General features: G+C 35.8%; 6 protein-coding genes across 8 annotated transcripts; 5 read left to right on the top strand and 1 right to left on the bottom strand.

Moving 5' to 3' along the window:
- The first annotated feature begins 16,194 nt into the window (after positions 1 to 16,194).
- Positions 16,195 to 18,504, top strand: LOC145678678 (uncharacterized). Its single transcript, XM_081749076.1, has one exon. It carries the CDS (start codon positions 16,350 to 16,352, stop codon positions 17,619 to 17,621), a length of 1,272 nt encoding a protein of 423 aa, XP_081605202.1. The 5' UTR covers positions 16,195 to 16,349; the 3' UTR covers positions 17,622 to 18,504.
- A 16,595-nt stretch (positions 18,505 to 35,099) lies between these two features.
- On the top strand, positions 35,100 to 58,750 carry LOC145678677 (m7GpppN-mRNA hydrolase NUDT17-like). The gene is made up of 4 exons (XM_081749075.1): positions 35,100 to 35,540; positions 45,752 to 45,947; positions 54,945 to 55,162; positions 58,284 to 58,750. Exons 1-4 carry the CDS (start codon positions 35,115 to 35,117, stop codon positions 58,545 to 58,547), a joined length of 1,104 nt encoding a protein of 367 aa, XP_081605201.1. The 5' UTR covers positions 35,100 to 35,114; the 3' UTR covers positions 58,548 to 58,750.
- A 26,160-nt stretch (positions 58,751 to 84,910) lies between these two features.
- Positions 84,911 to 121,652, top strand: Pfdn5 (prefoldin 5). 2 transcript variants are annotated; one of them, XM_081749073.1, is made up of 5 exons: positions 84,911 to 85,067; positions 86,855 to 86,989; positions 97,839 to 97,913; positions 105,352 to 105,457; positions 120,314 to 121,652. In XM_081749073.1, exons 1-5 carry the CDS (start codon positions 84,975 to 84,977, stop codon positions 120,391 to 120,393), a joined length of 489 nt encoding a protein of 162 aa, XP_081605199.1. In that variant the 5' UTR covers positions 84,911 to 84,974; the 3' UTR covers positions 120,394 to 121,652. The 2 variants fall into 2 exon arrangements, with proteins under 2 accessions (XP_081605199.1, XP_081605200.1); XM_081749074.1 differs by lacking the exon at positions 84,911 to 85,067 and adding an exon at positions 85,749 to 85,799.
- Positions 121,653 to 123,478: 1,826 nt separating this feature from the next.
- On the top strand, positions 123,479 to 172,288 carry LOC145679852 (uncharacterized). The gene is made up of 5 exons (XM_081750373.1): positions 123,479 to 124,249; positions 141,853 to 142,008; positions 147,507 to 147,724; positions 155,937 to 156,098; positions 171,605 to 172,288. The coding sequence occupies exons 1-5, from the start codon at positions 123,573 to 123,575 to the stop codon at positions 172,120 to 172,122; spliced, it is 1,731 nt and encodes a 576-aa protein (XP_081606499.1). The 5' UTR covers positions 123,479 to 123,572; the 3' UTR covers positions 172,123 to 172,288.
- A 40,992-nt stretch (positions 172,289 to 213,280) lies between these two features.
- LOC145678675 (uncharacterized) lies at positions 213,281 to 993,768 on the top strand. Of its 2 annotated transcripts, none has more exons than XM_081749071.1 (3): positions 213,281 to 214,077; positions 639,780 to 639,901; positions 993,684 to 993,768. In XM_081749071.1, exons 1-3 carry the CDS (start codon positions 213,845 to 213,847, stop codon positions 993,749 to 993,751), a joined length of 423 nt encoding a protein of 140 aa, XP_081605197.1. In that variant the 5' UTR covers positions 213,281 to 213,844; the 3' UTR covers positions 993,752 to 993,768. The 2 variants fall into 2 exon arrangements, with proteins under 2 accessions (XP_081605197.1, XP_081605198.1); XM_081749072.1 differs by lacking the exon at positions 993,684 to 993,768 and adding an exon at positions 657,110 to 657,271 and having other exon boundaries at positions 213,285 to 214,077.
- On the bottom strand, positions 810,852 to 816,746 carry LOC145678671 (uncharacterized). Its single transcript, XM_081749063.1, has 2 exons — positions 814,405 to 816,746; positions 810,852 to 811,512 (listed from the first exon to the last, which is right to left on the bottom strand). Exons 1-2 carry the CDS (start codon positions 816,479 to 816,481, stop codon positions 811,478 to 811,480), a joined length of 2,112 nt encoding a protein of 703 aa, XP_081605189.1. The 5' UTR covers positions 816,482 to 816,746; the 3' UTR covers positions 810,852 to 811,477.
- Positions 993,769 to 1,052,149: the final 58,381 nt, after the last annotated feature.

The following is a 1,052,149-nucleotide window of genomic DNA, read 5'->3' as shown; positions in this document are numbered from 1 at the left end:
AGTGTGTGGGTTTCCGCTCTGTGATCAAAATGCCGCTCAAACTAAGCCGTTTTTGGGAAGGCTATGTTGCGGCTCTTTATGACGCCCACTTTAGTATTTCTGTCATTAGAAAACAATGCAAGAAGAATGGTTGCAACATCAGTTTAAGTGGAATAAAAAACGTTATTAAAAAGTACAAGGGCAACGAAACTTACCATTTGGATCACCAACGAAGTTGCCTGGGAAGCGGGAATGCACCAAGGCCACCTCCACCATGCAGATGAAACTTCGCAAAATGGCAATGCAAGAAAATACGCCAGCACAAAGGTGTATGGCCAATCGTCTTGACGTGTCTTTGGGGACTGTGAGCCGGACGTTACACCATCAACTCAAGCTGGAAAAAGTTATGAAAGCTCGCTGCCATCTTCTCACGGATGTATACCAAAAGGAACGAAAGTGTAACGCCCGGAAGCTGTACGATCGGCATCTGTCAAAACAGGTGGATGTACGTCGTAACGCTCAATGAAGCATGGATTTACCTTTCCGATTGCGGCAAACCGAGAGCCATCATGTACCGAGAGAAAGGCGCCAAGAACTTCAGAAGGTGGGTCCGTGTCTGTAAAGAATCCTTCCCAAGAGGGTTCATGGTCGTTACTGGCTACTGTTACCGAGGTAAACTGAAGATTCGTAGTGTGGCGAAGAACTGCAAAATAAATTCGCAGTATTTTCAGGAGCAGATCATGCGTCCGATCTACGAGCATGAGATTCCAACAATGTACGGAAATGACGCCAATCTGGTGCGCATTCACATGGACAAGACCTCATCACATACCTCAGGATCGTCCCTCGCATTCTACAGGGAGATTGAGGAGGAAAGTGGTATACAGGTGATACCTTTCAATGAGGTACCTGTTAAATCTCCAGATGCAAGTCCTATGGACTATTGTGGATTTGGATTGCTAAATCAAACATCCCTAGTAAAATCACAGAATTCTCATCGATTAATCATACTATCTGGATACTTATAGCTTTATTACTAAGTGATATAACATGATCACTTTACTTCTTATTCTACGTTCTACTTTCAATAATAGCAGTTACCCTTTTCGCAGTAAATAAAATATTTCATATTAATCAAACCTTTTCCAACAAAATTACCATAACAACAAAATTAGCCATTTTTACTAGCTTTTTGTCCTTAGGTGGTCTGCCTCCATTCTTAAGACTTTTTGCCTAAATGAATCGTTATCATAAAAACTGCTGAACAAATATCATTTATTATTCTCACCTTAATAGTAATAACAGCACTAATTACTCGTTTTTTTACTACATACGAATTGCTTACGCTGCTTTTATTATTAACTATAAATACTACGACCAAACATGAACATCTGTACTGAAAAAAAAAAAAAAAAACAATCAAGAAACATCAATTAGATCATCATTCATTATTATTTTACTAAGAGGTATAATTAATCTGCCACTAACAGTCAACATCCTTTAAATAAAAGACTTTAAGTTAAAAAAAAAAAAAAAACTAATGGCCTTCAAAGCCGTAAATAAAAGGCAATCTTTTAGGTCTTAGTATATTAACTACTACTCCGGAATTGCAGTCCGACATCATAATATTGACTATAAGACCTAACAGGAGGTTTACTACACCATAAATAGATTTACCATCTACCACCTAATATTTCGGCCATCCTATTTAATTGCAACGATGATTATTTTCTACAAATCATAAAGACATTGGTACAATATATCTAACCTTTCGGGCCTGAGCAGGAATAGTAGGTACATCAGTAAGCCTTCTTATTCTGGCAGAACTCGGTCGCCCTGGCAGTTTAATTGGAGACGACCAAATTTACAACGTAATTGTAACTGCCCATGCTTTCATTATATTTTCTTCATAGTTATGCCGATCATAGTTGGTGGATTTGGCAATTGACTAGTTCCCCTAATATTAGGAGCATCTAATGTAGCATTTCCTCGCTTAAATAATATAAGATTTTGACTACTCCCCCCGCCCCCTCATTAACTCTACTCTTAATGGAAGAATTGTAGAAAGTGGTGCGGAAACTGAATGAACTGTATACCCTGTTTAGTGCCTCTTATTACCCCTAAGGGGTAATAAGAGACAGAGCTCTCACTGCTCATGCAAATAGAATAGAAAATGAGTAAGAGTTTTAAGAATTTTTTTTTTCTTTCAGATCTGAAATATGTAAATATGTTCCCGAAATATCAAGATTTAAAAAATGAAATTCAATAGTTTCTTCGGAAAATTTAGCTGCCTAAGTATTAAATATCAAAAACCATTAAAACAAAGTATAGATGAGTTTTACGTAATCGAGATACATCTTGGGCAAAACTCACACTACCAAATAAAAAAGAATGCTGACAAGAAATTTTCTGGTGATTGTCGAAAATGAACTTAGAAAGTGTCCAACTTCGCAATAAAGAAAACACACCGCATTTGAAAAATAGTTTTAGCTAACTTAAAATGGATTGAAAAAGCTATTAAATTGTCATCATACAAGAAGAGAACATTGAAAAATGTTGTAAACTTATTGTTGATCAAATTTCATAAAAAATGTGGCCCATGTAGAAAACTGCATTTTCAAAAAATATGTAAGATGAATATTAAACCTTTCACGATGTACACTCGAACGAACGTATGAAAAATGTGTTTGAAAATGTTATGCTATCCTATGTAAAGTCAAAATTAACATTTAAAAATCCTCATAAATGTAATTTAAACTTTAGTGTAACATAATTATAGGGAGTAGGCCTTATTAGTTATCTTAGGCTGGACCACTTAAATAAACATACGAAAAAGGTATAGGCCAAAAAGAGCTGTTGCATATAGGCATGAGTTTATCAAAATATTAAGAATAGCCCTACAAACACCTAGACCTACCAAAAGAAGAGGAGCCATATTTAATCTTTCTGTTTTGGTTCCAAAAGTCCTTTTTCACTTTGCTAGAAACACAACGAATTTTTGGAGCCATCCTCTGGAAATCTGGAATGGCCCATTTCCATTTCTATCCAGTTTAATAGGTCCATAAAACACAAATTTGGATGTCACTATTTGAATGTCATCATAGGCAGGCCAATTAAAACCTCTTAGTCCTTTTTTCAAAAATTTAACCTTGCACGGTCCTTCATCTGGGAAAGCAATAGCCCTCCCAATTTACCAGTCAAGATCATAGTACACGGCGTAATACATTTCTAAGCAAGGTTCTGCTTTGGTTGGATCGATTTCTCCTGGCAAACTTTCACCAGTTGATGATGAAATTAATTGATACAAAGTATATTCTCCACTGTCACTATCTATGCACAGACTCTTGACTGGATTGCCAGAGTAGAAGTTTTCCTATTTACTTTCTATATACAAAAAACTAGCAGATTATACTCGTCACATGCGCTAAATAAGCATAAAGTTGAACTGGGGTAATAAGAGACAGCTCTCTCTTATTACCCCTTCAAAATTTCTAAAAGGAGTAATAAAAGACATGCTCTCAGTTGATCTGAAATGCAATGTTTCAGCGATTTTCAAAATTTCTCATCAATCTTCATAGTCTTCGTCACAAAGTTACATAGCAGTCATTTCTACATTTCTAACTCACTTTTCAGAATAAAATTTTATTTTAAAAAAGTCACGAACTTTCGTGGTAAGTTCAAAGTGAAGGTATTTTTTCACAGTGTGACAATAATATAAAAACTCATTAATTCATAAGTGCCAGTGGGCTAGGAAAGTAAAGATATTGACGTTGCCATTACTTATTATTTATTTTTTATTTATTTCTTTTTTAATATTTTTGCTTTGATATTTAGGGTATTTTTTTGGCCATGTCTCTTATTACCCCGGCCTCCCCTAGTGGAAGTAATATCTCAACTTCTTACTTCCTCCATCACGCTAAGAGCGTGGAAAAGTATTCTTATTCTCCCCTCAAGTCACATATTAAAGGGAATGTCTTAGTTCTTTTAATTTCAATTACACTTAGCTCAAGAGAAAGGAATTACCCAAAACATTATTTATTATTATTATTATTATTATTATTATTATTATTATTATTATTATTATTATTATTATTATAACAAAATGTTGAATATATATTGTCGCTAATGAATTAGCATTTATCTTTAAAATACTCGCTCACACATTCAGAGTTAGATGGACACACACACTGAAAACTACCTATCTATTCATAAAGGTAGTTCTTTTTTTAATTGAATATATTTGTCATAATTGAACATATATGATGAATGTTAATGTAATATTAAAGAAAGATTTTTCTTCAACTTGTGGTAAGAATAACTTACAGATAATTAGTTTTAACAGTCACACTGCTGTCTTCTTCTGATCAGAAATAGTTACTGCATGTCTTGAGATAAATATTACAATGTTAGCGAATTTTCCTCGTCAAAATTTCACTTATACACACAAACATAATTATTTTTTAGGGTGCGGCTTTAAATGTACACTTTTATTGCATTTAAACGAAAGAAAATGTATTCAAAGTAAATAGGTGAGAAAATGCCGTAATGGGTGCAACCATTACCCATTACCGTAATGGGTAATACCCAATAGTTACGTTTTTTTAGTGCCAGGATGTACGTTATATCAAAGAAAATTGGTTAATAAGAACCATGTAAATTTATCTTCGAGTAGCTCAATTTCCTATCAGAATGTTGCGAGATAGCTGTTGAAATTGTAATTATCTGTAAGGAATTATCGGGACAATTGATAAGTTGAAAGATAGTGTTACTTACCCACAATATAATTGCGACGTGAATTTTTCTGAGTTCCTTAAAATAATTATTTCAGCTACAACATGTTCGAAGGACACAAGAGTCAGAGTAGTGACTCATTCCAAAATCCTCCTAGCTGTTTGCTGTTTGAAATATTCAGCTCCTATTTTCTACTTAATGCAATACTACTTTCATAACAAAATAGTACTTTGGCAGATTCCGGTAACTTTGTTGTAGTTAAAGAAAAAAAAAACACCCTTCTTGAAATAAAAAATGTGGGGGTTGTTAAGGAGTTCCTGAGCCATCAATACGAATCAAAGGTAACTCTGCCGTTGATTCGATAGCCATACATGTTAAATTGTTTCTTTTCGTTGGGATTCAATAGTTTTGAAACTGGTTCGTATCACACTGGATGATTTTCTTTTCTAACTAAATAAATAAATAAAAACTTTCTACTATTCTTAATGTACAGTTTCTGATTTTATGATTCATTTCATTTGTTTCCTCAGAAGTAGTCTCGTTTTTTAAAGTTTATAACTGATCACTGTTTGTATCCGATGATTTCCCAAACAGATAGCTATTGTCAGTTTTTAAGACGACATAGGTGCTACTAAAGTGTTATGAAATGTGTTAAATCGTTTATTCTTCCTCAGTACTAAAGTAGTCAGAAGTTATGCCAAACAGTTGAACTTCCAGTGAGTACTTCATCTTTCTCTTGTAGTACCTTTCAATTCCATAGTCATTGCTAGTATCGTAGTTCAGTTTAAATCAGTAGTTCGTGAACTTTGTCGCTTTTCCCTGGTTCTCCATGACAAATATGAATACACTGCCAGTTATTTAGTTATGTAATTGAAACTTATAACTAATATTTTTGACATTGAGTATTCGTGAATTCTAACTAGTGTTCACTTATTTTTAAAATTTAAATCAAACCAACCCATAGGATATATCAGCTAGGCCTATGTTCTGACTTTCACCCAGTAGCAAAGTCTTAGCACATTTGCCAAAGACGCCGATAGAATCTTGATTCACTAACTACAAACTCCGCAGAAAAAATGTATTATACAACAACGAATCTACTTGATTTCGAGGTAGCGATCAAATGAAACAGTTTGCGGTTCTTGATGCATCACCTGTTGGAAGAGGTGGTGCCAAATATTGAATTAGTTATATCTATAAATGTTTTACAGGTCGTGAAAAAGTGTAATCTGAATAGGCAGGGCCATCCCGTTGGTGGAGCAAGTGCGGTTTACCCCAGTGCCCGCGTTAGGGTTCCGCGGCATATGAAGGGATATGCTGTTCAAGGAAAGTAACAATTTACTATTTCTAATTCATTAATGGAAATAAACATACTTAGAGATGATAAACCATAATTATGGCCGTGTCCAAAAGTGCATAGTGCACACTTCGAGGATGCACACTCGAAGTCTACAAATGAAGTGCACACTAAATAGTGTACACTTCGTCAAATTAGCTTTTGATCCACACTTGTTTACAGCGCCTCATCGTGGTGGAATATGGAACATTGATAACAAAAGAAGGGAGTATTTCGCGTACTAGAAAAACTAACTTTTTTTTTTTTTTTTTTTTTTTTTTTTTTTTTTTTTTTTTTTTTTTTTTTTAGATGAATGACTTTCCAGTTATATTAAAGATAAATATATATACAGATTGACAATATGGGGTAACCATAAAATGACTTAATGGTTTCTTTCATGTATGCCAACAGCTTCAGCTTTGCAGTATCTGCAAATATTTATCAGCATAAAAACCACTAAACTATTGGCGGTTCTATTTTATTAGACATGCTTCCTAATATTTATTAATCCCCCGGAAGAAAAGCAGCACTGGTGGTTAGGGCGCTGATGACACTGTTGCGAAGTAGATTAAGAATTTTATTGCAGGTGAAAGTAGGCAATTTGCAAAAGCGTTAGGACACCGAGGGGAGATCGCAATTTACAATAATGTGGCTCAAATCCACTTTGGGAGAGAGTTCATATTGAGTATAATTCCTTTATGTACAGTAGATACACAAGAATGACACTATAATTGTCGTCGTTCTACTGTATTGCTTCAGTTACAGGCATACTGATTAGACTATTTCTACCATATTATGCTGATGTTGAAGTTCCTTATATGTTACTCTTTCTTTGTGAATCTATAGATTTTACCCGTAAATCTTAAAAATAGTGTCTCCATATTGTTAAGGTATACCAAAATTAACACTTACAAGGATGACAAGGAAAGAAGTGGTGGAGTTCAACAACATGAGGACCAGGATTTACAGGAAAAAGCTATTATGTCACTATGAAATACTAATTTATAAGGATCACGTGTACTCAAGATTACGATCTTATAAGCCCGCTTAAATTGAGTTCTGTACATTGTATACACTTCAACATTTGCGTGCACTTCACTATGCTTTCGGTGCCCTACATCTTTCTTGAAATATATCCGCAGTCTCTCCCACATTCTTCCCACTACGAAAATGTTTACTCATTAACGAAACAAATCCCCTCGTCCAAATATAACCATAAAAAGCTACTATTAACCTAATAAGAATTTTATGAAAAGTAAGAAACGTTTTTATGAAAAAAAAAACAGTATGCAACGTAGTGGCCCTCATTATTCAACTATACGGAAGGAATTACTTGTTCATAATCAATTCATAATGGGTACCGTAATGGGATTATATGAATTAAAAGGAAGGCAAGTCTTTACTTTGGCCATTTCATCCAATGAACCGATTCGTAACCAAGACTGAAAAGATATGCCTTGCGAGCCTCTAACCTGCATTCACTCGCTGACGCTCGCTCAACAATACTATGTGAATTAAATATTAAACTTTGGTAGAGAAAGGAACCAACCCAGTAACTAACTTATAAGTTAGTTACTAGGTTGGTTCCTGTTCTCAAAACCGGAACCGAAAGATCAAATCGCTGAATCGAAGAATAAAAAAAAATAAAAAATAAAAATAAATAAATAAAAATAAAAAATAAAGTGGCCAAAGTAAAGACTTACCCAGAGGAATTTATGAAATCTTTGATAAATGTGGAGAAAGAAATTTTTGATCTGTACTTCACTTTTGGGCAGCTGTCAAAAATACAAAATGTATGGTAATTGGTATATTACAGTCTCTCAAGCGCAAGGAAATATGCGCTTTGAAAGGAATTTGTTTAGAATCAAAACTAGAAAATTAGGCCTATCTACCTACGAATTAACATTGCACCTGCAGTTGTAGCTGTAGCTATAGAGAAATGAATAATCTAGGTATTCATTATTCTATGCTAGAACTTAACATTTTAATTCATACGCCATTAAAATTTGTCATTTACGTGCAAATAGCTCCATTACCGATAGTGTAATTATTTCAAATAAGCTACATAAACCATGTAATATTTAAAGAAAAATGCCTTTATAGCATTATTAAATAAACACTTGGTTGCTTTTCCTATACTCCATTGCATACTCAAAGAACACAACGTAGTACGTTTGTTATTTGCGTAACATTTTTATATTCCACTTGTAAAATCACTAATTTGTATATTTATCAAGTAAATTATTATTAGATTAGCCCACATATATATTCACCTCAAAAAAAGTATTAAAAATGTGTCTTTTAAAATTTTATTAAGTCACTTTGACATTATTGCTGTTCCTACTACGAAGAACTGCCATCTTAAGTACGCAAGTGTGCTAACGTAGTGTACATCCTCGCACACTACGTACTATGCACTCGCAGACTTGTGAACTTGAACCTTTTGACGCACACTAGGTGACGTCAGTTCCGGAAATAAGCGTACTTCGAATGCACACTTGTATCTTTTGGACACGGCCTATGTGAGGAATTTTACAACTGTATACTAATAATGTCGCGAAACGTACTCACTAAGCTAACAAAGGCTACGTTAAAAATAATTGATGCATATCCGATTTAACTTTTAACATTGCAAAAGTATGTTGTAAGAATTAGTAGATTGTTGAATTATACACCTGGTGGTTATATTCAATAAAATAGAACCTCATATCAAAGGGTTTCCGCAAGCGAATTCGCCGGTAATTTATTATATTAAGACTGGAGAGATCGGTTCAGTCATTATTGTACCGAATGCTACAGCGAAGGTTGCAACCAGCGTTGCCTTATATGGCTTTTACGCAACATAACAGTAGCCTACCACATTCTCTTCACCATTCCTGTTACAGCTGTATCTGAGAAACGCAGTTTTCAAAGATAATAAATACCTATGACATCCACCAAGTAAGAACGCTTAAATAAAATTGACTATGATAGTGTTCAAAGTGAAATAATAAAAAACAAATCATAAAGATTAATTGATATAGGATTTGCTTTAAACAAGAAAAGGACGACGGCGAGAAGTTACTTTTTTTTTATGGTTAAGCCCTTAAAAAAAAAAAAAAAGGACATTTGGGCGCAAAGCAGTACACGATGAGCTGCTTCGGCGTGGTTTTTCGTTCTTAACTGGTCATTGAGAACTCTGTCATACAGTCATACAGATTCCGTATCATTATTGGAAATAATGCTGTTCTTCTTTTGCCACCCACTTGTATCGTTCCTTTATGTTAGATATATTATAATGGACAAAAAATTGTTTTGGGGTGTCACAGACTTCCTGCAGTAAATTTTATTTGGCCTGTTCTTCCTATTTCAATAACTATTCTATCAGGCCTTGTTTCCATTTTGTACTAATCAGGGTTGGCAAAAACCATGGTTTTTATTAAAAAAACCAAAAAAAAGCGGTTTTTTTGGTTTAAACCAGGTTTTTTTGGTTTAAACCGGGTTTTTTGGGTTTAAACCAGTTTTTATGGTTTAAATGATTTGCTCTATATATTCGTATCATATATGGACAGAAATAAGTTTGTTTCGCCGTGATGTTATTATGCAACAACCGGGTTATGCTGGAAGGGGTCACATAAGCTTAAAGCGGAATAAAAACCGCTTCTCGAGTTACATCCGAGAGAAATTGTCCTCCATTTGAACTCAGAACCAGGACTAATTGGCCACAAATGCGATACGTCTGCCGACTCACTCACGAAGGAATCCTGATAAAAAAAAAATACGTTGTGCTGATTTCTACATGCTTCTTAATATAACTGTCAAGAGTCATTTCAGAAGGACAAAAAGATAAACAGTTGCACAAGTGAAACCATTACACAGAATTACATATGGACAATTTCAAAGTACTACGGAGTACAGAAGAACTAATTTAGTTCAAGTTAGTTAACAACGACTTTTATTGGTCCAAATTAAAGAAATACACCGACTTATTCTGCATATCAATAAGAAAAGTGAATAAAGATACGAATTATTTGAGTCCACTTTGGCTTAAACTCATTTATACATAAATAGATACCAAAGATACTTATTTCACTAAATTCCTCTCGTGGGGTCTGTATGACCCCCCACACACACACACACAAAGTACAGCATTTTCGATGTATTTTATCAATAGTAAACATTGAAACGAAACAATATTTAGATTTTTCTTCGATTGCAATTACATAACAATAATAACAACTACAAAAAAATAAACATTTATAAACTTGTAAAAAGTTCTTTTGTAGTATAATCTTTTTGAGTAATGAATGGGGAATTTAGGACTGAATATAATACGAATAATATACGGGAGTGAAACGTGATAACCCACAAATGTGTGTTCATCAAGATTTTACAAACACTTACACATTTTTTTCTTTTTTGGTTTAAACCAGTTAGTTTTTTTGAAAAAACCAGCTGGTTTAAACCTTGGTTTAAACCAGCCAACCCTGGTACTAATACACAATAACACACTGAGCAAGGCTATGTAATAATATGTACAGGTAAAAGACACTATCACGTAACAGTTTGAACACAATAACTGTGTCTTCATCAGACTTCCATTCCTTCTGGCTGCTTGGGAGTTGGTCATTACTCATATATTCTCCGGAGAGCAACTTTTAATTAGGCTCCGCCCCTTCATTAAAAAGTAACACTTGTGTGGCTCTCACTTTCACTTTTTGGCTGCACACGTGTCCAATTAAAAGTTTACTTTTTTCGCTGGATACATTCTGTCCTCTAATTATCCTTATTTTCATTATTATTTTTTTCTCTTTCTTCTTCCTTTTCATTTCTTCTTCTTTAAGCAGAATCTTCTCCCACTCCATTAATGGAATAGAAAGCCTAGGCAAAGAAACAGAGAAGATAAAGAGAATGCTTCAGAAAGCAGGAATTAGGACGTACAGGAAAGGTGGGAGCAGAATAATTGAACTAGTCAGAAGGACCAAGAGAATAGCAATAGCAGACAAAGATCAAAGGGGAGTAATATATAGAGTAGGATGCGCGGAGTGTAACAAAATTTACATAGGAGAAACAAAAAAGAAAATGCAAGAAAGGATTAAACAGCACCAGGATGATGTAATATTGAAAAGGGACAACAATGCGATATACAAGCATCAGAAAGAAACAAACCACAGGATAGGGTGGGAAGGAGCAGAGGTCGTAGAAGTAGAGGACAGAACTTTGGTGAGAAAATGGAAGGAAGCCAGGGAGATTATGAAGGCAGGAGACAAATTGGAATGCAGGATTCTCGATAAATAAAGAGTGGAAGAAGATTCTGCTTAAAGAAGAAATTAAAAGGAAGAAGAAAGAAAGAGAAAAAATAATAATAATGAAAATAAGGATAATTAGAGGACAGAATGTAAGCGCGAAAGAAGTAAACTTTTAATTGGACACGTGTGCAGCTAAAAAGTGAAAGTGAGAGCCACACAAGTGTTACTTTTTAATGAAGGGGCGGAGCCTAATTAAAAGTTGCTCTCCGGAGAATATATGAGTAATGACCAACTCCCAAGCAGCCAGAAGGAGTGGAAATATGATGAAGACACAGTTATTGTGTTCAAACTGTTACGTGATAGTGTCTTTTACCTGTACATATTATTACATAGCCTTGCTCAGTGTGTTCCTATTTCAATGTATAGCTAGTGTATATTTTTATGAAATCAAAAATAACTTTTTATTAATACAATAGAGTATCAACTATCCGGTTTAATGGGCAGATGAAATAACAAAAAATAATTCAATAAATACTTCCTGAATTACCTATATCATTAAAAATATCATTGTTATTCCAGAAACAGCTCTTATTCTTTTCTTCTGACCTCTTGTTATTATAGAAAATGAAAATATGTACAGTATTGTACACATTTTAAGATAAATTCAATACTCAAAAAATCAATTGCATAGTACAATATGAATACATAGTCACACCTTTAAAATTACTAAACATTAACGAAAAATTAACTTTTTCAAAAAAAAACAAATTACTTGTCTTTATTATATACGTCTTATTTTATTGAAAGAAAATATTCTTTTAAAACTAAAGCGCATAGTACGGAGACCGGACAGTCAGTAGTTTGATACGGTTTCTTCCTTCTTTTTTTTTCCAACTGGTAGAGACAAGTTGTGCATGATATGCAAAAACTTCGCTTTGTTCAGGATGTAATTTTTAGTTTTTGCAAAATTATTTGCGGAAGTTGTTCGAAATTTCCAGTGCTTAAACATTTGGGCTCTAGTTATGAAATACATTATAACATATGTAGGTAGGTAAACCTATTTGGATAAAAGGTTTTGCGCCCAAATGTCATGGACCAAAAGAAAAATTATGTAAACAGTAATACAGGTAATGGTAATAATTAATCGATTTCTAGTCCTATCAATTCTATTAACTGCCAAATAATTATTTAGTTGAACGTCTTTCTTTTTTCAATGAACAAGTGAACTGCGTTGAATATTGTGAAACGACGATAGATTTCGATGGGGTTTAATATTAAAGCTAAAAATGAAAGATCTATAACTTCGGTACCAATACAGAGGGATACCGCGGAAGATGGATCGTGTTCATCAGACGCTGATTCAATATAAAAACATTCTCTCTATATATTACAGTGTTTGATCCAAGGGGATCATAATTAAAATCGAAAGCTGTACAGATTTCTACAGGGTCTAGTTTTTCTGTAAAGATAAGGACGGAAATGGAACTTATTCCTACGATACTGAACTAATATGCTAGCTATCTATTAACGTGTTTCTTCATGGCGATCAACAGGGTTGGCTGGTTTAAACCAAAAAACGAAAAATGTTCGTAAAAGTGTGTGTTCGTAAAATCTTGATGAACACACATTTGTGGGTTATCACGTTTCACTCCCGTATATTATTCGTATTATATTCAGACCTAAATTCCCCATTCAATACTTAAAGAGATTATGCTACAAAAGCAACTTTTGTTCTTTTTATAAGTTTATGAATATTTCTATTGTGATTTTTTTATAGTTATTATTGTTATGCAGTTGCAATCAAAGAAAAATTCTAAATATTGTTTCGTTTTAATAATGTTTACTGTTGGTAAAATACATCGAAGGGCCGTCCTTTTTTTGGAGGGGGGAAGGACACCACGACAGGCATTTAGAATAATCAGAAATATCTTTGGTATCTATTTATGTATAAATGGGTCAGAACCAAAGTGGATTCAAATAATTCGTGTCTTTATTCACTTTTCTTAGTGATATGCAAATTAAGTCGCATTTCTTTAACTTGGACTAATAAAAGTCGTAGTAAACTAACTTGGACTAAATTAGTTCTTTATTCTGCAATATTTTGAAATTGTCCATATGTAGTTCTGTATAATAGTTTCACTTGTGTAACTGTTTATTTCATTTATTTATTCTTATTTTTTAATTTTTTGTTATTCTGAAATGGTTCTTGACAATTATATTAACAAGTGTGTAAAGATCAGTACAACATATTTTTATCAGGAGTCCTTCGTGAGTGAGTCGGCAGACGTATCGCCAGTTAATCCCGGTTTCGAGTTCATATAGAGGACCATTTCTCTCGGATGTAAGCCGAGAAGCGGTTTGGATTTCGCTTAGCTTATGTAACCCCTTCCAGCATAATCCGGTTGTTGTATAATAACACTAAAGCGAAACAAATTTATTTCTGTCCATATGTAATATAAATACATAGAGCAAATTATTTAAACAAAAAAAAAAAAAAAGCCGGGTTTAAACCAAAAAAACTGGTTTTTTGGTTTTTTCAATAAAAACCATGATTTTGCCAACCCTGGCGATCAGTGTAAAAACCAAAAATCCTGTTACTGTTCGGTTTGAACAGAGGGATAAAAATAAGGACAAGGTATGATCTTAGGACGCTGAATTAATTTCAAGAAGAGGAATTTTACTGTTTAGTACAGTTTTTGTTATGTATGGTGATAAACTTTCAAACTGGAAATTTTTGATTCCTACCATTTTGCTTTTGCATTTAAGCTTAAAAGAAGAGATTAATTTATTCTTGAGACACTGAGTCCATTAAAAAAAATCACAGTTTTTTTGCTATGACACTTGTCAACATAAGACGGATGGATGGATGTATACTCATGTCCAAAATTATTGTCGCATGTCTATAAATATGTTGTTGTAGGAATATAATTTGATAACGAATTCGCCCTGTATTTCTTATAATGTTAGTGTGTGTATAATCGGCAAAGACATGTATGTGGCAAATTTCATGTCAAAGGAGCAATAAATAAGAACAATAAGATGAAAATAAAACTTTCTTGTCCATTTAGCAACATTTTATTATACTCATTCTAATTTTCTTATTTATAATTCTCTTCCTATGAAATTTACCACAAATATTCATTTCACGATTACATACATAGTATCAGTATTAAAAGTACCCTGCAAAATCATTATCAAATTATATTCTTACAAGAGACAGTTATAGATATGCGACAATCATTTTGGGCATGTGTATCTGCTCTATAAGACTTCCCACACTTATAGTTTGGAAGTTAAAAAAATGCAGATAATGAGCTTTCAACTATCAAGAAGGCATTTTGTTTTAATTACAATAGATTTGACGCCACATAAAAGGTAGCGAATGATGTTCAATATATATCAAGCACTGTATTATATTGTTATGAAGTGAAGTGAATACTGTTATTATTTACTACCCCTTGTTTAAATATTTAGTGGATTATTACTGTAATTGATACGATAGCCAAGGTTGTTACAAAATAATTTATTCATGATTGATTTGAAAAACTTACCTAGAAATAGTGATGTGAGGTGGAAAATTTTCCGTTCGAAAAAAATATCAGCAGTCAAGTAACAATTCCTTAGTAATCATAAAATTGATTGAATTCATATATAGAAATGATAAAAAAGTGAAAGATCCTTTAAAGAATCTGAAAATTTTCATGGCTCAGACAATTTTCAGTACTATGTACGAACAAGTGAAACAATTTTTCATGAATCGAAATATTTTCTGTCTTCTATGCAAAAATTGAACTTTTTATAGTCGGGAAATTTTCATCATTTTGAAGCAAAAAGTAAAACAACTTTTTGTGAATCGGAAAGATTTATTGCTCTGTAGAAACAAGTGAAAGGAATTTTCATAGGTCGGAAAATTTTCATTACGATGTACCTAGGTAGAAACAAGTGAAAAAAACTTTTCATAAGCCGGACAATTTTGGATATTATATATAGTGATGTTAGGTGGAAAATTTTGCCAACGTACTATTTTATTATAAAAGTAGAGCTCTGTCGTGGCTAACCACTTAGTGTATGCGCCTTTGATGTGGGAGACCCGTGTTCGATTCCCGGCGGGAGCTCACGTTAACTGTAGGTCTACATCTCATATAATGTTGTTGCTGAAAGGGACACTAAAATCAAATGTTCTAAAAGCAATATTGCATTAACTAATAAAAGAGGAACTATTTCAAACAACTAACTGTGAGCTGTGTTCAGAAGTCTCGTTATTTTCCTGTTATTTTACCTTCGAATACATTGTTGCCAAACCAGCTATTTTAAGGAACTTAGAAAAATTCACACGCTTAGTTATATTTTGGAGAAGTATACAAGGTGGCCGAAAAGTAGGAATACACCCGTACGTTGATCTTGTATAACATTCTAGCTTACAGGTTTATTTGCTTTGGCTGTTCCGAGTTTAAGATATAAATAAATAATAATAAAAAAAAAACAATTAAGAACAAATAATAAAAAACCAAGTCTACCTGATGGGTAACAATAAGAAATCATATAAAAAGCAATGAGTTGATCAGTACAGGACCGTATACCTACTTTTGGGCCACCCTGTAGAATATATACTGATTATTTTACTCAACTATTATATTATCTGAAGTTTCTCTTTGTGTAATACATTTTCCATGAAGTTGTCCGAGTACTCTGATGTTTTTGTTATTCCACCTACTTTTTCTTTCTTCAAATTTTACATAACCTCAAAATAAGGCAACCTTTTAAATATTAAATATAAATGTGTAACACTGCGATATGTGGTACTCAGTGATAGAAATGTGAAGTTGAAAGATTAAAAGTTTCGCTGGAAAACAAAACTAATCAGAGTTAAATATAAAATGATGTAATAAAAGGAAACAAGCTCTTAATTATATTAATGTTTTTTTTGTTTTCTCTTTTAAGGTTTGGAGGTTGGTGTACCTTCTTGAATGTGAAACGAATCTTCCTTGGAATTCGTTGTTTCATTTTCGTGAAAAGTTCGAAGTATAGGCTGTAATACTTCGTGTTTGTGTTGCTGAAATCCGAGAGAAACAAAAATGAGCAATTTAGGCAATAGTGGCACTGATCTCTTCACACAAACTATGCAAAATCTTGCAGCCCAAAAGGCTACTCCGACACCGTATGGGTACAGAATAGCTTTATCCAGTGAATTATGTGCAAGTCTTCATTCAGCTTATCATTTTGATGCACGTCATAAATCATTTGAATCGTACTATACCCCTCATCATGAAGTGTGTTCCAGTGATTCGAACACAAGTACTGGCACGCAGTCCACCTCCACTAATGTAACCATGGGTGAGAAGTGCATACAAGTCGATAAGGATAAAGACAGGGACGATAGACCTAATATTCCTATTCCTTCCCAATATGCATTTCCAGGAGTAAAACCACCTACCTTCCCAATAAAAACAGATGTAGGTTTGGAAAATAGAGCTCTTATTTGTCAACATTGCGGAGTGTATTTCGCCCAGAAAGAAGATTTAGAAGAGCATTCTCGGTTGCACGTGGGAGACAGTGGTGCCAGAGCTTACACGTGCCGTGAATGTGGCGCAACTTTTACTCAGAGAGAGCATTTACAAACCCATTCCCGTGTTCATCTGATAGACAAAGGTTTTGAATGTGAGGAATGTGGGGTTGCGTTTACACAAAAAGGCCATCTACAAACACACTCACGAATCCATTTAGGCGAAAAGCCCTTCTCGTGTTCGGAATGCGGAAAAACTTTCTCCCAGAAGGGTCATTTAGTGACACATCGAAGAATTCATGCTGGCGATAAGCCATTCTCATGTTCAGAATGCGGTAAATGTTTCTCACAAAAGGGTCATTTGATGACTCACGAGCGTATTCACATTGGCGAGCGTCCTTATGCCTGTAAAGAATGCGGCAAATGTTTCCTTCAGAAGGGTCACTTGACCACACATGAGAGGATCCATTTAGGAGAGCGGCCATTTTTATGCCGTGAATGCGGGAAATCATTCACTCAAAAGGGTCACTTGGTTACACATACGCGTATCCATGTCGGTGATAAACCGTTCGTGTGCAAAGAATGTGGTAAAGCCTTCTCTCAGAAAGGGCACCTGGTAACTCATGCTCGAATTCACTTGGAAGAGAAAGCCTATGCAATGCAAGGCTTCACTAAACCTGGTCCGCATCATCATCATCATCAGCATCATAAAGACATGCTTAACCCCGAAGTTCGAATACCGGTTCCGCACAAAGACTTACTGGGCCAGGAAGTTCGAATGTCTACTCCTGGTGCACCTCATAAAGACTTGTTGAGTCCAGAAGTTCGAATTAATACGGGATGAAAGTATTATAAACATTATCAATACATTGTGTAGATATTGTTAAAATTCACTTTATGCAAATATAATTTTTTTTAAAGTTTTCATTCTACAATATTTTGTAATAATAATAATAAAAAATGAATTGATTTCTCACAAACTGTTAATGTTTGTGAAAATATAGCGTTTAAATGAATTTTATTTTTCTCTGTTAATAATAATAATGTTTGTACGTATGTATGTATTTAAAAGTACATACATTTGCAAATATGTAGTATAGATAAGTTTTTTGTTGTATTTTGCATCTATAGTTATAAGGATTTAAGATCACGTTGTAGTTGCTGGTAGTAGTTTTTAGCTCTTGGATGATCAGAGGTGTTGAATATTCAGTATCCAAATCTTTTGATACGATTTACGTACTATCTTGTAAAGTAAAAAAAAAAATAATAATAACGTGCTTAATTTGATGTGGAGAAGTGGTGCATAATTAGTGTGCATTAAATATAATTGCGTAAACAGTGGGATGTTTTTTCTCTGTAAATGAGATCGGAAATTTGTGGAGTGAACTCTTAAAAATGTTGAACTTTCTTCACATTATTTTTATATGTACTGTTCCTAGTACACGTAATAATGTTTTGTAAACTTAAAATAAATTTTAACTAGTATGATTTTGTAATTGACATGCTATACACATGCTTGTCTTGTAAGAAAAAAAAATGTGGATTTTTTTTTGTTTGAAAGGTTATTATTTTTATTTAGTTCGTAGGTAGACCTGATATGTATATATTCTGGATGGTTCTGTTGAAATGGATTTTTATTTTAAGTTGAAAGGCTTTATCCTATCCTGTGTGAAAAGGTATTATCCATCAAATTAATTGAACAAATAAAATTAGCCTTAAATCAAAAAGTTATTTTTGTAAATGTGTCAATTTTGGGCGATGTAGTTGTAATTACTTGTTCTAGCGTAGCCTTTCATCAAAGCAGTACTGTCTTGTTAAAATGGTCAAACAAATTACTTCTATACTTCATTTATTCCATAGAATAAATGTTTCTGTGGATATAACGTTAGAAATGGAGACTTTCGGGTTTTCGTTCATATTCTTCGCCCTTCACTTGAGATTTCCCTATTTAAAAAAAAAAAAAAAAAAAGTCAATGATAAGGACACTATATATCGTACAAGTTCAACAGGGCTAATACGATCTGGATTAAACTTATGTGGTGAAAGATCTTGATTCGCTACACAAGCTTCTGAAATATTGTGGTATGCAGACTTCTGGTTCCTAAGCTATACGTAAAATTAAAATCAAATGAAGAATGATTTTTAATGACTACGCGTAAGCTTGACTAGTTGTTTCAATGCTCACGTTGTAGATGTGACTTACGACAATCTTCAGCTAATATTTAAAATGTTACAGCTCATCCGTGGCTAAGCGGTTAGCGTACGCGCCTTTGGCGTGGGAGACCCGGGTTCGATTCCCGACGGGAGCTCATGTGGTTCGGATTCCACGTTAATCAGTAGGTCCACGTCTCATATAGCCTCGCTGCTGAACGGGACGTTAAACTCAAAATCAACTCAACTCATTTAAAATGTTAGTTTTGATTGTAAGCTCTCGTAATATAATAGAAGAATATAATAACAAGAAGTTCAGGAAAATTAGAAATGTATCAAAAGATTGCGATCTTGGCCAATAGCTTTTGGATCAGGGGCCACAAAATTTTTGAACGGACCCTAATTGAGTTTTCGCATTTCCTACGGAATAAGCACATCATACTGAGTTCACTGATAGTTTGGATTTGGCTACATTATATGTAGTTCTCCAGATATGAGACCTACAAGAAAATATTTTATAAAAATATATTGGATCACGGTCACAAAATTTTTAAACGGCTCCTAAATCGAGTTTTCTTATTTTTTACGGAATAAGCATATCATGCTGAGTTCACTGATAGTTTGGGTTTGGCTACATTATATGTAGTTCTCCAGATATGAGACCTACAAAAAAATATTTTATTAAAATATATTGGATCACGGTCACAAAATTTTTGAACGGCCCCTAAATCGAGTTTTCGTATTTTTTACAGAATAAACACATCATACTGAGTTAACTGATAGTTTGGGTTTGGCTACACTGTACGTAGTTCTCCAGACATAAGGCCTACAAAAAAAAAAAAAAAAATGAAGTATATTGGATCAGGGGCTACAAAATTTTTGTATGGTCCCTAAATCGAGTTTTCGTACTTTTTACGGAATAAGCACACCATACTGAGTTAACTGAAGTTTGGGTTTGGTTACACTGTACGTAGTTCTCCAGGTATAAGGCCTACAAGATTTTTTTTTTTTAATATATTGAGTCTTTTGATACAAAAAAGAAATATCTTTTAGTGCGTTTTATTATTGTTACCCAATACTTTAACTTCTTAATTGTCCTAAAGTTTCGTCTAGGGTGATTGTTTCTAAGGGGAAAAAAAATCAAATTGCTTCTTGTGATCATGTATCCTTAAATTCATCTTAAGCTGTAGAATTGCAAGATTTCTAGGTTTTGTCTTGAATCTGTAGAATTTAAGAGCGGATTTTATGCCTAAAGTATGAATATGTGAATTCAAAAACATTGTTTCGTGATGTCTGAAAATCGCGTTTCATAATGGTTTACTCATTGTATCAGTTAATTTCTACAGATTTAGGACAACACCTAGAAATCTTATATGACTCTTCAATTTAAGAATAACATTAATAATGTATGTAACCATAAGAAGCAGTTCTCGAAGTTTCGTACCATTAGCGGGTTCAGATATTGGATAATAAAATACTAAAACGCACTAAAAAAGTAAATAGAAAATTTTATTATATTCAGATAATATAGAATATTGTTAGACATTTTGCTCTTTGAAATTTAAATTATAAGAATTAGATAATGTATAATAAAAAAAGTTTCAAAGTGAGGACTTATTCAAAAAGTAAATGTGTTCAAACAGATTATTTCAAAATTGATGCTAAATTATTGTATCATAACATTAAGTTCCAAAACCTCTTTTTTCTATTTACATTGTCTTATACGCTCTTTCTGTTGCTTCTTCTAATATTTTTTTATTCACATGTCTATGTCTAGACGTGTTAATTGACGTATTTTCATCTATTTATCGTCACCGTTGTGCTAATCCAGTTTTAATAGCTAACTCAAGCTCATACAGGTCGTGTGTTCTCCGAATCATATCTAGTCTGAAGTCTGTCTCGTGTTTGCTAAATATATGAAGATCATAAAATCTGTATATTCTCTTGACTCACAAGGAGACTTATGGAAGTGTCACTCACCGATCTGAATGAAACTTTGCATACTTGTAGAGCATCGAAAAATAATCGACACGTATTTTTTTGTTTCGGCAAGATATAAGGGTGGAAACCACCCTTTGAACGTTAGGGGTGGTCTCTAAGCGTAGACCGTAAAGAATTATTTACTTTAGAAGAAAACACACTGCCAGCGGGGGTTAGGACAGCTGATTCAGAATCTGACGTCAAAATTACAAAATTCAAAATGGCGGATCCAATATAGCGATTACAATTACTAAAAGGTCTTCTAGTTTGAAATTCTCTGCAGTTAGCCAAGAACAATTACAGTTGACACAGAGATTAATGTGAGGAGGTTGCAGACCAATTTGAAACCCCTTCTGTATTTATTTTAATAAGATGCTTGATTAAAGCGAGTCTCTGCACCTCTCACTATAGATTTACAGGGATACAAACAGCAGAAAGTGTGGTAAGTCAATAAATGTATGCCTCATGGCTACACCATACAGCCTGTAGTTTTTGAAAATGTTATCACCCTTTTTGCAGGAAAAGAACGGAACATTTGGATTTTAGTCCAAAACAACCTCTTTAAATCTGAAAATGTCCTTGTGAAAGCATCAAATTCGGGAAACTTAACATCAGGTCTTGTGAGATCGTGGTTTCAAGAGTTTTTTTTTCCCAATGTCTAATGCTAAGTCCATTTTGTTATTAGATTCGCGGAGTGGTCACAATTCATCAACTTTTCAACCTATTTTTCGAACAAAAGAGTACCTCAAAATAGAAACTATTCCTGCAGGAACAACTGGTAAAATTCAAAATTCAACCTTTTGATGTGTTCGTCTTGAGGCCGTGGGAAAACTTCTTTGAGACATTTTACTGATATTGTCCTCTACAACTAAAACATAAATTTACATCTCCGTAATAATATAATTTAGATCCAAGTCACTGATTTCCTTCTGCTCCCAGATTTGGTAATCTTATTAGATATACGTGATACAAAAACAGTTATTTGGAAGAAGATAGTGGTGCTGTATTTTGCGATTTGTCTCAGTTATTACTGTAATAAGGTGAGCTTGGAGTTAAACCATGTTTATACATCAGACACATTTTTACGAAATATCAATACTCCGAAGCGTTTTCTCAATAAATTCATAATTTTAACAAATGAGGACATATATGAAGTTCTGACATAGTGAGAGGCGGGGAGGAACACTATACATAAGCACCACAAATAGGGAGAGGTGCAGAGACTCACTTTAATCAAGCATCCCGTTAAAGTAATGGGGTTTCAAATCGGTATAGAACCTTGTAGTAACCCCTACCAACTATAATTGTTCTTGGCTAACTGCAGCGAATTTTAAACTAGAAGACATTTTGTAATTGTAATTACAAAGGATGTTATAAAATAGAGGATCTGTCAATTTTACAAAATCGTGAAGCTATACGTCACAGCTTCGCCACACCTACTCTTGCCCACTCCGCGTCACTAAGATCGCAATGTTTCGAGCCAACAATCATGGCGGAAACGAGAGTAGCCAATCAGACGTGCAGGCTCAGATGATGCTCGGTTGTTTTTTTGGCTTTATTGAGTTCATATGAGGAAGATATGTATGGACAGATCCTCTGTTTTATAACATCTTGGTAATTGCCATATTGGATCCGCCATTTTGAATTTCGTAATTTTGACGTCAGATTCTGAATCAGCTATCCTGAAACCTTCCCTGGCAGTATGTTTTCTTCTATATTAAATTGTTGTTTTCTGTTTAGGCTTGGACCACCCCCTAAAGTTCAAAGGGTGGTTTCTACCCTTAAATCTTCACCATTGCCAAAAAAACGTGTCGATTATATTCCGATGCTCTACAAGTATGCAAAGTTTCATTCAGATCGGTGAGTGACACTTCCGTGAGTCTCCTTGTCAGAGAGAAAAATCTGCATATTCTCTTGAATCAATCAGAGTGTCTGCATTAATATAACATTAAGTGGGGAAAAATCGGAGAATTTTATCTAAACATATGGTAGTTATCGGTATGTCCACTCAGGTGGATAAAATATAGTGAGAAAACTAAGACATAGAATATAGTTGAAACAAGATGAACAGTCTTTGAAGTTAGACTCTAACGTTGAAAACGTGTTCTTGATCATATAGTACAACAATTGTCTAACAATATTTTATATTAGTTGAACCCTGAAGGTAAAGGCTATAAATCGCTTTTGAAACGTCAGCAAATCAAAAATCATACTTTTTTCATTACTTCCGTACCCTTTTCGTATTCTCATGTTTGTGTTCGGTTTAAAAGTTTTATGCCCTAACAGCGGATATAAGAACAAGACTTTTTTACGTCATTACAGCAGATATTAGTATCATGTATTAACTTCAAAAGTTGCCAACTTTTATTTCTTTATTTTTCTGTTAGAATCAGAAAAGGAAACGGTAAAAATTTTACTGCGTTTTCGAAAAAAAAATCCTTTGGTATTAACTCCAACAAAAATCGGGAAATACGAATGAGAGAAGGCAAATATATTAGATAGTTTGAATGCAAATAGCAAAAAATAAATCATAGCTTCATCGTAATTTCTGTTAACCTAAAAAGTGGATGCATAGCGCTTCTAATAATTTTTATTAAACATTTGTTGAGCCGAGACCTTCATAAATATTTGTTTTAAATCTGATTAATATTTATATAATTGTAAACGCTAAACATTAACCTCCACGAAATGACAAGCAAGTCGATAACTGTTCCTATTTGGAAGGGGAGACGCGGTGGCTCAATGGTAGAACGTTCTTCTTTGGCGCATGATGTCCTTGGTTCGATCCCAGCTCGCGCAAGTGAACTTTGTGGTGGACAAACACCGTGTGCGTGGGTTTTCTCGGGATTCTCCCGTTTCCCCCCACTTTCTTCATTAATCATTATCGCCATAACCATGGGACGTAAAACTGAAAGATTCCACTTTTTTGCTTCTATGTGGTAATAAAGTTAACTTCAGATGCGTGTCCAGGGAACAGATAGTTGAACATTTAAATTGCAGTGCAGGCTGCTCTATGAGGCAAGTGCGTTTATGCGGTGAGTTGTCATGTAACGAACCAACTCCTCAGCTCGAGGTAGCTCCAGCTTCGATACGGGAGACAGTCAAGCATGACAATCCATTTCGAACTGTAGTGAGTCGATGCTGTCATTCACATCACCGATGCCATGATGGGAAAAAGAAGTATCTATGTGAAACTTAATACTTCTTACCCTATGATATAATTGCATTTTGACAGTTTAAACTTACATTAAAAGTTAAATTACATGTTTTTCTAAGTGTGCAAATGTTAAAACTGAATTACGTTACAATGTGAAGTATGCGTCAATAGTTATAGGAGCGTACAAAAGGGTAGAAAAGAATGCATGTAAGACATGAAGAACAGCATATTCTTCTTTCCAGCTTAAATGACGTGATTGGTAAGTGTTCCATCCCATTTTATTTAGTTTCTGTACCGTCACTGTCATGTGACCATTCATTGCATGCTTATTTGTCACTTTGGTACGATGTTGTTAGCCGTACATGGATCTGGAGTCAATGGAGTTACTTTGAACGTGTTAGTTCATTACCGGTTCAAATAAATGTGCTGTTTAAAAAGTCAGTTCGTTCACGAATGACCCATCACTAGCGGTGAGACGAGCATTTCACTAGTAAAGAAACTGGTTGATTGGTTCTAAGAGTGGATAGACTAGACGGTACGGTTGACAATAGATGTCGTGAGGTTCTTGCCTGTGGTTAGTATAGCAATACATACAGTCTAGTCTATCCACTCCATTATTTAATGCACTCAGAACCCCGTTTGAATTCCAATACTTGCTCTTCCTTTAAAATAATGGAAACTAGATTAATCCTTTCCTGGATCCCACGAATTCAATTCTCAAAATGATTTTAACAGTAGTTATGTAGTAGTTTCATACTATCGATAAGAAATTAAACTTCAATACATTAGAAACTATGTGCTTTTAAAATATTGGAAGTGGGTAATAGCATTAATTTCCATTAATAAACTTTTGAAATAATATTCTGTATGTGACCACATAAATAGCATTTTAGTTTCGATTGTTTTACGGTAAAAATATTTTGTGAAATGTAACCGAAATTCAGAAGGAGCCTTCGCAAATTTCTCAATATTGATCAATAGAGGTGAAGAATATAGTTACTGTTTCTCTTTAAAATCCAAATGTAGTTTGGCTCCTACATATGTTTGGAATTATAGTAATTACTTAATTTCTTAATGAATGAAAGTTCTGAATTTAAGGCTACTTATTATTAGCATAATTGTGTGTGTGTGTGTGTGTGTGTATGATTATATGTATGTAGATAGATAAAAGTATCACATAACTTCATATTGATGGAGAAATGATCCCAATAATTCCTTCAAATTGGAAGCATTTCGTGTTCAATTGAATAAAGAAAATCAGTCTTTGAAAAAGACGAAATTCGTTAGGTTAATTTTTGACCCCTTAAGTCCCTATTCCGTAGCTGCTTCAAGTTCGAAAATGTCATTATTCCCTTTGTTTACCTTCATTTTTAATATTCCTGAGCAAATAGCGGCTTGCATGTGTGTCTTCACGCCTTTCATTTTCATACCGTCATTCTCGGCAAGATTTAACTAAGCAAACTCATCACCACGCAAACGCCGAATATGTATTTGGTCTAGGAATTAATTCGTGCGGGTGGACAAGAGATGGCGCAACGAACGGAGCGTCCCACAGTTCCGTGTATCCACACATGTGTTGCAAACCCCTGTCATCGCGTATCGTTCGTAGTATAGGGCAGTGGATTAAAGCGTCAACAACACCAGTTTGTAGTTAAGTGAACATGGCGCAATTTGTGCCTGATAAAGTGTTTTTGCGGGGTGTTCTGCTGCATTACTTTAACATGCAGAAAAGTGCGACTGAAAGTCATCGTATTTTGGTGGAAGTGTATGGTGACCATGCTCTAGCTGAGCGAACGTGTCAGAAGTGGTTTGCACGGTTTAGAAGTGGTGATTTCGGCTTGGCAGACCAAGAGCGAGCTGGACAGCCAAAAAAATTTCAAGACGAAGAATTGACAGCATTGCTCGAGCAGGATTCGTGTCAAACGCAGGAACAACTTGCAGCAGCATTAGGCGTTGATCAAACAACAGTCTCCAAACGCTTGAAAGCCATGGGAATGATTCAAAAGATGTCACATTGGGTTCCACATGAATTGAAAGACAGAGACGTTGAAAGACGAAAAACCATTTGCGAATTGCTGCTTCAACGACAGAGCAGAAAGGGGTTTCTGCATCGAATTATTACGGGTGATGAGAAGTGGATCCATTACGAGAACCCTAAACGAAAAAAGGCCTGGGTGAAACCAGGTGAACCAGGTCCATCACAACCAAAACGAGATATTCACTGTGCAAAGGTTATGCTGTGCATATGGTGGGATATGAAAGGTGTGGTGTACTATGAGCTGCTGCAACCGGGTGAAACTATGAATGGAGAACGTTATCGACGACAATTAATGCGTTTGAAGCAAGCTCTGGCCAGAACACGACCAGAATGGGAGAACAGACATGATAAACTTATTGTTCAACATGATAACGCTCGCCCACATGTCGCAAAACCGGTCAAAACCTATTTAGAAAATGTCGGATGGGAAGTTTTACCCCACCCGCCGTATTCACCAGACGTTGCTCCTTCGGACTACTACTTGTTCGATTGCATGAACAACGATTTGATTGGACAGCGGTTTACTTCTTCAGAAGATATCGAAACATGGGTCTCTGACTGGATCGCTTCCAAGGATGAGGACTTCTTTCGCCACGGAATCCGTACATTGCCTGACAGATGGGCGAAAGTGGTGGCTAGCGATGGACAATATTTTTCTTAAGGTATTTATGTATTTTGTGTTTGTACTACAGTTTCAATGTGTGCGTACCAACCGCACGAATTAATTCCTAGACCAAATATTACATATTTTGACTGTTTGATTTTGATAACGCTCCTGCGTACACTATGTCATTACTTGACCTTCTATATCACGTCGTCATTAACTAATCATAGTCACTTTCTGTAAGTAATAAGTAAAAGCTTGTTGTGACTCTTATTCAAACTTCTGTTTTGCAAAGGAAGCGAGAATTTTTTTTTTTTTTTTTTTCAACCAAATCTACCTAGATATCCCTTTGCAATCCGACGACAATATTGATTTAATAGGGCGCCAATACTTTTTGGAGGCGTCCCGTCGTTTATTCAATTCCAACACTTTTTCTTTCTTCTTGCTCGTTCTGCACCCTTTTGATATCAGCGCCCGGGGCCATGGCGTCGCTCGCCCCCTAGCTACGGCTCTGTTAATACAGGACAATGGAGATGTGTTGCATTTGTTTAAATTATAAATTACTTCTGATGCTTCATCTATTTAGTTGGATATGCATCAGGAGCGCCTATGAAGGTTCATGCCACAGGTGGGGCAGGAGGAAATGTGAAGTAATGGAGCTTGTGCAGATAATTGTACAGTTGCAAGAGAATTGGGGATTGAGCATTGCGTCAGATCAGTAAGTGTCAGGGAAGAAATTACTGCCTTAAAAAAAAAATGTTTTAAATCTGGTTTTTAAAAGTTTTCAGCATACTTGATCCAAGTGACACTCCTGGACTCCCTTTTGTTGCCGGGGGAGGGGCTAGTACGTACATGTGAGTGGGCACCCTAGAAAGTACATTCCCGGTGGGCCCCTGGGTTGCAGTACGGCCCTGCGTAAAAAGTCATGAAAGTAGCAGCAAAAATGACAGAAGTTGCTTTCACTACATCTTCGGACAACGAACTGAACGGCTAAGTTGCAGTACACGCCCCTTCTCCTGAGGAGACCCGGTCTCGATTTCCGGTTCTAGCTCATATGATTCGAATCTCACGTTGAGCTGTAAAAAGATTCATGTCTCACTCAGGGCCGGATCAATCCATCTGGAGGCCCAGGACTAGAAAAAAAATATGTCACCCCTGCTGACTTCGCCTAATACATTTCTGTCAAAGTACAGTAGGAACGTTAAGGGACTATATGTTTCATATTTTTGGTATATTTTATCTTATGATGATTGTATCTTGTATGATTCTTTTTAGACTGGCAGCTGAGATTTTGATCAGAGTGGAGGTCCGGGGCTACAGGTCCCTAAGCCCCTTCCTTAATCCGATCCTGGTCTCACTGCTAAAAGGGACGGCAAACTACACCGCGTTTCAAAAAAAAAAATTGATTTTGGACGGTAATAATTACGGAACCTGGGCCGTGCTGGCAAGGAAATGATTGTTGTTTGAATGGGCGTGGCCTAGGGTTTAGAAAACCGCCGTCAGTCACTTTCTTCTCAGTTTGCAGTCAGTTAGAAGTAAGATGGCGTCCGCTCAACAGAAGGCGTTTTGTGTGCTGTAGTTTGCAAGAAGTGATTTCTGTCCAGCGTGCTTTTCGTCGGCGTTTTGTCATTGATCTGCCTGCACTCAAAAGCATTCGTCGTTGGTATCGCCAATTTGAAGACACAAGGATGCTTGTGCAAAGGTAAGAGTCCAGGTCATAAACTTGTATAAAGTTGATGACAAATTTAGCTATCGCCTAGATGTTGTTCGTGCTGCTAATGGGCACACACAGCATTTGTAAGCATAGCTAAAACTGGAAGATTTTGTATTTTGCAACTTATCCCATTTTTGTAGTATGTTTTTATCAATACATATGGACTTTTAAAATCAGGTCATTCTTTTTGAAACACCCTGTATATAGGTGGCCCAAACGCAGGATGTTCAGATTCCAAAGCAGCGTTTGTGTTCCGGGCCAAAATTGCTTGAATTTTTCATTTGAATTCTGATTCCAAAGACAATATTTTGTGTAAGGGATTTTTTTTTAAGTTGTTAGCTGTAAATAAAATCACATTAGTTCTAACCTTAACATCCGGTTGCTGCCGTTAATTGCTTATCTATGGTTCCATGAGTATATTAACCGAAATCTGTATGCTAACAGGTGTCATGGCATAGCTAGGGGGGGGGGGATATGGCCCGACTCAAGCTTCTCATTCGTGTAGAAATATTGAACGTAGATTCTGTTTAGATGGAGTATGTTCGATTTGTAAGCCCGATGTTGCTTTTTTTTCCCACTCGGCTTAAGCATATGTGAGCTTATAGTTTAACTCCAGATGGTATGTGGTACTTAATTTCTCGGTAAGTATTGGCCGGATGGGCCCGGATCTAAACCAAATTTGGTGAGTCTGGGGTGTACCCAGAAACTTTTTCTTAGGGGGCGTGAACTTCTACATATACTAAAAGGTACTGAAAGTCTTGCTTCAGAATGTGAAAGCATTAATAATTCACCATGCATAGAGTACGGTACATATATATTACACATTACTATTATTTTATTAGATTAGATCAGCGTTTCCCAACCGGTGTGCCGTGAATGGGCCGCTGGTGTGCCGCGAGGAAATCGAAACAAATTATTAATTCTATAGCAATCAAATTGCAAGACAAAGGAAAAATGTATATTATTGTATTTCACATTATTATGAACCTCTACTATGAATCTACAACTTCAAGTTTCATAGCGTGTTACATTTCTGTTCATGTTTAATGTTAAAAAAGTATTTGTTATCATTGTTACGACTATTATTGCTTCTTTATTGCTGCAGACTATTTCGTAACTTGGAATTTTAAAATATCATTCAATCCTTTCGACAAAGCGAACATGCATACAAATTACCTACATTTGTGTTTTAAAACTAAAAGAGATTTGTTTGTTCGTTCGTTATTTAGTGATCTTTCTTCTTAGTGAAAGGTTGGATACAGTTTTCGAAAAAGAAAGCTTAGTTTTAAAAACCTGAGTCCAATATTTCATTGCAATTGTTTTCTATTTTTAAATTAGAATTAAAAATAAGCATAATGATTTACCACGGGAAAGAACCAGTGATTGAGCTTTCTTCTCTGTGAGAAGGAGATCAGTAATCACAAAAAAAAAAAAACGTTATTATATATATTTACAAATAATAATAACTATGGGTGTGCCGCGAGAATTCAAGTTACATCCATAGTGTGCCGCAAGTTGAAAAAGGTTGGGAAACGCTGGATTAGATTATTATTTACAGTTGAAACGGGTTTTGACAAGAAGCAACATTAGAATCACAGGTTGTAGAGAATGTGTCGATAAACTATTCATAGAAAAAGAAAAAAAAAATTTAGGAAGCCATATGTTTGACTCCGCCATTATGAGTGTTAGGCTAGTTTTAGACGGAAGCATTTCTCGTAGCAAAAATCGTATCATCGATATTCTACCGTGTAAAGTAGCAAATTCTATAGCATTTCCAATGCCATGGCATATCGTATGGCATTTCTTGTCGATAGAACCTGCTCTATTTCGTAACATTTTCCCCAGCATTTCTGGTCCGATTGCAGCGCCGCGGTGTGTTAAAAGGAAGCGAAAGATTTTGTGGCAAATATCCATACTCTTTGTTTTGTGTGGGAAATTGAATTGTAGTAAAGAAAAATGAGTTGGAGTAGGGATGCTCTTTAACCTGTATTTCTTTGTGGTATTCGTTTTTTAATATAACCGACGAGAACTGTTGTTACAACTACTATGTCTTTAGCTATCTCACGTTTAGTTTCGGAGCCATAATTGCGCTCTTTTCCAGTGATTTGTTTGCTGCGTTAAGACAAGACGCTTATCAAAATGCTACCATGTAAAGCACCACGTACTTTTGATGCCATAGAATATTATACGAGATTTTTGGCAGCACATCTGCTACGATAAATGCTTCAGTCTAAAACTAGCCTAAGTAAAAGGTACGGACAACTCAACTGAACTTTTCCGCTCTAATTTCTTAAACTAAATCATGTTATGTTGTTATTTTTATGATACTGAAACAATACGAACAACATTATGTTTTCGGATAGTTTTGTCCGAATACAATTCAGCCTCAGAAGTGAACTACCGGTTGTAGATTTTTATAAATGACAGGCTGAGCCGTAGCTAGAGATTTCGGCGCCCCCTACAATCACCTTACCAAGTTTTTTTTTTTTTTTCAAATAAGAGAATACGTTTTTTATGCTACGCTGATTTTTTTTATCAAGCTGCTTGGACAGACCATTATGTGTACGAGCTGTTTTCAAGAGGCTTATTTTGGATTTCTAGATCAATTTGAGCACTAATTCTATGGACTTCAGCACTAATTAAGCACTAAATCTTTACATAGAAATTTGTGTACTTCTGTAATGTGGATGTACCACCTTCACGTGACTGAAGTAGCAGCAATGAAAAGAACGAGTCAGAGAGCTTCTGATAGGTATAGCAGAGGTACATAACGAAACCTCCTTTTCTTCTTTAACCCGTAAGTACTACGCGGAGTCTCTCAGCTCCGCTTTCCGCCATAACTTCCCGTTCTACCGCCTCTCCCGATTGTCGCTTCCTCTAATTTCTTGGTTATATTTAACGTGTGTGCGAAAATTAACATCGTGTTTTTAGTTTGTACGCAATCTATTGTTGGGAGCCTGACAGACTCCGCGTAGTACTGTGGCAAAAAAAAAAAAATGCGTAGCACTTAAGGGTTAAGGTGGATTACCACCCGGAAGTCAGTACATATTTTAGCTCATTCCCTTAACTACTACGCAATAAAACGTTACATATTATAAATATTGTACTATAAGATAAAGTTATGTTTCAGCTACAACACAAGACACTGATTCGTTTGGTTGTGTCTTCTGATACCGAAATAAGTAACAAATAAAAGAAAATATTTGATTCGTTTTACAATAAGCAACAAGATGGTTTGCTGTTAGATCTTAACTGGAAGTGCTCAATTTTGTGAAGTGTTTATTTGAATGTGTAAAGTACTTTAAAGTAATGATCTTATTACGAAATATATATATATAATATATATTGTTTGACCGTTTTTCGTGTTATGTTTCACATTGTATTTAAATATTATTTTACATTTAAGGAAATATATTTTGAGAAGAAACTTCCGCAGAACGCCATAATGCGTTGTTGCCAAATTTGTACGTTTAAGTCCTGGGATCTAGCGTTGCAGTTCGAGAAGCGGAACTTAGCTGTGAATTGCTGTATGGGTTGAAAACTAATTTCTCTAGTATATATATAAGCAGAATTCCATGATTACTTCCTTTATTATCTGGCACCAGTAAACACTCGACATTACCTGGCAACACTGCACTATTCAAGCAGCGTTTAGCATAGCACCGAGAACACCTAGTGATCCAACTTAAAACTTTATCCTAAAGATTTAATTGTTCACAAACAAAAGAGATTGTGTTTTTAGTTTAGAATTAAATAGTGTAGTAGATTTCAATATTATCGTGAAAGTTTATTTAATTAAGCAGGGTTGAAAAAAATCTTTTTTTTAAAAAAAAAAAGAACGTTTTTTATGTTTAAAACGTTTTAAACGTTTAAAACAAAGTACTTTGCTTAAAACAACAAAAAAAAAAAACATGTTTAAAATGTTTATTTTGTTTAAAACAATAATCTAAATAGGCATATATATTACATTTTTACACTCTTAGGTATTGCTTGCCATCTATATTCAACCGCTAGATCAAATTTCGGGAACTTCCCTAATCTCGATCCGCCCAAATGTTCAATTCTGGAGAAAGAAATCGGTCTTTCCCGATCTTCGTTCACAGAATATGTAGTTTAGTTTCTTTGTGTTACGTTCTACTGGTCGTCTGCATTCTTAATCTTTAAACGTCCATTGACGCAACTGCTGTATCATCAGGGCTTTAAACCTCAATGGCTCAGTCTTAAACCTCAAATTAAGGCTGGAAGATGGTTTTGGTACCAATTTATTCCTGAAAGATGCAGCTTTGCTGGTGTGCATTTTATGTATGTGGGAAGAGGGTAAATATCGTGTTTTATTTGTTTTTTCTACAGTTTTTTGGGGGGCCATTCCCCCTCTTGAGGGATAGATTCATAAAAATTGTTACGTGAAGCAATGAAGTAGGCCACTACATGATAATATCATGTATTTGTACTTCTTGCTTATATGGGGGAGCAGGGAAGGGGCAAAGTTAGCCAATTTTTGGAGTTTCAGTTTTTTGACGTAAATTACATTTATTTTTACAACAAACATCAATAGCTCAGTCCTTAATTAAGCTAGAAAGATGATTTGGTACCAAAGTATTTTTTAGGGATAAAGCTTTCCGTCAGTTGCATTTTATGTATATAGGGAGTACGTATGTACGAGAGAGGGAGGATGAAGTTTTTTTTTTAATTTTTCATCATTTTTTTAAATCAGGTTTTGGCGGTATTTCTCCCCCCTTTGTGGTACATCCATAAAAATTGGTATGTGAAACAATGAAGTAGTCCCCTACATGATAGTAATCTGTATGTATACTTCTTGTTTATAGAAGAAGAGAGGGTCAAATTTGATTAATTTACATTTATTTTCGGGACGGTCCCATATAACACAAGATAAAAGTGGTCTAGAAGCATAATTCTTGTTCGTATACATGATGTGCGCAGCAAAAATGATTTGCATATGGACGTCGTACTATAGTGGGGGAGGGGAGAGAATGTCTAATTCAATGAATGTTTTTCTGCGCATATTTTTTTAATATTTCCTACATAAAACGGATTCATTACGCAATGGCAGTAATGGCTACCATTTCTTATATTATTGTCACAAGTATGTGGCCTACACATTAACATCATTTTGTCAGCGTATATATGTCATATATGTCAATGGAATATAGCGCATATATGTCAATGAAATATAAAAAAGAAAGAAATATTGGTAATATTCAGTCTTTCAAAAAGACGAAATTCATTCCGTTAAATTTTGACCCCTTAAACCCCTATTCTACAACAGCTTCAAATTCGAAGATGTTACTATTTCCCTTGTTTACATTCATTTTTAATGTTCCCGCTCAAACGACAGCTTGCGTGTCTCTTTACTCCTCTCATTTTCATACCTTCATTCTCCCCGTCATGATAAATCTGATTTTGTTGAAAAGCGTGATTAACTAAGCTAACTCATCACCATCAAAACGCTAAACATGTATTTCAGACTTGGGCCGTTTCTGATTTTTAAAACGCTCCTGCGTACACTATGAGTCATTACTTGGCACCTTGTATATCACTTCGTCATTAAGAAATCTTATTTAATATCTTTCTTTAACTAATAAGTAACAAATCTATTAAGGTGGATCGCCACCCGGAAGTCAGTACATATTTTAGATCGTTCCCGTAACTACTGCGCAATGAAACGTCACATATTATAAATATTGCACTATAAGATAGAGTAATTTCAGCTACAGCACAAGACAATGATTCATTTGGTTGTGTCCCCTGATATCGAAAAATGTAACAAATAAAAGAAAACATTTGATTCGTTTTATAATGAGCACACAAGATGGCACTTGCCGTTATATCTTACTAGAAGTGCTCCCTTTTATGAAATATTTATTTTTATGAGTAAAGTATTTTATAGTAACAATCTTATCACAAAATAGATATATTGTTAACCGTTTCTCGTGTTATGTTCCATACTTTATTTAAATATTAATTTACATTTAAGGAAATAGATTTTGAGACGAAACTTGCGCAAAACACCATAATGTGTTGTTGCCAAATTTGTACATTTACTGTAGTAATCACAATAAGAAAATTCCTGCATTCTAGCGTTGCAGTTCGAGAAGCGAGTTGCGGTAAGGGTCGAAAACTAATTTCTCCGGTAAGTATCCAAGCAGAATTCCAAGATTACTTCCTTTATTATCTTGGCATCAGTAAGTACCCGACACTATCTGGCAACGCCGCACTACTCAATCAGCGTTTAGCATAGCACCAAGAACACCTAGTGATCCACCTTAATGGGGCGCCAATACATTTTTAAGGCGACGCGTCGTTTACTTATTTTCAACACTTTCCATTCTTTTTGCTCATTCGGCGCCCTCTTGCTATCAGCGCCCGGAACGACCGCCGTACTCGCCCCCTAGCTATGGCTCCGTCGGAGAATAAAGTTCTTATAGTATCGTTACGTTCATTAGGTGATAGCTCAAAGGCATAATGCAAATACTAAATCCTGACAACAAAATGTACTTTTGATACATGTAGAAAGTCGGAATTTAGGATAATTCACTGATATAGTATTGAAGAAACTGAGTGTGTCATACAGTGATTTCATATCTATATGTTTCTCTCTCTCTCTCTCCCTCCCTCACACACACATACACGTAAATTTTGAAATAAGCATAACGTGGGAAATTCAAGAACAAAATGGGAATTTTAGCTTCTCGAGATGACATTAAGTTTCAGGTTGGCATCACTGCTGAAGTTGTATTAAAAATGTCTTCTGCTACCTCAGGTGCCATTAAACGTGTTGTTGTGTACATAAAAAACAATGACTGTATATTACCAGCAAGATTTACAGAGTGCATTGTTCGAAGTTTAGGTAGCAAGCATCTATGGGTAAAAATGAAACTCAAACTTCTGAATAATAAACTAATTTTGTATGACGGTAGTGATCATGAAGAAGATCAGGAAACGATCGGTTCAACGAAACCAAAAACGTTACAGCTTAATTCGGGGGTTTCTAGTGAAAATGTACAGGAAGCTAGGGGAAGTGATGAATTTAAAGATATTAATAGAAGTCATCATTTAGCGTTACAGCATCAAGTGGAAGATGATTTTGTGTACATGCAGGTAATGGAACTACAATAAAATATGCAAATTGCTTATTCATCCTTTGATCAAATGACTATCGAATAATAGAATTGTGTTAATTTTACAATGCCCGCTCCAGCTGATATCCTTACGCAGAGATAACAAATTATATTCTAACAAAATGGGTTCGAACTTCCCTAATCCTAAGCCAACCCGACCCTATCCTACCTTACTCTACCCTGCTTATCCCTACCTTACTCTACTGTACCCTTTCAAGCGGTACAACTTATTAACTCTTTGAAGCACGGTGGGAAATTGTGCGTACCACATTTGATATTAGTATACATGAGAACGTTGTGATCTGCGTTTCTTCTGTGTTCTATTACCACTTCTACATGAAATACCATAAATTTTCTACGTAGTGCAATAGTAAGAAGTATCCATGTGCACAAGACATGCGATATGCGTTAAAATCCCCCCCCCCCTTACACACACAGTCATAGATAAAGTACAAGGGCACTACACATGCAGATAAGAAGTGCAGGTACGTTCTGTTTTATTTTCGTATCAGTCGATAAGTAAATCAAAGTCGCTTTGTTATCCCCTTGGTAAGTTCGTAGATACTCAATGAATAATCCCTGAAAGTATGAGCGTCCAGCTCCTTCGGGAACTGACGCGGCTTTACGTATACTATATCCTTCATTTTGTTAGTCCAACTATTAACTGAAAAATAAAATAAAATTTATTTGGTGTGTTTTGAGATTGTCTACATGCATAATTTTAATGAAAATTTTAAAAAATCAAAAGAATTTTTTTTTTTTTTTTTTTTGGTGCAACAAGGAGTACAAAATAACGCTGGCTCCCGTGCCTCAAAGAGTTAACAGATGCGGAGCTGGAACGTATATTGAAAAGTTTACCTATAGAATTAAAAGAATGGAGAGGCAATAGATTGAAACAAACTGGAAACTGAAAGTACATTCGTCCAGATTAGGAATGGGTAATATATGTATATATGGTTGCTGGAAAACTTATCCTAATGCCTTTAAAGAAAGAAAGGAATCTTGTTGCATTGCTTATTGGATATTCCTGCTCGACTGAGTTTGTTTCGCATCTGACGGAAATGTAGGTCGTGAGAGAGCAAATGGGATAGTATTTCAGTGTGTTAGGGCATGCTGTGACGCTATTTTTTAGTCAATGAAAATGCCTTTGAAAAGTGCATATAAGTACATGTGTATATAGCGAGTGCTATTCTGCGGACGCGGGGTATTTATTTTTTAAGATTTTAAAAATATTCCTACACAGTTTAGCGTGAGGAATCGATTGGTGTAGCTAGCTTGCGCTTAGACTCTCTGCGCAAGTCTGCGTGTGTTCCGCTCAAGTTTCAAGCAACTTTTCAGTGATAGAGAACGGGGAGATATCACTCATACACAATTAATTTAATTAGGTTAGAGTTGAGTTAGTTTAACTTATTAGAAAATAAAATATAAAGAATAAATTGAACCTCTCCAAACAGAATTATTGATATGGACATGAAATTTTATATCAAAAAAAGAGAAAGATTAAATTTACAAAGCTCCAGGTGGTACTGTTACTCAGACAAGAATAACGGAACTACATTCAACTAGGAGAACAAACAACTTTATTTTCATATTTTGAAACAAAGAAATCTTCCTTTGCGCACGTACCCACATTCGATAATACGCCTGCATGTGCGTCATACTGCTTCGCCCTTCTCAGTTGCGAATTAGACGCAATACTAGTTTGTAGTGACCTCTCAGGACAGCTTTGTGGACTTTTTCGCACACTGTAAAGATACAACATAATCATAACACTAGTTAACAAATTTGAACTTTTTGTTTGTTACATGAGAAAAATCACCTGATCTTAAAGGAACTTTTTGCGCTGAATTCGAATATGCACTCGGTTTCTCTCCATCACGTACAGTTTTCCCGTAACAGAGGGATTTTCGGGAAATTCCTTCAAATATTTCCCTTTTTAAGATATTTTATTCCCCTAGCTCCTGTCCCCTTACATATAGTAACATAGAAATTATACCTAAGTATACCTTGATTTATATTTAATAAACCCTAAAAGTTTCGTAAAAATCGCTTTGTTCTTTCTAGAGAAATAAATATATTTGTATGTATACTGTGTGCACTGTTTATTGCACCTGATAGTAATGCTTTCAGATCTCCTGAGTTGGGGTAAAAACGATTTGCTTTATTATTACAAACACAGACATAAAAATGAATATTTACAATAGTCAACAACACACTTGTATTGCTCTCTGTAAATTAGAAACGTGTATAAAAATAGAATGTACTTCCAACGTATATTTTTTTTAAACGTACAGTATATGTATATCTTAATACATATATACACACAATTCTCCAAGTTTTTTCGTTTTGTTCATGAAATGGTTATCAATATTTGTTATTAAATGTAACAGAATGCAAAAGAAAGAAAGAATGGAATACAGACTCATTGTTGACAACAATGAACTAATGCAGTCTGAATTTTCCACTACGGTATCGTTTCCCCCCTCGCCCCGCGCATTTCTTTCTTGTGTTCTTGACACCTGGTGAGGGAGTTTTGTACATTTTTATATTGACGTGTGGTTTAACACTACTTCACTTTCAAAGTTGTCTTTGCTGCTAAGAGTGCTTTCATGTTTGATCTTAACGGCATTATACCCAACTAAGACCAGAAGTTTAGTTTGTGATCAGTACAATGGCGTCAAGAGGACGGCGTTCGTGTGTTAACTCACCAAATAGTTTTTGTTATGTGTGTGGCCAGTTTGTAGTTAAAGGACAGTGTAGCTCCATTACGCCATCGGTGAAACTAGCATATTATATATATTTCGGATGTCGTGTGGGAGATCAGGACAAAACTTGGGCACCCAACATAATTTGTGCGTCGTGCTACGTCACTTTACTTGCATGGGCCAAAGGGAAACGGAGGTTCATGAAATTTGCTGTACCAATGGTGTGGAGAGAACCCACCAACCATCTGGATGATTGTTATTTTTGTCTCACAGTAGTTAAGGAACATTCTAAAAAAAAACAAATACACAATAAGTTATCCCAACGTTAAATCCGCAATTAGACCTATTCCGCACGGGGATGAACTTCCACTTCCCGAGCCCCCTACCAACTGGGAAGAGATATGGCCAAAAGACTCTGATGATGATCATGACCTTGATGAACCATCGACATCAACATGTACATCCAAGGATCCAACGTTCATCCCTGACTGTGTTCGCGAGCCACATTTCATCCGGCAATGTGAACTTAATGACCTAGTCCGTGATTTGCACCTGACAAAACAAGAGGCGGAACATCTGGGATCAAGGCTCCAGCAGTGGAACTTATTGGATGCAGAAACGAACATATCAGTGTACAGGAAAAGGCATGTTCAATTTTCAAGCTATTTCTCAATGCAAGATAATGTGTGCGTATGTACGGATATAAATGGGTTGATGGCGGAGCTAGGAATTCCTTACGTTCCAGAAGAATGGAGGTTATTTATCGACGCGTCAAAGGTCAGCCTTAAAACTGTCCTTTTACGTAATGGAAATAAAAAACCTTCTATACCACTTGCGCACTCAGTGAAGATTAAGGAATCCTATGACACCATGTCAACTTTGCTAAATCTTATAAATTACAAGGACCATTGTTAGCAAATATGTTGTGATCTCAAGGTAGTTGGTATTTTATTAGGACTGCAGTGCGGTTACACGAAGTACCAATGTTTTTTATGTTTATGGGATAGCCGAGCTGATGACAAACATTATGAAGTGAAGGAATGGGAACCTAGAGTGAATTACGTACCTGGAGAATGCAACGTCAAATACGCTCCTTTGGTAGATCCTAATAAGATATTACTACCGCCACTTCATATCAAGTTAGGACTTATGAAAAACTTTGTCAAAGCCATGGACACATCTGGTGAAGGTTTCAAGCATTTGCGAGATAAGTTCCCTAACCTGAGTGATGCTAAGATTTCAGCGGGAGTGTTTATTGGTCCCCAAATTAGGAAATTAATGCTTGATGATAGCTTTGACAGCAAGTTAAACAGTGCTGAGCTAGCTGCCTGGACAGCATTTAAGTGTGTTGTGCGCAACTTTCTGGGCAATAACAAAGCTGAGAGTTACACAGAAATCGTACAGGACATGATACAGAAATACAAAGAGTTGGGTTGTAGGATGTCTTTAAAAATCCACTTTTTGCACTCCCACCTCAGCTTCTTTCCTGCTAACCTAGGTGCTCTCAGCGACGAACAGGGGGAAAGATTCCACCAAGATATAATGGCAATGGAGAAAAGGTACCAGGGACGATGGGATCCTTCAATGATGGGGCACTATTATTGGGGTCTTGTTAGAGAATGCAACATTTCTTACAAAAGAAGGAAGTAGTGTACGTTTTTGTAACCCAATGGAAGTTTCATATATTGTGATAGTTTTGATTGTCTTTTCATGACCTTTTGGTACATTTGTATTATTGTTTATTGTAAATTGTCACACTTGTAAATTATATTGTATTATATTTTATATATGTGTTTGTGGTAATAAAGCAAAACGTTTTACCTCAACTTAAGAGATCTGAAAGCATTACTATAAGGTGCAATAAACAGTACACACAGTATACATACAAACATATTTATTTCTCTAGAAAGAATAAAGCGATTATTACGAAACTTGGAGGGTTTGTTAAATATGAATCAAAGTATACTTAGGTGTAATTTCTATGTTAGTATATGCAAGGGGACAAGATCTTGGGGTGTAAAATAAACGAAAAGGGAAATATTTGAGGGATTTTCCCGAAAATCCCTCTGTTACGGGAAAATCGTACGTGATGGAGAAAAACCGAGTGCATATTCGAATTCAGCGCAAAAAGTTCCTTTAAGAACAGGTATTTCCTTTTATGTAACAAAACCTTTGTTAACTAGTGTAATCATAATTTATTGCATCCGTTCATCGTCATACAACGAAATTGGACATGTCATTTATATATATACCGGTACACATAAACATACATACTATTATTACATATAGATTCTTATGGTTTCACTAATTTATTTACTATACATTTAATTTTACGTATACAAAATATTTCTACATATTCTTCAACCGAGTAAAAGCAATGTTCTATCAAGTACCTTTTCAGTTTGGATCTAAAGCTATTGACAGAGACCTGATTTTTTATACATGATGGAAGTAGATTGTATAATAGAGTACCTTTGTGCGTAACTGATTTATTGTATATATTTGTCCTATGTGCATGCAAGTGAATGTCGTCTTTACTTCTTGTGTTATAACTATGAATGTCTTTGTTAACAATAAATTCACTACTATGTTTTCTCAAATACATTAATATTTCGAACAAATACATTGAGGGAAGAGTCATTATTCCAAGTTCCTTAAAAATATTTCTGCAAGAAGAGTTCTATTTTACTCCTGCAAGTATTCTTACTACTTTCTTCTGTAGCCTAAAGATAGCAATACTTTTAGGTGCATTTCCCCAGAACATCAAGCCATATTTTATTGTAGAATGAAAATTTGAGTAATATATACACTTAGCTGTTTTTACATTAATCTTATCTCTTACACATCTAATTGCATAGCATAGTTTGCTTAGCTTACTTCTTACATGTTCTATATGTGGTTCCCAGTTGAAATTATTAGATATTTTAACTCCGAGAAAGGTAACAGTTTCTACATATTTAACTGTTTTATTATGTATTTTTATTATTGCATTGGCTTGATTACTTTTACCATTGTTAAAATTTAAGGCACATGTTTTATTTACATTAATGATTAGGTCATTTTTATTCATCCAACTTAAAAGTTCGTTCATTGCCGTTTGGCAGTTTGAAGCTAATTCGCATTCATCTTTCCCACTAACTATTATGTTTGTATCATCTGCATATAAAATCACACATGAACTATTAATACTTTCAGAAAGATCATTTATATAAAGAAGAAAGAGAAGTGGTCCTAGAATTGATCCTTGTGGTACTCCACGATTAATAATTTCTTCATTTGACACACATTTTTGAATTTTATTTTTAACTATTCCTGTGATTTCAGTTACTTGTTTCCGATCTTTGAGGTATGATTCAAACCATGTATTTGCTAAGCCTCTAATACCATAGCAACTAAGTTTTTCTAGCAATATATGATGATTTACTAAATCGAAGGCTTTTGTTAGATCTAAAAATATTCCTATAGATATTTTTTTCTCATCCAGTAACTTCCTGCAGTTTTCTAGAAAATGAAAAATTGCTGTCTCAGTAGATTTACCTTTCAAGAAACCATGTTGTGCGTTGGATATAATAGAATATTTATTAATGAAATCCATAACCCGATTGAACATTATTTTTTCCAGAATTTTACCTATAATGGGTAGCAATGATATCGGTCTATAGTTTTCTATTTCATTGCGTTTACCTTTTTTATGCAAAGGTTTAACTTTAGCAATCTTTAGTTTATCAGGAAAGGTTCCTGTGGCGATTGAAATATTTGAGAGATAACATAATGGTTTAACTAAATATTTGTAACAACTTTTTACTAAATTGTTAGATAATTCGTCCGACCCAGCCGAATTCGAATTTTTTATTTGTTTTATTATGATGATTATTTCACTCTCTGTTACTGGTTTCAAGAATATAGATTTATCACATTTTTTAATTTTAAGTTCCGATAAGTTAGTTTTACTAGTTCCTTTGTTTTTAATAAGAGTTTGTCCTACATTTGTGAAATATTTATTAAAAGACGTTGCTGTGTCCTTTGGATTTGTCATGTTCACGCCCTCATAAATTATGCTATTTATATGGGTACTACGTATTTGCATGTTGAGCTGTTCTTTTATTATTTTCCACATTGCCTTTGTTTTATTGTGTGACTGAAGAATTTTCCTACTGTTATAATTTTGTTACGCTATCTTCAACTAGTTTTGTGTTGTCTGTAAATTAATTCATTCATCCCGGCAGGGTAACGCTTCCTAGTTTTATTTAGTTGTATGTTTACCATGTTTGCTTTTAAGATTTCGGTAATCCATTTTATTTTTTTCTTCTTTATTTTACTAAAAATTATTTTTTATTGGAAATGCTACTTCAAAACTATGTTTTACAGTATCATATATTTTCTCATATACGCCATTCACGTCGGTTAGTTCATAAACATCATCCCACTCTCTAAGCTAAACAAATAAACAAAATAACTAATATTATTTGAACTAAAACATCTCGTTATTATAGGTGTTTCATTGGGTTTCTCTATAGTTGCAGGTGTTTGTTTTAAAATGTTTACTTTTACAATTTGTGCTTCATGATCTGTAAAACCTGTATTTATAACTTCTGAATCATAATTCATGACTAATGGATTTACTAAAATCTGGTCAATGTTAGATACTGAGTTTTTTGTTATTCTTGTAGGTAATTTAATTGTGGGATTTAAGTTGTATGTTTGAAGTAAAGCACACAGTCATATATACGTAAACAACGCCATCTGTCATAAAACATTTCTAAAACAACCCTAATATTCGTGTCTGCGTGAGGGGACCAAATGGAGCGTGTAATAAAGTTAGACCAAAGAAATGATGAAGTTGACTGTTCAGCAGTTCTAGATGATCTTGCAATTTATAACTTCGAATCAAGATTTGGAAATGAAACAAGTTTGTCAAGTTCTTTTTTTTTTATTATTATTATTATTTTTTTCTTGCTTTGCATGGTGTAACGTAATTCCTAGAAGCGATAGATACAAAAGAAATAGTGTAAATCAAATTTTAGTTCATCAATGTTCAAAATATACTGCGTAAGACAAGGATGTGCGCGAAACAACGTACCGAGGTTCGAATCCCAAGCTGACATTTGGTTGTTTTCAGTGTATTCAAATGGGTTCTCAAGATGACCTGTGACCTCGATCTAACAGTGACCTCTGACAATGACACTTGATTGACGAATATTTGGTCGGCTTGCGACATAGAATCATACCATACAGCTTTTTCTTTGTTATCACTTCGATTTACGTTTTTTCAGGCTCTTTCAGAATTTATCATTGCAATCCCATAAGGAAAAAATCGAAATTTGACCTTTCACCCTATATCTCTTCAATCTTTAGAACAAGTGACATGCTTCTTCTTTTTACATATATATAAAATTCAGTTTAATGATTTGTCCAAATTGCATAAACCGAATGTAAAGATTAACGTCGTAGATTGTTTTCAGGTTGGTACTTCTAAGTTGAGAGTTGAGTTGATTTTGAGTTTAACGTCTCGTTCAGCAGCGAGGCTATATGAAACGTGGACCTACTGATTAACCACATGAGCTCCCGCCGGGAATCGAACCCGGGCCTCCCACGCCAAAGGCGCGTACGCCAACCGCTTAGCCACGAAGGAGATTCCTCTAAGTTGTGAGTTAGTGTGTGTAGTGATCACTAAAATTTTAATAACTTATTGCTAATTTAGTATTTTGCGATGGAAACAGGACTAAGTTGAATAAAATATTTGTGAAGGTGGGGTCTTTCATAACTGTCTAGTCGTAGATTCGTGGGGCACCGAGTGTTAATCTGTAACAAAGTGTGCCAAGGGTCAAGTAAAAGAATATATAAACAGTGGTTCACGTGGCGAAATCATCTTTATTCCTAAAGTTACTCTTGTTTGCATCTTATGTTTGGCCTGTGATTGAACCTCGTCAATTTACTGTTAGTCGCAGCTTGAACATGGCTTGCTGGATTTAATTAAAAGTCAGAATGCTTCGTCCTTTGAATTTGTAAATGTAAACTTATTTCTATCCATGTTTAAGTCAAATTTTCTTATTTCAATGTCACTTTAGTAAAAAATGCTCATGTCACACCTAATTGGGTTTTCTCTCGATGTTGATACAGTTGTAAATTCTAGTATATCTCAGCAACAATGCTTAAGGATTAGATTGTAAGTTAATCGTGATGGGCCTTATGCAGAGACGTTCTGAAGCGTGATTATAGCCATACTAAAAGGTTCGACTAACAAATGTTTCCTGCAGTAGTCAGGCTTTAGTATGACGCTAATATTACTTCGAAACGACTCTGCATAAGGCGGGATATGTCTATGAGTAAATAAAGGAATATATTTTGGTGTAGGTATGTTATTTATCACCTTCCATTGATTTAAGTTACTAACTACTACCAGTAATTTGACGAGTTAGAGGTTTTTTCAATATTTATATTTATTCACTAATGTCAAAAGAAGCCTTATTATGTCGTTCACAGTACACATTAATATCTATAAAATTATCAAATTTCATTAAAATCTGAGTTGATCGAGTTGTGAGGTGTGTTGGTTTGAACATGTGATACTTACATAATAGGAAATGTTCGTTTTCATCGATGTCAGAGACGAATTGTTGTTGTGTTGCACATTTCATTATAGAGTATTTCGTTTTGCATTTTAAAATAAAAATGAAGAGACAAATATATTTACACATGCAGTATTTTAAACCTACAGCTTAACATAGGATCCAAACCACATGAGTTTCCGCCAGGAATCGAACCCGGATCTTCCACACCGAAGACTCGGACGCTACCCATATTATTTATTTATTTTAGCATATTGAATTTTACTCGTGAGGTATCGGGCTGTAACCCTACTGCTAAATGCATCCAATACCTCAATCATGAGAAGCATAGTGATAGAATGCTCCTCTGTGTTGCAAATGATCCATGCTTGGAGCCGAGGGCATATAACTGTTGGATATCACCACCTATGACAAAATAAACGTCTATTCCAAGGAAAGTTCAATGTTCCTACATTGGAAAGAAATATTTTTAGTTCCCAAAAGAGTTGGTGATATTACATGAAATATATTAGTGTTTACCTCCTTTTTTGTAAGGAAATATTCCAGACAGAAGAGAATAATAATAACCAAACAAAAAGTCGTATAATATGTAATGCCCTCTTGACAATTCCATATGAGTAAAACAACTCTCAAAAAATGAATTGAACAACTCGAGCAGCTGTACAAGGGGAAAGAAAGTTGTATAAGTCATTGTCAAGTCAGTCAGTCAATGAAGTAAATTAAAGTCCTCTCTCTTATATTTCAGAAGTATAAAACTTTTTTCAGATGTATTGCTGAAATGTTGTAAGTTAGCAGATAATTCGTATAAAATGACCACTGTGCTTCAATTCCTGTGTGCTAGAAGTATAGTATTTTCGAAGACTCAATTTTGTACATCTTATCAGTGATAAATACTTCTGTATAATGTTTATTTTCAGCATTCTCCAGAATGTCCCGTTGCCAATATGTCACCAGAGGAAGAATCTTTTCTGCAACCAGAGATTGCTGAACGTGGTGTGGACGTTGCTGTAGCCGTGTTGCTGGAATCTTCAGACAATCACATACTGCTGACACAACGAGCGAGCCATATGCGAACATTTCCCAACGTATGGGTGCCGCCAGGAGGACACATAGGTCAATACAGGTCTATATCTGTTAAGTTTAGAATATTAAGCTGTATTGATTTAATAATACTACAGTGAAACGTGTTAAATTATCAAGCGCATATAGGCGAAGGGGTCCCATTCAAGTCGTATGTCTGGTCATCGTGACTACGGTTTCTTCAGTGTTTTTCCTTAGTTCCACCAGACGAACTCCAGAGTCATACTTTAAACGATAGGCCTTGACCTACTTCTTCCCCTTGCGTTTCCAATATTATTATTGTCGATTGTTAGTTATTTCTGGGTAATTTTGTCTCCATGTTGTGTCTGGATGGATGCTAAATGAAGAAATAATTAAATAAAGTTAGCAATCTGCCTTATGTAACAACTGATTAAGTTAACAACACATCTATAAAAAATGAAAGTTCGAACTTTTTTCCTTTCTTTCTTTATAAGATGAATAATGCAGACTTTAGCCTTGCATGACTTAGAGCGAGTTCAGTTTAATTTAAGTTCATCATTTGTGTAAATCGGAATTTTTTGGCGTGTTGAACCAAGACGGCCAATTTAAACAACTTTTACGACATTTCATAGCTCGCTGGGATTCTTATATATATGTATTTCTCGAAAATAGTTTATATATTGTATATAGATAGATAGATACCTATGTACCTTTTATTACCGCGGTGGCTCAGTGGTAGAACGTTCACTTCTGGTGCTTGGGGTCCCTGGTTCGATCCCAGCTCGCGCCAAGTGAACTTTGTGGTGGACAAACACCGTGTGCGTGGATTTTCTCGGGGTTCTCCAGTTTCTCCCCTACTTTCATCATCACCGTCTCCTTTAGCGTAGCCGACATAATCGTGGGACGTAAAACTCAAAGATTTCATTTCATTTCCACCTACCATTTTTTTCTTTTATGCTGTTATTAGAGTATAAAGCTAGATGGCGCATGATATCATCAATGAACTAAGATGTATTTGTCACATTTAACCTTTAACTTACCGCGTGACACGATTGTACAAAAAAAAAAAAAAAAAAAAAGTATATTCCTTGGATCTTGTGTTTCATGGTACATTGCGTTATAATTTTCCTATTTGAGCTTTTTCGTCCTTTTTGTTTTTTTTGTGTGTGTGTTTGTGTATTTGTTTGTTTGTTTGTTTCAAGTCCAGAGGCATTGTAGAGGACGTTACGTATGGTTTCACACCTTCCTGCGTCGAGACATAGGAGATGATGACGTCATAACTTTAAACAATATATTTTCTTTTATTAAGCCTATGTTCATTATTTTTGGCGGGCTTATTTTTGCACGTAGAAGATTGAAATTTTGCACAAACATTCAGTCCACCGAGTAGTATTTAGCAGATTTTTTCAGATTTCTACGTTAGCAGAAGGGGGGTCCAAGGGGGCAAAAAGGTAAAAAAAAAGTATATATATATATATATATATATATATATATATATATATATATATATATATATATATATATATTACCAAAAATCCCTTTTTCACCACTTCTAGGCCTCAGATACATAATGGAGACACGTAAATAGTACCGCCTGAAAGGCAGTTCTATTCTGAAATGAATGATGTGCAAACCATGATCTAGGGTAATTAGGGATGTCTCGGAATTTTTACAAAATATCCTTCCGTATACGGGAGTATAGGACATTATCGGTATATATATATATTTTGGCGCGCTTACTTTTGCACCTAGAAGATTGAAATTGTGCACAAACATTCAGTCCACATAGTAATATTTATCAGATATCTGCGTTAAAACAGGGGGGAAAGGTCCAGAAGGGCAAAAAGTTGGAAAAAAGGGATATTTTTATCCCCAAAATCCCTTTTTCGGGATTTTCCCGCCTAAGGTACATGATGGAGACACGTGAGTTGTACCGGCTGAAAGGCGGTTCTATTCTGAAGAGAATGATGTGCGAATCATGATCCTAGGGTAATTAGGGATGTCTCAGGGAATTTTTATCAAAATATCCTTCTGTATAGGGAAATATGTTTTTTTTTTTCTTACTTTTGCACCTAGAAGATTGAAATTGTTCACAAACATTCAGTCCACCGAGTAGTATTTAACAGATTTTTCTCAGATCTCTGCATTAAAACAGGAAGGGTCCAGAGGGTCAAAAAGTTGAAAAAGGGATATTTTTACCAAAAAAATGCCTTTCTTCGGGATTTTTCCGCCTTAGATATATAATGGAGACATGTGAATGGTACCGCCTGAAAGGCAGTTCTATTCTGAAAAGAACGATTGGCGGATTATAATCCTAGGGTAAATAGAGATGTCTCAGGAATTTTTTTACCTGAGATCAGGGTCTTTTGCGGTAATTTGGGTCATTGTGGGGATTCTTGATAAAATTTCTGCCGTCCTTACTATTCAAGATAGAAACTTGAAATTTTTCACACACATTCATTCTACCGAATAGTATTTATCAGATTTTTTGAGATCTCTACGTTCACACAGGGCCGTTCCAGAGGGGCCCAAGTGTGAAAAAAAAAATGTTTTTCCCCCGAAATTTTCCCTTTGACATCATTTTTTCCCTCTCCTAGTATATGGTATGGGCATGCAAGTGATACCATTTGAAAGCCTTCTCCCTGCTGAAGAGAATGAGGTATGAACCATGATCCTAGGATAAATAGTGACGATGCAGTAGCTGCTTGACTGAAAATCTAAAAAATACCCCAAAGACCCAAGATCCTAAAAGGGTATGACCTTTGGTATGGGGAAGATTACAACCTGCTGGCCGGCGGTAAGTTAAAGATTAAACAAATCAGATCGGCGTATTCCAGTTATTTTTTTCTTTCTTTTAAAGGAAGTAACGTACACTTATGTCCAAAATGATTGTCGCATATCTATAACTGTCTTGTAAGAATATAACTTGATAAAGGTTGGTACTTTTAATACTGATACTATGTGTATAATCGGGAAATGTATATTTGTGTTAAATTTCAAAGGAAAAGAATTATAAACACGAAAATTAGAATGAATAAAACAAAATGTTGCTAAATGGGAAAGAAAGTTTTATTTTCGTTTTATTGTTCTTATTTACTGCTCTTTTGACATGAAATTTGCCACATACATGTCTTTGCCGATTATACATATACTAACATTATAAAAAATACTGGGCGAATTCGTTATCAAATTATAATCCTAGAACAATATATTTATAGACATGCGACAATAATTTTGGACATGAGTGTACCTTATCAAATAATTTCGTTGTCAATATCTCAGAATTGGCATTAGTAACAGTAAGAGAGTGAAAAAGAATACAGAAATTTTTATATGGTATCCCTGTAAATGTAAAAGAGGATAGAACATTATCTGTTTACCGATGGTAATTATGAACACTACTCATTTTTATAATGTAATTGGCATTCAGAATATTTTTAAAATGTTAAGTATCTTTATATCCCTTCCTTCTCTCCCCTCGTCTGCCTGCTTCTAGTTTCAATTTGCCGAAACCTTTTGCATACACGAATGTTTTCAGTCGAAGTGAGTGGAAACAGTTCCTATTCAGGGAACTTTTTGGATAAGTAATACATCTTATAATCTGAACGGATTTTACATTCCTTTCGTCTTCTTGTTCTTAGTTTTTCACTAAGCGAGTCCTTATTGACAGGGTATGTTTTTCTTCGTATAGATTTACGCCACTCCATACCGCTTCACGTTATTACGCGATAGATTCAACTTACATTAATGTGTTTTGTTCGCTGGTCGAACGGACTGGATTTCAATTTTGACCATACTCAATGTGTACACTTCTGCTGCCAATGAACTTGCCTTGTCGATCCGTTCTCGTCTGTTCTTCGTTGACACAGTCTGATTTTCGGGTTTGACTTTTTGATCACCGCTTAAGATGGAAAATGGGAGCGCTTTCAAAATTCGAACTGGAAACCTAATCGGAATAAGACTATTAGAAAGACCTAGGCGCAAATGGGCGAAGAGTATTAAGGTGGATCTCACAGAAACAGGAATACAAAGTGGTAACAGAGTCATGCTTTTGTAAATACTGTTTGCACTTTGTGTTACATAGACAATAGAGTTAGTTAGTTGTCATATTGTCCATATATTCTATATTCATAAAATCTTTGTTAGTGATGTATAAAATCGAAAACAAAAAAGTTCTCTCTCTCCCTTATAAGATTCAACTTAATGGCTTAGCCTACCATATAAAAATTTCCACTTACAAATATGATATGTATATATCACTAGTTATCATACCGTATTATAACCTATAGATTATTACCAAATTGTAGATATTCAATTTTTACTTTACTGTAACTTATGATTTCCAACAAAAGATGATATAGATAAAAATGAAATAGATATATAAATGTAGACATCATAAACAGATATTTCTTACAAGGCAGCCATATATACAAAACTGCACAATTCAGTTACAGCTTCTTATTTTGACCAGTTTAGATAGATCAGTATTTGCGAAACACTGCCGAACACATTAAAAATATTCATTTTATCTTCCCAATACATTAATTTTTGTTATTCCTATGTAACATGTAGTTCCTTGACAAATTGCCTCTTACAACTCCAAACACAGATTCAAGACAAAAATTGATCACAGAAGGAAAAAAAATGGTGCTAACAACATCGGCATGGACGGGAAATGCAGGAATAAGAATATAAGATGAAGTTATTTTGCAGAAAGTATCCATCGAAATTATTAGGTGTATTTAAATACCTATCCTAAAGATTACTGTAGTAAAAGATAATTTTCCTTCATCTTTATGTCCAACTGAAGAAAACATACGTAAGTGTTAAAAGCTTTCTACGAATTGAAACTAACAGCGGAGATAATCAAGAAAGTTTGAAAGAAATTATTCAAGGTGTTTACGGACCTGTTTGCAGATAGAATTCAAACCGTCGAATCCATTCAGCACAAGCGGATGGAATCATTAGTTGGGTGAAAAGGTGAGGGGGGTATGGCTTCTTTTTTAGCAGAGTTTTTAGTATAAGTAAATTAAATACCTCACTCGACTAATTCAAAGAATAATTTCTCTGTTGGGGAACCAACTCTTTCTTTGGAAGCTTTTAATCTTATTGTATGCAGAGAGGGACTAAACATACTGAACTTAGAACTTTTGGGTATACGCACCTGTCATGTTAATTTATGGCCACCATCTTTTGTTTTTAGTCCTTGATTTACGTATTTGGTAAAGCTTTTTGAAGTGTATTTTAATATTCTGATTTTTTTTTAACTTTGTTTCTTTAATATCGCTTACTTTATGAAAAAAAGCGTAATGTGTATATAAATATAAAATTTATGAATCAGATTAGTTTACACAATACTCCATGTCCACCAAAACACTCCTTGATTGTAAATGACTATAAAATCAAATGTATTATTATTATTATTATTATTATTATTATTATTATTATTATTATTATTATTATTATTATTATTATTATTGAGAAGTTTATGGACACGGCAATGCCAGTGGGGTAGTGGCTTATCTTATTAAAAAAGGTAATAATCTACTTCATCACCCAGTTGGGGCATCAAGCAGTTACGTTAACATATCCAAGAAACTGGCCAATCAGTGTGTCATCATCGAAAACAAACAGACCATACATTTTCCATTTTGATATGGCTCAAAACATATTTTAGAGAATCCGTGTGATATGCGGATTCTCACTCTCCCATATCCGTACGTTGTGGCTGTTCCCTTACCCATTTATGTGGAATGTCACCTTCACTAAAAATGATCTTTGACAAGTTTACCTTCATTATCCATTGCTGGAGATCAGTGTAGAATTGATGTCTCTTTGCATTATCGATCGGTTGTTTTAACCACAACTTGTAAGAACCAGAGTGTAAGCGATTGCTTAAGATCTTGCTAGTCGTGTTTTTCGGGGTTCTTTACTCTCGGTTAGCCGGGGGCGTGGACATTTTCGATCTGGGATAACAATTTAAGACTGGTGGTTGGCCTAAATATCCCTTTCTCTGGCCACATATTCATTCCTTCTTAACAGATTTGTTGTTCCACTTCAAAATTAACTTGCTTGTAGGTGGGTTGACTTTAAATTTGTGCTTGGATGCACTGTACCAACACATTTTTTGTTGAGTGAAATTCTAACACAACTGCTCTTCTATCGGGTGAGCGCCATCTTGAAGTTGATTTCACTGCCCTTTATTGATACAAGGATTCTGTAAATAAACAAGAAATGAATGTTTTGAGTCGCACATTATATTCCAATATATTGCAATAAGCTCTGATTCTATAACAACTTCAAATTAAGGAATGTTTTTTTGGGCATGTCATATTTTATTAGCCTTCAACGATACAATTACAGAGGTATAAATGGTGTAGAGCTTTTTATAAGAACATAAGACACGAAATCCAAAACTAAAATAAAATAATTACTATTAAAAAATTTAGTCTCTTTCTGTCATACTTTTTTTAATATCCATATTAAAAAAAAATGTATGTAAGGAGTACCAAAAAATTCCTCTGTAGGTGTATATACAACAAAATACTTGTTTAAATTAGATTGTCGTCTCTCTTAAAGTAAATCCGTTGTGTAGTTCCTTTAACATCGGTGGAAAGCTTCTTAGAAGGGTTTTTTTTTTTTTCAGTTTAACGTCTCACGATTATGTACCGAGGCTAAGGATGATGCTGAGATGAACGATAATGAAAATCGTAGGAAATGGGAAAACTCCGAGAAAACCTACGTTTATCCACCACACTTAGTGCAGGTTGGAATCGAACTTGGACCTCATGCACCAGACAAACGCTGTACCAGTGATCTACCGCGGCCTCAGGAAATTCTGTTCTCGAAGTAATTTATGGTTGATCTTTAGCGGTTTCAAAACAATGGTCTTTAACTCGAGCTCGATCTTTGGAAAGAGGAGGAAGTTGCAGGATACGAAATGTAACGTGTAGGATGGGTTTTTACGCTGTTACGGGTGGAAAGCTGACGTGTTTGAAGACCGTCTAAACGAGTGCGTTGTTGTGATAAAACAACGCCCCATGGCTCAGGTCTTCTGTCTCAAATGTCCTCGTCAAGACGGTTCGTAACGTTCAAGTAAAGCTAATAACTTGACGTAATTCCTCTAAACAGTTTCAGTAGTTCAGGTTGCGTTCGGCAGCGGATCAAAATCGTTCACTGGAAAACATTTCACGTCTCAAGTGTTATATCCCGCTTTTGTGAGCACAGTAATGAAGAAGGTTGAAATAACTTATTCTAAATATATGTTTTGTCACAAATCATATTAAGATTTGTGACTTCAACCTTCTTCATCACTGTAGTTGCAAAAATGCAAAATGACATTTTGAGATGTGAGATAGTTTGATCCGTTGACTGAAACAGTTCGAAAAAATCACATTAGACGCAGTAAGTGGTAAGCTAAAATACATATCACTATTAAAGTTATCAACATGTATTAGTTCCTGTCGTAAAACAAGTATGACATCTTGGGCCTCTCAGACGAATTAATCGTGGATAACCGGGACAAATGTCGAGAAATACAGAAGGGAAGGAAAAAAGTGTAAGGGTTGCAATTTTTATAATAAAATGTCCATTTTTCGAAATCCTTTAAGAGTAGAGACATGTTGAAGACGTGTTTCAGCGGTTTTTTTTTTTTCCCTTAGGAGGGAAAAAGAAAGAGTGAAAGTTGCAGTTGTTATAAGATATTTCAAGGTTCTCAGTCTCGTCATCAGGGAGAAACGGGCGAACCATGTGAAATGATTTTTTGAACACTGTTAGCATTTCGGTCGAATTTTTTTTTTTTTTTTTTTTAAATAATTTCACTTTGATTGAAATGCATGCTCTAAGGGGAAAAGAAGAGGTTTAAATTTTGGCAAAGATTATTGCACTAACGTATTCTCGCCGTGCGAAGAACTGAAGCAAAGGCTGAAATAAGAGATACAAAGCCTTATCCGAGCAAACGCGGGGATCTGGGGGTGAAATCTCCAGCTTACTTTCCAGTGTGCCCTAGATCCCAGTACTTTACAAAGCCATCGTTGTCTTCGATACGTTTCCCTTAACTTTCAGAGAATATTCCTTTAAATGTGTCGATACACTTGGAATCTTTATTGAGGGCAATCCTATTTTGGTCAAACTGCAGTGCGTGACCTAAGAAATCGCATCTTTCATACCAATAACCATAGAGTTTAAACACAGTTACGTAGGTTTGAAGATTGTAAAACGTATTTTCAAGTTTCGTATAGGATAATAACTTTTTTGCAATGTTAGAAGGCGATGACCGCAAGTTTGAATTTTTAACAGAACCCCGTATTATCCTTGTGAAAAATGGGTTTAGATCACTAAAATTAATATATGTTTTTTTTTTTTTTTTTTTTTTGGAGCTCCTGATCAAATTCCCAAATAATAATGACAGGATCCCATCACACTGTTATTAAAATAGTAACATTAGTTTGCTGGTTTTGAGTTTAACGTCTTTTTCAACAAAGAAACAGTATGAAACGTGAACTTGCAATGAGGATGTGTACGATAACCATTTAGCCACGAGGGAGCTGTAAAATAATATATGTTGTTTAAACATAAGAAATGTTCACAATATACTAATCTTAGACACAGAGTACTCTTCAACTTGGACTCCATACTTTTTTTTTTAATTTATTTTTTCCAGCTGGAAGATCTGGCCGAAAGTTTAATCCTATGCTATAGAGCAAGTGCTTTTGTATTTTTAGTTTTTATTTGTTTTTTGTAATGCAATTTTTATATATTTAATCGTACTTGGGTCTTACTTTTGGTAACATAGGTACTGAACATTTTTGTGTTATGACTTCCTACTTATAATCACAATGCTGTGTTAGAACTTCTCATTGAGCAGCTACCAGGAATTGAACCTCAGAATGCACTTTGAAGACGAGTGTGCTAGACAATTAGCCTAAGCATCAGTTCTAAGGTAGTTATAAAGTTATGAAAAAAACTAAGACAATTACATAGTGCATAGTATTGTGTGCTTTCTGTAAGATAATATGCTATATATAAATTTTCATTGTTGTTTTTCCTTTGTTTTCAATGGCTTTACAGAACTAGATGAAACATTGTTACAAGCAGGATTGCGAGAACTGAAGGAGGAAACTGGGTTATTTTTTCATCCAGATGAAATGACTCTCAAAGTTATTTGCGTATGGGAATCAGTGTATCCAGTTTTGCTTGGTCTCGGCCTTCCCAAAAGACATCATGTAGTTGTGTATTTGCATTTACTTGCCAATAAAACGTGGAGAGATATACACAAGATGATAAAAGTAAGTTCAGAAATGTTGTCTGTTGTCTTCTTTTTATTTATCAGTTAAGGTATTGTATTGAATACGGCCATAATCCATTTTTACACTTTTTTTTTTTTTTTTTTTCGTTCAATGCAATATTAGATTCTCCACTATGTATATAACGATTTGCTCACATTTGCATTTCTTTCTAATATTGATATTTCGACTCGCGCGAGGTCATTTTCGAACCGTTTCTTATCCCTTGCAGACTGCAATTTCTAAATTCTCATCTTTAACTGTTTTTTACTGCCCTGCAAGGAGAATTGGCTCAAAGACGTCCAAGACCAAACTAGTTTACAGAACACTTGTTACACTTCTCATACTTTCAATTGAAGTATTAGAAGTGTAACCAGTGTTTCGTGAAACTAGTTTGGTCCGGGAAGACTTCGGGCGGCCCATTCTCGTACAGAGCAGTAAAAAGCAGTTAAAAATTAGAACATAGAAATTCCGGCCTGCACGAGATAAAAAAACGATTACGAACATGACCCTTGCGTGTATCGAAATATCAACATAAATTAAAAAGAAGAGAACCAAGATTGCAAAGGTAAGCACATTGTTGTATAATAAGATATGCGGTATAGAGACTATCAACAATTTCCATTACGTATTTTGTAATCTAAATTTCGTTGCAATATCTCTCTTCTGGCAGCCAGTGAAACTACAGACATTATATATTAGTTATCAGCCGCCCCTCGTAAGGTTCTGTTATCTCTATCAATGTCGTGGTAGAAAATGAATGTGGTTCCCACGTGCTCGATGACGTAAATGGATTCAGGTCTAAAACGTGTTGATTTCGAATTCGGAAAACAAATTTGAGCTTATGCTGTGGTATTTCTTGATATCGTAAAGAACAGACCAAATTTGGGGTTAAAATATGGAGACATTTTGGATTCGAACTGAACATCAGACCTTGAATTCAGGGCTGCACCTTGCAAAGCCGGCTTGTAGAGAAGAAATAACATAAAAGAAGAACCTCTAAGAGAAGAAATAACATAAATGTTTTCCCCCTTTTACCATCTACCATGACTATCATCGGTGCGTCAAATCATTTATCAGAATCGACTTTTGTGTAATCGTTTAACCCGACAGCGATATCTTTTCACCTTTACCGGTTTGTGAACGCCTCTGACGGTAAAACAGTGCTGCTTTTGAACTATGTTCATTAGACATTTTTTGCTTAATTTCTTGTCTATTATCACCTCTTTCGTTTGTCGGTGTATTGTCATACTACCCTGTATACATCAATTATATTACTTCATTTATTCTAATGATGTCCCAGTTCATTTTCTATACTTCTTTTTCCTACTCTGGAATCTTGTTTCTCATTAGTAATCTCGTATTGTGCGTAGCAATGTTGAGTAATGCCTTGCTGAGCCACAATTAACCCCCTCCCCCCCAAAAAAAAAATGAGAGATTTTTTTTTTCCTCGTACGATTAAAAAGAATTAAATTGAAGGTATATGACTAATAGGGTCACCGTGTTCACCAAGCATGCTAACTATTATTTCACCTCACCTTATACATCAGTTAATTGAACTATTAGGTAACTTTTAAAAATAAAAAGTTGAACTCTCCATGAATATGTTCCGAGTCTGAGGGAGATAGTGGTAATGATAACGAACGAAATGGTGAAATAATAATAATAATAAAAAAGAGAAACTGGAGAATACCTAGAAGACTAAGACATGGTGTTTGTCCGTCACAGATTACCACTTGGCGCGAGCTGGAATCGAACTAGGGACGCTACGCGGCAGATATCAGAGCTACCACTGAGTCTCCGCGGCCTCGTATTACCTAACTGTTCCAGAGGCTTTCTGCCATCGTCATCGTTGCGAAAGAAAATAACTTTTTAGAGCTGTAATTTACATTTGCATTCATTTGCCAGCTTTTCAACAGTAAATACTTAGAATATTAACTAAAGCTGTTTTGCTTCTTCTTCTTTTTTTTATAAAAAAAAGTAGCTGAATTTATGTTTAATATTGTCTGTCCGTAACATTTTAGATAACTTAATTATTTTTCGAAATAATTGTAAAAAGTCGGTCTTCTGACTTAATTGTGATGATTCTTGCAGTTTTTTGTTCGAAACATGTAGTAATCAATTCTTGTTATCTTTCCTTAGTTTTAATAAAATGATTATGATAATGATGATAAATAGAGAGCGGATTTTAAGGTGCAGCACCTTTTCTAAAAAGGTAGTTGTTATAATAACCAAAGTTCAAAATATGTATTTCCGGGCATAAAACGAACTGAAATGAACTATATGTTGCACCTTTTTAGTGAATGTTGGACCTGTTTTGCTAGATTCATAAAATTTCCCTTTTTCTTCTTTTAGCATTCAGCATTTTTATAGTCCCCTTTTCTCTCTTTTTTTAAAATTTGGACAGAACTATATGTTTTATTTTCAATCTAGTTTACACATAATATTCCATAAATTTAGACGCAATCTTGATGGATTTGCTAGGGTTAAATTTGAACTGAATTTGCGAAACAATCCAAACATAAAAACGTTTGCAACGTCAACTGAACTTCCTGTCCATGCGCTAACAAGATCTGTACCACTTGGTTTCCGTTGATATCGAGCATAAGGATCTCCTGAGCTCTAAGTAACAGAAACTAACATTTGAAAATATAGAAATGTTGTGCATAATCAAGTATAACCAGTTTCTGAAGATCCAGTAATATGTGACGGTTTCTCAAGCCACAATATTGCTAAATTTAAAAAAAAAAAAAAAAAAAAAAAAAAAAAAAACCGAGTTGGTTTTAATCACAAATTTATTACAAAAATGTTGAATGTTGTACAAGTTTGAGATTAAATAAAACAATTTTGCATTTTATATTCAAGTTTAAAGCCAAGATTTTAACAATATTTGCTGGTGTAATGGATCAAGAATGTTCATGTAACTGTATACTATAGCACTTAATAAAGATATCATATTAGCACTTTTTTTGCACCTTTTTGAATGATTTTTCAGCCTCTTTTATTCCCTTTTCCTACCACATTTTTGCACCTTAAAATCCGGTCCCTAATGATAAATACTGTTTATATACATGTATTTCTCGCTTGTGCTAATGGTGATAAATACTGTTCAATATATTTCTAGCTGGACCCTGAAGAAGTTCGTGGTTGTACGTGGATGACTGTGGAACCAGTAAAGAAGTTACTATATGGCCGTGGCGATCTCGGCAAACATATTGCGTTCACTTTGAATCAACAAAATGAGTTGGTGGAGGAAGAAATACGGCTGAATAATATGTACAGTCGAGCATTATGGGGTAGAGATTTGGTGTATTCTGGATCACAATATGTACTGAAAAAATGGGTTGAAATGGTAGATTCTAGGCAAGTGCTACCTAGCAAGATATAGTGAATGTTATTTAGTAGAAATAAAGAAGAAAAGATAATTAACGAAATCACTTTTATTTTGTATAGAAAAGGAGCAGTAGATACTTTCAGGGGAAATTAAAATTATACACTGTACCCTTCTGTGAAGAATATGTAACTTTCGTTATTGAAGTTGTAAAATATTGTTTCTTGTTTAAATATATATATATTTTTATATGAATAGCATTTTGAGAGTTTTCTTGAATTTTCCTTTATTAATCTTATGAATATTGTTAGTAAATTGTTAAAGAGGTTGAAAAGAACTTCGGCGTATTAAGAAATGATCCTACAGTCACAGAACTAGTACTTTATCCTGAAATGAAGTCCAGCGGGGGAAAAGGAGGTAAGTCAAGAAACGGTCTAAAATGTGTTAACAGCAGAATCATGTAGCCTGAAAGGTGTCATTTGCATGGAGTAAATCCCACAATAAGAAAAAGGTTAGGAACTGAGAAATTTAATGCAAAAGATTTCGCCTACAAGGGAAGAAGGAGGTAAATCAGTAGAAAACAGGGCAATTGTGTAAAGTTATAAAAAACTAACTTGCCTCCTTTTTCCCCTGTAGTCTTCAAATGGAAGTCTGTTTCGTTAGTCCTTTCGTAACATTTTCAATATCTGTAAGTAATCTTTCTGATGTTAGATGTAAGACTTGCCAGGCCATGTAAGGTATTAGTGGTGCTGCCATGTACGATATTTTAAATATTTGTTTCAGAGAATGATTTATGTACTTCTTTTCAATACGCGTACATTTTTCCCCGTGCTTATATTGACTCCTGTAATATACTTAATCTGTGTAATATTGAAATGCATGTGAACAATATTTTTACTGCCACAAACCACATATTTTCTCAATAAACATGCGAATCTAAAATTCATTATTATCATTGTTAAATTGGATACGATATTTTTCTACTTTTCTATCATTTGAAGTTTCACAAAGAGTATCGTATATTTTCCCAAATGCATCTAACAGTGAAAGCACAATGTATTTCTTTGATATTTCCATTGTAGAGGTTTCAATGAAAAGCTTTCGTACTTTAATAAAATTGACTAGAGATAACGGCCTAAAAGGGAAGAAAAGGGAAGTTATCCAGTTACCACAAAGTGTCGAGACAGCCATCATAAATATAGCGATATTTGGAAAGTGGACACTACAAAGGGGGGGGGGGGGGGGTCGCTCCAGGGTTGATAGCTGGTAAGGTTCTTCGTAATGACGTGTGTCTGATTAATTTCACTCATCATTATTTTCAATTGTAAACCCAAAAAAGTTTGGGATACTACCCATACAGCTAGATTCAATAGTTTCGACAGTGACATTACTCAGTAAAAATAGAGGTGCAGGAGAAAGCATAATGGTGTAGCGTGGTGTATCAAGACAGTATTTACCATCTAGACGCTAAGAAATTTGAGAGCAAAGTCCTAGTGAAACTTCAAAACAACCGGACCTACCATCTAAAAACAGCATCAAGGATTAGTATATGGGAGTGCAGAATTGGTACAATTGGAGACTAGTAAATAGTAAATAAAGTGTTTGTACCTCGTTTGTTTCGTATCGATTTCGTTTGTAAAATTAGCATTATCCCGTCTTTGAAAATAGACTTTACAGGGTGGTCCATAAGTCTTAGTACAGTGGATTATTTTGGGGAAACAAACATGATTAAAGCAAATCTGACTAGCGGAAGGCGGACTTGGGTAAAAGAGCTACCGATTGATGCATGCGTGGTGAGTGGCGGCCATCTTGGATCCAGGTTAATTGTTTCAAAGAGGGAGGTAGGCATGTGACTCATCAATTAACACTTTTCTCTCTCTCTCTCTCAGGGAAATGCAGTCCCGGAAGCAGAAATGTGTTGTTATGTCCTGTTCCAAAGTTATGACGCCCCAGATTTGACGATTTTCTGTTTCGCTGCAGGAAGACCGACATGGCACTAACGCTGCAAGAAAGACATGACGCCCCAAATTTGACAGGTTTTCTTTTCGTTGCAGGTAGAGCGAGATGGCACTGACGGAGCAGGAAAGAATTGAGATCATCCTAATGTCTGGGGAAAGAAGCAGTCGTGTGATTGCCCAGGACTTCAACGCGTGCCACAATAAAAGACCTGCAATAAGCCACAACACCGTTAGCTACCTCATTAGGGAATTTAGCGTAACTGGTAATGTTGCCTACTTAGGTCTCCCACGAACCGCGATAGATGAGGAGACATCCACAATGGTGCTTGTTGCGAGTGTGAAAAGTCCGAAGCGCAGCACAAGACAACTATCAGCGATAACAGGCGTATACCACGTACTTCCATGATGAGGATTCTCCATACGAACAAGTGGCATCCCTTCAAGCTGCAGCTTGTCCACAACCTTTCAAAGGATGATCCAGATCGGCGCATGGAATTCGCCAATTGGGCTTTGTCACAATATGACCAAGATCCGCATTTTCCAGCCAGCGTTCTCTTCACAGACGAGGCACACTTTTATTTGGATGGGGAAGTAAATGGCCAGAACATGCGATATTGGTCGAATGCAAACCCACATGCGATCAATCCCTGCAAGAGGTTACCCCTGCTCATATCATGGTGATGTGGGAAATGGATCACGTCCATCATAGGACCCCTATTCATTCCTGGTACCCTAAATGATGTCCGATATCTGGAAATGTTACATGAGTTGGTGTTTCCGTTGCTTCTCCGCCCTGATGCCACCTTGCCGCTATATTTTGAGCAAGATGGTGCCCCACCACACTATGCGCTGCGTGTGCGGAAATGCTTGGATCTGCATTTTCCTGGACATTGGATCGGTCGCCGAGGCCTTGTGGAGTGGCCAGCCCGGTTGCCGGACCTCACTCCCTTGTATTTTTTTTATGGGAACACTTAAAACACCTGGTCTATCAGGAGAAGATTCGGGATATTGCACACCTACAGGGACGTATTCAGGACGCCTGTGATAGCATCACCCCTGCTGTGTTGTTACGGATTCAGGAGGAGTGGATTAAAAGACTCCGGTTGTGTGTTGCAATGGACGGGCAACATGTGGAACACATCCTGTAGGTGGGACTTCGGGGCGTCATAACTTTGGAACGGGACATGATAACTCATTTCTGCTTGCGGGACTGTATTTCCTGAGGGAAAAAAGAACAGTGGTAATTGATGTGGCACATGCCTACCTTCCCATTTGAGAAAATTAACCTGGATCCAAGATGACCGCCATTCACCACGCATACATCAATTGGTAGCTCCTTTATCCAAGTCCGCTCTCCGCTAGTCAAATTTTCTTTAATCATGTTTGTTTCCAAAATAATCCACTTTACTAAGACTTATGGACCACCCTGTAGAACTCATTCTGCCAACGTTTCTCAAACTACTTCCAAGTGAGGACAGGGGCTGCCCGTGCAATGACATCATTTGTCGCCACCCATTTCTCTATAAGGAGCAAATCTTAAAAGCCACGATTTTAAGTATGCTACCCCTCATGAATATGAAAGAAAGGAAAAGTGAACTCGCAGTCAGAAAGACCTAAACAGTACAAATACAAACTCATTGTATGTGCTTTTCTTTCTTTAAATAATAATCTATTATGTTAGTAAAAGATAAAGCAAACACGCCTAGAGGAAAAATGGTAATCCTTTGTATAGAATTCAATATCGAGCTTCAATCTCAATACATCAGTTTACAGTTCCAGTGCAACTAGCTCTTTTATCTTTATTTCTTGGTTTTCCTTTTATATCTGTTAATTAAAAAAAAAATCATTTTCAACCTTCAATGATAGAGAACTTGTTTGTGACAAAGGCAAGACCAGTTTTCATATCGAAACTGTGATAACTAGCTAAATGGAACATGTGTTGGCTACTGTGAGTTCTTGTATTTCTCAAAAATCAAGCAATTCGTGGTAGGATTTGTTTGACCATTTGCTTTAGCACTGTTCATGTGATCTTAAACTAATGCGATCTAAACATGATCTATGAGTACAGTATTTAAGTAGAAGGTCAACTTAGTAAAGTTAACTACCATCATCATCAAGTCTGTTTCCAACAAGAAATATTTATTTTAAATAATATAGTTATGACAGATTCTGCCGGCTCTGAGTGAGGACCATTTTTATTAGGAGAATGTTTTACGAAGCACGACATTCTTGTCATCTTCGAAAACATAATAATCTATAAGCATGTAGTATTAATTAAAACATCCTTAATTTTATGTATATTCTTTTAATGATTGGATACTGTTAAGAATATTTAATAGAGCAAATAAGGTAATAGATTTTGTAAAATGTCAACCCTTGGAGAAAAACTGAAAGACACTTGCTTACTAATTTCCAAGATCGCGGTGTCTCCTTCCGTTTGAGACCATGGTGTCTCTGGCAGGAGGAGGAGCGTAGAAATGAAGTAAATCAAGGCTCTAAAGTACTTGCGTATGAAGTACTTTAGAATGTAATATCTGTTGTTATGTAACTACTCGAAAATCAATATACCGGATATAACAGAAGTCCGGGGCAGTAACAGAGAACGTTTCCTATGAAAAAGTAACGTTTCCGATATAGCAGGCTGTTTCTTTATTCTGTCACCATACGCACAATACAGAATTGTTGGGGAATGGATGCGATATATCTTAATAAGTTCCCTCACACAACAATGTGCACGTTTCCCATGCCATTTTTGTGTGAATTTACGTTCCGTTCGAGCAGTCTGCTGAACTGGCAACATTGACATTTTCATTTAACATTGGGGGCATTACTACTGTAGAGCCCAAACGACTGGTGCAATTGCAAAAAATCGACCATTTTAAATTGAAAACATATTTACAACAACTGTCCATCTTTTCGTATCTTCATTCATAACGAACTTAGCTTATGTCCAAAAGACCATATATTTTAATTAAAGTGAGAACTCGACTCGATTCCATTTTGTCCCCTTCTTTAAAATACAAATTTTTATGTAATAACTAACAATGCAACATTACTTAATGTTCTTCCCATCCATTAACGAGTCATTTATTAATGCATTTTGAAAATCTAGGAAATTACTGTGGGTCAAGGAAATGTTTCAAAATATGCCGAGATTCATAGAAATGTGCTATATTTCACAAAATAATTAGTGTTTTTAATTTACTTTGTTTCTTCAATTATTTATAATGAAAACTGAAAACGCAATGGTAATGACTACTATAATCTTGTAGAAAGAAATGCAGAGATCTTATTAAACGCTTGCAGGGACATGGGTTTAGAAGTAAATGCAGAGAAAACTAAATACATGGAAGTGAGTTGGGACCGTAATATAGCAAATTATGGATGTGTTAAAATATTAAATAATACTTTTGATAAAGTGGATAGTTTCAAATATTTAGGATCAATATTAGCAGAGGAAAATTATATTCACGAAGAAATTAAATGTCGACTAAAAGCAGGGAATTCGTGTTACTATTCGGTTCAAAATCTCTTGTCGCGAATTCTGTCGAGGAATTTAAAGCTTACAATATACAAAACGATAATCATGCCTGTTGTTCTGTATGGTTGCGAAACATGGTCGCTTAGTCTGAGGGAAGAACATAGACTGAAAGTATTTGAGAACAAGATCCTGAGACGAATATTCGGACCTAAGAGGAACGGGAATGGGGAATGGCGGAAACTTCATAACGAGGAACTACATAATTTATACGGTTTACCCAACATTGTTAGGGTCGTCATGTCTAGGAGACTTAGGTGGGCGGGTCATGTAGCCAGAATGGAAGAAAGTAGAAACGCTTTTAAAGTCTTGACTGGGAGAAGTCAGTGGAGAGCTTTTGTGAACGCGGCATTGAACCTCCGGGTTCCATAGGTCATAGAGTTAGTTAGTTAGTTTTAGTCATAACTTCATGTTTTGTTCAGTTTTAATACAAATAAGTGACTCAATTCACTTCCAGCGAATTATTGGAAAAGTTTTGGTAGATTTTCCAATTACTTATTGGCAAAAGAATAATAAATAAATATATAAAAGGCGACATTTTGATTTAGTTAAATTTTATTATTATTGACATCAATATTTTATCTTATATCTTATTGATTTAACTACCTTGTGTTTCTAATATTGTTTTATAATTTCTAGTTGAGTTTACGCTAAAAATAGCATTAACCAAAATCAAAGTCAGTGGGTTGGATTCCAAATTGAAACCTCACTTCGTTAACTGGTTAAGTAAAGTATTCAACTATTCACAGGGTTGTTGAAAACTATGTAAATAAATAAGATTTATAACAATTTATTGAACATATTGAGAACATTTCAAAATTTACACTGTAGTAACCTTTATGTGTTCTTGTAGTGATGTTCAATTTAGTCTTAACTCATCATCAATATTTCCGACAGAATGCACTAATGCCCATCATCAGGATGTTTTCTAAGCTATATTTTGAGGATGTTGAGTAATTCACATTCTACAGTATAGCACTTTCGTAGGAATAGTAAATTTATATGTCAATGTATTTCAGTATTTCACAAGTGACAAAATCACACTATAAAATATTTTATATCTACTTCCTATTTTATATATACCTAGGTATATTACCGAAAAATGCATCTTTTTTAAGTTTATATAAACTATTAATTTCTTTTTCAGCTTATTTTTATTTTTCTTCTGGCAAATATCTAAGAGTTCGTTGAATCAAAGCTTTTTTGTTTTCATCACAGTAAAAAAAATATATGATAGAGGTGAATCAAAAAATTATTTACGTGTAAAAAAATTGTCCTCGTTGGGTCTCCCACAATTTAACTCAAGAGTAAAAAGATGCCCATTTGATGTGTAAGATCATGCTTAAAGGTTCAAAGTAGGATCATCAAATCTTCTGTGCAACACCATAACAGGTGATGAAACGTGGATCATATGAACCGGAATCGGCTGTAGAAGTGTTCCAAGATTAGTTAAAACTAACAAAAGGTGTTGGTTCACGTAGTGATGCGAAGCAAATGGTTGCTTCATTATTCGAGAAGTGTGGCAACATCTCTACTATTGCCTTGGAGAATCATAGAATAGGCAATGCTGAGTGGTATACTACTAAGCTTCCATCCCATATCCCCAGATGTCGCATCATTTTACATTATGACAATGCAAGCCCTCATACAGCAGCTCAATCACTGAAGTTTCTGATCAGTGAAAATGCTTGTCATGTCTCATCCTGCTTATTCACCAGACCTAGCCCCGAATGATTTTTGTTTTCAACCATCAAAAATAAAATCCTTGGGCAGCGATTTCTAAAGAGGGAAATGGTACTGTAAATGTTTCTGAATTACCTATGGCTGAGTGGCTTAACTGCTTCAACGATTGGTTTATTCGAATGGACAAATACATTGCAGTTAAGGGCGAATGCTTTTAAAAACAATAAAAAAAAATAAAAATTGCATTCTAGCTATCGTCTTTCTGTCAGTTTTCCGAAACTTTCATTACAATCCTCGCATTTCCTCCAACGGGTGCGCTACCACGGGTAAGCGGATTGGAACCAAGCCAATGAAAATAAGCTTCATCCACTAAAACCTCTTTAAGCAATTTGTAGACGTGGTCGCGCACTAAAGTGATTTTGATATGCTTACGTATCGTACTCTGATGTCGCTCATTCCTATTTAATGCTGCGTGGCGCTGAACGTCCGTATTAGGAAGACTGTATCGCCCAACTGAATATTCGGCGCATTGCAGAATGACCAGAACATGAAGAATTCAGAAAACGTTTAGGGTTACATCAAGTTCTTAATCAGATGTTGAGAGATAATGTAGTCTCCACTGACTGCACTCTTACTTTTACTTATAAGATGGGAATAGTTAACGTGGTTTGAGCAGTACCAGATCTAGAAATTCCGGCCCCCTCCGCAAGAAAATTTGAAAGGCCCCCCTCTATATTCAATGCCCTTTTTTTTAATACTACATTTTAATGAAATATTCCTAGTGTTCTATTTGCTATGCAATAGAGATTCAGATACTTACGTTTTAGAAGAAATCCTTCCTCCTCGACTTCATCTCCACAAACTCCCGTATAAGGTCTCTCTTTTCAATGGTCGAAGCCCTCTCATGGTTGATTGCCAACATTCCCAAATCGCCATTCTCTCCTTGTTATGGAACACCTTAAATAGCCCTTGATTCTCTTTAAGATTTGAGGATGACCTTTCACAAGCCATAGTTACGAGTAAAGTCAGGAACAAAGCAAGAATAGTCAAAACTTCAGGATAACTTGGGGCAATAGTATTAAACTCGACATAGATGATACCGCCAATTCAAAACAGTGTTGATCTTTGAAATGTGGTTTTTAATTCGAATAGTAGTGACGGACCCATGTCTTGGTGGTACTTCTTTTGTATCTGAAAGTCTATTGTAAACATTAACCCTGAATCAAGCCTCGCTGTGTCCGAAAACCGACGATCTTCTACGAGTTCATCGAAGGTTTTTTTTTTTTTTTTTTTTTTTTTTTTTTTTTTTTTTTTTTACACACACACACACACACACACTTTGGGTTGCCTTTTTGCTACGAACACAGGGTTGACTTCCCACTTTGTAGCAACAACTGTGGCCTCTTGTTTTATTTGGTGATATTCTTCAATCCTTTTCTTCAATTTCTCCTTGCTGTCTTCAAGAGTGCGTAAAGGTTTTTCAGGTCAATTTATTTACTTCGGAGAAGTTGCGATGCGATGTTCAGTTGTGAAAATATTTTTGACAGCACCACAGTCAGAAACACAAAGTCGAAGGAATCCATGACTTTCGCCAATCGCTCTGTTTGTGATACCTCATTAGCCTTCTTACTTGTCAGCAAAAGTTTTTGGAGAGTTTTCATTACATCAGCATATCTCAACCTGATAGCTACAATGGATTGGTACTGTAAAGTTTATCTGATTGGATTGAGCTTTTTCAAAGTGACATCTGATTCTCCTGTCAATGATGAAAGAATATCCCACCTATTTATATTTTGGTCAAAAAATATATACAAATCCTGGAGCGTTGTGAAGTAACTGGCAACTTCTTTAAACCTTTGACGGTATCATTAATGACAAGGTTTAATTTACGTACCTCGCAGTGAATAGGTCTATATATTGCTCGTTCTTCGATTGCTCTCCCCCCATCCTCTTGCTTGCCTGGAGCACTAGGAGAAATCTAGCCTCAAAGTGTCTAGTCTGCTGCGGGACTCTTGGCTTCCTTTCTACCTGACTTAGCTTGCTCGGAGCTGTCGGGATCCCAACTTCAGTTGCTTAGCCTGCTTCGCGGCTCTGTAACTTTTTAACACTCTCACTGCTTGGCTGGAGCATTGGGGTTTCACACGCCACTCTACCTAGCTTGCCTGTAGCTCTGTAGATATCCTGTCCTTGGCCGCACGGTCTTGGGCTACCTAATTTCTACCTCGCATTAGAGAGAGTTGTATTGTAGTATTTCTGTAAATACTGTTGTTATGTTACAAGATATTTATAGTAAACCGGTAGTGAGAGTCGATTTTGGACTCTGATTTACTGAACCTAACTCTAGCTATTACCTGCACTATCAGAACTTTCACAATATTTTGTATTTTGTTCTTGTAGTCTTTTGTCGGTCTATGGTTTAATTTTTATAGCTTATCTTTGCTATAAACTATTTGAACTACACTTTAGAAAATTTATTTTGAATTTGTTAATGTACAGTATGCATTGGTCATTGCCTTATCATGACGGCGATAAATAGCTGACACTCGCATTCGACTGTAATCATTCATTCAAGTTGTAAAATAAAAAAGCTCCATATGGACACACCGAAAACCAGCTGCCAGCTTAGAGTATCTATGGAATGAGAAATACTTGTATATTATACGAGGATCATTCAATAAGTAAACGAGACAAAGTCTATATTTTTAACACTAAACATTTTTTTTTTTTTTTTGTTTCAAGTGTGTTAGCTGGCAACCTTGGGATATGCTCTGATCTGCTGTTTCGTAATTTTATGTCAACATAACTTCAAAAATATCAATTCATCATGGCAAGTCCTCTAGAAGATTGCACCTTAGAAGAACAGCGCTCAGTCATTAGGTTTTTAGTCGCAGAAGGTGTAAAACCAAGTGGAATTTTTTCTCGGATGTTGAGACAGTACGGTAACAGTTGTATGAACCGTGCGAATGTGTACAAGTGGGTTGATCGGTTTAAAAATGGCCGAACAAGTGTAGGTGATGAACCCCGATGTGGACGTCCAGTGGAAGTTTCGAGGATTGAACCGAGGATTGACGACTTATTCGTGATAACAGAAGAATTACTGTTGAAATGATAGATGAGGAAGTTCAAGTAAGTGTTGGAACTGTTCACAATGTCATTAGGAACATCTTAAAGTACAGAAAAACGTGTGCCAGATGGGTTCCCAGGCAGCTTACTGACGTTCATAAAGAATCAAGGCTTTCCATTTGTCAAGCCTTAACGCAACGAAGTTTGATTGAAGGAGACGCTTTTTATGAAAGAAAAGTGACTTGCGACGAGGCCTGGATTCATCACTACGACCCTGAGACCAAAAGGTAGAGTATGGAGTGGAAACACACTAGTTCTCCAGTTCGCAAAAAAATTAAGGTTCAACCTTCCGCTGGTAAAGTGCTGCTGACCATCTTTTGGGACTCACAGGGTCCAATCTATTGCGATTTCTTTGAAGATCGGCGAACTATCAATAGCCTATACTATTCTGAGATGCTAGAACACAAAGTTATACCAGCTATCAGGAGCAAACGCCGTGGACTCTTGTCAAAAGGATTCATTCTTCAGCACGATAACGCCCGCCCTCATACAGCCCAGCTGACCCGAGATAAGCTTCAAGAATTGGGTTGGGAGGTCTTACCTCATCCTGCCTACAGCCCAGACCTCACCCCATCTGATTTTTACCTGTTTTGACCACTCAAAGGCGCCCTACGTGGAAAAAGATTTGCTAACAATGAGAAAGTTAAGGCAGCGGTGCAAAGGTGGCTTCAGGGTAAATCGAAAGATTTCTTCGCCAAGGGAATTAGGAAGCTGCAAGAAAGATGGAACAAATGCATAACTGTAAAGGAGGATTATATTGAAAAATAGCCTTAGTTTTGAAAGATTGAAATAAGTCTTTATTGAGCTATTGTTGTCTCTTTACTTATTGAATGCCCCTCGTATAATAAAATTATTTGTATCTTACTTTCCATTTTATTACCATGGTTGTTTATAATATATAAAAGTGTTTATTATGATCTGTGGTTCGATTAAAACAGTAAAAAATCAATAATTTCCTTCACTGTCAAAAATTCTATTTTATTATAATCAATCTTGTAATTAATTCGTTAAAAAAAATCAATTAAGATTTTTGTTAATTTTTAATTTAATTAAGATTTCCATTAGTTAATTGTCTAGTGATAATCGTTGAAAGAAAGGTCCGTAACGAGTAAGAAATTAATCGTTACGTTTCTTTCTTTTAAAATAATAATAATAAAAAGACATGCGAATTGTATACTCTACAAATACTTTTCGAACATTTCATGAGCATTTCATGACAGTAATTTTCAGTTTCCCAAAGTGAACATTTTGACCTCAATTTGCCTAGAAGTCTGTGTTAATGTTCCCTTTCCTCAAAGAAGGGAAAGACAGTTGCTTTTAATAGTTCTTAGTTTGACGCGCCAAAGAGTCTTCAAGAACAACCAAAATTTATTCTTGTTTAACCGTGGGGTTGGTTGTTACTCCGTCCCCAACTTTTGTCTCTTTGCAGTGCAGCAGTTTACAATTTCATTGATTTAGCTATAGAACAGCGGGCAGTAGTGTAAAGTGTGTTTTGATTTAAGAACCATACAAATATCATTTCCATCTTTTAAATGAGCCGCAATACGAAAAGGACAAGACGTGTCGAATATACTGATGTTGAGGGTCTTCATGCTTAATATCCTAGGGAGTTGATGAACTATACCGATAAACTACTAAAAGAGATGATTGCCACAAAAGAAAAAAGATTCATATGGATCTGTGGGAAAACGTGCGTAGCTTTAGAACTAGGGATATCGAAAATCGTGGAAAAGCTCAATTTCAGCACCTGCTATTTCGAATTCGAGAAACCATAGAGTTGCAGTTCATACCAGCGTAAAGGAAGTCATTCATATGCAATCCAAAAATGCATATTTCGTCACTATGCAATGGGTGTGCAAGGGATTCTCTACTGGACCTAATTCTCAGGCCTGCTCTCAACAGAATGAGTCAAAAAGGACTTTACAACTTTGAAAGCATATAAAAATGTATTGAAATAACTTAGAGAATCGATATAGGTGTCAATTTGTATCAACATCAAAACACTTCAAGTTTGACTCGCATAATGCCGCAGTCTTGGAAAGTAACGTAACGCAAGTAACGCGTTACTTTTTAAGTAACGTTTCCTAGTAACGCGTTACATTTTTTCCAAAGTAACTGTAACGGTAACACGTTACAAATTTTTAAGTAACGTACCTAGTTTGCGTTACTTTTTTCGCGTTACATTTCGGATGAGTAACTACAATATATGTATATTTTTTTCGGAAACAAATGTTTCTTTCCCGTAAGTGAATTTCTCAGAATGAAACAATCGAGCATGAACTACGTGTGTCAGTGACCGATAGTCACCGACACACAGATAACAGATAAGTTCGTAGTGCCACTTGCTGTTTTTGGAAGATGAGGACAGCCTTAGGGAAATCACGTGTACTGATTGCAAGCACCTGGAAGATTTTGTCGTAGATATTGACAGCTCCAAATCAATACATTCAGTGAGTGAACTAGAAGTGCAATGATACCGGTAGTCTATTTTACTTTGATTAGTGTTGTTTTTATAAAGATGGAGAACGAAAATATTTGAATTAGTCCCAGAAGCGACAGGAACTGTTATCTGTTCTATGAGCGACCGATTCATTTACATTGAGATGATGGAAAATGATATGATTCCCTCTCATAAAATGTTTGTCTCTGGCGTTATTAGCTCCCGAACAACCTTGGTATGAAATATGTAAGTGCAAGTGATACTTTTCGTCAAATACTTTTTCCCTCTACTGTGAATGCAAATAAAACTTATTTTAATTTTGAGTTAGATTTGACATAAACTTAACTAGACAACAGGGATATTTCCATGAAAAGTATATTCTTATGTAATTATTGAAAATCCAGTTGTAATATCCCCTTTCTTCAAAAGCTCTGTTTTCTTACTTAATTTGATTCAAATCTAATTACTCACTAAGCACAGTAATGTATTTTATTTTGAAAAACTTAAACGTGCAATAATTTAACCAACTATCTGCTTTTCAGACTTCCTAAGGCACTGTGAATAAAATGAAAAAAAAAAATGCCAATGATAAAAGACAGCTTTTGAGATCCCTTACATCTGATTGGCTATTCTCAACCAATCCCACAAATTACAATGCAGTTCAATCTAAACAATCCAAAAGGTAAACAAACTCTTTAAACTACCTTCCTCCCTATTGTAAGCTACTAAAACGTAAACTAATTGCTTAATTTGCCTTCCTCCTTTGTTCTGACATACATAAAAGCTTGTCGTATAGCAATCTGAAATAATCCCTTATAACTAGACGAACTGTTAAGTCCTGCGAGAGATTTGTAACTTGTGTAATAATTTCTTCGAATACACCGTGTTTTCAGATTTCTTTGATATCCTCAAGTGGAGAATACCCTCTTTCCATGGTCACCAGATGGGAAGGCAGGGATCGCTCCCGTAGCTCACGAAAATGTATACAAAATATAGCAAATTACGTATATTAAATACCAGATATACCAGACGTGATACAGCAACCATGAAGATGCCACTCCCTAGAAAATTTTCTACGGGTGCCCCTGCTTCTTTCTGATTTCTTTCTTATGCCATAAACATATTCAATCTAAACTTATGCTTCCTATCATTTTAACATGAATTTTTTTAATTATATTAGAATCATAGACAAAGGCAGAGCTACTCTAAATATTTAGTTAGTTTTCCCCTTGATATAGTCAGTGTATTCATAGAAATTAATTCAAAAATATAATATTAGTAAAAACGTATAAAATATTGTTAATGTAATGACAGCATTCTCACGTATTAAATTCAGATAGAGCGAAATATTTCATAGTACATTTTATTAGGTTCTAAGTCACATTAGCATGAAACAAGTTAAAGAAGAGAGAACCGTATCTTCTTCCATTATCTTAGTGTGAACGAATCGGTGACTCATAGGGCAGTTAACACATCGAATCGGTCGCTTATAGGACAGTTAACAGTTCCTGTCGCTAATAGGACTGTCGCAAGTGGGACGACACCAAATATTTTACCGTTCGAACATTTGAAAGAATACTTTTTCTTAAGATCTGAGGATGATGGAGGACAGTGTTTAAAAGTAAAGTGTCTGAAGTGCCCCGGCGAAAAATATCAACAACTGGGGTGCCATAATTAACGATATACAGTAAGGGGTTAATATGAATAAACTGTTTTGATGAGCAGGCCTACGTTATTACTAGGAAATAGTTTGCTGATGGTATGTAATATTGGAGTTCTTTCAGATCAGTTTGCTTATCCTAGAGTCCCGTTGATTATAGAGTTTGAAACTAGATTTAAAAAGCATGTATCGATTTTAGAGTTACTGGCAAATTTTGATTCACCCCCAGTTCATGTGTTCTCATTTTATTAGTTGTAATGTAATGTTTCTCTATATTCTGTATTTTTAATTTTACATAACATTGTTATTATTAGTTTAGCAGAATAATAATAAGCAACCATTTTTTCTAACGCATAAGGATGAGCACGAGTCAAGATAAAACTCGACTCGACTCGAATTTAAGTCGAGTTCCGAGTCAAGTCAAAGGTAATATTCCCGAGTCGAGTTTCGAGCCGATTCAGTTTTTCGGGTTGAGTTTCGAGTCCAATCGAGTTTGATAAATGGCTCGTTCACTTTAACTCGTCTTGAAATCATAGCCTGATTACACTGGAAAGCGAAAGCCATAAGAAATGTAAGCTAAGCAGTAATATGGAATACTTTTAGTGTTGCTCACGAGAGGGGACACTGCTCGCATCTCGTCTCGTCTCGATAACGAGACCACATGAGATTTTTTAAATAACAAGCTCAGCTCCGCTCGACTCAACTGAGAAGATGGCTCGATCCGGCTCGCTTGGGGTGAACCATCGACTCGAACTGGCTTGGTTGGGATGAGCCATCTGCTCGGTTTGGCTCAACTGAGCCGAGGACTCTAGCCCAGTCGGTTGGGTGAGCTGTTGGCTCGGCTCACTTCTCGGTTCGGGTCGATAGTGAATGAGCTGTGAGCCGAGCTGCTCAAGTCGCTGACAATTCTAAACCCGGGCCAAGCAGTTTTGAAGATATTTGGCCAGTGACCTATAACTTTTAACAGTGTTTGGCTCGAGTTCGAATACTCAACCTAGACCCTCAACCCAAATTCAGAATCTCGTGAACAATGTCCTTGACTCCTAGATTTCACGACTACCGAGGTTTGCAATCAACTAGTTTTTTAGTATTCAAATACAAACCGCCTATCTTTCATGTTTATATACAGTGTTGTTATAATAATAATAATAATAATAGAAGTTGTAGTAGTAGTAGTGTCATTGATAATAATTATATTGTCTATGTAATATACTTGAAGAGAGTACTCGAAACTACAAACCGGATTTGGCTCGACTCGACTCGAAACTCGACCCCAATTTGAGTCGAGTTCGAGGAAATTTTTCGAGCTGAGTTCTCGGGTCAAGCTCAAAGTTGTATGTTTCTAGTCGAATCGAGTTTCAAAGAAAACTCGCTCGTGCCCATCGCTACGAGTAACGTAGTATGGTATTTTATCAATGTTACATTATATGAAAATGTTCAAATAACAAGTAAAAATTTGTCCTTGCATTTAAACATTTAAAAGCAATAACATAAAGCGATTCAGAACTGCAATAATAATAATAATAATAATAATAATAATAATAATAATAATAATAATAGCGGTAGTAAATAGTAGTACGGAAAATTGAAGTAATATTTTTTTTCACATATTTAAAGCTTCGGACCTAAAAGTAACGCGTTACTTTCGAAGTAAAGTAACAGTTACTTTTTGAGGGCAAGTAACGCGTTACTAACGCGTTACATTTTAAGAGAAAGTAAAGTAACTTGTAACGCGTTACATTTTTACAAGTAACTTACCCAACACTGTAATGCCGTAGTACCACATTCTGCCATTTCGAGCGTCACCGTAGTGCATTTTTAATACAGCGACTTTCACTGGTAGGGAGCGTGCTCGGTGTGTGTTGTTATTTCGTGAAACGAATTCTGCAACAGCTATTCAGCGTAGGTTTCGTACGGAACAAGGTAAGGAACCTCAAGCAGGGCTACAATTTACAGTACGGTCCTTTTCTCTTCATGCAGAGAATACTATCACTGGTATCGTGTATCTTGATATGTTGGAAAAAATAATTCCTCAGAGATATGAACAACAAGATGTAACATTACTACCAGCAAGATGGTGCACCACCTCATTTCCTTAAGGAAGTTCAACATTTCCTTGGTATTCGCTTCCCACTTCGGTGGATTGGCCGTGCAGCCCCAATTGCGCATGGCCACCTCGCTCCGCCGTCTTGACACCTATGGATTTCTTCGTGTGGGGTTTTGTTAGAGATCAAGAGTATGTTCCGCCCCTACCAGACAATCTTGCATATTTGAGAAATCGCATCTACGCTGCTGTTGCAGAAGTTACACCCGGTCAGCTGTAACGAGTGTGGGAAGAAATTGAGTCCTGGTGGGATTTTTCCGCATCACCAACGACAGTCACATCGAATCAAAATGAGACTTTGATGTTAAACTAGAAGCGTTTTGCTACAAATTGACACTTCTCTCGTTCCTGTAAGTAATCCCAATAAATTTTTGTATGCTTTCAAAGTTGTAAAATCCTTTTTGACTCACTCTGTATTATACATATGAAAATGTTTGTTTAAAAATAAAGTTACATATGTATTTCCAAGCAAGTTATTGTTATTGTTTAATATCCTGTGACAAGTTACGCCTACGATTTCTTATAAGAGGGAAATATTGAACAATATCTTGAATCAAAATCTACTAGCAGTTATGCGAGACAACGAATTCTAAAGATTTTCACAATTGTTTTCTATGGAAACATTTAAAACTCTGTATCATGACAATCAGTTCACATAGAAACATGCGTTTTGGCGTATTTGTTTACAATTCATTTTTTCTATTTCCTAAAGACAGCAATTAATATAGTAATGCAATATTTCTTTGAAGCACGCTTGGTATTGACAATATTCGCCGGGATGCGAAGTCAATATGTACTATCGCCTGCCACAAATTGACAATATTGCGTAACTGTGATTAGAGAAAACAGAGATCACACTCAAGGCCAAGCAACTTATCATTTGTGTATGTAAGTCTAGGCAAAACAACAGTGTTGCATTCAAAGAACAAGCTTTGAAACTGCATTCAAAGAATACACAAGACGAGACTTCTATCAATGTTGATATCGTAGATTCACCTAAGAGCAACACAAATACTAATTCACTACTCGAAGTTCAAACATGATCCAACTTTACAAATACGTATGCCATTATAATCAAGCATACCAGCACACACACACACAGAGACTAAGAACGGAGACTGTAAAACACAATCACCTAAACATGCATATGGTAGTTTTGCCTCTAAGCATATTCATTTTGTTGAGGAGTTACCGTCATCACCAATAACTCCTGTTATATCAGACTACAATATCAAAATCAAGAAGAAACTTCAAGTTCTACCGTCTCCGAATACTATGATTTATAAAGCTGACACGCTATTGTTAACTACATCGCCAAATATAGGAAATGCGAAGGAGCAACCATATACTTCGAAATAGTAAATCCAAGAATTTGCATCGCAGGTCTACCGCTCTTTAGGTTGGATAAGATTACTTACGTACCACGCCTACTTTGTGTGTTTCTTCTATGGTAACTAGTGTGATTTCTTAAAACTAAGCCCGAAGTATAAACGCTAAAAAGGAAAGTGACTTACATCGTGACTTCAAACTCCGAACATCCTCTTCAATGACTTAACTTCATCCGTAAACATCTTATAAAGTTCTGAAAAATGAAGATCAATGTCAAATAGCAGCTGTCTCTGTGTACTCCAATTAAGATATTATTTAAAGTGCTTGTGCAAAGATTGTATTCTAACTTACCAAGTTATAGTACATTCACAACAATTGAAAATCATCCTTATGTGTTTGAGCTATATCAATATTGCCGTGGGTGTCACATCACACAAATACTTCACAGACGCAGTACATAACAATTAATCAGAATCATTAAAGTAATCACACATTCAAACTTGTACCTTTTATCATGCCTAGAATTAATATTTTAATTTATATTATAAAAACTTTCCTATCAGGAGTATAGTAGAGAGTTTGGATATGTTTAGGTTACTAAAATAAGAATAAGAATAATAAGAATAAGAATAATTTGTTGTCGTTAAACAACATGATGTTGTAATAGACAACGTCAAAATTTAAGTTCGCGTACATGTAATATTTATAATTTTAATTAATCAATACAATCTTTCGCAACACACTCACAAATAGGTTTTCATAGGTACAAATAAAGCATAACCAGATTACAATAACAATACTAATCATTATTACAATTTATGCTTGTGTTAGGTATCTAGTATACCATATACAAATATATAAATCCTGTATATAATAATCTTAATCCACTGCCATAACTACTACAAATTTAATTAAAAATTATGTTGTACTCCTCATAATGGCGGACTTATATTTGGGAACACATTTTTGCTTTTACCACTATGGAATGCTAGGGAATTGACTAAATATATAAATTTATCCATCTCGATATTATATACAGGGATGACAGGTTAGACAAGAATCCCTCCAACGGTTGTCAAGCATCCATCATATTTGAAATCTATCCATATTGAGATGGCTCAGGAGATGGTTCTCTCGGGGTCATATCTACGATTGTGCTCTGTTTTGATTATCAATATTTTGATACACATTATATTTAAAGTATCCACGAATGTGGATGGTAATGTTTTCCTCCAATATACGAGAAAGAAAATAGACTTCAAGTCAGTGGCGTAACTCCGTTTATTCCCTCCCCCCGCAAGACAATACACAGGGTCCCCCGCCTTAACAATATTTTTTGTGGAACGATAGATAACATAATTAATAACCATACTTCCCTGTATCTGTGAATAATGAGTTAAATGCATACAACTACTAATTCCTAAATATTCATAAATGAAAATCACTTTATTATTATTATTATTATTATTATTATTATTATTATTATTATTATTATTATTATTATTATTATTATTATTATTATTATTATTATTGAGTATTCTGCCTTTTAGCAGGTCCTGGACTAATGAGGATTATTTTTTTCAATTTTAGATTTGAGCCTGGAAATGTTTCTTTCACGTTTCTTGATATTCAGCTTCCTCTTTTCTACTATTTTTCAAACCATCGATCAGCTGTGTTCTTCCTATTCCTCGCTCCCCTTCCATCTTTCCTTTTATGGCGGTGTGAAGAAGACAATTTCTTCGCAAGATATGTGCAATCCAATTGGCCTTCCTACGAAGGGTGCCACAAGTGTCCTCTCCTATCGGTTTTAATACACCTTCGTTTGTTACTCTCTCTGTCCATTTTATCTTCTTCATTTTCCTACAACACCACATTTCGAAGCTCTCCAAATATTTCTTCTCTAACTTCCGTAACGTTCAAATCTCTGAACCATACAGTCCAATGCTCCATATATAGTACTTGACCAACTTCTTCTAAATCCAATATTGAGCCTGTTAGTTAAGAGTGATCTTTTTTTGTTGAATGCTTTTTAAACTATAGCAATTCCTGACCTGATCTCTTTGGTGCAGTACGCGTCTCTCGTCAAAATACTCCCCAGATACTTGAAATTATCGACCTCTTCAAGTTCTCTTTGTTCTACTCTGACCCGTAAGGACGTATTTCCACGGGATATTCTCATGACTTTCGAGTTTTCGATGTTGATTTCCATTCCATATAGTTTTCCAGTGTCAACTATTTTGCGGATCATGTCCTGTAGTCCTTCTTTGGTTCTAGCTATAATAACCGTATAAAATGCATACCTGATCTTGTTAATGATCTGCTCTCCAATCTTGAAATCTCCAATTCCCATTAATGCTTCCTTCACTTTGTTATACATATAATTTATTCAATAAGCTTCAGCATTGAAGATGGACTTACCTCATTGCAGTCAGTGACGCCAGTCTTCGTGAAGGGTACCTGGAATTAATTGAATGTTTCTCTTCTCGATACCCTGTCAGCAAAATCCTTTACTAACTCCCGTACATCTATTTATTACTTCGTCCGCATTTATTGAGAGCAGTGCTAGATTACTTAATCTATTTTGGCCCATTGTGCTTCTCACATAGTTTTTTAATTTCAATTTTGAGAACAATCTCTCCGCAGAACTGACAGACAGGGAGCGTGAATCATCAGTGAGATGAATTATATTGGCAGGGAACAAAAAGGAAAATTTGGATACTGTATCACGCATAGATGTAAAACGACAATGTAACTGTGAATTTAGTATGTCAAATAGTTTCATATAGACTAAATGTTAATTCTAAAGTTTGATTCACAGTCACTGAGACGATTATCTTCACACAACTCATCAAAATAACGTTTGACCTTTTAAAATCGTTTGCATCCTAAAATGATGACTGAATATTCCACTATTCACACAGTTCAATTGCTTCTTCTTCCTTCGACCTATTAGGAGGCTAGGGTGAAGAGCCCTCTTGGAAGTGTCACCCCTCGCATTGCGGGGTTTCGCGTCATAGTAGTTACGCCCCTCTTCAGGTATCCTTCCAGGGGAGGAGAAAGAGACACAGATGGTGATTTCTATTTTCAAAGTGATTGATGGAATCTTGAAACTGCTCTTGAGTCTCTGTGTAAGAAATATAGTACGGTAATAATTTGTGGTGATACTAACATTGACTGGCTGGTTCAATCAAGAGAAAAAACAAAATGTCAAAATATATTGGATATGTTTGGGTTGCAGCCCCTTATCAGAGAACCAACTAGAGAGAAAACTGCGTTAGATCAAATAATAATAAGTAAACAATACACAGAGTCAGTTACCTCTTTGAATATCTTTAAGCCAGGCTTTTCTGACCATGATGCAATAATAGGGCAAATACACACATCTCAAATATTCGTACCTACTCAATCAGAAGTTATAACAAAAAGATGTTTCTCAAAAACAAATATTAATTACTTTCTACACTTGCTAGCACAAGAAACCTGGCACAAAATATATGAAATTGGTGATACGGATGGTAAATTTAAATTTTTTCTAGACACAGTTCTCTTTCACTTCAATATTGCGTTTCCCAGAAAGAACTACAGTAAGGTTAGGTTGGGGAAACCATGGGTCACTATAGGAATTAGGACTTCTAAACTCAAACTACTTGAGTTATCAAAAAAACTAAAAACGTGTAAAGATGTAACACCTCAATTTATTGAATATGTAAAATACTATAGAAAGACATACAAAAGAGTCATACGAACAGCAAAACTTTTACACAGTACAAATTACATCTTAGCAGCGAGAAACAAAAGTAAAGCTATGTGGAAGTTAATTAATGGTAAGATGAATAAGGTAAAAACAACAGGAATTGATGCAATAAAAATAAACTCTCAAGTAGTATGTAACCCAGATAAGATTGCAAATCATTTTAATAAATATTTCTCAACTTTAGAAACATTTAACCCAAACAAAATAGCTCATCAAGAAAATAACTCTAAGCTACAGAGCGGAATAACTAAGTCGGTTTTCCTGAAACCAGCTACACCAGAGGAAATCTTACAAATAATAAAAAGCTTAAAAAGCTTCAGCTCTCCAGGTTGGGATGAAGTGCCATCCATGATTGTAAAGGAAAGTTCTCTCCTTATTGCACATCAACTCTGTCATAAATAAATCATTCATTTTTGACAGGAATTTTTCCTACGCGGCTTAAGTTAGCTAGAGTTACACCTGTGTATAAAAAGGGAAGTAAATTGGAGTTAAATAATTGTCGTCCTATTTCAGTTTTGTCGTGCTTTTCTAAAATATTTGAGTTAGCAATGAAAGCGCGACTAAATAACTTTTTCCTTTTAAATAATATAATATCCACAAGTCAACACGGATTTCAAAGCCAAAAGTCAACCAACATTGCAATCTTTAATTTCATCTCTGATGTAGCAATGGATATAAATAAAAGAAAGCATGTAATTGGTATTTTTGTTGATTTATCTAAGGCGTTCGATTCTATAGACCATGGTATTTTGCTAGAAAAATTGTATTCTTATGGCATCAGAGGTGTGGCAAACAATTGGATAAAGTCGTATTTATATGAACGTAGTCAAACTGTTGGCATCTGTAAAGAGGTAAATGGCAGAAGAAAAATGTTTAAATCATCTCTAATGAAAGTAACAAAAGGAGTACCACAAGGATCAATATTGGGACCTCTTTTGTTTGTTGTATATATTAATGATTTGGTCAACAGTCTAGGCTGTGTGAAGTCAACATTCTATGCTGATGACATAAATGTTCTTGTCAGTGGAGACTCAGTAAATGAAGCAGAAAGGCTCACTACAAAGACGCTAACAAAAATTATTAGTTGGTTAAACATAAATAAATTAACTATGAATTTAGGAAAAACTAACATTGTCAAATTTCGATTCCCGGGCCAAAGAAATGAACTTGTACCAATAACTGTAGACACTGTCGAATTATGTCAAACACCATCTATTAAATTTCTAGGAGTATATATGTTAATGAAGATTTAACATGGAATACTCATGTTGAATACATTAATACTAAACTCAGTTCACTCTGCTTTGCATTCCGTAGGTTGCAAGGTAGTTTGTGCAAGGAAGCTGTCATGTCCTTATACTATAGCAAAGTTTTTTCAATAATAAACTATGGTGTTATATTTGGGGGGAATTCGAGAATAAGTGCTAGTACATTCCGAATACAGAAAAAAATTATTAGAATAATGTTTAGTATGCCTGAACGATCCTCATGTAAAAATATTTTTTTAAAAATATAAATTATTGACATTACCTAGTTTATATATATATATCGCACAATTATGTATGTAATCGAGCACAAGGATTTATTTACTTTAGTTAATACGATTCATTCATACAATACTAGGCAGAATTGTAATATGTATATTATCCAACAGAATTATGCAAATTTTAGCAAAACTGTGTATATGAATTGTATAAAATTATATAACAAATTACCAACAAAGTATAAGGACATTAACGAAAAACGGATATTCAGAAATACTCTGTTAGAATTATTGTTAGAGAAAAGCTATTACTCTGTGGAAACTTATCTTACTGATAATATATAGAGAATGTAAATCATATCTGACAACTGTAATGCTTAATTGAGGATTGTCCTCATTTGTAAGCTATGAACAGGCAAATAAATATGAATATGATGCTACGCCAATTCAACCACTTTGACTCTGAACCTCATTTCATATCAGTCATCTCAAAATTCTGCATATAGTAATGCAACGCAAATAATACAAAAAGTCATTGTAACTGCTCTGGCGATTAAGTAAACTAAAACGCAAACTTTGCATTGCATAAACACAAACCGATACGGAACGTGCCTGATACCTCTCACACTGTATTAGCACAATAATCTTTCAAATGTTATTATTAAAGACAAATCTTTGTAAGGAAGAGGATCAAAATAATCTAGTTGCCAATTTTGGCTAATATGCTTCCGACTAATAAGTGAAATTCGCCTAAAACATGACCAAAAATTTGCTTTCATTTTAATTCGGGCCAAATATGATCTAAATCTAAAGTAGAGTTTAAATATACGTTTATTTGACCAATAAAACAGTATTTTTACTAATGCTCACAAGAGTCAGAAATTTATATTTAATTAGACATGCAAAGAAATGTCACAATAACAGAATGACATGCCATTGAAATCTGAGCCTTAAGCGGTTTGTACACTCCCAAAGAAAGGTCAAGGCCATTCAAGATTATTTGATGAGATTGATGTCAGCACTGATGCTATTTTTGTCTTGGATTTAAAACTTTCGTTCAAGAGATTTTATTTCGCTAATTCAAGAGCGTTCAATGTCCATCAGAGCACTACATTATTGCAGGAAAAGACTAAAGAATATCCTTCTACAAATCTTTGCCTTGTGTATGTGGTATTGTATAAGTGCGCATGATCATAATAAACAAAAACCAATATCTGCGCTAGAAAATATTGCAAGTAATTTTGCTGATAAGTAGGTTTACAACAGATTATCAAATATATATATATCCCTTCACTTTTTGTGCTCTAAATGATTCCTTAACACATTCTGCATCTTTATTTTCTTGACGCAGATCGATAATTGCGTACAGATCGATAACATACGTCCAAATTGATGTGGTATAATTACGAGTGTGGACGTTTCCCATAAAACGACCACGCAAAAAGCATTCTTATGCCAGGTGACCACTAAAAGCAAGAATGCTATCTAACCGAGTCATGATAGGAGCGTGGCAGCAGGGAGGCCTTCGCAGGAGGTGCGTTCGTATTGAGCGGCACTTTAGCAATGGAAGGTATGAACATAAACAAGAATGGTGCATAAAACATATTATATCATATAAAAACTGCGCACTTTATAGGTTAGAAGAGCACTTGTCGTGATATCACATTACCAACTACATTTATAACATAAAATACGGTTTCCCTACATTCTGCAGAAACAATCCACTGGCGGAAATTAATATATTGCTCAATCGTCTTTCATCTGGGACTTATGAGGACGCGGTGGTTCAGTGGTAGAGCGTTCATCTCCGGTACTTGAGGTTCCTGGTTCGATCACAGCGCGCGCCGTGTGAACTTTGTGGTGGACAAGCACCGTGCTCGTGGGTTTTCTCGGGGTTCTCCCGTTTCCTTCCACTTTCTTCATTCCGCCATTTCATTCATTTCTCATAATCACTGTCTCCTTTAGCCTAACCGGTATAACGTGGGACGTAAAACTGAAAGCTTTCTTTCATCTGGGACTTATGCAGAGTTGTTCGGCGCGTGATTAGTGCCATACTAAAGAGTTAGACTAACATGTTTCCTGCAGTAGTCAGGCCTTTAATATGAGGCTAATCATATGTCAAAATGACTCTGCATAAGGCCTACTTATTTTAACCGTGGTATAGCCATTCAATGGTTTGAAACTTGTAAACACATGACACAGATTTCCTACATTGTGCAGAAATAGTCTGCCAATGGAATTTAATATGCTAGAAAGTCCTCTTCCATATACAGTCACTTATTTTAATCATAAATTCACCATTTTTAATAACCTGTTGTAAACCTACTATCTTGCTGATGTTAGTATACACGATTTATGTACTTGCGGTGCTTGTACACCCATAGTTATTGATAAAATTATGAAGGCAATGATAGGTGTAATTAACTTAAAAAAAATACTATGCAGGAATATTGGCTAGGATTGTGAAGAAAATCTGATGCAGATGTGGACCGTAAGTCAAGAGGAAGTAAAATAATATTACAATTCGTATCATGCTCTTCGTTTGGTTTGGTCTGTTTATTTCGATGACCCACGCAGGGTTACATTTTACAGAAGGGTGGCAGAGAAATAGTTTCTTATTGAAAACAAAGTCTACGATTCCATAGCAGAAGTAACATCAAAAGACTCTCATGATTTCGATTCACAGCTTTTTTAAAGATTTCAAGAAATTTTTCTTGGTGTCGTTCTATTGTTTGTACACCCTATTAAGAATAAAATTTAAAAATTGGAGTACAAGAGACGATTTTATACCTAAGCAGCGCTGTACTTTTCTTAGCATACGGTAATTTAAACTAGATTCGATGCGTAGGAGTGAAACTATTCAATTAAAATTTGCTGGTGTACTTATAAAATCAACTGATTCTGATATGTTTTCTAAAAGGTTTAATGTAATGTATTAAATTCAGAAAGCCTTCAGAAAATTAGGAAGAAAATCCTAATGTTGTTTACTATGCAAGTCTGAACTAAATCAATATGCAGATTCGGTTTCATCTCTTGGCATATTTTCGATCACTTGTTTTGGATTGCTGCGTTTCAACAAGTAAATTAAAAATGAATTGAATACTTCTATTATGGTGGAAAAGAGGTTTCAAATCCATTAGAGACTGTTTGTCAAGTATCTTGAACAATGTTCATCTGAACTTGTAAATTTGAAGTTTTGAATGATCTTGTCTAAGCTTTTTTTAATTTTTTTTTTGACCGTATAAGACTAGTTTTATAAGTTCAAACTGGCAAAGATTTTCATTCCCTCTCCACAGATTATGCTAAAATGATACGGAATGAAGTCCACGAACTTTATAAGTACAAAATGTCGTCTTTATTTTCAACTTTTTTCCCGTTGAAGAAAAAGAAGAAGTAACAACAGACGACGAAAATGGCGTCGAAGGAAGGTGTGCAATTGCAACAACTTGATTTAACAAAATTAACCCTGCCCCATTTACAACAATTACAGCGACAATTGGATCAGGTATTAACTTGATAAATGTGTTTTTGATCTGTATCATTTGTTAAATGTAACTTTACTGCTAGAAGAAGTAGTGTTGACTTGTTCAGTGTATCGTCATGGACAATGCACGACCGGAAGACTATATGCAAAACGTTACAAGTTTTTAAGAATCAAAATTGATTCACTGTTACGATATATAAGATTTCAAATTAACTCAAAAGTTAAGACAGAGCTTATTGGACATAATTGTAAACTACAACTCCATGGGATAGTATGTACCGTTGTCAGTGCCCTCTATCGAGTTACGTATTTCGGTGCAATCCTAGTTTAGGGGACCATATATAAATTCGTGAACGTTTTTTTTTTTTTTTTTTTTTTTTGTATACCATTTCTGTTGCCTTATCAGTTATTTCGTATGGAAGGAGTTATGTTCTTAGTTGCAGATACGCGTTAAGGTAGCTCTCCGTTATGGGTATAAAAACAGCGGGCGAACATGTGCATAAAAACGGCAGTGCACAAACCACCAAGCAACCTGTACATAGTGGTCACTAGAAAGCACCAATGCTATGTAACCCATGTAAGAATAGGGTAAAGCTGGTGGTTTCGTGGAGGAGTGTTTGTAGAGGCACGTCATTGATAACGAGTAAGCGAGAATGGTGGAGGCACAATATGTTTTTCATGTTATAGATGCTTTACGCTTGAGACAGCCTTGAGGTTATGGATCATGACGTAACACATTGCATTGGCATACCGGTACGAATTCAGTTCATCATGGCTTACTCACTAAGCGTATGAGACACATTCTAATAATTAATTAACTAGGCCTATTCATAAAAATAATGTTTCTTTCAGTATTTCAAATATGTTGCTTAGGCATCTCTAATCATAGAGTTACGTGGATTATTTTTATCCGAAATTTTTGCGAGATTCTTGTGTAATTTGGTGTGAGGAATCGATTGACGAGAGTCCCGATTTCTGGAGCTGATCGCATCAAGATTCATTTTAAGTTTAAAGTCAGAAACCCCAACTGTAGCGTTACGCTTCGGTGGGCTATTGCATGAACATCCCTGCCCTTCGCAGGGCATTTTAAGCAGAGATGAACTATAATATAATCTCAACACAAGATTTGCTTCGGATCATTTCTTTTGTATCTATCGCTCTAAGAATTATGCCACAGCAAGCGAGAAAAATCTCGGGCAAATTGTCTCATTATCAAATCTCGATTCGAAGTTATAAGTTATGAGACCATCCAAAATAGCTGAATATTCAACCTTATCTGTATTTGGATTAACTTATATTACACAATACAGTTGGTATTTTCACACAGACACTAAAAGTAGGGCTGTTGTAAAATTTTCTGGTGACAGATGTTGTTGTTTTGTCTTAAGTTACAATCGATTAAGCTGCTTGATGGATTCGTAGAGCAATGCTAATGGTTCCATGTTAATCTACGACGTTGCTACATAGTTATATTTTTGATTCCTCAGCCGCTGAAGAAGGCCCCGGAGGGTATACTGTTACATAGCATTTTCGCTTTATTGTGACCTGTAAAATAGCGCTCTGTTGTCCGTATGCGCCATTTTTAGAACAATCACAGCAAGGAGTCTATGGTACAGACCACGTGTCAGAAATGAGAGCACAACCTCGAGCGGACTGGATGTCGTAATAGTTAACGGCACGTATGCCGGAGGTTCCGGTTTCGAATCTCGGTCCAGTCAGTTACTTTTTTCACTCTTTGTGTGTTATATGTTTCATATTAAAAATAAACTTTTTATTTTATTTAATTAATTAATTTTTTCTCATTTTAGGAGTTAGCTGTATTCCAAGATTCTTTACAAACCCTGAAATTAGCACAGCAGAAATTCCAGGATTCTGGGGAGTGTTTGGAGAAAGTAACGCCGGAAAGCGAGGGAAAGGAAATGTTGGTTCCTCTTACAGGATCTGTATCCTTTATAAAAATAAAACAAAGTGTTATATATAAAGTAATAATTGTATAAGCCTACCAGTAATTAAGGAACTAGGAACGCGAGACGCGTTTCGTAAGCGTTGAAGTGGATACCTCCTCTCTACTCTCTCTTATGTTAGAAACTTAGTAAGGACCATGGTGGAAAGACTACAAGGTGGTTGCATGCGCATGTCGCCTGGAGCGTTGTCGTGGTTGTGACGTCATCTGGTTTGCAAGAGACAACGGGAAAAGGCGCGGCTTTAAGTGACAAGTGGAAATTCTTTGTTACTTTGTTCTTTTAAATGATATCTAGAATGCCTAACTGTGCAGTGTACAGCTGTAGTAATTATTACAGAAAAACTAAGGGAACTAATAAAAAATACTTTAATTTCCTCAAAAAGAGAGGAAATGTCTCCAGAAATGAATTTTAGCTTGCAGGCCACAGGACAAAATAAACCTAAAATATGGTAAGTTTTACATAAAAGTAATAAATAAATGCAATGTTATATGAAATTATAAAAAAGCGATTTCATTATGTAGTTTCCTTTTAGTATTAATAGTATGTAATAATAGTATATGCTACAGTAGCTTGTGTTGATTCTGCATACAAAAATCCAATAGTACGATTTAAAAAGACAAACTTTGAGGCAAGACCCGGATTCGAAATCATGAGGGAGGGGAACCGACAGAGGTGATCATTTCTATCATCATTTCCTTCTACATAAGATATTGAGACAAACTTTTCCCCACAGAGGCAGGCATGTAACTCGAGAAGGGAGGCACGATGATCTAGGAGGCTTACCTCCCTCGAGTTACGCAAATGGAGAGCATTGAACGCGTTAAAGTAGTTCAGGTCCCATTTCATTCTGGAGGTCTTTATTCCCTGGAGCCTCGGTGCTAAAACGGGACGTTGCACTTCAAATTGACTAACGAATGGAAGGTTCGTAATAACGATTAACAGTTACAAAGATATATAACAATGTATTAGATCAAGAGAATAAGGTATCCACCTACCATGTCAGGGCGACATTGTCGGGACATTTTTACACTCAGATTTTGAAATTTTTGTTCATTTTAATCATAACTTTGGATAATTACATATATATATTTAGGGGCCCCCTCCTGGATAATTACATATACATATTTAGGGGCCCCCTCCAGAATTACACAATTAAGAATGACTGCAGTAAATTTAAAAATATAGTAGATTCTCAACCAATCAAGGAAGCACGGTGGCTCAGTGGCAGAAGGTTCACCTCTGGTGCAAGGGATACTGGTCCGCTTCTTAGTCAAGTGAGTTTGTGGAGGAGAACATCGTGTCCGTGAGTTTCTCGAGGTACTCCCGCATTCTCATTACACCAAATTCCACATAATCATTCACTTGCATTTATATTTTGTCTTCTTTAGTCCACGGGACAGAAAAGAGAAAACTTATCAAGAAAATTAAGAAAATTATGTAATTTTATGGTTTATATATTTTCAAGTCTACTGTAACACCCCTACACCATCTTCACCTACGCCTAGTACTTTGTTTCTTGCTTGAAATAGTCAAGTTGCAGTTTCTTTGTTTGAAAGTTTGTGTATACATATTTATTTCTATATATTTTTAGAACACAATAGTATATGTAACGTTTTATTTCGTACAAATGTTTAATAATACAGTTTGTTATGGCGTAAATTTTGACACTAATATTCAGAGAACTCAGTTTCACCAAACCTTTTGTTTAAATACAAATTCTATAAATAAGCGATCAGCGACTTCAAATAAGATGATTCTTTTTATAAATCAAAAATAAAAACGATGTTTAAAATATTAAATGCATGCGTCCCTGCTCAATAAAGTTTCTAACCTCCCCTGAGATTCTGACGAAACTTACGTAGGAGCAACCTCTTAAAAAAACTGTCCAAGCATAACGAAAATATACGTAAGTGCATTTCTGTTTACGGAAACCATGAATTCTCCCTTGAGATATTCTCAAAATTTATATGGGATGATCAGTAAAGAATTCTCTTTCAAGCAAAATAATAATAATAGTAAATCAAAACCGATCAATTTGTTAAGAAAATATACTTGAGCATACATAAATATATAATAATGAAATGCATTGACGACACACTTTGTTATAGATTATTCAGGCCTATACATACTCGAGTGTATTACTTGAGATATTTAAAAAATAAAAGAAAGAAAGAAAAGAAAGAAAAAAACAGAAAATGTAGTGAGCAATATTGGCTTGTTCAAGCTTCAAAGGTGTTTAATATGAACTGATATTGCTGTTTCTTTTGCTATCGTAAATATCTTCCTTTGAATTCACTTAGCTTAAGCAATGATTACATTACGTTTATATAATTATTGTTTGTACTAAAATTTTTACTTCGTTGAAGATCACTATAAATAGAAGAGAAGTTTGCGTGTAAGATACCAGCGAGCAAGCGCTTGTTAAAAGTTCATCTGACTCTCGCTGGCCACGTCTGCGACCAAGATGACGTCATGCGCCAGAGCGACAAGAATGTAGCACTGCATTGCATCCACCTTGTAGTCTTTCCACCATGGTAAGGACTGTTCGAATTGACTTGAAAGGAGCGAAATTATGTCTTACCGGAAATCGTACTTAGATTGTATATGTAAACGTTCTCATTTCCAGGTTCATTATAAACTTATTGCTGACAATTTCGACAGCTAACATCCTACAGACGTGGAAAGATGGAGAGTGTTTTTTAGATTAAAGATAGTGTGAAGTAATTCTGCAAAAATGAAATGAAATGTTTTTTTGAGTTTTACGTCCAACGGTTATGCCGGCTAGGCTAAAAGAGACGGTGATAATGAGTAATGAATGAAATGGTGGAATGAAGAAAGTGGGAGGAAACGGGAGAACCCCGACGAAACCCACGCACACGGTGTTTGTCCACCACAAAGTTCACTTGGCGGGGGCTGGGATCGAATTCGGGACCCCAAGCACCAGAGGTGAACTCTACCACTGAGCCACCGCGGCTCCAGCAATTCTGTCTTGTGCCCTCTTATAAACCAAAAGTGAGGGTGCAAGAAAACATGTGTGTAAAGTCACGTCAACGGATATATTTTTACAATCATTCAAAGAAGCGATGGAATGCATGCTAAGAGTTTAGCTGTTCTCTGAAGAAAAATATACCCAATTAAAAGGACAAGTTTTTTCTTACGTGTAACATCTAATAAGATATGCCACTATAGCTTCGAAATGAAACTAACTTCTTCCTCGATGTGAAACTTGATGATTCCGCTCTGTATGAATAACTGGGTGACGATTTCTTTCATCAGCTGATCCAGAAGTTTATTTGTAAGAAAGAGAAATTAGTAAAACCTATAAACCACATTAACGATTGTTTCTTCCAAATAAACTTCTAGATTAATTAAATGACAAGAAGTCATCTCCGTGTAATTCATTTAGCACCGGAGTTGGCAAGATTGCTGTGAAAAAAGAGTTTGACTTTGAAACTGTTTGCGGAAGTACATTTTATTGAATGATTCAGGGAAGGGGAAAAAACCGATCCTTTTAATTAAATATATTTTTCTTCGACAGCAGGCAAACTTGTATTTTTTATCTATTTATTTATTTTAACGTATATTTCACCGAAAAGCCTACCCATCTGTTAGATTTTTCTGTTAAAGATAGCAAGACACTAGCTGTCGAAACTATTAGTAGCAACTTGAAATGAGCATTTTATTATATTTTTAGTTTAGGTGCTTATCGTGCGATATGAAAAAGTCATTCTCAAAATGGTTCATTAACGAGGCACATCGCAGTTATTGACAAGAGAACTTGTAGGGGAAAAGTATTCAGTTTGCTTGAAACTACACATTGTTTAATTTAAGCATTCCTAAAGTAATATTATTTATAAAGTACTATCGCAAGAAATTAGAAACTGAACGCAGTGAACACATTATTTTAGGTTTAAGTTTTTTACGTCTCGAGTGTTCAAAGAATGTTGAAAGCTTAGTAAGTGTTACTAATCTCAACACTACGTCGTCCTACCTTCAAATAGATGAGGGATGTAATTTAAAGTACGCTGATAAGTGAGAAACCTGATTATCTCTTCATGTTATTTTGATGAGATTTACCTCTTTCAAGTATATTCTAAGAAATGCTCGTTACTTATGAAACACGAGTGAAATTTAAAATTTGGAGAACAAGCGTTTTAAATTAAAAAAGAAAAAAAAATCTTTAAGATTAAGATTTGTTAGAATTGTTAACATAATATTTTGCAAGAAACGAATAATGATCGTGGTGACAAGCAATATTTTTCAGCTAAAAAAATGCATCACTGCATTTCATAGGTTTTAGGACGCTGTATTCCCCAAATTTTAATTTTGCTTTTTGTTTCACTGTTATTTTGAAGAATATTGCAAATTTTTCCTTCTTTATTTTTTATTTTTCAGATTTATACATTAGGTAACAAATTCTTTGACCATCCAAGTGCTTCTTTCATAAATAATCCAATGCTGTGAAAATTGACGATATTTCAAAGTAATTGATGCTACGCCAAGTCAACCACTTTGACTCCGGGCCCCCGCCCCATTCGTGTCAGTAATCGCTAAATTCTCCCATGTTTCACTATTGTAATGCACATGCTTTGTGTTGTTTCTGCTATGTATGCGCTGCAAAACAAATTGAATTTAATCCTTTATTCTGTCGTTTCGGTTCTGTGTAATAATCCTGACTCACGAAGGGGGCAGTGAACTACAATTTGGGAGTCTCGTCCTTTGTCGATATTTTTCGAACAGATTACAGCAAGCAATCTAAATATGAGTAATGTTGAAGTTTCTCGATAGATTCCGTTTTAAAATATGATTTCCGTGATCTTTCATGGGATAGGTAGAATGAGTCCATGACATTTTGGCGCAGACATTTGGACGTGGCCGTTTGGGAGCAAAACTTTTTATCCGAATAGGTTTACCTACCTGCATGTGTTATAATGTATTTCATTACTAAAGCCCGGACGTTTAGGCACTAAAAATTTCAAAAAACTTCCACAAATAATTTTGCAAAAAATTAAAATAACATCTTGAACACATCGGTTTTTGAACATCATGCACAACTTGTCTCTACCAGTTGAAAAGAAATGGGAAGGAACTGCAGCAGACTTGCGAGTATCCGATCTCCGTACTATGCGGCTTAGTTTTAAAACAATATTTATTTTTAATAAGACATATGTAATTTGTGTTTAAAAAAAAAAGTACGTTTTTCGTTAATGTTTAGTCATTTTTCATTAAGTTGTGACTATAAATTCATTTGCACTGTGTACTTGATTTTTTGAGTCAAACATTATTAAATTTATCTTAAAATGTGTACAGTATTGTACATATTTTCATTTTCTATACTCAATTATTAACATGTGCGGTACAAAACATAAGAAGTGTTTATTAAGTACTGGCCTGTACCAAGAGGTCAGAAGAAACGAGTAAGAGCTAGTTTTATAATAAAAAATGGTGTTTTTAATGCTACGGGTGGTTCAGGAAGTGCTATGTAAGTATTTATTGAATGCTTTTTGTTATTTGATCTGCCCATTAGGCCGGATAGTTGGTGCTCTATTGTATTAATAAAAAGTTATTTCAGATTTCATAAAAATAGGCACTTATATGCACTAGCTCTACATTGAAATAGGAAGAATAGGCCAAATAAAATTTACTGTACTCAGCGTTTGACAGCCCAAAACAAATTTCTGTCCTTTATAATATATCTAACGTAAAGGAACGATACGATTGGGCTGCATAAGATGAACAGCATTATTTCCAATAAGGATATGAAATCTGTATGACACTATGGCGGAGTTCTCAATGACCAGTCAAGAACGAACAACTACGCCAAAGCAGCTTGTCGTAGCCTGCCTTGCGCCTAAACGTCTGCGCCCAAATGACCGTGCCCAAACGTCCTGCTCCGGGTAGAATTGACAATGAAAATGTGGGAGTGTGAGGAAGCACAGTGTTAGTGGAAGCCTTTAATAGAAGAAGAAAAGAAAAAGATACAATAAGAGTACGAAAAGTGAATCTACCTTTGTACATCAGAAATTCATCTATTTGCTGAATAGTGGTCCTGCTTATTGTAGTATGTTCTCACCTTTGGTCCCTCTATCGATTCTTGGTGGGAACATTTGGTTGAAAAGTGGAACAGCTTGTCAGGCAAGCCATTCTAGTGAGGTTCTCGTGGGCTTTCATCCTTCACACCAAGCAGATGCCGGACCTAACATCAGGTTCCAGATTACTTCCATCATTTTTCCTTCTGATAGTGTGCTCACCGGGGATATTATCCTTTATACGTGACGGGCTTAAGGTTATCGAAGCTGGTAATGCCTTAAAATAGTGTAAATAAATAAATATTTACTGAATAATTTCGATTCTCTTGATGATCTTTATCGCCATCAGTTCTGACTGTGTTGCTGGAAACCCATCTATTATGGAACTTCCCCATCTGTTACGTAACTAAGGGTACTGTTCTGTAAAATAAAAGTGAGATCCCAGTGTTCAATAATAATAATAATAATAATAATAATTTGCTTATTTTATAGGGGGGTACACCTAATTACGTAACAGATTTAGGGAGTAAAACAGTTTCCAGTTACATAATGAAAACCAATTGCGATCAAGACCATCGAGAAGATCAAAATTATTCAGTAATAGATGAAATCCTGAATAGGAAAGTAGGTCCATTTTTCGTATGTAGGATGTACCCTAATACGGCTAATTTTACTATTAAAAATATTTCTCATTGTAATGATTCCGTAAATTAAGAAAAGGGGCTTAATTAATAAACATCTAGTTAATGCTTTAGTTGGGTGCGAACGTAGTTCCCAGAATGTTTGTATCTAAATTAGTGTAGTGAATATGTAAAAATGACGTATGTGTATTATTCAAATGAAGAGTGTACGCTGCTTATCACGTGGTAATTTCGCAATCCAGTGAAAGAAGTGTTCCCGAGTTTCGTGTGTGAACAAAGCATTACAATTCCATTGTTGTTTTGTGCTTGCTGCTTAAAAAAAATTATTTAATAGCCTTAAAAAGTCCAAAGGCATATTTTCGTTTCTCGTATGTTGGCATTAATGCGATAGAGAAACAGTGGCACATACTGTAAACAATTGCATATTGTACGTGTGGGTGAATATGTGTGCGGTTGAAAGTTCAGTTTTAGTCCTTTAGACTGTTAAAAATAGTAGTAGCATGAAAATTCTTAGTAAGAAATACTTACCCTGTGGCTTACCTAGTTTCAGTTTAATCTTATAAGATCGTGTTTACGAGCTTTCTATAAACTCTTCGCCATACCCGGACATCTTTTTCCCAAAACATTCTGGCATCTCCCGCGTGTACTTCTTATGCGAAGAACATGTCGTTTCAGTGTGTTCGAGCTATCTTCGCCCCATCCCGTTCTTTTTTCTCTTTTTGCACTTCTTTAATCCTAATGTTTCGTTGTTGTAACATATACCGGGTGCGTCATTTATAATGTCAAACCTTGATGATGGAGAAACCAAAAGAGAGAGAGAAGCGAAACTTTGCACGAAGCAACTATACAAAGGGGCACATTGATAGACGTATTATTTGACATCACTGGATGAACAGTGTTGCCAACCCAATATAAAGTTATGATTTTTTAAATGGAACGACCTAAATTGTATTTCATAATTTAATTCAACACTAAAAAGGAAGACGAAAGATATGCCACTCGCAGGTCAATGTTGCAAACTTCTCGAGAAATAACGTTAAATATGTGTCACATTTAAAGGCCTTTTGCACACACAGGGAGTGAGGTACACACTAGTTTTGCACAATAATTTAACTATTGGCCAGAACGGTTTAAATTGACACCAAGTTTAGATGGGTCCGTTAAACAGTGTTGACATAACTGAAAAGACAAAAGTCGAATTTGGATATGGTGCAATAACTCGAAAAAGGCCATAAGTACATTACGGTTTAAAATTTATAGGACAATTTGTGATGTCATAAGAAGCATTTTCACGTTTATTTGAAGTCGATAAGTCAAGTACTTACCGAGATATTCGGAATTTTGTAAAAGCTGAGAATTTTGCGCTGTAGAAGTTGGTAACGCTGTCTCAAATTCCCAATTTTTCCCTCAACGTTGAGGAATTCGTAAAGAAGTGGTTGAAACAAAATATAAACATTAATAAACACACATGCAATGAAAATCTTTTTTTCAGTACTTGAAATGACTAATTAAGCGTAATTTACTGGATATGAAAAAAAAACGTAAGGAAGTAATAGGAATTCATATGACAGGATAATACAAAAGACGTAGAAGACATGTAGGTACCTAGTAGCTACTTTCGCACGATGAAAATATTTATCCTCTTATAAGTTTGGGACACCAATATCAAAACAATCCAATACTCACTGTGTACATTACCAGCATGTTACCAATTCCTGTTAACAGATACATGGGAAAAGTATTCAGCATGTCAGGAGTCACACATTATTAAAAAAAAAAAAAAAAAAAAAAAAAAAAGTACAAAATAATATTCCACTTCAAAATGAGAGGGTAGAAAACGAATACCTTGAAAAACAGTACATGTACTCATAAAAGAACACGTCTGGTAACCCTACATATCAGTATGTGAAAATCTTTCAAACATATGATACATACCTTTGTAGCTTAATCCAGATTTGTCATAGTAAAGCAGCTTGACCTGTCGTATCGTTTAGTGGTGCGAGTATTGGATTGTTTTGATTTTGGTGTCCCAAACTTATAAGAGGATAAATATTTTCATCGTGCGAAAGTAGCTACTAGGTACCTACATGTCTTCTACGTCTTTGTATTATCTTGTCATATGAAGTACTATTACTTCCTTACGTTTTTTTTTTCATATCCAGTAAATTACGCTTAATTAGTCATTTCAAGTACTGAAAAAAAGGTTTTCATTGTATGTGTGTTTGTTAATGTTTATATTTTGTTTCAACCACTTCTTTACGAATTTCTCATCGTTGAGGGAAAAAGTGGGAATTTGAGACAGCGTTACCAACTTCTACAGCGCAAAATTCTCAGCTTTTACAAAATTCCGAATATCTCGGTAAGTACTTGACTTATCGACTTCAAATAAACGTGAGAATGCTTCTTATGACATCACAAATTGTCCTATAAATTTTAAACCGTAATGTACTTATGGCCTTTTTCGAGTTATTGCACCATATCCAAACTCGACTTTTGTCTTTTCAGTTATGTCAACACTGTTTAACGGACCCATCTAAACTTGGTGTCAATTTAAACCGTTCTGGCCAATAGTTAAATTATTGTGCAAAACTAGTGTGTACCTCACTCCCTGTGTGTGCAAAAGGCCTTTAAATGTGACACATATTTAACGTTATTTCTCGAGAAGTTTGCAACATTGACCTGCGGGTGGCATATCTTTCGTCTTCCTTTTTAGTGTTGAATTAAATTATGAAATACAATTTAGGTCGTTCCATTTAAAAAATCATAACTTTATATTGGGTTGGCAACACTGTTCATCCAGTGATGTCAAATAATACGTCTACCAATGTGCCCCTTTGTATAGTTGCTTCGTGCAAAGTTTCGCTTCTCTCTCTCTCTTGGTTTCTCCGTCATCAAGGTTTGACATTATAAATGACGCACCCGGTATATATATCAGGGCACGCTATCACAAATTTCGGGAGATCGGGTTCAATTCCCGGTTGGATCTTATGTTAAGCTGTAGGATTGCATCTCACATAATCCCGATGCTGAACGGGACATTAAAATCCAAATGAACCAACCAACCACCTATCACAATTATCTAAAATTGTCTGGACTATTGTGTTCATACTTCATAGGTTAATGTATTATTAACAATTCTATAATGAATTCTTTAACAGAAAATAGTAATCACACATATTTAAAAGAAAATACACTACATGGTCTTCTTCCGTTATAACGTTTGATCACATTAGGAGGAAAAGAAGTATGGTGGAAAAATTAAAGAATAGAGAAAAAGCTTTTAAGCTGGAATGCAGATGTTTTCTGTTAAATTTAAAAGTTACTTGTACTATTCGGATTATTTACTTAAAACAGATTTTTGCTAACAACTTCTTTTACTCTGACTTTTCCCACTTATGCAGGATCGATATTTTTGATGATTCGCTTCCATATCGCTCGGTCCCAAACATCATTCTTTGTTAAACCTTTTTCTTCTGAATCTGTAGTCACACAGTCTGTCCTCGTCTGCCTTCTACTTCTATCTTCTTCACTCTCTTGCCGACATAATCATCATTTCTTTTCAAAATATGACCATATCTCTGTAATCTCCTCATTTGTACTTTCTTCGAACACTGCAGTCACTTTAATGCTACGTCTTATTCTTTAGTTTCTGATTTTATCCAACCTTATAACTCCATTCTTCTGAGAATTTTGATTTCAGCCACGTCTACTTTCTTCTCGTACTTCTTGATTCCCCAAGTTTCTTGTTCCATACAGAATTGTTAGTGTCATTGTGGTTTTTCTTTTACATTGGCACTTAACCGTTTTATTACAGAGAATAGCTAAGAATTTCTTTCAGTTTATCCACCCCACCTTGACTCTGTGGTCTATTTTCGCGTCTAAACTCCCATTCTAGGTATTAAAATGTATATATTTCTTCAGATCCTGTCTTTCTATCTGTTTGGTTTCCTCTCCATTTCCTCCGAAGTTCCTATATTCTGTTTTCTTCCAACTGAGTTTTAATCATCTATATAGTCTTGAAGGTAACCAAGATTACAAGCTTAATACGTTTAAAAAAAAACAAAAAAACTGCGTTATGTTAATATTGATTTTGAGTGTTTAAATTGCATGTGTATTGTATTTTGAAATTTTCTTTGATCTCCTTAACTCAAATTCTAGATGTATGTTCCTGGGAAGATAGCAGATGCAAACTCAGTTATAATAGATATCGGTACTGGATATTTTGTTCAGAAGGTAATTGTACTGATTTCCTTTGTGTCTTTTAAACGTAAAATGCATGTTCCATCTGAAGCAAATAAATGCTCAAATAATATAGCTTAAAAAAGTCATTACTCTCAGTCAGATCCCTGCACGGGTCGGACGCGCCCGTTCGGCCCGGCCCGGCCCGTTTCAAGTAATATCAAACTGGACCGAGCCCGAACCGGACCGGACACATTCCGGGTCGGACACAAATGGTATAGGGCCAAATCGGGCACATGTATTTCCGGGCGGCCCGGACACTGAAAGACTGTTCGGAAACTAATGTTGTTAGCCTATGTTAATCGTAATGTGTTTGGGAAACTGATTCTTTATTCAAAACTGCAAAGTACTGTAATACCTCTACTATTACTACTACTACTTCTTCTACTATTACTACTACGACCACTGCTAATACTACTAGAACTACTATGACTTCGCGTCAGAGTTGACATGTCTGGTGATACAGAATTAGAAATGCTAGTTATTATGAAGAATGTGAACCGATGCTTGATCTACGAGGGACAACGGTGGCTCAGTAGGTAAAGCACTCACATCTGGTGCTAGAGGTCGTCGGATCAATCAATGTTCTTGCTATGTGAGCTTTGTGGTGGACAAACACCGTGTGCGTGAGAGTTTCTGGGGTGGTCCCGTTTTCTCCCACTGCTTTCATTCCACCAATTCATCCCATCATCATCTATACGCCCTGAGCCGTAGTTACCTAAAGAACGTATGATAAAGTCAAGTACTTGACCTACTAAGTAGAATTTGGTACGCTACCATTATACCACGGAGGCCGAAACCGTGAACTGGTGTGTTCATAAGATCAGTGCAATTTGTAGTAATGTTCAATTAGCAAGGCAAATACCAAATGGTGTTACGTGTTCTTGTATTCTTTATAGTATACTTTCGAAAAAAAAATACAGTATGATACTACAAATACATCAAAATATAGTGATCAAATAAATCACCAAGACGCCAGGCCCCATAGCAGAACATACCGCGATCTGCGATGTGATCGCAGAAAATCTCCGCGCCTGTGCAGAATAATTGCCATGTAATGCTGTAGTAAAAACATGATAGTATTATCTTGATTTTTTATTTCGAAATTCCTGCAGAAAATTTTTGACTTACAAAAGCTCATCGCAGAAAGACAAAGTTCTGCCATCGGGACGCCAGGTTCGATTAGGTGTTCCTGGAACGGTGGTTCAAGTGGTTGAGCGTTCACCTCTGGTGCATGGGATCTCTGGTTCTATCCCAGCTCGCGCCAAGTGAACTTTGTGGTGGACAAACATCATGTGTAGGGGTTTTCTCGACGTTCTCCCGTTTCCTCCCACTTTATTCATTCCACCATTTCATTTATTTCTCATCATCACCGTCTCCTTTAGCCTAGCCGGCATAAGAGTGGGACGTAAGAGTCAAAGATTTCATTTTCATTGTTTTGTTTTCGTATTACTAGTAATTGGAGCAGTGGTATTCGCTGTCGTATTAGTATAGTAATGAGTAGTACTAGTAGTAGTAGTAATAGTAGTAGCAGTGGCATAAATAGTGGAATTAGCAGTAATGGTAACAGTAGTATTAGCAGCAGTAGTTATAGTATTAATACTACATACAGTGTAGCAATTTTACTTATCTTCTCTGTTACTCGTAACACACTAATGAGCTGCATTATTGTATAATAAAACATGGCTGGACAGAGCAGCACAGATAACAAATAGACAGACAGAATAGGGATATAGAAAGCAAACCTTGGGTAACCTTTCACACGATTTTCTCATTCGAGAAAGACAAATAGACATTGCAATGTTATGACGACACATTTCTCATTTTCCATTGCATATTGAAGGATTGATTTGACTTATCAGACTTGGTTTTTTTTCAGGCCGGTTACGCCCGGCCCGTTTAGAGCCAGGCCAGTGTAGGGTCCGGCTCGGTTAGAGCGAGGCCGGTTTTTTGCCCGGCTCGAGATCCAGGCCGGGCACAGAATACAGATCCATCCGGGCCGTTTTCGGGCCTGGGTTTGCAGGGCTCTGCTCTCAGTACGGTATGAAATAACATATGCTGCTATGTGGATTACATTGTGAAATGTCTTCGTGTTTAAACAAAATATTCAGCAAATGCTTGTTCAACGTATCTTGTTTCTATTAATTCAATGAAAGAAAATAGTTACTAACACATTTTGTTTTTTCAAGTTTGCGAAGTCAGTGATCCATCCACTGGATTCGTTGCAGCTAAGTGTGCTTCCATTCATTCTTTGTTTAGTTTCTATGGTTTACGGTTGCAGCAAGAAATATACTTTACACAACACACAGTCAAAAAAAGTAGCGTCATTTGTGCATGAGCGGGGGTGACTCCGATACAAATAGAGTTTCATGTATTATATATAAGTGGACCCTCGGTTTACGAACCCTTTGATTCACGAATAAGGTTTGTGAACATTTTTTCCCCTTCGGCTTACAAACAATATTTTGGAATACGAATACACTCACATCAATATCTACAATCCCACGCTCCGAATAGTGCTTTTGTGCGTTTGTCGCAAACATTATCTGTCAGAGTTCTGTTCAAAAATTAGTTTTTGTTCTTTTTCTCACTTTCTGTGTTTTTAACCCTCAAATTTTGTGTAATTTAAGATTTATTTGTCTTTGAAAAGAATAATACTATTTTCAGTGTATTCTTTATCACAGAAAACTATTTTTTTTTTTTTTTTTTAATATAGTTCATGTTTCTGTGGTTTCAATGGGAAATATTATATCGGTTTACGAATATTTCAATTCACGATCAGTGTTACGAAAAAGATTAAGTTCGTAACCTGTGAGTCCCCGGGGTATATAAAATCGATCTAGGAGGGAGGGAGGTTGTAGCCCCAAATGATGCTTCTGTACCCTTGTACTCAGTCATTCTTGTCTTTACAAGCAAGAAGTTATTTAACATTGTTATTGACTTAGCAGCCTCTATTTCATACCGCGCTGAGGATAATGACAAAGCGAACTATTTTTAACAGTTGCGTAAGATGAGTCTTCTATTAATGAAATATGCATTCTTTTGTATAATTAAATAATTGTTCATGTGATATATTTATTAAGTAGATATGTTCAAAATCACCATTAAAAGGAGAGATTGTATTAGACATCCAAAATGTATTGTATTCCCCATCAGCGGTAGTTACCTTTCTTCAGTTCTCAGGCAGACAGTGGATTCAGCAGTGATAGAACTCAGAACGTGAACTGAACTAGTCATCCAGTAGGTGGGGCATTTTGAGAAGGTTCGGAATTGTCGTCCCCGCAGATAGTGGTTTAACGAATGGAACAACTGATAACCCTGCGGTGCAGCTAGAGTGGGAAAAATGAAGCGCAATGTGAGTGTAAAGATTCACATACTGGAATGATTGAAATAATTATCACTACTAGAGTCAAGGAACAAATAAGGAACGCTAAGGATGACAATTCCGCTATAGTAGAACTATCAAATTTTGTAAACATCTTCTAACTCATCATTCAAGAGGTTAATGTTTGACACAGATCATCAGTCGTTAACACCTTGTGTCCAGTAGGACGGCTGCATAGACCCCCTTCCTTTGCTTTACATATTTGTTGCGAATGAACTTCGGGCTGTATTTGCAGCATGTGTCCCCTCCGTATTTGGCACTATTTTGTTCAAATTTGAAAATGAAATGAAATTTTTGAGTTTTACGTCCCACGGTTATGCCGGTTTTGTTCAAATTTGAACTACTAGATAGCACGGATACAGTCTTGAAGCTTACTTGAACTATCCCATGTTTACGTTTATCCTGTTGAGAATGAAATCGAGCAATTTCGATGCTGATGAGATTTTGGAGCGTCTTGACGAGGATTTCGGTTCAGATCATTTTCTAATACGAGGAACATTCCAAAAATAAGTTTCGTCATTTTTTTTCTTTCTTCACAACGAAGCTGTATTACAAAATGAAAGCACACAATGCCATAACAAAAGACAGTCTTTCCTGAAGTCACGACAGGAGAAGCGAGAGCGGAAGAGCAGTGGCCCATGCACAGTGCCAAGAAATAGAGCTAAGCAACAAACCGGCATGCCTGAGCTCAATCGAGTGCAAACCAGTATGGCGGAAGAACGTGTGCTGGAAACGTGGTTACAAATGGAAGTGCGTGCTGTCATGCTCTGTGAATAGATTCGTGAGATTAGTGTTTTCGATATTCATCGACACCTACAGAGCGTATATGGAGATAACGTCTTGTCCCGTCAAATGTTTAGCGCTGAGCTGCAATGTTCAATGAAAAAAGGCAGAATGTGTGGAAGATGAAGATTTATCTGAGCACCCTTCTGCATCCATTATTGTAACAAACATCACAGAAAACAGGAAATTATATGCGGTACGAGCTCGAGGGCAGTGATTGCCTGTTTAGTAACACCAGAGCCAATGAAACCTGGGTGCACAACTTTACTCCAGAGACCAAGGCTCCGTCAGTGATATGGAAACATATCATCTCACCCCTCACGAAAAAATGCAAAGTATCTCAGTCTGCAAGGAAAATTATGTTGACATGGTTTTGGGACGCGAAAGGATGTCATATTGCTTGATTTCCTCGGTGCAGGAACCGTCAATGCGGCACTCTATTGCCACACTTTATAGTAATTGAAGTCCAACGTTTGACGCAAGAGACCAAGGTTCTTAAGTTGAGGGGTTTTGTTCTTGGTCGACAATGCAAGATGCCACACAGCAATGGACATTGCAGAACACATTTATCTATTGTGATTGGAAAAGTTGAGTCACCTTGCCGCTTCATACTTCCTCCTTTTTCGTGCGTTTAAGTCAGCACTATTGGGACATAGCTTCGGAAACAACGAAGAGGTGAAACAAGCTGTAAAGATCTTCTCCAAACTTTTTACCACGAGGATTTCTTGAAGTTGATTTCACGGTATGATAAATGTATCCAGTGTTGATGACTACACAGAAAATAATCAAAATATTTTCTGGGGTAAGATGACGAAACTTACTTTTGAAATATCCCTCTGGAAAAATTAATATCATCTCCATGTAATTTTATGCGTTTACAATGTTTAATAAAAAGTTTCCACATAAGTAAACATAAATATACAATAAAGGATACATCAATGTAAAGGAAATTTTATGCAGAATGCAAATTAAGTTACAGATGGTATCTGTAACAATGGGTGATACTTTACAAAATGTGTCTTAAATTAAACACCAATCAGCCTTTCGGAATGTTCATTTCATGGCCGACCCGGTCTAACTCACTGTGAGGTCCACACTCGACTATTTAATCAATCTTTCAATCGTGCAGTGCCATTCTTTTATCCATTTTCGTTCTACATGTGTTTAAGACTACGCAAATGGAGTGTTGAAATTGTCAAACGTGTAGTAAGTTCTGAAATTCAAATTTATACCCTAAACATTCTGTTTTTCTTTCATAAATGTTCGTACTGAGTGCAGTTTAGAAGAAAAGTTGTGCAATTCATTTACATCGAACATAGAATCGGAAAAAGGCGTAACATAACACCAACAAAAGCCAGTAAAATTCGAACATTGAGTGTGGCAAAACTGATGCTGAAATTGCACGGGTTTTCCGCCCTCAAATTAGTATCTATACGAAATTCCGTCCAATTTAGACTTGTGAGGTTGGGACCATTTCCTTGTTAGTCTTGCGTGTACTGTTAAAATCTCGAAGTATCCTACAGTTGTTATGATTTGGGGGAATATTTTTCTTCCAGTGGTATCGGTGGAATTCATATTTGTGGCGGTGTTGTTAATGCACAAACATACAAAGTGATTCTTCAGACTAAAATGATACCTTTTGTAAGAGATTATTTTGCAAGACGATTTTTCACTGTGCCGGAGTTATAAAATATTATATTCTGCTCTTACGACATGTTACATCACTTCCCTGGCTGGCAATTGGCCGGATTTAAACCCTGTTGAAAATTTATGGCGTGATTTGAAGATATTGGTTCGTGCAAGGATACACCCACTGTTGCAGATATAGGTAACCTCTGTAGCTTTATTAGCATAAAACTTTCTTTAAATTGCTGTATATTTCATTGTATGTTTATGCTTACTTATGTAGAAACTTCTTATTAAACCTTGTAAACGCATAAAGTTATATTGAGTTGGTATTAATTTTTCCATTACTATATATATATATTCAATTTTTAGGATTTTTGAGTCATTTTTTTCTGTATTATTTATTGTCAGTATCTGTACAATAAGTTCTAATACAATGTCGTATTTTTTTCTTTCCCCAAACGTGTTAACGAGAAAGATTTGCAAAAATGTTAGAACAGTTATTGTAATTATAATAAATTTGGCCTAGATATATTTTAAAAGAGCAGGCTTCCTAGTTTTCAGAAATGTTTTTAAAATAAAAACAAGTTAAACGATTGTTTTCTGAAAAGCACCGAAATTTCTCCGCCTATTGGGAAAGAATGATATTTTAAAATCTAGGGATTAATACGGAAAAAGGAAATTTGTGAAAGAATAGGGTATTACAACAGTTAAGTTCATTTTAAAAAGTTGTATTTCATTTTGGTTTTATTTATTCTTACTAACACATTCATTTAATAAAAATTTGTTTTAATAAATTATAAAAATAAATTATTTCACAATAAAATTTATATATTGGAGTTCGACAGCTTTGCACCAGGAAGTGGCTTGTGTAATAATACATGATTAAAAGTTTCTGTTGTGTATTTCTATCTGTATTAATTTAAGGTGCGTTTTCTAGTGGGTTCACACATAAGGAGTACATTTCATTTATTTGGTGTGAATATTGATATGAATTTGTACCGATACATTCGAGGAACTATGATTTAATATATGCCAGCGTATTGCACGAAAAATAAACTCTGTTAGTACTTCATTTTATAAGTCCACACTAATTTGATATTTTTTTCGTAGTACATTAATGGTGTACATTAAAGAGATGTAAGGGGAAAAAATGAAAATGTAATCTTGGGCATATGTCAAGGCGTGAGGATGAAAATCATTCATTTCCCAGATATATATAGCCGATAATTCAGTTATTTGACCATTGATGGAATACTAACTCATGTTAGAAATATAACTGTTAATGTACAGTTACAACTACCTATAATAGTAATAACAATCATTATGTTACTAAGATTGTAGACTAGAAACACAGCCTAAATCGTCGATTGATCAAAATAGTATTTTGTACTGTACTGTAGAGTAGCGATACAACTGGGTAGCCTTAACAGAAGTCGGACGTTAAGTCGATGACTAACTGTAATGTCCTTAAGATTGCATTGTAAACATCAGTCGAGCATAGTCAATCTTCTTTAAAGTACAAGTTAATTCATGTATGAGTTTAATTTACCATGGCCATTGCAGAAAAGTAAAACATACTTTTTCTTTTACTTTCTGTATTCTGCTGAGAATTACTAAATGTTTTATTAATTTCAGGATATTGAAGGCGCAAAAGATTATTTTAAGCGGAAAGTTCAATTTGTAACAAAGCAAATGGAGAAAATTCAAGCAATGGGAATAGAAAAAAGTAAACTTAGAGATGGTAAGTCGTAATTTCATTATGTGAAGTATTTCGGTCTCAGGTTTTACATTTAAAATATCACTTTTATTAGTACCACCGATGAATATTGTGCGTATGTTGTATATAACTTTGGCGGGGATATTCATAATGAAAAAAATTAAAATCAGGGACTCACGTAAAATGCGTATGAGATGTGACAAAATTCCCGAAATATACTGTAGAAAACAAATACATATAATTTATCGCTCCACAGCTATCCTCATTAGAATAAAAGAGACGAATGATTATTGAAACTGAATCGTTATGAAGGAATTGATAGAATGAGATTGTGAGAAGAAACTGAAGAACCCATAAACACGATGTTGTCCACCACAAATTCTCATGGTCTGGAATCGAACCAGGGACTCTAGCACCAAAGCTGAGCGTAGTATTACTGTGCCATCGTGCTCCCACGTAGAAATATGAATAGTACTGATCTTGGAAAAATAGAAAGAGGACTGTTTACAATATAAATTATTTTAGTGTTAGTTTTCTAGAACGTCTTAGAAGTTCAGAAGAGACATTGAGGCATTGAGAGTTAAGTATTCAGGAAGGCAATTCCAATTAATACCCAGCATGAAACATCGATGACAGAAACTGTATATATATATATATATATATATATATATATATATATATATATATATATATATATATATATATATATATATATATATTGTTTTGTTTGTTTCTTTAAACCAGGGATGCAAATAACCACTCGCCTGCTCGTCCGGGGCGAGTTGTTCGTCGGTGCGGGCGAGTATTTAATATCATACCGAACGTAAGTAAATGATTTCTATTGTGGGATGTGGGCTAGTAGTTTTTTTCTTGGGCGAGTAAAATTTTGTTGCTTATTTGCATCCCTGCTTTAAACCAAGTTTTGGTTTAAATTTACATGAAGTAGAAGACATATGGATGAAAATAAGTTTGTGTTTGGTCTTAACATCTTGATTTGATACAAGAGCAGAGTTATGAAGGACGGGATCTACAGCTGAAAGTACGATCCGAACCACAACTCGAGATTCACTCGAAAAAAAAAATTGTTTTTCACCTCCCTTTAACCCGGGATCCCTTGATTACAAAGGCGACGAGTATACCGACTCATTCAGATGACAACTAATAGAAATATGTTGTGTTGATCTTGTATATTTGTGGATACTATAAGAATCACTTCTGAAAGACAAAGGACACATAACTGTACTGTATAGAGTTATACCAATTATTAAAATAAATGAACAACTTCATAAATCTACAGAGTACAGAAGATCTAATTTTAGTCCAAGTTAGTTCACTGAGTATGAAATTACGCTGTGACTTAATTTAATTTGCATATCAATACAAAAAAAGAAAAAAAAAGCGAATAAGATACGAATTATTTAAGTGCACTCTGGATCTGAGCCATTCATTCATATACATACCCAGAAGATACTTTTGATTTCAATAATTCACTTACATTCATGTGTCCTGGGTTTGTAATATAAGGGAAAAAATCTTCTAGATGGTTTGAGGTATGTGCAAACGTCACATGCAGTTCACACGATTTGTGACTTTTTTACTTTTATTATTATTATTATTATTATTATTATTATTATTATTATTATTATTATTATTATTATTAATTTTATTTTGTTTGCTTAAACCAGCTTGCTTGCTTGTTTGATGATAAAACACCTGGTTTAAACCAACGAACCTTGGCATGAAGGAAGTGATGAAATAGTGTGTGATTATTCTATCCTATGTGATTTAGAGTAGGGTAAATGTGATATGTGAGGTGAAGACTAGTTCCCCTGTGGCCTAATGTGGTTATTTGTGTGGAAATATATTTTTTAACTACTGCCTGTATTGTTCGTAATCTATGCTATACTAGGTGAGTCATATTAAGACTAGTCAGTAAGATGAATTGCCGAATCTTAGATGTTTGCAGAGGAACTTCTAATTGCCAACGCACTCAGTTCGGCATAGAGAACGGGATATCGCGTTCTGATTTGTTGCTCCTGACTGTCGTTGAGGCGGAATGTGTGCGAGTTATATGGGAGAAGGAATACACTATTTAATAATGCTAAAGCAAAAAAAGAACGGAGTTTTTGAGGAAAAGAAAGAGGAGTTAGTAGACGAGGTATCGGTATAGTAGAAAAGTATTGACAAGAAGAAACAAATAATTTACATTAAAAAATACGAAAACAATTGGAAGATGATCTTGAATTTAAAAAGGAACTAGAGGGAGAAAGAAATAAAGAAAAATCTTTCGTGATAAAATCGTCTTGTCAGTGGCTGACAAAAACTTGTAAAAATAAGTTGCTGGAAATAATCAATTCCATTCATACAGTTAGTCGTTTAATGCAGTTGCCCTAAGAATGCTTTCTCGAGTGTGTGATCCTAGATTAGATTCTTAGTAGTGGTACTTTTCTCGGCAAACTCGAGTAGTATTTTGGATCCCACTTTAAGCATCAATTCCCATCTCATCAGTTGTAATCATTTCATTTATTGTAAACAAACAAATTACAGCTGTCTCATTAATTAAAAAACAAATTACAATCAAATAACGTTTCGAGGTCCTGAACATTAATTCATTTCGTTATATTCATTTATTAAATTGGGATGACCATTATCTGATTCGTACGTACGGTTTCCTTCTGTCAGCTGTCATCGGCAGAACTGCAGTGCTCAAATTCTTAGTGCATTAGGTCACCCACTTCACTGACTGATCTTAAGGTGACTTACCTGGTATATAGAGAAGTTTATTGTACACTTATTCGATTATTTTAGTTAAGGTTCTTTACTAAGTTCACCCTCACTGTTTTCAACTTTAGTGAAATTTTAAAGGCAATGAAGAATATTAAAAAGAAATGTAGAAAGTAAGCCAGATAGTATGTACAAAACGCTATTATATGAACTGATAATTGCTTTTTAGATCTCTCGTATAGTATAGCGTACAAATTTGGATGCCCAGCATTTATGACGTCGTAGACTGCTTACCCAAATTATTACTATATAAATTATTAGTTTATTTAAGAGCATACTACCTGGCTCACTTCCTATATTTTCAATATTCTTGCATATAACTTCTTGAGTTTGCTCGCAACATACGGAATGCCGTATATATAAAACTGTGAGATTTGAAATTTGTTCAGTATTGTCTTACATCTGGAGGTATTTATTTACTTACTAATATATATATATATACTATTTAATATGTTTATAGAGTTCTCTCATACTTATAAATGTTTGTACTCACTGTGTAGTATGTTGAAAGTGTCCTATTAACATTTACAGATGTTTATTATTTCATGTTCAAAACATCCTCGTCATCATTGCCACAGAGCTGTAAATGGACCGCCATTTATAAACAACCTCACACAGTATCTTGTTACAATTCATATCTTGGAACTCGTTTTTAATGTTGACGTATCAAAGTCACGGTAGCTTTTTTCTTTCTTTCGGATACTCTCTTTTGTCGTCTTTTGTCTTTTTTTTTTTTTTTTTTTTTTTTTTTTACACCATACCCCAAAAGAAAAATTCTATCGGGTGAAGTCGGGAGACTGAGGAAGCCACTCAATACTCCGTGCCTATTAACTGATTGTTGTGCACCACACTGATATATATATATATATATATATATATCAGGGGTGCCCACAAGGGGGGCTATGACGCAAACTGCGTCATTGAAATATTTGGGGGGTTAAAAATCTATATAAATATGTTTGAGGGGGTGTAAAAATTAATCGAAATTTTTTTTTCGTGGAAGAACACCTATGGATAGACAATTAGGGGGGGGGGTGCGTCATGGACATAAGGGGGGGGCACCACTGTATATATATATATATATGTTAATTCCTCTCGAATCTTTGGCGGCACTTTAACGGTTTGAGGCATCTCCAAATAGTTATAAATCAATAGCAATGCCATCGACGAAAGTTGGACCCGTGAAGCCTCAGGTGATTTGCCTCCCTAGGCGATGACACCAGACTGGTTCAATACAGTTTCCATCTTATGCGGATTACTGTCATTCCAAAACACACAGTTGTCTCTCTTATATCATGTCCCGATAGCTTGAAGCATGTTTCATCGGACCAAATGATCTTGCAGAGTAGGTCCGTATGTTGCAACTCAACAAGCATCACACTACAAAACTGAATGCCTGTCAGGGTCTTCCCCCAGCAGACCAGACTATGTAGAAGTCGTTTCCAATTTAGCGTCATATTCATTGAGATCAATAACCGACGGAAAGATCCATTTGAAATCTGTAACTCCACGGAGATTCTGTGAGCAGATTTTCTTGAGCTTGCTACGAGCACCTGTGAGAATAACATCTCATTTTTTGTTGTGCACACAGACTGAGGCCGACTAGTTTTCAGAACATTGTAAACAGATTTCGTGACTTCGAACTTCCGAAGTATTAAGTAATTTGCCTGACAACTTGGAGGAATATGTTGAATATTCATCAGTGTGATTATGTGGAACTTCTTAATAATACCTCCACAATTAAGACGCTGCTCTTCCAGTACTTCTCGAAAATCCATTTCCTGCCTGTATAGTGAAATCGCCCTTGATTATTAGAAAAAGAAAAGGAAAAGGCCAGTGTTAGCTTGCTTTTGCAATCGTACTGTAGTATCTCTTCTGTCAAATAACTGTATCCCAATGATTTGAAAGAACCTAGAGATTTATTAAAACAATAATTATAATAATTCAGAGATATTCGGTAACGACGACGGAAAGGTCTTTCATCGTGGAAAAACACGCTCAATTGCAGTTTGATTTTCAGTTTTGGGAAGAGACAAAGGCCAGGATACTGATGACAGGACAGCAGCAGTAGGATAGATGAGGTAGCATCTCATCTAGTTTTTCAACAGCTTTCTAACTGACCAAAAGAACTCAAGAGATTATGACATGTAATCAGAACATAATTTTGTAGCATGTCTAATCTATGGGGACACATTTTGTAGAGAAACTGACACACAAACAATTTCCATTTTGTATTGCTGTCGATTCCGTGTCAACTAACGTGCGAAAACACACAGTTCAACTCGAACGTTCTCAAGTCCAGCCAAAAGGACGAGAAAAATGTAGTATTTTTCATTAAACGTATTACCAGCTTTGGACATTACTCTGGTTTAGACAGTGTTCCCAGCTTAGACATTACTCTGGTTTAGACAGTGTTCCTATCCCTGTTATACGTTTGGCCTAACCTGGTACAGTGCCCACGTATGATTATGAAACAGACTATAGGCTGCGCTGGATTCTATTCACCGGCGTAGGCCGGAAAAGAAATCCATCTTACTCTAAAGACATGTATACAGCATAAGACAAATAGTGACTGTGAGTACGTTTTAGTTGAAGTGAACCACAAAACGAGGTAGGCTTGTAGCGTTTGCTGTACTCCAGATTCAGTGGAACTAAGCAGCTGACACGTTGACTTGGTAACTGTAACAGACCGTAAACTTTTTTTCTTGAAATACTTTCGAGTTCCTTTCATGCAACTTTGCATATGAAACGTCAGAAAATCTTTGTTCTTTTAGCGTGGGCTTTATGTATTTTTGGGACCAGCAAGAAATTACAAGGGCCCAAGTCAGATGAATAAGCAAGTTGATCTTACTCGGTCAACGATCGAAGCTCTCTCATGATGAGCGTCCTTGTACTTAGCGCCAAAGCATAAACTTTGCGGAATTCTTATGCATGCTGTATTTAGTTAAAATTAGCTTGATTGTTTCTTGATTTACTTGCAATAATCAATTACCAATCACCGATGTAATCATCAGTCAGACAGTTTATGCCAAATGTCTTGTTTACTTGGCATATGCATCTTTTATTTTCTGTTATTCGCATCTGAGTCGTCGTTTATTTCTAGTTCATCTTTGAATCTCTTGTGTCTCTTAAGTACTTTCTCACAACATTCACACCATGTACTATTTTCAAAAGCTCCACATTTTAGTAGCATATTTGTCGATTTTTACTACTACACGAAGTTTGTTGTTGGCCAGTTTCGTAATATTTATGTAACAATTTAATTTATCGATTGGATGCTTATACACACATTAATTAAATTATATTAAAACACGATTTCTTAACGCAGTTCCAAACAAATCATGACCAGTTAACGGTATCCAATCGTTCCGGGAATTAAATTGTCACATTTTTCATATTGCTACAACATTAGTTTGATATAAGATCTCATAAGAAATCTCATTCAAGCCAGCTAAAATTGCTGCTGATATTAATACTGTTAATTAAAGCTTATCATGATCTAATATGACTTGATTGGACCAAGTGGCACTTTGTATAGTCCGCAGCAAAAAACCTGCAACATGAGCATGTAAGTTTATTGTGGAACTACGCCTAACAGCCCAGGAAATCAACGTAACTTCTAAGTGGCACGAATCACGCCAGGAAAAAACATCGGCGTCCTCCCCTGCATACTTATTTTGGAGCAAAAGACTTCGTCGTTTCACAATAAATTTACATGCTCATGTCGCACGTTTTTTTGCTGCGGACTGTACACGTGAATTTTAAATTTTCTTTGGAATGATCATCTTTGATTAGATGCTAAAACTATTTAATTAAACTAAACGAATTTCACACAAAATTATATCAAGTTATCACTATTTGTATAGCAGCATATAGATAATCACTACAGCAACAACAAAGTTAAAATGAAAGTAGTAGATTGGTCTAGATTGTAGCCAGATTTTTTTTTTAAATAATATTAGAGCTCTTGTTGCATAGTACATGCGTTTTAAGATAGGACCTCGAACTTCAGATTGTGTAACTCAAGCAGGATTTGCAATTTGTACAATAGCAGATTAGGTTAAGGCAGATACGCCTTTTGTTAGATCCTCATATTAAGCTGAAGTTCGTACTTAAAAACTTATAAATTATGTTTTCACATTTCTTGTATAAAACATGTGATGATACTGGAAGATATGTGGGCAGTTTAGGCCAATTTTGGTACGTAAAAGGACGACGACAACGAGATTTGGAAAAAAAAAAAAAAAAAAAAAAAAGAAAATAAAGTTTCTTTCGAATAACACTAGTTAACAAATTTAAACTTTTTGTTTGTTACATGAGAAAAATCACCTGATCTTAAAGGAACTTTTTGCGCTGAATTCGAATATGCACTCGGTTTCTCTCCATCACGTACAGTTTTCCCGTAACAGAGGGATTTTCGGGAAATTCCTCAAAAATTTCCCTTTTTAAGATATTTTATTCCCCTAGCTCCTGTCCCCTTACATATAGTAACATAGAAATTATACCTAAGTATACCTTGATTTATATTTACTAAACTCTAAGAGTTTCGTAAAAATCGCTTTGTTCTTTCTAGAGAAATAAATATATTTGTATGTATACTGTGTGCACTGTTTATTGCACCTGATAGTAATGCTTTCAGATCTCCTGAGTTGGGGTAAAAAGGATTTGCTTTATTACTACAAACACAGACATAAAAATGAATATTTACAATAGTCAAAAACACACTTGTATTGCTCTCTGTAAATTAGAAACGTGTATAAAAATAGAATGTACTTCCAACGTATATTTTTTTAAACGTACAGTTTATGTATATCTTAATACATATATATACAATTCTCCAAGTTTTTTCGTTTTGTTCATGAAATGGTTATCAATATTTGTTATCAAATTTAACAGAATGCAAAAGAACTTCCATTTCCCGAGCCCCCTACCAACTGGGAAGAGATATGGCCAAAAGACTCTGATGATCATCATGACCTTGATAAACCATCGACATCAACATGTACATCCAAGGATACAACGTTCATCCCTGACTGTGTTCGTGAGCCACATTTTATCCGGCAATGTGAACTTAATGACCTAGTCCGTGATTTGCACCTGACAAAACAAAAGGCGGAACTTCTGGGATCAAGGCTCCAGCAGTGGAACTTATTGGATGCAGAAACGAACATATCAGTGTGCAGGAAAAGGCATGTTCAATTTTCAAGCTATTTCTCAATGCAAGATAATGTGTGCGTATGTACGGATATAAATGGGTTGATGGCGGAGCTAGGAATTCCTTACGTACCAGAAGAATGGAGGTTATTTATCGACGCGTCAAAGGTCAGCCTTGAAGCTGTCCTTTTACATAATGGAAATAAAAAACTTTCTATAGCGCACTCAGTGAAGATTAAGGAATCCTATGACACCATGTCAACTTTGCTAAATCTTATAAATTACAAGGACCATTGTTGGCAAATATGTTGTGATCTCAAGGTAGTTGGTATTTTATTAGGACTGCAGTGCGGTTACACGAAGTACCAATGTTTTTTATGTTTATAGGATAGCCGAGCTGATGACAAACATTATGAAGTGAAGGTATGGGAACCTAGAGTGAATTACGTACCTGGAGAATGCAACGTCAAATACGCTCCTTTGGTAGATCGTAATAAGATATTACTACCGCCACTTCATATCAAGTTAGGACTTAGGAAAAACTTTGTCAAAGCCATGGACACATCTGGTGAAGGTTTCAAGTATTTGCGAGATAAGTTCCCTAACCTGAGTGATGCTAAGATTTCAGCGGGAGTGTTTATTGGTCCCCAAATGAGGAAATTAATGCTTGATGATAGCTTTGACAGCAAGTTAAACAGTGCTGAGCTAGCTGCCTGGACAGCATTTAAGTGTGTTGTGCGCAACTTTCTGGGCAATAACAAAGCTGAAAGTTACACAGAAATCGTACAGGACATGATACAGAAATGCAAAGAGTTGGGTTGTAGGATATCTTTAAAAATCCACTTTTTGCACTCCCACCTCAGCTTCTTTCCTGCTAACCTAGGTGCTCTCAGCGACGAACAGGGGGAAAGATTCCACCAAGATATAATGGCAATGGAGAAAAGGTACCAGGGACGATGTGATCCTTCAATGATGGGGGACTATTGTTGGGGTCTTGTTAGAGAATGCAACATTTCTTACAAAAGAAGGAAGTAGTGTACGTTTTTGTAACCCAATGGAAGTTTCATATATTGTGATAGTTTTGATTGTCTTTTCATGACCTTTTGGTACATTTGTATTATTGTTTATTGTAAATTGTCACACTTGTAAATTATATTGTATTATATTTTATATATTTGTTTGTGGTAATAAAGCAAAACGTTTTACCTCAACTTAAGAGATCTGAAAGCATTACTATAAGGTGCAATAAACAGTACACACAGTATACATACAAACATATTTATTTCTCTAGAAAGAATAAAGCGATTATTACGAAACTTGGAGGGTTTGTTAAATATGAATCAAAGTATACTTAGGTATATTTTCTATGTTAGTATATGCAAGGGGACAAGATCCTGGGGTGTAAAATAAACGAAAAGGGAAATTTTTGAGGGATTTTCCCGAAAATCCCTCTGTTACGGGAGAATCGTACGTGATGGAGAAAAACCGAGTGCATATTCGAATTCAGCGCAAAAAGTTCCTTTAAGAACAGGTATTTCCTTTTATGTAACAAAACCTTTGTTAACTAGTGTAATCAGACCTGACAACATTGTCATTATAGCTAACTCACTCCTCTATGGCCTATGGAACCCGAAGGTTCAATGCTTCGTTCACAAAAAACTCGCCACCAACTTCTGTCCTTAGCCAACTGGATCCAGTTTCTACTTTGTATTCCTATTTCTGCGAGATCCATCTTAATATTGTCCTCCTATCTACGTTTAGCTCTTCCCAATGGTCGTTTTCCGATTGGTCTACTAGTTAAGGCTTTGAAAGCATTCCTACTTTCTTCCATCCTGGCTACATGACCTGCCCACCTGAGCCTCCTAGATTTGATGACCCTAATAATTAGTGTTGTAAAAAAACGGTTTTTTTTCTGTGAAGTTTTTTTTCAATAAAAAACACCGTTCTTTTTCATGTTTTTTTTCAAATCTCTGTTTTTTTTCTGGCAACTCTTATTTATTGATTTACGTTGCAGATTATTGAAATAATCAATAGAACTTGAGTCGAAGCCCTCGTAACTTAGAAATCTTTTGTTTCTTTGTACGTATATACTAGCAAAATTGTGTGATTATTCCTTTCGGCCCCAGGTCATTTTTGGCGTTTTCCTACATTTCCAGTTAGTGACTTATTGCTCAAAAACCATTCATTCTTTTGATATGGTTAAGTCCTTGTTTTTTAGAAAATGGATGTGGCTAGTTTTTGTTGTAAGTTGCATTGCAGTGTTGCCAATGGGTGGGAAATTATTGAGGGAAATGTAAGGGTGAAAATTTACAAAAAATTCCCTAACCGAATTTCAAATTTTTTTTGTATCTAGTACCACTACTGCTATATGGGTTCAAGTCATCTAAAAAAAATCTTTGGTGTGTTGACAAGGTACAGTGAAATCCTGAAGTCGCTTGCTTCCATCCAAAGAGGGAAAGAACAAATTCTGTCATACACATGAAATTTTGACACTTTTTACGCCTCATAAGCAAAAATCAATTATGCCGGGGCTACAGCTTCTCTAATTATCTTATTGAAACTTTTTATGGTGCGTTCTGTAGGGCAAAGAGGAAGCTTTCAGGTAGTGGTACGTTTGTTTCAATGTAGCCAGTAAGAGGGTAATAATAGAGGGGAAAAGGGAAATTTTCCAAATTTTTCACCTAAAAGCGGGAATTAATGGTTTTGGCTGGGAACACTGCCACCAGACAGACGAAAACTATCTGAAAATAAAACCTTAGTACTCCAAGAATATATCCTACAAGTATCATGGCGATATCTAACAAAGTAAGCAAGAAACTTTAAAAAAAATCTCATTCTACCTCAGAAATACACCATTTTCTTACCATTTCCAGAACATGGTTTATTATAAACCTAGACTGTACTTTCCCTAATTATTCTAGTGAAACTTTTTATGGTGCGCTGTGTAGGGTAAGGACGAGGCTTTTAGACACTGGTAGTTTGTTCGAGTGTAGCCAACAAGAGGGAAATAATAGAAGGAAAAAGGGATTTGTTAAAATTTGACCCTAAAATCTGGAATTAAAATTTTCTGTAGGTGGCAACACTAGTATCAGACACACACAAACTATCTTAAAATAAGCTTTGGCATCCCTCTAATATATCCTACAAGTATTGTGACGATAAGGGGGCGCGGTGGCTCAGTGGTAGAGCGTTCACCTCTGGTGCTTGGGGTCCCGGGTTCGATCCCAGCCCCCGCCAAGTGAACTTTGTCGTGGACAAACACCGTGCTCGTGGGTTTTCTCGGGGTTCTCCCGTTTCCTCCCACTTTCTTCATTCCACCATTTCACTCATCTCTCATCATCACCGTCTCTTTTAGCCTAACCGACATAACCGTGGGACGTAAAACTCAAAGATTTCATTTCATTTCATTTATTGTGACGATATCTAATAAAGTAAGCATGTCAATAAAAAATAGCTCATTCTACCTTTTTAAAAATCACAGTTATCTTCCCAATTAGAGAACAAGGTGTACTGTAAACCTCAACTGTACTTCCTCTAATTATCCTATTGAAACTTTCTATAGTGCGTTGTGTAGAGCAAAGATGAGACTTCCAGATACTGGTACGTTTGGTCCTATATAGCTAACAAGAGGGAAATAATAGAGACAAAACAGATAATTTTTTCCAAAATTTCCCCCTAAAATCTGGAATTAAAATTTTCTGTAGCTGGTAACACTGCTACCAGACATACGCAAACTATCTTAAATTAAACATTGGTACACCACTAATATATCCTACGAATATTATGACGATATTTAAGGAACAAAACTTCTAATTACCAAAAAATATTACGGTAAACAGAAAAGTAGGGAAAACTAGAAAAATCGTGTTAAAACCTAAATACGAATTTTTCGTGCGTTTCTTAATTACCCCATTGTAACGATCTGTACTTGCATTTGTTAAGTAAGGACAAATGTTCGATTGGCGTAAGTTGACTTGCACTCGGACGTATAGGTACGGATTTATAAACAAAAAATTTCTAATTTTTTGGCCCAAACTTAGGAAAATTTTAATTTCCCTAATTGGCAACACTGCGCGCAGCCCGTCCACTTGATGTCAACAATTAGGTATCCATCTGAGGTATCTACCTGGCAAGTCTTAAGGAGGTCTTTCTACAACGAAGGAAGCTACAGGGAAAAAAGAAGTAAAGGAAATTCGAAATTAGAAAATTCTCGAATTTTTGACTGGGGTGAAATTTGAGAAGGAGATTCGACACCAGAAGAAAAAATTACTATGATAAACTATAGTCCAACCATATTTTGCAAAAATAATATCCCGATATCTTAATTAGTGTCCACACAGGAGCGGATTAAACAAATGCACCCGTGTGTGCCACTTTGGCCACCTGGGCCACCGAGTATACATTTGATTACATTTTTTTGACTACTAACTCGTGTTGTTGTTGTAGTTATAGTCTCAACTAATAATAATATCGTTGTTAGTCTCGACTAATAATAATATCGTTGTAAACAATAACTTTATAAGGAAAATTTTCTCTCCTTTTTACATTTTAGTTCCAACACTGTTGGTGAAAAATGCAGGGTGCTTCAAAATGAATTTTGGGGTTTTAAGTCTTCGTAGTACTTATTACATTTTATGTACAATTATAAGCAATGCATCAAGTAAAAGACCTCAAACACCAACTCAAAGACCAAACCTCAAATGCACCTCAAACAGTCTTTGCTACAAGTGTCCAATGTGAGATTCATTCGTCACACGGCACACATCTAGTCGATAGGCGAGAAAGGCCCATAAACTTTCCGCCATATGACACTAGACACATTCAATTTAGGGGAGTCTAGTTTCAAGTGTGCCATCTCCTGAGGATTTGCTGACGGGCAGATACAAACATTATGAGTGTTCACATTAGCTCTTAGGTGAAATGTCGATTTATCACTGAAGATGACACGATCCAGAAAATCTTCGTTGTTATGCAGCAATATTTCACTTGCGAAATTGGCACGTAAACCGTATTCTGCAGGCTTTAGACCTGTAGCAACTGCAAACGATAAGGACGTAGTTGCAAGCGTCTCCTTAATATTCTTCACACAGACCGTTGCACTGTACAGATTCAGTTTTTATTAAAACACAAAAAAATTTCTGCTCTCTAGTCTACATCTTTGCTGCTTGCTCTTTCTAACGGCAGACAGAAGAAACAATGCATGCACATGCGTGCGTACAAAATTGTTTGAGTTGCTCTTTCATTTGATATAATATTTATAATTGTAAGTTAATTGTAATAGATACTACAAGGTTTTAAAACCCTAATATTAATTTTGAAACACCCTGCATTACTTCAAACTGTGTCATCCTATATTCATGTCTTTTATATACATATCGTCAGAGCCGGTCCTAGTCAAATTGTCGCCCCATGCAATGGTATAATTTGCCGCCTCCCACTTTCTCCAGAAAGAACAAATCTTAAAAGTCATGATTTTAGGTATGCTACTCCAGCATGAACAACAAAGGTGAGGGTAAGAGCAGTTGCACTCAGAAAGGCTTAAATACTTATAAAAATGCAATTCCGTTGTGTCTGTTTTTTTTTTTTTTTTTTTTTTTAATATTAATCTATTATGTTAGTGAAAGATAAAGCAAACACACCTGCAGAGGAAAGATGGTAATCCTTTTTATAGAATTCACTATCGAGCTTCAATTCAATGTATCAGTTTGCAATTCCAGTGCAAATAGCTCTTTTATCTTTATTTCTTGATTTCTCTTCTATATCTGTTAACATTTTTTAAGAAAAACTTGTTTCTATCTTCAATAATAAGGAACCTGTTTCTGACAAAAACAAGACTAGTTGTCATATCAAAATTGTGATAACTTACTAAATGGAACAAATATTTACTACTGTTCGAGAATTGAATTCTTGCATTTGGCAACAATCAAGCAATTTGTGCTCGGATTTATTTGACCATTTGCTTTAGCATTGTCCATGTGAATTTAATGCGACCTAAACATAATTTATGAATGTAGTACTCAAATAGAATGTCAGCTTAGTAAATGTAACTACCATCATCATGAAGTCTGTTTCCAACAAGAAATATTTAATTTAGATAATATACTTATGACAGATATTGCCGGACCATCCAAACTTGCCGCTCCACGCAAATGCACGTGTTGCATATATGGTAGAGCCGGCTCTGCATATCATATATATCTAGTCGACAAATTATTTATATATGACATTTAGAAAAATACTATTAGGCAAATTAGTATTAGTTTTTACCTTTAGACAAGTTATTTGAATTTTATACTGTTCGTGACATTATTTTCGTACTTATTTAAGGCCTGCTTTCACGAAAAAAACAAAATTTCATTTCTACTTTTATTTCTTAGTTGATATTGATGAAAACTGCTGAAACCCAAATTGTTAATAGGTATGGTATTCATGTAAATTGTAAAATATTTGTAGCGTATCAGTATCTAGCGTTTAATTTATGTTGCCTTTTACGGTGATTGCACGTACATAAAAATATTTCATAGTTAAATAGGCGTAAGATGCATTAAAAATGACTATTTGAAAAAAAACGAAATTTAGAAAAAAAACGAGAGGCAATGTTTTTTTTCTAAAAAAAAAAAACGTACATTTCTGAAAAAATACGAACGGTTTTTTTTCTATTTACAACACTACTAATAATGTTTGGTAAACCGTATAGATTATGTAGTTATCATTATAGCTACAAATTCGAAACAACTGAAGTGAAATGTCAGACATAAGACATGCCCAAAATTCTTATTCTCGACATTCTTACGTCAGTCTTAACATGCACAATATAACTGTTAGCTCTGTCTAAAGTAAATTTTTGCATTTTGTCAAGAGCTAAATTGAAGCTCCTAATATATTGTATGAAGAAATCATTGATGTTCCTCTTTCTAAATATATTTTTATTTGTTATTCCAGTTGTTGTAGACGTGATGGAATCGAAATTGCAAGCCCAGTTAGCAGCTCAACAACAGTTACAACAAGCTGCCAAGTCTTAACAGTAATATGAGCTTTTCAGGTGTTGGACATTTTATTTTCCCAAAGTACTGTGAAGAACTCAAGAAACACCAAACAGAACAAACAGATCGTGATGCGTTCGTGTTCCTGTTTTTATCTGGTGGAAACCAACAATATAGCTACGAAAAGGGTGTCAAAGAAGGTGGTTAAAAAATTGCTTCAGGCAGTTCTCCGTTAATTATAGAAAGTAACTATGTGGACATTTTCGCACGGAGAAGTCACATGTCAAGATTAACAGTGTGTTTTGTTTTATATTAAAATCTTAAACATTTTTTTTTTTTTTTTTTTTTTGTTATGTAGGTATAATGCGTATCTGGTTTCTTCATTGTGAAGCCACGGCTTAATTTTTTATAAGACTAACTTTCAAGTATATTGTACATTTGCGCACCTCATATTTATAAATGCAATATAAACTGACGATGAGAAATTGTCACAAAGTTTCGCAGTTGCTAAATTACTTTTACAGTTCATAATTTTGTTTCGAACGTACTTTGCATTTATTTTTTTCTTTTTCCTTTTTGTTCGTGAAACTTTATGTTCTATACATCTTAAAATCATAACATTGGTGCATAATACGCGTACATTGTGTTCAAAAAAGATGCCCTATCAGACATTCATTCAGAATAATAGGCAATTAATGCTTAAATATCACTATAATATTTTTTTTGTTATTTTTTTTTTAAATGAAATAGTAACGTTGTGGTCTTTCTTTTATTATAAGTAAACATTATGCGTCATTTATGTAAAGATTGTGAACAAGTAATGTTAGCTACCAGAAGCATTGTAAGATAAATCATTTGTTGTTTATTGTAAACAAATATACTGACTTAAGAGTATAATTGTATTAATTTCAATTCGATTTTCTTACAGTTCTTTGTTTTTGCGCAACATTTTTCTAAAGCTGTTTCTTATTAGAAGTGATAAGCTACTATTGTGTAAAATTTCATTTAAGACTTTAGATAGGGTTACACTTTATTGGACTATAGTGTATTGCAGGAAGTGTACTAATGTATGTATTTGTGTTAACGTATATCTTATCGAATTTTGTTTCGGAAACAAACACTGATAACGGTTGTGGAAATTTGTGCTTTGTCATTATTTTTAGACTTTGTTTTGCAATTAATTAAAATGCTTCAATAGAAGAGAATGATGCTTTGTAAGTTTTGTTACAATTACTGACATTGTAATTACTTAACAAATATAATTATGAAAAAAATAATAATTTAAGGAATTTCTCGTATTTGAATACGTATTTGTATTTAAACCCTAACAGTAACATGACATGATGGTCCATTCCATGTTGGACCACAAGTGCCTTTATTTTATATAGTTTATTAGCTGAAATTCTCGTTCTCCATACATACAGAATAGTATTGAAATATATTTGAATGCCCTTCCTCTTTAGGGTACGTATTATTGAAAGCGTAATGGTAAAAATACAGAAGACATTCTACTTTGAGCAAAGTTTAGAAATAACCTACCATCCTAGAGCACATACTTTAATCGAATTGATATGTGTATGATATAAAAATTGTGCTTTATCTGCGTACTAATTACGTCCCAAAGTCGTCATGAAACTTGTCAGCCGTTTTCCCAACTCTGAAAATTATGAATTCAACACTTAATCTCAGTCATGCTTGATTTTTTATCCCCCCCCCCCATCTTTCTCTTCCTCTGTCGATGGTGCTAAACTGGGACTGGGAGCATCACTATTTATTTCAGAGACTCCAAAACTGTGGATTGCACAAAATGCACATTAGTATGATCGGTTTTCGATTGTGTTTACGTCACCCCTCTTGAGGTATCTTCTACAATATTTTGTTCCAGATTTGTAAGTCGTATGTTTACTAAGTCTGGTTGAAATTACCCAGGTGTTCCAGAGCTACGCTGGAATATAATATTGATACATATACAGGGTGTCTCGCCTAACTCGGCGGCCTGAAGTATTTTCGAAATTACAAAAAATATAACAAAATCTAGGTGCTCAGGAATTTACCCATATCAAGGAGCGATAAAATTTTGTGAACAGCAAGTGCCTCTACGGCTCCCATCATAGTCGCACTGATGCCGAAATGCGACTTCTTTGTATGGTGTCATATCAAGAGTCAGGTGTGCAAGGTGAAGGGGACTTGGCGTATCTACGTGAACGCATTTCTGTATCGGTGTGTACAATTACCCCAGTAATGTTGCAGCGTGCGTTCAAGTGCACCACGGAGAGGTGACAGATCTGAAAATGAAATGAAATTTTTGAGTTTTACGTCCCACGGTTATGCCGGTTAGGCTAAAGGAGACGGTGATGATGATAGATGAATGAAATGGTGGAATGAAGAAAGTAGGAGGAAACGGGAGAACCCCGAGAAAACCCACGCACACGGTGTTTGTCCACCACAAAGTTCACTTGGTGCGAGCTGAGATCGAACTAAGGACGCCATGCATTAGTGGTGAACGCTCTACCACTGAGCCACCGCGTCCCCGGTGACAGATCTGGTTGGATGTGGAAGATAATCATGTCGAGCTGCTGTGATTTCGTTGACTTACGGTGTCTTTGACATTATAAACAACTTGAATTCTAGTGCTCCTTCCCAGAAATGATTAGGGCCTTCTCTCGGTCATCGTGTATGTATTTACTATATGTAAATTCTGATATGACTTTTTTTTTCTTTCTTTTCCCCATAAGAATTTTAACATCTTCCTTTTCTTTCTTTGAAAAATCTGACTTCCCAACTATCTAGAATTGCCCAAATTGTGTTTCCTTGCCCAGGGCATTGTGAAGAAGAGGAAGAAGAAAGCTGTCAGAAAATATTGGTTCAAGCACTGTCTGAGCGATCAACAGAGAAAGCTTTCCGCGACACTTTCTGTCCTTTTCGGTTAACATAAACTTATTAAAGTGTGAACTTTTCACCCTTGGGTTAAATCGTGCTATCTGGAAAGTCTTTCAAGTTCCCTTTTAGTAAAACTTGGCATTATATATATATATATATATATATATCGATATTGGATCACTGTTAATTGTATAGGATACACTCATTGTTATATAATTTCGTATCTTAGACAACTCGACGAGTAGCTGATAAGAAAATAAAATAACTGATGAAAGTTAAACATTATTCATATTACGTATATTTGAATTTTTAGTGAAAATTTATTTTTTTGTGTACTAATGTTAAATGAAGCAAATATTCTGAGAAGTGTTGAAATGCCTGTTCAATCTGGCTACGAAAATCGATGGGAAACTGCAAGGAATAACACAGAACCAAATATACGAGATAAGCACAGCTATGGTTCTCAGAGACAAAATGTACGAAGCAATTTTCGTGGTCATTATTCGGACAATCGGCCTGACGCATTCGGCTTGAACGCTTTTGGAAGGTTAGTAAAAGTACACAGTTTAAGGAGCAGTAGGGGGAAGAAATCAGAAAATCCAGAAGAAATACAGCATGCAGGCGATGACTTGAACCCACACATGCTCTCAAACAAAAGCCGATATAGTGAACCTGAATTTGAACGCTCGGATAAAGGCGATTTGTTATCTGAAAAGGTAATACCACTTAAACAATGCAACGATCAGCTGTCTGATAGATCAAAAACTGTAGAATCTACGAGTACCTGGAAGCCTTCAGCAACAGTTGGGGCTCAGTTGAGAAGAAGAATTCGACCCGAATCAATATGTCATCTGTTGTACATACTTACTATGACTGCAGCTTTTTATTTTAATTTTGTAGCAAGTATTAATCTGGCAGTCCATTACACGAAGAATCTGCAAACCATGAAAGCTGGTTTAACACTGATGTTTGTGTTCTTTTCATTGCTAGCATCGTCAGTCTTCACAGTTCTGATGTAAGTAGCAATAATTAGCTTACTCTAGCTGTTGAAGAACTTGAAAATTTATCGCTGTAGAAACAAAACCTATGATCCTATATCCTGTGGCGGTGTCAGTCTAATGAACTAAGATTTTCTTACCCAAAGACTACTCTTGCTTACCTCTCAAACGTCCATTTCCCACCAACCGTGCTTTATGTATCTGAGTATTTTTTTGTTCTGTAAACGATATGTTTAATCTATCCTATTGTTAACCATTTGCGTATCCCAACCATGTGCAACAGCCGGTTCCGGCCCATTGAACTCGCCTGACGTTATTGAAAATGCATTAATTATGTAATCTCTTAAACCTGGGGTTCTTAACCTTTTTCACAAGCCAGCCAGCGAAGGATGTTAAAATTGATACCACCATAAGCCGTATGTACGAATAAAAGCGGCTTGCGGACTACCAGTGGTACAAATACCACAGGTTGAGAAGTCCTGTCTCAAAACTGATTTGATTTTTTTTACTGTATAATTGATGCCCACCTTGAAAATATCCTCCGTTTAGAACATCCAGTGTGCCACCAAACCTTAAGAGACTAGTTCAAGATTTTCATTAAAATGGTATATATATAATGTTTTTTTTCTTCAGTAGTAAATATTTTCGTTACCGTTATAATAGTTTTTGTGTTTCTGAGATGTTAGTGTATTATGAACGTGTTCGTTTATTGAACATGGCAAATCAATTCTTGTGAAAATGTTACACATTGGCCCGTACGGTCCTCGACACTGGCGGCTCGTACTGTTATTAACAAAGCGTGCTGCAACACACACACACACACACACACACACATATATATATATATATATATATATATATATATATATATATATATATATATATATATATATATATATATATATATATATATATATATATATATATATATACGTGTGCTAACCCACTGAAGTCTGAAGTTGATATCTCTCCTTCGATTCTTAATGCTGGCAAACTTCTCTATCACCCTGGAGTTGAAATCTAGCATGTTGTTGATCAAACTTTTTTCTATCGAGAGCATGGCAAGGGCAGTTAACCTTCCTGACTTATGGAAATTCCTCATAAATGTCTTAATTCTCTTTAGAGACGAAAAAGTATATCTCAGGCTCTGCTGTGGACATTGGTATGGTCACTATTATTTACAAAAGGGTTGCTATTTCGCTAAAATTGTCCTGTAAGTTGTTCTTAAAGATAAGCTAACAGAGCCAAAAGCTCAGTGGGAAGTCGCTGCTACCTAACATTGGGTAGCTTTCAACCACAGTGTCCAGAATATGTTCCGGAAATTTCTTCGAAAAATTACTAAAATTTGCAGAATCCAGAAGTTTGGCGGCATCCAAATGGCTTGTTTTCTCAAATCGATTTCGCGCATCCGCAGAAATGCGATCACATACTTCTTTGGCATTGGGTACTCTGCAAGATATAATCCACCCACATTTGTTTTCACAAACTGTTGGAAGAAACATATCACTTGTCCTAATATTGTCTGTGTCATTCCGAATTTTCTCAATGGCTTCAATGAAATATTTAAGTGCTGTTTGTACTTTCATGGTAGGCTTTCACTGAATTTGATTATACAAAATATTCACATGCGGCATTATTTTGTGAAGAAATTCTAACCAAAACATGAATTCACTGTGTTGGATTTCTCTAATTCTGAAAAGCACTCTTTCAAAACATTTTAATTTTCAGAGACGGAATTAACACTTGAAATTCCATCGAGTAGCTGACCCACTAGGAATATGTCGTACAGCCACTTTTTCCAAAACAGATACACGCTGTGGGGAGCAGGAGGAAAAATGTGGAAAATCCTGAAAGACTACAGGAAAAAAAAAAAAAAACCTTGTCGATTGATTTTGAGATGTAGTTCTTTCTATTATCAAATTTAGTTGGTTAACAATGGACGTAGTGTGCCAAAGGAAAGTGTTCTTTAATTTTAGATTGTACGCAATTAATTGATCCCTTATTACCGATGCCCCATTAAATGTATGTGCTATAATTTTGGTACGATTTGAATCTGTGTCAAAAATGTTCAATTCATTTAATATACACTCCCGACAATTCTGGTCTCCCGGACCTTTAGGATTAAAGAAAGTAAATAAAAAAGAGGAGAAAACAGAGAACCGAGCGGCGAGCGCCGTCAGCAAGCAGAAGAAAGCGAGAAAGAGGAATACTTGGCGCTTGCGCAGAATGTCTTCGGGCTCAACCTAACTCAGCACGGTAGAAGCTATTCTGGGTGGGAAAAAAAAAAAAAAAAGGAAAGTGGACAAGCCATATTGAGATCTTTTCCCCATGCTAGAGATATATTTGTTGGGTAGGCTTGTATAGTTCAAACGGGCTTCATTCAGTACAGCCCGCTCGGTTCGTTAGTACAACTTTCACACTGCGGAAGGCGCTGATAATCGCGCTCCACGCTCGAAAAACAAGATCGTCATGGGAAAGTTCTGTATTTTGTTAATTAACGAACAGTTTAAACAAATGAATGGATGAAATTTTTTTGAACTAAAATTAGTCTAACACAAATACACAAATATAGGAAGCGTGCTGGGCTATCCCGGTAGCCCTACCTCAGAAACCGCTACTGTCCTAACACCCTCCATGTGTTTGCCGTAGCTTATATAGGATAACATGTTAATATCACGACGGCATTTCTCCTACACGTAATATTTTGACATTTTATAACATACATAAATAGTCTGTAATAGCTATACATTTGACCATAAATTAATAATTTGTTAGATAGAATAAGATAATTATTGACAGATTTGGCTAATAAGTTAGGTATGTTATCTTTCAAAGTATGAAAGCAAAACTCAGAAAAAAGTTTCAAAGGGAGTCTATTGTATTAAAAATAATAATAAGTAAATACAATAAAAACAAAATGTGACACTGGTATGGAGTGCCGTTTTATCCTGTGTAAATTAAAAAAAAAAAAAAAATGTGACGTCTTCCTCAGTAGTTCCCAGTCTTGGATGCTGTTAAAGATTTTTTCTTAATTTTCTAAATGGCGTATTAGAAGTAACGTTGCACTTGGAAGAGGAATGCTGCAGTGGAAACGCTTAAATTTGGAATTGTGACTAACACTTGCTAATAAATCAATGCTGTACTAATCATAATGAGCAATCGACATAAGTTTATCACAGATTTTACTTTGAAAACTGGTATGAAGAAATAACAATTAAATGTTAAGTATAATTACTTCCATGTTGAAGTAATTATATTCAAGTCCCAGAAGTAGCAGATTTTACATCGTCTGCTACCAATTTCAAATATTTTTCTTAGGCAAGCTTCTTATTGAAACTAGATAGCTAAAGTCATAAAACAAAAATAGTAACAATAACCACTATAGTGAGCAGGTTGATCCTAGTCAGGGTTGAGTAAATTACACGTAAGAAAATATTATCTACGTGACGCATAGAAACACATAAAATATGCAAAGTACGTTAAAAGCTAGAAATAAGTTTTCAGATTAAAATAAAATGCTTTTGGAGCTGTTCATTCTTTTGACAGAAAGAAAAATCCATTAAAAGGTTCCTTGGAAATTTGTATTTGCCTCCTGTTGCATTTGCAATTTCTCTTTGTCTGAGTTTTGATTCAGAGCTTGTACGGGGTGGGGGGACACCTATCACAGTTAAGCTACTCACTGTCGAGGGGACGCACTTCAAGATGAAACTTTATTATTCGATATGATATAATACCAGGATGAATGCGTAAATGAAACATGGAATAGGTTCACCACATCCCTTCCACCAAAGAAAACTCTAAATGAAATGAAGATGTGATCTGGTCCTCATTTCAGTAAAATTTTACTATTAGGGCCCCCGGAGATAATATATAATATTATTTCTAAAAGAACAGACAATATTTAAGGTGTTGCTGCTGCTCCATCTAAGCAAAATACATGAAGATAAAGCATAAATGTAATCTAGGTCTAACAGTATTTCAGTATTCAGCAAAACTCCTACTTGAGCTCAAATGTAATCTAGGTCTAACAGTAGACTATTTCAGTAAAACTCCTACTTGAACAAGAAGTACTAAAAAGGTTTATTAAATTTTGAATTCGAGAGAGGGGATTTTATATTTTATATATCTTTCTATGGGGATAACTTCATATTTTTCTGTGGGGTTCAAACATTAAATGCTTACCCTTCTTAGGAAAAGTTCCAAGTTACGATGCTGATTCAGAGAATATTAATCTGAGACTTACTTCCATGGATTACTAATATTAAGAGAGAGGTGACGTGGAAGACAGGCCGCAAAATATTGGTTGATGCGGTGACCCGCAGGTACCATACGTTTCATACTGACCGTGAGATAACTTATTAATTGAACATTACCAATTATTTCGCTTATTGTGCTCAAACCTACGGACTATAGGAACGAAGATGCAGAATCCATATATATGTGTCATTCCAGAAGAAATTTGTAGAATACATTTCAAATGACGTGTGGTTCAGTGAGAATTTTGTAGAAGTGTCGAAACATTGTAGCAGACGAAGATGATGGTAGAAGACTATCTAAACACTTTGTTTTTGTAAGTTTTACAGAATTGTAGTAATAAAAGTAATGCAGTGTAGTACTTATTACATTATATGTTTGTATTATAAATTTACATAGAAGATGACAAGCAACATGGGATTTGAAAACGTAATATTTTTTATGATCTTTTACATAATTTCAGCTAATTTCATTTTAAAGAATTTCTTGGAATAACGAGATTGGTGTTCGAACACGCTCTGTAAATATACGTAAGAAATGTATTACCAGGGGACGTCAAAAAGTAAAAGGACAAGCAATTTCTCGCACTAGGATTTGGTAACACTGCTATTGTCCAGCGCTGAATTAGTGCCTTCTACAACACTTCTATGCTACGTGTCACCTTTATTCCCGCGTTAGTCGTTGAAGTGTGGCAGACTGTTAAACATGGCAGCTCCGTTGTCGATCTGCACCAAGGAGGAAATGAGGACAGTGATTTTTTTTTGTTTTGTTTACGGAAGCTGTTAAACCTGCGGTAATTATTCGTCGAATGCAAACGTAGTATGGTGACAGATGTTTATCGCGAAGCAAGATCTACAAATGGATAAAACGTTTCAAACAGGGAAGAACTTCTTTATGTGACGAGGAAAAATCGGGCAGGCCATCGACGTCAACGACTGAGGACAATTTGGTAGTCGTTGAGGGAATGGTGATAGAAAACAGATAAATCACACTGGACGAAATCGAATACTTTACATATCAATCATGGTTCAGCGTATTCCATATTAGACGATAGGTTAAATTCGGGAAGTGTGTGCAAAGTGAGTCCCTAAAGAATTGTCAGTGCGGCGTAAGGCACAAAGGTTGGACATCTCTCGTAAGCAGTTAGCCCGTTATCGTCGCGAGGGACATGGATTTTTACAGTTCATACACATACAGTCCAGACGTGGCTCCAAGCGATTTGTATATGTTTGAACCATTGAAGGAAGAGCTCGCGGAAGAAGATTTGCAACCGATGCAAAAGTTATTGATGCGGTGCAGAATTGGCTACAGGTGCAACCGAAACACTTTTTTTGTTAAAGTGCGTCGAAGTGCAGGGAGATTATGCAGAAGTGTTTCAGTTTTCTATCATTAGAATAAATGTACCTTTTCTAAGAAGCCCCCTTTACATTTTGACTTATCCTCGTATTAATGCATTAAAACCCAGTAGTAATAAAAAAATAAATTTCAGTTTCAATTCGGTTGCATCAAAAATCTGGGGCCATAGGCCAACTCTGTTATGAATAAAGATACGAAAAGATGAAACTAGAGGTAAGTTGTTGGAAATACGTGGTTTTCAATTAAAATCATTTTAATTTTTCCAGTTGCACTGTCGTTTGGGTTCCACACTTGTAAGGCGTTCTATCTTAAATGAAAGAAAACAATGTTGCCAATTCACCAAGCGGTTCTCTTGGGTCCTCAATATTACAACAATACAGCATTGAACGGATCCGAATGTTCCATGTTCCCTCACATGACAATGTGCATATGCTATATGTCATTTTGATTTGAACAGTCTGCTGAACCGGAAACGTAACCTTTCCGTTTAACATAGGCCACCTTACCACTGTAAAGCCTAAACAGGTGGTCCATTTAGAAAATTTCCACCAGTATAAATTAAAAACCATCTATTTTCAACAACTTTCCTGTTTCCATTTTTTCACGAATATTCACACCATATCACGAATACTTCAGATATTTTACATAGGATTTTATACCTATTTTTTTTTCTTTTACAAATGCTTAAATTTTTGTCTTACGACTTCAGCTTTCGAAGCAGAAAGAACATTCAGCTTCATAAGAAAGTTACTTTATGTGTCCGAACTTTCGATACACCCGGTATTTGTTATTACCTGTCTTTTTCGGACCACTATCTCTTGAAAAAGTGCGTTTCTCGACTAGTTTTTATTGAAATTATTTTGTTCAATTTAGCGTTTAAAAACCGCCACTTCTCCTAAGTTTATTCCTGCATGTATATATATAATATTTAAGTCTCGGATTTTTATGTACTAAAACTATAAAATATATTTTTTGTGCGCTAAAAGTGAAAAACATATTTGCTAAAAATTAAAAAAAAAATATTTAACAAAAAAATAACAAGGAAAAGTATGAGAAAACACCCAACGTAAGAAAAATAAATGCTCGTGATCACCAATAACTCATATTCATCAGAGGTCGAAATTCCATGGGCATTAGAGTGAATAACTAACTTCTTTTACAAATTGTCCATCGTAAAATCATGCCTACTGTCGCGGAATAATATGGTACCTTATACTAAGAAAAGGAACGTTCTACATCACACGATATTAACCTCGCGTATTTGAAAAGAGGCATATCACGAATATTCACACCATATCACGAATACTTCAGATATTTTACATAGGATTTTATACCCATTTTTTTTCTTTTACAAATGCTTAAATTTTTGTCTTACGACTTCAGCTTTCGAAGCAGAAAGAACATTCAGCTTTCTTTCAATGCACTGTATTTCCTGTACTTCTTTAACCGAAGTACTCAATAAATCTCCTGTAGTTTCTAGTTTCTTTATAGACTGAGTCAAAAAACCGAAATTGGCAGATATGAAAGCCAAGTCACTGTCATTTACTAAATTTTGAACAATTTCAATGGAGAAAGTATCGTCTGGGTTTAGTTTAGTTATTACAGATACAAATGCTTCAAAATTCTCTACATAACATAGTACTGCATTATGCCAGGTAACCCACCGCGTGATTGCGGGTGTTGGAAGAAGTGAAAAATCGGGATTTGTTTTTTTGAAAAGTTCAATTCTAGTTGGCGATTTTACGAGAAAGGTTTTCTCATCTGACACTTGTAATGAGCCTCTCAACTCTCTATGTTATTATCAAACCTCTCATAACAGGAAGGATTCTGTTCCGGTCATGGGAAGCTTGTAATTGGGAGTAATTTATCAGACTTCGACTTGAAGAGCAAGTTCGGCACGAGTAGTGAGTTAATCGAACAGTTGAAGTACCTTTATTTAGAAATTAAAACCAAAGTATCTATAATTTCTAATAATGACAATAATTCTAATTTCCTTATAGCTAATTTTATGCATTTATTCGGCATCCAAATCAATATGTACGAAAATATTCATGCAATATAAATTATATGCTCATGTACATCTAACATATTCATTCACATAAATCATGCAGATTACTTCCTTATATTAGTTGATACATCTTATATTTTGCAGGCATCATCATGCTTTTCGTTAATGATAAGAGAGACATATAGAATACATGTTAGCCATCAGACTTAAAGAGATACGGAGAATTACATGCTTTTTAAATTGCTTTAAATTCATAGATAGAAAAAGAATATCCATAATCAGACCGTACGTTTCCCAGACGACTAATCACCGTAGATTCTATTCGTTTAATCTTATAAGAAATTCATTACGACGTAGCTTCACTTTTAATAACATATTATATCAAGACAAACCTTATTTCATTTCATTAAATTCATATCTTTTAATATTGGAAAACATCTCCGATCATATTCTAAATTCTCCCTTCTGATATGCACTGGTAGCATGGCGATTAACTTTTAGATTCTCCTTAAGATAAAACATAAAACTTGCTGACATTTTGTCTGATGCTAATAATTTATTTTAATGCCTACATAGATACAAATAAACACGCAGTCGTAGTAAAGTGCATGATGATTAATATATTGCATTATGTTCATAATCATGAATAATTTAGCTATGAAGTTCAGCAATCTAACATATCGAACATCGAGGGAAATTTAAGCTATTTAATGTATAATTACGTTTTCCAACATTTTACTCACAAAATTAATTAAACTTATAAACAATCTGTTATAACAATTTCAGTAGTCCGACGATATCACTTTTCTTTTGAATTATTAGAACAGCAAAGTATACTGTATTTAATCTTTCTTCTAAGAAACACACTTTGTTACAACTTATTCTCACACAAACTAGAAGAAAAGAAAATGCATCTACTCAGTATTTAAAGAAATGACATGATTACTAGTACATAAAGCTTATGAACATGAATGCAAAATTCTAATAAAATTTTATACATTAAAATAACATTCAGTAATCAAAATTAAACAAATAAATATGCCAATAATTAAACGTTGAATACAACTATTTAGACAAAATAAAACGAACAGGTTGAATATAACTATTTAGGCAAAATAAAACTGGAGAATAAACAGTCTGTTACACACTAACTTGTTCACTTTAGGACAAAGCGCTACTTCAGAAGCTCTTTATTTCGCACAAGTTACCACAGCGTAGATAAGCTGAATATATGACGACGCTGTTTCTGCAGGTGGGAAATTGCTTATAAATACGATGGATAGATTTATGTAGCCTATTCTTTTCCCGATGTTAATTTCTTTCGAGAGAAAGTTAAAAAAAAAAAACAAACGAAATTTAGGATATAATAACAGAAAATTGTTAAAAAATATGTATTTATTACCAAAATGTCCAAAATATTTATTTACATAACTTTTTTCAGAAAATGTGTATCTTTATGTGAAATAAAATTTGTAATTTACACTTGCAGACTCTTAATTGGGATAATAAACTTTGTTTTGTGCTTGTGCGTGTTTGAAAAAGAAATGTTTTTACGTATAAATCCGGGTCTCAATAATATTACTAACCTTTGACTAGCTGGGGATTTCGCTTTTGTTCAGCCTACGGCCTCGCACCTTTTCATTCAGCCTTTGAAAAGCCTAAGTATAAATTTTCATTTCTCTAAGAAGATATAGTGATTTTTCTGATTAACTGTATCGATTTATTACTCTCTATCACCTCCGACCTCTACACTGTTCCTATTATTTATTTTCAAGAATTATTTATACATTAGAACATATATACGCTACACAAACACACCACATTATATACTGTAACACATTGTTGACTAAACATTAGAGTTATGTGCAATATGAAATTGAATGCTGTTTGTTTCAAGTGTTGAATCAGTTATTTGTTTCATTATCTCCTTTACCTCCAATCTCAATAATTTACCTTTCGTTAAACAAACCATTTCAAACATAATTTCATATAATAAACCAATATTTAAAGACAAAATGATAAAATATATACATTGTGACCTACTTGCCAACACATAAGTTTATATTTACATTATTTCAAATCACTAAATTCATTAAATGTAAAATATACTGTATGTTTCTTACTCACAATTATACGTACGTAGTTTATTTTTTTTTTTTACTTTTGCATTTTATATTTCATTTTCTTTAAAATGTTGAAATATATATATATATATGGTGTGTATTTTTTATATTTAATTTTTTTTAACCGAAATGATATAATTACACTGCATTCATATAATTTACAATTTAAATAGAATATTTTTTATCTATAAATTGGAACATATTTGACATTTTTTTTACAGACTGATAAACAGCATATTCTGAACAGTTAGTTATAAAAGGAAAACTTCTTGTAATAATTTTCCAGGAGGCAATGTACCTAAAATGGAAGCCACATTTCCTCGCTGAACTGCTATGCTGATACGTTGTATCAGAAAAGTAGTAGCCCGCTTGTCACCAGTATAGTTTAAATTGTATGAAATAAATTTATTGTTATTTTCAGTATTATTATTCTCGCTTTTTAGAACTATATTTCAAACAATTGTATAATGTTTACGTTTATATATACAATACAAAAAATATGTCAAACTTCAATAACTTTAATTAAAAATCATATATATATATATATATATATATATATATATATATATATATATATATATATATATATATATATATATATATATATATATATATATATCGTAAATACGCGCGTAATTTTCGCCCTCGCATAATTTTCGCATCCCAGTTTTGAAGGGCATTATCTGTATATTTTATTTTCCTCGCGTAATTTGCGCACGCGGAAACTTATTGTGAAACAGCATTTTTCTAGGAATCAATTACGGTAGCTAATGAACAATTGGCAACGCAGCAAAGTCATTGTTATAAGATAAGAAACCACACGACTTCTTAATCAATTTTTAATGTTATTTTTCTACAATTAAGAATTAGTTGTTTGTTGTCAATTCTTGCTACAAAGAAAATGTGTACCGGTATTTTCGTGTTATTTTGACTGGGGGATGATGTTCACAGATGTGGCTAATTTTTCCCCCGCATAATTTACGCACCTTTGTTTCAAAACATCTTTTTTCGTCTAAAAAAGTGCGAAAATTATGGTATATACAATATATAATATCAATATTTCTCCAGAAATAAACAAAAGACAAATATTTCCAAGAGTAAAATGCATGTTAGGCATCAAAATACTGATATCAGCTAGTATAATGGAGATGACAGTTTATCTCAATTGTAATTTCAGAGCTAAGAAGCTTTCTTTTTTAAAAAAATTAATTTAGTACCCCAAGTTTCATGAAAAATATATCTAGCGATCTGTATCACAACCCCTCTTGATCCTATGATCAAGGGGAGAACCTCATACCGTTTCTTATCATTAAATGTGTTGAGCATTTCATAATCCACAATCTTCTTTTCCTTAAATTTATATCCATGTCATCTTCTTCAAATCTGATAGTAATTTCAATATGAAATTAAATATGGTTTTAATTTTACATTTTTGATTTTAACGCGAAACTCTTTACGAACTTGGTAAAGAGTAAACCGTAATGTCTTTTTACAATATTGGCAATATGATTGTGCCTGTAAATATCGTGCACCTATTGGCGTGATAAAAACATTTACCAACCACATGAGAAACTGACTCAACAGGCCCGTAGCATTTGTTGCAAGAAACATCTGTCCTACATTGTGAGCGGGCGAGGGCAACTCTAGCACCATAGATGTTAGTGCGGACTTTGTAGCATCTATGAACATATTATCCTATAATAAATTATTATGGAACAGGAAACAATTCCGCACCGGACCATTCCTAAAATACTTCGCAGCTCTACCTTGACTTTGTTTGTTAAACACTTTCTGAAGAATTTATCCTTACGCTGCTGTGTTTCCTTTTCCAAAATAGGCAAATCATAGGGTTTTTAGGATTAATCTGAGATGCTTCAGTTATACTTTGTATGAATGGCTCTTAACGAATAGATAAATTTTAGCTGAGCTAACAACATAATGTTATCGACGCATACAAAACCCATCCCCATCTCATTATTTAATATAAAACACACAATCCGTTATTGAACCATGGAGACGAAACCATTTTTAAAATTTTTCTTTCGAACAATATCGTTTATGGAGGCCAGAAACATATGTGAAGTAAATCGAACTATCCATACGTAAAAGAATTTAGGCAAAATATATGTCTGTACTAAAACTAGTTTTTGTCTAGGTTTCAAACTTAGTTTGTCCACCACGTCTAACATTCTGCCAGTTCTTCAATATGTTGTTTGGTTTCTATTCTCTTGAGGATATATTTGCATTCAACATATTCACAACTCTCGTCAATTCTACATCTTCAATTTTCTCTCCATTCCATAGTAACTTTTTTATCGTCCACGATCTACCATTAGGTACCACACCAAACGCCATACACTTACCTGTAGAAATGCTCATACTTAAGGCTTGTATCAGACTACCAAACGTATTAAAAATACATTTTAGCTCTTATTCAGAATTTGCTTAACAGAATATCGTCTGCATAGGCCAACATCGGTGTTTTTACTGTGCCGACACTATATCCTTCATTATTTTCAAATATTTTATTTTATTACATTGTGCATAGCCAAGTTAAACAAAAGGGAACTCAGTTGACCTCAAATCCAATGCCGATAAATTCAGTAGAATTGTTCTCTTACAAATTAACGTGCAAATTATTCTAACGAGTTATTCGGAATAGCTCTATTTTTAAGTGATTCAGTAATTACACCAGTATGTGGCGTTGTGTCAAACGTTTTGGATACGTCTACTGCACAACCAAATATTGCCTTTCCTTTTCACCCCTGCCTAATAACTATGTCTAGAATAAAACTATTCATAAGAGTAGATCAGCCAGGAATAAAATATTTTGAGTTATTTTTTGGATCAAAAGATGCAATATATTTCAGGCAAAAAAAAAAAAAAAAAAGAAAAGAAAAAAAAGAAAAAGAAAAAGAAAAATTGTAGGCCTTATATCTAGATAACTATATATAGTGTAGCCAAACCCAAACCCAAACTATCACTCAACTTAGTATGATGTGCTTATTTCGTTATAAAAAAAAAAAACCGAAAAGTCAATTTAGGGGCCGTTCAAACATTTTGTGGCCCCTGATCCAATAAATCTAATATATTTCATTCAATCAAAAATTTTCTTGTACCCTTATATCTGGAGAACTACATATAGTGTAGCCAAACCTAAACTATCACTTAACTCAGTGTGATGTGCTTATTCGATAAAAAAAAATAAATACGAAAACTCGATTTTGGGGCTGTTCAAACATTTTGTCGCCCCTAATCCCAAAACTAATTATTGGCCAAGATAGCAATCTTTTGATGCAGTTCGGGGCCGCGGTGGCTCAGTGGTAGAGCGTTCACCTCTGGTGGTAGGGGTCTTGGGTTCAAACCCTGCTCCCGCCAAGTGAACTTTGTGGTGGACAAACACCGTGTGCGTGGGTTTTCTCGGGGTTCTCCCGTTTCCTCTTACTTTCTTCATTCCACCATTTCATTCATTACTCATCATCACCGTCTCCTTTAGCCTAACCGGCATAAGCGTGGGACGTAAAACTCAAAAATTTCATTTCATTTATTTTTTTGATGCAGTTTTTGGATCATTCCTAAAATTCTGGTTTAACTTATAACGCTCCTCAAACTTACATCAAGTATCCCTGTAAATTCTCTATACAATAACAAAGAGGTCATTACAGGTCGCCAGTTCTTCACCTCTGCTATATACTTGCCCTGTTTTGGAATCAAAAAAGTTCGGTTCGTTCTCCAAGACACTGGGATGCAGTGATTTATCTACATCCCCTAACACCCCCAGCACCCCCTAAAATTTTCGGACACCTCCCGGAAATAAATTACTTACAATCCCGAACTAGGGGTTGCGATATTAAAAAGATTCATTCTCGTTCTTCCTAAAACCCTCCAGGACTTTGTTTAAAATACTTTAAATGATCTTATCTTTGGAGACAGGGAATTTCAATGCAAGGAGGAAATTTCTAGGGAAATGCAGCACCGAAAAGCTTGACTCCTAGCGATCTTGATGTAGATCGGAACTCATGTATAAAATGGCTGTAGTAACCAGGGCGGAAACTAAATCCAAGCAGTCAAAATGCAAGGAAAATTCTGACGAGGACAAAATCACAACCAGTGCACATCCTATATGATTATTTTTCCCTTCAATTATCATATATTTTAAAATGTTATGTGTATCTTTTCAACTGAAATAACTTTTTCTTTCTTTTAAAATGCTGAAAACTCAATAAAACGTAAAAATTTATATATATAAAACTACATGAATTGACGTAAAATATAGGGGTAGAGATCTACTTCCGGTTGACGTGAAAAGTTGAATTTGGCATGATTGTAGCTTAGCGGGAAATTGCCAAAAGGGAACACTTTTAATTTTTAGGGTTCTAAATTGGCAATGAAGGAATTCCCCATGATATTTAAATGGGCCTTTTTTGGATCTATAATATCATTTTTAGGTATTTGCTATTCGAATAAAAACTTGAAATTCGGTATGCTTGTACGTTTTCGTTAGCGTTACCTAAGTAAATAAACAAAAATAAAAATTTCCAACTTTAGTTAGAGTGCTTTTATGGGGAACTGAAAAATCTTTCCCATGTTATTTATATGGAACATCTTCTACATCCAAAATGTTTAATCACTTCCGACAAGATTAGAATGATGAAATTTCGCCTTCCAGGACAGGACTAACCCACATGGAAATTGCCAAAAATGAATATTTTTAGTTTTTAAGGGGTCTAAAAGGGGAAGGGGTGAAGAAATTCCCGTGTTATTTAAATGGACGTTTTCTTCGTATACAAAATCTTATGTTTTAGATAATAAAAATAGAAAAAGAAACTTGAAATTTGGTAGAATTGTGGATTTAAGAGGTGCGAGGCCGTAGGACAAGTAAACGCGGGGGTCTGGGGCGGAGCTACCAGCTAGCCAAATCTAGTGTTATAATAAAAGGGCAGATTAGCTTTAATTACTTTCACACATACCCATATGAAAAGTTCTGGGTATTCCTATTATACTTTTAATACATTTGAAATACGTTTAGCATATTACAGTAAGACCATTCATTTTAATTATGAAAAGTAACTGTGATGCTATTTGATTTTTAAAAAGTCGTTCTTGTGTGGCAACATATAGCAATCTTTTATTTTGAGTAATGTATAAATATTTATTTTAATTCTGAAATACTGATCAAGATTTCTTTTAGCAAAGATCAAAATGTAAAATATATACTTACTATAACAGTCTTACGTCTTTTATTGGGTTTTCAGCATTTTTTAAAAAAATGTTATTTCCGTAACGTGAAGAATTTCGGATAACATTTTAGATACATAACAGTCACTTGTTTTTAAGAGCCAATAAAATAAAACAACTTACTTTCGACAAGATAAATTTTCAAGCAAAGCACGCAACGCAAAATTGAATGGAAATCAACCTTTACACGGCTGTGATCGTTACAACAACGTTTGGTCAATCGATTGCCAACGATTCATCTCGACGTCACATCAAGCATGAGAAAGTCGATGCTAATTGGCTCTGGCTGAGGAAGGAAATCTAATGCAATCGTTCGTTGCATCAACGAATTTTAAAGTTTGAAAAAAAAAGCTAATTAAAAGGACGATAATAGTATATGACCTTAATGCAAGATTGCGCCCTCCAGATTCTTTGAACACCCCCCTAAGTTCAAACTTCTGGATAAATCACTGCTGGAATGTATTCACTACACTAAAGAACACTACAAAATGTTTAAATATGCACAATGATTTCCTTACTTATGTCATCCTTCATGACACTGTCCAATTTAGGGAAGATCCCACAGCTTGGCCTCTTATTCTGGTTTTAACTGCTAAAAATATAATTGGTGACAATAAAACTTCAAAATAATAATCTATTATCAGATATCTTTCAACCTATTTTAACCTATTTTCACCTGGCGTTCCACATAATTCATTGTAAAATTTCCTAACCACAGGGTGCGGCACGTAAAACCGGCCCGTAAAGTGAACACATAAAATGAAATGTAATGTATTGAATATGATTAACTACAACACATAAATGAAATGTAATGTATTGAATATGACAACTCACCTTCACAGCAGCCTTCACAGCAGGTGCTGAAAGTGTCCTTCGCCCACTTCAACACACATGTGAGCACGATTGAGGAGATTCATATATACCCTTGTCAGTTCTTGTGTTGTAATGCTATTGGTGACATCCTGGATCCTGGTCTTGAGTTCTTCAATTGTGTGTGGATTTGTTTCGTATACTGTTCCCTTTAACAGTCCCCATAAGTAAAAGTCACACGTGTACAAGTCTGGTGACCGAGGAGGCCACAAGCCTTTGCTGATTGTCCTCTCTGGTGTAAACATCTCATGCACAAAGGACAGTGATGCAGCTGATGTGTGGCATGTTGCACCGTCCTGCTGAAAGTAGCATAACTGACGCTCCTCTTCGGTCAAGTGTGTATAAAACTCCTCCAGGATTCCCATATGCACGTCACTGTTCATGTCGTCTCAAAGAATATGGGCCCAATAACGCGTGTGGCGGAAATGGCACACCAAACACCAATCTTCTCATCATGCAAGGGTACCTGGTGGATTGCGTGTGGATTTTCTGTCGACCAATACCGGTTGTTTTGGGAATTTACGTACCCAGACAGGTGGAACCACGCCTCGTCACTCATGATGAGCATTAGTGGATCCAAGAAACCACTGGCAACATTGCTCAACAGCCATGAACAGAAATGCACCCTCTTCTGCAGGTCAGGCTCCTTCAGTTCTTGCACAACACGTATCCGGTACGGTTTTAACTTCAGTCCCCTTAAAACACGTCTGCAACTTCTCTCACTCGCATGAACCTGTTGACTCAATCTCCTGGTTGACTTTCGAGGACTTCTTGTCATTATCTCCTCCACCTGCATCTTTAATTCAGGTGTGCAGACAGATGGTCGTCTGTTCCTGGGAGCATTTTGAACCGATCCTGTACGCCGCCATTTTTCAATCAATTCGTGAATGGTGCTTTTTGCTGGCACAGAACGTCCTGGAAATTTCTCCCGAAACAAATCCTTTGTTTTCACAAAAGATCCAGTGAGAATGAACCCTTCAACAATGGCAACACGCTCGGGTATCGAATACGGCATTATCGCACACTGACACTCACCTGGCTTAACACAACGAGGCCTTTTTCTCAACTGGTTTCGACAAGTTTCACTGGCTGCGGCTGCACGTGACTGCTGCAGGTCACGAAAGTCGACCCGACCTCCACACGCCATCTCTTGGTAGGAAGGTAGATTATTTAAGTGTTGCCAAAAACACAATATACCAGAATATTACGACGGGCCGGTTTTACGTGCCGCACCCTGTACTTTTGCCTTCTAATTTTACATCAAGCTTTCAACTTTCATCTTTCTATCAAGTACTACAAATTTTGCTAACTTACTGGGATCTTTGTGGAATAACTCATGGACATTGACATACTTATGTCGATTACTATAGTATAGGTTACTATAGAAATCCTTAAGGGATTTCAAGATATGTCAATCTTGTTTTAACAATAACAACATTCATCTTTTTTTTTATCTTCTCGATTTTTTAAATTTCCTTGTACGGAAAATGCCATAAAACGGTGAAATTGTATACAACATTTCGTTCTTCAACCCTTCAGAAATTCGAAGATATGGACATTTTACTATAATAATTGCCACTCCATTTTCCCACTTTTTCCCGTCAAATTAAAAAAAAATGTTTCTTGGGTACCTTACGTTTCTGGTTTAAGTGGTTTGGCCTGGCGTTGATCAGTGAAACGGTCAGGACTTCTCTTATGTATATAGCTATTTATTGCCTGCACATTTTTATAGTTGCTAAGACTTTTCAGATTTTTGCATTCTAATTTCCAGTGAACAAAAATTCTACCAGTGGGTTATGGAACAACATGAAACTGTGAAGAAAGAAGATGTTTCTACAGCCGACTCCGCATCCCATCTCTCCGTACAACGCAGCAAAATATGGTTGTTGTTCTTGTTCGGCTGTTTGGGTCTCACGCATGCACAGAGGTAAGAATATGTCTCACTCAAGATAATCAAAATTCTCTGCTCACAAGATCAGAGGAGGGTAAATCTAGTGATGGCCGCTCTACTGAACAGCAAGAAATCCAATGATGTCACAATATATTAATGAAGTGAATAATTTTAATTAAAGAATTATTATTTAGTATGTAAATGCTTCTGAATGAAAGACGTTTACAAATTTAAATTTTTAAGAAAATAGTTTGTAAAAAGCATAGTACTCTTTTTTGAGCCATAACCGCCAATATCTACTGAGTAGATACACAGAGAAAGAAATTTTATGTTCGTACGTATAAAGTACGTACGGCAGTACGTAAGTTAAATACGTAAATCGTATAGTTTTTGGACTTGCAGCAAACGTATAACTGGAAACATATGTTTTATAATACTTTCTGTATAAACGTTTCATCTATTTGTACTTTCCGTATAAAAGAAGGAATTGTATATAGGGAATCTGGATCTCACATATAGATGGACGTATATAACATATAGTTGACGTATGTAATATAGGTATACGTATGTAATATACGGAAAACTTTAGATGTCAGATATCCTGCAGCTTCATGATGTAACATCTAAGCCTGGAAACAGGCAGTACGCATGTAGCATATGAATAACATACTGTATGTTTCGTACATATTTCCGTAGTAAACATATGGATTCCGTATATTTGTCCGGATAACGTATTTTTCTCAGTGTACCCCAATTAATTTAAATCATTGCTTACTTTCCACCAAAAATTAAGAATAGTCGAACATAGCTGTAAGATAATTTAAACTTTATTTTACTTTACACTTATACCACATTATCAAGAGAAATGTTGACTTAACGTCTGCGTACACACACACACACATACACACAATGTTTTCTCAACATCAGAGAAGATACGGAACAGTGGCGTATGCAGAAACTCATCAGGGGGAGACTTATACTCATAAATACACATACACACAATGTTTACGCACAACATTTGAAAATAAAAACTGAGTAGAATAAAAATGAAGAGGAATGTGGCGTTGCCCTTATAAAAAAATAAGTAATGACTGTGAGTAGAATAATTAACGACAAGCAATACCTTCGTCTTTACCTTTTTAGAAAATAAAGAACAGAGTAGAATAAATAATAACAAAGGCATTGCCTCCTGTCTATTTCCCAATTAGTTGACATGTATGTTCTTGACTAGACTTGAGCTTAAATGTGTTTGGGACTGTCACTATTTAGTTTAACGACCTCGAAAACTATGAATTCTATAGCAATCTCGGTAATTTGGGACACTTAATTTTTACTCCTCGTCTCCATCAGCTCACTAGTGGCTGAGTTTAGACTTATATGGCATCAGAAATGTCACTATTTATCTCGGCGAACCTTAAATCTATGGATTTGACACTAATATCTGTCGTTTTTGATTATTTTTACATGTCATTTCCTTCCCAGCCCCTAGATGTCTTGCTCCTAAAGTACCTTTTTTAAAGATTATGAGTCATATCTGTATGTCAACTTGCTTTTAGAAGTAAGTATACATGTTGAGTTTCACCTTTCTAACATGAAAAAACCGTAAGATATTCAATTTCATGCGTAAATTTAAGACCATTTTTTCCCCTTTGAAGCCCCTCCTTCCTCTTAGGATACGATCCTTCAAGGTCCTATATATCCTACGACCTCTTCCAAGCTATGATACCTTTGATAAAATTCTTTGAAGTGCGCCAAGTGAGTGGTGTGGATTTGTATACCAGAAAGACAAACATACAAACATTCAGTTTCATGTAAGAGTAGCTTCAATACTCGTTCTTCGCATGGGGTGGATAAGGTTTATGCAATATATTATATTTGGAGGGGAGGAAATGAGTAATGGAAGGAGGAATGGAGGAAGTAAATAAAAATAAGGAAGAGTAACACTTGGGTATTGACCCTGTCAATTCTAAGATGAATCATAGAAGAATTAGTGGAATAAGATGTGGATGGAAACAGGAATACCGAGAGAAAACCAACGAACACGATGGGAATCGCATCAAGAATCCTATGCACTAGAAGCAAGTATCTACCACTGATGAGCAACAGTACCCCTTGTAGGTCATTCAGTTACGGTTGTACTTACAGAGATAGTTTATATAACAGAAATTCCAGTGCGAGGACAAATAGAAACATTGACATGGGACAACCTTGTCGTACCCTTTCCTGAAGGGAGACGGGCTTAGAAACCCATTTTAAGTGTAGACGAGCTGTGACCTTGCTATACATATTTGTGAGCAAGTGGAGAAACGCTTCTGTTAAGTTATCCGTGCGGAGTACAGCAAATAGGAGTTCATGAGATAGGTGATCAAATACATTTTGAAAATCAATGGATAAAAGACAGGCAGGTTCTTTTTAACACAGAACTTATATCTTAGAGAGAGCATAATAAACATTCTTTTTTTTATGAAGAACTTCCTGAAAGTGATTAATTAACTGTAAGGAAGAAGTTCCATCAAATGTATTTTCTGTATGTTCTATGAACTGAAACATGTAAAGGCAAAAACAATGCTTGAGATTGTTAAGAAGAGAATAACAAATGGATTAGGACATGATTTGACTTGAAAATATCCTAAATAAGGTGATGGAATGCATACACTATATATTGAAAAAGATAATTATTTTCGTCGAAACGAACAAATTAGCAAAGGTATGTATCGAATGGAAACTCCAAATCTGCGTTATATGATTTGCAATAAGTTATATCAAAGAAGACGCTTGTCTGTGTTGTTTTTAATTCTTGTCTTCTGGAAACCCAGTTGCTATCAAACTGAGATAGCAGGTAAATCTGACCAGCACATATATATTTTAATAACACGACTCCAGAAAAAGAAAACAATTGCGTCTAACGGTTACTATTTGTCCTACAAGGGTTTCCTCTATAAACTGTTGTTATCAAAATTGTGTTACGAGTATAATAGGGGAAGAATGAACTTAACAGGCATTATAAAATTATTTATTTACTCCAATTTGAAAATGAGACTAATCCAGGCATTGTACAGACGACAGACTTAGAAATAGATTTCAATAACGATAGTTACCATTCTGAACTCTGCCAAAATGGAAACTGGCAATAACAAGACGAATATAATCCGATGAATGGCTGTTGACTGAATGATCACAATCACGAGTCTCCTTCTTCTTAGTTTTTGGGAAAGGTTGATTGCTGACGTAGACACAAGAGAATACACTTACGTTAAAGAAATTCACAAATGCGAAAAACTCTCTCTAGATTTCGAAATTATTAAAGAATGAGGAAGATTGATTTGTGTAATCTCCAATTCAACACAAATGTTTTCTCACCACAGAAGAGAATATATTAGTATGGCGCAGTGGCGGTTTCTCTTAATGTTTGCATGTTTGTACTTTCAATTTTGCATTTTCAATTTTTATTTGTGCTAAATCACTTTTCGTTTTATTATCAACATAATCTTTTCTTAAACAAGTGCGTTTGAAACGGGGCTGGCTAATAGCTTTCGGCTTGGGAGTTTGACAAACTCCCCAGCTGGACCACTGCTGAGGTTGTGAGGTGGGGGGATTCGAGGATCCTTATAGTGCCTCATAAGGATCTATATGTTTGCAGATCTTTTGCAAGCAAGTCTACCAGCAGAAACAAATTTCCAAAACAAAACACTTTGGAACTGAAAATTCTCCACCGTCTTTCCTCCTGCAACATTGGTTGACACGGTTCTCGCCTGAAGGGGAATGGTCCGCTCCTCCAAGTCGCACACAGAGGAAAACAAGACCTTTCGCCTTGCCTAAATGCAAGATTGCCAAGTGGTCATAACTATTGGTTCTGTCAACCAAGTAAGGTCAAAGCAGCTACGGAGACAGTAAAGGCCACCTCGTGAAGAGTGAAGACAGATTGAAGGTGTCAATATTAAATACACTCGTGTTTGAATGAGTAAAAATTTGACAGCATCAGAGAATGTTTTCCTTTTCATGTGCGTATGGGTGAATGAGAGAGTTGGAGAACGGGTTTTAGAAGAAAAGCGTTAATGGGATAATGGGTGAGATTTTAAAGGGTACTGCAAGCCCTGTTCTCAACTCGACTGACCAATGTTCTCGCAAAGGGAATGTAGGAGAACATACGGGACGAAACCCTTGTATCTTCACTTTTCTCTTCCGACTACTATCACCAACCCATTTGGTTGCTTAAATAGGGGCTAGCATTCCTTTTACTAAAAGGTCTTTGAGGGGAAGTATTTCGATGGTTTCTTTTGGTGTAAAATAAATCACACCGAAAGAAATCATGTATTTGGAGTCGGGCGGGAGTATGTTCATGATCGAATTGTCGAATCTGTTCGTACTTTGTAGTATTGTGCGTTTGTATTTGTCTGCCGGTCTTTGTTGCTCATTGGAATATGGTATGCTGTAATTGCACAATTACGTGTCTGTCCCTGATATACGTGAAGTGACAATGATTTATGTAACGTCTCTGTTGAATGATCCGTTTTCAAAAAGAACTTTAGAAGCAAAGCTACTTGTGAAAAACATCGGAGGGCTGATTCCGACTCTCAATATAATGCAAGTAATTGTAAGTATAGAAACGAACATTTACAAGGAAGTTTAATGTCAACTTGTACGGACAACATAAATGGTTATGTGGATGTGAAACTAAAATGCTTTGGTTTGTTTTCCGTGTTTGTTGTTCGGAGAGGGGGAAGATGCATGGAGTAAAAAAGGAGTTGTAGATATCCAGCATCTGCACGACAAAATTAAAAAAAAAAACGAAAATTCATCAGCTCGTATAAAACACGTTATTAATCTCAATGTGTTCGGAAATGTGAATATTATTGCTCAACTAGATGCTGGTTATAGGCGAGGCGGTCCATTGAGAATTGCAATCAAAAAGTGACGCAAAACAGGTACGTGCTCAATATAATCATCCATTGGATTTGGCTTTGTGGCGCTTCGAACTGGCTTTAAGAGGACATGATGAAACCAACTCTTCTTCAAATCCATGCGTATTTAGTGGATTAATTAATTTCAGTGCTGAACTTGACAGCGCTCTCCAGAGTCATTTAGAAAACGCAACAATTTTTAGGGTACATCAAAAATCATACAAAATGAGCCTCCCCGTTGCACGCTAGAAGTATACCATGAAGAAATCACTATTATTGTCTATACTAACTATTATTATTTATATTATTAATAATATTTATTATTATTATTATTATTTATAATAATGTTAATAATAATGAAAAATGTGGTCATATTTTGTGCACCACCTAAAATTCAAAGCACACCGCCACTGGTATGGTGTAAACAATGGTGGCACATATTCCTCTTGTGACAAAGAGTTGAACGCACAAAATGTCAAAATACTTCCCTGAAATACCATCGTTTTTAGAATACGCGACAATACATTACTGCAATATTAGTGTAACCTTCTGGGACCTCTTGTATATATTGTACTGTTAACTGTTGTGTATTAATCAGTGCAAATTAAGATAGGAGTACAAATATTTTTGCAGGGCAGTTAACGTTATTATTAATACGAAGAAAATAAAGCAAGCAATAAGAGAAAGATGGAATGCAGTGGACATAAAATTTCTTCGGAAGATTAACGTCAAGATAAAATATCACATCATACTCTCCAATATGGTAGAGAGCGTAGCTCACTGCACGCCGCAGATTATTACTCAAATAATTTTCCTTGCTGAAGAGATGACCTGGACGTCAGAAGTATGGAGTAAGTGTTATGAAATATCATTGTTTTAATAGTTTATTTTGATTTATATTCATATTAGTGGAATATTTTAGTTTTTTTTTTAAATTCTGCCCGCACGTCTCAAGCGGATAGAAACACCATAGGAGCTTGCGTACCTTAGTAGCATTTGTATTGGTACTTGTGGAGCATTTCGAATTTAGCGAATAACTTGCCGTGGACAATAGCCACAAAAGCTGGGTTCAGTTTTTAAATGGAATCGTGTTAACATTAGCTATATTCGCAATGTTGCAGGATTTTAACTTTTTTATGTAACGTTACACTTACAAATGAAAACAAGGGCTATTGTTTGTAGCTTGGGATAATGTTTTCTACTATATTTTGTTGTAATATTATCTTCAAAATCTCGGAAAAGTTAGTTAACTTTTGTACATTTTTATTAATGTCACATATTTATCCGGTAAAATCTAGTAAAATGATGAAATGAATAAATGGAAATCTTTCATTTGACTTTTGTTCTTGTCCAATCAACTTGTATACTTGTGCGTTTCGGGTGACAATACAAAAATCAATTAATATAATGAAATTATTAGCTTAATTGTCGTATGGATTGTTGTTGTCTAAAACTACAGATACAGGGCGATTGACTTATTCAAGGATGTTATAAAATAGAGGATCTGCCCATACAACAAAATCGTGAAGCCATACATCACATCTTCGCCACACCTACTCTGCTCACTCCGCGTCACTAAGATCGCAATGTTCCGAGTCAACAATCATGACAGAAACGAGAGTAGCCAATCAGACGTACCGGCTCAGACGATGCTCGGTTGTTTTTTGGCTTCATTGAGTTCATATGGTGAAGATACGTTTGGCAGATTCTCTATTTTATTACATCCTTGGACCTATTTATTTCTTCAGTAGAAAAAAAATCGCTTGTGATGCTTCTGTCGCGCCCACCAGCTAGTCAGACGCCCGTAACTAGTACTGGCGGTAGCACACACATAGATCTTGCCGACTCGTCTTCTATCTTCTTATTCTTTGTTATTAGTTGATATTTAGAAACGGTACTTCTCCTTCCTCATTAGGACGGCTGAAGAGTTATACGACGATTCCGGTCAGACATCGGGTATCCAGTGTCCGTCACGGTATGTGGGAGTAATTTCTAACTAGGATAGCTATACATTACACTACGCATGGACTAAACAATCAGCGATTCGAGGTGATATCAAAATGATTCGAGTTGCTACCAGAAAGTTAGGTTAGACACAATAGTTGTAACAAGTTTCCAAGTTCTTGACAATGAGCTGATATTCCTACGTGACAAATATGAATTACAAGTATAACAAAGTGGCATTCCCGAAACATTGACAAAACAATATTTCGTTTATTGTAGTTGTAGTTATATTACATACTAAACATTTACTGCTATACAAAAGGTAGGTAATATTTAATATAATTTCCATCAATATAATACAATTATATCTTAAAAAGATACATAATAATAAATGGGACATGCACCAGTATTCCAATTTCAACCGGGTGTTTTAGGTGAGTTATCTCTACGACGTGATGTTCTCCTTCGATTCAGATAAGTATAATATGGGTATGGTAAGTATCCCCATATGTAATTCCCTATAGATTTTAGGTAGTTAGTGATTATGTAGAATAGAACAGATACGATAGAGTATCTGTACATATATACCTCTTTTTCATCTTTCTTATATTATCATCAACATCATCATTATTATATTTTATTTGTTTAAATAATTAATTCTTTAACTAATATTTAGAAACTTAATGTACGAGGGAGGACAAAAAGAGTACGTGCCGATTCATTCTAATTTTCAAGAACTAGGAAATACAGGGAACTAACCTATGTCTATTTCTCAACAAACTCGACCTCTTTATTGATACATAGTTGTTATCGCTCCGTTCATTTTGTGCTCATCTTCAAGGTATATTTCGTATACTTTCCCAGGGATGATTCATTGGCACTCTGGCGTCCCTGAAGATAATCCTTGATGTTTGAGAACGACCAGAAGTCGCTTGGGGCTAAATCGGGGCTGGTGAATAGGGTGAGTGTGACAAAAGTTCAATAGAATGGTCAGAAAAGAATGAGGTCACAACATTAACAAGATGTGACTGTACATTGTTCATGTGGATGATGGAAATGTCATTTGCTATTTGTGATCATTTTCCAGTCAATTTTCACAAAAAAAAAAAAAAATGTATCCAAAAGTGTACGAAAATACGTGCCCATGTAATTGTATGACCTTTCTGAACCGGGTGGGACAATATCACTCCTTTTGCATCCCAGAATATAGCGTACAACACTTTCTTACTGGATACTACCTGACGAAATTTTTAGTCGGCTGATAAATCTGTGTATTTTCACATATCGATTGTTTTTTGGTTCTAGGTTGAATAATGGAATCTATGATTGAAAGTCCGTTGAGCGAAAGCAAAAAATTTGAATTCTGTATTTTCCAATAGACAGATGGAGCGATTATCTCGACAGAGTTATTTTAAGGGACTCAATCTATTAACATCTTTACGAGTAACGGCGAGTTTAATGTATTACACTATTTAAAATGTACGGCATTCCCTAGTTTATATACAACCCACATAACAGCAAAACAATGTTGGCTGCCTATGATAAAAATCATACGTAGCTTTTCTTGCTGCAAAAGGTTAGTTTTCTTTTAGTTTCGCGTAATTCTTTACTGACTTTACCAGAGTTCATTATTTTGTATCCAAATCCGGGTAGTAAAGCATTTCTTTGGGAGATTGATTGATTTTGAGTTTAACGTCCCGTTCAGCAGCTAGACTATATGAGACGTGGACCTACTGATTAACGTTGAATCCGAACCACATGAACTCCCGCCGGGATTTCTTTGGGAGAGTAACAAATAAATTTATGGACAAGATTTTAGTTTTGACAATTCATTTGTTTTCAAAGGATAGGAAAACAGTGACCTAATTTTTACAGCACAATTACATACAATTAAAATATTCTCACTGAAATGACTTCTGATATTCGAATGTTTAGAATAAAAAAAAAAAAAAAGGAATACTGCAAGAATGTACTCAAATAGTGGTTACAGTATTGTTAACTCATTTAATTTAGTCGATGTTAAGAAGTAGCGACAATTAGTATCTTGAGCTATTTTTGAGGCCTTTTCTAGAAAATGGTAAAATGTATTCTCAGCATTTAATCTCTTGTTTTCATGGACTGATAGGATATTGAATATTGAAGTATCTTTTGCAACGTCCTTCGTAAAATCTTATTTCTTTAAGAGTCTTTCTTAAGTCATTAGTAGCAGGGAAAGAGTTTCATAAAGACAACAAATTCACTGTTTATGAATTAGGAACATTAGTTTTTTCTTTTTATATAAAAAAAATAACAACCAAAGTATTTTCCCATCAACCTATTGTCCTAGGTATCTCTAAGGAGCTTTTCAAATAATAATAATAATAATAATAATAATAATAATAATAATAATAATAATAATAATAATAATAATAATAATAATAATAATAATAATAATAATAATAATAATCTGTCGATACAATATGCCCCACATAAAGATATCAATTACTTTCCCAGAAGCTCTCGGAAAGCAACGTTTTTTCGACGGAATAATAGAAAACATGCTTCGAATATCAAGAACATTACTTACGTCCTGGATTGTTAAAAATAATTTATAGGAATTGATAAGTTCAACTATTGGTTATAAACATTAAACATCTGCAACTACTTACTATAACCTTGAAATGATTTTGTAATTAATTCTACTTGGAATGTTACTGAAGTCAAGCTTCATATGGCCTTTCAGTACTTCCATAGGTGGCCGGCTTAGGAACCCAGCACTATTGACATTCTTAAAATTGTCGGTTGCGTTGGTGACGTGACCTAGCCGTCACAAGTTCGAATCCCGCTCGGAGCATGAGCGGAATGTTTGTAATTTCACCATTTATTAGTTTCATCAACCATGTATTATTATCTCTTTTAACCTAAAAGGTAGAATCATGGATCGTAAAACTCAAAAATAAACGAAATTAAAAAAGAGTATATTCAATAGACCGATTTGTCCAATTTGGCTTTCATTTAACAGTCCTAGCACCTTGCATTGACAGTGCAGCTTGCCGTAGGGAATACCAGAGGCTATCCCCGAGTTTATAACGCTGCGTTATCATTGCGTTTATGATTGTGTTCGATACAGAGAGATGAAACATTCATTCTTGGTTGCAGTGGCAGAGGCAGGAACAATCTATAACAGTGAGAAAGGGGTGCTGAAGGAAATATTAATGCAATTCCTTGTAACATGGAGACCTGTTCATCTTTTCATGTTGTACTGCCATGCCATAAATATGATTTTGAGTTTTCTTCATTAAATTGAGGTGTTTGCTAGTTTGAATCTTCCGACAACGTGAAAACAGTCATTATTTTTGTAGATATTAAACTAAATTTAATTTAATTTAAAAGCTACGGATTTTTCGACTTTTTAAATACTTTTCGGTAAAAAGAAAAAAAAGTTTATTTCTCATTAAAGGAAGAACTAGTTCTTACTAACAAGAAAACTTAAAATATAAAATTTTTCACAACCAGATCAAGGACAGTAAAAATAGAAACAAGGCAATTTTTCAGGATTTCTTTGAGTTTGAGTTTTTGTATTTTACGTCCTTGTATAATACCACGGTTATGAACGGCAGATGACACTACTGACGTGGTCTCCGAACCAGGAGTGGAATTTGAACCTGGTTCACTTTAGCGGAAGATGTCATAGTCACCCAAACAAACTTCATGAACTCCATCGTTGTTAACTTTATTTTTTGAAAATAGCTAAGTAACAATGCAAGATTCGCTTAATTCCTGTATTATTAATGCACTAAACTTTATTCATATTACTGAAAAGCATTTAAAAGGTCAGAAAATACGTAACTTTTAAATTAAATTACAGGAAACTAAATCTCTAGAAAAGTAATGCCTAGTTTCTCGTTGTCGGAAATTTCAAACTTGAAACAATCACAATTGGATGAAGAAATCTAAAAAAAAAAAAAAAAAAAAAAAAAATTCTCTATCCTTCTCTACATTTGGCCAGGTTGCCCATCCTTATGTGTGGCCATATTGGCGGGTGTATAGAAAATGTAAGATAATCCCTTATAATAGGCCGTTACCCACATTATATTTCCTCCATGAGAGCTGACTTAACAGAACGTGTCCCGGGTAAATTGTTCCTTGTTGTTAATAATATCGAGATTAAATGGTAACAGATAGCAAGAAGTGGTTTCCTGTAATCCATTAAGCGTCATGCCAAGAATATATTTCATTTCACCTCTAATCTCTATGCTAAAACCGGAAGTGATATAAATCTCCTATAACTTCCGGATTCAAAATTGTTTTAGATAGAACTAAAACGATCAGAGATAGCAAGAAGCGCTTCTTTTTTTCTTTTTCTTTCTTTTTTCTTTTTTTGCAATCTATTTAAGGTACTAAGAATAAGCATGACGGAGCACCCATATACCGCCTTGTCTTTTAATTCTCTATTCAAACCGAAAGTTGATTTCACGTTCGAGTTTCTACAAAAACATCATTTTGCGATGTCAAGCATCAACTATGAATTTAAGATTTCAGGACAACAACAACATCAACTTCTAAAGGTGTACATCAACTATGAATATTTTAAGCATTTATATAAAGACTTTTTGTAAATACTAAGTATCACCAAAAAATATTTTTAATAATGTTGCTGAAAAAAACAATCTTTGTGAACAATAATAGCATACATCAACTATGGAGATTATATAAACAATTTATAAACAAAATTTTGAAAATATTGCGTATCACAAAAATTATTTTTTTTATAATATTGTTTTAAAAATTACTCGTTGTATTTCATTACTTTAAACGCCTTGTCATTTTGTTTTTAAAAAGTGAAGTAGCCAACTTCACGAAATGTTTCGTTTAAGAATTTTTCTTCGTAAAATTTTTTTTCGTTTAAAATTCTTCTTTGCACAATCTTTTTTGTCTCAAAATGTTTTCTTTGTGCAATCACTTTCGTTTGAAATCTTTTCTTTGTACATTTTTTTCATAAGAATTTTCCTTTCAACAATTTTTTTTTGTTTGAAAACTTTTATTTGCGCAACTTGTTTAATTTTTTCTCTGCATTATTTGCCGTTTGCAGACTTTCTTTGCATATATTTTTGAATTTTTTTACACAATTTTTACTTAACAATTTCCCAAATAGTTTCATGGTTAACTATCAAAGTTATCTAGTTTGGTAAACACATTAAACAGTTTTGCTTTCTTCCAAAAAATGTTAAAATTTTAACCGGAAAAAGTAAGTGGTTTGACTACGGTTTGAAACAAAAATAGACGATTTTAAAGCGGTACGTGACTGGCATTCAATAACAATAAAAGGGACCGAGATATCCTTTATGTGCCTACAAGCACCAATACGTAAGCATAGGACTCAAGCACTCATCTTAAAACATGATGAAGATACGAGGTTTGCCCACCTGACACTCATTTAAAGGAACAAAAGGGGTACGTAATTGATACTCAATAGACATGAAAGAGAGTAAGACAACCCCTAGAAGACAAGTAGCCATACATAAGCATAGGATCATAAGCCACATTCTAAAACATAATGAGTGCAAAGTTGACTCTTCCCACACCCAAGCAAAGGAACCACAGGGATACTTATCTAGTCTTCAATGACAATGAATGAGAGTAAGTACCCTTCTGTAGGACCAAAAACATTCATCATAGAGTCCAAATGCGTCGAAAGCCCCGAAAATTTAAATTTTTAGCAATATTTTACCCATCCAAGGGAACGAGGTAGAACCTCCAAAGTTTTATGGCGACATATTTAGGACGTATGACCCCTTTCAAATTAGAAAGTCACATGATCCTGTGACGTCATACCACGTGACTAAAGTCAATGATCCGGAATTCATGTGGCCTATGATGTCATATCATGTTGCCGGGGTCAATGATATTATGTCACATGGCCATTTCTATCCATTTTTAGCTAACCAGAGCAGAGCGGCCTGTACATCAGTTCATAGATACTATTGACTTACTGTTTAAGGCGTAATCTGAACCACTCTCATGTATTTAAATTTCAACGTTCTTCAACTTGGAATCGAATCATGAACACCATATCAAAAACCTGTAGTCATGGAACCTGTAGGCATGATAGGAATACAAAGTAGAAACTGGATGCAATTAGCTAAGGATAGAAGTCAGTTGAGAGCTTTTGTGAACGCGGCACTGAACCTCCGGGTTCCATAGGCCATAGAGTTAGTTAGTTAGTTAGTTAGTAGTCATGGAACCTTTACAATATGCAAAAGTAAACTTCCTAATGAAAACAGAATACCATACTTACAGTGATTCTTTATTATTAGTATCCGAATTTTAAAGTATTTATGGAAATCATTTAGCTCTTGGTCTTTTTCATACCGCCAAAGAGGGAAAGATGGAAGGAAAACTAGGAGTAGGAAGAAGAACATAATTGATTGATGATTTGAAAAATAGAAGAAAATACTTACAAGTGAGAGTTTAAAGAGTTAACTGAAGATCCAGAAACGTGAAAGAAACATTTCCAGGCTCGAACTTGAAAAACTAATTAGTCCCAGGAACTACCAACAGGAACATTGTACTTAATTAAATAATACTAATACTTGAAAAGAAGGATTGGTATCTTTCTACGCTCAAAGAAAATCAAGAATTAAGTTTACAACGTAAATTGTGAAAGACAGTTGTTAATAGGACTATCAGCTTGATTGAATCAAAGAACAAATCAATATTGTTTCAGTGGATCAAAAATATCCCACTGCTTCGCTTCTTAAAGAACCGAAACTTAACTTAGCACCCAAACAAGTTTATTTACTATATTGTTTCTTTTTAATTTATATTTTCTTGTAGGACCTATTTAGACTTTTTTGACACTTAAGAAGTTGATTTGAAAATGTATTATAGTTATAAAAAAATACGAACTTGAAAAAGTATTTAATTTTGAGAGAAATTGAGTAAATCTAGATAATAGACATATTTAACCTTTTTAGGCTCTCAGCAAAATTTAGTCGTTTTCAGAATCGTACATTTGAGCCAGAAATGACTAAATCAAAAATGTATGTTGAAATCTTGACGTTATCAAATAAAGAACAAAATATGTTAAAACCTGAGAATTCGGGCCCTATTTACTAATGTCGTTTCTGATTGTTTCAGAGACACCACAAATGCTTTGCATTATATCTTCATCATTGATAGTATTGGGTACCCTCGCTTCGTTACTGCCTCTTCAGGCAAACAGATTCTTCCTTGTGAAGCTGGATGTAGGCTTCGTGTGCCTCATGGTTACAAAGTTCAACTGGCTTTTATGCTCCATTGGTAAGTAGCAAAATAAACTCTATTTCACGCTCATTTATTTTGTAAGGTTAAACGTTGTATGTAGATTACTAAAGCGTTTTTCACAGTCCTTTGCACCTCTCAAAAACAATGCGCGGACGACTATTTGCTGATTGGTGGAGGAAATTGTTTCGTCTGTTTCCCGCAATATTTCTGCAGCAGCACGTGCATGTATTTCTGCTATACTGCGATGTGCATTACTCGTCTCACTCTCACACCATTGCCGTGATATAGGGCAAAATACCCAATACTATATAATCCCCCCTCCTTTAAGAGCAATCGAACATTGTTATTTTTCTCCAAACTGTAATTATAGATGAAATTACAATGAGTTATGTCAAATTATCAACTGAACGATAAAGAGATGGCGCTGGTATGTAACAGCAAGCATATTTATCATTATGGGAGATTATTTCCTTTACATCTAGTACCTTAATCATTACGCATATCCATGTAAAACAGATGGTACTTTTCCCCCTTAAGTTCAATTTATTGATGTGCTTTCTTACATTGTATAGCATGCGAATTTACAAATACTAACTTCAGTACTACAAAGTAAGTAAGTAAATATTCTATAAGAATATGACAATTAGCTATTATAGATCTTAATTTTCTTCAAGTGAATTGAACAACGTTGATATCTTTTGATAAAGTATTTGCTTTTCTTCTGCACTTACGGCTTTGCCTTGTTTATGTTTAGCGGAATAACAAGGAGCAGCAGGTAACCTGCTGGCTTCCTTGGGCGACATCTTTAAATTGTGGCGCGCACTTCGTGTGTTTTGTCATTTGTTGTAACAGTTTTCTCTTACATATTCGATTTTGGTTCAAGATTTCGATCGCATATAGATACATACTTTGAGTCGGATCCTAAATGTTCTAACTGTGCCTTAACAATACATTAATTACCATTAGTGGCGTATTTACGATTTTTTTTCGGGAGGGGCTTTGCTAACTTTCGGGGGGGCTTTACCTGGAAATGTGAAAATTCTGCAAGATATTTCATTTACTTTACTATACTAACTAAGATTTCGGGGGGGCTTAAGCCCGGAAGCCACCCCCCTAAATACGCCACTGATTACCATAATACGTTACATTTGTTGTGTACTATTTGCTCATGGAAGAATAAACTGTTATTAGTCTCATTTTCAATGTCGCTAACTCATGGTTATTTTTCAGTTTCTCACAAAGAATGGTTGTCAAACAGTTGTGTCATTTCATGAAAATGGGCTAAGAAAATGAAAAAGAGAAAACAAGTGAACTCGCTGTTCTTATTGAAGATAATAAGTTCCTTATAGTATTTCAGATCTTTGTTTGACCTTTCATTAGAGATGAGGAAATAGTCTTTAAAAAAAAAGAAAGAAAGAAAGAAAGAGAGTGAGGGGAATAGAGAGAAGTTAAAGAGGATAAAACCTGTTTTAGTGATTCATTACGAAGTAAAATGAGGCTAATTTTTTCAGTTATAATTTGTATATTGCCTTTTAAAAATGCGATCAGAATAAATGACCATTTTAAAGATGCAAAAACCGAATATTCGGTGCCAGAAATGAAATAATGTACAAAGGAATCTTCAACATTTAAGAATTTTTATAATATTGGATAGGAATGTTCATAGCTTTTTAGTCTTATTTTTTTCTGGCTGCAGTGAAATTAAGAGGAGGTACCGTACTATGTGCATGTTAAATAATGTGTCTTTATTCCTATGTATAATCTAAAAAGTTTCTTGGAATTTGTTGAATAAGATATCGATAAAGTCTTCATACTCTCATGACTGGTATTAGTTTATGGCAGCGTTTCCCAACCTTTTTCAACTTGCGGCACACTACGGGTGTAACTTGAATTCTCGCAGCACACTCATAGATATTATTATTAATTATTATTTGCAAATATAAAATACCATGGTAATTTTGTTTCTGTGATTACGGATCTCCTCACAGAGATGAAAGCTCGATCACTGGTTTTCCCCTATGCTAATTCATTATGATTATTTTTTATTCTAATTTTAAAATAGAAAACAATTGCAATGAAATATAAGACTCAGATTTTTAAAAATACGCTTTCTTTTTCGAACACTGTATTCAACCTTTCACTAAGAACGAAGATCACTAAATAACGAACGAACAAACAAATGTCTTGTACTTTTAACTTTGCTGTTTTAACCAAAACCGGTGCATATTATTGCAATCATACAGCCTGCGATGCGTCGAAGTTAAAACACACCTGTTGAACAAAGTGTTGTTCTGTATTCACGTGCGAATGAGTGTTCTACGAACGTTCACTTGACACGTACCGTACAAGTGCTTCCATTTCTCGGTGTTAATATCACTCTCAATTCAAGCGTAACATAGCAGCTAACCGTGGAAATGTGTACGAGCCGAAATACTGCCTGCTACACAGTAATAGATGTAGAATAATATATTACAATTACAGTATTTTTCCATGGTAGAAACTCATAGTAATGTGAAATACAAAAATATACATTTTTTCCTATGTCTTGCAATTTGGTTGCTATAGAACTAATAATTTTGTTTCGATTTCCTCCCGGCACACCAGCGGTCCATTCGCGGCACACCGGTTGGGAAACGCTGGTTTATGGTATAGCTTTTCTGTTAGATATCAAATGAAAGGATAAGTCACGAGGATTCAAAATATATTTTATAGGTATTTTATTATATAAAATATAACAAAGGAAATAAAATAATACATTCTCTATTCAATAAATAAGTAAACTCAGTAGTTTTCAAGTTCTTGCAGAATGAACAATTGCTTGTTCCAAACACTCGCTCGCCTGTAATGGAAACGTACAATCCGCGGCAAAAAACCTGCAACATGAGGATGTAAGTTTATTGTAAAACTACGCTTAACAGCACAGGGAATGAACATAACGTCTAAGTGGAACGAATCACGCCAGGATAAACCTCGGCCTCCTCCCGTGCACACTTATTTTGGAGCAAAAGACTTCGTCATTTCACAATAAACTTATATGCTCATGTTGCAGGATTTTTGCCGCGCATTGTACAAGGAGCTCAATCTTGAAATGAAATGAAATAAAATCTTTTGAGTTTTATGTCCCACGATTATGCAGGCTAGGCTAAAGGAAACGGTGATGATGAAAATATGAATGAAATGGTGGAATGAAGAAAGTGGGAAGAAACTGAAGGACCCAGAGGAAACCCACGCACACGGTGTTTGTCCATCACAAGGTTCACTGGCGCGAGCTGCGATCGAACCAGGAACCCCATGTGCCAGAGGCGAACGCTCTACCACTGAGCCACCGCGGCCCCACAACAGCTCAATTTTGAATAGACGTCGTGAGCACAACTGCACATGTTTCTAGATCTGATAATTAACTCCTTTGTGGCTATATGGTCCGCATACTCGTCGTCGGGCGGGAGACCCGCGTTCGATTTCCGGAAGAAATGCATGTAGTTCGGATCATTCGTTCGGCTAAGGGTCCAAATCTCATAGAACCTTGTTGTTGAAGGGGACGATAAACTTTAATCCATCCATCCAACCATAGATCTGCTAGTAGGAACACTAAGTCATCCTGTAATAGTGGCTCTGAATCCTAACATTTTAGGTAGATTCTCAGCTAGAGGAAACGTTAGGAATGGGGATACTAAATTTTAGTTGTAATTTACACTGGCAGAAGAAATTCAATGTTCTGCCCTTCTTCCTCCTGTGCGTGTCTGCGTTTACATAGTAGTTCAAAGATTCAGGAGAACAGTGCGTACGCCACTGCAAACGAGAGAAAATGGTTCCTGATTCTCCTATCACAAGCCCATGCCATTTTATTTTTAATCTAATTGTTTTTTCCCCTTCAGTTTGTTTATTCATTTCTTAGCACAAAATTGCATACAACATTTTTTGTTTAATTAGTTGGCAACATTTCTGTACTGCAGTCTGCATTGTTTACAAGGGGTGCAAAGCTTCGTGAAAATCAGATTACAACATTCTCCAATTGTGTTCGAATTCACAATTATTATCTTCCATATGGTTTCGAAAGAAGTAGTAAATGATCAGATATATTATATAGAAATAAAGAGAAAAAATGGAAGTGTTAAGTGTATTAGGCAGCCACTGAGCCATCTTGTCTCCATGTCATTTTAAACATAAACTTTTAAGACGCCAGTGAACAGATATTGAGAACGGTATTTTGCAACAGCCTGTATACATTGGAACGAACGTACGGGCAAACTGGCATAACAAAATCACTATTTCATATTATGATCCATGAAATATATAAATCCGTTGAAATCTCGACTTTTGTTTCACGATGACAATAGAAACTCTTCTATTTCAACTCAAAAGTAAGCAAGAAAAATAAAATGGTTTATCTTAAAACTTCAGTGCTTTGTTGTGGCCGGATGAAATCACTTCCAGTAAAAGCTAACAAGAGCTAAGTGATATCAGTATTACAGATATCAAGTCATTATGGACGGTCTATAAAAGCATATAACGAAAGTGAATGCTACTTTGACAAGGAATAAAGTATATTAAAGTACAGTAAATTGGTATAACCTGAAAATAATGTTAACGAGAAAGGAAAAGTTAAATTTTTCTGTGACAGGGAAGTTACTTCTACTGTGCGACCTTCTATTATACAGCCCTATCCGCTGACCTAGTGGCTAACGCCCGCTTTGACTCCCTTATCTATATCATAACTTGCTTACTACACATGTAAAAGGGGGCCGCGGTGGCTGAGTGGCTAGAGCGTTCACCTCTGGTGCATGGGGTTCCGGGTTCGATCCCAGCCCACGCCAAGTGAACTTTGTGGTGGACAAACACCGTGTGCGTGGGTTTTCTCGGGGTTACCCCGTTTCCTCCCACTTTCTTCATTCCACCATTTTATTCATTTCTCATAATCACCGTCTCCTTTAGCCTAACCAGCATAAGCGTGGGACGTAAAACTCAAAGATTTCATTTCATTTTTACGTCATGTCATTTAGTCGGAAAGTAATGGAAGAGGAAGGTGATGAATAATGGTGGAAAAATTACGCCTCTATTCATGACATTATTTACATAAAATCCCGTAACTGTTTTTTGCTGAAACAGCGACCATTCACAAAAGGGATAAACAGATGCACGTATGACAGATAAACTCCAACAATTGTAGTAGTATATTGTAGTAGTACATTTAAGGGAAAATAATTTATTTAAAATTCTGGACACTGTTAAGTAGCTAAGGATAGCAATGTTTAAAAATATGTGAGTACAGTTAGAAGTATAATTTTATAAAATGTTTACAAGATTCACTGCGTTTTGGAACCGGATGGTCAACTTGGCTGCGTCAAGTGGGGGCGGAGGGGCGTTACTTTTTAATTTTTCTTAAGGCAAATTTAAAAAAAAATGTCACGCATTTAGTTTACACGATATCAAATTGGAACTTTTCACACGAATTGTATATACTTTTGGGTATTTCTCAAATTTTTCTGAGATTCCTACGTGAAACCGGGTCCAGGTCCGAGGGGCTCAAGTGTTTCAGGGAGGCGATTTTTTTCACAAAAATTCCGTTTTTTTCCGATTTTACCGGTTCAGGTATATGATACGGACATGTAAGTGGTACTGTTAGAAAGAGCTTGTTATACTGAAGAAAATAACATCTGAACCATGACTCTAGAACAAATAGTAATGACGCAATAAATTTTTATAATTTGTATATATATATGTGTGTATGTATATATATAGAGAGAGAGAGAGCCTAAATTCAGACTTTCAACAATGTTTTCCGCCATTTGTTTTCAAGATACGATATTGAAATTTTGCACACGCATTATTTAGATAACAGTGTATTTTGAGAGTCAGATCCCTACGTAAACCCAGACCCGGGCCAGAGGGGCAAAGTGTTTTGGTAGAATTTTCAAAAAACTTCCTGGTTATTCCCTAATTTCCCAGTTTAGGTGTATGATACGTACATTTGAGTGATAATGTTGAAAAGGGCACTTTATACTGAAGAAAATGCCTTTTAACCATGACTCTGGGTCAAATAGGAATGACGTAGTATATTTTTTGAAAAATGGGTCACCTTCAGACTTTCAAAAATTATCCCGACTTCAGTTTTCAAGATACAAGAATGAAATTTCACACAAATATTATGTACATAACAACGTATTTTTTTAAAATTCAGATCCCTACGTGAACCCAGACCTGGGCCAGAGAGGCACAAAAAGTTTGAAAAAAAAAATAGAAAAATCTGGTCTTTTTTTATTTTTTCATTGTTGATGAATAATACGGAAAGCGAATGGTACCGTTAGAAAGTGTGGTCTATCCTGAAAAAAAAAAAAAAAAAAAAAAAAACGAGGTATGAACCATGATTCTACGATAAATAATAAGGAAGCAGTAGCTGTTTGAGTGAAAGTCTAAAATTTACCTCAAAAAGTGGAAATCCTAAAAGGCTTAAATACCTTTTATCAGCCTTATACTTTTATAATTGTCTTTAGATTTTCATTGGATCCTGTGTGTGCATATATTTATCGTTGAACAGCGCAATTTATCATTGCCAGTTTCTTGTTTGTCTTGGGTTGTGTAATCCTTTTATTGTATCCTGTGCGTTAATACTGGACTGGGAAAGTATTCGGAATGGTGTGGCGTCCATTCCGTCATTATCGCTTGAGAAGTGAATAAATGTTTCATAAAAATCTCGAGGAAATTGTATTAGTTATATTCACGTTCACTATCTGTTGCACAGGAGTTCCTTTGGTGGTTTCACTTTTTGTGCATTGAACTGGAAGAAAGTTGTGGTGATATTCTGAGAATCATAGTATATTTGTAGTGTTAGGATAGTTGAGATACCACATGAATATTGCAATTGGGATGGGATTTTCAAGTGGTGCTAACTGTGGGATTGTTAGAAATTCGAAGCTGGCGCCAGAAATCTGTTGTGAGAGGTTCATACTCTTAGGTAAAGGTGGTATATGGCTTCGTGACGTCATGGAGTTGAACGATTATGATGACACGTGGGTGACCTAACTCTTGCAGGGTAGTTTTGTATTATTTGCAACGGATACGGGGTATTGCGCCATGTTGAGTATGCATATAGAAAGAAGTGGTGCTATAGCAGTGTGAAGATCCATCTTGATTTCTGTGGTGAGTATTGGGTTGAGAAAAAACGGTAGTAAGGAGTAAAGGCATAAATTTTGCAACAGTCTCAAGAGTGATGTCTTCATCTTGAAAACAGAAGATGGCGTCTCTTTATATAGTTCACAATGATTGTTTTAGTTGTGTTAATTTTTATTCGCCATTTTGAAGCGCAATGGTCGAGACGTTGAAGCGAAGTGTGATCGTCCACTGCGTAGTTAATGTTGCGGTTGGTGATAAAGTACGTGTTGTCGTCCGAGTATGTAGCGACTAGGTAGCGGAGTAAGGCAGGTATATAGTGTGTATGAATATAGTATAAAAGGAGATATAGTGTGTATGAAAGGAGAAAAGGGCACGAACAAAACTGGGGTTTGTTGAGGAAAAGACTGGGACGAAGGAAACAGCAAAAGCTTGCTAAGAAAGAAGTCAGAAATGCGACGAAACTGATATCTTACAAAATTTTATCTATCTATTCCTCAAATTTTTAGATGATCAATTCTTCGCAGAATGCGCACTCAAGTCCAAAATTATTATCACATATCTATAAATATGTTATTATAGGAATATAATTTGATAACGAATTCGCCCGGTATTTCTTATAATGTTAGTATGTGTATAATCGGCAAAGACTTGTATGTGGCAAATTTTATGTCAAAAGAACAGTAAATAAGAACAATAAAACAAAAATAAAACTTTCTTGTCCTTTTATCAACATTTTGGTTTACTCATTCTAATTTTCGTATTTATAATTCTTTTCCTATAAAATTTACCTCAAATATACATTTCCCGATTATACACATAGTATCAGTATTAAAAGTACCCTACAAAATCATCATCAAGTTTTATTCGCACAAGAAGACAGTTATAGATATGCGACAATCATTTTGAACATGAGTGTACGTTGAACACTAAGAACATGTGTAAACTAGAAATATGCCACCTTCAAATAAGCCTAAAACACAGACATCTTCTTTATTTATCCGTATATCTTTTATACAATATTTCACAACTAAATACATATACTTCTCTATCTCTCTTCACAGATATGTTCAACGAGCCTATTCCCGCTTTACACAATCTATATAACATGACTTAATTATTGTCGCTAACATTTACAATTACTAATCACAGAATATACATACCAAGCAAATACCTCTCCAAGTATATGAAAACATTTAAAATATATACTACCTAACGCTCTCCCTTTTACTCTTTTGAATAAAGTTTACATTCATTATTATTAATATATTATTGTATTAATATATTAATGTATTATTATTATTACGTTCTTGCTTTCTTCTTGGGTTGCAATGGCTCAGTGGTAGAGGGTTCACCTCTGGTGTGTGGGGTCCCTGGTTCGATCCCTGCTCGCACAAAGTGACCTTTATTTTGGACAAACATCATGTGCGTGGGTTTTCTCGGAGTTCTCACCGTTTCCTCCACTTTCTTCATTCCATCATTTTATTCATTCTCATCATCATCGTCTCCTTTAACCTACATGGAATACTTGTGGGACATAAAACTGAAAGATTTCATTTTCTTTTTTCTTCTCTCCTAATTGATGTTTACACATTTTTAATTTCTTTTTGACTTCCTCTTAGATTTATTCAACATTACATGTATTGTTTCTAATTTTCTTCTAAGGAAATCTGATGAATGAACTGTTTGTTGAACTTTCTGTCAGGGCCATTCTCGTCACTGTTTCCATGAACTGACATCTAATGCTTCTGAATATTCATTTTTAACTTGGCTAGTTCTGCTTTTCCTCCCAGCAGGAAAATATTAAGTATTACTCATTTGTTCCTGAAAATTATTGCTTAACTTCATTTCATTGTGGTTCCCAACTAGGTCATAGACATTTTGCTTAAACCTATTAATATATTCTGCTACTCAGCACGACATCTTTCTCCCTATTGTTAATTTTGTCACCTTCATCAAAAGATATTTTGTTCTAGGGCTTCGAATTCTTTTTTTCTTTCTTGATAAGGCTATATTTGGTATATTTCAAGGATATTACAAATAGAGGATCTGCCCATATGTATCTTCATCCTATTAAATCGATGAAGCCAAAAAAAAAAAAAAAACAACCGAGCATTGACACGTCTGATTGGCTACTCTCATTTCTGTCATCGCCTGATTGTTTTCGTTTCCAATACTTCGTTTCCGCCATGATTGTTGGCTCAAAATATTGCGATCCTATTGGGCGGAGTGGGCAGAGTAGGGGTGGCGAAATTGTGACGTATGGCTTCAGGATTTAGTTGTAAGGGCAGATCCTCTATTTTATAAGATCCTTGATATATTCAGACTTTATCTTTTTCTTCTTCTTACGGCAGTCTTGTATAAAGTAATGATCCTGCTCCTTGTTACTCAATAAAATAGGAGTTGACGAACAATCATATTGTCTTTCGTTATATTGCAAAATCTTAAAAATAAGTTTACTTCCTTACATATTGATTTAATTACCAATTCTTCTCAGAATCTATGTAGAGCACCGAGAACAGCGGATATGAACTAGAAATAAGCTACCTTAGAATAAGTATAACATACATACATTCTATTCCGATCTCTTCTTTATTAGAATCACGCAGTGAGAGTTATTGTGTTGTTAGTATCCGTTACTCTGGACAATAACTATTAAACGGATGAATTTTTAAGTTATATTATTTGCAATAGGTAGCTAGAGCGATTATCTTCTTCTGTTAATTGCAATAAATACCACTCATCAATCAAGTCAATCCGTTAACGAATTAACGTATAACGGTGTCTATCTATTGCCCATATCCTGTACATGCCACGGATTTTTTAATTTTATGTTTGCAGTATATAGCTAGAGCAAGTATATCGACCGAGATAATTAAACGAGTCAATTCGTTAACAGATTAACGGATAACCTCGAATTTAACGGGGATATCTCTAACTCATATCATGTACATGTAAGAGAATTTAGCTAGAGTGATTATCTCGCTCTGGGTCTTTAATAGTGTGAATCTGTTCACGTATTAACACATAACGACGGCTATCTATAGCCTATATCCTGTACATGTAAGCGAATGCTTTAATTCTATTTTTTTGGGAATAGATAACTAGAGCAATTACTCCGGCAGAGTTCGCTAATGGAGTCATCTGTTAACATATTAACGCATGACGGAGATATTGACGGTGGCTATATATAGTCTATGTCCCTTACATGTAAGAGAATGTTTTAGTTCTGTTTTCTGCAACACATAGCTAGAACGATTACCTCGAACGAGTTAATTAATGGAGAAAATCCGTTAATGGATTAACGAATAACGGCGACTTTAACGGTTGCAATTTATATTCTATATCCCATACATGTAGGGAATTTTTGAATTGTTTCGTTGCAACATATAGCCAGAGCGATTATCCTAGTCAGATTCGTTAATAGAGCAAATTCGTTGGCGTATTAACGGATAACGGCGACTTTAAAGATCATTATCTGTAACCGATATTCCATACATATAATCGAATTTCTAATTATTTTTTCAACATATAGCTAGATCAATTATATCGATCGAGGTTAGTGTAGTCAACCGTTAACATGTTGATGGATAACGAATACTTTAACGGTGGTTCTTTATACCCCATATCTCATACATGTAAGCGAATTTCTTAATTCTGTTTCTGCAATGGATTGCTAGAGCAATTATCTCGGATGAGTCCGTTAATGGAGTCCAGCTTTTAATATATCAATAGATTTTTCTCCATAAAATAGTACAAAACAAATTTAACTGTACGGATCTCATATCAACATTAAATTTTCATGTCCCGACACTTAAGACTCGTGCTAATAACTCTGGTCTGTTTTATTGCAAAAAAGCAAGGACCAACGTATTATTGAAATCACCAATTTGGAGAATGTGTTCTACTTATAACAAAATATGTATCAAACATAAAGAAATTGACATCTGCAATATGGATTCTATGTTTAAGAAAACTATTGTAAATATATTATGTAATACACCAACATTATAATTGGGCTTATGCCTGTTGTGTTGATGGCAAATAAATAAATAAATAAATAAAAACGACGACGTTAAGGGTAACTATTTATAGCTCATATCCTATACATGTATGATAATTTTTTAATCAAGTTTTTGCAGTAGATAGTTATAGTGACTAGATTGGCTGACTTTTTTAGTGGAGTCAATTCGTCAGACTTTAGTGGTGGCTATCTACAGCCTATATCCGGCCATAAATATAGGCGAATTTCAGAATTTTGATTTTGCAATAGATAGCTAATGTGATCTTAGCCGAGTTCATTAACGGATTCAATCACTTAACGTATTAACGGATACTTTAACGGCAACTATTTGTAGCTCATATCCCACATATAATTAAGAAAATTGAATTGTTTTCTCCTACATATAGAAAATATAGCTAGAACAATTAGCTCGACCAAATTTGTTAATGGATTTAGGATTTAGATTTCTGGGCTTTCGGCATCTAGGGCCATTTATCCCGTCGCTTCGTCAACGGAGTAAATCCGTTAAAGTATTATCAGATAACAGTGACTTTAGCGCCGGCTATCTGTAGCCCAGATTCCACATATATGAGACATTTTAATTTTTTTTGCAACAGACAGCTACAGCAATTAATTTGACCAAGTTCGTTAATGGAGTCCATTATCGTATTAACGGATAACAGCGACTTTAATGGTCGCCATTTATAACCCATGTCCCATACATATAGGCAATTTCTTGAGTTGCTTTTCTTGCAGTATATAGATAGAGCAATTATTCCAACCGAGTTCGTTAATGGAGTAAATACGTATACGTATTAATGAATAAGGTTGACATGAACATAGCCCATATCCCATACATGTAATCGAATTTTTTAAATTCTGTTTTTAAAATAGTTTGTTAGTAGATTGGCCGAGTTTGTAAGTAAAATCAATCCGTAATCATATTAGACGATAGCAGAAACATTAACGGATTTTATTTATAGCTCATATCCCATATATGTAGGAAAACTTTTGAATTCTGTTTTCTGCAATAGATTGTTAGAACAATTACCTCGGTTGAGTTCGTTAATGGAGTAATCTGTTAACCGAAAACGACGACATTAACAGTGGCCATCTTCATATATGTAAGAGAATTTAAAAATCTCTTTCCAGTAGATAGCTATAGTAATTAGATCGGCTGAGTTTGTAAGTGGAGTCAATACATTAATATATTTACGGATTTCAGAGACTTATCTAAAGTCAATATCCCACACAGGTAAGCGAAATCTCGAATTCTGTTTGATGCAACAGAGAGCGAGGGAAATCACCTCGACCGACTTCCTTAATGGAGTCAGTCCGTTCAAGTATAAATGGATAAAGGTGACTGTAACGACGTCTGTCTATAGCCCATAACCCATAGATGTAAGCGAAGATATAAATTCAGTTTTTGTTTGCTAGTGTTACTAATTTTTGTTAGAGTCAGATAGCTCTAGAGTGATTATTTCGGCCTAGTTCTTTATGGAGTCAATCCATTAATATCTTAATGGATAACAGTTGCTAACGCTCTCTATCAACATATCATACATAGAAACAATTCGCGTGATCCTCTTTACTGTCCTCACCAGAGTTTATTTATCTGTACATCTCTTATAAAACCTTCCACAACTAAATATATATACTCCTTTATCTGTCTTCACAGATATCTTCATAGAGCCTATTTCCCCTCTACACAATCTATTATGATGACTTAATTATTGTCACCAACGTTTACAATTACTAATTGCCATTAGTTATCACAGAATATACGTATCAAACGAATACCTGTCCAAGTATATGACAATATCTAAAATATTTATTATCCAACAGAAACGTAGTGGGAATATGTATGTAGTTGTAATATGAATCCTGCCAACTCGGCCGAAAGCCTGCTTGAAATCCAAAATGAGACCAGGAGGTACCTGTGTGTAATCTAATATTGAATTCGGCTGTTACATATTTGGCGACCCGAAGAAGCTGTACGGAAGAGTCATGGGCTCGACAAAACCCGACTTGATGGGAAGAAAAGGAGACAAAAAATGTTAGTCTCAGCCCAGGGTTCTGGACGAGCAAGTAATATGCACTCATTGGAGCAATGATTTTGCGGTAGACATTTATTTGCCTGGTTTGGGATGATACAAATGCAAGGATGTTTCCATGTAACTGGAAAATTTGAGGAAGATGGCATTGAAAATTCGGGTAAAGGCTGTTATTAATTTCCAGGGGTTCATTTGGGAGCAAGAGATGTTATACGGTCAGTGTCAGGGGAAGGATTCCTTTTAGCCTAAGGATGATATTGCATACTTCTCTGAACGTAGTAGGGAAGTTGTCTTCAGAAATGTTCTATCTGCAATGTCGCTACACTAAATTGATCACATAGTTGTAGAAGTTATTGTGGACTTCAAATTGTACCTCCATTCGGTTTGCAAAATGTTCCACCCTCTTTTCTGGAATAATCAGAGATGACTTGGTTCATGTAGCGGTTAGGATGTCAATGACTCCGGTTGGACCTTGATAGTTTCCACTAGTTTCCAAAACCTGGGACTGCAAGCTTTGTGCTACTGTACTTTGTGCTCGTTTCTTGTATCAATTTGGTACGTACTCTTTTCACTATCCGGTCATGCAGTTATTATAGTGTTGGGTTGGGTAAGCTACGTGACAGATTCACTGCCATTTGTAGCGGGCCCATTTATTTTTAACGCGAGAAGTGCTGTTGTCAGTTGACCTCTTCATAAATGTATTACTTTTGCACTAGATGATATTATAGGGCACTTTATATGGCTACCGCGATCGAATCGATTGCGTTGTTTATTGCTTCTGATTTGCTTACTTTTATACAATGACCAGTCACGTTACTTTGTTCTTACAAGCAAGGTTTTCCAAGTGTCACACTCCGATTTGCTTGATACTCCTGGAGTGAATAAAGGAATCCAAAGTAGAACATACGTGTTTTTTTATAACAGCCAATGTTGGGGATGAAGGGGGTAAATGCCCCCTAAAGTGCAAACCTAGAGCAATGAGGCAAATTTTAGCAAGGCCGTAATTAGCAACGCACAGTGTGGATTTGCTTGAAACTCCTGGAGTGAATAAAGGCAATAAACGGAGGACATACGATCCTACATGTTTTTCATATCGGCCATGTGTGATGAAGGGGGTAAACACCCCCTAAAGTGCGAACATAGAGCAATATTACACCTTTTAGCAAGGTCATAACTAGCAACGCACAATGGGAATTTGCTTCAGACTCCTGCAGTCAATAAAGGAATCAAAAGTAGGACATACATGTTTTTTATATCGGCTAACGTGGAGGATGAAGGGGTAAACACTCCACGTAAACTGCGAACATTCGCAATACTACACTTGTTAAGAGGATCATAACTAGTTACCCCGTTAGGGATACACATTGGCTAATGTTGGAAAACAGCTATAAGTTTGGTCACTACGTGTAACAATATTATGCACCCGCTTAAATGCCCACAACCACGTTTTTGAGGCCGTAAATGAAGTGAGGTTATGCTCCTGACTTGCCTGCAGATCTACGTCATGCAGCGGTAAATGTACACCTACGGCGGTTTGAAAGTTTTAAAGCACGTCGAACAACTCCTCACGCAATTTGTCTTTGCATGTTCCACCTGAAGAGACTTGCTTTTCGCAACGGTACGACTGTTTTCGGGACGTTACTCTCTTGAAGTGTACATAACGAATTGTAACGACAATCTCTTTCGTTTTTCACTCTTCCATAATTCAACTGCTTTCCTCTTGTATTCCAAGTCCACAGACTCACCACTCATTTCATCGCAGGTCTCCGATGCTCTCTTTCGCACATATTCCTCGTAAGTTTCATCTACTTCTCCAGAGTCAGTGATCGCATTTGTTTCCGTGATATCCTTATCCAAGGACATTTTGTTCTCATTAGATTATGCAACTTTTGTTTCGATTGCTCTAACGGTTTTCAAGATATTTACTTTAAACGTACATAATTCCATGATATAATTTTTTGGCAATTCAAATTTTGAATCCCCCTAGCTCCTATCCTTCTGGTCCATAGCACCTTAAATTTTGCTTATTTTCATTTCTCATGATGCTCTATCAGATGTGCTATGTGGCAATCAGATTTTAGCGACAACTTGTGGGACCCACCCATGTGAGTAGTTTATGGTCTGATGGAGGTTATGATGAAGTTTGGACCATTAAGATGGTGACGTTTTGCAGAAATGTTATATCTGAGATATCAGGTTAACCACATTGAATGAGAAGTACGTGAATTTTTCCGGAGAATTATTAAAACTACTACAGTTAATTCCAGGCAAATGAAGTGCATATTATAAAGATTTGCTTAAATCAATGACGGATTCTATTTCTCTGCAATCAGAAAATTCAAAACTATTATTTATTGATTTTTTATTTATTTTTACAGGTGCAAGAACGATCGTTCTATTGACGTTTGCAGCATCTTATCAGCTAAATTTTCTTGCAGTGCTGTTTGTGCATTGGATTATTATGTGGCTATTTCTTATATGGAGTAAAGAAATAACATTTATTGAAACACCTAGTCTGGATGTTCTAGCAAAATGCTGCTTCTCGGTTCTGTACCTGTTCTCCTTCATCGAACCAAGAAGAGCTAAAAGGCGAGATATATTGTGTTATTGCCTGCTATTTATTGAAGACATATTCATGGCTCTGTTAGCCTACCAGGTTCTTAGTTCGCATGCTTTAGAACCAGGGACTGCAGTGCACTCGAGCAAGGATTTATGGATTGAAGCAGTTGTTATGTTATATGTCATGCATTGTGTTATTAATTTGATAATCATTTTGATTCACCAGTGGTGTCCGTACTTCGATAAACCAAGCTCTTTAACTGAAATACCTCAGGAGAACACTAGAACACAAAGGCCAAAGAAGTTCAGGTTGAAGACGCTTGAAACACGTATGTAGGTTATAGGTTATTTAAATCCAGAAAAAATCCTGCTTGTAATAATCTATTTTTTTTTGTCGAGTTATATTAAAATACATATGGCTGCTTGTTTCAAAATGATTTTTTAGTTAATTAAATTGAATATATTTGTCGCTCCTGTTCAAGTAGTAAATGCATATAGTTATAAGTTCCAAAACAGAAGCAAGATGGCGCATTTGTTCTTCTGTGTATCATTGAAAAATACTTTAACATTTAAATTTTCAACAAGAAGGTGGTAAAATATTGTTTATTTGTAAGATCTAGAGATTATTTTATGTAGGCTATAAGGATGAAAAGTTACAGAAGAACTAATGTTCATCAGTCTGTCAGCAGGTGTTGCACGAGAAATGTTTTTTTTTCTTTTATGTCCGACAGTCCCCGAGATAAATGTCGTACATACATTCATACTTACAGCTCACAGATGACGGGAAGAACCCTAAAACAGGGTTAGCGGGAAAATGTCAAAGGCACGGTCAAGTCCATTTTCGGTTTTTGAGGTGTGGTCTATACTTAGATGTCGTCTGCTACTCTGGGTAGTTATCTGTGTGCTATTACGTGGTGTCATTTGAAACCCCCGTGCGGAAAGTAGGCGAGCCCATACCTACGTCACACTACTTCTGCTAGGATTCTTCTCGTCATCTGTGAGCTGTACTTAACAAAATTCCGATATAAACAAAATTTACTTACATTCGAATGGTACTAACATCTAAAGTAATAAATAGTATTAAATTTCTAAATTTTGTTTTGAGAGTCATGTAGTGAATGAAGTATAAGTTAAACATTATGTAAATGACATCGAGAATGCCTGTCTCATTATGATGACAAGACAGTTGATAGGTTTGAAATGAATTCGTGTATATAGTCATTAGTCAGTACTGTTGGACTGGATTTTTTTCATGTCACTTTTAGGGAAATGCATATTCTAAGGGAAGTGGTGCTTCAAAATTAATGACCAAAATAAATATTACAGGAACTCTTGAAGTTAGAAAAATTAAACCCCGTTTAAACTCATAATTACAAATAAGTGAATATATGCCTCAACCTTTCTGAAAATTCTTCATTTAGGGGAAAGGAGTAACTTGTATGAGTTGTTTCTGCACATTCAAATTAACGTTCTATATATTATTGGGGAAACAGCTTAGCCATTTGAACTTAATTTTTAAACATAGCACTGTTGTAGAATCAGTCATTTATCATTCACTTTTGTTAAAATGAGTGTTCTGAGAGAAGAAGGAATTTAAAATGTACGATAGAAATAGACTATCTCAGTAACCCTTCAAGTTTGGTAGATTAAACTCAGCATATAAACTCGTTATTAAAAGTAAGTGGACACGTGTCCCATCATTTTCAAACATTCCATTTCTAAATGGGAAAGTGGACAATTTCTATGTTTTAATTTCCTCTTTCGTATTCATAAAATGGCCGTAGCGAGGAAACACTTAAACAGTTAAAAATTAATTAATTTTCGATCATAACACATGAGTCAACTTGAACTTTTTATCATTTCACTTAGATTAAAGTTCAAGTACTTTTCAAGTTCAAGTTCAAGTAAAGTTCAACTGTTCAAGGGCTAAACAGTTTAAACATATTTTCCAATTTTTTCATAAAAGGTTCCTTCTTTTAAGAAGAACGGGTATTTCAGCTGGTAAAATATATAGACAAAAAATATACAAAGTATTTATATTTAAAAATTAAGAAAATGCTTTAATTGGTCTTCTTGAAGAAGAGTTTTCAAATTACGCTATCCTAAGTAGGGTTCCTGAAACATTGGATTGAATCTCCGAGACATAATCTGGCCTTTTCAACTTGAGCTGACCCCTTTTCCGAAAGTTCAATATTGAAGATGCGAAATTGAGTAACTACTTTATGTAAAGTATGTTACATCAAAACGATAAAAAAAACTGCTTGTGTTTTCGTAAAATGATAAGTGTACTATTGAGGTACATATATATTCTGAGGAGAAATTGTTAGGAGACGATTCGCCAGGAATGACTCTTCACGTAGAATATAGGCCTCTTTCCGTCATTCACGAACCATGAAGCGTTGCGATCAAACGATTCGTGAGCAAATCACTGCTCTTGTTGGATATGATGATGTGAGTGTAGTGCGAGATGACCAACAATTCCATATTCATTGTGCACCATAACTTGGTGGAGAAAGTAAAGAGAAACTGACAATGTGATCGGAAATCCGGCACTAGTCTTCAAACGGTTTTTACCCAGCAACAAGATCAGGCCTTGATTAATCTCAACCGTCAAAACCCTTTCATAACTTCCTGACACTTAATAGTGCTCCTTTCTTACTGATCGCCTAAGCTTCAAAGATGATGGTCTTAGGGCCTACAGAGTCATTCGTAAAGAACAATTGACAGATATCCATAAAATCGACCGAGTATCATTTACTGACTGTGAGGCAAATATTCATCGTAACTGGGATCGTGTAATATTCACAGACGATATTTTCTTCGGCAAATCGTAGTCCACGATTCCTTTACAAAGCTGTAGAGAAACTATACTACCCGCAGTACATGCATCAAACACGCCGAATGGGGCATGCAACTATTCATGCTGGGCGTGATTATGTAAGACGGAGTGAGTGAGTTACGCCGTATAGAAGTTCGATTGAATAGCCAGAAATATCTGAGCATTTTACAATATGAATCTTTCCTAGTTGTAAGAAATGTGTTTCAAGACGACATAGTAGAAATTCAGCAAGATTATAGCTCAGTTCGTGATTCGCACTTAATCAAGCATGAATTCAACAAGAACTCAATGTTGAATTAATTGACTAAGTTTCTAGAGCATCCAATCCAATGGAAAATCTATGGGTAGAAGTTACTAAAACTCTACAAGAAAATTGGCCTGATAATCCACCAAGGAGAGCTGACGATATGTAGGAATTAGTCCTGAATACTTTGGAAGAAATTGCACACGGACACCGATCTTCTGAGTTTACAACAGGAATCGCGTTAATAAGCTGCATCACTCTGTACTCTTTCACAGTTGGAATAGACGCTTCGTCATACACACATTTAATTTTGTTTGCTACTGTTGTCGCTAAGTTTGAAAAGAATACACTGTTGTTTGTTTCAATAGCCAAGTTGAATCTCTCTTGAAAGCACCAATGGAGGACATCCTCAGGTGTTGGTAGCTTGTTACTTAACAAATTTCATGAGTGACAAAATATAGGACATTCAAAGTTCCTTCTACTTATTACGCCAGCGCCTACTTTCTTCAACGCATCCATCTTAACAGCAATGCACTTTCACTCGCAATCACAAAACCGTCTTAATGATAACATTACAAACAGCCAACTAAACTGACATAAGAACACACTCGTATTAACACGAATAACACCACGCTTCATTCAGTAGTCAGGTCTATGGCAGAGCGACTGTTGACGACAGAACACGAAATGGCGGTCGGCAAGTAAGTGCACGCATAATCACAGAAAAAGTTGGCACGCAGGCAAGTGCCTTGTCCTACCAAGACCAAGACGAAATCATGCTGGCATGCTAACTCGCAAAATATACATAAGGAAGCATTCTACGAATAAAACTGTAGTATCCCTATATTACTTGTTTTAAGAAAATAAAATTAAAATAAAAACATGTTAAACTCTCAAATGTTGTAAATTTTTGGAGAGCAAAGTGCGATCAGAAGATATCATATAAATATGTTTCGTTTATTTTAACGTTGTTTTTACATACTTGAAGAAACCTTTAGGCCATATAGAGTCGTCATCATATCTTCTTTAGTCGTTTTAAAAATATATTGAAAATTTATTGTTTTCACCGGATTTTTAAAATTTCAATGGCGATGCGCGACCAGAAGTTATGTAAATAAAAAAATGTTTGGATTTTCTTCTCTATATCAATGGCAACTTTTGCGTACTATAGCGTTCCGAAAAAAAAAAAAATGATTTTTTAACCATCCTATTCAACATGTTCCTTTGATACATCCGAGCAGGTAATATGTTCCTACCAATCAATGGGGTGTAATATGGCAATAAAAATGAACATGTTGTACCCTTACATAAATCTCTTCACAGAAAATTGCAGAGCAGTCAGCAATGAACATGGGGAACATTTCCACCAAGTTATATCTACGATCGAGAAACGATTTCAAGGCCACTGGAGCAAGTTTATGCTTGCTGATTATTGTTAGACAATCGGTATAGTCTATAGGTTAGTATAGGTAAGGTGAGTATAATTTGGGAGTACAAGTTTTCCTTCATACTACAAATGTATTGGTACCTGAGGACCGCGGAAAACTATGATGGCCGTCTCGGAAAGGTAGCTTTTCAACATGGCGTCGAATCAAAGATGGAGCCCGAGTTGATTTATAAAAGTGGCAATATCTCGGCTCCTAATTACTGAATTTTAACAGTTTTTAAAACAATAGCTCATTATATTTACAACAAGCAATGTTGTCATTATTTTGCCATATCTTGGACTATATATGAGGAAAATAACAAAAAATGAATTTCGAAGCGCTCTAAGTTTTATTTAATCTATATTAATCGTTACAACAAAAGATTTTATGAAAACATACTTTAGACGAGAAAAAAGATACATTGATTAGCTTTCATTTGATGTATTTGTGAAAATTCTAACAATAAGACAGCCGTAAATATCAAGATTTGGATGTTCAGAGGTGCGCGCGGTAGCACTGCAACTCAATGTAAACAATGAATAATGAGGCGAAATGTTTCATAAACTCATCGAGCTAATGGCATTATAATTCAGAAAGTATCAGAGTCGCATTTACCTCTGAGACCTGTATTTAATGATGATAACAAGATGGATGGTAGTTCACCATTCACCTTTACCAGAATATATTGCAGGTAAGAAGATTGAGCCTCATAACAATCCGGCAACATAACGTTACAACACGGCCAATTCCTGATTGCTGTAAGTTGGTTTCGGAATTTAAACAGAAAAAAAAATACTTTCGATTCTAAGTCGGCCATTGCAACTCTGGAAATTAGATAATTGGCTCTTGGATATGATTTAATATACTAGTCAGGAACAAGGAACAACGTTAACCAAATCCAATAGCTTACTTGCCATCCATATATCACCCAGAAACTGATAAATCAACAGTTTATGAAATATTGACTGAGTGCAATCAAATAAAGTCAAGGCTAAATTTGGAAAATATTGTCGTTGTAAATCAGGCCATTTTTCGAAAGTAACATAAATTAAATGGATACATCTCAATGAATTTGACAGTATTTTCATAATGATGGGATCTTTTCACATAGTTTGTAACCTACTTTCTAATATTGGGAAGTTATTTGTAATGCTGGACTTAGACTTAGCAGTAGAATCAGAAAGAACTGCAATTGGCTTCATTTGTCAAGTTTTAGACGGAAAGCAATACAACCGTGCTGTAAGACTCCACGAATGCGTCTACGAAGCCTTAATGAGAATAATTTGGAATGAGTTCTTGGATCATGTCGAAGTCTAAAATATTCAGTTTCCTTTTACAGTCACAGAATTAAATTAGTTATTTTGTTCATTTGATGAAAACCTACAGTATCTCAAAACAGTTTTGAAACGTTGTACGGAGACGACAAAATCAAAGAAAGTTTTATTCTTTTCGAAGGCTGTATGATTAATTTGAGACATGAGAATGGAGTACTTTCATCTTTCTGGATGTTTTATATAGATTTTTTGGAATCATAATTGGGCTTGATTCGAGCTCATAGGGAAGGTTATTGATTACTCTACTTTTCGTGTTTACAAGAAATGATCCCATGGTGGTTTCTTTAAATAAAATGAACTATTCCAGGTACTTATAAATTCAATTGGCTGAACTATCCCAATTGGAAATTACAAATCTTTCAATTTTTGAGTTCTAGATGTCTGTAGAATGTTCTGTCTAGCTTAAATCAAAGAATCCATTTGCACGAATTCCGGTAATCAGGCTCTAGAAGAGACAGTAAATAAAGATTCACAGACAGTAGGTGGGACAAAAGGATTTCGTTTAAAACTTGAAGCAGTCAGTAAATACTATTTAACCGCAGAATATGAGCTTCAGCACTTGGGAAGATATGAAAATTTGTGGAAATCAAGAAATACCGGCAAGAAATACCAGCATCCGAATCTTCAGAAGACCCGTATTTCTAAAGATGAAGAACAAGTCTTGGCCTTAGTCCAGTTTATGTATAATGAGTGAACCAACTCTTTCGACAAAAATCCTTCAACATTATGCACATTTCAAAGGCTTAGAAGCAAAGAAATAAATTCAAAATGATATACTATTGGCAAGACAGAAAAGGGAAAAGCTTACCAAGACTTCCAACATGATCGTTTAGAAAAGAACAAATGTTTCTTTGACTCTACTTAAAAAAAAAAAAAAAAAAAAATCAGTTGTAAACTTTCAAAAATAACCAGAAGTTAGGCGTAAAACAGTAGTAACAAAGAAATAATTTAAAGACAGTTAAAATATTTTCGGGAATATGATTTTGTTAATAGAAAACCATAACCTAAACATAGAGGAAGTTTTCAGTCATCCTTTGGGTCCTTTGGCATGGAGCCTAGCGAATCCTAATGGTACTATACTTGAAGAAAAATTAATAAAGCTACACTGGCGAACTTTCTTGAGGGTATGGTTTCACCTACTGACCGTCCACAAGGTAAATCTGTAACAGTTATTGAAGCAATGAAGGTAGTTCATAAGTTATATGGAAAAAAATGTGTGATGAAATATCTCATTTAATACTGCTAGAAGTTTTAAAAGTAGGTCATGTCAGTGACCGAATTAATGTAGTTTTTTGGCACTTATAAAGAGAAATCAAGTCCGCTTAAAGAACTTTGAGAGGTGCTGATGAATGATATCATTTCATGTTTTGAAGAGTGCACATAAAGTACAAACTGGAAGTGACTCTTAAGAAGTAAAGACAGCAAGAACAAGCTAACGAGAATCCTAGCAGAAAGTTGGCAGCAAAAGGAAAAAAGAATGGATTTGAAAGGAAAAATTTTGTTCGTAATGTATGGAAACATTTGTTTAAAAAGTACAGGAAAAGATATCAATGAAGTGCCAGAACTGTTTATCTTCTCAAGAAGCAGCATACGAGAATGATGTTACATATTAAACATGACTCACAAGTTTTTCAAATGTCATATGTAAATTAAATAAGACGGATGTGTTCGTTCTGTTTGCATATGCGTCTGTGCATATTGAAAATCAAAGTAATGTTTTCAATAAATGTGAAACAAAAAAACGAATTCGACTTTGATGTAAGGAAACTTGTCTCAGTTTTGTGAACTCCTATATTGTCTACTTTACCTTCCCTTCACACAATGACTGGTTATGACTCAGTTAGTGCTATGTGTAGTCAAAGAAAATTAAATGCAATTAAACTGTTGCGAAATGATGCTGAATTTATAAATTTATTTTCTTTCTTTGTAAAAGATTGGAATATAAACAGTGAACTTTTCAGCCAACTACAAAAGTTTGTTTGCTTCCTGTATTTGAGACACAAGTGTGTTGATCAAGTAAATGAGGCACACTACCAATTATTTCGAAGTAAACGAGGTGTAATCGATTCTGCTCAACTTAATACCTGCGAAGATTGCCTCTATCAACATGCCCTAAGAGCAAATTACCAATCTGCAATTGTGAAACGATGCCTGGAGAACTTTCCTGAAATTCCCGAGTCTGAAAACCATGGTTAGACAATTGACGAGAGCGGACATGTATCTGTTCAGTGGATGACCGATTACCAGCTGCAGAAGCTGTCTTGAGGTTTTTGAGATGCCCTTGTTTTCGTTCCTATAAGTTACCTAGCAGTTCTTGCTTGCTTAATAACATAAAATGTACATCCGCTTGTAAGTTCGCAGACTGTGACAACCTACCTCAAATAGATCCTGAGAAGTATACAGTTAACGAAGAGGTAGGGTTTTCTGACAGTGAAGAGAACTAAAATTTGCAAGATAAGTTCACATTTAAAAAGAGTAAAATAATATGAAATGTAGATCATGTTCGTGCTTTTTACAGAAGAGAAGTTTTATTTTAAAAATCAATTTTTTATTTGAGTTTTCTGAACGCCACGCACCTAAGTTCACAAATACAACAAACAAAAGCTAATTAATGTATATTTTCTCTTGTCCAAAGTATTAATTCATAAAATCATTTGTTGTCATAATTAATATAGATTAAATAAAACTTAAAGCGCTTCGAAATTCATTTTTTGTTGTTTTCCTCATATATCATCCAAGATACGGCAAAATGATGACAACGTTCCTTGTTGCAAATATAATGAGCTATCGTTTAAAAAAAGAGCGTTAAAATTTGATAATTAGGAGCCGAGATATTGTCAGTTTTATAGATCGACTCGGGCTCCATTTTTGATTCGACGCCATTTTGAAAAGCTACCATTCCGAGACGGCCATCATAGTTTTTCATGGTCCACAGGTACTAATACAACTGTGATTTGAAAGAAATCTGGTACTCCCAAATTTTACTCAAATCTTATCTGGCCCATACATTAATAGAGATGTTCCAGAATCACAACACAAGCAACAGGCAAAGAGGCGCCGTTTGTTTTACCCATGTTATGTTTTATCAATTCCATTTTATATAGTTTTAATTTCTTATTAGTGGCCATCCACATATTATGTAACTCTATTTTTGTCGAATTTTACCCCCTTCCTCCCCATTGTCACACTTCGTAACGCAAGGCCGAATCCTACGAATCCGTGTTTCTTTGCTACGTAACACTTTGATTTTGCTTTTTCGCCAATTTTGATTATTTTGGGGGTTATAATAAAAACATATTTTTAATGATAGAAATTTTTTATTTCAAAATGCTTGTATTCTGAATATATTTTTGTAATGTTTTTTCGCCAACAAATCAAAGTATTAGAAAATAGTAGGGCCGTAATAATATTTTAACCCCATAAGGTTGTTTAATTAACCAGTCCTAATTCTTCAAAACTACTATCGTTTTCCCAAAGAGATCGCACCCATCATTCTAGGTCACTGGTGATTAACAAGGAGGAAGTACTGCCGGAAAATGCAGGTGAAACAGGATCTAAAGGACTAACATCGACCTCTTCTTCCGGGATCCAGGATGTTTCGTGCATTTTAAGTTTGCCATTGACAACGATGCAAATTTCGCTTCCTAGTCGACCACAGATTCGAAAGGGGAAGGGCTTCTGCACACGTGAAGAAGCAGAAACAACTCGTTTATGAACAAGCTTTCGGGCATCTTCTTTGGACTTTGGACTTTCGTTTATCCCTTTCCAAATTATTCTTGTCCTCAATCAGTGCGAGAATTGCGAATAAACTGGATTCCTTCAGAAATATTCAAATCCTAATTTTTTTTAAAAAAAAGTACAAGAATAATACCTAACGAATTAGGATTTTAATATCTTATTTTGGTTTGCAATTTGTGGATCGCTCCTTCGCGGAAAATATTATTTCACGAAAAAGAGTTTCTTCTGTTTCACATATGCAACCTCTTAGAAGAAAAGAGTGGGTGATGATTCAGATCAAAAGTTTTAAATAATATTCTCAGAAATAGCGATAGGAGTGGGAACGCGAGAGCATTTTCAAGCGGTGGTTAGGATCACTAACAACTAACTCCAGAAAAGCCTGTGCCGTAAATGCAATGCTACGATAGATACAAAATGGAGTTTTATTGTATTGCAGGGTTCCTCACCAGTCATTACGGTGTCTAGTGCGTCTTCGAATCCCTTCTGTATGATTCAATATATATAGTTCTCAATTTTCCAAAACAGTAAAAATATTTATTTATCTATATATAAAAAATGAAAGCGTCTATATTTTTAACTTAACTCTTGAACCACTCGACTGATCTCGATCAAATTTTCAACATAAATGAGGTTCAGGTTTGGGATGGTTTTTATAATATCAGTTTGGAGGGGAGGGGAAGATATATAGAAGTGATCAAAAATGACCAATATTAATGTCGAATCCATAGTTTGCGGCTCCTAAGGGGGAATGGTGACATGTAAAAACAATTGAAAATTACAGATATTAGTATCGTCTTACCAGAGGGTGCTGCATTTGAAAAAAAATGCATTTTTTGAACTGAAAATTCCCAATTTTATAAAAAATTCCACTTTTTTTTAGTACATCACACACACATTCTCATTTCGCCATTTGAAAGTCTGTTTCATTCTAAAGATAATGACTTATAAGTTCCTTGAAACAAATATAGCCTTCGTAGAGGGTTGGGTAGAAAGATTTCGGCGCCCTTCCACTCACCGAACACAGATGATTAAATTCGGATTGAAGGGCCATCACCAAATAGCTAATTACGAAGGGGCATCATATATAGGTTAATATATCAAGAATATAAATAAACATCATGTACTATATATAAATGTAGATCAACACGAATAAAATAATCTATGCAACTAAAACTGAAACAATTGAAAATAATTTCCAAAATATTCAGAAATGTAAACAATGAAATGGCACATAAGTGCAAAATTAAAAATAAACTTAAATTCAAATTAAAATGGAACGAAAAAATTCATAAATGTAAGAAGGCTTTATAGAAGTATATTATAAAATTAATTTGCTAAAATAATAAACAAAATAGAGAAAATAAATATATAACAGTGGCGTCTCGTGACATAATTTTCCATAGTTCACAGTAGTTAGAAAATTCTATTCTAGAATCGTTTCAATATTCTAAATAAGAAAAACTATAAAAATCAACGAAAGTATCCATATATATATATATATATATATATAAGTACACATTCATAAACAAATGCTCCGTTACATTCGTATATAAAATCACTTCTAATGTTCTTCTGGACAATCATTTTGTCAATAACTCTCCTGAAGTTTAGTTTTTGTTTTTAATTTTTCTCTGTTGATACTATAGCTTATGCACTGAGACTATTTTGAGCTACGGGGTACTCCTTTAAATGTTTTTATATTCTATAACATGGTAAAAACAACTTTCAGTTTCTGAAGTCAACGTTGGATTATTTACTATGATTTTCACGAATTTTGTTGTATGCCATTCTCTTTCTACAGACTCACCATCAATTTCACAATATACTAAATGGAATCTTCATTAGACTGCAAACGTTTTCTATCTCGTATATTTGAATTGCCATGTATGCTGTTTTGTGAACTGTTAACAGTATAACGAAACATGAAATGTATCAAGTTAATATAATAGTTGCAGAGGAACCTTTAATTACGAACGCTATGTCCATGTACTTTGGCATTGTTGTCTCAAGACACTTCATGACTTTTTTATTTTGTATTTACGTTCTCTGTTAGAGGTTAGGCCATATAAGACGAGATTTACAGTTTAAAAAGGAGATTACTGTAATGTGTTTGATGTTTTCCCACCTGGAACTGAATTTGGGGCCAGTCCACCAAAGACATAGTCACTATACAACTGAAGATGACATTACATTTCATAAAGTCAACCAAACCACGGAAAACACCAGAGATACTAGAATCTTCGGACTCCTAATGGGGACATATAGCATATTCTAACACCTCAAAATCTGATGTTTATTAGTTATTTTCATATCTATTCGTACATTTATTTATTACTAGCTGAAATACCCATTCTTCCCATGGGCCACTTAAAATATCTATGTAAACAAAGTAAACAACGAAAGGAAAAAAAATATCGGTCATTTTCTACTATTTTTACATATCCTGGTAAACGTGGTAAACGATCCTTGATACCTCTTGGTTCGAATTTTAAAAAAATGCCTCTGGTCCCCAGCCATGGTAGCTGAATTTGAAAATCATTGCTAATCGAAGTGTGACCATTGATCTCAGCGACCGTGAAAACTATGGATTTGACACTTATATCGCCCATTTTGGATTATTTTTACATGTCTCGGTATACCCCCCCCTAGTGACCACCTAGCAGCTGAATGGGGTGAATTTGGAAGTTTATGCGATCGGAGTTTCACCGTGGATCTCAGCGGCAAAGAAAACTATGAATTTGACACTAATATCGGTCATTTTCTACTACTTTACATATCCCGGTAAACGTCCTCCTGAGACCCCCCTGATTCGAAAAAAAACGCTTTATCTTGGTCTGGAGCCTAGACCAAGGTACCCGTGACCAAAATTTGGTAACTCTCGGTGCACTCGTCTGGTACACTGGCCGCACACAGATACACAGACACACAAACTCTTTATTTTATTTATATTAGGTTCTAATCATTATTTGTTGATTTGTTCGTTATTCTTATTGTTGAGTTAACGTGCAACGATGAGGCTAAATGAATCGGTTGTGAATAATATGAATGGAAAATGAAATAGTAGAACAAAGAAAGTGGGAGGAAACGGGAGAACCCATGCACATGGCGTTTGTCCACCAACAAATATATTTGGTGCGGGCTGGTATCGAACCAGGGATTTCATGCACCGAAGGTGAACGCGCTACTACTGAGCCACCGCGCTCCCATACATCATTCTAATTAATCTTCGTGCCGTTTTTTCGTTATTTTAATAATTCGTTCATTAACGCTTTCGCCTTCAGTGTGAGCGGTCCCGGGTTTGATTCCCGGTAGGGGCACTCAGTCGAAAAAATGTAAAGATGCGTTTTAGACGGGTTACATTCATAAGTCCTAAACGACACAAGACCTAAACGGCATAAGTCCTCAAATATAGGCACTAGTCCTAAATTTTAGGTCTTGTGCCTTTTAGGACTAGTGCCGTTTAGTTCTTGTGCCTTTTAGGACTAGTGCCGTTTAGTTCTTGTGTCGCGAAATGATTTTTAGGTCTTGTGCCGTTTAGGTCTTATGCCAATTAAGACTTGTGCCGTTTAGGTCTTATGCTATTTAAGACTTCTGCCATTTAGGACTAGTGCCGCGAAATGATTTTTAGGTTTTGTGCCGTTTAGGTCCTGTGCCTTTTTCATTCACCTGCTTTAGTTCTGAAATTCGCCACCACCACACGAAATTGCGGCGATGCAGTAACTAGTTGGCAATAATGTTACGAACGTAGCTAACTCCAACGGTAACACCTATATTTGTACTACTAAAATTATTATCTGCTCTGCAGTTGTACATGAATTACATTATATAATCTATTTCATTCTAAGAATTAATTATATAATTGGTTAAGAAATTCGTTTTCTTTCAAATGGAGATACGGGAATTCAATAAAAAATTTCTAAAAAGGAGTTTAATAAAAATGTTTAAACAGCATATTTTACCAGAGTTTTCTGAAACCAAGCAAGCATTCAGAATTGCAATATATACTCTGTGGAGTGTGTTTTATTAAGAGTAGGACAAAAGCCCACTAACTTTCCAAAGGTAGGACAAAAGCCCACCAAAGTTTGCATAATTAGGGCAAAAGTCTACTAGATATTTCACAAGTGAACACTAAATACCGACTATATACATTAAGAACACCGCAGACAGTTACTATATTTCTCACTGTGTTTTGATAGAATATATATATACAAGCAAGAAAAATCAACAAATAACGCTAAACTACTAATGTAATACGCAACACAATACGTTTGAATAAATCAATACATAGTCATTTAGGAAACAATAGCCTGCAAACTTTTCCAGGGGAGCAGGCTTTTTCATATTAAAAGCAAACCAAAAGTATATTTCCAAATTACGAAAGCTTCAATAAGACAATAAATATATACATATAACACACGTACATAAATACATATTATTATTATTATTATTATTATTATTATTATTATTATTATTATTATTATTATTATTATTATTATTATTATTATTATTATTATTATTATTATTATTATTATATTTTCAGTTTGTTACCTTTTTGAAATCTGGGTCTTGACAGTGCATGAATTTAAAACTACAGCTTGTGGGAAATGTACAAATAAGTTGTCAAAAGAAATCGGAAACTGTTCATAAAAGTCCATTTGTTTGACTCTCTTCATCTTCTGTACTCTTATATAAAAGAGATAAGATAAGTGACTTTCTGGGCATACTACTCCAAGTAGAGTCGTTAAATTTTAATTAAAAATAAAACATTTTCTTACGAAAGCAGGATATAAGAAAGAATTTTTGGAAATACGTATCGTAAAGAGGGTGGGGGTAAGATTGTTTTTAAAAGAGTAGCGTATCTCGCAACTCTCGGAAGCTAGTAAAATGAAACTTGACATATTTATAAACTTTCCACTTTAAAACAAACAAACAAAAAAATCAACACATAATAGGGAAAGAACAAAGGGTGCACTTTCTTTAATGTTCGAATTTCTCCATTACTTATTCAGAAAATATTTTTAAAGTAAAAAAGAATTTGCTTAAGCTGGATGCGTGAAACTCGGTATTTCAACTTTTAACTAAAAGTAATAAAATATATGTTTAGCGTCTTGAAAATTACAAATTTTAAGGAGGAATGAGGTTCAATTTCTATACTATTAAAATTTCCCACTGTTTAAGATATTTGACCAGAAAACTCTTTTCCTTTAGGGCTGGGTTCGTCCAGTTACATAAAGGAGAGTACAAAGTGGATGATTAATTAGGTTCTTTTAATTATTTTAAAATGTTGACGTAGTTTAATTTTTTTAAAAAAACTGTTTCTTTCACATTATATTCTAAACATTATTAATTTGCTGTAATTATTAAACACAGACTAACTCTCACTTGGGAGACCAAGAGTTTGTTTTGGGTGTTAAGCCATCATTTGCCGTCAGTGACATAACCTTTGACTTTAACTTCACGTACAATCAAGGCTCAGGTCTCAAAAACGTAACATATTTGAAATTTATTATTATTATTATTATTATTATTATTATTATTATTATTATTATTATTATTATTATTATTATTATTATTGTGGTGGTGGATATATTAATAATTGGCCGGTTAGATAGTATTACTACTACTACTACTAGTACTACTACTACTACTACTACTACTACTACTACTACTACTACTACTACTACTACTACTACTACTAATAATAATAATAATAATAATAATAATAGTTAATTCCAACGCTTACTAGCTATGTTAGTAATACTAAAACTATTGTTAATAATGGTAACGAGTAAAGAGTAGTTAATTACGAGTATGACAACTATTTGCTACGGAAAGATTTGAATATGATAAATATATGTGTAAAAATAATTTACTTCAAATCAACACAAAGAAAGCAAAATTTATGGCGTATATAACTAAAACACAACATTATGTTATTAATATGAGACCAATGATGTTGAAATAGAAAAAAACAAAAACAGGCATTATGAAAGATCTGGGAATCACAATTGATAGGTAGTTAATATTTTGTCACCACACAAATGCTATCATGCAAACAGCAAGAAAGAACAATAGGCTTTATTTATTTATTTATTTTTATTTCAGAACGATAGAATATGTAGGTCTATTTATACAAATTACTTGTAAGAACTAAGCTAGAACCTGGTTCTGTAATATGAAACAGTATATCTAAAACTTAAAACTTTGACTAACAAATTGACAGTATTCTTGGTACGGACGCAATGGTAGCGCTACAAGAGATTTTTGTCCAGTGTCGTTTAGGACTAGTGCCCTTTAGCACTTGTGTAATTTAGGTCTTATGCCGTTTAGGACTTGTGCCGCGAAATGATTTTTAGGTCTTGTGTCGTTTAGGTCTTATGCCGTTTAGGACTTGTGCCGCGAAATGATTTTTGGGTCTTGTGCCGTTTAGGACTAGTGCCGTGTCCCCTTCCAGACCAGCCATTCTGAATGAGGTTCTTCTGGGGTTTCCTCATTCACACCAGAAAAATGCCGGGTTGGACCTAACTTATAGGCCCCAGGCCGCTTCCTTCCTTCCCCGATCCTTTCTTCCTTCCCTTTCCCCGGATAGTGTCCTCGCCGAGGGAAGTCATTCCTCACACGTGACGGGCTAAATGGCCATAGATGCCGGAAGCCCAGATCTAAATCCTAAATATTTCGTTCATTTATCCGTTATTGCAGTGATCATTAGTACATTTATTCATTATTGAAATAATTATTCATTTATCTAATAATTATTCATTATGCATTTATTCTGTATTCTATTGTACATTTATTCATTATTCGGATAAATTGTTTCAACAATTATTCCATAATAGTGTTATCCAAATAAGAAATATTAGCAGAAACAATAAGTATTTATTGTTAGAATTCAAATATAGATTATTTGAGTGTTAATAAAACTAATTGAAATTGAGCTCGTACCTTACGTACTATATGAGTCATAGTATTTAACAGGCACAAGACTATAAAAACAAAACACAGATCTGGGTAAAGTTGACCGACATGATGCATTCAACCGATAACTTTCAATTTATGGTGAATTGTAGTAAAAGAAAAAAAGAAAAGTATAGTTTTCTTTTATTTATATCTTTGAGGTATTATGTACCAAACACTTCAAAACAGAAACCACAAACAAAGAAATAGAGAAACGCGAAACTAGAGAGAGAACAAAGAGAAAAGAGGTATTTTTCAACTGCCATAGAATGATATGTTGCCTCTACAGAGTTGGGTTTACTGCCCACTTAGAGAAGTTTACGTAGTAAGTCTCCACAGTCGATAAAACGCGTCTCTTGATCGTCAGTTGTTTCCCAGTTTAAAGCTTCGCACTTTATGCTCCCGCGCTTAGGTGCCGCTTTGTCAGCATTACCAACTCTAGCCTACATTAAAGACATCTGCGTCCCAATTGTTGTTTAACTCAATGCCTTTGACAAATCTTTAGGGTATAGACAAAGGTTATAGACAAGAAATTTGGTATCTGGATTTCTCCTTTAATATAATTAGACAAGTCTTTCAGCGTTTTTTTTTTAATATTTCCCAAAAAAGAAAACAAAAGGCGGCTAGAGAGAACGAGTGGAGATTGCAATTTTTAAATAAGATGGCCATATTTCGTTAGGGACATGAATCCTTTGTTAGGGACATGAAATATGGTATTATGATTATTCATTTAAATAATTAAATATGTGTTTATGCTTTTTTTAAATGTTTCCCTTATAAGGAAAGATAATAGGTAGGGATTTTATTGTTAAAATAACATGGTTACCGGATATCTCGAAATCCCTTAAGAATAAAGGAATTAAAGAAGTGTTTCAGCGATTTTTGATGTTTCTCTTACAAGAAAAGAAAAAAGGATGGGGGTTGAATTGTTACAATACGATGGTCATATCACGAAACCCTTTAAGATTATAGATATATTAAACATATAAGAAGTGCGAAGCCGTAGGCCGAGCAAATGCAGGGTTCTGGGGGCTAAGTCCCGAGCTAGTCGAAGATTGGGGATACATGGTAAATGAGCGAATAGTCACCCATTTAAGAGTGAATTTTATTTTATATAATTCTTACGTATACAAATGCAATTAGAATATCTTCAAAGTTCATAATTAAAAAGAATGGAGATTTAAGGGCACATATGTAACATTTTAAATGAATTTTTCATCATTACCTATAAAAAAAACAAACAAACAAACTAACTAACTAACTAGTAGTCGGTTACCTGATTGCTAGAAGACAGCCTGTACTCATTGAAATACTCAGCTCTACTCTATTTGATACATTTTGTATTAAAGATCATATGGAAATAAAGTCAATTATTGAAATTTATGTGTACAAAACATTTATATAACTATAAACAATATTTAGAAACAACTCTTTTTTTTTTTGCTTCTGTTTTAGGGAAACAAATTAGCAAATAATGAAAGAGTCAACCTAAATATATCGCAGAATGACTATATATTCTGAGGTGAAAGTATCAGTTTACAAAAAAAGTAAATAAATAGTTAATTAGGACTACGCCCCTAGATTATACGTAATAGTTCTCAAATTTAGAAAAAAATAATTGTAATTGATAATAATATTTAGCCAGAACCCAGATTCTCTCCAGGTCTAGAGACTTTATCCATGTATTTTCTTTCTCCATATTAGTATTTTTGATATCTCACAAGAAATTTATATTCCTTCCTGTTATTTTTATAGTGCGAATAATGTTTATACAGGGTGTTTCAAAACAACACCAACAACGTTTGGAAGCTGATTCCTGACACCAAGATAAGACGAAAAGTATAGACCAATCTGGGTGCACAAATGCTTCCTTTCGGAGTTATAGGCTACCGGAAACTTAAAAAAGTGAACTTTAATGGTCCATAGCTTCAAAACTATGGGACCTACCGTAGTCGGGTCAAGACTTTACTTAGGAATTAATATGTGTGCTATCCAAAAATCCATGTTTCAGAATGCTAAGATACGCAACAATTTTTATAGAGGAAGTTTTGCTACGGGCATATAATTTGAAGTACTCACCAACTACGTCTATAAAAAATGTTGAAGAAGTACCGCAGGATTCTGAAACTTGGATATTTGGATAGGGCACATACTAGTTTTTAAATAAAGTCTTGACCCGACTACGGTAGGTTCCATAATATTGGAGATATGGACCTTTGAAGTTTGTTTTTTCATGTTTTCGGCGGCCTATAACTCCGAAAGGAAGCATTTGTGCACTCAGGTTGGTCTATGCTTTTCGTCTTATCTTGGTATCAGGAATCATCTCCCAAATGTTGTCGGTGTTGTTTCGAAACACCTTGTATACTTACTTCTAGATAGTGCTCCATGTATTTTGTAGGTGCTACCTTGGCTTTGCCCTTTTTTGCTTTTTTTTTTTTTTTAGTTCCTTGTTTCTGCTAATTACTGTATGCTTTGTTCGGAAATGTTAAGAGGATTTTCAGGTTTATGAGTTTTGGTATGTTAAGGTGAGGTGTATTCTCAATTGTTCTGGTGGCTAATTATTAGATTTGTTCTCTGGTGTTTCCAAAACTAGAATAGGAGACCAAATCATTTCTGTATTATCAAGGAAACCTATGTCTTCTTAAATATTATGTTGATGGAGTTCCAGTTTCTTATCTTAGTTTTTGCTAACAATAACAAAATACATTTAATCATTTCATTATTATCATGTTATTGGTTTACAGGATTTGTAAAGTACTGTATTCATTGTAGCTTCGGAAAATTCAACTGACCAAGGCAGTTTATATAAACCCTTAGAATTTATAATCTGCTTTGGTCAGTTGGAGTTTTATTAGCAATATTTACACGATTCTATTTGAGGTGTTCATTTTAAAGTATTGTATACTCTTTGTGTTTCAATGATTTTTAAATTTATAATTTAGATTCTTTTAAAAGATTTTTATTTAATATACTAAAGTTTTAATTAATATGTAATTAGTAAGTATTACAGGAAAGATAATGTTAATTATGACAGGAAATGTTTCGGGGAGCTATCTATATTTTTAATCTGTAGCTAGTTTCCCTCTACTCAGACCACTTTCGTCTAATTTCAGAGGAATTGTACACTTCTTTCCTGCGTTTCGATGTGAACAATTTTATCCTTTCTCTCTTTTCAGATTGCAATTTGGGTGCATTACGATACTATCTCTGTTCTCTTGTGTTATTGTTTTCTTTTCTTTTTGTACGAATTATTAAAGTTTATATTTAAGGTTGTTTTAGTGTTTATTAGTAGTAGTAGGTATCATGCCATTCCGTAGCCCTATTTTGAGTATTTATTAGAGATTTCTCTCTAAAGAAATCCTAAAAATATTTTAGTTTATTCTGAGAGTTTGAGTAGTATCTGAAGATATTACTATTATTATATATTTTAAAAAAGTTATTCCCATTTTTAGATTTTTCCTTTGTGCTTAATTTTTGTTTGTTTGGTATACATAGTGCAATTACTTATCAATTATTCTTTTAATAAGGTTGTGTCTATTCGTTCTGCTTAAATTCGTAGCTTAAAAAGTGTCAATCCTACATTTTTATAGTCACATCGAGAAAGGCTATCTTTTTGCTAGTTTCATCAGTTTGAAGTGTGAGTTGATTTGATTTTGAGTTTAACGTCCCGTTCAGCAGCGAGGCTATATGAGATGTGGACCTGCAGATTAACGTGGAATCCGAACCATATGAGCTCCCGCCTGGAATCAAACTCTTGTAGTTTGAAGTGTGAACTTTGATTTACCTTTGCCATATAGATTTTTTGCTATATGAAAATAAATTAGTTATGTTTTGTGATATTAGGGACTATTTATATTATCTTTAAATGTGAATTCAAATAATAGCTTAAATGGCTTTCCTAAACTAGTCCTTGGAAATATAATTTTGGTTGCCTTACCTTTCTAAACCCACCAATGAGAATGGATTGAGATTAATGTTAATAGCCAAAAGTACATTATAGCAAAAAGTTTCACGGCTTGAACTTCACCCTAACCTGTTATATGGACGTCCATGTTTTAGCGTACCTGTTCAAATGTTTAGATTACAAAATTATCAATTTTAACATAAAAAAACTGTTGAAATGATAGCGGATGGAATGCCTAAACTAATTCATGTAGTGCCATATAGGAAGTTAGTTTCAAACTAACAAGACTGCAAAAAAAAAAAAAAAAAAAAAAAAAGCCATGTAGTACAGACTGTGAAGCTTTCAATTAACAGAACTAGAAAATAATTCTGTATAGAATAGATTGGGAAATTGTAAAATAACAAAACTGCCTAAAATAATTCGATGTTAAATACGCTGTGAAGTTTTGTTTTGTTGTTATATTTATGTAGTATTTACCTTACTAATTTACTATTGCATTTCTAATTTTAGATGAATCAAAGAGTTAATTTGCAAAATGTGTTATTTTACAGAAAGTATTGTATTTACTTACAGGTACAAAAGAACATCCTCAGGATTCGAATTTTGAATAAAACCAGTATCGGTTTACAGTTAGCTATCTAAAGAGTTACGTAGCAAACAAAAACATATTTTACTCCAAAATAAGAAAGAAACGTAGAGATCTAATTATAGGTTGCCCTAATAATCATTACTGTGCAACTTATTATAGTAATAAATATTTTAATCATTCCTAATCAAAAACATACAAAATTGCCTAATACAAGAAAAAAATGTTTAAAACAATATTTGCACTATGTTATGTTCATGCGGTCCTTTTGCGTTACATCAGTAGCAGCGCGACTTCTCGAGAGTTAACGTCAAAAATGGTATTTGTGGTTGAATAATTTGCTAAAAGTAATATTATTATAGTTACCGTATGAAAATGAAATTGAATGTCGCAAACGTTTTGCATCAACAGTGAAGAATTTAAAAAAAAAAAACAAAAAAAAAACTTATCTACCGGAACTGCTTCTTCACAAAAAAAAATCGCAGGTATTATACGATTGTGAAACAGTTTCTAAAATAAATTCCTTGAACAGTCTTTGTTGATACAAGTTAAACCAACCACATTCACTTAAAATTTACAGTATTTTTCCCCGTCTACAGAATCATATAATTCTGAAATTGAGCTTTTTTTTTTTCGTGACAGAAACTAATAAGATTACTTTTTTGAAATTCACCACGGTTCTGTTATATTTGTTCAAGGGCCACCGAACGATGCATGTACTAAATAAGCAAATCATAGCTTTCCCGGAAATGAATCGAAAAAAACAAAAATCAAAAAGAAAGTTCCTCTAGTCAGCCTCAGAAGTTCTACTCTAATTTACCATCTGGTAGCGGAAGAATGGATTTTCGCAAATAAGGTCTCCCACGCATATGTGTAACATGAACAATTTGCTATTTTAAAAAAATAAGAGGCATACTTCACTTCAGAGGAGAGTTAAAATTCACGTCACTTTCAGATATTTTTAAAATACATAAATGTGTATATAGGATATTGAAAATGTTATTGTTGCATGTACAGGACATGATATTTTTAACAATAATGGGGGCTGACTATTGGTAACGTTTTGAAGTTGGTTTCCCAGTACACGGAGAGGGGTGGCTAAAAACTGGGAATAAGCATGGTGTTCAGCATTACATTATAATTTCACACTCTTGCATCTGACAGTATGTAAACTCATGTCCAAAATTATTGTCGCATATCTATAACTGTCTTCTTGTAAGAATATAATTTGACAATCATTTTGCAGGGCACTTTTAATACTAATACTATGTGTATAATCGGGAAATGTATATTTGTTGTAAATTTCATAGGAAAGGAATCATAAATACGAAAATTATAATGAGTAAAATAAAATGTTGCTAAATGGACAAGGCTAGGCCCTCTCCGAGAAAAGGTAAATATTACCGTAATAGCGCAGGAAGGAGTGGACCGAAGCAAATGAAAGTAAGTGTGGATATTGTATAAGTAAAATAAGGCCTTTCGTATTTCTCAAGTGTCCGTATCCGATTTGCTTCAAATTTGGCCCATCAACAGTAAACAGGAAAGAAAATCGACACGTTTTTTTGCTCGTGCGCAAAAACATTGTAAGAGTTAAAGGCGCCTCCTGAAATACTATAAAATACGCAATACTGTTTATGCGGTTGATCTGCCAAATTTGAAGAAGTCAAATGGAGACAGTTGTGAAACACGAAAGGTCTTATTTTAGATATCCAATATCTACATACAATTGCATTCGGTACGGTCCACCCCTTCCGCCATCCAACGCCTCGGTCCACCCAACATTTTTTTTTTCAGGAAAATACGAAACACGTATTCCCTCATCTTGCCTCTACAATATTTGTGCATAATTTCATTCACTTCGGTCCACTTCTTCTTGCCTTTCAGACGACAACTATCAAAGTTTTGGGTGGGGGCTTTCCCCCTAAAACCATTTCTCCGCAGAAAATAAAAAAATCCATATTAGTTTGTTTCTTGTGTACTGTCCCTAAACAAAGTTTCGTTGCAATGTTTCATGTCTTTTCCACACATCTGATATACTGTTATTAGCACTTTTGATATTTCGTGATCAAAGTTTTGGAGGGGTTTGTGTCCACCTAACCGTTTTTTTTTTTTCAGGAAAATACGAAACACGTATTCCCTCTTTATACGTCTACAATATCTGTGCACAATTTCGTTTACTTTGGCCCACTTGTTTTTGCCTTTCGGGCGTCAATTTTGAAAATTTTGGGCGGGGGCTTTTGCCCCCTAAAACCGCTTTTCCGCAGAAAATAAAAAAAACACGTATTTGTTTATTTTATGTGTAGTATCTAGCTGCCAAATTTTATTAAAATTGGAGTGTTACACTTGGGAAGTGTTACTTGTTCGTATTATCGTCTCCATTCTAGTCTATTTGAATATTTCCAGATGATTCCATTATGTCCTTTAAATAAAGTATTACAATTATCAAGAATTTTATAAAAAGAGGAATGTTCATTTCTAATCATTATCCTAACCTGAAGGGGAAACATAAATATTTGAAATAGTAATTAACATATGATTAAACTTTAATGAAACATTACTAAAATAAAAGATTTACTCCGAATAGTCTCTGCAGGTAATTTGTAGAAAATGGACAGAAATAATGAGCATAAACTATTAGTTGTCAATCAAATGTATAGTAGCGATAGTTCTAAACCCAAGGAGAATATTCATTCTTTGTTTCATGAAAATAATAAATATTTTTACAAAAATAATGAGCTTTTGGCTATATCGTAAGTATTTTAGTAAATAAATAAATAAAATACATATTATGTATAATTTAATCATCGTGACTCGATAGCTGATTGCGAGGTTGAAGATAATGAATATTAGGGTGGGTGTGCTATATATGGAATACGTTCCTAATTTGAAATACCAGACTATTTCGTCTACTATGTGCTCCCGCCGAGAAGACTTTATGTAAACTTGTACACAGTGACACCCTCAGTCTGCGCATGAGTGGTTTGCTGCCGAACGATAACAAAACATTTTCTTTTGTTGCAGAATATTTTTCTGAAGAACTTGAGTTTTTCGGACGTACCATTCCAAGCTGCTGAATGTACGCAAAAAGGCATGTATTATCTTTGCGTTTGTGATGTTTAGATTACATATATAGTGTACCATAAGGGCATAAAGATTCAGTACACTGAGAATCACGTAAGCGTGTGCAGGAAAAGAACTATCCAAAATAGCGATTTTCCTAATATGGAATACTAGCAAGATTCTAATATGGAATATTCCTAAATAGGTTCATACGTATGTCAACTAGAAGTGAAGAAGAATAACTGAAATGTAAGTTATACTATCCACGTCACTCGAATTGGCGTATGGCGTCAACCAATAAGCTTGCAGTGCGCCGTTGGCAAACCTTCAGTAAGGTTTCTAATCATTCGTAAATAACCATAAATATGAACAAAATAAACTACGAAAGATTAAATTTCTTACTGAAGGTTTGTAATCAGCTCACTGCGAGCTTATTGGTTGAGTCCATACGCCAATTCGAATGACGCGGACTGACAGGCCTGACATATTATTTTAGACCGAGCGTCAGTGAACGTCTCCTAGTCGAGACGTTTGACATTTGTGTTGTCTGTCTGTGTATCTCGCGATAACTCCTGAACGCGTGAACCCATTTGAATGAAATTTTCACAGATTATTTATTGGTTCAAATGTCCCAAATACCGTGTCGTCTACAGTGCAAAGTGAAGAGAACAGCACAACAGTACCGATTGAAGTAGTGAGTCCGCTACCACAGCATTGCAGCATTGTGATCCCACAACTACAGCCACAGCATTGCAACACACTTGGTCGAAAGCCAGGTGAGGCTAAAGTAGTTACGAGCACTCTACACGAAAACGATTTAGAAGCTGACTCTACCTCATCACAACGGGCCTTTACCTCATCACTGCAAGTAGTTAAAAAATGTTTAACTTTCCAAGCCCTCCAAAAAAAAAAAAAAAAAAAATCCAATCGAAACAGCCAAAGATAAGGACATCAAGTGGCTACAAGTTAATCTGAACAGTGAGTGACTGATTTGAACGAAGATCGTGAGAGTTTAAGTGATCTTACTGATGATGACTATGATGAGGAATGTGGACATTGTGGTAAATTGTGGTCACTTAGTGCAGGGGAGGGAGATTGGTTAAAGTGGCCACTTTGTAAAAGATGGTCCCACGAAACGTGTCCCATGAAAGGAGAAAAATATGTTTGCGGCCAGTCTTTTGCAAAGCAAAACTGGAATTAAAAATTTGGAAGCCTTAAAACACACTAATCCAGTATTTTCGAACTTTTTCTTTATATAGGGCATTTTTGTATACTTTATTTGTCGCACGTAGTTTGCTTCCCCGAATATTTCGTTTTACAAGCATTTTAAAAACATAGGCCTAATAATGAATAAGTCCAGTCAAGTTCGATAATTATCTTTGTACTACGTAGAATTATGGTATTTCTGCTGTTTTATGTTTTAATTATCTTAAGAATGTTATGTCATTTTTGTTTACTTGTCTTATAGACTTATGTATAGGCCGCAATGTCTGCAACGCGACATTTGGATAATTCGAGCATGTTTCCCTTGTTTTCCTCAGTCCCATCAGGTGTATGAAGGGATGGTACTTTTCTGGAGCCCAGGACTGAGTCCTTTTCAATTCGTAGACTTATATTAAGGGTCTATGTGATTTGGGAGTTCGAGGTTTGAACACTTCATATGCTTCTTTCATTGAACTAATAAGTAAATTTATTCCTTAAATAAACAAATAAATTGCTCCAATGCATCGCCCTTGCTCGAGTTGTCCAAATTTCGTATTGTAGGCAGACGCACACATTTGTTCTAGTATTCCACTTTAAGAATAGGTAGTGTTCCACATTAGGAGCGGGGTGTGCCTAATATGGGAAATTGAGTTTCTTTCAATTTTGTAATATTGTAAAAAATCAATAATGTGGAACACACTTTCATACTTGTATTTTGTTTTGCAAAGGTACCGCAAGTATTATGATGTATAATATTTCTATTCTGGAATACGCATTTCTGAGAAATGAAGAAGAAACAAAAAGTATTCCATATTCGGTGCCTTTACCCTACTACAAACTCTTACAAAGCTAGGGGCCCCAGTGACCCAGTGGAAGCAGGTGGGTGTAGCTGAGCGGCCTAAGGTGTTAGACTGCAGTGTTGTCAACGGCTCGAGCGGCTCGGCTCACGGCTCAGTCGATGAGCCGAACCGAGAAGTGAGCGAGCCGAGCCCACACCTCACCCTACCGAGCTGGCTCGAGACCTCGACTCAGTTCGACCAAACCGAACCGAGCCGATGGCTTATTCCAACCCAGCCGAACAGAGCCACTGCTCACCTCACCCTACCGAGTCGGCTCGAGCTGTTGGTTCAGTTGAACCGAGCCGAGCCAGACCTCGAGTCGGTTGACATCATTTTCAGACTGACGATCGTGAGGATTTCGAGTTCCTCTGTAGTAGGAAGGGAAGAATTTTAATTGTCCTCGACGTTTCTGAATTAATTCATTGATTGCTCTTAACCACCGCCTCCTTTACCTTAGTCGGCATAACTATGGGGCGTAAAACAGATTGCTTTGTGTTTTTTTTGTTAGAGATAAATGTAAGTAAAGTTCTGTAAATAATTGTGAATAGAATTTGGTATCCTCAAATAAAATATGAGCTTTCAACCCTTTCCGTTGGTCTAGGGCAGCGTTTCCCAACCGGTGTGCCGCAAGGAAATCGAAACAAAATTATTAATTCTATAGCAACCAAATTGGGAGACATACGAAAAATGTATATTTGTATTTACATTACTATGAACCTCTACAATGAAAAAAAAATACTGGAGTTGTAACATATTGTACATACATTACTGTGTAGCAGATAGCACTTCGGAAAAAGAATTTTATTTGAAAGAGCCTCATATACATTTTCACGGTTAGCTGCTATGCTATGCTTCAATTGAAGTTCATACTAACACCGAGAGATGGTACGCGTCAATCGAACGTACGTAGAACACACTTTCACATGTGAATGACAGAACAACACGTTGTTGAACAGCTGTGTCTTGACTTCGAGGCATTTCAAGCGGTGTGATTGCAATAAAATTGGCCGGTTTGTGGTTAAAAAAGCGAAGTTAAGTGATGAAAATCAAATGGATACTTCTGCTTCCACTAGCTAGTTACAGATTACTCCATCTCTAACAACATACATTCGTGAAGTGTCCCCTCGGGATTCATGTAAAACTGATTTAAATGCAAAGTTCTCCATGGCTCAAGGTGTATTGTACTAATTTTAGTTGCCCATATGAGTAATTTGCATATTTATGAGCCTTCATATACCCGGAATTCAATCATACACTACTATAACGCTCGGTCACAAAATTGCTTTTAGTTTCTTTAGATGTAACTGAACATGAATGTGGGCATATGCAAAACAAATTGGATCAAGTACTGCTTCTCTGACATCTGTTATCTACATCGGCCACCATCTTGGATCCGCCATATTGGATTCAACTTTCAGTTTTTCAAATGGGAATAGTGCATGTGATACATCAAATTCATATAAAATTTTCTCGTAAATTCATTGATGTAGTGAGTTTTACGGCAGCTTGTACCATTTGCGAGATAATACAATGTTAAATCCCTCTAGGCACTTCGCGAATAGACACTGCAGAATAATATCAGTTACGCTTAAGTTTTTGATGTTGACAAATCAAAACAATTTCTAACTGGAAAAGTACTGTAGGTACAAACAAACTCTCTACAACATTGGTATCATAATAGTACAACATTTCTGTGAGTGATTGTTACTTCCGTGTTATACTATAACAAGGAAATATTGTATTACGAACAAAATGCCTAATGTAAATCTAGATACGACCAGAGTTTGGTGAAAATCTATCATATCCTATTTACGTCTGTGTGTCTGTATTTATGTACGTTCAGAAAACATTTAGTCAACAATAAATCACGTAAAAGATCACATATACATACGGGGCACTGGACAACTTTTTAATGGTTGAATTTGTGAAGTGCCTCACATTTAACATGCAATATCTTGCAAATGGTACAAGCTACCGTAAAACTCACTACATCAATGAATTTACGAGAAAAGTTTGTATGAATTTGAGTATCACACGCACCTATTCCCATTTGAAAAAACGAAAGTTGAATCCAATATGGCGGATTCAAGATGGCGGTTGGTGTAGCACGTGTCAGAGAAGCAGTACTTGATCCAATTTGTTTTGCATATGCCCACATTCATGTTCAGTTACATCTAAAGAAACTAAAATCAATTTTGTGACCAAGCATTTTAGTAGTGTATGAATTCCGGATATATGAAGGCCCATAAATATGCAAATTACCCGCATGTGCCGCTAAAATTAGTACAATACACTTTGGGCTGCTGAGAACTTTGCATTTAAATCAATTTTAGATGAATCCCGAGGGGACACTTCGCGAATGTACCTTGTAAGTGAATGTAAAAGTGTTGTACGGCAGTATCAGGAAATGTACATGTGTATGGTTTTAAGTCGACGGCATTTGATTTTAAGTCGACTGCAGGAGATTGCCTACGCCTTGACTGTGTCGTTTGTTTAGGAGAAATCGTCCCATGAAGGAATGGTACGAAGCAAGATAAAATGTCATTTTCATACTAAGCATGCCAATTTAAAAGATAAACCGCTGGAGTATTTCAAAAGAATCTTGTCTCAATAAGCCTACCAAATCAAAATTTTCACAAAGCAAGTTATTATATTGGATAAAACACATGAAGCAAGCTGTTCTGTGGCTGAAATAGTTGCTATGAATGTGAAACACCATGTAACAGCTGAGTCTGTAATTTTATCTGCATGTTCCGAAATTTTAAAATATCATTCAATCCTTTCGATAAAGCAAACATGTATAAAAATTACCTGCACTTGTGTTTTAAAAGTACAAGAGATTTGTTTATTCGTTCGTTATTTAGTGATCTTTATTCTTAGTGAAAGGTTAGATGCAGTATTTTAAAAATAAAGTGTATTTTTAATAACCTGAATCCTATACTTCATTGAAATTGGTTTCTATTTTTAAATTAGAAGGAAAAATAAGCATAATGCTTTAAGACGGGGAAAAATCAGTGATCGAACTTTCTTCTCTGTGAGAAAGTGGTCAATAATCACAGAAACATTTACCACGGTATTTTATATTTACAAATAATAATAATATCGATGAGTGTTCCGCGAGAATTTAAGTTACACCCGTAGTGTCCCGCAATTTGAAAAAGGTTGGTAAACGCTGGTCTAGGAAGTTGCACGTGCGCCTTTGGTGTATGCGGTTCTGGGTTATATTCCCGTTAGAACACAAAAAATAATTACCTTTTCAATTACTCTTATTAATTTTCTATCATTTTTAACCTGAAGAGCATATACGTGAGACATTAAATTAAATTATTCCGTTTCAATATTGTCCAGTGATTCCATTTTCTCAATCATCAATTGTTGCGATACTGTTATATACTTCCATATGTATACAATTGGCTTCTCGCAGCTGATCCTAATTTGAATGTGGTCTTTTTGTGGTTGTTCGAAGATTCAATGCTTGTTTGTGTTAATTCTTCGGCTATCACTACTGCTGTGGCAAACTGTCTTTCCTTTAGGCAGTTACCTACGTGACACCATCTAATCACTAGCTTGCATGTCGTGCCTACGTGTTCTGTGTTGTGCTTAGCACAGTAGTCTTAATACAAATAAAACAATCTTTTTCTGTCTACATGAAGTCTATCATACAAATCAAATATAGGTGAAAGTATGTAGAAATGACGAAGTTTTCACAAGTCATTCACTACCGACGAATGTCTATTATCCATGTTTTATACTGAAAATTGGCATTCAATGCACAAATGAATCAGGTTCATTTTTGGCATGAGACTTCCAAACTGTGCTATGCGTAAGTATCTAAAGACTTATAGAACAACTATGTTCGTTCGTCTGTCCGTCTGTCGACAGGTGTCATAGGAAAAACGGTAAAAGATAAAGAGATTATGGATCTTCCAATCAATTCACCGTCCTAAGGATAAGTTTCATCTTCTCTGTTTACTCTCTGTTTAATGGCAATTTGTAATCAGGTTTCTAATAACCATTTTGTCCTATGAAGACAAACGTTAAAACCGGAAATGATTAACTTGAACAAATTCCGATTTGTAATCCGGTTTCTAATAACCATTTGGTTCTATGGAGATAAACGTTAAAACCGGAAATGATTAACTTGAACAAATTCCGATTTGTAATCAGGTTTCTAATAACCATTTGGTTCTATGGAGATAAACGTTGAAACCGGAAATGATTAACTTGAACAAATTCCGATTTGAACAGAGAGTAAACAGAGGAGATGAAACCTATCCTTGGGACGGTGAATCGATTGAAAGATCCGTTATCTCTTTATCTTTTACCGATTTTCCTATGACACCTGTCGACAGACGAACGGACAAACGGACATAGCTGTTCTATAATTCTTTAGATACTTACGCATAGCACAGTTTGGAAGTCTCATACCAAAAATGAACCTGATTCATTTGTGCATTCAATGCCAATTTTCAGTATGAAACACTAGCTTCTGCCAGCAATCAAAACTGGATAATAGAAGTTCGTCTGTAGTGAATGACTTGTGAAAACTTCGTCGTTTCTACATACATTCACTTATATGTGATTTGTGCGATAGACTTCAAGTACACAGGAAAAGATTCCTTTATTCGTTTCAAGACTACTGTGCTAAGTACAACACAGAACACGGAGGCACGACCTACAAGCTAGTGGTTAGATGGTGTCACGTAGGTAACTGTATAAAGGAAAGACAGTTTGCCACAGCAGTAGTGATAGCTGAAGAATTAACACAAACAAGCATTGTATCTTCGAACAACCACAAAAAGACCACATTCAAATTCGGATCAGCTGCGAGAAGGCAATTGTATACATATGGAAGTATATAGCACGATCGCAACAATTGATGATTGAGAAAATGGAATCACTGGACAATATTGAAACGGAATAATTTAATGTCTCACGTATATGCTCTTCAGGTTAAAAATGATAGACAATTAATAAGAGTAAATGAAAAGGTTCTAACGGTAATAGAACCCAGGACCGCATACACAAAGGCGCACGTGCAACTCGCTAAACCAAAGGGAAGGGTTTAAGCTAATATTTTACCTGAGGGTACAAAATTCTATCCAAAATTATTTACAGTACTTTACTTACAGTAATTTACCTCTAACAAAACAAGAAAAAGCAATCTGTTTTACGTCCCATAGTTATGCCAAATAGGGTAAAGGAGGCGGTGGTTAAGAGAAATGAATGAAATGGTGAAATAAAGAAAGTGGGAAGAAACCGAAGAACCACTAGGAAACCACCATACACACGCTGTGTTCACCACAAAGTTCACATGGTGCTAGCTGGGATCGAACCAAGGACTCCATGCACCAGAGTTCAATGCTCTACCACTTTTTTAACTTCCTGACTTATTCTCCATTTCAATCACATTTCAGGACTTCTAGAATCGACAAGGACATTAATTCAGAAACGTCGAGGACAATTAAAATTCTTCCCTTCCTACCACAGAGGGACTCAAAAAACCTCATGATCGTCAGTCTAATAATGATATCAACCGGCGCGGTTAAACTGAGCCAATAGCTCGAGCCGGTTCGGTTCGGCTCAGCTTAAGAGAGCCATCGGCTCGAGCCGGTTCGGTTGTGATGAGCAACCGGCTCTGTTTGGCTCGGCTCAGGTGAGCTATCGGCTCGAGCCGCTTCGAGTGCAATGAGCCATCGGCTCGACTCAGGTGAGCCATTTGCTCTGTTCGGCTCGGCTCAGGTAAGCCATTGGCTCGAGTCGGCTCGGTTAGAATAAGCAATCGGCTCGGTTCGGTTCGGCTCAGGTGAGCCGTCAGCTCGAAGCGGCTCCGTTGGGGTGAGCCATTGGCTGGGCTCGGTTTGGTCGGACTGAGTCGAGGACTCGAGCCGGCTCAGTAGGGTGAGGTGTGGGCTCGGCTCGCTCACTTCTCGGTTCGGCTCGGTGGTGACTGAGCCCTGAGCCGAGCCACTCGAGCCGTTGACAACACTACAGTCCAGTCTAACACCTCTGGCTGATCAGCTACACCCACCTGCTTCCACTGGGTCACTGCGACCCCTAGCTTTGTAACAGTTTGCAGTAATATTCATTATCTTCACTCTCGCAATCAACTATCGAGTCACGGCGATTACATTATATATAATATGTATTTTATTTATTTACTAAACTATTTACGATATAGCCAAAAGCTCATTATTTTTGTAAAATATTTATTATTTTCATGAAGCAAAGAGTGAATATTCTACTTGAGTTTAGAACTATCGCTACTATACATTTAATTGACAACTAATAGTTTATGTTCATTATTTCTGTCCATTTTCTACAAATTACTTAGGGAGACTATTCGGAGTAAATAATTTATTTTACTAAAGTTTCATTAAAATTTAGTCATATGTTAATTATCATTTCAAATATTTATGTTTCCCCTTCCGATTAGGATAATGATTAGAAATGAAGTTTCTTCTATTTATAAAATTGTTGATAATTGTAATACTTTATTTAAAGGACGTAATTCTGGATTATTTGGAAATATTCAAATAAACTAGAATGAAGACGAAAATACTAAACAACCTTATCGGAAAAAAACATTGCTGTTTAAGAAATTGACAGAATCAAGCTTTTCTAAGAAAAAGGGCAGCGTAGGGTATGAGATAGGACTGATGATCGTGGATAAAAACAAAATACTGGGATAAAAAACAAAAACAAAACAAAATAAAAACAAAACTGCCCTAACCTACTACTTATGAAGGTATGTTAGTGTTCCTTCTCTTAGTAAACGCATATTAGAAAATCACTACCAGAAACTGCCTGATCGCTTCGCACATTTTGTGGCTTATTTCCTTTTATCTGTTTGTTTACGTATAAAATGTTTAATATCTATTATTATTAGAGCTGTGCAATATGTATAGTAATTAACATTATAAAAGATTTACGTTGTATTTCTAATAAAATAAAATTCCCTCTCCGTCTGTAAATTTCGCCGCGAGTTTGCCACACTTAGGAAAATGGAACTTAGAATTTGGCGATGAGTTTCGGAGATTTCTTTTGTTAGTTATAACTTCTTTATTTCTTAATTTTTTACAGAAATATTTTTTAAATATGTGGTTTGTTTTTTCTATATATTTCTAAGAAGACATTTAACATTTTCTATCATAAGAAAGAGACATTTCTATTTATGTAATTTTGAAAGACATGCGACAGAAACTCTGGACAGAAGTGTAGTTTGTTCTTTTACTTATACTCCATTCCTAGACACAGACAAAACAACTTTCCTCCATTTTACTGTTTCTTTAAATAAATCACGTAATGACCCACATCTTTGGTTCGGTCTTACATGTTAGCTCTAAACTATAAGCATATTGATTCGGTTTCTTTTTACCTTTTCTACTTGTGCTCAAGAATTAAAAATGGTTCTTCATGCGCCGGAATCGATCCGTGGACTTCAAGATCTTCAGATCACCTTGCTATCGAATACTCTACGAGGGAGGATGGCCAGAGCGGAGAAACTGATTTTTTTGTTCAAGGGACATACGCACATTACTCTGGCTTCGTTACCTCGATCTGAGTGTGAATTTACACAACTAACTCGATCTTCAAATTTTACACGTGATTTCGCCAGGTTATTATTAGCTTTGACGCTACATGCAACGTTGATAAAATATAAAGGAATAACACAAATTACAAATAGTGATCGAACTTACAACTCTAGTCACAAGAACGATTCTATTCATGATGTCACCTCACCTTCCTATCAAGAAAAAGACCCGGGTTCGATTCCCGGCAGGAGGTCATTCCACGTTAATCAGTAGGTCCCGCCTCATATAGCCTTGCTACTGAAAGGGACGTTAAACTCAAAATCTACTCAACCTATCTAGAAGAAGAGCGAAGCAAAATTCCTTACTGCTACTAGCTAACAAATATTTATACTCCATTTCTTGTTCTCATGAAATAATAATTCTATCTGTCAATCCATAAATGGAATAATATTATTACGTTCATGTGTAAAACTAAAAAGAATCTGACATAAAGTATATCTCTTCTGTTCCTATCAATAGCTTCGACTGTGTGACTTTTTCTTTTTTTCTTTTCTCATTCTACTACTACTACTACTACTACTACTACTACTACTACTACTACTACTACTACTACTAATAATAATAATAATAATAATAATAATAAAAAATAGACACTGTTTTCCTCAGAAACTTGGAACTTTAAGGTCTACAGTGTAGAGTTCTGCCGACGACAACACACTGGATATTGTTTATAAAATGACCGAAATCATTATTCACTAACTTATTGTCTACGGTTTGAATTGCAACAAATGATCATATTTCTTCGGAATAATGTGAATACAAAAGTGAAATGTTGTGTTTCTACACAATTTTCTTTTCTCGGATGACTGGATATTTTTTAAAAAAACTTTTTTGTAAAGAAAGTAAAAGTATGTTTTCAGGGGGGAAATGATCTGAGGGCCCCGTGAACTTGAGCCCACGCTGTTACCGATTACACCATCAAGGCCTGCTTGCAAGGAAGGCGTTACATTGAGTGATTTGTTGAAAGAGTCTAAGCACTTTACGTAGCATTGTATTTTTTCTGGTTTCGTTTTTATTGCGTTCACTCTTTGTGTTTTTCGTACAATGCATGAAAAAGCAAATACATTTCTCGCCACGATGCCCAGGAATACTGTTTTAACTGATCAGCAAATAGGAAGCTACTGGCGAAACGATATGGGGTAATGTGTAGTATTTTATTTTCATACCAGATAGGGGCAAGATACTATCCTGCGGAAAACATGCATGAACTTATTTGACAGACAATACAGCATTTTAGTGGAGGTTCTTTGGACTCAAATTGAGTAGAACATATTGCCATGATTTTTAGTGACACACAATACATATACAGTATATGTGGAATATGAAGATATGAAGAAATAGTTATAAATGTGTTTCCCTGAACAATACATATGAGTATTCGCACTTTGAAATGTAAGTTTTTAACATTGTTTGTCATGAAACACTCAGCAAGGCCAGACTTAATCCAATAGGACCAATTACCCTTAATTGGGTCTCACGCTTAGGAGCTGTGCTTTAGGCTTTTCAAACATGAACACATTGCAAGTTCGCTGGGAGAACCTGGATTCGACTAAAATGTTTTCCTGTTGTGCCCCACAACTCCTCAGTCTGGCTCTGTCGTTCAGTAATTTATGTACGAAAAGTTGTATTTATTTTACTACCGAGGTCCTTGAGTTTGTAAGAGGGGAAAATCTGGAATAAAATCAGGAACAAAACGTAGCCGGAACTATCCTCAAGTTGTCCTCGGAAATGATTATGCTTACTTTGATAGTGTAATAGAGCGTTCTTTGCAGTGTGCGCAGATTCACATTCTTAACTGTTTCATTCACAGATTCGAGCTGCAGCGATGTTATAACCGTAGTTTCAGGATGGAATTATATACGAATGAAGTTTAAGATTACATCTGATAAACCCGTAAATACAGTAATTTTATGATATAGACTAGTGGTTCCCAACCGATGTGCCGTGACACATTCGTTTAATTTTTTTTTAAAAAAAAAAGATCGTACCAATCAATGCCTCTAGTATCAGCAACAATATTCAGTACTACATAGAGTCATTACTTTATAGAAACGTATACTATTACACTATTAAAGTTTATAATATTTTTAATAAAAATCAAACATGTCGTGAGGTATCAGTAAAGTGTGTCATCAACCAAAAAAGATTGGGAACCATTGAGTAAACTATAGCCGGCGAACTAGTCCTCTTAGAGCGATTCTCCGCTCCCAAGTTCATTGCTACCTTCTTATCAAAGATAGGCCAAGTTGAGTGGGAACAGCGAAGCTTGTTAAATTATGACGGAATTACCAGTATCTAAAATTGTATCACTGTCCAATATATTTTTTTTCATGTTCAATGGTTATCTTTTGTAGAGTAAAGCAGAAGTTAGGAAACAGATAAGTAATGATAAAGAAAGAAATATTGCAATGAAAAGAACTTGTGTGCAAGGCGAAGCAGGATTCGAGTCATAGCACAACGTCTTACGTAAAGTAATCCTAACTATGAATTCGTTCTACTTTTTCCGTTTTTCATTCTTAGCAATACCTCTCTTGTGAATATTTGTATGATATGTATGCGAAGCATACGTACCTCCTGTACGCGAAATACAGTTTGATTTCCGGTGAGAACTTACGTGGTTCGGATTCCACGTTAAGTTGTAAGATCATGTAGCCACTATCATGTAGCCTGACGCCGAGAAGCATGTTTTACTCCAAACCAACCATTTTCTTTTTTTCTGAAAGTGGTTAGACTATTCTTAGCATTGTCATGTAATAGGCCAGTCCAGTCAATGAAGAGTCGAATAAGGAAAAAAAATGGTGGAAAACTGGAACATATTTTATTTTCTTTATATAAGTGTTCGTAACAACATACTAATTTTACATCACTCTACCACCCCGGATTTGGCCGCCATCTTGGAAAAATGGCGCCAAAATGAGTTTTTTTTTTTGTAAATATCTCGCATGGAAAGCATTTTAGAGCAAAATATGTTATCACAAAAGTAATTTACATTAAATTCTCTACAAGAAATGTTCTCTTCATTTTTTCTCTAAGATGCACCGTTTAGATGTTATAGGCGTGGCAAATTACGCATTTTTCTTTCAGCATCGCTTTGTAGCAGAACCTTAACTTAAATTGTTTGATACTATTTCGTTTTAGTGATTTTCCTTATATAAAATATAAATTATTATAGTTTTCATTCATTGCAGGTGCGACTAAGGATAAGCAATCAGGTCTATTAGATCATCTATGTTCAAGATGTCGGCTGAAAAATGTTTTATCTGTGAGAAATTACCCCTTGATACATGTATAGTAAAAGAAAAGGGACTGAAAACATTAGTAGACTGCAGTATTAAAGTGAAAGATGGAAACGAATGTCAACTTAAGGGACTGAGAAATGTTACACTTCATGAAAAGAGTAGAAAAGTTTACCCAAAAGTAAGAAGTAGCAAAGCATTGCTATCACAACGTACTTCATCACCTACGCCAATAATTCTTAGGTCAGAAGTACTAAGATTTAATTTTCAAGAAGCCTATCTGTTTTGCAGACTATGTTAATCAGATGAATTTTTAAAGGGACAGGATAAAAAAACGTGAGTGAGCGCAAGAGTGTACATCGCGTCGAAACCATTCAAGTTAAAGATTCTATTATGGAAGCAGCCGACAGAAGAAATGACGACTGGGGCAAAGAAGTTAGTATTAGGATTGGCAATATTCGTGATTTAGTTGCTTCTGAAGCCAGATACCATTTCTCATACATGAAAAAGTTCTACAAGATTTCGAATGAAACGTGGTCATCCGAAAGATAATATTGTATCAGATGCCATGGCTTTTGTTTTCAACTACCTTCAAGCTAACAAGGAAGAGTGCCAATTTTCATTCAGTGAAAATTTTTCAAGATTACAATGATACACTGCCAACTGAAAAAGCAATAAGAACTAAACTGAAAGAAAATTACTCAGAAGATATTTTTATATCAACAAACAAAGAATGCAGGATGCAGAAGAGCCGAAACTTGAAAGAGAGCTTCCTCAAAATATGGTGCACACAGTCCTAACGAAGAGAGAACATTAAGAAGATGCTCACTACCATACTTTTGATTAAGATACACCGCAAGTCCTACTTGCGATGAGGCTGAAAGATATTTTGGTGTAGCTGACAATTGGTGGAATTATGACATGAGAAATTGTTATACTTTTTCTTCCCCATTTTGTGCTATTCTCTGCCTGGTTTTTCAAGCTAGTAGTACCGAGAAAGCATTTTAAGGTCCCAGGAATGAATTAATTAACGTCATTCAAAGATTATCTGCTGATGGCTATTCATCAATTTCGTAAACCTGAGATCTGATATCTTCAGCAATTATTTGCCCGGCTGTCATTATGATCCTTAACTTCTCTTCGTCCATATACTTACGCTTTTGACGATCATACCATGCATCCGTGAGAATTTTATGCCCTCTATCACGGAAGCAAACTATGGACTTCATGTTTTTGTTTGTTGGTATAATAATATCTTCTGAGTAATTTTCTTTCAGTTTAGTTCTTATTATTTTTCAGTTAATAGTGCATCATTATAATTTAAAAAAAAATCACTGAATGAAAATTGTCACTCTTCCTTGTTAGCTTCCATAATAGAATCTTTAACTTGAATGGTTTCGATACGATGTACACTCTTGCGCTCACTCACATTTTTTTTTATCCTGTCCCTTTAAAAATTCATCTGATTAACATAGTCTGCAAAACAGATAGGCTTCTTGAAAATTAAATCTTAGTACTTCTGACCTAAGGGTTATCGGCGTAGGTGATGAAGTACGTCGTTATAGCAACGCTTTGCTACTTCTTGTTTTTGTGTAAACTTTTCTACTCTTTTCATGAAGTGTAACACTTCTCAATCCCTTAAGTTGATATTCGTTTCCATCTTTCACTTTAATACTGCAGTCTAGTAATGTTTTCAGTCCCGTTTCTTTTACTATACATTTATCACTGGCTAGTTTCTCACAGATAAAACAATTTTCAGCCGACATCTTGAACATAGATGATCTAATAGACCTGATTGCTTATCCTTAGTCGCACCTGCAATGAATGAAAAATATATTAATTTATATTTTATATAAGAAAAATCACTAAAACGAAATAGTGTCAGAAAATTTTCGTTAAGGTTCTGCTACAAAGCGATGCTGAAAGAAAAATGCGTAATTTGCCACGCCTATAACATCTAAACGGTGCATCCTAAGAAAAAATGAAGAGAACATTTCTTGTAAAGAATTTAATGTAGATCATTTTTTGTAATAACATGCTTTGCTCTAGAATGCTTTCCATGCGAGATATTTTTTAAAAAACTCATTTTTGGCGCCATTTTTCCAAGATGGCGGCCAAATCCTGGATGATAGAGTGATGTAAAATTAGTATGTTGTTACGGACACTTATATAAAGAAAATAAAATTTGTTCCAGCTTTCCACCATTTTTTTCCTTATTCGACCCTAAATTATCCTTTATTGACTGGCCTATAATTGGAAATGAAAAACGAAATGAAATATTTAAGTTTTACGTCCCACGGTTATGCCGGCTAGGCTAAAGGAGACGGTGATGATGAGAAATGAATGAAATGGTGGAATGAAGAAAGTGGGAGGAAACTGGAGAACAACGAGAAAACCTACGAGCACGGCGTTTGGCCACCACAAAGTCCACACGGCGCGAGGTGGGATCGTACCAGGGACCCCAAGCACCGGAGGTGAACGCTCTACCACTGAGAATTGGAAATGTATTTATTTATTGTGGGTCCGAACCTTTCCATACTTTAACTTTTCTTAATTGCACTTTGCAAGACGTGCATTATTCCACAATTTGAAGTAAGGTATGGTTGTTGTTATTAAATGAAATATAAAGTCAAAAAATAAGTTTTTGCTTCTAAAAAAAAAACTTAACGGTTGGTCTGTTGGACTTTTTTTTTTTAACACCGAGCTTACATAAGACGGGCCTATAGCTTAACGTCAGTTTGGAGTCTGCCGAGCTCCCACCGGGAATCAAAACACGTGTCTGTTGTGGTTAAGGCTAGTACGGTAGCCATATATCCACGAGGGAGCTCTTTAATAATGTCTACGGAATCATTATAAAGCTATATGTGACCAAAAAAAAGTGTGTAAAATCTTAAAACTTTCATTTTAACGTCCCATGATTATGCACTTTAGGCTAAGGGAAACGTTCATTAAAGCAAGTGAATGATGATAGAAGAATTGATGGAATGAGAAAGTGGAAGGAAACGGGAGTACCCTGAGAAAGCCCAAAAGCACGATATTGTCCAGCACGAATTTACTTGGCCGGAATCGAAACGGAGACCCCACGCACCAGAAGTAAGTGTTCTACTACTGAGCCATCGTAATATATACGTATACAAGATCCAGGCCACTTCCTTCCTTCTCATTACTTTCTTCCTTCTCCCTCCTCTGGATAATGTGTCCCCGAAGAACATCATCCCTCATACGTAACAGATTTAAGGCCGTAGATTCTAGTTAAGTCCAGAAATATTTATACATAAATAAATAACTTATTGGTACATTTTCTACAACCTGTGATTCTAATTTCACACACTCTCATAATTCAGTAAGGTAAAAGAATAGTGCAAGTATAATAATAATAATAATAATAATAATAATAATAATAATAATAATAATAATAATAATAATAATAATAATAATAATAATAATAATGTGTATCTATTAACATATATTAAAATAAATAAAATTGTTTTTTAACGATGTAGTATGTAAAAGTGTATTAGTATACCACAATAATGGAACGGGTAGTATAGTGGAATTATAGTTACAGTGTATTGCTTATTACATGGAGATCATTACCCAAATGATTGACATTTTATTTAGATATGACAGATAGTAGAATAAAAGAGATTGAATAAAAATAACAAGAAGAATGCATACTGTGATTAATTAATATTTAGAATGAAAGAAGTGAATACATATAAATTAAATAAACTGAAAGATAAAAAATGTTAAATACTACAAAGTATTCCAATTGCCAATAGATGATTATACGGATAGTACTTTTATTTTCCGGAAATTTTTGATACTGTATTTAGGGATGCGCACGAGACAAGATTTGTGGCATTCTCGTCTCGAAAATGTGCTGTAAAATTGATGTCTCGACTCGAAAAATATATATATTTCTATTGGAAGAGCCGTGTTTCGACTCGAATTTTGTCAGGAAAATCCTGTCTCGGCTCGTCTCGTGCGCATCCCTAACTGTATTTTTAACTTTTATAAGTCCAAATAATAGTTTTTAAAAATATTATTAAACTAAAAAATAAAACATTGTTTGCTGCTGTTTTCTGTTTAATTAAAAAAAGAAAGCATGTCTTATTTTCACTTTACAATGCCACTAATTGTTTTTGTATTTTTATCTACGTACAAAAAATGTAAAAACACACATCAACGTCACCTAAATCTTATTTTCAAATGTTTTTTTTTTTGTTTTGTTTTACACAACCTTAAACATAGACTGCTTCCACTTTTGGCTATTTCGATGTAAATACTTGTATTAAAAATATTATTTTAAATATCCATTTTGTTCCCTTTTAATTATATCAAAATATCTTTATGCATTATTATAATTATATAATACTATGTATATGTTTAGGAGTCTAAATAGTGAGTTCTTAATCCTTTCATATGCTGAAATGTCTTTTCGTTTGCTTTTAGTATGTGAAGACCCTGTTCCCGTGTAAAAATCACGGCTCCCCCTAGAAACACCTACCGGCCACACCACTGGACACGTTATTTTATAGGAGCAATGGGACATTTTCGTGTACGTTGGTTGGTAACCCTTCTCGGTCTTATTGCTCCCGCGCTTGGGAACCTGTTTGCTTTGAAATGGGCGAAGCAGCAGACGAGAGCATAGTGTTCACCAACGGGCGAGGTGGACGAAATCCAGTTTCGGGTTATTAGTACACGTGATTGCGCAGTTATAAAACATTACAAGAATACCGCAAAATTACGGCGCTAATAATGCCTGTTCTAACATTTACAATAAATAAACTTGAATGCGTGCTTGTCGCGCTTCCGATACGTTAGAGTTTCATTTAAAAACCGGGAAACCGTGTCCATAGAGGAAAGAAACAGGTTGTTGCGTTATAAAACGTCGATAATTTTGATTGGTTAACACACCTGTTGTTGTGTGTCGTTGCTGTTTTGTTGTTTTCTATTTAATAAGTGTGAAATCTTATTTTAGTGTGTCTTGTTCGTTGTGTAATTTTTCATTTTAGGAAAAAAAGATATGTGCATGTGTTTTTATTGGTGTTTCTATTAAATATTCAGTTTGTATTTTGTTCTACGTTAAAGAGAGAAATGGAAATAAACACACAAAATTCATGCTCTGTTGTGAAACAAGATGAATTAGATAACATTGAGATAGTTGTTGTATCACCGGAAGTAAGTCGTGCATCTTCAAAATCAGCTCGTTCCTCAATTAATGGTGTGATTTATAAACAACATGGACAGCGGAAACATTCGACTGTGGATGGTAAAAAAAGGAAACGAAGGCGGAAAAGTCGAGTTGAGGCACACGAGGAGGACGACAGGTGAGTATCTTTATTAAAAAAAAAATGTTTTCTAATGGTACCAAAAATTTAATGCTTTCAAAATTATTTCTGCGATAAGTTTTCTATCATTGTTCGAGTATTTTTTATTCGTACAATTATTTATTGGAATAATTATACGTTATTTCAACAACATTTACGGCTATTCGTATAATAATTTAAACAAGTATCTTCTGTTTTTGGAGTAATCGATCAAATAATAATGATAACATGGTCCGTTATTCGAACATTCAAAGAATATTAGCTGTTATTCAAACATTAAATAAAATTGTCTGACATTCCAATAATTATTCAAAAAATATTGTCAGTTATTCGAACATCCAAATAATATTGCCCGTTATTCGAACATTCAAGTAATATTATATGCAGGGCTTATAATATTACTAACCAAAAAATTACTAGCCAGGCCATTTTGCAGTCAGTGTTTATACAAATAAACAAAAATCACTTTGCAATACAGTAGACATATCAATACATATTTTATTTTGTTTATTGTCATGTTATGTTTTGTTTATTGTTTGTTACAAATAAAAAAGACTGACGTGGAATGGAACACGTTTTTGATTGATCGGACTTCACTCGCAACTGGTAAAAGGTCCATTATTCCAATAATTATTTAAATATTATTTCCGTTTTTCGATTATTAGTTTATTTTTGAATAAATATTAAAGTATTTGTAATACTGTCTGTTGTTCGAATTATTATTTAAACAATGTTGTCCGTATTCGATTAATCATTCTATCAATATTGTTTTTTTTTTATTTGAACATCTTTCGAACTTTGACACTTCAGTACTAATTGCTGAAATGTTTACGGTATTGTTTAGTTTCCTTCTATATGACTGTATATCTCCTACAAAAGTTTGGGGGAACGTTCTAGAACGCAGGTCCCTCATATACTGTAGGCTAGTAGCTAGGTTGGTACCTTTCTGTGCCACAACTCGATACTTAACTCACACGTATTGCCTCACGACTCAGGCAACAACTTAGAAATATATTTTCATTTCACACTGAAAATATATATAAAAAAGTTGAAGATTTTCAAACAGAAATTAAGTTTTATAGCAAATCATGCGATTTCTGAATTATTCCGGAATTTTTCCTTTGTTACGGAGAAAAAACAGTCTTGCAATTCACATCAAATATATTATTTATAGTCTTTAACACTAGAAGGACCGGATGGGTCAAAATGACCCATCACGTACTTGAAATACTAAGTGAATAATATTTTATGATTTTGTTAATGCTATTGACCTTAACAAATTCATAAAATATTATTCACTTAATATTTCAAGTACGTTTACAGTGGAATATTAAAATATGGTGATGGGTCACTTTGACCCATCCGGTCCTTCTAGTGTTAAACCGGTATACCCATGTATAGAGTTTAAGCTAGAATGTGTGCAGTAGCTTAACCTTTGTAGCTTCAAACGTTCTTGTCAATTTGATAACTAGTGATAATAATAATTATTATTATAATTAACAACCGGTAATTCTATAGCCTATGGATCCCGAGGTTCAATACCACGTTTACAAAAACTCTCCATTGAATTTTAAAGGGCAGCGGTGGCTCAGTGGTAGAGCATTTACCTCTGGTACATGGAGTCCCGGATTCCAACCCTGCTCCCGCCAAGTGAACTTTGTGGTGGACAAACATCGTGTGCGTGGGTTTCCTCGGGGTTCTCCCGTTTTCTACAACTTTCTTCATTCCATCATTTCATTCATTGCTCATCATCATTGTCTCTTTTAGCCTAGCCATCATAATCGTGGGACGTAAAACTCAAAGATTTCATTTAATTTTCTCCATTGAATTTGTCCTTAGCAGGATTGTTTTATTTAAAACAAATGATTAAAACCTGTTTTAAACAATTGATTTTGTTTAAAACAATTTTATATACGTTTTAAACATTTTGTTTTAAACACGTGTATTTTTAAGACTTGTTTTAAACATATGTTTATTTTTATTTTATGTTATTTTTGTAAAAAAAAATCTGCCAGAGAAAGAAAATTGTTTAAATACTTATCAGTTAACTTGCGACAAAGTGACGTAGTCGGAGGTTGGACTACTCGTAAAATTGATATTAAAAAAATAAAAAGTAAAATAAAAATAATATAAAAGAATTATCATGGAAACAAGTTTTTGTGTTGTATTCAGAAAATAAACAAAGGATTCTTTCCTAAATTGTGGTTCTGAAATTAAATATCGCAGGCATTCGTTGATAAAGTACGTGCTGGTTCTCAGTCTGCATACATATACTTTAGAGAACGAAAAAATCCGAAATGAATGAAAGAAAAACTGCTTGACAAGGTGCAATCTAGAGTTGTATATGATTGCCGCTAGAGAGAAGTGTTCGTTTAGAGGTCATCCGCTCCTTGGCTTGAATTTCAGATTTTGGGAGCAGTAATGCAGATTTAGAAACTCTTTGCTGAGTAAAGTCCATATAAAAAAGTTGAAGTCGTTACACCGAATAAATACGGACTTCGATCAGTTATAATCCATTTCTATTGGCCGTAAGGAACTATAGGCCTATATTGCTTGCTCTCTTCGATATCTTTTAGCCCAATGATTCCAAAGGTGGCTCTACTTTCGAGTTTCGGGCCTGCTTAAAATTTTGAAAATTGGGCCTAAGCAATTTTCCAGTTTTGATTATCTATATTTCCTCCGTATTTATTCGATGTAAGAATCTCAAACTTGTTCTGTTGGACTTTGCTTATCAAAAGGTTTCTAAAACTGCCTTACTGCCCCCCAAACTCTGAAATTCAGGATGAGGGGTGGCTGCCCCAATGACGCCCCATGTCTTGCAGCTGTCATATGAAACTATCCTACGCCCTTTCACGTGGTTTTAGTTACCAGTACATTTATTTCGGACTCTTGACTGCGAAGATATTACGTCTTGGAATAGACTTAATTTGCTGAGCAAACCTGAACCTTATTAAAAATGGACTTGGATCCATTGTGCTCTGAATGCCCCAAATAACTTTTCTTCAATAATATTTCAAAATACTTTTCTTCTTTATTGACTTGAAAAAAAAAAAAAACAATTACATAACCTTGCAGAAAATATTCTAAAGTTAGCACAAAATGAAGTGTGCTTCAAAGATTACTTTTGAAAAATTTATAAGTTTGAAATAATATTATTAGTATCAGTGTTCTGAAATAATAGTTCAATTTTGCAACTAAAATCTCACCCGCCTCCATGTAACGCGACCTTAGCCCCTAAGGGCATAAGTAGAAAACTTGCAAAAGCAGTAACTCCAAAATGATTTGTTTTAGGGCTAAAGAACCACACAAGCGTATTTCTGGTAAACTTCTAGCCTTACAACATGTTACATGACTCCCTTCGCGTTTGAAATTTCGAATACCAATCAAAGATGGCTGCCATGTTGTTTGATAGCACCATGTGATGTGTCAGACCACTACCAAGTTTCATCATGCTCCCTCATTGTTTTCAACATACTAGGGTGGTGAGGACTTGTTTCACTAGGTATATTGATAGATCGAGTGAAATCTCCATAGTAGGTAGATTTTAAAATCTACCTAAAAATCTTATTACAACCAATAATGTACTTAAGAGTCTTCATCCCGGCGAAATTAAAATACCGCTAATTTTACAGTAATTATGTGATATTTTCCAATAGATAAAAGATAATTGAAATATGGAACAAGAGCGCCCTAGACAATATTATTTTACATGAGAAACCGTTATCACGACTCACTTATCTGCTTTCGATTTCGAGCCATTTTGAAAATCGGCATTTATTTTCGCGTTTCTAAACAGCTGAAAACGGATAGCTACTAGGTGACTTGTAATAACGATACCTCACGCAAAATAATATTGTCTAGGGCGCTCTTGTTCCATATTTCAATTATCTTTTATCTATTTGAAGATATCACATAATTACTGTAAAATTAGCGGTATTTTAATTTCGCCGGGATGAAGACTCTTAAGAGAGTTACTGGAAAGAGGGTGTAATAAAAGGGGGCCGTGATATGAAATAAGTTGAGAGTTACTAATCTGTACTAAACTATTCTGTACTCAATTACGGCGTAGTCTTAACCAGGATAAAATAAATGAAACGGTCGGTTGCAAGCAGTGCTGTTATTCAGCTGGTTCACACTGGTTCGCTAGAACCGGTTGTTAAAATATTTCGAGTTCGCAGAACCGTTTGTCATACCTAGACATACAGTAAATTTGTTAACAGTAAATGTTACCCAGTTTTACCTAAGAACAGTAAATTTTAGTTTAACTATCTTTTGTTTTTAGAAAATCTTACAGCTAAAGGGTTAAACATATGACTCCGCAGAACAAAGTATAAGCGGTTTATTTTATTTTAGTTATATTCCCTTTAACCTCGCAAGTAATCCCTACGTTCCTTTGAGGAATCCCTCGCAGACAACTTGTGGAGCTTTGAAACATACATTTTTCAATCAAGCAGGTATGATTTCGAGTTTCATGTTCTAAACCGCACTCTCTACGTTGCGTTGTTTTTGAATTAGGGCCTACAGCCCTCCGAAGTTCATTTTGCCACGCTTTTGGCACCTTATATAGCCGAAACTATCCCTCACTGACCAAAGTTCCAGAGGAATTTTTTTCCCGCTGGTTTCGGTGTCGGGAATCAGCTCCTGGAGTTCGTTCAACTAGTTTCTTACCACCCTGTATATATATCAGGTATACCTACACAAAAGTAGGTATACACCCCTGCGTTGATCTTGTATAACATTCTAAACATTGTTCGGAGTAAGCTCTAAACTGCGATAAACAAAGCCACGTGAAACTAAATCTCGCTGATTTGCTGTTGTCCTACCGACGCTTGTACTACTCCGCAAAATAGTTCATATGATTGGATTATTATTTTTACTATGAAGTTCCATATAAAACTGCTACATTATTATAAATGACAAAAATATAATAAATATTTATCTAATAATACTGCAATCGAGTGTGGCTAATCAAACAATAGAAATAAACAATAAGCATGCGCAGTAATTATGGCGCCAACTCAACTGTGGACGGGTGTTCTGCTTTTAAAGTCTGAAAGATGACTGGCATAAATCCCGGTTCCGCGAGTGTTGTGGTAAAACACCAACAAGGTAAACCTTTACTCACTAAGCAACAATTGTTTACCAGCAAAATTCAAATACTTTTTTTTTTTTAATCTTTTGAATTTTTCTTTCTTTTCCGCTGCTGCTGTAAGTATCTGAACAACACGAGACAGTATTGTCAAAATGCACGTGTATAATTTGCTCCTCCCCGTGGGGAGTGGGAGTGATACATCACTAGCCAGTCGTATTTGTGGCAAGCAGAAGGACACAAATATTTTGTTTATCGGAGTTTAGAGCTTACGCTGAACAATGTATAGCTTATAGGTTTATTTGCTTTGGCTGTTCCGAGCTTAAGACATAAGTAAAAAAACATTAAGAACAAATAATAAAGAAACTAAGTCTACCTGATGGGTAACAATAAAAATTATATAAAAATCGATTTGATCAGTACGAAACTCTATATCTACTTTAGGACCACTGTATATATATATATATAACGTGAGTTCCTGTCACCACGTCATGGCGCGTTCTCAGGTTGCGGACCGAGGAGAAGGCCTCTAGATATAGAGGTTAGCTGCAAATATACTGAATAAGCAGTCGCAGACAGCCGACTAGGAGTGGTCCTCCAGTTTGGGTAAGGCTAACAACCTCATCCTGTAAAAAAAAAAAAAAAAAAAAAAAAAAAAAAAAGAGAGAAAAAGAAAACTTGTTCAGAAATATTCACAAAAGCCTCGGACAAAAACTGATAACTTGGCACGACCTCAGCAAAAGAAAATGGACATGAGATTTAGAACTTGCAATATTAAAAGTCTTTATAGGGCAGGCGCTTTAAAATCCGTAACGAGTGAGTTAGAGATATACAGGATAGACCCAGTAGGAGTTCAGGAAGTTAGATGGGAAGGAAATGGATATGTGAATTCCGGAAATTTTACGTTCTTTAACGGGGAAGGAAATAAAAATCACCAGTTAGGAACAGGGTTTTTCGTTCATAAACGAATATTACCAGCAATTAAACGGGTTGAATCTGTTACTGACAGACTTTCTTTTATTACTCGTAAGGGACGGTGGTGTAATATTATTGTTTTAAATGTACATGCCCCAACTGAAGATAAGGATGACGATATAAAAGATATAAAAGAAGTGGAACGGATATATGACCAACTCCCGCGATACCATATGAAAATTCTATTAGGGGATTTCAATGCGAAGGTAGGACGAGAGGATATTTTCAAACCGATTATAGGGAACGAAAGTCTGCATAAGGAAAGTAATGACAACGGTGTTAGATTCATGAACTTTGCAACATCCAAAAACCTAATCGTGAAGAGTACAGAATTCCCACATCGCGACGTTCATAAATACACTTGAACATAACCAGACGGAAAAACACATAATCAAATTGATCACTTTTAGTAGGTAGAAGAAGACAATCTAGCATAATTGATGTCCGGTCGTTTAGAGGGGCTGATTATGACACTGATTACTACCTGGTAGCAGCGATAATACGAGAGAGATTATGGTTGAATAAAGGTAATACTCAATGTCCGAAAACGGAGAGATTTAATTTAAAGAAATTAGAAGAGAGCCAGGTAAGAGAGAAATACCAGATCGAAGTTTTGAATAGATTCTCGGTTTTAGAAGATTCGGAGTGTACTAGTTTTGAGGATACCTGGATTGAAATTAGAGATAGCATTAAAATTTCAGCAAAAGAAAAATTGGGACACGCGGAAATACGTAGGAACAAACCATGGTTCGACCAGGAATGCATTAGACTAACAGAGAAGAGAAAACAGGCAAAATTACGCTGGCTACAAAATCCGAATGAAATAATTACACAAAATTTCGCAGATATCAGGCGGGAAACTTCCAAAACTTTTAGAACAAAGAAACGCTATTTTTTGGAAGCTACATAAACTCATTCTCCTTATCTGAAACAAGGAAGAATTGAGAAGAACAACTGACAGAAGAAGAACAACTGACTGTAATAATTATCGAGGCATTTCTCTTTTGTCAATATCTTATAAAATCCTTTCAAATATTCTATTAGCAAGATTGACCCCATACGTAGATGAAATTACTGGAGATTATCAGTGCGGATTTAGACGAAATCGATCAACTATCGACCAAATATTTACCATTCGCCAAATACTCGAAAAGAAGTGGGAATACAATACCCCGGTACATAAACTATTTATTGATTTTAGAACGGCGTACGACTCGGTTAGGAGAGAAACATTATACAACGTTCTTACAGAACTTGGAATACCGAGAAAGCTAATTAGATTAATTAAGATATGTTTAAATGAATCCCAAAGTAAAGTCCGGGTAGGAAATTTTTTGTCCCCGACCTTTCACGTCGAGAATGGCCTGAAACAAGGAGATGCGTTGTCGCCATTATTATTTAAGTTTGTTCTGGAATACGCTATAAGGAAAATCAAAGATAGCAACCAGGGCGTAGAGTTAAACGGTATTCACCAGGTTATGGCATATGCTGATGATGTAAATTTAATAGTGGATGATAGGAGAACAATAGAAAGAAATGCAGAGATCTTATTAAACGTTTGCAGGGACATGGGTGTAGAAGTAAATGCAGAGAAAGCTAAATACATGGAAGTGTGTCGGGACCGTAATGCGGCAAATTATGGATGCGTTAAAATATTAAATAATACTTTTGATAAAATGGATAGTTTCAAATATTTAGGATCAGTATTAACAGAGGAAAATCATATTCACGAAGAAATTAAATGTTGACTAAAAGCAGCGAATTCGTGTTACTACTCGGTTCAAAATGTCTTGTTGTCGCGAATTCTATCGAGGAATCTGAAGCTTAAAATATACAAAACGATAATCATGCCTGTTGTTCTGTATGGTTGCGAAACATGGTCGCTTACTCTGAGGGAAGAACATAGACTGAAAGTATTTGAGAACAAGATCCTGAGACGTATATTCGGGCCCAAGTGGAACGGGAATGGGGAATGGCGGAAACTTCATAACGAGGAACTACATAATTTATACGGTTTACCCAACATTGTTAGGGTCGTCAAGTCTAGGAGGCTTAGGTGGGCAGGTCATGTAGCTACAATGGAAGAAAATAGAAACGCTTTCAAAGTCTTGACTGGAAGACCAATCGGAAAACGACCATTAGGAAGACCTAGGCGCAGATGGGAGGACAATATTAAGATGAATCTCACAGAGATTGGAATACCAAATAGAAACTGGATGCAGTTAGCTAAGAATAGAAGTCAGTGGAGAGCTTTTGTCAACGTGGCATTGAACCTCTGGGTTCCATAGGCCATAGAGTTAGTTAGTTAGCTATATATATACAAAACTGGTTGTTAAAAATGAGAATAACATCACTGGTTGCAAGTGAAAAGCCAAAAGTCTTAACAAATAAGTTATTACACGATTTTGAAATATATGTTTAAAATAATGTTTTAACTGTCCAAAACGTTTAAAACATGATTTTCTTTCGTGTATATTTTAAATCATGCTTAAAGCATTTTGAACATCCGTTTTATGTTTTAAACACAGATGTTCTTTTTCTGAGGTTGAGGTTTTTTCTTTTTTTTCCAAACTTTTTTTCATCCCTGGTCCTTGGCCTACTGGATCTAGTTTCGATTTTCTATTTCTATTTCTGTGAGATCCAACCTAATATTTTCCTCAAATCTAGGTGGTCTTCGTAACTATCTTTTTCCGAATGGAATTTCAGTTAAAATTTGAAAGTGTCCCTACTTTCTTCCATTCTGGCTACATCACCGTCTCGCGTGAATCTCCTAAACTTAGTGGGCCTTACGCAGAGTCGTTTCGACGTATTATTAGCATTATACTGAAGGCCTTGACTACTGCCAGAAACATACGTTAGTTGAACTCATTAGTATCGCAGTAATCACGCGTCGGATGACTCTGCATATGGCCCAATGGCTCTAAAAATGTTAGATAAACGGTACTATAAATTATGCAGTTTCTCGTTAGAAGTTTGTTATTCCCTATTCTTATTCTTATTATAGGCCTCAGTTCCTCCGTGGCTAAGCGGTTAGCGTACGCGCCTTTGGCGTGGGAGACCCGGGTTCGATTCCCGGCGGGATCTCATGTGGTTCGGATTCCACGTTAATCAGTAGGTCCACGTCTCATATAGCCTCGCTGCTGAACGGGACGTTAAACTCAAAATCAACTCAACTCTTATTCTAGGCCTATTTTTCTTATAAACCTTAAGCATTTTTTTCCAATTATTTACTTATTATTTTAGAGTTAAAGGATATCAGCAATAAACCTTAAATCTGTCTATTCTCGGCGTACGTTTGCAAAGTATACAAGAAATCAGAATAATGAAATGCTTCAATCAAATAATGAGAATATATAGTGTAGAAGGAAACACATAATTTAACATTCTGTGGTTATGGGTTTTTGGCTAAAGGAGAGGCATAGTTACTTATAGTAAATGGTAATGAAAGAATTCGTGGAATAAGAATATGATTTAAAACGGGCAGCCTGAGAAAACTCATGAAAACAATGTTGTTCACCACAAAACTGTCACATTCAGACCTGGTTACGGGTCGAATCAGTTGTTCTCTTTACCATTGAGTCACTATTAGCCTATTAATCTCTATTATTTATAATTATGCTTTTACAGTTACTTACAAGGGACATCACTCAATTGTCCGGCTTCGATTCCATGATTTTTTTTTTTTTTTTTTTTTTTTTTTGCTGATAGAGGACAGGAATTCATTACTTACGATGACAGAAATTTTTGCCATGGTGCATGTTTTCTATTTTACTACAATTTTTAAGAGTTGTGATGTGGTTAATAGAGATTACTGCAGAAGTCCCTTACTACCCTTTGTAAACGGAGTGTTAATAAAAAGAACAACCATGTAGATACATATAAGGCTTAAGGGAAGACGTATGACATTGACGGCAGCCATCTTGAAATCCGCCATTTTGAATTAAGGTCAAGTTTTTTTTTAAATAGGGTAATATGATACATAATGTTAGAGATATTCTATGTGTGATCTATCCGCTTAATATTGTAGTTACACGTAGTCAAGAATTATCATCCGGTTATTTAAAAAAATCGTAAGGAAAAGTTATTTTGATAACATTTAACTTTGAGTTTCGTAACCCTGCATGCAATTGACCATGTCTTAAAGCTCATGTTGATTCATTGCTTTCTGCAAAGATTTACAATAAAAATATACAACTTTAAAAACATTAATTGAAAGATATTTAAAATTAAATTTTAAGAGCTGATAAAGTTATAGGTTATTATATCTCATTAATCATAGTATATACTGTCACGATCAAAGGATTGCTGGAAGTATTAGGTTCGTGCGAATGAAATGTCCACTTTGACATCTAATGAAAAATTCACCTCAGTAACGTAATATAGAGATGGAGTAATCGCAAGCTCAGTATACTCCAGCAAACAAACGGAGTACCCAGATAGCCAGAACTCAGTACGTTGTTGATTAGTATTGTATGAAAGTGCATAATGGAAGACACAAAATTGTGTGAGATTTCTCTTTACGAATTCAAACTCAGACGTTCTGAACGACAAACCGCAAAAATAAAACATTAACAGTACATAGTATTGAACAGTACAATCTTCCCGAAATGATTTATTCTTAATTATATCAACCTGCAGCAGAAAAGGCAAATTTATTCATTTGTGTTCGACAGTAGCACCAAATAAATCTGAACCTCAGTAATTTTAACTTTCCTATCCTTTAGCAATTGAAAAATAAAAAAAATACAACAACGCTGTCTTGTACAAATCTGTCTTTCCTGTTGGTTTTCATTGAGTGTTCAATCTCATTTTCACTTCCTGACTCCTGAATGTGTCTACCCAAACACACAAAGAATGTGCCAACTTCAGTCGGGATTCGCAAATGAAACTACGCATCTCCTTGTTTCAGGCCATTTTCGACGTGAAAGCTCGTGGACAAAAATTTCCCTACCCGGACTTTACTTTGGGGTTCATTTAAACATATCTTAATTAATCTAATTAGCTTTCTCGGTATTCCAAGTTTGGTAAGAACGTTGTATAATGTTTCTTTCCTAACGGAGTCGTACGCCTTTCTAAAATCAATAAATAAATGATGTACCGGGGTATTGTATTCCCACTTTTTTCGAGTATTTGGCGAATGGTAAATATTTGGTCGGTAGTTGATCGATTTCGTCTAAATCCACACTGATAATCTCCAACAATTTCATCTGCGTATGGGGTCAATCTTGCTAATAAAATATTTGAAAGAATTTTATAGGATGTTGACAGAAGAGAAATGCCTCGATAATTATTAGTCAGTTTTGTCGCCTTTCTTGTGAATTGGAACAATGCTTGATTCTTTCCACTCTTGTTGATTCTTCCTTGTTCCAGATAAGGAGAATGAGTTTGTGTATCTTGTTCCACAATTTTCGCCTCCAGCTAAAATTAACTCATCCGGAATTTCATCTACACCCGGAGATTTGTGTTTCTTTAATTTCTTTATAGCGGTTTCTACTTTATTCGGTTGGGTTCTGGAATATACGGTTCTGCGGTTTGTATCTCCTTTTCTCCACGCACATTAGTTTTTGGCTGCGTGTTCAGCAAATCGTCAAAAAAATCTTTCCATATATTTAAGATGCTATCCGTATCAGTGAGAACTGTACCGTCAGCTTTCTTTAATATATAAGTACGAGGTTGATAACCTTTCTTAAATTCGCTGATCCCTTTATACATGTCCCGAATATTTTTATTTTTACTATTATCTTCGAGTTCCTTAATTTTAGCTTTCAAAAAAACGCGTTTCTTTGTTCTAAAAGTTTTGGAAGTTTCTAGCCTGATATCTGCTAAATTTTGTGTAGTTATTTCATTCGGATTTTGTAGCCAGCGTAATTTTGCCTGTTTTCTCTTCTCTGTTAGTCTAATGCATTCCTGGTCGAACCATGGTTTGTTCCTACATATTTCCGCGTGTCCCAATTTTTCTATTGCTGAACTTTTAATGCTATCTCTAATTTCAATCCAAGTATCCTCAACACTAGTGCACTCCGAATCTTCTAAAACCGAGAATCTATTCGAAACTTCAGTCTGGTATTCCCTTCTTACCTGTCTCTCTTCTAATTTCTTTAAACTAAATCTCTCCGTTTTCGGACATTGAGTATTATCTTTATTCAACTATAATCTCTCTCGTATTATCGCTACTAGCAGGTAGTGATCAGTGCCACAATCAGCCCCTCTAAACGACTGGACATCAATTATGCTAGATTGACTTCTTCTATCTACTAAAACGTGATCAATTTGAATATATGTTTTTACGTCTAGTGATGTCCAAGTGTATTTATGAACGTCACGATGTGGGAATTTTGTACTCTTCACGATTAGGATTTTGGATGTTGCAAAGTTCACGAGTCTAACACCGTTGTAATTACTTTTCTTATGCAGACTTTGTTACCTATAATCGGTTTGAAAATATCCTCTCGTCCTAGCTTCGCATTGAAATCCCCTAATAGAATTTTCGTATGGCATCGCGGGAGTTGGTCAAATATCCGTTCCACTTCTTCGTAAAAACTTTTATATCCTGTTCCTTATCTTCAGTTGGATCATGCACATTTAAAACAACAATATCACATCACCATCCCTTAAGAGTAATAAAAGAAAGTCTGTCAGTAACAAATTCAACCCGTTTAATTGCTGGTAATATTCGTTTGTGAACGGAAAACTCTGTTCCTAACTGGTGATTTTTATTTCCTTCCCCGTAAAAGAACGTAAAATTTCCGGAATCCACAAATCCATTTCCTTCCCACCTAACTTCCTGAACTCCTACTAGATCCATCCCGTATTTCTCTAACTCATTCGTTACGGATTTTAACGCGCCTGCCCTATAAAGACTTCTAATATTCCATGTTCCAAATCTCAGGTCCATTTTCTTTTGCTAGGTCGTGCCAAGTTATCAGTCCTTGTTCGAGGCTTTTGTGAATGTTTCTGAATAAGTGCTTTTTTTGTTTTTACAGGATGAGGTTTTTAGCCTTACCCAAACCCCCAAACCCCCAACCCCCAACCCCTAGTCGTCTGTCCGCGACTGCTTATTCAGTATATTCGCAGCTAACCTCTATATCTAGAGGCCTTCTCCTCGATCCGCAACCTGAGGACGCCCCATGCCGTGGTGACAGGAACCCACGTTACACAGTCTTTACCGCAATTCTCTACTAAAATCGGAAGTGGTAGAAATTTATAGTTTCGGATCTACTTCAATATTAAATTGGCATAGTTTGAAAGTCTACTGAAAACTGTAAAATCAAACTTTGTTGTTATTAGCGGTAATCCAAGTCTAAATATCAACTTTGATACCCCATAATGCGGCAACCAAAGATCTAGATAGGAAAATATTTCACGTGCATACTAAGCAGGCCAAGAGTTACCATTATTCTGTTTGATAAAGATGGGATTAGTTCTTCTATAGTACAGTAAGCGCTCTTTAATCCGGCACATTCGAGACTTCGTGGATAATTGATTGTGCCAAATTTATAGAACGTCAATATAGTTGGGCGCCTTCGTTGCTTAGCGGTTAGCGTACGTGCCTTTGGCGTGGGAGACCCGGGTTCGATTCCTGGCGGGAGCTCATATGGTTTGGATTCCACGTTAATCAGTAGGTGCCGTCTCATATAGCCTCGCTGTTGAAAGGGTCGTTAACCTCGAAATCAACTCAATATTGTTTTACGGGAAACTAATGATAAATCATTTCAGATAAAGAAAATGCAAAGATTAAAAATTGGATCTTATGTAGAGATGCAAAAAAGCCGGCTTTTTTGAATCGATGGTTTTTTGCACATAAAAAGCCGGCTTTTTTGAAAAAAAAAACGAGAATTTTGGAAATTTTGGCTTTTTTCATTTTCATGATTTTTCTATTTAAATAGCTTTCTTATAGTATACTCTAAAGTTAAGTAAGATTTCATGACCTAAATGCTATATTTCGCTCTGGAATTCACCATCATAATGGGTGGAACACATGTTTTATGAATTAAAGTAAACATAAAGTACGTAGTATTTGAGGGAACTGTAGAAGATATTTAACTTTATTTTAACTTCTGAGTTATCGACATTTTTTTCTTTTCTACATCGTTTCTTTTTAGTCATCCGTGTTTCATTTCCTAGAGATTAGTAGGCCTACTCTAGCTTTTAGCACATAAGTTAAACTTTTGTTTTTCAATATATCCATCAGAGCGTACGTTTGTCAGTATATCTGTCAAAGCGTACTTCCACATTCTTGTTATACTGTAGCTGTGCAATCATTTAGCAATAATCTTCCGGATACAAAGTTGAATACAGTTTTATACAAATAATCAGTTGCGTATTCAGAAAAATATTTTGGGAGGTGTTTCTGTGCTTAATGTTTGGCTCTTCTAAAATTTCCTAATTTTTATTTGGAAGTTTATGAGTACAAGTATAACTAATATTTCGTTTTGTTTGTATACTCAGCAATAACCTTCCGGATACAACCTTGAAGACCATTTTATACTGAAAATCAGTGGCGGGTTTAGAAAAGTATTTTGGGAGGGTTTTTCCATATTAATGTTTAGTTTTTCTAAAAATTTCTAATTTTTATTTGAGAAGAGCTTGATGTTTATGAGTAAAGGCATAACAAATATTTCGTTTGTTTTAGAAATTCTGTAATTTCGGGGTACAAGCTTCATCCGTAAAACGTCCCCACCCTTACCCCCTTCACAAATCCGTCACTGCTGGTAATTAGTAATAACAACGATTTAAAAAGGATAAGAAAGGAAGTCGGCCAGAACTCACAGTACACGCATATTTCTACATTCACAGATAGAATTAAGAAAAACTTTTGTCAAAATGATCCAATGCGGGGTTGAATTCCGGACTTCCCGATAGAAGCGCAAAAGCTAACCACTCACTCATGATTGTTTTACAGTTGTGCTTAACTTAAATATATTCTCTCTCTCTATGACCTATGGAATCCGAAGGTTCAATGCCGCGTTCACAAAAGCTCTCCACTGACTTCAATCCATAGCGAACTGGATCCAGTTTTTACTTTGAATTCCTATTTCTGCGAGATCCATTTTAATATTGTGCTCCCATCTGCGTCTAAGTCTTCCTAATGGACGTTTTCCGATTGAATTTCCAGTTAAAACTTTGAAAGCGTTCCTACCTTTTTCCATTTTGGTTGCATGACTTGCCCACCGGAGCCTCCTAGACTTGATGATCGTAACGATGTTTGGTAAACCGTATAAATTATGCAGTTCTTCGTTATGAAGTTTTCCTCATTCCCGTTCCTCTTGGGTCCGAATATTTGTCTCAGGATTTTATTTTCAAATACTTTCAGTCTATGTTCTTCCCTCAAGCGATCATGTTTCACAATCATAAAACACAACAGCCATGATTATCGTTTTGTATATTTTAAGCTTTAAATTCCTCGACAGAATTCGCGACGACAAAATACTTTGAACTGAATAATAACACGAATTTCCTTATTTCAGTCGACATTTAATTTCTTTGTGGATATGATTTTGGTCTGGTGATATTGGTCCCAGATATTTGAAAGTATCAACTTTGTCGAAAGTATTATTTGATTTTTTAAACGCATCCATAATTTGCTGTATTACAGTCCCGATGAACTTCCATGTATTTAGTTTTCTCTGCATTTACTTCTAAACCAATGTTGCTGCAAGCATTTCATGAGAACTCTGCACTTCTTTTTATTGTTCTCCTATCATGCCCTATTAAATTTACATCATCAGCATATGCCGTAACCTGGTGAACACAATTCAGCTCTAGGGCCTGATTGCTATCTTTAATTTTTCTTACAGCGTACTCCGGAACAAAGCTGAACAATAATGGCGAAAACGCATCTCCTTGTTTCAGGCTATTCTCGACGTGGAAGCTCATGGACAAGAATTTTTCTACTCGGACTTTACTTTGCGATTCATTTAAACACATTTTAATTAATCTAACTAGCTTTTTCGGTATTTCGAATTCTGTAAGAATACTGTATAATGTTTCCCTTCTATCCAAGTCGTAAGCCTTTTTAAAACCAATAAACAGCTAATGTACTGGGTAATATATTCCCATTTCTTTTCGAGTATTTATCGAATAGTAAATATCTGGTCGATAGTTGATCGATTTCCCTAAATCCGCACTGATAATCTCCAATAATTTCATCTGCGTATGGAATCAATCTTGTTAATAGAATGTTAAGAGAAATGCCTCGATAATTATTACATTCAGTTTTGTTGCCTTTCTTGTGAAATGGAACAGTGATTTATTTTTTCCACTCTTCTTAAATGTATTCCATAGATTTTTTTTTAAGTTTCGTAATGATATGTTGAATTCCTGTCGTTAAAAATTCAGAAACCTTCAGGACTGGGTAAACCGTGATGGTGGTTATAAGTCTAGGAAACCGCACGATCAGATGAACAGTCTATTACGCATATGATCCATTAACAGAAAATTTGGTACTTCCCGATTCTGAACAAGCTAAAGGAACAGTCAGTGCATTATAGAATTCGGAATTTTACCGATTTTGCAGATTCCAAGCACCTGATAGGTGGTAACATTATTACGTATGTGATCAATGAATGAAAAAGTTGTTCGAAATATTCATACAATGTATATGAAAGTTAAAACTTAAAAATTTCAAGAATGTACAGAACCACCCGAAACCAAGCTCTTGATGTGCAGCTTTTAAGATTATCATATAAATGTATTTCTCTTATGTTTTATTTTATTTTGTTTCAAAAAGAGGGTGTGTGATATTTTGAAGTAAAAATACTACATACAATTTTGCTAGTTATTTGTGTACCTTTTTTTAAAAAAAAGTACTTATTTTTGTGTATAAGAAGTTAAAAAAATAGTGTATATATATATATATATATATATATATATATATATATATATATATATATTGGTTAATCCTTTGGAATTCATAATGTAAATATGTTAAGAATTTTTTAAAAAATCTTTTCGAAATTCATGTTTTTTTAAAAAAAGGTTTTATATTATTATCTACATCAACCACTAATCAAATGAGTTTTTGTGCTGTAGAGAAGCGAAACAAAGTCTGCTTTATTAATTTAAAGCAAAATTTTGAAAAAAAGCCCTAAATTTCCCAAGCGAAAAAGCGAAGCAGAAAAAACCGAGTTTTTTTCCCAAAAAAGCCGTTTTTTTTTCGAGCCCTTGCATCTCTAATCTTTTGTGTTTACGTACATTCTAAACCTGTGTAGACTATATAAATATCTTAAGACTGTATAAAGTATTTCAGCATTCTACCACAGTGGGATTCAAAATATTCTTCTTTTTTATAGCTCAATAGCATACAAAATGAAATTCTAGCCTTGAATATTTATTTAATTGAAATTCTTGAGGTTTGATCAGTGCTGGATTATAGACTATGCCGAACCATACAATGCTGGATTAAAGAGCGCGTAGTCACAAACGTTTTCGTCTTTGATGCCAGCGGTCCCGGGTTCGATTACTGGTGCCTACGCTCGGTCGAAAAAGTAAAAGGATTTTCAAGTTAGCCATCCTGAGTGAGATTTTACTAGGTTTTCCTTATTCATACCAGGCAAATGCTGAGATAGTACCTAACATATAAGTTCCAGGTCGCTTCCTTTGTTCCCTAATCCATTCTTCGGATAATGTGATCGCCGAGGGACGTCATTCCTCATACCTGACGAGCTAACATGGCCATAGATGCCGAAAACCCGGAAATATAATTCTTAAGTCTAAAGAGGGCATACTGTACTTTACAGTTTCGACACCAGTTTTAATTGCTTGGGAGTTGCAAACAGATGGGCGGAGCAATTGTTGGGGATCAGCTCTTATTCTGAATTCTGAAACGGAAAGTTTTACGTTACTTTATCTGCATTACAATATATCTACATGCACAGGAATTGCGACCAGGAAATGCTCGCCCCCTTTCCACCTTCTGGCTCCATTACTAGTCGTATGATGTACAGGGGTAAAAGTGAGGGAGAACACGAGCCGACGGCATCCCTCAATTCTAGAAAATATCTGCGGCGTCACCCCTCTTTATGCGTCAGGGTTTTCATAAAGTATGGACGGATTTAATTCGCTTATAATTTACATAAAAATGCTCATATTGAAATCAAATAAAGTGCAAACGGTAGCGGAAGGATTAAATTTTTACCTGTAATCTGCACCAGCTCAGTTCATTCACCGCCACACCTCCAACTGGGCGCCATTTATGTCCACACATTCGCGTAGGACCGTCTAGGAATCGACTTCTGTGGGCTGTTAATGATGTTTTCCCTTACCCTGCTCACTGTTTCAGGCGATGTTGGCGGCCTCCCACTTCGAGGACGGTCCAGGATGCTTCCTGTCTCCAAGAACTTAGCATGCCACTTTCGGATTGCACTCTCAGTCGGTGCCGGTGGCTTTTTGAACTCTTTGGTGAACTTTCGACACACCAGAATTGGCTTGCCCTCCCTCTTCCTCTCTCAACGTGTTTAGAGTTGCCGCTTATCCAACAGTGTTGCCAACTAAAAATTTAATCCTTCCGCTACCGTTTGCACTTTATTTGATTTCATTATGAGCATTTTTATGAAAATTATAAGCAAATTAAATCCGTTTAGACTTTATGAAAACCCTGTATATATATATATATATATATATATATATATATATATATATATATATATATATATATATATATATATATAGATATAGATATAGATATAGATATATATAATGGGCAAAGAAAGACAGGGGGGATGATGTGACGGCATCTACCTTTTCAGATCCACTTTAACCCCTGTTGATGTACACTACTTTACTCGCAACATGCATCTTTTAAAAGGAAAAGTCAAGTGAAGAACGACAATAATGATTTAATTCTTAAAAGTGGGTATAACATTATTTACAATAAAAATGATAAAATTATAAATAAATATGGATAACATGTAAATCGAGGACTTTCCACCTTTTTCATATTCTGGAAATATATCAAAATGTCACCAAATATTAAAACCAAGTCATTATTTTATATACCAATATAATATTATGGGAATGTAAAGTATTTCTAAAAACAAATGTGGTAGTTATTTGCATTGTATTCTATGAATACATTGACAGAAAATATTAATATTCTGTGAAGGCGAAAAAACAAACTAGGAAACTGTTTTAATTACTCTGTAATACGTGTATTAATATGCATGAACTGAATTGTTTGTATTCAATATTCTAATTGGATTGCATGCTTCAAATAACAATAATAATGCTTAAATTCAGTTATTTCTTATTATTCTGGGAATAACACAATAAATTAATTAAATGATGTTTGGTCAAACCATGTTTCATTACTACTGAATTGAGTATTGCCTTTCCATTGTTTAACCATGTCTTTTCTATATACATCCTTGAGAGAGTTAGCTGAATCCTTGAGAGAGTTAGTTTCCAAGAAATCCAATTGAAACAGAACAAAAGTAGGTTTGTTTAGTTTGAAGGAGGATAAGAAGGTAAGAGAAATAAGATATCCAACAAAGCTCGATTGAATTCCCAGTTCTTATTTCTTTTCAATTGTTCACGTCTGTTTACACAAAACTACTCGTATCTCACAATATAGGCGTGGTTTAACCAATATAAGTACATTTGAAACAACAAACAAAGAAGCAGAATAAATATTAATTTGAAGTAGAGATAAAGATTGCAGAAGAGAAGAGGAAAAAGATTTGAGCCTCGATAAATTCAGGATGGTCGCAAGGGAAATCGCTCATGTAGTGGCGTATTTACGATTTTGTTTCGGGGGGCGGAGGGGATTTGGTAACTTTATTCCTGGAAATATGAAAATTCTGCAGGATATTTAATTTACTTTAATATAGTAAATACAATTTCGGGAGGGGGGCTTAAGTCTGGAAGCCCCCCTAAATACACCACTGCGTTCATGCAAACACGATGCTATAAATCTGATAACAATCATATTCTCACATATATAAGCATGCGTTACTTCTTACATAAAATTCCACTACCAACGGTATTTCGAATATTAGTGCACACGGAAGCGAAAATTTCGTTTGATCCTGAATGCTGCTCTTACGTCCAGTAATCAACTTGTAGTGACATTGGCAACGGTATGATGCCAGAGTCTAATTATTCTGCTTACATGGTTCTTTGTACAGTCAAAACGTCGTTCGCTGGACGCAATTTATCAGCGTAGGTTTGCCAATAGCGCGTAACGAGATCATTTGTATGTACGTTAATCGGATGCCACATAAAACAATTGATTCCATAATGTTCCGTTTATGTGTGATTCCAAGTGTATAGGGGAAAGTGGGGGAATACCACGCAACGAGGGAATACCACGCACCCTATTTTCTCAGTTCTAATGCTTCGAAACTGATTCAGATTAGTGCTAATATCTAGCTTAGACTATGAAAGACATATTGCATGAGCGAGGCGCCAGTTGCTGCTAGGTGTGGTTTGTGGCATGGCGAAATGTTGTTTTGTTGTAATTTCTTCTAATTTACTTCGTTTGCAGATTTAGAGATATGTATTGCAATACTTAGTTGATTTTTATAATGTGTATACAATATTTTAGCGTAGTGTGTTAGTATTAAGTTCATGCTAAATCTGTTTATATGAAACGACGTGAAACTTCTGAAGGTTCAATTTTTCTTTCTCGGCTTGGAATGGGGTAATTGCACGCATGTCGTCCATTGTGCGTGGTATTGCCCCTTCACGAAGCAGTTATCAAAAAAGTTTATGCTGCGTTTCTTTTCCTTTTTTTATGTATATTGCAGATGCCATGACACTATATTAGGCATACAGAGAAGTGCAAATGGACATTAAAACAACTACCAAACGCCATAGGAGCAATAAATGGCGGAAGAAAAATTAGAGAGGTAGTAAATGATTTTGGGATACATGAGGCTACATTAAGAACAAAAGTGAAAGCTGGGACTGTCTGTTCTAAGAAAATGGGAAGAAAAGCTGTATTGAGCTCTACACAAAAAGCGGAACTTTCTGGTCACGCTTTACATTTAGCCAAGTTGTTTTACGGAATGTCTTTAATTCAACTACGCAGAAAAGCTTATGAATACGCAGAAGCTAATAGTATCAAACACAATTTGAATAAAAATGGTCGACTTGCTGGGAATGATTGGTTGGAATTGCTTTTAAAGAAAAATTACACGATAAAGTTAAGGAAATCTGAAGCAATTAGTATTAACAGGGTCGACGAATTCAATGAAGAAGAGGTGAAAGAGTATTTTAAGAACCTGACAGAGTTACCGAAAATATCATTTCTGCGAAGATTAGATCTTTAACGTTGACGAAACAAGTATATTCATAGTATAGACAAACTAGCAGTTGACCTAAACGTACAGTCAACAAACGACCTAAGTTTATGGAAAGATATTCTGCTGCTTCACGTTAAGGAATTAGTGCGTGCCAATACCCGATGTAATGCGTGTCATTACCCGATGTGGTGGGGAATACCACGCGTTTCTCGTTTTCCACAAACTTTATTTTTACAGAATCTATGAAAATCAAGGAGCACTACCGACGACCGAATATGAAACTAGAATGATTAAGTTACAACATACCTTTTCCTCATGTTAATTTGTTTGATTTGTAGCGAGATATAGGAAAATGTACCTTAAGTGCGTGGTATTCCCCCACTTTCCCCTACTTTCGTTTTATACACTTTCTGAAAACAGGAATTTACAGATAATTCGAGCGACAAGGACCGACAACAAACGGTGACGATGGAAAATAAACTTTGAAGCAGCGTTCGTAGGTTTCCTTAAGAAAATTTCCCTCGACTGACACTAAATATCCCCTTTTCTTATCAAGTTTTCCCTAGTTTGCTGAGTGTCCAATTCCTATGACATAAATTGTGTGATAAGATTAATTTAGCTATATTAAATGAAGTGTTAACCACATTTGCTTTTTACTTCTATTGTTTCTTTTTCTTTTTTCTTTTTACAAAAAATACACACAAATCATCCAGCCAACAATGGGTGCAAATTATGCTGTTTTGAACACAGGCCCGTATCCTCGGGGGGTCTAGGGGGGCCGCCCCCTATAATTTTCGCGATAGGCTTGCAAATCAAGTATAATATGGTGATAAACTATAATATGGTTGTATCGCCCCCCCCCCCCCTACATTTTGGGACTGGCTACCGGCCTGTTTCAACAGACACTGAACAGACACACATACAATTGCTATTGTATTGCTTATTTCTCAAGAACAAAGAAAAATTTAAGCATTTTATATTGACCACTCAGTCAGCCCGAGAATTTCCCTGGATTTTCGTTTCATCGAGAAAATCCCTTTCTCCCTTTTTGCTAAATTTACCTACAAAATTACCCTAGATTAGGGAAATTTCCTAAAAACTACAAACACTGCTTCGAAGTCCAGAAGTTTCATATCCGTACGGTAGATCTCAACCGTTGGAGGGTGTTTCCTGCCATCTAACTGCGAGAGTTGTACCTTCTATGATTCTCAGGGATGTAATGGGCGTATACTCACATAGTATTTCAAATAGTCCATCGTATAACCAACTAACTCTATGGCGTATGGATAGGGCCGTCGCGTGGGTGTTAAGGACCCGGGACGAGAATTCATCGGCACCCCCCCCCCACGCCACGGTGTGTTATGAGAAACAACGAGAGTTTATTCTGTACTCCTAGATTTAAATATGGGATGTAAGATAAAAGAAGTTGGTATTATGTCAATTTTTTAAAAGTGATTGGCTTTTGTAGTTAAAACATAAAAGTTAATGAAAACATGGTTTTGAACTTGTAAATTATTCATTGTAGCCACTGGCGCATTTAGGGGGGCTTCCGGGCTTAAGCCCTCCCGAAATCTTACTTACTATAGTAAAGTATATGAAATATCTTGCAGAATTTTCACATTTTCAGGCAAAGTCCCCCCGGAAAGTTAGCAAAGTTCCCCCGAAACAAAATCGTAAATACGCCACTGATTGTAGCTTTGGAATATTCAAGATTACTGGTAAAACTCTAACTGACCAAAGCAGTATACAAATATATAATCTTAAAATATAAATACTGCTTTGGTCAGTTGGAGTTTTATTAGTAATGGTTTTGAATTATTGAAATCGAGTGCTATTCTTGTTTATTTTGAACTTGATACACATCAACATAGTAATAGCGTAGAATATAGAAACAATGATAGAAATATTAAATGCTAAGATTAAAAAAAAAATCTCTTCTCACTGAGGGTTAGAGTGAGTTTCAGTTGAATAATCCTAGGCGTAGACGATTTTTACATTACCGGTAATTTACATTACTCTATCGGGAGTCCCTCAAGTATTTAATCTAGGTCCTGTGTTGTTTCTTGTTATTAATGATATTTCTTTGTGCATTAAAACTTCTCAAGTTCTTAATTTTGTCGACAATCTCAAATTTTATTGCAAAGTAAGTTCAATTGATGACTGCGTGAAACTTCAATAGGATCTACAAAGAGTTCAAATATGGTGTGATAAGAATAAATTTGTCCTGAATGTGTCCACATGTAAATCTGTATCTTTCAGAAGAAAGAAAATCCAATTAACTTTTCCTATACAATAAGTGGCACTTCCTTGTCTACTCCAAGTACTCTCAAAGTTCTAGGAGTTATATTTGATAGCAAATTAATCTTTGCTCAACATGTTGACGCAATACCGAGAAACTTAGATTCAATTTATAGGATAGGGCAGGATTTCTACAAAGAATGAACATTTATAAGGTTATATTTCCGTATGTGAAGTCAAAATTAGTATACTATTGTACTATTTGGACACTAAATGTCATTAAATACTCTGATGCAATAGAAAATACGCATTTTAATTTTTTTTAAATGCTTGCATACAAGAAAACCGGTTTCTACCCAAAGTAGCGAAGACTTAGTAGCGAATTTTAGTTTTCAAACATTAGAGAAAAGGATATGGATGTTTTATGTGATGTTCTTACATAAATTATAAACGGTAAAATTGACTGTCCAGAATTAGATTCAGAAGTATTATTACGTGTCTCAATATGTAAAACTAAAACAGCAAATATTGGGACATTCTATTGTAGAAAAGCAAGAACTAACATACTACACACGTCTCCTCTGTAGAGAATGTGTACTCCATATAATGAAATGATTAGATTTCGTGTAGTAGATGTATTTAGTATGTCTGAAAACAAGTTCAAAACAATTGTCAGGTAATAACTTCTGCGTAATTAAACGACGTATATTTGTGTATGTATAATAATGTATGTTTAATGGTGTATATTAGATAATTATGTACACGACACTATAACTGGACATTAAGCCTGTTGTGTTGTCCTTATAAAATAAATAAATAAATTTTACTTAGCCGTGGTCTGATCATTATTAAAATATCTTAATTAATATTTTTTTTGAAAAATTTCATTTATCAACATAATCTGAATCCCTTGAATTTTGTTGATTTGTCGTCCCGGTCTCCACGCCCACGCGACGGCCCTGCCCGTGGAACTCGGAGGTTTGGTGCTTCGTTCATAAAAGCTTTACATTGGCTTCTATCCTTAGCCAACTGGATTCAGTTTCTACTCTGCACTCCTATTTCTGAAAGATTAATTTTAATCTTGTCCTCCCATCTACACCTAAGTCTTCCTAATGGTCCTTTCCCGATTGGACTTCCAGTTAAAACTTTGAAAGCGCTTCAATTTTCTTCCATTCTGGTTACATGGCGTGCACACCTGAGCATCTTAGATTTGATGACCTTAACAATGTTCGGTAAATGGTATAAATTATGTAGTTCCTCGTTATGAAGTTTCCGCCATTCCCCATTCCCGTACCTCTTGTAATATTCGTCTCAGGATCTTATTCTTAAATACTTTCCGCCCGTCTACGTTCCTTCCTCAGAGTAAGCTACCATGTTTCGTAACCACACAGAACAACAGGCATAATCGTTGTTTTATATATTTTAAGCATCAAATTCCTCGAGAATATTCGCGACAAGAGATTCTGAAATGAGTAATAACACGAATTCCATGCTTTTAGTCGACATTTAATTTCTTCGTGAATATGGTTTCCGTCTGTTAATATTGATCTTAGATGTTTGAAAGTAAGTCCATCGTATACTGACGGTAAAATTACGAATGAAAAGAGCGTATATGGGAGAGAGTGTAAGTTATATTTTTGAAAACGATTAAGTGTATAGCTATGAAAAGTTCTAGCATTACATCACTGACCATTCTACGATTATAGGGCTACACATTTGTTTCAATAGTAAAACATTGGATATGGATAGCCTCCGTTAAAGTCTCCTTTGTCCATGAATCTATTTAACGGGTTTACTCCATTAATGAATCTGACCAAGATAATCGCTCTAGCTATCTATTGCGAAAAAAAGTAGTTTGCATTCAAGATTTATCTTGTGAAGTAATGGACGGTCACCGTCACCTGTTATGTTAGTGAATTGATTCCATTAACGAACTAAGAAACAAGATTTAAAAAAATAGCTTGTTTTCAAGAGTTAGCGAGTGGACTAGTGACTGGAGTACTCTTGTAATTTGCAATCTTGTAAATTTCAATTGCGTGATCCTAATAATCGTGTAACTCAACTACGCTAATTATTAATCTGAAATTCTTCGCCACCAAATCATCTTCATTTTTTAAACACACACCAATATAGAGGCCCACATGTAGATGTATAAATAGACAGAAAAGCAACCAATCATGCCATTGAAAATTGCACAATAAATTGAGGAGGTGTTTCTCAATCTGAAATTCATTTGCTGATAGTTATTATCATTATCGTACTATAGGGCATTACATCCGTGGAGTAGAGTGGACACACAATAGGACATGGAATTGAAAACAGAACGAAAATTTGATTGTTCATTTTGGATCTGACGTCCATATACATAAACGAAGGACAAAATAAGTACAAAAATAGATAAGATTAAAGAAAAATCCTTTTAGAACATACGAAACCAAACCATACGAGTACATTCCCTTTTCGTTAAGCTTTTATTGAAATTCAGTAGAGATTATACAAGTACCCAAGACTTTGGAACGAAGTTTACACAAAACCTTACATTCAACTTGAACGTGATTGAGATTTGATGTAAAATGTGTTATATTGTATAATCCTTCACATTGAAACTAGACATAATCACAATAAATGAGGACCTTATTTTCGAAATGGATCATTTCATCTCCAGTTTCTTTTTGCTAAATTGACTTTTAACAATTTCTGAATCTATGGGATTACACCATAGGATTTATGCAAACGGGAATGTTTTCAGTAAAAATCAGAACGTAAAGTTAATCGTGTTTACATAAAAGAAACATACTCACCTCGTTCACACACTTCTACTGTAAAACTAGCAATTGTGGAACATTCCATCTCCAAGATTAAGATACTGTTAAAGTTATATAACGAAAAAAAAAAGAAAACAACAACTGAGGATTGGAAAGGTTTCCTTTTAGAAATAGGTACCTTAAATAGAATAAATTATAAGAGGAGCAGATTATGGTGGTAAGTTTTAATTATTTTGATATCCACTATAGTTTCTCTCGAAATGGAAACAAATAGGAAAATATTTGTCAAGGAAATTCTCAAAGAACAAAGTGTACAGTCTGCGGCATATTTAATATGTGATCTGTATATAAAATATTACTTTACGTTTAACGATGACTCACAATGACTATTGGTTTTATCAAAATATGTTAACAGATACTGGGAAGTGAATCTTTACTAACTTAATAGGAATTGATTGTTCAATATAATTTCAACAGGATGAATTCTAGATTTCTATTATATAAAATGCTTTATTAAACTGGATTCCAGAACAGTTCTCCTTGTTGGTCTAGTGGCTAACGCGCACCTTTGATTTGCGTTGTCCTGGGTTCGATTCCAGGTTGAAGAGTCGTGAAATTTGAATCTATTACGTGGTTTCTATTTCACCTTAAACTATAACTTCACGTCTCACATAGCCGTGATGCTGAAATGAGACTCTAAACTTCCAAAACCACGGATTCCAGTAGGCATAACCAGCCAGTACTATAATGCATACTTCAGCGTAGGTATTCTCAGCACATCAAGACAGACACACTATATATATATAATACCACATGAATTCGAGTCACTTTGTCCCTAGTCACATAAATATAATACATCTTATGTTCACATTGTTCATGTAAAGCTCATAAACTCACTGGAATCAACAACCGCAGTGGGCATTTCATTTTTGACCAAAGGTTGTAATTTAAAGACACCTCGTGCAGAACTAGTCTTCAATATACCACATACCAAAAATATCAGAAAAATATTTCTTCGTTGCGGAGATACAACGCTTCAAACAATAGGAAAATGAGCTGCTTACGTCACAGCAGCACAGACAAGGGTTTTGGCGTGACGTCACAGGTTCGTATCGCTTTGTGAGTTGCATTGAAAGCTTCAGGGGATCTTTTCATATTACAGTTTCTTACTGCAAACTACAAATAAATTTAATAGAATAATGAAACAAAAAATGGCAAAATAAGCAATACACTTACTGTATATAAACGTAACGTGTTAATAAGACCTATTTTCCTAGTTTGAAATAAATGGTCATTTGTTATTAATGATCATTTGTAATATTCTATCATTACAAATATTTTAGATACTCATACACTTAAGTAGGATTACTTTACTATTGTATTACTCCAAAAACATTAGAGTCTAATCACTATATCAGTTCATGCGCAGATTGAGAATATCTAGGCCATCATATTACAGCTTTTTTTTTTTTTTTTTTTTTTAAAGATTTGTCGTGAATCTCCATGCTATTATGCTACGGCTTTCTGCTTCAAAAAGCTCTTAATCCGTTTGAAACTGTTCATATCCTATTACATCCTTCCATTTTTTCTACTATTTACTCTGCTTAATAGCATTGGTCACCCCACAGCATTGCTACAACTATTCTTATCTTAATGCTAAAAGAATTGTACTATATAGCGCTTTACTTTCTTACTATATTTCTACAAGGGAAATACTTTTGTGGTCACCGCGGTGGTTTGAAGCTGAAGAAAGCTGTAGCGAATAGAGGCAGGCAGATGGTTAGGCTGCCGAAAGACCATCATAAACAAGATAAGTGCTCGAGAATTTTTCTTCTGACCTAGGCGCCGGTTCTCAAACTTAGGCATCATAATAATACAATTTCATACATGGGCCTTCATAATTTTATTTTTGATTTAACTTATTTATGAGCCAGTCTACTATTTCCAATCGCCTTGACTACCTGGCGTCCAGGATTTTTCGAGCCTGAACAAGAGGAATATTGACAGAAATTCATTATGTATTCACTTATGTTCTTACTTTGAAAATTCAGTCTTTTCTTTTCAATAACCTCACACGAAATAGTGTTCTAAGTACTCGTATATAATCATAAGTTTATTTATATTCTTTCTCCTCTTCAGATAGGCCCGTACCCACAGGAAGCAGCCCCCTAAATTTTTACTGCCCCTTAAAATTTTCAAGGTAGGCTTGCAAATAAACTATAATATGGTGATTAACTATAATATGACTGGATTAGCCCCCTAACTTCTACCGGCCCCCCCCCCTACATTTTTGGGGTGGCTACAAGCCTGTCTCCTCAGCTCTGAGATGATTAATGTTTGGTATATGGTAGTACATTTGCAAAAGATTATATCGTGAAAGTATTGTGTTTTGTGTTCTGAGGTCCACAAGTAAAACAGAAACAAACAAACAAAAGAAAAAAAGCCACAAAGCAAACGTTTGAAAAGTTCAGCTTTTAATAAATTTCGTCCAGTAGATTGACTTCTCTTATATTGTTTCACTCACTGGAACAGCATATTGTGTTAATTACTCGTCATGACAAATCATAAATATTCATTATCAAAGGACACAGTGGATCAATAGTTCAGAGCTCACGTCTAGTGTGAGGGGTACCTGGTTCGAATTCAAGCCATATGAATTTGTGGTGGACAACATCGTGTTCGTGAGCTTTCTCGCGATTCAGACGTTTCCTCCCACATGACCATTCCACCGATTCTTTTATAAACATTCACTCTCATTAATCATCCGTTTCCCTTTGCCTACAGGACATATTCGTGGAACATAAAAGTAGAAATTTTATTTTATTTTATTGAGTAATAAGCCACTGTAACTAGTTTATCATTACTATGAGACCACATCTGTTTGTTTGTTGGTTTAAATGTTCCCATGTGCTCAAAACACTTCAACCAATTTGTAAATGTTCACATGGACTAATATAAACAATTTACGAGTATGTTCCATTGGCTAAAGAAAACGACAGTAAGCGTGAAAATAATATTGTTAACGTGTAAAGTAGTTCGATAATAGATATATTATCAGAATGCTCGTGAACATAATTATCATTGTAAGTTTGTGCGTCCTTGTGTTGAACTCAATAAAGAATTTATATTATTTTACTAGGATAAATGTTTTTTCATGTATTAATTTTTTTGGGGTTCCCCTGAGTGCATAAGTATCGAATCCATGATGAACTTGCATATAAAAAATTAGATCTCTACTATTAAATAACTATCCTTTAATATTGTTGATTGTTTTCTTAAGAATGAATAAAATTCACTTTGTAAGGTCGGTCGGTGACCGAAACATTAGAATATTAAGTAGTTTCTTACCTCAAGCTGCAAGCAATGTCAATAATATAGCAAATTAGTACGCTTCAACTTTGTCCCAAGATATTCAAGAGTATTCAAATAATTTGGTAATAAATAAATAAATAAACAGCTTTCTTTTTAAATAAACCTTAAGTTCTGTTACTTTTCGTATTATTTTTGTTGTTAGCAACGTTGTACACATTTGAAAAACATGCATCGTATCTTTCGCTAAGCCGTTTCCCTAGTGAGCGGTGCAGACCTTTTCCCCCTGTACTGACCTGTGACGTACAAACATGGTGGTTGTTGTTTTAAGCGCACGAGTAGCAGACCAGAATTCAATCGCAAATTTCGACTGATTAGAATCGTCGCATGAGCGAAAGGAAGTGTTATCCGTAATCAGCTAGCTCTGAAGTTTTTTTTTAGAGTAATAAAAAAATCAGTGGAAATGTCCATTATTCACTAATCTTCTCCCTCTCTCTTTTATGATGTATGCCTACGTTTTAGAAATATTGCAGCAATAACATATTACAGCCCATTCCTATTCTGTGCAACGTAGATGTCATAATAATCAATATCTTTACAAACTGGATGTTAGAGAACTAGCTTCTAGAAATGATTTGTACTGTTATTCTTGTTCTCTCGGTCAGAATATTTTATGATTTGATTCGTAAGAAAGACTGAAAGTTTTCATAAGTTATGTGATATCATTTTTTTTTTTTTTTTGAAAATGCAACTTACGACATTGTAATAAAATGATATAAAATTATGTATAAAATGATATAAATAGGAGCTAAATACAAGGTTCTAGTGTTTGGAGTTATCCTTTTCTCGAAACGTAGTATACATATAGCAAAAATCAAACACCAGATGCTGTACGACCCGCTCGGGAGAGTAATACTCCCGGAAGTACGTTTTTTCGCGCGCTACTCTAGCCAGCTGTTTTACGCGCTATCCTAGTCAGTTGTTTTAAGTTGGTCACAAAATCTATATCATTTAGTACAAGGGGAACAAAACGAGCCTTATATCATGGAGTACAAGGGCAACAAAACGAACCCTGCGGGGCTTCTAACCCGTTCCTACTACTACTACTACTACTTATCTGCACAAAAGTAAGTAAATCACATTTTTGAGTATTATTTTCTTATTATTTTAATTTAAAACGTGCTATATAAAATGTAAAAAACAAATGTTAAAAAATCTTTCCTCGGGCCGGGTTTGAACTCACGCCAAAAGAGATTTCCGTCACTAGCATATAGCGCTACCCCACTTTTTTTTAAAAAAAACTTCCTGACTATTTTTTCTATTTTAACCACTTCTCAGGACTACTAGACACGACAGGGACACGAACACAGAAACATCGAGGACAGTTAAAATTCCACCCTTGCTACTACAGGGGGACTCGAACCCCCAATGGGCTTCACCTCACAATCATCAGCCTAACGCCTCAGACCGCTCGGCTACACCCACCGGCACTCGGCCACGACGACCGACAACAATAATTGTCTAAATTTTGCTATTTGAATGCAACGTGGCAAGACATAGATAACGCCAACCAATCAGAACTGTGTTTTCCGTTCCTACTTCCGGGAGCATTACTCTCCTGAGCTAGTTCTGATGCTGTTGCTCCTCGTAGCCGAGCGTGCTAATAATGGAAAAACAAAACCGTTTTTGGCGTGGTTTCAAACCCGGCTCCAGGAAAGTTTTTTTTTTTCATTTTTTTAAATGGTCTTAACACTTTTATCATTAAAATAAGATGGAAATAATGCTCATTTGTCCTTACATGTAATATATAATGCATAGATTGTAATTTTTCCACCATTTACCTAGAGATTTCTGACAGTCCTTATAAACAATGACGTTATAAACGAACAAGAGAGTAGTTAAATGTACATTGAAGTTGCATCATCCGGTCATGACGTAATGACACATGGTAATTAGTTCATTTTGCACATACAACTTTATTGATAAAAAAGTGATTTGTTTACGTTACGAAACATAGCTGAGCGAGCTTCAGAGAGCGAAGGGGGTTAGAAGCCCCATAAGGCTCTTTATATTCCACCTTTGCCCCCATGATAATTCTACGCGACATTAAGTCGCACTCGGATGGTGTAACTTCGATTAATATATGTACTACGGGAGCTGGCTAACAGATAACTCCAACCAATCAAAAACGTGTATTTAGTTCTTATGACTAGGATCGAGCGCGAAAATGTATCCGTCGTTGGCAAATTTATTATAATTTCATCATTGTTAAATCACATTGAAATATAACATGAGAAATACGAATGCGTTTTTAAGATAAAGTTATATTATTAAAACAACAAATAATAATAATTTCAATTGATGATTGTTTATATTAATATCAACAACAATTACTGTGTAAAATTTGACGTTACAGCAACAAAATTACCAGGAAATTGATGAAATTGTGCGATTTGTTTTTACGATGATAAAATGATGTGTTAATATAAAGTAGGCTCACGTTAAGTTCACTGTAACGCATACATCCTTCAGCATTATTATATTGCTGAAATTAAGTATTTACATTCGGTTTTCTAGCATCTTCGCGCGCATACCACAGATTCCCACACTTCGTATTAGGCCACCTTTTCCATAAATATCTTCGGCGCCAAATTTTCGCTGCAAAGAAAATAAAGACATTTAGCGAAATTGTCAACTTATTACAGTCAAATTTGATTTACGCTTGTTTTCTGCGTGCCAGGCTGTTGTAAACCAAGATCAAATGCAATAACTTTTGTGTTATGGTTATACTAAGCTGGTATTAAATAGGAGTTTATTTTGGTGCTTTTGTTAACCTTTAATGCCAATTTAATGTTACTTCGGCAACTAAGGCAACCTTCCAGAAGATTGCCATAAAACTTAAAGTGCTTGCAGGTATTTTTATCTTCTCTGCAACCTCAGTAAACACGTAATTCCTGTTGTTATTCTTTTTTCCTTGCAATAATAATAGCATGTAAAAGAATTTCTTCCATGTGGATCCATTATATTCACACCTTGTCTCACATACGGAAGTTCATTTTTTGTGTTTATACTTTGAGAATGAAGAAGCTGAGACTTTTTTTTTTTTTGTTTGTTGCACTTTTTTCTTTAGTAGCAAATTATATATTGTGGTAATGAGCACAAACTTTGCAGATGCATTTCATTACATAATTGGAACTATTTTTTTACACGAAAATATAACCTGTTTAAGTAGGTTAAATAGCCATACAGCTATATAAAAATTAACCAATCAAAATGAATGCGGGGATCCGGTGAGCTGCCTAATTTTTGTTATTTCTTTCGCTGATTATGTTTGACCTGCATCTCTCAGTGTTGCGTTCTGTTATTTTAAAATGAACAACATGAAAATGCGCTTAAATGACTGTCAGAAGGAACTCCAGTCCATTTTAGAATCATCGACAAAGGAGAGAGCATTACTATTCGAGTAAAATTAAACAAATTATCTTAGACTGGATGAAATCATAGGTGTAGCCAGAATACTTCCATTTCCCATTGGAATACTATTGCCCCGTTAGAATAGGTTTGACCAAGGGTGGGTTCTTTCAATTCTCATAAGGAAGGGTCACACAGTGGCTCCGCTGAGATCCGAACGAGACAATTGTGTTTGCGTTTGATATGTCATAACTAGATGAATCGCAAAGTTATACGTGCCACCGGGCGCAATATCGTGAGTTACAACATATTTTGTAATGTAAGAACTACAAAAGAATTACTTGGCAGAATAGTTTGAACCGAGTCATTTGTTCGGAAACGGTTGGGTAAGTGGAAAACTCAGCCAACACGTATCCCATCATTTTCAACGACAACTTTTTGGGGTAAAAATCTTTGTCCCAGGGTCCCCCGCAGGGTCCCACACGGGTCCAACTCAAATTTTTCAAATGGCAAGAGGGATTAAGTGGCACATCATTTGAAAGCTGTTGTAAAATGAAAGAAAACGCAGCAAGTTTTGACTCTCTACAACAACCCTGTGCAAAATGGTAGAGGGTCAAAGTGTAAACAAAAACTTAATTGAAAAGTTCATGGTCACTCCTATAAATCGGAAACGGTGAGACAAATATGAAAATAGGAAAGGACGTGTGGCATTATTTTCAAAGTACAACGATTTAAGTGAAAACGTCTTGTCCTAAGGTCCTCACATCGTGCCAGGTGGGGTCCAACTAAAAAGTTTCAAATGGTAAGAGAGGTACGACATCGTTTGAAAGCTCTTGTTAAGTGAAAGAAGATGGAGCACGTCTCGAATTTCTACGACAACCCTGTCCAAAATTGCGGTGGGTTAAAATGTCAACAAAAGCTTAATTGAAAATCTATGACCACCTTGAATCCAAGATGGCCGCTTAAAACCTTTATCAAAAAGGATAAGCATACCAAACTGCTGAAGCTAGGAAAACAAATTTGACATTAATGTTAATTAGTAAGTGACTAAAATATGCAAAATGTTCAATAACGCGACATCTTGAGTTCAAAATGCCGCACTATGTATCGAACGCATATCCAGCTCACACCACTGGTGTTGGAGAAGCGAACGTTTATGGTTAATAGTAGATATCCACAAAATATCAAAGAATATAATCTGTAATCCAATATGGCTGCCAGCATGAAAAATGAGTTTGTATATAAATATGTTATTTCTTAGAATACTGTGACCAAACCAACAAAGTTTGACGCAGCTCGATGTACTGAAATGACTTACACATGTTTGGTACTACTTGCCAATCTTGCAAATGTACGTTTTTATCTTTATCTATTTGGTATTGCTTGAAGTATTGCGATCAAACCAACGAATGACATACGAATGTAACCATTACGAATACTTTATAATAGAGTTCCCAACCTACTGGTGCAGCAAGTTCTTTCTGTATGAACTACGTATGATAAAATTAGAAAAATACCCGAAGGTATTCAACTTTTGTTTAGCAGTATGAGTAAGAAGTCAGAGTTGTGTGTTCATCGCATATTCGTTATATTCAAGTAAATAATGTCGAGAAAACCGTGACGAACGTGTATTATGAGCAAAACATATATGTGTTGTTACCGAATTAAATAATAGTTCAAGTAAATCGAAATTCAATTGTTCTTTAGTCTTCCTATTATTTCTAGATACATAGTACAGAAAAATAGAGATTTAGATTTGTACTGTTATGAATGACATGAATGACATAGGTTTTAAGCGGCCATCTTGGATTCAAGGTGGCCATAGTTTTTCAATTAAGCTTTTGTTAACATTTTGACCCGCCGCAATTTTGGACAGGGTTGTCGTAGAAAGTCAAGAGTTGCTCCATCTACTTTCAATAAACAAGATCTTGCAAACGACGAGCTTCTTAACCTCTTTTGCCATTTGAATTTTTTTAATTGGACCCCACCTAAGCCCCTGTGGGCACCCTGGGACAAGGCGCTTTAACATAATTGTTGTACTTTGACTATAATGTCACACTCCCTTTCCTATTTTCATATTTGTCTCACCGTTTGCGATTTATAGGGGTGACCATGGACTTTTCAATTAAATTTTTGTTTCCATTTTAGGGGGCGCGGTGGCTCAGTGGTAGAGCGTTCACCTCCGGTTCTTGGGGTCCCTGGTTCGATCCCAGCTCGCGCCGTGTGGACTTTGTGGTGGACAAACACCGTGCTCGTGGGTTTTCTCGGATTTCTTCTGTTTCCTCCCACTTTCTTCATTCTACCATTTTCATTCATTTCTCATAATCACCGTCTCCTTTAGCCTAACCGGCATACCCGTGGAACGTAAAACTAAAAGATTTCATTTCATTTCATTTTTGTTTCCATTTTGACCCTCCGTCATTTTGCACATTGTTGTCGTAGAGAGTCGAGACTTAGTGCATTTTCTTTCATTTTGCAACAGCTTTCCAACGATGTGCCACTTAACTCCCTTAAAAATTTTGAGTTGGACCCCGTCTGGGACACTGCGAGGACCCTGGGGCAAACTTTTTTATCCGAAAAAGTGCGTCTTTGAAAAGGATGGGATACGTATTGTCCGAGTTTTCCATTTACCCAACCGTTTCCGAACAAATGACTCGGTTCAAACTATTCTGCCAGCTTTGTAGCTTTTATATTACAAAATATGTTGTAACTCACGAAATTCCGTTCGGTGGTACGTATAACTTTGGGATTCGTCTAGTTATAACATATCAAATGCAAACACACTTGTCTCGTTCCGATCCGTATATATAGTATGGCGCTAAATTCGTTGTACAAAAGCTGGGGAGTGATTACTGGGAGTAAAACAAACAAAAAAGTTCCTATAAGCATAGGGCGAAAACTCCGTTATAGGCTGCAGAAAACATGAAAAAATGTATTCTAAAGGTCCATATCTCCAAAACTATGGGACCTACTGTAGTCGGGTCAGGGCTTCACTTAGGAACTAATATTGCTCTATCCAAAAATACATATTTGAGAATTCCAAGGTACTCACGCAACAATTTTTATGGAGGTAGTTGGAGAGTACTTTATATCATAGGCCCGTAGTCAAACTCCCTCTATAAAAATTGTTGTGGAAGCATCTCAGGATTGTGAAACACGCATTTTTGGATAGGGCACATACTAATTCCTAAGTGAAGTCTTGACCCGACCAAGGTATGTCCCACAGTTTTGGAGCTATGAACCTTTAAAATTCATTTTTTCATGATTTCGGCAGCCTATAACACGTAAACGATGGGGTTTTCGCTCTATGTTTATTGGAACTTTTTTTGTTTGTTTTACTCTCAGGAATCACTCCTCTGCTTTTGTACAACGAATTTAGCGCCATACTATATATATATATATATAAAATATGTAAGCATCTCGTCAAACTAACGTTAAAACAATCGATACTAAATGACAAACAAATGCATACAGAAAATATAAAGCAGGCCAGATAAAATCGAATAGATCATACGAAATTACACGAAATCATAGATAAAGAGCATGCAGGAAATGATCATTATTATAGCATAGGGCAAGGGTGCAGAACCTTCAACCAGAAGTCGAAGTACCCTTTATCTTCGCATATGGCCTTCTGGATCTCTTGTGAAAGATGCTAAATTACATAAGAAACATTATATATGAGAAACATAATTCTAAACTTACAGCTAAAATAATATTGTACTTTTATATAATATAGTTTTACACATTTTCATGTACATTATTAATATAATTAACTTTATGACCTGGAGCTTTAATGCCACGTTGACAAAAGCTCTCCACACATAAGCAAAAGTACAAAAGATATTAACAACTTGACTGTAAAATAAGTAGAAAAATTATATCAATTCACAACTATAGTATGTGGTTTTCTAGGGAGATAATTGTTTATGTGACCTTTAAAACTGAAAAGAATGTTCACCACCCATGGCATAGAGCAACCAACACATAAATTGCGTTGGCAGGATAATTTTAGTTATCTACGCAAACTATTTATAATATTATTTAATCATTACATTTGATCACATTAGCCATTTATTACATTTTCACTATACTTATTCATTAATTACTTAATTTATCTTCGGCGTCAATCATTACTTCCTTACCACTCATGTCTCTTTTATATATACAGATATGAACTGAGCCAGATTTTTCAATAAAGAAGGAGAACTTACAATAAGATGCGTCTAGCATAATTGATGCACATATCCAATTTATACTTATAAGATTCATGCAAATCTACGTGTGTCAGATCAGAATATTGGATTTCTTATCAGAGAATAGAACAGCTATAAAAGATATATCTGTACAGCAGCACTAATCACAATAAAATTAAACTTTCTTACTAAAATATTTATTTTATTTCCTAACAAAATGTTGATCTGTTGCAAATTTTAAGACATTGTAGGCGACGGAATAGAGGTTTCTTACTTAGCCAATCACGAATTTAGCTAGGATAAAGTTTGCAACACCCTACTCCCCACTCTCCACCCTACTCTTTGGGGGACGTAATGGCTTAGTGGTAAAGCGTTCACCTTCGGTGCTTGGGGTCCCTGGTTCGATCCCAGCTCGCGCCGTGCGGACTTTGTGATGGACAAACACCGTGTTCGTGGGTTTTCTCGGGGTTCTATCGTTTTCTCCCACTTTCTTCATTCCACCATTTTATTCATCTCTCATCATCACCGTCCCCTTTAGCCCAACCAGCATAACCGTGGAATGTAAAACATTAAGATTTCATTTCATTCATACCATACTCTACTGTACCCTAACATTAAACTTACCTACTCTAAGATTTTTTGTGAAGAAGATTTGAGTTTAAAGGCTTACTTATATGATATTTTTGTGTTGAAGTATTTATTTATAGTATTTATATAGGGTGTTTAATAAGTAATGGTCATAAATTAAACTGTAGATAGTACACGCCAAAACTAACAAAAAAGTCTTAGTAAACATGTGTCCGCAAACGCTTCGTAACGGAGATAGGGGCTGTCGAAAGTGTGGGAAAATGAAGTTTAGAGACGAATATCTCAGAAAGTATGAATCGGACAGAGGGCGGTCCAATGAATGACTATCGAAGTCAGACCTGCGCTATACAGAAATGCATTGTTGATAACTCTGCAATGCGCGCGCAAGGGATTCCCCAAAGAAACGGAGGGAATCCCGGAAAATTGTACAAGGAAAGAGGGATCGAGATTAACATCGAGGGCGAGTCTATCCACCAGTAATTCATAAGTCGTGGTACCAGGTAGAAAGCTTGAAAAGATACAAAATGGCGGACAATGTTTACGTGCCGTGTGTGGTTGCATAACCAACAGGAAATGAGAGAGGCAATCGAAGTGTGGTTGCTGATCTGGTTGCTGTCTCGTAGGGAAAGTCTCGCGATATAACCTAGCGGCCTCTACCGCATTCCCGTATGCTTTCCCGTACATAAAGTGCATGTCAGCATACTCAATATTACTGTACGTTGTATCAATGGCAAGGTAAGCAATAATTTAGCAACACACTAATAGCACTAATTAACACTGCACAATAGTATCCCCGTGGCTTTGCAACACTACTTAAACGATTGCACTGTTCCCCACAATACGGTGAAGTAAGTACATCCACAACACTGTAAAGGCACGCACATTTGACACCTCTTCAACACAAAGAACTACTACATTCACTGTAGGCGAGAAAGACAAGTGAAGGCAACGAACCTCTACACTCTGAGTCATTCTCCCAAGCTACTACTCCGGTACGACGAAAGCATGTAGACCTGTAGCAGAACGCTTCAGGCAACATAATAAACAAACGTGGAAAGGCAAGCGTGTTTCCAATTCACGTCTGTAGTCGAAACAATGTAGTGTTCTTCCATACCATATTTACTGGATTACCAGCTGATTGACAAGAATTGCGTGCACAGTTTTTTTTCTTTACGTATGCGTACAGGGGCTGAACCAAATAATGAGCAACCTACAGGCGCTCGATTGATTGAGTTATTATTTTTTTAAACGAGCTTAGGAGCTTCGAAGGACGGGACCTACGATTTGGAAAATCTGGGATCAGAACCACTGCATTCAGTGGGCACTTCAGCGGATTTGAACCCGCAACATCATGCAACCAAGGTGAGCTCAACGTCTGTTGCAACCCCGATTCAGTATTTCCAGCTGGCTTCCATGTTCTACCAGTGTTCCTTTTGACCATTCCATTCATTTTCGCGCATCGTTTGTTTTACCTTGGTATTGGTACAGTAAAGGACTACTCTGTACATGTGGATTCGTCTTAGGAATGTGCTCTGAAGTAGTTCACAACATGCACCACCTCCTTTCTTCGATTGCCTCTCCCATTTCCTGTTGGTTATGCAACCACACACGGCACGTAAACATTGTCCGCCATTTTGTATCTTTTCAAGCTTTCTACCTGGTACCACGACTTATGAATTACTGGTGGATAGACTCGCCCTCGATGTTAATCTCGATCCCCCTTTCCTTGTACAATTTTCCGGGAATCCCTCCGTTTCTTTGGGGAATCCATTGCGCGCGCATTGCAGAGTTATCAACCATGCATTTCTGTATAGCGCAGGTCTGACTTCGATAGTCATTCATTGGACCGCCCTCTGTCCGATTCATACTTTTTGAGATATTCGTCTCTAAACTTCATTTTCCCACACTTTCGACAGCCCCTATCTCCGTTACGAAGCGTTTGCGGACACATGTTTACTAAGACTTTTTTGTTAGTTTTGGCGTGTACTATCTACAGTTTAATTTATGACCATTACTTATTAAACACCCTGTATATGTTTATTTATTTATTATTCATTCCATTGGTATTAATTTGTTACATACGGAATTGCCACTAAAGGGTTAAGCCCTCTCTCTCGGAAAGTCATCTGCTGAAAACATAAACAACATTAGTTGTACAATGTGATATAAAGAAAATCACTCGTGCAAAATAGAATAACTACTTCCAAAAGTACTAAAATACAGCAATGTGCTTGAACATATACAATAAATAAACGCTGTGTGGTATTGAACTGTGGAAAGGATATATGCCGTGAGGAAATTATGAACAAGAAATAAGCAAAAGAAATGAAAGTGTATAGTGAAAAGGATATATAAGAGTACATGTTAAATATAATTATAATTGTGATAACAATTTACTATGATTGATGAGATGAAAGTACGTTATATGCCACTGAGATGAAATTGAAATGAATAATGGTAACGAATGAATGTTATTCTTCTGTCTTGGGGCGGCTCACGACTGATGCGGACATGCGGAGCCCAGATTATTGGTGAGGAAGAACAGTGCAGCTATGGAAAAGATGAGGGATGGCTATACGAATGATCTGACGTTGAAAAAATCTGCGATGAAAGTGATCCATTGGGAGGTTGTTTACGTGAAGTGTGATCAGTATACTTAATGGTATATGGCAAAGTGGAATCCTACTCAGAGTCTATGAAAATTGTGTCCAGAAAAGTATCTTTGAGATTCTAGGCTGTTGGCTATTCATTTATCGCTTACGTAAGAGGGAGACATGTTCCACAAGTGGTGGATAGTCTTTTAGATTGTATAATTCTCTGTTAGGATATGGCAATTTGATGCCGCATGCTAAGCATACTGCATGGCGCTCCATAATTTTGAGCTTATTGTAGAATCTAGAATGTGCTGGCGGCCAAGCAACACATTCAAATGTAAGAACGCTGTGCATGAATGCTTTATAAGTGTTACTAAGAAATCTTGAGTTTAACCCCCAATGCTGTCCTACGACCCTGCGAAGCAACTGTAGCCTGCCTTTTGCTTTAAGCACAGGTTTCTGGAAATGAGCAGTCCATTGTAATTTGTTATTGTACGTAATTCCTAGATATGTAACTGAGTTAGATGGATGTAATCAGTGTGTTCTAACAGTGGTATCAAGCAGAGTAGGGTGAACTTTATACCGACATTTAGGTAGTATGGTGACTAGAGTTTGAGTCTTCTCTTCGTTGACGGTAAGTTTCCATTTCGTACACCATCCAAGAAACTGATTAACTGTGAGTTGTAAGCTTCTATTAATTTGTTCCGAGAGTTAGGAAAGTGGTGTCATCGGCATATTGGAATAAATAAGTAGGAGGAGTAGGTACTGGTATGTCTGATGCGTATAAAATATATAGAAGTGACAAGCTGGGCACTTGAGGTACTCCTGTGTATGGAAAGAGAGGATGAAGATGGTATTGCTTATACAGACATGTGCAATTCGATTGAGTATGAATGAGAAAATTACTCTAACGTAAGTAAGGGGAAGTCCAAATTTAAGCAATTTATGAAATAAACTATAATGCCAAATTCGATCAAATGGTTTCCATTAAAATTAGACAAGACGAGATTGATCTATTATACTGGTTAACAAGGATGGTCGCCAAACGAAGCAACTGGTCATTATTACTGTATGATGGTCGAAATCCGGTCTGAAAATTTGGAAGGGGTTGACGACCATGTAAATATGGATGGACGATCATGTGAAAGGGTGGTCCAACTACAATGCACGATGTTAATTGTAAATAAAACGCAAAGTTTTCAGAGAATAATCTTAATATTTTTTATTATGATAGAAGAATCTATGACAATTATGTGTGAAACAAAATATTGGCCAAATGCTCGCCACGGCTTCAGTGGCAGACTTCTATCCGATGGTCCATGTTTTCAATGACTCTGAGACATAATTGAGGTTCAATATCATTAATGTGCCGAATTATCGCATCCTTTAGCTCTTGAATTGTTCTTGGCTTATTGACGTACACTTTTTCTTTTAAATATCCCCACAGAAAAAAGTCCAATGGTGTCAAATCACATGATCGTGGCGGCCAGTTAACATCGCCACCACGTGAGACTACACGGCCATTGAATTTTTCGCCAAAAGAGCCAATGTTTCGTTGGCTGTGTGGCACGTGGCACCATCCTGTTGGAACCACATATCGTCCAGGTCCATATCCTCAATTTCTGGCCACAAGAAGTCCGTTATCATCTTGCGATAGCGAGCACCAGTCACGGTAACTGCTTGGCCGACCTCATTTTCAAAAAAGTACGGGCCGATGATGCCGTCAGCCCATAACCCGCACCAAAGAGTCACTCTTTGTAGATACATCGGCTTTTCAACAATCACTCGTGGATTCTCATTTGCCCAAATGCGGCAATTCTGCTTGTTAACCAATCCACTGAGGTAAAAGTGTGCCTCGTCGCTGAAGATGATTTTCTTTGTGAAGTCACCATTCACTTGTGTCTGTTCAACCAACCATTCGGCGTATTTACGACGCTGAAAATGGTCAGTAGGCTTCAGCTCTTGAGCCTTGTAACCTTGTAAGCGTGTAAATTCAAATCTTTCTTCAAAATTCGCATCAGTGATGTTCGTGAGATGTTCAATTGTTGGGCACGACGACGAGTCGAGGTTGGCGGCTCTTCTGCCACACTATCGCGAACAGCAGCAATGTTTTCCGCAGAACGAACTTGCCGAGCATGCACAGCTGTCTTCGCATTTCCTACAGACCCTGTTTTCTGAAATTTGCGCACAAATCTCCCGATTGTTGACACATTTGGTCGATTATGCTGACCAAAAACATCACGAAGTGCACGAAATGCATTTTGATTTGAACGTCCATTTTCGTAAAAGGCTTCAATAATCTTCACGCGTTGCTCAATTGTGTACCTCTCCATGGTTGAATTTGCCAAACCCTGAAACAAAGAAATGTCAAATTAAGTTGGGCAAAAACCTTGATGTTACGGTATGACACATCATTAACATCGTGCATTGTAGTTGGACCACCCTTTATAATCATGTAAACTATTGATCCTTCACATTTTCACCACATTTGGTGTTGATTGGTTAAATAGTTCTTTATATTTTTGTCTCTCGGACGTACGGTATAAATATACACTGAAAGAAATCCGTTCTCCGGACAGCGGTATATTGTACAAATGTACGGAATCATCTTGCTCACTACAGAAATCAGTATGAAGCATACGTTATCCATATGCTATATACGCACTGCCCTTAGATGTTACATCATGCCATTGCAGGGTGTCTGACATCTAACAGTTTTCCGTATATCACATGCAAATACTTGTTACATTCCTCAGCTGTACGTTATATACGTCCATTTTCATATGAGATCCTGGCCGCCTATATTGTTTCAATACGGAAAGCATGTATAGGTGGAACACTTATACGGAAAGTATTATAAAACATGCGTTTTCAGTTATACGTCTGCTGTACGTTAAGTCCAAAACTACAATAATTACGCATGTAACATACCTTTTTTAAGTAATCCATCTACATTTTTATGAGTTTATAAAAAGAGTTTTGATAAACCTGGCTCCTTCAAAAACTAAAATATTTACAAAAATATCAAATAATATAAAATATTTACATCTAACACCATATAACTTTTTTAAATTCATAATTAAAACTTTAAGTTGTAAGGTCAGTACTACCAAAATTTACCACAGGTGCACTGCGTGACTATGATGATACTCCAAGGTCCTATCAGTCACCGTCATTGCTGGTACCTGTACGTATTATTCTTTCTCCTCCCTCTTCCAGCTTGCGATGTCATCAGCTGAATGATGACATTTGGATAGCCAAAAAATCACATAGCGATGTGGATTGAATTGTTTAAAAGGTGGACCAACGCAATCCATGAATATTAATGCTGTTAGTGTGTCCACGTTTAGAGATGTACGTAGTAGTGTCACTATTTCATTCATGGCGCTGGTCCAGCTCGCACCGAGTGAACTTTGTGGTGGACAAACACCGTGTGCGTGGGTTTCCTCGGGTTTCTCCCACTTTCTTTATTCCATCATTTCATTCATTTCTCATCGTCACCATCTCCTTTAGCCTAGCCGGCATAACCGTGGGAAGTAAAGCTCAAATATTTGATTTCAATTTCATTTTATGGCGCTGGTGAAAATGGAAATTGTGCCTATTGTCTTAAGAAGTTTCAGATCAGCAGGGTGTTGCCACCTTTACGAAATTTATATAAATGGAAACCACAAATGATGATCACTCCATCCAATAGGAACTTAGGAATAATTGTATGGTTGGTACCAAATTTCACATAAGTAAATCCCCACGCTAAGCGGGTTTGCATATCCAGGCTCCTAACTATGAAAATATTTACGATCACTCCAATCCCAATCATTTCACAGATTCAACCTGTTGTATATAAGTTATTAGGACATAAAATTGAATGTAATTTATACGAAAAACCCTTTTATGCATTGCAAGACCTGTAACGTCCAAATATTCACCACAAACTTATAGTTGTATCGACATAAACAAACAAACAAAATAAAAAAAAGTGTGGAGCAGGAAACCACTTTACACAAAAGTCAAAAGAGGTCATTGAAGGCATACGAACTGGTCGAGCGGTTTGGGTGACTAGTCTGTCAATCAGAAGTTTATGTGTTCAAACCCTGTAGAAAATATTCGTTTTTTTTCTTAAAAGTGTGTTCCTATTTTCATCAGAGGACTGAGAACATTTCTTTGAATAAATCTTTGGAAACTACTTTTCTCTCAAATTCGATTAGAAGCGAACATTATATGAATTGCAAATCTAACATCCACAGCTGAGAACAAAATATTAAGTATGTTCAATATGTCATTATTATCCTTTGATTTGTAGTGAAAAACTAATTATAAGCATTGACAATTTCAGAAGATTCTCCCCCGGTAATGGTCAAGATATGAATGAGAAAAAACTGATAAAACATTATTAGTCCATTTGAGCATGATCGAAGATAACTTATGGCCACGAAGGGGAAATTTATGTCGACAGGATCTCAAATTCTCCGACAGGTCATGCCCTGAAATCTTCACTGTTTGAAAGGTATCCTTAACAAATAGAATATTATATTTATTTCTCCTTCTACGTTTTGAAATGGAAAAATCATAATTTTAAATAGAATTATAATACGATAAGCATAAAGATTTATACAACTAATGAAGTAAATATCCTTGTGTAAGTTATCGATTTCTATTCGGATTAAAACTCGAATATTCGTTTGCATCACATTTTAAAGTAAATCCTCTCTATATATAGTTCCTACTGGAAAGCATGTTTAACTCCAATTACTTAATCAATATTTTTAATAATATATTTTTATTGTAATACTCTTACTATTCAATGTTGTATGCACTTAATTTCCCAAAGCAAAACCTCACAAATGTATAATTGACTAGTAAATATTATCAAATAAATTATCATTTAGTTTACGTAAACATTGCATCGCCTGATTTGAAACTTCGTATTTTAAATAATAATAATAATAATAATAATAATAATAATAATAATAATAATAATAATAATAATAATAATAATAATAGTAGTAGTAGTAGTAATAAAATCATAGCCATATCTTTATCAGAATTTCAGGCTTAGTCAATAAATGAATTCAACATAGTCTCTATTCGAAGCTCTATTTAATCGAATCAGCTAGAAATACGAAGAGGAACTTCGAGAACAGATAAAAGAAAAATGTTACTTTGGTGGGTTTGGATGTAACTTTTAAGAGTGAGTTTTTTTTTTTTTTTTTTTTTGTAAATTACAGACAAATGCCTTGGACACTTTTTTCTTTTCTTTAAGTTAACTGATTCACCGAACGTATCTGACATATGAGTAACTTGTCTCTATATTCTACTCGGTTATACACGTTTTACAATCTTTTCCATTAACCTTGAACGACAAGAACACGAACACAAAAACATCCACATAGGTATAACAGTTAAAATTCCTAACCTCCCCCACGGGGAATCGAACCCGGGACCACATACACCTGAGGCACACGTGCTAGCCACTAGACCAGCGGGAAGAGCAAATAAAATGTATTTTGTAGTGTGTGAAGTTTATAGCTATTTCACCCTGTTGTAGTATGTTTATTGATTTTTTAATGTTTACCGTATTCGTTACTTTGAGGAATGATATATATTATTGATATAGGTTTTATTACATATTCGGCCATAAATATTATATAAATTATCAGAATTATTCATGATCTTCCATGGAAATTCACTGGTGCATGCGCAGTAGACAGACAGTGTAATTGGAAGATGAGTTCAACAGAGATTATAGGGCTATATTCCGCCGATTATATTTTATTTAATAACTATTTAGAAGAGATAACGAAAACGAGTCTACATAATGAAGATGGAATTTCCGTAGAAGATAGAATGGTGAGGTGTATACGGTTTGGGGTTGATATGGTTGTTGTTGTAGAATCTAAAAAGAAAAAATTATAAGATGTAGAAAACTTGAGAAAGGCTTGTGAAGAATATGGGATGAAAATAAATGTTAGAAAGACAAAATCCATGGTGATTGAAACGAAGCGATCGGTGTGAAATATAGAAGTAGGAGCGGGAAAAAACAACAAGTGATTAGTTTTCGATATCTGAGTACTATTACTAGTGATGATTTGACATGCGAACGTGAAATAAAAGCAAGGATAGAAATGGCGAAAAGAGCCTTTAGGATGGAGGAAATAGTATTTTGAGGGGACCATGAATAGAGTTGTAAAGAAAAATACTCATAAAATGCTTCGTTTACTGTATTTTACTGTATTTATAGGACATAAACATGGACGAAACTGTAGAAACTCTTAAGAAGGAACTGTATCATGAGGGATGTGCTAGAGGGTATGGTGGCAGGGAAGAGAGGGAGAGGACGAATTAGACTATATAGAAACAGAATTAGGCTATTGGCGATATCAAAACAGAAAAATCGTATGTGAAGATGGAGAGGTTAACAGAAGATCGTGGAGCATGGCAGCTTCTCAGCTGCGGTAAGTGACCCGCTGGTAATGGCGGAATACTTCTGATATAATGATACTGATGATGCACAGTAGGAACAGAAATATCCATTTCACTGTCATTGCTAATACGAATCACAATGCAAATTTCTACAGGTTGTCAAAATACCTCGCTCTAAAAGCTGTAGAAAACTATCTGTTACTATGCGAGGGAAAATCATAGGTCGAGCAACAATTAGACAAATTGCCATTCAGATAGCTAGGGGTATGAGCTGTGACGAGAAAACAGTGAAGAAATTGATTTAGCGGTATGAAGAAGGTAGTGAATATTTCACATCTTGGCCAAGAAGTAGGAGACCAATAATAATAATAATAATAATAATAATAATAATAATAATAATAATAATAATAATAATAATAATAATAATAATAATAATAATAATAATAATCATCATCATCATCCCAGGAATTTATATTTATTTCCAGCAAAACTTTTGCATACCCTCCTAGTGCAATATGATGTTTTTGTAAAACGGCAATTATAAAATTGTCAAGCTGAATTTGAAAGTCATAATAAGTAGTGCTTTATTTACTTATTGCACAATTCTTTTATGCCAGTAGCTTTCGCCACCTTACTCGCTCTTCATGCTTACTCAGGAGGAAGCTGCAGGTCCCTAGGTTGGGAACTACTGCTTTCCACCAAGGAATTCAGACAGCCTGTTAGAAATTTGCGTTCTGACCAACATCAGAAAATTGTGTTCTTCTGTTTCTACTGCGCATGCACCAGTGAATTTCCATGGAAGATCATGAATAATTCTGATAATTTATATAATATTTATGGCCGAATATGTAATAAAACCTATATCAATAATATATATCATTCCTCAAAGTAACGAATACGGTAAACATTAAAAAATCAATAGACATACTACAACAGGGTGAAATAGCTATAAACTTCAGACACTACAAAATACATTTTATTTGTTCTTCCCGCTGGTCTAGTGGCTAGCACGTGTGCCTCAGGTGTATGTGGTTCCGGGTTCGATTCCCCGTGGGGGAAGTTAGGAATTTTAACTGTCATACCTACGTGGATGTTTTTGTGTTCGTGTTCTTGTCGTTCAAGGTTAATGGAAAAGATTGTAAAACGTGTATAACCGAGTAGAAAATAGAGACAAGTTACTCATATGTCAGATACGTTCGGTGAATCAGTTAACTTAAAGAAAAGAAAATAGTGTCCAAGGCATTTGTCTGTAATTGTAAAAAACTCTTAAAAGTTACTTTCAAACCCACCAAAGTAACATTTTTCTTTTACCTGTTCTCGAAGTTCCTCTTCGTATTTCTATCTGATTCGATTAAATAGAGCTTCGAATAGAGACTATGTTGAATTCATTTATTGACTAAGCCTGAAATTCTGATAAAGATATGGCTATGATTTTACTACTACTACTACTACTATTATTATTATTATTATTATTATTATTATTATTATTATTATTATTATTATTATTATTATTATTATTATTATTATTATTATTATTATTATTATTATTATTATTTAAAATACGAAGTTTCAAATCAGGCGATGCAATGTTTACGTAAACTAAATGATAATTTATTTGATAATATTTACTAGTCAATTATACATTTGTGAGGTTTTGCTTTGGGAAATTAAGTGCATACAACATTGAATAGTAAGAGTATTACAATAAAAATATATTATTAAAAATATTGATTAAGTAATTGGAGTTAAACATGCTTTCCAGTAGGAACTATATATAGAGAGGATTTACTTTAAAATGTGATGCAAACGAATATTCGAGTTTTAATCCGAATAGAAATCGATAACTTACACAAGGATATTTACTTCATTAGTTGTATAAATCTTTATGCTTATCGTATTATAATTCTATTTAAAATTATGATTTTTCCATTTCAAAACGTAGAAGGAGAAATAAATATAATATTCTATTTGTTAAGGATACCTTTCAAACAGTGAAGATTTCAGGGCATGACCTGTCGGAGAATTTGAGATCCTGTCGACATAAATTTCCCCTTCGTGGCCATAAGTTATCTTCGATCATGCTCAAATGGACTAATAATGTTTTATCAGTTTTTTCTCATTCATATCTTGACCATTACCGGGGGAGAATCTTCTGATATTGTCAATGCTTATAATTAGTTTTTCACTACAAATCAAAGGATAATAATGACATATTGAACATACTTAATATTTTGTTCTCAGCTGTGGATGTTAGATTTGCAATTCATATAATGTTCGCTTCTAATCGAATTTGAGAGAAAAGTAGTTTCCAAAGATTTATTCAAAGAAATGTTCTCAGTCCTCTGATGAAAATAGGAACACACTTTTAAGAAAAAAAACGAATATTTTCTACAGGGTTTGAACACATAAACTTCTGATTGACAGACTAGTCACCCAAACCGCTCGACCAGTTCGTATGCCTTCAATGACCTCTTTTGACTTTTGTGTAAAGTGGTTTCCTGCTCCACACTTTTTTTTTTATTTTGTTTGTTTATGTCGATACAACTATAAGTTTGTGGTGAATATTTGGACGTTACAGGTCTTGCAATGCATAAAAGGGTTTTTCGTATAAATTACATTCAATTTTATGTCCTAATAACTTATATACAACAGGTTGAATCTGTGAAATGATTGGGATTGGAGTGATCGTAAATATTTTCATAGTTAGGAGCCTGGATATGCAAACCCGCTTAGCGTGGGGATTTACTTATGTGAAATTTGGTACAAAAATTGAGACAACAGGGGGCACATTTGAAAAAACATAAAGATAGACAATCGGGCTCGTCACAGCTGTCGCCGGTATTGAAATTGAAGCAGTAGTCGACAAGTATCATGAATGCACCAGGTGCTATTTGCAAATATCCAGTTTTGTAGAAAGCATATCTAATTATAGCTGGGAAACTTGGTGCTGTAAACTGGAAGTTGGTGAATGGTTGCAAATTAATAAAGTTGTACCGTTGTCAAATTTTTAAGTCAGATGACAGAAAAACGGTGTCTGTTATATATTTTTCGAAATTCTTTTACGGACGAAAGAACAACACATCCAACGGTTGTATGAGTGACGTGCAACCATCAGGGATAAGGAGTCGGGTAAGTTCAACATTGTCCGGTTTCTGCACCAACTCTTTACCTTTATTGGTTCTTCATGAATGAACGAGGAGCATCAGTTTTACCGGCTCTATAGAAGGCAAGAAAACGCCAGACATGAACTCTTTCAGGTTGTCCTTGATCATATTTACACTTATAGCAACATATGAACTAATATTTGGTGGATCGGGATGTTTGTTGGCTGGAAAGTGTCCTCACACACGTTTATGGTTGTTCCTCACTCACGTCATCTTTACGACAGTATTGCTACATTGCCATAGCGTGGAACGCCTCCTGTTACAGAGGTATCAATCTCTATTGGCCACTATTGTTTTCAATAGACGGTGTGCGTCAAGATCCATATGCCACATGACCCCTTTCCCGTATATTCTTCTTGCGTTAATTCCAACGAAGCAGCTTTTCAGATGCACCCCATGATTTACATTATGCCTATTCAGTGGATCTCTACATGCATTCCTCATATCCAACATTAGACTTCAATCCTTCTACTCGTTTCAAAATTAAAATGGCACTTCTAGACATTTTCTATGTTCTATCTTCGCACTTTGCCCTCACTTATCTCCCATCCTGTATACGGTCTGCCACTAAACACCCTCTTTTTCTCTGTTTCTTTTGGTGCTGAATCCAGTGCTAGCAACCATTTGCAGCAATTGAATTCACCAAACCGTAATGTTCCCTTGTTAGATAACCTACGAATTTCATTGTCCCCATTTTGTATGTTTACATTACCATCTTCACCTTAGATCAGCTCTCAATGTAGAGAACTTTAGTATTTTCTGTTAGTTCGATGTACGTTTTTAAGTAGATTGTTTTACTTTCATCATCGTGCCCTAGACATGAAGAACAAGTGGTTATCATACAGTTTCCTAAGTTATTTGCTAAACTCCTAAAGAACTGTGAAATCGTAAATGGCTTGAACAGTAGACTGGCTCTTAGAAATTGTGCTCTTTGGTAATGTTTTCTGTCAATTGCGTCAAGTACGTTAACTTGGATCTTCGATCAGAAGCCATTGCATCAAGTACTTTTATTGTAATTTCTATGGCTTTGATGGCTTCGGTGAGCGTTATCTAGTTTTTGCAGTGTGATTGGCAATTGCCCAATTTCGTCCAAAGCATTTGGTATTGCATGCAGATCTGGAGTGAATTCTGCTTTTGTTGACATTTTTTCAGACCTGAGTATTTGCTCTTTTCTGTTTGTTCTGTCATTTGTTGCTCTATCTAAATCTTCATAGAATGTAGGATAATTATTTATCACACCGTTAATCGTATTCATACTTGATGCCAACCATCATAGTGAGAATACTCTTCCAGATTTAAGCAATGGTGTTTTCATTGAAGTTACTACTTCCTTCAATCCTTCACTTTTTTGAGAATTGGTGATACAAGGATAACAGTTTATCTAAAAACATATGAAAATGATTGATGAGTGAATTCTTTGGAAGAAGATTGTTAACTTCAATATCTAGTCTATGATTAACTCAGTGACAAAGAAGTAAATTGGGAAACGTGCTTTTGAGGCGTGTCGCAACGCCAGACTCCTTACCAACCGTTACAGATGTCCCAACGTCAAGTAAGTTTTCATTCAGAGAATTTTGTGTGAATTCAAGTTCATTCCAACACTTAAGTAATTCGTCTCTAATATGGAATGCTGAAGTGCTGCAAAGCTCTATAACATCTAAGCATATATGCGTTTTCAGGGTAATCTTTAAAAAATGATTGAATAAGCACGTCTGTGATTGTTGTTCTACTCTCGATCATCAATTAAAAGTGAAAACATTTTTGTTTGTGGAGATAATATTATTGCAAATAGGTTTCTTAATTTTAGATGCAATGCAAATAGCAAACTTGACATATCAGAATGTGAAATATGTCCGAAACACCGATTAACTTATGTAAATCTACTTCTATTGGGATATCAACAAATTGCTTTTGGAATCTAATAATTTTTAAACAGTTCTGAAGACACTCCCAGTTGTCACAAATTGAAGTTTGTGTATATTTTCAACATGGGAGTAAATTTATTTCTTTTATTTCTTTACATATTATCATATATATAATAATATGTAAAAACTATCGACTCTCTTTACTTGTCCTATTAGGAACTATGGTCTTTCCTGTCATTGTTTACTCTGAGGCTTTTATCAATGTATGTCCCCTAAATTTTTACATTTCCTACACACAGAACAGCCTAAAGATCTTTGCTGTACAGTGTGTCAAGCACACATTGTTCTTTGTAAAACTTATGCGCTGATTTTGCGTTCAGCAATCTGAAAAGTCGTTATTCTCTTCTTGGAGCTGTGATGGAATCCGGAACGACTGAGTTTCTTGTTTATCTGTTGATCTTCTGTGAAACTCTGCGAAATCACGGTTACCGGTACATATGAAACACACTGACCCCGAGACATCGTCACGGTTGGAAAAATTCTTGAACCAACTTAAAAAGATTCACATTATTTATAAATTATATTTTACACGCAAGCGACTGTATCCACAATCCGTCATTCACAACCACAAGAAAAGAACTGATGCAAACAAATGGCATGCTTTTGGTTCATAAAGCTTCTTACTGCGTATATTATTAGTGATGGAAGAGAATGATTTTTTCGTTGTAACCTCTCCTCACATTTCAGTGTAAAGAAAATATTGGGACGCAGGATTTTTTTTTACTTTAAACTTGAAACGAACAATCTAGCAATCTTTTCAAGCCGACAATCAAATGAAAATGAAATATTCCAGTTTAACGTCCTACAATAATGCCCTTGACGTAAGAGAGACTGATGATTATAAAGCAAATGAATGATGATGGAAGAAGTGGTGGAATGAGAAAGTATGAGGAAACGGGAGTACTCCGAGAAAACCCACGGGCACGATGTTGTCCACCACAAACTTACTTGACCGGGGATTGAACCAGGGACCCCACGGACAAGACGTAAACGCTCTATCACTGAGCCACCGTGGTCCCAAACCGACAATCAAACCGCATATTGCAAGCAGAAATTTGTAATATGGCACATGACACTTATTCGTCAACCTCAAATTAATTTAGTTGGAATAAAATAATGTTGATGCTGGTTCTTCTAAGATATAGCATACGCTGTTGTTTAGGATGAGTATTGAAAAATGAATGGCGTGCCGCACTAACGATTTGATTTGTTGATTGATACTCATTTTTTGTTTAAGGTCCCGTTCAGCAGCAAGGCTACATGAGACGTGGACCTACTTACTAACGTGGAATCCGAACCACATGAGCTCTCGCCGGGAATCGAACGCGGTCGGTTTGATTTGTGTTTGATTCACAATTCTCAGCATACTTTCTACAGTTTGGTTAATAAAGGAAAATACATCTAAAAGAAAAATTTAAAAAACTCAGATAAAAGAATGACAGCCAAAATAAAAAAAATGACTTTTTATTAAGAGGAAATAAACAAACAAACAAATAAGAAAGTGACGAGGAACGAAAAGGTTCCGGTTTGCTCCGGTCCATTTCGATTCCTGGATTTCTTTCTTGTACATTCTGCCTATCATAATTTGGTTATTGTATTCAAGTTGGGGTAGTTTATTTTGTTGAGTTCGCGTTCCATATGTGAAATTCATTACTTATGAGCGATAGATAAGGGAACGTTTACGAAATTAACCCGAGCGTCATACGTATATTTAGATAAGTATATATATCTAAATAAATTTGAAACTAAAACCTGCCTCCAGCGGCCATGACATACCATATCGATGAGTATCCATTACGGTGACGTGCATTTTCTCACGGTGCAATCTCGCATGGTGCTCATTATCGAGCAATTTCACACGGTCCTGGTTATCGCATTAATCAGTCAGCAGGTGTGGTGCATTTTCACACGGTCCATCTGCAATCACGTGATTCACCCTGAAACTTCTTTCACTACAAGGGGAGGGGGGACACGAACAATTGCAATTAATATTAGAGAAGGAGAGCTTAGAAAATGTTTCACTTTCACAAAAAGAATAATGAAGAAAGTAAGCAGAAATTAAAATAACAAAGAACAAGATAGAACAAAGAAATCAGCAAATAAAAACAATAGTAAAGAAGAAGAGAAAAATAGCATATACAATAAGAAATTGAAATAAATGAAAAAAAATAACAAACTATCGGAAATTGATATTAATACATAAAGAACAGCAAATGAAAATAAGAACAAATAAAGAATAATCAAAAATTAAAATAATTAGGGACAGAAGATAGAATAATCACATATTAAAATAAATAAAGAATAAAATAAGCAGCACATCAGAGAATTCAGACAGGTAGTTCAACAATCAAAGAAAAATGTGCCCGCCCTAGAGCATAGAAAAACGTTGTGATTTGTAAAACACACAATATTAGCTCCATACTCCAAGGCGGTTCTAAGAAGAACCTTGTCATCTTGTTATTTTCCGAGCGAACAGCACGTCGTTAAGATGGAACCTTCTACTTTTGTACGTCGTCAACCCATTTTTACAGTTCATAGCCCATTATCTTAGCTTTTGGAGATAGCTCAAGCTTCTCAAGCAATTTTTAAGGTCTGCGCCATTTTCTAGCTTCTCCAGGACTAATTGCAATCGTTCGTCAAGACGGATGTAAGTGATTTTTCTACGCTTCTCCGAATTGCAGTCTAAGCCCTGTCTCGCGAAAGCATGAAAACTAGCTGTCGCTTCTGCTTTTAATACACTCACAAGCTCAAAGATATGTGGTGTACTCTTAGATATGGTGCGATTTAACTTATTGTGCCAACCCTCCACTGGGTTGTTTGTTCTGTGCCTTTGACCGTTGCAGTTCCATATTTCTCTTGGAACATTTGGATTATCCATCCATTGTTCAATGAAATAATCGTTGAACATTTCGATTTTCTGGCCAGATGGACAGTCCTCCATGACGGTGAGCCAACCTTCATCGATCCTGCTTGTTGGTATTAATGCCAATGCACTACACATGCGAACATGATGGCGTACATCTTCATTGTGGAGGTATTCTTCGACGAGACCTATACTCTGAATCTTCCGCCAGATACCCTGGTTGAAATGGTAATGGCAGCCGGAAACCTGTGAATTGGGAAACACTGCACGCAACGCATTGATTGCAGCAAGTTCAAAATATATTTTTAACACTCGAGGTTCGTTCTGGCCAGACCACGTTTTAAGAAATGTAAACAGTTGTTCGTATGTTCGCTCTGTTTTATCTGGCAACAATGCATACAAGACCGGTACAACCAGTGTCTTATCAAGTGTGCTTCCTATGTCTGCATGTATGGTGTATAACTGGGAAAAATACTTACAGGAACTCTTGAACGTTCCGTCAAAAAACCATTGTTCGCTTTCCTTCAGTGCTGGTTTCAAACCCTCGTAACCAAAACACAGCATTCGTCCGTCTCCTTCCAGTGCGTCGTACTGTAAAAACGAGGTACCATCTTCAAACCGAATCATATAATCGGGAAAGCAGATATTTCTAGGAGTCGGTGCACCTTGATGTATGCCGAGTGATTTCCTTCTAACACCATTTAAACCCCCTTTATTCTGATCATACGATGGTATGGAGGTTACTAGGTCCAGACCTTGATTATTTGGAACAGCCATTTCTTCTTTGAAGATAACAGACACTGGTGTAAGGATCTCGTCTCTTGCTCTCTTCTTGCAATTTGAAAGTCGCTTTCGTATCTCGCAAACTACAACATCAGGTACACACTGATGATCTCTTTCCACAACTGCTATTTTATCTTCTGTCTTGGGCAGATTGAGCCTGCCATGGCAATTTACCTTCTGTCTGTTGATGCATAGCTAAAATAATAATAATAAAAAAAACATCAGCTTCTGAAATAAACAATTGAAATGTGTTTTCGCATATACGTACACACACACAAAAAAGCGTTTGCTCGGTTACAAATGTACAAAATAAATTATTATTCATAAGTATCTTTTGTTTAAAAAATGAAACATAAAAACATGCGAATTTGTGTTATTACTTCCTTTTACGCAATTATATATGTGTAGATATTTGTTTAGGCAAAATATCACATGAAAGAAAGTTAATTTTTAAACACAGTAAAGCTCCGATTATCCGCGAGTACTTTTTTTTAAGCCCTGCTGCAGCCGCCTACTATTATTTTTCATAAGTACTCGAGTCGCTGCGGGATGACAATCCGTACGCAGATATGTACTGTATGTTCTAATACATAAAAATAAATTGCATTGTAAAAATCAATATTTCCAATTTTCTGCTGTATTGTACATATTTTAAAAGTTTTATTATGTCTTGTTCGTACAATAAAACAGTGTTTATGCTGAAATATTTTTGGGTTATCGGAGATTTTCGCCATCTCTGGTGCCCTTGCTACCAAATTCCGCAGATAATTGGGGCTTTACTATATTAGAAGTACTAAAACAACGTGAAAAAATATTTATGCTTTAGAGAAGCAAGTATACTGTCCTCTCAGATAAAGATTAAAAGTAATACAGATACTGTTCTTGTAATTCAGATAAAGATTAAAAGTTACGAAATTTTCAAAATACCATCATACATGTAAGATATCATAAAGTAAGATATCATACATTATTGCATATTTTTGAGTGCCTTAGACGATCGGTGCCCAGTTTATGAAAACAACCACCAAGAAAACTAAGAATGTATTAAATCCACAATATAAGCCAACCTACTTCATTAAAAGAAACTAACATGTATTACGAGAACATGTCATGTCTAGACATCGGATTTTTATGCACTTAAAATTTATGAAATATGCATACAACTTCAGGGACTTCTTTTTAGAATTTACTTTTATAATAGTTATAGGTTACATACTCTTAACGTTTTAAAACACACACAAATAATGGAATTAAGTTATATGAGAACACGATCTCTGGTTTTCTTGACATTTGTATTTTACAGTGGATTCAATTAACACGAAATAATACGAGTTGAGTTGATTTTGAGTTTAACGTTCCGTTCAGCATCGAGTCTATATGAGACGTGGGCCTACTTATTAACGTGGAATCCGAACCACATGAGCTCCCGCCGGGACGAAATAATACGAGTCTACACGTTTCCATTGTACAAATAATAATAATAATAATAATAATAATAATAATAATAATAATAATAATAATAATAATAATAATAATAATAATCGTTTTCAAGGGTTTACTCTTCCCGCAATTAGCCTTACAGTGTATCACAAGATGCTTCTCTTCATTTTTTGGTATCCGTTTATGACATTTGTAGCCAGAAAATGAACTATTAACATCAATAGATGTTACTATACAATATTTATGCAGAGGAGCAAGTGTAGTATATATATATATATATATTCTGGCAAATTGAAATTTAACCCTTGGAGATATTTTCCCATGGCTTCAATTATTTTTAGTTGGAGTTTCTCCCAATAAGATCCGTCATTTTTTTTTCAAGGAGTGCCCGAATTTACCAGAAAATGACCGGAGCTCGTGTCGAACTTCACCAACTAGAGCTAAGCATTCACTGAGTAGCAATACTCGTATCTCTTGTTTCTGAATTGATGTCGACACGATAATACAATGTCATTATTATTATCAGATTTCTCTTAACGTTTTGGTAATTGTGGGCATTTCTGCTCTGGTGATCGGTTTTTAACATTATTGGTCGTCTATAAATTAGGAATTCTTCCATCTTCTCATGCAAAAAGCCCTTCCGTTGCATAGGCATGTAAATGTATTGAAAATATAAACTAAAACTGGATTTATTCCATGTTGTAAGCATACATCTGAAATAAAAACTTATAAAATGTGCTGAATATGCTCTTGAGTACTAATATATGCTCTAACCTTTGAAATATGCATTTATATGCACTACAAAGCTTCAAATTCGGACTATATTATTATTTCTAGAAACCCCTACCAAATTTAACAGAGATGCATACGAGCAAACAATGCATTTGCATAAAAATCCGATGTCTAGTCATATTATATGAAGCCTTCGCCCCCCCCCAAAAAAAGAAAAGAAATTAAGAACATAAAAAAGGAAACATGAATTTTTACAGAAAATCTTAATTCTATTAATACGATACTTACCCATACTGTATGATCCCTGTTTTCTCTCTGCATGTAGTACTGGAACCCTGCATGAACTAAGAGACGATTACCTCTGCTAGTTGTTATAAACTCCATTTCTACGTTGAATCACTATGTTCACCCAACAACGAAAACACTAAAATTAAGGAATTAGACATCAAGGGCGATTCTTTTATACCCTATTTATCCCCCACCCTCCAATGACATGATTCACAGGTGTACCATGGCCATACGCACCTGCAGAGATAACTAAGCAGTAACAGGAAAAGAATAATCACAAAATAAAAGTTTATTTAACTCATCTTTCTATTTTTAAACAATGGGTTCCGACTTCATTAACAAAGTGCTTATTTTATTCTTTCCTGTGGAGAATGACTTTATTGTCCATACATTATTTCCGAAAATAGAGATCTTCATCAACTTAGCCGCAGAATGCCTTGAAAGTCGACCTGCAGAGACGATATCAATTTGGAGTGGAAACCAGTAACACATTTTAGTCTGTTTTCGCAAGATTATTTGTTTTTCTGAATTTTTATTTTCATGTACTTTAATTTGCTATTTTATTATTTTCGTTATTAGTTTTATTTTATTTTTGTAATTATTTTCCTCTTCTTTATTATAACGTGTGTTTGTTAATTTTTTCTTTTTTCTAGCTTCTCTAGTATTAATTGCAATTGTTCATATTTAACTTGTATTTGCTCTTTCTCTGTTCTTACTTAGTTCATACTTGTTCTGTCCTCCCTCCCCTTGTAGTGAAAGGAGTTTCAGGGTGAATCACGTGATTGCAGATGGACCGTGTGAAAATGCACCACACCTGCTGACTGATTAATGCGATAACCAGGACCGTGTGAAATTGCTCGATAATGAGCACCGTGCGAGATTGCACCGTGTGCAAATGCACGGAATCTCCATTACTGTTTATTAGAAAATATTCTGTAGCTCGCGTACGTAACATAGGACCAATAATATATGTGAATAGTCCGAAATTACTGATAAGTTACTTGTTGAAAATGACCTGCACCACAATTCTGACTATCTCATTATCTTGACGAAGGAATTCGCTTGTTAACCGTGTCCTTCAAATGTCTTTCATCTTACACAGTCTTTAATTTTCCTTACTTCACTTTAATTTCTACTGTTTCTATAAATTTAAGCAAATTCACTCTAGACTCTGAATGAAGGCTTACATACCAAAGATGTAATAACTCTGTGCTGATATTTCTATTCGCATTCGCACAGTTCAAGATTTCAGTTCAAGATATATATATATATATATATATATATATATATATATATATATATATATATATATATATATATATATACGAAGGAGGAAGATAGATGAAACTAAAAGGTATATTTTTATCAGACTAACCTAACCTTACTTAATATATTGCAGTGTCGGTTCTTCAGGCAGTCACATCGATAAAACAATACAATTTTATCGCTACACACTAAGGGAAAATGTTTGATTATTTTTGTTTGTTTACCGATGTCACTTCTCTCAAGAGCCTTCATGAATTCTATTGTCTTCTAATTGTACAGCATACAGGCTTAAAGAGTTCAGAATTTGCATTGCTGGAAAATGTGTTAGATGATGGATCCTCGACGAAAATCTACACGCTTATTTAAATTATTCAATGCATTTCTAGTTAAATGTTCTTGGTTGCTGAATGAATTCATATTGCAGGAAAACAGAAAGAGGAGATATGCGAGACTTGTTCGATAAATGAAATGTCTAGTAGTAATTTCTGTAAGATATACCAGAAACGCGATAAGGAAAGTGTCGAAGAACAGAAAAGGAAGAAAATGATTCCAACAAGAGCAGCGTGAGAATTTACGAGATATGGATTGAATCATACTTTATAACCAGTGGAGCAAGAGAAAGTGTCATATAAAAATGATGACTAGTTCTGCGAAAATATGCAAATGTGAGTGTGTCTTTCTCAAGAACTACAGTAAGTTCATTGAACTGCGTATTATCTTTAGGACTATTGGCCAATATAATGTAGAAACGGATATTTTGAATACTCTGACACGAATATGATCATTAGCTTTATAAAATGTGTATGTTAATTTTCATTCTAAATATCTGTGTATGGAAATGTTACCCTGTAAGCGGTGGCAATATTGGTTGGTAACTAATTCTAGACTTAATGATAAAGTTTATTACCACAGAAACAAAACTAGCAATTGGATTAAGTCGTCTAATAAGTTAATTGAGTTTGGATGATTGTTATTCCCTTCTTTGTTAGTCCCCAAGTATCTTTCCCCTAGCTCTAGATAATCGTTTTTCAATCACTTTTAGTTTTCCGCACAATAACCGTGTAATTTAAGATACTAAGATCCACACATAAATTTAAAGCTTTTTTTTTTTTTTTTACAGCTAATGCTAAATTACTTTAATTTTTATCATAAAAAATAGGACTATTACATACACAACTGAACTACCTGACCATCATATAACGAAATAATTGTTACTGTTTTGAAAGTTATAACTAGAGCTAGGAATTTTAGGCGCTGCACTTAGTTCGTTTTCGCTATTTAAAATACACAAATTAGATTGTTTTGCAAATAAAACATTAAATAAACTCTCCTAACTATGTTTTAGTTACAACGTTTTGCAGTTTAACCCCTTGCGCTCCAGGTATTATTTTCCTATATACGAGCTCTAATACCAGGTTTTCATTTACTATTGAAAGACTGTTTAGACCGTTATATAGGGCATAGTTATTGTGTACGCGCGAGGTGAATATTCACACTACTGATTTTTTTTAAAAAAAATAATTGCACTGTGGAACATTTGGACTGAAAAGGGAACATTTTGATGTTCTGAAGAGATTTTATGCTGCTTCAAGTTGGCAACACTGATCGGAGGTCAAAGAGAAAGTTTTTTCTTTCCTGCGATCTCGAAGTTGCCAATTACTTATCGTCGTGTGTGTCGTAATTGAATGCTTCCTTAGGACTGGTATCTATTGACACAAAACAGTTCTTAATTTTCTGCCAGTAAGGTGCTGTCACCTAAGAAGAAATAGTAGAACTAGCTCGTGCCTTGTATCCACTAAAAATATTCATCATCTCCAGGATTAACACGACCCTTAATAGAGGATACGTTTTCATGACATCTCATGTCATTCTCTTTGTCTTAATTTTAATTCTATGGGGATTCAACATTGAAACCGGAAGTGGTTAAAATCTACTACTTCTGGTTCAAGATAGTGATATGAGATGAGGTGGAGCATACGATTTGCATGCTGAATCAATATCACAAAACATATCACGGTTATTTGCTCCGATACGGTTATTAGCCTTTCTATAATACTTTCCAGTAGCACAGTTCAGAATTTTAAGAAAATAAACTCATTAATTACAATTTACGAGGGTAAGTCAAAAATTATCTGCAATGGAGCTATAACTTTTCTTACATTGTTCATACTGCCCTCCAGGGGCGGATACGGAGGGGCGATTGCCCCGATCGCCCCCCAGAAGAGGAAACTTTCTTATTTTATATATATATATATATATATATATATATATATATATATATATATATATATATATATATATTTATAAAACCCATCCCAAAGTTTGGAGCCCTTAAAAGTAGCAGTATGACAACCCACCGCCAACCAGAAGTCGGTCCTAGATACACCCCTGCTGCCCTCTGCCCTCGTTTATTTTATTGCCATGCTGTTGTGGTCATGTTATAAAAATTTAGTCCCAATTCCTCCATTTGTCTTACTTTTGTTGCGGGTAGATCATCCCCACTCCATTAGAAATTTGCACCAAATGGGAACAACGAGCATGATCAAGTTTCTGTGGTCGGAAAGTATATCAGGGGCCGCATCCTTCAAAGACTTTCGGCACAATACCGGAACAGTGTGGAGCCGGACGACCATCCTTCCTCGTGCGCAAAACTTGTGCGCCCATTTTTGAATGTTTCCACCCATTCGTAGACACTGCGTTACGGCTCGTTATTCCTCTTTGGTACAAACTTCTAATGGAACGGCCATGATCTATCTGCAACGAAAGGAAAACAAATGGAAGAATTAGGATCAAACTTTCATAGCATGAGCACAACAGCATAACAATAAAATAAACGATAACACAGATCAATATGAGCAATTTAAGAAAGGTTATAGCTACATTGCGCATAATTTTTGACTTACCCTCGTCAATTGTAATTACTGTGTTTATTTTCTTAAAATTCCAGTTCAAAATTTGTAATTACTGACTTAACCTCGTATCTCAAAGGAGTTCCAGAACTTCTTTATTCAACAATTTATAGATTTTTTTTAAAGAGAACCAATTCCTCAGAGACAACGTGGTAGAGATCAATAAAGATCAGAATAGATCGTCTGTTTATTGGTAGCAGATTCGAATGGAAAGAGTTAAGATACCTTCACTCATATTGACGCAAAACGAATGACATATGGTCATGCAGCCTTCGTTTAAAAGTATTCCCATCAAGTGCATTTTTTTCCTACTTTCTACGTAGAACTTTTAAAGTTCATGTGACTAATTATTTTGGTGTTCATTAAACTTACATTCCAAGAAAATCAACACCATATACCAGCGTTTTCCAACCTTTTTCAACTTGTGGCACACTACAGGTATAACTTGAATTCTTGCGGCACACTCATATAGATATTATTATTATTATTATTATTATTATTATTATTATTATTAGTAGTAGTAGTAGTAGTAGTATTAATATTATTACTTGTAAATATAAAATAAGTGATTCCTATAGGTTTCGAATATATAAAATACAGTGGTATTTTTTTCTCTGTGATTACTGATCTCACAGAGTAGAAAGCTCGATCACTGGTTTTCCCCCGTGATAAATCATAATGCATATTTTTCATTCTAATTTAAAACTTGACAACAATTGCAATGAAATATAGGACTCAGGTTTCTAAAAAATACAATTCCTTTCTCGAAAACTGTATCCAACCTTTCACAAAGAAGGAAGATCACTAAATAATGAACGAACAAACAAATCTCTTACTTTTAAAACACAAATGTAGGTAATTTGTATGCATGTTTGCTTTGTCGAAAGGATTGAATGATATTTTAAAATTTCAAGTTACGGAATTGTCTGCAACAATAATGAAGCAATGATGGTCATAACAATGATAAATACTTTTTTCAATGTTAAAAATGTACAGAAAAGTAAGTCAGTATGAAACTTAAAATTGTAGATTCATAGTAGAGGTTCATAGTAATGTGAAATACAAATGTACACTTTTCCCTGTCTTGCAATTTGATTGCTATAGAATTAATAATTTGTTTCAATTTCCTCGCGGCACACCAACAGTCCACTCACGGCACACCGGTTGGGAAACGCTGCCATATACAGTGTTTATAACAGTTCAACGTGAAAAGGAAAATTTTTAAATGTATTACACTTCGTATAACACTGGTCGGCAAAATTAAACTTTTTTTTCGCTCCCACGAACGAAAATAAGTGATTCCTATAGGTTTCGAGGTCCTGATTTCAAATCCGTAACTCGTTTTCCTCCAGGACGTACCAGTTTTCAGGGAGGAGGGGGGTGTTTCAATATCCGCCCAAAGATGCTATTCTCCACCCATAATAATTTGCACGTTATAATTTAAATATCAATATAAATTATGCAGATAAAATTGCATAAAAAGTTAAAGTTTAACACTTATGTGTCACTTGGTTTTCCTACTCCTCTTGTAATTATTACAGGGTGTCTTGCGTGTTACATTCCAACAGAAGTCTGCCAACATATTCACACTCCATTTACCACTGTAGCGCCTCTCCATGGTAGCTATTTGCTGGTAAAACCTTTTCAGTGTTCGTCAGAGACCTCCCCTAAGCTGTACATTTCAGGGAAGAAGTCCAGAAGGCAATGCAGGAAGTGTAACTTTAGGGACATATTGCATTCCATGTTACGAAATGAAGTAATTAACTTGCCCACAATGTCTTTGTAATCAGGTGACTTATGATTCCCTGGAAAGTTACTGCACACTTCTCGAAATGCCTCCCAAGCCTCACTTTCCACTTCATTAAGCTTAGAAGAAAATGTAGTATCCTTAAAAACGACTCTGATTTGAGGTCCCGTGAAAACATCTTCTTTCACCTTGTCCTCGCTGAGTCTTGGGAATAGTTTTCAGAGATGATTAAATGTTTCCCCATCCCGGTTCAGGGCCTTGACGAAGACCTTTATGAGCCCTAATTTGATATGAAGGGGTGGTAAGAATATTTTCTCCGGATCTACAAGACGTTCATTAGCCACGTTCATTTCCCCTGTGACCAGTTGCTTCCTTGGCGGCCATTTTGTGATGGTGTACTGATCTTTGGCTCGACTATTCCAATGACACAAGAAGCAGCAGTGCTTTGTGTAATCTCCTTGGTGAGGATGGCAATAACCTTAAGGTCAGCGCATACAGACCATTGGAACTGTTCGTACTTTATTTTCTGCAATAGGTTTCGCATGTTCTCGTATGTTTCTTTCATATGTACAGCATGAGCAACCGGGATGGCTGGCTTTTCATTGTCATTGTATAGTAACACTGCCTTGAGACTTATCCTAGAGGAATCTATGAATAGCCTCCAATCTTCAGTGTTGTAGTTCAACTTCAGTTGTCCCATAAGCGATGGAATGTCACTGCAATACACCAAATCACCATCCTTTGTAAAATTAGGAACTAGGCTCACCTCTCTTTTCCTATACATCGATATATTCACATCTTGGTTTAGTAGATTCCATTGTTGAAGTCGTGATGCAAGCAACAGGGCATTAGACTTTGGAAGGTTTAAGTCTCTGATCAGATCATTCAGCTCTTCCTGACTTATCACATGTGGTTCATTAGTGTCAGGTACTGGAGCGTAATTGGGATCTGACTGTATACTCGAAGATTGTGCAACATCCTCACAAGCAGCAGGTCTTCATCGGATGAAACACTGCACAGCGTGTATGAGTCTGGTGGTACGGGTACAGGCAGACAAACATCATGTTTCACAGGTCTCCTCGCGGAATCCAAGTTAGGATACTGTATTTTATGCTTCATGTTTTTTGAGAAACCTTTTAGTCAGGCAGAAGTAACACTCTGAAACATGATCATGGGGCTCGCGCCAAACCATAGGTACGGCGAACGGCATCGATTTATGTGTACCTTTCAACCATCCTGTGAGAGTACGTGCACACGAGTTACAACTTTGTTTCGGAGCTCAAACGCAATCCTGGTCGCCGATTTTACACCCGAAGTACAGATCGTAGGCTGTTTTCAGGAACGGTGACAATGGCCTACTTTGTCCCTTGAAAATCACTTCTCCACATATGTAGCAGAATGAATCTGTCGAATTGTTGCAAGTTTTCGGCATATTCGTTTAACACAAACGTCAATATTTCACGTAGAAATATTTTTCACCTACGGTATACACAGACACAGCGTAACACCACCTTCTAACACGAAGATCAACTCGAAACTGAAATATTTGTTTCACGCGACAATGTGGTGTATGTCTTGGCGCCTTTTTTCAACAATATGTCTGTCGTCTAGGCAAAACGGAGCCGACGAACGATAGCAAGTTGATTACGAAACCTTTTTCCGTCAATAATGCCTAGGTTTTAGTGTATGCAGTGTGGAACGACAATAAATCTTTGCAACCTAAGGGGAGGGGGTACGTTTTCGGGAGCTCGTGAGCTAGAGAAAAGAATGTTCCTGGGATATAGCCTAGTAAAAGTTCTTGGATTAAGATAAAAATTCAGAATTATGCACTCCAAACACGGAAAACACATATTAAATACGAAAAATACGATTTTTCTGTCAATTATGGAAACAGCACCCCACCAAAAAAACCTTACGTGCTGGAACTTTCTCCATGAGATATTCGTAATCAGCGTCTCGAAATCTATCCGCTACACCCTTTCACCCTCGTGGGAGGATTTTCATGCCGACCAGTGTAATTTGGCCGTAAGATACTCCGATCCGTCCAGTGATTCATTGTTCTCTGTTTCAGTTTAGAAAAACATTATGCAATCATATTTATAAGAACAATTTTGAAATTTGATACACTGTATTTTAACGATGTTGAATGTCTATGTAGTTTATTTTTTAATTCAGTGATTTATATAAGCCTTTTGATGCACTGGGTCGTGGGTTCGAGTCCCGTTGGAAGAGACTTGAAATTTAAATCTATTACAGTAGTTGGACTCTCAATTAAACTGTGTCTATGTCTCATATAATCTTGGTGCTGAAAAAATGGACGCTGAATTCCAACAACTAAACTCTGTTTTTTTCTCTAAAATGAATTGCAATTTTAATGTCAATAATTACACTGATTTTTTTTTCTTCAAGTCTTGCCCAGTATCCTTCGCATTGTAAAACTCAAGTTACATTATAAATAAATTTAATTTTAGTTAAATTTATTGATTGATTCATTAATAATCATAATAATAAATCGTTCGATTATGTGTTTTATCGCTTGTTTGCCTGACACTAATTTATGTATTCACCTGGGTTATCGCTTGCCTGTGTAACGTAGTTATTGAATAACGATATAAATATAGAGTTTGGAGTGGTTGGAGGCAAACGCAAAAACAAAAACCTCTTAAATGTAAACAATCAATGCTTTTATTTAAGCACGATATTTACGTGTAGTATATAGCAGGCCGAAAGCAAGAGCTGAAAACGAGTTTAAAAAGAAATAGAGTAACAACTCTATATACAAATCAATGCGTTAAAAACAAAAATGGTGCGAGTATACAACACCTTTAACGCATAAATGGGGACTTTGTAGATATAAGAATATGACTTGTAATACTCCTTTAAACTTGTAAAAGAATCAACTTCGAGGTTGTTGATGCTCATCATGAAAGATATTCTGCCATTATTGGCAGGTTAGTTGCCGCAACCAGGGATTTATTTGTAACCAGGGAAGCCTGGGAATTCCCCCCCTTCTAAGTTTTGGTTTCCCTGTCTCTAAGTTTAATTTAGTCTTCCCAGCCTGGGAATATATTTTCCACCTTTCTTAGGCTATACAATCTGTTTTAAAGTACAATGATTCAACTTCATGTTTTAGTAACTTTTTTTCTTTCTTTTTGTTTTACTTTTTTAGTATGTTTATTGTCGCGAACTATGTTGGTATTGTTTATAAAATTGTTTCTAGAAGGAAAATCTTGCAGCTGATACCACTGCATATCATTCTTCATCTGAGTAGCAAGTAATAATAATAATAATAATTAGGCTTCGGATTTTTAGGTCCCAAAAAATTCAAATTAGGATTTTAAAAAGTGCATTTTAGGATTTTATAGTTTTTTTAAAACACCGTTTAGGATTTTTAGCGTTATATTACTGAAAACGGAATATTACTACATTTTAAACACTTTGTTAGCTATTTCATACTTAAATGGTAACCTTAATTTAGTAAGCTTTATGCTAACCAGTCATCAGCGTAATAAAAATAATAAAACTCTTCTTACCTTGGCCTTTTTTTGATAGCTGAAATATAGTTTAACATATGTATGCCCTGTCGTATTATACTAGTAGTAGTAGTAGTTTTTTTGTCAGTTTTCTTATATTTGAAATTTTATACAATACCACAAATATCACTTCACTTTTCTAACGATACACTGAGGAAATACGAATGTTCAAATATTGTTTTTCCGGCACTTTTCATGTTTTCTATAGCGCAAAAAGTGGTCACTTCACTCTCTGTAATGGCACTGAACAACAAAATATTTGGCAAGATTTTCTGTTGTGAACTTTTTCCTGTCGTCTGATAAAATTCTCTTGAATGCAGAAAACTATGTTCCACATCACACGATGTAAGGGGCGCATATTTCATACTGGCTAATTCCTCGGGATAAAAGTTGGCTTTAATGTAACTTAGTTGTTGTGCAGCAAACTGTGACTTTAGTGCTTTTTTTTTTTTTGCAGATGTGATTAAAGCGGCTTCAATCTCGTCGAGCGAATCGATGACCTGAACAATGCTTTCAAAATTATCTGCATAGTACAGTGCTGCTGAGAGCCACGTTCCCCAACAGGCTGTGGTGGCAGTGGTGTGTTTGGAAGCATATCCTTGAAGGTAGCCACCATGTTAGGAGCTTTCAAGAAAACCTTCTTTACAGATGAAATTGTGTCGTTGACGATTGGGTGTAATTCTCGAATGATTTCTGCTACACGATGGAGTCCGTGTGCTAAACAGGTGACGTGCAACATGCGAGGATGGCAAGCCTTCAAGCATTCACCCATTTTCAATATATACGCTGCACTGTCTGTAACCAACAATATCAGTCTATCTTTTTCTTCATTTGGGCAAAGCAATTGTAAAGCTTCCTTAACAGCGATCGCCAACGTCGAATGGTTTGTTTCGGGCAGTTCCTTACATAGAATAACATGAGGGAGTCCCGGCTCTTCACAGTCAAGTTTTCCCACGATTACACTTGCAATGTATCTGCCGCAGCTATCCGTTGTTTCATCCACACTTAGCCATATGAGGTTGTCACCAATGTCCTCTCGAATTTCTTCAATTGTCTTTTCATACAGCAAGGGCAAATAATTTTTCCGAAGAGTTGATTCATCGGGAACTTTCTGCATGCAAAAATCTTCCAGAATTTTTTAAAAATTGGATTTTGAAGCGATGAAAACGGAATGTTGACTGAAGTGAGGGCTTTACAAAGTTCTAATTTAAAATTAGGTTCGTCTTCTCCGGACTTGAAACCGAAGAACGGTTGCTTGTTTCTTTCTTCTCTCTCCTTTCAACATTTGCTTTATGAATAGCTGGTTTCTGATGTTGTTGCACGTGAAATCGCTTGTCCGCATGCACCTGAAAGACATTAAACAGGTACTTTGCTGTTGTATAAAAATAAAAAGTGAGGAAACATCTTAAATATTGCTATCAGAAAAACATTACAGGTGAAAAGATTAAGAAAAAGGGACAAATATGTTTCGATGGACATTTTACATATCTTGTATGGCTTCTCATTTCTTTTAAAGACTTTAGTTTCAAAGAATACTTCATTTTCATCTTCATTTTCATACAGACCTTATTTCTCTTTCTCTGACTGTTGAAACAATCCCATGAGAGGACAAGAATACGAGGAAAACTGTACAAAAACATAGATAATCTACAGTGATACGTAAAATTATGATGGAAAAAAAGATGAGTTTTTAAACTTTTTAGTGAGGGGTGGGGGAAGGATACAAATGATTCGTTGAACACGTTTTGAATGTCTCCTTTATTTTTTCTGAGCAACCAATGAAAATAAATTAAAACTATTTTACGCTATTTTCACTTCCTGCTCTTTTTTTTTTAGTAAAATATTTCCGTTAATTGCCGTTTTAAGTTTTAAACTAAGGGAATAAATTCCCTTTAAGTGGCTGCTTAACGCACAAAACCGTAGTTAAACGAATAAACAATAAAACTGCCAGCAACCCAGAATTTAATGTTAGAAGATTAAGAGGCTCTGTAGTCCATTGGTTAGAGCGTTGGACTCTTATTCACGTGGTTCCGGGTTCGATTTCCGTCCAGAGCATCCAGTTTCGGAGTCCACCCAGCGTCGTGGAGCAAAGAAATATAGACGATACGCTTGTTGGCTGGCAGTGCTTTGTAACAACTGCTCCGTTACAGAGGCGGATACGTAGTTCCACCATTTGCTAACCGATGATACAGAGGTAGCAAGGTCTGTGACTTCAACAATTTTAAAACAATTTTAAAAATGCTAGATTACTAAAGGGGTTGCATATATCGAGCTGAATCGTGATTGAATAAATTTCACTTAGAGCAAATATAAACACAAAGAAAAGTAAAAAGATAGATGGAGTTAAATTTTACATTTGGCAGTACCAATCCTACACATTTACGCAAGGAAAACTTTAAACCAGGACTTGAAGCACACAAACGACTATTTAGATTTTAAACAGAGGACAACATCTGCTATCCCTCAAAAGTCAATTACAACCTATTGTAAATTTTTATTGTAGTAAGGTGACACCAAAATAAGTTTACAACCAGCCCATGATTTGAGTTGAAGTGTGGTCAGCACATCGTTAGTCTATGGGTCGTTAGAGTTTGATATTTTAAATTCAAGTATCTGCACAATCGCAATCGCTTTATGATGATTGGCCCAAACCAAAAAATGAATGTCTAGACTGGGAATCGAATTAAATGCATTCTAAATTTAAACCGAAAAGTCAGTACACATTTCAATAATTACAAGGCTTTGAGACAACGCAGGCTAATGCTCTTTAATGTTCATGCTTTTAGTGGGCATGGTCCCGATTTAGACCCTCAATAAATGCACAATTTGAGGTAGCTATCGTGAAGCAACTAAAGATAATAAACTTGCTTGAAAATTGAAACAAGAAAAAAAAAAACAAACGAAATTGGACTAAAGAGCCAGCAACAATAACAATAATTAATGGCGATGTGCCGTTTACCCACCATTTCCACAAAATTCTGTACGCATAATTTTGTAGGAAGAAAGAATATGCTTAGATCAACTAAAATTAGATGGTTAGTCGAATAGCATCACATGAAGGGGGAGCCATAACTCACTTGGTAGAGTGCTGCATTCACATTCGGGATGTACTCCGTTTGATCTCCTCCACAGTCACCAGACAAATACTGGAATGGTACCTTTAAGTAGGCCTATTTAAACTCAAGAGAAGGCACCGTTCCTTCATTTGCCTGGTATGACTGGGGGGAAAAGAAAACATAGATAGGATGGTCGGTGACGGAAACGCACGACTTCCCGAATGCCAAACCAACACTCTATCAACAAAAATAACTCGCCAAGGTGCATTTTTCTTAAATCTCTTTCCTTTGTTGTTTAAAATTCTCATTGTAAAATGGGCTTCCTAGCTATATATGAATAATCCTAATTGTTTAAAAACATTAAAAAATAAAATTCTTAAAATAATAATTTATTAAACTCACCTGCTTGTCACATACTTGGCAAAAGATGACTTTGCAATCAGTTGTGAAGTTGTTGTCCGATATTATCCAATCTCGAATTACAGCACTTTTGGATGATTTTTGTTTCGGCATGATCTTTCCTTTTCAATTCCATTCTTCAATGTTAATAGAACTAGTACAAATTTGATATGATCCAAATGTTATCCCAATAAACACACTTCCTTCTCCTTTCTTACAAGGTTAGAACACTGACACAATGTCCATTGCTGACAGGGAGAAGAGGTCAACGCCATCAGCTTGAACTTTCTATCGAATGACCGCGCATCTGTTGTTGATAAAAATAAACTTGCTGCCCCGCTTATTCACAATCGCAGCCGCAAATTACAAAGAAACATGCTGTGTGAAGGAAACCTTGTTATTGCATTGTTGAAAACTGGTTGACTACGTATTTGAAAGTATTTTTCAAGTTAAAAATAACTATAAAGAATCATTTAGGACGTTATAGGTTCTAAAAGCTAATTTAGGATTTTTTAGGTCCTAACCCCCCAATTAGAACATTTTAGGTCCTATAAAACTAATCTATTTCTACTTATAGCAACTTGAAATGTAAAGAAAAAACGATTTTTTTGCATTCAGTGTACAGGAATAAAATAGGTTCGAACCTAAGAATCCGGAGTCTAATCATAACAATAAACAGTTTCAGTTATCAGTGAGCAGTCACTGCACTTGTGAATTGGTAGTTTCTTCGTTCACAAGTACGTTATAAGGAAATGGATATTAGACTATCTATTATATAAAAGAGAACGTACAAATCCTTTGTTCCCTCATCACGCTAATACGGCTGAACCAATTTCTTTTATTTTTGGGGGGTTATTAGGATTTGGACCCTAGATGGTTTTTATCATATCACTTTAATTTTTAATTACCAGTGTCTTGAGATAATTGACCATTCAAGTGTCCATAACGTACAAATCCTTTGTTAGTTCATCATAGGTAAAAATAAACGTATTTATATGCAACCCGCATGACCGTGTCACTCGGCGGGTTAACATAAATGACAGGCGATATAATGTTAACATTTACTGCAATCTACTATGGTTTTACTTGAAAGCGAAAACTTCCGGGATGACCGCAGCGAAGCGGGGCGGGTTAACATAAATGACAGGCGATATAATGTTAAGATTTACTGCAATCTTCTATGGTTTTACTTGAAAGCGAAAAAGTAAAAATTATCTAAGTAACAAAGTTTATTGCGTTCCGGGGTGACCGCAGCGAAGCGGGGTGAACGCTGCTAGTCTATTATATAAAAGAGAACGCACAAATCCTTTGTTCCCTCATCACGCTAATACGGCTGAACCAATTTCTTTTATTTTTGGGGGGTTATTAGGATTTGGACCCTAGATGGTTTTTATCATATCACTTTAATTTTTAATTACCAGTGTCTTGAGATAATTGACCATTCAAGTGTGCATAACGTACAAATCCTTTGTTAGTTCATCATAGGTAAAAATAAACGTATTTATATGCAACCCGCATGAACGTGTCACTCGGCGGGTTAACATAAATGACAGGCGATATAATGTTAACATTTACTGCAATCTACTATGGTTTTTATCATATCACTTGAAAGCGAAAACTTCCGGGATGACCGCAGCGAAGCGGGGCGGGTTAACATAAATGACAGGCGATATAATGTTAAGATTTACTGCAATCTTCTATGGTTTTTATCATATCACTTGAAAGCGAAAAAGTAAAAATTATCTAAGTAACAAAGTTTATTGCGTTCCGGGGTGACCGCAGCGAAGCGGGGTGAACGCTGCTAGTATTTCAATAAAAGAAAAGCTCCTGAGGATGAAAAGGAAAGTAATTCCGGTACACAAAGTAACAAGCTTTCGTCTGAAGGTAGTGCAACGTCGGAAACCGCATTATAGACCGCATTAAAAAAGTGAAAAAAAAAATGAATCGCCTATCAAACTAGTGCCATAATTTCAAAGTAGGTAGGTTTAAAAACAACGTTGTCCCAACCCCACTTTAAAGTTGTTCTGCTATACGGAACACAATCTTGCATAAATATTCCCCCCTTCTACAAAATCCACAAATAAATCACTGGCCGCAACTGAAAAACTTCCATGCTCCACGGTCTTCCGCTTACCTCTTCGTCTTCATGTTCGATTTTTCTGTTTTGATATCCGTTAATTGTAGTCTCCTTCGCTCCCTCTTCCTCCTTCCTGCCAGCATACCCTCTGGCACGTCAAGTACGATACAGTTCTTTCTTAGCCAATGTCCCAACCTATTTCTTTTCCTGTTCTTAATAATACTTAAAATTGTTCTTTTTGCCCACCATTTCTAACACCCTCCCGTTCATTTCCCGCTCGACCCAGCTAATTCTCTCCATTCTTTCCCACACTTACATTTCGAAAAGTTCTAGTCGTTTTTCATCATTGTTTGCGTAATGTCCATGTTTCTGACCCATACAGGACAACGCACCACACGAACCATTTTATGAGTCTTTTCTCAGCTCTTTATTCAGGGATCTACAAAATAGTATTTTCTTCCTCCCAAAGGTTTATTTCGCTATTCCTATCCTTGTTTTTATTTCATGTTCACATTTCATATCATTACTAATAATACTACCCAGGTATCGAAAACTAGTCACCTGTTCTTTTGTCCCCCTCCTACTTCTATATTTGACACCGATCCCTTCGTTCCAAGACCACTCTTTTGTCTTTCTAGCATTTATTTCCATTCCATATTAGCCCTCATGGTGATGTTCACAATCATTAATTTTGAAACATGACAAGATTACTCGATATTTTATTATGGGAATAATATAGGGCTCACGAGCCGCAGATTAAGAGTGCTTAAGTGAAAATGTAATCGTATCACAATCTCGTCGTAATTTTGGGAATTACCAGCATAAATTTAAATATGAAATTCGAAGCTCTTTTATCTTGTTTTTTTCTGTAAAATAATAATAATAATAATAAAAACAAATATTTCCATTGTAACCTTAATTTGAAAATTTCATCATTACAGCGAACTTTTAATTGGTTTAATTAACGTATTTATGTTAGAGTTTCCAATTACTTTGATATACGAATAGACCCTATGTAACGAGCTTAGTTCTGGTGCTGTAGTTAATTATATAATTTTATATAATAAAATTTCGATGTTTGTACAGTGCTTATCTCTGTCATAAGCAATTAGAGAGACAAGGCTCCAAGGATAGTTAGTTCCAATGCTGGTGTTGATGTAATAGAATCTATTTGTTGATTGATAGAAGAGCCGGTACCTGATTGTGTAGCAACTACTCATCTCTTCTTTAGTTTCAAACTGGATCAATACCATCAGAGCAGGTTAATTGTGATAATGTGATAGGAAATTCAATTTCCCATGTAAGTTGGTTTCAATAGTTTAGTTACACGTATTACCTTCATTTCAATAGCAAGATTCAATTAAGAGTAAAAAAGTCTTAGTTATATTTTTGTCGACATTGAAGATTATACTATGAATGGTGTGGTTAGAAAAAAAAATCTCCGTTGCAATTAAAAATACAGTGGTACCTCGACTAACCGGGTTAAATCGTTCCAAATACTAGTATGAGGTATGTCATTTGGGAGAGGACATAGGCAATAGCCCAAGATGTACCTATTTATCTGTAGTTTAACATCCCATAATTATGCACCGAGGCTAAAAAAGATGATGATAAGATGAGAAAAAGTGAGAATCCCGAAAAAAACTCGTGCACATATCCCACTTAGCGCAAACTGAAATCGAACTAGAGATCCCACGCACTAAAGGTGAACGCTCTATTACTGAGGCACCCTGGCCCCCTCTATCAGGGACGTACGCAGGGGGGGCTGGGGATCCGGACCCCCCCGAAATTTCGACTTTTTAGAAATTTAGCCTAATTTTAGGGGCAATTTTAGGAATTTTAATATAAAATACCTTCATATTTAGTTTGGACCCCCCCCCCGAAATAAATTCCTGGGTACGCTACTGCCCTCTATCTACCTATTATATTCCCATCTCCAAGAAAAATTTGAAATGCTGCTCACACATGCCTCATGAAACTCACGTATCTTGAACCGAAATACAGTATTTCATTAATAATAAGAATAAGGATAGAATATGGTTCATTTATTTACTAATAACAGTTACTGATAGCATTCGTAATCAGCAGAGCGGGAGCAGAGCAATTCTAATTTTGAAAATCTGAGCCTGAGAGAGAATAGGTGCACGGTGGCTTAGTGTTATAGCGCTTATCTGTGGTGTTTGGGGTCATTGGTTGGATTCCCGGCAAGTTTGAGGTGTACAACATCGTATCCGTGGGGTTTTCTCAGGGTACTCTCGCTTCTTGAAAAGTGGAATCTTTGAGTTTAACGTCCCACGATTATGCCCTTGAGGCTAAGGGGACAATGGTTAAAGCAAATTATTGATACTGGAAGAATTGGTGGAATGAGACAGTGGATGGAAACGGGGGTACCCCGAGGAAACCCAGGCACACGATTTTCTCCACTACAAACTTAGTTAGCCAAAGATCGAAAAAGGGAAACCACACACTAGAGGTAAGCGCTCTACCACTGAGTCACCGTGACCCTAGTTTCGTTTCTTCGCACATTCTCATTCCACCAAATCTTCTATAATCAATCTCTTGCTTTATTATCCGTCTCCCTTAGTCTAAAGGGCATAATCGTGGGACATTAAACTGAAAACTTTCACATCATTTGAGTCTGGCAGTAACGCTGATATGCAAACTGCATAACATTTAAAAGTGACGGGTTGCATAAATATTAGGCAAACATATTTAAGGTATTCCTCATTCTTATTATAAACGCAAGATGTCTCACTCTGACAATCACGCTAATTCATAATGATTCACAATGAGAATAATACTCGTCGTTAGCTGCGCTGCTTAGCGCCAAGAGATGTCGCTGATATGAATGAAAAATGCAGATGAGCTGAAGGCATAGGTGTAACATTATGGGCGAGATAACACCATCTATAAATGTAACGTATATTGAGAAGCACCATTTAAAATCTAACGATTAATTTATATTTTACGATACATTCCAGCCCACAGTTCATGTAATTCTTAAAATATATAAAAACGATCAAATCAAATTAAATTAGGCACGACAAATTATATTATTTTTTCTACTATTACCTTTATTCCCCTTATCAGCTCTATATCACCCCCTTCTTCATGCATATTTTCATTTACAGAAACATTCATTTTTATGTTTCTATAAAATATTTTCCCATTTCTGAGTTAAGTATACTCCGTGTTGATTACTATGCAGAGACTGCTTTACTATACTTCAAACTAATCTCAATGTCCCGGGCGGTAAACCACCATCTAAAATGTAACGTTATGGGCGTGATAACACCATCTATAAATGTAACGTATATTGGGAACCACCACTTAAAATGTAATGATTAATTTATATTTTACGTTACATTCCAGCCCACAGTTCGTGTAATTCTTAAAATATATAAAAAACAATCAAATCACATTAAATCAGGCACGACAAATTATATCACTATTACCTTTATTCCCCAAAACTTCATTAATTATATAGGAGAGTTACCAAAGAGTACGCACGCCCTAAGAGCGCGCAGAGCCAATTACGCTGAAATGGTAACACATAGAATTATTATTGCTACGCTGTTTGATGCGTCTTTGTGTGAGTGTTGATACGAAGAAAACAGAGGTTAACGTATAGCTCCAATCAAACAGAAAATGCAGATAAAAATAACTTTTTTGAATTCTTGATGTAATATTTTAGTACTCTTAGTTAAGAAATTTTTCTGATATAACAGCTAACTACAGTACCTTTGTTGCATGGTAGAAAACATGAATAGTAGATAGAATTGTTTCCCATGGCTTAGTTTCGGGGGTCTTGCATGTGCAGCCACCTGGATGAATTTCACTCGAATTGACTGCTGTTTCCCAAAGAGTGCGCGTTAGTGAGTTACCAAAGAGCGCGCGGGTACTTCTTGAGGTAATTTCATTAAGAGTGTGTGTAGGTAACGGCATTCATCATACAGACTATATGGTTATTCTCTGTAGTTAGTTAGTTTAAGAAAGCGGAGTGTAACAGAATATTTGAATGGATTGTAGAATTATTTGCAATTGTTTGTCTTCGATTCAAGCACCAACTGTAAATCTTCTATGAGAAGTATTTTCAATTTACAGAATTTCTAAAATTACAATGATAATGATCTTCTGTTCCGCCCGAAGATCCCCAGGCATGGTGAATCCATGGTAGTTTGCTATTGCCTTTCATGGTATGGCAATACCATTGAAAAAGGGAAACGTCATACACTTACAGAAGCCGTAACTTCAAACATGTCTGTTCATCCGAGATACATAATTCCAATTCCGAAATAAAAGAAATACGACAAACTGCACGTACCAAACTTCGATCTGAATTTTTTACTAGTGCTCCATTTCACAAGGTCCTTCAGAGCAAACGTATTAAAGGAAATGTTAAGTCAAAAAGAAAACTTTTTCATCATGTCAATGAACCATCTACTTCAACAGAGAAAACTGCAGCTGAGATCAACCAAATTTCAAGCCCAATGTGTCACGAATTGTATGAAGAACCAATTGACGAGGACTGTATTCAGTGCATTAATTATGAACGATGGTGACGTATTCAGTGTTCGCCTTACGAAGGAGATTTGGGTTTCAAGTATAATAGGTGTTGAGTGCGCCCTCTTAGGGACAACGAAACGCACTCTTTGGGACAGTGGTTCTAAAGAGTACGCATTTGGGTTTTTTTCACTTTTTAACGTATATCTCCATATCTACATTTAGTAGTAAAGTTTTCCATTTCTTACAATGTAGCTTAACCTTCAATTAAAATTATATTCAATTTATATAATTTTTACTTCATTATTTTTGGAGCTTTTTCAAGATGAATATTAAGTGCGTGCTCTTTGGTAACCTTCCTCTACTTTTCTTTTCGGTTGTCATAACAACGTTTTAAAACAAGTAACTACTTGCTGTTATGATAACTATAAATACAGATTACACCCATAAAACCAACATATACTTTAACTATCGAGATTATATCTTATTTATATCTTCCTATTTAGAATCAACAACGTATAGGGTCTATATTCTTTTTTCTTCTTCTACACGACAGATTGTGTACTTTCATGCACCATTGCCCAAAACCAAGATATAAAAATTGAAGAAATTACTAAATAGATATACAATATCGTTGTATGGGGGAGGGAGACAACTAATAGGAAAAATCCTTGACATGACAACATATGAACACCTCTTTCCGAGTGAAATGTAGTGAATGTATTGTCTCCAATACTGTTTAATCTGCTTTTCTAGAAAGCAGTTCGTTACATTTTACTTCAGGTAATTAATCAACTGCTTTACGATATATATCGAAAAAAATCTTCCACACAACGTCAATCTAAACTAAAATATTTCCCCTAGAGATTTATTTAGGTAAGTTCTGAAGATTTCTTTTAATGACAAATAATTATTAATAATTCTGTAGTTTTGTAAAGTATCATATTAATTCTGATGTTTTTTGGAAAATTAAACTATGAAAGAAAATAAAAAAATATTTTACATTCTTTTAAACACATACGAGTATATTTACAAATATGTATTATAAAATGTTGGGTTTCTTATTAATGATTTATGGCTTGGTTAATTTGGACTGCCAATATCTGATTGGGAACCAGGAAGTCCATATGAATGCAAGAACAGATTTAGGGAGACGATCTTGAGCTTATTATTATTATTATTATTATTATTATTATTATTATTATTATTATTATTATTATTATTATTATTATTATTATCAGCGTCCTATAATAATAATAATAATAATAATAACTACTTAATCTAATCTTTCCAGACGGTCCTTAGGTGCGGGGTTGTGAGCTGACACCTAGCAGTATTCTTTTCATTCTTATTTTATAATAGTAATCAGCAACTGCACCATATTAAGAAGCAGTTTCATTTAGCTTTTATTGTATTAGTTATAACTCTTCATAACATAATGAAATAAATATCGACAACTGGTTCAGTGATTTAATCTACCCAAATGAATCGTTCAAAGAACCAGTCACCGTTTGATCCCAAGCCTTTTCTTTGTGCCTCATTAGTCTTATTATGTCGATCCAAGTTAGACGCTACATAGATTAAAATGGATTTTATCGCAAACTAGACTGACCGCAAACAGCACAAAATCATTAAGAACATCTAAACATTCTCCGCTTAGGTGTCTGTGCAATCCATAACTCGTAAGTGCTTTGAGGTTTACCTATTAACGTAATTGAGTTGCCCAGCTATTATAATAAGGATGTGGCAGCGCAACACAAGGAAGTACTACCACAAACAAAGAACGAAAGAGGCGAGTTTGTGGAAGTAATGACAGAAGACTGAAAGTAGGAGGAAGTAAGTCAATATTATATGCTATGGACGAATATGGAAATGAAAATATTACATCAGCGTTCGTTTTGTACCAAATGATTAAAATCCATATAATTCCTCATCTTTGGTCAGGTCATTATAAATGATCTATGGTGGTTTTCCACTATTATTATTTTTATATGTTCTTAGTTGTATTGCTCTGATCAGCTGACACGCTCTCAATCCATACCATGTTATTATTGGGAAGAAAAATGGAAAATTCTAAGCCAGAAATCAAATCACGTAGGAAGAAAAGAAAACAATTGAAAACGATATACATCAACATTGTTTTCAATCAAATGAAAATCTAAGTGGGGGATCAAAATGGCGACCAACAAGATAAGACAGATTTGCTCTCATTTTTATTACTATTTTAATTTAAATCAAATTTACTTTCGATCAATTTATAGTTTGATACAACTACACAAGGGCGCCCATGTTGTAGTTTCTAGAGGGGACAAGTATAAGGGACATTTCAAATATAGTTTCAAATTTTGCAGTAACCGTTCTAAAAATTCTATTGGGTTTTCGATCTTCCAAACTATAATTTCATCTAGGGGGGGGGGCGAGTGCCCCCTTTTGCCCCCTCCTAATGCGCACCCTTGCAACTACAGTATAAAGATATTTAGCACACTTTAATTATGTTTGGCAGTGCTTATCCCCTCAAATACATATCAAACAGTGAAAAAAAGTCTATTTTTAACCAACTATTCGTCCATCTTAGACGAGTCATTTTGAACAATCATTTTTACATTATAACAATTTTTAACGATAAAGTCTCCTTGGCTTATATAGCTGCGACTTATTATTGTTCTTACCAAGAGGAGAGAAAACAAGAAATCTAAGTTTTAAATGAAACTTTTCCATGCAAAATCATCGTGTTTTGAATAATGTGTTCCTGTCAATAATAATTACAGGAACATTAAATATATTATATTATTCCTAATATAGGTCTATAAAAGGGACTTTTAATCAAGCAAATGTTAGAAATAAAGGAAGTTAAATCCACAATTCAGCTGATCTAGATCGTCATTAAGAGGTTTGTACACGGTCAAAGAAAGCACGAAGAAAAGGACTTTCGTTCATGAAAATTCAGTACTATTTGATTTTTAAAAAAGTCAGCACTGATGCTATTTTTGTCTTAAATTCAATAGTTTCGTTGAAGAGCTTTCGTTTCGGTCTTGTTACTATTGTGTTTATAAGCCTTAGTGTGTTTCCGGCAAGTTTCGGGAGTCTTCGTTTGCGACGCGACCCGAACTCGTTAGTGTTATCTCGTAGAGTTGAACAAAAGGCGCCACTTATATGAAGCACCAAAATTCTATTGTGGTTGTGCTCAAAAAAAAAAAAAAAAAAAAAAAAAAAAACATACTTATAACAGAAGAGGATGCATCAGGTAGAAAAGATGTATGTGGAAATACAAATAAAACCTGTGCATAGGTCTGTAACCGTTTAAATAAATCACGTGTAAGTGAACTTAAGAATATAGAAAATCGCTACAAACTACATTAGAGCATTTACGACTCTGCTAATTCAAGATAGAAAACACTGAACAGTCGTGAGTGAATACGTGCCTTAAGGGTCTTCACTACAGCGAAATTAAACCACCGCTAATTTTAGAGTTTTTCCGTAATATCTTCAAAACGAATAAAAAGATTCGAAAAATCATAAACATAGTGAACTAGGCAATATGATTTTGCATGTGATACCTTTACTATAATTCACTTATCTGCTTTTGGTATGCCGTTATTTACAGAACCCGCAAAAGATGCTAAATCTATCTACAGTTGCAAATCGGAAGCAGAAAGGTGAATTATCGTAAAGGTATCACATGCAAAATCGTATTGTCTAGTTCACTACGTTTCTGCTTTTCGAATATTTTTTACTTATTTTGAAGATATTGCAGAAAAACGCTAAAATTAGCGGTAGTTTAATTTCGCTGTAGTGAAGACCCTTAAGTCTTACGTAGTTACTGTTGACAGGTTAACTCGAAACAAAATGACACATTTCCAACAGTTCTAAACAACCCAATTCAAGAGTGTTGAATAGCTATTTATTTATTTGTCAACAGGCAGATGCCCAATCAAGGGGTTGAAATATTACAATATATTTTTACAACAGTTTCTTCCATCGACCCAACTTGTAGTGCTTTCGAAGTTGATGGAGGAGCTGCCGAATGGTTTTTCCACTCACACTGAATTGTATTTCCAGTTCCTCACATGTTTGGCCACTGTTCGCCTCAATTCCTGCCTGAAGATCTTCATTATGTACGTGTTGGTCTCCCGGCACGTGGTGCCTCTTCGAGGTTCCGTCACCGTTCTTAAACTTGTTAAACCACCGTTGCACTGTTCGCGTAGTCACGACACCTTCAACAAAGGCCTGGCATATTTTATGCCCGACTGCAGCGGCGTTTGACCCCAATTTGAACTCGTACAGCATACACGCCCTTATGAAACTGTGGAGGTTTCATGTTCACTCTGTCCTTACGCAAGTTCACGTGTAACTGAACTGCCACAACCAGGCAGTAGGTTGGATATATCTATACCAACAACTGACCTTCGCCTTATCTCCATTTGCACTTAACTCACGGTGTGACGGCCAATTGAATACAGACCAACGCAAAAGGCGACAGAACTTTCTTGGTTACCTTTATAGATGCATTATGAATATTGTTCGATTCCAGATGGTGGGATACGCTTATTTGATTTGGCAGGCAGTACATAAGTATATTACTATTCGTTATTGCACTAAATTGAAGGACAAGAAGCTGGCATACCTAGGTAATTGATGGTATGGCTTAATACAGTATACTGAAATAAGAGAAAAATAATTTTATTAGCATTGACAAAGAATTAAAGGAAAGATAAATAAAAAATATAAAACAAGCTTCAGATCACAGGTCTGTAAAATTAAACTTGTTTTCTGATGCTTTGGATATGTTTGCAGATTCTTATTGATTTTGACGTGCTGAAACCGAAAATGACCTCCATTGCCCTGAATCACGTCAGGTTTTCAGCCAAATGAATGATTCCCTTAAATATCCGTCAATTTTTTCGTGTTTTCAGTAAGTTTTTACGTAGGGACGCACTGCGTCGTTTACATGTTATATAGGCTATCGAAAGCGTGGGAAAACAAACTTTAGACTTGAATATTGTACAAACTACTGACCGTAGACGTAATGCGGCGTGGCATCATAAAAGAATCCTAATCTGCTCTATGCAAATTTTCAGTTTTTATATTTGTGCAATGTCCTCGTAAGGGATTCCCGGACATTTTATGATGGAAATTGAGTGGACAAGAGCATGTAAAGGACGTCTCATTGCCTGGAAATAATACTACGTAGCAGGTCAGAACTCATGCATGCACATTAATTCTTTGACTACCAACGGGAAACATGCGTCCCATATGAGTAATTCAAACGTCGTTGGGATTTTTTTTTAAAGAAAATTCTAAAAAAAATCTTGTTCTGCCATCGGGTCAGATGTGACCAGAGGACTGAGTTTAGTTTCCAAAACTGTGTACAGATGTCAGGAATATCCCACATTAAAAGAGTCGTACATATAAAAGAATGTTCACGTTTAAAATAAATTGATAGTCAAAGGGTTAAAAGATGGCGGATGTTGTAAAAATCACTGTGCGTGGTTGCATTCCTCCTCAAAAGTACGAGTAAAGACGTTGTACAAGAATTCACTGGAAACATCACGTTGCTATAATGTAAAAATATTTACAACAGAAGCCGACATGTAACAGAAAATAAATTCCGATTGCTGATCTGTTCATATTAATGATATCGCAACCATTTTGAGAACGCGTCTAATTCTACTACCACAGGAACTGAACAAGAACTATAATTAAAAGACAAATAAAGAACCCATAATAATAATAATAATGATAATAATAATAAATAAGAAAAAGAAGAAGAATACCATAACTGAGCACATTCATTTCGATCACTACATCACATAAATGCGACTACAGTACGTTATTTTTTCAATCGATGTTCTAAACTGACGGACGTGAAACAAAACATTCGGTCCACTTGCGATATGTGATGTAAAAAAGGCTGATATTTCTGGTTCCAAATTGTATAACGGGACTGCATTCCGAAGAGAGTTGAAAATGAAATGAAATCTTTGAGTTTTACGTCCCACGGTTATGCCGGTTAGGCTAAAGGAGACGGTGATGATGAATAATGAATGAAATGGTGGAATGAAGAAAGTGAGAGGAAACGGAAGAACCCCGAGGAAACCCACGCACACTGTGTTTGTCCACCACAAAGTTCACTTGGCGGGGCTGGGATCGAATCCGGGACCCCAAGCACCAGAGGTGAAAGTTCTACCACTGAGCCACCGCGGCCCGCCCGAAGAGAGTTGTAGTGAGCAAGGAACAGAGGAGAGTCTTTGTTGAAATGAAAAAAAGGATGGTTGTCAGAACTGTCACTACAAAAGGTATTCAAAGTTTCGACCTTCCACTTCAATGCAAAGGTTACAGTGGTAGCGAAGGGACCGGTGGACGCGTTGAAACACTGTGGACGTTTCCCTAATGCTCCAGGCAGCAGCAACAATTTGAGCAACCAAATCTTCCTCTGATTGTACAGGCGTCGCATAGACTAGTCGTTTCATATGGCCGCAGAAAAAGAAAGGAGTTCAGGGGTTAAGGTCTGGTGAGATACTGGTCCTTCTCTGCCGATCCATTTGTTCGGAAAGGATGCGTTGAAAAAATTTCGCACCTCCGCAGCGAAATGTGATGGAGCATCTTCGTTTAAAAACCATATGTTTCGACGAACAGCCAGTGGCACAATTTCTAATAGTTCAGGCAGAAATTATTCCAAAAATATGCGATACTTCCACCAGGTCAAGCGTTGTGATAGTAGGTACGGTCCAATGAGGTAATTATCAACGGTTCCTGCCTATACATTCACAGAATACCGTTCTTGATGGGAACGAGTTGACATTTCATGTGGGTTTTATTATTATTATTATTATTATTATTATTATTATTATTATTATTATTATTATTATTATTATTATTATTATTATTATGGGTTCTTTATTTGTCTTTTAATAGTAGTTCTTGTTCAATTCCTGTGGTAGTAGAATTAGACGCGTTCACAAAATGGTTCCGATATCATTAATATGAGCAGATCAGCAATCGGAATTTATTTTCTGTTACCTATCGGCTTCTGTTGTAAGTATTTTTACATTGTAGCGACGTGATGTTTCCAGTGAATTCTTGTACAACGTCTTTACTCGTACTTTTTGAGGAGGAATGCAACCACGCACAGTGATTATTACCTTATCCACCATCTTTTAATGTGCGTGCATGAGTTCTGCCTGCCACGTAGTATTATTTCCAGACAGTGAGACGTCCTTTACATGCTCTTGTCCATTGAATTTCCATCATAAAATGTCCGGGAATCACTTGCGACGCCATTGCACAAATATAAAAACTGCAAATTTGGATAGAGTAGGTTAGGATCCTTTGACGATACCATGCCGCATTATGTCTACGGTCAGTAGTTTGTACAATATTTAAGTCTAAAGTTTGTTTTCCCACGCTTTCGGCAGCCTATAACGCGCAAACGACGCGGTTTTCGCCATATGTTTACTGGAACTTTTTTTGTTTGTTTTAAACTCAGGAATCACTCCTCTGCTTTTGTACAACGAATTTAGCGCCACACTGTATATGTTCCAGTGCAAACTAAACACAATTACAATAGCGCTACAATAATAATAAATAAATGCTAGTAATTTCTGAAATTAAGGAACGTTGGGATAGTACATGCTTCATATATTACGTAGAAAATAACTCATCTGGTACAAGCTTATGTAAATTGTTACATACAGTACGTATCTACACCAACATATGACTTAACATAATGCATAATAGATACTACATTAAGACTTAAGAATTATATAACCATATATATATATATATATATATATATATATATATATATATATATATATATATATTTACTTACGTACTTCAAACAAAGCAAAAATACTTTTCGGTACAAAAGTAAAATATATAAATAGAAGAATTACAATATAGTTCTAAAACTAATATTACTCACCAGAAACCCTACAGCAAACGATTCTTTTTATAGTGATAAAAGGCTTTGATTTCGTAGTTGCGACTGCATTAAAAATAGTTTTGAATGTTTGATAAAACAAAATATTTATCAACCAGCACTACGTTCTGCACGACTGAGAAGATGGGTACTCTCTATATCTCTGCCACTGTTTCGTTATAACTTGCGAGATTTTCTGCATATATCTATCTTCTAAGTTCTTCGACACATTTTAAGAATCACTCTCAGCATGTACTTTTAATAACGACAGGACACACTGAGAAAAAAATCTGTTGTCCGGACAGCTATATTGTACAAATTTACAGAATCCATATGCTTACTACGGAAATTTGTACGAAACATGCATTACAAATATGCTACATACGTACTGCCTGTTTCTCGCTTAGACGTTATATAATGCTGCTGGAAGATATCTGATATCTAACAGTATATTGCATATGTATACGTATGTTACATACGTCAGCTATGTTACGTACGTTCATCAGTATGTGAAATCCTTACCTTCTATACACATTTCTTTCTCATATGGAAAGTGTGTATAGATGGAACACTTATACGGAAAGTATTATAAAACATACGTTTTTAGTTATAAATCTGATGCAGGATGTTACATATGGTCGTCCGTTAAGTTCAAAAACTACTGGATTTACGCATGTAACCTACGTTTTTAGGTAGGACATATGTTTTTTCTCTGGGCAGAAATCAAAAATAATATTTAGAAAGTCATAGAGGAGCATTGTTAAGAGCTTTAGAAATGTAACTTAGGTGAATTTACTTAGGTATATTGCAATTGGTTCACGAATTTGTCATTCTTTTTATGTTAACAATTTAACTTCTCGCATTTCTACTTTAAAGAAAAAAAAGAAATTTTTAACATTATAATAGAGTTGCTTCAAAATTCAAACATAAATTGCCATAAATTTCAAGCTTGTTCTTCGTTTGAGTCATTAATGAAAGAACAGATTACAATTACAATTACAATTAACCTGCGGCAAGTATATTGTCATTCTATCGTTGTTAAATTAGAGCAATGGAATATATAAGAATTATTAAGCTTTTTCCTGGCTAAGCAGTTAGCGTACTCACCTTTTGACATGGAAGACCCAGATTCGATTCCCAGCGGGAGCTCATGTGGTTCGAATTCCACGTTAAGTTGTAGGTCCACGTCTCATATTGTCTCGCTGCCGAAAGGGACACTAAACTGAAAATCAAATCTAATCAAGAAGTTGGTATTATACTAACATAATAAGGATCAATAATAAGGCCCAATTAATCTGTATTTTCATTTCAACCGTTTTTCCCTCGTATTATAGAATCCTGAAATTCAATGGCAGTGCATTTGTTTGTGGTTCTTTGTAATTTTAGTTAACATTTTACAGTTTAGATTTTCTCTCTTGTTTTTCTCTTATTTTGAAAAATTTAGAGAAAAGAAGCTGATGTAATGAGAGAGTAAGTATACAAGCTCCACTGCTATTAGCTTATTTCTCAAACGAGTAGCTTCGTTCCCTCTCAATTAAACCTGATCATTTATGTAAAATGGATGTCCAAAATTTAAGTGGAGAAGAGAATAAACCATGCAATTTGAAAAGTCCATGCATTGTTAATTAGGAGACCCTATTTCTTTTTAATGATAGTTTTCTATATAGCCCTACTGAGATGTACGTGTATCAGTTGTGTTGGAAGAGGGCACAGCGCAAAACTATGTATAATGAATCGACTCTCCTTGAACTTACGTGTTCAAATCCTCTGCATTATGAAGTATTCTTTTTCTTTTTTTTAAAGCATTATTTTGCTGAAGGTTTTTGTTTCATTAGCAAATGTATGTCTGAGACAATGAAGACGAATGAGAGGGGTGAACAAGAGCAGGAGCTATTTTTAAAATAAAGAAAACAAAAACGAGTGTTCAATCCGTGTATTGATCAGCCTAAAGGTTATGTAATGCTATAGAAACGGTGCACTCATTGATTACGTTGTGAATGTAATGTACTTTGTGGAATCCGTAAATTAGTGAAAGGCGAGAAGGAAATTGCAGCACAGATTCCGTTTCTCTGTCTCTCCCTCAATCTAATCTTCCTCTGTGATATTGGAGTTTCCCCTAATTTGCTAACCGTAGGCTGCTGCTGCTGTGAATGCGAGCTCAAATTGAAATCGTACGCCGAGTAGAATCAATGACGCAAGCACCAGGAGGAGGCAATAATGTAAAGTTAAAAAAAAAAAAAAAAAAATCTGTGGAATGCTATTCATATTTCAGGTGGTTCTGTCTCATTACTAGCAGCATACGTCTATAGAATTTAAACAGCAGCGCCTTAAAATATCGAACGTTCTGGATGAGCACAAAAATTTCAACAATTCTTTTTTGTGACACTACACATTATTCATCGGACATTTTCCATCGTAATGTAGTGACAATAATAACTATATAGCCGCAGTTCCGAAAAGGGACTCTAAACTTAAATAAACAAACGAATTAGCTACTTAATAACTGGGTACCTGTATACCTCCCTTTACGAGAGAATCCCGAGAAAACCCACGACCACGGCGTTTGTCCACCACAAAGTCAACACGGCGCGAGCTGGGATCGAACCAGGGACCCCAAGCACCAAAGGTGAACGCTCTACTACTGAGCCACCGTGACCCCCTAATAGCGATTAAAATAATATAAAAACAAAAATAAGTAATAGAATTATAACCCAAAAGAAATATGTTTATTTCAGTAATTCTTATGTTACTTGTATGTTGTGGTACTCTTTTTTTCAAGATGTACGAAGTGCACACAAAGTATGTGCCATTTCGCTCTAATTTTCAAGAACAAGGAAATACGGAGAACTAAAACTGTGTCTATTCCTCAACAAAGATTCTATTGATAGATAGTTGCCAGTGCTCTATCTATTTTGTGTAGTATGTGGCATAGTCATCTTTGGGGGTATGTTTCAAATACTGGAAAATAATTCTTCCCAGGAATAATCTACTGCCAAATGGGGTCCACGAAGAGAATCCTTCAGGTCTGGGAACAACCAGAAATCACTCGCTAAATCTGGTGAGTAGGATGGGAATGGAAGAAATTCAATACCGTGCTTAGTCAAGAATGAGGTTACAATATTATCACGGTGTGGCGGTGCATTGTCCATATGGAGGGTGAAGTGACAACTTTCGTCATTTGTAATCGTTTGTTAGTTAATTTTGGCAGAAATTCTGTATTCAAAAGTGTACGAAAATACTTACCCGTAATTGTATAAACTTTCGGAACAGAGTGAGACAATATCACTCACTGCAAAGTTCCAGAAGATAGCGTACAGCACCTTCTCTTTGGATGCCACCTGACGAATTTTTTAGGGAGGGGTTGAATCTGTGTACTTCCACTACATTGAATGCCTGTTTGTTTCTGGGTATAATAATAGAATCTGTGGTTTAGCAATTGTCACAACATTTTCCAAGAAATTGCTGCCCTCTATTCTGAAGTGTGTCAAATTTGGAACATTTGATCGAATCCTTGGTTCTCTCTGATCGTCATTATGCATTCGTGGAACGCATCGAGAAGAAACCTTTTCACAATTACCTGTTACTCATCATCTAAAAATTCCATGTACCCGGCCAGTATCAAATGCACGTCTTACTCGTTCAGGCACAATGGGTGATATCAATAAAAATAACTACTCTTGAGAAGTCTGCTCGAGAATCGGAGTAACTACACCTGGAGTAATCTCCTCCCTCAATTTCGTATCAATAAAACAAGCCACTACTCAGGTCTAGTCTGCTCCAGATTTACTTGCGCTTCCTCTGCACGTAGCACTGAGTCGTTATCAATAAAAGAAGTGGTTACTTATTTCTCCCATCTGTTGGGCGGTCATTTCGTTATGGGTAAAGTGCATTTGTGGATATTATAAAAGAGTTTCCAGTGATACTTTCAGTCACTGTTACCAGAAAGTACGCGAAGGAAAGCCGAAGCTTTGAAGGCAATTACAGTGAAACGCAACGAAATATCAAATACATTTACGACTGAGACACAAATCCAAAAGAGAATCTTTAATATTCGAGCGAGAATAATAATAATAATAATAATAATAATAATAATAATAATAATAATATAATAATAATAATAATAATAATAATAACGGGACAAGAAAGTAACACTGAAACCATGGAAACGAACCTATTGGAGCTGATGGATGTTGATTCGAATCCAGCAATATCAAGATTAACACGACAAGCGCATATCACGTGTTGGCCAAGGTCTTTGTAGATTGTTTGGCTTTAAGAGCGAAATCAGACACTTGGCCCCTTTGTTTCCTTTTAAAAAAAAGTCCAGTCAGTCACATCATACATTGCGTTTTCCACACCATACGTGTCCCCTTTTGCCTTGGCATAAAAAAATACATTCTCATGGATACACCCTTCCTATCAACGTTGAGTTGAATTGATTTTGAGTTTAACGTCCTTTTCAGTAGCGAGGCTATGAGACGGGACCCACTGATTAACATGGAATCCGAACCATATGAGCTCCCGCCGGGAATCGAACGTGGGTCTCTCATGCCAAAAGCATGTACGCTAACCGCTTAGCCACGAAGGAGCTCTTCCTATTAGCGTATTCGTTTCCAAAGTACTAGGTTTCTTTATTGCCACGTGTGTATAGTCAAGTGCTCCGAATGCACCCGGAAATGTATATTGTTCTTGCCACTCTGCCTTTGCTGTTTGCATATTACGCACACTTCCGGAAACAATTAATTTTCAGATATTGCAATAATCGCATCCATTACATTTGTAGTAGTCATAGATACATTACTTTGAGCAACACCAGAATCCCTTTACATTCCGACCTGGAATTCAGGATCACTCACATAACGCAAGAAAACCCACATCTTTTCCTCATTACGTAGTGCACCACTCCAAATTTAGGTTGATTCTCCTTAAAAAAAAAAGTGCTAACCACTCTACATTTTCTTTCATGAACCTATAATGTTTTTGCAACATTTCTATGCAGTTTATAAGTTTCTCTGTGTAGCAAAACAATAATATAATCTGCCATATTTAACACGGAGTCACCTATTTAGCTTGCTCCATAAATTTGGAGAAGTTACTAGCATCACAGAGGAGTCTTTGATATTTATTGATATCAAACGCGGAGTAGTTACTCGGCTCGAGAATAGAGATGTGGTTACTTCAAATGAGCGGGGCTTCTCCAAGGTCAGCCGAGACGAGTAGTGCTCAGTTCTCTTTTTATTGATACCAATGCGAGTAACTACTTCAAAATTGGGAATAATGAGTAACTTCTCCGTTTTATTGATATCACCCAATGACTCAATCGCTGCCACCTAGTGAACAAAACCTGCAGTGCTTAGAAACGAAAGATGGAGGCCTCCTGTGCCGCAGTTTCTCTCCTTAAAGAGGCGTTCCAAATCATCTTATTTATGTTCAACCTGGTCAATATCAATACTCTGAGCAGGCCAGTTCATTACCTGTATGTTCTCGTGAAACCACTTACCCATAGACAGTGCAGTTCCTTTATTTAGTCTGTCATGTTGAAACACACAAAGTTCATTCTGGAACTGTCTTCGATGTAGGCGTCAAGTAAACCATTACAAGTGCTTGTAAATCTCTATCTATTCACTTCATGTAATATATATATATATATATATATATATATATATATATATATATATATATATATATATATATATATATATATATATATATATATATATATATATATATATATAATATGCCCAAATTCTTTCTATAATAAGAGCACCACACCTAATGTTGTAATCTCTAAATTTCACTTGTGGCACTACACAGGCCGATAACTATGTTATTGTCAAATTTTCCACTGATGCTTTTTTTTTTACAGAAACCCTGTTGTTGGCATCCATTATATTCAAGGTTACCAGAACTTTTACTTTCAAAAACGGGACGCATACGAATCGGCGCCGGGGGGGGGGAGGGGAGTGACTTCCACATTGCATTTTGGAACTCAGGAGTGTTTTCAATTTACAAAATACATAAGTAAGAATGATAACACAGCGTTTCTAACTTAAGTAAAACCCAACAATACTTTTAACTACTTGAACACTCAGAATTCCAACTCATTTTACACTTGAACCACAGAACACTCAATTCCCATTTGAACATTCAGAAGTTCTAGGCACGGCTGAACCTTTCCAATGAATGTCGGTACGAAAGAGCGTAGAATTTGCGTTGACCATTTATATTTTGAATAATAATTACGGGACACCTGGGTCATTTTTGCTTAAAAACGGGACATTTAGGCATCCCGTTTGAGAATCAGAAAAAAAACGGGACAACGCTTGAAAATAAGGGACTGTCCCGGCTAAAACGGGGCGTCTGGTCACCTTGATTATATTGAACAAAGCTTAAATTCCCTTAGAAAATTTCTAAAGTATGATTGTAGTGTATTTTTTTTTCTGAACAGTTTCAATTTAGTTTTCGTCTGATTTGAAGTGTACCACTTTAACCTTTCTACAGCAAATTCTGGGTATACAAATTTGAAAGTTGCGTATACCCTTATTTTATACCTATAATATGAAATTCATCTTTAGTTTAGATCACAGTATGGGGAACTAGTTCAATCAATTGCCTGTTTATTGTGAAAACAAAGTAAATTAAAATGATTTTTTTAAAAATAATATTTACCTCTGATTCCATTAGGTATATTAGAAATTGTTCTGTGCAAGTGTAACGATCGAACTTTGAAAGGTAATAGTTGTGACATAGTAAATAATGTTTAAGCGATAAGTTGAGGTCGGTGATATGTCTGATGAATGGTCGAAAAAACCTTCCACACATTGGCACTGATTTCACGAAAACTCTTAGAGACAGAATAGCCAAAGATTGAACCTTGTTAATAATTGTAGTGATAGTTGGACTTCAAGCAAGATATCATGAGTCATTTTTATTTATTTATTTATTAATACCCAAAAAGCCGTAAAAGCCGTAAAATTGCTAAAATTTGTTAGCATGCATAGTCGTTTCATTTGATCGAACAAAACATTGTTCATATGCAAAACTTCGTACGTTGATGGCAGTCATAGTTGAGATAATTTTAAAGGAGATGGTTATGACCTATTGTACTTTTGAGTAACAATGACTAGTAACTAGTAATAATCGAATGAATTTTGATCTACATTTTGATTAATTCATTGATTTTCCCCAGGGTTAGTTGAGGTTTAATGACTAAGTTTTGCACGTAAATAGTAGTCATGATGCAATAGAGTTGAAGTTGGTTATAATAACATGTTTTTCTGAGACACCTCGTCTATTGCGTCAAAAATTCAGTGGGACCAACTAGTTTCCTCATACAATTAGCACGATATTCGCACAAAATTCGGTAACGCCATTGCTACAAGTAAATAGTGCTAACTTTTTATGGTAATTGCACGTCCTCTTCAGCGACTAGCAAACATAAAGTTAGTACAGGTTTGTATGAGGATAGATTAGGGTGCAAACCTGTCGTACTACATTCCTTCTCTATTGCTATTCTTAGCGTATGGCTATAAAAGCATGCGTTTCCGATGTGTTACTCCACGCAGCGAACACGACCTAGAGGGCTGTTCGGTAACTTTACTTTCGCCAGAGTTATAAATCATACGGTACTATGATCCAGTCAGGGTTTGCAGGCCTTACTGCCACACCTTTATTTTCATTCATTCGAATCATGAGAAATAACCCTATTGTCATACATAGGTCTTTCTGTGATTAGCTAATTTTTCGGAATTTCCTTGTATTTTGTGAATTTTCTTTTGTTATACACGCATATACTTTGTAATAGCAGAGTTCCAATACTCTGCACAAAGCATCTTCCAAGCAGCTGTTTCTTGCTAAAATTCCCTTGCCTGGCAACACGTCTTTTCTTTTTCCCTTCCTTTAGAAATCTTTCACTGATTCTGAAACAGCAGGTGGTCTATTGTTCCGAAACGCACCAAATACGCTCGAGCCGACGTATTCTGCACATTTTTATTGCTTTCGCGTTTGGAGCGCATTTCGATTAGCCATTCACATTTAAACACACGGTCAGCGTATTCCAAGCGTACGCATAAGCCATAAAAACGCGTTGCGAACGCATAAAGAAGCCGTGTACTTAAGTTTAAAAGATCAATTAGATATCTTACTGGTTGTTCTAGGAAAATCCTAATCTCCGTCCACCCTCTGATCGTCCCCATAATCGATACTGAACTCACAGTATGCTTGCTATATTTACAGTCTGTCATCACGCCTACAGTAATAATGAATGACGGATTGGAAAACTCGGCCATGTGACAATATGGTTCTGAGAGAGAAGTTTTTTTTAACATTCAACAGAAAGTTAGTGATTCGAGGAGATCGGAAGGGAAAAGAAACCTGATCTGTGTCGAAGATTTGATTTTTGGAATTCTACAATACAAACAATATAAAAATAACATGCAGTAAATTAAATGGCAGTATATAAGAATGAGCAATAGTTGAAATGTAAGCTAATAATTTTCCATCTTCAGTGCTTAATACTTTTATATTACATATCTCGGTTACAAAATTCATTTATAACATTATTTTTTTAAAGGTTCCTTTGGTAACGTTTATAAACGAGTTCAACTGTATTTCTATGACCAAGGGGCGTGGTGGCTCAGTGGTAGAGCGTTCACCTCCGGTGCTGGGGTCCCTGATTCGATCCCAGCTCACGCCGTGTGGACTTTGTGGTGGACAAACATCGTGCTCGTGGGTTTTCTCGGGATTCTCCCGTTTCCTCCCGCTTTCTTCATTCCACCATTTCACTCATCTCTCATCATCACCGTCTCCTTTAGCCTAACCGGCATAAACGCGGGACGTAAAACTTCAAGATTTCATTTTCATTTGTCTTTGAGAAATGATGATTAATTGTCGCATGAAGTTAGCATCAGTAGATGGTTTTTTACCTTCGAAGGATAGTCTGATTGATATACCAAAAAGTAATTAATTTTATTTACTTCGAAATACGAAACAACACGAGTAATTTAACTACAATGTGAATAGTTACTGGTAATCTCAATAATATTATATTGGAGGACATTTATATCAGCGTTTATCAAGTGGCTACCACTTTTACTAGTCATAATGTTCTACGAATCTTCTGTTTGTGAACTTTGATATGAAACTTATGTATTTCTTATATTTTGATTATAAGCTATTATCATATACTTTTTCAAGTATTATTGACTCCCGAGTTTTTTTTATTTCTTTCAACCCTGTGCCATCTATCAATTGATATGCGTTTCATCTTTGCTCTACATTATAGTTAAAAATTAAAATTTATTCTTAATTTTGGTCTATATCACAATCATACTGTGTATTCCCAGTGTATTTGTATCATAATGAAGAGCTTATTAGTGTATACTTCAGTATCAAATTCATCTTAGTAGATGACGTAGTAATCACGCAGCATCATTTTTTATGTTTTCCAAAAAAAAAAAAAAAGTTACCATCAATGTATGAAAAACTATCCATCAGATTTACACTTATCCACATAATTTTATACAACTCAATAAGACGTATGGACTGGTATATTTGTCATCTTCGGACATTTTTTCCCCGTTAGAACGCTAATAATATGTATATACGAGGGACGTTTTTAAAGTAAGTTCTCTCGCAATAACCAAGTAAAGCGCGAGAGTTCGTAATTTTGCGCATGCGCGCTGTGTTCCACCGTACTTTGAATATAAGTAGACGCCATTTGGAATAGCGCTGGCAGCGTATGAGTTTTATGGGTGTGAAAAGTTTAAGATGATGTAGTGGCCGCCCCCTGTAAAATAAGATCTGAAATTCGATTCCTGACTGCAAGAAGTGTGACAACAGCAGAAATTCATCGGCGAATCTGTGAGGTATGTGACGTAGGTGACGTGCATTTTCTCACGGTGCAATCTCGCACGGTGCTCATTATCGAGCAATTTCACACGGTCCTGGTTATCGCATTAATCAGTCAGCAGGTGTGGTGCATTTTCACACGGTCCATCTGCAATCACGTGATTCACCCTGAAACTTCTTTCACTACAAGGGGAGGGGGGACAGAACAACTATGAACTAAGTAAGAACAGAGAAAGAGCAAATACAAGTTAAATACGAACAATTGCAATTAATATTAGAGAAGGAGAGCTTAGAAAATGTTTCACTTTCACAAAAAGAATAATGAAGAAAGTAAGCAGAAATTAAAATAACAAAGAACAAGATAGAACAAAGAAATCAGCAAATAAAAACAATAGTAAAGAAGAAGAGAAAAATAGCATATACAATAAGAAATTGAAATAAATGAAAAAAAAATAACAGAAACTATCGGAAATTGATATTAATACATAAAGAACAGCAAATGAAAATAAGAACAAATAAAGAATAATCAAAAATTAAAATAATTAGGGACAGAAGATAGAATAATCACATATTAAAATAAATAAAGAATAAAATAAGCAGCACATCAGAGAATTCAGACAGGTAGTTCAACAATCGAAGAAAAATGTGCCCGCCCTAGAGCATAGAAAAACGTTGTGATTTGTAAAACACACAATATTAGCTCCATACTCCAAGGCGGTTCTAAGAAGAACCTTGTCATCTTGTTATTTTCCGAGCGAACAGCACGTCGTTAAGATGGAATCTTCTACTTTTGTATACGTCGTCAACCCATTTTTACAGTTCATAGCCCATTATCTTAGCTTTTGGAGATAGCTCAAGCTTCTCAAGCAATTTTTAAGGTCTGCGCCATTTTCTAGCTTCTCTAGGACTAATTGCAATCGTTCGTCAAGACGGATGTAAGTGAATTTTCTACGCTTCTCCGAATTGCAGTCTAAGCCCTGTCTCGTGAAAGCATGAAAACTAGCTGTCGCATCTGCTTTTAATACACTCACAAGCTCAAAGATATGTGGTGTACCCTTAGATATGGTGCGATTTAACTTATTGTGCCAACCCTCCACTGGGTTGTTTGTTCTGTGCCTTTGACCGTTGCAGTTCCATATTTCTCTTGGAACATTTGGATTATCCATCCATTGTTCAATGAAATAATCGTTGAATATTTCGATTTTCTGGCCAGATGGACAGTCCTCCATGACGGTGAGCCAACCTTCATCGATCCTGCTTGTTGGTATTAATGCCAATGCACTACACATGCGAACATGATGGCGTACATCTTCATTGTGGAGGTATTCTTCGACGAGACCTATACTCTGAATTTTCCGCCAGATACTCTGGTTGAAATGGTAATGGCAGCCGGAAACCTGTGAATTGGGAAACACTGCACGCAACGCATTGATTGCAGCAAGTTCAAAATCTATTTTTAACACTCGAGGTTCGTTCTGGCCAGACCACGTTTTAAGAAATGTAAACAGTTGTTCGTATGTTCGCTCTGTTTTATCTGGCAACAATACATACAAGACCGGTACAACCAGTGTCTTATCATGTGTGCTTCCTATGTCTGCATGTATGGTGTATAACTGGGAAAAATACTTACAGGAAATCTTGAACGTTCCGTCAAAAAACCATTGTTCGCTTTCCTTCAGTGCTGGTTTCAAACCCTCGTAACCAAAACACAGAATTCGTCCGTCTCCTTCCAGTGCGTCGTACTGTAAAAACGAGGTACCATCTTCAAACCGAATCATATAATCGGGAAAGCAGATATTTCTAGGAGTCGGTGCACCTTGATGTATGCCGAGTGATTTCCTTCTAACACAATTTAAACCCCCTTTCTTCTGATCATACGATGGTATGGAGGTTACTAGGTCCAGACCTTGATTAATTAGAACAGCCATTTCTTCTTTGAAGATAACAGACACTGGTGTAAGGATCTCGTCTCTTGCTCTCTTCTTGCAATTTGAAAGTCGCTTTCGTATCTCGCAAACTGCAACATCAGGTACATACTGATGATCTCTTTCCACAACTGTTATTTTATCTTCTGTTTTGGGCAGATTGAGCCTGCCATGGCAATTTACCTTCTGTCTGTTGATGCATAGCTAAAATAATAATAATAAAAAAAACATCAGCTTCTAAAATAAACAATTGAAATGTGTTTTCGCATATACGTACACACACATAAAAAAGCGTTTGCTCGGTTACAAATGTACAAAATAAATTATTATTCATAAGTATCTTTTGTTTAAAAAATGAAACATAAAAACATGCGAATTTGTGTTATTACTTCCTTTTACGCAATTATATATGTGTAGATATTTGTTTAGGCAAAATATCACATGAAAGAAAGTTAATTTTTAAACACAGTAAAGCTCCGATTATCCGCGAGTACTTTTTCTTTTTAAGCCCTGCTGCAGCCGCCTACTATTATTTTTCATAAGTATTCGAGTCGCTGCGGGATGACAATCCGTACGCAGATATGTACTGTATGTTCTAATACATAAAAATAAATTGCATTGTAAAAATCAATATTTCCAATTTTCTGCTGTATTGTACATATTTTAAAAGTTTTATTATGTCTTGTTCGTACAATAAAACAGTGTTTATGCTGAAATATTTTTGGGTTATCGGAGATTTTCGCCATCTCTGGTGCCCTTGATACCAAATTCCGCGGATAATTGGGGCTTTACTATATTAGAAGTACTAAAACAACGTGAAAAAATATTTATGCTTTAGAGAAGCAAGTATACTGTCCTCTCAGATAAAGATTAAAAGTAATACAGATACTGTTCTTGTAATTCAGATAAAGATTAAAAGTTACGAAATTTTCAAAATACCATCATACATGTAAGATATCATAAAGTAAGATATCATACATTATTGCATATTTTCGAGTGCTTTGGACGATCGGTGCCCAGTTTATGAAAACAATCACCAAGAAAACTAAGAATGTATTAAATCCACAATATAAGCCAACCTACTTCATTAAAAGAAACTAACATGTATTACGAGAACATGTCATGTCTAGACATCGGATTTTTATGCACTTAAAATTTATGTGTGGAGAATGACTTTATTGTCTATACATTATTTCCGAAAATAGAGATCTTGATCAACTTAGCCGCAGAATGCCTTGAAAGTCGACCTGCAGAGACGATATCAATTTGGAGTGGAAACCAGTAACACATTTTAGTCTGTTTTCGCAAGATTATTTGTTTTTCTGAATTTTTATTTTCATGTACTTTAATTTGCTATTATTTTCGTTATTAGTTTTATTTTATTTTTGTAATTATTTTCCTCTTCTTTATTATAACGTGTGTTTGTTAATTTTTTTCTTTTTTCTAGCTTCTCTAGTATTAATTGCAATTGTTCATATTTAACTTGTATTTGCTCTTTCTCTGTTCTTACTTAGTTCATACTTGTTCTGTCCTCCCTCCCCTTGTAGTGAAAGGAGTTTCAGGGTGAATCACGTGATTGCAGATGGACCGTGTGAAAATGCACCACACCTGCTGACTGATTAATGCGATAACCAGGACCGTGTGAAATTGCTCGATAATGAGCACCGTGCGAGATTGCACCGTGTGAAAATGCACGGAATCGTTTCACAAGTGAGTGAGACTGTTCAAGAAAGGGCGAGAGAATGTTCATGATGAACCAGGATCGGGCTGGCGCTCTGTAATCACTAACGATCTTATGTGTGCGGTAGACATGAGGATTTGTGAAAACAGACGATTCGCCATTTCCATGCTGTCAAAATTTTTCACAACCTTTATGTTCTCTTCATTAAAATTGTGTCGAATGAATTGTTCTCTCAGGAGGAAAAAGCCTTTTATGATGTGGAACTGCAAACACTTGTTCTTGATATCAGAAATGTTTCAACTTCAACGGATATTATGTTGAACAGTAGCTGAAAGTATGTAAAATGCTCTAAAAGTATAATATAATAAAAATGCTGTGTAGCTTTTTATTGTATTGTAAAACGGACCTTACTTTAAAAACGTTCCTATGTTGTGGGTGAATTTATTAGAACTGTGGCAACAAATTATCATTATAAATAGTAACTGACCTAACTTATGCAAAAACGTTGATTAATAAATCAATACATAGGCACAGAAATTGAGGTATACTGAAAGTATATGGCGTGGAAAACCCGGGTTCGATTCCCTGCTGTAGCTCATGTGGTTCGGATTCCACGTTAATCAGTAGGTCCACGTCTTATATAGCCTCGCTGCTGAACGGGACATTAAACTCAAAATCAACTCAACTCAAATTTACAATGATTTGCTGGAAAACTTAACGCTATTTCATTATTATTACACAGTGACGTGAAATTCGAGAAGCATCGTTAATAATAAAATAGTAATTTGTGTTGTTAAACTAATAACTTAATTAATAATAGTGACGCAAGCAGTGAGACCTAATAAATTATACATCGTTGTAATTTGAGAACGATGAGAAGGCAGAACGTCGTCAGGGGAAATTGTCTCCACGTTTTTAAGTCCATTAAAAAAAAGAAGAGAAAGTTGCAGTGTATCAATGTATTTTTCATTTAATCTATTCAACACATGTCAACAAAGGCACTTATTTATACTATTTCATAACTGTACATCGCACTCTGGCTTTCAAACTGACTTACCGGCGTTGAGGATCTGCGCCAATTTTGTTTTCTTATTCCATTTATATATATCATCATCTTTCAAAAGGCTAAGCCTTGTCTTTGCAGCCACAGCTTCCTATTTTCAGCAGTCCTTTTTCATCTTGTAGGTAGCACATCCCATCTCATTGGTCATATTTTTAAGGTACGATGTTCTCGGTCGTCTTCTTGTCTTCTTCCCTAATATCTTGCCTTCGAAAATGTTTTGGAAGAAAGCATCATGTCTAAGTAAGAGACCAATAAGTTTTGCTTATCGTTCTTCTACTTTGAGTAGTCGTCTTTTCTCATTCACTTGTTTCTGTATCATTTTATTGCTCTTCTTATCAGTCCAGCTATTTCTGGTGATCCTTTTCCAAAGCCATATTTCCGCTGTCTCAAGATGGGCTTTCTCCTGTTTTGCTAACGTCCAGGTTTCGCATCGATATTATAAAAACGCTCCACACAAACGTTTTTATAAATTTCTTCTTAGCGTGGGTGTTAATGTGCTTATTCAGGAGAAGGTTCTTGTTCTGAAAGGCGTTCTTCGCTAGTGCTATTCTTCTCTTTATTTCACGTCGGGAATTATTTATCCTTGGGCATGAACTGTAATTTTAATGGTTTAACACTAGAACGGCGGCTGGGTCACTTTGACCCATTTCGAACTTTACGTTTTAACAACTTTTCTATTTTCTTACGAATCGGATCGAATTTTTGTGACTTTTACTCATTCTCTTGAATAAATATTTGTACTAAGTATCACTCTTATCCACACTTTGCCTTTTGAAATACCAAACAATTATACTAGAGCGGCGGCGTGGGTCAATTTTGACCCAACTCTTTTGTTAGTGATATTTTGTTGCATTGTAGCAACACTGCTGGCTAACGTCTTTATCTTGCGACCGTTCTTTCTTATAATACTCTCCCATTCCACCTCGTGTTCGAGACCAGCTTCTCAGCAATATTGTCAGTTTAGTTGGAGTTAGTAATACTTTAGAGAGTCTGTTGATTAGGAGAATCTCACTATATTCGGACTGATGTGCAATTTCAAACACTCATTATGAGCAAGAAACTGATGACACTGGATGAAATATTTGCAAATTTCGATGACATAAGTGAAGCCGAGTCTATCGCTGAATGCGTTGATATTTCTTCAGATGAAGAGCACTTGCCGAATAACAACGAATATGATGAATTCGGATGAAATACCAGAAGAGGAAGAGATAAGCACCGAAAACCATACTTCTGCAAACAAGCGTCCTAAATTAGGTAATCTATTATTATTATTATTATTATTATTATTATTATTATTATTATTATTATTATTATTATTATTATTAAACACAAATTATATGTCTTACATCGTAACAAAATATTCATAATAATTTCAATCATTTTAACAAAAAAATTTGCAAACAATTTGCATGCTATTGTGAAAATATAAAGCTAGTGTTTTTTTTTTTGTTGTTGTTGTTGTTGGTATCACTATGTTGAAATGTTTCATGAGAAGACGTTCATAGCACAAATAAATAAACCACAGCCATATTCGATCCACTATTGGATGAGGTCTCTCGGTCTACTGCTCCCACGCTGACCAGACGGGTTGGGACAAGGATCCTATATACCAGACGATTGGAAAAAGAAAGCCGAAGCTCTCACTGTGATCGCCACTATATGACCGCCCGGCTGGTCTAGTGGTGAACGTGGCTGACAACGGACTGAGGGATCCCGAGTTTGATTTCCTGCGCTGCCAAGAATTCTTAGACTACTAGCCTGTGGCGTAACCAGAAATTTCAAAGCTACTGAAACCAAAAAGTTTAGAGGTCTAAATGCGAGACAACTTACTTTCTCGTATGTTTGGATAAATTATATTTCAACCAAAGAAGTAGAATCTGTAAAGGAGTTGTTCGAAAGAACAGGTAGTTTACCATTCTTTTTATGTCAGAGCTTTCATGATTAGAACCTAGCCTATCTTATTTAGAAAAGAATCACCCTATACTGACTTTTTCTGGTTTGAACTACTGCAAGTTTAGGACTGTGTATTCTATTTTAGGTTATGTCAGGTTATGTGTTTCCACAAATTCTAAATCGAGAGAGGAAAGTTATAGAAATGCATAGATGCATATTACAGCCATATTAGTAAAATATCTTTTGAGTAATACGTCACGTTTTTATTTGTGAACAATGTTTTTGTATGACCCTTCTCCTTGTAGAGGAGTGAATGAACTTTGTTCTGTGTAAGACTGGAAGTTTAGATGTGTGTAAATTAGGTTAGTTTAGTTCAGTTAGGTCATGCACTTGAACAAACTATCTAAGAATAATAACTATCTAGGAATTAGAATGATATATAATATTACTATATAATAAACTGACATTATATATAATACATTTAGTAATATCATTCTAACAATATTATATTCATAAAAAATAGCATGTTTCTTAAATCTGTATTATTGGCTAAAAACAATAAATATTAAATAAATATTAAATATCAATAAATATTAAGCAAGAGTTCAAAGAAGTTTTTTGTTTTATTGAATGAAAGATTATGCAATAAATATTAGTGGTTTAGAATACAAATATTTAATAAAGATGGAATGGGTCATTTTTGACCCACTCCCGCCATTCTAGAGAGTATCAAAAACACCGCCGTTCTAGTGTTAATGTCTCTTCCTCCATAAAAACTAAATTTTGTTAAAGTATAACTAATTGACTTTTCCAAACTTTCGTCTCGCTGTACGCTGTTGGTTGAAATCGTGCGTGAAATCGAATTAAAAGTTCTAATTGTTTACATTTAACTTCTCTTTAGTTTTCCCAACTAACTTGCAGCTACAGTTTAGGCACGCACCCAGAAATTTTTGTTTGTAACGGTCCAAGCTTTGGGTAAATGGAGTCCAATACCACACAACAAGCCATTACGTTTATGTAGAATTCAACTGGTTTTATTCTATACTCGAAAAGACAATAACTAATTGTAAAATATTTCCACCTATATTTTCAGCAATATATATATATATATATATATATATATATATATATATATATATATATATATATATATATATATATATATATATATATATATATATATATATATATATATATAAGGGAAAGAATGAAAATGAACGTCCCGCGTACTTGCTTTTTAGGCTAAGGAAGACGATGATTAAAGCAAGTGAATGATGTTGGAAGAGTTGGAAGAATGAGAAAGTGGGAGGAAACGGGAGTACCCCAAGAAAACCCACGAATTATAAGAGAGAGAACACAGATGAAGCGTAATATCAAATTTTCACGCTACTGTACTTCAATCATTTCCCTGAAAAACAAGATAGCTTTATTGAGAAACTGTACAAATATGTGTTGAATGAGGAAGTTTTGGGGTTATATATACAGGGTGGACAATTTATCTGGAACATCCATGATAACGGAGAAACCACAAGAGGGAGGACATCGTTTTACGTATTAAGCAATACCACCCAGTGAACAGTGTTGCCATCTCAGTATAAAGTTATACTTTTTTTCAAATTGCACTACGTCAGATTATTGCATATTTCAAATCAACATGTGAAACGAAAACTTAAAATACCACATCTATTATTCACTGTTGCAAACTAAGGATGTTATATCACAAACATGCAAAGTTTGGAAGCCTCTATCACACATAGAGCACAACGGAGATGGACAAGGCAATGAATATCGGAAGTACCTTAGTGTTGGATACTACGATCATGGTATGAGTTGTTTTGAATGAATAGTAACGAAGTTACAAGAGCTTGAAAATTTGAATTTTTTTTAAAAGGCTTTATTTCGAAAAAAATGCTTATATAAGTATTATATCTAGTTACTTGTGTGGTTTGTAATGGATGGTAAATTATTTTGCCGTTTACAGCACTTCAATATCTTAAACCGTTCCGGAGATATGATAAACATTGCTGGAGTTTGCAACACTGCTTAAATCATGTAATTGCGAGGACTTGTAGTTACACCTACTAAAAGTTATTCCTGCAATGCTGTAAAAGAGAAGGAAAACAACAATAAGTTTAAATATTGTCCATAAGTACTCCATTTTCAGCAGTGTTGCGAACTTTATCAATGTTTATCATATCTCCGGAATGGTTTAAGATATTGTAAGTGCTGTAAAAATCTTTTACTATAACGCTTTTGAGTTTTTAAAGATCTATCGAACAAAGTATCACTCGACACATGTTTCCATTTCAAATTTTAAAGTTTGCCCCCGAGCCCCGCATGAAGGGCGGCCCTGAGGTTACCGGAACATCACTATTCTATTTGACTCATGCTATTTCCTATTTGAGTTCTTGTTTGGTTCATTTATGTTAACCGTTATCGAGATATTTCCGTGGATAAACTGAAAGTAACTATGTTTGTGACTTCATAGTTCTAGAATCATCCGACCGATCTTAATCAAATTTTTAACATAGATTAGATTCGGGCCTAGGATATTTTTCTTATTATTTCACTTTGACGGTGCAACTTAATGTAGGGCGAAAGGGGGGAAGATATTTAAAAATGATCAAAAATAACCGGTATTAATGTTCCTGAGATAATTCTTGGTGTCGCTGAGATAAACAGTGAACACATCCGATGCCGTTTAAATCCAAATTAACTCCGCAACTTGGGGAAGGGGGAAAGGAAAGATATTTTAAAATGATCGAAAATGACCGATATTAGTGTCGAATCCATAATTTTTGGTGTCGCTGAGATGAAAAGTAACACTTAGGATGTAATTTAAAATCAAATTCAACCCCACAATTTAATATATATATATATATAAATGATCGAAAATGACTGATATTAGTGTCGAATCCATAGTTTGCGTAGTCGTTGAGACAAACAGTGACACTTCCGATGTCATTTAAATAGCATTTGAATGTCCAAAATAAAACTACTCTCCCCGTGCGAAAAACGGGTATTCTGCTAATTTAAAAAGTAGTGAGCCTTCGGGAGCTAAAATTGAAAAGAGATTTTTTTTCTTACTCGTAAATAATGTTATGTAACCACATATGCGCCATTTTGTTCGATGATCTTCCGCCATTTTCCCGGTAATACCATAATCCTTTTCCTATAGAACTTTTGAGGCTTTTGGCACGTGGTTTTTGAAACTAACTCACCATCATTCAGAGAGTTAGTTTAATGGGGCCATGACCGGGCTAAACAGTGGGTGGATTTAAACCTCCCAGCCAAGTATTTTCAATTTATGATGGGTCGTTAAAAATGTGCGAGTCTATCGCTCAACAAATAAATGCGAGTCTATCGCTCTGCACGACATAGCAGCTCGTAATGTACGATGTTCTTACTTCTGGGGGGGGGGGTTGTAATACTGCTCCTTGGAGCTACTTTTAAGAGCTCCAAACTCTGGGATGGGTTTTATTTATATACGAAATAAGGAAGTTTCTTCTTCTGGGAGAAGAACAATCGTCCCGATCGCCCCCTGGATTTGCCCCTGCACAGCATAACGCAATTGAAACCAAACTCCTTCACATGGTGTACACGTGACTGCTATTTGTTTATTGTAGCAGAAGTACATTGCTAATAAGAAGTGCATTGTTAAGTTTTGAAACTATCTTAGCAACAATAAAGTAAATAATTACCTTTCAATCTGTTTTCTCGGAAGTCCGCGTTTCAATTATATAAAAACATGATAAAGCATTGTATTTTCATTAATATTCTGTCAGCTGTTTACGATGGTAGCATATAGCTGTCATCTAATGTAAATCGAAGCCTTGTACTTTTCTGCGTTTCTTCTTCAGGGATAAAGACAAGTATGGTGTTTCGATACAACTTCCACATTGTAACAATTCGTTGGAATTCTAATCTACGATTTTTCCTACGGAAAAAGAGAGAGAAGAGAATATCAACCAATTGAGTAAAACAGCTGACCCCCACTGATTATGACGCCAAACAGGATTTCCTCCATGACTTTACCCTGAGGTGACTACACTGAACTTGACAAACACCGGATATTACAACCCGAGGGAGGAAGCATCCTGTTTCTACCCGGACTTGACCAAAAAAAGTCTTCGCCGTGGGAAAACTTACCTATACTTGTGTCTTCCCGAACTGAGACAACCCTGGATTTGACTAACCGTGCCCATGGCTTGAGGACTTCGTTTACCCGGACTTGACGCCCGACACACCATGCCTTAGCGTGATCTCTTCTGGTTGAAGTTATGTCCATACCTAGCAAGACAACCCGAAAGCGACTGCCCCGATTTCTCAACAACCGCGAGCTTCCTAGGATCGACGATTCGCGGGTATGGTGATGTCTAAGGAGGAAGTGGGTCAGAGGAGGGTACATATTTCGGCCTAAGCCGATGTTGTCATCATCGACGGCATTGAAATTCTTTTGTTGATATTACATACTGCGGAGTACAAGCTTTGGTGGATCATCAACCTCTTGATATCATGTCTTGGAGCCATCACTGTCTTGTCTCGTTACGTGAAGATCAGTGTCTCGTTATGTGAAGATACAAGTAGCAATCGTTTTTTGCTGAAATAGAGATCAACATGTTGTCTTCAAATTAGTCTAGATGCCAGTTTTTGGGAAGTTGTGGACCAGAAGATGGTGTATTGAGACACAGTTTATCTTGGTTTGTGCAGTAATATGGATCTGGTGCCTGCAGCAAGTTTATTAATGTTCAACTATTTTACAGGATCTACTGGTTCCTAACATTATTTGATCTGTGACTTCGAACTCCATCTACGTTTGTCGATCTGAAAGCTCTTGTCTTCATTTTCTTCTATGTATGAATTTGGAATATATTTCTGCAAGTCTGATTATGATGCACCGAATGGGTTTCAAGAAGGTAGTTGTGTTCATCCAGATCGTCAATATACAAGACGTTTGGATCAAGTACAATGTGCCCACCTCATGAACTATCGAAATCTAGATCTGGTTTCGCTCTTTATAATTGAATAACAACCTGGAAGCATGTGCTGCTATTAGATCATGCTCTAGAACACCAAGATGACGTAACTGGATCCTATGGACCGATAGATCTCTAAAGACATTCAGTTATGTTTGTGATTGATACTTGCTGCATATTGAAGCCTATCTACATTTGGACCGCATAAGATCATCCATGTTGTCACAAATTTGCATTGAACTCTATTATATAGCCAATCTATGCTTTGGTCTAATATCTGTGGACATGTGACCAATCTAGTTATACATTTGTGGATCTCAACCAACAACGAAGACTTCATACAATCTAACTTACGTACTGCTGAACTTTCCATGTTTGATTTGCTTGTGAATTGGGCGATGTTGTGAGATCTAGCTCATCGATATTTTGGATCTTCTGAATCTATATTTGTGTGCTGAACTTCTATCTTCCTACAGTGAATTATGAAGCGCGATATGGATTATTGCCCTGATAATTTTAGCAAATTTATGGATCGCCTAGATCTGTTGGAGCTGGACCATGGATTCTTGGCGTGGAATCTACTGATTTTATTCCTTCACTTCCATGTCACTTGTGGATAATTTTCTGACCATTTAGATGAACACAGGTCGACTTCTAAACAAGATGAATGAATACGCAAGATCACACACACATATATATATATATATATATATATATATATATATATATATATATATATATATATATATATATATATTGTACTTTGAAACAGAAAGTAGTGACAATAAAATTGCTCCATAAATTTCCTAATCAATTCGTGTTCTTTTTCTGCATATATGAGAATGTGTTAATATAATAGGATTTAGGTATCTGAAGTACAGTTGTAAACAAAAGTGCATACTCTTTATATATAGGTTCTTTTACCCATAACTTAGGAAATGTTAAGTTGGTGCGAATTAAATATCCTTTTTGACGTCTGCTGGGAAACTCACCTCAGCAACACATTACAGGGAGGGACTAAGGTCACATGTCTAACGTCACTAACTTTGTACATATCAAACAACAGGCTGGAGTACCCAGACATACAGGTGGTAGTGCTTTTTTGAACAGGGGTACATAATCGCGAATGATTTCTCTTTACGAATTCAAACTGTAATATTCTGCATAGCAAATCGTAAAAAGAGAAAGAAACATTAGCAGTGCACCTGGTCAAGGAATAGAAAATTGACACATCATTTCACTATTGGTTTGTCAGAGTTCGTTCCGATGACACAGCATTGCAAAATGAACCTGTAGACACTCACCAATAACAACATGCTGTTATACCGTGGGAGCGAGCTCACGGAAAAGTTTTCGTGTCATTGCAGGCGAGTAAAGCATACACCACATCGCTTTCATTCGGTACCTCCATGCAATTCGTAAGGTGAGAAAGTTTGTCTCACAGGTGCCACTTGAGCTCACATTGACCAATAAGAATTGTCATTGTGTAATTCTTTTTTTCTCATTATTATTATCTGTAAGAAATAAATGTGTCGCGATGATGTGGGGGTTTAGTAAAATGTGTCGTCAGTAAAAGAGGATTGGAATCACTCATCTAAAGATTGTTCAGCGTAAGCTCTAAACTCCGATAAACAAAGTATTTGTATCCCTCCGCTTGTCACAAATACGATTGGCTAGTTATGTATCACTCCCACTCCCCACGGGGAGGAGCAAATTATACACGTGCATTTTGACAATACTATCTCGTGTTGTCCAGGTACTTACAGCAGCAGCAGAAAAGAAAGAAAAGAAACTCGAAAGATTTTTAAAAAAAAGTATTTGAATTTCGCTCATAAACAGTTGTTGCTTAGTGAGTAAAGGTTTGCTTTGCCATGTTGGTGTTTCATCACAACAGTCGCGGAACCGGGATTCACGCCAGTCATCTTTCAGACTTTAAAAGCAGAACACCCGTCCACAGTTGAGTTGGCGCCATAATTACTGCGCATGCTTAGTGTTTATTTCTATTGTTTCATTAGCCACACTCGATTGCAGTATTATTAGATAATCCGTATTATATTTTTGTCATTTATAAGAACATAGCAATTTTATATGAAGCTTCATAGTAAAAGTAACAATGCAACCACATGAACTATTTTGCGGAGGAGTACAAGAGTCGGTAGGACAACAGCAAATAAGCGAGATTTAGTTTTACGTGGCTTTGTTTATCGCAGTTTAGAGCTTACGCCGAACAATGTATAGTATGTAGTTCATAGCATACAATATGTAATCATTAGAGACCGCATGTTAGGGAAAATGCCTATTCTTTAATATCAAAGATATGGTCAAAAATAAAACGTTTTAAAGTTTACTTGGGGAGTTATAGTTTCGATTTAAGCCAATTGTATTTTGCCTATTTCGTCTCTTACTGCCTGAGTAATTGCTTTAGTGCCTAATGTTGCCAATTCTATGCATTTTCTTTAAAATAAACCTTCATTGGGAAAATATATAATTTAGATAATATAAATAACACACACATTATATATACACACAGTGGAGTTTCGCTAATCCGAACTAATTGGGACGGAACCCTGTTCGGATAACGTAATTGTTCGGATTAGCCCGAATAACAGTAATATCGTGGTTTGAAGCGGGTGAACGGTTCTATTGTGTTGTAATACATAGCGTATAGTATCTGAAAACACGTTTTCTGACTACAGTATATGTACTGTACTGGAAAAATGTTTAAAATGTTGGGAAAACTTGATGTCTTTATTCTATTTGAAACTTTTTGTAATTGTCGTAATGTGGGTTAAGGCCTAAATACAGATATTAAAGAAAAGAGCTGTATTTAACGAAAATTCACTTCGCTTTCTGCGAAAACATGCACCCATTTTTATCCTTTTAGTTATTAATTTCCTAAAACTGCATATTTTCGCCAAAAATTCCTCTTTGACCTGTTTGGATTAACCGAATATTCGGATTAAAGGTGTTCGGATTACCGGGACTCCACTATATGTAGGCCTATATATATATAATGCATATCAAGCTTCGTTTTTGTATATACAGTAAAAGAAGATATTAACAAAGAAGTATGTTTTTATATTCTTTGAACATTATCTATGACTTGAATCTATTTTTTTAAAATTTTATTGAGTATTTATCTTCATTATTTCGAGTTATATTTTAGTGCCTTTTTTAAAAATTTTAAGTGCATATTTGCCTGCCTATTTTCCAGGTTTTTAATGCCTAAACGTCCAGTCTATAGTAATCATATACACTGCACAGAGCTTCACTTCTGTTGCTATACAAGTGAGTCAATTGGCATTATCATATGTAGATTATATCTTTTCCTGCAAATTGAGAAATACCAACGCACATTCTTCCGTCATCAATATCTTTGTTTTGAAGTAAAAAGTATTCTGTTGAATATCACACACCAATTTGTAATCGTATTTTTCTCTCTTACTCATGTTGTATCCAATGGCATCTCATGAGAGATATATGTTGGTAAAAAAAAAAGAAAAAGAAAAAAAGAAAAGAAAAAAGAAAAAGAAAAAAAGGATCGGTACAAGGTAGAAGAAAACTTTGCCAATGTTTCATTTATTGGATACAAAAGTACGACATTAGGTTAGTTTTCGTCTCTTAGCTTGCAGGAAATAAAACTAATTTTTAAAGGTGTGACTTCCCTCACGAGACGCCATTGGTTGTGTCACTTCCCTAATAAGACAATTGAATCGGTCATTCCAGAAAGACCACATATTCTATATTAATAATACAGAACATGTGCCCTTTCTGCAATGACCGATTCAGTTTCATTTCGAATAACTTCTTTTTCCATTTTGAACTATTTCTAATATTATACTGTATCTTATTATTTGTTCACATTACTAGTCCGTTGAGGGTTTGGGTACAAAACCTCGCGGCCAGAACCTCGCGGCGACAACCTCGCCTGGCCAAAACCTCGCCTCCCAAAATCTCGCCAGGCCGAAACCTCGCCTGGCCAAAACCTCGCCGCCCAAAACCTCGCGGGACAAAATCTCGCCAGGCCAAAACCCCGGATGGCCAAAACCTCGCCGCCCAAAACCTCGCGGGGCCAAAATCTCGCGGGCCAAAATCTCGCCGGGCCAAAACCTCGCGCCCCAAAATATCGCCATACCTAAAATCTCGCCTGACCAAAATGTAAATGTTCGAACAGATGATAAGGATGACGGTATAAAAGACGCTGTTTCAGAAGAAGTATCACGGGTATTTGACCAAGTCCCGCGATACCATATGAAAATTCTATTTCTGTATTAGAGGATTTCAATGTGAAGGTAGGGCGACAGGATGTTTTTAAACTGGTTATAGAGAAAGAAAGTCTGCATAAGGAAAGTAATGACAACTAACGAGGTTAGTTTCGTGAACTTTGGAACATCCAAAAACTTAAAATTTTAACAAAAATCTAATAATATTTATGAAAGTATGAAATAATGTATGAGTTTTTACGACGTCCCTTGATTATGTCCTATAGGTTAAAGGAGACGTAGATGACCAGGATGAAGGAAATGATCGAATAAAGAAAGTGGGAGGAAACGGGAATAACCCGAGAAAGCCCACGCACACGATGTTTTGTATCTTATTATTATTATTATTATTATTATTTATTATTATTATTATTATTATTATTATTATTATTATTATTATTATTATTATTTGTAATGTGGAATTGCATATTAGGAAACACATTGGGTAAATTTTAAAGAAAGTTTCATTCGCGGCGAGGTTTTGTCCCGGCGAGATTTTGTCCCGCGAGGTTTTGGGCGGCGAGGTTTTGGCCACGCGAGGTTTTGGCCCGGCGAGATTTTGTCCCGCGAGGTTTTGGCCGGCGAGATTTTGGGCGGCGATGTTTCGGCCGCGAGATTTTGTCCGTATACCATTTTGTCCTGTATATTTTGCGAGTTTCGCGTTATTTTAGCTTTCGTTGTGGCTCTAAGAAGATTAAATGTATTACTTTGAAATTATTAGGCAAGTGGAAATATATCCCCTAGGATGACGTCATTTGCAAAAACCAAAATATGAAAACTACTATACCTAGTTAATCCTAAATAATCGCAATCTGCAATCTCACACGTTTGGTATTACTCGTCCAACGATTGAATCCAGTGGTGAAAAAAGTTTAAGGCCTACGATGCGAAGAAATCCTCAACCGCACGTTGTATCGCCATGTTATCACGGAAGGTATCTCCTCCAAGAAATAATCGAGATGCCGGAAGAGATGGTAGTTGGTGGCAGGGATTTAAGCAGAATACGGTGAATGAAGAAGGCTTGTAACTTCTGCAGAGTCTGCACATCGTTTTGAGTGATGTGTGGGCATGAACTGTCATGTAACATGAGCACAACACAGTCTTTCCAGCCTTAGAACAAAGTAAAAGTAAAGAAAGGGAAATGTACTACTCCGCGATTTGCACGTGCTTCGGCAGCGAGAGACGTGAACAGCAAGATCTTTTGCTAGCTTACACTTGAGGCAGAATCACCTGTAAATTATTTTGTGAATCTGACAATGCCGTCGATTCCTGAAGTTTAATATTTTTCACAAAGTTTGTTAATAATGTTTTAACATGATGGTTTTCGCGACACGTTTAAGCGGTTGTCATCTTTTGTGTTCCATAACAGGAGACATTAATGGATTATTGTCATTCATCGTCGCCATGAAACTCTGCATTCTACAATTTCAGACGAGCGGGGTCGGCGCGCGAACGCACACGCATGCGCAGTAAATACTATATGTCCAAGTTCGGGTGAGGTTAAAATAAAGTTACATCTATTGTTAAATGTAGTATATATTGCATTTATTATCACAAAATTCAGGATAAATTCAGATATCTTTATTTTAAATTATATTATTATTTTAGTAGGGATTATATCGCGGTAGGATACTAGTGCAGTGAGACCAACAACCAATCACTAGTCATCTACTCACTGGTAGTAAGGTGGGTTTGGTTATACTGATTATATACTATATTGTATTATTATACTATATTATATTATAATAATATACTATATTATTACTCTATGTTTGGTTACATCTACTTTTTTCTAAGGCTGGAAAGACTATTTGAAGAAAGACGGTTGACCATTGCTTAATGCTTCCGGACGAGTTTGTGATGCATTTTATGCAGCTCTATAGTATAGCGATCTCCATTGATCCATTGTCGGTGTCTTCCCCACTTGCGACAGTCCTATTAGCGACAGGAACTGTTAACTGTCCTATGAGCGACCGATTCGATCTGTTAACTGCTCTATGAGTCACCGATTCGTTCATACCAAGGTAATAGAAGAAGATAAGGTTCTCTCTTCTTTAACTTGTTTCATGCTAATGTGATTTATAACCTAACAAAATGTACTATGAAAAGTTTCGCTCTACGTGAATTTAACACGTGAGAATGCTCTCATTACATTAAACAATCTTTTATACGTTTTTCCTAATATTATATTTTTGAATTAATTTCTATGAATACATTGACTCTATCAAGGGGAAAACTAACTAAATATTAAGAGTAGCTCCGCCTTTGTCTATGATTCTAATATAATTAAAAATTTCATGTTAAAATAGTATGGAACATAAGTCTAGATTGAATATGTTTATGGCATAAGAAAGAAATCAGAAGGAGGTAGGGGCGCCCGAAGAAAATATTCTAGGGAGGGGCATCTCCATGGTTGCTGTATCACGTCTGTTATATCGGGTAGTGATTTGCTATATTACGTATACATTTTTGTGAGTCAGGGGGGCGACCCCTGCCTTTCCATCGGGCGCCCATGGAAAAAAGGTGTTCATCATTTGAGGATATCAAAGAAATCTAAAAACACGGTGTATTCGAAGAAATCGTTACACAAGTTACAAATCTCTCGCAGGACTTAACAGTTCGTCTAGTTATAAGGGATTGTTTCAGATTGCTAAACGACAAGCTTTTATGTATACGTCAAAACAAGAGAGGGAGGCAAATTAAGCAATTAGTTTACGTTTTAGTAGCTTACAATAGGGGGGAAGGTAGTTTAAACAGTTTGTTTACCTTTTGGATTGTTTAGAGTGAAGTGCATTGTAATGGTGGAATTGGTTGAGAATAGCCAATCAGATGTAAGGGATCTCAAAAGGTGACTTTTATCATTGACATTTTTTTTTCATTTTATTCATAGTCTTAGGAAGTCTAAAAGGTAGATAGTTGGAGAAACTGTTACGTTTAAGGTTTTCAAAATAAAATATATTACTGTGCTTAGTGAGTAATTAGATTTGAATCAAATTAAGTACAGAAAAGAGCTTTTGAAGAAAGGAGATATTACAACTGGATTTTGATTAATTACATAGGAATATACCGGTACTTTTCATGCAAATATCCCTGTTGTTTCGTTAAATTATTTGATATGTTTTATGTCAAATCTAACTCAAAATTAAAATAAGTTTTATTTGCACTCACACAGGCACGTAGCCAAGGGGTGGGTCCGGGGGGTTCGGACCCCCCCTTCGAATCCAGAAATGAAAAATATTAAGGAAAGATGAAACAGAAAGAAACGAGAAAGAGATAAATCAGTCTCAAAAATATAAAGCTACAATAAGCGTTTGTTTACTCTATCTTATGAGGAGCTATGTGTGGAGGAAACGAGGGAGAAGGATCAAGTTGAAATTGGATATTATTGTAACGGAACACCCGAATTTCATCTAGCTCCATGTTAACCCTATGCACCTATGCAGCGGCGCAAATCTGTCTTGAACATTGGGAGGGACGGGTAAGACAGTTCTCATATATTTTTTTTAAAGGATGTTCAAAATATTTATGAAGTTGAAAAACAATGCTGTGGAGGATCAGGGGAGTAGTTGTCTTCAAAATTATGAGGCGGGAAGATTTGAGGCTTATTCTGGGGTGGGGACATCGATTTCATCTTACTTTCCTTTGTGGCAATCGGACACAAATCATCACATTTCTCCCCAAAAAGCGCATTTCAAATCGGATTATTGGGGGAAAAGACCTCCACAGTTCTAAGATTGGAGGGGACATGTCCCCTCATCCCGCCGGGATTTGCGCCAGTTACCCTATGGACTACAAATGACGATCGATAAACAGGCTCGGTCAGATAGCCTCTCAGGTAGAACTTAAGCAATACCCAGAATTACCAATAATTTGAACCATTTTGAATTTCGCGGCAACACTAATCCATTTTATAGGATATCTTTACTCCCGAAAGAGATCTTGTTGCTATCCTTGACGGCATTAAACTAAGCTAAGAGAAATAAGAAGAAGAGAAGAACCGAGTTTGAATGACCTCGGAAGACTATGTCTTTTTCAATACTTTTTTCTATTCTTTTACGGAAGATTTCTTCATAGTTTTTAAATTAAAATACATACTAACATATCCTCATTTTATTGTCCTAACAAACCAATATGGATATGTTGTCAGTAACATAGTTTAGGTTGATCGATCCCCTGGTGTTGTAACCACAGTATTTCATGTCACGCATCTCCCCTTCCATTACGAAATCCCGGCTAAACAAACGAATGTATGTTACCAGTAAAATAGTTTAGAATGATCGAACCCCTGGTGTGAAAACCACGGTATTTCGTCACGGACCCCCCCTATTGCGAAATCCTGGCTACGGGCCTGACTCACAGTAGAGGAAAAATATATTTGACGAACAGTATGACTGGCACGTACATATTTCATACCAAGGTTGTTCGGGCGATAATAACGCCAGAGGCAAACACATTTTACAAGATGGAATCATATCCTCTTCCATCATCTCAATGTAAATGAATCGGTCGCTCATAGGACAGATAACAGTTCCTGTCGCTAATAGGACTGTCGCTTCTGGGACTAATTCTCCATTGTCTGAGGAAGACATAATGAATCACTCCCATCATAAGTGACCGTCTGTGGGTGGAGAGGTGCTTTAGAAAACCACCCTGGACGTAGATCATGATCCGGACTGTTGATGATTGTCTTGCCAGATCGGTTTAGAGCTACAGTTTCATTCTGGTAGAGAAAATTTCCCCGGCACACGTGTAAGTGATCTTCCTTTTATGCGGCGTCTAAAACTTCCATTCAGCGAAAAAAAAAAAAATCTGCAGTAATACCTAAAACTGGGCTAATGTGAACTCGTCATGGTTTTTAGTTTGCGGACTACATTTTGTCACAGGATCGTGAATAGATGAAGGAGGCCCACTAGAGGAAAACTATTTATTGCTGCCGAGACATCATAGAATATTTTCCAATGATTACAACAGTTCTCATCATCACTCAGAATCCCTTTATTTGAACACATACGTATATGTAGATACTTCAGGAGTTAATAGCTATAGATAGCGGCTCCGAAATACAAAATTGTACAGAGAAATAAGCAGAACGAGACGAAATTTTAGGCATGAGAGTAACAAAAACGGTAATAAAGGTCATCAGTGTAGGCTGATTAATTAGGGAGAAAAACAGAGATAAGGACTATATGTGTTTTTGTATTGCAATATTAGGTAAACAGGCAATAGAGCATAATATGGCAATGTTTCAGACCCATTGCCTTGTTAACTAACCTAAGACACGTATTCTACAGTAATGGAGGAAAATACAGAAATGTACAGAGGAAACTTAGAAGAGTTGCATTTTAACCAAATGTCTTGAAGTGGGGCAAAATTTTGAGTGCTATTTAATTTTGTTTAGATACATAGAAACGGATAATTCACAAAAGAAATATCACCTGATTGCAAAATGTATCGGGATCTTAATTCTTACATGTATAATAGGATAGAAATTCGAAATGGAAAGTGTGTAGTTTAGCATTTAGTACTCCATAGGAAAGACATGATGAGATGAAGTGAAATGCTATGTGAAAGCAATACACGAAGTGTTCATAGGAATGTCAAAAAGCTGTGTCATACGCAGGGCATGTGTTTTATGTAATATAAAATGTTTTTCCACTATCCTCGTATTTTCCACTAAATCTACCGTCGCTGAAGCGCCTGCTCTCTACGGGCGCTACCCTCGCTAACACTTGGGTCCCCTGCTGCGCTCCTGCACTGACTTGGTTAGATAGAATTCCTGCGTTTTAGTGGCAACCTAGGACAAGTTGGTTTGTGTTTTAAAGTTAATTCGTGGTTTATGTACTGCAGTTTTTATGCCATACGGGCACATGCTGTAGGTTACTTAGTTAAGAATTATCATGGAAACAAGTTTTTGTGTTGTATCCAGAAAACAAATAAAGGGTTCTTTGCTAAATTGCGGTTCTGAAATTAGTATATCGCAGGCATTCCTTGATACAGTGCATGTTGGTTCTAAGTCTCCATACATACATACTTCAGAAAAAGAAAGAACCCGAAATGAAAGAAAGAAAGAAAATTCATGACAAAGTGCAATCTAGAGTTTTATGATTGCCGCTAGAGATTGGCGCCCGTTTAGAGGTCATTCGCCCCATAGCCTGAATTTCAGATTTTGAGAGTAGTAGGGCTAAAGCAGATTTAAAATTCCTTTCCTGAGCAAAGCCCACAGAAAAAAAAATAAATCTTTACACCGAGTAAATACCGACTTTGATCAGTTATAATACATTTCTATTGGCCGTAATGAGCTATAGGCCTCTTGTATATTTTCTGACCCAAATATGGCTCTACTTTCGAATTTCGAGCTTGCTTAAAATTCTGGAAATTGGGCCTAAGCAACTTTCCAGTTTTGATAATCTAGACCCTATATTTTATCCGTATTTATTCGGTGTAAGGATCTCAAACTCGTTCTATTGGACTGCTTATCAAAAGGTTTCTAAAAAAAATGCCTTACTGTCCCCAAAATCTTAAATTCGGGGGGGGGGGAGGGGGCGGTTGCCCTCCTGTCCTATTGATGCCCCTGTCTAGCGGCTGTCATATGAAACTATCCTACGCCCGTTCACGTGGTTTTAGTTACATTTATTTCGGACTTTTGACTGCAAAAATATTATGGTTTGAAATAGTTCATTTGCTGAGCAAAACTCAGCTTTACTGAAAATAGACTTGGATCCATTATGCTCTGAACGTCCCAAATATTACTTTTTTAAATAAATTATTGACTTGAAAAAAAAGAACCAATTGCATAGGTTTGCAGAAAATATTCTGAAGTTAGCACATGAAATGGGCTTCAGACATTACTTTTCGAAAATTTATTTGAAAATATTTTTATTAGCATCAGTGTTCTAAACTAGTAATCAAATTTTGCGACTAAAATCTCACCGTCTCCACGAAACGGGAGCTTAGCCCCTAGGGACATAATTAGAAAATTTCAGAAGCAGTAACTCCGAAATTATTTGTTTTAGGGCTAAAATATCCGCAAAAGTGTATTTCTGGTAAATGTCTAGTCTTAAAACATGTAACATGACTCTACCTTGTACAGTTTGTTTCCTAAGAGAGCCTATCTTTTTATCTGCCTATCCATCTACCACTCCCTTTCTCTCTCCATCCCTCTCTCTCTCTTTCTATATATATATATATATATATATATATATATATATATATATATATATATATATATATATATATATATATATATAACCAGTTGTTAAAAAAGTAAGAATAACATCACTGGTTTCTAGTAAAGAGCAAAAAGTCTTAACATGTAAGTTATTACACGACTTTGAAACATATGTTTAAACTCATGTTTTAAACCGTTCAAAATGTTTAAAACATTTTGAACATCTTTTACATCTTTTCATGTGTTAAACACATTTTTTTTAAAAAACTTTTTTCAATCCTGCTTTCTAGACAACCTGATATACATAAGCTGGAAGTATACAAAGATAAATATTTTTCCATCGTACTGTGAGTTTTGTTTAATTTCGATAAAATACGTTATTTTATGGTTTATTATTTATATTTTAAACTATCTATATATCGGAGCATCAAAATCTCTTTAAGTGCCTAAGACCTCTGATGGTCTTAATCCTGCCCTGATTCTAAGGAAAATTATAACAATTGTCTGCAGTTAATATATTGTGCTCATGGAATCAATACTGGTAGATTTTATATACAAGTAATTACAACCAGGGGTAAAAGTGGATCTGAAAAGGTAGTGGGATGCACAACGTTACGCCGTCCCCCGTGCCTATTTTTGCCCATTGTAATTTTTTTTTTCAAAAAGTGTGGGGACGCTACAGATATTTTCAGGAAGTGGGTGGACGACATCCCCGCGTTCTTCCCTCACTTTTACTCCCTGATTACAACCTTATTTACATTTAAAGCACGTTCATGATTAGCATTATCATTATCCCTTTGTATATAAAGACTGTCATTTAAGGAAGCAGGAAGCGAACGTAGATGAGTGAGGATTGCTAACTATTAGGAATTAGCATTACTTACAGACTAAGATGTTTTTTTTTATTATAAATACGTATATTTTAATACTTAATAAAATTAAATTTAATAGTACATTTTATAACTGACTCACTCTATGGCTGTAGAACATGGACGTTCAATACCGCGTTAGCAACTCTCCATTGACTTCTGTCCTTAACCAACTGAATCCAGCTTCTACTTTATAATTTTATTTCTGTGCGACCCATGAATTAGAAGGAATATTGTCCTCCTTTCTGCGCCTAGGACACGTGTAATGGTCGTTTTCCGATTACATTTCCAATTAAAATTTTTGTAAGTGTTCGTACTTTCTTTCACTCTGGCTACATGACCTACCTACCTGAATCTCCTAGACTAAAGTTATATAAAATGCAAGTTTATTTGGACGAAACGGGGTAGTACGCGCCTTAGGCGTTGGAGACTCGGATTCCTTCCTCATGGGAGCTCATGTTTCGGATTCCACGTTAATTTGTAATTCGGATTCCACGTCTCATATAGGCTCGCTGCTCAACGGGATGCTAAATAAAAAATCAAATCAAAGCGAGGGTCGCTTAACTAGCGTTGAAGAAGATATAAGTAAAATTTACATCATTAAAATTTTTGGTTTCTTTCAAAGGAAACGGAACTAACTTGATTGCCTGATCAATGCTTAGAAACTTGAAATGTTGGCAGTACATGGGATGAGTGGTGTAAGGTGCTAATAAGGAAGTACTTTTCGAAATTTGACATTGAAAGGGGGGCGGGGAATGTGGTTAGCAATATCATAATAAAGCATAACTCGTAATTCCTTGAGGTTACAGAAATGAAATTTGATATTTGAACCTTTCAGTTAAAATAATTTAACACGTGTTTCAGCGCTTTTTGACGTTTGACCTACAGTAGAAGGGAGGAGTAAAGAAAAGGGTTGCTAACTAAGAGGTACGTAAAAATAGTCCGAAATTTCATATGACCCTTCATGGAATTCAAATTCCAAATGACACAAAAGGAAGAAGGAAATGAAATCTTTGAGTTTTAACGTCCCACGATTATGGCCGTAAGGCTAAGAGGACAAAGATTAAGTGAATGATGATGGAATAATTGGTGGAATCAGAATGTGGGAGGAAACGGGAGTACCCTGAGAAAACCCACGAACACGATGTCTCCATCACAAATTTAATTTGCCGAAGATCGAACAGGAACCCCACGCACCAGAGGTAAACACTGTACCAAAAAATATTAATCCATATTTCTACTTTCCCATGGCTATTTGCTAGTTTCCAGTGGCGCCAATTTGTATATGATTTTAGGGGAGGCCATTCAGGTATGTATTTTGTTGACAGATATCGTCTACAAGAAATCAATTAGAATTTTAATACAAATTCAAGGACTCGACGAAAAGTTTGAAGGGCCGATGCTCTCAATCCTCAGGATCGGCGCACATCATAGTACTCCATAGTAATCAATGGTATTCAAAACAAAGATAGAGCGGACAGCATATAACATCATTAAGTAAAAAAAAAAAAATCAAAATCATACCTAAGAAAAAATTCACAATTAATAGTTTTGTGTTAAAATTTCGTCAATGTATCATATGACGGACAATGTCTGAAGGAGGGAATGGTACATAGACGAAATGTAATACAAGGTTATTACTGTAACCTTTATGCTTCGGTCAGATTTAGGTTTTTTCTTATCTTCATGAATAAATATGCAAGAAAAACTTGACACATTCTTAAAGTAGTTTGAAGAGCAGAAACTGCTACGTTTTTAGAAATTTACGTTTACATGAAACGTCTAACTCAGGAATATTTAATCAATGTGGTCTAACTCTCTCTTGATCAATGTATGTGTATGTGCATATGTGCGTTCGTGTGTTGAATGCCAACTTTGCATTCCACTACGGCAATTATGCCGTATCTTGGCAAAGGAGCAGAACTATTTCTACCTACAGCAAAGATGTCTAAATGGAATTCTAAGTGTACTGAATATATATTGATTCGTAATTTTTTTTAAAAAAATATTCCTTTTGGATTAGAAGCAACGCAGGCCCGTATCCACGGGGGGCAAGCCCCCCCCTAAACTCTGGCTGGCCCCCATAAAATTTCACAGTAGGCTTGCAAATGAACTACAATATGGTGATGAAGTATAATATGATTGGGTCGGGCCACCCCTAACTTCTACCGCCCCCCCTAAATTTTTGGGCTGGCTACGGGCCTGAAGCAATGTTATATATGTTATTAATTTGGCTTGAATATTGACTATGGTATTTTTTCGTAAACGTAATTACCATCTATTGACAAGCTTTTAGATCCATTGATTCATGTAGTCACTATTCATAATAGTTTTTGATTTATTCATAATTGTTGCGTAGCCGTACTTTTGTTTTTGAGAATTAGAATTGATATTTATTATTTCTTTTAGTGTGATTATATTGTCATAAACATCGTATTCTTTATTAAGCTTGAAACCAATAGGAACTTTAGAGATTTTGCTGGGGTCCTACGCAGCATTGCACTGTAAGCCCTAAATCACTGAAATTTTATTAAAATTATGATTTTTTAAAGAACATTGACTGAATCTTTTAAGCCAGTGCTTCTCGCACTTTCGCGGTTTACGGCACCCTTAATGTGCCAAGATTTTTCGTCAACAATCCCAATTCAGAACATATTCTTAGGGTACTCTTATTTAAGTATTTTACGTCCCCTGGACATAAAAGGGTGCCATAAGGTGTGTCTTCGCTTATTTGTTCGTAACCAGATCTAAAAAATACTCCCGCATCCGCTTCCAGTGAGCCATCAGAAACGGGACGGTGCGTGCAGAACCAAATGAACAAATTATGTTGGTAGCCAATAAGTAATAGTCTTAAGCATTAATAGCACAGCAACGAGAAAACTTAACGTGTGTGAAATTGGCACCACCCACTTTCAAATTTCGAGTCGAAACCAAAATCAATCGTTTGTTTTTAGTTTGTTCTGGATTGTTTTAAAAAAAAATCCTTTGTTTCGAAAAACGTACGAAGATACTCACAAAATGAAGTTCGGGGCGCAACTTCATACTGGGCCCTTACTTACAAATTTCGACTCAAACCGAAGCCAATCTTTTTTTTCGTTTGTCATTGATTATTTTGAAGAAAAAAATAGTTTGTTTTGGAAAACGTAAAGAGATATTCACAAAATAAATTTGGAGCAATTTCACACTGGTCCCCATTTCCAAATTTAGATTCGAATTCAAAGCACGTTTGTTAAGTCGAAATTGATACATACTAATATTAAAATTAATAATATCCAGTAGTTGTGCTACGTGAATGTTAGCGGTAGCTCAGTGGTAGAGCGTTCACCTCTGGTGCTTGGGGTCCCGGGTTCGATCCCAGCCCCTGCCAAGTAAACTTTGTGGTGGACAAACACCGTGTGCGTGGGTTTCCTCGGGGTTCTCCCGTTTCCTCCCGCTTTCTTCATTCCACCATTTCAATCATTATTCATCATCACCGTCTCCTTTAGTTTAACCGGCATAATCGTGGGACATAAAACTAAAAGATTTCATTTCATTTTTACGTTAGTGCTAATAAGTGCTACAAGCTTTACCTTAGTACTATCACCAACGTAAAGTTATTAACGAAGTAAAGATTTAGTTGACGTCAAGCCAGAATCACAACTTTTTCCAAAGTGTACAAAAGCGGTGTGAATTGTTAGTGCTTCGTTAGGACTGATTAGTGCTGCAAGCACTATGTTAGTACTCTCCCCCACATAATGTTACTAACGAATTAAAGTGGCGATATTCATTTGACGTCTACCCAGAATTGCCACGTTTTAATATTGTCCAAAGAATAGAAGACTGATGTCAATCGTTAGTGCTATTTAGTGCTAATAAGTGCTGAAAGCACTACTGTAGTACTCTCACCCACGTACACTCATGTCCAAGATTATTGTCTAATGTCTATAAATATGTTTCTGTAGGAATATAATTTGCTAACGAATTCGCTCGGTATTTCTTACAATGTTAGTATGTGTACAATCGACAAAGACGTGTATGTGGCAAATTTCATGTATAAGGAGCAGTAAATAAGAACAGTAAAACGAAAAGAAAGCTTTCTTGTCCATTTATGAACATTTTGTTTTACTCATTCTAATTTTCGTATTTATAATTATTTTCCTATGAAATTTACCACAGATATACATTTTCTGGTTATACATATAGTATCAGTATTAAAAGTACCCTGCAAAATCATCAAATTATATTCTTAAGAGGAGACAGTTTTAGATATGCGACAATCATTTTGGACATAAGTGTAGAGTTATTAGCGAATTAATCTGCCGATATTCACTTTGTCAAGCTTGAATCCCGTTTTTTAAACATTGTCCAATTTGTAAAAAAGAGATGTCAATCGTTAGTGCTTCCTTAGTGTTGCAAGCATTACATTACTTAATATACCCACGTGAAATTATTAACGAATTAAAGTGACGATATTACACCACTTTTGTATCCTTCGGACAGTATTAAAAAAGTGACTATTCTGGCTTGACATAAAGTGAATATCAACACTTTAATTCATTAATAACTTTAATTGGATGAAAGCACTAACTTTGTGTTTTCAGCAGTAACGAAACATTAATGATTGACATCACATTTATATACTTTGAACAATATTTAAAAGAGTGACGATTCTGGCTTGTCGTCAAGTGAATATATCGTCACTTTAATTCATTAATAGCTTTACGTGGACGGGAGCACTAACGTTGTGTTTGCAGCACTGACCAGCAATAACGAAGCACTAACGATTGACACCACTTTTATATTCTTTATTTTATATTTAAAAAAGTGCCGATTCTTTCTTGTCGTCAAGTGAGTATTATCACTTAACTTCATTAATAACTTTACGTTGGTGAGAGAACTAACGTAGCACTTGCACCACTAGACAACACTATTGAAGCAGTAACGATTGACTTCACATTTTTATACTTTGTTCAATATTTAAAAAGTGGAGGTTTTGGTTTGATGTCAAATGAATATCGCCTCTTTAACTCGTTAATAACTTTATGTGGGTGAGAGTACTAAAGTAGTGCTTGCAGCACTAACCAGTCCTAACGAAGCACTAATGATTGACACCACTTTTGTATAGTTTGGACAATGTTTATAAAAGTGACGATTCTGGCTTGACTTCAAATAAACATTGTCACTTTAATTTGTTAATAACTTTACGTGCATGAGAAGACTAACGTAGGCTTGTAGTAGCACTAACGTAGCACTAACGATCAGCATATTTTTAATTATTAGTAAGTGACGATTTTGACTTGACAAACGTAAACGAAGCCAATCGTTTAATGTTCGTTTGCTGTTGGTTGTTTTGAAGGGAAAATAGTTTTTGAAAAATAGAAAGAGATTTACAAAATAAATTTAGAGCATGGCGAAATTGACCCTGGTCTCTTTACTTACGAAATTTTATTTGAAAATCAAAATCAATCGTTTGATATGGGTTTATTGTTGATTATTTTGAAGAAAATAATTTAATTCGAGAAACAGGGATATATTTAATTAAGAAATAAAGTTGATGAAGGTGGTTTGTTTTCCATTTGTTGTTGATTGCTTTGAAAGAAAAAAATCACTTGGTTCGAAGTACAGACAGATATATTTGCAGGATATATTTGTTGGTCAATTTCACACTGATTTTTATACTTTGAAATTTCGATTCAATACTCAAGCCAATTGTTTATTTTCCCTTTCTTATTGATTGTTTGACGTGGGTTCTGGGGTTTCTTATTGTTAACGTGGGTTCCTGTCACCACGGCATGGCGCGTCCTCAGGTTGCGGATCGAGGAGAAGGCCTCTAGATATAGAGGTTAGCTGCGAATATACTGAATAAGCAGTCGCGGACAGACGACTAGGAGTGGTCCTCCAGCTTGGGGGTTTGGGTAAGGCTAACACCCTCATCCTGTAAAAAAAGGTACTTGTTCAGAAACATTCACAAAAGCCTCGGACAAGGACTGATAACTTGGCACGACATCAGCAAAAGAAAATGGACATGAGATTTGGAACATGGAATATTAGAAGTCTTTATAGGGCAGGCGCGTTAAAATCCGTAACGAGTGAGTTAGAGAAATACAGGATGGACTTAGTAGGAGTTCAGGAAGTTAGGTGGGAAGGAAATGGATCTGAGAATTCCGGAAATTTTACGTTCTTTTACGGGGAAGGAAATAAAAATCACCAGTTAGGAACAGGGTTTTTCGTTCACAAACGAATATTACCAGCAATTAAACGGGTTGAATTTGTTACTGACAGACTTTCTTTTATTACTCTTAAGGGACGGTGGTGTGATATTATTGTTTTAAATGTACATGCTCCAACTGAAGATAAGGGTGACGATATAAAAGATAGTTTTTACGAAGAAGTGGAACGGATATCTGACCAACTCCCGCGATACCATATGAAGATTCTATTAGGGGATTTCAATGCGAAGGTAGGACGAGAGGATATTTTCAAACCGATCATAGGAAACGAAAGTTTGCATAAGGAAAGTAATGACAACGGTGTTAGACTCGTGAACTTTGCAACATCCAAAAATCTAATCGTGAAGAGTACAAAATTCCCACATCGCGACGTTCATAAATACACTTGGACATCACCAGACGGAAAAACACATAATCAAATTGATCACGTTTTAGTAGATAGAAGAAGACAATCTAGCATAATTGACGTCCGGTCGTTTAGAGGGGCTGATTGTGACACTGATCACTACCTGGTAGCAGCGATAATACGGGAGAGATTATCGTTGAATAAAGGTAATACTCAATGTCCGAAAACGGAGAGATTTAATTTAAAGAAATTAGAAGAGAGCCAGGTAAGAGAGGAATACCAGATTGAAGTTTCGAATAGATTCTCGGTTTTAGAAGACTCGGAGTGCACTAGTGTTGAGGATACTTGGATTGAAATTAGAGATAGCATTAAAAGTTCAGCAATAGAAAAACTGGGACACGCGGAAATACGTAGGAACAAACCATGGTTCGACCAAGAATGCATTAAACTAGTAGAGAAGAGAAAACAGGCAAAATTACGGTGGCTACAAAATCCGAATGAAATAACTACACAAAATTTCGCAGATATCAGGCGGGAAACTTCCAAAACTTTTAGAACAAAGAAACGGGATTTTTTGAAAGCTAAAATTAAGGAACTTGAAGATAATAGTAAAAATAAAAATATTCGGGACATGTATAAGGGGATCAGCGAATTTAAGAAAGGCTATCAACCTCGTGCTTATATATTAAAGAAATCTGACGGAACAGTTCTCACTGATACGGATAGCCTCTTAAATAGATGGAAAGATTTCTTTGACGATTTGCTGAACACGCAGCCAAAAACTAATGTGCGTGGAGAAAAGGAGATACACACCGCAGAACCGTATATTCCAGAACCCAATCGAATAGAAGTGGAAGCCGCTATAAAGAAATTAAAGAAACACAAATCTCCGGGTGTAGATGAAATTCCGGCTGAGTTAATTTTAGCTGGAGGCGAAAAATTGTGGAACAAGATACACAAACTCATTCTCCTTATCTGGAACAAGGAAGAATTGCCACAAGAGTGGAAAGAGTCAATCATTGTTCCAATTCACAAGAAAGGCGACAAAACTGACTGTAATAATTATCGAGGCATTTCTCTTCTGTCAACATCCTATAAAATCCTTTCAAATATTCTGTTAGCAAGATTGACCCCATACGCAGATGAAATTATTGGAGATTATCAGTGCGGATTTAGACGAAATCGATCAACTATCGACCAAATATTTACCATTCGCCAAATACTCGAAAAGAAGTGGGAATACAATACCCCGGTACATCAACTATTTATTGATTTTAGAAAGGCTTACGACTCGGTTAGGAGAGAAACATTATACAACGTTCTTACAGAGCTTGGAATACCGAGAAAGCTAATTAGATTAATTAAGATATGTTTAAGTGAATCCCAAAGTAAAGTCCGGGTAGGAAAATTTTTGTCCACGAGCTTCCACGTCGAAAATGGCCTGAAACAAGGAGATGCGTTGTCGCCATTATTATTTAACTTTGTGCTGGAATACGCCATAAGGAAAATCAAAGATAGCAACCAGGGCCTAGAGTTGATCGGCATTCACCAGGTTATGGCATATGCGGATGATGTAAATTTAATAGGGGATGATAGGAGAACAGTAGAAATAAATGCAGAGATATTATTAAACGCTTGCAGGGACATGGGTTTAGAAGTAAATGCAGAGAAAACTAAATACATGGAAGTGCGTCGGGACCGTAATACGGCAAATTGTGGAGGCGTTAAAATATTAAATAATACTTTTGATAAAGTGGATACTTTCAAATATTTAGGATCAATATTAACAGACAAAAATCATATTCACGAAGAAATTAAATGTCGACTAAAAGCAGGGAATTCGTGTTACTATTCGGTTCAAAATCTCTTGTCGTCGCGAATTCTGTCGAGGAATTTGAAGCTTAAAATATATAAAACGATAATCATGCCTGTTGTTCTGTATGGTTGCGAAACATGGTCGCTTACTTTGAGGGAAGAACATAGACTGAAAGTATTTGAGAACAGGATTCTGAGAAGAATATTCGGACCCAAGAGGAACGAGAATGGGGAATGGCGGAAGCTTCATAACGAGGAACTACATAGTTTATACGGTTTACCCAACATTGTTAGGGTCGTCAAGTCTAGGAGGCTTAGGTGGGCAGGTCATGTAGCTAGAATGGAAGAAAGTAGAAACGCTTTCAAAGTCTTGACTGGTAGACCCATAGGAAAACGACCATTAGGAAGACCTAGGTGCAGATGGGAGGATAATATTAAGATGGATCTCGCAGAGATAGGAATACAAAGTAGAAACTGGATCCAATTAGCTAAGGATAGAAGTCAGTGGAGAGCTTTTGTGAACGCGGCACTGAACCTCCGGGTTCCATAGGCCATAGAGTTAGTTAGTTAGTTAGTATTGATTGTTTGAAGAGAAAGTAGTTTGTTTCGAAAAATATTAAGTAATTTAAAAATAAAGTTTGGCGGGCCAATTTCTCTCTTTCAAATTTCAAATTTCGATCCAGAATCTTGTATTGCTTGTTTTGAAGGAAAGCTTTAAAGAAATTTTAATAAAGTTAGTGGTCAGATTCACGCTAGCCCAGAATTCCAAATTTCATTCATAGGAGGAAACTCTTAAAAATAAGAAGAGAAACACAATGAATAGCGTACGCAGAAGTTCAAGCGAAGGTTCAGGGGTTCAGGGTGCGAGGAGCAATTATTTTATAATAGTGAAATACATTTTATTGCTTTAACAGTTGAAAAAGGAAAAGTCCAATAATAGTAATAGTAATGCCTGAGACGAATACACATTTAATAATAAACCATTTTTCATTATTTTATTTTAAACTTCGAAATTGATAATTGAAGCTCTACAAAAAATACAAATTGAATAATAGCGCAATGCTTTACATTTCTTTATACATTACAAATTGAGAAGAAAGGTTGCAATACTATTTGAAACGAACAAAGATTGAATAAAAATTAGTTCTTCATTCTCCCTTTATACTTAAGCAAGTAACAATGTCATATGTACACCACATGATGGAGTTTGGTTTCTATGCAATGATATTTTACGTATTATTATTGAAATCATAAGTTATATTAGATTTATATCACTTCCGGTTCTAGTTGAGATATTAGAGTGGAGATAGAATATATTCTTAGGATGTTTGATTGCAGAAAACCGTTTCATGTTATATAGTACCGTTTTCACTCTATGAAGTTAAACGCTGAAACCCTACTTTTATCATTTTTGCTGTATGTTGAGCAACCGAAACCACATTTGACGAACTTCTGCATACGCTAGTGTGTGTTATTCTATTTATTTTTAACCGTTTTCTGCTTTGAACAAAATCTGGAAGTGCAGGGCCAGGGTGAAGGTGACCACCAACTTTATTATCAAAATGTCTTTAACGCTTTTCAATTTTTCTTCAAAACTATCAATAACAAACCAAATATAAATGATTGATTTTGAATCGAAATTTGAAATACCAGTGTGAAGTTGGCCCACTGTCCTTTATTTTGAAATTACTCTTAATATTTTTCAAAACAAACTTTTTTTTTCTTTAAACCAATCAATAAGAAAGGACAAACAAACGATTTTCTTGAGTATTGAATTGAATTGAAATTGAAAAGTAGAAAAAGCAGTGTGAAGTTGACCACCAAACGTATCCTGCAAATATATCTTTTTGTATTTTCAAACAACTTTTTTCCCTTCAAAACAATTAACAACAAATGAGAAACAAACCACCTTCATCAAGTTTATTTCGTAAATATATTCTTATCTTTTTTGAGTTGAGTTTGAATTTGAGGTTAACGTCCCTTTCGGCAGCGAGGCTATATGAGACGTGGATCTATTGACTAACGTGGAATCTGAACCACATTAACTCCCGCCAGGAGTTTTGAATCTGAACCTGGGACTCCTACGCCGAAGGCTCGCACGCTGAGCGCTTAGCCATAAGAGAGCGCCTTATGTTTTTCGAATCAAATTACTTTTCTTCAAAATAATGAACAACAAACCCAAATCAAAACATTGGTCTTCGATCGAAATTTGTGAGTAAAAGAACCAGGGTAAATTTGAACACATTCATTATTTTCTAAATATGAATTCTAAATATGAAATTATTTTCTAAATATTAACTTTATTTTCTAAATATTTCTATTTTCAAAACAAAAGATTTTCTCTTCAAAACAACCAATAACAACGGATTAGCTTCAGTTTTGAATCGAAATTTGAAAGTGGAGTCGTAAAGTTGCATCACCATTTGTTTTGTAAACACACTTTTTTTCGAAACAAACTATTCTTTCTTCAAAAATAATCAAGAGCAAACGAATATCATAGATCGATTTTGGTTTTAAATCAAAATTTGTGAGTGAAGTGAGCAGGTAAATTTGGCTAACCCAACTTTATTTTGTAAATACGGTGTATTTCCTTACGATTTAAAATTAGTAGGCCCAATGTGAAGTTGGATCTCCTAAATTTCTTTTGTAAATATTTCCTTACATTTTTCGAAACAAACTATTTTTCTTCAAAATAATCAATAATGAACGGAAAAACAAAGGTTTGACTTTAGTTTCGAATCAAAGTTTGAAAATTGAGGGGAATAGTGTGATGTTGGCTCTCCCAACTTTATTTTGTAATTATTATCTTACGTTTTTAAAACAAACATTTTTTTCTTCAAAACCATCAATAACTAATGAAAACGAGTGGCTTCGGTTTCAAGTTGAAATTTGTAAGTAGAAGGCCAATGTCAAGATGCCCCAAACCTTTTGTAAATATCTCATTACATTTTTCGAAACAAACTATTTTTTCTTCAAAACAATCAATAACAAATGAAAAAGAAACGAGTGGCTTTGGTTTGGAGTCGAAATTTGAAAGTAGGGGGGCACCTTCTAAAATGTGAAAAGTCAGTGTGCGCTCTGGTATAAACATTTGTTTTCATTATAAATCTAAATTTCTTCAACGTGGACAGTTTGTTTTCTTTCTAGCATACCACATTTAAATCTCGATTTCTGTTTAATGTACCGCCGTGGGCCAGGGTTCCTGTAGTCCATTGATGAATACGGCTCTGAGAGTACCTAAGATTATATATATTGGGTGTTCTAAAACTGGTGCATACGGACAACAGAGGACTCTCCTTCAGTTCAAAACAAATCGAAAATGCTATATGATGATACACCCTCCGGGGTCTCCTTTAGCCGCTACAGGAAATCAAAAATTCCACTATATGGCGACGTCGTGTATTAAATTGGAACCATCAGCATTGCTCAATAAACCCATTAAGCAATTACATCTATTTTTACGCTAGTGTCAACGTCAATCGACTTTAGTTCCATTTGGAAGGAATCGATATAAGTATTCGATGGAATGGTGATATCTGGTCTATGGTTCTTTATCAGTGGCCTTGCCACATAGTGTAATGGGCGTCAAGATACACAAATATATATTATGTGTAGAATAATGCTCTGTAGTCCGTGGGTACCATTTTTAGAACACCCGATATATGTATAAGACCTACGAACATACTGTCATTTAAAAAATGTCATACTAAGAGAGTAAAAAAAATTTTGCTTTTCATGAAAATTGCTTTCTAAAACATTTCTATTTACGTATGACTAAACAGAAAGCATAGAAAGAGCTCTCATGTATAATAACTTGATTTACATGTAAATTGAAGTATTTATAAATTACATGTAAATGGAAGCACTTCTATCCTATGAGTTTCTTTTTATTCATGCACAGATAGAAATATTTTAAGAGTAATTTTCTTGAAAATAGAATTGCTTTTTTTTACGTTTTAGGATTATTTATTTTGTTCCTTTTTTTTAAAAAAAGAAAGCATGTTTGTTCCTTTTTTGAAAACAAAAAATAACGTTTTTAAAAATATTTTATTTTTTACTTTTTAGCACAATTTATTTTATTTTGTGTTTTAACTCTTTAGGATGAAAACATTTTAATTTTTTAAAATTTTATTTTATTTTTTCAATGTGTTATCAGAAATCGTGAAAAATCTGAAATTTTGTTCCAACTTATGAATGTTAATCCCTCTGTGCTAGAAACCCTCAATTTCCTATAGAGTAAAGCTGGTTGCCTACGATCGATCTTTAAATCACACAAGAAGTCTGACTTAAATAAAGAATACGGACCACCGCACTAAATGTTTTCATTATCACTTCTTAAATTGAATCATATCATGATATAGTAATTATAGAGCCGTTTATTTACAAAAGACAGACAAAATTATAATCGATGCTTTCGGAAAACTGTATCGAAGGAAATACCTCTAAGAGCAAACTACACCTTGTGGATATTTTCATGAGAGACTACTCATGTCATATTATACGGTTACCGAAAAATTCATTTGTGAAATATGAATAAAATTGTCCAAGTCGTTCTTGAAAAAAAAAAAATGTCTGTAAAGAACACTCCGTAAAGTAAACTACCACTCCTGGTGTTCTTTTTTCTTTCATTCGAAATAATTTACGCCTATCACAGAATCATAAATTAAACGTTTATTACTGAATCAAGACCAAATCAACTGAACAATTCATAAGCAAATTGAAAAAGAATTCGTTCCCAAGACTTTCTCGAGAATTTTTATTAATAAAAATGTGTTCTCTCATAATGTAGGCATAGGATTAATGGAACATTCATATATGATATATGGACAAAATTGTCCGAATCGTTTTCCAGAAAAGCGCCCGGCAAAACTCACCTCCATGAGTACACTACCTCTTGTTAATTTTTAATGAAAAAATTATACCATATTGTAGATTGCTTAATGGAACATGTATTTACAAAATATGGACAAAATTGAATGAGTCGTTTTCGAAAAAAACGATCATGAAAAAACTCACTCGCAATAGTGAACTTCTCTTGTGAGGTTTTTGATGAAAAAAATTATATCATATTGTAGGTTTCTGATTGGAATATTATTTACGAAATATAAATAAAATTGTCTATAGTTTCTGAGAGAATTGTCCGGTAAAACACCCCAAGAGTAAACTACTTCTCTGGATTTCTCAAAGTAACGACTTATACAATAATGTAGGGTCATTAATGAAATATTTATCTATGGAAAATGAATAAAAACGTTAGAGCCGTTTTCGAAAATATATTTTTATTTTCACCCTTCAGTAAACTACCCTAATTATTAGGGATAAGATCTGCAAATTATATAATTACTACATACACTACAAAAATGATGGCGTTAAAACACCTTAATTTGCTTACCAACGTTAGTATGTTATTTCAACACCGGGCCGTCACCTTCTTAGGTTATCATAAATATCTAGTACCCGGCAATCAGGATTTATCTTAGTTTCTTTTTTTTTTTTTTTTTTTTTTTTGCTATAAACATAGCTGTACGCAATACATTTATACCAAGTAGAAAACAAGGTGCATTACTTCCTGTAATTCTTGACGAAAATATTTTTGCCACAGTATGGATTTTATGACTGCACTAGTACAGTAGAAGTTCTGCCATCTATTGTTCCTATGTGGCGAGATTTCTACACGAGACCAGACGAGAAAGAATTCTTCGAGAATCGAGCTGAAACGAGACTTATAAAATTTACGAGACGAGACGAAACGAGAGAACTATTTCTAATTGCGTCTCGTCTCATGAGCAACACTATTTGTCATGTATTAGTTTTAGAAAATGAAACCTTTGAGTTTTACGTCCCACGGATATGCCGGTTAGACTAAGGGAGACGGTGATTATGAGAAATGAGTGAAATGATGGAATGAAGAAAGTGGGAGGAAACGGGAGAACCCCGAGAAAACCCACGCACACAGTGTTTGTCCACCACAAATTTCTCTTGGCGGGGGCTGGGATCGAACCCGGGACCCCAAGCACAAGAGGCGAACGTGTATTAGTTTTAGTCTTTATTTATGGGCGACGGGTTTGATTTTGGTTAGTAAACCAATAATCAGTTGATAAAGGACTCCTCGGATATATAGTTGAGTCAAACTGTGCATATTTTTGTATGTATATAATGTATGTATGTATGTATATGTGTGTATGTATGTGTGTGTGAGTGAGTGAGAGAGAGAGAGAGAGAGAGAGAGAGAGAGGTGTGGGAAAGGGATGAAGGAGATATTTTATAACTTTGTATTGTTCAGACATTCTTTCCCCCCTGGACACTGTGTGCGTGGGTTTTTTCGGGGTTCTCCCGTTTCCTCCCACTTTCTTCATTCCACCATTTCATTCATTACTCATCATCACCGTCTCCTTTAGCCTAACCGGCATAACCGTGGGACGTAAAACTTAAAAATTTCATTTCCTTTTTTTTCTTTCCCCCCTGGAGTCCATGGTATCTTCCAGATAAGGAGTTTAGTTACAAATGTTTCTTTTTCATCTATATTTCTTTTCTGCGTGTAAATTGCCAGTCTGTAGAGAAGTATTACCAACTTTTGGCTTTCACACTGAATAACATTTTTTTGGACACTGAAAATTGACATGAAAAATTCTATTAAACAGGTTCAAAGATGCATTTTATTATAAAACTACAAATAACAACAAGTGTGCAAAAATCGTTGGCTCGAACTTATACGGATGCAATCTTAAGTCAAAATACTTAAATATATAAGATAAAATAAAATGCTTTTTGTAGCGTGTATATCTGTCAAATAGGAGCTAATAAATTGTCAAACTCTCAAAAAGTTGTGTAATTCAACCCACGTATAAAGGTCTGGGACATTGTGAAGGCTTCGTATTATACAATTGTAAAGTGCGTATCTCAATCCTTGTCGTACAATGTTCGATTCATGGTGGGGGCACAAAATTTACCATGTTAACTCTTAATTGGTAACCTCCAAAAAATAAGCTATAACAGTAACATCCGCCTGAGAGACGGACACGCACAATTGAGACGCTTGAAGCCAAAGTGGTGTAAGTCAGTTTTCAATAAGGTTTAGTTACACCCAGAGAATTGATTCTACGTAACGAAATTAATAAATTGAATAAGAAGCACGTCGTAGTTCACTTGTAAATGTACCCATGAGTTCAATGCAACATGCTTCGCCGCTGAGAATTAATTTCTAAACATATACCTTATAGAGTTTTATCAACACATATATGACCCCAATAAAATACGCCGTTTGGCAATTAGAAATGAACTTACTGAAAACATTGGACATTGCTGCTGTGGGATTCTTTCTTTTCCTTCGTTGACGAATAGATGAATCATTAAACCTAACACCCGCCAGCAAAACTTCACACCTTTTGAGAGACATGGTTGCATGAAAAGCATGAAGCCCAGTGCAGTCAATTGATACAAGTGATACTAAGCTCTCACGGCCCGACTTGAAAATGGATCACAAAGTCATTAAACCAATAAGCCCTCCAATTTTAGTCTTAATCAGTATTCTTATAACTTGAGAAGGAGTTATGTAACTTTCTTCTCATCACTTCCATTGTAAACTTATGCAGTTCACAGTTTCATTCAGAGTGTCATCAGTACGGAATAAATTTCAGATGTCCTCTGGATTTGGAAAATTCTGTAACTAATTCGCGGGTCCTAACCATGATGACAATTTAATTTTTATCACGTCATTCGTAGGTGTTTTTAGTACTCAAATTTGGCTTCTTGCAACTTTATCTGATTGAACTACTGTATTTTTTGCAATAAACACTATCAGTTTCTGTTGTACTTTCGTATTATTCTGATCACTTTTCTGATGATTGTTGTATCCCTTGAATTTGAGAGCAACGAATTTGAGTGCACAAAATGTTATAAAGAACGACGAGGAGAGCGAATGTGCCAACCACATATCACTCAACAAAAAGCCACTTAAAATCATTCAACTGTGGTACTGGTGATGTGGTAGGATGAATTAAAAGAAGAAAGATTTTATGTAATACTACCACACGTTTCAGGATCAGAACTAATTTAGTTCTACTGAAATCGACATTATACAAAATCTGCATTTCCATTTGGATAAAAGCACCCAGCGGTTTCAGAGGGAAACCTAATAGAAGCGATAGTAAAAACGCATACATAACTATATTAAACGAGAAAGTAAATGCTCATATAATGGCTCTGTTACGCTGAACATCTATGATTATAAAACAGACATCTGTCTCGTGAATCAAACCACAAGCACTCCCTTTCGGCCGACATGTAATGAATTCAAAACAATGGGATAAGTTTTAATACGCGTGAACAGTTATCAGCATCAGGATTGAGTCACCATTTTATTCTGTTCCTATTGAGGAGCGTTGCATGCAGTAAATTGCTATCCAGCACTTTAATGTTATTGAGTATTGCATTATTCTAATTTTAAGTTTTACTGTAAATGTAAGCATAAATGCTTACACTATTAAAATACTTTCTTAAATTACAGAAAACGTACGTATCTTATGTGTGCACAAAGAAAATATTTTATTTTAAAAAATGGCAATTCTCATTCATTAGAAAAAAAGAGTATAGGTTTTAATTCCGCTCTAATCCCCTCTAGTTTCCTTTCATTTCTCATGAATGAGAACTTCAAACTCCTGTTTCTAAGAAAATATATGCTCGGTGCACAGATAAGAAACGATTTCTCAATTTTAAAATAAGTATTTTAAACAGTGTTCAGAGCTCCTTTGTAGCTAAGCGGTTAGCATACACACATTTGGCGTGAGAGATCTGGGTTCGACTCCCGGCGAGAGCTCGTGAGTTCGGTATCCATGTTAAAACTGTAAGTTCGCGTCTCATATTGGCTCACTGTTGAAAGGGACGCTAAACTGGAAATAAAATAAAATTAAATTAAACAGTGTATGTTTGAGGAAGGTTTGGGAATTAACATCCTTATCTTAAGCGCTGTGTCTTCGTAGCCGAGTTGCGAACTCGTGCGTTTTCTTTCCATGTGATTTCGAGTTTGATTACCGGTGGAGGCTGCCTGTCTCGTATACGAACCAGTTTATATTCCACTTTAAAACTTAGATTCCATATTACATAGCCTTAGTCCTGAAATGAAACGTTAAACTTGTTGGAATCCCATTTTTAATTTTTTCTATAGTATTAATTTTTAAATAATATATATACTGTATGTTGTTGCCAATTTCGTGTATTAATAGCAATTACTTATTTTTTCCAAGTTTTCGTTTACGCGAATTACTCAGGTCGTCATTTAACTAGCTCATAGCGATACTAATAATCAAAAAATGAAAAATGAAATGAAATCTTTGAGTTTTACGTCCCAAAGTTTGAATTTATATTATTTTTAGTATTATTGTATTCTAAATATTCGTGATATTTGATTGATATATATATGATGGTTCTCACATGCGATCAACATGACGAACAGTGACAATCAATTTAGCTTTACATTTGAGAAGTAAAGATCTTTCCAAGTCTATGAATTCAATTATTAGAATTACTGATCTTTTTGACAATTTATTCTTGTGATATAAATAAATAAATGAGAATATATTCCTGTTTCAAAAGATCAGGAACAAAATGATACTTTTCGTGGGTATTTTGGCCCATAAGAGTTTTGATACATTGTTGACGAAAGTTCTAACTTTGCCAGTAACAATCCAAAATTGTATTTTTAAAAAAATATTTCATGAATACAAGAATATTTATAAAGAATATTGCGTACGACTTTTACAATATTGTAAATTTGGATTATTGGGTTGCATCTTTTAAGAGAAATCAGATCTAGATATGTGGTGTTTTATTTAAAATCATCATAATACAAGACACTGAAGTAGTTCTCTGTATATAAAATTAAAGAGGTGAGTTTCGTTTTACAGCGTGAAACTACGTTAAGACTACCAAACTATGCGAATTCAATACTCAAGCTTGAAGTAATAGATTTTGGACTTCGAGTACAATAGAGTGATAATTAGGGCTCGGAAGTTGAAGACGTACTTGGCCTTTTGCAGGAAGTTGGAGACGTACGTAAATTTTACTTGGCCTTTTGCAGGAGTAACTCAAGGCAAAGTTTCTTTCCTAGTCCTAACCTATGGTTTACATTTCATTACAGTGATTTTAATAATTTAGAAGCCATTTTTCAGAATGAGGTAGGGTGGGTTCCACTGCGATTCTAATGGGAGTTAATGGCCAATAAATTTATTGTCGAAAGATGAAGTGCAAGAAAAAGACGTTAAGACCTATAAAAAGCTTTGAAAAAGACCAATAAAGAAAAAACTCCGAAAAAGGCAAAAAAAAAGTAAAAATAAAATCCACCATTTTCTGGCCTACAATGACCCAAAATAAACGATTTCGGACGCTCGTAAAAAAAAAAAAAAAAAAAAAAAAGACATTTCCTCAACTTCCAGGCCCTAGTTGAGAAATGAAACTCTTTCACCGGACGCTGAATTCCTATCAAAAACAATTCCTTTCAATTATTACTATGTAAGAATCAATTCAATATTTAAACTGGAAGTTGCTGAGATGAAATCTATCCTCAGGATTTGGAATCCATACCTTAAATCATTTATCACTTAGTATTACCGTTTTCACTTAATGAGAATCAACATTAGAATCTGAAGGATAGTTGATTTATACCGCTTTTAGGTGTAAATAAAGAACTATCGTCAGAAAAAGAACCTGTACTTCAGCAACAGTGATTTCATTTAATAAAATAAATACTTCTCTGATCTATTCTTTCACCACGGCGATCAGCGTTGAAATTGGTATCCATAGATTTTCACCACTTCCAGTTTGCATAGAAGAAAACCGATCGGGATTAAAGTTGTTCTTAAGACACTAAATCTATAATCTAATTGAAATCCAATCCCAGTTACGGAAGTTAATAAATATGTTTACAAGGTTGCGTTATATAGGAAAGATGGAAGTAATGCAACCTTATGAACACATTAACTTCCGTAACTGGGATTGGATTTCAATGATACTTTGTTGATACATTAAGTGCTTTAACACTGCGGTAAAGTTCGACGATGGGTGTGGTAGGTGTAAGGGGGAGCTAACCCCCTCACTATATAGACGTGGCAATGATCATGGAGCTAGAAAGATGGAACAAACGCCACTCGCAAGCTTTTGCACAACTGAACACAAACAAAAGCTGGTCTAATTGCTGCACTATGCTTACTTAGTTTTTGAGATTCAGCATGAAACATTTCCAAATATTTAATTTTTTCCGGGCTACGACCATCGTCACGCACGTGCTTTCTTCGCGTTTTTACATGTCCTTACTTTTGTCTCTATGTAATATCAGTCATACTTTTTTTGCAATATTTTATTCACATACAGAATTACTTTGCGGCCTAAGCAAAAATTTTTACCACTTTGCCCTCCTGAGATATTACGCCCCAAAAATGGCTTAAAAATCACCAACTTCAACTTTCGGACTCACATAGATCTACGGAGCCAGTAGTGTTATAGCTGTGGATATTTCTGCAGACTCTTTACATGCAATAGTATTTAACACAGAACTTATGAACCCTCCACTTTATGCTATTCCAAAATACAGCCCCTTTAAAAGTGTAATTTTCTGTACTTCTGGTGATTTCATGTATTGGTTTGCAGCTCTGCATATTTATTTAGAAGCAAGAGTATATATTCTCCGTATACCGGAGTATGTATTCTCCGTTTCTCCTGTAAACATTTATTTTTATTTTGTGTTCGTCTGATTCGTATGTCCTGAGCAACTGTAGTTTTCGTACACGCTTGCAAATGCAAAAATTGACACATTACCGACAACAAAGATGGCCGCCATTCAGGAACATTTGTCCATACAAAAAATGAAATGAAATCTTTGAGTTTTACGTCCCACGGTTATGCCGGTTAGGCTAAAGGAGACGGTGATAATGAGAAATGAATGAAATGGTGGAATGAAGAAAGTGGGAGGAAACGGGAGAACCCCGAGAAAACCCACGCACACGAGGTTTGTCCACCACAAAGTTCAGTTGGCGGGGGCTGGGATCGAACCCGGGACTCCAAGCACCAGAGGTGAACGCTCTACCACTGAGCCACCGCGGCCCTTTGTCCATACAATGACGTGAATGATGTTATTGACCTTCCCATACACAAGGTTCGTCACAATCAAATTTTTATAATTTACGGAGATGGTCGAGCAATCTGCTCTGGACTATTTCGTATGGACTGACCCAATCGTAAAATAAACGGATAAGATGCATTGCCAGTAATTTTTCTCATTCCTTTATGCAACCAACAATACACTGCACGGTTGTCTTTGCACAACAATAGAAGTTCAAATTTTATAGATAAATCTTGGAACTACTATTCGCATGAGATTAATCATCAGGTGCCTTATGGAGAGTCGTTTTGACGCATGATTAGTGCCATGCTAAAGAGATCGACTAACATAAGATTCCTGCAGTAGTCAAGCGTTTATTATGACTCTAATCACAAGTTAAAACGACTCTGTATTAGGCGGCAATGTCTTTATTTATGAATATTGACGTTAATGTCTATTATCACACTGTACAAAATTTAGACTTTCGATTCGTACTATACAAGCTTAAAGGGATAAATGTAACGCAAAGTGAACAAATCAGAATTAGAAATGAAATGAACTTTTAATTTAAAAGCCCCACGGTTATGCCCTGTACACTAAACGAGAGGATGATTAACGAAAGTAAATAAATAAAATTTTTGTACGCTCCCACAAGAATCTAACCCGAGACCACGTGCACCAAAAGGCACACGCGGTAGCCACTGAAACAGCAGGGAAGGCTCCCAAATAAGAATGAAAATTAATGTAAACTCTCTTGGTATTAAGACCATGAAAGTCTATGGCAGAGCAGATAACCAAAGTTTTTTTTTTTTTTTTTTTCTAAAAATTGTGTGGTGATCACTTCGACTCCAAATACAATTGAAGTACCTAGTATCATAACTCACCAAATTTGCTCACCTTAGTTTCAAGTAATTTGCAAAAAAGAAGTGTAATTCAGCACATACATTCATACAAAATACTATTTACATTGAATACCTTTTGATTAACTCTATGAAAAACGATATATATTTCTATTTCAGTTTAAAACTGAATTTTGTAGGTTTTGATACTGTTTCAATTATTTCTTGTCTTTCATTCAAGAATTGAATTTCTTCTCTCTCTCTCTCTCTCTCTCTCTCTTTTTTTTTTTTTTTTAAATATAAGAGACTTTTCAATTGCCTGGCTCAACACAAGAAATGAAGTGTCCCATCCAAAATTTGAGATCAGAGCCATGCATACCATTGAAATGAATATGCAAACTATTGAGCTTCGCTAGAGTACGATAATTGCTAAAACTTTCAACATAAATAAATAAAATTGATTGGATGATTGACTTTGCTAAATGTCCCGTTTCAGCGATATTCTTTTTTTGGATAGAACATACCACTCAGAATGACTACTCGGATTTATATAAGAGACTTGAGCACTCTTACTGAGGATTAAATCTCGGTATGACGCATATAATGCAGCTAGAAAGCAACAAAAATATTAATGGAACTAAAAAGATTTTTGTGATATCAAGCCCTACCTTGTAAAATTCTAGTATCATATTATTTAACATAAGATCCCAGTATGTTTATAACTTTTCACACAGATTTTTCTACGGTCCATAATTGTTAAGTTGTAAAGCATTACAGCGAGGAGCGGATTAAGGGCTGGAGCTCAGGCTCCTGCCCCCCCCCAAAAAAAATCCCACTCTTTAATACTAAAATATAGCAATCAACTTATATTGTAGGCTTCAGACCCATGCTAATTTTTCCGCCGGTGTCACTAGGGTTAAGTCTTCTTCCACCAGCGTCTTCATGATACTTATTTTGTGAGGTTGACCCTTAGCTTGTATTTAGCATTTGTGTTATATTGCAGTATATGAGCAATTAACTGTTAATAATGAATATAATTAAACTAATTATTGTAAACTTGAAGCATACTAAAATATTACAGCATAGTTCTTGCTATTTCGATAAGCCTATGAAGCTTTTAAAGGCAACAAAGAAAATTTATGCGCTGGAATCATTCGTAACATACGGCCCCCTTGAAATAGTCGGCTCCAGGGCCCCAAAAGTCTTAATCTGCCACTGATTACAACTAAGTATAGGTCTATCTATTTTTCTTCAACTTAAAGATAATAACTCTGAAACGACGCATTTTTAGTGGTTGACAAACACCGTGTGCGTGGGTTTTCTCGGGGGTCTCCTGTTTCCTCCCACTTTCTTCATTCCACCATTTCCTTCATTTTTCATCATCACCGTCTCCTTTCACCTAGCCGCATAACCATGGGACGTGAAACGTAAGGATTTCATTTAATTTTTATTTACGACGCATTTTTTTTTATATACGTTTATAAAAACATTTGTTTCATTTGATTTAATGAATCATTTTCCCATCAACATCAGAATTGGAACAAGGATGTATATCCAATATTTCATCCATGATTCATAGGATGTACTAATTCACTAAATTTAATATTTTCATAGTCAGTAAGTTGCTTACGCGAGGGTTTACTGTGAGCGTAGGTCCGGTTCAAGTTCGCAGTGGAGGAGTTTGTCTTGTGTATACCTACATATTAATTCGAATCCCACTTTAGCCAAGAGTGTTCGTCTCAAATAGCTTTGGTGCTGAAAAGCATGTTAACACCAAATAATCAACTTTATTCGTTCAGTTAGGAGATATCGGAAGGACGAAAAATATAGAATTTTTTTTATAAGAAATTACGGGTACTCGTTAGATATGCTCCATAAACAAGGTGTGTGTATGTGTGAATGCGAGAGAAAAGTGTAGTTACTTATTTTGCTTATTCTCTCAGTGGGCTAAAAAAGATGTAGAGTAAAAAAAAAAAGAGAGAGAGAGAGAGAGAGAGAGATGGATAAAATAATATTATGTACACGTGTATGTAGATTTACTTTTATATCTACAACTAAACATGTATTATTAATGATTTTATTCGACATTGAATAGATGAATTGTAATCCAACTGCATTTGAATTTGGCGCATGCATTTTATATCTGCTTTACGAAAGAGAATACTTTATTCAAAGTGGAGGTTTTTTTTATATATGCCCTCCAGGGATCAAGTAAATCGATAAAAAACTTTCATCAATGCAACGTCAGAACAGAACCAGGATTAACAAGTAATCAGAGCAAAACGTATATACATAACGTTTTTAATATCTTTTCTAATTGCTCCTTTCTGAGCTGCAGTTGAGAATTTTTAGTTTTCGAAAACTCACAGAAGTTAAGCATATTGATTTTTAAGAAGTGTGACTTATCAGAGACTCTTTTATAAATTTAAATAAAATGTCTGTGTGTCCGTCCGGGAGACAAAACTCTCAAGAACTACTTAATCACCACGAATTTTGGTCATCTGTCCGTGGAATAGAACGCTAAAATGAAATTAACGGCTTTCTATTCGAGAAATCTAAAAATTAGGATATCTTGTATTTTCAAATATTCATCTTACTAATATTTTTGTAATGAAATGAAAGGAAGGATGATGAAAAATGAATAAAACACTGAGACAAATCAAACTCCTTCATGTTCACCTCTGGTGCTTGGGGTCCCGGGTTCGATCCCAGCCCCCGCCAAGTGAACTTTGTGGTGGACAAACACCGTGTGCGTGGGTTTTATCGGGGTTCTCCCGTTTCCTCCCACTTTCTTCATTCCACCATTTCATTCATTACTCATCATCACCGTCTCCTTTAGCTTAACCGGCATAACCATGGGACGTAAAACCCGAAGATTTCATTTTCATTTTTCAAACTCCTTCATATAATGTTCACTGTGCTTCTTGTTTTAAAGTATGGTGTTGACATAGAGAAAACTCCATTGCTTGGTCTCATTTACAATACTTGATAATGCTAAATGGCTATAGGAAATTTCTCTTATTTGGAATATCTCTTCACCATATCAGCCTAGTTCTGTGCAGTTAGGATTATATCTGAAGTTTCACTAAACAAAAACACTTACGACATACTCGGCATGAGTTCTCCACCATATACACAAACATTCGAACTTACGTTTGCTCCAGCACCTTAAGATAAGTGCAACCTCATTTAATTTTTTCTTTCCTTTACGTAGATAGGTGCTTGAGCGTAGAACCCAGTTTTAAGAAAAAAGAATGGCCGCACGTAGCGTAAGCCCTAACGCTCTTGCCTGTGTATAATGGTTCAGGATGAGCAAAAACCTGGCCAAAACCTATAATTGGTTATAAAAATGTGCAAAATGCTTCTAAAGTCCCAAATATGAGAGAATTGTATATTTATAGTACTACGAATTAACGAATACGTTCATCGTTCGGTTGCACTAGCCTTATCTGCAAGAACAATTTGGTAGGAAATGTTTGTAAAAACAAATAAAGTACTGCGTATTCGTATGCAATACGTGAGTACACTCACACATACTAATCTGCACTACACTCATACATTGTGTGTATGCTAACCGCTTAGCTACAAAGGAGCTCTGAACACTGTTTAAAATACTTATTTTAAAATTGAGAAATCGTTTCTTATCTATGCACCGAGCATATATTTTCTTAGAAACAGGAGTTTGAAGTTCTCATTCATGAGAAATGAAAGGAAACTAGAGGGGATTAGAGCGGAATTAAAACCTATACTCTTTTTTTCTAATGAATGAGAATTGCCATTTTTTAAAATAAAATATTTTCTTTGTGCACACATAAGATACGTACGTTTTCTGTAATTTAAGAAAGTATTTTAATAGTGTAAGCATTTATGCTTACATTTACAGTAAAACTTAAAATTAGAATAATGCAATACTCAATAACATTAAAGTGCTGGATAGCAATTTACTGCATGCAACGCTCCTCAATAGGAACAGAATAAAATGGTGACTCAATCCTGATGCTGATAACTGTTCACGCGTATTAAAACTTATCCCATTGTTTTGAATTCATTACATGTCGGCCGAAAGGGAGTGCTTGTGGTTTGATTCACGAGACAGATGTCTCTTTTATAATCATAGATGTTCAGCGTAACAGAGCCATTATATGAGCATTTACTTTCTCGTTTAATATAGTTATGTATGCGTTTTTACTATCGCTTCTATTAGGTTTCCCTCTGAAACCGCTGGGTGCTTTTATCCAAATGGAAATGCAGGTTTTGTATAATGTCGATTTCAGTAGAAGAAAACGGAAGACTTCGCGCATCTGCAAGTAAATCGGAACTGGCCCTTACTGCCTAAATGAGTAGTCGGGCATCAGGACAAAAAATGCAGCAAAAGTATTTCGTGAAGTGACAGAAACGATTCCGTCTAGAGCTTGTAAGATGAGGCAAGCGTTTATGAGAGCAAAGGACCAAAGCATTTCATCCAAACCGTACACCAAAGAAGAGGTGTTTGCATTATTTCTCTATGCTAAGTTAACCAAAAGCCAATACAACTGTATATGTGTTGGTGCCAAAACATGCAACGCAGATATTTATCCAAGTTATCACCAATTACTCGCGGAAACATGAGATTGAGAAGCAGTTTAGAGAAAAAGGAGGCCTTACTGTCGATAGACACAAAGTAGGAGGCAGTGGAAGAAGCAATAATGGGAACATTACTAGGAGTTCTTTGCGGACCCATACCAATCTTCGCAAATAACGGGATTTCTGAACACCTCATTACACGGTTATCGGTGATACTATCTGTAATCAACTCTGGACTTGATATTGATCCCAAGACTTTTGACAGGTATGCACTTGAAACAGCCAAACTTTTGTTCACCTTTACAGTTGGTTCTATATGCCTGCTAGTGTTCAGAAAATACTTGTTCATGGATTGGCTGCGATAAAGAATGTCATTTTACTAATAGGTCAGCTTTCTGAAGAGGCACGGAATAAAGACATACGAACATTTCGTGAAGTTCACTCACGCAAATTCTCTCGCAATATTACGAATCAGGATATGTTGCATATGCTTCTGATTACTTCTGATCCCTTTCTTTCCAGTGTTAGGCACGTGGTTACCGGGAAGAAAAGACGTTGCTTGACACACAAAGGACGACTACTGTTGAAGATGTGGGAGCGTGGAGGAGAAAGAGCCAACTCCGCGTACAACAGCCAAAATAATGAAGGCATCCGATCTGCATTCAGTGATATTGACTTCAGTTATCACAAGTGATACTTTGTCACATTAACATATTTTGTTCGAGAAAACGTACATATCTGCATAGCCACTTTGGATAGTTGCAGTGCTTGAGAGGTATATTCGTGCCAGTTATAACAAATGTTTCTTGTAACCACATATTCATATTATCACGCCATGAACTTGAATTTCAAATACTCTATTTGGCAACTATTTCAGAGACATGTTTACAATGGTTAACTTCCATCCTTTGTAACTCACTCATTACATGTTACTCGTGTTCATTATTTGTATATAGTAAACTTTGAATATTTCTTAACCCATACAATGAACCAGTATCATTCTAACGCAGTTTTCAAAAATTGGGTTTTGGCCAGCTTTTTGCTCGTTCTGAACCACTGTGCTGTGGTGTACACGGTCCCGTGTTCGATTCTCAGTGGAGACACTTGATCGAAAAAGTGTAACAGCTTTTTCAGGTCAGCCATGCTGAGTGAGATTTTTTTCTTCTTTGGTGTTCCTCATTCACATCAAACAAATGCCTGGATGGCACACCTAACACAATAGTCCCAGGCCACTTCCTTTCTTTCCCATTCCTTTCTTCCGCTCCAATCTCATTGGCAGTGCGATTGCCGAGGGACGTCATCCCTCATAGTCGAAAGCTCAAAAATCTAATCCTAAAACACAGAGAATGAAAAACTTCTATTTAGTCTACTTTAAAAGAGACACATTTATGCCTTCACATTTATAATTTGCTATGCATTTTAAAGTTTCTTTCTAATCAACAGTTAAATATTACTAATCGAATCATACTATTGCCACTTTCCGGCGAAATGGTTAACGTATATGGATATTGCGTGCCAATCCAGGTACCTGTGCTTCTCTCTGACTGAAAGCTGAGTAGTGTTTGAATTAGGGATGGCCAGACGGATCCGGATCTCGGATATCCGGATCCTATAATATCCGGATCCGGATCCTATAAGATCCGGATCTCGGATCCGAATCCGAAATTTCGGATCTTGGATCCGGATCCGAAATTTCGAATCTTGGATCCGGATCCGAAATTTCGAATCTTGGATCCGGATCCGAAGTTTCGGATCTTGGATCCGGATCCGAAGTTTCGGATCTTGGATCCGGATCCGGAATTTCGGATCTTGGATCCGGATCCGAAGTTTCGAATATTGGATCCGGATATTCGGATCCTGGATCCACACCTGAAATTTCGAAGTTCAGATTCGGACTCCAGATTTGAATATTTTAGGCCTTAGATTGAGACCCAGAACTAAAATATCCATATGTATAAAATTTACTAAGTGAATTTTATCTAACTCAGTGGGAAGACAATTCAATTTAAATGACAAAAGATTACATGAAAATCTCATTTTCACATTTTTCGGGGTTAGACCACTGTTGCGCACACCCCATCATTTAGTCTTTAGTATATCTTTAAACGTACTACAAGTATGCCACTTTCATCTCAAGTCAGTAGTTGTATAGATCTGCCTTTTGTTATATATTAATCGAGTTAGGATTAAAACTCGATTGTTTGTGAGACCTATGATAATATTTTCAGAATGAGTTATAACGTTGAAAAACTGCATAGTAATGCTGCATATTTTCTTTGTGCCACATTGGAATTTAATGTAGTCTATCTTATACAGTCGGCTCTTATGATTAATTCAATGATCTGAACTCCTGCAGCATTACGCTAAAATCATGGATGTCTTTGAATTTTCGTCATTATTTCTATTTTTTATTACGAGCAAAATAAATATCACAAGCGGCATTTTACATAATACATATAGACGCAGTTCAGTCAGTTGATTGCTTAAAGTTTATAGCAAAGCTATTACATTTCTAAGACACTGGCGGCCTTAGGACAAAATCCATGGCTTTCCCATAAAATCTTAAATCTCTCTATATAAAAAGGCAAAGTCCTGAGTGAGTGAGTGACAGATCACCGTACAGGCCAAATCGCTTAAGCTACAAACTTGAAATTTGGACAGTTTATAGGCTTTGTGACGTAGGATACCACTAAGGAAGAACTTTGGGAAATTCGACGAGGAAGGGGGGAAATGGGGTGGAAAATAATGATGATTCTTGACGTTAGATACTTCAAATTTGGTATTTGGGTTTCTCATTGAAAATAATTTGATACTTGTTAAAGTGCTTTTTGATATTTAAATTAGAAGGGGCAGGGAAGATGTAGAAAGTAAAAGAACGGGTGGTAATTGCAATTATTGCAATTAGTATAATAATATGCCTATATCTCGGAAACTTAAAGGGTTAGAAACATGGAATTTGGTATTTGGACTTCTCACTTAAAATAATTAGATACGTATTTCAACGTTTTTTTTGATATGTGGCCCAGAAGGGAAGAAAAAGGGCGAGAAGAAAATTAAGTGGAGATAACAATTATTGTATTAATATGTTCAATCCTTTAAGGTTAGAGACTTGAAATTTGGTATTTGCATTTCTCATTGAAAATAATTTGACATGTGTTTCAGTGTTTTTTGACGTTTTAGTAAAAAGGAAAAGGAAAGAGGGTGGGGATTGTAATTATTATAATAACCTGTCGATATCTGGGAACCTATGAAAGTTGGGAGCATAGAATTTGGTATTTGGACCTTACATTTGAAATAATTAGGTATGTACTTAAGCGTTTTTTGATGTATGTCTTAGAGGGGAAGAAAAGGGGCGGGGAGAAAAGACTTTTATATCTCGGAATCCTGGAATGTTACAGAAATGAAACTTGTTATTTGAACAAAAATTCGTTATGAAATGAAATCCTTGAGTTTTACGTCCCACGCTTATGCCGGTTAGGCTAAAGGAGACGGTGATAATGAGTAATGAATGAAATGGTGGAATGAAGAAAGTGGGAGGAAACGGAAGAACTCCGAGAAAACCCACGCACACGGTGTTTGTCCACCACAAAGTTCACTTGGCGGGGGCTGGGATCGAACCCGGGACCCCAAGCACCAGAGGGGAACGCTCTATCACTGAGCCACCGCGGCCCTCGACCGAGCAAATGTGTGGGCTGGGGGGAGAGCCCCCATGTACTCGCACTGAAATGCGGTACGTCTCGGGATACCGGAATGTTATTACATACAATTTGATATTTGAACTGAGATTCGGTATGGTTGTAGGTTTACGAGGTACGAGGTCATAGGCCGATCAAATGAGATATCAGAGGGTCTAAGGGCAAATCCCCAGACATTTCTTTTTAAATTGATTATTATTAGAGGCTTTTGTGGTGCGAGGCCCTAGTAACGGGGGTCTAGTGGCGAAGCCCCCAACTAGCCGAGGTCTATTAAGTCTATAAATGTATTTGCGTAATGACTGGAAATTGCATGTATGCCTGTGGACAAAATTGCATAAGTAGCCACGAGAAATGACAATCCTTTAAGATAAAAATTTTAAAAGGCTACCAAAATGTACTCTTGAATGAGTTGTATATTATGTTTGCGCAGGGGCGAATCCAGAACGGACTCCTGGAGGGGGCGGATGGATTCTTAGGGGGCGGTTGGGGATGCTAGCAGTGAAAAATTACTTAGATGATCTGAAATTGCCACAAATTACTACTAAAGTACATTGTTAATGGTGGCGCTGGGTAGAGGCGAACGACTTTTCGCCCTCCCCCTGCATCTGCCTATGTGTTTACATGAATGATATAGCTCCTTATACAACCTATGCAGAGTTAATAGTAGTGGATTACTAATTACAAAGATACGTGTTACTGCTCGAGGCTCCATATGGTATTTTGTATACACATACAGTACATTAATACATTGATTTTGATACGTTAATTGCCATTTAGAACTTCATCTCTACTACAATTCTTAATTCTAATTGGAGTGGTACGGTCACAGAGAAACGTATTTTTAAAGAAAGAAAAAAATCTCATCAAGAGCAAGAAAGAAGTTGCTCCTTAATTTGATTTGATCTATATTTTATGGGCTGTTCTATTAGCAATGGCCTAGCCCATCACGACTAGGAAATGGCCTCATTCAGTGACCACAATAACTCAGAAAGAATTAGAAAAGTAAGCAGCCTGAGTCTAATGAAGAAGCTTGGGCTTGAGACTAAGGTTTCATCCCAGCATTTGACTAGTGTTACAGAAAACAAAGAACAAATTTCCATTAGGACGACCGCTTTAAAAAAGATTTACTACCTTTTCGGTCAAGTATTTTCACTAGAATCGAATCTGCAATGAGATTGCTCTCACCTAAGTCGACAGTTTTACTCAATCAAATTTGGAGTAATTGTGACATATTAAGGCACGAAAACCAAATATCAACAGAATGAAGAGAACGCAAGGCTGTCACATGATCAGATACCAAAAGTGTCTTAAAATCTTATTTTAAGCATAGGAATGAAAATCACTTTGTCAATAATTTCGAAAATTTTGCTGATTCGGAACACCCGAATTTACTGACATGGAGTTTCGAATCCGGATCCAAGATCCGGTTTTTCAGGTCTGGATCCAAGATCCGAAATTTCGGATCCGGTTTTTCGGATCCGGATCCAAGATTCGTTTTTTCGGATCCGGATCCAAGATTCGTTTTTTCGGATCCGGATCCAAGATCCGAAATTTTGAATCCGGATCCAGTGTCCGGATATCCGGATACCGGATATCCGGACCCAAGTGGATCCGGATATCCGGATCCAAAAATATCCGGATCTGGCCATCCCTAGTTTGAATCACTTCAAGGAACTAGATTCCGTCTCACAAGTTCAATCAGCTTTATTGAACTAGTTCACTAGCACCGGGAATCGGACTGACTTTCTCATAGCAGAGGTTAGATCTTAACCATCTAGAAACAAATAGTTTCTTTTACATGTATGAAGACAGCACATACGCTTTGCAGATAGGTATTTTATAGCCATAACAAATGTGAAAACCAAAACCAAAATTTTATTTTATATTTCTATATTAGATTTTTTAAAAAAAATATGACGACAGCTGTTTTTCAATCTATGAGAAATTCACTGATATTCTTTTTTTTTTTCTTTTTTTTTTTTAAGGCAAAGCACGACGTGCCCGTAGGGTGTAATTTATTTCTAATCAGAACTCATTGTGGAAAAGAATAAAATTGGATCCGCTTTTTGTCGAGGTAAAATGTTTGAAAATCTTGGCCATCTGTCTCTCTTTAAACGCAATATTCTCACATCCTAATGTAGGAAGATTTTGTACTTTGTTTTGAAATAAAGATCGAAAACATTCACGAAGGATCCATGGTAGTTCCACCCCTCTTATGAAAAGAATACAGAGTTTTTAAAGAAGAAATTGGTTCTGAGTTCGACTGCTTGTGGGGCACTTCGTCGTAAAGGTGTAAAAGCCTTTTATGGACAGCCATTCTGAGTGAGAGTTTTTCCTCATTCGCACCAGGCAAATTCCAAAATGGTACCTAGCAGAAGAGTCCCAGGCCGCTTCCTACCTTCCCCTTTATCCTCAGCACTATGGTCACCGGAAGGGTGTCATTCCTTATACGGGACAAGATAAAATAACTGTGTGTGCCGAAAGTCTAGAAATAAAATTCCTGATATCTAGAAGAAATAAGTGGTCAGGAATTTTTGAGCAAGACTTTTCTATGCTGTAAAATTACGAATAAACTCTGGAAAATATTCTACCATGTCTTTGTAAAAATACATCCATGCGTAACAATATATTTTTATGGTTTTATGTCTGTCGGATATTCCCTGTAGGCTAATGGAAATGAATGACTTTTGAAAGTGAATGATAATGGCAGAACTGGTAGAATGAGAATCTGGGAGAAATTAGGAAAAGCTCGAGAAAACTCACGGAGACGATGTTTTCTACCACCAACACCTTGGCTTGGGACCTCTCGCACTAGAAGTGATCGTTAAGAAGAATATGGTTGCAATTAAGATGATAATGGTTGATGATAAATCTGTATTTACAATGCATATGTAAATTTAATATAGGATTGAAAATTTCTGACACATTTGTATTTTTCTATTGTTTTAATGAATTTCGAACTTGAAAAAATCACGTCTACATATATATAAAGTTAGAGAACGTTAACTAGAACCATTTGCTTGTTGAATCGAATGGTTTTGAAGGTCACTCACGGCCTATATATAATATATACAAGTGGAAAACTTTGTGTTCTCGTAAACGTGTCAACTGAGATGTTGCAGCAGCTTTTGTTCTTCAGTTGACTTACGGTGTAAATCTATGAAAGCGCTGGGGTAGTCTGTTTTATGATCTTTCTTTCAGTTTAGCTCTCATCTTTCATCATCTTCTTTGAGCTTGGGAAAACTCCGCCGAGAATTTGGACAAATAGTAGACGAAACGAAACAAAGGGAAACCTAGATAACACAAACGCTTATACTATATATATATATATATATATATATATATATATATATATATATATATATATATATATATATATATATATATATATAATAGCGAGAGAGAGAGAGAGAGCTTTTGGGAGACATAAAGAAACAAGTCCCAAGAGTCTGGTGAACTAAGCTACTCTCTCTTTGGCGTGGAATAGCTTCAGATGAGTAAGAGTGCGAGGATGAGAGAGAGAGAGAGAGAGAGAGAGAGAGAACAGAAGATATGAGCGGCTTCAGAAATCATCTCCTGCCAAACCCTTTATTTTTAGAGCAAGATAATATTAAACTATTCTGCAACATTTGTGCCAACTGGACTGAAAATACTTTCTCTGACAACTGTTTCATTTTTGTTTCATTCAGTATTTTCTTTTTTTTTTAATTTTCGTTTTTTGCTTTCTATACTATTTTGTATAGTTACTCTATTTTTTTATGTCTTTGTCGTTCTTTTTTGTTCTTTCTTATGTATTCTGGTGTTAGAAGAGTCTATTTGTATCTTTATTTTGTATGGTTTGATCTGGATGCCCTTAACCAGTGGCGTATTTACGGGGGGGGGCTTTCGGGCTTAAGCCCCCCTCCGAAATCTTACTATAGAAAAGTATAAGAAATATCTTGCAGAATGTTCACATTTTCAGGCAAATCCCCCCCCCCCAAAAGTTAGCAAAGCCCCCCCGAAACAAAGTCGTAAATACACCACTGCCCTTAACACTACAAGGATTGGTTAAATGATAAGCAGTAATTGGAGTACCTGCTAACTCTATAATACACACACTCAGGCGTAGAACAGCCAGATACAACTTACAATAATTCAAGTAGGATAGTCATTGTATCTGATGTTACGAGAAAGTAGCAAGCTTATTACTAAGCAGTGTAAGTCGCATTCTGTTGGAAACGATGACTTGTAAATTAAGTTCGTGAAGATTGAAAATTTGCTTGGCAGGAAACAGCGAATTGTGATTTATAATAAAGTTTCTAACGGTGAAATGCACCAAGCTGATTTTCATTAACCAAAGAGTGTGTGTCGCGATTGGATTTGCTAAAAAAAGAGCAACCGCTTTCGCGTCTGTTTCGCTGACAGATGCTGATAATCAAAACCTACCATCTTGTGATCTCTATTACTTTGATCCCATGAGATGCACGTTAAGGGCCAACTTTATGTATTGAACAATGAGATTCAGATCTGTGATGGTTTGATGATTTCACTTTGACCCAACGCCTTCTTCCACTAGAGCATATACCACCGACTTCTGTAACAGTTCTATCGCTATCTTCGGCCTAATGGCAATTATTTCTTGCTGGTTAGCAAATGTGATCGGTAGTAACTCTTGTCATAATTTGATTCAACAAATCACTTACTCAGAATTTTATTATATATATATAAAATATATTACCTGATATTGGTTATACACGCATTTGAATATGAACGTATGTTGGGAGCTTAAGTACCTTTAACCCTTAACGGTTCACTATCTTTTCTGTCTGTTTCCGGCACTGCTTGCAAAACAATATATCCACAGACTACCTTCCGCGTAAAATTTACCAGAGTTGTCACCAGGAGGCAATAGCTTCTCTGGATCGCGGAAATGATGTACACAAATAACCACAAGGAATAATACCTAAAAATAATAGTCTTCAAACGCAATAGGCAAGATCAAAAAATGTGTAGCCGAATGGTAACGAAAACTCGTTAAGGGATAAGCTCTGACGCAAAATTATAAGTCTAAACCAGCATTTGACACACAACTGTTGTTAGAGTGCAATAATACAGTGTTATAAATACCGTAATAGTTCCATTCAGATTATACGCAAATCAATGCAAAGTATTTCCAATCCTAATTTTGCAAAACGCTACAACTGAAAGACGTTTCCAATCATTAAAAAAATGCGTGAATTACCTAAGAAACATTGACCTATTCTATTTTGGAAATTTACATGATATTATCCTGGAGAATTCGTTTAACTAAAACTTCTGTTGGTTTAGTTTCATTTAGATTACTGTTGTAGATACATGATGTAAAAATACCATGTATAATATATATTTAGTTAAGGAAAAAAATCATTTAGGTATTTTGGATCTAGCGCCTTATACTACCTGGTGATAAGGAGCACAGATTTAAAGGATCATGAATGACGGCATACAATACAACTATGCAGTATTTCTACGTGTACGATAGATTGGAACACGTTGAATCAAGTGAAAAGAAGTCGGAGCGCAGTTCCACCACGTGAACATGGTAAATAGATATACGAATAATGCCAACACATTCTCCAATCGATAATGAAATGGCCAATGAATAAGGCTAAAACAAGATGATTGGCCAATCAAGATGTCCGAAACAATTCCCAAATACTCTCAAAATGGCTACTATATCATTAGTAGTATAATTTCCATTTACTCTGTGTGAAAGGCTCTGGGCCGATCTTGGAGAAACACGAGGATACGAGGATGGAAGTAAGAAATGAAATCTTTCAGATTTACGAGACGGATGATTAAAGCAAGTGTATGGTGATGTGGAAAGAGATGGGAGTACGCCTAGAAACCCACGAACATGATGTTGTCCACCAAACTTGAACCAGGGACCCTACGCATCAGAGATAAACGCTCTACCAGTAAGCCACCGTCCCTTCCCAGGATGGAAGTATGTAACGGTAGGACAACGTAAATATGTGCTTGTTGCTATTTGAATTCCTTATAATAGACTATAACCCTCCCAAAATAAGTGTCATCGTACACCGCTAATTGTTTCTATATAGGTATTAAGGAAGAATAAACTTACTGATAGTCACAGTAATATAAAATCATAGTTTTTCTCACTTTCTTTGTATTTAGCAAATTAACAATGCTATTCAGTATTGATTAGTTGGTTTGGTTGAGTTCAGCGTCGTTTTCAGTAACGAGCCTACCTGGGACGTGAACCTACAGTTTTAACAAAGTACGGTAATTGAATCCAGGTCTTCCGCGCCAAAGTCGCGTAGGCTGATCTCATAAGCATGAGGGATCTCTCTATTCAGATTGTGCCTGACATACTAAAAATAATGCAAAATTTACCATTTTTCTTTTGCTTGTTTTTCATAACTGAAAGGAGGTAATGAAATGCAATTCACCACAGTCATAGATAATGTTATTCTACAGTAGAAAATATGAACCTGAAGAATTTTTTTTAGTGTTGCCATCCATAGAAATTACAGTGTTGCCACAATAACATCTCCTCTAAAATCTAAGCAGCGACTAGAGGAACGAACTCAACTTCATTTGATTACGTATCATGTTATCTTGTTATCTGTAAACTACTTTTTAAATACTAGTTGTATTTAGTTTGTAAAGTTATTAAAAGTAAATAATAATGTTATTGAAAAAGTAGTTCACAGGATACCAAAACAACTTGATACGTAATCAAATGCAGTTGATTTTGTTTCCCTAGTCGCTGCCTTAACTTGGATTTTAGGGGAAATGTTATTCTGGCAACACTATAATTTCTATGGATGGCAACACTGAAAATTCTTCAAGTTCGTATTTTCTGTCGTGGACAAGCGTTATCGGCGATTGCGGTACGTTGCATTTATTTCATTATCTCCTTTCAGTTACGGAAAACAAGCAAAAGAAAAGTGGTAAACTGTATTAGTTTTAGTACGTCAGGCTCTTAAGTACACTATGTCACAAAAGAGAAAAATAAAGATTTCTGATTGGTTGACATATAAGTTCAGTGTAGCGAAAAACGTGTAAGAAACATCAATTATAATTTCGAAGACAAATTGGAAAATTAAATTGAAACACAAGATTTAATCATCAATGCCAGTCAGATCCATTTATCTTTGTCAACATTCTTGTGTGTTGGAATTGTTTCCTTCATGAATAGCATGAATAGATGTAAAATAGTATGAATATTTATTAATCCTTCTTATACAATTCCAGAATTTAGAATTTTTAATTCAGAATGATGGATTATCTGCAAAAATAGAACAAGATTAATGTAAATGACCGAAGTTAGAAAAGTATATGACTAGTGTTTGTAGTGTCTAGTTGTTGTGGCTTGATAAGTCCTAAGAAGAGGAAGAAAGTAGTATTCGTTTTTATTGTGTGTGTCTGTTTGACAAATGATAAAATACATATTTCATGACTCGTGAAAGTACTTACCTTTGACGTTAACATCATTTAGAAAGTGTATACTTTGAGAATGTTATCTTACATATTCATGTGGAACATGATCATTAATTAGATTGGTATTCATTTGTTTGACGACGGCATTGCAAGTTCTCCACATAGTTGCAAGAATGAACAGAGGACAAAATATGGATATTAGCAGGGATGTAGCGATAAAAGTTTTGATTCATAATTTACAACGTTATTACTTTAAATTTACAGGAGAAATATGTTATATCCGAGTATAGCCTAAAAGTTTGTAATTTATGGGTACAACATACCTTTAAGCAGGAGCGGGCTGGCAAACTTTGTCCAATTCGTGTTAACTAGAATTGACCTACTATCAAAATTTATGGTAAAATTTTATGTTGCAGCAAGGGAGTGTTTTTCGAAAGTCAGTTAGGATTTCTTTTGTATCTGAACGTATATTACTAACCAGGTTCTGTAGTACCTTAAATTACTTTCTTTTAAATTTAGGACTGAGGTTATCGATTGTTTTCTTATCTTAATTGCCAAGTTAACTATTCTGGCTTATCTTTAATTTTTTTCTTTCTTTTTTTGAGCAAGACCTACCTTTTTCCAGTAGAACCGTAAGTTCATTTAGTTTATTTCTACTTTTCTGCTAAAATACATACATTAACTGTATTTTATTCATGTAACATAAATTTAGGATTGAAAGGGTACTTCAACCAAAATCCCGACTCAAAAATATCTTCAGATTTTTGTAAGATGAATGCATCGATATTCAGTCCTTATCGACATTGCTATACTCTTGCACTTTTACACATTCCTGTTACAATGTGATAAAGTAAATTCATTATTACCCCAAAAAGCTTATTTTCTATATAATCATAACCAGTTTGAAGATAAGTAAATTTGTTAACATTAACTAACTTTGATCAACGTAATGTATCTAATAAGTCGACTGTGATGACATTGACCAAACATTCCACGGAGTTTGCGAACAGTCCCTGCATAACATTCACCACCACCATTTGTAATAAGTTTTCAATATGACAACACGCTGTTGTGTCGTGAAGCGCTCCATTCCTAACCGTACAAAAAACAAGGGCGATTGTGCGTTATTCGACGTTCCGTGGCTACTAACTACAGAGACAACAGATGAAAATCGTGTAACGTTCCAATGTTGCCAACTTACTAGAACAGAAATGGCGGGCACTTCAAAAGTTGCATTCTTTATGAGATACCCTTTGGTTAAGTGTATCACTGTTAAGGAGAGATTGAACAACAATAGACAACAATCTGCTACTTAACGCTTCATAATACAATAAAAAATTATCTTAACAGAATAAAAGCTCTCCCTCTCTGTGATCGTTCCGATATGATTTGTCAATTTATATATAATAATGTCATACTTAAACAAAAATTAAAGTTTAACAGCTGGACATAATTTTGGATTTTGTCATTAACCATACTGTAGGGGAGAGAGGGGTAATCCCGGTCAGGATGTAGCCCCGGTCAGTTTGATATACCGTGAAAAACTTGTCCGGTGGGGACACTCGGTCGAAAAACTGTAAAACGCTTTTTCAGGCCTGCCACCCTGAATGAGGTTTTCCTGGGTTTTCCTCATTCGCACCAGGCAAATTCCGGGGTGGTACCTAACTTATAGCTCCCAGGCCGCTTCCTCCCTTTCCCCGGATAGTGTACTCGCCGAGGGACATCATCCCTCATACGTGACGGACTAAATGGCCGTAAATGCCGAAAGCCCAGAAAGCTAAAATCCTAAAAACTTGTCGTAAATAGAAGCAGATGATGGCGCCTTACTGGCAGCTGTCAGATAAAGTAATTTTGAGAGCGACGCCATTGTAGAAGTGATAGGTATTAAATGAAGGCTTTTTTGTTTTTTGCTGAATTTGATGTAATATTAGGCAAAATATTCGACACTGTACGTACTATTCCATTTGATATTTTTATTAAGTGACTCTTTAGGTAGACACTATGCTTCTATAGTTTTAAAGCAATCTATAAACTAACGCATTCATTTGTTTGTATGTTGGTGTTGATCGTGTTTTACTCAAAACATGCGTTTTGGGTAGCCCCGGTCAAACGGATGGGGTAATGGCAGTCGTGACCGGGGCTCTCCGACATTAAAATAAACGATAATAAATAAGTCTTGGCAGTCGACCCCCAAATAAAGTTTTTCAAGTGTAATGTAACTCAGAGGCTAGAGATATGAAGTTGAACATGGAACTTCCACTGGATCCAGACTATATATTCATTTGATGATTTTTTGCCAATACCAATAGATTTATATTTCAAATATATTAAGGTGTTGACGAAAAATGTATGTAACTTCGATGAATAAGTAGTTTTTTAAATCTTCTTTACACGAAACCGGTTTATTATCTGTCCCTGTAGATACCCAACTATTCTAAAGTTAATCAATAAATTTGAGATCTTAAGGATGTTGAAGTCTTTTTCCATATGTAAAGCATGGGGAAATCCCTGACTGCCATTACCCAACCATGTGGGAAATAACGGTCAATTGAGTATGCTCATATTTTCGTTTTTAGCTTGGTAATGAAATAAGAGATGTATTTTGAAATTGGTCAGAATAAACTAGACAGAATCACCTATAGGTTCGACTTATCGCGGAAACTTTTCGTGCTTTACGAGCTAGATTTAAACGATTTTTGCTTAGGTGACCTCCATTCCCCCATTCTCTCCTATACTGTCGTCTTGGTAGAGGCATAGTGAAAAGCCTGATTAGTGTATACTTCAGGATCTGTTTCATCTTAATGGGTAGCGTGATTATCGTACAACGTACATTTTTAGGATTTTACAAACACACACACACACACCCCACACACACATTCTCTCTCTCACTCATTTCCATCCATTTGCCACACCATACAAGTATCATTAATATAAATGTCTTTAATTATGGATTTGACAACATTATACACTTATAATACTAATGAGTCTTCTGATGAAGGAATGAAATAGGGAATTATGTTTGATTTTTGAAATTGCTTTCTTGTTTCTTTTCAATCGCCAGTTACTAGGATGCCCACAAAAAAAGGATGCCCACAAAAAAAGGTGCAGTCTAGTTTTAATTGAGTTGATTTTAATTTAGCGTCCCTTTCAGCAGCGACGCTATATGAGACGTGGACCTACTAATTAACGTGGAATCCGAACCACGTGAGCTCCCGCCGGGAATCGAACCCGAAAGCGCCAAAAGCGCGTATGCTAACCGCTTAGACACGATGGAGCTCCAGTCTAGTTTTAATTACAGGGAACGAAAACATTGAGATTTTAAGACAAGCAAGGGGGTCAATGGTAGAGCGGTCAACTCTGATGGAGAGTTCCAGCTTCGATTCCAGTCCATGTGAATTTGTGTTGGACAACATCGTAAACGTAAGTTTTCTCGAGGTTATCATGGCTTACCACATCACCTCCATTACTTATCATCATCCTAGCTATTCTGCCATTATTGGCAGCTCACTTGCCGCATCTTAGAAGCTTCGGTACCCCATAGTCTTTCGCTAACTTCTTCGTCTTTACATACGATTTTTCTATTTTGATATCTTCCATTTATTGCAGTCTCCTTTGCCCCCTTCCTCTCTTCCCTGCCACCATACCCTCTAGCACGTCCCTCATGATGCAGTTCCTTCTTAGTCAATATCTCAACCAGTTTCTCTTTCTCTTCTCAATAATATCTAAAACTGTTCTTTCCTCATTAGTTTTCCGCCCGACCCAAGTAATTCTTTCCATCCTTGTCTACACTCGTATTTCGAAATCTTCTAATCGTTTTTCATAATTTTTGCATAATTTCCATGTTTTTACCCCATAGTACAATACTTCACACCGCTGGCGCAAATTCCGGGAGGGATGAGGGGGACATGTCTCCTCCAATCTTGGAACTGGGGGGACTGTCCCCCCCAATAATCCGATGTGAAATGTGTTTTTTGGAGAGAAATGTGATGATTTGTTTCCGATTGCCTCAAAGGAAAGTGAGATGAAATTGGTCCCCCAGCATAAGTCTCATATACTGTATACGTCGGCCTCCCAATGTTGAAGATAACTCTGCTCTCCTGGGGCCGCGGTGGCTCAGTGGTAGAGCGTTCACCTCTGGTGCTAGGAGTCTCGGGTTCAGACCCTGCTCCCGTCAAGTGAACTTTGTACTGGACAAACACCGTGTTCGTTGGTTTTCTCGGGGTTCTCCCGTTTCCTCCCACTTTCTTCATTCCACCATTTCATTCATTACTCATCATCACCGCAGCCCGTATCCAGGGGGGGTCTAGGGGGGATGCCCCCCCTAAAATTTTCACGGTAGGCTTGCAAGTGAACTATAATATGGTTGGAACGGGCCCCCCTAACTTCGGCGGCCCCCCCCTACATTTTTGGGCTGGCTACCGGCCTGCATCACCGTCTCCTTTAGCCTAACCGGCATAACTGTGGGACGTAGAACTCCAAAATTTCATTTCATTTCAACTCTGCTCCCCTGATCCTCCACAGCATTGTTTTTTAACTTCATAAATATTTTGAACATCCCGTTTAAAAAAGACGGGAACGGTCCCAATGTTGATGACAGATTTGTGCCGCTGCTTCACACGAAGCATTTTGTGTGTCTTTTTCTCAACTTTCTATGAAAGGCCCCACAAAACAGAACTTTTTTTTCCTACTAAAGACTTCTTTCCCCATTCCTATCCTTGCTTCTATTTCACGTTCGCACTTCATATCATGAGTCACGACTTGTTTTCTGCATCATTCAAGTCTGGGTATTGAATCTCAGGCCCAGTGACTCAGATTCGGTGACCCAGAGAGAGACCCGCCTACCCAGATACGATATCAACTCTGGAGCATTGCTGCAAAATTTTGTAGTAGATCAATAATGTTCAGTACTCGATACCTTCATTAAGAAGTGTTACATCAAGAATCGAGGTCATTTCTTGAATATTTCAAATATAATTTCGTAATTATTGCCTTCATATAGTGAAAAGTAATACAGTAACTTCGCACATAGACTATTAAAATAATAATAATAATAATAATAATAATAATAATAATAATAATAATAATAATAATAATAATAATAATAATAATAAAGCACTGTTTGGACTTTTTATATTCTGGCATTCAATACTTCAACATTCACACATGCACACCACAAGAGGGGAAAGAAAATGATAGACTTACTGGAGGAAAGATAGAGAGGAGAGAATTATGCTTCTTAGAATTTTCCAAACAGACTCTTAACGTTTGACGATGTTTTATTGATGGCGCGGGTCATCAACGGATCTGGCACGTCACAGGCGAAACTACTTTTGGGTTGCAGGTCACGAAGTTTGTACTCGTTCCTCACTGTGGCGTTGCGAGTTTGTGTTAAACAATATCGTGTTAAGAGTTTCACGAGATTCTTCTGTTTCCTTTCACATTTTCATTCCGCTAATCCTTTAATAACCATTCACTATCATTAATCATCCCCTCCTTTAACTTGAAGCGCAAAATCATGGGGCGTTAGATTAAAAATTTAAAACAGATAGAAACTAAAAATTTTATAGTTAAAAATAGGTAGAAACGTATCATTTCTAAGGACGACACATTTTAATCAAGGATACATCTCGAAAGCGAGGTTGTTAGGGTTTAGAAATACTCAGAAAGTTCAAAAGTGGGTATTTACTATTCTGCTTTTGTTTGGGACAGGGAGTGGGGACATATTAACAGTGGCGCTAATTTCTGTATAACTTTGAAGCTGCTCATTCAGGTTTGTCAGATATCATTTAACTAGACATCAATGAGGTTTGTTTAATACGAATATGTCACCACAAGCAAACTGTAGGAGGACCGAGGCTCCTGTCGGCTTCCCCATGTGTCAACCAACTGAAATAAAGCATTCCATTGAATGTCTCGCAAATCCAGGGATGCTGGCTCTAGGGATGCTCCGGTCTTCGAGCACCTTCAGAATTTTTGTGTGGGGTGGTCAACACCCACAATAAAGAAAGAACAAAAATAAGAAAAAGGAAAGGAAAAGAAAGATATGCTAGTTGTTTGCTATGCTTTCTTAAATGATAAATTGATTTTTTTATGTATATAGCGGAGAAGGTGATGGATATAAGACTTCAATTTTTTAACTAAAGAGAAGCATTTAATTTCAATTAGCTTGATTTTAAACGTTATCATTATAGAAAAATATTTCTTCTTTTTAAATAACTTCATTTGCTTTCTTTCCTTTTAAAATCTGTAAATTCAAAGGTCACCATTCAGAATGGCCTGACGAATTCTAAAATAGAGGTTAAAACTCTATAAACCTCTTTAATTACGTCATCACATTCTCAGTCAACAATATTTACCTCTGTAAAACATACTTTTTTTTTGTTGAAATTACTCAAAATTGCATTTTCAGAAGAGGCATTTTTTTAAAAATTTTCCTATTGAGGATCCCTAAACCTATAAACATCACCAGAACCCCCGGTTGTGTACTGTAAATTACTGCACTGATTTTCAAAATCCGGCGCTTCTAAATCTCATCTCATTTAAGAGACAAACCAAGATGTAATATGCCATTACAGTCTAATGAGATTATGTTTTTAATAGGAGGGTGCCCGAAATTTTTTGCACCGACTGTACTTGACGTTTAACAAAAAATTTCTGGCTGTTCATATAATTCGTAATTTTGTTTGTTATCCTATTTCAAGTTAACATGGAAAACTGTAAAAAAAAAAATTATTAGGAATTATAGTTTTGGGAGTCAATACCTTTATTTATATTTTAAATTAGTTATAAGTCTTGTATATGGATATGTAAATGGATTATTACAATTCTTACGGTGTCAGTGCTATCTGAAAACATAGGTCCACTATTGGACGGAACTTTTCAGATTAAATAACCAATCTAAAATTCGACAGAATTTTCAGGACCACCCTTCACCTCTCTTTTAGATACCTAGGTCCTTCTAAAATCTAGTTTAATCCAGATTTTACCAAATTTTATTCGTTTCAAAGCCCCACCGCCAAAAATGCTTTGTTTTGATTGGATGATTCACCCACGCTATGATATTAGAGCGCGATTATTCCATTCCATGCCTGAAAATTTTACTGACAACAGCCAGACTCAGATCTTCCAGCGCAGAAAGGTAAAAAGGAGCTAGAAAAGCTGCAGTAAAAGGTAAAACTAATATAATAGTTGAATAACTACCAAGCAGGAAGCTAAGGAGCCATAAATTTGCTAGATTTTCATAGTAAAAACCGGACTGAAGAACTAAAATAGGAAGCATAACTCGGTAACGCCATGTTGTGCAGATATAGATAGTGATGGACAGGTTCTGCAAAGTGCATCAGTTTGCGAGTTGTTCTTAGAGATCCACAAACAGTTTCGGAAGAGTAGTGTTTCTCCCTTAAAATATTTTTATCCTTACATTTATTTCTTTTCGAGTTACGTAAGGCCTGCCTCACTGCCGTTTGTTTTCGTGTATGTAGTGGATGTGATTTCTTTTTGTATTTATTCATCAGTAACATGGCGGTATTTAATTTCGTTGTAGTTAAGATAGGTAGAATAATGCACGTGTAAATTTACAGTAAGGGCTCCTATCTGACTCCCAAATTGGGAGTACGGCTTCCAGCGGGATGAGTTGAACATGTAGTTTGTTCCGGGTTCCTGCCCCTTCAGGGCAGGGGTCCTATTGTTAGTCAACACTTCGATATGTCCCCTCGGGGCATTGATTAAACAGGTTGATTTTAAGAATGTGATTTAGTAAATACAAGGGCCAGTTGGCCCTGTTCCTTTCTTTCCCTTTCCTTTCGAGCCGATTTAAAATGGTAAAATCTGAATGTTGTCTGTGTATATTTATTAGTATAACATGTATTAATGATAGTGATGATTGGTGTGTATTGGCATGATGTGTCTTGTAGTTTAAGTAGTATGTGTATATTTGTAATGTAGTATCAGTGGTAGTGGTAGTTAAGTGATGAAAGAGTGTGTGAGATAATTAAATATGGACAGTGTAGTATTTGCTATGCGATAATTTTTTTTATTATTCCGTCATTAAGTGAACTCATACACAATATTTAAAAGTGAACGTAATATAGTACAATAATTCCGTGTACAAGGTCACATTCAGTTGTTCAAGGGTTGATTATATCGTCGCTAGCCCCTAGTGTCAAAAGTCAGTACTAACCGCCATTCGTATGTCGATGTTCTTAGTGATTTAGTTTCCATGAAATTGACCTTTCTTTTCGAAATAAAACCTAGAAGGTATAATTCACAGCCCATATGGATGTACAGTTAGGTCAAGTGACCCAAAATTAATATATCCTGAAAATTACAACATTCTGCTTAGTCTAGAAATCGAAATATTTAAGTAAATAAACAATACGTAATTTTTTAAGAGAAGTCGGCGATATGATGCTAGTTCTTCGCTTTGAAATTATATTAAATGTTCATTTCTTTCTTTGTGGCTGCAGAATAATTTCATTGTTGTCAGAATTTCGTAAACATTAAATATTATCGCAGATAATTCTATTTTCAGTGAACATACGTAGGATTTTTTTTCGTTCTTAATAAAGCTACCAGGTATTACATAGTATTGTGTGTGTGGTGAAAGAGTCTTGAGTTCGAGTGAGGTTGTCGTGCAGTGATCGGAATGGGAAATGTTTGTAGTGACTATAGATTTTAAAGTGTTATGATGAAATGTGTATATAGGCTGGGCGTAGATAGAGGAGACAGGGTGTTTGTAAAATATAGCGTCGTAGTAAATGAAAAGAATGATAATATGAATATTATATGAATATTAATATGAATATGAATATGAAAGTATATGAATATTGTAGTAAATGAATATAGAAGATAGGACACCCATATAGTTAAATATATATAGTAGCCCAGTGAATACTTCGCCACGTGTGGATATATATATATATATATATATATATATATATATATATATATATATATATATTGAATAGATACGTGTAGCTACAAACATCTCGGGTTCTGACCCCTGCACCATAATATCACGCGGACCGGAGGGCGATATATAGTCGGACTATGGTAATACTTTGTAGTTTAATGGGTTATAGTAATAATCAACCATAGTAATACCATCTGATAGAATGGGTAGCATCATATAATCGCTGACTATACATATTGAATAATAAATTATGAAAAGACAGTAGTAGTTATACAACAGGGCTGTAGTGAATTATATTTTCTGGTCGGTTTTAAAAATAGAATATCCTGCTCCGTGAGATTTTTTTTCTTCACGTTACCTACTCGGTCTAGCTTACAATGTTCATGGAGGCGACAGCTCTGATAGGGTTACAGAATCAAAACAGTTAATTATTGAAATTTATTATCCCGTACCCGGGCATCGACCTCTCCCCCCTTGAGTACTTTCGTTTTCTTTTCTTAGTTTCCAAATTAGATAGTGATGGAAATTAATCGATGCCTCAGAATTTAGCGCATTCTGCGAAGGGGAGCTATCGGTGAGGTTTGGCCATAGAAATCACCGATCCAAAATTCAGTTTATTTATTTTTTTTATTATTTCGGCAAATCATTAGTTAGGGATATCTTAGCTATTATTCTAATTTCATTACTATTCTGGAATCTTCTAGTTTCCAAGAGGTCGGATGATTTTTTTTCTTTTGAAATTCTAAATTAACGCCGTCTCTAACCTTCCGGAGGATTCCGGTATCTGCAAGGGTGTTGACCGGATACGGTGAGAGGTGGGATTTCCCTAAAGCCTTTGTCTTTCCGAAAATCCCATCGGGGACACAGACTTGTCTCATCTTTGCAGAGATCTTTTATCGGCTATTTATTTGGTAAGCCGAACCCTTTGGCATGTTAAGAATATTTTTGGCTATGAGTTGTTATATATTTAAATTCGATCACTCTTCTGTGTAGTGAGTAGTACTTTAATCTTTCTCCTTTCGTTGGCGCCGCTTTCTCTCTCTTGTCTCTTCCTTCTTACTTCGAGATTTTTTTTTAATTTCAACCTTCCCCCCCCCCGATTTCGAACTTGTCGCTTACGATTTATTTAACGTACAACTCTGATCTGAAATTACCGGCTGAGACGTTGCAAGACACGATTCATGGATAGAGTAGATAATGATTGGGTCCTCCATCACATTTTGACCTATCGCCGAAATGAACAAAGACTTCATATTTGACGACACTTCAATTACGTTCTTTCACCGTCGTCCCCTTAAGTTCTTTTTAATCCATTGGTCACTTTCCTTTTCTGTTTTGGTTTTCGATTATCTTGTAGTTGATCTGGGCCCAGAAATTGTATTTTAGGTTATCTAGTTATATCTTTAGGAATGTTCTATGTTACGTGCCTGCCTCACAAAGTTTTTTTTTAAATTATATAAGCACTAATTGAATATATGAAAGTTAAAATTTATAGACGCGCGGTACCAGGTAAAAGATCAATTCTTTTTTTTAATGTAACGTCGGAAGTCATTTGTTTTCTTGTACTTGCAACCTTTTCAAAAATTATTGTTGGGGTGATTAATTTAAATGTGTGCGCATTTATAATAAATATATATATAGAGAGAGAAATGAATACGTCGAAATGTATATGTACTTAGTATGCGAATATGATTTTAAAGTAAAAGTATGATATTAAATGTATTATATGAATATATGTAAGAGCGCTCGTGTCTGTCCCCCCCCAAACGTGTATTGGTTGCTATAGTTTACCAGTAAGTTTTCCGACAAATATAAGAATGTAGATTTTGTCAAGCATACCGCCGTGCACTCAAGTAATTTTCCTTTTCTTCTGAATAGATGTAAATGATAACCTATGTAATTATTTAATGGCATGTATTAAAAAGTAACGGCAGGTCTAAACGTAACCCACATCATGATGAATATTATCCCTGAACTACCAACCTAAAACCATTGTAAAAAGTGCACCTTGAATCCTTCTCACCTGCATATGTATCCTGTGACTTGACCAAAGATGAGAAAATTACGAGCGGATTTGAATCCAATGAAAACAGTAGAAAGCCACTTACTTTCACATCCAAAGAAACCCCTATCTGTATAAAACATTGGCGTACACAACTGTCGAAGATTAGTCGAGAAGGAGCGCATATGACCTGTTTCACAGGTTGAACTAAAGTCCTTCATGCGCCATTATAATTTCAACTGTATGTTTACACAATAAGAAAAGATTAGTCATTTTAATTTTTCTAATACACATGACCGATACAAAAGGTACATTCAGGTGTACGGATAACCGAGGTTGAAGATCTCTAATTTCCGGAAGTACTCCGACAATGAAATGACTTTTCCAAACTCTTTTCCTCTTCAAATACCATTGCTTGCCAATAGAATGTACACTGAGAAAAAAAATGTAGGTGGCATACTTAAAAACGTAGGTTACATTCGTAATTCCTGTAGTTTCTGGACTTAACGTACAAGCGTATATAGCATCCTGCAGCAAACGTATAGCTGAAAAAGTATGTATTATACGTACTGTCTACATAAGTGCAATGACGTCATTCATGTGACGTCATCTACAGTAACAAGTATATACGGAGGTAATATCTAGCTTTGTGACGTCAGGATCGTATGTAGCATGTGGGTTAATAATGACGACACTCACTGACTATCAGGACGGAGCGTAATTTCAAGAAGTATGCAATATACGTTCTGTACGTGTGTTTCTTGCGTTCAACCCCGAGACAGCATCTATATTGTACTTGTGCCCCGTACGTACGACTAGATACAGTGTACGTATTGTACCTATGTATTATACAGATTTTCCTTATGTCGCACACAGCTTGTCCCGATACAGCATACAGAATATCCGTATGCACCATACAGAGTGCACATATGCAGCTTACAGACTGTCTGCATGCGGCATATAGATTACACGTATGTCGCGTACAGGCTGGCCATATGTAATGTATGGACTGGATGTATGTAGCTTGTAGATTGTCCATATGAAATATACGGATTTTACCTGTATCGCATACGTATTGCCTTGTTGTAATATATGAATTGGACATATTCAGGATCTAGATTGTACGTATAGTGCACCATTATTGAAGTGCTGCAACATACTGAGAAATGCATGATACATTCTTACTGTAATGTTGCCACATATTGTTTTTCTCTGTATGGAAACAAAAATAGCTTAAAATATGGTTGATCTCCTTTGTGCCAATAATAATAAAATTAAAAATACTACACTTTTCAAATTTTAGTTTGGAGCAGTGAAACTGTCCAGAGAAATGTATTTATCTGCAGGGTGTAAGTTTGGACTTCCTGCTAATTCTTTGGAAAGCTACTGCAAAGCCAAGTGTTGAAAAGTGGCACAAGAGTTAATTTTAAAATTATTGGCACAAAGGAGGGTAACCATATGTTAAACTATTTTAGTTTTCATACAGAGTAAATCAATATGTGACAATATTACTGTAAGAATTTATCATACCTTTTGCAATAACTTAGTTGCAGCACTTCAATAATAATGCAAAATTCACAGCCATGTACAATCCTATGTTCAAACTCAAAAAAGACTTACGTACAGTCATTTATTAAGCCGTTATCATCCATTGCTTGTACAGTCACGAAAGAAAATATTCTTCAGTTGACAAAATTTGTTTTCCTAAAAACTCAACAATAAATTAACCTATCAGAGTACCGACTTTGGCAGGTTGTCAAGTTATAACTATTCGAAGAATAACAACAAAAAGATCCAAATTAATTAATTTGTTGCCGAGCTATTGGCAAAAGAAAATTTGTCAACTGTCAAATACTTTCTTTTCCGTGTGTACTATATACAGACGACTTTACCTCATTCTTTTCCTTAATAATATCCTCTTCCAAAATGCAGAAGTTGTTACCACAAGAGGCGTGAATAGGATTTTCCAGAAATAACTTCTCTGAACATTTTAATTAACAGATAAGTTATTTTTTAAATGAAGCTATAATTAAAAACATGGTGTCAGCTGAAAACGTTTTCCCTCACAAGATGATTCCTAAACAGTACTCCCCATTAAAAATGCAACTTCAAGGAGACAGGGTAGCTACGCCAAAGTTCCCAAGCCGATATCTAATAGTAAGTGTCGAATATGCTTAACCCTTAACATACCAAGCGGGGTACTCTAGGGACCCCAGAGAGTGATATTTGGTGATACTGCCGCAATTATAAGAATCAATTTATTCTCGATTTTTATATGTATCCTGCAACCCTTTGAGATATCAATTACATGATTAGATCAACGATGCGTTTCTTTAAAAAATACAAAAAATAAAAACACACTTCAAAATGTAAAAACTTCATTGTTAAACCTGTGTTTCAGATTTACGAACACACAAGTATGAAATTGTATGAAGAACTGAATAGTGTTCAAATATACATAATATTTGACGTCAACAATGTTCATTTAACTTAAGTATGCTTCTAGACATCCAAAAAATAATAGTTGGAGTAACCCTCTGCAATACTATGTTGAGAAATTAAAATAATACTTGGGGTCCCCAGAAGACTCCAGCTTGGTAAACAACTTTGACGACTTAGGCTTGCTACGTTAAGGGTTAAACTTACCGCTGTATTCGCTGTGTGACAACGTGGTGACAAAGGAGCAGAACTGACCCAACATTGACAACCAGAACGACTGTAACACAGCGAGACATCGAGAGGATGTTCTCTTCTGGTATGGTAAGCCATGCGTCTTACGATCCAATGCCACAGCTCATCAACTGTAGCTGGCGGAGTTCACAGGTATGAGAAGCTGTGCAGCCATCGACCAAACATATTTATCCTTCCCTGCTCTACACATTCTGCAAATTTGGACTTTCCTGGATGTATCCTTCTTAGTTCAACATTTTAAGTAACGAGCAGTGTAATAGTCTCATACATTATTTAAAGAAAGAGCGATGATTCTCAGAATTACTCGGAAGTTTCTAGTTTACAATTATATACATATATATATATATATATATATATATATATATATATATATATATATATATATATATATAGATAGATAGATAGATATAGATATAGCTATATAGATAGATAGATGTACAATAATTTAAAACGGTTATATCAAAGTTTGCATTCAGAGCACAAAAAGAAGTATAGCTCTCGGAACATTGATTTTAGCCAGATAATACCACTAGTAAACTCAACCACACTCAGTACCGTTAGTTGCTTGGTATTGTCTATGAGGCAGAGATCATCGTATCTCATTGCGTGTAGATTTTTGTATTTGTTTAACACTAAAAATTGTTTGTCGCTAACCGAACCCAGTAACATATATATACCGACAGGACGTACGTTAGTCACAAGGTTACATGAGTGAAACACTAAATTATTCGATTGACACTTGCGGCCTTGTCAACACTAGAGAAAGGTACAAAGTGATTAAATAAATACGAAACATAGTACATACAAAATATAGCGATGTATGAAGTCTCCTTTTCATACGATTTGGAGAAAGGATACATCTGTAGAGAGCAACATAAATGATTTCTCTGGATAATTTGGATTAGTCCAGAATTCGAACAAAAATAATTTTGAAATTTGTTAAGTCCAACATTTTTTCTTTCTTTCTTCGGATTCTCAATAAAGTTGACTACTGAAAAGCTGAGTTACAGATTTTATGTTAAAACATATTCACTATACCATTGCCTTATTCACAGAACAATACATTAGTTATTAATGTATGACTGAAATAATAGTGCTTCGTGCAGATTTACTTTATCCAATCGGAATTGCACAATGATAAAAAAAAATGTTGCAAGGTATAATGTTCTTATTTACAGAGAAAAAGAGTTGAAAAGACCTTTAACTAACAAACATTTTCTTTAAACAGACATACATTTATTCTAATTTATGGAAGAAAGAAATAATTTGCGGAGCAGTATATTTATTAAGGTTACATATTTGTACAAAAGAATGTAAATACAATCGGGTCTGTCTTCAGAAAGGACGTGCTTTTAGCCACAAATTACACTGCTTCTTTTCGCTGTCTTTCATGCAGAATCCTGGTTTTGTTTTGATACATGAAATACCTGAAACAAAAATCCAAAAATATTTAAAATGTTACATTTTAAAATATTTAACATTTTTTAGATTAAATGGACAAAATCTGTTCGGTCAGGTATGGACTTTTGGGTTTCTGGTAGAAAAATGATGAATTAAAAAAAAAGTGTTTGTTGATGCTGAACAACTCGAAATGTATTACTATGCAAAAGTAAGTGGGTACCCACTGGCGTTCGAGGTACCATGGGGTACCTAATATGTCTGCATTTTTAGATATGTGGAAATATATGTCTCTAAAATGTAAAGAACTGATATCTGTTTAGTACAGAAAACCGCAACTCGGTAAGCCTTATGGATACCGAGGTATGGGAAAATAAAGGACAACACCATAGAAGTGTGAGTTTTGCGTACTAGATTGTGCAGTTTCGAAAACGTAATTACTGAGGGCTATTAACAACCTCAAAAGTAGTTTCAATTCAATACACTACACACACGTCCTTATGGGGGTTTTCGGGTACTATGGCATTCGCAGACCTCCCATTTCTAAACATTCTAAAATATATCTTAATAAACAGAACGTTACAGGTGTGTGTTTACCGAAACCGCAAGTCGGTATGTTTAACAGTTACCGAAATATGGTGAAATAAATAGGAACACCATAGGTATGTGGGGCTTCCATACTTGACAGTAGTTTAGAAAATTAATGAAAATATGACTAATGGCTATCAAGATATTGTCAAATAAAGGGAGGACCCACACAGTTATGGGGTTTTCGTGTTAGGTGGTGAAATTTCCCAAATCGATCATGAAATCTGAATAAGCACCAGTAGCAATTTCATCCTAAAGTAACTGGGTATTTCCATGGGGTTTTAGAACATCATGGGTCTAAAAAGATTAAGTTTTAAAAGCTTTGGAAAATATAATTTGACATTTGTAAAGAGTATTAGAAAAGAGAATAGAGTTACCCAAAACTTCCAGCCAGTACATCTTATAGCTAGAGAGACACCGTGAAATAAAAGAGTATTAGATCTTGAAATTTCATAAAACAACTTTTGATCTTAATAAAAGTTAAATAAGATGGTACTTATATGGGTTAAGTGAGTACCTCACACTCGTCAGGGCAATTCCGATCGAAAGATTAATTCAGCTCGAAGTTTTCTTCGGGTAAATCCAAGCGTGATAATTCCTAGCGTACAAAAAGAATGAAAATTCTTTGTCAATATCTAATATAGCAACCGAGATATAAGTAATTATGTATTTTACGAGGTCGTAAAAATGGAGACCCACATGGATTTGTACTGTTGAGTCTTTGCTGTAAGAAGAAGAAATTTCAGAAAACTACCGTATACACCTTAATAGACAATTAAATGGGTGGAGGCACGGTGGCTTAGTGGTAGAGTGCGTACCTTTGGTGTATTGGGTCCCAGGTTTGATCCGTGTCCAAGTCAGTTTGTAGTCGACATTGTATTCGTGGGTATTCTCGGTGTACTCCTTTCCTCCCACCTTTACACTCCATCAATTCTATCATCAACATTCACTTGCCTTAATTTCATTTTAAAATTAAATGGGCAGTTAAGTGTGATCGTATCTCTGTGGATTAAGAGAATACTCCAGTGTAGTTTCTGCAAAACATACTAGGTACACACCCCACCACTAAGTTACTGTGTCCTCACTGATTTAATTGCATATTAAGGTATATACAGTAGGTTTTTGAATTTCTTTCTTATAGCAAAGACCCAGAAGTACAAATCCTTAAAGATCTCTATTTTTACGTCATAAAATAAATGACTCGTTATATTTTGGTTACTATATTAGATATTCACAGGGAATTTTCACTCTTTTACACAGCTCGATGAACCTTTGGAACTGCCTGAAGAAAACCTAGAACTAATCTTTCCATCGAAATTGTACTGAGGTACTTACTTAACCCATAGAAATACCATCTTATTTAATTTTGTTGGGACCAATAATTTTTCCGAAGTTTCAACATCTCATACTCTTTTATTTCACGGTGTTTCTCTATATGTTAGATGTACTAGCTGCAAGTTTTAGGTAAATACATATTTCTAATACTCTTTACAAATGTCAAGTTATATTTTCAAAAGCTTTTAAAATTTAATCTTGGTAGACTGTAAGATGTTCTAACACCCCATGGAAATATCTAATTACTTGAAGATGGAATTGCTACTGGTGTTTATTAACTTTCCATGACCGGTTTCGGAAATTTTATAATCTAATACGAAAATCCCATACCTGTATTGGTCCTCTCTTTATTTGACAATATCTTGATAGCCGTTAGTCATATTTGAATTCATTTTCCAAATTGTACCTTCAAGTATGCAAGCCCCACATACATATCGTGTCGCTCTTTATTTTCCCATGTCTCGGTATCCGTAAGGCTTACCGAGTTGCAGTTTTCGGTAAACAAATATCAGTTCTTTACATTTTAGACACATGCATTTCCATATATCTAAAATGCAGAAATTAGGTACCGCATAGTACCCCTCTACCCCATTGGGGTACCCACTTACTTTTGCATACCAGGGTAAAAACACCAGTGGTCGTTACTTTAAGGTTGAAAACATACTCTTTTGTCTCTTCTGTGAGCACCGTGAATCGGTCGGAGCTGTACCATAGTTGGAAAGAACACTGATCCTTCCTATATATGACCATGTAGTCAGAATTCAAAATCGAATAGCCGTTGAAGGAAAAACAATATTTTAAAATCCCTTGTATTGCACCGGTAGTAGTCATCTCAAAATCGAAATGTTCCAGTGGTAGTTAGGGTTTTGTACCAGTGTTCGTCACTCAAATAACTTGACATAATTTATTCAGAAACGCACTGTTTATCAGTTTAAAATTAAGAATAGAGTATAAAGTACTAATCTTAATAACTGTGCATCACTTTTGGCACTCAAGAAAGAAAATAAAAAAGTTTTTACATACTTTTTAAAGCAATTTCAGTAAGAAAAATGTTAACTGAATTCAAAAGTTAACTGTATATTATTTTAACGTTAAGAGTACAATATTAATTACTATGTTTAATAACTATAGTGACTTTAAGCACTCAAGAATGAAAATAAACATGTTTGTACATACATTTTTAATACAATTTGAGAAACAAAATAAGTTAACCGAATTCAAAACTTAATTATATATCCCCTTAAGATTAAGAATGGACAATAAAATACTGAGGTTAATAATAATGCATTAGTGAAGAATGAAAACAAAAATGTTTTTAACTACCTATATTGTATTTACATGTTGTTATTTCTCATTAACATGCTTTTTGATAACGCACGATATGGGCTAGGGGTACGCACGAGAAATGATTTGAGACTGTCACCTCTCGCAAAGGTGTCGCGAAAGTTGTCTCGTCTCGAAAACTGCATCTGTTTCTATTGGAAGAGCTATGTCTCGTCTCGAATTTCGTAACAAAAATTCGTTACACATGCAGTTTTGTGTAAAAAGTGAAATGTATAAATACAGGAGAGAAAACATTGCAGACAAACATTATGTTAGTATATTGAACATACTTTTTTGTATGTGGTGCAAAATATCTTCATCTATGGGGTTACTTTGCACCAAAGTTTATATGAAATGAAATCTTTGAGTTTTACGTTCCACGATTTTGCCGGGTATGCTAAAGGAGACTATAATCATGAGAATGAATGAAATAGTAGAATGAAAACTGAGAGAAAACGGGAAAACCCCGAGAAAACCACACACAGTGTTTGTCCAACACAAAGCCCATTTGGCACGTGCTGGGATCGATCCAGGAACTCCACGCAGGAGAGGTGAACGCTCCATCACTGAGCTACCACGTCCCCAAAAACACAACCTCAGAATATACTTCATATAGAGTAGAAATGAAATGAAATCTTTGAGTTTTACGTCCCACGATTATGCCGGTTAGGCTAAAGGAGACGGTGATGATGAGTAATGAATGAAATGGTGGAATGAAGAAAGTGGGAGGAAACGGGACAACCCCGAGAAAACCCACGCACACGGTTTTTGTCCACCACAAAGTTCACTTGGCGGGGATTGGGATCGAACCCAGGACCCCAAGCACCAGAGGTGAACGCTCCACCACTGAGCTACCGCGACCCCTCATATAGAGTAGAAGTAACAAGATGTAAAAAAAAAAAAAAAAAAAAAAATGGCCCGTCTGGAGGACATGTAAGCTAAACACCAATACAATTGTTACAGATTTATTTACTTGCACTGTTTAGGCTGAACATCGCAACACCAATATCATTATGTCACATCCTTTCAAAAGTATGCTAACTGCAACGTAGACCTGCTTTGCTTCGTAATGTCCAAATAGTTGATTACTGTGCTCGAAAGCAGGCAAGTAGCATACAAATTTATGATGTTGAAGGCGTTATTTTTCACAGCTATGGAGAAAAGACATGAAAACGAAAAATAAAAATAAATCTTTGTTTTACTTCCTACGGTTATGCTATGTATGCTGACAGTCACAAATGAGTATTGAAAATTGATGATCTTGGAATACGATTTGGTGGAATAATGAGGGGGGGGGGGGAAATAGACATTGATTAAATATAAAATTGAAAAGAAATAAGGGCCTGACGCTCAAATATTTATCTATCTGGCAGCCATCTTGATCCCTCTAAAATATCATGAAGTACTTGATTGATTCTAAACCCAATAATAGTAATAGTAATTATAACAATAAACACAGAATATACCTAGATATAATTTACGCACCTTGAAGTGTAGAAATTAATGATTGCAATCCTCAGCATTCCAATAGTTCTTTGGTTTCTCCAAATGAAGATTCGGACATCGGTTTTCTTCTCAAGCAATAATGGGGTACAATAATCAGTTGCAGTCCAAAGCCAAGTCACTAAGCATGAATATAAAAGATTTTGTGTTAAATATTTCAATGTAAATTTCATGAAATAGAATTCATTAGTTAGTTACATACAAACTCTTACGCATGTAAGTCAGAATCTACTTGTAATAACTTGTAAATTTAAACAAACTAAATTATACTACAGTTATAGGGACATCAAACATATATTCCATAAGATATATAGGGTGTCTCAAAAGTCCCCTGACATTAAGTAACTCGATTATTATCAGAGTTACAACAAAATGTAATTGGGAAACCGTCTCCAAATATGATGTTTCCAATGTAAGTTGAAGGAATTTTCAAAATCGGATGAGCCGTTTGGCTGTACACTCTTTATGCGTCCAATGTTAAATGAAAATGCAACGTTGCCATTTACCTGGACCCACAACATAAGTGAATGAAGTTACTGATTTTTACGCTAACATGTCGATGGCTAGCCCCCATTTCAAACAGTAACTTCATTCACATATGTTGTGGGTCCAGGTAAATGGTAACATTGCATTTTCATTCCACATTGGGCGCATAAAGAGTACAGCCCAAACGGCTCCTCCGATTTAAAAAGTATTCACTTTAGAATGAAAACAACATATTTAGAAATGGTTTTTCCTCTTACGTTTTGTTGTAACGTCAGAGGACTTTCGAAACACCCTGTATACATCATACGAAGTTCCTTTCTAAATTCTACACGGGTGTAGTTTAATTGAATGTGAGATGGGTGATACACATTAGGCCGTTTGGAAATACTCTCACAGACGGCCGCCATTTTGGATTAAATTTGTTTGTTATAAACTGGTGGGTAATGTGATATATATATGGCCACAGGCTAGAATTTTCTCAGTATGTCAAATATGCAATCAGATTCCATGGAGCTTAATTTGGTGAAAAGTTATTGCCAATTGAACGTTGTATTTACCTCTTTCTTCTAGATGTAGAACCATACCGTTAGCACGTGAGGAATGCATCGAAATATTCAAACTGTGGAGCGGGAGGAGTGCCTGTACAGTGGTTACCGATTGCAAACAGAATCATCCACAATGTGACTGTGTTACATGTTGCAGTGTCACAGTAATTAACTAAATTTGAGGAGACGGGCACATTCGTGAACATACGTCGTAGCGGACGATCGTAGAGAGCTACAGATGAAGCAACGCCTACGGCAGTGCTGACTTCTTTCTCGATGTGGCCCCAGAGGAACACACGTCATTTATTAATGCAATGTGGGTTGAGTCATAGGGTCTGCGCGTGTATAAGTGCATCCGTACAAGGTGCAAATGAAGCAACATCTCCACGAGAACGATGTTGATCGCCAAGTGCAGTGAGTAATTATGGTTAACATTTTTATGCAAATACTCTTTTCAGATGAAGCTGACCTCTACGTAAATGGGAAGGTTAATAGGCAGAACATGCACAATTGGTCACCTGACAACCCCGCGTGCAAGACCCCTCCAACATGACCAGCGCAAAGAAAATTAATTATGTTGTTGGCAGACAAATGAGGAATACGTCTAATCAGTCACTTTTTCATTCCATAAAATTAACTGCGGAATAATACCTCACGCTCGTACAGGGATAGATATTGCGAGCTGCGATGCCCGAGGATGGTACATTCTCACAGTTTTTTCAACACCATGGCGCTTTCTTCATTATGGATTCGTATTGCGTCACTACTTGAACAATTTTCTAGAACATGGGTTGATCGACGAGAGGCAGTTGAATGGCTGCTCGATCACCGGACCTAACGCTGTTCAATTTCTAGCTAAGTGGAAAAGTTAAGGCTATGGTTTGTGCAGTAAATATTCATAATTTTTATCATCTAGAACAGCGTTTCCCAACCGGTGTGCCGCGGCACAGTGGTGTGCCGCGAATGGGTCGCTGGTGTGCCGCGAGGAAATCGGAACAAAATTAGTAATTCTATAGCAATCAAATTGCAAGACATACAGAAAAAGGTATATTTGTATTTCAAATTACTACTATAAATCTAAAATTTAAAGTTTCATACTGTGTTACTTTTCTGTAGAACATTTTTCTGTACATTTCTAATTTTGAAAAAAAAAAGTATTTGTTATCATTTTTATGACCATTATTGCTTCTTTATTGTTGCAGACTATTTCGTAACTTGAAATTTTAAAATATTATTCAATCCTTCCAGCAAAGTAAACATGCATACGAATTACCTATATTTGTGTTTTAAAAGTAAAAGAGATTCGTTTGTTCGTTCGTTATTTAGTGATCCTTCTTCTTAATGAAAGGTTGGATACAGTTTTCGAAAAAAAAGTGTATTTTTAACAACTTGAGCCCTATATCTGATTGTAATTGTTTTCTATTTTTAAATTAAAATGAAAAATAAGCTTAATGATTTACCACGGGGAAAAAACAGTGGTCTAGCTTTCTTCTCTGTGAGAAGGATGTCAGTAATCAGAAAAAAAATACTACAGTATTTTATATTTTCAAATAATAATAATAATAATAATAATAATAATAATAATAATAATAATATGTGTGCCGCGAGAATTCAAGTTACCCTGAAGTGTGCCGCAAGTTGAAAAAGGTTGGGAAACGCTGATCTAGAACAAAGTATCGCCATCGTCTATGCACAAATTTGACCCTATATCCTACTTTGTGTCCACAGCAATTGGAAGAAGCTTCTGCAAATGTTTATTGCTCAGTAGGAACATGTAGAACATATACTATAACCAGGGGTAAAAGTGGACCTGAAAAGGTGGGGGGACGGTAGGTAGCGGCATCACTCCACGCCGTTCCTCCTGCCTATCTCTGCCCATTGTACCATTTTAGGATCTGGGGGACGTCCTACATATTTTTCTAGGTGGGGAACTGCGTCCCCCGCGTTCCCCCTCGCTTTTACCCCTGACTATAACAGGGAAATGTGTTCGAAGTGGGAAAAATCAGAGGCGGTGTGTTTTATTACGATTTTGACTCGACATATCGGCTATCTAAATGTTCAAATGCAGTGAGGTGTGAAGCCTACAAGATTGCATTTCTATTTACATAATGTCTGAAAACCACTGGAAAGCTTCTTTTAGTTACGGAGAAAAAACGGAGAGACTGATCCATCCATCGTGAACAACTTTCTGGAAAAAAATAAATAAAAATAGCCCTTACCTTGTATCAGAGAATTATACACGAAAGTGCTCAAAAACTGACTTTCAATATTAACAATTTCCAGCGGGAAAACTCCTGGACCACACACTCGAATGAGGGGTATTTCAAACTCCCGTAAGATCTGCCCCCACAGCAATCCCCTAAATCCGCCCATGCTCAAAATACGACGCTTATAAGAATTCAGACAAGACGACACATACATACATACGAAAGAAACAATTCAATACGGCACATCAAAATATAAACTAGATGAACTTCTTTGAAAACACCTCATTTTACAAACAAAAGGTAGAAAAAGGTAAAAATGTCAGTATTGTCAACTTAGAATCTACATAAGAAATAAAATCTTTTTATGTGCAAAGCTATTCGTCAATACGTATAAAAAAGGGATTTATTAATGGTATTTAGCATTTATTCTTCCGTGAAGGTTTATCTTGATCACTAAAAAACCAGAAACGGTATGTCTCTATCACTGGAAAAAAAAAAAGAAGGGTATGACATACCACTACATATAGTCTCACTTGGTTCACTGCCAATAACATTTCACCAGAATAAGTTACATGATATCTGATTGCATATTTGACATCCTCAGAACATTTTAGTGCATGGCCATGTATCACACTACCCACTTATCGTCCGTATTACAATTTCGAATCTAAGATGGCGACCGTCCGCGTGATGTAATCCGAAAGTATCCCTCTGGGCCTAATGTGTATCTCTTATCTCGCAATCAATGTAACTACATCCCTGTAGTTTTCAGAAAGGATGACAAGGGACTTCTGATGCATCCTGTATATAATAGTTGTATCAATAATGACGGGTATACCGGCTAGGCTAAAGGAGACGCTGATGATGATATAATGAATGAAATGGTGGAATGAAGAAAGTGGGAGGAAACGGGAGAACCCCGAGAAAACCCACTCACACGGTGTTTGTCCACCACAAAGTTTACTTGGCGCGAGCTGGGATCAAACCAAAGACCCCAAACACCAGAGGTGAACGCTCTACCACTGAGCCATCGAGGCCCGACAGGAATATTTGTTGAAGTCTACTGTCTTCTTCAGTACCAAGGTTACACAAAAATGAGCCTATGGTTTTGATGGAATTCGAACCAACATTATATGTATACTCTCTCAGCGAGAATCAAAGCTGGCACCAAGTTTACATATGCGCGCGCATTGTATTTTACTTATATAGCTCACAGAGCTATGGGCGAGCAAGCAAGGCACGTGCCCCGGGCGTGTGGTTGGAGGGGCTACTAAAAGAGAGGTTATATATTAGTACTTTTCCATTTTGGTGTTTAATACTTTTCATCAGAGTGCGAAATCATGAAATCAAAGTGGGGGAGACTGAAGGACTGAAGAGAGCGAGAGAGAGGGGAAAAAAAAGCTGCGCAGTCTTACACTTCAAAGAATTGTAGTGAAATGAGGTCAGAATTCAAGATGACATTCGGATGCTTGGCACGAAGAAAAACATTGCAAGCAATTTTGAAAAAAAAAAAAAAGAAAGAAAAAACTTAAATAATGTGATATATTTTGTAGGCTTTGGATATGTATGTTTTAGTTGGCATCAACAATTATTGGTGTGTTTTGTCACAATTGACAGTTTAGCGAGAGACTAGGCTAACTGACAATTTTAACTTTCTGAAAGAAAAGGAAACAAATGAAAACAGCACGTTTCAAAGGATACGACTGATATTCATAGTTTGGTTTAGTATACAACAGGGGTGGATCCAGGATGGACTACTGGGGGGCGGTGGGTTGTAATGCCACTACTTACAAGATAGAGCTACTTTTAAGAGATTCAACTCTGGGTGGGTTTTATTTTATATTAAAATACACAAAGTTTCCTCTTCTTGGGGGAGATAGACCCTCCCTGGATCCGCCCCTGTCTCAGGACAAGCCACACAGACAAGTGGTTGAGGCAAAGGTCAATTAATGACATTAGTATGCTGTTCCGTCAAAATCTCAATCTTGACCTGGATGTAAGTTAGCCTGGTCTCTCACTGAACCCCTCAATTGAATGTTTAATATGTAAATTAGGCACTTCTACATCACAAACAGTAAATATAACCTACCTTATTCTACGTTTTTAAATGCATTTCTACAACTGATTGTAACTTTAAAGGTTCTCGTGAAGATTAGCTGGCGGAGGTTACCTAACATAGCCATGAGTTATCAAATTAACAGTTCTGCTTCGTGGGTGATGATAATGATCCTGAGGTTAGATGTTAAATTGGACTCGAGAGCGGAACAAGGGCTGATCTTATTCGTGTCTCAGACGGGGGGCATGGAATGGAACGAATATGAAAATAAGGTTGCTGTAATAGTTTTTCATAGGGTTTGTAAGATTTTCGAAACACTTGGCATTTTTTTTTTTTATCAAGACTTGACATTTTTTTAAGATAAAAATCAAGACTTGGCAATTTCAAGTTTCATCCCCCTCCCAATCTTGTAATGCTCGCTACGCCGCTGTAAGCAATGCATATTTTCGACAATATTCGTTGTTCATCTGTTTCCGCTGGGTTCCAACGTGGTGAGCTGCATATGGGACTTTTAATAGTGTTATTATAATGAGAAAGAATTGTAAATTATGTTGATGTTCCTAAAAGAGGGAAATTGAAAGAGAAATTAAATTAAAAATAAATAAGGGAGAGAAAAGTAATTACTTGAAAATAAAAATAAAGTCTTTGAGTTTAATGTCCCACTATTATGCTGTTAGGCTAAGGGAGTCGGTGATTAAAGCAAGTTAATGATTATGGAATATTTGGTGAAATGAGAAAGTGGGAGGAAACCAAGTCCCCGAGAAAACCTACGAGCACGTATATGAAAATGAAGTAAAACATACACTGGACTATGCTTTCTTTGTCTAGCAGAGTCATAGTTTGGAATCGAAAATGTGTTTTGAATCCTTGTATTTAGAGATTAAGAGTGTAAGTAACGAAATCACTTAATACATCCATTAAGATTTCGGAAAGCGAAATCTAAATTTAGGTAAGCTAACTCCATGTACTAACTGCTTGCATCCGCTTCGTACATTGTTCGAAGGGTCACGAAGCAAATCACCTCATTTAGTCTACACATACCTAGTACTAGCGTTAATTACCTGCTTCGTTGGGTGAAAATAAGAAAACCAGTAATACATGTATTTTACGTTAGTCAGTCACTTTTTTTACTATTACGAAACGCTCTCTCATATCGGTTATTTTCGATCATTTGTAAGATCCGTCTCCCCTCTTTCCCTCCCCAAGTTGCTTGGCTGAATTTTGATTTAAATAGTATCGGAAGTGTCACTGTCCATTTCTGCGCCCCCGAAAACAATGGATTTAGATTAGGATCAGTTCACTTAACTTAGTAAGCCTACAGCTTTGGCGCGGCTTGACTTGTTGGAAAGCAATCCAAAATCTAAACAAATATATCGATGTCATTGGGGTTTACTAAAGTGTGTCGTAAGTCAAGAAGATTGAGAATCACTGCCTCGATTATTCACTTCAATTAATCATCAAACTCCTTTAACCTGAAGTATATAATCGTGGAATGTTCAATTAAAATTATAATTTTATGGCATCTAGAAAATGCACATATCGTACATTACGTTACATTACCATTCAATCGCAATAGGTTATTACAGACATGTGGTTGGCTTGAAGCTTAGCGTCCTATTCAGCGCCAAGACTGTGTACTACCTACACCTACAACATAATATGGAATCCTACTCGCATGATCTTCGATCAAGATTTGAATCAACGGGAGGATGAAGATTTTCCCTCTCGTCAAGTAATTTCCCCAACTCGCCAAAGAATTTCTCCCTTGCCGGGAAAATATGTTCCCTCATTTCATATTTTACATATTATATACTATATATTATATCTTGCATCACTGAGAAATAAAAGGCTTGGATTGTATATCTGAAAAGTCGCCCCCTCCCCGCAGGCACGTAGCCACGATTTCGCAATACGGGAGGTCTGTGACGAAATACTGTGGTTATCACACCAGGGGTTCGATCAATCTAAACTATTTTACTGACAACATATCCATATTGATTTGTTAGGACAATAAAATGAGGATATGTTAGTAAGTATTTTAATTAAAGAATTATGAAGAAATCTTGCGTAAAAGAATAGAAAAAAGTATTGACAAAGACATAGTCTTCCAAGGTCATTCGAACTCGGTTCTTCTCGTCTTCTTTCTATTTCTCTTATCTTAGTTCAATGCCGTCAAGGATAGCAACGAGATCTCTTTCTGGAGTAAAGACATCCTATAAAATGGATTAGTGTTGCCGCGAAATTCAAAATGGTTCATATTATTGGTAATTCTGGGCATTGCTTAAGTTCTGACAGGCTATCTGAAAGAACCGGTTTATCGATCGTCATTTGTAGTCCATAGGGTTACTGGCGCAAGTCCCGGGGGGATGAGGACATGTCCCCTCCAATCTTAGAACTGGGGGGGACTTTCCCCTCAATAATCCGATTTGAAATGCGTTTTTTGGAGAGAAATGTGATGATTTGTGTCCGATTGCCACAAAGGAAAGTAAGATGAAATTGATGTCCCCACCCCAGAATAAGCCTTAAATCTGCCCACCTCACAATTTTGAAGACAACTCTGCTCCCCTGATCCTCCGCAGCATTGTTTTTCAACTTCATAATTTGAACATCCTTAAAAAAATTATGAGAACTGTCTTACCCGTCCCTCCCAATGTTGAAGACAGATTTGCGCCGCTGCATACGGTTAACATGGAGCTAGATGGAATTCGGAATGTTCCGTTATAATAATATCCAATTTCAACTTGATCCGCCCCCCCTCGTTTCCTCCACACAAAGCTCCTCGTAAGAAAGAGTAACCAAAACGCTTATTGTAGCTTTATATTTTTGAGGCTGATTCATCTGTTTCTTTCTGTTTCATCTTTCCTTAATATTTTTCATTTCTGGATCCGAAGGGGGGGGGTCTGGACCCACCCCTTGGCTACGTGCCTGCTTCCCGTAAAAAGCTTCATTCGAACCCTGAATCAAACAACTCCATCTGTAAAGCAGTGCTGAGTTGATTTTAATATCCTTTTCTGCAACGAGGCTGTATGAGACGTGGACTTACTGATTAACATGGACTCCGAACCACTCCCGCCGGGAATCGAACGCGGGTTTCCCACACCAAAGGCGCGTACGCTAACCGCTTAGCCATGAAGGAGCTCATATCTATAGCAGTGTAAGCAACAACAACAACAACAAAAAGAAACACACATACATACTAGAACAACAACAACAACAAAAAGAAACACACATACATATTAGAAGTTTGCGCAATTGGGGATCAAAACATTCTCAATGAAGTATGAGAAATAGTAATCGTCAATCAAAGTGGGCTTCTGCTTATTCTTTACTTCGTTAATACTTAATTCCTTCTAGAAATAGTGAAACAATACTATGAAGACACAGTACTTAAACATAATCGAAAGAATAAGACAAGGAAACAGAGTAATTTCCGACTAATTAAACTAGTCATATATACTATACCTAACTGTTACATTGTATTTCTTACCATATTACGAAAGCGATATAACTTTTTTACCAGCCATAGAAGCTGGACGCAATCCAATACTGCAATTTAGACGCTGTAACGAAAGCTGCAAGTCAAACGCCTGACACTCAACTGTGTAATAGCTGTTTCAAGCGGCCTACAACTTATGACCTTGAAACTATGTGCTAGTAACCAAATTAATGCCAAGGTACGATACAAACACCCCAACTTGCCACAATGACGTCAACACAAGGAAAAAAAGAAAAACATCTAATTTTTGGTTCGAAAATTATGAAACAATAATAATAATAATGTAATTCTCAGGAACTCAAACATTAGTTAACTAGAGAACATAACAAGCAAAACAAAACAAAACAAAACAAAACAAAAAGAATCTTAAACGTGAGCTCTCCCTGACTGCTGTTTTTAAATTTCAGTGAGGCTGTAAAATATGTTTTGTTTTATTGTTAAAAAACAAAAAGAAAAAGAAAAATAAAGAAAGAAAGGAAATAAATTTTGTTGCAAATATCCTAGTAAAAATAGGTTTCCTAGACACAAGTGGCTCCGCGTAGCGTAGTTGCTAACGCTCTCGCCTTCGGTACGAGCGGACCCAGGTTCGATTCCGGTAGGGGCACTCGGTCGAAAAAGTATCAAAAGCTTTTAAGTCCAGACATCCTGAATGAGGCTTTCTTGGGTTTTCCTCATTTCATACCAGGCAAATGCCGGGTAGTACCCAACATATAGGTCCCAGGCCGTTTGCTTCCTTCCCTTTCCCCGGATAGTGTGCTCACCGAGGGACGTCATAACTCACATGTGACGGGCTAACAAGGTCATTGATGCCGAAAGCCCAGAAATCTAAATCCTAAATCTTCACTACACAAGAAAATGTTCGCGCTGAAAACGGTTTCTTAGCAATTATGTTAAGCAGTCCTGTAGTAAATCTCCATCAAGTAATAAACCGTCACATATAAAAAGGAAAGAATAAACACATAACATTCATTTTGCGTACCTTGAAATGTAAAAAGTTACAAAACATTAATATTCAAAGATTTCTCAAAATTCAGATTAACCCATTTCTTTCTCCTCAACCATTAACGAGTTACAATAGTAAGAATTGTGGTCATAAATCACATTACTTGTTTAGTACTATATTAAAGCAAGTTATACTAAAGGAATATATAATTAATGGAATATTTAACTAAAGTGATAATTTACTATTGCACTTACCCAGGCTTTTCTTTGCTTCCGCTCTTCTTTTCCGTTTGTAAACAACCTCGTTTATAAACCAGCTCGCAAGCATACGACAGTTGTTTCATGACGTCATCTATGGTGCAAGAAAGAGGTGTCTATAGGCGGTCAGGACCTCACACACAGATGGACGTATATAACATATAGCTGAAGTATTTAACATACGTATACGTATATAAAATACGGAAGATTGTTAGATATCAGACATCCTGCAGCGACATGATATAACATCCAAGCGCGTTAAAGGCAGTAGCTGTGTAGCATATGGATAAAGTACGCTCCGTACAGATTTCCTTAGTAAACATAACGAATCCTTGTATTTGTACAATATACCGCTGTCCGGATAATGGATTTTTCTCAGTGTAGGTCAATGAGCTTAGTTATATCTTTTATATTGTATTCGAGTATAGCGTTCCGTTCAGCAGCGAGGCTATATGAGAAATGGACCTACAACTTAACGTGGGACCCGAACCACATGAGCTTCTGCGGGAATCGAACCTGAATTTTCCACACCAAACGTGTATGCGCTATTCACGTTGCTATAAGGGAAAAATCTTTGAGTTTTACGTCCCACGGTTATGCCGGTTAGGCTAAAGGAGACGGTGATGATGATAGATGAATGAAAACGGTGGAATGAAGAAAGTGGGGGGAAACGGGAGAACCCCGAGAAAACCCACGAGCACGGTGTTTGTTCACTACAAAGTTCACTTGGCGGGGGCTGGGATCGAACCCGGGACCCCAAGCACCAGAGGTGAACGCTCTACCACTGAGCCACCGCGCCCCCTTGCTATGAGGGAGTGTATCTTAATACATTACATATGGTTGGGTCCTTCTGTTAACAAGCTAATAAACGTTGTCGGATTTGAATGAAAATTCCCAATGCACCCTATCTACATTCGTGTGCCGGGCAATATGCAAAAATAATATTTCCATAACTGTTATATACACGAGAAAATATTTAATTTTCTATAGGTTTGTAAATGTAAATTCTTTCATTTTATTTCAAATTATATATGTGTATTTATGTACGGTATATGAGTGTGTTTTCTGTGTAAAATGTTTTTGGTTTCCTACGTTGGTGCACTTTGCAAAGGTCAAAATATTATTATTTCACAATTAAATACCAGAGTTGAATTTCTATCATGCGTAGTAGCGATTTGAAAGCCTTGAAGTAGTAAGTCTGCATACATCTAAATTAATTATATTTCACGCTGGAATTGAATTGTTCGCCGCTTACTAAGGTCGCGCTTTTGCGTTTTCGAATAAAACATTCAAACAGGCAAAAAGAGACGATTTCATTCTAAAGCTTTGATGCAAATATCAAACTAGCTGTAATTTAACCAACTTCCCTTTTCCATATTTGTGTAAAAAAATAAAATGAGGGTTTACTTTTATTCAGTACACATGTGTAATTAATTGAGTATTTTTGTTTAGGGAATCGTTAAAGTTTGTGTGTCTTTGATGTTTGAAGTCCCACGTTCGATTTACAGTGGAGAAATACACTGACCGGCCAAAACATTATGTTTGCCCGTTAAGTTGTGAACAAAGTCGTTGGGATGGCGTGAGAGGCACGAAACACAGCAGAACAACTTGGTAGACGGTGATAGGGACCTCACTCGGTCAGTCAGTGTGATGCTTGTTCGCAGAATCGGAAATACCGATAATATATCAAGTTTGATTGAGGAGTGGTTATGATGCCCAGACTGCTAGAAAAAAGTACGTTTTATTGAGTGTTGGCAACATGCTGTGATTAGTATCTTCCAAAGGTGGGAAATGGGCGGCGAAATCAGCACAAAACCACAAGTGGAGCGGTCATACCTCATTAAAGATGTCTGACGTTTTTGACTGTCGAGAATGATACAACAGAACAGGGCTCAAACTGTGGCACAATTAATAGCAGACTCTAATGAACTTTAACAATGAACTAGTGGCGTAACTAAAGGTTTGGGGGCCTTCCCGCAGACAACGTTTAGTGGGCCCCTTCTCTACATCCAACTTCACGATTTGGGGGCCCCTTATGGCTTGAGGCCCCCCGCAATGTGGGGTCTGTGGGGCCCTTATTTACGCCCCTGCAATGAATAAAGCACGAATGTCTGAGTACACAGTTAGATTTTGGCATTCATAGCCGATGTCCTGTGACGGGAATGGTCACGTATTCATCGTCATTGGATCGCCGAACAATGGCACAATGGTGCATAGTTCGATGAATAACGATACCGACTTCATTACCTACATCGATGGCTAAGTCAAAACTCGTCGTCTTCCAAGGGGAAAGCTGCTCGAGACATACAAAACAGGACGACGACAGGCGCTTGGTGGCTCTATTATGATTTGCAGAACCTTCGCACTGTCATCCGTGGCCCGGCAGTGCATGTGAAAGACATGGATTACTGCTTCCAGCTATCGATAGGTCATACCTGATCATATACACATATTCATGTGGGTCATATTCCCAGCTGGCAAGGATGTCTTTCAGCAAGACCATATTCCCTGTCACAAGGCCAACATTTCGCTGCAGTAGTTTGAGGAGCATAGTAGTAAATTTAAATCGCTGCAATTGTCCCCAAACTCACTCAATCTTAACCCAACCGAACAACTTTGCAATGTCACTGAACTCCCGATCTGAACTCATCTCCACCTCACCCTTACAACGACTCACCAAAGGTAGTCGTTAACCCTGGTTCAGTTATATCTTCAGTGGCGATAATCGTTTTCACCTTAAAATATCTTCTGAAGTTATATTCACTAGTATGCTCAACTTTTCTACTGAAATTACAAGTCCATGATGAATATTAAATAATTTATTCTTTGATTCCCTTTTAATGTATATTCACACCAACTGACTTGCAATCAAACATGTTAACTGAGTATCTATAAACAACGACATAGCAACCAACTAGACAATAATGTATATTTCTTATATATTAAAACATTCTTCTTTTATTATTTTTAATTAACATTATAACAGGTATAGTGCTTATGTAAAAGCACTTTCTGCCCAAGATATATGTAATTATGAGCCGATACAAAGTATCTCGTTATATAAAATGTCGCCCGATAAAGGGACTAAATATAAAAGTTACAAGGGAGCTTGACTTTTATATTTAAGAACCACTGATCCGTTTATAATAATGACATGATAATAATTGTGTTCTCTACATTTTGATCGCCATTCATATATAACTTCATTAAGTTTCCTTCATATAAATACATTTATAATAAAACTTTTATTCCATTATTATTTATCTTTTATCATTAAAAATGTCGTCGCTTACTAATACAATCAACGAAGGATGCGAAATCAAAAGCGTAAGAGATAATTACATTTTAAAACACAAATTACAATGATCAACGATTTCATTCATCATTAAAAACGGTCATGTTAAAAAAAATGTTTGCTCTTTCCAGGGCGCATTATATAACAATTACGTAAGATGGTATTTTAAAGTATACATCATATCAACAAGGCGTCATGATACAAAAGAATCTTATCCAAATATCATATAAGGTGACACATGAGTACAGTCGTCGGATAATTAGCTTAATAGAATGAACCTTCTACTGAATATAATCTTTGACAATAAAGTTTCAACATAAATCAATATAATATAAATAACCTTTGTTTTTAATCAATAACAACACAACGATTCGCCAAAGGTAGATATAATAATCTATGTTCGAGTGAACGAAAAGAAGAAATTAAATTTATTTTCACACATAAATATCCATAAGAACCAATAGCTGATATGGGTTTAACCCCTAACACATCAACTGCAATCAGTTTAGATTCGTACTTGTATATGATTCTAATAAAGTACATTGTACCGCACAATCATGATTATGTCCCGCATTATTATTCTGTACAGGAATTGTGTCATTATTTTGATTTTGATACGAAGTGCCATCTCTTGAACTACGGTTACGTCTATCAATGTAGTTTACAGTATTTCTAGAATTTCGCCATGTATTTCGTCTGTTTTTGAATCTACTTTGGTTAAATGGTCTGACATAATTATTGTCACGATTAGTTAGGTTAGGTGTGTTCCCATCATATCTTTGCCTATTCTGATTGTTCTGATTGTTTAAATTTACTCGATTTAGGTTATGTTCCGTATCGTCTACATTACGGATGTTTAGATTCCGGACTGGTACTGATCTAAAGTTATCTGAATTGTTTTTAATTTTGTCTATTCCCGCTTGATGATTCTGTGCCTGGTATTGAGTTTCATAACATTGAACAAGCATCAATAGATGATTAAAACTCATGCATTGCGTAGAAAACAGGATTTGTTGTAATTTAAACGGTAGTAGATTTCGAATAGATGCGATCACTCTAGATTCAGATTGTAGTGGATTTACGATTTTTAATTCATTATACGTATTCACAACAAAATCAACAACAGATTTGTGCAAGCGAGGATTAAAAGGTTGATTTCTAATCGTAGCGTCTCTGTTTGCAAGTAGAAAGTCATTCTCATAATTTGCAATCAGCGCTGCCTTGAATTCCTCATATGTGTTGACGTGTTCCCGTACCGCTTTAAACCATAAAGAACACGGTGGAAGTAATAAATGAGGGATTAGTTTCATATATTGAGATTTATCTATACACATTATACTGCATTCGTCCTGAAATTTTTCTAGGAAAGAAGTAGCATTTTCATTACATCTACCACTAAACTTACTCATAGCACGTATTTCGCTCATTTTTACACTTAACTTTACATTTCCTTCACCGTTTCGTGTTCGTGTTGAGTGAAAATTTCTACCTACTGCGTTATGTGTGGTTCCACCATCTCTTTTCCGCCCATCTGTATTCCTTGGTTGAATTCTTTCCAAAATAATATCCTCATCGGATGGGTTACTTGAAGAAGAGATAACGCAAGGTCCACGTCGATCTACTGCGGGTGAATGCGAGGTCGTCTCTTGTGAATGAGGGAACTCCAATCGATAATTAACCATGTTGTTGTTGTATGCGTTGTCTTTAATCTGTAACGTCCTAATTTCCTCCTGTAAGGTAGATATCAATTGTGTATTTGCACGTATTTGGTTAGAATTATCTGTCACCTGAATCTTTTGCTGACGAACAGAAGATTCGATTACTTCAAAATCTTTTTTTACAATATTAACTTCTTGGATTACATGATTGTAATTATCCTTGCAATCTTCAGATAATCTTTTTAACTTCTGGTCGAATTGTAACGTGATATCTGTCACAGCTTGTATTACAGATTGTTTCGCTTCTTCGGACTTTTGTTCTAATCGTCTACCCAATTCTTCATACTGTGTTTCTAGTCGTCCATTCAATTCTTCGGATTTTTGCTGTACCGTTTGTTTTAACTCTTTGGACATCTGAGTTAAATTTTGTTCTAGTCGTTGTTCCTGTCGCTGTAATGCTAGTAGAATTCTTTCTTCTAATGTCAACATTCCGGGTGCAATAGGAGCTATATTCTGCCCGTTGTTAGCATCTTCAACAGTTTCATTCTCTACTGTCTCACCAATCATGATTTTTCTTGTAATTACTCTACCACTTCTAAGAATAGTTGAATTCGTATTCATGAACCTTCTTACTAAGGTAAATTCACCCTTACTTTAGACTTCGGGATATGAATTTACAAGAGTCCCGGGTGAGGTAAACCAAAAATTTTACAACGACTCACCAAAGGTAGTCGTTAACCCTGGTTCAGTTATATCTTCAGTGGCGATAATCGTTTTCACCTTAAAATATCTTCTGAAGTTATATTCACTAGTATGCTCAACTTTTCTACTGAAATTACAAGTCCATGATGAATATTAAATAATTTATTCTTTGATTCCCTTTTAATGTATATTCACACCAACTGACTTGCAATCAAACATGTTAACTGAGTATCTATAAACAACGACATAGCAACCAACTAGACAATAATGTATATTTCTTATATATTAAAACATTCTTCTTTTATTATTTTTAATTAACATTATAACAGGTATAGTGCTTATGTAAAAGCACTTTCTGCCCAAGATATATGTAATTATGAGCCGATACAAACTATCTCGTTATACCCTCTTTACGGAATTTAGAGGAATTAAGTGATTTCTTTGTGCAGATGGGATGCGCCATGTCTCTAACCATTGCTTCCATGCCAAACCTCATTGCTGCTGTCCTGCAAGCCGAAGCTCGACATATCAGATATTAGGTAAGTGGTTATAACGTTTTGACTGGAAGTTGTATTTTTACATGTTGACTCAGAATAATGAGACAAGTTTGAGAACTGTGTAGTGTAATAAAGATGGCAAACTTTTGTCAGGACAACCAAGAATAATGGTGTGAAATTAGCTGATCAAGCATTACCTAGCAGAATAGCGTCATCTGATTGGTTACATTCCTTCGTGGATCGGAAAATTTTAGTTTCTTCTAACTATGTATTTTTTTTACTTATATAAAAAATGGTGTTTTAGATCAATGTCCCTCGTGGCTATATGGTTAATATATATGCCTTTGATGAATGAATTTCGATATCTATTTCCGATAAGGGCTCACATTATTCGAGCTTCAGTGTTGAAGGAGGCATTACACTTAGAACCAGTGAAAATTTGTTTTTATTAGGGGATTTAGTTTACATTGTGAGCAGGTAGAATACGGTAAGTAGGAAATGAGTATGGAATCAACTTATAACGGTTTATGCAAAGTATGAATCTTCTTTTGTCATGCACAGCTTTACACGATACAGTAAGTCATGCAATGATTACTGAAAATCAGTGACGACGCTAGAAACAAGCAATAGGGCGTCCGTCTTCCAGTGGCTTCGGTTGTTCTGCCCCCCCAGACATGTTGTATTGTACTCGTAATGTGGGTCAGGTAATATAAAATTATTATTTTCAGTACACAAAGAAACAGCTATCTCCTCCAAGAAATTCTCTCCTCGTTTACCCCCCCCTAAAAAAATTAAAGCTGGCGTCATCACTGCTGAAAATGCAGAACTTTAATGTTTTCAAGGTCGTCGTTACTGCTTTTTGGGTGGAGAAAACATCATTAAAACATGCCATCTTTCATTGATACATTCAATTTGGAGAAAAGGAAGTAAACGCAAGGAGGAACGTCTGGTGAATGTGCAGGGTGTGCTAACTACAATAAGTTATATTTGTTGTAATGGAACACACTGTTTATTTATGTATGTATGTTGGTGTAAAAATTACACTGTTAATTGTTGAATTTCATCTATTGTTTTTCGTTTTCCCCTAATGGGAACGCACGTACGTCTAATAGTAGTTTTGTTCTGTAATGCACCCACCAGTTTGATTTCATATTTCCTACTTCTATGTGGCCCTTGTGGCCACACGTAGTTTAGTCGTTACCGCTTTTGTCTTTGGTGAGAGCGGCCACGTGTTCGATTCCAGGTTAATCGAAAAGGTGGAAAAGCTTTTCCAGGCCAGTCACCATCAATGCAGTTCTGTTTTTCCTCATTCACACCAGTGAAATGCCAGGATGGTACTTAACATAATGGTTTCAGGACGCTTCCTTCCTTCCATAATTACCAGGACAGTGTGATCGCTCAGGAACTCATCCTTCATACATAACGGGCTAAGATGGCTTTAACTGCGGAAAGCCCATAAATATAATTTCTAATCCTAGCCATCTTGTTAGTAATGTCTGTTGACTCTTCTCAATTTTTCTTCCTTTTCTGTAAATTTACTCACTTTTCTTTAATTTTTCTCTGGTTCCATAATATAATGTCATTTCTCACTTATTGAACCAAGTCGATTGGACTGACAAAGCAAGTTTAAAATTCCTTGGTGGGCAAGTGGAGGGGCAGAGATATTTTTGAAGGGAGACAGCTGTTTTTATAGGCTATATACCGAAAATATTTTTACTTTATTTGATATAGATTACAATGTATCGGGGGGGGGGAGTCGGAGGGCGAACAATGCTACGAGGAGGGGGCGACTGCTCCCCTGCTTCCTTGTAGTGTCATTACTGGTTGATCGCCTAGTAGAAATTGCTGTACCTGAGCAGTGTGTACCTTCTATATTTTAGTTTTACACGGATCATTTTGTCATAGTAGTCATTTTGTGAGTCTGAAAATTGTCTTAAACCTTGATTGGCTAATCATCTGCTTCAGCGTCCTTCATTGGCCGTCTTATTTTGATTTGAGAATAAGTTGGTATTATTCGTACAGCTTCCATTTACTCTGGTTTGGTCATAATTGCTGTTGCCATTTAGCGAGCTGAAACTCAATTAGACTAGATATTTTCTTTATGCAAACTTGAAGGTAGGTTGTTTTCTTTTATTGATGCAAGGTGTAAGTATTTTTAACGAAATATTTTTCAATCCCAATAATAAGTATTTTGTTTGTTGTTATAAATTTTCTAACACAGAAGTGATAATCACATATTTGTAGAGTGTGTTATTTGTCACATGCAATAATGTCAATTATTTATTCTACGCTCTGTGTTAGGCAGTTAGGCTTATTTGCATGTTCATCCGCTTGCTCTATACTAAAATTGCTAGCAGAATTTGAAGTAAAATGTATTTCTTAATCTCTCTTTGACTTATTAAAAAGACTCATTAATGAAATATTGTGTTTACTCTTCCTAGCTGAAAGCCTTTAAAAGAGAAGTTTATCACTAGATAGTTTGAACAAGCTTGTATCTTAGTTTGAACCCAAACATTTGGCTAAAAAAAAAAAAAAAATATATATAAAAATCTAAGAAAACTTGTAAATAAGAGATAAAAAGTAGCGTCCTTAATTCTGAAGATATTAATCCTGTTGAGATCTAATTATGAAAATAGCAACATTGGACAGTATATTTTCTTCTGAGAACTTTATGAAAGAGACATGTTGAATGTATATGTACTTGATTGCATGTTCTGTTAAAGGTGGTTCCATTGTCTATGTGCCTTTGCAGAGCCATATGTTTCAATTCATAGTCACTAGCAGAGTTGAGTTTTTTCTACGTCGAAAGAAAACTAAATTAAAAGTCGTTGACCACAGTGTTCGAAGTAGGGGGGGAAGCAGAAGCAGTATGTTTTATTTCGATTTTGACTCAACATATCGTCTATCTAAATGTTGAAATACAATGAATTGCCTAAAAGATTTCATTTTTTATTTACAAAGGACTCAAAACTATGAAAGCGTTCCTTCGTAGGACATGGAGAGGTTTTGCCGCTGCCCCCAACTTTCTGAGAGGAAAAAATATTCCCTTGTGTTGTATTATAGAGAATTATAGGCCTACATAAAAATTATCATAAACGAGTTTTTATATTAACAATTTCCCGCGGCACATCCCCACTTGACTGAGGAGTATTTTAAATCTCGAAAGGTCCACCCCCACAGCAGACAACCATAAATCCACCTATGCTCAAAACAAGGCAGTGCATGAAAGCAAGAAGATACACACATATATAAGAAACTAACAATTGAATATGGCACAATAAAATATAAAATGCATAATATAAAACAATAAGCAGTACAACGGACAGTGGCGTATTCAGGATCTTGTTTCGGTGGGGGGGGGGCTTCAGAACCAGTAAGAAGCATTTGTGTTGTACTTATAATGCGAGATAATAATAAACAATTTTTTTTCGGAAGGGGGCCTTGAGCCCGATAGCCACCCCCTAAATACGCCACTGACAACAGATTTAACATAAAGCACTTAAACTAAATAACAGTTTTTTTTTTCATTGCATAAACTATGTTCCTTCTCGTAAATGCCGGACTCAGTTATGCATTTCTGTATTGTTGTAGACATAAAGTAAATCCCGGCGAACCCATAACAATACTTTCCGATTTCAGTTTAAACAAGTCGCATCTTGAACACACTGCCTTTTGTTTGGATTGGACCCATGACAGTCCTTTTTGTTATGGGGCCCTTATCTGTAACCAACACAACCAACACGAGTTCTTACGTAGGAGCAAAGAGTGAACGTCTTTGCAGACACCTCATGTTAAAAACAAAAGATAGCAAAAATATAACAAAACTGTCGGTGTTGTCAACTTAAAATCTTTGACGTGCAAAGCTAACCATCAATTACTGTATATAAAAATGGTTTTATTAAAGGTATACTAGAATGGACTTTCCAGTGACGGTATGTGTTGATCACCGAGACACCAGAGGCGGTATGTCTTCATCACCGAATAAACAGAGGCGGTATGGCATACCACCGCATACCGTGTCACTTCGACCGTTGGTTGAACATTTCGAAGAAATATGATGGATATGTATAGTTCTTTGTACTCCTTCTGTACTGGAAGTGTTACATGATATACTTGAATTGAGTTGATTTTGAGTTTAACGTCCCTTTCAGCAGCAAGGCTATATAAGACGGATGATATACCTGTATAATGCTTCACTATGGAATGCCTTACATTTCACAGCATTGGATTGATTTTATTCAAAACAGGACTGTAAAACAAACAAAAAAATTGAACGTATCTTCGATATTTATTGCTAATATTTTTTTTATATAAAAATTGTTGCATTCCAAATAAAAAGATTATCTATGTATCATAGGCTCTTATATCAACTTTTAATATTTCGGAAGTTGTTCATTCTAATTATTCACGCTTACAAAGATCAATTTGAAGTGACACCTGAAGGATCCATAAGGGAGGGATTAACCAGAACAAGTGTCATATCTATCACACTGTTGAATGTAAATCAACATTTGTCTCAAGACAATGCAATGAAAATGTGTCTAATATCTAGTAGCATACTATTCTTTAGACGTACAGCATGTAAGAGAGAGTAAGACGAAAGCAGGTTCATCTTTACATGTGTGCATAAATCTATTAGTAGGTGATGTTGCTATGGAAACTGTTCAAGAAGGAAAAAAGAAGCTGCTGGGTAACCACCGTAAAGTTTCGCTTAGGATTATATCCCCCGTCTTTATTAATTATCTGGGGAGACCAGCTTCGTTGCTCTATCCCTGGAGAGGAAGGAAACCTTTGATTTTTCGAGGATATCCCACCGTATCTAATTTTCCTGGTTTCCTAGGTTTCACCAGCTTGTTTCAAAATAGAGTTTTAGGATTCCTGTTACAACTCTGTTCTGTATCTTAGTAGAGTAATATTCAGGATTGAAAAAGACGTTTCCTAACTACAGTAGAAGCATATGTTGAAACGAAGCAGCATATGAAGGAAACATACAATTCAGTGATAAATGTCCTGTACACTTTTATGCCTTTCCTGAATAGAATGTATGTTCTATTGACAATATTTGTCACATACGGTCTTTAGATAAAATGATGAAATCCAGAGAAATAATCGGGAGCCGATTGCGATGTTTCTCAAAGTGGGGTCCGTGGAGTCTAGCCAGGGGATCCGCGACGCCTAAAAATTGAAAAGTGTTGTTAAAAAATAGAACCCACAGCTGTTATGCAAGAAGTATTTTTAAGATTATGAAACTGCAGCTTTGGGCAGTACGAGTACAAAACAACAACTATTCATGATTTCCAGTGCTCAAGAATTTAAGTGATTCTCCATGTGAAAAACTCTGCTGAAATGCACAAAACACTTGTAGGACACTTCAGAGCATTACGTGCAAGTTTTCGAGAATATTTCCCTGTCCCACAACCTGGTAATGGTTGGATTGAAAATCCTTTCCCTGATGTAGAAATCTATGACATACAACACACTCTCTCTAGCACAAAACAAAATCAGCTATTAAAACTACCCTGCGATACTTCATGGGAAAACGTTTTCAAAGAAAATGATCTTTGTAGCTTTTGGTTGCGTGTGCGCTTTGAGTATGAAGAGTTGTCTAAAAAGGCCTTTCCCTACCAGTTACTTATGTGAGCAGATCTTTTGTGCTCTGTACAATATTAAAACCTTGAAAAACGAAATCGTCTTAATGTGGAATAGGACCTAAAATTGATGGAGACAAAACTTATTGTAGATTCCAATACAATTATGGAAAAAACAAAGAATTTCATTCCTCACATTAGTGACTCCACAGTTGAGAACATTATTTACCAAGCTGATTTTCTTTTTTTTTTTAAAAAAAAAAAAAACTTCAAAGTTACTGTATTTTCAACTAAAATTTCGTTCACCTAGGAAACAATCATTTATCTTTAGAATGAATTGCTTATTGTATTATTTTTCTTGATCTTTTTCTTGTCACTGTAATTCTAATTAGTATATTTTTTAATAGCATGTGAAATTTCAGATAGCGTTGCAAAGGGGTCCGCGTTATCGGAAAGTTTGAGAACCACTAGCTCTATTGAGAATAATCAATAATCCTTAATTCGCCTCACTTCCTTTCGAAGTCATTCTTTTTCTTGATATACAGCATATTTTTATAAATTTAACATAAACAATTGGAGTTAAAACACGTCAGAAGTCTGGGTTGGCAACAGTCAGGCGGCGACGCACTGCCAGACTGTAAGTAGTGATAAGTTAGAGGAAACTCCCTACTACATGAGGAACAATAGAAAGACGGCATGAAGTGAAGTGAACTGAGCAGACGGAGTTAATATGTTGCAAATGTGTTGGGTGTATTGCGTGGAACAGTGTCCAAGTTGGTGATAAAATCCAAAATTCACGGCCAAACAACATCGGTGAAGAGAAACAATGGTCGAGGGAAAACTCCGAGTGACAAATCCTACCGACCATTAAAGCAACTCGTCACTCATTGTCTGAACCGTTGCGTCTGAGGAACTTAAACAGCACTTCACACAAACTGTGACGAGATTCACAAGCCGCCGCGAGTTACATTACATGGACATACGAAACTGCTTGTAATATATTATAACGCTTTAGCACGACGCGAATGGTGCCGCAAACATCCATAATGGATTGCTGATGACAGGAAATGGTTGGATGGGTCATCGTTCATCTTATTTCAAAGCACAAGCCGCCCAAAGAAGCGTATGATTCTTAATGTCTTTGCTAAACCGTGAAGCATAGTGTCGTGTCTCTGATGCTGTGGGCTGCAATATTCTAGTTGTTAGTAGATCCTAAGTTCACGCTTAGCGGTTACGTCATTGCCCGTGATTATGACGTCATTTTACCTCCATGTCGCTTTTTATGGAGAGCTATGTTCCATTGGCCCTCACACTGTAAATTAAATACGAATGGTGATAAGGCGAAGGTCAGTTGTTGGTGTTACTGTCATAACATAATACTTGGTTGTGACAGTTCAGTTACACCATGAACTTGCGTAAGGACAGAGTGAACATGGGACTTCCACAGAGTGCCATAAGGGCGTGTATGCTGTACAAGTTCGAACTGGTGTTAAACGCCGTTGCAGTGAGGCGGAAGATATGCCAGCCTTTTGGTGAGGGTATCGTGACTACGCGGACAGTGCAGAAGTGGTTTAACAAGTTTAAGGTCGGTGACGAAACACTCAAAAAGCCACCACGTGCCGGAAGACCGACATATGTATAAAGTGAAGATCTTCAGGCAGCAATTGAGGCAAAAAGTGGCCACACATGTGACGAACTGGGACTACAATTCAGTGTGAGTGAAGAAACCATTCGGAAGCATTTCCATCAACTTGGAAAGCACTACAAGTTGGGTCGATGAGTGCCACATGATTTGACTCCGTGCCAGAAAGCAACGCGAGCCGACACCGTATTTCTTCGCTGTCTCATATGAGTAAGGAGCCATTTTTGGACAGGGTGGTGACATGTGTTGAGAAATGTAGTCCTGTATGAAGCTCCACGGTGCTGTCATCATTGGTTAGCATTCCATGAACAGGTTCCAAAATAGCTGAAATCATAACTGTGTCAGAAAAAAGTCCTCTTGTGTGTTTGGTGGACTGCTCGTGGCATCGTGCATCGGGAACTGCTACCAGCTGGTCAGAGCATCAAAGCTACTGTGTACTGTGAGCAGTTGAGCAGAGCCCAAGAAAAACTCAAAAATCTGGAACCAGCATTTCTGAATCATAAAATGGCCTTTCCGTTACAGGACAACGCTAAGCCCCACGTGGCTAGGATGACCCGGGACATCATTCTACGCCTGGGATGGAAAACACTATTGTATCCTCCATACTCCCCGGACATTGCACCGTCCGATTATCACGTGTTCCATTCCTTGGACAATTATCTTAGAGGACGCCAGTTCAAATCCCTAGTAAAGGTGCAAAATGCACTTGATACATTCTTCGTTTCACGGCCTACCAAGTTCTACCGCGATGGAATCTATGACCTTCCAGAACGTAGGCAGAAGGTTGTCGATACTGATGGGGACTGTTTTTGATCTTCTAGGTGACATATCGATGTTCGAAAGTAGTGTGTGAAAAAGCGACATAACTTTCTTGCTTACCTTTTTAGGAGACCCTGTGCATCCTATGGTCCATATGTTGTTTCCGGGCAATGACGCCAGAATTCCAGAATGATAATGAACCTATTAACATAGGTGAACATGTATGGTCCGTGTTGGAGAGACAAATCCGGCGCAGATTTCTCCAATATCACTTAAGGAATCGAGCGAGGCACTGTGCAGGCATATATATATGATTCCACTTGCTACCATTCACGACCTCCGAGTCCATTCCATATCGCCTGTTCTGAGACCGAAAGGTGGTCCAATGCATTTTTCTGGTGTTTCCACTAAATTAATAAGTATCTGTATATAGTACTGCTCGTGTGTGAAGGAAGCAAAACATGTAGCGGCTCTGTATAATTTAGTGTGTTTGGAGGGAAGCAGCGGAGGACACAGGAATTTTGGGGGGCAGTTTTTTGTGTATAGTATGCTGAAAAGGAAACTTCTGTATCACTTGATCTATATTACGTACAATTTATGTCTGGACAGCGGCCATAGGCGGCAGAGAGTGCTCGTCCCTTTGCCCTACTTTTCCTCTTTGGTATTGTCACTGATTGTAAACGTGTTCATCTGAAGATGAGATGAAAATAATTCCTTTTTTTGGTAACTGAAAGGCATTTGCTTAGAAATTTCGGTAAATTTGTTGCCTCCACCACCAACGAGAAACATTTTGTTTTATTTCATTGCCACATACATGAAATTATATTTTAAAGTTTGATCTATTTAATTTTCTGACCCGCTGTATTTGACATTTTTTTCTATCAGTATTACTTCTTTTTCTGGGCACGTGTAAAATATTACAAACTAGAGAAAATTAACGGAAAAATGGATTTTTTTTGTAATTGGTGGAAAATCCATGAACAATCTTGAAAAATGTTTATATATCGGGTGTTGCAAAATAAGTGTTACAACTCTTGGGAGGTGACTCCTACCACTGAGACAAGAAAAAAAGTTCTCTTGAACTTTCGGCTATCGGACATAGTTTCAAATCTACGAGGTGCCGAAAGCGTGGGAAAATGACTTTCGGACGCCAATAGTTCGGAAACTATCCAACGTAAAGAGGGCGGGTAAAAAATTCGCTGAAGGAGTCATACCTGCTCTATTGAATTTTGCATGTTGCACAATCCTACCATGCACGCGCAAGGGATTCCCCAAAGGAACGTAGGGAGTCCCGGATAATCTGCCAAATGAAAATTGGTCTAAATGGATATGAATTGATAGGGTTTCTACCAGGTAACAATAATTCGTTTGTATTAAGTCGATATCTGGAACAAATACAAAATGGCGGACACCTTCATGCCTGTTGTGTGTGGCTGCATAATCACCAGGTGCGGATGATGGCCAACAGTGACGTTCTGAGTATTGAGAGTAGCGAATTTGTACTCAAATGCTCTAGAAAGACATCTGGAGTGTCGGTAGAGCACAACAGATGAAGCAGGGTGATTCACATGTGTCTAAACACGTAACAAAAAATGTCCAGAGATGCACTCATGCTCAGTAAACGTGAGTTCAAAGCGCCGGAAATGTAAGGATTAACGTCAAGAACATGAAAGCCATTGCCAATTCACCAATAATATTCCATCAATCCGATGCAATATAATGTGCACGGTTGCATACCAATAAGGATACAACAACTGAGGCCTAGTTGAAATTATGCAAGGGGACTCACTAAGAAACTAGGTAAACTAAATGAATGTCACTAGTGGGATCGCATGATCGATATTGAAATATGGCCAATGTGTGTGTTGACATCGACATGTAGCTAATGGACAAATGTCAACATGTTCCACTACTGCTCCTGGGACACCGTTACTCCTACTTTGGAAAAATAGGAAAATAACTACTCGGGTCTTGAATCTGAGGCCTTGGGGTCTCAATAGGATTGGAAACTGTGACCACGCGAGCGAAAGCGAGTGCTCTAACCCTAAGGCTCGAGAGAGCCTCGCTTTCTCTGTATTCATTTCTTTGAGGAGTACCCACTTTGTTTGGCAAGCGCTCTTGTACAGCCTCCCGATATGCTTGTGTGTTTTATTTTGTTACTCCTACTGCAAAGTTGTAAACAATAGAGCTTTAAGACGTTTCTTCCTATTTCTCATGTCGTTTTATTTTCCATATGTATGGTGTTCCAACTGTAGTGTTGGTTCATTTTCGTCTTTGTCCTGGCATGTGCACTGTGTGTAAGAAACGAATTTCTGGAGGTATTTTCCTATATTTCGAGTACGACATTTGTCCCGAAAGACGTGGGACATGATAAAGTTTGTTATTTTAACGCTCTATCTGAATTTGAACCATGGATTGAAAGATTTATTTTCATAGGTATCGACTGTGGGACAGTGTCCCAAACAGAGGGACATTGATACAATCTTGTTCTAGTTACGTTCTACCAAAAAGTGCACCAGTTTTAATAGCAGAATGTACAACTTTAGTTTCCTTGTTTTCGTACCTGAGACGGTGTGCTCGTGGGTTTTCTCGGGGTTCTCCCGTTTCCTCCCACTTTCTTCATTCCACCATTTCACTCATCTCTCATCATCACCGTCTCCTTTAACCTAACCGGCATAACCGTGGGACGTAAAACTCACAGATTTCATTTCATTTCTGAGACGGTGTCCCAACAGTAGTGGGACATGTTGACGTTTGTCCATTAGCTACATGTCGATATCAACACACACATTGGCCACATTTCAATATCGATCATGCGATCCCAGTAGTGACATTCAGTTAGTTCACCCAGTTTCTTAGTAAGTCCCCTTGCATAATTTTAACTTAGCCTCAGTTGTTACATCCTTATTAGTATGCAACGATGCACATCATATTGCATTGGATTGATGGAATATTATTGGTAAATTGGCAATGGCTTTCATGTTCTTGATGCTATTCCTTACATTTCCAACGGTTTGAACTCACGTTTATTTAATATGAGTGTATTTTTTCTGGGCATTTTTTGTTACGTTTCCACACATGTAAATTACCCTGCTTCATCTGTTGTGCTCTACCGATATTTCAGATGTCTTTCTAGGGCATTTGAGTACAAATTCGCTACTCTCAATACTCAGAACGTCACTGTTGGCCATCATCCGTACCTGGCGATTATGCAACCACACACAACAGGCATGAAGGTGTCCGCCATTTTGTATTTGTTCCAGATATCGACTTAATACAAACGAATTATTGTTACCTGGTAGAAACCCTATCAATTTATATCCATTTAGACCAATTTTCATTTGACAGATTATCCGGGACTCCCTACGTTCCTTTGGGGAATCCCTTGCGCGTTCATGGTAGGATTGTGAAACATGCAAAATTCAATAGAGCAGGTATGACTTCTTTAGTGAATTTTTTACCCGCCTCCTTTACCTTGGATAGTTTCCAAACTATTGGCGTCCGAAAGTCATTTTAACACACTTTCGGCACCTTGTAGATCTGAAACTATGTCCGATAGCCGAAAGTTCAAGAGAACTTTTTTTTCTTGTCTCAGTGGTAGGAGTCACCTCCCGAGAGTTGTAACACTTATTTTGCAACACCCGATATAACGCCCGGGGACCATTTACTTCGCCCTTGTAACTCTAAAGTAATGGACAAAGTACACTGAAATTTTGTACCTTGCAAAACTTAGCAGAAGGCCATTGTTTAATGCTGTGATACTACGGGGTTAACAATGTTATCAACCCAACATCAAGTTGTATTCTTTCAAATGGCACACCGATTCTATATCATGCTGTGTTGCAAACTAAGACGGTACAGTATCACGAATATCGAAAAATAACCAAATTTTGGAGAATTTTACAACAATAAAAGGACAAGTGAGATGTAGGAGGTCATGTAAGTCAAAGTTCCTTAATGTCAAATACTAGGGTCATCATGGGGCCGCAGTGGCTCAGTGGTAGAGCGTTTATCTCTGGTGCATGGGGTCCTTCGTTCGGTCCCAGCATGCGCCAAGTGAGCTTTGTGATGGACAGACACTGTGTGTGGGTTTCCTCGGGGATTCTCCCGTTTCCTCCCACTTTCTTCATTCCATTATTTCATGCATTTCTCATCATCACCGTCTCCTTTAGCCTAGCCGGCATAACCGTGGGACGTAAAACTTAATTTCATTTCATTTTTCGACTTTAACTTCCGTCTCGAAGAATTGATGTAATTATTAGGTAGATTGGTAAATATTTTCTGAGGTTCTTTATCTGCGACGTTGCCACATAACGCAATTCGGATCTCCACACGAGGACAAGAAAGGTATACAATTATATATACGCGTATTTTCCCCCAATATTTTTACTTGTGGAATAGTGCTCTGTAGTGCGTGGGTGCCATTTTTAGAACACCTGATATGACCTGAGATGTCATCAGAATTTATGGCTAGTTGCATGTATCGGCACCCTTGCGTTACATTTTATCAGTAATTCAGCAAATAGATCACATCTATTATTTTTTTCAATATTGTTTCAAGATTGTTATCTTGTCTCTTTGTAAGACCCAGCTACTGAAGCTAATTGATACTTGAAGGACATTTATCTTCTTTATTTTAACAATGCAATCTGTTCCATACAGTTGAAAACAACAGAACAGAACAAAGTAACAAACAATGCTGGTACAAACAAAGCATGTAAAGAGAACTCTCCGAAACAAGAGAGTTTTGAAATGCCACTCGGCTTGTTAGGGCTCTTCTACGATTATGGAAGATTAAAAAACGCAATATCAAAGCTTTTATTGATTTTTTTTTTGCAAGTTAATGAGCTGTTTCCCTTGCGGTGACAACCAACCATCCAAATTATGAATTTTAAAACAGTAGGCATCTCTATTGTTCTTTGTATCTATTTTTCTATTAACATTTTGGTTATTCGTTCAGTTCAGCAAATTAAAATATATTGAAACGTCCATATAGATGCAAAAATATGCAAAACAACGTTAAGTTTTTTGTGTGTATAAAACAAAAGTTTTAATTGTTTAGTCAGTTTGTTATTCATTATTGGAAGATATGAACGAAAATGGTATAAACAACGGTGGTTGGTTCATTTTAGTTTAGTTAATTTCTGTATTAAGTTGTCAAATATAGTGGAATAAGGCTTATTTGCACCTCGTTAATCCGGTTTAGCGGTTTATTTGATTCAAGCTATTTCCTTACATGGTCATTAGTTTCTGTAGTCAGTTCTATGGAATATACAGTGTGTCCATAAATGAAGTATAAACTTTTAGGCTGTTTGCCAAATGAACGTATAATAAAGTATACAATAAAGAACTTGTATCCCTGAAACATATTCCAGAAGTGAAATCAAATCTTTTAGTTTAGTGTTGTACGTTTATGGCGTGTAGGCTAAGGGAGATGGATGATTAAGGCAAGTGAATAAAGAGACTTGGTGGAATTAGAATGTGGGAGGAAACGGGATTGCCCCGAGAAAAACCACGGACACGATGTTGTCTACATATTTCAGAAGTAACTTTTGTACGGCATATCCTATATATATATATATATATATATATATATATATATATATATATATATATATATATATATCTTCATATGCGCATCAGGCCCGTAGCCAGCCCAAAAATATAGAGGGGGCCCGGCTGAAGTTAGGGGGGGGTCCGATCCAGCCATATGATAGTTTATCACCATATTATAGCTTATTTGCAAGCCTACCGTGAAAATTTTAGGTGGGGCCGGCCCCCTAGAACCCCCTGGATACGGACCTGATGCACATTGTTGGTTCCTTGTACGATGTCCGAACAATAGTCGTATTTTAGCCATGTTCCCTGCAGAATGTCATGCTTGGAGGCTACATTAATGAGTTCTCGGCGGTCGGATTTTATCTTACAGGGAATATCCTTGATAGAAAGTTTTTTTTTGTATACGTTTAGATTTTTTTTTTTTGTTTTAGCTCCGAGGCTATATGAGAAGCGGATCTGTGGAATCCGAACTACCGTAATAAACGTTCAAATTTTGTAATGCTGTCCGACCGGGAATCAAACACGGGACCACTTGATAACCAGTAGATCAGTGGGAAGGGTTACCTCGTAGAAAGAAATCTCACGGAGTTGTATGGAAGAAACAAGGTAGCCATGGTATTGGACTACTTTGCCTAATCCAACACCCTGAAAAATGGTCTAAACAATTCTCCTCATTTATTTACTGAGCCAATGAACTGAAATTATGTGACGTCACATACTTCTCGTTGCATGGTGATCGGCATTTTATTTTCTAATCAACAAGGGATAAAAACAAATACAAAGCGAGAGTAATGATGTGGTAATTTCCGGACTGCAAACATTAAAGGCGTCATAGAAGAAACAAAAACATTGTTGATCTCAATACTTTTCGAAATAACATTATGAAAAGCTGCGGTAACCAGTTGCCAGGTGACGACGTTACAAGGTCTATGCGAAGTTATGTTATTGCTTTTACAATGTCGTAATTGAACTATACTAAATTGCTGCTATTCTTACAACTCGATGTGTATAAAAATTTCAATATTATCCTTGGACTCTTCGCACTGCCACAATGGATATATGATAATCACTTTTGAAAAAGTATTGAGTCTTTTGCCTTTTGGAGTCATCACAGTTCTATTACCTGAGTGCAGAAAACCTAAGCAAAAGAGATTACAGCCATTCACCGGAAGAATTCCGCAAAATGTGGCCTTATTTTTTATCACATTGCAATAATAATAAATATTCTCCTTATCATCTATAATTTATTAACAGTTCAGCGTCATCTCTAAGTTTTGCAACAAGCACTTAAAAAGCAGTTCACAGTTTATGCAGAGCAATGTAAATTGTGGCCAGACCATGCTAGAAAGTTCTCTCTGTTGCAGCTTCGTCTGAAACCTAGATATTCGTCTACCTAAGTTCAGATTTTCTGATTTTGTCATTTTTTTAATATTAGAGGAGAATTGATCGTTTACTATACAGTCCATAAAAACTAACATTCTTCCATTTCTACTCATCTACTTTTACAAAGGAAATTATCTGAATTTGACTTTTTGGCCAATGTGTCACTAGTGATCAGTAATTGTCGCCTGTTGAACAATGAACGAAGATTTTAGATAAAGAATTGACATGTAGAATCTTTAACATATTCAAATGAAGAAACTGATGAGGACAAACAAACCACAATGTTTATTACACGCCTATCACATGAATAATTGAGGATGCGCTATGCTTAAAATACAAATTTTTTCATGGAAATAAAATCCTGCTAGACACCTTTTTGCTGCTTTATTTTCATCTCATTTAAATTCGTTCGAAACAGAGTATGCAATAACTTTTATTTGATAGAAAACCCAGGATAAAATTAATGTTCAACAGCAATTTAACAATTATTTTAGACACAAATTCCTGTTCTAATTTGAAGAATATCTTCATGCCTAAATACTTATCTTTAATTTCAGTTAAACGTCTGTGTAAAAGGGGTAATTAAACTCCAAACAAATGATATTCTATGGTAAACGATGGATCAGTGGAATTCCGGGCAAGGGGATCCCTGGTTCGATCACAGTCCATGCGATTATGTGGTGAACACCCTCAATTTTCTTGGTGTTTACCTGTTTCGTTAACCATTCATCTCCTTTTCAGCCTACAATACATAACTGTGAAACGTAAAACTGAATGATTTATTTTTCTTTCAAATGATATTCCAAGGATCCGTTTACCCACACATACTATAAGCCTCATGTTTTCATTATAAATACGTGTTTTTACGACTTATAAACAAACAGTGGCAGACGGCAGAAGGAAACTGCACTTCCAGGGAGAAACGAAGAGGATACGGAGAACCACGAAGAAATCCGACAACTCCTCCACAAGTTCACACTCCAAAAGGACGGCTATAAAAGTGAACGATGGGTCCAACAAATCATCAGTGCCAGTGCTGATCGATCACTTACAATAACTTCTCCCGAGTGCGCCATGAGCTAAGGATACTTATCCTTTAATACTTATTCCCGAGACCGCTATGGGCTACGGAATATAAACTTTTAATACATTCTCCCGAGGTTGTTATGAGCTACAGAGTCCCGTCTGAGTCCGCTATGGGCTAACGAGGGAACCTATCCAAGTGTAACTCTGACTTCGAGTCGAGACTATGGCCGTTGGATACATTGTCCCAAAAGAACATAACACGAAAAGTGATACATCCTCGATCGCAACCGTTTCGGAGATATAAGCGTGAAAAGTTAGAAATTGAGCTCCATACTATACATTACAAAGTAGAATTCCGGGTCAGGTTTTTCGAGAACGGTCAGGTAAGGAAACGCAGCGAATACATATCAAATTAGTGTGGGGAGCCCAGCACCTTTTGAATGAAAAATGTGTGTCCCCGGGGCACTCGGAGGGTCCCAGGTGGAGTCCAACTCAAAATTTGCAAATGGAACGTGGGGTCAAGTAGCATATTGTATGAGAGCTATTGTTAAATAAAAGAAGATAGAACAAATCTCAACTCTCTACGATAACCCTGTGCAAACGGGCAACTGGTGAAAATGTCAATACAACCTACATCAGAAAATCTATGTCCACGCTTCTAAATCCGTTAAGTTGCGACAATAAGAAAACAGAAAAACACGTTTAAAAGTGCAAGGTATTGAAGTAAAGCAAATTGCTGCAGTCTCTCACAGAGTTGCACAACGGATCTTATCCAAGTATAAGTGTGACTTCGAATGACCAATGGACCATAGAATGACCATGACCATTGGATTTCATGTCCTAGAAGAGAAAGGATACATTGTCAGTCGCAACCGTCATGGAGGGTGAGGAGGTCAAAAGGCAACGGTATATGCTTCTCGCATCGGGACCCCAGATTCACAGATTGCACCATGAAATTTCTTTCGGAGGGTTGGAGGAAACTGGAATAATGGTGCAGAAATAAAATATATCGGAGGATGCTTTTGAGTGAGAGACTCTGCAGCAATTTGCTTTACTTCAATACCTTGCACTTTTAAACGTGTTTTTCTGTTTTGTTATTGTCGCAACTTAACGGATTTAGAAGCGTGGACATAGATTTTCTGATGTAGGTTGTATTGACATTTTGACCAGTTACCCGCTTGCACAGGGTTATGGTAGGGAGTTGAGGTTTGTTCTATCTTCTTTTATTTAACAATAGCTTTCATACAATATGCTACTTGACCCCCGGTTCCATTTGCAAATTTCGAGCTGGACCCCGCCTGGGACCCTGCGAGTGCCCCGGGGACACACATTTTTCATTCAAAAGGTGGTGGGCTCCCCACACTAATTTGATATGTATTCGCTGCGTTTCCTTACCCGACCGTTCCCGAAAAATCTGACCCGGAATCGGACTTTGTAATGTATAGTATGGAGCTCAATTTCTAACTTTCAACGCTCTTATCTTCGCAACAGTTGCGATCGAGGATGTATCCCTTTTCGTGTTATGTTCTTTTGGGACAAGGTATCCAAGGGCCATAGTCTCGACTCGAAGTCAGAGTTACACTTGGATAGGTTCCCTCGTAAGATAAAATTAGGTTCTGCCTGAGGCAACGTTGTATGCCCTAAGGGAACTATTCATAACCTACATTGAAAACCTTTATTTACAGTATTTAAAGACTTTGAGAAAGACATATAAAAACTGTGTACAAAAATATTTTTTATAACAAAAGGGTGAAGTACTGAAAGCTTTCTGTGTACGTCATGTGAGTCTACCTACAGAATATTACAACATTCTAATTTAATACTGTTGTATAAAGTAGACTCTTCATCTCAACGTTCACAAAACAATAAAGAAGAATAAGTTTACGTTAATTTGTTTTGACAACGCGTTTGAATTGCTTCATAATACTATGTCAATACAGAAATTTGTGTAACTTCATCTTGAATCAAATCAGAAGTCACCCTCTGATCAAGGGGTTCGTTGTTTTGATTTGGGTTTGGCGTCTCTTTCAGCACCGAGGCTACATGACATGAGGACATACAGTTTAAGGTGAAAGGCTACTCACAGTTGCAAAACTAGCTTCTACCTGTTTACTCCTTCAGTGTGCGGCCAGCCAAACGTACATGATTTCGGTGTGCATGGTCCTGTCAACTTCAAAATACAGAAATTCCCCTCCCCAGGATAATGCTAAAATAATAAACCTGCTTAACTGAGGAATTACCATTGGAAACGGGATTTTTATAGGATCTAATTTTGTGTAGATTATCAGTAAATGATCTGAATTTTATCCATTCGTTCGAATGTTAGAACATATAGAACATATTACATTCCTTATGTGTCTTCTTTATTCTTTTATAAAACAATATTGAAATCTTTTCGTTTATGAGTAACAGACAATTGAATTCTGACATTTTAGGTAATGCAAAATCAAAATCAATCAACAGTTGAACTTTTGTCCCCCGTAGATATTCCATGCAAATTACTCTTGAATATTTACCAAAGTACGAGCGCAGGTTATTGGTTGTCCATATTGTAAAGCGGCACGCAAATTTGCGATATGTCTTCTTAAAGCATTGTCATTATCTTTGACAGAACATATATTGTTTCATTCATGCACGAACACGAATAGAGATGCGTATGTGGTTTCAATGAGTTTTTACACAATAAGGAAAGAAGTGTCCTTCCGATGTTTCGATATATTACATAAATGTTGCTAAACATATTAAGGGGATTTAGAATTTAGATTTCTGGGCTCTCGGCATCTTATGGCCATTTAGCCCGTCACATATGAGGGATGACGTCCCTCGGCGAGCACACTATCCGGGAAAAGGGAAGGAAGGGAGCGGCCTGGGACCTATAAGTTAGGTACCACCCCGGCATTTGCCTGGTGTGAATGAGGAAAACCAAGGAAAACCTCATTCATGGTGGCTGGCCTGAAAAAGCTGTTACACTTTTTCAACCGAGTGCCCCCACCGGGAATCGAACCCGGTCTAAACATATTAAAAACGAGTAACAGTGTTACGTGTACACCATGTGAAGGAATTTGGTTTGTATTGTGTGGTATTTTCTCAACTAGTTTTGAAACCGTTGGTGCTAGTATATTTTTGTCACTTCCGGTTTTAGTAGACAAATTAGAGTGGAGATGAAATAATCTTGGGACTCTTAATTGGTTGTAGAAACCAGTTTCTACTAATTTTTGGTTCTACTTTGGGGTGGTTTGCGCAAAAATACAACAATGAAATCTCATAAATCAAGCTTAAAAGAGTTTTAATTGAGTTTAATTTAGATTGCGAATTTAAGTTAGTCAATTGTCTTATGCACTGGGAAAAGCCTAGCACAAACGGATTTCTCTGACTCATACCTAGTAGATCATGAACATTTCAATCGTGTGCTTTTGATTATTGTTCAGCTAAAATCCTGATATAAATCTAGTTGCTGGTTGCTTATTATCCAAGAGACGAAGTAATGATGGCTAGTAATCCTTTACTAGTCCTGTAACAATTCTTCCGAACTTCTTCCATTTCGGTGGTGTTAAACTTGAAATAAATACTATTTCACATATAGAAATATCAGTCTCTCTCTGCTATAATTTAAATCGAAGTTTGGTGAACGCAGAATATAGAACTTAAGTTATGTCCATGATGACAATGGGCATAGATTTTGCGTCGTTTATTTTCTGAGTACCACTGGAGGACATCTTTAAAATTACCTAAGATTTTATATCAGAATCTTTGCAGAAGTTGATGATTTAAAAGTTCGTGGACGTGCCGTAAAGTCACATGGCCGAAGTAAAATCTGATAAAATACGAGAAATAATACCTGAAATATAAATAATAAAATATATGAAGTTAAATTTTGAATATGTAAATAAAATCATAATGTATAATTTCATTGTAGATAAGAAACGTTCCTAAACCAAAAATTACTCGTAAATGCTTTAAAGTTCTTTTAAAATTATAAAGTTCCAAAAATACGTGAATCGTTCAATTTATAGCTCTTCCTAAAATGTAAACATTATTTTTAAGACACATTTGTAAACCATACATGCATGTGAAGGTGGGTTCTTCCTCACCCCTCCACATAATCCCCATTGTGATTCAGACATTTGCCTTACTTTGCACCAATTTGTTCAAACTCTTTGCAAAAAAAAATCAGGGCTTAATAATCTCTCTCCTGGGAAATTTTGTCATTATAGAGTATATCTTAGTTATATTATATTTCGTGCTCGTGGGTTTTCCCGGGGTTATCCTGTTTCCTTCCACTTTCATCATTCCACCATTTTACTCATTTCTCATAACACCGTCTCCTTTAACCTAACCGGCATAAACGTGGGACGTAAAACTCAAAGATTTCATTTCATTTTTTATCTTATATTTAAACGCTCTAAGCCTATTCAGGAGTAAAATATTATCTACATTCGTGAATATATCTTTGTCAAGAACATGAAGTGCAAAATCAAGTTTTAACCTATTCTTATATTAATATTATTAAAATTCAGCTGCGATATGATATCCCGAGTCGGCGCTTTGCGCTAGACTATAATGAAAATATTATTTTAACTATTTGTGCGGCAATTTGAGAATACTATATAATTCTTAGAATTGTTTTCTTTAACCCAAAAAGCTTTTTTTTTCCTTTCTTTTACTGACGCATACCTACGATTTTTAAGTAGTCTTAATTCTTGCTTTGGAGTTGAGTTGAGTTAAGTTTGAATTTAACGTCCCGTTCAGCAGCGAGGCTATATGAGACGCGGACCTACTGATTAACGTGGAATCCGAACCACATGAGCTCCCGCCGGGAATCGAACCCGGGTTTCCCACGCCAAAGGCGCGTACGCTAACCGCTTAGCCACGGAGGAGCTCCATTCTTACTTTGGAGTCTATATTCATCACTATATGCAACCATTATCTTAATCGTTATTATCGTTATGCAGTTATTCAGTTAATTATAATCTGTATATCAAAATTGCATGCACACTTACATTCAATATTTAATATTCTCATATATTCGTATATTCATATGTATATAGTATTGTTATATTCGTGTACTAGTACATTACTGCATTGATTATCATACACTTAAGAGAAATAAATATCTTATCTATTAAGTTATAATAAAATCCATTGATTATTCTTGTCTAATCTTGTAATTGTTTTTCTCTCTTTGCAGGTAAGAACTTACATGCGTCTAGGATTTATTGTCGAATTATATACGTAAGTACCTCCTAAAAATTCATATTTGTCTATTATATTGTGAACAGTAAAATAACCTATATTTTATTCTAATGCTTTGAGGGGGAAAAATTTAAAAGTAAATAATTTGTTTACCAATAATTTCGTATTTCCATAGGTACTGGCTAATTCGATAGAAATCATAGTATTAAATGGACAATAAAAAGATACACATGCTTTACAAACGATCAGAAGAGGTTTTCAGTCCCTTATGGGCGCTTTTAATCCCTTTAGCGATTTCTTACTAAGTTCGTCGCTGAAGACTGACTGTATTTATATAAATAAATATATTCCAGTAAAGTAATCTGAAATGGCTTATCGGGCTCTTAATTTCTTGTTTGCTAAACAACAACAACAACAGCAACAAAATGATTGTTTCTTACCTAACTACTATTCTCTATGAAAAATATTTGCCTAACTTGTCCAGCTTTTTATCTAAAACCAGCATCAGTTACCCGCTTCGCTGGGTTAAATTAATAAAAAATAGTAATATGTTTTGTTAATCAGTCACTTTTTACTATTACTAAAGCGCTCTTTGATATCTGTCATTTTCGATGATTTTTTTATATTCCCTCTCCCCTCCTCATGTTACGGGGCATGGCATCGGAAGTATCATTGTTCATCTCAACGACTCCTAAAACTATGAATTCGACACTGATATTGGTCATTTCGATCATTTTTATACATCTCCCCCCTCACCTCATCTCCCCCAAGTTGCGGGGCAGAATTTGGATTTAAACGGCATTAGAAGTGTGTGTTCATCTTACAGACCCTGAAAACTATAGATTCGACACTAATATCGGTGTCGTTTTCGATCCGATTTGTTTTCGATCATTTTTAAATGTCTCTCCTTCCTCACCTTTAAATTGCACCATCAAAGTGATATGACAAAATCCATCTCAGTTTTAAACTTCATCTAGGTTATAAATTTGATCGAGGTCGGTCCGGTGGTTCAAAAGTTATTAAGTTTTATTTATTTTTAACTCCCTCTCCCCTTCCCCTAAGTAAGGATGCACATGAGTCAAGACAAACGTATTTCTCGACTCGAATGTCTCGAAAATCTATAATTTTTAATTATTTTGAAGAAAATATTCACTCAGAAATAGCCTTTAAACCAATTCTAGCATTTATTACTTTAGAAAGGTACGGTACAGAACGCATAAACTTAATCTTTCGAGATCAAGATTTAATTTTCAGCTCAATTCAGTTAATTAAAACTAATAACTAATGTCGTGCTATTTGATTTTACTTCAAATATAATAATAATATTTGATATCTAGTTTGTATAAAACTATTATCTGTTGCCTATATCTGGTTTGTATAAAACTACTGCTATAAAGTGAACTTCATAAATTCTTTGAATGAGCAATTGGCAGTCTATAGTAATTTAGCATAGTTATAATTATTGTATTTTCGTTCCTATGAACGCAATAGGGCTCCATAACTTCTGGATTATTCACCTCTCCAACTATTTTGAGGCTTTAATGTGTTGCAGCATATCACAAGTTACGGATAATATGTAATGTAATATTTCTTGTACATCACATCTTATGTGGTGTATCGCACACTGCTTGCAAACCACGTACACACGTACGTACGACCATGTTTCCCAACGGTTTTTCGACAAGATAATGCACCATGTCACAAGAACAGGAGTGTGATGAAGTGGTTCGAGGAACACAGGGGCGAGTTTCTAGTGATGTGCTGGCCCCCCAACTCGCCGGATCTGAACCCAATCGAACATATCTGGGATGTGATTGAACGTGACGTCAGAGCCCCCCCCCAACTTCCCGGAATTTACGGGAATTAGGTGACGTGTGTGTCCACATATGGTGCCAACTCTCTCCAGCGACCTACCAAGGATCATTGCGTCCATGTCAAGACGCGTCTAGTTATAGGGTAGTAAGAAGAATAGTCCGGTACCTTTATGATAACAAATCTTGTAGATGGACTTGTTTAAACTTATTTTATTTATACTGTTAAAGATATAATAGGTGAGGAAGCCGTAAGTGATTGAAGTGTATTTTTAATTTCTACGAAATGAATGATAAGTATTAAATAAATACAAAGTTTAAAAGTAACAAAAATAGTTTATTTATGGAAATAATTATCGTAATAAGGTTTGGTGGATACTAAAGTAGTTTTCAATGAACTGGGACCGTAATATTTACTTCTATGTGAGTGTTACAACCCATTGAGAATTTGTGTATATCTGAAAAAGCATTTTATTTTTAACTGTCCTCATTTTAACTGTTAAATTCATTGATTTACGCAGCTGAGACTGCATTTCCCTTAAAGCCATTAAAAGACAAATCGACGATGCCTAAAGCTAACAAAGTTAAAAGCATAGAACTAGATCGAGTTAAAGATCTATGCAACACGTATTATGATTTCTACATAAGCACTTGCGATAAGTCATTTAAAGAACTTCATATAAAATATAAAAAGCAATTTAGGAAGTTATTGAAAGAGACCAGGATAAAAAATAATGACTCACTAATAAATAATGCTGGAAACAAAAGTAAGGCCATGTGGAATATTGTAAGAAGGGAATGCAATTTAACTAGGAAAAATGAAAATGAACCTACTTCAATTACCGCTACAGATTTGAATGATTTTTTCATTAATAAAATAAATGAAGTAGTAAAGAAGATTAAGGCAAAAACTCCTAGTAGAAATTTTTATAATTATCTGAAATCTATTCCTCAACCATCTTGTACTTTTAGCTTCAAATTAGTAACTGTTAAGGACGTTGAAAAAGCAATTTTGAAGATAAAAAATAGTAGTACCTGTGATGTATATGGTCTTAATTCTATTATACTTAAAAGTGACATACATTTTATTGCTGAACCTTTAACACACATTGTCAACAGTTGCATATTAGAGTCGATATTTCCTGATATGTTAAAATATGTTAAAGTAATTCCAGTACACAAAAAGGGCAATAATTCAGAATGTGACAACTATAGACCTATATCCATAATCCCTGTAGTAGCCAAGCTTGTTGAAATATTACCCAATGATCAAATAGTTAAATATTTTGAGAGTAATTCATTGTTTAGTAGCTCCCAATTTGGGTATAGAGAAGGATTAGGTACAATTAAAGCAACAATTTCTTTAGTTAAAGATCTTTTAGACAGTTTAAAAAGTAAATACTTTACTAAAGTTAGATTTTATGACTTGTCAAAAGCGTTCGACACGGTATCTCATAAGATTATTTTAAGTAAATTAAAATACTACGGTTTTCAACATGATGCGTTAAACCTTATAAAATCATATTTATCAGACAGATATCAAAAAGTAGAATTCCATAATTCGAACTCCAAATACTTACAAGTGGGTTCTGGGGTACCACAGGGATCTGTTCTGGGTCCCATTTTATTCCTTATTTATATCAATGACCTTCCCAAAGTAGCTACTATTCCCGCTAAAGGCTATCTTTTCGCTGATGACTTTGGAGTCTGTGTAAGTTCTAAATCAATTATAGAAAGAGAACAATTAACCCAAAATATAACAACCGTAGTTGAGGATTGGTGTACTGCAAACCTTTTGTGTTTAAACCTGAGTAAAATACAAGATCTTAATGTTACATATAACAATCTAGATTGCACAGAAAAATATTCTACAGTTAAATTTTTGGGATTTGAACTTGATTCAAAATTAAACTGGTATAATCACATTGAAATCACGGCAGCTAGTGTAACAAAGGGTATATACATGTTGAGAAAATTAAGAAGTTGCGTTAGTTTGAAAATCTTAAGAATTGTTTACTTTGCCCAAATCCACAGCTTTCTATCATATGGTACTATTCTTTGGGGTGGATCTAGTAACATTTATAAGCTTTTAAAGCTGCAAAAGAAAGCTGTCAGATTGTTATGTAGTCTTCCTTCTCGTAGTCACTGCAAACCTAGTTTCAAGCTACTCAAAATAATGACTCTTCCTGCTATTTTTGTTTTTCAATGTTTAATGTATGTAAAAGAGAATAGAGATAACTTCCCTGAACATTCCAGGTAACATTCATATAACACAAGATACAAAGATAATATAATGGCAGTGTATTTCAATTATACCAAAACACAAAAGAGTTTTATTGGCACGTCCGCAAAATTATTCAACTCTCTCCCAAAAGCACTGAGAGATACCGAAGTGGGTACTTTTAAAAGTAAACTCAAATCACTCTTATTAGATAATCCAATATATGATATAGAAGAGTTTTACGAAATTACAAAGCAATTAAAGTGAAAAATTGAAGAACTATGCGAGAAATAAATAGACATGTATAGTATGAGTAGTTATCTATTGTATTGTGTAGTGATCGTTATTCTTTGTATTGGAATTACAATTGATATGTATTACAGTTATATCTTTATATATTTTTCTTTCTTTCTTTTCTGTATCCATATTTGTAAATATTATGTATCCAATTTTTTCCTTTTGTAACTATTGTATATGCATTTTAATCTGTAACTTTAAGATCTGACGATTGTAATGCTTTAGATGTCCTCTGAAGTTTCTGCAATAAAGACGATATGAATGAATGTTTCTGGTTCGTGTCTCTGTCGAGTCTACTAATCATTAAAGTGGCAGAAAGAGAAAATAAGATTCAGAAACATTTTGAAGAAAAAATAACTGGCGCACGCTTCTCTATTACACAGGGATACGGTCTTCGATTCCCGGTGATAGGGTATTGCAATTTGTGCGGAACGCATTATGATAGTTCGAATTTCATCGTAAACTGTCAAATCTACGTTTCATATAGCCTTGATGCTGAAAGGAACGTTAAACTTCAATTCAACAAACTAGCCAGCCAATTGACGTAGTACATGTTAAAATTCAAAGTGTTCTATGCTTTTTCAAGATTGCAATGTTGTTCCACACTTGAAAATGTTATTATTTATGTGCGTTTCATTTCCCAGAAAACTCTAGTACGTTGACATAAATATAGTATGCCAATTTTAGACGAGAAGGTGTGTGCTCGAAGCAAAAGTCATATATTATAAACTGGGCTAAAAATGTTACCAGAGTGACAATTTCATGCTTACGTGTGCAAAAAAGAAAAAAAAAACTTTTGCACTTTCTACGTATATACTATGTATGAAACAGGGTCTCTGCTTTTTGTGCATATGACAGGAATATTCACTTTCTGCTAGTATGTCATCTTCAACCGTCCTGGTGCTGTGAGTTACGTCAGCAACTAGGAGAGGTAGAGATAAAGAGAAAGAAAGTAAAAGAGTCGCAGAAGATGTGACAGTTGCCAAATTGGTTACGTGTTAAGGATACTTTGGGTCTGGGAAGATTTCAAACGGAGAGAAAGTAAAGCGAAGAAAGAGTGAATGAGTTCCATGCTACATTGGAAGGGATAATTGGGAAATACGACTTTCGCCAAGGAGTACCACTCAGGTTGTAAGAGGCTTTCCTTGCTGAAGCATCTTTTGTATGCATTTGTTTTTATTTTTCCATTCAAAGAGCTTCAGATTCTAGAGGAAGAATATAGAGAATACTGTTTTCATTAGCTTTAGATACTCTTATGTAACATACAGGGAGTCCATAAAGTCCTGCAGGAAACTAAAGCTCTATAACTTTAAAAAAGAAAAGAACTATTAAGTTTACTAACATGAAATTGTTCCAAAGTAAAGTTCAAAGTTTTTTTTTTTGCTGGTTTATTTTGATGCACCACATTTTGGAAGAGTTACAAGTAAAAAAAACTTACAAGTAAAAGTTTTGCATGGAAAGATATAAAGAACAAATTTCTGCAGGTAATGGAATTAAATACAAAGTAATGCACCAATATTTTAGGCTTAGAAGTGTAGGGTTACTAGCCCTTTAACTGCCACAATGTATTAGCAAAAACTATTTCTCTGGGGTGAAAACGTAATTTTGATTTTTCTCATTTTATTTGGACCGATTCTGCGTACTGCATGTGTATAATCTTCGAAAAAAAAAAAAAGTGTGAGGCATCCATATGTGCCACGCAGCACTATTTTTTTTAAAAACAGTGAAGCATAGCGTTAATGCCTCATGGCGGTTAAAGGGCTAGTACAACATCATTGCAAGTGCTTTACGACGGATAAGATAAATGAGTTCATATGAAATATGACTACAGAGTGGCCCAAAAGTAGGTATACGTACCTACATATATAAAATATACAGGTCGTTTGGGCTATTCTGTATATTAGATACTATTTTCCACCGACGGTGTATTTCTGGACAGTGAATAGAAGCTGTATGTTACTTATGTTTACAAGTGGAGCGCTCCTAGTATGAAATCATGAGAAGTGCCATTGAAATTCGTATCATTGCCAAAACCTACTTGTTTTCACTACCCTCGCTTATGCGTATACCCAACATAGCTGATGCGCCTTGCTCCCTTCGGACGCACTCCATTGTTGTCGCTCAGTCCCACTAGATTCGCCCTTTTCTGACTCGGTTAGATAGCATTCGTGCTTTTCAGGGGCCACTTAGCACAGGTTGATTTGTGTTTTTTGTACTGTAGGTTTTATGCTACACATCCGGAAGCCGTATTTATCGTAGAAGAATTGTAAATTTTTGGGAAATACTTCTGGCTGGTTCCTTGAATTTTGTCCATGTATGCCAAGTGATAATTTTTATGTCGCCCAGCGGAAATCTTTTAGGAGCCAATAAAAAGGAAATTAATGAAAGAATTATAGTTTTTCAACAGTTCTTTCTAATGGTGCGCCAAAACTAAACCAGTTCTTTTTCCTGTTTATTAAGATTCGTCGTTAAACCTCCAATAATGCACACCATTCTCGTTCAAATGCTATTGCAGTCTTTTTAATTCTCTTCATGTAAGCGATTATAATATAATTATAGTATAATTATGGATACTCAAACATATTAATTCTCTATGTCCAAACATTCCAGTTCGACGAGTTTCTTTCCACTTCTACCCACCCTATTTTCACTGTTATGATTTTAACGTATGGGTGGAAATATAATAGAAATACAACCGAGGTGCAGGAAGCTTGTCGTGTCAATTTCTTGATTCATCTCGACGCAATAACGACATTAATACAGTTTCACAAATACATCTTGACTGGAATACGCATTCTATGGGGAGTGTAGATACAAATATACATTGACTGAAATGCATTTTCTCTGGGAAGTGAGTGTAGAAGGGGTATAAATATAGTAAAGATTGCACCGTTTGAAATGCATTTTTGAACACGTGGGTTGACCTGGGTTTTCATTATTCCATGGTCTGAAATACACTCCCTAAGGAGAGAGGGGGGTACAGATACACCTTTCAAACGTTTTCCATAAATCTGTCTCCTCCGTGACATTTCAGCTATAATAAGCTATATAAAATGTTGGTACCATAACATTTCTGTAATACAAATGGGTGAATTCTTTATCGATAGAATGTAAGCGCTACTTTTTTTAAATACCGGAATGATTTAATCTAACAGTTTGCTCGCGTAATCTCGAGTTTAATTTCCCATACGTGCTGAGAATTTTCGTATTTGCTTCAGTGCTATAAAGTATGGGTGGCGCTTGAATTAAGAGGCAGCAAATTCCGGACAGGAAAGCTCAAAATAATAATGTGAAGCAGGAGGTGTACTCTAATGACTGACTATGAGATTAAGCAGTTCCTTACATGTACCCTCTACCGTAGCTGGGCCTCTAATAAATCCCGACAAAAATGTGAATTTGCCGAACAGTTTCACAGTGCATATTAACTAAGTGAAATGTTTTCTAAAATATAATTGTATTTGCTGAATTCACAATAAATTTGACGAATAACACTTCTAAACGGCTGTACTGAATAAAAAACCTTAAATTATTCTTGATTAATACTAACTTGATTTTGATTAAATGTAAAAACGTAGTATTTGTTTGTATTCTGTTTGCAAAATTTCAATGTGAAACCCGAATTTGTCGAATGAGTTTTCAGTGAGGGTGTTACACCGTATATCCCTCTCTAGATTTGTGCATGGTCACAGTGTGTTGTTTCTAGTTTTCGCGACAGTTTCTGGATATAGATAGTCATTGTAGGTCAGTAAAAAAAGTCAACCAAAGTAGCAACTACAGAGTAGAACCAATGTGTATACTGTGCAACGAAATGGGATGATGTCTGTACAACTGGCCTTAGAGCTGTAGCCGCCTCTGGAGATTTAGCATTTCGGTAAGTTGTGTGTTGGGGACTCAAGGCAGCTGTTTTCTACCCAGTTTCTGAAATCCATCATCGTGTACCCCGCTTAATCAAATAGACAACAAAAATGCCTGTTTGCAGTGGAGTTAACACAATAGTGATTGCATCCTAAACGAATGAGGGAGTGTGTTATTGGCAAATGTATTGCGAGTCAAATTGCAAAACGAATGCTGTCCACATGTGTCTGGAGAGAACCTGGATAACCATTTATCATAGAAAAATCTTAGTAAAGAGTGTTTGGTGGTGATTTAATACTGATGCTCATAGGCATTATGCTCAATGAACGTAAAGAGCTGCATGTCTTGGCTGTAGCTATTGTTGCTCTCGAAAGGTGCAGGGATGATGTGCACCCAACGACACATCCGACTTTCGAGAGAAGTAATCGGCTTAGACTTCTTCATGGACGATAATACACATGCACACCCTACAAGTCTGGTTGATATTTTTTTTAAAGTCTTGATATCCACCACATGGACTGACCAAAGAGGTCCCCAGACATGATCCCCAAAGCAGGGGTAAAAGTGAGGGAGGAACGCGGGAAGACGCAATACTCCTACCTCGAAAAAAATATGTACGGCGTCCTCCCAATTTCTAAAATGTTACGATGGGCAAAGATAGGGACGGGGAACGGCGTGACGTCATGCCGCTACCTACCGTCCACCTACCTTTTCAGATCCACTTTTACTCCTGCCCCAAAGAGTGCGTCTGGAAGTAAGAAGATACGTTCAAGGCCGTCAGTCTTCGCCACAGACAATCCAGAAGCTTGTTATTGTTTTTCATGAGGAATAGAATCAGCTGCTCGCTTTTGAACCACCTCGTACGGCAGAGCATGCCACGTAGTTGCGAGGTGTGCCTGTGAGTGTTAGAGATAATCACAACCAACATTATGATCTCTCTTGATAAGGAAATGTTTTTCAAACTTATTTTTGGATGTGTTTCTTTCTTATGTAAACCAAACTACTTGACACAACAGCCGTTTGTGGGTCCGAGCCGCTCCAACGCCATCTGTAAGTTACCAGCTAAACTGCGTCGCCCTGTCTCTAACAGACGTATCAGGAGATTTCTATACTTAGTGGCTATCACATCTTTTATTCACGTGACTCCCACGAGCTTTCTAGACTTAGTGGCTATCACATCTTTTATTCACGTGACTCCCACGAGCTTTCTAGACTTAGTGGCTATCACATCTTTTATTCACGTGACTCCACAGGAGCTTTCTAGACATAGTGGCTATCACATCTTTTATTCACGTAACTCTCCAGGTTTCCTCACGATGCCAGGTGGACGCAGAAAATTGGGAAGCAGCGTCCGGGAATTCAACACGGGACTACGCGGACTTGAGCGCAACGCTCTAACCACCAGACAACGGTTCCCTTCTTTCTTATATACTAGTGCATAAATTTTGTTTTGAAATTCTTAGATTATACATTAGGAAACTCAATTCAAGTAATTGGATAGAATAATACGTTCTGTTTAAATATGAATGTCCTCATTCCGTTCCGTACTTACACATGCGTTTCAGAATAGTATTAAGGGTAACCGCTGCGGAAATGATTATGTTACGCAATCCAAACGATGTATTCTCTATCTTCAGAACTTATATTACGGTTAACTTTAGTAAACTTTTCTCTAATTTCACAATTTTAAACCATTATTCTAACTGTAATCATAAACAGCAAACTTCTGTCTACGTGTCACGCTAATATTAGTAATAAATTTGCGCTAATAGATATCGCAAACTACTCTATCGAGTACTAGCTGTGCAGGTAATTTGCCGAATTAAAACTACTGAATGTCATTGTAGTTTTTTTTTTTTTTTTGTAAACTACCTAATAGACATTCTCAATATACTTAGGTATCTGCAATTTGTTTGAAATGTCTTCTTTTATCTTTGTTTCCATTTTTACATAAACCCTTTCCAGAGGAAATTATTTTCTCATATGTGAAAGTTTTAATCAAACAAAGAAACAAATACGCTTTTCCTCCCTTTATATCCTTAAGGAAGAAAACGTAAGAGACTACGTTTATTGTATCTTTTAAATAGAAAGCACCTACTCCTAAAAGTAGAGCTTTATTACTTTCACGAAAGAGGGAGAGTAGGACATAGAAAGTGTGTAGGCAGACTTCAATGAAAATTAATACATTATCAGCAACCTTATAGTCCTTAGTAAAAGTTTATAGTAGTTGGAGAACAAGCTACGACTTTCTTTATTCGTTTTTTTAAAAATATTTTTTTTAAATAAAAGTCTTCTATAAAATCTGTCGTCATAGCAACTCAACCTTTGAGGGGTTTCCTTTACGTCATCGCTCATATTGCAGATGGATCTTTTTTTCTCTATGATACATCCCAGTCTTCTTGTATAGCTTTAGGCTACCTACTACTTGTAGGAAAACTGCTATAAATATCCCAAACGACAATGTCTAATGGAGTGTTCTTACAGTAGATAGAGAAGTGTGGCCACTGTAAGTGAAATTGATAAGATATATTGACTTTTCAACAGAATTATTTCAAACTTTTTTTTAAAATTAAAATAAATTAGTAAATAGTATCTGGTACACAATAAAAAGGATCACGCACTAGAAGTTTAAATTTTGTCCTGTGATGTCAGCCACTAGAGGATGTTTGCTGCCATCTAACGAAGAAATGTCTAAGTTTTACTATCTTTGTTTCAATAGTCGAAAATGGGATATTGATACAGTTAAACTCACCGTTATCCGAAAAAAAATGTTCACGAATTAACTCCGTTAACGAATTAGGACGAGATAATTGCTCTAGCTACCTATTGCAAAAAAAAAAAAAAAAAAAAATCAAAACTGTGCTTTCGTTTTCAAGAGTTAACCTGTGGATTAACGGATGAACCTGGACAGCCGTTACCCGTTAAGATGTCAGCGGATTGAATCGGTTAACGAACTTAACCGGAATAATCGCTCTAGATATTCAAAAATTCGTTTTCATTCAAGATTTATTATGTAGAGAAGTGGTTAATAATTACTTCAGGGTTGTGATCTTCCTTTTTTAATGTTTAATGGACGGTACAGACTCCACTCTCCACATTTAGGTATCTGCGTAATATTAGTTGAGAGTTAGGTAGCAATATTAACAATTAAATTATGACGTGCACATCCCAAACTGGCTAGAATACCCAGTCGGTCAGAAGGTAGATTGTTGTTAAACATGTTCGTGTGAAAATGTTCAATGTAGTTGGTTTGAAATATTTTATGCCGCTGACAACATTGAAAAGCGAGATCCGTGGTCACCGATCAACATTATGATCCAAAGAGCCTCTTCCCAACATCGTGAAATTAATTCTCGGAAAAAATATTCGAATAATTGCAGATGAGTTATCGTAGACTACACTACTCAGGTTTCGTACAATCAGTAACGTGAAAACTTTAGCGCATAGGTGACACAACAAAGATCGTACCTGGGTTGTGGACAGTTCTAAAAGATGTTACAAAAAATTGTCATAGTATTTTGGGAATAGAAGCCTGTGGTCGGAAGTGCATAGTTTTGTACTTATAGGGTGCAGGAAATGTAAAAAAGTGAACTTTAAAGGTCCATAGTTCCATTAATATAGGACTAATTGTAGTCGGGTCCAGACATTACTGAGGAACTAATATGTGAACTATCCAAATATCCATCTTTCAGAACCTCTGGCACTTGTACAATCATTTTTAGAGAGGCTGTCTGTGAGTACTTGATCAGTCTCCACCCACCTTTCTGCACCCAAAATTAGCGTGCAAGTACTGAAGCATTCTGAAACAAGGATATTTGGATAGTTCACATACCAGTTCCTCAGTGATGTCTTGACTCGACTACGATAGGTCCCGTAGTAGCGGAGCTATGAACTCGTGAAGGAAACTTACTTCACGTTTTTGGTACCCTATAACTCCGAAACAATCCACTTTTGAGCACAGGTCCATATGAACTTTTTTTTCCTTATTTCGATGTTAGAAATCTGTCCCAAAATATGTGACACATTTTTATAACATCCTGTATAAGTGTACAGAATAACCGTGAAACATCGCCTTGTCACCTCTGAGATAAACTGAATCTGCTAGGAGAATCGTAAACAGTTAGGATTACCCGCAGAATCTTGTATTGTCTACGGTGGAGGTGATCTGACATGTCTTTCTCCGTCAAGATGAAACCATCACTGTGAATTTCCATTAAATTCACTGCAAACGTGTCCGAAAGCATCTTGCAATGGCTAACAGGCGTGATGTTCTCATGTGAACGAAAATGCACGCTCACATCTTGTTTAAAGAACGGTTTCAGAATCTGCGCGAGTTGTAGTATGAAACAGTTCCTCATTGACGGTATTGTTTTGACAACTCTCTCAAAGACTGTCACTTGTTTCGACATCTCGATCACTTCTTGCTAGAGAAAATCTTTCTTGATTCCTGAGCGGTCTGAAGTTCGGTTGAGGAATTTTTTGCATCTCAAATTCCAAATTGCTTTTGTCATGGAATACAGTCGTCTGCTCAGCGATGACAAAAGTGTGTATCTGCAACCGGGGACTACTTAGACTAACCGGATATTGTACTTATTTGATTGGATATTGACAATAACGCACGTGGGTCAGATATTTGAATTACACCAAATCAGATAGTTTAAAGAGAAGGGCGCAAAATTTCCGGTCCGGCAATGGCAACTAGAAATTTAGAGGTGGCGACCAGTGTTCAGTAGGAATGATTTTTGCCTATATTCACAGGGCTGAGCAGTTTATTTCGCAGGAAAATAATTGCCACTATGTGAGAGAAAACACGGAATGTAAAGTCTTCAAAACTTCTGTTTTCTTATTTGACGTTGAATCAGACACTGAAAAACATTTACAGTGAAAAATTTATTACGATTTCCCGGATTTACTTCCAATGGTAATATTTTGTGCAGTTTTACCTGTGAGTACTGCTTCATGTGGGAGAGGCTTTAGCAGCCTCAACAGAGGTAAGACTGCCTACAGGAAGTCACTGAAGACTGACAGATGATTTACTGACAATTTCCATCAACGACCCATCACTTAAGGACTTTGATTCGAAAACTGCAATCGACAACTGGTACTTCAGAGAGAGAAAGCGTTACACAAACGTGAATGAAATCTTAGGGTAAGATATTTTTTAACGTGTATATGAATTGTCCAATTCAGAATTGATTACCTAGAATCTAATTGTCTGGTTTTGAAATTTTTTGCCCTGGTACAGTCTTTCTTTGTCAAACCAAAGGCCATGGGGTAGGGGAAGACCTCATAATTTATACATGAGAGATACTGGCGATCATCATTTTTGCATTGGCGAGTGCATCTACCTTTGAAATTTTGCGCCCTGCTAAAAAGTATTGAATGTTTTGCGTTCCAGACCTCAGAGTATGAGTCACAATGGGTCAGACATAACGCTATTTCACATCTATCAGTAGAAACTATAAGATGTGAAATATGTTTTAATTCTTGCAATTAAAAATAAGGCATTGCGCCATGAAGATGAACTTTCCACAAAATCGTTCTACATTTTACAATTTTATTCGATAAAGGCGTAAATGTTGTGCCAGTTCGTGAAGAAAGTGATATTCATGGGACAATATACTTTATCGATAGCAACATCAAAAGATGGGTCAGTCGCCTTCGTTTTGGGAATTTCAATATCCAAGATTCTTCTTGTATTGGGTGACAAATCGCAGCAAGAGTGGATGTTATTCTAGCAAGCGTCGAGTAAGACCGGCATGTAAGCAGTCAGGACATCGCCAGTAAACTAAACATCCATCACCAAACTGTGTTAAACAATGTCGAAGAAGCTAGCTGCAAAATGAAGCATAATGTTTGGGTGTCAAAGATCTGAATAAAAAATAGTCAATCGAATTTTTATCTGGGAATATCTACTGAAACGTAACAAACTAAAGTCATTTCTGAAGCGGTTGGTCACGAATGATGAAAAGTGGATAACTTACAACAATGTGCAAAAAAAAAAAAAAAAAAAAAAAAAAAATCGTAGTCGAAACGAGAAGTTCCACTGTCTGACAAAGCGCACACTACCCCTAGGAAGGCTATGCTGTACGTTCGGTGGGATTGGAAGTGCATCACGAGCTGTTGTTGTGTGAGCAACGGGCAAAACGATAGGCTCGGACTGTACTGTCAACAATTAACGCGAGTGTGTCTAGAAATTCAGAAGAAATAATCGTAACTGGTCAACAGATAGGGTATCGTATACCATGCTGACAATATCAAACTGCCCTATATATCTTTAACAAATCAGATATTGAGAGAACTTGGATGGGCAATTTCAATGCATCCACCGTATACCCTGGACCTGGTACCGTCAGACAATTATTTGTTTTGGTCTCTGTAGGCCTCCTTGAATGGTGTAAAGTTATTTTCAAAAGAAGCATATGAAAACATCACTTTTTTGTCCGGAAACCACAGAAGTTTTGCAGCGAAATCCTATGGTGTTGCCGGGAAAATGGAAGTCGTCATGAGAAAAATGTTGCTCATGAAATATGTTATTTTGAAATCATAATAAATGCATTCTGAATTTTGACCTAAAAGATAGTTTGAATTTTGACTTCTAAAGGCTAGATATATTTTGATTTTTGACTTCTAAAGGCTAGATATGTTCTGAATTTTGACTTCTAAAGGCTAGATATGTTCTGAATTTTAACTTCCAAAGGCTAGATATGTTCTGAATTTTGACTTCTAAAGGCTAGATATGTTCTGAATTTTGACTTCTAAAGGCTAGATATGTTCTGAATTTTAACTTCCAAAGGCTAGATATATTCTGAATTTGGTTCCCAAACGCTGATGTGTTCTCAATTCTGACCTCCAAACGTGCAATACTTTCTAGATAACCTGATATATTTTGGCTGGTGAATATGCAAAGAAAAGAAAGAAAAAAACTGAACTGTTATTTTATTTCCTGTTATTTAATATATAAAAAAATGTGAATTTCTAGTTATACTTACTAGAAAATATATTTTGGAAAATATGACAGGACTATGGCAGGAAATTTACGCTTGGAAGCTTTCACATGAGGTTTATTAAAATACGCAACGGTGAAAGAATGTTTACTGAAGGACTTTTATGGAACAGTTTCTTATCTCTCATGAAAGTTGGTACTATTCTGATTATAATAACCCTCAAGGGAAAACTCAACGTTAATACTTCAGCAGTTGGTTTACATCATCCCCTATTATCTTCTCATGTTCTTTTGTGTTCTTCCTCTTCTGATTATTCAACTGTCACTATGGCAACATTGCCTGGTAGGCTTTTAGGTACACACAAGCGAGAATAAATAATAAAAAAAAATCGCTCCAGCATTTCCCGTTTGCTCTTGTGCGAAATATTTGTTCAGTCACTTACTGAGAACATTGCATGCACCATAAGCAGCTACAAGCACGAGAGAAAGGATTTTTTTTCCTGTAGCGAGATTGTTATCCGTTATTCAACTCCTACACTCTCAGTATTGTATCACCTTTTTTAATCTCATTTTGTTTTCTAAAGGAAAGATTTTGTAACCTGATAATCGACTTACTTTCGTCTTTTTCTTCTTCTGTTTAAATAATTGTTCTTTCTTCTACGTTGATAATAAATTCAATAATGTCTTCTCTTTCTTTGTCTTTTTTTTTGGTAATAAATTTCTTCCGAGGGAAAAAAGTGGGGTTAAAATTGAACGATGGGGAAAATTGGTTAGCCGTAATAACTGGATTTCGTGTTTAAAAGTTCTGACATGAAAGGAAGGGATTTCTACATGGCGTATTACTGCTAAAATAAAGAATCAGATTTGAATTTATCTACATAAATTCATTCTTAACTTTTGTCGATATCTTAAATGTAGTGGAAATTTATGAAAGAAAAGTTTCAGTCATTTAAATATAAATATAGAAATAAGATATGGTGTCATAGAAACTTCCAACAGTTACTTAACTTATTGTTCTTAAAACCGTTGCATAAGTACAGTTCGTATTTTTTTTTTTTTTTTGGCTTAGAGATTGAATCAGTTCGTGTAATAATTTAATTACTCCCTTATTTTCATAATTTACAATGCAGAGAAGTTCTAAAAAAAAATATTTTTCTCATTTCCTACGGCCTATAACTATCATGTAAAATGAGATATTTCTGGACACAGAACATTTTCTCATTTGACTTAAGGAATCACATCCCAAAATTTTCCACATATTAGATAATTATGTTAAGTATTAATGAAGTACGTACTTTGCTGATCGTACAAGGAAAAGCGTTTTTGATTTCCAGTAGTTTTAGAACATATTGCCTTTAACACATTCCGGACGGAGTGCGAGCATAGTTCGCAGTGAATGTTTTTTCCCTGTAGACGGGCTGCGAGCTATGCTCGCACTGTACAATTCTTTTTTATAGCAATGAAACGACGGGCGACGCTCGCACCTCGTTTCGTGTATTTGTTAATCGTGAGTACGTGGTTCAGATTCCAAGCGCTAGGTGGCGCGTGTGTGTTCAGTTTTTGTCACAACTGAGCTGTAATTACACCTTTGTAGGAACACACAGGTTTTGCCTTTACTAGTGAAAATGGCCAAGAAGTTTTCACACAAAGGCTAATTACCTGTGATTTTCGAGTTTCCATGTGGTCATAACAAGTATCATTGTTGAAGCTCTCACATTGTGTATTTTGTGGCTCTTTTCCAACTATAGCTTACATATTACATGCGTATAGGATATTTTTGTAGTTTTTGTTACATTGTAAAAATTTTTCTCGCATTGCGTAATTGATATATATATATATATATATATATATATATATATATATATATATATATATATATATATATATATATATATATATGCAGTAAAAAGTTAGAAAATGTATACCAAGTGTTGAATGTTACACACCTGTGTAAAGGGGAAGTTTGTAGTTTATAAAATGGTATAGTAAATAGCATTGTGTTGAAAACTGTATTTTCTACGAATTTTTAAAATATGCCAAAAAAAAAAAAAAAAAAAACGTCGTCTACAGGGAAAAATCAGGTATTAAAAGCCCCGTCCAGAATGGGTTAAAATGCGAGGTATGTTTAGAAAGTATAGATCCTATGGTTGGCAAAAGTACGTTTATTGATTTGGATATCCGAAACACTAATTCCCTTCAAAGTAGTCTCCTTGGTAATGCACACACTTCTTCCAGCTCTCCCGCCCTTGTTGAAAACACTTCTGGAACGCAGGTTTTGGAATGGTGAGCAATTATGCCGTTGCATTTCGCAATATGTTTTTTCTTGACGCAAATCTGGTCCCTTTTAGTGTCATTTTCAGTCTCGGAAATAACCAAAAGTCACACGGATCCATGTCGGGTGAGTACGGAGCCTGACAACACACAGGAATATTATTTGGCGATGAAAGCCTGAATCAAATTTCGTATACCCTCTCCTCATGCCTAAATTCTCGTTCAAAATTGAATGTACCGATCAGATTGAATGGTTTCTGCTTGGGTTTCGCTAAGCTTTTGACAAAATTGGATGCAATATTGCTGCTGAAATTTTTCTGTCATTTTACGAAAACTGAAATCCGACGACCTCTCACTACATGTCTTCACTCGTTGGCCGACTGTTAGCGACTGACACTTTATGTTGGCAGGAAAAAAATAATGACTGCGCCTGAGTGTCTCCTCTACATCTACACTGAAGAAAGTCTCTCGTGTTTCATTGGTTTACGTTGCAGAAAAAATAAGGTTCCATATTTTTGAACACACCTCGTATATGATTTTCTAGTGGTAGTGTAGTAACGACAGTATTTTAGCAGCGTTTTCTCTCTCTCTCTCTCTCTCTTGCGCTAAAGCAAAATGATGGTGATATTAATACAGAGAGCAAGACACACACACAAGCTATTTCGCCGGGTTATAGTTAGGATTATGGTTGTGGTACTAAGTTCAGCATACAATCAAATGGGAAATTAACATTTCAGATTGCGTTAACGCAGAAGCGAGAATAGAATTAAATTTAGAAAACATGTTATATACGTATTTTGGGGGAGAGTGTTAACAGCGGCAACCTGTTATCTCACACGAGATGTAGGTGATGTTCTGAGGCTTCGCCTTCTACAGTGTGTTTCAACTCTCGGGGCCTTATGCAAAGTTGTTTTGCCGTATGATTAGCGTCATACTAAAGGCCTGACAACTGCAGGAAACATGTTACTCGAACTCTTTACTATAGAACTAATCACTCTTCAGATCGACTCTGCATAAGGCTCTCGGTAACTAAATCAGTGAGTTCCCTAATGAAGACTGGCTCCTATCTGCTGTTACACCAGAGCTAGACTTCGAATTTCAAAGGTAGCAACCAAGAGAAATGCAGAGATCTTATTAAACGCTTGCAGGGACATGGGTTTAGAAGTAAATGCAGAGAAAACTAAATACATGGAAGTGTGTCGGGACCGGAATACAACAAATTATAGATGCGTTAAAATATTAAATAATATTTTTGATAAAGTGGATAATTTCAAATACCTAGGATCAATACTAACAGAGGAAAATCATATTCACGGAGAAATTAAATGTCGACTAAAAGCAGGGAATTCGTGTTACTATTCGGTTCAAAATCTCTTGTCGTCGCGAATTCTGTCGAGAAAGTTGAAGCTTAAAATATACAAAACGATAATCATGCATGTTGTTCTGTATAGCTGCGAAACATGGTCACTTACTCTGAGGGAAGAACATAGACTGAAAGTATTTGAAAACAAGATTCTGAGACGAATATTCGGACCCAAGAGGAACGGGTATGGGGAATGGCGGAAACTTCATAACGAGGAACTACATAATTTATATGGTTTACCCAACATTGTTAGGGTCGTCAAGTCTAGGAGGCTTAGGTGGGCGGGTCATGTAGCTAGAATGGAAAAAAGTAGAAACGCTTTTAAAGTCTTGACTGGAAGACCAATCGGAAAACGACCATTAGGAAGACCTAGGCGCAGATGGGAGGACAATATTAAGATGGATCTCGCAGAGATTGGAATACAAAGTAGAAACTAGATGCAGTTAGCTAAGGATAGAAGTGAGTGGAGAGCTTTTGTGAACGCGGCATTGAGCCTCCGGGTTCCATAAGCCATGGAGTTAGTTAGTTAGTTAGTTAGCAACCAAGTGGACCAGGAGTTTTACATATTCTAAATTCTGTTGGTGGTCACAATTAGCTTTGTTTCTCGAAGACCTAGAACTGTTTTATCTTAGTATGAAAATCAGATCGAGTGGAGGAAGTGTAGCTTCCTGACTAGAATGAAAACTGAAGATGGAAGATGATTTCTAGCCTTGGTGGCGTGGGTATTTAAGTGACAAATGCTGCTACTGTAGACATGCAACTATTTTCCTTTCACTTCCAAGATAGTACGTGCCAAAATCAGGTTGAGAGAGAAAACTGAAGTAACACAACAAAATAGCTATGAGCCTACTGAAGGCGGGAAAATATGAATTAAAAATATTTTTGCAGTTTTAATGCAATGTAGATTTCCTCGAACAAAATTAATGATATAGTAATTTCCTAGATGAGTTAATGTGCAGTGACAAATAAAAAAATGACTACTCAGGTTTTGACGTTGTAAGTCTTTGCTTCAAGTCCAGATGATACTAACTACTGTATAGTATTTTCGAGAAAAAATTATAAACAATTCAAGAATGGTCACTAAGAAACTTCAACAGTATAGATTAAAATATGAGAAGTCCAAATAGGTTTCTAAGGAGATTTTCAGAAGTTTTTTTTTTCTCTCAAAGATACTAGCTTGTTTACAATAAACCTCTAGCGGAAACAAAAATATTATTGCTACAAATAACTAACGAAATTTCAGTGCAATTAAGTTATATTTACAGGTCGCTCAATTTTTTTTCTTTTAACCTTGCAGATCAAAATGCCAGTATTTGTATTCTCAAATTACAAAAACAGTTTCTTCATTGGAGCGGGAACATGGATTTCAACCAATCGACGACTAAACTGCTTCTGTTCCTCGTCTTTTGTCAAGGCTTCATTATACTTTTGGATGAGACTTATACCTCTTTCAGCTACATCATCACCACAGCCATTTGTTTTAATAATTCACAAACTTCTTGGAAGAAAGGATTATCTCGCCATCTAGTGATCGTAAATGAAAATTACGAATTTATATCTATCCGGTTATTAGCACAGTTACTGTGTTAAATTACATTATAGTCTTGACTCCTATAATGTAGTATACAGGAATGTAATGGGGCATTTACCCATTACCCACGTAATATTTTTATAGTACAGCATATATTTACCTTAAATTTACAAATGAACAAATATATATGGAGGTAGGCATTCGCTATATTTTCGAAACGGTACAGCGTATACCTCCCAAAAATTCTAGCATTAGATCACTGGTAATACTACAAGAACAAAAAGGTTTAAAATGGAGCAACCTGTAAATATTGAGCAATAGGGCTGAAATTTTGCCAGGTAAGTAAGTAGCTTATGATTCGAGGGAAAAATAAGCCTTGTGGAGGATTATTTTGAGCAAGTTGACTTTTTTCGATTCGGTTTTGGACAACCCTACTATATATATATATATATATATATATATATATATATATATATATATATATATATATATATATATATATATATAAATAAATAATCTTCCTGGCTATTCGTAGTGTAACGAATCGTGGAATCGTGGCTAGAGAAGTATTGTCCATTGCTAATTGAGGTTTCCTTTACAGAAATTCGTTTTTGCATATTCCAGGCCCATATTTATATATTATGCGCTCCTGTGCTCTAAATAATTTGCTGCCCCCAGCACCCCCCGGAAAACTACCAATATTAGAGTTGAATTCATAGTTTTGGGGGTCGCTGAGATGAATAGGGACAGTTTTAATCCAATTCAACTTAAGGTCATACTTCACTCTCCAGAGAGGGGATGAGATTTTAAAAGTAATCGAAAACGACAGATATTAGTGTTAAACTCAGTTTTCGAGATCGCTGAGTTTAACGGTATCAGTTTTCATGATGTTCAAGTTCATGCTCACCCCTTGAAAGGGGGGAGAGGATGACTTTAAAATAATCAGATAAGCTAGGTAATTAGTAACTACCGTAATTAGAGCGAACTAAACACATTAGCATATTTTCTTGCGCTTCCGCAAGACTGCGGGTTGCTAGTTTTAAATATTACTTTATTGTGAATCTTTTAAAAAATCCAAAATGTTGCCGCCCCCGAAATTCTGCCGCTCTGTGCTCGAGCACAGAAAGCACGTACCTCAATACGGGCCTGGCATATAGAGTAAAGTTTTTATGAGACACAGTCACTTCTATGCTCCATCTGTACCTAGGTATTCTTACGCTGAAATTAGTTAATTTTTCCATGTTTAATTGGAAGATCCCAGGTTCTAATCTTAATGCCGCTAGTCATTTGATAAATGAGTCCCATCCAAAGATTGTCTGTTTTCCAGGCGTATTTAGTAGAACTACAAAACCTTTAAACTTTCCTCGAGGATTCTTTATTATATCGGAAATTGTTTAAATATCAATGTGAAATGACCATAGAGCTGAGTTTGGATGTTGGTGAAGCAGTGATTGTAATTGGAGCGCTATCTTGGGAGCAGGAAGTGTTATCAAAGTAGTGACTTCCTCACTAAGCAGTTAAGTCGTTACCTTCGTGAGATAATAATATTTTTATATGAGTCGAGTGGCAGAATGTTGAAGGTTTTATTGGCATTACCTGAAAATCTATAAACAATCTACATACAGATCTATATCAACTTGAAATATGTCTATCGAATCATTTTTTACACAATGTTGTCATCTTTTTTAAATACCTGTTCAAATATCTGATTCTTCCGTGCCGATTTCTTATACATAATTTCTTCAATTTACACCGTATCAATTCATAATAATCTTACATTTATCTCAGAGGGAAACAGATAATAAAAAGTTGTGTTCTATTGCCTAAGTCTGATGAGGAATAATTAATTCATCAAAAATCGAACCAAAGATCAAAGAAATTAAAGCACCTATTGTAATTGAACTATGAATAGGCCTGACGTTTCGCAGGTTTTAGGTCTACCGCTCACTGGAGACTAAACTGTTGCGCAACTATCTCGTCGCTGTCGTCTGCAGTCAGTAACTTCACGGGGATAAAATATTTTTGTTGCCATACCCTCGCTCACTGGCGACGGCGACAGACAAGTTGCCGGGCATTTGATTTCACAATTTGGCGGGAATGGACACAGTACGATGGACTTCGAAGAATGTACTATAGCTTGTGTGCTAATGCTGGTTTTAGGAAGGATAAAAAGAAGAAAAAATAAATACTGGGTGCATCCTATATATAGTGAGAGATTGCTGAAGGGAAAAGTTTACATTGTATATAGAGTTATTTTATACAATTATCCACGGAACTAAATAATTTGAAAAGATTAACAATGAGGGTGGGTAAAGGGGCTCAGACGATACATAACATTATTATAACAACGTCTTCTAAAACGTTCTTGTAATTTTCAGAAGTAAAGGATCGTGGGTTCCCAACAAATTCTCCTAATTACACCAATGCTATCAAACTTTTGAAGGTAGCATGAATAAGTGACAAAAAGTAACAGCATTGTAAATAACTATAATACAAATCGGAACAATTATTCGAATCAATACAATAGATGACAATAACAATGAAAATGTAAAACGACTGGAAATAACTAACAAAAGGAAATTTAGATGCAATCTGATAACACTGTACCATGGTTAGGGTTGCCATACGTCTGTATTTTGTATGGACTGTTTGTATTTTTGGGTCCGTGTCCGTGTCTGTATCGTACAAAGCACGAAATAGGAAAATGTCCGTATTTTGGAGGTTTTGGAGCTGCCTGAAAATGAACGAGTAAGGAATCGCTTAAATTTTGGGCGAAATTTAGTTTTTTTAAAAAAATTATTAACGTCTGTGGCAACACTGTTACCGTGACAGATCAAAACCGCCGTATCACCGCTAAAAATAATGTATGTTCATTCTTTTTCTTCACGCATATAAACAGTACTATATGCAATAAGAAGTTATTTCGAAAAACCATACTACAGTTTTTCTTTTTCATTTCTGATAAAATGTTTGCTACTTTTTATTAAAAAAAAAACTTTTGGTTCTCTTGGTGTCATAAAGGCAAATACCGAAGTTACTAAATTAATGTAAAAAATGTGTTTTCATCATGACAACTTATATTTTAGTTACTAATATTAAAGTAGATTATCTTTTTTATAAAATTTCATTTTTCCATTCATGGTTTCTTTTGGTTAGCTTTAATATACGTAATTTAATTGCATGATTTATTATGTTTGTCTTAAAACATGTTAGTTTCCAATAGTGTTTTAAGTATTACAGTAAACAATCGTGTGATCTAAAAACGTGTTTTTATTTAAGAAATTTCAAAATATTTATTCTGTTTGGCCACTGTATCTTGGATAAGTCGTCATTTTACGACTTGTCCGTATTTTGGATCAAAAAATTATGGCAACCCTAACCATGGTTGTATTCTCAGATGTTCTGCGTACAGCCATAAAATAAAAATTGGCTTTCCTCGTTCTTCCCGCGTACTTTTCACGTTTTAAAATTACCCATTTTTATACTATACAGTTGATTGTTTTTCATATTTGAAATTGAAAGAAAATTCAAAATGAGAATTTTATTTTTTTCTAGTTGCTGGAAATCAACGAAAGTAGTATTGTGAGTATGACAGCGAAATGTAATTATCGAATAATGTAACAACCTATTTTTTTTCTTGGCTGGAAAGCTCATTCCAGGTTCTTATAACAATGAAACATTCTTACTCCTACAATTTCTTTTTTAAATTTATATCAGAATATTCTTGCAAACTTTATATACAGGGTGTTTCAGATAAAACGTCCAGTGCTTATAAATCCGAAACGGCTGAGAATAAAAAGATGAAACAAAAACTGAGATAGGAAAATGTCATAGGGCGCATCCCATGGTGTTGTTGTGGTGACCCACAGGGCCCTCCTTCAAGGGGGCCCATGGGCCAACTTCAAATTTTCAAATAGGAACATGTATTGAATCATACCTCATTCAATAGTACTTGAAAAACGAAACAACTTTTGTAGGAAACAATTTTCGATTTGGGCCACCGTTTTTAAATGGCCGCAAAAAGTGGGTCCTATATCAGATAAAACGTCCAGTGCTTATAAATCCGAAATGGCTGAGAATTAAAAGATGAAACAAAAACTGAGATAGGAAAATGTCATAGGGCACATCACATGGTGTTGTCGTGGTGACCCACAGGGCCCTCCTTCAAGGGGGCCCAGGGGCCAACTTCAAATTTTCAAATGGGAACATGTATTGAATCATACCTCATTCAATAGTACTTGAAAAACGAAGCAACTTTTGTAGGAAACAATTTTCGATCTGGGCCACCGTTTTCAAAATGGCTGCAAAAAATGTCCTGTATCAGATAAAACGTCCAGTGCTTATAGGCCTAAATCAGAAACGGCTGAGAATAGAGAGATGAAACAAAAACTGAGATAGAAACGATGATAAAGCATATCAAGTGGTGTTGTTGTGGTGACCCTCAGGAAACTCCGTGAAGGGGGCCCAGGTGTCAACTTCAAACTGATCCAGGACTTTTTGCGGCCATTTTGAAAACGGTGCCCCAAATCGAAAATTGTTTCCTACAAAAGTTGTTTCGTATTTCAAGGACTATTGAATGAGGTTCTATTTCCTCAATTAATTTTTTATTGTCTTCATCGCTAATTAACAACAAATTAGCTTCCATTGCAAATACTTTTTTTTTTTCACGCACTGCACATGGAATGAACTGTTGTGCAAAAGAACTTTTTATTTTATCTCCCTGCTTGGAGGCACCTTGGCAACATTTCTGTCGCCGTCGCCGCAGTCAGCGGACTCCCGTAAGACTCAATGCATTTTAGTTGTTGCGCAACTGTTCTTTCGCCGAGATGTTGCCCTGCTTCGTGACGCCTCTGCAACTTTTCAGTCGCTGCCGCCTCAGTGAGCGAACTCCTGTAAAACTCAATGGGCCTTATGCAGAGTCGTTTCGATTCGTGATTAGTGGCATGCTAAAGAGTTCGACTAACATATGTTCCCTCCAGTAGTTAGGTTTCTAGTATGACGCTAATCATATCGTCAAAACGACTCTGCATAAGGCGGATTATGTTTAGCCAGAGCAACAAGATAGTTGCCCGACAAACTGTTGCTAGTGAGCGGTAGGTCGAGTGGGTTTTCCATCAGTGACTAGCAGAATTATTCGGACAGTTCCAATCAAATACATATAACGGGCTGTGTCTCCGAAATGAAAATATATCTTGTACACACCACTACATAAGAAAAAGGAGCTATATATGCATACCTGAAAAACACAATGAAGCGTGTAGTTGCTGTTAACAGTACGGATATAAGTAATCGCAATGAATGCCATGCCCAATTTTTTTTTCCAGAAAAAATATTCGGACAGTACGACATCTATGAGAATAATACGAGAAAGATGGCGCTGGTGTTAAGTACTGCAATCGTTATTGTGGCAGTAAGATACAATAATTCGTTGTCAATACGAACAATGGGTCAAAAAGGAAAGAATACGACATTTAAATACGACATTTAAATAGCGGCGATTAGCAATTTTACACCATGAAAAAGAAAAAAAAGCTGCAGAAAAATTGCAGAGATGACGCAAATGAAAAAAAGTACAGTATGTGATATTATCAAGCGATACAAGGTTAAAGATAGAGTCGATTTTCTCCCTAACACGGGACGTCCAAAGACATTGCGGGAATCCGCAATAGTCCGGAAAGTAAAAAAAGGATCAAAGAATAAGTGCTCCAAAAATCGCTGCCGACGTTGGAGAATAAATGGGGATCGACATGAGTCCGGATAAAATTAGAAGAGTCCTGAGAACTGATTTTCATGGCCGCGTAGTATGCAGAAAGCCTTATATCAACAAAACAAACCAGAGGAAAAAAAACTAGTTTTGCGAAATAATACTAGTATATGGGTGTTAACTGGTGAAACTACGTAATTTTTCTCATGAAAGCAAGTTCAATATCTTCCGTTCTGATGGGAAGATAATGGTGTGGAGAAGACCCAATACAGAGCTGGAGGAACAAAATCTGCAGCCGTCAGTAAGCGTAATGGTATGAGGTTGCATGTCAGCGTCTGGAGTAGGTGAGCTGATGTTCATCGAAGAGTCAATGAACAAACACTTCTACTTGCAAATTCTCAAAGATAATTTAAAAAAGAAGCCAGAAAAATGTGGATATTAGATACATTCAAATTCTACCCGAAACACAGCTCATTTTGTAAAATTGTGGTTACTATACAATTGCCCAAAGACATTCCATCCCCCTTTTCAGTCTCCAGATATGAACCTCATTGAACATTTGTGGGATAAATTAGAGAAACAAGTTCGAAAAACATCCATAACCTCAAAGGCGCATTTGAAGGACGTGCTTCGTCAAGATGGACCAAGATTATTGTTGCATACACTCGCAAACTTGTGAACGGTATGTCTAATAGACTACACGCAGTTCTTAAGCAGAAAGAACTGCCTGCTAGATATTGAGTTTTATATTTTTTTACTCGATAAGTGATTTCCAATCAGGTGTCCGAATAATTTTGTAACACCCGAATTCGTATTGTACTTGTTTCGATCTCAGTACTTTACATTGATTATTAAGTTATTTTATTTTCGAAGTGTAAAATTGTTTATGCTTGTTGGATGTCAGAGAAAATGATAACATATTATTTGCATTTGCTTTTTCTTTGAAATAAATCCCATCTTTTGTTCAAACACTACAGTGTCCGAATAATTCTGCTAGTCACTATATATATATATATATATATATATATATATATATATATATATATATATATATATATATATATATATATATATATATATATATATATATATATATATATATATATAATTCTGATTTCTACCTTCTTTATGTAGTTTTTAACTAAAACAATGCTAGTAGTACGTAGAGTTCTACGTACTGCAATACGTAGAGTTCTATATCTTTCCAATCTAGAATTCTCATAAAGTTAAAACAGTTTCTCTTGTATACACATTTGGCACATACATTATTTTTTTAAGCAAAAGCACAGATTATAAAGATTATCTTATCAACATTACAGAAAACGTACGTAATTTATCCTTAGCTAAACGTAAGCGTGGTTGAAATATATAGCTATTTTCTTGTAATTAATTAGATGTACGAGATATGCTGAAATGCCGTAGAGGGATTTTTTCTTTTTTCTTTTTTTAGTTTGGGAACTGCAACACGCATTTTCTTAATTAACTTTTATTGACGAAAGTGTTGTTACGATTTTAAACCGATGAGTGAGTAGATTTTGCCGTCATCAGCAGAGAAAATTGTCCCTACAAAACAGTATTAAAAGTTTTTATTAGGTTGTAGAAACAGATTTAGGTTAGCTTTTGAGTCATAATGCTGTCATAGTAAACGTAAAACTCATTTCTTTATGGCTGTTATATAAATGAGAAGAATTTTTTTTTATGCATACCAAATATTACATATTATGATATGAGTAGAATTGCGTTTACTCTGGTTACTGAATTATATGAAGGTCTTTTGACTTTTAATCACTGTAATTGAATGCTATTTTCTATAATAGAGCAATTGCGCTAAATACGTTGAGAATATGAACACATAATGTAAGTTAATAAAACAAGACTCTAAAGTTGTAATATTATTCCTTTGAGGCTAATGGAGACGATGATTACGGTAAGTCAATGGTGGTGGAAGAATTGTTGGAATAAAAAAGTGGGAGGAAACGGGAGTACCATAAGAAAACCCCCCAGACACGATGTTATCCACAACACAGTTATTATCGAACCAGGGACTGCACGCACCAGAGCTGAGCACCATTTAAAAAGAGACAGTTGTGCTTTCCAAGATTGAAAAGTACCATACTGGATTCCAGGGTAAGAAGATCAAATATATTAAAAGTAAAAAATGAAAAAATTAAATCTTTGAGTTTTATGTACCACGAAAATGCCGGTTAGGCTAAAGGAGACAGTTATGATAAGTGAACGCAATGTTGGAATGAATAAAGTAGGAGGAAACGGGAGGACACCGAGAAAACCCAGGAACACGGTGTTTGTCCGCTATAAAGTCCACTTGGCACGAGATGGGTTCGCACCAGGGATTCCACGCACCAGAGATAAACGCTCTATCACTGAGGTACCGTGCCTCCCATATTAAAGTAAAACCTAATCAAAAAGAAAACATAAAAACTAAAGAAAAACGTCTGGTAACTAACAAGGTTAAATCGGATCTCAGGGGGACATCGTTCTTTATTTTCTTCATATCTGTCAAGCAAGTATTTCTTCAACCTCGAGTCACCTGCGCCCCCATTTTCCGAACTGCATCTCTCATATTATCTCATCTTGCCCCAGGCCAGGAGTGTGCAAATTGCAACAGTGGTTGGGCAATCACAGAGCACTAAATGGCGTCGTTGGCCTCATTGTAGGTATATAATTTTTACGACAATTGAATAGTATAGTATTAAATGATGGAACATGTTCGTCGTAATTTACTTCACAATAACACAAAACAACTGTTATACTGGAAACCAAAATATTTGCTCACTAAAGAGGAGCAGAATAATGTGCTTAGAACTTTGTCGGTACATCTAGCAATCCTCATACCGAGGGAAATTTCTCCCAAGTACCTGCGCTTACCAAGTGCTTGTCTTCAGGGCATTACCACATTTCGCACTTTTTGGTCGATGGAAAATTTCCAGTTCACTCTTAACAGGTTTTGTAAAAAAGAAAAATAATATTAAAAATATTGTTTTTAATAACTGACCAGCGGGCCGAAAGACAGGGTTAGGTGGGCCGCATATGGCCCTCGAGCCGGCTGTTGCACACTGCTGCCCCAGGCGGTAAGACTAACACGTTCCGACCTCAGGGGTACACCATGAAAACTGACATTTTTTTAGAAGCTTTAGAAGAGGCAACATATTATCATAGACCATAGATTATTTAACTTACTAATAAATATATTACTAGTAAATAAGAATTGAACAATATGGATGCTTTAAGCAGTATCACAAGTATACAGGCTGCTATTCAAAGGAACGGATTACGAGAATTTCTAGTGAACTGAAATTTTTGAAAAAATTCAAGTCTTTACCAACCCAAATCAACTAATATCTACAACGAAATATACAGTTTTAATGGTAATTTGATAAGCATTAATTTGTTTGACTTTTGTACCAACTTTATTTATTTATTTATTTATTTTTGTTAAAGATAATGTTAATGAATTATGTTCTGCTTTCTAGAGTTTTTTCTTCTAAGTTTTCTTAATATTTCCACTTTTTCATTACCTCAGTAGTTTAGGTAAGTGCCAGTATATATGCTATTTTCTGATTTTCAAGGAAAAAATAAATTGTAGGAATGAGATATGCACACAGCTCTTTTGAATGTATTGTGGTACTGGTCCATAAGTTTCTTAGATAAGATAATCTCAATTTTGACAATTTGTCATACTGTTAGGTGGCAGGTTTTCGCAGCACCTTATAATATATTAAAAAGCAATTATTTATTTTCTTTTCACTCTTAATTAACGTCAATATATTTACTTTTAAACATGGCAGTTCACATTATATACACGTACGATTGTGTCCTTAAGAAAAAGAAAACTTATGGATTGTCCCGAGTTATTTTGGGGGCACAGTTAAAAACACAATAACTGAACGATTAGAATAAAATATCCACTGAGAAAAGTATGTTATCTTTGATAGAAAAATATGCTATCTTTGCTATCTTTAGATATATGCTGTTAAACAGAAACCAAACAAAAGTGCAATTTAATAATCCGCGGCAAAAGTAAGAGTAACGATAAGCTATCTGTCTGCCATAGAAGGTGGTTCGTAAATTCCACTTTTGTAATCTTCGAAATAATTCAAACGTTTTATCACTTTCTTAGCTGATTTTTAATATTCAACCATGAGAAGCGTACATAATCAACCTTTTGCATACTTAACAAGATGTCTACATGCATACACACACACACACACTTATTTAGTACGTTTCCATAGCAACAACTCTTTTTCTAGTTAACGACAAGGATGTTATAAAATAGAGGATCTGCCCTTACAATAAAATCTTGAAGCCATACGTCACAGTTTCGCCACACCTACTCTGCCCACTTCACCCAATAGGATCGCAATATTTTGAGCCAACAATCATGGCGGAAAAGAAAGTAGCCAATCAGACAATGGTGGAAACGAGAGTAGTGAATCAGACGTGCCGACGTTCGGTTGTTTTCTGGCTTCATTGATTTAATAGGATGGAGATACATAAGGGCAGATCCTCTATTTTATAACATCCTTGGTTAACGATTACAAAATAATCTTTCGATATCTCTATGTGTCTTTCTTTTCTTTATATGTAATACTGCTCAAATAATTAGCCTCTGATCCCTATACAACGTTATCGTTGTAGCCATAACCATGAAGAATGGCATTTGACACGATATTTGTTACAAGGGCAAAGGGAAGGATGATTGAAGTTGAATCCACACATAGTGTGCTGTTTCCATGTTGTGCCCGACAGGCCACCTTGAAGACAAACCAAGTCCTGTCCTCGCTCGTGATCCGTGATCCTTCGGCTTTCTTCGGAACACGAAGTTTTCCTCCTTGCAATCAATTTTGAGAAATGGTGTAGAAAGCAGCAACGATACGGCACGGTATGGCTTGGTATGTGTGAATGGTTACGGCCGCGGCACAGACAAACCATGGCAGGGGAACGGCATGGGCACGGCACCCTGTGTGAATCAGCCTTAAGGCAAGTGAATGATGCGAGAGGAATCGGGAGTATCACGAGAAAACCCTGAACAAGATGTTGTTCACTACAAACATCCTTAGCTGGGGATTGAACCAAAAAACCCACACATCAGAGATAAGGTCTCTAGCACTGAGCCACTATGCTCCAAGTCCTAGTTGGTGTTAAATCAACAAATTACATCCTAATGGGCTTCAATCTAGTACAAAGAGCCGCTCTGTGCAATTATTTGTGGTAAGTATGTATGTTTTCGCAGTAACCCTAATTTCGCAGTACCACATAACGTCAAGAATTACGAATTTGGGAAAGGTTATGAAAGTAGTTCTCCGCATGAGTAATACAGGGTGATTCTTTATAGGGTTTACAACTTCAATCAGTTATAATTCTTTATTGGAACCACATACATACTTGGTTTATATGTGTGGGAGACCCGGGTTCGATTTCTGGCGGAAGCTCATATGGTTCGGATTCCACGTTAATCAGCAGGTCCACGTCTCATATAACCTCGCTGCTGAAAGGGACGCTAAACTAAAATCAACTCAACTCAACATTGCTTTATATGTTATTATACTTCAAAACATTTCGTTTTTTTTTTTTTTTTTTTTTGTGACAAATCCATTATGGTTCAATGTGTGCACCTACGGTCACCCTGGGCACATCGCAACGAAAGTCGATTTCCTGCCAAATAGTCGCCAGCATTTGGGGTGTAACGTCCGCGATGGCTGTTTTGATTTGATGTTTTAGTTCATTAACATTATCAGGTAGGGGAGGTGTGTTGTGTACACCTCATCTTTCACAACCCCCACAAAAAGAAGTCAAGTAGCGTGTAATCTGGAGAAAGTGGCGGCCAGGCAATTGGTCCACCACGACCTATCCACTTATCTGGGAAACGCTGATCAAGAAATCCCCTTACATCTATCAGGTAGTGCAGCGGGGCGCCATCTTGTTGCCGCCATAAGCGGCCATCGTGGTCATCTTCATCTAACTGTGGAAAAAGAAAGTTCTGGAGCATATCAAGATAGGCGATGGTAGTGATGGTGCTCTCAGCAAAGAAGAATGGTTCATACACATTTGCTCTGGAAACAGCGCAAAACATGTTCACTTTGAGGCTATCACGAACTAGCTTTAAGTGCGTATGTGAATTTTACGTGCCCCAAATACGACAATTGTGTGTGTTGACTCGGCCGTAAAGGTGAAAAGTTGATTCGTCACTGAATACCACTGTGTGTCGCACAGAACAACCTGTTTGAACAAATGTCTGGTGCCATTTGTACACTGTTGGTCTGTTGGGTGGTTCCTTGCCGTATTGTGTGCGAAATTTACGGTGTACATTCTTTGCTGACTTCGTTTCTTCAAACGAAAACACGCACTTAGCTCTTTCTATACCAAAGAAGGTCTCATTTTCAACGACTGACCGATGGCCCCGCCTGAGGTCAACTCCACAACTACTCACTACGTGAGTCAAATTTAAGTGTTTTGCAGTATAATGACATATAAGCCAAGTCTGCATGTGGTTCCAATAAAGAATTATAACCGATTGAAGTTGTAAACCCTATAAAGAATCACCCTATATATGGCAGATACTCCTTTATGAGAAGAAATGTTGTCCTGCTCTTCCACCTGCAGGGTCCCTCAGAAACTAGATGAAATAGAGAAAGCAGTGAATTTTTTCGTGCTTGTTGCGATGTGACGTACAGCTGCTTATTCACTAGGTATTTGTAGCATAAATGTTACAGCACAGTATCATGTGTATGTAAATGTGTAGAGGAAATTACAAGTAATGTAATAATATATGCAAAAATATCCCTAGCAATTGTATAGAGCTCAGTTCAGGCTTAAGTTCGGTAAGGCTGTTTGTAGCCTTGGTACACGAGGAAACAAAAGCATTGAGTTGGATGTCTCTCTTTATTAAGAGGGGTCAGTTGGTTTATAGAAGCAAGAAACCGCGTATTTCTAATGTTTATATTAGCTTAAATCATATAAATTCACCTCGAATTATTTAAGGACACAATCATACGTGTATATAATGTGAACTGCTATGTTTAAAAGTAAATATGTTGACGTGAATTGAGGGTGAAAACAAAATAAATAATTGCTTTTTAATATAAGGTGCTGCGAAAACCTACCACCTAACAGTATGACTAATTGTCAAAATTGAGATTATCTTATCTAAGAAACTTATGGACCAGTACCACAGTATATTCAAAAGAGCTGTGTGCATATCTCATTCCTACAATTTATTTTTTTCCTTGAAAATCAGAAAATAGCATATATACTGGCACTTACCTAAACTACTGAGGTAATGAAAAAGTGGAAACATTAAGGAAACTTAAAAGAAGAATAACCGATTTCAGAAAAGCAGAAAATAAAAATATTAACTGACTAAAAGAAAAAAAAACTTTAGAATGCAGAACATAATTAATTAATATTATCTTTAACACAAAAATAAATAAAGTTGGTACAAAAGTCAAACAAATGAATGCTTATCAAATTACCATTAAAACTGTATATTTCATAGTAGATATTAGTTGAATTTGGTTGGTAAAGACTTGAATTTTTTCAAAAATTCCAGTTCATTCCAGTTCAGTAGAAATTCTCTTAATCCGTTCCTTTCAATAGCAGCCTGTAGGTTTGTGATACTGCTTAAAGCATCCATATTGTTCAATTCTTATTTACTAGTAATATATTTATTATTAAGTTAAATAATCTATGGTCTATGGTAATATGTTGCCTCTTCTAAAGCTTCTCAAAAAAGATGTCAGTTTCCATAGTGTCCCCCTGAGATCGGAACGTGTTAGTCTTACCGCCTGGGGCAAGATGAGATAACATCACAGATGCTGCTCCGGAAATCGGGGTGGAGCTGACTCGAGCTTGAAGAAACACTTGCTTGACAAGTATGAAGAAAAAGAAGAATGATGTCTCCCTGAGATCCGATTTAACCACTAACAATTTATCAACTGACAGAAATAATATAAATGCGAATAAACTCACATAGGCTATTGCATATAGAGAATCCTAAAAAAAATATTCAATTAATAGCTACAATATTAAAAGCACCAAGAAAAGATATGTGCTTTTCAAATTACTAATCGTATTTTTTGTGTGCATGTTTTCATTAGGAGCTAGTAATTGCAAAAAGAATTACTAATATGATTTTCTTTCGACGGGAAGTTACAAGTATTATGTATATAGCATTATTTTTATTTTATTTTTATTTATTTATCTTTGGACCAAATTAATCTTTCGATACGATCGTGATTTATACTGTATTGTTAAGCATATATACAAAATTTATTTCAAGAACTTAATTTCTAAGATATATTAGATTTTTTGATACCAGATGTGAGGAGAAAGCAGAGTATATTTTGCTTAGGAAATATTACATTAACTAAAATTATTTAAGTAACATCAATTCAATTCTAGTGGTGTGGTTTTGAAAGTGAGAAATTGTAATGGGAAATGGCAAATACTTTGAGAATTGATCTTCCATAATGGTCTGTACATCCGCCAACCGCATCTAATTCAAGCCTCGCACGTGGTTCGAACACCATGATAATAAAACAATGACCAGCCAAAATATTATGACACCTAGTATCTAATATGTTCACTTTTAGCTTGCAGGACAACAGAAATACGGTTTGGTATGGAAGCAGTGAGGCTTTCGTAGATGGCTAGAGGCATGGCGTGGGCACCAAATCACTTAATTTCTGTAAATTCCGCGGAGGGGGCGATGAGTTCGAATCTTTCAATGGCGTCCAAAAGGTATTCAATTGACTTAAGATGTAGTGAGTTTGGGGATCATTGCGGCTGTTTTGAAATTCACTATTGTACTTCTTAAACCACTAGCACAATGTTGGCGTTGTGAAGGAGCCACTGTTGGAAGACTCCATTGCCAGTTGGAATTATAGCCCAGATGAATGTTTACACGTGATCAGAAATGACATGTTGATATCTCGGAGTCTTCATTGTACCCTCTATATGCACTACCTGGGCCATAAATGACCTTGCGAAGGATCCCCAAATCATCGTGGAGTCACCACTGGCCTGCCGTCATCGTATTGTGGACTTTTCAAACAACAGTTCCTCTGGAAGAGAACGGATTCTGACTTTATCATCGATATGATGAAATCAGTATTGTGATTCATTGGAGCATGCAACGTTGTGTGCTGTGCGCTTAAAATCAGTGAGGCACACTTGATCTAAGTTTGGAACGTCAGATGCAGAGGACTAGATCTGAAAGCGTTCGATGAACTATGTGGTCAAGACACACTTGTTTTAATCTACTGTTAAAGTATGTTGTTAATTGTGCCAAAGTTAGTGTTCTGTTCTGTTGTACCAACCTCGACAGTCATCGATGTTTGATGGAAGACACTTACCACGCTAGTTCACGAACCTCAACAAGTTACACTGTTTCCGAGATGCTTCTTCCCAGCCGTCTGGTCATCAGAATCTGGCCCCTATCAAACTCTAATATTTCGTCAACCTTTCACATTCTACGACAAGCATCACATTGACTGATTGAGATTCCTGTTATCATATGGCAAACGGTTCTGCTTTGTTTTATGCTCCTTACGTCAGTCCAACGACTTTGTTCAAACATTAGCATGTTGCCATAATGATTTGGCTGGTTAGTGTGAGTCCCTGTAATAGTAATGTCTTAACAATATTTTTTTTATGCTGGCAACACATTCAACTAATCAGCGTGAAGATACATAATTGAAGCATTAATAGTTTTCATTATGAAACGCAAGTGAACATGTTTTCTCTACGGGACTGCTGAAGCTCAAATGTAGAGAGCTTATCTTTGATGCGTGAAGTCTCTGGTTCGAACCCATCTCGCGCCAAGTGTGTTTTGCGGTGGACAAATACTATATGGATTGGTTTTCTCTTGGTTCTCTCGTTTCTTTCTAATTTCTTCACTTCTTCATTACGCTATTATTGTAATCACCATCTCTCAGCCTCGAAGCACAATCATATGATGTGAAACTAAAATCAAAATGTCTTCTATACTTCGGTGCTTTTGATTTCCGTTCATTTGTTTCTTAATATAGGCAAAAATTTAGGAAGCTGCAATTGAAAATACACATCAATAAAAAAAGGAAGATAATTGCAAACATGAATTTCTACATATGAAAGAGATAGACCTACTTATAAAGCATGATCAACTTGGTATACAGTATCTAACAGTAAGAAGGATCTGTCTGTATGTTAATTTCTACCTTCTATCAATGCTGATGTAAATCCTTTCAATATTAAAAAAATCTACATATTATTTTTATTCCAGCGATCAAGATAATGAGTGAAACAATTTTCCATCACTGCCTCCATTTACAGGGAACCAGTGTTTCTTTTGGAAGAAATGTTCCAGGGAGGTACACTTTGTATTCGGAGGGGCACATATTATTTTCACACGATATTATTCTATTTAATATTATATTATAGACGTATTACTTTGATCTTCTCCGGGGAACACTCTGAGCTCCGGGGGACAGTGCCTCCCCAAAAATATGTCTGGAAGAAACACTGCAGGGAACTATAATCAACTTTAAAATCATAAACGGGGATTTCTTTCGGAGATATCTTAAGAATTGTGCTTTAATTTTTGATGGTACAGATGTTACATTCTTCAGAACATATCATACCCAACTATCAACGTCCATTTTACACGTTTTGATTTATTTACTTCGTTGAAAAAAGTTCCTGGTACCCACGATGAAAATTAGGTGATTCAGACCGAAAAAAGAATGAGAAAGTGTTAGAATTAGTGGACGAGAAAAGAACAATTTTAGATAGATAGGAAGAGGAGGAGAATTAGTGGACGAGAAAAGAACAATTTTAGATAGATAGGAAGAGGAGGAGAATTAGTGGACGAGAAAAGAACAATTTTAGATAGATAGGAAGAGGAGGAGAAACTAATTGGGACATTGGCTGATGATAAATTGTATCATAAGGGACGTTATGAAAGGCACAGTGGCAGGAAAAATAGCAAAGTTCGAAAGAGACTACAGTTGATAAACGGCATTAAAACAGGAAAAATACTATGTCAGGCCAAAGAGACTAGCTTAGAACTATATTGCGTAGATGTTTCTAGCTTACGGCAATGATCTGTCAGTAACTCCGTATACTTATGATGATGATAGCAACATTGTTGTTGTTGTTAGCAACATTGAAATTCATTTCCGTTTAAGTGCTCTAATGTTACATTTTTCTTCTAAGGACTAGAGGGAAAGAAGATTAAAGAGTGCTGCATAAAGATTACAACAGAGACATCAACCTCCTTCAACTGGAGTTGAGCAGCCGCACTTTGGAGGCTTCTTCAGTTTTGTGTTCTCTCTTTATAGAAAGACATCAGTCGCCATAGCAACGACACCCGGAAGGATTTATATTCAAATGTCGAGATAGATCACCGCTCATCTCTCTCTCCTATTCACTAAGGGTTACGGACAAAAACAAGTGCCTGTATTCCTTTTAAAACAACAGACACTTGCAACACAAACACATAAAGGAGATTTTATATGTCTATGTTTGTCGGAAACGAAGTTTATATAACAATGTTTGCTTTCTAAAGAACCTTCACAAGTTTTCCATCTACTTTATTCATAATTACACAAATTTTACTAATCTACGAGATGTGATAAAAGATACGGTGAATTATTTTATTTGAAACAATGTAATAAGCTTACATGGAATTGGATTTATCTCCTTCGAAATATTGTTGCTTGGCTAGCAATGCACTTATTCAAACGTTGATTCCATGACTGGAAGCATTTCTGGATGGAAGGCTTCTTTTGGAAGAGCATTCAGCTGCTCTGTCGTGGCTTTCTGAATGTCAGGAATGATGTCAAAACGTTTTCCTTTAAGCACTGTTTTAATTTTGGGGAAGAACCAGTAGCCACATGATGCTGTATTTGGAGAGTATAACGAATGCGGACTGACAGGAATATTTTTTTCGGCCAAAATAGTTTTTTTTTCTATAGTTTTCGGAGATGGTCGAGCAACCACCTCTGGATCACTTCGTATGGATTGACCCAAAATATAAATATCACCTTTGGTGCGTGGGGTCCGTGATTCGATCCCAGCTCGCGCCAATGTACAAACATTGTATTCGTTTGTTTTCTCGGAGTTCTTCCGTTTCCTCCCACTTTATTCATTGCTTTAATTTTTCATCATCGCCGTCTCCTTTAGCCTAGCCGGCATAAGCGTGGGACATAAAATTGAAAGATTTTATTTTATTTCCAAAATTTAAATAGTCCTTCATGTCCAGTGTTACAAAGAATCCAAATTAATATTAAATATGAACATGTGATTGGTGGGCAATCTCAAGTTATGTTAAGTGTAAATAATTATAGTTTCTAGTTAAGTAGGACTTTAAGCTATAGTGTATAATGGGAGGAAGGCTTGGACGGAATAACTCGTTTTCGTTTCGGTATATTCCCAATATTGTGCAAAGGTGCAACATATCACACCGCGCTGAACAAAATGATTTGTTTGAGGGCAAATTCTCGTACATGGTTTTCGAGAAAATCTCGAGAAAGTGACATTTGAAGGTAAAGCATACGTCATTCATTGCCGATATTAATTGATAGTTTTTATTTCGTTTTAACAAATTATATATTGAAATGTTTTGGTAAAGTCTCAATAAAATGACTGGGTTTTATCCCTTCACTTATTTTATTTACAAGAATAATTCGCTATAATGAATTTAAAAAGGTTTTTTTTTTTTTTTTTTTTTTTTGTAATATAATCAATTCTTTGAAACTCCAGAAATCCTCAGCGCGCAATCGTGGCTTCGGATATATAGGTCATATTTGACGTAGGTTAATTTAGGAATCCCTTCGCTCAATGCAGCCTTCGGGGTAGGTAATTAGAAAGAATCTCTTTTGTTCAATGTGACCTCGGGAGATTGTTGTTGGACTCTTCCGTAGCTCAATGCAGCTCCAGGAGGAAATTAGTTGTAGGATATCTCTTTCGCCCTATTCAGCCTCCACAGATACAGTAAGGTTTAGAAGGAATCTCCTTAACCCAATGCAGCCCCCGGAGGAGGTATTGATAGGTTAATGATCCGTTGTTAACTGATACCTCTGTCCATTTGCGGTCCTCTTTTATGGATGTCCTATGAAGTGGCGGCACATAAGGAGAGGGTTATCCATCTTCGGTTTCCTTCCGAACCAACTTTGTGATTACTCAGTGTGCTTCCATCGTGTGCTGGTAACAATGTCTTCTATTCTTAACAGTGACACACATACTCCTAACAATGGGTTCATTCCCGTTGTGCCTACTTCCCGTTCTGCCTACAGACCCTCCAGCACTTTAAAGAAAATATTTTTAATTATCTTATCTCTAGGCAGAACGGTAATTCCCGTTGTGCCTACTCTTTCGAGACGGGGAATTATGTGCAGGGAGGAATTTTTGTAGGGAATATTTCTTTAGTATTTCTAAAAGCTTCTGTAAAAACAACCACCACCTCTACAAGTTTCATCATACATGGAAAATTGGTTGACTCAGTTGCAAGAATGTTAGACATTGTATGTGAAACAAACATTAAAAAAAAAAAAAAGATCTAATATCAAGCAATTTCAGAACAAAATTTTATTTGGGTTTCCAGTAGTTTACCTCCAGCATGCTAAGACTTGCAGTACTAAAAAATGCCACAGTTCACATCCCCAAGACATGTCTGGCCAACTATTAAACAAACAACGCAAGAGGATGCATAAGGCGGCCTTTAAAAAGAGTGTTTGTCTCCATCATATCTCTTTCCTCGAATTGATTGATTCAGTTGCCAGTAACCCGTTTGATATTGTATCTGAAACGAACACGAAACAGACTTACTTCGGGCTAATATCAATTCATTTCACAACCGAATTTTAATCGGTTTTCCAGTAGTTTATCTCCAGCATACTAAGGCTTGCAGTACTAAAAAGTGCCACAATTCACATCCTCAAGACATGTTCGGCCATACATTAAACAAACAATGCAAGAGGATGCATAAGGCGGCCCTTTTGAAAAAAAAAAAGAGCCTTTGTCTTTTACATCACTGCTCCTTCTTTGGCATTACCTTAACAGGTAATTTGTCTTCTAACACGATTCTATACTACATGCAATGTTACATATACTTATATTGTCAATGTAAATACTACATATCGTCAATGTTAATACCATATATCGTTAATATAGCCAATATATTTAAAACATCTCACCATCACTGTTCTAAATGCAAACAGTATGCAACTGCATCTGTGTAAGCCACCAAGTCTATTACATGTGATTCCAGACGTGCCTTCAATGATTTTATTTTTTGTTCAATTCGCTTATATTTCAGCTTTGGTTCCTTCGGCTTTTTTCCTACCTCCAACATCAGCATACAAGCTTCATTCTCACTCTGTTCTTGCTGCAAAAGCTGTACAAATGTAAAAATATTTGGATGTTCTCTTGTCAGTTTTCTGTTTAATTTAGAGTGCCAGCCCTCTACAACATTATTTGTTCTTCCCTCAACATTATAAAGTAGGAGAAAACGGTAGAACACCGAGAAAACCAACGCACACGGTGTTTGTCCACCACAAAGCTCACCTGGCTCGAGCTGGGATCGAACCATGGACCCCATGCACCAGAGGTGAACGCTCTACCCCTGAGCCATTGCGGTCCCATTTTTTTCTTTTTTTACAATATAAGTACGACATATTGCGTGTAATACAGAATCATGTATAGAGGACAAAGCACCTGATCATATATAGAGGTGATGCCGGAAAAAGATCTGTGATGTAGAAGACAAAGGCTTTTTTTAGAAAAAGAAAAGAGACCGAATTATGCATCTTCTTGCATTGTTTGTTTAATATATGGCCAAATATATTTTGAGGATGTGAACTGTAGCACCTATTACGTACTGCGAGCCTTAGAATGTTGGAGATGAACTACTGGAAAACTGAATAAAATTTTGTTGTGAAATGACTTGATATTAGACCGAAATAAGTTTATTTTCTTGTAACTGAATCAATTAATTTTCCATTTCTCTGTAAGTATTAAAAAAACACATCTCTACTAAAGTAGACGTGAATAACGCTGCTAATAACAAAACTGTACCTAGTCATTTTTTCTGAGAAGAGCAAGTAAGATAACATTTAAAATATATGATGAAATTTAAATGGAAAAGTTATTCTTCTTACAGAATCTATTAGAATTACTAAAGAAAAAATCCCTAGAAAAGATCCCTCCCTGCACAGAATTCCCCGTCTCGAAAGAGTAGGCAGAACGGGAAGTAGGCACAACGGGAATTACCGTTCTGCCTACAGATAAGATCATTAAAAATATTTTCTACAAAGTGCTGGAGGGCCTGTAGGCATAACGGGAAGTAGGCACAACGGGAAGACACCTAACAATGACGCTTCTATGTCTAACAGTGACACACGCATATTCCTAATAGTGACACACATACACACCTAACAGTGAAACACATACTACTTGTAATATTTTAAAAAAATGCCTTGTACTTTTCAAGTACTTATTCAGTACTATCAGGTAAATGACTATTGTATTCAAGATATACCATGCTATTATTCAGTTACATAGCATGCTCGGAGAGACATTAGGAATTTAGAAAGAATACATAATTTTTCCTGGTTAACTAGTCTAGGGAAGGTCTGTAGGGAAGATTTATATAACTTGAAACGAAGCTCACTAAATAGTGATTCGCAACATACTTTCATTATTTATATATATATATTTTGAAAGCAACTGTGGAACAAGAGGGAATATTAAAAATTGGAGAACAATGCTGTCTAGAGCATACAAGGTAGTATAAAATAAAACAATAACTGCTTTCACATGTTAATTTCAACAGAAAAATATGTCACGAAACTTTTATGGCACGTATGTTTTGTTTTCTGAGGGAATAAGTAAAAAAACATAAAAAATAAAAGAAAACTACGTGAATGAGTCTTCGTATTAGAAAAGTAATTTGCAAATAGTATTGAGCTTGTTAGGGTTTAGGTGAGTGTATATCGGACAAGGTGTTACGTATGTTTTATCGGGCAAGGTGTTAATTTCTAGCAAAAACAATTGAAGGACGTAACTATATTCATCTTAATGTTTGTAATGGAAATTAGGTTGAGTTGAATTGAGCCATATGTGGCTGAGATTTTGGTAGTAGTTTTAAGTGATTAAAGTGGTTTGAGTATGAATCGTTTGATGAGTAGTTAGTTTGGAGAAGCTACAAAGCATAAAATACAACGTTGTACTATTTGAGAAGTTGATGTCTCTGAACCTTAGTGGTTGTCATGTGTATTTACTCGGAGATAACACATGACAACCACTAAGGTTCAGAGATTTCAGATTTGCATTTCAGATTTGCATTTTTGCATTTGCATCAGATTGACATTTCAGATTTCAATCGGCTTCAGAAGAGTTTCGATATTCATTTTATTAGTAGTTACTCATACGGATAAGTTTAATAGTAATCAATCAGCGTTTAAGTACACGGCGTAGGTCTTGAATAACCCAACAAGGCTGAGATATCAACTTGTATTTAAATGATAGGACATTCATCGTTCTTTCGTCTTTTATGCTTTTTAAAACATACTTCACATAGAACTCGAAGGTTTTCTGTGACCAATGAGTATACGTCCAGAAGCCTTACGCTTTCTTCTACCGTTGTTTTTATAACACAAAACTCGTTAAAATGTACCTTTATTGTTCTTCACGGATACTATTTTTATAATTATTTCAATTTTCTCATTAAAGGTATTATCTTTGATCAAAAATAAAACATGTCAGAGTTTCATTTCAACAATGTTAATTGAAAGAAAGAGGTTGGGAATTCATGACGCAGTTAAAAAAAAGAAAGCAATAATAATTTTGCAAAATTACCAGATACTAGCAGAATACCCGCTCTTCGCACGGGGAGAATAGTTTCATTTTGTACATAAAGTACTAATGGAGACTGAATTTATATTAAACGGTATCGGAAGCGTCATTGTTCATCTCAGTGATCCCAAAAAGTATGTATTCGACACCGATATAGGCTATTTTCGATATATATATATATATTGTAGAGATATATGGTGGGATATATTATTTTGAAGATAGAAAATCTCAGTTATTAAATGTTGTATCAAAGTATAGTAATGAAGTGTTGTCATATATAAATAGTATAAACACGTGTTTGTGTTTATTTGTTGACGTATGTCAATAATTTGTAAATGCAGTGAATGTTATTGTTGTGTATGGCTAGACGCTAAGTCGTCAGTTTGTATGTTTATTATGATTTGCAATGTTATGGTTGAAGAATTGAAATGTCATCAATGTGAAACTGTACGTAACAGTGACATACTTTGACTGTGGCATAACCGTCAGACTTGCAGTAATTTGTTGGTCTGAGAATTTGATCACGATGTAATTCGGGTGAAACCAATGTTTTACCAATAGCTGAGATAGACAGAAAGTCAACGACGAGAATTCCAGAATGTCTGGAAACGGAGAATAAAAACCTCTGGTCCGAGAGGATTTGGATCAGAAGTGGAGGATCGACAGAGAGAACCATTTGTAAGCTCATCGCAGTTTATTAGTCAACTGCGAATCCAGTCCAGGAGTAGATCTAGGAAGATCTAGCATTATCGAGTACAACCATTAATTTGGATTATGGTTGGATTATAGTCGGACTCTACTGTTTGCCGACTATTTGCAGCACGAGCGATTCATTGTCATAGAATTTCAACATCCAGTCCAGGCAGTCATCTATCAGCAAGGTATGTGTATCTCAGCTATGTACGAATTATTCGTGACTGAATTCTTAGATGCTAACGATATGTGATCTGACGCGTTATACACAATCTACACTACCAATATTCACACTTGATATTTCGTATAATACAGATATTTAAATGAAAGTTAACTTTGTGTGGTTTTCTCTGCTCCCGCTTCGAACCTACTCATTTCAGATGGTGAGTAGTAGCGATCTCCAAACGTCAAACATTAATTCATCCCCATGCAAATTAGGCACGACGGTTAGAGGTTGTTAATATATATATATATATATATATATATATATATATATATATATAATATAATATAATATAATATAATATCCCCTCTCCAAAGTTGCGGGAATGAATTTGGATTTAAACGCATGAGGGTAGACAAGGTAGACAGTGTCTACGTTCTAGAATTTTATATGCGTTAAGTATAATTATTTTCCTAATTTAAAACTTCCTATAATCTCTTTCCCGTTTTCTATAACCCACTTCCGTGTAAATATTGAAATATCCTACCCCCACAGAATACGCCTTTAATCAAATTGATACGATTAAAATTTCAGCTTGAAGTGGGTACTGCTGACTATCTTTCAAAGATCACTTCAAACGGGTCAGATGTTTTCTCGACCCCGAAAACTACAAATTCGACACAAATCTCAGTCAATTTTGACATTTCATTTTTCACTTACCCCTACCCTCTGCCGATGCAAATGAACTTCGACTTTAATCAACATTGAAAGAGTCACTATTCATTTCATCAACCTCGAAAACTATGGATTACACACTAATGTGATCCATTTTGCATTATTTTTACATTAACTCCGGCCCCTTAGGGTGTTACTCCCATAGTATTTATTCCAGATTGAAAGTCCAAAATGTCTATCAAATTTGGTTAAAATTACTCCAGGCTTTCCAGGCTACACTCGAATATATATTAATATTCCTGTAAATTTCCGGTCCAGCTGATATACTCGTTCATGCCTAAACTTGAGATGCCGAAATGTCATCTTAATTGTAGCGTAATAGCTTGCGTACCCAAACTATGGATCTGACACTAATCGTAGTCATTTGAGACATTTTATTTTTCACCCCTTTTCATTCTCTATGCCTGTGGAGGTTGAAGTTGGACTTCAACGCTATCGGAAGTGTAATTATCAATCTCAGTGACATCACTACTGGGCCGATAGAGGTCCTAATGGGGACTAAACGTAAACTTTAGTGGTATAGTGTGTGTCGCCAATCAACTTAGGAATCACGAAAATGATGGATTCTATACTAATATAGGTCGTTTTTGATTATTTTTTGTCAACATTCCATTCCACCATCACCAGAGTTACTAATAGGCTGAACTCAAATCACATTCAAAGTGTTCCTATTCGTATCAGTGACCCCAAAATTATGAATTCGGCTCTAATATCGGTCTTTTTCGATCATGTTATGTGTTACCTTCTTCCACTCTTCCTAGGTATGCTAGGGAATTTTTCCCTTCCTGGAGGAAGGACTTGAACTTGAAGGTTATCGAAACTACCATGAATGTATACTTAGAGACTCCGAAAACTATGGTTTCGGCACTAATAATTTTCAATTATTTTTACATGTCACAATTTCACTTCTCAGGGTACTAATGGGGTTGAACTTGAACTTAAATGGAATCTGGAGTGTCACTTTTTATCTTAAGCGACCCCGAAAACTATGAATTCAACACTAATAGGGCTATCGGTCGTTTTTTTAAAATCATTTTTATTATTTCCTTCCCACTACCCCTAGGAGAGCTAAGGAGTCTTGTTTTCACTGGGAAGTGATCTTGGATTTTACAGAATCAGGACTGCCACCAATGAACTTAGCGACGCTGAAAACTATTGATTCGACACTAATATTAATATTGGTTGTTTTCGATATTTTTACATCTCACCATTTCACCCCACCCCCGAGTGCTAATGAAGACTTAAATCGGATTCAAACGGCATCGAGAATCACTATTTATTAAAGCGACCGGACAACTATTGTTTCGACCGACTAATATCGGTCGTTTTCGATCATTTTTATGTCTCCTCCTTCCATTCTCTCATGAGTGTGGTAGGGGGTCTTACGTCAATAATGCTCTTTTCCAGACTGTAATTAATATATGTACCAAGTTTAATTTAAATTGCTCCAGGCATTCCAGAGTTATGCTGGGATTCACACATACACATACATCAATTTTTATATACTGTACATATATAAAGATGTAAATGTAAATGTACTGACATTCTAATGCAAGAAGATTGTGCAAATGCATGAGAAACATCAATGACACAATCCCTGAGAAAATTTCAATTCAACATAATTTTTTCCCTCTTTTCAGCCAATTTAGAATGAAAATTTTTCTTCAGTTAACAGCCTGGTGCGGTCGTTGCTATGGAAATGCCATGCTCACTCTTTGAAAAGCAATCAGTGTGGAATCTCAGCTTAACAAGCTGGAAACTTTTAGAGAATATTACATTGAGGAGATTGTATGAATTTTGCTTAGTTTCTAAAATAATGGAAACCACCTACTACTGCAACATCTAATTTTTGTGAGGTAGTAACAATGAACATACCTGCAGTGCAGCCGACTAGTTTTAACCCTGGAAATACCAAGAGAGGCTCAGTTTTCTTCGCATTTTGCAATTTTCAATATTTCACATATGATGAAATGTTTTCTAAGATCTCGGGATTTTTTCGTTGTTCGTATGATCACTTTCTGTTGTAAAATAATCTACTGTATTTATAATTAGTGTAATGAGGACTGATTTAGTCTCTTTTGGGGATATGTGTAACTCATCGTTCCGTCTTTACCAAAATGTCTTTAATTTTTATGTCACAAACCCGTTTTCTATATAAAGAAGTTACGTTTTGTGTTATATACATTTTGATTCTTAAAAAAACACTTCTTTTTTGGTTATGTTATTGGTTTCTCCTTTCCTTGAATGATGATTTTAGTAGAAATAGCACAACGTTTGAACTCGAATGTGTTAAGTATGTGGTTACATTTTTTAACAATCGACTGGGCTAGCGTTTTGTGCTTACGTAGTTGCTTATTTCGTAATCTGCAAAGAATGTCTTGTCTCTTTATGGTATCCAGCAAGTATCTTAGTAGCAAGGAAATGGGGAATGTCATCTTGGAAAGCGATATTAATAGTATAGTCCATGTAAACCTGATGCCTTTTTCAGTTTAAAAGTAACTTTATAGTTCACTGTATTCAACTAGCTTGAGCTCCTGTGATAGTATTTTATGCCTGTTAATTTTAGGACTCCGTTCCCTTCACAATTTGGGAATCACTGGTTTATTGGATCGATTAAAATGGTTAGAATACGAGACCTAATGATTTATGCTATGAGTACCGAAGCGTAATAATCCATTCAAATAACTAAAATTCGTCGCCTATGGTGCAAACAACATAAAACCTGAACCACTGATAATTAAAAAAAGTAATAATATCCGCTATTTCCAACAGTATATCAAATATGTTCCTGGCTGCCTACTCCCTACTGCTAACCATGGTTTTTAGGCTGATGTAATCCGCAATTTTATGGTACCCCATTTACCCTATTACTGCTTTTAGTGACTCAAAGAGCCATTACTGCCAGTTGTATGAATTATTTAGATAACCAGGTGCATCCTATGGTACAAATATTAGTCTTTCAAGATTACAATTAGTATATCCAACAAAACGAGACGAGGCTAGGAATAAGGATTCGTCTTTTGTAAGTTCTGTAGAAGTCTCGACTCCTTTGGATTCTTGAATACTTTCTCTTCTCATCTTCATACTCTAAAAGCTTTTTGTTGTTTCGTCTCGAAATCTTTTTTATAGGTTTCATCTCTTCTCGATTCTTCAAGAATCATTTTTGTCTCGTTTCGATTCTTGAAAAGAGTTTTTTTTTTTTTTTGTTTCGACTCGAAATTTTTCTCTTCTCGTTTTGTAAATATATACCTCATGTTTTGATAGTTTTTTTCTTAATTACATCTATGAGGGCATGGTGGCTAAGAGGTATAACGCTTCTCTCTCTGTGTGGGGTCCCTGGGTTCAATCATTGGCCAAGTAAGTTTCTATTGGACTATCGTGTCGTGGGTTTTCTCGGGGTTCTCCCGTTTCTTCCTACTTTCTTATTCCACCGGGTCTTACGTCATCATTCACTTACCTTGATCATCCATCTCTTTAGGCTAATCGTGGGACGTTGAACTGAAATGTTTCGTATCATTTTCATTTTTAATTTCATCTAGAAGTGATTAGAATCATTCTGCGTCATGCGAGATTCACAAAACATATGACATAACAAATAGTTAAACCATATTTCTTATCGGAGTATATTTTCTAATGACTTGTATACACGTTAATAAATGCTCTTCATTGTAGAATCACATTACCAATTTATAGTTTTATACTATGAACTATGTAACATTAAAACAACGTTTGAAAACTGAGATGCTTTTCACCTTGGCTCCTCGGGACTTCTCGTCTCGTGGACATCGTTGGTAATGTTGCTTCAATACATACAGTCAAACCTTTTTAGGCTTAATTTAAAGAACACAAGAGGAAAGTAACCTTCAATGGCCTTCTTAATATCAAAACTTAAACAGTATTGAATATCTGTGAACATTTGTGTTGCGTTTTAGAGCAGCAGGATCACTACAGATGTCCCTCTCCATCACCACTGACGTAACTGAGTCTTGTAGTGCATAAGAAGTGGTTTACTACTCCTCTGAAGATAATTCGCGAGTTGCTTACGTTAATTCTTTGACTAATACAAAATGCAGTGCATGATAACTGGATTCAATGTTCTGTTAGTCAGATTAGTTTCGTTTTATTATTTATTATTTTGATAACCATCTGTATAAATATTGTTTCTCAAATAAGTAGATTATAAAATTAATAATTTGGAAATGCTACCGTATTATAGATGTGCACTTATATTTTGTCGATATTCTGTGATTGATTTCAGCTTTTTCAAAGAAAAGCATACAATTACTTCAAAAAGTTGTATGTACTGTATATGCAGAAGGTTAAGGAAACTTTGGTTTACGTTCTTGAATCAGTAGAAATGCATAATTTTGTACAGTTTTCCTGTTATACGTCAATGTTCCACGAGAATACTTTTTCGGAAACGCTCGTGAATTTTTGGATCTTCCTGTGAATATTAAAATATATTTTACAAATAGCATTTAGGTGATTTTCCTACTTACTTTACAAAATATTTATCAAGTCATAAGGAAGTTTTGGTACTCTTGAAATTAGATTCCCGACAAGGACTGAATCTACATTACTTTAGATATTACAAATGTGAGTCATTAACTAGAAATGTAAGTAAATTGAGAATAATTATTAATTTCTTTATTACACACAGTTTTGTGTATATTAGAAGCAAGTATGCGAGTGATGCTTTCTGACATAATTTCCTTACCCTTGACATACGTATTTGAATTCCAGGCAATACGAATAATTCTTAGGTTAAAAAAATTATCGTGTTTCATCAAATTTGTGGCATGATTTAACTTTTTTTAAAATTATATGGAGTGAATTCAATCGTTTTATTTGCAAACTAAATCTTCAAATAAAATCAATCAATTAAACCAAATTCAAACAGCAGAGAAGCTTATTGGACCTGAAACAAAGCACACGCATGTTATTTCTAATTCGGGGATATGAATCCATTACATTGTCCATAACCCACTTCAATTTATAAGTAATAGTTATAAATAGAACGGGTAAAAGAATACACACACACAACGTTTTACAAAATTCGAATTAATTTTCAGCTAAGTTCTCGTGGAACAGGCCTATATCCATAAACACACAATATTATCATCCCTTCCATACACACAGACGACTAAATATCATGCTGAATGATAAAAGCTAACTTTTCTGTTTTCAATTAGTATATGTGCTAAGGTTGATCAATTCTCCACTACGATCAATTGTTTAAACCAATTAACAACAAGTAACCACAAAATCACTCTACTCTTTCATAATGCTATTCACCATTAAAACTCTCTACGATCATTCGAGCACTCCAGAATTGAGAGAAATTTTTCTTTGCTCTTGCTGGAACGGAATATTTTAGCATATTCTCCACATTTGAGTAACCAAAACTAGTACCTCACTGAACTCGGGATTCAATTTACATGTGCAAATTAGGTCTACTCTCATCTCAGGTACCTTTGGTGCAGGAGTTTTAAATGCTTTTATCCTCCAAATGTATTAAAGAAGCGGTATTTAGCTCTATGCAATTTCTCTCTTCGAAACTTTTATTAATTCTTCTACTCCCACGTACACCGTACTATTTAGCTCAAATGGGTAAACGATAAGGAATACTTTCGTTAGGAAGATGCTTCAACCATATTTATATTTCTGGTTTGACACCAAAAATAGGATACAATATATATATATATAAACTATTAACACGTGAACTTTCTAGGCACGTTGCTTACCTCTTATTTAGAATTTTTGTATGTACAGTAAGTACAAGTACCTACGTCACAATATGGTCACTTTGGAATGTAACTTGTTTAATTATTATAAAATGCTATTTAGGAAATTAATAACAATATGTAAAAAATTTGTTCCCGGTGGAATCTCATGTAGTTCGGATCCTACGTTAATGAAATGAAAATGGAATATTTCAGCTTAACGTTCCACAATTATGCCCCTTAGGCTATGGCAGACAATGATTAAGGCACGTGAGTGATAATAGAAGAATTGGTGGAACAAGAAAGTGGGAGGAAACGGAAGTACCCCTAGAAAGCTCACGGGCACGATGTTGTTCACCACAAACTTACTTGACCGTGGATCGAGCAAGGACCCCTACATATTAGAGGTAAGTGCTTTATCACTGAGCCACTTGCTTCCCAGATCCTACGTTAAAAATATAAATCCATAACTCATATCGTTGTATAAGAAATACTAACATGAATCCGATTAACAAAATAGTTTTTTTTCAGTCCGACAGTTACGTATTCGCAATCAAATCAAAATCAAAGGCATAAGTTTTAAAACACAAACAGGTCAACTTAATCATTATTTATCAATGGAGATGTATAGAAGCGATAACTATTGTTTCTTATTCTTATTTATTTCTTATTTAAAATGGCAGAGTTAAGGCATAACCTTTTCTTCCACTCAACCATTTGTTAGGAAAAGTAATGAACGTAATGTATTCACCGAACACGGAAAAAAAAAAAAAAGTATAGTAAAGCAGTACAACGGTATGAAACTGGAAAAAGATACATGAGCTATCTGTAAAAGTTTACTGCATGTTTGTAAAAGATTAGTTGAAGCCTAGTTTATAAATTTTCGATGTTTTTCATTGTATTATGTAATGAAATTTCGATGATAGGAAGTGCTGCATGGTATTTCGAATAGCGAGAAAGACAGATAAAATATTATAACATGATTAACTAAACGAATTATGGTATATAATATAAAATAATAAATTGTAGTCCGCTAAATTAGCGAAAATAAATACTCATAATAACTACTTGCGTAAAGTTATTTAGTAAAGTGCAAGAGTAAAATAAATCTCTAGGACTCCTGTCTAACTCTTTTTCCGAAAGCAGACTTTACAAACTTATTATAACCACCTTTTCTCTTCTTCACCTTTTTAGGTAGATCAATAATTTCTAACACATGTTATATATATATTTTTAAAAAGTTCAACTAAGTTTCAAATTAGTGGGTTAGAACTTACAATAACTTGTGAAAGACGTGCAAATTGCTGTCTTATTTAACCTTTTCGCATATATTCTAACATCTTTGTTTCGAGATTTAATGGTCTCTTCGGAAACTTCTCCAGTTTATGAAATGGCTGCTTGCACAAGTACTGTTTTGTCGATAAGTATTTTGTGTACTGTTGCTGGCATATACGAGGACATAATCTAACATATATCTTAACTGTTTCCATGTAGTAGGCTTGGAATACCTAGGTAGTATTACCATTTTATGTCAACGAGAAATTGTTGTCAGTACTATTCCGAAAGGATTGATTTTGATCTATTTTTGTGAATTTTAAACTTATTTAAAGATTTTTAAAGAACCTTTGAGCAATATTCTAATCATTTCTAATACCATTACCAGACTTAGAGACATAACAGTAAATCCCATTCTACTCTTAAAGGTGTGTCAAGTTTCGTTGTCATCAATAATATTTGTCACCAACCATTGACAATGTCAAGGAATAATCTAAATCACATTCTTACTCTTTCTCTGCTTTTTCATGCATTGTCTTTCTATTTGGGTACATATTTTCATGAATTCAGTGGAAAGAAATAGGCATACTAAAACAGATTGATGACCGCTGTTCTTTCTTTCACTCATGATCTTCCGTTTCATCAAATAGCAAAGGAACAAATATGTCATAACTAAAGTGTCACCACTGCCAGTTTGAGTCCGTATTTGTTTATATCTAGACAAACTACAGATGCAGTCAAAATTCCATTTGCAATGTAAAATGTTCCATTGCTACGTTGTCTAGTATAATTTCTAATATTCTGGTTGGTCGTATGGCCTAATAAAAAAACGTATTTTTTCATTTCACATTCACTGGCACTAACACTTTATTTTAAAAATGAGAGGTTGATTCTTTTACTTTCATAAGCTTCCTCATGACTAAGCGATTAGCATACGCGCCTTTGGCATGGGAGATCCGGGTTTGATTCCTGGCGGGAGCTCATGTAGTTCGGATTCCACATTAAGCTGTAGGTCCACGTCTTACATAGTCTCGCTGCTGAAAGGGACGCTAAACAGAAAATCAAATCAAGTCAAATTTTACTTTCATAACTAGGTATCTGAATTGTTATTTGGTTATAGGTCATGTTTCATGTTTCACTGAAAGTTTCTTAATCATCATGTGGTAATGTTTCGTTAAGTTTACAGACACAATAATTGATAAAGTTGTTTGTTTTGATAGATTTGCGACTTTTTATTTCTTTTTGTCGTCACTTCTTACAATTTTCTGCAATTTTGTCTCCTTCAACCCTCAAATTCAATATGATGCCATAAGAAAGTTAACTTGCGCCTAATATTATCCCTGTGATTTTTTGCATATCTCACGTTTGTCATTAAATTCATGAAATTCTTTTGATGGACACGCATCCCTCCCCGGATGAAAAGATGGTCAAATGTCTCTAATTGATAAGTCTATATCTTGTAACTCGTGTGCTATTTACCTACAAACAAAAATGCATCTGGTGCTGTCACTTGTTCCCACGCTGATAGTACAGAAAAAACGCATTGAACAGTTTATTTATGTAGAGATTTTGAACTGTGGCTATCTGTGCTTAAATGAAATTTGTTTTTATAGATTGCTCAATACGATTTTCTTGTTTCACACGAATTTCTTCCTTCCTTTAATTGTGTTATGAAGTTTTTGTGGAGACAATCGAATTCCTTTTTGTTTATCACACTACGTAATAGACAAACGAAGGTACAAAAGACAGCTCTTCACAAATCAAAGTACTCGACGATAAGTTTCTTATAAACGTATGTTACAGAAAATAATCTCTTTGTTTCAAGGTCAACAAACATATCCCGAAAATGCCTCTCGTGCGCACTTGTTGATGCAGGAGTACAGGGAGATGTTTCCCAGATCTTATTTCGTAAGGTTGACAGACGCTGACAATGAAATCTTTTGTGATTCTTTTCTAAAGACCTACTTTTTACGATGTGTGTTGGTTATATACTTTCGTATCTATTTTTCTACAATTTATATATTTCGCGAAACTGTAGTGGTACACATTATATTTATTATCAAATTCTTAGATGCAGTAAAGACTGGTAATTATAATTTTATTATGTCCAGCGTATTATAGCCTAAACATAAAAAATAATTTACGTACTTTTGTGCATATAGGTTTACATGGGGAAAATATTCAATATTAAGTTACCGAATAACGAATTTATTGAAACAATGAGTTTGGCTACTTTGGCACGCGCATAACTACAATAACCATTACATATTTGTGAAAAAATAATTTTATTCTAATAGATTGACTATAGAATATTATTTATACAACAAATTTGAGCCTCCAATACAGTGGTCGCCAAACTCACGAAGCTTCTGAGCTACCGTAACGTTTTTAAATCCTACTGTGAGCTACCAACCGAAAGAACTACCATCTTTTTCTTTTCTTTTCTTTTTCTTTTTTTCTTTTTTTTTAAAGGAAATCTTACGTTTTTGCCTATAAACTTATATTTCAAGGTTAGTCAACCGAAGCGTTAAATCGATCTACCGAAAATGTCTCCATGAGCTACTAGTAGCTCACGGTGGACGGTTTGGCGATCACTGCTCAAATATATAATTCGTAAAGTAACTTCTGTGCACGTGTTTAGCGATTCGTACCACTGCGCGTCGAGAACTTGATTTGCGATGCTTTACCCCTTCTTTGTAGGCAACACACAATTTAAAAGTGTAGGTTGAGTTGCATATGATGAAGTCGAAAAGCATAAGAAAAAACATCAGCCTTAGGATCATTCTTTTCCTGCCAAGGTGAGAGAAATAGGAAACAACGAAGATAGAAAAGAATATTCAAGGAACTTTTTTTTTAAAAACAACTCAAGGTAGTTTTAAAATTTCGCTCTGCAAATACAGTATTCCTACGAAATCCAAACGTCTCAGAACTAAAATATTTGGAATACGAACGAAAAGTTTTAGTAAATTTTTGCCTCAGAATATGAACGCTGTTTTGTAATTCGAACGCCTAGAACAAAGTTCGTGAGAGTTTTAGCGTACGATTCTTCTGCGCTTTGTCGTTCATCTCTTTGTCGGAAGCTACAGTGAAAGCATCTCGTGTGATTTTCGCTGCTAATTTTATGCTCTTGTATCTGTTTTGTGTTTAAATATAATATAGTGACAACTTAGTGTTCTCAAAGGATCACATGATATTCATTTTCATTCTATTATTATTATTATTATTATTATTATTATTATTATTATTATTATTATTATTTGTTAATATTTTCCTTTAAAACCCATTGTATTTTAGTATTAAAATCATTCGAGTTCATGGAACCTAGGAACTAATTAATCAAGTTTCTATTATTTTAAAGGAAATACTTGTATCGAACAAGGTTCACCAACGGATTAAATTCGTATTCCAAGATGTCATTTATTAAGTTTACAGGTAGTAATAAATATTTAATCTATTCTTTAATCCGATAGAATGATCATAGGCATATAGGATTCACGGCAGAGGAGAAAACTGAGATGTTTATTTAATTAAACAAGTAAGTAAATATTATGAAGACGAAATCAATATAAGGAAATCCGCCGAAGACTATGAGAGCAAATCTTCTTGGAGCATACACAGACAGTGCAGAGTTAAGAAATCAGTCTGAATGTAATGACTCTCAAAAGTAGAAAGAAAGTGTTTTTTAAAGATAACCCCGAAATAATAGATTAGTATATGATGAATAGTTGAAAATAGCATAATTTCAAGATGTTAAAATCATCTTATTGTACACAGGGTGTGTATATACCTTCACTATTGAAAATTTATTCACGAATCCGCAAAAAAAAAAAAAAAAAAAAAATCAACATCTAGAGGACCCAGTAATTTTTTTAAGTGAGGAAATTATTGAATGTAAGTATTGACGAAGAAGACAGTTTATTCGAAGTTTTGGTATTAGCGAATAAGCAAACGAAAACACATGATGCGATTGCAATTTTATTATTTACAGATATATTAGGTTTAGATTTATCATGTATGTAGCGTTTAGACCGAAGAAGGAAATGAGTACTATAGGAGTCGAAGGACATGAATAGATGAAAGATGAAATGAAAGTTGTAAAGACGGTTATGTTGTTTAGGCTAAAGGTGAAGAATGACGAGTTAAATTTAATGATTTTTTGAAAGAAATGCAAAACGTAAGAACTCCAAGAAAACCGAGGTCCTCCACAAACTCTCATAACCTAGGGTCGAACCAGGGACCTCTTGCAGTAAAAGTGAGAACTCTATTACTGATCCACTATGCCAATTGCGTAAACAGTTACCTAGGTATACTACAGAAAACATGAAAGTGTCAAAGATGAGTTACCTATAAACTTTTCTTACATGAGGTTTCATTGAACCACCATTTGATATTTTAAAATATACACTGTACATTAATTAAGGAAATGTATTTATTTTATTCTTAACATCTTTAATTTTTGTTTTAATTTTATTATTAAGTAAACATTTATATTTTATGTTTTTTCCTTTCCGTAATGGCGTTTAAACATTATTTGAACTAATTTTTTTTAAATCATAAAAGGATTAAAAGTGATTATTTACATATTTAACATCAAAACGTAAGGGAATTAAACACTAAATACGATGACTTTAAAACAAACATATGGCTAAGTATTCTTTTACTTTAGTATTATAATTTTAACAGGCTGAAGGAGGGACTCAATAATTATCATTTATTTATAAATGAAGATAAGATATAAACATTATAGATCGCAATAAATGAAAATTGGTGTTATGCCTATGGTAGTTAAACCAAATGATATACAAAAAGTGGGACTGACTTCCAGACACTAAGTCCAAAATGTTGAACCTAGATCCTTACGTCACTTAGATCTTATTACAAGGAAAATCTGTTTTCTCTCCAATCTGTTATAAGAGTAATGCACGCATTCTCTAATAGATATAGACCATCTGAACATTGCCTCTAGGTAAATACTCAGGTGGTATGTAGTAAATAATCATAAGATATGACAAAAAAGATAAAAATTGGCATACTATATGACACGAGATTAAAGCCTGTTGAAACGTACACCGTCAACAGAACAGTTGTGATGCTGCACCTTCTCTTCTTATGTATCAAGAATTGGATATCTACTCAGTTCTTCTTCACTTTTGAAATGTGCTATTTTAAATTAGCTCTTGGGTCGTCCTGTTAATAGAAACTACAACTAAATAATGCATATGATTTCAATTTCGAAGTACAGAAATTGAACAGAAGCGGACGACCATCGACGGGCGCTTATAATCTAAAAGTGCATATGCATATGCTATGGAATTCAGCTAAAGAGATCTTCAGTTAATTAGTTGTGAACCTAAATGAATGTACAACAATCTCCTACCAATAATAATACATTAATATCCAGAAATATACAGTAGATATATGATTTATTAGCTGGAACTAACGTTCGCCTTGTATTAACAATAAATATCTATATATAGTACACAGCATATAAAGCATCAATAGCACGATAGCCTCCTAATTATTCCTCTAAAATTAGTCTAAGATTCTACACAATATCAGAACGTAGATAATTATGAGAGTGAATACATTAATCCATCAACTCGAAGAATACTTTTAATTATCTTAATTCATAATTTGTTGTTTCATATTATCCAATATTTAATAATAGCAATATACCATAATTATATGGCTGTTTTATTTATTGATTAAATCTAATCTTGCCTCATCATCATTTCAGCTTATTTCATGTTTATTTAACAAACTTAATTATTCTCCTGCCTTTCCTTCTTGAATTCGCAACAGTTGAACTAACGATTATAAATAGATATTTATGGAGAAACAACTAAAAGTTGTATTGAAATTAGTGTTATGATTAATTGTCTGACTAACCTTTTACTCACAAGTTATCATAATCTTCTACTGTACAAAGGACATTAATCTTGATTATTTTAGGAACTGATGCATAATATGATATGTGTTCAAAAAGTATTTAACCTCTTGGCTAGTAAAAATACGTTTATTGATTTGGAAATCCAAAACACTAATACCCTTCAAAGTAGTTTCCTTGATAATGCATACACTTCTTCCAGCGCTTCCGCTATTGTTATAAACACTTCTGGAATGCATTTTTTTGGAATGATGCGCAACTGTGCAGTCGCATTCCGCACGATGTCTTCTCTTGACTCAAATCGGGTGCCTCTTAATGGCATTTTCAGCTTGGAAAATAACCAAAAGTCACACTGAGCCATGTCGGGTGGGTAGAGGCCTCACGACACACAGGAATATTGTGTTTGGCTATGAAAACCTGAATAGAATTTCGCGGTCACACTCCTCATGCCCAAATTCTCGTTCAAAATTGAATGGTTTCCACTTGGGTATCGCCTAGCTTTTGACAAAATTTGATGCAATATCGCTGCTCAAGTTTTTCTGTCATTTTACAAAAAAAAAAAAAAAAAAAAAATGAAATCCGACGACGCTCATTACACGTCTTCACTCGTTGGTCGACTGCCAGCAAGTGAAACTTTCTGCGGGTGGGAAAAAATCGCGATTGCGTAAGAGTGTCCTCTCTTTTTATCTACACTGAAGAAAGTCTCCTGCAGTTCATTGCTTTACGCGGGAAAATAATAAGATTCAATACTATTTAAATGCACCTCGTATATTCCAACTATTTTTGAACGATATAAACTACTTTCAGATGTAGTGTCAATTATTCATGGCATAAAAAAATAAAGAATTATTAGGACGAGAATAATTTAAAACTTCATAATGCAACAAATAGAAGATATTACAAAACCAGGAATCGTACGTCGACATATTCAGAATAACTTTCCCATAGTCCCGATTTTCTTTCCTACAGCGTGACATTTTAAGAAAGTGTAATGACTTGCTACTTTCATAGGTTCTATAATGCGTAAGAGTGATAACATAATAATTTTGCAAAATAGTAAAGAATATACAACAATAGCTAATCGATAAATTAATATTACAAACAAATGAGGAAACAAATGAAGAACTGAAACGAAATGTAACGTTACTTTTGAGATATTACACACTAACAGAAACAAAGGGAATAGGTTAACAATCATGCGCTCTTGGTCTAGTTGGTAATGTAATGGATTTACTTGCTAATGTTTATTTTTAACACGGGTTCGAATCCTAGCTAGGCCAGATTTTTCGTATAGAAAGAATTTGCATTTTACTGACAAAGATGCTTGAATACAATAAATTTATAAATATAGCTATGTAATACACTACATTATATTAAACAAAATTACAACTACTTCTTCTATTGTCTCTAACGTTTACTCCGTCGTAGAAGACCCGGGTTCGATTCCCGGCGGGAGCTCATGTGGTTCAGATTCCACATTAATCAGTAGGTCCATGTCTCATATAGACTCAGTGCTGAAAGGGCCGTTAAACTCAAAATCAACTCAACTCTGTCGTGGGAGATCCATATTCGATTGCCTGCGGGAGCTCATGTGGGTCGCATTCCACGTTAAACAATATGTCCAGATCTTACATAACCTCAGTGTTGAAAGGGACGCTAAACCCCAATATAGCATAGTTTAATGTTTACTCTTAAACAGAAAACGATATAGAAAGATGTTTATCCGAGAAACTAATTCTTTAGTAATTCGCATAAATAAGGGTGTCGTTTCTGGAGGGAGGCGGGCAATTGCCCTCCTGAGTTTGAGATGTATATACATTTTAATCACGAGTATAATGTTGGGAGTACAAATTAAGTTCGGTCTGTTTGTTTGTGGCCGAAAACGCATGTACTTCGGAACAAAATGAATGAACAAATTAAGCAGAGTATTGTCCTTCGCCAGTTACTATTTTGTCCCACATATCAGGCAATTTTCGAATTCCATCTAAAAAAAAAAAAAATCTCGTCTTTTTAGGAGATCCAAGTTAGAAGCCAGTTTTCGATTTCTGCGAAAGAAGTGAACCTACCAAATCGTGCTGCATCCACCGGAACAACCAGCAAAAATCAGGAGCAATGTCCGGTAAATACGGCGGGTGCGGTAAAATATCCCACATGAGCATTTTCAAATAATTTTTGCGACTTTTGCGACATGACACCGAAAACTTTGCTATGTCTTTGCTCGTATCCCGGCCGTTTTTCTCGTCATGCACACGGCTAAAACAAATTAATTGTAGCGTGTACCGATTGCCTGCAATGGAATCGTCAGGTTGTAGCAGTATATAGTATACACCTGAGACTCAACGTGTTGATTCCAGCGGCGCAAATCTGTCCCCAACTTTGGGGGGGGGGGCGGGTAAGACCGTTCCCATATTATTTTTTTTAAAACGATGTTCAAAATATTTATGAAGTTGAAAAACAATGCTGTGGTGGATCAGGGGAGCAAAATTATCTTCAACATTGGGAGGCGGATAGATTGAGGCTTATTCTGGGGGGACATCAATTTCATCTCACTTTCCTGTTTGGCAATCGGACACAAATCTTTACATTTCTCCCCCCCCCAAAAAACACATTTCAAGTCGTATTATTGGGGGAACAGTTCCCCCAGTTTCAAGATTGGAGGAGACATATCCCCCATCATCTCCCCGGGATTTGCGCCAGTTTTTGATTCCATACTCAAAGATATCCCTAGAAACAGTTAACTCACAATTGGATATTCTTCTAGTTGGACTGATGGAAAAGTATTTGGAATTATGTTAGAAAAAAAATAGATCTGCTTCTATCGTTCTCAATTTTCTTTTGTAAGAGAAAAGCATTTCTCATCTATGACAGTAATAAAGTCGAAAGCAACGAAAGAACTGTTTATTGACTGATTTAGTGTTTAATGGGAATATCAGTAGCAAGACTATTTTTTTCCTGTCACGTGCTTCTCATAAACTAACTCGCAAAATAAAAATAGAAATAAAAACAATATTTCTCAAAAAGTATAAATGGAATATAAGCTTGATGAAATAACATACTAAAACAAAAACGGATCTATAAAAGTTAAAACAGAGATCGTGAAAAAGCAAAATGAGTAAAAGCGCAGAAAACATATAACGAGAAAAATAACTCAAAGAATAGGCTCAATTACAAAACAATACACGTAGAGAAATCAAAAGCCTCAGAGAACATTAAACTATTTCAGTCCAACGAATAAAGGCAAGAAAATGGTCAGTAAAAGTAGACCGATCCCTAAAATCATGAGTGGTTTCGAAAGGTAGTCCTGAATGTTCTCTGAGTTCTAAGTATACCGATATTATAGAAGATTGTGCAGAATACTCAGTGAGACGATACTGCCTTTAACATACGAACGGATGATGTTACACATTAGAAATGTGTCAAATAAAAGTGTCCGTTACATACGTCTGACAATTGTTCAAAATAGATTTTGCTGAGTGGAAGTTACCCGAAGAATTCTTTCGGGTATTCACTAAACAGGGAGTGCCCATTTTTGAGTTTTACGTCCCACAATTATGCCGACTAGGCTAAAGGAGACGGTGATGATGAGAAATGGATGGAATGAATGAAGTTCGACGAAACGGGAGAACTCCGAGAAAACCTACGCACACCACAAAGTTCACTTGGCGCGAGCTGGGACCGAAACAAGTACCCCAAGCACCAGAAGTGAACGCTATATCACTGAGCCACCGTGCCCCTGAAGAGCGCATCTATTGGAGAAAATAGCTATAGAGCAGCGTTTCCAAAGCGGTGTGCCGTGAATGGACCGCTGGTGTGCCGCGAGGAATCGAAACAAAATTATTAATTTTATAGCAATCAAATTGCAAAAGGTAGGGAAAAAATGTATATTTGTATTTCACATTACTATGAACCTCTACTATGAATCTACAATTTTAAGTTTCATACCGGGTTACTGTTCTGTACATTTCTAATGTTGGAAAAATATTTATCATTGTTATGACTATTATTGCTTCTTTATTGTTGCAGACTATTTCGTAACTTGAAAATTTAAAATAATATTCAATCCTTCGACAAATTACCTATATTTGTTTTAAAAGTAAAAGAGATTTGTTTGTTTGTTCGTTATTTAGTGATCTTCCTTTTTAGTAAAAGGTTGGATACAGTTTTTAAACAGAAAGCGTATTTTTAGAAATCTGAGTCCAATATTTCATTGCAATTGTTTTCTATTTTTAAATTAGAATGAAAAATAAGCATAATGATTTACCAAGGAGGAAAAACAGTGAAAGAGCTTTCTTCTCTGGGAGGAGATCAATAATCACAGAAAAAATACCACTGTGTTTTATATTTACAAATAATAATATCTATAAGTGTGCCGCGAGAATCCAGGTAACACCCGTAGTGTGCCGCAAGTTGAAAAAGGTTGGGAAACGCTGCTATAGAGGTTGGAACATAGAAAAGTGCTTCAGTGCACAATTCGACTACTGTCAGTGCGCTCGTTTCCCCGAGTGCCAACATGTTCCGACCTCAACAAATAACCAAAACACAGCACTGTCGTTGTAGCTGATGGATCTCACAATAACGTCTTGCCCAAGAGTGTACTTTCTGAATGTATTCTGTAAGCTTACAGGAGAACATTCCGATTTGGTGAATTCAATTGCTGAAAATGATTGCCAGCAATGGATTCATCAGCAAAAGAAACAGAAAAAGAGTATGTTTAGTGGCAGACCGTATACAGGGTGGGAGATAAATGATGGCAAAGTGCGAAGATAGAACGTAGAAAATACCTAGAAATACCATGTTAATTGTGAAACGAGTAGAGGGATTGAGGTCAGATGTTGGATATGAGGAATACGTGTAGAGCTCTACTACGGGAAAAGGGTCATGTGGCATATGGCTCTTGACGCACACCATCTATTGAAATCAATAATGGCCAATGCAGTGTGGGATCTCTGTAACCGGAGGCGTCCCACGCTATGGCAAGTAGCAGTACTGTCGTAAAGGTGACGTGAATGAGATCACTTTCCAGCCAACAAATGTCCTAATCCACCCAATATTCTTTCATATGCTGCTAAAAGTGCAAATATAACCAAGGACAATCTGAAAAAATTCCAGACTGACGTTTTCTTGCCTTCTATAGAGCAGATAAAACTGCTGCTCCTCGTTGATTCATGGAAATGAAGAGTTGGTGCACAAACCAGACAATGTTCAACCTATCCCTGATGGTTGCACGTCACTAATACAACCGCTGGATGTGTTCTTCTTCCGTCCGTATAAGAATTTCGTAAGTATATAACAGACACCATCTGACTTCAGAATATGACAAGGGACAACTTCATTACTTGCAATCACTTACCCGACTTCAGTTTACCGTACAAAGGTTCCAAGCTATGATTAGAAATGCTTTCTACAAAACTGGATATCTTCAAACAGCACCTGGTGCATTCATGACCCATGTCGACTACTGCTTCAATTTCAATACCGGCGAGAGCTGTGACGAGCCCGATTGCCCATCTTTATCGTTTTTCGAATGGGCCCACTGTTGTCCATATTTTTCTATCAACCACACAATCATTCTTAAGGTTCATAACAGTTGCAATTAAACAGAGATGTCAAACTGTATTCGCCACTATTGATTTCAATAGACGGTGTGCGTCAAGAGCCATATGTCACATGACCACTTTCCCGTATATTCTTCTGGTGTTAATTCCAACATGGCGGCTTTTCATATGTTTCCCATAATTCACATTGCGCCTATTCAGTGCAGCTCTACAGGCATTCCGCATATCTAACATTTGACCTCAATCCCTCTACTCGTTTCAAAATTAAATGGCATTTCTAGGCATTTTCTATGTTCTTTCTTCGCACTTTGGGTGATATGCATAAAAGTGAGATCTTACTCTTTGATCAAGATTTTGAGATTAATCTCAAGGTTGTATGCATAAAAAGCGAGACAACATGACGTCATTTGACTTTAATCTCAGGTAATTGAGTAAATGCTCAGAACTTATGAATCACGCTGTGATTTCTCACTTTCCGTATGCATAAAGTTGAGTATAATCTCAACTAGCTGAGATTAATCTACAAATTTTTTGAACCACCTTAATACCTATTTCACTTGTCTCACAGTGTGTGAGAGTGGATCGAAATGGCTGAATTTATGGATGTGAAGCCAAGAAGAAAAGTGTACAAAGTTCGGAGAAACTCTGATGTGCATGGCTATAAACGTCTATATAGATTTGAAAAGCACAATGGATAACACAGCATTTTCTTGGGGACTTACTGGTAACCAGAGATGGGGTTCTGAATAATGAGAAGAAGCAAGTGTTTGCTCTCACTCTCAATGATAAATGAACAAAAACATGTTAAAAATAAATGTAATAAAACATTTGGTGATGTAGAGAGGAACCACTTTTTGTTCCTTAGTAATTCATAATGGATTCCATTTTAGGGTCACCGGTGTCCCGTCCACTTCTAATTTCAACATGTATTTTCTAATAGTTTATGTATGAGATTACGTGTAACCTTTCATGAGGAACAATATTCCATTTGATCATTTTTCTATTTCTTATAATTTTGGAGCTAATTGAATTTTTTCTGCTTATTTAAAACTTTAATTCCCGATTTTTAACATCTTCTAGATGTTTTCTGGAAACCGAGATTACCATTACTTTTTCAAATTCTGCGGAAACCCCTAACACCATTGCATGAGTCGGGAGTACGGTGGCTCAGAGGTGCCTTCCCCGCTGGTCTGGTGGCTAGCCCATGCGCCTTTGGTGTACGGAGTCCCGGGTTCGATTTCCCGGTGGAAGAGCCTTTGGAATTTTAACTGTCGTCGATATTTCTGTGTTCGTGTCCCTGTCGTTAAGGAAATAACTGAAAAAAAAACTGTAGACCGTACAATGAAGTAAAAATAGAGTAAAATAAAGAAATTAAGTTACTGAGACTCGTTCAGTGAATCAGTTAACTTTTTTTTTAAAAAAAAAAAAAGTGGTAGAGCGCTAACCTCTAGTGTGTGAGGTCCTTGGTTCGGTCCCCGGCCAAGTGAGGTTGTGGTGGACAACATCGTGTCTGTGAGTTTTCTCGGGGTATTCTCATTTTCTTCCACTTTCTCATTCCACTAATTCTTCCATAATAATTCATTTCCTTTATTTATCGTCTCCCGTAGTCTAAATGGTATAATAGTGAGACGTTAAACTGTAAAATTACATTTCATTTTTGTACTGTTGCATGAGTTAGCACTTCCCCATCACAAATGCAAAAGTGTTCCCAAATTGGTTCCTCAAAATTGAAACAAGAGTTGTGGCCGTATGGTGCTAAGAACTTTCACTGTTTTATATTGCTACGAAAGTAGCCGTACTTTAGTCAATCTAATCCAACAGAAGAAAAAGTCGTGCTTTTGTGCTTGATAAATAACGCTACTGACTTTTTTAATTTTACTGATATGCTTTTACTTGCTGTACACCTGTGAATTCCTGATTTAGAAAAGAGAAGGAAATAAACATCGCTTTCATTACGTCATTTCTGTATGAAACGTCATCAAAGCCAAGTTTACATGAGACGGAACTGCGTGTCATAGTGAGAACAATCTAATTCCTTTTCGTTCTTTTTATGCATACGAATTACTACTAAGAACTCACTTGTAGATTAATCTCGTTCCAGAGGTGAGGTTATACTCACTAGTACTTACTCTTTTTATGCATATCATCCTTTGCTATCACTTATCTCACACCCTGTATACATCTGCCACTAAATATCCTCTTTTTCTGCGTTTCTTTTTCTGCTGAATCCAGTGTTAGTAATCATTTTCAGCAATTGAATTCACCAAATAGGAATGGTAACTTGTTAGAATATTGCATTTTGACTCAGTCCAGATAAACACACGTCGAAGCAAAAGCTGAAATGCATAGTCGCGAGCAAGCTTAGCTGCTGTTAACTGGACAGTTAATACTTAACACAGGCGATGCAAAATAAATGTTGAATTGTAATCGTCCGTTACAAGGACATAGACAGCAGAATTCTTACTCACGAGCTCTTTCGTGGCTAAGCGGTTAACGTACGCGCCTTTGTCATGTCTATTGTACTGTTTCTCAATTCTCAAACAGTAGCGAGTGCCCTTTCCCTCCCCTTCGTTTTTCATGATGGAGTATGATAGGCTACTTAAAATCGTGGCTTTTAAGATTTGTTCTTCCTGGAGAAAGAGGACTGTAAATGATGCCTTGCACCGGGCGGCGAATTGCCGAAGAAGAGTATACCTTCTGAAGTATACCCTTACCAAGTTTTCCGTTATGACACCACCAACGTAACTACTCAGTGTGGTTAATGACATATAATTATAAACCAAAATTATCACTAGTCCTCGAACTTCAATATTTTTTAGTTAACTTTCCATATTTACGCACCGATGCTATGATGATGATAAGTTGGATGAAAATAGTGGAATAACGTAAGTTGAAGCAAATCGGAGAATACCGAGGAAACCCACCAATACGGTATTTGTCCACCAAAAAGTCCACTTAGCGCGGATTGGGATGGAACCTCGGACACCACGCATCAGAGGTGAATGTTCTACCACTGAGGTACCACGACCCAACTCAAATTTTTATTTAACTATTTGTTATCCAGACGTGAATCATATGTCAATCGCTAGACCATATCAAGCTGAGCAGAATGAGATGTTTGAAGGTGAATTCTTATTAGGCGTCGTTTTCAAGGCAATTGAGAAAAAGTGAATTATCATGGCGTTAAAAAGTAGGTCGTGCGTTCCCAATAATAATAACAGCCGTGTACACCAACGAAGTTTAAACGAGCGTTCACTCAAACGCATTCAACATTAAACTTTCAAGTTTAAACGTGGTTCCAGGACTTTTGTTGCACCATTGAAAATCGAAGTTCAGTACATCTCGTTTATGTAAACTTCGGTCAATTTGTAAAATCGACTCTGATTGGTTGTCTTTTGTCTCTAGTCTTCGTTTAACAAAGTAATCAAATGAAGAAAGCATACCGCGTGCCGGTCTTTTCGACTTTCGAGATTGTGTGCATAGAGTTGTGAGTAATCCAATTTCAGTGATCGTACTTGTGATGGAAAAAAATATTGAAACCACGAGCAAATAATTTTTCCGGACACGAGAAATGTATTGTAATTTCATCAGTGGAAAAATACAAAGACTTTATTGAATGTAAACAGACTGACTTGGATCAAGGAAGATTAAACTCCCAAATTCGGCCGTTCAAGCTAAAACCAAGTTTATCAACCATTTGACCGAGATTTAACCTTGAACGTTGTCGGTGCAGCAGATATTTTCACCGAGCTTTGTTATGTCGTTCAACAGTTGAACTTCGTTGGTGGACACGGTCATTAGTGGTATTTTATTGCGTTGGAACACATTGTTTATTTATTCATGTCCTGTGTGTACATAAAATATTCTAAAGGAGTATATTATAACAATTATTCTTTGTTTTTCCTATCAACATATCCCTAACAGTGATACACATAATAGCGTACTAAAAACGTCACGCAAGCTAATTGTAATTTCTTCAAACTTTCCGAGTTTATTAGTGACACGACACGCGATAATTAGAGATAAGTGACTGGAAACAAGCATGTCAGAGATATTTAAACGTCTACAATGTTAACGTTCACAATCTGTAAACAGTTAGATTCTATTTAATTACTATCAGATTTAAGCCAATATAACTATTGTGTAATTTTTTGACGAGTCGGAAAAAATATCGTTTAATTATTTATTATTATAATATTATTATTACTGTTGTTTATTATTTATTTTTTGAGACGAATATTCGGACCCAAGATGAACGTAAATGGGGAAGCTTCATTACGAGGAACTACTTAATTTATACCGTTTACCAAACATGGTTAAGGTCATCAAGTCTAGGAGGCTCTGGGGGGCAGGTCAAGTAGCCAGAATGGAAGCAAGTATGTATACTTTCAAAGTTTTGACTGGAAATCCAATCGGAAAACAACCATTAGGAAGACCTAGATACAAATGGGAGGACAATATTAAGATGGATCTCGCAGAGATTGGAATACAAAGTAGAAACTGGATCCACATGGTTAAAGGCTGAAGGCAATGAAGAATTTTTATGAACGCGGTATTGAACCTCCGGGTTCCATAGGCCATAGATTTATTTATTTTTGCAATGGAGACCATGTTACTTCAAACTCATCACAAATCGTAAAAAGGATACGATCTGACCGTTTCGACGAGAAAGGAAGAGACAGAAATCATAAAGAATTGTGTAAGAACAAATGGATTTGACAAAGAGACAGCCAGTCAAGTTATAGATGAATCACTATATCGCCAACCATCTTCATAAGCTTTAAATCTAAGAGTGTCCAGGAGATTAAGTGTCCAGTCAAACTCTTGTTAACGAGACGTTTATCGACTTTTAAGAAGTCACTATTGCAAATATATTGATCTAAGAGGTGGATAGTATGGAACCGTTGTGACATTTTCTTCAAGCTGGATGATTGTGCGTTTCTTTAGAGTTTGTCGAAAAATATACGGCAGTGCTGATTTCAAGGCTGGCTCGGAGGATAATTGTTTCCCCGGAGCTGCAAAATCTCCTCACTAATCGATCTGACTTTCCGAGATGCACTTCTCTGTCTTGTAATGCATTGTTAACTGGCTCAAATGTTCATAGAATTTGTTAGCTTGAAAATCTTAAATTCAATTCGTAAAATATATCACGAAGAATGTTACTCCTACCAAGCCAGACTACTGTTACTCTAAGAAAATTCAATATCTTGCTGTGCCTCTTTATTCTTAATCTGTACGTGTATCTCTTATCATTCTCGTATATATCTAATCTTCTATAAACTCACTTTCGTATCGTATATCATAATCACATTTCTTAATATCTTCATAATCTTCTTGGTAATCTTAAATCATAATCTAACTATTCAAACTATCTCCATTCTATCATTCATGTGGTTCGGATTCCACGTTAATCAGTAGGTCCACGTCTCATATAGCCTCGCTGCTGAAAGGGACGCTAAACTAAAATCAACTCAACTCCATTCTATCATATTTGCACAGACTACTCTAAGTTTACTTGGTAACAGCAAGTCTCACATTTATAAGCACTTTGTGCCATCTCATATTCCAACAGGATTTGTAAGACTAGAGCGTTAATGAAACAGAATTGTAAAGTGCAATACTTTCTTATAAGTTTCGTAGCTTCAATAGATAACTCACTATCTACATTAAAATATTTAAAAATAATTTTTGAACGTAGTTAGTAGGTTGTGTGATAAGTGATAGTTAGCACTTGAGTTGACCTGGGTTTCTATTATTATACTTTGGTTGTAGTGCATATCCTAAGCACAGGTAAAAGTAAGGGGAAATACGGGGGAACGCCGTTACTCCTTTCCAAAAAAAAAAATCTATGGCGTCCACCACTTCTTAAAAACTTATAATGGGCAAAGATGAGTACGAGGGACGGTGTGACGTCATGCATTCCCCTATCTTTTCAAATCCATTTTTACCCCTGATCCTAAGAAGGTAAAGGAGATTTTATTTTATTATTTTTATTTTTTATTTTTTTTACAAAGCATTCAGCACTTGAAATGAATTTTTGAACATAGCACTTAAGTCTAGCTAGAATTTTATCCTTTTATTTTGATTCAAATACGTATCCTTAGGGAAGAAAGGGAATTTATATATACCTTTTCAAATGTTTTTTTTTCTATACACCTATTTTCCCATACAAATAAATGTCTTTTTTTTTTTTTTTTTTTAGCAATTAGGATATATCGTTAAGAATATTAATGTGTGACATCATATCACTTACGTAGTTCATAGTCTAATAAATCCTGTAACTGTAAAAAATAGAAATTATTCTTATATCATATTGATCGAGGTTGAAGTTGCAACCTTTCCCAGAGCTCTTTGCAGATGAAACGCGGCTGAAAGCAAGATAATGGGGGAAAAAAAGAAAAAAAAATGGAATAGGAAGGAACACGATATGCCAGACAGACAGAGCGAGAACGAATGGAAAGAGTAGAAAGGAAAATTGAGCCTTCTAGGTTTTTTCCTTGACTGATGTGTAGAAAATTGGATAACGCTTTCGTGATAGATTCTGTCCGGAAGGAACAGAGCCGAAAAATTATTCGCTTCTTTTATCATTTCCCCTTCTTGTTAACGATTCAAAGGAAAAGAAACTTCATTCAGATAGAACTCGACTTCACGTCGTCAGACAGGAAATTGAAATGTCATTAAGATTTTTCCAGCTACAGAAGAAATGAAAAGAGACAAATTGCACTCAGTAGAACAAAAATAATAAATTTTAAATCTCTTCGTTCGTTTGTGTAAAGAGAAATAAGTTGCTATCGAATGGAAAGGCGGCAACAAAGATTTGCCTTGTGCCTAACTTTCTAGGGTCTATTTGACTGATCCACCCTTGACATAATGGTGTTATCGACATTAATGCAATCATGACATGCTTACGTTGTAACCAATATCGCTTCCGTGAATTTATATGAATAGTACAATAGTTAAAATAGGCGAAAAGGTCTTCAGGAGAACCTGGTTCCTAGTGATTCAGGAAATACTCGGACTCTGGCCTCACCTTGCTATCATTATAGGGGACATTACTAATAGTTCAATCAATCGAAAGGGACCAATATTTATAACTTCGCAATTATCTGGTACCTTTCAATGAGAAAACACCAATAATTTTAAGTTTCACAATAACTTTAAGTTTCAAAGTTAGAAGGCAGTTAGCAGAATGTCCTACAAGTTAAGATTATAGACTGCAAGTACACTCTATAGGTATAGTGTAATTACAAATTAAACCAACATTTATATCAACCGTAAAACTGTAACAACGGGTACTAACAACCACTCACGAAAGGTGTTGCCACCGTAGCCCCTTGTCATTGTTACTAGCAGGTACGTAGCCAGGATTTCGTGACATGAAATACTGTGGTTATCATACCAGGGGCTCGATCATTTTAAACAATTTTACTGGAACATATATTGGTTCGTTTAGCCAGGATTTCGTAACGGGAGGGGAGGGGCGTGACATGAAATTCTGAATAGTGAATAAGAAGACCATAGAAACATTTCTACCGGTTGGAGTGAATTAAATAACAAAAAGCTAGTGCGCACCTTTTGTCCATGAGGTTTCGTATTCAATCTCCGTTAGGGAAGCATTGAACACATTATGTTAGTTGGTATTACACCTTAAACGGTAGGTCATTATATGGTGTATACTATAATTTAGTAAAATCTATGTATATTAACATTTTTAGATTATTGTACATATAATGCAAAAGAAATAGTTTCCAGAAAATAAGCAAATTCACTTTCAAGGAAGTGACAACAGAAAGCGAAAGTGGAAACATCAAAACAGTTTACTCAAAACAAGGAAACATACAGGTGAAACGTCAAAACTGGAAAATATATAAACGGGTGAAAAAAATAAACAAGAGGTCAGACTTGTTCAGACTTGATCAAACTTCGTAACCTATTTGGACTATTGTGAATCTCTTCAATCCTAATTATAATTCGTAGCAGCAGTCATGGTCAACTTAGTGCCAATCTACTCTTCCTTAAAATTGTAAATTAAATCTTTTATTTTTATCAGTTATGTGAAAGCCATTAACAAGATGTTCATTATGCATGGAGGTCTTCCTCCTTGACAAGCTTTTCTTGCTTCGAATTCTAAATTATTCAAGTGTGATATTTTATGTGTATGAATTAATGTAAACTTTTTGTACTTCATTAATGGAAATAGAAAAATGCGTCTAAACTTCTGTAGTTTTCTGCCGATAATCCATTAGCTTCGTAGTATTCAAGTATTCTATGGCTTTAGTATGCTCAGAGAAATTAATTTTAAGTACGAAACAATGCTCCTTTTTTAAAATAGCGAAACAGATGTAGGTCAACACTCCAAGAATGCCTGATCACCGATAATATAAAACATGATTTTTTTAAAAAATGTCATTACTTTCAAGCAATAAAATACTTCTATTAGTGGACTTTTAGTTAAAGCTATGATCACATAAAAATATGTTTTTTCTATACTTTATTTTTAGACCATTATTTGAACTTAGTTGGAGCAAGGAAATATTTTGTGGAGCGTGAAAGCTCTTAACCGTCTTCCGGTGAGAATCCGATCCATTACATTATTAGTGAAGTCGTGGGCACATCCTCTTCCTCGTCGCTTGTGCAGTGAGTGCGGGTATGCGAGTGTTGGTTGCATCAATAATAGACAAGTCCATTAAAGGGGAAACTTTATATCGCATATTTTACCTTTATTTTCTCATGGATTTCATAATCTCTTATGCTGCAACGTCCATAACAAAAGGTTCTCCCGAGATTTGACTTTAGTGTGTTATTAGGGCATAGTTATGACTTTCTGTTAATTAAAGTAGAATGATTTTGTTGTAAACTATGTTTCAGATCAGTGATGGGACAATATCGTTCCTGTAAGTAAAATAATAACCAACGGGATTGGTTATTTCCCCCACAGCAAAGTTACGATGTTAAAATTGAACTTTAACATGTAGTTGAATGCAATTGATTATATTCTGTAGCAGCGTTGCCAACTAACAGATCCAAGATATCAGTTAAAAGCTCTTAGAAATTTCAAAATATTTCAATAGATGTCCTTAATATTAACGGAACATCGAACAAGCAATCCATAGGCAATCTCTGAACTATAAAATAAAAACCGCAGATCTTTTTTTTTTCAGTGATGTAATACTAGGATGTTTGGTGAGTATACACTAGACTGCCTCCAAAGTACAGCGTATAACCACCCCACATATGCTCGTTCGTACATAAATTTCAGGTAAATATACCCCCTGTACTATATAAAAGTATTAAATGAGTATACCCTCTATACTCTCGTATATCTTCCATTACATCTCTCTCTGTGTTGGTGAGGAGAACGGTGGCTTAGTGGTAGAACGTTCACCTCTGGTGAGTAGGGTCCCTGGTTCGATTCCAGCTCGCGCAAAGTGGGCTTTGTGGTGGACAAACAGCATGTTCATGAATTTTCTCGGGATTCTCCCCGTTTCCTCCCATTTTATTCATTCCACTATTGCATTCATTTCTCATCACCGTCTCCTTTAGCCAACGGACATTATCTTTGGACGTAAAACCGAAAGATTTTATTTCATTTTTCGTTGGCGAATAATTAAGATTTTGTCAGTGAATAAGTCCACACAATTTGTTTTGAAAATACTAGTCTTGTCGGGAGATTTGTTGGCAGCAGAGATCCTTCTACCCTTACACCAGACCCACAACCAGTGGAGCTAGAGGGGCGCCTAAAACCAGACCAGAATGCGGCATTGTGTGATACAAAAGTACAATTTCGATATATCTAAAAAATGGTTTTAATTCATTTTAATCTCTTTAAAGAAAATACGAGAGGAAGAAATGTAAACATAAAGGAACGTTTGGTAGGGAGATACAGATACACGTATTCTCAACAAATTTTGTAAACAAATTTCTTGGTAATCCTAAATAAGATATAGTGAGTGGAAGGACGATAATTGTATTAAACGAATTGGCGCGAAATACATATGAATTTAGAAGAGGTCAAGGTAGAAAAGGATACAAAAAAGTTTCAAAACCCTCGAATTCTAACTGCAGTTGGGATTTCTTTCTATGTATGAGTAGACATCTAGGAGCTAGCCAAGGGCGCCGATTTCTCTGTAAATTTGGGAGGGGGACATTCAGATGCGGAAGGTGTATATAGAAGGATTTTAAAACAAATTGCATTAAAATTATGCCAAATATTGTATATTTATAAATACAATATAGGGGCCCACATGAGCTTTGGGAGGGAATCGGGACCATCGGGCCCCCCAGGATCGCCGCCCTTTGGAGCTAGTATGGGAGAAAGAAATTAAGAACTCAATAAAAATCAACAAGGAAATTATATCTTTTTCAAAACACAGTTTTTATATATTGCTAAAGGCTAGGGAAATGGGTGATTTAATCAGTTTTCAAATATTTAACAACAAACACAAGCTCCAAATATTTAAACTTTTGGAAGAAATTTGTTTGTTATTTTGTCAAAAAAAATAGTGCTTGTTCCGATTATGAATAAAAATGCATAATTTCGGGAAGGTTATGCAGTATTGTTCTCTCCTTATATTTTCATAAAAATCAATTTCAGTGGAGTTTTCACATATCCTTTGTACGTCCGACCCTTTTCTTTTATATGCTAATTTTAATTCCCCATATTTTTACTGTCAAGCATCGGTAAAATACAAGAAAGTATGGAATTCGTGAAAATATTCGAGTTCGAGATATCAACGAATGTACACGTTTCATGACTCTTATACTGAAAAAGTTATTGTAGGATGTTTGGTCCTTTGTTCGTCCGTACGTTCGTTCTTTTCTACGTATATAAAGTCGCCTGGAGGCCACACCGCTCAACGTATCCAGATCGAATTTTAAACTTAAAGATTTTCGAAGATTCTCTAGTTTTTAAGAGTTTTTCGAATTTTCCACCTACCTCTAAAAATAGAGGTAGTTTTCTGAAGGATGAAAACCAAAATTTGCTATTTTCTCTGCAACAACTTTAACAATTTTTATTTATATTTCATAAATCACATTACACTGAGAAAAATCCGTTCTCCGGACAGTGGTATATTGTACAAATATGCGGAATCCTCTTGCTTACTACGGAAATCAGTATGGAGCATACCTAATCCGTATGCTACATACACAGTAAAAATGGCTGTGATAATTCAACTCAATTTTAACAGAAGGCAGTGGTTTCAGCGTGACTACCACTATGCAGTGTTAGTTCAACACATACCCCGTGGTGTTGGCGTTTAACACAAAGGGTGTGTTACGTATTTAACACACAACCGGTGTTGAGCCGTGCCGTACGCGTTAATGAACCACAAAATTACTACCTCAAAATATGTTAAATCGCCTATATGTGTAATGTGTTTACATTATGCTGAGTCTAAAGAATCACTTTAAACAAGTAAAAAAAACACTCCAGTGGCGGGTGGAGGGCCCGAACAACCAACTTGATGCTCTTCCGACTTGGCCACGGAGGCAATAAAGAAAACGTCGCTTGTAGAGGGATAAATTGTTGAGGTCTTTTGAATTTGGCTAATCAGAGTGCTCCTTTAAGCCATGTATATTCGACAATAACCGTTTGGGATAAGATAAAATCTGTTCGCCATGTAACTTTATAACAAAATGACGACTATCTATTTACTTTATTTTATAGTTCTTCTATATTCACTTTCAAATGATCGGCGACAGTTGCCATCTAATAAAGTTGATGCGTTTGTTACTTCTAGTACACAATCGCTTAGAAAAAGAAGCAATAAATGCATCAAATGTGGGAGATGAAATTTTGCGTATACCTGGATTTGTTTAAGTGTTTCTTTCTACTGTGTTTGTCTGTAGCTTCAATTCATAAGCCTTCATAAGACTTAGATGCCCAACATATTTGGCAACCCCGCAGAAAACAACACCGAAGATTCTACACTTGTGTTAATTTAACACACAGGTTGTATGTCATTTCAACTACCGGCATTTGACACACAACTCCAAATGGAGAGTGAGTTGTTCTAACCACTTGTTTGTGTTATATTTTAACATAATCGTGTTAACACATAGGCATGTCGTTGAAATAACACAACGATATTTTACAGTGTAGGCACTGCCCTTAGATGTTACACCATGCCGTTGCAGGATGTATGATATCTAACAGACTTCCTTATATTACATACATATATGTTTGTTACCTTCGTCAGCTATATGTTTTATACGTCCATGTGTATGTAAGATCCTGACCGCCTATATTGTTTCATACGAAAGTACATACAGATGGAACATTTATACAGAAATTATCATAAAACATGCGTTTTCAGTTATACGTTTGCTGTATGTTAAGTCCAAAAACTACAGGATTTAAAAATGAAACTTATGATTTTACATATGTTACATACATTTTTTCCTCAGTGTACCATTAATAAAATCCTTAATACCTTGAGAGTATTTCTAAAAAATATCCAGAAGGGTTGAAGTTCTTTTTTTTTTTTTTTTTTTTTTAGGAGAGGGACGATTGTCTAAATAAACGACTCAGGCAATTTTATTCATATTTTATAAACAAATATTTTATTGGCAAACATACCATGTAAGTCATTTCCCCTTTTAAGAAAAGTCCACAGCTGTTATTTTACTGCTGGGGTGATTTTACGAATGTGTTTTTCACAAACAACTGAGGCGATTTTGTTCGCGATTATAAATAAATGGTTCGTTAATCATCCTGAAATGTAACGCAAGCAATTTGCTCTGAAAAATTCCAATAAGGTTAGTTGATTCTTGGGGATAATATTTTTTTCTAACGATTTTCTCAAAAGCTTATGTGACATTTTTGTTCATATTTCATAAATGTATATTTTGTTAATAACGCTGTAACGTAGCGCAAGCCGTTTCTTCTGGAATGTTAAATGGGTAGTTTACTCTTCTGGTGAATTTATTCACCAGATTGTTCAGGTGATTGTCTCAAAAACTGATCACCTGTTTTGCCCATATTTCAGAAACGTAAATTAAAAATTCTATAATATTTTTGTAAAGCTATTTCTTCTAAAATAAACAAGGGTCTGTGTACTCTTGGGATGAGTTTTTTCAGACTGTTTTATCAGAAAACTACTAAAGCCATTTTAATATAATATTAGAAAAAAAATATTTTTCTAATAACCCTATAACATGAGAGAAGTAGCTTCTGAACATATCCACAACGAATAGTTCGTTTTTTTGATTAAGTTCTGTCACGAGTTTCGGCATGGAATCAAACCCGAGACTCTCACGCCAAAGGCATCCGGATCTCCGTATACATATTTGGCATGGGAGACCCGAGTTCGATTCCCAGCTGGAGCTCATGTAGTTTGAATCTCACGTTAAGCTGTAGGTGCACATGTCATGTATAACCTCGCTGTAGCCTAGCATGTAGTCTGCTAATTTTGTTAATATTTTATAAGTAAAAGTTTTAATAATAGCTGCAACGTAAGTTAATAAATTGAAATGAGAAAGTTTAGTGTAGCCGTTCGTGTTTGTTACTTTATTTCTCTTTAAATATATGTTTTAAGTAAGTAGATTTCTCGGATATCATTAATTAAGTAAAAGTTGGAAGTAGTAAAGAGTGTTATGCTTATATGATATAATCTAACCTATCTGTATTTTAAGTAACAAAATTAGTAAGAGTAGTATTAAGAGCCCCTACATTTACCTTGCCCAAATCAAGTGGCAGTCAACAGATTATTCAAATTTAGGGTGAAAGAAATTGACAAAAATTAAAAGGTTGATAAAGTAAAGTAATAGTATCATTACTGTGCTAAAATCCTGAATTACTTATAACATGCTTCAATAAGTAGAATTTCATTATAGGAAGACTCTCAAGAATCTACGCATAACAGGAGTGCTAGTTCTTGTACAGGTTAATAAACGTTGTTGAAATATTCATAATAATTATTAATTCATTATTATTATAAAAGATTAATTCGTAGTATTAATTCATTATCAAACTGGTGGCCCTAAAAGGATGAATTGGCGGATCGCCGACTGCTGCTGTATATATATATATATATATATATATATATATATATATATATATATATATATATATATATATATATATATAAATATGAATTCGAACCACCTACCCCACTCATATACTATTGATCAGTAACACTTTGCCGTTACCCGCTTGGCTATTTCCACGCTATAACTGAAATATTACTCAACACGTGCGGATAGAATAATTGAAAATTTCCTTTCATAAGTAAAAATATTCTATAGTACGCGACAAAACATAACCAATTTTTTCCTCGAAGGTCAAGATCTAAGGGTTTACTTGTCCCTACCATAAATCCTTCATTATAACTAGATTTCGGCGTTGCCGCTCCAATTCAGGTAGAACTGTATAAAGCTCTCAGTATGGCTAACCCCATTACGGTTATCATAGTAGCATCGTACAGCGTTTGTTCCGTCTGACATTTGCAGCTTTTACAACGTGATTGAAGAACGTATATTTCGGTAGCTGGGCTTTACAATCAGCCCACATCATGTGACAATATATGAAAGCTCTTTTATTCTACTTTGTTCAGCTTAAAACACAAATTACTTTGATGTTAATTACGTCGGGAAGTATGTAAATGTTATCGAATAGAGCAAATCTTCTCTACTCCCGATCCAAGCCTTTGCATTATGTTATTTTCATAAATGACGTAAAGACAATGCTCTAAATAGAAGAGGGGAAGTATGCGGGATATACTTTCTTAGATCTTCCACTTCGAGCACTGCATAAAAGAATAGCAACAGTTTAAAAACCGAGATCTTCCTATCTTGAATATTTTCAGTGCTTAGCTGATGCTTGTTGCATTGCGACATTGGGTAGGCACAGCCCCTCATGAACCGTAGCTCCAGGGAGTCAGTTTAGTACTTATCTATATTTCCTAGCTAATTTTGTCACTATTTCAATAAGCATTTATGATTTTATTAGCAACGTCCTAGCCACACTGGAATATCACTCCCCATGAAATCAGCGAAGTCAAGCAGTCCTGGGTCTGGTGAAAGGAAAGATAGGTGTGACTATTCGTATTCACCAAACGGTGTTGGCGCTGTGGCGTCCACCCAGCGTCGTGAGGACAATTGGGAGCTACTTGAAAGAAAAAAGTAGCAGTCCAGGAAGCAAACATTAATGGCGAGGGTAGCCGATCTGCTGACAACACATCACCCCACAGGAATGAGTGCGATAAGTCCAGACCTTCTAAGGGCTGTTGCACCAGGAATTTAGTTATTATTAGTCCTATTATTATTGCTAATAATAATAATATTAGTAATAGGCTTAATAAAGATACTGCCTGTTTGTCTGCTCTGCTCGTAAGTACATTATTTCTAACTTTGTAGTTAGATAGGCCAATAATTGATCAGTTTCTTTCTAATGTGATTCGTCATGTTACTGGACGATAAAAACTGGACAAACTACAAATTAGGATACTATACACAGGGAATTAATAATGATAGCTTTATTACTCAGATATTAAACTGCATACATTAATAAATATGAGGATCTAGGTACTAAATAGAATGCTTTTTAATCATTTCTTTTTTAAAGAAAAAAAGTTTTAAATTGTCATTATAGACAGATGGCCTGTCGAATAATAATAATAATAATAATAATAATAATAATAATAATAATAATAATAATAATAATAATAATAATAATAATAATGTTTTTCCAGGACATTTAACAAAGTTATCGTGTCTTGCAAAATGTATTTGATGAAGACAAGGATCATGTTGTCATCGAGATAGATCAATCGTTCTCAGAAAATGAGAATAACGAAAACGAGGACTTGTTTTAAACTCTTGAAGTGTCAAGTTCCAATTGTTTATTTTATATCTTTATGTGAGAATTTTCAAAATAATGTTCAATCAGGTCTGATATAGTGCTTTATGTGAGATTGATTCTAAGTTGCATGAAGGTCATAAACAATATTATTATTATTATTATTAATAATAATAATAATAATAATAATAATAATAATAATAATGCTATTTATAAAAGACTTACTATTAGGAGTTAGCGTGATGTACCAATTTAATTACGTTCATGCTCATTGCAATAATGTAATGCAATAATTTAGATTTGAGTATTTATATTTATGTATCCGCAAGTTCGTTGGTCGGCTAACTAAAAAAAAATGAATACAAACAATTAGAGCTCTTAAGTATGATTTTAACCTATAATTAGTGCCTATAACCTATAACCTAAAATTCATGTCACTTTTATACGGTTCTATATTATGTCTCGCTTTCTTTATCAAAATCCGTTTGAACATTTGGTTACCCAACCACTTAAACTATAAATCATATTCTACTCATCGAGTCTAAATTCAGTGTAGCACTTTTAAGTGAACAGCTACATCCTACAGAACAAACTTACACAAACTTTAATACCACAAATAATAATAATACCCATACACGAAGGCATATGGGTAAAAATTGACAAACGGAAAGCGAATATGGTTGACCAAAGCTTTAGAAACAATTCGGGAAACCAGGTTGCGTTTCTATCGAAGCAATATCAAGTTCAATCGATAAACTTTGTAAAGATCAAGTGAAATTAAATTTTCGCAAATAACTGGCCTAGCTGCTAACCCTGTTAATCGCCTTCTGGTCGGGAAAATCCTTCTTAGGTCCGAGTATCGAAACTGAGCCACACTAGCGCGAGTCACCCACTAGCGACAGCAATCCAAATATCGAGACTGATTCGAATATGCTTACCCATTCAAGCGGTCCTGCTGCCATTGAAGATGGAGAACCAAAAGCGTGTAGCGGCATTTGCTAATGGAGTAGCTTGAATAAATGTATAGCCTATAATTAAAAGGAAAATTATAGTTGCCACACGTACAAAATCTCAGTAACTATTGATGTGGAACAATTTAAAATTTTTACTAATTTGTGCCACCCCCACCCCCAAGTTTTGTTCCTGGTTGCGGGCTTGCTTTGCACCAAAACGCATTTGAACTAGAGGAAAGAAGCAGTGTTGGGCAAATTTCAATTGAATTAACAATTAATTTGTAAATTTAATTGTTACTTGCAATTAACAATTAAAGTAAGTAATGGTCAATTGTTAATTGCAATTGGCCATTAATAAAGGAGAATCAATTGCAATTGAAATTAATTCCAATTGCAATTGATTTTCACTGATTAAGTTTCAACACTGTAGTTCAGAGATAACGTGGATCAATGAAAACTTTAGCCATGACCAACTGACCCACCACCCATCGTGACCCACGACCTACCGTGACCTACTCTGATCCACGACCCATGAACCACTCTCATAGACTGACCCACCAAAACTAATCGTCATCGACTCTGACCCATGATTCACGCCCTCTTCACTACTGACTAAAGAGCTTACATTTGTAATAAAACAAGGCTATGAAATTATCACTCATCGGAATTTGAATTTCTACGTTCAATCGCTCACGCACCGCTCTATTACAATAACGGTGAATCTGACCTTTACAAAATAAAATGGTAAAGTGTTTGTCATGGGCCAAATTACGATGAATTCATTTATATAGCTAATTGTTATAATTATCATAGACAATTATTTCCTTGTTGAATTATAGATACTTTTCAGTGGAAAAAGAAAATTTGAAAGTCCCAAATCAAGGTAGATCAACGTCAAGGAAAATAAAGTATAATATTTTCAATATAATTAAGCGTACCGTACAAACTTAAAATTTCTATGTAAGTAAGCTTACAGTACAAATTTTATGTCTATTTTTCTCACAACTATGTGGCTTGATTTCCTAGTGCTCTGAATGCTAAACACAAGCTTCAGCAATTATTATAATAGAAAGCAGTGGATATATATATATATAAATGCGAAGCATTGAATTTTGTTTCTCAATTTGTTTCTCAACTAATGTCGATCGATTTCGATTATTTGTACAAATCTACCCACTACCAAATTTCCCTACGTAGAAAGTGAATCCTCCATAAAAGAGTTTTAAAGAAATGCTAGGACACGTTCTGTTTATTTTTAGCTCCCTAAATTGAAGTCCAGTTTCGTGTCGAGCCGAGTTTGATAAATAGTTTCCTCGTTCAGCTCGTTTTAACTCGTTTTGAAATCATGACCTGATTATACTGAAAAGCGAAAGCCAACAGAACTGTAAGCAGTAATGTGGAATAATTTGGTCGTGCTCACGACAAGGGTGCCAAGGGGAAAATGGGCCTCCAAGGTTGGACAAAAAAAAAAAAAAAAAAAAACCAGTTCCGCCATTTTCGAATTTCGAGGTCGTTTCTTTTGCATCGTTTAGTGCATGTTTTGTGTGCCCACTTCTACGTTTTGTTTGTCATCGGATGTGGGTCAAAATGAGCCTTCAAGGAGGGTCGAAAATGACCCACTGCTCCGCCACCAACGAATTTCGAGGTGCATTCTTTCGTATCGTTCTGTGAGTGTTTCTTGCAATTTTGTGCGCCTATTCCCACGTTTTGTGCGTCACCGGATGTAGGTCAAAATGGGAAAACAAATATTTCGGAACAAGTTAATACTGTTGCGCCATAATCGAATTTCGAGATCGTTTTTTCACATCGCCTAGTGCTTGTTTGTGCGGATTTGTGCACTTATTTTCACGTTTTGTGCATCATCAGCCAATTTTCTACAGCATATAGCGTAAATATCAGGAATTTATTAATTAAAGAAAAATCTTCCCCAGATCAGTAGGTAGCTTGAAAATTAAAGAAAATCTACTGAGAAAACAGTAAAGTTTGGAACGCTGTTCTGTAGATTAAATAAAACAAATGGTCAGACTTGCCAGGCATTTATATTTTTGATTCCCGAGTGAGGTTCCGTCTCATATAGCGTCGCCACTGGAAAGGAACATAAAACTCGAATCAAACACAAAATATCCCCAGTTTTACGGTTGCTACATAAATTGGCATAAGTGAAGCATTCCACCGAATAAAGCTGTATGAAACATTTCAGTAAATTTGGGGAAAAACAGAAAACCTGTATTGTGTTCCTGGACTATATAGAATTGTTCCACTCGAAGACCAGCTTGCCAGCTTCACTTGGGTAATGAAGAAACGAGGCTTCCATTAGATGTCAGTCACGTTTCTTACAACACTTGATTTCAAAATGTGCCGTACAACGTTATTTGGTGTTATAGGGCCTACTGTATTTCTTCTCGTAATGCAGTTCTTAATATTACCTCCTGTTACATAATGTCCTGTTCTTACTTGTACATTATGTTATGCACAATAAAAAAAATATTAAAGAACCAGTGTTTATGTAGTTAAGAAATGTATCAACAATACTTCGGACTCTTGCAAGAATAGGGAAAATTTACAAACTGCCAATAAATTGTAATAATTTGTAAGTATGTTAACTTGACTTCTCATTTACGGGATCACAGTAACGGGACCACAGTAACGGAGCTAATTCATTATTTGAGTAGTTACAAACAATTACGAGGCCAGTCCCTTATAATATGTCTGGATTCTATATTGGCTACTACACAACACACACAAACTATACGTCATATTTATTTGGAAATGCTTTTGGCGGGCTTCAAAACACAGAAATGGTTACTTCAAGCGCTTCCGCTCAGTTTGAACAAACTTAACTGTGGCGTTAACTGCGGTTGCCGTGCCATCTTTCTATATCCATTATGTTTATAATCAGTATAGTATACCACCTGAAATGCCTGCTCCATGGTGGAAAGACTACAAGGTGGTTGCACGCGCATGTCGCCTGGAGCGCTGTCGTGGCTGTGACGTCATCTGGTTTGCAAGAGAGAACGGGAAAAGGCGCGGCTTTAAGTGACAAGTGGAAATTCTTTGTTACTTTATTCTTTTAAATGATATCGGGAATGCCTAACTGTGCAGTGTACGGCTGTAGTAATTATTACAGAAAAACTAAGCTAACTAATATAAAATACTTTAGATTTCCATTTCCCATTTCATTCTGGAGGTCTGCATTCCCTGTAGCCTCGGTGCTAAAACGGGACGTTGCACTTCAATTTAACTAACGAATGGAAGGTTCGTAATAACGATTAAGGGTTACAAAGATATATAACAATGTATTAGATCAAGAGAATAAAGTATCCACCTACCATGTCAGGGCGACATTATCGGGACATTTTTACACTCAGATTTTGAAATTTTTGTTTATTTTAATCATAATTTTGGATAATTACATACACATATTTAGGGGTCCCTCCAGAATTACAATATTAAGAATGACTGCAGTAAATTTAAAAATATGGTAGATTCTCAACCAATCAAGGAAGCACGGTGGCTCAGTGGAAGAAGGCTCACCTCTGGTGCAAGGGATACTGGTCCGCTTCTCGGTCAAGTGAGTTTGTGGTGGACAACATCGTGTCCGTGAGTTTCTCGGGGTACTCCCACATTCTCATTCCACCAAATTCCACATAATCATTCACTTGCATTTATCTTTTGTCTTCTTTAGTCCACGGGACAGAAAAGAAAAAACTTATCAAGAAAAGTATGTAATTTTATGGTTTATATGTTTTCTAGTCTAGCTGTAACACCCCTACATCGTCTTCACCTACGCCTAGTACTTTGTTTCTTGCTTGAAATAGTCAAGTTGCAATTTCTTTGTTTGAGGTGCTTTGTATATACATATTTATTTCTATATATTTTTAGAACACAATAATATATGTAACGTTTTATTTCGTACACATGTTTAATAATACAGTTTGTTATGACGTAAATTTGACACTAATATTCAGAGAACTGTCAGTTTCACCAAACCTTTTGTTTAGATACAAATTCTATAAATAAGCGATTTCAAATAAGATTATTTTTTTATAAATCAGAAATAAAAACGATGTTTAAAATATTAAATACGTGCGTCCCTGCTCAATACAGTTTTTAACCTCCCCTGAGATTCTGACGAAACTTACGTGGGAGCAACCTCTTAAAAAAAACTGTCTAAGCATAACGAAAATATACGTGCGTACGAAAACCATGAATTCTCCTTTGAGATATTCTCAACATTTATATGGGGTCATCAGTAAAGAATTCTCTTTCAAGCGAAATAATAATAATAGTAAATCAAAACCGATCAATGTGTTACGAAAATATACTTGAGCGCACATAAATATATAATAATGAAATGCATTAACGACACACTGTGTTAGAGATTATTCAGGCCTGTACATACTCGAGTGTATTACTTCAGATGTTTAAAAAAGAAAAGAAAGAAAATTAAAAAAGCAGAAAATGTAGTGAGTAATATTGGCTTGTTTAAGCTTCAAAGTTGTTTAATATGAACTGGTATTGCTGTTTCTTTTGCTATTGTAAATATCTTCCTTTGAATTCACTTAGCTTAAGCATTGATTACATTACGTTTATATAATTATTGTTTGTACTAAAATTTTTACTTCGTTGAAGATCACTATAAATAGAAGAGAAGTTTGCGTGTAAGATACCAGCGAGCAAGCGCTTGTTAAAAGTTCATCTGACTCATTGGCCACGTCTGTGACCAAGATGACGTCATGCGCCAGAGCGACAAGAATGTAGCACTGCATTGCATCCACTTTGTAGTATTTCCACCATGGCCTGCTCTTTACACGGGGAGCATATGTTTACGAAAAATATGAAAACCCTCTCCCCCCAAACGGATATCCATTTTAACGAGCTTGTAATAGTAGAAACCCAAAAGCTACTCTATTTTGATATGACTTATCAATCTTGCTGTCACCTTAGGATACGCCCTAGGCCAGTGGCGGATTTAGAAGATAAAAACTGGGAACAGCCAGACCCCAGACTTTGATAGGTATCATGAGTTTACTATAAACTTCCAAAAATATATAAATAATAGCTTTAAATTATTTTTGTCACTCAAAAGCCTGAGGGAGACTAGACCCGCTTTTCCGGGCTAGATTCGCCAGTACCCTAGGCAAATTCTGTTCTAAAATTCATTTAAAACGAAGTTATCAGTTTCTAATGAAAACCACATATACGCGGTGTGAAAAAAAAAATTGAAATTGCTCTCACGCCTCATGGTGTCACTTTGTCGTACTGAACGTAAATAATCCAATTACAATTCAGGTTATTCCAATATACTAGCTTTTGTATACCAGTTTCGAATCTCCACGTCACCTGCACCGCAATTCTATAGAATATTTAAATGCTGTGTATTACTAGCCCAACAATTATTGCTCAACTGGGTTGTTTGTGCAGGGGCGTAAGCAAGGGTAAGCAAATGCCTTCCCCCTCTGAGTGTACGTACATATTTTAATCAATAGTATAGATCAGTGGTTCACAACCTAATACCTATCACGATAATCATTTTATCACATCCTCTTGCCAGCGACCACTCTTACAATTTCTGGTTTGTAATAAGCCTGTGTGGGATTTTTAATACACCTATTGCGGAGATCTCATGATATCCATCTATTTCTTTAATAGTAGAATCCATTTCTTGTATATAGTGGATACAGTAACTTCCCTAAGAGCAAATGGATTAAAACCAAATTCGGTCAGTTCATTCATATTATAAATATCGAATCCGATCTGTCATACTCTTTCAAAATGCAGGCCATTTGAAAATTTTAAAACTTCGTAACTCCCATAATTTTGGGTTATATGATTTTTAAAAAATAGTGATTTCTAATTTTTGTTAAAAAAACTTTGATAGTTGTTAAAAAAGTTTAATGAGTATTTTAATTTTCGAGAGGCCGCCACTTTCAGTTACCCCATATTGTTGTGAATTTGGTACATTGTTGTGCACAGAGAAAAATCCTTTCTCCGGACAGCGGTATATTGTACAAATATACGGTATCCTCTTGCTTACTATAGAAATCAGTACGGAGTATACGTTATCCGTATGCTACATAGGCACTGCCCTTAGATGTTACATCATGCCGTTGCAGGATGTCTGACATCCTAACAGTTTTCCGTATATCACATGCATATACTTATGTTACCTTCGTCAGCTATATGTTATATACGTCCATTTGTATGTGAGATCCTGACCGTTTACATTGTTTCATACGGAAAGTACGTATAGATGGAACACTTATACAGAAAGTATTATAAAACATGCGTTTTCAGTTATACGTCTGCTGTACGTTAAGTCCAAAAACTACAGGAATTACGCATGTAACCTACCTTTTTAAGTACGCCACCTACAATTTTTTTTCTCAGTGTGTATATGTTCAGTATCAGCAAAAACTGTTAAAAACAACTTACTTACATTTAAAATTTAGGAAACAAATAAAACCAAACACCAAAAATATATAATCATTGTGGCCAGCTTGCTAAAAAAAAAAAAAAAAAAAAAAAAAAAAAACCTGTTCGCTCACACACGTTCACAATTCTGCAAAGAACAACAAAGGATCCTAAACAAAAGCAATCCCTTTTATTGCCGATAGAATAATTTGTCTATTTTTTATTTTGTCAACAAACGCAACACAGCTGTTACGGATTAGTGTTTTCAATTTTAATTATATTTCAATATGCAGGTTTTGTTGCATTTGTATTTTTCTGATATTTCAATATACAATTCTCATTAGTTCCATGCAGGCCCGTATCCAAGGGGGTCTAGGGGGCCGGGCCCCCCTAAATTTTTGCTGGCCCCCTAAAAGTTTTACAGTAGGCTTGCAAAAGATCTATAATATGGTGATGAACTATCATATGGTTGGATCGGCCCCCCCTAACTTCAGCCGCCCCCCCTACAGTTTTGGGCTGGCTACGGGCCTGGTTCCATGTCGTTCCTCTTTCATTTAAATTGATTTTTAAACAACTCTGTACCTGTTGAAAACGTTTAGTAGACCTATTGTTTGTTATTGTAAACAGTACCGGTATGTATAAAAATATGCTTATCAGAGCAAAATTCAAAATAATATTTAAAAATATTTTCCTGTATTAAATTGTAATTATGTTTATTTCTTCCGCTTATTTTCGCGACCCTTCATGAAAGCCTCACACGACTCCCAAGTTGAGAAACCCTGGTATAGAATATACTACTAATAAAAAATGTGAAATCTTATGAGTGAAGAATCTTCTACGCTCCCAAGCGAAACCTGAAATATGGCTACTATGTCCGTGGTAACAGACCCTATAGATAGCTCTTTTCATGTGAAACCAACTGAAGTGAGTTCACAGTCCTATATTTCCCACACATGTTATATGTACAAGTTCTTACAGCCTTCCTTTACTTGATTTTTTTTTCAATTTCAATTTGTGTTGGACATAATTGTTTGAGGGCTTACTTATGCGTTATCACTTTATTTTTCATTAGGAGTTCGTGTACCGAAGTTGACGCTTCAGACTGTAGGAACTTCAGTTTTTTATTAATTTCGTATTAACATAATATTATGCATAGACTTCATTCAGGCATCGTTCTTTCTCTTGTGGAATTTTCATGCTGCTTACACCTGGAATAACAAACAAATTACTACCATTCATAACCTTAAAATCACTATATTAATTATATTGCAATGTCTCTAAGATGCCTATGACTCTTTGTTGAAAGAGGTTCAATTTTTGGGATAAAATATTTTATAGTAATTCTAAAGGAATTGTGTCGTTATAAGTTCAAATCTGAAATCAGAATTTCGGTCAGGAATAATTTTCTAACAATTTCTAGAAATTCTAGTACAGTGAAACCTCTACTAACGGACACCTCTATAAAGCGGACACCTCCCTTAACGGACAAATTTTGTAATCCCCAAACACTGTAATAGGAAAAGCATATTGGCAAACCTCTCTACAGCGGACACTCTCTAGTACGGACACGGACAGTCTTTTCTGTCTTTTATAGGTATTATTTACCTCCGTATTACGGACACTTTCTCTAGAAATAAGTTGAAAAGTGTAGTAAATATACATTTTTAGTAATTCATACATGTGTCATCAAGGAAGCATTGTGACAACATTTTGCCCCCTCAACTGTCTGCTCATTAACTCAGACGAAGCGTCTCTGTTTAACAACACTCTTGGGTCCTTTGCTTGCATCCCACTCCCACCCAAGCTGTTTTAGACACAAAAGTGATTGGCAGTTGCCCGCCGTTAGGGATGACACGTTATGCTACTGTCCCGTTGGAGTCTCTAACCAACCAGAAGACACATTTATTATTTTTTGCCCTCAGGTATGTATATTGTCTCAAAAAGGACACTTCAGGAGTGCAATCACCCCACAAGTTAAAGCGCCATACTGAAAATGAAGGAAGTACTGATAAGTGTAAAGTGCAGAGAACTATAACATGTTATTTCCATGTTGTGCCTCGATCATAGAGTATTGGATGACAGAGAATAATACATATAATATTCGTAAATACGTGATTCATGCACATTTTTTTTTTCTAATTGTATATTACCTTGCTCACTAATTTACATAACAAAATACTGAAACCTCTTGAAGGCGGACACCTCTCTATAGCGGACAATTTTTGATTCCCCACAGCTGTCCGCTTTAGAGAGGTTACACTGTAATTATACTGTAGTTTGAATATATGGATAATATGAATGAATAATAAGAAATTTACAGCGGTAAATTCAAATCTGTAACCAGAAGTTTGCTGTCAGGCATATTCTTCCAGTGATTTCCAGCAATTGCAATAATTATAACTCGAATGTATTAATAAAATGAATGGATAGTGAGGAATTTACAGCGGTAATTTCAAATCTAAAAATCAAACTTTTGCTTCCAATAATAGTTTTGCAGTAATTTTCAATAATTCCAGAAACTCTAGTAATTACAATTTGTACGTATGGGTATGAGTCATAATTACTTGCAGCAAATATAGTGAACTTTGTAGCTGAAAGAGTTCGTATTATTACTTTGCATTTCTGACCCTTTAGGTAGTAATTACTGGTCACATAATGTTAGATGTTATCCTTAAAGTTACAGTGAGAAAGCGTCGATATGTATGAAGTTTGGATATATTGCGAAGAAACGTACACTAAACATCCTCAGAAGTAGAAGAAACTATAAATAAAAGGAATTTGTGAATCAAAGTAATGAAAGCTTACAAAAATTTCTGATACAACATGTCCTTGAAATTACATATAAGGGATTTAAACCTGGATTTTTTTAAAAAAGAAAATCATAGTGAGTATTGGACAATCACGGGGGGAAATTTCAAAGACATAGCAATCAGAAACAGTATGAAGCGAAATTGATGCCCACAATGTTAGTAGACTATTACTGGGCTATAATTCGGGACAAGAGGAACATTCAGTACGAAAGAAAGAAGTAATACGTTAGTTTCACTTTTTGTCTATTCCTTGTAAGTATTCGTTTAGGATACCTGCGAAAACTTGAAAAACGTATGTGAACACGAGCGCAATAACTTGGAAATTTCTTTGAGAGGTCAGAATTAACATTTGTCTCCTGAAAAGTATGCATTTGGCCTTCTGTAGAAAAAATATTAAATATGCCCCTCTTTTCACTTGAATCGAAAACCTTAATAAACGTCTTTACTACTTCTAGGGACCACACTTGATCTTTCATTAAAGTAGGGCCCGGATTATATTCATGCTTTATCTTAAGGAAGTATATATTATAAAGTTCTGTTTACGCAGGTATAGGTACAGCACAGATAGAGCTAAATCATACATTTGAACGATTCTCTCATTACCGAATTTTATTGTAAAAAAATCTCGTTAATATAAATGGTGTAATCCAAATCACTCGAATATAAATATTTCACTAATACTGGATAAAGATAAGTATCCCCAGGCCCCTAGGAAACGATCTCCATAGAACTCTGAGCAAGCTAAGTGGAGTGGATTTAGATTCACCAATGCTCCACGCAAATAGAGGGGGATTTGAAAGTCATAAAGGTCCACGCAAGCTGGCCGGCTGAGGTTGGGAGTCCCAAGCAAACTAAGTGGGCAGAAAGGAGGCCAAGAGCTCTATGCAAGCTAAAGACTTTGGGTTAGGTAGCTCCTAGAGCTCCAAGCAAACTAAAGGAGTAGAGTTGACCAGCCAAAGACTGATATCAAAAGTAGAAGCCCTGCTGGTTATGTAGTAGCTTCAGTGTGGAGGTGGCGCTTGTGGTCTTTGACTAGCGGTAGCGCTGGTTCCCCTGTCGTCTGCCACTGTAGTAGTTCGTATTAGGACAAACATGGCGTTGTTTGTAAATATAAACACGTGTTGACTGTTTGTAAACAGAACCATGTGCTGGATATTACAATTTTTTGTTGAAATTACAGGGCAGCATCATTTAAATTATTTTAAAGTCTTATCGAAATTATATGGTGAAAATTGGATGTATGGAAATTCCATCATATACAAGTTAAGCTGAGAAAACAAATTTGGCAAAACTTAAAGCCCTAAGAAGTACAGTACATATTTTGGTGGCCCTAATAGAAGATATTTTCGGAAATGGACTCATATTACGTTCTTATTTCATGATTTTTTATTGTTGCATTTAGGATGCGATAAACCTGTTTCATGGTTCATTTATACATTCATGTTTGTATCGTTTTATATGGAGTAAGATAGTTTTATCTTAAATTGGGCTCCACTCGAACTGGGATCGAATGCCCAGCTATCCACTGACAAGTTACGGTACTGATGAACATTGTCATATATTACCTCTATTACTGTCTAATAGTTACAGGCTTTTTATTGAATTTCAGTCAGCACCACCATATGAACACAATCTCTAGAATTATGAAAGTGTTCAAGTAAGTTAAATAACTAATTTCTCTTAAATTAAAAAATAGTTTGAAAAGTCTATTTTGTGGGTACTTGAATAATGAATTGAGAAAAAGACATAGGATGTTTCATGTACGATATTCTACTGTATGGGGCAGAAACATGGAGTTTACGCAAAAGCGATGAAAATAGACAGGAAACTTTCAAAATATGAGTGTAGAGAAGGATGTTGAGCATAAGCTGGATCGAACGGAATCGAATTAGAAGGGGTTAGAAGTAGTGGGAGAGGAAAGAACAATTTTAGATGTAATTAGAAAGAGGAAAATAAATTGGTTCGGAAATTTGCTGAGAAGGAATTGTGTCATGAGGGACGTGCTATAAGGTATGGTAACAGGAAAAACGGGGAGGAGCGAAAGAGGATGCAGTTGAATGAGAGTGTTAAAACAGAAACTTCCTACCTGAAGATGTGGAAGTTAGCTGACGACTGTGGTGCACGAAAGCTTGAGTTCTGGCAAATGTCTGGCCAATAATGGCGGAATATACCTATGATGCAGAAAAATTAATCACTAGAGCAACCCACATAATGCTTTATATTTTGTTTAATTATGTTTTATTTTTTCAAATTATGCTTTATTATTACTTTATTGTTAATTTCAATCATTGTTTTACATTAATCGTGTATAATGTATAATATTTACTATACATTAAATATTCTAAATATCTCGATCTATTTATTAATGTTTTATGCAACCAGTTTCTTTCATATTTGATGAACTTTCCACTTAATGCACTGTAAAGAGATATGGTTTACTCGAATCAGTTTTTTTTAATCACATGTGTGTGCCTTAGAGGTGCAGATATACAGAAAGGAAAAGTGAAATATACCACCAAAAAGTACAGAAAGAGCTCAAGTTCAAAAGGTATACATAACAATATAGTGTGGATTTCTTGTGTATTATTCATTATCGGCAGAAAGTTTTTCTTCTTCTTTCCCTTTTTTCTTTTCTCCACATCAAAGGATTACACCGAAATAGGATTTAAAAAAAACAGTAGTCGTGTATTTGTGTAAGAAATATATCACCATAGGCTTCGTTTTCCCAATAAAAAAAATAGAAGACAATTAAAATCAATATTTTAACGACTGAAGTTAGATATAATATTAAACCTAAATACTATATTGAAAGCCATGTAGTGGGTGAAGAACGAACAAATTCGGTAATTACCAATTGTTTAACTCTTTGAGGTATGGTGGGAAGTTGTGCTTACCACATTTGATATTCATTTTTTGTCTATTAACTGAAAAATTAAATTAAATTTATTTTTGTGTATTTTGAGATTATCTACATGTATAATTTTAATGAAAATTTAAAAAATTCAAAAGAATTTTTATTTTTTCGAGCAGCAAGGGGTACAAAATAACACTGGCTCCCGTGCCTCAAAGAGTTAATTGATATACTTTATCATAGGTGTTGTAAGAATATAAGACTCTGATTACAAAGGATATTATTCAATTGAGGTTTTTGTTGCATATTTTTACAGTATATTTTCGTTTTTTTTTCACACGTGTTTGTGACATATCCTGGTCTATGATTTAAAAAAAAATTCAACTTAGCACAAATAATTCTTTAACGATCTATTTACACGAGTCGAGGACTGTGAATAATAGATGCTTATCAACAGTGTAAACAAATATATTATTTAATACCATGAAACATTTAATCGTTTTTTAAAGACTTTCTTTAGACATGACAATACCACTTGCAAAATAATAGCGATAATAATAGTAACAACAATTAATTTCATTAGATTTTTCAAGAAAATGATGTTTTTGAAATATTCTTTTGCTTGAACAGGAATTATTAACATTTTTTTTATAGCAAACTCTACTTCGAGGCTAATTGACGTGGGAGTCTTTAATAAATGAGAAAGAGCATAGAAACAAGTTCCATAATGGGTGTCCTAACAAGAACGCCAGATTTAATATGCCCTAAAAAGACGCTACATTTTTAGAAAATGAACACTATTTTTACATACTTACAATAGGCAAGTATGTAATAACTTACATACTTACATTCCAAATTAAGAATGTCAAATTTCATTTGACCTGACATCTTTCGTTCAGGATGGCTGGTCATTGGGTTTGAACCATTAACATTCCGATTATGTTGAAAACTGATGGGCAAATTACAGCCCGCGGGCCAAACGCGACCCGTAAAAGGTTCTATCCATCCCACGAGATGATTCCTAATTTGAAGAAAGAAAAGAATAGATCTCGCTGATGTCTTATGTTACCTGGTCGTCTATTTTTTTTCGAGGTCTTAAAAAAGTTTGGGCGGGATTTTAGGAAAACGAGGAAATGCCCCCTTTTTATAGTTACAATGAACTGCCCGCCACTGAAAATTTGCAAGTAGTATGTGCGTCAATGTGAAAAGAAATCAAAAAATAGATATACTCTGGTTCTTAACAGTGTATATATAGAATGCATGGATTAATAAAAGGTAATTTATTCCAGCATACTAAAAACTTTCAACTGCATCAGATTGATAACAAAGGGCAAACTTTTTTAATCCCTTAAAAACTAGTATTTTCTCGATTTTCTCAAATTACGCATCAGAATTTAGCCTCAAGCATGTCATTTTGTTGAGCTCTATATGATTTCTTCACCCTTAACTATGTACAGTCACGAACATTAATAAATGGAGGCTGAAGCCATTATATCTTATGGCTCCACCTCCATTTATTAATGTTCGTGACTGTACCAAAACCAGAAGTGATAGAGATAAACAACTTCCGGCTTCAATATTCATACACATAAAGCAAAAACGATAAGAGGTAGAAAGAAGTGGCTTTCATAGAATCGATTTACCGTTCTAAGAATAGGCACCATTTTCTGTTTTAACTCTCTATTCAAACCGAAATTAGCAGAAGTCAACTACTTCAGGTTTTAACGTTAATGATTGTAGAGTTAAAACTGTGATAGATAGTGAGGAGCTATTTTTTGTGATCAGTTGTGCAAATAATACATTTCATTTCCACTTCAGCTTATATACTAAAACGAGAAGTGATCAAAATTTATTACCATTTACGGTTTCAAATATTGAGAGAAATTCAATTATTCTCTCAATTTAAAATTGAGAGATTCAATTATTCTCTCGATTTAAAATTGAAAGATTCAATTATTCTCTCGATTTTAAAATTGAGAGATTCAATTATTCTCTCAATTTAAAATTGAGAGATTCAATTATTCTCGTGATTTAAAATTGAGATATTACCACACCATAGAAACAGATTTCCTTCGTGTGGTGTACACACAACACTGCTACTTGTTTTGTTCAGCTCAATGATGCCTGTCGATTGGTATGTCTCGTTTTTGAACATTGTTTTCGTTAAATCCTAATAGTATTGTAGAATATTCTTTCTTTCCATGGACAAACACTCGGTTACTACCTCGAAATTAAATACCTAACAGAAAATATTACCACCAGAAAATAATACCAGAAAGAAAATATTACCACCTTAGTTTGCTACCTATATCTCTTCCCGTGCCATACGCTCGAGAGAACAGTCGTAAAGGCACTGGAATGTGCTAAGAAAATGATCGACTGGAATTCTGTTCAGCATTGCAGTCATATTCGCTTGAATCGATGCAATATCCTCAATCTTCTTTCCTGAGAGCAAATTTGAGCTTAGGGAAGATTATGAAGTCTGCTGCGAGCAACTCAGCCTTATATTATGGTTTCAAGGACTTTGACCCTTTTGCGGGCCAAAACTCTGATGCACAATAAACCTGGTGTGGGTTGGCGCACTTAGCTTTCTACTAAAATAGTCATATCCATAAGTGTTCTACATCATTCAGTACGTTTCATTCACGGTTTTACCGCATTTAATACTGTTTGACTGTAGGACGTTGCTACATCCTTTCAACACTTACAACGAGCAAAGGAATCAGAATGTGACGGTGGTGCTAAATAGCATTCAAGTGGAGGAATTCCCTAGGATATTCCAGAGGCTCTACGATCGGTTCCGCGAGTGTGTGGCATGAGAAGAGTGTAAAGAAACCTTAATGTGACGGTGGTGCTAAACAGCGTTCCAGTGAACGACTTCCCTAGGGTGTTCCAGAACCTGTACGACTGGTTCACTGAGTGTATAGCAGGGAAGGGATGAAAGTATAAAAAATTAACATCGTAATATTTTTTTTCTGACATCATTAAGTGTGCTATTCCAAGGTAATCTCTAAACTTAGTGGGTGGACCGTGTACATAATGGCACAAAGTTAGTTTAGCTAGTGTGCTCATTTCTGTTGTGTTCACTTATTGAATTATCTAATTCCTCATTCAAAACATTAAATTTACAATGAAAAATATCCAAGTTGTAGCTGCGACTTAATCCAATCTGACTGTGAAAAGTTCATTAAAAAAGCTATTTTCTTGTAGCTAAAATGTATGTATAAAAATAAATAGCTAACATGTTACGTGAAACTAACTGACACCTTAAGATATTTGTGTGGGACGAGACAGCGCGATTAACCTGGATAAATTGTAAAACCAAACTAAAATTCAACCCAAAACACCCAGAATAAAAAACAGGATGTCGGCATAACCATAAATAAAAAAAGCTATTTGGTATAGGTACATGTAAGTGTGTGTGTAAATGACATGTACATCATATATATATAATGTAAATCTTGAAGTAGGAAGAACTCAGGTCATGGGTACACATCGAAAATAGCCCGTGCTTAGATTTATGATATCAATTTTCTTAATTCGTGTGACTCACTCATCTGGCTGGCTGGTTGTTGACGTAGCACGTCGTGTCGTTAGGAAAAACAGCATAGGAAATAGTTGCAAATCTGCCAGGGATAGTGCCACACGCCTAATTTTACTTTTCGGATTGATATATGACTGCGTGGGTGTCTCAGAAGGGAGAAAGTGTGCCTCAGTAGAATACATACTTCAAAAGTTGGTCGCACAAGAGTCAATTTCTTTCATCCACATGTGGTGTTTTTCTACCTCTGATAATTCACCGCCCCTTCAATGTTTCTATCCATATCAGAAAGAAAATATCTAAACTTGAACGTTTTTTAAAATGAATGAAATAGGTACTATCTATCGTTACCGTACTATTGCTATTACTATTTACCATCGCATTATATGTATAGTCTTGTTCAAGAAATAGCCACTCACCTTTCTCTTTAGGGCCGTCTAAATTTTTTTTCTGAGTTTTCCTTCCTTATCCAACATGGAAGTTATGAAGGACGGAACCTACTGTTAATTGTACATACCATGCAATCACAATTGAATATAGAAGAATTTAATATTTTGGTTTGATACCACCGAAAAAGATTTAACCTTCGGTGATAATTTGATTTCACTTGTGAAAAAAAGTACAGGGCTTTACAAAGAAAGGCCAAGAGTTTTTGAATAAGGTTGTTCAATTTGAGAACTCATTCCGAAAAATAAACTAATTTGTACAAGTGGCCAAATTAGGCAGTCTTTCGACAGTCCTTATATCTAGTAGGCGTAGATGAATGGTTAACATTCTTGCTTCGCAATGGAGAGAGGTCCCTAGTTTGAATCAGCAGCCGATCACACTAATTGAGGTTTTTCCTAAGGTTTATTCTTTATCGCATTAGGTGAATTCTTGCGATTGCCTCTTGAATTGGTATCCTTACTTTTTTCATTTAATATAGGGCCCTTAATTTGTGTAGAGTTTAAAAGGCGGGGCAATTGGAAACAATTCACCAGTTTAAAATGGAAACCTCATATTTCCAATAGCTTTGTTCTCTTTTCATTTTTGTCTTTTCTTACAACAGAGTTGTCATATGACCTCGGACTTTGATATCCAGTCCAATATAGTGACAGTTGTTTATAACTCATTTATATTGATGTACTGAATCCATATTAGTTATGCCCGCTCCTGATTCATCTTAAGGAATAATATATGTATGTGGAGAAAGAGTGATGTATTCGAATGTTCTTGCTTTTCAAAGGCTATGTTCAGAGATGACAAGAGTCAATGAAAACTTGATCCATGACCCATTGACCCACATCCAGCCGTAACCCATCTGAAACACCATGACCCATCCAAAACCCATCGTCATCAACTCCGACCCAGGCTCCATGCCCTCCTCTCCTCTGACTAAAGAGTTTACACTTGTAATCAAACAACAGACTGTGAAATTATCACTAATCGGAGTCAGAATTTCTACGGTCAATCTCTCATGCACTGCTGTTACAATACCAGTGAGTCTGACCTGTACGATATAAAATGGTAAATTGTTTGTCTTGGGCCATATTACGATTAATTTCAATTAATTGTCATATATAATTGTTTCCTTGTTGAATTATAGATACTTTTTAGTGAAAAATAGAATGAAATTTGAGTGTCTCAAATCAAGATAAAATAGGCCAACATAAAGGAAAAAAAAGTATAAAATTCGACTGTCTCAAAGCCAAGTAGTAAATCCTATTTCTGTTATTACAATTACAAATATCAATATCCAAACGTGAATGAAGTTATCTTTTCAGTTACATATACTCATCTCAGGTAAGTAAGTAGAAACAAATGGAAACGGAAGAAAAATAGTAGCCTCGAAAGTAAAACGTAGACAAATTCACTAGTTTCCAGAGGATACTGTTTACAATGCACTCAGCAGAGTGGGTTTGTGGGTCAGAGTGGGTGACGGTGAGTCAGAGTAGGTCACGCCCTGTTGACCCACGACCCACCGACCCATTCACAAATATTGAGCCACGATCTACTGACCCACTCCATCTCTGCCTATGTTGTAGCCACGAGCAGCCCCAAACCTAAGAGATAGAGGCCCAAAGAAAAATTGTTAATTTATTTATTCATTACAAGAAAACACAAAAATATTATACCTACAGAGATTATCTTCCACGGTATAATACATTTAACAACCCATCTCCGTTGCTGTACATCTAATGTGTACATCTTTAGTGCACGTGATTCCAGGTTCGATTTCCGGTGAGAGAGCATTAACTATAGGTTTATGTCTAATATAGCCTCGGTGCTGAAAACGGACGCTAACAACAACAAATCAAAAAATATAATTGTATTTACATATTCGTTTTTAAACTTCGTAAGGTCGTCAGCTTCGTAAATGCAAGCATGTGTAATTATAGAAGAACTGTTGGAATGGAAATTTGGAATGCAAGGGTGAACATAAAAAGAAAAACCTGCGGATACAACATGGTTCTTCATAAATTTGAGAGACCCGGGACCGAACCATGAACTCTTGCATCACAGGTAAGCTCTCTATCACTGTGAAGTCGGTTAATTTTTTTTCTCTTAAACGTGAAAAATAATTTTAACAATGTAACTTCATACACTAAATTAAAACATTTTAGATTTGTTGTTACGTTAAGGAACATTTTAGAGAGGAAATTAAATCTATTATATCCAAAATCATCATAAATCTCAGTATCATAATAAATCTCAGAAAACTTCAGAAGAAAATATATTTTCAATACTGATGACGTATTGTACTTGCATAAGTGTCAATCAACTGTCTATTAAGTCTTCATTGGAGTATACCTGATGATATAACATGCAAAGTATAATTCTTAAATAGATGGTTACACTGAGAAAAATCCGTTCTCCGGACAGCGGTATATTGTACAAATATACGGAATCTTCTTGCTTACTACAGAAATCAGTACGGAGCATACGTTTGTTATCCGTATGCTACATAGGCACTGCCCTTAGATGTTACATCATGCTGTTGCAGGATGTCTGACATTTAACAGTTTTCCATATATATCAGATGCTATACTTGTTACATTCCTCAGCTATATGTTATGTACGTCCATTCGAATGTCAGATTCTGACCGCTTATATTATTTCATACGGAAAGTGCGTATAGATGGAACACTTATACGGGAACATGCGTTTTCAGTTATACGTCTGTTGTACGTTAAGTCCAAAAATTACAGGAATTATCCATGTAACCTATCTTTTTAAGTATGCCACCTACAATTTTTTCTCAGTATAATAATTGCGCATCCGTACTCGCGAACAAATAAAGTTTAAAAGCATGGACGAGCATAATTTCAAAATTTAAGAACTTTCAATAAAACCCACGAGCGAGGGGTTACAATAAATGACACAATCTTTTAGAGAAAATAGCCTATCCTTAATTAAACAGATATTAAAATGCATTTCAATTTCCTATAGATGTTAATGACGGTTACTCAAATTTAAGTTTGTTATAAAGAAATGTATTGATATTATACATCCCTTTTTGACCTAAACATCCAATAACAAATCGTTCTTCAATTACGGGCTAGTTTCAAAGCAATACCGCGATTATCACAACTGACTAGTGATGCTAATGTCACTAGTTTTATACAGGATCTTCGATAATTAAACTTCCCTCAGTGATAATGCGCTTACCTCTGGTGCGAAAGGCATTTGGTTCGATCCCAAGTTATAGGTTCCTCTCACATTTCCGCTTTACTACTTCTTTCATAATCCTTTACTTTTATTATCCATCTCCATTAATCTATAGGATATAATCGTGGGACGCAAAACTAAAGACTTCGTTTCATTCCATGTTTAAAACTTTTCGTCTATCTTCTCATAGAACTCTCAAAATTTTCTCTATTAATTTATTATTATTATTATTATTATTCGTTTTAGTGCGATTTCATTCAAGAATACCTGGTAGTTAATCTTATAGAAACAAATTTCATTAGTTTGCAACACCAGTTGGCAGCATGTTGACATTTGAGTATCATCAGTAGGTGCCTTGTTCTCTTCAACGTGGGCTTCCTTCCTTCATTAATAGAGACTGAAACAACAAAGAATCCATCTTCATAAACAAACCTCATATCGTCATTGATTTTGTATTGTCCAGTTGTTTGCATTCACTTCCTACCTAATTGTTTGGAAGATTTCTTAGCCTGTGTCTTCCTAGGAATAGATATAGATGTGTGCCAATGATCACTGAAAATGAATGACTGTTTATCTTTATTAGCATGAAACATTGCCGTTCATAGAATGTGGCTATTAGTCACGTAGAAAATCAATATATAATATGGTCATTCACCTTTTATTGTTAGCTTACTTCACTTTTATCTAATATATGGTGCTACGCGGCAAGCATATATACATGTTTTTATAGCCTACTTGCATTTATTCCGACTGATATAGTACTTCTGGATATCTTCCATTACAGAAAAATATACGCCAAACTATTTTCCATGAGAAAAATATATATTCTGTATACGCATTAATCTTGTGTAATATGACTAGTAAGCAGTGATGACGCCAGGGAGGGCAAGGGAATCGTACGAACCCCGGATACTGCTTGTCATCCGACTGACCCCATCCCCCAGACATGTATTTTAATGTAGACCAAGTCATACGTGTACATAATTATCTTCTCGGTATACAAGGAATACCTGCTCTCCCCCCAAAAATTTCTATGGCCATCCGCTTGCCCTTCCTCCTGAGGAAATTAAAGCTGGCATCGTCACTGCTAGTAAGTCTCCATATTGTAGAAAAAAATCGTCCGTCATGGTTTCTTTTTATAGCAAATATTTATTACAAGTAGACACTGTATTTACAACATAATTAATCAGTGGTCTCTTCACTTACCATCTTATTCCTCAAATTTACGTTCACTAGAGCCTTTCTACTTTAAATATGTCCTCGGAAAATATGTGAAATATACTTCGGCCCCATTCCCACCACACTCTTACGGAGGGAAACCCTACCTTTGCTTATGGGAAAGAAGTGAATGATTTCGACTGTGTTGCCAATTTGTCATTCAGTCGTTTGGTTTTGACGAGTGAAGACTGCAGGCTACTTAGAATGGTTAAGAAGACAGTGCACAGCGAAGCCCGTGAAATAATTTAATGTGGCAACCCTGTCCGCATCTAGCAATTGAAAGATCTCGGCCATACAGCAGCCTTCCCTCCTGTTCTCTTTCGAGGAAGGTACGGGAAAACACACATCGACAGCGCCAGCACGGGTACACTTGAAATAAAAAGTCTCTAGCAGGTTTGACCCATATACACTCATGTCCAAAGTTATTCTCGCATGCCTATAAATATGTTTTTTTTTTTTAGGAATAAAATTTGATAACGAATTCGCCCTGTATCTCTTATAACGTTAGTGTGTATATAATCGGCAAAAACATGTATGTGGCAAATTTCATGTCAAAAGATGAGTAAATAAGAGCAATAAAACGAAAATAAAATTTTCTTGTTCATTTAGCAAAATTTGTTTTACTCATTCTAATTTTCGTATTTATAATCCTTTTCCTATGAAATTTACTACAAATATACATTTCCCGATTATATACATAGTATCAGTATTAAAAGTACCTTGCAAAATCATTATCAGATTATATTCTTGCAAGAAGACTGTTATAGATATGCGACAATAATTTTGAACATGAGTGTACTTTTGTTTTAAATACGTAGTAGTCAGAAAATTTTGCAAAAATTTAACTAAGTTCAAACCATAAATTTGATGACACATGATGTGGAAACCAAAGTGCTGCATACCATATTATTTGATATGCATAGTAGGTCTATCAATACATATCATTATGTCATTTTTGGCCGTGATTGGATGAGTTTTGCTGATCACGTTGGATATAAATATAATACTTCCTTTAATTGATTTTCTTTTAAAATAATCAAACGAAATACAAAAGTTCACAGTTTACTTCAGTTCCTCTTATTACAAAAAAAAGTCCTGTTCTTGTAGTTCGTAGTTCTGGCCTATTCTAACCTGATCTACAACTTAACCTAATCTAACCTAATAGAAACATCTCCCATAAATATGATTGCAAAAGGTGTTAATTAGTTGGTTTTATTTTCGAACATAAACATAACCTAAACAAGTTAGTTTACGTGTTCAGAATAAATATAGCTTAACAAAAAATACCTCAGTTCTTCTATAATGAAAACATTAGCTGTTCTTGCGGGTATGTGACTGCATTAACGCTGGCTGCTATATTTGAATTTCTCACTGGATGTCGCTAGATGTGCTTTATTTTCCTTCAGAATTCAAGATATCACTCTAATCATTCAAACCTTGAGAGCATATAGAGCCATCTACTGGTTATAGGATAAGTCGGATCTGGTTCAGTCGCTTACTTACGAGAACTATAGTACGGTAGTCGATAGTAATGCTAGTTAAATCGCAATTTTTCAATAATTTGATTTAAACTCAACACTCTGTTGTTACATCTTACCAAAGCCTATGGGTGTCAGATGGGGAAACATTTAAGTCGGTAATAGGTGGTCAGTTCGCCTACTCTGAATGTCATTACTTCATGATTTTTACCGCAGCGTTCTGTATTTCTTAATGTAGTCAATCTACCAAGTTTTGAGTATACAATACTGGGCTATGGCGGAAATGTTTCATCCTATTATGCGCGGTAGCCATTTATGTTCCGGGTGCAGAGTTTCCAGCTATGACATAATTTCTCATATTTAAGAAGCGTAACTTAGTACTAAAGAGAAGATCGTGGTACGTTATACTTACTAGTTAGTTCAATTACTGGCAGTTACTGATAATGGCAAGTAGATGTTTCTGTTAAAGATACTGAAAATATTGTGCATATGTTTGGCCAATATCACGTCCTCCTTGTTTGTTCTCTTATCATTAATGAAACCTGTAATTTTCACCGTGCAAAGGTAGTTAGTCTGCACTACTAGAAGGTACGGGTAGGACATTAGGGGCCTTATGCAGAGTCGTTCTGACGTGTGATTAGTGCCTTACTAAAGAGATCAACTAACATAAGTTTCTTGCAGAAGTCAGGCCTTTAGTATGACTCTAATCATACGTCAAAACGACTCTGCATAAGGCAGTAGATGTCTAGTACGACCGGTTCTACGTATCTTCGACTGATTCTCAGTGTGCAAGCTTTCTTCTGGTGAGATACCAGGCACCATATTATAAAACAGTAAACTAATTGATTCTAACAGATTTAGTAAATTAATAATTCTTTGTCCACTTGGAAATCTTAGAAACTTGGTGTTGCAAGTACTTCGACGTGATCACAGTGTTACACTACTATGATGTGATTTTAAAAGGATGTGGTTTCAATAGTAAGGTATAGAAGCAATAATTAAGACCGAAATCAAACAAATAATGTGGTACGTAGAATGCTAGAATGAAACAATATAGTAGAACTACTGCATAATATACAAGAGGGGGGGGGGGGATCGAAAATAAGTGGAATTTTGAACAGTAAATAATTGAGCGTGCATTGATACAGCAAACCTATTTCGCCGCCTTAAAGCTTATGTCGAAGTAAGTGCATAAAGCATTATATTGCAATGTCTTATTGTAATGCCTTATATTGAAATGCCTTCTAATTATTTGGCTTATCTTTAATTTTTTTTCCATGCCGTCCATGCTTTTGAACGGGGTTGCAATGTTCGTTTTTGATTACTATATTACTCTATTATTCGTTAAAATATATACATATCTAGAACTTATGGAGGAAATCCTCCCCTTGAAAACTCGAAGGACGCCATTCATGCCGTTTCTTTAATTTGCTTAATATTCACTTAACTTGATTTTTGTTTTTACTTGTCAAGTGTGTTTCCAGGAAGCGTTACTAAATACCAACTTGGTCATTTGACAGAAGCTAAAATCTTGCTATAACTCTGTAACAAACTCACATTGTATTTGGGCTAGTTTCAATGCTAAATAATTTCAATGCTGCCAGTCCTTCATTGAATTATTACCAGCATGGCTTTAGTATAGATCCATGTCTATACACTAGGGATTTTTTTAAAAAACTGTCCTAGTTTTTTGCAAAGTTTAACAGCCTAACAATACCACTAATTGAATGAAAATTCAATTAAATAAAAGAAATTTTTATTAATGTCAGGATTTGACTTATGGAAAACTTTTGGAAGTTTTCACGAAAGAATGAAATTTATATTTTTTCTTTTTACATTTTTTTGAATATGCTGACGCAGTTGAAATACTAATAAAGCATTTGGAGCACAACATTGTTCGACTTTTTGCTGCATCTGTGATACAGTTCTTTCAATACGATAAAGGAAGAAAGAGGAGAAATCAGAATCACAATTGAATTCCAAGAGTATATATGTCTCGGTAGTTAGTTTAAAGACTAAAAGTAATTTCAGTTCTCTAGAGTCGATTTCCTGTCTGCTTTTAATCTTCGAAATATAAACCAGCATTAGGACAGTTTACGCAATATTAAATTTATTTCGTTAATTCGCTTCAGAGAGAAATGTTTCTCCTATGTTATTTTTCGTAGACATTTTTTGAAGGTGGTCGAATCTAAATACCTGCGTTGAGTTCTTAAAACAAAAGCGAGTAACTGTGATTGAGTTTAAGGTGTATCGATATATAGGAAATTATGTATATTAACTTTAGATGTGTAAAATGAAAAAAAGGACATTATATATACATACTTGTTATCATCATCTTCGGTGTTATATATTTTTGAGTTTGGGAAGTGTGAACCAGCACTCAAAGTCTGAATGAAATGAGACCATGTAAAGGGGATACAAGGGAGGTGCATCCTCCAAGCTTCAAGAGGCTCTTATGAAGTTGGAAATTTTACATTAACTTTCGTAAGTATTATTTTCTAATCGAGTTTCAAATATTTCGTGCCTTACACACACACATTCTAATTTACATTTCTTTTAGGAATTCTTTCACTTTTTTTGAAGTTAAGATATAGTAGTTTGATTTCACACTTTACCAGGGAGGAGTCACATTCTCCACCAACATAAGGATTTCACATTTTTATTAGTAGATATATCAGTATACAATAGATTAAACTATGGATTTCTCAAACTCCGGGGGTACAGTTACCCTCTGCGCGCAACGAACGACGCCCCTGTTAAAATTAAATAACTTTTTATTTGTGATTGTATAAATAACAATGCAATGTTCATTCTTCTCATTTGTGATATATGCTTATTTTGAATTATAAAAAAAGACAGAAAAATAAACAAATAAAATAATATTAAAGGGTGAGACAAAGTTGGAGGTCTTTGAAGGGTTCACTCTGAGAGGGCTGCTGCGGCACTGCTACCTCTTTCTACATATTCACGTCCATCATATGCAGGTTGCTCATCTCCTCGCGCTGTAGTGCGTATGTTTAGCCACTCGCTTTTATTACATGACAATGCTGTGCCACTGGCTTTTTGTTTCATTAGCTTAGAGATCACACACCATCAAGTTTGTTCGGCACTGCATTATGGCTATATTCGTATTTTCTTTGCTTGAGAAAAACTCTTTGAATGAAAGAAACATCGTTTCCATTGTTGACAGCTACTTGCACATTAATTGTTGGTTTAAGATTTCCGGAAAAGGGTTAAGATTCTTTACTAAATTCACTACCACTTTTATTATTATTATTTTAAATCAGGATTGCAAATCATACGATAATTTTAGAATGCACACTTTTTTTTTCAGTTTTTGAATGTGTAGATGAATTGCAGATGTGTAATAAATAATTATAAAACGCACACACACTGAGGTTTTTAACAGGCATTCCCGCTAACATACATCAGCAACGATTTGACAATCGGTAAATGGCAACTACGTTAAAATTCAATTACGTTCACGACGGGATGAATACAATATATTGTTATTGTTCAAAGTATGTTAACAACGATTTTTTAAAAAATGGTGAAAACAGTACCTCGGATTTGGATTTCGAAACTGAAGATTATTAGATAAGTTTATAATATATTATTGCTATTCTTGTTTTTACACTTACCATTTGCATAACGAATGTGCGAAAAAATTTTGTAATATACGATAATATTAAAGACGAAAAATCGATATTTTTTTCTGTGAGGTTTCCAGCTTTGTTTTAAATTTGTGAATAACTTAAAGATAATGAACACAAATTTGCAGAAAGTGAGCCAGATATTATCTGTGAAATGCTATTGCATGAGTTAATAATATAGTTTCCAAGCCTTATCGTATTGTATATCAGTTTGAATACAAATAACCACGACGTCATAAGCTGCACACCCAAATTTCTGATCGACTAGAAAAGGTTTGGAGCAGTTTTTATTTTGCTTAATAGTATTTTGTAGATATTAACTAGCGTATTTTTCAAAGTTTTTATATTCCTCATTATCTTTACGTTATTCACTAAAATCAGAGAAAGGGATTGATCTTTTATGTTCTTCATTATCTTTAAGTTATTCGCTAAAATTCAAGAAAATGAGATTGAGGTTTCAAATTCTTCATTAAGTAATTCGCTAAAATTCAAGGAAATGAGATTGTTTCAAATTCATTATTTTTAAGTTATTCGCTAAAATTCAAGAAAATGAGATTTAGGTTTCAAATTCTTCATTATCTTTAAGTTATTCGCTAAAATTCAAGAAAGTGAGATTGAGGTTTCAAATTCTTCATTATCTTTCAGTTATTCGCTAAAATTCAGGAAAGTGAGATTGTTTTAAATTCTTTATTATTTTACTAAGTGATTCACTAAATTCCACTAAAGTGGGGTTGAGCTCGTGAATAGTATGTTTATGTATTTTGTTGGCGCTCTTGAGCAATAACAATACCGCCTACTTAACATTTTAATTTTTTAAAGTCTTTGTCTCCATTTGAGAAATTTATCCTGAATTTTAATGGATGTTTGAAGTTTATTAGGAAAAATATATTATTGATTTCAACGTAGGTGTTTTTTGCTCAAACTAATGTGTTAATTTCTAGTAGAATGGCAATAAGGAACGTATTTTAAAAAAGTAGATTGGTGCTATGAAAAGAAACCTAAAAAAAATTAGGTGTGTAAAGTTAAGAGTAGAACTTAGTAAAACATAAAATAATTGAATCGCTTTCTGTTTAAAGGACGTGAATAACATTTTCCACAATTTTAACTTTTTAAAAGAAATGAATATTTTAGAGGTAGATATAACAATTTGTGTTAAAAGGACATGTGTGTCTTGAAACGTTTTATATAAATATCAGGCATATTTTTCTGTTTTCATAAATCAAACCGTCTCGTAAGAAAACAGTTTTAGTCATTTTCCGGCATTGTTTTAAATTGCACATACGCCCTTTGAATAGAAAGCGATTCAAGTTACAAGAAACAAGTTTAAACTTACTAATGACGAAGTTTTAGCAGATCAAAAACACAACTCATTTATAGTGAATGTGGATTTAGTGTTCTTGTTAATATTGCAAGGGTTCCACACGTGCTCCCAACACCACGTACTGGCTGTAAACAACCTCAGACGATAACCACGAAAAAGACACCGTCAACGATCGTCAAGTAACTAAGAATAATGAAGTTGACATTTCTTAATAAAAGAAGCTATAACATCGTATAAGGCATCAATCTCCACCAATTGTTCATCACTTCTATTCTCAGGGGCACCTGATTTCTGAGAGCTCCCTCGCTTGGGCATCTGGTCCTCGCATTATCCTTACCACTCTCTAGGACTCCTGGTCTCTGAGTTTTACCTTCCTCTCTAGGACGCTTGGTCTCTGAGAGGTACCTGTACACTCTTTGGCCGCAAGAGCCTTGGATCCTGTCACCCTAGGACGCTTGATCTCTGGGTACCTACAAACTCACTAGCAAACCATTTTATTTCATGCGTAGTTTTTGAGATAATCGAGAGATACTAATTTTTTATGGTGTTAAAATGTTTGTTCGTTACCAAATTGATGCAGTTGATAATTGTTTTATTTTGCTAGAATAGATTTATTATTATTATTAATTTATGTAAAGTATATGAAAACCGTACAGTGTTAAGTAACAGATTGTGCTTATTGTTGTTTGATTTCTTCTAACTAATGCACATACTTGTAAACAAATAGAACAAATAGAATAAACAATATTTTCGCAAATCCCCTTGCTAGAACTACCCATTTATCCAAGCTTTTAACTAATACCTGGAAGACCCCAGCACAGAGAGATTTGTCTGTACATCTGAACCGTTCTAGGACGGCTTGCCTCACTTCATCACCATATGGAAATTTGACCTTGTAGAAATTCTTTTAGGGCTCCAAAGGAAATCATTTGGCAGCCCTTCAATTCAGTGTAAACGTCAACTTTTCTGTGCCGGTAAGAGAACATAGTGGCTCAGTGGTAGAGCGCATTCCTCTGAAGCTTGGAATCCCTTGTTTGATCCCCTAAGTAAGTTTTTGGTGGGCAACGTCATGTGCGTGTGTTTTCTGGGGACACTCCCGTTTCCTTCCACATTCTCATTCTACTTATTCTTCCATCATCATTCACTTGCTTTAGTTATCGTCTCCTTTACCCTAAAGAGTATAATCGTGAGACCGTAAACAGAAATATTTCGTTTCTTCTGTGCCGGTCAAAAACGCAAAGCTGTTTCGGAACCCAACGTGAATCAGGGGCGGATCCAGGACCGACTTCTGGGGGGGGTTGTCATACTGCTACTTAGAGTTACTTTTAAGAGCTTCAAACTGTGGGATGTTTTTTTATTTATATATATAAAATAAGAAAGTTTCCTCTTCTGGGGGTGATCGCCCCCCTGGATCCGCCACTGACGTGAATTCACCTTTCGGAAAAGCACATTGTCAGGAATTATTATGTTTATTGTTCCTAACGAAATATTACACACCTTTTGCAATTTCACTACATGTTATGCGACGATTATCAATGATAAGCTGTTTGACGTGCTGATGTTACGTAAATGACTGGCTGTGGGCTGGGATCCACCACGACCCGAATAGAGTCAATGACAAACGTATGGCCATCTTGGAAGTGCTTGCAAGATTGAAATGTCTTACTGCGGCCGATCGTTTGATCACTGTATTGTAACTGAAGTTTTCTGTAAATTTCATATAGTTTTATGTTCTCCTTCACTGAAAATTTCATTTACGACACGCTGTTCCGTATACTCGTTCTGAGTTACCAACCATTTTGAATAATGTTTTCTGGACTGGTGTGCGTTTTAAACGCTGACTACTAGTCACAGGATACAGTTGCCACTTCCTACTGGATGCAGTACTTCCAGCCTGGAATTCAATTTTAAACTTGTAAAAATAAAGTATCAAATTGACTTAAACGCCCTTGTAAGTGCATGTGGTTATACAAGCATTATTGCTCAAGTCTAAATATGGTTATAGACTTTGTCTTATTTTAGAATAAATAAGTAAGTTGATTAGATTGGATTTGATTTTAGCGTCCCGTTCTGCAGCGAAGCTATATGAGACGTAGACCTACAGATTAACATGGAATCTGAACCACATGAGTCCCCGCCGGAAATTGAACCCCGGTCTTACACGTAATAATTAAATTAAAACAACACAGTTTTAAAGTTGCGAAATCAAATCCTGATAATCCTAATAATTAACAACAAACACTCCTAAGTTTTAACTTCCCATATTTTGGCAAATTGCTTGTACAGCGGGGGACACTTCTAAATGGTACAGCCATATGGAGATTTACGGCAAGAGTGCTCCACCAGTTGAGTCCAAAGTATTTGCTGGAAGTATTGCAACCGAATTAACTTTAAAAGAAGGCGGGTGGCATAATCGCCAGGCAATGAAAATTCCCGTACACTTGGGCGAAATTCCCACTATCGTCTACAGCATCATTTCTCCAAATGAAATGAATCTACTTCTTATGGCAAACATATTACTTGATATTTGTTCTATTTGTGGAGATAAATTGAAACAAAAAATTGAAGTCCAATCCTGTTGCTGTTGGAATGAACACTCTTTCTGTCGTTTGATCTGAAATTACTTTGCAAAGTCTGAATAAATATTCTGTCACTTCAGGAGGGTAGGAAGAGCGGATACCCCCCCCCCCCTCCAGCAGTATGAAAACACATACATTTAATCAAATGCTTAGTGAGAGTGAGCCCATTGGTATAGCACTTTTATGATTTCAATCTTTGCTCCCAAGCCATCTTATGTCATAGCTGATGACCTTGGAAAACGAGAGATGCAAATATGATGAAACAGAGATACAGTCACATGCACAAATTTAGAATTTGAGACAAAATGATCGGATAGCATCCATATTTTGTCGAAAATTTTGATTTGGTAAGTAGACATGTAAAAGCTCACCCAAATCTGAGAGCATCCCACTACCAATTGTTGAATTCAAGTGAAGAACTCAGTTGAGAGCATCAGATGATTACGGAGGAGGAGAAACATCTTCAGATATGGGAAACAAATAATGAAAAAAATGGACTGCTCTGAGCAGGACTCGAACCAGGAACCTTCTGATTAGTAAGCAACGACTCTACTCACTCATCCACGGAGCAACACTGAAAGCTAGGCAGTCATACGTCACAAACGTTTTTGTAAGAGGGAAAGCTAGGTCGACCGCGAGGGTGAATCAGTGGTCGCGATGATAAACAACCGAGTTTGTTTTTCGAAGTCCGAAAAAGTGAGCCTAGATCCGCCAAAATTCCCGCAGATATATCAGGACCGTAGCCAGAACTCGAAAGCAGAAGGGGGGGGCGAGAGCACTTCTGGGGGGCCCAACCTGACTCCACGTTTTCATATCTATTGTTGCTATTTAACCTTTATACACTTGGCAAGAATTTGAACGAAATCGTAGGCTCTCAGGCTGGGGACCTAGGGGACCCCCTAATTACAAATTCCCCCTCATGTATAGCTCGTTGGAAAGCTTACGGAACACTGATTCCAACGAGGTATCACTTGTGGAATTCCCACCCTAATCGTAGAAGAAGAAAGTTCATAAAACTTTTTTAAAATACGAAAAAATTAGAACTTGGGGGGCCCTTGCAACCCATACAGACACCCAATGCTGACAAAACGATGATAATGTATATGCAATACACTTATTATAATAGTACTTTGCATTGCAGCAATTGCTACCATTTTTTAAAGCGAGAGAAAAATTCAGAAAAAAAATCTATAAGGCGCCCTGTATATAATTTTCGAAGGACTGTTACAGAAATTCGCGTTGGCGGCCCTGGTGAACCCTCTAATCATGATTGAAACACCGTTGGATATGTTATGGAACACAGATTGCAACAAGAGTTATGCTTCTAGACCAATTCAGTGAAAAAATATCTCGTCTTATATGGAAGTCCAGAAAATAAATGTAAAAAAAATGTAAATGTTACGTAAAAAAAAAAAAATGATACTTAAAAACTTGGCCAACCTTGTCCCTTTCCTACTTCCCTCATATAAGTAACAAGTACTTTTGCAGGGTATTAGCGTGCAATTTTTATGACAGTACCCCCAATGGAGAATGCCCCCCAAAAAATTAACGAAAAAAAAACACGAAATTTACCTTTCTCGTCTCCGCCGTGGTACTCCCCACATACATACAATGCATATCGGCGACAAGCTTCATCTTTCACGAAGACTTTGATACCAAAATTATCTTCCTAGCTTAATTAGGGGCTGAGTTATTAAGGTTTAAAGTTCAACGCAGCAGATGTGTCCTTTGGCGTTTAAAGGTTAAATTACGATCATTGTATTCCCAAACAAGAATTCAGAGTAGAAATAATCGAAAACTACACAGAAAATAATTAAGGGTCAGTAATGTGAAACATACTGTATAATGCATTATGTACTGTATATCAGATGACCAGCTTGCTATTTAAAAATATCCCCATACTCCCATCTATTTTACATTTATAGATCCGTATTTCCAATGTGTGAATTAAAGAACATTTTACAAGGGGAATAAAGTGAACATTTGAAAATTATCATGAGGAAATTCAAAATTTATATGAGACATCCAGCTTAACAGAGAGGAATTTCTCCATCATTCCCCTAGTAATTTGCACACTGCGTATCTCAGAATCTTTTCACTACATATTAAATGCATTTTTTTTCTAAGACAAATTTGGAGAAAAAGTAACTCTAAGAGTTTGTATAAATTGAATTACATTGAAAACTTACTAAACAATGATATGTAATTGTTTGAAGTAAGATATAAAGCATTCATATGAAGGAATTAATACAGAAATAAAATAGATGAATAAGCTATACTATAGTTACAATTTGGACAATCCGTACTCCTCTATAATTCTGTACTGTGTGTAAAAGTTTAAAATTTTATTTAAATGATCAAAGCCAATAACAAATAATGAATGTATAGCTGATTCATCAATTTATTTTTCTTGTGAATAAAACAATAGGGAGGGAGACAACAGTGGCTCAGTGTTAGAGCGTTCACGCTGGTTCGATCCTAGATCACGCCCAGGGGCGTTATTTGGGGAGGGCAGGTAGGGGCAATTGCCCTCCCCCTGAGTTTGAGATTTATATAGATTTTATCAATGGACTAGTAGTAATCAGTGAAAAACGCAAAATTTTACATATATCAAGAGGTCTTGCCCCCCCCCAAGCAAAATCTGAAATGATGGTACTGCTCACGCCAAGTAAAGTTTGTGGTGGACAAGCACCGTGTGCGTGGTTTTCTCGGGTTCTCCCGTTTCCTTCCACTTTCTTCATTCCACTAGCTCATTCATTTATTCTTATCATCACCTTTAGCCTATTCGGCATAACCGTGGCCCGTAAAACTCAAAGATTCTTTAAACAAAAGAAAAGAAAAGAAAATGCGTCTACTTACTTGACTTTAAAAAGCTCCAATCGCCTATTCTTCATTGCGTTGAACTTCTGCAGAACTTTCATGATGTCTAGGTTTGCAGTTCGTTTCTTTTCAAATGCAAGAAACACCAGGTTGGCCAATCGTTTCTGACTCATGGAAAGTCTTTCTGGGCTATTTATGCGGGTCAACACAGAAAACGAAGATTCACATAACGCGGTACTGCATGCAAATGTTCGGATAGAAGCAAGTAGAGCATAAGTATCTTCATAAGCCATTTTAACCTTATAGATTTCACTGAAGGCGTCAGAAGAATTACATTTGCTAACATACGCCTTTGCAACAGCAAGTTCTTCTTTAGACGATATGGTAATTCCTAATGAAGATAAGTAGTCTGTTTTCGGAAGCTTGAGATTTTCTGCTGTAGTAACTGCGTCCAACAAAGCATTGTTACTGTGGAATCGTCTGTTAATTTCTATAAGAACTAACTCAGTCGACTCGTAGAACACCTGTCGCAAACACTCAACTTCTGTATTCCCTACACCAGTTGTTTCTGCTACAACAAAATCCTGTAGTGACGTACTTATTTTTCTTTTCCTTCAAGGGCGTTGACAAGCTTCTTCAATGTGGGTATCTTCTATCATGCGATTTGTTTCACCTACAATATTTCGAAACGTTTCATCATTTCGAATATTGTTCAATGTTTCCACAGCAGCAGCATCAACCAGATTTCATGCAGTACTTAAACTTGCTTCATGCGACTGGAGAATTTTATCAACAGGATGAAGAATTTCAAGTATTTTTTTCATCAATAATAAACAAAATCGGAACTGCAATTTCCCAACAGTCAGAATAAGTCCAGTACTTTCTACTAATTCATCCCCATTAAAATTCCCGTTCTTAACCAACTTTAGCACCTCCAATATTTCCATATAATTGTCGCGAATTATTTGTATTACCCGTAAATGTCCTGACCAACGGTGTTCTAAAAGACGAGCAAGATTCCGACCTTCATACAAAGTAGCAATTTTACTTCTTTTAAGGAAAGTATAAACCATGACACACTGATCAAAATGTTGTTTGACAAGAGGAATATCGTTCACACATTTAATTACTACTAAATGCAATCTGTGATTGAAACAATGTATGTAAGGAATATCACGTCCTAGTCGTTGCTGTATTATTGCTTGCACTCCACCCTTCTTCCCGCTCATCACAGAAGCCCCATCGTAACACTGGCTCAACAGTCTTGTGCAATCTAAACCATAGTCCCGAAGAACATTAAGTGTGAGATCGGCAAAGGAATCGGCACTAAGAGATGGCAGAGTTTCTATGCTTAAAATAGACTCACGAACTTTTCCGTCCTTCACATATCGAATACCGATACCCACATTTTCTCGATTGTTTTGTCACGTGTTCCATCCTCCAATAGAGTGAACCATGGCACATCTGCACTGTTAATGTCATCAACAATATTTTCTCGAACAGTATCTGTCATCACTTGAATTATATCATTCTGGATTTCCGGAGATAAATAGGAAGCATTTTGAGGAATTTGTTTGTAACAATCGGCCAGTTTCTCGTCCTTGCTTAGTGTATATTCAAACATATTTCGGAAGAGGCTCTGTTCCTTGTGTTCTTCAACATTATAAGTCCCTCTCATTGGTAATTCATTCACAGCTAGGAACTGAATAATTTCCGCGGTGCTCTTTACATAATACTGATTTTTTCAAGTACACTTTGATTTACTAAAAGTGACACTGGTTTCCTTACAGCTGTGCGCTTTTGTTTCTCTGCCCACATATTCATCGCAACGATATGTGTGGTTGTTGCGGCATGTTTTATTAAACCTGCTTTTGATTTATCAAGAGCGGCCTTCCAGTTACTAAAACCTTTAGATGTAAAGGCTACTTCTTTACATCCATAAGGTTGAAACTGTCTGCATGCGTAACAAAACGCAGCATCTCGGGATTGCGAATATTCCAACCACGTAAATCTCTGAAACCATTCCGTGTGAAAGCATCGTCCGTCTTTATTCCGAGGATAAGATTCCAGTTTTATTTGTTTAATATTTTCCCCCGGTTTTGAAATATCTTGTGGTATAGTACTGATATTCTTGTTTTTGTCATTCGCTAATGATGGAACGGAAACAAGGGGTCACTAGTGACTTTCGTACGTATTATAGATTTATCCATTTTTACACTGAAATCTTAATTTAAAAAAAAAAAAACTCACTGTGCTTGCAGAAAGAACGCAAAGCACATCACGATGCGCACGCAATCAGTTAAAACAGACGCTTAATTACTATAAAAGTCATTAGTCATTAATGCACTGAAAACTCAAACAGCTTCCACCAAGACACAAACTTATGCGTATCTCCGAGCGGCACTAAAGCACAAACACCCACCACTGCGGAACATTGACTTCTCTAACGCACGCACACGAACTACGCGTATGAACAAATGTTATCTATTGATGTCGAAGAAAATCTGATTGCTACCGACTGGCACCAAGAGAGGCAGTAGAAGGGGCAATAAAACAGCCACTCCGCCTACTATACTGACCTTACATACGAAAGTACTTGTGGATCGTAGAAGAAGATTTACTGTACTGCCATGAAAAATCTATATTTTCAAACCTCTGTTGTACGCCGATGAAAATTGGCGAGATGGGGAAAAAGACAAAACATTTCCTTTCATTCTCTTTTCGTTTGGTGGCTTCCCCCCCCCCAACTCATTTCACAACAGGAACTCTCCATCCCTAACCTTCCTCCTTGAATTCGAAGATGACTTATTTATGGCCCAAGCCACCAGGCCTGACAACGGCGTTCTTTGTATACCAACTGCAATCGGGTTCAAACAGAATAAGAAGACAAAACCATCTGGTTTATTCTGGTTTATTTTCATAAAAATACTGAAGGAGTGTAGTTGGCAAAATAAATGAAATATTGCTTCCGACAAAGTATTTCTCATAACTTTAGTTTGTGGCCAAAGTCTGAATACGATAAAACAAAAACAATGTTTCCATGCATTGCTCGTTTCTTTATATAGAAGCATTTGAAACACTGGTGAAAGTTTCAGGGGGAGCTGAAGGTAGCCACAGGGGGGGCTCAGCCCCCCTCGCCCCTTCCTAGCTACGGGCCTGAGATCTATACACAGGGAATTGCATGTTCCCGCCGTTGTTTATATAGACACTAGCTACAAATCGTACTGTCATCCGAGCGATGTGAAAATGAAAAACAAAATCAAACTACTTTTTTAAAAATTAATATTGATTGCATACCTCATGCACAGTTCCAATATGCAAAATCAACCATTATCTTAAGCAGAAATTGCTGAAAACGACAGAAAATGGATATTTAAACATCCAAGTAGAAATCTGTGCTCGAGCGATGCTATTATCAATATTATAATACAAGCTCTTCCAAGTTGCGTCTGTGGTCAAGCGGGTTTAGTATTGCTATTCACATTTCTGAAGCGAAGGGCGACGGTTCGAACCTCCGTGCGGAACGTTAAAGTTATTCTTCCTATTTTTTTAAATATATGATAACTTTTTATAAATATAAATTTCCACTGTGAAGTGGTTGGAAACACATTATCCGACAAACTGTCACTTTTCAAATCCATGTCCCATTTACTAGCCCGCCATGTCCATAATTCATATACGAAAACGCTAAAAATGAGAAATGTGAACACAGTTGAATACTTAAAACCACACGTCCAAAATGAAAATTATTCATATATATATTTCGGGGAGCTTTGCTAACTTCATTCTTGAAAATGTAAACATTCTACAAGATATTTCATTCACTTTACAATATTTTATTTGAATAAACATAAAATTTGGGGGCGGATCAAGCCCGGAAGTCCCCTAAAATACACCTATATACGTATATGCATGTATTTTTTTTTTTTTTTGCATTACAAAACCTTAGGGTACCTCATAATCTGGATTCTTATAAAGCAATTTGAACAATTATTTAGAAAATATGTACTGCTAAAAATCGGATTAAATTGCAATGCCAGTAATCTGTAATATCTTACATTTTTATTTATTTACATTGAATGTGTACTTGTTTTATACTGTATGGCATGAATATTAGCTGCTACATAAGAAACAATTATCTATAATTGAATTTAAGTAGGAAATCGATATAGTCATTATAAGAAGCTTGTGAAAATGAAGTGTATAATAATGGTTGTATCTGAAATAGATGTTGCGTAATGGTGTAGTTGGAATACTTACCCCGCCAGCTTTGGAATACTGGGCTCTTCAAACTGTCCATCCTTAGGGATGCGCCGAGTGGAGTCGAGACAGAATTTTCCTGGCAAAATTCAAGTCGAGGCACAGCTCTTCCAATAGAAAAATATACATGTTTCGAGTCGAGATATCACTTTTACACCATATTGTCGAGACAAGACGACCTCAAATCTTGTCTCGCCCATCCCTACCATCCTACCTACATAAAATCAATTTTGGATACGAATATTCAATTTCTTTTAACAATAATTGTAATCTACGATACAGATTGAAGTAAGATATTGGCTTGAAGTGCTTTATTACCCACTTAACCTTCGTATACTGCAATTATATCAAAGTTTGGCATAAATATTTATTATTATTAGAATGTAAATACTGAAGAATATATATTAACACAATGAGGAAGAACTCAATGCTCGTAGTAATTAACAAATTTGTTGCATGTTTATTTAAAATTAACTCTCTTGAAATCTAAATAATCATTATTAGAAAGAAAACAAGAGAACCGTTTTGTTAATTTGGACATATTATAAGAGATTGAGGAATAAGTATGTAATCGAACAGAATATCTTATATATAAAAGAGAACGTACAAATCCTTTGTTCCCTCATCACGCTAATACGGCTGAACCAATTTCTTTCATTTTTGGGGGGTTATTAGGATTTGGACCCTAGATGGTTTTTATCATATCACTTTAATTTTTAATTACCAGTGTCTTGAGATAATTGACCATTCAAGTGTCCATAACGTACAAATCCTTTGTTAGTTCATCATAGGTAAAAATAAACGTATTTATATGCAACCCGCATGACCGTGTCACTCGGCGGGTTAACATAAATGACAGGCGATATAATGTTAACATTTACTGCAAGCATATTTCACGGGTATTAAACACATGAGATATGGAGTTGTGCATTTAAATTTTCATTTCAACCCAGCGAAGCGGGTAATATATCTTATATATAAAAGAGAACGTACAAATCCTTTGTTCCCTCATCACGCTAATACGGCTGAACCAATTTCTTTCATTTTTGGGGGGGTTATTAGGATTTGGACCCTAGATGGTTTTTATCATATCACTTTAATTTTTAATTACCAGTGTCTTGAGATAATTGACCATTCAAGTGTCCATAACGTACAAATCCTTTGTTAGTTCATCATAGGTAAAAATAAACGTATTTATATGCAACCCGCATGACCGTGTCACTCGGCGGGTTAACATAAATGACAGGCGATATAATGTTAACATTTACTGCAAGCATATTTCACGGGTATTAAACACATGAGATATGGAGTTGTGCATTTAAATTTTCATTTCAACCCAGCGAAGCGGGTAATATATGCTAGTATGAAACTAAATGGAATGGCATGTGGAACTAAACTTGAAAGAGGATACGATGTGTAAATGAAAAATTAAAGAAACCAATGTTAACAGCAGTAGTCACTACGTACAGCAGATGAGTGAAATCTCGCCCCCCCCCCCAAAAAAAGTTCAACAATTCTCAAACATAAGGGCGTCACATTTTATTCGTTTCCTGACAAAATTGAAAAATGGATTTTGCATATTGTTCGTCTATACCCCTTCAATATAGTTAGCTAACAAACAAAGTACGATCGACTGACTAGACGTCACGTGAGTGAAATTTATATAGGAAGTTTCGATACAGCGTTCACCGAAGTGACGCAGACGTGGTGTTGAAGCTTCTGGTAGGTCCTATTTCGTAATGGATTTTAGTTCAGTGAGATTTCTTTATACGTATCAGAAAGCTTTTAACTCCATACTAAAGGCGTGTCGTATGATTTATTCAAACCGTCAGATATTCGGACCACCATGAGCCCAATTCGTTTTGCTTCACTGCTCACAAGTTTAACTTGAAATAAATTCTTACTTTTCCACGGAAACACAAACTGTTTGAATGCTCATTTTATTATGGGTGAAATGTATAATTCTGCAAGTAATAAAAATTTTCATGTCCTTCTCCGAGATTCGATCCCTCGTCCTTTGGCTCAGCAGTTCGACACGTAGACAACTAGACTAATTGTCGTTGTGTAACAGCACGGAGGGAAATCGGTTTCAACTGCACGAAGGAAATTGAGGGCATTGGTTATAGCTGGATGGAGGCAAATACCATGTGCTCCCAAGTTCGTAGTGCCACTTGCTGTTTTCGGAAGATGAAGACAGCCTTAGGGAAATCACGTGAACTGATTGCAAGCACCTGGAAGATTTGTCGTAGATTTGGCAACTCCAAATCAATACATTCAGTGAGTGAACTAGGAGTGCAATGATACCGGTACTCTATTTTACTTTGATTGGTGTTGTTTTTTATAAAGATGGAGAATGAAAATATTTTACCGTTCGAACATTTGAAAGAACACTTTTTTCTTAAGAGCTGAGGATGATAGAGGACAAAATTTAAAAGTAACCAGTCTGAACTGCCCCGGCGGAAAATATTTACCAACAACTACGGTGCCATAATTAACGATTTATAGTAAGGGGTTAATATGAATAAACTGTGTTCTGATGAGCAGGCCTACTTTATTACTAGAAAATAGTTTGCTGATGGTATGTAATATTGGGGTATTTTCAGATCAGTTTGCTTATCCTAGAGTCCCGTTTATTATAGAGTTTGAAATTAGCTTTAAAAAGAATGTATCGATTTTAGAGTTACTGGCAAGTCCTGATTCACTCCCAGTTTATGTGTTCTCGTTTTATTAGTTGTAATGTAATGTTTCTCTATATTCTGTATTTTTAATTTTATATAACAACATTGTTATTATTATATTTTAGCAGAATAATAATAAGCAACATTTTTTTCTAACGCATAGGGATGAGCACGAGTCAAGCTAAAACTCTACTCGACTCGAATTCAAATTGAGTTTCGAGTCAAGTCAAAGGTAATAATCTCGATTCGAGTTCCGAGCCGATTCAGTTTTTTGCGTCGAGTTTGATAAATGGTTCGTTCGTTTTAACTCGTCTTGAAATCATGGCCTGATTACACTGGAAAACGAAAGCCATGAGAAATGTAAGCTAAACAGTAATATGGAATACTTATAGTGTTGCTCACGAGAGGGGACACTGCTCGCATCTCGTCTCGTCTCGTCTCGTCTCGTCTCGTCTAGCTAAACCACAAGAGACTTTTCATAACAAACTCAGCTCGGCTTGGCTCAACTGAGAGGATGGTTCGAGCCGGCTCACTTGGGGTGAACCATCGGCTCGAGCTGGCTTGGTAGGGATGAGCCATCTGCTCGGTTCGGCTCAACTGAGCCGAGGGCTCTAGCCGAGTCGTTGGGTGAGTTGTTGGCTCGGCTCACTTCTCGGTTCGGGTCGATAGTGAATGAGCTGTGAGCCGAGCTGCTCGAGTCGTTGACAATTCTAAACCCGGATCGAGCAGTTTTGAAGATATTTGGCCAGTGCCCTATAACTTTTAACAGTGTTTGGCTCGAGCCCGAATACTCAACCCAGACCCTCAACCCAAATTCAGAAGCTAGTGAGCAATGTCCTTGACTCCTAGACTTCACGACTACCGAGGTTCTCATTCAACTAGTTTCTTAGTATTCAAATACAAGCCGCCTTACTTTCACGTTTACATACAGAGTTGTTACAATTAATAATAATAATAATAATAATAATAATAATAATAATAATAATAAAAGTTATAGTAGTAGTAGTGTCATTGATAATAATTATATTGTCTATGTAATATACTTGAAGAATATACCAAATTTCACAATAGTAAATCCGCACGTTAAGCGGGTTTCCATATCCAGGCTTCTAACTATGAAAACATTTACGATCACTCCCCTAATCATTCCACAGATTCAACTTGTTGCATATAAGTTATTAGGACGTAAAATTGAATATAGTTTATACGGAAAAGACCTTTGTGCATTGCAAGACCTGTAACGCGCAAATATTCACCACAAACTTATAGTGGTATCGACATAAACAAACAAACAAACAAAAAAGTGTGGAGCAGGAAACCCGCTTAGATACACAAAATCTAAAGAAACTCCATGAAGACGACGAACTGGTCGAGCGGTTTGGGTCAATAGTCTATCAGTCTTAAGTTTATGTGTTCAAATCATGTAGGAATTATTCGTTTTTTTTAAAAGTGTGTTCCTTATTTTCATCAGAGGACTGAAAACATTTCTTTGAATAAATCTTTGGCAACTACTTTTCTCTCAAATTCGATTAGAAGTGAACATTATATGAATTGCAAATTTAAAATCCAAAACTGAAAACAAAATATTAAGTATGTTCAATATTTCATTATTATCTTTTGCTTTGTAATGAAAAACTAATTATAAGCATTGATGATTTCAGAAGATTCTCCTCGTGTAATGGTCAATATATGAATGAGAGGAAATTGATAGATCTTTATTAGTCCACTTTGAGCATGATAGAAGATATGGCCACGAATTTATGTCGACAGGGTCTCATATTCTCCCACAGGTCATGCCCTGAAATCATCACTGTTTTAAAGGTTTCCTTAACAAATATCTAGGTAGAATATTACATTTATTTCTCGTTCTACGTTTTGAAATGACAAAATCATAATTTTAAACATAATTATAATACGATAAGCATAAACGTTTATAGAACTAATGAAGTAAATAGTATTGTGTAAGTTATAGCTTTCTAATCGGATTAAAACTAGAATATTCATTTGCATCGCATTTTAAAGTAAATCCTCTCTATATATAATTCTTACTGGAAAGCATGTTTAACTTCAATTACTTAATCAATATATTTAATAATATATTTTTATTATAATATTTTTACTATTCAATGTCGTATACACCTCATTTCCCAAAGCAAAACCTCACAAATGTATAGTGGGCTAGTGAATATTATCAAATAAATTATCATTTAGTTTACGTAAATACTGCATCGCCTGATTTGAAACTACGTACTTTAACAACAACAACAACAACTACTACTACTACTACAACTACTACAACTACTACAACTACTACAACTACTACTACTACTACTACAACTACTACAACTACTACAACTACTACTACTACTACTACTACTACTACTACTACTACTACTACTACTACTACTACTAATAATAATAATAATAATAATAATAATAATAAATCATAGCCATATCTTATAAGAATTTCTGGCTTACTCAATAAATGAATTCAACGTGGTCTCTATTCGAAGTTCTATTTATTCGAATCAGATACAAATGCCTTAGACACTTTGTTTCTTGTCTTTAAGTTAACTGATTCACTGAACGTATCTGAGTAAGTTGTCTTTATTTTCTACTCGGTTATACACGTTTTACAATAATTTCTTTTAAGCTTGAACGACAGGAACACGAATGCAAAAATATTTAGGTAAATTAAAATTCCCCCACCGGGAATCGAACCGGGGACCCCGTACACCAAAGGCACACGTGCTAACCACTAGACCAGCGGTAAAAACGAACGAAAACTGTTTCGAAGTGTCTGAAATTTATGCCTATTTCGCCCTGATGTAGTATGTCTATTGATGAAATGATGAGGTGTATACGGTTTGGGGTTGATATAGTTGTTGCTGCAGAATCTAAAAAGAAAATTAATAAGATGTAGAAAACTTGAGAAAGGCTTCTGAAGAATATGGGATGAAAATAAATGTTAGAAAGACAAAATCCATGGTGATTAAAACGAAGCGATCGGTGTCAAATATAGAAGTAGGAGCGGGAGAAAAGAACAAATGACTAGTTTTCGATATCTGAGTAGTATTATTAGTGATGATATGATATGCGAACGTGAAATAAAACCAATGATAGAAATGGCGAAAGAAGCCTTTAGGATGAAGAAAATACTATTCTGTGGGACCTTGAATAGAGTTGAAAAAGACTCCTAAAATGCTTCGTGTACTGTATTTTACTGTATTTATAAGGCAGAATCATGGACATTACGCAAAAATGATGAGAGAAACAATTGATGGCTTTCGAAATATGTGCGTGGAGAAGAATGGAGAGAAATAGCTGGGTCGAAAGGAAAACGAATGAGAGGGCGTTAGAAATGGAAGGAGAAAAATATTATTAAGAAGAGGAAGAAAAATTGGTTGGGATATTGGTTAAGAAGGAACTGTATCATGAGGGATGTGCTAGATGGTATGGTGGCAGGAAAGAGACGGAGAGGATTAATTAGACTATATAGAAACAGAATTAGGCTATTGGTGATATCAAAACAGAAAAATCGTATGTGAAGATGGAAAGGTTAATAGAAGATCGCTGAGCATGCCAATTTCTCAGTCGCGGTAAGTGACCCGCTGGTAATGGCGGAATACTTCTGATGTAATGATGCCAATGATGCACAGTAGAAACAGAAAAATCCACTTTACTGTCATTGCTAATACGAATCACAATGCAAATTTCTACAGGCTGTCAAAATGCCTTGCTCTAAAGGCTATAGAAAACTATCTGTTACTATGAGAGGGGAAATCATAGGTCGAGTAACTATGGGACAAACTGCCATTCACATAGCTAGGGGTATGGGCTGTGACAAGAAAACAGTGAAGAAATTGATGTAGTGATATGAAGAAGGTGGTGAATATTTCACATTTCGGCCAAGAAGTGGGAGACCAGCAATAATAATAATAATAATAATAATAATAATAATAATAATAATAATAATAATAATAGTAATGTCAGGTATTTATATTTATTTAAAGCAAGTCTTTAGCATACCCTCGTAGTACAGTATTATTTTTTAAACGGTCATTATAAAATTGTCAAGATAAATTTTAAAGAGTCATTACAAGTGGTGCTTTATTTATTTATTTCACAATTCATTTCTGCCAGTAGCTTTCGCCCCCTTACTCCCTCTTCATGCTTAACCAGGAGGAAGCTACGCGTCCTCAGGTTGGGAACCATTGCTTCCGTTTGACAGCCTGTAGAAATTTGCATTGTGATTCGTATTAGTAATGAGAGTAAAGTGGATTTTTCTGTTTCTACTGTGCATCATTGGCATCATTACATCAGAAGTATTCCGCCATTACCAGCGGGTCACTTACCGCGACTGAGAAATTGGCATGCTCAGCGATCTTCTATTAACCTTTCCATCTTCACATACGATTTTTCTGTTTTGATATCACCAATAGCCTAATTCTGTTTCTATATAGTCTAATTAATCCTCTCCGTCTCTTTCCTGCCACCATACTATCTAGCACATCCCTCATGATACAGTTCCTTCTTAACCAATATCCCAACCAATTTTTCTTCCTCTTCTTAATAATATTTTTCTCCTTCCATTTCTAACGCCCTCTCATTCGTTTTCCTCTCGACCCAGCTATTTCTCTCCATTCTTCTCCATGCACATATTTTGAAAGCCATCAATTGTTTCTCATCATTTTTGCATAATGTCCATGATTCTGCCTTATAAATACAGTAAAATACAGTACACGAAGCATTTTAGGAGTCTTTTTCAACTTTATTCAAGGTCCCACAAAATAGTATTTTCTTCATCCTAAAGGCTTCTTTCGCCATTTCTATCATTGGTTTTATTTCACGTTCGCATATCATATCATCACTAATAATACTACTCAGATATCGAAAACTAGTCATTTGTTCTTTTCTTCCGCTCCTACTTCTATATTTGACACCGATCGCTTCGTTTCAATCACCATGGATTTTGTCTTTCTAACATTTATTTTCATCCCATATTCATCAGAAGCCTTTCTCAAGTTTTCTACATCTTATTAATTTCCTTTTTAGATTCTGTAACAACAACTCTATCAACCCCAAACCGTATACACCTCATCATTTCATCTCCTACCGAAATTCCATCTTCATTAGGTAGACTCGTTTTAGCTATCTCTTCTATATAGCTATTAAATAATGTCGGCGAAATACATAATCTCTGTTGAACTCACCTTCCAATTACACTGTCCGTCTACTGTGCATGCACGAGCGAATTTTCATGAAAGATCATGAATAATTCTGATAATTTGTATAATATTTATAGACGAATACGTAAGAGAACCTATATAAATAACATATATCGTTCCTCAAAGTAACGAATAGAGTAAACATAAAAATATCAGTAGACATTACATCACGGCGAAATAGGCATAAATTTCAGACACTTCAAAACAGATTTCGTTCGTTGTTATCGCTGATCTAGTGGCTGGCACGTGTGCCTTTGGTGTACGGGGTCCCCGGTCCGATTCCCAGTGTTGGAAGTTAAACATGCTTTGCAGTAAGAATTATATATAGAGAGGATTTACTTTAAAATGCGATGCAAATGAATATTCTAGTTTTAATTCGATTAGAAAGCTATAACTTACACAATACTATTTACTTCATTAGTTCTATAAACGTTTATGCTTATCGTATTATAATTATGTTTAAAATTATGATTTTGTCATTTCAAAACGTAGAACGAGAAATAAATGTAATATTCTACCTAGATATTTGTTAAGGAAACCTTTAAAACAGTGATGATTTCAGGGCATGACCTGTGGGAGAATATGAGACCCTGTCGACATAAATTCGTGGCCATATCTTCTATCATGCTCAAAGTGGACTAATAAAGATCTATCAATTTCCTCTCATTCATATATTGACCATTACACGAGGAGAATCTTCTGAAATCATCAATGCTTATAATTAGTTTTTCATTACAAAGCAAAAGATAATAATGAAATATTGAACATACTTAATATTTTGTTTTCAGTTTTGGATTTTAAATTTGCAATTCATATAATGTTAACTTCTAATCGATTGAGAGAAAAGTAGTTGCCAAAGATTTATTCAAAGAAATGTTTTCAGTCCTCTGATGAAAATAAAGAACACTTTTAAGAAAAAAAAACGAATACTTCCTACAGGATTTGAACACATAAACTTAAGATTGATAGACTATTGACCCAAACCGCTCGACCAATTCATCATCTTCATGGGGTTTCTTTAGACTTTTGTGTAAAGTAGTTTCCTGCTCCACACTTTTTTTTTTGTTTATATCGATACCACTATAAGTTTGTGGTGAATATTTGGGCGTTACAGGTCTTGCAATGCACAAAGGTCTTTTTCGTATAAACTATATTCAATTTTACGTCCTAATAACTTATATGAAACAAGTTGAATCTGTGGAATGATTAGGGGAGTGATCGTAAATGTTTTCATAGTTAGAAGCCTGGATATGGAAACCCGCTTAACGTGCGGATTTACTATTGTGAAATTTGGTATATTCTTCAAGTATATTACATAGACAGTATAATTATTATCAATGACACTACTACTACTATAACTTTTATTATTATTATTATTATTATTATTATTATTATTATTATTATTATTATTATTATTATTATTATTATTAATTGTAACAACTCTGTATGTAAACGTGAAAGTAAGGCGGCTTGTATTTGAATACTAAAAAACTAGTTGAATGAGAACCTCGGTAGTCGTGAAGTCTAGGAGTCAAGGACATTGCTCACTAGCTTCTGAATTTGGGTTGAGGGCCTAGGTTGAGTATTCGGGCTCAAGCCAAACACTGTTAAAAGTTATAGGGCACTGGCCAAATATCTTCAAAACTGCTCGATCCGGGTTTAGAATTGTCAACGACTCGAGCAGCTCGGCTCACAGCTCATTCACTATTGACCCGAATCGAGAAGTGAGCCGAGCCAACAACTCACCCAACGACTCGGCTAGAGCCCTCGGCTCAGTTGAGCCGAACCGAGCAGATGGCTCATCCCTACCAAGCCAGCTCGAGCCGATGGTTCACCCCAAGTGAGCCGGCTCGAACCATCCTCTCAGTTGAGCCAAGCCGAGCTGAGTTTGTTATGAAAAGTCTCTTGTGGTTTAGCTATCGAGACGAGACGAGATGCGAGCAGTGTCCCCTCTCGTGAGCAACACTATAAGTATTCCATATTACTGTTTAGCTTACATTTCTCATGGCTTTCGTTTTCCAGTGTAATCAGGCCATGATTTCAAGACGAGTTAAAACGAACGAACCATTTATCAAACTCGACGCAAAAAACTGAATCGGCTCGGAACTCGAATCGAGATTATTACCTTTGACTTGACTCGAAACTCAATTTGAATTCGAGTCGAGTAGAGTTTTAGCTTGACTCGTGCTCATCCCTATGCGTTAGAAAAAAATGTTGCTTATTATTATTCTGCTAAAATATAATAATAACAATGTTGTTATATAAAATTAAAAATACAGAATATAGAGAAACATTACATTACAACTAATAAAATGAGAACACATAAACTGGGAGTGAATCAGGACTTGCCAGTAACTCTAAAATCGATACATTCTTTTTAAAGCTAATTTCAAACTCTATAATAAACGGGACTCTAGGATAAGCATACTGATCTGAAAATACCCCAATATTACATACCATCAGCAAACTATTTTCTAGTAATAAAGTAGGCCTGCTCATCAGAACACAGTTTATTCATATTAACCCCTTACTATAAATCGTTAATTATGGCACCGTAGTTGTTGATAAATATTTTCCGCCAGGGCAGTTCAGACTGGTTACTTTTAAATTTTGTCCTCTATCATCCTCAGCTCTTAAGAAAAAAGTGTTCTTTCAAATGTTCGAACGGTAAAATATTTTCATTCTCCATCTTTATAAAAACAACACCAATCAAAGTAAAATAGAGTACCGGTATCATTGCACTCCTAGTTCACTCACTGAATGTATTGATTTGGAGTTGCCAAATCTACGACAAAATCTTCCAGGTGCTTGCAATCAGTACACGTGATTTCCCTAAGGCTGTCTTCATCTTCCGAAAACAGCAAGTGGCACTACGAACTTGGGAGCACATGGTATTTGCCTCCATCCAGCTATAACCAATGCCCTCAATTTCCTTCGTGCAGTTGAAACCGATTTCCCTCCGTGCTGTTACACAACGACAATTAGTCTAGTTGTCTACGTGTCGAACTGCTGAGCCAAAGGACGAGGGATCGAATCTCGGAGAAAGACATGAAAATTTTTATTACTTGCAGAATTATACATTTCACCCATAATAAAATGAGCATTCAAACAGTTTGTGTTTCCGTGGAAAAGTAAGAATTTATTTCAAGTTAAACTTGTGAGCAGTGAAGCAAAACGAATTGGGCTCATGGTGGTCCGAATATCTGACGGTTTGAATAAATCATACGACACGCCTTTAGTATGGAGTTAAAAGCTTTCTGATACGTATAAAGAAATCTCACTGAACTAAAATCCATTACGAAATAGGACCTACCAGAAGCTTCAACACCACGTCTGCGTCACTTCGGTGAACGCTGTATCGAAACTTCCTATATAAATTTCACTCACGTGACGTCTAGTCAGTCGATCGTACTTGGTTTGTTAGCTAACTATATTGAAGGGGTATAGACGAACAATATGCAAAATCCATTTTTCAATTTTGTCAGGAAACGAATAAAATGTGACGCCCTTATGTTTGAGAATTGTTGAACTTTTTTTTGGGGGGGGGGCGAGATTTCACTCATCTGCTGTACGTAGTGACTACTGCTATTAACATTGGTTTCTTTAATTTTTCATTTACACATCGTATCCTCTTTCAAGTTTAGTTCCACATGCCATTCCATTTAGTTTCATATATTCTGTTCGATTACATACTTATTCCTCAATCTCTTATAATATTTCCAAATTAACAAATGGTTCTCTTGCTTTCTTTCTAATAATGATTATTTAGATTTCAAGAGAGTTAATTTTAAATAAACAGCAACCAATTTGTTAATTACTATGAGCATTGAGTTGAAGAGCCCAGTATTCCAAAGCTGGCGGGGTAAGTATTCCAACTACACCATTACGCAACATCTATTTCAGATACAACCATTATTATACACTTCATTTCACAAGCTTCTTCTTATAATAACTATATCGATTTCCTACTTAAATTCAATTATAGATAATTGTTTGTTATGTAGCAGCTAATATTCATGCTATACAGTATAAAACAAATACACATTCAATGTAAATAAATAAAAATGTATGATATTACAGATTACTGGCATTGCGATTTAATCCCATTTTAAGCCGTACATATTTTCTAAATAATTGTTCAAATTGCTTTATAAGAATCCAGATTATGAGGTACCCTAAGGTTTTGTAATGCAAAAAAAAAAAAAAAAAAAATGCATATACGTATATAGGTGTATTTTAGGGGACTTCCGGGCTTGATCCGCCCCCAAATTTTATGTTTATTCAAATAAAATATTGTAAAGTGAATGAAATATCTTGTAGAATGTTTTTATTTTCAAGAATGAAGTTAGCAAAGCTCCCCGAAATATATATATGAATAATTTTCATTTTGGACGTGTGGTTTTAAGTATTCAACTGTGTTCACATTTCTCATTTTTAGCGTTTTCGTATATGAATTATGGACATGGCGGGCTAGTAAATGGGACATGGATTTGAAAAGTGACAGTTTGTCGGATAATGTGTTTCCAACCACTTCACAGTGGAAATTTATATTTATAAAAAGTTATCATATATTTAAAAAAAAAATAGGAAGAATAACTTTAACGTTCCGCACGGAGGTTCGAACCGTCGCCCTTCGCTTCAGAATTGTGAATAGCAGTAGTAAACCCGCTTGACCACAGACGCAACTTGGAAGATCTTGTATTATAATATTGATAATAGCATCGCTCGAGCACAGGTTTCTACTTGAATGTTTAAATATCCATTTTCTGTCGTTTTCAGCAATTTCTGCTTAAGATTATGGTTGATTCAGTGATGTAATGTTAATTTTTTTAGGTAGGTATACGCTCCATTCCTTGTTACACACACACATCTATCTATCTATCTATCTATCTATCTATCTATCTATCTGTCTGTCTGTCTGTCTATCTATACTTCTATTTTCGAAAAATGTCACATTCAAGATATTCGGGAAATTACGGAAAATATAATTAAACCTTGTCCCATTCTATCCACAATCATCTATGAGATCTTAACTTAATTTGTGAAATTATGTATCTACTTTCCCCATTCTTTTGAACTTGGTATTTTCTGTCAAGACAAGTGTGTTTCCTCTGAAATTCACCATACTGTTTCTTCTAATACTATCAGTCTTTGCGCTGTTAATGCTCAGAGTTCAATTTTGTGCACTTTCCCGCTTTCATAACTCTGAAAGGAAGCAGTTTTCAACTTCGGTGTAATAAACTTTTTTGCTTGTTTCCGTGTTTACTGGTAGTTTCTACCCTTGAAGCATTTTTTTTACCAAGTCATTTTAAATAAAATTTTCTTTTGTAGAAAGTAATTTGAGAACACAGTTCTCAAATGAAGGAATCAAGCATTATACTTTATGCTTTATTTTGGAACATTATGCTTTATTATGCTCTTAAAGATATCAAACTTGCTTATGTGAGTAACTGTCAAAACTAGAAATAAGGTACCAACCATGAGTGAAATATTCTGTTATGCTTTTTTTTAAGCTTTATGGTTGCACTGCCAATCAGTGTTTCCTCAATTAATACTAAAGAAAAATCGGTCCTTATAGTTAACAGATAGTTATATCTTAGAAGTTATGGAATATCCTTGCTTATACGCAACTCACACTGGCTCTGCGCGTATCGGTTGCATTAACAATCCGGATATGTGTATAAGGTAACAAGAAGAAAAACCTTGATAGAAATCTGCATTTCGGAGAATAGTAACCGAACCACTCAACCTATTAACCAGAGGCAGAGAAAAAGATTACCTTCAGTATTAGAAATTAATTTAAGACCTTATTTGGCTCTCTGCTTTAGGCCAATTTATTGCTGAAATAATCTCTGGTGCCAAGTTAGAATCGGGTAATATCGGTATTTCCATCTAAAACTTTAGTTCAATAATTTATTTCGATTCGAGGTTTCCTGTCAGCAGCGACTCAAAAAGAAAAAATAACAAACTACAATCTTACCAAGCGAAGTATCCCAAGTAATAGAATTTTGGCTTCGCGTTCGGGAGGTCGTGGGTTCGATTCCTATTGCTGACCATCCTGACTAGTTTTCCTCAGTTCTACTAGGCAAATGCCAGGATAGTACCTACTAAACATGCTAGCCGACAACTTACCAAATTGTGTGCCGCAGTGGCTCAGTGGTAGAGCGTTCACCTCTGATACGTAAGATCCTTGGTTTGATTCCAGCCCGCACCAAGCGACCTTTGTTGTGAACAAACGACATGTGCGTGGATTTTCTAGGGATTCTCCCACTTTCTTCATTTTACCATTTTCATTCATTTCTCATCATCACCGTATCCTGTAGCCTAGTCGGCATAATCGTGGGACGTGAAACTTGACGAATTCATTTTTTCCTTCCTAAATCCTTTCCATTGTTATTATTGTTGTTAGATATTGTCACAATTCTCGGTATCGCGGTCAGAATGTTTCCTGTATCTATTAGCCTTAATAGTTAAAAAGGAAACTAAATGTGACCCCGAGTGACTTAACCACACCTGATTGGACAAATCCTGTAAAAAAGATATTATTAAGGCAAGTAATTTATAATTAGGTACCATTCACACCAGCACACAATCTTAACACCTAAGGTGAGTGAAGGTGGGTGATTAGAATTACAGATTTTATTTAATGAAATTCCAGAAGTGTTAATTTAAAATATTTAATGCAATTCAGGTTCCTTCAGAGTAGTTATAACAATTAAACAAATTCTTAATAGTTTCTTAATTTCGAAGGAGGTGTTAAAAATTTTAATTGAAAAACCTTTACTCTAACAACTACAGTTAATTTTTGCAAGGCAGAGATCATTTACAGTAATTAGATTTTGAATGAAGATAACACAATCAAAACTCTCAATTCATTAAATATTAAACGCTAAATTGAATTCTATAATTCATAAACAGCAAGGTAACAACCACGTCAATCAATTTAATCTAGCTGTAACAAAAAGATATCGTGACTTTCGAAGTAGCCTCGTATAATTATTAACAATTAACCTTTGAACTATTTATCTCTTTAATTCTCTCAGTAATTCTTAGTTAAGGAATGTACGCAGTGCTTGTACTACTATGAAACTATTTAACTAACTACAATACTTTTAACTAGCATTACTACTTCACACTTACCGTAATACAGCAGGAAATAATAGTGACAGTATAGCAGAGGTAGTTACCATTTCTCAACTCCAGATCCTCTTGGGTTTAGAGACTATTCCTTACAATACAATTCCATACAGTACAGTGCAGTGCACGCGAATATTTCAAGCATTTAAAAATTAAGCAAAAAATTTATTCGGTCGGAAGGCATTTTTTAGATTTAATCAAAATTATTCATTTTACTTCAAATCTACAATTGACACCTAGCCGAGAATTCCAAGAGAACTAAAATAGCAATATATTCGTTTAACAGCAGTTAATTACTGAACTAGGTAATTAGTGACGTTTTCATTAACAGCACTGTAAATTAGTTAACCTATTTCCACAGCTGGAAATACCAATTTATATTTTACTTTAGTTCTTCAAAACTTTAAGCACGTTATTAGAGACTGTTTTAGATTTTAAAATTTAAAAGAACGAAAACAAAAGTAATTAGGAAAATCAAATTACTATTAATTACAGACAAAGTTAAGTAATGAATGAAAAGAAGTTATAGAAATCCTTCTCAAATTAGTTACCACGCGGTTATGCAATTTAGAAGTGGAATTTTAATACTTGATTTTACTTTTTATTTTTCTTCCCCCATTTAAAGTTACCCCGTTAAATTTCTTACTCGACCTTCAATGGCACAAAGAAAGCAAGAAAAGCACTAGACTCGATGACGTAACACACGTGTTCCGTCTCTCACATACAACATAAGGAATTTAACGTATTTTTCAGCTTTAAAAAGGGTTACTACGGAAGTATTATTAAGAGGAAATTTAGACCTTATTATTTTCATTCACTTGCAATATACGTCTTCTTTAACACTACTTCACACACTCGAAACACAAGTAACTTTTTCACTTTTAAACTGTTTCAGCTTTAACAGAACTTATTTAGACTCAACTTAATTTTATATTTCTGAAATTCTTAGTAATTTAGCACTATGTTTTAGAATCACAGTTGTAATTAAGACACACTTCACATAGTTAAACGAGGCACAGCTATATCGAACTCTCGACCACGTTTTTTAAAAAGAACAATTTTCGGCGCGAAGTAATGATGTCTAATACTTGAGTCCAACCCGTGTTGGCTCAATAAACTACGATACAGTTATGAGGCGCAGCGGATCAGAATGCCATATATAGGAGCAAGACTCTCGCTACTGCGCAGCGCCCAACTCATTACATACGTCACTCCAGACCCCTGCGCTAACTGAAGTGGTTGTGTAATTTAAAAAAAATCAGAATTGATTCTCTGCCGTATTACAAGAATAACCAAGCTAACATATAAACATATATATATCATTTTAAAGCTTTTTTCATTCTCTTTACAATGAAAGTACTCTCAATTCAATACAACAAAGTATAACAAAGTAATTCTTCAAATACAAAAACAATAAACTTTCTTACTTTTTTAAAAAAAGAAAACAAAAGTAATTTTCATAATGAAACTATGAACCAAAATGTAACGATTTTGCAATCGTTACAAACACCACCTCCTTGTTAAATATAAAATTTTAAGGGAAAAAATTTATATACAATATACAATTCCATTTTAAACTTCCATTATTTTCACATTTTATATCATTCCTTTAACGATATTTATCAAAGGTCTATTCGGAAATTTTTGTCATTTCTATAGAATTTCCATTTCAGTTTGATTCAACATTCCAATCAACATCCAATTCTCCACGTCTGGGTTTAAGAACAGCCAGCCAGATAAGAGATTTCCAAACTTCCAAGTTTACAGCTTTAGTTCCATTCGAGACCATATGCCATTCTACAGGATGCGTTGACCATCTTGACATGTCTCCATAAAAATACATCAATGTAAGGAAAACAAAAGGCAATCTACAAATATAAATAGAAACGTTAATTTAAGGCAATTACAAGATGTTAATCCTGTAAAGTAACAAAGGATTTATTTTCAAAATGAGAATAAGATATTCGACATTTTCCCTTTCACATGTAGATAATATTATTCAGATGTTATACATTTCAACTATTAACTACACTATAAATGATATAAATCTACCCTAATGCATGATTAACAAGTGAAATTTTTAATGAACATGAAAAAATGAACATGAAACGACTATGATCATATCTTAAATCTACAGGACATCTTAGTTCTTACCTTAACCTACTTCTAAACCTAACTTAATTCTAAATGTTCTTAATCTAACCTTACATACTAAAGTTTATTTTCTTCTAATTTAACTCTACATGTGTAGGATTCTCATTTTCATTTGTTCAGTTGGTGTTTGCTCCATTCCTTCTCACAAAGTATTTTTTAATATCACTTACATGAGCTCTCTTAGTATTATTAGCATTGTTTACATCTTCTAATAACACTGAGTTATAAGTTAAGAATTTAACAATTTTGAATGGACCAATCCAATGATATGTTAAACTTTTGGTTACTTTATCCTTCAGAGATGATTTTTCGTGGTTTTTCACTAACACAAGATCATCTACAACCAAATTTACATCCTTTCGTTTACCTTCAAATAGTTTACGACGTTTTTCCCAAGATTTTACCATGTTATCCATTGCATTTTTCCAAAGATCTTGACTATTCAAACCTTTAAGATCAGCATCCATAACCTTCCATTTGATCTCTAATGGACTATTTAACTCTCTACCAAAAATAATTCTGAAGGTACAGCTTTTAGTCCTTCGTGCTCACACAAATTAAGATTAAACTGGAGCTCACGAATAACCTTACTCCATTTGTTTTGTCTTTCAGCAAAGTAAGATTTCAAAGAGTATTTCAGAGTTTTTATGAACCTTTCAGCAATATTTGCCTCCGGATGGTAAGGACTCAGTTTTATATGCTTAATACCCAAACTATACACACATCCCTGAAAATACTCAGATGTAAATACTGAGGCGTTATCACTAGATATTGATTCTACAAAACCGTAACGGGAGAACAAATCATACAATTTGTCACAAATTATTTTTGAAGATAATCTCCTTAGTTTTTCAAGCATACAATATCTAGAACAATTATCTACTGCTATTAGAAGATAAGTATACCCTTCAGAAGAAGGTAGAAGCCCTACAGTATCAATCATCCAGTTTGAGTTTATCCTGCGAGTTACATGAGACCCTAGTCTACCATATTTCTTAGTATTTAAGGGCTTAGCCTTTTGACATTCTGGACAAGACCTAACAAATTCCTTTACGTACTCTACTAAACCATCAAAAGTAAATCTCTTCATAATTTTACGTAAAGTTTTATATATTCCTGAATGACCACCTGTAAGATATTCTAAATGATAGTATTCGACCAGGCTTCTTCTCAGATCTTTTGGAACAACGATTTTCCACTCATTGTTCTTTGCTCTAGTCTTTTTTAACAAAAACCCATGTTTGATTTGATACTCATTACTATTCTCACCACCTTCTACCTTAACGATTAACTCATTTATTTCAGGATCTTTACGTTGTAATTCGATCAATGGTTCACTTAGAAAAGGTAATTTCCAAAGATTTGTCAAAACTAAATATGTTTTATCATTATTTTCTTTGACTTTAACACTATGATCAAAATTAAACATATCATACTGCCTAGAAAGGAAATCTGCTACTTTATTCTCATTAGTTTTCAAATGGTGGATTTTAAATGAGAACTGAGAAAGTTGTTCTATAAGTGAGCCGTACTTTAATAGTCTTTTAGAGTTATTAATTATCCAACTTAAAGCCTTGTTATCCGTATACAAATCAAACACATTAAACAAAAAAAGTTTGAATCTTACTATGGTTTTAACTAGGCTTAAAAATTCAATCTCGTAGATTGATCTATGCCGGTCTGCCTCACTTAGTTTCTTCGAAAAGAAACCCACAGGAATTAAGTCACCTTTATCATTTTTCTGTGAAATCACGCCTCCTAAGCCTCGCGAGGACCCATCGACATGTACTACAAACCTCTTTGAAAGATCAGGTGTTTTTAGAATAAGCTCTTCTGAGAAAATTCTTTTTATTTCTAAAAAGGCGTTATTTTGGGCTTCCCCCCACTCAAACTTCTTCTTAATAGATCTTAACTCAGATATAGGACCTATAATTTCTTGAAATCCTGGTATAAACCTTGAATAAAAATTAACTACTCCACAGAATCGCTGCACAGCTTTTCTGGTCTTAGGTGGTGGAAGATTAAGAATAGACTCAACTCGTTTAGGATCCATGGTGATATTCTCCCCATCGACTATAAAACCTAAATATTTAATCCGTTTTTTAAAGAAAAAACTCTTATCAGGAGATATAGTCAAACCATATTCTCTAAACCTATTTAACACCATTCTAATCGCCTTTTTATGTGACTCCTTATCCCTATTTGCGATTAAAATGTCATCAAAGTATACATGAACACCATATGGTTCAAGGTCACCAAGTACATCTTTCATACATTTAGATAATACACTACTTCCAACCTTAATTCCAGCTGGGAGCTTCTTATATTGGAAGGTACCAATCGGAGTGACTATCGTAGTTAAATCTCGACTCGCTTCATCAAGCTCCAGCTGAAAATAAGCTTTCTTTAGATCACACAATGATATATAGGGACACCCAGATAAGTTACTTAAACATTCTTCCATGTGAGGTGTCGGAAAAACATAATCTGACAACATACTATTTAATTTTACAAAGTTGGCAACTAAGCGGTATGAACCATCTCGGTTTTTCACAATGAAACATGCGCTACCAAAATTTGAATGATCTGTTTCAACTAACACATCTTGTTCAACTAATTCTTTTATTACATTTTCAAAAATCTGTCTCTTTTCCCTAGGTATGGGAAAAGGTTTTTCTCGAAAATATTTTTGTTCTCGAAGGTACAATTTACATTTAAAATCTTTGAGGCAGCCCACCTTCTCACTCACAACATCAGGAAAATCCTGTTTGAGAGATCGCACAAATGACTCTATATCTGGATCAATCCAATAATCACTATCATCTTCCGAAGAACTACCAATAGGAGATTCATCCTCAGGTTCATGAAGTTCTTTATTATCCAAGTTAATTTCAGTTTCTTCAAGTGGTGGTTTCTCACAAACTATTATGTCACTCGAAGATTCCAGTCCAAGTTGTTGTTTTAACTTCTTAAATCTTTCACTAAATTCTTCTTCAAAGGATTCACTCCACTCGTTAGCATTTTTGATTTCACCTGAATCTACCCGCTCTAACACTCCATCCTTGTCGGCGTACACTTCACCAGTTGCTAAGACGATTTTAGCTATTTGGTTCTTTCTAGTATAATCACGAAGTCCATTAACACGTCCAAGTTGATCCACAAGACCAGAAACTGATGTTGGAAAAGTGTTAACTATTGTATCTTCAGGTTCCGGATAGTCCAAATTAGGAACTGGTTCACACTGGATTCCAATCTCCCTAGCACCAGGCACCACTGAAGGAACGGAAGGGATGAAGTTGTTTCGACGACGGAAGCCATGTAGATAAATACAAACAGGCTTCAGACCCTCATCCTTCAAACAGCTCGAACCATTGATGGCATCTACTTCAAAGAAATTCTTTAAAGTCTCCATTGATCTCAGAGGAACGTATCTTCTTTGTTTTCGAAAATACAGTTTATTTCCAAGTACGTCAAGCATGGCACCAGTTGAACGCAAAAACGGAGTACCCAAGATCGCATCACAGGGTAAAGAAGCTATCACTACGAAGTCCACTTCAAATCTGAATCCACCTAAGTTCAAGTCCACAGTGACTTCTCTTGGTTCTGTCACATTAGAACACATCATAGAGTTCATTTTCATCGACGGAATCGATCGTTGCCTCTTAATCAGATGACTAATTTGATTAATTAGAGTCGACGATGCTAAATTTACAGAACTCCCGCTGTCAATACAAAGAGGAAGTCTCTTATCACTAATGGACCCAATCACAAAGGTTGCAGAACAATTATATCCACTAGAAGGCACTCTGTACGTAGGAGAAGCATTTACACTCGTTCTGTCATTTATGGATTTCCCAGAACTTCCTGTGTTGAGACTGAGTTAGGTTAGACTTACCTGAGTACAACCTCACATTATTACCATTCACACATGTCTTACCCTGTTCAGATTCAAAGTTTTTCTTATTGACATTATTTGAAAATTTATTTTCAGAAACTTTTTAGATTCATTATTATATCTATAATTCATGGTATCCTTAAACCTGTTCCCTCCATTAGGATATTTAGGCTTAAATCTATTGCTTTTATAAGCATTCTCAGCTGATGGACCACTACTGGCCACCCTTACCTCCTGATCTTCATTTGCAACAAAACAAGTTTTTAAGTTTCTGTTTTTAGATGAATTAATTTCTAAGTATTCCCTTTTTGATCTTTTGTACAAATCAAGTTGCTCAATTATATTTTTCATTTCCGTAAGGTTTCGTGGAATCCTATCTGAAAAACATTTGTACCTATACACAGGATTCAAACCATGAATGATAATTTCCAAGATTTCAAACTCGCTTGACCCTACATTTAAGACCTTGGCTGAATTATACACGTCATCTATAAATTCCATCACATGTTCACTAGGTTTCATTGGCCTATATACTTTAACTCCTATTAAATATCCCCTAACATTTAAAGAAATAAATTTATTCAACAAAGTCATCCTTAATTCGGGCCAAGTTTTATTTAATGTAAGACTATTCATTATTTCTGTATACAACAACCCTGAAGTTTTAACAGAAACTGCATACAAAATCATTCTTAAAGGGAAATTGTAATTTAATACAAGATCGTTTAAAATAAACATCAATTCAAATACTTGAAAACTGTCATTACCATCAATCTTTTTCAAAGAACCAAGTTTAGTGTCAATAAGAACACTAATCTTATTGAAAACATACTTATCTATTAAAGGATCAAAAGATTTCCAATTATCCCCACAGTTTGTTGCTACCGGAAGTCTCTCAGGAACACTGTATGTGTTTAAAGGCATAAAGGCTCTAGGAGGTTCACAATATTGAGATCTTACTGATTCGTGACTATGTCTATACGTATTAGGAATACCATCAAACTCTTGAGCTCCCACACTATCTACATACTGAGGCGGTTGTTCAAGGTTCCCTGAATTTTGTTGGTTAAGTACTCTTTGCTTTACTTCGGTTTCAATTTCAGAGTCTTTATTACAAATATTGTGAACACTAGACTTCATTTGAGACCTAACGTCTCTTACCTTAGGGATAGCACCCTTATAATACAAGGGAGGAGGCGGCACAATAAATTTTCTATCATTTCCCTGACTTTCCTGATTCAAATTATCAAATTTTATTTCCTTCTTATTTAAATGTTGATTCTGATCTGGCATGTGACAATGATCATTTAATCCTAAACCACTAAACACCACTGGTACATTAGGATTATCTAAATTATGACCTTCATCAAATGGTTCTTGATGATTAACTTCAAACGACCTACCAGGCTCAAACCTTACCGTCTGTTCGCTTCTATGACTAAGATATTTATCAATAAAGTTAGGTTGTACTGTAAAATTTCTATTCGCATAGCGATGAGAACCGACAACTCGACTAAACGGTTCAGAATTTTGCGGTGATTTACTGGAAGCACCTAATCCTGCAAAGCACCTGTTTGCGCCTTTACTATTACCCCCATTTTCTATTTTCAGTTTATTCAATTCATCGCTTAGTTGGTAAACAATATCATTATCTAACCTAGGTGGCGCTACAATATTCTCCTGTAAAAAATGAGTCGACATGTCAGAAACTTCAACTACTTCTATCATAGGATCTTCAATGTTAACTGAATTAGCATTTGAAAGAACAGATCGATTGTCAAATTCCATGTTTAAACCACAATAAATAAATAAACCAAATGTAAATTAAACACACAGTACAAATTAAATAAGGAAGTAGTAATACAGAAATAAATTCAACAGTTACAATATATAAATACTCCAATTTAACTACACTACAACTACTTCTACATCAACTCATTCATTCAATCTCTAGCACGCAAGCCAATACAAATAAAGGTTGACAAAATTTATTAAATTTCACTTTATTTAACAACAAATGTAAATAGAAAGCATCCACAGCTGACAGCTTGTGTAGTTGCAAGTCACTCGTGTTTTTATAATTGGAGCTATGAAAACTTCAAACTGTTTCTCTTAAATTTTCAAACTCTATATAAGCAAAGCCCATTTTTTTATCAAAATTATAATTGCAATCATCAACTGAACTGATTTTAACAAACAATAACTTCAAAAAGGCAAACGCGGAGATTAATATTAATTTAGGACCTAAAAATCCTATCCCCCAATCAAAATTCCGATAATGATTCCCACAATGAAAGATCCTACACACCTTAACCTTTAATCAACGCTAGTACATCCGAATCTCACTTCAATCATGAAAATATTCACAATTACTGTAATTCTATTTACTCTGGTCGGTGACCTTACAATAGACTTATTCTACAGGCTAATTTATGAATCACCGAAACCAAACTTATAACTGTATCGTAGTTTATCTTTTTTGTCACAATTCTCGGTATCGCGGTCAGAATGTTTCCTGTATCTATTAGCCTTAATAGTTAAAAAGGAAACTAAATGTGACCCCGAGTGACTTAACCACACCTGATTGGACAAATCCTGTAAAAAAGATATTATTAAGGCAAGTAATTTATAATTAGGTACCATTCACACCAGCACACAATCTTAACACCTAAGGTGAGTGAAGGTGGGTGATTAGAATTACAGATTTTATTTAATGAAATTCCAGAAGTGTTAATTTAAAATATTTAATGCAATTCAGGTTCCTTCAGAGTAGTTATAACAATTAAACAAATTCTTAATAGTTTCTTAATTTCGAAGGAGGTGTTAAAAATTTTAATTGAAAAACCTTTACTCTAACAACTACAGTTAATTTTTGCAAGGCAGAGATCATTTACAGTAATTAGATTTTGAATGAAGATAACACAATCAAAACTCTCAATTCATTAAATATTAAACGCTAAATTGAATTCTATAATTCATAAACAGCAAGGTAACAACCACGTCAATCAATTTAATCTAGCTGTAACAAAAAGATATCGTGACTTTCGAAGTAGCCTCGTATAATTATTAACAATTAACCTTTGAACTATTTATCTCTTTAATTCTCTCAGTAATTCTTAGTTAAGGAATGTACGCAGTGCTTGTACTACTATGAAACTATTTAACTAACTACAATACTTTTAACTAGCATTACTACTTCACACTTACCGTAATACAGCAGGAAATAATAGTGACAGTATAGCAGAGGTAGTTACCATTTCTCAACTCCAGATCCTCTTGGGTTTAGAGACTATTCCTTACAATACAATTCCATACAGTACAGTGCAGTGCACGCGAATATTTCAAGCATTTAAAAATTAAGCAAAAAATTTATTCGGTCGGAAGGCATTTTTTAGATTTAATCAAAATTATTCATTTTACTTCAAATCTACAATTGACACCTAGCCGAGAATTCCAAGAGAACTAAAATAGCAATATATTCGTTTAACAGCAGTTAATTACTGAACTAGGTAATTAGTGACGTTTTCATTAACAGCACTGTAAATTAGTTAACCTATTTCTACAGCTGGAAATACCAATTTATATTTTACTTTAGTTCTTCAAAACTTTAAGCACGTTATTAGAGACTGTTTTAGATTTTAAAATTTAAAAGAACGAAAACAAAAGTAATTAGGAAAATCAAATTACTATTAATTACAGACAAAGTTAAGTAATGAATGAAAAGAAGTTATAGAAATCCTTCTCAAATTAGTTACCACGCGGTTATGCAATTTAGAAGTGGAATTTTAATACTTGATTTTACTTTTTACTTTTCTTCCCCCATTTAAAGTTACCCCGTTAAATTTCTTACTCGACCTTCAATGGCACAAAGAAAGCAAGAAAAGCACTAGACTCGATGACGTAACACACGTGTTCCGTCTCTCACATACAACATAAGGAATTTAACGTATTTTTCAGCTTTAAAAAGGGTTACTACGGAAGTATTATTAAGAGGAAATTTAGACCTTATTATTTTCATTCACTTGCAATATACGTCTTCTTTAACACTACTTCACACACTCGAAACACAAGTAACTTTTTCACTTTTAAACTGTTTCAGCTTTAACAGAACTTATTTAGACTCAACTTAATTTTATATTTCTGAAATTCTTAGTAATTTAGCACTATGTTTTAGAATCACAGTTGTAATTAAGACACACTTCACATAGTTAAACGAGGCACAGCTATATCGAACTCTCGACCACGTTTTTTAAAAAGAACAATTTTCGGCGCGAAGTAATGATGTCTAATACTTGAGTCCAACCCGTGTTGGCTCAATAAACTACGATACAGTTATGAGGCGCAGCGGATCAGAATGCCATATATAGGAGCAAGACTCTCGCTACTGCGCAGCGCCCAATTCATTACATACGTCACTCCAGACCCCTGCGCTAACTGAAGTGGTTGTGTAATTTAAAAAAAAAATCAGAATTGATTCTCTGCCGTATTACAAGAATAACCAAGCTAACATATAAACATATATATATCATTTTAAAGCTTTTTTCATTCTCTTTACAATGAAAGTACTCTCAATTCAATACAACAAAGTATAACAAAGTAATTCTTCAAATACAAAAACAATAAACTTTCTTACTTTTTTAAAAAAAGAAAACAAAAAAAGTAATTTTCATAATGAAACTATGAACCAAAATGTAACGATTTTGCAATCGTTACAATATCCAGTATAAAATGACATCTGAGCGGTATGTGGTGATTGTTAAATGAAATAAAATACAATAAAACAAATACGCACCCTGGAAAAAGGGGAAAGTAGCTAAAGATAACAAATGCTGTCCTCTTAAAAGTCTTTCCTAAAAGAATAAAAGTTGTAAACTAAAAAATGGGAGTTTTTCTAATTTATAAAATTAAATTTGAATATTCAAGTTAGTTCTTTTTATTAAAACCGAGGAAGCAAATAAGAAAACCCACAAGCCTAACTCCTCTAGGTAAATTACAACTTCCGTGATCAGACATTTTCTTAGATATTGAAAGGTGTTTCATGACTGCTTATTAAATTATTAAATCTTGAGCACACTGTCAGACAAAAGGATTTTAAAAGGACGCTGCCTGGAGTTACAAGTTATTATTAACTCCCTGTGTTATTCCCAAGGATGTTATAAAACAGAGGATCTGCCCATATGTATATTCATCATATAAGCTCAGTGAAGCCGAAAAACAATCGAGCACCGTATGAGCCGGCACGCCTGATTGGCTTCTCTCGTTTCCGCCATGATTGTTGGCTCGAAATGTTGCGATCTTAGTGGCGCGGAGTGGCCAGAATAGGTGTGGCGAAGCTGTGACGTAGTGCTTCACGATTTTGTTGTATGGGTAGATCCTCTATTTTATAACATCCTTGGTTATTCCAGCATTCACTTAATCCGTCAAAGAAAAGCTTGGAAAGAATAGTGAGGATGGATGGCTATCGATTGTTTAACAATAGAATTACCCGAACAACTGTTTTAAGCGAAATTTAAACCCAGGGCCGTTCACACAGATGTAAATTCCATTAATAATAATAATAATAATAATAATAATAATAATAATAATAATAATAATAATAATAATAATAATAATAATAAGTCAAAAATATGTGAGAAAGCCTTTGCAGATCAGCTGTCCTAAGAGAAATGTTTCTTCATTCACACCAGACAAATATCGGAATGGCACCTAAATTACAGGCCCCAAGTATCCTCATTTCCAATGCCTTTAACGAAGGACATTATCCCTCTGATATCTGCGTCATCAAGCCGGAGATGCCATAACAACCTTTATAATATGAAATAAACTTACGTCTTTGTCCAAAGTAGTAGCTGGCAAATTAACATGTTCTTTGGATTTTTCTTTACTATTTCTTGATGTCTTTGCTTTTACATTTCCGTCAACGGAATTTACACAGCTATTGTCTCTTTTCCTTTTTAGCCAATTTTCTAACACCTTCTTCGACATCTTAGAAATTGCGAATCAACTCTTAATTGGTCAACCCAAACTACTAAGCAAATATTTTAGAAGTGACGGCTGTACTGAAATGATCAAAAATTGCTGTAACATTCTTATACACTACAAGTCTTTCCTGACTTTTCTTTTCTACCCTCATCTATTAACAAATTTTCTTTGAATATTTTTTATCTGAAGAAAAACGGAACAACAAAGGAACATGTTTACTGTTACCCTCTCCCTTTTTTCCCAGTAGGTTGCAGAGTATTTATCGAAATCAATCGTCGCTTTCTTTGATGTCAATTGCGGCTACAAATGAGCAGTACTAATCCGAGGTTCGCTGTTGTAGTTGATGGTATTGGGAACGATGGTGAATGCTTCAAATTAAACCGACGATAGGTCACGTGTTTTGTTACTTTTGTTGTTGTGGAAAATCCTTCCGCGATTAGAAAGGAACTGGCTCGATCCCGTATTGCCTCACTCAAAGTGTATCCAGTTGGCAAACTTTGAATTTGGATCAAAGAGGGAGTGAAAAGTGTATCATCGTTATGTCAAAACAGAACAAGTTCAATGTTATCACTTGAATATAGACCCTACACCTACTCCTCCCTCCTCAACACTTCCGGACCATACGAGTGGACCGAAAGTTACCAAAATCGTAACTTAGTCGTGATAATCGGTCCTGACTCAAAAATACGAATTGTAGGGGGGAAAATATGACCTAAAATGTGTTAAAAGGTCTTTCTAAGAATATATTCAAAAATATTTAAAAAAAGAGGTTGCTACCCGTCTTTCCAATCTGCCTTTTGCAGGTCAATTTACGGTCGAATCTGAGGATCCTGTAATATTTGCTTACTTTCAACAAGTTTGGACTTTTTTTTTCGATTGGAAACTTATTTTGCCCTGAGGAGTCATCCAAAATGGCCAAGCCTAACATTTCTAACTCAAAAATACGAATTGGGGAGAAAATTATATTTAGAATTAAAACAAATTGGATGAATTGATCCCGAAGTTTTGAATTAGTATATTCAAGGTCAATTTACGGCTGTAAGACAAGAAAAAAGTCCCCTTTTCAATGGTCTTTGAAAAAAAAACTTTTTGGCGTGAAATTATTCCCCTCCCCCTTAGAATTTGAAATTATCACAAGGAAACAGGGGCCCCGAGAAAAATGTTATAGATATCTTATACTCTGCCTAGCCATACATTATTATTTTTATTACTAATTTAGGCTAAATTCAGTGGCGGATCTAGAAGGGAAAACATGGGGGCTGCCATAACCCAGGCTATCATAGATATATCATGAGTTTACTATAAACTTACAAAAATATATAAATAATATGGTTAATTATTTTTGTCACTCAAAAAACTGGGGTCCTAGGCCCCCCTGGCCCCAGGCTAGATCCGCCACTGGCCACATTATTCTATTGATTGCAGAAGCGACCTGGATTCATCACCTTGGAAATTCAGCTGCGAATATATGTAAGGAACTATTGATAAAGGAATTAACTTCTTGTGTTGAGTGTTTCGTCTCGTATATTGTAGTGAAATGTTTTAACATATTTTTTCTTCAATATCTTATGACTACACAAAATTGACTCAGATCCTTTCTTCAACCATCTATTCAATTACATTAAAATTAACGTCATCTATGTGTATAAAAAGTACAAATTATCTTACCTTAATGTTACAGTCAACATTTCTGGAGGTTGAATAAAGTTCATAAATTTTGAATGCTGCCTCTGCAGCTGGGTCCGTACACGATCCAACAACTCATCAAAAGATACGATAGACATACGAAAGTAATTAAAGAATTTTCCATCGTCTTACCTTAATTGTGGAAACAGTATAGAAAAATCTCCTTCAAGATACCGTTTCTCAAAGAAAGGGTGAACCCATATGTGTCTCTGACGTTTTTTTTTCTGCCTATGTGTTAACAAGGCGAGTAGAAAACACATTCTGCGTCTGTCCATTACAACCACCACAACACAAGAGTCACAGAGTTTTGTTTCTTCAGTTGCACAGTAACCCTGCTCGCATATTTTTCATCCACGGCAAAACGCCGGATAATATGAAAGGGGCCGAAACTGGATCCGGCAAACAGCCGGAAACGGATCCGGCAAATCGCCGGATAATGTGAAAGAGGCCTTAACTTTATCTGTCGCTGATCTTTAGAAACAAAAGAGTTCCCAATACAAACATTATAATATAATACCAGAGGTCAGCTTTCAGAAAGTGGGACAACACAATGTAACATTTCGAGTTAAAAGCATTGCACATTCAGAATGCTGTTTTCCATTATAAAGGTATTCTCGGAAAATTCGATTCCTACATCCCCGAAAACGAAAACATTTTAAAAGAATTTAGACATAATTCGCAGCAACAACCTGACGACCAGCTGTTTAGTGAGATTATTTTTGTTTTGAAATGCAGTACATGAAAAGCAATTGTTGCTTGTTCCAATGAAGTGGCTATACTATGGATCAAATGTAGCGTATCCCCGCGTACTTCCTAAATGTTAGGTGGCTATACGATAGTTTCTAAAAATTAGAGGTGGGTATACGCCGTATACCTGCGTATACCCTCCATTACATCCCTCGTTGATTTTGCATATTGGAACTGTGCATGAGGTGTGCAATCAATATTAATCTAAAAAAAAAAAGTTTGATTTTGTTTTTACATTTTCACATCGCTCGGATGACAGTACGATTTGTAGCTAGTGTCTATATAAAGAACGGCGGGAACATGCAATTCCCTGTGTATAGATCTGCGGGAATTTTGACGGATCTAGGCTCACTTTTTCGGACTTCGAAAAACAAACTCGGTTGCTTATCATCGCGACCACTGATTCACCCTCGCGGTCGACCTAGCTTTCCCCCTTACAAAAACGTTTTGTAAGTAACAAACGTTCTGTTTCTGACGTATGACTACCCAGCGTTCAGTGTGGCTCCGTGGATGAGTGAGTAGAGTCGTTGCTTAGTAATCAGAAGGTTCCTGGTTCGAGTCCTCCTCAGAGCAGTCTATTTTTTTCATTATTTGTTTCCCATATCTGAAGATGTTTCTCCCCCTCCGTAATCATCTGATGCTCTCAACTGAGTTCTTCACTTGAATTCAACAATTGGTAGTGGGATGCTCTCAGGTTTGGGTGAGCTTTTACATGTCTACTTACAAAATCAAAATTTTCGACAAAATATGGATGCTATCCGATCATTTTGTCTCCAATTCTGAATTTGCACATGTGAGTGTATTTCTCCTTCATCATATTTGCATCTCCCGTTCTCCTATGTTGTCAGTTATGACAAAAGATGGTTTGGGAGCCAGATTTCAAATCATAAAAGCGCTATACCAATGGGTTCACTCTCGCTAAGCATTTGATTAAAAGTATATGTTTTCATACTGTAGGAGAGGAGCTTTTGCTCTTCCTACCCCCCCCCCCTGAAGTGACAGAATATTTATTTAGGTTCTGTAAAGTCATTTCAGATCAAACGACTTAAAGAGAGTTCATTCCAACAGCAACAGGATTGGGCTTTTATTTGTTGTTGCACTTTATCTTCGCGAATAGGACGAATATCAAATAGTATATTTGGCATAAGAACTACACGTATAAGATTCATTTTATTTTGGAGAAATGATGCTGTAGACGGTAGTGGGAATTTCACCCAAGTGTACGGGAATTTTCATTGCCTGGCGATTATGCCACCCGCCTTCTTTTAAAGTTAATTCGGTTGCAATACTTCCAGCAAATACTTTGGACTCAACTGGTGGAGCACTCTTGCCGTAAATCTCCATATGGCTGTACCATTTAGAAGTGTCCCCCGCTGTACAGTTTAATATCCGATAGTGCAGGCAGCGACAGCTATTAGCATCAGACAGACAAGCTATAGCACAGTTAGCAACATCTATCAGCATTAGACTGACAAACGATCGCACAGTTAGCAATATCTCAGCATCAAACTGACAAACGGTAGCACTGTTAGCAGCATCTATTCGCGTGACTGTTCATTATTGGGGTTAGCGTTTTTATTATTAGGATTAGGACAGACTGAGACATTTATTGCTGGATTTCGAAAGAAAAAAATGATAAAGTGTTTAAAAAATGACAGTAAACGTAACAAAGAAAATAGCAAAACGGCTGTCGTTACACACTTAAAGTATAATAAGTGTATTAGTAAGGAATATAGTCCGTAGTAGAATAAATAATAAATGATGATCATTACTGTTGATTATAATGGACATCATAAAAAAAACCTTGCATTTCCTCGTCTGTCCGATTTGGAAGATTTTTGGATATGTTGTAGCTGAGGACCTCCCGGGAAATTGTTTATATGGGGCCAACTCCCTATGACCAATCCTGTGACCTCCAAAGGTCACAATGGGTATTGGTAGAACAGGTTCAAATTTGGCATACAAACTTGACATACAAAAAATAGTTGTGTGCTATACTGGGCTACGGCAAATGAGGATAGCCCACATAACGGTGTGACTTTTGGTGACCTCTGGAGGTCACAGGTTTGGTCATCGGGTATTGGCCCCATATAAACAATTGCCCGGAGGCTCCTCAGCTACAACATATCCAAAAATCACCCAAATCGGACAGACGAGGAAATGCAATGCTTTTTGTACGGTGTCCTTGAACATTACTATAGCAGAGTGCTGACGTCTTGTGCGAAGGATGTCTGGTTTGATACCTGGGCATGCGAGTCTATGATACATAATATCATGTCCGTGGTTTTTTGTCTGGGTTCTCACGTTTCCTTCCACATTCTCATTCCACCATTTATTCCATACTCGTTCTCTTTCATTAATAATACATGTATTTTACTCTCTCCAATATATAACTTTGGGACATAACACTAAAATCTAATATCAATCATTATAGTTTCAATATATGGCTTATAAATCTTACTCTGAGTACTGTAATTTTAACAACACATTTGTCAACATTTACTGTAATTTGAACATCAACATATTCTTCAATCGTACATTATAATTTTACCGATAAACCTTTACCGTTTTATTTAGTTTAGAGTATTTTCAAATTAAAGATTGTGCATATATAAGGGGGCTCCAAAAATAAACGGAATCGTACTCCTGCGCACGTGTACTTGTAGTACGAGGTTGCGCCGCTAGGGCGCTGTGGGTGGACCACTTCTGAGTCAGAATGCCAAGTAGCATCAACCGACAACGACAATTTGGTTTCTCTAGCAGTTCTCTATGTGTATCTTTAGTACTCGTGACAAAAAGAAGCGGCAGATTCTCACGACCAACGTTCGGCTGTGAAGTTTTGTTTTTTACTTGGCAAGAACGCAGTAGAAACTATTATGGTGATTCAAAGAGTGTACGAATGGTTTGCTCAGTTTAAAAGGGGTGAAAAACACCAATGAAGATTAGCCTCATTCCAGTGTTCTTCAAGTGTGCGAACCGAAGACAACTTCGCCGAAGTTCGTGATTTCATCAGGGAAGATCGACGCAGAACAATTGACCAACTCGAAGACTTATCTGGGTTATCCTGGAGCTCCATTCAGCTCATTTTCCACGACGATTTAGGAATGTGACAAGTGGCTGCTAAATTTGCCCTCAAACTTCTCACCAAAAGCAAGGGATCGTCGCGTGGAGACCTATCGTGCAATGAACGACGCAGTCACATACGATCCACGATCTCTATTCGCCAGATTTGGCTGCAGCGGGTTTCATTCCGTTCCTTCGGATGAAAAGGGGCTTGAAAGGCAAGCGTTTTGTCGGTCGACGAAGTAAAGTGCAATGTCACAACAGCGGTAGCAGGTATCAAAGATTCCGGATTTGCAATGTACTTCCAACAATATAATGAGCATTTGAACAAGTGCATTAGTACTTTGAGGGTAATTAAAGTTGTATTTGAAGAAAAAGTCGTATTAAAAATAATATCCATGTTCAAACTGGAAATTCTGGTTATTTTTGGATATTTGTAGAACTCGAAGCATTTCGATGTATATTTCTAGCTTTACGTGCCATGCTTATACTCTTAGGCTAAATAAGGCATGTGTGTAACAAAAGTGAATGATTGTGATGTAATTCGAGGAGTGCGTGGGAAGAAATGGAAGAACCTCCTATAAGCATATTATTTTGTACCACTGTGTAATAAAACAAAATATTTAATTGAAATGGGAAAATGTATATAAAATAGGCAATTTATGAAGTGGATTCAGTTTGAATATTCTTTTGGGATTCATAATCCAACGGAAAATTTAGAGCGTCTTGACTTCTGCAATGCAAATGACCGTCTATGACTTTTAAAACTAGAAAGGTTCACAAAGAATGTATAGGAATGTTGACATGATGGAAAAGCCATATAAATACTGCCGGATCTTCTTTCGAGTAAGGAATTCTTATTCTGACGCCGAGCCTGTGTTAGATTATTCATCGTTGGTATTTTCTACGCTGTCATTCTGTCAGAGATTCCGCTCGTTACCATTACCAAAAAGTAAGTGATCATGTATTGTCTATCCTAGTCTTAAAACTCATACCAGTCCTTGAGATGCTCTGTAATTATTTAATTATGTTTCTTATTTTTTGAACATCAGATTATTAAATTATTTTTCTAAATTATATCTTTGTTATGGAACTTTATCTCTAAACTTTAAATTCCATATTTATAATCAATTCTAAGCTACGTGTTCTACTCCCCAGACGTGCATTAATTTACCTTACTTCTCGGAGGGTCTGGGTTGATGTCAAGGTCATTCAGTAATTTCATATGCGAGAATGGTTTGGGGTTCTCATCCCAGACAAAGGTCTCCGTTTGATATGCCTCCGCGAGGTTTCTAACTACTTTTTGCGTCCCATAAACGGTCACGTTTAAGGTAAATTGCAAGCCTATTTAGAGATTTAGCAATATGGATAGGACATTGTCCAATACAAACACACCTGGGAATTGAACCAAGAACTTTCTGCACAAGAAATGAGTACACTATCACTGAACTACCGTGCCCCCAATTCGATTTCTTGTTTTACTAAGTGAACAGATATACACTACATAATATCTACCATAGTCCATCCTACACCGTTCAGTAGATCATCAGTGATTGTTTATTCTATGACGTATCCATTAAATTTTAGTGAATTTGTCTATGGAGATTGGTGTTTGTAAACTCTATGAAGATAACAAGCCACTGGGAACATGAATAATGTATCTAGTTGTAATCGGTTTTGGTGTTAGTGTTCCGTTTTCTGAACATGTTAGAACATCTGTGGTAAACCCTAGTTTCCAATTCCCAGGTCAATTAAATCGAAAATACTCATGCATAATTCAACGGAAATGACCGCTAGTGGTCTCTTCATGCCACAATTCTCTTCTGGATATAACGGGAAGAGAATGGTCGCTTGTATTAATAGTATATTTGACGGAGTGAATTTTTCGGAATTAATACAGAAATAGCCTTAATTGTAGTAATTTTATTTCAGGTTTTACTTCACTATCTTTCCATTACAAAAAAATTTTCAGTAAAATTACATAACAATACTGAAAACTGCCATGTTATTACTTTGTTGTTAAATCACAATTGAAGGCAACACATGGTAAAATATTCCAATTAAACAATGATACATTTTTCGTAATTGATAGTTATAGATAGTATCAAGATAACTTAATACTCTCTCTCTCTCTCTCTCTCTCTCTCTCTCTCTCTCTCTATATATATATATATATATATATATATATATATATATATATATATATATATATATATATATATATTTGTGTGTGTGTACACACTGCATTTTACACTAAAATCTGAGGGAGTTGGCAAGGGTCAAGTGGCGACCCTAATTTAGTCACTACGTAAGTATGCAGAACACTAGTTATGTGGTTCCTAGAAGGATCCTGAAAAAGAATCATACTTACTTTACCAAATATGGGTATTAGATTCCCATGATGCCATTATCGAGGTTGGTCCCAGACTGTTCCTCTAGGCGTATCTTCCTTAAGCAAGTCTTACATTGTTGTGAATGCACGCAGAGTAGGTGTCGGAAGAGTAAGATTGAAGGAGAGTGAGACTCATAAAGAAGGTTCGATTCCGACACACCTTTCGTTCGCGACGGCGTCTCACACTCTAATTCAGTACTTGCTTAAGCAACTCCCAGTATCATGTCCCTTGGATAAGATAGTGAGTAGTCAGCTATCTAAACAGCCTCGAGAAAACCTTCTGTCATCAGCGCCAAGTTCACAGGATACTTATAAAGAAAACGGGGACGTTAGCTACAATACACTAACGGGATCGAGTAGCATAGTATGTCTATCGACTGATCCTCCAAATAGCTGTAGGTGGTCATTAACTCTAGAGCAATAATCCATAAAAAAATGAAATAATCCCTTTGAGCTAGCAAATTTATTACAAGACTAGTTAAACTAATTTATACAATAACATTACAAATAAGAATTCCGAAGTAACTCAGCATTTCATTAAGATTACAAGAGTCCTATTCAATATCATATTTTAACCCTTTATGTAGTTTATTTTCATAATATTAAACACCAAAGTGAATACCCTTTATTTCATTGGCTATCTCACGACTGTAAGGTAGTCTACCTACGTCCAAAAAGGAGAGTATTGCAAAAATAATTTACTAAGCTAGAGTTAATGATCTGAATGACGGAAAGTTGTTAAAGTCCAAAGTTTCAGCCTCCCAACCTTCATATCTGCACTTTCTTTGCCGTTTAGTAGTAAATATTAAAAATTAATTTCTTACATACCTGAAGAAGCTTCAGCACTAAGTGTTGACTGACACTCCGCGCGACGATGTTGAACCAAAACTCGCACAAGGCGAACACCACACAAGACTCACCCCCGCAAAAATCCCCGAGAATTTCCTTTTCTAATTTTTATATGCGCCGTCTGACGTAAGATCACCCACTCAGGAACTGAGTCGGCAGAAGCCGTTCTTATTTTTATTTTTTATTTATTTATTTATTTATTTATTTATTTATTTATTTATTTATTTTGTTTTGAGATAAAGCTGCACAATTTTATCAAACACTGTCATTCCCTTCCTTTGGAAAAATAACGCAACCCCAGACTTTTAGGATGTGCAGGGACACTGACGAATTTAGAATAATTCTGAGCGTCATACTTCAGGAGAACTCAATTCCGTAATTTTCTTAATTGCGTAGAATAAAGATCTCAGAAACGCTCTGACTTTTGTTCGTCACGTACTTCAGGGAATTGTTTGTTGATAATTTAATACGTGTTTGTCATCGGCTCCTTACTTACGTCAATCCTTTCATCGTGGCTTGCTCTGTTACCTTTTCCAAAGGTGTGGGAGAATTAAAAAGACGATAAAAAAATAACAATCACGTTGGCATGGTGCATACAAGAACCAAATTTCAATAACGATCCTCTACCGATTTTCCCCAAGATTAGGCTCACCTCACGTCAGTAGTGGCCGAAATAAATCAGTGGCGGCTTCACCCTAGTTTCAAGACCAGGCTAATGTTACACCGTAACAATATATATATATATATATATATATATATATATATATATATATATATATATATATATATATAGATAGATAGATAGATAGATAGATAGATAGATATATAGATATATAGATAGATAGATAGAAAAAATAGTTGAGTTGTTTGAAATGAAGTTTTGATCATAGTTCTCACTTGGCTGGAGCCTAGTTTTTTATAATTTCATTTTAATTGTGAAAAAAATGAAATGAAATCTCTAGTTTTACGTCCCACTATTATGCTGATTAGGCTAGAGGAGACGCTGGTAATGAGAAATGACTGAAATGGTGGAATGAAGAAAGTGGGAGGAAACGGGAGAACCCCGAGAAAACCCACGAGCACGGAGTTTGTCCACCACAAAGTCCACATGGCGCGAGCTGGGATCTAACCAGGGACCCCAAGCACCGGAGGTGAACGCTCTACCACTGAGCCACCGCGCATCCATTTTAACTGTAATACATATCCTAAGGGAAGCAAAGGTAGTTCAAAATGTTGCCAAAATAGAGAATCTCACGTGCTCTTCAAATTAAGGAGATCAAACTCGACATGTGAACTCCTAATTAAAATTAAGTAAACATATGTTTCAGTGTTTTCGAAAATTCTACTTCTAAGGGGGTAAAGGTTTGGGTACGATTATGTAAGGGTTTACTTAACTTCAGTGAAATCAAACTTGAATTTAAAAAAAAAAATAGTACCAGCGAATTTTCTGTGTGAAGAATTTGCATTTTTCTGGCTTCAATATACTTACTACTGTACCAGTAAGTACCATGACATCTCAATGAAGAACAGTTCTCTGGTGCGAGAAATATTCGATTCTATCTCATACAGGTAGATAGTACTACAACCTTTCTTATTCCTCTCAATATTATTAACTTCTGGATGATAGGTTCTGTGTTTGTAGCAAACTTATTCGGGTTCACACCTAAAGGTAATCATTTTTATTTGCTTCACATGTAGTGAAGAAATTAATACTACGTTGTATGCTGAAAGCTATTCTCAGTTGTGTTGTTTCTCGGTACTTTGCTGATTAACAAATGTGAATGTTTCGTGCTAATGTTGTTTTACATTTTTCTGTAATAATACATGAGGGAATATACATGGATGAGAAACAAATAGCGAACACTGTAACAGTTTCACCTAATGTGAACAATGATAAAACAAGTTTTGTACCGTTTCCATATTATGTTCCTGTTGTAAAATCATTTATTTCATGTAAATGAAATAGCATTTGTTTCAAGTACAACCTGTTCCACTCAATAGTAGCTATAAATATTGTAGCCCAGTATAGCTGAGAGGTAAACCCGGACATAATTGTTGAATTTCTAAAACTTTATACACGGAGTTCCTAAGGTGTACATATATATGGTGTATATAATATGTAATCAAATGTCTCCGCCCCTCCCACACTTGCTTCATCCAATATGCCGGCCAATCCAACATGGCTGTCAGTCACACTTACGAGATCATATAATTTGATGTTTCTTCATTTTTTTGCTTCTAATTCAATTACAGCAGAGGTGCCTCTGTGAAGTATTTTCTGAAGCATTATAAGGTGACATTTATTATTAAAACACACTTTGGTCTGAAGTTATGTCTCAAAATAATGAAAAAGTCGTAATTTATGGACCATTCAAGTTACTAGAAATTTGGCGTGTAACTTATTCGTTTTTTTTCTTTTTGGCATCTTTACAGCATTTTTAATTAAAAGTCCACGAACACTCATGTCTCTACCGGGCCTGGAACCCAGAACGTCGTGAATGAGAGCTCTTATTAGCTTAAATAAAAGGTATCTTGCGAAACCAGTTGTTACCTTATGCAAAGTTTCAGAAATTCAACAACTATGCTAGCTAGACTGGACTATTGTATTTATCTTAAAATGCAATGTTTAAAGATTTATTTGTCCTGCATTTCCCATTCCTACATTTTTTTTTTTTTTTTTTTTTTTGCTAACTGCTATACATCTTTCAAAAATACACTAAGGCAACAGGAAGCTAGGATTTGCATAGATATTTAAGCCCAGGAGCAAAAGTGTTGAATTCATAGTGGCCAGAAATATTAAGGAAATCTCTATTATTCCATAAACTAAATCCCTTAAAATTAATTAAATGTTAAAACATTATTTATCTTCATAAAACGAGTGTGTGTTGATCTTTCTTTCTTACTTTTCTTAAACATAGTAAGTGCTAAGTTGTGCTCAATGATAGTAAGTGCTAACAAGGGAAGCTCTGCAGAAAGCACTCACCTGCAGAGAAACTAAGCCTGTCATTTGAAGGACCAATTCATGCTGATTACAACAAGCTAATAAAATACCTTTACTGTTGAGAACTGTTCGACAGATTCAACTTGGAATTTGATATGAAAAGATTAGTAGGGTAAGAACCCCAAATATGAGACCCTAAAAGTTAGGATGATATATACTGATTAATTATAGCATAAACAAACACTGTTGTTACTTTAATATGTTCTGTAGAATGTCTAATTTACGATACAAACTATTGGAATGCATAAAAATATAACAATAAAAAATATAACGGAACTGGAGGAGGTGTTTCTTCTCTAGTACAACACAAACAACCGAACAATATCATAACTACAAGTGTTAGTACACTTTTAATGTAAAAGTGATTTCAGAAACTTCTTGTAACATAATCCACAACAAGTATGCTCAATTTTATTTATAAAAAATATATAAAATAAATTTATTTAAAAAGTATTTATTTTAGTCTTCTATTTATTGACTAGCAGCGTTCACCCCGCTTCGCTGCGGTCACCCCGGAACGCAATAAACTTTGTTACTTAGATAATTTTTACTTTTTCGCTTTCAAGTGATATGATAAAAACCATAGAAGATTGCAGTAAATCTTAACATTATATCGCCTGTCATTTATGTTAACCCGCCCCGCTTCGCTGCGGTCATCCCGGTGCTGGCATATTGTAAAAGTGTCTGTAAAAATAAGCAAATCAACTAAAAAATTTTAAACAGAAGATTCAAGCTATTTTCCGCTGTATATCGCCTGTCATTTATGTTAACCCGCCGAGTGACACGGTCATGCGGGTTGCATATAAATACGTTTATTTTTACCTATGATGAACTAACAAAGGATTTGTGGACACCTGAATGGTCAATTATCTCAAGACACTGGTAATTGAAAATTAAAGTGATATGATAAAAACCATCTAGGGTCCAAATCCTAATAACCCCCCAAAAATGAAAGAAATTGGTTCAGCCGTATTAGCGTGATGAGCGGACAAAGGATTTTGTACGTTCTCTTTTATATATATAGATTTTGAGTAATTGTTGACAATAAAAAATTATATTGAAAAATGTGACCAAAGTTGTTACATTGCCATTTTTATGAGGAGTACCTAATAAGAGACCTCAGCTTTTTGTGCACTCTTAAAAGAGTTCTTTTATTAATTCACCATTCAACACTGCTTTTAAGCCACATCCTGTGATGGCACAAAAATATAAAACGTTACACTTTCAATCTAACTCACTTTTTCCAATTTTAGAATATACGCAGCGTACACTTTTTGTGCGCATAAACTGCAATGATTTTTGATAATTTCTTTTAATGTTTAAATATGTAGCAAATGAGAAGAAATGTGTCCAAAATGACGGTACAATGCCAACGAAATCACTGGCTGTATGTACAGGACTAACTCTAACAGACTACTTCGTGAATACAGAAATGTCGATACAAATGAGCTCCTAATATAAGACCCAATATTACTATACGGGTCACATTATGAGACCGGGCTTATATACTGAACCCGTTAAGGTCTTATAATAAGACATTCGACTTATAAACAAATGACTAACGCCATCTCAAATATAAGTGGAAGAAAACCGGTAACTCATTACATGTTGCAATTTGCATATTCGCTGGTATAAAAGAAAGTAAAGATAGAATATCAATTTACCTTATCCATTTTCAGCGCCTGATGTGTACACGTTAAGGAAATTTTGAAGGGGCGCAATTTCTTCCCGCCTCCACTATACTAACAACTCTCCACGTAACAAGCTTACGTGACTTCCGGTGTTACAGTGGGCTATTTCCTTTTGTTTTAGCTCGCTTCCACTAGACTGCAGCTCTTGCTTCACAAGATAGGCAGGAGTCTCGATTTAGGTGCCTGTCCTTACACTAGGTGTTCTTACCCTATATGAGCATTTAAACGCATTTAGTACAACCTTAGTACACAGTCATCTCACTGTCACTTCACTATAATTACACAGATACTTCACAGTACTGTAATGTATAAAGTATATTTTAATAATTACATTTGTTCCGTTTCATTAAGAAAATTAATAACAGTACTTCAAGAACAGTTCCAATAAAATAAAAGAATAATATACTACTTATTTTTTTTTTTTATCGAAGAGTTGAAAACAGCGTTTCCAACCAATATTGCCTCTGTCCTGGTGAATGTAATTCTAGTTCAATTGTTCGCACCACTACCACCACGATTACATTTGTTTATTTTTGTGATGCGTGTTTGCGTTTTATCAACCATTCATTCTCCTTTTTCTTCTCACTATTGTTCACTTGTCCACAAGGGTTAGAAATGTTCTCAAGGTATTATGTAGCAAAGCCACTTCTTCCCTAGGAATTTTACATAACAAGAAAAGGCTGTACATTCTAGTAGCTTCATTTTAAAGAGAATTAAGTGTTAGCAACATATTGTTCGTTTCTGGCTATCCTCCTCAAGTTATTAACGCTAGCCACCACCTATCCTTTCATAATGGCTTTATTTTTATGGGGGTTGAGAAAGTCACAAATTGTGTATTGGCCATTTAGCTCAGACATAAGACATATATGTACTTAAAAGTCACCAAGATCAAGATACACACTTGACCACAAAGACATTTTAAAGAGTACTCCATGTGTAGCTTTCTTCATACTTGCATTTTTTCGTTTTATTCTGCTTTTTTGTTGATGAAATATTGTATTAACATATTATTTACAAAGGTTATTGACATATATTAATTTATACGATCAGTTTTTGTTCTCTTTAGGCAGTCCTACTGCTGCTGTCAATGGAGCGAAATTGAAACATTCCTACCGTTGACGCTAACTGTATATCTGACTTTGGTTTCGGTGAACTCTTACCTCCTGTGTGGTTAATCTCCTATGTTTAAGCTTTTGTTTGAAGGTACCAATCGTATGACATATTTTACAGACTCGAATGAGAGGAAGGATGACCTGTTAAATACACATGATGGTCACCTGCATTTGCTCCCATTGTCTTTTTAATATGAAAACTTTTCAAATGTGAGGTGTATACCATCTTCGGAATTCCCGGGAAGATCGTAAGGTTCGTGCAGTAAATGAAGCTCAAATTTTCATGAAGAAAGGAACAAATTATTAACAAACTAAAAATTGGTACAGATGTTGGGAATGATGATCTAAACAACATACTAAAAGTCCAATGAAATCCTAAGTTACCTTCGCCGCCATATTGGAAAATGACGACTGGAAGTGTCAAATGAACAATATCCAGATAAAAATACCAATATCTTCACTATGGTTCAGCATAAAGAGATGAACTTAGTGTCGTTTTATAGAACATAGATAACACAATATTTTTTTAAAGATAAACAATTTTTCATAAAACGTATATTTTTACAAATATTTAGCTCTAAATTCTAAAATTCCGAAAACTTCCGTCAAACTGATTTACAATTTTATTGAACTTAGGAAGTAAACATTAACAAAATTTGACACAGATGATTATAAAGATTATTTAAATGACATACTAAAATCCCACACCTTATTCGTTCGCCATATTGGAAAATGTCAAAATGTCCGAAGTAATTGAAAGATAATATTTTATTAAGTGAAATACAAAATCTGGACCGGGCTAAATATTTGAGAAACTGTAAATGCAGTCGATCCGAAGACAATTGGGATCAATGGTGGTGCAAGGGGAGAAACATTATGACTTGTTTAAGGTTGTCCTCCGCCATCTTGGAATCAACTTGTTTATTTTAATTGGCAACATGGTCGTGTGACATATTAAACATCCTCGTTCGAAGAGAAACCCAATGGTAAGATTATTTTTCCAAAACCTGCATCAGTTTTGAAGTTGTGAATAGATTTAGGACGTTATATGTGAAATGTGCTGTGCGAAGTTTCGAATTGAAAGATAAAGTAAAAAACAAGCTTTGTAACATATCACATTACATATTCTTTAACTATCAGGAAAAGAGAGAGCTAACACACATGATACAATTACAATCACATGACATGTTCAGCATGCCCACCGTTCTGTTCTATGCATATCCTTAACCGTGAGACCCAGGCCTAATGATTCTCCATTTCAGGTAGCCGATGTCAAAAATTTTACACTTTTAGACAATAGTTTTAAAGTGTCCTAAAGATAGAAATCCAAAGGAGGTAGGTTGGGGAACCTTGCTGGCCACCCATCTGTTCCATGCCGACAAGTTTATCTCTTTATGCTCAACCATAGCGAAGATATTGCTATTTTTATCTGGGTATTGTTCATTTGACACTCTTAGCCGCCATTCTCCAATATGGCGGCGAAGGTTATCTGGGATTTCAGGGGACTTTCAGTATGTTGTTTAGAACATCATTCCCAACATCTGTACCAATTTTCAGCTTGTTACTAATTTGTTTCTTACTATTTGCTAATTTGACTGCACTATGTCTTACTAAAATCAGCAATAAGGTGTAAATAGGAAAAAGCATGTGAAAATTTTTCGGGTTACATGACAGGAACAACACGGCACATGTCGACTGAATGGATGTCTACATGCTCCACCTGTCCTGGAACATTCAGGTTCGCAGTAGATACTTTAAAGGGAATTGAAATAATCGCGGAATTTTGCTTGAATTTCAGTGATGTATTAAAATCGGCAATAAGGCACAAATAGGAAAAAGCATGTCAAACGTTTCCAGGTTACATAAAAGGAACAACATAGTACATGGCGACTGAATGGGTTCTTATGTCCCATACTTGTTCCGGAACATTAAGGCTCGAAATGGAGACTTCAAGGAGAATTGAAATAGTTATGGAGTTTTGTTTGGATTTCAGTGACATATATTTGTGACAGAGCAGTATTTGGATGTGCAAAAGTATTTCCTGTGCATATTCCGCAAAGAGCCCAGGAACCTCGCAAGGGAATCCCATTTCTAAGACATAAATAGACAAACTGATCTCCACAGGATATCCACGTGATGTCACTGGTAAAAATGAGAAGTCCCGTGGGGACTCTAATATCCTGGACTAACATCCTCTGCGCTATTTGGGAATACCTTAAAACTTTTAATATTTTTGGGACGTCATTAATTTAGAATAAGCGATCAGGAAAAATCAACTAGAACAGAGGATAAACATTGAATGTAGGTGCTCGTATATGCACGTGCAGATACATATATTCATTTAACGGAAACACTTGTAGTTGGAAACTCATTAGGTGTCTGCGTTGGCAACGCTCAGGCGGCGCCAGTGCTGGGCTGTTCGTCGCAGTGTTAGGACAAACTCTCCACTACGTAAGGAGGGTAAGAACGGCTGTATGCAGTGAATTGATCAGACGATGATAGGATAAAATAGACGACCTCTCTGATTTCCAAGGAGGACGAATTGTTGGAGCTCGTTTATGCAATGCGAACGTGACGAAAGTTGCAAGTGTGTGATATGTGTCACGAGAGAATTTGTCTGAGGTGATGATAGCCTACAAAAGTAACCTAAAACCATATTAATGAAGAACAGCGGACGGAATTAAACCCTCAGTGATGGGTTCCACCGAGTATTAGAACGAATTGTCACTCAGAATCGTCAGGTGACTGTGATGCAAGTGACGAAGAAATTCAAGCGGCATCTCATGTAATATGTGTCATTTATCACAGTCCGCCACGAGCTACATGACATGCACACCCAGGATTGAATTGTCTTGCCGAAACCGCTGATAAGAGAAATCATTTGTAGAATGACGCCAATGGTACCACGAACATACTCATGGACCGTTAATGACAAATTGAGAGTTCATCTTATTTCAAACTGGAGGCCGTGGTTATTTGTGACGGAAATCCAAAGAAGCGCATGATCTACAGTGTCACCGCTCAACTGTGAAACATGGAGGTGACTTTGTAGCTCTGTTCGTCGCAACATTCTGTTTTTCAGTGTGTTCTGAGCTGACGCTTACCAGTCGCGTCACTGTCTGTGATCACATCGCCATTTTAGGGAACCATGTGCATCCTATGGTCGAAGTGTTCTTTCCAGGCAATCACACCATATTCCAGATGATAATATCTGCCTATTCACAGAGCTGTACTTTTGCGGCGCAGTTTGAGCAACATCGAGATTAAGTTAATCACTCTCCTCTGGTAAGTCGAATCTCCGGACCTGATCATAATTGAACATTTGTGGTCCGCTTCGGATACACTAATCCTTCTCAGATTTCCGCTTTCATCTTCTCTCTAGGAACTTAGTGATGCACTGGACGTGGAATGGTGTAATATTGCACTTGTTACCATTCGCGACCCCTATGACTCCAATCCTGGTCGTATTGCAGCTGTTCTGAGGACGAAAGACAGTCTACCGCCATTATTGTCTAAACCTTTTTTAAATTTTTTTTTTTTTAGATATTTCAATTATATTAATAAGTCTGAGTGAAACTAACAAGTTCACTCTTTCTCAGTTCAATTTTTCCAAGAGTTATTTAGTTTGGAGCCCTTTTCTGCGGTTTTGCCCCATTGTGTGAGTCCTAGTAAAGATTTGGCCCGGTACTAGGTATTAGAATGGTCTATGGCTTCATGTTTATAACGTAAGTGCATATACAAACGTAATGTAAGCTAAATAACTTTAATGGAAAAACGATATTGTTTTAATTTTCTCTGGAGTATTTACTTTTGTGCAAGCAATATTACACAGTACAGTTTACTTTTGAAAAGTAACACACACACATACGTAAATTGCACATTTTTATTGCTACTTCAATTCCAAGTATATTGGATATGACGTAGAGGAAAACTTGACAAATACAGAAGCATATCTTGTCTCGAAAACGTTCTCGACATGCAATATTTAATACCTAACCAATAAAAATTCTTTAGATTCATGTCTCTAGAGGGAATGAGGTTTATGTGACACGTCTCGCACGTCAACATTCTGTTATTCATTTCTTTTATTTCTCGCTATTTCTTTCTTTTTTTTTAATAGCGAGACAATTCTTCAGGAATCCCTGTAGAATTTGTGTGTTACTTTTAGAAAGCTAGTATGGTATCGTTTTACTCTGTATGAAGTTACGTTAATGGTGCTGGTATATGACACTTCCCGCTTCTATATATTTTTCCTGCTGCCTGGGAAACGGGAGAAACGGCGAAAGGGAAGAGGGCACACTAGAACAAAGTGACATAAAATTCTCGGATAGCAACGAAATGACCTCGATGGGATTATACCTGAAACACATGTTTGTTCTCTATAGCACACCATAAACTGAATAATAACGTAAAAAGAAAAAGTCCTGTTTTCCCGTGCTAACTATGTATACTTATTCACTAAAACTACTTAGTATCTTCCCTCAAGTAATCTTTCAATTACTTTTCTTAAAAAGGCAAGAATTTAACTTTGATATACGTACATTCAGCACATTTTAGTAAACGAAACGATATATAGGGGAAATGGGGGGAATGGCGACCACTTAAAAGAAATAGAAAAATCTCAGAAATTGGACTGAGTGATACGAAAGGAGAAAGTACATCAGAAAAAGTAATGTTTCTACATATCGTTGTGTATTAGTTTGTTCGCTGTCATTATTAATTATTCCTATAAACGTTAAAAGTAAGAGTGTATGTTTCAGAGCAAGTATCCTATCAACATCCGAAGAATTTTAAATGTAGTGTTCAGAAGCGTAAAACCCTCTGAGAACAATTGTAATTACAGCATACATAAACCAAACAAAATTTCAAATATACGAGATGGTTCTATTTTCGGGAAAGAAACATACAAACTCTCAATAAGTGGAATTACAACGTATTTTACTAAAACATAAAATGGTAGGCAATTTACAATACTGAGGAAATAAAAATTATTAAGGCGACTACTGACCTTACTTTGACTTCATTTCATAATAATCTTTTTATAGTTTTCAGTCCGTTTTTATTAAAACAATTATATTTTATAGTTCTGAATACGTCACGCAATTCCGCAAGCAGTTAGGAGGGGTAATATTGGTACCATTTAGTGATGCGGACATTACAAATAGAAATAATTACAGCTCAAATTCGCTACATTTTATGAAAATTAAATAAGTTAATTAGTCATTCATAGTTTGGAGGAAATATTTTCAACAAATTTCGATAGTTTTTATTAACAACGTATAAATTAACTGTGTAAAAATAAACAAAAAGTCGGATTATTTGTTGATTATGTCTAATATGATTATGTGAGTATTGTCTTGATTGCTTACATGAAAATGTCTATAGTGGATGAAAAGATAGTTTATTGCCATAGGAAAATGATCTCATAACGCTCCACTTTTGTGTTCTACATTCTGAAATCACAACTTACTGTTGCTCAGGACTTACAGAATAACTGTTTGTTTGTGTTGTGTACAAATGTTTATTTGTTCTGTTTACAAATGTTGATTTGTTTGTTCCGTTTACATATGAAAGTATAGATAAATGCTATTTTAAATAAGTGAAAAGGGGATGAAAGATTAATTGCTTCCTTGAAGTGTAAGATTGATAATTTCAATGTAGAAAGAAATGCCTTGCTGTTAAATAACTCAATCGATGTGTAATTCAGTTTTTGGAAACAAACATGAAATAATTTCATTTAGTTTACAAGGGAATTTTTTTTGATGTCACACGAAATGTGGAACGAGACTATGGTCAATCGATTTGTGTTATTGAACAAGAAAATCCATAGACGGGAAAAATCCTCGATCGCAACAGTTCCATACTTATGGGGGGGGGGGTAGCGGTACTGACAATACAACACGTTGTGGATAATCAGACGAAATATTGAGCGAGTTCGATGAAAATATGCATAGAAGCACAACATATACTACAATGTGACATTATGTTCGACATTACTCTGACAAGTATAAGGGCAGAGGCGTAGCACATAACGATAGAGCAGGGGGCGGGTAAGTGAAAGTAAAATGGTCATATAATTGAGGAAAACGGAGAAACAAGTCGTCAGGGGAATGGTACAGTAATAATATGTGGTCAAGTAATCAATCACAAACTATATACAACCTATAGACGACACCATGAAGCAGAAATTGAAGAAAGAGAGATATGGAGGGATTGTCCATAGAGTCCGGACCCCCTCCCCTCGCAACGTCCGATGTGTATAGACTGTTGTATACATGTAGGCATTCATATAAAAGTAAGACAACAATGCACGCCCTGTGTGAATGCACTGCCAAGTCCAATACTCCACTATACATTGAAAGATCCTTTCTACTCTCCACCCATATACTTGACCATGTCCATGATATATTACTATGCCATTTCCTTCAAGTTCGGCTCGTATGTGTCCATACCTTTTATGGAACTTTTTCCCTACGCTATACTCCACGCTACCCGCCCTCCTCATCTGTCGGCACGTGCTACGCCTCTGCCGTCAGTTACCAGAGTATTGTCGACTGTAATGTTACATTGTAGTATATTTTTAACTGCGCTTCTATGCATAATTTAATCGAACTTGCTCAATATTTCGTCTTATTATCCACATCGTGTTGTGTTGGCAGTGCCCTTACTCTTCTCCCCTTAAATGCGGAACGGTTGCGATCGAGGATTTTTCTCACCTATAGATTTTAGTATTCACTAACGCAAATCGATTGACCATAGCCTCGTTCCACATTTCGTGTGACACCAGAAAAGGTTTCCTTGTTAGTATATGGTCACTGCAATGTGTATCAGCACCGCTATTTGACATACAATTCCGTAGGGTTAGTAAGCATTGCTTCTTGTGTAATTAATCGTCAAAGTCATTTCCTTTAATATTGAATTCATCGCAAAAGAATAAAACTCCTGTCACTATTCGATTAATTTTTGGCATAAATTCTATACATTTTTTTAAAAACAACAACAAAGAAAAGTAAACGTGCTGCACTATTTCTTCAATTATTTTCCTATAATTATTTTGCAATAATTTTGATTATGCTGAAAAAGGAATTGCATTAACTAACTCGCCTTAATTATTTCAAGTTTTGATAATAATTACTGAGTTTTGATCTCCTGCCATCTGTTAAAAAGGAAGCCAAATTTATTGATCCTAATAGAACGTGACTGTCGCAATAAAATTCTACTTTTGAAATAACTGTTTTGTTCTTTTAGAAATATTGAATTAGTTTTCGCTGTATATTATGCATTTTAGGAGTGAGGATTATAAACCAAACTTACAAATCCGATATTTCTAGTTTCACCTGTTATAGAAGCGTAAGGAATGTGCGATAATTTTACTACATGGTGTTGGCAACTGTGCAGAGTTTCAGCTACCCGCCACCTATTGCGCTAGTTGTAGGTAAAAACTAATGGCGACGCGTTTGGAAAACTGGTCTCGCGAAGAAGCCCACTGAGTTATTCGATTTCTGTGGACGAATATGTAACCGCGGCTGAAATTCACCGGCAGGTGGTAAAGATTTACGGAGAGACTATTATGTCTCGTCAGCATATCGCAGAATAGTGTCGAAAGTATGCGGCTGCTATAGAAAACAGCCCAGAAGACCACGCTGTTGAAGCAGTTTTGGTGGAGCATCATCGACCATCCTTCCTACAGCCCGGACCTCGCTCCAAGGGACTTTCATTTGTTTCCGCTCTTCTGAAGGAGCACCTAGAAAGCCGTAACTTCGCTTCAGACGAAGAGGTTAACCACTTCGTGAGAACGTGACTGTACACGTAGGGACAAGATTTTTACCAGGAAGGAATCTTCGAACTCATTCCACGATACGATAAGAACCTCAACCAACATGGAGGTTGTCGAAAATAACCTAATGTATGTACTATCTGTTGGCTGTATTGGTTGTATGAAGTAATATATATACGTTTCACCACAGGCTTTGTGACCTTACTTTCTGATCACTCTTCGTAATATGTCTTTCTTTTCCCTACAGCAATAGTGAGACCACCAGGCTATGAGCGTAAATTATACAGGGTGCTTCACGTAAAACCGGCCCGTCGTAATATTCTGGTATATTGTGTTTTTGGCAACACTTAAATAATCTACCTTCCTACCAAGAGATGGCGTGTCGAGGTCGGGTCGACTTACGTGACCTGCAGCAGTCACGTGCAGCCGCAGCCAGTGAAACTTGTCGAAACCAGTTGAGAAAAAGGCCTCGTTGTGTTAAGCCGGGTGAGTGTCAGTGTGTGATAATGCCGTATTCGATGCCCGAGCGAATTGCCATTGTTGAAGGGTTCATTCTCACTGGATCTTTTGTTATGAAAACAAAGAATTTGTTTCGGGAGAAATTTCCAGGACGTTCTGTGCCAGCAAAAAGCACCATTCAGGAATTGATTGAAAAATGGCGGAGTACAGGATCGGTTCAAAATGCTCCCAGAAACAGACGACCATCTGTCTGCACACCTGAATTAAAGATGCAGGTGGAGGAGATAATGACAAGAACTCCTCGAAAGTCAACCAGGAGATTGAGTCAACAGGTTCATGCGAGTGAGAGAAGTTGCAGACTTGTTTTAAGGGGACTGAAGTTAAAACCGTACCGGATAAGTGTTGTGCAAGAACTGAAGGACCCTGACCTGCAGAAGAGGGTGCATTTCTGTTCATGGCTGTTGAGCAATGTTGCCAGTGGTTTCTTGGATCCGCTAATGCTCATCATGAGTGACGAGGCGTGGTTCCACCTGTCTGGGTACGTAAATTCCCAAAACAACCGGTATTGGTCGACAGAAAATTTACATGCAATCCACCAGGTACCCTTGCATGATGAGAAAATTGGTGTTTGGTGTACCATTTCCGCCACACGCGTTATTAGGCCCAAATTCTTTGAGACGACAGTGAACAGTGACGTGTATATGGGAATCCTGGAGGAGTTTTATACACACTTGACCGAAGAGGAGCGTCAGTTATGTTACTTTCAGCAGGACGGTGCAACATGCCACACATCAGCTGCATCATTGTCCCTTGTGCATGAGATGTTTACACCTGAGAGGACAATCAGCAAAGGCTTGTGGCCTCCTCGGTCACCAGACTTGTCCACGTGTGACTTTTACTTATGGGGACTGTTAAAGGGGATCCACACACAATTGAAGAACTCAAGACCAGAATCCAGGATGTCACCAATAGCATTACAACACAAGAACTGACAAGGGTATATATGAATCTCCTCAATCGTGCTCACATGTGTGTTGAAGTGGGCGGAGGACACTTTCAGCACCTGCTGTGAAGGCTGCTGTGAAGGTGAGTAGTCATATTCAATACATTACATTTCATTTATGTGTTGTAGTTAATCATATTCAATACATTACAATTTCATTTTATGTGTTCACTTTACGGGCCGGTTTTACGTGCCGCACCCTGTATTAAACAAATTGGTTACATACTGAAATTTTAGAGCAGTTTCGCAATGTTTTGGAAAATTTAACCTTATTGTTTATAGCTCTTTTTACGTATTTCAATGTATTTATTTATTTCCCCTTGCTTTCGTGTCATGTTAAAGCTTTTATTGTTAATTTTATTTAATTATTTTACAATTGTCAGTCCTAGTTTTGTTTACTTTTGCTGTGCTCAGAAAAGTGGATTGAATGAATCTAGCAAATACATATGACATCATATCGATATGATGGAACGCTCCAATATTATCGATGTCTATCGTTTCATCTCTAATGTTATTGACTCGAAAATGGTTAACGATACACAAATTTCCGTTTTGGTTTTAGAATCAAATACCCCATTTAAAAGAAGGGTGCTGTGGGTATTTTTTAACAGTAGATCCCTTAAGATCACATATATATATATATATATATATATATATATATATATATATATATATATATATATATATATATATATATTTACATGTAAAATAAATTATAAATGTACAGTACAGTAGTTTTCATTTAATTGATCTAGTAACCTGCGATTTGGGAGGATATAAACATTCTTTTAACAAATTAGTCTTTCAGAACCAAAGCAAATGTTGAAAATGGAAAAAAATCCAAATAGCCTTCAGTCTCTTGAAATTTTCCTAGAAAACTCTGTACCTATAGCCATAATGATCATATCGTCCTGAGATTATGGAGATTTAGGCGAAATCGATCAACTATCGACCATTCGACAAATACTCGAAAAAATAGGAATACAACACCCCGGTGCATCAATTATTTATTGATTTTAGGAAAGCTTACTACTCGGTTGAGGAGAGAAACATTGTACAACATTCTTACAGAATTTGGAATAGGGAAACAGCTAGTTAGATTAATCAAAATATGTTTAAAAGAGTCACAAAGTGAAGTCCGGATAGGGAAATTCTTGTCCACGAGCTTTCACGTCGAGAATGGCGTGAAACAAGGAGATGCGTTGTCGTCATTATTATTCAGCTTTGTCCTGGAGTAATTCCTAAGGAAAATCAAAGATAGCAACCAGGGCCTAGAGCTGAATGGTATTTACCAGATTGTGGCGTATGCTGATGATGTAAATTTAATAGAAGAACAATAGAAAGAAACGCAGAGATCTCATTAAACGCTTGTAGTGAGATGAGTTTAGATGTAAATGCAGAGCATTCTAAATTCATAGTTCATAGGTCGTAATACAGCAAATGATACATGCGTTAAAATATCAAATAATACTTTTGATAAAGTGGATACTTTCAAGTATCTGGGATCACCATTAACAGATGAAAACCATATTTACGAAGAAATTAAATGTCGACTAAAAGCAGGGAATTCGTGTTATTATTCAGTTTAAAATCTGTCGTCACGAATTCTGTCGAGGAATCTGAAATTTAAAATATATAAAACGATAATCATGCCTGTTATTCTGTATGATTGCAAAAGTGATGGCTTACTCTGAGGGAAGACGGCAGACTGAATGTATTTGAGAACAAGATCCTGAAACGAATATTCAGACCCAAGAGGAACTTGAATGGGAAAGGCGGAAACTTCATAACGAAGAACTACATAATTTATACCGTTCACAAAACATTGTTAGTGTCATCAAATATAGGAGGAGGGGGCGCGGTGGCTCAGTGGTAGAGCGTTCACCTCCGGTGCTTGGGGTCCTTGGTTCGATCCCAGCTCGCGCCGTGTGGACTTTGTGGTGGACAAACATCGTGCTCGTGGGTTTTCTCGGGGTTCTCCCGTTTCCTCCCACATTCTTCATTCCACCATTTCATTCATTTCTCATCTTCACCGTTTCCTTTAGCGTAACCGGCATAACCCTGGGAGGTAAAACTAAAGATTTCATTTCATTTCATTCAAATATAGGAGGTGGGCAGGTCTTGTAGTCAGAATAGAAGAAAGTAGGAATGCTTTCAAAGTTTTAACTGAAAGTCCAATCGGAAAACGACATTAGAAAAACTTAGGCGCAGATGGGGGAACAATATTAGACTAAATCTAGCAGAAATAGGAATCCAAAGTAGAAACTGAATCCAGTTGGCTAAGAATGGAAGTCAGTTTAGAGCTTTTGTGAACGCAGCATTGAAGCTCCAAGTTCCATAGCCCATACAGTTGGTCATTTAATTAACTACCAATCTGCACCAATTACCCGAAGGAAAGTTCTAATTACACTACAGTCTCTTACTTACAATTACCTAGAACTATGCCGAGTCAAACACTTGTAAAGGGGACAAACAAATAAACATTCTGCTTTATATGTAAGATAGCTTTCCAAGGCATGAACAACAAGCAATTCCGATTTCAGAATGCAGAAAATAAAAGATTGGAGCATTAAAATATTTAAGCCGTAACGTTTCCTCAAATTATTTTCTCTAAAAGTTAGACCCCAATTTTCTTATATCCGAAAAGCATATTTTGAAAACTCGCTTTGTGATAAGAAATTATATTCTTTCCGCTTACGAAGTTACAAATACATTTAGTATTTTTATCCTTCTCTTATATCATTTGCTTTTGGAACACACGTCAGTGTGTCTATTTCTGTCGATAAGGTAAATTCTTCGCCCATTCTATACCCCATATCTTCTCTCAACGTTCACATCTTTTTCTAACAGCTTTTCATGCTCGAAAACTTCTCTTCATTTCATTTCTAGAAACGAGTTTTCACAAAATTTCCATCATCTCAGATTTTCAGTGTTACAAATAATTCATTCTGTAATTAATATCAGCGTACAAGATTACACACTTAAAATGGCGCTTTCTTTCTACAGTATTAATTGCAAGTTTTCATATTTGTATGTACTTCTAATGTATGGACAACTCCAAAAGTGCATTACCACATGCAATTCCCAACTTCCTGCAATGTTAAGCAACTCAATACACAGACTTGTTGGGGTGGTTGAGGATTAGAAAGGTGTTGGACCAAACCTAAATTTCGTTACAAATATATGAGTGTGGCAAATTGCAAATAATAGAATATAATAAATTGTTAAGAATGACTATTTTATTATGGTAAGAACAATGGACCACATAAAAAAGTTAGAAATGATCTTACTTAAGCAGTTCAAACAAGATGAATGGTAAGAAATAAATATAAAAGGAAAGCAGTTTTTCACCATTTTCAAAAAAAAAATATCGTAAAGAATGAAAAATGTTACATAGTGTAAAGGTTTAATATAAAAGCCTAACAGCACAAAGACACATCCACACGACACGGAAAGATACACAAACAAAGAATAAGAGACACCAGTGGCGTAGCAGGCTTGCAGACCTCCACGAAAGATAAAAAGATGGGATCCTAGTTGTAAACCCAATGTTATAATAATAATAATAATGATAATAATAATAATAATAATAATAATAATAATTATTATTATTATTATTATTATTATTATTATTATTATTATTATTATTATTATTATTATTATTATTATTATTATTATTATTATTATTATTATTATTATTAAAAACTCGTTTTCTTTTCAAAATCTTTGACTCTGCCTAAGAGTTTGTCTGCATATAGCGGTCATCTGTGCACTTCTTGTCTATGAGTGGACGCAAAGGACAGAAGGGATGGGAATCTCCCAGAGAGACGAACTGAAGAAGTTTTGTATGGTAAATTCTAGGTCAAAGTTGGAAGCACTTACTTTTGACAGGTGCTTTTTTGTTTCTTTTTTTCGGAACAGAAATATTCTGGCGCTAAGAAATTACAGTATATAATATTCCAAATTCGCAAGTGGAGTTATTTACATTGCATTTTGTGTTAATAAAGAAATTGTCGTTACAAGACATTATTGTAGAAATAAAGTTTTATTTCTTCATCTATCGCAAGTCTTAGGGACCCCCTATATTTCGTCCCTACCCCCTTGAATATCGATATCAAAAATTTAGGACGTTGATATATCGATGTCGATATATTTGTGATATCGAATGTTGATATATGTCAAAATCGATATCGACGATTCCGATATATCGACATATCGCACACGCCTAGATTCGAGAAATGATGCTTGAAATATACTGGAATCAACAATTAAAATCTAAATATGTTTTTCCATTTTCGTACTCAAGGTTGAGGGGGGAGGGTGTCAACCGGAACAAAATTTGTAAGCGCAAAAATAAATTCTAAAAATAAAAGAAGTTATACTTCCCCTTAATAGAAAACTATTACTGTAATTTACCCTTTACTTTCATCTCTGATTGCCATCACAAATCAGCGACAGGACATATACTTTACATAATATAGCAATATACGCTATAACTGTTCACAACCAAGCAAACCGGAAGATAAAATTTCTGTGATATTAAAATGAAATGTTCTACAAAATAGTCATAATTCACTGTCGTTATTTCTATCAGTACTTTGGCACACTCTCACAAGGGATGTACTTGAATCTGAACCCACAAATTGGAGCTGATGTATATTTTTTCTGAAAGTTTGGTCAGCGTAATCTCAAACCGGTTATTAAAATTGGGGAGGTCGCAGCTTGGGGTAGCACTTTACTCATTGTTATTAAAACCTGTAAATGTGTCCATGAAGTCCTTCTTAACCCCGACAAAATCTGAAACGGTGAGACACATATGAAAACAGAAAAAAAACATGTCTTTCATTATTTCAAAAGTACAAGGTATCAAAGTAAAATAAATTGTCCTAGGGTCTCCCACAGGGTCCCAGACGGAGTCCAACTCAAAATTTTTAAATGGAAAGGGTATCAACTTGCATATCGTATGAGAGTTGGTGTTAAATGAAAGAAGATAAATCAAGGCTCAACTCTCTACGGAAAGCCTGTACAAAATAGCGGTGGGTCTTCATTGCAGTCTATGGCCACTCATATGAATCTGAAACGGTGAGATAGGTGTAAAAACAAAAACACGGAAATGCCATTATTTCAAAAGTATAATGATTCAAAGTCAAAACAATGTTCTAATGTCCGTAGGAGGGTCACAGACGAAGTCACACTCAAAATTTTTAAATGGAAAGGGGAGTCAACTTGCATATCGTATGAAAACTGATGTTAAGTGAAAGAAGGTGAAACAAGTCTCGTCTCTTGATGATAAGCCTGTGCCAAATGGCGTTGGATCAAAGTGTCAACACAAGCTTCGTTGAGAAGTATATGGTCACTTCTATTAATCTCAAACGGTGAGAAAGGTATAAAACAAACAAAAAAGAATATATCAAGGTAAAAAAGAAATGTCGCAGGGTCACCCACAGGATCCCAGACGTGATCCAATCAAAAGGTTCAAATGCCAAGGAGCAAATAAATACACTATGTGAAAGCTCATGTTAAATGATACAGAATTGGACATTGGACAAGTCTCGACTGTCGATAAGCATTGCTAAATGGTAGTAAATCAAAATTATTGGTGGGAACACAAACCGGTTGTTCGGTTTCCGGTTTTTAGGAAAACCGTAACAGGTTTTTGAAAAAATAAAAGCAGTTTCTCGCCGAAATTCTCCAAACTCAGTTCAGTTTTCACCGTAACCGTTTTTCGATTTTATCCAAAACCCTGTTTTTCACCGTATCCGGTTTGTTTTTTTCAAAACCGGTTCGGTTCTTTATCGAAACTTTTTCAGTTTTCTCCAAATATATGTTTCAAAATAAATCAGAAAATCTTGGACAAATGCCTAAGTGTCTTTTTTCTGTTTTCTGTAAAACAAGGATTTGTGACTGACTTTATGCTCTCAGGTACAGATACATTGATTTTACGGCATTGTAACATACGTCGAGAACACATATAAAAGAAGCTTAAAAACAGTAAGTGCAAACCGAAACCAATATTCTTAAAAACCAATATGTTTATAAACAAGATTGCTTTTGTTATAAACGGAACCGATTTTCGGAGAACAACGAAACACTACTCTGGTGAGAAACCTAACCGAATGTTAAAAAAAAAAAAAAAAAAAAACGAAACCAGTTTCGGTGAAAAAATCGAACTGGTTTTTGGAGAAAACCGAAACGTCGGATTTTGGTTTTTCTAGAAACCGGTTTCCGTTTTTTATAAAAACCTGTTTTGCCCATCCCTAGTCAATATATACTCATCCAAACGTCTATAGGCACCCCTATAAATCTGAAACGGTAAGAGAGACGTGAAAATAGAAAATCGCGTGTTTCATTATTTCATAATTGAAACACACTGAAGGATGTTTTGTCAGAGACCCATTTCAAAATTTGTAACTAAGAAGGGGGTTTATCTGGCATATTGTTTACAAAGCGTTGTTAAACAAGAGATGTAAGTATCGACTTTCTGAGAGTTCCCGTCCTTTGGAAAATGGTAGGGAGTCAAAATGGCAATACAGGTTTTATGAAATGCGCACTCCGATGAAATGCGCACTTGAAAAGTAGTTGATCATGTCGAGGGTGTCACCAAGTCCTTAATTTCTCACGCGTTCATGTACTTTCTTAACCATCATCTTTCTGTAAAGGATATACCCTACTTCGAATGGATGTCCAAAAGAAGTACATCCAGAAATGATGGTTCGCTAATGTAAATCCTGAAAATGCTCATATATGTCGTTGTCCCGCATGATAGCAGTAGCAGAAATGGTGTTGCAATATCAGCTACAAAATGCAGCAAGTATTCTTTTGTCATCATGCCACATTTGTTGGCTTTCATAACGTCCCCTAGGGATCACAGGAAGCTTTGACGGGACTCCTGGGCCGAACCAGCCAGACGGTTCACTAAATACGATGACTGTTGGCCCGACAAGTGTCCCTGACGCTGATACAGTTTCTTGGACTGTGTATGAGTAAGTCGTTTTGGATTCAGATCTCACTTATACCACAATCTTTCACGCCACGTTCCATTAAGGTTCGACGAATCAGAAGTTCATAGTTGAAGCCCTCTGATCGAGGTTCAGTCTGGTCATGGTTGTAATTGCCGTCAATGATTTCTCGTCTGATGTTGCGGACAAAGGTATCGAATTCTTTGGAACGCTTCTCAGCTCTGGTACGAGCTGCCATTGTCACTACTTTTCAGACTTTTCGTGATCGCCAGTGCATTTTGGCAGGAGTGTGAGGATCCAAGATCGAGAAGCTTTGAAATAATTGATTTCCAATTTACGGGCTTGTGTCAAGGCCTGTAACTCAATGTCACTCTCGGTCACTTGATAACATCTTGGTGGACTACGTTGTTCCTTATGCCACATCTTGATAGCTTAGCGAAGCTAAATAAGTTCCTCTCGTGTAGTATTCGGCTCCAAAAACGATCTAATTCGATTTATGTCACTGGTACTAACATCAATTTTGCAACTTTCTGCTTCTTGCCAGCTTCAGCGGTATCCCAGGTGTGGAGCGTATTTCTTATCTTTTGCTCGCTCCAGTTTCTCCAGATGGCCGATTCTTGAGATGACGTAGGACTGTAATCTTCATCGTCAAGAGGTCGTTTCGTATCTTGACTTGAACTATCCATTGGTTCTCCTGGATGTTCAAATGTCACGTGGCCCTCAACTGTATCCTGCAAGTGATAGAGTTTTCTTCCTCGGAGGGTACCACTTTCTTATTGAAGTCATTCAAGGTGCACAAAGCAGCAAACACGCTATCCATTGTGGTCATTATTCGATCAAATACTCTTTATTTACCTAACAAGTGAAAATAGACACATCGCTCAGTCTTCTTTACTGAACGTGAAAAGTTCAAAGTTTCTATTGCAAACCTATAAAGTACCTGTTTGGGAGCCCTGCGGTTGCAGTGACCTCGGCAGGTACCGTATTAGTTGTGGCAAAATATGGAATTCTCATGCTTAGCAGGGAAGAGTTTCCGCGATTTTTTCGCAATTTTTCAGACATTTTCAATTAGCACAGTCACGACGTTTTCAAGTTTTGCCTTTCAAATGTTTACATAAACAACATTCAGCCGGGGCCTTTTCTCTCTCATAACTCAAGCCTTGTCGTAGCGAGAGGACGTAAACCTTTCTTAGGGTTACTAATCAGTATATGTTCATGCAATGACAATATGGTTGACATGTTGACATAACTATTCAAGTTTAGTCCCTTGGCATTTGAAATTTTTGAGTTGAATCCCGTCTGGGACCTTGCGGGGGATCCTGGGACAATTTATTTTACTTTGATACGTTATACTTTTGAAATGGTGAAAGATATGTTTTACTGTTTTCATGTCTCTCGCCGTTTCAGACTTTTAAAGATTTTAATAACAATGATTATAGTGCTAACCCCAAGAGGAATACATGAGACCTCCCCAATCCTTGTAACCGATTTTGATCTTACCTTGACTCAAGCTTTCAGGAAATATATACAGCAACCCACTTTGTGGGTTCAGGTTTAAGTACATCCCGGGTCAGAACTACAAGACTAATAGAACTAGAAATCAGAGATTTTATTCCTTTTTCCTCTCAGACTAAAAGAGCTCTGCATTTTGCTGAATTTTTCATTTTTTAAATATAAGTCCATATCCCGGGCTAATTCTGACAACGGGTGTTTCGAGGTAATCGTACCCGAAAATTTGTTAAAACAGATTTCATATTTCATGTTGTTATTTCTTCGTTACAAAAGCACTTCTGGTTGACACTATTCATCGTGCATTACTGAACTTATACATTTACAATTATTGAAAAATGAATAATTATTTTAAAACATAAAAAGTCATTACAATTCAGTAGAATGCAGTAGTAGATACATAAAATTAGGAAGAGAATGAAAATATTGTTTATTTGTTCAGACGTGCAAACTGAATGTGAATAGTAAGTGTTTATAAACATACTCTTGCATGGCAGAGTTTGAAGACACGAGGCTCGTGTGATTATTGATGCTGCTTTCTAGGGACGGGCATAGGGAAGTTGGAGCGAGTTTTATTTGAAACTTGACTCACAAAATTTTCTCCAACTGAAGTCGAGTCTATTCAAAACAAGGAAATATTCTGTGTGTAGTTTCAAATTTTCTGGAAAGAAGATATAAGGACGTGAGGCACAAGAATACAAAGGATCATAAAAAATTTTAATATCCACTGTACTGCAATTATACCAATAATAATAATAATATAGAGGACGCTTGAAACATTCATTATATCACTTACAAAATGAATACCAAACTTCGTGGTCAAATAAAACTTCCAGTAGAACTGTAGATCTCAGACATATCTAGGATATTGTCAAACGTTTAACACATGCTTTATTTCCGCATGGTTTCGTTGCTAATTCGGTAGTGCTCATTGGACGTACTGATCCGAAATACATTCTAATAAACCCAATAGGTAGCGTAGGTCATACCTTCCATTCCATATTACTAAAGCAAATTTAAAAAATAAACTAAAACAAAAGAAGAAAATAAAATGAAATTTTTGAGTTTTACGTCCCACGCTTATGCCGGTTAGGTTAAAGGAAACGGTGATGATGATAAATGAATGAAATGGTTCAATGAAGAAACCATTGGGAGAAAACGGGAGAACCCCGAGGAAACACACGCACACGGTGTTTGTCCACTACATAGTTCACTTGGCGGGAGCAGGGTTTGAACCCGGGATATTATTTCTGTAATTTTCCCGGATTGTGTGTTATTGCGTTTATTAGCAGGCACTAATTTGTCTCTAGGTCGTCGAATAAATGAATTTCGTTGTGCACTTTGCTCTAAATAACCTTAACGGAAAAAGACGGTTCGTCCCAAAGATCAGGTCTGAAATTGGTAATATTTGGGTTACAGTTTTAGATGGACTGATAGTGTAGGGGTAACGTAATGGACTTACGAGTAGTACAGCTATTCAACGTAGTTTCAAATCCTGTTTACAACGAAGTTGTCTTTTTACAAAGTGATCGTGAAGAATCGACTTTTCATACTAGACTAGCAATCCTTAAGTATGTGGAAGCAAACACCTGTATCATGATAGAGATGATTTACGAATGTTGATTGCGAAAGGTGAACAAAATTACGAGGACATTCGAAACATTTCATTGATCTGCAGTATACACTTTTCATGTTATCGTTCTCAGAAAGGAACACTACACCATTTGTTAAAGAAAGTTTGGGTAGAATAATCCATGGAATAGTGGTATCGTCCAAGATTTCCAAATGGAAAATATCGGTTCGATTCCCCGCCGTGGAGTATCACTTTTTCCGAGTAAAATAATTGCTGCAAACAGAGATTCATCCAATTTTCCTTTTGAATATTTGTAACCTTTCATTATGATACAGTTTGGATTTTCAATGTAGGGTGTTTCTGATAGAAATTTGGCAGTAAAATAGTACTCATTCATTTTCTTCTTTCTTTTCAGTTTCTTTTTTAAATTTGCATTAGTAATATGGAATGGAAGGTATGATCTAAGCTAGCTATTGAGTTTATTAGAATGTATTTCGGCTCAGTACGTCCAATGAATACTATCTAATTTGCAATGAAACCACGCGAAAATAATGCAGGTGTTAAACGTTTTACATTATCCTAGATGTGTCTAGGAGATCTACAGTTCTACAGAAAGTATTTTATTTGACCACCAAGTTTGGTATTTATTTTGAAAGTGGCATAATGAGTGTTTCAAGTGTCCTCTGTTATTATTATTATTATTATTATTATTATTATTATTATTATTATTATTGGTATAATTGCAGAGCAGTGGATATTAAAATCCTGTATCATCCTTCGTATTCTTATGCCTCACGTCCTTATGTATTTTTTTTTTCAGAAAATTTAAAACTACACACAGAATATGCTTTATTTTGAATGGACTCGACTTCAGTTGGAGAAAATTTTGTGAGTCAAGTTTCAAATAAAGCTTGCTCAACTTGCCTATGCCCATCCCTAGAAAGCAGCATCAGCAATCACACGAGCCTCACGTCTTGAAACTCTGCCACGCAAAAGAATGGGTGTATAAACACTTATTATTCACATTCAGTTTGCACTTCTCAACAAATAAACAATATTTTCATTCTCTTTCTAATTTTATGTATCTACTACTGCATTCTACTGAATTGTAATGACTTTTTATGTTTTAAAATAATTATTCATTTTTCAATAATTGTAAATGTATAAGTTCAGTAATGCACGATGAATAGAGTCGACCAGAAGTGCTTTTGTAACGAAGAAATAACATGAAATATGAAATATCTTTTAACAAACTATCGAGATTTGAGAGTCCTCAAGATTTACACTTTCGTTTACCGATTACCTCGAAACCCCGGTACCTAGAATTAGCCCGGATATGGACTTATATTTAAAAAATGACAATCTCAGCAAAATGCAGGAGTCTTTTAGTCTGAGAGGAAAAAGGAATAAAATCTCTGATTACTAGTTCTATTAGTCTTGTAGCTCTGAGTGTGCGGCAAAAATACTGATAGAAATAACTACAATGAATTATGATTATTTTCTAGAACATTGCACTTTAATATCACAGGAATTTCATCTTTGAGTTTGCTTAGTTGTGAACAATTATAGAGTATATTGGTATATGAAATCTTTGAGTTTTGAGTCCCACGTTTGTGCCGGTTAAGCTAAAGGAGACGGTGGTGATGAGAAATTAATGAAATGGTGGAATAAAGAATGTAGGAAGAAACGGTAGAACCCTGAGAAAACCCACGCACATGGTGTTTGTCCACCACGAAGTTCACTTGGCGCGTGCTGGGATCGACGCAAGGACCCCATGCACGAGAGGTGAACACTCTTTCTACCACTGAGCCACCGCAACTCCTGCTATACTATGTAAAGTATGTGTCCTGTCGCTGATTTGTGATGACAATCTGAAGCGGAAGTTAAAGTTTAATTACAGTAATAGTTTTCTAGCTACTTTCAGTTCAATAAATATTTTTGACTTAATTTTTTGTTCGTTTTCACCCGTTCCTCCTCAACCTTGGGTACGAAAATGAAAGAACATATTTAGATTTTGATAGTTCAAGCATCATTTCTCGGATTTAGACCTATGAGATACGTTGATATATCGAAATATTCGATGTCGATATTGACATATGTCAACTTTCCGTATCGTAATTGTATCGACATCGATATATCGACATCCTAAATTTTCGATATCAATATTCGGGGGGAAGGGGTGAGGTATAGTTGGCCCCTAAGACTTTCAATGTAAGAAGAAATAAAACTTAATTTTTAGAATAATATCTTCTAACGATAATTTTTTATTACCACAAACTGGAATGTAAATAAATTCACTTGCATATTTACAATGTAATTTCTTAGCCGCTAGAATTTTTCTGTTTCCGAAAAAAAGACAAAAAAGCACCTGTCAAAAACAAGTACTTCGAACGTTGACCTAGAATTTATCATACGAAAGCTTTTTTTTGTTGTTGTTTCTCTCTCTCTTAAATTTCCATCCCTTTTGGCCTTTGCGTTCTCTCATTGACAAAAAGTGCACATGATCGCTATATGTAGGGATGCTCTTAGGCAGAGTCAGAGATTTGGAAAAGGAAACGAGCATTTAATATTATTATTATTATTATTATTATTATTATTATTATTATTATTATTATTATTATTATTATTATTATTATTATTATTATTATTATTATTATAACGATTCAGTTAACAACTAGGATCCGATCTCTCTATCTTGCATGGAAAGCCAGCAAGTATGCTACACTACTGATGTCTCTTATTCTTTGTGTACATTTCCATTTCGTGTGGATGTTTTTCTGCTGTTAGGCTTTTATATTAAACCTTTACACTATGTAGCCTTTTTCATTCTTTACGATTTTTTTGGGGGGAGAAAATGCAGAGAAACTGCTTTCCTCTGATATTTGTTTCTTAGCATTCATCTTGTTTGAACTGCTTAAGTAAGATCATTTCTAATTTTTTATGTCGTACATTGCTCCCACATTAATAAAATCGTCATTCTTAACAATTCATTTTCTTCTCTTATTTGCAGTTTACACACTGATATATTTATAACAAAATCCAGGTTTGAACCAACGCCTTTGTAGTTCTGAACCACCCCAACGACTCTGTGTTTTGGGTTGTCTGCTGTTGCAGGAAAGGGTGAATTACAGGATGTAATGCACTTTTGAAGTCGTGTATACAAATAAATTAAACTGGTTCTTGATATTTGAACATGTTCAACCAGGTACAAAGTTAATTGGCTTTTTATATTTGTATAAGTACTTCCAGTGTATAAAATTAATTGGCTGTTTGTATTTGATATGTGAATATAGTGTACGACGTTAATTGGTCCTTCATATTTGAATATTTGCTTTCTGCGTACAAAGTTAATTGGCTCTTTATATTTGAGTATATGCTTCCAGTGTACAAAGTTATTTGGCATACACACTTAAAAGTATAGCTAGGAAAGATTAGTTGCCTAATATCAATTTAGAATAAATTTTTAGTGCACAAAATCAGTTGACGATACAACTTGAAATTGTATTTCTAGTATACATTGGATTTGCATTGTATTGAAATAGGATATAGTGTTCCTTACAGCACCGTGACTATATGAGACGTGGATCTACAGTGTAATTTGTGATCTGAATGACGTAAGTTCCGCCAGGAATGGAACTCGAGTATCCCACGTCGGAAACGCGTACGGTAACCATATAGCCACAAGGGAGCTCTTTTTAGTATACATAGTTAATTGGCGGTTTATATGCTTGAAAATGCACTTTCAGTGTACAAAGTTAGCTTGTGACTACACATCTAAAACTGTATCTCTAATGTAGAAAATTGTTGACAATTACAGATGTAATATACGGTTCCTTAAAAATGAACCAAATCCTTTATTTTTTTCATACTTGATGGAGGTTTCCTTATTGTTAAAACCTTTACTTCCTAATTATAATAATTTTAAAATCTCATTTTAATGAAAGCGTCCACGGACCACAGAGGATTATTCTACAAGTCAAAAAAAGCAGAATATATATATATATATATATATATATATATATATATATATATATATATATATATATATATATATATATATATATATATATATATATATATATTTGTATACCTTTCGAGTCCTCGTCTGGAAACACAAATTGCAGTATGTGGCAACGTCGCAAATAAAGAACCTTAGATTAGATATACCAATCTATCAAATACTTATATCAATTCATTTCAGTTAGCAGCTAAATTCGATATTGATTGATGCTAGCATCACTTATTAGTGTAGCAATCGATTGAACTGCTTGTTGCATTCGTAGAGTAACGCTAATGGTTCCAAATATACGCGTATACGATTTAAGTTTGTAGTGATTATTATTTGTTTTTAGAAGGATGAATTTCTATATATTTGAAGGTAGCGTTTTACAAACATAAGAAATTCACTATTCAGTACTTTCCATGTGCGTTATTCTAAATTCGATCTTGATGGAAGTGCAGGTAATTCGAATCTCATGTAAAACTGTAGGTTTTCTTTATATAGCAAGGACGATAAACAATATTTAAACAAATTTTTGTATAAAGTAGAAGATACAATGAATAATCTATTTTGGATATTATATAGACGAACTAGTTCTTTTGAATAAACACTTAAATATTCGTCAGTAGTCGAAGTTATGATGTATACTTCTCTAATTGATAAATTCGCGAGTAAATTTTTCAAAGTCCCTTAAAATTGTAAGTTTGGCAACAAAGCATTCGGAGTAATACGAGGGAAACTAATGAAAACACAAAGACTTACGATCAAAGTTCAGAGTTTGCTGTTTGCTTTTGTTACTTTATATAATGATACTTTTACTACAAAACAGTACCTTAGCATTAATGCAGAAAACTTTGTTAAAGAAAACACACACGCTTCACGATGAAAAAAAGATCGTGATAAAAAGGATTGTCAAGGATTTCGTTATTTACCAATACAATTGAAGGAACATTTTCTGGTTGTTGCGATAGCCATCGTGTTATGTAGTATATTTTTGAGTTGATGCAATACTTTTGAATCTGTTTCGAATCCCACTTGGTGCTTTCATTTTTTTATTTTGTAATTTTTCAGTTATTTTTGCCGCACACTTTTATAGTATACGTATTACACGGAGGTGATGGACAACTTTCTAAATTATTCAAAACTAATAAGAAGGTGCACAGCATTAAAACCGTTTCTATATATCCTAATGTAATTCCTGCTTAGTGGAAATCACTTCTTACATCGATACATAAGATTTTCGTAAATCTGCAAATAAATCCGGAGTTCTAGTGTTCAGGAGATCACTATCGGCCTTGATATTTCCTTCATCATCACTACCAGGACCCAGTTCATAATAATAATAATAATAATAATAATAATAATAATAATAATAATAATAATAATAATAATAATAATATCTACTCCATAACATTACAATATAGTACTTGGTATATGTTATACAGGAATTGCTGCCTTTTACATGGCAACACACCAATTCTAATTAAAAGATTGGGCTTAATGTCGTGGAAATAAGTTCTATTTCCGTGCTTACCTTTATAGAGATACTGGGATCTTTAGCAATTTATATATATTTTCCGATTTCAATTCTGATCCTTTTGGATCAAAAACTGTAATAGATCGAGGAAACTCTTTTGTAGGGATTCAGCATGTGAAGAACAGGTTCCATCCTAGACATTAACCCTTTATTGCAGCCGGAAGTTATAGATGTATCACTTTCGGTTTTAATTTATAAAATTTGTACTTCCAAAATCTATCGTTGTTCCATAATGCGCAACGTAATCCCCTTGTTTATTAAAAGGGAAACAATATGAGCGAACAATAATTTAAACTTTCAGTTAATAGTACTTCAAACTTCTAATAGGACTAGAAAATTATTCGGTTCCACAATCTAAACAATCGATTATTTATTTCCATTACCACTATTACTATTTTTATAATCGCAGTGTATTGTTTATTTCACATAAGAGGGCCTAATCTTAAAGGAACTTCTCGTTGTAGTCATATTATTCTTCTCTTTAAGTGAATCCAACGTAAATTGAAATTTGTAGATTTCTTTATTTTATTTTGAATCAAAATCCGTCAGTCCATTCAATCGCCATTGCTTTATGTATATTTTATTATCATTACTGTCCCTTTGTGTTAAATTTTTAACGAAATATCACTGTAATTGATATGAATAGTTCAAAGTAGCACAAAAAATATTCATTATGGATACAGAATTCTCTCCCACATCTTTGACTCTACAATTTAATTTTGCTCCGAATCCCAAGACACAATGGACTTGTGAATAGCCGTGACCAAGAAACAGGAGGGAAAAACAAAGCTGTTATTGGGTACCTCTACTGGAAGGATATCACCACAAAAATCCATCTTTATATGTGTCAATCGTTGAGGAACCATGCAACTTCTAATGCTACTGTAAGAATTTGAGTTGCAGCTTTCTAAAATGTCAGACGTTCGTTGTTAATGAACTTCCCTGCGGTGCACCTTCAATAATGTTGAGTCATCCATAACATAGTATTGCAGAATCAAAACCTTTGATGTGCTATAGAAACTATAGGTATTTCGTATCAGATATTAAACACCCTCAGATGAAATCTTGAAGATACAAATATGTGGCAGGGCATGAGGAAGATATTGACGAAATAGGTTCCGAAATCTAAATGCTGAACGCAGTCTTCTGCGAGCTCAGTGTTCTTTCTAGGTGTGCTTTTCCCCTAAAGTTGAAATATCGAACTGCGCAGGATCTCAGATATATATAAAAATTTGTCCCAGTATGGCCTCAACTCATTTTGATTTCTCGTCAGACAAACTTTTCTATACGAAAGCGTAAACGAGTGCTCACATTTGAGCACATCATTTATCTTTATGAAGAGGATACAATCAGGTTTTAGAAACAACATCGTAATTCAATGTATGGCTTACATCCACTACTTTGAACCTGAGAAAAAAAAAGACAGATTTGAAAGCAGTAGAGAACACATCTCAGCTTCACTCGCAAAATATTCATATGAAATTGTTCGGGGTAAGATGATGACCAATGTTTTGTGAAACTGAGGGCATTCTTGTGAGACAGACTCTAGCAAACGGTGATACTATTGAGAGATATAAGACGTTTAAGTGAAAAAAAAGTGAGATCGTCGTGAAAACCTATCTAAAATGGTTCTGATTCACCAATGCAACATAAGGTCCATAGGTGTAACAACAAACTGGGAGGAAATATTATAAAATGTTCTTATCAAATTTAGTACTCTCAAACCATTTTAAATTCCCTATTTCATAACAATGATAATAATACTATTTTATTTTGAGTTCAGTGTCCATTTCAGCAGCGAGGCTACATGAGACGTGAACCTACAGTTTCATGTAGGCTCCGAACCGCATGAGCTCCCGCCTTGAATCGAACCCGGGTCTCCCACGCCAAGACGTGTATAATAATAATAATAATAATAATAATAATAATAATAATAATAATAATAATAATAATAATAATAATAATCAGGTACGTAGCCAGGATTTCGTAATGGGGGTGCCGTGACGAAGTACTGTGATTATCACACCAGGGGCTCGATCATTCTAAACTATTTTACTCGAACTCGGTTCTTCTTGTCTTCTTTCTTCTTTTTCTTATCTTCGTATAATGCCATCAAGGATAGCAACGAAATCTCTTTCGGCAGTGAAGATATTCTATAAAATGGATTAGTGTTGCCGCGAAATTGAAAATTTCTTTAATAAATGTAACTGGAATCTACGTTGCCAGGCTCATATTATTGGTGATTGTGGGCATTTCTTAAGTTCTACCTGAGAGTCTATCTAATCGAATCGGTTTTTCGATCGTCACTTCTGGTCCATATGATTAGCATGGAGCTAGATGGACTTCGGAATGATCTGTTACAATAATATCCATTTTCAATCCACACAAAGCTCGCCACAAGAAAGAGTAATCTAAAAAAACGCTTGCCGTAGCTTTATAGTTTTATCGCTGATTCTTCTTTTTCTTGTTTCTTATGGTTTCATTCTTCCTTAATTTCTTTCATTTCTGTTTCCGAAGAGGGGTGCGGACCCACCCCTTGGCTACATGCCTGATGACAATAATAATATGAACTGCTTTCTGGTAGTGATGAAGAAGATATTATAGCTGATAGTAATTTCGTGAACACTAGAACTCTAGATTTATTTTCAGTTTTACGAAAATCTTATTGATCGATGTAAGAAGTTATTTGCACTATCAGTAAGGAGAAATCATATTGGGATGTAGAATCTATAGAAAAGATTTTACGCCTGTGCACTTTCTTATTTTTGGATAAATTAGAAAGTTGTTCTTCACCTCCGTGTAATGCATACAGATGGTGATCAGAAAAATGGAAACACCTGTAGTTGGCAACACTTCAGATGTATGTGTTGGCAGTGGTGTCGTGACGCCCGCAGCGCCGGACCGCTGGTGATGGTGTATTAGATCAGTCTTCACACTACGTCAGGCGCAGTGGAACAGCAGTGTCCAGTGGCTGCAGCAGACGGAGGTAGTGTAAAATGGGAGACCTCTCAGATTTTCAAAGAGGGCAAATTGTTGGTGTGCGGTTATGTGGAGGGAGTGTGACGGCAGTGACTACTGTGTTAGGTGTGTCGCGTGGGACAGTATCGAAGGTGATTGACGGCCTACACAACACACGGGAAAACCACATCGGGGAAGCGGAACAGTGGGCGGAAGAAAATCATGAGTGACAGGTCACGCCGGGTATTAAAGCACATTGTCACGCAGAACCGTCATGCCACTGCAGAGCAAGTGACGGAGGAACTCAATCAGCAAATCCCCCACCCTGTTTCGACAATCACAGTCCGCCGCGAATTACATGACATGAACTTACGGGGTCGTGTTGCACGGGCCAAACCGCTCATCAGGGACCATAACGCTTTCGCACGCTGCAAATGGTACCGCGACCATGCAACTTGGACCGTTGAGGACTGGAAACGTGTGATATGGTGGGATGAGTCATCCTTCATCCTATTCTCAAACATGGGCCGTGTTTATGTGTGGAGAACGCCCAAAGAAGCTTATGATCTGCAGTGTCTCCGCCCAACTGTGAAACATTTCGGCGGCTCGATGATGCTGTGGGCCGCCATATCATGGTTTTCATTGGGTCCTGTGGTCACACTTAGCAGACGAATCACTGCCAACGATTATGTCGCAATTTTAGGAGACCATTTGCATCCTATGGTCCGGATGTTGTTCCCGGACAATGACACCATCTTCCAGGATGACAATGCACCCATTCACACAGCTGGCATTGTTGCAGCGTGGTTTAAGGAACATCGGGATGAAGTTCAACACCTCCCCTGCCCCGCCCAATCCCCAGATCTCAACATAATTGAACATCTGTGGTCCGTCTTGGAAACACGACTCCGGCGACGATTTCCACCTCCATCCTCTCTCACAGAACTGGCCGATGCTCTGCACGAGGAACGGGTAAAATTCCACTTGCTACCATTCACGACCTCTATGCCTCCATCCCACGTCGCATCAAGGCTGTTCTGAAAGCGAAAGGTAGCCCGACACCATATTAATCTGGTAAGTTGCAATTTCTTTCAGGTGTTTCCATTTTTCTGATCACCATCTGTATAACTTACTATAAGAGTGTACGGCAACAATAACTGAAAATTTACAAAATAAAACGTAAAAGCATCGAGTGGGATTTGAACCAGGTTCAAAAGTACTAAATCCCCACAAAACAGTGGCGTATTTAAGTGGGCTTAAGCTCCCTCCGAAATTTGATTTAGTGTTTTAAATTAAATAAAATATCTTGCAGATTTTTTTACGTTTCTAGGAATAAAATTAGCAAAGATTCCCCGAAACAAAATCGTAAATACGCCACTGTTATAGAAAGTAAGAACTTAGCACGCATGGCTACCGAAATAAGTATGAAGTTTCCTTCAAGTTGTATGGATAGAGAACGAACTTCTTAAACAACTCTTGTTTTCTTCTTCTTCTTCTTCTTCTTTTTTTAAAAAACTAACTTTGTGGTGGGAAAGTGCGTGTGCTTTACCTACAACCAAGTTTTCTGCATTTACCTATGAAGTTCTAAATATATCATTACATTAACTTACCAAAAGAGAAATGAGTATTTCAAACAGCAAACTGTGAGCTGTGTTGGGAAGTCTCGTTCTTTTTCCCTATGACTTCCCCTATCTTTACTTCGCATGCATTGTTGCCAAACCTACAATTTTGAGAGACTTAGAAATACTTGGGAGTGCAATTATATAGTAGAGAAGCATACAGAAGAAGATAACAGCAACTGGTTATCTTCGATTATTATTATTGAACGAGTACGTTTTCTTAGTTGTTATCGGACGACGACAGTTTTCCTACGTTGTTCCAACATGACAGAGCTTCACTTCATTATGGCCACATCTTCAGGTTTAGACTTCTGTCTCTGCGATCACTTAAAGAAGCTTATGTGTGCGGTGAACATACATAATATTCAGTAACCACAGTGCCATATCATTGAAGCTGTTGCCAGTATTCATCCTGAGGTATTGTCCATAGTTCACCTCTCACACACAGACGAATTATAAAAACATTTTTCTGGTGTATAGACATACAAAACAGTGCGCATAAATCATTTGTGGATATTTACTTTTTCGCCACTCACTGGTGCGAAAACTGGAATGGTCTCATATGAGATTTATTGTTAATATTGAAGTCAATTCTTAGAAAGCTATTTTATTACGTAGATTCATTTACGGTCATGTGTTTAATTGAGAATTATCATTTGAATACTATTCTTAACCTATGTAATGAATGCGTTATGAATATAAACCCAATAGATACATGATGTTTATAATAATCGTTAATGACATAGTGCATACTGAACACTACCTTGATATAAACAGAAATATATCCAAAATTGAGTCTTCGTCATTTGCTACGTGCAGTGCACTGAAATAACCATTCCTGATCCTGGAGTAGTGTATCCCTTTGTGAGCACGTAAATCTTTAACTGTATATGCCATAGTATTCCATAAGTCATCGATGACATTCTTTGGTAGATAATACCATACGTCATAGAGTAACCAAAGTAATTGTTGGTTGTTTGCATATCTGTGAGACCATTTATGCAGATTAGCTGTAACAAATGCCAAATACAGGGGTTGAACAAAAAAAATCTAAAACGTTTGAAAAAGTGTGAAAATCATACCTAGTATGGTGTGGAGCCTCCTTTTGCGTTCAGAACAGCTTGGATCCGACGTGGAATGGATGTATACAGCTCCTGCATCGTGGTGTCTGGAATTTTGTACCATTGTTCCTCCAAAACATGCTCTAGTTCCTTAAGGGATGCTGGTGGAGGGTAATGAGACCGAACACACCTTTCTAACTCAGACCACAATGGCTCAATGATGTTCAGATTTGGTGATTATGGGACCCAGGAGACGTGTGATAGCTCCTGGTCATGCTCTTCAAACCATGATTTCACCGTTTTTGCAGCGTGACAGGCTGCCAAATCATCTTGGTAGATGCCATCACCATCAGGGAACAATATTTAGGCCATGGGTAGAAACTGGTTCCCCAAAATGGCCTCATACACCTTAGCATTCATCATTCCATGCAGGGCTATGATGGGACCAGCAGAAAACCGCGATATCACTGCCCATACTGTAACAGAACCACCCCATGCTTTACAGTTGGAAGCAGACAGTCTGTATCATAGGCCTGCGACGTTGTTCTCCTCCATACTTAAACTCGACCGGTTATTGGAAACAAGGTGAAGGTCAATTCATATTACGTGTTTTCACTGCTCATGAGTCCACGCCTTGGGGCCCTTGCACCACTGGATACGCCTCTTCGCATTTACTGCTATGACCAGGGGTTTGGCGGTAGCGGCCCTGCCATGAAAATTTCATTTTATGAAGTTCCTGTCGCACTGTTTTCGATGAAACCGGGTTCTGTAGGCCAGAATTGAGTTCAGACGTAATTTTCATTGCAGTGGTACTCTTTTTAGCTGCTACAACCCGTTTTAATGCTACAACCCGTTCCTATCTGACAGGTTTGTCTTTCGACCACTGTTGTGCTTTTCAGACGTCGTTTGCCCATGAATTGTTTGGACACATACCCCCACAATGTTCGCCGCTGTTGCCACTGAAGCTCCAACCAGACGGGCACTGCATGTCTCTTTGGAAGTCTGTCAGGTCTCCCATTTTACCGCAGCACTTTCACACCACGACACTCACAGGTAAACTGGTTACTGCTGACGGAAGAAGAAGGTCAACATGACACATTGAAAACAAAAAACGATCGGCAACCGCAACACATGTTATACAGTGGAGGGCCAAACTTACGTGTCCTGTATATTCGGACATCGTTCGGGATACACGATAGTTTAAATCCCATTCAATCTCTTCCAGCGAGTGTGTTCAGCTTTGCTATATTACATGATGATATGTCACCCATGAATTGCGTGGAGTCCCACAACATTAGTCCTGTCTCAAAGAACAGCAATTTATCTTCTAATACCTCGATTGATGTATTTCGCAGCATGGATATGGTCATAGCAAAAAAATGAGGTTACGGCGATCTCTTCCATTTTCACTCTATACCTTGACACATCATCATGTTTCGCCACAGAATCGTGATCTGTCGATCTCTTTCTGAAGTGGCAAAATCAGCTTTCTTGGGAGAATCCATGGTTCCGAAAGTGTTGTGGCTAGAGGAAATAATTCCTGAAATGGCTGTAAACGCCATTACTAGGCCTATAGGAGGGAATTGATTTCATGACATGTAACCACCTACCTTATATGCTTTGCAGTCTACTAACTCAATCCGCAATCTTTGACGACCTGCACACTAATTAACAAATCTCACTAACAGAAACGAAAACTATGTTACTTACTTAGCATAATTTCTTACTACAGATAATTGAAACTGAGATTGTCCACTTCAAAGTTTGGTGTCAAAAGAGTGATTCCAAAATCGAGAGACGAAATTGCACTCATACAATTCTCTGATACAAGTACTTTTCCCAATAAGTTAATAGGATCTTTCAAGATTGATAATATCAACGTTGACTTTACTAGTAGCAATAAGTCTCATGTGAGGCAGTTCCTTGTAGCGCTGTATTTTCCAACAGACGAACGATTTTACCTACCTAAAGGTCTTGATGTTATGATAGAAAATATGTTCTATCTCGTCCAAAAAAAAAAAAACGTTCCATTCATCTTTGACTTTACTTGCAAGGAATAATGGGGCAAGTATCCGGTACAAAACCACCTAATACTTTTATAGCCAAGCATATAATCAGCATGATTTGAGAAAGAACGGTTGTTCATGTGGGTTGGTATACGATATATTTTTGAAAACAGTTCTAGCGTATACTCACCAAAATTTCTAGGTTGTATCACTATTCATTCCAAACTGGCAACACAGATTTCTCCCGCGATCTCAAGTGGATATGTTTCATGTATCAAAAGACTCATAAGATTCTGTTCTCCTCGAAAGGTGCCAAATAAAGCTAACGTGATTTGCAATACTATAGAAATAAATTAATAATCTTCATCAGTTTTCGAGTTTCATAAGTAATCTTCGTGTAGGAAAGGGTTACCAATTGAACATTGGGAGGAGCATTTCGAACACCTTTTAGCAGGTACGTATGCTTTCTCGGTTAAAATTCCTGCTAAATCTCGTAAACCATTCGGATTTCGGACAAAACAAGCACAGCAATGAAATTCTGGCTCTGATTGATGTATCACAACACTTCGCTCCCGTTTGAAATTTGAAAGTTGGATTCAAAAGGAGAGACTCTTAAGTTAGCACCCGGCTGCACGGTATGCTAGGTGACGTTTCTCTGTGTTGTACAACACAACCTTCAAGACCAACTTACTGATGACTGTCCAAAGACTTTTGGACCACCCTGTATATACATATCTTCGAATAATACTCAGTACAAAAAATTAAATTATTGTAAAAGTATCGTTGAATTTTCACCCCCTGAAGGGTGCCAGATTTCCCTACCTACTCTCAAGTCTACAAGAGAGAAAGTATGTGAACGTGAACTTTCCACAAGTTTCACTTTTTACGGTTCTGTTACATACTAGTTTAGCTTATTCTGGAAGAAGTTGATAGAAGGCTCGCTAGATTATTATGTACTGTTTTTAAAAGTCAATCCTTCATATGTTGTTAAAGCTTCTTTTATATACAGGAAACTTTTAATCTTTTCTCAAAATCTTTTGTGTAAGCTCTGGTCGTGTCTATTCTGAGGTTTCACTAACACCTGTAACATTGCATAGTAGACGTACACATTGTGTTAGTGTAATTTTCTGACGTATATTCTAAACTTTTGGTTAAACTGTAGGTAAAAAAAAAACTTTAATTTTACCTAGGTATAAGTACTCTAATAAAGCATAACTGACTTTTTTAAAACGTGCATCGGTTTAGATGATCAGATTCATAGTTTTTTTTTAATACAGGAAAGCGGTTGATTTTGTAAAAATTGCAAGGTCAAACAAGAATAACGGAAATGAGTCCAAGCTCTCAGCAGATGCGTCATTTCAGAAACACATACAGAGTCCGCCAGAAAAATGTATACACTCTTTGTCATCCTGTATCAGAGTCCGCCAGAACAATGTATACACTCTTTGTCATCCTGTATCAGAGTCCGCCAGAACAATGTATACACTCTTTGTCATCCTGTATCAGAGTCCACCAGTAAAATGTATACATTCTTTGCCATCCTGTATCAGAGTCCACCAGTAAAATGTATACATTCTTTGCCATCCTGTATCAGAGTCCGCCAGAACAATGTATACACTCTTTGTCATCCTGTATCAGAGTCCGCCAGAACAATGTATACACTCTTTGTCATCCTGTATCAGAGTCCGCCAGAAAAATGTATACACTTTGTCATCCTGTATCAGAGTCCGCCAGAACAATGTATACACTCTTTGTCATCCTGTATCAGAGTCCGCCAGAACAATGTATACACTCTTTGTCATCCTGTATCAGAGTCCGCCAGAAAAATGTATACACTTTGTCATCCTGTATCAGAGTCCGCCAGAACAATGTATACACTCTTTGTCATCCTGTATCAGAGTCCGCCAGAACAATGTATACACTCTTTGTCATCCTGTATCAGAGTCCGCCAGAACAATGTATACATTCTTTGCCATCCTGTATCAGAGTCCGCCAGAACAATGTATACACTCTTTGTCATCCTGTATCAGAGTCCGCCAGAACAATGTATACACTCTTTGTCATCCTGTATCAGGATACTGACATTGACAATTATTCTGAAATTTAAGTATGTTATAGTACGGTTTTTCGTCCAACAGATGTCGGTACTGTTAGCACGTTTAGTTACATAAAAACGGCAAGAGTACGAGCTTTTCTGGATGACAATCTGCAGGGACATTGGATTGGACGAACAGGGCCCATTGAGTTCCCTACCCGTTCCCCAGATCTGACCCCATGGACTTCTTACGGGGACTGAGAAAGATGAAGTGTGTCGAAGCAAGCCGCGCATACTCGAGAACCTTCGCTAGAAGATTACAGAGGCATGTGCATCGGTCTCCATTGATGCATGACCTGCACTGTAGCTGCAGCGACCACTCGTCGTTCTGTTAGGTGTTTGGCCGCCAACGACCAACATTTTGAATATCTAATGTAATTAGCTTACTTGAAGGTTTGTAGCACATGTTTGAACAGTAATTAAATGTAATTAGGTAATATGATATTTTTCTTTCTGACTATGTGTTTTCAATGAATTGTATACTAATATACTTTTAAAAAAAAATAGAACGTTAAACTCTTCATGTAGGTGGGAGAATGTTGGTCCTACACTCTCCCCCAACAGGCCTCCCACATGGAAAGGTAATCCCGACAAATATCCTGGAAGTTCGCGGCCCGTGGAAAAAATATTTTTTAAAAAAACATTTCTTCATTTAACTTAAATATTTTAAGTTCGAAATTCTTGTCGAATTGTCTATGGTATGCAATTACACGTACAGCATATTTTGCTAGCAATACTTTTCCACAAAAGTCTCTTTAAGTTTTAAAATTTAAATCAATGAAAAATAAATCGAAGAATCAAAAGATTGTAAGACTATAATTATAGACATCAATTTCATAATAAATATCGATCATTGATTGTGACAGCTGACCACCAGTATTGTCAACTTCAGACAAGTCACTAGATCTAACGTTTTTGCTTTGTTGGAGACAAAATAACCATGTTGGGGAAGGAGGAGCTCCACAAAGACTGGGGAACTGTTCTAAAAAAAAAATGCCCGTGGGTCTATCAATTTATGAACAGCCGCGCTCCCAAGCAAAATTTGAAATTCTGCTGCTGACTCACAGGATGTACGACATAATATAACGTATCATGATAAAACTTTTACTTACATGCACCCGGCAACACTGCTATTCATTTCTGTGGAGTTACTTAAAGCCAGCGGTATACAAAAACAACTCTTGAACTATACAAGAACCGGAAACGAACATTCGCAGTGCAATTGAGAATATTAACACTTTTACTCTTCGTAAAGTTGCTGCCAACATGGTGAAACGTGAAAACCAGTGTTTGAATCAAAATAGGGACACTTCCAGCATCTGTTATAGAGCTGATAACTCACTTCGTGATAATAGCAGTGTTGCCAGGTGCATGCAAATGAACATTTTATCATGATAATTTCAAAGTTTCTTTCTCGTTGTTTTCAGGAATTGCATAATGTAGACAGATCGTTAACATACCTTTTGATGCACTGAAACATCAGCAGTGTTGCCAATTCAGAGTGTTAACTTATGAAAATTATGATTTCCCCCTTTCCCCCTTACAGAGACCCCACCCGATTAGTTATCGGTGGAAATGAACATTATTTTTTCTGCTACATACTTTACAAGCTACTCCAACTAAGCAAACTGAAAATTAACGACAGAACAACCATACGTATGAATTGAGTCAACTTACGTGTTTTGCAAAAAAAAATGATTTACACTTTGGTTACATCTGGCAACACTATGTGGTTTCTAGTGCACTTCCGTCGTTGCTTCCTAGTTTAAAAATATATAGGCCTACATGAACAAGGCTTCATTTTGGTATAACCATTATTTGTGTATCGTTTCAGGTTTAAAAGTTGTACTATCCTAAACTCCGGGTTGCACTGTATATTGGACACTCTGTAGCTGGATGCAGAATGTGTCAGTTCATTAGCGCCCTTGGTACTGTTCCACGATGGTTTATGCAGCACTCGGGTGGTGGAGCATGTCAAAACAAACATGAAGGAACAAACAAGCGTCACTCCGCCTCGTCAAAATCAGAGTGTAATATAAACGTGACTGCGTTCGAATAAGGCCGTCATGCTTAGCTTACGGTAAAGTGGCTTTTTGTGCCGCAAAATTGGTGCATTTACGGCAGGGATGCAAATAAGCAACAAAATTTTACCAACCTAAGAAAAAAAGATACTAGCCCATATCCCACAATAGAAATAATTTACTTACCTTTGGCATGATACTAAATACTCGCCCGCACCGACGAACCACTCGGGCTAGTGTTTATTTGCATCCCTGGTTTACAGGCAATGGAATCAATGGACGAATCGTAAACGAGGGTGCAATGCTTTTGGCATAGTGAATGTTAGTCGAACATGTTTTCACGCAAGTCCCGCTCCAACTTGAAATACAGAGATAAGTACTATCATGATGAGCGTCATCTTCCAGTATGCATTATGGAGCGACACAGGCCGAAGGGTACGTGTGATGACGCTCACTTAGGTACAAGACGTGTTCACGTTGTTACGCATGAGAATAACCTTCCCAGTGACAGCTACGATGGGAAATTTCTCGAGAGGCTGTGGTGGGACGCAGCACTAGTTTTAAACAGCACAAATTCTAAACTGTTTCTAGCCTCACATGATTAGTACTATGTGTAAAGCGCAGAAGACTTAAAATTTAAGTCTTACGCTCACATTGTTAGGACTTATGCCGTTTAGGACTTAAGAACGTTACCCACCATGATTATATTATTTCCACAGGATGACTCCTGGCGCCATATTTTTAGTAGAACAATGGCCGCTTGAACTCCGAACAGTGATGCCAAACCGTGGGGGAAAATCTCATATTGTGGGATTTTTCTACAATGATTTCTCGAAATAGTATTAAGTAATTTTTGTAAAAATCGGCAGGATTTATGGAATTTTTCATATATCTATTCCATTGACGCCAACAAAATTGTCAAGGCGAGAAGTAGAGAAATGAGCCTTCAGTAAACTTGAAATTAATGCTAATTGTCAAATCTTGTTAGAATAAAATGTATATTAGTGTTAAAGTGATTTATATAGTAACTTGTGAATCTCAAAAAAACAAATGCCAAGGAACGTTAATTGTACTCTGGTATTTAAAAAAAGAGAGAGAAATGAAAGAAAGAAAACAGAATTAACGGAAGAAAATAAAATGAGGAACGTCCAATTTCCAAATTCTTCCATACGAAGTGTCTGAAGAATGAAGTTTATCTAGTTTTGTTACGTTCAGTAGAGGATTATGGCTCAAAAACGTGATGGAAATTCTAAACACAACAAAATGTACTTATTTTCATCAGCATTTTCAATTCTTTCTTTCAATCAAGGAAAATAGTTGTTCGTTAAACTGTTTGCTAGACGTAAACAATCAGAAAGTTTGAATAACTCACTCATATATTGAAGTATTAACAAAGTTTGGAAAATTTTGTTATTAGTATAGCGCGGGGAATTCAAGAGCAAAATAGTAATTCCTGCTTCTCGAGGTGGGATTTTATAACGTTTCAGGTTGACATCACTGACTCCGAAGAAACTAATTAACAATCAACAAAATAAACATACTAACAAATAAACGAACTTACTTAACTATAAAAAATATAGATTTTGTACAAATAATCTTGATTGCTAACTGATTTATATATTATGTCTATTTTTACTCGATGCTCAAAATTCCTTTGGTGTGTCTTGCATCTCGATTCCTTTTCCCCTTCTTTGTGGCCATCTCTAGTCTTTAGGGGACTATAATAAAAGCTTAGAAGCAGAGTAGTAAACCGTCTGGACGTTGTATGCAGAGATCTCTTGGTAATACATTGATATACATAAAAAAAAGGAACCAACTAAGCTTGTGTTAAATCGTTTCCATAGAAACCACGAATTGTGCAGAATCAAGAAGCAAAAGAACTTTTTTATTTTCTATTTCGGAAAGCTATGACGTCATAACTCACGTCATACAATGCTTTGTATGCGGATGTAGGCTGGGAAAATTACTCGTTTATATCTTCTCTCTTTCTTTCTTTTTTTTAAAACTAATATCGAACACATTTCAGTCCTTGAATATTGGATATAGAGATTAGTAGGATTATTACGAGAATCGTTCTCGTAAATATCGAAAAACAACTAATAAATTCTTTAATGCTATTTATATTTAATGCAGAAAAAGAGGCCTAAGATTAGACTTACATTAATCGATACCACTCATTATGCTCAACAAAATGAAGTTTTCGAGTGTAAAATCCTCATGTGTAGTTTTCGATATAATGAGAAAATAAATTGTTTTGTACATCAAAAATTCATGCTGTACAATAACCTACTAAGATGAAAATGCACTGAGATAAATATGTTATCCGGACAACGGTATATTGTACAAATATAAATTATCCGTATGTTTACTACGTAAATCAGTACGAAGTATACAATATCGATATGCTACACACTTACTACCCTTTTCCCACTTAGATGTTACATCATGCCGTTGCAGGATGTCTGTCTGTCTTCCATATATTACATACGCAAACATATGTTAAATATGTCAGCTATATGTTATATACGTCCATCTGTATATAAGTGCCTTACCGTCTGTATACAGTTCTCTCTTTCATACGGGAAGCATATATAGTTGGAACACTTATACGGCAAGTATTATGAAACATACCTTTTCAGTTATAAGTTTGTTGCAGGGCGTTACATATAGTCCTACGTTAAGTCCAAATACTACAGGATTTACGCATGTAACCTACGTTATTACGTATATCTCATACGTTTTCTTTATCTGTGTGGTTATGAACTATATACTAATCAAGCTTTTCAATATGGTACCACGACAGTATATGGCAGCGTTTCTAAATCTTTTTTTTTTTATGGGGCACACCAAAGTACGTTTCAAAGTTTCGCGACACTCCTACAGGTGATATTTTCCCCCTAGATGTTAAAAAAGCAAACACAAAATACATATACAATACATTTGTTTTATATTGAAACGGCTATGAGATATAAACCTCACAAGCAAATTACGTAAGACTCTTGAATAGAAACCTATTAACATAATAGAAACTTTGACTCTTAAGCAGGAATATGAGAAACAAATATTTACCATCAGAAATACAAGAAGATAACAAACTTAAAACTAGTGAGATATTTGTTCCTGGTGATTTTTGCAAAGCATATCTATGCGTGGACAAACTCTTGACAGACACACTCTCATATCCAGTATTTCTTCCCAAAGAAAAAATGAACAGCGTTAAAAGCAAACTGTCCAGCTTTAAAGTTTGGCTGGTATATGGTATGATTAATGAGGTGATAGCTCAAAATTACATGATTTAACTCTAAAGTTTAATTTTTTTTGTTTTAACTCAAATATTCTCTAAATATAAGACAGTAATTAATTGATCCGATCAAAATTACATTCTTCAGAGTAAATAGATTATTATGTCAAGTTTTCAGGAAAATCGAGGAGGGGAAATTTACTTTTATGGTTGTAAAAAGATATGTCGTTCGTTGCCAATCTGATGCAGTTTATAGGTTTTTTTAATTATGTACTGTATATGAAGAAAAAGTACTTAAATGTGAGATTGTATCTACAGTATTGTTGTTTGATTTCTTCTAACAGTGGTGTATAATCTTCTAACAGTGACGCACTTTCTTCTAACAATGAGGCACAATCTCCTAATAGTGACGCTACAGTATAGGCTACTATTTGTAATTTTTTTCTCTAAGACTTTGAGTCGATTTCTTTTAATATTCTCTCCCTTTCTACAACTATCCTGATTATATTGAGCTCATTCCTAGTATTTTTAATCAACTTTTTAAATGTGCTCTCTTCGACGTACAGTATATATATACAGGGTGGCCGAGAAGTCCTTAAGCATCTATGGGAAGGAGTACTTGAATTCATGTCAAGTGTTAATATCACAGAAGACACCGTAAGTCAAGAAAATCACAGCACTTCAACATGATTACTCTCCATATCAAAGTGTTCTTGCCATCTCTCCGTGGTGGACCTGAACACATGCTACAACACTGCTGGGGCATACACCGATGCCGAAATGCGTTCACGTAGGTGCGTCAAATCCCTAATCTCCACCTTGTACACTAGACATTGTTTAGACCCTAGTTTAAATTGTAGGTCTCTTCTTATAAAACCTCGTTAATGATAAAGGATATAATTGAAAATCAACAATCAGCCCACCACTATTCTTTACGTACTTTTCAGAACGTTTCATCGTAATTCCTTGATTTTTCTTCATTATGTACGGATCCATATCACAGTTCATTTGTAGCAGTGGTTCTCAACCTTGTTCAGTGGTGCCCTTTTCGTAAACCCTGCATACTTTACGTCCCTCCTTGCTGCTCGTTTGCCTGAACCCTTTTGTGATTTCAAATGGAGCATAGGATTCTAAAATCTTATAATAATAATAATAATAATAATAATAATAATAATAATAATAATAATAATAATAATAATAATAATAATAATAATTATTATTATTATTATTATTATTATTATTATTATTATTATTATTATTATTATTATTATTATTATTATTATTATCACCGACAAAGTTCCTGCCTACAATTGTAGTACGTTATTATTATTTTTTACCATTTTTTTTCTTTAATGGAGCCAGGGCCTGCGCAAAGGAAAAATATCGCCCGAACGAGGAATCCATATGGTGTCCCCTATAATCCCGTTAGTATTACTGAGTTTGCTACGCTGCCTTACAGAAATCTGTTTTTGAAACATAACTTCTTGAACTCCTTAAATTCAAGCCAGATAAACACGAAACTGAGTAAGAACTTGACTTTTGCAGTTAATACTTAAAGAAATTCGTAGATAACGATATACGAAACACATAATATTGTGCACATGAACATGCAGAATATTCTGCATTATTTATTACAAACTTACATAACAGAACGGCTTAACGAACGATGAATTATATTTATACTTACACTTACAAAATGAATCATCGTACACAACAAGGTTGTGTTGGTATATAGATCTTTGTGAACAAATGTTAACTCTACAAAAGAACAAATAACTATAATAACAAAAGTACATACAAATAATGCAACCAGTAACATAATTTTATATTTTTATACAACTTTCAATAGACATCATAGAAAGACCTACAAGGCGCTCCTGCGTCATTGTTGATCGTAGGTAGTTCTTTATAAGTTTCAACTTTGAGAAGGTACACTTATTTAAATTCTTAGGGCAATAGTTACATTTGTAAATAGCCCAATAAGCAAGTTATTGCAAATATATGTAAGTACTTGCAACGGCTTGCTACCACTTTCAGAACCGAGCTATAAAGGTAAAATGTCAGAGTTTTTGATATAGCTGAAGACCATCAATATCGCAGTAATCTTTGTTTGTTAAGAATAGTTGTAAATTCTTATAACATTTCAGTAAATACTCTTTGTCTGTTATGGGATGGATGTCGTACAAAACCCCGAATATTTCGCTTTGCTGCTTCAGTTGCTGAAATCTTTCATCCAGGGAACAAATAATGGTGTCCAATGTACAGAAAAAAAAAGTTACATTTAAACAGAAAATATCGATCACTAATTGACTCGTCTTCAGATTCATATAGAAATTGTCGTTTGACTTTTCTGTGTCGGAGATTTGATTCATTCTCGAACTGCGGTTGAATGTCCAGATCACCCGCAACTACTTTGGCATCAACTAAAATATTCTGGAAACCGCCACTTCACATTTTCTCTAGATGACACTTGGCCTTCTTAACCCATTTTTGCCCATTGTCGACATTAGTCGGCAACCTCTGAAGTCAACATTTGTGATGTTTCGGATCCTCTAGGGCTGAAATAGAAATCGGGGTAAACGGTGCAACTTTTTTTTTCTAGTGTCTGTTGGTATCACTGCCTACGATAAGGTCAGCGACATCCCGCTCTGTGTCACATGGTGTGTATTTGTGAGATATCAACAATAAAAACAATTATTCCGAAAATTAATTTGGGCAGAAATGGGTTAAGTAGCTAAACTACCTGCTGAATGTCCACCGATTCTTTTTGGAAAGCATGGCTAACCACATTAACACAAGAAAGAACTTCATGCCAAAACACCATCAGAAGCTTACTTAAAACGAATAAGCCTTGTTTCTATCAGAACATGTATCTTTGAGTCATTTGATGCTTCTAAAAGAACATCGTAAATTTTCCCTAACTGGTAGCGAAATGATTGACGGCATCAACACAACTCTTCCACCTTGTATCACTAAGGGGTTTTATTTATTTTATTTTTATGTATTTCTGCACAAGAGACCAACGATATGTGGAGCTAGAAAAATAATTGTACACTTGTTGCAATGTGGCAAAGAATGTCACAGCTTCACTACAACACTTTGCAGAATCATTCACAACCAAAGTTAATGAGTGGGCTCTGCAAGGGGCGAAAACTGCTCGATTATTTATATGTAGTACTCTTTTTTGAACACCTGAGTGTTTCCCTTTCATATTAGCACCGTTATCGTACCCTTGGCCACGCATATATGAGAGAGGAATTTTCAGGTTTTCTACAGACGTGTTCAAAAAGACTCGAAAAATGCAAAATTGATGTAGGAATCCTAATTTCAGAGTTCTAGAACATTTAATTTAATGGCTAAACCACCAATATAGGATCCTTCATTTGTTTACTGTACAGTTGAAGTGGTGATAACACCGTTGAACAGATGATATTAGTGAGAGGCGGGATTCTGAAAGTAGTGTTTCAGTTAAAGATAGCTATTGTGGTTCCTATCAACAAGTGACAGTCTGAAGTGTTGTGGTTGCTGTCGTAAGAAGTTAACGACAAGCAAAGCGTTCAACAGTTCGAATGGGCCAGTTTAAAATGATCGTGACGTGTTTCGCGTATCAATCTTTTATTCTGTGTAGTTCTGTAATTGTAGCATAATGGGAAAAGCAAAAGACCTTTCTCAACGTAAAATACAACGTAAGTTGTTAAAAATACTTCTGGTGGAAATAAGATATATACGGCAATACATTGCTAGTAAAGTTGAGATAGAACAAAAAACTATGAGATAGAATTTCTGTTGAAATGAACAAGAGCCAAAATAGGGTTGGAAAGTGTGGGCGAAAACCAAACCTAACGCTAAGAGGTATCAGAAAACTTAAAACATTGGCTCGGGGAAACAGAAGTGCAACTTCTAATAGACTTAAGCATAAAAATGGTTGAGTGTGGCGCAGACATTTGGCCTGACAGTGTTCAAAGAATTCTTTATGCCAAGGGAATAAAAGCACACGATGAAGAAAGAAAACAAAAATTAGTCTACTCTAATCATGGCAAAGAAGGGCCTCGAATGGGCACGAGGCCTAGAATATTGGACTGCTGACGATTGGAGAATAGTGTGTTTCAGTGACGAATCATGTGTCTTCGTGTCTGATGAATGTTCACAATATGTGCGACGTTGACCTGGGAGGAATTCAAGTTGGAATGTCTTTAATACACCGTGAAGCATCCTCCTTCAGTCATGGTCTGGGGTGTGATCTCTGTCTTCGGGCCTGGAAGATTGTATATAGTAGAGAGGACAATGAAGCACGACCAATACCTACAAGGTCTTCAAGAATAACTGCTTTCCCAGACTGCACTCTGGTTTGATGACGTTCAATTCATCTTTATGCATGATGGAGCCCCATGGGGCCAAAGCTGTGACAAAATTCTTCGAGGAGAACGAAATTAGTGTTCTTCCGTGGCTAGGCACTAGTCCTAATATGAACCCGATTGAAAACTTTTGGAGCTTCATGAAAGAAAAGCTAGAGAAGAAGCATACTAGAACCAAACTTCAATTGATCAAGAAAATCAACAATTTGTGGTATCACGATGCTGACTTGAAGGCAAAATGTACTAAACTCGTACATAGGATGCCACAAAGGATAAAAGACTTATTAAAGAATAAGGGATTTCATAAGAAATATTAATCTTTGTGTGAGAAATAATTTTCTTGTAAGTATTTCATTTCATTTTTTGTTTCCAATTTGGATATACACACTTTATAGTAATTATATTTGAATGTTACGTACGCATTTGTTTTATTGATATTGAAAAGCATATGCCACCCCCTCTAGAAATTAGGACAGAGTTACAAGTAGTAATTTGGACTAAGTTCGAACGTATTTTCTCACGTAATATTGTAAGAACAGTAAAGTATTCAAAAACTGAATGTTGAGTCTAATAATTTGAACACACGTCTGTAATTCTTCCCAACAGTGTTAGTCCTTTTCTGAAGAATCGTTTAAGAACAAAAATCCCCCAAAAATGTTTGTCAATTGTTTCCTGCCTGGTTCTGTCTTTACAAAACGAACAATTAGGGTCATTTGTTCTGTGTGAATTACGTGTGGTGTACAGGCCCGTATCCACGGGGGGCTAGGAGGGCCGCCCCCCTAATCTTTGGCTGGTTCCCCTAAAAGTTTCACGGTAGGCTTGAAAATGAACTATAATATGGTTATGAAGTATAATATGATTGGTTGGGCCCCCGTAACTTCTACCGCCCTTCCCCCCTAAATTTTTGGGCTGGCTACGAGCCTGGTGGTGTACAGTCTAAGATTATAGAATAATATGTTGCCTTCATTAGTTCATTCAAAATTTTTTCCTTAATTGAACTCATCGGGTCAAAAATAATTTCGTTTTGAATGTCCTTCCTTAAATAATGTACGTGTGTCTCTTTACCTGTTATTCGTCGCTTATGTTCAACCATAAGAACATCGAACTCTGCAATACACTCAACAAGTTTGAGGAAATTGCCATCGTTTCTGGAGTATATAGTCGTTCTGTCCACGAAATGCTTAATTTTGGTATGCAAGAAACTGAATTATACACAACACTCGTTTAAGAACTTCCTTCCAACGCTCAGTTTCATTGCGAATAAGTAGCTTGTCTTCAGCATCAATTGTTTTACCTGCAACAAACGAAAAATGTTCGTTCAATAGAAAATATTTTACGTGAAACATTGTCTTCTTAAGTAACTGAAACGTGGATGGAATTATAAAAATTGTGTTCATAATTGGAGGGTCACATGCTAGAACGGAGTAACTCAACTCCATTTTTTTTTTTTTTTTTTTTTTTTTTTTTTTTTGTAAATGGAGATAATGAGACATTTTTGTTCAAATTTCTTTTGTGCCACCGCGAATAATCCTTGATTGGTTTGTCAATATACAACATGAATTTGTTTATCACGTCCATAAGAGACTATTCGTTTCGTTCATCTTTGCGATTGCTCAAAACCTAGGGGCCGCGGTGGCTCAGTGGTAGAGCGTTCACCTCTGGTGCGTGGGGTCCCGGGTTCGATTCCAGCCCCCGCCAAGTGAACTTTGTGGTGGACAAACACCGTGTGCGTGGGTTTTCTCGGTGTTCTCCCGTTTCCTCCCACTTTCTTCATTCAACCATTTCATTCATTAATCATCATCACCGTCTCCTTTAGCCTAACCGGCAAAACGTGGGACGTAAAACTGAAAGATTTCATTTCATTTCATTTTTGCTCAAAACTTACTTGGCGAATGGCGAGTTACCCACACTATCTCGCGATGACGGTGAAAAATAAATAAATAAATAAATATATAGAGAAAAAATCAAGAAATAGAGAAAATAAATAAATTAATTCAGGTTTCGTACGAATGCAAGACTCCGTGTTGTTCCCTATACATAGGAGATTCTGCCCAGGATAAGAAAAAGTCTCTAATCCGATCTACTGCTTGCTTATTTGCAACAATAAAAGTTACTTAAATTATATCTGGAAATTGGTCGAAATTACCAGTTTCATCTACAACATCCGTTAAATTAAACTAAAAAAAAAAAGTCAGAACTTCTGAATACGCTTCATCAAAAATCGGTGAAGAATAGTAAGTTTAATTCTAACTGCTAAATAAATAAATAAAAAAAAATAGAAGCTAGGCATCTTTTAGACGCATCTACCATTAAAATGTCATATAGAATATTTGGACCCAATTGCCAGTAAACAAAATGTTCAACTTACGTCTAATACATTTTCCCGTGTAAATGTTGTTCTGTCTTCGTTTTGATTATCAGTTGATCCAGATTTCAGTTGCTCTTGTCCCTTCTGCGAAATGCTTGTAATCATTGGATCCACCTGCGGAAATGAAGAAAACTAAGAGTTACAAATAAAGTTGCTAATTGTGTTTTAATTTACAGAATGTTAGATTCTAAAGGTGAAAAATTACGTAACATAAATAACCTATAAACATTTAGTCTTCTTCTTTCTTGTTTGGTGTTATCAAAATTGACTTTGAGAAATATATTCCTCTCATTCCTCTCCGTACTGATAAAATATAGACTAAATTCAACTTTTTGAGATTATGTTTCAAAATTGTCATGAAATAGCTCATTCATAATAATAGATGCGGATTCGTTCATAATTAGCTGCCAAACAATGGTAAATGTTACTTATTCACGAGATACTAATATATATATATAAAATATAAATAAAATATCATATTGCAAAATAAATGATAGTGAAACTTTCCTCGGAAAATTTCTCTTAAGCGGTAAAATTCATATACAGTAGAGCGTTGATTATCCGAAGTAATTGGGGGACATGGGTGTTCGGAAAACTGGTTTGTTCGGATAATCGAACTGTACTGTACTGTACTGTACTTCTACAGCCAGTGCCAAACCGACAGAAGTGTGCTGATTGTTGAAACACAGCGACTGGCGGCTTGGCCGGTCAGCAGCGCCTTATGAAGGCCCCATTAGAAGCAATGTTCCGCCAGCGGTGGCTCAGTGCGGCGACTACTGTGGGGAAACTTGGTTTGGGAGTGAGGGGCATGATGGACGGTAGGGTGGGAGAGTAACAGGTGCGAGCGAGTACACAGTTCGGTTAAGCGGTCGTTCGGTTGACCGACGTTCGGATAATCGACGCTCTACTGTACTGTATTTCAACTCCTTCAGAACTGTACTTAGTATATGAATGCTTGAAATGCAGCTGAGAGAATATAGTAAACTTACATATATAGTCTTACCTCTTGCGTACGTATCCGTGTTTAATAAATTTGTCGCATATATAGGGGAAGATGGGGCATTAGAGATGCAAAAAAGCCGGCTTTTTTTTTGGGAAAAAACGAGAATTTTGGAATTTTTGGCTTTTCTCATTTTCATGATTTTTCTATTTGAATAGCTTTCTTATAGTATACTCTAAAGTTAAATAAGATTTCATGACCTAAATACCATGTTTCACTCTGGAATTCACCATCATGATGGATGAAGCACATGTTTTATGAATTAAAGTAAACATACAGTACGTAGTATTTGAGGGCGTAGAGACTGAGTTACCGACATTTTTCTTCTCTACATCATTTCTTTTTAGTCATCCGTGTTTTCTCTCTTAGAGATTAGTAGGCCTACTCTAGCTTCTAGCACTTAAGTTAAACTTAACATTTTTCAATATATCCGTCGGAGCGTACGTTTGTCAGTATATCTGTCAGAGTGTACTTCCACATTTTTGTTATACTGTAGCTGTCCAATGATTTAGCAATAATCTTCCGGATACAACCTTGAATACAGTTTTATAAAAATAATCAGTAGCGGATTCAGAAAAGTATTTTGGAAGGTGTTTCTCTGCTTAATGTTTGTTTTTTTTTTTCTAAAGTTTCCTAATTTTTATTTGGGAGGAGCTTGAAGTTCATGAGTATAGGCATAACAAATATTTCGATTGTTTTAGAAATTCCGTAATTTCGGGATATAGGCTTCAATCTGTAAAACATCCCCACCCTCACCCCCTTTGCAAATCCGTCACTGCTGGTGATTAGTAATAACACCGATTTAAAAACGATAAAGGAAGTCGGCCAGGATTCACAGTACACGCACTATCTCTACATTCACAGATGGAATTAAGAAAAACTTGTCAAAATGCTCGAATTCGGGGTTAAATCCCGGACTTCCCGATAGAAGTGCAAAAACTAACCACTCACTCATGGTTGTTGTGCAGTTGTGCTTAACTTAAATATATTCTCTCTATATATGATTTATGGAATCCGAAGGTTGAATGTCGCGTTCACAACAGCTCCAACAGCTCTCCACTGACTTCTATCCTTAGCCAACTGAATCCAGTTTTTGCTTTGTATTCCTATTTCTGCGAGATCCATCTTAATATTGTCCTCCCATCTGCCCCTAGGTATTCCTAATGGACGTATTCCGATTGGAATTCCAGTTAAAACTTTGAAAGCATTCTTACCTGCTTCCAATCTGGCTCCATGACCTGCCCACCTGAGCCTCCTAGACTTGATGACTGTAACGATGTTTAGTAAACCGTACAAATTATGCAGTTCTTCGTTATGAACTTTCCCCCATTCCGGTTCCTCTTGTGTCCGAATATTCGTCTCAGGATTTTATTTTCAAATACTTTCAGTCTGCGTTCTTCCCTCAGAGTAAGCGACCATGTTTCGCAACCATACAGAACAACAGGCATGATTATCGTTTTATATATTTTAAGCTTTAAATTCCTCGACAGAATTCGCGACGACAAAGTATTGAACTGAATAATAACCCGAATTCCTGATTTCAGTCGACATTTAATTTCTTTGTGGATATGATTTTGGTCTGGTAATATTGATCCTAGATATTTGAAAGTATCCATTTTGTCGAAAGTATTTTTTTATATTTTAACGCATCCACAATTTGCCGTATTAGTTCCTGGTGAACTTTCATGTATTTAGTTTTCTCTGCATTTACTTCTAAACCAATGTCGCTGCAAGCGTTTAGGAAGGCCTATGCATTTCTTTCTATTGTCCTCTTATCATCCTCTATTAAATTTGCATCATCAGCATACGCCATAACCTGGTGAATACCATTCAGCTCTAGGACCTGGTTTCTATCTTTAATTTTCCTTATAGCGTACTCCGGAACAATGCTGAATAATAATGGCGATAACGCATCTCCTTGTTTCAGGTCATTCTCGATGAGGAAGCTCATGGACAAGAATTTTTCTACTCGGACTTTACTCTGGGATTCATTTAAACACATCTTAATTAATCTAACTAGCCTTTTTGGTGTTTCGAATTCTGTAGGAATTGTACAATACTTCCCTCCTATCCGAGCCGTAAACCTTTTTAAAATCAATAAACAGCTGATGTACTGGGTATTATATTCCCATTTCTTTTCGAGTATTTATTGAATAGTAAATATCTGGTGGATAGTTGATCTATTTTCCTAAATTCACACTGATAATCTCCAATAATTTCATCTGCGTATGGAATCAATCTTGTTAATATAATGTTAAGAGAAATGCCTCGCTAATTATTACAGTAAGTTTTGTCGCCTTTCTTGTGAATTGAAACAGTGATTGATTCTTTCCACTCTTCTTAAATGTATTCCATAGTTTTTTAAACAAAAAAGTTGAATTCCTGTTGTTAAAAATTCAGAAACCTTCAGGACTGGGTAAACGGTTATGGTGGTTATAAGCCTAGGAAACCACACAATAAGATGAACAGTCTATTACGCATATGATCTATGGACAGAAAATTCGGTACTTGCCCGATTCTAAAGAAGCTTAAGGAACAGTGAGTGCATTATAGAATTCGGAATTTTACCGAGTTTGCAGATCCGAAGCACCTAATTGGTGGTAACAGATTATTACGTATGTGATCAATGAATGAAAAATTTGTTCGAAATATCCTAACAATGTATATGCAAGTTGAAACTTAAAAGTTTCAAGAATGTGCAGAACCATCCAAAACCAAGCTCTTGATGTGCAGCCTGTAAGATTATCATATAAATGTATTTCTCTCATGTTTAATTTTATTTTGTTTCAAAAAGAGGGTGTGTGATACTTTGAAGTAAAAATACATACATTTTTGCTAGTTATTTGGGTATCATTTTTTCAAAATAAAAGTACTTACTTTTGTGTATAAGAGGATAAAAAATTATTACATCTATTGGTTAATCCTTAGGAATTAATAATGTAAATTTGTTAAGAATTTTTAAAAAAATCTTTTCGAAATTCAAGGTTTATTTTAGGTTTTATATTATTACCTACATCAACCACTAATTAAATGAGTTTTTGTGCTCTAGAGAAGCGAAACAAAGTCTGCTTTATCAATTTGAAGCACAATCTTGAAAAAAGCCCAAAATTTCCCAAGCAAAAAAAAGCGAAGCAGAAAAAATCGATTTTTTTTCAAAAAAGCCGTTTTTTCCCGAGCCTTTGCATCTCTAAAGATGATAGTTTTTTTTATCATGTGGTGAAAGTACTACTCATCACAAATCGAGCTTTTTATACCAACAGAAAGATTGGTATTTCCAGAAAAAACGAACAAAGTTATATTGATGTTCCTCCATTGGTTGCCGAGGGATACTTTTTTTTTAATGGCTAGGTTAAAAACATCATCTTACCCCACATACCGGGGTAAGATGATATTAATACTGGAGCAAGTTGATACAATATTAATACTTTCCTTACATATAAATAATATATCATTTTGTAATCTAAAAATACAAATAAACCTGTATATCAAACATTTTAAATCTATATTGGTGATAAACACAACTCTTACACTGAGAGATTTAGCGATGCAGTTAAAATCAAAAACTATACCAATACATCATTTGAAAGGTATACGGACAAAATCTCGCGGCCGAAACATCGCCGCCCAAAATCTCGCCGGCCAAAACCTCGCGGGACAAAATCTCGCCGAGCCAAAACCTCGCGTGGCCAAAACCTCGCCGCCCAAAACCTCGCGGGACAAAATCTCGCCGGGCCAAAACCTCGCGTGGCCAAAACCTCGCCGCCCAAAACCTCGCGGGACAAAATCTCGCCGGGCCGAAACCTCGCGTGGCCAAAACCTCGCCGCCCAAAACCTCGCGTGGCCAAAACCTCGCCGTCCAAAACGTCGCGGGACAAAATCTCGCCGGGCCAAAACCTCGCCGCCCAAAATCTCGCCGTGTCAAAACCTCGCCGCGAATGAAACTTTTCTTTAAAATTTACCCAATGTGTTTCCTAATATGCAATTCCACATTACAAATAATAATAATAATAATAATAATAATAATAATAATATACAAAACATCAAGTGCGTGGGCTTTCTCGGGTTATTCCCGTTTCCTCCCACTTTCTTTATTCGATCATTTCCTTCATCCTGGTCATCTACGTCTCCTTTAACCTATAGGACATAATCAAGGGACGTCGTAAAAACTCATATATTGTTTCATATTTTCATAAATATTATTAGATTTTTGTTAAAATTTTAAGTTTTTGGATGTTCCAAAGTTCACGAAACTAACCTCGTTAGTTGTCACTACTTTCCTTATGCAGACTTTCTTTCCCTATAACCAGTTTAAAAACATCCTGTCGCCCTACCTTCACATTGAAATCCTCTAATACAGAAATAGAATTTTCATATGGTATCGCGGGATTTGGTCAAATACCCGTGATACTTCTTCTGAAACAGCGTCTTTATACCGTCATCCTTATCATCTGTTGGAACATTTACATTTTGGTCAGGCGATATTTTGGGGCGCGAGGTTTTGGCCCGGCGAGATTTTGGCCCGCGAGGTTTTGGGTGGCGAGGTTTTGGCCAGGCGAGGTTTTGGCCCCGCGAGATTTTGGCCCGCGACGTTTTGGGCGGCGAGGTTTTGGCCAGGCGGGGTTTTGGCCCGGCGAGATTTTGTCCCGCGAGGTTTTGGGCGGCGAGGTTTCGGCCTGGCGAGATTTTGGGCCGCGAGGTTTTGGCCAGGCGAGGTTTTGGTCCGCGAGGTTGTCGCCGCGAGGTTCTGGCCGCGAGGTTTTGTACCCAAACCCATTTGAAAATAGAAATAACTCGTTACTGATTGTGAGTATTTGCATCGTGTTTTATTGTTTGATATGAGCAAAGCTTTGCGAAATATATTTCGCATTTGTGGCAAGTTACTAATAACATTCTATGTTTTCTGTAATCGGTCACAATAATATTGTTGTAAACCTCTGAATCATCTGACAGCAGTTACACAGATAGCAGTGCTTCCATCTATTTTCTTTATCTGTTATTCTTGTGTCTTAGCACGTATGAACAGATGAAAGGACTGTTGCCTATGTAACTGTTGTCAGACGATTCACAGGTTTAAAACAATATATTGTGACATTACAAAAAACATAGAACATTATTCGTTACTTGGCATAATTGATAAATATATTTCGCAAAGCTTTGCTCATATTAAACGATAAATACCAATGCAAATTCTCTCAGTTAGTAACGAGTTATTTTTGATATGCTCGGAAGGCGATGTGCTTGGTGCTGAATTAACATACAAGTAACACGCTAAAGTGGTAGTCATTTTGTGTTGTTTAAAAACCTCATTTTTTTACAGTGTGGGAATACATGTATCATTCACCGATTCTGCTAATAAAATATAATTATTGCAACTTACATAAATAAGGAAATTACTTTTTTCAGCCTCAAACTCGGTGGCAGACTCCATATGTGAGAAGTCACCGCCTTACCCTGCTCCACGAGGACTTCATTTGTGAAAACACCTTTTCCCTAGGCAAAGTCTATTTAATAGAATAAAAAAAGAAAATAGTAACGTAATATGCTTACCTGTACTGTGTTATGGTTTGTCTGAAATGCCTGTTGATGTATTTTTCATATTTAAATTTTCTTCATTCTCTTGATCTACATTTTCATTTCCATTATTGTCTGTTTAAGGAGAACGAAAGAATTTATTTAACGCTGCTGCCTGTTTCTCATTTTCCACTGCTAATTGTGCTCTTCTTTTTCTGTATACATTTCCAAAGGATTCTTGTTCTCCGATATGTTGGAAAAGCAAACATTAATGAAATGACTATATTAGAATCAAAATTCAGGCAGGAAACAAAATCTGAACACATACGATGAACCTGTGCTGTATAGGTACGTGACTTATGATTAATAAATTCCCTTCTCGTGACACCGAACAGCAGAAATGACCAATTTCCTTTTAGTTACCGATAACATGATATTGTTTATTTCTATTGTTAGAGCCAGGGGTAAAAGTGGGGGAAGGCCAGAGGACGCTTTCCCCCACTCGCAAAAAAAATATGTATGGCGTCCCCCAGTTCCTAAAAGCAAATTACAATGGTTAAAGATAGGCAGGGGAAACGGCGTGACGTCATGCCATTACCTACCACCTCCCTATCTTTTCAGATCCAATTTTAACCCTGGTTAGAGCTCCCGTTTCAGCTTGTCGCAAGCAGTGACATTGCCAGCGGCTGTACTGCTGTACGTATCAGAGCGTGTTATTGTTGTTCCAAACTTCCAACTCTCAGCAATACCTTACAGCTTTATTGTCAACAGAAATTAAAAAGAACAAATAAGCTGATGAGATACTCTTTGTATGAAATTCAAGAAGAAACCTGGTTATTATAAAGGGGAGGAATCAGTGGCGTATTTAGGGGGACTTCCGGCTCTCCCCCCCCCCCGAAATTTTACTTAGTATAGTAAAGTATATGAAATATCTTCCAGAATTTTCACATTTGCAGGCAAAGTCTCCAAGAAAGTTTGCAAATCCCCCCGAAACAAAATCGTAAATACGCCACTGGGAGGAATGCTCCTATGACATGAGGTAATAACCAATGATGATACTCAATTTAAACAGAAGTTAATTCGCAGTTAACTGTTGATAATAAAAAAAAACTAATTCCAGCAATCAATCAATTTGACACTCCCTAAAATTGTCTAAAATTTGGCATCCCGGGCGGTTGCCGGTCTCGTCTAGGCCTTCCGTTGGTACTGAATGGAGCCACAGTTATTTTATCTTTGTACAGAATTTAATTTAATCTTTGTTACAATATTCGTCATATTTATAATTAGGATTACAGTTTTATTTCTGTCAGTACCGTGCGCCCTTAGGTTGATCAGTCGCCCGCCTGATTTCTTGGATAGCTCTCAGACTTCGGTGTGGTCATGCCCCTATGCAACTTCATACGACGCAATATGAAACTTGGAAAGAACAAAATTTCTATAGTACCTTGTGTAGTATAGGCACATACCGTATGTAGTATCCACTCTTAGAGAATATCTTATGTAGTAAATACGAAGTAACTATTGTTTCTTAGGTATACTTGATACAAAGAACAATAAAAATTAAATGTAGTGATCCTATTTATTTCTAATTTAAACTAACTGTAATACGACATTAAATATGGATTTGCCCTCAGTCACTTGACGTTTCGTTTATTTTTCAGGGAAAATGCAGAAAGAAAGAAAATGGCGTTAGTAGTGAGCGTGTTTGCAGCAGGGATATTCTTTGCAGCTGTTCTTCTAATTGCCGTTACGTTGAAGATGGCGCCGACAATTGACGAAATACGTAAGTACTTTTGTTTTGTTAAATTATAACTTCATTTATTTATTTGTAACGACACAATATTTGTCAATAACAAAATCATGCAAAATGCTGAGAGGAAGAAATCTTCTCTCCTTACTTTTGCGTAAGCTCCTTACGTTTCTCTAATCCATTTATATCAGTATCCAGAAACGCCCGCAGGATATTTTTCCAAGGGGATTAATTAGGAAACCGACAAACAAGCGAAGTCACGAATATTACATCTCATGTAAAACAATTATTGTTGACGCACATTGTAGACTACTTCATTCAGTACAGTAAATATATTAAATTCTATAATGGATGAGGATGCAAATCTAATATGTTTTGACGTGTATTTCGAAGAACCAAACCTCTTTCGAAAAATCTAGAGGGGGCATTTGCCGCCACCCCCCGTTACAATCGTTCATGGCAGTATTCACTGCTCGGTCATTTTTTTTTAAACAGTAAACAATTAGTTTTCTGTTGAGTCTCCCAGCAGCCAAAAGGCGAGAAAAGTTTATAAAGAGAAGTTGCCACTATCGTGGGATGCTGGGATAATTAAACCAAAGTATTAGTAGGTAGGCAGGTAGAGAGAGAGAGAGAGAGAGAGAGAGAGAAAGAAAAATGAAACAACTTATTCGTCTGAATTAATTGCTCGTTTAATTAGAAAATCCCCGACATTCGGTCACAGTTGAAAATATACTTTGCTTTTCAAGGGAGATGCTTTTTAAATTCAAGGAAGAACTAATTTTCCGCAATAGAAGAAATGCAATAGTTTGTAAAACTGAAAAGACTCGGGTAACTTTCTGCAGTGTCCTCGTATATCCCATATGTGGAATTCGTCTAAACTCGAGATATCAAAAAAAAAAAAAAAATCGAACGTCTCGTATGACCATCCCTACCCTTCCTCATTCCGTTCTAGATCAAAGTTTTAATAGCGCTTAAAGGTGTGTTTAATTATTTTAGGTTAAAAGCCCAAACGTCAAATTTGATGTGTAACCTTTTGGAATTGGGACATAACTTTAATAAAATAATTGCCGCCTCTATTACCCCCTTTTCCCGTCGAATTTCCAAAAATCCTTCCTTAGCGGTACCTTACTTCACACATCATAAAGGATTTGTCCATAAAATAATGATACTGGTCGCTGCGCGGCGCTTCAGTCACCAGTAGAGCGCTCCCCACCTGGGGATTTGTGGTGGAAGGTCTGACCTAAAGCGACGTACTGGGCGGCAGTGGCGTCCGAGTTCCGACCTAGTGACAATCACGTATGGCACAAAAGCTATTTTTGAGTTTTTGTTACGGCAGAGAACATGAGAAATACAGCGTTCGATGGAGCAGCGCTACGCGATCCAATTTTGCTTTCACTTGGGCAAAACTGCTTGCGAGATGCTTGCCATGATTAAAGCAGGCTTACAAAGACGACGCCCTGTCAAGAGCCCAGGTTTTGCGGTGGTTCAGTGAGTTTAAGAATGGACGGGAGAATGTTGAAGACATGATGCCATCTGGTAACCCTTGAATGAGTGGTTTAAACATAAATTTGGCGGTATTGAAAAATCTCCTGGATTCCGATCTGTAATAGCGTAGCATTGCTACAGCGAATGTTCCATTTCTCGCGTTCTCTGCCGTAGCAAAAACTCAAAAAACAGCTTTTGTGCCACGCGCAACCCTCACTGTGTCAGAAGTCGAAAACAACTGCTGCCCGGTGCGTTGCCCAGTGTTGCCAAAATGTTGACACAAAAAGTTGCTAAACGAGAGATGAAATGACTCCAATTTTTGGTGAAAAGTCGGTAAAAAGTTATTCGTGAAATCTGTTGTCTATAAGCATTGTTTTAAAGTTGTAGATGTAAAATAAACAATATGTTCTATTCACATCTTTGTAAACAGGGCACAACCAATCCTTGAATTCAGGGATCATTTCAGATTGTTTCGGGTTCTTTTGTTCATATTGTGGAGTCATAATAGTTCCTAAATAATTAACACTACAGTACTTAAGTTATGCATTTTTTAACAAAAAGTGCAGAGTAATTAAAAGATTCCAAAGGACAAATATAACAAACACCCACTGCGCTTTTCTTCACGCATCTATGGCTAATCTCGTTGCTATCGGTAATGCTATATTACTTGTGTCTCTTAACGGAAGCTCTGCGAACTAAAGAACATAAATTTTGTAATTCTTCTCCGTTAGAGCGCAAGGGTAACAGATAACAACGTAGGCTGGATTTTGGTAGAGTGAGTACGCGCTGTATTTCCAAACTCTTCATCTCTTGCGCTGATTAAAACAAACAAAAAGAAAGAAAAGAATATAAAAACTGTTTTGAACTAATAATGCTTCACTACAGATAAACAGGTTGCTTGCAGCAAAATGTCGCTAAGTTTGTAAGTAAATAGCTAAATCGTCATTTAAAAATCACCCCTTGTAATGCTCACACTGTCAACAGATGTAGACGCGAAGCGTCAAGAACATTTTTAACATAACGACTGTGGTAATCATAATATAACTCGTGGTATCAATATATTTACGAAATAGATTACATTTCGTTGGTAGTTAAGTGGGACATTGAAAGATTTTACAACTGATTTGAATATTTCTATTGTTTTAAGTTATTATAAACATATGGTGAATTAACATTTTACTTGTATCTACAAGTGGCTACTTTATTGGTTCAAGCAAAAAAGAAAAAGTTGACTCCTGCGGGAATCGAACCTGGGACCCTTAGCACGGGAATCATAGATGCTACTGATTTGCTACGCCATCACTTGATAAACTTGCGCAACGTACGACATATGGGACGAGTCGAAAACTTTAAGACGCATTTTCTCTGTTATATTAGGCCATTACGCTATCCCAGTTTGTAATATGAACATTTTAAATGTGCACTATCACAATTGCAAAAATGGTCCCGAAATTCATTTACCAAAGTATGCCTTCTCCTTGTAAGTCTCAGGAATACTTTGAAGCATTTGTAGCTTATATAGGGTCGAAAACAAAGTATGTCATTTTTGACTAACGATCTTTTAAAATGTTGTTGGGGAAGTTACTATTTTCAGAAGAATTTTTGTGGAATTGTCTGCAAATAGATATCCTAACAAAAGTTCATCTTCCAGAAAGTAAACGGATAAAAAATGTTGCAGTGGCTAATGTAAGAAATCAACTGGAAGAGGAATTTAAAATTCTATTTGTAGAGAGTCAAATTTCCAAAAAGATTAACAATATGAAAACGAGATTGAAGCAGAAATCGGATATCAAACGGTAGCAAATCTTTCTCTTGCTTCACAGGTGGCCTGCACATTAATATTTGCAAATTCTTTTCAATGTATTTGGTCTAGGAATTAATTCGTGCGGTTTTTAATAAAAATTGAAGCTTTATTTCAAAAACAAAGTAAATGAATACGTTAACAAAAATATTGTCCATCGCTAGCCACTACTTTCTCCCATCTTTCAGGCAATTTACGGATTCCGTGTCGAAAGAATTCCTCATCTTTTGACGCAATCTAATCAAAGATCCATTTTTCGATATTTTCTGAAGAAGTGAACCGCTGTCCAATCAAATCGTTATTCATGCAATCGATCAAGTAGTAGTCAGACGGAGCAGTGTCTGGTGAATATCGCGGGTGGAGTAACACTTTCCATCCGACATTTTCCAAATAGGTTTTGACCGGTTTTGCGACATGTGGTCGAGCGTTATCATCTTGATAAATAAGTTTATTATGCCTGTTATTCCATTCTGGTCGTTTTCAGGCCAGAGCTTGCTTCAAACGCATTAATTGTTGTCGATAGCGGTGTCCATTAATAGTTTCACCAAGTTTCAGAAGTTCATAGTACACCACACGTTTCAAATCCCACCATATATACAGCATAACCTTTGCACAATGAATATCTCGTTTCAGTTGTGAAGAACCTGGTTCACCTTGCTTCACCCAGGCCTTTTTTCGTTTAGGATTCTCGTAATGAATGCACTTCTCATCACCAGTTACAATTCGATGCAAAAATCCCTTCCTTTTCTGTCTTTGAAGCAGCAATTCGCAAACAGTTTTTCTTCTTTCAACGTCTTTCTTTTCAATTCATGTGAAACCCAATAAGACATCTTTTGAATCATTCCTATGGCTTTGAGACGTTTGGAAACTGTTGTTTGCTCAACTCCAAATGCTTCTGCAAGTTCGTCCTGCGTTTGGCACGAATCCTGATCAAGCAATGCTCTCAATTCTTCATCTTCAAATTCTTTTGGCTGTCCAAATTGCTTTTGGTCTTCCAAGCTGAAATCACCACCTTTAAACCGTGCAAACCACTTCTGACACGTTCGCTCAGCTAGAGCATGGTCACCAAACACTTCCACTAAAATATGATGACTTGCGGTAGCACTTTTCTTCATGTTAAAGCAATGAAGAATAACTCCCCGCAAAAACACTTTATCAGGCACAAAATGCGCCATTTTCAGTTGAAGAAAAAATGTTGTTGTTTCCGCTTCAAGCAACTGACATATACTAAACAAGATGCTCAATGACAGTAGTTTTCAACGCATGTTTGGATCAACGAAACTATGGGACAATAAGCTAGTTACGCCATCTTTTGTAAAACCGCACGAATTAATTCCTAGACCAAATATATATTTATCACCGTGCACTTTCAGCTCCTTTATTACTACATGTGTGCAATCTATTGCACCAGCATCCAGGAATGTATACCGTTGGGGCTATTCATTTTTAACTTCCTGAAGAGCAGCAGTTGTTGTAGGAAAGTGTATCCATAATGTTGCTTTCTGCTTAATTGCCTGTGTAACTTCACAGAATACATTTGACACGGTTGGCTGAGTAACGCCAGTATCTTCTGCTACACCCACCTGAAAACCAGGATCTGCTACGTGCCTTTAAAAAGATTTTCATCTTTTCATAATTCGTCAGAGCACCACCTCATCTTTCAGTTGATTCAAGAAAGAAGTGTTGTGAAAGCCATTTAACATTTTCCTTCTTCAATCTGTACAATTCTTTATAGTTATGAACAGAGTCCCTTCGCATTTTGTACTCCGTACGTCTTTCGAGAATCACCATAGACTCGGCCATTTCGCTTTTAACAACTTTTGTTGAGTAAGCTTAGGAAGGTACTGTGGAACCTTAAAAAATCTTAAGCATTTGCTTGGTTTACCAAATCTAGAGCAGTTGCTCACCAGCCAAGGACAATGAGCATTTGCTCACGAGTAGCTTGAGTGGAATTATTTTTATTTATACGAAACTGGGCATTTGCTTCGAATTTGAGAGTTTTAAGTACCTTTACTTATACGCAAGGGCGCCGATTTCTCTGTGAATTTGGGGGGCCCATTCAGATGCAGAAAACATATATGAAGATTTTAAGACAAATTGCATTCAAATTATGCCAAATATTGTAAATTTACAAATACAATGAGGGGGCCCACATGAGCTTGTGGGGGGGCTCGGGCCCCCTCGGCCCCCCCAGGATCGGCGCCCTTGTTTATACGGCCCATTACTTTACAGATAAACCCTATAAGTCCTGTCCAAATATCAATTTTCTAGTCTAAGCCGTTTGGTCTGGGCGTTCATCAGTCAGAACTTCTGTTATATAGGGAGATAATTTGTGTGTGTGTGTGTGTGTGTTTGTTTGTTTGTTTGTTTGTTTGTTTGTTCAGTGGTAGTAGTTTTACAAACAGACCAATAATAATATAGGTAAAAAGAAACTCACTAAACGAGCTTTTAGTATATTGAATCACGCGCATAAAACCTCTCAAACATAAATTTTATATTTCTCTGCTCGGATTCACCCGTGTAGCGATAAAAAAGAAACATCAGCATTTATTGTCACACACAATTACGATTACAAATGAAAACAGGTGGAAATTCTCATTCCTACTGTGTTTGTTTCGCGTTTTATCTGTTTGTATTTGCGTGATCCGAATCGTAAGACTAAAAAAACACCGATCAGTTTGTTTTTTGGAATGTCCAAACCGTAACTATGTTTGTTTAAAACCCTATGCCTTTCCCCAGCTTTTCCCATCTCTGTTACTATCTTGTTATACACGCTTGAAATGACCGTAAAAGATCTTTTGTTTCTTTTCTCCCCAAATACCGTATGTTTCTATGTGCTTACGGATTGGGGTCTCTGCATACAAACTTATTGTTCTGCTTTGGGTGTTTCCTAAGTGTATTATTCCGGTTTGTTAACCAAGATAATGAAATATCTGAGAACGAAAGAACGAAATTACACCCTCTTTGCTTTAAAAAAGATAATCCCCACTCCTTTACATTCTTTCAACGCACCGCCTACTCGAAAATAAAATTCTTTTGTTTTTATACCAGTGGCGTAGCTTTAAGATACGTCAGGCTTCCTGGCATAAGTCGGAGACGGTTAAGTACTCCTGCAATGCAACTTTCTTGGAAGTGAGATTATGTGGTGGGAAGAGACACATACATTAGGAGTTGCTCTATGCACCTGCCAACTAAACCAGATCAAGCTCTATCGTGTTTAGAACCCAGGTTAATAGTAGATATCATCGTTATTAACCTCGTCGTTGCATAGGGACGCAACACACAAAACTCAATTCAACGAAGATCTTTTGCTATGTTCATGTAAATTGCATCTGCTTGTGCTTTATAATCATAAGGTTGTTATTAATAACATTCCATTGCCGAACATGAGCCATTTTCTACGAGGCAAGAAATAACGGACGGTATTCAGAGAGAATTTGTTAGTCAAGTGTTAGTTACGCTATTAGTTAGTGTCGTATTAACTCTGTACTGAACAGAATGTATTTTTTGCTATTCAGAGTCTGTTTGGAGTTCAGCTAATAAGTTCATTTGGGTATGATTAATCCTAATATCTTGAGTGAGAAAAATAAATGTGGCAACTACAGAAATCTAGACTTGTACATATGCAGTCTATAAAAATGAAAATAGGCTATATAAAATAGAAGTTCAAAATATTTTCTTTATGCTTTGACTTCACAACAACGTATAAATAGTTACGAAATCGAATTATAATTATTCATTTCTGATGAATGTATTTACGGGGGAAATAAGTAGAAGTCAATTAATATTAGCGACAATAGAAGGATTATGTTGTAATTATAAAGGGATGATAAGTTGTATGTATCCCTAAGAAAACTGGAAATTTTCTACTTATCTCTCACGGTTCACTTTAAGAAACAGTTCTCCTATTGTAGAGGACTCAGCTTAATAACTGCTTTATAGTTAACTCACAGTTAGTTGAGGTGAAAGGATAGAAAGACAGACATGTAATTAATTGCCTTTGTATTCTCAAAATGTAAGTATATTATAGTTAAACCGCGGCTAAACTCGGATACTCTCTGCTCTAAATTAATTAACCGCATGTGATTAGTCAACTATAACTTGCTATTCAGAGATTCTGAATACACCTCTGATAACCATGCGTTAGTCAAACTCTTAATATGGCGCTAACCATGCGTCAAAATGACTAAGCATAAGGCCCAATGTGCATAAGTATTTCTCAAATATAAGTTCTCCATGCCTTTTGTCATACCACTCAATCTGCGATCGTCAAAAACGAATGTGAGCATTAGTGATCTGGCGAATGTTATATATTAAAGAGACAATCCCTTATTATCTTCAATATCTTGTACTCCGTAGTTTACCTGCGATAGATGCTGGCTTATTTCAGTTCCACCAATGCTGTCCATTTTCAACAAAGCTCATGTTTTGGTTTTCTCTAGAGAATCTACAACGGCAAGGAAACAAAAGTGGACAGTTTAGTATATTTCTAAAGTTCATCTGTAGTTTTAATAGCAGTATAAAACTAAGCTTCCTTACATCTTAATTGTGACTAAGCATGAAATATTCAAGTAGCATCAATTCAGGTTTTGCCGCGTGGGAAAAGAGGCAAATCGTTTCACGTTTTTTATTAGTTTATTAAAGCCTGTGACAAACATATTGGCATTTCAGCTAAACGAATAAAACACAAGCTTTGACGTGACGTTGCCGAGTGGTAAAGTGATGTGGCTATGGCTAAGCAGACGAACTACAGCGCGATCGGGTGGCAGGGGATAGATATGGATGTGTACAAAATAAACGTGACAATACCGCTGGCCTCCCATTTCCTAACAGCATTTAAAGGGACTTTGGAGCGCCGCCTTCAAATGCCAAGATGTTTGTCACGCCGTTTAGTATATAATTTATTAAACAAGTAATCTCTAAGTCAGGGAGGAGCAATTGTGTTTCGCTGCTCTCCCCAAATGATGCCCCAGGTGTAGACAAATGAAAGGACTTATATAGTCGGTAGTTTGGAAGCAACTATAATTCGGATGTCTAAGAAATTTACATAAAAAAAAAAGTAGAGAAGCGTGTAGGGTTTATTTACGTTGTGGAAAGCTTATTGAAACAACGTGTAAATAGCGTTCCATTATTTTAAAGAAAAATCAACATTTTTAAAGATTTCTAAATAATCAATAGCACAAAACACTACTAAAAAGCACATGAAGGATATAAGAGATGCATATATGTACTTCCAATAGCATTCACGATGTTACTGTGTACATCATATCTCCGGGAACCTTATTTGCATGATTAAGTTCTTTCTTTATAAACTAGACTTCAATACATCAATTTGAAGATTTTGTTCGAGAGTAATGCACTATTTATTCACCAGAATTCTTGGAAAATATATTTTTATTCCTCATCAAATACTGTGAAATGAAAAAAGGCAAAATAAGCCTCTTTGAAATTATTCAATACTACAGGTAAAATTTGAAGGTTTCAAGCCGATTTTCACAGAGAAAGGGAAGATGATAGATTCTCGTTTTTACTTATTTGTACTAAGTGCAAGGTGTAGCTATTGAATAAATTTTACTTTCGAACCCATCAGTCCTAAAAGATAAGGATGAGTTTTGAATGGAAATTTGTCAGGGCTTTCATTTAAAGGTTTGACCCTAGCATTCGCCTGATGGAATTAGGACTATGGAACAAAAGATAGAAAGAAACTTCAGGAAGAGAGTTATTCGAATCTGGGACTTCCCGATTATGAATCAATAATTGTGTGCACTAAATGAAGATTTGCATCCAAAATTGGTAATTGCACATATTTAGTCCATTAAAGACTCTGTCCAACCAGACTTTGTATTGTTGCATGATGTCTAGTTCAATACATCCGTTTACTTTGTCATTATTACTGTTCTCCCAAGCAGTAGTTCGACACTTCTGCTTTAAAATATGATGTATTGTCTCAAATTGTTTTACAGACGTTAGGTAAACATCAGAAATTATCTGTTTGCAATCCACTGGAAATAAGCTCGGAATCTCACTTTCGAAAAGCATGCGTGCTAATCATTTGAATATGTGGAAAAACGAACGTTATATGATCCCTGTGATTTACTGTAAATCGACAAGGAAAATCGCAAAAGATCTCATTAAATTCAAAAATCTTTCCATAACTTACATTTGAAAAGGTAGTGAGTGAAGAAAGCCCTAAAACATCTTAAATCGGCTATACATTTACTCGAGAGGACTCGTTTGGAGGCCCGTGAAAGCGTGTACATCTCTAATTTAATTCGAGGAGGGAAAATTTTCATAAGGAGAAATTTCGGACGTCACTAACGTCAGGTGACGCGGGAGCAGGAAGTGAGGGAAAGAAATTTTCATGGTCTGACTCCAAAGACTTAATTAGATCATGGTAAAATTTATTTGAAATCTGCAAGAAACATATTTTTCGAAACTACACAAGAATAATCAAAATAAGCAGATTTATGTTGAAGGTACACTCATATCCAAAATTATTGTCGCATGTCTATAAATATGTTGTTGTAGGAATATAATTTGATAATGAATTCTTCCGGTATTTCTTACAATGTTAGTATGTGTATAATCGACAAAGACATGTATATGGCAAATTTCGTGCCAAAAGAGCAGTAAATGAGAACAATAAAACGAAAATAAAACTTTCTTGTCCATTTAGAAACATTTTGTTTTACTCATTCTAATTTTCGTATTTATAATTCTTTCCTTATGAAATTTACCACAAATATACATTTCCCAATTATGCACACAGCATCGGTATTAAAAGAACCCTGCAAAATCATTATCAAATTGTATTCTTACAAAAAGACAATTATAGATATGCGACAATTATTTTAGACATGAGTGTACGTGTCAACATGCACACAATAGTCAATAATTATATTAACATTGCCAGCAGTTGAAGAATTTCATGCTCTAACTTGAAAAACCATCATTGGATTCTAATGAAATTTATACAAAACCATTACAAAAAAAATTCTCTTTCAAACAAAAGAATCAAAATCGTCGCACTTATGCGTACGATTATGCATACGAAGTTATGCGTAATCAAGCACCCAATTGTGGTATTAAACACTGTCAAATATTGATGTTTCACGGTCTAGCTCAGAAGACTGTTAGAAGCTTGTATTGGACCACCAGAAAAGAATACTCTTTCAAACAAAAAGGAATCATGAAAAGCGGTGCAACTATGTCGAAGTTATGTTTGATCATACGCATATTAAAACCGTTTAATTACGTTGTTTTAGTACACTTGTTGAGGTGTTTCTTTCTCTAGCTCCAAAGATTATCATTAGATCCTAACGCAATTTATAGGAGAGCACCGGGAAAATATGCTCTTCAAATAAAGAAAGAAGAATTCAAATCAGTGGAGCGATGTTGAAGTTATGTGCGAACATATACACAAAATATATATGAACGGATCGAACTGAGAAACTATTCTTTTTGAAGTCGATTAAAAGTATTTCAAGTGACGAGTTACATTACCTTTAATCGGCAAGTCACAATGCTTCCAGGTGACAAATAACAACACGCTCATGGCCCAAGTGACAAGTTACAACACCTAGCTGACAAGTTACAATAGCTCCAAGTGAAAGTTACAACAAGTTACGTCACTGAAGTGACGCGTTACTCCTTGAGTAACAATTTGCAACACTTCTCTCATGGGACATTAAACACGCCTACTTTCACTTCGTAAATCCTGGTATGTAATTTGGATCTCATTCTATAGCCTCTGTGCTGGAAAAGAGAGATTACACTTCAAAGTAAAACATTTTTTTCTCAGAGAAACTGCAATTATGGACGACCTTGAAAAGCACCATGAAGCGAGAAGGAATTTTAATAATTCAGCCGGTGCCAATCTTGACATACTTCCCTTCCCCCTTCCGTCCTTCTCACAGCCAGTACAGGTATTGAAGTATTTAAAAGTCAAATATGAGTGAAAGCATTCATCAACAAGAGAGAACATGGGAGTTCTCCCTTCGTGTGACGATCAATACAAAGCCAGGCGTGACGGAAGATCCACTTTACAGCAGCTCGTCACAGCTGTCAAACACAGGAGTTGGAAATTGGTGATTCAAGTGCCGAACACAGCACTGCCTTGTCTTTCTCCCCCAACCACGAGGCGACCTCTTGTCTTCGATAATTAACGACAAACAATGCTTTTCACAGGCAGAGCGTCTTGTATTTCGTTTCTCGCATATCTTGTAGTCTTCCTATGTCCGAACGCTCTCACTATTTTCTTTAGAAGTTTCCAATTGCACTTTTGTTTTGATACCCAATAATCTTAGCTTTTCCCATCCTTCTCTCTTCAACTGGAGGTAGATGACTGACATAATTGGATTAAATTTCATGTCAACTCTGAGCTACTTATTTTGTCTCTGCATTATATTGGATTGGTGCGATTGAAAGGTCCTCATCTTAAGCTAAATTCTCGGCGGGAGCGCATGAAATTTGCATCTCACGTTAAAGTGTAAGTCCATGTCTCATATAGCTTTGCTCCTGAAAGACATGTTGAACCGAAACCCAATTAACCAACAAGGGTTGCAGAGGGTGAAACTATTACCGAGAAAATACTGGTAATTCATGTTGATTACAATCGGAGAAATGACCAGTGAGGATTACATCCCCCAGCTCAACCCCTGTTATCATCACTGCTTCTACGTATGTTTGCGTGCATTCGAAGCAACGGCCTTTGAACACACTAACTTCCTACAACACAAGGTATCCGGAAAAAATGTGCTCTTTTCCAAAAATTATTTTCGGGTCCCCTAATGTGATATTAGAATACTTTTTATACCAAAAGGAAGATAATATATCAAAGTTGTTTTTACCTACATTACGAAGGTCCAATATTTTTGCCCTTCGTGACACGGCAGTTATTAGTCGATACCCCATTTTCTCTCATACTCGAATCAACATGTGTCTTCTGTGATCGCTCTCTCAGTTCCGTCAGATCTCAATGCAATGATGAGACAAGGACGCGGTATTTGGTATAGCCCCATAAAAAGAAGTTGCATGGTGCATAGTCTGGAGACGTCGGGCCGTCTGAATAACGCTTTATCATCAGTGCGACCTATTCAACACTGTGGGGAATGTTCATTTAGGTACCGTCTTACGTCGTTATGGAAGTGGGATGGAGCTTCATCCGTTGGAAAATGAAATTTCGGGAATCCTCTTCAAGTTGTAGTATCAACCAAATCTGGAGCATGTCCAGATATGAGTGTTGTGTTACAGTTCTTTCTACAAAGAAAAATGGCCCGTAATGCTTCGTTTTGCACATTGCAGCAGAGACATTCAACTTTGGATAATCTCAATGACAATGATCTATTGTAACATGATATGAAGTAAGGATCCGCTAGGACATCGTGTGGAAATTCAATCAGTCATCAGTGGAAGCGAAGCAGCCTTCAAGAGTTCATTGCCGTATGTTATTAACACCGATGTTCTGTTGTACTCGCTAGCTGACCTTACATCGAAAGATAAATTAACTATTGCTTTGCTGTTATTGAGGAAGTCTTTGTACTTGTAAGTAGTTTGTAATAAACAGTGATAACGACATTCAGAAGCTTCACCCTTTAACAGTCTCACACGCGTTAGCTTGAAATTCAATTTTGTTTATATCAGATGCTTTCTCAATAAGTTTGTTTTTACTGAGCCCTCATTATCATGCACCAACATCGAACCAACACTCGCTCCGATTATCAACATGTTAGAGATGGACACAATAACGAAGTATTGTTGTTGAATAGCAGCAGCAGTACTCTCGGAAGTTGCTCTCTTCTTGCTTTTGGTCTGTCATCCTGACTACATTAACATCCTAGTAGGAAGTGGAGCTGCTTTATGTTGTATCGTCGATATGAGGACATATGTACTTTGACTGTATCCATTTAGGAATTGACGATGTACATGTCATCTTGTAAGTGTCGCCACCTTCGATTCCTTCATGACGTCAGAGGGACAGTCGAAAAAAAGACTGAGAAAGCTTGATAGGGGGTCTTTTGATCTGAACCACTACGGGCGGAACTCATCGGAGTCTCCCTGCCTTTGGTCCGGCATTCGATGCCATAGTCGTTTGTCGGACAAGTCTTCATCATGGATATCATCAAGACGTCTCGACCTACAAGTCTTTGGGCAGCACGTGTCATCACCAATGAGTAAGAGGGAGAAGATTGGACCTACGACCGTTCGAAATTAGTTGCTATTCCTTTGCTCTACCATCGAATTCCTTACGCCTTTATAGCTACCATTCAATATTATTTAGAATCATGTGTTTTATTTCATGCAGATTTGGTGTTATTATCCCACAACTCTTAGGTGCCTCTCATTTCTATCACGACAGTCAAGCTGTTTCCGAACACGAGGGTGTTTTAAACCCCAGACTCGAATATTATGTCTGTTGACTTTATCGTTGATATGGAAGGTTGCCTCATCACCGAAAACAGTCGCTAAAATCATTTTCCTGGAATTCAAACATATTTACACTGAAGACAGTGCGAAGTTTTTTGTCACCTTCAGTGAAGTTCTGCACAAGTTGCAACTTGTAAATCTTGAATTTTAAATGCTTACGAAAAACAATCCACACTGTTGAGCGGGGCAATGCTTACTCACAGCCCGCTTTCCGAACTGACTTCATGGGGCTGCATCGGAAGGATTTCTGAACTCTGTCTCCTCTGAATACGAAGGTTGGAAAGTACATTCGCCTTTGCATAAGCAACCTGTCTCCATGAGTTGTGTATACCAATACTTAATGAAGTTCTTGTCAGGTGGATCGACCCGAAACTGTTGCCGAAAGTTGCGTTAAATAGTGATAACGGATGTTTTCTTTGCGTATTCCGCAGTACAAAATGGCTACTGTTGTTGTCTGGTTGCCATCTTGAAAAAATGTCCAAGGAACGGCGAGTATTTCAATCAAACTATGAAATATCTCATAGCGATCCTTCACTATTAGACAAATAGACTATTAGACTCACAATAGACAAATAGAAAAAATAAAGAAAAAGGTACAATCTTTTTCGGACATTAGGTTCTATTTCCATCCTTATCTTTCTGTTGAACTTGGTTGGTTGACTGAATTAGAGTTTAGTATCTCTTTCAGCAGGATGTTTTATGAGACGTGGAAATAGAGCTTAACGTGGGATCCAAACCACATGAGTTCTCACGGAGATTCGAACCTGGGTCTCCCGCTTTAAACGCGCATATGCTAACAATATAACCACAGGGAAGCTCTATTAAACTTTTTTAATGTTGTATTCTCAAGGTTTGGAAGTTTATCTTAATTTCACGTATTTTCGTAATGTGAAACGAAACGCATTTGTTCGTTTTATTCAATAATCAGCTTTTCTCATAATATTAGGGACCTTAGTTTTTACCGTAGAATAAATCTCTGGAAAAAGGGACGTTGTAACTACAGTTTAATTCAATTTGTGCATTGACTTACTGTCATAAATTCATGACAATAGGCAAAAAGCCTCAAGGATACATTCTTCGTATTATGATTGAATATGTATGAAGTCAGTTTCCAGATCGCTGAACACCAGTCCCCTGCCATATTGAAAATAATATGACATTTTCTCCGTGGCTGATCATTTTGTCCTTGAACTGAGGTGTAAGTGGGAAATTTCTTTCCGTAACATCCAGTTGTTCGTCTATTCATGAAGATTTCATTTATGTTGAATATTTTGACTAATAGGGACAAAATATTTGGAAAAAGAAACAAGTAAAGACCTACTTAGGCGGGTCGCTAAATTTCATTAGAATTGGTCGAAACCAATGGTCAAAATCTGGCAAGCGTCTGAATAATGGTTTCAGAATGGAAGGAGAAACTAACTTCTCACTAGATTACACTTTAGTTGATGTTAAGTGCCCGTAATAGACGAAGTTTTCGGGCTGTGATAGTAAAAATAATTGCCAATCGGACTTCACATAGTGGCTAAATAAGGACAATGTACTTTCTAAGGGGCACAGGCAAAGATAATTGTGATGGAAGATTCTGCTAATGTAAAATCGTCCTGGTTTCTCACCGTCTTCCATTGGTGTTCCGCTGCTTTCCAAGCACAAGAGTCACTCAAATTTTTTTCGCATAATTCACTGCTTATTGCTGTAAGTTTGTCAAAAGGCATAATCCATTCCATATTTTCCTGGTTTAATACAAAAGTGATGTTAACTCGTTGCACTTAGTTTGTAGTGTGCTTACTGAGACATATTGTTACAAAAGCTCGGGCAGGATAACTCTCTAGATTCACGAAGTTAATTCATGTTTCATACTTTCATAGGGAGATCACTGCTTTCTGCGGATATAAGTGCGCGAGCATCATCGAGTTGATCTTTTTTCCTTTTTCTTGATACTGAGGCAGAGATATGAGCCCTCACTCATTTTGCCCTTGTGAGGGCCGCGCTTACCCTTCCTCTCCCTTATTTTAAGATATGAGGACGAGAACCTATGGTGTGAGGGCAGCAATATACTTTGAGAGCGAGAGCAAATTGGGGCGAGGTAAAAAAAAAAATAACACAGGGGAAGAAGGTAAGTGATGACTTAGGAAAATGGCTACTTATCTACTGAGAAAGTCTCAGATCTTAGATACCACTTCATATTACTAAGTGATCTACTCAAGAGAAGGTGACAAGACCAGAAGTGCTCGATTCTTTGTATGACAAATGGAGAAAATTTTGTTTTCTCTTGTTATGTTGGGATCGGGGATTGAAGAATTAAAGGAATTTATAGTCTAAACTACTTCTGTGCTACATTCAACATTTCACATAAAATTTATACCTAGTGTACTGTGGACATTGAATCATTATGTAATTGAAAAATCGAAACTCGTGAGGTTCTTTGAATTGATATTACTATTTCTGTCTTGTTACATAGTTACGTTTATTTTCTAAAGCATAGAAAGAATGCAATGCAAAGTTGTTGTGTGTGTGTGCAACATTTCAGTATAGAATTGCTTCAGAGGACCAATTGGCTTATGCTACATGACGATATACACGCACACTACTCGCTATCTGTGAAAAGCAGTTTCTCCCTTAGAAGCCAATATTTCAGCTCGAATCTTCTACTTTCTACTAGATACACTCATGTCCAAAATGATACACTGATACTATGTGTATATTCGGAAAATATATATTTGTGGTAAATTTTATAGGAAAAGAAATATAAATACGAAAATTAGAATTAGTAAAACAAATTGTTACTAAATGGACAAGAAAATTTTATTTTCGTTTTATTGTTCTTATTTACTGCTCTTTTGAAACGAAATTTGCCACATACATATCTTTGACAATTGTACACACACTAACTTTATAAGAAATACCGGGCTAATTTGTTATCAAATTATATTCCTAGAACAACATATTTATAGGCATGCGACAATAATTTTGGACATAAGTGTACATTTGGTTCCCACACCAATTTTCTTTTCAAGAATTTGAAGTATACCTGGGTATTGTTAAGCCGTTTTGAGAACACTCAGTGTGATTTCGCTGAAATATTAAAAAAAAAAAAAAAAACTACTCAGAACTTCCAGAATTTACAGAACATACCGTCTAGAATATCTTCGGAAAATGAAATCTAAACGTTGTGTAGACTATCTTCGAATCAGTGCGCAACTGAAAAAATCAAATTGAGTTATTTCTTTCGGTATTAAATTTCTGTTTGATTACTTAATTGGTGTATCAAGTAAAGATATAAGCATTCCATTGGTGAAACCGGGTTTCAATGACTCAGAAGGCCTGAAGAAAAGTCAGATCCATGGCCTGGAATAATTCGGTATGACATGTACAGACCAAAGACCCGAATAAACCCGGAGTAAACCGAATACAATATAATATCATCATACACCTGTGGAGCATGCATGAGATTACTAGTGTAATTTTAAGAAGCACGATTCTCTCCTTTCTCTGTCTCTTCTCATTTAATGTATAATTTTCTTTTTTTTTAGGTTTGTACGACAATATGTCAAATTATTGCACTGAAGGATAACTATAAGGTCTATCAATGGGTGATAACTGTAGAAAAGAAAAATTACCCTTCTTTACGACTAATTGTCACAGTTTAATCCAGCGAGTCTATAAAACTTATCGAGTAGAATATCAGAGATGCCATTCACCCCAAACAGTATTTTATTCAGTTTTTTTTTCATAATCTATGTTTAAAACTACTGTATCATTTTTCAGTATGATAAGACGAATAAATTAATTACTTTTGAAGTATTCAATTATATTTGAAGTTATGAAGTTGAAAAAAGATAACCAAGAAAGTTGTCACTTTTTCATTTACCAACTTCGAACATCCACATGTTACCTAATACGTACCTGGAAGATCAAACATAGCCCCCCTTAGCATTGACGACCTTCTGCCAACGTTCAGGAACACCATAGATTTCATCGCGATAGAACTTGATGGGCCGTGAACCGAAGAAGGTATCGAGTGCATTTTGCACCTCTACTAAGGATTTGAACTTGCGTCCTCTAAGGTGATTGTCCAAGGAATGGAACAGGTGATAATCGAACGGTGCAATGTCCGGAGAGCATGGCGGATGCAACAGTGTTTCCCATTCAAGAAGTAGAATGATGTCCCGGGTTATCCTAGCAAAGTGGGGCTCAGCGTTGTTTTGTAACACGAGGACCCATTTGCGATTCGGAAGTGCTGGCTCCAGAGTTTTGAGTTTTTCTTTAGCACGGCCCAACTACTGACAGTACACAATTGAATGATGCTTTGACCAGTTGGTAGCAGTTCTCGATACTTGATGCTGCGAGCAGTCCACCAAACACACAGGAGAACCTTCTCCTGGTGCAGTGCTGGTTTCGGCTGTTTTGGAATCAGTTCATGGGATGCTAACAAATGATGATGGCGCCGTGGAGCTTCGTACAGGACCCACATCTCATCACATGTGACCATGTCCAGAAATGGCTTCTTCCTCAGTTGAGACAGCAAAGAAACACAGGCGTTTGCTCGCGTTGTCTTCTGGCCCGCGAGCCAGGTGGGACCCATCGACGCAACTTGTACTGCTTCCCAGTTGATGGAGGTGCTGCCGAATGGTTTCTCCACTCGCACTAAAGTTTTGTTCCAGTTCCTCACATGTTTGACCACTGTTCACCTCAACTGCTGCCTGAAGATCTTCATTTTGTACATGTATTGGTATTAAGGCACGTGGTGCGTCTTCGAGTGTTTCGTCAACGTCTGTAAACTTGTTAAACCACCGCTGCACTGTCCATGTATTCACGACACCCTCACCAAGGACCTGGCACATCTTCCACCCCTCTGCAGCGGTCTTTGACCCCAGTTTAAATTCGTACAGCATATACGCCATTATGACACTCTGTGGAGGTCCCATGTTCACTCTGTCCTTACTCAAGTTCACGGTGTAACTGAACTGCCATAACCAGGTAGTATGTTGGATATGCCAACACCAAGAACTGACCATGCCTTATCAACTCACGGTGTGAGGGCTAATTGAACACAGACTTCCAGTAACATAAGTAAGGTGAGGTAATCGGGGTTTGTGGCCCGGGCGCCGGATTGGCTGCAGAGCAAAACTGGGCATATATTTATTTTCACTATAAGGCTAGGAAAGCAATTTTAGCAAACTAAAGATCATTAAGAAATTAAATTAGAAACTTAACAGGACAACAACGAGTCATCAACCTTAGGATCACATCCCTAGAGTATAAGTTAGCTTCAAAGCTATATTTTGAGAACATTGTAAAATCCTTTGCAGCCAAAAGAGCCAGCAAAGTTAATTTTTAGTTTCATCTTTTTATATTTTCATTAACTTACTTTGAGTTAAGAGATTTGTAAAATGTCCAAGTATAATGCTGGAGACAACAGCTTGTCTGTTTGACATAAGTCTAAATATTCTATTCTAAAACAACAGACTCTTGATTCATTCAATTCTACACATATGCACATCCCGATGTAATTCCAAAAATATTGTGATTTGATGGCATTATAATAAGACTATAAGAATGTGTTAAACATGCTACTCTCAGATTTTTTGGCAATCAAATGCTAATTAGTTAGGTGTTTTATCTTGTACTAAAATTCAATTATGTACTTCAACTTTGAAATCAAGGTTTACTACTTGAAGAAGAAATGGAATAGGAAAATTATTGTGTGATACTATGGTTTGGTTGGTCAGGGGAAGGAGGGCTAAGCGAGTTCTTATCCCGGACGACAACTACCTTAGCTGCGTAGCTGCAGATTTCCACAAAAAGCGACAGAAGTTTCTTCGTTACGTTATATTTAAAATATGTACTTTGAATAAGAATTGAAGACGTTAATATTCGCGTTTGAGTGTTGGACATCATTACTCTAATATAAAATCCTGCAATACTGCTGCAGAGTTGCCATTTGGGTTACTTCCGTGACACCGGGTCTGTGTGGATGTAACTCGAGTAGTGGACATCATAAATTCACTAATAAATTCTGTAGTAATTCTGTAGAGTTGATATTGTTACTTGGGGATAACGGGTGTATTCGGGCCAGTCTGGCTCATCGAGATTATCTGGGTCGCTGGTATTTTCTAGTTACAGTGAGAAGAAACATCCAGACCCGAGTGACCTAAACAAAAGCCGCGACCTAGGTTACCCAGCATCTTATGTTATCACTGTCAAGCACAACCATCATCCTCCAGATCAGAAAACAAGTTAGCCTTATTTAGAAACATCGTATAACATATGCGTTTGTATTTGGCCACGTTTAACTAAATAACATTTTCCACTACCCCACTTACATTAGTATTATCCAGCAAATAAAAGTGTATCAAAGGTAAGTGAAAAAGAACGCCTTTTTATAGAAACATCGTCTATTTTTATCCTTGGTTATCCATCTTAGAAGAGAAAGGAAAGTAGAGTTCTTTTTAGAAAGTTGTTTTAGGAAAATCTAAGAAGTAAAGTACATTTCCGCTTGAGCAACATTGAACAACAAATTCAATTTACTTTTTTTGTTAACCCGCTTAAGTCTTTTCTTTTTCCTTCTACATTTTTCTGGTGTTTTCTTCGTTGGTTATTTGTAGAACAGAAAGAGAAGAACAAAAGTTTTGACATTGACTTAAGCAGCTTCCTTCGACGGAAGAAAATGCATCCATCTTTTCTTGAAGTTTGTTGAAATTGAATTTTGTAGCATAAGAAATCAATAAGGTAAAACTCAGACATCAATCCTTTTCGTCTTTTTGTTATCGACATAACTGAAGGGAAAGAAGCAACTGATTGTCAGAATCAGGTAGACCCACTTCTTGTTTCATCGGAAGAATGTGACACTGCAATAGTCATAATAAAATGTTTAGAAACGTCTTATTCACTGGATAGGCTCTGAAAGCATTACTATATATACTGTACGTAGCCATATTTAAAAAAAAACATTGAAGGCCTTCATCTGTTTTAGAAGCTCTATACTTCTATACCTAGATAGGGTCACTGCAAACAAATGTGTATATTCTCTTTAAGAAGCTTTTCGTAAATTTTCATTGTCATCGCTGTTTCACCATAGACTATGTTGGTCGTTTATTTTTGACAAGTCTATTACCAGACAAACTTACTACGTTAATCATTTAATTATATTTTCCAACATACAACATACTATCTTAGTCATTTAATTATTTTTGCCCAACGTATTATCGACTTCTCTTGTTAATTTATTTTCTTCCCACGTAGTGGACAATCTGCATATTATAAGAAATTTAATTCTTCCTTTATTAGGCGATGTTGCGATAGAAGATAGTATCGCTAATGGGACAAACTTTGTTTAAAAGAATGGAACATGTCAGGAGTTGTTATGGAGTGAGCATAGACACTAACTTATTGATTAATTTGAAACAAGTTATACGTATTATTACGGTGATCTCTTATGGTTGTCATAGATATTGTTTTTTAAGCCTTGTGATTCTCTTTTTTTTAAGTACTGCAGTTGTATGATGATTTGATAGCAGTGTTATGTTTAAGAGTGTCTTCCCAGTTTTTGTTATTGTTTTAATAAAATGTTGTAGAAAATACTCATATTCTAGCTGAAATATATACAAATCCAGCTTACTGGAGCCATGATTCCACGGATGATAATTTTTTAAATTATTTTATCTTTAGTACGGTATCGAGGAATACTTCAATAGTTTTATTTATTTATTTATTTATTGTGTTATCACACTTACGACCATAAACGGTTGACGTTCACATTTGTGTGCCATGAATGATCATAATCATTTAATTTGCTTTTGCCTTCGAACTATGGGTGACTTCAGTAATTTGATTTATTACCTTCTGCACCACGCATAACCTTTATAATTTAATAGCAGTGACATTGCTTTTCCTCTTTTTTCCACGCCCTACAAAGGCTCAGGGGTTACACTAGGGTGACCAGATTCAAAATAAATAAATAAGAAATGGTGCACTTAGCACAGTGATAATTTGACACTAAAGTGACACGTAAATATACCCATAGTTACGTATATTGTTATTCACGCCAATAAGAAAGGAACAACCTTTCATTGTGAACCCACGAAAGATGATCGAATATTGAAACATGGAGTTTACTGTGAGGCAATGTGTACACTATTGTAGGAGCTTGGTTAAAATTGGTTTAGAATCATTTTAGCATTGTATTTCAAAGGTAATTAGTATTTTGCATCCTGAACACTATACTAACTCGCTGATCTCAAGCAAGTCTATCATGAAAGAATAACATTTACAATTACTCCCACAGGAATATATGGGGAACCGATTTTTGTTTGTCCATACTCTTGGGATCAATTAGATGGATAACTTTCTTGAATAAACTCGATTCCTAACTCTTCTACATCCTGGCCCAAAATTGATGGCGATTCATCAAGAAGTTCTTGAGAGTTCTATCTTCCGGACGAATACACAGACAGAGGGGCTCTTTTGTCCCGTTTCCATTTTTCGAGAGACACGGGAACGAGTTTTTGAAAAAGAGAAAGGGCAGTTCCGCTAAAAACGGAGCGTTTGGTCATCCTAACACTAGCATCTATAAAATGAAAGAATGGGATATATATATATATATATATATATATATATATATATATATATATATATATATATATATATATATAGATGGCCACATCGTGGTGCTGACTACACCATATTCTGTCCAGGGACAAGATAATCGATGGCCATAGCCGGGCGATCCTAGGCGTTTGACTATTAATCGCAAAGCACGATCCAATCGGAGTCCCACTGAAGAATCCACCCATCATATCCTGTCCAGGGAAAAAGTAACCAGTGGCCACAGCCAATCGGTCCAAGGCGTTCCCAATAGATTTCTACTGAAGAACTCACCCATCATATCCTGTCCAGGGAAAAGATAGCCTGTGGCCATAACCGAGGGAATAAAAAAAAACAGGGATTAAAAGGATTAAAAAGACAGTTTACAGTACTGATTAGGGTCAAATTAAATAACGAAAAGTCAAGGAAGTATGGATCCTTGCCTTCATATCGCTTATACGCCCAAATGGAGAATATTCATTAATATTTCGCTAATAGGCCCAAATGGAGAATATTCATTAATATTTCGCTTATAGGCCCAAATGGAGAATATTCATTAATATTTATCATTTGTTTACTCAATAAACGTCTTTTATTAATAATTATTGTAATTAAATTGAATTTTATATAACATTTTCAGATCTCTGAAATCTTGTACATTATATTAGTTGGTCCAGATATATCTAAAATTGGCTTTCATCTTGTTTACTTAGAATCGAAAACAAATTTAAGTGTAATATCCAGAGAAACAATATTTTTCTTATACTAATAATATAGGATGTTCCATATAGAAAGCCAAATTTGAACATTTAAAGAAATATATAGGTAAAGCTTCATGAACATGGCTTTGTTTTACATATACATAATCAGTAAGATCTCTCATTTTTACGTATGAAATACAATGTCAGGCATATGTCCTCTCACTGAATCTTGTATTTATACGCTCCACAAAATTATTGATAATCCTTTCGCAGATATCTGTCCGATGCCTTCAATCACGCGTATGATTTCCGCCTTGATGTACTAGTGATACAGCCGTTTCAAATACGGACTCGAAAATGTTGAAGATGATCCAAAGTCAGAACTCTCTTGAACGTCAAACAATGAGAAAAATAGAGAAATTTCGTTCACTCTTGAGAACTGATAGACTTGTATATTCTCAGCAACTATCAGAGGCGGATCCAGGACGGACTTCTGTGGGGGCGGGGGATTGTAATACTGCTAAGAGCTACTTTTAAGAGCTGCAAACTCTGGGATGGGTGTTATTTATATATAAAATAAGAAAGTTTCCTCTTCTGGGGGGCAATCACCCCGATCGCCCCCCGCTGGATCCGCCACTGGCAACTATCAACCATGGTTCAGATAAACAAAGTTTTAGTCTAATTTTAACTAAGGACTTGAAAATGACGAAGGTGTGAAATTGTTTTGCAAAATACTTCTCATTTTTGACACAATAGCAGAATGGAAATAGGCAAGAGTACAGGGAGGATTTTATGGCTACTGCAGTACGGGAGAACAACTTCCTAAAGTGCATCGTGGCCGGAGAAGAAATCTCGCTTTCAACAGTTTTCTACGACATCACACACATGCATTGGTCACACGCTTACTTAGGTACAAACTGCATAAAACCGGTTTAAGTAGGTACTAATAGAAAACTTACACAAAAGTCTTTCCAGTGTTGTTGGTAACATTGTGTTGATATTTTCGCAAAAGTTAGGTTACTTGATGGGCGTACCATGTACGTTTGTTCTAGAGATAAGAAGACTCTATTAGCGCCCAGGCATTATATAGCAAACATACTGTGCATGGGTTTTCTCTGCGTCCTCCCGTTTCCTTCCACTTCCTTAATTCCACTATTTTATTCATTCGCATCATCAGTCTTCTTTAGCATACACGGCATACGCGTGAGACGTAGAACTGAAACATGTCATTTCATTTTTATTTAGCAATCAAAAATAACTCTCAACGAAGCAGTTGTGCATAACATGGAAACTCTGGAGATGTTTACCTTGCATCTATATGTTTAAAGCTTTCCCGCTGGCCTAGTGGATAATACGTGCACTATTGGTATACTTGTCCCGTGCCTGATTCCTGATGGCAGAGCACAAAAATTTAATTTAAGAAATGGTAGAACATACTTTGAATGATCATTCGTTTAGCCTAAACGACATAACCATGGGGCCTTAAATTAAAAAAAAATGATTTGATATAGAAGTATATTTAAATTAGTGAATATATGCAATACAAGATCAAGAAATTGTACGTGTAGTACAGTTTGTTGTAAGGATCTTTTAGTCAAGTTGAAAATTTAGGAGACCTACAGAAAAATCAGTAGAGTTTGCAATACTGCGCAGAATGATCTCTCTCTCTCTCTCTCGGAATATGAAGATTGACAAACGAAGAAGCGAGATAGCGGTACAGTATCGTGTTGAACCGAATTCAAAATTTTTGTTTTCGTTGACATAATGCAAGAATGAAACAGTACAATAGACCACTGGTGCTCCAGTGTTCTACAAGGCAGAAATCACATCGGCAATGGCGGTGAAACCGGTTTTGCACACGTTCCCCGCAAAACCAACTCCTGAAAGCCTCCAGTGTTTTTTACTTTAAAGTTATTCTTTAAATTCTGATGTGAGCAGTGGTATACTAAAGGGGAATTCGGGGTTTAACCCCCTCCTTGAGCAAGATATTATGGCAACAAATATAGGGTGTTTCAAAGCAACACCGACAGCGTTTAGGAGGTGATGAAAAGTATAGACCAACCTGGGTGCACAAATGCTTCCTTTCAGAGTTAAAGGCTGCCGAAGACATGAAAAATAATGAACTTTAAAGGTCCATAGCTCCAAAATTATGGGACCTACCGTAGTTGGATCAAGACTTCACTTAGGACCTAGTATGTACTCTATCCAAATATCTGTTACAGAATCCTGCAGTACTTCTGCAACTATTTTTATAGAGGTAGTTGGTGAATACTACAAATTATATCCCCATAGCCAAACTTCTTCTAAAAATTGTTGCGGAAGTACCGCAGAATTCTGAAAAATGGATGGAAGTCTTGACCCGACTACGATAGGTGCCATAGTTTTGGAGCTATGAACCTTCAAAGTTCATTTTTTTTTAAGTTTTCGGCAGCCTGTAACTTCAAAAGGAAGCATTTGTGCACCCAGGTTGGTCTATACTTTTTGTCTCATCTTGGTGTCAGGAATCACCTCACAGATATATAATACTGATAGAAAGATATATTCCAGATATATAATACAGATAGATAGATAGATGTGTCCTAAAAAGATAAGAGATTGAGTGCTTGACCTGTCTTAATGAAATTCTACGTACGCTATTGGATGTGGGATACAAAAAGTACAGGAAAAATTACAATGGATTTGTAATTTCATAATCATATATCCAGTTTATGTCTCATTACAGAACTATTTAACTTCATTTTACATACAAGGTCCGGCAAAAAGATCTCCCATATTTGGAAAAAGCGCTGTGTGAGTTCTGGGGATTCGGAGACGGTATCGATCTATAGTAGTATACGTGCGTTTTCGGTAGGAGGAGGCTTACCTCGGACCGTAGCAACGCCGGAAAATGTAGCGCGTGTGAGAGCGTCCATGCAGCAATCTCGAAAGCTTTGAGCCTTATTCAGGTCGGCCAGGCATTTTTTTTCTCAGTGCAGAACCTGTTGCTCTGAAGTTTGATACCCAAACTTAAATAGTTTTCATATCTGGAACAGAATCCCCGCTGTCCCCGCTGAGTAGTAATCACAGAACTATCATTACAAATATACTCTCCACAACAATGCTCACCGTCCCACACCATTGCGACTACTGAAAATTGTAGCATACCGCTATCGATCGATACCCTATCCGCCTCTGTATCCTCATCACAACTCACACAGTGCCCTCTCCAAATACGGGAGGTCTTTTACAGGACCATGTATTTATTTAGCATAAAGAATTTAAGCTATTTAAGAAGTGAAGAATAATTTATGTTGCTAATACTGCCCAAACTACTACTTCAATTTGAATTTCTCAATTTATTCTGCAAAAAGAAAAAAAAGTCATTTGGTTACATGCTCATTAACATACGTGTATAAGAGTGTGATTTGAAACGGATACAACAAAATTAATAATTGTGTATTGTAATGATTGTAATTTGAAGTAGACTCAAAGAAACGTGTAAAGTAGGGACATGATAATATTTTTCATAATACATTGAAGTATACATTCGATTTCGATCGTTTCTAAAGCAAATGAGATTTCATTCGACCATTCTTTTCAGCACAAAAACGCAGACCTACTGTTTAACTTAGAATCTGAATCAGACGTTTTTCTACTGGGAATCGAACCCTTGTGTCCTGTGCGGAAACACATTTGCTAACCGTATATCTACAAGATATCTTTATTCTTGTAGAAAGCGTGAAATTAAGCTACTTTGGCTATGACCAAATTGACTGAACCCCTGCGAACTTGCTTCCACCTAAACATGATTTGACAATTATTTCTATGTATTGTTATTTATTTATTTGAGTTACAAATGTATACTTATATATTTCTCACTTCACATACTTGCTTTCACAATAACATTTCAGAGGAAAATCAATTTACAATGTAATTCAAGAACATTCATTCGTTTCCAGATACTTGAGAAAAGTTACATCCTGTGTTATGAAATTCCCGAATTGTAAAGTGCGTTAATACAGTATTTCATTTTTTCTTCACAATAATTTGTATACGAGCGTCGCAAAATTACATCAAAATGCCCTGTGGAATCGAAACAATAGGAGCGATTATTTTTTCGTTGATAGGCAGGTCCTTCCACCTTTATCGTATAGAGCGCGCAAAATCAACACAAGATGAAAGGTCCACTTACCAACTCGCCTTCTCCCCTTTCCTGTCGCGCCGACAGCAAGGAAGTTGTAGGAAAACGTTTCTTTTAGTCACGCTAAAAGTGTGACTACATTGTACATGAAGGCAGGCTTTTAAGGGACTGTGTGAAGCAAGCTAACGCGAGAAAGAGTCAAACCATAACACATGAATAGTGAGCAACATTAAACATCGTGACTTAACCTGTGTTGTCAAACCACTAATGGATCAATCACGATTATAGACTCCATTTTAGAATAAGTAAATGTTTATGCTAGGTCGTTCCTCATTCCTGTACAGGAATAAATGTCCATAATTATTTTTATTAGTTATTAGTCATAGTGTTCATTGGGAAGGCACGTGTCTTTATGAATGCATATAGAGCCGCTTGTGTTATAGGTGGAATTGAGGCATTTAACATTTGTACTTCGCCCTTGGGATTGTAGCGTCACAATGTCGTTTGCTGATGTAAATGATTATCTGACATGTGGAAACAAGGCAAGAAGTGAAGACATATTACTGACTGTCAAGTTGTTGCTTCTCTACTGTATAATATACAGTAGAGAAGCAACAACTTCTATATATTATACTACTATATATTATACTATTATATATACATAGTATATCTGTTTGCAATAACAATCGGCTTAGGTTGCAATTGGAATGGCTATAATTTTATCGTTTCACCTTGTTCCACAAATGAACCGTCCACTTGGCTCACTGGTTGTTGACATTAAACTGCATTATGTCCGAGATAAACACTGTCCCAACTCAATATTCACGGAATATGTGTTTGGCTGCGTGCTTGTTCCCAGAAACTTGTTTACATGTTCTTGCTAGAGTGGGACTACAGTCCCCTTGTCGTAGTGTTGAATGTTGATTGTTAAAAGGGGCACTCTATTCTCTCTCAAAGTCTTAGCAGTTGAATTTGCATAATAAGTGAAACTAAAAAGCAGCAGATAAAATATACGGAAGACAACACTAAAATATAGACTTAAGTGACAAGAGTTGTGGAGAGTAATTTTCCAGTTGAGAAATACTTTGTGAAAATGATTTCATGATGTTTTTCTCGTGTTCTAATTTCATGTTTCTTTTTTTAATGAGTAGCCTATTTATAATTCTCACCACTTAGTAACATATTTATTTTAAAGTTTTTTTTTTTTTTTTAAGTTGGCGAATAAGTAGCCGTGTAAGTATACATTACCTGAAGGAGTTTGGTTTGTCACAGTGTACACAATGTGAGAATTTGAGTTTTTGTTTCTCCTCAATCTCCATTCTCCACCCAAAAAAATTATAGAAAATATTTAAAGTCTGTAGATTTGTGAAATAGAAGGTAATTTAGCTTAATTTAGCGTTGTATTCTACGGATAGGTTAGTATTTTCTATCCTGAGTATTATACTAACCCGTACTCGCAACAGCAATGCGGTTAGTCTATCAAGAAGGATAATATCCATAATTACTCCCATAGAAATATCGTATGGGAAACCAATTTTTAATTGTTCATAACTTTGGATCAACTGGATGGATCACGTTCATCAACCAACTCTCTTCCGAACTTTTGTGGTCAAAATGTTGCAGATCTATCAAAGCAGTTCTTCATATTTTATGGCTCTTGGGTGGATACATAGTGTAAATAGCTATATAACGCAGTTTTTGGTCAACCAAACTTTTTAAGAATTTTATTAGTAGTTCTTAGAATAAAAATACAAATTTTCGTGAAAGCGACTCTAACAATAGTTGCTTCATTGCTTGCCCGCAGTTTAATAATCCCTTCAGCAGAGGCTGAATGAGATAGGCTTCCTGTTCAAAAAGAGATCCGAACCACTACTCAGGTTCGTATCCGAGTCAATCATCCTCATTTACGAGCACAGATAGTATCCACGTTATTCATATTCATATTTCTTAAAAATAATATATGATTAATTATTCTATGATATATGTCTCTTTATTTGTCTCATGTATCCACCGAGCTAGCTTTTGTGTTTTCGGGTTCCGTTTTCGATGAGGGTCTAGGAATTTGGGTGTTGATTCAGCATCGTAACGGAATTAAGAAATCATTTGAAATGAGAGGTTACAAACTCCGGCCTAGAAAAAAGTCAGGATTAGTTACTTTAGATGCCGAAATCAAGGATTACTGAGTTGATCAGACGCCATCCGGCCTTCCATAACTGTCTGTAAACCAATCATTTCAAACTGGTCTCCGTATGATGTCAGAGTTTCTCATTACTGTCGGATCAACTAGACAGAGAATGACATAGTGCTGCCCACGAGACAAGAAATTTCTCGTCTCCTTTCGAAAATGAGCCGAGATTAAAGATGAGAAATACTTTTTTTTAAAAACAAAATTAGACGAGATGAGAAATTTCACGATTCTCGTGATCAATATTAGTCATCAAGTGATATATGTATAACACTCTCTAAGTGTTACGTTATCATACCAAGAAAAAAACTATTAATTAATAAAATGACTATACGAACACAATGAAGAGCGGTTATCAACGTTTAAAGATACCCAAGTCATTATCCAATGTACTTTAATAATAAATATGGTTTAAGTGTAATTGTATGACATCTTTCATGGAGCTTTCGTGACGCACAAACGTTCTGATAATTTCTAGCTGAAATTAAGAGAAAATTCGGGCATGAATTTTGTGCTTAAATTTACAAACCAAGACGATAATAGATTTCACAAAATCTAGGAGACGAGACGAGAAAAAACTTACTTCTCGTCTCGTCTTTTGGACAACAATAGAATGACAAGAGCCAAGGAAGGAGCGATGAGGAGAAAGAACTAGGGATGGCCAGAACCGGTTCCTGGTGGAACCGGTTTTCGGGTCTGAACGGATCCGGTTCTAGAAGATCCGGTTCCGGAACCGGTTCTTCGGATCCAGGTCTGGAACCGATTCTTAAGATCCGGTTCTGGAACCGGGTTTTCGGATCCAGGTCTGGAACCGGTTCTGAAAACCGGATCTCCGAGAACCGGTTCCGCCGGAACCGGAACTTTGTGGCCATCCCTAGAAAGAACGATGTAAAGAAGTGTTGCCAGCGTAGGAATAGTTAACCGACTCACAAGCAGTGTATCTAAAAATATAGAAGGGGCCACTGTGGCGCAGTGGTAGAGCACTCACCTTTGTGGGGTTCCTGGTTCGATCCTTGCCAAGTAAATTTTTGGTGGATATCATCCTGTCGGTGGGAGCATTTCCTTTGCCAATCTTCAGATTTCTTGCTAGTTATTTGTATACTGTTAGCTCTATTCTTGTGGTTTATTGAGAAGAAGAAAAGGAGACAATGATGTTACAGATAGTCGGACTGGGAGTTAATACCATAGACCAGTGATTCCCAGCAGTTTTTGACTGGTAATACACTTTATTAAAAGCTCACCATATCGAAACACACTTATTCGATTTTAATAGTAACAAATTTTAGTATTGTAAGACTATAAGTTTGTATAAAGTACTAGCAGCGTTCACCCCGCTTCGCTGCGGTCACCCCGGAACGCAATAAACTTTGTTACTTAGATAATTTTTACTTTTTCGCTTTCAAGTGATATGATAAAAACCATAGAAGATTGCAGTAAATGTTAACATTATATCGCCTGTCATTTATGTTAACCCGCCCCGCTTCGCTGCGGTCACCCCGGAACGCAATAAACTTTGTTACTTAGATAATTTTTACTTTTTCGCTTTCAAGTCATATGATAAAAACCATAGTAGATTCCAGTAAATGTTAACATTATATCGCCTGTCATTTATGTTAACCCGCCGAGTGACACGGTCATGCGGGTTGCATATAAATACGTTTATTTTTATACCTATGATGAACTAACAAAGGATTTGTACGTTATGGACACTTGAATGGTAAATTATCTCAAGACACTGGTAATTAAAAATTAAAGTGATATGATAAAAACCATCTAGGGTCCAAATCCTAATAACCCCCCAAAAATGAAAGAAATTGGTTCAGCCGTATTAGCGTGATGAGCTAACAAAGGATTTGTGCGTTCTCTTTTATATAATAGATTGATTATGTAATACTGGGCATTCTTGATGTTGCTGAAGGTGTTCGCTGGCACAATATGTCTCAGCCCGGATTTCCATGCACAAACAAACCCCGAGATATGCATGCAAATATGCACGAAAAATATCTAAAAATATGCACTAAAATATGCATTAAAAATTTAACATATGCACTGAATTATACACTAAGAAAATAAAATTTCAATTTTTTACAAAAATATCTTATCTTGATTACCTTTGTTGCAATGAATTATAAACGTCTTCCTTAGATTTTCTTCTGTGAGGCACCAGCGTTTATCAGTGAGAAAAGTTTTTTAGGTCGAGAAGTTCCTTTCTACATCACCAGAAGTGACTACTGCATGTGAAAAACACCAGATGTCTACCTGTTTTAGGTCTTCTTGTAATTCCATGTGTAACGATTTATATCGCTTTCTTCCTTTCCTCAGAATTTGGCCTAGGTTGAATATTCTCCTGGGTACTGAAGGTACTCCAGGCTGTCCAACCGTAACTTAAATTATATTTGCACAACGAAAAAAAAAACTTAAGTTAAAATATAAAAGAGAAATAAAATAACATCTGCAATAATGAAGAAAGGAAGATTTAAAAAAAATATAAATAAATAAATGAAATTAAACTATACTTCGAATCAGGATCTTTTCTTCTGTTGAGACCACTGCGAGAAACACTGTAACTATTGATAATATCCATAAAGTTTAATTCTTTCGTTCTGAAGACCACTTGCCAATATTGTTAATCCGGCTTATAACTAAGGGATATTCAGATCTCATAACACAATGACGACTACTTCATACAATACAAACTAAATTTATTGTTAGAACAGAAAGAAAAAAAATGAAACTACAATGACAGAGCTCCCCTTCCCGCACGGGGAGGAAAAGACTGAAACACATTGCAAGTTGAAAAAAAAAGTATAATTAGGGTTGAAAATTTAGTCCCAAATTATGTTCCTAATTCCAAATTTTGTCTTCACCAAACCTACCTTTACGACAATATCTACGCGAACAGAACATTTACTTTAATGCACCTCTTAAGTTTCCAAAAAAAATTTAGTTCAGGTTATATTTAGTTTCATACAATATAAACTCTGTTTCGTCAATCCGATTCTTAGTGCAAGTACATTTTTGCATTTTGGAGATTTAGAATTACATAGTACAAAATTACAAGTTCTGTTTATATCGGGTTGACCAAAAAAAAAATTGTTATGTTGCCTGAACTCAATTTCGTCACAATTTAGTATTAAATTTTACAATTGTTTTTAAACACTATTACATCATTCGAAAGGAAGGGGGGTGGTAACATTTCTTTCGCCTGCTGACATACATCAGGAATACAAAATAACTATTACAAAGGTTTACGGCGTACTTATTAAATCGGTTCACAAACTGAATACAATTTTCACCCAACAGCTTTCCTAATGGCTGAACACCCTACGAAAGTGGCAGCGGTGGAGATAGAGAATGGCCGGGCCTACTTAAACGCACTGAAGAAATAAAATATTATCTGCCTTCGAGCGGGCAACCTGTCTATCTCAGGCGCAACACGTCTCTAAATACACACTTTCTTCATATATTTAACTATTTCTTTGCCCATGGCTCATTAAATCGCAACTTCTCTAGTGTCACTTTTGTGTAGCACAAATTTTTAACTACTGATCGTATCTGCCAAATATTTCTTTAAGTTACAGGGTGAGCGGACAAGCTTCAGGTAATTCCATTATCACAAGCATTTATGTTAACAACATGCCAGCAGGATAGAGAGAGAAAGCAGTGAACGTTCTAAACATCACCCCCGGTTTATAATTCCATATTTAAAGTTTACTAGAAGGGTCCTATTAACCACAAACAACAGAGCCAATTTCAGATTTTGGTACACAATAGTTAACAATACTAAAACTAACCTAACTACTATAACTAACAAACAAAGAAAATAAATTCACACAAAACGAAAGAGATTTGAACGAAGATTTGATATGGAGAGGTGCTGAGCTAAGCGTAGATTTTCGATATTTGAAGTTCCAACAGAGACAAGTGGAAGTGGAAGTGAAGAGATTGAGGAAGAACGAATTCTATCACCCAGGCGACTGGGGACCCATGCGTGACCGGAAAGATTTACTTTAAACAATCATGTTTCTAAATTCCATTACTCTAAAGAAACTCATATAATGTTATTTTTATCATTGTAGAAACAATTTACAATAAGCAGGCGTATATATTAATTTATCTTTGCTCCCCCCTTTTTATCTGATATATATATATAAAAAAATATAAATTTTGGAAAACCAAGAATTTAGTTCCTAGTTCAAATTTTTAAGGTTTGTCACGGTTTATAAACATCAGCCAATTCGTCCGAAACTAAATTTAGACGGCAGCAGTCACTTCCCCTACGCCTGGAATCTTCCGAGTCACATGACCCTTCCGGATTTACAATTTATCTTCTAGATTTACTCCAGCCGCATTATAAATAAAAAAAGCATTGATGTTACCTTGTAATCCTGGAAACTAACGTTCAAACCTTATCCACTGCAAACTAATCCATTATGGGTGAAGCACGTGCATCATCATCAGGGAAGAAGAATTCTGTTGTAGATTGGATTATGACGGTCTCACTTCATAGTTGTCCTTTAGTCCTTCACCCCACCTTCCTAGCTGTATTTTTCACTAAAACTCACATATTAAACGCAGTGGGTTTCTTCTATTTTCAAGGTTTCAGTCCACCGTAGCTACCTGGGATGTTAACACGCCATGATCAACCCGAAAAAAAAAAGGACGCTATCCCCTCCTGGCGAGGATAGCTTCACTTCGCCCCCCTTAATTTCCAATTGGTAGATTTACTACCGGGAGATTTTTTTAAATTTTAACATGCTTATCCACCTATTAAATGCGTTACGATAATTACGATTAAAGTAAAAATATCTAAATTACAACTACTTACTTGAATAAATCTAGTTTGAGATTTTAAATTTTCTCTTCTTAAAAAAATACTTGATATTTGTTTGTTTTTATTCTAGCTTTTCTCACTTGGTGGCAGCACATTCGCGCACAGCGAGGACTATAAACGAACACTTGATGTGGCTTTGGATCGAACTCGAAGGGCGCCATTTTGGGTCCTCAGATCCCAACGATCTCATACTAATATGAACAATTATACATGATCGGAAAGGGGACCGTCTCATCTTCGGGGCCCACCGAAGAAAAATAAATTATCTCGATCGAGATTATTTATTTTTCCATCTTGATTCCCAATTATTTAATTCGAGTTCACACGACACCAAAGCTAACTCTTACCTAAATCGTCAATGAAGGTCAGGTAGAAGACAACAAACACGACATAACATTTAACAAGCCTTACCAATGAAAGAAAAAAAATGACATCCTCTTACTGGTAACATACGACATAAGTAACAAAGGAGAAGAAAAAAATCCTAACCTATACCTACAAAGATATTAGCTAAGAGAAAAGAAAAAAAAACCTTAAGCTATAAAAAAAAATTCAGGTTCCACTGACAATTCACATTAACCCGCACGACATAAAATTACACCTAAGATTCAGTCAATGAAATCATCTGCAAGACATCAACATCACATACACGAGTAATATGCCATAAGACTATACCTAACCCCCAAAAAAATAACAGTACACGAGAACGGAAATACACTACTAATGGAAGAAAGAAAAGGAAAAAAAAATCAATATGACGACATGAAAATACACTAACAATGAAAGGAAAAAAACGCAATGAGACATGACAACGACTTTATACCTATCTTAACATAAGGAATATCTTCTACCACTAACAAAATTACAGTATAAAACAATCACATACCATTGTTTTTTTTTACTACATATCCTATAGCCTGTCCTTGGTTTCTATTTCCTTTACCTTCCAATCGTTACGTAACCTCGTCTTGTATGATGTGAGGATAATCACGGAGGAGTTCTAATCTCTTCTCCTTGGTACAGTCAAATAATTTTAGGTTTTGAAAGTTTTGGGTTCCTATACTTTCGCCTTTCAACGTATAAAGAATGGCGCTGTTTTTCAGAATTTTCTGGACCACATAAGGGCCGACATAGCATTTCATAAATTTATACGTTTCATGCTTAACTGCAGATGAGAGGTAATGGGTTTTTACCATCACAAGATGTCCCTCTTTCAGGATTACCTCTCGCCCAGTTTTCTTTACCCTTTTTTTTCAACTTTTGAGGTCACGTCCGGGTGAATTTCAAGATATTTATCTCCAATATTTAAATTATTTAAATTTGAGGGCCACGGAAATGATTTCTTAAAGACTTCCGCCGCTGAATACGATAAGAACAGTTCAGCAGGCGTACAGTTTATACTACTACATAAGGAATAGTTTAAAAGTTCCTGCGCGAGCTTTAATACCTGACTCCATTGTGTTTGTCTCTCCTGACACTCCAGTCTAATAATACGATTAAGTTCTTTATGGCTGCGTTCCGCTAGGCCATTCGCATTCGGGGTGTAGCTGGAAGTAAGAACATGCTTAATACTGTTACGATTACAATATCCTTTAAAAAGCTTAGAAAGGAACTGTGGGCCACGATCAGAGATAATAGCCCTGGGATAGGGGAACAGATAGAAATATCTCCTTTCCAACACTGCTATTATCTCCTTAGCGTGGGCCGTTTTAAGTGGAAAGAAACACACGTACCGAGAATAAATGTCTATTATTGAAAGAATATAATAGAAACCATGACTTCCTGGTAATTTCCCCACGATGTCCAATCCTAATCGTTCATGTGACATTCTTGCCTCTATGCTACAATCATCCTTTGCAATAATGCGGTTCGCGAATTTTGTTTCTGCACATTTTATACAATTTCGTATGTATTGTTTTATACTAAGTTTTACCCCTTTCCAGTAAAACAATGATCGACAAAACGACCAACATTTCCTCACTCCGAAATGTCCCTTGGAATGAACTAACTCAACGATTTTTGTTGTAAGTTCCTGAGGGATAACTAACAACCACTGATTAGTTTTACGATTTTTGATATAAAGGAGATCCTGATGAACCAAAATATGATTAGATTTAGAAACGTTATCCAAAGAGGACCGAAGTTTAACACAAAGGGGGTCGGTACTTTGTTTTTCGTTAATTTCGTTAAAGTCTAGAGCTGAAGAATCCTGTACCGTAAGAAAATTTACATACCGGAGCTCTTGTTCCTTAGTTACCTCAGGAGGATTTCGGCTAAGTATATCAGCAATTTGATTGGACCGGCCGGATAAATGTTCGAAAATTAAATCAAAACGTTGCAATTTCAATAAAATACGGGTGGTACGAGGATCCAAGTTCTTCATTGTAAACGCGTGCGTAACGGCAGCGTTATCACAATGAATATACGTAGTTCGACCCAAAACATATTGAGAAAAATGTTCGCAGAGGAACAGTACGGCTAAGAGTTCAAGTTGAAAGATTGATAAAGATAATTCATGTGGTCGAACACGACGACTAGCATAAGCTATCACCACAGGGTCTGCTTCCGGAGAAGGGTATTGGCACAAATAGCCCGCTAAATTCTCTGCACAAGCATCCGAATAAATATGATAAGGAAGAGAAAAATCGGGTTGGCCTAAAGCTGGAGGTTGACTAATGATTTCTCTTAATTTGAAGAAAAGTTCTAGCAATTCGGGTGTCATCTGGAATTTCTTATCCTTTTTAAGAAGGTCGAAAAATGGAGCTGTTAGTCCTGCGAAGTTAGCTATGAACTTGCGTCTCCAACCAATTAAACCTAAAAATTGCCTGACCTGTTTCTTGGATTTTGGAATAGGAAAACATCTTATCGGTTCGTTGTGACGCGGGTCTGTCTTAACTTCCTGGCCACTTATTACATGTCCTAAGAAGTGGATTTCTTTCTGCAGGAAACTACACTTCTTGAAATTCAAAGAAAAATTAGCCGACCTAAAAATTTCAAAAACACGTTCCAAATGTTCAAAATGTTGGTCTAAAGTGATGCTAGAGACGAGAACGTCATCTAGATAGACCCTTACGTACGATTTCGTAGAATTTTGAAAAAAACTATACATTACATTTTGAAAAATAGATGGAGCACTTTTAATTCCCATCGGAAGAACAGTCATTACATATTGTCTGCCTAAGTAAACAAAGCTGGTACAGTTATACGAAGAAGGATGAAGTCCTATTCCGTAATAGCCTGACGAACAATCAAAATTACTGAAATAGCATGCTTTGGCAACACGATTGAGGATGTCCTCAATCGGTTCCACCTGTATTTTAGATGAAATTACCTTTTTATTGAGATATCGCGTATCAAGGACTGGGCGTACGCCACCAGAAGCTTTTTTCACACAATGGATCGGGTTGCGGTAAGGAGAAGGTTTTTCTTCGGCGATCCCTAACTTAATCCATTTTTGAAGTTCTTCTTCGAAAGCTGCCTGCATAGACTGCGGGATAGGATAATATGGACCGACAATAGGCACCTCATCCGTCAATTCGATCCTGCACAGGGGTGTTCTAACTCTTCGCGGATACTCAGAAAAGAGATCTCTATTTTTAATAAGTAAATCTTGTAAGCGTTGTTTCGAAGAGGAGTCTAGATCGTCTCGAGAGGAAATATAAGTTCGAATTTCATCTTCACTGAGATTAGATTCAAATTCCGTCACCGAACTAGTTTTATTCTTCAACCTAACCGAATCTGCAATGAACCCACTTTAGATTGATCTATACTATTAGAAGTTTCGCTTACTACCGCAACTATCTTTTCTACTGACTTTCGAAGAAGACTAGTTTCGATTTCAACCATCGAAATAGAAACTGAAAGTATGTTCGGGTTTGTGGTTTCAATAACAATTTCCTTCCCGGAATTATCCTTCAATCTAACTTCTCTTCTACATCTATCAATCACTCCTTGGAACTTGTCCAAGAAGGGACAACCCAAAATTAAATCAGTCCTTAAATATTTTATGACAAAGATTGGCACATCAAAAATCCGGTTCTGAATGTTTAAATTAAAAGTTTGAACACCCTGCACAGAAAATTTCTCCTTGCCGGCAAAGGCGCCCAAAGTCAATCCTGAATATGGTCTTAACTTAGCAGATGGGAATTTCTGCTTAAGTTTTCTCCATATCTCCCAGTCCATCAGGTTCAGATCTGAGCCACTATCTATTGTACAATTTAACGTTACACCCCCAATATTACCACTTACTACCGGAGACGATGAAAAATAATGTTCACTAATTGGTTCTGATATTTCGTCTTCTACTACAAAATTTACATTGAAATAAACTGATTGTTGATTAGTATCAAAAGTCTGAGAAATTTCATTAGGTTCTAACGGTATTAAAGTTTTAGGAATAGTTTCTAATGTCTGATCAATTATAATGGGGTCTTCATCCTTACCGCAGCCAGCTTCCCCCATTTCCAAAAGTGACTGCCTTTCTAGTTTTCCGGGGCCGGAGCCCGTCTGTCTGGGGTCGTACTATTTCCGTTTATGTTTCCCGAGTTATTGGTAAAATTTGTGTTATCACTATTTCTCTCATTACTTTGACCGGAAGTGTTTTCTGATGACTCATGCCTATAGTTCGAATTTCCATTTCGACTACCACGCCACCTTCGTCGGAAGTTACGATTCCTTCCTCGGTACGATCCAAAGCCTTGATTGTTTTGCGCGTTTTGACCATTCCGATTATTTCTATTATCATTACCGTATCCTAAATTATCTCGGTTAGTACGTTGACTGTCGAAGTAGCTAAGAAAATCAGTTTGACTCCCACTTTCTACTTGTTGAATTTTATTTTTGACGACTTTAGCCTGTTTGGCAGAAAACCGTCTCGCAGGAAGTCTTAAATCACTCGCGTGCGCGTTTGCATGACCCGACAGTGCTGCAATCTTAGCCATCAATTCATCGATGTCTGAACACGGGCTTACCATGAACAACCGCGAATCCTCAGCCGGCAAGCAACCCAATAAAATATCTATCAATTCGGACTGGTCTGGCACTTCAGTTATATTGAAATAGACCTCGACTATATACCAAGCAAACTCAAGCAGTGTAGAAAATTTCGACCTATCGAATCTTAAAGCTTGCAAAGCTTTCTTATGGATCCTTTCCATACTGGCAGAACAATACTGTTTCTTAAAAAGTTTTACAAAATCTTCATAACTTTTAATATCGCGTGCCACTGATTGCAGCCACGCTTCGGCCCCCCGCATCAAACATTTCGACACTATTAAAAGTTTTTCGGCATCAGACAATCTATACATATCCAAACATCGTTGTAAATTTCGCAAGAAAGATCGGCCTGCACCTGCTGTCACCTCTCCACTAAAAACCGGAAAATCTTTAAGGTCTTTAGGTTTGATAATAGACGATGAGAAACTAGGAGAATTTTGGAAACCACTATTAGGTGAAAAGAAAAATGGGTTAGAAGTTACTGGATGAACATCAGGTTTTTGGCCTTGCTATTGCCATTGAGATTCCAAATTCGGGGTGGTTGTCATAAAAGAAGATCCGAAACAATTTCCTAAGTTAGTACCCTCAAAAATCTTATTTTGCCAATTACCTGCCATATAATGATAATTATCATTACCACTCGACAGAGGAGGAGTCGACAGGTTGTATACAAAAGGATTGTTAGTTGGGATATTCCTATCCCGGTTACTTGTTTGAGCAAGCACGGTTTCAAAGTTCACGTGCGCTCTTTTTCTAGGAATTTCGTGATCTACAGACTTGTCACTTTTACTATCCTCATGCAAAGCTAATTCTAACTTTTCTAATTGCTGTTTCAATGCTGTTACTTCATTTCCTATTTCACCTTGATACTTCTCTAATCTTTCATTTGTTTTGGAATTCTGTGATTTTAGCTCGCCCACTGCGCCCTCAACTCCATCCTGCTTACTTTTAACTTCTTGTAAAACAATATTCTGCGCTTCTATCCTCTCACGTAATTGTTGCAAACGCGTATCCTGAGATTCGAGCCTACTCAAGGTTCCCTTCATATTATGCTCAAGTGTTTGAATTCGTAATTCATTACTCTCGACCTTCGTGCTAACTATCCCAACATTATCCATTAATTTCTGGCTTGCTACTTGCAATTCCTCATGAGCTTGTATTTTTACTTGCTCCAACTTAGAGGATAATTGCTGCACGGTTATAGCAGTTCGTTCAATTTTAGACTGCACCTCAGTAATTTGAATCCCAAATTTCTCGAACCCTTCGTCGATTTTCTGGTTAACTTTACTCACCTCCTTTTTACTACTAACTACCTCGTAACTAATTTCGTCTATCTTCTTGAACAGCTTTTCCATCATTAACATAAGACCGTCTTCTCGCGAGACAGACGACACAGTACAATTGTCTCGTAAGACAGGCGACGAGGTCGCGATGGGTGCATTGTCAGAAATACCGTTATCAAGCGTAAACTCCTTGTTTCCCTTTTCGGGATCCTCGTCATTGCCATTGTTAGGCTGAGGTAGCTTAGCTGCTTCGCACCCTGCACATACCCAACGGTAGGAATCAGCGCTTACTAAAGCAAACATGCTAGAGGTATTCTTCATACCTACACAATCAAAATGAAACCAGCGAAGGCAACTCTCGCACATCACGGCTTTCACTTTCTCTACTCCTTCATTACTGACTACTTGATGCGCATTATCACAACATGCATATTCTTTTTGCTGAGAACCCGAACAAACGCTATCCCCATCGGAGCCACTTCCACGAGACGCCATTTTAGAATCGCTTTACAAACACAGTTAGCATAAAACAAAACAAAAAGACATTGAAACTTTCACTTCAAGAACACTATATGCTTATATAAACACTCATAAGATATTTCCAGTCAAGCCTCCAGTCCCAGCACCGGAAAACAAAACTCACCCACCATCTCTCCACTTCACTTCCACTTCACCTGCTTAATATTTGAATTATCCATTAATATTATTACACGCTACTTCTCGAGCAGTACTCAGACAAGAGAATCATCCTAAGGCTGGGTCGCCACTTTTTAATGTAACGATTTATATCGCTTTCTTCCTTTCCTCAGAATTTGGCCTAGGTTGAATATTCTCCTGGGTACTGAAGGTACTCCAGGCTGTCCAACCGTAACTTAAATTATATTTGCACAACGAAAAAAAAACTTAAGTTAAAATATAAAAGAGAAATAAAATAACATCTGCAATAATGAAGAAAGGAAGATTTTAAAAAAATATAAATAAATAAATGAAATTAAACTATACTTCGAATCAGGATCTTTTCTTCTGTTGAGACCACTGCGAGAAACACTGTAACTATTGATAATATCCATAAAGTTTAATTCTTTCGTTCTGAAGACCACTTGCCAATATTGTTAATCCGGCTTATAACTAAGGGATATTCAGATCTCATAACACAATGACGACTACTTCATACTTGATACAAGAGCGCCTACTTCCGGATATTGGCATCTGATTACTTATGCTACGTGATAGAGACCGTGTGCAAGACAAGTCAGGTGGACTACTGTAATTTAAGATACAGCACTTTCAAACCACATTCTGCTTTAACAATGTACGGGGGCGCATCGGTAACAAAGAGTAACACATTGTTATACTGCGTGCGATCTGGCCATAAAAAAAGTTAACGAATCATTAAAAATTCTGGCAATTGATGAATGATTCATTTTCCCTAACATCTCGAAATTCAGTAAGTAAAGTTTACTACTCGCCTTCATTGCGTCAACATCAGCATTGCAATCACAACGTCCTGAAATATGCTAGTATGCAGCAATAAAATTCGGAAATATGCAGTATTCTGCAAAGTTTGGGAAATATGCATGCACATCGAAATTCACTCAAAATATGCATTTATATGCACTATCATATGGGTCTCAAACGAATCTTTACAAGTCCGTCGGAATGAAAATATTACTTCCCAGACGTTTCTGAGTGTTACTATAAACATGCATTTTGCATATAAATCGAGCTGTACTTATTATCAAATGGGTCGTGATTTTTAAATTCTAAAAATTTCGAAAAACATTCTATGGGACTACTTGACACACTAGTATGTCGTGACACACCAGTTAGGAACCACTGCAATAGACTGTGACGTCAAGAAGCTTTAATTGGATCTTTTTCGTTGTAGAAACCATTGTGTTATTTTCATATCAAGAAAACTAATTTATTTTAAACTGACAGTGACTTCTGTGAATTCACGGTTACGTAATAAATCTCGAAAATTACACTTACTAGTGCATAAGAACATGTCTGTGTCTTTAACATCTATTGCCATATGCAACAATGTAATATGTATATTTATGCATACAAAATCCTTTACAAATAACCTATATATTTTAATACTTTTATTGTAGTTTATATTCGTGTATATACTTACTGCATATATATACTGCTACTAAAAACTGTAATATTTCTTACGAGAGACTACTGTATATATAGTTATCTCATACTAAATATTCCAGGTTTTTGTCTTACAGAGTTAGTGCGTTTGCACACGGCAACGATAATATCGGTGGAAGCCCCGATAATATCGGTGTCGGTGTCGGCGTACTTTGCACACGTCGCCGACAATATTGGTGGAAGTCCCAACAATATCGTTACCGGTGATGAGCGAAGTAAGCGACACACACAAAAAAATCTTCTCCATTATGAAAACAAATAAAAAAAATAATTGGGAAAATTATTTTTTAAAACAAGGACTACAAAAACTGTTCTGAAGAGGTGTGGAGGAGGGTACAAAACTTAGAAAAAATAGTCCTATGCCTAAATATGTTTAGACTTAACAGTGCCGTTTTAAATAGATGCTGTAAACATATTATTTTCGTTTCGATGAGAATTGATGCTGCTGTACATTGCAAACTATATTAGTTTTAATTTTTGTTGAAACCCTGTTACATATTGTATGTATATTATTTTGTTTTCCATGCAATTAACATTAATGTCATAGTAGATTAAATGATAAGATTCGGATTAGTAATTCTGTTTTACGTTGCTCCATACATACACTGGCGCAAATCCCGGGGGGATGAAGGGGACATGTCCCCACCAATCTTGGAACTGGGGAGATTGTCCCCCAATAATCCGATTTGAAATGTGATTTTTGGGAGAGAAATTTGATTATGTCCGATCGCCAGAAAGGAAAGTGAGATGAAATTAATGTCTACTCAGAATAAGCCTCAAATATGTCCGCCTCCCAATGTTGAAGACAACTCTGCTCCCCTGATCCTCCACAGCATTGTTTCTCGACTACAAAAATAGTTTGAACATCGCTATATATATAATATGGGAACGATCTTACCCGCCCCCCATTGTTGAAGACAGATTTGGGCTCTTGCATACATACCTGTAGTTTCTCGTTTCTTTTTATCCATGAACTCAAAATCCTGGGCAAGGCTTGCATAAACTTTTCGCCATGCTTTTTGCTTTTCAGTTCTGTCCTTGAAAGAAAAATGAAATGAAATCTTTAAGTTTTACGTCCCACGGTTATGCCGCTTAGGCTAAAGGAGACGGTGATAATGAGTAATGAATGAAGTGGTGGAATGAAGGAAGTGGGAGGAAACGGGAGAACCCCGAGGAAACCCACGCACACGGCGTGTCCTTGAAAGAGTCTGTTATCTTATCCCATATGCAAGGTCTACATTCCACAATTTCAATAAGGGTTAAAATATCGAATGGAAAAATTCCTGCCATCTCTAAAAATCTAACCCAAACTAGAAAGATATGAATGCAATAATACACAACCTTTTCATTCAGTCACTGTAGCCACTGGCGCAAATCCCAGGGGGGACGAGGGGAACATGTCCCCCCAATCTTGGACCTGGAGGGACTGTCCCCCCCCCAATAATCTGACTTAAAAAGTGCTTTTTGGGATAAGTCTGATGATGCCACAAAGGAATGTGAGATGAAATTGATTTCTGTTGGCTTTTCCATTTCTTTTAAAAAGAATCGTATTCTGTAGTATTTCAAACTGAACTTCGCGCTGTAGTGCGTTTAGTAGTCTTATCAATATGTATTAATTCCACTTCCGCTACTTGGGCACAGATTGCAATAAATGCCAGAGGAGGATATGTCCCTCTCCTCATGCTGAAAAGTTGTCTCAGCTGTAGGTACGGGCCCAAATTCCGGGGAAATGGGAAGACATGTCCCCCCCCCCCAACATTGGAACTGGAGGCTCTCCCAATAATCCGATTTGAAAAATGCTTTTTGCAGATAAGTGTGATGATTTGTGTCCGACTGCCACAAAGGAAAGTGAGATGAAATTTGTTTCTCTTGGTTTTTCCATTTTTAATGAAAATGAATGTAGGATGCGACTGTGTGTGACGCAACCTGATGTGAAATCTTATCTCCTCCTCTCCCCTAGGCCCTAGAACACGAAGAGTATATAGACTACCAAATGTCAGTAGAACCCATCTTTTCAGTAAATGCGCATTTCATCTATTTGTAGAATCAGCCTAGGCATCTACTCATGCTTCGTAAGCCAACTCTATGGCCTATGAAACCCGGACGTTCAATGCCGCGTTCACAAAAGCTCTCCATTGACTTCTATCCTTAGCCAACTGGATCCAGTTTCTACTTTGTATTCCTATTTTTGCGAGATCCATCTTAATATTGTTTTCCCATCTGCGCCTACGTCTTCCTAATGGTCGTTTTCTGATTGGACTTACCGCTAACACTTTGAAAGCGTTCATGCTTTCTTCCATCCTGGCTATATGTCCTGCCCACCTAAGCCTCCTAGACCTGATGACCCTAACAATGTGTGGTAAGCCGTATAATTTATGTAGTTCCTCGTTATGAAGTTTTCGCCATTCTCCATTCTTGTTTCTCTTGGATCCGAATATTCGTCTGAGGATTTTGTTCTCAAATACTTTCAGTCTATGTCCTTCGCTCAGAGTAAGCAATCATGTTTCGAAGCCATACAGAACAACAGGCATGATTATCGTTTTATATATTTTAAGCTTCAAATTCCTCGACAGAATTCGCGACAAGAGATTTTGAACTGAATAATAACACGAATTCCCTGTTTTTAGTCGATATTTAATTTCTTCGTGAATATGATTTTCGTCTGTTAATATTGATCCTAAATTTTTGAAAGTACCCACTTTATCAAAAGTATTATTTAATATTTTAACGCATTCATAATTGCCGTGTTACGATCCCGACGCACTTCCATGTATTTAATTTTCTCTGCATTTACTTCTAAACCCATATCTCTGCAAGCGTTTAATAAGACCTTTGCATTTCTTTCTATTGTTCTCATATCATCCCCTATTAAATTTACATCATCAGCGTACGCATAACCTGGTGAACACCGTCTCTAGGCCCTGGTTGTTATCTTTGATTTTCTTTATAGCGTATTCCAGGACAAAGTTGAATAATAATGGCAACAACACATCTCCTTGTTTCAGGCCATTCTCGACGTGAAAGCTCGTGGCCAAAAAATTTCCTACCCGGACTTCATTTAAAAATGCCTTAATTAATGTAATTAGCTTTTTCGGTATTCCAAATTCTGTAGGAACGTTGTACAATATTTCTATTCTAACCGAGGCGTAAGCCTTTCTAAAATCAATAAATAATTGATGTACCGGGCTACTGTATTCCACTTCTTTTCGAGTATTTGCCGAATGGTAAATATTTGGTCGATAGTTGATCGATTTAGTCTAAATCCGCACTGATAATCTCCAATAATTTCATCTGCGTATGGGGTCAATCTTGCTAATAGAATATTTGAAAGGATTTTATAGGATGTTGACAGAAGAGAGATGCCTCGATAATTATTACAGTCAGTTTTGTCGCCTTTCTTGTGGATTGTAACAATGATTAATTCTTTCCACTCTTGTGGCAATTCTTCCTTGTAGATAAGGAAGATGAGTTTGTGTATCTTGTTCCACAATTTTTCCCCTCAGCCCGTGTTTCTTTAATTTCTTTATAGCGATTTCTACTTCTATTCGGTTGGGTTCTGGAATATACGGTTCTGCGTTGTGTATCTCACTTTCTCCACGCACATTAGTTTTTGGCTGCGTGTTAAGCAAATCGTCAAAGAAATCTTTACATCTATTTAAAATGCTATCTGCATCAGTGAGAACTGTTCCATCAGCTTTCTTTAATATAAGCATGAGGTTGATAGCCTTTCTTAAATTCGTTGATCCCTTTACACATTCCCGAATGTTTTTAGTTTTACTATTATCTTCAAGTTCCTTAATTTTCGCTTTCAAAAAATCGCGTTCCTTTGTTCTTAAAAATTTTGGAAGTTCCCGCCAGATGTCTATGAAATTTTGTGTGGTTATTTCATTCGGATTTTGTAGCAAACGTAATTTTGCCTGTTTTCTCTTCTGTTAGTTCGAACCATGGTTTGTTCCTACGTATTTCCGCGTGTCCCAATTTTTCTTTTGAGAGGGGATGCTTCGTAAGCAAAGAAAAGAATTTTACTGCTCGAATATTTTTCTGGATAATCTTAAGGTTACATCTTAAGGTAAGAAAAGAAAGAACAAAAGGACGTAGTTCTTACATGGAATGAAATTTGACAAATACAGTATTATTTCTGAACAAAGAGCTTTTGAAAATGGAAAGTCAATGACATTCTTAGAAATGGTAAGAAGGATTATTGTTGTGCGTGGAATGCGAAAAGCTAACAAATTTATTTTGGAGGGAGCTTGAGTCCATCCCGATAGCCCCCTAAATACGCCACTGGAGACAATTCTGCTCCCCTGATCCTTCACCACAGCATTGCTTTTCAATTTCATAAATATTATATATATATATATATATATATATATATATATATATATATATATATATATATATATATATATATATATATATGGCAATGGTCTTACTCGTCCCCCCCAATGTTGAAGACAGATTTGCGCCGATGACTGTAGCTAAACTGCAGAACTCTATCAGGGGGTCGATCCCGGTACAAAGGGGAGAGGGAAAACTTGGATACATAGCTTTGGTTTTTGTTTTCAATTGCCATTCCACAAATTATTTTCAAAAAGGAGGGATTTGGGATAGTTTTAGAAATGAGAGAAAAAATCTGCAACAAGGGAAGCATGAAGTCACATCCCTATTGTTGTGATCACAATCAAGAAAATGCCAAATGAATAACTTGTCCTTGGAGCTTTGGAAAGAGTGTTTGATTGTGCTGGTTTAGTTTCAAAATAATAATAATTCTACTTTGACTTGTCAACAAATATTCTATTCAATCATTGCTTATTGAGTGGGACCGGGAAAAGTGACCTGCACACAATTCTGATGAAAATAAAAGAAAGTAATAATAATGAGGATTTTTTCCATATGTTTATGTTCACAGTGTATCAAACTTTGAAAATTACGCTTAAATTAATTTCCAGAATGTATTAAAATTTAAAAGCATTAACAGACTAAAAAATATACCATCAAAGAGTGTGTGTGTGTGTGTGAGAGAGAGAGAAGGAACAAAAATAAAAAAGGAGTGGTAAATAATCAAGAAATTGGTTATCTAAAGTTCCTATATTCTATTTGGTAATAGCTGTTTAGAGGGAAACCAGTACTCTTTAGACTTCCCACATTTTATATTTATTTAATAAAGGGGATTAGCTACTCCAAAACAGAGAGAGTAAAAAAAATAATAAGCTGTTCCGAAGTTGTTTATAGGACAAGATGATAATAATAATATTATACAATTGTAATAGAAAAAACGGAAACAACAAAACTCCAAAGACAAGAAACGAAACAAAAATACACAGCGCCTTGTCACTCACTCTCTTCATCTAACCCGCTGGCCGGCCGACATTATCGGTGGCGTGTGCATCCAATCATAAGAAAACATTGCCCCCGACAAAATCGGTGTCGGCGATACCGCCGACAGTATCGGGGGCTTGGCCGACAGCATCTGCGTGTCGGAGGATCGGCCGATAATATCGGTGGCGTGTGCAAGCTACGATTTGAGTACATTGAAGTCGATTTCACCGCCGACATTATCGGTGCTTCCAGCGATATTATCGTTGCCGTGTGCAAACGCACTTACACTTAAGAATTTGATAAGTTTGACTTAGACCTACTGGTATGTTAAATTCAAGTTACGTACAAATTTACGGAACGCATTACTTACGTAAGTCTATGAAATTCTGTGATTACCATCTTTAGCAAGTATTTTGTTGAACATTTTCTAGAAGTTTAGCAGTGGTGTCCACAGGTGGGTTTAAGGGAGCAGGATTCGCCCATGAGATTTGTTTTTGGGAGGACACTATTGTTATTTTGAAAATGTCACCAGTGAGTCAAATATTCAAATAAGTAGCTTTTGAAAAAGCCCATTGGTTATGGAGACAAAAGGTTCCAAAATTAAATAAAATTTAATCTACAAATCAAGTTACTTTGGTTTTAGCAGAGCCAACTCTGGTCTCCTCTATTAGTTTTGTACTTCGGGGAAGGGAGGTGAATGGTAAATTTGGGGGAACTGTGCCCAAGCACTTAGGAAAGATGTAAGTCTAATGTAGGAATAGGAATAGCAGTTTGTTTATAAAAATGGAAATACAAATATGTATATCAAAATAACAATTTTAAAATATGATTTAAAAACTGTATTTTCTGATCCTAGTTACATTTATGGTTTTCGCCTCCCTTCGCAACCTTCAGGTTGAGAATTCCCGGTCTAGAGAATACCTTTTTTTTATACTACCAGCACCATAGGTCTTCAGCCAGTATTGGCATTCCACTTGCCGCAGCTGAGAAGCTTTCATGCTCCACGGTCGTCCGCTCATCTCTTCGTTTTCACGTAGGATTTTTTCTATTTTGATATCGTCCATTAATTGTAGTCTCCTTCATCCCTTCCCTCTCTTTCCTGCCACCTAGCACGTCCTTCATGATACAGTTCCTGCTTATTCAATGTCCCAATCAGTTTCTCTTCCTTTTCTTAATAAAGCCTACAATTGTTCTTTTCTCCCCCACTATTTTTATGACACTCTCATTAGTTTTCCGCTCAATCCAGCTAATTCTTTATATTCTTCTCCACACCCACATTCCATTTTCCACGAGCTTCCAGTTGTTTTTCATCATTCTTCCTTAATGTTCATGTTACTGACCCATACAGAACAATACTCCACACGAAGCATTTTATGAGGGTTTTTATTTGAACTCTATTCAAGGTGCCACAATTTTTTTTCTCCTAAAGGTTTCTTTCCTTGCTTTTATTTCACGTTCACACTTCATAACACCACTAATAATACTACTCAAGTATCGAAAACTAGTCACGTGTGCTATTTTCTCCCCTCCTACTTCTGTATTTGACAACGACCTCTTCGTTTCCAATCGTCATGGCTTTTGTCTTAATAAATCAAATAGCCTATCAATTTATCACAGGTGGATTGATTTCAAGTTGATAATCCACTGAAAATAGAGCAGCAGAACTATATCTTTTGGTCCTTTTTCTTTCTTTTGTTACTACTGTGGTAATTTTGCCTTTATTTTGATAATAAAAATGAAAGGAATAAAAACTAACCTGTCTGATGTAAAACATTCAACCCCTGTGTGGTAGACGACTTAAAATGTGAATGTTTTATGCTATCATGACCTACCTAAGTTCTATTCTGTTTTCGGGACAGATGTCGATCAGTGGGGGGAAAACAGCTGTAAATCACAACGTGAATTTGAAAAGCCTGTTTCACAATAGGGGGAGGGTTACTCCAGGGCACGCAAAACCAACAAGTATCGCTTGGCTTTTCACATAGAGTTGACGAATGGAATATTGATCAGTCGTTTCGTTGCCGAGATTAGCTGGAATGAGTCTATTTCGCTGGCAGAATTACGACGTCAACCGACCTCCCCAATCCCTCTCCCGTAGTCTTGTAAGCAATGAACTTAGCAACACTCATTTTCAGTTTTCCCATAATGCTGTACGCCAAAAATAGAAGAGCATCTTAAACGAGTCAGTTCGTCAGCGTGTTAGTGAGCTCTTAAATCCATTTATGAAGGTTTTCGGTTAATTTTAATGCTGTTCTGTTATAACCATGTCTTTTCTTCTACTATTTTTTTTTAAAAAAAACTTAGTTTCTTCGCGTTCAGAATTGGTTATCGTTGAATGGTATAAGAACCTAATTAGTTTTCTTCGAGTGAAAAGCTCAAAGAAGAGATCTTATTAAAGCACTCTTAACGTTTGAAATGCATACGTCAAGAAAATAATAATAATAAAAAAAACAGTACTTCCTGGATAACATCGATAATTTGGAGTAAGAGGGAAGGGTTCAAGTTATACTATGTTCTCCATATTGAAGACAGCTAAAAAAAAATGTATATACATACAAAAACTGATAATTAGTACTCTACATTATTGACAAATAACGGCCGCGGTGGCTCAATAGTAGAGCGTTCACCTCTGGTTCGTGGGGTCCTTGGTTCGATTCCCGCTGACGCCAAGTGAATTTTGTGGTGGACAAACAGCGTGTGCGTGGGTTTTCTCGGGGTTCTCCCGTTTCTTCATTCCACCATTTCATTCATTACTCATCATCACCGTCTCCTTTAGCCTAACCGGCATAATCGTGGGACGTAAAACTCAGATTTCATTTCATTTCATTTCAAGAAATGTTTTATATCTGGTAATCAAAGTAATCATTTCATGTTGCAGTAGAAACATACAGTAAATTACAACATCAAAATAATCATTCTATGCGTTTGAGTGATAGTTCTAGTGTTTGGAATAGTCACACCATTACAGACGAAAATTCAAAACGAATTTACTATTAGACTAGTAAATTCTAATAATAATAATTTACAGTGTTTCTCAACCTAATTCTTATCGCGATCCCTTTTATCACGTCCTCTTGTCAGTGCCCCCCTTACAATTTCTGTTTTTGTAATAATCTTGTGTGAGATTTTTAATATACCTATTGTGGAGATCTCAGACTATCCATCTATTTTTATAATAGTAGGAATCCATGTCTTGTATATAGTGGACAGTACCGTGCAGTGGAAAATCAGTTCCCAGGGTGAGAATATACGACGGCGCTCGCGTACATTTAAGAAAGATTGACAAACCAGCTGTGAAGCGCCAGCATGGTTGGCGCGTAGCGTAAGAAAATTTTAAAAAATAAACCCAGCTTTTCCTTGATTTTGAGCACTTTTTAATTTTTTTCCCTTCCATTTTATATATATTTTCACATGCATTTTCCTAATATGAGTAACACACTTCCTCCGAATTTTACGTCCCCTTTCTTCGACGCCCGGAGCTGTTGCCTCGCTTGCTCCCACCACGGCACGGCACTGATAGTGGATACAGTAACAGTAATATTTTCCCCAGGACATGAAGGTGCTGGTTCAAGATGGGTATTAGACGCCTTCATTAAAGAAACCATCAAAGTAGCTGATTTAAGCCCAAAACTTCTTGATCAATTAGGCCTAATAGAATTATCGTGCGACAAATCCTTGCTACTCAGTGGGGGGAATCATGAGGATTGACAACACAACCCCAATCAAAAAAAATCCATGGTATGATGCTGAATGCGTCACTGCACGTCGGGAAGCAACTTCAGCATTACGTACATTCAAACGATTCAGAGGGGAGCTTTATTTCTTAACGGAATATTTAAAACAGCGGAACCGATACAAAGAGGTATGTAAAAACAAGGAAAGAATGGACTGAACTGTGGTTCCAGAGTTTATAAACAGCCTTAAATACAAACGATTATAAGGAAGTATGGCGTGTGACCCGCGGAACCAATACATAAGGAACGCCGAAACAAAACATCACTACAGAAGTATGGGCGGAACAACTTTAGGCAAACTCTGGGTAGTAAGGACACATGGAAAACAACACAGTCAATTCCCTTTCAAGTTTCAAGTACTGATCCCATCCTCGACAAAGAAATATCAACTCATGAAATTAAGCGCGCTACAAAAATCATGATAAATAATAAAGCAGCAGGGGTAGATGTATTGTGGCAGAATTTTGTAAACACAGTGTACAGAGCGAAAAATTTATGAAATCGTTAGCCGGAATGTTTAATAAACTGTTACGGGGAGCAGATTTACCGGACTTATGGAAAAGGGGTATAATTGTTCCACTGTACAAAAGGAAAGGCAATGCACAGAACCCTAACAATTATAGAGGAATCACACTTTTACCGGTCATAAGTAAAATTTACACGAGAATCCTGGCCACAAGAATAGAGCGATGGGCAAACTGCAATAACAAAATATCGTCACTACAATCAGGGTTCCGAAAAGGCTACAGCACTATAGATAATATAATGGTGCTGCGCACCTTGATTGACAAGGCGTTAACACAGAAACGAGGCGAACTGTTCAGCTGTTTCGTTGATTTTGAAAAAAAAATTTGACACCGTCAGCAGAACTGCCTTATTGTATATACAAACTAAAAATGTACGGAATGTCCACGTAAACACTTCAAAGAATCGAAAAAATATACAAACGGGTCGATTTCTGTGTAAGAAACGGCCGAAATAAAATATCCGAACCTATACCATCCTACATAGGCCTAAGACAGGGGTGTCAACTTTCTCCAATATTATTTAATTTATTCATCAATGACGTAGTTGATATACTAGATAAAACCGATAGCCATCCTCCGCATGTACTGCAAACATCAATTCCAGTACTGTTGTACGCGGACAATTTGACAATCATATCTCAAACCGTAATAGGATTACAGAGATCACTAAATGCATTAGAAGCGTACTGCAAAGAATGGAACCTTAAAGGGGTATAAACGTGAAGAGTACAAAATTCTCACATCGCGACGTTCATAAATACACTTGGACATCACCAAACGGAAAAAACACATTATAAAATTGATCACGTTTTAGTAGATAGAAGAAGGCAATCTGGCATAACTGATGTCCGGTCGTTTAGAGGGGCTAATTGCGACACTGACCACTACCTGGTAGCAGCGATAATACGAGAGAGGTTATCGTTGAATAAATGTAATATTCATTGTCCGAAAACGGAGGGATTCAATTTAAAGAAATTAGAAGAGAGCCAGGTAAGAGAGAAATACAAGATTGAAGTTTTGAATAGATTCTCGGCTTTAGAAGATCAGGAGTGCACTAGTGTTGAGGCTACCTGGATTGAAATTAGAGATAGCATTAAAAGTTCAGCAAAAACTTTGGACATGCGGAAATACGTAGGAACAAACCATGGTTCGACCAGGAATGCATAAAACTAGCAGAGGAGAGAAAACAGGCAAAATTACGCTGGCTACAAAATCCGAATGAAATGACTACACAAAATTTCGCAGATATCAGACGGGAAACTTCCAAAACTTTTAGAAAAAAAACGCGATTTTCTGAAAGCTAAAATTAAGGAACTTGAAGATAATAGTAAAAATAAAAACATACGGGACATGTAAAATGGAATCAACGAATTTAAGAAAGGCTATCAACCTCGTGCTTATATATTAAAGAAATCTGACGGTACAGTTCTCACTGACACGGATAGCATCTTAAATAGATGTAAAGATTTCTTTGACGATTTGCTTAACACGCAACCAAAACTAGTGTGCGTGGAGAAATGGAGATACACACCGCAGAACCGTATATTCCAGAACCCAACCGAATAGAAGTAGAAGCCGCTATAAAGAAATTAAAGAAACACAAATCTCCGGGTGTAGATGAAATTCCGGCTCAGTTAATTTTAGCTGGTGACGAAAAATTGTGATACACAAACTCATTCTCCTTATCTGGAACAAGGAAGAATTGCCACAAGAGTGGAAAGAATTAATCATTGTTCCAATTTACAAGAAAGGCAACAAAACTGACTGTAATAATTATCGAGGCATTTCTCTTCTGTCAACATCATATAAAATCCTTTCAAATATTCTATTAGCAAGACTGACCCCATACGCAGATAAAATTATTGGGGATTATCAGTGCGGATTTAGACGAAATCGATCAACTATCGACCAAATACTTACCATTCGCCAAATACTCGAAAAAAAAAAGTGGGAATACAACACCCCGGTACATCAACTATTTATTGATTTTAGAAAGGAATACGACTCGGTTAGGAGAGAAACATTATACAACGTTCTTACAGAACTTGGAATACCGAGAAAGCTAATTAGATTAATTAAGATATGTTTAAATAAATCCCAAAGTAAAGTCTGGGTAGGAAAATTTTTGTCCACGAGCTTTCACGTCGAAAATGGCCTGAAACAAGGAGATGCGTTGTCGCCATTATTATTTAACTTCGTTCTGGAATATGCTATAAGAAAAATCAAAGACAACGACCAGGGCCTAGAGTTGAACGGTATTCACCAGGTTATGGCATATGCTGATGATGTTATTTTAATAGGGGATGATAGGAGAACAATAGAAAGAAATGCAGAGATCTTATTAAACGCTTGCAGGGACATGGGTTTAGAAGTAAATGCAGGGAAAACTGTACATGGAAGTGCGTCGGGACCGGAATACAGCAAATCATTGATGTGCTAAAATATTACATAATACTTTTGATAAAGTGGATAGTTTCAAATATCTAGGATCAATATTAACAGAGGAAAATCATATTCACGGAGAAATTAAATGTCGACTAAAAGCAGGGAATTCGTGTTACTATTCCGTTCAAAATCTCTTGTCGTCGCGAATTTTGTCCAGGAATTTGAAGCTTAAAATATACAAAACGATAATCATGCCTGTTGTTCTGTATGGTTGCGAAACCTGCTCACTTACTCTGAGGGAAGAACATACACTGAAAGTATTTGAGAACAAGATCCTGAGACGAATATTCGGACCCAAGAGGAACGGGAATGGGGATTGGCGGAAACTTCATAACGAGGAACTACATAATTTATATGGTTTACCAAACATTGTTAGGATCGTCAAGTCTAGGAGGCTTAGGTGGGCGGGTCATGTAGCTAGAATGGAAGAAAGTAGAAACGCTTTCAAAGTCTTGAGTGGAAGAGCAATCGGAAAACGACCATTAGGAAGACCTAGGCGCAGATAGGAGGACAATATTAAGATGGATCTCGCGGAGATAGGAATACAGAGTAGAAACTGGATGCAGTTAGCTAAGGATAGAAGTCAGTGAAGAGCTTTTGTGAACGCGGCATTGAACCTCCGGGTTCTATAGGCCATAGAGTTAGTTAGTTAGGTAGGTAGTTAGCGAACATAGGTAAAAGTTTACATGACTCCTACTTGCCTCGCTAAAACCAACAGAATTTCACCTCTCCCAATAATTGCAACAATGAGAAACACAAGGGAGTGAAATTATTCCAGGAAATTTTTACCCCGTCGCCATGTTGTTCATACTAGCGTACTTCTGAGTTTCCATTTAGTTGTAGTGAATCGCCTTGAAATTTGAATTTAACTAGTTCAGAATTTTATGATATTTATGTACATTTTGACTACCCAAGAAAATTTTTGTATAGTTCAAATTAACAAAGTTGTTCCAGTTGAAATGTTGGGAAACGTCGGTCACCTGTACTGCGACATCTGGAAATTTGAATTCGGGTTAGCTCAGAATTATGTCTATTTTGTCCACCCAAAAATTTTTTTTTAGAATTCAAGTAAACGAGGAGTCACATTCCAAAATTTTGGGCTACTTCGTTCACCTGCTGTGTGACATACTCAAATTCGATATTTAACTACCTCAGGGTTTTTGCCAATTTTTGTCCATTTTTCTGCACTCAAGAAAAAAAATTGTACTATTCAAATAAACGATGGAGGGTCAAATCAAATTTTTACCACTTTCCATCAATAGTAGTGTGACATTACATTCGAGTTTCAATTAGCTCAGAACTTTGTCTAATTTTTGTTCATTTTGACCAGCCGAGAAAAGATTTTGTACCAATGAAATTAACCAGGGAGTGCGATTTCAAAATTTGGGCACTTGGATCACCTGTAATGTGACTTCTGGAAATTCTGTTTTTAACTAGCTCAAAATGATGTCCAATTTTTGTACATTTTTGTACCACCAAGAAAATATTTTGTACTATTCAAATTAACAAAGGAGGGCAATTTCAAATTTAATCCACTTCGATTACCTGTAGTGCTACATCTTCATATTTGAGTTTTAACTACCTAGGTAGCTCAGAACTAGTACGTACATTTTTTTTTTTGCACCAGAAAATAAATTTTGTACCATTAAAATAAACGAGTGAGGGTTATTTGAAAATTTGGCCGATTCAATTACCTGTAGTGCGACATCTTCAGATTCAAATTTTAACCAGCTTAGATTTTTTTCCAATTTTTGTATACTTTTGTCCAATGTAGCTATGCAAATAAACGAGGGAGGTCTATTTCAAAATTTTGGCCACATCAATAAACAGCAGTGTGACATCTTGAAGTTCAAATTTTAATTAGGTTAGAATTTTTCCCATTTTTTGTAGATTTTTCCCACCAGTCTAGTTACAATTCGAATTTGAAGATGTATCACTACAGGTGATCGAAGTTACCAAATTTAAACATGGCCGTCCCTGGTTTAATTGAATGGTACAAAATTTTACTTAGTGGTACAAAAACTACAACAAATATTTAGGCAATTAAAATTCGATTTTCAAAATGTCGTATTACAAGTAATTGAAGTGGCCAAAGTTCGAAATGTGCTCTTGTTTTCTATTTAAATGGAACAAAATATTTTGCTGATGGTACAAGAATGTACAAAAATTGGATAAAATTCTAAGTTTGTTAAAATTCGATGTCGCACTAAAAATAATCGATGTGTCTAAAATTTCAAATGGCCTTCTCTCGTTTATTTAAGCGGTACAAAATTTATCTTGGTTGTACAAAACTGTATAAGAATCTGAAAAAATTATGAGCTAGTTAAAATTGGGAATTGAAGACGTCGCACTACAGGCCAAATTATGAAATAACCCTCCCTCGTTTATTTCAATGGTACGGAAAAAATACATAAAATCCTGAGCTCGTTACATTTCGAATTTGAATGTCCATGAACTTGGCCGCTTGCAATTTCGATTTGACACAGTGTTAGAGCTTCGTTAGTGCTTGTTAGTGAAGCAAACCCCATCGTTAGTGCTACAAAAATAACGTCTCAATTTTTAAGAGTTACCATTGGTCTGCTAACTTCATGCCAACAGGCTAACATATCAAAATCGCTCCATAAATGATATTTCCGGTTGGAGCAGCATTAGTGCTCGTTAGTACTATAAACATTAAAATTAGTGTTTCTATACAGGGTGGGCCATTTTAATTAATCCACGGAAATATCTGAAAAATGATAAAACATAGAAGAAATGTTTGAAGTACACGTTATATATTGCTAAGGGGGAAAACCAATTCTGCCAAAAGTACCCCTCCTCGCCCCCCGTAAATGGGGGTAACGGGGGGTAACTTTGAAATGTCAAATGGGAACATGGGTCGAGTAATACCTCGTTCGAAAGGTCTTGGAAAACTAAGTAACGCTGTACCAAAAGATGTTTCATATTGTGCACCAGTTTCAAAATGGCCGCCATGATATGGTTCGGAAACTCCAGTACCCGTAGTATGAAAACCATGGAAGGTAAATGAATGGAACAAAATTGAAATACGTAAATATCATAGGATGATCCCTGTGATCCCAGTGGCCTCCCTGAAGGGGTCTTGGGAGCTAACTTCAAAATTTCAAATAGTAACATGAGTCGAGTGGTACCTCGTTCGATAAATCTTGCAAAATCAAACATCTTGCAGGAGAAAACGATTGAGGTGAAATGGCAGTGTTCTCAAAAGGCCGCTAATAGTTACTCAAAATGTAACTGTGGCCATCCGCATTAACTCAGTGCACCAATTCTCTATCCATGAAGTCTGCCTTCCAAACAGCATTGGGTAGGTCAAGCGTACGCCCGAACCGTTGTTGAAATTTTGAAGTTAGCCCCCAAGACCCCTTCAGGGAGGCCACTGAGATCACAGGGATCATCCTATGATATTTACGTATTTCAATTTTGTTCCATTCATTTACCTTCCATGGTTTTAATACTACGGGTACTGGAGTTTCCGAACCATATCATGGCGGCCATTTTGAAACTGGTGCACAATATGAAACATCTTTTGGTACAGCGTTACTTAGTTTTCCAAGACCTTTCGAACGAGGTATTACTCGACCCATGTTCCCATTTGACATTTCAAAGTTACCCCCCGTTACCCCCATTTACGGGGGGCGAGGAGGGGTACTTTTGGCAGAATTGGTTTTCCCCCTTAGCAATATATAACGTGTACTTCAAACATTTCTTCTATGTTTTATCATTTTTCAGATATTTCCGTGGATTAATTAAAATGGCCCACCCTGGATATACAGTGTTTAGGTTAGACAAGCTGGTCTGTTTTATGAAACTGGCAGGCCATCTATGCCAGACCACGATTTTAACCTCATATATCGATAGTGCTCCGTTAGTGCTCGTTAGTGCCGCATATGCTATCGTTACTGCTTCAAAGACAAAGGATATATATGCTATGGAGTAGGTTTCTTCTCTGGTTGGCTGGCATGAGTAAGCAGGCCCATAAAAGTTTCTTCAAAAATGTAGGCATTATTTATGGAGTACTAACGATGAGACATGCGTAATAACGACCATTAACGATCTAATAACGATGACTGAAATAGAGCTTGTGGTCTGCTATAATTTCCGTGCAGCCTGTTGACCTAAAGTTAGGTGGGCTAATTGAAAATTTTTAAACATATATATACACACATTGTCTTTCAAGCACTAACGATGGGATATGCGGCACTAAAGAGCACTAACTGAGCACTAACGATACATGAGGTCGAAATCGTGGTATGCCATAGGTGGCCTGCCAGCATCATAAAACGAGCCCATTTTGCTGCCCTGAAAACTGCTTACATATGTAGAAGCACCAAACTTTAATGTTTATGCACTAAAGTGCGCTAACGCTGCTTGGACCAGTAATTTCATTTATGGGGTGATTTTGATACCTTGGTCTGTTGGTATGACGATAGCAGGCCAAGAGTGACTTAAAAATTGAGACATTACCTTTGCAGCACTAACGATGGGGTTTACGGCACTAACAAAGCACTAACAGTGTGTCAAATCGAAATTGTGGCGTGCCATTGATCGCCTGCAAAGTTGAGGACATCGAATTTGGAGATGTAGCACTACAGATGACAAAAATGGCCCAAATTTGAAACGACCTTCCCTCGATACTTTGAAAGCAGAACTTTTTTTCTCGAGTGGACAAAAATGTACAAAAATTAGACAAATTAGTAGCTAGTTAGAATTAAAATTTAAAGATGTCACAATACAGGTGATTGCAGTGTGTCAAATTTTGAAATAAAACACCTTTCCTAATTTCAGTGGTAAAATAGTTTTTCTTGGGTTGACCTAAATGTACAAAAAATGGACGTAATTCTGAGCTAGTAAAATTTAAATTTGAACATGTCGCAGTACAACTAAATGGAAACCGGTAGTATGAAGTACGGTATTATGAAACATATTTCAAGGAAGATATAAAATTTCCCGTGAAACTTTTACCCCCCCCCCTGTATTTCTCATTGTTCGAATTATTGGGGGAGGTGAAATTTTGTTGTTAGTTTTAGTGAGGGATGTAGGTGTCATGTATGTAGTAAACTTTTACCTATGTACGCTAGTATGAATAATATGGCAGGGGGGTAAAATTTCCCGGGACAGTTTTACCCCCCTTGTGTTTCTCATTGTTGGAATTGTTGGGGCAGGTGAAATTTTGTTGTTGGTTATAGTGAGTGATGTAGGTGTCATATATGTAGTAAACTTTTACCTATATACGCTAGTATGAATAATATGGCAGGGGGTAAAAATTTCCCGGGACAGTTTTACCAAAGGTAAAAATTTAAGGGGGTAAAACTGAACCCTTACACCGGCCCTGGTTTTATACGAAGAATCATTTGTTTTATTGAAATAAACTTTATAATTGTGGCTTTTTGAAAATATTCATTTATTCTTAAACTTATCTAGTTTTTTCAAACTGAATTTGCATTATGTTGGCATTTTAATATTTAATAAATTAAATTTATTAACAAATATTATAAACTATCACAATATTTAATTTTCATAGAGTAAGGAATATGTAAATAGATTTTTAAGGACAAATGAATAAAATGAATCTATTAAAATTACAATTAATTTCAAACTAATCAGAAAATTTCCTTGTCGTAAATGATGTCCTCAAAAAAGTAAAGATGGCGCAAAAATCCAACACCGAAATGAGAGCAACAAATACTTCTTAAAATTGAAGTTGTAGACCGATAAAATGTGGGAGAAAAAGGACTAATAAATAATGGTCGAAAACTGTGCAAAACAGTGGGATTGCAGTAACTTTGAAATAAATAATGGGAAATTGTAGTCTCTTTCAGAGTTATTGTATGTGGAGGTAATATATTTGTTCACATCATAGTATGCAATACTGCAACTCAAATTCTGTTGGTGTTGCAGACATTTTGGTACTTATAAACTGCTTTTTTTTATATATATAGTATCTGTTAAGTCTGTTTGTGAATTTGGTGAAATTCAACCTTTTTTGCGATTATTTTAAAACCTTCAAGAGATAAAAAAAAGGTATCCACTCAAACTACTAGAGTATATTAAGGGTCTTTGTGTCATTCGACTATGAGATGAAATCGAAGTCTTCATAATACACGTAACCTACTCCCGTTGCTTAATATTTGCTTTGCAAACGGGTCGCGAGACCTTATGCATGGGGGTCCTTGGTTCGATCCCAGTTCGCGCCAAGTACACTTTGTGGTGGACAAACATCGTGTGTGGGGGGGATGCTCACGTTTCTTCCCACTTTCTTCATTCGACCATTTCATTCATTTCTCATTACCACAGTGTCCTTTAGCCGGCATAACCGTGGGACGCAAACTTTAAAAATTTAATTTAGCTTTTTTTTTTTTTGTGCAAACCTAGTAGGTGCCCCAGAATAAAGTGTAAAATTAACGATAGACAGGGCTATGAAACGAAGTGTCGAGGTAATGATGAGAAAGTTTTAAAAATCTCTCTCTTGCGAGCCTCAGATTGGTGTTTGATTTTCTCTTTTATTTAAGAAAACGAAAAGCAAGAGGGTTTGTTTTCTTTGTTTACAGTTTAATGCAGCGTTTCCCAACCTTTTTCGACTTGTGGCACACTACGGGTGTAACTTGGATTCTCGCGGCACACTTATAGATATTATTATGTGTAAATATAAAATACCGTGATTACTGATCTCCTTCTCACAGAGGAGAAAGCTCGATCATTGGTTTTTCCTTGTGGTAAATCACTATGCTTATTTTTCATTCTAATTTAAAAATAGAAAACAATTGCAATGAAATATTGGACTCAGGCTTTTAAAATTACGCTTTCTTTCTCGAAAACTGTATCCAACCGTTTACTAAGAAGGAAGATCACTAAATAACGAACAAACAAACAAATCTCTTTTACTTTTATAACACAAATGTAGTTAATTTGTCGAAAGGATTGAGTTATATTTTAAATTTTCAAGTTATGAAATAGTCTGCAACAATAAAGAAGCAACAATGGTCATAACAGTAACAAATACTTTTTTCAACATTAGAAATGTACAGAAAAGTACATGAAACTTAAAATTGTAGATTCATAGTAGAGGTTCATAGTAATGTGCAATACAAACATACATTTTCCGTTTTGCAATTTGATTGCTATAGAATTAATCATTTTGTTTCGATTTTCTCGCGGCACACCAGCGGCCCATTCACGGCATACCAGTGTGCCGCGGCACACCGGTTGGGAAAGGCTGGTTTAATGTATCAGAAAACAGTTTTTCGCTGTAAAATCTTTGGGTACTGAATCAATATCAAAACCTGTTTCTCGCTATTTGGTTTTGGCAGAGTTGGCGTGGGTCAATGAAAACTTGACCCACGACCCACTGACCCACCACCCACCATGACCCACTCTGACCCACGACCCACCATGACCCACCACCCACGGTGACCCACTCTGACCCACCACTCACCGTGACCCACCATCCACCATGAACCACTCTCATCCACTTTGACCTACTCTGGCTCACCAAAATCCATCGTCATCAACTCTGAACAAGATCCACGGCCTCTTCTGAACTGACTAAAGAGTTTACACTTGTAATAAAACAAGACTGTGAAATTGTCACTAATCGGAGTTTAAACTTCTAGTCAATTGCTCAAGCACCACTCTGTTACATTAACGGTGGATCTGACCTTTACGATATAAACTGGTAAAGTGTTTGTCAGTGAGGAAATTGAAACAGTTCGAGGTGGGGAGAAATTAGTGTGTGCCTAAAATATACTTGTACTAAGAAAGTATTCTTGCAGGTGTTAATTTCTGAACGCATTCCACAAGAAACTTCTATTCGCAGGAAAATACCACTGTACAATATGGAAAAGGTTATGGTTTTTCAGTACACAGTATTTTTCTCACAAAAGACTTGAAAAATCAGTTGTTCATAGGGTATAAAGGTGCTCGGGTACCTTATGTGAGAGCATTTCCATAAAGGATGCTCATAATTGTAATTTGTGTAATCACTAAAACACCACGTTAAATTTAAGTTACAAATATATATAATTGCAATTATTATGAATATTTATTCAAAGTAGTTTACCTAAAGCAAAGAAGAGACTTACTAAAAATTAGGTACAAAGTTGAATAATAAAAATAAGCCATTAGTAATACAAGTGTACATTTTCCGTAACTCGTAAATTTCCACCTTAAAACAAATCTGAGATCGGATTTATTTCCTGTTGGTAACTTTTTCGTGGTAAATTATCCGCAGTGGAATGATGTCCATCCTTCAGCCAAGAAATAACTAGCTCGTCTACTTTGAGCATGTCTAGCGGTGAGCCATTAACATTGATGAGCAACAAGTTAGACAATGTTTGAGCACTTAGTCTATTTCTAATATCAGTCATCTGTAAATTCATAAGGGGAAATTCCCGTTCGCACTCTGTCGTGGAAATTGATAATACTTCTACCCGATTTCTGCAACTTCTCATCAACAATCTGCTTGTTAGACTTAAGTCTGATAACAATTTTTCTTGGTCAGGTTTGAAATACTCAGCAAGAACGATCATCTCTCTATCACCATACAACATCTTTTCCATATCGACCATGTTAGTTGGCAATGTCGACTTACGGAGAACAGAAACTTCATCTACCACGCCTTTGATAGGGAATCTTGTGAATAAATTATCAATTAAAGCCTGATAAACTGAAGATTTCTTATTTGTTTATAAATTTAATTTTTGTAATTACACATGAAGGTTTGATACCATTACCAAGTTCCCTCTTCTGTCTAGAAAGCGAAAGGGAACGAGGTTCCTGGAAAGTGTTCAGAGGTGAATGGGAATTTCCCTCCTTCTTCAACTTCAATTACCACACTGCTGTTTGCCATGTGCCAAATTACGATGAATTTCAATTAAATTATCATAGTATAATTATTTCCTTGTTGAATTATAAATACTTTTCAGTGGAAAAAGGATGAAATTTCAAAGTTACAAATAAAAGTAAGCAGACCAACGTAAAGGGAAAAAAAGTGTAAAATTTTCCATATAATTATGCGTACAATCCATGTCCGTGTAATTAAGCTTACAGTACAAATTTTATGCCTATTTTTCTCACAACTTTATGGGTTGATTGCCCTGTGCTGTAAGCGCTCCATATAATAAACATAAGCTTCAGCAATTATTATAGCAGAAAGCAATGGATATATGAAGCCAAGCACTGTATTTTTTCTCTAATTTTTTTTCTTAAATAACATCGATCGTTTTCGATCATTTTCACAAACCAACTCACTACCAATTTTCCATATATAGAAAGTGCCCCCCTCCCCCACATAAAGGAAAATTTTAAAAAATGCTAGGACACATTCTGTTTATTTTCAATAAAGAGTTAATGCACTGAATTTCAGCTCCGTGAGTTTAACGGCTTGTGAGATACTCATTTTTTTTTTCCGCAAAAATTCGGATCCTCACTACCTCCTTAGGATATTATACATTATAATGAATGCAATATAACATCCCAATTTGGATTAAGGCCTAACTATATACCAAAAGTAATTTCATTTGACTTTGCAATTTGACCATGATGATCAGGCACACATTGTTACATTCATTTTTTTATATAATAATTTATATATTACAGTGATTCAAAAATGTATTTTTCCAGTAGTTAGCTCTAAAAACGCACAGCTCTCGAAAGCCAAGTTGTAGTGTAAGTCCTATTTCTATTATTACTATTAAAAATATCAATATCCAAAAGTGCCTGAAGTTCTTTTTTCACTTGGTTAGATATATTCACTTGAGGTAAGTAGATAGAAACAAGTGGAAAAGGAAGGAAAATGAAGGTCTTGAAAGTAAAACGGATACAAATTTACCAGTCTTCAGAAGATACTGCCTACAATGCAGTGAGCAGAGGGTCGGTAGATCATACTGAGTCGATGGGTCGCAGTGGGTGGTGGGTCACATGCTGTTGACCCAAGACCCACTAACCCACTCAGAAAACTTGACCCACTGACCCACCGACCCACTCCATCTCTGATAGAGATACGATAAAATCTTTGGGTAATGAATCCGTATCTAAAACCCGTTTCTCGCTATCTGGTTTTATTAGAGAGATTAGATAAATTATTTGGATACTGAATCCATGTCAGAAAACCGTTACTCGCTATCTGGTTTTTGGTACAGAGATACAGTAGGTCAAATTCTTTGTGCATTGAATCCATATTAGAAAACCGCTTCCTGACATTTATTACTGTTTTGATCTTCATACCTGTCGTCAGGCTGACAGACATAGCCATTCCATAAGACTTCCAATGCTTATGCATACCGTTGTTTGTAGGTCTTAAATGTATGAGGAGTATTGCTTTCCAACAAATAGAGAAAAAGAGCCATTTTTTTCCTCGATTCCAGAGGACTGGATACTGGATAGCAGTTTAAAGATACACTTAATAGTAGTTGTCTAGTATCAAGGGAGAAAAATATCAAATTAACGTATTTTTTTGATCGTTTGAATATTGTTTTAATATTGTTCTTTCAAATTTACAACGATATGTTGTATTCTTTTAAACTTTTTCTGGGCAATTTGTGATATTTCTTTAAATATGTATTAGTCAGCTATTTCTATGGTAGAAGAAGAAGACACAAAAATAATTATAATTATATTTTAAAAATCAATGTTTTCGTGTATGTATTTGTTTGTTTTGGGTAGCCATGACGATAGGTTGAGTGTCGACATAGAAACAGAGTTACTGTAATCTATAATACGAGGGTCACTACGAAAGTTTTGAGATGTGAAATAACTTACATACTTAAAATCAATTTAACACTTACATTTTCTCAAAGTATTCACCATTGTACTGTACACACTTTTGCATCCTCGAAAACCACTTTTGGAAGCAGTGTTGCCAGTCGCTTTCTTCAACTGTGGAAAGTTCATTCTCGTAAGCCACTACAGCTTCTTCAGGGCTGCAAAATCTCTTCCCACGCATGCGATCTTTGATCCTGGGGAACAGAAAAAAATCACACGGGGCCAGGTCAGGGCTATACGGCGGATGAGTCATAAGTTTGACCTCCGTAGATTCTAAAAACTGAATTGTGATGTTGGCCGTGTGTGCGGACGCGTTGTCATGATGAAGCAGTATCCCACGGAATCCAGTTCTTGGACGTCGTTCCCAAAGCTTCTGGAACACTTTTGTTAGGCAAACGGTGGTGTACCACTGAGCAGTAACAGTCCTTTGTTCTTCAAGTGGAACAGTTGCAACATGGCCAGATTTGGAGAAGAATGTTGCGACCTTCTTCTTCTCCACACTTCGCGGTCGCTGCACTTTCGTGGGTGGATTTTCGTCTGGAAAGATCCAAACTGTAGACTGGCGTTTATTTTCAGGATTAAATTGATAGATCCAAGTCTCATCACCAGTAATAATGTCAGAGAAACGTCGAGAATTGCCTCCAACAAATCTTACAAGCATTTCTTCACACCATTCCACACGCATGAGCTTCTGCTGTTCAGTCAGTGTGAGGCACCCAATGAGATGAAACCTTCCTGAGCCGAAGATAATCATGAAGAATTTTTGTTACTGCTGGCGATCCAATGTTCACTGTAAATTCAACGTTCTTGAAAGTTGTTCGAGGATTTTCTCGAATCATTTGTTCCACAGCGGCAATGTTTTCATCTGACACAGCTGTTGTCGGACGTCCAGCTCTCTCTCCATCTTTAAGCGATGTTCGGCCTCTTCTGAATTCACCAAACCACCGAAAAATTGTAGCACGGGAAGAAGCAAGGTCCCCAAATGCCCCTTGCAAACGGTCCAGGCTTTGTGTCTCGTTCACACCAATTTTGAAATCGTAAAGGATCATTGCCCGAAAATGTTCCCTTTCGAGCTCCATTCTAGACAGCCGAATACTGCTTACATCAACAAACAAGTGAAGGCGATACGGCCATGCCGATAATCGAGGTGAGTTGAAACTTGCTTTGCTTCTTCGCTCTGGATACCACTACCGAACGCAATTGTTGGAATTCAGATACTGTGCCACAACAATGCGTATCTCAAAACTTTCGTAGTGACCCTCCTATAAATAACATCAGAGAGATCATAACGAACATAAAAGGTATAATAAACGACATTTTGGTACCATATTAATTTTGTTTATTAGCGTGGCTCAAAATATATCCAAGGATTAGGGCTATAGAACATCGACTAAGAGTAAATAGTTTTATTATTAGTTCTAAATTAGAAGACTTGACATTAGCACTGCATCGGACGTTTCCCAGTCACTTTGTTCATTATAATCTCCTCCTTTTCTCATTTTAATCATTATTTCCTTAGTTCATTTTATTGTGCTCACGTTTAGAAGCATGTTTTTGATGCACGTGATTCTGCTTTCGTTTCCTGGTGAGAACACAATTGTCTGAGTTGACTCAGCATTGAGATAGAACTGAAGACCTGATCAGAGAACTCAGGGTTAGAAAGACAAATTTGAAGTCTGTGTTTAATGCGCTGATCACCCGTTACCTAATGGAATAATGGTTGGACATTACTCTTCACTAGCTGTTACATTTAGTGCACGAGGTCTTGAATTCCATTAGTGGTAGAAAAAGACCTGAAATTTGAACGCTTCAAAATTATGCTTACGTTTTCATTATGCTTTACTGTAAAGATTCTTCGGAAATAAATCGTACTTTTAACCACAATGGTAATAGAATGTTTGTTTTTGCTGGATTTCATAATGGAATATCAATTAGAATACATAATAGGTATTAAGTGAGAAAATATTTATGAAGCTTCACCTAAACTGGAACGAGACATTGATTCAAAATACTCACAAGAGATTAATTAATGTTACATAATGTTCTAGAAATTAACATTATTATTTTACAAGACATGATCAAAATGGCGACAGGGACCGCGGTGGCTCAGTGGTAGAGCGTTCACCTCTGGTGCATGGGGGCCCGGGTTCAATCCCAGCCCTCGCCAAGTGAACTTTGTGGTGGACAAACACCGTATGCGTGGGTTTCCTCGGGGTTCTCCCGTTTCCTCCCACTTTCTTCATTCCACCATTTCATTCATTACTCATCATCACCGTCTCCTTTAGCCTAACCGACATAAGCGTGGAACGTAAAACACAAACATTTCATTTCATTTCATTTTCAAAATGGCGACAGAGTACACAGAACAGAGATAAGTCCAAATAGGTAGTATGAGAATAGAATATTGCGATTAATACCAGAATGTGTAAAAGGTATTGCAAAAGTAACTAGGAGATTTGAAAAACCAAAAAAACTTTTTAAAGAAATTTATTCTACAAAAAGAGTTGACACAAAAGGATAGCAAAACCTATGGAGATTTTCCCCATTACTCCTTCAAGATAATATTCATCAAATGCCTACCATTTGTAGCCTCACAATTCTTTCCTTTTTCTTAATGCTTGAAGAAGATTCAATCTGGTATGTTAATGCGAATATTAAAGTAGGAAGACTTATTCGAAGTTAGGATAACTACTTTTTTTTTTTTTTTTAAGAGTTTCAATCTCATCCGAGGATGGGCGGGCCATAGAAGGCAATACCTTCTCTATAGCCAGAGATATTTTCAATTTTATGAAGTGTTAAATTTTATGAATGGTTGTAGGCTGTATGTTACTGTGGTCTGAAATAATTGGATGTGACAGATCGGTGCGTGTTAAAGATGGTTGTCGTGACCGTATTGAAAGAAGGCTTCTCCTATTGTTGGGTTTAAGAAGGTACTGTAGATCTTAATGACAGAAATTCTGTGAAGAGTTACATGACAAGAATAAACTTAGTGGATCAGGAGTGGCTTTAAACTGCGGGTCGTAGGATTGAATTAAATATAGTATGTTGGATACTGGAACAGAAGTTGAAGTTCTTTCATGGTTGTCGCTACACATTCTTGCTTTTTTCTGCTGTATATTGAAATTATGTGATCTTGCTGTCCGAGGTGAGTCACTTACACAATCCTTTGTCGAAAACATGCAATCTGATTAGTATAGTCTTTTCCGAGGATGCATTTCTTACATTGAAACGTCTCCGATAACCTCTTTGAGTCACGGTAACTGATTGTTGGTTTTCAAAGTGCAATTGCGACTGTTTGTTTGATACAGAATCTCTTCATATCTTCAAAACTGAAAGGAAAGCAGAAAAGTAAAAGCTGTCATAACTTTGAAATTAATTTTTAAATCTCAATAAAAATTTCTTATATATATATATATATATATATATATATCGGGTGTTGCAAAATAAGTGTTACAACTCTTGGGAGGTGACTCCTGCCACTGAGACAAGAAAAAAAGTTCTCTTGAATGCTATTTCTTACATTTCCGGCGTTTTGAACGCACGTTTACTAAGTATAAGTGCATTTCTGGGCATTTTTCGTTACGTGTTTCCACACATGTGAATCACCCTGCTTCATCTGTTGTACTCTACCGACACTCCAGATGTCTTTCTAGAGCATTTGAGTACAAATGCGCTACACTTAATACTCAGAACATCACTGTTGGCCAGCAATCGTACCTGGCGATTATGCAACCACACACAACGAGCATGAAGGTGTCCGCCATTTTGTATTTCTTCCAGATATTGACTTAATACAAACGAATTATTGTTACCTGGTAGAAGCCCCATCAATTCATATCCATTTAGACCAATTTTCATTTGGCAGATTATCCAGGATTCCCTACGTTCCTTTGGGGAATCCCTTGCGCGTACATGGTAGGATTGTGGAACATGTAAAATTTAATACAGCAGGTATGACTTCTTCAGTGAATTTTTTACCCGCCCTCTTTACGTTGGATAGTTTCCGAACTATTGGCGTCCGAAAGTCATTTTCCCACGCTTTCGGCACCTTGTAGATCCGAAACTATGTCCGATAACCGAAAGTTCAAGATAACTTTTTTCTTGTCTTAGTGGCAAGAGTTGTAACACTTATTTTGCAACACCCGATATATATATATATATATATATATATATATATATATATATATATATATATATATATATATATATATATATAATTATTATTATTATTATACTAGCCTTTAGCTAGCTGGGAGCTCCGCCCCACAGACCCCCGCATTTGCCTGGGCCTACGGCCTCCTCGTACCTCTTAAACTCACAATTTTACCAAATTCAAGTTTCTTTTCCTTTTTCAACTAGCTAAAAGGTAAGATATTGTATCCGAAGTAAACGCCCATTTAAATAACAAGGGAATTTCTTTGTCCTCCTTTAGGCCCCTTAGAAACTAAAAATATTCTCTTTTGGCAATTTTCCTGCGGATTAGTGTCAGAAGGTTACGATCGTGTCAAATTTCATCATTCTTAAGCTGCCAGAAGTGCCTAAACATTTTGAGATGTAGATGTCCCATATAAATAACACGAGGAAGATTTTTCAGTTCCCTGTAAAACCACTCTAAAGTCGGAAATTTTTATTTTTACTGGTTTACTTAGGTAACGCTGACGAAAACGTACTGTACAAGCATACCGAATTTTAAGTTTGTATTCCAATTCCAAGTACCTAAAACATGAGATTATAGATCCAAAAAAGACTTATTTAAATAACATGGAGAAATTCTTCATCCGCCCTTTATACTCTCTAAAAATTAAAAATATTCACTATTGGTAATTTTCCTGTCGGTTAATCACAGGAAGCTACAATCATGCCAAATTTGAACTTTCCATGCCAACCGGAAGTACCAATTTAATTCATGTCGGTTCATGTATTATAAAGGTTAACTGTATAAACTATATGAACTCTATATATATAACTGTTTTAAAAATTATTAAGTTTTAAAATCACCTATTTAGTCTCTAAGTAGCAGTAAATATTATGCCAAGCAGAGCGATTACCTTTGATGAATAGGGTCCCTGGTTCGATCCCCAGCCATCTAAGTTTGTGGTGGACAATATTGTGTCAGTGGGTTTTCTCAGATACTCCCCTCTCCTCCCACATTTTTATTCCACCGATTCTACCATAATCATTCACTTTCTCTAATTATCCGTCTTCCTTAACCTAAAAGGTATAATTGTAGAACGTTAAATCGAAAAAATTCATTTCTTAATGTGTATAATAGGTACTCTAGAGCCGCAGTGGCGTTTGTGGTAACTTGTCTACATTCCAACTGGCCGGCCAGGGTTCAATCCCGGTGGAGGCAGGAATATTCTCCCCTCCCTCTTTCTACCGTTGTTCCAATGCGGCGCAGAGTACCACTCAGCCTCTGTAAAATAATTATCGGAGGAACCAGGGGGTTTAAGGCAGTTGCACCGTAATGATGACTACATCACCTATTGTATGTGTTGAAGTGTAGAAAGTGTGGAATGTAGGAGCTTCCAGTAACTAATTTGGTCTTTTATTATCTCCCGAATGGGTGGAAGCATCCTTTAGCTTTACAACAGAAATTCTACTCGTAGAATATCTGCATAAACGTAAATTCGAACACAAAAATTCGAACCCTGGCTTCCATCCACCAAAAGGGCGCGCATTATCTACTAACCAACGGAGTAAGAAGAAAGAACTTACGCAGATGCTATTATGCTATTCTTGTATGTTCGCATAACAGCTGTATAAGTAGACAGCACATTATGTAAACTGTTTATTGTGCACAATTTTATGTTACTTTGTCTAGAAAGAATTGACTTAACCAGCATGGGTTTAAGTTCCTTCTGCCCCTTTTTTTTCTTTACCAGTGTCTGGCCATTAAGAATAGATTTCTTAAATTTGAGAGGTGGAAGTACAGCGATAGCGAATCATTGTATACTATTATACGAATAGCTCTCCGTTGTTACGTGATTCCACGAAGTCTCTCTAGATGGCATGCATATTCAGGGTCTACTTTGGTGCAGAAACTAGGCAACAGATGGCAGAAGCATGTACTACAACTGTCAGAATTTTTCTCAGCGAAAACAAAAGTCCATTTCCGTTTAGTAGTAAGAAAACACTCATATATATTTGATTATAGAATAATGTTTTCTTATTTTAGTAAAGTACACAAATTTTCTTGGTATGCATCTTTAAAAATAACTACATACACTAGCAGAAAATGAATTGACTAACTTTTCTAACTTCCTTTAAAAATTGAAAAACATAAACTTTCGCGAAATCTTTGTTGAAAACAATATTGTAGCTGACATGTCGCGCAATATTGTATTGTACGCAACTTATTTCCTTCATATTTTGACAATATTACATACATATCGACATATCTAAAGAAACTCCTAAGTACCGTACCATGCAATACGAGGAATACTTTATTTATTTATTTTATCTTCCAGCCCGGACACCCGCAGGATCTTTCTTCAAGGGGAGTTAAACACCAAATTCAAGGGAGCAAAAGACTGACTGAAACAACTACACAAGAACAATCACGAAAACACACACACACTTTAATCCAAGCGTACATATAATAATTAGGTACATCATATAAAAGAATTTTTATTAACTACATTAAATAAACTATTTATTTCTAAACACAAGAAGTTACGCAACCCAATTACAGTGTCCGTTACATGTATTAAGCAATTATAACACATTTATAATACACTTATATATATAATGCGATTGTAATATCATTAATGTTCTTTCATCTACAATTTATTTCTTATTACATTATAAAGAATTGCCTTGAATTGACTTATGCTGTTAATATCCAAATCTATTTTGTATTTTGTTAACCTATTATAGGTTGTACTCATGTTCATACTGGTGATCTCTTGTTTGCATTCGTGTGTAATCTGCTGGAATGAAAGAAGTTCAAATTTTCAAAACGAGTTACTTTTGTCGGGGTGCGTATTTTAAATTTTTGAAGTATGGTGCAGTCGCTTTTATTATTAAATAACTTATATAGAAACAACATATCATGTGTTATTCGTCGCTGTTCTAGACGTAACACGTTCGCTACCGACACAAAAATTATACTTCCAAACTTTACGAACGTCTCATATTTGGGACGCATTGGTTTTCACCAAGGACGAGCGTCCCATATGTGAGACGCTCGGGCTCGTTCTAGCAGATGGTCTGTGGGTAAGGTAATTTTCTTATGACCGGTCTATAGTGGCGGTTTATGTATATGAATCGGTCCCTCGTAAAATCCGCTGTGTCCCATATATGGGACATTGGTAGCCATGTATTAAATTTAAAGATTGACTATTGTATGTTTTCGAATATATTTGTCTCCCTATATGTCATGTACTTAATTTTTTTCTGAACTTCTTCTATATTATTTATATTTGTTTTTGTTTTGAGGGTTCCATATAGTGGTTGTGTATTCAATCTTGGTACGAACATACTGCTCATATGGCTTTTGGATAGTACTAATATTGGTAAATTCTTTACTAATCTTGATAATGAATCCAAGGTTTCTGTACACCTGGTTTATGTGATTACTAAAAGTTAAATTTCTATCATACTCCACTCCTAAATCCCTGACAGTGTCCGGGGTCTGTAACATGATGTCATTCATGTTTTACGAAAATTTCTGTGGGGTTTTTGCGATATTTAAAAAACATTACATTTCATTTGTTAGTGTCCACGTTTAAGATGTTCTCTTTGCACCATCCCATTAGTTTATTAAAGTCATTTTGCAGCATTTTAGTCTTTTAATGTTTATATATTTTAACATCATCTGCATATATCAGCGTGTGAGAGTTTTGTATACTTCGCGGTAGATCATTGATAAACAGTAGAAACATAAATGGCCCATAGTAGTTAATACTACAAATTGTATTAAATACTATATTATGAGAGTGTAAATTAGTATGTTTTGAAATATGTTTCCAAGAACTGAACATCCTTTGAAAATCCAGGCGAGACAACTGCACCCCGCTGCGGGTGGCCGTGTCTTCCAGACTGGTAAACCTCAAAAGTGTAGCTCTTTCCGAAACCAGGTAAGAATCCTACAAATGCGTATTCAACCACACTCAATAAAATCATTGATTCCGTAGATGCCACACCCATTTTAAACAAATTATTCGGAAGAAATCTGGTTGGACCATCTTAAATCTTCAATTTTCGTTCCGTTACAGGGAAATGTTTTTTCTCCCAATTTCATGGCAATAAGAACCGCATTCTATTTCCGGTAGAGGGTTAACAGTGGGATCAGGGGTACAGCGCTTATCTCTGCTACGTGGGGTCCTTAATTCAATCCCCGGCCAAGTAAGCTTGTTGTGAACAACATTGTGCTCGTTTATTTTCTCGGGGTACTCCTATTTTCTCCTACTTTCTCATTCCACCAATTCTTCCATTATCATTCATTTGCTTTAACCATCGTCCCCCTTAGCCTAACGGGCATAATCGTGGGACGTTAAACTAAAAGATTTCATTTTCAATTTTCGGTGGAAGCTTTAGAGTTTGAACCTCGTGTTAAAATGCAGATCAGTGCCTCATAGTCTTAATGGTGAAAACTCGAAATACCCCAACATCCAACCAACTGAATTTAGGAAACCCATTGGAAAGAGAATAGCAAGCTCGGCATTTACTATATGTGTCTATCTGTTCGTCTATCTATCTGTTCCACAATAGCTTTCGCAAGAGTTTAATGAATCATGGTATTTGCCTTCCTCTAACCTTTTAAATCTATTATTTAGGGTTCTAATTCATCAACAATAAAAGGGTAAAATTTTCCTTGGTTACAAGTTTTCACGTGTATATAATGCGATAATTAAGCAACTTTGCATTATTATTATTATTATTATTATTATTATTATTATTATTATTATTATTATTATTATTATTATTATTATTTATTAGGCCTATTATTATTATTAAGACAACTTCTGTGATTAATAACCTTTTTTTTTTAAGATTCGGACCTGGATTTTTTCCCCACGTTTCTTAGTTTCGTATTTTAGCTAATATTGTCTTCTAATTTTCAAATCATCCATCAGTTGTGTTCTTTTTCGGCCTACTCCTTGCTTTCCTTCCATTTTTCTCTCTATGGTGGTATGAAGAAGACAGTTTCTTCGCAACATGTAATCCAATTGGACTTCGTAGGAAGTTTGTTGGCTAAAAGCGTCCTCTTCTCTCCTACCCGTTTAAAAACGTTTTTGTCTGTTACTCTCTCCGTCCATTTTATCTTCCCCTTCTTCCTACAGTACTACAATTCGAAGATTTCTAAATATTTCTGCAACTTCGATGATGTCGAAGTTTACGAATTCCACGGTCTAATATGCCATATACAGCACTTGATCATCATCTTCCTTCGTCCAATATTAAACCTGCTAGTTAAAAGTAATATTTTCATGTTGAATGTCTCTTTGGCTACGCAATTCTTGACCTGATTCCTATGATGCAGTAAGTGTCTATCGTCAAAATATTTCTCAGATATTTGAATTGGTCAACCTTTTCAAGTTCTCTCTGACCGTAAGGGCGTGTTTCCACGGGATGTTCTAATTACTTTCGATATGTCGGCGTTGATTTCCATTCCATATAGTTTCCCAGTGTCAACTCTTCTGTCCATTACCTTCTGAGACCTTTCTCAGTTAACCGTATCATCCGCATACCTGTTATTGTTAATAATCTGCCTTCAAATATTAGAAATCTCTAACTCCCATTAATGCTTCCTTTAAGCATTCACTGAAAATGTTGAATAATTGAGGCTACATACTACACTTTTGTCTGACATCTCTTCCAAACTTCACAACTATTGATTTATCCTTGATTCGAGCGCAACTTCTCGTTGCCAGTCAATGAAACACACAAACAACTCTTCCCTTACGTCAAGAACTTGTTCTGATATACTTTCCATCTACCCAGTAGCATTCCTGGTACCTTGTCGTTTTTGTAATCCAAATTAGTATTCTTCCAACATCTCTTTTATCTTACTTTCCAGCTAGGGATGGCCAGATCCGGATCCACTTGGGTCCGGATATCCGGTATCCGGATACTGGATCTGGATCCGAAATTTCGAATCTTGGATCAGGATCCGAAATTTCGGATGTGCTTCGCATGTCTTTGATCGCTTTTACTACTTCATTTTTCAATATTGCTTTTTCTTTGACATCCACATCTTTCTCTGCTTCGATCGCAGTCTTTTCACAGTTCCTCTGGTCATATACGTCCTTTATGTATTCCTTCCAGATTCTAAGGATTCTTTGATGGTCAGTGACTACATCTTCTCCAAACGTTGATCTTCAATTCCTAACGTGCGTACATTTTTATTACCTTTCCCTTCTAATTTATGTGCTTTCTGATACATCAGATCATATCCGCTGCGCTGTTTAAATTCTATTTTTCTTCACATATCTATTCCACGTACTTTTCTTTGTCAGTCTTTCTTCTCAGTTCATTCATCAGTCGTTTATATTCTTTGATGTCCGTGGTTTCTGTTCTTCTGCATTTCTCTTATTTTCTTAAGCATCGCTTCAGTTAACCACGGTTTTCTCGGGGTTCGTTCCATTTTGCCAATGTTGTTGTGGATTGTGTATAGTAGAATCTACTTAATTTCTCGTCAGCTATCTTCTACATTGCCTGCTATTGTCCATTGCACAGAAATTTCTTCGATCTCTTCTTTTACATTTCTGTCCATCAGGCCTGTAGCCAGCCCCAAAATAAAGGGGGCCCGGTACAAGTTAGGGGATTCATCCAACCATAATATAGTTCATTTGCAAGACTACCGTGAAAATTCTATGGTGCAGCAAAAATTTAGGGGGGCATGCTGGATACGGGCCTGCTGTCCATATTTCCTAGTCACTCTACGTTCCATTTTCCATTTCTCCTTCCATTTTTCTTGATTGACTTTAACCAGGTTTGCACTTCCGCCACTAGGAGATTATGATCGGAATCATTGTCTTCTCCTGGCGGTGTCTTCACGTCTCCTATGCTAATATTTTTTTTACATTTTTTTAAATAAATTGTATGCTAATACACAAATAAAAAAAAAAAATGAAACTCTTATGTCGGTAGCCATTTCCCTCCTTTTGGCAAAATCTGAAATGACGTTACTGCATGTCCTTTTCCCACAACATTGTAATGTCCTTCTAATTATATGTATGCCTCTTTTCAATTATTTATTCCATTTTCTTACAGTTTTAGTCCTTTTATCTTGTGTGCATCATAGAAGTCAGTACCTGTATCTGTATTAATAAGAGACCTGTTCTTCTTTCCGTTCAGTGTAATCATTACAAGAACTTCAGGCAATATGGAGTATAATTTTTGTTTGCTACCACATTTCTACAAATAATTCTAAAATGAAAGTAAAATACAAATACATGTATATCTTGTTTAGTTGCTTTATATGTCCATTAGTGGAATGGAAATATTATAAGGGTACAAAGGATAATTAGGCGTATTTGATTAATTAATTTTTGTTTTCCATAAATTGTAAAAGTTCTTATGTAATTGTGATACCTGTAAGATTTTCATATTCATAAGAACTGAAATAACATACTAAAAAGGTAACTTTTTTTTTAAACAAAGGATACAAAAATAAAGCATATGGATTCATCGAGATCTAACCGTGGCTTCTTTATGGCTGACTGTAATTCACATTTTTTACATTTAAGTCTGTTTATAATGTGGAGAAACCAATTCCCAAACCAAAAACTTAACCCAAGCTTTTTATTATAGGTTTTGATCAACACTTTTATAATACGCTTATAAATACAAGCAGATCTGTTAAAACCTAACTCACTACTGGAAATGAGAAATGAAATGAAATCTTTAAGTTTTACGTCCCACGGTTATTCCGGCTAGGGTAAAGGAGACGAAGATGAGAAATGAAAGAAATGGTGGAATGAAGAAAGTGGGGGGAAACGAGAGAACCCCGAGAAAACCCACGAGCACGGTGTTTGTTCACCACAAAGTCCACACGGCGCGAGCTGGGATCGAACCAGGGAACCCAAGCACCGGAGGTGAACGCTCTACCACTAAGCCACCGCACCCCCCAACTCACTACTGGAGTTACAACTTTTCCCAAATATCTCGTTATCACATCGAATTAATCATGTATATGTAACGTCGTGTTAGGCCTGTTAACGCCATTGCAGTTCCCATGTCGTTCACTAGGACATTACAGGGACTGCTGTAGCTCAGTGGTAAAGCGTTTACGTGTGGAGCGTTGGTTCCCTGGGTCGCCCGGTTCGCGTCAAGTGAACTTTGTGGTAAACAGACAACGCGCGGCCCTTTCCGCTTCTTCGTTGGCTAGCGACTCTGCCTTTGGCGTACATGGTCCTGAGTTTGAATCCCGGTGAGAGAGCACAAAAGTTTAACTTCACAATCATTCCCTTTCATTAGTTATCTATGTCGTTTAGCCTCAAGAGCGTAACAGTAAGATCTTATACTAAAGCAAACACTTTGCGCATGAGTTTTCTCGGGGTTCTTCCGATTCTTCCCACTTCCTTCATTTCCCTATTTCATTCATTCTCATCATCACCGTCTCATTTACCCTACATAGCGTAACCTTGAGACGTAAAACTGAAAGATTTCATTTACCTTCTTTTAGAACATTACTTGAAAAGAAATATTTTGGTATACGAGGTGGAAAATGAAAGAAGAGAAACAAAACAAAATGATATTCAATATCAAAAAGAACAGTTTTTGATTGATTGCTTGTGATTTAATGCTAACGTCAACCCCAAGGCTGTGTCCCCGTAACGATAAGGCTAATGACAAACACATGCTCCATATTAAAAATCAAAAGGATTTTTTAATGAACACTACAACAGCATAAGTCATGAAAAGGCACGGTTAGCGCCACACACTGAAGAAGATTGTCAGTCGAGAGTATCCCGATAGGAAAGCGATCACTTTATCTCGGTAACTAGTACGCGACGGGCCAGTGGACTCATTTTATCTGGTGTGCTTTTCACAGTTGTATATTGTAGATCGAGGTAAAACAGATGATTCTGTGGGCTGAAAATTAGTTTTCTGTAAGCAGACAACAGACTGGTGGGTGGTCAGAGACCTTGTTTCGAGCCCTCAGGGTGACTCCTGAAGCCGTTAATGTTTGATTTGAAAGCGCCAAATTTGGAGCCATTAACGTTTAAGACAAATCTTGTCTCGTAAGCCAGTTAGTGTTCACTCACTATCCATCAGTTCGTCCTCCGCCATATTCGATTTCACTGAGATCGGAGGTCTCTTGCGAACTGAAAGTTATTTAGTTTCCTGTGAGCGAAGAATGATCGTTAAGACGACATTGTATACGCTCCCTTAACTTGATATAAGTTCCCTTAACTTGATATAAGTAATATATTGTTAGTAATAATGTAGTGTTTCTAGTTTGAGACCATCTATATAAACTTGAGGTGTTTTATAAGATTCAGGAGAGAATGCAATAATTGGAATTTTCGGTTAAGTGTCCTTAGATCCGGCGAGCTCATATTACATGGAAATGCCAAATGTCTTGGTAGCCACAAATTTCCGAGAAATAGCAATAACAGAGGCAAACGTAACAAGAAGCGAGTTTGGAATGCCACTTAAGATCTTTTCGACAATCACACTTTTGTCTTTGAAAGGCTGGACAATTCCTAAATCAAGCAGAATGATTACATTTACAGTTGACATAAGAGGGCTTGATTGCTGTAAAGGACTTCTCTAGCCAGAATTCGCACAAATAACAGCCGTAGCATTGCACAATGTGCTGTGCCCAAACTGTTGACACTTAAGACGGCGAAAACCATTTGGACTGTAGGGTCTAACTTTCGGAGAATAATATCCAACCTTAATCTAACTAGGCAAACTGAAAGTAAGAATCAGTGATTCAATTCGGACTAGTTCACCTTATTTTTAATCTGAGCTAATTTTGCAACAGGTTGGCCTCCTGGTTCAGAATTAATCTCCTCATTAGTGGCGTTTAGGAGATCCGAACATGAGATTATTCCGTGGCTTACTTTCAAAGGTGGTTGGGTTCTACTGTAAGGCGAAGTGGTCCAATGCTGTCTAATTTATGTAAATAAATTGTCTGCTTCTCGCTGATCGTTTCCACTAACAGTATGTTATTCCTCAGTTTTCTGGTGTCATTTATCTGTTCAGTTGTATAATTAATTACTCTAGTAAAAACGAAAAGGGTCAAATCTTTATTTCACTCTCACAGTCAGGGTCACTATTACTATACTACTTTCAACTAAAAATTAAATTAAAAGGAACCGAATTTTCGTCTGTTCCGCTGTATTTTAGAAACTGATACTTCCTGCACTTGCTCTTGTATTTTGCACTTCTTACGAAAAGTCTGGCCCTGTATAATTTGAAGATGATTTACACATAAATTAAGTCTTTAATAAGTGTATATATATAATTGAAACACTATTTCCCTAGCAACCCCATATGCACGCCTTCACCGAAATATCAGCGTGTAACAGACATGCTCGAGGAGAATTGTAGGTGTATCAAGCCATAATCCCCAATGATAAGTGAACATGAAAAACGAATCAAAACTAGAATTAATAAGAAAAAAGACACCATTCAAAACCAAAGAAACACGGTGCTGCAGATTCTTAAAATTATTTTATATTTTCTTTCTTTTTTCTATTCTTTTTTTCGTTTTGTTTCTAAAGTTTTGTATTTCAAAAATAAACAAAACACTAGATTCAGACACAAACACGTCGGTATGATGCACGCCCTCCTTAGAAGACGTCCACTGATCACTCTTTCACAGAATTCCAATCAATCACCTGCGAATCTTGCAGCAATATTCGCACCTGAGAGGGCAAGCAAGAAACATACAGATAAAGATTGATTGTATGAATGATGAATGAAGCCGCCGTCTCAGCCCCACCCCGCTCCCCCATTGGAGGTTCGCTGCGTGAAGGAGGAGAACAGTTTATATAGATCTATCAATTGCTATTGTTTGGTATCTCATAGGTCTCATTTCATTCATTCTTTCTAATTTCATTTGCAATATTGTTAATGCAGACAACTACAGAATGCAGAACACATACATTATTTTTTAAGAAGGCTGGAGCAGGGTTTCTCAATCTGGGGGTAGCGACATGGTTTTATGTGGGTCATGAAGAGAAGCAGGAGAGAGAAATGTAATTAGAATCTGATAACGGAAAATATTTTTAAATATTATTTTGAATTTTGCTCTGATAGGCAAATTTTTATTATTATACATACTGTCAAGAACAACAAAAAATAGGTCTACTAAACATTTTCAACATGTGCAGAGTTGTTTAAAATTCAATTTAAATTAAAAAAGTACGATATGAAATTAATGAGAACTGTATGTTGATATACCAGAAAAATACAAATGCAACAAAACTTGTATATTGAAATACAATTAAAATTGAAAGCTAACGAGATACTTGAGAATGATGTGATTTCACTAGTGCAGCAATGTCCGGTTCAGTCTTCGTGACACACATTATCAAGTCATTTAAAATTCTCAATAACTTTTTTAACAACTGTCTAAGTTTTATTTTACCAAAATTAGAAATCACATTATTTTTTTTCTCATATGACCAAAATTAAGGGAGACTTACGAAGTTTTAAAAATTTCAAACGGTCTCCATTTTGAGACAGTATAACGGAACGAATCCATAGTTTATCGTGGGTTGCTTTCACCACGGACCGAGGAGAAGGCCTCTAGATACAGACGTTAGATGCGAATATACTGAATAAGCAGTCGCGGACAGACGACTAGGAGTGGTCCTCCAGCCTGGGGGTTTGGGTAAGGCTAACAACCTCATCCTATATAAAAAAAAAAGCACTTGTTCAGAAACATTCACAAAAGCCTCGGACAAGGACTGATAACTTGGCACGACCTCAGCAAAAGAAAATGGACAAGACATTTGGAACATGGAATATTAGAAGTCTTTATAGGGCAGGCGCGTTAAGATCCGTATCGAGTGAGTTAGAGAAATACAGGATGGACCTAGCAGGAGTTCAGGAAGTTAGGTGGGAAGGAAATGGAACTGTGAATTCCGGAAATTTTACGTTATTTTACGGACAAGGAAATAAAAATCGCCAGTTAGGAACAGAGTTTTTCGTTCACAAACGAATATTACCAGCAATTAAACAGGTTGAATTTGTTACTGACAGACTTTCTTTTCTTACTCTTAAAGGACGGTGGTGAGATATTATTTTTTTAAATGTACATGCTCCAACTGAAGATAAGGGTGACGATATAAAAGATAGTTTTTACGAAGAAATGGAACGGATATTTGACCAACTCCCGCAATACCAACTCCCGCGAAAATAGAAGAGAGCCAGGTAAGAGAGGAATACCAGATTGAAGTTTCGAATAGATTCTCGGTTTTAGAAGACTCGGAGTGCACTAGTGTTGATGATACTTGGATAGAAATTATAGATAGCATTAAAAGTTCAGCAATAGAAAAATTGGGACACGCGGAAATACGTAAGAACAAGCCATGGTTCGACAAGGAATGCATTAAATTAACAGAGAAGAGAAAACAGGCAAAATTACGCTGGCTACAAAATCCGAATGAAATAACTACACAAAATTTCGCAGATATCAGGCGGGAAACTTCCAAAACTTTTAGAACAAAATAAAACGCGATTTTTTGAAAGCTAAAATTAAGGAACTCGAAGATAATAGTAAAAATAAAACTATTCGGGACATGTATAAGGGGATCAGCGAACTTAAGAAAGGCTATCAACCTCGTTCTCACTGATACGGATAGCCTCTTAAATAGATGGAAAGATTTCTTTGACGATTTGCTGAACACGCAGCCAAGAAACTAATGTGCGTGGAGAAAAGGAGATACACACCGCAGAACCGTATATTCCAGAACCCAACCGAAGAGAAGTAGAAACCGCTATAAAGAAATTAAAGAAACACAAATCTCCGGGTGTAGACGAAATTCCGGCTGAGTTAATTTTGGCTGGAGGCGAAAAATTGTGAAACAAGATACACAAATTAATTTTCCTTATCTGGAACAAGGAAGAATTGCCACAAGAGTGGATAGAATCAATCATTGTTCAAATTCTCAAGAAAGGCGACAATACTGACTGTAATAATTATCGAGGCACTTCTCTTCTGTCAACATCCTATAAAATCCTTTCAAATATTCTATTAGCAAGATTGACCCCATACACAGATGAAATTATTGGAGATTATCAGTGCGGATTTAGACGAAATCGATCAACTATCGACCAAATATTTACCATTCGCCAAATACTCGAAAAAAGTGGGAATACAATACCCCGGTACATCAATTTTTTTTATTGATTTTAGAAAGGCGTACGATTCGGTTAGGAGAGAAGTATTATACAACGTTCTTACAGAACTTGGAATACCGAGAAAGCTAATTGATTAATTAAGATATGTTTAAATGAACCCCAAAGTAAAGTCCGGATAGGAAATTTTTTGTCTACGAGCTTTCACGTCGCAAAATGGCCTGAAACAAGGAGATGCGTTGTCGCCATTATTATTTAACTTTGTGCTGGAATACGCTATAAGGAAAATCAAAGATAGCAACCAGGGCCTAGAGCTGAACGGTATTCACCAAGTTATGGCATATGCTGATGATGTAAATTTAATAGGGGATGGTGGGAGAACAATAGAAAGAAATGCAGAGATCTTGTTAAACGTTTGCAGGGACATGGGTTTAGAAGTAAATGAAGAGAAAACTAAATACATGGAAGTGCGTAAAGGACCGTAATACGGCAAATTATGGATGCGTTAAAATATTAAATAATACTTTTGATAAAGTGGATAGTTTCAAATATCTAGGATCAGTATTAATAGAGGAAAATCATATTCACGAAGAAATTAAATGTCGACTAAAAGCAGGGAATTCGTGTTACTATTCGGTTCAAAATCTCTTGTCGTCGCGAATTCTGTCGAAGAATTTGAAGCTTAAAATATATAAAACGATAATCATGCCTGTTGTTCTGTATGGTTGCGAAACGGCCGCTTACTCTGAGGGAAGAACATAGACTGAAAGTATTTGAGAACAGGATCCTGAGACGAATATTCGGACCTAAGAGGAACGGGAATAGGGAATGTCGGAAACTTCATAATGAGGAATTACATAATTTATATGGTTTATCCAACATTGTTAGGGTCGTCAAGTCTAGGAGGCTTAGGTGGGCGGGTCATGTAGCTAGAATGGAAGAAAGTAGAAACGCTTTCAAAGTCTTGACTGGAAGACGAATCGGAAAACGACCATTAAGAAGACGTAGGCGCAGATGGGAGGATAATATTAAGATGGATCTCGCGGAGATAGGAATACAAAGTAGAAACTGCATCCAATTGGCTAAGGATAGAAGTCAGTGGGGAGCTTTTGTGAACGCGGCATTGAACCTCCGGCTTCCATAGGCCATAGAGTTAGTTAATTTATGACGGATCGAATTTGATATTTGTAATATGAAGAAATTGACCAAATTTATTTTTAATCAATTTGCTTTTACGGAAGTTACTTTATCCACTATATACAAGAAATGGATTCTGCTATTATAGAATTAGATGGATATCGTGAGAGAAAAATCCACGATCAAAAATCCCACGCAAGCTTATTACAAACCAGAAATTATAAGAGGGTCTCTGGAAAGAGAATGTGATAAAATAAGGGTCGTGATAAGCATTAGGTTGATAATCACTGGGCCAGAGAATTCTCAGTCATATTCAAAAAAAGTTCAAGAAAGTGTCGGTTTTACATACCAGTGCGTACAACCAGGGAAAAACACATAGATAGAAAGTTGTACATAAGAATACTTCGTAGTATTCTGCTGTCTGGGCATTTGTTGCTAAATATAGAAATTACGCTTGTAGCATGCTTTCGCAAAGTAACGTGGAAATATATAATTCATCATGACTATCCATACTTGTTGTGTGTATATATTTGCACGTATATATTCTTCTTCCAGTTATTTTACGCACTTACTTTGCTTATCTAAACATTTACCAGGAGGTGAAAGGAAATTCATGTGGTTAATACCACTTCTTTCCTCTAAATTGGGATCCAAGTATAAACAAACACCTAGACCTAACCAACACCTGGTTATGTTGTCTGGAAGACTTCTTCGGAAGCATGTCGTCCTCATTAACACTTATTTTACAATACTTATTTTTTTTTTTTTTTTTTGTTTTCCTTTATTTTCGGACTTCTTGGTACGCAGTGTTCTTTAAACTGTAGATTTTCCATATAATGCGATAATGTGCGTAAATACGATTCGAACAGTATATAGTAGGCCATAACTAATTTAAAAAAACGTAATTTTTATAAAGGTTTTCTGTATCCTCTTTCTTTGTGTGTTTAAGTTCAAATATATTATGACAAACATAATGAGATCACTTGTAATCACATATTTAGCATACACATCTTTAGCGTGGGAGATCTCAGATCGATTCCTAGTGGAAACTTATGTGATTCGGATTCTATGTTAAGCTGGAAGTCCACGCATGTCTCAAATAGTCTCGGTACTGAAAGGGACGTTAAATTTTCTACCAACAATAACAAGAAACAACAAATATTCACAACTGCGGCGGTAATATGAAACTGAGGCACGCACCAGTTAAAATGTTGTTATTCATTTTGCCTTTCAGTGGAAGGCACATACGCACATGAGCTTTGAAGGAAATGGCGCAAAATTATTACAAAGAGCAATACAATTATCTTTATTGAAAACAAATATTGTAGCATTTCGTTACGCGAAAAGATTTGGTGGCTTTCACTCACCTTCATTCGTGCGACTCTTAGATTCACCTGAATATGACACTTCCATTGGTCATATAATGAAGTCTTTGACATTTTCTATCAGCGTATTACACACAATGAATATTTATACTTGATCAAAATATAGGGATTGCATGAACGAACAGTAGTTTCACGATGTTTTCACTAGAGTATTCTATGAGTAGTCATTCCGTGTGAGGTCCAGGACGTTCCATGTCCTGGGGTCCGGACCCCTCCCCGAAATTTCGACTTTTGTGTAAATTTAGCCTAATTTTAGGAGCAATTTTAGGAATTATAATATAAAATACCCTTATATTGAGTTCAGACCCCTCCCGAAATAAATTCCTGCGTACGCTACTGGTGATGTCCTCTCAATTTTCTTTTTTTTTTTTAATTTCTAGGTCTAAATTTTCTAGATAATCTCTGTACTAGTTGTTTCCAATCCTGCAATATTCTCTGAACTTTTAAATATATGTATTAAAACATTCTAATGCATGTAATATTTCTGAATTTTCTAATTAGTGGCTTCCAATTCAATGCAATGTTCTGACTTTCCTAACATGTTTATTAGTAACTTCTAACATATTTGATGCTCTCTGAATTTTCTAACATACACATTAATAGCTTCTAACGCATATGTTTCCTAAATTTCGTTTATAACACACACATTTAGAAAAACGGAATTAAAAAATTCGCTTACATACATTGGATATGGGCAATAGGTAGCTACCGTTAAAGTTAACATTATCTGTTAATTTGTAAACGTACTGATTCTATTAACGAACTTGGCCTAAATAATCACTGCAGCTACCTCCTGCAAAAAACATAATTCAATAATTCGCTTATATGTATGGGAGATGGACTATACATAGCCGCTGTTAAAGTCACCGTCACCGTTAAAGTTGCCGTTAAAGTCACCGTCACTGTTAAAGTCACCGTCACCGTTAAAGTCGCCGTTAAAGTCACCGTTAAGATATTAATGGATTGATTTGGTTAGCGAATTCGGGCGAGATATTGGCGCAGGCTACCTACTGCTAAAAACAGAACTAAAAAATTCGCTTAGGTGTATAGGCTATAGATAGCTACCGTTAAAGCCGCCGTTAGCGGTTAAACTGTTAACGGATTGACTCCATTAACGAACTCGGCCGATATAATCTCTCGAACTATTATCAACTGCAGAAAAATGGAATTAAAAAAAAAATCATTTATATGTATAGGAAATGCGCTAGACCTAGCCATCGTTAAAGTTGCCGTTACTAGTTAACATATTAACGGATTGATTTAATTAACGAACTCGGCCAAACTGTCTATTGCCGAAAAAGAATTAAAAAATTCGCTTACATGCATGGGATATAAACTATAGATAGCCACCGTTTAAAGTCGCCGTTAAAGCCACTGTTGATTCTATTAACGAACTTGGCCGGGTTAATACTTCTAGCTATCTGTTATAGAAAATAGAATTTTAAAATTCCCCTCTATTCAAGAGTTATAATGCGGAGTAACGGATGCACGTACTAGCAACACAATCCTATAAGTCTCACTGTGGGATCCTTATAAAGACTGCTTAAGGCAGTAAAATGGACCACACCTAAAAGTGAATTTTTTCGGTTGATATCGACCGTTAGAGGGTGTTTGCTGCCATCTAGCAGCGTGATGTGTACCTGCTAGCATTCTACAAGTATACACTTTTGTTTCAATAGTAGAAAATGGGATATAGATAGTTATCGTTACCCGTAAAAGTGTTAACAGGTTCACAACATGAATCACCGTTACCCGTAAAAGTGCTAACGGATTGACAGTATTAATCACCGTTACCCGTAAAATTGTTAACAGGTTGACATGAATCACCGTTACGCCAGGCACGTAGCCAAGGGGGGTCCGGGGGGTCCGGACCCCCCTCCCCCCTTCGAGACCAGAAATGAAAAAATGAAGGAAAATGAAACAAAATGAAATGAGAAAAAGAAGAATCAGCGTTAAAAGTTAAAAGCTACATGAAGCTTTTGGTTACTCTTGTGAGGAGATTTGTATTACTTGCAATACATGGTGGCGAGGTGAGCAAGATACAGTATTCTGGAAGAGTCAGGGAATTTGAAATTTCTAGAAAAGTTATAGAATTCTCAGAATTTCTGCTCCTAGTCAGAGAGATTTCAAACTTGCCGTTGAGTAACAGCGTGGACATTTTTTATCATAATTTTTCGTCATCGCATCCTTGTAGTATCAAACATGTTATTTCGAAAACAATTTTCTACTGTTCCTTTAACGTGTCATTTCGAACCGACAGTACTTGAAGGAATAATAAAAACAAAAATTTACGTGGAAAGAAAGTTCTATTAGCATTTGATTCGACAGAGAAAGGAACGCAGATATTGTAGAAGACATTATTGAAATACTTTTTACTTTATTGAAGTACTGTTTATAATAGTGAATATGTACTTTTTATAATAGTTGAGGTCATAATGAAAGGAAAATTGTTATATTTGAATACACAGAGGAAGGACGTAAATATTGTAAAATCTTCTTCAATGCGTTTTTTTTTATTATTATTATTTTACTCAAGATTTCTTCATAGTTTGTTATTAAAATACTTATAAAATAAAGTATTAAAATACTTACCAAGATATCCTAATTTTATTGTCCTAATAAACCAATATATGTTGATAGTAAAGTAGTTTAGATTGATCGAGCTCCTGGGCCTTCAGATTTTTATGCCCCCCCCCCCCCCCCCGTTACGAAATCCTGGCTAAAAAACCAATATATGTTCCAGTAAAATAATTTTGAGTGATCGAGCCTCTGGTGTGATGACCACAGTATTTCATGTGGCGGACCCCCCCCCCCCTTCACGAAATCCTGGCTACGTGCCTGGTTACGCGGCAAAGTGTTAACGATAACGGATTGACAGCGTTAACGAAAGTGGTCACGATAATCGCTTTAGCTATCTATTGCAGAAAACAGAATTCATACATTCACTTTTATTTAAGAGTTTTCGTGCGAAATAACGTACATACGTACGTACTAATGTTACAATGTTTTAAGGCTCACTATCGTGATCCAAATAATAGTGTAAAAGAGGTAAATAAATTTAAATAAGAACAATTAAATCGAAGAATAAGGAAATTAAATTTGATTAATTAAAAAATCCATTCTTCTTAAAACGAAAATACTTATGTTATCTTTATTTTTCGTTCTAGTCCTAATTCGTAGGTATACCAAATCTATCTCAATGAGTTATAACATTATACATACAGACTAATGTCGATTTATTCTTCAATTTATACATACACTATACATCAACAACCATACCTTTTTTTTTATATGTATCGTGTTCATAATAATTTTTACCATGACAACCGATTAATTTAATTACTTGTTTTCTCTTTTAACTGTATATATGTTTGATTATTGCGCCTCTGATCATGTATCGATAAAATAGGTACAGATTGACAATACCATTATAATAACAATATACCGTTTTATTCTCTGTGTTTAAAATATTTATGTTCATCATAGATTTCTCCAATATTTTCAGAGCTGAGAACTTTTGTGACGGGATAATCAATAAAACTGAAAATCTGTGAAAATACAATCAATAAAGTGAAAAATATGTGAAAATATAATAAGTAGAACTAGTTAAAACATATGAAAGGACAATCATTAGAAGTGAAAAATCTAAGATGATGTAAATAATAGTACTTAAATTATATGGAAATATAATCATTAAAACTGGCAAATCAGTGAACTAGAAAATGCAATCAATAAAGCTGGAAAGCAAACAAAACCTATATTCAATTAAACTAAACATTTATGAAAATATAACTTATAAAGCTGAAAATTTATGAATGTATGGTCAATAAAATTGAAAATAAAGATATATATAAAAAGTACGTCAACAGAACTGAAAAGTTTGTCGAAATATAATCAATAAAGCTTAAAATCTGTTAAAATGCAATCACTAAAACCGAATACCTGTGAAAGGATAATCAACGAAGTTGGAAATAATTGAAAGCACCATCTATAAAAGTGCAAATATATTAAAGTGTAATCAATAAAACTGAAATTACATGAAATTATGGTTAGTAAAACTGAAAATCTACTCAGAGGGGAATGAACAGAAAATCATTAAATCTGAAAATCTACGAAAAGATACAGTAATCTTCAAAAATGAAAATCTATGGAAATGTAATCAACAAAAAATTAAACTATGCAAAGTCAACAGAACTGACAATTTGTGAAAACGTCAATGACACTAAAAAATCTATGAACGTAATCGCTATGAAACAGAAAATCTGTAAACAAAAAATATCGTTAATTCAAGTGAAAATCTATGGAAAAGCGCAATCAATAAATCTTCAAAATATTTTGTTCCTGTTGCTTTGATTAAAGCCATATAGTTTATTCGTTATCCTAAGGGGCACGGTGGCTCAGTGCCAGGGTGCTTACCTCTGGTGCATGGGGTGTCTGGTTTGATGCCCATCAAAGTCAGTTTGTGGTGGACAACATCGTATCCACGGACGTACGCAGGGGGTGGGTCCTGGGGGTCCGGACCCCCCTCCCGAAATTTCGACTTTTGTGTAAATTTAGCCTAATTTTAGGGGCAAGTTTAAGAATTTTAATATCAAATACCCTCATATTGAGTTTGGACCCCTCCCGAAATAAATTCCTTCATACGCTACTGATTGTATCCGTGGATTTTCTCGGAGTACTCCTGTTTCCTCCGACTTTCTCATTCTATCAAATCTTCCATCATCATTCACTTGCTTTAATCATAGTCTCCCTTAGCCTAATGGGCATAACTGAAAGGTTTTTATTATTCGTTATTCGAGTAAATTTAAGGATATTGTCGTGCCTAAAATAAAGTGTATGAGAAGAAATGGAAAAACTGTTTGACAGCTGTGGGGGTTGTGTTAATGAAATACAATCTCACATCGCTTAGGATTGAACTAGATACCTTTGCATTATTAGAAACAAAACTTTATCATTAAGTTGTTTCCTCGTTTCTAGAATATAGAATACTTGTTTATCTTCAGTTTCTCGTCCTCCATTAGAAATAGTCTATCAGGATCCTTAATAATGAAATCGGGAAAGACGAATACAACTAACACCCTGTTTGAACTCATGAATAAAGTTTCCCATTTGTTATACAACTACGTCACAAGAATCGACGCAAACGTTGAGAATAACAGAAAACATTAAAAAAAAAACGGTATTTTTTTCGCAGAAAGAAACAAACCCAAAATAGCTACAGGTGTAAAAGACCTGCATAACAGTTTGTAGACGCCGGCAGAATAACAAAGAAACCATGTCATTGGACAAACCTACCATTGTTCTCGAGGCTATATTAAGGTCTCCATCATTCGTAGCAGTTGTCAATCACATTAAGTATTTCAGTTCAAATTAACACGAGAAAAAAAAATAGAATCTGACTGACTGTGCATAAGGAAGAAAAAAAAGAAGGAATGTGTTTTAGTGACTATGTGTGTGTGTGTGTGTGCGTATCGGTGGCTAGGAAGCTTTAAAAGCTCCGCGCAAGCAGCCAGATGTAGCCCTGTCCAAACAAACGTGAAACAGAACCAAAAGAATTTATGTGTTTGTGAATCTACATGTCCATTTCGCCGCCGATCCTACGGCAACGTTCGAAATGCCCGAGGTTACACATTAAGAACAATCATCAGCGTTGCCAATACATAAGAGACAAAAAATTGGAGCAGTATAAAGTGGACATTTCTCTTTAATTTTTATCGAGCCTAACCCATTTCAGTGCTATACATCTCGAGAGTGAGTCTGCAAATATTGTTACAAAAGAACAAATACCTTTCGATTTTTTTTAAACCTTTGCAGAATTCTGACTGAAAACAGTAAGTTACTTTATTTAAAAAGAAGTGAGTTGTCCCACTTGGTGAAACTACAATAGAATCCCCAACTATGGGAATTCAATATTGAAACCGGAAATGGTATAGCAGCTTCCGTAATTTTTAGGAGAATAAGACTCAAAATAGACACTACCCTAGTAGATTATTCTTGTGACACCGAATTCATATATATAATGTGTGTGTGTGTTCAATATTCTAAGAATATGTTGTATTTCCTCTCTTAACCTTCTATTCAAGCTGGAAGTGGTAAATAAATTTCTAGCATTTGTAGATATAAAAAAAGCTTTTGATAAAGTAGGTTGCAAGCGAACTGCTGGGGAGTGACAGATTTCTAGCACATTTGATATTTTGTTTCATAGCAAAGTATGGGGATTCTTCCACTGACTGGTGCACACGAAACAAGACTAATTTCCTAGATCTAGGAGATGGTTGACTGAATATCTAGTATTGTAGTTGGATGTCCTAAACCCTAAACCCACACTAAAAATCTGGTAAAGGGTTAAACCCTAGAAAGCGAGATGGCCTTTGGATGTAAACAAACAAACAAACAAAAAAACATACAGTAGATGTTCTCATGTATCATGTTTAGTATAGAAAATATGACTATACCAGTAGTGAACGTTATTCTGGAAAAGCGTGATTTCTTTCTCCTAAGGAGAAAATTACACGTTTATTGACTTAATTTATAATCGAGTAATTTTATTTTAGTTGCTCTCTTTAATATATCTATCTATTCTATCTATCTATCTATTAAAATGCTACAATATAAATTAAAAACGCGTGAGTTCCAACCTATAAACCAACGCGTGGCTTTCAAATCTTTCATTTACGGTTATATTTGATTTCACGTTTAACAAAGACAAACATTTTGAGTGTGTGTACTTTAAATAAATTATTTATATAGATCTTTTTCATAAAGTTTATGCTTTAAAATTATTGTTCAAAGCCTTTGTATTTTAATAAGCCTTCTCCAAAATCAATGCAAATGAATCTTGCTGTCATCTTTGGACTTCTTTTAGACTATATGTTTGTGGACGTTTATATGTTTGTGGCCAATTCTTTCGACAATGAGATCTCGGAAACTACAGGCTCTAGAAAGATGACGTTTTTACTGATCGATTGCAAATTTTGAGTAGATTGTCCAGTTCTAATTGAATATTGAATATTTAAAAAACGTGGTCATTATTTCTTTATTACATTTTTACGTGTACACTGGAAGTGTTGAAATTTTAAAAAAAGAAAAAAAACTAAAGGATCATATCTTACGCTTTATACTTTCCAACACCACATAGTTGTATATAGGGGTTGTATATGTCTCAGGCGTTTGTTTCATGGACAAATTATACTGAAAGAGGAAGGATAACCATTTTTCCAGTCTAAGATGAATCTTTATTTTTGGAGTGTTTTGCCCAATGACCAGCATATATAACTAACATTATAATTAATTGTGTATCTAATGTATTTGCTTATTACATACTCCACGCAAGGAGAAAGAAAACACTGATCATAGATGAGTTGGAAACTTCAACCGGAAGTAGGCTCAAATCTTGCAAACGGTGGGTGCGACATATTGAAAAAAATAATCGAAAAAATCTCCCCTTTATAGTATCCTTTGCCGATTTTTTTATAACGGCGTCTTTAACTTTTGTCTGTAAAGGGACATGTACAGATGTTGTGAGGAATGGCAAGGAGATTCATGTTCATATGTGAATGATGGGCTGTGTAGAGAGCTGCTCCTCTGTACTTTGAACGTCTCATGTAACACTTTACTGGATGAAGTGTTAAATTTAACGTAATTGTGTGCCCTCATTGACAATATTTTTCTTCTAGAATTTTTCACAAATTTTAATCCAGATTGAAGAAACCGACTGAATAGGAGCGTAACATTAATAGTAATCACTAGTTTAATTGGTGAATCATTAATAATATCGTAGTATTTTTAATTTTTTCTTTATGTATATGTATTATTTAGAAGTCATACATTTCTTGTTGATCTTTACATATATTCAGCAATTAATTTTGTATTATTTGCACGAGATATAACAATATTATTGTAAACTGTAAGTTATTTATTGTGTGAGTAAATAAAAGAAGATTGAGAAGTCACACATAATATAACAGAAATATGAATGACATTACAATTTGTGTTGCACCTGCATCATAGCTTCGCAGAAGAGAATGAAAATTGGCCCACTATTAATTGAAAACTAAAGTTTCTGTACCGGAAATGCTTCATAAAAAGAAGTCCTTTCTAGCAAATTCTTCACTGTAAGGAAGTCTTTTAAAGGAAAAGAAAATCATTTCACAGAGCGTGAGTCCTTTCTAACCAGAAATGATTACGATTATATCCAGCGTTCCTTGACAAAGTAGAAGGATCCCAACAACACTGCATTCACTGCTATAAGCAGCCTTGGCTTCTTCTTTTGGGTCCTTTCCACCACTGCGCAATTTCTAACGACTAATTCTCCGTCAGTTTCTATTTCTCTGTCTATAGAAGTGTGAGTTACTGAATAGTCTTCCAGGCCTTCGCAATTGTCTCTGAAATGATTACTGCACGCCACTGAAGCTAACAGACTACACACTCTAAACACTACACTTCGTCCGCTTTAAGAATTGTAGGAGAGGAGAGAACTGACACCAAGCGCTACAGAAGTCCAATGGTATCTATCTCCAGTAAATATAATGTCGCAAATCAGGTTTCTGGGTTCGGGAGGATTGACGTATAAGACACGTCTCCCACGCTCAATTTCGTGCCTTATCTACGGCCAATACACATCCAGTTGGTCTGAAGGTCGCACGTCAATGTCCAGTCCGACGTAGATTGGGAAGGTGTAATCAGTCGTATCACCTGTTGGTTCCTCCGCTTCCACTAAATTCATGACACTTGACAACACAAGCATCCCAACCGTCGACATAACAGCAGATGGACCAGCTAATCCATCTTGCATGGCCGCAACAGCCCGGGCAGCGTGAGCTCCTGTTAGAGTAGCTACTGTGCCTAGCACATTGACAACATCTGAAGGTGTAACGGGAGGAATATGTCGCATTGACCATAGAATTGATGACGAAAGTGATTCATAATCGAAAGTAGACATCACTTCCTCCTCGCTGGGTACTTGATGGATATTTGGGTCACGTGGCTCTAAGGAACTTTGATCTGGTTGCTGTGGGTTACCTTCTCTGGCCCCATTTTGCATCCATGAAGGTCCGGGGATGTCATCAAGGCTATTTTGATTCTCCATAACTAATTTTGTTCTTATCATAAGTATAGGGTAACCGTTGATATAACGTATTTAGCTATTAGGCTTTATTTTATCGCGTAAGTGTTTTATTGTGTTTGTATAAGATGAATTTAACTTTTCATCTAAATCCATGGCTACCGCAATGTAGTATCTACTGTTCAACAATATCCTATATGAAACTATGGACGCATTTTACTTTTTTTACGTAACATAGAGAAATATTTAATTTTTAACAAATTTTATATTGGCGAAATAAGTCTTTTATATATTTGGATGATGATTGAGATAAATTAAAATTACATAGAGCAATGTTTCTCGAATTGTCGCCATCGAAGTATGTCCTTGTAGTTCTCTTACAAGGAATGTTAGTCAAAAAAAAAACCAAAAAAAAAAACAACTTAATAATAAATATCAAGTGAATTGGGTATTACCCACTATAGGTATCACATAGGAATGGTGCACAAGGGAGAAAAGTTCAATTTTCGTTATTTTAGACATATTTAATATTTAAAATCTCTATCTCAAGCTACATTCAGAGCTTTGAAAGATTCATACCCAGATATTGTATGTACACCCATGTCCAAAATTATTGTCGCATGTCTATAAATATGTTGTTGTGTCACATGATTCATATGTAAAAAAAAAAACTACAAATTGATAAAATGATGGTACGAAAACAATGAAGAGCATTTATCTACGTTTAAAATATACAAGTCATTACACAATTTACTCCAATAATAAGTATGGTTTAAATGTTGTTATATAACACTATTCGTGGACCAATCGTGACGCAGAACGGTTGCGATAACTTCCAGTTGAAATTAAGAAAAACAATTAGGGCATGATTTTTTTTTACATAAATTAACAAAACGGAAGAATAAAATTTCGAAACAAGAGCGAAAGAAGCCTTCGAGGATCGAGACAAGACAAGACCTATTAAATTTAGTAGACGAGATGAGAAAACCTTATTTCTCCTCTCGTTTCATAGAGAACACTATTTGAACGGAATATATATCACTCTTTCTTGTAGCGACTACCTGGCAGATGTTGATACATTTCTTTGCATGAATAATCAATGTTATGGCATATCAATCTGCAAGCATATAATCAATCTTTACGCTATTATTGGGGAATAGAGCACTGTAGAATGCATTAGGTTATTATTTAGAAATGAAATTAAATCTTTTTGAGTTTTACGTCCCACACTTATGTCGGCTAGGCTAAAGGACACGGTAATGATCAGAATGATTGAAATGGTGGAGTGAAGAAAGTTTGAGCAAACAGAAAATCCCCGAGAAAATCCATATACATGGTGTTTGTCCACCACAAAGCCCACTTGGCGCGAGCTGGGATCGAACCGGCCACCCCACACACCAGAGGTGAGCTGTCAGAGATATCGAGTAATTTTCGGAAATTCATACAGCGTCTCAAGAATAGATTATCTTTCTTCCGTTAACCTTGTATTCAAACCAGAAGTGGAAGAAATCAACCATTTAAACCAGAAAAAATCAACCATTTTCGGTTTTAACATTGATCGCCATAAAACTAAATTAGTAGTAGATAACGACAGTCTTCGAAAATCGATTGAGCATCTGAAGAAAAATACCATCTTCACCTGTATCTCTCTACTGAAACAGGAAATGGTAAAACAATTTCACTCTTCCGGTTTCAAGCTCCATAGAGCCCCTCGAAGCTATGTGGATAGTGTATGCGTCTTGTTGCGGGAGACCCGAGTTGAATTCCCGGTGAGTTGAAGCGAGTTTGCTATTCAGTTCACTATACAGTTGAAAACTATTTTTATAAGATGAACACTTCTCTCACTTCAAAGCAACACAGAGAGCTTTTCTGAAACTTTCGTGCGTCGTTAGTTCCAATATGCCTCTACAGGTAGCGATTCGCCAAGATGTTTACGAGGAATCAATGAAATCTTTATGATCTATGAAGAGAGAGAAAACTGACTTTGCTCTTATCTGCTGTCAATCTGCATTCCATTGGTATCTTCGTCTGTGGGGACAACCCAAAGTTCACGCACGTGACCTAGCGGGAGGCAGAGAATGAAATAAACTACCGGCTTAGCCTCTTATCTGCTGTTCTGCGATGTTGCAACATAAAGACCATAAATTAAACAACTTTTAAATGGAAGAAAATTAATTTTTAATTAGCTCGCTTTAATATTACCCTAGCAAGAAAAAGTAAAAGTGAACATGCAATATTAATACTAACAAACATTTGGACGAATTTTGAAATGTATAAAATAAATAGTTTTCATAATATTTTGGAAAGAAATATGTTATTATATAGGGAAATCCCATCGCATTCCGAGTGTTGGACACAGCCTTAAGAATCTGAAGGTTGATTACAGAGACAGAACAACAATATAGCAACTTTACACGAACCAGACAACTGTTATAAGAAGATATCAAAAGGAAGCAAGAAAAAAATAAAGGAGTAAGGCAAGGATGTGAAATTTCACCTCTCCTGTTCAACGTCTATATAGAAGAGGAGGCTATGAAAAAATTTTTTGATAAAAACGAGAAAGGTGTAAAAGTAAATGGCCAGCTTTTCAACACAATAAGGTTTGCTGATTACAGCACTGATAGCAAAGAACGAAAAAGACTTACAGAAACCACTTCCAAGCTTGAACGACCAACTGGAAAAAACTTGCAAAATAAATATAAATAAGAAGAAAACCGAAATGATAAAATGCAGAAGAGCAGAACAGGAAGGGGCAAACGTATGGCTAGAGGGAGAGAAAATCGAAGACGTTAAGACTTTCCCCTATTTAGAAAGGCTAATATCCTCGGACGGAAGAAGTGAAAAAGACGTAAGTTCCAGGATAGCACATGCTAAACAAGCATTCAATTGGAAAAGAGGACTGCTAACATCAAGAAATATGTAATTGGACTTCGAAAACAATTTATTAAGATTCTGGTATGGAGCGTGGCGCTTAACGGATCAGAGACGTGGACATTGGGGAAAGCCGAAATATCCAAGCTGGAAGCATTTGAAATGTGGTGTTGGCGCAGAATGCCGCGCATACCATGGACCGAAAGGAAAAGGAATGAAGACGTAGGCTGCTAAAAGAAGATAATGAAGGACGACAGATCATGAAGATAATAGGAAAAAGAAGAAACAGCATGCTTGGCCATCTTATTCGACACTTAGGTTGGATCATCGTGTTGATAGACGGAAAGGCAGAAGGAAAAACAGGAAGAGGGAGACCAAGGATAGAATATCTAGATGCAGTTCCGAAGAAGAGGCCTTATCAAAGTATAAAATAGCTCTCCCAAGCTAGAGAAAAGTTTTAAAATTTCCATCCACCAAACTATGGTTGAGGTGAGAAAGAAAAGAAGATATAAAATGAACCATTTATCTTGATACGATCTTGTAACTTTGTAAGTTCTAAACTAATAAATGCAAAACGCTGAAATTTCGTCGCATGCAAATATCGACAAAGGAACATTATCAGGAATACTATTCTATACTGGTAGATTAATAATGTTGCCAATCAAACATAAAGTTGTATATATTTTTTTCAAATGGCACGTCAAGTTATTCCATATTTCAAATCTACACGTAAAATGAAAACTACCAACTTTTGAAAAATGGAAAAACCGGACATCCTCCTGGAGTACGTATATCGGTACTCTTAAGACTGTCGTATCATCGCTCTTTAAAACTGCGAACAACCTAAAAGTTCATAAAATTGAGCGATTCGGAGTTCGAATTTAATAACTTTCGGAGCATTCATTAAACTTTATTCTAGTTTTGGTTGAGTTGGCAAATGTAATTTTTGTTGTCTATCATCAACACATTGTATTTAAAACAGTAAAGTAAATATAATTGGTAATATAATTATGGCATATGCTCAAAATAAACTTGAAAATAAGTCTTACCAGCTTCTCTGGAGCTGGTAATGTCTCATAATGTACATACTTTTACTGGATCTGGTTGCAGTATATAATTGAAAGCTGTAGCTGCTAGCTGCGCTCTTAAAAATGTACACTCATGTCCAAAATTATTGTCGCATATCTATAAATATGTTGTTGTAGGAATATAATTTGATAACGAATTCGCCCGTATTTCTTATAATGTTAGTATGTGTATAATCGGCAAAGATATGTATGTGGAAAATTTCATGTCAAAAGAACAGTAAATAAAAACAATAAAACGAAAATAAAACTTTCTTGTCCATTTAGCAACATTTTGTTGTATTAATTCTAACTTTCGTATTTACAATTATTTTCCTATGAAATTTACCACAAATATACATTTCCCGATTATACACATAGTATCAGTATTAAAAGTACCCTGCAAAATCATTATCAAATTATATCCTTACAAGAAGACAGTTATAGATATGCGACAATCATTTTGGACATATATGTAGTTTCGTTGATCTTTAGCAGTTTCGGTAAGTTCCTGCCTTCAAGTCTTCAGCCAATTTCGCGCACGACAGGTCGATATCAAAATGAATTATAAACTCTGCTTTAACTATGTTCATCGACAAATGATTCCTTTCGTTACTCCAAAATAAACTAAATAGAAATGAGAATAGGGCTGGTAAGAGGAAAAATTATTACCGGACATTTAACGCCCAGTTTTGAGGTCGTACAGGACACCAGACAAGGAGGTCAAAAACGAAGCTGTCCGGTATAATACCGGACGGTTGATAACACTAGTTGCAAACTAAAGCCACTACAGTATCGCAAACATAAAAAACGACAAAATTTTGGAGGATTCTGCAACAGTAATTGCGCAAGAGAAACAGAAGGGGTAATGCACTTCGAAAGTACTTTACTGTCAAATACTACGGTTATCATAATTATGACGTATTTCGAATAAGAAGAAATAAAATTACAAGGACTTGAAAATTTGACTTTTTTCAAAGGACTTTATTTCGAAAAAATGTTTAGATAAGTATCGCAATTCAACTACATACATGGTTTTCAATAGACATAAAGGCCATAGTGCCGTTTACAACAATTTGATACCTCAAGCCATTCACGAGATATGAAAAAGTGGTTAAATTTGATATATAGCTTAAAGTAGCATATTCGTGGATGGTTAAGGATTTAGGATTTATGATTTAGATTTCTGGGCTTTTGGCATCTGAGGCCATTTAGCCCTTCACGTTTTGAGGGATGACGTCCCTCGGCGAGCACACAATCCGGGGAAAGGGAAGGAAGAAAGGATGGAAGCGGCCTGGGACCTATGCGTTAGGTACCACCCCGGCATTTGCCTGGTGTGAATGAGGAAAACCTAGGAAAACCTCATTCAGGGTGGCTGGCCTGAAAAAGCGTTTTTACACTTTTTCGACCGAGTGTCCCCACCGGAAATCGCGTGGATGGTTAAATTTGATATATATATCTTAAAGTGTCATATTCATGGATGGTTAAATTTGATATACAGTGTATCTTAAAGTAGCATATTCGTGCTTGGTTAAATTTAATATCTTAAAGTGGCATATTCGTGGATGGTTAACTTTGATATATAGCTTAAAGTGGCATATTTGTGGGTGCTTAAATTTAATATATTGCTTAAAGTGGCATATTTGTGGAAATTTTTAAAAGCCCTTCTTGATTTATTTTGTTTCTATAACATTACAACAATACTTTCTGGTAGGTGTCATTAACAACAATTTCTTCGAACTACATAATTTGAGCAGTATTGCAAACTTTATCAATATTTACTATATCTCCAGAGTGATTTGAGATATAAGTTGCCGCTTATGATCTTTATATCTATCAAAAACCATCCATGTAATTGAATAAGGTACTTACCTAAGCAGTTTTTCAAAATACGAGTAAGGGTTTTGGAAAGAAGTCAAATTTTCATTTCCCAGTATCTTTGCTTCTATTCAATCGAAATCCGTCATATCATGATCATAGTATTAGACACTAAATTATTTTGGATGTGCATAGTCTAGTCTGTCTGTCTTGCGTTTGTTACTGTTATAAAGACTGTCAAAATGTGGATGTTTGTAATACTGTAGTGGCCGTAGTTTGCAACACTGAACAACAAATATGATATTGTAAGTTTCTTTAACATTTGGGTTTAGAATATGCAATAATCTGACGTAGTACTAATTGAAAAAAATAAAATTTGGTTGGTTGGTAACACTGTTAATCTGGTGGCAGTGAGTAGTATGCCAAACTATGTCCCCTTGTCCATAATTACAAGATACGAAATCTTAGTGTTTTGTATTTATTAGTTTAGAAAAATGCAAGACCATATCAGGGCAAATGGTCCATCCTGTATGTATATCGGTGTATCAAAATTCTGAGGCCATAAGCGAACTCCATTATGAATAAAGGTCCGAAATAATGGAAAGAGTGGAAAGTTGGTGGAAATATGAGGTTTTCACTCATATTCACTAATATATCAACGCTTTTTTTTAAAAAAAAAAAAAATTGGGACATTCCATGTCAAATCACCAAGTCATCAGACTTCACTACCTCAAATTTTTGTAAAAATTGGTGCACAGCTTTATTACAGTGAGAGATGAAAAATTCCAAATATTACCTCTCTTCTCCTGAAAGTGTCCCCATACAGGGTATTCAAAAATGTCAAAGAAGGGCATTTTTTCAGTTACAGTGATTATTAAAAATTGTCGTAAAATGGTTAATATGTGCACTAGAAACATAAAACGAACACCTTTGTAAAGCTTAAAAACTGCTCTACAAGTTGTATTATATTAAAAAAACCTTAAAGTAAAAAATAACACTTCAAAAATTCAAATTTGAATTTTGAATTTCACATAGAAATGTTCCTACGAATTTGTTCACAATTGTCCAGATTGTAGTCTCAGATGTGTACTAAAACACCACGAAGTTGCATTTTGGGCACTCAATGGATTCCGATTCAAAATTTAACATAAACCAAACATTGTACGATATTGACCAGTAAATATCTAGGTTCATATCGATAACCATTTACCTGTAGCTATTTACCTGCAGCATCAAAGAAATTTATATTCAATTTCGTTTGTTTCTTGGTGTATTCTTTTGAATTTACACAATTATCCACCTTTCGAGTTATTTAGAGAGGTATTACGTTTCCGAACAGTACTCAATACAGGTCATTATTCTTGTTAGTCAGTATGGACGTTTATAAATTTATATTGGCTACATTGATACAAGCTATTTTCATTCCTTTGTTTCAGGATTGCTGTCACAGACATGTAGAAGTGCATAATTGAAATAGGAAAAATACTTGATTGACTAATTGTTTGTGCTGAAAGTGTGTGAAGTTTTTGTGAACAGTGTCGCTGTGTTTCATAACACATTTGATACAAGTATTGTGAAAGGGAGGGAAATATATCCCTCCATTTCATAATAAGTTCTTCAGGAGGAGAGAGGTAATATTTGGGATTTTTTCATCTTCCACTGTAATAAAGCTGTGCACCAATTTTTACAAAAATCTAAGATTGTCAGGTCAGATTTTGTCATTTCATTGGTTAATTTCACATGGAATCTCTCTTTTGCTTTTTTACGTAGCAAGAGGCTAAACAAACTTCAGTTTGTACAGCAATTTTAAGTTTTGTATTGCAGTTTCGACAGTGTAGGACATAATAATAGCAATAGATATTATTATTATTATTATTATTATTATTATTATTATTATTATTATTATTATTATTATTATTATTATTATTATTATTATTATTGTTGTTTTGAGTGAACATGAGATAGTAAACATTTTTTGTATATCACAACCAAGTGTAATAGTTGAAAAATAATGCAGGAATAAGGTAATGTTAGTATGATTTTTTTTTACAAGATTGAAGGGCAGAAAAAAAAAGGGTGGTGTTAAAGTCTTACATTTTTCTTAGTATCCTAGCTTCCGAAAAGTAATGTGGAGATCTTGATCTAGAAAACCGCTTTCAGACCTTTATTTTTAGATACATTATACCGTCAGAGTATACAAGATGCCTTTGGCTACAATTGTATGGCTAGTCTTCAGTAACATGGTGTGTGATTCGTAGTTGATTTTGTGTTACTGAGAACTTAAAATAAATCTAAAAGCGAACGTTGAGTTTTCTGATAGAGCATTATCATTGAACTGTAACATGTGTGACATCCAAAGAGTATATCAATTTCATATCCTTTATGAAAGAACGATTCTGTTTTATATTCCAAAAATAGATTGTAACCAAAATTGGCGATAAATTGGCAATAAATTGTAACCATATTGCGATCTATTGTTTGTTTGTTTGTTTGTTTTTGTTCACATTGCATTTATGTGATTTTGTGTAACAAAGGGAGATGCTTAAGGTGTAATGTTCCTCACTGTGTCTTACCATCTTTGCTTTATCAGAAAAATCTATCAACAGATGGACGGACAGACGGACATAGCCGTTCTATAAGATTTCCGAACTATCCTATGGAATGAGTATGGGAAGTCTAACAAATGAACAGAAATAAATAGTCACAACAAATAAAATTAGATCAGTGAAAGAAGTATAAGGTAGGGAAAAGAATATCAAAGATTAATGTTAAACTCAGAGACCTGTGACATTCAAATATACTGTACACGGTCGAATGATTTATATCTCAAACGTTCAGACAAATATTATCAACGCTTGTTGTCCTGTATTGATAGGAGATAGGAAGAAGGATGGCGCAGTAGTGGATTGTTTACCTATCATGAAGGTCACCTTAGTTCCATTCCAAACCATGTGTTTGTGGTCGTTTTCAGATTTTTTCTCGAGATTCTTCCACATTTTCATTCCACTAATTATTCCATTACTATTCACTCTCAGGCATCATTCATCTAATAAAGTCATTTCCAACTGGCTGATACATAAAGTATGAGCGTGCTTTTACAAAGCAGGAAGAAACACGTTGAGCAAAAGAGGGGAGAGGATGGCGTAGGAGACGAAGTGCTGGTAGCATACGAGTAATCGTGTTTGTTACCACTGTCTTTTATCAACGTTAGATTACAGCTCCTTCCCCCCTCACTAAGAAGTCGATAAGGAAACTGTGACGTCAGAGAGCATTCAGCTAGAAGTAATTGCCCTACAGATTGTAGGAAAGGATATGGAGAGAACAGGAAGACCAGTAAAAGCTGCGGCAGGAGGAGGCAATAAGGGATATGAAGAGAAGAGACAGACCAGTAAAGCTGAGGCAGAGGAAGGCAGGAGAGGATGCAAAGAGCAAGAGGCAGACTAAAGATAAACCACATTGACTTGACACCTAGCCTTCCGTTCTGAGCGCTGCTATCGGCTCAAGGAATTTCACTTCCACGGCTGCAAGGCTCTCTCACTTAGCAACATCTGAACGCTTATTGGCTCAATGCGTGGGTGTGTCGAGGGTGTGAGTTTAGTTCGCATTTTTGCCGCGAATCAAGACATTTTGGCAGCACTATAGTCAAGTTGAAGCAGAAGAGGATGCGAAGAAGCAGACCAATCAAGTTGAGAGATTGAGGAAGGAGAGGATGCGAAGAGAGAGAGATCTGGGTGCATTGATGTGTCTCTTTAATTACAAGACCTTGTCTCGGAGAGGACTTGGAGAAGCCTTTGCATAGCACGTGATTGGGTGAATATACCGAACGGAATTTTGTTTCATGGCTCAAAGTTTCGTGCCTGTGCTGCTTGGCTGTCCTGCCCTCTGGTCACTATACGGCTAGCTTTACAAGGTTTCGACTCATATAGGACGTTATAAAATCTGCACCACGCTCAGGTCACCTGATATCAGATCATCTCAGGTATCCATTTCACAGACCCTGGTGGATCTGAGTTGCACGTGACCGAGAGTAGAACAAAAAGAAAATTCCACCTAAAGTGGGGATCATACTCGGGTTGTTCTGTTGATAGTAGATATCTAACTTGTGAGTACGCCACGTCATTAATGCCAACGGTAATTTATTTATAATTATGATTATATTTATACAGCACATAAAAAGAAATAAACTGTCAAAGTATGGAGTATTTCCTTTGAAACCAACAGTAGAAATAAGTCGAGGGATCTCTGGGAAGGATGAGTCATATCAGTTTTAGAGTTTGTTTCTACAAATGGATTTGGAGCGACAAATCCTCTTTAGATAGTTTATAGCTTGTGTGACATTTACGCTGTTAGTTTTAACGAAGCAATAAAAAAATATTTTTGTTTCTTTTTTCTTTCGCAATCATAAACCTTTACCATAGAGCTCGTCCTCAGGCGTGTATCCAAATATATCTGATTTTACGACCCCTCACTTCACATCATCGTGAAAAAAAGTTTTGACCACTTTAATTTCTTCGTTATATGTGATTCATCAATATTCATGAAACATTTCTTGTATCCACATTTTCTTCGCAACAAAAATACGCTTTAATGTTATACATATTTATAATCATTATCATCACCTTCTTTATATCATAAGTATATCGCTTATAATGTTACTTCTACGAGGGTTATTACAAAAGTTCTAAGCTTACCTAATAATGGATCAGCGGAGAGTTTATGGATGGTGTTACTTTTTAACATAGTCCCCTGAAAAGTCAACATACTTTGCTCATCGATGCTCAAGTGCGTTAATGCCGCTGGTAAAAAAAAAAGAAAAAGAAAGAAAGAAAGAAAAAAGGATTTGTCGAAGGCATGTAAAATTTCATATGCATGCATGACGTCATCATCAGTCTCAAAAATGAGTATCTTCCAACTTCTTTTTGAGCTTTGGAAAGAGATGAAAGTCAGCAGGTACCAAATCAAACCAATAAGGTTTGTGGGGGACCAATCTGTAGCTGCAATCGTGAATTGCTGCCATTGGGATGACTGACTTGTGGATAGAGTCATTGTCTTGATGGAGAAGCACATTTGTCAGTTTCCCATGGTGCTTCTGCCTAATATTATCACGCAGTTGTCGTAGAAGACCTGATAGTACTCTCCAGTCACTGTTTGCGCCTTTGGTAGATAATTTACTATCACTATCCCTTCTGAATCCCAGAAAACTTTAGCCATCACTTTTCTAGCTGAGGGCACTGACTTAGCCTTCTTCGGTGAGAGCATGAGGGGTGTTTATACTGCTTAGAACTTTGTTTGGACTCTGGTTGGTAATGGTCAATCCAGGTCTTATCTACTCTAATGAATCGAATGCGAAAGGCGTCTGGATTTGTCTGGAAGAGATGAAGATTGTCTCTTAAAATGTTGCGTCTGGTGAGGTTTTGTTCAGGTGTCAAAAGTTTTGGCACCCAACTCGCCGAAACCTTGTTCATTTTCAGATACTGGGTGATAATTCAGTCAACACTTGCTGTAGATAAGTCCACTGTATCAGCAACCTTCCTAATGATCATTCGCTGATCATTCATGATGGTTTCATGCCCCTTGTCAATATTCTGCTGAGTTTGTGCTTCTACAGGCCTTCCTCATCGAGTGTCATCTTCAATTAAGGTTCTCCCCATCTTAAATACGGCTGCCCATTTCTTCACTATAACATATGAAGGAGCACTATCACCTAAAGTAGCAACCATGTCGGCGTGAGTCTCACGTAGCTTTAAACATTTCTTATGGAGATATTCAATAACAACTCTCGCCTTCAATTTCTCCATTTTGTCACACTTTGCTCACTCTTCTGTCTTTCTGAAAATGTATCAACAGAATAAAAGTCGATATTAATAGCAAATTTGGTATGACATCTTAGGAAGGCTCAATAAATATGGCTAATATTTCTTGGTTAGGTTTAGAATTTATGTAACAACCCTCTTATTAGAATCACTCAAAATTCATATTGTAATGGTAGTACGTTACGCCACACTATAATTCTTGAACGAGAGCGATTTCCTTGCAATGAACGGCTAGAGCTATTATTTCGATTCAGTTCGTGAATGGAGTTCGTTCACACGGAAAACAGTAGTTTTACCAGAGGCTATTCATATCCCATACATGTAAATTTGGCGTTAACCTCTTTAGTGTTTTTAGCAGATTTTTTAAAAATCTTCTAACGTACCTTCTTTGACATCCCTCACAATATGATTATTTCGCAAATAATCTCGTAAACGGATTATTTTTTCTCTCTGTTGTTCTTATCTCAACATCCTTTCATTTGGCTTCCTTTCCGAGTCAGCTTTCTGAGTACTTTTCAGTACCGGTAAGCAGAAATAGAACATGAGGAGCATGATGGGTTAGTGGTAGGGTGCTTACCTCTGGTGCGTGGAGCCCTGGTTCAATCCTCGACCAAGTAAGCTTGTATTGGACAACATAGTCTCTGTGGATTTTCTCGGGTGCTCCAATTTACTTCCACATTATCATTCCACCAGTTCTTTCATATTCATTCACTTGCCTAAATCATCCACCTCCCTTAGCCTAACAGACATAATCGCGGGATGTTAAACTCAAAGATTGAAAGAAATAGAATCTTCGATGTCCTCACATTTTACAGATAAATTCCCTTGAACAGCCATAGGATGTCAATCCCGGAGCATCAGAATGGCCACACGACGTCCCAATTTTACCAGTAAATATTCATTAGACATCCACTTATGACCCGGAAACGGGATTTCTTATGGGACATATCTGGGTTCTTTGCGGAGTAGTCAAGGATACTTGGACATTCAAATATTGTCCCGTGACGGGCGTCTAAAAGGAAATCCTCTGAATATTTCCATCATTCTTAAAGATTCTTATTCTGAGCCCGAATGTCTCGGGACAGGCATGGTACATGTGTTATGTGGATTGCTTTATAACAGTAATTTCCAAATGAATGCTCTGTGGTGTGACAGTTTGCTTCCCGCCTACTTAGTTTGAGAGGAAAGAGCTGGCAGGTAACCTGACGTTGATAAAAAGGCAGTGGTGAGTGACAGGCAAACCAGAACATCGAGATAGCGTAGTCGACAGTATAATATATATACTACTCGTGGATGCATGACTGAGTTTGCACTGCCAGCACTTGCTCTCCTTCATCATTTCTTAGTGCTTTCCTCAGATTGAGAGGAGGCAGTTAGAAATGACTATGTTATACCATTGACATTAACCGTGGCAACGAGTTATGGGATTTACTAAATCTGATATAACTTAATAAGTGTTTTGTATAATCGAAAAATAATGAGAAACGACTGGAAAGTTTTGAAGAGTGGTGTGGAGAAGAATTGAGGAGATTAACTGGGTCGAACTTAAAACGAATGAGAGGGGTCTTAGTAATGATGGGGGAGAAAAAAATAATTTTAAATATTATTAAGAAGAGGAAGAGAAACTCATTGGGACATTGGCTAAGAAGAAACTGTATCATGACGGACATGCTAGAGGGTATGGTGGCAAGAAAGAGGATGGGGGCGAAGGAGACTACAATTAATGGACGATGTCAAAACAAAAAAAAAATCGTTCGTGAAGACGAAGAGGTTAGCAGAAGACCGTGGAACATAAAAGCTTCTCTGCTGCGGTAAATGATCTGCCAGTAACGACAGAATACTGTACTTATGATGGTGCTGATTGTAGAAATCTGCTCATTTTGAGCTAAATTTAAATGAAAATAAAAATAAGACCAAACAGAACTTTATTATTACTGATTTGGTGATTACTATTATAAAATAGCTCCTAGTGGGTCTTCTATAGCCTTGTTTAAATGCAAACGAATGGCGCCCTATTCAATAGATTCTTCGAAACTCTATCTGAACTGTCCTTTCTCAGCCCCAATATTGGTCTCTTTCTTCTTGATATTGTCAGAATATAAATGGAAACAGCTTCGAACTATTCTGTTTGCCCAAAGCTTATTAGACAATAAACTGAATAATAGGTTGTAAACATCTCAGTCGGGCAAAGCTTATGAGAAAATAAACTGAACTTTAGCTTGTAATCATCGCGTAGCCAAAGCTTATGAGAAAGTAAATTGAATCTTAGCTTGTAATAATCGCATTCAGCTAAAGCTTATGAGAAAATACCGCACCACACCACACGTTTTTCACTATGAAAAAGCTTTTCATATAACTGACGTGAATTTTCAGGTGCCCAATATCTAGAGTTCAATTTGTTCACACGTCCTTTCAGGAAGAAGTTTGCTTCATCTGACGTAAGAATTGAATCAAGAATGTTTTGCTTGTGGGTAATTAATTCCTGTATGGCTTGCCAACACTACACTCGCATTCTTTTTATCTGCCTACGGTAATTCCTGCACTACTTTCATTTTGTATGGGTGAAATTTAAGATCATATCGCAACATTTGTCCAACACTGCTCCGAGAAAGATTCAGTGTGAAGGAACGTCATCTTCTAAACGTCTGGGACTTGCAAGAACTGCTTCATGCACGCGTATGGTGTTTTCGAATGTACGGACTGTTTTCTTATGTGGGTGTTTTGTCACCTACATTACTAGAGTAAGTTTGTTTTATCTTGGCACGCTTCCCACCTAAAAGATGGATCTGTCTGCTACACGTTGTTGCCAGCCACGGTTAAGTTGAGAGTTACAATACGTTAGGAAACACAGTAAATCGTTGCACCACTCACAAATCACTGTAACACACTTGTTCGCATGTGGCAACTAGGCATTTCAACTACCCGCCAAACATTAATGATCTCATTTGACGGACTGGCTAACAACTAACGTCACCTATACGACAAAACCAGTAAGACGTTTTTATTGGATTAAAACGTTCACGTGAGTGCTAGCAGAGAATCTTTAAAAGCCAACCAAGTGCACTGGCGGGAAGCGTGCCAAGATAAAACAAACGTACTTTGCTTGTGTACAACTGTGTACCACATCTACGTATTGTTTTTCTTGATGATACTTTTCCTCTTCCTTGCTGGTCACAAAATGCACGTCTGAATACTCACTGCACGACTACGATTAACTTATGCTTTATAAATTCTTCTACACAAAACATGTAACCAACCATGTAACCAAAAACTATGTAACAACGCTGGTCTAAGGTCTGCATTGCATTTATACAAGGTATTACAAGTTCCCATCACTTGAACAAATTGTTATTAGTAGTAATATTTTTCATTTCTTTTACCTTCCATTTCCTTTTTGCTATTTCTCTGTCCTTCGACAAGCAAACATAGCTGAAACAACTATTTCCGTAAGGAAAATATAAGATTATAACGAAAATAATAAAGTAACTAAGATAATAATAAAATCTATATGATTACTGTATTGTTGACAAATAACAACAGTTAAAATACAGATAATTTTATTCTTGAAACTTCATAATAGTTACACAAAACCACAAATTAACTGCAAGATTTCAACAAAAATATCGATCTAATAGTTTCTTGATCCAGGTTGATATTCAGGCACTACCTCTCTCTACATGTATTGGAAGTCTGTGGCTACAGCACATTTTCTTAATTGAAGAATGAACCAATCATCTTGATGGAAAATTTTCATGACCTCGTCATTACAAGTAATTTGTGTCCAGTAGACAGGAAGACCAAGATCCAGCCAACCAGGTACAACCACTAACAAAAGACTGCAAATCAGGATAAAATTGAAATATGCACATATTAAGTCGCATGTTTATGGTAATGTTCGAAACTCATCTTTGGTTCCAGATTTGCTCACGCAGCACAATTTCAGGAAACTTCTGTGTATTGCATCTACAGGATAAGATCAAAGTATATAACTATCAGATGTACTAGCTGGGTTCTTAAGGTAACCATAATGTATCCAGAAGCAACTTGTATACCAAATCGAAATTTCAAAACTTGTAACCATGGATTTTTTGAAGGTCCACAATCAATCCTTAGAGACTAATCACAATTGGCCATCTTGGCTAAGATCTGCTTATGCAGCTCACAAGCAAATGTCATTGACAGGCAAAATTTCAAGATTTCCATCTCGTAGTTGAATTGCAGTACGAGTACCAATCCAATCGAGTACCAATTCCAAATGGGGCTTGAATTGTCCTTCATGACGACACACATATCTTTGGCAGTCAAGGTTTGTCATAATCTGTGAAGTCCTTTGTAGAGTTGTCTCATCCGGGGTTGTCACACTGCAGATGATGTGTGCCGGCAGCCAGCTGATTACTCCGTAGTTTCTACTAGAATTTCAGTCCAAAGACTAGACGCCAAATGGGAATTCTGCATAGTTCCTCAGCCCAATCGGGGAGAAACATATGCAACTTCAAAATATTGGAGTATCCGTAGTATGACTCCGCTCTGCGACGAAACACTAAGGGTACCACACTATTTTTTATATGAAACTACGGGACCGTTGATCTGCTTTCGCCGGCATATAGCTAGCGAGTGATGTTTGTACGTAATGAGGCCTTTTATAGGTAATTAATCGTACCAAAATGAAAACACTTAGATAACTGATTGTTTAATTTGTAACGATAGGAATAGCAACTACGAAAACTAATTGTTACGTAAAGGACAATACTACGTGATTATTTGTTGTTAACTCGCCTTCCATTGTTTCTTGAATACAGTGTTTTATATATTTTTTTACATTCGTTTTCGTATCTATTTTTAGAAAAGTGAACAGAAATTATATATAGAGCTATGAGAAAAAAAATATAATGCGTCGGCTTAATGTAACTTTCCTGGGCCAAGGATTATGTGAGTGCTAAAATATTTAAATCTTATAGCTTCAAGGAGAGATGGTTCATTAATTTAAAATCAAACCAATTGGCTGAAACAACCTGATACGGAAAAATTGAATTGAGCTAACTTCTAAATATCACAGGGAGACGCTTTAATAAATATGCCCTCTATCCGTACTCTTTGGTATTCCTATTGCTGCAAACACAATCTTTCGATTTCTGCAAAATTTAAGGAACATGGTAAGTATTGGAAACTTTGTTCACGCTCTTTCGTTGCTAAGCGGTTAGCGTACGCGCCTTTGGCGTAGGAGACCCGGGTTTGATTCCCGGCGGGAGCTCATGTGGTTCGGATTCCACGTTAATCAGTAGGTCCACGTCTCATATAGCCTCGCTGCTGAACGGGACGTTAAACTCAAAATCAACTCAACTTCATTTAATCATTTTTTTGAACGGTGAGGAGTGGATTGGAAGGGATGCATGACCAAGAAATTTAGATTACTTTGTTGTATTTTTATCAGCTGATCATGAAACACGTTTTTATTTGACTCCTTTAATTGAAACGCACGGGTGTAGATTTTAAAATATCTCAGAAGAATCATGCACTGTACATATGCCGGGCAAGGCAAACTAATGTTAATCATCCATCTTACTGAGATGAAAATAAACAAATATTTTCCACGTGCATTGAACATTGAAATATTTCTTTCTAATTATAAATGTTCAATGTGCAATTCCTGTACTACATGACATATATTAATCTATAATAAAGATCCTGCGAAACTCTGTACGAAGCAGGATGTCAAAATGGTTTGAAACAAGGGCGTCATTTGGGGATTGCAGGGGCAATTACCTGCATGAGTTTGAGAAGCACATGCTTTTAATAAATTGTATACAAATTTATTAATATAAAAAAAATGTAACTCTTATGTTAGTGGGTGATTTTTCACCCCCGACAAAATCTGGAATATCGCTACTGGTTTGAATGTGTATCGAGAAAATCTAATCATCAAGAATTATTATTATTATTATTATTATTATTATTATTATTAATAATAATAATAATAATAATAATAATAATAATAATAATAATAATAATAATAATAAAGGAACACAGTAAAGCCGAAATACAGTAGTACAATGTCTTCAATGTAGAGTATTTGTTCTACCTGTAATGTGTGGCTCAAGATTAACGTCTGGTACAACATATCCCTAGTTCAATTCTAGCTCATGTTTTCTTGGACAGTTTGTCGAACAGCAGTAACATTGTGTATATGTATTTTCCTGGGGTTCTCTCTTTTCCTTCACCCCTTTAGAATTCACTTTCGTTTATTATCCGTCCTCTTATTCACGTATGAAATAACCGAAGGATGCTGAACTAAGTATTGTTTTCTTTCGTTTTCATTTCCAAGTTGCTTTATTTGGTTACTTCGTAAAGGAAGAACAAAATTATAAAATATGTACTTTTTGCGAACTGTGCTTCAAGTTTTTCCGTAGTTTCAATGATGACAGGCACCTACATTTCCAGCTATGGAGAATAATGCGTAGTCCCTAACAGTGCGAGAAGAATTGTCCAGAGTAGGAAGATGCTTATGCTCGTCGCTGTCCAAACAAGGATTACTGTCGAATCAAGACATCGTAGTGGTAGTACTAAGAAGTATCTACGGTGTATAGTAGTTTAGCTACATTGTGCAACAGAGAAATCCTGCAACAGACACTATTGATTCTATGAGACAGACACTATTGTGTCAACCGAAGCTACTCCTGTCATTTAAAAGAGTAACTCTTTTGCGTAAGAAATAGCAAAATTTATAGAACCAAGCAAAGTATATGAGTCTCATATAGCCGTTATCGAACAAGAGATCTTTCGCGCCAGAAGTGACCACTTTACCACAGAGTCACTATGCTTTCTATACTAGAGGAACTATAGAGCAAAATAAAGAAAACAAAGTTAGAATGCACCAAATAGTAAGAAGAGAGTGAACGATAAAGAGCAAGCAAGCAGAATATGCGATGTACAGTGATTATTTGGAATATTAGGTTGCCAAAGACAAATTCTCTTTGAAACAAAGCTGGTATCATACTGCGAAAATGAAAAGAAACGTATTACTGTGTAAAGAGGTGAAATTACCAGATCTTATTCAGAGAAAGTAAACAAGTAAACAAAATCCATATGTCTTCTGAACTGCTGTCCAGAAAATTCTTTAAAGAAGTGGGAGTTTGTAATATACTAGTGCAGCAGAAAATGCGCTTCCTTAGCTAATACGAATAATATATATCTGACCCTTACTTTTGGTATTTGCCTATCATTTAATTCAGGGATGCAAATAAGCAACAAAATTTTACTCGCCCAAGAAAATACTACTAGCTCTCATTCCACAATAGAAATCATTTACTTACCTTCGGTATGATATTAAATACTCGCCCGCACCGATGAACAACTCGCCCCGGGCGAGTGGACGAGCGGTTATTTGCATCCCTCATTTAATTAATTGTGACAGTTAAACAAAAAGTAAGCGCGCAAGTATGAATATACTGTAGATTTTTATAGGGTGTTCAGATTTTTTAGTATGAAAATCTGGGAGCCGTGAACATGCGCCAAGACAACAACACTGAATAATGTATTAGGGTATCTTTCAGAGCAAGTAATAGTTAAGGATATTTTTCAACTCTACGACATCTCGTAAAACTATATAGGTTTAATAGTTTTACGAATATGATAGCAGTATTTTTTCAGCAACTTAAGTACTAATCGAGTAGTAGTTATCTTGTGAAAGACACGTAGCACATTCACAGCTCACGTATTGGTCTAGATAAACGGAAAATGTATTCAGCAGACATTTAAAAAATACAAATTAATTTTAGAAGATAAAGACGACAGAATCTTTATTATGCAATTTCATCATATCAACTTCACTTTCGTGTCAAATAACTATCTAGTGAGAAGATGGAGAGCTATCATTTTGATTTTTAGACATTTCTAATTATTATAGCATATCATAATTAGTTACGGCAAATCATATACATTATTTGTTGAATTTTTAATTATAACTTTTTAGTAATATTGTAAGGTTCCATGTGTGTAAGATTCTACGTGTTTCACTACATGCTTGCTGTAAACATACTTCAGACGACAGCCACGAAGAAGAGATCGTCAACCATTGTCAACGATTAGCAAGTGACGAAGATTCAAGCAGTCAGCAACATTTCTGGTAAAAGAAGACGGAGTACCGCAGAAGACATCGATTTCCATTGATTGATCACCCACAACTCTTTAAGACGCCTGGTCGTTGAGTAATACCTATTCTACACTCACTAAGACACCTCGTCATTGAGAGTTCCCCTTCCCTTCTCTAAGACGCCTCGTCATTGAGAGTTCCCCTCTCTGACTCCTGGTCATTGAGAGTTCCCCTTCCCTTCTCTAAGACGCCTGGTCATTGAGAGTTCCCGTTCTCCTCTCTAAGACGCCTGGTCATTGAGAGTTCCCGTTCTCCTCTCTAAGACGCCTGGTCATTGAGAGTTCCCGTTCCTCCCTCTAAGACACCTGGTCATTGAGAGTTCCCGTTCTCCTCTCTAAGACGCCTGGTCATTGAGAGTTCCCGTTCTCCTCTCTAAGACGCCTGGTCATTGAGAGTTCCTGTTCCTCCCTCTAAGACACCTGGTCATTGAGAGTTCCCGTTCTCCTCTCTAAGACGCCTGGTCATTGAGAGTTCCTGTTCCTCCCTCTAAGACACCTGGTCATTGAGAGGCACCTATATACGCCCTAAGACGCATGGTCATTGAGCTTCTAATTTACCAACAAATTACCAAGTTATTTAAAGGAACTTATACTTGTTTGTAATATTTATTACTATTGCATACAAGAGGAAACTTTTCTAATAAAAGGTGATGAGAAAGTCCAGTCTCCTGTGACCATCTTTTAGCTGTAAAGTGTTTACAATATGTAATACCAATATTTTATTATGTTTTGGTGAAAAGAACCAACAATCATGCCACTAGTAAAAAGTAGCCATCATTGGACAAATTTCTAATTGCACTTTTTTAAAATTAGCTAGGTAATTTGAGGATACTGAATCCAATGAAACCATTTTTAAACCTAACTTTCATGGGATGCATAGAACAAAGATCTCAAATTTGGGACAAATAAATGTCATATAAATATTTTAACTTTGAAGTAATATTTCTCGTGACTCCATAGACGGATATGTTTGAAAATTATTCCTTTGAATTCAGCAGTCTTAAATTAGTATTAAAAATGCTACTAAAAATGTCTGAACCGTAGGCAATTTTACTATTAGTGTACCTCCAAGATCCCAAATTTGAGGTTACTTTTCACTTGATCTCGTGAATGGATAGGCTTTAAAATACTTTCATGGGATTCAGCATCCTCTAACTAGTATAAAAAGTGCAATTAGACACTTTTCTAAGCATAGACACTTTTCTGTTGACACAAGCGGTAGTTGAAAGGCTCCAACTTTGAGATGATTTTTCTCGTGAGATCCACCAATTTGATCCCAAGATATGAAGCATCAAGAATCGGTTCCCCATGTATCATATAGCACCTTTGTAGTACGCAATCCAACTGTGCCTGCATATTGGTTGCATACCATTTAAAACAAACCCATTCACGAGGTGTACTTGTGACACTTGTACTTGTTCTGACTAAATATCAGTTAAACAAAATTGAATTTCTGATAACTAGTTTCCCCCCATCTGCTGTGAAGTACCAAAATTGGAGAAACATCATTCTGTTACTCAGTCATTGACATGAGACAGAAATTACTATCTACATTAGAATTCGAATCACTACTTGGGCTTTTATCAGAGGATCTGTACTCCGACTGGAATTGAGCACAGGGACATGCGCGCAAAAATCATACTCTAAAAACGGTATAGTTGGAACAACCAGAAGTACGATTGAATGCAAAAATATGACTCGAGCAATACTTATAGCTGGGGGGAAAATATTATGGTAAAAAATATATATAGGTGGATCAACAAAATGTATTGCTGTCGCAGTCAATTTGATGGTGGTAAGAACTGTGTCAATTATGGTACTTGTAATTATAAAACTGCTACATGCTTCGAAATACCATCACAAAATTTATAGTGGCTGTTCCAACGATATAAGATATGTTGTAACCATACTCAAAATACTAAGGTGGTTGGTGTAACGTCTGTACATCAGGGTTGCCACATTCGAGGTTCGCAATGATGCTGATGCTAAACACTAGCTTAGTATCAGTTTCACTTTAATGTGTGCCTGTTATTGCTTCCAACGAATTATATGACGTATTTCGAGCAAGTAGAAACAAAGTTACATCACTCTAAAAACGATATAGTTAGAACAACCAGAAGTATGAAATAAATATAATTCGTGGCAACTCTGACATACAGACGTTACACCAACTACCTTAGTATTATTTTCAGTATGCTTACAACATATTTTTTTTTTTATCGTTGGGACAGCCACTATAAATTTTGTGATGGTCTTGGTATTTCCAAGTATGTGGGAGTTTTATAATTACAAGTATATCATAATTGACAGTTTTTATTATCATAAAAATGGTGCGCAAGAAATACATTTTGTTGATCCAGCTATATTTTTAACTATATAATATTATCCTCCCAGCTATAAGTATTGCTTGAGCCATATTGTTGCATTCAATCATACTTCTATTGTACCAACTATACCGTTTTCAGAGTGTGCATGTTAGTTAGCCACTGATCCACGAAAAGTCACAATGAAGCTCCAAAAAAATGGAAACCGAAATACATAAAAGGGACTTGAAATAGAAATTGATTAGGGCATTTTTGATAAATTGTCTTACTAGGAACGTGATGTAATACTTGTCAGACGGTAAAAGGAAAAAGTACGGCCCATGCAATAAGCTTTTTCGTTCCAATTTCTTAAGCTAAATCATATTATGCTGCAATTATTGCTGAAATATTTATTTCGGAAATACAAATAAAATTATGAAGCTTTGCGGAACATTTCGTCCGAAGAAAACTTACCCAAACAAGTAAGATTTTTCATGGGAAATGGCTCATAATATATATTAAGATTATCAGGAATCAGATAATATATATCAGGAAATCATAGAAAATGAATAAATAACTACTCAAGAATAAACTATCCCTTGTGGATATTTTCATGAGAACTGATTTACATTACATTACAGGGTTATTAGTGAAATGTTTATCAAATATGAACAAAATCGCTTGAAGTTTCTGAAAAAATCGTCGAAAACAGAAATTCATCTCCAAGAGTGAACTATCCTTTTTGCATTTTCCCCAGAGAAATGACTTACACCACGCTGCAGAGTTGTTAATGAAATTTTGACATGTGGCGTATATAAAAAGCCGTTTTCGTGAAAAATAGCATTTGTTTTTCTTATTTTTAACTTTTTTGAGGAAAAAATGATAATTCGAAAACCCGTTGGAAAATCTTATAAAAACCTTAGGCCTTATGCAGAGTCGTTCTGACGCGTGATTAGTACCGTACTAAAGAGATCCGACTAACATGTTTCATACAGTTCTCAGACCTTTAGTATGACGCTAATCAGGTCTCTGAATAAGGTGATTTTTAAGTTTAAAATTTGGTGTGGATATATTAAACGATAATGGTTTCTAGCCCAGTGTAAATACATCCGAACGAACGAATAACCAGGGTGTCTATCGGTTACGAAAGTCTGCAAAGTCACGAAATCAGAAAACGTTCATGAAACGCAAGAAAAAGTCAAGAAACTTAGCTTTTGGCTCACGATTGTTTTTATCTGTAAAAATATAAGTAGAGACTGGAAACTTTTGTTCTTTTAAAACGTCAAAATTCACTACCAAAAATGTCCATTTGTCGGCTTTAGACGCTACCAAATCGCAAGCAAAGCACGCTTCTGTTGCATACATGAAAGTATGATCTAATTCGCTCTTGAGAATGTTACGAAATTTTATGGTTTGGTAAAGAAAAGGTCACGAAAAAGTCACGAAATTTCATTTTGGAATTTTAGTAAGACACCCTGATAACATACATTCAAAAGTCATACTTTCGGCATGTGTAGAGCCCAAGAAACGTATAAAATCCGTTGAAATCTCGAACTTAATTTTTAGATCTTTAAAAGATGCTACTTCAAATAGGCATAGTGGACCTTATGCAGATGGGCTTTTAGCGTTCTATTAAGAGCTTGACTAACACGTAATGCTAACTTCCGTATTTAGTAACACGCAAGTGAAATTAACAACGATTTATATCGAAAATGGCAAACTATGACTTTTCTGTACGATTGGCCAAATACAATAGGAGAAATCAATATGAGAGAAAATAGAGCTTACCAGTGGCGTATTTAGGGCGCTACCAGGCTCAAGTAAACCCTTGAAATAAATTTGTTAGCTTTTCGCATTCCACGTACAGCAATGATCCTTCTTACCGTTTCTAAGAATTTCATTGACTTTCCATTTTCTTATGCTTTTTCTTCAGAAGTAATACTGTATTTGTCAAATTTCATCCCATGTAAGAACTGTGTTCTTTTTTTTCTTTCGTCCATTTTAATCTTTTGTTTCGTTTTTTCAGTTGTTACTTTCTTTCGTTTCTCCTATCATATTTTCGACCGTTGTTAGTTGTGATTCAAGCCGGCCGTCGTCAGTAATACCAAAACTAAGAGGAGCTGATAAGCGAAACTGGTGTTCTACACCAACTTGCACGTATATCAACATAACGGGACTTTAGTTATTACAGCAAAGGAATGTTTGCATCGTTTAGTAATAAAGAAAGATAAATGAAAGGTTAAAGAAAATCAAGAGTGGGTGAATAAGTAACCTGGGAAATGAGGTCGGCCAAGGGGTTGCTTCCTTTTTCTTCTATAAATAGAATAAAAGGTTAGATTCACTGCTAAACTTTTATGTGTATCATATCACAAGATTCACCAGTCTGCAATTCTTGACATTAAAACTGCAATCAGTATATTTCAGCTTCAATTCGTCTCAACATTTTCTTTCAGGTAAAAACGTACGCAGATAAAACTAGCGATTTGCATTTTTTTTTTCTAAAATGAAATCTGTTAAGAGTCCCTATCACTGCGAAATTAAAATACAGCTAATTTTACAATAATTATGTGATATCTTCAAATAGATAAAAGATAATCGACAAGTGGATCAAGACCTGCCTAGACGATGTTATTTTGCATGAGGCACCGTTATCACGAGTTACCTAGTAGCTTTCCGTTTGCAGTTATTTAGAAACGCGAAAATAAATGCCCATTTTCTAAATGGCTGGAAATCGAAAGCAGATAAATGACTCATGATAACGGTATCTCATGCAAAATAAGTTGTCTAGGGAGGTCTTGTTCCACTTTTCGATTATCTTTTATCTATTTGAAGATATCACATAATTACTGTAAAATTAGCGGTATTTTAATTTCGCAGTGATGAGGCCTCTTAAGTTGAAATGAGTATACAAATATTCAATGTGTGTTTGCTGGACCGTTATTTCAGATTTGCCTAGAGGGTAAGATCCTACACCAACATACGAGTTTGTTTTTTCCTAGTGTAATTATTAGTAGACAATCGAGTAAAATATATTTAATTCTCAAACTCAAGTGAACAATTGCTCTTCTGCTTTCCCGTGTTGTGCATAGCCTCCCCGAAACAAAATCCTAAATACGTCTCTGGGACTCATTTAACTTGAGTTTTCCGAAAATGTTTGGACAACCTACTCAAAAAAAAAAAAAAAAAATTGAGGTTGCCCTTTTCTCTATATAATTCGTTGTTAACTTCACTTAGGTGTTACTAAATATATTAGCATATGTTATAAGGACCTGCACGGCCGAAAGTTTCGGCCCGAGCCCAATCCAGCCCGAATGTACCTAGGCCCAGTCCAGCCCGGGCCCGAAAAGTTTTGGAGATTTTCGGCCCGGGCCCGGTCCGATAAGTTTTTTTTTAATTCTTGGCCCAAGCCCGGCCCGGGTCCGATAAAGTTTAAAAGTTTCATTTTGTAACATTTTTCACGGGCACACTTCTTCAACGTTTGCCATTATTCTAATTATCGTTTAACGAAAGCTAATAGTTATTTAAAGAATTGCAATTAATCGGCCCTAGCCCGGCCCGACCTGAAGAGAAATCAGTGTCGGCCCGCCCAAGCCCGGCCAGGCCCAAAGAAATAACAGAGTCGGCCCGCGGGCCGAGCCGGGCTTCGGGCCGACCCTGGCCCCCTACAGGTATCTAATATGTTAGCATCATATGTTCGCGTCAAGCTCTTAATAGAATGCTCAAAACCGAGTTTGCATAAGGCCTGATAAGTTTATTACGTCATAACATGGAACTTTTTAAGCTGGAAGAACACTATGAATCTTCGTATCTTCTAGGTCTCCATTTTTTAATTAGCTGTTGCTTACAGGTATTCTGAAAATGCTAGTTTCCTTCGAGTGGCTGTTTAAAATCAATTTTTAACTTTTTTTAAAAAAAGCATCTACAATAACAGAAATTGTAATTTTCAGAGAGGATCAAAAGTGTTCTGAGAATTGTAACATGGGGTTAGTGTATCCCGCAGAACGAGAAGTACTTTTTGGAATTCTAAACGAGAAGAGAAGCATTGCATATCTCGTCTAGTTTTCGAGATGAGACGAGAAATTTCATCAGTCTCGTGGGCAGCACAAGCTCATCCAAAATCTTTATCTCTAATATAATTTTAGTGTTACATGATTTATAATATAAAAATTTTAAATTGATAGAATGAGTGCATGAACACTATGAAAAGCACTTATCATTAGGAAAATAGTTTCAAAATAAATAGGCAATTATTTTGACCGTTCAGAATGCTTTCTAAGGAAGCAAGCCTTTGGTGAATTCACCCTAATATTACTACTTGAAACGAATAACATGATACACTGGGAAGTGTGATTAATACTAAACTGAAATGAAATTTCTAGCTTTATGTCTAACGCTTATGCTCATTAGGCGAAAGAAGACGGGTGATTAATAAAAATAAGTGGTTATGAAAAGTTTCGTGGAATGATAATGTCCGAGTAAACAGAAGAACCCAAGAAAATCCACGGACACGTTATCGTCCACCATAAAATCATGTAGCCTGGGATCGAAATAGGAACTTTTCACACTAGAGGTGAGCGCTCTACCACTGAGCCATCATGACTTCTTATGATTAATTGTGAAGGTAAGTGAGAAGTGTACTTAAAAATGAAATGAAATCTTTCAATTTAACGTCCCTCGATTATGCCCTTCAGGCTAAGGGAGACGGATGATTAAGGCAAGTGAACGATGATGGAAAAAAATTGATGGAATGAGCTTGTGGGAGGAAACGAGATTATCCCGAAAAACCTACGGACACGATGTTGTCCACCACAAACTTACCAGGCCGAGGATCGAACCAGAGACCCTACGCACCAATGGTAAACGCTCTACCACTGAGCCACCATGTCCCAAGCGATGGTAGTACACAATGTAATGACTTCATACATTTATCTAATTTAATCTACATAATTTGAGAATGTACCGCAATATTTACGTTAAGTTGTTCTGGAAGAAACATAATAAACAGTTACTGCACCTACAACACAATTGTTTATCTCAATTCTAGCACGATTTACAAAAACTAGAAGAGCGTGCTTAACGTAAAATGTTGAGAACTGAGTTTTGTGTAGTCTGGCAACCCTTCATAGAAGTTCTTTCTGTTAGCAGCTGCGAAGAGCGGAGGTGTGAATGTGTGCGTACGTGTGTTATGACATTAAACCAAGTTGCAGATGTCTTCGGAGGTTTAGTATCTTGAGAGCGTTCGCTGAGTGATAACAAATGTCTCTCGATCGAAAGAAGCCGTTGTCAGGTAGTGCTTGTGCCGGTGGTGGTAGTGGTGCAATGGAAAGGACAAGGGACTGGAATCCGCGACCGGTACCCAAAATCTCGGTGACCCAATGCGAAGGAGAGGTCAAGGTTGCACTGGATAACAATGTTGCCGCGACAAGCAGTATGATCGAATTTTGTCGAAGACCATCTGGAGTAGTTGCTGACATAGGGTTAGAAAGATTTCTTGATCTTTCCGATGCAGAGGACATAAGTACGCCGCGTAAAATGTCAGCACCGGAGAATGGTATTTACGCTGCTGGAGTTCACCATCATGGTCGTAGAAGGAATCGAAGCCCGTGCTCTTCCAAAGCTGGTAGTATAAGCTCTGGATCTCGTCGTGGGTCTGATAGCAGTGTCTGGAGACAGCCCCATGCTTATGGTCGAAGGTCATTAGATAAAGAAGCTTGGCTTGCTGCCGGGTGTACAATTATGCCCCAGCATTCTCACCCGGGTAGCCGGCGTTCGTCATTAGCACCCGCGAGTAGAAAACCTAGTACCGTGAGCACTATGTCCCATATGAAGAACGGAAAATTGGTTGCACGTCATCCGGACAAGAAGAGACGACTTGTCATTGTATCTTTTGCCATATTTGGAACGTTATTAATAATATTGGCTATTCTTTTGATAACAATCACTCTGAAAATCGCTCCAACCATCGACGAGATGGGTACGTATTGTTATCATCTTTTTATTACTTTTGTTATTATTTGAACCAATAGATTTATCTAAAAGCTTTTGCCTTTTGCTCCCGATTCCATTTAAATTTTAATTAAGTGCCATTCAAAATACTATTGCAATATACACGTACACGTCATTTTTGTCTTTAGCCCGTTGATTTATATGCGGACACAATATTCTATCTTAAATGAATTGAAACTTTAATTTGTCTTAAATTAATTGGAATTTTAATGATATAATTTTTACTGGGGGACCGCGGTGGCTTACTGGCAAGATTGCTCACCTCTAGCACGAGGAGTCCACCATTATCATCCATCACCGAGTCTCTTAACCTTGGCACATAGCCGTGGGACGTTAAACTCAAAGAGAAATAATTTTACTTACTTCTTGCTTTTCAAAATAAATTGCATTGTATATAAATTTATTTATTTAAATTATATTAAATTTGATTATAAAATAGTTAAACTATTTTTACATATTAAGGGACGCTTAAATAGATTTGAAGAAACGATATTAGTAAATCAACAATCAAAATCCCAATTCATTTCTAAGAAAAAAATCCCTTAAATTCAATGAAGTAATAAACCAAGATGACAAGGTATTTGACACCGTTAATAAGAAGCTTTGGTGTCTTACATCTACGCATGTGTTTATTGCATGGAGCGGAATTGAATGCACTGTTTCATTTCCTAGAAAGCCTTATATCTGTATGAGACTTGGATTTCAAGATTAATTATAGTTTAAATTATAGTTTAAGGGTGTCCATTCCCTCCCAGGGGGTTGGTGCAACTCTCAAAATTTATCATTCTCTATTTTCACCCCAAAATTGACCATTCTCTCCCTAAATTTTTCATTCTGTGTCAAATTTGCCCCCTGACCCTCAAACGTACTCTTCTCCTACAAATTAACCCCTCTTACGCCCTGAACGTACTCTTCTTTCCCAAAATTTTCCATTCTCCCCAAATTTACCAATCTAATCCCCAAACGTACTCTTCGTCCTCGAAATATACTATTCTCCACCAAATTTACTTCTCACCCCCGAATGTGCCCTTCTTCCCCAAATGTATCCCTCTGACCCCCAAAAGCACTCTTCTTTCCCAAAATTTACAACTTTATAGTTTGATTGTACCATTTTCAACGAAAAATTATGTCTTCTCCCAAATAACCTCATGGGCTCAACCTACACCCTACGTAAAACTGCCTCGAGACCTCCTTTTATAGGTCCTATGTAACGAACGCTATACTAAGCAGTGTGGATTGATTTAAATCAGCCTGATTTAAATCAAGATTTAAATCACTTGATTTTTTAAAAATAAAAATCGTTTATTTAAATCGAATTCCGAAATAAATTAATTTAAAGTGAAAATAAGTAAAATCCCGTTTCTGTTATTTCGATTATGGAAGTTAATAATCATAATACAATGAGACTCAAATGTACAGTATAGATATGAAAACAAGCGTCATGCAGAGGATGATTAGGAAAATCCCGTTTTGAACAGGTAACGAAGGAATCCTGCTTTCTTCTTTGCGTAACATTGGGTTTGGGTTTTAAAATCGTTAACTATTCCAACGGGAAATCTCCATCGACATTTAAGACGAAAATTCTTTTTTGTGCGTATCTGTTTCCAGATAATAGGGCGTATTTAGAGGGGTCCTATCCCCTCTCCATTTTTTTTTTTTTGTTTTATAACTTTAGGCGAAATTTATGTATTTCATGCCGCAAGCTAGTTCTGAGTTTTTAAAAATAGGCCCCTGCCAAATATCAGTAACTTTTGTGAAAAAAGTGTCATTTTGATAAACGTTGCTGTACTTTTTCCTTAATGCTTAGCCTTTAAAATTATATCACCTATTTTTAGGTGATAGGGTAGAATCTTTATTATTCGATTGAAAAAGTACCAATAAGGCTTTTTACTTCGTTTTCTTCAAGATAGAGGCACTTTAGAACACGTTACATATGCTTTCACGCCTTTCTGCGTTGAGACATAGTGTGTGATGACGTCATAAATTTAAAAATATATTTTTTGTTATGCGTGTTATTATTTTTTGGCGGGTTACATTTTGCATTCAGAAGACTGAAATTTTACACACTCGTTCAGTGCGCCCCTTAATAATTTTCAGATGTTTTCAGATCTCTGCGTGGAAACAGCAGGGTCCAGAGGGGCAAAAATGTTTTTAAAAAAGGATATTTTTAACAAAAACTAGCTTTTTACCGTGATTTTCCCGCCTCAGATGGAGACATATGAATGGTACCGTTTGAAAGGCTGTTCTTTTCTGAAGAAAATGATGTAGTACTATGCTCCTAGGATAAATAGGGATGTCTCAGGAAATTGTTACCTGAGATCTTGTTTTATACGGGAATCAGGAGTATTTGGGGAATATTATTTTTCGCGGGCTTACTTCTGCACCTACAAGATAGAAATTTTGCACATTTACTCAGTGGACTCCTCAGTATTTTTCAGATTTGTTTCAGATCTCTGCATTAAAACAGGTCGAGGGGTCCACAGAGGTAAAACTTTAAAGAAAAAGAAGATATTTTTAACAGAAAATTCCTTTTTTCGTGATTTACCCGCCCCAAATACATGATGGAGTTATTTGAAGGGTACCGTTTGAAAATTTGTTTTATTCTGAAGATAATAATGTACAAATCATGATCCTAGGATAAATAAGTATGTCTAAGGAAGTTTTTATATTACATCCGGGTCATCTGGGGCATTGTGGGAATGTTCTTAGCTCTATACTTTCCGCGCCCTTACTACTCAAGATAGAAGCTTGAAATTTTGTACCCACATTTAGTACCGGTACTCCCCTTAATATTTCCCAGTTGATTTTGAGATCTGTGCGTTAACACAGGGGAAATCCAGAGGGGATAAAAATTTAAAAAAAGAAAAATGCCGATTACTCTCAAAATTTCCCACTTCAGGGACATGATAGGGAAATGTGAATGTTACCGTTTCAAAAGCTGTTTTATTCTAAAGAGAGTGATGTATGTACCATTATCCTAGGATAAATAGGGATGATGTTGTAGCTGCTTGATTGAAAATCTATAATTTACCTTTAAAAAGAGCCATAATTTAAAAGGGTTAAGAAACATTGTTTGGGATTGATATAGGTTAACGATTTGGGATAATTCAAAATTCAACCCCAACACTTTCACTTAAATGGCATAATTAGCATTTAATACTAATTCCTAATGCTTTTTCATCAGTTCGCGACTTGTATTATATGAGGAGAAAGATTTGATTTAAATCAAAAAAATCGATTTAAATAAAAAATCGATTTAAATAAAAAAATCAAAACTATTTTTTTAAAAAAAATCATGATTTTTCCACACTGGTACTAAGTAAAAGGAAGAACCAAATAAGCGAGACATTACTAAAATTATACATTTAAAAAAATGTATATTCAACCAGTGGTGGGCTTTTTAGGGAAATCACAACCGCAAATAATACAATTTTATCGCTAAAGGAAGATAGTTTCATATGGCTATCGAAAGCTGTATACAAGCATTAATGCATTAAGTAAAATTTCTTCCCATGACTCGTAGCGATAAAATTGAAATTTTTACTAATGTGACCTGCCTGAAGAGCCACCTCTGTATCCAACAGAGTCATGCAGCGGGAACAGTGTCAGGGAAGTACAGTCATAGAATTTGGAGATAAATTACTACTAGCATTTTCATATGCACACGTCGACCATTTTAGATATAATTCAATATAGATAGGCTATATTTTTTAAAAAATCTTTACAGCTGCTTTAATTTTTAGCATTTTAATTTACTACCGGCTCAATTCTATCACTGATTAGGTAAGTTTCTCCAAACGGAGCAAGCTCGAAGCTCAGTGGCTTACTGAAGTTTTGTAAGATACTTATTCCGACAAATATATACACACTACTAACATAGTTTGTATGCACTGGCGCAAATCCCGGGGGGTGAGGGGAACATGTCCCCCAATCTTGGAACTGGGGGGACTGTACCCCCAATAATCCGATTTGAAATGTGGTTTTTGAGGGAGAAATGTGATGATTTGTGTCCCATTGCCACAAAGGAAAGTGAGACGAAATTGATGTCCCCATATAATAAGCCTCAAATCTGCCCGCCTCCGAATGTTGAAGACAACTCTGCTTCCCTAAACTTCCACAGCATTGTTTTTCAACCTTATAAATATGTTGAACATCACTTAAAAAAAAAGAACAGTCTTCCCCCCCCCCCAATTGAAGACAGATTTGCACCGCTGTTTGTATGTAATGTAAGAAGGGAAGTTGATTATTAAAACGACCCGGGAATGTCCTCAGGAGAGTGTAAATAGCATATTTTATGGAACAGCTATACTACTATAAGATACTAGTGGTAAATCTGTGCCTAAAATATCGTATTCTACCTGTTTGCCAAATATTTAATAGGTCTTAGAGCATATTAGCTAATGTCCCAGCATATTACTGTGAACATTATTTTGAATTGATTGATTGGTTTGTATGTATACGCCCTTTGTCAACAGCGAGGCTATATAGGACAAGACAAACTGTTTAAAGAGGAATAAAGCTATTATAGTGAGTTTCATACTATTCCATCAAGAATCGAACCCGTCATCTCGTGAACCAAACGTACAGGCTTTAGCTACTAAACTAGGGACGGGGTTAGATGTCTTCCAGTACTTTAGTTGAGCAAAAATCATTCGGGGCACTTACGTTTTATTTTTGTAGGAATTCACATTAACTTACGAAACTTTGGTTAATTTTGAGATCACAGAACAGATGAAAGTGTTTCTCTGGATGAGGTTTTCTTTCAACTAAAAGAGAAACCCGTTTCTTCCCTTATGTTCTTTTTTTGTGTCTTTAGATTGAATTTGTGCATTTGATTGAATTCTCATATATTTTTCCAGAACTTCAATATACTAACTTTCAGCCTTTTTATATGCAATAGTTCAAAACATCTGTATTATTATTATTATTATTATTATTATTATTATTATTATTATTTATTTATTTATTTATTTATTTATTTATTTATTTATTTTTAAAAAAGTATTCCAAAAAAGGAACCCTTAGACAACCGAACATATGGAGAATAATCGTGATCCTCAATAGTTTTTGTGGATAATTCAAGTTAAAAAAATGAAATCTTTGTTTTACGTCCCACGAGGCTAAAATAGACGGTGAAGATGAGAAATGAATGAAATGGTGGAATGAAGAAAGTGGGAGGAAACAGGAGAACTCCGAAGAAACGCACGCACACGGTGTTTGTTCGCCACAAAGTTCACTTGGCGCGAGCTGAGATCGAACCGAGGACCCCATGCACCAGAAGTAAACGCTCTACCACTGAACCACCGCGGCTCGATAATTCAAGTTCCGCGTACTTAGAAATCTATGTTTTGCTTCCTTACTCTGTACCACTCACGTGTAAGTTGTGCAAATTAGTGTATTATTTCCGTATTCTGTGTATGAAGAAACACCTATTCATGTAATAATTATAAAAACACGTAACAATTGTTTTTAAAAAAAAACAATCCGTCTTTCTTGGAAGTGAAATTTCGAATTTGTTAACTATATAATTACCAAAGGAAACTACGACGGGGAATGCGATGGGTTGTGGTATGAATCACAGAAAATTTATATTATAGGACGTTTCATACTCTATTTTTTGGTAATTCAATTTTAAAATGTCAATATAATAAACCATTCGCAAGTGAAGACGAGTTCTGATATAAAAGAAAATACCAATCCAAGAAATAGTCCGGTCTTTACGAATGTACTGAAAGTAAGTATTTATCCCCTTGTTTTCTGTATAATGTATTAAATTGGCATATTCATGTTTAGCCCATCGAAAATCCCCCTGCTTTAATTTCTTGCCTCTACATCTAGGGAGTGAAAAGAAAGACACGACAATCTTAAATATTCCTCCGCAATCTTCTTCTTTCAAGTGAAATTACCAACCAATCAGAAGCGTAAAAGCCTGGTTGAAGAGACAAAACCTATTTATCTTACCAGAAAATTATTCAGATTCGAAAGGTAATGAGGCAGTTGCCAAAAATTTCACTTCTTCATAATAGAATTGCCAATTTATCTTTCTAGTTGTAACTTATTCATCTTTAAATTGAATTTTGTTTGGTTTCGAAATCATCTTAATACAAAAATTGTGTCTACAGGATGCATTGTTGAAAATAACGTAAAGGCAATTTTCCAAAATACACATTTGTTGTACTAATTTTTCAATTTTTTCATCAGAGATATACGGACCACAAAAGATTATACCTTCTCTATTGCCCATGAATTAGAATATTTAACTACAGTGTAGGCAAAATGAACCTTTTTTAGGGTTATAAAAATTACCGTGTTAATTTGATTTAATTATTTAATACACGTGTAGTTATATTTTTTTTAAAAAAAACTTTATCTAATTCTAGCCTTATAAACTGGTATAACAATTCTTTGGTAAAACTTTTATAAAGGGGTTACTCTCTCCTTTCCAATTATGGAATAGGTCATAGGTAACTGGGTCACTTGGGTCACGACGTTTTCTCGTGAAATAGTGACATATAAAGTCGAAAATGATACAGAAATTGTATGACTTTTTCCTTTTGAATCACAATGTTTGAAAACTATTGAACGCATAAACGGTTAATTTTAATTAGGAGTTTACGTGCAGAATTAAATCTACTTAACTTGAGCTGCTCTTGAGGTTCTCTATTTTGTAATTCTTTTAAAATGAACCATTTTACTGCCTTTATTACTCATTATAATGAAACTGACATAATACCAGTAAAAACTCTGCTGAGTCGAAGTACTACGTTCAAAAATGAAAATGAAATCTTTGAGTTTTACGTCCCACGGTTATGCCGGTTAGGCTAAAGGAGACGGTGATGATGTGTAATGAATGAAATGGTGGAATGAAGAAAGTGGGAGGAAACGGGAGAACCCCGAGAAAACCCACGCACACGGTGTTTGTCCACCACAAAGTTCACTTGGCGGGGGCTGGGATCGAACCCGGGACCCCTAGCACCAGAGGTGTACTACGTTCAAAAGTTCACTTAAAATGGTATAGCCTTTTTTTCCGGGATGGCATAATAGAATATGTCGAAAATGTAGAAATTATTCCCTTGTTCCATTGAGAAGCTTAATTTTTTGAAACGCTGGGACGTGTCTCAAGTTCTTGTTAATAAGGAGTATGTACATTTGGTGTCACCTCCCTAACTTGAAGACTCGTGAGCATTCTATATTTGTCATAACATTTGAACCCGTTTTTAGGATATGTATTTTAATGAAACTGACAATACTTGAAGGACGTAAAACTCAAAAATTTCATTTCATTTTTACTGTGTAGATTAGAATTTTGTAGGTAAAAAATAATGAGTTTTAAATATGTTTATACGTGAGATTAATATTACATGAAAACTTGCTAACTTGGAGATCTCTTTAACTTGGCCATCCGCCTAATTTTTTAAGAGTTGCAGAATCTTTATTCTGCCGTAAGATATGAATTACGTACTAGTTTGTGAATTGACCACTTGTCTTTCTTGGAACTTGGCCACATTACCGCAACATTATTGTTAATGTTAAATTTAGCACCAACAATCGACAGTATACGCGATCTTTATTTATTTATTTATTTGTTTTTATACTTTTAGGGCATTTTGCAGTAAATATTTTATTTCAGTTATGTTTCAGAAGATTAATGGAAAATTTACTCATGAAAACTAACTTGAAAACTACTAGTGGGCAAAAGACTACGAACCCCTAGGTTCACGAACAAATTTTCTCTAGAATTATATATTCTAGGAGTAGAAACATACATATACATGTGTACCCACAATTCCATACGTCTAATAGTATTTCTGTGTTTTGCCATAAACATCTGTCAGAGTAATATCATTAAAGGTTATTTTGCCTTCTTTTCTACGCTATTTCTTTTTTTTTTTTTTAATCTCTCATACTATTTTGTTTAATTTAGTTGTATTTGTTTGTCTTTAAATAGGATAATGCTATTTTCATTCTGTTCATCACAGAAAAATACTTAATAGTATAGAACATACATACATACAGTACCATGTTTCTGTGACTTGAACGAATTAATTGTAACTATATCAATTTCAATAGGAAAAATTATTTCAGTTCACAAATAGTATTACGAAACGGATTAAATTCATAACTTGAGGGACTCTAAAAACACAAGAGGCAATAATCCTATTTATTGCTATCATTGGCACAAATCTGTCTCCAACATTGGGGGGGACGGGTAAGACCGTTCCCATATATATATATAAGCGATGTTCAAAATATTTATGAAGTTGAAAAACAATGCTGTGGAGGATCAGGGGAGCAGAATTGTCTTCAGTGGCGTAATTAGGGGGTTATTAGACTGGGTTCAAGCTCCAACCGAAATAAATTTGTTTGTTTTTGCATTCCACTCACAACAATAACACTGGCTTACAGTGGTTTTGGTGCCGGGTGTTTCTTAGCTGATTTGAAGTAGAATTGGGACGCTGAATCCAAATATGGCGTTAGTTTTCCCCTAACAGCTTTAGTTTTTGAGATATAGGAATTGCAAGACTGACCTGCTACAACGTTGAAAATTGCATAGGTGCTGTTTTACTGTAAGTGAAAAGAAAACTATGACATTTAAATCTGTTATTTGGAACACTTTGAAAATAATGAAAACCATATAAACACAAACATCAAGTACATAATAACTCTGTAACTACATTTTATAATAGTTTTTATGAATAAAAAATCAAATAATTTGTTCAAAACGATCTATTCAACACTTCGGAAGCTTCGTTTTCGTGACATCCTTGAATGTTTCTTTGCACAGTCTCTTTTTAGGTTCCAGCAGTAATCTGCCATCATATGGGCATCCCATCTTCCTTGGTAGCGGTCCTCCATTGTTTTAATATCTTGGTGAAATCTTTCACCTTGTTCTTCACTCAGACTGCCTACGTTGTCTGGGAAACGGTCCAAATGGCTGTGCAGGTAATGAATTTTGATACTCATATTACATCCAAGTTTTTGGAATGCATTAAGCATCTGGTTCACTAGCTCAACATAGTTATCAGCTTTATTATTGCCAAGGAAATTCTTGATAACTTCTACAAATGAGGTCCAAGCTCTACGTTCAGTCTCATTCATGGACTCCACGAAAGCCGGATCTTTCATGAGTTGTCTTATTTGGGGACCATCAAATATTCCAGCTTTTAATTTTTCTGTGCTGATCTGAGGTAGCTTGTTTCCCATGTAAGCAAAGCACGGCCCGTCCTTATTTAGCGCCTTTACAAACTGCTTCATCAAACCGAGCTTGAGATGTAGAGGTGGCAAAATGATTTTGTCACACTCAACAATAGGCATGTTAATAATATTTTTCTTACCAACAACCATGTCGTCTCTCTGCGGCCACTCTTTTTTTGACCAATGGTTTGCTTTGTCTCTGCTATCCCACAGACATAGAAAACAAGGATATTTTGTGTAGCCACTTTGCTGTCCAAGAAGAAAGTTCACCATCTTTAAATCCACACAAATCACCCACTGATGGTCCTGATATTTAATTTTTTCCATAACCAAAGCAATTGCTTCATATTCTTCTTTCAGTCGTGTTGAATGAGCGATTGGAGCTATCCTTTGGAGCTTCCAATAGGAATTAAACTTCCTTTGGAGCTATCAATAAACAGGCGCCAATCATCTGGATTGTATTCTGGAAGACCCATGTGTTCTAGGAGACCTCTAACATCGTGACAGAATACGAGATTTGTGTCTTCAGTGAAAAATGGTAAAAACTCCTTTTCCCTTGTTCGGTAGAATGTGATTTTAGTTCCTTGTTCTAGTACGTTTTTCTCCTTCAATCTGGAAGCAAGTAATTCAGACGATTCTTTTGAAAGATTAAGGTCCCTAACTAGATCATTTAGCTCATCTTGATTAAACTGTTGAGGAATTGTTGACATTCCCTCATAATCACTGTCACTTCCATCATCCATGTCACAAGAATGTTCACTACGTTCGTTTTCAGTCTCACAAAGCTCTGGCAAGTGGTGAAACGTTGGGATTGGTATTTCATCGGAATGAACAACTGGACGTCTTGCTGAAGGCAGATCAGGATATGTCCACTTGTTCCGGTTATTTCTATTCATACCCGTAACATTTACCAGGCAGAAATAACAGTCATCAACATGGTTTGTGGGTTCCCTCCAAACCATTGGAACACCAAACTTAAGACTTTTTCTTTTTCCAGTTGTCCACTGTCGCAAGTGTTCAGTACACATTTTACACACAATATGTGGAGCCCACGTTTTATCTTGGTCCCCTAGGCGTACACCAAAATATGCATGATATGCTTTTTTTTTTACAAAGTCACTGATATGTTTTCTATTGTCTTTAAATGTGTACTCACCACATATGTAGCAAAACACATCAGGATGGTTAACACAACTTCTTCGACTTGAACTCATTTTATGTTCAGGCCACTAACACGGATGTTAAATATAAAGCCTTAGTATACGCGATACAAGTTATGATTTCAGAACAAAACTCACATGTTCCAACATGTCACTCCACCTGCAAGACAACAACTACGATCCACTAGCCAAGTAGAATACCAATGCAATCTAGTGGACGTTCCTGGAACTACTATATGACTAGTTTCCGTTTAGTACCGACAGATAGCAGCACTAATGAGAAAAGAGCGCCGTTCTTCCAAATAGAAATCTCTATAGAGCACAGTAGGATTTATTTGAGTTGCAGAGTTTATAAGATCATATTCAAACTTGTTATTACGAGAATATTTGTATTTCTTTTGCTTATTTTGTATACTATTGCAAGAAGCATGCAGAAATAGTGGTTACATCATTTATAATTTACATATTTATTTTGGATTGTAATATTTCTTCCACATACATTGTAACGTAAATAACACTACTGGTACAGTAGCCTGTATCTACCAAAGTAGAGCTGATAGAAAAAAACTGCTTACATTATTGGATTCAGCGCCCCACACATAGTTAAAATCAGCTCTAAACTTTTAGGCACCAAGAAAAAAATTTTTTCTGTAGGCCTGTGTAATCCTTCTTACCATTTCTAAGAATGTCATTGACTTTCCATTTTCTTATGCTCTTTGTTCAGAAATAATACTGTATTTGTCAAATTTCATTCCATGTAAGAACTGCGTCCTTTTGTTCTTTCTTTCGTCCTTTCTACTTTTCTGTTTCTTTTTCTTGATGTTACATTCTTTCATTTCGCTTATCATACTTTATCGACCGTTGTCAGTTGTGATTCAAGTTGGCCGTCATCAGTAACACCAAACCTAAGAGGGGGTTGATAAGCGAAACTGGTGTTCCACACCAACTTGCGCGGATATCAACATTACAGGATTTTGGTTATTATAACAAAGGAAAAATTATATCGGTTAGTTATTTTTAAAAGAAGGAAATGTTTGAATTAAAGAAAATCAAAACGGGGGAATAATTAGCCCGGGAAATTAGGAAGGCCAAGAGGATGCTTCCTTTTTCTTGTGCAAATAGAATAAAGGGTTAGATTCACTCCTCAATTTTTGTATCATATCATATAAGATTTATCGGTCTACAATTCTTGCCATTATAACTTCAATTTATACATAAATTAAAATGTATTTAATTCTCAAACTCAGGTGGGCAATGCCCACTTCCTTCCTTGTGTTGGACACAGCCTCTCGAAACATAATCCTAAATACGCCATTCGTTGTCTTCAACATTGGGTGGTGGGCAATTTGAGGCTTATTCTAGAGAAGGGATATGAAACTCATATTACGGTAGATGAATCTGATTTCTGAGGTGAACCTGTTGTAGAGTATATTATATATTCGACAATGTAGATGAAGTAGTAGTACATATCAGTATTACATGTCACTGCCGTGAACACATTCTGAAATCTGAATACATGCATATTTATAATTGGTATGTTTCTAATTAAGCATCCACAAATGCTAATGCATCCACAAAGCAACGTTAAAATTGTTTTATAATAATATAATAATATAAATAATGACTTCTCCAAAACTATGAAAAAAGAATATCAATTATGTATGACGCAACAATACTCGTATTTAAGCAAAATGATGATAATCTCAATAACATTACAGGAATCGTTACAGAAAACTGACGCATGTCATATACTCTTTAGTTAACAGATGTAACCTTCAGATTATGGAGAAAAATATTCCAGGAATTGAATTCTTTTCTTTGCTTACGAAGCATCCTCTCTCAAAAGAAAAATTGGGACACGCGAAAATACGTAGGAACAAACCATGGTTCGAACTAGCAGAGAAGAGAAAACAGGTAAAATTACGTTGGCTACAAAATCCGAATGAAATAACTACACAAAATATCATAGACATCAGGCGGGAAACTTCCAAAACTTTTAGAACAAAGAAACGCGATTTTTTGAAAGCTACAATTAAGGAACTTGAAGATAATAGTAAAAATAGAAACATTCGGGACATGTATAAAGGGATCAACGAATTTAAGAAAGGTTATCAACCTCGTGCTTATATTAAAGAAAGCTGATTTAACAGTTCTCACTGATACATATAGCATTTTAAATATATGGAAAGATTTCTTTGACGATTTGCTTAACACGCACCCAAAAACTAATGTACGTGGAGAAAGGGAGACACACACTGCAAAACCGTATATTCCAGAACCCAACCGAATAGAAGTAGAAATCGCTATAAAGAAATTAAAGAAACACAAATCTTCGGGTGTAAACGAAATTCCGGCTGAGTTAATTTTAGCTGGAGGCGAAAAATTGTGGAACAAGATAAACAAACTCATCCTCCTCATGTACAACAAGGAAGAATTGCCACAAGAGTGGAAAGAATCAATCATTGTTCCAATCCACAAGAAAGGCGGCAAAGCTGACTGTAATAATTATTGAGACATCTCTCTTCTGTCAACATCCTAGAAAATCCTTTCAAACATTCTATTAGCAAGATGGCGGAGATTATCAGTGCGGATTGAGACGAAATCGATCCACTATCGACCAAATATTTACCATTCGCCAATACTCGAAAAGAAGTGGGAATACAGTAGCCCGGTACGTCAACTATTTATTGATTTTAGAAAGCCTTACGACTCTGTTAGGAGGGAAATATTGCACAACGTTCTTACAGAACTTGGAATACCGAAAAAGCTAATTACATTAATTAAGGCATGTGCATGTTAAATGAATGCCAAAGTAAAGTCCGGGTAAAAAAATTTTTGGCCACGAGCTTTCACGTCGAGAATGGTCTGAAACAATGAGATGCGTTGTCGCCATTATTATTCAACTTTGCCCTGGAATACGCTATAAGGAAAATCAAAGATAGCAACCAGGGCTTAGAGTTGAACGGAGTTCACCAGGTTATGCGTACGCTGATGATGTAAATTTAATAGGGGATGATATGAGAACAATAGAAAGAAATGCAGAGAAAACTAAATACATGGAATTGCGTCGGGACCGTAACACTGCAAATTATGAATGCGTTAAAATATTAAATAATACTTTTGATAAAGTGGATACTTTCAAATATCTAGGAACAATATTAACAGACGAAAATCATAATCACGACGAAATTAAATATCGACTAAAAACAGGGAATTCGTGTTATTATTCAGTTCAAAATCTTGTCGTCGCGAATTCTGTCGAGGAATTTGAAGCTTAAAATATATAAAACGATAATCATGGCTGTTGTTCTGTATGGTTTCGAAACATGGTAGCTTACTCTGAGGGAAGAACATAGACTGAAAGTATTTGAGAACAAAATCCTCAGACGAATATTCGGATCCATGGAACGGAAATGGGGAATGGCTTACCAAACATTATTAGGGTCATCAAGTCTAGGAGGCTTAGATGGGCAGGACTATAGCCAGGATGGAAGAAAGTATGGTCGCTTTCAAAGTGTTAGCGGTAAGACCAATCGAAAAACGACCATTAGGAAGACGTAGGCGCAGATGGGAAGACAATATTAAGATGGATCTCGCAAAAATAGGAATGCAAAGTAGAGACTGAATCCAGTTGGCTAAGGATAGAAGTCAATTGAGAGCTTTTGTGAACGCGGCATTGAACCTCCGGGTTCCATAGGCTATAGAGTTGGCTTACGAAGCATGAGTAGATGCCTAGGCTGATGCTACAAATAGATGAAATGCTGAAAAGATGGGTTCTACTGATATTGGGTAGTCTATGTACTCTTCGTGTTCTAGGGCCTAGGGGAGAGGAGGAGATAAGATTTCACATCAGGTTACGTCACACATAGTCGCACACCTTCATTTTCATTAAAAATGGAAAAACCAAGAGAAACCAATTTCATCTCACTTTCCTTTGTGGCAGTCGGACACAAATCATCACACTTATCTGCAAAAAGCAATTTTCAAATCGGATTATTGGGGGAGCCTCCAATTCCAATGTTGGGGGGACATGTCTCCCCATTTCCCCGGAATTTGCGCCCGTACCTACAGCTGAGACAACTTTCCAGCATGAGGAGAGGGGCATATCATCCTCTGGCATTTATTGAATTTGTGCCCAAGTAGCGGAAGTGAAATTAATACATATTGATGAGACTACTAAATGCACTACAGCACGAAGATCAGTTTGAAATACTACAGAATACAATTCTTTTTAAAAGAAATGGAAAAGCCAAGAGAAATCAATTTCATCTGACATTCCTTTGTGGCAGTCGGACACAAATCATCACACTTATCCCAAAAAGCACTTTTTAAGTCAGATTATTGGGGAGGACAGTCCCCCCCAGGTCCAAGATTGGAGGGGACATGTCCCCCTCGTCCCCCCTGGGATTTGCGCCAGTGATTGCTATTTATATTTATTGTCGTTGAGTATCGAATATGAATAAATCTATACCATTAAACTTTCCCGTTTATTCTACATTGAAAGGCATCTGGTAATCGTATTCTGATTCATTTATTGACCTACCAGTGTTCTTTGTTTTCTTCCTTCTTCGAAGCCTTTCCATTCTGACAAGTTCCCGGCGGGAGCTCATGTGGTTCGGATTCAACGTTAATCAGTAGGTCCACGTCTCATACAGCCTGGCTGCTGAACGGGACGTTAAACTCCAAATCATCATCATTCTGAGAAGCTTGCAAAAAATTACAACAAACGACGATCGAATTCATATTGCTAAATGAATGAAAAATATAACTACACAACAGTGCCTGATCTAAAATGTAAAAACTGGGGGAAAGGCAGCCAGAACCCAGAATATGATAGATATATCATGAGTCTACTAAAAAAGAAGAAAATAATAAAAGTCGTGGCCAATCTAAGCTTGCAATTACTTAAGCACTGGTCCACTCGCAATCAGAAGGAAAGTACTGAATTCATGCGCGCGTTCAGGTGAGTTTTCTAAAGCTGGACAGTCAGTGTGTGAAGCGATGCGTAGGAATCGAGACAGATCTTCCGATTGACAATCACAACTATCCGAGGATCAGCGAACGAACAGTAGAACAGAAACAGCAGAACGAAATAACAGCAAACAGAAGGAACAGCTTTAGAAAACAAGCGCAATTTACATTGAAATGTAAATTGGCCTTATCTCGAAGCTCAGTGCAGTTCTTCTCTTGTCTTTGCAGGGTGTTAACACTTACTCTTCTTCCAAGAATTCCTGTTCCAACGAAAAAATCATATGCTCACTGACACCTATCATATCAGCAGTAAGACTACTAACATCACTCAAACTCTTACTAGGATTGGCACGTTGAAAATATGAATACACGTTTAAAACAATTTGCCTTGCTTGGTTATTTAATGAAAAAATGAAATGAAATCTTTGAGTTTTACGTCCCACGGTTATGCCGGTTAGGCTAAAGGAGACGGTGATTATGAGAAATGAATGAAATGGTGGAATGAAGAAAGTGGGAGGAAACGGGAGAACCCCGAGAAAACCCACGCACACGGTGTTTGTCCACCACAAATTTCACTTGGCGGGGGCTGGTTATTTAATGAATTGCCACCTATGTGTTTTCGAAAATAACACGCAGGTGAACATACACTGAATTTCCCTCCCTCAGGACGCAGTCTATAGCACACTTATTGCACATCTACAGCAGAAAGCGATTCTTGCTCTGATGTGAGTGTTTCTATATTGTATGCTCAATGAAAACAAAACAAGCTATTATATATATATATATATATATATATATATATATATATATATATATATATATATATATATATATATATATATATATATATATATATATATATATATATATATATATATATATATATATATATATATAATATGAATTATTGTATTTCACAGATATATTGTAGATCTTTTATCAAATCATAAATGCACAATTTGTTCTACATAAAGGGCTAATCTTCTTTAAAATGTGGGATTATTTGTTTGCGCACATCAACAAACCGCATTGTTTGTCACAAAAAATGTTGCAGCCCTGTTCGTTTCTATAACAAGATCATTGCATACTTGCGACCATGCATTATGTATAGTCTATATTAACTATTTGTTACTTCAAAGTACTAACAGTTGTAACTATGTGCAGGTAAATCTAAAAAATGAGGTTCTGTAGCAGGAAATTCTTTCATGATAGTGCAGTTCCAACATTACTTGGAATACTTATGATTAGTAATTTCGAGCTACTGAAATTACGTCACTGAAAGCATAGGTTGGCCACGACTTTATAAAGTTTTATAAATCTGTAAATAATGGTTTAAAATATTTTTGTCACAATGACTTAACATATAAGGTAAGCTCAGAATTTGAAGAGCTTCAATAAAAATAGAAGTAGCATATATCCATTCATATAACCTCTTGCAAATTGTGCAAAAGAATTTTGAGGCCGTGGTGGCTCAATGGTAGAGTGCTCACTTCTGACACGTGGGATCCTTGGTTCGATACCATCTCCCAACAAGTAGGCTTTGTTGTATTGCGTGGATTTTCCCTTGGTTTTCCCATATCCTTCCATTTTCTTCATTCTACCATGAACATCCACCTCATTATCACCATCTTAGGTAGACTTTGTTCATAATCGTGGAATATCACACACACACACACACATACACACACACACACACACACACACAGAGAGAGAGAGAGAGAGAGAGAGAGAGAGAGAGAGAGAGAGCAGTTCTGTTTGCTCACTGACGTTTAGAACAGGGTTGGATGCGTTCTTTTTAGTGCAAATGTGCTGTAGTACCTGAGCTACAGAGAACTTTTTGAGCGTTTTTGCTACCAACTCTAATTTGACTGTGAGTGAGAAAAAATAATCGCTAAACTCGGTATAAAAGCACGTTCTATAAAGGGTGAAGGGTAATTCGAGATTGGAAAATTCAAAAAGGAAGGGTAAACTAGGAAAATTTCGTTACATTCGTATCATTAAATTCCGGTATTGCACGTCGGGTAATCGGGGTTCTTTTGCAGGTAAGCTGTTGTTCCACGCTGTTCCTTTAGACAGGTATGTTGGATTTTCTTCAGGTATTCCCATTAATTTAGTAATATATATATATATATATATATATATATATATATATATATAATATAATATAATATAATATAATATAATATGAGGATAGTGGTAAAAAGGGACTAGACACACAATATATTGCATGTGCAATTTTGTTCACTGTAAAGTGCGAAACAATAGGTTTCAAATTTAAGTGAGGCTATATAGTCTCAGTCCCCTTGGATCCACGCAAACGATACAAAAGTTTAACAACAATTATTTGTTCCAATGAACTTCAAAATCAGAATGCTTTATTAGCCTGATTTTTTTAATCAGTTCAAAAAATATGTTAAGTTATGACTATTTATTTTTATTTCTAGATATTTTTTAATTTTTTACTCTCGGCCGTGCGCCCCCTGGGAGCTTGCGCCCATAGGCCCGGGCCTACTAGGCCTATTGGGAAATCCGGTCCTGCATAAGAAAGCACTTTTGTAAAACGTAGTAAAGGTGTTTCTTAGGTTTTACAGTTTTTTGGTTACTGCATGCTATAACATAACACAATTCTCATTTTTATCTTCAACATAAAACTAAACTTTTTTTCTTATGCAGATAATAGGGTCTATTATTAAACTCATGATGCCGTTAAATGAAGAAAACATTCCATTTTCACGTTATGGTTTCCGGCTTATAAAGTAGAATTTTAGGAGTAAAATAGGTTGGATCTTGAGATTTTCTTTCCTTGTTTCAAGGTTTTCTTTTGATAAAGGTTTCCGTAATAAACAGTTTTAACTCTTCAGAATTCTTTTGATTTCTATTATTTTTGAAGGCTAGAACAATGAGAAGTTTAAAAAGTAGGCTGTGTTAGTTTGAGATCGTATGCGTAGTGTAATATCCTGCGTATGACTGTTGACAATCTACACGCGCTAATGGTTACAAGCATTAACTATGTACACTCATGTCCAAAATGATTGTCGCATATCCATAACTGTATTCTTGTAAGAATATAATTTGGTAATGATTTTGCAGGGTACTTTTAATAATGATACTATGTGTATAATCGGGAAGTGTATATTTGTAGTAAATTTCATAGGAAAAGAATTATAAATACGAAAATTAGAATGAGTAAAACAAAATGTTGCTAAATGGACAAGAAAGATTTATTTTCGTTTTATTGTTCTTATTTACTGCTCTTTTGACATGAAATTTGCCACATACATGTCTTTGCGGATTATACACATACTAACATTATACGAAATACCGGGCGAATTCGTTATCAAATTATATTCCTACAGCAAAATATTTATTGACATCCGACAATAATTTTGGACATGAGTATACGTCTCTCTATGGCGGCAGACCACAGGAACACTAGCGACACCACTGTTTCAAGCACATTTACGACCAGGAAGATTTTACCGACAATCATCAGTCTTTGGATGGTCACCTTTACTCTTTTAGCTTGCCTGGAGCTTTAAGAGGGACTTAATCTAACGCCTTTAGTTTGCTCGAAACTCTAGGCCTCTTTTCGTACTCACTTAGTTTGCTCAGAACTCTGTGTGACTTAACTCCAGCCACCCAGTTTACGTGTAGCTTTGCGACCTTTAAACTCCTCTCTGCGTGGAGCATTGGAATATTACCTGGCTTGCTCGGAGCTCTGTGGAGTCCCTTTCCTAGGCTGCTTGGACCTTGGGATACTAAATTTTTCTCAAGTATAAGAATATTTTACATTATAGTGATTTTTATAACACTATATAAAAATCTGTTTATATAAAAAGAACTTATATAATAAAACTTGGTTGTATACAAAACGATTTTATACTATAATTTGCTATACCTATGCTCTGCCTATACCTGCATAAGCCCAACTTGACATGGTAGATGCGTCAGGCTCAGTTTTCTGTATAATTGTCTTCGTTAGATCCACGAACTATTAACGTCTTTTCTTCTATCACATCTTCAACTATTAATCACCTGCAGTCATCATCTGCATTATTTTATCTAGAGAACGTTAAAATGATTAACAGCTCTTACAGCAAATCAAATCGTTAAATATTTAATTTTTATTGCTACAAGCTAAGAGAAGAAAAGTCAGAAATATGTGTACATAAATTAGTGTATGAGGTGACTTTCCTTTCTTTAGCTTTAGTGATAACATTTAATCTTTTTCCGGTTTGACTCCCATTAAGAGCTACCACTGGTTAAGACTAAAAATGTAATACATTTGGAATGTAAGCAATCTATCAAGTTTTGAATTTCTTCATTTTAAGATTAATATTTAATACATGAAGTATTGCTAAAATAATATAATTACAAATCGTTTACTTAAAAATTTATGTTCCAGAGTTGTGTGAATACTATGTACAATTATGCCACTTTTCACCTGAACTTCGAAGGTTGAAAACTGAAACAACTAAATTTTTCTCATACTTTTTCTCGTATCAAACACTGTAGCACTTGTAGGACTTGATAGAGTCCCCAGTAGCTTATTTGAGCGTTTCTGGATCACTACAAAGTCACTTGAATCTGTTTCTCCGTTGGTGTTTCGCTATCTATGTATACAGTCTTTCGTGCAACGAAATCTTCAAGAGCAGAATCCCTAAAATGATAACTACACAGATAACTTGTTCCAATAGCACCAACACTTAAAGGTACTTATAGAGAATCTGTCTTGTCTGATAATGATAAAATTACGGTCGAAATATGAGAGACGAAAATGTGGTAAAAATTTTCAAGCTATTTGTTCATAAGTACTGAGGTATATCATGTGTATTTGGTGTGGCATTAGCGTTTGAAGAACGTGTATCACTTGGCTCAGATTGTTTCACTCGTGGTCGTAGATTTGATGCTCTGTTTCACTTGAGGAATTTTCAGAAGGTGAAATGGCTTGAACAATGCTCTCTCTACTTACGTATATCACCACAACAAAAGTGCGATCTACGTCTCTTGCATAACGAAATCAACGCTTGACACCCTGATATGATCACTAAACATATAATTTGTTCCAATAGTACCAATACTTAAAGGTACTGGGACAAAATGTGTCCAGTCCGTTAATGATAAAATCACAATTGAAACACAAGAGACGAAGTTGGTAAAAATTTTCAAATTATCGGTTCATGAATACTGAGGTATACCACGTGTACTTGTTATGTCATTACAACGTGTATCACTTGGCTCAGTTTGTTCCTCTGATAGTACTAGATTTGATCCTCTTTTTCACTTGATGAGGAATTTTCAGAAGGTGAAGTGGATTGAAGAATGCTCTCTTCACTTACGTATATCGCCATAACTAAAGTCTTGGACGTCTTTATTCACTCCATGTCTATGACGCAAACTGCTGTCGAAGAGTGAATACTTCCGTGGATTATCTTCAAACGTTTCTCCTTTGATGTCATTAACCTGTAGCGTATCATCTTTACTTTCTTCCTTTGGATTTATATACTATTTATGAGTCACTTGACACACGACTTTGTCCAATCGGGTTGTACGCCAGTGGAACAGTGTCCACTGGTTTCTGGCTCAGAGGAATCCTTCTGGGCAGCTTCTCAGGACATGGTTATATACACAAGTAAAGTACACAAATGTGACTGAAAAGTTTCTTCAAAAATCTCTTCTTTAGGTTTTCAAAGTTTCTACAGTAACTGAAGTAAACTTTAAACAATTAATTAGGTGTTCTATCTTTTCTTCCACTTTATAATTAACTTCGAGTCCCTCTATAACCTTCTCCTTTTCTGCCCACAACGGTGATGAAAATTTGATCATTATAAAGAAGGTAACAAGCTCGTGGACATGATAGAGAACATTTCATAAATTTACGCAACAATGAACTAAAAACTTGAGAAAAGGAAAGTTCTTCCAATCTAATATTTGTTGTTTAATTTGTTTTTGCCTGTTTCGGTGTCTCCGCCTTTTTGAAAGTAAATATACCTTTAGATGTTATATAAACAATAGTTGGGGCGACAGCCACTTCCAAAGGTGCTTATTTATAATTTACAGCTTTAATTCGTTAGGAATTAAAAATGTTTTTTCGGTCTTAAGCCTGGGATAGCCCTACCAAACTTGGTGGTACTTAGATCTATATAGTGAATATTTATGTGCCTATACCGATAATCGTCAAAGGACTAAGTGTATGATTCATCCTTTGCACGAACAGCTGTAGGAAGTAGGCGAATGCAACTATGGGTATCTATCTCCACCCCACGCCCAAGGACTTGGGCGCAATCTCCACATATGTAATTTCCTCGATATTTACTATACTTTCCCCAGACTATTCTTTCTCCAATTTGATTATGCCTCTTACTAATCCTATGGGCGCAACTTGCGCCTCAAAACCCGTCTTTTGGCGCCCATTATTGAAACTCTTTGAAACATATATACAAGGGCGGCTCTAAGGGGAGCTAAGGGGCTATAGCCCCCCTTGACGCTCAGGTTTACACTGGATAAAACGGCAAAGTATGGTTTAGCACCTTCCTTGATCATATCCTGGATTCGCCACTGTATATATATATATATATATATAGTCTCCTTGTCAGAGAAAATTGATAAAAATGAGATTCGGTACCCAAAATTATTTCAGCTTGATTAAAAATAAAGAAAAGAAAGGATAGTAGAATCCGTAGAACTCCTTTCTGAAAACCTCACCGAATTTAGGACTTTTGAGTTAATTAATTGATTGTACTATCTTTGTAAATAGCAAGAATATTTTGGATGAAACGAGATCTACATATCTCTATTCTTATTGTTAGTTTTGTTGGGTCACCATACTGTCTCTCGGCAACAATTGTTACAAAGATGTATTCTTCCTAAAATAATAAGCTATATGAAAATCTTGAAACTATTATGTATACGTTGGATTCATTTTAGATATGTCCAAATTCTTGTACAGATGGTGCAGGCAGAATTAAAGGATTACTTTTATGGACAAATAACAGTTTCGTACTTAAATTGTCAAATAAAATAACTACTATTTAAAACTACAGTATACATTTAATGGTCACAAGTAAGTAGAGTAGGCATTCCAGGTATTCCGTTTCAGAGAAAATCCGCTAAACAATAGTTCGGCAGCATGTGGTTCGGATTCCAGGTCCCGTCTCATAAAGCCTCGCTGCTGAAAGGGACGTTAAACTTAAACTCAACTCAGTAGTTTCGCAGCATACATAGGATAACATTCTGGAAACTGTCTATTATACTTTTATATTACAGATTACTTCAGCAGCGGAACGAAATGTTGAGTTACAACAGAATGAAGATAAATCGGGTACTAATCAAATTTCATAAATTGCATAAAATAATTATCATACTCGCGTGTATTTACTTATATATTCCTATTTACATCTATTTTACTTGTATTTGTTAAAGACATAAAATTATCATTTATATATAATTCATTTCCCATCAACTAATATATTCCCCGTCGATAGAACAATTCTGACCTATTACTACGACATATGCTATCCGTTGAAACTCTCATTCCGGTATTTGTTCGTTTCGTTTCGGAATCTCATTTTATATCTAGATATTTGTTAACCATGGAATTCTCTCAGGTGATTCAGTTAACTTTGACATAAGTTCTTCGTTCTGATTTCGCAATTCTTAAAATATTTTATCCAAAATTTGTAATTTGAGTATTGCATTATATTTGATTAGTATAGGTGGTAAAGTTTGACTATATAAAGTTTCTGGTGTATAGTTTAGCGACATATGGGAATTTTAGGGACAATAAACTATTTATAATTCATTTTCTATTCACCGCAACTACCCAGGAAATAATGTTTAAAAGTCTGTTTTTTGATAATGGTTGTAGAAGTTACTTAACAAAATTTGTAAATACCTTACCTGTATTAAATTATTCAATGTAGATTGTTTAGTCATATAATGAATAAATTTTATAACTATCAGTTGCAAGATGTTTTTACTTTATTTACAATATATATACCTAACTTTCATCTATTTCTTTCTTATGTTCTTTCAATGCTTGAAACACATGGGAATGGTATTCCAGGAGATGCTATGATTCCAGAACTGCATTTTACCCTCAAAATATTCGTACTTTATAAAACTAAAGCTTTAATAAATAGTAACAACAACGTAGCAAAATTAAAAAATAAATAATAATTATAACAAACATAATCGGTGTTTGATTAATAACAAATTGTAATGATACGAATAATTTGTAACGGTCCACAAAATATCGAACCATTACAATCCCGACGCCATTGCATTTTTTTTTTTTTTTTTTTGGAAAACAATTCTTTAAATGTAAGAATTGTATTTTCAATTAACTCTTTTTCCTTATCTTAATACTGAAGTAAACACAAACGTAATGAGCAATAATAGAATGAATTACTCACCGAAGGTCTAAGTGAGAACTATTTATCCTGATTCCCACAAAACGTTAAGTTAATACAAAGTTTGTTTGAAAGCAATGAACTTTAACAATTTCATAATTACTGCCACGATACCAACCAAATCACCGACATATTTTGACGAAAGCAATATTCAGGTAGGTAATTTTATCCTGTATTAGATGCCACTATAAAGAAGCTTGGTAATCCCTTTAGTGATGAAGGCAAAATTATTTTGCGAGATGTGGAAGGTTATTGTCCTAAATAAATTGATTTTTCCAATACAAAGGAACATTAGAAGCTTTTGGTGGAAAAAGTTGGAATGGAATCCAAAATAAATACAGTGCAAAATTGTTTAAAATTCTGAAATTTCATCTAACCTTACACCATTTCTGTTATATATTTTAGTTTTCAATTGTACATTTCTTCATAGCAGAGTTTTGTGCAATAGTCTGTTTTTGGCTGTTTTCCAAATCGAGTAAGAAATAGCTGTTACTTTATTTGTGGCTCAAATAATTGATGCATTTGCAACGAAAACAAGACAACAATAAAAATCTGTTTTCTTGAGAAACAAACCGTTCTGAAGAAGATGGTTAGTAATATATTATTTGTAGTGTAGTTTTTATCGCGGTATGAAATACAACTGCGAAATTGAGTGTTACCGCTGACAAAACATGTGGTGCTACGGAAAACAATTTCGTTCGTGTATTTGTGTGTAAGTTACGTAAAATAATGAAAACCAGTATTTTGTAACATAGACCCTCTCAGAAATTGGGAATTTTTCTAACTTGTCGAAAATGGATATAAATATCTTATTTGATTTAGGAGCATGTATTAAATATTGTCTCTAAAGTTTCTGACAGTACAAATGTTGTGAGAGGACGCATGTGTGAAGTGCAAATTACTTTTGGACAGAATAAACTTTTATTCTTCGCAAAGAAACATTATCAGATAGAAGTACTATCTGTAGCCAGTATTGTAAAATTTTGAGGGGTCGTGGTGGCTCACTGGTAGAGCGTTCACCTCTGGTGCATGGGGTCCTAGGTTCGTTCCAGCTCGCGCCAAGATGACTTTGTGGTGCACAAACATCATGTACATGGGTTTTCTCGGGATCTACCGTCTCCTTTCACTTTCTTCATTCCACCATTTCATTCATTTCTCATTATCATAGTCTCCTTTAGCCCACCCGGGATGAAAAAACTCGAAGATTTCAAAAATTTTTTTGTAAAACTTTGACACTAGTAAGCTTGCATTATTACTATCTAAATATATCATTTGATAAATATTCACGACTAAATGCAAGTGCACCGAATAACCTATATACAGTATTTTACATTTCTTATGTTAAATTTTTGTTTCGGTATGTCGGTAAATGAAAATAGGTTCTCCCTTTTCGGGACGTTTCGTAATAATGTTACAGATTTCTTATTTTTTAAAAAAATCTTTAGAAAGGAATAAGTTAAGTAATTGTAAACAGATTATTTTTCCTAAACTCTCAGGAAAGCATTCTGATTTTATATAAATTCAGTAAGATATTTCATAAGATTTCAGTTCCTTAAGTATATATTGTACAGTATATATATAGACCCCTACAGTATGGCGCTAAATTCGTTGTATCCTCGTCGCCAAAAGTGCCTTTACATCGCCGTGACGGGTATGTGACCACGCAGTACTCTAAGGAAGGGATGGTTGCATAAGAAATTTTGATTAATTTTGAAGTTTTTATTTTGACTAGGGAAATAACGTAGGTATAGGAAGTGAGGGCATAGATTTAAAGCATCAGTGTACTGTCATCTCTGAAAAGATTTGTATTTTCAGTTTTTCAAATTATTGTCTTATATGTTAAGTTAAAAACTGCTAACAACTGCTACTAGCGCTGTTACTCTCCAGGAATTTACTACATCTTCGGGCTTGAATTATTTCATTCGCCTCACTGTAATTATTTGAGAATGGAAACTGATTAAGCTGAACATGAATATGTTTCGTTGTCTTAAAGCAAGGGCCGTAATAAATGTAGATAAGGTTCTTATTTTTATTATATATAACACATAAGTATTTATTCCGTGTATAGAATAATATAATACAGTAACTAGGCAACATCATAATCACTAACACCCGCAGGATTTTTTCCAACGGGGGGAGACCGATATAAAGTTTTTCGTTTTATTCCATATATATATTAACAGCCATAACATTTATCATTGATAGCGTATATCGTCTTTTGCCGCTGTAGCCTATTATTCAGAATATTCATCTCCAGATATGATGTCGAAAGAAAAAATAAATTGATATGACAGTGATGTGATTAATTTTACTGCACCCTCGATCGACCTATCTTCGATTTACTCATACTCCCCCAGGCCCCCTTCCCCAGGTATTTCAGCTGCTGCGTTATATATATGGTTCCATGTCAGAAGGGCCCGACAAAAGGGGAAAGACCGAAGGACCAGAGTCAAAATGGCCCGCGACAAAAGGACCCGAGTCAAAACGGTCCTGCTTCAAACGGACCCGGGTTGAAAGGGGCCCCGCTACAAAGGGGCCCGAGTCAAAATGGCCCATGTGAAAAGGGCCCGGGTTGAAACGTCTCCGCAACAAAAGGGCCTAAGTCAAACGAGCCCGAGTCAAAAGGGACCACGCTACAAAAGAGCCAGACTACAATGGCCCCGCAACAAAAGTGCTCGAGTCAAAAGGTTTCCACAACAAAAAGGGCAGAAGTCAAAATGGCCCGAATCAAAACGACCCTCATCAAAAGGGCCAGGTCAAAAGGGTCCCATGGCAAAAGAGACCGAGTAAAAAGTGACTTGCCTCAAACGAGCCCGGCTGAAAAAGAGCCCTGCTACAAAACAGCCCGAGTCATACGGCCCGGGCTAAAAGGACTCCGCAAAAAAAGGGCCTGATCCAAAAGGGGCCGAATCAAACGACGTTCATAAAAATGGCCCGGGTCAAAAGGGACCCACAACAAAATAGCCCGAGTCAAAAGGCTCCGGATCAAAAAGGGGCATCGCTGCAAAATGGCCTGAGTTAAACGGCCCGTCGTCAAAAGGGCCCGGTTCGGAAGGTCTCCGCAAAAATGGGCACGAGTCAAAACGCCTTTCATCAAAAGGACCCGAGTCAAAAGGGTCCCACGACAAAAGGGCTTGAGTCCCAAGAGACCTGCGTCAAACGGGCCAGGGTCAAAATGGGTTCCGCTATGAAAGAGCCTGAGTGAAGTGGCCCCGCGTCAAAAGGTCTCCGCAACAAAAGGGCCCGAGTCAAAATGGGCCGAAACAAAATCCCCTCATGAAAATGGCCAGGACCAAAAGAGTCCGGCAACAAAAAAGCCCGAGTCAAAACTTTCCCATGTCAAATGGGTCCAGGTCGAAAGGTCTCCGCAACAAAAGGGCAGAAGTCAAAAGTGGCCCCTCTACAAAGGGCACGAGTCAAAACGGACCCGCGGAAAAAGGACTTGGGTAAAACTTCTCCAAAAGAAAAGAGCAGGAGTCAAAAGGGCCCGAATCAAAAGGACCGCGTCAAAAGGGTCCCACGACAAAAAAGCCCGAGTCAAGAGAGACCTGCCTGAAACGAACCCGGGTCAAAAGATGCCGGCTACAAGAGGACCCGAGTCAAAATGGCCCTCGTCAAAATTGCCCGGGTCAAAACCATCGCAACAAAAGGGTTTGAGTCAAAAGACCCGAATCAAACCGCCCCTCATTTAAAGGGCTCGTGTGTATAGGGTCCCACGACAAAATGACCCGAGTCAAAATGACCCGCGTCAAACGGGCCCGAATCAAAATACCCCTCATCAAAAGGTTCCCAATACAAAGGGGCTCGAGTCGCAAGGGCTCTGCGTCAAACGGGCCGGAGTGAAAAGGGACCCCGCTACAAAAGGACCCGAGTCAAATGGCCCTTGTCGAAAGAGCCTGGGTCAAAAGGTCTACGCAACAAAAGGGCCCGAGTCAAAAGGGGACGAATCAAAACGCTCCTCTTGAAAAGGGCCTGGTTCAAAAGAGTCCCACGACAAAAGGGTCCGAGTCAAAAGGGCCCTGCATCAAACGGACCCGAGTCAAAATGGGACCCGCTACAAATGCCCGAGTCAAAGCAGCCCCGCGTCGAAAAAGCCCGGGTCTAAAGGATTCTGTAACAAAAGGGCCAGGGTCAACAAGAAACTGCGTCAAACGGGCCCTGATCGAAAGGGGCACCACTACAATAGGGCACGGGTCAAAACGGCCAGGCGTCAACTGGGTCCGCGTCAAAAAGGCCCAAGTCAGAAAGACCCCGCTCAAAAGGGCCCGGTAAATACGGTTCCACGGGTAAAAAGCTTGAGATCAAAGCAAGAGTGGATATCAGGCATACACAAGAGGATTTTGTCCCCTTAGTAAGTTGAAGTGTTTGTGCAAATGAAGGAAATATATCTGTAGTTATTAGTAACAAATAGGAAATTTGAATGGTAATATTAGTTTTGTTTGCTTGTTGATTGTTTTGGAACACTTGCTATCGCTTAAGTCGTTCTCCATGAAAGTTTGCTTGCACTCCCGTCATAGGCGGACTGGGTATATTAGGGCCTAGGCCGCGGTTATCATGGAGGGCCCTCAGACTATAACACCAATTTCTAAAGTAACGTACAATCAGTGGCGCAACCAGCTATGAACTCGGGGGCCCATGCCCTCTCCAAAACAAACCTGGTCTATCTTATACAGCAGCGCTGCAGACAAATTTTGGTGAAATTTCAAAATAGATCAATGCATAAATGAATATTGAATTAAGTCAAAGCACTGTACGAAAGAAGAAATACCCAGTGAAAACCCCTACATTAATTTCTTAGAGTAATAAATGTTAGTAAAGAATGCGTCATTTTATGCAAAAATAAAGATGTTCAAAATAATTATTATAGCGCAAATAAATTGGAATTTTCATTTTAAGGTTTTTTAGCATGTTAATAATAAGGATAACTAAATTGCTTGTAATGAGGAGAATTCAAAATTTCAATTTTGTCCACATCAAGTGGTGCAGCACGTCGTTTGCAGACTACTGTACTGGATATTCTTAACCCCTCCCGAAATAAAATCCTGGTTGCGCCACTGCGTACAATGAACATCTGCGATGAGCCATCGCGTTATGCAGTTGTAAATTCGTTGTTACTTGATAGTTGTTGCAAGCTATAATTTATCATTGGTCATTGGAAATTTGATGTCACAGCAAGCACAGGATTTCCAGAAACATAAACTATCAAGAGAATATTTTATAATTATTATTTATTACCACACGGGGTGTCTAAAAAGTCCCCTGACATGGATAACTCTGTTATTATCAGAGTTACAACAAAATGTAAGAGGAGAAACCGCCTACAAATATAATGTTTATAATAGACAGTAACTTCATTCATTTATGTTGTAGGTCCGGGTAAATGGTAACGTTGCATTTTCATGTAACATTGGGCGCATATAGAGTGTACAGCCCAAACGGATTGTCCGATTTGAAAAATTCTTGCACTTTAGATTGAAAACATCATATTTGGAGACCGTTTTCCCGCCTATATTTTGTTATAACTCTGATAATAAGAGAGTTACCGTATGTCATGGGACTTTTGAGACACTCTGTATAGTAGCTGAAACACTAAAAAAATAATAGCGAATAAGTTATACTATGGAATGAACAGGACAGCTTACTAAAAATTGTAACACTAAACAACTAATAATAACTTTTGACTGTGGAATGAACACAATAGTTTTACTGAAAATGATAAACACTGCTAAACCACTAAACAACTAATAATTTTAAAAAGTTAAGATTCTTTGCAGTTCAGCTTATGAATTGCGGAGTTCCTGAATAACTTCGTTCACAGACACTAAATTTAACATGTCTCTTTCCATATTCATTAGCAAAAATGTGTCCAAAATATCTTGACACAAACTAACTCTGAGATTTGTTTACTCTAACTTTAACTTTGAGAAGCACCTTCCACATGTCACTTGTGTGCATGGTAGAGACAACGCATGTTTGTATACAATGTATAAATTATTAAAGCAACTAGACTGACAGAAAGTGGTACAAAATTTTCCCTGCACATGACAAACAATTTTTATACAAGGTGTTTGCAGCATCATTATCACTCTTACCGTGAATCCCATCCAAAGATGTTCCATCTCCCATAGCATGCTCAGATGCATATTCATCATCATCTTCTACGGATTCAGGGGCATCATTCTCTTCAGGATCATCAAAAACCAGAACGTTTTGTGACAGTGAAATACACGACAGAGAACTGCTGGAGCTCTTTGTATATTTTCTCCTGTTTTATATTCAGTTTTTTTCGCAAGAACTCTGAAAGCTCTTGCAGATACATCATTCTTCCTGATTTCTGAAAAGTGCTTGGGTTCCAGTATTTGGGGTTCTTTTGGCTGCTGAAATCTATCACTGACACATGTAACAGCTGCATTCAGAATTTTCGTTGAAGTTTTTTATTCTGAATAAATTATTTTCACTTATATTTAAGTTCTTTTCCAGTTCATCTGCTCTCCTAGCATTTTCTTCTTCTTTAAGATTATTCTGATCAGAAAGTCTTTTTCCATTGCTATCTCTACACCAGATTGCGCAAGCTGTTGATTTATTTTCACACAAAATATTTTTGTATTTTCGTAAAGCATTAAACAGACATCTTTTGCCTCTATTTTCTTCTGACGCTGCTGCTGCAAATTGTCTAGAAGTCTCCAGATTGTAAGATAGTCCAATCCGTGATACTTCAGGTATTTTGAAACAGTCTCAGTTTCCGTAAATAAGTCCTGAAACACATAAGTCCTCATTACAGTGTTAAATTCTGTCCATTTATTCAGCAAAGTTTAGCTTAAAATTTTGATTTCGCATTAAAACCCCTGTCCTGTACATCATCATTGAGGAACAATAAAAATGAAAGAAATCTTGATGATAGACAGTCGTCCTCGTCTTGGCTTCATGTTTCGTACGGAAACTCGTTAGTGTCCACTACTGCATTCAGTGCCTTGTTTCTGCTCCATCATCGTGTCGTACCAACTTGTTGAACTTTTCGTAGTCTGTCATGTCCCTCGTGGCTTGCATGAATCATTTTCTTACAAACATCCTTTCTTTTGTAGTATTCAGACAGAACACGGCACTGGTTTCAAATAAATTTGCAGTTTCAGGGATCTACTCAGTCGAATTTTTCATAACCAAATTAAGAGCATAAGCCATACATTTGGTGTAAATGATTTCTGAATTATCCTTCTCCAGTAATGCTTTAACTCCCTAATAGCAGCCACTGAAGTTAGCAGCTCCATCAAAAGAGCAACTTACAATATCAGACATCAAAACATTTTTGTCACAAAGTACTCTTTTGATTTCATTATAAGTTACTTGTCTTGTAGTGTCACTGTTTACCACTGGCGTCTCTGGCATATACAATTTGGGGAGGACATCAAAGAAAGTTATTTAAATGGTACTATCTAGCCCAACCTGTTTATTATCTTTAATTCCATTTGTTACATTTCTGCTTACCTTCACGGACCCCGTGAGGCATATCAAGAACTCTGTTAACAGCCTGAATATTATATGACAAATAAATATAATTATTATTATTTATATGTTATTCTGTCGTTAGTAAATAAATTAAATTAGAACAAAATATTGAATATTTTGTACTTCAAAATATTGGGGGGACGCGTCCCCCCGCCAGAGACGTCCAAGCTGTTTACGACAACTGCTAACAGCCGCTCAAATACTTGACCGTTTATAACGTAGAGAATTACTATATCCAGCTGATTAAGCCCTGAAACATCTTGGATAGAATCAACCATTATGTTGAAAATGCCCGCTTTCTTGGCGTCTTCCACTGTTTTCTCCTGTTATTTTGTAAACTTTTTGATAGAAAATAAATTTTTAAAAATGCGCTGTTTTTCCATTTTTGACTTATCAAATATAGACCTACAAGATGTATTAACATCCATAAAGAACCAATCAGCCTGTGGTTAAATATGAACCCAGCTACAAACCAGGCACCAGTCTTCAACCTTGAAAGGGCCGCAACTACCCAACATTATGAAAAAAAGGTCCCAGGTCCCAACAGCTCAACATGATGAGAAACATGCCTAGGACCGCAACTGCTCAATGAAATGAAATAAGGGCCCCAACTGCCCAATATAATGAATAAAGGGCCCAGGGCCCGAACTTCTCAATGTAACGAAAGAAGGCCCCAACTGGCCAATATATTGAAAGAAAGGCCCAAGGCCCCAGGTACAAACTAAATCACAGTTTCTGATAATAAAAGACCATAGTGAAATAGGACCTAGCCACAAATCTAGGAACAAAAGGACCCTATTGAAAAAGATAACTTACTGATTGATGGAAAGATGGAAGAGGAGTGTGTGTTGGTAGCATAATAACACTGAGCTACCGAATTATTTAGCTCTCTTTTGTTTTAGCTTTTCTTTCTCTTTCTTTCTTTATTCTTTCATCATTGTTTTCTTAGAGGGCCTAGGCCGCGATTGCGACCTAAAGGCCCTGGCCAGTCCGCCCCTAACTACCGTCTTTCGGAGTTTGTATTCTCGTGACAGCCCAATCAAACTTTATATATTGCTGACTTTCTCCTTCCTTCTAAAATTCCATTTCTACTCCTGGATCAAAGTATAAAAATACATATTAGTATGAAAAATATTCTGTGGAAAACATTAGTTTAATTTTGCTGTGAGAAGACACATGTGGATCTGTATACAGGGTTACTGAAAAGTATTGGGACAGAACAATAATAACGACATGTCAATTGCATTGATTTGGAGTGTGGTCACCATGGAAGGCATCTTGAATTCCGCCATATTGCATATCACACAATATTGTTTTAAATGTAAAAGGTTATGATTTTACACTTCAACTTGGACTTGAATATTCCCACAAATGAGAATGTGAATTCATTTTTGACATTTCATCTGTTTGAGACAGGGTGTGCTATGTTTTACATATGTATCAAATAGGGAAAGTATTATGACAGGGCTGTAACAAAGAGACGCATAGACGGAGGAAAAGCAAATTTTACAATTTGGCATTGGTGTATAAACTGCGTTAAATGTTTAGTGCACATCATGGCAGCCATCTTGAATTCCGAATATTGTATACTACACAATATTTTTAAATAGAAAGAGGTATGTGTTGAGTTTTGATTTAGGGTTGGGCAGTGATGTTATATGAAAAGAGGTATGTGTGTCACATATATTGATGTTAGAATCTTCGTACAAACTATATTCATCGTCCGTTTCAAAAGCATCGGAGTCTACATTATTTATTATTTCCATAATTTCTCCGGACGAAAATACGCCACTATCATAAGAACCACGACTTGTCGCGGTGGTATTCATTAGGGATGGCTTTTTTCAAAAAATCTGTTTTTCGATTTTCGGAAATTTCATTTCTCGTTTTTTCGTTCGTTTTTCGAAAAAAAATGTTTTCCGTTTTTCGGAAATTTTTCCGTCTTTCATTTTCCGAAAAAAAAATTGTTTTTCGTTTTTTCGAAAGATTTTTCGTTTTTCGAAAAAATTCGTTTTCCCTTTTTCGATGATTTTTCGTTTCTCGAAAAGTTTTCGGAATTCGTGGAATGATAATGTGGGAGGAAATGTGAGTACCCGGGAAAATACACGGACACGATGTTGTCTGCCACGAACTTACTTGGCCTGGGATCAAATGCACAAGAGGAAAGCGTTCTAACACTGAGCTACCATGCTCCTTGAATTTGGATCTAATGAAAGGATAGTGTGTAGCGCCTACTATTGATGAAACTCATCCAATCACGACCAATATTAGTATGGTTATGGACTGCAAAGTATTTAGTACACACGTTAAATATTATGGTGTTTGGGACTTTGGTTCCAGAGTTATTGCTAATCAAATTTGTGTTTTAAGTTAGTGATATCAAGAAATTTCACTAAGTCGCATTTGATTAAACTCAAATGATCTTGACGAAAGTTGGTATGATTGTAAATATTGACAAGCTTGGTATGCATGGAAGCTCATGTAAAATATTATGATGTACAGACTTTTTGTTCCTGAGTTATTAGCTATCAATGTTAGGTTTGGAGTCAGTGAAATCAAGAAATTTCATGAAAGCGCGAAAGATGGAACTCATCCAATTTTTACCAAACTTGGTAAGGTGGTAGGTCTTGACGAGCTTAGTAACTATAAAGGTAACCAAGAAAGATCTGTCGCTTTTTCACCCAAGACCTTCAAACATCGATATTTAACCTAAGAGATACCTGGAAGATCAAAAATAGTCTCCTTCTGCCAACGTTTTGGAAGGCCATGTATTCCATCGCGGTAGAACTTGGTGGGCCGTGAATCGAAGAAGGTATCAAGTGCATTTTGCACCTCTACTAGGGATTTGAACTGGCGTCCTCTAAGCTGATTGTCCAAGGAATGGAACAGGTGGTAATCGGACGGTGCAATGTCCGGAGATTATGGCGGATGCAATAGTGTTTCCCATCCAAAGTGTAGAATGGTGTCCCGGGTCATCCTAGCCACGTGGGGCTTAGCGTTGTCCTGTAACAGGAGGACCCCTTTGCGATTCAGAAGTACTGGCTCCAGAGTCTTGAGTTTTTCCTTGAACACGGCTCAACTGCTGACAGTACACAGTTGCATTGATGCTCTGACTAGCCTGTAGCTGTAATTTTTTTTTCTCAAAATACTGTCCAGAAAAATTGGACTTGAACTTAGTTAAATCAATAAAATTCTTAAAACGCGTTAACCTCATCCGATATTGGCCAAAGTTGATATGGTCATAGACTTTAACGCGTCTGGTATTCGTGCGAGCTCAGCATGAGATATTGTGATCCACAGACCCTTGGTTTTCGGTTCTTGAGGGATATAAATTAGAAATAATAATTCACAAAGGTAAACAGTGTAAAATTTATATTTTACAGAATATTAAAAAATAATTATTTACTAATAGTGATTATTAATGTGTTATCGACAATATGGCATTACTGCTGAATCGCCGGACCAATTTGAAAATCGAAAAAATGGAGCAAAATATATTGCATTCGGTTAAATTTGGTTAGATTACATAAGGTTACGTTAGATTATTAGATGCGCAGTTTTACTATACGAATCCACAGTATAAGTAGGAGTAGGAGTAGTAGTAGTAGTAGTAGTAGTAGTAGTAGTAGTAGTAGTAGTAGTAGTAGTAGTGAGAGAAGCGGTAGTGATAGTAGTAGGAACGGGTTAGAAGCCCCACAGGGGTTTGTTGGTTTCTGTTCTCGACATGAAATGGGCAAAATAAAGATTTGCTCAAATTCATCTATACATTTTACAATCTATGAATCCGTATAGTGAAACAAGTGTACCTCTCCGCGAAATAGTCCATCCGCCTCCACATACAGTGCCGCTTACAACATCAAAAACAACCAGCAAATACAATCACTATCTGAGCTTTTGCTATTCCCCTTACCTGACTTTCAATCACTCTTCCTCATAAACTTAAATAAATTCTCCAATTGACCCGGTAAATTTCCTAAAATTTGTCCGGCGATACAGCAATTAGCCCGAAGTATATTTTATAATGTAAAAAGAAGATTAACAAATTACCAAATAGAAGGATCCTGTATAAACTGATCGTGATAGTGTCAGGCAACTCTGTAATAAATTCACTTTTAACAATTGATTTTAACAAAATATGAAACATGAAGTGATTATATGTACTGATGCTAAAGACTTCTCACTAAGATCCCCCATTCATTTTTCTTATTTTCTATAACTAATTAAGTCAGTATCAAAAACAATTTGATTCTTTCAAAAATAGGCAATTTAATACTAACACAATACTATTGAATGGTTTATTTGTTCTAAAGATGTTTTATATACGGTAGGACAAAGAACTAAGTATCTGACTATAATAATCTCATCAAACGAGAATTCAAATTTTAAATAGGTGGGTCTTCGTTTCCGTATTAGTTTTTACTGCTACTAACTTCAGTAGAAGAATACTACTAAGATAAAAAATTTTTATTTGGTTGTTTGTTGAAGTTCAGCGTTCCTTTTCAGTATCGAGCAAGACTATACAAGACGTGGACCTACATTTTAAAGTGGAATCCGAACCACCATAACACGTTCAATGTTTTCCCACTCGGGACCCTGTGCATCAAAGGAATACGCGCTAGCCACTAGACCAATGGCAGGGCTTGAAATCTTTTCTTGGAATAATGAAATTATATATATAAAAGAAACGTTTGTCGCTTCCTAGTACTTCTCTCGTTCTATGAGACCAGATATATAATATGAGACCAGATTAAGATTGTAACTAGATATATAGTAAGTATTTATCACTTTCGGTTGCATTAAACTTAAGAGATGGAAACTACCATTGTGGCACAGAATCCATATCAAAAACTGCTTCCGGCTATCGCTTTTTCTTTACTATGAAATAGGAAATGGTAGTTTCTCACTATTTCCGGTTTACATAGAGGGATAGCGATCGATATGACAATCTTCGAATCCTGGATTCATATGTATAAACATATCTCATTATCTCTTATTATTTTTGCTCTATGGTGATCACTATTGAAATTAGAAGTGGTAGTAAATTTCTACCACAGGATAAAACTTGGAAATAGTCTATTGCGAAGGTACTGAATTCATGCTTCTCGCTATTACCATGCTTGCTCTATGGTGATCAATACTGAAACCGGGAGTTGTGATCAGGGGCGGATCCAGGACGGACTTCTGGTGGGGGTTATAATACTGCTACTTAGAGCTATTTTTACGAGCTCCAACTCTGGGATGGGTTTTATTTATATATAAAATAAGAGTGTTCTGGGGGGCGATCGACCCCTGGATCCCACCTGATTGTTATAATTTTTCCTACTTCCTGTTTTTGTAGAGAAACAAATGAGTTTCGTTTCACAGTGTAAAACTTAAAAAAAAACTAAGACTTGCAATCCATGCGAATTGAATATTCAAACTTTAGTACAACAAGTAGCACAACTAAAACTCTTGGTTGATATAGATTAATAAGATCAAAGACAGAATATGTTCCTCGGATGCTGAATCCGTATCAGAAAGCCATTATTAGCTATCACTTATCGTTTTTGTTCTATGACGATAAAGATTGAAAGCAGGAATGGCTAATTTGAACCACTTCCGGCTTGAATAGAGGGTTAAGGGAGGAGACGGAATCTATTTTTAGGATGCTAAATCGATTTTAGAAAACTTCTCGATATCTTTTATACTTTTTGTTCTATGAATATACCGTAAGTATTCGAACCGAAAGTAGTAGTAAATTTCAAGCATTTCCGTTTACAACAGAGTGAAGCAGGTTATGACGATATGTTCTCTTAAAACCCTGAATTGATTCCAAAAAATTGCTTGTTGCTATCTATTACAATTTTTGTTTTATTGCGACAAGTTTTAACACCGGAAATGGTTAATCTGAGCACTTTCGGTTCAAATAAAATGTTAACGAAGAAGGAGGAATCTATTCTTGACATGCTGGATTATTTTTTTTTAAATGCATCTCGATATCTCTGACCGATTTTGCTCAATGGAAATTAGTATTACCTATAAAATCAAAAATAGTAATAAACTTCAACCATTTCTGCCCTTGTGGAGTGTTGCGGATTGTAATTGTATTTCCTCTTGAGAACCTGAATCGATTGTAGGTGAACCACTTGTCGCTATCTATTACCAATTTTGTTCTGTGGCGATTAATGTTGAAACTTGTAATCGTTAATTTGAACCACTTCTGGTGTGAACAAAGATCAAGGGAGAAGGTAGAGCCTATTCTTAGAACGCTTAGTCGATCGCGAAAAACCGTATCACTATTTCTTCAAGCTATTCCTTTATAAAAATCCGTATTGAATCCCTATTGAATATACTAGTAAATTCAGCCACTTTCAATTTCGATAGTATTATGCGTTGAGATGATATATAGCTTATATACTCTTGAGACGCTGTATCGATTCGTTTAAAACACACACACACTTGTGGCTATCTATTACTATTTTTGTTCTATATCGATCAATGTTGAACCGAAAATGATTATTTTAAACAACTTCCGATCAGAATAGAGGATTAATAGAAAAGATAGAACTATTTCTAGGTAGTTGAATCGATTCCAAAAATCTACATCTCGATATCTCGTAATTCAGTATTGAAACCGGAAATAATGGTAAATATAAACAATTTCTAGTTTTGATTGAATTTTGTGGATTATTGTATGTTGTCTTAAGACGCTAAATTGTTTGCAATAAATCGCTTCTAGCTATCTATTACTCTGTTCGTTCTATAGCAATACAAATTGAAACCAAAAATGGTATTTGAACCACTTACAGTTTTAAATGGAGGGTTAATTTAGAAGATCGAACCTATTTTAGGGGCTCTAAATCGACTTCTCATTTTAGGGGCAAGAAACGACTTCTCAATATTTGTTACTGTTTTGCTCTGACACCTCTCGACAGACGGACAAAGCCATTCTAAAGACTTCCGACAGATGCATAGCTTAAGCTGCAAGTGTAATAAGGGCGAACATTGAATATATTCTTGGGACACTGAATTGGTTCTGGAAAACCGCGTCTTTCTATATGTTACCGTTTGTGTTCTGTGTTGATCAACAATGTAGCAGAAAGCGATAGATCTCTACCACTTCAGGATTAAATAAAAGTCAAATGCATTAGATGAATTTATTCGTGTTGCAAACCTATGCTTCTCGCTATTTCTTACCGCTCTTGCTCTGATACCAGCTGACAGACGAAAGGATGGATAGGCAGACAGATGAACATAGCCGTTCTATAAGACTTCCTATACGTATGCATAGTATACTATAGTTTGGAAGTACTATCAAATGAAATAAATTCAGTTTGTTTTACAAAAATTATCCGTTTTCCGTTTCTCGGTAGTTTTCGTTTTCCGTTTTTCGAAAAAAAAAAAGATTTTCGTTTTTTTAAAAAAAATTCATTTTTCGTTTCTCGAAAATTTTTTTCGTATTTTCGAAAATTTTTCGTTTTCCATTTTTCGTTTTCGAAAAAATACGGCCATCCTAGTATTAATAGCCGAAAGCTCAACTAAAAAGAGGGAGTGAATGCTAAGCAAGCTACAAGAAGGATATTGAAACAACGCTTCCACTGGCTAATAGAAAAAGGAAAACAAAAGTAGTTACAGATTTTTGCCTTTTGAGTACTCATATCTTTTGGGGAATATATACTTGACATAACATGCCTTTTAAATCTACGCCAGATGTGACCTGTACGCATGAAGGTAAAAAATATTCGTAAAAGGTAAACAAAAGAAACTAGTTTTATGCTTCTGTTTCCTAACAGTCAACTTCGTGTTCAACTGCAGGAACTGACCTTGATACCTACTACTTGACTGAACACCTTGTAACAAGACGGCAACTATAATTACCCATAGGTCTTTTGCAGCTACACAGCGAGCTGTGTGTATTATGTGTCACTCCCTCTCTGCCCCTGGCTGCGTTCGCGAAAATATTGTATGCTTTTCATGCTTTGAGGGATGGGGTAAGACCCCTTGCACACCTTCGAACCTAAAATGATCGAAAGACGACCGATGTTAATGTAGAGTTCATAGTTTCAAACAGTGGCGTATACTGGTTTAAGGCATGGGCTACCACTGACCTTGCATATTATTATTATTAATAAAAATGGTAATAATAATAATAATAAAAGTAATATAATAATAAGCACAATATGCATAACAATGAAGAAAAGTGGTTGATGTGTTTTGTTTGATCTTTTGTTTTGAGACCGTTAGTGCGTTTGCACACGGCAACGATAATATCGGTGGAACCACCGATAAAGTCGGCGGTGAAATCGACTTCAATGTATTCAAATTGTAGCTTCCACACGCCACCGATATTATCGGCCGATCCTCCGACACGCAGATGCTGTCGGCCAAGCCCCCGATACTGTCGGCGGTATCGCCGACATCGATTTTGTCGGGGGCAATGTTTTCTTATGATTGGATGCACACGCCACCGATAATGTCGGCCGGCCAGCGGGTTAGATGAAGAGAGTGAGTGACAAGGCGCTGTGTATTTTTGTTTCGTTTCTTGTCTTTGGAATTTTGTTGTTTCCATTTTTCTATTACAATTGTATATTATTATTATTATTATCTTGTCCTATAAACAACTTCGGAACAGCTTACTATTTTTTTACAGTCTCTGTTTTGTAGCTAATTCCCTTTATTAAATAAATATAAAATGTGGGAAGTCTGAAGAGTACTGGTTTCCCTCTAAATAGCTATTACCAAATAGAATATAGGAAATTTAGATAACCAATTTCTTGATTATTTTCCACTCCTTTTTTTATTTTTGTTCTTTCTCTCACACACACACCCTCTTTGATGATATATTTTTTTAATCTATTAATGCTCTTAAATTTTAATACATTCTGGAAATTAACTTAAGCGTAATTTTCAAAGTTTGATACACTGTGAACATAAGCATATGGAAAAAATCCTGATTATTATTACTTTCTTTTATTTTCATCAGAGTTGTGTGCAGATCACTTTTCCCGGTTCCACTCAATAAGCAATGATTGAATAGAATATTTGTTGACAAATGAAAGTAGAATTATTATTATTATTTTGAAACGAAACCAGCACAATCAAACACTCTTTTCAAAGCTCCAAGGACAAGTTACTCATTTGGCATTTTCTTGATTGTGATCTCAACAATAGGGAGGGATGTGACTTCATGCTTCATTTGTTGTAGATTTTTCCTCTCATTTCCAAAACTATCCCAACCCCCCCTTTTTAAAAATAATTTGTGGAATGGCAATTGAAAACAAAGACCAAAGCTATGTATCCAAGTTTTCCCTCTCCCCTTTCAACCGGGATCGACCCCTTGATAGAGTTCTGCAGTTTAGCTACAGTGACTGAATGAAAAGGTTGTGTATTATTGCATTCGTATCTTTCTAGTTTTGCTTAGATTTTTAGAGGCAGGAATTTTTCCATTTGATATTTTAACCCTTATTGAACTTGTGGAATGTAGACCTTGCATATGGGATAATATAATTGAAAAGCAAAAAGCATGGCAAAAACTTTATGCAAGACTTGCCCAGGATTTTGAGTTTATGGACAAAAAGAAACGAGAAACGACAGGTATGTATGCAACAGCGCAAATCTGTCTTCATCATTGGGGGGGGGGGGGCGGGTAAGATCGTTCCCATATTATATATATAGCAATGTTCATACTATTTCTGTAGTCGAGAAACAATGCTGTGGAGGATCAGGGGAGCAGAGTTGTCTTCAACATTGGGAGGCGGGCAGATTTGAGGCTTATTCTGAGTGGACATTAATTTCATCTCATTTTTCTTTCTGGCGATCGGACACAATCAAATTTCTCTCCCAAAAAACACATTTCAAATCGGATTATTGGAGGGGAGGCAATCTCCCCAGTTCCAAGATTGGAAGGGACATGTCCCCTTCATCACCCCCGGGATTTGCGCCAGTGTATGTATGGAGCAATGTAAAACAGAATTACTAATTTGAATCTTATCATTTAATCTACTATGACATTAATGTTAATTGCATGGAAAATAAAATACAATATGTAACAGTGTTCCAACAAAAATTAAAAATTATATAGTTTGCAATGTACAGCAGCATCAATTATCATCGAAACGAAAATAATATGTTTACAGCATCTATTTAAAACGGGACTGTTAAATCTAAACATGTTTAGGCATAGGACTATTTTTTTCTAAGTTTTGTACCGTCCTCCACACCTCTTCAGAACAGTTTTTGTAGTCCTTGTTTTAAAAAAGACTTTTCCAAATTATTTTTTTATTTGTTTTCATATATGGAGAAGATTTTTTGTGTGTCGCTTACTTCGCTCATCACCGGCAACGATAGATATTGTCGGGGCTTCCACCGATATTGTCGGCGACGTGTGCAAAGTACGCCGACACCGACATCGATATTATCGGGGCTTTCTCCGATTTTTTCGGTATCGTGTGCAAACACGCTTAATGTTTTCCACCGTAAATGAAATTCCACCATACATTTACGCAGTTAACTTCTTGTGAATTGCGTTCGTAAAATGTTAATTTTTACCAATGTCACTTCCCTCAAGAGTCGCCTCTGTTACTGGCGTTGGTTGTCATTCCGTACCAGTCTACACAAAAATTCTGCAGACATCATTATAATTGTTATGTTTATTATTCCTATCTAAATCTCAAATTTTTGCGTTGTGTTAACAAACGATTCTCGGGCCCTTTTGTTGCGGAGACCTTTCGACCCGGGCCCTTTTGATGAGGGGCGTTTTGATTCGGGCCTTCTGGCTCAGGCCTTTTGTTGAGGATACATTTCGACCCGGGTCCTTTTGACGCGGGTCCGTTTGACTCCGGCTTTATTTGACGAGGATCCGTTTGACGCATGGCCTTTTGACTCGGGTCCCTTTGTCGTGAAACCCTTTTGATACGGGTTCTTTTTATGAGGGGCGGTTTGATTCGGCCCCTTTTGACTCCAGCCCTTTAAATCCGCGACTTTTTGACGCACGGCCGTTTGACTCGGGCACTTTTGTAGGGGGACCCCTTTGGAATCGGCCCTTTTTATGAGGGTCGTTATGATTCGAACCCTTTTGTTGTGGAGACCTTTTGAACCGATCCCTTTTGATATAAGGCCGACTTCACTCGGGCCTTTTGTAGCGGGGCCCATTTCGATCCAGGCCCCTTTAATGCAGGGCCTTTTGACTCGGGTCCATTTGCCGTGGAACTCTTTTGATTATGGCCCTTTTGATGAGAGGCGTTTTGATTCGGGCCTTCTGGCTCGGACCCTTTTGTTGAGGAGACCTTTCGACTCGGGCCCTTTTGACGCGAGGCCGTTTGACTCCGGCTTTATTTGACCCGGGTCCGTTTGACGCAGGGCCTTTTAACTCAGGTAACTTTGTCGTGGAACCCTTTTGACCCGGGCTCTTTTTATAAGGTGCGTTTTGATTTGGCCCCTTTTGACTAGGGCCTTTTTAACCCGAGAGCTGTTGACGTGCGGCCGTCTGACTCGGGCCCTTTTGTAGCGAGGCCCCTTTTGACTCTGCTCCATTTTATGAAGGGTGTTTTGATTCGGGCCGTTTTTACTTGGACTCTTTTGTAGCGGAGCCCCTTTTGACCCGGGCTCATTTGACGCAGAGCCATTTGACTCGGATCCTTTTCTCGTGGGCTCCTTTTGACTATGGCTCTTTTTATGAGGGCGTTTTCATTCGGCCACTTTTGACTCGGTCCTTTTTGACGCAGGTTCGTTTGACTCTGGCTCTTTTGTAGCGGAGTCCCTTTTGACTCGGGCCCTTTTGTTGCGGAGACCTTTCTACTCGGGTTCTTTTTATGAAGGGCGTTTTGATTCTGGCTCTTTTGACCCGAGCCCGTTTGACGCAGGGCCTTTTGACTCGCACCCTTTTGTTGCGGAGATCTTTTGACTCGGGCCTGTTTGACGCAGGGCACTTTTTGACTTGGGTCTTTCTGTCTTTGCCCTTTTGTCGGGCCCTTCTGACATGGAACCATATATATAACGCAGCAGCTGAAATACCTGGGGCAGGGGGCCTGGGGGAGTATGAGTAAATCGAAGATAGGTCGATCCAGGGTGCAGTAAAATTAATCACATCACTGTCATATCAATTTATTTTTTCTTTCGACATCATATCTGGAGATGAATGTTCTGAATAATAGGCTACAGCGGCAAAAGACGATATACGCTATCAATGATAAATGTTATGGCTGTTAATATATATATGGAATAAAACGAAAAACTTTATATCGGTCTCCCCCCCGTTGGAAAAAATCCTGCGGGTGTTAGTGATTATGATGTTGCCTAGTTACTGTATTATATTATTCTATACACGGAATAAATACTTATGTGTTATATATAATAATAATAAGAACCTTATCTACATTTATTACGGCCCTTGCTTTAAGACAACGAAACATATTCATGTTCAGCTTAATCAGTTTCCATTCTCAAATAATTACAGTGAGGCGAATGAAATAATTCAAGCCCGAAGATGTAGTAAATTCCTGAAGAGTAACAGCGCTAGTAGCAGTTGTTAGCAGTTTTTAACTTAACATATAAGACAATAATTTGAAAAACTGAAAATACAAATCTTTTCAGAGATGACAGTGCACTGACGCTTTAAATCTATGCCCTTACTCCCTATACCTACGTTATTTCCCTAGTCAAGATAAAAACTCTTCAAAATTAATCAAAATTTCTTATGCAACCATCCCTTCCTTAGAGTACTGCGCTGTCACATACCCGTCACGACGATGTAAACGCACTTTTGGCGACGAGGATACAAAAGCAGAGGAGTGTTTCCTGAGAGTAAAACAAACAAAAAAAGTTCCAATAAACATAGGGCGAAAACCCCATCCTTTATGTGTTATAGGCTGCCGAAATCATGAAAAAATGAATTTTAAAAGTTCATAACTCCAAAACTATGGGGCCTATCTTGGTCGAGTCAAGACTTCACTTAGGAACTGTACGTACCCTATCCAAAAATGCGTGTTTCAGAATCCTGAGGTGCTTCTACAACAATTTTTATAGAGGGAGTTTGACTACGGGCTTATGATATAAAGTACTCTCCAACGATCTCCATAAAAATTGTTGCGTGAGTACCTTAGGATTCTAAAACATCTATTTTTGGATAGAGCACATACTAGTTCCTAAGTGAAGTCTTGATTTGACTACAGTAGGTCCCATAGTTTTGGAGCTATGGACCTTTAGAATTCATTTTTTCATGTTTTCAGCAGCCTATGACACGTAAACGATACGGTTTTCGCCCTATGTTTATTGGAACTTTTTTTGTTTGTTTTACTCTCAGGAATCACTCCTCTGCTTTTTTACAACGAATTTAGCGCCATACTGTATAATATGTGCTGTGTGTGTGTGTGATCCATTAAAGCAGTGACGCCAAAACGTCGATCGCGAGCTACTAGTATCTCGCAGGGACATTTTCAGTAGATTGCGTTAACGCTTCAGTTGGCTAACCTTGATTCCCGCACTGAGCTAATGCTAACGATAGGGGGCGCTGACGACAATTGCTTGTTTCTCCCGCGCAACTGCCATTGTCAGCCTAATCTCACAGTGTATACGCGTGGGGTTGTGCACGTTATGTCTTTATGAGACATTTGCTAACTTGGATCGTTTGATTTTATATTTACTAGAAATGCAAGTTTATAGGCATAAATAAATGTAAGATTTATTTTTTAAAAAGGTAGTTCTTTGGTTGATAGCTCACAGTGGCTCAGAAGCTTCAGGCGGCCACTGCATTTAAGGATAAATGTTTCTTACTTCACCTTGGTTGAAATCAATCACTTTCAACAAAAAATGTAAAATAATGTGAGGAAACAGCTATAATGAATCGATGACATGTAATATATTATGTTTTACTACTTAAAATATATTGTGGGAAAACACAAAGGGGAGGGGGATAAACTGCAACGAAAATAAGTATGAGGTCTAGATTTTCAAGTCATTTAAGCAAAGAAGTAAATCAAGAGTTTATACATTTTGACCCCTTCCTCGAATTGAAAGAACATCACTGCAAACTACCACTGTAACTCAGCCACATCCGTACATGATATATAGGGTTACCAGACGTACTCTTTTAAGAGTACATGTACTCTTTTTCAAGGCATGTACTTTTGTACTCTCTCTTTTTTCAGTGAAGTACTCTTTTGTACTCTTTTTACGTGGGCTAATAATCGATATGAATTTCAACATGCTAACAAACAAATAGCCCTACTATATGTACAAATTATGTGTTCAGGGATTTTGTTACATTGCAGTTCATTATTAGATATAATTTTAAACTCAACAAACGATTCGTAGTGACAAAAATAATAATCCTACCATAGCATAAATGAACGAAAAATCACTCATATGATAAAATCACTGTTACGTCAAGCAGTAATCCATTCTTAAAAAAGTGCTTGATAAGAAAGAGAGAGTGCTTGATAAGAAAGATAATGCACCTGCATTCACATTAGCAGCATTGCGAATCCTAGCATAGTTAATGCGAAACCTAGTATAACTTAGCATCTGCCATAGCGTAGTCCTGCATAATACTTTACCTTAGCTGAGACCAAAATGTTATTTCTCTCCTTCTCTCTCTCTCTCTCTCTCTCTGTCTCTCATCCACACGGAGAGTAAGAAATGCAGTTTTTGTAGCAGAGGGTAAGAAATCAAAAGGGGCGTTCAGTAAGTACAAAAACAACTGCCGGGTTCTTGGCCTTCCTTAAGGACGCAGATGTCTGTGAATGAGCATATATCGTTCGATTTCATATCTCTACACAAATAGCATCTTTAAGCTTCTTCGATTGTTAAATCTGATTTCGGATTTCATAACCTTATTTCAATGTCAGAAACGCACATAATCGCTGAAGAGGAAATCTGAAATCATGTAAATACATATTTATTTAGTTAAAGCTGTATAAGCAACGAGTTAGAGTGCAAACAAATTCCTTTTGGTAGAAGTCGTGATTTTAAGCCGCATCGCGTCCTCAAAAAAATAAAAGTGATTTTCATTTATATTTTCTCGGTTTCAAGATTGTCACCAGTTTTGCACGGAAATGACATCCTTATGAAACACGCATACTGGTACTTCTTACACGTCGTGTACAGGAAATAAAACTTCGAATTTTTCTGAATTCAATAGATCCGGGTAAACGAAGTTATTATTAAGTAAAATATAATAAGGAAGAAAATGAGTCTAATTTTGGCATAATTATATATGAAAGATCATAATTTTGTTAGCGTAGTGATGTAATGATCTGCTGTTTGGATGGCAACGCTGGGCAGCAGTTGAACAATCATTTTTAATCCGCCAATTAGTTCCTGACTGTGTGTTGACGACTTGGTGTTGTAATAAACAGCAAAGAGCATTATTATTTGGATTTTTTCGTGTCAATTGCTTTGAATCAAAGTGGTAGATAAAATGTCACGACGAAAGTGCAAATTTAATGACGATTTACAGAAGGAGTTTCCAGTGTTTAAAAAGACAAAAAATGACTATGAAGTTTTTTGTGAAGTGTGTAATTCCGTCATATCAATAGCGAATAAAGGTCGCGCAGACTTGAATCAACATTTATCTTCAGAAAAACACAAAAAATGTATACGTAGTACTCATTCGTCTAAAACAGTGGACACATTCTTCTTAAAACAAGACACTACAGAAGAAAATAAAGTATTGGCAACAGAGGCTGCATTGGCGTTTCACACTGTGGCTCATCACCAAAGTTACAAATCATGTGACTGTTCAACGAAATTATTTAAGCAGATTTTCAGTGACTCCTCAGTTGCCACCCACATTTCCTTAGCAAAAACGAAAGCAGAAGCTATAGTAAATAATGTTTTGGCTCCTCATGCCTTGATCATAATAGCAAATGAGTCTTAACATTCAGAATATAAAATATATTGGTGTTTCAAGTGACACTTCCAATCACGGAGCAATCAAGATGTGTCCTATTTTGATTCAGTACTTTGATGCGAATACACGTATGTCACATAAACTGTTAGATGTTACATCAATTCCAGATAAAAAGTCTGACACACTTTCGAAAGTTATGGTTAATGCATTAAAATAAAACACAAAAATGTCTGATAAATGCATAGCTTTCAGTGGGGACAATTGCAATAGCAATTTTGGTGGTCTAAATAGGAAGGGAACTAATAATGTTTTTTTTATCACCTTCAAACTTCTCTTGATAAAACTATTTTACGAATAGGTTGCCCTGCTCATATCTTAAATAACTGTGTACAGCATGGTGTGGATGGTTGGGCAATTGACATTGAAAGCCTTGTGTTGAAGATATTTAACTATTTTTCAATTTACACCATCCGAACTGAAGGATTAAAGGAATTTTCATCTTTTGTCGACATTGAATACAAACAACTTCTTTATCACTCCAAAACTAGATGGCTTTCCTTGTTCCCTGCTATCAACAGAATACTCGAGATGTTCCCAGCCCTGAAATCATATTTCCTCTCCCTAGATCATCCTCCTGTTGCCCTAAAACAGTTTTTTTGAAAACCCTTTAAATGAATGTTACTTCTGGTTTCTTCATTCATTGATGTTTGTGTTTCATAATAAAATTCAGGCAATGGAAAATGAGAATAACTCACTTGTGGAAATCATATCCATTCTCACTTCCGTGGAAAGGACAATAACAGAGAGAAAAGAAGCAGAATTCTTGCCACTAAAGGTTAAGGAAGTGATTAAAAAGAGCCAGGAAAGTGAGCATCAGTGTTTAGTTTTAAGAAACACGTTATTGCGTGTATATGACAGCTGTTTGGAGTATCTGAAGAAATGGACTGAAAATTTTGATCAGTTTTACATTTTTCAATGGATGGAGCTCCATAAAATTCCGCAGTGGACAGATATCGAAAAAAGTGTAGAATTTATGATGGATAAAGGTACTAGTATCGAGGAGTCCCTTTTGTTTGATCAACTTTCGAATTTGAAAATTTTTCTGGCGAAAAAGGAAAATGATAAAAGAGTTCAATGAAGCATTGTCTCATAAGAAGTGGGTGAACTATTTCAGTGTTAATAAAGTATCGGTTTATTCTGAACTTTTGAAGATATGTCAGTCTTTCTATGCAATACCTGCTCACAAAGCCAAAGTGGAAAGGATTTTCAGTTTAATGAAATCACAGAGGACACAAGAAAGAAATAGACTGTCAGTGGATTCAGTTAAAAACCTATTGTTGACTCAGTACAATTTCAAAGACTTTAGTTGCGTCCAATTGTAACATGCTTGGCTTCTAGTAATTTCGTAAAATTGACGGAAGCCAGCACAGGTTATATAGTTAATATCGTGTGAAGTATATTCGGTTTGAAAATTAACAAATTTATTAACAAGCAAAATTTTACTTTTTTTTTTTTTTTTTACACGTTGAGTAACAAATAGTGAATTCGTAACGAGTAACAACAAGTAATATATATATATTTTTGTGCAAGACCGAAATAATAATTTAAATATTGGTTTCTTCAAATATTCCTTTACCATAAAATCCTTGAATACTCAATACTAGTAACAACTTTGTAAAAAAAGATAGAAGTGAGCACAAATGATTCGTATGCAAATGGCCTCGTTACAGGTTTACAATTTAGAAGGTTTAAATCACCAAAATTATATTTAAATGAAGCCTTTTTATGCCGGGATGATACCATAAGACTTCCTTTCCCATTTACATCGATTTTAAAAGAATATGATTTCTTACATTATATAAATTATAACCTATTATAGACGCGAGCTAAACTACATCTCTACGTCTTACCTGCTAGATCCAAAGTGAGTCAAATTCGTAACGGCCCGGCTTAGTTCTCGACCTGGTACCGAAATTGCCCACCAGATGGTAGCTCACTTCAGACATAGGCCTATCAATGCTAGACTATCTCTCCCTCTATGTCATTTTATCTTTGCGCTCTTACAAATGTTCTTATACAAAATGTATACAAAAAACATTTATTGGGACTATTACGTTACATAATATATCCTACCCCTCTCTCTATATATGATACTAACCTTATTACAAAAGGAATAGTCCACAATAAATGGAATATGAATTGTTGACCAAGAAATAAATTTCCTACTTACAGTTTTCCAGAATCTTATAATAAACTACCCTCTTACATATTACATCTTATTGCCAAGCCTGCTTTACAAAGGATTAGAAGGATATGGAATACTTCTCTCTGGAAAGAAAAAAATAATAAACCCACAGAAAATATCTAACAATGATTACAAGGTAACATATACATATTAAGATTCATTATTGTTATCAACATAAGGTTTAATATGATTTATGTGTCTCTTAATGATAACATTAGGTTGATCACATTTTCTTAACCATAAGGTGTTTAACGTAGGTTTATTAATGATCTCAAATGGCCCATAAAATAAGGGGGATAATTTAGGAGTATAATGTTTAAGTAATGAAGCCTTTTGAAACTTCCTAACCAATACCTTCTGACCTTCCGAATAATTACAAGGTTCTCTATTTTTATTATAACATTTCTCCTTTCTACGCCAGGCTTTATCAATGTTGATGATGACTCTCCTCAACCTTTCTTCTTTATCCGGCGCCTTAGTTAACTCGTCGAAGTCTATTTCCCACAACACGTCCAGAGGTGTATATAGTTTTCTGCCAAGAAACAATTCAGATGGCTCGTATCCCGTACTCTCACTCTTACTGCTGTTTAAGGTGAATTGGATTCTGTCCAACAGTTCAGCCCAATTATTTTGGTGTTCATTACAATAAACACGGAGCATGTTCTTAAGCACTCTATTCACTCTTTCACAAAGGTTACTGCTAGGATTGTACGGAGCTGTACTCACATCCTGGATACCTAAACTAAAGAGAAATTGCTTCATATGATGACTACAGAACACTTGAGCACGATCATGAATGATTTTCTGAGGTTGTCCAACTAACATGAACAACTTCATTAAATGTTTGCATATAACCTTGGAATTCAGGGAACGCAGAGGTTGAAGCATGACAAATCGTGATGCTGCGTCAGTAATGACGAGAATATGACGATAAGGTCCAGAATTCGGAAGCTGGCCAACAGTGTCCAAATACCAACTGTTGTTTGGCGTAGTAACTTTCCTACTGTAGTAAATTCCTTGTTTTTTTCTGTTGGTGTCCTTGCAGAGTTGACATCGCTGACATCCTTTCACGTATTCTCTGACGTCACGGTATAAGGTCTTCCAGGTACATCTTGAGGCTATTTTCGCTATCGTCTTGGAATATCCAGCGTGAAATCCGCCCATCTCATCACAGTGAAAATATTTCATGATAGGATACACCATTTCCTTAGGGATGACTATCCTCCAACCATGGTCTCTTCTGCCTCGGGTCTTCTTCATTAAGATTCCGTCCTTAAGACAGAATTCATCCGCCCTTTCACCTCGCCGCACTTCTTGGATAATATTCCGTACTTCAGGATCTTCCATTTGATGTTCTTTTAACGGTTTACTAAACAAGGGTGAACTCCAAAAATTGGCGAAACTAAGGTTGACTGGTTTCCCTTCAAATTCTTCAATTTCATTAACTGAAGGATCATTAGTAAAGAATTCCACACCATTGTTCGTGCGCGAAATAAAATCAGATAAAAAGTTCTGCTTACTGCGGAGATAAACAACCTTGAAGGAATATTTAGATAGTTTTTCAATTAGTGTACCATACTTACGTTGACGCTTATGATTCCGTAACAACCACGTGACTGATGAATTATCACAAAAAACAGTAAAGGGTTTTATAAGATACATTTCAAATTTTTCTATAGCTAAAAGAAGAGAACGTAGTTCAAGTTCATATATGCTTTTTGACCAATCTACTGATGAAATATTCTTAGAGAAAAATGATACGGGTCTAAGAAGGCCATCATCATCATATTGAGAAAGTATAGCGGAATGTTTCTTGTAAGTACTATCCACATGAATGACAAAGGATTTATTCATGTCTGGTAATTGTAATACAGCATGTTCAACAAATGCTTGCTTAATATTATTATAGGCTTCATCTTCCCTCTCACCCCAGTGAAATTTTATTTTATTAGACCTTAAACGGTGAAGAGGTTCCATGATTTCCGCATAATCTTTCACGTATTTTCGGAAATAATTAAAAAACCCACAAATACGATTTACTCCTTTTTTGTTTTTGGGCTTAGGTAATTTAAGAATTGTGTCAATCCTTTCCGGATCAATTCTAGTTTCTCCCGCTTCAAATTCATAACCTAGGAATTTGATTTTTGTTTGGAAGAGTTGTGTTTTCCTTTTTGAAACTGTAATTCCCCATTTTCGAAAACGTTCAAGAATTTCCTCTAATACCCTTTTGTATGTTTCAATATCTGAGGCATGAATAAGGAAATCATCTTGAAAAATTTCAAGATTTTTACCTACTAAATCCCCAAAGATTTTGTACATGAAACTAGTAAGAACATATGGGCTCAAACGAAATCCCATTGGGAGAACTAAATGTTCTAGTAAACGGTTAGGTGTACAAAACGTAGTATATTTTCTACTACTCTCAGAGATAGAGAACTGATAGAAACTTTGCTTTATATCTAATCTTCCGAAGATGGTATCCTTTCCTAAATTCGCTATAGTAGCTTCTACATGCGGGGATGGATAACTATTAACCCTTACTTTCTTGTTGATTTCTGAGTATGCTATAACAAGTCTAGGAGTACCATCCTTATTGTGAACTAAAAAGCACGGAGACGAATAAGGAGAGAAATCTACCTCACGAACCACTCCCTTGTCAATAAGCTGATCTATATATTCATTAAGAGCTTTAAGTTTAGGGCCTGTAATTTGATATGGGGGGAGACGTACTGGAGTTTCATCCTCCATTTCTATTTCATAAGTGAACCCCTTTATTGTCCCTAGTTGTTCAGTGATGACATCACTGTATTTCTCACAAAGATTTTCAACATAACATGGTAAATCTGGGTATTGTTCTACAAGTTTAACTGAAAGAGAGAAAGTATTATCAAAATTACAATTGTCAGAATCACATTCATCATATATGTCATTACTGCTAATCGTTTTATTATGATAATAAACAAGGTATTCACTACCTGGTTTCTTTGTTGTGGCCTGGTCCTCCGGTCCACCGGAATCTGCTGCCAGAAAGGTACAGTGCTGTTTCTGCTGGGCACCTTGTTTATTTGTTTTTGGTTTCCAGTGTCCTTCCCGAACGATCCTTTGTCCATTGCACCTCTCTCTAGAGTGACTCCGGACCGCGTCGGAGACGCTGGAATGAGATATAGGACGAGTAGTTTCCATTGGAGATAAATAATCCCTCCAAAATAGAGGAACAGTAAGATTCTTCTGTTCAATTATAAATTGTTTGGCACTCAATTTGATATCAGCTTTCCATTTTAAAAGAAAGTTATTTCCTAACAACAAATCAAAATGTGGAGAGTTTATGATGTAAAATGTTTCACTAAATTCACAACCTTGAATTGAAAATTTAATTTCTGTGTTTTCATGAAGTTCAACCAAATGACCATCAACAGTGGTAGTCACTAATTCTGCTGAAGTAGGTTTTATAGGAACACGACACATAATTTGGCGTAAGTATTTTCTGCTTATCAAATTGATACTAGAAGCTGTGTCCAATAAACAAGAGTTTGTGATGCCCGCAATTAGCACAATAATATATAATATTTGTTTATCACGCTGCATATTAATTAGTGTTTTTGAAGGTGGCACTGATGTACGAATAGTTTTTCCACTAACACAGAACCGCTGAGTATGTCCATAACCAGCACATTTATAGCATCTAATAAGGTTACGTTTTTCAGTTGGCAAACCAGAAACTTGTTTTCGAATTTTTGAATGATTTTGTGATTCTTCAAAAATGTTCGGTATATTTATAGCAGGTGGCATTGTTTTAAGTGACATATAATCTCTTTGATATTTAACAAAATGATCGTAAGTTTGCGCTATGGTCAACAATTCAGAAACTGAAGATGGTATGGCTTCCCCAAAACACTTTTGGTATATTTCTGGTAAAACCAGACTAGTTACAATATTACAAAATATTTGTTCAGTGTATGTCATACCAAGAACATTGGCAACACTGATTTTCTCTTGGAAAAATGTTCCAAGTTCTTCCCCGTCATTCATTAATCGGTAGAAGAATTTTCGTACATATTGTGTACGACCTACTGTGGATATATATTTACATAACAAATTAGTACAAATTTCCTCCCAATCATTACAACGTGTAAGGAAAGAATGAAAGGTTCTGTTAAATTCACCCCTAGTTTGGGTTAAACTTGCTACCAAAATAGCTTCTAATTCTAAGTCATACCTCCTTATAAGCTCATCTAACCTAACCAGAAAGATAAAGCAAGAATGGCTATCTGTGCCATCAACTATCGGTAATGACTTAATTTGCTGTTCCAATGAACGGAAAATACTTTGTCCTAGCAATTTATCAAAGTTGCACTGAATAGCAGGACGTGCCATATTTGGCTGCATTAAATTCATCTGTGCCAATGAAGACGGCATTCTACTTTCATGATTAATATACTGTTTACACTGCGTTTCATCTTCCTTCCTATAAGACACAGTTCGTTCATTTTTCATGAACTGATCCTGCCTACCCTGTACATTGGGAGTACCTTTAGTATTGTGTTTTAAAAAATAAATGTTACGCTGATGTATATCTGTGCCTTGTCCAAGATTATTTTGGCCTACAGACTGTACATTCACACCGCGTCGCATAGGAACCTTAGTCCAAGATACCTTTGATTGGCCTACATAAGGTTTACCTGCACCACTAATATTGCCACAACGTGGACATGGGTACCTAATTGTCTGTGAAAAATGTTCACTATTAAAGGGCTCACACGGAGCTTGTACATTTTGTTCAGAACAGTATTGTTCTCTAAATGAGTGTGCATTGAATTCTGCACCATATAACCCACTGGCTGTGTGTGCAGTTTGTTCAGCACGAAATGGCTCCCGTGAACCTCGTGCATTCAACTCAACATTTAGTGGCTCTCTAAAAACCTGAGCGTTTGGGTAACCCACACCAACTTCACTTTCAGTTTCAATATTTTGATTAAATTCACCTTTATCACTTTCATTACTCTCAGTTACCTCTTCATTATCTGAGAAAGAAATTAGGTTATGTTCACTCATGTTTTACACTTAATATAATCTCTAAAGTGCTCACAACTTTCAATGATTCTTTTTTTTTTTTTTTTCCACACGATATCTCATCAAGAAGACAGCTGTAATTTTTATGCTTGCCCACTTGATGGACTTTGGATCTAGCAGCTTTATATATTATGTAACATGCTTGGCTTCTAGTAATTTCGTAAAATTGACGGAAGCCAGCACAGGTTATATAGTTAATATCGTGTGAAGTATATTCGGTTTGAAAATTAACAAATTTATTAACAAGCAAAATTTTACTTTTTTTTTTTTTTTACACGTTGAGTAACAAATAGTGAATTCGTAACGAGTAACAACAAGTAATATATATATATATTTTTGTGCAAGACCGAAATAATAATTTAAATATTGGTTTCTTCAAATATTCCTTTACCATAAAATCCTTGAATACTCAATACTAGTAACAACTTTGTAAAAAAAGATAGAAGTGAGCACAAATGATTCGTATGCAAATGGCCTCGTTACAGGTTTACAATTTAGAAGGTTTAAATCACCAAAATTATATTTAAATGAAGCCTTTTTATGCCGGGATGATACCATAAGACTTCCTTTCCCATTTACATCGATTTTAAAAGAATATGATTTCTTACATTATATAAATTATAACCTATTATAGACGCGAGCTAAACTACATCTCTACGTCTTACCTGCTAGATCCAAAGTGAGTCAAATTCGTAACGGCCCGGCTTAGTTCTCGACCTGGTACCGAAATTGCCCACCAGATGGTAGCTCACTTCAGACATAGGCCTATCAATGCTAGACTATCTCTCCCTCTATGTCATTTTATCTTTGCGCTCTTACAAATGTTCTTATACAAAATGTATACAAAAAACATTTATTGGGACTATTACGTTACACAATTCTATGAACTTTGCTTGAAGGACAGAGACCTACTTCGGAAAGTCAGAAATTCATCGAAGTACAACTAGATTGTAAGGTAAAACTTTGTTTTAAGCATGTGGTTAAAATATTGTAGACAATCGTAGTTATTTTAATTAGGATTTCATTTCCTTCCTTTTAATTTTGATATAGTAATTATCACAGTCAATTCAAAGTTCCAATGTTTAAAAAATGTTACAGTAAAGCCGCGATTATCCGCGAGTGCTGCGAAAAGGTGTTTCGAAAGCAAGAAAGAAAGATGAGTGACTGATTTGTTATAAAAAGGCGTAACTGAAAACTTTTTTTTTTTTTAACAGAATACTATTGTCCTTTGTTTATTGTTCTTTATTTTAGTGATTTAGACGTAGAGCAAAGGTTTCTGTTGCAGTGTACAGTATATTAAAAGTTTTATTATGTTTTTTGTACAACAGAAAATAGTTTTTATGGTGAAAATTTTTTTTTCGTGTTTGCACCTTATTTTTAGTCTCTCTTTCGGGTAATCCTTTGCCACCCAATTCCGCGGATAATCGTGGCTTTGCTGTAATTTAGTGGAAAGAATGTTGAACATTTGTTGGTTATCAAACTCATTATTACAATTATTTTTATTAATAAATTATGGGAAACTTGTATAATATTTATATATTATTATTATTATTATTATTACAGTGAAATTTAAGTTACACTTTAGTCATTTATATTGTTTTTTTTTTCAAGAGTCATTGCTAAGTGTACTCTTTTTTCACTTTGACGATCTGGTAACCCTAATGATATATCAACCATAACTTCCGCACATTATTACTCAACAGTTGATTCCTGCCAAACAATGTCCGTGAGCTATTACTTCTATTGGGTCGTTCCTTCTTTTATTATTTTTGAATCAGTGGGAGGATTTGCAGTTGATGCCAAAAATGTAGAACATCCTTTGTAATAATCGGCAGTTCTGTGTAGTCAACATGTCAATAATTGAGTTAAATAACCATTGTGTCTTTTTGATAGCGTGTCTTATAGGTTAAATTTAGACACTATTTTCCTTTAGATATTTCAGGGAAGTTCCAAAGCGCATTCTCATATTAGTTATGCAGCATTGTGACTGAGCAAAGAAAAAAGAAATCAAATGTCATCTAAAATACCGAGGTTACGCTTCGGAGGTGTGTCAAAACTATATATATATATATATATATATATATATATATATATATATATATATATATATATATATATATATATATATATATATATATTTAAAAATTATTATTTTGTATTAACAATCTTTTTACAATAATGTTGAAGGGACACACTGGCGATAAGTATAGGACTTAATCAATGTAAGAAAATATAAATACCGCAGTACTAGGTTTGTTGGTGAAGAAAACACGAAGTACATACTGACAATTTAAAATCATGCACATGGACCAAATGGAATCACATAGCAGGAATACGTTGCAAAATACGATTTTGAAATCGTAAACATCTTGTTCTAAAGCGTTTTTTAAATATTGTACTACCAATTGGTTTGCCTATCAAAATTTTTAAAGGAAACCACATACAATAGGTAAATAGAATGGTATACGTTTGCATATAGAGATGGAAATGTTGTTAGGGTTGTCAACTTTTGAAAATGGAAATACCCACCTGGAGTACGTATACTCTTAAGATTGTGACATCACGGCACAACAAAAATGTGAACAACCAGAAAGTGTTTATTTCACATAAAATTCAGCAATTCGGAGTTCGAATTTAATAATTTCAGTAACGTTTGAAGCATTTATATAAACTTACTTATTCCAGTTTTGATTGAGTTGGCACATGTAACTCTTTGTATTACCTGACCAGCGAACGAGTGCGGGCGGCCGGTTTTGGAACTAAAATACAAGCAACAGTGTTTCTAACCGGATTACTTGTAATTAATCTATTCAAGTGTTTTGTACAGTTCTTTTTGTCCTGTTCATAACCAACAACTTCACGTATAGACCTATGTTCAAGTTAAGACAGTTATTTCCAGAACATTTTGTGGGACCTACAAAAAAAGTACTCACACCCTCCATATTAATTTGGCAAAACTTGCGAATAAACTAACCTTATCGTTGTACAAAGAAACACTAAGAACTCATAACATTCGAGTGTAAGGAATTCCTTCCTCTCAAGGTCTTCGAAATTGCGACCAAGTTGGATCATGTGATCTCCTTTCGATTGTCTAAGCAGTGTCTTCAGTAACAAAATTATTTTGGATTGAGATCGTTTTCGGATGTGCTGCAAAAGTCCGGTCAGAAAGAAACTGATAATCTTTCATCGCCACACTCCTAACCGCTACTTATAACATGAAAACGGCAACTTTTAAAAATCGTTGGATACACTGCAGATTGACGCTCTCCGCTCCCCTGTCCCACTGCGCTTAGCAAGAAACTGATGTAAATACAACAGTATCGCCCTCCCTTAAAAACCACACTAATATCCTGGTCAGGTTATATCTACCATCAATAATAAAGCAAATATAATTGGCAATGGCATGCATAAAATATACTTAAACAATAAGCCTAACCAGCTTCGCTGGGACTGGTAATGTCTCATTGTTTCGTCCCTCATTTTTTTCTTACTTTTTATTCGGTATCTATTTCTTTACTTGGAAAGAATAAGTTATAGTAAAGAGGAGACGAGTTCCAAGTGTCCCAAAATGTTAAACTGCATTTTTAATTTAACTAGTTTTTTTTTTCAATTTTTACAAATTCAGAGGAGCTGTTTATGAAAAGTATGACTTCCATCACCAAAAATGAAACTTTATTAGGCTATTGAATATCAATTTTTACTTGACCTTTACCACAAAATTATTTACAATAAAATCTATTTTATCATTTTAAAATCTTGATTAGCAGGAGACCGGCCATTCTGTTTATTTGTGAGCTTCTATTTTGATAAAATAGATATTGTTGTTAACAAAAACGTAAACTTACAAAAGGAATATCTCCGGCATCCTGTTCCTTCTGAATCCAGTGGTTAGACGATCACCAAGAGCAGCCTAGCGGATAGTCAATGTGAATCTGCCTAACATTCCCTTCCAAAAAGACCTCTTCAATATCTCTCTTGAAAACTTATATAGGTCCATCTTTTCACTTTTACATCCTTCATTTGTAGGACAGTACCTGTTTCTCCTTCTGTTTTTAGATTTGTTTTCTTTCCTTGACCTAAAACTATTTTGAAATTGGAAACTGTCCTGTTATTCTCAAGTAAACATTTTACATACAAAATCTCAACAGGTAAACATGTCCTACATTTTAAAAGTTGTACCTAAATTAAAAATTATTTCTTCAATAAACTGCACAATATCATTACATCCAATGATAATGCCAATTTGCCAATTTTTGCCAATTTTTGCTGGATCTAGATGCATTTAACGTCTGGTTTTGAGGTCGTACCGGACAAAACGTCAAAAACCGTGTAACAAAAGGTCCAGGTAAAATACCGGATGATTGGCAACCCTAAATATTGTATAAGTTGAGACGAGTATTTTCTTATGACTTGACGATATTACCGTAACTATAATGGATGCTGGGAACATAATAGCTGAGTTGTAGCAGAGTAGTCTCGGGCGTTCGGCTTCGAATCATTTGGCGCAAACTCATCGAGGATTCGAGTCCTACTGAAGAGAATGGTCAATTTTTTTAACTGTCCTCGATATTTCTGAGTTTGTTGTGTTGGATTACGAGGAACTGTGATAAAAGATGACCATGGACACAAAATGTCCCAGTTGGGGCGAATGAAAAAAAAATGTGGTAGAGTGCTCGTTTTTGTTGCGAGGAGTCTTTAGTTCGATCTCAGGTCATGTGAATTTATGGTGGACAACATCGTGTTCGTGGATTTTCTGATACGTATTCAGTGTCAGTTTTCATATAAATTGAAAAAATCTTCCGTTTCCTCCCACACTGTCATTCTGCCAATTGTTTGATAATTATTCAAGTCCATTAGTCATCCAAGTTCTTTAGTCTAAAGACATAACATGAAATTTGATCAACATAGGGTATAGAATGGGCAGGGAGGGAGAATCACTTCTTTGGGTACTGAAATTCGTATCAGAAACCAAGTCGCAGCATCTGTTAATGTTTTTGCTCTGTTGAAGACAATACTAAAAGCGAAGAGTCGAAACAGTAGTGGCCAGAAGAAAATAATAAACAACATAAAATTAAGATTTAGAATACTCAATTTTTTTTTGATAAGAGTTCTTCAGTTACTTTCTGGAATTAGTCTTATTACCATTTGAAATTTCAGAAATTGTTTATTGATTTGTTTGACAATACATGACGCTTTCAACTATTAAATTATAGAACACATTACTTCCCCAAAATGGGGTTTGTTACTACCATTTCATTTGTCAGAATTTCTCTCTACTTTTAGTGTACTACTTAGTGCTAATGTACCTGTAGTCCCCACGAGAAGCTTGCAAGAAATATTAGGTTCTTGTTCCTGCAAAGTTTAACCTAGAGTTTCCTTGAGTCATAGAGCAACCTGTTGTGTTATTAGAGAGTTTTATTGCAGTCCACGTTAACCTGAAAGTTTACATTTGGGCACATATTGAGCTTTCCTTTCTTTATTTTACAGTTTTTGTGTGCTTAAAAGAATTCCGTCGCGCAGTTTTACTCTACGGATCCATAGTATAAGTAGTAGTAGGAACGGGTTAGAAGCCCCGCAGAGGTTGGCTGGGTTCTGTTCTCGACATCAAATGGGCAAATTAAAGACTTGTCCAAATTTTTCTGTACATTTTACAATCTATGGATCCGTATAATAAAACTGCACCGTTTTCATATTAGTTTATGAAAGTAAATACTATTTTCATTTTAGAATTTGCTTAATATTCAAAAGAGTTTGGTTTACCAATACTCCCTACTCCCTTATGTTTATCCTGTCTCTTCGCCAAAGGAGCCGATCCCGGGGGACCCGAGGCGGCCCGGGCCCCCTTACTGTATTTGTAAATTTACAATATTTAAGATAATTTAATTGCAATTTGTTTTAAAATCCTCATATATGCTTTCTGCATCTGAATGGGTCCCCCAAATTTACAGAGAAATCGGCGCCCTTGCTCTTCGCCTATCTTTGTGGGAGTCAAAAAAAAATTACAAGAGTTACTTAATGGATGATAATCAATTATGGCCAGGATGTGAAAAGTCAATAGCTTGGAACTCGAGTTCGGTGATGGTTTAACGTTGACCACTAGAGAGGTAAAATGAAAATAGACAGCGGAAACTGATTCCTGCATTCGATTGAGCGTTCCAAGAATACATTTCACCTTCTTCCCCAACACTCTACTAAAACCGAAAGTGATAGAGATCCATTATAACTTTCGGTTTCAATGGTAACAGGTTGACTGCCAAGACTGTATCACTGTGTGCGGCCCAGTAATAAAAAAAAAATGCGAAACTGAATCAATTTTGACGCCATTGTTATAAACGCCGGTTGCTTTCTAGGGCCACGCTACGAATATCGTGTAACATTCTGGGACCTAGAGATTTTTTTTACCACATTAACAAGTGACAAGTGAAACATATACAGGTACCGCGGCTTGAAATAACTGATGAGGTGAGACACAAAAGTGGGTATTACGGCCTCACGAATGACTGTACCTAAAACCCAATTTTGAATCTCATGGCAGTCAATCTCTTAATCTACGTAGAGCAAAACTTACGAAGAGATAGGGAGAAATGGCTTTATTGAATTAGTTTAACGTCCTAAGAATAGGTACTATCTTCTCTTTTAATAGGGTGGGTGCACCATATATGGAATACGTTCCTAATATGAAATACCAGATTATTTTGTCTGCTATGTTCTGCCACTGAGTGGACTGTACGTAAACTTGTACACAGTGACACCCTCAGTCTGCGCATGAGTGGTTTGCTGCCGAACGATAACAAGCCATTTTGTTTTGTTGCAGAATATTTTTCTGAAGAACTTGAGTTTTTCGAACGTATCTTTCCAGACTGCTGAATGTACGCAAAGAGTTATGTATTATTGTTGAGTTTGTGATATTTAGATTACATATATAGTGTACCATAAAGGCATAAAGATTCAGTACACAGAGAATCACACAAGCGTGTGTAGGAAGAGAACTATCCAAAATGGCGATTTTCCTAATATGGAATACTAGCAGAATCCTAATATGGAATACTCCTAATTATAATAACTACTACTCTTAAAGAAACAAATAAATACATTTATTAGCTTAAGGAAAGGAACAAAGGAAGTGTTCGGGCCTCCAACTCCGAGATCACATCGGCCTTTAAGTTAAGTCTACGAATTGGAAAGGACTCGACCCTGGCCTAAGGAAAAGTATCATCCCGGCATACGCCTAATGATACTGAGGAAAAGCAGGGAAAACTTCACCAAAGGCCGGTGCCAGGATAGGCGGTCTGAGCAGGGATCGTGCCCATCCTCGAATTATCCTAATATCGCATTGTAGACAAATGAGCATGTTTTGTTCTAGTATTCCATTTTAAGAACAGGTAGTGTTCCATATTAGGAGCGGGGTGTGCCTAATATGGGAAATTGAGTTTCTCTCAATTTTGTAATATTGTAAAAAATCATTAATGAGGAACAAACTTTCATACTTGTATTTTGTTTTGCAAAGGTACCACAAGTAGTATGATGTATAATATTTTTATTCTGGTGTACGCATTTCTGAGAAATAAAGAAGAAACAAAAAGTATTCCATATTCGGTGCCTTTACCCTACTATATTCAAACTGGAAGTGGCAGAAATTAACTACTTCCGTTTTTTAACATTGATCGCTGGAGTGAAAATTGTTATGTATAGAGGAAAGCGGTCTTCTGCAATCAATGAAGGATCTCATGGCTATATTACGTCTCCACTGTAATATTCCTACTAAAATCGGAAGTGGTAGAAATCTAATTCCATTTTCAGTTTCAATATTAACTGAGAAAATATCACGCTCTACAAACCAAACTCCTTCACGTGGTGTACACATGACACTGTTACTTGTTCTAAATGTTATGAACAAACTCAATTTAAACTATTGTAAACAGAACTCGAACAGAGTGACTTTGCATACCGCGAACAATTTTGGAATCAATTGTAGTGGCAGGTCTAGCCCGGGGATTGGAGGCCGTAGATCCCCTCAGTTTTTACAAAAACAGTTGACGCTATTATTCATATATTTTTGAAAGTCTATAGTAAACGTTGCCTTTCATTCTTTATAGGAAAATTTTGAAACAATAAATATAGTTTCAGTTACAGCTTTTCTGTTATCTGTTCTTTTCTGTTTCTGGGTTCTGGCTATCCCCTCCCAGTTTTAACCTTCTAGATCCGTCACTAACCAACTGATGGAGTTATGCAAAATATTTCTCTATTGTCGTTAATAATAGTTATGCATAGGAAATAAATAAATGATAACCTAGAAGATTGTTCTATAATCAGGAACCGAGTTCATGACAATATAACAAATGAGATTTGTTCCACATTATGTAGCTACAATATGTTTTCCAAGCATTGGAAATGCACGGTTAATTTTGAAAACCGAAATTCGATCAACGAGGCATTAAAATGGAGATGAAATTTCTTCTTGGGGCAATGAATTCATATCAGAAACCCATTCGCGACATCTGTTATTGCTGAAACCGAAGAGTCGAAGCGTTAGTGGTCAGAAAAGAAAATAATGCCATAAAATTAAGATTTCGAATAGACCATTTTTTAAATATGACTCCAGTTATTTTCTGGAATTAAAGCCTATAATTATTACTGCTTAAAATTTTAGAAAATCGCTTTCTGCTTTGTACGGCAATAGATGACACTTTCAGCTATTAAATTACGGAACACCTTACATTCCCAAAATGGGCTTTGTTAGTACTATTTAATTTGTCAGAATTTCTCCCTACTTTTAGTGTACTACAGGCTCAGTGAGAATCTTGCGAAAAACACTTCGTTTTTCTTTCTGTAAAGTTGAACCTAAAGTTTCCTCAAGTCATAGTGTTTCACTTGCTGTGTTATTACAGAGTTTTATTACAGGACAGTCAATTCAGAAGTTTTTCTGAAACTAATCGGGCGTAGAATCTGAATAAGTCTCTAAAATAAGGAGTTGATTCAACACGAGAGTGTAAAAGCAACCGGTAGTCCTAAATCATCAAGTCCACTATCCTGATCATTTCTAGACCGCCGGTCACTTGACACAAGCGGAAGTTCCACCCGTACACCCCCTCCCCTCTCTACTGAGCGCATGGGCGGTGATTAGGGGGGCAAAGGGGGGCAGTTGCCCCTCCACTTTTTTGAAATGACCCATCAATTTATATAATTTAATTTGGAAATATAAAGTTTTTGTATGTATTAATGGTTCATAGAATAAAAATGGTGCCATAAAATATTTGCCGTTCCGTGAGTACGTATTGGTTGTGGGTTGCTACATGAATTGTGGGTGGTACAGGGAAGAAAGCCACATGAATTGCGTTTTAATTGACATGAAAAATGGCCCAAAAATTAACCTATTGAAGTATCACAATTCGAGTGTACTTTCATTTCTTCTTACAAGGGCTCGATATGTTAGTCAGTTGCTTTAGAACTAAATGAGATAACATTTCGCAAAAAAAGAAGAATTTCTTCACAAGCAGTGTTTCTTTCAGAAACAATGTTCCGGGGCGCACACTTAGTATTCCGGGGGGAGCACTGCTGGTACTATTCTATTTATTATTATATTATAGACGTATTATTTTGGTCTCATTCGGGGGGTGGGATACTCTCAGAGCTTCGGGGGGCAGTGCCTTCCAAAAGCATGTGTGGAAGAAACACTGTTCACAAATTATTCTTTAATTGCACAAAAATCGACAGTTCCTAAAATGTCTTTTCTTCTTTCTGATGGTAAGGAATATTTTGATTTGAGTTTTTTGAGTTTAACATCCCGTTCAGCAGTGAGGCTATATGAGACTTGGACCTACTGATTAACGTGGAATACAAACCACATGAGCTCCCGCCAGGAATCGAACCCGGGTCTCCCACGTCAAAGGCGCGGCGTTGTTTTGCAGTGTAATATATGAATTTAGGGGTATATATATACTGTACACAATTTTGTATATACAATTAAATTTAGTGAATTCAACATAATTCTAGGTTTTAGGTAGGGATGCACACGAGGCGAGTCGAGACAGAATTTTCCTGACAAAATTCGAGTCGAGATACAGATCTTCCAATAGAGAAGAATACAGTTTTCGAGTCGAGACATCACTTTTACAGCACATTTTCGAGACGAAACAGCCTCATATCTTGTCTCGTGGGTATCCCTAGTTTTAGGATTATTTTCCATAACTGGAGTGTGGAGTGATTCTAAGTATTTCTTTAAATGTCGCAGCATATGCATGTAGTATTTACTGTTTTTCTAAGAGTAATAACATGTAATAATATGCATGGAATTAAAAATATAAGTTGTTCATTAATTCCCAGTTTCAATATAACTTTTGCGAAACAAGCCTCATTTTTCATTACTGCTCGATTAATATCCTTTCTGTTTGTTTTGCGAATTTATCAAATAAGCCCCTAATCTGACCACACAATTTTCCAGACAGAATTTTAAGATGTTCATGAGCAAGGAATCAAATCTCTTCTTACACCTTCGTTGTTTAAGAATACAAAGGGCTAGTATCTACTTGCGTTGCTCTTGTCAATTTACTTAGTAAAATATGAAATATGATATATGGTATTTTAACTGGAAAATACAGTATCCTAATAGTTATACAACCTTTCGTCAAACAAAATGTTAGAAGCAACCAAAAAACTAACATTGATGTACAAATATTGAGATCATGTCTTGCCCCCCCACTTTTCACGTCCAACCGCCGCCACTGACTGAGCGCAAAAAATGAGCCTTTCTAATAAAAGGCCATCTCTCTGAAAATAATTAAGATATTAATGAATTTCTTTTACCGGTTTTATCTGTAAGGTGTGCTTTACGATTTTGTCTATTCACGCTTTGGATAGATCCAACGGTTTTTCGGAAAATTTAACATAAACATTAAAAACTGACATATTTTGTTCTTAATATTTTCTTTTTGCTCTGTATCTCCCCAATGAGTTGAGATATGGAAAAAACATCCCTAATTAAATTTGTAGAGCATTAAATTATCTTTCCAACGGTACCAATATTGTTAGGCTTGCTTCCAGAAGTAGCCGTACAGCGAGGTAAGTTTGAAGGCAAGTGCGCTTTGATTCGAATGCTGGTGCTCCGAAAGGGACCCCTGAATTTCAGCTCACGTCACACAATAACGGTTTTGTTTCCGAGATAAAAGCTTATTCTTTTCTTTAATATTTGAAGAATAGTTCTTACCCTTCTCCCTTGAGCTGTACTGCACTGGCATGATCATTTCTAGATCTCCGGTCACTTGATGCGACCGTGCGATAAGGATCATAAAATTTTGAGATAAGTAGAGATGTCTTTTATAGTGTAAAATCCATTTACAGTTGATATTCAGGATAATTCTGATTTTTCAACTGTATTTGTGTGCGGTATTTCAACCAGTCGTTGAAAATAATTCCTTATTTCTTTAACAAAAATGTTTATCGTACCATGAAAATAGAAATAACGTAAAAACATATGTAAAGATATCTTAAGTGAGGGCAAACACCATTTACAGGTGACATACAAGGTGATTGATAACATCGTTGTACACCTGAAGGCATTTCTAGAATCAAGAATAGACCTGTACTTTCTCAATAGTCACTTCAAAAATTTTTCTGGAGAAATCTCAATAACTATATTTGTATGTAATTTATGAGATTATTACATTGAACTTTATTAAATACTTTATTAATTACTGGAAACAAGCAGAACTATAGTAATATTCTACATTATATCAAATCTGCGCAAAATGTTTGCAAAATTACCTTTTTTTCTTTAGTCTTTTGAATCCTCATCAGATGAATCATTTTCTGGCACGTAGGTGTTTATAAGTTATAACACTTATTACCATTACAACTACAAGTTCTAATGCACTCTACTGAAGCCCGCACACACTTGCAATTGTTTGTGTCCCACATATGTTTACATGTATATACAAGGCTAACTCTGGGCAACTTTTTGGCATAGATTCCTGAGTGGTCCATTTGGGCACCAATTTTCCACTCGTAGTTTGCCAACCAAAATGTTCGGGTTGAAGGAAGTCAATATTCGAGTCGCTGGCATGCCGCCAAATGTATGCTCGTTTGAAGTGGAGCATTAGAGCACCCATCATTGGTTGAAGATGGTCTGCTTTTTTGTGACCAACCAAATCAGCACAGACAATACTGATCGAAGATTTTTGTGGATCAGTGAAGGGATTCACTACAAATTCTTTTGCACGTGCTATCGTTTCATCATTCACATTACCAGATCCTAAGTTACTTAGCAAGTATGATTTTTTAAATTATACATTTCATGCTTTCTTTTCTCCATTTTTTGCTAACTGACTAGTGGTGTCGCTTCCAGTAAGTACATAGAATTCTGGCAAGGAATGGTATATTTCATCGTTGAGTTCATTCACAATTCTGTGGATTGGAATAAATTGTAATTTTAAAGCTGTTCTAGTAGACATCCATATTTCTTCTGTTTTAGTGTTTTTAAAAATTTGTAACTAGAACAAGAACCTCGGTGTCTTAGAAGTCAATGAGAACCTGCTTATAACCGAAGCGTGGTATGCGTGAAGTATTATCCTGGTATCAGCCTCTTTATGATTAGATTTCAGGAATGGTAGGGCTCCTCCCTGTGATGACTCCACGTGAAGTAAGTCTGTATGTCATGATAACTAACTATTCGTCTTTCAATGTTTGCCTACAGAACCTAATCAGCTCTAAAGAAAGAAAAACTGCGAGGTCAGATTTATTTTCCGGAAAATGAATAAAACTTTTTTCCAGTGCTGAGGAAGCAAACAATCTCTACATTTAATACTTCTCCGAATCAGTCAGTAAGTACTTGCTTTTCGCCCAAATCTTGTCTCTCCTTTAATAGAACAGGGACTACAAAATGGCCGAATAAACAATCAATTCCTGAGAGCCCTGTTTAGAAAGTTCAGAATATATTTTACAAAAATATCAGCCAAATCACCACCAGTCAGTTGGAAGAAATTAGAAAAAAAGAAAGCATGGAGTGTATATTTTAAAAATCATACTTGCTAAGTAACTTAGGATCTGGTAATGTGGATGATGAGACGACAGCACGTGCAGAAGAATTTATAGTGAATCTCTATACCGATTCACAAAAAATCTTCGATCAGTGCTGTCTGTGCTGATTTGGTTGGTCACAAAAAAGTAGACCATCTTCCACCAATGATGGGTGCTCTAATGCTCCAATTCAAGCGAACACACCTTCAAACATACATTTGGAGGTACGCCAGCGACTCGAATATTGACTTTCTTCAACCCGAACATTTTGGTTGGAAAACTACGAATGGAAAATTGGTGCCCAAATGGACCACTCAGGAATCTATGCCAAAAAGTTGCCGAGAGTTAAAGTCTTGTACACACCTGTTCACAAAAAGCTGGAAACTCGTTCAGAAACTAAGACCGAAAAAGTGAGCCTAGATCCGTCACAATTCCCGCAGATCTATACACAGGGAATTGCATGCTCCCACCATTCTTTATATATATATACATTAGCTGCAAACCGTACTGTCATCCGAACTATATGAAAATGTAAAAACAAAATCAAACTACTTATTTCTGAGATTAATATTGATTGCACACTTCATGCACAGTTCCAATATGCAAAATCAACCATTATCTTAAGTAGAAATTGCTGAAAACGACAGAAAATGGATATTTAAACCTCGAAGTAGGAACCTGTGCTTGGAGCGATTCTATTATCAATATTATAACACAATCTCTTGTAAGTTGCGTCTGTGGTCAAGCGGGTTTAGTACTGCTACTGACATTTCCGAAACGAAGGGCGACGGTTCGAGCCTCCGTGCGGAAAGTTAAAGTTTTCACCCCTTTTTAAAAAAAATATATGAGAACTTTTTTATAAATATAAATTTCTACTGTGAAGTGATTGGAAACACATTATCCGACGATCTCTCACTTTTCAAATCCTTGTCACATTTACTAGCCCGAAATGTCCATAATTCATATACGAAAACGCTAAAGTGAGAAATGTGAATACAGTTGAATACCTAAAATCACACGTCCAACATGAAAATTATTCATATATATATTTCGGGGGGCTTTGCTAACTTCATTCTTGGAAATGTCAACATTCTCCAACATATTTCATTCACTTTACAATATTTTATTTGAATAAACATAAAATTTCGGGGGGTGGGATCATGCCCGGAAGCCTTCTAAAATACACACACACACACACACACACGCACATATATATATATATATATAATATGCTTGTATTTTTTATTTTTTGCATTACAAAAACTTAGGGAACAGCATAATTTGGATTCTTATAAAGCAATTTGAAAATTATTTATAAAATATGTACTGCTTAAAATGGGATTAAATCGCAATGGCAGTAATCTGTAATATATTACATTTGTATTTATTTACATTGAATGTGCACTTGTTTTATACTGTATAGCATGAATATTAGCTGCTACATAAGAAACAATTATGTATAATTGAATTTAAGTAGGAAATCGATATAGTTAATATAAGAAGAAGCTTGTGAAAATGAAGTGTACAATAATGGTTATATCTGAAATAGATGTTGCGTAATGGTGTAATTGGTTACCCCGCCAGCTTTGGAATACGGCTCTTCAAACTGTCCATCCTTAGGGATGCGCAGAGTCGAGTCGAGACACAGCTCTTCCAATAGAAAAATATACATTTGTCGAGTCGAGACATCACTTTTACAGCATATTGTCGAGACGAGACGGCCTCAAATCTTGTCTCGTGCGCATCTCTATCCATCCTACCTAGATAAAATCACATTTAACTATAATTGTAATCTACGATACAGATTGAAGTAAGATATTGGCTTGAACTGCTTTGTTACCCACTTAACCTTCGTATACTGCAATTATATCTAATTGTGGCATAAATATTTATTATTATTAGAATGTAAACACTGAAGAATATATACTAACACACAATGAGGAAGAACTCAATACTCGTAGTAATTAACAAATTTGTTGCAAGTTTATTTAAAATTAACTCTCTTGAAATCTAAATCATCATTATTAGAAAGAAAGCAAGAGAACCGTTTTTGTTAATTTGGACATATTATAAGAGATTGAGGAATGTGTATTTAATCGAACAGAATATATGAAACTAAACGGAATGGCATGTGGAAAAAGCACTTACAATATATATATAAAGTTCTCCCAGAATGGCGCGAAACAGTAACCTTGTGATGTAGAAGCATGGGTTACTCTTGACCCCGGAGCTCACTTAAGGAACATTCGTCAGGAAAAACAATTATATATTAATAAACGCATGCACATAAGTCGTTTCGGTCCCTCCGCCGATTCTCCGCGACGAATCGAAAGACGGACCGAAAATAAGTCATCGCCGCTACGTGGTGGTAACTGCAACACCCCTACTCTAGATGTATGTTTCGACTCGACGAAACCCTGCCGCCACGGACACACCAGCGACAATCCTTCGATGCGTAGCTATATCGACGATCGACATTATCGACAAGTGGGCCACTAGATATTGGCGACGTTAACGGCATGGGGTCAAGTTTCATCTCACAAATGTGAGATATTCTATTTTTGGCATAAATTTTAACTCCTCTTCTCTGTTAGGATATGCATTTTAATAAAAATGGCGTGACAAGCCAGTCCGCGCATGGCACCCTAAAGTGTTCTAGGAGGGGCTATCTTCATGGTTGCTATATATTATGTTTGGTATTTCTGTTTGTATATATTTCGTGAGTTAGAGGGCGGCCCACCGTGCCCCCTTCGGGTGCCCATGAGTCAGAGGTAGGTGAAAGTGTTAACTAATAAAAATCATTTCAAACAGTTAAGCCATTTTTTGTTCTGATAGACGACGTCTTTTTCATTTATATCCTATGTAGATAGATACAGATTAATAGCATTATTACTGTCTCATTATTTATTTCATTTTTACCATATACTTTTCTCGACGTTTAAGTTCTTTAGGCTAAAGAAGACGGGTGATTCATGCAAATAAATTCTAGTTCAAGTAAAATTTTAATAGGCCCTTAACGGAAATTGAACTCGCGACTATAAGACCCAACAACGAACGCGCTAGGCATTAGATATTAAACCAAACACTTACCGAATGTTCCTCAGTAACTGATTGTTTTTATTTGTAATTGTTTTACTCGGTTTTATAGTTTTAGCAGTACCTCTTTAACAACAGAGGCACGAACACAGAGTTATCACAGATAGGTAAAAACACAAGCCTCTCCTAGCGGGAATAGAACCCGGTACCCCGTACACCAAAGGCACATGTGCTAACCACTGGACTATCTGTGCAGGATAAACAAAGGAGCAGAAATAAATATATATTGCACATTCCGACGAAACGCAAACGTCCTAATGAAAGCAATATTAAAGGAAAAATGGAAAAACTTAGTGAGCTCTTGAGGTCACCTGGGTATGAAAACAAATCTTTATTCAGGTATTAATATCTCGTATAATCGTCGTTAGCTTCGATGACGCATCTTAATCTTCTTGGTAATGAGTTAACCAAGCTAGCGATATATTGATATCCCTGTGCTATTTCTTCCCACGCGTCAGAAACTAGCTCCCAAAGTGCGTCAGCTCTCCTTAGTGGGGGATCAGGCCAATTTTCGTGTAGAGTTCTTGTAATTTCCCCCTATAGATTTTCCATTGGTTTCAAGTCAGATCCTCTTGGAACCCAGTCGACTAGCTCAACATTGGGTTCCTCTTGAAACCAGGCTTGAACTAGATGGGAATCATGTATTGAGCTATGATCTTGTTGAACTTCTACAATGCCGTCTTCAAATAAATTTCTCGCAGCGGGGAACAAACCATACTGCACAATATCCAGATTAATCTGGCTGTTCAATCGGCCTTCTATACGGTGTAATTCACCAACTGTTTCCTTACACAGCCATCCCCAGCAGTCAATAGTAACATACCCCATTCGATGCGTTCTGTGCATGTACTGTGGATCGTAACGTTTTCCTGTGGGTCTATACATAAGTCGAGGACCATCGTTTGCTGAAGATGATTACATGATTACAAGATTACATGATCCCAGTTATGACCAATATTTGCCTCAGCAAATGCTAGTCGATCAACTTTATGACTATCCGTCAATTGCTCCTTACACGCAGCTCGATATACGTGAAGTCCTGCATTTTTAATGTGTCGCCGAGCAGTGAGGAAGGAGCCAGGAAAACAAGACGCTATCACTAACTGATGGGATGACATGAAACGATTGCGACGGCTTACATCAACTAGGGCCCGAACTTGTTGTGGGGTTGAAACCCTTTGAAGGCCAGTGCCAGGTTTTATAGACACGTTACCTGTTTCTGAGTATTTCTTCCACTAAGTGTATGCTGTAGAACAGGGAACACCAAGACGTTCGCTAGCTTGTCTCACACTCATACCACCGTATTCAACAAGAGCAGTAAGCTGCTCGCGAACATTCTGACCACGATGAGCCATGACTAATGAATGAATTGCAGCTGTTTGTTTGTAGGTAATTTCGTTACTCGTAGGCTTAAGTGGAGAAACTCGTCTGCTGCGACCAGGCATACGTCATGATTTCTTAGTTCAGCATTTTTCACGAAAAAAGTGTTACAGAATTGTGTGACACAACATACACGCACTCAATATATTATATATATATATATATATATATATATATATATATATATATATATATATATATATATATATATATATATATATATATATATAATTAGGAACATGAATAATTTACATTTTTGACGTCTGTGTTAACGTTTTCATACATAAATTCTGGAAATGGCGGGCTAGTAAATGTAACAGAGATTTGAAAAGTGACAGTTCGTCTGATTGTTTGTCCAAGCACTTCAAAGTAGAAATTTATATTTATAAGAATGTTCCCATATATTTTTAAAAAAGGAAGAAATAAAAACGAACTCTCCGCACGGAGTCTCAAACTGTCGCCCTTCGCTTCAGAAATTTCAATCAGCATTACTAAACCCGCTTGGCTACGGACGCATTTAGAAGGAAATGCGTTATAATATTGATAATATTATCGCTCCAAGCGCAGGTTGACACTTAAAGTTTTAAATAGTCATCTTCGGTCTTTTTCAGTAAATTCTACTTAAGATATTGATTGTTTTTGCATATTGGAACTGTACATGAAGTGTGCAATTAATCTCAGAAATAAGTAGTTTGATTTTGTTTTTACATTTTCACATCGCTCGGATGACAGTACGTTTTGCAGCTAGTGTCTATATAAAGAACGGAGAGAAAATAAAATTCCCTGTGTATAGATTTGCGGGAATTGTGACGGATCTAGGCTCACTTTTTCGGCCTTAGTTTCTGAATGAGTTTCCAGCTTATTGTGAACAGGTGTGTACCAGAAAAAGATTCATCTGATGAGGATTCAAAAGACTAAAGAAATATGTAATTTTACAAACATTTTGCGCAGATTTGATATCATAATGTAGAATATTACTATAGTTTTGCTTGTTTCCAGTAATTAATAAGTATTTAATGAAGTTCGATATAATATTCTCATATATTACATGCAAATATAATTATTAAGATTTCTACAAAAACATTTTTTGAAGTGACTATTGAGAAAATACAGGTCTATTCTTGATTCTAGAAATGCCTTCAGGTGTACAACGATGTTATCAAACACCTTGTATGTCACCTGTAAATGGTGTTTGCCCTCACTTAAGATATCTTTACATATGTTTTTATGTGATTTCGATTTTCTGCTTTTTCATTATGGAACGATAAACATTTTTGTTAGAGAAATAAGGAATTATTTTCAACGACTGGTGGAAATACCGCACACAAATACAGTTGAAAAATCGGAATTATCCTGAACATCAACTGTAAACGGATTTTACACTATAAAAGACATCTCTATTTATCTCAAAATTTTGAGATCCTTATCGCATGATCGCATCAAGTGACCGGAGATCTAGAAATGATCATGCCAGTGCAGTACAGCTCAAGGGAGAAGGGTAAGAACTATTCTTCAAATATTAAAGAAAAGAATAAGCTTTTATCTCGGAAACAAAACCGTTATTGTGTGACGTGAGCTGAAATTCAGGGGTCCCTTTCGGAGCACCAGCATTCGAATCAAAGCGCACTTGCCTTCAAACTTACCTCGCTGTACGGCTACTTCTGGAAGCAAACCTAACAATATTGGTGCCTTTGGAAAGATAATTTAATGCTCTACAAATTTAATTAGGAAAGTTCTTTCCATATCTCAACTCATTGGAGAGATACAGAGCAAAAAAGAAAATATTAAGCACAAAATACGTCAGTTTTTAATGTTACACACACAAACACACACACACACACACACACACACACACATATATATATATATATATATATATATATATATATATATATATATATATATATATATATATATATAATATGCTAAACTCCCATTTTTAAACATTTCCAAAAACTTTCAAGAATGTTACAAGTATGTGTTTACAGAAGCTCGCAAGCCGGTACGCCTAACGGTTACTGAAATATAGGAAAATAAAGAGTTACACCGTACGACAAAGTATATAATTCACTTTCGATTCGAAGAAGGAACCTTCAAGAAAATTACAAAGTTTTCAAAAACATTTGTTCTCACAACCAACTACAATATGCCACCCAGAAAAGAAGTAACTTTCCTATTCATGAAAGGATATACAAAAGTTAAGAGCGAGCTTCAGGAAGATTACGAAGGCGAGGAAAACATTTGTTTCTACAACAAACTACAATATGCCACCGAAATCAAGAAGAAAACTGAGATTATCAAAGCAGTTATTCGCCACCTTCCAATTGATACCAGAATTGAATACACCACAACAGCACTCAAGGAGAAGAATTGTCCAATATTCTCCGTTTCACAAATCCGAACTCAGAATCATGAAGGCGGGAAAGGGAAAGTCACTATCCCACTATTCTTGATTACATTAAAGAAGACCCTACAACTCACCAGAATCTTAAATGAAGACTTATTGCTACACATTAAAGTTCGCTTAGAACCACTACAGAAAAAAAACTAATTGCTTCAAATGCTAAAGACTTGGGCATTTGCAAGCAACTTGCCAAACTCTGCTTCGGTGCATTAAGTGCGCCAGCTCTCATTGGACGTACCAATGTGAAAAGAAGACCAGAGATACATCAAGAAAATGTGTCAACTGTAAAGACGTTCATCGTGCAAATTATTCCTAGTGTCCGCGAATACAACAAATCCTACAAGCAAAAAGGAAAACACCAGCAAGTACAATCTCACCTTCAGCACCTCTTCAAGATACCATTGTCACATCTACTTCAAGACCTAGCACTACAATATCACGCACTATCGCAACTTCAACACCGAAGACGTCTCCTGGTAACTCATCTTCTGAAGACGACATCCAAAATATTAAAGAATTTCTTAAACTTCTGAAGGATTTAAACCTGATCAACATAGTACACACGCTACGAACCTACATGCCAAAGCTGAAAGCCGTCCCAGATCTGCTCAGCAAATTCATCATCACAGATTTCTTCTCTGAACTACTACCGTAGAATCAAGAAGCCTTTTCAGCACTCCAGCTCTTCGGCGCTTCATTGCTTGTTGTCGAAAGCATTTTTTCTTGTTTTATTTGTACTGTTCTGTATATTTGTATTTTGTAATTTTGTGTTGTAAACAATCCAAATCGCTCAATGAATGAATCCTGTAACCCATCTCCCTTTATACAACCTACAAATAAATGTATACTCATGGCCCAAGAGAAGGCGTTACCTTCTATGGCATCGCCGTACGCTCTCATTATCATCCATGGATTGATCAGTAAATTTATTGAAATATAGCCCACAATAATTATTAGTCATACTGTGTACTGTCGCGTTGCTAATGTTATTTTTCTATATTGAAAATCTTGATAAATGTATTATATCTTTCAGTTTCATCCTAATACATGGCATGGTTATTATATATAAAACATCAATGTTTGGTTTACTAAACAGTTATTTTTCTCACACAAGGATTCATGTACATCCTTTTTCTCAGCTTAATATGGATATATATCTAATCTTTATCTTTGGCAATTTGTTTATCGTTATAAGTTAATCATATCGTGTAATTAACACATTTTTTTAGTTTAACCTTTAAGCGCCGGCCGGGGATTTTGACGAAATCGTAGATTGTCACGTTAGGGCCCTAGTGACCCCAGTAATTATCAGTCATGATTCAAACATCGTTGGAAAACTTATGGGTCGCAGATTCCAAAGAGGTGACACTTGTGCAATTCTCGCTTTATTCGTAGAAAAAGAAGAAGAAGAAAGTAAAAAATCCGGAAAAAATATGAAAAAAATATAATTTGGGAGGCCCTGGCAACCCTTACAGTCACTTTACGCTGACAAAATTAAGCTGATGTATAGGCAATACGCTTGTGACCATAATATGATAGTCATTGCTGAAATACAAAGCGAGATAAAAATTCAGAACCAAATTCCTAATAAAAACGTCATCTAGCCTATATCATCATTTTCAAAGGGCGGTTGCAGACCTTCACCTTATCAGCCCTAATGGCCCCCCTAATTATCACAGCGTCATGATTCATACATCGTTGGAAAGATTATGGATCTCAAATTCCAAAGAGACAAGACTTGTTCAATTCCTACTTTATTCGTAGAAGAGGAAGAAAGAGAAAAATCCGGAAAAAAATATGAAAAAGTAGCATTTGGAAAGAATAAAAATTACTAAAAAAAAAGTTGGTTAATTTTGCCCCTCCCCTATTCCACACACGTAACCAATAAGTACTTTTCTAAGGTATTGGCGTATAGTAGACTGCTTCATTGTTTGTATAGCAATTTTTATGACTTTACTCCCAAGGGGCGAGGGGGGATGCCCCGCCAAAGAAATTATAAAAAATCACGAATTTTAACTTCCCCCTCCGCCGTGGTATTCCTCACATACATAAGATGTATATCTTTGTAAAGCTTCATTATTCGAAAATATATTGATACCAAAATTATCTTCGTGCCTTAATTAGGGGCTGAGCTATGAAGGTTTACAGCCATGACACTGGGTTGCGTCAATAGGCGTTTAAAGATTACCGTCCCATGATTATACCTTTAGGCTGAAGGAAATAGTTGAGTAATGAAAATGAATCGTTGTGATAATAAAATTTTAGTGCTCTTTCACCGGAAATGAAACCCGGGACCACGCCTACCCACTATATCAACGGGGAGAGCTGTATATAAATAACTTTATTTTCAAACTCTATATATTACGTCAAACTGCTTAAGCCGGAACTTAAAAAAGGTCTTTCCTAGTCAAATAGTGAAATCGGCCTTTGATCCAAATTGGGTTGCTATTGACCCAAAAGGTTACCCGTGATCTAAAGCTACCTCAAAACAATTTTTGACCCCGTCCCTTTACCGAATTATCGTATCATACATGCTCAAAATTGAATATTTTTAAATTTTGGTGGGGGGATTGTCGAAAAATTTTGAAAGCTTCACAGATTGTAGATACTATCTAGATGTAAATGTGCAATTATTTTCAAAACCATCGATGGGTATTTTCTTTATTTTTTTGCGTGTTGAAACTTTTAAAATATGTGGAAAAAATTGGGGGAGACACGTCGCTGATTTTTTGGTGAAAAAATTTGTTATATATTTTTTTTCGGGTCTTGAAAGTGATGGCAAAATTGTCAAAAAGAAACAAACGTGTTTTTCGTGCAGTTTTCTCACTGAGGGCCCCTTCAAACAGTCCTTTGCCAGAGTTCACAATTTTCCTTTCTCTTGCGTCCCTTCCGCCTCTGTCGATCTTCGGCTGCTTCGATTGTGTCCGTTTCGGAATAGAAACATCAAATATATCTCCGTAACAGTGCTCCCACTGCAATCGACTCTTGCACAACGAAGTTACACATACCTCGCGTCGGCTCCTCGTGCTTGCTTCACTGGCCATACACACAGTGGCGCTCTCTATTGCTACCGCTCTCTACCGCGAGCTGTGTAACTTTGTTGTGCAAGAGTCGGATGAAGTAGAAGCACTGTTACGGAGATATATTTGATGTTTCTATTCCGAAATGGACACAATCGAAGCAGCCGAAGAACGTCAGAAGCGGAAGGGACGCAAGAGAAATGAAAATTGTGAACTTTGGCAAAGGACTCTTTGAAGGGGCCCTCACCTTGAGGTCCTAAAATGGTGGGAAAACTGTGCGGAAAACACGTTTGTTTTCAATTTTATTTCTTTTTGACAATGTTATCATCACTTTCAGTTTCCGAAAAAAATATATGTTGTAGCTAAGGATTTAACAATTTTTTAACCAAAAAATCAGCGACATTTCCCCCCCCCCTCAAAAAAAAATCCACATTTTTTGAAATTTTCAACACGCAAAAAAATAAAGAAAATACGCATCGATGGTTTTGAAAAAAATGACACAAGTACATCTAGATAGTATCTACAATCTGTGAAACTTTCAAAATTTTTCGACCATCCCCACCAAAATTAAAAAAAGAATCAATTTTGATCATACGATAATTCGGAAGGGGAGGGGTCATTTTTTAGATAGTTTTAGGTCAAGGGTAACTAACCTTTTGGGTCAATAGCTACCTGATTTGGATCAAGGGCCGATTTCACTATCTTACTAGGAAAGACCCTTTGGAGCAGTAACGAAAGATTTTGAGAAATTCGACGTAGAACGGGAGTTGAAATCATTACAATAAGGTAACCATGTCGTGGAATTCCTTAAGGTAAGAGATATGAAATATGATATTTAGACTTTTCATTTCAAATAATTAAACTTGCGTTTTGGCGTTTTTTACGTTTATCCTGTAAGGGAAGAAAAGAAGTGGGAAGATAAAGGATGGGATTATAGTTGTTATATTCTGTTAATCTCTCGGAATTCCTTAAGGCTAGAGGTATGAAATTTGTTATGTGGACTTTTCATGTAAATTAATGAAACATAGTTTTAACATTTTTATTTCTTTCTTGATATTTGATTGTTAGACACACACACACACATTGTTCTTCAACTCATCAAACCCCAATCAACATCCTCAGTACATAATCACTCCACTTTCGTTTAATGAACTGAATTAGTTGCTTCGAGGGAAAAAAATAACATGTATAATATTAGCTTTTGTGATCTTCGGATAACAATGAATGATACTAAAATATTAGGATAGCAACAGGTTCTTCTGACAATTGAGGAGTGTATTTCCAAAACATACTAAATCCGTTTGGTAGAATTCTTCAGAAAGGGCAAGAAACTACATATACAGACTGTTCAAATTATTAGACTCACTCTCGAAAAATGCAAAATTGATGTAGGAGTCCTAATTTCAGTGTTCTAGAACATTGAATTTAATGGTTAAACCGCCAATATTTGATCCTTCATTTGCTTACTGTGCAGTTGAAGTGGTGATTTCACCGTTGAACAGTAGTTAGTATTAGTGAAGGGAGGGGGGAATTCTGAAAGTGGTGTTTTAGTTGTAGATAGCTATTGTAGTTACAACTGCTATAGTAGTTATCCTATCAACAAGTTACAGTCTGAAGTATTATGGTTGCTGCCGTAAGAAGCTAACGACATTCAAAGCGTTCAAAAGTTCGGATGGGCCAGTTTAAAATGATCCTGATGTGTTTCGCGTATCAATCTTTTATTCGGTGTAGTCCTGTAATTGCAGCATAATGGGAAAAGCAGAAGACGTTTCTCCGCGTAAAATGGAAGTTAACGAAACACCTCTGGTGGAAATAAGATATACACGGCAATACACTGCTAGTAGAGTTGGGATAGAACAAAACTCTGTGAGTAGAATCTCTGTCGAAATGAACAAGAGCCAAAATAGGGTTGGGAAATGTGGGCGAAAACCAAAGCTATCGCTAAGAGATATCTGAAAACGAAAAAGATTGGCTCTGGGAAACAGAAGTGCAACTTCTAATAGACTTAAGCATAAAAGTTGCTGAGTATGGTGCAGACATTAGGCCCGAAAGTGTTCGAAGGATACTTTGTGCCGAAGGAATAAAAGCACACGATCAAGAAAGAAAACAAAAATTAGAATCTACTCCAGTCATGACAAGGAAGAGTCTCGAATGGTCACAAGGCCTAGAATATTGATTGGACTGCTGACGATTGGAGAATAGTGTGATTCAATGATGAATTATGTATCTTTGTGTCTGATGAATGTTCACAATATGTCCAACGTTAACCTGGGAGGAATTCAAGTTGGAATGTCTTTAATAGACCGTGAAGCATCCTACTTCAGTCATGGTCTGGAGTGTGATCTCTGTCTTCGGGCCTGGAAGATTGTATATAGTAGAGAGGACAATGAAGCACGACCAATACCTACAAGGTCTTCAAGAATAACTGCTTTCCCAGACTGCACTCTGGTTTGATGACGTTCAATTCATCTTTATGCATGATGGAGCCCCATGGGGCCAAAGCTGTGACAAAATTCTTCGAGGAGAACGAAATTAGTGTTCTTCCGTGGCTAGGCACTAGTCCTGATATGAACCCGATTGAAAACTTTTGGAGCTTCATGAAAGAAAAGCTAGAGAAGAAGCACACTAGAACCAAACTTCAATTGATCAAGAAAATCAACAATTTGTGGTATCACGATGCTGAATTGAAGGCAAAATGTGCTAAACTCGTACATAGTATGCCACAAAGGATACAAGACTTAATAAAGAATAAGGGATTTCATAAGAATCTTTGTATGAGAGAGAATTTCTTGTAAGTATTCAGTTTCATTTTTTGTTTCCAATTTGGATATACACACTTTATAGTAATTATATTTGAATGTTACGTACGCATTTGTTTTATTGATAATGAAAAGCTTATGCCACACCCACTGGAAATTAGGACAGAGTTACAAAGTAGTAATTTGGACTAAGTTCGGACGTATTTTCTCACGTAATATTGTAAGAACAATAAAATATTCAGAAACTGAATGTTGAGTCTAATAATTTGTACAAGTCTGTATTTTTACATTGAAGCACTATTGCAAGTGATGTCTCAAACAGAATTTACCACAGAAAATAATGTATTTTGACAAAAAAAAAATTAACGTAAGAGGTTCCCTAGTATACTCTTCAGTTCAAAATCGGGCATTCTTGAATTTAACATGTTTTGGAAATACAGTCCTCAATTTTCAGTACCATATAATGAAACGATGCAAGCAATACACGTAATCATGTCATACGAGCAAGTAAGAATATTCCACTGATACATACAATTAAATAGCTGCCGTCTCATACAATAATTCATCTCGTTGTTCCTAATATTGTGCATTATCATATTGTGCCAATTATATTTACACTTTTCAGTTTTATTAGACTCCAGACTCTGTTATGTATAGGTATCGGAAGTCTTAGAGAACGGTTATATCTCTCTCTTTTTTCCATGGATCGGTATTAGAGCGAAAACGGTGAGAAATTGAGAAGGAGTTATTTATAGATTCAGTGTCCGAAGAATAGGTTCCTTGTCATATTAACACGTTATTGAAACCGAAAGTGTTTGGAGTGAACGACTTTCCAGTTCAAACTTCTTTTCAGCGTAGAACACAAACTGTAACAGATACCGACAACAGTTCTTTGCAATCGTGTCGCCACGTTTGGCCTAATCCTCGTTTCGCCTAACCAATTATCTGACACTTTTATGACAGATAAATGATAAGATTTGTGTCCGCCATTTTAGGCGAAAAAAGGATCCTCGTTTGGCCTAATCCTCGTTACGCCTAAAATGGCGGACAATAAGAAAAAATCGTGGAAATTCAACTAGAGGGAAATTATATAAGAGAAAATTCCCTAGTATATAAGAGTTAAGAAATGCAAAATATATAGTTAATATTATATTAACTGTTTTCGAGGAGTTGGGATTACCAAAACTCCTTTATGTATTTACTGGGACCATGGATATATACGAATATATATGAATAGGTCAATAGCAAAAAACCCGTTAAATTCACATTCTAAAATTTGTGACAAATCGAGAAAAACTGTTTAAACACGTCGTAATTGTAAAATAACATTAGAAACTAAAGAACATTAAAAAATTAAGAATAATGTGTGTTGGTCTGTCGAAAGCTGTATAATCACACTAGTCTGTAAATTGCGTTATTGAAGAAAATAGTTTGGATTTAACACGTTTTGCGTATGTAAATGGAAACAACAGCTTTTGCATCTGGACGAGCGGCCATTTTTGTTGAGGCTCAAGATACAAAACCTATCAAAAAGAAAGGGAGTCAGAGTCAGAAATCAGTATTATGCCTACTAAAATATAGGGGGGAATGTATTATCAACTATACATTGCACACGATTGGCACAAATGAATATGGATACATAAATGCTACATTAATTTTGTTCTAAATTGAAAACAATGGATCCAAATGTGCAAAAAATTGAATTATGTAACCTCCTCTTCATAATCATCTACTAAATGGAAATCCATACCGTCGTCGTCCTCTGGTGCATCACCATTTTCTCGGTTTTCTATTCCTCAAAAACCTCTTTGTAAAACGTGAGCTTTGAGCTGCTTTCAATCGTCAAACCCTTTGTAACTACAAGCGGAGTTAATTATACCTATCAGTATACATTTCTAAACTGAATGACTATATTTTGGAAGAGTTTGTAACCTTTTATGGACTAACATAGGGTGAATATTAATTTGCCAATTATCCCAATATATGAATTTGAAATATAGCAAAACAAAATGTGCAAATGTTGAGTTTGAGCAAAACAGTGGCAGAAAGAGAATCAGAAATGGTAAATAAGTGGCAAAATTTTTTAACATGTACCAGAAACATATTATAATTTTGAATGATAATTGACACGAGACATTTTAAGAAAGAGGTTCTGCTGAAGCTGAAGAGACCTTTTAGAGAAAAACCTAATCCAACAATGTTCTGTTCAAAGTAAAGAGTTACCCTGAAATACAAAACAAACGACTTTTAACCATAGATAGTCCACTCACCTTGTCTTTTTGGCTACATTTCGTTTCCAGTTTTTCATGTATCTTGTACGTTTTCTAGACAATTTTGGTGTTGTCTGATAACAAAATTATGATCATCGCTGCTTAGAGTATCGTTTTCTTTCGATTTTGCGTGCATTTGTCTAGTAATTATTAAAGAAAAGCAAATAAGCACAGAAAAGTTTCACGAACAGTTAGGTTAAGACGTATAGTGTCTCCATTTTCAGTCCAGGGTGCGCGGTGGCTCAGTAGTAGAGCGTTCACCTCCGGTGCTTGGAGTTCCTGGTTCGATCCCAGCTCGCGCCATGTGGATTTGTGGTGGACAAATACCATGATCGTGGGTTTTCCCGTTTCCTCCCACTTTCTTCATTCCATCATTTCATTCATTTCTCATCACCACCGTCTCCTTTAGCCTAAGCGGCATAAGCGTGGGACGTAAAACTTAAAGATTTCATTTTCTTTTTTTCAATTTTCAGTCCAAAAATAAATAAAAATAATGAAAGCACACACTTCAAATTCTGCCAAATAAAATTTCGAACTATTTAGGAAGAGTTGCAATAAATATTCAGATTACTAAACTAATCCTATACAGTACGAAGCCTCAAATTGTTTGAAATATGGAATTAACTGGGTTTGATTCTGCTTTTCTCATTAGGTTATTTGCAGGTTTGGGATTTAACAGTTTATGGAACTGAATATGGAAGAGGGATTTAACTGGTTTTGCGTCTGTATTTCTCAGTTCTTCACATAGTAGGGATTTTTTTTTTCGAAAAATTTCCCTCCAGTTTTATCTCCACGATTTTTTTATAGTCCACCATTTTAGGCAAAACGAGGATTAGACCAAACGAGTATCCTTATTTCGCCTAAAATGGTGTAAATAAAGGTTATCTTTTATCTGTGATTAAAGTGTCAGATAATTGGTTAGGCGAAACGAGGATTAGGCCAAACGATGCAAGATCCTTTGCAATCGATTTACGATCTCGAGGCGTAGGTAACTAAAACATTTTAAGTTATATTTCTTCTATTTCATCTATTTCAATATTATACAGTAGGGAGCTACATATTATATAGACAAGCAGGCCATGAGATTTAAGAAAGCCATACTCTATGTGTAGTAACTTATAACGTCCATTTTTCTTCTTTTTCGTAGAAAATTTATAGCTTTGTTGAAAGCATGTTTCTCCGTCTCCAAAACTTTTTAAAAAGTTTGTTATTAATATGTAAAGCTGTCAGCTGAAATGTTTAAAGTTCTTTTGTCAGTTGAATATAACCAGGACTCTACATAGGCACATACAAAACATCTACGTCATGCCTTAAAATGATTACAAACACCACGCTATAATGTCTGTTTCTTTGCTCGCAAAACATACAATTACCATGTGCACTGGAGAACAAGGTGGTAAAAGCAATGTTATTTCACAGAAAAAGACTACAGTTTCAATCATATAGTCAATGACACTGATTTTTCTTCGACATATAGTTAACTTTTTTAAATTGGAAGTGGGTGGAAACAACAATTTCAGATTAGAAGAGCGACAACCTCATAGGAAAGTGTGGAATGAAGATTTGAATTTAGTGTACCTTTTAGCAGCGAGGTTATAGGAGACATGGACCTCCAACTTAACGTGGGATCCAAACCCAGATAACCACGCCAAAGGCGAGAACACTAATCCCTTAGACACGAGGGAGCTCATGTGGAAAGAAGAAGAGCAACACATTAACCCTAGAAGTATCAAGCCCATGTCTGCCAGGGAGTACCAATGCCCTCACCCCGGGGAAGGATAAATTAAATTTTGTCCGCGCTATTTTCAAGTGATTGTCACACTACATATCCAATGAATTTGTTAACATTTTAACTAAAATAATAATAGAAACCTTTGAAGTAGTTCTAATTTACATTTATCGTAAATGTTAAATCTATATGATACTATTCGAGATATCAATCATATATTACAAATATGAAATCTTTATTGAAGAAAGAACAGTAGTTTTAATATCATCACTAAGAGTAAAAAATTCTTGTAAGCTCGAGTGTGTAAATAAGAGCCTCAAATAACACTAATAAAACAATCTCTCATAGGTTTTGGACTAAACAAACTGAAAAAAAAATGCGAAAACAAAGATGGATTACACCTAGTACTAAGAGGCGCTCATATTAGCATGCACCAAATTAATTATTTATTACAATATATTACATTGTATTATAATATAAAACTATCATAAGAAGAATAAACATTACATTCAAATGAATAATGTGAAAAATGAGGAACTCTCAGGGAACATTTTGTTCTGTAAAACATTAAAGAGAATTTGGACGCGTGTTTTCGAGTGTTTCATCACCGTCCTTAGACTTGTTAAACCACAGCTGCACTGTCCGCGTAGTCACGACACTCTCACCAAAGGCCGCCTGGCATATCTTCTGCCCCACTGCAGCGGCGTTTGACCCCAGTTTGAACTCGTACAGCACACACGCTATTTTGACGCTCTGTGGAAGTCCCATGTTCAGTCTGTCCTTACGCAAGTTCACGGTGTAACTGAACTGCCACAACTAGGTGCTATGTTGGATATACCCACACCAACAGCTGACCTTCGCCTTATCTCCATTCGCATTCAACTCACGGTGTGAGAACCAATGGAATACAGACCTGTACAAAAAATGACAGAACTTCCTTGGTTACCTTTATATAATACTTTTACTAAAATCATATAAATATACATAATTTAGAAAAAAATTCCTAATTATATGCATTTCAATGGATAACAAAATCGGAACATTAGTATCATTATGATCACATATAAACTAGTTAAACTAGTTAAATCGCAACACGAATAAGTAACGTAAACCAGAACTTAGAGAAACTGAATGAACATTAGTAATATAGAAAATTTTTAATAAATTATGCTAATATAAAAAAAATAACACTCTAGGAAAAAATAAAATTAAAAACGTGATACCAACACATCTTACTCTTTCTTCCTCGTAGGTCAAATATCAATAACGACGCTAAAACACGTTGTTTTTACTATTTTAAATTAAAACCTCAGAGGTTAATTAAAGTTCACGACCCTAAATCTTCAGGGCGTTCTGGCATTCCGGTAAAACCATGGAATCTTTACTCTTTCTGAACTGCGTTCTTACTGTATTGACAAGATTCACAGATTACGTACACTATAACATTATACACATACTAAAATAGCTTAAGAATTTAAACTTTAACTGAAGTAAAAGAATTTAGAAATATGGACCTCAATATAATTGCAATCTTCATTCTACTTCTGTCAAATTTCGAGAATTGGAGTTCCATTGTCAGCTCCGAGGCCATACGAAACGAAATGTAAAGCTTGAAGTTTAAACTGTGAGTTGGACTTACACTCTAATTCTTGTCAATGCATTGTGTTTCCATCAGGAATTGAACGATGTACTCTTTGCACAGAATGCACACTCATAAACTTCTGACCATGGGGATATTTTTATAAATTTGAAGCACATATATTAAGTTGCAAGATAAAATCTCTCTTCAATTATGTTAGAATTCATTAAAGTATAAACGTGGAAACAATCTTTTCGCAAACTATACTTTTGTGTTACAGATTTATCTATTACAATCTTAACTACGATTAGCATGCAGATTGGAGACTGTTGATGCGTGAATTGTCTATTTTGAGGATTGATCTCAACACTCACTCATAGCTATATCTGTTCTCTGTGTGGTTAAAGAATACATAATATAAGGGAGTTCTAAAATTTGTAGCTACAAGTACTTAATATCAGCTAGTCATAACTTTATATTTTATTAATATCATGCTAGTGGGTGTTATAGGACTCTAATGTTAGTGCTATAAGTACGTTATTCCACATGATAACTCTTGAGTGAAAGCGAATTTATTGAATTTCGTTTTCTTGGAATAAGTGGCCGAAATAATCGCTCTAGCTAAGTTCATTAATGGAATCAGTGCGTTAATGTCTTAACGGGTGACGGTGATTTTACGGTGGCTATCCATATCCCTTTCATTCGTAAATGTACGTTTCACGTACGATTATATACAACCTTCAAAACGTTGAAGAGTCACGGGTTGCATAAACATCAAGTTGATAATATTCAAAATATTCTTGAAAAGAAACGAAATAATATTTTTTTCTTGATCCTTGTTATAAACAAGGACCCCAAGATGATGATATTCTCTTTTCTGTATTTATCATAGTTTGATATTGCTTCATCGTCTATGATTCTAGGGTTCCGGAACAATAAGTTTTTTTTTAAATAGTTAATTCAACTAGATACTGATATCGTCTTCTGTTCCTACGTACACCCAAACAAGATTGTCTTCCTACGTATCAGCTTGCATCAATAAAACTCCTGATTTGTTAGTGGTAGCAATGTTTCGTCTGCAAGCGCCAATACTAAGTCGTCTGACAGTATTACCATGAACTGTTTTTCAAAACATATGGGTTTCTAAGAAAAGTTTAACGCCGACACTAACAAGAATTTATTTACTTCTGTTTCCTTTTTCAACTTCTGCAAACAAAAGAATTCAGTAAATAACGTTGGAATTTCTAGAATAAGAACTATAAAAAGTAGCGCAGATAGAATAAGAATGGTTGGTTTCAAGGTTACATTTGTTGGTACTAGAAGTGTTAACGATCAAACAATGGTTACATAGTTCATGTGATGGCCAGGTGGACATTCGACCAAAAACTGTTCCTTCCTGTCCATATGTTTGTAGCATCGTCTGCGCACGTCAAGAAGATTAAACTTCCGACATATTTTCGTTCATTGAGTCAAGGTCAATTGAATGTTCAGTACAGATGTTACACATCGTATTGTTTCCAAATTGTGGAAACATTAAAAAAGGAACTTTTGACGTTTACTGGCAAGGAAGTAATTATCACGTCTTTCAGTTCTTCTTTATGACCTACACCTAATTATTTTTAGATACAGATCTCACAATTTTATACTTTACGATTCACATTGAATACGAGGTGAAAACAAAGTAAGATTTTATGCATACATATATTACCTGTATGTCAGTTAATACATTTTTCTTTGTATAATAGGACTTTTAATTTTGATTTACAAATAGTGGCATTCGATTGGTTAAAACCGGAAGTTATCGTAGAAAAATGATTACTTAATTGAGGTAGGGGTGGCGTTAAGACATAACAGCAATACTATCCATAACTATTTCTAATTAAATTTAAAAGGGAATTTCTACTTTTACGTCCCAAGCCTGATTTGGGAAAAATGACTTTTGGTAGACGGAGAACAAGGCATGATATGTATAATAGTATATTCATTCCATTGAAGATGAATGTCACTATAACAAAAGCTCCATTAATACATTAGCCGTAAATCTTGACAACATTCTGAAATCAAAATTAAAATTGATTTTACAATATTTTTTTTTATCGTTTAATGGGGAAAATGTCCAAATATGAGACAAATAGCAGTCAACAAATCTTATTGAAAAACAAAATGAAATCTTTCAGTTTAACGTCCCACTATTACTCCGTTAGGCTAAGGGAGACGGATGATTAAGGCAAGTGAACGATACCGGAAGAATTGGTGGAATGAGAAGGTGGGAGAAAACGTTAGTACCACGAGAAAACTCACGGACGCGATGTTGTCCACCATAAACTAACTTGGTCGGGAATCGAACCAGAGACTCGAGACGTACGAAAGGTAAGCACTCTACCAGTGAGCCACCGTGCCCCTTCTTATTTTGCAATACTTGTTAATTAAAGTTCTACGGCTACGAACTGAAAGAAAATACTGCTTTTTAGTCTAGAAAATCCGTAGAGGTGAAATTTAGCAGGATTCTGTATTACATACATTTTCTGTACCAACTTACGTACCGGTTTGCTGCTTAGCCAGGAAAAATCTGTACGGCAGCAAATAACTAAAATCATGTGTTCTCGTTTGGTACGTGCAGGATACAGAACACCACGGTTATTTACAGATACTACTCAGTCCAGAAAATCTGCGCCCCAACATGGATTTTCTTGAATTGCAGTTCTTCTACTGTGTCAGAATTAGGGCCAGGAAACCCACTTGTAATCCGAATCGACGGATTTTTCTTTTAAATGCGATCGATTTTTCTCTGTTCACTTATGCATAGCATAGTTTGGAAGTCTAAAAAAAATTGAGCAAGCAAACGTAGAATTGTACATTCGCTTTAAATTTTGTCTGTGAATTGATTACATAGAAGACAAATGTGCAAATAACGAAAAAATGATGAATCAAATCTATTATGCGTTTTAGTTTAAACACGGAATCTCTCTCCTGTATATAATAAGATAACTTTAAGTGAAGGCATATGGAACTAATGAATTTGTTTTCTTTTAATTTTAGGTAAGTGCTCGAGTTACTTCATAATAGTATAATTAAGAACAGTTTTTTCTGGAACCAGTAAGTACATATTTTATTTATTTGTCTATATGAATGATTTGTGCTCCTATATTATGTCAGAAAATGGTTTTAAGTCTAATATTTGTAGCACTTTCACTGATTGCTTGACTTATACGAAATCAGAGTGCTTTGCGGTTTCGAATGAATATTATTTGAGATAAACAAGTTATTACCTATGTAACGATACCGTACTAAAATAGTTTTTGTAAAATGTGGTATCACTGATCCTATTATCAATCTATTGTTGTACTCCAGCTCTTCATTTCAAGTGTATTCTAACCTTTTCTGAACACAGGGAAAGAGGAATGGCCTATCCCTGCCCTACTGATCTAGCGACTTTAGAATTAGCTATAAGCTGCCTTGAATCAGAGCACACGGACCCTGGAGGTAGAGTAGGATCTAGAAGATAAAAACTGAAGGGGCTAGCCAGAACCCAATCTATGATAAGTATATCGTAAGTTTACTATAAATTTTCAAAAATATATAAATACATTTACTAGCTTAAATTATTTTTGTGACTCAAAAAACTAGGAGACTAAACTCCCTCGGCCCCAGGCTAGATTCGCCACTACCCAAAAGAAAAAAAACCTCTGGAGCCTTTTTTCTTTCCATTCCCCTCTCTCCTGAGATAAAAAGTAATATAATAGCTTATAAAGGTACAATTACACTATGAAAAACCCATTATCTGGACAGCGGTATATCCCTCTTGTAATATGTAGTATCCCTGATAACTAATCATCAACGTATTGCTGTATTCCAGTTCTTTAATATGAAGCTTATTCTAACCTTTTTCTGAGCCACAGGGGAAAAGAACTGGCCTCCTATCCATGCTCTACTAACCTAGTGGAGTTAGGATACGCCAGATCAACCTTGATTCAGAGCGCACGGACCCTGGAGGAGAGAAAAAATCCTTCTCCAGCTTCTTTCTTCTCCTCCCTCCCTCTCAGACAAAAAATAATATAACTTAATAGTTGATAGAAGTAGCTAGAAATGGAAGATATTCTGTAGAAAGTCTTATGACAAGGTGATTGTAGGTGCTCATTGCGACAGAACTACAGTGTATTTGTAGAAATTAAATAGTCAGATGCAGTGGACAGTTAAAAGGTTATTTGTTTCGGTAATTTGGCGTCTTAAGCTTCCTTTTCAGCACAGATATACGATACTAGACCTGTGGAATCCAAACCACAAGAGCTCACTGATAATTGAACCCAGAACTCTCTCAGCAAAGGTCCATACACTAATCATGTAGCCAGAAGGGGGCGCGGCAATCAACAGACATTACAATATAAATTATCATATAGGAAACTAACAGTAGACTTGAGCAAACAGAGGAGGTCAGGGAGGACCAGCGCTTACCTCTGGAACGTGGGACCCCTGGTTCGATCCTCGGCCAGTTACGTTTGTGTGGACAAAATCGTGCCTGTGGGTTTTCTCGGAGTGCTCCCATTTCCTCCCAGTCTCATTTCACCAATTCTTCCATAATCATTCACAAGCCTTAATCATATGTGTCTCTTAGCCTTAAGGGCATATTTATGGGACGTTAAACTGAAAGATTTTGAGCAAATGGATACCTTAGTGCTTGAGTATTTAAGTGCTCCAGAAACATTAGACACGTAACGTTAAATAAAGTGTCAACTTTAGCAAATACGAACATAGTAGATATCTTGCGAATCGAACATCTACACAGTGTGTTAAGTACCAGTACTTTACAATAAAATTTCTGCACATAATATAGAAGAATATTGGTATACAAAATCCCAACGATCAAATCGCCGATAGGCAGTGAACAAGCCGACAGGACGGCCATTTTAGTTCGTGTTAGCAGGGGTAAAAGTGGATCTGATAAAGTAGGGGGATGCATGGCGCCACGCCGTCCTCGTGTCTATCCTTGCCCATTTAAAATCTAAGGAAGTGGAGAGACGCCATAAATAGTTTTTAGAAGTGGAGGAACGATATCCTCCTGCGTTCACCCTCATTTTTACCCCTGAGTGTTACTGAAGATGAAACTCATTAGTATTCTAGTGATAATGATACGGACTACGTCGATTTCAGTGTGATAAAAAAGATGTAAAAATTTTCTCTTCCTTTCTCGTCTCGTAAAAGCAGAATTTTCGAAAATGTTTGGGCGTATTTCAGTTTATTTTAAATAAATATATGTAGAGCTTTTTTTTTTAATAATTAACACTTTTCTCACCAGAATATATACTTATTTATCAAAATTAAATTAATACGTAACAGTTTCAATAACAACGTTATATTCATCAGACGTTAATTTGCAGAAATATCTTCATATTATTATTATTATTTTGTATAATTTTAATTGTTTCATTTTATATATTTTTTTTTTATTACGTAACAATCAGGAACTGTTATACGTGATTTACTGTTTCATTTTAAATTTTTTATTAGAGCAGTTTTTCTGCAAGTTAACGTCTGAAGAAGATAACATTAAGCTATTGAAACTGTTACGACTTATTTTAATGTAATAAATAAGTATATTCTCTGGTCAGAAAAATATTAGTTATTTAAATAATAGCTTCAGAGTCCGTATGGATGAGGTTATATATAACGAAAATTATTTTCCTAGTTTGAGGTGCTTTTGAGACACTCCATTTCACTGGACAATAATAAAATTACTTCCAAAGTGAAAGTTCCCTAGCTGAATGAATTGAACGTGTTGAGCACGAATATCACATTGAAAAAAGTTCATTGGCTGTTGATCCAGAGATTTTCAAAGTATTGTCTGTTGTATAAGTACTCATCTGTAATACAATTACTTAATTACGTGTAAGATCACGTGTGTTTGCGTCACATTGCATCACTCCCACATGCAAAGAGATTAGAACATCATATGTGGTAAGTTGTAATAGAGGATGTCGCTATTTGGCGCAATAGGTTAGGTAGAGACGCGTTCCATCACCTGTATGAAAAATTAATTCGACTCAGTGAAGCAAAAAGTAGAAGGCGTTTTGTGTGCCTCAGATTAAGCAGCTCTTCAGATGCCCCCCCCCTTTCTCCTCAAGTTTGTGATAATCCTGCAAGGTAAAGCAAAACATCTTTTTGATGCATTCTGTCAAGTAACAACAATCACATCAAACAATCTTGTGGAATAACAAGGCTGAAAACTACAACAGTCTGGATGATGATATGGCGTCTTTTTTAAAGTAATGAATTCGCCTTCAAGATACCGCTAAAGATTATATATATAATATTACTCCAGCTTGATTTCTTCCCTCATAACCGAGGGCAGGTCAGCGATGAACATGACGAATATTTTACTCAGAACGTTGCCAAGATGAAGCAAGAGTGCAAGAGCAAAAGATCTATGTTAGTACTGGCTGACTGTTTATTGTTGGACGCACATCAGAGATTGTTCTTACGTTGATTACAAACGACAGTCACATGAAATCGGAAGTCCAACTCAAATTAAGTTATGGTCATTTGGGACAATACCGACACCCTAAGGACATTTGCACTACTACAAGATTGTAACTAATTATTAAAGAAACGAATTATAGCCCATGGTTAAGTATACTATTTCAACTGCTTGAGAGATACAATACATGTTACACAAAAGCAATGTGTGGCTGTGGAGCCACAATGAAAATGAACGATGAAGAAGTGTCGGACTTCCCTAACTCTATGGGGAAGACCGACGAGTTGTTGGGGTAATACCTACATCAACATTAAAACCTTCGTACTATGATAATGTCACTAATAATTCCACAACGCACATCGCTGTTCGTAAAGTAGTTAATGTGGTTTAAACGAACACAGGAATCTATAAGTTTATGAATGTACAATACCTTTATTTACAGCTACAGAAAATATTTAAAACTGTCACTGAGTTACGAACAAGGAAAAGAATAATCAAAAAATTTATTCAGTTGCTAGAAATATATGAAACAAGAATTTATTTTTTTAAAAAAATACGTAATATGCTAAATCTGAACTAGTGCAGAGAGCACAAAAATTTTGTACTTCATAAAAAAAGTATTTGTTGATTTATATTAATCATATGTTATCAAAAGTATGGTTATAGATTAAAATATTAGTGTTAGTTTCATATAAGGAAGAAACAAACATTATACTCATATTTGTCTGATTTCACACTGTCGACGCACAAAGAAGGGATCGTCTGGATAAAGAGCACAGTCCTCGTTAAACCGCTGAAAATATTTTGTACATTGAACCCAATCAGCGGAATTAGGGGGCGCGGTGCTCAGTGGTAGAGCGTTCATTTCCAGTGCTTCGGGTTCCTGGTTCGATCCCAGCTCGCACCGTATGGACTTTGTGGTGGACAAACACCGTGCTCGTGGGTTTTCTCGGTGTTCTCCCGTTTCCTCCCACTTTCTTCATTCCACCATTTCATTCATCTCTCATCATCACCGTCTCCTTTAGTCTAACCGGCATAAGCGTGGGACGTAAAACTTAAAGTTTTCATTTTTTTTTCAATCAGCCAAATTGTTTTTGCCGTAAAACCAACTTCGGCAGATAGCACAATGATTTTCTTTTTGACTTTCCTCATTTTTGTTAATGTGTTTTGCAACATGTTTATGTATCTGTACATTCTTTTATGTGTCACTACCTTTTGATTTTTCTATTTTTCTGCTCAGATATTAAAAGTTTGGAACTATTGTCCTTCATTGTACATGTTCTTGAGTGAACCCATAAGCGTCTAATATAATTAACTTTCATTCTAGTGCGTGTTCGTCGTCTTCAACAAATGTTGTATGTTCACCAATTTTTTTTTTTTTTCAATTAACTTTGAATAACCTGTCACTTAACGTATCCCAGGGACTTCAAAGCTCTTGAAGCAATAACAAGTAGCATTGCACTCTTTAGGGCCTCTATGGCTACTGACATTTTGTTCAAATCCCAGGAGCATCTCATGCAATGGAAAAAGTATGCAGACATTCTATTATCTATATGTTAATAGTAATGTAGTACATTTGATGTATCATTATTGAAAATCACAACGAAAGGAAAAAAAAAAGCACCTGTCGAAAGTGACCCAAATGTGAGTGTCGGAAGTACCCCGAATGCATATATTGCACTTAACTATATTTTATGCAAGTTAGAAACACTGCATACTGATGAGCCTACTACCTGTGATTGCACAACTGTCAACTGTGCACTGTCCACCATAAGTATTTCTACTGAAGAATACATCTTTTATTTTCAAACAAGAGCTTAACAAAGCAGACTCAAATTTTACAATGATCTTTAACTTCGCACATGTTTCTCACACCTTACCGTATAAACTTCGACTTTTCTAGTTAAATTATTCTACTTATTTTTAAACTTTTACAAATATACATTCCATACACCCCACAATTTCACTTAGTACCGATTACGCCAACATCTTCACTTTCAGGTAGAATTGTCAGTGTTGTAAGCTTATTCGGTAAGTGTCGGTACTCTCCAACTGTCGGTCTTCCCCTGAATGACTATATGTTCAATATGTATTCTCATATACTAACATATATAGTAATTTTCTCCAAAACGGTGACGTTTCCGAGCCTTCCAATTTGGGCTGTTCCAATCAGCCTTTTATTTGTTATATTTGTGTATAGCACATCGAATTCATTATGAAATGACTAGTTTTCTCGGTAACATGAACTGTTTCAAAATTTGTTTCCTAGGGACTTCGTCCGTACCATTCTTACCAAGATTTGCAAAATGTAACGCAACGCAAGAAATGCAAAGAGCCATTATAACTGCTATGCTGATTGTCGCAAACTAAAACGCAGATTTTGTGTTGCGTTAACGCAAACTAATATGGAATGAGGTCCCTATTGTTTTTGGAATTAATTTTGAACATCTTGTCCCCCATTAGGACATGCATTTCAATCGAAATGATATGAAATTCAATTCTACTTAGGCACAAACTGTTCCAGAATTAATTTTAACGATTCAACCGTTTTCCTATGATGCGGTCACAAACAAGACTCAGTACCATTTATATTTATATGATGCACGGGTTGCTTCTTCTTGTGCCAGCCTGTATAATAGATATTTAATTCGTTGCTTCTCCATGAGAATTCCTACGTTCTAATTTGCATTCTCAGTATTTTATTGTATTCCTTCCAAAAGGGGCAAACAAGCACGTATTGATGACTATTAAACTTTCACAAATGAATTGAAATGTTAAATGGTCATTTTCTAGATGAAGAAGATGAAAAATAAATAAGCAGAGGCTTATTCATAGTTTCAGGAAATCTAGTCTGCAAATTCTAATGCTCTTTTGCAATTAGCTTGGCGCTGATTCAAAAGCGAGCTAATATGCTGTTTAATATTAGTGTACGCTTAATGAATGGGAGAAAGAGACGAATCGTGTTTTTCCCAACGTTGGTCCATTAACGAAGATTGGCGGTTTGTTTCGTTAATGTCGTGTTTGCTTTTTTCCTCTTCTTTTTTTTCCATTAAGGAGTTGGGTCTATTCAGGTTCACAAGTATTTCCCTAATGAATGTCTGACTGCGTTTCTGTTAGGTTTACATTTGACCCATTTCCTTCTTCTCTGCACGTTCAAAAATCCAACATTCAAATGTTACTGCGTTTATCCAATGACTCACTTTTCATTCAAAAGTTATCGTTACGTTCATCTTTCTGACGCAAGGTTTTTGTTTTCGTTTCATGATGGGATATGTTTCAACTAACCCTATAACCTATGGAACCCGGAGGTTCAATGCCGCGTTCACAAACGCTTTCCATTGACTTCTGTCCTTAGCTAACTGGATCCAGTAGTTTGAATTCCTATTTCGGCCAGATCCATCTTAATATTGTCCTTCCATCTTCGCATAGGTCTTCCTAATGGTCGTCTTCCGATTGGGTTTCCCGTTTAAACTTTAAAAGCGCTCCTACTTTCTTTCATTTCTGCCACATGATCTGCCCACCTGAACCTCCTAGACTTGATGGCCCTAACAATCTCATACTATTACGCTAAATCCAAGTATTTAGTTAGGGAAGGTCTCCACACAGTTCTTATAGAAATCTGATTGCAGTGAAATTAGTGAAACTTTAGAAATAGTCCCTCTCTGACTAAACATGTAATGTAAGTGCTTTCAGTAATTGTGGTCCAGGATTTTAGCCCTGCTTGGGCACTTACCTCTGTTAGAAGTGCGACTCGGTATCGGACAAAGTAATATGTCAGAATGAACTATCATAAGGACTCGTCGTGAGCTTTCGAACGAACCTAAAACAAAACAAAAAAAAAAAAAAAAAAATAGATTGACTGGGAATACACAGTTTAATGCTAACAAAACTGAAACAATTTTTTTACTCAAAGACGATCGTTCAGTTTTTGCAGAACCCTAACATTAAAAACTACAGACTATAGTTCTCGATACCTCAAAATCTTCTGTAATGAACAAGACAGGTCTAATCAAGTTTATTTAAGAGATCTTTGCTAAAGCAACGAATCTGGAACAGGACAATCTCTTGCTACATAATCAGTGGGATTCATTCACTAAGAAACCTGGTTATAAGCGAGGCACTTGGAGCTGATGGAACAGTCATTGTCGAGGATTTGCTAACTAGGGTCAGAGACGGGTTTTAGAACTTTTGATAATTTGGTTTCAAAATTGAAGTTCGATTCTAAAATAAAAATATCAAAAGTCCTAAAACCCGTCTCTGACCTTTGGATTCCTTACTTTCCGCAAGTTGAAATTTAGTGTCCAGACTAAATAAGACGTGTAGTATCGAATAACATCAATTTTGAAGTGAAAAAATCAAAATTCCTAAAAATCTCCTATATTTTGACCAATTTGGCCCCCATAATTGAGTATCCCTTACTTTTCGTAAGTTAAAATTTAGTGTGTAGTTTAAGTTGTGTACAATCGAATAATATCAACTTTGAAGTGAAAATATAAAAAGACCTAAAACCTCCTATATTTGTGACTAAATTTCGACCCCCATAACTTTGGATCCCCTCAGTTGCGCTAGTTGAAATTTAGTGTGTGTAGATTAAGTAAGACGTGTGGAACCGAATAACCTCAATTTTGAAGTCAAAATACCAAAAGTCCTAAAACCCGTCTCTGACCGCTGACTAGTATAATCAGACTAGTGCAACCGAAATTATTTTTTTTTATTTGGACCATGAAAGAATTACATGAAGACTCGTCGGCCCTATTTAAGCTGCCGTGTATTCCAAAATCAAACAAAACTCTGCTTCAGCTAACCACGTCACAACCAATTTCAGTCTGAAAGATACTGATTATTAAATTTTGGCCGTTTTTAGGAGAGAGTATTATCTTGTGTCTTCCTTTATATTGACTTACTGCATAACACTTACTGTAAAGCTGTACATGAACATGTGACAAACATATCCTGATCAAAAACTCTTTGAAGTGTGGTTCCCGGCAGGCCGGTAGCCAGCCCAAAAATGTAGAGGGAGGCCGGCTGAAGTTAGGGGGCCTGATCCAACCATATTATAGTTCATTTGCAAGCCTATCGTGAAACTTTTAGGGGTCAACAAAAGTTTAGGGGGTCCGGACCCCCTAACCCTCCTGAATACGGCCCTGGTTTCCGGATAGTTATCACGAACTGTGCTTCATATGCGACTTACTCATATACATTGTTCTTGTGCAGAAATGCCTATTGTTTGAAGCACTTTGGGTCGAAAGTGATTTAACGAACTTTGATATGCATCTTCGATCTACCTTTGTTAGTTAATAATTTCCGATTCCGTTCAATAAATTCATAGTTTTTTAACAGGAGCGCACTCAGAATTTTTTGTTGGATGGGGTTCAAGCTTGGGGGGGGCAGAGTATAATACTGCAAGCTACTACGCCTGTGTAATATTGAACGGGTATTATTCTGCATCCGAAAAAAACGAGAGTGATTGTAAAACTCTTCCACCTATATTTTCATGAAAAATATAGAAGTAGATGGCTTTTATAAGAAAAAGAGAACAGATGAAGTGTAAAATCAAATTTCCATGCTACTCAATCATTTAGTTCTTAAGAGTCTTCATCCCGGCGAAATTAAAATACCGCTAATTTTGCATTATGTGATATCTTCAAATAGATAAAAGATAATTGAAAATGTGGAACAAGAGCGCCCTAGACAATATCATTTTACATGAGAAACCGTTATCACGACTCACTTATCTGCTTTCGATTTCGAGCCATTTTGAAAATCTGCATTTATTTTCGCGTTTCTAAACAGCTGAAAACATAACGCCACTAGGTAACTTATGATAACGGTACCTCACGCCAAATAATATTGTCTAGGGCGCTCTTGTTTCACATTTCAATTATCTTTTATCTATTTGAAGATATCACATAATTACTGTAAAATTAGCGGTATTTTAATTTCGCCGGGATGAAGACTCTTAATCAAGTATAGTTTTATTGAGAAAGTTTACATATGTAAGTTCAGTTAGTAAGTCTTTTGGGGGGCGTCCGAACCCGCTGGACCCTCTCTGTATGTGCGACCCTGATTTAGAATCATTATTAAAATGTGAAACCACAGTTTCATTTATTCATTTGCCGATATTGTGTTGACTTGATTTTGAGTTTAATGTCCCTTTCAGCAGCGAGGCTATATGAGACGTGGATCTGCTGATTAACGTGAAATCTGAACCACATGCGCTCTCGCCGGGAATCGAACCCGGGTGTTCCTCACCAAGCCAATATTAAGGTATCTGATCCAACGTTACAGCTTGTTAACTTCTAGGTGGGGATATCTAGTAAATATACATGTTGGAAAAAAATATGAAATTACACCCAGAATTATTGTCTGGTTTCTGAAGATGTTCTATCTTCGTTTTTTTTTTAATTAAAAATTTTTGGTAAATTTTGTCACCGTTAAACTGTGTGTTTCCTATCGATTAGTGCATTTATTTTGAGTTCAAAGGAAAACTCATGGCAGGTTCTTTCGTTTGCGATTATCAAATCAACCCTACTGTGACTTACTACTTTGTCGGATCCTGGATGGATAGTGGTTCAGATCCTACTTAAGAACTAGATCTCATTTCATATTGTCTCGATGCTGAGAAGTGATATAAATTTTAATCAATCCATCAACCTAGAGACTCATTAACTTGTTTTAAAATGTTGATCGAAAATCACAATCAACTGGGTTCACAATAATAGAACTTTCAGGAATGAACAAATATTGACAATTGCATATATTTTTCTTTCTTTCTTTCATTAAATGTTATTATAGAGTTATTGAAATTACAGTATCATAGTAATGGTTTATGTTCTCATAGTTAGGTAGTAAAATACTGTATATTTTGATTTCAATTGGAGCGAAGCTCCTTTTTACTCAACTTAGGCGTTCGTTTATCCGGATGCTCCTCCCAGATGTTCCTAACCAGATTTGACATGATGGTTCCAGAGCGCATGCTGAGTATCGTAAGGGGTAGCATGTCCCAATTGGACATACCATTGAGGAATAATCACCGAAAAACTGGATCTATGAGATGCCTGAATCATTCTTCACCAAATTTGACACGGTGATTGGAGAGCGCACACTCAGTGTCGTAAGGGGTCACATGTCCAAAACGAATATACCATTGAGGAACCATCACCGATAAATAGATGCCCATTGAATTAACCTTGAAAAAGCATTTGACGCACGAATTATCATTGTAAACATCGAAAATAGAATTTTCAGCATTAGAAATGGGGCGAAGCCCTAGTCGTTTTGTTCTGCGAACACAATTTTTCAAAGCCGTTATGCTTTCCGTCAAATTCAACTATTTGCAGGTCGTGTTCGTTCATGAAAACAATTGATGCACTAAAAATTATATAATAATCAATAAAGCTCAATCATTTCACTCCACATTTGCAATAATTGCATACCTAGATATGTTTTATGATTTGTTTGCTCACGTTTAGAGACGTCTGCTTTATGAGACGTGAACCTACAAATTAAGATGGAATTTGAACCATTGTAATGATTCAGATTTTAATATTTCTCCACCGGGAATTGAACCCGAGACAATGTGTATCAAAGGAGCATCTACTAGCCACTCAACTAGCAAGGAAGTCTTTATGTATAAAGGTAAAAGAGAAAGTTCTCTCATGTTTTCATCCACCACCTTCGACCATCCATATGTCACCTAAGACGTATCTGGAAAATAAAAAAAAAAAGTCCCCATCAACATCGATGACCTGCCAACATTCTGGAAGGCCATGTACTCCATCGCATTAGAACTTGGTGGGTTGTGAAGCGAAGAAGGTATCAAGTGCATTTTTGCACCTCTACTAATGATTTAAACTGGCGTCCTCTAGGGTGATTTCTAAGGAATGGAACAGGTGATAATCGGACGGTACAATGTCCGCGGAGTATGGCGGATGTAATAGTGTTTCCCATCCAAGGCGTGGAACGGTGTCTCGAGTCATCCTAGCCACGTGAGGCTTAGCGTTGTCCTGTAACGGGAGGACCCCTTTGCGGTTCAGAAGTGCTGGCTCCAGAGTTTTGGGTTCTTCTTGAACACGGCTCAACTTCTGACAATTACCAGCTGTTCTGACCAGCTGGTATCAGTTTCCGATGCACGATGCCGCGAGCAGTCCAACAAACATACAGGAGGACCTTCTTCTGGTGCAGTCCTGGTTTCGGCTGTTTTGGAACCGGTTCATGGGATGCTATCGAATGATGATGGCGGCTTGGAGCTTCGTATAGGATGCACTTCTCATCACATGTCATCACCTTGTCCAGCAGGGGTGCCCACAAGGGAAGGGGCTATGACGCAAACTGCGTCATTGAAATATTTGGGGGGGGGGTGAAAATCTATATAAATATGTTTGAGGGGGTGTAAAAAGTAATCGAAAAGATTTTTTTTTCATGGAACACCTATGAATAGACAATTGTGGGGGGTGCTTCATGGAAAAAAGGGGGTGGGCACCAAGCAAAGAAACACAGATGTCTGCTCGCGTTGCCTTCTGGCCCACAGTCAAATCATGTGAGACTCATCGACCCAACTTGTAATGCTTCCCAAGTTATGGAGGTGCTGCCGAATGGTTTCTCCACTCACCCTGAATTCTAGTCTCAGTTCCTCACATGTCTAGTCACTGTTCGCTTCAATTGCAGCCTGAAGATCTTCATTGTAGACATGTGTTAGTCTTTCGGCACGTGGTGCGTTTTCGAGTGTGTCGTCACCGTCCATAAACTTGTAAAATCACCGCTGTACTGTTCGCGTACTTCCGACACCCTCACTAAACGCCTGGCATATCTTCCGCCCCGCTGCAGCGGCGTTTGACCCCACTTTGAACCCGTACACATACACGCCCTTATGACGCTCTGTGGAAGTAGCATGTGTACTTTGTTCTTATGTAAGTTCACAGTGTAATTGTATTGCCACAACCAGATATTATGTTGGATATACCGGCACCAACAAACGGACCTTCGCCTTATCTCCATTAGCATTTAACTCACGGTGTGAGGGCCAATTGAACACAGGCCTCCACAAAAAGCGACAGAACTTTCTTGCTTACCTTTATATTACTGTAGCAGGGTAACTTCAACTATAAGTATATTCATAGGCCTTTATTCATAGGATAAAATTTAAATGCAGATATGACTAATATTTGATTGTATCTATTTCACTCACCCCGATTCTGTCATACTCTAGAGCAAAACCAGTTCCTATGGAGGAAACCACGTGATTCTTTTTGGAGAAGAGAATAGGGAAACTGCACAGGAATAGAAAGTCACGAAACCTGAACCTTAATTATGCCCTGGTTCGATTTCTGGTTGAAACTAATTACGTTAGCATTCTACGGTAAACTGTAAGTGCTGGAAGGGAAGTAAAGCTCGAATTAACTAATTAAAATTGCTAAGTGTGTTAGCGCCTCACTCCAAAATTAAGAATATTGTTTTAAAATCTCATACTCAGCAAAAGTTGTAGCTTTTACATATAATTTTCACATATATTATTCCTAATTCAATGTGAAATAAACTGCAACTTGATTTAGTAGTTTAAATCTGCTCGTCCATATATCGGATTTATATGCAATGCATAAATATCTCATTTTTACATCTTAAGAATGAAGATTTATAAAATGTAAAACAATAGTTAATTTTATTTGTTCTGCTGTTCCAGTATTTTTTTTTTTTTTCATTTTATTTTCTGCATACGGTTACACCGTCTCTTTACTATTGACTTTTATGTAATGTATTTTAATGCTTTGCAAATATTCTATGTAATATTTAGACTAACTTTCCTGCGAATATAACCATTAAACACATACAAAACATTGATCAATGGTAATGTAGTTAGAAACCAGATAAAATTACAGGAAACGTAAAATTACAAATGAAAGAAAATTTGCTTTCGTCCAGTTTTACAATGTGAAATGGAAATATAATGTTATCAATAAAAAAAAACTTGGTGTACAGTGAATACTGATATGTGGATAAATAATTATTATTATAGATTATGTATTCTGTGTCGCTCTTTTGACACCCCCCCTTGGAATCCTGTGGTCGTCTCTGTCCCTTCCTTTGCATTAATTGGTTATCCTTTTTATCTGATCCCTTGTGATTTCAGATGCAGCATTGAATTATCAATTCTTCAATAATAATCCATATATTAAAATGCTAGAAAATTTATATGTTGTGGCCAATCCTTTCGACACTGAACCATAGGCTCTAGAAATATGCCATTTTCACTGATTGATTGCAGACTTCGTGTAAATTGTTCAGTTCTAATTGAGTATTTAAAAAATATAGTCGTTATTTCTTTATTAGATTTTTAGGGGTAAACTGGAAGTGTTGAAATTTGAAGAAAGTAAAACATCGTATCCTACAAGCTATATTTTCCAACACCACACATTTGTATACGGGAGTAGTATCTCTATCAGGCGTTTGTTTCATGGTCAAATGATAATGAACAACGAAGAATAACCATTTCTCCAGTCTAAGATGAATGTTTATTGTTTGGAGTGTTTTGCCCAACGAACACCATATATCACTGGCATTATAATTGTGTGTGTAATGTATTTGCTTATTACATACTGCATGCAAGAAGAAAGAAAACATTGATCATACATGAATTAGAAACTCCAACCAGATGTGTAAGTAGGTTCAAACTTTGCAATCGGTGCGAGATACTGAAAAAATCCGTTTATGGTACCGCTTCCCGATTTTTATCAAGATTTCTTTCACTTGTGTCTGTAAAGCGACAGGTACAAATGTTCTGAGGAATGGCAACGAGATTCATACTCATATGTGAATGATGCACTGTGTAGAGAGCGCAGGTTCAGCTAGTCTATATACTAAAATGCTAGAAAAGTTTATATGTTTGTGGCTATTTCTTTCGACAATGAGTTCTGAGAACCATAGGCTCTAGAAAGATGCCGTTTTCACTGACTGATTGCAAATTTTGTGTAGTTTGTTCAGTTCTAATTGAATATTTAGAAAACATGGCCGTTATTTCTTTATTAGATATTTAGGGGTACAGTGGAAGTTTTAAAATTTTAAAAAAGTAAAGCATCATATCCTACGAGTTTACATTCCAACAATACAAATTGGTATACGGGGATTGTATATCTCTCAAGCGTTTGTTTCATGGCCAAGTGATACATGAAGGATAACCATTTCTCCAGTCTAAAATGAATCTTTATTATTTGGAGTGTTTTGCCCAATGAACACCATATATCGCTGGCCTTATAATTGTGTGTGTATTGAATTTACTTATTACATACTGCATACAAGAAGAAAGAAAACACTGATCATACATGAATTAGAAACTCCAACCGGAAGTAGGCTCAAATCTTGCAAACGGATCGAGATGTTGAAAAAATAATCGAAAAAAAAAATCTCCCCTTTATGGCATCTCGTGCCGATTTTTATCAAGACGTCTTTCACTTGTAAACTGTAAAGGAACATGCACAGACGTTATGATGAATGACAAGGAGATTCATGTTCATCATGCTGACGTGAATATTGCGCTGTGTAGAGAGCTCAGGTTCAGCTGATAATACTCTCATCAATTTATATTTGTTTCTAATAAGACTTCTAGTTACTACTTTAATACAGCATTATGTTTTTTTTTTTTTTTTTTTTTTTTTTTTTTTTTTTTTTTTTTTGGTAAATGGCCATCATGAAATTATAAAGTTCGTAAATTGTAAATGGTCGTTAGAAATAGTGTCTTATTCATGATTTTACACTGTATTTCTCTCGGTTAATTTTGACCCCTTGCAAATTCTTCATCCCCTTCCTCTAACGTGGGGAACCACTGATTTAAATAATACATCTTGTTTCATAAACGTAAGAAGTTAAGGGTAATTTACTTAATCTTAAATCAGCCAAATGAGTAAACAAAAATGAATTTCTCAATGAAATGAAGTGAGTATATTAGAGTTCTTACTGAGAATTGACCATTTGTTTTGATCCTCTTAAACAGACCTTGTGGATACGCATTAAAAGCAAAGAATTTCATTAATTAAAAGTGTCCAAACACTGATAAATTTCTAATTGCGCCTTTTATACTAATTTGAGGATTCTACATTCAATGAAACTAATATTTTATCGCATTCATCCATGGGGTTCCGTGACATAAGCAGAGCTTCATAGACCCCAATTTTGAGGTATTTTTTTCTCGTGATGTCATGGACGGATAAGTTTAAATATAGTTTCTTAGGATTTACCACCCTCAAATTAGAATAAAAAGTGCAATTAGAAATTTCTCCAAGTGTGGGTACTTTTTTATTGGTAGCATGATCAAATGTTCTTTACTTATGGTTGTGGCGTAAGGTTTGCATCCGTTATTTCAAAGAAATCATTTCCTATCATTTGTCTGTACATTTCCTTATAGACCATGTAGTTTTTAACTATTTAATTTTATTATTTGAATAAGTGACCGTTGTTGTGCTGTATTTTTTTAATGTTATAAATTTGAGTGATCTCTGAATTGAAAAAAGAATTGTTAAAATTAAAAAAACAATCAAAGTTGAGATTTTAATGCATTTTTATGATTGTTTTGATACTTACATTTGGAGAAAGCAATTTTCTTCATAAATTTAAGTTTCGCGTTTTTTGTTATTACCTTGTATGTCTGTAGTTAAAACGTAAACAAATAAATAGAAAGGATAATATTAATCATAGTAATGAATAATGATGCTTGTTTTGCAGAAGTTATATTAAAACTGGGAATTAATGAACAACTTATACTTTTAATTCCACACATGCCATTAAATGAATGTTTTTACTCTTAGAAAATGAAATACAGTAAGTACTGCAAGCATATGCTATGACATTTAAGGAAATATGCAATTGCAATATTAACTGCTTTGAATTGCAATTAAAACGCAATTCCTGTAGCTTTCTTAACTCCACGGGAAGACAAATATCCAATACGTACTCACGCAACGGCAAATATCATATGGCACTTTTTTTTTTTGTATGAACCAGTAACACATACAAAACCTTTACCAGGGTGTCCACATTCTTGTAAATAAGTGAAAGTCAGTGAAAGGTCAGCGAAGTAAAATGTGTCAGGTGAAGTCAGGGAAATGGCAGATTGGTCAGGGAAAGTCAGGGAAAAATCGATTTAGGTCCGATGTTCAATTACTGAATTTATGAAATAGGGTTGACTTCTTTACTGTTACTAGATGCAAAATGTAGTGTTCTCTGATATAGCTGTTGAAACTAATTTTCTGCGAAAAACACATATTTAACTGCATCCTGGCATATTTGCTCAAAAGAGTAGACGCTGTTCTAGAAGAATTGCATGGTGCCAAGAGGATATCTGAACAAGTGGCTGAGAAATATTATCTCCAGCTCACAGTAAAAGCTCAGAATGAAGAATTTAAATAACACTCGAATGAATTCATAGCCAATGATAGAGATTGTATTGGACTTGATGAGTTTTTTATTTAGTCTTAGGAAATGGGAAGAACTTCGTTGACTTATGGTCAGTTATGAAATTGTGTTTTATCTTCTTTCACGGAAACGCATTTTTTGAAAGTGGTTTAATTCTCGTTGTTGACAACTTACAAAAAGAATCTCTGGTGGCTCAACGGATCATATATGATTCTGTGATGAGAATAGGTGGATCATCAGGATCAATAATTACAAGAGGTATGATAAATTTAGTGAGAAGTTCAATGAGACAATACCATGTGTATCTGGAAAAGAAAAGAGAAATAAATGCTGGAGACGACAAGAGGAGAGAGAAACGGAAGATTCAGCAACAACTAAAGGAGCTGGAGGAAGAAGAAAAGAAAATTAAATTGCGGAGACAACAAGAAGGATATTCATATCAATGAGAAGAAAACTATACGAGAAAGGATGAAAACAAATTTCTAAATGTGTTGCATTTAACAACTGTCTCAGCAAAAATATGTGTGTCTGTGTGTATTTTTTTAATAATCAGTAAAATCATGTATGAACTGTTTATTACTATAGGCAACATTATAATGCTGTGTAATTGGTATTATAATGTGTAAGCATATAATGTGTATTTTTTCATATCTTAAGTACTCTGTATACTGCATACTTCCGTTTGTAACTTTACATTTTGTGTAATATGTAGGCCTAATCAATATCGGCCTAATGCATATGTTTGTAAATTTACATTCCTTTGGAAAGAAATTGAAAAAAAAGAAAGAAACAGAAGCGGAAGAGAACAAGGCCAACTATGGGGAGTGTGGAGCCTTGAGTTTCTTTCTTTTTTTCTATATTTTTAAGTTATTCAGGGGTCAGGGAAATCTGGAACTTTCGTCATGGAAAGTCAGGGAAAAGTCAGAGATCCTTTCTCCAAATTGTGTGAACACCCTGTTTACATTTCCAAATGAAATTATATAAACTAGGGCGTCTCTTCAAAAAAGTGGGGGGCAACTGCCCCCTCTTGCCCCCCCTAATCGCCGCCCATGGTTCAATGGCTAATGGAGAAAGGTATCCCACGAATTACATTACTAACCTGCAATAATGTTAAGAGTAATTTCCACAAATGTTTGCCAAATAATGAATCATTTTTACTCTCTATAATTAATCACTTTTCTTTCTTTGCTCAAACGGTTCCTAATGGAAAACGTATTAGGCTTCTTTGAGTAAACCAGTTTTTCCATGACAACCTCATTTCTTTCACTCGTCTTGATATATTTGTTTCCTTTTTCTCTCTCTTTGATTCCGATTTTATTTCTCTCTTTTTTTTTTATATATTTGCTCAGCTGGTACTGGTAACAAGACGAGAAGATAGCAATAGAAAAAGCAGCAGGTTGTCCCAAATTAACCACTTCAGAGCCATCTATTGTGCCAACACAGAACAACAAGAACACCAGCGCCACGAACGACACATTGCAGAAACCGTTGGGAAAAAAAACGACCATGGAGCCATGGTGGAATTACTACAGATAAATCACACCTGTGTTTCTCAGCCACCGAAATCTATGTATTATGGCACCAACTGGTGGCAAGTTGGCCAACTAACTTCATCTTTAAGATTTCTTTTTTCCTTCGTGTTTCGTTCCTCTACGGAGAGAAATTTTCTTCTTCAAAATGAAGTAAAATAATTACCCGGTTGTCTTCGGTTTCTAGGGACGGTGATGCAATTATCTCAGTCCTCGAAGCTCGAAAGAGAACTGAGAGATGGAAAATAATCTATTTCATTGACAGACGCAATTTAAGAGTTTTCTTTCGGTTACTTCATTCCTTTGTTGTTTTTATTTTTCTTTGTTATTTCTTTATTTAAAATAACCTTTTTGTGAACCTTTCCCCACTAATTCCACAATTATTCTTTTTTGTCTTTTTTTTTTTTAAAGTTAAATTAATTTCAGGTTTAGAAAGAAACGAAATGACTCAAGATACTTATTTCTCAAAGTCTGAAATGCAGATCAAATTAATCATCTTTTTTGTTTATTTAATTTAAATCAATAACGACCCCATTAATCCTGAATAATACTAATATAATAGAGTAAATCAAATAAAGGTTTAGAAACAAAACGAGTGACGCGTTCCTTATAATTTTAATGAACATAATAGTGACGTCCTTATTGGATGTTTCGAAGTTCATTGGTTCATTAAGTTGATCATGTCGAAGGATTTTAACGTTTCTTACAATTGATCAATTCTTGGGTAGTAGTTGAACCTATCGTCAGTAGCTAGTTGGTTCATTCACTCGAATTTAACATTCCTTTAAGCATCGGAGCTCCCCGGCTGAAGCTTCGGGTGCCTAAGCGGTTAACGCACGTTGGAGACCCAGGTTCTATTCCCGGCGAGAGCTTATGTGGTTCGGATCCCACGTTAAGCTGTAGGTCGACGTCTCATATAGTCTCGCTGTTGAAAGGGACGCTAAAACAATCAATTAGATCTACTCCTTTCAGCACTGAAATAATGAATATGAGACGAAGTCTACAGTTTAATAGATTGACACCTAATCACGTATATATACGGAGTGACCAAACTTCTGTAGACCATGAATTACGTATAAATATGTGATTTTATTTATAATTTATTCTATCGGTTTTTCTTCGTACTTGTACAATGTTAAGTCTTGAATTATTTCTTTGATTTCATAGATCATAATTTGGTCACTAGTGCAAATGCTCTCTACTGTTATGTTGGCATATTTGTCTTTAAAGTGATGTGAACATTATTTTACGACAGATATGGCGAAAAAAACTCTGTAAGACGATGTCCTGCGATTCAAATTAGAAGGCGAATAAAGTGAAAGTGACTCGCCGTCAGGATCAAAATGCATTTTACATGTTTCTAATGGTTTTGGTGAATTTTTGTGTACTGTACAACAAACCTGCCAGCAACGAACTATTCCTTTCTGAATTCAAAGAATCATTTGTTTGGTATAAATTTCGAGAAAGGAGAGGACACACGTGAGAGATTCCCAGGATTAGTAATTACAGGTTTGTTCCCAAGAAAACATTTTGTACACAAAATCCCACCGAAAATGACGCACTTTCAAAAGAACCCTGGTTTTTCATTTCATTCAAGAAAAGACTTCATAATATAAATGTAGCTCAGATGCAAAAATGTAATCTAATGTTTAAAAATATTATAAACAATAAATATTATATAGTAAGAAAAAATATATTCCATGTGCGCCTTTTATGTATATTATATGTTTCATCAACTTATTTCTTGTGAATATTATGCAATACCATTATGCAGTTTCCAGTACTGCCTTATTATTGGAATGTAAAATGTGACATACAAAAATAAAAGGGAAACTTCGAACTTTCCAGTGGTATGTGACAGGCGTGCACCCAGACATTTTTGTTGGGAAGAGTCCAATGCTACAAGACACTACGTCTATGTAGTCTTGAACACTGGTGCAAATCCCGGGGAGATGCGGGGAGCATATCCCCTCCAACCGTGGAACTGGGGGACTGTCCCCCCCCAATAATCCGGTTTGAAATGCGGTTTTCATTTACATTGTAGATGAGGATCATTCTGGATGCCTAAGTAGAAACTTACCAATTATAAATATGCATGAATTCAGATTTCAGAATGTGTTCACGGCACTGATTAGTAATACTGATAGGTACCACCACTTCATCTACATCGCCTGATATATATAATATACAACAGGTTCGCCTCAGAAATCAGATTCATCTATCGTAACATAAGTCTGATCTACTCCTCCCAGAATGAGTCCCAAATCTGCCTGCCCGTCTCCCAATGATGAAGACAACTCGGCTCCCCTGATCCTCCACAGTACTGTTTTTCAACATCATAAATATTTTGATCACCATATATTATATGCACAATATATATATATATATATATATATATATATATATATATATATATATATATATATATATATATATATATAATATGGAGACCGTCTTATTCGTCCCTCAATGTTGAAGACAGATTTGCGCCGCTGGTGTTGAACCAGTGTTATTCTTCATCCGAAAAATCGATAATGATTGTTAAATCTTCTTAGAAAACAAATATATAATCCAATTGTTTCTATGAGAAAAGAAAGAGTGCAGATGAAGTGTAAGATCAAATTATTGTTACATTAATCGTTCTCTGTCAGATAAGTATAGTTTTATTAAGAAAGTTTATAAATATATGTAGAGATACGGAGTTTTGGAGGGGTACTCCGGATACGATGGACCCCCACGTGGGTGCACTCCTGGGTGTATGATACTTATTTTTCCTATTTGTAGATTTCGAGATTAAATTTGTTTAAATATGACAAAAAAAAGGCCAACATTTTTGGGAAACCCTGTGTCTCAGAGACCAGCACTCTGAGTGATTAAATGGAAACTTAACTATTAATTAGGTTGGTATCAGAGACGAGTACCCCCATCAGAAATCGAACCGCGAACATATGCACAAAAAGCATGGATCGTCAATGGTGTAGCCATGAGGGTTTAAGATGCTCCAAGCTTCAAAGCTTGCGGTGTCACATGAAGGAAAGATGAAGAACCACGTCATTCTTCCTCACTTCTGTTTGCTAAGACTCCATGTTTCATTAACTTTACTACTACAGGAAGATATGTAGTAAATATAAGGCTCCGATTATCTTTACCTCATCTTTAGTTTTCCCTTAGTACCCATTTTACAGAAGCATGAATTCTTGAGCCGCTTTCCAATGAATGTTTAACGTTAATTTCAGCCGCCATCGGGAGTCGAAGCCGGGACGTGTTGTTAGTAGGAGACACCTTACCGATAACATCATCTCCGAGAGAACACGACAGAATTTTCGTTTTGAGGTGTGAGACTACACTGAGCTATTCCAATAAGAACAAATACATATTCCGAGACGAGACATCAGTTTCACGACACCCATTTGAGACGAGACAGCGTCAATTCTTGTCTCAAAAGAAACTCTACATACCAACTACGCCAATGTAACTCTAATATTGCACAGTACTTAATTAGTAAACTAAATTTTGTTAGGTGAAAACAACATTTTTGTAATACCCTACTCTTCTCAACCTCGTATATTTTCTGTCTCTGCTACTGTCAATTGTCTTCTAATTTTCCTCAAATTTTGCATTGAACAATTCACACGAGGTTTATAGATTCTTAGTCGAACATCCTGGAAGAAAGATCTTTAGGTAAACCAAGATGAAGGTGCGCATAATCCCATTTATAATACAAAAGTATCATTCTCTTGATATCCTGGAATGTTATACAACTCTGCTTAAGAGATGTGTAAATTTGGTTGCAGGAAGACAAGGGGCACAAAGAGAATTTCTTACAGAAAGCGACAAACAACGTCTTATTCCATCATGCTAATTCCTAATATTGTGAACAATCACAGTAACAGTTGTCTCTATGTGCGCCATCACTTGCCTGGCTGACGCTAATAGATGTAGCTAGCTGCTAAATTGTTGTGTATAACGACATCTGTAAGTAATTGGATAAAAATGTGGTATGAAGTTTGGTAGTTGGGGTGGTTGATGGACAAATTCAATAAATAAATAAATAAATAAATAAATTTGTTAACGGTATTAATAAAACTGACCAAAGCACCAAATATACAGTGTGTCTGTTAAGTTGTGCAATCCAAAGTGAAGGGCTCAGGGGAACAATATGATAAGTCACATTTTGCAAATTTTACAGTACAACAAATTTAAAGTTTGAAGTTATGTATTTTTCAAAATGTCATTAGAATGCAATATTTATTGTTGTTAACATTCATTTTAGTTATATCTTATTGTGATTGGATATTATAAAATATGAAAAATAATATACTAGTAATACCTTTTTAACAATAAAAAAGTACTGTGCTCTGTTTACCGGACGTATCAGAGATTTCCCCAAACAATCAGTACTATCTTGATACTGATTATTTTATTTACAAGATTGCTGTAAGAAATATAATAAAAACATATCTTTGTAGCACTTGTACATATTATGAAGTTTTTTCAATTGTGGTTTCTTGATTTACTGTGCCTTTGGAAGGTTTGTGTAGTACTCCACTGCCTTTAAAGAGCAATAGTTTTTCAGTGACTGCAAATCTGCATATTTTTCTTGAGATATCTCCAGGAACCCTAGAAATGATAGGCCTAGATGAGTTATGCTTTTAAAATTAGTTGAGGTAAAAACAAGATAGGTTAGAGACAGTATATAGAAGTAGTGCTGTCAATCAAGTCGATTCTGACACCAATCGGGTCAGCTCTTCTCAAGTCACTGGTTGGGTCAGCTCGGGTCATGGATAGTCAGCTAGGGTAGTGTTACGGGTCACGTGTCAGGCTAGTTCGAACATTTTTGTTTCAGGTAAGGTTCCGGTCGGATTTTGGGTCAACCTGAACCGACCCAAAACAAAAATGTTTGACCTAACCTAACCTGACCCGTGACCCGACCCTAGCTGAATCTACTCATGACCCGAGCTGACCCAAAAATAGCTGGCCCGGCTCGAGTCGGAATCGATCCGATTGAGAGCACTATTTATAAGCAAAGTTAATCATTTGTAGGCTAGTTTACGTTAGGGTAGGTTACGATAGTTATTCTGTAGCGTGTAATACGTTAAAACTTCCCATCATAGGCTGGTTCTGGAAGACGAAACTCTCCTTCATTCAATGATTGATCACCTCGTTCCATGGTCCCCTTCTTCTTTTGGGGCATCATTGAGTTTTGGACCCAAGGACCACTGTAAAACTTGGGGTAGAACATTACAACAGGATTATCTTCTTGTACCTTGAATACCTTGATAGGCCGAGTTGCACATCCAAGCTTTTCCTGTATATTGTGTTTAGATGAAATGTCCAGTCGCGAATCATACCTTGATCAGCTACAATTACATCAAACGGAGATGGCTTAAGTCGAGAACTTCGTATACTTTCTGACAAATCTTCAAGTAACTCTGCACAACTTTTCTCCTTAATTAGGCCGGAGTTCTTGTCATACTCATTATACGAGTGGCCCCTTACTGGAAAAAACACTGTAACAGTCTTCAGTTTGCGCTCCTTGTGAACCAAATGATGATAGAAAAATGAAATGAAATCTTTGAGTTTTACGTCCCACAGTTATGCCGGTTAGGCTAAAGGAGACGGTGATGATGAGTAATGAATGAAATGATGGAATGAAGAAAGTGGGAGGAAACGGGAGAACCCCGAGAAAACCCACGCACACGGTGTTTGTCCACCACAAAGTTCACTTGGCGGGGGCTGGGAGAAATGATGATAGAATTTGAATATAAAATTATTCTTGTTCTGTCTTGAACAAGAATCACTAAATACTTCTAGTTCTTCAACTGCAGTGTCTAACACGTTATAAAAGAAGTGATGCAGAAAAGAGCAAACTTCATCACTGCCTTTACGGCCAACAGTTTCTGGATAAAGGTAAAAAACACTCTGTCCAGTTGAAAGGATGTGTATGTTGAAGAGAGAGACTGACAATTGTCTCTTGTAGTACATATAGGTAGTCGAAATGTTAGGAGGCTGAAAGTTCTTAACGTAGTCATAAAGAATTGCCTCTCTTTTCTTATCTACTTTGCTGTTTCGCTTTGCTGCACGCTTTAGTTTGTACCATTGCTCCGCTTACAGTAAGTGCATTTGCCTGTCACATTCAACTCTCTCGGTTTTGTTCTCTAAAAGCAGTTTCTCTGAATCAGTTTTAGCAAAAGCCAAGTCAGCTTCAAAGTTTCTTTTCTTTGCCTGACTCGTATCACACGTAGACCACGTATCGGTTCTGGGATAAGCAAAACTAATGTTATATTCCGTATTAAAAATAGTTCTGTACGTTTCGTACAACGTAGGACTAGTTTCGCATGTTGTTCTTAATTTCCTCTCTTACTGTGTGAGGGCGGTTGTTGTGTGTGTGTTGTATCTTGGAGGATTACCAGTATTTTTCAAATGTGTCGTAAGATCATCAACTTTTCCGCGACCAATACCATGAAGTGAAGCGAATGCAGCTTTACAGTGACCTTGACCTCTTCTGTTTGTCCTTCTTGTACCACACGGACTCGGTATGAATATGATGCATCACGGTAAGACGCTTCACTCTCGTTTTTACTAGGCCTACGTCTCTGCACAGGTACTATTACAATTAGGCCTGACAGGTATATGTTAATTTCATCATTTGACACCATTTCGTTCATTCGTCTAATGCTTTCTTGTTTTCCTTCATCACTAACCTTCTCAAAACAACGTCGTTTGCAGGTGCACTCTGGGCCGGTCTCATGGCTCTGTTGTTTGAGTTTTGCCGTTACATCTCGAATTCTTCCATATGAAGGTTTTTCTTGGATGTTGAAGGTGGAGCAGATTCTTCTTCACTCAGGGAATCAACCATGCTTTGTTGATCATTACTACTAACCACAACAACAAAAGAAACCCACGTTTTATTGTAAACTTCACGTTAACTAGAGCACGTTTCTGAACGGAGACTGTAAACCAGTAATTTCTTAAATGGCCGATATCAGTGCTGCCAGTTGTACAACACAACAATAACCTGGACTTAACAGCGCTTTCGCAGAAGGTCGTGGACTTAACCTATTCTTCCCCAGGATGGGGTTTCTTTACTTGTAAATATTTTCGGACTTATCATAGTGTTCCCCTCGTCATTAAATCAACAGAAACGTCTGTTTTCATACAACAACACTGTATCAAAAACAAACAATATCGATTTTTGGACTTATCAGTTTCTTCCCCTGGACTCTTCAAGTTTGATTCTGTATATTTTTCGAATCAAGAATGATAAAGACCTGAGACTTAAAACAAATGTAAGCGCGTTCTATGTAGATATTTTCGAGATCATGATTGATGTTGGAATTTGTAATGTTTTAATGTAGTAATGAAAGAAAATACCGAAAATGTGCAAAATAAAATTTGTTTTAGCGCAAATTTTTCCATAAAAACTCAAGTTATCAATTATGTCCAAATTCTCATTGTTTATCATTAATTAACCTCAAATACATCTGTTGCAGTAATTTTACGACAATAGGGTTGGCAGGGGCCGCGTTTCTGTGGAAAACATCAATTTTAGGACTTTCATTAAATAGCCTTTTTACATGGCAACATAGCATCAACTTTGTCACATTTTTGAAACCAATGGATAAATGTTGATGGATACTGCACATATACACAGAGATTCATCCGCAGGAAACCAGTTTTCTGCAACTGAATATTAATTTTCTTCGTTTTTTACATTCTTTTTATTTTACACTTTCGGTATTTTCTTTCGTTCCTACGCAAACACGTTACAAATTCCAACATTGGTGATGATCTCAAAAATATCTACATACAACACGCTTATATTTGTTTCAAGTCTCAGGTCTCTGCGTATATTTTCTGAGCCAAGAACAATAATCAAACTTTGGGTTGCGCAACTTTACGGATACACTCTATATTAATAATACTTGTGTCAAAGTTTCGGTAATGTAACGTCGCCTTCATAAAACACGTTCTGATAAAGGCAATATTGCATTGCTGAACCTGTGACACATGCATTATTATTATTATTATTATTATTATTATTATTATTATTATTATTATTATTATTATTATTATTATTATTATTATTATTATATGCTTGGTGTTTTGAATACTGTTGTTTGTTAATATTGTAGAATATTTTCAAAGTTGTAATGAACAAGATACAAAAGTTGTTCAATGTGAACAATTAGAGCTTTTAATTAAGCACAATTTTAACTTGTATGTAGCGGCCTTATATATTGAGCTCAATAACTAACATTGACAACGCCAGGTTTACTTTCTTGAGATGCAGGTGGAGTGGAAGAGACGTTTGGGGCCTTCAGAGCACAAGGGATTCAACTCCAATTATATCAAAGTTGTGAGAAAACGAGACAAAATTTGCATAAATATACGATCTGTTCAATACATGGAAAAGTGAACATTGTTTTTACATTGTAGAAGGTACTTATAACGTCTGGATATAAATTTTTTAAGCACTGAAAGGAGCATCAGTTAGAATATTAAATATGGAATGTGTTCAAAATGAGCAAAAATGGGCTTTAATCCTTTGAGTACTGATCGCCCTATTTGGGCGGGGGGAGCGCGGCTATTTCTGTAACTAAAAGGCTAATTTAATACTACTTGACTTTCATTAAAAGCCTCTGGGGGCACAGCTTGAGGACATGTCTGGGGGCATAGTTAGCCTCTGGTGTACACACACTCCCTCTGATATCGTCGCTGATAACTAGCTAGTACATATAAGACAGAAACTTAAGGAGTTCATTTAACGTCGCACGATTATGACTTATCCTATAGGCTAAGGGGGACGATGATTAAGGGAAGTGAGTAACGATGCAAGAATTGATGGACTGAGAAAGTGGGAGGAAACGGGAGCACCCGAGAAAAACCACAAACACGATGTTGTCCACCACAAACTTACCTAGCCGGGATCGAACCAGGGACCCCACGCACCACATGTAAGCACTATACCACTGAGCCATAATGCTCCTCTCTTAAAGATTTCGTAATAACAATTGTAAGTGTATTGGCATGGCGCAGCAGAAGTTTCGTTTTCTGTATTGATGAACCTTCGGCTTCCTTGTCATAGAATTATTCAATTAGTTCTTTAATGTGATTGTTTGTTCATAAAATCATATGGTTCGTATATTAGATTCAGTTTAATTTAATTTAATGTTTCTAATTTGGGAAAACCATGTCACTTAGAAATATTTTGTGTACCTAGTTTATTTACTTATTATTCTACACATCTTATTTTATCCCTGTTTATTATGTTTGTTTGGGGTTAAATTCCAAAGTTGGGCGTCCGTTTCTAGCGAAATTTTTAAAATTTACAGGAAATATGTGGATAATTTGATCGTTTGTGCGCTTGATAATATATAAGAGTCTCGAAAAATCTGTTTATTTGTTATATATAAGCGGTTATAAACATGGGACTATATGGCGAGCGGAGGGAACTACTTGGCGCAAGGTAACCGAACAGTTGCATTGTGGGAAAGAAACGAGCATTTATGTTACCAATATGGCGAATGTACAAGGGCAATGAACTAGCAATTTTAATTTGTGAAGGAATACATTGATAACGAGCAAAATCTTTTAAAAGTTTGTGAAGAGCACGGATTAATGAACCTAATAACAAATTGCAGAAAGTGTGGAAAGGAGATAACAATGAAAAAAACTTGATTAAAGCGGACGCCCAACTTTGGAATATATGCCTTTGTTTGATTTAGGTATAGTTTTACTTGCATTTTATTATTATGTTGCAGTGTAAAACAGTAATAATTCTGTTGCCCATGACACGAAAGTATACAGGTAGTCTAGTCTCGGAAAGTGTACTCAGTTTCTATGGAAGTGCTGCTTCGTCTCGTATATCTTAATGGGAATTCTGTCTCTTCTCTTGGGAGATAACAGAAACTTTGAATGCAGTTATATTTCAACTTACACGGCCAATACACCAAAATTCTCTACATTGATTATTTAAATAGAAATTGAACTACAATATCAAGGTAGTTGGAACTTTCCATGAGCAATTTGGTACACTAGTACACTAGACTTAATGAAGAAAACTCATCAATGCTGAGATTGTAATTTTAAAAAGAAGCCTCTGCTAAATTCTCGAACAACAGGTGAAAGTAAGATTCAAACAAAAAGAGCTGGAAAGTTTCTCAGTCATTTGGAAATTTTATAGGATATAAACTCTTTGATAAAAACTTTCGGCGTACTACTCACTCGTAAAACAATAGTCAAACCTTGTTGAGTTGACTTTGAGTGTAACGTTACTTTCAGCAGTGAGGCTATATAAGACGGGACCTACTGATTAACGTGGAATCCCAACCACATGAGCTTCCGCCTGGAATCGAACCCGGGCCTCCCACGCCAGAGACTAGTCAAACCTTGTGGAGAATATTCTGATAAAAGTAAAACTTTAAGTTTACCAGCTGTGTTTTAGTCCCCCCCCCCATTATGCACTTCATTTCATTTTCAATAGGATGGAAAGAAATATTTAGTTAACGAATGCTTTTCGTGACACTGTTAGAAAGTGATATTACATGTAATAAACTTTTTCTCCATTAGTCACATAAAATTCAAGGACCAATGTGAAATATTAATTTCCTGGTTATTACTTAATATTTGATTAATCTGGCAAAATACATTCATTTTTTTTTCTTGTTTTAAGAAAAAGGAAATTGAAATTTTGAAATGAAAATTGCTGATAGTTTGCTTTGATAGACGGATTGTATTCCTAATCTTGTTGATTTGTGGATGGAGCAAAGGGTTTAGACATACTTTTTATTTTTATTTGTTGCAAGCTTATTACTCAAGAATCAAAAAGCTGACAATGTCCAAATTTTGTATAGTGATAATTAATATTATTAGTCATAATTTCAGTAAGTGCAAAATGACTCTTCATTCAGGAACTCGCATTTTTGTTTCAGTATATTATTAATATAAGATGTCAAAGATATCAATATGTAAAGATAATAAATTCCGTGGTAAAAGGGGACGCATAAATGAAAGTGATAGAATTTCAAATTGCATTGTTTTAAATCATAAACATATCCAAATTAATAATAATAATAATAAGAAGAAGAAGAAGTAGAAGAAGAATACAGTAAAACTTCTCTAAGTTGGCCACTCGCCGAAATTGGCCTTATTTTTGTAAAACTTACATTTTCTCGTAAGGTGTATATATATATATATATATATATATATATATATATATATATATATATATATATATATATATATATATATATAACTTCTTTCTTCACGAAGTTCACTGCCTTTCTGTCTCGGAACTTCGTCGCACTTTAGCAACACTGTTAATTTTACCTCTGCGTGTTGAAGATTAACTGAATATTTCACAATAGACATAATCTTCGTTTCTAAGAAAACTTTTCAGGAGAAATTTTTTATCACTATTATTTTTGTTTCGCAAGTTCAATAAATCCAAATGAGAAAGGATGAAAACTTCACTGAGAAATATTCGTTATACGGACAGCAGTATATTGTACAAATATACGGAATCCTTATGTTTACTACAAAATCAGTACAGACCATATCCATATCCTACATACACATTGCCCTTTGATGTTACATCATGCCGTTGTAGGGTGTCTGACATCTAACAGTCTTTCGTGTACTACATCCGTATACGTATGATGTACATACGTCAGGTATATGTTACATACGTCCATCTGTATGTGAGATCATGACCACCTACATACAGTTGTTCCGTTCGTATGGAAAGTACGTTTGTTCGGAACACTTATACAGAAAGTACGTGTAAAATATATGTTTTCAGTTATACGTTTGCTGTACGTTATGTCCGAAAACTACATAATTTGCACATACCACCTACGTTTTTACGTACGCCACATATGTTTTTTTTTCTCAGTGTTGTCAATTGCAGGTACGACCTTCTCCAAAAGTACAGGAGACGATATTTATGTTCAAGGCTCGGAAATTCCCGGACACCAGATCTCCATGACGATTGAAAATATGTCTGGTGCCTAGTTAATCTAACGGAAAGACAACCAGTCTTATGTATCAAATTTGATTTCTATTGTTATGGCTGGCGCCTAAGTCAGAAGAAAATATTTTGAGCATTGTTTGTGTCTATTGCTGTTTTTCTCGATTGTCGGGCAAGTATCTGACCAAATCGGATCCATTAATCCTTCTGATCCATATGCTATAATTGTAAGACATTTAGGAGTCAGTGCAGACGGATATGAATGTCTTCTGTTTTTTACATCTTGAAAAGCTTTCACTTCTGAGCAAATACAGAAAAAAAATATAACAAATGTCAACTGGTTTCTATTGAAAAGTGTAAAATTGAAGGAAAAGTCATTAATTCTTCCCACGGCTTGGTGATCAAAAGCACGTGTGTATGGTGAATATAATTGTTATTAAATCCGCAACTAAGAGTTGTTTCTGATGTTTCGATATGTAGATGCATGACACAACATAAGTGTTTCTACTATTTCCCTCAATGGGCGAGACAGCATGTTATTTCGGTTATTTCCTTGAATGAATAGGACTGCATGAATATTTCGATTATTTTCTTGAATAGGTGAGACAACATGGGTATTTCAATTATTTCCTTGAATGGGTGAGATAGCATGGGTATATAGATTATTTCCTTGAATATAGGTGAGGCAGAATGGGTATTTGGATAATTTTCTTGACATGAGTTTGGGATAAAGCGTGTTAAATGTTGCACTGTCTTAAAGGTAAACGAAAACAACTGTCTGTAGTTTATATGATGTGTTCATGTTGCTTAGTTAATAAATTATATTGTGTTTGACATAGAATAAATAAGTACTCGTGGATTTCATATAAGTAATTATAACCTTATTTACATTTTATACTATCTTTGCCTTAATAAGCAGTAAACTATGTTCATGTTCAGGATCATTACTATTTATTTTCGAATAAAGTTAGGTAGAGAACGGAGCGGAACGTAGCGGCGACTGTTAAGTCTTAGGAATTAGTATTACTCACAGAATGAGATGTTTTGTAAATGAAATGATTTCTTTTAGTTCAACGTCTTATGATTATGTCATTAATCGAAAGAAGACGAATAATTAATAAAAGTGAATGATTATGAAATTAAATATTTCGTGCTTTCCTATCGGGAATCGAATCAGGACCACATGTACCCAAGTCCCACACGCTAGCCAGTAGATCAGCGGGAAGGGTCTCATAATAAATTGATAGATGAGAGAGAAAAACAACAAGCATTTTCTAGGAATTAACATGTTGGAAAGAGACTATTTGTAAAGCTATTTTCTTTTTTTTAAACGCCCCCTTCTCATCAGCGAAGCTATATGAGACATAGACCTATAATTTAATGTGAAATTCGAACCACTGTATTGAGTTCAATTTTCTAAAATCCTTTCTCTCAGAAAATCGAACCCGAGGCTGTGCAGAAATGAAGCGCGCTATCCACTAGACCATCGGAAAAGGCAATATTTTAAGGTATACTGTAATTATGATAAACTACAGTACGTATCTGTTACATGCAATATTTTTATATTGGAGATGTAATTTTACTAGATCTCAATACACAGATAATGACTAGTTATTGCATTTGAAATGCATATATTGCAGCCTGTAATAGAGTTTGCTTCAAAATATACTTTATGTAAGTTGACCAGTTTTCAGTGAAATCGTTGGTGGCCAACATAGATAGCGTTTCAGTTGTAATAATAACATTAATAACTCTTATTATAATACGAAGACTCCTCTGTTTGTCACGCTCCTAATAGATCACATTCAGGCTAGTATGTCATTAACTGCGCTGCTTTCTTCCTTATGACAAAAGATGTTGCTACCGTGCGGACAATTTGGAAACGAGCCGAAGGCTTATAACGACTCACCAAGGGTAGTCGTCAACCTGGTTCGATCGATGATATATAGAACTTGAGTGGTAGTAACTGTTTTCATGTAAAAATATTTTTAATAATTATGTATATAATACTATTCTCACCTTCTCTATCAGAATTATAAAGTAGATGAACGGTTTTAAATGGTTTATTAGTTGATACACTTTTAATGTATTTTTCATTCACACTGTCGTGCACACATACCTGAGAATTCGGTATCCATAAACAATTACATAGCAACGAACTATATATTACTCTCTAATATCTTACAGATATTAAAAACCTTCTTCTTTTGTTATTATTAAATTAACATTCTATAAGGTATAGTGCTTATGTATGAGCACTTTCTACCCAAGGTACAGGTAATTATTAACCTATCCAATATTTCGTTATATAAAAATGTCGCCCGACGATGGGACTGAATATAAAAGTCATAAACGAACTTGGCTTTTATCTTCAAGAATCACTGGTCCGTTTACAATAGAAATCTTACATTACATATGTCCTTTACATTTCGATCGCCCCTCGTATATCTTCATTACATTTCATATATAGATACATTTATAACAAATCTTTCATTTCATTACTACTTATATTTTATTACATTAATTATATTCATTTATTAAACGTCGTCGCTTAATATATAATTTTTGAAGGGTACAAAGTCAAAATCGTAAGAATCAATTACGTTTTAATACATGAGTCACCATGATGCAGGGCGCATTATATATTAATTATTTCAGATGATATTTCAAAATAAACATTGGATCTATAAGGCATCAGAATAATGAAGAATCTTATCCAAGATAGTCGTTGAATAATTAGCTTAAAAGAATGAATCTTATACTTAACATAATCTCTGACAATTAAGTTTTCAACACAAGTCAATCTAATATAAATAATCTTTGCTTTTAATCAATTATGAACCGAATTATAATTCCTCATATTGTCTGTATACCGAAGTTATAAGAATTGTTTTCATTATTGATATTAACACATAAACTTAAAAATAAAAATTCACAAGAATATATAACTGATATGGGTTTAACCCTAACTTCATTAACTAGAATCAATTTAAATTTGTACTAGCATATGATTCTAATAAGGTACATTGTACGGCACAGTCTTGATTAGGTTCCACTATATGTTGTACATGTATTGCATCGTGATTCTGATTTTGATACGAAGTGCCATCTCTTGAACAGCGATTATGTCTATCCACGTAATTTGTCGTATTCCTGGAATTTCGCCATATCTTTCGATTGTTTTTATGTCTACTTCGATCGGGTGATCTGACATAATTATTGTTGTGATTGATTAGGTTAGGTTGATTTCCTACATAGCTTTGCCTATTTTGCTCGTTTGAATTACTAGAATTTACTCGGCTTCGGTTGTATTCCGTATCGTTCATACTACGGATATCTAGATTCCTAACAGGTACAAAATGATCTGAATTATTCTTACTTTTACTCACACTTGCTTGTTGATTCAAAGCATGGTATTGAGTTTCATAACATTGAACGAGCATTAACAAATGGTTGAAACTCATACACTGTGTAGAAAACAAGATTTGTTGTAACTTAAATGGGAGCAAATTTCGAATGGATGCTATTATTCTAGATTCCGACTGCAATGGATTAACAACCTTTAATTCGTTGTAGGTATTTACAACAAACTCTACAACAGATTTGTGTAAACGAGGATTGAAATGTTGATTTCTAATCGTGGCATCTCTATTTGCAAGCAAAAAATCATTTTCATAATTGGCGATCAGCGCTGCCTTGAATTCCTCATATGTATTGATGTGATCACGTATTGCCTTAAACCATAAGGAACATGGTGGGAGTAATAAATGAGGGATTAGCTTCATATATTGTGATCTATCTATACACATTATATTGCATTCGTCCTGAAATTTTTCCAGGAACGAAGTAGCATTCTCATTACATTTACCACTGAATTTACTCATGGCACGTATTTCACTCATCTTAACGTTTAACTTTACCTTCCTTTTATCGTTCCGAGTACTTATTGGGTGACAATTCCTATCCATGACGTGATGTGTTGTTGCACCGTCTCTTATCCGTCTATCAGTACTCTTCGGATGAATTTCTTCCAAAATAAGGTCCTCATCAGATGTGGGTGGAGGCGAGGTCATCTCTTGTGAATGGGGAAACTCCAAATGATCACTGACCGTATTATTGTGGTGTGCGTTGTCCTTGACCTGTAGCTTCCTCATTTCCTCCTGTAGAGTAGCTATCAGTTGTGTATTTGCACGTATGTTGTTTGAATTATTGGTGACCTGAACCTTTTGCTGACGAACAGAAGATTCCATTACTTCTAAATCCTTTTTTACATCACTGATTTCTTGGATAATGTGGTCGTGATTATCCTGACAACCCTCAGATATTCTTTTTAATTTTTCCTCGAACTGCGAGGTGATGTCATCCATCGCCTGGATAATTGATTGTTTCGTTTTATCTGACTTCTGTTCCATTCGTTTACTTAATTCCTCATATCGCTTGTTCGATTCTTCGAACTTCTGTTCTATCTTCTGTTCTATCGTCTGCTTCAATTCCTCGTATTGCTTGTTGTTTTCTTCGGACTTCTGTTCTATCGTCTGTTTCAATTCTTCGTATTGTTTGTTGGATATATGAACCAAATTTTGTTCCAGTCGCTTCATAGCTTCCGAATCGTCTTTACGATATTGTTCTTGCCGCTGTAAGGCTAACAAGATTCGGTCTTCTAGTGTCATTCCTGGTGTTACACTATGTTCACCGTTGTCACTATCATTGGGTTCATTCTCCATAGCGTTACCGTTCATTTTTCTTATTATTATTCTACCACTTCTCAGTCTTGTGAAATTTGTATTCATTAACTTTATTACAAAAGTAAATTCACCCTTACTTTGCTTCGGGTAGTGAATTTACAATAAATCCCGGGTGAGGTAAACCAAAATTTTTATAACGACTCACCAAGGGTAGTCATCAACCTGGTTCGATCGATGATATATAGAACTTGAGTGGTAGTAACTGTTTTCATGTAAAAATATTTTTAATAATTATGTATATAATACTATTCTCACCTTCTCTATCAGAATTATAAAGTAGATGAACGGTTTTAAATGGTTTATTAGTTGATACACTTTTAATGTATTTTTCATTCACACTGTCGTGCACACATACCTGAGAATTCGGTATCCATAAACAATTACATAGCAACGAACTATATATTACTCTCTAATATCTTACAGATATTAAAAACCTTCTTCTTTTGTTATTATTAAATTAACATTCTATAAGGTATAGTGCTTATGTATGAGCACTTTCTACCCAAGGTACAGGTAATTATTAACCTATCCAATATTTCGTTATAGGCTTAGGATAAACAATTAGTAATAATATAATAATAGAGTTCCTGGAGCTACAGTACATGAGTCAATTAGATAGCACAAGTTTAATTAGGTGATACGTGATCAGAGCATATTAAGGCTTTCCACCATTATTTTTGAGTTCGTGGAGCAGAACCTACAACCTCTTCATTCAGATAGCTCTACAGTTGTCCATCGATTCTGGATCAACACAGAAAATTAATGGGACTAGATTTGTCTACGCGAAACACCATAATAATAATATTCCTCTAACACTGAAGCCATCTAACAGTGTGATATCATCCACCGCTAGAAATAATTAATAATGCAAAATGAAACTGATTTCAGTAAGTTTACTGATTGTATTTAAACATATAATAGAGCAACATTTCTCAAAACTGTGGTCCACGGACGACAAGTAGGTCCTATGATATTCTTTATGGTTCTCTTACATTGGACATTAATCCAAAAATACAAGTTCAAAAAATCAAATTCTAATGCATTGTGTATCATCTATTATGTTGATAATCTCAAACAGGTGTAGAATATGCAATTTAATAATGTAAAGATAATACAAATTCTAGTAGCTAATATACGTAAATGTTTTATTATAAAATACTCTTCATAGTCTTCAGTTCTTTAAAAAAAATGTGTGTTTTCTTTTAATAACACCAATACAAAATAGGATGAATTTTAATTAATGCTTTACTATTTCCAAAGTGTAAATGCACTGGTTCATTTTGATCATTTTATTTTAGAAAATTATAAATTTTAAGTTCAAATGTACTTAGAACATGGCGACATGTAAAACTTTCTAACCAATAAAAATGGTTTCCACTTTAAAAAAAGGTTTAAGAAACCTTGTGATAGAGCATTCTTCTGAAGATACTAGGAAATAACAACAAAAAAACTTTAATTAGAATTGCTGGCTGTCTGGTTCGAAGTCCGGACCTTCAGACTACGAAGCATGAATGTTCACTGTTAATGTATTCCTTCTTTGTTGTATGAATCTTCCTTGTTACGCCCCTGAAAGTAACATAGCTACTTTTCTTGTAAGTATGTACTTGTTCTAAGAAAACTACAGATGTATACCTAAAAAAAATCCATTGGTTTAGTCTTTTATTCGTATTTGCAAAAATAAACCAAAATCTTTTTTTGTTTTCGTACTGCTTCTATCCTTTGATATAATAGACGTGCTTCTCAATGGAAGGTGGAAGCTGATAAAACGTGGATTATAGATTTTCAGCGTCATGTTCTTCTTTCCAAACAAGATTTCTCCAGCGTTTGCAATTTAATCCCCTTTTTCTTATCACTACTTCACAGGTTCACCCACCAAACGAAGAGAATTTCAATTTAAATTCTTCCCGGCTAGTTTCTCCCGTTCGAAAAGTGTTCCCTATATTGATCTCTTATAATTAGCAAATGAGTTTACAAACAGGAAAAAGCAGAAATGTTTATATATTTAGCTCAAATATGTTATTGTCTTAGAAAATTGTATAGGTTACAAGTAGTATTTGAGCCTTTGGTAGAAGCATGTGTGCCATCGTTAGAACAGAACAAACAAACAACAGTAGATTTAATCTGCTACTTAACAACACTTTGTTTTACAGTTGTGTTGTAGATAAATAGGTAAATAATCTGTTATGATAGAATAACAACTACTGAGCAATATTGACAACGAATGACATAATTTCTAGTAGCATAAAAATTCGTTTTATCCTCGATTTTTTAAAACAAATGCGTAAGAATTTATCCATAATTGTGCCATATTAAAATTAAAATGAAACGAAATGAAATTTCTATGTTCACCCTTGATTCATATTTGTATCCCTTGATCATGCTTTTGAGCGTAAATGGAGAGGTATGATCAATAAAAGGTAAATGATTGAAATGAAAATGAAATGAAATTTCTATGTTCACCCTTGATTCATATTTGTATCCCTTGATTATGCTTTTAAGGCTAAAAGGAGACGGATGATCAATAAAAGGTAAATGATTGAAATGAAAATGAAACGTAATCTTTTAGTTTTACGTCCTACGCTTATGCCAGTTAGGCTAAAAGAGACGGTGATGATGAGAAGTGAATGCAATGGTGGAATGAAGAAAGTGGGAGAAAATGGGAGAACTCCGAGAAAGCCCACACAAAGTCTACTTGGCGTAAACTGGGGTTGAATCACGGACACCCCACACACACCACACCACACACCGCTCTACCACTGAGCTACCGCGGCCCAGCTAAATTATGCATGAATTGTGGAACGAGAAAGTGAGAGGAAACAGAACCTCCAAGAAGACCCACGGACACGATGTTGTCTACCACAACTTAGAATCGAACCACGGAACCATAGCACCGGAGGTAATCTCTCTACCAATGAGTTTCCGTGCCCCCATCGCCATACCGTTTTGTTTAGCTGGGTGCGGAGTATCTGTATTGTGTATTATCACCTTGTTGGCCTGCGCTTGACCCCATGTGACTCATATACTCCTGAGATTTTTTTAGACTAACGCCATCTCGTGCGTAAGTTTAATACTTTTAGACCACCTGATATTATTATAGAGGTTTAAGATCTTAATAGTTATATTAAATAAATCTTAATTATGATATCTGAATTGAATTGATTTATTAATGAAGTTGTAACTGTGAAGTAATTTTCTCCTTAAAAGAATTTATGATTACATTTGTAAAGGGAATTGGAAGAGAAATTAAGAGAGAACTTTTGCCAGGAAGTCCTAAAATTGCAGATGTAATGTGCGTGCTGGGCTGTTCTTAATCTGCTCATAGTTTTACAGCGAAGATAGTATAGAAAATGAAAAAAAGGTCTTCACGTTTTAACGCATTTTTAAATAAAATCCTCTTCCCTTAAAACTCGCTTTATGTGCTTTGTTTTCTGTGTTGAGAGAAAGTAGCATTGAACATTTATGTCTAATTCTCAATGTATGCTGTCAATCTTTGAATATATTGAAAATGCAACTCGAAGGCTGAATTCTCATGTGCAATCTAACTGTATACATACATTTTAAGACCTACAAAAATGTTTGGAATGGATTTAAGACATTCCGATCATTTTATTGCTATTGACCTGGAGGAAGAAGTATGTTATTCGTATTTCAAGAAAATCTGGGACAAGAACAGGAAATAAAATTTGTCACATAACGACAAGGAATTCCTTTTACGCAGAAACCCCTTCGCGGGAATTCCTGTAACTTACGATCCAACCTTACCTAGAAGTAGTCTATGTGTAAAAAGCCAGCGGGAATTCCACTCTTGGCGTGCAGCAACGTATGGACTACTAAACATCTCGAGACTGGGAAACCGAAATGGATTTATTGTGTTAACGTGCAGCCTATACGAGAAGGAAGGAAATTTCTCAGCTCCCCATTTCATTCAATCTGATTCTTTCTTTTGCGTTATACATCTCGAATTTTATGTATTGTCAATGTGCATAAAACGAAATGATTCGAACTAAAGGTACAGAAAATAACGCCACTGAGAGTCACATATTTTTACACACTTTTCTTAAACTTAGAATGGTTAGACAATGCCCTCAAACCATGCAGCCTTAATTTATTTCTCGACGTTCTATAATGAGGAAATTTTGCACAGCGACATAACTCGACTGACAATAAAACATTCTATTGCTACTTATATAGTTTTAAAATTAGATCTGTTGTTTGACCTTTTCTTTTTTAAAAAAAAGAAGTCGATATTGATATGCAACCAGCTTTATTCTTGAGGAAACATGAATTGTCTACTACCAGGGCTTAACATTCAAACGTTCAGAAAATGCAGATTTTCATGATTTTTCGTATCACATTTGAGAAAAAATAATTTATTTATAAACAATATACTTTTTAAAAAACAAATTATAAACAGAATGACACAGATCGTATCCAAAAAGTAAGAAATAATTTTTTTTCTAGAAAATTGTTTAAAAAGTCTTTTTCGTGCATGATTTGTTTTAAAAAGCATGGGGAGCGTTCTCATATTAAACACTTGATTTACATGAGAATTGAAGAATTTGTAAATCTATTGTGCGATTGTGAGAATACTCCGTTGCTTTTCTTTTTTAGGCATACATAAATAGAATTATTTGAAAGTTATCTTCTTGAAATCGTATCCCTCTTTTTAAGTACGATTTGTTTTATTTTGTTATTTTTTAAACAAAGAAAACATGGTTTTGAAAAAGAATTTATTTTCCTCTACTGAAGTTAATTTTCTAATTGGTTTAAAATTTCCCCAATTCAAGTCGTTTGAATATAGCTATATTTAATATGAACGTATTCACGTATGAAGCCGACATAGTTACACCTTCTTTGATAAGTGTTTTTTTTTATGTTTGAAAGGGAGAATATCCTCAGTAGTTCAAAGTTTTATCAGAATTTGAAGATAGTCTTTGTTTCTCTTACTCCTTTTACTCGATGGTAATTCCATATCGAAATGGGAAATGGTAAAGCTTCCACTTCTATTTTCACTTTTTTTTTCTTTTTTGACTCTGAATTCATATAGGTAAAATAGATAAAATATCATATGATACTAATCTTGCAGTTTTTGTTCTGCGGGGACCAATATTGGAAACGGGAGAGGTAGACGTTTACCACTTTCGGTCTTAATAGAGGCATAAGGGCAGTGAGGGAAGCTATTGTTGGGACACTGAAGACACAGCAAGAAACTATTTGTCACTATTTCTTACCCCTTTTTTCCTCTGATACTTTTTGATACACAGTACAATTGTTCCCTGAGGCTTTTCATACTTTTTTGCACGCCATTGTTTGGTACTATAATAATTTATTCTTTTCAGTCTCTGCTTACAAGTTTTTTGTACAAGGTAAACAAATCAAAAAGCACTCTGATTAGCTGCTGAAAATAAACTGAGGATTGTTGTTGTCGAAAAATCTTACGAGTAGTATTTGCATTAGTGTTTGGAATGTGTATGTGTCACTGTTAGAATTTTGTGTGTGTGTCACTGTCAGTACTATATTTGTCACCTTTAGCACCATATGAGAAAACAAACACCAATGGTTAGTTAACAATACGTATTTTTTTTTGCCTAAGTACATTCATGTCCAAACTTATTGTCGCATATCTATAACTGTCTTCTTGTAAGAATATAATTTGATAATGATTTTGCAGAGTACCTTTAATACTGATGCTATGTTTATAATCGGAAAATGTATATTTGTGGTAAATTTTATAGGAAAAGAATTATAAATACGAAAATTATAATGAGTAAAATAAAATGTTGCTAAATGGACAAGAAAATTTTATTTTCATTTTATTCTTCTTTACTGTTCTTTTGACATGAAATTTGCCACATACATGTCTTTGCCGATTATACACATACTAACATTATCCTAATAAGAAATACTGGGCGAATTCGTTATGAAATTATATTCCTAGAACAACATATTTATAGACATGTGACAATCATTTTGGACATGAGTGTACATAAATAAAGAAAAACTTTATTCCAGCAGACTAAAAGCTACCAATTTTTATTTGCAGTTGAACGGCATATAGCGATATTTGCGATATATATTTATTTATTTAACAATCACCAGATACAGCTCAGAGGCCATTTTACACTGGATATCCAACAACGACAACAACAATGGAAAGGATTTGGGAAGGTATTGGCTAAGGGCCTGTTTAGTAGGTACCATCCCGGCATTTGCCTGGTAGGACTGAGGGAAACCCTGGAAAACCTCAGTCAGGATGGTCGGCAGCGGGATTCGAACCCACGACCTCCCGAATGCGAAGCCAACGCTCTACCACTATCAACGTTTTCATTTTGTTTATCTCGATATGATTTATCTATTAAGATACGTATCATTTTTTAACAATATTCTAGGTAAATGAAAATTAAAAACTTAAGGCCTAATCATAATTTTAGTCATTAACCGCACTGTGAACTCCATTTTGTAAACGTAATTACAAAAACCTTAATTAGGGTTAAACTTCAGGAGCGGTTTCATCTCAATTGAATGGTTTGATTACTGTACAGCATCAATGTTTTTTTGGTTTACAAAACTATTGGTTATTTTCGCAAAATGTAGGCCTGAGAATTCTTTGTAAACCACATGATTTTGGTCAGCTCGATAAAATCTAGCAATTGGTTTATATCTCGTCTTTGCACAATTGTTTTTTTTTTTTTCCGTTATACACCAATAATATTACCGAAAGGTTTTCTGTCAGTTTAAAACAACATAATAGTGTATTTTTAGCTCATTAGCATGTGTCCCATTGCTCTTCTTTCACATTCTGCAACTTCGAAATTGTTGTATTAGTAGTATGGATACTTTGGTTATTAACTTTCCATATGTCTATATCGTTTTGCTTAATTTATTATTGTACATACATCAACACACAGCCCGGTATCAAGACTTTGTGATGAAATATTTCTTCGAAATCTCTTGTAGATTTGCTTTTTCTTTTCTTGTTTCTTCCACGTTACTATTGAAGGGCAAAGGAAGATATCAAATTTAGGTTAGGTTTTAGATTTCTAGGCTTCCGGCACCTAAGGCCATTTAGCCCGTCACGTTTGAGGGAGGACGTCCCTCGGCGAGCACACTATCCGGGGAAAGGGAAGGAAGGAAACGGCCTGGGACCTATAAGTTAGGTACCACCCCTGGCAATTGCCTGGTGTAAATGAGGAAAACCTCATTCAGAGTAGCTGACCTGAAAAAACGTTTTACTTTTCCGACCGAGTGTCCCCACCGGGAATAGAACTCGAGACCGCTCGCACCGAAAGCGAAAGAAGATATCAAGATTTGGGCTTTATTAGGATTTATACTAAACTATATAAAAGCAACATGACTGAAAAATATGGAGTAGGTTTAAAACGGACACGCATGTTAATAGTCCAATCAAAATATTGTTCCGGTACCGAGAATAATTTATATTTAACAAAGAAAAACAAACTTTCGTTACTGAACTATTAGAGTAGATATTTATATGTAGTCGACCATGTACTGTTCATACGTTTGATACGCATGACTGAGTTCGATTCCGGTAGAAACATTAAATTTCCTATGTTGATCGTGAGACAATTGGAGAAAGCTAGTTCAGTTAATATATTTAATTCAGATCGCGAAACAAATAATGATGTTGGCAGTCGACGTGCTGATCACACATTTCATCAAGTCGTCTTGGAATCTAGCGCCAAGCAGTTTTGTTTAGTACTACGCGCGTGAATGTGAAAGTTGAGTATTGACAATTACTTGCAGAGAACACACATTAATAGAGTTTTGAAAAAAATATATTTGATTCCACTAGGAACAAAATGTTACTGATGGAAGCTATAGGATACATATTCAATGTTTAAACATATAAATAAAAAGTTATTTCAAATTCTTTTAATAACTTATAACACATTATTACTATTTCAAGGCATTATTTACCTCTTCCCTGATGTGATTCTTGTAGTTGTAATTCTAAATGTAAGTTATGTTGATGAAATTTTTCATCCTGGAAAAATCTTGTAACACGGATAAAATACTGCTTAAAATTACATCCTAGGTACTCCCATGCGCAAAAAAAATTGCGCGTATACTGTAACTCAAGATTTTTCGCATTTATTCCATTTTCCTTACATTTATGGGTAAAATTCAGTTATTAGTATGTGGAGATAATAGAATGCAATCCATCTAAGGAGATATTTCCAAAATATATAATAAAATAATAAAAATATAAGCAAAAAACAAAATTATGCTCGGTTTTGTGTATACTGGCAACGATGATTTCCAGGGATTTTTTCAGTAGCAGATCACAATTGCGGAGGGAATTCAGTAGGGGAATCGAGAAGTTGGATCAAGGAATGGATAGTGGACTAATATGTTGCATTTATTGGTTAAAACCTAGTGTGTAGATTGCCTGCCAAATATAAATTAGCTTCTGTAACTAAGATGTCGTACGAAAATATAGAATTAAACAGAAAAACTCTTATCTTAAGGTTCGAAGCGATACGCACCATGGTTATGAAGATTATTTCTTTTAAAAAAAGAGCAAACACAACGTAGCCTCCGTGGTTAGGTGGATAGAGTGGCGGAGTCGTAGTTATTTTATTATTTTGCCCACCACATCGAATCCCATCCCATACCATCCCATTTTTTTTTTTTTTACAAAACATTATAATTTTGATGTTAATAAGAACCGAAGCAATATAATAAGGACAACTTACTGATATTTTGCTGTAATGATGTATTTATCCAGGATTAGAGAACTATTGTTAATAGCTATTGTTTTCTGTTCATGTTGTTGTATAATTTCTCTCATCCTGTTTTCTTGGGGAAAAAACAATTTTGTCTCCAACGAAGTGTGAAGGATATATACGGACAGAAAAAGACATCTTAGTACCAAACGTGATTTATCGTGATGAAGTGGACTAGTTTGCCATTAATAAAAAGAAAAAAATTGAAGTTGGCTTTTCTTTAGGTTTTAGCTAAAAAGAAAAAAAAATTTTTCTTTATAAGACTATACTTTATGAGGCAAGGTGTGTGATCATACAAACAAATTTAGCTAGGGAGTGAAAGATAATTGTTTATGCAAACATTTTACAGGTTTAGGTGCGTGAAACACCAATACACCATGGTCTCGCTTATCCGACCATCCTTTGTTCCACATACCATATGATCCGATATATCATTGCAAATAGCAACAATCGGCAAGAAGATCTGCAAGTTGTGGTCTTAATATATTTTTCATGCTGTCTAGTCTATCGCCTAGCGCGCCCGTCTACACCTTGACTCATACGTCTATCATTCAGTGCAGACACGTATCCAGATTTTCTATTCGGAGGGGGCCCAACACGAATCCTCGTAAGCACGTAATTCTAATGTTTTTAAATATCAATAATAATAATAATAATAATAATAATAATAATAGTAATAGTAATAATGCAACAGTTCTGTACCTCTCTTAAACTTGTTCCTACTTTTCATTTATAAACCGGTTTATTTTGGAAACTACATTATAGCACAAACAAAATGAAACATATTTTCGAGAGAAATGTAACTAAAGAAAACTGTCTGCTACGTATATCACATAACAAAAATAGCAAGAAGACATGGAGTGTATCGTTCTAATATATTAAAGTTAAAAACAGAACGGAAACGAAATGTTAATCCTATTTAAAACTGTTCTTTAATTCCACCTGGTCAGTGGCGTATTTACGATTTTGTTTCGGGAGGGGCTTTGCTAACTTTCAGGGGGGGGCTTTGCCTGGAAATGTGAAAATTCTGCAAGATATTTCATTTACTTTACTATACTAAGTAAGATTTCGTGGGGGGCTTAAGCCCGGAAGCCACCCCCTAAATACGCCACTGCACCTGGTATAATGGCATTATGGTATGTTCTTAGAATTATAACAAGACAACAGCACATTGCCCAAAGTTTGGACACTGACTACTAGTGAACTGATATAAAAGAACCTCAAAAGGGTAAATGCAAGTTTATTAAAAAGTGCTTGAGTTTCGGAGAGAGACAGCTCTCAGGCTCTCACGCTGGATACATCCCTGATTCAGTGCAGTGCAGTTTGTTATAAAACATTATTATTAGATGCGTAATATGTAAAATTATATCATAAGTTTTAATTTTAATAGGTCTTTTCTTAACACATCCATATTATCCAGCGTTCTGCCTGCCTGTTTATGTCGGATAAGCGAAACTCTACTGTATTTCCAAAGCTAGCATATACATGAACTAGAATTGTATCGTCCTAGAACAGACAATAGTCTGAAATGCTTATATTAAAAGGCTGGAATAAAAAAAAAGCATAAGTACTGATTTGGAAGCGTGAGAACAAATTAAAAACAATTCAATATATTTCCTAGGTATCAGATTATCATCTTATTATGTCGATGTGTATTCTTTTTTAAACATAGTTTTAAAAGCTATACCATTCGCAATATTCCTGAGGAAATCGAAAGAAAAACTCCTAGTGCCTCTTATGGCAAAGCGGCTTAAGTGCATGGTCCGAAACCGATTCCCACGTTAAGGTATAGATAAAGTTCCCGTACTTCAAAAATGCAAATCCGGGACGCTACTAAATTACGAGAATCTTTGAAATGCTTAAAACTGAAAGAAGTGTTGAATACTAATTTACTTTCCTCCATTAGATAGAGTTGTTCAAGTATTACGTTATCACATTTTTATTCATTTCACTAGATCCTCCAAGGACGCCAATTTTTTTTTAAATTTGGGGGAGGGGGACATTCAAATACGGAAGATATATATATATATATGAGAATTTTAAGACAAATTACACTCAAATAATGCCAAATATTGTATATTCATAAATACAAAGGAGGCCTACATGAGCTTTGAGCGGGCCCGGCCCTCCAGGATCGGCGCCCTTGCCTTCTTCCTAGTTAAGCAAACGTAAGCAGATGATTTACTCCCTCCCCCTGGTAAGCAAAATTGTTTTTTTTTTCCTCAAGTTCTGTTGTGTTTCGTGAAATAACAGCAGGAATTTCCTGATTACTTAACCATCTAAATGAATGTTTTCACTTAGAGCCATCCCGTCGATTCGCGTTGCCTAGGACTAAAATAAATTAAGGGTCAATAATGAAGATGAGACTTCAATATCAAACATGAAGAGACATGTGGATCGGAGATCTGTCTTTGTTCCAACTTTAATTTTTTCAAATCCATGATGGGAAATTATATTATGAGTACAATTTTCGAAATTAATAGTATACAATCGTAAAAATATCTTACAAAACGATGGTTTATTGCAAAATACTTTGACTCAAAGAATAAATTACTAGTAATAAACTTGTTACTTTTCCTGAAGAGTCTAAGTCGTGAATGAGACGGAAGCTGCCGAACGTAGTGCTTGGAACGATTGCCTCACTTGTTCTACCTTCCCGTGGCGCAGCCTTGATTCGACTTGATCCTAAACGTATTATTCAGAAGTCGAAGTCGGAAGATGTTTCCCATTTTGCAAAACACTCTTGGTCGATTACAATCTGCCTCACTCGTGAGGAAACAATCCCATGCCGTAAGCGTCGGTGGACCACCGATAGGCAACTAGTGACATGTCCCCAAAAATTGGCGGTCCCGCAGCCAAAAATTGGTCCCACTTTCGTTTTGAAAATTATACCACCACCGGCAGAGAAGCGACGGAACGCCAACGAACCACAAAATTATTCCCCTAAAATACTTTAAATCGCCTATATGCGTAATTTCTTTGCATCAAGATGAGTCTAAAAACATTTTTAAAAAAATAAAACGAAAGTGCCCTGAGCTGGGCGTGAACCATCAACCTTAGGGTTGCTAATTGCGTGTTCTTCGGAATTCGTCACGGAGGCGATTATGAAGACACAGCTTGTAGAGTGATAAATCGTTGAAGTCTTTTTAATATTTCTAATCAGAATGGTTCTTTAACCGTGTATATTTGAAGACAACTGTTCGGAATCAAATCAAATGCACTCGTCATGTAATTTTATAACAAAATGGCAAGCGTCTATTTATTTTTTTCATAGTTCTCCCATATTCACTTGCTAGTGATCGGCGACAGTTGCCAACTAAATTCATACAATTATACGCACCCACCTCAAGATTTTTCACTTCATGATGTAAAGGCAGGAGTTACTCTTGACCCCCGGGGCTCAAATATTGTCCTTATAATAACAATTCGTCAGGGAAAAATAATATATAATAATAACCGCATGCACATGACTGGCGATAGTTCATGTTGGTCCCTTTACGATTCTCCGTGACAAATCAAACGAGCGCGGACCAAAATGAAGTCCTCGTTCTTACGTTGTGGTAACTTCAATACCCCCGATTCTAGATATCTGCTTCGACTCGACGAATCCCTGCCACTAGTGGCACGCTAGCGGCAATCCTTCGACGCGTCGCTATATCGACAATCGCCATTTGCCGGCAAGTGAGCCACTAGAAGTTGGCGACGTTTACGGCATGGGGAAACTAATAAACAAACATAATAATAATAATAATAATAATAATAATAATAATAATAATAATAATAATAATAATAATAATAATAATAATAATAAATCTAAAGCCTTATAAAAAAGTTTTCTGAAAAGTTACATCTAGCAAAATCATTTGTTGGTATTCCAGAACTGTGAATTCACCTTTATTCATAATTTACTTCTATCGTAGTTTTGATATGAGAATGATATGTCTGAAACTAACACAGGTCATTAATACTTTTTTTTGCTTTACTCAGATTTAGCAGTTTTACTTAACAGTCAGTCAATTTGGATCTGTGATATCAGAGTTTTAGAGCTTTCCTTAATTTTTTCATTTCTAAAAAAGTTTGCAACTAACACCATTAACGTATCTCTTTCGATATTTCCATATGTAATGGCTTGGTCACTCCCAGTATATTTCAAACAATAAAATATTTACGGTATCTTACTCCATTAATCCGAACTACATTTTATATTCAACAACTCTGTGCATTTTCCCTTAAATCTGCAAACTTTCTACTAGGTTAAAACTCAGTATTTTCTATTTTCTTCCTTTCTTGCTAAAACGAAAGTGTTCTTTAGACAACCTGGAATGATGACTCTATACTACATTATGTTGCATAGGGCATTTTATGTAGCATATCATTTGACAGTTGGACACTTTCTTTTTATATTGAAAGCAACAGGGATTAAGTCCTTCTACACTTATATGATAAGTAAACACATTCTTTTTGATTCGTGGAATTGTGCCAATGCACTAGGTCCAGAGAGTTTTTAATTTAAGATAATAATAATAATAATAATAATAATAATAATAATAATAATAATAATAATAATAATAATAATAATAATAATAGTTATTATTATTATTATTATTATTATTATTATTATTATTATTATTATTATTATTATTATTATTATTATTATTATTATTATTATTATATTATTGACTTAGGTTTTCCTGAATATTAAGCAATATTTCACAAAAAGCTGGTATTTTTAAACAAATGTGTTCGATATCAAGTTTTCATAAAAGTAGTCACTCTCTCCTATAAATAATTTCAGAGGGGCCGCGGTGGCTCAGTGATAAAGCGTTCACCTTTGGTGCATGGGATCCTTGGTTCGACCCCAGCTCGCACCAAGTGAATTTTGTGGTGGAGAAACACCATGTGCATGGGTTTTCTCGGAGTTCTTCCGTTTTCTCCCACTTTTTTCATTCCACCATTGCATTCATTTCTCATCATCACCGTGTCCTTTAGCCTAGCCGGTATAACCGTGGGTCGTAAAACTTAAAGATTTGATTTCAAATAATTCCAACCCAAACAGTTGCAGGAAGTATGTCATTTCGAATAAAACAAACCACTCTATAAAATTCTGAGTATTATTATTTTTTATATATACAATTCTAGCGGACCTTATTTCTAAATCGAAGGGTAAGAAGACTAAATTCACTCTCTTATTATTATAAATTCATTTTAATTAAAGCAGTTAAAATAGTTGGGAAAAATTAGAAAGCCATACCCTATATTCCAGTATTTTCTACCGGCAATAACTGCATCCGGTCTAGAAAGCTGGGACTAACAACAAAGGAACCCGATGTGCTAAACACACACCACCTACGCACTTCAATACACCAACGAAGGTGCAGACTATTCATGAATTAAAGTCTCTCACCCAATGTATTCTCCTAACATGTCTCCCAGCGATTACATTTTTTGGTATCTCAATCACTTCCTAGTAGAATAGCTTTACGTAGAGACCACTGATTAACCTGGTATTGTATGTTTCACTTTCTTACCTTTGAAGTTCACTGTCATCAGTTGGACATTTCACACGCAAATATCTAATATTAACAACGTTTCTTCTATTACTTCGTAATATTGTATTATTTCTTTGTATTATTCATTAGCTTGGTTAGGTTTGTTTAAACACTTTTCTCTTTGCACCTACTTATTACCTATACCTTAACGTTGGATAAAAATACACTAGCTCTCACCGGGAATCAAATCCAGAACCAATGGACTTGAACCATTTGGCAACAACAAGGCACATTTAAATAGAAGTTTCGATTTTGTTAGGAAAATTGTGATTAGGTGTAACATTTAAAAATATATTTAAGAATGGGTACGGATGAAACGCACTGAATTTTCTCGCTCGAATTTCTTAAACTGACTCGTGTTAGGCTGCAGCTATTACTGAAACATTTATTTGGGAAATGCGAATAAAACAATGTGTTTCTGGAAAACTTTGTTCGAACCAACTTATGTCCAAAAGTAAAGTACCCATTGGTCATATTTCTGTTAGAAATAACTTGATCCATATATTAGAATTATTAAGGAAATAATTGTATGTGAACTATGAGCAAAAGCGTCCGAGTACTTTCTGAGAAATCGTCAAAAAAGTCATCCACAAGAATAAGAAAACCCTTGTGTATCTTTTCAGGACAAACGAGTTATGCTATTTATGAAATACGAACAAAATTGCCTGAGTCGTTCTCCACAAAATCGTAGGGTAAATCTTACTCCGAAAAGTATTATATCACTTCTAGCTTTTTAGGATGATGGAATTATGCCGTATCGTTAGGTTATTTATGTGACATTTATTTATGAAATATGAACAAAATTGGGTCAGGCGCTAATGGGGAAATCGTCGAAGAGTAGGCTAAACTACCCTTCTGAATGTTTACAGGACGAACGAGTTGTGTCATATTGTTAGGTTATTAATGACATTTATTTATAAAATGTGATTGAGAAAATTGTTCGAAAAAACGCATCCCATACAGTAAATTACACCTTACGTATTTTTTCAGAGCAATGATTCAAACTATATTTGTAAAAAATAAGCAAACTCTTTACAGCTATTTTTGAAACAATTTAATTATTTTAAATTTTCATCCTTCAGTAAACTACCCGTATTTTTATGTCGGAGAATATAGAATTCGAAACGATAAAGTGTTATAAAAACTTCATGTCTAGACTTAGGTCCAGATACGTCGAACAGTATGGCCTCTATTTAAATGCATGTAAAAGCATGACGAACCGACAAACGAACAGATGGACAGACATCAAAATCACTTTTTTGATATGTGGGGGCTTGAAACTTGAATTCATTGAAATCTCGAATTCAATTTTTATCACTATTACTACAATTTCTTCTTTCGTCGCTTGAACGTGAAAAAGAATAGGAATACAACGACACGTAAGGTGATAATTTGTAATTCCCAAAATTTAATGAGTTACGTTTAATGTGTTGCCATGCTAGTAAAAAAAGCTTATGCCTGTTTGTTATATCATTTTAATATCAGTTTTTCACGCTACTATATAATGTAGAAATATGGTATGATTATCGTTCATATTCATTCTATATTTGGAAATATTCGTGTTCCGTATACATAGATCTGTATAATTTCGTTACGTTCAACGAAAGCATTCTTGCACTTGTGGATATGAAAAAAAAAGAGAGAGAGAGAGTCAATACTCTAAAAAGCAAAAAACAAACACAAGCACACACACACACACACATAAACGATCATTAAACATCAGGTCGATGTAACAAGGGGTAAGACTGGACAGTCTTTCAAGGTCGCGTATGTTCTTCCTGACACACAAACCCGAAGTGAGTTGTCTGCTGTTCAAGAACGGGAAGTAACATGCAAGACTATAAACTGAAAACAATAACTGTTTCCAATAGTACACGTATTCTAATACTGAATAAATACGTCGATTAAAGGATACTACCAATAAATTATTTCCTTATTATATTGTTTCGGTTCTTATTAACATCAAAATTATACACTTCCTATAATGTTTTGTAAAAAAAAAATGGGATAGGATGGGATGGGATTCGAAGTGGTGTCAAAATAATAAAATAACTACGACTCCGCCACTCTATCCACCTAACCACGGAGGCTACGTTGTGTTCGCTCTTTTTTTAAAGAAATAATCTTCATAACCATGGTACGTATCGCTTCGAACCTTAAGATAAGAGTTTTTCTGTTTAATTCTATATTTTCGTACGACATCTTAGTTACAGAAGCTAATTTATATTTGGCAGGCAATCTACACACTAGGTTTTAACCAATAAATGCAACATATTAGTCCACTATCCATTCCTTGATCCAACTTCTCGATTCCCCTACTGAATTCCCTCCGCAATTGTGATCTGCTACTGAAAAAATCCCTGGAAATCATCGTTGCCAGTATACACAAAACCGAGCATAATTTTGTTTTTTGCTTATATTTTTATTATTTTATTATATTTTTCGGAAATATCTCCTTAGATGAATTGCTTTCTATTATCTCCACATACTAATAACTGAATTTTACCCATAAACGTAAGGAAAATGGAATAAATGCGAAAAATCTTGAGTTACAGTATACGCGCAATTTTTTTTGCGCATGGGAGTACATTCATTCCACAGATCCATGTATATAATGGACAAAATTGCTAAAATAATTCTCCTTTAAAAGATGTTTGTACCTCACTATAAAACGATCATATTTTGAGTACACAAGTAATTTGTGAAACGCTTTTCTGTGTTGTAACAGTTTTGTTATAGAAACATTTCAGCAATTTTGTTTATCATATCTTGGAAGTGTGTAATGAGCTTGCATAGTATTTAATTTTGAGAGGTATTTCACCCGTTTCACGGGCTTTTCCAAAATGAAAAATTCTACATACTCTAAAATCGCATCTAAAAGACTCGCACCAAAGAAGAGGCAAATGATACCTTGGAATAGTATGTCATAATGTATTATAAGGATGTAAGGTAAGATGTTTATGAATACAAGTAGTAACAGATTCCTTTATTGCAGTAAAATTAATTCTTCTTTGATTTTGGTAAATCTTTTGACAATTTCATACTGCATGTACTTAACGTTCAGCAGATTAACGTTCATATGGATTGTTTTGATATCCCTTCGCAAAGGCAGTAGAAGGGGTGCCTCTATAGATTGAACATGGGGTATGAACCTCACACACTAGCAAAATTGAATTCGAGTCTCCTGTGCCAAAACGGTATTACGCTATTTACCTCAGTCGTTAGTATTTAAATTTCCAGGTCGTATTTACATTTAGAGCACTCCGATGTCGTCCGAGCTTAGTGTGCTTGCCTTTAGATTTCCAGTGAGAGCTCCCAGATCTAAATTTTACATTACACTGTAAGGAAATAGGTATCATGATTCATGCTGGAAAGGCTGGCGCAGAAATAGAAAGTTTAGAGATGTCCAGGTCCTATACACATTTTACAAGCATCCCCTCGGAGAACACCTTCGACAGAAACATTTGTCTCTTGGGACAGGAAAAATTCCAATGAGAGCGACCGACCTCGAAACCGAAATATTCCTATTGCGGCATGAAAATGCTAATTGTTCATATATGGCTGTTTGTTAAACGGTGATCCAGTCGTAGTCTGCTATTCGTTCGTTCTAGTTTGCCTGCAGCGTTATGCAACCCGTCGATCAGAAGAGTTGGCTTGGTTGCCTATATTCCAAGCACGTAGTCGAGACTCAGTACAACAGTTGAGAATGCTCGAAAGGTATAGCCAGAACGAACTTGAAAGAATTATTATTTTTTTTTTTTTTTCGAAATATTTATTTGAAATTGTATATTAAATGTATTTGATTAAATTAACTAATGAGACAATATTTATTGAGTTAATAACTAATGACGCAATAATTATTGATCAGTAACTGGTATTGGTTTTGAATCAACTATGGTATGATATTTATCAACACCAATATCATCTCTCTATGACTTACGGTTCCTGATGTAGCTCCTTAAGTCTCCCGAAATCGTTTTTTTTTTTTTACCAATATCTCGGGAACGGTAAGAGTGATGCAAAAAAGTTCCATCACTTCCTCCAGGTAGTTTTTGATGCTCCATCGAATGGAGGGCTTAAAATTGAAAAATTCTCAAATATCAAACAGATACACACATACACACACACACACACACAGAGAGAGAGAGAGAGAGAGAGATCAATAATGAACTTTTTTTTAAAGTTCTTTGAAAATATTCAATGGTAGTACAGTTGCGTAACATAAGTTATTCATCATAGTATGAAATCTTCCGACAAATTACACAATTTGGAAGTATTTTGTTGTATCCATTAAATACAATAACATGAAATCAACTCGAATCAATAGGTACAGCGGGAGACACTTCTAAATGGTACACCTTAGCCGTAAATCTCCATATGGCTGTACCATTTAGAAGTGTCCCCCGCTGTACATAGAGCAGGTGTTTATTTTGCATTATCTTCAAGTAAAATGTCAACAATCTCAATTTCTCCCGTTCACTTTTTTTTAAAAACAAGGCAGTTCTTTAATAGTGCTTGTTTCTTCATTATCCACACATTTTGGTTTAAAATAAAATCATATGTATGTTGCATTGATTTACTAATACTCTCCTACATAGGTTAATCAAGGAATTTAGTAGACTTATTTATACATACATGTATTCGTCCGTCCGTCTAGAAGACAATAAAAATCTCACGTATTGGTGGATCACCATTAATTTTAACCAACATGTAGAAGATCAAAATTTAGGACTTGAGTTCATAGAAATCAACCCCTTCCGGTTTTTTTACGTTGATCTCTGTATAGCAAAAACTGTGAATTGATATCGAGAAGCGGTTTCCATTAATCGATTAACTGTCCCAAGAACACATTTCCTATCCATCTTTAATTTTCTACTAAAACCAGAAGTTATACTGATTCACTATAATTTTTAGTTTCAATTTTGATCTACATGACTAGTGGGCTTGCAATATACTAGTCGGCCGGCAAGTCGTGAGAGGTAGCACGAAGTGCTCTCCTGTCTTATGGTCTATATTGATCATTGTTATAATTCTATGATTTCCTCTTGTAGGCAGGTGAACAGAAAAATAGATCGCCAGTGGTTTTTAAGATGAAAAGTTGGTCTCAATCCTAAGAGGTAATACCGACTACCACTTCCGATTTAATTATGAAATGAGAAAATATCACTCCTTACAAACTCAACTCCTTCATATGGTGTATATGTGACACTGCTACTTAAATTATAATATATATATATATATATATATATATATATATATATATATATATATATATATATATATATATATAAGGTGTCCCAAAAGTCCCTTAACAACCGTGCCAAAGACTTGTAGGTTAGATATAGCCATAATATAACATTGTAGAAACATGAGAGATATTTTGGTGCTGTACGTAACCTTGATACCGGCTAGTTTGATTGTCACTATCTTGAATCTAGATTCACTTTTTAAATTAAAAGAGACATGTGATTAGTTAAGAATTTTATGAGAAACTATACCTCACGGGTAGGATGACAAGTTTTGAAGATACTGTGTCAAGAAAAAGGGATTATAAAATGAACACCGTCGTCACTTGTTCTGAATAGTTTTTATTTTGCAACATTTTTTTAAAACAAAGGTTAATGCTGTGCAAATTCGGTGTCTGACTTATCTTCGGGAGTAAATAACCTTCGCAAACGGCTGATCTTGGTTTTCACATTTTACAGAAAACTCAAAGAGAAATGTGAACCTTGGTGGCTCAATGGTAGAGGGATCAAGCTCCGGTGTGTGGGTTCCCTAGTTCGAATCCGGCCTACGCTCATGATAAATAAATAGTGTGTGCGTGAATTTTCTATGGATAAATAAATGTTCTTCTGCTTCTTTCATTCCGTCATTACCATCCATCTTATTATGAGTTTCCCTTAGCCGCGGCACACAATCATGGGACATTAAACTCAAAAAAATGTTACAATGTTCGAGAAAGTGTTTTCAAAATTATTTTCATGTGATTCACATGTTAAAATGCTATTCAGTAGTTCTACTTTTTGTTGTTTCCATACTTTATAGACACCCTATTGAAAACCCGGATTCGATTCTCAGCAGAAGCTTATGTGGTTCGAGTCCCACGTTAAGCTGTAGGTCCACGTCTCATATAGCCTCGCTGCTGGAAGGAACTGTAAACTAAATCAAGTCAAATAGAAACTCTGTGACAGTACGAATTCATATTAAATAATATGTAAATTTAAATAACAATGATATGGGTATGTACGACTGCATACATTATAAACATTTACTTCTTTTATCTAAGTGTGTGTTCTCTCTGGCTTGGATGAGTTATTCTGCACATGCGTTGGACTAAAAAGCATAGCTGTGCTAACACTATGCAAACTGTTTGCAGTTTTTTCTTTGCAAAAGAAAGAAAATGTTTCATAGTAAATAATGTTACGTGAATTTGTCTGATTAAACTATGTACTATCACGGTTTTAAAACTTTTTCGTGTACCAATGTTTAACTTTGAATTGTGTATCATTATAAATGAAATATAGCGTGTCTTGTTTACTTGCATGAGAGGGAAAAAAAGAATAACAGTAAAATATGTAGCAGATATTTTCTGTTCTACTTCCCAACTTGAAAGCTTAGGAGACGTCAAGGTAAATCATTAAATATTTACCAAAAGGGCTGGAGAGAAATGAGAGAGAGGGGGAAGAAAGAAAATGAGCTTGAAAATGTGTTAGTGCTGGTCTCGTCCAATGCAAGAAGAGAGCGACTGAAGAACTGTTCTCTCTCGTGGACTTAAATTTCCTGACGGCTTGCAGCAGAGACTGCTTCAATGAGCGCTACTGGTGAATAAGAGAAAGTTTATGACAGCTGAGATGCCTTGTTCTTTTGTAAGTAAGAAGAGCTCAAAAATATTGGCAAAGGTTTCCAACTCGGGATGTAATATACTAAACACAATAGCTCATAGGTAAAATGGTTGTGGTTTTGGGTCCAATCGCAACAAATTATTATTATTATTATTATTATTATTATTATTCTTAAGCATTTTGCCTTCTGGGAGGTCCTGGACTAATGAGAGTTTCTTTTCTTTAAATTTTGTGCCTGAAAATGTTTCTTCCACGCTTTTCGACCTTTAGTTTGCTCTTTTAACTCCCAATATTTTCTTTTATTTTTCAAATCATCGCTCAGTTGTGGTTGCTTTCCTTCCATCTTTCCTTCTATAGCGGTATGAGGAAAACAATTTCTTCGCAAAATATGTCCAATCCAATTGGCCGTTCTATGAAAGATGATGGCTAGAAGCGTTCTCTTCTCTCCTCTCCTTTTAAAACATCTTCGTTTGTTATTCTTTCTGTCCATTTTATCTTTTCCATCTTCCTCCAATACCACATTTTGAAATTTTCTAAATATTTCTTTGACTTCCATAGTATCCAAGTCTCTGAAGCGTGAATTCCAATACTCCTTTATATAGCACTTGACCAACTTCTTCCTTAGTCTAGTATTAAGTCTGCTTGTTACGAGAAATTGCAAGATTATTTTTGCATAATAGAGTTAGACTATAAACTACTAAATATTTAGAAAATAAACTATCAGAGAAAATCTTAAGCATGTGTAATTGCATATAGGTACTGTACATTACAGATAAAAACAGAGACATCATCACGAATATTTCCAGTTTGGGAAAGATAACATTCACACAAGCTCAGCTGCGAACACACATACATACATATCTTGCTGCACCATATGCATTTGCTCCACGTAAAACACTACTAATTTACGGACATGGCATAGCACTGTATTAATTTAATATAAATAGCCTATATTAGGTACGATAGCGTGAGAATCAAAAAACTAGGGTGGTTTGTCATGTATTTCGAAGAGCTGAACTTTCTTCGAAAATCCAGAGAGGTCCAATTATATCCCCTGACTCCACTCTGTGTGGTATGAAGATTTACGTTAATACAATGGTTCTCAACGTGGGCGTTAAGGACCCCCTAGGGAGCGTTCTTGTTTTCAAAGATGGCAGTGGAATAAAAATGGGCGGTTGCGAGACGATACACTATTTAAGGAAACTAAGATTTCATGACCTGTTGACATTTTACTTATTATTGAATGAAACTATTACAGGCTGATTTTTAGAATTTAAGTGTTTTCTTGGTTCTTAGACTCCTTCGTTCAAGTCTTATTTTCAGCCTTGTGCGTGGGTTTATTGGATTAATATGACTGGGGATGTTCAGGACAATCGAATTCGCCCGAGAGAGCGCTAGGCTCGGCTAGGCTCGAAAACGTTGAAAACTACTGCGACAACACATGCTGATACTAATTAAAGTGACTAGGTAATATCCTGTAGCAAACGTGTATAAATGAAAACGTATGTTTTATAATACTTTCCCTATAAGTGTTTCATTTATATGTACTTCCCGTATGAAACAAAGACATATATATAGGCAATCAAGATCTTACTACAGATGGACGTAACATACAATATTCGTATGTCATATACGGAAGATTGTTAGATGTCAGACATCCTGAAGCGGCATGATGTAACATCTATGCGGGGGAAAAGGCAGTACGTGTGTAACATATGGATAACGTATGCTCCGTACAGATTTCTTTAGTAAACTTATGAAGTCCGTATATTTGTACAATATACCGCTATCCGGATAACGGATTTTTCTCAATATAAATTATATTTTTTAAAAAACGTAGAGTACAACTCTTCACAGGAAGCAGTTGGTGAGACTTCTTGTGTTGAATACGTATCAGGCCCGCAACCAGACACACAAGTTTGGGGGGGACCATGAGTAAGATAAGGGGGCCAAGTCATTAAAAATTCTCTTACAAATATCTAAATTGTGATTTTAGTATTAATAATAGCATTTTGTATTGACGTCTGGAGGGGTCATGAAAAGTTTAGTGGGGGCTAGGCCCCTCTGGCCCCCCTCTAGTTGCGGGCTTGATACGTTTCCCATCTTCGGATTTTAGCCCATTGACTTATTTTGAGGAATTATTTTTCTGTTCTCATTAAATTGAACTAGATTTTTAAAGATGTGATTTCGCTTATTTTTTTTCCAACTCCCTTAAATATACTAAGCTTTTTCAAAATGAATTTGCATTAAATATTAATGTAATATTCGTTCAATTAAATTAAATTAACGAATATTAAAATTACATATATACAAATTTAATTTTTACGAAGTAAGGTGAAATTTAAATGAATTTAAAGAAAAAATAAGTAAAATAAAGCTATTAAAATCTTAATTCATTTCAAAGCAAACAAGAGAATAATATCAGATACAACTCAATGGACCGGAAGGTGGTGCAAGTATTCATCACTACTAACTTTTTTACTCAGAAATAGCCCTTCGTGGCCAAGTGGCTAATATGAATGCTTTCTGTTGTATGTCCCGGATTCGATTCTCGGTACTTGCCTTTGACACTTCGGTTTGTACCGATGTTTTAGCATGGATCTCCATTTTAATAAACAATAGGTCTAATCCCACGAGACGACAAATATCTTTCCCAATTCCAGACGAGGCGAGAAATTTCTCGAGCCCTCATGGGTAACACTAGCTCACCCAAGCATTATACATATAACCAATACTGTTTTAGTGTTACATAATAATTCAAAGTTTTAAAAAAATCAAATTGATAAATGACTGTACAAATACAATGAAGATCATCTATCAGCGTTTAAAGAAACCCAAATCATTACAAAATACCCGACAGTAATAATTTAAATGTTTTTTATATATCTTTCGTTATCTCTTACGATGTGTGGATTCTTATAACTTCTAGGTATTTTTTTTTAATTTAGTGCATTGCTTTTGTATATAAATTTACAAAACGATACATTTTCGAGATTCGAGACGAGACAAGACGAGGAAACTTTATTTCTCGTCTTATTTCGTCTCGTGGACAATACTACATGTCACTTTAAATACTAGGTCTCGTCTCGTATGGCCTCGATGCTCAAAACTCATGTTAAATTCCAAACATAGAAGCATAAAAGAATCCTTTATTCAATTTCCCACAAACTGTTACGCTTTCTTCTTTAATGTCCCTTTTCCTTTCTGTTATTTCACATTTTCATTTCATGCTTGTACTTAGATTTAGAGATAGACAAGATTACTCTACTGGGGCGTACCCACGGGGATATACCGAGTCTGGACTCCTTCCCTCATACTTCCTAACTCAACATAGATTTGTACATTTTCCTAATAAAACATATACTTGTTTAACAGGGAAATTAGTGATGTAGCATGAACATTTGATCTTCATTTGTACTGCTTCTCTTATAAAAACAATCTAGTTTTGTCATGTTTTCCTTTAAAAAATATATAGGTGGAAGTATTTTATAATTACTTATCGTATTTTTGGGTGCAGAATAATACCCATTCAATACTACATAAATGTAGAGCAGCGTTTCCCAACCGGTGTGCCGCGAGGATATCAAAACAAAATTATTAATTCTATAGCAATCAAATTGCAAAACGTAGGGGAAAATGTATATTTGTATTGCACATTACTATGAACCTTTACTATGAATCTACAATTTTAAGTTTCATACTGTGTTACTTTTCTGTACATTTCTAATGTTGAAAAAAGCATTTATTATTGTTACTACCATTATTGCTTCTTTATTGTTGCAGACTATTTCGTAACTTGAAAATTTAAAATATCATTCAATCCTTTCGACAAATTACCTACATTTGTGTTTTAAAAGTAAAAGAGATTTGTTTATTCGTTCGTTATTTAGTGATCTTCATTCTTAGTAAAAGGTTGGATATAGTTTTCGAAAAAGGAAGCGTATTTTGAATAACCTGAGTCCAACATTTCATTGCAGTTGGTTTCTGTTTTTAAATTAGAATGAAAAATAAGCATAGTGATTTACCACGAGGAAAACCCAGTGATCGAGTTTTCTTTACTGTGCGAAGTAGATCAGTAATCAAAGAAAAAAATACCACTGTGTTTTATATTTACAAATAATAATATCTATAAGTGTGCCGCGAGAATCCATGTTACACCCGTAGTGTTCTGCAATTTGAAAAAGGTTGGGAAACGCTGACGTAGAGGCTTGTATTATTGGACCTTCCGAAAGCTTGGTTCCCCCCCCCCCCAACAAAAATTTCTGGGTGCACACCTGCTGCTCTACTTAGGTTCACATTGCCTAGTACCAAACCAAGGGTCACCCGCATCAGAAACGAACGTTGTACCACTGAGTCACTGCGAATCTATAACAAAATTACAAAACCCACACTTCAAAACATGATCTAAATACTACGATTTTGACGTAGAAAATTCTCTCACGTTTCTACCAATAGCACATAAATTAGTACCTTTCATGATTGTGTAATATAGCAACACTGTTCTGTTTGGTTGAGAAATAGGACGTGAGAAATCGCCTGTGTTATTATTTTATATGATTACGAGACACAAAGCAAGTCAAGATTACCTAGATTAAGGAACCAGTTATCCGAAAGGTGGAAGCATATTTCTCGAACAGGAAAGGAAATAACCCAGTCTTCAAAGTGAAATAGGACTTTTCTTACTATAATAATATTATTCTTTTTGTATTTTCTTTAATACTGCTGTTAAGTTACAAGAACTGTTACTGTATATTGAAGGACTTACTAAGCACTAATAAATTATTTACTATAATATTTAAATATATACATACCAAATATAACCTTCTAGGTTTCAATGGATATATTGTAATTCCGTAATTCGAAGCTTCGATTCGGAGCAAATGGTAGTCCTGTTACTTCTATACTATAATGGATCTTCTTCAAAGTAGTCCCCTGCTGAATGAACACACCGATTCTAACGGTGTTTCCACTTCTGGAAGCATTCCTGAAAATTATTTTCCGTGATGGTGTGAAGCACTCTCTCCGTATTTGCTTGAATGTCCTCAATTGAGTCAAATCTCCTCCCTTTCAATGACAATTTTAATTTAGGAAAGAGGTAGAAGTCGGCCGGGGGCCACATCTGGGAAATATGAGGGTTGCTGAAGCACAGAAATGTTGAATTTGGCCAAAAATTCCTGGATCGAGAACGCACTATGCGTTGGTGCATTGTCGTGGTGGAGAATCCAATTCTTTTCTTTACATAGGGCAGGCCTTTGTCGCGCTTTTTTTGGTCTTGGTGAATCTGGGCTCTTCCACTGAGAAGATTGGGCATTTGTTTTTGAGTCATACCCATAAACCTATGATTCATCACCTGTTATTACACTATTCAAGAGATCTGAGTCCATTTCGGCCCGATTAAACAGTTCTTGGAACACTTGAAGTCTGTGTTGTTTCTGCTCGTATGACAACAATTTTGGAATGAATTTCGCGGACACTCGACGCATGTTCAAATCATCAGTTAAAATTAACTGAATCGCATAGAAACTTAAATTCAGGTCTTCAGCCATCTCCCTAATTGTAAATCGCCGACTATCGCAATGTTTCCGTTAGTTTTTGATGTTGAAGACCGGCCAGACCGGGGATCATCCTCTACTGACTCGCGGCCATCTTTGAATCTGTGAAACCAGATAAACACTTTTGACCGGCTCAGACATTTGTCTCCAAAAGCTGTTTTTAAGAGCGTAAGTCTCCGAAGCAGATTTTCCAGTTTTAAAACAAAATTTTACACAAATGAGTTGTTCCATTTTTCATCCATTTTGCGCAATTAAAAATCCGCCAAGACACACACACACGCCCGCACTCAACTGGTTGCTACGCCGTACTGAATAACGATATCTCGGTGCGTGTTTCAACATGTCTCAAGGACACACCAAGCCACTGCTTCCATGCTAACGGGCGATTATATCTACTCCTCCTAAGTAGTGTTGCCAACTGTCTTAAAACTTTCCAATCACACCACATATTTAGTGGCCTCGAGTAGCGTAGTCGCTAATGCTCTCGCCTTCGGTGCGAGCGGTCCCGGATTGGATTTCCGGTGGGGGCGCTCGGTCGAGAAATTGTAAAAAGCTTTTTTTAGGCCAGCTATTCTGAACGCGGTTTTCCTCATTCACCAGGGAAATGCCGTGTTGGTACCTAACTTACACGTCCCAGGCCGCTTTCTTCCTTACCTTTCCCTGGATAATGTGCTCGCCGAGGGACGTCATTCCTCAAAGTGGTGGGTTAAGTGGTCATAAATGCCGAAAGCCCAAAAATCTAAATCCTAACTCCTAAAATCCTTTCTTATACGGACTTACGCATATACTCATATATTCAGTAAAGAGATCTTTTATTCCCAGTTGTAAAATTTAGAGCTAAGTCAACGTAATGACAAGTGAGGGTATAAAAAGATTAAGAATAGGAATGTGTAATGCCTGGATCATATTAAGAGCGGGAAAATTAAAACTTTGAAAGAAAATGATAGTAGAGAAATACAAGGCAGAAAATATACTGATAGTTATCAATGATATTATAAAAAAAAAATAGAAAATTTGCTCATATACATCTTCATTCTATTAATTCAATGAAGTCAAAAAACAAACCGAGCCTCGGCAAGTCTGATTGGCTACTCTCGTTTCCACGAGGAATCTTGGCTCAAAACATTCCGATCTGAGTGGGCGAAGAGAGCAGTGTGGGGGTGACGAAACTCTGACATATGGCTTCACGATTTTGTTCTATTGGCAGCTCCTCTATTTTATAACATCCTTGGATAGTGTATTCTATTCGAGTAATGACAAAAGAAAAGAAAGAAAGACTTAACGTTTTGTAAGTGTAAATCTAGGCAAACATCTGGAAGTGGTGGTGAAAGCTAAGTTTGTGGATGACAAGGTTACGGTGGTCAAGCTGAAGGAGGAGGAGGATTTGGCGTCCATATAGATATATGCAATAACCTCTGCGTATGCGACAAAAAGAAAACTGTGAGAATATGGAAAACGAGTTCCTTGATTACGGGACAAATTCGTTCTGCATCGATTTGTGGCAAATATTCATTTGAAGTATTCATTGTATTTGTTTTAACTTTAACCGAAAATTAACGTTTATTTTATGTGAATAGAAATTAGTGAATTTTATTGGGAAATTTTGAATAGTTCTAAATCCAACTTCGTTGGTACATAACTCGGGAATCATAGATCTACACGATGTAGCTGATATCTACGTCATTCGTAATTTGCCCGTTGCGAGATGGGTAACTACCCTATTTTTACAGACTTGCATTATGACTTCTAACCGGTCCACTAACTGCAAGGACTTTTCAGTGATAGCACCAATTCTCTCCCTTCATCTTGCACCTTGCATTACTCAGAGCCTTTGGGAGAAGAGATTGATGGGTAAGATCATCAACCTCGGCCGACTGCAATTCTCAGTGGTGGTTCCTGGGGATCCTGAGCGTCTACCAGTTATACCTATTGGTTGAGGGAACTACCCTCGCGAGATAGGGATCTACCAGTATAAGGGATGTTGGTACTCGAGCGTTATAAGGCAAGCTCAACAGTACAAGATTTCCAAGTTACCGAATCCCACGATTTGACCACAGCCGCCTGGCAAAGACTAACCTAAATCCGGGATTCAAGCCAAACTAAGGGAGACTTGTTAATTCCTGGCCCTGCCTACCTCACATCGCTTACAATTAGTGCTCAAGCACTACGTATACATCCAATCTCTACTTCCCGGACTCAAGGCCCAAGCATTATTCATCCATTTGGAAACTAGCCGGAAGGCTTCCACTTCCCCCGTAGGGACGACAATATCCTAACCCTTGCCTATCTCTAATTACAGTAGAGTACACTGTACATTATCAGTCCCAATGGCTGATGTAAACTGTCTGTATCAAACAGATATTGTCATTTTTGGAGACTTTGCTCTCCTTGGTAGGTGCGGTAGTAAATGCCTACCTTACTCATAAATCTGGACAGCAAAGTATTATATATATGTGATATTAAAATAATTTTCCACTATGATTTGCGTAAAAGTCATACAGACAAAGAATTTGCATTAGAGTCATATTCATGCTATGTGTGACCTCTAACATCCTAATGTACAGGATGGTTTTAAATTCCGTTGCAAGGTGTTATGAACTACTGAAAAAATCTCTGATAGAAAAAATATTTGAACTTTTATATAACAAAATTATATAATCATTAGCATATGGCTAGATAAAAATCAAAACAATATTTCATACACTATTGACTAAGCCATGTTACCAACTGATAACAATCATTGTTGTTAATGTCATATTAAATGAACCCTTTTCTTAACTGAAATGAACAAATAATCTCTCACTATTTTAAATCCCAATCATATCCCATATTTACTGGTATATATAGCTTAGGTCCTAGTCCTTGCATACGACTTACCACTATAGCCAATAGTACGGAATTTTAGAGCAGGGTTTTCGACTTGCAGACGCTTCAGATTTACGGTAAATACATTGGTAGCATTAGCAATAATTTCATATATTACCCCAAAGTAATTTAGTTCTTATTCTCCATTCTATAAATATAGATGGACTTTAAACAAAGGCTCTTTGTTTCTACCTTCAATAACTATCGTCTATGTCAGTGTATTTCTTGTGTTTGACCATGAGTATTTTAAAATTAATTACAATTGATTCTAATTTTGCTATGCGGTGTTCCATGAAATCTTGTATCTTCTAATTTTTCTGCATGTTACAAACATGTTCTTCAGTCTTACTATTAAGTGCTTAACTTTAGGGTAGTGAGCCAGGTTCATTGCCTGCCTCAGCATATATATATATATATATATATATATATAGATAGATAAGGTAACTGCAGGTATATACGCCAGTGCAGCTAAATATGCCAAGTGTTCAGTGCTGGGACTTTTCTGACGAAATCCGCTAGAATCCACCTGCAATATGTGCCGCGGGCTTGAACAAGTCTGATTTGCTGATTTGACGAATACTCCGGGAAACAGCACTGAGACCGCCAGGCTGTGCAGTGTTGTTTGCTTCGGGAAGGTTCCGTGGAAGGACGTTATTATTTCTAGGGATGCGCTCGAGTCGAGACATGTCTCGAATCTCGACTCGACTCGACTCGAGATTCGAGTCGAGACACACTTTGTAAAATTCGAGACGAGTCGAGACAAACGTATTTCTCGACTCGAATTTTCGAGTCGAGACACGAGTCGAGTCGAGACGGCTCTTAAAAATCTCGACTCGACTCGAATGTTTCGAAAATCTTTCTATAATTTTTAATATTATTTTGAAGAAAGTATTCACTCAGAAACAGCCTTGAAACCAATTCCAGCTTTTATTCCTTTAGAAAGGTACAGAACGCATAAAATTAATAGTTAATCTTTAAAGATCAAGATTTAATTTTCAGCTCAATTCAGTTAATTAGAACTAATAGTTAATGTCGTTGTATTTGGTTGTACTGCAAATATAATGATAATAATAATAATAATTGATTATCTAGTTTGTATAAAACTATTATCCGTAGTCTAAATCTAGTTTGTATAAAACTATTGCGATAGAGTGAACTTCATAAATTCTCTGAATGAGCAGTTGGTAGTCTATAGTAATTTAGCATAGTTATAATTATTGTGTTTTCGTTCCCATGAACGCAATAGGGTTACGTAACTTCTGGATTATTCACTTGCCCAACTATTCTGAGGCTTTAATATGTTGCAGCATATCACGAGCTACGGATAATATATAATGTAACATTTGTTGTACATCACATATTATGATACGAGACTATTTTACATAGTATATCTTATCTAATATAAATAAAATAAAGAGTTTGTTTTTGTGTTTGTCTGTCTGTCTGTGCGACCTGGGGACCAGACGAGTGGACCGAGAGTTCCCAAAATTTGGTCACGGGTACCTTAGTCCAGGCCCCAGATAAGACGAAGCGTTTTTTTTTTTAATTTCGAACCAGGGGGTCTCGGGGGGGGACGTTTACTGGGACCGACCTGGGGACCAGACAAGTTGACCGAGAGTTACCAAATTTTGGTCACGGATACCTTGGTCCAGGTCCCAGTCTAAGGCGAAGCGTTTTTGTCAAAATTGGAACCAGAGGGTCTCAGGGGGGCGTTTAGCGAGACATGTAGTAAAAGTAATCCAAATTGATCGACATTAGTGTCAAATCCATAGTTTTCACGGTCGCTGAGATCAATGGTGACACTTCCATCAGCGATGACTTGCAAATTCAGCTAGTACTGTATGCGGGCCGGGTGTCAGCGGGTGAGGAATACCGAGACATGTATAAATAGCCCATATTGATTGATACTAGTGTCAAATCCATAGTTTTCTCGGTCACTGAAATGAATGGTGATACTTCCACAGGTGCTGACTTCCAAATACAGCCCCCATGCGAAGAATGGGTATATTAAGCTAGTATTACAATAAATGGACTGCTTGGATGCCAAGAACTAGTACAGATAAGTACCATCCACTTCTATGAATAGGTATTTTTTAAAAGGATTTTTGTAAACACTAAGTTATAAAACAATGAACTACATACTGTAGTTATGGTTTTGGTTCCCAACATAAAAGAAATATGGATTGTTCATGAGATATTGAACTTCAACTTTCACTCCTGGAAAATTTCAATTTTGGAGTTAGGCCACTTGGCATCAAAGCAGTTCACTGTAAGATAAATATATTCCGCACATTAGTAGCATAGTTGTTCAGGAGCCTTCGATTTCCATCCTCTCAAATGAAAGCTGAATGATTGCTTGATACATGCTGACTATATAGGAGAAATAGTGTATTAAGTTTTCGAGCTTTGGTGCGTATCCGTATTTACACTCTGATATAACTTTAAGTTCACACTCAAATCGAGCTAATTGTTTAATGCATTTCGAAAGCTTTTGTTTTTATGCAGCTCATTAAGGAAAATCTATTTCATAATCGTAACATTTATGTACTAAGAAACTATGAACGTAAAGTGGACTCGACCTAGCCCCGTGGCCGCTGTGACTCAGTGGCACAGCTCTCATCCTTGGTGTTTGAGGACTCTGATTCTGTGTGTGTGTGTGAACTCCGCGGCTAGTGTATGCGTACAGAGACGGAAGCGGTATGTATTGTTTATACTACTTACAACGTTACCCCCACATAGAATATAAATTCACCCTTTCTCCCTTCTCTTTTTCGAATACAATGAACCGACTCTTTTGCTGAAGAACGATGCTAAAAGAAAATTGAAACATCTGTGTCTAAACTTTCTTTGAAGCGCAGTCTTTTGTATTTGTAAGGTTTTGCGAGTGTTTTCGAGATAGCCAAATTTTTACCATGGACTCCTGCTGCGAACTGACCGTGAGTAAACACCCGATCTCGCTGTGCTCAATTTCTCTCGCACACGTGAAATGGGTTTGTTGTTTCCAAAACAAATAGGAAGTTACCTTGTGCTTTTGCATTTCTGCACTCACACAGGTACCATTGTTGTTTTAATGATCAGAAGAAATATCAAAACCATCCGATATATATGATACAAAACAGCTAACAGAGGGAGGCAAAGATAAAAGTAGGCCTATACCAAGTTTTCCGCGTGGTACCATTATGGAGAATAAATATTTGATAAAGTCACGTAGATGCGCTTAAACCTATTCCATCTGTCCTTATAATTTTTCTGGTCTCATCAATTTCTCAGGAGAATACGTACAACATATGTCCAAATTCCATATATACTCTTTCTAAACTAATGAGTAAACTCATTAAGAACACCAACTGATATCAATAAACAGGAAAGAACACAATACTTTATACTTCTATCATTTGGTACACATCTCTATGAAGCACAGCTTGTTTCTTTTTGAAATAGCTCCTTCGTGTCACAGCTGTGGTTAGTTTTGTTTTGTGTTAGGATGAAAGAGAGAAATGCAACATTTGCTTCGAGGTGAAGTTATATATATTATTAAGATGAGCGGTGATAAGCGAGGTTTAACAAAGAGTGCCTTTCTGATGCACAATTTAACGGGTAGTTGCAGTCCGTGTTGAGAATCGAACCAAAGCTATGTAAGACATGTTAATATTGGGCTCTTTTGTGGTAAAAGTGAACTTCAGAAACACACAAAAGACTTGAAACATCAAGCTAATGTAAAGCAATTGAAAAATAGCCTACCTATCGCTGCATCTTTTCTGTGGCTAGAAACATGCAGTGTGTAGCAACAAGAATCGTGTTAAGGACTTTTTTTTTCGAACATAACATTCCCTTCCACACCATAAAAGACAATATAATGTTTGTTAAAAGGAAGTGCACATAATATTTTTAAATTTTGTTTGTGATCCTATCATGCATAATTATAAACAATGCCTTTCATACTACGAGAATGAGTTCAACTATACGTCATGGCCCCTCTAAAGCGGGGCCGCGGTGGCTCAGTGGTAGATCGTTCACCTCTGGTACTTGGGGACCCTGGTTCGATCCCAGCTCGTACCAAGTGAACTTTGTGGTGGACAAACACCGTGTGCGTGGGTTTCCTCGGGGTTCTTCCGTTCCTCCCACTTTCTTCATTCCACGATTTCACTAATTTCTCATCATCACCCCTCTCCTTTAGCCTAACCGGCATAACCGTGGGACGTAAAACTCAAAGATTTCACTTCATTTTTTCCCTCGAAAGCGATATCTTTCAAAATTATTTATTGTTAGATATTGTAAATTTACGGTATCTATTTTAGTGGACGGGAAATTTTGCATCTAATCGGATAATTTCATGGCTTCTAACAGGAATTCGCAGTTACGAAATTTGCATCACTGTCTTTTGAAAGGATGCCTAGAAAAAATACTACTAGAAAATAACTGAAAACACAAAATGGATTTGATAGCCAAATTCACGTCATCTTGGTGCGTCATCATTTTTCTTTAAATATTTGTATTTAGTATTAGATTAGTGTCCCTTTCAGCATCAAGGCTATATGAGACGTGAACTTATAAATTAACGTGGGTTCAGAACCACAGGAGTTCCCATCGGAAATCAAACCTAGGTCTCCCGCACCAAAGACGCGTACGCTAATCGTATGGACAAGGGTGTTCGATATTTAGTAATGTGTACATAAAGTTGTGAAATTGCGCTTGTATAATGGAATGCAATTCCTTCTACTGACATAAACCTTCACAATACTTAGCTGGACAAAGTATCTTTAAAAAGAAAATGTCACTCTTTATGTTTCAGTTCCTGGTTCGACTGAAGGATGGAACAAATTGCAATGAGCGTTTTTGGATCCTACTTTGTGTAGTTGATTCATCATAAACTTGGTATTTGATACGGATATGAACTATTACACTTATTTGGTGTTTATTTCTAAATAATAAGTCCTAATACAATTTCATAAAGTTGTAATTCTTCTTTAGTTTGTATCACTTTACACAATGACAAATCCAAAAGGTGTGTTGTATCGGTGCAGTACCAGTTTTTCACGTTTTTCAAAATGTTCCAAAACCCAAAGAATAATCTTTAATTTCTGATATTTTAGTCGTCACAAATTACAATTTTATAATGTAGTCAATGTTTATAATTACTGGGCAGTTGGGCGTTTAAACTAATGACATCATAATAAAGTCAAAACCCTAATTTTGAGTTGAATTGATTCTGATTTTAACGTCCCGTTGAGCAGCGAGGCTATGTGAGACGTGGACCTACTGATTAACGTGGAATCCGAACCTCATGAACTCCCACCGGGAATCAAGCCCAGGTTTCCCACGCCAAAGGCAAGTGTGCTAACCGTTAGCCACGAAGGAGCTCCACCATAATTTTAGTGGGCGATAAGAAATATCTCGCGTGCTTTTGCAATAAATAAAATTTTATAAGTATTAAAGAATAGTGGTAAGAGATTTTATAATAGCTCTTTTATTTATGAGATATGAGTATTTTGAAAAAAAAAACAACTAAAGAATAGGTTGGCGGAACCACAAAAGACTCGTAAAATAAACTTTCTTATAAATACATACGCACCTTACTCACCTTTTATAATTGCTATGCTTACGTTCTCCATAAAAACAGAAATTCTCTTTTAGTGATACTTTACACAAGATCATGAAGTGGGTTCAAATTTAATTAAAGGCAAAATACAATACAATAATCCACAAATATTGCCTCAAGTGAGTTTAAAGATTTCTAAACACTAGTGCGAAACCGGGCTCTGCCGTTGCGATCGATTTACAGGTCTTGAGACGAAAGTAAGAAGGGTCTTACGCACACAGTAAGTAAAAACAATTAATATGCCGGTAACTTTCCCCCAAATGGGTGTATCTTAAAACTAACCTCACCATTATTTTTCTAATTAAATTCTAGCCCGAAATTATGTATCATATTACCCTATTCCCATTTTGAAAACTTGACCTTAATTCAAAATGGCTTATTTCAAGATGGCTGCCATCAAGGTCATATCTACCATACGACTTCCCCCCAGGACTTATATGTATCCACATGGTTTTTCTTCACTTTTCTTCATTAACGCTCCGTTTACAAAGGGTAGTAAGGGACTTCTGTAGTAATCTCTAATAACCACATCACAACTCTTAAAAGTTATTTAAGAAAATAGAAAACATGCACCATGGCAAAAATTTGTCATCACAAGTAATGATGCATACATGCCTTCTATCAGCAAAAAAAGTTTCATTGAAATTGGAGCCGGACATTTGAGTGATGTCCCTTGTGGGATGTGATTGAACGTGACGTCAGAACACATCGCCCCCCTTCCCGGAATTTACGGGAATTAGGTGACCTGAGTGAGCACATGTGGTGCCAGCTCTCTCCAGCGACCTATTAAGGATCATTGCGTGTATGCCAAGACGTGTCGCCGTTTTTATCCATGCCAAAAGTCGACATACTGACAATTAGGTAGGTAGTCATGATGGTCTGGCTGATGTGTGCGTATATTTTAACTCGTACATTTTGTCTCGACTCGAATTTCGAGACGTCTCGACTCGAATTCGAGTCGAGTCGAGACAGAGACTGTCGAGTCGAGACACGAGTCGAGACAGAAACATATTTTCGAGTCGAGACACGAGTCGAGACAACATTTTCTCGAGACGAGTCGAGACAGGCTTAAATCTCGACTCGACTCGACTCGAATGCATCCCTAATTATTTCAATAGATGTAAGAATCCGTTATTAGTACTGTACTAACTCAGAACAAGGCCGATTGTTTACAGCAATGTACGCCTTATTTCGTGATCGTCTAGGAACACTTTGTTTTGTAAGTGTAACTTCAGTATTTGTGATTCCATGGCTACAAAATCAATACCAAGCATGGTACAGCGAAATACACCAGGGCTTGTGCAGGACTGATTACAGAAGACAAAGATGTTTTCATTTGTCCCACATGTTCCATGTAATATTGGTGTAAATTTTTAAGTCACAGTACAGGGACACTGTTCGTTTATCTTCTTATGGAATAAACTTTTTCAGTTTGGAACTTCATTTCAACTTTGGAGATTATCGTTTTTACATTTCATCTTTTTATCTTCATCTTGCACTTTGGTTATTCTATTTATTGCTTCAGCCATGTTATGTAGTAATATTTGAGTTCGTATAATACAGACGATGAAGCAGTTGCAAGATCTATTACAGGTTCCTAGACTTGGCGTAATTACCTGCACGTATTGGTAAATACACCACTTTCTAGCACTTTTTTCTTTTACCTTGAGTACAAAATAGAAGTGAGTCGCATCATTGCCAAATTTTTTCTACACGCGGAAAAGGCTACTCTGCAACATGTTGTTCTTTGTGTTTCATGAAAATTATGGCCCTAAAAAATCCAACAATCTTAACATGGCTCATTTACTTGAACCTACCTTTATATATATATATATATATATATATATATATATATATATATATATATATATATATATATATATATATATATATATATATATATATATATATATATGGTAAATCTACTTAAATTCGTGGTATATCTTATTTCGTGATACGAGACAAATTATTCTTCACAGAGGAAGGTATGCATTATAGTTAGTTACAGCGGTGCTCAAGTGAGGCCAGGAATACCGACAAGTGGTGAAAAGGTTTATCAGTGGTAACTGTTGCCGTACGGACATCACTCACGATATTAGTTGGTGCACATGGTAGAAAGCGGTTCTCAGGCAAGTGACCTTCGAAGATCAAATATTTTGTGTCCGTGTACGGTGTTATTGTGTAGCTTTTGTTACAGACGTTTGCTCTAAAAAAAATACTCTGGTTATCATTTCGTGTAAAACCTTGAAAAAGTAGTGCAACTGTAAAGCAATAAACGTTTATCAAATTGCATCATATTCCTATAAATTTTGTGCCAGGATGGCTCATGGTCGTTATGAGTTTCACTTTCTCTTCAACGTTTCCTTCATTAAAGCATTTTCCGTAAATAATATCATATCTGGTTTCACTAAAGCAGGAAAATTCCCTCCGAATCCTCACGCAGTATCCAATGAAGCACTTACAACAACCCCAAGACGTCTCAATTCCTCCCTGGACGCAACTAGGTCTGTATTCGCTAAGAATGAATCACTCGCTTAGACCAGTAGTTCTACATCACCGAAGAATAGTCTTCTCTGTGTACCGATTTCATCCTGGCTAATAAAAACAATACCGTTTCTAGGAGAAAAGCTCGACGAGACACGAAGGCAACAGTTCATCTTCCTGATCAGGCCACAACGTCGACGGCAAACACCACTACACTGCAACGTCATTCTCCAGCTAAAAAGAACAAGTGTCAGGTAAGCAAAATGAGTACTTGAGCGTTAGTTGTAACGAGCGCTACGGTTCGGGAAAGAATTGTAGCCCCTGGTTACAGTGCTGCTCCTGTTTACGGTGGTTTCATGAAAGGGGCCAGAATTTTAATTCAGCTGATATTATCATTTTCATGTGCAGCATATGTGCAATGACAAATGAGTGATACAGACGGTGACAATTAATGTAACGTGAGTACACTACTGTATCACGAAATTAGGTACACACCCTCACGGAGTAAGGTATGCTATCACGAAGTTAGGTAGCTCACACATATTGTGTATTCTGTTTCTTTATATTCTTTCTTTTGTATTGTTTGCGCTTATTTTACTACACCAGTTATGTTTATGTTTGACCTTCCTAATATAGAAATTACATCTATCCTGCATGCTTATAAATGTGTATTTTTCATTCATCCTCCTTAATATCACGAAGTTAGATAGGTTTACCCTATATATATAATATGTAACAGTAACAGGATAAATTAATTCCGCTTGACTCTTTTTGAGGCTTTGACATTTTCGGAAATTAAATTTTGCTTGTACAATAATTCTTGGAACTACTTCCTTAAAAAGAAAACACGAGAGAGAGAGAGAGAGAGAGAGAGAGAGAGAGAGAGAGAGAGAGAGAGGAGTGAGAACGATAGAAAAAGAAATTTGATAACCGCTTCATTTTCTTAGAACATTTTCAGCTTCCGAGAACACAGACAAGGAACTGTAGTCACTAACGAAACGAAGAACTGATGAATATTATTTTTAAAGCTAAGAGTTTATGCTCCCGTTAAACTCCATCAGCTTTCATAAAATAAAACAGTCTGGGTTTCAGAGTGCTCCCTCATGATTCTTATTGCTCTCAAAACAGTTGAATTTGTTTTGTGTGCAATAATTTCTGATACATTATATCATTAAGATTTCGAGTGTCTTGTCTTTTACTCTGTTATGAAGCACCAAAGGTATGAAGGGGAGAGGCTATTATAAGTGTGGGATCTTAAATACGACCGGGATTTGAACTCAAAGCTCCTTCCCAGTTAAGCGAGTAGCGTACGCGCCTTTGGCGTGGGAGACCCGGGTTCGATTCCCGACGGGAGCGTATGTGTTAGGATTCCATGTTAATCAGTAGATCCACTTCTCATATAGCTTCGCTCCTGAAAGGGACGCCAAACTAAAATCAAATCAAATCAAACGACCGAGAATTGAATTCAGTGCATTTGGTGGGTGCACAGATCATTAGGGCAGATCAAACTTTATAGTATAAGACCCCACCATATTATTTTGTTTTCAAGAGAGTTGCTTAATTATAGGATCAGTATCATATAAATATGTATATGTTTGCTCAGTAGTATGTACTTCTTACATTGAGTAGAAGAAACCGGAGAGCGGAGGAAATGAATTATGAACTACTCAAACGTAAAACGCAAAGGAAAAAGATTGTATTGTCCACACAGGGTATAGAAGTGTTTGTTTGGATTTGCTGCGTTATTTATTCAAAAAATGTTTTACAAAACGAAATCTTATAATTTTTTCCCCTTAAACCACTCGAACATTTATGGACATGTTTCTAAGGGTTTGGGTACAAAACCTCGCGGCCAGAACCTCGCGGCGACAACCTCGCGGACCAAAACCTCGCCTCCCAAAACCTCGCGGCCCAAAATCTCGCCAGGCCGAAACCTCGCCTGGCCAAAACCTCGCGGCCCAAAATCTCGCCAGGCCGAAACCTCGCCTGGCCAAAACCTCGCCTCCCAAAACCTCGCGGGACAAAATCTCGCCGGGCCAAAACCCCGCCTGCCCAAAACCTCGCCGCCCAAAACCTCGCGGGCCAAAATCTCGCGGGGCCAAAACCTCGCCTGGCCAAAACCTCGCCACCCAAAACCTCGCGGGCCAAAATCTCGCCGGGCCAAAACCTCGCGCCCCAAAATATCGCCATACCCAAAATCTCGCCTGACCAAAATGTAAATGTTCCAACAGATGATAAGGATGACGGTATAAAAGACGCTGTTTTAGAAGAAGTATCACGGGTATTTGACCAAGTCCCGCGATACCATATGAAAATTCTATTTCTGTATTAGAGGATTTCAATGTGAAGGTAGGGCGACAGGATGTTTTTAAACTGGTTATAGGGAAAGAAAGTCTGCATAAGGAAAGTAATGACAACTAACGAGGTTAGTTTCGTGAACTTTGGAACATCCAAAAACTTAAAATTTTAACAAAAATCTAATAATATCTATGAAAATATGAAATAATATATGAATTTTACGACGTCCCTTGATTATGTCCTATAGGTTAAAGGAGACGTAGATGACCAGGATGAAGAAAATAATCGAATAAAGAAAGTGGGAGGAAACGGGAATAATCCGAGAAAGCCCACGCACACGATGTTTTGTATCTTCTTCTTCTTCTTCTTCTTCTGATGATGATGATGATTATTATTATTATTATTATTATTATTATTATTATTATTATTATTATTATTATTATTTCTAATGTGGAATTGCATATTAAGAAACACATTGGGTAAATTTTAAAGAAAAGTTTCATTCGCGGCGAGGTTTTGGCCCGGCGAGATTTTGGGTGGCGAGGTTTTGGCCCGGCGAGATTTTGGGTGGCGAGGTTTTGGCCCGGCGAGATTTTGTCCCGCGAGGTTTTGGGCGGCGAGGTTTTGGCCACGCGAGGTTTTGGGCGGCGAGGTTTTGGCCACGCGAGGTTTTGGGCGGCGAGATTTTGGCCACGCGAGGTTTTGGCCCGGCGAGATTTTGTCCTGCGAGGTTTTGGCCACGCGAGGTTTTGGCCACGCGAGGTTTTGGGGGGCGAGGTTTTGGCCACGCGAGGTTTTGGGGGGCGAGGTTTTGGCCACGCGAGGTTTTGGGGGGCGAGGTTTTGGGCGGCGAGGTTTTGGCCACGCGAGGTTTTGGCCCGGCGAGATTTTGGGCGGCGATGTTTCGGCCGCGAGATTTTGTCCGTATCCCGTTTCTAAGATATGCAGTGACGTGTGATAATACTGGCCTCACTTCATCACACTCGTCGTGTATTGGTGGATTTTGATCACGTTAACGTTTCTGATTAACTGTCGGGGTCACATGACCTGAAGATGAGAACTTCAAATTTTGGTGGGAAAATTTAAATTAGGCTTCAGCACCTATCATGTGATATAAGGGCGGGATTTTTGAATCAATGAGTCATGATCCTGCTTTAGATCTCTGTGTACTTGGTAAAGAGGTCATGATCCCAAAGCCTCGTCTTTCTTGGCGTATAGAACCACTCTTCCAGTTGGATGTCCGTTAAGGTAATGTAGTTTATCCTATTGATGAAAGAAAGGTACAAGTACGTAGTTGCCATGTTTGTCTTCATCCTTAAATCATATAAAATGTACTTGGGAGTGTATTATTTTGAATGCCAAGATCAAGGTTATCTCGTAGCCTTTGGCAGAAGGCTTTGTATCAGATCCCTTGATTACCATGAATCACCTTCAATATCATGTTTTTGGTAGATTTCGTACAGCATTCTAGATTACATTGAATTGCCTTCTTAAGTGTTTTTAACAGAAAGTCTATGTTCGATTCCCGGTTGGAGATGAGATGCTTAGAGTACTACATTAAGCTTTAAGCATACGTTTTATCTTAGGACACAAAAACTGATCTTTCACATGGTTACCGTACAAGTTACCATCATGTGAGGCCTGGTGTGAGCTCATATGGTTTGAAAACAAGGTACTTACCTCATATAGCCTAAGGTAAATTAAACTTTAACCTTCCTCCTGATTGGTGCACGTACCTTTGAAATGGGAGGCCTAGAGTTCTAATCTCCGTAGTAGATGTGTAGTACGCATTCTTCATTAATCTATCAGTTTCAAAAATTTTCATTTGAAATTTTGGGTAGTCACGGATTTTGTTTTTAGTTTTAAAATGTTTGGACTCATTCGGGGACAAATTTTCGGGACATGAAATAAAATTCAGAATTTTGTTCTAGTAATATTTTAACAAAAATAATTTTGTTCCAATACGCTAATTTGAAGCCTTTCAGATGTTGCAAATGTCAATGTAGATTTGATGTTATGCTGGATATTGAAATCTTGCAGTTGACTGTAATCTGCAGCTGAGGCAATAAACGTTTGGTTTTAATCTGCAGATGAAGTGATAAACGTACAGGAATGCGTAAGGGAAAAGTGTTTATGATCTCTTAAAAAGAAGAAACAAGCTAGCAAAGATTACAGGTTAACGAACTCAATGATTATTCGCAAGTACATGAGTGAAAATTATATACATAATCAATTGTAACAAATTACATGTTTAATGAGAATTAATCAATATTAGCAAGTATATTTAAAAATATACACGTAACAAATTGTTAGAGATTACATATTTAATGAGTATCAACAATTGTTCCCAAGTACAAGAAAACTTACACAACAAAATGTCAGAGATTACCTATCATTAGCAAATATAGTCCTTTGAATTTTTACCTTACACTAAAATGTCTAGTAGAGAACAATATATATATATATATATATATATATATATATATATATATATATATATATATATATATATATATATATATATATATATATATATATATATATATAATGTAATCAGGTGTTCTGAAGATGGACAGGTCAAAATAAAGCGAAAATGTTATATAATTGTGTACCCTCCGGGGTCTTCTTCAGCGCTATGTGGAATCAAAATTTCACTATGTGACAACCTTGCAGATCAACTTGGAACCATTAGTGTTGCTCTACAAATCCATCAAGAGGTTATATCGATTGTTAAGCTAATAAGTGGTGCTATGGTCAACGTCTATCAACTTTAACTACCACCTGGAAAGAATCGATGTAGCTAGTTGATTTATTGGTATATGTTCTCTTTGGTTCCTTATTTGAGATGTTGCCACATAGTGCAATTCGCATCTCCAGACTGCTTACATGTGCCAATATGACCCCGAGACTAAGCGTCAATCCATGCACTGGAAGACTTCCACATTGCCAAGAATGAAAAGAGCACGAATGAGCGAGTCGAAAGTGAAGGCAATGTTCATCGTTTTTTTCGATATCATGGGTATCATCATGACTGAATGAGTGCTTCAGGGTCAAACGGTGAATCAGACCTACTACAAGACAGTCCTAATCAAGCTGAGAGAAAGAATAAGGAAGAAGAGACCGGATTTGTGGAAGAACGATGCATGGATCCTCCACCAAGACAATGCGTCTGTCCATAATACCCTTTCTGTGAAGCAGTTTTTAGCAGCCAAGCGCATTCCTGTGCTCGACCATCCTCCGTATTCCCCAGATCTGATTCCCTATGACTTTTATCTATTCCCAAAATTGAAAAGTACATTGAAGGGAACACATTTTCAGTCTGTGGAAGAGGTGAAACGAAAAACGGCAGAGTTGTTGAACAGTGTGACATCTGATGACCTGCAGCATTGCTTTGAACAATGGAAGGGACGTATGCAGCGGTGTATACATAGGGAAGGGGAGTATATTGAAGGGGATAACAGTCAATTGTAACTTTCTTTGCAATACATCACATTTATGACACCAGTCTCGTTATTTAATTGCCACACCTCGTATATATATATATATATATATATATATATATATATATATATATATATATATATATACGTTGCCAACACAGTTCACTTGTTCACTTTATATATATATATATAAAGTGAACTGTGTTGGCTTTTTCTCTGCACTATTCAATTATTTTTCCTACTTGCCAAAGTGGTACCGGTGATCAATGTTAATACAATTCTTCTAGGTAACACCTTTGATATTAATAACATTTGCGATAGAGTGAGAAGTACGTACACGCTATCGCCTATCGCAAATTCACAATGAAAAGAAATGTAGCTGTAATAATAATTTGCTTAATAGTGTTTTGTGAATAGTAAGTGACTTAGTTTCTAAATTTCTCATATCCTTAATTATCTTTGACATAGTCAATAAGATTGCAAAAAAAAAAAAAAAAAACTTTAGATTCTTAATGACCTAAGGAAGAAAACGAAGTAATGTATTCCATTATTCATTTGAACAAAATGAAGGTTCCATTACTCACTGGAAATAGAACAAGAATTCGTTCTAGCAGGTCTCACAAATCATGTTGAGTTTGGGAAGAAGTTTGCTAGCGTAGACTGGATTCTAAAAGTAGTAAAGTAATCATTTTTATGTTTTTTAGTGGTTCTTTCATATATTAAAACCGTTCGTCATTTTGTAAAAAAAAATCTATTTTCCTATCACGGCTTTTCTTTCTTCACTTTTTTTTTTTTAAAAAAAAAGAAAATGTTCCCCACGGGTAGTTCCTTCAAAGATAGAAAAAGAGCTATAAAATGAGACTGGTATAAAGAATCACTTCGATGTTTCCTTTCTGCACTCTGATTAGGAAGAAGGCTCCCGGAAACTTGCTATCAAGTTCTGTGGTCTCTTTCTCTCTCCTCTGGTCCCCTCTTTACTGCAAAAGTTCTGTCTCTCCCTCTCTGTCTCAGCAGCTACGTATCTGAGCGGTAACTGAAATCAATAGACTCACACCCAGCGCCTTTACCGCTCTCCCATCCGCAACAAGTGAAGGTAGGAGTCGAGTGTCAGCAATTGCCTACGGTGAATTTCTGTCAAATTTTTTAACAACGTTAACAATATACCCCCATACCATCATCATCATCATCATCATCATCATCATTAATGTTTTGCTTATACAGTAGTCTTACCTCTTGTGTTGTAAGAACTTCCAACTCCCTGACTTTGCTTTTGCTGTTGGTGTTGTGGAAGGCAAGCCTGTATGTACGTAGTTTGCCTAATGTCTTCAGCAGTGTTTCCTTTCCTCTTCACCAGTCCGGAAGACATTTTCTTCCTGTTGCATTGCTGTTCCAAGGACTTTTAATGCTTCAACTTCAGAGGAAATTAACTTTGCAGTTTCTTCGTTCGTTCTCCTTCTTTTGTTTTGTTAAAAACATTTAAAGCTTGTTCTCTCTCTCTCTCTCTCTCTCTCTCTCTCTCTCTTCATAAGACAACATGAGATTTAGCAAAGGATAAGAGTCTGCAAAATGACATCACATCTTGAAGAACTAACAATCATGTTTCGCTTAGTAGTACTCGATAGTGTAGAAGGGTATACAGTATTTTCTCTCCCCCGATTTGTGTAAATCAACAAATCGCAGAGTATTAATTCATTAAACTATGCACCGTCTCTGTTTATAGTAGGTATGTAGGTATATTGATTTATATGGAGAATTTTCTTATGTTTTCTTAGAAATGAAATGGAATTCTAATAATTTCATTTCACTTATTTCTTATTTATATCTATTGAAACGTCTCTTACTTCGAGAAAACTAGATTTTGTTATATATAATTAACTGTTGCTTCCGAGCCTTCGGTCCGCTGTTTACTATAAGTTAAAATTCTGTTTAATTAAAAGCTTTAATTCTTTACATTTAAGACGTATTTTTACAGGCAGAGTGGCACTCGAGACCAAGCACCTCAAACTCCATACGCTGGTCCCATGTAGCTTAGTTGGTCACTCTCTCGCCTTTGGTGTGAGCGGTGGGGACTCGGTCGAAAAGGTGTAACATTTTTTTTTAAGCCAGCCATTCTGAGTGAGGTTTTTCCTTATTCCCACCAGGCAAACGTTGGGATGATACCTAAGATAAAAGCCCCAGACTGCATCCTTCCTTCCCCGTTACTTTCTCCCTCCCCAATGCCCCGGTCAGTGTAATTGCCGGGAGATGTCATCCCTCATATGTGTGACGGGCTAACATAGCCATAGATGCTAAAACTCCAGAAATATAATTTCTAATTCTAATCTCAAACTTCATATTGTTAACTTTGTTATAGTGACATCTATTAACGTCATTGTTTATTATTAGGATTAGCGCGACACACATACTAAGACGTTTGTCATGTATTATTATTATTATTATTATTACTAATTTAGTATTTAATAATCACACTTGCTGTAATATTAAATTTATACAGGGTGTTTCCAAACAACATCGGCAATGTTTGGGAGGTAATTCCTAACACCAAGATAAGACCAAAAAGACCCCCCAAAAAATGTCGACCAACTTGGCATGCAAATGCTTCTTTTCGGTCGCATGGCTAGGCGAAGATTTGTCGTAAAAATCTCAGAGTTACCATATCTCGAGACCAAAATGTCGGATCAGAGCCGATTGAAAGGAATGTTTCTTACATTTTAGTCGTAGATTCCATTAACAATTGGGTGAGATACAGGTGTGGCACAACGATAACAAAAGAAATAAAGTTACTAGGATTTTTTTTGTTAAAAGTTCAAAAGAAAAACAAACAGTAATCAAGTACAGCTCTTCAACCAGTAAAAATTATAGCACATTGTTGAAAATTAGAAGTGCACTGTTAGAATTTGAAAGGAGGAGGTACAGACGTATTTACTTAAAATAGTGACAGAAAAAGAACTGTAATTCCGATGAACACACCGTTTGAGTGTATCACTACTTTCCGAGAAGTATTGAAATAAGTTATTTATGTTGCATACGAGTACAAGCTTTCGTATGTGTACTTATTATGACTGTCTCGAACATTACAATCAATCACTTTTACTAATTCCGGTGGTCTCATTTTTTATCTGTTTGTTTATAACTTATATTTTATTGTAGAAATTGTCCTTGATATATTTACATTCCTGAACTAATGATCTATTTAACTTCCTATTATGCATTTTTGTTTCTTGTTGCGTAATCTGAAAAGGAAATAACGTTTTAAAAATCTTGTAAGGAAGTACTGTGAAGAATATGGGATGAAGAAAATAGCATGGTAATTTGAACGAAGTGGTCGGTGTCCAATATAGAAGTAGAAGAGAAGAAAATATAACAGGTGACTAGTTTTCCTGGGTAGTATTATTAGTGACGATATGAAGTGCGAACGTGAAATAAAAGCAAGGATAGGAATGGTAAAAGAAGCCTTTGGGAAGAAAATAGTCTATTTTGTGCTTCCTTGAATTAAAAGTTGAAAAAAAGACTCATAAAATGCTTGGTGTGTAGTACTTTATTGTATGGGCAGAAACATAGACATTACGCAAATGCAATGAAAAAAGAGTGGAAGTTTGGGAAATGTGGGTGTGGAGAAGAATGAATAGAACTAACTGGGTCGAGCGGAAAACGAATGAGAGGGTGTTAGAAATGGTGGGGAAGAAAAGAACAATTTTAGATGTAGTTGTAGAAATGAGGAAAAGAAACTGGTTGGAATATTGGCTGAGGTGGAACTGTATTATGAGGACGTGCTAGAAGGTATGGTGGTAGGAAAAAGAGGGAGAGGCGAAGAAAGCTGCAGTTGATGGATGGTATCTAAACAGAAAAATCGTACTTTAAGACGATAAGGTTAGCTGAAGACCGTGGAGCAAGTGACTGCCAATAATGGCAGAATACTTATGATGATGATTTTTTTCTTTTTCTTTTCTTTTCTTTTCTTTTTTTCTTTTTTCTTTCTTTCTTTTTTTTTTTTTTTTTTTGCTTTCTTCATTGTATTTCCAAATTGTCCTTTCCTCTTGAAGTTTCCCAAACTTACTTTTCGTAGCTGTATTTCCTTCGCGCTGTCCTACTGCCTTTTCTGTTGTAGTACATACATACGCGATGTTCACAATTATGTAAACGTTAAGAATCCTTCACTGTGTTTTCTATCGATTTCTTTCAAATTTAAAATACTTTTGACTGCATATTTTACGAGTGAAGAAATATTTATTATAACTCAATGAAACAATCAATACAACTATTTCACTGGTGTTGGTTACGTACCTGTTGTAGAATTTACTTTAAAACCCCTGCCAAATGCTATACTGTATCACAATGTGAAATATGCTAGTAGGAGATTCGTCCAGAAAATATCCCATGTCTATACCTTGAAGCTACCCTTACTATGTCTCAACGTTTTCTTTTGTCACTTCAACATATTTTTATCACTTGACTATGAGCTTCTATATTTCGGCAGTTTTGTTTTCCCGTTCTTGCATCATTAGAAACTGCCCGAATCATTTTGTCATTTATAACTCTAAATTACACGATGTATTACAATTTGCATTTTCTTAATTAAAGTAGAAGAACGTAGTATAATACTTATCAATTTTGAACAAAGGAAGTTACCAACTCCACATTTTGTGAATCAGTACTCTTTGTACATTTTTAGTTGTAAGTTGTTTAGTTGACCTCAACGAGGCTTAGTGGCGAACTTTAATGTTTTCGAACGAGTTCTTGTTCAACTTGTTCTCCATTTTGTCACTCAACGTTTACGTGTCCATGGCAGTCTGACGTGATTGTGGTTGCTGATCAATGGCAACCTCCGTAATATCGTGCGTACTATCAGTCCATTTCGCAGCAGACGGCTTCGTATGGTTTACTCACACAGTTCCACAACCCGTTAGTGCTCCAGCGTCGAGCCAACATCGTCAACGAAGCTGTAAAGTCTGTTACGGTCATGCGGACAAGATCTCGGTCAACCCGTGCTGTGGTCGCATTGCGTGGTCCAGTAAGCCCTGTCCGCTTCATACGACCCTCCTCTTTCCACGGATTTTACATGCGTATCACTGTCGTAACACCATAACCTTATACGAACCAAACTGTCTGGGAATGACATACCCGTTTCTCGGATACCGATCATTCTGCCCCATTCGAACGCACTCAAATGCTGACGTTGTGCTCTTTGACCTCGACGAGGCTTATTGACATTTGCTTTCATTTTTTCACTTTGTTTGATGGCTCTTTACTGACTGAGCGTAGTGTAACACTTCCACAAACAAAAATTAAACACTATCACAAGAGGGGGTACTGCTGGGCCTATGCGTCCGCCATCTCTGTAAACTCAATCTATTGCTGATACATTGTTCTACTAATCCTCAGAGTTTGGTGTTATTCGAGCCATTCTTTCTGAGTCTTGCAATGTTCACAAATAGTAGTGTAGATAAGAACCATCCTGTAGATAACACTTTTTAGTATATTAAAATGAAACCAGATATTATTTCTTTTTACAAACGCTTTTCGGCCATTACAAATGTAGGAGTTTGTAACATTGAAAGTCGTACATTTTCTACGGCCTGACTGTAGTTAGAGTTACCCACGAGACGAGACGAGTCGAAACACAACTTTTGAGACGAGATACGATACGAAATAGAGCTCTTCCAATGAAAGCGCACACACATAGTATATACTTCCCAAGATGAGACAGTCTTAACTCTTTATCTCTTAGACACCCTAACTATGATAGATTCAAAATCATGTCTTGGAGGACTGATCGTCTACCAGCCACACACTGAGAATTATTGATTTTCATGCTTAATATACAACCTTCTGTTGAACTAATTTCTCTCTTTAAACTATCCGTATCTGTATGGGCAATTCATTAAGATTTTTATGAGGAAGAAAAATTTATTTTTAAAAATATAACTGTTTTATTCAACATTACTAATAAAGTAATGCTAATATCAACATTAATATGATTTTGGCTTCACAAAAAATTGTGGAAATATCTATACAAAATAATAATACAGCACTGTATGAAGACAGAAAAGTAAAATTTTGCACAACTAACAAGTAACATCTTTCTTCCAAACGAAAAGGTAATTTGTAAATAAATGCAATTAAACATACTTCTTATACAGAGTATGTGTAAAGTCCTATTAATACAGCAGCTGCTGCAATAGCGTTCTTAGCAGTTTCTTATGTGACTTCCACAAAGCCAGTGTCGGGTATATATATACAGGGTGGTAGGTAACTCCACCGACAAACTTTGGGAGGTGATTCCTTATATGAAATGAAAGAAAAAAGTTCTAATAAATATGGGACGAAAAACGTCTCCTTTCAGAGTTATGAACCGCCGAAAATTCGAAAATTCACGTTTTGAAACGCTCTGCCTTAGAAACTACAGGACCGATTCGAAGCGGTTTAAAGAATTACAAAGGAACTAGTATACGAACTATCTAAATATCCATGTTTTACCATCCTCCGTTATCGGCGAAACTGTAAAAAGGAAATTGAGGTATAGAGATACTCCTTTAAGTACTAATAACGCGTTCGTTTCGCCGATAACGGAGGATGGTAAAACATGGATATTTAGATAGTTCGCATACTAGTTCCTGTGTAATTCCTTAAATCACTTGTTATAGGTCCTATAGATTATAAGGCAGGGCGTTTCGAAATGTGATTTTTCGAATTTTCGGCGGTTCATAACTCTGAAATGAGACGTTTTTCGACCTATGTTTATATATGTGTGTATAATATAAAATCGGATTTTCTAAAACTGGCGCCCATAGGCTACATAGCACTATTCTGCAAGTCAAAATAAAGCGAAAGATATATAATTTTACATCTTTTGGGGCCTCGTCTGGAGATGCGATTTCAGTATGTTGCAAAGCCGCACGTAAAGAACCACAGAGAAGGTATACCAATCCATCAAATAGTTACATCTATACTTTCTAGATGGCACTTAAAGTCAATAGACGTTGACGATAGTACTACTTATTAGCGTAACAATCGATGTAACCGCTTGATGGATTCGTAGAGCAACGCTAATGGTTCCAAGTTAATTTGCAACGTTGCCACATAGTGAAATTTTTCATTTCCCTATAACGGCTGAAGAAGGTCTCGGAGAATATACAATTATATAGGATTTTCGATTTATTTTGACCTGAAAATAGCGCTTTGTTGTCCATGGGTGCCATTTTCAGAATACCCGATATATAATATTGTAATTTGAAATGGTAAATCTAGGACAACTTGATGGATAGTTATCATACGAAGAAGAATATCTTACAAGTTACCTAGCGTATTCTAGCCTAAGACCTACAATAAAACTAACTTGATATTTACCTATAATTACTTACCTGAGGGATTCCATTGGGGATCGTAGAAATGAGATGTTTCGGAATTCTTGTGAAATAATACATCAAGCTTGGTGAAAACCAAATAAGAATAATGTTGATTAGTTTGTTAGAAATTTAGTAATTTAAACTGGACTGTAACAATTGATGTACTTGAATTTTGTCTATATTATGTTGGTAATGTATTATTTTTCAGAATAATTGACAATTTCTCTTTAACAATAAATTTCTAATGTTAAAAATTACGCTTCATTGTAAAATTTATCGTGTACTTACCTGGTGAAAATTGATCCTGATTCTTGGACCTATACAAGAACATTACAGAACTTGTGGTTTGTGAACAAACCACTGCAGGTCAAGGTCAATATTCATGCAGAAATACAGGCACTCGAATCAGAGGTGTTGACCCCCGTCATGTATCATATGCTACACAGGACTAGAGATTATATTCCACACAGGTGTCCCGTTCTTGGTCTTTAAATCTATGAAATATCAATGGAAACTAATGGTAAACAAAAAAAGAGTTATTTACAGTTATAATTCCTTCGTGACTTTTGGCCCAACCTGTACATTCTTCTAACACTGAGTATATACATAATATATTCTTAACAGTGACACACACATAGTACTTATAGCATACCTTAAAAACAAAGCTGAAAATATATTAACCTGTTGGAAGTTCTTTTTCTTCAAGCAAAATCTGTTTCGGTTTCTTTTTTAAAAGCTGTTTTAATAAAAGAGAAACAGAGAAGAGTGAAGTAAGCAAGTATATTGCAGCGATTGTTTAAAAAAATAACGTTTGAGCGAAAAAATTACATTTTATTTCATATGAGAAAACTGTTATGCTTTAAGCAATTTTACATCGCATGTTTGCGATAATCTTAAATCTTGCACTTTTGTTCTCTAAGCATATATACTAGAGATAGAAAGGTATTCATTTGTAAATTAACCAATCCTTTTGTTACAATAGCTTACATTCGTAGAATTTGTCATTTCAAAAATACTTTTGTCTTAATACCTTCTAAATAAGCGACAATCACAAACATTCGACTAAACTGATATCATCTTTATTATAATGTATACTCAGATACAATTCAGCCGTTTGTATCTTTACAAGAGAAAATCATCATAGCAGTTCTTAGCAAAGCAGAATTTCATCATCGAAGTCAGAATCCAACACAAGTAAAATCTTCTAGCAACAAAATAACCAAGCTAAATTAACATTTAGTAAACATTACCCGCATCTTTTCAGGTCTGATACACAAAAGTAAAGTGGAATACAAAAGTGTGATATGCAAACAGAAAACTGTTTGGTTTGTTTCTTTCCTGCTTTCGAATTCCAGGAAGATCTAACACAATACATTCATATATATATATATATATATATATATATATATATATATATATATATATATATATACTATGTGTGTGTGCGTATGTGTATATCTGAGAATGAAGCGCAAAGACATTCCTGGCATTTATTTCTGATTAGAATCCGTGAAATAACAATGCTTTGTTATGTATCAAAAGACAGAAAGCGTATTCTATGACAAATACAATAGGCAAACACATGACCCCCCTTGTCACCACAAAAACAGTATTCAATTCTTGGAATGTACTAATGAAACAGGTGTTTTTTTATATTCTATTCATGTTGTGAACAGTGTGGAATTCATGTTTTGAAAAGGTATTGTTCCGAGAAAAAAAAATAGCACTTGTATCATTTACTCACTCTGTAAACTGACAACTTGAAACTTGATTTTTACACTTACCACTGTATGAACAATGCTACTAAATACAGCAACTGCATCAATGGTATTTAGCATACTCTGACAAAAATAAAGAAAAGCTTTTACGAAGTCCAGACCTTCTACTGATATATTTACGTTTTCAAATTGACTTTAAAATGAGTTTTGTATGATAATAACAAAGATAAACAATTTATTGTCTTTTTTTTCAATAGCAATTTTTGGTTCCCTGAATACTTTTTCATTTCAGCGATTTTTTTTTTTTTTTTTTGAATTGCTTTTACTCATTGTTAATACAGCTACAAAATTGAAACATGCATAAATTCAGAGTGGTACAATATTTTCTCTAGAAGAGACATTCAACTCATGCATATGAATGACTTCTGCCAGCGACTGCAACTACAAAGTATGCAATTATTGTGTGTTTCCTTTGTTAGCAAAAACGTTTCCCCTTTTCGCATTAATTCTGTTTTTCTGGAATGCGTGATCGAATATGTATATTTGAATCCAACATTGCACAGTCAGTCTTAAATCCTAACGTAAGTTTGACCATTAAACAGTAAGGTTGTCTTTTCAAGTAGTGCAACTGAAATTTTGCAGTGTTTTGAATCCTTCTACTCACGCTTTCAACTATGAAAATACATTACCACAATCGAAAATATTTTCACATTGCCTGCGTGGTTATGCGATCCTGTAGACGTAACTTATTACGTCAGAGGGTATTTGCGTCCTCAACATTTCCATAATTAGCTAATTTCCTTGTGTGTTAGCAGACAAATAGAGCCGTAACGTCTTTTCAGGTTTTGTTTCGGGGAACGGAAATGAAATTTTTCAGTTTAACGTCCCACGATTATGTTCTTTGGGCTAAGGGAGAAGGATGATTAAGGCAAGCGAATGATGATGGAAGAGTCGGTGGAATGAAAATATGAGAAGTAGTAGGAGTACCTCGAGAAAATCCACAAACACAATATTGTCGACCACAAACTTACATGGCCGGGGTCGAACCAAGGACATCACAAACCAGAGGTGAGCGCTTTACCACAGCCACTGTACCCTCTGAAGTTTTTCGCAAAGAATATCATAATCATATATCTACTATGCTATATATATATATATATATATATATATATATATATATATAATGGAAATGAAAATGAGATCTCGTAAACTCAGATTTCTGATCCTTCGAACATTCATCAAAACTTAATTTGATGCTTTCGTCTTTTATGTCCAACTTAATTGTCCATTGTTTATCCTTTCCACTTTGCTATTCCTTATTTACACTCACATGTTATACTGATTATTCTACTAATTCTTAATTGTTGCTTCCTGTAGAGTATTTTTTGACTGATTTGTCCCGAAACAGACTGTCAAGTTTTCATCAAATATATACCCTTTTTATATATAAAAAGATTTTGTGATGCAGTCACACAGTTGATTGCAGTTAAATACAGGGTCGTTTAGTAAGTCTTTAGAAAAAAAATGACACTCGTAGTATCGAAAAAGATTTGCTTTTAGTAAACATAATTCCTTACTGAACAATTGTTAAAAGTTTCAGTTTTATCCGTCACATCGTTTCATTGTCATAGTCGATTAAAGAAACAAACTTGTGTGTGTTTCGAAAAATGGAAGAAATGAGTTTCGTGCAGTTATTAAATACTTCTCTTTCTGTGTGAAACATTTTAAGGTCAAATCCGAGTTGGATGAAGTTCGTTTGGGACGTCCAGTGGAAATGACTTCCTCCGAAATGATTTAGAAATTCCATGTGGTTTCGAGTGATCGACGAATCAAAATGCGCGAAATAATTGAGGCCATAGGTATATCACAAAATACAGGTTTTCAATTTTACTCGAACTCGGGTTTAAAACAATCTCGGTAAGATGGGTGCCATGTTTGCTCTCACAGTCAGTGGAGAATGAACGCAATCGCGTGATCGATTTGAAGGCTGGTTTGGCTCTTTTCGTCTCAATCCCGACGAATTTTTGAGTCGAAACATAACAGTGGACGAGACATGGATACACTACTACTCAAGAAACAATGGAACAGTCGAAACAGTGGGTTTTTGGAGGCCATCCAGCTCCAAAGAAAGACTGTGAAATCGACCGACAAGGTGATAGCCATAGTTTGGGAGGGGGGGTGCACGCGGAATCACCTACATCGATGACTTAGTAAAAAGAATAAGCGATAATTGGAAAGTACTTATTAAGTGTCGTTATTGCACCGGTTGATAGAAGAAATCAAGAAAAAACATCCTCATTTGGTAAAGAAAAAAAGTTCTCTTCCATCAAAACAAGTTTCGATGACAAAAATTATGGAATTCGAATTATTACAACATTCGTCGTATTCACCAGATTTGTCCTCAGTGACTTTTTTTTATATTTTTAAACTTGAACAAAACGGCTCGGCGGAAAACGATTCACGTCGAACGAGGTTGTCATCGCCCAAGTAGATGTCTGTTTTGAGAACCTTCCGAAATTCTACTTTTTTAGACGGATTAAAAATGTTGGAGAAATACTGCAAAAAATGGTCCAACTAAAAAAAGATTACTTTGAAAAGTAAACTATCAAAATTATTCGTTTTTGTACCTTTTTCTAAGGATTTATTGAACGATCCTTCTCGTAATTAATTTTTCATTAGGTGAAAGCAGTTTCTTCTAAGCTTGTAATGTAATTCTACGGTGCTAACATTTTTACAATAATTTAGAAAAAGTCAAGATATCTATACTGAACTTTTCTCAAAGACAAATTAAGTCCATGCTTAATCCTTGCTGTTTTCAATTAGTTCCTATAATTAAAATATCTCAATAATGAACAGAAAAAATATTAAATAATATAAAAGGAAAAAAATACATTTAAAAGTATATGCACATCTGCGTGATGCTAATTCTTCAAAATTTCTCTTGTTCTTTATGAACTTCATCAATCCTATTACAAACGGTGAATTTTATCTAGTGATCTGAATTACTCGAGCAAGTAGTAATACAATTCTTCGTTAACTGTCACCACTTATTGTCACTTCTTAGTATCTTAGCTTAGATTTTGTTGGTAGTGAACATGACCCGTTTAAAGTAGCTTTACACTTTCCGTCTCTCCTTTCAGAAGTCACATACAAGTTCTTGAACTGCAAACGTAAATATTAGTCGGTTACATAAATGATACCGAAAACAAGACATTTGAATCGCATGTAAAGAACAAACAATAAAAATCCCTTACAGCAGCCATTCAAAATTGTAGCGACTAACATGGGCCGCAGTGCCTCAGTGGTAGAGTGTTCATCTCCGGTACTTTTGGTCACTGGTTCGGCTCCAGCTCGCGCCAAGTGAACTTTATCGTGGACAAACACCGTGTGTGGGGGTTTTCTCTGGGTTCTCCCGTTTCCTCTCACTGTCTTCTTGCCACCATTTCCTTCATTATTTCATCACCACCGCCTCCTTTAGCTTAACTCGTGGGACGTAAAACTTAAATACTTCATTTCATTTACATGCCTATAACCACTATCAACGTCTTTAAATTACGATTGCCGCCTCCTAACTTTCGTCACATTGGTTCCAAATACTTACAATGAGTATTACCGCACTTGTAACTCAGTTATGCCTCTCTTAACATCACCGAAGTTACGATCGCCGTCAGTTGTTTTGTGACACTGGCTTTAAATACTTACAATGAATATTGTCGCATTTATAACTGTTATGCCTCTCTTAACATCACCGAAGTTACGATCGCCGTCAGTTGTTTTGTGACACTGGCTTTAAATACTTACAATGAATATTGTCGCATTTATAACTCAGTTATGCCTCTCTTAACATCACCGAAGTTACGATCGCCGTCAGTTCTTTCGTGACACTGGCTTTAAATACTTACAATGAATATTGTCGCATTTATAACTCAGTTATGCCTCTCTTAACATCACCAAAGTTACGATCGCCGTCAGTTCTTTCGTGACACTGGCTTTAAATACTTACAATGAATATTGTCGCATTTATAACTCAGTTATGCCTCTCTTAACATCACCGAAGTTACGATCGCCGTCAGTTCTTTCGTGACACTGGCTTTAAATACTTACAATGAATATTGTCGCATTTATAACCCAGCTACACTGACAAAAAAATTGTAGGTGGTGTACTTAAAAAGTTAGTTACATGCGTAATTCCTGTAGTTTCTGGACTTAAGGTACAATGGACGTATAACTGGAAACGCATTTTTTATAATACTTTCCGTATAAGTGTTCCATTTATACGTGTTTTCCGTATGAAACAATATAAGCGGTCAGGATCTCACATACAAATGGACGTATATAACATATAGCTGACGAAGTAACATAAGTATATGTACGTGGTATACGGAAAACTGTTAGATGTCAGATATCCTGCAACGGCATGATGTAACATCTAAAGGCAGTGCGTATGTAGCATATGAATAACGTATGCTCCATACTGATTTCTGTAGTAAGCAAGAGGATTCCGTATATTTGTACAATATACCGCTGTCCGGAGAACGGATTTTTCTCAGTATACGCTTCTCTTTAGCATCGCCAAAGTCACCATTGCCACCAAAATGCCTATCTTTCCTGGCACGGTTTCAATATCTACAGTGAATATTTGTTCCACTTGTGACCGAGCTATGCTTTTCTTAACATTCTCGAAGTCACAACATCGTCGAAGTCACGATTGCCACCAGAATACTACTGGTTCCAAATATTTACAGTGAGTTTTGTGTCCCAGCTGCCTCGTGTCCCAGCTGCCTTTTTCTTAATATTGCTAATATCTCCGAATGGATCAGAATTATATATAAACTTACAAGAAACTTTCCTGGATTAATACTGTCTACACTCTTGCAGATGAAACATATTCAAGGAAATATTTGCAAGACAACGTCACAAAGTGGCGAAGTTGTACTGGCGAATTGTAATGTTAGATTATCATTAAGTGACACATTCGTACTTCTTAAGTGGAGATAATTATCCTTACTGTATTTCCTTTCTAACTATTAGGGAAATTCTGGTGGCATATCCTTAATACTAAGATATCATGAAATGCTCTGTACTACCAAACAATATTGGTCGTATTTTGGCGAACGATGCTAATAGTATTAACATTGTGCTTGGTTTTAGTAGAGTTAATGATTTGATAAAAGTTCTGCAATTTTCTATGCGAAGTATTTGTTTAATTTTCCAGATATTACATAATTGTTTTTAAAGTGTGTTGCTATATTTTAGAGTTTCAACTTCGTTTTGTTTTAACTCAGCTACTCGTACTCAGGGGAAAGTGGTGCATGTGAGTCATATGAATATACAACTGTTCTTACTGTGCATAATGTAACATTTTAAAATGTGGATATGGACTGCAACGAAGAGACTGGGACTTACAGTAATCTGACAAATGGCAATAATGGAAACTGTACAAGTGAAAGCACTCGCTCAACCTAGTGGAGCAAGAGAGTTCATTAACGGCTTCTACAACGTAAAAAAATGAAACATTCCTGTGTAGCCTACTTGAAAATATTGTTATTGTGACGGTCGGTATTCGCTGGTGCAAAATTATAATAGATTTAAGCTCCTAATCCCTGGAAAGCTTGATTGATGGCCATCAATGGTCTGAGTTGTTATCTCTGGTTCGGAAGCACTCGAGTAGTTCGGAATTTGCTAAGTGCGTTAATTGACAACTCAAAATGTGGTTTATTAGTTCAACTTGACAGTTTAAGAAGTTGTCTGAAAGGTGTTAATCCACTGCTTGTAGAAGATGCTGCTAAACGTAAGTGTTTCTGTACTTATCGCACAATGCTGATGAACACTTCAATGTTTTATACAGGGAATTTTTCTTAGCTCCAAATTGCGACGAATTGTATTAGCAATGTATGTACACTGCAACTGATACTACTTGTCCCTTCTGACAGCTCGCTGCGCGCGCATAGTGCTCACTGCTGGGTTGCCAGCTTTTGCGTCGGGTATTGAAACACAAAATTATTTACTACAAGTAAATCTCAGTTTTATAAAATTAAATGATACAAAAGAGAACTAAAGAGAATGCTCTCAATAGCCATCAGGTACACTACTCAAGTTGATATTCGATTAAAACAATGTGCTCTTGTTTATATTCAAATTTGCAACGTGTAGAAAGGGTAGAATATTTGCCACTGCAGAGCGAGAGAAGTGAGCCACTGTAATTGGTCCTACGTGCTGTTGCAATAGAAACAATTCTTCTTGCCTGATTGTTATGACCATGTGCAGAATGGAAGAAAGCAGAGGGAAAAAAACTGTCAGAAAGTACAAGTTATATCAAATGAAGTATACTTATCTTGCCAATTCGGTACAAACATATTTTAATATTTAATGATGTTCTAATGAATATAATCAAATTAAGACATTTAGGTTCACTGTTCTATTGAATTTGACGAGAAATGTTTTAATTGTAGCAAGAACATGTGCATCACAAGCTGTTATATTTTAAACTAAGTTGTGCACTTCCAAATATAATGTGTTATAATACTCAGAAAGCAGCTGACATGTTTCTGCCACAAGAAGATATATTCGTGTACTGTCTTTGTTCCCGTGGGTCCTGATATTGCAAATGCTTCGTCTTTCACGTTTGGAAAAATCCGGTGATAGCAGTGACTTTGCAAATTATTTACTGTGAATCACTGAAAATCTGCATACTAATAGATTATTAATATACCAAATAATACATACAATTCTGGCAATCCATGTGGCTTAATAATCAACTAAGTTTTTAGTTCATAGTGATTTCTTATGTTTCCAACTCAGGTTTCTAAAAATTAGTAATAAATCACTAAATATCCGTATATAATTAACCCTCGCACTACCTAGGTGTATATATATATATAAAAGAGAACGTACAATTTTTTGTCCGCTCATCACGCTAATACGGCTGAACCAATTTCTTTCATTTTTGGGGGGTTATTAGGATTTGGACCCTAGATGGTTTTTATCATATCACTTTAATTTTTAATTACCAGTGTCTTGAGATAATTGACCATTCAGGTGTCCATAACGTACAAATCCTTTGTTATTAGTTCATCATAGGTAAAAATAAACGTATTTATATGCAACCCGCATGACCGTGTCACTCGGCGGGTTAACATAAATGACAGGCGATATACAGCGGAAAATAGCTTGAATCTTCTGTTTAAAATTTTTTAATTGATTTGCTTATTTTTACAGACACTTTTACAATATGCCAGCACCGGGATGACCGCAGCGAAGCGGGGCAGGTTAACATAAATGACAGGCGATATAATGTTAAGATTTACTGCAATCTTCTATGGTTCTTATCATATCACTTGAAAGCGAAAAAGTAAAAATTATCTAAGTAACAAAGTTTATTGCGTTCCGGGGTGACCGCAGCGAAGCGGGGTGAACGCTGCTAGTATATATATATATATATATATATATATATATATATATATATATATATATATATATATATATAATATAGCAACGCGAACTACATTTTGTACCCATCTATTAAGATTAAATATATCTCGCAAAAGAAACAAATTAGAAACACTCACGAAACTCTACAGTGACTGAGGAGAACAGTACACGGCAGCGTTTCCCAACCTTTTTCAATTTGCGGCACACTACGGGTGTAACTTAAATTCTCGCGGCACACTCATAGATATTATTATTATTAGTAGTAGTAGTAAATAGAAAATACCGTCGTATTTTTTTCTGTGATTACTGACCACCTTCTCACAGGGAGAAAAGCTCGATCACTGGTTTTGCCCCATCGTAAATCATTATACTTATTTTTCATTCTAATTCAAAAATAGAAAACAATTCCAATGAAATATAGGACTCAGGCTTTTAAAAATAAACTTACTTCTTGAAGACTGTATCCAATCTTTCACTAAGAAAGATCACTAAATAACAAACGAACAAACAAATCATTTGTACTTTTAAAACAGATGGAGGTAATTTGTATGAGTGTTTGCTTTGTCGAAAGGGTAGAATGAGATTTTAAAATTTCAAGTTACGAAATAACCTGTAACAATAAAGAAGTAATAATGGTCATAACAATGATAATAAATACTTTTTTTTGAACATTAAAAATGTACAGACAAGTAACACAGTGTGAAACTTATAATTTATTAACATGGTTAATATACGTCACAATTTTTAAATATTAATAAAATTATGTTTTCGAAATACAGTCTGTGTAGTAGTAATGTATGTATATACATTAATATATTACAATTACAGTATTTTTTTCCATTGTAGAGGTTCATAGTAATGTGAAACAAAAATACACATTCTTCGTGTCTTGTAATTTGGTTGCTATATAATTAATAATATTGTTTTCATTTCCTCGCGGCACACCAGCGGCCCATTCGCGGCACACCAGTGTGCCGCGGCACACCGGTTGGGAAACGCTGGTACACGGTATAAGACTAACCGTCAAGTTTAGAAAAGGCTGGATACAGCTATTAATTACACTGCCATCTAGGAGTGACTCTTCTAAGTGTCAGTCACATCTCCCACCAACTGGTGGGTACTTCGTGCCCAACAACTTAAAATAGCGAATTTATGAGACATACTAATGTTCAATTTGAACCACCGTACGGTATACGCTTTAGCTAAACATGTTGCCCAATAACATATTTTTTAAAATATAATTTTAGAGGAATAATTAGAGTAATTACAAAAAAATATATTTTGGTGGGCACTTCCCCCTTCCCTCGTTGGTAGTGCGAGCGTCAGTAGTTGGCAATATTGAAATCTGGAGACAAGGTAGGTTTTGCCCACCTACTGCAACCGAGAAATAAAGCTTTGCTCTCTTAGTTACTGCAAAGTAAAGTAATTTTGGTTTCTCACGAGTTATTTTATCTTAAATGCAAATGTTCAATTTAGAAAAAGAAAAAGTCTGTAATATTTTCCATAAGTAGAAGCTTTGCTTCGTATACAATTAAACAAACTATTTGCCGAGCAAACCAGTATACTCACATCCAAAAAAAATCTATATACATTTGACAGTTTTGCCAACTGAAACTTCGGCTTCATCAGACATATCTAGATAATGTTTAATGAAGCCAAAGTGTTAGTTGGCGAAACTGTCACATGTATATAGATTTTTTTGGATGTGAATATACTGTTTTGCTCAGCAAATAGTTCGTTTGTGCTTAGAAAAAAAAATGTTTTAAAGCGCAAAAAAGAAAATTCACTGTCAATATAGTTACATTTCTCTGCTTTTTATGCCAAAAGAATAAACCAGGAAATTAATATAATATTAACTTGAGTTGGATTATATACTTTGGGACAAAGTAACTTATGCCAAGCGGTTGCATAATGTAACACAAAATAAATTTTCAATGAACTTGTATTACGTAATTTTGCATCATTGAAACAAATACAATTGAGACGTAATGGGGTTACTCAATAATCAAATCAAATGCTATTAATTTGCACATATTTGCAAATGTTCTTTTCTATTTACACTTAGGGACTGAAATTCTACCAATAAGTGTCACAATGAACTATTCTGTTTTGGTTCATTGTCAGTACACTCCACATGCAACCACTGACTGCATTCCACACACATTATCCGTACCTCTATTTTTATGTCGGCAAACTTTCCGGAACGATACAAACAAACTATCTCTAACAAGTTCAGATAAAGAAGGGGAAGCTTCAGTTCCTTAGTCAACTAAAGTCTTCTCTCAAGAACCAAAGTGTCCATCAAATTCAGATGCATAGTCCTATTATAACCTATGTTGCTGTGTATTAAACTTTAACGATTATAAAAGCAATTGGGCTAGGAAAAGTTAATTACAGTAAGAAGTAACGACGTAATTAAATGTGCGTTATCAATCGTGAGTACGGTAGACATTCTCTTACGTAAATGACTTTACGTAGCCTATGTTACACTTTTTGGGATAAATATTTGAGAACAATGGGGCAAGTGCCTTTACGTTGAGAACTTTGGACTCACTTGCCCCACTATACACTCCATTATTCTTTATTACCTTGAACGAGACTAAAAGCTCTGGACTTCCGCCAAACTTTCATTTCCGTGCTAACACAATGTCTCCCAGCGGCGCAACTAGGCTAGATGTTGCCCGGGGCAAGAACTAACCTTAGCGTCCTCCCCTGACCAACCAAACCAAAACGCTCCCCGACTACACCTGATATTGGCATCCCACAATGATTCTCCTATTCCATTTTTTCTTATTCAAGTGGTAAAGCTTGGTTTCAAAATTGCAGTACATAATATAATTTTAAGTACAAGATAAAACACCAAATTAACTATTATTTGATTGCGAAATAATCTGAGAGAAGCATATTCTTATAGTTTTATCATAACAGCAAATCACAATGTTTTTTGGAAATATATCGGGATATGCATATGTGTAGAATGAATCAACAGCCTGTTGCTTTAGAATAGAATATTTAATTATGCCAAACAGTCAAGCTATTGTCTCGAGTGTTATATTCACTCCCCGTTTCCCCTTCTTAGTTACGTCACTGATGACACGCATAAATCAACTACTGTCTGTGATATCATTTGCAATCATTGTCAATTTTGACAAATGTACTAACATGTTTAAATCAATATTATAAGACACACTAACTTGTTAACTTAAGTCTTCAAGTCTAGGTAGACAAAACAACATTTCTCATTGACTACCTCGTCTCATTCTATCAACAAATATATAGTACTACTGATTTTATGGGGCTGCACGCACCTACCCTCTTTATCTCACTTGCCCCACCTTCTGTTTTAACGATTCATATTTTTTTTATCTGTGTTCTCACCCTGTCTAGTTTTCAATTTTCGTCTTATTCACATTTCGGATTTTTTTTTAAATTTTGTCTTGGCATTGCACTCTTGTGTCATTCTTCTGGATACAGAGCCACATCGTGACAGGTAGCTTCTATTCTGACGCCCTCATTAAAATCTCAATCAATAAATTTTCTCCTAGTTTGTTCTTGAGAAATTAATTTAAAATATATATATATATATATATATATATATATATATATATTTTCTTCTTCCTCGATGTTTTCTTCACCACTTCTCATGTCTCTGTTATACTTTAAGCTTTTATTCCCTACTGTGTACTGTAATATGTGTAGCTCAATGATATAAAATGGAAAAAAACAGTTAATTTCTTTGAACGTTGTCCAAGGTTTGATTCACATTTTGCTCTACTTTTCTCATAAAAATAGGTTTATGTTATTCAATTAACTAATATTATGTTGAAACCGAAAATATACAGTAGAGTTCTGAAAACTCAGTGTAATGTGGACCAAAGGGTGGCCAAGTTTGTGAAAATTCCCGGGTAATCGGGAATGAGGATTTAAAAAGAATAAGTACGAGTGTTTCCTTAGATAATAGAGTACTGTACTTCTACGTATTGGTTGTTTTAGAATACAACAAAGAATAAACTGCCCTAACACCCTTAAACAAAGAAAAAGTACATACTTTATGAAGGCGTAGAGCCTTTACTATACATGAAAATGAAAATTAATGAATACACACTGTACAATCATTTATCTGATAAGACTGACCTCAGTAAAATACTTTATGAAGGCATAAAGCTGTCTATAGTGAAAATTAACAAGATGACTTTGCAAAAGGTGGCTATTTTTTTTTTAAATATACGGCAGTGTGTGGCTGAACTATCCGATTGCCGGGTTATCGAGTGCCGAGTTTTAGGGATTCTATTGCACTTGTTTATTTGCACATTTTCTCTCCGTTATATTACTGAAATGATGAATTCAGCAATTTTTAACAACCTGCATACTAATATTATAAACTTCGTCTAATGACTATTGTGCATGTATTTGGTGCACGTTGTCCCGGGTTGGATTCTCGGTGGAATGTGCATTGAACGCAATACGCTAGTTTAAATTTTGCCTTAAACTGTAGGTCTACGTCTCATACAGCCTTAATAGTGGAAAGGGACGTTAAACTTCAGCCAACAACAACAACAAAAAATTAAACGTGACTTTGATAACATGATTAATAACACACGTTCTGAGACTTTGTCAAATGATGTAGATAAGCATACGCATATACAAAGTTTCATTTTATGTAACTTTACAAGTAGTGTTGCATCACTGTTAGGAGTATGTGTATCATCGTTAAGAGTACGTATGTTACCATTAGGACTATGTGTTTCACTGTTGGAAGTATATACTGTATGTCTCACCGTTAGACGAAATCCGAATCTACTATTTAACAACAACAACGAACGACTTACTCTTTAACTTCATGAAGTATTATTCTTCTCGATTTTATCGTAAACTGTGCATCAGAATTTAGCTCGAAGTGTGTCAAATTGTTCAAATCGATATACTCTATTGATTGATGTATGTCTTATCTTTGGGCGGTATTAGATAATTAACAACAATGCAAGTTGAAAAGAGTTAATAATTTTGAGAAATATATATCAATAGCATTTAAACGGCCAACAAACAATATTGACACAAAATACCGGGGGGCTCCATTGGACCTCATGATCATAAGATGATTATGCAATTGGAATTTTCTTCTTGTTGGAATGGCAATTGAACAGTTAGTAACAAGCTGTCAGTTTTATTATTATTATACTATAGCAGTTACGTAGTAATTAGTTTTTCTGTACTATTTATTTGACAAACACCTAATAAGATAAGCATCATAGATAAGAGTATCATTTTAGTATTCCCAAAACTGATATTGTTACTACTCGTACGTTGAATTTTTCACTAAGTTAAAACAATCTTGAAATTAGAATAATTCAAATTATGTATGAATACATTCAGATATATATATATGGAAACTTAGGTAAGATTGTTTATTTGATGGCGTTTATTGGCACTATTAGTTGTGATTGATACAAACAATTGAGAAAATATATTTCTATATACATTGCTGCAGAAACCAAATATACAATACTAGTATTATATCGTCAAATTTCTTACCAAGGCAAATTTACATTATATTTTTAGATTACAGGAAATTAGTTTACATTCATTCAATCATTCGCACATTAGTCTTACATGGAGACGGATAAAAGAATCTTTTTTCTTCTGTCATTTTGTAAAACACAACACAAGATCACACTTTATACATTTCATTCTACTCATTCCTTTAGGGCATAATCTGCAACGTTCTTTTGATCACTATGATGGCCAATGTCCTATCTGGTCATCATTTGGTCTTGGAACCACTAGAGCTCTTATCTTTCGAGTAGGCTGTGTTTCATTATCTTGTGATGGTCTACCACACTTTGATCTTCCTGCATTACATAAAACTTATGATCTGTTTTCGGAATTCTTTGAGAATCGTTTCTTTAGTGTCCAAACCCGCGTTATTGTCCTTTCTATACAAGTCATGCGTTGGATACGGATAAGTCAAGGAGGTATGAAAATATGGAGAAGTACCACCAATTAGAGTTTGACGGGGTCTTATGTTGTTCCACAATCATATCTGATAGATGTTCCTGCTATTGTTACGCACTTATTATGAACCCATTTTACAATAATGACATCATTTTCATTGTTTCGATAGTAATACGCACCCGTCTTTTCCTTTTTCAGTTTCTTATCATCCAAAAGAGGACATCCTGCAAGTCTGAGCGTACATTCAGGTTTTCTTTCAGATAAACCATCAATGCATGCTTGAAAGATAATGATCGAAATACACACTGAACTGTTCTTGATCAGACATATACTTCAAGAGAGTCACTACTGTACTACCAACTCCAAATTTTTCTCGTCATCTGTGAGAGCCACTTCTTCAAAAGTGGTTTTTCCCATAAAAGGAATAAAATCGTGTACATACCAGTACTGTCAGCTAAAACAAAGAACTTAAACCCTCATTTTACTAGGTTTTGTGGCAATGTATTGCCAGAAATTTCTGCTTTCTTTCCCTTATATGCAATCATAGTTTTGTAGCCGGTGGCAGAAATCTTCACACTACAGCTATTTCATCCAAAAGTGGGCGGACATTATGAAAGCAGTCATTGTTATCTGTTGCTAGTGAATTGTCAATTATTTTGGAATTCCTGCAGAAAAGTTTTGACTTACAAAACCTCATCGCAGAAAGTCAAAGAAAGTTCTATATTATATATATATATATAATATATGTATATGTATGTATATGTATGTGTATGTGTGTATATCAAGAAACAATAACAGTATACTCTTTCCTACATCACATCAATCGGTATCTCCTATTTCACAATGTGACCATATGGAAACACTCATATTCAAATCACTATCAACAATGTATTAATCATTACTGACATGTTATAAGTTTTGCTTCTTGATTCTTGTTGTCATTGCGACCACTCCACTGAAAAAGTTAATCAATTCGTAGTAAATAATAATAATAATTAATAAATTACCTCTTTTGTCCTCTTCCCTCCGAACTGCTAAAAGCTACAGTTCAGCCACTGTGGAAGCTACAAATTTCTGACGTACGGTGTCAGCGCTTGACAGTTGGGTGAAAAGGTTGTAGACAAGTGTCTACAACGCGACATAACGGTCATGAAACATCAGAACTATATATTTAATTTCTAAGAAACCAATGTTGCCATATGGTAACAAAAATACTTTAAGGGTTAAAGTAACGATCTTATTACGAAATAGATATATTGTTTGACCGTTTTTCGTGTTATGTTTCACATTTTATTTAAATATTAAGTTACATTTAAGGACGAAATGATGATAATATTAGAATACAAAAATGTATCAAGGATTAAATAAAGTGTAGTAAATATAATATAGTAAAGAAATATGTCCCATGTGGAATATATTAGCCTTTTCGCCGAAGTGTTGTTATCCTATGATGTTAGCTGAAACAGGGCATGAATGAAAGCTGCGAAAGAAGAAGTTTAATCTGGAACATATATTATATGATGCTTGTGTCCGTTGCTTTTAATCTAATTTCGTTAATTTATTACACGCCTACGAATGTATCGTCGGTTACTTTCACAACATTAAATTACTTGCGAATCAGATGAACATGATATCTGCAATATTAAGGCCTATGGAATAAAGCCACTATATGGACTACGTCCCAAAATTTATAATATGAGTAATATTTAAATACATGTACTACGCTAGTCTCCATAGATGTAGCATTGGTATTTATTGTAAAATTTCACTTTAACTTCTACAAATAATTTAATGTACATTGTTCCGAATTCAAGATCTTTATAAACAGAACATGGAAAGAATTTGTTTGGTATTTCTTTAATTTCTGAGGTTATCAATGATACGTTTTAAATAATAGTGTACGTTAAATTCCTTCTTCAATGACTGTATTACATATTGAGTCACGGTTGTTATCTCGTACCGTGCAATGTGATTGAGGCACGATTAACGTTACAGCCTCATCACCGAACTTGGATCTGAAACAAATAGAAAATTTCTACGATCTTTCTATGCGTGGTGGCGACTCAGCATATCTACAAGGGCTAAACGGTTCAGTTGTCATAATATCGTCTTCGGTCGATAGAATGGATGACTGCTGTGCCGGGAGATGAGCAAAGTGGAACGTTACAAAGTTTGGCGTAACCAAGCCAGGATTTGGAGAGTCCTGAGTACAGGATACTCTAGTGAGGGGTTGTAAACTGAAGTTGTGACGATTATTACTAAAGTTGTAAGATGGGTATATGGAAATTGGAGGAATTTGAAGAAAAGTAAATAAAATATCTGTATTTACTTATATTGCTTGAATCGGAAAACGCTTGGTTTGCATAATACGATAGTGTGCGGCATAAAGGGGAAATGGTGCTAAGTTCCCAGAGTATATGTAGTGAGATGGTAAAAGATTGCTTTCAATGTTGTGCAGAAACTCTTTCTATAGCAAAGAAAGGTGGTAAAAAGATGATTAATGTGCGCAATAAGGTGCTTGCGTGTGAACAATGTAAAAACTTATTTCATCAACGATGTGTGGGAATTACTGACGAACAGTGCAAACGAGTAACTGATCTTGCAGCAATTTGGATATGTAGAGAATGTCAATCAGAACGACTTAGACATACTGAACAAAGTGATAGTGACAATCGAAAACGTACGAGTGATATTGCACTTGATTATCTTACTACAGAAGATAAGACACGTGCGAAAGAAGTAAAAGACAAAGAGAAGGAAGAAAGTAAGACTGAAGTAAAATGTAACTTCAAAGAAAGTAATTCTGAAAATGACAAAGAAAAAGACATCTATGTTTTAAAGGAATCTGTAGTGAACCGTGAATTTGGAAAGCCTATTACTAAAATAACAAAATCAAGTGAGCAAGAAATGTTTCAGACACTAATGCAACAACTTTCTGAATTGAGGATGGTGTTTGCAAAAGGAATAACGACAATAGCTAATAATTTTGAAACTTCCGGGAAGGAATTGAAGGAAGAAATTCGAAATGACCTAAAATCAGCAGTTAGAGATTTCAAGAAAGAAATTGTAGAAGATCAAGAAGAGAATCAACCAAGTGATAGATTAGTAGAAGATAGTTCAAAGAATGCCACTGAGGGAACTATGAATATATCGGATGACAGGAAAGAAGATGAAGCTTTGACAGATAAAAGTACGAGAACTTCGAATGGTCTAAATGAAATACCATCTAAGATAGAGAAAACTAAGGAAGAAACCAAAGTACGACAGTTGGGAAAGAGAAGTAATGTGATGAGAAGTAAATGTAGAAATAGGAGAAAAGAAAAGAAGAAAACAATAGAAACCAAACACAGTAGGAAAGGAAGACGGTATACAATGGTAGAAATCGACCTCAGAAAGTATGAAAGGAAGAGAATTAAATCCTATAAGAAACGTTACAAGATGAACATATCCAAGAAGAAGCATCAACGGACAACATGCACAAATCAACAGAAAGTTAGAAAGAAACTCAGAAAGAAGTATTGGAAGAAGAAAAAGAGAATAACACAGAAATTATGGAACCTACAGAAAGAGAGACAAAGAAGAAATGAACTGGATAAGAGATGTAAAAATCATAGAAGGAAAGAGCCAAAAGTGAATAAACAAATAAAAGCAAGAAACAAGAATAGAAATAAAGAAATACATAAACCGAAATATAATGAAAGGATGAGTTGGCGAAGGAAGAGAAGAAAGAAAATCCACATCTACTAATGGATGATTATTGACTTTGTTCTTGTTTATTTCTTATTGCTATTGTGTTTAGCAACTAATACCTGAATGGACTGGCCCATATATAATAAGTAAATTTTGCACAAATTATGCAGTTTTAAATTTCAACATAAAATCTTATAAAGAAAAATATATTGGAATTTAAAAACCTTTGCATGGTGCGAAAGAGGAAAGAGAAATTATTTAAGAATTCTGATGAATAACGGATTGACAAACTTAACAAAATTTTATCTGAAGATAAAATTTTTGTCAGAGGAGGGGAAAACTGTTATGCCCCGCAAATGGCCATAACAGCTTTGTTGATATTTTGTTTAGTTGTTTCTTATTTATTGTTTGTGATTACATTTCGTACAAGTTCAATTTTCAACAAAGTTGGAATTTATATGTTTTATTAAAATATTAAGCCGTTCTAGACCTGCACCAAGCGATATTACGAATTAATTTGTTAGTATTTATTTTAAATGCGATACCGTATATTATATATCTGTACCGTTAAAGATGTGGCTTAATTTATAATTACTGTGTAAATTGGCGAAATGGTTTTCTTTCTCGGAACAAGAAGAAGAAGAAAATTATTAATTTAAAACTAGAAAGAAGAGGATACTGATAAACAAGTCGATTATATTGCTTAGAATCAAAATAATTGGATTTAAAGTGTAAAAGGAAATCACTGTTTATATCTGGTAATATAACTTTAATAGTATTTGTTTAGAAAATATTTGTTAAAACACTGAAAATATTGTAATTATGGAGAGCAGGAGAATAACAATTATGATTAGCTAAAGAGTTTCTTCTGGGGCTTAAGCCCTTCTCTTTTTATGCCGCCGAGTAACTGAAAACATGTAATTTCACGACAAACCGTAATGTTTCAACTAAATTTCAGTAAATCTGTATTAATCGTTTGGTAGACATGGAAACTATTATGAATGATATCAACTCAATTATATTTATTGGCGTAATATTTATTCTAAAAAAGATACCTACGATATATTTTAATGGCATAATATTTCTAGTAAAAAGACGTTAACAATAACGTTTAATAGCACGGCACTATGTTTAATCTAGTTAAGTTATGCAAATTCAGATAGAACGTAATTCTCTGTGATGCGGTTATGAGGTCATGTCTAATTTGGTTAGCAACAAAACAAGGATATGTACGACATAGGCAAAAGGTTTTATTTATCATACGAAATGATGATAATATTAGAATACAAAAATGTATCAAGGATTAAATAAAGTGTAGTAAATATAATATAGTAAAGAAATATGTCCCATGTGGAATATATTAGCCTTTTCGCCGAAGTGTTGTTATCCTATGATGTTAGCTGAAACAGGGCATGAATGAAAGCTGCGAAAGAAGTTTAATCTGGAACATATATTATATGATGCTTGTGTCCGTTGCTTTTAATCTAATTTCGTTAATTTATTACACGCCTACGAATGTATCGTCGGTTACTTTCACAACATTAAATTACTTGCGAATCAGATGAACATGATATCTGCAATATTAAGGCCTATGGAATAAAGCCACTATATGGACTACGTCCCAAAATTTATAATATGAGTAATATTTAAATACATGTACTACGCTAGTCTCCATAGATGTAGCATTGGTATTTATTGTAAAATTTCACTTTAACTTCTACAAATAATTTAATGTACATTGTTCCGAATTCAAGATCTTTATAAACAGAACATGGAAAGAATTTGTTTGGTATTTCTTTAATTTCTGAGGTTATCAATGATACGTTTTAAATAATAGTGTACGTTAAACTCGTACCGTGCAATGTGATTGAGAAACCTTCACGATTAACGTTACAGCCTCATCACCGAACTTGGATCTGAAACAAATAGAAAATTTCCACGATCTTTCTATGCGTGGTGGCGACTCAGCATATCTACAAGGGCTAAACGGTTCAGTTGTCATAATATCGTCTTCGGTCGATAGAATGGATGACTGCTGTGCCGGGAGATGAGCAAAGTGGAACGTTACAAGTAAACACTCGACACTATCTGGCAACACCGCACTATTCAAGAAGCGTTTAGCATAGCACCGAGAACACCTAGTGATCCACCTTATCTACTACGTACTACATACAAACAGAACATTTGAACTCGGTTCTATGCCTGATGATGCAAATTAACCACATGGACAAAACGTATTTTGAGAATAATGTAATGCTCATTAGTAAACCTTAAGCGCAAATCGCACCAACTTTCAAGAGTTCATTGCAAATATGATTTTGGTACCTAATTCACTAAAGTTGGCATGCGTTTGCTATCTTTTCTATAAATATATATGGGATAACAAGCTTTATTCATTGATATTTGTGTCCTTGCACTATTTTTTTAATTAAACACTAATATGTTTTAAATTTTCTACCAATGAAACACTAACAGCCTTATGGTTATACTTGTATTTGTTAGCTTGCAACATTGATTTTCGAATGCTTTTATCTTAGAATTTCTACTTGAGTTCGTAGCAGAAAATACTACTTGAAAGAAAAAAGTTAAATGATGAATACTTTCTCTGACAGAAATAAAACTTCAAATACGTATTTCTAGCGAGCAAAGTACAAGTTAAAACTTGAACATGAAAGAGAGTTACCATTAAGTCTAATTCGTGACAGTGTATAAAAAAAGAGCTTGAAGGTTACTGGCGAAACTTTTCCTCTGACGTAAGAACAGTATAAAAGAAGAAAGGAAAATATATCTACTTAATATTCCTGCACAGGTGACTGCAAAAACCATTAAGAAGGGCTTTGTTTTATTCCTTTTTACGAAAGAAAAAACAGAACGGAAATGTTTAAAAGGAAAGGGAACGGCCAGACGTTACAAAGAAGATACTGAACATATTATGAAGTTCTTTTGTTCAAGAAACACCCTTGTTTTCTCGCACATATCCGTGGATAAAGATATTTTCTGTAAGGGGGTAGAGGCCGTACCCATGATTATGCACCGAAGCTCAACGAGACAGTATTGATGAGATGAATAATAATGGTTTGATTAAGAAATTGGGACAACCCCAAGAAAATACACAAACATAGCGTTTGTTCATCATAAAGCCCGTTTGACGTGGGCTGCGATTGAATCAAGGAACCCACGCACCGGAAGTGAGCACTCTATTACTAAGCCAAAGCAGATCTGTGGAGTTACTGAAAAACAAGAGTAAAATCCTTCATTTAAGCCTTCAAATCTTATGAAGACAATGTCAACAACGCATGTAGATAATCTGTATATACGAATATGTAATACATTATCTCTACATATAAAGAAGCAGTCCTGACAGACATACTGACTTATCAACACCCAGACCAAAGTGCTTAAGCTAGAAACTTGAAATTTGGACAGGAGATAGAATTTGTGATGTGTAAAGTCCCATTATGGAAGAATGTTTGGAAATTCAACGGGTGAAGAGAGAAAATGGGGATGACAATTATTATTTTAAAATGGCCATATTTCGGAATCTCTGAAGGTTAGAGACAAGAAATTTGGTATATAAACTTCTTATTTAAAATAATTAGACAAATGTTTTAACGTTGTTTTTAAATATTTGATCTAGAAGGGAATTAAAAGGGATGGGAAGATAAAAGTGGTGGAAATTAAAATTATTATAATATGATGTTCATATCTCGGAATTCTCAAGGCTAAAGATATGAGATTCGGTATTTGGACCTCTCAATTAAAATAATTAGATTCGTGTTTCACCGGCTTTTGATATTACCCTTAGAAGGGGAGGTAAAAGGGCGGTTAGAAAAAAGGATGGGGTAATATAATTGGCTAGCCATATTTCGAAATTTTTTAAGGTTAGAGACATGAAATTTTGTATTTAAATTTTTAACTTAAAATAATCAGAGACTTGTTTCAGACTTAGACGTTTCTGAATGCATATTCTTCTTGGATATTTCCTGGGAAGGTAATACACATTTTCCTTGGAACTAAAATGAAATGTATAATTTTACGTCTCACATTTACACCCTTTAGGCTAAAGAAAACATATGTTTCATGAAAGTGAAGATGAAATAACTGGTAGAATGACAATATAGGAGAACCCCGAGAAAACGAACGAATGTGATGTTGTCCATCTCAAATTTGGGTGTTTCAGAACAAACCAGACCCCCCCCTGTGCAGTAGAGGTTAGCTCTTTACAATTTTTTCTCAAATCTCACAAACTGCAACATTGGTCTTTTTGGTCAAATTATTATCTTTTGTACTTTATCAATTGGGTCAGGGATACGAACACAGAAACTTCGAGCACAGTTTAAAATCCGCTTATGCTCTACAAAGAGACTCGAACTTCCAATGGATTTCGGCACACAATCATCAAAGCAACTCCTCAGACCGCCGAACTACATCACATCGGCCCCACTGAATGTCCGTGTGGTAGGAACTTCAATCTGTTATTGAAGTATTATCTTCACCACACCACAGCCAGTCTGTTCTGTTTCCTTTCATTGTAGACCTGAGATTTTATAAACTGAAGCAAGTAGCAGTGCCGCGTATAAACCACGTGAAGAGATTTAGATTGCAAGGGGTAATATGGAAACCGAAAGTAGTAATAGATTTCTGCAATTTCTGGTTTTAGCAGAGAGGCTAAAGTAAGAGTGGAGACGGAATTTATTCTTGAGACGCATAGCTGATTGCAGAAAACCGCTTCTAGCTATCTGTTACCACAGTGATGCAAATAGCCAGTCGCCTACTCGTCCGGGGTGAGTAGTTCTTCGATGCGGACAAGTATTTAATATCATACCGAAGGGGTAAGTAAATGATTTATATTGTGGGATATGAGCTAGTAGCTTTCTTCTTGGGCGAGTAAAATTTTGTTGCTTATTTGCATTCCTGTGTTATAATTTATACTCTATACCGATCAATGTTAAAACTAGAAGTGGATCATTTCGACCACTTCCACTTTGAATAGAGGTTTAAGAGGGAAGACGGTACTTGTTCTTAGAACATTAAATCGATTCGAAAAAAAACTTTTTTCGCTATCTTTAGCCTTATTTTTATATACACGTAGATCAATATTGAAATCGGATGTTATATTGGATTTCTATCACTTCCATTTTTAGTAGAGAATTAGGTATGGAGGTGAAATGTGTTCTTGAAACGCTTAATCGGTTATAGGAAGTAGGTTTCCGCTATCTAGTACTGTGTTTGCTTTTTAGTGATCAATGTAAAAATCGAGAATAGTTGACTTCTATCACTTCTGGTTTCTGAATATCTCCTGCATCAAGAAGCTCGATTCCTAACTTATTAGCCTTTACCTTGATCAAAATTGCTGAAGATCCATCAAGTAGATCTTGAGTTTTTTGTCTCTCTGACGGACGGACAAATACACGGACAGACAGGGTAAATATACGAGGAGATTTTGTCTCCCGGACGGAGGGGCACACACACGGACAGACAATGCAAATATAAGAGGAGTTTTGTGTCCTGGACAAAGGGGCGCACACACTCACACAGGGTAAAAAATACGAGAAGTGTTGGTCTTCCGGACGGAGGGGCACACACACGGACAGACAGGGTAAATATAGGAGGAGTTTTGTGCTCTAGACGAATGGGAACACACATTCACACAGGGTAAAACATACGAGAAGTGTTTGTCTTCCGGACGGAGGGGCACACACACGGACAGACGCGGTAAAAATACCAGGAGTTTATCTCTCGCACGGAGGAGTACACACACACGGACAGGTAGGGTAAATATACAAGGAGTTCTTGTGTCCCAGACAGACGGACAAACAGGGTAAATATAAGAGGAAATTTTGTCTGCCAATCGTAGGAGCACATACACTGACAGAGAGGGTAAATATGCACAGAGTTTTTGTTTCCCAGATGGACGGACAAACACACACAGAGAGAGGGTAAATATTCGAGGAGTTTTTGTCTCCCAGAGAGAGGGGAGCACACACAGAAAGAGACTGGTCAAATATATCGACCCTTGGTAAATTTCTAAAAATTTATTTGTTTTGGTGAAATAACTTCTGTAATGGACGAAGTATGACATCGTGGTACATTCCTACGCTTGAAATGGCATCTGAGAGGAAGAGGTCAGCAAAGAATAGTAAGGTACTTGGCAGAAGAATGAACTACTATAGAAGGAGAATACGAGGGGCATGCATCAAAGAATGGTGTATCTACAAAGCTATGCATGTTTTTTGTTTGTCTGTCACCACTGCCTTCATCGATGTACCAGGCTCTTTGTCTGTACAGTCTCTCTTCATGTGATATACTGAGAATAGACGCAGCGAACTGTGACGTAACAGAGCAACGAGGTGGAACACGCACAACCTTCTTCAAAGAAATTTGAATCCTCAAAAAATACATGCAAATGTGTGTGTGTTGATGTTGCTACTTTTTCCTTTCTTTTCATTCATACTTCCTGCATAACGTAAATTCTCATTTGAGTCCTTCCAAACTGAGAGGACGATCCACTGTATACTTTCCAACAACCTTCATCAGTCTGACAAATCAGTCTGAGTCTGTCGCAGTCCGTCAAATAGAACTTGAGAACGTACTCCTATAACTCTCAATTCTACTAGAATCTTAAGGAAATTTCGATAGAAGTATCTCAATCAAATAGTTCAGGTAAAGTTGAAACTTACATACACTGAAGAACTCTCCGGTTGAGTTGCTGAAGCGTTATATTAGTCTTAGTACATGCTATCCAGTTCACCCTTCAACATCTTTCTCATCTTCTTCATTTCCTTGAAAATAGGCTTTCGAAGTAACCTGTTGTGCTCTTCCGATTTCGAAATTTTGAACCCACCAAAAGGTATGTCCTTAATCCATCTGTATAGAAAGATATATGTATAGAAAGAGCCATAACAAATATTTAAATATAACGGGAAAATTCATGAGAAGTTCTTGGATTCAAATCTCAATAGAAAGTTTTTTTTAAAAAAAAACCTCTTTCACAATCTCTCGACATCTCTCTCTTTTTTGTTTTTCGCAAAGAGATACGCCGCCTTTTCGGTACTGAATTGTTTTATGTGCATTTTACTGTACTGGTGAGTTATGGGAATTTACAAGTCTTGCAATTTTGGTACAACCCAAAAAGCAGGTGCGCGTATACACCGTAATCGACCGCAAATATAAGGTTAAAATGGCATCAGTGGTAGTGTCGTAAGCGGACTATTTAGCACAGGGGTCGCCATTCCGTCAGTTTCTAGTCATTTTTAGTGGCAGTAGTGCTCAACAACGTCTGATATGTGAACTGCTACTGTATGAGTTCGAACCAGGCTTAACATTCTGACAGTAACCTTTGGCATGCGAAAGAGGAAGATGCAGTGAACCAGCACCGCAAATTGTTAGTTCCAGTAATATTGTGAAGGTTGTAAAAATGTCGAAGATAAGCCAACATTCAGTCGCTCCAGAGTAACGATCTTGCATCGTTTGGCCTAATCCTCGTTTCGCCTAACCAATTATCTGACACTTTTATGACAGATAAAAGATAAGCTTTGTCCGCCATTTTAGGCGAAATAAGGATACTCGTTTGGCCTAATCCTCTTTTTGCCTAAAATGGTGGACTATAAAAAGTCGTGGTCATAAAACTGGAGAGAAATTTTTCGAAAAAAAAATATATTCCCTACTATGTGAAGAACTGAGAAATACAAATTAGTTTTCCCATAACTAATTTGTAATAGGACTATTTGCTTTCGGAAAAATGTTTCGACAATTCTAGTTACTTTTCCGTTCCATTTTGAGAATATTAATGCCCACACACGGTGTAGGCCTATAGTGACTATATTTGAGATGAGAGAAACACAAAAAGTTACACCTGTTATTAATTTTGTTTAAAGGTGAGTGCTGTTCAAAAGTAATTTTTAGTTTGCAGTTTGTTTCCATATATCTGATATTGTCAAATGGTACTGCTAATCGATACGTTAAAGGAAATATGGTTTGTGTTTCTTCTTATGTAGGCGCAAAAGTTATTTTATTGTAGGTTTTGTTGATCTTTCAGACGATTTCATTCCAGTTTCAACGCTTTTTTGAAACTGTTAATGCATTATAAGAGATCCGATTGTGATTCTATTGTAATTACAATTCGTATGAAATTTGTAACTATTTCGAGCTAGATCTGACAAAAGATCCCTAAATTTGCTCGTAACAATGGACAATTGTGATTGCAATGAGTGATTTGTGACAAATCGCTCCCCTGACAAATTGCTATTTGGATAATTCCACAATTCAAACATCTCAATGTGTTACTGACAAAGAAAGAAGAAAAATATATTTCATTTCTTATTATTATTTTTGAAATTACAACTTTTGAGTTTAATTTAAACTCGTTTCACATACTACCGGGAATGTCCATAGCATAAGTCTCTGAGATGCACAATGAGATTGAAATCCGGGCTTCTCGGTGGTTGTTTCAGCAGGAAGAAGTTGAATGCTCCTCCAAACAGGTGGTGGCCAACCGGGATCTGTTACGAGGGTGGTTGTCCTGCTGGTACACTCCATTTCCACTAGTATGACAAAAATAAAGATATAGTTGACTCTGGTGTTCTTCGTACTTCGATACAATACGGGTGAATAGTAGGTACCAAAGGTCCAAAACATTGCTTACAGAAAAACACTATAAATCAACATGGTCTCCGTTATCTTGTACAATTCCAACCTGACATGATTTCAATCTCATCACGCCGATAGTGATCTATAATTTGGTGCCAGCCCAACGAAATCGAGACTCATCGTACCAGGGTTTGCTGGTTTAAACCAGCTGTTAAAAAATGGTTTAAACCAAAAAACGAAAAATGTTCGTAAAAGTGTAAGTGTTCGTAAAATCTTGATGAACACACATTTATGGGTTACCACGTTTCACTCTCGTATATTATTCGTATTATATTCAGACCTAAATTTCCCATTCATTACTCAAAAAGATAATACTACAAAAGCAACTTTTGTATTTTTTTATAAGCTTATGAATGCTTCTTTTGTGATTTTTTTATAGTTTGTTATTATTGTTATGCAATTTCAATCAAAGAAAATTCTAAGTATTGTTTCGTTTTAATAATGTTTACTATTGATAAAATACATCAAAATGCTGTAGTTTTTTGGGGAGAGGAGAGTTCATACAAATCCCACGAGAGGCATTTATTGAAATCAGAAGTATCATGGATATTTATTTATGTATAAATGGGTCAGAGCCAAAGTGGACTCAAATAATTCGTATCTTTATTCACTTTTCTTACAGATATGCAAATTAAGTCTATTTCTTCTTCTTCTCGTTGTATTTCTCTATCTTGGACTAATAAAAGTCGTAATGAACTAACTTGGAGTAAATTAGTTCTGTACTCTGCAGCATTTTGAAATTGTCCATATGTAATTCTGTATAATGGTTTCACTTGTGCAACTGGTTATCTTTTTGTCCTTCTGAAATGACTCTTGACAGTTACATTAACAAGTACCTAAAGATCAGCACAACGTATTTTTAACAAGAGTCCTTCATGAGTGAGTCGGCAGACATATCGCATTTGTGGTCAATTATTCCCAGTTTCGAGTTCAAATGAAGGACAATTTCTCTCGGATGTAAGCCGAGAAGCGGTTTGATTCCACTTTAAGCTTATGTGACCTCTTCCAGCATAACCCGGTTGTTGCATAATAACACCAAGATGAAACAAACTCATTTTTCTCCATATGTGATATAAATACATACAGCAAATTATTTAAACAAAAAACCTGGTTTAAACTAAAAAAAAAATACCGGGTTTAAACAAAAAAAAACGGGTTTATTTATTTTTTAACATGATTTCTGCCAACCCTGCATCGCACCATGCTACTCGTTTTTATGGTCCAGTTATGACATTCTATTGCCAGTGTAAAACATTAACCGCAGTGACATATAATGACAATTAGTAACCTCGTGGGTTATCGGCTTCTGAAGTCCATACGATGAAGCGAACGTTGTCTACTAACTATCCGGCTCAACCCTTTATTCAGTTGGGTGACCGTCTTGGCAAAGGTTTACTGGTGCAGTAAGCAAAGTTATAAAAACATTTATACCTTGTTATCTTATATGTGAGTTTCTTTTTACATTGTTAAATTACTGTAGATTTCCAAATTATGCAGATTCAATATTGAAACCGTAAACATATCTATAACTAACGGCAGGAATAGAGTGATAATGTGAGACATGCAACCTGTTTATCGGAAACTGAATTCTCAACAAAAACTATTTCTCACTATCTCTTACGATTTTTAATATTTAGGAATTAATATTGAAACCGAAAGTTGTACTACTTCTTACTTTAATAGAAGACTCAAACCGAGATGAAATATATTTTTAAGATTTGGAATCCATACCATAAATCGTTTGGATCGTTAGAGAACGTGTCGATATATATACGATATATGACTAGGCCAACGGCAAAACCTGTTCAATTCACTTTTTTAAAAAAAAAAATGAGATACTGGTTGCTCTGGAAACCTTAGTTAGAAAGCTATTATTTCTAAATAGTATTCAGTAGAAAATAAGCCATGTTAACTAGTTGAAAATTGAGATTCAAATATGTGCCAATTACCAAAACTTGTTAAATCCATCATGGCAACAGATGCAAAACCAGTTAAATCCCTCTTCCATATTCAGATTCATAAACTGCTAAATCCCAAACCTGCAAAAAACCTCATGAGAAAAGCATAATCAAACCCGGTTAATTCCATATTTCAAACAATTTGTGGTTTCGTACTTTATAGGTTTAGTTTAGTAGTCTGAATATTTATTGCAACTCTTCGTAAATCATTCGAAATTTTATTTGGCAGGATTTGAAGTGTGTGCTTTCATTATTTTTTTTTTTATTTTTGGACTGAAAATTGAAAAAAAAGAAAATGAAATCTTTAGTTTTACGTCCCACGGTTATGTCGGCCAGGCTAAAGGAGTCGGTGATGATTAGAAATGAATGAAATGGTGGAATGAAGAAAGTGGGAGGAAACGGAAGAACCCCGAGAAAACCCACGAGCACGGTGTTTGTCCAGCACGAAGTCCACATGGCGCGAGCTGGGATCGAACCAGGGCCCCAAGCACCGGAGGCGAACGCTCTACTACTGAGCCACCGTGCACCGTGGACTGAAAATGGAGACACTATACGTCTTAACCTAACTGTTCGTGAAACTTTTCTGTGCTTATTTGCTTTTCTTTAATAATTACTAGACAAATGCACGCAGAATCGAAAGAAAACGATACTCTAAGCAGCGATGATTATAATTTTGTTATCAGACAACACCAAAATTGTCTAGAAAACGTACAAGACACATGAAAAAGTGGAAACGAAATGTAGCCAAAAAGACAAGGTGAGTGGGCTATCTATGGTTAAAAGTCATTTGTTTTGTGTTTCAGGATAACTCTTTACTTTGAACAGAACATTGTTGGACTAGGTTCTTCTTTAAACAGTCTCTTCAGCTTTAGCAGAACCTCTTTCTTAAAATGTCTTGTGTCAATTACCATTCAAAATTATAACATGCTTCTGGTACAACATGTTAAAAAATTTTGCCACTTATTTATCATTTCTGATTCTCTTTCTGCCACTGTTTTGCTCAAACTCAACATTTACACATTTGGTTTTGCTATATTTCAAATTCATATATTGGGATAATTGGCAAATTAATATTCACGCTATGTTAGCCCATAAGAGGTTACAAACTCTTCCAAAATATAGTCATTCAGTTTAGAAATGTATACGGATAGGTATAATTAACTCCGCTTGTAGTTACGAAGAGTTTGACGATTGAAAGCAGCTCAAAGCTCACGTTTTACAAAGAGGTTTTTGAGGAATAGAAAACCGAGAAAATGGTGATGCACCAGAGGACGACGACGATATGGATTTCCATTTAGTAGATGATGATTGAGAGGAGGTTACATAATTCAATTTTTTTGCACATTTGGATCCATTGTTTTCAATTTAGAACAAAATTAATGTATCCATATTTATTTGTGCCAATCTTGTGCAATGTATAGTTGATAATACTGATTTTAGTAGTCATAATACTGATTTCTGACTCTGACTCCCTTTCTCTTTGATAGGTTTTGTATCTTGAGCCTCAACAAAGACAGCTGCTCGTCCAGATGCAAAAGCTGTTATTTCCATTTACATAAGCAAAACCTGTTAAATCCAAACTATTTTCTTCAATAACACAATTCACAGACTAGTGTGATTATACAGCTTTCGACAGACCAACACTCACATTATTCCTAATTTTTTAATGTTCTCTAATTTCTAATGTTATTTTACAATTATGACGTGTTTAAACAGTTTTTCTCGATTTGTCACAAATTTTAAAATGTTAATTTAACGGGTTTTGCTATTCGCCTACTCATATATATTCGTATATATCCATGGTCCTAGTAAATACATAAAGGAGTTTTGGTAATCCTAACTTCTCGAAAATAGTTAATATAATATTAATCTATATATTTTGCATTTCTTAATTCTTTATGTACCTGGGAATTTTCTCTTATATAATTTCCCTCTAGTTGAATTTCCACGATTTTTTCTTATTGTCCGCCATTTTAGGCGTAACGAGGATTAGGCCAAACGAGGATCCTTTTCGCCTAAAATGGCGGACACAAATCTTATCATTTATCTGTCATAAAAGTGTCAGATAATTGGTTAGGCGAAACGAGGATTAGGCCAAACGTAGCGACACTCAGAGTAAGAGATTCTGTTATATGACATGCCATCGAGGAAAATCCATCCAACAGCCACGACGATTATCAAATTTACTCTGCATGTGCCAGTTCACTGTAGTCTGTCGGTTTCACGAACTCGAGAAAATCATCAGGAGCTGCGGCATTATATGAATTGACCCCAGCTCAGGCCCAGAGGAGAGTAGATGTGTGCTGACAACTGCTGCAAAATCTACGTAATATGCATTTCCTGAAACGGATTGTCATATGCGACGGATCTGATCTCCGAACGTGTAAACACAATGACTGAGCAAGAGCCTATTTCCAGAACCGTTAGTCAAACAGGGCCGTTTCATTGGCTACTACGGGGGAAGTGGATAGTTCACATATAGTTTGCTCCTAACGGTCGTGCTATCAATATCGACCTTTATATTGAACAGTTGAGGCAGACATATGCTGCACTACTCCGAAAATATCCTGCATTGATGAACCGAAAACGCGCCCGACTTCAACAGAAGAACCCAAAGCCACAATCGGTTCGATAAACGCAAGAAAAAATTCATGAATTTGGTAACATTGAATTGATACCTCACCCAATATGTAGTCCCTACATTTGCCGCTTTGAATTGTTACCTATTTCGACCCATGACACACTCCCTGAAATCATGATGCTTCACCAACCATCAGGAGGTAGAAACAACAGTTACTGACTTCTTTGCTTCTAAGGACAAGACGTCAAATCGAAGAGTTGGCAGAAAGGTCGCTGCAGGCAATCCAACATCAGGGACTATACTTAAATGTTAGCCTGCTTTCATTGTACTGTAATAAATACAGGTATATTGTGTACCGGAATATAGCAAGACTTATGGCTGCAGGCAATCCAACATCAGGGGCTATACTTCAAATGTTAGCCTGTTTTCATTGTACTGTAATAAATACAGGTATATTGTGTACCAGAATATAGCAAGACTTATGGCTGCAGGCAATCCAACATCAGGGGCTATACTTCAAATGTTAGCCTGCTTTCATTGTACTGTAATAAATACAGGTATACTGTGTACCGGAATATAGCACGACTTATGACTTATCCTTGTATCTTAGCTTTGTAATGAAGACCATAAGTCATAATGAGTAAAAATACAGTATGTAAACATATGAAATTACCTAAAATATCACAGAAAAGTATAAAAACGTGAATAAAAATTATGTAAAAGTTAAATGTCAGAGTGGGATATATGATTTCGATAAAACAAGATAAAATAGAAGGATCCAATTTAGAGACAATCAAGGATAAAATGTATAAAAGTTACTTTTTTCATTAATATTCCTGAACACATGTAAGATATTTTGAACACAAACTAATTACAACTTTCTTACAAGGCTGTCTATAATCTTTATTATAAATTAACTAAAAAGGTTACAGGTTCGGAAGTATATCACTTCATTCTTCAGACTACTACTCCAACTGAAATCATAAAATCTTTCCAACTGAATAAAATAAAATCCAACTGAAAAAAATTTTATAATTTCAGTTGGAGTAGTAGTCTGAAGAAGGAAGTGATATACTTCCGCAACTGTAACATTTTTAGTTAATTTGTAATAAAGATTACAGACAACTTTGTAAGAAAGTTGTAATTAGTTTGTGTTTAAGATGGACACAAGGCCTTTTTATCATAAGATATTTTGACAACTAAAATAATAAATTATTCTTGGATCATCGTGTTTTGTGTACTACTCTAGTTTCTATTGCTTTCTAAAGGATTAACATTTGCATTAAGTATCCAAGATCCACTCTTAAAGTGGTTCTCTGAAGGAACTTACAACACTTCTAATGGTATCATTGGTCTTAGTAATGTTTCTAACATTGATGGTATTGCAAAATACTCAGCAATGCCTGTGATTAGGAAAAAAGAATACAATGCAGAATATTTTATGTGCTAATTTTTTTCTTCCTACCTTTGAAAGCATCTCTCATGTTAGAAGTTGCATCTTATTCTTGATCACGAACAATAAAAGAATCGATATTCAAATTTTCGTTTTCGAGAGTTCTTAGAAAGCCTCATGAAAGATTGCCACAGTGTCACGCCTAGTGCTTGCAAGAACGCTACAAAATTCTCTTCTATTTTAATAATTTCTGAGTTGAATTAAATGCATTAATATTAACGATATATTGTATTTGATCGGGAAGAAAACTAATCTGGGAGGGGGCGTTAGAGCTGTGTGAATGATTATGATATGTCATACATTGGTTGTTATAGGCATTACTTTTCTTACCAAATCTTGCAACATATTGATCACACACCACTTGTGCTGTATCCTTTTGTAAAATTTTGCTTGTCCATTGTCGAGAGTATATTTCATGCACAGTTTCCCAATCTTGTTACTTCACAAGATTATATATATTCACAAGACAATCTGTACACCTCGGTTTGGTAGGAACCTCGTTTGCCCACATAGCTTTGTACGATCCTGTAAGTCATGCAATTACTTCTGGAAGGCCTTGGCTATAATGATATGCAAGGTACTTGTCTCTGCTTTTTAAATAGTGGAAACATCATTAAAAAAAATAGTTTGCCGATTGGTTACTGAATCATACTGAAAATCTGTTTCATCCTCGGTAATGAGGTTCTGAGGGGTCTCTTCTAGCAGCGAACATCAGTTTCTGACAATGATGCACTTTGTAAATTGTCTAGTGTGAATTCTTTCCATTCTTAGCGTAGACTAAATTCTTAGACTTAGTTAATGAGCTTAGGAATATTTTTTAGCGAAGCAGTTTTAACGTTAATAGAGCATATGAACAAAATTAATTATGTCAAGCTTATGTACTATATCAGATACAGAACCTTTTATGCGTTTGGAGTTTGTTTGTTTCCCCGCCAAAGCTAATGACAATGTTGCACTGTTGTGTGATCATCATTGTTTCGAGTTAACACAACGCAGCGACCGCACTATGATGTAGATAAGGTCCCGATTCTAATTAATCTGAAAAAATTGTTATACCATAATTGTCCCGTGATATCGGACCAAGAGTTCCATTCGATATCGTGCTAAATTATTCTGCTAATGCAGAAAAAATTCGTGTATGTAGTTGTAGTACTTAAGTTTTTACGGGGGCCTCGGTGGCTCAGTGGTAGAGCGTTCACCTCTGGTGCCTCGGGTTCTCTCGGGTTCAAACTAGGGATCTCGGGTTCAAACCCTGCTCCCGCCAAGTGAACTTTGTGGTGGACAAACACCGTGTGCGTGGGTTTTCTCGGGGTTCTCCCATTTCCTCCCACTTTCTTCATTCCACCATTTCATTCATCTCTCATCTTCACCGTCTCCTTTAGCCTAACCGGCATAACCGTGGGACGTAAAACTCAAAAATTTCATTTTTTTAAAGTTTTTACGGATTGATCCGTCACTATTCCAATTATAGTACCAACTTCATATGCCTACTGTCCCCAAGAGATCATATCAAGAATTGCCATAGCCAAAGAAGCATTCAACAAGAAAAGATCACTCCTAACTAGCAGGCTCAATATTGAACTTGGGACTGTATATTAGATTTGGATATTATGGAAGTTAAAGAAATATTTAGAGAACTTCGAAATGTGGTGTTGGAGGAAGATAGAGAAGATCAAATGGACAGAGAGAGCAACAGACGAAGACTTTTAAAACGGATAGGAGAGAAGATAACACTTCTAGCCAGCATCCTTCGTAGGAAGGCCAATTGGATTGGATACAATTTGCAAAGAAATTGTCTTCCTTGTACCGTCATAGAAGGAAAGCGAGGAATAGGAAGAGGGACAAGACTGGTCGATTATTTGAATAATAGAAGAAAATATTGGGAGTTTAAAGAGGAAGCTGAAGATCGAGAAACGTGGAAGAAACATTCCCAGGCCCAAATCTAAAATTGAAAAGAAACTCATTAGTCCCAGGACCTGTTAAAAGCAGAATACTTGATAATAATATAAAATGTTTTGGGTTAAGTACTATACTTTATAACGCATATATGAATGCGAGACAAAAGCGAATATGAATGTGATGAAACACGAAATAGAAGCCTTTGAAATGCTGGTGTAAAGAAAACGTGGGGAGATCAGCTAATAGAACAGAGAAGCAGTAAGGAGATACAGAAAAAATTCAGGGCAGATGAAAGCAATAATTGGAATAATTAAATAAGGGTTGTTTAGCGCAGTATTTAGAAAAAATGGAATGCTGAGGAAAGAGTTATTCTGTTCAAAATCGTTAATTTTCTCTTATTTCATCGTTTAATTTCCAACCTTGAAACAATCAAATCAAGACAAAGATATTTTCGGGTGATATGAAAGTTTATTAACCTTCAACGCAAGAGACTGCCAACATATATTGATAATGATTCCTAATTCTGGGGATGGTAACAATAATAATTCTTATTAATTAGTTTGGATGGCTAAATTGCTGACTATAAATCCAAAGCAAAATTCTAGATACGTAAATAGATAGTTATAACATGCCTCTGGGACTTAAGGCTATTCACGTTCTGTAATACTAATATTAGATTGAAGCTACGTGTACCTTCTGTTTCCGAGGGTGATGTACGACTGACATATGGGTCATATTTACTGCACTATGACATTCCGTGGTACTGCAACTAACTTATGTTAGCGTACCCTTTTCCCTTCCCCCTGCTACCAACAAAACAGCCTGGCGAGAGACGACTGCACGCAATCAAAAGCTTCCAGTTGTAAACAAAAGATAGATCAATATACAGCAGTCGGATGGTTAAGTGGAATGAGGTTTCGGATATAAATGATCATGAACACATATCAATTTGTAGCTACTAGTCATATGTTTAAAATACAGTAGAATCAGATGTACCGTTACGCGTTTCGAAGAATCAGTTTTACGGATATTTTGTTTATTTTGTTTAGAAAGAAACAGACAGAGAAATACAATTTTGTACTTTATTGCAGTGTAGTACTTAAAAATACTATGAGAATATTAACTTTGGTATCTTATTTATGACTTCACCGTTTATCTTATACAGTTCCTTATCAATTTTATGGTATCACGTCATATGTATGAGTAGGCAATGGTCAGGCGGCGAACACAAGATTTGCTGTTGGTAGTGGGGTGTTGGCAAAATCATTTAACTGTTACCTCACTGTTCTTTCGTATCACTGTTCTTTTTCTAAGCATTATTGTTTCAAGCAGTTGTCACATATTTGTAACCCTGGATACAAAACAATTATGTCTCCAAATCATGTCTCTTTTCTGGCTGAAGAAGCTGGTGCGACTTGGATAATATACCTGTGTCGTTTGGTTCTAGAGAAAACACAAACTAGTTGATATTTTGCCTTACTACATACCAGACTTTACAAAACTTGCAGAGCTAACGCAACACAAACTTGCAAAAATCTGTCGTAACAGGTCTAGGATAGAACACTCAAATTTTAAAAGGTCAAATCGCCCAAAAATAGGCCAGAATGCCTACAGAAACGGTCAGAACGCCGAAATGCAGAAACATTCAAGCAGCAGCGTTGCAAACTGAGATTCGGAAATAGACAAAGTTTATCGAATAATAGTGACGTCACCTGGAAGGCGCAGCTGAATACAACAAAGCGAACTCATGTGTGTTCATTCAAATCTATGTTTCGCTTCACATATTAATCCATATTTCTTAAAATTGTGTGTTGTTTATAAACTAAACTTTACCATCGAGAACGCAGAGCTTAACCTGCCGGCCTGCATAGAGAATATTTAAATAATTTTGAGAAAATAAATCTCTCACAAATGGTGCATATGCTTAATAAAATGTAAATTAAAGATTGTGTGTTTTTTTTTAATATTTATTTCAAACAAAATAAAACAAATCATGGTTAGAAGTAAAAATATTGTTTTCAAGAAAATTTTTAAAAAATCAATTTATGTATACCTGAAAAGAAAAGCATGGGAAGTGCTCTCATATAGAATCAATCTGATAAATTCTTGAAATTAGACTGTAATATTATATGATGTTCTTGTTATTGATACATTATATATTGTAAAATTACCTAGTTAGGTAGAAATAGAGTAATTCACACAAGGGATTCGGTTTTCTTCCACAATCTTTCATTATAAAATATCTGTTATAAAACAATATAACACAGATTCATTAAGATCAATACAAAATGAACTAAGGAATTAGTGTAAATAGAAGTCCTGAAGCCCAGGCAATCAAGGGAAGGATCTCTACAAAGCTGTAGGCAAGCTGAGTGGAAGTGGGCTAGAATTCTCAGTGCTCCACGCAAGCAAAGAGAAGTTGGAATTCTGCAAAGCTCCAGGCAAGCTAGGTGGGAAAGAAAACTACGAAGCTCCACACAATCTGGGTGGTTGCGGTTAGGAATATATCAAAACTTCACGCAAGCTAGGAGAGCGGTTAAGTTCCCACATTGTTCCAGGCAAGCAGAGTGGGCAGGAGGCCTCAGAACTCCAGGCAAGCTAAGAGAGGGGAGTTGACCAGCTGAAACAGATATCGAATGTGACGATGCTTGGAATTTTATATCATCTTCTAAGTAGCGGTGGCGCTCTTGTTCTTCTTCCATCACATGACCAAATGGTGATCATTCCTATTGTCTGTTTCATGTGGTACCTTCTAGTGGAACTGCACATAGTGTTGTTTGTAAATAAAAGCACATTTTGATGTTTATAAATACACCCACGTGCAGGATATTTAAAGTATAATATATCCATATTCTGCACTATATTACATTATAGTTTTATTTGGATATTATGCATAATACATGTCTTACATTTTAATATTTTGTTATATAACGCAATATCATATTATTTAGCTTATTTTATATTGGTTTATAAAGTAGTTTAATCTTAATGTACTACAAAATTCTGTTATAACACACTTTTCTGTTATTAAAATATATTAAGGCGTACCTACTGCTGTAGTTCTAAAGTTTTCACTCGATACACACTGTTCTGTATATATCTGTGATTGGCAGACACAAATAACAATACAAAAGGTGTTCTTTATTAATTAACATCATAAGTCGTTTGTATTAATAATTCCATTAAAATATGAAGGCTGTGATACTGTTTTATAGTGTAAAAGAATATTATGCTGTTTACCTTATGTATTCCTATAAATCACTTCATTAATAACATAAATGAGTACACAGAAGGAGCCAACGGACTTCAAGAAAGAACAAAGAAAATCGCGCCGGAAATACTACAAAGAATTTATGTTTTGGTGAAAAATAAGGTGGAAGTGCGAATAAATAAAGCTTTCGTACTGATATCCACTGACCAAATCAGATCTCGTGTAATCTTTCAATGTTTTTCTTTCTTTATCTGCTTCTCCCTCTCCCTCTCTCTGTTTTCTGATCCTCCCTCGTGGGTAGGTGATTAGAGTATGTGAACTAGATGTGGCTCACCCGGGTTAAATTCACGGCGGAAGCTCATATGTATCGGATTCCACGTTATAGTGAGATAATACGGATTTTTCTCATGGCTGATCCGCTTCGGCAGTCGCTAAATATAAAATACAATAAAATACAATAAGAATTAAATAAACAAATAAACAAATGTAGACCAAACAAAAATATTAAACTTCTAGAAACAGAAATTATAATCCAATGACTACGTTTAAGCAGAACGTGTATCGCGTATACCAGCGGTGCACTCGTATAAGAGATCACCTCCTCCTTCCCCCAGAAAAAGCTTTAACTCGATATACATTTGTACCCTTTCTTAATAAAACTATACTTGCTTAGCAGAGAAATAATTGGTGTAGCGTAAATGTTTGACCTTATTCATCATCTGTACTGTAAAGGTAACCAAAAAAGTTATGTCGCTCTTTGTGGAGTTCTGTGTTCAATTGGCCCTCACACCGTGAGATGAATGCGAATGGAGATAAGGCGAAGGTCAGTTGTTGGTGCCGGTATATCCAACATAATACCTGGTTGTAGCAGTTCAGGTACAACGTGAACTTGCGTAAGGACAGAGTGAACATGGGACCTCCACAGAGACTCATAGGGGCATGTATACTGTAAGAGTTCAAACTAGAGTCAAACGCCGCTGCAGTGGGGCAGAAGATATGCCAAGCCTTTCCTGAGGGTGCCGTGACTACGCGGATAGTGCAGCGGTGGTTTAACAAGTTTGAGGACGGTGACGAAATACTCTAAGACGCACCACGTGCCGGAAGACTAACACATGTACAAATTGAAGATCTTCAGGCAGCAATTGAGGCGAACAGTGGCCAGACATGTGAGGAACTGGCACTACAATTCAGGGTGAGTGGAGAAACCATTCGGCAGCATATCCATCAGCTTGGGAAGCATTACAAGTTGGGTCGATGGGTCCTACATGATCTGACTCCGGGCCAGAAGGCAACGCGAGCAGACACCCGAGTTTCTTTGCTGTCTCGTTTGAGGATGGAGACTTTTCTGAACAGGGTGTTGATATGTGATAAGTGGGTCCTGTACGCAGCTCCACGGCCTGTCGTCATTGGTTAGCATCCCATGAACCGGTTCCAAAACAGCCAAAACCCGCCCTGCACCAGAAGAAGTTCCTCTTCTGTATTTGGTGGGCTGCTCGCGGCATCGTACATCGGGAACTGCTACCAGTTGGTGAGAGTATCAGTGCAACTATGTACTGTCAGCAGGTGAGCCGTGTTCAAGAAAAACTCAAAAGTCTGGAGCCAGTACTTCTGAATCGCAAAACGTTCTTCCTGTTATAGGACAACGCTAAGCCTCACGTGGCCACCCGGGACACCATTCTCCACTTTGGATGGGAAACAATATTGCATACGCCGTGCTCCCTGGACATGGCAGTGTCCGAATATTACCTGTTCTATTCCTTGGACAATCACCTTAGAGGACTCCAGTTCAAATCCCGCACTCAAGCAGAGGTGCAAAATGCACTTGATAACTTCTTCGCTTCAAAGTCCACCAAGTTCTACCCCGATGGAATCTATGGCCTTCCAGAATGTTGGCAGAAGGTCGTCAATGCTAATGGGTACATTTTTGATCTTCCAGGTACATCTGATGTGACACATGGATGTTCAAAGGTAGTGGGTGAAAAAGCGATAGAACTTTCTTGGTTACGTTTATATTTCTTTTCTTGAAAAAAATCTAGTTTTATCGTTTTTTGTGAGTATATAGATGACAGTACGTAAAAACGACTAGTTATCGTTTATTTCTTGACTGTAGAAGAGCACCTCTTCCATACGGCATAAACATTATGTCTAATATTATTGGACAACCCTCCAAACTTTTGACACCTTCTAGCAGAAAAGTCTGCGCGCGCGTCTAGCGTATATCCTTAACTATAACCCTAATGAGAAGTGAAGAATTTATAAAGGGATTATGTATGAGAGTGCCCCGCATGCTTTACCTTTTAGTCATGCATAAATAGATTTTTTTAAAGTTTTCTTCTTTTAAACATTAGATTCTTTTGTTTTGTAGTACGATTTGTTTTATCTTGTTTGTTAATTGTTTTAAAGGGAATATTTTTGAAAAAGTATTTTTCCTCTTAGTTGAGTTTCCTAATTCCAAAATATATCTTGTTCACTGTAACAAAGCTTTCAAATAACCAATTTTTCTTATCTTTATTTCTACGCCAGAAAATAAAAAAATACATTAACATATTAAATGGGGGAAATTAGCTTAAATTGGGTATTGACTAATCATAAACCATCAAAAAACACATTACACAAAAGTGGACAAGAGACGTTTTAGAATTGAGAAACTCAAGATTTAGGACTTAGAATTTAGATTTCGGGGGCTTCGTCATCAAAGACCATTTAGCCCGTCAAGTTTGAGGGATGACATTCCTCGCCGAGCTCACTATCCAGGGAAAGGAAGGAAGGAAGAAAGGATTGGGGAAGGAAGGAAGCAGCCTGGGACCTATAAGTTAGGTATCACCCCGGCATTTGCCTGGTGTGAATGAGGAAAACCTCATTCAGGATGACTGGCCTGAAAAAGCGTTTTACACTTTTCGACCGAGTGGCCCCACCGAGAATCGAACCCGGGACCGCTCGCACCTACTTTTGTCTTGTAGATCCTTAAGCTACAATTCGCATAAGACTTTTACAGTTACAACGTTAATGGTTTCCTCTATCAGTTGGAAATGATTTTTACGTAATTTTCAAATATGAATTTTGTGTTTCTCATTAAATATACGTAAAATATAATACAAGATATTTCGTTTTCATCTCATCCGCTTACCTAAGCTATAGTTTGCAGTAAATCATAGTTATGATATTTCGGATTTGGTTGCAAATAGAGATGCGCACGAGACAAGATTTGAGGCTGTCTCGTCTCGAAAATGTGCTGTAAAAGCGATGTCTCGACTTGGAAAATGCATGTTTCTCTTTTGGAAGAGCTTTGTCTCGACTCAAATTTTGCCAGCTGTCTAGACTCGTCTCGTGCGCATCCCTAGTTACAAAAAAAAAAAGCCATAATGTCCAAATACAAAACTATGTATAATAATTTTCAAAATATAAACATTGTACTGTTTCTCATTAAATATTTATGTTATAAAAAATGTTTTGCTTTCGTTCTTATTACATGCTTAAGTTACACTTTGGCTATTTGCTTTCGTTCTTATTACATACTTAAATTACACTTTGGCTATTTGCTTTCGTTCTCATTACATACTTAAATTACACTTTGGCTATTTGCTTTCGTTCTCATTACATACTTAAATTACACTTTGGCTATTTGCTTTCGTTCTCATTACATACTTAAATTACACTTTGGCTATTTGCTTTCGTTCTTATTACATACTTAAATTACACTTTGGCTATTTGCTTTCGTTCTTATTACATACTTAAATTACACTTTGGCTATTTGCTTTCGTTCTCATTACATACTTAAATTACACTTTGGCTATTTGCTTTCGTTCTCATTACATACTTAAATTACACTTTGGCTATTTGCTTTCGTTCTCATTACATACTTAAATTACACTTTGGCTATTTGCTTTCGTTCTCATTATATACTTAAATTACACTTTGGCTATTTGCTTTCGTTCTCATTACATACTTAAATTACACTTTGGCTATTTGCTTTCGTTCTTATTACATACTTAAATTACACTTTGGCTATTTGCTTTCGTTCTTATTACATACTTAAATTACACTTTGGCTATTTGCTTTCGTTCTCATTACATACTTAAATTACACTTTGGCTATTTGCTTTCGTTCTCATTACATACTTAAATTACACTTTGGCTATTTGCTTTCGTTCTCATTACATACTTAAATTACACTTTGGCTAAATTTCCACAGTCCTGACGTTAAAGATGTCGCAAAAAGCCATGAAAGTTTAAAACCACGAGTATAATTATACTTCCCCCGGTTAAGTGAGGGGGAAGAGGGGGCAAACTCTGAAAAAAGTGACAATAGAATATTGTATTGTCAACCCACTTATGCTGATGTGTAAAATTTTTGTTGTACACTATGACGTGGGGAAATGACTTAGTTGAAGATTGCAAGATTTGATGGCATCATTGTAAGCTAAAGAAAGCATGTAAAAAAATAGATAATCTTGTGTATTACGTATTGCTCCATTGGTATCTATTGAAAATTGGTGTGTCAGTAACATAACGTTTGACCAAGTAGCCAAGGGAGCCCATGTTGTGGTTTTCATGGGGGGACAAGTATAAGCAATATTTCAAATATTGTTTCAAATTTTGCTCTAACTATTCTAAAACTTCTGTTAGGTTTTCGATATTCCGAAGTACAATTTCCTCTAGGAGGGGACAAGCGCCCCACCTTGCCCCTCCTAACGGGCGCCCTTGAAAGTACATATTTTAATAATACTAGCACGCAAAGGTTAGTTATGAAGCTCTTTCGTGGCTAAGCGGTTAGCGTACGCGCCTTTGGCGTGGAAGACCCGGGTTCGATTCCCGGCGGAAGCTCATGTGGTTCGGATTACACGTTAATCAATAGGTCCGTCTCATATAATCTCGCTGCTGAAAGGGACGTTAAACTCCAAATCAACTCAACGCAAAGATTAATTTTTAAACAGACAACTAAGTCTCTCAAAGAATCGTTTCTTGATTGTAGGATTTTATATTTTTTATTAATAAAAATTCACGCTATCATTAATAATGCAAATATATACGCAAAAACACTAAATTGGCACGGGAATGTTAATATACCTAGGTATGCATCATAGAATATTGCCTTATAAATTTCTACAATGAAACTTTAAAAGACTCAGTTATCTACTATGACTGTTTCTCTCCAACGAACTTTACTTTTTTTCATTGATTTTCCTCTAACGATAGTGTAATGTATCTGATATCAGCAGCAAAATCTGGAAAGTGTATCAACATAGCTTTACCTACAAAGAGTTTCTAAAGAGATTTTCATTTTCTCTTGCTACTAGTACTTTACTTTTTCTCGTACCTAAATCAGCTGCGTAATTTGAAGCTCCGGGAGAGGAGCAGTTGTCTCTCCCTGAGTTTGATATACTGTATATACAGGGTGTTTCAAAATAACACCGACATAGTTTGGGAGGTGATTCCTAACATCAAGATAAGACAAAAAGTATAAACCAACCTGGGTGCACAAATGCTTCCGTTCGTAGTTATAGGCTGCCGAAACAAAACAAAAAAATTGAACTTTCAAGGTCAATAGGTCCAAAACTATGGAACCTACCGTAGTCGGGTCAAGACTTCACTTAGGAACTAATATGTGCACTATCCAAAAATACATGTTTCAGAATCCTAAGGTACTCACCAGCAATTTTTGCAGAGGGAGTTTGGTTATATAACTTGAGGTACTCACCAACTACATTTTACATACATACATTTTAATCAGTAGTAAAGTAGTATACTAATAAATAATATACAAATAATAATAATATGCTAACTAGATACAGTATGTATTAATTGCAAATTTAGAGCGGAGCGATATAAACTTTTATTGATTCTTCATATAATTTTTTTAGTGCATCACTTGTTTTCGCGAACGAACATGACATGCCAATAGTTGAATTTGGTGTATCAGCCAAGTATGAAGGGACTGGGTGGCGTAGTTGTTAACACATCGGCACGGTATACCGGAGGTCCCGGGTTCGAGTTCAGGTCCACTCAGTTACTATCTCACTCTTTGCGTTAGAATTTGCAGCTATAGAGGATTTGGTGAGTAAATAAGAAAAAATCGGTTGTTACCTCTTTTCATTAATACAGTATATATAAAAAATCCTAACCCAAAATAAGTTTTAAACGAAGTGACCTTGAATCGAAGATCTAAAATGTCTTTTTCCTTATGTCATGCATTTATTTTTGTTCTAAAAAAATTGCGATGTAATTAATTATATTACGACATAGCTTCGGATTGCATAGCATAGAATACCAACTACTTTGTATATGTATGTACGTAGGTGAGAGTGTGGGTGGCGCGTTCCGAGGCACTCAGGAAAAAGCACGGAAGAAGACTGAAATACAAAATAGATTCAAAGTATTCGTAGGTTTTTCTCGTTATGCTTGCTAGCGTATAAACATGATACGCCTTCGCTACATTCAATTATACTGTTCATCTTTTATTTTTATTTTTCAAGAATATACGTGTTTTGTTTTGTTTTGTTTTTCATGAAGAAATAAATTCATCCTCCACTTGGCATTTTTGATACATTCAAAGCGGTAAACTTCCTTATTTATTTGTTTAACATCATACACTGTAGAAAAAATTTCTGAATAGCAGTTGCTGATCTATAGAACACTTACGTTACATATATATAACTTTGCATTTAACATTACGTTAACAACGAGATCTGGAGTTCATGTTACATGTTTTTCACTCGGTAGGATGTATTTGTTTATGTAGAGATTAGTTTTCAAATGTCAAACATCAGAATACGCTAAAGCAACATTTCGATGTCTCAGTGTGTAAAATTCAAATGACTATTGTTTTGTAGCACTAACACACGAACGAAAATCACATTCACATTTCACCTATGTAATTGTACTTACTTTTTTTTTTACATTAACAATCGTTACAAGCAAATCTCGTTTGTTTTATTAGAATATTAACATCCTTTTCTATTGATTCTAATATTATATAGACAGTTATGAACAAGTGTGTCGTAAATAATGGTTCTAAAATAGGTATAGTAACCACACCATCGACTTCCAAACTTTTATTAGTGTTTGTTTTGAGGATTTTTTATGCAATATACAGGGTGTAACAAAAAGGTACGGCAAAATTTCCGGGGTGGATTTCTTATGGGTAGACCAGCAAAAAAGTTCATATGACCATATGTCGGGAAATGCATCGTAACAGAGTTACGGCCATTGAGCCGCCTGATAGTGTGAAATAATCACATTCAGGTCGCCCCTTAATGTGACTCAATTTAAACATCAATAACTCAGCCTCTAATTAAGCTAGGTAGATAATTTTGGTATCTATGTATTCCTGATGGACGACGCTTTCTGCCGATATGTATTTTATGTATGTGGGGGATGCTACGGCGGACGAGAGAGGGTAATTATGTGCTTTTTTGTTTTTTGCATCAGGATTTTGGGGATGGCATTCCTTCTCTCTTGGGGGTATGGGGGAGTATAAAATGCATATCGGCGGAAAGCTTCATCATTCAGGAACACATTGCTACCAAAGTTACCTTCCTAGCTTAATTAGAGGTTGAGTTATTGGAGTTTTAATTAAGTCCCATTAAGGAGCGACCAGAATGTGACTATTTCACACCATCAGGCGGCTCAATGGCCGTAAATCTGTAACGATACATTTTCCGACATATGGTCATATGAACTTTTTTGCTTGTCTACCCATAAGGAATCCACCCCTGAAATTTTGCCGTACCTTTTTGTTACACCCTGAATAGTCTGTAACGACGGGAACTAGACCAGACGGGATATTTTTGTAATGGGGTGTGAGACTGCTGTCGACTGCTGTCGATACCTCGTCATAATACGAATCAAATGGCTAATTCATTCACAATCTCTGGTATAGAGAATGGAACAGACTTCCACCAGATGTAAGGAATTCAACTTCAATTGTGACATTCAAAAGAAATTTGAAGCAATATCTGATAGCCTTAGCCAATGTACACCAATCTCGGGAATGATGTTTTTTTTTTTTCCATAAAGCTGAGCAGTAGCAACCAATTGTAAACAGAAACTTGAGGTATGTATCTATAATACTAGGTTAGTGGGGAGGTATGGGGGAGGGGGGAATGTATGGTAGTATACTTTTAAGAATATATATATCGTTCTGTGTATGCTGTATGTATAGTTTTCTTGTTTTTATGATAAATAGTATGAGGGTATGGGGGTAGGGGGTATGTAAGGGAGCAGATTCGTGTGTAGGGGTATATGTGTGTGTGTAGGTATATATGCATTAATGTAGTAATTGTATTTTTTATGGATTTGACATCAATTGTTGTATGTATATCTTGTATACATTTGAGTTGGTTGAGTGTAAGAAAAGGCAAACATAGCCTTAACTCTGCCGTTAAATAAAAAAAAAAAAAAAGAAGCAGGTTTTTTTTTTTTTTTTTTTTTTTTTTTTTTTTTTTTTTTTTTTTTTTTTTTTACATCAAGACGTCACTTTCACAGTATCTTCTCGATACAAAACATCCTCAATCCTTAAGGAGCATGAACCATGTAGGCTATATTTACAATATTTTTTCCGTGTGTGCGTCCGTTCGGGAGACAAAATACCTCAAGATCTACTTTAATGAATCGTCGTCAAAATTTTGTTCAGGTCGTGGAGGGTAAGATTGGTATCGAGACGAGACGAAACTTAATACAGTCTCAGTTTCGTCTTGGTTGACAAATGATGGTCTCAATCTCGGTCTCGTCTCGAGTCGAAAATCATCGTCTCTGTCTCGTCTCATGAATTTTTGCGTACGTAACTGCGTATCGATGAATGATATTGAGTTGGACTGAAAGGTGAGCTTGTAAATAAATTTTTATGAGTAGTTTTCAAGAAAAAGAAAAGCTAAATTTAATGGTGCTAAAAAGTATGTCCCTCGCTGCTAATAAGTAATTGATATTGTGTATTCTGTTAGAATATATTAAAAATATTCATTATATTGCAATGTTAATTAACATATTGTATCTGTTATCCTTTGTCTTATTTTAACAGTAACGCCCATACTACTTTCTATGTTTATCTAATGCAGGAGTATCCAGGCCCGTATCCAGGAGGCGCTAGGGGGGCCGGGCCTCCCTAAAATTTTTACGGTAGGCTTGCAAATAAACAATGCTATGGTTGGATCGAGCCCCTGCTTAGTTCTACCGCCTCACCTTACATTTTTGGGCTGGGTACCGGTCTGGAAGTCTCCAATCTTTTTAGCCTAAGGACCACACTGACTTCTCCATTAACACTCAAGGACCAAGACATAGCTAGCAGCTCATAATACCAATATATTGTAGCGTCAGCACCATCTTGTGGGGAGCGGCAGAATTACACAAAACGTCAGTGGAAGTATACACAGGGCTGTAGTCGGGGGTACACGGCGGTACACGCCGTATACCCTCTGTTTAATCTTAGCCATTAAAGTGTACCTTCTGCTTCAAAGCATATAGCCTTCTACTTTCGTTTAGTTTATATTTATTTAGTTAATCGTGCCATGATTCCAATGACGAAGTGACTGTATCACTTTTTTCTCTTCTATTTTTAGCAGATGTACAAATATGTATATGAGTCATGAGAAAAAAAAATCCGTTTTTTGTATCACACATTGTATCACATCTTATATTTTATCGAAGGTTTTCATTATTGCTGTTGCTACTTCTACTATTCTTTTAATGTCATTATACAGGAAGGAACTAAAACAAATTGTTAGTTTTAGGATGAGGGAATAGATAAATGCAAAATTACGCATTTTTGTTCTGAGAGGATATCCAAGCGCTTTTGAAGGTCGATGGCTGTGATGTTTCAATTGGTTAAAACTTTGTTCTCTGCTAAAGAGAACCAAACTTGTTCAATATTTATAAACTAAGATGTGAATATTTTTAATATCATATCAATGTTAATAAGTAACTTTGAGCAATACAGAGCCTATTAATTGAAAAAAAATCTTATCTTTATGATTTTAGAGAGTTAAATTTGGGCACAATTTTCTTACTTGTGGCACATCGGGTGCGACTTTTCTGTTCCTTCTCGTAGGTTCCTTCTCCACACTTAAGCTCATTTATGTCATTAATGATGTGATTTAAGTAAAGAGTGTCGTCAAAAAAACGCCATGAAATGCTTTTTGACTATAAAACAGTAATATATCTTTTATATTTTAATTGAATTATTAATTCATGGGTTTTACATTGTTCATTAAAAATGCCTTCTATGTCTTTTATGGCAATTATAGATCATTACAAAACAGTGTATACCCTCTGAAAATTTTAGGACTACACCACTGAGTATACAGGTGGTGTTCGCGGGCCATAGTTTGGAGGCTCTTGATCTAATGTATAAGCAGCACTTTTCTAGAATATCGAAGATTAAAAGTAAGGCTTAAATGCAAGAATAAGTATGTAAATCCGATACTACAGAAACACTTGGCATATGCGTACTGGAAACATCAGTCATCATTATTGTTCAGTTAGCGTTGCCTGCCATTCAATTAAGTGGGAGTTGTAACAACTATTGTTGGTCATTGTCATTTCCACTTCTTTTCACGCAGCTAAGATTTAACAACTAGCAATATAATGTGTACACCACGTGAAGGAGCTTGGTTTATGTTGTGTGATATTTTTTTCAATTCATATTGAAACCGGAAGTGGTAGTATATTTACAACACTTCCGGTGTTAGTACAGATAGAATAGAAATGTAATATATTGTGTATATTATACTTGGAATACTTAATTGATTACACAAAATCGCTCTCTGTGACTGTTTATTCCATAGCGATCAACGTTAAAGCTGGTAGTGGTTGATTTCTGTCACTTCCGGTTTGCATAATGGTTGAGAGAAGGTAGTACCTATTCTTAGAACGCTAAATCAGGTTTTAAAAATGAAAACAGTTTCTCACTACCTCTTATTTCTTTTTCTTTTTTTCCTCACGTAGATCAATATTGAAGCTGTAGGTTTCGGTAGTTTCTATCAATTCCGGTTTTAATGCAGTGTTACAGATGAATCCAAAATATGTTCTTGGGACGCTTGAGTGCAGAATACCGCTTCTTGCGGTGTATTACTTTTTTTGCGCTATATCAATTAACTTTAAAACTAGAAATGGTTGATTCTACAACTTCCGCTGAATGAATCACCTCAATCAAAGAACTCGATTCCTCACACTATCTCCCTCGTGGCTAAGCGATTAGCATACGCGCTTGTGAGACCCCGAGTTCGATTCTTGGCGAGAGCTCAAGTGGTTCGGAACCCATGTTAAACTGTAGGTTCACGTCTCAAATAGTCTCGCTACTTAAAGGAACGATCAAAAAAAAATTGAAATCAAAATCAATCGATTCCGCACACTTGAGCTTCTGCATTCTGGCCAAAATTGTTGATGATCCATCAAGTAGTTCTTCAAATTTAATGTTTCCCGGACAGATAGACACACGGGCCGACAGGGTAAATATATGAAGTTTTTGATAAACGAAATTCCTTTAAAATCTTCTTAGGAGTCGTCCACGTATTACGTAAAGCTATTTTTTTTTTTTTTGCCAAATTTTACCCCCTTTATTCATCTTGTCATACTTCTTAACGCAAGGTGGAACCCCTCCCCCTTTGTTACGCAAATGTTTTGATTTTTGTTTTTTCACCAATTTTGCGGGCTATTACGATAAAAAGAACTAATGGTTTGTAATGCTTTTTGCCAACAAATCAAAGAATTAGAAAGTGGTAGTACCGTAATAATATTTTAATACCATAAGGTTATTTAATTAACTAGTTTTTAATTCTTCTAAAAGGCATGCTGTCGTTTTCCCAAGGATATCGCACCCATCCTTTTAGGTCATCGATGATTGGCAAAGAGAAAACACTGCCGAAAAATACAGCTAAAAAAGGATCTAAACAACTGATATCGACCTCATTTTCAGGGATCCAGAAGAAATGCAAGCTCTTGCAGCGTTAGTGGACAGTGATCGACGCCTGACGATTCGTGAGCTCGCCCACGAAACCGGATTAGCGCATGCGACTGTGCTTCGCATCCTGAAGGAACGCCTGGGCATGCGCAAAATTGCATCACGATGGGTTCCGTATGAGTTGACGGAAATGCAGAAATGGATGCGTTACGACGCTGCTCGAACGCACTTGCAATTTTGCACATGCCCAGGCGTTCCTTCAGGATGCGAAGCACAGTCGTATGCTCTAATCCGGTTTCGTGGGCGAGCTCACGAATCGTCAGGCGTCGATCACTGTCCACTAACGCTGCAAGAGCTTGCATTTCTTCTTCAGAGACGCTAGGACGACCTGACCGATGCATGTGTGACACAGTTTGCCGACCTTCGTTGAAGGCTTTTACCCACCGTGCCACTGTTCTGTACGACAATGCCGAATCCCCACACGCCTCTTGAAGCCCTTGATGACACTGTCGTGGTGTACGATCTCTGGCACATTCAATCTTGATCCAACTCCGTTGTTCCTGTTTCGAAAACATAGTGACACCATTACGTTAGACCGCTCGCTCACAAGTGACTGTGTTTCCCTCGCCTGTGCGCCTGCCGGTGACGTGAGAGGAGCGAATCGATTTGCTCGGAGGGTAGGTAGGTATGTCAACAACGTGCGCTATCAGTGCCACTAGTATATTTCATTGCATAGTGTTTCCACAGCAGTGTTGCCACTATTTAAGTTCCAACCCTCGTATAATGTCATTTTTTAAAAAACAAAAGTGAATAGCTTTTGTAGCTAAAACATAAAAATTAATGAAAACATGGTTTTTGAATTATTTAAATCGAGTGCTATTGTTGTCTATTTTGAACTTAATATACACCAACATCATAGAATATACAAATAACGATACAAATATTAAAGCCCAATGTGTAAGTGATGACAAAAACTTTATTTTCTAAATTTTGCTTAAAAAAACAACAAAATATACTTTTCTTTCCTCGCGATTAACACATACATTTTTCAGTAAATTTATCATAGCGTTGGAATACTAAAGTAACTTCTTTAGGTGGCGTTTGTAATTGTGGGTATATGCTTCAATTCAATCCTACAATTATAATTTATGTTCAAAATCAAAATGTACGGTCTGTTAATGTTTGTTATTAATGACACGTTATTCCAAAACATGTAATGTAAAGATCATTTTAATGATAATATAAAATTACAATAAATTACAATAGAAGTGAGCAAAATTAACTGCATAATGACATATAAATACTTTATTCCAGCACTAAATGGCATTCTCTTGATTTTTCTGTGAGAAAATATGAACAATATCTCCGTGAAATCTAACTTTCTGGCTTCATCATATTCAATAGCTAGTATGGCCAATGAATTAAGTCTTTCCTAGGCTATTGATGTCTATTACTTGAGCATTTCTTGAACGGAAAAAAAGAAATGAAAGTTTTACGTCCCACGCTTATGCCGGTCAGGCTAAAGGAGACGGTGAAAATGAGAAATGAATGAAATGGTGGAATGAAGCAAGTGTGAGGAAACGGGAGAACCCCGAGATAACCCACGAGCACGATGTTTGTTCACCACAAAGTCCACACGGCGCGAGCTGGGATTGAACCAGGGACCCCAAGCACCGGAGGTGAACGCTCTACCACTGAGCCACCGCGCCACCGCTTTTCTTGAACGGAATAGCAATAAAGAAATGTTATTGAATTCTACTGGAGTTTCTTCAGTTTGTAGCAAACGGTCTTACGGATAAGAAGTAAGTAGCAGATCTCGGTCAGTTTTCCAAGATAATATCTCTTCTCACGGAGGGCTGCAGAGAGTTCCCGTAGAATAATCCTAGACGATGTTTTACATTACTGATAACTTAGCCGTGGCGTGATCATTAGGCTATTAAAATATCTGAATTAACATTAATTTTTTAAAAATAATCATTTACCAACATAATCTGAATTCCTTGAATTTTGTTGGTTTGTCGTCCCGGCGTCCCCCTTGGTCGCGGTACGCGGGTCGCTCGTCCCGATCATCCCGCCCAAGCGACGACCCTCACTACACCAACAGGAAGAGATTAAACAAATATGTTATTCATTATACAGAATGGCTCAGTGAAAGATCTCTCGTCTCTAGTATGTGAAGTCCGTGATTCGATCCCATATCACGTAAATAGTTTGTGATTGACAACATCGTGTTCGTGGGTTTCCACATGTTTCTCCCGTTTCCTCTCAAATTCTCATTTCATTAGTACTGTAATAATTTTCAGATATGAAACGAAAGATTTCAATTCAATTCCTTGTATGTATTGTACGAAGTTTGTAAAAGTACTATGTAAATTAGAATTTCTACAAGGATGAAAAAAATGCTCAAATATAATGTAATATACGGTGTTCGTTATTTCTTATATTTTTTTAATGCATTGCTTGCTTTAACCTTTGTTTAACTTCCCATTTCGGCCTTTGTTTTCTAGCATTGAGACGGAAGAACAAAGAGTACGTATCCTAGGTTTCCAACCCCCGCTCTCATCTCTCTGTCATTCTAATATAGAAACCGTAAAGCTTGCTGTTGAACGAATACAGCACAAAGCACTGTGTTCGGAAGTGAAACGTCTCTTTTCTCAAACTACGTTTGCCTTTGCTGGGTGAAGAAGAACATGAACATTATATCCCCTATTTACTCTCCGAAGATGTATTCCACAGCCGCTTGCTTGTCAGTCTGATGCAGAAAGAGGCATCCGTTTACTTCAAACAAAAACGGGGCACGGCTTCTCTTAATTTCTTCTGAAGAAGCCACGGAGAGGCTTATGATATACATACGTGAGTGAAATTTGATGCATTAGAAGTCAAAAGAAAGGGAAATAGTGGAAGAACGCATATGCTTACACGTAAAAGGCATATTTCACGTCTCTAAGCTTCTACAGATGATTTCATATTCAAAATTCTAGATGTGCTCTATATAGCAAGAAGAGAAAAATGTGCTTTGATATTAGAACCTGAAGAACATATATTATGTAAGTACAATGAGGAGCTACAACAAGGCACTATACTTATCGTTCCACGTCATATACATCCTTTTTCTTCTTTTTTTCGAAGTGTCTAATAAATACATAGAGTTGAGACAGTTTTTCTACTTATTTGAGGTTGAATTGACTGACGGATTAATTTATATTTTTAGTCAGTAGATGTGACTATACAGGGTGTTACAAAAATTTGTCACAATTTTGGGAATAGATTGTTCACATCAAAATAAGAAAAAAAAAGTTCATATGGACCTTTGGTCGGAAGTGCATACTTTCGCAGTTCTAGGGTGCCGAAAACGTGAAAAAAAATGAACTTTAAAGGTACTATTTCAGTGCTATAGGACCGATCTAGTCAGGTCAAGACATCACTGAGTAACTATCCAAATATCTATCTTTCAGAACCTCCGTTACTTGCACTATCATTTTTAGAGAGGCTGTTTGGGAGAACTTGATCACTCTCCACCTATCTCTCTAAAAATTTGTGTGGAAGTACTGTAGCATTCTTAAACATGTATATATTTTGATAGTTCACATACCAATTCCTCAGTGATGTCTTGACCCGACTACGATAGATCCCATAATAGTGGAGCTATGAACTTTCCAAGCTCACTTGTTTCACGTTTTCGGCACCCTATAACTCCGAAACTACCCTCTTTTGAGCACAGACCCATATGAACTTTTCTTCTTATTTTGATGATGTGTGATTTTGATAATGTGTCACATTTTTGTAACACCCTGTATAGGACGAGGTTCAAATGGAATCTGAACCACTGTAGCGCGCTCGGTGCTGTTTCACTACGAATTGAACCCGAGACTGTGCATCAAAGTATATGATATATACTACTTCCGAGGGAACCCTTAATGATTGTATGTATTGATGTTCAATAAATGAGAATTCTTCTAATAATAACTTGAAATAATGTTATTGTACATCTTAATGTACTCCATAATTCTATGGGGAGCACAGTGGTACATCGCTCACCTTTAGTGTGATTGGTTCTTTGTTCGAGCTCAGACCATGTATGTTTATGATAACATTGTATACGAGTAAGTGGATTTTCTGGGAGACGACCTGTTTTTCTCCCCCATTCTCGTTCCACAAAGTATTTCATAATCAATTTCATTAATCATATCTCTCTTTTTTTAGAGTTAAGCATGAATTTCACTTTATTTTTAGAATTCTCAATTTAGATATGCTGTCGGTTCGCTCTGGGGCCCAGAGTAAGTTGTATTATTTCAATATGGAACCTAACAACTGTAACATATTCGCGCTGAAAGGTCATTGAATCGATTGGCATGGTGACTGATCTAGGCCAGGGCTTTTCAAACTTTTTGCAGTTGAGGCTCTCTGAACCACCAAAATCTGAACGCGCCTCCTCTGTCAAAAATGAAATGTATCAAGAATGTAAATACACGAGTCCCTAAAAGAAAGACTATCACTATGTTTCATTTATTAATCACTAACGGAAATATCTCATTAATACAGGTGATCTACATTATACAGTGGGCCACAAAAATTCTTGATGTGCAAAGTCCGCGAGATAGGCAACCCAACTAACGCCTGCTCCAACATTAATTACGCCGGGTAGAGTAGCTAGAACAGCAGGATCAAGTTGCCACACCTGTTAAAAGAATAAATCGTAAAGTGTGCTTTTGTGCAGGAGTGAGGAGAAACGCTGGCTGACGAAATGACAAAAGGGAGTTTTTGGATACTTGTACTCACAGTAAACAGCACAATAACAGAAAAAATATACGGACACCAGAGGCGCCGATGACAAGATTAACAGTTGGGGAACTTAAATAATCTTATAATTAACTCAAATTAGGGACTATAAACAAGTTAACTTGCTTCAAATGATATGCATATATTCGTATCAAATAATATACGGATAGATTATGCGTTATGTAGTACGTTATTTTTTAAGTAAACACAAAGCCTTGCGCTGAGTTTGGAAATTATTAGCAATAGTCCTACCTGCAAATCAATTAAGGTATGGGTCGACCACTCGGGGGAAGAGCCCAGCCTCCAATGAAAATTTTGGGTGTCTAACAGGGCCTGAGCTCCTAGGTTCCGGCGCCACTGATTAATACGTAATATTGCTTCGAAACTAGAACTTGTCCGATTTCATTATTCGTTAAATAACTTTTGAAACTGCTAAATATTTGTATGCAGTAATTTATTTGTAAATATTAAAAATGCAAAATTCGGTAACACTCAAACGAGTTGGAGAACCTATCCGTACTTCCCCTTAGGTTGTAAATAAAGCTGAAGGTTCTTGATTTGAATAATATTTGTGAAAATTTACAGATTGAGACACAAGGGGAAAAAGGAGAATATAGTGTCAGTAAACAACAATTTAAAAATGCACGAAATTAACGGTTAATATCAAATATAGAACCATTAACACAATTAACTCTGTAACTCGTTTTCTCCATTCATTTTTCTTTCTTTATTTTCAGGATTACATCATCACTGAATTTCTCCAGTAGAGATTATCTTTCATTTAGCAGCATCCAACTGGAGCTCAGCCTTGTAAATGAAACATTTAAAAAAAAGTTGTTAACGGCGACGGGGAGACTCGAACTCGGATCGCCAGTTTAGAAAACCACAATGCTAACCACTCACCTAAAGCGTTACATATTTGGGCGCGATTAAATAAAGAGTTTTTTCTGGTCGCTCAAAACAGTAGCTTGTTAATAGTCAAATTCAAAACACAGGAATATGTAATAGAGAACCCGAATATCGCTGTATTCACTAAACTATTAACATTTCAGATTTTTTAAAAAAGAAAATACAAAACTCCTTTATTTTGAATGAAATACGGCGCGTATATTACACTCGTAAACAAACTAAAGACGAATCAATTACTGCGTAGTAATCGTGGTTCAGTGGTCAAGGCGCTTGACCAGTAATCTGAAGGTAATCAACTCGGATCCACGAACGACCTGTACACTTTTTTACTTTAGAATTTTCGGTGGCGAATGATCAGCGATGACACATGTTCTATTATTTTCAGATATTTGAATACTCGGATGTTTCAATATTTGAATTATCAAATCTTTAGGAATAATAATAATAATAATAATAATAATAATAATAATAATAATAATAATAACAATAAGCTAATAATAATAATGTATTATCACTCAGGGCATAACATTACAATCACAAACGTGATATTTGGCAAGAATATTTCGATTTTGTTTAGTATTGCCCACGAGAAGAGGAATTTCTCATCTCGTTTGTAAAACAAAACAAAGAAAATTGAGACTAGAATTAACATTTTACATTCGAGACGGGATAAAGCTAACTCAAATTATCGTCTCGCTTTGGAGATGAGAATTGAGACGAGACGAAAAGTATCAAACATTTCTCGTTTTATCTCAATTCTCGGAATAGTGTATGTCCATTCTTTAAGTAACAATTGTTTTTTAGACTGAATCTTAAATTCTATGAGCTCCGAGATACAAAGTAACAAAATAGCGTATATTATGTTCTGTGTAGGTATTTTTGTAGCAAAGCTATTATAATTACTTCTGCATATACTAAAAGTTAGTTTATTATATGCCTTACTGTTCAGTGATATTCAGTTATTTTTATTGCAGTTATTTTCCTTGTATTATACCTTCTACATGAAACTATAGTGGAGCGCTTTCGTTCAGAATTTTTGTAGTTGCAGAGGTGTGTCCCGGAGGTCCGGACAAACTCCCAAAATCCCGACTTATCTGTAAGTTTTGTCTAATTTTAGGGTAACTTTAAAAATGTTAATACAAATACATAGTAAGACGCTTTCTTTGGATAAAACACTTTGGATTATGCATGCATTATATTGAAATTTTAACAAAATATATATACAAATATAAAAAGGAATAGTTCCTTTACAAATTTTGGTTGAACGGATATATGAAACGTGTTGGAAATGGCGAACGAAAATATTATTTCTAGCAGTAGGAGTAATAGTGGAAGACGTTCGGAATAATTGTTAGGAAACATTTATGACCCATACTAAACCCTAAGCATGATACTTATGTATGCTAACCACGTTACGTTCTCCTACACAACGAATCAAGGTTGTAGACAGACATGTGAAGAGATCGTTTCCACTCTAACTTGGAAGATCCTTCGTGGCTAAGCGGTTAGCGTACGCGCCTTTGGCGTGGGAGACCCGGGTTCGATTCCCGGCGGGAGCTCATGTGGTTCGGATTCCACATTAATCAGTAGGTCCACGTCTCATATAGCCTCGCTGCTGAACGGGACGCTAAACTATAATCAACTCAACTCAACTAACTTGGAAGACCGAAAGAAATTGAATATTTTTCATTGCATTACACATCAGAGGTATGAATATTGTAGTTTGGTAAAAACAACGTGTCGCAGCGGGAATCGAACCCGGGGCCCCTGCATTACGAAACGACTGCTCACACCACTACGCTAAGACTGCTCTGCTAAGTAAGAGTCAAGACTGCTCTGCCTTCGTGTATGTAGCAAATTGCACACGTTTACGATAACGACGAAACACACTGATATCGGTCATGATCAAATACTATAGTCGAGAGACTTTAAATTAGAAAACAACAATAGATATACAAACACGCAAAGACATGAAGGAGAAACTGATTGTAAGAGTAATTCGACCCCTTAACTGGAATCTGATGCCTCAGACTATTTTCTTTTCTGATTCACCGAAAGTATCTCCGTAACTTGTCTCTATTATACTTAAAAGGAGAGGGCACACTTTGGTAAGTGAGCTTCAGGACCATTTTTGCGAGGTGGTAGTGCACATTTAAAGAGTTAATATTACAAACTGGGAGAGCGCAATCGGCAAAAATGACGGAGAAAACCGTCATAAAGTTTTCTACTCGACGCATATATCGTACGACGGCAAGCTTATCAAGTGACGGTGTGGCGGAGTGAGAAGAATCAGTGACTCAAGTGCAAAAGGTTCCGGGTTCGATTCTCGTTCGAGTCAAACCTTTTTTATTTCTTGTTTTTGCTACAACCAATAAAGTAGGCATTTGTAACTATAAGTAAAATATTAATTCACCATATGTTTATAATGAATAACACAATAGAAAATTTCAATCACTTGTAAATTTTTTTGATGTTCCACAGGAAATTCTGTTGATGTTAACTAGGAACAAAATTTAATATATTCCTTAAATAGAATTGTTATTGCAGTCGTTGTGTAAAAAATGTTCTTGAAGCTTCGTGTCTACATCTGTTGACAGTGTGAGAATTACAAGGGGAATGAGGGGGAAATCTGCTTTGGTTATAGCAACCCCCAGTATTAGCAAAGGGGATTTTCCCCATCAACTTCTTTGTAAATCGCACATTGTCAACAGATGTAGACACGAAGCGTCAAGAACATTTATTACACAACGGCTATCATCAAGGACACCGATCATGGAGGGCCGGAGAGCCCTTCCCCCCAAGCTCATGTGGGCCCCATGTATTTTTATGAATATGTATTTTCATACGTATTTTTTATTGTTACATGTATTGTTGTATGTATTTTTATGAATGCCCCCCAATTTACAGAAAAATCGGTGCCGTTGACTGTCGTAACCATAATACAACTCGTGATATCAGTTGGACTTTGGAATATATTCGCTGTGCAATTCAAAACAAACAGGAAGTCATGTATGTTGTCACATGAAATCCGATTTATTTATAACAACACCTGGCTCTATTTAGCAAATGTTACCAAGAAGTTGCTTGCACATTTTCAATGGGACGTTCTTGAACATCTGCCATACCGTTCGGATCTCGCACTCAGCGACTATCATGTGTTTCCGTATCTAATGAAACATTTTGGTTGTAAACAATTTGGAAACGAGAATGAGGTTAGGGGAAAAGTCACAACGTGGTTCCAAATGCAGGCGCCAGATATTTACGGTTCTGAGTTACAACAACTAGTTCAGCGTTTGAACAAATGTTTGAACGGTGGTTGCATTGCATTTGTGTGGAGAAGCAGTCTCTGTACCAGTGTATCCAATGTAACTTTCTTTGCGTCCAATACATTTGTTATGTTTCTCATCTTTCGTTCGTACCTTTACTTTCCTGATAAAAATATTACTTTGTTTCATCAGTGAAAGAACTCGAGAAATTACTTTGCAATACACCGAATAACGTTAGACTATACATAAATGAACTCTGAATGAATTTGAATTTATACAACTATTCACTTATTTGTTCATATCACTTTAAACTTATATTATTTTAATTGGTCGTAAAAATTATTTTAAGTATTGTAGTAATAAAATAATTGTATTAATGATCTTTCTTTTTCCGTTACAGGTAAGTACGAATTTCTGAAATGAGATTAAGTAACTGAGTATGAGATGGGAAGAATGGAGATTTTTAAGTACAAAGAAGTTTCCTAAGTACGACAATATTTGTAAGTACAATAATATTACTTTTCTAAAAGGAACTCTCATTCCCGCTTCACCACAAAAACAATGGGCAAGCCTTAGAAGCTTACGCCTCCTCTACAGATGGGAAGGTGTGGCGAAGTTGTATAATGATTAAGTGGACAGTAATATTTATTTTTAAAATGTGATTTTAACATCACTATAAACATCTCCATTTCTTTTGGTAGTATGGGAACCATCTTTCTTTTAGTAAATATTAGGAGTATGCACCAGGCATAGATTGAGGCTGTATTTTGGATTATTAGAAGAGTTCTGTCTCGTCTCGAGGCATGTCATGAAAATTATGACGTCTCGTTTTGTGTACAATCCCAGTAAATACGCTCGTTATTATTATTATTATTATTATTATTCAAACACTTCTCTATGCTAGTTACAAATTTACATGTGATTTTGTTCTCCACTCTACCGATTTTTGTTAGTTTCACAATAACATATAAATCTCACTGGGTTTCGATTCAATATTATGTATATTTTCTTTGACTATTTTCTGTAATCCTCAGTAATTAGGCTTAAAATTAGTTAAAACTGAGTGTTGATAAAGCTCTTTAATGTGATATGTATTACTCTCCATCCTTCCGACTAAAAAATGTGATCTAAGATGTTTTCATAAAAATGTTAGATTAAAAATATTCAGATTTTTGAGGCCTCATATTCATTCTCAGTACATAGTGTGAGGACAAGAGAATAAACATGTACTCCCTCCTTCTTTATGTTTGAAAAGAATGTTATATGATAACTTTCGAAAATATTATTCGATACACAATATTATTAGCATAATATGGTGTAGCTATGTGTTTATTGAGGATTTCACATAATCCTCACTCTTGCAGTTGTCGTCAAATAAGATGAGTCCCTTGCTTCCGTCCTCCTCCTGAAGATTTAAATAAAAATTCTATGATAAGTTTCATTAAAAAAATACAATTTTGTCGAATGTGGTCTATTTTATTTTTTTCGAGAATTTCCAATAGTCTAAATTCAGTATTCCTATTTTGAATGAAATTTACCTAATCTAGGGAAATGTCATAGGTAAATTTAGTAAAAAAGGGAATTTTTCGATAAAAGGTGAAAATATAGGGAACTTCATGATTGATCAATACAAATGCTTAAATTGTTCTTTCTTCTTCAGAAATAAACCAGTACCATAGCAATAGTTTATGTGTGATGGTGTGTGTTCAAATTAGGATATTGTTTTTGTTTGTTTGTTTGTTTGTTTGTTTAGAAAGTGAAGAGAAAATTAAAAACATAGAAGTGAAAAGCAGATGAATAAAATCAATGTGGTTGTACTTCCCTTAATATAACTAAATTAATCTCATTACGTATCTTCTGTCATAGAAATTTATACTGAACAAACTAGGGAAAATTTGATAATACAAAGGAATTTTTTGTGTCAGTCGAGGGAATTACTCTTATCCTCTTCAGTGTCACTAGCAACACAATACAGTTTTGTCTTGTAAATTTTATATTTTCGTAATGCTTTCGTTCCATACATGCAAACAGTAAGAGAAGTTACCCTCTTTTTTTTGCCCAGAGTAATGACAGTCATATGTGTCATAAGACACATTGGAACTCTACCAATAAGAAGTGAGAAACGATGTTCTGGTAGTGGTCTGTCCCCCTTGCCTCTCCACTACGTACGCTTATGTGTATTACACACGTAATACATCTAGCAATACAACAATATCCGATACCTAAAACACATTCACATGTTAATAAAACCCATGTGAAAAGATTGAAAACATGAGATATCTCTAGATTATGAATAATTATCTTTTGTGACGGTTGGTTTCATAGTGTCTCATATGACACATAAAAAACAAAAGGTCTCAATTCCCCCCCCCCCCACACACACACACAATAGGGGAGCAAAATAATCAACTGCGTATTTATTCCCAAGGCTTTAACAAGATAAATCAACATGCAGGACAAAATATAACGCGTTAAAGAAAGAAAAATAGAATATTTACGTAATAGTGTCATTTTTCGGTTTCTCCCATTTTTTTCCCTCGCAAAACTACCTAGGACCAACGAAAAGCGTTCTTCAATTGTCAAGCTTGTATCAAATGCAGCGCCTACTTTGGCGACAAGGAAGAGATGCAAAATGCGCGTGTCGTGTGTATCATGTTGTTACTCTATTAGGCCAAATAATGCTAATTTTATGTGTCGTATACGATACTCGGCGTCCGAAGAGGTTAAGGAAATCTACGAACCCTGTCTAAATTGCCTGCAGTTAAAATGACCAACAATGAAGTACGTTCTCCTCAATCTTATATAACATATTTTCCTGAATATGTATTTAAAGTGTTTAGATTTTTATAGAACATTGTCTGCGAGTGTGTTCTCGGAAATTAGAGACTGACTTCTATCGTTTGGGGCTGAAATTAATGAGAAGGAGGATCTCTTCCTTCAAAAAATGCACATTATTACTACACAAAGAATTTGTTTTCGCTTGCTGAGTGAGAGTTAAATAAAAACTTGGTTGCTAGTTGCCGAATTTCTGTTAGAGCTTCAGGCTATATGACACGTGACACTACAGATTAAGGTGGAATCCCAAACTCCATAATAATTTTAAAGCTCTCCTAACGGGAATCGAACCGGCGACCCCGTAGTATTGGGAGGTGTGAACCAATATTCTGTCTCCTCGAAACCTGAATGTTACCCCGTTCTTTCGGCAGGATGGGTTCTGGGAGTCCCGTAGATCCCTCACCGCCAAAAAATCCCGTTTTTCTGTAAATTTTGCTATAATTTTAAGAGTGATTTTTACAATGTTTTAGATAATTTATCCTCATATTAAATTTGGACCCTCCCCAGAAAGCTTTGGATCTCTTACGAAACAAATTCCTGAAGTAAATGCCTCGTTGAATTTCTTTTCATAAGAAATACATCGAGAACTTGTGTTTAGTTGAAAGATTCGGAATCATCGTACAAAAGGGAAATGTATTTTGCAATTGTATATGCATCAATTTTTCAGATATATTAGAAGATTAATCGTCGTCTCGACAACACAAAATGGGACACATATCGAAAGATACGAAGTTCTGTCTATAAGTTTAAAAATTCTTGAACATTTTACCAAAAGAATCACTTGTACAAGAAATGTACTCTTTATGGAAATCTATGCATTCTTTTTCGACGGCTCAATCCATTAAATACAACTGACTTTGCCATTAGCAGTTTGATATGGATTTTCGGGTTTCAGTAGAGGAATGATAATTAAAAAAAACACTTAACAAGGCAAATTGGATTACTAAATTTCATAATAATAGCATTAGAGGGTGCTTCTGACTAAATAAACTATTAGCTGGTTTATAGACGCTCAGAGTAAAACATTTATCCAGTAAAATTTCTAAATCTTTTTCATAAATATTAAGAGTACATATTTATTTTAGTGAAATCCTGAAATAACTGCATCTCTTCAATAAAATAATTATTGCACCGAACTTCGGCCAGGAGCAAAAGAGATGATAGCTCTTATATTTGTATTATTACCCTGTAGCCTTATGTATTGTCTATCTAGTTGAAGTTGCGCTTTCGTATCTTTTCCGAAGTGTATTCTATGTGCACGCATGCTCAAGGTGAATATTTGTTATTCAGAGACAAGAAATACTATGGCAATATTACAATGCATTGTTTTCGAGTCTACCAGCACATGTGTCATTAAATTCATTGTTCACTATATTACTTTGTTTTTTTAATTGCCAGATAATAATTTAATATAAAATTCTTCCTAAATTTATCTCCACTCAAAAAAAAAAAAAAAAAAAAAAAGAAAAGAAAAAGAAAAAAGACGGTTACTTAAATAGGGGCCATGAAGGGAAGAATACATTAACTTCATTCTTTTTGTATTCGTTGGTTGGATTAGTTTTACCATCTCTTTCAACATCAAGGCTATATGAGACGTGGTCCTAGAGCTTAACATGGATTCCAAACTATTGGGAATCGAACCAATGACGACAAGGGGGTGGGAGTAGTCTCCTTATACCCAGTAAGGGCAGGAAGTCACATATAAATTTCATCACGATGTAATAATAGTCTTTGCAACTAGACTATGAAATCATCAACTGGTGACAATGTTCATACCATAATTCTGTGTATGAGCATGCAAAATAGCAACCATGTAAGTTTGAGCTAGTATAGGGTTAGTATCATATAAATTTCATTAGGATCTGATGATAATCTCTGTAGATAATCAATAAAACTCTTTAACAGTTTACAGTGTTAATATCGGAATTACCGACTTGTGTGTGTGCATAATCCCGTATGAAATCAATATAGGCATACCGATTATTATTATTATTATTATTATTATTATTATTAGTAGTAGTAGTAGTAGTAGTAGTAGTAGTGGTAGTTTCAAAGAGTATACTTTCTCGCACATTCTATATAAACTTTATTAGGATCTGATGAGTATCTTTGGAGTTAGATCATAAAGCTTCTGAACAGTTGGTAATGTTAATATCGTGGTTATGATCACGTATAATTCCGGAACGCAAAGACATATGTATATTCTATTATATTTGGTCAAGCATATTTCGTACGTCGAGCCATTTTATACTGATTTAATGTCTTATCTTTAGTTTAGGGATCTAACTAAATAAATTACTGAGATAAGAAAAAAGTGGTAAACTTAAAAATAACAGATAAAAACACACTAAAAGCAGAAAATAGTAACTTAAAAGAACAATATTAATTGATTTCAACGAAAGCACTAAAAAAGCATAAAATAATAAAAGCACTAAGAGCAGCAAATAATAAAAGCTCTAAAAAGTAAAAAACAGTAATAAATATCTAAAAAAGCAGGAAATAATATAGCTATTAAATGCAGAAAATAGTTCATTACTATTATCTATAAAATCTTTGAGTTTGTGCCAAACCAAAGAAATTAACATTAATGCCTCATAAAATTACAGTCCAAATTAATTTTATGTTAGGCATTAATTTTTTTGTTTGTTTGGCAGAGACTTCAACAGTTTTATAGGTATTAATAACGAATTATTATCTGCTTTTCCAGTGCTTTATTACTAACTAACTAACTAACTCTATGGCCTATGGAACCCGGAGGTTCAGTGCCGCGTTCACAAAAGCTCTCCACTGACTTCTATCCTTAGCTAATTGGATCCAGTTTCTACTTTGTATTCCTATCTCTGCGAGATCCATCTTAATATTATCCTCCCATCTGCGCCTAGGTCTTCCTAATGGTCGTTTTCCTATGGGTCTACCAGTCAAGACTTTGAAAGCGTTTCTACTTTCTTCCATTCTAGCTACATGACCTGCCCACCTAAGCCTCCTAGACTTGACGACCCTAACAATGTTGGGTAAACCGTATAAACTATGTAGTTCCTCGTTATGAAGCTTCCGCCATTCCCCATTCTCGTTCCTCTTGGGTCCGAATATTCTTCTCAGGATCCTGTTCTCAAATACTTTCAGTCTATGTTCTTCCCTCAGAGTAAGTGACCATGTTTCGCAACCATACAGAACAACAGGCATGATTATCGTTTTATATATTTTAAGCTTCAAATTCCTCGACAGAATTCGCGACGACAAGAGATTTTGAACCGAATAGTAACATGAATTTTCTGCTTTTGGTCGGCATTTAATTTCTTCGTGAATATGATTTTCGTCTGTTAATATTGATCCTAAATATTTGAAAGTATCCACTTCATGAAAAGTATTATTTAATATTTTAACGCATCCACAATTTGCCGTATTACGGTCCCGACGCACTTCCATGTATTTAGTTTTCTCTGCATTTACTTGTAAACCCATGTCCCTGCACGCGTTTAATAATATCTCTGCATTTATTTCTACTGTTCTCCTATCATCCCCTATTAAATTTACATCATCAGCATATGCCATAACCTGGTGAATGCCGTTCAACTCTAGGCCCTGGTTGCTATCTTTGATTTTCCTTATGGCGTATTCCAGCACAAAGTTAAATAATAATGGCGACAACGCATCTCCTTGTTTCAGGCCATTTTCGACGTGGAAGCTCATGGACAAAAATTTTCCTACCCGGACTTTACTTTGGGATTCACTTAAACATATCTTAATTAATCTAATTAGCTTTCTCGGTATTCCAAGCTCTGTAAGAACGTTGTATAATGTTTCTCTCCTAACCGAGTCGTAAGCCTTTCTAAAATCAATAAATAGTTGATGTACCGGGGTATTGTATTCCCACTTCTTTTCGAGTATTTGGCGAATGGTAAATATTTGGTCGATAGTTGATCGATTTCGTCTAAATCCGCACTGATAATCTCCAATAATTTCATCTGCGTATGGGGTCAATCTTGCTAACAGAATATTTGAAAGGATTTTATAGGATGTTGACAGAAGAGAAATGCCTCGATAATTATTACAGTCAGTTTTGTCGCCTTTCTTGTGAATTGGAACAATGATTGACTCTTTCCACTCTTGTGGCAATTCTTCCTTGTTCCAGATAAGGAGAATGAGTTTGTGTATCTTGTTCCACAATTTTTCGCCTCCAGCTAAAATTAACTCAGCCGGAATTTCATCTACACCCGGAGATTTGTGTTTCTTTAATTTCTTTATAGCGGCTTCCACTTCTATTCGATTGGGTTCTGGAATATACGGTTCTGCGGTGTTGTATCTCCTTTTCTCCACGCACATTAGTTTTTGGCTGCGTGTTCAGCAAATCGTCAAAGAAATCTTTCCATCTATTTAAGAGGCTATCCGTATCAGTGAGAACTGTTCCGTCAGATTTCTTTAATATATAAGCACGAGGTTGATAGCCTTTCTTAAATTCGCTGATCCCCTTATACATGTCCCGAATATTTTTATTTTTACTATTATCTTCAAGTTCCTTAATTTTAGCTTTCAAAAAATCCCGTTTCTTTGTTCTAAAAGTTTTGGAAGTTTCCCGCCTGATATCTGCGAAATTTTGTGTAGTTGTCTCATTCGGATTTTGTAGCCACCGTAATTTTGCCTGTTTTCTCTTCTCTACTAGTTTAATGCACTCTTGGTCGAACCATGGTTTGTTCCTACGTATTTCCGCGTGTCCCAATTTTTCTATTGCTGAACTTTTAATGCTATCTCTAATTTCAATCCAAGTATCCTCAACACTAGTGCACTCCGAGTCTTCTAAAACCGAGAATCTATTCGAAACTTCAATCTGGTATTCCTCTCTTACCTTGCTCTCTTCTAATTTCTTTAAATTAAATCTCTCCGTTTTCGGGCATTGAGGATTACATTTATTCAACGATAATCTCTCCCGTATTATCGCTGCTACCAGGTAGTGATCAGTGTCACAATCAGCCCCTCTAAACGACCGGACGTCAATCATGCTAGATTGTCTTCTTCTATCTACTAAAACGTGATCAATTTGATTATGTGTTTTTCCGTCTGGTGATGTCCAAGTGTATTTATGAACGTCGCGATGTGGGAATTTTGTACTCTTCACGATTAGGTTTTTGGATGTTGCAAAGTTCACGAGTCTAACACCGTTGTCATTACTTTCCTTATGCAAACTTTCGTTCCCTATAATCGGTTTGAAAATATCCTCTCGTCCTACCTTCGCATTGAAATCCCCTAATAGAATCCAATCCCAATCCCCTATGGTATCGCGGGAGTTGGTCAAATATCCGTTCAACTTCTTCGTAAAAACTATCTTTTATATCGTCACCCTTATCTTCAGTTGGAGCATGTACATTTAAAACAATAATATCACACCACCGTCCCTTAAGAGTAATAAAAGAAAGTATGTCAGTAACAAATTCAACCCGTTTAATTGCTGGTAATATTCGTTTGTGAACGAAAAACCCTGTTCCTAACTGGTGATTTTTATTTCCTTCCCCGTAAAAGAACGTAAAATTTCCGGAATTCTCAGATCCATTTCCTTCCCACCTAACTTCCTGAACTCCTACTAAGTCCTCTAACTCACTAGTTACAGATTTTAACGCGCCTGCCCTATAAAGACTTCTAATATTCCATGTTCCAAATCTCATGTCCATTTTCTTTTGCTGATGTCGTGCCAAGTTATCAGTCCTTGTCCGAGGCTTTTGTGAATGTTTCTGAACAGGTACCTTTTTTTACAGGATGAGGGTGTTAGCCTTACCCAAACCCCCAAGCTGGAGGACCACTCCTAGTCGTCTGTCCGCGACTGCTTATTCAGTATATTCGCAGCTAACCTCTATATCTAGAGGCCTCCTCGATCCGCAACCTGAGGACGCGCCATGCCGTGGTGACAGGAACCCACGTTACCAGTGCTTTATTATTATTATTATTATTATTATTATTATTATTATTATTATTATTATTATTATTATTATTATTATTATTATCTGCTTAAAGTACTTTTGTGGAAATCGATTAATATTTTTTAAACTTTTTATGAAATAATTCTACATCTACATTCAACTAACTCCCATTGTGTGTTACGGAACAACGAAGACAGAAACCAGGGCCAGATAGATAGTTCCCATGTACCGTAAACTGTGAAAATGAGTCTATAAACTAAAACTATTCAGAAATATAACACTGTATTTTCGCACAGAACGTGGTTGTCTCAGCTAGTTTCGACTAAGTGTGTTGAAAATAAAAGATATGCAGAATACTAAATAAAGTTAGCTAGTTAGGAGAGAAAACCAGTGAAAAGGTGTTGAGAAAAAAGAGGGAAAGAAAAGGACCATATTGAAGATAATTAAAGAAGAGAAACTGCTTAAAAGTGTCAGAACATAACAACGATGCGAGAATACCACTACACAACAACGATGCCTAATACAGCAATAGAGGGCACGGTGTCACAGTGATAAAGCTCTCACCTCTGATGGGAGAGGTAGTTGGTTTGACTCCAGGGGTATGAAATTTGTGGCGGACAATGTTGTCTCTTGTGTTTTCACAAGATTCCCTGGCTTCCTCCCACATTATCATTCCATCGATTTTTTCATAATCCTTCAACTTCATTAATCATTCGTCTTCTCTAGTCCACATGGGCGTATAACCGAGGGACATAAAACTGAAAGATCTCATTTCCAGTACAGCAAAGCATGTTAGAGCGCCAGTTTCTTTTTTATTTTTCATCCCTTTTACTAGCCGTTGATGGTTTACGTCGGCGCTGTATTTTTTGTCTCCGCCGTAGATACTCGATGTTTTTGTGCTTCTATTTTTCATAGATTTTGTTTTGGCTTGTAACTCCGCTTAAGAGCACTACTTGAAAAGTTGAGTAATCAGGGACATGATGCTAGAATATATGGAGACAGAAACTCTCGAAAGAGGAAACAAAAGACCTCAATTGGTGGCCAGATTTTAAAGTTGATAATTTCTACGGAAAAATGAAAAGTATTAGAGGGCAGTAGTGGATAGAACCAATACATGGGAACCGATTTTTGATTGTCCATATCTTGGAATCAACTGGATGGATCACTCTCATCAATTAACTCGATTCCTATTTTTTGACACTACATTGTAGCCCAAAATTTAATGATGATTCATCAAGTATTTCTTGTGATTTTGTGTTTTCTAGATTGACATGCGGATAAACAGAGTAAATATATAAAGGAGTTTCTGGTAAACCAAACTTCTTAAAAATTGATACTTGTAGGTTAGTCACACCTCCTATTAATACTGAGAAACAGGTACTGAACTATACACTATCAAATACGAGTATTTCATTACGATATTAGCAAAACCACAAAATGCTGCATGATTAACAAGAGAGCACCCACGGAAAGGGAGGTTAATCGGGTCCTGACCTTCTCATAACTTCCAACTCAACATACATTTGTACCCTTTCTCAATAAAACTATATTTATTTAACAGGGTAAGGAATGGTGTAGCATGAAAATTTGATCTTACGCTTCATTTGTACTCTTTCTGTTAAAAAACAATCTAGTTCTATTCAGGGTGGAAAACTAATCATTATCTGTCTGAAGTGAGAAACTGAAGAAAAATAATTAGAAATTGGTATTAAATGTTAGTTATGCGATTTAAGTGAAAATTTTGGGTTTGAATTTTGAAGTAATCCCGGGGGCTCAGTGGTAGAGCATTCACCTTCGGTGCTTGGGGTCCCTGGTTCGATCCCAGCTTGCGCCGTGTGGACTTTGTGGTGGACAAACACCGTGCTCGTGGGTTTTCTCGGGGTTCTTCCGTTTCCTTCCACTTTCTTCATTCCACCATTTTCACTCATATCTCATCATCACCGTCTCCTTTAGCCTAACCGGCATAACCGTGGGACGTAAAACTTAAAGATTTCATTTCATTTCATTTTGAAGTAATCCCCAATTGTTAACCCATTTCAATCCCAAACAGTGTTTCTTAAAGCATTAAGAAAAAAGTACAGCAGTATTTATCAACATGACACTTTTTTTTCACAAAAGTTATTGATATTTGGCAGGGACATATTTAAGAAAAAAAAGTCGGGCGTTCCGGAACTAGCTTGCGGTACAAAATACATATAAAATACGTAAATTTCGCTTAAAGTTATGTAAAATGTATAAGATTTTTTTTAAGTTACGGAGAGGGGATCGGACCTCCTAAATACACACTATGTTATCTGGAAACAGACGCACAGACGAAAAATTTTCATCTTAAATATCTATGTTGATTTCCTCGTTGGAATAGTTAACGATTTAAAAACCCTATGTTACGAAGAGAAGAAAGCAGGAATTCCCCGATACCCGTTCAAAACAGGATTTTCCCTAATCATTCTCTGAATAGAACACTTGTTTTCATACTGTATTGGGGGCGCGGTGGCTCAGTGGTAGAGCGTTCACCTCCGGTGATTGGGGCCCCTGGTTCGATCCCAGCTCGCACCGTGTGGACTTTGTGGTGGACGAATACCGTGCTCGTGGGTTTTCTCGGGGTTCTTCCGTTTCCTCCCATTTTCACCATTTCACTCATCTCTCATCATCACCGTCTCCTTTAGCCTAAACGGCATAACCGTGGGACATAAAGATTTCATTTCATTTTTTTTTTCAGACTGTGTTGTACATATGTTTGCTCTCCTTGTATTATGATTATTATCTTCCATAATCGACTTAACAGAACAGACCGGATTTCACTTATTTTCAATTCAAATTAATTTATTTCGGCATTTGATTTAAATGAACGATTTTTATTTAAAAAATCAGGTGATTTAAATCTTGACTTAAATCGTGATTTAAGTCAATCCACCCTGGTTCTATGATTTTTTTTTCTGAAAATATAGGTGAAAGTACTTTACTTACCGTCTTTTCTGGTGAAGAATTATACAAGTCCAGTACTACATAGACGTAGTGGATTGAAGTATTAAACCCCAATCCAAGTTTAGACCTCTCCTATAACAAAAAAAAAATGTAATGCACGCCTGTTGGTTAATGAGATGTAGCTTACAAATGGATTAACTTTCAATCTGTAATCTTTGATTAACCGTCATACTGTCCAAGAGAAAGACATAAATCAATCGATAGGTAATATCTAGCATAACAAAGTGACATGCATGATGATAAAATTTGATGAGTGGTTTTCCAGAGGATCGAGAGAAACGAATTTAATGGCATTAGAAAGGTAGGCCATTCGTTACTAATCTGATCAAGCTGATTGTATATTTTGTTCAATATATATATATATATATATATATATATATATATATATATATATATATATATATATATATATATATATATATATAATTGGATATTTAGTTCATTAATCCTCTCTAAAAATATAGGGACGGAAAATATTCCGAAAAATACTAACAAATCCACAGGCTGATTTTGTAACTAGGTTTCAGCATCATATCCTGTTTCTCCAGTTTCTCTATAAAATTTTCATACTTTTGTAAAAGATCGATAATTTATAATTTGCCATAATGGACATTTGGAAACAATACAAAAGAATTCCGTCGACTCAATACCATGAGCGATGCTATAGCGGCAATGGTCATATAGTTTATTATTTGTATTTGATCCATAGATAGAGGAGATGTCAAAAAGGAGGAAGGGGGAGTAATACGCGACAGAATGACGTAACAGCTAATGGTATAAACTAAAGTAATATGTCTGCCATATACACACACATACAGAGAGAAACACACATTATTGATCGGAAACGACTCTCAGTTAAACCGGGCGCTTTATACGGTATATAAACAGAGAGGGAGAGTGAAAAAGAGAGAGAGTTAGAGGATCGGATGGAAACAATTGACAGTTGTTGTGGACACGTCAAGGACTCTGACATAAAATACAGCAGTCCTGTCAACCAAGTAACTCAATTAACACTGCAATAGTGGGCAAACTGTGGCCCTAAAGTGCCTAATTGGTCCATTGTGAAATATGTTATTGTATATATGCATATCGAAATTTATTCATACATTATCTACAACAAATTGTCCTGATGACTATTGTGTTGTCTAATTCAAACAGATAATTATTTTTCCAGCCTGAAGTAACATCTTTTTTGTTCTTGTTGTTCGGTTCTCTGTTTGGCTTGTCAAAATATTTATTTATGCTCCTTTAGGTATAATCAGTAACAAAATAAAATTTTCCTTTTAAAAAAAGTGTTTTATGATTTTTTTTTGTTTGTTTGTTTGTTTTCTCAAGATGAACTAGTAAACTTCAAAGGTGATATCATGTATGAACTGGAAAGATTTAATCTTCTATGCATATTAATAATAAGAGTTTTCTTTTTTTTTTTTAATTTTTAGATAAAATCAGTTAATTCAGAATGTAGACACCAAACATAAAAGTGTCATCCATCTGTAAATACAGGAAATTTTGAGAAATGTGGTTCATTAATGAAATTGTAATGTAAAGATAGCTTGTAGAGACTACTTAGTACAGGTTGGTGCATATTTTTTTTCCATTTGTCCTTTGAATGAAATATAACAAAATCTTTTTAAGTTTTACGTCCCACAGCTATGCCGGCTAGGCTTGTTAACATGTATAAAATTTCATGGGTTACTCTTCCTAAATGTTATTTATGCAGTATCATCTACTTTTAACGTTAGGCTTATTTTTTAGGCCTAACAACACCTTAACATTATTCCATATAAATAATGTGTACTAAATAATTTAACACCAATCAGCAAGTACCAGACGTGCACTTTAATACCATTTTGTATTCCCACATAAACTTATATGAATTATAACGCATATATAAACTTTAGATGTAAGAACCAATACACGCTCTAACGTTGCAAAATCTATCAAAAACACAATATATTAACAGAATGGTACATATCATTCTTTTTTATTCTTTAAACAATAATTTTACATTGCCATGAGCTGACACCTATTACTGCAATATATTCCAACAAGGCTAAAGGAGACGGTGTTGATGACAAACTGATGAAATGGTAGATTGAAGAATGTGGGAGAAAACTGGAGAACCCAGAGAGAACTCACGGACACGGTGTTTGTTCACCACAAAGTTCACTTGGCGCGAGCTGGGATCGAACCAAGGACCTCATGCACCAGAAATGAACGCTCTACCACTGAGCCACCGTGGCCCTTATGAAATATAAGTTTGCAGGCATATTATAATGGTGAGCCTAGAAAATGAGAGTCTAAAAGTTATTACGGGGTAAGTAGTAAAAGAACTTTAATTTCTGTACCGTTATTTTTGATGGCATCTCTCAATTCTATCTCTGCCATTTGTTTCAGTGTATATGCATCAACAACAAATTAATCTAGCAGACTGTAATACATTGCCTGATACACATTACAACAATGTAGTTTTCATCTTATGTTTTGCTCATTATTTGTTCTCAAGTTTTAAGTTTCAAGTTCAAAGTTTTACTGTATATGAAAAATTATACAGGGTTTTCATAAAGTCTGGACGGATTTAATTTGCTTATAATTTTCATAAAAATGCTCATAATGAAATCAAATAAAGTGCAAACGGTAGCGGAAGGATTAAATTTTTAGTTGGCAACACTGTTAAATAAGCGGCAACTCTGAACACGTTGAGAGAGGGATAGGGAGGGCAATGGTCAGTTTCTTACCAAATTCCATCCATTGTTGTTTCCATTGTTGTTTCAATGTTGACTTTTAAAAGTAAGTTGTAAGCTGTATTGGTGTGTGTGTCTTTTAAAGAAATAAATAAATGAAAAACTCTGAGAAGACTATTTTTTTACCGTATCAAAGATGGCGTCGGTGAAAGAGAAAGCGCAATGTGTTCTGTGGTACGCAGAGCTAAAATCACCAATTCTGGTGTGTCGAAAGTTCACCAAAGAGTTCAAAATGCCGGCACCGACTGAGAGTGCAATCCGAAAGTGGCATGCTAAGTTCTTGGAGACAGGAAGCGTCCTGGACCGTCCAGGGCGTCTGTGGCTGGCATTTCGGATCAAACACGGCGGAACGCTGTGAGTGGATTCCAGCGCCGCCTACGCGAATGTGTGGACGTAAATGGCGCCCAGTTGGAGGTGTGGCGGTGAATGAACTGAGCTGGTGCAGATTACAGGTAAAAATTTAAACCTTCCGCTACCGTTTGCACTTTATTTGATTTCAATATGAGCATTTTTATGTAAATTATAAGCGAATTAAATCCGTCCATACTTTATGAAAACCCTGTATAGATATTGAATACACCTTCACAATATAAATAATCTTTGATTTGCAGCAGGGAACTCTCGATTAAGCCCTTCTGCTCTCATTTTTCCCAGGATACTTTGCGGTCGGTGACGTCACGTGGAGGTATCGCTAAGGATGTTATGAAATAGAGCAGTGGTTCTCAAAGTGGGGTACGCGGACCCCTGGTGGTCCGTGGGATGTATCCAGGGGGTCCAGGACGCCTAAAAATTGAAATATGTTATAGTAAAATGGAACTCACAGCTGTATTCTTTTCAGTTACTAAAAAGAAAGCAATTAGAGATTATACTTACGTTTGTAAATTTAAATGTTTTTCCACTTTACTAAATTTCTGCCCTGTGAGTATGAAAAGTTGTCTAAAAAGGCATTGCAACATTTGATACCTTTCCCTACCACTTACTTATGTGAACAGACCCTTTCTGCTCTTTGCAGTATTAAAGCCTGAAAGCGAAATCGTTTTAATGTGGAATCGGATCTAAGATTAATAGTGACAAAACCTATTCCGGATTTCAGTGCAAGTGTGGAAAAACAGAAAGAATTTCATTCCTCATATTAGTGAACCCACATTTGAGAACATTGTTTATCAAGTGAATTTCCTTTTTTAAAAAAAGTACATTGGTTTTCAGTCTTGAAAGATACTGTATTTTCAAATTGAAATTTCGTTCACTAGGAAACAATCATGTATCTTTAGGATAAATTACTTATTGCAATATATTTCTTGATCTTTTTCTTGTCAGTGGTGATTCTAATCACTATAGTTTTTAATACCATGTGAAATTTGAGATAGCATTGCAAAGAGGTCCGCGGATCACTTTCCGAATGAACACGGGTTCCGCTGATGACATTCCGAATGCACAGGGGTCCGCGTTATCGGAAAGTTTGAGAACCACTGAAATAGAGGATCTGCCCGTACTACAGAATAGTGAAGCCATACGTCACAGCCATACGCATCCTATGATTGGTAATTTTCTTACCTCTGAGAGGTTATATCCGGTAGTTTCTTCTCACTCCTATTTGTGCAGCCATACGTTCAACACATAACTATGTAACCACAAATCTGAAACAACGACTTAAAAATAAATGACATACACACTACATATCTACATATGAAGTTCGCAATGTTTTGTGCTAACATGTGTGGGTAGGATGAAGATACATATGGACAGATCCTCTATTTTTATAATGTCCTTGGATTTTGTGAGGTATCGTTGAAGAGAACAAGTGAAATAATGCATACACAATTACGCTAGTTGGTATACTGTTTCAAGATGGGCAAAAGTTCCTCCACAAGACATCCTCCTGTTATTTTATATACCTTGGATTTGCATAATTGAAAATGATTTCCTAACAAATTATGCAATTTAATTAATGTTGGAGAAAGAAAAAAAGAAACTAAATTTAAATAATAGATGTAAATCAACATAAATAAATAATAATTTTAATCGTTAGAATCAAAATCAGCTAAAATAAATTAAAAATTCATGAAAAAGAAGTTATTTTTTAAGTATCATGCTTATATCTAAAAATATGTTAAGAAAGTCTTAGTTTAAACTATGAAAGGAATTCTCAGGTAGTTAGTTAAAATAAGGCTGTCCAAAGTAATTGAGGCCGAATCCAAAGTAATGCATTTCTAATCGTGCTCAGGTCCAGTTTGGGTCCAAAATTTTCACGAATCTTCAATGTAGCAGAAATGTAGCAGAAATGTGAAATAAAACATTGAATAATCAAAATTTTAGTAATAACTCTTCAGTTTTTCAAATATCTTTCGCTATAGTTGATAGTTTATAACTTCGGAGTATGTAGCTGTTTGTACTTCTTGAAAACAAACCTATAACTTAATTACAAATTGACATATACATAGGAACATGAAATATAAACAATAATAAATAATATTTAAGATGCAGATTTACTGTATGGATCCACAGATTTATAAAGTTTACAGAACAAATTAATATTTTAATAGATTAGCCGTAGCTAGCTTCGTCAGTACTTTCATTGCATCGTGTTGAATTTGTGCATTGCTTAAATAGTTTTCATCTGCTGACAGCAATAGGTAAGTGGCTGTTGCCACCCATTCTACTTGATTCCATGAGAAGGCTAAAGGCTAGCGAAAAGTAGCCTCCAATGCGATGTTTCAGGAGCTCTACTTTAAAATCTATTAGTACTCGCTTGATGTTTAAACAGCGCATTATAAAATAATTCAATTTTAATAAAATTTATTATATCAATGTCTAAAAGCATTATTTGAAACTCGTGTATGAATATTTGGATAGGCTGAGCCTTGTAGCCTTAATAGACCCTACGTCCCTGCATGAATGCTTTTATTTATGCTAAATTAGTACTAAAAAATCTTTCTCCGTGCCCCAGTTTCCTTTATATAATTCTTTACGTCTTCACCGGAGATTTCTTAAATTTGAATAATTAGATAGAGCGTATACCAGTTCCTAAATAATTCCTTGATCCGATTACGATAGGTCCCATAGATTTCGGGTTTCAAAGATAATTTTCCATCATTTTCGGCAATTTATGCTTTTGGAAGGACACATTTTTTCCGCCCTATTTTTACTTGTCTTTGCCTTTTTGTTTTGCTTCTTTGCTTACTTGCCAGTTCTTCATAAGATTGCATTCTTCAAGATCTTCATAAGAAAGAAAGAAAGAAAGAAAGAAAGAAAGAGAGAAAGAAAGAAAGAAAGAGAGCACTGACAAAGAAACTTACAGAAGTGTCAGTCACCCATCTGAATGAACTTTTGCATACTTGTAGAACATCGATATATAATCGACACGTATTGTTTTTCTCGCCAATGGTGAAGATTTAAGGTTAGAAACCATCCTTTGAACGTTTGGGGTGGTCTCCAAGCATAAACAGAAAACAATCATTTAATATAAAAGAAAACATACTGCCAGGGGTGTTTTGGGACAATATGGTTTAGAATCTGACGTCAAAATTACAAAATTCAAAATGGCGGATCCAATATAGGCATTACAATTACAAAATGTCTTCTGCTTTGAAATTCTCTGCAGTTAGCCAAGGACAATTATAGTTGGCAGGGGTTATTACGAGCAGGTTGCAGACAGATTTGAAACCCCTTTATTTTAACGGAATACTTGATTAAAGTGAGTCTCTGCACTTCTCCCTATTTAGGGTGCTTATGTATAGTGACTCCCCTTGCCTCTCACTATGTCAGAACTTCATATATTCTCAAATTGTTATAATTATGAATTTATTGAGAAAACGCTTTACAGTAATGATATTTCGTAAAACAGTGTGTGATGCGTAAACGTTGTTCACACCAAGCTCACCTTAATACAACAATAAGTGCGACAAATTGCAAAATGCAGCACAATCTTCTTCCAAATAATTGTTTTTGTATCACGCAAATCTAATAAGATTTGCAAATCTGGGAGAAGAAAACTCATTATGAATCAGTGATTTAGATCTAAATTATATTATTACGGAGATGTAACTTTATGTTATAATTGTAGATGACAATATCAGAAAAATGTTTCAAGAAGTTTTTCCACGGCCTAAAGACGAACACATCAAGAGTCTGAATCCTACCAGTTATTAGTGCAGAAGTGCTCCTATTTTGAGGTACTATTTTGTTCGTAAAATAGGTTGAAAAGTTGATGAATTGTGACCACTCCACGAACCTACTTTACATAAATCTAAAATGGACTTTACGTTAGACATTGGGAGAAAAGCCTCTTGAAACCATGATTTCACAAGACTTGAAATTAATTTTCCCGATTTTTTTGCTTTCACAAGGACATTTTCAGATTAAAAGAGGTTGTTTTGGACTATAGGGTCAAATGTGTCATTTTTTCCTGCAAAATAATTAAAGAATGTGTGGTGTAGCTATGAGTCATAAATCTATTGCTTGTGCCACACTTTCTACTATTTGTGTCCCCGTAAACGCTATAGTGAGAGGTGCAGAGACTCATTTTAACCAAGCATCCCATTAAAATAAGTACAGAAAGAGGTTTCAAATTGATTTGTATCCTCTTCGCAGTAATCTCTCCCAACTATAATTGTTCTTGGCTATATGCAGAGAATTTCAAACCAGAAGACAATTTTGTAATTGTAATCACTATATTGGATCCACCATTTTGAATTTTGTAAGTTTGACGTCAGATTCTGAATCAGCTGTCTTAAAATCCCTCTGGCAGTATGTTTTCTTCTATATTGAATGATTGTTTCCTGTCTATGCTTGGAGACCACCCCTAACGTTCAAAGGGTGGTTTCCACCCTTAAATCTTCACCATTGCCGAAACAAAAAAATACGTGTCGATTGATGTTGATGTTCTGATTGATGTTCTACAAGTGTGCAAAGTTCATTCAAATCGGTGAGTGTCACTTTCGTAAATCTCCTTGTCAGTATAATTATTAATATTGTAACCCGATCTTTATCAGTTAGACTAGCACGTATGGTCTTGGTCCTATGTTGATTTCCGATAGGAGAGTATTGAAATTGTTACTGTGGGTCCATGTTTCCTGCAACATGTTTTTTCGCATGGAATAGGCATTTGCATATTTTGTATCTGCCTACTTTTTCTGAAACTTTTCTTCCTGATTATATTTTCTGCGTGTCATGATTCTTTTTCTTTTTTTCTCCTTTTCTTCCTGTTAATCCTTGGTTTGCTGCTGCATGCGTAATAAATTAAGCTTCGAACATTATCATTCTCTGTACGAAATTCTGTTTTCTTTATTTTATTACGTAAATTGTCCTTGTATACGTAAACACGCATTAATTCAATTGGGTCAGAAAATAGTAGCAACATCCACTTTTCTTGATAACTAGCTCTTTCTGTATTGTAATATGTAATTTTTGTGCATTGCGTAACTTTCTAATCAAAGTATCCAATACTTTTATGTACTACTTAGTAAGTCTTTCCGTGTTCAATTTCGTGATATGAACATTCGAATTAACTGAGTAATATTTGATTAGTGTCACGCATTCTTCTATTAGATAATAATGGTTTGTGCCTAATTCTGTCCTCTGTATTATAATGCCTATATTCGATATTAAGCTCTTATAGAAGAGAATGAAGTCTGTGAATGAAGTGGAAATAATGTCCCGTGTGCTCATCTAGTAACTGGCGCACTGGCCTTCGATGCATCGGTTCCGGGTTGAGTTCCCGGTGATAAAACATTGAACGCGTTATGGTGACTTAGATTACACCTTGTACTGTAGATATGTAGCTGAAAAGGGGTGCTATACGTCAACAAACAAACAAACAATGAGAGAGCAATCAAGATTTCCTTGAATCTGTAGAAAATGTACTTTCACCAAATATTTGTAAAATTACAATGAAGCGAAATTACCGTTAATATTGAAAATAATAATGATTCACAGTGGCGTATTTACAGGGTGGCTATCGGCCTCAAGCCCCTTCCCCGAAATTCCGCGCACAACAATAATCCTTCTTTAGTCCAATGCATTTAAGCAGTTTTTGAGTCAAACCTGGACAAAAATAATAACAAAGCGAAACTACTTGGGTTAGGTTCAGTATGCTTTCCAGAATATATTCTGAAAATTCTTACCTTCTCCCACCTTGGGAAAATCTACCATCTTGGATACAATATGGCGACCAGATCGGAACATCGACTTACATTTAAATGATAATATCTACTCACAGAATTAAGCTGAAAATCTTGTTCTCGTGTCAGTTTCAACATCATAATATAAACTAACGGATGCAAATTTGCATAATTCTATGTATTGCATCAATATTGAAAAATGGCGGACATTACGTAAAAAATATAGTTCTCATTTTATAATAATGTTTTATTGGCATATAATTCAGAAATTAACCGAGATAATAAAAGATGCCTCAAAATAAACGTGATAGAGCATAATCGTAGATTTCAAACGATGCAATTTATGTCGGTCTATCTTTAAAAGTAAGGGAGCTAGTCGAATTTTTGTGACACTGAATGTGCAATTTTTGGCACATTATTCTCACAATCAGGTGCCTGCTATGATGGCTTCGTGTGCACTCACATGTCTCATCTATTTGACTTCTGATACTTGCTTAAGGTTCTTAGATCATAAAAAATATTTAATCGTATGACCTAAATATGGTCAATAAGGCCGCTGTTTTCGATTCAATATGGCGTCCAGAGGAAGATTCCAATGTAACACTTATACAGCAGAAGTAAGCTGGAAACTTCGTTCTTTTCGTCAATTTCTAGATAGTAGTTATTTCCTTCTTACCTATCGTTGTTATATTAAAATATAGCCGTTATTCTTCGAAAAGAACATTTTTCTGATTTCTAAATGTTGTATCAATTGCAATTCTTTCTGCTGCAAAAGACATTGAAAAACTAAATCAAAGAATGATTTTCGTAACCTCTGATCAGCCAATTTGCCATAAAGCCTTTGAAATTCTGTCGTCGGCTGCTTCTGGAAGACCCTTGTCTGCAGTTGAAGTCCGTCTGAGAGGATTTCTCCTCTTAATGTCTTTTTTGGATTCAATCAGTTGTATGATTATGGGAGGAAGTGACTTAGAAGACCTTCTCAATACAGTGTAAGCGAGGAACACTATAGTTCAAATGATGAGCTGTCACCAATATTCAAATGTGTTATGTGCACATATTCTCACACAGCAAACTTTGGCTGAATTAAATTTTGAGCTATTAACTGAACATGTTATCAAGCATCAGTTGGAGGCTCTTTTTTGTTATGGATGTGTAATTGCCTCCAAGTTCTGTCAGTGAAAATAGAAATACTCAGACAGCTCTTACTTTGCTCTATCAAAAATAGATCAACTGACAACTCACAGTCGAACTTCAAAATTATAGGTCCAATCTTTCTATCTTGTAGAAATTGTGCGACTTTATATTACTGCAGAACATGCGGGTGATTGAAGTCTTCACTTTCGTTGCATTCAAATGATATTGGGCTTTTTTCATGCTGCAGGACATTTGAACTATCCAAAGGCAACACATATTTATTTACAGCGCACAGTGGCTCTAGAACACAAAAAGCCTCCTACTGAATACATGAAGCCTCCTGAATTTGTAAAGAGTTCTTATTTTACTATAAGAAGAACAAATAAATGTTGATCTGAAACTTGGTCAGACGTGATCATTGAGCAGTTTCTTATGAGCCCGATGAAATCCATTGACTGACTGAGCTATGAACGAAAGTTAAGTACTTCCGTAGTTGCTAGATGGATAAACACTACGTTAGCTATAACTAAGGTTGCTGATAACATAAAAAGTTGTGGGGGATTATGCAGAGTCGTTTTGACGTATGATTAGCGTCATACTAAATCCCTGACTACTGCAGGTAACATATGTTAGTCGAACTCTTTAGTATGGCACTAACCACAGGTCAGAGCGACTCTGCATAAGCCCCGTGAAGTTTTACGTTCTACTTTAAATCAGCACGTAGAACTCCCATGATCGAGTGGTTACACGTACACAATCCCTCCCATAAAGATTTGTCTGATTTATTGTCTTTTGCTAATGCGTTTGTTGCTAATTGGTATAAACTGTGATAACTGAAATCTATGACTGGCAAATCATTCAACAGTATTAATCTTAAGAGAAAAGACACGGTCAAAACTTTTGGAATCATGACAAAAGGTATCAAAATCAGAGGAGACGTTGTAGATGTTAATTCTACCCAGTGTTTTCATCACATACTCTGCATTGTGCACTCTGATGAACAATTTGCACCATATCTTCGATTCGAGCTTGCAACTTGGTCTACGTTACTTTTTGAAGAATGTATTCTCAGAGAAGGATAGAGAAAATCTGCACTCATTTCAGTCCTGGAGAGTTATTCAAAGCCAGACCATAGCTTTTCTATGTCCAATTTGAGAGTTACACCATAGATGGAGGATACTAATTGCTTACAGTAGTTTGACAACAAAATCAAAGATATAAACAAATAGTGAAGAAATATGTTGCATACGTTACAAGCTATTTTGATATGGATATTATTTGATGATTACAATAAGTTTTACTAAAGTTTCACATGTTCCTTCTCAGAATTATAAGTACATGTTCGTCCCAAGCAAAGAAAGATATATATATTCAAGCACTTCAATAATCTTTGAGTCAGATGAGGGACTTCATGATTTTTCTTCGTGTTGCTACGATATATGACACTACTTTAGCTCTGTATGGAAGAGTTGGAAAGCCAAAGATTTCATAAGCTTATGAATGATTGAGAACTACGAACGAAAATTACTCTTTTTAAAGAAGAACAATCGTCACCGAATGATATTGCAGAGGATGGAGAAAAGTTTCTTTGTGTAGTATACACTAGAAAAATTACTGATAAACATGAACCAGTGCAAACCCTACTTGAAAACTGGAGTGAAACAGTGTGTTACAAGTAGAAATTTCAATCTAGCTACTTTTCCACCTCCCTCAGGCACAGCAACACAATATTCATTAACAATTTTCTTACAAGTTCAGCAGTGGAAGAACTATTCGTCTATTATATTGTAACTGTATAAAAGAAAGTAATAATAATTATTATGAATGTAGAAAAATAAACTTCAGTGCTCTAACATGTATGGATTCTCTACAGGATATGGTTGCAGTAATGGTTTGACTCCAGTAAATGAAGACAATAAAGGAGATCCTTCCAGTACATGTTGATTTTCATAATTCGCAAGATCACACACATATTTTTTTACTATAATATTCTTTATTTAACATTCCTATGTATGTTGTATCAAAAACATAATTTCCACAAAATATATATTTGTGTAGACTAGCGTAGTTACTCTGTTATTATTATGCAAGAAAGTTCTATTTTCCGTTACATTTTAAGTTACCAAGTGTGCAGTTAAAAAATTCGGTTTATTTGTATAAATGTTCCTTAGTCATTATAGTTTCAAACTTATTTGCCATTGACATTATATAGAAACCAGAAAAATTACTCTTTTAGGACAATAACGGCCAGATGTTAAGATGACAACGATAGATAAGAAGGAAATTACAATTACCTAGAAATTGGCGAAAGGAACAAAGTTTCCAGCTTATTTCTGTAGTAAGATGTTGTTCTATATAAGTGTTATATTGGCCTCTTCATCTGGATACCATATTGAATCCAAAATGGCGGTCTTATCGACCGTATACAGGTCATTTGATTACATATTTTTTATGCTCTAAGAACCTTAAGCATGCATCATAAGTTCAAATAGAGAAGTGTAACGCCCCTTCCACCTAGCATACACAGAAAGCTCCCAGTCCGACAACTATTATTATTCAAAGAAATAATAATAATAATAATAATAATAATAATCGTCAGACCGAATGCAATCCAATTAACGCCTAGTCGATGGGACTTTGAACCGGAAGATTTAGTTCTCCATCGTACAACCAGTGAGTGTGAAAGTGAATTATCATTCCAATATTTCCAAACAACAGTAAATTCAAAATAAATAGGAGACAAAATATTAAATAATAAATAAATGACGACAACCAAAAATTTCAATTTTCAATAACAATTTTATTAACAATATTGGGTTGTATATTTGCACTATTGCGTTAGAATAATGCAAATATACTATTAAAAAAATACAACCAAAAAAATTATATTAAAAAAATTATACTATCAAAAAACCTGAGTTAATCTATAATCAAAAAGTTTCTTTAATAAACTTGAATTCTAAATAATAATAATATCAAAAAATAATTATTAAATGAATCTTCTATTATGCAAGAAACTACAAATGCAATACGTTAAGTTCCTCTAAATATTAATGATTCTCAATGATTCTATAAACGTTACTTATTATCTGAATTCATAAAGATAATCAAACTAACAATTTACAAGCGCGCATCTAAATTTCTCTTTCTTTAAGAATTCTAATAATATTTTATTACTGAAATATTCAATTTCAAGCAAATAAGTCTATACAATATGGCTATATGATATATTAAACAATGCATCAATTATATGAACTCTCAGTCTCGATTTTTAAAAAAGTGGAATGAAAATGTTGAATCCCAATTCTTCTTGACGTAAACATATATTATTCAACATTTCAAACAATTCTCAATCAATACCTTTTTAATATCTTTCATTACTCTTTTCAATCAAGTGGAATGAGAATGTTAGAGGAAAAGATATTTGCATTCTAGTTTTCTAACGGCAAAATACTCGGAACTTCTCATATAAAATGAATCTTAACCAAATACTGTAAAAGAAACCAAATTAAACTGGAAATATTGGAATTCTTAAGAATTTTTAATAATTGGTTACTTTTGTCGCCCGTACTACTTAACTCCGAAAAGATGGAAAATTCCATAAAATTCTAGAAATTTTCATAAGGGTGAAAAAATGATGGAATTGCCTTAGCAATACAACCTGAAGTGGATTTCAAAGCGTACAACCTCACAAAACACAGAATAAGACAAGTCACAGTCACTACTTGCAATAATTCAAAAATTACACTCACCTTGACTTATTTATAGTATGGATTACCTTCTATGTGTAATGCTCGCTCTCTTTCGATAGTCAGGCTTCCGTCTGAGCTTTCTGATGTTCGATTGAAATCAGATTGGTGGTAAAGACATCTTTTTATGAAAGTAAAGTAATTCCTTGCAATAAACTTTCTATGCCTTAGTTTCCGAACGAAAAAGAAAAGCAAGAAAGAAATATTTCTGGTGTTTAAGCTAACCACACCAGCTAGTGCCCGATAGGAATTACTAATAAGGTGATCTAAGCGGGCTTTCACTGGACACAATAGGCCCCACAAGCACTGCCCTTTAAACTTCACTATTCCTCTGCACAGAAGTAACAAAAAAGCAAGAATAAGCTTATAAAGCAAATAACACTCTATGCTACTATTTCACAAGCATATAATTCACTATGAAAGAAAACTTTCACTCTACTAATCACTTTCATTACTTAGCGACCACAAAACGAGGAAACAAAAAGAGCCCGTTTGACTGGCCACTAAGTTTGCTTGCGAGAATAGAATAGACGAGGAATAAAACATTCCTTTTTTTACTGATCACTTCGTTATTTAACTGACTTAACACCAATGTGATTTCATCGACAGTCGACGATAATACTCTCATCACACAAAACAGGAATAAAAACGGTGAACAAATTCTCAAAAGAGAAATCCTGACGAAACGAAACAAAACTTCATTGACTGCACAATCCTCTCGTTAAACCAATACTCCATTTTAACACTATTCCAGCTATACAATACGAACAGAGTAATCATACGGCAATACCACTACGAAACAGAAGAGTAACCTTCCTGTTAAATAAATACGACAGAGGAACCTTCCGGCTAAGTAATTACGAACACAAGTAAGTAGGCACGGGACCCACTTTAGCTTGTAGATTCGGTTTTTATAGACCACGCCCACAATTCGCGACTGCAATCTTTCCTCTAACAGTCTTACCAACTCTCCTTACACTTTTAACAGTTTCAATATTTTTTCTTCCTTCCTTCCAACATTTTTTACTTTTTCTTTTTTTTTAAAAAAAGGAAGACATAATAAGTCAAAACCAATGAATCTAAAACAACCCATAGTGACTCTTACAATGGCAATTGATTAACTCAATCTAATTTACATGGTTTTTATCCTTCTTTGGATTAAATTCTCCTTGTGTCGTGTCCATACTCGTCGGCCTCATTCCGAAGGCGACACGGCACAGAAGACATGTGAGAACACACGAAACCATCATAGCAGGCACCTGAAGATAATGTGATCTTATGGAAAATTGCACACCCAGTGTCACAAAAATTCGACTAGCTCCCTTGCTTTTAAAGATAGACCGACATAAATTGCATCGTTTGAAAGTTACGATTATGCTTGTTTAATTTAATTTGAGTTGCGAACCAAGGCTATACAGCGATTATATATCATATTTGATTTCATATCGTTGTAAACGTAACACTCTCATATTGCGTAGTTTACTATAGTAGTTAATTGCAATTATAGTCATTCAGGAGAAGACCGACAGTTGGGGAATACTGACACTTCTAAGCTTACAACACTTTCACCTCTACCTGGAAGTAAAGGTGTTGGCGTAATAAGTACTAAAATTCTGAGGTGTATGAAACCATATATCTGTAAAAGTTAAAAAATAAGTAGAATAATTTGACGGGAAAGGTTTAAAGGTATGAGATAAGGTATGAGAGATATGTGAGAACTCAAGGGTCATTGTAAAATTTGAGCGTGTTTTGTTAAGCTCATGTTTGGAAGTAAACGTTGTATTGTTCCGTACTCATGGTGGAGCTGAAAGTTGTGCAATCACAGGTAATTGGTTCAGCAGTGTGCGCACAAAATATAGTTAAGTGCAACATATACATTCGGGGTACTTTCGACACTAACATTTGGGGCACGTTCGATATATGCTTTTTCTCCCCCTTTCGTTGTGATTTTTTAATAATGGATATATATATTATTAAATATACTACGTTGCTATTAACCTACAGATAATAGAATGTCTGTGTCCTTTTTCCATTGTATCACAATTCGAAATTACACACGGAAAAGCATGAAGTGCTCTTGGAATTTGAACAAAATGTCAGTAGCCATAGAAACCGTAAACACTGCAATAGTACTTACTACTGCTTCAAGAGCTTTTGAAGTCCCTCGGATACATTACGTGACAGGTTATTCAAAGTTAACTGCAAGAAACTTTGTGAACATACATTTGCTGAAGAAGACAAACACGCACTAGAAGAAAAGTTAATTATATTAGACGCGTATGGATTCACCCAAGAAAATAAAATATGGTAGTGTAAAGCGAAGGACAATAGTGCCAAGCTTTTAACATCTGCACAGAAAAATAGTAAAATAGAAAAATCAAAAGGTAGCGACACCCAGAAGAATGTACAGATATATACAAATGTTGCAAAACACAGTAACAAAAATGAGAAAACTCAAAAAGAAAATTATTGTGCTATATCTCGAGGTTGATTTTAAGGCAAAAACAATTCCGCTGATTTTGTGCAATGTACAAAATATTTTCAGAGTTTTCACGAGGACTGTGTTCTTCATCCAGACGATCCCTTCTTTGTGTGTGAAATCTCAAACAAAGATGAGTATAATGTTTGCTATTCCCTGTATATGAAGCTAATACTAATATTTTAATCTGTAAACATATTTTTGATAATATATGATTAACATAAATTGTCAAATACTTTTTAATAATGTATGGAATTTTTGTGCTTTCTGCACTAGCTCACGTTTAGCACATTTTTGAAATGAAATTCTTGTTTCACACACAGGGTTTTCATAAAGTATGGACGGATTTAATTTGCTTATAATTTACATAAAAATGCTCATATTGAAATCAAATAAAGTGCAAACGGTAGCGGAAGGTAGCGAAAATTTTTACCTGTAATCTGCACCAGCTCAGTTCATTCACCGCCACACCAACTGGGCGCCATTTACGTCCACACATTCGCGTAGGCGGCGCTGGAATCCACTCACAGCGTTCCGCCGTGTTTGATCCGAAATGCCAGCCACAGACGCCCTGATTTTGTCCTTTAAGTTCTCCAAACCACTTGGCTTCTTTGCATAAACTTCCGTTTTCACATGACCCCAAAGCCAGAAGTCGCAGGAGGTAAGGTCGGGTGACATTCGGCCGCCTATGCGAATGTGTGGACGTAAATGGCGCCCAGTTGGAGGTGTGGCGGTGAATGAACTGAGCTGGTGCAGATTACAGGTAAAACTTTAATCCTTCCGCTACCGTTTGCAGTTTATTTGATTTCATTATGAGCATTTTTATGAAAATTATAAGCAAATTAAAGCCGTCCAGACTTTATAAAAACCCTGTATTTCTTGTAACTGAACACATTTTTGTGATTATCCTTTCCCTCATTTGTGACATTTTTAATATTTTCTGTAGCTATAAATAAAGGTATTCTACATTCCTAAACTTATAAGAGTCCCGTATTTGTTTAAAGCACATGAACTACTTTACGAACAGTAATGTATGTTGTGGAATTATTACTGACACTATCATAGTACGTAAGATTTTGATGTTAATGTCGATGTTGTCCCAATAACCTGTCGATCTTTCCCATGGAGTTGGGGAATTGCGACACTTCATCGTTTATTTCAATTGTGGCACCACAGCCACACATTACTTTCGTGTAACATGTATATTGTCTCCGCAAACTAGTTGAAATAGTAAACTTAATCATGACCTATAATTAGTTTCTTTAATAATTAATAACAATCTTGTAGTAGTGCTAATGTCCTTAGGGTGTTGGTATTGCCCCAAATGACCATAAATTTCGATCTTAAGCAAACCTAAAACACACATTCTCTCTCCATCTACAAATTTTAGAAAACGGTTATCAACAGTAGTGTACTTATATCTATGTGCAATATTACAGTTCTATACCAGGGTATTTGAGCCTTGAAATGCACTCATTACTATATCCGTCTTTGAAGGCAATAATGATATTTTAAATAAATATGATGCGTGATATTTAAAATATTGTTTGTGTTAGTGATATATCGTGTATCTCTAGTGCAAGTAGTTCTTAGTTTGATATCAAATCGGTACACTTTACTGTCTATAGCATAAAAACTCAAATTAATATAATTCCTTAAAAATTATTACATATGATGATTATTCATTTTCTTGTAATAATTACTATAGTGTTAAAAATAAAATGTGGACTTTTGTCAGTTCATTTTTTGCTAATTATGATTTAAAAACTACTTTTTTTTCGGAATATTATAACCACAATGTTCCTTATGTCACACCTAGAGATGTGGGTCGGGTAAATACCCAGTGGGTAGGTAAATAAATAATGGGTATTTACCCGGGTATTTACCCCTTTTGTATTTACCTACCCAAAAAATGGGTATTTTCCGAAAGTTAAATTATTTTGAAGTTTTAAGAACTGTTAACCATACCGGTGAACTTTTCTAATATTTTGGGGTCTGTCGAGCGTGTTTTCTCATTCATTCACTATAAATATGCAAAATAATAACCAATTGACCCCTTTCATGTGCGTTGCGGGTTTGCAGGCAATTTTGACCATGGCCCACCTGCGATACAATTTTGGATATTATATGTTATTCTAGGTTACAACGACATCTAAAATCCATTTTTAAATATTTTTCTCGAAGAACTTCATAGGTAAAGAGATCAAAATATTGAATCGAGAGTTTTGAAAGGGGGATGCGGTGGGGATGAGCTGTTACAATTTTCAGACGAAGCCCTGTGTACACCTATACATGCATCTAAGTTTGAGCAACATCGATCAAGCCAATCTTGAGAAATAATTAACTTTTCCGACTTTACGTCATTGTTCACGAACAAATCAGAGTCAGAGTTGAAACATGAGAAATTAATGTCTCCTGGGGGTACCTACACTACCACCCTCTTGTCGTCTCAAGATTGATCTTGGGCTATTTTACTATACTTATCCACCTATGCCCTTTCTTCACCAAGGTGTGAACGACTTTTAAACTTGGATTAGTTTCGCCAAGACTTAAACAATTAAGAAATCGTAGTATGACTTCAAGCCTTAGGTTGTCCAAACATAGAAATCGTATATAAACCCTCTTTGTTAAATCCTTGGGAGACAGCCCCAGTTTTAAATGTAAAGTCTGCAATACGTCGCCGATTCTCAAGAACCCTATCAAATTATTGTGTATTTTCATTTGAGAACACATGTTTTGAGACCCCTTCAATCCAACAATTTTTCCCGAAATGTACAATTTTGAAATTTTAAAATTCTCATAAATGTTTCACAGATAACAGACAACCATCATACGAATAAAAGATAAACGAAAGCTGGATCATGTATCTAAAGCTTTACATATCAGAGACTACAACTAATTGAATAAAGATGAACAAAATTATTAAAATCTTTCCGAGTCGAACATTATAGAGGTTCAAGTTAATCATGAAAAGATGGTATCTTATGTCTACTAGTTTCAAACTTAAAAGAACACTTTGGAGCAATTTTAATGAAAGGAGAAAGTGAGTTTGATACAGTAGGTATAGTCGCATTTATTACACGAAAAAAATACATCAATTTCCATAAAATATACAGGCTTTTTTTTTTACCTTTTATGGCTTCTTAGGTTCAACGTTACTATTTCGGATTTTTGATAAAATCTTCATATTGATGTTTCTTAAAACAAATGCCGTCGTATGGAACCTTAATTAAGTCTTACAGAAAGCGTTGAAGGAAAGCATTGCCTAACATATCCTTCTTATAACTGGAAGCTTTTAAATAAGAGATTGTCTGAAGTTTCACAAATGCAACACTCAGGACCAGGATCATCAAGGAACAAGTCACCGCCGGTTGCCATGAAACAGAACAAAACACCAGAGACATTGGAAGAGGATACAGAGAAATGGGAGACAGAAGGAAATGAAGAAGCGAGTAATAGTGATGTTGATATTGAAGAATTATGTGATGATTCCGACTCTGATCTTACGGTTGATTCTGAGTAGGACGGTAAAATTTGGGGTCGTTTTATAGTACTCCAAATATGGTACAGGTTAATTGCTGTTCTATACTAAATAATTTAAAGTATAAATATTACTGAGTTACTATACAGCTTAATGTTGTTTATCACATTAATATTTTAAACATGCTATTCCAATAAATTCTTTCACAAACCATTATTCTTAGTGTTAAACTCCATTTAGTGAACACTTCTAAAAATCAGGAATTAGTTACTCAAGTGTTTTACGAGATGTTATTCCGTGTTTTATGGATAATTTTCTTTCAACAACTTCGCATATTTAGAAAATAATTTAATCTACCAATTTATTAAATTTAATTACCTTGATTATTCTGCAACTTTCGTAATCGGTAAATGTGTATTTTTTTAAGTTTCTAAGTATTTTCAAGGTTATTCGTTACTAAAGTCGAGTTTCTTTACTATGATATAACTATATCAACAACTTCGTTGTTACAGTGTAGTTTCTTAAACAGATTAATTTATTAATTCCGTAAACCAGGTGTAAAACAAACTTATTGGTCCAATTTTTTGCATACTCTACCATTCCGTACATCTCATTGTCTATAGATAAAATACCAAAAATAACGTAATTTTACGTGAAGAAAGTAACCAGCCGTATCTGTAATATCAATTCAATTTATTTAATTATTAAAAATTATGTTTTCATCATTACTATTTTAAAAATTAAGGTAATGTTAACTATATATATGTATAATAAAATTTTTGTAAACTTTAAATCTTTAAAATAGGAAAGCAATTATTAATAATTCATTTTCCGCCATTAATAAATTTGGTAAACCAAAAGAAAACTTATTCCTTTAGTAATAAAGATCCTGCTGTTACTTAAATACTTTAGTTAGTGTGTTCATCGGTGATTTGAAAAACTGGAGAATGTATTGTAAGATAAAAGATGATGAGCCAGATTGAGAAAAATGGAGATAGTTTCATGAGAGGCAAACCTAAAGAAGAACTTAAATTCCATGTCATTAATATCACGAGCTGCTGGCAGGCAGAATACTTAATAATAGTGTCTGACTGGTTTGGTGATAACTGACTTCACTTTCTTTAGTCATCGTTACGTTCTGTCATGATTTTTAAATTTTCGTGTTGGTTTGATCCACTACCAAATTCTATCGCGTAGTTGATTGGACGCCTCAGGGGCACACCAAGGTAAGAATTCACAGGGTAGAATGGATAATTATTTTCCGCCAAGGGTAATAGAAGGAAATTTAGTGTAAGTAGAAAGAAAATAATGGTGAGTAGATAGGAAATCCGACTGTATTACTTAATAAATATCAAATTCATTCTTTAATTACTAGAAAAAATGATTAATTAAGTGGTTATTTAGTGCTCCTGTTGCAAGTGATACAAATGACTATTATATTTTTCATTGGCAACGATAAAATCCATTTATTGCTAATTGAAACACAAAATACCCACTAAAATACCCATTTTGGGTAAATACCCGGATATTTACCCGCTGAAATAAATACCCAGGTATTTTACATCCCTAGTCACACCTAGAATGTTTTATATGACAACTTTGATCTCGTACATGAGAAATATAAACATGTCTACACAGAGCATATTTGTATAACAGGAGTTCAAATGTATCACAACAAATATTGAATATTCTTTCATAACGTTTTACGTTGTATTTATCAAAAGTCAATTTTAATTGAATGTATGACATATATACGAATATATATGTACTATTCTACAAATCAAAATAAAGCGAAAAATATATATACACCTTTCGGGTTTTCGTCTGAAGACGCAAATTGCGTATGTGGCAACGTCATAGATATAAAGCCATTGATTAGATCTACTAATTCATCAAATAGTTACCTCAATTTCTTCCAGAAGGTAGTTAAAATCGACAACCGTTGACACTAGCACCTTTATTAGCGTAGCAATCGATGTAACTGCTTGATGGGGAGTAGAACTAATGGTACCCAGTTAGTCTGCTACATTGCCGCATAACGAAATTTTGATTTCTCATAGCAGCTGAAGGAAGCTCCGGAGGGTATAACATTATATATTACTTTCGCTTTGACCTGAAATTTCGATAAGACAAATCTTTACTATAGGTCTGCAGCTGTAAAAAGATTGTTCTATATAATAATAAATACCGGTAATAAAATTATCAAATCCAATATTTTCAGCATTCTTCTACGGTCGTTTGACAATTTGTCGCCTTACGTGTCGTTTAACCTGCGCAACTCAAGAGAAATGTGGGTTGCAGCAGCGCACAGGATAGGAAATAATGTAACTTAATTACGTGGTTTACGAAAAAAGGAAGTGTTGAGATACAAATGGGGAAATTATTCTATTTATAGTATTATACCCGGATGGAAAATTATTCTATTTATGGTATTATAGGGTGAAAAGTATTTTATTCATATTATTGTACAGAAGAAATTATTCTATCTATGGTATTATACGCGAAAAGTTGTTCTATTTATAGTATTATACAGGAGAAATTATTCTATTTATGGTATTATACACGAAAAGTTGTTCTATTTATAGTATTATACATGGGAAATTATTCTATTTATGTTATTATAGGGGGGGAAGTATTTTATTCATATTATTGTACAGGAGAAATTATTCTATTTATGGTATTATACACGAAAAGTTGTTCTATTTATAGTATTATACATGGGAAATTATTCTATTTATGTTATTATAGGGGGGAAAGTATTTTATTCATATTATTGTACAGGAGAAATTATTCTATTTATGGTATTATACACGTGAAATTATTCTATTTGTGGTGCTACACACGGGAAATTATTCTATTTAGGATATTATACACATTCAACTCCATTTGGACAAGCTTTTTTATTATTATTATTAAGTAGATGAATATTGATACTGATATTAAGCGATCTTATTTTAACGTCTCCCAGTTATGCTTTCTTGTTTGAAGAAAGTAAGATAATGCAAATAAACAATAAGGGAATGTTTGATGGTATAAATATATGGTAGTAAGGGAATGTTAGGTAGTATAAATATATGGGAAAAAACTGAGAAAGTTCACTGATGGATGTTGTCCAGTAAAACTTATTACGTCTAAACATTTACCATGTTCGGTTGAACAAATAGGTATGTCAGGTAGTGCCAGAGAATTTGCTGTATCGAAGAGAAAAAGTCGTTTACTGTATTAACACGGACTCGGTTTCTAGAAAACTCTACATGGGTAAAGTGAAACAATTGTGTATAATTTATTGTAAAGGTGAATACAATTATCAGGAGAACCAAAGATAATTATTTTTGATAATGGAGAATGATTTTAATATAATGTAGTTACATGGATAAAATGTAATGAAATTAATGAATAAATATGTGGGATTCGTGGGGTAGCAAACGGCAAAACCACTTTGTAGCAGTTAGTCGTATTTGGTAGCTAATAATAACACATTACGTGTCATCACTAATAAATTATTACCACCCACCTATTACATCACAATTAAATGTAACCCACGTACAACCTACAACTGAAATGATTCTTCAACTAATTACTGTGGAATTTTGTAGGAACTGAGTCTTTGATGATACAGTCAAAAGCTTTTTCTCTTCGAATCAGTATAATTCTCTGTAACTCGCAGACGCGTCTATTTTATCCAGCTCAACATATCACTGATTATATCGGAATAAAATTGACGTGAAAATTTATGTTTTTTATAAGTGATTTCCAGACTTTCTTTTACGCCTCGGTGTGTAATTCTTTGTATTGTGTTCCTCAGTGCGTGGTTATTTATTTGTGTACTCAATTATTAATATTTTTCCCCATAAAAGACACTCTGATTTCTTATAATGTCCATAAAAACGATTATTGACAGAATATCTGGTAAACATATTCTGCTTAAGACAGGAAGGAGGATCCCATGAAACGTGTATTTATGAATAAATGGGCTTGCGTTTTTAATAAGGAATAAGAAAATCTTAATACTTTCCCTCTAGATGTTTATGCAACCCGAAATTCTTTAACTGTTTATTTTAGAATTTCATCTAGCGTTAAGCGAAACGTACATTTATGAGTGAATGAATGGCATACGGATAGCCACTGTTTAATCACCGTAACCAGTAAAGATGCTAACGGATTGGCTCTGTTAATGAAGTCGGCCGAGATAACCTTAGAAAAAATACAGTTTTTATAAAGTGCAGTTTAATTCTCATGCTTACCTACTGACGCTAAAGGAGAGAGTAATGTTGACTTGGATGATAATGATGCAATGAAGAAAGTATGAGAGAACGGGAGAGCTCCTCGAAAATCCACACGCGCGGCATTTGTCCACTAAAAATCCAACTTAAAAAGAGCTAGTTTCGAATCAGGGACTCCACACACCATAGGTAAGCTCTCTATCATTGAGCCATTACGGCGTCCAAAACAGAACTGAAACACTCAGTTTCAAGCAACAGTTATGATATGGAGTAACGGACGGACGGACTAACGTTACAACTTTACAAACTCTACCTGCGTTATCCTAATAATATGTTAAGAGAGCCTGAGTCCTTATGTGAGTTTGTATATTTCCAACAACCTTTTACGGTCCTTTGGTAATTTCTCCTTACATGTAGTCTAATCTGCGCAACCTAGGAGAAATATAGGTTGCAGCAGAGTACAGGATATGAAACAATGCAGCTTATTACAATATATGAACGAAGGAAATGCTCGTTTACAATATTTATATCTGTTTGCGAATTTAATTCCGATATATTACGATATAAAAACGATTACTTTTACACCTAGAGACTTGACTTTTAGAGATACTAGAATTTACTTTAAATTTTTCAGTTTAACGTCCCACGATTGTGCCTTTTAAGCTAAGGGAGATGGATGATTAAGACAAGTGAATGATGATGGAATTGGTGGAATGATAATGTGAGAAGAAATGGGAGAACCCTGAGAAAACGCACAACACGATGTTGTTCACCATAAACTTACTTGGACGGGGATTGAACCAGGAACCTCATGAATCAGTGATAAGGGCTCTACTGCTAAGCCACCGCGCCCTCCATAGAATTTACTTTAAGATAAACTTATTTTTAGCTATTTCACGTGCTGTGTGAGAGAACGACACACAACGCGCCACTACTCACATCAATATATATATATATATATATATATATATATATATATATATATATATATATTGCAAGGATCCCCACATCACAACAGACGTACGTGTCAGCTCAACACCTGCTAATGATTACAAACAACCTAGCAGACAATAGGCCAACACGGAAGACACCGAGGAACACCGAAAGCAGACGGACCTCACGGAAGGACCCGAGGAGGACAAATAAAAGGAGGACCACCGAGGAACCCAGCATCAGTCGACCAACTGATCGCCTAACCTTTACCTTCCTATGTCGCTGTGGACTAGGAGCACCTCTTCCTTACCCTATGTCGCACTGGGCTAGGGATCCATCTTAAACTCATAATCCAAGCCTAACCTACAACCTGCCAAAGTGTTTTGGAAACTGCCATGAGTGGAAGGGGCACTCGGCGAAACATTTAATATTCCTTCACTTGGTCATTGAGGAAGAGACATTGAATTAGAGACACTTGTATTTATTATATTATATTTTGTAATAAAACTTGGTGAAAGGGGAAAAGACACCCGATCTATCATTTGACTCTACCAAACATTACAATATAGATATAGATATATAGATATATAATAAACTTCCGCAAGTTAACTTTTGCCACTAGTAATCTTCTTACAACATTAATATTACATCGTACTGCAAGAAGTGTTTACTTTTGCGGAAAATTAAAGAATAAAATGTGAATACATTTTACTATAGAAACCTACACATGCTGATATCGCTACGTCATTATAATCTACAACGTTTGAACTCTGTCTTTTCCGTTGGATAGCTAGAGTGACTGTCTCGGCCGAGTTTGTTAATGGAGTCATTCCCTTAATCGATAACTGCGATTTTAACAATGGCAATCTATTGCCCATATCTCATACATATAAGCTAACGTTTGAACTCTGTATTTTCCAGTGGATAGCTAGAGTGACTGTCTCGGCCGAGTTTGTTAATGGAGTCAATCCGTTAACATATTAATGGATAACGGCGACTGTTATTGTGGCTGTCTATAGCCCATATCCTATACATGTAAGCGACTTTTTTTTGTTTTTACAACAAATAGCTAGGGCAAATACCTCTACCGCGTTCGTTAATGAAGTTACTCCGTTAACGTATTAACGGATGGTGGCGACTTCAACGCCGGTTATCTATAGCCCATATCCCATACATATAAGTGAATTTTTGAGTTTTTTTTTTCTTGAGCAAATAACTAGAGCGATCATATTGGCCGATTTCGTTCACAAAGTCAATCTATTAATACATTAACAGATAACAGCAATTTTAACGGTGGCTACATATATAGCCCATATCCTATACATCTTTGTGAACTTACGAATTATGTTTATGCAACAAATGTTTCGACCGAATTTGTTAATGAATTCACTCCGTTAATGTATTAACGATTGATGGCGAATTAAACGCCGGCTATTTAAAGCCAATATTCTATATACCTAAGCAAATTTTTGAACTTTTTTTTTTTGCTATAGCAGCTATAGCGAATATCCCGAGCGAGTTCGTTAATGAAATCAATCCGTTAACGTATTCATGGATAACGGCAACTTTAACGTGACTATCTATAGCCAGTGATGATGATCTATTTTTTAAGAGAGAAAAATGAAATAAAATCTTTAGTTTTATGTCCCACGTTTATGCCGGGTAGGCTAAAGGAGGCGGTGATGATGAGAAATGAATCAAATGGTGGAATGAAGAAAGTGGGAGGAAACGGGAGAACCGCGAGAAAACCCACTAGCACGGTATTTGTCCACCACAAAGTCCACACGGCGCGAGTTGGGATCGAACCAGGGACCCCAAGCACCGGAGGTGAACGCTCTACCACTGAGCCCCCGCGCCCCCGTTTAAGAGAGAGAGAGAGAGAGAGAGAGTAAATGGATAGGTAGATAGACAGATATAACTCTCTTAGGAAACAAACTATACAAGGTAGACAAAAGCATTTTTTTACTGGATACTACAAGTGACAAGAAGTGACCTACACATCATCCAAATGCATGGTAGTATGACGAAATTAGGCACTAATGCGAATATCTTGGAAACAAATTACCCAAGATAGATCGTTGTCGAAAAGTATTGAAAAGACCTGAATCCAGCAATGGATCGACAAGTGTTGACAATGATATGTATGCGTTTCAAATATGAATAACCCTCGCCGCTACACTTGTGTGATCCCAGTTCTCATTCTTGATATTTCAGCATTTGAAATTAAAAAATAAACCGCCTATACTTTCTGCGGAATTATATGTTTAGCCCTTTAGCTGTAAGAATCTCTAAAAGCAAAGGTAATTAAACTAAAATTTACTATTCCTGGGTATAACTGGGTAAAATTTAGTGTTATGTCTGGGTATTACAAACGGTTCTGCGAACTTGAAATATTTTAACAATCGGTTCTATCGAACCTGTGCGAACCGGCTGAATAGCACCAACGTCTATAGCCCATATCTGATACATGTAAGCGAATTTTTAAATTATTTTCGTAATAGATAGAAGTAGTACTTCGAGCGAGTTCGTTAATGAAGTTAATCCGTGAACATATTAGAGGATAACGGTAACTTCAGTGACCGATACCTATATTCCATATTCCATAGATTTATGTAAGCGAATTTTAGAATTCTGTTTCTTCTGCAACATACAGCTACAGCGACTATCTCAGCCGAATTCGTTATTGGAGACAGTCCGTTAACATCTTAACGGGTAACGCTGTATATACGACAAATGCCATACAAGGGAATAGTTCGCGTAGCTGTCTTTACCACAGCTTATTCTTTCCTATTAGAAAAGTTACGCTGTATCAAAACTACGTTGTATGCTTTTAAATACATACTTTAATAAAATATGTTTATGAGGAAATTAAACATAAATTTTGGAAAGATTTTTTTACATGCGGTTAGGGTGCATAATCCCAGGTTTGATTCTTCCTTAGGAGCACAAAATTTGTGATATTGCTTCAGCATCTGGAAGGAATTGGAGAAACAATTAGAAATAAACTCTGCTCAAGACAGTAAAATATCACTGATTTCATGTATGGGATATTCGGAGGGACGGTTTACATTAAAATCTACACATCCTTTCATCATAGGCAACCAACATTCCTTTGAAATTGTGCAGGTTGCATAAGTCACGTACTTGAAAATACATAGCATGCTTTAAAATATAAAGAACACTGGATATGATTATGTGCATATTAATGATTGACTGTGTAACACAAAGTGAAAAGAAATTATGCATGATTTTTGCAAAAATAATAATAAAAATAAATAATAAAAAAGAGGTAATGGTCACTATTTCAGTACGTCATGTGAGAAAACATGAATAAATGTAAATAATATTGAATTAAATAGATTTTGAAATAATATAATGTTATTTTAAACAAAACCAAAATAAGTGAATAATTTGGGAAATTAACATAGAGAATTTCACTTTACCAAAAACATGTTTTACAAATGAGAACAAACTAAATGAATACTAATTTTAATTACATTGTAACAGATTTTAAATGAGTTGTCACTTTACTGGAGAAAATCCCATTTGGCGATGACAATTAGGTACATTGCCAGAGTGGTCAAGACAATGGAACAAAATGATCATGTTAAGAACATTGTTAACTTAGAGTCTCGGAAGTTAACCCACTTTTGTTCCTGTTTGTACTTTGCCCACTTAACAATATCAAACAATAATACTTTGTCGTTAAACAACAAACACATGCCTTGCCTTCATGTTGTGTATGCTCGCCAAGGGGTAAGTCAGGGGTGAAAGTGAGGGGAAATGTCGGAGGATGCCATTACCCCATTTTCCAAAAAAAATCTATGGCGTCTACCCACTTTCTAAAAAAATTACAATGAGCAAAGATAGGCACGGGGAAGGGAGTGACGTCATCCGTCCCCATACCTTTTCAGATCCACTTTTACTACTGGGTAATATCATACCATTAGAGAAACTATTGGTTTTACACTGTCTGAATAACAAGGATAAACATCTTTCTGTTTTGAGCTGGACGTACATAGTTTATAATTTCTGCTAGCTGCTCTCTTAGAATAGGAAAGCTGTTTCCTTCTTACTTTTGTAGAATAAGAAAGTTTCTCCTTGCATATGAGAGAAAAGTGTCTTTGCAAATTTAATGTTTAAATACGATTCTAATAATTGAACCAAAAACTTTTCTTTTTGAGTTAATTAATGTAATTTCATAACACACAGAAGCTAGGGAACATCTAATTCCATAATCGCCATTAAATTCACTATTACCCATTATTTAGACTGGCTCCATTAACGAGCTAGGGGAAACGGTGGCTCAGTGATAGAGCTGAGGTCCCTGGTTGATTCCCGACGAAGTAAATTTGTTGTGGATAACATAGTGACCGTGGGGTCTTCTCGAGGTATTCGCGTTTCCTCCCAGATTCTCATTCCAACAATTCCTCTATCATCATTCATTTGCCTTAACCATCATATCCCTTAGCCTAAAGGGTATAATCGTGAAACGTCACACTAAAATATTTCATTTCTTTTCATTAACGAGCTCCTCCGAAATAATTGCTCTAGATGTTTATTGGAAAAAATCAGAATTAAAAGAAACTAGCTTTCATTCAGGAGTCATCGTGTAGCGTAACGAACTGACAGACAAATGTACTAACATTACAGCCTTAAGAGCACACTGTGTAATCCTAATAAAAGGTAGTAAACTCCTGTATAGAGATCCATAAATAATGACATCAAAATCTGATCCACTCCTCACAATTTTCATCGCTCAGTTGAATATGTGGTCGGTCAGCTGTCCGTCGACTATAAAGAGTTTAATAAAATGAAACTATGAAAATTGATGTTATGTTGTATGTGATCACGGTAAACTCTGAATATAATTTAAGTTGCAAACTCTGTTTAAAGTAAGATCCCCTCATTTGCTTTAATAAGAAAAAAGGAAAAATCTTTGTTTTACATCTCATGATTATGCCGGCTAGACTGATTGAAACGGTGGTGATGAGAAATGAATGAAATGGTGGAATGAAGAAAGTGGGAGGAAACAGTAGAACACCGAAAAAACCCACGCACACGATGTTTGTCCTCCACAAAGCTCACTTCCGCGAACTGGGGTCGAACCAAGGGCTCCATGCAACAGAGGAGACGCTCTACCACTAAGCTACCACAGCCCAAGTAAAACAGGAAAGCTTGTGGGAAAAACAGAGAAATAGAATTCGATCTATATTTATCTAATTATGAACAGAGCCAGATTTGCCACTAAGACCGAGCTAAGTACACACGTTGGCAAAAACTTAATAAACAAAACGAAAAAATGCAGGAGCTGAATAATAATAATAATAATAATAATAATAATAATAATAATAATAATAATAATAATAATAATAATAATAATAATAATAATAATAATAATAAACCTGATTGAAGCTAGAGTAAACGCTCTCCAAGCAGTAATTACTTTAATGAGTCTATTGACAGGAGAAAGCGGGTTCACATACACTTTTCAAATATTTCCCCACTAACTCATTTCTTCCGTACGAAGTACGGATGTTCAGCTTGTTACTAAATGATTATCAAAAAGTAGAAGAACAAAAGAAAATAATGTTTTGAGACTGAGTTTCAAACGACAATTATCATTATTGATGACGCAAGACATTAACATTTTTTTAATAATAGTAAATATATATATAAAGCAAAAATGTGCCTTTCATAATATTTAGATACCCATATTTCTACCAAATAATAATAAAAAAGAACCATAAATTGAAGAAGTTTAAAACTTTCTCTACGCAAAAAAGATAAAATAGTTAAAATTCCGTGGAAGAGAAAAGACATTATAACCAATTTAATGGGCTTGAGACTCCCAGAGTAGTTTCCTTTGTTTTCAGTTTCTGGCTTCGCTTCTCGCCTATAAAACCAGATGATACTACAGTCTTTTGTCGTTTTCTTCTTCCCCTTAAATAGCAAAATATCTCCTTCAACTTTCATTAGTATTATTTTTTTTTCTCCTTTTCGACCAAAATCTCTTCCTTATAGTTTAAAAGGTATTGGTAGCGGAGGAAGGGAGGGAAGCTTGGAGAAAACGAGAAACCGATACGAAAAGTGTTTTGCGGAAACTGTCTGATAATGATCAACGAAGGTAAACGAAAGTCATTACATGCCTGTTACTTTTTCGTGGTAGATGTGTCTCATAAAATCTGGCGTCATTCAAGATTTATATCCTTACGTGCTGTTTAACCTCCACATCTTAAGAGAGGAGCCGGTTGCAGATAAGGGCAGGATATGAAAATATGCAACCAATAAATGTCTATAAATTGAAGAAATTACGGAAATAAGTACGTGCTTGTGTGTATTCTTATAACTAATGATTTCGAACGGTTTTAAAGGAAACACATAGCATATAGATGCTTTTATCGTGCTTTGCCAACAGAAAAGTAATTATATATTGTTTAACATTTGATAAATAAGGATTCTTTCAAAGCGAAACTATCAGAATTCTCGTTTTCTTTGGTGGGAAACTAGATTTCTGTACGACTAAGAGCTAACGTCGTTCAGATTCTCGATTAAGCTGTAAGTCTCTTTCGTGTAGCCTCCATGCTGAAATTATTGACGCTAAATTCCAATAAACGATTAAGTAAGTATTCTAGTCTAACAAGAGATTTGGTTCGTAAGAATAATTCTGTGGATAAACTGTTTCGAAAACTAAACCAATTTAATTTTTAAATGATCCAGCTCATAAAAAACTAAATAGAAATTTCCGAGCAATATTATCTCCTCTTTCGTAAAACATGAAAGGAATTTAGAGCTCCTTCGTGGCTAAGCGGATAGCTTACGGATAGCTTACGCGTCTTTGGCGTGGGAGTCCTGGGTTCGATTCCGTCGGGAGCTCGTGTCGTTCGGATTGCACGTTAATCAGTAGGTCCCGTCTCATATAGGCTTGCTGCTGAAAGGTACGTTAAATTCAAAATCAACTCAACTGAAAGGAATTTAACTGAAACTAAAGATGAGAAAAATGAAGTGTCGAGTTTAAAATTTTGAGAGTATGTTTCTTATGCGAGGAAAACAGACAATATATAAGTGGAAAATAAAGATGGAGAAAGAATTGGTGAAGTGTAGGTGACGAGATGGACAAATATTGTCCATCAAAGAATCGTCTGGTCTGAGTTCGAATAACGAAACTTTCACAAAAAGAAATAAACGCTCCATTACAGACTCATCATGCCACCAAGAAGAATTATTATTGTTTGTGAGTTAACATATCACTTATTACATGAATAAAAGGCAAATAAAAATTCTCATTTCTCTTCGTACTAACGTAAGGCATATATAAAAATGTGTTCGTGTCTATAAAATTGGTGCGAGAGTTCAGTACCCCCAGCCCTCTAAATGTACTGCCGTGTCCTAGCACTTACAGAAACCAATTTTATATAAATATATCGATTACAATGAGATCTTTGTGAGGAAACCCGTACCTCAAATGACCAATAACGTGTAATGTGTAAAGTTATGAACATGTATTTCTAATCGCTACCAACACAAGCAAACTACTTTCATAGAACACCTGTTATTTTAAAGAAAAAACTTTGGCTAACTAACTGATGAAGAGCTTCTTAAGAAGTCCACGCTAGCGGATGCAGGCAGGAAAGGGTGGGAAATTTTGGCAAGCTTCCTCCTACAGTGTTCAGCGTATGACTGCTAAAGAGAGAGAGAGATTAAATTAACCTTATTACGAGCACATTTTTTTGGCAAGGATTAGAAGTGGAAGTTTCTTTCTCTTACGGTCATTGTTAGTTAAGAATTGGCGCTTCATCTCTCAAAAATTTTCTTTATACAAAGTTGGTATTTTGAAGTCGAAGATATGGATATATTTTTGGTCAAACTACATTACCTAGCTAAATATTTACTTCAGATCATTTCCTAGGTTCATTTAATCTGAATCTCACATCAAGTGGTAATTGTTAATCTTGCGTTGCATCATCGAATTCTTAATTTCACTCGTACTTGAAAAAAAAAAGAGAGTATTACTTACAACATTGAAGATTTGCAATGCAATTTTTTAAATACAGTAGGAAGTCGAAAATCCGAACTAATTGGGACTACAGGTAGTTCGGATTTTCAAATTGTTCGGATTTTCGAAAATGACCAAGAAAATACCATATAGGCTTAAATATGCTGTACAGTATGCTCTTTTATCGATACAGTGGTTATACCAGGTATGCAAATACGCCCACGGCGAGTGGTTATGTGAGATGTGGCTAGTAGCTTTTATCTTGGGCGAGTAAAATTTTCTTGCTTATTTGCATCTTTGGGTTATACAGTAAATACAATAATTACAGTACCGTACGTAAGGCTACTTACATTTATTTTTTCTTAAGAACCTGCTCGTACACTAAATTACAGTGTTCTTGTAACTCACACTTCAAACTTAACTTGTATAGGCCTAAGGGAAAATAATAAAAATATGCATGGCAAACAATTATATATAAATGAGCTTTTGTAAAAACACTGACTTCACACAATGCCGAAGGACAACCCTATTGTTTGCTTATCGCTAGCACTAAGACAAAATGTAGAACGCTTCTATGGACCGCGTTCGGATTATTGACGTTCTACTGTACTTAAAATAAGGAACATTCTAAGAACTTTTTGATTACTTTAAAAGTATTGAAAAGTTACTTTAAAATATAACAACAATAATAATAATTATATTTGCAGCGTTTGAAAAAAATAGAAAAATATATGCAAGTTATAAAATTCAAGGAATGATCTTAAAGTCTATGGAACTCCGTGTCCTACACACGTACTGACCTTTTCCCACTTACTAGGGATGGTTCCATACCGGGACCAAGCAACTGGAGAAAACCTATATATCGTCTGAAAGCTCTTGTCATGAGAAGTACGAAACTGTTTTCAAATCATGGGCAAAACCGCAACTTGGCCCTATAAGTGGCCGATTTGTTGGTGTTTGTGACCCTATATATGGCATATTCGACGAAATAAAAATGAATGTTTAGATGTATCACGCGAAAGCGCCTGAGCCCATCATGTTCTTTTTCGGCTCACTGCTAGAACGTGACTGCGCAAATCGCTTTGCACTCTAATGTACCCTTTTGGTCAGTGTTGCCAACGATCTGTAAATACAATGTAGAAGATGGTTTTTGTACCACTGGATGTATATCCATGAAACGTGACATAAACATCGTTCGTCATTGAAGAAAATATACTGTGGACGTATTCCTCTCCCAAGTACCCCAGTGTGTCAGTTTCCAACCAATTGTAAAAATGAGAATTTGTAAAACAGGTTTCGTACGATGAGGCGTTTATACACCAAGCTTGGCAGAAACATCACACGACACTAACGCAAAAAGATCTTGAGTATTACCGTCTCCCAACCATCCTAGGTTGTTAGTGTTGCCAACCAAGTGTAAACATCATAATGTTGCAAATGATGTGCGTGCTATTGAACGAATATAGAACAAATGTGACAGAAGCAGTGTTGGACAATGGAAACATAGTGTGAATGTCTCTGTCTCCCAAAAACCCTGGTTTGGCAGTGTTGACAACCAATGCAAACATTCAAGATTTCCACATGAAGTCGACAGCACTGGCGGACATAATTAGACTGTGACCCATACTAGTTTGTAGTATGTTAGTGTAAACGCACAAGCATTCATATTGTCAGTGTTTCCAATCATTCTAAAATACATTTTGTCGAAAAGTTGTCTGACCATTGCATGGATAGAGACAAAATTTGAAATAAACATCATTCGACACAACACCAAACATACTGTAGTTGGTACCATTCCCCAAGGACCTGTTTGCTAATATTGCTAACGTTTTCAAAATGAAAGTTCTTCAAATAGCAGTATACTAGTTTGGCGGTATATTTATATTGTCTAATAATATGAACATGTGGCTAAACATATCATTGGACATAACTATTGACCACCCAGCAACGAAGGGCACTAGTTAGGAGCTCGTATAGAAAGAAAGGGTTGGATGAATCATGCATACATCTGGTCATATGAGCTTCATTATGACATGGTGAGGCAACCTTTCGAGAAAATGCATTTTAGAATGGTTGAAAAAACGGATAACCTAGGATGGTTGGGAGACGGTAATACTCAACGTCTTTTTGCTATAGTGTCGTGTGATGTTCCTGCGAAGCTTGGTGTATAAACATCTCATCGTACGAAACCTGTTTTACAAATTCTCATTTTTACAATTGGTTGGAAACACTGACACACTGGGGTACTTGGGAGAGGAATACGTCCACAGTATATTTTCTTCACTGACGAACGATGTTTATTTCACGGTTCATGGATATACATCCAGTAGTACAGAAACCATCTTCCACATTGTATTTACAGTTCGTTGGCAACACTGACCAAAAGGGTACGTCAGGGTGCAAAGTGATATTGTCAAACCCTTCCCCAAGTCACGTTCTAGCAATGAGCCGAAAAAGAACATGATGGGCTCAGGTGCTTACGCGTGATACATCTTAACATTCATTTCTATTCTATCGAATATGCCACACATAGGGTCACAAACACCAACAAATCGGCCACTTATAGGGCCAAGTTGTGGGTTTGCCTGTGATTTAAAAACGGTTTCGTACTTCTCATGACAAGAGCTTTCAGATGATATATAGGTTTTCCCCAGGTACTTGGTCCCGGAATGGAATCATCCCTAGTTAGGCGTTTCATTATGCCGCTGCAAGACGTCTGACATCTAACGGTCTTCCGTATATTACATACGTCAGTTATATGTTATATACGTCCATCTGTATGTAAACGAGAAATATGTATAAAACGTGTTTTCAGTTATACGTTTGCTGTAGGATGTTATATAGGGTGTACGTTAAGTCCAAAAACTACAAGAAATACGCATATACCCTACGTTTGTACGTACATCACATAAGTTTTTTTTTCTCAATGTGTCACACACTATGCACAATACTTGTAAAACCAAAATCTCGGTTTATTGGTTTACAATTTAGCACCTTCTTCAGCCTCAAGGCTATTGAGACGCAGACCTACATCTTGACATGGGTCCAAATCACATGAGTCCACGTGGGAATCATACTAAAGTCTCCGACGCCAAAGGCGTTCAAAGTAACGTATAGCCTAGAGGAAGCTTAGCGAAATCACGAGTTCGAAACTATATGGAAACTTCTGTTAACACTTTGCTTGTCGATCAAATTAATAGAATATATTCTTTGCTCTTTTTTGTAAACTCATATTGATCTAGCTATTTGACCGAAGGTTGGTGCGTGATTCGTTTTATTTGTAGGCTCTTGATTGTATCACCCCGGAGGTTTGAACTTTAGTGCTCTTAATTGCTACCCCCTGTTCCTTCTCTCAATAAAGAGGGAGAAAGGAAAGTGACCATTTCTCATAAAGATTAAGTCATATATTTTAATTAAGAATGTAAATTTATTTTTTTAAACTTCTGAGAAATTTAGTGGCGGACGCAGGGAGGGATTTCTCGATTTTAACCTACCCTTTCAATAAGACGATATGGAAGAAAATTTACCATGTTAAGATGTGTATACACAAATCACGATTGTGTTGAAACGATTACTACTTGAATGCACTCTTTTGTAAAGTTCTGTGTATACAACTGAAGAAGTTTAAATAGTGTTAAGAAATTTTGTATAATAATGATTTGATTATTTTCACAAAATATGCATTGATAGTTTGGGTATGCCACTTTGAAGTCTCACACTACTGGCATGCGTGCTTCTAGGTTGCGTACTGCCTTCTAGAACACGCAGAAACTGCAATTATAACTATTGTATAATTATATTGTATTTCCGATATCTAAATCTATGTTATGAGCTCATGATGGAAATAAAACTTTGTATAATGCCTTTCAGGAGCAACTATACTTATCAGTTTCCTAAACATCGATATTTTGCACGTCTTATATTTATTAGCGTAATTAGGATTTTTTTCTAAGGGAAGCAGGCTCCTTACATGTGAGAATTGGAAAAACCTTTTATAAGGAAGAAGGGGCTACGATGGTTCCGTGGTAATGTTCACCATTGGTGCATGAGGTCCTCGGTTCGCTCCCAGCTCACGCCAAATGAACTTTGTGCTGGAAAATCACGGTACGGGATGGGTTTTCTCGGGGTTCTCCCATTTCCACCCACTTTCTTCATTCCACAATTTCCTTAATTTGTCATCATCGCCGTCTCCTTTAGCATAGTCGGCCTAACTATGAGACGTAAAATTTAAAGATTTCATTTCATTTTCTAAGAAGGGACTAACAATGTTCAGAGGTCTTGATCCACATCTAATTATGTCTATGCCTATTATACTTATGAACATAGACTTACATAGACTAGATTCCTGCCTAGGATCGAACTAAAAGTTTTGAGCATACACATTATTGATCAACTAGTGAGGGATTTATGTTATTATTCAGTTCAAAATCTTTTGTATTCGCGAATTCTGTCGAGGAATTTGAAACTTAAAATATATAAACTATAATCATATCTGGTGTCCTATATGGTTGCAAAATATGATCGCTTTCTTTGAGGGAAGACCGTAGACTGAAAGTATTTGAGAACAAGATGCTGAGACGAATATTCGGATCCAAGACGAACGGGACAAGTCATGTAGCCAGAATATAAGAAGATAGGAATATTTTCAAAGTTTTAATGAAAGTCCAATCTGAAAACGACCATTAGGAAGACCTAGACGTAGATGGAAGTACAATACTAACTTGTAAGATGGATTTCGCAGAAATAGGAATGCAAAGTAAAAGAAATATGAATGCACAGTAGAAACTGAACCCAGTTGGCTAAAAATAGAGGTCAATGAATAGTTTTTGTGAACGAGGCACTGAATCTCCAGGTTTCATAAGCCATAGTGTTAGTTTTTTTTTTTTTTAGTTAGTGTGAGTACTTCCATCAGTTTAGTTTTATCCTGCAATGTTATGCCTCATAGATGATAATGAAACACTTTCCACTGGAAATCGAACCCTGAAACTAACATTTTAAATACGGATGTGATAATCTCTCTAGAACTTGAGAGCCCGGAACTATTTTTGTTTTTCTTCAAGCTTTTTGTCCATAATTACGTGCTGTAGGCGATTGAAACTTGAGTTAATAATAAGCAAACCAAAGATCACTTGCTCCAAACATAACTATTAAAATCAGTTTTAGAGTTTAACAAAGTGATTGATTGATTGATTGGAGTTTAACAGAGTAATTGATTGTTTGGAGTTCAACATTCCTTTCCACTCCTGAGGAAATGTGAAACGGGATTTGAGTTGATTTTGAGTTTAACGTCCCGTTCAGCAGCGAGGCTATATGAGACTGGACCTACTGATTAACGTGGAATCCAAACCACATGAGCTTCCGATCGAACCTGGGTCTCCAACGCCAAAGGCGTGCAACGGCATTTATTGCTTAACCTTCAAATATGTGGGTTGGGGCATAAATAGGCCTAATATTCGGACCCAAGAGGAACGGGAATGGGGAATGGCGGAAATTTCATAACGAGGAACTACATAATTTATACGGTTTACCCAACATTGTTAGGGTCGTCAAGTCTAGGAGGCTTAGGTGGGCAGGTCATGTAGCTAGAATGGAAGAAAGTAGAAACGCTTTCAAAGTCTTGACTGGAAGACCCATCGGAAAACGACCATTAGGAAGATCTAGGCGCAGATGGGAGGACAATATTAAGAGCCGGCGGGAGTCAAGTGACCTTGACAAATCGAAGATATCGCAGTGCAAAGTGTTTCCTTATTTTGGCAACAGATGGGGTTGTCGCTGAAATGCCGTCAAAGCAAATGCACCCGTCCTTTTCCTTCGTTTTCCCCTGCATGTGGTCATAGTTGGACAGCGTAGGAGGGGGATGGTTACGGTTGTAAATGGGACAGAAGAGTGAAATTCTTTTCTTTTGGCTAAAAGAGAAACAGAACTGAAGAAACAAATAAATAAGAGGGACCAACATGATATCAGCCGTCAGCTCCCTGTCAGAGAGCCACTCAAATATCTACAACGGTCACAAACATACCATAGAGAACTAAAGGACTTGTCGCCTGTCTCTTTCTCAAAGGATTCTACCTATGGTAAATAACAGAATAGTGCGGGAAGAATCTGATATAAAATGAAGAACCATGCCAATATTTAAAAAAAAAAAAAACACACACACACACACACACACGGGAGAGTCGATATTCTATTTATTTAGAGCCTTCGTGGTTAAAAAAAAAAAAAAAAAACTTGGAATTGAAAGGCAGAAAACCCAGACAAAGATTTGAAATGTATTGACAATGTGAATCATTTTTTTAGTGGAATCCATTTCCTTATTTTATTTTCAAAATATAACCACCAGATTTACCCTCTCTCTCGCCTTCACATTTGAATGGTCCTGGGTTCGATACCAGTTGCTGACCATCCTGAGTTTTTCCTATTATAACAGGAAAAAGCCGCAATATTACATTCAGCCTTAGGGGCCGGCTTAGAAGGACAGGAGGGAGCACATGCCCTGCTTGATGTTGGTTTTTATTGGGGGAAATAGACCACTTTAATAACAATAGAATTAAAAGATGTGTCACTCATGTCCAAAATTATTGTCGCATGTCTATAAATATGTTATTGTAGGAATATAATTTGATAACGAATTCACTCGGTATTTCTTATAATGTTAGTATGCGTACGATCGGCAAAGACATGTATGTGGCAAATTTCATGTCAAAAGAGCAGTAAATAAGAACAATAAAACGAAAACAAAACTTTCGTGTCCATTTAGCAACATTTTATTTTACTCATTCTAATCTTCGTATTTATAATTACTGTATTTTCCTGTGAAATTTACCACATATATTTCCCGATTGTACACATAGTATCAGTATTAAAAGTCTCCTGCAAAATCATTATTACATGATATTTTTACCAGAAGACAGTTATAGAAATGCGACAATCATTTTGGACATGAGTGTACAAGGATGTAACAGGTGTTTGTTTCAAACATTAAATAAGTGATCGTATAAATTGAACTTATTTCCTGACTCATAGAACTAAGAACTGTTGCAGAGCAATGTAAGTCCGGTGACAATACAATATTCCATTCTTACTTTCATACTTTGCAATATATCTATTTATTTTAAAAGCAAATTTTAATGTTTTTATTTTCGACTTCCTTATCCTAAAATAAATACTAGCCTTTAACCAGCCCTGGTATCCCTGGTTGCATATCACTTCAGGATTTGGAAAAGGTGTCCAACGAATTAAAAAAATGATAAGACACCTTTTAAAGACATTCTTTTGTTAATAAATTCCCACTAAAAAGTTAAAAATTATTTTGTTTATGCAAGACTAAATAAAAAGTATGGAGTGCGTCATTTTAAGAATTTATAAAGTAACTGTAAGCCTATATGAGAGCGTATCCCTTTTTTTAGTCACGCATAAACATTTTTTTTTAACTTTTAAGTGCGACTTGATTAATGAAAGAATATCTTTAAAATGTTTATTATTATCTTTTTTTATTATTGTTAATGTTTGCGTCCTTGGCATAGGGTGTTTATTTTGGTAAGGTACCGTATGGTACGTTTCTATACTACTAGGGTATATTAAAATTTAGTTTTCTATGCGTTACTACATACATTAAAAAACATTTTTTTAAAAGAATTACTACCGAATATTACTACCGCTCCGCTAATAAGAGGGAGACAGATTGAGGATACCAAACACCCCTACCGTTGATTGAGAAATATTTAGGTGTCGACACTGATGAGCAAGATCTACATATGAATTTGAATGTTTTATGGGCTTTAGACAATTGATTCAGACCGCGAAACATGGGGGACAGAATGTTGGAAGCAAGTAGTCCAGTCCCTAGTTTGAATGCCTGGAATGAGTAAGGACTCTTCCCCCCTTTGTAAAACCTGCCGAAATTGGAAGCAATATCAAAGAAGCACTGCTTCGAAAAAAGAGGGAGCAAACATGCATAAATAGTCAGAGTCGGATTTAGCTTTAGTGGGGCCCCAAGCTGTTGAAGGTAATAGGGTCCTTTATGTGTCCAGATGAACATACGCACCCTACATACAGCAATGAAGTAACTAGAGATAATTTAGGAAGCAGACTGGTAGAAGGAGCCCTATTAATTACACGAACGTAGGCTACACAGCAGGAAGCACTGTTGCTACGTATATATAAATTTTATTTTATTTTTTAAAATTTTCTTATATTTTAGAAATCCAGTTTTTCTATAGATTTTGGGGCCCCCAAGAGAGCGGGGCCCTAAGCTATAGCTTGTTTAGCTTACACGTAACTCCGGCACTGTAAATAGTATACATATACAGGCGCGGATCCAAGGGTGGCTATAGAGGCTGTGCCCCCCCCCCCTTGACGCTCAGGTATACACTGGATAAAATGGGCTTCAATCCTGTTTACTCTGGATAAAGAGGCAAACTATGGTTTAGCTCCTCCCTTGATCATATCCTGGATCCGCCACTATATATATATATATGTGTGTGTGTGTACATGTATGTATGTATATGTACATGTATGTATGTATATAAATGTGTGTGTCTAGTATGTTGTACGATGGAAGCTGATGAAAGAGCTTTATACCATATTATTCTTGATTTTTTGACAGGTAAACAAAGAATATTTCGGGAATTAATCTATCCTAAAGATTATAATAATGTATCTTATTTTTTCTCTTGCATGTATATTCTTAGCCTGCAGGAAGTTTTCATTTCTTTCTTGGAATAGATAAACGAAGACTTTGGTTCGGCTTCTCCTTCACAATTTTTTGTCGAAAGGTTGACTTTATCGCTACAAACACAAATTACTTCTTCTCACAGAAACCATCTACAAACACACTGTACTGCTGAAACAGAAACCATCAACCAAAGAGGTCATAAATTTTGCCATTCCTCGTGTTTGAAGTTCCCGTTCTTAACAATGATTTCCTTCCTCCCGCCCCTGTTAAGAAGTTCAAAAGACTCAATAGATTTTCAAAAGGACTGGCTCCCGCTGAGAAGGAAAGGGGGATGAGGAATGACTATAGTGCCATCTAGCAGTTATACGGCCAAGTACGTGAACACGAAAAAATCTGATTTCTGATTTCTGTAGATTCAATTATGAAGGATATAATTTCTCATCGATTGTGAAATGGATGTCTTTGGAAACAGCGAAAAAATAGTACAGTAGCGCACAAATACAAAGATTGTACTCCATTCTCAAAAAAGTCCGGAGTTTTTAGCTCTTTTCCTTACTGTAAAAAAACAGAAGACTTTTCCGTCTGATTTTGATCATTTTCTTATGGGAATTTGGATTATAATTATCTGTATTTATAAGAAGAAAATATCACGCACAGCGTTCAAATTGCACCTTTAAAATGAGATGCATCATATTTAGTGCGCTACTGAGACATTTTTGCGAAAGAACGAAATGAAACCGTGATTTGCCTAAAAGATGGTTGAGATCCCATGTTAAATTGAACACCAATATTCCGGCCGCTGTGGCGCACTCCTTCTCCCTCTTAAGATGGATCTCGCAGAGATATGAATACAAAGTAGAAACTGGATCCAACTAGCTAAGGATAGAAGTCAGTGGAGAGCTTTTGTGAACGCGGCATTGAACCTCAGGTCTGAATCCTGGACTGCCCGGGCTAATCCCAGACGTAAGGTACCTAACTAACTAACTCTATGGCCTATGGAACCCGGTGTGTCCAGGAAATTGTCCGGTAGTAACTAATGTCCAGGATTTTCCAGTTAGTCAATGGAAGGCTAGGAAATTCCACTCTGTTTGGTCAAGCGGTTGGCTTGCAAAGCTGTCTTTTGTGGACATTAATGAAAAAAATCAACGAGTGATAAGGTGATCCGGCTTAAGTTTAGAGGTTCCCCTCCAGTTTCAAACCTACAAAAAGCATTTAAAATATTAAAAATTGTCAGGTTGTGTTAGGTTAGGTTAGGTTAGGTTACCCGGTAAGACTTTAGTTAGACTAGAATAGTGACTGGAACCGGTTCTCATAGAAGCTTCAGTTATCACTTAAATTCAGTAATCCGTAGTTCTTATAAAACTTTAGTAGATTCTTTTCGTTATTCTTATATATAATTCTGTAAAACTCAATGCGGAAATATCATATTCAAAACACTGATTCGCTATCCTATACGACTACCATTCTACTGAATCATCGAAACCTTCCGCGTCTTGCAAAAAGTACCCACATCTACATATTTTTCTTTCTCGTATTAAACATAACTTTACTGCCAAACTTACACATCTAAACATCATATAAGAAGTCCAAATCATCATTTCTTACTTCATTCTTCCTGTAACTTTTATATAAAAAAAACTGTACTTATTCTTCCTGTAGCTCCCCTGATTTTTATATAAAAAAAACGGGAGGCATCTCTAAACTTAACCCTTATATACTATCAGTATGATTGTATTAGTAGTTTATAAATTGTTATATAAGTGATTGATAACTATACGAAAATAAACATGTGGGGATATGTTGCACACGCAGCTACTAATATTACCCCAAATGACTCCCCTGTTTAAGAGTTTAAATGATGTGATGAGGTTTTGAGTTTAGCGTCCCCTTCAGCTGCGAGGCTATTCTGGGGCTGAGAAGTAAAGTAGTATGAGTCATAAAATATTAATTTCACAGGAGAAGTGAAAAAGTGTTTTCAAGACAATATTTTGTTGAATTGTGTAGATTGTTTATTGACGAAAAAATTTTCACTTCCTGTTTTCCAGTTGTCCACATCTCAAAACTTTCCTAGTGGTCCCTTGTACTAATGTAAGTAAGAAAAAAATATGTTAACTCAATTTTTGCCAAAAATTGACTTGGCATAGTTTACCTCTCAGCCCCAGATATGAAACTTGGAACTACAGCTTAATGTAGGATCCGAACCACATGAGCTCTCACCGGAAATTGAACCTAGGTCTCACACACTAAAGGGCGTATGCTAACCGCTTAGCCACAAGGGAGTTCAAGGGTTAAAATGAGATTCAAACCATTACTTTGTTGTGAATCCGACCAGTTTTCAGACACCTTTTTGGAGATGAGGTAGCCTCAACTCTTGTCTAGTCCTAAGTTTGAGGAAGTAAACTTCCACCGAGAATCAAACCCGGGACCATCCATATAATACCGTGTTACGGAAGGGGATACAGAATGTAACCTGACATAGAATGGTAAAAAGCAAAGAATCGGATACCTTAATCTAACTAGGCCTAATTACTGAATTCTCTCATGATGATGATTGCTCAAAAATCTCTCTGCACCCGAGAAACGAACCTGGAACCAAAAGCACTAAATACTCATTCTAATCATTCTTCTGTACCAAGGTACTCTAAAGCGTATCCCCGTGTAATAAACATTTGTCTACAAGCATTGATTACAGGTAAACCTCTTGTTAAAAGAAAGAAAATAATATTTTCCCATTTCGATATCAGAAGAAAAAAATTATCATCATCCTTTTAATCTGATGTTGTGCTTGGTGGTGCTTATTGTATCAGAAGGCAAAGCAAAGCAAAGCCCTCGCTGGCCAACTGTCTGTGTCAACAAAGTTCAACCGAGCGTCACATGAAACCCTTCCGTGGTTGCTTATGTTCAAAGTTCGCT

This window comes from Thermobia domestica, chromosome 2 (assembly GCF_964235325.1).
Source record: "Thermobia domestica chromosome 2, izTheDome1.hap1.1, whole genome shotgun sequence".
Classification (NCBI taxonomy): Eukaryota; Metazoa; Arthropoda; class Insecta; order Zygentoma; family Lepismatidae; genus Thermobia; species Thermobia domestica.
The sequence above is the reverse complement of the archived record's forward strand: the minus strand, read 5'-3'. Positions and strand labels throughout refer to the sequence as shown.

Coding starts and splice junctions, on each gene's coding strand:
- LOC145678678 (XM_081749076.1), top strand. CDS start 16,350: ATGAGCAATTTAGGCAATAGTGGCACTGATCTCTTCACACAAACTATG.
- LOC145678677 (XM_081749075.1), top strand. CDS start 35,115: ATGGGAATTTTAGCTTCTCGAGATGACATTAAGTTTCAGGTTGGCATC. Junction 45,948..54,944: donor GCCGCCAGGAGGACACATAG/GTCAATACAGGT, acceptor ATGGCTTTACAG/AACTAGATGAAACATTGTTA. Junction 55,163..58,283: donor ATATACACAAGATGATAAAA/GTAAGTTCAGAA, acceptor ATATATTTCTAG/CTGGACCCTGAAGAAGTTCG.
- Pfdn5 (XM_081749073.1), top strand. CDS start 84,975: ATGGCGTCGAAGGAAGGTGTGCAATTGCAACAACTTGATTTAACAAAA. Junction 86,990..97,838: donor TGGTTCCTCTTACAGGATCT/GTATCCTTTATA, acceptor CTCAAATTCTAG/ATGTATGTTCCTGGGAAGAT. Junction 97,914..105,351: donor CTGGATATTTTGTTCAGAAG/GTAATTGTACTG, acceptor TATTAATTTCAG/GATATTGAAGGCGCAAAAGA.
- LOC145679852 (XM_081750373.1), top strand. CDS start 123,573: ATGTTAAATGAAGCAAATATTCTGAGAAGTGTTGAAATGCCTGTTCAA. Junction 142,009..147,506: donor GGTCTCACGCATGCACAGAG/GTAAGAATATGT, acceptor ATATTTTTGCAG/GGCAGTTAACGTTATTATTA. Junction 156,099..171,604: donor CTGGCTTTTATGCTCCATTG/GTAAGTAGCAAA, acceptor TTATTTTTACAG/GTGCAAGAACGATCGTTCTA.
- LOC145678675 (XM_081749071.1), top strand. CDS start 213,845: ATGGAAATAAACACACAAAATTCATGCTCTGTTGTGAAACAAGATGAA. Junction 214,078..639,779: donor GCACACGAGGAGGACGACAG/GTGAGTATCTTT, acceptor TTTATTTTTCAG/GGAAAATGCAGAAAGAAAGA. Junction 639,902..993,683: donor GCCGACAATTGACGAAATAC/GTAAGTACTTTT, acceptor TTTTTATTGCAG/TTATTTTCCTTGTATTATAC.
- LOC145678671 (XM_081749063.1), bottom strand. CDS start 816,481: ATGAGTGAACATAACCTAATTTCTTTCTCAGATAATGAAGAGGTAACT. Junction 811,513..814,404: donor GGCCACAACAAAGAAACCAG/GTAGTGAATACC, acceptor TTTTCTTTCCAG/AGAGAAGTATTCCATATCCT.